The 1084667-nt window shown below is 38.7% G+C and overlaps 18 protein-coding genes and 7 long non-coding RNA genes across 71 annotated transcripts; 13 read left to right on the top strand and 12 right to left on the bottom strand.

The window, feature by feature from the left end:
* Positions 1 to 30390: 30390 nt before the first annotated feature.
* TARS3 (threonyl-tRNA synthetase 3) lies at positions 30391 to 43158 on the top strand. Its single transcript, XM_027467118.3, has 19 exons — positions 30391 to 30687; positions 30980 to 31069; positions 31898 to 32082; positions 32415 to 32538; positions 33681 to 33802; positions 34642 to 34759; positions 35406 to 35470; positions 35817 to 35895; positions 36776 to 36922; positions 37095 to 37193; positions 37560 to 37726; positions 38245 to 38407; positions 39083 to 39220; positions 39450 to 39527; positions 39629 to 39729; positions 40229 to 40333; positions 41116 to 41188; positions 41905 to 42019; positions 42143 to 43158. The coding sequence occupies exons 1-19, from the start codon at positions 30442 to 30444 to the stop codon at positions 42289 to 42291; spliced, it is 2364 nt and encodes a 787-aa protein (XP_027322919.2). The 5' UTR covers positions 30391 to 30441; the 3' UTR covers positions 42292 to 43158.
* Positions 43159 to 44301: 1143 nt separating this feature from the next.
* Positions 44302 to 48889, top strand: TM2D3 (TM2 domain containing 3). Of its 2 annotated transcripts, none has more exons than XM_027467135.3 (6): positions 44302 to 44460; positions 44900 to 44998; positions 45792 to 45949; positions 46533 to 46707; positions 47278 to 47353; positions 48532 to 48889. In XM_027467135.3, exons 1-6 carry the CDS (start codon positions 44376 to 44378, stop codon positions 48695 to 48697), a joined length of 759 nt encoding a protein of 252 aa, XP_027322936.1. In that variant the 5' UTR covers positions 44302 to 44375; the 3' UTR covers positions 48698 to 48889. The 2 variants fall into 2 exon arrangements, with proteins under 2 accessions (XP_027322936.1, XP_027322937.1); XM_027467136.3 differs by having other exon boundaries at positions 44315 to 44460; positions 44903 to 44998.
* On the top strand, positions 48870 to 57533 carry MAPDA (N6-Methyl-AMP deaminase). Of its 4 annotated transcripts, none has more exons than XM_027467133.2 (10): positions 48870 to 49000; positions 50640 to 50770; positions 51204 to 51264; positions 52032 to 52119; positions 52681 to 52762; positions 53620 to 53746; positions 54445 to 54525; positions 55460 to 55598; positions 55972 to 56072; positions 56598 to 57533. In XM_027467133.2, the coding sequence occupies exons 2-10, from the start codon at positions 50682 to 50684 to the stop codon at positions 56787 to 56789; spliced, it is 960 nt and encodes a 319-aa protein (XP_027322934.1). In that variant the 5' UTR covers positions 48870 to 49000; positions 50640 to 50681; the 3' UTR covers positions 56790 to 57533. The 4 variants fall into 4 exon arrangements, with proteins under 4 accessions (XP_027322934.1, XP_027322933.1, XP_071899738.1 ...); XM_027467132.3 differs by lacking the exon at positions 48870 to 49000 and adding an exon at positions 49035 to 49687; XM_072043637.1 differs by lacking the exon at positions 48870 to 49000 and adding an exon at positions 49720 to 49977.
* Positions 57534 to 58635: 1102 nt separating this feature from the next.
* On the bottom strand, positions 58636 to 66308 carry LARP6 (La ribonucleoprotein 6, translational regulator). Of its 5 annotated transcripts, XM_072043636.1 has the most exons (5): positions 65168 to 66308; positions 62901 to 62998; positions 61085 to 61277; positions 60597 to 60683; positions 58636 to 60500 (listed from the first exon to the last, which is right to left on the bottom strand). In XM_072043636.1, the coding sequence occupies exons 1-5, from the start codon at positions 65579 to 65581 to the stop codon at positions 59610 to 59612; spliced, it is 1683 nt and encodes a 560-aa protein (XP_071899737.1). In that variant the 5' UTR covers positions 65582 to 66308; the 3' UTR covers positions 58636 to 59609. The 5 variants fall into 5 exon arrangements, with proteins under 5 accessions (XP_071899737.1, XP_038040802.1, XP_027322928.1 ...); XM_038184874.2 differs by having other exon boundaries at positions 58636 to 60683; positions 65168 to 66270; XM_027467127.3 differs by lacking the exon at positions 62901 to 62998 and adding an exon at positions 63815 to 63844 and having other exon boundaries at positions 58636 to 60683; positions 65168 to 65405.
* Positions 66309 to 66383: 75 nt separating this feature from the next.
* LRRC49 (leucine rich repeat containing 49) lies at positions 66384 to 112876 on the top strand. Of its 4 annotated transcripts, none has more exons than XM_027467122.3 (17): positions 66384 to 66469; positions 67313 to 67375; positions 67963 to 68045; positions 68735 to 68926; positions 70459 to 70558; positions 71269 to 71472; positions 72747 to 72813; positions 80018 to 80161; positions 82157 to 82218; positions 88155 to 88302; positions 95504 to 95587; positions 98721 to 98872; positions 102304 to 102541; positions 103735 to 103920; positions 106081 to 106190; positions 107224 to 107377; positions 111713 to 112876. In XM_027467122.3, exons 3-17 carry the CDS (start codon positions 68018 to 68020, stop codon positions 111917 to 111919), a joined length of 2076 nt encoding a protein of 691 aa, XP_027322923.1. In that variant the 5' UTR covers positions 66384 to 66469; positions 67313 to 67375; positions 67963 to 68017; the 3' UTR covers positions 111920 to 112876. The 4 variants fall into 4 exon arrangements, with proteins under 4 accessions (XP_027322923.1, XP_027322920.1, XP_027322921.1 ...); XM_027467119.3 differs by lacking the exon at positions 66384 to 66469 and adding an exon at positions 66645 to 66795 and having other exon boundaries at positions 67963 to 68050; XM_027467120.3 differs by lacking the exon at positions 66384 to 66469 and adding an exon at positions 66645 to 66795 and having other exon boundaries at positions 67963 to 68050; positions 111685 to 112876.
* Positions 112877 to 143449: 30573 nt separating this feature from the next.
* THSD4 (thrombospondin type 1 domain containing 4) lies at positions 143450 to 440613 on the top strand. Of its 3 annotated transcripts, XM_005025428.6 has the most exons (19): positions 143450 to 143551; positions 153546 to 153650; positions 176378 to 176482; positions 180573 to 180642; positions 195644 to 196089; positions 209381 to 209810; positions 227922 to 228024; positions 278196 to 278332; positions 378683 to 378887; positions 409507 to 409682; positions 412889 to 412985; positions 413928 to 414170; positions 416366 to 416495; positions 417397 to 417601; positions 420033 to 420206; positions 429103 to 429276; positions 431831 to 432010; positions 434022 to 434166; positions 435541 to 440613. In XM_005025428.6, the coding sequence occupies exons 3-19, from the start codon at positions 176454 to 176456 to the stop codon at positions 435681 to 435683; spliced, it is 3087 nt and encodes a 1028-aa protein (XP_005025485.2). In that variant the 5' UTR covers positions 143450 to 143551; positions 153546 to 153650; positions 176378 to 176453; the 3' UTR covers positions 435684 to 440613. The 3 variants fall into 3 exon arrangements, with proteins under 3 accessions (XP_005025485.2, XP_027322916.2, XP_012960400.1); XM_027467115.3 differs by lacking the exons at positions 143450 to 143551; positions 153546 to 153650 and adding an exon at positions 156041 to 156340; XM_013104946.5 differs by lacking the exons at positions 143450 to 143551; positions 153546 to 153650; positions 176378 to 176482; ... (3 more) ...; positions 227922 to 228024; positions 278196 to 278332 and adding an exon at positions 328524 to 328792.
* LOC140003420 (uncharacterized) lies at positions 380463 to 385917 on the bottom strand. Its single transcript, XR_011811994.1, has 3 exons — positions 385529 to 385917; positions 384268 to 384352; positions 380463 to 381575 (listed from the first exon to the last, which is right to left on the bottom strand). It is a non-coding gene; the product is annotated as an uncharacterized lncRNA (long non-coding RNA).
* Positions 435971 to 442993, bottom strand: LOC113845005 (uncharacterized). Its single transcript, XR_003500155.3, has 2 exons — positions 442785 to 442993; positions 435971 to 442389 (listed from the first exon to the last, which is right to left on the bottom strand). It is a non-coding gene; the product is annotated as an uncharacterized lncRNA (long non-coding RNA).
* On the top strand, positions 442483 to 513992 carry LOC119718005 (uncharacterized). 4 transcript variants are annotated; one of them, XR_011812156.1, is made up of 4 exons: positions 442483 to 442842; positions 443824 to 443903; positions 490738 to 490845; positions 507377 to 513992. It is a non-coding gene; the product is annotated as an uncharacterized lncRNA (long non-coding RNA). The 4 variants fall into 4 exon arrangements; XR_011812158.1 differs by having other exon boundaries at positions 507261 to 507392; XR_011812157.1 differs by lacking the exon at positions 507377 to 513992 and adding an exon at positions 501150 to 501296.
* CHRNA7 (cholinergic receptor nicotinic alpha 7 subunit) lies at positions 513885 to 556878 on the bottom strand. Of its 2 annotated transcripts, XM_027467126.3 has the most exons (10): positions 556512 to 556878; positions 555356 to 555495; positions 535305 to 535349; positions 531135 to 531244; positions 524931 to 525010; positions 523577 to 523744; positions 523009 to 523203; positions 521514 to 521600; positions 520483 to 520592; positions 513885 to 518393 (listed from the first exon to the last, which is right to left on the bottom strand). In XM_027467126.3, exons 1-10 carry the CDS (start codon positions 556564 to 556566, stop codon positions 517875 to 517877), a joined length of 1509 nt encoding a protein of 502 aa, XP_027322927.1. In that variant the 5' UTR covers positions 556567 to 556878; the 3' UTR covers positions 513885 to 517874. The 2 variants fall into 2 exon arrangements, with proteins under 2 accessions (XP_027322927.1, XP_038040803.1); XM_038184875.2 differs by lacking the exon at positions 535305 to 535349 and having other exon boundaries at positions 513893 to 518393; positions 556512 to 556874.
* Positions 531137 to 690439, top strand: MYO1E (myosin IE). Of its 5 annotated transcripts, none has more exons than XM_072043626.1 (32): positions 531137 to 531222; positions 567510 to 567596; positions 599070 to 599152; positions 600652 to 600775; positions 602329 to 602428; positions 638385 to 638528; positions 641237 to 641326; positions 642265 to 642359; positions 649861 to 649948; positions 651257 to 651346; positions 652369 to 652500; positions 653612 to 653746; positions 654781 to 654913; positions 657033 to 657229; positions 658248 to 658328; positions 658690 to 658776; positions 659974 to 660060; positions 660708 to 660875; positions 661602 to 661687; positions 662282 to 662363; positions 663513 to 663619; positions 667334 to 667432; positions 670437 to 670581; positions 673833 to 673947; positions 674438 to 674607; positions 675045 to 675190; positions 679732 to 679878; positions 681466 to 681623; positions 682648 to 682740; positions 684431 to 684623; positions 688713 to 688882; positions 689353 to 690439. In XM_072043626.1, exons 5-32 carry the CDS (start codon positions 602387 to 602389, stop codon positions 689427 to 689429), a joined length of 3357 nt encoding a protein of 1118 aa, XP_071899727.1. In that variant the 5' UTR covers positions 531137 to 531222; positions 567510 to 567596; positions 599070 to 599152; positions 600652 to 600775; positions 602329 to 602386; the 3' UTR covers positions 689430 to 690439. The 5 variants fall into 5 exon arrangements, with proteins under 5 accessions (XP_071899727.1, XP_071899725.1, XP_038040801.1 ...); XM_072043624.1 differs by having other exon boundaries at positions 599070 to 599215; XM_038184873.2 differs by lacking the exons at positions 531137 to 531222; positions 567510 to 567596; positions 599070 to 599152 and adding an exon at positions 600451 to 600468.
* LOC101792197 (uncharacterized) lies at positions 573162 to 579148 on the bottom strand. The gene is made up of 7 exons (XM_013104935.5): positions 579016 to 579148; positions 576976 to 577326; positions 575609 to 576025; positions 574606 to 574701; positions 574474 to 574501; positions 574330 to 574364; positions 573162 to 573493 (listed from the first exon to the last, which is right to left on the bottom strand). Exons 1-7 carry the CDS (start codon positions 579089 to 579091, stop codon positions 573330 to 573332), a joined length of 1167 nt encoding a protein of 388 aa, XP_012960389.4. The 5' UTR covers positions 579092 to 579148; the 3' UTR covers positions 573162 to 573329.
* Positions 582992 to 600023, bottom strand: FAM81A (family with sequence similarity 81 member A). 3 transcript variants are annotated; one of them, XR_005268560.2, is made up of 12 exons: positions 599766 to 600023; positions 598344 to 598739; positions 596921 to 596986; positions 595755 to 595811; positions 595401 to 595674; positions 594537 to 594655; positions 587769 to 587898; positions 586502 to 586608; positions 586089 to 586224; positions 585543 to 585738; positions 584868 to 585123; positions 582992 to 583688 (listed from the first exon to the last, which is right to left on the bottom strand). XR_005268560.2 is itself a non-coding variant. In XM_027467129.3 (11 exons), exons 3-11 carry the CDS (start codon positions 596965 to 596967, stop codon positions 584984 to 584986), a joined length of 1206 nt encoding a protein of 401 aa, XP_027322930.2. In that variant the 5' UTR covers positions 596968 to 596986; positions 598344 to 598739; positions 599766 to 600023; the 3' UTR covers positions 582992 to 584983. The 3 variants fall into 3 exon arrangements, 2 of the variants coding, with proteins under 2 accessions (XP_027322930.2, XP_038040806.1); XM_027467129.3 differs by having other exon boundaries at positions 582992 to 585123; XM_038184878.2 differs by lacking the exon at positions 595755 to 595811 and having other exon boundaries at positions 582992 to 585123; positions 599766 to 600019.
* Positions 690440 to 691673: 1234 nt separating the features above from the next.
* On the bottom strand, positions 691674 to 698260 carry CCNB2 (cyclin B2). Its single transcript, XM_027467130.3, has 9 exons — positions 698057 to 698260; positions 696961 to 697089; positions 696767 to 696880; positions 696246 to 696416; positions 696014 to 696172; positions 694301 to 694537; positions 692966 to 693106; positions 692291 to 692401; positions 691674 to 691994 (listed from the first exon to the last, which is right to left on the bottom strand). The coding sequence occupies exons 1-9, from the start codon at positions 698078 to 698080 to the stop codon at positions 691893 to 691895; spliced, it is 1188 nt and encodes a 395-aa protein (XP_027322931.1). The 5' UTR covers positions 698081 to 698260; the 3' UTR covers positions 691674 to 691892.
* A 1043-nt stretch (positions 698261 to 699303) lies between these two features.
* Positions 699304 to 751227, bottom strand: RNF111 (ring finger protein 111). Of its 8 annotated transcripts, XM_027467106.3 has the most exons (15): positions 751097 to 751190; positions 745674 to 745777; positions 733411 to 734306; positions 723910 to 724036; positions 720950 to 721113; positions 718562 to 718759; positions 717325 to 717644; positions 716221 to 716476; positions 715127 to 715478; positions 712509 to 712634; positions 711631 to 711757; positions 705620 to 705712; positions 704594 to 704689; positions 702869 to 702996; positions 699304 to 702225 (listed from the first exon to the last, which is right to left on the bottom strand). In XM_027467106.3, exons 3-15 carry the CDS (start codon positions 734285 to 734287, stop codon positions 702108 to 702110), a joined length of 2982 nt encoding a protein of 993 aa, XP_027322907.3. In that variant the 5' UTR covers positions 734288 to 734306; positions 745674 to 745777; positions 751097 to 751190; the 3' UTR covers positions 699304 to 702107. The 8 variants fall into 8 exon arrangements, with proteins under 8 accessions (XP_027322907.3, XP_027322906.3, XP_038040872.2 ...); XM_027467105.3 differs by lacking the exon at positions 745674 to 745777 and having other exon boundaries at positions 751097 to 751226; XM_038184944.2 differs by lacking the exon at positions 745674 to 745777 and having other exon boundaries at positions 702869 to 702972; positions 751097 to 751226.
* On the top strand, positions 751132 to 776815 carry SLTM (SAFB like transcription modulator). Of its 7 annotated transcripts, none has more exons than XM_027467112.3 (21): positions 751132 to 751456; positions 751843 to 751930; positions 760564 to 760628; positions 760949 to 761134; positions 761559 to 761606; positions 762527 to 762554; positions 763913 to 764381; positions 764945 to 764994; positions 767041 to 767159; positions 768645 to 768794; positions 768882 to 768991; positions 769079 to 769158; positions 769550 to 769641; positions 769866 to 770029; positions 771095 to 771269; positions 771858 to 771982; positions 772965 to 773135; positions 774017 to 774331; positions 774781 to 774934; positions 775663 to 775820; positions 776155 to 776815. In XM_027467112.3, exons 1-21 carry the CDS (start codon positions 751247 to 751249, stop codon positions 776261 to 776263), a joined length of 3066 nt encoding a protein of 1021 aa, XP_027322913.1. In that variant the 5' UTR covers positions 751132 to 751246; the 3' UTR covers positions 776264 to 776815. The 7 variants fall into 7 exon arrangements, with proteins under 7 accessions (XP_027322913.1, XP_027322912.1, XP_027322909.1 ...); XM_027467111.3 differs by having other exon boundaries at positions 751135 to 751456; positions 763967 to 764381; positions 769079 to 769239; XM_027467108.3 differs by having other exon boundaries at positions 751135 to 751456; positions 769079 to 769239.
* A 5687-nt stretch (positions 776816 to 782502) lies between these two features.
* MINDY2 (MINDY lysine 48 deubiquitinase 2) lies at positions 782503 to 811167 on the bottom strand. 2 transcript variants are annotated; one of them, XM_027467125.3, is made up of 10 exons: positions 810388 to 810528; positions 808557 to 808713; positions 802748 to 802805; positions 800965 to 801029; positions 798517 to 798675; positions 796965 to 797067; positions 795645 to 795787; positions 790632 to 790805; positions 789151 to 789324; positions 782503 to 787677 (listed from the first exon to the last, which is right to left on the bottom strand). In XM_027467125.3, exons 2-10 carry the CDS (start codon positions 808575 to 808577, stop codon positions 787558 to 787560), a joined length of 1017 nt encoding a protein of 338 aa, XP_027322926.1. In that variant the 5' UTR covers positions 808578 to 808713; positions 810388 to 810528; the 3' UTR covers positions 782503 to 787557. The 2 variants fall into 2 exon arrangements, with proteins under 2 accessions (XP_027322926.1, XP_027322925.3); XM_027467124.3 differs by lacking the exon at positions 808557 to 808713 and having other exon boundaries at positions 810388 to 811167.
* Positions 811168 to 811234: 67 nt separating this feature from the next.
* On the top strand, positions 811235 to 860566 carry ADAM10 (ADAM metallopeptidase domain 10). Of its 2 annotated transcripts, none has more exons than XM_072043326.1 (16): positions 811235 to 811592; positions 822432 to 822582; positions 835414 to 835532; positions 836968 to 837126; positions 844026 to 844129; positions 845525 to 845674; positions 846872 to 846964; positions 847598 to 847781; positions 849933 to 850096; positions 851669 to 851852; positions 852775 to 852925; positions 855206 to 855389; positions 856403 to 856511; positions 856803 to 857023; positions 857730 to 857856; positions 858309 to 860566. In XM_072043326.1, the coding sequence occupies exons 2-16, from the start codon at positions 822491 to 822493 to the stop codon at positions 858401 to 858403; spliced, it is 2136 nt and encodes a 711-aa protein (XP_071899427.1). In that variant the 5' UTR covers positions 811235 to 811592; positions 822432 to 822490; the 3' UTR covers positions 858404 to 860566. The 2 variants fall into 2 exon arrangements, with proteins under 2 accessions (XP_071899427.1, XP_027322924.1); XM_027467123.3 differs by lacking the exon at positions 811235 to 811592 and adding an exon at positions 811599 to 812383.
* Positions 860567 to 863414: 2848 nt separating this feature from the next.
* Positions 863415 to 935338, bottom strand: LIPC (lipase C, hepatic type). 2 transcript variants are annotated; one of them, XM_013104950.5, is made up of 10 exons: positions 934894 to 935338; positions 914064 to 914189; positions 879667 to 879854; positions 877932 to 878111; positions 875326 to 875443; positions 873060 to 873293; positions 871352 to 871594; positions 867138 to 867258; positions 866234 to 866452; positions 863415 to 864545 (listed from the first exon to the last, which is right to left on the bottom strand). In XM_013104950.5, exons 1-10 carry the CDS (start codon positions 934928 to 934930, stop codon positions 864443 to 864445), a joined length of 1569 nt encoding a protein of 522 aa, XP_012960404.1. In that variant the 5' UTR covers positions 934931 to 935338; the 3' UTR covers positions 863415 to 864442. The 2 variants fall into 2 exon arrangements, with proteins under 2 accessions (XP_012960404.1, XP_005025497.1); XM_005025440.6 differs by lacking the exon at positions 934894 to 935338 and adding an exon at positions 914395 to 914499.
* Positions 867254 to 934952, top strand: LOC140003397 (uncharacterized). Its single transcript, XR_011811925.1, has 5 exons — positions 867254 to 870607; positions 872548 to 872676; positions 926932 to 927116; positions 933588 to 933648; positions 934460 to 934952. It is a non-coding gene; the product is annotated as an uncharacterized lncRNA (long non-coding RNA).
* A 20192-nt stretch (positions 935339 to 955530) lies between the features above and the next one.
* Positions 955531 to 958221, top strand: LOC106014682 (uncharacterized). 2 transcript variants are annotated; one of them, XR_011812146.1, is made up of 3 exons: positions 955531 to 955780; positions 955916 to 956297; positions 957275 to 958221. It is a non-coding gene; the product is annotated as an uncharacterized lncRNA (long non-coding RNA). The 2 variants fall into 2 exon arrangements; XR_001186196.5 differs by having other exon boundaries at positions 955547 to 955780; positions 956108 to 956297.
* A 7175-nt stretch (positions 958222 to 965396) lies between these two features.
* AQP9 (aquaporin 9) lies at positions 965397 to 994269 on the bottom strand. 2 transcript variants are annotated; one of them, XM_038184880.2, is made up of 7 exons: positions 993936 to 994269; positions 993785 to 993843; positions 981118 to 981244; positions 977370 to 977507; positions 975646 to 975764; positions 973759 to 973976; positions 965397 to 969113 (listed from the first exon to the last, which is right to left on the bottom strand). In XM_038184880.2, exons 3-7 carry the CDS (start codon positions 981182 to 981184, stop codon positions 968954 to 968956), a joined length of 702 nt encoding a protein of 233 aa, XP_038040808.1. In that variant the 5' UTR covers positions 981185 to 981244; positions 993785 to 993843; positions 993936 to 994269; the 3' UTR covers positions 965397 to 968953. The 2 variants fall into 2 exon arrangements, with proteins under 2 accessions (XP_038040808.1, XP_038040807.1); XM_038184879.2 differs by lacking the exon at positions 993785 to 993843.
* LOC140003446 (uncharacterized) lies at positions 975722 to 987180 on the top strand. Its single transcript, XR_011812147.1, has 4 exons — positions 975722 to 976744; positions 979646 to 979799; positions 981493 to 981611; positions 983736 to 987180. It is a non-coding gene; the product is annotated as an uncharacterized lncRNA (long non-coding RNA).
* Positions 994270 to 1004585: 10316 nt separating the features above from the next.
* Positions 1004586 to 1060283, top strand: ALDH1A2 (aldehyde dehydrogenase 1 family member A2). The gene is made up of 13 exons (XM_005011936.6): positions 1004586 to 1004743; positions 1027754 to 1027858; positions 1028092 to 1028232; positions 1029711 to 1029840; positions 1035554 to 1035615; positions 1038255 to 1038383; positions 1038514 to 1038627; positions 1047831 to 1047933; positions 1050843 to 1051027; positions 1051701 to 1051865; positions 1052283 to 1052440; positions 1053227 to 1053301; positions 1058009 to 1060283. Exons 1-13 carry the CDS (start codon positions 1004627 to 1004629, stop codon positions 1058079 to 1058081), a joined length of 1557 nt encoding a protein of 518 aa, XP_005011993.2. The 5' UTR covers positions 1004586 to 1004626; the 3' UTR covers positions 1058082 to 1060283.
* On the bottom strand, positions 1005728 to 1071655 carry LOC106014680 (uncharacterized). Of its 6 annotated transcripts, XR_011812142.1 has the most exons (5): positions 1071570 to 1071655; positions 1057561 to 1057689; positions 1019343 to 1019409; positions 1010039 to 1010292; positions 1005728 to 1006636 (listed from the first exon to the last, which is right to left on the bottom strand). It is a non-coding gene; the product is annotated as an uncharacterized lncRNA (long non-coding RNA). The 6 variants fall into 6 exon arrangements; XR_011812140.1 differs by lacking the exon at positions 1019343 to 1019409; XR_011812143.1 differs by lacking the exons at positions 1005728 to 1006636; positions 1010039 to 1010292 and adding an exon at positions 1016205 to 1016378.
* Positions 1071656 to 1084667: the final 13012 nt, after the last annotated feature.

Here is a 1084667-nt window from a genome sequence, read left to right as displayed (position 1 = left end):
CGTCATCCTTTCCAAACTCTCACCAGCGTCACTCAGTCTTGACTAAACTCACAAGAGGTGGAGAAATTAAGGTCTGACTCAAAAGACTCTCTAGAGACATTACAGAAATGCACTTTTGAAAATTTAGGGTACTCTTGATATGTATATATCAATATATATATTATATTTATTTTATATATATATATTATATTTATTTATTTATTTATTCAGATAATTTGTTGTTGTTGTTGTTGTTGTTTTGCAATAATGTGAGGAGGAAGAAACCATATCTTTAACTGGTATAGCTGTGCTGGCAAACAAGCAAAAATATTCATTTTTACTGATTTAGCTTATTTTTCCAGCAAACCTGCATAAACTACACTGTCTGGCAAAAATAAATTGATAGATAAATATCTTACAAGAATAAACAGCATTGTCATTGGTAATACAATGGCCACATCAGCAACTTTTGAGGGTAGATTAGGTCTTAATAGTAAATTTTAACCTCTCGGGTACATTCATTTTTTAGTCTGTCAAAACTATTTTAGAGCTAAAGCAGACATCAAATAAACTTGTTGCTGCTTTATGCCATATTAACTAGAATATTTTATTTGCATTTTAGAATAGTCTTAACCTTTACTCTGCATAAAACAAAGATTTTTCATAACATTACATTGTTCATTCCATGTTTCTTAATACTGTGCTACTGTGTAGACTGAAGAATTAACATTATGTTTGTTCTTAGAATATACCCATTCCTCTTGCTGATTTCTACTGTAATGACTAATTAAAAAAGTCTTGAGACATGCTAGTCATATTCTATGCTCCTGTTGCATTTCATATGATTGGAGAACCTCTTATTACACAGTTTAATTGGTAAAGTGTCACTGTGAAATTCCAGAGACTGATACAACACTGACATTAAAACATGACAGTAGATTACTGATCTCCTGTTTACTAATAGAATTCTTTTGCATCGTTACTTTTTTAATAATAGTGTATTCTGTTATTTTTTACAGTTAGTCAATTAAAATCATAATATTAATGAAGATTTCTTTTAATTAGCAGCATTAATGCAGATACTTCAGTAAAGACAGCTTCTGAAACAGACTTTCTTGCCATTTCAATGTCATGTGTAAGCTTCACATGTCCCATTTTTTGTTCCAGGAAAACAAATAAAAGGATCATACTTGTCAAAGGCAAAAGAGTTCCTTAGAATCTACAGGTATGTCAGATAAGGTACTCCAGCAGTTATTTTTTTCCTCCTCAAAAATAAAAAAGCAGTGTTTGTGTGTTTCTGTGTTTCCAATTTATGCATTTACAATATGTGATTCTGTGACTTTTTTTTTTTTTTTCCTATGATCTACTAGAGCTCTTCTATACCCTTTTTTGATGTATTTATTATATATAATGCAAAGCCTTTTTCTGGTCTGTTACTGTTTCTTCCATACGTAACTGCATGTTACATGAAGATCTATAAAGATACATGCAGTATCACTGTAAAAACAAAACAAAAAAAAATCTTGAATTTTCCTCTCACTTTTTACTGCTCAATTGATCAACTACAACAGAGGAAGCTTTCACATTTCTCTGAAGTGTCTTTATGACAGGCTAGCTTGACTGATGACAGAAAAATATGTGTCCACATGGATATGGTAATAAACTGACACAGTCATTTTGAATTAACTTAAATCTTCTGAAAGAGTTTATCCTGGTCATTCATTTGACCTGCCAAAATAAAAATAGGTAAATAATTTTGCTTGGAAGAAAGAATGTTCAATGTTCACTGTGTTTTCTCAGAAGAATATCCTCACAGAAAAAAAAAAAAAAAAAAAAAAAAAAGACTGTGGCTTATCAATAGTAAAGAACTATCTAGAATAAGCTATTGACATTTTTACAAGAAACTTGCAAACAAGCAGATATCCCCATTTCACTGTAGCCAGGACTATTTAGTAATGGATTCCTGTATGAATGGTGGTAATGCTGTTCTGTGGGCTCTGAGGTGTAGCTTCTTTACTCTATTACTATCAAATTTCAGGTTACTGCAAAAATAAGAATACTATTAAAGCCAAGAATTCTGGCTAGAAGAAAGTGGACCTGTACTGCTACACCCTACATTACTTTTACATTTACCCATTTCTTGCAAACTTGTAATCCTAAGATTTTACTTTTAAAAAAAGAAAAACACCTTAAGTCAAGATTATCCAAATATCACATTATGCCTGACAAGCATGACCCTGTCACAGGATAAAATAAGCTTAATGTAGAAAAAGATAAGCATATGCATGAATTCCATTAGTGCTCTCTGATACAGATTATTCATGTAGAAAACTACTGGAGGGAAGAAATCACCAAGCACACAATTTCAATGTGAGATGCAACAGAAAAAGAAGCGTAAGTAACATCACTTCCCATAAAAGATTCTAAGAAATATATTACCATCTGCAGCACATCACAACTTCTAATATATTACCATCTGCAGCACATCACAACTTCTAATCTGCAGCACATCACAAAGATCTAATTAATTAGTCTTGCTAACTGCATATTGTTAGAACTGAGAGAGTATGTAACTGAGGTGAGGTGTGACCAGACCTTGCTATCATTCTGGGATGTAGTTGCTAATAGCTTTCATTTTTAGATGATATGCCTGATGGGGAAGCCTCAGAGCACACAATGCTTAAAAGAGAAGAGAAAATTGTGAAAAGCAGGCAATAATGATGGTTCCCTGGTGTGGAATTCTGAAAAACAAAAATGTAAAATATTGGGAGATTGAGGAAAAGTTGTATTTCTGAACTATTGTGGTAGATATTATAGACCCTCTGTGAAAAACTTGGGAATGAGGACCGATTTATAAGACTCTGCCCAATTGTCTATAAATAATACCTCTCTACATTTCCCTTACGTCTTTAAATTTGAATAGTGAGTTCTGTGCGTGCTAGCTGTACACATCAGGATAAATAAATCAAAATGAGAGAGAGGAGTACTAAAATTTAAGGAGCTTCTTGTGCCAAAATATATGCATGCCACATTCTGTAAAGTAATAACAATTTAGACCTTTATATAGTTTCATTAATATCTTTGATTAAATCCTAATGGAAGTGTTTCCACATCCATGAGACTGTAAAGCCTGCAGGCCAGCTGAGTGTTAAAGGAATACATTGAAATCATTCACAATGCTAGTTGAAGGCTGTTTTATATGTCTAGTTGTATATTTGTGCACTACTACACACATGAAACCCATTTTTCACTTTGTGGAAAGAAGCCATTCTATTTACAATCTGTATGACTTTTACACTATACTATTTTAATCAGATTACCACTACAATGAGAATTAATGTAATAGGATTTACTATAATTAGAGGCAAGTATACAGTAATCTACAATGAAAAGAACACAAAACGGTTAGTGAAGATCAATAGAGGATATTGTTTATGCTGATAATATAATGTTTTTTAAATCACATTAAGCCTGATTTTAAGCAGATTTTTTTTTTTGACAAACGTTACTCAAACGATTTCAACCCAGAAGGGTTAGTAAGTCAAGTATTACTCTTGTCTGAGACAGAGAGAAGTGGAAATAAATAAAAACAGATAAAACCTAAAGGACTCAAGCTACTCATTTCATTGTCCAGCCTGAATAAAAGACAAAATAAAATAAAATAAAATAAAATAAAATAAAATAAAATAAAATAAAATAAAATAAAATAAAAAGAAAAAGAGAGCATGATTGATAAAATAGTGATAAACAAGGCTTTTAAAACATAGATTAATGATTCAGGCTTTAAATTACGGTTTTAAACCTCTAAGAATTCAATATTTATCAATGTTAATATATATCAAATGTTCCTGTAATTCCCATGTAAGGAAACCTACATGAAGTTTTGGTAAAGATTGCAGATCTTCCCAAGTGATTATATTGTTATGTTCCTGTCTGTTGTAAAATCCTGATAGATCCATAAACCTTAAGATACCCATAGCACGCCTAGCAAGTGGCAATTAAGAATTGAAAAAGTGGTGAAAGATAAACCAACTAACTAAATCTTGATGCTGTGGAAAACATTTTTGAGGATCTGGGACAACACCTGATGAGAGAACCATCTTGACCACAGGCTGAAGGACTGGTTCCTAAGACTCATGACAGTTTTCTTATACCAGCACAGTGATGCATATAGCAGACAGATAGACAGACCCCAAGAAGGTGGAGATGAATGCCAGTGTGTGATCAAATCTTGGCCCGTGCCTTGGGTTTATAGGTGGGGAGTCGGCTGTTGGGAAACAGACTGGCTGCAACTTAGAGCATACTGCTGAGACAGTTGTGCTTTGGGAGTTCCCATCAGCTGCAGAGTAGCTAAGAACAAGGCAGTGTAACGCTTTCATCAGTAATTGTCTCATACCACAGCCTAGTCTCCCTATGGGAGGCATTGGGTTAGATTCAAAATAAAGTAGTGGGTTACCGTTTGTATATTTAAAATTATTGAAAATCAAATAGGACTCTTTTGTAGAGCAAAAGTTATTCATACTGTTACGAATTTGCAAGATTTGATATTTTAGTTACTGCATTTTTAATTTTAAGAACACATCAGAGGTAGCATTAGTAACATTCCAGGGAAATAAAGCCCTCCCATTACGTGTGTGTGCATAATAATAAATATCAGCTTCAAGAAACCCTTCAGACAAAGTTTAAAAAATGCTTCAATTTTTGAGAGTGTAGCTTCAGACAATATATAATATTTGTGGGTGGGTATCCCACATTCTTGTTCAGCTCTGAAAATATTGGTACAAATAAATATAATATTTTTTTTCAATAAAACAATGTGGTAAAGATTTTAAATACGTCATTTAAATAATTAACAACTGGATTGCATTCTTTCAGGGTTGTAGGGTTAAGTACATAAAATATTTTTTCTCTATAGTTTCCTTCAAGACCATCTAATACAAAATAAGGAATTGAGCTGTTCATTACAGACACAGGTATCTTTGGATATCATATATATTTTTTCTACTTCTACTTTGGCTACATAGGGGATTTTGAATCCTCTTATCTTTTTTTACTAACTGGTGTCAAAACTTTTCCAGCCTCCAATAAGTTCTTTATAAATGATGAAAATTCATGTGCAGATCAACAGTCTTGCTACAAACTCGATTTTTGTAACAAATAAGCAATTTTCTGTCCTCTTCCTCAGAGAAGACACAATCAATTCTATCTTCTCTTCTATGCTGCAGTTATTGCTACTTTTGGCATAGCTGATCTGGCTCGAAACTTGCTGTGAGTAGACCAATTCTTTTTTAATTGCCCCAGTATAAAAATAAAATTGCCTTTATGGCACTCGTGATGTTACACTATGAAATTGCATAATGCCTTACAGCCTGGAAAAAATGCATTAATAGCACAGAGGAGAGAGGGGAGAATCAAGCAACTTACTATTACTGCCTTACCACAGAGCACAAAGGTGTTTGTTTGTTTGTTGCTGTTCTTTCGTTGGTTTCTGTTATTTTTGTTTGTTGTTGTTGTTGTTTGTTTTTAAGAAAAAAATAAGGTAAAGTAAATAATGCACTACTAAGATTTTGTCTGGAACGGTGAATAGACTTAAACCATCTTTTGCTGTTATTGCAGTTTATTTGGCTGTTTTTCTGATCAGTTCAGCTTCTCTCTCTCTCTCTCTCTCTCTCTCTTTTTTTTTAGACATTATAACAGCTGAAATATTTACAATACACAAGATACACGATGCACAATATTCTATTCCTCTACCTTAATATCGGTCATTACATTACTACTCTTTAATATCCAAATATTTCTACTTTCTAACATACTCCAAAAATGAATCAGCAAAATATATTAAATGAAGTTATTCTTTAACATTCTGTCCTTGAACTCTGAACAAGAATTCTGTTGTTGTTCTTTGCTTGCCTCTTATTACTTAACAATTTTACTCGGAGCATCCAAAGAATAAGCAAGACTCTCTCTGGGTCAGTTGTACTCAGCTGGCACAAAATAACAAGGCCCTACTGAAGTCATCATTTTATACCATGTAATGGTCTGGCAGAAATATTTAGTCAATACATTTTGGTGAGTGTTGGAAGCAATGTTTATAGTGAGTGTTTTCCTGGAGCTGACCTGGATAGTATCTGTCCCAAGGTCTATCAAGCTGTGATCTGCACTGCTACAGTGCCAGCATACGCTCTGCAATAGTTACAGTGCAAATACTCTTCTCAATATAACCTACAACCTCTTTTTCTCATGATACAATAGAAGATTTGAGAGCTCACTTGCTGTCTTGCCAACCAAGCAATTCACCCACCATCTGCATGCTAAGAGCATGCAAACAGTTACAAAACTATGGATGGTTCTTACTCAGCACTGTGTTTTTGGGGAGCTGTTCATTGGCTCTTCAATCTTTGGAGCAACAAGACAGGATGCAACAAATAATGAAAATAAAGTTCTGGTTGTTTTTATTATTATTATTATTATGCTATTTTTAGATAAATAAACCTTCTTTTAATCCTGTAAAAATTCCTCTATAATATTAAAAGGATAAATTTTGGAGATTAACTAACAGATCCATAATAGAGGTCTGTTCTGGCATCCTGTCTGTCTCTGCAAATCTGTTCCTTTTATTGCAGTAATGCAAACTTCCTTAGAACCATCTGCACCACTGCTGAGTTTTGAAAAGAAAAACACAAAAAGAAGACTCAATGGATAATGAACAAGGGCACTCACAAACCCACTGCATTTATCTGTATACCCACTGTCCAAGCTGCTCTAGAGCATACACACTGTTGTCACTCTCAAGTGCTACAGAAGCTCAGCACATTTTGCTGAAGAAAGTCAGTTGGCTCACATGAGTCCAGAGGGATATTCTTCCTCCAGAACTTTGCCTGGAACTTAGTGACAAAAAAATAGAATGAATAAAGTATTGACCAAACACCAGAAAAAAATAAATAGCAGTGAACGTTCAAATGGAAATAATTAAATCAAGCTTCATGTCTGCTTATGTAGCCAAAAGTGATGATGTTTCCAGTACTGTAAGTGACCTCGCTGTGGCTGAAAACACCCTTTTGCAGCATTGACAGGTTCAAAGTGTATCAGAGTACAATGACACTTAAAGAAGGTGTATGGATCCCTGAAGAAGACAGAGAATATAGTGATTTTAGGAACAAAACCAAAATACCAACACTTGCAAGTAGACACTGCAAAACGCATTCGGTCTGGCGATCTGTGCACATCACTGTGAGAGCATCAGTAAATCACAAGCTTTCCAACAGTTTGCCAGGAGGATTCCTGTGAACCTGAAGCTGAAGATTAGGGTAGGTTACATTGCATTTGATTCACTATGTGGGGAAAATAGTTATGTATAAACATCCCAATACTATTCTGGTTGTAAAGAATTTTATTATTTTGATGAATTTAAAATGGGGATAATACCAATGTAATTCCTTAGTTACTCTTCCTCCTACTTGGAGAAATCTGACAACTCAGGACAAATCTGATGCTGCAGCAGCTTAGCTTCTTTATGGTGATTTATATTACAAATATGACCAAATTCAAGGTCATAGCTAAGAACCCAAGTGAATATGATTAAATTAAATATAATGCATAGAATCTCATTCCCTTTTCTGTCATCTCCAAATTGATATCAGCCTCATTGAAGGAGTATCATGGTGAATAACACCAAATTCAAGACTGATGAATTTCTTGGAGAGTTGGCTCTAAGTTATATCTGAATCTTCATGAAATTTTAAGATTTAATTTCCATTTTCTTTGCCATAGGTCTTTTACAGTAGAAAAAATTCTCAGTTGAAAGGCATTTCTTTCCTCTCATGCACATTGTCATACTACTGTACAAGTAACATTTATCTGTTAATACACCTAACATGCACCAAAGACAGACATTTCTGCTCTGGTATATAACACTGCTTTAAAATGTTTCCACTTCTTTTCCTTCTGATCTACAGTACATACACTTACCACCTTTTGTCTCAGTCTGTGTTGCTCTGAATCTCATTAGCAAGCTTTATTCTAGCAAACAGCTATTTGCCCTTTGAACTCAAATGGCCTTCACTAGGTGACACAAGAAGGCAGAATTTCCTGTTATCTTATAGTAAGAGACCATGAACTCACATATTTGTTCTTTGCATATTTTTTGGCTAACATGAACTTGAAGATATGGAAATTGCCTATATAAAATCTCTGTAGATGTCCTCATAACTTCTTCTACAGTCCCAACACTGAAATATCCTGAGACATTTTCAGAGTTTGTTGCTGCTTTTGATGTGCTTTCACTGCAATGCTTCCTCCTTCAATATCATAAGCTAAATCTTTCTTTGCAGTCCATTGGATGCAATCTCAGAACAGCTAAATTTTTCTTTCATCACCTATGCAGAGTCTCCCATTTGATTAGTAGCAACCCTGAAGTTGTTCATAAATTGTGTCATGCATTTGACTGCTCGGCTAACCGCTAGAAAAGGCAAACTCCCCGCTCCCCACATAGTATTCTTTCATCCTATAACTTCATCGTATTTACCAGAGACTGCCAATTACTGTAGTATATATAATTATTTTTTATGCACCCTTGTCAACCCAGATAAAAGAGGAATTCCATCACCTGGCTTGCACATATTTATTTTCCACAATCTTATGAATAAAGAAATGGAAACTGCTCATGTAATTAAGATCTGCTTATACAAACAAAGTTTACAAGTGGTTTATAAAGATATTTTTCCTCTTTTCATATTTGTTTGTAGAAGGATTACACATCTGCTCACTTGTGTTTCAGTAATATTACTGGGAAAGTTATAAGGAAATTCACGTAGAGAAACATTATTGAAGGGATGAACAATCCCAGGAAATCAGACAACTTGGAAATGGAATTTAGATTATCTTCTTTTGCCTGCTGGCTGCCTATTATCTTTATTTTTGTCTGTAATAATAATGATAGCTTGTTTCCTGGTATAGAGTAGGGGAAGTAAATGGGCAAAAGTCATGCTCAGAGTATGTTTCAAATGCTACAGAGTGAGATATATGTCTATGCCATCTACTTTGCCTTTGTCAGGTAACCATTATGTGTCTGCATGCTGTGTGTAACAACAGATAACTAAAAGAGCTGCCTATACTTCTACTTATCTGTATAGAGTGGGTTATTTGCAGACAGTAGTTATCATTACTTTGGGGAAGGCTGGAGAAAGGCAAGAGAAAGAGATACCCATTATTGTTTAAGTATTCTTTAGGATTTCTTATGTCTTCCACGGGTTGATTAAAATAATTTGTTTCTGATTGTGCCTTATCCTTTATCCCTTAAAGAAGGAGCATGCAGCAATAATTTGCAGTGAGATTTTTTTTGTAAGCGTCCCCCTTGCATGCGTTTTACGCAGAAGGGGAACACATGGTCCTGAAAGAGCATTAATACTCAGGTACAGCTGGTCTTTGAAGATTTTAAGTGATCCAGATAGGAAGAACGAGCAAATGCCTCCCAAGGGAGACTGGCTGTTCTGACACCGCTCTATCATAAGTGTTAACACTTATGGGAAGATGTCTATGGAGACCAACGTACAGAACGGGGACTGTATTGGCAAAAGTAAAATAGGCATATAAGAAAATAAGACAAAAATAAAACCGTTAACCTGGACAGCAATAGAGAACTTAATCACAGTCTACCAGGCTAGCAGCAAAGAAAAACAACCAAACTGATTAATTCATCTATTGTTATTAGTTAATGCAACAACCTAACATTTCTCCATGACAGCAATGTCTCTGTGCCAGGTTTTTATTATCCTGCGGCACTGGCACTATTAAAATTCCTATTACTCAGAGAGTTTACATTGATTTAAAAAGGAGTTCTGTTTGCTGGATATAAAAAGAGCTATCACAAAGAATTTAGTGTCAGACCTTAGCTAAGGATCAACCCTATTTTCTATTTAAAGAATTCATTGAGTTTAAAGACAAATCACTTTTAAAGAAGTAAAGTTCTAAGGCACCAGATTTGCCTGAGGAACTGATCCCAAATAACTGCTTTATTTTTATTCTTGTCATACAGAAATATCACATGGCTCCAACCATACCTAGTCGAGCTTCATTACTGCATACTCTAGCATCCCATACAGAATTGCCAGAAGTAGAGACTAAGCAGGGTCATTAATTGCTCTTGCACAGGGTAAAATTCCCCCAGGTATATGTTCCCAAGAGAGACTAGGTTGCAAGAGACATAGGGAATAAACTTGATGCAGAGAACATGAAATTTGTGACAGAAATATTACAAGAGAAGGATTAGGAAACCTGGAAAATGTTATGCTCTTGAATCAGGTATTCTGTGCCTACGCTCTTTCAAGAAGTGACTTAAAGGACCAGGAAAAAGTCAAGAAAAAGAAAAAATATGGAAGTGAATTGCATAATCCAATCAGGGCCCTAAGAAGAGAAGTCTTTTGAAGTCCCACTGAGATCAGTAGCAAATCCAAAACTTACTGTTAACACAAACAAGAAAGCTAAACCACAGAACCTGAAGTCAGGGGCCTAATCTGGGCCAAGTTTTATTCAGCAGGACTACTCCAGGTAAAAATTGTGTTTCAGAAATAATCCACAATCACATCCATAGTTACAGCATCAATGAAATTGAAGCTGCTAATACAAAATGAACATACAAAACCAAATAAAACCATTATTTTTTTCTGAATTCTGCACAAAGACTGTATGTGGTTAAAGTGAAAATCTTGCCCTGGAGCTGCCACATGGATAACATGTCCCTAACTAGAAGGATTAGAACTACTAGGACATAAGAAATCCTAAGCTAATTTGGAAGCAGAACAGCTGAAGAAAGGCTGTACAACAGAAGTTGGAATTAGAGCAAGAGGTTAAATTGCTTCAGATTCTTTCTGTCTGTGCTGATCTTGATGCCAAATGTGAAAGTCTGGGCAAGATAACCATCTTTCCAAACCAACAAATCTTTTGTAGGCCAGAAAGTTTAGGAAGAAAGATCACAGATACTGTATCTCTGCATATAATTAGGAAATGATCCTTATAAGCTTCTCATGTAAGATTACTTCAAGGAAAAAAAAAAAAAAAAAAAAAAAAGGAATATGGAGTGAGGTACCAAATTATTTATTTATTTTTAGACAAAAGGCTATGAACAAGTCTAAAGTTTAAATTATGGTAGTTATTGTAAAGTAATTAAAAGTTGCTTCACAGATTTTTATCAAAATATGCCCAAGGAGTAAATACAGAAATTTGCTTGACTATGTAATTTTTCAAACCAAAAGCAATAAGCTATGGTAAATCTCAAGTAGGTCCAAGCTCCAGTCTTGTTCTATAATATCTGCATGAAGATTTTATAATGTTATAGGTTATTAAGCATGTTGGTGTATAAAAATATGCAGAAAGCTGGCTGCTCATAGATCATACAGCACAAAGCAATACTAGCTACATAACAAATTAGTAACAGCTGGATGGTTTGAAACTAGAAGGCCTAACATGACAGTACAGGGCAAATTCCACTCAGTTTATAAAACAAGACTACTTTACCTAGGGCAATAATGCAATGCCTCTAGATTGGATTCTGCAGAACCTGGGGCTGCCTTGTGAAACTGTATGATAACTTAGTCATGACAAAGATGCCACAGGATCAGGGAGCCCAGCAGAGAAATTCTGCTGCCTAGAAAGATTCCAGCTTGAGAAATCTTGATTGCTTCAAGAGTTGCAATGAATAAAGGAATTAAGCTTGAGGTTAGAAAACTAAAATGGAAGTCTATGTTTCTATGCTTCAGTATGTTTTTCTGAATATTTCAATTTTTGTAAGCAATAAACTTGCATTCTATCATCTTTTACCCTCAGAAGGATTTCATTATATGAGGTGCTTTAGATTTTCTGGTTTTAGATTCTCTTTGGCAGAGGTTGTTTTTTCCACAGGAAAGATTCTTTAGCTTTAATGTCATATTTCAAAATAAATTTTCTTGCTCTCCTTTGCTCTTTCCCTTTGACAGCCATCATTGCTGAGTAATGCCCAAGGTCATGCTTTTGAAAAGCAGATTCTTCATTTGCAACATTGCTGCAGAACCTATTGCACAGTATATATCCAGAGGACTAGGCACTTGTCCCTTTATAAAATATAGGTTGAATTCTGCAAGGGATGTGTCTGGCACAAGGGTTAGATGCAAATCAGTAAAGAAATATAAAAGGGAAAATCACCAGCTCTAGAAATGGTTTATGAATATATGCACATACATTCATATAAATATGCAATTTAGGAGTATCCTGCAAGAAATGCATTAAATACAAGGAAATTTGTTCGACCAGAAAACATATTGTGAGTCCAGATCATTACTTGCTTGGGCAAAACTCCAGACGGAGCCAAAATCTTTGTCACGGAGTAGGCAGCTTCAACTGAAGTCAAAATACTTGATAGAAGCTATAAAAAATAAGTTTAGTCTGGATAAAAAGTCCTGAAATAATGCCTAGAAAGCAATTATTTCCCTAAGACGATTCATTACCAAAAGAAAACCTGTTTTAAAAAAAAAAACTTTTCACATCTCCTGACAGAACATCAGCTATTTTAGTAAAATACAGTCATCTTCTCCTGCAACAAATTTCCACACTTAAGAAATCTTAGTAGAAAAAGCACTAACATTCAAATCATATTTAATGGAGAAATCAGACAAATGTCTACCAAGATTCTTCACATAAATCTGGCCTTCTTTCGTTGCTAAATCCTGCTTCCACAAAAGCAATAAATTATATTAATTTCCAGGAAAGCAGAAGTAGGCCTTTAATCACGTAATGATTATTGAGATAATCCTTGTTAATAGAATAAATTTATTTTTTATAATAAATTTGTTACCACTAAAAGTGACAGTTTAACAAATCCTGGCTATGATGGTGACTGTTCTTCAGTTGCATGGCAGGTCTGTTCAAGGACCCCAGGATTTCAGTTATTTTTAATTTGCTTTCTCCTCCTAGTTTTGTTCCAGCTTTTTAATTCAACTGGTTAATGGTTGTATGGTTGTCCAACAGAAAAAAAAAAAAAAAAGACTAGTTTGAGAATGACATGTTACCTCTGCAGTGTATGAACGTATTTTGATTTCCACAGCACTGAGTCAGCATTCTGATGGGTTAGCATTTATATTCCCGACAGCTGTTTATTCCTCTCAGTGTAATTTCAGAGATAAATGTCCAGGAGGGATTTGTTGCCCCAGATCTATCAGAAAACATATTTAAGATATTCTGTGGTATTTAAATCATAAAAAAACACTATTATTCAGTAACATTAGGACTAAAAGTGTTTAATTTTGAGCATTAAATAACGAATCTAATTCTTCTTTTTTTTTTTTTTTTTTAAATGTAATGTAGTATTAAAGTCAAAGTATTTTTCATTTTATTTTCTACGCAAAATCACATTGACGGTTTCCAGGAACACGGTAAATTTAAGAAATATTTAGATACTTCCAGTACATCTATTTTATAAATCCTTTTATTTGGAGTTGAGAAAGCAGCCTTGAGAATAAAGGAAGAGATAGTAACTAGTGCACAGAAAGGACCAAACCTTTCCTGGAACAGCTTATCAGTTGTATCTTACTAAAGCCACGAGACTAGTTGGCACAGCTGGAACATAAATCTTGCTAGAAGTCAGAACCAGTGTACAAAGATTCACCACATTCTAAAATTTGACAGGTGATCCAGAAGGGATAGTTTGTCAAATATGATGTAGGCTATGCTCATTCATACGCTGTAATTTTTTATCTACTTTTTTTTTGGTTTTGTTTTTAATCTTCTGTTAAAGCCATGCAGATGGTGCAGAGCAGCCTAGCTGGTGCACTGGAGAGGTGTGGCCACAGCTGCCTCCTCCTTGGATTCTAGTTAGGGTCGTGCCATAAATGCCTGTAGTAAATCTTTCTAGGAGTCTCATTTGTTAGACTTGGGTTTGCAATTGGCAGGGTGACTAAAGCTACTGTTAGTGCGATTAGAGATGTGTATATTATCCACACAAAATAAATAAATAAATAAATAAACAAATAAATAAATAAATAAAATAAACAGTTCTGAATCTCATTATAATGCTGATTTTCATCATGGATGGTGGCAATGAGTTCTACAAATGTCTTCTGATTTTGATAAAAGAATTTAAAATATGGTTAATTGCTCAGTTCTCCGTTCTTTCAAACTCCATTTTTTTTTTTTTTTGTCTCAGAAGGAAAGTGAAAAGGGATTCTTGGTATGACTATTCTAAACGTTCCATTTATATTCTCTGTTACTTACCTTGTGTGTTTTCCTACTCTCCAGTCTAACTCAAGCAGACAAAACAAGTAACAGCATCACTCTACTAAAGTGTAAGACATTTGAAATGCAAGTGGTACATCTGATGTTAACCTCTTTAATAAAGCACCAAACCTTAAATGTTATTGTCCTAGGACTGTTCTCCCAAAGCCTTACTCATGTCAATAAATGATGCAATTACTGAGGGTTACTGATGCAAATAAGGCTGTGAAGGATGAAGCTTTAGCCTGCAAGCCTCAGTCTCTTGTATGGGAGACTGCCTAAGAATACCAGGTGCTCTAGTTTTGGCGTAAAGAAGGCAGAGCCAGGCCCTTTGCAGTGGTGCTGGGTGACAGTGACAGGACAAGAGGCAACAGGCATAAAGTGAAACAGTGGAGGGGCCATCTGAACATCAGGAAACACTTTTTTACTGTGAGGGTGACCACACAGCCCAAGCACAGGTTGCCCAGAGAGGCCATGGAGTCTCCTCCTTGGCTGTATTTGAAAGCCACCTGGGCAGGGTCCTGGGCAGGGTGCACTGGGTGCCCTGCTTAGGCAGGGGTTGGGCTGGAGGGCCTCCTGAGCTCCTTTCCAGCCTCAACCAGTCTGTGATGCTGTGGGAGATTCCTCTCTAATCCTATCAATAAGATCACAAACATGATATGAGGTTCATGCGAATACAGTGATCAGACATTTGGGTGGCTGGCTGGCTGGGTGAATGGAGGAAGGGAGGGACAGACAGATGAATGGACGTGCAAGCAACTGTAAAGCCCAATTCCCTAGTCTGTATTTGGGCCACTATAACAATGAAATGCGCACCTGGAAAGCCTACTTAATGCAAACAAAAATGAACAAACAAAGAAACAAAACTAAAAACAAAACCAAAAAAAGAAAAACCCCAGCTGTCTGTATAGTGAAGAGATGGCTTCATATGCATACAGGAGACCCATCACAGTTTCCACAATATGGCATTTAGCCGGATTAATGCTGTGCTCTAAGTTCTTCTGATGGAAAGAACAACCTTTTAGGAATTCCTAGCCAAGAGCAGCTGAAAGTCAGAGTAATCTGAGGCTGCACTGATTAACTGTAGAAGCCTGAAATTAAGGAAATTCAGACATCGGAAAAAAAATGTCTTGAGGCTAAAAGCTACCTTTGTCCTTTTTCTGGTTTTGTTACAAGCAGAACTCAGAGAGTATAGATAACTAGGTTTTAGGTATTTTGAGACACAGGATATTGTCCCAGAAAGCATGCATAAAGCATTACTATGGTAATGGTTACCATAGTTGGTATCTTTTATGGAAAATTTGTAAAAACTGTATAAGTGTATTTAGCTTACATAAGCAATTGCCACTATAGTTAGAACTGTCTTTTAGTTATCTATAATACATTAGAACTTGTCTTATTTTACATTTTATGTAGCAGTTAGCAGTTTGCAGAAGTGACAACTTATATAGGTTGTATAAGTTATACAAATGTTATATAAGTTATATGTTATATAAGATGTATACATCATATGAGATATATACATCTGTATGTATATGTATACATATATATACATACAGATTATTAGTCTGAGCTGAGAGGGCTATTAAGGAAAGTTTTGTCTTTATTATGACATGCTGTATGTGTAATACAATTAAATACAGTATGTGATAACTGCTAATGTGCCAACAGTTGTGAGGAATTCAAATAGCAGACAGTAAACTATTTTTTAAGGTATTTTAAAATGGAAATCTTCAAAACGACTTGGGAAGACACTTGTTTTGACATCTTTATTTGCTTTTTTCTTCTCATCCTTCATTTCACTTTCACACTTCTTTCTACTGCTGACTGTAGCCATAGCTCAACTGTTTCAGGTTCCAAGCATAGATTAGCATCTTCCTGTCAAATAAGCCAATGCTACCGGGTGAGTTGACCTTGACCTGACTGCTGTGATTCCAAAAGCCACAAGCTAACTGACAACAGTTGTTAGGTATGTCAAAGCTAATTTTTATTGTAGATGCATGTTATAAGATACCAGGTGGTAAGGAGGAACAACAGTGCAGTCCTCTAGTTCATAAGAATCTAATGCTCATTTACCTCAATAAACATTTGGGATCAGTCATTGTGGGAATAAAATCTTTTCCATATGCTTATTACCTGCTGCATTAGCTACCAATTTAAAAACAAAACAAAACAAAACAAAACAAAACAAACGTTTGCACTTAAGATGCATGCAATATTTGGGATGGCACCCTCGCAGTAGTTATACTAGCAATGACTTGGTCATGCCAAGTAGAAGATATTTGGAAATCAGTGAAGGTTTTGTTTCAGTAATTGCTGGCAAGAAATGTCTGTTCCTACTTTTCTTGATCCTTGATTACATTGGCTCAGTGCATCTTCTCTTGAAGAACAGCCTCTATGAGGAAGCTCATAATCCACAGGGATTTTCTCATAGAGGTTCTTTCCACATAAATTTCATCAGGACAGCAGGATTTGTTTTCTATTCCTAAACCACTTCCTGATCATTCAGATGTGAAGAAAATCATGACCATTTATGAAGGAGTTCTATATTTCCATACAAAGCATATCCTTAGAAGCTCTTTTGAGGAATAACTAATTCTCCCAGTAACCCCGTGAAACAGAAAAACATGAGATGGAGAAAATAAGACCACCAGCCTCCATTTCTCCCTTTCTCCTTTTCTAGTTGCTATTTTACAGAAACACGTGAGGAAGGTGGTTTGCACCTATCCACTCTGCTTCATTCCCCGGATATAACATAGGAGTTTGGGAGAGGAAAGGAAGGAGAGTAGTATCATTTAAGCCTGAAAGTCTACTTTGAGAATAAAGGGAGCAAATTTGCCCATACAGAATTAGTCAGTACAGAATACAGGGTACAATCAGTCCTGCTTTTAAAAGCAGTGCATAGCATTGAGTGCTCTAAGTGCCGACTGGAATTCTGCTTTACATTTCTACACAACTGTTGCTACATCGATAGTGGAAAGATGATTACAGGTGATAAATTCCAATCATGTTTGAAGACTCTCTTTTTTGGATTTCAGTGATGAAATTTCTGTTTATACTTCAAGGCATCTCATTAGAAATGGTTATATTTTAGATTCCCAGCACATTTGTTTAAATATTAAGAAGTTAATGAATCACAGCAAGATGTCAATTCTGCCTGATACAGCACAAACTTGTATTTACTAGGATTTAAAAGTACGTTTTTGTAAAGTGCTAGCTGGTACATTCTGGTACATGTTCATCTACACTGGCCTTCATTTCTGTCTTTAGATGCAGCTTCTGGTTACTCTGAATTTCCTGTTCAGTGGCGGATCATTTCATTCACCTTACAAATTACTTACTAATAAAATATGAATGAACAATGGAGCATCTAAGGTCCCTCCAGTTTGGAGGATCTCCTTGTCAACACCCTACGGCCATTGCCAGCCTGGCTTTGCTTTTCGCCACAAGAAGAAGAGGAAGCTTGACAAAGAGGATCCAGCAGTGAAGCCATATTCTCTTTTTTTTTTTCACCCTGCCATGCCAATGGGCAAAGCACAACTGGGCAGGACCTAACAGCTCCTTGGACACACAGAAGCTGAGGGTGCTGCCCTCTTCAGTGTACCCTACTCGAACACATTTTCTTATACTTGCATCTTCAGTCATTAATTCTCACCCTCTCCTTTTTGCATTTTTTATCTCCTTCCATAAGCTGTTTCTTTTCTGAAAGAAAAAAGTTCCAGCCTGCTCAATTATTTTTCATAAGGAAGCCATTCACTCCCATGTCTGATCATGTCTGATCATTATTGTTGCACCTCTCTGAACTTTTTCCAGATCTAAGATAACCTTTTTGAGATGGAAGAACCAGAACAGCACACAGTATTCCAGATGAGAGCAAACTTCAGTGTTATACATTGGCATAATCATATTTTCTGTTTTGTTCTTTTTTCCTTTCCTAACAGTTCCAAATATTGGCATTTTTGAACTGCTGCCATGCACTGAGTTGGTGTTTTTATGGAGCTATCTGTCAAAATACCAAACTTTCCTTTCTGAGTGGTAACATTCAGCTCAGAGCTCATCACTTTATTCATAAAGCCAAGAACACTTTTGCCCACGTACATCATTTCACATTTATCTACGCTAAATTTCCTCTGCCATTTTGTTACCCAGTCACTTAGTCTTACAAGGCCCATCTACAGTGCCGGGCACTCAGCCCTCATACTACACTGATTAAATTTGTATCCTCAGCAAACTTTCCACCTCACTGCTAACACCTTTTTACAAATAATTTTTGAGTTTGTTAAGCGGAATCAATCCCTTGCAGAGTTCCACTTAGGACTTTTCTCTATAATGCCACTATGCTCACATGGATGAAGATCTGGGAGGGGACGTGGATATGGTGCTGGGGACCAAGGTATTCAGCACTGGTCTATATACAGGGTGCTACAGAGATGTGTGCCCACATATCCCAGACTTGATGTGTAGGAACCAGTCCTATGGCCTTTGCCTCTCATGTGATTTGAGGCCCAGTTTACAAAGACCCCTTCCTGTGATCAGTTACATGAGGTTCCACCAGTTCAGAAGAAGAAACTTAAGGAGTCTAACTTCTAGGAAGAGCCTAAATGTCTTTGCCGAAGGAATCATCAGGCCATAGCAGAAGTATTTTAGAGTAAAGGAATTTTAACAGCACACAGCCCCGTGACAAGATGAGACACAATACAGCAGTTTAGTACGTGAACTATGTAAATCAGGGGTAGAAAGTCTGTGGAGATAGGATTTAGTGTGATATATGCATGCAAAAAGGGAACCATATATAATCTGTTTGAAGTGAGTGAGTATACCAGCAGCAGTTAGTAAAACAGATAAAACCTGAACGTTTAAATGGTGATTGGTTTTGATTTGGTTTGGACTTCAGGGGCTTGAATTAACACTACCCTGCACTTACTGTTGTCATTCAAATACGGCAAAGAAGCTATGTTTCCTAGTCAGTGACAAATCATCTCCAAATTCATGGTGTGAAAATTATCACATCTCCAAATGGATTCTTTATTTGGCACTGAGTTGTGTTTGGTAGCCCCTTCTCCCTGTCTGAGGAACACAAACTCCAAAAGAGAATTCTGTTGACCACATGCAGTGACCTAGAGGCAGTATTTGTCTCAAAGCCTTTGAAAATCATCGTTACATTTGCATTGGTTGGTCAGGAACATAAAAAAGAAACTCATTAAGTGATATTAGGAGATGGAAATCATTAAAATCTCTTATATGTATCCTGTATGTATTTTTTTTTTAATGTGACATTCTTAGGAAGATGAGACAAACAAACCACATTATCATGTTATAATAATGATAATGTTATAATAATGTTATACTGTTACAGTCCTACATCATCATTCACAGCAATGATTTCCAGGAGGTAGCAAAGGTACTTTTAACAACTGTTATGTAGTGCTACCTAGTGGCCAAATTGAACAGGATTTTATCAGAGACCGGTACCTTATTTTTTCAGTATTAACTGTCAAATGCTGCTTAGTTACTTGATTTTACTATTATTCTGGTGCAGAAAACAGCTTTCTACTCTTAATAGATAAATAACTTAACCTGATAACCTCGCAACACTAAATATTACAACGCTACTTGTTTCCCTGGCTTGTGCACCAAGCTTACCAAGTTTCTATTCAGGCAGAGTTTTGGAATCCTATGATTTTGATTGGCAAGGACAGAAGATACTAGGAAAAATGTCTGACAGTTTTAAATCCAAAATTTCTGGTACTGCAACACCTTCTCAATCGTTCCCTCTTACACTGAATTTATTTTTTGTAACTAAAATTACTAATTATTTTTAGAAAACAAAAAGTTGTTCTTATTTATTACACCCATAAACTTAAGATACATCCACTATGCATTTTGAGTCTAACATACGTGATACAAACTGATCTTTATATGATGACATTTTAAAAATGCAAATAGAAACTTACATTTATAGGCCAGATTGCCATTTTACAGAAAAAAAAACATGTAATTCTTTCGTGACAGCTAAAGTAAAGTGCCTTGACAGGTATTTGGGTCTTCTGCTTCACCAGCACTGAGATTAAGGCATAAATTTAATTTTTTTGGATTGTGCTCCTGGTGCTCTTACCAAGTTTCTTAAGGAACATATAACACATGCCAAAATGCCATAGATATTGTGATTCCCAAATTAATAATGATGTTCAGCAATATAAGAAGCCAACATATAGCTATCCAAATGAATTGTAAAATTGTCCTATCCAAATAAATTGTTAAACTCTGGGGCTGTGGCTTTGCTCTGCACTTCTTCTTGAAAAGATTATGTTTAAACAACTTGTGTCTATTGGTTTTTATTAGTTAAAAAAGCAGTGGCTGTCTCCATTCTAATAGGACTTAATTAGCAGTAAATCTAAGTGTTTTTTGTTTGTTTGTTTCCACAATGCAAAATGCTGGGTTTCAAATGGTGAAAACTGATTCAAAATCTTTAAAATACAACTCCAATAGATTTCAGAAAGGCATGTTCTACAGCAGAACTGGGCCAGTCCAAAATTTTAAACATAAAAAAGAAATCCATAAAGCTGACTTCAAGAAAAAACTAATTACATGCACTTACTGTAAAGCATGTATGAACACAAATATAACACATTTACATTAAAATGGACAAGCTGCATGAAAAATCTCTTGTTGTTTGCAGTGTGAAGTAAGTGGCTTGTGTAACAGCAATTGGAAAAATGGCAGCTGATTTTCACAGTATGGATACTACTTATTCTGATAATTTCTTTGACAGGCATTGTGACAGAATCTTTTCTTAATACATGAGAAAGTAACACATAAATGTATTACTAATGCAGCTCAGAGTTCTCTGCTTCAGAACTTGAACCTCAATAAGTAAAAGAATAAAAACTTGTTGAACAGGAGGAGAAAACAGAAAGCCTGAAAAAATAATTTACTATTTTCTTCTATGTGATCTGGACGATTTTCACAGGGCCAGCATCAAATATCCAGTGATGGATATTTGTTCAGGGATAAAGCAGAGCAGCAAAAAGAGTTTTGAAAGCAGTACTGATTATTTTGAAGTAATTTTCAGGCAATTACTGACCCAACCTACAAGTCCATCCTTTTGCTTAGTAGAGATTGTCCTTTTTAGAAAGGATATTCTGGGAAAGAAGGTACAGACAAGATCCAAAACTGGGCCAAGAGCATCCCATTAACACTGATTTGCAGAGCACACACACTATGGTATTTCTGTTGGGCATCTCTCTGACAGTGTTTATGGATAGGCTGCTTGTCCTGTGATGTCCTAGACCAAATCACTATATGCCAAACCCAAACTCACCTAGTTTCACTTCTGTTAAAGATCACAATTTTACTGTATTCATAAGAAATGTGGAGTTGTCTCATGGGGCAAACTGTGAAGTAAAGCAGGGTACCCTTAGTAGGGCCTTAAAAAAAAAAAAAAAAAAAAAAAAAAGGTGTGAATCCACACACTTTTTGCACCTTTAGTGTTGTTTTTTTTTTCCTTTTTGCCCAGCGTATGTTACTAAGCTGTGTAGTGGCTATAGTTCCATAACTCTTAACTGACAGGATCATCTTAATGTTTAGGAATGATATGATTTTATTGTTCCCAGCCATGTAAAATAATTATATATCCCATCTGTTCTGCAGTGATAAAGCCCTCAGAACTTGTGTAATAAACCCTTAGCCTTACCAGTGCTATGTAACTGTGTAACATGCATTATTAGCCATGTCACTGAAGTACCATAGCTCACCGTGAGCCCTTCACTAACATCATCTAGAACTTTACCTTTTGCTTCAGAGACAGGAAATTCCTGTCCTCAGAGCATCTATACCTGACATTTGTCAGTCATTGGAAAAAAATATCCCACAAATTACTGAGCATACTTACAAACATTGGGAAAAGGACAATGAAGCTATTCTCCATTTTCTCTGTTCTCGTCTTTTTTTTTCTAACTATTGCTACGTTTTCCAGTTGTCTGTAATACACCATAGCTGATGCACTGTTGTTTTTATGGATGGGACCTTCTGCCTCCAGCTGGTTGCCCTGTTGACAGGGAGCCTGCTGCTGTGTTCTGTACTGTGTGACTGTAGGCAAGTTATATGCGGGTGGAACATTTATTTTGCTTCCAGCTATATTGTTTGCTTCAAAAGTGTGGTTGTAATTTTTCACTATTTGCTGCAAGCACTTGAGACTCTCGTCCACACAAATACTATGTTGATTGTATCAGGTTTTCTGACACAAGTTTGGTCCTTATGAAAAAAATAGCATAAGCCAGTTACCTATTATATATTTCCCTTGGATGGAGGACACGAGTGTCAGCATACAGTAGAAAGTATGGAAAGACTTGGATTTTTTTTTTAAACGGTGTCAATGTATATTTTTTTCCCTGCACATTGATGTAAAAATAAACTGTGCACTATTACATGCCAGTTTGTGTTCTCATTGAGGTCTGGGTTTCCAAGTGAAGAGACAGGACCCGAGGGCACGGCATGGAGCTGGGACAGGGGAGGGTCAGGCTGGGGGTTAGGGAAAGGTTCTGCAGCCAGAGGTGGTCGGGCACTGGGACAGGCTCCCCAGGGCAGTGGTCACAGCACCAATCCTGTAGCAGTTCAGGGAGCATTTGGACAACACTCTCAGACATAAGGTTTGGTTTTTGGGTTGTCCTTTGTGGAGCCAGGTGTTGGACCTGATGATCCCTGTGGGTCCCTTCCAACTCGGGATATTGTATGATTCTGTGACTCTATAATTCCATGAGAGTATAGCCCCAGCATCTCTTCTTCGAGGGCATACACAGGCTGGATACATCATATGCTTTCTTATCAGGTGGAATGTATGTAATAACTTCCTAGTGAGATTACCTGTCTGTCTGCAAATACTGATAGTGTCATGTGTTATGGTATCTGGATGGGGTTTTTTTAGTGCTATTAAGTATTTCCAGCATAGGTTGGCTTCAGGAAAGCTTTGGTATTTGTCTACTTCCTCCCTAATGTGATTCTTTAGCTCCAGGAACTTCTTAATTGGTTTGTTTCTGTAAGTGAATTGTCTTGTGATGTTACAGAACCAGTGATATAGCACTAACCCATTTAAAGCCAAACGGTACATATTCAGATTACAACTGACTGCAAGACTCCTGGCAATTTTGTGAATACTTACACGGAAAAAGGAATTTTGGCTGGGCTTTCAACGGGGGCTATAGATTGGCCCACACTGTACAATTTGGGCCCATAATGTATAGAATCAAGTGTTTTTATATTCTACTGCCATTCCATGTTTCTCTGCTACTCAAGGTGAATTTCTCTCTTACCAACACATTTTTTTCCATCACTTCACAGTCATTAAATTTTACCACGCTTCTACAAGGTAGTGTAATCCAGTCCCCAGCTGAAACTGAACAAAACTAAGCAAAGGTACTAAGGCTTCTAAATTTACCATTTATATGCTACTGACGCATCGAAACAGCAGTACAGCTTTTAACTACTTTTCAAGCATTTTCCTCAGTATGCATGATTCTGACTTGGCTGGGCATATGCAAATTATCTCAAGTATTTCTTCATGGTGAACTATTGAGAGCTTTAGTCCACTCTCAGCTAGATTCCTCATTGAATTAAGCAAAGCATGACTCCAAACACATGACTGCAATTGCCTGAACTGAATGCTATCTGCATAAAATACATCATTTTGGTACTTTCCAAAGTTTTATGTGTTGTCTTTTTACGTTAGAGTCTCTGAAGTAAGGAGTTAATGCCTGCAATCCAGCATTTATCAAGTTACACGATGTTCTTAAATAGGTCTCTCTCAGTTACTGTTCCTCTTAAATCAAAGTAACAGGAGCTCTGCTATTAACTTAGGTTGTCTCTCACGTTTCAAGCAAGTTCCTTTTCAAGTCAAATATACTTCTGTGCATCTACATGGTCCTCAAACACTGAAAACTAGCAGTGTCATCAATACAGGACATCACTGCTGAATACTCAGAGTAAAGACATTAGGTGACCCCCAGTATTCATCACATCAAAAGAAAATGACTTACAAAATAGCATCATAGTTTACAGATGCTAAGTAAAAGTGAATGCAGATGGAAACTTCTTGAAAGCATTGGTGGTGTACTGCACATACATGGAAATGAAGCGACAGGAAATACTGTGATCATTAAAAACATCATGACACTGATAATTTTAACCTGTGGTTGTTGAACGATCGACTCAGTTGTTCCTCAGCAGAAGGGCTTCCTTCTTGGTCACTCATCTCACAGGTTTCATGCAGTTCCTGCAGTTCCATCTCTGATACAGCCCTCAGTTTTGTTTGCTCTGATAACGCTGGGAAACGGCTATGCCTACGGTCTGGATAACAATAAAGACAGTTCTCTAATAGCTGCTACATAGTTCAAACAAACACCTACTGCTTGATGTGGTGTTGCATTTAGGTAAGTGCTCTGATGTTGCATTTAGGTAAGTGGCGGTTTTTGGCAAACATAATTTCTTTTGACCTTTTCTAGATAGCGTTTTTTCCATATTCATATTTCCAATAGCCTTGGGAAGTACAGGTCAGAGTTAATAGATAGGGATTTTGCAAATAAAATTGAAATTGTTACTCCACATAAACTCCTGCCTGACCAACAAAGAACTGATTTCCTACTGTACCAAGTGGACAAGTAACAACCAAATATTTGTCCCTGTGGTGTCACAATGAGCTGTGCTTTACATTGTAATGAGAATTTTATAAGAGAAGAGTAGAATAGTTAAGTCACCAGTGTCCCAAAGAATAAATACTGCTGTAACACCCTTTAAATTACTGTGGGTGTAATTCTTTGAAATAATGAGGCGAAGGAGATGAAAGTGGTGCTAAATCAACTGTGTTGCAGTACATCATTCACTGGTCACATTTCACTAGCACGGTTTACAGTTTTTGCAGGGAACTACATTAGTCCAGAAACCTCTTGGAGTGACCTCTTGGAACTATGCCACGTTTCCACCACCTGCCAAATGGTTCTTTCTGTAGGGCATGAAGACAATGGAAACATCAAAATACCCATATCTGCCAACAGGGGCAGGTTCAGAAAACAGAAACTGCTTCCTGCTGTAGATGCATTTGATCAATAATGCGGATTGATCCTATTGTGTGTGCTCAGCCAGCCTGAAATAGTCTCTAACACACACGGTGGACAGGATGGCACACAGCTGGGTATTAGTTGAAGCCAGTTACCTAGCTCAGGCACGGTAACTTGTGACCATACATCTGAACCACAGAGTATTCCTTCCATTTTGATTCCTTTGTCTTATCAATCAGCTTTTATAGATTAGAGAAGATAATTATTTTAATGGAAATAATAAACAATGCTCTTTTTCATCATACCTTCCTCTGTAGCTTATAACAGGGTTTATCAAAAATCAATCTGTAAAAATCCACAGTGCATGAAAATCCGCAATGCATTTAATTGAATCTGCAATATATGCATGTGTGAATTTAAACAGATTATGTGCATGAAATAATGTGAATATATAGCTTTTTTTTTTTTCCCCGCTATCTTGTAGATTATTAGAAATAACAGATTCTAAAATTAGCTTTGCACATTTATTTATGCTAATGGAGGAGGGGAAGGAGGAAAGAGAGTAATAGTGGGTGAGCTAAGGCAGCCTGAGGCATTTTTCTGCCTACACAAGGCACAGACAGACAGAATGGATTGGGGACACTGTTCCAACAGTATCCTTTACTCTTTTAGAAATGTGCAGCATTGGCTTTCTCCTTTTTTTCTCTGTATCTGATATGATGGTGTCAGGGAGACAGAGTCCTTGACTTGCACCCAGCTGCAGAGGCCACCCTCTGGAACAGCGTTCATCCCCAAACCTTGTACCCACTGCAAGATTTAAGTCTGTTCTGCGACAGGCTCCTGCATAAAATGTTCAGGTGGTATAAAGAAAAATCTCCCTGCACTGTCCTTACAGTTACTTTAGAGAAAGCCAAACTTGAAAATATGTGTTCTCGAAGACTTGGCTTTATAGCATATTTACAATCCCTTGCATTTAGATCTGAATGCTTTTTCAAAAAAAAGATCGTGTGAAAACACCCTAAGCAGCCTTTTCAAAACTGGAAGTTAGCAGTGAAGTGCAATCTAAACGTATTAATATGCATGCGAACATTTGAGAATCTCCCTTGATGCTTTCATTTGCGTGTGACTGCATAAAACTGTGCCTTAAATTGATCTTGAAGAGATACACTAAGTGGACACCTGTTCATAAGTAAATTATGGTAAAATGTCTGTTGCCTTCTAGAGCAGTTGGATCTCTATCTGTCAATTTAAAAGGTAATCAAATTTTCAAGACACAACCCAGACTATTTTAAAGGTTAAAATGGTTTTAGATTTATTTTTTTCTAACTTATTTTGTAAAAATCCTTATGTTACTCAGCCTTATTTTTTTATTTATAAATAGCATGATGTTTAAACATGTTACTGAATGGATTGTTAAAGACAATATTTTAAATAAATTCTAAAAAGAAATTCTATGCACAGTCTTTGAACACAACCCTGTTATCATTACTGAGAAAATTCTAAATGACTTGAACGGTTCAAATTTGGAATATAATAGACATAAAAAAAAATAAGAAATAGGTCACTAGGATATAAATGTAGACACTGCACTTTTTTTTTCTTGCATTATCATTGTTAACAGCTGGCAAAACATTTTTTCTCAAATATGCATGAATAATTCCTGATGTCCAAATAACATTTTGATTAACTTCAATTGTATTGTTGATATTTAATAATGCAATCTTTTTCATGCAAGTGTTTATGTAGACAGGCATAAAAAATAATACAACTCACAAGAAAAATGTGAAAGAGATCACTCACTACCAAAATTGTCTGTTTTTAAATATTATAGAAATTGAAAGGAAACTAAAACAACGTTATATTTCTCGGCTAAGCCTTGTCAGTTCCTATTTAGGAATCCTTTTCCCTATTTATTCATTAATAGCAGCATTGTTAATAAAAAGCATTTTGCTATCAGTTTAAATGTTCAACAACAATGTTCAATAACAATAACATCTATTTGTTTAATAAATTTTCCTTTGCATTATTTTCACTTTTATACAAACCATACAGAGAACAAATACGCTCCCTTGTTTAGTGCAAGAGAGAAAGTAAACACTAATTATAGCAGATAACTATTAGTGTCAAAGGATTCCAAGACATTACCAATATACACTTAAGCATTTCAGAGCAGACAGTGACCTTACCTTCATAACCAAGGAGAAAGCATGTCAGCAAGTTAGGACAGACCTCCTCCAAAACGGAACAAAAAGCAGAGAAAGCACTTGGGCCTTTTAAAGAGAGTTTATCTAAAAAATATTCAGTTCTCTTCTTGTAGCTCTCCTGAGACCAAATGTCTTTGTATTCCTCCAAGGAAAAGACTCTCTTGTAAACCAAATATGACAGCACTTTGTTCACATCCAGCTCCTCCAGTATTTTCTCTCTCTGATTGCTTGGGATTTCAGAAAGCCACTTATTCCTATTTTCATTTTCTCTTTTGGTGTATTTTGTACAGTTATAAAACCAAGATTTGGCTGTTCTTCCAAACATTTTGGTATTTAAATACTAATACAAAATGCTACCCCTGCATTTTTATGCAGTCTTCAGTATGCAAAATAAATATAATGTGGATGGATAGAATGCAAATACATACTGCCGTCTGTAATTATTGTAATTCTAATGGAATAAAGAAGGCCTACATACAAATTATAAAGAAATCTAGCTCAGTGCCTGCAGCCTCCTAAGAGGATTACATTACACTAATTAGCCCTTTACAACTGTTAACAGCTTCTGAACCGTAATGATGAGACTGAGAATTGCTTAGTTACTGTTACTTTTTAATTCTGTAACTGATCTTCAAAGATATCCCTTTGCAAAACGTAATTCATTCAAGAAGAGAGCTGATCAAACTGAAATAATCTATACAAGCTGCTACATGACAGTGTCTTCTGTACACTCAATTTTGTATTCCTCAGAGACCATACCCAAATCAAAGTATGTGCCCTCCACTTCTTGCTCTTTCATAAAATATTAACTTTATAATGCAAGAATTATACATTTATAAAACATGATTCTGTAAATATAGTGCAAGCCTATATCTGAAAGATAAGAAAGACTACAGAATAGGACTTTTTTTTTTTTTTTTTTTTTTTTTAAGGAAGATCAATATATGCCACTGTTAAGAATAGCAACATTTTTGTATGTTTATATCTCTTAACTGTGTTGAAGCAAAATAAAGCATGGTAATAGCATCTATTTCATGAACCAGGTTTAACAGTGGTGATTACTGCAGTCCTTGTGGAGGTGTTCTGCCACTGATAATCATTCACTGAGGATCACGTTACATAAGCTTCCTTACGCAAATGCTGCTTAATACATGGACTTTTTGGTCTTGTTTTCATAGTTTCTGTCAACATAAATTTTGTCTAGAAAAGCTACGAATACCTCCTGCCTCCTCCCATTTCTCATTCTAGTTTTTCTATTTTCATTACTTCCAGCGGATAGTGCAACCATATCCTCACTTGTACAGCTTTACCTGCAGTATTCCTTAAGGGTACTTTACCTATTGTGCAGCAAACAAGAACGTTTGGCAAATCTTTTAGGAAAATAAGATTTATAATGTTTTCTGTCCTCACAGTCGTAAGAAGCAACCATTGCATCTTCCTGCCAGGCTGCTTCTGCTTCTGAAGTTTCAAGTGTTTATCAGTCAGCATTAAAGTTGACCATTGACCACTTCATCGTTTAGGAATTTTATTGCGCGTATCACCAGCCAAACAACCAATTAGCCACGCTTCACACAATTGTTTGGAAACATTGTTTGTCACCCTGTGGTTGGTTGTAGATATAACAAGCCTTATACGTGATATTGTCTGGAGTAAGGAGTGGAACTGCGTTTTGTTTTAATGGCACCCTTCTAAAATATTATGGCTTATTGACTGCAGCGATGGGATTGTCATTGACCCTGTAATCATCTGGAATCTACTCTGGTAGAGCTACCTATGGTAGCTCTGGTATCACACACCACACTGTAGCTGACCCACTTGGGGAGAAGTTAAGTGGTGAAAGGTATCTGAGTTCTTAACTAGTAGCCACGTAGTACAGCTAGCTGTGTGTGGGCAGTATGCAGTAGGCAGAGAAAGTAGCCAGCCTGTCTGGAACATCTTCTAGGCAACCTCATAAAGTAAGTGCTCTTTTATGAGCTTAATTCCTAAAATTTCCTTTGATTTTTGAACCTCCATAAGGTTAGTACAAATACTAACCCCCATTGTCTTCATGTTCTCAATCAAACTTCATGCTATTCTTTTCTCCATCTTGTTCTCAGTAGTTCTTCTAATATTAATACTGTCATATCTCAGGAGGTAAAAAGATCCTGAAGAATCCTGTAGCTCCAGGTATGTTAGCACCTTATGAATCAGCCTCCTCAGCCACTACAGCCTAAGGCGGCAAGATTTTCTGTTAGTTCAGTAAGTGAAACGTGAATCTCCCTCCTTACGTGCTGTGTAGTTACTCCAGTTTTGTAAACTGGAGAGTAAAATGCTAACATTCTGATTTGGTAATTACCAGAATTCCAAGAAAAAAATCATACTTTGCAAAATCTGGTTACCATATAATGACCAAAGTGTGAAAGTATGTGTTGAGAAACTGAAAACAGAGAAATGGGAGTGAAGTACAGTTAAGGGAGGAAATGAGAGAAATTGAAGGTGACAAAGGAGTAATTGGGACAAAAAGATACGTGGAAATCCACTGTGAAATAGAAGATTTGTGGTGAACAACTGTTGTTTTTCCCAGGGTCAGTGAACTGAGGGATTTAACTGCGATGACACGTAAAGGAAGCCGCGAGCCTGACTGAACGTGCAGGACATGCACAGTCTGTCCAAGCCCGCGGTCCCAGCCACACAGGACTCAAGGCTCTTCAGCTGATTCACCTTGGTGCCAAGGTCCCAGGTTTTGCAGCTTAGGTAAGGATGCTGCTTGTTTCAGACCGCCTAATTTATTCTGACACTGTACACGCCAAAAACAACGCTAATAGAACGCTCACCAGAATTGGCCTTAAACAGGAAGCATCCCCCCGCAATAACCTCTGGCACCGGTTATTTTATTTGACCACCTCAGGGCAGCTCCGGGGGCCGGGCCGGGCCCGCCCGTGTGGGGCGTTGCGGGGCGGGGAGGCAGCAGCAGCCGGGTCCCGCCGCGCAAGATGGCGGCGGCCGAGGCGGCGGCGCGGCGGCTGTGGCGGCAGGAGCAGGAGCTGCGCTGGCTGGCGGCGGAGGTCGGCCGCTTGAAGGAGACGGGGGCGCCGCGCTCGGCCGCCGGCTGCAGCCCCGAGGTGGAGCGGCTGAGGGCCGAGAACGAGAAGCTGCGGTACCGACTCCTCCACCTGCGCCGCAGCCTGGCGGCCGAGCTGGCCAGGGCAGCGCCGGCGGAGCCCCCGGCTGGCGGCGAGGTAGCGCTCGGGGCGCGCCGGGCCGGGAGCACCGGGGGGTGAAGAGTGAGGGGTGAGGGAGGAATGGTGAGAACGGGGTGTTGGAGGGCGGCCCCTCAGCGCCCAGCCCCTCAGGGGGTCGCAGCCTTCGTGGTGTGCTCCAAGTGGCATCCCCGAGTGCTCGGGCACGGCCCCTCACGGGCTGGAAGGGGCTTTGGGGCCTGCTGCTGGGCGCACCGGGGTTGTTGTGCTTCAGGGATTGCTGCGGAAAGGCTCAAAAGCACAGTGATTTACTCAATGTTACTGTTTTTAGAAAGTCTCCAGTGGAAGTCCGCCTGTTGCTCTGAGTCAAAATAAAGAGGAAGAGAAGAAGAAAAATGAAGTCAGTGGATGCAGGAGTGATGTAAGTGGTTTATTTTTATTATTATTATTATTAAATATCTCATAATTAAAGGAGGAGTATTTGGCTAGGTTCAGGAAAGAGATTGAAATCTGAAATACTTTGCTGTATTTTGAAATCCCAGGTTTTGGGAAGAAGGCTTTCTACAGCTTGTGTATTGAAAAGAAATGTATTGCCTACAAAGCTCATCGTGCATCCCTAGACCTCTACTTTTAATGTAACAACAGTATGTAGGCTTCTGGGAAAAAAGGGTCAGGATCCCGTGCTTCCTAAAGAGAGCGGCGTTTCTCAAATAGTTAAACAGTGTGCACAGTGACTGACTGAAAGAGGGTGTTGGCAGCAGTAGCTGTAGTTTGATAGATCTTAATTCACTTTATGCTAGATTAATTGTGAAATGTTTATTACATTAATGGAAACTTCCCCTGAACTATCCTGAGTTACTTGGAGTTGATGCTCTGCAAGGACTGGCAGAAGTGAGGTCTCATTGGAATGACCCAAACTCCCCGTGTTGTCAACCAGAAAAAACTTGTGTAGGAATATGGGCTTCCCTTTGAGGTCAAGCTTACAAAGAAAGCCATTTAGGCCCAGATGGATGAAGGTGCATTGGAATATTGGAAAGTCGCTATAAAACAGCAAGCTGGATGTGACTATCCTCTGTATAGTTACTTACAAACACTTTGCTGCATGTTTGTGTAAATTCTAGTACATTGAATTCTGGTCTCAGCTGGAACCTCTAAGAATTTATTGGGGCTGTGGACCACTTTGTTCAATTTCTCTAGCAAGTAATTTTTGACTACTGTATATGATTTCATTTATTTGTTATAACTACAGCATGAGCCAAGCTTCATAGAAGACAGACTGAAGCTTTATGAAGCACTGAAGAAAGAACATGATGCTCTGCTAGCTTACAGAGCAGCCAACCAGAGCAAACCCATCAAAATTATTTTGACAGATGGAAAGACGGTGGAAGGGGAATCATGGAAAACCACACCATACCAATTAGCTGTAGGAATCAGGTAACTTCCGGGTTGAATGAGTTGTGCTTTTGGTGTGAGAAACACGGCAATTAGTGAGACTGCTAGAAATTAAGAGATGTGTAAAGGTTTGTGAGTTACTGGCTAACTGCAGAAACTTCAGAGTAGATCTCCAGCACTGAAAATAGTTGAACGAAATCTCAAGTCCTCAAATGTTTATGCTTTAAGAGTAGCAAAATGTTAAAAACAAAAAATTAAAAAAAATCAAGACTTTTAGGTGCTTCAAGATTTGGGCGGGGTCTTGTAAGGTTTAGAAACATAACCGTTTTTGTAAATTTGAACCTAAAAATGTTGTCCTCATTTGTGTTCCTTAGTCAAGGGTTGGCTTCAAATGCAGTCATAGCCAAAGTGAATGGTGAACTGTGGGACCTGGATCGTCCACTGGAGGGAGACTGTACTCTGGAGCTGCTGATGTTTGATAATGAAGAAGCACAAGCTGTACGTAAACATTGTAAACACTTACTCTTTTAATCAAGTGAAAAACAGTGGTTTTTTAATCTTGAATTAAAATGTTTTTTTAATCTTGAATTAAAAATATCCAAAAAACTATTGAAGTCATGTTTGCCATGATTTGATAAAGATGATTAAATATAAATTACTTGTAATCTGTAGGTGAAACAAATCTTACTGTTTGTTTCTTTTCTCTTGTACATAAATAGGTTATTTCTCAACTGAGATTCAGATTTTGTACATAATATCTAGATCTGTCTGCTAACTTGAAATAGTTAGAGATGCGTGTTCTCTGTTTTGAGTGTTTTTGAAGATCAGACACTGAAGGCAACATTGAGGTTGTCTGAGAGTTTTCTAAAAATTGTCCAATATCCCATTTGAGTCATAAATGAAATGTATACCTCCATGATTTGGCAGTGTTTATTAGAAACTTAAGTAGGCGTATCTTGGTCAATTAAATTACAAATATGCTTAGTGACATGCCCAGGATTTTTTGTGGGTTTCAGATGCTACCCTGTACTTATCTTACTGCACTATAATTAGACTTCATTCTATCAAAAAATTATTCATATGATTAAGTTTACTCAAGGCATTTTATGAGTCTAAGGCTATTAAGTGCTCTGAATTCGTAGGGAGTTAGAGCATAAGACAGTTACTGATCTATGGAGTTTTTGACTCCCATCTTTTGACATTACACATAATGTGGTTTACAGTCATGTCAATAAATACATTATATGTAAACAGCAGCAACTTAATTGGCTATATTGCTTTGGATGTGGTTAATACTGCATAGACTTAACTGACCAGAAAATAACTTGTAAATGAACAAAATACATTTAGTACAGTGACTGAGTTGTATAGAGGTATAATCATGTTTCAGTCTGAAATAAGATGGGGTTTTAATGCAACAGCTGCCAGTGTATGGTTGAAGTAGAAATTATTACACTAATAAATGTCTAATAAACATTTAGCATAGTTAAAAATGAGAACAGAAAATTAGTGTAATTCTCACAGAATTTAAATAGCATTGATTCCAGTGTTTTTCCTGTCTGCAGCCATGCTTCTGTTTTGGTTTTTGTTTTTAACAATATAGTGCCAATGACCCCGTGATCATCTGATTTTATTTGCAGGTTTATTGGCATTCAAGCGCTCATATTCTTGGAGAGGCCATGGAAGGTTATTACGGGGGCTGCTTGTGCTATGGACCACCAATCGAGAATGGATTTTACTATGACATGTACATTGAAGATAGGTAAAAAATCACTAAGAACTTTAATACTCAGTATTGAAGCTCTGTACTAAAGTTGTTGTTGTTTTTTTTACTCCATAATGTTTCTGCATATTAAAAGTAAAATCACGTGTTTCTAGTATGATTTAAAACAGACAGGTTAGCCCTTTTCGTGGTACAGGGGTGTGTGGTGTATAAAGGGAGAGACAGTGTACAGATCTGTATGTTTGCGTATATATTTAAATTCAAGAGCGGTGTTCGGACACCTACTCCTTAAGACTTGCAGTTGTTGAGTGCTCTGTGAAAAAAATGTAGAGTTTGTGAGTAAAACTTCCTCAAGCTCATGAGAGACAGCTTCCTTGAAGAACCATGTGATTTTGGTTTAAATGTGACATAGGCACTTGTAGAAATGGCACGTATGCACGTATCTCATATTGGTGTTTACTGCTTGTCTAATCCTTGTGTGCAGCTTTACAATTCTGTTTTTTCCTGGTTTATCTCCCTGTAGTCAGGGAGAATGTTAAATCTGCATCAGCTGATAAACTAGCTCTTCCAGTAGGGCTTAGCCTTTTTTTTCTTCCCTTAAATCATATATACTTGAACCTAAATGGTCTTCCAGACATTTAAACAAGTCAAAGACTATTTTGGGTTGATTTCAGTGAGATAGTTCAGGGTGATACTGTTTGTGTTTTGGAGGCCAGTGTCTAAAAGTACAGTTAATTATAATAAGCTAAGACAATATTATGGCAAATGACAACATACCCCGTGTTTTTCAAATGAGACCACTGTAAAGTGGTCACTTGTATGATGTGAATATCAAAATAATTAACTTGTATTTGTTTTGCCTTCCTCTGTTTGTTTAGAGGTGTATCCAGTACTGAATTCCCAGCACTAGAGAACCGCTGTAAAAACATCATAAAAGAGAAACAGGCTTTTGAAAGGCTGGAAGTCAAAAAGGAGATCCTATTAGACATGTTTAAGGTAAATCTTCAGAATAGCTGTGATTCTGGTACAACGATATTTTAAAATGTAACTTTTATAAATACTGCATTTGACTAACTCATCAGAATACTACCTCTCTGGTGAAACAAATTAAAACTGTAACATTCTTTTGCCCTTCTCCTATTCTTCTCAAGTGTTCAGGAGGTTTTAAAGCAATAATAAAACAATTTATTGTTGCAAAAAAAAAAAAAAAAAAAAAAGACACCTTAAGCTCAATGAGATTATGGAGTGATTTATACTCAAAAGGAGTACGTTCATTCTGGTTATTTTGCAGAGATGAATCAAAAGAAAGCTTTGGTACATAGTCCTCAATTTCTGTAGGGTGAATATTACCAGTCTCACTGTACTGTGTTTTAATTGACTCTCAAAAGTGCTTTGAGGTGTTCAGGTGCTAATTCCTATGTTTAACATGCTGTCAGGGCAATTAAGGTATTTGGTCTCTTTGCCCTTTTTTAATAACTCTTCTGAAAGGATGTTGAATGTTTGCATATATGTATGTGATTATGTGGCTTTTTAGTTGTGATCGTCTTTTACTGATGTGTTTGCTTTATTAATACATCATTTTAGAATAGAGTTCTAGTAGCTGTTATAATGTTGTTCTGACTTCTTATGTTTCCCCACACAGTATAACAAGTTTAAGTGTCGTATACTTAATGAGAAGGTGAACACACCAACTACCACAGTATACAGGTAAACAAAATAAATTAAAAAGGTATTAGAAAAAATGTATAAAGTTAAATATATTGTATTTAAATTGAGAGGAGAATAAATTGTTTTCTCTTTTTCAATTTCTATACTTGCATAATTAGAACTTTACAAATAATATTCTTATTTACAGAAATTTAAATCATTTCCTTCTCTGCTAGAACAGATCAGGTCTCCACTGGTGGGCAAATAGCAAATCTGCCTCTCACTGCTTGCCTTAGCAATAAAAAGATTAAAATAAGTTACCACTGAAATTGAATCACTGGATGTCATTAGTGACTGCATTTTCAAACGTGCTGTTTTGAAATAAACACATTTTTTTGATATATAGATGTGGTCCACTGATCGATCTCTGCAGGGGTCCACATGTGAGACACACTGGAAAAATTAAGGCCCTTAAAATATTTAAGGTAAGTTTCAATTAGTCGTGTTTAAAATCTTAGCTACAGTAAGTTGGTCAGTTGATTTATTTATATATTTTTCCTGATGTGATTATGCCGATGTCCTTTTGTATTGTTTGCTTTGCTTATTCTGAAAATGTGGCAAAGCTAATGTGGCAGTGCTGCTTTATGGCTGTTAGTATCTTCAGCACCATTGTATTTTAATGATAAATCAATATAAAATAAAATCAATATAAAATTAAAGGAATAGTATTTTGACCTTGTAAGATGAAGTCTTTCAGGTACAGGAGGCAAAGTGGGCACTGGCAGGCTGTTAAGTGCTGCTGTTTAAAAATGGCAGTGCTGGCAGGAAGTATGTAGTTTCAATTACTTGCAAATGCTAATTTCGGTAGTGTTGTTAGACGGACCTCCTGGGAACATTCATCATATTTGCTGCTGCTGGCTTTCTAACTCAAATCTACGGAACTCGTGAGTTATAGGGGTTTGGTGTTGGACTGTCAGACAGCTAGGATGTAACTGTGAGAGAGTTATTTTCATTTTGTTGTTCGTATTCCCCTTTTGGATTATGTTTTGAACGTAAGTGCTGGCTTTTGTGTCATTTTTTTAGAAGATAAAATATGAGATAATAAAACATGACATGATGCTAGTTAAAATATGATATCTAAGTAGAATGAGTATGACCTGACCAGTGACGCTTGTTCATGCTTTCTGCATTAGGTATGCTGACTAAAAGGCATTGGAAGTATCTCTAATACAAATATCTGCTGGTTGACTGCGTATAATTCTCTTCCCAAGTTAAGAAGCGTAGGATTTGAATGCATTAGTGTTTATTCCTCCTTTTGCTGAGATAATATATTGCATATCTTAAATGATGGGTTTTGTCCATCAGAATTCCTCTACGTATTGGGAAGGAAAAGCTGACATGGAAACTCTGCAGAGAATTTATGGAATATCCTTCCCTGATAATAAAATGATGAAGGAATGGGAAAAATTCCAAGAAGAAGCTAAAAACCGGGATCATAGGAAAATTGGAAAGGTACACTATTTATTTCTGTTGCTGAGAGTTTGTAAACTACTAGAAATCATCTTGCTGCTGTAATCTTTCATTTTTGTGAATAAAGTCTCAGTGTGTGAAATAGTCATTTTCTGCAGTTAACTACTGGAGATATATCTAAAGTGTTACAGAACTCTGTTTTGTTTTCACATAGGACCAAGAACTCTTCTTCTTTCATGACTTGAGTCCTGGAAGCTGCTTTTTCCTCCCCAGGGGTGCCTTTCTTTATAACACACTCACAGATTTCATACGAGTAAGTATATACAGATTTAATTTCAAACAAGTTAAATGCTGATTGTTCATCTTAAGTGATAAGCTGTTCATAATACCGAGCTGTCCTCGGAAAGAGACACATCTATGTATGTAAACATACGCCAGATTTTCCCTAAGATTTTACAGCTCAAACATTTTTCTGAAACAGGACATAGGAAAGCATTCTTACCTAACGTGCTTTTTGCAGAGGTGTAAAACCTACATGTGCAGTAGTCATTTACTTTTCCAGTAAACAGCCATCTAAAGAAAACAGTTAAAAAAAAAAAAAAATACACCTGATTTCTTTAATCTACTTTTTGCTTGTAGAAAGCTGTATCATCTTTTAAATGTTGTATTTGTTTTATAGGAGGAATATCGTAGGCGTAATTTTACTGAAGTTGTATCTCCAAATATCTTCAACAGTAAACTCTGGGAAGCTTCTGGGCACTGGCAGCACTATAGTGAAAATATGTTCTCTTTTGAGATAGAGAAGGAAACTTTTGCCCTTAAACCGATGAACTGCCCAGGACATTGGTTAGTACTTTGATTTGAAAACCTTCTTACTTCGCTGGGTTTATCCCTTGTGGGGCTGAGGGGAAATCAAATGGAGCATCAATACATGTTGTTACCTGTGTATGCAGTAGATTACTAAGCAACTAGGAAGTCCAGAGAGCTCCCTGACAGTGTCACCAAATAAAATTCTTGTAGGAAGGTCTATACGAAATGAGCTAGGTGTGTGTGTGATAATACTAGTCTGTACCAGTAGCAAATACAAATTATGTTGGTTAGAGAGAGACACGGGATATGGTGTGTCAAAAGCAGGTATAGATGAACAAATTGTGATTTTATTCTCACTTCTTTTTCTAGGTGGTCTTTAGCAAGACTTTCAAAGTACCTTTCTTTCTCCATTTGCCTGTCTTTTTTGATGAGGATAACCTGAATGAATAAATGCTAAAAAGTGTAAATACTATGTATATTGATCATTAGTTTCTGTATTTTCTTAAGTCTTCTTTAAGAAAGGTAAAAGCAAGGCTCTGTTGTGTTCCTTCTAGCTTGATGTTTGCCCATCGCCCACGGTCATGGAGGGAAATGCCTCTTAGACTTGCAGATTTTGGAGTTCTTCATCGAAATGAACTCTCTGGGACTTTAAGTGGCTTGACTCGTGTAAGGCGCTTCCAACAAGATGATGCTCACATCTTTTGCACAATAGAGCAGGTAAAAACAAAACAAACAAACAAGTTATCCCACCTCTCCAACAGAGATAGACATAAAAGAGTAAAAATCCCCAAAGTATCTCCCAAATTCACCAAAGACTCCCTAAGTATTTTCACTCCAGTTGAATCATTTCTGTTTTATAACATAATGCTGCATTTGATATTTTTGTTAGGTTTAGGTGTTTCCTTCTTAATCTTATATATATAATGCATATATATGTATATTTTTTTTTCCCGTGAGAAATATATATTGGGCAAATAAAAACACAAAATGTAAAATCTTCTCCTTCCCTCATCTTCCCCCCTGCTTCCAAAACCAAAACAGCTGCTGATCATGTTTTACTTGTCATAGTATGGCAATTGTTCAATAAATTGTTGAATAAGTATTTAATTCTCAGTGAAATCCCAGATCATACAATTTGTCTCTGGAAGCCTGAGCCTAACAAAAATAATACTTCCCTGTGCCTGCTTTCAAACCGAATTACCTCAGTTTTCTCTTACTTTGGTTTGGTTTGTAGGATGTAATTTTCATATGTGATCATTTTTATTCAATAGCTTCTTACTCTGATTATACAGAATTCAGCAAATCCAATTATATATTAATGTACATAAATGTAAATAAAAGGTTTTTTTCTGCATTTTAATTTTAAACTACTTTATTTTGCTTACATTTAAGATTGAAGAGGAAATTAAGGGCTGTCTAGATTTCCTGAAGTCAGTTTATGCTGTCTTTGGCTTTACCTTTCAACTGCATCTTTCAACAAGACCAGAAAAATACCTAGGAGATTTAGAGATTTGGGATCATGCTGAAAAGGTAATTAATACTTTAAAAAACAAAAACAAAACATCATTTAATATGAACGTTTGCAAAAGTGGATAGAAGTAGATATTTAAGTTTTCATGTTGGACAATGAATTGGTATAAATCAGATGCTGAATATTGTACTTAATAGAAATGCATGTTGGAAAACTATAAAACACGTAGGCAGTGTGGTGTTATTTGTTTTGTTTGGTTGTTAATAAATCTTTCGTTTTTATGATTAGCAACTTCAAAACAGCTTGAATAACTTTGCAGCACCGTGGTCGTTGAATCCAGGAGACGGAGCATTTTATGGTCCTAAGGTTAGTGAATCAGTATTTTAATACGACTCTGGGGGATGGACAAGAATACAGACAACACGTAGACAAACTGCATCAGGTAACTGTGGTAATTTGTTTCACAGATTGATATTAAAATTAAAGATGCTATTGGCAGATACCATCAATGCGCTACTATCCAGCTTGACTTCCAACTACCCATTCGATTTAATCTTACTTATGTTGGGTGAGTGGTTAAGCTACTTATCTTCAAACTAATTGTCTGCATCTAAGTACCCTGTGTGGTTTATTAGGGGAAACATCTGTGAAAGGACTAAATCATGAACTTGAACGTTTTTCCACAGTATAGTGGTGTAACGATAGCTCACTTTAATTGTAAATGCCATTGGTTTTAGGAAAATTTGGTGATCTGTCTTGTCTACCAGTTATCAAGACAACTGATCATATGGCTCAGTACTCACTTTCAGCCTAGTAACGTGTCTCCTTTTAAAACTTAGGAACCCATTCCAGTAGCTACAGGCATGATTATTTAAGTCACTGTGATTATTGAGTATTCCTTTAGAAGCCTAGGTTACTTGAAGTATGTTATTAATGAAAATGGCAAGTTTTGCCTAGTATAAATCACTAGCTTTCTTTTTCCATGAGTAGTAGAATCAAAAGAATTAGGATTGTGTGTGCATGATCTAAGAGAAATATGTTTTTGAATTTTGGTTATTCTTTTTCAGTAAAGATGGCGACGATAAGAAAAGACCAGTGATCATTCACAGAGCTATTCTGGGATCTGTGGAGAGGATGATAGCTATTCTAGCAGAAAACTATGGAGGGAAATGGTATGTGGCACAAATGCAGTTCTAAGAAATGTTTAACAGCATTGCTAGAAAATTTAGATCCTCCCTAATGTCCCATAAATTATAATAATGCAGAACGATTTCCCTCAGGTTTTCTCAAAATTAGGGAAGATAACAAGAAAAGAAGTCTAATTTTATAGTCAGAATTGTGTATTGTTCTATTAATAGCTCATGGTTAGAAATTCAGTTTTATGAGATAACAATTGCAATTGCACATGTTTGTTTTTTTCATTTTACTTGTTCCTTTGTCCTCAGAAGCCATACTGTTGTACTGGGAAAATGCTAAGTATATGTAAGGTAGTTACTTATACAGGCATAAATTAGCCTAGGTATGCCGAGGAATTTTTTCATTAGTAAGTTGTTCTACTTCATCTTGAATTAGCTCTAAAGCTCTCTCTTCATTAATGGATCGAATGATTAAGGAAGAGTGAATTCTCACTTTCAAACACAGAGACTGTCCACCTAGCGCTATAAAGTTATATAAAAAATAAAAGTGAAAATTATGTGAAAATTTGGAATTTTGTTTAAAATTGTGAAATCAAAAAGTGAACAGAAGGTCAAAGTTCTGCCTATGTCATTTCACTGGAATCAATTTATTTTCTATTTGATATGAATTGGCAATTATGAAGGTAACTTTATACAACATCCTTAACTTGAATAAATATTTTGATGAAAAAAAAATATATATATATTGGGCAACATTTCTGTGGATATGAATGAAAATGTAAAATAGACATTTGATATTTTTTTGTCATGCTTGCCAGGCCGTTCTGGCTGTCTCCACGGCAGGTCATGGTTGTGCCTGTGGGACCTACTTCTGAGGAGTATGCACAGCAGGTGAGAGTAGAGCCTTTTGTAGCAAGCAATTTTAATAGCTCCTTAAATAGCTGTCCTAGAACAAAGAGTGAATGCTTTAATAATATGGAAGTCATTTGGGGGTGAATTTTTCTGAACCCTCTAAAACTTGCTTCAACCTGAGAAAGGGAAATATAACTAAATATTTGGGGTTCTGTTACTGTTACATAATTCATAACTAGTTATGGGAAAAAATACTCTGTGCTACATTCTTTACGTTCTAACAAATAGTTCTATAACAAAATACCTGCTTAATGTAGAGGTAGATATATTCCTAGTGTCTATACTCTTGACTACATTATATTTGAGCAGAGTTACTTTCTACTTGCCCCTCCTCCCCCATTTTCTTTTAGTGCAAGCATAAATGGTTTTCTTCCTTCACCTTTCTCCTTTTCTTCTTTCTGTGACTGAGTATACATTTTTGGCGTTCAGCAGTGTAACTACCTGAGGAGATTAGCAAATGTTTGATATGGGTATTACATTGTATTTCCTCTAACAAGGAATGGTTAAGCCTTGAGGTCTTGTCACGCCCTTAAGGGTGTGTGCAGTTTTCTTCAAAAAACGTAATTGACTTCATTAAAACAGCTGTTCATAACAGCCAAATTATGCATTTCTGTGATTTATTGGAAGGATTAGAGTATGTACAAGATCATGTTGTAGAATATACCCTAATGTTAAAGTAATTTTATTTTTTTTAGGTGTGCAGTGAGTTTTTTGAAGCAGGATTTATGTCAGATGTGGATCTAGATCAGAGCTGCACGTTAAACAAGAAAATTAGAAATGCACAGCTGGCTCAATACAACTTTATCTTAGGTAACTTCAGTATCTTACGTTTCTGAATATCATTTAAGTTTTAATGTTGAGTATAGAGTTTGCCTAGACTTTACTTTGTAAAGTAAGTTGTCAGTTTAATATTGTTTTTGATGTGTTTTGCAGTGGTTGGAGAAAAGGAGAAAGCAAATAATGCCGTCAATGTGAGAACAAGAGACAACAAGGTTCATGGAGAAATTTCAGTATCTTCTGCTATTGAAAAACTCAAGAAATTCAAGAATTCACATATTCCAAATGCAGAAGAAGAATTCTAACGTTGCTGTTAGGAAAAAATATATATATTAGCTGCCCATGTGAAATAGTGTTGCTTTCCTCCTTTGCAGCAGTAATGCTCATCTGAAAGAATTTGCAGCTAATGGGTGCACAAAACAAGGAAATGTAGCAATGTTGGTGCTTGAAAAATAGCATGAGAGTATAAATGCAACTGGTAATTCTTAACAATGATGTGGGATTCCAATTTGAGCTAGTTGCAGAGGTTTTTCTTATAGAAGTCTTACACTTCTGTTAAAATATGTTGATTTGACTGTGTAAATGAATCAGAGGTACACTAATTCAAGCAACAGGAGGCAGGGAAATGTACTGGCTGCTGCTACTGCTGCTGAACTACCTCAGTCACATAGCAGTTGCCTAACTGATGTGGCCTGAAATCCAAAGCTTCACCCTTGGGTTTCACTTTTTTTCTAACTCCAAATTATGTCAAATATGTATTTTTGGAGTAGGAGGAAAATAGCTTCTCTGCTGAAAATCTCTGCATCTCTGTTGAAAATCTCAGTGAAAGAAGGCACTGAATGAGCTGGTGGGCTGTTTTGCTATAAATGTGATTGCCAAGAATGAAGTTGAATTAACCACTCTATCTGTGTGTGCAAAGTGCTTTATTTTTGCCTGTGTTTGCTGTTGGTTTGGCTCCTTAAAAACAAGAAAGAAAGAAAAAAAAAAACACCACTAAATTCACCTTCAGAAAACCTTTGTATGTAATTTATTGCTGTGCTTGCTTGGGATACTGAGTACTAAAAAGGTATGGGTGACATAATGTTCATTGTTTCCATTTTAAGTATGATGGAATATAAATTGATTATATTTATCTGACTTAATTGTTTATGCTTATAAATGACTTAAAGTTAGTGGTGCAACCAATGGAGTCTTTTTTCTAGAACTGAGTTTTAACCATTATTTTTTTCACTTTTATATGCCCTTTCTTAGCAACAAGGCTGAGATCTTGCTCAGTGTTACTCAGTGATGGGAAGTATACAACTGCAGTTAATGATTCCCATATCACTGAAATGAAACAGAAGGTAGTTTGATACACAGATGTCCTACAGATACAAATCTACTGTTTCCCTTTTGCCTGCCACTTGTGCAGACTTATGTTCAATGGGCCTATTTTTGGTATGGTGTTAGTCTTGTGAGTCAATTTTTGCCAACTGATTATCACCAACTTTAAGAAAAAAAAAATCGAAGGAAGAAGTGCTGGGAAAGCTTTCTGTTCAACTCCATAATGTGGGGTACCATTTTTAACAATATATTTTTGGGTGTAAAATCTCAGGTTTTGTTTACCATACATAAAGTAAGATGTGTTTAGACTCTAGAATTAAAACTTTTTTTTTTTTTTAAGTGAATTTCTGGGATTTTTAAATATAATCCTTCTTAGCACAAGTTTATTTATGTGGTAGGCATCTCAGCTTCCAGAGGCACTGCAGCAGTGGCAGAGGTCACTGAAGGTTGTAACTTAAAGGGAGTGATAAATCCGTGTTCTGCAGGGTGACGGGGAGAGAAAAGCACAGGTAGGCAAAGGGAGGGGAAAGAGAGGCAGTCTCATCATCAGGATCTTGATGAATAAAATTTGGGACGAGTATAGTACTGAAAGAAGGAATAGTAAAAAGGAAGCTGCTCTTTTATTTTTTTTTTTAATGCCCTTCCCCTGCCCTCTGAGAAGGGGAGATGGTGGATCTGGTAACAGACTGCGTGAAATCTTTGTTATTTATTTATTTATTTTTGGTCCTGCGGGCCCACTTTTGGTCAGCAGCTTCTTCCTGTGCTGTTTTTTTGACCCCTTTCCCAGGCTCCGAGGGCGGGCCGCTACTTGGAGGCCACGGTCAACTGCGGCTGCCTGCGGGGCTGCCCCCTCCCTGTGCCATTTGCTCCAGTCTCGTACCACGGTCGGGCACGACCTCCCAGCGCCCCGCTGCCCCTCCGAGCTCATCCCCCTCACAGAGGCGGTGCCGGGGGGGGGGCTCTCGGGCGGCCTCGCTGCCCCCTCAGCCGTTCCCGCCTCGGCCTCGCCCCGTCCCCGCCCCGCGGCGGGCAGGGCCGGGCCGTGAGGGGAGGCGGTGCAGACAAGATGGCGGCGCTGGCGGTGCGCGCCCTGCGGCGGCTCGGCGGCCTGGCGCTCCTGGTGGCGCAGCTCTACGGCCTCGCCGGCCGCGGTGAGCCTGGCCCCGGCACCGCCTTGTCCCCGGGGCGAGCCGGGGAGGGTGCGGTGGCCTCCCGGGGGGAACCGGGGGGAAAGCGGGGGGCAGCGGGGCAGGGCGGCGGTACCTGCCGTGAAGGGTGAGGGGGAGAAGGCTTCGTTCCCCGGCACTGCGCCAGGCTCGGTGCGCCCCAGGGCGGTGTGAGGCAGGCGCTGTGCGGTGTGTGGGGCCGGGGGATGGGGCTGGGCTGAAATAACGCGGCTCGGCCAAGGGGGAGAATCGGCTCCAGTGCTCGTCTGAACGTGAATGTCCTGCGAGCTGTAAAATATGAAACAGTATTCTTACGTGTTTTCATTGTCCTTACATTTTGCATTGTGTTATGGAACCTGTGTGCTGAAATCAAGCTGTTTCTGACGGATGTCATTCTAAAAATATCATTTTTTTTTTTTTTTAGCAGGATCTTTGATGACCACGAAGCATTCACAGCCCCAATCAACATTTGCAAAGAGTCTTACTTCAACAAGTACAAATATTCCCAATTTTAAGACGACAGGTACAATGTTATGATATTGCTTTTTTTTTTTTTTTTCCTTCTGTGAGCCTTCTTCCTCTGAGTCTGGAGTCCAGTACTAAAGTCCTTGGATTCTGCCTGAGAAACCTGTGCACGCTTTCACATGAATCAAAGACATTGTAGTGTTAACACATCAAGAATTACTTTTAAATGTCATTAACAACTGATTCGGATGATATAATTAGATTGTTCATATAAAATATTACAGGTAGAAAATGGTCAGTTACACTGTTACTGTGGTTCGTGTGTTCTACATTCACTTTGGATGGTAGAAGTTCTTGAAAGACTTGCACATTCTGCAAGAAGTTGTTACTGTCCTATGTAACTACATCCAATGTAACTACAATTTTTGTAAACCATTGAAGAGAACATCTAGGTAATACTGTTTGAGCCAGAAAACAGTTTAAGAGGTGGTTGTATGAACACATACAAAGAGCAAACAGTTAATTTAGTCCTGAACCAAAGGGACCTGTATCTATGCCAAAACTGATTATTTCTGCTGAGGATTACAGGCCAAAAGGCACTCTGTGTTAACCCATGTTAAGCACCATTCTGGTATTGTATCGTACGGTGTTGCTGTGCTGTCCTGCGCAGAGCTTCTCAAGATCCTTGCAGGTTGCTCTGCTGTGTTCCATGGATAACTTGGATTCTGGTCACTGTATCATAAGGAAAACCTTGTGCGCAGTGTCAGTGTGTGTATGTGTGTGTATGTAGAGAGACTATATATATATATTTATTTTTTTTTTTAATTTTATTAACGTATTTTACCTTTCAGAAAGTACAGAAATTCCATCTTATGTGAGTAATTGTCCTAGTAACGGACTTTGCAGTAGATTGCCACCAGACTGTATGACGTGTAACACAAACTATTCTTGTGTGTATGGGAAGCCAGCCACTTTTGATTGCAAAGTCAAGCCACATGTTCATTGTGTTGTAAGTAACCTATTACTTTTAAACACAATTTTCAGTAATTTAATTCAAGTGTGGCAAGTTGTCAAACATGTAAATAACTTTAAAAAATATATTATTTTTTAAAGGGGTTGCTGAATTCTTACATAGGCAGGTTCATAGTTTTGAAATACATTTAATCTGATCCAACTACAGGCTGCTGATGGAGAGGCAGATCTCTCCTTCTCTGGGTTGTGTTTCTTGCATTGGATGTTTTTGCCATGCAGCCACATGATTGAGTAAAATGAGCTTACTGACCAATGAAAACTGAACTATTTTGAGAATGGGGAGGCTAAATCAAAGGTACAAACTGATTTGAGGATGAGACAGCAAGTGAGAACAAGCTATTTGTCAGCAGCTTTGGTTAAATTAGAGGAAGTAATAATACTAAAACTGTGCTGAATACCTCTTTGTCAGCTTTCTCATGTTGATTTTCTGTGGAACACTGAGGTATTAAAGAGCGAGTAACCGCCATTTTGCCCAAAATGTCTGTCTATGAAATGCCATTTGATATTGAATGCTGACCTTTTTGTATTATTAATGAAGTGATAATATTGTCCTTCTGTAGGATCAGAATAACCACGAGCAGGAGAACTTTACAATTAACATGACGTGCCAGTTTTGCTGGCAGCTTGCAACAACAGATTATGTATGTACCAATTCTACAAACTGCATGACGGTTTCTTGTCCACGACAGCGATACAATGCCACTTGTACGGTGCTGGATCACATTCATTGCTTAGGTAAGGCAGGCTAAAGAAGATTTTGTAAAGTTTGTTTGCTAAAATGTTTTAACATTTTTATAGCAGGTCAACACAGTGGTTGTTTATAGCAGTTACAGTAGCTTGCTGTATTTTTTCTATAGTTACATTTTAATTCTTCCTTTTAAAAGTGACACCTAATTGTAAATGTTTTTTTTATGACTGATTGTATACTTTCACGTGAGAGAAAATAGGTCTATTTTATTTTTGTCTACTTCTATGAATCAAACTAATTTGGACAACATTAATAGAAGCCATTTCAAATGTCTCAGCAGGACAATTAAAAATGTCATGCTGATTTCCCCCAGGTAGTTAAGTGTTTCCTGTTTATTTGTTCAATTATCTTGCATGTTCTCTGGTGTGAGAGAAAGATTGATGGAACAGAGGACTGTGGAGTATAGGCATTTTTAACAGTGCTTATTTCAATTAGTGTCAACCCTTTTAGGCTCCTGTTAGAGAAATACAGTAAGCTTTTGCTTCACATGTCGTGTTCTTGCTCATTGTGTGATCTCTGTATGTTGCATTAATGTTTGAACGTTTTCTAATGTTTAGGTAATCGAGTCTTTCCAAAGATGCTCTATTGCAATTGGACTGGAGGTTATAAGTGGTCTACTGCCTTGGCACTAAGGTACAAAAGAACTTCTAGAGAACTTAAAAGTTTAAATGTGTATTGTTGTAAACATACTGTGTATAAAATCTTCAGTCTGCTTTTCTGCTCAGTGGGTGTTTTTAATGGTGTACTGAGTACCCCATACATAATATAGTCTGGTTTAGGGTTTGGAGGCATATAATGCCAGTAGATTTCATTTACAATAGATGCTGTCTTAAGTAAGTAGAGCTTGAAAGAAAACTTTTTTTTTACCCTGTTTCTGGATCTAATGTACTTTCTCCAGTGCATGTGCAAATGCTTCTTAGGGTTCACAAATGATTCTTTTTTTCTGAGTAGTGTGTTCTTTTATTCTGTATGATGTCAAATGAGGTATAAATGCTCAGAAAATTATGTACACTTCGGATGTTTCCACCCCTTTGTAATATTACATTTGTTAATGTAATTACACTTAAGACTTCTTTACAAAGTGTTACAGCTAGAAATGCTTTAAAAGGGAAGATTGTTGCGTTGCATTTTGAAATTATTAGGGAAGAGACCAGTGCAGCAGTTTTGAAATAAGCTGTTTAGGTGATTTTTGATGTATTAAGCCATTAGAGCACTACAATAATGATTTGAAAGTAAATGAAGTTCTTTGGTCATGCTACCTTTTTCATTAAGTTTTAGTACTTCAGAAATGATAAATTAGGTAGTAAGAGCGTGTATTTCCCAAGACAAAGATATAATAACACTCTGATTAAGAATGTGATCTAACACACTTTCCTTTATAGCAAGAGCTGTTAACTCTACCACCAGGTGGAGAAATCAAAAGCTGCATGAATACTGCATGGGGCTGAGTGCACCATTTGGTTCCGTGTTTCTGTAGCTTGTTTGTTTGTTTTTTAAGTTTCTGCCAGGTTAGAAAAGTAGAGAGACAGATTTTTGTTTGAGAATTTTGGTTGTTATTGCTTGTCATGAATGACAAACTTAAGTCTCTGGATAATAGTAATTGGCTAAGAATGTTTTTTTATCCAAAAGCTTACTCAGTGACTCATCTCTTTTTGTACAAAAAAATAAGTTTCTTGCACAATATAAAACAAAACTATAATCAGTTTGCAGGCTGATCAGAAAGGTGCAACAGAAAAAAGTACAGAGAAGAAAGTGTATCACAAAAATTGAGTTCAGCTAAAAATCATTAAACCCTGTTTTCATTCCTATAGCATCACCCTTGGTGGATTTGGAGCCGATCGTTTCTATTTGGGCCAGTGGCGGGAAGGTCTGGGAAAACTCTTCAGCTTTGGTGGACTCGGAATATGGACACTCATTGATGTGCTACTCATTGGTGTGGGCTATGTGGGACCTGCAGATGGTTCTCTTTACATTTAAATGTAGATGCAGCATGTTTCAGAGAGGAGTAATTGCTGGGAAAAGGCTCCAAGGAGAAGAACGTAGAAATTCGTGCCGTTGAGTTAGAACAAAGAACAGCTGTTCTTTTTATGTGCATATATTTTAACGTACAGTATCTGTACTTAGTTTGCCTTTACTAAGGTAAAATAAAAGAGTGGATCACTAAGCTGACATTCATTTCCCTTCTTTTATGGACATGTTATTTTTCTATGAAAAAAGTTGATCAGCTAGCTGGATTCTGCACTATTGAGCTTGGATGGTCTGTCAAGCATCAAACCAAATGTAAGCTACCTTGAATATTGAGTTGTTTACTTCATGTTGTATCCCTGAGTTTGACTTCCTTAAACATGTCAGTAATATATGTATTTTTTTGTATTTGTGGAAGGATAATTTATTTGCCTAAGGTTCTCTAGCAGTCTGTACAGCACCATGTTTTGTGATCTTCATCTCTGTTTTGGGGCATAGCAAGACATTGGCTTAGTGACTTGACTGAAAACTGTGGGGCTATAGGATTAGATTGCACTAAGATCTAAATATGAACTAATTAAGATACCTTTTAGGATTATGCCAAGATGTCTGTATTTAGGTTGGGCTCGACCGAAAGGTACTGTTATCCTTGTGCTAGCAAACCTGCAAGTTAATTACAAAAACAATTAAGGGGTGTGTGGGGGGGTGGATATAACCATGTACTGCAGTTCAGGCCCCTAGCGCCGCGCTGGGGGCCCGGTACCAGGGGCAGGGCCGGGGCTGTGGGGTGCTCCCGGCCCTCCGCCGCCTCTTGTCGCTTGTGTGGGGAATAAAGTGCGGCCGCCGCGGCTCCTCGCCTCCGCCTCGTTCTTGGGGACTCGCCTCCTGCCGGGGGCGGGCGGCCGCCCTGACACCGCCCCCGGGCACCGCGCTGCCATGGCGGCCGCCGGGGAGCGGGAGCGGGAGCGGGAGCTGCGCTTCTACCGCGAGCTGCCCAAAGTGGTGAGCGCCGGGCCCCGGGGGGCGGCGGGTGGGGTCCCTCACCGGGCAGCCCTTCCCTGCTGCCCCGGGCCCCCAGAGCCTTTCCTTCCCTCACGCCCTCCGAGTTTCGCCGGTTCCTTCAGGGGCGATAAGGCCTCAGCGCCGGGGGCGCCCCGCTACCGGCCCCGCTATCGGCCGCAGCCGCGCCTCCCCGTCAGGGCGCTGCTGGGGCTGCGCCGGGGCTGAACCGCGCGGTGCCTGCCTTCAGCCAGCTGAAATGTAACATCTTAAAAAAGCCGAAATTGAATCTTGTAAGAGTTAGGTTTTCGACATGCTTGCCGTTCCAAACCTTGGGGAAACGTTTCACCAAGTTCTTACCCCCTGAGAAGGGCAGGATGCCGGGTGGGTGCGTGTAACGGGGCAGGCGGGTTTGGAACAAGTTGGGAGGGCACTGGGGAACTGCTGTACATCAGGTGCCCAGAGATCATAAGGAGGAGCAGAGATCAAGTGAGGGATGCAGCTGAGGGTCTGGGGTTTGGATCTGTCAGTCAGGCTGACAAGAGAAAGGCAGAAATCAGTCTCGGGCAGTGGAGGGCAATTAGTCCAGGTGCCATTAATGGGTTGAGACTGCATCTTGCTGGATTTCTGCTGTGAGTTAAGGCTTCAAAGTATTGAGAAAAAAAAATAGTTGAGCAGATTAGCTGCAATTAGCTGGAGAGCTCTTTCCTAAGCTAGCTGTGCACCTGGTGAGATCAGTGCTAACAGCCCTCCGAGTGACAACATGAGAGTCCTAGTTGTTCTTGTGCACGTGAAAGTGAGAGGAAGCAGCTGTTAGCCAAACGTGGAGATAATTGTTATTTTCCAACTTGGAGTGAAACAGTAGTGTAAGATACAAGAACGCTAACACAAACAAGGTGTAGAAGCCGTACTTTTCACTTAAAAGAAACAAACCCATAGTGTATTTCCCCCCCAGGAACTTCATGCTCATTTGAACGGCTGTATCAGTTCTGCCACAATGAAGAAACTTATGGCCCAGAAACCATACCTTCAGATCCAGAACGGAATGACTATGATCGACAAAGGGAAGAAAAGAACCTTAGATGAGTGAGTAGATATGTGTGTGTGAGAGATGAACATTTACCAAGTGTCTTTTAATTCAATTGAAAACAGAACTATATGGCCTTGTATACTGACTGCAGAAAATATGTATTGGAGTCGTATTATGGTAAGATCTGTTTGATTTTTTTCTAGTTGTATCTATCTAAGAGGTGACTTTAGATCACTTTTTACAAACACGTTTGCGAACAAAATGTAAATCTTATGTCAGTATTTTCTCTTGCTAAAGTACTGTTACTTTCTACAATCAAAAATTGCATTTAAGATCGTCTTGATTGTCCTTTGAAGGAAAATTCAACATGTAATTTAAGCTACAAGTTGGTTAATTGAACACTGAGTATGTTTTCAAGATATAGGTGTCTTTTTTTCTATCAATACTCATTTTTCTGTTCAATGTTTATTTTTTAACTTTTTATTTTAGATGTTTTCAGATGTTTCAGATCATCTATCAGATAACCACTAGGGCTGAAGATATTTTACTGGTAAGCTAATTAAGACTTAGCTTCAAACAAACAAGCAATATGCAAAGTCAAAATTGTTTGGTTTAACAACATTGGGTTCCAAGTAACAGTATCAACATTGTTCCCTTCAATTGGAAGTCAAATTTACTAGTGTAAGACACATTAATTTTGAAATACAGGATTGTATATAACCTTTCAGTTTGGTATTTTTTAAAAGTAGTGAGCTTCCAGTATGGTGGTCATTATTAGCACTCAGATGGTTAGACGGCTAGTGTCGTAAAAATGGGATGTCTGCTCATCATTAACAAAGCTTCGATTTACCATACTTTCCTTCATCTTCTTTGGCTTGTTACATACCAAGACTATGTAACCAGGATGTTTACCATGGATTACAATATTGACAGGAAGAGTGGTTGTGGGATCACAACAGAGAAGAAAGTGGTGTAGTGTCGTCTTTTTTCCTCCTGTAAAAGGACTTCTAGGCAGCCTGTTAAATTTTGAGAACGATGCAGTAGCTGTGAGAGGGGTTATGAGTGTGCCAGCTAAGGAGTGTTCTTGTTCGGACATGGAAATTCTCATTTGTTATAACTCTCTCTAGTGTCTGAGGGAACTGAAGGTATCTATCATGGGTAGTATTTTCAGGGACAGAGAATGCTGGAAACACATGGGGCCTGATCTTTTGTAAGTGTTTCACACCAAAAGATAAGTAGGTCCTTCTGTTGTAAAAGAGAATATAAACAATTATAAGGGTTACTTTCATGTTGTTGAATATACTGTTTCTTACTCAGATAACTAAAGATGTTATTAAAGAATTTGCTGATGATGGTGTCAAGTATCTGGAATTAAGGAGCACTCCTAGAGAAGAAAAGTCCACAGGTACAGTCTGTTCTAGTTTTTAATTTTTAAGTCTGAAGTACTGTAAGACTTACTTAAGATTCTGCTAATAACAAGGCAAGTCAAATTCAGTTGGTTCAAGAAAAAATATTTTAAATATGAAAGCGAAGATTTAGTGAAGTAAAAACATGTTACTTCACTATTAGATTTTCAGGGACGAAGACTTGTTGGTTATAATTCCATTATCCAAGAATTTGGGTTATTCACTTCACTGTGACATCTGAGTGTGCTAATATGTTTAATAGCTAATATATTTTATTCTATTTCTCCATCTTTTATTTTCTTTTGTATACAATTTAACAGAAATGCACAAGAGGAGTCCTATTGCTACATTAATAAGTTATTTTCCTAGATCCTTAGGAGGGGGCTTAATCCAAATATATGTTCCAAGTTAAACTATATTTAGAAATTGAATTAGGACTATGTAAATTAGAAAACTATGGAGTAAAATAAAAGATGCAAAATGAAACTAGAGAGTTGGATCTGCAGCATAATAAAATTAATTCAAAAATGTTGATTCCAAATGTGTACATGTGTTTGTAGGTATGACCAAAAGGATGTATGTTGAAACTGTACTTGAGGGTATAAAGCAGTGTAAAGAAGAAGGCTTGGATATAGATGTAAGGTAAATAAAGTACACGGAGTGCCTCTGTTTCAAGGTTTTGTTTAGTCTGATACTCAGTCATGGTTTGCAGAGAGGTTTACAAATCAGTATAGAAAAGAAAATAGTGTCTAAACTAGATTAAGTTTAGTGATTTCTGTTAATAATTTTTATTAGCATACAATTTGACTAATAAAAGCTTTTTTACAGAAAGTCACCTGTAAAATGGAATGGAAACAGATAATTCATATGGAAACCAGTGTTTTTTTTTAAAACTTTCTTTTTACTTCTAGAGAATAAAAGTAAATGCAACTTTTCAGTTCTAACACTGTCCATTCTCTGCAATGTTTTCAGGAGCCGTGTTTTAGAAGGAAATTGCATTAAATAGTCTTTTTCAGGGCCTACATTCATTGCAAGATTTTTGTTGGATTAGCTGCACAAGCAACCTGCAGTAAAGGAGAGGTAGTTAAAATGAACAGAAAGGTTTTAGAAGATATCAGTGGTTGCTTATGGGCAAGGAATCTGCATGGCTCTCTTACTTTTTCAGTAGCAAGCAAATAGATGTATTTGTGTAAGCTGAAGATTTTTCATTTTTCCTGTGTGCCTTTCTGAGAGGTTGTTCACCTGATGCTGCAGGGTGTAAAAGAGCAATGTGTTGTTCCCTGCCCTCCCTCTCACCATGGCTGCTGCATTTCACAGGGTCACATCTTGATCTGATCGATATCCCTCTGCACTTTGGTGCCTTCATGAATAGTTTCTGTACAAATATTCTCTGTAGTCAACCACGAAGGAAGTGAAGTGCCATTTTTATTGGTATGAGATTTGTTGGTCTCTTTACAATCTAACTTGTGTTTTACTGGACATGTACGCTTATCTCCTAGATTATTAATAGCAATAAACAGAAGAGGTGGCCCAGCAGTTGCTAAGCAGACTGTTAAGCTTGCTGAAGAATTCCTTCTTTCCACTGATGGAGTTGTAGTAGGACTTGATCTCAGTGGTGATCCAACTGTAAGTTTTTGTTTTGTTTTGATCTGTCCTTAAAGATAAATATTTAATATTGTGTAACAGCAAGCAGTTCCAAAAATACTTTGTTCATTTAAGTATTTGTCCTATGTTTGTTACTAGTTTGATTGACTCGCTCATAGTTCTGATACCAGGTTAATCCCTGTTGCTGTATGGGAGAAAGAATCCCTAAACAAAGGATTTGTAGACTTTAACACTGAAAAAAGAGCCTGTGAAAAGCAGCATTTATCTGGCAAGTGTCTGTTAGTAAATTGTAGCTGCAGATTGACTGTGTTGAAGTAAATGAAATACTATTTCAAGTTGACATTAGTATAAACTTTGTTTAGATGCAACATATACTCTTTGCAAAAAAAAAAAAATATATTTGAGGATAGCTGTCAAATTGAAATGAAATACCTATAGGTGGCAGTTATGGAACCAGTGTCAAAATCAAGACAGTTGACTTAGCACTCACTGGTGGGCATCATCTGAATTACAGATGTTTGGCCAATTTGACTAAATTGTGCCCATATAGCAGAACGTTATCTGATGTGCTGCAGTCAAAAATGGAATAACAACAAAAGAAAAATAATTCCATGTAGCTGTATTTGAATTATTTTTTCACGTTGCTAGCTTTTAAATCATATAACTAGAGGAGTTCTGTAGAACAAGATGTAGAATGATGATGTGTTTTTGTCTTCAAGGCAGGACGTGGTCAAGATTTTTTGGAACCCCTCTCAGAAGCAAAAAAAGCAGGTCTAAAGTTGGCATTACATCTTTCAGAGGTAAAAGTTTTTTATCTATTTTAATTCTCTGTAATTCCTATTTAAAAAAAAAAAAAAGTGATGAAGCTAACATGAACTTCTGTGGGTTTTGAATTCTCATGAAAAACTGGTGCCCCCTAGTTTGGGGCATTTTTGACAAAAGAAAACAAAAGAAAACGAATCTTCAACAATCATTTGTGAATGAGAACTGTTTCTTACTGTGTTATACCTAGTGGAGTGGAGGCAGGTGTGAATTTGAAAATTAGAAATACTCCAGGAGATTCCATGTTCTTTTCCTAGTATTTTATTAGAAGGCATGTATAGTAAAAGTCATGCAGTTTTATGAGTAAAATTTTACTTTCCTGTTTGCTCTGTTTATATCAGTAGAAGGAGTTGAACTTCTCCATATAGTGTGGTGAATTGGTGGCTAAAATTTACTCTGAGACTGATAAACACTGAAACCATTTTAATTTCTTCAGAAAATTAGACATGATATATGTTGTCACACATCTCTTTATATCTATATATGCAGTTTGAGGCCTCCAAATGTAGGTACTTCAGAGTTTCAAATAGTGATTTTCTGCTACATACCCTTTTAAAATTATAGAACCATAGAATATGCCGAGTTGGAAGGGACCCACAAGGATCATCGAGCCCAACTCCGGGCACCACACAGGTCAACCCAGAAATTCAGACCATGTGACTAAGTGCACAGTCCAAACGCTTCTTAAACTCCAATAGGCTTGGTGATGGCTTCTTTGTTTTATAATTCAACCTTGGAAGTCACTTTCATGCACTTGTTCTTTCTTTAGAGGGTAGCAATGCATATTTTTACTCTGATTAACATTTTCCTTTAAATCAGATATGCTTTGAAAATAGAACTTCGACTCGGTTGTAGTTATTTAATATGCTATTTTATGCTGCATTGACAGAATGTAAAATATATCCTCACCAGATTCCAAATCAAGAAGAGGAAACTAAAGTTCTCCTGGGCCTGCCTCCTGACAGAATTGGACATGGAACATTTCTCAACTCTGCAACAACCGGTGCAGAAGAATTAGTGCCACTTGTTAGACAGAATCGTATACCTATTGGTAAGAAAAAAACATTAAGAAATTACTTGGTAATCTCTGGACTTCAAAATGTCGTGCTTACTGCTGATCTAAGTAACTCCGATTTGTCTGTGATCAGCTTTGACGTAGGAAACAATTAACGTGGCAGTGCATGTGAGAGAACTACCTGTGCAAGTATACTGGTGACACTTGCATTTTTGATGTATTTGTGGTGGCAAATGATGTCTCAAATAAAAAGGAAACAACAACTATAACAACAATAGTTGATTTTAATTTTCATTTAGGGATAGAAGCAAGTCTATTATTGTGTCAAAAACCTATAATTTCTTCTGACATATATCCTTATGTTTTTTTTGTTTGTTTGTTTGTTTTGTTTTGTTTTGTTTTCCCTTAGAACTTTGCATGACATCAAACATCAAAACTCAGACAGTACCTTCCTGTGAGAAACACCATTTTGGATACTGGTACAACATGGGCCACCCTGCAGTGCTCTGTGTAAGTTCTTTTTTTTTTATTTTATTTTAACCTTGTATTTATACCAAGAGCAAAACTGGTGTGAAAGTGGAGAAGTATATCTCCTTTTCTGGTTCAGAGCTTACTAAAAATTTGAGTTGTGGCAGCAAATAATCTGCTTACAGCAAGTTGTAATGTTCTGTTTGAGAAATGCTTCTAGTACAAATGGAAGTTCTTAATATTGATCCATATAGAGAAAATTTAATAATAACATCAGCAATATACTGAGTGACCATCTTAACTGTTTATATACTGATAGACTTCACTTAAACATATTGGTCCAACACTTGCTTTTAAGCTTGTGCTTACATAGGTATTAATTGTGTTGAATGATTTTGAGTGAAAATAGGGCAAATAACATATGAAATAATAACCAATGATTGAAAGAACTGGAGGGCAATGTCAAAATAGCAAGGTGAAAAGGGTTTGTAATGTGTGGGCAAAACCCTTCTTGATGTAGAAAAACTAATTTGACCTTTTTGTTTGTTTCTTTCAATTCAACTCTAGACCGATGATAAAGGCGTATTTGCAACAGATCTATCGCAAGAATACGAGCTGGTTGCAAAAACATTTAATCTGACTCGATCGCAGATGTGGGATCTTTCCTATGAATCAATCAACTATATCTTTGCTTCAAGTGAAGTCAAATCAAAACTAAGGGAACAGTGGTGGAAATTGAAGCCAACTCTGTTTAGTTAATCAAACTGTTGTTCTAATTTAGCTTAGTTAATAACCTTTTTTTTTTTTTTTTAAAGAAAAAAAAAAGAGAAATCCTTGGCTTTGGCTTTTTTCATACTTCAGGCTTAGAAATCCGTTCCATAAATCATGCCTTTGCAAAAAGAACACAGACATGCATCCTTTGTTAGTGAGTACAAAAGTAAGTGTCCTTTCATAGTTGGGAAGAGCCCTCAATTAGTGATGAAAGTCCCAAATGTGTCATCAGGTGTTTTTTTATCCATTTGACATGACATTCAAAGCAGAATAACAACAAAAGTTAATTGGAATATGTCGTCGTACCAGAAACATTTAAGACTCAGAATAAGGTAAAGGCATGGTTGTTAGGGTTTAAAAGCTATCTGTTGGTAACGTTATGCCAGGCAGTTTGGATATGTGGTGTGTGGATTTGTTTTTTGTATTGTTTTTAAGCAGAAGTTTTAAGCAATTGATTGCGTGTGAAAACAAACAACCTCAGGGAGAATTAAACATTTGTCTAAAGGGAATTTAACATTGCATTTGCTTTTATTGCAGTATATGTATAACTGAAACCTGCTGTGGCTTGTCTACTATATGAGGTTTTGCCCACCGGTGCAGTCAGTATTGATAGTAGTTAGACAAAGCCTCAGCAAATTGTGACGTCCTTGGGGCAAATGGTCTAATTCTTGAAATACTTTTTAGAATTTCTATTTGTTTCTTGTAAAGGGTAATAAAAATACTTTGAACCTGCATGTTTTCAAAACTAATTCAAATGTGTCTGCGTGACAGAAGCTTGTGTAACCTGCTGCAGGACTTTGTGAGCTCCCAGGCAGTCTTGCTCTTCCCTGTGGCACCGTTTTTGTTCTGACAGCAGAGGGTGCTCATTAGTTCAGGTAGTGGAAGGTTTTGCTGTGTGTCTGTATGCATCTGTATATCTATTTTATACCGAGATATCGAAGTAGATATTAACAACAGCACGCAATGGTACATAATGCTATATATTCCTGGTTAGTGTAGGAAGTATCCCAAGAAAAGGTACAGTGTTCTGGATATACAGTGAAACAAGGCTGTTGTATGTAATACGGAGTTAGGGAATCACTCTTCTGAAGGCTACATGTACTTACCTGTTGCTGAGATACTTGCAGATGTGGTGCTGATTTAACAAAAAAGACCAAGGCCAAAAAAAAAACCTCTTGCATATAACAGTATTTATAATGTCTCTGCCAGTAATGGAAGTCAGGAGACAACTCAGAGGATTCTGTTCTGTAAAGTGAAAGGAAATGAACAGAAATGTGTTTGGGTGGCTACAGAATTACATGCAGAACTGATGGATTTCTGTACATAGGTTTCTGTGCATTACTACAGTTACTGACACTGCAGAGCATGCTTAGAGCAGAAATCCAAGTTGGAAAGGATATTGAGGTTTGGGATAACAAATTGCCATTGGATTAGACCTTTGTCATGCACAGTGCACAAGTTATACATCAGAAACTAAAACCTTATTTCCTTAATATCACTGGGCTATTTTTTAGAAGTGTAACTTTCTGAGCTAAAAATGCAGAGGTATCTCTTTGGCTTCAGATAGAATAATAGTAATTTTAATTTAAGCATTTCTTGCTGAGCCTATTTGTTAAATCCAGAGTTAAGTGAGATAACCAGTGTTAGTGAGATACTGCTGTTTTAGTGTTACAGTATTGCATAACAATGACTGACATAGACTGAAGTATCACCACTTAAGTAATAGGGCAGAAAACACTACTTGGTGAATGCAGTGTAAATTCTGAGTAACTACTTCTAGAATTTCATATGGTATAGATCAGCTTATTTTTGAAGTAAAAGAAATAGATTTAGACTGAGTTAATATTTAGTTTATTTCCATCTGATTACATGAGATAACACAGAACAGTCTTCAATGCTCATAGTCTTTACTCACAAAACAGGAAAATAAACATTTTGGTCCTATTAAACAACTCTCTGGAGATATATGCAAGCAGAGAGCAACTGCTCACTGTAGCAGGTTTCTCTGTTTCTTTTCAGACAAACCCAGAAAGTCTTCAAAACGTATGTTCCTTATGAATTGACTGGTAACATATGGCAGCTTATCATAATACAACAGCTAAACAGTAAGCATTTACATCCTGCTCCTCAGGTTTGCAAATAATGTAATTATATTAATGATTTTAGATGCCTGTTTCAGTATTTAGCCATTTCACACTAATAGAAATAATGTGGATAAGGGTACTGTATTAGGTAAGTGCATAAGATGATTAAGGGATTGGAGCATCTCATACTGGAATGGGAGAGAGCTGGGGCTGTTTAGATTGGAGAAGGCTCAGGGTGGATCTCATCAGTGTATTTAAGTATCTGATGGGAAGGAATAAAGAAGATATAGCCAGGCTCTTTTCAGTGCAGCCTAGTAAAAGGAAAAAGGGTAAAAACTGAAACGTGGGAAATTCTACCTGAACATAAGGAAATTTTTTTTTTTATTGTGTGAGTGTTTGAACACTGGAACAGGTTGCCCAGAGAGGCTGGGGCGTCTCTATCCTTACAGGTACTCAAAACCCAGCTGGACATGGTGCTAACTGACCTGCTGTAGCTGACCATGCCTCAGCACAAGAGGTGCACTGGACAGTCTCCAGAGATGCCTTCCAACATCAACTATTCCTTGAAGTGAAAATACAAATGTACAAATGATAAAGTCTCCGTATAAATATAAAATATTTAAAAATTAAATACTGACTTAACTCAGTCACTCAAGTGACAGTCTTTCACCAGGCTTGAACAAAAGCTGTTGGCTGACTTGTGGAATTATTTTGAAATAACGATTTATTCATTCTTCATAGCTTTCCTTCTTTCACATCCGCTATGGAATCCTTTAGTGCCATCAGGACCTTTAGGCAGCCGCAGCACTCCTACAGGTAGACCGTCTGCATTTTGTATTTTCCGAGCTAGCATGGGGCTAGTGCCTGGACTCTTCTCTTGTGTTACAGTTTGAGCTTTTCTTCTCTGTACCCAGGGGCTACCAGAGGGAGTGATACTGCTATCTGAAGAATAATCTGTACATTTCCTTGGAATTTCAGGGCTAGTACTTGGATTAAGTTTGCTGTCTTCGGCCAGCGGTGACTTTTTGGTTACTTTTCGTAGTGAAGATGGACTATTCCAAGGACTTGATCTGGGTGACACATTAGGACTCAAATGGTTGTTTGGGTGAATGACAGGACTCAACTTATTTGTAGTACTTGTTGCAGTACTTTTACGTCCTGACAGTGGTGATGCAGGATTACTCTCTGGGTCAGAAGAGCTATTTGCTGAAGATTCATCACCAACAAACTGAAGCTCTTCAACTCTCTTGTTAAGAGATTTAACCTTCTTAAAATTCTTGCTGGTGTCCTCATCGTGGTTCTTGTCTTTAGGAACCTTTTTCTTTGGAGGTTTCATGCCTATTAGGACAACTTTCATGCCAGTCTCTTTCTTTTCAGCACACATGAAGTCATGAGCACGTACAGCAGCATCTACTTCTTCAAATTCTATAATTGCACATACCTGTGTTCCCACTTGGGTGTACTGATTGCTGAACCTCCTGATATCAGGTGGCAGATCCCTACCAGGCTTGAGAATCCGAACTGATGAAATTACGCCAAAAGTTACAAAGGCTTTGAGGAGATGCTCCATTACCTTCTCTTGCATACATCCATTTTCTTGTTGTTTGTTAAGACCCTGCAGTTCAGAAAGCATGTGGATATCATACACAAGCAACATTCTGGTAGGAAGGTTTTCACCGGGAAACACTGGAACTGGAGTATTTCTTCTAACCTTTCTGTTATCATCATTGAGCTCAAGAGTTTCTGAGTACTTCAGTGCATAGGCTGTGGTTCTCCAGTCACGAGTAAGGTGTTTCACCTTGAAGATGAACATAGATAGGTTAAGCAGTACAACTGATGGAACCCACATAAACATTTTAAAGAAATCCAAGGCGGGTGCAGGCTCCAGTCCACAAATTTTGTGAGGTTGGTTGATAGCTACCTTTTACTACTCTGTTTTTAGTATCACCATACTTTAGCAAAGGTCAGATTTGCCTTCCCTTCTCAGAGACAAGAAAGTAACTGCCAGCATTACTTAGTTACTCATGCATAGCTTAAAGTAACCATCACATCAAAACTGCTTCAGCCCCTCAGAAAGCAGGTAAGGACTATGGAACTGCCTCTATAAAGTAAGTTATTTTCATACCTTTCTATTTTTTTTTCCCTTTAAGATTTGTCAGGCTTACACAAAGGACTTAAAGTTTAAATGAGTTAACTTACCTTCTTAAAAGAAGTGAGGAGTTTAACACTGACATAGCCCATCTTGTTTCTCCTCACATGCTTGAGAAGGAAGGCATCTTTCTCAAGGTTCTCATCTGAGAAGTAATATTCAATCTGTGCTATTAACTTCTGGATCAGGTCATTGTCTGGTGGCTTCCAATTCTGGTCAAAGTCGTCATCATTTTCCCCACCACTGGAAAACAGCCAAATAATTGGATTACCAGAGCTTCATCTCATATTAGTGGAGTTTAAAAACCAAACAAAAAAAAAAAACACTCTGAAAATGAAAAACCGTAGCCATAATGTTGATTCCAGCTTCTTTCATATGTAGGCACTAAATAGGTATAGCCCTATCCAGCCGAGGCAGGAGGCCAGCTCCTGATGATACTTTCCAGTCAGCATAAGGAATCCTGAGCTCCTTCCAAAAGCTGAGCTCAGTGTAGAACAATGAGATGTGTACTAATGCCTTGAAAACGCTGCCAACTCCCATCCTACCCCAACACAGACATGCAGGTGCACAAGAGCTTAGCTCTACACAAAGGTCCCCCAGTGACAGTGGTTCATTTGTCAATATGAACACGTTAACATTTCTGTGCTTCATGAGTAAGTATCACATAACAGAGAATTAATATTCCAAATTGATGCAATGGTATTTTCTCAAACATCTGCAGTGCATGAATGCATTTGGTACCAGGAGCCAGTACGCAGAGAGTAGGGCAGAGCGACAGGACCATTGCACTTCTTACAGACAACTTCCATGTTGACAAGGTCACTTCACTGGCAGTTTATGCATGGACTGAAGCTCTTTGCAGGTCCCAGAGTAAGGACTTTTGGTGCAGTAGCAGCTCACATACCATACCTCTGAAGAGCTGTACGTGCACACACACGTGCAGGTTGCTAAGATGTCATTTACCTGTCCTGTCTCCCCCTCCCATCCTGTTACCTAGGTATGTGCAAAGTGGAGCACTGCGGAGATGCCTAGCCTGAAAAAGATCTTGCAACCAGGGAACTGAGCCAAACTTTTTGCCACGTCCAGTTACAGCAGTGTGTTTGTTGCTGGAATACAAATGACCATTTAAACTCTGTCATCCAGCACTGAGGCAAGCAGTTCACCCACAGCCACAGATGTTGCTATAAGAACTGATGCACAAATCTATCTTAAAGCAGGGCCATTTTTGTTTGTTTGTTTTGTTCTTTGTTTTTTAGCTGTTGGCAGCCAAGTTTTGCTTTGGGACCATCACAAAAGTTTCTGTTCAGAAAAATGTACTATTCTCCCTAGATCGGATAAATGATGTAATTGGTGTTTGTATGGTCTCCTGTGTACCTCAGCAACAAAAAAGTGCTTTTTATAAGCACTTTTTGCAGAGCTTCTGAAATCATTAAACAAGAGGGAGCAGGCATTGTAGTAGGGTCCTCCAAGAGTAACCCTGTGCGTGGGTGAAGGCTACTGAATTGCCTTGCCTTCTAGAAATATCCTTGTTAAAATCTCTTTGGGCACTTAATGGGGTATGGTTCCAAGGAATGACAAGAGTGAGACAGCAAAACCAAAAAAAACGACAAATTTCAGTTCTTTGAAAATGCTGGAAGCGGAGGATAACAGATACATTTATTAAGATAGTAAAAAATGTTTAATGGCGTGCTGTGGGTGCTGATTTTAGACAGAAGAAAAACAAGGTTAAGTATTTATTTTTCATTGCAGATATTCTCTACCTCACTACCTCTCATTGTCCATTCACTACTGGTTCAGAGCTAGAATGTGCACAAGAAATTTAGAATGTCAGCATTTTAACATATCCATGCTCTGCTAAAAGCTTACCTTAAATTCAGGATGGAACTTACAAATTTTAGAGGTTTTATTAGCAGATATTGGCAGGTATTTGGAAGGTTCAGGTGGAAAGAAAATGGAGCATCATGCTTCGGGAAAAAAATGAACTGCATCAGTTCCATTCTTACAGTGTTAACACTGAATCAGGATGAAACATCTCATTTCACCTCTCTAAAATGTTAAATATTGGTCAGTCAGAACTATACACCATTTCTGTATTTAGCAAGTAGTTCAGCTTTCACAAAATTTCACAGCAGCCCTCATTAAGTGCTGTACTGGGAGTTTCACCTCCTGCAATTGCAGAAATGTGTAATTCGCTCCATATTAACTCACAGTAATAAGCAAGTGGTAGTACCTCCAAGGCATCAATTCCAAAATTAATACAAAGACAGTTTAAGAATCAGTATCAGGCAATACTGAGAAAAAGGTGCCTAATAGTCACAGCTTTCATTTACTTATTTATTTAGGGCTTTGTGGAGGATAAACTTGTCAAAACTTAGGATAGAACTGAAAACAACCGTGTAATGCTGAGACTCAGCTGGCTGTTAGTCATACAAGAAAATCAAGATATCTGCATGGACTCAGAACTTTAATATATATTTTATATAAAAACTCACAAACAATATATTAAATCAGATGGAGTGTAACATTTGGTCAAGCTTTTGCTGTATCTTGAAAAGAACACGGTATTGTATTAACAAGTACTATGTGGTAATATACCAAGCAGCATTATGCTGAAGTTCCAACAGTGCAATCACTCAAGGCAGTGCAACTCTTTTAACAGAATCCAGTGCATACAATATCAGGTGCCTACTCATGGGACAGGTGTCAGCATCAATCATTAAATCTCAATGTCTATTGAAAAACATTTTATTTTTGACAGACTTAACCAAAAAAACACCCACCTTTGAAAGTCAGATTCTTCCGGAGTCTGGCTGTATGCAAAAGAAATTTAGGTTGGGCAAGAATAATTTGACTTAATGCACAGGAGAGCAACTTGTTTCTTATAAACACTCAGAAGATTTTTCTGAAGTGCCTGGCAGCTAAGGGGGGGGAGGACTGAATGTTAAAAATACTGGGAGACTTCACCAAGAACTGTAGTGTCTTGACTGTGAGGAATTTGCCTTCATTTTTCAAGTTATAAACCTAGAATCTGAGAAAAAATAAATAAAAAAAAATCTAACATCTCTTAGCTTAGCCTGACTGCAATGGCTCACTCTCAAGGGCTTTGGAGCAGCCCTGACAATTTTTGTAAATGCATGGGTAAATCACGTCCCAGCAGATACCACGTTCCCAAACTTAATCCTTAGCTAAGGTTACATGCAAATGGCAGAAGCGTGTGTGAACTTCACTCACCTACTCTTGTGGTAGAGCCTTTGCAGTTCTGTCCATTGCATTATCTCTGGCCTTTCCTGGATCAGGAAGAGGCCATTTACAAAAAGGGCACCTCCACAAGAGCTGGGTATAGATCAGTATTGTCTGCAAACATTTTTGAAGATAGTGCCTACTGTAGAGGATTAAATAAGTGGCATGTAAGAGTTACCTCTTATGTGTTACAAAGCTTGAAGAAATACCCATACCTTTCTTAGTGTATGTCAGGGCTAAGTGCTCTCACACCTACAGAACAAGCTTATGCTAAAATTTAATAGTGATGTTTTAATGTTAATACTGTTATTACAGTGGCCTTACAGTTATATCCAGTTTTAATGCTATACGAACTCTTTAGAACAGCCTGCCCACAGTGCTGTGTGCTAGTTTTAGCAAGAATCACACCACTTCGTAAGTGCAAAGCAGGCGTGCACACCAAAACCACTTTCTGCTCCCCTGCTAGGTACGTAGGACGTAGCCGACAACCTGGGCAACTGAGTAAAATCCCCCATCCCCAGCTACACCTCTGTGAATTAAAATAACGCATGGCAGTTCATGCTGAGTAAACACGAGGATGTGAAGTTAGGGAACTGATTAGGAACAGCTGCTTTTAGCACAGAGCACTGCATTTCCCGTTACAGTACCTGAATCTGTGCGTGCCTGCCCTACACCTGCAGCTCTAGCACAGAGCAGGAGGGGACCTTCCAGCAGCCCTACAAACAGCGTCATTTACCTCCCTGCGACGTCCTGGCACAGAAGCCCTGAACGCCTGGGCGTCCATACCGGCTCCCCGCGCCCGCCGCCGTTGCATCAGCCGCGGCAAGCGGCGGGGAGAGGCCCCCCCGACCCCCTCAGCTCCCCCCGGCCCTTCCCGGCCCCGCCGGGCTCACCTGGCCCCGCAGCGCCCCGCGTCCTCCTCGCTGCAGCTCCCGCCGCCCGCTGCCGCCTCGGGGCCGCCGCCCGGCCGCGGCTGGGCCATGGCCGCTGAGCGCCGCGGAGCCGCCGCTGCCACGGCTGCTGCCGCCCCCCCGCCCCGCTCCGCTCCGCTCCCCGCCCCCGGCTGCCGGCCGGCCCCTGCCCGCCCCGGAGCGGGGAGCGGGGCCCGGGGCACTCGGTTGTGTGAGGGAGCGCGGGGCGAAGCAGGGACTGCGCCCCCGGGGCGCTGTTCTGATGCACAGCTCCCTTTTCTGAAACACGGCCTTGACTTTGAGGTTGAGGCTGTTCCGCTGGATGTCAGCGTTTCCGCTGCTGGAGTAACGTGGACTAAACTCTAAATCGTTCCAGATGTCCGTGTAAACACTCATTCCCCCGCCAGGGAAGATGTTTCTTCCTGCTAAATGGAGGTAGGGTCTGTACGACACCTCCCCGTTTGCTGTTTGGCTGTGGCGTGCATCTCAGTTGTGCCCCGCCGTATGGCTCCAACATTTTCTTCTGAAAAATTGGGACTGGCAAAAGGTCAGCTTGCACGCAGGGGCCAGCTCCCATCGTGACAAACAGGCCCCGTGAGTCAGAGCTGCTGGCATCGAGCATAACGAAACGACCGCCCTGCCGCTGTGGCTTTGGCTTATTTTTAACATGCCTTAAGGGATGAAATATTTTGTTTATGAAATATGCTTACTCGCCTCACGAGCCAAACCTCTGTTCTCTGCATTTTGTTCTGAGGCTTGGGTAGGGCATCGTCGTGCTATGGATTGCAGCGGGAGCCGAAAAGCAACACAAACACGTTCTAGGAGAGAGCGGGTGCAGGGGTCGTGGCTCTGGGTTTGCATTTGCTCCTGAGCGGAGCGAGGCGTGAGCAGGGAACCAGGCCGTGCCCCGGCTAACCAGAAGGGCCCCGTTCATCTGACAGTTCCTCCTGCCGGGGTTGGGGACATCCTGATCTGTTCAAATCAGCCCTGTCTTCCTGCCTGCCCACGCTCGGTGCACAGAGCGGCCTCGCTGATGCTTCGCTTGTTTTCTGAGCAGCCCAATCCCCGTCCCCTGGTGCAAACAAACGTGGTAGAGATACCGAGGTAACTGGGGTGGGTGAAGACTGACGCCATTCCAGACGCTGTGTTGACGTGACCATCACTGAAACTACCTGACCAATTACTTATTTATTTTTAGCACAGCAGCGACCTGTAACGCTCAGTTACCCGCAGAGGTGAATCAGTGCTGGGGACGGGGAGAGCCCACAGCCAGGAGCACCGGCGGTGAGCGAGCCCCCACGTCCCGGTACCCAGCCAGGGTCACAGCCCTGTGAGCTCTCACCGATGTCTCACGGCACACGCCGTGTTGGCAGCGGGCTCCTAACCCAGCATCCCCGCATTTTGTTGTTCTCAAAAAGGGCCGCGCCTCAGGGAGCCGCCCGCCTCCCCTCCCCTCCCCATCACTCCCCTCCCCTCCCCTCAGCGCCCGCGGCGGGCCGGAAGCGGCGGTTGCCGCGGTGACTGCGGAGCCATCTCCGCGAGGGGCGGCGGCCGCCATGGTGCCCAGCAAGGGCCGGGCCGCCAGGGGCTCGCGGGCCGCGCCCGGCACGGTGGGTGCCGCCGCGGAGGGCGCGGGCGGGGAGGGGGGCGGCGGCCGCGTCCCCTCAGGGCGGCGGTGTCGGGGCTGAGGGCGCGGAGCCTCCGGGGGCAGGGAGCCCGTCCCCGCGGGGTGCCCGGCTCGGGGCTGGGGGCGGCGGCGGGGGAGCCGCTGGGTCCGGTGCCTGAGGCGGGCGGATGGTCCTTGGCGGGTGAGGGGCGCGCTGTGGCGCGCAGCCCCCTCAGGCAGGGTCACGGACAATGCCGGGGCGGTCTCGTGTGTGTATGCACGCGTTTGTGTTGTTTCCTTCTCAACAAAGCATCCCCGTTAAAAAACCCAGTGTGACTTAGTGTTATTTAACGCTGTGACAGAATAATGTTCCTCATAATAATTTGGAAAGGTAGTTCCTCTTATTGCCCGGTTGTAGCGCTGAAGGTACCGTTTTTGAGGGAAAAACATATTCGTTAATCTTCTGGTATTGCTGCATGTTTTTGACAAATGTTCCCTCTTTATCTTTTTCCAATTTGCAGGTTAATAACTGTGGTCTTCAGCTGGTTATCCAGACCGCCTCAATCCCTGATAAAAACAAACCAGTAATTACTATTTTCTTTTACTTCAATAGCTACGTTAAATAACGTGCTTTTATGGTATAGCCACATTTGTACGCTTTCAGCTAGGAATTGCCTTTTCGGTACAAATATGTTGACTTGTAATGTATTACCCATTGTATCTGATACCCTTTTAAAGATGCGTTTCATTCTAGTGAAGATGTGTAAAGACACTATGATGTACCATAGCCTGCCACAAATTTAATATACATTCTTATGATTCCATCTCTACTTTTTTCCTTCCCCTAATTGCAATAGTCCTATTGGGTAGTGTGTTGTGGTTTTTTTTTTTTTAATTATTATTTTATTTTTTCTTTTTTCTCCCTCCTTAATCAGTTGTAGAAGAATGAGTTGGTAACATTCATGTTTTCATTTTGGTTTCCAAAAGCAAATTCTAAGTGATCATATCTTATTAGAATGAATGCTCTTCATAAATACAGAGCAGATTTATTTTTTGAAGCATTCCCAGGGTGACCTGAGAACTGTATTTGCTTGTAAGGTTGTGTTTGTCTGTGTAAAGACTCTTCTTGCATTTGAAGACTTCAACCTTTGTTTTACGCGTTTTGTTACAGTTTGAATTCAGGATAAATAAAGAGCAGTCATCTTTCCACAATAGACTTCTGCAGCATGATCTGGAAAAAAACTATTCAGGAAGGCAAGGTGATATTCAATAGGGTTTGTTTGTTGTTTTTTGTTTGTTTTGTGTCTTTAATCTCATTTTTTTTATTAACGAGACAGTAAAGACAGACTGTGTGATGTGATTCTCTTTCATATGTGACAATTTTTCCTGACTATGTCATAACCTGAAGCTCCCATCGCTCTGTTGCCTAGCACAGATCTTTTTTCTCTGTTTTTTGCCCTCTTTCTGTCTATGGAAGAACATCCTTTCTACTACTTACAAAGCCACCGTCTTACGCCCTCTGTAGCCACACAATTCTGTACCATAACCTGCAATTGGATGTTTAACACTGACATATAAAGAGAGACAAAATTAGTTTCTAGGATTGCAACCTAATCTGAAGAGAGAGCTTTCCTATTGTGTGCTTCTTGCTTTGAAAAGCAAGTTACGTGGTGCTAACACTGGTAAAAGGCAAACCTTGGAAGAGCTTTGATATGTAACACTTCTTGCTATACTGCTGCTGCTTGCCTGTCATATGCCAACAGGGATGGGTTAGGACAGGAGGTCAGTTTAATTATAATGGCACTGAGGTATCTGAGGCACTTTATTCCAGTAAATAAGGACAGAAGTTCAGGAGTGGGTTGATTATTAGGGCTCTTATTAGGGCAATATGTTTTATTATGGAGTAAACTTAAGCTCTGCAATTTTGTTTTGTTCCCCCTCAGGAGACCCCAGAGTATTAAGTCCTTTGGTGCGTAATAAGCAGCTCTATCTTCCAGTGACATCCACTCTGACTGAACTTTCTGGTTTGGAGTTGAAGCAAAACACAGGTTCTCTATCAGGATTTGTGGAGTCATCTATACATACAAAATCCAGATCGCGACAAAACAGTCAGGGTATTAGTTCACAGGCTTCAGGTAACAATGTATCATTCTCACTAGTTTTTTTTTTTGTTTGTTTGTTTTGTTTATTTACTTATTTTTATTATTACTATTTAAATGGTATCTAACTGAAAAGTTATGACCTGTAAGATGTTTGTTTTTTTTGGCTGTCAGATTGTATAATTAAACAGGAAATGTTGTCTACTATTTCCTTGGAGGACTGAGAGAGGTCAATAGACAATTGTTAGGAAACTGCTAGAAATATCTTTCAAGGTATAATATAAAAAGCCTACATTTAAATGACTATATATCCTTCTGGAACAAAAGGACAGTGGTAAGAATCTTTTCTGTATATCTTTAAGAGGATGACTATAAGAAAAAAGTCACTGTTAAGTCCTCTTTTTCCTTACGTTTATTGGCTTTAAAACTTGAGACAGAACTCAAGGGCAACAATGTTAATTTTTTATTTTCATTCTTAATGATTTTATTTTCCCTAGCAATTATTTTCACTTCGAAGGATACATAGAGAATACTGATTGTTACATGCTGTTTTGCTAGTGTAGCTAGTAATAAAAAGGTAGACAGGACCACTGAGAGGGTTCTAAATCAAATTAAACATCAACAAATTGTTTTATTTAGCTATTATTTTTTTCTATTGGCATGTTTCAAACATCATGGAACTTGCTTTCTGTAGTAGTAAAGAAATTTAACTTTGCTTAGTGAAGAATATACGTTTTTCCCATGAAAATATTTGATTTGTTTAAAAAAAAAAAAAAAAAAGGCAAACATGTCGAAGATGAGCCCATGTTTTTGTGATGGTGTACAAGCACAATGATCTATTTTTGACCAGTATTTTTCAATTGATTGTTTTGTAATAAGCCAAAATTTGTGACTACACTGCTGATTTATTTTTGAGGTATCTTTAGTTTTTTTCCCTTTCCCCTTATATTAACAAAATGAATAAAGTTGGTTAGTTTTGTAAATATATTTTAAAGGGTTAACTGTTTCTTCCTTGATAATGTAGTCAAGTATAATAGCAATTATTACTAGGTACTATATGCACTTGCCTTTGAAAGAATTTGCATTTTTTTCTGGCTCCATGGGACTCTTTTAATGTTTTGATGCTTTAGTTTTTAGTTTAATCAACATCTACTTGATCTGTGTCTTTAAAATTCATCTTAATATAGATATTATCTTCTTTAAGGTCAGATTTTGAAATTGTGGCACTAGTATGCAATCTTATTTTAAGATAGCATTGGGTAATTCTAATCAAACCAAAAACATCTACAAGCTGTCTGCTTACAACAAATTATTTTCAGAAAAAGTCTGTCCCAAACAAGCCAAATGGACTTAAGTTTGCAAGAGGAGGTAGAGGGATGTACCTGTAAGCTAAAAATGACAGGAAAGGCAACTGATACCCAGAGTTCTGAATGCAGGCAGAATGCACTGTGATTTATTGCATAATTATCTTTGTAATAAGAAATACCGTTCTGCTTTTATTTTCTGTAGTTAATGAAATCATTTGGCAGAGTAGTAGCTCATATGTTCTCTTAATGATTTTCTGACAGAAAACACAAATTTTGGGAGCAGTTCATCAATAACATTTCCTATATTGCAACGTACTGCTGAAGAAAAAATACTGAACTCTGATAGACTGACCCTTGAAAGGTGAGAAGGTTTCAGAGCACGTGCACTGTAGCTTGCTGCTCTTGTGTAGTGGTCTCAAATGATGAATATTCTGGTGATGTCTGGTTGGTTTTTGTTTTGTTTGTTTTGTTTTTGAGGGAGAGACTGTGTCCCATTGGGCAATTCTGTATGAGTCTCCTTGTAGTAAATGTTCAGAGTGCTGAATACATCAATACAGCAGTTACCTGAAGCAGTTAAGGTTTTCATTTTAAACTGAGGAGGTAGTTTAGAAGTTTCATTTTTTACTTTTCACATTAACACTTACTGTTCCATGTATTTATAGGTCAAATGTCAAGTTGTATAAGCAAAAGAAAAAGTAGATAGATATGATATGCTTTAAATTCTGATCTAAATGGGTTGCTTACGTGGCATCTGACTAAAGCATTGGTATGCCGTATCTGTTCAAATGTTAGTGTGGTCCATCATGAAATCTTGATGTAATTGCTATATAACAAGCAAATCTCTAGGAAGACAGGCTTCAAGAAATTTTTGAAAGCTCTTCTGCTATATTTTCATACTATTTTTTTCTACAGTAGCCAGTTACTTCCTTATTCCACACTTGTTTAACTAGCAAAACTGAACACCTTAATACTACCTTAAGTTAACACACTTTCCTCAGTTCAGCTGGTGTGGGGGAATAGAAGGTGGGTTATAGGTTTGTTACTTTTATAGTGTTTTGTTCTTTGTTCCAGGCAAAAGCTGACAGTGTGCCCAATTATCGATGGGGAAGATCATCTTCGCCTCCTGAATTTTCAACATAACTTCATAACCCGGATCCAAAACATCTCAAATCTACACCATCTTGTTTTCTTAGATTTATACGATAACCAGATAGAGGAAATAAGTGGTCTTTCAACTCTAAGATCCTTAAGAGTCCTTTTGTTGGGGAAGAACAGGTAAAAAAAAATAACTAAACTCATCTTAAACAGCCTGCTTCTTTAAGGCACAGTGTCTGTGATCTATCACCAGAGCCGTTGTAGGGTTTTCAGATTGGGATGTTGGCTGTGAGACCAATGAGACTTGTTTTAACTGGCTTCTTTGGGTTGCTGTCATAGTGACGTAGATTTTTTTCTGAGAAGTGGAGTTCAGCTGTTTGTTCTGGAGTGTTTTAATTGATGCTGAAACCCCAGCTTGGGTTTTCTACTTCACTGGCAACTACCTGTGATGTTGGAGGAATGACTGTGCACAGTTATTGCACTAGTTGAAGCACATTGGCAAGTCTAAACTTGCAGTCTGAGAGTGAGGGGAGTAAAAATTTAAAACAGACATCAGTTTTGAGATTTTTTTTTTTCCCTTCATACCAATAAAACACTAATTGCAGAATTTGGTTAACATGTAGTAGTGCAGTATTTTACTTGAGGTCATGCCTTTCATATGAGAAATCTCCTCTGTAGATAATAATTCTGTTTATAGCAAACTGTTGGGGTTTGGGCTGATAATTCCAAGTTGCATTAAGGACTAATTTTTCAAATTGTATCTGTATAGTTGGCTTACATAGTGGTATTGTTTGGAGATAGATGTGAGGAGATGTGTAAATGATTTCAAGTCAGGCATAGCTGCTACCAAAGACTTTATTTTCAGCTTGATCTGTATATGATCTTTAAATCTTGAAACGCATGTATGATATATGTGATATTTAATGTAATCAGCCAGTAGATGGTGCTGCTGACATAACCTAGGTTTGTCATCTGAGAAAGCAGGACAGGACAGAATGGTGTTAAGATGATCAAGATGGAGAAGAAATTATGCCAAATTTTGAAATCTGTATTGTCTAGAAAGGAGCAATGGCTTTCAGTTCTCAGTTCTTCTAACAAATTCTTAAATGCTTTGTCACTATAGCGTGCTTTAAACAGGTTTGGGAATATAGTTTTGTCAATAATAGTGTTTCTTTAGATATTTGCATAGGTTGTATGTTGACTTTGTTTTCTAGTGGTACAAATCTTCCATCCCCTTTCATTTTTCTAGAGGAGTGAAGGGCATATTGCTACTACTGCATTATTGATAGTCAGAGAGGAATGTTATAGTTTAAGGCATACTCCTTCATTTATTAATTTTGAGTGGGTGAAAGGTCTGTTCTTCCATTCCTATCAGCTGTCTAGGTTTTTGTTAGGTGGACAATGAAAGATACATTTAATGTAAGAAGTAATTTGTCATCATTTAAATGTTTCAGAATAAAGAAGATCTCAAATCTGGAGAACCTAAAAAATCTTGATGTTTTAGACCTTCATGGAAATCAGGTACAGTGCAATAAGTTGATTATTTAAGTTAATTGTGTAGACATAATGCATTTCCAGTGCCCTTTGTTAAACTATTGCTTTTTGAAAGGCAACCAAGAGCAAATTTTTCCAGCTCTTGAGGTCACAGAAATCAGTAAATTACTAAAAGGTGGTATGATGTTACTTTGATTTTTTTATATCAACTCTTGTACTTTCTGCATTTTACTCCAGAAAAATTACATCTTCTTAAATGCTGAATAAGCTAAGTATAGCAGCGCTTGCTCACACCTACAGAGTACTCATCTAGCATAGATAGTTACGTTGCAGTTAAAATAGAACAGAAGTCATAGAAGAATTTAAGTTCCCATTGATTGTTGTGTTGTCTCTAAATGAAGACTTGGAACTTCTCTTCCATTAATTAGCTACCTTTCTGTTCCTTTCCAGTTTAGTTATGCAAGTTTTGATATTAACACTCTATTAACAACATTATTTTTCCACTACTTGAACAATTTGTATTGTAAAACACTAGTCTGCCATACATATTAACTCATTTTGAAGGCGTGATGAAGAAAGAAATGAGTTTGAGACATAACGCTCAACTATACTAGTTCCTTGTTTTTAAGTCTGGTTTTATTTTTTTTGTTTATTTAATAACAAATGGAGGGTCTCTGTTGTTTAACTTTTTTAAGATTTGTAGGACCTTTTATTATGGCAACCTTTTGTCTTATATTGTATTTCTACATATAAAATTTCTCAAACCTGCTTCAGCTGCAGAACTGTATTTGGGAACATCAAAAGACATATTCCAGAACATAGCATTTAAACAACAGATCAGTGGAATTAAAAATGAAGTGTTGACATGTAGTTAATATGGTGGATTCTGATCGGTGCTCTGCTGATATAACATCCGCTTGCCAATGTACACAACTTTTTTTCTTTAATTCAGGAGAGAGTAAAGAGAATCAACTGTGTGGAAACAGAATATCACACTTGTCTGTCAAAACGAAATATAATAGAAAATACGATTTATGTTATATTAACAAGCTGTTCATAAATCTGTTTCCTTAAATTGCTTGTGGCATTATGCTGTACCCAGTTCCCACAGTTTTACAATTTGGAGCCAGTTATGGGCAGCAGTTTTCCCTTATTGGAATGATCTTCATTCCAAGTAGGTCTAATGATGCCTCTGCAGTGTGTATCACTTGTCTTCTATTCTCATAACCATGGAAAAGTATAAATCACTTCTGCCATAAAAAAGTGTCTGGTATAGTATGAATATGTATATGTGCTGTGTGAATGTGGGATTTCCTCTGGGCTGCAGTTTCTGTTACTCTAGCACTTCCTATAGCTGTGAAACACACTATGAATTACTTAGAGCATGACTGAGAAGACAGCAACATTATTTCTTACGCTTGCACATATTTTTATGGTACACTTGCCTTCATTTTACATTCAAACTGCTTCTCACAAATGTGAGAAATTATTTCATGTTGTATGCATGGGAAACATTCTCAATCGAGCACAAAACTTTAAGGTTGTTTTCTAGAAAAGTTATCTTTGTGATACATCTGTAGCTTATTGCCGGGAATATTTTCAGGATTTTATGTGATGTCATTGGGCCACAATGCAAAATGCATACTGCAGAAGGCAGTGCTCAGCTTTGCATAGTTGTTTTTGCATTTATTTTTGATCTCTTCAGAAATACAAAAACACAATTTTAAATAAATGCAAAACTAGTTGTGTTATAAGAACTGTCATTGCAGTTAATATGTGAAGGGAATTTTGATGCTGAACTCTCCAGGAAGAATTTTTTTTTTTTTAAGAAAAGTATCAATAAATTAAAATTTGAATGTGTTTTTATTCCTAAATGTTGTATATGCAATGAGAAAATTGTTGTGTAGATTGTAATTGGCCTGAAATGAGATGAAATACAAATGGGATATGTTATACGCTATGAAATGAGTCAGCCTCATCTCTATTCCTAGGAAAGGGGTGGAAAAAGTAGTTCTGGAAACCGTTTACAAAATGTGCTAAGGGAAAGCAAGTGACCAGAAGTAGTCAGCGTGGATTCACCTAGGGGAGATGATGCCTGATCAGCACGATGACATCTGACAGTGTCTCCCATCACATGTTGACACACAAAATTATGATATTTTGGGCTAGATGGATGGATGGTGAGATGCAGTCAACTCCAGAGGTTGATACTGGGCCAGGATTTTTAACACCTTCCTTGATGACATGGGTGAAGTGGCACAGAGTGCAAATTTGAAGATGATACAAACCTGGAAGGAGAGCTTTATACAGGAGATGATTGTGCCACCATTCAGTGGGATCTCGACAAGCCGGAGAAATGGGCTGAGAGAAGTCCTATGAAATTCAAGAAAGGGAAATGTGAAGTCCTGCACTTGGGGAGTCCTAAAGCCCTGCACCAGTACAGGCTGGTGGCTCACAAGCTGACAGGCAGCTCTGTAGTAGGGAACCCGGGGGTCCAGCAGCACCATGGGCCTTATTCGGAAGAGTATTGGCAGCAGGCTGAGGGAGGTGATCCTGAGCCTTCCTCATCCTGAGCCTTACCTTCTGCACGGAGCTGGTGAGGCACCTCTGAGCTGCTGGGCTCCCCGGTGCAAGAAAGGCGTGCACTTGATGGAGTGGTTCTAGCAAAGAGTTGCAAATGTGTTGAGGGGGCTGGAGCATCTGAGGAGAGGCTGAGAGAGCCGAGATGGCCGTGCCTGGAGAAGAGGAGGCCCAGGGAGTTCTGTGGCCATGTGTATGAACACCTGCTGCGAGGGGGGGAGCAAGGTGGAGCCACACCTATCTCGGTGGTGTCCAGCAAAAGGACGAGTCATTGGTCACAAACTGAAGGACAGGAAATTTGCTCAAACTTTAAGAAAAATATTTCCATCAGGGCCAAACAGAGGAGAAGGTTGCCCAGACAGTTTGTGGCATCTCCATCTGTGAAGGCAGCCTAAACCTGACTGGAGGTGGTCCTGCACATCCTGCTGTGGTGGTTCTTGTGTTGGGCAGGCTGGCACCACGGGTCGCTTCTGACCTCAGCTGACTTCTCTGATTCTGCGGCTAGTGTTACTTCAGGCTGAATTCGCTATCTTTGTTTTCTGTTTTCCCTTTGTAGTGATAGGGGAAATGGAAGAAGGAAAAAAAAAAAGAAAGAAGAGGAACTCTTTTGAGGATGCTAGTAAAGTTACAAATAATTACGTATTGTAAAAATATTCCCTGTAAAGCCACAAAAAGCCTCTCTGTTGTATGAATGAAAACTGCCATGGAACTATGATGCAGTGCATTGAATCAACATCCCATTACTGTCCTCATTGAAAGGCACTCAGTGTTCGGGGTTAGGATAGAAGTGTTTTTGTGGTTTTGATGTTCATAAATCCCACACGTTGGATGGAACTAGGCAGCAAATCTGTTGGCCTTCAGAGCATTTCCTGTGCAGTATTCTCTGATTGCTTCTATTCTTCTGTTATGCTACTGCTGGACAGTAAAGGTTCTTCACAAATCACTTTTTTAGAACAAGTATTTGTGATTCATTTTTTGAGAAGTAATGTGGTTGAGTTTTCTTCAAGTTTGTTGATTTGTCTTTTATTTTTACACCGTTGTCATCTGAGAGTCATGTTTATATAGGTACTCAAATGGTAGTACGTTTTGCAGCGTTTTTGTCTATATATTAATATATATATATATAGTAGCTCTACCTTGACTGGGTTTTTGCCTTTTGAGGTTGCCGTGTGTAAGTTAACAGAAGATGGGGACACAACAGTTTTTGCTGAACTGAAGACAGTTCTGTTAAGGGGATATCTGCTGAACAGTCTTCATCACATTAGAGTATTAGCTGAATGCTGCTTACATACAGAGTATTTGAGATAAATTAACAAAGTCAGTGATGGTAATAGCAGCAGCTTTTTTATAGACAATGGGAGAGAGACAGGCTCTTCAGGAGGTGTTAGAGTCTATCTAGACAAGATTTCTTATTGATATTTATGGAGTAGTAACAGTTAAGAGGGAAGCCAGGTATTTGTTTTATTCTTAGTCCACTTCTCTCCCTCTTATTGGATATTAAGTCAATCCCATAGATGGAATGCAGATTGTTGAACTTCTAAGACTGCAGTGTCTTCAGGAGATTAGAGGTGAGGAGAAGCAGAAAGAGGAACGTCTTGGAAAATACTTTGATTTATTTGTGTGCAGGATATTTTGGCTAATAGGTTTGGTCTGAACTTCGAGGCTGTGCTGCTGCCAAGTGAGAAATTCAATGAGAACTGGATGTGCTTTAAAACTCTGAGATGAAGCATTCCACAAGGCTTAATGCTTTACCTTGTGTGACTTATTTCTCAAATCTAGTCTTTAAAGGCATTGCTTCTATAAGACAATCCTTTCATGTAATAAATATCTGAAATAAAGTTCTAAAATAAAAAAATAAAATAAAATCAGGGTAGTGTGTAATGAAACATTGCATTTATTGTCTCTACACCACACAAAAAGGACTAAATGTGAATATCATATTATTGTTCTCTGCCAATTTTCTTACATGATTTAATAAGGCTATTAATTTTTATACTGCCTGGTAAAAACTTCTAAGATGCAGTATCTTAGAGTCTTCTTAAATTTCTGTACAGATACTCCATTTCTTTGATCATCAACACTAATATGAACTCTATGGTATCATGGTGTTCGTGTATACATGTGTGATTCAGAGACTGCCCACAGTTGTAGGCATGGTATGCTGAAGACGCTACTACTACTGCAATGTGATTTCTAAATAAACATTTAATTTCTAAATACTGTGTTTCCAAGCACTATAAATAGTCTTTGGAAAGAACACTGGTGGCTAGTGATCATTTCTGTCAAGGTGAATAGTATGAATGGTATGCGTTCCATAGAAATGCTTTTAAAACCTTTATTTTAGGTAGATTTAACATGGACTTTATGCTGTCTTCCATTAAGTTACTTTGATTAAAATTTTCTAAGTTCTAATGAAGTCAGAACTTGACTAAATGTATCTAGAATATTTGTTCTTTAATACTTAAATAAATTTGTTTTTCTTTTTTAATTATTTTAATTGCCCAAAGTTCAAGGATATAAGTTAAGGAAAAAGGGGAAGGGGAAAAAAGGCAACTTGATTTTTTTTTTTTTTCCCCAGAAATAGGCTTGCTCTGAATAATCATCAAAAATGCACGTTAAAAGATGAAACTTGTGCAGTTACTGATGAGTAATTATGTGCTGCATAGCAGTCTCTTCTGAAATGAATGCATTTCATAGCTAAGTATTCAAGCATACAAGCAAATGAGAACAAACAGAATAGTGTTCAATGTTTACAAGTCTTTGAAGTTTACATAATTGAAAAAGCAACTAAAATAGTTAATAATAGCCCTCAGTTATAATTAATAGAAAACTATTTAAAATATATGAAAATTCCTTTTTGGTAAAAACAGATTTTTAATAATAATCACCTCTAAAAAGAGGTGATGATGCTTGCTACCCAATACATACAGTGTAATGACACTGGGTGTGTTTTCATGCACGCATGTGTGATTAAAAATACAGAAAATCCTATAGAGTTAGTTTTAAAACTGAACGAAGTTATTAACATTATCTCTAAGTTGCTGATGAAATCATTCTTTGTAATAGCAAAATGCCAAGATTAATATTCTGCATAGTGACATGCTGCAATTGTAGCTAAACAGACATCTGCAGAGGTCTGTGCTCTTCATGCTAACCATCTGCTCTTGGCTTTGCTTTTACAAGTCTTTCATACTAAATATATTGTTCCAGACAATAGTGTCTTTTGTTCCTTTAGGTTTAATATTTTTGTGTTCTGCTCATTTTTATTTTTTGCATGTAATATACACAAATAATGCCTAATAGTTAAATTAGCAGTTCAATCAAAAAGTGATTTACTGGTATTTCATTGTTTTTCCTATCTACTTTTACATACTTATTATGGGAAAGATTGCAGTAATACATTATATAGCAGCATATTCAAGTCATACTCGTGTGTGTGTATATACATATATGCACACATATATGTATGAAAATTGTCAGCAGTATTGTGTTTTGAAACTGTTAGATAACAGTTGTGTTAGCTATTCTCCCATTCCAGGAGCTGCTATGCATTTTCAGGAAGCTGGCATGGCAGAGCTGTGGTGGTCCATGTCCTCAGGAGGCCCGTTATCACTGGGAAGGGGTATGCCACCAGGCTCCCTCCTGCTTGCCTGCATCTAATAGCTGTGGGCAGCTTTGCAGAATAGCGTGCCTGAGTACTGGGTGTTGCTGAGGGCAGCTTCTGGTGGTCCTGCAGGTAGAGCAGCTGATCGTTGTAATCAAAAGGGAATTCACCACTGTTGGTAGCTTTATGTACTCTACCCTTAGATACACTGCCACACCTTGTGGAAGGCCAGAGTCTTTTCCGCAGGAAACCTGCTGCCTTCTTCCTGCCTTATAATGTGGGTTACAATAGGAAGATGATGTGAGTATCCTCCTGTGCAGTGGCAATGGTTTATCATCTCCATGATGCATTACTGTATGCAAGTCCTGCATAAATGAATGGATAGGTTCAGGACAACAGATCCCAGATAACTTAGTCATCTCTATCCAGATACTTATCTCTGAGTCAATTACTCTGAGAAATACAAGCAGCAGGAAAAAGTCAGCTTGTATAAACAGAACAATAATTAATGTCTTTGTAAAACACGCCTGCATCTCCAGAAGCCAAAATTAAAAGTAAAGGGTAGTAGCCACTGTTATTTGATGTGTTTTTTCTCTTATTTGATGGCACCTGTATCTTCAAAATAAGTTGTTAAGAATAAAAACAAATGTAGGGCCAGCTGCCTATTCTTTGTAGTTCAGTCACTTTGTTTGAAGCCATGAGTTGGCAAAAACTGTTGGGGACTGTCAGACAAACATGCCGTGTATCTAAATGAAGGATGCCGCTGCTTTCTTGTCTAATTTTTTTTAATATGCTTTGCTGAGTCCAGCAGTGCTATATGGTTAGAAAGATACTACTGTTGTGAATACTAGTAGTCAAGCGCCAGCAGACTGTAGCTTGTTTTCAACAATTTGTGACATTATTATCAAGGTTTAGAAAAATACATAAGCACGTTATTAAGTTGCTTGGTTTTGTCTGTATATGTTTAAAAATGTATGCACTACATATATCCATTTTATATTTATATAAAATGCAGTATGCATGTTTATAATTATACTTCTTTCACAGATATCTAAAATAGAAAACATCAACCATTTGAGTGAACTGAGAGTATTAAACCTTGCCAGAAACCTACTCTCCATTGTAGAAAACCTTAACGGACTGGATTCTCTCACAGAGCTCAACCTTCGTCATAATCAAGTCTCTGCCATAGTAAGGAACAAAACCTCTCATCTTCTTTCCTCCCTTTCATCCCTTCCAGGAGTGCATTATTACTAGAACTTGTTGAAAACATCAGCATTTCAGATTTGTCAAGTCTTGCATTTTCCCATACTCTTTTTGTTATTTTTCCTCAGTACTCAATTTTACAACATGAAGGTAAAAATACTTTGTTTTTGTGTTACTTTGTGTAAATTTGGCTTGTATTGGTAGAAATCTTGGTAGCTCATGATAGTTTCCTGGGGCAAAAGCTTCTGATGCTTTGTGGTTCTAACATAAACATTTAGAGACTCTTCCATACAAGTTTGCCCCCAGAAGCATATCCTCTGTTCATAATTTCTGTAGCTCAGCTAAGCAGTCAGACCATCTTAAACTTCATCTCTTTATGTATATGTCTGTGTCAAAAGTAGAGAAAATACTGAAGTAAAATTTCCCAAGTGAAGCTCCAAGTTAGTGTTATAAAATCCTTTATGCTTTAAAGGATAAAGTTTTTCATTCAGCATTTTATGATGTGTAGTTCAGGTATGGCAATTAGATTATTTCAACAAGCACTTTTTAAGTAGATTTTCTACATTTAACTAGATGCATTTTTTCAGGCCCTCAGTTATGTAAGTACTTGGTCTTCTGTTGCTGCTGAGCTAACACTTGCTCAAATTTTTGCTACTTGCCATACATATGTTAAATTTATTTATTTATTTTTTACGCTTCCAGAACAAGAAATTTCTGCTAATTTCTAACTCACCCACTGTACTTCCTTCCCACACCATTTGTATTACTGAGATACTCTTCCTTGCTTGTAGCTGCTGCCTTCTCACCCTCTCTCATGTGTAGTTCATGTTTTCTCCTTACCTCCTCTCTCACAAATGCAGAGTTAGCTCTCCCTGACAATGAAATTAGTGGGTTATAGGCTTGGACTCTGTTCTTATATCTCAGTGTTTTATTCTTTCCTGGTTGGAGACAGTGTTTCAGAAGATGTTCTGTTCAGGGATGTACTTTCTTTTGTGTATAATGTAAAATTGTTTGTTACCCAGGATAAATTGTAATAGAATGGTGTTTTGGTTGTGTGTTGTGGTTTGTGGGTGGTTGTTTCTGTTTTGCTTTTGTTTTTTCTTTTTAATTGGATGGAATGCTATGTAGACATTTCACAAGTTAAAGGGAGGGCTGTGGGTTTTATTTGTGGCTAAAATCAAGGTAGTGAGTGAGCCCCATGCCACTCCCGTGTGCCTTAAGTAATGGTTTTATGTCCACTAGTTGCAAGCTGGAGCATACTCCTTAGCAGGATAAGGAGATGCACATTTAAAACCGAAGGGTTTGGTGCGCAGTTGGAATTTGCATGGATCACTACAAACTGTGCTGTCTGGCTATTACAGATTTTAATATCACAATTTATTTTTGAAATAACTTTGAAGTTTCATCTTGCTAATATCTTGAAGTATTTTAAGGTTTTCTACTAAGTTTTGTTGTGGCATACATTAAATTCAGTAACTCTTTCTGAAAACTTGTTCCTTCTTATAAAATTCAATTGCAAATGTGACAGAGTCCTTCAGATCATTCTCTGCCAGAGCAGCTGCTGTTGTTAGGTGGTGCTGATTGCACTGCAGTTTTGCACTTCAGAAACCTCACTACAACATGGCCACTTCTTTTTTTTTTTTTTTTTTTAAGTGTATTTATCCTGCAGTTAGATGCTGAGACAGCACCTTGGCTTCTTTCCCAAAAGCCTGTTCAGAAACCAGCAGCAGCCTCATCCTCTTTCCTTTAACATCATTTGCTTTGCAAGTGATGCAGCTTGTTCTGCAGGGTATATATCTGCACTGAAACACTCCCTTGCAGTCTGCATTAGGGAGAAATGGATCTGCACGTTCAACAGAAATCAATGTTGCAGCAAGGTTATAGTAGATAGAAATGAAAGTATTTCATCAGGCGAAGTAGAAAGGTTCAAAAGATGTTATCCTTCAGCTGCTGAATTTATGCCTCTGTCTTTCCTTCTAGAAAGATGTGGATACTTTGCCCCATCTCCAGCGTCTGTTCCTCAGCTTCAACAATATATCTAGGTAAGGGGAAGAGCAGTTCATTTCTTATCAGTAAATTGAAGTATCCTCTTATAGCTGTATTTCATTAAAATTTAAACGCTATGAATGCAGATGCTGTTTTTAAACATATCAGATGGCATAATCAAGCCATTATGTATTTTCTACTTTAAGCATAAATTCTTTTAACCCTTTGCATTTAAATGTTGCACTATGGGGATTCTACCACAAAACTTGCATTTTTAATTAAAAAATGATTGTATTCTTTCTGATGATGCTGAAAACTAAAAATAGCTTTTTTAATATGTTGTTTTACTGCTTAACTAAATTTCTGATAAGGCAGAAGGCATGGTGTTGCACAAGGCATATTATATTTATCATAAAATCACTGTATTTATGGAGTTACACAAACGGCTGGGTCAGATTCTGCTTCTGAGGATAAGATTATATCATGCTTGTATTTTACTTGTACATATATTAATCAAGTGTGAAAGGTATATTCCTGTCTGTTTACTTTTCAAACCAGAAGGCAAAAACAGAACAGCTCAACTTTCAATGCAGGGTTTCTGTTATTTCTAGTAACTAAGTGCATTTTGGTATAAATAAGAAAGTTAGTCTACAATGTTTATTTTTATATTTGTTTGTTTTTGAAGTCAGCGTTTCTACTGGTGCCAATATTAAAATAATAAAATCAAAACAAATGTGCCTACATTATCTTCAGTTTATCATGTGTTTACCTTTATTCCTTAATCATCCTCATCTTTCTTTGTTGCTTAGAATCAATTTAATTTGAGATCAGGAAAGATGCCTGGCATTCTCATTACTGAAAATAATGTTCTTGTGGTACCTATTTTCTCTGTAAAATGTTAGACTTAATATGAGCTTTAATTGTAATAGCTATTTGAATATTTTAAACTGACCTGCATGATGTATTTTGCAGACAGTTCCAACCTACTTGTCTATGTTTCTTAAAGTACCAATGCAGTGGATCTCCCTGAATGCTCATGGGTATTAAGCATTCAAAAAAAACTGGAGATGAACTGCAGAAATGGTTAATATACTCTTCCCTTAATCTATCTGCTACTCTTTTTATTTCATGTTTGAAATTGCCATAATAAAGAAAAGGGGTTGGTATTTTGCTTCACTTATATAATTTCTGGACTAGGAACATGCCTTCTGTTTCTTTTTTTTCTCTTAAATAAATATGTCTTAGCCTGGCAAGAACAACAAGGGGACTGCAGTAGTTGGCTCCTTTGCCATCTGGGAGCATCACTGCAGTCAGTGGAATTTCTGTATATTTTCATATACTTAGTTTAATTTGTGTAGCTTTCTCACACGGATATTTTTGCAGTATTCAAGGAAGGAAAAATGTTTTACTCTTTTTTTCATTTTTAAATTAGATTTCTTAAAACTCATGTCATCAGTATCTTGCTAGTATCCTATCATTTATTCACTGGTGCTTCAATTGAACTGTTGATAGATCTAGTCCTAGCTTTCAGGTAAGGTAGAAATACTTAACTCAAACACTTGTGCAAATATCTAATTTGGTTTTAATTTGTAGTTAGAATAGGTATAAAAATCTTAATGTCCAATGAAGACATGGTTATAAAATCTACATACATGTGTAAGTAGCTAGGTGAATTGATCAGCTTAACTTGTTATTTACCAGTCATTATTAACAAATAATAATAATAATAAAAAATTTGGCTTATGTTTTTGTAGAAATGACGTTCCATCAAATTCAGCAGTAGCAAAAACCCAAAAAATCTCATTGCTCCCTCAATTTCAGTTATGCAGTAGATATGTCTCCTAACAGGTAAATGTTTAAACATGGAAGTACATTCTTGACCCATCTGTGCCTGACACTTGGCTTGATGCACTGTTTGAACTGACTGAAGATGTTACATGCAACCATAATACTAGTGAATGGCTGTGCTACATCTGACCCTTACTACACCACTTTAAAAATGGTTTAGGGTATTTTTTTTTTTTACTCACTCACCTGCATTTACCATAGACCATATGGTAATTTTATTTTTTTTATATTTATATATAATACATATATTTATTTTTTTATATTTTATCTTTCTTTTAGGCAATCAATTAATTACACAGATTCTGATTTATATATTGGTATGTAGAGAAAATGTTTGCAAATTGAAACATGTAGCAGAGTACATTGTCAAAACCCGTATATGTTTATATTACTGGTTCATTAAAATATTAAAAGTAGCATTTTTTAGATAATGCTCTTATATAAAGGTTTACTGCTTCCTGTTTTTGTTGGGAAGAATTCTTGAGTCTTACATCAGTACATACTGACATGAAATAAAATTGCAATAAAAGATTCAGAAATGCCTTCTTAAAAATTTCAGTATTAAAGTCCTGTGTCTGTCATGGGTTTTGTCACTTTTTCCCCTATCCTGCTTCAGAGGAGGCCTCAGAATGCTGCTGAGCTTTTAGTTAAGAATGGATGTGTTAGTAGGGTAATCATAGAATCACCTACGCTGGAAGAGACCTCCAAGATCACCTAGTCCAACCTCTGACCTAACACTAACCAGTCCTCCACTAAGCCATATCACTAAGCTCTACAGCTCAGTGTCTTTTAAAGACCTCCAGGGATGGTGACTCCACCACTTCCCTGGGCACCCTACTCCAATGCCTCACAACCCTTTTGGTAAAGAAGTTCTTCCTAAACCTCCCCTGGTGCAACTTAAGCCCATTCCCCCTCATCCTGTCACCAGGCACGTGGGAGAACAGACCAACCCCCACCTCGCTACAGCCTCCTTTAAGGTACCTGTAGAGTGTGATAAGGTCACCCCTGAGCCTCCTCTTCTCCAGGCTGAACAATCCCAGCTCCTTCAGCCGCTCTTTGTAAGGCTTGTTCTCCAGACAAAATGCTGCAGAAGTTGAATCAGATCTGAAACAAAAGCTGTCCCATTTCTGTCTTCACCACAGAAGAATTTAGTTGTTACAATTCAAGGCTTTCATACTTTGTGTGATGGTAATACATATCTCTAGAACTAGTTATGAAGAAGAGAGAAAACCCTTTGAATTTCTCTTGTGGTACTGGGAAGAGAATACAGAAGCTGTTTACTTCAGGGAAAGTGTGCCACTGAGATTCAGAAAGAGTTGTTACTGCTCACATTTCTTAATGTGAAGCTAGAAAAGGCTATTTTTTGAAATCTTAGAAACAAAACATGTTTTCACTGTCACACAGCACTCCATGTTCTGTTGTTTTTTTAATTTAGTAAAGAAGGTTGTCTAGCCATATGGAACTAGTTAGGTACCAGCTCAAAGGACATGTAATTGTTTTTCTTCAATCGGTTACTGAATTGGAAACCTGGGAGAAGGAATGTTCTTAGCCTAATCAAAACAAGAAAAAAATATTTTCCTCAGTGGAATGAAAATTTCTAAATAGGTTGTTATACATGTGAATGAAAGCAATACAGGAAGGAAAGGTTAACGGTGGTGATGTCTGTTTTCATCAGTAGCTTAGTGATTAGAAACATGGGACAGCCCAGTTTCTCTTTGACTGAATGTTTTTGAACGTGCAGTTTCCTCTGAGAGTTCTCCCAGACTGCAGTGAGCGTGTTGCCTTCCTTCTCCAGAGCTGTTCCACTTTGCAGAACGTGGTTTGAAGAAGTCATTGATGTAAATGTACAGGGCATCTGTCTTCCTCAGTGAGCAAGCTCTACCATGAGGCCAGTGTTTCTGTCCTATTCATGCGTACTAAATGTGTGGACATGAACACACACCGGGGGAGGTTGAGCACACAGCAGCATACAACAGAAGACCCTGCTGCTTAGTCCAAGCCACGTTCTAACATGGGGCTGGGAGAATGGGCACGTGTCCTCTCTGACAGAGGGGAGAACTGGCTGTAGTACTCTCACATCTTGTGTGCATGCTCAAGCTGATCCATTTGGTGAAACTGAAAACACCAAAAAAACACTTTACTAAGGTAGCCCAAATTCTCATTTATCTTCTGTTGCTGAAACTGCCATTTTACCAGAGGTAAATCCTTCCAGGAAGGAAGAAGGAAAGGGAAAGAGAGGTGGTTGCTGCAGTTGGGTAGATGAATTCCAATGGGAATTCAGTCATTCTTTCTTCTCCTAAAATGCCAGAGTTTGCTTTACTAACTATTGTAATGTGTCAGTTGGGAAAATCATCATCTAGCTTTGGTGTATTGAATAGGTATTTTAAATAGTATGTCAGCACGATCCTCCAAAAAAGTGTTTAAACAAGCTGTTTTATGGAAAGGAAATAAGATCACACAAAAATAAAAAATGAAAGATGATAATCAGACTTTTCTTTTAAACCCCAGGTACAAAACAGCCAATTGTTCAGATTTGCTAAGTGCCTTCACTGCCTTCACCAGAAGCTGCACGTAGTTCATTTTCCATTAGTCCTCATGTTGTTTCAACACACCAAACAGAATATAGTAGTACTTTTGGCTTCATTGCCATTTTTCTCTTTCATCCATTGAATACATCATGTAGAAGTTACTTGTATGCTGTACCATGTTTGGGGTTTTGTTTGTTTTTGAAACATTTATTGGGTTGTTTTATTTACTCCTGTGAGCTTATGTTAGTGTCCAGATCCTTAAAACATCCAGGCCTTTATTTCAGCAGTTTGAGACCGATTGGCATCTGGTAGTTGGCTGGCTTTTTTGGTTTTGTTTTCTAAACTATTTTCCCACTTTGTTTCCACATTAAAAATATATATGTTTTATCTAACCCCTAGAAACTTTTAGGGACATGTCATTTAAATTCTGGTATTTTTGTAAATCTCAAGCCCTTTGTGGCTGAATATTAGTCCTCAGCAAATTATTGTATGGGTGTTTGTTGGAAAGTTGAGTGATACCAATGACAGTTGACATTTTATTCATCAGCAGTCCCTAATATGATAATTTTTACTGCATATATTTCTGAGTCTGAATTTAGGGTATTATTAAGGTTTGGTGCACTTCCAAGTATTAGTGGAGGAATTTTCCTGCTACCAAGAGTGGTGAGAACTATAATCAGTTGATGCAATCAGTAAGATAGCTTTTTAAAAAATACTAGGACACTAATTCTGTATTTTCCAGTTCAGAAACAGTTTATTAATTCAAAACTTAAAACATTTGTTCATCTAGTAAAATGATCTTAGTGCGTATTTTGTGATCATCATTGATTTGTCATTCTCAGATTTTTTTAAATGTCATACTCAGAAGTGCTGAGCCCAATTGCTTCGTACTTTCCGTTTACAGTTATTTGTGCACTGTAATAATTTTGCTAAAAGGTGTTGGGGATTAATACTTGTATGACTGTTTAGTTTCTTTTGCAAGTTCAATAATTATCTGTTGTTTAACAGCACTGTTTATCTGGGTCAGATGCCTTCTTCACACCTTTCATCTTCAGTAAAAGGAACAGGATACAGGCTGTATGTCTCTAAATACATTTTGCACAGGCCAGTTATTTTTGTCAGGAAACCAAATCAAATGTCTTAAAAAGACAACTCACTTATATTTGTATACTGAACTCAGAAGAATAGATCTATTTTAAAGATGATATGATGGTTTTATAGTTTTTCTTCCAGTATTTGATGATGCCACAAACACCCAGAATCATCTTTTTTAAATTTTTTTTCATCTTACATTTTCTGTGGTCTTCATGCTGGTTTTGGTGACTAATATGTGTATTATTTTTGGAATATGAGTTGATAGACATCCTATTTTATTATTTTTAGCTGAACCTATATTCTTATAGCTAACAAGTGCTTATTCTGAATCTCTTCTTATCTCTATTTGGAGAGATTAAACAGCAGCACCTGTTGCTACTTTTAATTTGATTTATGTGCAATATGATGTGTGTTTTTTTTGAGTACAGGTAGACATTAGTATTCTATCCTGAAATAAAATATTCCATCTCTTTGTTATTCATACTGTATGGCATTAAAACTTTAAACTTTTTTGGTTACAGTTTTGAGGATATTCTGTGCCTTGCTGATTCCTCATCTTTGTCAGATATCACCCTTGATGGCAATCCAATAGCTCAGGAGTCATGGTACAAACACACTGTTCTCCATCATATGATGCAGCTCCGACAGCTAGATATGAAGAGAATCACAGTAAGAAATTTCTATTTTCATCCGACTTACTAGTTCCTTAAATTTAGGAGTATAATGTAGGGTTTTATGTGTCTATGTAGGAAAAAAGTTACTTATTTAGTATGGAATTGAATCGTACATAGACATGCTAATATTTAAAACTTTAACCTTTTTCCTTTCGTGCACTGTTATATAAGGGTACACTCCTTTATTTCGTTTAAAAAATATTTATTTTTAAATAATCAAACTCTTTTACTTAGTAAAAACCATGTGATACAGTTGCTGAGTGACATGAGAAACTGCAAAGCTTTTTGTTAGCACTCTCTCAACAGGTTCTTAACTGGTTTGCTGTATAGCTGAGGAGGAACAGGGTGTTCCTTCCAAAGCATGAGTCTGTTTACACTAAAACTGACATTATTTCTATTATTTTTGGTCTGCTACCCTAAGGAAACTTGGTGATCACACTGTTTCTGTGTTTGTCTGCATTTCTGCATTCTTTGCCTAACCTACTCTCTCCTTTAATTTCTGAATCTGGTAATTTCAAGTAACACTGATAAGGAAGAGAGGCCGTGCAGGCAACTTACTACAGACTTCTTGAAAATATGCAGCAAGGTAGAGGATGAAGGGAAATTGTCAGGAAGGCCATGCCATTAAGTCATCCATGTTGTTTCTTAATCTGGGAATAGTGATGCTAATTTTTCTGTGTCTACTTAAGTGATGTGTACCACAGTCATCTTACAAGATAAATCTGAACAACAGGAAGATAATGCCACTAAGGCATATGGTTTAGTGATGGGACTCTGGAGGGTCAGATTGATGGTTGGACTTCGTGATCTTTTCCAACCCAAATGACTCTGATTCTATAACAAATGTACCATACTTACCAAGTAACAGTATTAGTGTTGTTTTTCTTGACCAAGTGCTGATAAATATTCCTTGTTTTAAATGCTTATTTGCTTTGTATGAAGGCTGTGCTGCATTATAAATTGCACCTATTGTTTTGGCATCTATCGTGTTGTCCTGCAGCCAATCCACCAAGTATAGAAGAGAGTCAGTTATGATGTAAAATATCACATGTATGAGGAAAACATGAATTTTAGTAATAAAGTACTTTGGGCTATTAGAATTTTACTATCAGTATCTAAAATACTATTTGTTCCCAGGTATCCCGTGGGTAGTTTTTCTCTTTTGTGAGTTTATACTGCCTAATTGCTTTGCTTTTCAAAAGAGTGTTTTTGCAGTATTATTCCAGCAACTTGAGTCACGTAAAGAAAATGTCTTTACTTCTTCTCTTCCTTATTGAGAAGAGACAGATCCTGGTAGAACTCTGTGATGGAAAAACTGTAGAAAGAGCTCTAATCCCTTTTTAGACACTATGGGATCTGTAGGGGAAAAATTTATTTGAAATGCACAGCCTTGGGAAAAGCTTAATCTGAGTTCACACCTTATTAAACATAAGAGGATCAACCCACAAGACAAAAAGCCATAGAAAACCAGGCTTCACCAGTTGTGCTGCTCATAAAACTACTTGTAAAAAGAATGTGTTTTGCATTCTTTTTATTTGCCTTCTGGTTTTTGAGCCTTGAAAACCTGTTTTTAAACCTTTCCTTCTTGTAGAGGGGTCTGTATGATTTTTTCCAATAAAAACTGTGTTACCCAGATAATCATATGACTTAAGAAACGGGCGTTTTTTAAGAAAACTAACAAGTATCATGAGGTTTGTGATAAAATTAGAGAGTTGGCAATGCCAAATCCAGCTATTCTGTCTAGTAATGTCAGCCATAGGGACAAATGTAACTTGATGGGGAAGTAGAAGTACAGTATTGGGTATATGCTTTTACTTGCTTAATATACCTAAGCGAATACATAGAGAGGATCTCTTATCCATTAGCCTGAAGTGCATCCAGACCGTTTCTAACTTGAGCATTCATAGCTTTGTCTTGCAAAGAACTGGGAGCTGGACTAGGATGTGTGTTCTGTCTGACTAGGTTTCTTCACTAATGGTTTCAGAAGCTCTTCCAGTTGAGAAAAGAGGTTTACGCAATTGTTATTCTGCTTTTAACTTTAACTTTTCTTTTACTTGCTGGCTTCACTGGGCTAAGAAAACTATTTTAATGAAGAAAATATCCTTTACGGTTTATTCTAAAGTTTGTGAAAGACTTTGAAGCTTTGTTTGTACTGGTTTTCAGGAAGATGCACATTCTTTGGTGCCAGGCATTTTTTAGAGATTCTCTGGAGAAAGGGGTACATCAGAGGAAAAAGTCTGATGTTAACTGCCATAGGAACTGTTAAGATGCACATATCTGCTGCAAATATCAAAGACTCTGTACTTGCAACACAATATTTTTGGATTGTAATTGTTACAGTATTTATTAAATTGGAGCAGATTTGCTTTTATTCAAGGGATTGTATCATATTATGACATCTTATTAATCTTCCCATGAGGAAATTGGTGTTTTCGCTTGCTATCTTGTTACTAAACACAAATTTTAAGCTATTAAACCACTGAGGCATGAACCCAAAGAATCATTGTTAGTGATATCAGTGGGGCTTAGTCACCTGTAACAAGTTTGGGCTTTGCATATATATGAAAAAACTTACTGTAAAACTGTAAACACGTATCTGTTGTCTACAATAGAAGATGATTTCCAGCTGAAGAAGCGTATTCACTTTATATTAGATATCTAAAACATCAACTTAATGGGAATCTTTAGCTTTTGTCGACTTCGATAAACCAGTATTCACCTAAAAATTGAATTTCTTTCCTTTTAAAACAAGATGCTTCTGTAACTTCTTGTTTCTTGTTCGTTTTTGTGGATTGTAATCCTATCCTTTAAGTAAGGTCTTGAGGAAAATATGAGAACCTAATACTAAAAATAATAATAAAACAACATATATCTTATTGTCATATATCACTTAAAGAATAGTCAGAAATTTTGTTGGTTTTTTTCTGTAGGAAGTTTCTGGTAGAAATATAACTTACATTTGTACTCTTTGTTCTTCTTTTTAAAATAAACTATGTGGTATATGTAACAACAACAAAAAAAGTCTGCCTACTGTGAGTATAAGCAGATTTTTTTTTAAGTGTAGTAGTTTGTTTTTTTTCTGCCCTGAAAGCTTAAATGTGTTTTCCAGACCATTCTTCATATTTTCTCTCTCTTTTTTTTAATTAGCTACAGTAGTTTATATCATGTATACTACAACTACTTCTAATCTATAGTAAAATTATTAGAGTAATTTCAAAGTAGCTGTAGAGTGGCAATATAATCCTGCATTCATTGTGTGCTAATGTACTTTTCTCTCCTGTGACTTAAATGGCATCATTTGGTGGGATGAGCTTGTTTGGATAATAGCAAAACAGTAGTGAGGAAGAACGTATACTCTGTTCAGGATCTGTCTCAGGTCTTGCTGGATGTTACCTCTTAGAAGCCTGGTTGCACAGTAAGTTTGGCCAAAATCTGTGTTACACTTGTGGTAGAGCTCATGTGGCAGCAGGGGGAGCTCTCACTATGCCAAAGCTACAGACTTACAGCTCTGATGGAAAATGCTGTAAGGGTAATAATAGCTTTAATGTGCCTTTTTATTTGCTCGTTCTGTCACTGCTGTAGCTTTGCTCTGAAAATGTAAACCTGCAGTCTCAGAGTCTCGTTAATGTTTATGCATTGCAGAAAGTGAGACTTCTGCTTAGGGACTAGCTGGGTGTGTGGATGAAGAAGGAAGAAGCCATCTTCCTAGCCATTTAGTAAGTTCTTTAATGGCAAGTGGAGAACTAATAAATAGAGGAGATGGCAGTGTGAAAGAGAACGTCCATGTCTGTTTGTAATGGTCTGGCACTCTGGCCTTCAGGAAAAGCATCCTCCCTTGTCCACCATGGAGCTTAGAGGTTTGTTTTCTTCCATGGCCATAGTATCAGCAGACTCCTTGGTGTGATGACCCTTTCCTGGCAGGCTACTACAGTAGGAACCTTGACTTCTTCCACAAATGCCCAGTATGCTTATTTGCACCCCTCCAGCTGGGATTTATGTTTATCAAAGGTGTGCTGGAAATCCTGTATCAGTAGTGGGTCCTAACAATCTGGAATTAGTATTTAATTTAGCAAAGAGTGCAAAATGATTTTGGACCATTTTGAGTGGATGACAGACCTGTCAGCAGCTCTTTAACAATTTAACGATATCCCTTATTATTAGCCTAACCATTTATTTTGAACACTGAAAAAGAGAAGACATGGAAGATAGGATTTAAAATCTCTTTAGTTCATCTGGGATTGTTGAAAGTTCACAAAGTTGTGGGCAATAGCGGCAGAATAATGAGGAGAGACAAAAATGGAGATGGAAAGAATCTCAAATGCTGGAGCTAAAAGAGAAGAGAGGATGATAGAATTGCATTGTGGCAAGATTATTAAAGGCTTTGTTTTATAGCTTTCTGGGGTTTGTTTGGTTTTCTGTGTCCTGTTTGCTTGTCTCTTCAACCTTAGTTGCACATATTGTGCACGGGAAATCAAGAAATGTATACAGACTTGGTTCTGCTAAAAAGTGGATTTGACCCTTGACCTTCACGTTTCCTCTGTCATTCAGCCTTTATGAATCCTCAGTAGAACTGGGTTGTTCTTGCTGTTGTTGTTTCAGACAAAGCTCATTTCTTTTGTAAAAGTATGTGACAGAAGTAGTATTTTTCAAAGGCCTGTAATTAGGATCAACTCTTGATCAAGGCAAAAAGTCTGACTCCTGTTGGAACAGCGTTTGTGTTAGTGCATTTCTTTCTTTGCATTGAGGCAGTGTGTAAGGAACAGTACGGGACCCACTTGAATGTTGTCAGTAGATGTCCATGTAAGGCAGATAGTGTCATAACGTATTGATTTGGGGCTGGGTTAGGCAGAGACTTTGAGATGGAAGGTAGGGTGAGAAGGAATATTTGTGGAGGCTGTGAGAAAACTGTAGCAGGGAAGTTTGCGGATGTTTTTCTGAGAACCCGAAGGAAAAAAGTTGTCCTGGAAGGAGAGTTAAGGCTCATTTCTTACAGATCAGTATCACTTTATTTGGTAACTCTCACATTCTTTAGTGTGAAAGAACAATATTTCTGTTAGTTTGGAGCTGAGGATATGAAGCCTGGCCACCTGCTTTCTGCCAAACAGAACGGCTAACTTCTGTGCTCTCTCCCTAGGTGAGAAAACTAGCTTACATTTCTGTTCTTTCTATATACCACTTTTATATAATCAACCTTTCAGGGAAAAAACAACAACAACAAAACCAGCATAATTTGAGACCTCTAAACGTACTTTAAGATATTTTAATGTGTTCAGTGTGTTCAAAAACTGTTAGAGAAGATGAAGACACTGAGTTTGGTGAGAGGGAAAAATAACCAAACTTGTCTTTAGGAAGCCATGTTAGAAGCAAAAATGCAACATCAAATTAAGATGCTTAAATAGAAAGCTATAAATCAACTTTAACCCACTTTTCCACTGATTAGTATCACTAATAAATAAGACCTTTAAGATTTAAGCCTGTTAAGACTTAAGATTTTTTTTCATTTTTTTGAAGTAAATGCTAGCTTACTTTAATGCATAAATGAGATAAATAGCTGTCATGAGTATCATGTTTATCATTCTTAACATTCTGCCTCATATCTTGAGGAACAGTATTTTTATTGTGTGCTATTAATTATACATTCATGCTCGTGGCATATGCCTACATGGTTTTTATTAATGATTTTCTCAGCCTCACCCTAAACCTTCCTTTTCAGGTATTGGGCTTTGTTATGCGATATTCTGTTGTACTGGGGTCTATAAAGCCTTGTATATCTGCACAGGTGTATTTTTTTAATTTATTGTTGATCGTTATTTAAGTAGGAACACAGAGGAGTGAATTCCCAAGGTCCCTTCTTCCTTGAATTATTTGATAATTCTATGTCACCAGACCCTTGGCTGCCAACAGTTGTGCAGTTTTTTAGTTACCTTTATGATTGATGTTGAAATTCGTGGTGCATCATTGGTCTTCAGGAGGTTTTATGTAGATAAGTGTACACCTGCTATGTTTCCCTGACTAGTTACACTTTGGAAATTATTTTCTTAAAATGTAGTAGTAATGCTAAGTGTCAGGTTCCCTTTTTATTCTTCTAGTAGGCTTTTATCCTTGTGCTTAGGGGTTCTTACAGTTCTGTAAGCATAGTATGTTTTATTTGTATCAAAACTTTCACATATCAATATGTCTTAATGGTTTATGATGTTTTCTGTTCACTTTTGTTTGTTCAAGCTCTTAACACATAACTTTCTGGAAAGTGGAAGTGAAAAGTCTAGGATAGGAGCTTTCTATTTTGAGGGAAACCAAAACACTTTGTGTATGTTCTTGGAAGGTACTTTAATACAAACACCCAGATGGCATATGAAGTAAATCAAAATAAGTTCAAGTATGCTTCCTAAATATTTGTGTTGGAAGAACTCTATGCTTTTTACTTCATAGTGAACATTTCTTTTGTTACTTGGAAAAAACATGTTCTAAAAATACTGTGCTGTGAGAATGTTTCAACTGCTGTAAACAGGGAGCATTCAACCTAATATGGCTATATTGCAGAAGTAAATTGCTATACCAGGAGAACTAAACATCTTCACTTACTTGACTGTCATTATTTAGGAATAAATGGCTTTCTTCTTGAACATGAATAGGTAATAATTTTGATGAGAAATAAAGTTTGTATACTGTAGCTAAGTAACTTTGTATCTTTTATCATTGCATTCTGCTTCCAAAGGATAACTTTTCCTCAGTCTTTAACAGAACTTGAGAACAATTTTAGATCATGATTTAGGTATAAATGGAAATCAGCTCACTATCTCTGTTTATTTTCTTATGTAAAAAACCCCCTACTAATTAGAGGAAATACTCAAAAAATACAAAGAATATAATGGATTGTCATGTTTTAAAATGTTTTAGTTGTTTTACAGATCATGTGCTTTACGTTTTTCAAAGACCTGTAAAATATTTTTTAAATAGCTTTGTGTTCAGCATTTCTATTTGAGTAATTTCTTTTATATTTCTTGATTTGTAAATAAGATTTTTATTATTTTAATATTAAAACGTTTAATATTAAAATAGTACAATAATATAAACATTACATTTGTATTCAAATCACCAACACAAAGAAATACATTAATAATTAGTATTAATTAATAATGCTTTTCAGAACCTGGTAAATTCATACTTTTATAAATTTATCAATTTTTTTCTTCCAGGAAGAAGAAAGACGCATGGCATCTGTTGCAGCAAGGAAAGAAGAAGAAAGGAAACGTGAAAGTCATAAACAAAGCTTGATTAAGGTATTTTCTATGGCTGTTCTAAGCCTAACTAAAATTAGATAAATCTACTGTAAACTAGTTTACATTAATATTCTATAACTTAATATTTTTGCAGTATTTCTTAGTTCTCCCAATGTATCTGTATCTCTTAAAACTTTTTTCACAGCTTAAACAGTTCACTCTACATCTGAAATTCTTCAGTGAACTATTCAAGTTACCCTTTACCATAAACAAAACAAAAAACAAACAAAAAAACCGCAATTGCACGTGCATGTGCTAAAATATGTAAAAGGATGGCAAACTTAATTTTCTCAAATCTATAGGTAAAGTAAAACCAAGAGACTTTGCAGTGATTTCAGATTCCTTGAACTTGGTCTTCTCCATCAGGTGAGTGCTGACATAAAGGGTTTTCTGAAGTAGCGTTTCCTTCATTCTTTCCTGTTGAAGTTATTCCTCTCTGTGGAAAGAGCTAAGCAGTTATCAGAGCAACAGTTAGACTCCAGCTGTCTTCTTTTTTCAGAGGAACACTTCTGTACCGTACTGACAGGCCTGGTTAATGCCTTTACGTATGAGATGGAATAGCTCCAACAGGGGAGACAGAGAGGCACACTCCAGGATACTCTTACAGGCCAGTGACTAAATGACTGACCAACACTGCTAGTAGGAGACCAGCGTTCAAGGATATAAGAATATCAACATTCTCTTTATTCTGTGAATGTGTTTTTCCAAATCATTTTTTTCATTTAATAGGAGTGCTTTTTTAAACTTCTTTGTCGTCCAGTAATGATTATACAAAAATCTCTTCTAATTTGGGAAACTGAAAAAAAATAAATCATGTATCCATATTACTAAATAGTCTAGGTAAAAGCATATTTCATCAAGTGAGTTAGACTAAAAGCAGTTGCAAGAGGCTGTATGAAGAAGTGTAGCAAATGTACCTTTTAATTTTCAGAATTATGTACAAACAGAATGTTAATGACAGATCAAAGGCTGTTTGTTAAAAAGAGCCAAATGTATGAATGGAAAAAAGAATTCCATGTGTACTGCACAAGAATGTATGTTTGCATTCAAGAATATTTTGATTCTTTTTCTTTACAAAAGAAAAATCAAAAACTAAAAATGCAACAAAACAGTCTTAGAAATATATATATTATTTTTTTTTTTTAAAAAAGAAAAAGCAGTGCTTTTAATGTAAGATACTGATAAATTTAAAGTCCACTTGAGTTTGAAGTTTTGGTGCCAGGTCTCAGTAACACAACGAAATGGGAAACGAGTAAATAATATTTATACATGATGTTGCTTTATGCTTTTGAAAAGCTAACTGGACTGAAAGAAAGTTTGTATGTGTTTGTAGTTCATGTTCTTAACCACTGATGTAATGTTTCCTTGTAGTAAAGGGATTGTTTGCCTTGGTGGCATAGATTACTCAGTGTATTTTGCCAATGGAAACTTCCTTTACAGGGAAAAAACAAAATCACTTAGAGTGCCTTTACTCTGTTTTCAACTTTAAAATGAAGGTTTTGTTGCTTAATTGAGGTTTCTTCTCATCTTCAAATAGTTAAGTGGCATAAATGTCAAATGGCAGTATATTTTGCATGATTCAGTGAGGACATTTATCTTTTTTCGTAGTAAATATGTTCATGTGTTCATGTGTGTTTTTTTTTGTTTTCTTTTTTCTTCCCTGTTTCACACATTTGAAGTGAATGGAACAGATCTGATAATAGATATAATATCCAGTGGCAAAATTTCCAGGTATAGGATTTTAATCATAGTTGTTTCTGAAGAAAATATCTAGAGAATCTTATTCTGGAATGTCAGCGGTTGTCACTTTCCTCCAAACTTTTATAACTATCTGCAGTGCAGATGACATCATAAGCATTCATTTCTAACAAGTAATTAGCTGTACAGTGGTTGACTTCATTAGGAGACCCTCACCCTCTTATACAGAATTTACCTAATGTGACTAAAAGAAAATCCTGACATTTCAACTTCCTCTTCTTGTGGTAGGGAACCTTTCCGTTACTGACATGTATTTTTGTGGGACACATGGTGTTACATAACCAGATAACATAATGACTCTTTAGGCAAACTGATTATGAAACAGCAGAATTTTTAACTCTTTAAAATAAAATACTTTTAGAAGAAGAAAAATGTTAAAGCAGTTTCCATGTATTTTGTGTCATTGTTACAAGCTATTATGGACATGATTTTTTATCATAATTGGAAGTCTAGTGGATTTGCCTCTGCATTATCAATCACTGAAACAGATCTTGATATTTATTCTTTAATGGGTACAGTAGTTTACAGCATGAAAGATTTACATGTAAAAAAAATTAAGTATTTTATTGTCAAACATTTCTGTTTAGTTGCTCTTAATTTGCAAATCTGAATATTAATTTTAAGGAAATACCTAGGCTGCGTGGTCACAGATTATAAAATGCTCACTTTTATTTTGTTGATTTTTCCCTTTTTTAAAGGAAGATGTTCATTTGTAAAGCTTTATACTTCCCACCTCTAACGTAGGCCAGCATTGTGAGGAATGTTCTTAGTGAACTCAAGCACAGCGATGGCTACAATTTGCCTAATGTGAAAGGAATTACGTAAAAGCATGATGTTAACAGTCCCATGTTGCTTTTATAGATTAAATTTAGGAGCTTAGAGAGTATAGGTCAAACTTAATATGTCAGAAGGTGTTAATTTCAAACCATAAAATCAGACTTACTCTTGTCTGCTGCCTTTCTCCATAGGCATATCAAATAAATATCCTTTTTTTCTATTTTGAAAAAGGAGACTGTAATACAGCTGCGTGTTTTGCATCAATTTGCCCTGTTCTGTGGGAGGTGTAGTACAAGCAGCTCCAGATAGTCAGAAACAGACTTGTGTGGTTAACCAAATCAACTAGTTAAAACTTACTCTTATACAACTTACATCTTTATTGTTACTTGTTTCTGTTACTGCAAATTTTGTGAAAATGTTATTCCCTTGCAGTTACGCAGAATAGTGCTAGAGTGACACATTGGTTTTAATGTGAACCAGTAATTCTTTCTTCAATTTAAAATATTAACCACATTTTGATTAAGCAACATATTTCTGTCGGATTAAAACAAGTGAGTTGATACTACGGTGTCATAATTTACTATGACTTTTGTTTCAGGAAAAGAAACGGTTAACAATTTGCAATATTGCTCGCCAGTGGGAGATACAGCAGAATCGAACAGCACTTGAGGCTTCTTTAAACCAAGATAAAGATAATGAACCCTGTCAGATCAATGGCAGTACTGCATATGTGTTTCCTGAAGAAAGCAGGTATTTTATTCAGAAATAATTCTTTCAGTTCATGTCTTACATTCATGTTATCAGCTCTGAGATCTTGCTGTTTCATGGTCAAAAAGTAAAACGTCTTTTGCAGCATGAATTTTGTAAAGTAATTACAAAACTAATATATGCAAAATCATACTGGAAAGATTTTTAGTTTATTAATAGTCAACAGGTTTCACCATAGTAAGTAATATAGACTTAGTCAGCTAGCTACACGTTACTAAAGAAGTTAGCACTAAATTTTTGTGATTTTGCTAAATAAGGGAGGTTTTCATGTTTACAAGAAATCTTTAGTATGAATTCTTAAGCCTGCTTAAGGCCATCCATTCCCTTGACAGCTTAGACTTTTACCTTTATTGCCAACAATTGTAATTTCAGTGTATACGAAGAGGTTTTGTAAACTGAGTCTTGAATTTATGTTCTCGGTTTGAACAGCAAGATCTCCTGGACTGCTTCCTTCAAATACCCTTGCTATTTTAGCGAAAACAGTGCTTTAATGTAGGCTTAGTTTTATTTTTCCCTTGATGTTGCCTGAGATAGTATCTGTATTGTTAGCTTAAAAAAAAAGTTACATTTTATTTTTACTTCTTAAAGTAAACTTAGAAGTTTCAAAGTAACATTGGTGTTTCTTTAAGTTTCTATTTAAGGAATCAAATCCTTACCATGGAGGGATTTTAGTCTAACTAGACCTCTGGAAAACTGTAGGCACATATAATTCACACTTCAAATCAATAGGTATATCTGTTTGAGATAGAGATACATCTAATGATATCAATAGGTATGTATATTTAAATGAAATTTCAAATTGACACTGGTTACCCCAATTTATGATTGCTGTTTGATTTCTATTAAAAGTATAATAATTTGGTCTTTGACAAAGGTTAAATTAATCCGTCTGAATCTTCAGTCTAGATGATAATTTTTTTTTTCTTCAGTTACTTAAAACCCTTAAGTGCACTGACTATCTAATGTGTTTATCAATAGGGTCAGTGTTCTAATTGTATTATTTTTGTGATACACTCATTGGTTTACTGCTTTGCATCTGAAAGGTAGCTAGCTATCTGGCACTCCACATAATTGAAAAACTAAATGCAGAACTTAGTGGATGAAGTTTATCTTGCATTGGCTAAAACTGAACTAACACATTTTCAACTCAGGCAAAAGTCTGAAAAATAGTCTGCAGAAACTTAATATCAAGTACAGATTCCTGCCGTGTCTGATCAAAATGGGAAACATCAAGTGCAGGCAGGAAGTTTCTCTTTCACAGACAGAATCAATCTGAGGTTCAATCTACTATTGACTAGATCTGGCTTTTATCTATGCTCAAGTGCAGCATCTTTCTGAAACTTTTTTTCTTGACATTTTTAAACTGCTATAGTCCTTCCTGTTCTTCTTGTTTTTGAAGCTTTCCCCCCAGCCATATGCAGAGTCTCTGCTTTTTTGCCTTCTTCACAGTTTAATTACACAGCTAGTAATCATTTCCTCTGATCAAGACAATGTAACCACACTAGCTGGAGCATTAATCTGTTAATGAACAGATTTTCATTGCTTGAGAAATCATGCTTTAAAGTAAAATATTAAGGCTCTTTCCATGGAGTTATAGGACAGATCTTGCTGCAAAGCTGTCTTTGCTTATGCTGGATACAGTGACTGAAGTTGGTATATTCCAAGTAGTTTCCTGACTGAATGTTATGACTTCTGTCAAATCTAAAATCACAGAATCACAGAACTGAAGGAGTTGGAAGGGACCTTGAAAGATCATCGTGTCTAGTCCCCCTGCCAAAGCAGGTTCCTTAGTAATAAAACATAATGCATAACATCAGTTTCTAGGTTCCTGTGGAAGCTTTTGTAGTTTGATTTGTAGAATGCATTTTGGAAGTCAAAGTAGTTACTTTTGAAAATTAAAAAAAATAAAATAAAATCAACCCCCCCAAATTTTTAACAACATAAACAATGTGTTTTATATGCACATATACTTATAACACTCTTACGCAATTTGCAGTACATTCTGTGTTCTGAATTGGAGAAGTAGGTTTGGAATTTTTTCTTTTTCATGAAAGGGTAGAGAAATAAAAGTGTGATACTAACGTTTATCAATGATTGAGATTAGTTTAAAGAGATAAATGAAGACATAGCAATGAGTGTTAAAGTAAAGAAGGCTTAGACAATATTGTTGTCTTTTTGCCATGTAGCCCATGATGCTGTTTTACTCCTGTTAGGTTAAAATTGACACGGATCTACTAATGTGCTATATAGTAGTAAAGAATTTTGGAACACTTAGAACACGAGCAACTAAGCAATACAATGACAGGTGAAAGTCAGCGTGGATAAGTAATTATATCATCATGTGTGAATTAATGGGCTCCCGAATAACCATTTCCAGTCAAGGGTGAATTTCTGGAAGGTATTGTCAAGAAAACATTTGCTGAGTGATCACTAATAGTCAAAAAAGCAAAATACGTAAATATGTGCATTAATAAAATAGAAGCAAAATATTAAATATTAAAAATAAATCCAAAATAAATAACAAAAATCAAAGAAAAATACATAAAATATATTAAAAAGGTTGTAAAGAACAAAACAGTAACCATCACTACACAGCTTTCTAAACCAGTAGTTTGTGCTCATCTTGAATTCTTTGTGCGAATTCTTTCAGCTGGTCTGCTCAGCTGAATGTATTCCATGGAAGTCAGATGCAATGAGATGAGAGCTGAGAATACCTGGATCTATTGTTTAAATTAAAAAGCAATCTTCTAAATCGGGACGCTAACATTATTTTAAAATAAATGTATAATAATCCTTATTAATTAAAGATTAAACAAGGATAACAAGATAATTTTCATCTCTAAGCAGACTAATGAATCCTGATAGTGTGACATAAAGGTTTTAACTAAGAAGTGATGCTGTTGTTAAGAATGCAAGTAATTGTTCAGCGCTGTAAATAGCTTTATCCTTGGTTGGTTTTAATAACTGCCTGATCTTAACAGGCTGGATCCTGCTGTGCTTCATCATGTTGTAACTTTTACAGTTTATATAGAGAACAGAATCTGAAGGTGACTTTGCTTAGATAAGTAACATAGGTTGAAGTTGATTTTAGATAGCTAAAACAAGTTAACATTCTGAGGTAAAATCTTTAAGCATGTTATTAAAAACGAACGACATTTTTTGGGCTCTCCAACCCTAATACATCAAGTCTTTCTACTGAAGCAGTAGAGCTGCTGTAATATTACTTGATGAAAAGAGGGTTTTCTATCCCTTAACATTTTTGAACCAGACTGGGTAGTGAAAATGAATGAATGCTGGCAACCATATTTGACAGGTCAGATTTTAGTAAATGAAAGGACCATCGTTCAATAGAAATGGTTTTACTGCTGTGAAATAATCTAACTTACATTACCGCATTTTTATTTCCTCCACAGGTCTCTTGATACAATATTGAGCAGTGCTGTACAAGGCTTGTCTGTTCTTGATTCTCATTTGGTGGAAGTGGAAGGAGACACTCTTTACTTGTATGGTTCTGGAGCACTGGAGTGCCTGGATCGAAACTGGAGTGTTCAAACAGCTGGATCTGTTGTCACAGTCTCTTTTATGTTCATGGAATTTGATGAAATAGTTCAAGTGTTAACAAAACTGAAGTTAAAATTTCCTAATTCTGTGGTAAGAATGGCTCAATGTCATCTGTGTGAACAGCTGTGGACTATTTATTTTGCAACAGAACCTTAGTTTGGCAGTCACCCTCAACTGTTTTTATGTAAATAGATACTTCCGTGAATTACATTGGTTTTATCCTATAATGTTTTGTTTAATTTGACACTTTTTAAATACAAGATAGATTCTTGAACAGAATGGTTGTTTTCTTTTCAGACTAGTAATTATTTCCCATAGTTGACCTATCTGATTCTTTAAGAAAAACTGATGTAGAAACATGGTATTGTTTTTCTACAATATTAGAGATCAATAGTATCAGGAGACTTTTGTTTGTATTGTGAGTTCAAAGAACAAATAGCTGATAGGGTAGAAGAGAGAGGTAAAATTCAAAGGCTGGTTAAATCAGTACAACTCTTGGAATGTTTCACTTCCTGATGAAGCAAAACAACATAATGAGAACCTTTTAGTTCATTTTTTTTCTTGGACATGTAAATCTGTAGCTTTGAAGCAAATAATAAAGTAATGATGGCATACATAAATTAACTTGTCAGTCAGATGATATGCCTGCTTAGCTCCCTACTTCTTTTTAAGTATAATACTACATAATGGTTTCATTGAGATAAATGAGTTTGTGGGGAACTTATAGTTTCATTCAGAAACTTGTTAGGGATAGCAGAGTCTCAGCTAGATTTCTTTATCTTCACCATCAATTTTTCCTCTTACCCCCAGTGTGCTGCTGTGTACATGAATTTACCATGCTCATAGGGACACTGCTATATGGCACTGTTCAAAGAAACAGCAGACTTTAATGCCAGCTTGTCACAGTCAGAAACATAATATTTAAAATACTGTACTGATTTTTGCATGAACGTTGCATTTGTTTGCAGAATTGAAATAAATCTTTCTCAAGCAGTACCGCTCTTATTGTAACATGAAAATGATAGCGCTGTTACTAAAGGGTTTATAAATTGCTTGGGGGGTTGTAACGTTGACATTTTAAAATATATGTAATACACGATTTAGTTGATACATTGATGGTTTTTCTCCCCAAAGACTATAAATGAAGTGAGCTCAATCGTGTAGTCAGACCTAAAGACTTAAAGTTTGAAAGTGATTTGTGTTGAACAGAGTAGGAATCATTATGTTCACTCATTAGTGATTTCCTTACTAAATTTACTGTGCTTTGGACTTTTTTTTTAAAGCACCTGAAGTTTAAGGAGACAAATCTTGTGACACTACAGCAATTCAATGCATTAGCCCAGGTGCATCGCATTGAACAGTTAACAGTTGATCCTCAGGGAAATCCAGTCGTCAATTTTACTTTGTGGAAATACTATGTTCTGTTTAGACTGAACCATCTTAATCTGCAGAAGATAAATGGAATTGAGGTAAGGCATTTTTGCTTCTTTCTTACTACTGGTCTTACAAGATAAGTTAGCAAATGTGAGTGAGTCACTAGTAGAATGAGCAGAATGATGACAGGGTCATTTCAATATTATGGAAAAAAGTGCACTCTACCACATTACTTATTGTACAGTTAAGTAACTGCACTGTGTTACAATCAGAAAAGCAGAGAAAATGCTTTGTTTTTCATTAAAATGTGGTATTGTTTCAGATGCTTTCAATAGCAAACAGTAGTTCAAACTTCCACCTGAGTGACAGATACACCTAAGGGGAAAACTTTTTATTATGATTTTGGAATATGCTTTCAAAAAATTAAAGAACTGTTAGGTTTTACTTTTGATTTTAAGAAGCACTATTCTATTATGCTATATTCAAAAGGATTACAGTGTTAACATTTAATACAAGTGCAGAAATGTGCTTTTGACAGTCTATCTAGTAACTTACGGTGTATTACTTCTCTTTTTCCAGTGTTATGTAATATAGCAAAAATCAACTTTTCTTTAAGTATACTGAAGAAAAGTGTCTGCCGAAGAGATTTTTTTTCCTTTTTGCTTTATACAACACCATTAGTTTTTAAGAAGAGTTCTCTGAGACGTGCTGTTTGAAGTTTTCCTAGTGGTAGTACTCTTGGAGTAATCAAAAAAAAAAGCTGTCAAGGTTTGAAGTTACTAATCTTCACAAAATTCTCTACACCAAGTGCTACGGCATGCAGTGTTAACAGATGCATTACAGTGATTGAGTTGATGCCTGTTTTCCTACCATATTGAACTTGGAAAGAGGCACATGTAATGGGCTGACAGTGATGTGGTATTACTGTTACAATCTTTTTGTGAGTAATGGAGCAAAGCATGTACTGCAGTAAGATAGAGAACATAAATTTCTATGAACTCAAGAGTGAATTTAGTATTAGTGTTTCTGTTGACCTTGACTTTGTGCTTCTCCTAACTTAAATAAATAAAAATCACGTATTTTTCTGGCAGACATGTTTCTGTCTGTAATGCCCTTTGATTCCCTCACTGCCTTCTGCACTCTGTTTTAGACCTTGCTACTGTTAGTAGACTGTTTAGCAAGGTCTTTTACTCTTCGACAACTGAATAAGATTTATTTCATTTTAAGTGACAATGAGCAAAACTAATCACTGTGAAAACAAAATTGAATTAATGTCTGATTTCCTGAACTATGTTTTCTGTACTGAATTTCTCCTTGCCTTTTGGTGTTGCAGTATATGTCAGGCCAAGGATTTGTTTTATCATCTATAAATTTTAAACAGGAATATGATAACATTACATTAATTTGAATCAATTTCATTTTATTCACATTTTTTTTTGTTCAAATATTTGCATAAATATTTGAAAATTCTTAGTAAGTATTGTGATTATTGAAGCTTATTTGAAAATGGGTTGCTTGCCAAAAATATCTTAAGATGTGCAGAAATTAAATTTGATCCAGAAGTGAAGAAATCATTGAATGAATTTTGTTGGACTATGTTGTCCATGTCAGATTTAAGTGATCATAAAGATTCCTTGAGTAGTCAATGGAAATCCAGGGATCTAGAAATTTTGCCAACAAACTTTTGGCAGTTCAATTAGTTTATAATTTGGCCCTCAGGACAGAAGAAACACAGGCCATGGTCTTTAGAATTTACTAGGTAAGGCAAACAAAAAGCAGTAACAAAAATCAACCAAACAACAAAACCTTCAACATGCTTTATCCAAACAGAAATGTGTAAAATTCATCATGAAAAGCTTTCAGCCATTGAAAGTATGTTAAAGGGACGTCTTTGGCGTAATTCTGACACAACAATATGGATCACACTTAGAGAAGTACAGTGGAGTAAGGTAAACTTTGTAGGCTTGAGAAACACTGCCATTTATCTCTTTTATTTGCTATTATTTTTATATATATAAATATATACATACTTTTTAAAAATAATCTTTTCTGTGATGCTGCCAAAATCAAAGACCATAAATTTCAGTATATTTAAAGTATTAGTAGAAGCAAATCTAGTTTTGAAGATATGCCTGGCATGTATCTTCATGCGGTGCCTTGTATAACATTGCAGTTAATTCTGAATGCATGTATGAAATACGAATGTGCCAATTCTCTAACTTCTCTTTTTCTCTCAATTTTATTTTTCCTCACAGGTTACTCAGAATGATACTGTAATGGCGGAAAGACTCTTCGGCATTCTGGCATATGTAGCATCTTCTGAGCTGCCGCATTATCGTATGCTTTCATTATTTGGAGAATCTAGGTAAAATTAGTTCTTAAGATATAGGAAGGAATAGAGGATTTGTTATTTTTTTTGAATAATACAGTCACTGACTGAAATGGCAAAAGGTATTTCTGAGAGAATGAAGCTTTCTTGTTTAGCTTGTTTTATTTCTCTTTTAAAATTTCTGAACATTGAGTTCCTTTTTTTTTCCCAGAAAATCTAGTTCTGTTCTGTTGCTTCAGCTTGAAGAGCTCTGTTAAACTATAGATTTCTTAAAACTGAAATGCGATTTCTCTCTGAATAAAACCTTGTCACTTCAGTAATATGCTGTTATAGCAGATACAACTTCATTTTTTTCTAAGTACTATCCAGTTGGACTTTCAGAGAAACTGTACGTAAGCAAAATGAACTGAACTGGAATTTGTCTGGAATGTATTGTTTTAATTCTTTTCCACACTGTCATGATAAATTCTTTGTAGGTAAAAAGACACAAATTCCACAAATAACTTAGGAAAGATAGGTGTCCTGAGTACTGCACTTCCTGATCCATGAAGACAGATGTTTCAAGAGGTTGTATGAAGTCTCCAAAGAAAGATGATAGGAACATGCACACAAATTCACTGCATGTTTAATTCTCCAGTTGTGCTGATATTGGTGAGGATTTATGTGGTTTCGCAACGAAGACGCTTTTTTTTGCGGTTATTTCAAAGTGGATGACTATAACAGTTAACAGATTTATGGGTTGATGCTGGAAGAAAAAAGTTGCTTAAAAACTTTTTAGTTTTCTATAGATACTTACTAAAAATTAAGCTGCAAGGATTCCTATTTAGGATGTGAAATATGATACATGTCAAAATGTCAGTTGTATGGAAGCGAATTAACTGAGGACTTTTTAGAGTCATCTGTATATTTTGAGTAACTTGAGGACGCAATAAACTTGAAAGCTCATAAATGATAGGATCAAAGGGAGAAGAAGGGGAAAAAAAAATCTCATAATCACTAGAAACATCTGCACATAAAACAATAATAAATCCAATGATTAAAACTGTAAATCTCTATTTTCTTTCTACAGGATGAAGCAATTCCATGATCTGCTGGAAGGAAAGGGAAAGAAATCTGGAGTTGGAATTGAGGAAAGTAGTGATAACAGAAGAGCTGGAGGAGAAAGCACAGCTCGAGCAATGTTGAATTATACAGCAAAGAATGTTCATATGGAAAAGCTTGAGGTAAGTATGTCATTATAAAATAATTTCTTCCTCTATTATGTATGTATTTGACTACTACTCATGGAATTTGTATATCAAATTTCAGTTGTGCTATTTAGAATGATGGTTTTAAAATAACACTGCTTACCATATTTACATGTATGATCAAACATTTCATCTAACTAATCTCTTCTAGAGAACTATAAAATGGTCAGTTTTTGTTTTTAAAGAAGTGGTTCCTGAGCATTACCACAATCTGATAAAAATACATTCTCACCTGAAAGCATTACATTGGTAATGAAATGTGCATACCTTAGTGAAATATCAGAAGTGGACACATATTTGTTTTTCAAAGAATTGCACGTTAGGAATTTTTTTATGGAAGTTGGAAAGTATGTCCCAAAATGAATTGGTGAAAAATACCTTCAGACAAGACTTGAAAGAGCACAGCGTCTAGCAATAAAGAAGTTCCCTAGCTTTTAAATGAGTTACAGGGAGGGAAATGTATAGAAAATGTATTCACTTTAATTAATGTACAAGCTGGTTTGTTTCAGACAAATGCATCAGTCACTCTTGTTTCAATTTAATGTTCCTAATCTACATCCTCTGCTTGGTCAGAGGGAAACTGTTTCCAGGGAGATCATGCTTCTTTCAGCCACTATCTCCTCTCTGAGCAATCATGAGTTATAGTTGTGTGCATCCTGCTTCTCGTATTTGTCCCATCATTTGCTCTTTTATTATATTTAAATATATAAAACCTCTGGTGCCAGATATTTAATCAAGTTTAGTAAACACTGAATTCAGTTATTGCATTGTAGTTTTATTATCTCAGATACATAACTTTGAAAAGAGTGTCAGTGTGTGTGTAAATTAGCAGTAAACTAATTTGATAAATACTGCCAGATAAGTAAACTTAGCAAACTTAAGTTAGCAGTAAACTGACATAGTAAATGTGGTTGAATCATTTTCTTGCTAAATATGACAGGTTACGTTCATTGATAAATATTTTGTTTGTTTGTTTTGTTTTGTTTCAGGTAAAACAGCTGGAAAGCATTTTTTTTTTGCTTTATCACTCATTTAAAACAAACAAACAAACAAAAAAACACGCTATTCTGATGGCCCAAAGCATGACCTAACATTTTACTAGTCCCATAAATTAAAGTAGCTCGATATTTAGCAGCAATATAACTGTTTAAGCTTATTTTAGGGCATTTTATAGAAACACTACAGAAACTTGGATTAATGCATATTGAATAAAACGCAGAGCCAGTAGTTTCATGAAGTGTGTTTCATTTATTTTTATTATGAAATTATTTTTAAAGCTTTGGGTTACTTCAGTACCTAATATTTAGTACATTTTAGGAATAATGCACTTGCCAGAGCCCATCAGGGAAACTATGAAAGGGATGCTACATACTGGCTTACTTTTCTGTGTGACAATATGCTTGGTTCTGGTTAGGTCAGGTGGATAAATACATACTTTCCAACTATTGTGATGTAATCAAGAAAAGTTGGGAAGGGAAAGGAAGTCTGGTGCTTAGAAACTTCTGTAAACTTTTCACTGCTGTCCCAGAAGGCAAAAATGCATAAAATTGTAATGCTGCTAAAAGGTACTTATACAACTACTTAAAAGTTGATTTTTGGATAAATTAATTAATCAACAGTAGTATAAATATTATTAATACAATAAGATTGTCACATAAGCTTAAGGAGACCCTGGGTTGTGCAGTATAAAACAATCAGAGAACACTGTTGCTCTTCCCACTGTGGTTTTTTTTTCACAGAATCACAGAATCTCTAGGTTGGAAGAGACCTCAAGATCATCGAGTCCAACCTCTGACCTAACACTAACAGTCCCCACTAAACCATATCCCTAAGTTCTACATCTAAACGTCTTTTGAAGACTTCCAGGGATGGTGACTCAACCACCTCCCTGGGCAGCCTGTTCCAATGTCTAACAACCCTTTCAGTAAAGAAATTCTTCCTAACATCTAACCTAAAACTCCCCTGGCGCAACTTTAGCCCATTCCCCCTCGTCCTGTCACCAGGCACATGGGAGAACAGGCCAACCCCCATCTCGCTAGAGCCTCCTTTAATATACTTATACAGAGTGATAAGGTCACCCCTGAGCCTCCTTTTCTCTAGGCTGAACAAGCCCAGCTCCTTCAGCCGCTCCTCATAGGACTTGCTCTCCAGGCCCCTCACCAGCTTCGTCGCCCTTCTCTGGACCCGCTCAAGCACCTCGATGTCCTTCTTGTAGCGAGGGGCCCAGAACTGAACACAGTACTCGAGGTGCGGCCTCACCAGAGCCGAGTACAGGGGGACGATCACCTCCCTAGCCCTGCTGGTCACAGTGTTTCTGATACAAGCCAGGATGCCGTTGGCCTTCTTGGCCACCTGAGCACACTGCTGGCTCATATTCAGCCGACTGTCCACCATCACTCCCAGGTCCTTCTCTGCCTGGCAGCTCTCCAGCCATTCCTCTCCCAGCCTATAGCTCTTCTTGGGGTTATTGCGCCCCAGGTGCAGGACCCGGCACTTGGCCTTGTTAAACTTCATACAGTTGACCTCAGCCCATCGGTGCAGCCTATCCAGATCCTCCTGCAGAGCCTTCCTACCCTCGAGCAGATCGACACACGCACCTAGCTTGGTGTCATCTGCAAACTTACTGAGGGTGCACTCAATGCCCTCATCCAAATCATTGATGAAGATGTTAAAGAGGACCGGCCCCAGCACCGAGCCCTGGGGGACGCCACTAGTGACTGGCCTCCAACTGGACTTGGCTCCATTTACCACAACTCTCTGGGCCCGGCTATCCAGCCAGTTTCTAACCCAACGAAGCGTGCGCCAGTCCAAGCCAAGAGCAGCCAGTTTCTTGAGGAGAATGCTGTGGGAAACGGTGTCAAAAGCCTTGCTGAAGTCAAGGTAGACCACATCCACAGCCTTTCCCTCGTCCACCCAGCGCGTCACTTTGTCGTAGAAGGAGATCAGGTTCGTCAAGCAGGACCTGCCTTCCATAAACCCATGCTGACTGGGCCTGATCGCCTGCTTGCCCTTCAAGTGCCGCATGATGACTCCCAAGAGGATCTGCTCCATGAGCTTCCCTGGTACTGAGGTCAAACTGACCGGCCTGTAGTTCCCCGGGTCTGCCCTCCGGCCCTTCTTGTAGATGGGCGTCACGTTTGCTAGCCGCCAGTCAGCTGGGACCTCCCCCGATAGCCAGGACTGCTGATAAATGATGGATAGGGGCTTGGCCAGCTCCTCTGCCAGTTCTCTCAGTACTCTTGGGTGGATCCCATCCGGCCCCATCGACTTGTGCACATCCAAGTGCCGTAGCAGGTCACCAACCAGTTCTTCGTGGATGGTGAGGGCCACATCCTGCTCCCCGTCCCCTTCCACCAGTTCTGGGTACTGGGTATCCAGAGAGCAACCGGTTTTACCACTAAAGACTGAGGCAAAGAAGGCATTGAGCACCTCCGCCTTTTCCTCATCTCTTGTAACTAAGTTTCCCCCCGCATCCAGTAAAGGATGGAGATTCTCCCTACTCCTCCTTTTTGTGTTGATGTATTTATAAAAGCGTTTTTTGTTATCTTTAACGGCAGTAGCCAGCTTGAGCTCCAGATGAGCTTTGGCCTTCCTAATTTTGTCCCTGCACAGCCTCGCTACATCCTTGTAGTCCTCCCTAGTGGCCTGCCCAATTTTCCAAAGATTATAAACCCTCTTTTTCCTCCTAAGCTCAAGCCACAATTCTCTGTTGAGCCAGGCTGGTCGTCTTCCCCGCTGGCTCATCTTTGGGCACATGGGGATAGACCGCTCCTGTGCCATTAGGATTTGCCTCTTGAATAGCACCCAGCCTTCCTGAACCCCTCTGCCCTTCAGAACCGCCTCCCATGGGACTCCACCAACCAGTGTCCTGAGCAGCCTAAAGTCAGCCCTCCGAAAGTCCAATACAGTGGTTTTACTGGTTCCCTTCCTGGCCCCGCCAAGAATAGAGAACTCCACCATTTCGTGGTCACTCTGCCCAAGACTGTTCCCGACAATCACATCCTCCACCAGTCCTTCTCTGTTTGTGAAGAGAAGGTCTAGCAGGGCACCACCCCTGGTAGGTTCACTAACCAGCTGCGTCAGGAAGCTATCTTCCACTTTCTCCAGAAACCTCCTAGACTGCTTCCTCTGGGCTGTGTTGTGCTTCCAGGATATGTCTGGGAAGTTGAAGTCCCCCACAACTTTTTTGTTTTGTTTATTTTTTTTTTTTTAATTCATTAAGCTTCTGTGGATGTTTTTTGAGTTTGATCTTGTTTAACCTTTTCTTCCTTTCTCTTATACAGCTTGTAATAAATGGTTTCTCCCATGCAGGAAATCAAGGAAAGAAAAACATTTTGCCAAACATACGTGGAGAACTTAGTGAAAGAAGCTGCAGACATCCACATGAAAAACGAGTCCTTGCAGAAGCTCTGGCCTCAAATGTTCATTGAACTTGTCAGAGATGCAGTGATAGAAATACGCAATAAAAATTCCTACATGAAACTCTGCTTACAGAGGATTGCTGATCAGAAACAATAGAGTCAAGGCCTGTTGTTGTGCAGGCTTTTGGTTTCAGTATTTATTGTATGATGTTTCACTAATTTAAAATGATAGAATATAAAATTACTGTCTGTACGGAATAATTTATTTTTTTTAGCCCCCAAAAGTGTTATCTTTAAATCTTAATTAACTCTGTCATCTTAGCTTTCTTGATAGTGTTCAGTTAAAAGTTGACCTGCATAAAACTTTAACAGTGATTTCCTGGCTACAATGAAGAGACTGAATAGAAATAACTTGGTGATTATGCCATGTGTCACTAAGTTTGTGTTTTTTTTTTTGTTTTTTTTTTTTCCTGCTACCCTTGCTTCTGTAGTGCTATACCATTGATGATAAGGAATAAATTTACAATCTGTTTGCCTTTTTTTATTGAACACTTCCTGATTGTCAACTTTTTGACTATTTCCTGCTGTTTAAAAAAAAAAAAACACAAAACAAAACACGAATAGTAGCAGATTTTTTATGATCAAAAAGTAATAAATTGTTGTTTTTATACCCTGAGCTTGATGAATATTTTATATGATTTAATTTGTCAGATGATGGAACACAATTTCAGATCGATTCCATGACAGTTCTCAGTATATCAACATTTAACGAACCTATTTCTCAATTGAACAAATTGCCCAAACTTGATTTAAGTTTTTTTTTCATTATTTTTATTGCCGTTAGTTTGCGTGAATTGTTATACAAAAAAAATGATTTTAGGGTATACCTATTTAAGCTTTATTTTTATTCTTTTATAATTTATTAATAGTACTTGTTTATTGAATATTAAGTGCTTAATGGGGTAGGTGGGTTTGAATTAAGGTCAAATGAGCTAAAATGTATGCATTCAATTTGGTAAGGAAACTGATGAATGTTATTTGTAATCACTGGCACCTGTTTTGTTTCTGTGGCTGTGTGAGAATTAGACTGTTATCAATAAAAACAAATTCTTCACTTTTGCCCTTCACAGATACTTTAAAGAAGTACTATATGCAAAGAAAAGTCTTCTCCTTAATGCTGCTTGAAGAGATGAGACTCAGCCTGCCCTCAAAATCAACAGTAAATGGATAGAAACATTCTGTAGTCCAGTGAAGTATACTAGAAACACCTTACTAGCTTCTGCCCAGAAATTGAATTTAGAAACTATTGGCAAGTCCAGCCAATTCCCGTAGCTAGTGTTTAAATGTGGGTAGAAAGTCGTTCCATTTAAATGGAAGCTTTGAGTTTCATTGTTTCTTAAGTAAAAGAATCCAAAACCTTCGTTATTCTTTTACTCGATTCAAATTGTTCTAAATTGACTGAAGCTCATTTATAGAAAATAAGTGTTCATAAACCAAAGCAAACATGTTGTAAGGATTTATATGGCTCAAAATGAATGTTATTTTTCCACTCCATGTGGATAAGACTGCCTGGCAAAGCAGAGGAGTAAATTCAGTTCTATAGGCTTCTATGTCCTGAAAGGAGCCTAGAGTCAATAGCAGGAGTCAGGTCACAGCTATCTTGGAATATGTTCAATTTGCATTTGGGTCAAGCTGCTGTATCTAATTTGTCAGAAGGAATCCATTTGCAGAGCATGTTACAGGTTAACAATGGCATGCATACTGTTAAACGTAACTTTCAAATACTCTTGGTTTGGCTTATGGTAAATGTAATCTTCAAAAGCATACTTGCAGATAACTGTTTTTCAGTATTTACAGAATTGAATGGAGGTTAAATCACTTAAATTTAATGAAATGTTGAAAGTCCTAAAGAAACTGGTCCAGCAGCCGATAGAATTTAATAGAAACAATCACCCCTCCAGGCTTTTTGAGCAGTTTAATGGAATTTCTAATAAGATGAATGTATTTGATAGGATTGCTTTATTTTTTTCCATTGGAAAATAGCTCTGTCAAGTTTTATGCTGCATTTTATTAAGGGAGCACATTAAGTTTCCACAAAAAAATGATGCATATGTGAGAGAGTTTGCAGTATAGTAATACAGTCAGTATACAGATGATCTTGCAATAGTTTTTTGGATCCATCAGTTCCTTTACATCATTTCTGTGCAAGGGGGTGGGTAGAGCAATTCCAGCTTCTACATGGGGACAAAAACCTCAGCAGCTGTGTGAAAGTGCAAAACTCTCCTGATGTAGCCAGAGCAGATGGGCCCCTTTTGAATCACATTCAGCAGCAATAAAATGCTGGAAAAATGTTTTAAGAAGGGTGGATAGGTCTAGAAGAACAGGAAGTTGTCCATGGGAAAATCCGGAGTAAAGCCAGACTTGATACTAAGCCTTTAGAAGTATAATCCTGATTGGAGGCTTTAAGGTAGGATCATGAAAACAACTGAGTGAAATAAGTAAGAGGGTATCGACTGTGAATTGTATGAACATCTCCTTAGAGCACTCGGTGTTCACAGTAGAGTGTGAATGCTGCCAGTTGGGACTTTTTTCTCTACTAGCAGCTTTTTTTTTTTGTGACAGGATTGTTTAAATCAATGGAGGGAGGGTAGGTTGGCAGCTATTATAAATGAAGAAAATAATATTGGGCTGCATACTTTCTGTTGCGTAGAACCAGTAGGGACAAAAATCTTCACAATTTTTCTAAATTTCTTAAGGAAAGAAGTGAATGAGGGGCTGAAGTGGTATTAGACCTAAGAGTACATAGAATTCTAAACAGCAGGTGATTTTAAAACTTGTAGCATGCTATATGTAGTTTGTGTATCAAACTTATTCATACAGATTTGTGTGATAACTGTAGTTGCTTATTAGAGAATTTCAGAATACCTACAAAGATGGTGTGATCAGCAGATTTCTACAGAATCTGAAACTTAAATACCGCATATATAAACTTGCCATGGTAACAGGTACAAACTGAGGAGTTAAAATAGCCGTTGACTTAAAAGCTGGTGACCTTTTAATAAAAATTTCCAGCATGAGAACAGCTGTTTTCTTGCTTCCAAAGCCTCTAAATGCTGCATAAATCCAAATGTGGATGTCTTCAATGTTTCATGGATATCCCATTGAAAATGGATCCTTGTGATCCCCTCACGTGACCTGACTGCATGCAAGCCAGGAGGAATAATTGTAAAAACTATTCATGTTAATTAGAAATCATCTTACGGGTTGAAAAGATACAATTCTGACTTATAAATCTTTTTGAAAACTTTTCCATTATGTTTTGGATTATTTATAAACTTTCTTTGTTTTCTAAGACAAATTTCGTCTGCTTTCAACCAAGGGCAGATAATGATGTATCTTTCTTTTTCTCCGTTTTGGTTTAGCTGTGTCATGCGTGAAGGCCCCATTATGTCATCCTGAGTCATTTTTTATTCTGCAGCTGAAATTTGGCCTTTAGTAAGTAGAGTGATGAAGAGCTATATTTCATACACTTTTTTTTTGGTATAGGGCCTGAAAAAGTAACGTAGCTGCAGATAAGCCGCCACAGTGGAACAAAGGCAGATGTCATTCACTTGGTGCAAAACAAAAGCTGATCCTATCAGTTTTGTGGAAGAAAAGGTGCTGAGAAGAGATTTTCTCAGATCCCAGTAAAGTAGAACTGCTTTACTGGCTAGGGCCAAGTGTTAAACATGAATCCTAAAATAACTGAAAACTTTTTTTTCTGGTCTGGGTAGATCTGTGATTGAAAAAATGTCAAGCATCTTGTTCCACTGCTACAAAGAGCCATACTTTTATCATGTAAACTCTAATAATATCAGTGATAATAAGGTTAACCTGTTTAAACACTGATCATCTGCAAATTAAGTTAGGCAGTTGTGCAAGCATTAGTGAGTCCGCAATTTTATGCTTACAGTCTGCAAATTTAGGACGATTTTTTTCTTATCAGAGCTGTCAGCTGTAAAAATGACTAACATTGATGCTTTCTGTTGCTGTTATTTATCATAGTAACAACACAATTAACTGCTTTTGTTTATCTAGTTTATTTAAAGAAGCTGAAGCAAATGCTTGCTATTTTATATTAAACAACATGCACAAAGATGTAATGTAGATTGAAAGGTTGGCAGTCATATTCAAAATCACAGTGACTTCAACTTGTTGAGGTTCTACAGGCTACATGAATATTTCTGTTCCCAAATCACACAAACTTGAAGTTCAATTTCAGTGAAATTTCCTCTTTAGTTCAAAGTGGTGCCATCAGTCTTCTGGAGATTTGTAAGACTTGGTGCTTTGTTCCACACAAGGAGTGGGAAAAGAGGAGAATAGCTATCACTTTGCTCTATGGTGTGATAAAATTGTTTTTATTCAGAAGTGAATATAAGCTGGTTTTGTACACTAGAACATGGAGAGTGTAGGTTACACACACCTGAGGCATTCTTACAAAAGGCTAGTTAGTATTTGCTTACATATAACTAAAGACATCACTTCAGGGCTGAATTTTCTTGTTCCTGAGCTAAAATGAAATCTATAGGGCTGTTTATACAATCTGAGGATTCAGTGTTGTTGGCCAGCTTTGCTAGGCTTCTACTATTGGGGGGAAAAAAAGATAAGCTTATCTGGAGAAACTCTTCTCTCTTACTGTGCTGAAAACAGCCTTTGTCTACAAGCTGTGTACTGAACTTCATGTGCCATACTTGTGTATGTATTGTACTTTTTGTACATGTATACTTGTGTATGTATTGTACTTTTTTTTCAGTTATAGATGGATGGCTATATTGCAAGTGGAAGCATACTTGATTGACAAAAGTACACGGAGCATAGGAAAGCAGAAAATTGCAGGTTAGAATGTTTATACCAAATCCAGTGTTAGAAATATCCATATCCCTATTAAATGTGTTTGTACAAAGCAGCCCCTATATTCCAGACTTTTAGGAAGACTTTACACATAAATTTTTTTTTCCAACTTTTTGGAAGATATAAACCAATGGCTTCATGATTGCTCGTTGTTTTAACAGTATAAAATATTGTGACAAAGCTAGCAAGATGATGTTTCTTGGTGCTATAAACTGTTGGTTAACAGGATTGCAATGCTTAATCCCACCTCTAGTTGCCGTCTCCCTCATGAAGCAGATGCCTCCATACTAAGGGAAAATCTTGTATGTGATCTTTATTCTCACTATATCATGCATGTGTGTCAGTCTGTCTAATACATGATTATAATGTATGATTGGAAGTTTTATTATCTAGTATAATGCTACATCCATAAATGTGTCACTTCTGGTTTAAAACAAGCTGTTCCTTTCACTTTGGGATGCCCACATTAGACAATCAAAAGTTGAAATGCTGCTGTTAGCAGTACTTCATTTTATACCTAACAGGTCTAGAATTTTACATGAACCAGAACACAGACAAGTTTATTCTTTCTGGAATACTAGACATGGATAACACAAACAGCACTAACCTTTTCAAAGGAGTGAGAATGATAACTTAGGAATCAAGGTAACAAAAACTTGATGCATTTATATGTAGTATTGAACATTTAATGCTTAAGTGTGGGAGAAGATAGCCTGGAATCACATATGGTTTCCATCTGTTTATAGGATACCATTAGACAAGAGATTGTAAAGTTAATTCAAACTACAGTGGTGGAGAAATGGGGACTGTGAATTTGACATTTGCATTACTAGCACACATCGTCTAGACACCTTACGCAGTTTTGCGAGGAGCGGTGGTATTGAAATAATTTACACTTAGTGAAGGAAATCATAGCTGTATGTAGGGAAGCCATTACTTTCCAGTAATAAAAAATTGATTAGCTAGTACGGTACACTTAGAAATTAAATTGGGAGACAGTGCATGCAGTTTGTGTTGTATATGGGTGTGTAGCACGTTTGCAGGCTGTTTGCATTAGGTTCCAGTGACCTATTTTTTCAAATGAAGTAAAGAAATAACACTGAAAAGTTATGAAAGAAACAGAGAGCATAGAGAATAGCTTTCTTCCACTTCCTAAATCAGTGCTGAAAATGCAATATTAGTTTTCCTCCAACTGTCATATCCTGAATAAAGTGTTAAAGGTGTCAGTGTCATTTGACTGTGAAGCATTTGTGCAAGTGTAGTGAAACGTTACTTAAATTCTGAAGATGTTAACTGTAATAAAATGTAAACATTAAGTTTTATAATCTAAGAGAGTGTGGGCTGACTTCTCAGTTTAGAGAAGAGAACATCTGAGGAAATATTGAAGGGAAAGGAAGGTTGTGATAAATGCAGTCAGATTAAAGACCAAATACATGTAGTGTAGAGAATACTTGTTAAAATGATTTTTGTATGCTGGAGACTGCATGAACACATAGCAGTTGGAATATATAAAGACATAGCAACAGACATAACCATTCCCTTGAAGATGTGAACGTGAAAGCCTCTATGTGATGCTGTGTCAGTCTCTTGGTTTAAAACAACCAAATGACCAAACCTAATATTTTTTTGACAGTGCAATTGTTGTGGTGTAACCCTAGCAGGCAGCTCAGCCCCACATAGCTGCTCACTCACTCTCCCCATGTGCCATGGGGGAGAGAATCAGACAAGTAAAAGTGAGAAAATTTGTGGGTTGAGGTGGAGACAGTTTACTAGGTAAAGCAAAAGCTGTGTGTGCAAGCAAAACAAAATCAGAATTCATTCACTACATGCCAACAGCAGGCAGGTGTTTAACCATTTCCAGGAAAGCAGGGTCCACCAGGTGTAATAGTTACACGTGTTTGGGAAGACAGACACCATCCCTCCGAATGTCCCCCCTTCTTTCCCATCTCTGTTGTATTGCAGAGCAGGATGCTGTGTGCTGTGGGCCATCCCTTTGGGTTTGTCCTGGGTCTGTCCCCTCCTGGCTGTTGGGGCACCCCCAAGGGCCCTCGCTGGCAGGGCAGCACCAGGAGCAGGAAAGGCCTTGGCTCGCTGCTCAGCAACAACTGAAACGTTGGTGTGTTGTCACCACTGTTTTCATCAAAAATCCAAAACACCATTATATGAGCCTCCACAGAGAACATTAACTCTATTCCAGTCAAAACCAAGACAGCGCTGAACAACTAAAAGGCTATATTTCATTTTTTTCAACATGTCTTCAGAGGTTTAATTTCTTTTTTTTTTTTTTTTTTTTTTTTTTGTCATGAGTAATTATCTAACTGATGACTACATGAGCAGAAATGTATACTGTGCATTCCACGGTTATAAAAATGCTAATTACAGTTGAGTCCTTCATTATCCTGAGGATATGTGTCTAGATTAAGAAGTAATCAGCAAAGCAAAATGCTTATTTTTATTCCCTCTTGCTTTTTAAAACAAGATACTCAGTATTTACTATTGTGCATAAATCTGGAAATTTATAGCCATTTGCCTACGTGAATTGTCAAAATACAATTATTGATGTTGAACTCCATCTATTGCATATTGCCATTATACAGCTAAGCACTTAAGAACATGCTTAGTTCTTAATCGTGTATGTGAATATTAACGTTTTTCATTAGGATTATCCTAGACTAGGACTCATGATAGCTAGAAACACCTTTCATTTTTGGCCTGAAACAAGAGGCATAAGGTTAAATACTATATTAATTAAGCTTAAGTTTATTACTTTGAATTGGATCCTTTTTTAATCTTATTTTGAAACCTATACTCGTGGGTTTAATTGTAATGAGTGTATTGTCCGAGACAAATTGTGATGTAACCAGAGTTACACTTGAATTGTTCCAAGCATTTGAAGTCAAAGGCATTCTTACTGATAAATTGTTTTCATTTATTACTGTAAATTATGATATGCTCTTAACGTGAGCAATTGAATCTCCTGCTTAAAATGAATGTCTCTGCAATATGCTAATCAATCCTTGATGATGAAATGCAAAGTGGAGTACTTTTTTGAGTACTAGAATATTCCTAAGCATTAGTAAACACCTGAAGTCACAAGCAGGCGAAATAAGGGTGGAAATAAAAATGGAAATTGATTGGTTAACGAAGATGTGTGTTTTTTTTCCTAATTGAAAAGTGAGTGATGTAGGTCTCCACCTTTCTGTCCTCCACTGCAGCTGTGAACTACACTTCGTATTAAAGATGCTGTGAATAGAATCCAAACTCTATTCATTATATTTGTAGATTGAATTTATAGAGAACTAGCAGTTTCCATGATCCATGGAGTTGTTTTTGAATTTTTAATTATTTTGTATTATTTCAATGTTTTCATACACTGAATGTTTTCATATGACATTTTCATACGTCTTTTTCAGATGCAAGATTTAAATGCAAGCTGGGAGGCTCCTGGAGATCCTAAAAGGTATTTGAATTGACTTATATTCTTATTTAGGGTCCATAATCAAAACAGCAGTATCTAAACTGGTTAACTTGTGTGAGAGGAAATCATGATTCTGTTGAAGTTGTTGCAACATTCCCACTGATTTAAGAGACTGGATTTTCTCTCATGGCCTTGTATGCAAGGTGTGAGTTATTCTAACCTAATATTTTATATCTATGATGATAACATCCATGCCTCAGTTAGTCAGACAGATTCTGCAGTAGATAAAAGAAAACAGACAATTCTACAGTGTGAAACATTTGATTTGTTTTAGGTGTCCTTCTCTGTAAAGCACTTTGTTATTTTTTTGCCTCTTCTACAAAGATAATTCAGGTGTTTATCCAGATGTCAATGCCTGAAGAAGTGTTGTGTCACTACCAGCTGTTGTATGCATCCCTTTCGTACAAATAAAACCAATGTTTTCTTACATGGTGGTAATAGCTCACCTCATAATTAACAAGCATCTGCTGACTTTGATTTTGGTTAAAATTTCAGTATTCCGGATTTTTAACTTGAGGTGTATATCTCGAATCATGCTAGACTTCAGTGAAATGTAGACCAGTAGGTACTTTTGTCACTTGGAAATGGCCCCAAGGTCTGGCACACAGGTTCTGTCCTTTGTGATTTCGGAATACCTATATTGCCAAAGAAAGCACAATGGCATGGTCGCTTTCCTGGTGGATCAAGAAAGAGAATGTGAATTAGGGTACGTATAGGTAGTAGCTAACTGTTTCTTCACTTGGGTCACTACAAGAATATACAGATGTGAATAAAAAAGTGTGTTCCAAAGTATATTAAAAGTGCTGGGTGACAAGGTAGGAACGCCTGTGTTGTATTTGCTGTTTTGCCATAAATTTCTTTCTGAAGTTGCCCCATTTCTCTGGTGGTGAGCTGATAGGTTGCAAGGCAGCTGCTCTCTCATACATAATTGTTGCTGGGCAACTACAAGGGAAGTAAGTCATTTGCAGATAATACCAGTACCGGTATTTTCCAAATTATTGAAAAGATTTTTTTTGTATATTCTCCGGAGTGCTATTCGCACTATTTTAAGTTTGAAATGAAAGAAAAATTAAGTGGTCTGCATCTGTAGACAGAGGGGTTACATTGGTTAAAAATGACTTCAGAGATGCTTAGGAGACTTCATCTTTGTTGTTCCAAATTTTTAACTTGCATGAGTCTTGATGTCATTGCTGGGTGGAGAAGAAATGAAAAAAGGAACCACAACAAAAGGTTTTCTGAGAAAGTTGTATTGATGATTTGCTTTTTCTTTGTGGGTACTGAATTTTTCCTTTGCTTGATGATGCCAGCTGTAGGCTTACTCTCATGGATTAGAGGCCTGAGTAGCTGTACCAGAGAAATAATTGAATTGATGTAGGTGTGCTCAGGGCAGTTTCTGGATTTGATCAACATATGTTGTCTATCTATAATTAATCATTTATTTTCCCATCTTCCACTAATGCCTCACTTTGACAAGCTTTGCTGTGCTGCAGGAACAAAGTGATATTCCAATAATGCTAGCTCAGTATGGGATCCATGAATGTGTTTGAGGTCTTCCAGCATAACAGATGAATTTCAGTTGTGAAGCTTCTCATATTAAGGAATATTCAGATATATGTGCTGACTCACTACTGACTTGCTCTCATTTTTTATTCCTGAGATACCTGGAATCAGAATTCATACCTGGAATCACAAAAGGTGTTCATCAAACTTATCCAAAATGATATTTAAATAAGGTCATAGGATAAAAAGCAGTGCTTTGGAGAGGGTCATCCCTGATGGCCTAAATCTTAGCAACAGCAAAGCACAATAAAAATGCTTGTATTAGATATCTAGTAATGAGCTAACAAAGGTGTTAAGGCAGCCAGGTGTTGTGCATCTCATCTGCAGTGTATGTTAAGTGTTGGGCAGCTATGGAGAGCAAGGCAGCCTTATGTATTTCTAGAGGTGTGAGAATTGTTATGGGAAGCCAGATTATTTATTTCACTTGCTATACTCCCCTTTGGGGGCTTTCACATTCCCTATGCTTTATTTTCAAGCTCCAGTGTATTCTGTTATTTAAGGGAAATATTGTCAGCACTACTTGTAACTTCAGTGCTTTGTCCAACAGAAGGCAGGCACAGGCAACTTTTTTCCTTTTCCCTATCATACAGAGGGACTCTAGTGGCCAAGAAGAATAAAGCCTTGGGGCAGAGACACCTAACAATGTGAAGTGAAATAGTTCTAGCACATGTAGGTTCAATTGGATTGTTTTTTTCTTTTTTCTTTTCCTCCTGGCACTGTCCCCTTGCAAAGGGAGGTGTACTTGGCAGCCACAAATGAAAACTTAATTAACTAGCACTTTCACCTGTAACAGTCACAGGTCAAGGATTGCCTGGATTTTGTACATTCATTTTTAAACTAGTCTGTTTTATGTTCTAGGGAGGATTCATGCCTCTTTCCTTATTGCTCACTGTGTCTATAGAATGAGAGGAATTTACAATAAATAAAATGCACTGTAAGTAGGTATTTGTGTGCTTATGTGCTGAATATTTAACATTTATTTGAAATGTTTGCTGATGTAGAGGAGTCCTTGGCTGTGTGTTCTTTCATACACATTTGGGATTTTCATTTTTAGCCCACTTTTTTTTTTTTTCCAAAATGCAATCAGTTCAGTGATTCCTAATCAGAAGCATTTGGAAATCTAGAACAGGATTGCCAAGTGCTTGGCTTTTGGTCGTGCAGTATTTTATTTTTTATGGCAGTTTACAATGTAGCTAAAAATCTTGGAAAACTTTATGTTCTTGGAATGTTGCCTTTACCAGCTCAATTAAAAATTATTTCAAAATTTCATCCAAGAATTTTCACCTATTTAGGACAAAGCTCTAAAGGAATTATTTCCTTTACCATTCAAAAGACAGTTTTGTTATATGCTCAAGGCTAGGTCTTCTGTAAGGTGTACTTTTTTCATAAGGACTTACAGATGATTCTGGAGATTAACTCAGTGAGTATAACTGTTTATCTTTTTTTATTATTATTTTATTTTATTTTTTTAGTTTTAGGCTAAACTATCATAATCTCAGATGCTTTTTGGCTTTCCTTCATTCTAGCATTGTGTGAAATCTCTCTTCACATTAGAGCTTGAAGGTATGACATCTGTCTGGCAGGAATCTGCCAGGAATATTGGGATCATAATTTGGCTACATCAAACTGTGTCTTACGAGGGTGATCTACTACAAGCCAAGAATACCATTTAATTGTACACAGCAGAACTGAGCAGATACATCTCTTGTGCGTAGTTTGTTTACCGTGGGCCAATAAGATTTTTTGTTTTGGTTTGGCTTGGTTTTGTTTGTTTGTTTTTTTTGAAGGAGGGAAGCTTTGAACTAAGTGTGTTGAAGTTAACTGCATGTAACCTTAAGCTGTGAATTGGGTGGCAGAAATTTCACAAATAGTTTTCAGAAAATTCAAGCTGCTTTTTGGAAATTTTTAGTGGTTTTACTTGGCTTAACTGAAGTCTTATTTTAGAACAGTTGAACTGTTGATTCCTGTACTATAATGTTGTCACAAATCAAAGGCTGGATGTGGGGCTGTAGCTGTATGCTGTTTATATGTGTTCACTCTCTTTTACTTGACCAGGACAAAGCAAACAGAAGTGAAATACACCTTAAATTACTGGGATTCATGGAGAATTTGCATCTACTTCCAGATCAAAGTACCTGCATTAGTAGCAAATATTATCATTGTTCCCAAGAGGTACTTGGAAAGGCCTTGGATGCTTGCAGTGCATCTGGAAGGTTACGCTCACCTTTGATCACATGCAGATGAAGGAACTAGAGATTTTTTTTTTTTTTTCCTGGAATGGAGATCAGGAGCTAACCAGCTCAAAATCTGTAATTTAGGTCTACCTGGTTTCACCTCTTTGATATTGTTTTGGGAAGGGGAAGAAGATTGGAAGAGTGGCAAAAGTGGAGGAGTGCAAGCTATGAAACTGGGAAGGACCATGACAATAATCTGAAGTTGAGAAATAAGCTTTTTAGAAGGGCTCCTTGGATGTGGGAAATTAGGCAAATCAGCTGCTTCTGGTACATTGGACTGTGAACCTGGGGAATGCCTGTGGCACTGCAGTTGAGTGAAATAGGGGGCTAGACACAAGAAAGAGTGAGTTGTGAGCAAGGACTGCAAGTTTGATTTCAGACCTGTACAGCTTGGCAGGTCTCAGTAATTTTTAGTGGGAAATATGTGCACCCCAACCTCAATGAATGTTCATCTTTTTCTCATAACATTCTTTAACTGTTCTCTTTGGTTGCTCTCCCAATTCATTCCAGAAGGCGGCTTTTTGCAGACTGTATTAAAACAGGATGCCTCTGCCGTGTGTCGGGTTAGTGATTTAGGTCTCTTGTGAGTATTTTCTACTACTTTATTCACTCTAGGAACTATTAGTAATCACTTTATGAAATTGTAAAGAGTTACTGAATCATACAAATTCCTGTCTCAGTGCAGAAAAGGTAGGCCTGAGCTTCAAACCTAAGAGAACCCTTTACAGATACTTTCTGAGCAGTGTTGATAATCTTTTTTGTATGATGTCTCTGTCTTCCTACTCTGCCGGAAACATTCCCAAGAGCAAGTCTTATGAAAGGCAGTAGTAGTGCAAATGTTCGTACATTTCTGTGGTGCTACTCATCTTTTTTTATTTTTTCTAGAGGGAGCAGTTATTTGCTCAATGCCATCAAAAGGTTAATATGTTTCTTGAATAACTTTTTCACAGAACTATTCTGTGTTAGAGCAGATAAGCTCGAGAGAAATTCAAGCTACGTGAATTGTTCTGTTGGGACAGCAGCTTATTCCCATCTGCTGCCTTGTTGGAAAGGTGGCAGATCATTTCTAAAAAGCTACAGGATGTCATCTAAGATAATATACCCCCCAGTTCTAGTTCAAAAATCACTCATCTTTCAATGGACAGCTCATCTTTTAATGTCGCCTGGTACATCATTTTCTAACCTGCCAATAGACCAGGGCCCATTGTCTTCCTTTTAAGTGGGATTTAAGAGGACATGTTTGTAGAACCTGTGCAAGTCACAGGTCAGAACTGGAGACAGTGTCTCAGATTTGAGAAGACTCCTAAGCTGTCATTCAGGTAGGAGTGGCTTGAAAAATCTAATACCAACATGCACAGAATCTTCAAACTGGCCTAAAATATCTCTTAAATGGACCGTTTACTTTACAGACAATGGTACTGTTACTCCATTATGCCTCTCCCAGATTTTTAAGAAAACCAAAAATTAAATGTATTTTCTCTGGCAGGACTTGAGCTTTAGACTGTAGATCAAACAGGTTGAAACATTTTTCTGGCTTTTTTTTTTTTTTTCTTCAACTAAGCTTTTTTTTTTTTTTTTTTTTTGATTGATTCTTTTATACTCTCATCAACATCTACTCATATTTCAGTGTGGTCTGGCCAACAGTCTTGATACAGAGACAAAAATCTCTAGCATTGGTTAACCAAGCTAGTAAGAGGTTCATATTTTCACCCTGAAGCATGAGGTTGTCCTTGCAATGTGTTATAGGTGTTCTGTCTCAAGTTTTTTGGCAGTTTCCAACACTAAGTATTTAGATGCTAATTCATTGGCTTTGAGCTCTGTTAGCTCTTCTTTTCTGGAGCTGCAACTAAATCAGTGTCCAACAAGTAGCAACATTAATCCCAATTCCTCTGATGTACCTGCATGCAAGAGGGAATGGCATTAGGAATAGTTACTTAAATCACGTTGCAGCTGTCTTTGATTCTGCAAAGCTCTGTCTTTAAAACTGTTTTGCTGGGGAATGCAGCTGGTTTTTGCATTGCTAAAAGTTGGCTGACTTACCAGAAGCATCCAGTCTTTCTTGGATGCTTCATGAAACATCATGATAAAAATACAGCATGGCTAGTGCTTCTGCTTTTATTATTAGTGGAGGTGCAAGTAATAAAAATAATTCTTGCTCTCAGAAAAACTTGTGCATAGACAATGCTGCAGAAAATTCCTTACTGTCAGTGTCTCGTTTTCTTTATCTATGATCTGCAATTGAAAAGAGCCAGGATGTTTCCATATAGATAAATCTCTGAGACTTCCATGATGTTCCCCTGCGTCTCAGCTTTGATACTCTTTCTTTAAAGAAACTCAGGCCTTAGCTGTTTTAGTAGCAGAGAAAACCTCAAAAATGTGAAGTTGAATGTAGACGATGCAGACACAAGTCTGCACAGAGCTTGTAATAAAAACAATGGGAGGTGTGAACTGCTGCCTTTATCTCTATTGAGTGTTAGTTCAAATATTCAGCAGTGGTGTCTAATTGTGTACATTAAGTACTTCATTTCTTATGTTAGAAAAAAAGACGAGGCCAGAGAGGCTTCTGGTTGTCCAAGTTTTTGGTTTGTTTGTTTTAAACAACAGCAACAACAAAAACACGAAAAACACCAAGCTTTAGAAGTCCATCAATAAGCTGTGGAAGAATGGAAACAAAAAGCATGGCTGCTAGATTTTTGGCAGCTCTCAGAAGTGTAGTTTATCCTGTAGGTGGAAATCCTACCATCGTTCATCTCTGTTCCTACTGACTAACATTAATCAGGAAAGCACTAAAACACTGAGCACTTCCTTTTTTTTTTTTTTTTTTTTTTTTTTTTTTTTTTTCCGCCTTTGTGTCTATCATCTTCCTCAATCCTTTTTCTGTTAATAAACTCTGTTTTGAATCCAAGCAAACAGGACTGCACTAACCAGACAGTGGATATAGGAGGTGAGAATGTGAAAACAAGCTTTTTCAGGAAGGAAAAATTTCACCCATGTCACTTAACCACTTTGTTTGGGTCCTGTGCTGCATGGGATTCTCTAACTTCAGTGAGTTAATGACTCAGTGGATGTTTCAGTGGAAGTGTTCAATTTTTTTTTGGGGGGGGGGTATACATATATATACATATATATATTAATATTGGAAGAGTTCTGTTGGTAGTGTTAATTTAAAAACAAACAGCCATGTAGCAGTTTAGGGCCATACTGTGTTATAGGCACATGCATTCTCCAAAAAGCTGCTCACCCAAAGCAGGGTTTGAAGGTCAGCAATGTATTTTAACCTTAAAGTAGATTAAAATACATTAAAATACATAAAGTTAGGTACCTCTGTAAACCTTAGTTTCTGCAACATGCTACAGAGTTAGCATTCTATTACTAGGAGCACAACAGCATTAGTCAATTAGAAGCGTTAAAAAGCAGAAAAAATAATATTGCTTACCTGTCATCCATCTCATTCTGGATAATAGCATTTTGCTAGTGTTGGGAATCCTAACTGTTCTAAAGATGCTCATGGATTAAACCCCAAAAATACTTAATTTCACATTTCCTGAAAATTGTTTGTTTTATATTTTGCAGAATTACATATAACTTTATATGAATCCTTATAATATTATTTATTATTTTAAAAATTTATATGTTATGCACTACTTACCATGCCAAAGCTGTTCCTACCCATAGAAAAGTCTGCAGGCGATTTCCGTAGCTGTACAGACTAGTTAGCTCCTTCAGTTTGTGTGGTGCTTTTATGTGTTTTATTTTTGTAGAAGCAAATATGTTAAAGTGCATAAACCTACTTCCCTGAATCTCATTCTCTGTTTTTATTAAGTGTTTCATTTTGTGCATATAGTTTTGTCTCACTCCATGGCCTTTCTCAGTCTGTAATATTTATCAGAAGCCGTGTGAACTAAAAAATCTGAACAAAGGACTTTTTACCCTTCATTATCTACTGCAACAACTGCTGTGCTTTGATCAGATTTGTTGAGAGTGGACTACCTATGCTCTTGTTTCATGTATTGGATAAAGGCAGTCATTCTGAAGTCACCTTTGGATCAGTCTCACATTGAAACTGTCCCTGTAAGAACAAGAACTGCTCTGTAGGAGGAAACCATAAAATGGTTCACACACCCCAAAAATTTAAGTGAAAGATCACATTTCAAAATGGTGAAAATTCAGGCTGGACTCTGTTTGGCTTTGTTGTTGTTTTTAAATACAATTTTTATTCGTCTCTCCAGGCATGAAGCCTCTACATTTAAAAGAGATAGCTAGAGAGGGAAAACCTTTAAGCTAGAAAGAGTAGATTTTAACATAGAAATTGAGAAGGTGATAAAAAGGTCCTTCTGTCTTCCTTCCATCAGAAATTGATAGATTAATACTCATCTTGTAGGTGTTTGCACATTCATAATTTTCTTTAACATATATCTCAAATAATTATAAGTAGTAGTAGTCGCCAACAAAAAGGAACTGCAGTTGTATGTTTCCTGGTGTCATGCATTCTAGGGCAACCTTGGTCTGTCTTGCGAAGAAGTAGGTCACAGTGCTAAACAATTCATCTCATACCAGAAATCTTTGCTGGACGTTTAATTGTTCAATAGGCATCACCAATCTTTTATTAGGTAGAAGCATCGGAACTTGATCTTATGATTTTATGAATCAGCCGGAGCTGGTTGTGTCTGGTATTTTATATACATCAATTATAAACATTTCAGTTTACTTTTTTCATTGACAAGTAGAAATATAATGAGTGTATTTTTTTAACACAGATCTGAGGGGGCTTTCATGTTTTACTGTTGTTTATCTACAATTAGGAATAATAACCCTTTTACTGTTTCATTAAATGCTGTTTTACAATTTCTGTAAGGAAAAATCCTACAAACATGATTATTTCTATAACATTTAATTTCTGTAGTCTATATATATATTTTTTTTTCCTAAAGTGATAAATTCTATTACTGACAAAAAATACATTTCACCCTAGAGATGTTCTCTGTCCTTGATATCTGTGAGGATATTGTGAAATTGTCTGATGGGAAGTCTACTCCGTTAAGTTCTGTTTATTCTTCAAATGTTAATAGAATTGCTTTTTAAATACTTTGTTGAAATTAATGTAGAATTCTATTTTAAATAATAAATCTTCCCCCATTTTTGTCACTATTGTTTTTCACAGAAGTAAGTGCTAAATGAAGTGTTGCTGTAAATATTAATATCGTGCATCTGTTTATACTTGGGTCACATTCCAGCAAAGGATGCTTGCAAATGTTGGTCAAGCACATGCTTAAATACTGCCGTAAGTCCTTATCACTGAGCCTGATGTTGTATATGTTTTTGTGATAGGACCTTGCTAGTGCTGGTAGTAAGAATTTAGTCTTTTCCATCAGTGAGACTATGCTTGCGTTATTCACTCCTTCTAGGTGGAGAGGGTGTATAAATTTCTTCTAATTACTTTCAAATTTGAAGCCATGGAAGTGGAAATATTCTCTTCTTTGGTGGTGTTGGAGTGCGCTCCAGTTCCTAAATCTACTCACAGTGAAACATTTGTGTTTAGAACCAGGGGCCAGTCAATTGCAGAGTGTAATAAGCTAAGACAGGGTTATTAAACAGACTTATGAAAGGCTTTTTAGGACACTGGAATAAACTCAGAAAATCAGAGCATGAGCTGAAAGAGTGAGGAAAACTAGTTTTGCTGTGGGACATGAGACCACCCAACGGAGGGATGATGGTGTGTACTCTGCTGAAGCCATTGCAGTTTTCTTTCAGACAAGTATGAGGACCTCAATGTGTAGACTTGCATCATTCTACTGTTTATTCTCTTTGGATAATAAGCCCTTCTATTTGCCATCCCTTTTTGCTTCAGCATACTTTGTGAATCTCTCTTTAAAATCCATCACCGAATTTGTAGCGATGTCTTCCATGAAACCACACATTAGGGCACACAAAAAAATGAAGTCTGTGCATCTGGTCACTGTGTTTCACTTGTTTAAGGCTGGTAGCTGGGTGAAAAATACAGCACCTTGCAAATTTTTGTCTTCAGGATGATTTGCTTAGCAGTATCTCCCTCAATTCTTTGTTCACTTTTAACTTCCTGGTATTTTCATTCCAGAACTCCTACCTGAAAAGTTCCAAGCAAATTTTCAAAGAGAAAATGTTCAAGAAATGTATGTATAGTTTTACAGGAAGCTTCAAAATTAATTAGATTCTTGTACTGTCCATTTGGACAACTGGTAACTGAGTAATATTTCCAGTTCTTGAAGTAGCAGGTACATCAGCAGTACAGTAACTTAAAAACCTGTAACTACATGTGTACGTGAACGCATGTGATCTTCTTAAGGGCCCTGCCCCAAGAGTAGAACAATGAGTTCATCTTTGCAAATAATGCAAGATTACATATTTGATGTGAACTAAAAATAGATTAAGTCAGTTCTGAAATACTGAGGACAATTCCATAGATTTTAAACTCATTGACATAAACTAACCTGTTTGCAGCACTGTGGATGTGCTGTCCTGCTTTGTCAGCTGAAATGTGACAAGGAGTATGATCTGCCCTTCCCACTTCATTGTTTTCATCCATTGTTTCCTTTTCCTCTGTAGTTGTAAGTTTCAGGTAAACCCTGCTGCATTTTTCCTGTTGCTAGACATGAAATTTGCTATACTAGACAAATGTATCTTCATTTTATTTTTTATTTTATTCCTTCATTTGAAAATTGCTCACTTGTTTGCTGTCACTTACAAAGAGCAAAAGTTCACAGGGTTTGGAGAAGGCTGTTCCATTTGTTTTCTTCATGTCTTAGGAAACCTTCAGAATGTTCTCTGTTTTTTTGTCATTGTGGTTGCAGTTTTGTTTTGTTTGTTTGTTTTAAAATAAGCAAAGCAAAGAAAGAAGAAAGTGTGCGTGTGGGGGGGAGAAGTTGTGTGTAGAGGAATCCAGATTTGGTAAGAAATGGAATTTGATTTTATTCTAAGAAGTTAAAAATATTTTCCCCTTGACTCTTAAAATATTCTTTTAGCTTTTCACATGTATTAATGTGCTTTTAAAGAGAACAGACATCGTGGTGTGTTTAATAGGACAAAATTAATGTCTTTTCCATGTCTTTTTATAAATTCTGCTGTCTTATAAAACTTGAGATTTTTTAGTGGGTTGGGGGGAGTGAGGAACTAAGTAAAAAGCTTTTTATTTTTAATTTTTTTTACATGCTTGGAACGTTTTGTTCAACAGCATGCACGTCTGTGTGATTTCACTGCCTGCTGCCTAGGCCATGGCAGGTTCTCTGAAAATCTTGATTCCATTCAGGAGGAAGCTGTCCAAGAGCACTGGGAGCAGGGCTAACGGCAGTCTATGAACATATGGGAGCAAAACATCAGTAAGCTTTTGGAACTCTTCTTTGGAAGGGCTTGAGTGCTCCAAATGCTAGACCTGGGGATGAAATATGACTCAGGCCACTAATCTCAGTAAGAACCAAGGAAATGGAAAATAAATTATGTGGGAGACTTATGTGCAATTAAAAATTTAGTGGTAGCTTTTTTCTTTTTTCAACAAAACATCGTACTGCTCAGAGCCAAGCAATATTTCAGGTAACTGCCAAAGATTTACAGAGCGTTTTTCTTGGCACCGGGTAGTAGATTATTATTGTTATTCTCATGTATAGTGACAGTTGTTCCTAACACCAAGAGTCCTATTGCAACTACTATTCTTGTTGGTTGAGATAGGACAAAGACTGGAGCAGCATCAGAGATGAAATGAAGAGAGGCCAAAAAAGTCAATGTTTGAATCTGGCATTCTCCTGCAAGAAATGCACACGAAGGTAATGATGTAAATGATTTTCTAGTATTTAGAGTATCTTATTGAAGTGAGACGTGAGAGCTGAATCCAGTCTCTCCTAATGGTAGAATTTGTACTTTAAATGTTGGTAATACTCATTATAATCTCCTAGTTTTAGAGGAATAGTAGTAAAGTGAGCATGTGGAGACTGTGAGTCAAGAGTAAACTGCCATGACTGCTGCAAATGTTAGCATGAGACCTTCCAGAAGCTATGCTCATGAGATACTTGTGCCTTGCCTGTGAGGCAACTTCAGCTGTCCATCCATATCCTACAGTTCCAGTTGTCTGAAGTATCACAATATTTAGACTTTCAAGTCCAGACTCGGAGAATTACTTTTAAACACACTTGTTGTTCAAGATAATTATATGGCTGTTGTTCCATACTCAAACCTTACATGCACTCGCCAATAATTATCAAATCTTCATCTTTGTCAAAGTGGGCAGTTCTTCATGTAGAATTCTACTTGATCTTTTATAGAGATATCAGTATTTAGTAATGCTGGTACAATTCACAAAGATGTGATAATACTTAGTGAAACAAGATAATCATTTAAGAATAATGTCTAAAAAAAATATTTCCTTATACTCAGAGTTTGGATCTGCTAGATAAAGTTGTTTTTTTTTTTTTTTTCTTTTTTCCCATTCTGAGGAAGTACTAATTCAAGTGTGACAGCAAAACTGGAATGAACTTGCTTGAATTAGGCTCATTCTCAAGACTCAATTGAATGAATTTAATTTTAGTATCAGATGCTATTTTTCTTCTGCTGACTCAGTGACAGGGCCCTGAGCAACCTCATCCAGTGTCAGAGTGAGCCATGCCCAGAACAGGTGTTGAACTAGATGATCTCCTGAGGTCTCTAAATAACTCTATTGCCAGGAGGAGCAGAATTAGATTCCCACTTGTATTTTCCTGTCGTAAAGTCCCTCTTATTAGCCTTTCTAGTCAATTACTTTCAAGACTTAAGCTGATGTAAAAAAAGAGGTTAAGCAATTCAAAATTTATTATTATTTTTTTTTAATCTTGCAGTAAAAGTTCTTCCTGTTTGCATTCCCCTGGAATAATTTACCTATCACTAGTGGATTTTTAAAATGTATGAGCAATCACTATCTCAATTTCATTAATTTCACCATGTTTTTTTGTTACTGTTGTCACTGTACTTGAAAATAGTCAAACAGCTGTGACAAATTTGGGTAATGAAGCTAATCTGGCATTCCTTCATTCTCCATGTGTGTTTTAACTTCAATTTGTGCTTTTTTTTTTTTTTATTATTTGTTATGGTACACTTGCTTCATATAATGCCATGTGCTGAAGAGAGAAAGCTTTATAAGAGAAAATCCAGATCAAGCTTGAAGCTTGAACTGGCATCAGGTTTTCTGGTTGTTACATGCTCCCAGTGATAATTTAGGATTGTTTGTAGGTTTCATGCTCTTGCAAGGCAACATTTTCTTTAAAACTCCCAGTCAGTGTTTTCCTTGAGCAAAATAGCAAGGAACAGGACAAGTTTGATTTACTTTCTAGTAAAAACACTTTTTGAAAATTTTGGGGCACAGCAATATATTCATTTCAGGTGCAAGCTTATCTTCACTTGAGATGTCCTGATTGTGCTAAATCTGTCGGCACTGTGGTACTGTGTACCTGAGAAGTTCTCAGTTGGGAGCTTTTTTTCAGTGTCATTTAAACTTGTTTAGAATCTACTAGAAGAGAGACAGAAATAGTAATTAATCATAGGATGCTTGTCTACAGTGCTCTCCTTGTAGAATCACAACAGCAGTCTCAGAAATGTATGGGATTCAGCAAGTTTCCCTAGTGGAGAGCGTGTTCTTGCACGGCAGGGACTTGGTGCATTAACAGGAAATCTAAGGCTCCAAGAAACTGTGGAGTGAACACTCCTGCAAATCCTCCACTATAAAACTACAAGAGTGAGGCAGGGGAAACACCTTGGTCAAGCTGTGAAAGCCAAAAATCAACTTTCATTTTTCTCACGTTGAAACATGGGGGAATAATTGCACGTTGTGGCTAATTGGATATATGATCTGATCTTCGGTTTGATTCTCTTCCCTCTGCCAAATCAAAACAAAACTTGTGTCCATTTCGGGGGCACAAACATAATTCTGGTGTTAAAACACACTGCTTTAGAAACTTACAAAAAAGCCATGGGTCAGCAGGAGGTGCAAAAGCTGTCCCTGGACCACTGCTTTGCCAGCTGGGGCTGAGCTGTTGTGGCTGGGCCATGGGGGGGATGGGGAGGAAGCAGGCATGATCCTGGGGGCTCTGCAGAGCCCCTTGGAGAGAGTTGTTTGCCTGGTAGCTTCTCTTCCACCCTCCATTCCAAAGGGAAATAATAAATTGTCCTGGAACAACTGAAAAATAAAATTACAGAATGCTTTGTGCTGTGGTTTTGGTGAAAACTATGTGAAAAGGATGGTGAGTGGTTATGGTGCTCACCTAAAGCTTGAGTCACCCAGGTTCACCTTCCAGAGAGTTTGGTGCACTGCTCAGTCTTTCTGTCCCATGTTTTCCTAGACATAAGAAGAGTAAGAATATCCTGCCTGTGGCTATTCCTACTTAGCTTACCCTAGGCCATCAGCTGTTAGAGACTGCGTTTTGCACTTTTCATTTGGTACTGGTCTGGCATTACTGGTCTTGGTGGTCTTTCTCAGGGCTCCTAGGAGCAGGTGTTACACTGCCACTACTTCTAATTTTTTTAAAGTTCTCCAAAAACTTGAACTAGTGTAGAATATCTGGTTGTGTAGCTTTTTTACTGATTGCTTACAGGTCAGAAATATCTGAAGAAAATGTCTGATTGCATTCCAGTTAGTGAACAGATGTCTCTCTCTTGGAAAGTCTGTCTCTGCCAACTGGACTCTTTCCCTAGCAGTTTCATCAGCTAAGCAAGATATAAGCATCCTCGTCCTGGTTACATACATAAGGAAAAATTGTGTTTGACCTCTTAACACTGGAGTGAAACTTTGGGAAGGGACAGAAACACGTATTTTTTCTAAAGGTTAATACAAGAGAGGTGTCCCTTAGTCTGATGAATGTCGTTGTGCATTCTGAACCTATAATCCTGTAGGATATTAAGTCACCATAAAATGTCATGTATCCTTGATCCAGCAGCTGACAGAGATACTTGGACTAGATTTGTAGTAAAGGTTTTTGTTTTTGTTTTTCCTTTACGAATGTGTTGTGACTTGGTGTACTAAAAAGAATTATTCTGTAATAGGCTGTAATACATTTTGGATAAACTCAGCAAACGAATTAGTGGATGCTCTGGGGCAAAATGAAATTGTTGGAATCAAAACTGTATAACGGTTGTTCAAAGGTCTTGAGTGTTTCTGTACTTGACAGTGGATGCTTATCTTTGCTTAGTCTACAGTGTGTTTACTGATGTGCTCTCTTCAAATTTTGGAAGAGAGATTATTTTTTCCAGTGTAACACATTACAATTCGTAGAGTAAATCTTTATGTGAAGATCCAAGGTTCCTTTGGATTTTTGCTGAAGGTGTTGGAAAGGCATTTAGGTGGGATTCATTTCTTTTATGTGTCTCTCTTACCACCGAACTATTTTTAAGCAGGGTTTTTCCACAGTTATTTCTGTGTTTTGTGGTGTGGTTTTTTTTTTTTTTTTTTTTTTTTTCTCCTCTTCTTGGCATGAGGACCAGAGGCTTTTCTCTTGGCTTTTGGAGGAAGCAATTTCTTGTGTGCATATCTCAGTAATCCTGATGTGATCGGACTCTGTCTCGTTGTTTCTTGATTAGAAACATGGGAACATATAAATATTAGGAGGTTAGACATACTAGATCCCCCAACTCAATCTCTGCAACTGTAGAAAAATGTATAAAAGACATAGTCTAGAAAGAGATAGATCTAGGACATCTACTCCACATGGCCATTGCACGTGACACCACAAAATCCATATCTCATCCTCTGAATTTATATTCACAGCTGAAATTCGAAAGCCGTAACTGTAAAGCAGAGTCCAAGGACACGGCCAACATTTTAATTGTGGTGTCCAGCCTGTCTTACAACTCCCTGCTGCTGGAGTAGGATCTGAGTGGATGGGTGCTTTTAGGCTTTCTCATAATTTCTGTCTACATACCTCAGCTGTCACCCTGGGGACCACCTGAAACGGAGGAACAGAAGTCTGTGAAACTTTGAAACAGTAATGGTTTATTATTTAAATGAGGGCAGCTTCTCAGTTGTTTTTTTTTTGCCAATTTCTCCAGGTAGCTGACAGAGGTTTTCCCGAAACATTAAACACTGAGGAGATCCTCTTGGAACATTCACTGGATTGCTTGGGTGCAGAGTCCTTACGCATATATCGGCCTCTGAAAATTTGTAAAGGATGTACATACAGATCTCTGTTCAGTCACAGACATGCAGGTGAGTGATAAGTCAGAAGACAAGCCAAATATATCTGAAATAGTGATAAGGAAACTGTAGGGCTTTCATGTGTTTCTGATTCGTATTCAGGAAAGCTGAAAAATAACTGTAAATGAAAAAGTCATGACAGAAATACTGAAAGGAATATACTGGTGCTAACTTTAGGATTTAGCTCCCTGAAACCAGGCATGTGCATTTGCATGAGAATTAATATATATAACCAGCATTAGAAATGGCTGCTTCTGCCAGATGGTTGTCAGCTATCGGGCCCTGGCTTGCTGATATATAGCATGTGGGGTGCACGTAATAACCTGCTGAGTTTAGCTGGGAGGAGAGTCTGGTTATTTCATTGTTGTTGTTTAATATTTGTTGTGATCACATCCAGAACAATAGTCAGAGCTCGTGCCAAGCAATGTACGACACAAAATGATCTTTGATTGTGAATGCAGATTGGTTTATGTTTAAGTACAAATTCTCAGGAGGTTTGTTTGCTCATGGGGCTTCAAATTCTAATTTCAAAGGCTTTTCCATACCATGGTAGCATGAACATGACCAGAACATACCACATTAATGAAAGAAAGGGAACACTGTGAGTTTAAAATATGTTTCATGAGCTTGCATGGGCCATATCATCACCATCAGCAGAAATATATAAGTTTAGACTATTCAGAAATCTGGCCTTGTGTTCATTGACTTCTTTTCAAACCTTTGAGAGGCACAATGACTTCCAGTGAAAATAATTATTCCAGAAAGTTCCATGGCACAATGACTTTGCCTGATATTTATGAATTACACAAGCTTAATATCTGGCAAGAAAAAAAAATCTATACTAGGAAAATTATCTCTTGCTGATATTAAGTGTCAGCAATACTGCAGCTGAATCACGGGTGCATGTGGGTTAGCTGCCAGCATACTCAAGGACAAAGTCTGTTCAGAACCATTTGGGAGCTGACATTAATCTGGCATATTCTGCAGCTAGCTTGTACTTACATGCACTTCTACACTCTGAACCAGCAACAAATAGTTTCTCTAGTGTGAACTAGGATACAGAGACCTATCAGAAAACACCACAAAGAAGAAAATCACCTGAAATCCAAGGAGTAAAGCAGGACAATTGTTAATGCATCTGTAGAGCAATTTCATAGCCCTGTTGCCTAACAGGAAACCAGTGGAGCAGCTGCTGAGGGAGTGATTGCCGTTATACCTTCTTTGGAAGCAAAATTTATTTTTCTGAAGTGTTAAAATAATCATATTGAGACTTCCTTTAAATGCTCAATTTGTCAGGAATGGAAATATGTTTTGACAATCTGAGTGTAAACCTGAGCAGAACATTACTTTTTGTAAATGCTGCATTGTAGATAGATAAAATGAAGATCTAGGGTACGGGATGCAGGCAAATGACAGTGAACCGAATAACTGATGTGTGAAGGAATATATCAAGATTAGGTTTAATGGCTGTTGTGAACTTGATTTCTATGGACATTGTGAAGAAATTGATGGAAGAAAATTGAATGGGCAGAAGGTTGACATTTGGCTTATAGGCTTTAAAAATGCTTTGTGAAATTCACAGTACTAGAGGAAACTGCAAAAGACCTCAGTAAAGAAAGTGAAGTCACAGGCTTGGGCAACATGATGACAGATGGGCTGCTGGTCAAATGCTCAGTAGCATGCAGTCGAAGGAATAATTTTAGCCAGTCGGTCATAAATTCACTGTAAAGCCCAGGAAAAAGACTAAATATTGTGAATGACTCAATGAAATTACCTACTCAGTATGAAGCAGTGAAACAGTAAAACAATGAACCAATAAAACTTGTCACCGTCAGATGTTAGTGAGGCCAAAAGAACTGCCGAATTTTTGAGCCCTTCCCTGAAGCACTATTACTTCAACTAGGTTGCTATTGAGAAAATTGCACTAATTTCCAGGCACAGGGATTTGATTCCCTGGTGCTAAGCATATTGATCAACGTGAGTGTTTGGTTGTAACTTATTAAGACAATGTTGATTTTTATTTTTTGTAAGGGTTCTGTGAGGAAAATGTTTTTTGTTCACTCTTTCTAGAGAGAAGTGGAGGCTAAAGACTGTATTTATTAGATGCTTGTGGGATATAGTATCTGACTTCAGCTTGTCTCAGAGTTGAACAGTTTTCCTCCCTGCTTGGTGTATGCATTTACAGATACAGCGAGAGCATATTATTGACAGAAAGCTGTCATCTGATGGGTTGAATTACAGACAGTCAGGGCAAGGGTTCTTTGCTGCTTAGGTTCTTGAAAGGCTTGAGACCATTAACATTCCTAGAATTGCATGTATTAAAAATCAGCATAGCAAGATTAGAGGTGGAAAAAAGCATGGGTACATATTTGTCATCATTTGCTCATGTATGTTAAGTTCCAGTTGCAAAGTGTGCCAAAGCAATAAAGTGCCAGTGCTCTCCACAGGCAGTTGGTTTCTGTACTCTGATGGGCAGCACAAAGTTCCCTGGTGTCTGTGATTGCACTGTCATGCTTCTTACGTTGGCCAAAATTAAAAGGAGAGGAGGCAAATGAAATAAGATATGTTTATAGCTTCTCTTGCTCTTCGCTGCTTCAGGAACTCTGCAATGCTCTCACACAATGTGTTTCTCTAACCTGGGGGAAAGGAACACGGGTAAGCCAAAATAAGAACATACTAGAAGTTATTTATTTCTCAGTGTCACAGAATAAAAAGGGTCAGTGTGTCACTTTTTCTAAAATTCTGGTGTGATCGTGATCAGGTATGTCATTCCTACTTGGTAATTACTCAATACTAAGATATGCAAAAGCCATGTTAAATATGTAAGGAAATAAACCAGTATTTTGGAGTTCCTATAAGGTCTAAATATGTTTCTTTCATCACTCAGTAGTTAAGGTGTTTTCTCAAAAAGCTAAATTCTCTGAGAGGGAACAAAAATTGTGTGCTTCAATAATGCTTTCAGATCCCTAGAAGACTATTGCAAAATATAAAAGAATGTCATATTTTCCCATTTTGATGGGAAGGAAAAGAGTTAAAGGACTCTAATTGCAATGAGAGAAATTCTGTTTAGAATTGGCTGATACTTAGATAGGGATAAAGTATGGCTGGGAGACTGCAAAAAAAACTCTATCACTTCTGATTTTAAGAATAGTCCTAACAGGGATCTGTCAAGTATCTTGCTGTGAGGCAGAAGATGAGAAGCCCCTAGAGTCCATGCCCTTAGTATTTTCTGTGATTCTGGGATTATAAAATTCATGGTTTCTCTGGATTTGTTCACTCAGCCTATTTTTGAAACAGAATTATTGGATAATTTAATAACGTAGGGACAAGTGAAGATACTAGAGAGAGAAGTAATCATAAATATAAGGAGATTAAAAGAGTTATAGCCATTTTAATTAAATATAAGAAATATAGTGTGATTGTAAGGACAGTGTAGAAATAGTTTAGTCTGTGTTTAGGTGCCAGAATGTCTGCACGTAAGCTTTGGAGTCCTTACTTCTTTTTGCCGTCCACAGCTGATGCTTACTAACTCCAGCTGTGACAAACTTCTCTCCTTAGATTAATGACATCTAGACAAATTCCTGGAAGGAGGTGAATTTGGACGTGAATTGAGCATCTGTTGAAGATGAGGAAAAGAGTCAGTCAGCCTAAAATGTGGGGTAGTTTTACAGGCAAAATTAAAAGGTTACTCCTGTTCTTTGAGACTTAAAAATAATATGCTGTAGAGAAGCAATTTGTGTGGGCAGAGGAACGGCCTAGCTCCATCAGTCTTTTCTGTCAGTGACTTTTATTACGTGCCTGAGTCGGGCATAACGCTGCTCTATTTACAGTGGTACTGAGAGGACAGCTTGGTGACTTAAGGTCCTGTAGTGTTATTGCTCTTTGGGGATGTTGCAAAATCCATATATATATTCTCTCAGATCACATTTCAGGGTGTAGTTTGTTATATAACAATCTTCAAAGGGTATTATTTTTGTATTAGAGGACTTGAGAAAGAATTTCTGGCTTGAACATAAAGTTCATGCTATTTTTGATCAGCTTTATCTTCACACATCATAACTTTGATAACAAGTACACGGTACATGAAAAATTGGTGACTTGCATACTTGCCCAATGCTTTTGAAAGTCTCATTAGAGCTGTGGGACTTGACAACAAGCTCCATATCTCCTGTTAGGTCATAGCTGTGACTAGAGGATAGGTGATGCTGCTTCTGCCTTGATTGTTCAACTTCTCTGTCACCCTTCATTAGGAGTTGAATGAGCACATTACTGACTGGTAATGCAGTGTACTGGCACCAAAACCAGTGTTGGATTTGGAAACAGACCTGGTGAAATGTAGTTACTGACAACAGCAGGTTTTAAAAGTATTTATTTATTTATGTTAAATAAAACAATGAAAAAGAAAATACACGCAAAAAAGAAAACAACAACACTGTAAAACTGCAAGAATTATAGACTCAAAAGTTTTAATGTTTCTGGGTCATGAGAGAGCGAGCGCCCACAGTCATGAGGAGAACAGGGAGGGTAAAGGAATGACTATTTAAGTAAATATGGAGAAGGGAGTGTGAGTGAGCTAGAGTTGGCACTCATATTCATTTTGTGGGCCAGCACTGGCAACGTACCATAGTGGGTGAAAATGTTGCAGCAATTTATCATGTAAACAACAAAACAGCCCAGATTTATCTAATCAGCTTTTCATGATAAAATAAGTCCAGGCTCCCTTTTTCCAAAACTAAAAGGGTTGCAGCAACGGCAAGATTAGGAGTAGTGTGTATGTGTGTGCATGTGTGTATAGATACGTATGAATACATTTTATTTTTCTTAAAGCATTTTCCCTCATGAGAGAGTAGACATGGAAAAAAGCATAAGGAAACGTGGGAGTAAGAAATGGGGGCTGCTTCAGCAAGAGTTAACCATTAACATTGGTGCCCTGGAAAGCTTTCAACATCTAGGAACTTATTTTTTTCCCTATGTCAAACTGGGTGGTGGTTGCTCAAGATGAGCTGGCAGAAGCTTTCTAGGCAGCATCAGACCTTGGACGAAAATGTGTCCATGGGAAATGAAATAGGGGAAGAGGCTGCTACAGATTTGTTCTGTCACATATGTTTGATTGACTTACTTTTTAATTTATCCTTCGGCACTTAGGGGACTGCAGTTCCCATCTACTTCTTGGTGCTCTGGCATTTCTGGAGACAGAGGTGTGTGGTTGTCATCGATACATAACTGGATCATGACTCACCTTGTTACATTACAGCTGGGCTTTGTAAGTGCTCCTCTTTCCCATGACATGCTGCTATGTGCTTTGAGCCAAGCAAAATGGTGTAGGCAGGTGTGAATGTCTTCAATAGAACAGACACCTTTGTAGCCTTCTATGTTATAGAAGGGAGCAGAAGAATCTTTTTTTACGTTACTTAGTCTAGGGGAGACTTCTTTCTTCTCACTCCATCTGCTGTCGCTTTCAGCTCTTCTATCTTCCTCAGTAGAAAAAAGCCCTCTGAGAAATATTCCTAGCCTTGTTACCCTGTCATGAAGAGAAGCGTGAGAGTGCTTAGTGTCAAAGTGGGATTCTCACAACCCTGTGCATTGCCTTAAGGATTTAAAATGTTGGGGTTTGTGTGTTTATAAAAGTTACTAATTGTGTTGTGAATGTAACAGATGTTAGCTACTCTTCAGAATCCCATGGAAAAGTTCTCTTGCTCTCTTTTGAGCTAAGAGGCCCTTCCTAGTGGTTCTGATGGCCAAGCTACCAGTAAAAACAAAACAGAAGAGTATCTAGAGTGCTTTTGGATTCTGTGTAGGGAAATGTTTCTAAGGGAGAGTCAAAAACCTGATGAAGTAACTCTGATGATGTTCTATGCTGACTCTATTTTGTGTTGATTTTCTGTCATGATCCACGAGTTCCCTCAGTCTCACAGAAGCCTTGAAAGTGCAGAATTATGATAACCTTGGATGGTGTGTACCTCATATTTCCTAGAGTTCATTCATAAATGAACCATCCTTGGACAGCCAAACTGAGCAGCATTTGGGATCAGTTCAAGATCACTCCAGGAAGAGATGGTTCTTCCACCTTGTGAAAAAAATCCACTGATATGAGATCGTTTTGATTATTTTTTTTTTCCTTTTTCCTGTGGTGAAGGATGTTCCTAGATGCACTACAGATTTTGGTGTTTATTTTAGGCTTCCTTATCTCCTGCAGTTATTATTCCCTGGAATGTTCTTAACAGCTAGTGTTAAGGCTTATGTTCTTTTTTTATATAGGTTCTTTGTATCAGATCTCCCCATCAAAGAATATTAATAGTTTTCAAAGTCTATAACCATCTTCATACAATAGCCATTCTCTTTGTAAAAACAGACACAGACAGATATCTCTTCCTCTTTCCATTACAAAGGTATTTGCTTCTAACTGTAGCATGTTCCAAATCTTGTCTGATAAGACAGAACAGTAATAATATCAAGATTTTGTATTTTATAAACTATTCTGGGCTACAAAAAGAAGTTGTGTGCTGTTGAAGGGTCTCTTACAGCAGATTGAGGTCCACGTTTTATTTCTTGTCTAAGCAACTATGAAATGTATAAGGAAGATGTCTGTACATGATCATAATCTTAATCTGCCCTGAGCAAGGATGGGCAGATGGTCTTTGCTGGGTTTTCCTGTAACTTCACAGTGAAGCAAGTGAGGAGGCAGTACGTGAGCTTTTGAGTTATTGCTGTACTTGAGCAGTGACCTTTTTCCCAGGTGATGTTGCTACAGTTGGACCCAGCAAGGTACAATATCATCCAAGTGTTGCTCTGATTTGTTGTTCTTTGTTTCTGGTTGCCCATAGCTGTGTGATTCAAAGACCCATCTTTCTGGACAGGAGCTTGGTGCAGTAGGAGAGCAGGCAGTCTTCAAGAAGCTGTCCCGTACTCCACAGATGGGCTGGGTGTCCTGTGGAACCTGATGAAGACCAACTGTGTTTGCTTGGACAGTTTTCTGAATGTTTAGGCAATACTCACTTCTGAACAAGGTATATACAGAACACTCCCAAGATAAATGCTTCTGAAGTACTAGTCTATTGTACTTCCTGGCCAAAAAAAAAAAAAAAAAAAGAAAAAAAAGATGCTCGCAACAGATCAATCACTGCTGAGATTTAATTAATCTTGAATCAATTTTGAACAATGCAAAGCATACTATTGCGCAAAATTCAGCAAGGCGCAGAAGCTTCTGACAGAGAAAACAAGTAGGCAGGCCAGGGCAGGAGGTCCTTGTCATCATACAATACCACTTAAAAATGAAATATTTAACAAAGGTTAGTTACAGTTTTATTAAAGGTTTTTTTTTTTTTTTTTTTTTTCTCTCTCTAGCTAGCAGCCTAACATGCCTTTCATTACCTAGATGAGAAGCTCTTGATTTCATGTCTTGATCTCTCAACAGCAGAAGTTGTACGGAACTTCATTTACCACCAGGTAAAAAAGACCTTATCTCTGCATATTTGAAAAACGTATATCCACTGAAATGCCTAATTTTGCAAGATACTGGGGATTTTTCTCTGGGAGGTGTCAGACCTTTTTAGCAATTGAAGTTCAATGTTCTCAATTTTTAACAGCAGTGACTTTAGCACTTCTTACAATTGAGCTTTCCAAGGTAACTTGGTATTGGCGCCCAAACTGATATCAGTCAGAATGAATCTGATTAAAATAATCTAAAAGTCATTGCACCTACCATGAAACTGTCTGCATCTGACTCCACTGATTTGCCCCACCTTTGGTTTTCTGCATCTTTTTTACATTAGTGACCACTGAAGTAATTTTTCAGCTTTTAGGCACAAAAAGTCATCAGTGCTTTTGGAATAGGTCTAAAAGACAATGTACTACATCCTGAAAGTCTGTTCTTTTTCCTCAACAATGTCTTAAAAATAGTTTTGTCACAAATTGTATTTAATCCTTCTGCTTTAATCTTATAATTTCAGAACATTGCAATTCCATTGCTTTTTCATTGCATTCCTTATCACACTATAATACATGCTGCATCAGTCTACTGTGACCATAAAGAAGAATTACTTCTGAATTGTGTCAGCATTTTTCTTTTTTTTTTCTTCTCCAAAACATTTCTATCTGGTGTCAGCCAAGTTGAAAAGGCCTCATTATTTTTTCAGGTTATTGAAAGTTTTTTGGTAAGTTTTCTTCCACCTGCTAAAGAAGTTCTTTTGGAGCTGGGTTTAACCTTGTACTAACAGTAATCTTGGAATTCCAAAACCTCTGTATAATTATTTGTATTTCATGACTTTGATGGATTGGACTTTACAGTTTGAATCTTCACTCTCTTCTGAGTTAAGTTTGGGTTATTTTAGCAATTAGAAAAAGGCATTTTTTGCATTTACACATTTTCTTACTGATCTCCACCTTTTCTCCTATTAAACGGTTTTTAAGAAATACTTGAAGATTGGTGGGAGCGGAGGATTGCTGTCATCCTCTCTTCCTTTCCCAACCTTTCTTCCCCCTGACTCCTTGCTGTAGGACAAAAGTGAGAAAACAAGAGAAATACAGAATGAACAAATAGGGAACTTATGTTTCACTTTAAAAATAAATAAATAAATAAATAAATTGGAAACCCCGCAATCTTAAAACTATCAAGTTTCCCTAAGGGGAAAGAAAACAGCTTCTCTATCCAGCTTTGGTCAGAAATTGTGAGGGAATAAAGTTTGCCTACAGAATGGGCCCAGAGCTGGATCTCTGGCCAACTAATTATTTCATAATCTGTCAGGAAATTCTCTAGGTCTTAAAGTATGCATGGGATTGTCCCATCCAAAATACAGTGCATTGGCTGAGCAGCTTCATTTTCTTCATTGCACATACCAGGCAGCTGTGAGTTTGGGCAGGTAGGGGGAAAAAAAAAAAAAAAAAAGTATTGTAGTTTACTGAGTTGCTTCTGCAGAGCATTTCTATGGATGCATCAAAAATATGCAGAGCCAGGGTCTCCAGCAACTATTCCACTCCAGCTGATGTCCCATTGTGACCTGGATTCCACAAATGCACAATACCCTAGGAACGTAGGAAGCAGAGGATAGTGCTACTTAAGATTGAAGATCTCTCCCTCCCTCTGACAGATTTCTGGACATTGTAATACGTTTTCTAATCCTTTCATCTAATCCACACCTTGAAGTAGAGGTTATGACTTGGCTCTAGGTACTTGTGTTGACAAGCTGTGCTTGGGCTCTGACTCACTGTGCAGACAGCATGCATAATATATATATATATATAGGTTTTTCTCTAGCTTTCTCACAGTTGAACTTGTATCCATAATTTTAGTAGAAAATGTTAAACTTTCAAAAAGTTTTCTTAATAGATGAATATTGAGCCTTGGAAGAATACTTCATAAGGTAGGCAAGACCTATAGATGCTTCTGTGGTACAGTATGGAATTTAGAGTGTTGATCCAGTTATGTCTCTGGCTCTGAGCTTCACAATGTTCCAAAAGATGCAGTGATTGCTAAAGAAATAGTGGAAGTAAATTATATAATAATGGAAAGTAATACCCAAATCACTTGGAGCTAATTTAATACCCATTTAAACAGTCTGTTTTGCTGCAATCTTCTTGGTAGTTATGTAAGATAATAAACGGTATTTTTGGTACTGAGATGGTAGACTGAAGAACTGTAACTTCTGTTACTGTAGAAACACATCATTAGTAGAGGCAGATTCTTGTACTGGTTATGGCATCTTTTTAGAATGTGGTAGTTTCATACAGGATCAAGGGAATTGCAACATCTTTTTGCAGCATGACATCAAAAATAATCTTTAAAATTTTAAATTAAAAAAAAATCTATCTTCTGTTCTAAATGACAAGAAAAATGTATTTTATTCAGGTAGGAGTATCTAAAATGTGTTATACGAATAGCTAACTTCATGCTACTATAAAATTTTCTCATTCTTTTACATGCTGCCTTCCTTTTTGAATTGCACAACTGACTTGCACATGGATACTCGCCCAGTGAAGATGTTTTACTCTGTTCTGTTTACCACAGTGAAGTGATGGGCACTGAATGTAGATGTGGAATTCTTGCCGTCCATGTGGACGCAACTCAAATTTGAGAAGTGAGATGAGAACAGGTAGAATTCATTGCAGCTCTTTGCATCTGTCTGTTGAACAGATGGAGGACTAGGCAGACTCCTTTTTTTTCTCAGCCAGAAGATTTCCCTTCTTTATTGGTATGATTCTCTGAACTCAGCAGTGAAGTTGGCCTGAAATATTTAGTTCATCTCACAGGTCTCAAAGTCCTAAGGCAAGGATGTTGCTTCTGGGGTTTCACTCAGAGTTTGTGGGTATATAGGTGTATATGGGTATACAGTTTATTCTGTATTCTGTGTGTTGCAAGTTGTATCTGAGAAGAGTGAAATGCCTCATTCCATCAGAAAGAGAAACGTGCAAGTTACCAAAATGAATAACTTCACAACAGATGGAGTTAAATCAACTGGGAAACAAACTGTGCTCTTCTTTAGAGCCCTGAGGAATATTAGCTGTTAGGTAATCACGGGCCAATCTTTCTGTTTAAAACAAATATATATATAATGATAATTGAATATAAGTTGCTTCTTGCTAAGAGTGTAGGGCTCTGGTCCAGCTGGCTGAAATCCACATTGTATTTCTTAATTGATTTCATTGCATTTGGATCATCTCGTGTGTTGGAAGATTCTACACAAATGTAGAGGGTAAATATGATCTAGGTGATTATTCATTCTCACATCAAGGTAGCTATAACATACGACTGACAAAGGCTACTTAATTCCTATAGAATCTCAGAGTGGAAGTTTCTAAAACATTAATTGTCTACGTGGTATGGACTGAAGTTTTTTTGGCTTTTATGTTAACAAAATATCATGTAAAGTGTCTCACTTCTTTCTTTCATTTGTGAGAAGTATGCCCAAGCCACATATTTGTGCATGCACACAGTATACAACACATGCAAGTAAAAGAACCAGCTACCAAAACTGGAATGCAGAGAGTGATTGCTCTGGTCAAAATGCAGACTTTCCACAGATGTTTGATTGTATACATGGGACAGACTTCACTGAAGATGAATAAACAGCACATAAAGCACACAGTTTCTCTCCCCTCATTTCTCTTGTTTATCTGATTTTGTAGGAGGTTTTTAATTAATCCCACAAAACTGCAATAAACTACAGGAACTGTAAACTTAACATGCAGGAACACTATAAATAGAAAAATTGCTACATAGCTCTAAAGTTATTTTTCTTCTTTTGTGTCTATAAACATCTGTTCGAAGCTACATGTAAACTTATTTTCTTCTCTGTGCAGCTGAAATGCATAAGGAAATATTTTTTCCTGAGAAAAAATAGCAGTGCCTACTTCAAGGAATTTGGTAATTGGAGATATTTGGTAGTGAAGAGGCTAACATTTACTCTCTAAACGTCTCTAAAGTGCTCCTCCAAGATGAGCAGAATGCCTTCCAAAACAGCTCTTAATGTTTAATTACTTCTATTCACTTCTTTAAAACTTATGAGAGACTATCTAATGGGATCCTGTGTATGTCCACATATGTATATACACATACTTGTGTAATTGTCCTTCTGCTAAGCAGATGTTGATACTGTGTAAATGAGGTTTTTATGGGAAGGTAGATCGGTGAAGCAGAGTTTGGGTGTTTTATTGTGTGCTATGTAATACACACTAGCCCTAACAATGTGCCTCCACTGAGATGATATATAAAAAAAAAAAAAAAAAGCCCCAATGTCTTCATTCAATTGTGCTTGCATATGCTCATCCCCCGTTTAAAGTGCTTGGAATCTACAGACCATCTACTCGAAGGGAACTGGGTTCTGTTTACGTTATGCACAAAGGAAGACAACAGATGAATTCTGGCTGGTTAATTTATCCTCATGTTACTCTTCAAATGAAGCAAAATCTTATCTGTCTCCTCCCCATACCCTTTGTTTCTCTCTTTATTTCACTGTCGCAGATGATTCAAGTTTTAGAAACTACAGCTTTTATGAGGTCAGATAATTTTTTATTTTTTAGAGAAGAGGGGAGAGGATGCAGTTAACTGTCTGTTGCACAGGCGCTTGTTGGGAGGGCTCTCACTGGTGCTTAGCCCTTGGCTGTGTGGAGCCCGGCTCTGACTGGAGCCCAGCTTTGGGGCAAGTTTCACACTGACAGCTTCTCCTTGTGCCACGCATGGGGAGGGGGCAGGCTGGAGATAGACGGGGCTCTGCACAAGATGAAAGAAACACGGTGTGGCTGGAGGCACTGCGCCTCTCAGCATTGCTAGAGCAGCTCAACTATGCTGTGCTATCTCAGGGAAAAGATTCTTCCTGCTATGAAATATCTGCTATTTGTGTGAGATTTTTGGAGGAAGATAAGAAGAAAACTCTACTGGCAACCTATTTTGCACCTCTGAAGCTGAATAAAGAGAAGAAGCAGGCTTTTAACAATTCATTATAGCTTAATATTTCTTAATAGCCTGAACTGAAATAAAAGCAAGTCTGTGTTTTGTACAAGAATTGTTTGTCACTTGTGGTTAACCAGACTTGATTAAACTGTTGCATGTTAGGCAGTTAGAGATTGTGGATCCTATAGCTGCTAAATTATGTAGTGCTGATATAAATTCCTAAATTTACAGTATGAATCTCTAGCATAGAAAATATTCAACTGTGTTAGCACTTGTAGTTACTGCACTGGTAGTCCTTTTAAAAACAAACGGGTAGGAATCTCTGGTTTAAGAGTCTTTACTGGGGCAGGATTATTAGATGAGGGAATAGCGTTTGTGAGTTATGTGGAATGTCTTGGTATTTTGGCCCAAAACAACTCTCTCTTTCTGCAGTGGACAGGGTAAAATCTTGTTCACATTATGCTCAGAGCATTTTGGCTGTAAATACAACTTTTCAGAGTAGAAGTATGTTACAAAGCAGCTGGATAGTCTTGGCCACGACCATTTATGTAGAAGGATGATTTGTACATACCCTCCATGAACTGCTGTAGACACGTGCCTCATCCTTAAAAATTCTTCTCTTTAGAATGTGAAATTGAACACACGTCCATTTTCCACTGTCTTCCCTCTTTCTCTTTTTAATAACCTGCTAATTCAGACAGTACACAGTGTTCAATTGCTCTTTTATTCTCCTCGGTGCAGAATGGAAAGTGTGACGGGATGAGGGTTAACACCCTCCAGTGAGAGTAAAAGATGATGCAGACCTGTTAATGCTCAGGAGGTACAGGGGAGGGGGCAACAGCAGTGTTTTTGTTTCATGCTGTTCCTGATGTACTGAAAATGTTTTGGGGATAGACCACTGTTTTGACATAAGATTTGCCTGCAGATCAGTACACAGGTTGCTTATGGTCCAACTGTTTTCGTGAATCAGGGGAAAAACATCTAGGCATGTTCACTGCATGGGGAAGAAAGCCCATAGCTCAGCACTTACATCATCCATAAGCCTTTTATTTATTTTTTGTAAACAACTCTCTTCTGCTTCAAATTAATATCCTGACTGAATTGCTGATACAAATGTTAAACTATTTCGCATCAAGTTGCCAGCTGACAGCACGACAAAAAATGATGACAGGAGTGCTCTTTCCAGTGACTTGTATTCAAGTGTCTCATCACACAACCTGAATCCATGGATATTGATCTCCAGGTTAGACAGGTTATTGTAGTTATTGCCTGCCCTCTTCTCATGGTTTAGCCCTGCTTTGTTGAGAATAAAGGAGTAGAAATTTGTGCCTGATTCAGCAAAACATCTAGGCGTGTTCAACACTAAGGCAATTCTGAAGTGCTTTTCTAGGGGAAAAAGTGCCTGACTTTCCCTCTAAAGCAAGAAAATAGTTCTTTGGTGTACTTGTCTTCACCTGTAACTTCCTATCACTTTTGCACTGGATCAGGGCTTTCCTGTGCATCCACTGGGTGAAGCATGTGTTAGTGTTGGTTGGGCCTCTTGTTGTGGCTGTGAACGCATGTACTAGCACACTAAGACAATTATGTTCATGTCACAGGGAGGAAAGCAATACCGTTCTGGAGTATGCTACACCTAATAACTGCATAGCAATCGTTTCGCTGAAGGAAGTTACATTGCTTTAATTTTCATGCTGCTGCAAATGAGAAAAGAGTTGGGCCTAGAATGTGGGTAGTTGTTGCTTAGATGATTTACTGAGTAAAAAGATTGATGGGTAAAAGCGTATTGCTTCTATGGAGGGGGGAGAAAACAACAACTGATAAGCGTAAAAGTCAGAAGAGCCTTGAAAACAGTATTTTGGCCCTTAATCAATAGCCCTCTGAGATGCGTTGGCAAGAATAGCAGTGAGGTGGCAAAGAATCCAGAGTAAATCAAACAAAGCATGAAACCCCAACTAACAATAGGCCTGCCTTTTTTCATTTCATGACCAAGCACTTGCATCACTGTTCAAAGGGCTTATTCTTGTGTCATGTATGTTGCCTTAAGCAAATTAGCTCTGGGAACCCACTTGGAAGGAAAAAGGAGAGGAAAAAAATAAAATAAAACAAAGCCCAACACCAAAATTGTGTCAGAAGCTTTATCCAAAGTCAATATTTATGAAGTCATATCGACCCAGGAGGAGTCCATGCTGTTTCAGTACCACAAGCAGTGCCATTGCCTCCGCAGCATTTTGTAGAATTTTCACACCTCTGAATCAGCAAATAACTTCACAGAGGCAGCCAATGTGCCAGAGACTTGTCCGGACCATGTGTCTCGCATTCTCTACCCAGAAGGGTCAAAACTCATGCTGGAGAGCCACTTCCTCGCTGTCATTCAGATACTCTCACACGAGCCAGGAGGCTCAGTTGTAGAGCTGCAGCACAGAGAAGAGCACAAACTTGTGGTGGGTGACGAGGAGCAGAGCAAGGAGGACTGGTGCATGGATTCTGCTGCAACCGTCTCCATGGTGCTTACCAGAGGTGGGTATCTTGCCTGCAGAGCTTCTCTGGAAGCTTCAAGCCACTTGCTGCCCACTGTGGCCAGCACGACTACACGTGTGCACTGCAAGCAGGGCTGTCTGTACCTTCCCACCAGCAGAGGCCTGATTTAAGAGCATCTTGAGGGAGCTGGGAGTTTACAACCACTTTTCTGCTCAGTATTTCCTTTGTTGCTGCTTTTTGCTTAGCACGCAGGATGCTTTGAATCTTATCCTCGGGTCTTTGTAACTCTCCCTTTGCATACAGAGGAAACAAAGATGTCTTCGGAAAAGATTGGTGGTGAGCGGACATCTGCAGCTTCTAGCTTGTGAAGGATGCCAAAATCTGTGATTACTTCTAAGGCCCAAGGCCTGTGCTCTAACTTCTTCTCCATGGCTTTATTAAGTGCCTGTGGGCAGAGCTGCCTAGCCCAGGGGCTTCTTGCTTCCCTGATGCTCTGTTTCTTTGTTGCTCGGGCCCCCTCTGCGCCCACTTACTGTGGGATCTCTAGTCAGTTAGGAGCAGGTTTCTAATGCTGCCCCAACACTGCGGCCTAACCCTGCAGTAACTTAACAGTTATCAATAGCCCTAGAGCTGTGCGCAGCTGTTCTCAGAGGAAGCGAAGCTGTAAAAAAGGCAATGCAGCTTTCCCAGCTCCTGAAGCGGGTAGGCTCACTTGGAGAGTGCTCCTCTGACAGCAGACAGACTGCACCCGGTGTTGTGCCAAGTCTCTCTCCATGCGTAAATGTTAGAATGTGTTATAGTTACAGATACAGTAAAAGAAAGATTAAATTGTACAGCTGAGAAACAACAAAGGGAAATAAATGTAGAACAGTATGTGCTGTGTGCTGTAGGTCTACAGTCTTACAATTAGATGAAGATAAGGAATACAAACAGAAAAGGCCACTTGGTTGAATGATTCTCATGTTTTCTAAACACGTGTTATTGCTTCACCTAAATCCGTATATCCTTCTGCTTGTGTTTCCTGCTCTGAGGAAGGTGTTCTAAAAGGAAGGCTTAAGCAGGAAACGTGTGTAGACAGGTTATTTGACACAAACTCTGTATGACTAGCTCGAAGGGACAAAAGATGGTGTTTGGCAAAAGGCAATAGAAAAAGCTAGTGAGTAAGTCCTCCTAAGAAAACTGTGCTGAGTTATTTATACGTAGCACAGTAGTAAGAGCAAGTGATATGGTCTGTGTAGCTGGTGCTTATCCAGAACATGGAGAAGTCCTCTGGTGTGACCAAAAGGTGTTGAGGAGGAAGCAGGAAGTCCTTTTTTTGTATGGCTAGAAAGTGAACTTGCTCTGCTGTGCTCTCATGGAGTTTTCCTTGAGTGAGTCAGTGCGACTGCAGCCCAGCAGAGCTGCAGCTCACAGGGAAGTGCCGTTCCTGGAACTCATCCCCTCAGGTGAAGTAAAATAAATGTAACTCAGCTCTCTTCTCCTGTTTCTGTAGCGTGACAGACTAGCTGGAAAGCTTTACATTTTCTGTGCATCTCTGTTCTCAGAGAAGGATCTGACAGGCAGGAGGTCCTCCTGTTATTGGGGAAAGGCACAGGTAGGGGACATAAAATGGAGGCTTTTCTAAACACAGTTTCTGGGTGTGAATTACAAAACTACTGCTTTTTGTCGTAGCTAATATGCAACTGAGTTACTATTCCTTTGGTGTCATGTACTCTTCAGTGCTCCTACTTAAAGAGAAACTGATCTAGGGGTGGAGAGAGAATTTTGTAAACTTACACTGTTTTTCTCCAGGTCACCAGGTAGCTGATGTCTCCATGTATTTTATAATAAGAATATTGTTATTATTTATTTTATTTTATTATTATTTTGTACGTTTGTTTTCTTTATTTATTTTGTTTTTATATTATTATTATTATTATTGTTATTGTTGTTGTTGTTGTAATTATTATTATTATTATTATTATTATTATTATTATTATTATTATTATTATTATTATTTTGTACGTGTTTGTTTTCTTTCTTTCCTGTTGCTGGTTGCTTCCCTCCCTCCCCCCTTCTGTCTCAGAATCTAAAGCTTGTGTAATAGGTACTTTCCATGCCTTAACTGCACCACTGACCTGTGCTGGACCTACTGCAAATGTGACGACGTCTTCCATATACCAGGTAGCAGATCTCTAACTCGGCGGTGTTTGACACCTGCTCTCACAAAAATGAAATGAAGCAGAAAGAGCTCACTGCAACAATCAGTGGCTCACAGAAAGAAGTATTGAAACAAATATGTGGCTGAAACAAGGCAAGGAAGGGAAATGTTACTTCCTGCTCTGCCACAATCTGATCTTTCTCAAGTTCTCTCCTTCCTCATCTAAACGGGGAATTTTATGCACAGTCATTCCCATTATTAGTGCAAGATTTTTCTTCATGACTAGCAAGAGGCAGTTGAGTTCTACAGGATGGAGACCCTTGCTCTGCCCTATTATCTGCCTGCCAGTTTTGTCAGTTTATGCTGTAATCTATCTGAATTTGCAAAGTAGCACTACGTAATTAAACCAACTGAAATATTTTCCCATTCTTTTACAGTGGCAGCTGGCCAGAGAACTGTCTCCTGAGCAGGGAAGTTTTGCAGCGTTGGAAGTAAAAAATACTCCGATATTCCTTGCATCGCAAGCCTTTGCAGCTTGCTGGGTAAGTGGAGCTGGTGGCTATCTTTGCCTATGCACTGGGAGACAAGATGTGGTTTGATCACCACATACTGAACAAATGATCAAATAAGTTCATTCCTGTCCTCACCCAGATCTTTCTTTGCTTGGTGATTTGGATTTCTCCTACATTTTCATCAAAAGCATTATTTTCTACATCTTGTGATAACAGATTAAAGCTTTAAAGAAGGATTTCCTCTGTGGATTACTGCAGGAAAAAAAATAAATTAAACTCCTTGTGGATGCTCTTTTCTTCCAAGGATTCATGTTTTGATCTCTTTTAGGAATAATGATGCTATTTCACAATGCCCTTCAGGTCCATCTGGAAGAAAATAGGAGACATAGCCTGAATGTGTGTGTTCACATTAATTTTTTTGTACACAGCCGCATTTGTTATGTAAACTATGAAAGACTTCAGATAACATTGCAGTCTAATGAGACTCCTAGCTCTGCAATTGTTAAGAACAAATTTAGCATCAGCTGCTCTGATGCACAGATAAGGTGTGGGAAGAACTGTTCCTCTCCCCCACAGCAGCATGACAACAGCTTCCTCTTACACTGCTGAGAAAACACGATGTGCGCTCTTCTGAGCAGTTCATCAGGCAAAAAGGGAGGAGGAGGTGGAGGGGTGAAAGATAGGACACTGCATTAGCTCTTGGGAGGGAACAATCATTCCGAAAGCCAAACAGAAAACAACAGAGATATTAGGGAAATGAGAATAAAGGCATCCTACAAGAGGAAGGGAAAACAGTGATGAGTCTATGTTCCTTGGTTTGTCAGAAGGTCTCCTTGTGCCCTGTGCTTTAATATAATAAAATGATGAATGTCAGACTCCAACTCCACTGAATACTATTAGCATCCAGCAGAGCAGGCCTCTGGGACTGCCAGTGTGCAGGCTGTTGCTGTTCAGCTTCCCTTCATAGAGAAGTGAGTCCTCCTCCCTGAGGGCTGATACTGCTAGGTAGCTAATTTTCAGACTGGTACAGTTCAAATAATCTTTCCCCAGTATCAAGAGTTAGCAACTGCCTCAAGTAGAGCAATCCCAGTGTGTGGAATGAATTTACTTGTTAATTTATTGATACCTAAGTTCTTAGGTCTTCGCTCCTGAAAAGAAACCCTTGCCTCTAGTCGATCTGGCCGCAGTTGTGTCTCTCCCTGTAACAAACAGTAGTTGTGTAATTGGTGGAGCAGATGAAGTGGAACATCTAATCTGTAGCAGAGATTAGAACTAAAGTACTGTAAGCTGCCAGAGCCATTCTTGCTCACATGCTACCTGGCTCAGTAGTTAGTCAATAATTTATGTACTGCATTATATCATGGCCAGAGCAGTGCAGCATTTGCTTCCTGCAGTCTAGTACTGCCAGGCAGGCTCCAGCCTAGTTTTGAAGCGCAGGTACAGGTTACCTGTTACCAAGCCGCAGCGTTGCTCAGGAGGGACTGGAAGAATCTCACTCCAGGCCTGTGGTTTCCAGACCCATTTACCTACTAGAGGTGAGACCTCTATCTCTCGGAGGTAGCATAACCAGCCTTTTCGTAGCATTATAATACAGCCTTTCTTTGCCTGTGAGCAAGCCCTGCAAACCTTTAACATACAGCTGTCTACAGCTGTCTTTCTACAGCCAAGATCTGCTGTGGTGCCCACGGGGCATCTGAAACTGCTTGGGGGTGCTGTGCTGCAGCAAGTGCCTGGTGAACATACATGGGAAAGTGCATTTTCCACAGCTGATCTTTTGCTGAGTGCCTGTTGCTATACATGGGCTTGGAAATTGATTTTTAAAAATCTATTTATTTATGTATTTGCAATGAATAGCACAGTCAGCACTTTGTCTTTAGTGGTTTGCCTAGGTTCAAGTGGTAAGTGAGCCCAAAATGTTGCCAAGGAAAAACAACCTATTTCAATGTGTTTTAAAGCAAATGGGTTCACCTGGCTGGGTCAATTCCAGCACAGGAATAATAGATTTTGTCGTAAAAAAGCATAAAACTGAATGTTGCAGTGAACCATGGCCGATGCCTGTCTGGGTCTAAGGTCAGAGCTGGTGCTGGATGCTTTGCTGTGGTGTTCAATAAACGTACCCTGAGGGGTTTCAGGTTTGGTATGCTTAACACGAAGCAGCACCAGAGCGACACAACCACCTTTCCCTTCAGGTGCTGACTGAAACGTGACCAGGACCGCTCCTCATCCCCGCTCCAGGCGGTATCCAGCGGTTCTGCCCTCAGCCCCGGGGCCAGCCCCGCCATGCCGGGCCCGCCCCCCCGCACGTCGGCGCCGCGGCCGCGCTGCCTCAGGCCCCTGGCGGCTCCCGGGGCGCGGCCAGGCCCCTCCGCTCCGCTCCGCTCCGCTCCGCTCCGCACCGCGCCTCGGCTGGGCTGGGCTGGGCTCGGGGCGCGCCCCGCGGGCGGCTCAGCCGCCAGGTGGCGGCCGGGAGCGGGCGTTGGCGCCGCAGGCAGCCGGGAGCCAGGGCAGAGAGGCGCGGCGCGGCGGCCGGGGGCTGTCCCTCAGCCCCGGGAACGCCGGAGCGCGGCCGCGGGACCCGAGGCAGGTTCCCGGCGGAGCGGGCGCCGCTTCCCATGCGCCGGAGGCCGCGGCGGTGCCAGCCTCCCGCAGCGCCCTGCGCCTCCTCCGCCCCGCGGCGGCACCACGGGACCTGCGCCGCCGGGGGACGCCGGAGCCCAGAGGTGAGGAGAGGCGAGGCCCGGGGGGGCGAGCCCCGGCCAGGTGGGGCGGCCGCGCTCGGGGTCGCTGCTCCCCGAGGCAGCGCCGGAGGAGAGAGGAGAGAAAGCCCCTTCCCCGCCGCGGGGGGTTTCTGCCGTGGGCCAGCCCTGCCCGCGTGTCCGAGCGCAGCGTGGGGCGCCTTGCCGGGCTCTGCCCCCAATTCACGCCGCGAGGAAGGGGCTGGGGGGGGGCACGGAGCTCGGGGAGGTGATCGAGGAATAAATTCCCTTATGGCTTTGGGTCTTCATCTGTCAGTGTCCGCGCCCCTGTGCGTAGCAGCCCGCGGTGGGCTTCCCGTCAGTTCCTCTCCTTTCTGCCCCCTCGGCACTGTGGCGGGGAGCTGGCAGCAGCGCGCCGCAGGTTAACGTGTGGGGAAAACTGATGGACTTATCCCAAACCTGCTGCCTCGTGCTGTGCACTCCTCGTAACACAAACTGTGCTCCTGCTCTGCTGCTGTCTTTGTGCCCTCTTCAGGACTACGTTCTTATTCCTCCACCTTAGTCTCAAAATAAAGCATTCTTAGCTGTTTAGTCACTTCTTGTGCGGGAGTTTTTCCGTATCTCCTACCAGCAACAGCACCTTTTTCTGTCTGTTTTCATTCTTCCATTTGTTTTTCCTTTCGGTCAAGGGATCAGCAGCACTAAGTGATCCTGGAGACGCCAGCGCAGCGCGGGTTACGCAGCAGCACGCTGACTTCTGCTAGCAGACGTGACAAATCTGAGTAGGCGCATCAATTATGTGAAGAGCCAACACAAGCAGTAGAAATATTTGCAACTCACTGTGTGGCCATCAGTTGATAAATCAGTGTGATTTATTTATTTTTAATCAGAAACTACTATGTAAGTAATTCGTGGTTAGTAGCTTAATACAAGGGTCTAATGCCATGGATGAAATAGTCTCCTAAGGGGTGCTTAATGCTCTGTCAATATGCTGTGCTTGTTTCTTCTGTCATCCTTTCCTGTTCTGTGGTAAGAGGACCAAGACCTGAAAATGGCCCAAAATTTATCTGAGTTCAGTGCTGTTTGTGGAGCTGCCAACGCACTCTAACAACCCGGTCTATCCAGCTGCAGCTTGCCAAATTGGACTTCTTTCTGGCAAATGACTGGAAGTAATCTACTGGTTGATGCAATTTCCACCCATTCAATATTATCAGGGATTTAAAATGAAGCTTGGTATTGCTCAAGCTCATTAGACGGTTGTGATTCTTGGTTTCTCTTCCGTCACTTCTCTCCCAAGGATTCTGGTGGGACAGCAGATCTAGGTAGGCTAGGAAGAGAGAGTGCCTTTTGAGGAGAAAAGTGCTAGAAAATGAGAATATTTAGTAATGCTAGAAGTAGGAGATCAACTGTTTTGAGTTATATATAGAGAGGCCTTTGAAGTGAGTGTAGGAAAGAAGCTTAGGTTATTTGTCCTAACCCTGTCCCAAACAGAGCTTGTCAGGTTTTGTTTTGGAGCAGGGCTAATCCCTGGTCACTCTAACCTGGAACAGTTCCATTGGGACCCAGGGTGTTACTTCTGTTTCATGACTCTGACTCTTGGAAGCACTTGGACTAAGAGGTGTTGCGTGGTGCAGGATTTTTTTTCCTTTCACACTCCATACAACAGGTTCTTTCAGAGCTCCAGCAGATTAATTGCAGAAATTAATTAGGTTGCTGGTATGTAATGATGAGTTTTATGACTGCAGTTCAAAACCTTTGCTCTTGCTGTAGAATAACATGAATAACTGTGCTAGGCAAACCTGCGTTAAACTAGTCCTGAAAACTAAACAAAAATGAACTAAATCATCTGGAAGACTTAGGTTGGCCTGAGAGTTGTGATTCTGTGCAAGGACAGCAGAAAAACAGGTTTTCAGCGTGGCAGTCTGTGATGTTATATCAGATGTGTGATATATTGACAGAGCATTGACAGAGACAGTTGTTGAAAACAGACATGAGGAAACTTCAGCCAGACAGTTGGTGTTAGTTTTTCTTTTTTTTTTTTTTTTTTTGAATTGGTTTATGATCTAAAGTTAAGTGCAGTCCATGTAGAGACTCCTATGGACTCGGAGTTATTCCCTTAGAGAACATTCAGGCTTGATGGTTAAGCACTTAAAAATTCAGAAAACTTGAAAGTCAACCATGCATAAAAATATTAACTTTGTCCCCTGTAGTGCTGTATTATGGTAACAGGCTTCAATTGTAGCAGGCTTTAGTTTTTTTCCAAGTAGGAAAAAAGTAAGAGGAGAAGACTTACTGAATCAGACCAGCTTTGGTGTAGTCAGTGTCCTGGACCTGACGATGTCACTTCTGTCTCTGTAGACAGGCAAAGAATTTTGTAACGCTTAGTTGTGAAACGCTTCCCACGATCACAGTGCTGTGCTCTCCTCTCCCTTACCTAGCTGGAGAACATACTCAGTGAAGAATCTTGTTCTCTTAACCAGGCGCATACACAATTCACTCATCGCTTCATTTCACCTTAGAAATCAGCATAATGTGGTGATAACGCAGTTTGGAGGATGAGACAGGTTAATAAGAAAGTTAATTTGGTTATGAATTTCTGTGGTTTAAATGCGTGACCAGAGGACATGATCGTGCATTGCTAAGCTGTATGAGGTTACGTAGGAGTTGGTTATTGTGTGCTTTGCATTTAAGTAACTCCTGTTGCGTTCAGAATAGTACATTGCACTAGAAAATTCAGTTTAGGTGCATTACATTTTTAGGGAGAATGCATGTCTTTAATTTAAAAGATTAGTTAGGGAGGTGGTAAGCAGATGTAAATAACAAAGACAAAAAATTGCTTAGCAGAGCGATTTGATGGGCGCTGAATTTGGCCTCATGTCTTAGCCTGTATAAAGGGACTGTAGCTGAAACTGCATGCTTCAGAGTTGCCTGATTGTGTTGTTGTGTTCTTTGTGTTAGTTGGCAATAGCAGATATAAATCCTGTAATTTAAAACAACTCGGTTGTCTCCTAGTGGAATGTGCTGTCCCACCCAGTTTTCTCTTGGGGACTTGTGAGTGTCATGTCACACATCTCATTTGTGTAGCTTCTCCCTGCAGGGTTAGGGCATTCCCAGAGCTGGGTCAGTGTTCGGAGCTTTGGTTGCTGTTAAGCAATCAGCGCTTGTCAACACCATCTCCTGACATCCGCGATGTTCTTCCAAATGGCAGTACCAAAGGGCAGATGCGGGGCTGCTTGGCAGGGACTGTGCTTGCACTAGAAATATTCCAGGTCTAATAGGAGCTGGATCTGATCCTTGTGCAGGAGAAGTAGCTTTTCCTGTTGATCGGGTGATGTGTTTGCGAATCGCCAGAAGGTGGGTTTCTGTGACCTGCTGGGCTGCTGATCAAGTCTTACCGGCATCTTTCTCCTTTTCCTCTCTCTCTGAACAAGGTAAGCTGATCACAGGGTATCGGCCAACTGTTAGATTTCCTGAAGGTAAAATTCTCATGCAGATTGCTTTAAGCTTTTTAAAAACAAAGCAAAACAACCACAGAAAAAAACACACAAACAACAGGAAAAAAAAAAAAGGAAAAAAAGCACTGGAATAAAAACATCTATTGGATAGGAACAAAAACAAATGATGTAGCATGTGCCTCCTAGGTTTATTGCTGTGTTTCTTCAAATTGCAGCTCAAGGACTTGCTCATGGGCTATTTCACATCAGTCCTGTACTGCTACTTCTTGGCATCCCACTTCAGTATTTATTTTGGTCCTGGTTTTGGAATTTCCCTTCACAGGAAGATTCCATACTCCTTATATGGAAAAATTGGTTTAAAAAGGGACTTTTTTCCATTGGTTCTGTGGATTCTTTTCTCAGTAAGTATAAGATCCGCTATCTGTTTTCTTTAAAGCTCTGATCCAAGGGCCAATAAAGTCAAGGAAAAGGTTATCAGTATTTTCAATGGCTTTTGGGTCAAGGCATTCCCATGTGGTGTGCTCTTGCCATTGGAAAGAATGTTTTAAAATTGCAGTGGCACTTTAAAGGATCATTTCAGTACATCTTTAAGGCCCATCTGTTGATACACTTGCATTCACATGTAAGGAGCTAAGTCCCCATCTCCAGGTCCTACAAGCAAGCAGCCCTCTGTTTCTCCAGTGGGTGTAGTGCTGTGTCTGAACTGTGATAAACTCTTATTTTCTGATTACCTCTGTAGCTGGTAAGAAATGAATTGGCAGAATGCACGAATGCAACTGTCTTCTTGGGATTCAGCTCCTGTTCCCAACTTGCACGAATCGATCAGTGTGAAGCGTGGATATTTTCAAGTGTCGGTATGACTGCAGTCTTGGAGGTTAGCCCTGCCTAATGTGTGGAGCTCTTCTTCCCTCAAATGTTTTTCCGTATCATCACTTCAGCAGAGCGGTCTGTGAAACAGAAATCAAAATGATAGTTTGTTTCATCAGGAACAGCAAATGTCCTACAACATAATAATTGTGAATTTTGAGGAACACTGAAACAAATTGACAAGGTACAACTTATTTATAAAAGGAGCAGAGAGAAAGGCTTTATCAGCACAGATCCATCCAATGGCTTCGTCTGATTTGGAGGAAGAAATGGCTTCAGAGCTCTGGAAATTCATTTTGCTGGTGAGGTGGTAACGGGTAGCTGGGTCCCGGAGGCTGGCAGCCTGTTAGTGGGCAGTACTGCCTCACGTAGTGTTTGGGAAAGTAGAGATTGGTTTGCCCCAGAATCATGAGGTTGGTTTACAAATCCTGATGCTCTAAAATGAATATATCTGACTTCATGTTTTCTGAGCTCTCCAGACTTTACATTTGCAGTCTTTTCTTTGCCAGCACAAGAGCTAGTAACTTGTTCTTTTAATGGGAGTAGTGCTTGTCATACAGTCAGTTCCCCGAACTGGGGCCTTCAGGGGACTCTCTGGATACAAAATAATCATATTTAAACAGGACTTGGTAGAAGTTCAGTCCTTTACAGAGGAGCAGCAAAAGGCTTATTCACTAATTCTGTGATCCTGTTTCCCTTGTAAGACTTTCTTGTAAGACTGCTGTGTCTTGCATTTTATATGTCTGTGGTTAAGTGTAGAGAGCAATACAGTTCTTCAGAAAGCTATGTTTTTTACTGCATTTTGTTCATTTCACTTTGATTACTTAATTAGTGCTTTTTTACTAAACCCAGACTTCTTAAAATACTGCAGTAAATAAGGAAAGAATATTCCCTTTGTGTTAAATTCAAAGGCATGGCTGTTGTGGTGACGGGACTTTCAACTTCTGAACTTTCCTATTGCGTCTCCGAGGGGTTGTATTGACCTCTGCTGCACAGAGATGAAGTTGAACAGAGAAACCTGGCTGTGAGCAGCATCTTGCCAAATTTGTCCGTGTCAGTATAGCTGGAAGGGCTGCTGCTGGGTGTGCTGACACCTTGGACCTTGCTTGCTAGGACCTTGCTGTCTTTTTTGACTGCGTGGCCTGGTATGAGATACGGGAGCAGACTGGCTGGACGTAAGGGTGCTGTGAGCCTGGAGGATGCTGCCTGGAGCCCTGCGCAGAAGTGAAGTGGTTTCCTGCCAGTTACTTCCTCTGTGGGTCATGATGTCCATGCTGAACCGTGATATCTCTGTTCTTGTTTTGGGAAGAGGCCAGATAAAGAAGCCCTTTTTAAAAGCTCTTCTTCATGAAAGCCACATCCTCATGAAAAAACATGTGTTGTGCCAGGCCCTGCTGGATCAGCACTTGGATCTGTGTGAGCATGGAAGAATACTGCTCCCCCAGGAGCAAGACGTCACTTAGATTCTCAAGTACGGTATGACTGCAATCTGAAATCCTGAATCAGGCAGATTCCCCTGCGACTGCATTTGGATTAGCTGGCGAGAAGTGCGTGGAAGGAAAACTCTCTCTCTAGATGGCAAATTCAGCAAAACTGTTGACCGCAGTCTGTGAGTAAATGTTGACTTGGAAAGTTTACAGATGTTCTGAGTTTTTCTTCCCATGGTAAAGGTGATTGCTCTAGTCCTGGTTTGGTAAGGTCATGCTTCTAGTAGTTGGTTGTATGTTATGCTTGGGTTTTGTTTGGTAAATGTAGTTTCTACGAAAGTAAAAAGAAGAAATGATTTTGCTTATCAGATTGGCAAAGGGAAGCAAGAGCCTGTCCAATCCCACCCTGCTTAATTACAACAAAATGACATCCCAGGACACAAGCTGACCAAAAGGATGATAAATTACATGGAGTGGCTGCAGTAACTTAATCTGGCAGCAGTGAAGGCTCTGTCCCATGTTCCTATAGTTCCGTGAAGCTACATCCACTAGGGAAGTGAATGCGGAACAGCGGGCACGTCACCTTGCAGATCTTCAGGACTGGTGTGTGGAATTTAAACGCTTAACTAGAACAGCAGAAGAATGAGGATTTGAAAGAATAGTGTGTTAACCATTAACTGCTGGTATTGTTCAGCTTTGACAGCCCAGAAAATACTGTTCACGTGTTGAAACGCAGGGGTTAAGGCTGGATGTCTGTTTTGATTTTTGGTGTGAAAAACAGACATTAAAAATGTAATTTCCTATATTCTTGTACTTCAGATATCATTTGTACAAATTAACACAATATTACACAGCAGAAGACTTGAAGACTTTCTTTTTTCTTTTTCTTCTTCTTTTTTTTTTTTTTTCCCTCCTACTTACAGTTCAGGCTTTTACTCGCATTGGCATTAAGAAGTTTGAAGTACTTTGGTCACTTCTCGGAAGAATGTTTAAAATTTTTCATACTCAAGCTCAGATTTATTACTTAGGCACTGCCAATGCTGCTGTAATTGTCATTGTAAAGTTTCTTGTATTTGTTGCTGGCCAAAGTCATTACACTGGAGTGAATGTGTAACATGTAAGCGTGTTTGAAACTTCATTATAATAAATAATTATAATTATTAATAATAAATTGTAACAACAACAATAACAACAAAACAACAAAACTGTGCAGTTTTTGAATGATGAAAGGTCTGAAATATCTTTGCTGCTTTAATACTGTTAGAATTGGCCAGAAAATGAGCTGACTTCTTTTGAACCATGCTGCTTGTGATTAAATTGTGATTTGTCTCTGTTGCTTTGAAATGGAAGAGGGGGAGAAACAGTTTCCAAATGTCTCTTGCTGGCAATTGCAGGTTGAGAAAGGTGGGGTTGGTTGGTGTGTTTCTGCTTTTTGATTTGCCTTTTTTCTGAAGTTAGGTTACAAGGCCTTTTCAGAATTCCCATTTACTCAGACCATGCAGATTTTACGCTTAACCAGGAACCCCTGTGTCAAGTACCGCCTGGAGAGAGATTGCACTTGGGTTGCATTCCTTTCAGCAAGTTTTCTCTCTATCTCCAGCAGCGGCGACTCCATTAGAAGATCTCAGGTCACTGTATAAAACCTGACTTTTTCTGACTTCAAGCAATATGCTAAGCAGCAGTGAATGCTAACTGCTGACTTAAAAAATAATATAAAACTCAGGCACTTTTTTTTTTTTTTGAAATCCTCGCTGATCTTTCATGCTCTGCCTGTTAAACTCTCTGCATAGGCAATATTTAAAGCAGCATCTGAAGTCCACGCTCTTGAAGGAGTTACTCTGTTTTCTTTCCCAGCAGTTTGCAATTGGCTGTGCTTGTTTTCAAGAAAAGCCAAGAAATCTGTCTCTCACATTTTGCATCCCTGTTTTTGAGTTTTGTAGGCACTTGGATATTTTTCCTGAAGCTTCAAGTGATGTCAGATGAAGGTCAGTGCACTCTACTAACCTGCCCTGCAGCACAAATAAGTTCAGGCCCTACTGCCAAGAGATGACCTTTGATTTCTTTTTACCTGACACAATGAAGGCTCTGTTCAGAATTCTTCATTCCTGTTTTACTTAGGCAAAGTCCCAGCCACTTGAATAGGTTTGCCTGGGCTAAGAGGGTTACAAAAGTTCCTGAAGCATGGTATGGTGATGGCAGAGGCTTCTGTGTTGTAGATGAGTTTCAGAAACTGTGTTTATTGTGGTCAGAAAAGAGAGGTAAAAGAGTGGATTTTGTTGTGACTTGCATCACTACTGAGTCTGAAACTACAAATAGTAAGTGTTGGTTTTAAGCTACACCTGATCAATGGAGATAGTGAGCAAAGGTGCTTATGCATTAAAACACTTGGTGTATGTAGGCATAAAGAAATACTTCACCGGCTTTACAGACTGCCAGAGGGCTGTGTATGCTGTCAGTGGTAACTCCTGTGCTTGCACAAGTGGTACTTGTGCTTTCCCCCTCTTGGTATCCTCCCAGTCGAGGTGTGCTCTTGAGTTGAGCATTGTAGGGTCCCTTAAAACTAAGTGTAGCAATTTTGCTCAAACTGCTGTGTTTCAGAGTGGGGTTGCTTCACCTAAATGAAGTTGTGTATGGCTGCCAAGTGGGGAGGCAGGTTATGGTAACACTTCTGCTGTGCTCTGCCTGAACCATGCAGCTGGTTTGTTAAAAGAGAGATTTCCATCAGCCTCTCTTTGCAAGTCCATGCTTCTTATTGATTTTTCTCTTCAACCTGTATTTCTTTTGCAGATGTTAGAGTGGGTACTCATGCTTCAGATCCAGTGAATGATTTTGGAAACAGCAAAGTCAGTTTATTTCTTTCATAGTCAGATTATGCAGTTCAGTCTTAGACCTACAGTCAAACAAACCCCTCTTGAAAAATAGTAGCAGGTTTATTGATAGGCTGGGAAAAAGTCAAGACTGCAACCTGACGTGGAAAGGATGGCTGCAAGTCAGAGGAATACCATTTTCCTGACTCACTATTTTTATGAGTTATTGCTGTTAGCAAGGGTGACAGTGGTTGTTGCTGATTTTGTGAGGTTAGTGTCTTTTATCTGTCAACCCCAAACTCATTCTTCACAGACCACTGCGTGGCATCTGCTGAACTATTTCTTTAGTAATAGTCCGCTTTTTAATCTGCACCTAGTAAGATATTTCAGCTTTGCTGCGCAGTGATTGATAACCTGAGATTATTTGAACGTATGATTGTGTTGGGGTTGTCTGTCACGGCCTGATACCTCCTGTAGGAGTGTAACAGGTCATGCAGGTTACGTTAAATGGACTGAAATACTAACTGTCGTGTGGACCACCAGAGCATGAGGCATAGCAGCAAGACAAGATTTGTAGGATGTCTAAAATCCCTTTCAGATGGACAGGGCAAGAATAAACAGGTCCCTCTCCCCACCCTCAAAGGATCTTGCAATTCACTTCTCAAATGCAGGAGGCAGGAGGATACCACGTGGAGGTATGATTGGTACAAGCATTAGGAATTTTGTAGAAGCCTGCACCAAACGTGCTTGAGGAGAATTATATTCAGGGAATTCAATCTCAAGGGATATAATTGAGAACATAATTTTTTCTTTGTTTCTGAACATATGGATTTTACATAGCTTCTGCTGTTATTAGTTGTGTCGTGTCTTCATTTCCGTTTCTTAAAGATACAATGATATTGCTGTTTGTCATCCCTAATTCTTGTTAAAGTTTGGCTACTGGGTGTTTTCCTTTTCATCTTCACTAACATCTTCACATAAAGAAGAGCTGCACCTCTGCAAATGTGCCTCTTTAAATGGTAAAAGCATAACACGATTGCAATTTGATGCTACTTTCTTGGTTGCCTACCTTGTTTTTGCAACAGTGGACTTCTTCTAAGACATTATCCTCTGAATGTGTTTCAAATAAAGTTATTGATGTCTGTTGGTTTTATGCTGTGGCCCTCATCTTGATTTTATTGTGGGCGAAAGCTAAATAAAAGTCTGTGGGACAGTTCTTCAGTGGTTTCTGAGTTACACCTGTATTGTTTATTTACATGCAGAATTTAATATTTCACAGAATCACAGAATTTCTAGGTTGGAAGAGACCTCAAGATCATCGAGTCCAACCTCTGACCTAACACTAACAGTCCCCACTAAACCATATCCCTAAGCTCTACACCTAAACGTCTTTAAAGACCTCCAGGGATGGTGACTCCACCACTTCCCTGGGCAGCCTGTTCCAATGTCTAACAACCCTTTCGGTAATTTGCAGAAGATTTACAAGACTTCTTACTGCCGTTATTGTAGTTGACTTTCAGAGATCCATTGATAGTTTACAATTTCATGTTGGCCTTAAATTCTCAGATATTGTTTCGAAATGTTGAAAGAAATACCTTGTTTCACAGTGGTCTCTTAAGACCTCTCTTTAGACCTGTTATTCGTCATTATGTAGGAACATAGAGAAAAGCAATAAATCTTTGAATTCCACTGTTGCATTTCCATACCTGTATGTGGGGAGCTTCAGATCTGAGTGGGTTTTAATGTGAGGTTAGAATCTTGTCATTCTTGTAGCGTTGTATAATAGCAAATTAACTTGAGATGAACTAATTATAAAATGTTATTTAAGATGTTTCAAGAGCACAGTCTCTGAAGTGTCCTATGCAAGATGGTGAGCTGTGTTTCTCTCCATGATCTAGCAGTTGTTATCTGTATTGACTCTTAGAAATAAAGCTTGGCACACAAGCCTTGCTACTAGGTATATGGAATCTCCTTCAGAACAGACCTGAGCAGCTGACCTGTGTTTTATTCAGCAAAGGAATGCGCAGAATTTCTCTGAATTCTGTAGCATCACAGCACTATTTGCTCTGGACATGTGTCACTTGTTTTTCAGTGGTCCCTAAAACATATCCCCGTGTAGGTGCCTGCAAAGCTTGCATCTGGCCAGTAGCTAGTTGAAATCTAGTCGCTAATTGCTCTCATATTCTGCACCTATTCAGTATCTAGATTCTCCCAAATCTTATAAGACACTCTCTGAATCTTTGAGCTCCTGAGAAGATGGTACTCCTGTGGCTGTGCACCCCCCAGGCAGTGCCGTGGCTAAAAGGCATTGCCTGCTTCTTCCATGGCAGCTGGGCTGCGGCAGTACTGCTGCCTGAGCAGTGCCGGTCACTTCAAGGGGCGCTCCATTCAGGTGGGAATTGCATGAAGGAAAAAAGGAATCTCATTTTTTGGCCAACATAAAGCAGTCAGGTTTGTTGACTGTAGGAGAGGACCAAAAGGAAAATGACATTCTTCGTGTTCAGTGTTTATTACAAAAGCCCTCGTCACTTTTTTGGACATGGGTTAGTACAAAATGTACGTCAGTAGATAGCCAGTGTTGTTTTTCCCTTCAGTTATGGCAGTATTGAAATGTATGTTAAAACACTTGTCCTTGAAAACTTGTGTAGAAAAGGATTTGATGAGTTATTTTGGGATGTGCGCCCACATTAATCTCCATCAGAGGGAGTACAGGAAGCCAGGGCTCTGCAGTGCAGCGCTGCATCGAGTCACAGCGGTGTACTTGTCAGAATACCAGCACCTCTGCCTTTGCCCTTGCAGCTGGAATGCGTTGGAGCGAGATACTCGTTTGGCTGTAGCCTTGATATCCATATTTTCTTTGTCTGCAAGTAGACTGGCTGAATTATGTTACTTTTACCCATACTGAAAAAAAAAAAACAAAACCAAACGTGTATATTTTTTTAATTTGTTCTTCTGTAGTAAAGAAGTTGTGTGGTAAAGTCCTGCTCAACTCTGGAGGGAAGTCCAGCCTTTCTTCAGAATGCCTAACCCACACCACAGCGTTACATGCGAGGCAGGGAAATCTCTGAAATCTCCCGGGATGACTTCTATCCCATTTTATAGCTCCGTATGCAGAGAGTAATGCTGCAGAAGCTCTTGGAGTTGTAACCGAGATGTGGAAGCGAGCCCCAAGGATCTCAGTGGTAATTTCAGCGGATGCCTGTGTTATGCTTACAGATGCGTGTTCCAGTCAGTTTCTGTTCTGCTGCATGAGGTTTTATGGCAGAAAATTAAGCATCTCTGGCAATAAGGGTCTTGAATAGCTACGCAGAAGAGAAATATTTAGTCAGCCTTCACAAGGCTCTGCTCATTGTGGTCACTCGGGTGATCTAGAGCGATCCCTTCCAGGGACTAGCAAGGACTCCACTCGGGGTTGCCTAGTGAGCTTGAAAAGGGGTTTGGTGTGATGACTGGCGAGTCCCTCTACAGATCCAGCTTTATCACTCGTCTGCTTTGGAGCAAAGTATAAGTATTCCTAAAAGCATTGTTATTTGGAGTCATTACTTCTGCACGGTGATGTTTCCTCCACTGGTACTCCAAAGAAAAGATTTTTTTTTGAATAAGCAAGCAAAGGTTTCAGGTCTCTGTCGCGTACTCTTCCCCCTGTTGTGTGCGATGCCTGGTGCCCCAAACACCTGTGGAGTCCCCAAAGCAGCAGAAGAGGAGGAGGAGGAACACTGTGAAAGTTAGAGTTTTGACATTGCATGTGTTCAGCTACTGTCTTGACAGGCACACAAAATATTTTTTATATTTTTTTGTGAGGACAGTGGTAGATTTGAGCATTCAGCTGCTATTGAATTTCTTCCTTTGAAAATCACGGCTCTGAAGTTCAGGGTTTTGGCTGTTGGAAGTGCTTGTGTGTGTTAGAGCACTGCTGGCTCTTCCCGTCCTCCTGTTAGTACGGAGCAGCCCTAATCAGAGAATGGGTGCTTTCACTTCAGGCTTCTCATTTGCATTGGAGTCATGCAGAAAGTTAATTGGGGTAGGTTAATGATGCACGCTTCTTTATTCTAGTCAATGAAAGGTCTCATAGGGTGTCGTCACAAGGAGGGACGCTTGATCTTTACCGCTGTATGCTGCTGAACGGTGCCTGATGCTCAGACCACCAAAAAATTATTCCCTGAAGTACAGTCTTCTAAATTTGTTCCGTTTTTTTCAATGTAGGGGATGTTGATGTTTGGGCGTGTGTTTGCGATGTGTATTGAACAGTTTGAAAGCTTAATTCTCATGGTCAATTGCTTGAAAATATGATGACTTGTGTTCTGCCAGACAGAAGTTCTTCTTAAACAGTTGGCTAGAAAACAGTGTTTCTTCGTTATAAAAGGCAGCTATCTTCTACCTGCACAATAATCATAGCATATACATGGTTTTGCTTTATGAGAGAGATGTCTCCCAGCTGTGTGCCTTAGAAATAGCTGCTTATACAGCTGAAATACATTGTACCTGTGCCTTCCATTAGCTATACAGAAAGATTTGCTTCCTATGAGTTTTTCAAGCAGTAGGTATTACAACTCTGAGCGAGGCTGATGAGTCTTGGGTTTTCATCCAAAAGGTGTAAGCGCCTCTGAGAGCCGTCATTACCTCTTCATGTAAACTGCAATTGAACGCTGTTGCAAGCCTGTGTTTTTGAAGAAACTCAAACTAAACTAGGTGGAGAGTTGGAAGACTTCCTTTGATTTCAGACACCTTGTGTTCTGAAAACAACTTTCTTATTCTCCTTTCATGACTTCACGAAAATCTAATTTTCTTTGAGTTAGTTATCAGTGAAGAAATTTGTGGAGACTAATATTGGTAATTGCTCCGAAATGCACTCCTGTACTTTGAAATATCAAATTGTTCTGACTTTTACTAAATAAATAAACTTGGGGACTGAAATTGAGCTTATGGTACTTCTCTCAATTAAATATGACTGGCTAGAGCATTTTGACTCCCAGTCACAGCAGGAATTATACTGGAGTCCCCGAAGCAAGGACAGGGTCCGGATGCAGCGCATGAACTGTGCATCTAAGGCACCACTTCAGCTACCTGTACTTGGTAGAAAAGTATTTAGAATTGCATCTTGTTGAAAATCAGTTGGTGCTCTCGCTGCTCATTTTGCAGGCAGGACTACAGTTATTGCCTCATACTAAAGTTCCACAAGCCCATTTCTCTTGCTTGTCATGCCACAGGATTCACCTGTATTTCGAGTTGATGCTTACAGAGGTACCAGGTAACCACCTGGCTTTTTAGGCTGTTAACCATTGCTTCTTCTATTTCTTTCGTTCGTTACCAGGAGTCAGATGAATGTTGATCAGGCTTATGGAGAAGTTAGGGAAGATTGTTTTTATGAAAATGGTCTTTAACATATAATCTGGATCCCTCTCCCTTCCTCTGACATGTGCATTCCCTTCTACGTCTTTGCTTTGGAATATTCAGGTTGTAGAAAAGAAGTTACGTAAAAGGAGAGCAAAATTAATTGTCATTGTAAGAGATCATTCTTCTAAAAAAACTGTAGTTACTAAGCACAGTTAAAAAAATAAAAAATACATGCCAGGGATTTGGCCAAAATTACACAGCCTGTCAACGTGAAATGAACTTTGAGATAGGTTTGCAAGAGTTTCCACACAGAGTTACATCCCAAGAATCTCCCTGCCAATTTAGAGAGATTTATGATCTCATTTCTGTGATTCATTTTACCTTTTACATATTTGTTTTTTTGCCTAGAAACCACGCATGAGGACCTAAAATACAATGTTTGTGAAGATTAGCTAGTGTTTTCAAAAGGTGAAAGAGGCAGTTAAAATGGCAATCTTGGTTCAGCCTCAGTCTTGAACAACAGGCATTTTTCTGGATTATTTCAAGGAATTGAAGAAGAATTCAAATTTTCTGACATCTGATTTTGTTTTTCTTTGGCCTCAGGTTCGATATTTTATTTTTACTTTTATATTATTTACTTAATAATATGTGTTCAACAAATACTACATTAATTCTACATAACCAATGGTAACAAATATTAAGAAAAGAAATCTAAAGAAATATTGAAGAAACCGGTCCTACTTGCCATACATATTATGACTATCTCACAATGTATAAAGTGAGTGCCTGTTATTATTGTTTCTCCCTTTACTTTCAAGATTAATGTCACAACCCATTAGATCTTTAATTAAATCATATATAATTTAAAAAGACTGAAGCAAAAATGGTTGAATTGTTGTCCTCCAGCATAACACTATTTTACAAGCAACAATATGCATGCTGTGCATGGGTATTTTGGGCTAGGTACAGTAAAGACATTGGGAATATGGTCACTGTTGGATTTCCCCAACTTTGAGGTTGTCTACTAGTGTTTAAAGAACTGAATGTTTCTGGTTGCCACATAATCAGGTTACGTGGTTTTCTGCTGAATTCTACTGACATGGCTGAAATTGTTTTTTGAAGAGCTGAGATTCACAGGAATTAAAAATAAAAAAATAAAAAATGGCGGCTCTAGAAATGGGACTGAAATTTCAGACTACTCCAGGACTGCCCTCAACCTCACGGTTAGTGTTTTATTTGGGGTTGTTGTCTCAGGGACTCTCATGCATCTCCCCCATTGCCGCAGCACGACTGGAGCAGCTGGCACCTTCACCCCGGCTCCTGGCAGGCTGTGCCCCTGTGCCAGCGCAGGGCCTGTCCCACGCTCCAAGGCCAGTGGCAGTTGCACCTGTGAATTTACGAGGCTTGGTCGTGCCTCTGCTTGTGCAGCATGTTTACTGGACTGTGTTTTTTTTGTGTGTGTGTGTGAGAGATTTTAGGTAAAGGAATGAAAATGTCTGGATCTTGATCAAGAATAGATTGGAGACAGGCACAGAGCTTTCTTGGACAGCAGTAGTTCTGGACACACCCAGGAGGAGAACTTTAAAGTTTTTAAACTAAAACAGAGAGGTACCTTCAGGGTTAGGCGGAGTAACTTGCAGTTTCTGATTTAACAAAAATGTACGCTCCATTTGAGCATCAGAACCTTCCCTCAGGTCTAACGCTGACTCTGTCTGTCATGCAGCTTTCAGAGACAACTGTATCTTTTAATGTAATTAATGAATATTTCAAGAGATTAGAACTCTGCTGGTAGGTGTCATCAGTTACGGTACAAGCTGTTGGGTATACACACAAATTATGGAGCTAGGTAAATTTGGTACACTGTGAGGTGCTTTATCCAGGTCTTGTGAATGTAGAGACTTTGGGATGCAAGCCAAAGGGTCTTCATTTAACATCATTTATTAGATGTGAGTAACGAAACTGACAAATACACCACGCTTTACCGTTGTGCAAGGGAACAGATTCAAAGGCAATCCTAAAAGGTACATATACTTTTTTGATTTAAGTAATTCTAAATAATATTTGTTAACACTATTTCCTAAATAATATAAAAACAGAGCTTTGCACATCAGCAGATACAACTTTGGAATGATGCTGCAGTTCCATAGCTACTTCAAGTTCCTGCTGTCAGTAGCTGGCAAGATATATAATCTAACCAGGAAGATAAACATTGAAGGAAATTTAACTTGGCTTGCCATATATTTAAGTCAACAAGATAAAATAGGCTACACAGACAGAGCAGCTCTGAACTGCGCTGAGTTTGTGTGTGTTTGCACATGAAGTACCGCACGTCACTGCTGGGTTAGAATGGTTGGTCTCTGGGCGTTCAGTACGTGTGTGTCCAGGTGCTATTACTAGAAATTTTCTGTTGTAGTCAGTGCCCAGATGAATGTGGGTGCATACACCTGGCAGGGCTCGAGAAGCGTAGGTTGATGTTAACATCACGCTGCAATTCATGCAAGTGGAGTGCCATCCACCTACAATTCTCGAAGGCTACAGTCACTGGAAAAATTGCATGCGAGTAGTCCTGCAGTATTTAAGAGGTTAAGGTAACTGATTCGTTAGCTTCTTGCAAGCCACCTCATTGGAAGAAGTGTTTTTTGGTTAATTAGGCAAGGAGGAAATCTTACTGTTGACTTCCCAGTAGACTTTCCTCTTTACTTAACTTTCTTACAGTGTCACAGGTGTCTGACCTGATAATTCTGTATATTGCATCATGTAATGCTTTGAGACATCTAGTTGTGTCTGTCTCAGCAAACTTCTGAGCTTGCCTATGAGCCTAATAGATTCCTTTTTTGTTTGTTTGTTTTAAGTTACTCCCGTTCTCCATCTCTCCCTCTTTTTTGACATCTCCATTACAAATCAGTGTTTTCATTTTGTAATTTCACTTAGGCTCCTGTCTGAGACCTGCTGGCAAAGGGCGGCAGTGTCTGGCTGTAGGTGAGGCTGAGGTGATTAAAGACACTCTGCGGGTAGTGTTGAGAGTGTTAATCTCAGTAAATATCAAAAGGAAAGATTGTTATGATTAGTTCACCACTTGACAGTATAACTGATGAGCCTGGTAGCGGTTGGAATTGCTCACCTGCAGTGCAAAAGGGGAGGGAGGAAACGTGAATCAGGATCTATTTAGCCAATCTCATTTTCCCTGACCTGATGCAAGTTTTATTACATGCAGTGAGACACATCTCCCTTTGGATTGTCAGGCCATGGGTGCTCTGGAGAGGAGGTGTTAATTCTGTCCTATCCTGTCTGGTGCTGTGCTTTTTTCCCTTTTTGAGTTTCAGAGATGTAGTTTTGTCCCACTGTGGGGTGAAATGGGGAAGATGGTTGAAATGTCAAATATTTTAATGCAGTGGGGAAAGTCTTGCTAACTCTGCTCCACTACAGGAATGTGGTTTGTTCCAGTTGAGGTGATGTGGTCTATTCTGCTATAAATATGGGTACTACAAAGTCTTTTTGCCAGGTAGGTCTATAGTACTTCTAAGCCTCTTGTGGGAAGGTAGCTTGACTTATTGGATCAGCTAACACATTTTACACCTCACCAGGCTTTTGAAAGTTGTCATGCCAAAATTCAATCCTAGTGTTAACTGTCTAGCCATTTCAGGTATTCATTTTGCCCTGGATCTTTGGGAGGGAACATAATTGCCATGTTTGCAAATTTTCATATCAAAACCACCCATGTCAAAATGACATTGCTTTCAGTATGCTCTAAACACTTATGCGCTTTAGTCATTTTGAAAGCAAGCTCTTAAGTTGCTTAGGTGCTTACCATTTGCAGCACACAGTGTAAAAATTGCTATTTCAAAAGAAATGCACATATGAGTTGCAGTCAGAAGTGCTTTGAAAAATGCATTGAAATGCTGCTGGAATTTGAGTTTGTAATGCAAACTGCCAAGGACAGTAAAGATACAGATGAACTGAAAAAAATGGTAAAACTATGCCAAGACTTTAGGCATTCTTTTTGAGAATAATCTCCAGAGACACTGAAGGTTTGTTTTTGTGTGTTTTTTTTTTTTTTTTTTTTTTTTTTTGTTGTTGTTGTTGTTGTTGTTGTTGTTTGTGTTTTCCAGCCTCTTAGCAAAGCTAGTTTGCTAACAATAGGTTTTCTGCTTTTCAGATCAGTGTAATTTGCAGCGTGGGTTAGGAGGGTGCACAGTTCTTCTGCTTGTATCATCTAACAATGTGCTGTTGGGATTGTGTCCCTCCATGCAAGGATGGGGGATAAAAAGACTCTCGAAGAATGAAAAAACAGTACAAGAGAGTACATCTGAGGGGAAAACAAAACAAAACAAAACAAAGAAACAAAAAACCACCACACAGAATGCTGAGAACTTGAAGCCTTGGTGACAATGCATCTTACCAGCATGTTCTCCATTTTCAGTCAGGCAGGTTGCAGGGAGTGAGACTTTTGTTGCCTTCATAATTCAGAACGTCTGTTAGAAATGGTTTCTGAGGGGATATGTCTTCATTCTTTGTGTTAGTGCTGTATGTGTGGACTTAATATTTACATGTGTAGCGTTAGTACAGACAAAATCTGTTTTCTGAAGTGCTCCACATCTCCTTAAAAACAAACAAAAAACCAACAACAAAGAAAGCATGACATGAAGCAGTGAAACTGGTGAATAAATGTGAGAAAGCCTCGTAGATCTACTGACAAGCATGGAACTGCAGAAAGAAAAGATGGAGTTTATCCGGGTCCTAGAGCTTTCCTCTGCACGGCTAAGCTGTCGGTGGGAGACTTCTGTCGTGGTGCTTCTCCAGGTGCCCAATTGTTAATGCCTTCTGTTTAAAAGCAAACAAGTGAACTGAGGCCATAACAGGAATTGTCTTTTCAAGTTGTTAGGAATATTTTGTGAGTTCTTAAACCCACAATTATTATTATTATTATTATTATTATTATTATTATTATTATTATTATTATTATTATTATTATTATTTATTCAGCTTGCCCAGTTGCCTCTGAACAATCCCCATTTTCTAGCACAGGATGAGTAGTTTATCTAACTGTGCGTTTTTTTAAGTTCTCGATGTCTTTTCCCTCTGTAGGCAGGTATTAATTACCTGGCTGCCTGACAGAAATTGAGAGCTTTTTATCTGTGAACAGCAATGTTCTCTTGTTTCTGTGCACTCCATAGCATTTCAACATGTAACCGCTTGTAAATGGCAAGATACAGACAGTGGTTTACAAAGTTCTTAAATTTATGGATATGCTTTAGTCCTAACAGTGTTTTATTTCCTCTTTCCACTCCCTCCATCAAATCCATCTCCCCCCAGTTTATATTGGATCTCCATACTACAGAGATCTTTCCTGCTTTCCTGTCTAATTCAAGTGCAACATTTTAGGCGTCAAATGTACAATTGAAGCTTTACCAAAATAAGAACTCCCAGGTGTCTGAACAATTGAGAAAGTTCCTAAACAAATGAGAGTGCATCGAGGTAGTAACTCTTTCAAGGGCTGGTAGGGCTACTCTGCCTTTGCAATGATCCTGAAGCAACGATAATACTGAGAACGAAATAAGGATCTGTTGAACTCGGGTTCTGAACGCTGTTTAACCCCAGCTACCATGCGTGACTACGGGCCAGGCATGTGGCTGGGATCACTGTCCGGTGAGAGGGAACAACTCTTCTCTTCCCTGTTTCTTCTGCCGATTTCTTGAAGACCCAGAAGAGAATGATCCTTGCTTTGTTCACAAAACGCAGTGTGTTAATACACTGCTATACAACAGAAATTCTTCACTTCTGTGTTTTCTATTCATAGAAGTCTTTAAAGCTATTCACAATTAAATAAATAAAATCCCTATTATAGTGGCAATAAAGGCTCAACATCATACAGTTGACTTACCAGGGATGTGAGATAGGAAGGCAAGTACATTAAACATCAGTTCTGCACCCATGGGAATCAGATCAAGATTTGGCATTCCACGTTTTTTCAGCCAAGCACTTTGGCACTGTTTAATTCTTGTCACCTCAAATGGGGTGTGTCCAGTCTATTTGTTGGTTTTACAGTTTGAATTGTCGTAAAGTCCCTGAACTCAGGTAGAAATGACTTAACGCCGGTCTGTATCCAGTTTTTTAGACATCCCGAAAAATACTGAATAAGCAGTGTTAAATGTTTTTCTTTTCTTTCTTTAGGGTCTGTTTGATCTGCATTGTGCTTTACTACAGTGAAGCGTATTTTTCCCTGCAAGACACTTTGCATTAAAGGATCATGGTAGACAGTTTAATAGTTTCTTTGAGGTAAGTAATGCAACAAAACATTTTAAATCTGATTTAATATGTTTGTAACAGATTGCAGGAAATATTAACTCAGTGGACTCTTGCTTTTGTGTTATATGTATTTGGATAATAGGAGGATAAATAAAAGTCATGTCCAAAGACAAAATAATAATGTCCATGTGTCCTAGGCAAAGTATTTCTTGGTGTTAGTAAAAAGAGAAAGTTCTCATTATTTGTTTCTGCTTAGAGCATCATTTGTGTGTCATTGGTCATTGTGACAGAATATTTAATAGGAAAGCTATTTTTTTTTTTTTTTAATGAGGCAGTGTGATTGCTTGTTTTAGTACTTGTGCTGCAATTCAGTCTAAGATTTGTATTATGCATTCCAGAAACAGCTTGACAGTGGGATAATACGGGAAATACCTTTTGAACAGCTTTTCTGACAGGGAAGCACTAACCTTTTATTAAGCTGGTCTGTCCAGTTCTGTAGCTGGGCAAGCAGATTGAGAGAAAACACGCTGCTGTGATGCTACAGGAACCTCTGCTAGGAATGAGAGCTGCAGACTAGTGAACCACACACATGTACACATACTCCTCTGTTTGTATGGAGGTACTGTCAGCTACACCTCTGATCTGAAGTTCCTCATGGGGAATTTCAGACATCAGTCTTTGAATTCTGGCACCCTCTAGTTTCCCCATCAGAATGGGTGTCCTATTATTGATGCTATTTGCGTTATCTTTCCTGCTAAGGCTTATCCCTACATATCTCCCCAAAGCTGTCCCAGACTTGGGCTGTCCTGCAGACTTTCACTTGGGGAGGAAGACAGGAATATGGGACAAGAGCTGAAATGCAGCTAATCACATGGCTAAAATGCTTTCACTCCTGACTGGACAATCCACCTGGCCATGATAGCCTTTCTTAAAAGTACAACTAATAAGGGGCAGTAACCATAAAAGAAATCTGCTTCATTCATTGAGAGCTACTGTTCACTGCGGTGGGAGAGGAATTGTTGGAGGTGTTCCAAATGAGGAATTAGATAGCAAACCTTTTTTTTCTACTCCTAAAGTAGGGAGCTACTATAGCTTTCATTTTTCCCCTCAGTTAAACAGGTTTTGGGTATTGTCAGTAAAAGAAAGTGGGCATGTTTGCACTTTGAGCTACTGTTGTGCAACTTGGATAGATTCCTGATTTTGCCTTAAACTAGCTGCTTGGCTACCAATAATATCATAACCATGAAAGCATGGGCTTTACCAGCAAGGTCTTTACTCAGAAACCTGAATTAAACAGTCATCAATCAGCGATTTGTAGATCATAGGAATCATAGGATCATTAAGGTTGGAAGAGACCTTCAAGATCATCGGGTCCAACCATCACCCTACTATAAATGTCACCCACTAAACCATGTCCCTACGTATCACATCCAGCCTTTCCTTAAACATCCCCCCAGGGATGTGCCTCAACCACCTCCCTAGGCAACCCTTTCCAATGCCTGACCACTCTTTGGAAGTCTCAGAAACTCCAGAAAATCCTTTACAGACTTTAAGTAAAATTCTGCTTGGAGACAAATCCTCCAAATGGTTATTAGTTTAACAACATACTGTAAACCTTGTTCATGTGTCCTTGAAAAGTTTTGCTTTATTTTGAGGAGCACTTGTTCTTTTTGGCTTTAGTGCTAAGCAAGAATACCTGAAGCAAGCTGAAATTGGAGACGCCTGTTTTTGTAGTTCGGAAGGCCTAATATTAGTCTGGCATGGCTGACAAAAAAAAAGAAATAAAGGCTACTGAGAGCAATAACGTTTATAAAATTAAATTGACACACACTGATTTGAAGCTAGAGGCTTACCTCAGGCTGGCTTAAGTATTCCTGCCAGTTTTGCCATGTGTTTGAAACAACAGGTTTATGCCAGTGTTCCTGGGAGACCCAAGTGCAGAAGTAAACTTAAAAACCAACTTCATTGTTCTTGAGTACATATGTACAGCTGTCACTTGTAATGCAACCTTGTTACAGAATGTGTCAAGCTTTTCCTGACCTTACACTAAAAGTTTGAATTTTAGAACTGAAATCTTTAACTGATTTGCTTTGAAGATTGCAGTTCTCAATCAGTTCAGAACTACCGACCTTATGCATTATTCTAGTAGAATTTATTCGTGGAAGTCTCTTGTCCTTCTGACTAATCAGAAAAACCCACTGTTTTTCTTGTGGATGAAGGCATTCTTTTTCTTATGCAAATTTTGACCTTTCTTTCAGGTGCTTTGGGGGAATATAGGGAGTAGAAGCCATAAAGGAGTGTAGATAATGGATAGGAAGTTTCTGAAAAGGATGTTAAATATAACTTGCAGAGGATGTAGGCTGGGCCTGTCAAAAGCTGAGCTCTGCCTACTTTAAAATTTGTCATGTTTTCATTGAGAGTAGTTAGGAGATCACTGCAAATGGAGGTCTGAGTTCTGTTTCTGTTTCTGCCTTTGATTTTGGGTGTGATTGTCAAATCAGTTTCTTCAGTCATGTATTTGCCTTCATTCCACCACTGTCTGATTTGAGCTTTGCTCTGAACTGCATGTCTGGGCTCTTACTGTAGCTCCTTTGCAGCATCTTACACTGGCACCAATTTCATCTGCCTCCTTTGTATTTAGCTTTATCACAAATGATAGCCGTGTAAAATAAAATACTTCTCTCTAATGGACCTTTAAAGTGTTTTTGCATTTTTTTTTCTACATTTGTGGCAGTAACGAATGTTTGTTTGTTGCTTTTTATTATTATTATTATTTTTAATTTTATTTAAAAGTTTTTGTTTTTATTTGCTTTGAGAGGGGCATAGACTATGGTGATGAAGTGATGAAAGGCCATGTGCAGTAAATGCTTACCTAACAGTTCCTCTTGTTAGCAAGAAATTGAGAAAATAGAAAACTCAATAAAAACATTCTCCCTAGTAGAAGAATATATCTATTTGCAGTAATCAAATGCTTTGTAAAAAAACAAAAAACAAAAAACAAAAACCCCCACCTGTTTTAGTTTAGTTGATCTTTTCTCTGAAAATACCTGAAACAATGTGAAATATTTAAAGGATTACTGCATAGTAAGCAGAGGAAGGGGCTGGGAGTAGGAAGCACAGCTGGATTTTGTCTGGTCCATTAGTTTGCAGATGGATTTTGTGTCCAAATCCATCAGTTTTATTTCTGCATTGAAATTCAGCAAATCATTAGCAGCTTTCACCTTCATGGGGGGTCCAAAAGATTCCCTTTGTAAACTGAGAAGTCAAACTCCCAGTAGAAATAAAGATATCTTAATTTTCCCTTTTTCTTACCTTTTTGGGTTTTCTGATGAAGGGCTTTCTAGGAGGATGCAAACCAGTCCCCTATTCAAGTTGTAGCAAACAAAAGAGTGAGCTAACTGAACCAAACTTGTAACGGGCTCTTAGGAGTCATTACGGTGGTGAGGCTTGACAGAACAAAGTTTGTTTGGGCTTGCTTCCCATTATGACTCCTTTCAGATTGAAGATGTGGGGACTGGGGTGATGCTTGGCTGCTTATCCTGAGTCTCTGGTGAGCTGTGTCCGCTACTTTCCATCTTCCGTGCCCATTAGGTTATTCAATTTCCATAAGTGTTAGGCAGCTGGGGAAGAACCTACATTCTGCAGAATCATGGAGGTTCTTTGCATGTTTCCTGTGTGCTGGAGGTGGAGTGTACATCTGCAAAATGAGGAACCAGAGGTAGAAACAGACTCAGTCCACATATGGTCGAACTCTTACCTAACACTTCAGAAAAATTGTGGAGCATATGTCAATTTAATCACCAAATGCTGAGGTGTAAAAGTATGCACTTTGAAAAATATTTTAATTTAAACATAATGTTATATGAAATGCTGTTAGTGGATTCTACTTGGTGCACTTTTGCTTTATAGATAAACGTGTGTACCTGTTTCTGCCTGCTGTGTAGTGAGGAGAATGTCATAAGAACATTTCACACAGCTTAGTGAGTCTGCTTTGCTTAGTAATGCTGTTTAAATGTGTAAATAAGCCCTTGCAGCGTCAAACCCTTTAATGGGTTATAGGTGTGTGTGGTTTGGATTAGTGGCAATGATGTATTCTGTTTCTCTATTTGTTTTTTTTCAGACTTCTCAGTTCACTAGCAGTGCTGGGATTTCAGTTTGTCATCCCACAGCCTTCAATTGAACACAGAAAGGTAAGCATTACAAATATTCGGAAATTGTGTACTTAAAGGTAAACATTGAAAACAGAGGAAGATGTGTGAAGTGATGCAATCTAGATAAAGATCTGGGAATAATGTAGCTTTTGTTGTGTGTGTATGTTTTCATATTAATATATATGTTTTTAAAAGAGTCCCATCATAGTTAATCAGGTGAGTGTTATAAACAGATATAATGAAAGTGTATGGTGTGTTGTAGGTCACAAATACAGCTGTGACAGCTTGCTTAAAGTTTAGAGCATTTTCATCATGTAAGACAAATGGGAGAAATAATTCACGTCAGTGAGAACAGCACTCAAGTATGGAGTGATTAGCAGAAGCATCCAGTTGCTCATAGGTAGCACTTCTTCTTACAGAGATCTGTAAGCATCTGAAGCAGATACTGGACCCAAACCACACTTAGGTGTTAAAACTGAAATTGCTAGAGACTGGAGCTGGAAACTGTAAACCTTTTTTCTTGTGCTCTTGTGAAAAGTTCACATGCGCATCTAAGAAGGCATGCAGCCAGCACACAGTACAGAGGACCCTTCTATCCCTCTCAGTATTAGTGAGGCCTCAGCTGGAAAACTTCATTTAGATTTTTGCACTGCTTTTCAGGAAAGTAGTGGATGATTTGGAAACAGAGGGCAGCAGTGAATTATTCTCGGGAGGTTTTACAATTTTACCTCTGAGGGGAGTTTGAACGAATTTGGGTTGTTTAGTCTAAAGAGAAGACTGAGGGGGAGGAGCAGACATAATCTCCAGATACTCTGAAGCGCCAAAGAGAGGTGTATTCTTTACCTCTGCAGTAGAATAGATGAGAAGTAAAGGATTGAAATTGGCAGGGGAAATTTGGGTTTGATTATTAGAAAAAAATTCCCGTAGTAAGGATATAATGAATAATAGGTCACATTTACTTGATAACTTCTAGCATTTCCATGATGGAGGCTTGGTGAATATGTTGGACAGATATTTGCCAGGAATGAGGGTATTGCTGATTCTGTCAGAGACATGAGGGAGAAACCTTTTGAGTGCACTTCTGTTTCTATGTAGTCTGTGATCTTGTATCTGTATCATCTCTAAGTTGGTACTCAAACCCAGTAAATTAATAATTAAAAGATGTCAAGTAATGTACATCGCACAGGTTTGGTGAATAATGCAAATATACTAAACTTGTAAGATCATTAGGTAAAAACAAAAATTACTATGCAAAAGATTTTTATGGTTTCTTCTGGAATACAAAGATTGTAGTGTTGGTCAGTAGTTTCTAGGATGTTGGTTTTTTTCCTTATCTAACTTACTTTGAACTTACGTTCATAGAATATAATTTCTAAATATCAACCAACCTCTTCAATGAGGCCAGAGTATTTATCAGTAGTAGCAAAAGGAGGAGGAAACTTTGCATGAAACCAAATAATCACCATTTGTGTTTAAAAATCAACCAAGCTGTCTCAAACTGTTTAAACTGAAATCTTTTCTTAATATTTGAGTGATTAACTTCTCTTGTCCATCAGTACTGGACATATGAACAGCCCTCCTGCTGCTCATCATGCAGTTAAGCTCTCTGTTCTCTCTCCCCACACTTATTTTATTGAATAAATACTATTTAACCTTTTCTGTTAAGTGCCATGCTGTGATGAACCAAAGGTTAAACTATGAAACATAACAGTCCTCTTCCTGGACAAACACTGGAGTCTGTATTCCCAGCTTTTCAGAAGTCATCCATGGGTGGATTGTTAACTGATCCTATGTTGCTGTATTAAAACAGTAAGCTGTAGTTATAGCTGTACTTTGCTTATTTTAGTGAAACTGGTAGTGTATGCAGTCATAAAGATTGTCCAAAAAAAATTCTGGTGTAAATATTGCTTTGTATTAACTTCCTGCTTCTGTTATTAAGTAGTAGCATTGAAGCAGTGTAGTTTCTTTGAATTTACGTGCATCTTTTTGTTGCCCAGTTGTATATTACTACTGACTTTAATGGAGGAACAGTATATTATCCATCTGATTTTCAATGCATGGAAGAAATGTCAGGGTTTGCTTTCACAAGCTTTTCATTGGGGCACTGCAATATTTGTCAAGTACTTGAATGAGATGAGCAAGATTCCTCCGCTTTGCTGTGGTGAGCTGTTAGATCAGTTGAGTTACCCGTGGAGATGTACCGGAGTAGCACTGCAATGTAATGGCCAAAACTCATCATTACTCAAATAGCACTTCTGTTCATGAGAGGGAATTTCTACACTTAACAGCTACTTCAGATGTTACTTCCCTATCTATAGTATAAAGTTTTTTTTTGCAAGATTAAGTTTTTCTGTTTTTGCTGGAGTTTTAGGGGTTGGTGTTGGTATTTTGTTTATTTTCAGTAGCCATGGATGTTTTGCTTCTAGGATTAATCTCTGAGTCACCTCTGTTTTCTCTGTTCTCCTTAAATCCACCATGTAATAGCACTGTGTTGATTGTGTTGGCAGAACACGAGTTAGGAGCTTATCAGAACTTCTTTTAATCAAACCAGTCTGTCACTGTGGACTGACCATGGGGATCTATGAGCTTCCCATTCGCTTCAGGACAAGATGATTAGAAATAACGCATTGCCTCTGCTTGCCTTGCCCCATGCCCCTATCCCTCTATCTAGAGTTTTAAAGTTGCTGAACACCCACATTTCTGTGGTTGGCTAGATCTTTTTCTGGGCAGTCATACACCTCCCTGACGTTCGTCCCATGACTGTTATATATGACAAGTAAAATCAAACACTAAGACTTACAGGAATTCTGGCGTTTTCTTGGATGAATTGGTCAATGTACTTTGAGGGATAAAAGTGAGGAGACGAGCTTTTCTCTTGCTCTCCTTTGTCTGTAAAGAAATCAAGGAATGAATGGGTTCTTTATTTTTTTCTGTCTTTGTCTTCCATTTTTGTTTTCTGTGGCAGGCTTGCTCGCTTGTTCCATTACACTACACTGCTGCCCAGGGCTTACGGTGTTAGGAATGGTCCCTTCTGCTGGGCTGTAGAAAGAAGATGGAGGTCCAAGTGTGAATGTAGAGGGGGAGTGTGTAGAGTACGATAACTTCCCGTGCTATTTCAGATGATAGGAATTTGGTTACTACTTGTGACAATTATATCAATGTTAAGATTCGTATAGGAAATTTTGTGTATAAATGCGCTCCTACAGCTGCATTTATGTTGTGATAGTGACGGTGAGTGGCGGTTTCTTAATGTCTACTGTTGGTTAACCCTCCCACACCCTGTAAAAGTCATTGTTCTGCTAGCTGAAAAGGATAGGGCTGCCTAATGAAGCTGAACACACCGTAACAATGTAAAATGTGAAGCATGAAGCTAATCTACTCTATCCTTGAAACTGGGGGAAATTGAAGTTAGACAAAGCAGTTAGTATCTACACTTGGCTTTTGGCCAAGGCATCAGAGCTAATGCCTAGCAGTTCTGAGGAGTGCCGTGGGATCTCCACCGCAGCTGGGCACCACCTTGCTTCTGCCTCGGCTGCGTGTTGGGAGCTTGGTAACAGAAAGCCCTGAGTAATCCTGCCTTGGAATCCAGGTAGGGCAAAGCTCCCCCCCAAGGTCAGCAGGGAGTGAAATCTGTAGCTTGTCAGGACTTGCTAAGCTGCAAACCAGCTCTTGCTAACAGCCCTGCTGTGGGGTTCCTGTGGCTCTGTCCTGCTGGGCTGCACGCACTCCAGAGGGTTTTGCTGGGGCAGCTTACTGCCCGTGCGTGTGTGTACGTGTTGCTTACAGCTATTTGCTGGTGCCGCTCATTTTTCTGCAATGTATTCGTTGTTTATAAGATACCTGTTGTGCATTGCTGCTACATCTCCCTATACATCAGTTCCATAAAACTGAGCGTAGCTCATACTCCTCGTGCAGCGTGCTACAGGTCAGCATATCCACACGCCTTCAGCGCAGGTGCTTGACTTTAACCAGATAGATATACGTGCTGTTACACTCACTGAAACCAGGGGGAAATGGAGCCTTTCTGGCTGTCAGTGTTTATATTGTAATTAGCAGGGATTTTTAGGAAACTGGTGAGTGATATAGACTGTGCAAAGGTGTTTCCTTTAAACTTACCCTTTTAATGCAACAGAGTGTCCAGAACACCACCTGTAAGAAGGTTGCTGCTCTCCCAGGGCTGTAACCAATTCCCTGTCCACGCTGTGGGTTAACGTGCTTTAGGTAATAAAATTACCTAAATTTGTAATTTAGGTAATTTTTAATCTCCAGCTTCCTGCTGGAGAGGGAGTCAAAAAATTATTTTGTGCAAATACACTGAAAATCAAGGCCCAATGGTTTCATTATTTTTAACCTGCTTTATAATGGAACTCTGAATTTATTTATTTATTTATTTATTTATTAAAAGTACTGGGTTCCTTAAGCATGGGGCATCAGGGGCTTAAAGCTTGTTCTGTATTTCTTTGGGAAAAATGACAGTCTTTTTTTTCTCTGGTTGTTTTCCAGAGAAGGTGAACTTGCAAGGTAATAGGCAAGCTTTTTAAAAATCTTTTTAAAATCAAATGAATGTCTACACCACGTGTGGACCCCAAAGAATTTCACTGAGTGTGGAAATACAACAGAATGGCAACAGCTTTGGCACGGCTGAAGATGATCGACCTGCAGAAGGCCTGGGGTAGTAACAGAAGCTGAGTGACTTAGATCACAGGTGGTAATCGGTGATGAGGAAATAGTTTATTAAAATAAAGAAGCCTAATTTCTGCTATAATGAGGTCCTGATGCTTATCATCTCTCTGTTACTCTAAATCAGAAGCAATCCCACTCCAGATAAGGAGTGATTATATACAAGTGCTGGAGGCGAGGTTAGGAGTGAGCCATCTGTTTACTTGAAAGTACTTACTGGTCTCTCAGCAAAATGGAAAGAAACCACTGCCTTCGCACAGTAAGCTCACAGAATGCAACGGAGGTGGTCTTGGTGTGAAAAAAATTATCCAAACGTAGAGGAAGCTTCAAGCTCTGGCACAAAAACTGTTCTGAATTTGTTCAGAGCTGTTTACTTTCTAGGCTATTTAAATAATGTTCAAGTCTCTTCAGATGTGGTCAAAGTTGGTTGAAGGGGCAGTTAAGCTTTCCAGGCATTGTAGCTCTCTTCGGTGATTTGTGAATACAAAGGTCTTCTATTTCCAGGCTTTTTAGCCCTTTAATCTTCACAGGCACAGATGTTCAGACAGAGTTTTTATACAAAGAGCGGAAACCCAAATCGTTTAAGCTGGTAGTATTTACACTTACCATGTACTGTAAAATTCAAACGTTTTACTACATCTCTGATTAAAGGCTTCCAAAACGCACTGAAGGATTAAAATGGCAGAGCATACTAACCAGGCGGACATATACACATTGTGTGATGATGTTTTGCTTGGCCTCTGCTCCATTTTTCTGCTAGCCTTGAGAGATCTGAGAAGTTGTTATCTACAAGTTTCAGGGGGTTTTTGGTAGATTACTTTTTATCAAACCACCAGTGTGCCACATGTTTCTTGTAAGAGGCATTTAAAATATAGCCGTTCCAAATGTAGGGCTGTAAAATGGACTGTAAAGACTTTCTGCTGGGAAATTGTCATGGCTATATAGGTATGGTCTTTATTGGAAATCAGCTGAACTAATATTGGAAGAATATTCCTTTAAGATGCTTAGACTGGTGAAAGAATTAAATCAGTTCCATAGATGTGTTTACAATGCTGGCAGGGAAATACTATAATGTTACACTTGAACAGGCTCTAAAACTAAACTATAATTTCCTCAGCCCATTCAAAATTTGGCATGCTGTGCTCTGAACCTTAGTTCAGTTCTAGTTTCTGTGAGTCAGCCTGCTTTTCTTTGTACACTCATGAAATTTTAACAGGACAGAGACTAGCTTTTCTTTTGTGGGCACAGACCATTGGTCAGCTATACAATAACATGGTAAACATTCATGAGGAATACCGAATCTCATCCTGAATATGACATACAGATTTTTTTTAATAACCACAATGTATTATACCAGTGTTTTGAATCCTTAGGCTGGACCTGGTTGCTTTAAAAGCTGTGTGGACATCTTTTATGATGGATTGTGCCCTAGCAGAATATTCAGTCAAAAGAATTATGAAATAAAGGAGGGGCAGCCCTCGGGTAGTGGAAGAAATAGGACAAAGTCAAGTTTTCCAAGTGCTTTGACAATCCTCTAATAATGATGTCAATGGTTTGGCCTCCTAGCATGGGTCATCAGGTGTGGTATAATGAGAAGGGGGTCCATGGAAGGGACAATTTAAAAATGCTTAAAGCCTGATGAGGGGCTTTGAGAAATATTAATTGGATTAGAGCTCTTTGCTCTGGGAAGCACAGGACAAATATGATAATAGTTTAGAATTAAAACAAAACAAAATACCCCAAACGTATGCAAGCTTCTGTTAATTCCACTTTGCATCCAGCACACAGACATGAGTTAACTGAGTGAGTAACATTGGTGGTGGTGTTCTGAGCAGGTGATAAAATGCCCCTCTGGACACAATTTCTTTGTCTTTGGTTAAAAAATAGTTCCATAAAGCTTTGCAAAACAGACATTCATGTCTGTTTATATGCCTTTCGCATGTATAACTAGGAGTATGATGTAGTTAATTTGTTCATGAATCCATTGGGATTCAGAGTATTTAACCAGAAAAAAGAATTCCTGGATAACATGTTAGAAAGGAAATATAATATTTTATGTAAAGTAAAATTGGAGAAAACCAGCAATGTTGGTTTAGATAGTTCCAGATCTAAAGATTGTCTTTTATCACTTAATAGTTTTGAATTTAGGAGTATGTAAGATGCTGAGTATCTGCAAAATGCCTAGGAACATTGGCTGTGGCTATAGCAACTTGCTTAATTAGGTAGCTGATTAAAAGGTATATACTTTCACCAAGCATTGTGATCGTTAGTACTGTGAAAGTCCATCGTTAACTCCAATTTGGAGTACCATGTGCAGCATCGCAAACTGGAAAAAGTACTGAGAATGAGGATAATCTGAATTCTTGCTTGTTTCATGTACAAAGGGAGACAGAGCAGAATAGGGCTGATGATTTTCAGGGAGAGATCACCAAGTGGAATTGTGTTACTGGTTTCAGGTCAAACATTGTGGCATGGTGAAATGATAAATAACAAGTGCGGAATGAGCACTTGTTATTTATCATAATGAAAAAATGTGGAGGTACACCGTGGAATTATCAAGCTTCATGCTTAACCAGTGGAAGAAGCAGCACTTCTTCAAAGAACAATGGATAACCGAATTGTAAAATGTGGGGTATTTTGGAAGCCAAAACTATAAATAGACTAAGAAAGGTATTAGTTTTATTCATGGATGTTATGTCCATTAGTGGCTATTAAACACAACAATTTGAATTTGGTGTTTAGCTGAGGGATGCCCTTAAATTACTGATTAGCTGGAAGTAGAGGGGTCTGTGTATGTCTCTCTAAATGTGTCCTGGGCCTTGCACTGTTCCCTGAACTTTTTCTTTTTCACCAAATCAGAACATAATACTGGTTTAAATGGGCCTCCAATTTATCTGCTGTTTTCTACTTTTCTGAACACTTAATTTGTGTGTATGCTGGTTGAATAAGACGAACTATCCTATAGTATTTAAAATCTGTGTTTGTCAAATAAGCGCAGCACTGTCAGTCGTCATCTTCATGCACAAGTAGTTGCGTATGAAATGTCTGTGGCTTTCAGCTCAAGTGATACTTCCTCTTTAGGGATGTTTTTGCATTGTGGAGTTTCAACAATTGCTGCTGAAATCCCAAGATGTGGATCTTATTTCTGACTTTTCTCATGGAGGCAGTACTAGAAATTTGCATTGTATTTTAATGCCATGTGTACTGCTGTTTTTTTCTGAAATGTTCGATTCCGGATCAGAGTGATTGCTGCCTTGTAAGAATTCAAGGAAACTTTTTCTATGTAAGATGTAGTCTGTGACAGGGTGTCATACTGAATTCAGTAACACTGAGGTTCTGATATACTAAAGGTAAGGGAAGGCTCCTTGCTTGTCATGGGACTAAAGCTACAAGAATGACAACAATGGCATTTGGCAGTGATTTAATGGAGAATTAGTCTGCCTAAAAGCTACCAGGGATGTTAACATTCTATAGGACAACTTGACATTTCTAAAATCCTTAAAATTTGCAAGTAAGAAAGGAACCAATAGACCTACTCAATTCTTTCCTTCTGTGCATGTGAATTATATCACTTTGTTCGATCTTTGCGCTGTCTTCTTGTGTAAATTCAAATGCATTAGGAAGAAAGATCTGTAAGTGATTTGTGAAATCTTCATCCTGTGATTGAGAGGGTGAAGGTGAAATTTATAAGGTTTTGTCATTTTAGTTGTTTCTGTTTTACTGTAGGTACAAAGTGATGACTAATTAATGGGTTTAACAAGCCCAGACAGGCGAGTTTCTAAGCTTCAGAACGTGATATTTTCTCTTGCTGTCCTCTCACTTTCTTACTTCACATCGTGTCCTTTTCTTACTTCTGCTCTGGTGAAGTGGTGAACATTACTGAATGGGCAAGGTGTTTTATATGATAAAAATATATTCATATTTTACATGGGCTTGATACAACTCTCCAGGAGAGGAGGTTTTGTAGAAGAATACTTTCATGCTAATGTGTTTAACTGTGTGTCTGTAAATAGTTACTTACAGGTTACACACAATCGCTGGTGCAGGCTAGGGAAATAAGCAAGCTGAAATGCTGATGCTGTAAAATACAATGCTCTAAAAATAGGTGAAGTTAGTGGATCTTACAAAGATCTGACAGCTGCTCTCTGATGCCATGAACTTCTTAGCTCCAGATAAATTTACAGTCTCTGCTCAGTACATGCTGAGTACATAAACCAACTGCTGTTGTAGAAGTAACTGACAAATTCCACAGTGAGACCTGCAAAGCTTATAAGCTGCAGTAGCTGTGACACCAGTTTTCTTCTCTTCTGAATTCTTGGACAATGAGGACGCAAGCTGTCCAACATACTCTTGAAGTTATAAAGTAAATAAAGCATTCAGTTAAGGAGTCAGTTTCCAGATTAAATGAAACCTTGCAATACTTACTAATATGCTCAGTTGTGGTGTATATATCATAAAATCAGAGTTGTGTATATAAAAAAATCTTATGCATTGCATTCAAAAAAGGAACAGTCAGAACAAGTCACCTAGGGCTGGGTCTCATTATTTGCTACAAAGGCACCTAAACTATCTCAAGAATCCAAATACCAGCTCTCCTGGGCACTGGAAGGATCTAAAAGATCTCAAAAGATGATTGTAATTGAGGAACAATATTACTGCTATGTAGTTCTTTTCTTTCCTCTCTCCTGCTCTACTGTGTTTTGAGAACTTAGCCTGGATGAATCTGTTGGAAGGATCTCAGCATGCTGGTAATTAAACTTCAGACTGGCTTCAGATTAGGCCTTCATCCCACCAGATGCTAAATTTAGAACCAAGTCTGAAAAAACTTCCAGGATTATACATGTATTTTACTCTGGGACTGATTTGTCAGCAAGAAATCTTGATAATGCAGCAGTGATAAGTTTTTTTTCTGTGAAGTTTTTGTAATCTTGAAGTACTGTGCAACAGAAGAGAAAATTACCTGTTTCAAAAAGAGGAGTGTTAAAGATAAGACTGGATTATTCAAATTATATATCTGCAGTTGTTGCTGATATAGCAGACATTCCAGAGAGAGGAAGACAAAAAGTGTATTCTGGCCCCCCGGGTGTACAGGGTAAGCAAACAGGCAGACAATTAGGAGAAAGGAAACAATTGCCAATTCCTTCTTTTTCTTAAATCACTAGAGACTTTCTGTTGGAAGCACAGCAAAAGGACTAAGTAGGTCTTTAAAATCAATTTGAATGAGAATAGAAGAGAGGCCTGAGCAGCCCAAGCAAATGAGGGATGTTGTGGGTTATGCAGAAAAAAACAGCTTAAAAATGAGGTGGGACTCTTCTTAGAAATGGCAAAAGCAGGAGTTGGTTCTGAAGGGCCCTGGCACCTACTGGCAGGACTCTCCGTCATACTGAACTGTCATTGCTGCAAGTCTGTGCACATTAGTAAAGTCTGATTTTTTCGGTGCATAAAAAAAAAATAAAGGTGAATGTAGTTAAGGAAACAAGAGACAAAGCATCCTAACGTATTCTGCTTTCGGGTTTTTCAGTTTGTTACTCATGGTATTCTGAGTTTTTGTAACTGTGTTATCTACACACTCATGCCTGCTGTCTTCAAAGTAAGTGGCAATGTCTATGTGAAACTATTTGAAGTCAAACTTAATTGCACTGTAGCACCTCCACATTTCATTATAATATTGATTGCTAGTTCTGGATGTAGTTCTGTGTATAGGATCAGATTCCATGGATTTTAATATTCCCTGTGCATTTGTTTAGTTTTGCACAGAACTAGTACTGAAGGTTGTTTAAGCAGAACACAACAAATGCATAATTAGCATTTAAGTCCATGGGACTTGCAGACATTTTTTCTGAGAGAAGATTTTGGTGATGTGTTTTTAATTACCATTCCTGACTTTGTTAGTTAACTCAAAGAAACAAATATGAAGCATGTTGCATGGACCTGGGGAAAATTAGGGAAAGAAGAGGAAATGGAATGTGTTTTCTTACCTGTCACATGCATAAAAATCTCCATCACTGCCTTGTTGGCTTCTGCTGTCTTAATAGGTTTGTTAACTGGCTCTGTTTGGAGTTCCCAAACTGTAAGTTAAATCACAAATACTATCTTACAGGTCTTGTACAACAAGCTGATTTATAAACACACAAGAAATTGCTACTTCTACTTACAAGCCTTGTGCTGCCAAATAATTGAAGAATGCACAGAAAAGAAAGGGCTATAATTATGGGGTGAAACAAAGGGGGAGAATAGATTGAATGTATAGAATAAACCCCTTGGTGGTTGATTAACTTGCAGTAGATAGACATCTTTTTGATGGTACTTACATGGTTGCAATGGCTATTACTCTGTCTCCTGAAGGAGCAATCAATCATGAACTATGGGAAAGTAGACGAAATGGCTTAGTTGATCTCTCTTTTGTGGGCTGTGTTGTTCTGTTAAAGAAATTGCTTTCATGATTTAGCTCAGCAAGGAAAATTCAGTATGTTTTTTGGTTGTCCCCTGTGCGGGCTCAAACTCTTCCCTTGAGAACCTGTGCCGTTTGGGTAATTTTTAAAGCGAGGGGAGACCTAGAGCCAGGAATCCTGCAGTCTGTGGTGTTTCCGAAGTATTTTGGAATACTTCTGCTGTCTCCCTTAGCTACCTGTAATTTCCTGGCTGTATCCTAGGGCACTGTGAGAATTCATTGCTGGCTGCAAGGTAACTTGGAAATAGGACCTAAGGGCGGGCAGAGACCTGTGAGTCCTGTAGGCCAGGTGCTCTGCTCTGCCCCTGGGAAGGTCCGTGCTAGCTTGGTTGCTGTTGACAGAGGTTGGGGACTGGCCTGCAAGGCAGTGGTACCAGCAGCTCCTCAGGTATTCAGTCCCCATGCTTTGTGTGCCTGTTCCAAGTACTTCTTCCTACTAACTTGGATCACCTCTGCTAAAATTTAAATCCACTGTTCCTTGTCATAAAGTCCATAGACATGGAGAACAACTTGCTGCAAAGAGAAGATGAATAGTTTTGTTTGCTTAATTTAAACTGTTGGTAAGTCTAATTATTGCCCCCTAAGTTTTCTGTTGCATAAGCTAAACAGATTCAATTTATTCGGTTGTCTTAGTAGGTTTTACTAAGTAGATGTTACCACTAACCACTTGTATTGTTCTCTAAAGAGTCATCGTTGGCCCCCCGTCTTTCTCAAAGTGAAAAAATAGAGGCCTTAATTAAAAAAAGTACATAACCCAATTTGCTACTGAAAATCCCTTTTTTAGAATTTTTACTACAACCTAGCAGTAAGACTGTAAGACCTTAAAAGTAAATATTTGCATATCAATGTAAGACACTACGTTGTTATTTTTAGTTGGTTTGATTATTAGATTCTGATTTAAATAGCTAGATTAAACTTTCCAGTGCTATGTCTAGAACTGTTTTACTGTGAAGATTAAGTGGCGTGAAATGACATTTTATTGCCTTCAGTCATTTGAAGTATCATTTCATATGGAACAATTCTTGTTGCAATGAGGTATGGCAGCCAGAAAGTTCTCTCTGCAACAGGTCAATACTTGTGGCTATTATATTAATTTCTATTGCTGATTAATGAAATAATTCTTATTTTAGTGCTAATTTGACTTGCTTTCAGACTAATGGATTTTAGTCGGTGCCTATATAAATGCCTTTGGCTTCAAAAGAAAGAAAAAAGTGCACTGAACCGTCATAGAAATGATTATGATGTAGTCCAGACAAATGAAATGTGCCTTGTCTGAAACCAATGAAGTGTTGGTTTTACAATAAGTAAATTTGACTGCAAACTGGGCTCAGACCAGAAGAGTGTCTCTATATAACTATATAAGAGTTATCATTTTGTATCTGTGGTAGAGCTACATTAATGTGTAACGTATGTGTGAACTGTGAATATTGACTGAAAAAATAGCTAACTGAAGAACAGCTTATTCAGTTGGTCATATTGTAAGCCAGTGATGTTCTGTTATTGGATATGACTGCAAATATAACAGCCAGAAACCAAGACCTTGTTGCATGTTATTCATAATTTTGACATTATGTGGTTATTAGATTGTACAGGCTATTGGATTTAAAAGGTTGATGCCAAATGGGGTACCCGCAGAAGAAAAAGAGACATTAAATACAGAGACATCTGCTCCCGTTTTCAAATAACACTAGTGAAATGGGGAGCACGTCACACTATTGCAGATGCTTTTTATTATTCAGAAGTAATAATTAAATGCAGTTTTTTCTGTGGTTGGTGATGAAAGAGCGAGAGCAACCTCAGAGGGGGGAAATGTTTCAGATTATGTAGACCACAACTGACTATTCCACAGCAGCACCACAAACCCTACGCTGGCTTGGCTTTTCATATTGTAATGGTATATTCAACCCATGTTTGCAAACCGCATTCCACCAAAGCCTGCCATGTGAATAGCGAGCTGATCAGTAACGTGTGCTGACGGGCATGGGTGGTTTGCAGTTCAGTTAGTGACTGCGCGTGTTATCTGTGACTAGAGGCAAACTATGTAGATGTTAATCTTCTAGTGCTATACAATAATGTTTCAGCCAAAATTATTAAAGGAAGCTATGTTTTAGAAGGTCATCCTTTGAAGTGGGGAGAAGTGCCGTGCAGAGGGACATGGCTGTTTCTCCAAAGCTCATTTTGAGGTAGCCAGACACTTGAATGGGGCTGTATAGGTATGGCAAGCGATTGGTTGTGGTTAGTGCCTTTTTTATCTCCTAATTGAAAAGATAGACATGTGTGCTTGTTGGTCAAAGGTTATCTGGAGTATAAGTAAACGCTTAAAGGATGCTAATTTAGAAGAATTCTGTGCATATTAACAATTGTGAGAATTGGGCATTTGAAGCCTGCTTTCATTATGATAAACCGGTGATTTAACAAGCTGGAGAAGGGAGACAACAACTGTGCATTTAATTCAAAATGGCTCTATTTTCTGTGCGACAAAGTTAAACACTCTGCCCACTGCGAAACGCAAAGAAATCCTGACTACATCTAGCTCCAGAAATGTGTAGAACTTGGGGCACAAGTTCACAGGGAGATGGGTGGTTGTCACTTGTAGGCTGTGCTGATACATTGCCAACATCAAGGTCAGGTTGTTTAAATACTTGACCGCAGCTGGAAGGGTTAACTCTCCTTACAGCAACAGCCTGTGCCGTTCCTAATGACAGCACGGTGGAGGTCAGCAGGGAGCTCAGGAGCCCATCCAGCCCAGCCCCTGCCCGAGCAGGCACCCAGAGCACCTTGACCAGGACCCTGCCCAGGCGACTTCTGGAGATCTCCCAAGAGGAGACCCCGCAGCCTTTGTGGATGACCTCTGGCAGTGCTCGGTCACTGCACAGTGAAGAAGTGCTCCCTGATGTTCTGGTGGAGCCTTCGTGTTCCAGTCTGTGCCCATTGCCTCTTGTCCTGCCACTGGGTACCTCTGAGAAGAGCCTGGCTCCATCCTCGTTTGAGATGTAGCACTTAGTGATATGGTTTAGTGGAGGACTTGGTAGTGTTAGGTCAGAGGTTGGACTAGGTGGTCTTGGAGGTCTCTTCCAACCTACGTGATTGTGTGATTCTCATTTGTAATCCTCCATAGCTGTATCCGGAGGAAAACACCCTCTTTTGGGGACTCTTCTTTGTTTCCCTGTCCATGTGCTGCTGAATGGTGTGCACAGGCTAAATAGCGCTGAATGCCTGAGACCAACAATTTGTCTCGTATTTCTGCTTATTGAGTTTGATAGTGATTTCTGTGAATGTGGGTTTGGGCATGTCATCCTAAGCAGTTCTTTTCCTTGAGGTGTTCTGGGAAGAGCATGAATTAATAATGAGGGTGGAAGGGAAGCGGTGGTATAAGAGTTAACTATTGCAATATTTTTGCCTGGTTGGCAATCAGCCTGTCTTCTTACGTTACTGCTTTCCTAAAAAGTTCCACATTAGAAGGGAGTTCCTGAAATATTTTTGCAGCCTGAGTTTGCCAGTAGCAATTTCCATTGTTCAGCCATCAGAGTGGAAGAGAGCAGTCAGTATTTGTTGACCTAAGCTGTCACCAAAGATGACCTTACCTCCTGATTTTCGCTAATATCGATGCAGTTTTCAGTGCAAAGCTTTGCATTGCACAATGTTTTCCATTGCTGAGGACTAAAGAGAACCTACGCTATCCAGAGAGTCCTAAACCATATCCATTCATCTGAATGGATGGTGGCTGTAGGAGACCTGCTGTACTAGCAGAAGAGGCAGCCACCGTCAGGAAATGAATAAGGCAAGTCACTTCCCATGTAGTTTAGTTCCATTATGTGATGCAGAGTGAAGGGCTTAGAAAAGATATCAGTACTACCTTCATGTTACACTGTCAGTTCTTGTTCCTAAGTCAATCTGTTGTGTCTACAGGTTCCCCAGAGGATAGAAGAGCAAAGCGATGCCTCTGAAGATAGCAGTGCAGGAATCCCAGGCATGTGGGGAAGTTGGGGCCCCTGGTCTGCCTGCTCTAGGAGCTGCAGTGGAGGTGTGATGGAGCAAACACGGCCCTGCCTCCCAGCATACTACCGCGAAAGGGGCTACCGACGGCCAGGGCGGCAGTACCCGGCCTCGGAGAGAACTCTTGCTCATCAGAATCCCCGCCACCGCGAGGACTCACTGAGTGCTTATCCTGGCCACGTCATTTCTGCCATCCGTACGTCTGTGCCGCTTCACAGGAATGAAGAGCAGCAGCTTTGGGCTGGCCTTCGGGCCTCTGTTTCTTCAGGAGGCCACAATACCAGCCACCTGAGCAGGGCAGCTCTGCGAGGCAGCCGGCATTCTCAGTCCCAGAGGCATAACGCCAAGGCAGAAAAGAGGTACGGTGTCTGTGCACACGTTTTATTCTTGCTATGAATGATATATGTAAAGAATGGCACATCACAGTAGAGTCAATATTTTTTAATACCTATGGAAAAGTCATTAAAGATTAAGGCTGACTTTCATAATGTTTGCCATCTTCTGTGAAAAGCAGGAATCAAACCTATGTTAATTACTGATATGATAATACCCCTGGACACATATAATAATTTCACAGTTGTGCTAAGAAGCTTACTTTATTTCTCTTTAAAATTTGGTTTACTGAGATATTTTTCCTTTTCTGTTACTTATTTGATGCTCCCATCACCTTTGTAAAAATAAAAATCTTAAGTAGTAGCTTTATCATTAGATTCTTAACTTCAAGACCCATTCTATTTTTAATTGATTGAAAAAAAATTTTTGTGAAACATTTTGGGAAGAATGGCCACCTGTCTGTTCACTTTTTCTAATCAAAACTGTGTTTTTGTTTTGCTTTTTTTTTCTCAGAAAGTTTCTATTTTGGGCTTTCTGTTTCCCTTTGTTTTCTACCACCTCTTTTAGCAAAATTTCCTGTTTGAAACAAAAATAAAGGGGGGGGGGTGGAGTGGGTTTTAATACGTATAATATTTTAAACAGTCTACCTGTTGCTATCAACTTTTTAGTATTTGCTGTTCAGTCTTTAAGGCTGGATGGAACTGTGCTGTTACAATTGATTTCAACAACCTCTCCTTTCTGGAAAAACGCTTTGTTCTCTTCTTAGATACCAGTCTGCCATTTGTTGCAGCTAAAACTATCAGGTTTTTATATACGTGTATGAAAAGAAAACAGATGTGTTTCCAGTTTGGAAACTGAGGAGAACAGGCATGGAAGATCCCCTGGGAGGGAGTGTTCCTGAAACTTCTGTATTCTGTCTTTCCTCAGATTATGTGTTCCAGCAGGTGGAAGTTCTCTGCTTCTTTCCCTCTCAGCCCTCTTCTGGGAGATGTGTGGAGTGATTTTTATTTGTGTGTGTGTGGTGGTACTTTTTTTTTTAAAAAAAAAAAAGCATACAAAACCTCTTTCTTATCTGCTTCTTTAGGATTCTTAGGTGAAGCAGTCAACCATAATTCCCTCTCCTTTTTCAAGATCTCTTACTGGCCCTAGCCAAAAAAAGCAATGTTACCTTGAGGCAATATTCTAGCCTGACGCAATTAAGACAGCATGACTCTTCATTTTCTGGTGATAAAGACATCCTCGGTCCCTGCAAGAAACTTTCTCTGTCTAAAATAATATTTGAAATTGGAAATTAAACTGTTTTCCTTCTGTTTGTCTCAATGAAACTTAAATTTCAAAGAGTGGGACCAGATGTTCAGATGCTGATCATCCTAGGTGTTGGCCGTTCCCTTTAATCACTGCTCTTTCTTTCAAAGCCATGCAAACGGATAGCCTCGAAGTTCCGAGAATAACTTTAATGTTGCACTGATGATCTTACAAGAACTCCGAGAATGCCAGAGGTAGACTTCTATGAGCAGTGTTAACAAGACCAAATTGAGAGAAAAGTCGTATTTTCTTTCTTCTGTTTTCCTACTTAATCGTTTAGCATAATGCATTTCTGTTCGGAGCTGCACAGCGTAACAGATACAGGTTGTAGTACATAGCTGAGTTATTACTAATGTTGGAAGCTTGGCCTTGAACCATCGGCACAAAGTCATTCAAAGCCTGTTTGCTCCAGCCCCTTGGCACTTTCTGTCTCCAAGGAAATCCCAGCTGGCCTGGCCTCTGCAGCAGACCTACCAGGCTGCGGGCACAGCTGGGCTTCCCTCCCCTTGGGCTCTGCCTTGCTGCTCTGGTGGCCTCTGCAGGTCGGGAGAGACTGGAACAGTTTGAAACAACTGCTGCACTTAAGGCCGGAAAGGGAGAGGACAATGAGCAGAAAATAAATCTGACTGCTTGCAGAGGTGAAGCTATTTCCTAGTAAATGCCTTGCAATATGAAATACTGAAATGACTGTAATGTCTGTTATGGCTCCACTTTCCTGCATGATGGAGGTCTTTGCTTTTGAAGACCGCAGTGCTTTCCTATGCACAATGCAAGCTTCTGTACCACTGCAGATATCCACCCCCGCTGCCCTTACACTGCCCCTTGGCAAAAGACTGTGGATTTAAGGTCGGTGTTTTAATCTTATTTGCGTAATAAGTTATTTCCATCTTGTATTAGGAGGGTCCCTGGTGGTTTTAAAGCCTGCAGTATTGCATAACTTTCAGATTCTTTGGTGGTGACTGTGAAAACAGAATGAGAAGAGAAATGTTACTTGAAAATGAAATTGTAGGAATGACAAACCTAGCAGTTTCCCTTAATTTACAAAGTCCAGAGGACAAACCTTCTTTACAAAGAAGATTGCTAGTCCTGTTGGTGATAAGGAAAATGAATTTCAAAATGTAAGTTACTTTAGATAGGATTTTCTTGCTGTGGAACAGTGTTAAATGTTCACCGAATGGTTGATAATGGAAAATGACATCAGGCTATTAGGAAAAAAAATCTGTTTTCACAGTGTATACAGTCAGGGAAAACTTTCAGGGATATTTCTATTTGCTGTATTGGACTGTATGAAAGCTGTAATTTTAGGAGACTTTCATAAAACAATAAAAGAGGGATGAACGTTTGTGACTGAGATAAGCTCACACTTGACAGCGTGGTAAAATGAAATGGGATGGCTTCCAAGGCAAACACATTTTAACAGCAGTCCTTCAGAGCAGCCAAATATATTTGTATCATTTAGCAACAAGTGGAAAAGTTCTCTGCCTACTTCCAGGCAGCTGACAAAGAACTGTTCAGTTCCTCTAGCAAAGCTCAACATATAATTTATCTATCATAAACTGTAAAGTACCTTGTCTGTGAAGAAGGATATTCACATTTTCAGTTTTTGAATGCTAGTTCATGTGTGTTTAAGTTAGGCTTTAGAAACCACAGCTCCACATGAAGCTTGGATTTGAGGTACCTACAGCCTACCGAGAAGCCTAATGTAAAGTCGTGTGAAGTACATTTAGCCATGTAAAGTTTAAGTGTTTTCCTCTTTATCAATGTGCTGTAAATGGAGTTCTTGCATAACTGAAATGTGCTAGGAAATGATAGTCACTGGAATGAGGATGGAAACACAGAAAGAAGCTGCTGGTTCTCTGGGTTGTCCGCTGGAAAAGGAGAGGAGCTCTTCTCAGCTTTGAAGAGTGGAGTTCCCGTTAGCACAGCCTTGTTTTCTACTACTTCCGGACAAAATGTGTGGAGCATACCGTACAAGGAGAAAAAACAAGAATGAGGAGATGATGTAAAAATATGAAAGTATTTAGGCATCTTTAAAGAGAGGCACATATGGAAAAGTAATAAGGGCATGCCAAAGGATGACAAATGGTTTAAGAGCGAAAATGCATCTTGAAAGGCAATATCATTCGTGGACTAGGTTACAGTACTTATTAAATGTTGCATTTCTAAGTCTCTTTTTTGGTGAGAGAATTGTTGGTTTCTCTTCTCTACATGCACTTGCTGACTGTGCTTGGCTCCACGTTGTTTCAGTGTGGGGCTCACCCATCGCGCATCCATCACACACACAGACCCTCAAAGGGCAGTTTGAATTGTCAGCTACTTTCCAGCATTAAAAATACTTGGATTAGACCATTAAGAGGCAGCTGGACTTGCTTATTTTCCAATTTTCAGCTATCTCAAGCAACTGTTAGGATGCTTTGCAACTGCCACCTTTACTTTCTCTGCAAGTGGATTTTCATGGTGGAGAGGCAAAACCTCTGTGTCCATCTGTAAGTGCTGAGGGTGCTTTGTGCTGGGTTAAACACCAACATATGTGGTTCTTACTGGCAGAAAGAAAAAATAACATTCATATTAGGTTTATCAACAGGATAATGAAATAAATAGGTTTAGATAAATAGCGCATGCTTAAAGAAATATGTTGTTAAGGAAAGGGTTTCCCTAAAGCTCTTTTTGTATTTGGAAATGGATAGAGAGGAAAGCTGTGCACTGAGGATATAATCCAAAAATCATCAAGTCCGCACACGGCCGTAGCTCTGTGGTCTTTGTTCTGCTGCCAGCCGCTGACGTGAAAGTCTGCTGTGCTACCCGGTGCCCTGCGTGTGCTTCGAGGGCTGTGGGCAATGGGAAGGAAGAGTGTCAAAGCAGTTTCCTTATGAAGGAAGCTCCTTTCATGGATGGTTTGACCAGGCAAATGTGGGCCATTTGGTCGGCAGGGCCAAAGTTAACCTCTGAAGGCACAATTCGGTTGTTATTTCCTTACCCAATGTAAGCATCGTTAGCTGCGTGTTCTGGTCTAATTGTTATTCCCTGTTCTAGTCAGCTCCAATTGGTAGAGGTGGACAGAAGTTGACCCTCAGGTTCAAGAAAGTAGTATTTTCTCCAGTTCTCAGGCTTTATATTTATTGGCGTGGGCGTTAGGTCGCTTTCATATTTGGACTAGAAACCCCAGCTCAAGTACTAAGCCATCTCTCCTTTTGTTATTTTCCTAACAGAAAGAAAACGTGATGCACTTCATCCCAAACCCACCACAGTTATAAAAGCTTATTGGGGGTCGATGTGCGTGCAGGAGGAAGGCAGAGAAGGATTTGATCCTGTTCTGAGGAAATATTTTCCAGAAAAATCTAAGAGCAACAGTAGTAATCAAAGAATTCTTTTTGGTGGCACTTGGGGGGATTTAAAGCCATATGAGAAAGATGTTTATTTTCCTTCTGAATAAAATTCCAAACAACTTCTAATAGCAATAAAGAGCTCCCTGTGAGGAATTTCCTGGCAAAACGAACAGCGAACTGAAGCTGTTGTGACCTCAGGTTGACTTTGTGCTGTCCCACCTCTCATCGGGTTATTAATCCCCGCAATAGGCTCTGGGTCTCGCTTATTATTACCTAATTACTATCAGGTTTTTTTATGCTACTGTGAGCATACTTTGAGTGGTATTACCAAAACTGAAAACCTAGCATGATATTATTATTGCAAGCCAGCCCTGACACTTTCTCGCTCCTACTGCTGAACATTTTGGGCTTTCCTGAAGTAGGGTGCTGGAGGACAGGCGGGGAAGCGAGAACGCTGTTCGTGTACCATCAGGCACGCCACGGTGCAGTTTTCCAGTGAATTACTGAGAGGTCAGAAAGGGGTAGAAATGCAACAAAGCTCCCATCACGTTTTTGATACATCTCAACAGGGTTATGCGCTTCCTTGCACCGAATGGTGACGTTATTCAATCAAACCTTGAAGACAAAGCTCAGGGGCAGAACCTGTAGACTCACAATGAAAATTTCATGTGATCAGAGGCGTTATTCTGGTCATAGAAAAAGAAGACCGTAGAATCTGGGTTCAAGTTACGAAGTCCTAACTCAGCGTTGACATGATACAAATGAGGTTACGTAGCACTTGCTGGGAGATAAGCAAAAGCCAAGGTGGGAAGTTTGTGTACTAATAAATTACTTCTGTGCTAGACAGGGCTATTAGTCATGATCTCTGAGGATGGAAAAAATCATTTGCGATAGTCCAGGTGTATCTGTCTTGTATTAATTCAAGCTGTTGAGACCTGCTCCCAAGAGACAATTTACCTAGTGACATTTTTCATATTCTATCAGGAAAACTATTTTGGCCTATAATACTTTACAGAAATGACAGAAGAATCATCCCTGTCAAATATACTCACAGCAGTTTTAATACTCACATGCATACTCAGACACAACACGTGTTTTTATAATCATAATGGATTGAAGGGTATCTCTTTAAAAACAGATAGCATAACATCAATTTCTGAAATCCTTCTTTTCCTTTTTTGACTCCTACACAAAATTAAACCAACTTGGTTTTGTGATTTTGGGGGGAGTGGGAGGATAGTGAATATCCAGAAATCATGCTGAGGTTACAAGAGATGTAAACCAAATGACTTAGTTACATTGGTTTAGGTACCTTGATAATGAAAATCAGAGTAAAAGCAATGCCTACACCAATTTAATTGCAATGAAATGTGTTGATGAGGTGTGAATAACATGGTATAATGCGGCAAACAAATTTGGTGATGATGGCTCCACTTTCTAATGTGTGACATTATTCTCAGCAGGGGTGGTTTAACTCTCTTGTGACCAGACATGTGGCAAAGATAACTGCTCACCACTTTAAGGCTATTTTCTAGGTCAGTGAGCAGATAGGCATGCGTTTTCGTAACGTTAAACAGAGTCAAAGGTCTCCCTTCTTTCATTCATGTTGAAATGATTTTCTCCAGATTGATTTAGAGCTGGTGAAAAGTGAGTATCTGGAATGCAAAACTGCACGGGGCTGTGGTACAGTACTGAGAGGTGATACACAGTGGGCTTTCATGTGGATCAACCTGATTGTTGAGAGCTTCCCCTTCTGAGCAGAGGGAAATACGTTCCCCAGCACCAGTATATCATTTTCATTGTTAATGATGCCTGTGAAGGAATCTGCAAAAATACTATGAGGTACAAACCAGGATAAGACAGTTTATTTTGTGAGTTAAGAAAAGGCAGCCAAAAATGAGGGGTGGACAGTCTTTTTAAAGTAACCCTTATTAGCTGTGCGTCTAAGAACATTTAAAATGTGCTGGAAAATTGAAAGCAGTAGGAGGGCTAGAAAGCAAATGATTGAGTAGGACAGTTGTAGGTCAGTTACAGTTTTCACATATGAAGGAAAAAAGCAGTATCTGAAAATTTTAAGGATGCTTTTTTAGGAATAATAAAAATAATAAAGTGCATTTGAAAATACATATACCCACACTTAGCCTGTAACAGAAACTTGTGTAACTAGGATCTCTTTTTTAATTTATTTTTTTTTTCCACTCCATTTAAAGTTAAAGTTTCATGTCCGCAAAGACTTCTTGGTCTCCACTTACTTTTTGTTTAATTACATTTCATGTGTTGGAACAAAATTTTAATAAATTGACTGCTGATAGGAATAGCAAATAAGTCACTTTTCTTCAGAAACAAGATCAGTGCAACTTGAACTTATTAAATACTTGAACTGAATGCAAATGGGTAGTGTCCTTTACAAGTTGTCAGTTATAGTAATGTGTGCTCCTAGATAATATTTTGGAACATAGCAAAATATCTAGGTTAAATCTTGCTATGGTTATCCGCAGATTGAAGTTAGAATGTATGTAACTGATTTAGGTGAAGAGGATTTGACCCACAGATTTAAATATGCCTACAGTCCTTTTAAAATCACTCAGGGTAGTAGGAACTGAAATGTAAGGCTTTGACAAGGCTCTAAAGGGTTGAACTCATTTAGGACTGAATTTCTAGTGGGAATCAGAGATGCATACTTTTGGAATATTTCATTTACAAACAGAAAATGGAAAAGAATTACACAATCAAAAGCACAAATCCCCAGGTGAGAAGAAGAAAGGAGCCCAAAGTATGCCTGGTTCCTGGGCACCCAGAGCAGCATCAGGCTGTGTGCGCGGTTGGCTGAGCCAAAAATCTTGACCAAAATCTCAACAAAATTAAAAGAAGGTGCCCGGTGTTTGTTTGGCATCAATCTGAATGCTCTGTGATGAGCTGCTGTAGCTTTCCATAACGGTGGTGGTTGTGACTGGGCATGCAGGCAAGGAAATTGTCTGTCATGGTTTACAGAATATTGCCTTTCAGTAGGAAGGAGTAAATCTGGATAAATGAAACAGCACAAAGCCTGCGGTTGGTGAGCAGTTTTTCCTCCTCAGGCCTGGTGAAACTGGTGGCTCGGGGAATTGCCTTAGGGAGCAAAAGTCCTAAGAAAATTATTACTACATTGTTCCCTGAAAAACTGAGCAAAAGGTTGGTAACTGGAAAGGGAGGGAATTAGCAGTTGCTTTGGGTTCGTTTTAGGCATCATTTCAACCGTAGGACAAGTCTTTTGTGGTGTCATCAACAAGATGTTTGCTAATGTTCAACCTTGCAGCTCTTCATTTACAAGAGAAGTGTTCTGATAGAGAGATAAGTTGAAGGATTTAATGCAAAGCTCATGTAAAACGCATTCCTTACTTTGTCTGACATCAGAGGAGAAAGAAATCAAGTTATGCTTCAGATGGAAGTGAGCCAGGGAACCTCTGTTTAGAGAGCTATGGGAGAAGTATAAGGAGAAATGAAGTGATGGAAAAAGGGAAAGAATGAAAAGATATGTATGAGAGTGGCTTTGTGAAGAGCACTTCAGAGAGCAGGTAAAAGCCTAGGAAATCTGTAATTTTACTTGTGTATTTTAAAGATGTTATGTATCCTTGGTTCAAAGAGGGTTTCTGTCAATATAAATAACCCTCCCACCAGCTCAGGAAGTACTTCATTCTTAGTGAACCTCAAGAACACTTGAGGTTCAAAGCATTGTTCTTAGATGGTAAGCTCTGAGGCAATGATAATGCATTTATTTGCCTGTTGAAGGACACGTATGTGTGGGGCTACAGTTAGGAAAAGCTACTGCAACAAAGTCCCTTTTTGTTGCTCAAAATGTGCTGTAAAAGTTCTTGGTATTCTCAGCTGACTTGTCCCTAACATGAGAGAAATTGCAAATGATGAGACTGATAAGAATACTAGCCAATAATACATATTTTAACATATAATTGCTACAGTCCTTACACTAACAGCTCAAAGACTGATTTCTTGTACTTGTCTGGGCAAATGTGTTTTTGAAATCAAGAATATATTTAGGTTGGCTTAAGTTTAAAGGTGCTCATCACTTTGTTTTTCAAAGTGCTAAACAGATTTGTCTGAACTATCAGGGAGGTGTGTGTGTATGTGGGAATTACGCCTAACAAGATTGCCAGATCGGCACTAAACAGCTGTTATGCCTCTCCTTGAGATAAACACAATAGATCAGAGATGTCTACTGGCTATGGTCTGACATGAAACACTTTGTGCTGTTACTTGCTTTTCAACGTATATTTTCTCTAAAGCAATAATTTGCCTTTAGATGATAACTCTGTTCTTGGTGGCATTTTCCCCCTCTGGTTTTCCATAGCAAAAGCTTTGTCAGAGTTGTTTAAAGCTCACATCTTGCTCGTTCTGGGTTTTCAGTGTTTGCCTGGGAGATGTTGGCTGTAGTTGTTAAACTTCGCTTCTGTGGCAATACATCCTCAACATCCTACTCATGCTCATCTTAACCATTGTTATGTTAAGAAAGATGAGCCCATTGGTTTTTAGCATACCTAGATATGCATCGTCTCCTGCTTTAAAATGTCACTCTAGCTTAAGTCTGGGTAGGACACAAGGTTTAGGGGGTGCTGTTACTTGCCGATTCTTTTTTCTTCCTTTACTTGTTGCAGGAAATGAGAATGCAGCCCAGCTCTGACCTGAGTTGTGATGATGGTTGGTTGGTTGCTTGGTTTGCTTGTTTGTTTTAAAGAATTTTAAAAATGGGGAAAAAAAAAAGGGAGGAAAAAAAAAAAAAAGAACAATAAAGAGGAGCTTTCCAAACCATGTTTTGAGGAGGAGGAGTGAATAATGAGGGTCATGAGAAAGAATTAGTAAGTATAAGTCCTGCTGTCAACTGAAAACTCCCAAAGAGCCATCAGGGCTTCACCTACCTCCGTCTCCTACCAGCAGATCAGAGCTGGTTTGAATTAGCACAAATCAAACAGTGACACCAAGGTTAGTTCAATTCTGATTATGAAGTTTCTGCCCTAAGAAATACAAAAGCCAATTACCACCAAGCTATTTTTACAATCTTCTTAATTGCATTGCAACAAACTACATTCCTAATTTTTAAGGATGTTGCCAAGTGTGAAGGAAAGGTGCTTTAAGGCAAAACAGACAGAGCTAAGAATAGTTTCCATCTAGGCAATACTGGTTTAAATGAGTGCATAAACACTAATAAAAATGTTAATAATTAGACATTGAGTATTCCACTTTGTTTCCAGCAGTTTGTATGTTGAAAGAAATGTGAAATTCCCAGCTACAAGCAGTTAACCTTCCGTTTCATAGGAAGGGTGTTCCAGTGAAAATTCCAGACCATAATTACTGCACCACCTGAGCAGAATGAAACTTGTATTCAGTAGCACACTGCGGCTGTAGTTGGGTTATGCTGGCCCTGGCTGTTCTGAGGAGTGGACTCACCCTGGGTGAGCCTTGATGCAAGCAGTCATGGCATCAGAAGGGTGCTGGCATCTTAGGATACCAGAAATGGTGCCTCATTTCTTCATCTTCTTTCAACGCCATTTTCTGGTTACGGTGTAGAAGGAGTAGTCAAGATGAAATAGTAACTAACAGTACTTGTTGTAGTAACTGTTGTTACTGCTTTAACTTCTTAGAAGCTGTTGTTGAATGGTTGTTGCAGCAATCAACCATTTTACAAGAAAATGTCTTCCTTCAAAATCATTTTTTCCTAGTTTCTGCAAATAAGTTGGTGAGTTGATCCCAGCAGCTTTTGGACACTTCGTGCCCTCAACAATGAGTCTGTCTTTCCTATAATATTTATGCTATATTTAAGACTGGGATTTGTGTACTTCATTGTCTTATTCCAGGCTGGGGAGTCCTGGTTTGCGTGCAGTTTCTTACATATCCTTCAGTTCTTATGCATGACCCTGAAGTGGAGATGAGCGGTCAAACATCGGTCTCATTTCTGACCTCTTGCTCGACCTCTGCAAGACTGCCAGGCAGCACTTCCTCGCGGCAGGTCAGACATGTCCAGCTGTTCCTCTGTGGAAGATTCTAGTGTTTGTTGCTGCCATAAATTTGGCATTTAGAAGGCTGAGACAGAAGCATATTCCTACCCTTCTACTGGTCTGCAAATGGCTTGTTGCTGTTACTCTCAGCTTTCTCCCCCCACTAATGCCAAATGCAAGCAACCTGACTAGATCATAAATTTCAGGAGCTGATTGTAACAGACCTGGCAGCCTCTGTGTGCCTGCAAGGGCACTGGCATGAAGCAGGCCATCGTGCACTTTGGGACAGCAGCCCACGTAGTCTGTGCTCCCTGCAATGAAACGTTGCCTTCCTCCGTGCCAGGAGCTGCTGCTGAATTTTGGGTCTTGGACCCTTCAGGTTTGGTGTGGTCGGCTTGACGAGAAAACTGGTTTTGGTCAGACTCCTTAGAGACTGGGGCCAGTGAGAATAAGGTCTTGAATCTATTTTCCAAGATGAACCACTTTGCTCCAAAATCTCAGGTGCATCGCAAGAACTCTAATACCGAAGTTTTTCCAAAGTGACGAAATATGACCAGAAATCTCAAGAAAGGAGGACTTTTTTTTTTTTTTTAACTTGATTTTACTCTTGTTTGGAAATTAAGGGTTATGTTAAAAATGAGAAATGGCAGCAACGTAGGAGAAGCCAATTGATATGGCCATTTACAAATAAGCAAAGAAGCAAACAACATACACACAAAACTGTGCTCATTTAAATCCCCTTGTTTTTAGTCTCATATTCTGAACTAATTGCCATTCATAATTTCTTTATATTTCCTCTCCTGTCTCCTTACAGGAAGCTAATGGAAGCTAATTTTCCCCTCCCTTAATACCAGAAACCTTCGTACTGCTTTTCTCTACTGTAACCACCGAAAACCCACCTCAGCAATGACCATCACGGTCACAGAGCAGATTAACTGGTATAAACAGCCCGAGAGTGCTGGCCGCTTATCTGCCAGGGTAAATCAACACTCTTGTTCACACATCCTTGAGCCAGGAAGATTGATTAAAAGCCCCACGTGGCCCCAAAGCTAGAATGTTAAGTAAAGGACTTCCACGGTTTCCATGTAACAAGAGTCTGGGGAGAATGTAAGACTGAGGAGGAAAACAAACACAAGAAAAAAACAAACCCAACGAAAAGTCTTTGATCTGGTGACTGTCTGATACCTGTAGCGTTGCAGTTTCTAGAAAACAAGAATGTCAATTTATCGCCTCTGTTTTTCACTGCAGTTCAAGTCTATTATTTTATATGTATTAAAGTATATAAATATATTTTATGGACAGAAGGCAAATGACCTTTTCTAAAGTGTGTCTCCCTTCCTGAGCTGCAAAGGTTAACCAGAACAGCTGTATTCACAGATTGCTCTCAACTGGGAGAAATATTTTTGTGAACTTTTTTCTTCAGACTGCTGCAGTAGAACAAGACCTGGTGGGACGCTGAGCTGCACAGGATGGCAAGGAGAACGAGTGCAAGTGGGCCTGTTGCTTGCAGATAAAATTCCAGGCTTAATCCTCTTCAACACTATGACCCAAATGTCGTATTACTCGTTTCATTTGTAATTTGGAGGGGAGTTTCTAGACTGGGTCCACTGAGTTTCTGTGGGTGTGTGGGAGACGGAGCTTTCCAGCGAGCACCTCCCGGCTGGCTCAGGGCTCTGTGCCCAGAGGTGGGGCACGTCCGTGGCTGGACAGCATCACTGTGTGATGCTGTTTTCAAGTCCTGTGTCTGAGTTTGTCCATCGCGATCCATTAGGAATCAATGAAACTCCTTGGGTCCTGGGTGCTGGTGAGCAAACTCTCAAGCTGTTGTCGTAGTTGTGCATTGTACAACATGTGCTCAGGTAGGGGATCAACCTCAGCGTTGAGGACAGCAGATGAGGACATCTCCTTTGAGACACTCTCTCCTCAAATACAGCTCTCGTGCCTTTGGTTTTTCCTTACTATACTTCTCATATGTGGTTTTATTCATGCTTAACATGGCCCAAAACATGGGGTTTTCAGTAAGTGAAAAGAAGATTCGTGTTCAAGAGAGCAGGCCTCAAACTTCTGTTTCTGTCAAACATTTATATGTTTTAGTAATGTACCATGAAAGGTGGGCTTTTATCTTGAAAACATAAATTGGCAGGTCATGAATTATTAATTGTGTTGCTAATCCATACCTTGTGTATCTTTAAAGAAAACAAAAACTAAAATTTAAATCTGCTGGCCAGAGGGAGGAAAAAATAAGTTCTGTACCATAATAAGACTCCTGTGTTTGTCATCCTTTCCAGATATGTTTTAGTAATATTTTGATCTTCCCCATCCTTTTTCTCTCTGTTTATATTTGAGTAGCAAATGAGGCAGAACCACAGGAGGCCTTTTAAATGGATAGAAAGTGTTTAATGATCTTTGCCTACTGCATTCAAATGTTCCTCTGTCGTTACCCAAATCCACAGTAGGGATTCCCTTCTGTTATGTATCTCAGGCTCCTCAGAAACATGGTTGTGAGTTTCAGGAATATGGCTTTGATTCTCAGAATTTCCATCTTAAAGGAGAGTCCTACGGATTAAAAGAACACCAATGTTACCACCCCACTGTTGCTTTGCACTGAGTAACTTAGACAAATAGCAAGTTATGTGAGTACCCAATAGCTCATTCACTTATTCGTTCAGTAACTGTTTTCTCTCTCTCCCTGTTTTTAGAAGCAGAAACAGAAATCCTATTGGTCCAGGAAAGTATGGATATGGAAAAGTGCCTTACATTTTGCCTTTACAAACTGACACTGGTCAGCAGCCGCAGAAACTTCGGAGGCAGCGACAGTCATCGAGGAACCACGCATTTCATCAGAGTCCAAGTCTCATGAACTCTTACAGCCAGTCAGCTAGCCCTTCACTTCAACATGGGAATCTTTATCAAGAAGAAGGGGGGCCTCAAGCTGGACACCAAGTCCTGGGACCCTCAGTTTATCAGACATCTTCATTTCCAGTCTCTCAGAACTTGTTTCATAGCAGTGACTCAAGCCATCATGGGTCTGCATCCCATCAGGCAGTCCAGGGTCAGCCCCAGCCTCAAAGGGCTGCAGCTATTGTGTGCGTTGGCACCTACAAGCAATATAAACTCTGCAACACAAATGTAAGTCTGGATTTCTTATATTTAATTTTGGGCAGCTGTTGGTTTTCCCTAATGTGCTAAATGTTCATATAGTCAAGAAGTTAAGTTGAGCACTGGTTTTTAATTTTTTGAGTATTTTTCATGTACTTACTCTAAAAGTGTCTTGGTGAATACTAAAAGTAGATGTGTAATGTAGTAGTTATCTAAAAACATCCCTTGAAAGATTTAAAGCAGTCACTAAAATGTACCAGTGTGTGCAATTCTGATTCGATAGACAGAGAAACCAAGACACAGAAATGTTGAACTTTTTTTTTTCCATGCAAGAAATGAAAAACTGGCATTGGAATATACCATATTATGAAGGCTTCCTACTTCTCAGTCCCCTAAGATAAGGCTATCATTCTGGAAGGGCTGCTAAGGATCTAAATAGCATTAGGGCCAGTACCCAGTAGCTTTGATCACATAAGTATCTTTCTATGGTGCTGTGTGCATTCTGGAGCAGATGCTACTTTTATTAGCATCTGAACTCAGTGCTTTGATTTTGGCCTCCTAGCTTATTGGAGAGAAAATCTGTTCTGCGTTAATTTTAAAATAAAACTGAGTGTGTTATTGCTTCATTCAAAAATGTTTGGCTGGGTGTAGCTCTCTGCTCTGGGGCAGTCTCCCATTGTATGCGGGAAGCCAGTGAGGTTTTAGTATTTCTCCACACAAGCAATTTCTACCATGCTAAAGTATTCTGTTCCTGGCTGTGTCACTTAAGTATTTCCTGAAGTATCTCATCTTAATACTTGTGTCTTACTGGGGCCACAAATGTAATGTCATGTTGCAAATGTTGAGAAGCTCCTCTGTGGTTATTAGAAGCAGGGTGCTCAAGCGTGCTCTCAGTGTGCTGACACATCAGGCCACGTATGTCTGAGTGAACGTGTGATTCTTCTGCCTGTTTGAAATCCTGTCGCATTTAGTGGAAGGCTGCACAGTGCAATGCAGTAACAGAACATACCATCAGGATAACAAAAAAGTAACTTAAGCAGGTCAGATGAATGTCTTTTGCCTGGTAGTCTAGTGGTTATTGCATTTGCTTTATTTAGGAATAAAGTCCATTGATTGAGCCCAGAGAAGTTGATTGAAAAGACCCAATGTCAAGAAAGTTGGTTTAGTGTTTTTCTGAAAGGGAAAACATGGAAGAGTTGCTTTGAGCCTCTGAATATAGTCCCTGTTACACATCGCTGTTTGGATTTTTTTTTTCTTATTTTTATTTTAAGGGAAAGGGAAATAAACTTGCTTAGTGGGTGTTAATTTGGTAAGTCAGCAGTGCTGAATTTGCTCACTTGCATTTAAAAGTGATACACAAATATTTCAGTGGCCAACACATGAACTCTGCTTTTCTCTAGTAAACCTTTCATTATGATGGTACCCAACACTTGTATTGCTTTGAATTACTCTCTAGGGATTTTTACCACCATGTGATAAGCCTTTGTTTGGGATCCATGTTCCTTTTCAATATATCGCATCTCCTTGTGTTAATCCATATCTATTTCGTCCCTTACTGCACCAAGGCAAAAAGTGGGGCAATATTCTGCATGATTTATGAAATATAACAAAAAGGTTTCCAGGAAAGATCTCTTTGGAGAGCAAAAGCTGATAGGTGAGGAAGTTAGAAATGAGCTGGAAGAAAGAAGTCATTCCAGATAATCCAAGGTGGTGGAGAAGGAAGGTTCGTAGAGAAAACTGGTTGAGAATGACAAGCAGGATGGAGAGATGAGGGCTGGGAGCTTGTGAATTAAACAGTGTCAAGAAGTGCTGTTCAGTATGAGGAGTGGTCTGGCCATTCCAGATTTGTATTGGTAGTAGGCGAACATAAGTGAAAATATTTCCACATTAATTCTGGAAAACAAATAGGTGAGCATACTGTTGCTTCATCTTTGCCACGGTTGCGTGTATAAATGCAGTTATAAAGAAGTTGTTAATACTACCCGAGAGTTTTATTAAAGAGAAATTGTAGATGATGTAGCTCCTCCTAGGCATGGAACTCTACACAGTTGTTATTTAATGGTATTTCTGTTCCCCTCAGAGAAGCCATGACTGCTTTGGAGGCTATTTTTCTCTCTAGAATGTGGTAATTAATATAACTACAAAAAATAAGTTGCTAAGAACAGTTTTAGTTATAAATGTCAGGATGAAAGCAAGACAAGGCTGATAGTGTTTCATCTTGTTTGCTTGTTCTTCCTGATTAAATGCTTCAGCACGTGGGTTTTAATTTAATTTATCAGCAGTGACATGTACCAGAGGCCTTGACAGCATGCAGAGAACAGTCTCTCTCTCTTTTTTTTTTTTTTAATACTTTTTTAAATCTTTCCGGAGCATAGCAAAACAGAAAATATCGTTTATGGAGAAGAAAATAATCTCTTAAGTTATCCTGGTGTTTAGGCACTCCTACAGTTTCTCCTAAGGGCAGTTAATTAATAACAAATTAAGTCAATGTGCCTTGGTCCATTAGGTCATTTCCTCATTATTGTACATCTATTGTTTTTTTTTCATTAATAGCTGAACTCATTTTACATGACTGACAGCTCGGTTCATAAAAGTGAACCTTAGGCATTCTGGTTAGAGTGAACCCAGGACGTGCTGATATCGGCTGCAGTGGGTTGGCAGTTCCATCAGAGCCATGCCCTCATTGTACCAGTGGCTTCCTCTCCTCGGCGCCTCGTGTCCACGCTTTGTTCGTGCCCGCCTCCAGGCACACAGCTGCCCGGCACCTCTGCATGCAGGAAACAAGCAATGCGCTTCTCTCCCTTACGCAGGGCAGTAGTCGGATCTTACTGCAACCATAAGCTGTTTGTAATGCAGAAAGATTCTCCCAGCGTAGTCTTAAGTTCCTCCGAAGTGAAGGATTGATGTAAGTCTTTGTTACTTCCCCCTGTATTAGAGGAAGGAGAATTACATGGGCGCGTGAGTAGAGTAGAGTTGAATGCCAACTTGTTTGCGTTTTGTCACCAGAACAGAGGAAACAACTGAAATGGAACATTTATTTACTGAACCCTTTTTGTTGCTGATTCTCACAAGCACTGCCAAGTCGCTAGCTCTTTGTGAGTGGCTGAATGTGTGAGCGTGCTTGTAAATTAACTTCAGGCTGAGGGTTGCTTGAGGAGTGTTCACAAGGCAACTCTGGATGTTCAAGCCTGCTTGTGCACTGTGAATTTGGTAAGGCAGAGTAGAGCAACCCTTTAAAAAGTCAATTTTATCTAATTCAATGTAATTTTTGTAGGACACACAGTGGGTTGTGACTTATTGGTAAGGACGTTTAACACTCAGTATGCTGTGTGCCCTGCTTGCCCCACAGCTCGCTCCCTTTCTCGTTCTGCAGTCCTCGCTTCCCAGGTTGCACCCATGCGGTTCGGTCTGCAGGCACGTGGTAAGCGTGACCAAATCCATGCTCTGGGTATGGAACTTGTAAAGTCAGATGGTGACTGTTCTGTGATTCAGTTACACTACAGCAAACAGCATGGAAAAAATAGTCAGAGGAATTCATATACAAGGTTCACCATGGCGAGCAACACAAAATGCACATACAGCCTAAATTCTCTTTAGCTATTGACAGAGGTATGTTCTTGATACAGTTTATGTTTTTGCTTTTGTTTGAATTTGCAAAAAAACAAGCCAAAACATATGGAAGACTAAGCTGAGGTTAGGTAAGAGGCTCAGGGCCAATCCCTAGCTCTACCATGGTGGGGTAAATTGTTCCGTGCACTTCAGTGCCTACAGAATATTAATGATGATGATGCTAATTTTGACTGGTATGAGTCAGTCCAACTTTCCAGTGGAAGGCTTTTTTTGATGCAGAATTCTAATTTATCCTAATTAAATAGGAATGAAATGTTCCGCAGGATTGTGTTGAATCCATTTAAAACTGATGTGCTCTGTCACCTAACCACATAGGTAGGCATTGGCAGGTTCCCTTGCCCTATGGGATCTTGGGCTGAGTCACCAGCTTGTTGGCATTCTGCCCAAGAGTTTTTGATGTTTTCCACTACTTCCATACATTTCCATTGAAGTATTTCCCATATTTAAATTTTCAACAGAGGTATAAGTGGAAATGTTTAATTTTGTGTTTAACAAAAGATGTAATTCTCTGAAGGTCTTTTCACAAAAGCTGTAAGGAAGCATGCATTCTGGAATGTCGTTGGGATGCTCAGATAATGAGAAAATGACAAATAGATGGCTATGTATTTTTAAGGTAACTTCATTTTTTTCAACTGAAAAGCCCCTTTTATTCCCAAAGAGCTACTGTGTGGTTTGTTTATTCTCTTTTTGAGATTTGTGTAGAGTAGGTGTTTGACATAAGTGGAAAAGCTGGGTTATGATGACTTATCTCTTCCTGAGGAAACAACCCTGACTTTATGTCAGGAATTTTCCCTTCGAACAATGTGGGATTGTGTGGATGTTTGGTACTCTGACATTCTGTGGCTGTATAGGAAACTTATTAAAAGCTTATGTGGGTTTACATTACTTTGGGTTGTACTGACATTTCTTTCAATGTTGATATTTGCAGCAGAACTTCATAAATATTAATACAGAATGCATTACCACTGCTAGACGTACCTTACCAGGCAGTGGCACAGAGACACTGCTTGTAAAACATCCTACTTCGTTTGGTCAATTGTCCCTCGTGTTCAAGAGTTGCATAGAGACATCTTTGATTGGGGCTCTTGGGCCACAGTTGTGCATTTCCCCTGCATCTCTTTGTACTTTATGAAACTCCCTTCAACAACTGAAGGCTGCAGTAGGAAAAAAAAAAAAAGTATTATGATGTGCTTATTAGAATTTGAATAAATTATGTGAAAGTGGATGACTGAAATCATGAAGAAAAATAGGTTGTTGTAATTTCAGAAGCTTTCTGTAACAGTTTTATTCCATGAGCGTGCTGTGTACACAAAGTCAACTCTTTTACATCAAGTGATTATTACTAGGTTAATTATTTATTAATCTAGTTAAATGTATGTATCATGGCAAAAATCATAAAATTTATATACTTTTTTTTTGTCCAGAGGCTTATGATTTTTAATTAAAATTCAGTTACTTGCAACATGATCTTCTAAGTTATTTTAAACTAATCTAGCATCTAGGAGTCCAAGGGTCGTGCTCTAATACCCTGTTGTGCAAAGAACTGTGAAAACATGGACTTAAAAAGCTAGGTGCCACATAAAAATGTGCTAATGTATAGATGGAGACAGGCATAGCCTGTATTCTCCACTCCAGGGAGAAATGATCAGTAGGATCTGTAATGTTCTCATGATAACCTCATCGTACAGAAATCATGAGATTTTATCTTTCTCCAAAGACAATTTAGTAATATATAAATGAATTATTTGTGACATCTATGTACTATTTGAGGTTGGGTGGTGCAAGATATGCCTAAGGATTGCTGAAGATTCAGACCCTCATTTATGTCTAGTAATAGCATGATATAAAAACGTTAATTCGTATAACTGTCTCAAAATTAAAAACAAAATGTGTATCATTTGTTTCTGAACTATTCAGCAGTCTAGGAGTGAGAGGTTTGATTTGACAATTGGAATTGTCTGAGATGTCACTTATTTTTTTGATTCTGACAAAGAGTGAATGGAATGCATATATCACAGAGGAGAGGAAGAGGGAAAAAGATCTATGGTATCCAGTCACTTCATTAGTTGTGTGAATAACAGCATTAACATTGAAAAATATTGTAGAGTGATTTGGAAACTTTTTTCAAATATCTGCTGAACTGAATCACTTTCTCCCCCCACAGCGAAACTTTACTGTGGAGTGACTGAGTGGTGCATTGCCTTGCCATCGCTCAAACCTCTGTGCCAAGTTTTGAAGAGGAAAATAATCAGTGAAAATTGGGAGTTTGGAATTTCAACCATCTAAAGTCAGCTGGTTGCATTCCTGACGTATCTGTAGATTGGTTTAACAGAGTCCTGTAAATTGGAGTAGTTGTTTTTTTATCAATATAATCAAGTGTTGTGGGAGATATTTTATGGCATTCCAGCCTGACTTTGCTTGTTGGTGTCAAGTGATATTGACAAAAGTGTTTGTCTGAAATTCTGGTGCATAATTATTCAATACATCTATAATTCAAGGAAGAATTTTGCTTTTTGTTCATATGTTAGTTTAATTGTATACAGGTTTTAAAAGCAGGGGAAACTGCAGATGTCTAGAATTTTTGTTGAAGGGAAATCCCTTGAATTAATTTTAAAAATATGTTTTTTAAATGTTGCCTTTATGAACAGTTGTTAACTATTCCCTTTAATCACAGGCATAGAAAGCACCTCCTATAGATGACACTATCTTCGTTAGTACATGAAAGGAGTAATTTTTTTCTGGTATTTTTACTGGATTATTTCAGTACTGATGATAGTAATATGCTATGCGTTTTCAAGAATATGAATTACATAATGGCAGGAATTTGCAGAGAAAATGCCCGTCAATACACTCCCAGTCTTTGCTTGTACTGACCGAGGTGAGTGGAGGAAGAAGGAAATACAGGGGAAGCTGCCAAAATTAAGCTAAGGTTGCTGAAGGAGAAGGTGGTCTATTGGCAATGTTGTTTCTAGTGCCTTTTTTTTTTTTTTTTTTTAAACCAGGACTCTGAATCTGCAAACAAAAACTCACATAGAAAGTTAGGAAACAAACATAAGATTACAAGTGGCAAGAAGGCAGACTTGTCTTGCCTGACAAGAAAGTGGCTGTGTTGGAGGATGGTAGTACCAACCCTCTCCCTCGAAAGGGCTGAAAATAGGAACTTGGCACTACATGCTCTGTGGTGCTCAAAAGAGTTAAATATGTGTTTGTTTGTTTGTTTTTTTCTTCTCCATATGAAGAGCTGACTGCATACAGAACAGTGCAAAACCCAGAAATAATTAATCAGTGGTGATACTTAAATACATAAAAATCAGGCAGTGATGCTCTGTCTCTGCTTTGCTTGTACCTTGTCAAAGTACTTTGTCAAGTGTGCAATGTGTTTGCCAAGAAGTAACACCTTTCCAGGCACCGTATTGCACATGCAGAGATATGCAAGTTTAATTAATGAAACAGTTTCTTTCTAGTGATAGGTGGGTAAGGCTGTTGATCTTCCATCTCTTGACTTATAGTTGTGGAAAAGCCAATCTCATGTTTCTTTTATCTGTCCCTGCAGTGTTAGTGAGGCAATGGGTGATCTGTGGTGGGTAGAAGCCAGGGAAATAGCCCGTGCCCCTCCCTGCCAGCTATCTTCTGTTTTTAGCTGCAATAACGTCCTAGCCAAGCAATGTACTGTTTTCTTTTTCTGTATTTTTGGTTGCATTATCATTTGCTAAAGATAGCAAGCATACTAATTGTCTTGGAAAATACCTAGTTATGCACAAACTGAGAAAGGATTGGACTAAGCAAATTGCACCGTAGGTGAACTTTTTCCCTAAAGTGGCAGCGCCCGCTTCCAGAAGCTGCAGCCCACCTTTATCGTGCACATCCATTGTATACCTACTAGGTTCTATAGTTAAGGAGACAGTGATTACAGAAGCAACTTCAAACTAAACATCCCTGTTTCATCTCCGGAGTAAGTCCATCCTGCAAAATGAATGACTCAGAGGTCATACAGAAAAACAGTGTAATCATACAGATGAGAATGGGCCTCCTAGGCACAAATAAAAAATATATATATATATATATATATATATATATATATATATATATATATAGTAATTTTTGCAAGGGCAATTTTGTGTCTTCTAAGTTGAGGTTATGTGTTCTTTTAATGTCCTGTAGTGTACTGTATGGAACTTCATAGTATCAAAACAAAAAAGAAGAAGCCTTTAAAACCAGAATTCTGTCCCGTGGTAGGTCAGTATTCACAGGACTGATCAGGTCGTTGCAGTTGAGCCAGTGGTAGGAGTTTACGCTTGACTAGTAGTATAGGGCAATGAAAATGCTTTGTCATGGTGTTCACTTTCTTTTTTCCAGCACAGGTGTTTCAGCCATTCTTCCAAGTACAGCCCATCTGTGCTCCTTACCTTCTAGCAGAAGCAGTTTTCACTTTCTTAGTACCTTGTCTGATATTTTCTATCTCATCTCCCCATTTCTTCTGCCTACAGTCCCACTCCTTTCTGCTTAGGTTCCCTGCCTTCTCTCCCGTTTCTTCAAGTTTCCCTTCTCTGGCCAATTTGTTCATCCACTGTCATTTCTTGAATCCCAATCCAAAGTTTTAGTCATGTTTTTGCAAGGTATTCCATACATTCTAGGAACAGGTTTTTGTATTTCTTTGCATTCTTTTGCATCGTCTACTTCTTTGCATCGTCCATGGTGCCTGCAACAGGATCAAGGTCACTCCTGAAAACGGAAGAGAGACATGTCCTGTGTTCGTTCCTAGTGCCTGCCCCCAGAACAGACCTCAGGAGCACGTACCAGTAATTGCTGGAAAACTGATCGGGCTCTGTGAGTCTCAGTTGGATTATGCCTCTTGTAAACAGACTGTTCCAGTACATTAGCTGTGAAACTTCAACAAGTTTTTACTGCGCATGTGCAAAGTCTGATTATCAGTATTTTCTTTCAAAAGCTTGTGGCTTGGCTATATTTGGATAAATTTCCATATAAAAGGCAGAAGATGCGTTCTTGACAAAAAGCACTTTCCTGGCTGACTCCGTTTCACTCATTAAAAGGAGACAGGCACTTACATTTTGGGGAAAAAAATAAAAATCAGACTGTTTGAAGCATGGGAAAAAAATAAAACACTTATCCCCTCTTGTTTTCCTTTAGACTCATTCTTGGATGAAATACTTCAGTCAAAAAAAATGAGATTAAGACAGATACCAGGAGTGGAAAATTTTAGCCTGAACGGTTAAAGTTGGATGAACTCATAAGTAAACAGACAGTGCTACCAGCTGTAGCAGTACCAAAGCATTATAAGATATGGTAAATGTATCAGCTAGTTTAAAGTGGCACTTTTTTTTTTTTGAGACATATGAATTGGGGGAAAATATAAACTACATTGCAGAAGCAGTTAAACAGGTTAAGAGTGTTTTGTATCAGAAACTGGATGTGATTTTTGATGGAAACAAGAAAACTAACATACGAATAATACTGCGCTTTCTGTTACAAGTGATTAAGAGGTTGCAGGAGCCAAGGGTAAGCTATGTGTATGGTGCTCTACAACTGTTCACTTTGCGTGGAAGACAAACGTTCCAAAAAAAGAAAGGTGGGTCATCTTTAAAAATAAATAAATAAATAAAAAGTGTACTTAGTGGATTCACCAGAATCACCCTAGATGTCATAACTGTACATTTTTGCTTCACACAACTCCTCTAAACATTTCTGTTCCCTGATTGTCATGTAAAATAGAAGTTCTTTGCTGAGAACACCAATTATTTACCATATTTATTTATTTATTTATTTTAATTAAGATGTGGAGTGTTGTGGTAATACAAATCAAAAACCTTACTAATCTTTTAGTCTTTCTGCTGGACCTATTCAGGTAATCCTGAATAGGAGTACTCCCCATACAGGGAGTGCGTATTTAAATGGAATGCCTACAATTGAATTTCCATTTAAATTGATCAGGATTTCATGAAGAAAACTCATTGAGGATTATTTCCACATTATTTCCACTGATGATGCTGGTGTGAAATAAAAGAATAAAGTAATGAAACCTATGTGACACACAGGCTACAACCCAGAAATAATGGAAAATGAGAAAGAAAGAAAGAAAGAAAAATGGGGTTTAAATGAAGTGAAATGTTGCTTGAAACTGCAGTAGGTGTTTTTATTAATTTGGCATAATTTTCTAGAAACTGCAAGAACTAAATATCTCACCTCCACCTTCTTTGTTGGTTTCACCAGAGCTGTGCTACATGAGCGCTTGGCTCAGGGTCTTTCAAAGCTGGTAGGCACGGCGCCTTTCAGAAAAGGTTTTAGAGTGACTCATTTTTCTAGTATAAAGAAATACTTTACAAAAAATAAACTATTAGAAAAGTTTGACTTGTTTTTAGCCGTGGTTATTATTTGATTAAAGCAACTATCCTTAATACATAAACCTCACATTTTCTCAGGACTATAAAAACATGCTGTTCCTAAGATGTATTTCAACAACGAAGACAGATGAGACACTGGATCAGAAGCAAGGCTGAAAGCTTCCATGCTAAGCCAATCCTCAGACTTTGAGCCAGGTTTTGTCAAATGGAAATTATTTTTTTAATTGATTTCCCATTAAACAAGGCAGTAGTGTGCAGTTTAAGCACCTTGAGCATTATGTAGTGTTTCTATAAATAGATATTTGAATGGAAGGAATCTTGTATTTGGTGGATTTGTTTAATGCATCATAGTTATATAGAAAAAGCGATACCACTGTTGAACAGCTGTTGTACAGAGTAGTTAAGATTTTTCTTGCAAATGCCAAGTTTTTAATGCTTGATTAGGATCATGTAAAGAATATCCTCTGTGCGCTCCAGTCTCAATACTGAAGTACTTTGCTCAGGGAACTGGGCAATAAAAGAAATTTGGGACAGTAAAATAATAACTGTATTTTGAAAAAATGGCTTTGGAATGGGTCGATAGTCATCTGGTCTGGTGCTGGATCAAAAAAGACTAGCAACAGTCAACTGGCTAGATTGCTGGCAGGTGTGAACTGACGTAGCACTGGCTTCCACAGCATACTTGTGTATTGCTTTACACCAGATGATGTTCTCTTCCAGTGGGATCTGTTTTCAGTATTTATTTTTCATTTTCTATTTGTTAAGCTAATGTTTTAAAATCCAATTATTGGTTTTTGTATTATTATTACTTGGAATAACATTTTAAAATTTAGCAGTAACCAGAAATGGATGATTTTCTTAACACCTTTTTGGTACTACTGGGGAACTGTACTGTTGGTTTGCCTCCTATAGCCCTTTGGTGAGACCCTCCTAAGCTAACGGTGCCAGACGTTTCTGGTCAGATACATTAGATCAGTGGGTGCTTTGTATGGGGTGGGTGAGTCACTCAAATTTAATTTAAAGCTGAAGCTGGACTTGAATCTTCTACAAGTAGTTGAAAATCTGAAGTAAAATAAGTTATTTCAGTCTTATCAGATCTGTCAGAATTCAAAAAAGCCACAAATTCGTAAAGTTGGGCAGAGTTGCTTATTTTTCTACTGGGTTGATCTTTCTACCCTGTTATTAGGCATACTGAAGTGCTGTTGAAGGGAAGAAAGGTAAAGCACTAATAGCTACCACATTATGCATTAATGGTTTATTTGGCTGATACATTTCAAAGTTAATCTAAGTTTTGCTCAGGTGACACTTCAAAGGCTCTCCTAGATAAATTCAGAGGACTTTGTGGTGCAAAGGTGAAATCAGCAATGGGAAAAATGTTTTATGTTCCAGCTGTGCTCCTAAAAACTCTGGTGGTGTTTTGCTTGTACTAAGGCCATTAGCCTGATTGTATTCAGACATCCATCATGATCTGTTAATTTTATTATAGCTCAGAAGAATGCTAACGATGTAACAGGACTGGCAGAAGGTGAAAAGAAAAGGAGGAAAGATAATCTAGCTACGAAGTGATGGTGGAGGGATTACTTGGGAAAGACAAACGCACGTATTAGGAGGGCAGGATGAGATGCACTCGGCCGTTTGTAGAAGTATTAGCAAAGGAAATGGTTAAACCTTTCTGACACCCAAACATTTTATATGTTTGGAACTAGAAGAGGTGACTTGGTAGTCAAATATGTAGTCAGTATGGAGCAGTATTTTTTTTAAAAAAAAAACGACATTTGTCCAAAATGGAGGCTTCCCCGATTTGGCTTTGGTATCAAATAAAGTATCATAATGTGTATCAGAGGCAGAATTGTGAAAACTTGGGTAAAAAAGACACCTGGTGGGTTAATAACATGAGGTGGTACCATAGAAGATCTGTAGAAATGTTGGCAGTGTTTGAATTTGATGGGTAAGCCCTCTGCAGCTGATGCAAGAACTGCTAGATTTTGGGGAGGGTTTTGCTCCAGCGCTGCATGGGCCAATGGAAAATCACCAGCACCTCAAGTGCGGGGGACCCATCAGTTTTATGGGATAACCTGCCAGGCAGAGCCATAGCTTAACTGGGACTCTCGCCGGTTTATTTTTCAGGAGAATAAATTAAAATATTGTGGTCAACTTTGTCTACATGAGTTGCTTAACAAAGCTTTACGGAACTGCATATGTGAAATTGAAGGAAACCTCCAGGATCATTTGGGCAGGCCTCAGGGAGTCAGCTCCCCAAATGTATGCGTATATGTTCATTGTGGTGGTGATGATTAGTTTTTATTTTATATTTTATATTACACGACTACAATGATGTCGTGTTGTGTACATGCCCAAGGTTTTTTCTATTTGTGGGAAGCAGCCCCTTGAAATCAGGGAGGGAAAAGGGAAAGGCTGGTTCCGTGTCCTACATGCACCCTTGGACTCTGCCTCACCTCCGAGTCCCTCTCTGGTTAGCAGAGGAAGATGAAGTCAGTAGTTGATGATGCCTCCCCTCACCAAGCATGATGTCCATTGCAACAGACACATAGGTGCAAATTCATTGCTTGAGTCAGTGCTGAGACTTCGGTATGACAGGTGCTGATTCCTCCTAAACTTGTCCAGATACCACTGTGTTCACAGATGTTCATTTTCATTGTGTGTCAAGCCAGACATTTATAGTGTACTGTCTGCGGTCATGGACTGTAACTCGAGCTGGCTAGTACTATTTTTATGGAAAGTGCTATTTTGTTTATTCTTCACATACATTTAGAATTTTGCATTTAAAATTTTACTTGCATATTTTTTTAAAAACATCAATTTGATTTTAGTAATAATAATAATAAAAAAATCCATCAAATATTTTGTGCCAGTGATATCTAGGCACATTTGCTATAGCTTATTTCTTCTTTCATTGCAGACAATTGTATTTATGTTCTGTTTTAATTTTTAAAAGTTAAAACTACTGAGAAATAAAAAGAGCCTCCAGTTGTTTAAATTACTCTGTTGCTGACTTTGAATCAGCTGAAGAAAAGAAGGTTGCCTTGATTCTAGGTAGCACTGATACCGGGTGTGTGCATGTTCCTTGGCAATGCAAAGGGAAGTAACTTAGATGAATTAAAATTTTCAAGGCCAGATTCTGCTCTCAGACACAGCCATGTAACTTCCATATGTTCAGAAGGAACAAGGCTGGGGCAGTGTTTCACTGCAATGGTGGATTGTTATGTGAAGAGCATGTACTGAAAATAAAAGCAGAACCTTCAGCACACTGCTTCAGAAGCAAGTATTTGAGTTGTTTTCCTTTGGAGGTGTGTTTATTCTTTGGAATGTAAAAGGATTAATAAGATTAGATAGAACCATTGCAGAAATTAAAAAAAAAAAAAAAGTATAACTAGACTTTATTTAGTGCAATGTGCACACAATATTAATTATGAATTATGCTTGAGCCTGGAGAATCCAGAAGGAGTTTGGGGCCTTGGAAAAACAGCTGGCCAGTTACTGTAGGTCACAGGAACGAAATGGTGCCAAAATCTAAGTCAACGTTTTAATTGCCTTTAAAGGTGGTTTCAGTATCAAAATAAGCCGTTTATGCTTTTCCAGAAATGCATTATCTCAGCCCAGCAATGAAGCGGTTTGCTCATGGCAGGCGTGCAGCCAGTGTGAGCGCGCATCAGCTGGCGGGCTGATAATTTCCTGGTGGATTGCCAACGCTTTGTTAATTTACTGAAGTGTCAAAGATTTGTTAAAAACATGTGTTTTTCAAGTGTTTTCCAAAAGTGTGTAGGGTGGTTTCCTTGCTTTACGGACTTAGCTTCACTAGCAGCTAGTTTTAAGAAAACTGTGGTGGTGGCGGGCAAAGAGAAGTACTGCGTGATGCCATCCCTCTGAATATTTCATACCTGTGTATCTCAGGTGAAATTGAGGCATAGGTAAGGGTAACTCTTTCAGAAATGCAATGTCATCTTCAGACACAGTGCATTTCAAAGAATTTGTCTTAACATCTCCAAATACAAAGGGATGCTTCTAGAATATTCCATTCTAAGCACTCCCTGCTCCATCAGCACAGTGCTGTGCTGCTGCTGTTGTAATGGCATGTTCTGAAAGTACGAGAAGAAAAGTTGGCTGAGACATCGTATTCCTTGAAAGAGCTGCATCGAAATGTGGCAGTGGAAGGAAGCTCTGAAAGCCTCTCACATCGTGTGGAAGTGCCTGGTGCTCTGACCTGCGTGGCTGGAGGAGGACCCGCACCGCTCAGTTACAGCTTTGGTGTTATTCTTACACACATACTCTGAGTAGGGGAGACGTCATCTAAAACCATACAAAATTATGGGTCCGTGATCCTGTTTCTAATTTTGCAGTGCACAACCGAAAGAATAATTAAAAAAAAAAAGTCTCCCAGCATAGAATCTAGTTTTGTAGGTAATTTATATCTGCCTGAATTTGAGTTTTATATTAGGTGCATTGATTTTTTTGCTGCTCTGGCTTCCACGTACCTGCTTTAAAAAATCTTTTTTTTGTTGTTTGACAAACATCCAAAGGTGTCATCCTGTTTCTGCATCAACATCTCTAAGAAAAACTTGAGCTCACTCCCTCAGTTATCACAAAAGAGAATGATGTTCATGAGGAGAAAAAAAAATAAAAAGAAGAAATTCCAAATCCGTTGCTAACAACTACAACAAAAAAAAAGAATCAAGGTCAACATTTTGTTTTCAAAAGGTTTGTTTGCAAATCCCTGTGAGGCAACACAATTCCAGTGCCCTCCCGTCCCAGAGGGGAAGAAGCTGAGGGAGAATCACACGCGAAGGCTAAATACTTTTGCCGAGTTCACACCGAAAGCCTCTGGAAGATTTAGGAAAGAGATCCAGGTCATTTAAATGCTAGTTCTGTGGCTTAACCACGGAAACGTTCCTCATCTGTAAACACGCCTGCTTTTTGACGTAAAATTGATATTCGTTTGGCAAAGGGCCAGGAAGAGCACAGGGCCTCTGACAGCGTGTGAAGAAAGCCCAGATGCAGCCCGCTGCCTGCCGTGGGCCGGTGCTCCTGGAAGGCCGGCGTTGGCCTCCACAGGCCTCCTCCACGGGCCTCCAGCGCCTCCCGGCCCTGCCTGAGCACTGGGAAGCGAACCGAGGGCTGCAAAGTGCTGTGAGGTACATACAGCCTTCAGACACTGCAAATATTCTCTGGGATCTCCTCTGGGATCGCCTTCTCGCAGTCCCAAATGCTCGTTGCCGTCCTCGGGGAGTTCTGCAGTCGAGCTCTATGGATTTATGACAGAAGTAGTAACTAAAGGAATAAAAATTGGTTGTTCTCCCAGTGAATAAACCAAAACCAGTGCTAAAGTTTTGCTTTTGATTGTTCAGGGTTAGGGTTTTCCCTTTTAGCAACAGCACCATTTTCTGCCTCAGATGTCTGAAAAGCCAACAAGGCCAAGATCAAGTGCCCGACACTCTGAGCTCTTCTGAGGAGTGCTGAAGGATTTCATTTGGAAGGGGGCTGAGCCGTGGGTTGCATAAAAATGTCATTTTGTTCAGCTGGGCATTCAGAATTTTGCAGGGGCTAAAAAACGAGGAATAGTTACCCAGTGTGCTTGTGCAGGGTGACTGCCTTCAGCCTAGGGGATTCCTGAGCTGTGCCTAGTTTGACTTGTTGCACCTTGCACGTAATTCTTTCGTATTTTTAAGTATTCAAAAACAAAAGTGGGTATAATCTGTATAAAGAATAAAGTAAGGAGTTTTTGCTGACCAGCTCTCACTCGCCAGTTTTCATGCAAAAATATAATTACACGATGCTGAAAGAAATGGAGGGAGGACATCGGACTTTTAAAGTAGCAGGGACGTAACTGAGTTAGTCTGTTCTTCCTCTGACTTCGTCTTGATCCAGACAGCGTGTTTAGTGTACTTGGCAGTCCTCTGCCCTCTTTTAAAGCAATGGGGCCTCTGTCCTGTGGGCAACTTTCAGTAAGTTTAAAAACAGAAACTGTAACTATAGAAAAATGATCTTAGAAGAGGGGGGGAGCACTTTTTTTTTTTTTCTTGGCAACAGCAATGAATATTTTGATCTTTTTATTCTTACATTGTCTGCAGTTGGTAGGAACAGGGTGCACAGGAAATGGTCTATGAGCCAGAAATAGTGGTACACAAGAGCATGAGCTCAAGGCTCAGAGAAGGAGAAACAAGAAACAACAAAACTTTGCAACAGACTGTCAGAACACATGTGCCAAAAAAGAAAAAAGAAAAGGAAAATGTGTTCCAAAAAGAAACCCTTCAGGCTGGGTTCTTTGCTGGTGCAGACTGACTTTGTTCGGCTGTAATTTAACGTAAGGACCTTAATTTATGCCAGCTCAGGCTCTGCCCCTCGCTTTTGGGATACATGGTGTGATTAGTTTCCACGAAAAAATTTGAGGTTCTGAGCCTCGATGTTTATTGTGGCAGAATTGTCTCTTACATCTCTTGCTGCTCTGCTGTGTTGCAGATTGAAGGATGTGTGATTTCAGGGGTAGGAGTACAGCTTTGATCTCTGTATTAGGCACTAGAAAGAGTTTTGGTCTCACTGTCCAATATACTCTGGTGGTTTGTTGTGAAGCTTTTTTTTGTTTGCTTAGTTCTTCTTTGTTTCCGGACTTTGTTTGTTTGCTTGTTTTCTGATGGCTGGCTTGTTGAGGAGAACAGCATATACGTGGACTTGGAGACTTCAGATGGGGATGAACTAAGCACAGATGGCTGTTTGGCCAGGAGCAGTGTTTATTCCAGAGGAGTTGTTACTGTGATTCTAATAGAAGATAAAGCCGTCTGCGAGCCTCCCCCCAGCCATGTCTTTGGTTCAGTTCATACCCCTCTTTTAAAACTCTTGGCTTCGGTCTCACTGATTCAGCTAGAAGCATCTTTATACATAGATGGGGGATACAAAGCCAGAACTCCTCTGGGGAGAGCTTCATCTGGGACCTCTGGTGTGCCGGCCCTCACTGCAATGACAGCCCGTCCTTCCCCCTCCACACCCCTCCACAGAACTGACTTGCAGTTGCCATAAGATCTCTTCTTACTGGTTCTCTTCTTACTGTTCCCTTCAAATATAGCTGCTTAACACGTTGCTTTGATATAATTTTGTGTCTGCTGTTTCCGTGAAAACTATCTCCTATAGAAAAACGGATTTTGCTGTTCTAGTCTAATTCTTCATGTGATTACTGCTGTGGAACAGTGTTTTTAGCGGCATTTTGATCCTCTGAAGGCCACTTGAAAAAATGCTTGTGTGACCAAAGCTCATCTGTTTTTTCCAAGCACAGGAATTGTTCTAATTAAAACCCCCTTTTCTAGAAGTCTTGCTCCCCTTTGCGTGTGCCCACACACAGAGCAGTCTTTCGCTGTAACTGCTATACTGCAAGGACAAAGGCATAACAAAGTAATTAAGTATTTAACTTGTACTTGCTTTTGGAATCTGCTTCAGATCTGAACAAGGTTTTTCTGCCAAGGCTTGCATTGCAGGTGACCTAATAAAAGATGTTACTTCTATCTGTAAAACTTGCCCTGCCTCAATGTGTGCACGTGTGCGTGCTTATATAAAATGTTCTTCTCATTACTTCAAGCACTCTGAAGCTAGCATTTGAAGACACAAGTTAAAATACAAAGTAGTGTTATGGCTGTCGCAGTAGCATGTGGGAATAAAAAAGAAAAAGTGGTAATATATTGAAGCATAGAATGAGAATGAGAAGCTGGTGTTGCCAGCTTGTAATAAGTTATGGAAGCATATATGTTAAGTGTTTCAACTATGTTGAATCTGAGCCCAGAAAATTAATAATAAGAAATGTGAAGCTATTGTGGAAAGGAAATGATTCAGATCTACTTTATTGAATTTATCTTGAAATATCCTTTTCTATTATTTTTTTTTTTTCTGTGAGAAATGACAGCTCACTAAAGAATTTGCTTATTTTGTAGAATTGTTACTCCATTAACTCCACAAAGCTAATACGCTCTTTTTCTACAGGCACTTTTGATACCATCACTTAAAAACACACTATTGGTTATCTAATTTAAAGAAGACAACTGATGGATTAGAATTAGGCAAAGCCTTCATTGACCTTCTAAAGTTAATTAATAAGAAAGCAGTATTTGTATTAATATTGATTATAATATAAATGTGTTCTTTTTTTAAATAGATGTGTCCTGAAAGCAGCAGAAATATTAGAGAGGTGCAGTGTGCATCATACAACAACAAGCCATTTATGGGTCGATTTTATGAATGGGAACCTTTTGCAGAAGGTAAGGGAAGACACCTTGTTTTTACTTTTATTATACTGGCTGTGTTTCAGAAAAGCAAAAGTACTTTTCACCTAGTGGAAGCCATGGGACTTTGGGTCTTGCTGATTCTGCTTTGTTTATCCGCAGAGTTTATTCATTGGTCAACAAGTAAATAAATATGTTTTTTTGTTTGTTTGTTTGTTTGTTTGTTTTGTATTTTACAAGATTGAAAGCATGCAAGTCCTACTTTGACTGGTATACTTTTGCACCTATACAGTATTGCAAGAGTATTTCGGCTACATCACTGTTAAATGTCTTCCATGTGTTTGTTTGATTACAAAGGCTTAGTATAGGTCTATTTTGGTAAATGGAGTCAATTTTTTTAATCCCAGTTTAGCATGTGACTTGAGGTCCTAATGCGTTCATTTCAGGACTCTGTCGTTGTATATAAATTTTCTAAGTGTTTGACAATTGGGATGGTGACTGGGGGAGGGATACCTGTGCTATGGACTTGCCCAGCTGCATGTTGAATTGATTGGCCTGGAACACAAAGCAGCAGCTCTAGTAGGGGCCTGCCACATCCTCAGAGTCCTAATGTTTGAAGAATAAAACTCAGTAATTTGTGGGCTATAACCTTTTCCTGGAAACATGTTTTGTGAAATAATTACTTGTTTCATTTTTCTTTCTGTAAGCAAGAGCTGGGCCTGCCTCAGCTGAGATTTGCAATTATTTGTGAGGTAAATAACTTAATCTTAAAATATATTTCATGGCTGGATTCAGCAGAATCTAGTTTGTCTTACTTTTTAAAATAATGTTTTTAAAAGGCTGTTTTCCACAAAAAGGACCACAGAGGAATTACACAGAAATATGTATCCATACTGTGCAGTACTTTCATTCTTGCCGCGTGGATCTGTCGCTTGGCATGAATCACTGTTATGGTTACCTTTATGAGACACCCTTACTAACAGGCTGTGTGTGCTCTGCACTCTGCGTTCTCTCCTATGATCTCTCTTCCAAATGGGGGCACAGAATCTCACCTTGAAATTTAAAAATAGAGGATATAGGTCCAACTGCTTGTACTTTCTGTATTTGAGAAGAACAAAGCAGAAGGAGCATTTATCTCTATTTTTTGAATTCTGTCTTGAATATCGCTTTTATTGCCTACTGTGCAAGTAGCTACAGATAATACAAGTCAACACAAGTAATAAGTTATGTCACGGCTTTTAATGTCTTACTGTCAGTGTTTACAGGGGTTTCTCTTTACAGGAGACTTCATTACAAATAAATGTGTGCTGTGATTTATATTAATGTTGACACCCTGCCCCGTATTTCCTAAAACTGATACGTTGGCATGAGTTTCTCAGTTATGTGTCTTCAGCATCAGTGATTTACTCTAGGGCTACCAGGATTCCGTGTATGTTTGGCTTGCTTTCGGTCTTGAACTCATCATGACAAGTTGCTTTCCCAGGTCCAAAACGGAGGCAAAGTAGGATGAGGTATGGAAAAGGAATGGGAGAATCTCATTCATGACGGGGAGATTCCTTTTGCAGAGCTGGGGGTTGTATTCATATTTCTCCTCCCTTTATCCTAACAGAAGGAGAAGAGGGTGATAGTTACTGGTGAGTTTTGGTCATTAATACACTGAGGTCATGTGTACCCCAGTGTATATAGAGCCTGCTAGTAGTTTTCAAAGTGTCAGCGGTGAAAAGCACATCAGGGTAGAGCTGCAGTGGGGGGATGAGTCAGCTGGAAGGCAGCGTGAGCTGTTTAATATCTGACTCCCAGTTGATCACACGTTTATTTCTAACGTAGTCATGCCTCAGTCCTGGTTGTACCTGGTGTGGGTATATGGAAGAGTTGCAGAGCTATGCATCTTTATCTCAAGGTGTGCCCATTCAGTGTATGCTCTGTTAGTTAAAGTCATGTTAGGCATTGTGAAGTTGTCCCCAAAAGGAAGTTACAGAGCTGTCAAACTTTGGCACTTTGTACCGTGCCTGTAAGCAGAAAAAAGAGCTCTGTACTGCAGCAAGCAGAGGGCTGAAGACATTGCAGAAAAAATGACTTCTCTTGCAACTTGGCCTTGAAGACTTAAGATATCTTAGCTTCAAAGCATCGCTCTTCCAACTGCCATTGGCAAGGCACAGCTCGTGCTGAGCCAGCTCAGCCCACCTCTGTCTCCTCGCTTCCTGCACAGCAGCTTTGACTCACGCTGCCCTGTGCCAGGAAAGATGGATGACTCAGGGGATTTAAAACACGCCACAATCATCTCTTTTTCCCTCCCCTGCACAGCACAGCTTGCTCCTAATATTTGTGTTGGATCAATAAGGGCGGCTAAACTGCAATTTACAGCTCTTTCTTGATGGTGAGTTAAGTATAATAATTATTATTTTTGAAAAATAGCATATTTTTATTTCTCCCTTGATCAGATTGGCGCAGCTGCATTTCTAACCCCCCTGTTTTATCTGCTACTTCTCCAACACAAACTTCTGTCTTATTAAAAAAGCCATATTAAAGAGACTATAAACTCCATGAATTTAGAGTGTCTAATGAAAAAAGCAAACTAGTTTGTGCTGGAGAAGGACTAGCACAGAATGACTTCAAGGCCAGGATTTGAGAGGAAGATCCAGATGTGGCAAAGGGAAAACATCACACTGATACGATCGTAAAACCTGTAAGGAAATTTAAATCTACAGATGCAATAAATGCTTGAGTGATTCAGATAATTCACCTCTTCAAATTTGAACTCATTATTTCAGCTATATTTTTAATTGTGTAAAAAAAAAAAATCTTAACCTAAAGAAAAGCTTTCAATATCTTGATCACTATATGAGAAGAGTACGTGTATATTTCAAGGAGAAAAACTATTGTTTCCTTGACAAGTGCAATTCAATGAAAATCTGACCACAGGAGTCTCTCTTAGTGAAGAACAGCTGCATTTTTGAGAGGAGGGAGATAACTGAAGATTTATTGACAGAAATCCTGTATAAGCTTAAAGAAGAAATAAAGTCCTCTCCAGAAAAATCTGTCTGATGCTTCATCTCTGTGAGGTATCTAGGATATCTTACACATCCAAAATAAGTTGTGGATTACAGTATTTCAAATCAATGGCCACAGAACATCCTGAACAACTGCAGGCCTTCTTGCTGTGAGTTCTGTTTGGCCTTCCTGGTACTCTTCCCCTAAAAGAAGTTTTGTGTCAGTGCTCTGTCCTGAGGGCTGACTTGCTTTCAGAGGAGAACTCACCGTAGTTGCAGAAGATCTGTGCATGCTGTAAAATCCCTTCTGAGTTCACTTTTCTTTTAAAATACCTTCTAGTAACCTGACATCGAGCTACAGGTGCTTCTCAGCTACAGCTGTGAGAAATAAAAGCTCTAAAGAAAATTAAGCCTATCTCTTCTACAGCTGTCTAGCAAATACTGCAACTTCAGTATTTTGTGTCAGAGAAGAAGCACTTAGGATTTAGCCTGAATTCATCTGTGCTATTAGGATGGAGACTGAAGATTAATGCTGCTACATTTATTTATTTGTGTGTTGTGTTGCTGGATTTGTACCAACAAATTTGACTTGGTTTGCATGACAAAGTAGCTTCTTACAGGAAATCAAAATGGAGGCCCCAATATAAAATGTCAAATTGCTAGGAAACTTCTCCAGTCTGCTGGCAGTTGATGACACTGTAGACTCTGAATGAGCTTTGATTAATATTATGTAAGTATAAAATTGAAGAAAAGCCTGATTGTTCATTTAAAAATCATTTTTAGTTATGGAGAATTGCAAATAGCATTAAGAACTTCTGGAATGGGAGTACGCAGAGGTCAGAGAGGAGTGACTTTACAGGGAGTGTAGTTGCAAGGACGGTACAGACACTACCTGCAGACCCTCAACCAGCTGTAGGCACAGAGCAGTCTTGCTGATGTGTCAGAGTTTGGGAGGGTTTGGCTCATTTCCTCAGGCTTTGTGCAGACAAGGATATGTAGACTTGTGAGGAAACTCTTCATTCAGTACTGGTATCGTAAGGGGGTGTCGAGAGGCAGGAGACCTTTTCTCCATTAACACCAGCGACAGGACCCGCGGGAACGGGGTCAAGCTGAGGCAGGGGAAGTTTAGGCTTGACATCAGGAGGAAGTTCTTCACAGAGAGGGTGGTTGCACACTGGAACAGGCTCCCCAGGGAAGTGGTCACTGCACCGAGCCTGTCTGAATTTAAGAAGAGATTGGACTGTGCGCTTAGTCACATGGTCTGAACTTTTGGGTAGACCTGTGCGGTGTCAAGAGTTGGACTTGATGATCCTTAAGGGTCCCTTCCAACTCAGGATATTCTATGATTCTATGATTCTATGATCATTAAAAAGACATTTTGTTGAGCATCTTCCATTCAGCTGATCAACAGAAATCATCCTCCAGACCTAGTGAACCTCAGGAAAATCCTTTATGGGAGTGTTTGAGACTCTGCTGGATGAACGCCAAAATCCTGTCAAGTTACACTTTTGTTGTGCTGTCAGATTTCCAGATGTTGCTTCTAAGTTTTCTGTTATTATGTGTGACTATTTGCATATAGCTACTAAATATGCACAGGTAATTTTGCAGAAAGTTTTGGGGCCAGATATAAATGTGGCCTATTGGGTGTTGTTGCAAATCAATGAACATTCTGGGCCAACCCTGAATGTATTATACCTTTTTTCAGTGGTTTATTGTGTTGCCTTTTTTCCCCCTGTTTATATGTATATAAACAACTTATTATGTATGTGTAGAGTTTATATGCACATTATTAGTGCAAGCATTCATTGATTTCATTGTTGGATGTCTTAATATAAAACCATTTTAGTAACATTATAACATTTGACATATACAGAGAAACATAGGGTTAAGTCTCATCACTTTAGGCTAATTGGTAGTGGAACTTTAGAGTAATTAGAGAATTTATCTTTGAGTAAGATTATTAAGGTAGGTCCTGATGTAGGTATGTTACCTGGATGCCTGTGATTTCTTGACTAGAGGAGTGCTGTCCTTCAGGAACAAAGGTAACGCAGTCCCAGTTTATGAATTTTTGGTCTGTCCCGATTTGTTACGGCCAGTTCATTGTAAATGAGGATATGCTATGCCAAACTAGTGTCCTTGTAGGTTTTGGTGCAATACTTCTGAGAACCTAATTTTTCACTGAAAAAGTCCTATTGTATTATTTGTAATTCCTCTGGTAAAATGCTTCTGGTTAGTGGATATACAGATGTTTGTGTATATACAGAATATCTCAAGAAATATTCCAGCTGTGCTGCAATTCATCCAGCTGCAGGGTATTATATTCAATGAGGCAGCTGCTTCATTTCTTCATTTGAAAATGAAAGTCTTCATTTCTCATGGCAATACACTACACTTCTCTGCTTTTTGCCTCCACCTGTTAGAAATGTTCTTGATTGCTTTTATGACATTTTGTGGTTACTTGTCCTTGAAGCTTGTATTTTAATTGCATGCATTGTATTTTCTGTGAGTTTTTTTCTTTTTTTTTTTTTTTTTTTTTGCTATTCCTGTTCTATATGAACTGCTGTTGCCAGACATTCATTGAAGAGGCAGTTGTTTTGAGGGTTTTGAAATGCAATGAATATGTTTTTATTTATTGATTAGCTACAACTCAAGTAGTGCACACAGCTCTAATGATAATCAGCACATAGGTAATAACAGAACTGGCATTCTTACATTTCATCGCACACACAAAAAAATGAATTACCCCCTGATTTTTCCCCCCGTTTGTACGTAGAAAGGAACTGTCTAGGATTTGGCCTCAGTTCCTTTCTGCAAACCAAAAGTCTGCCTATGCTTATCATTTAAATTGTGTTAAATAACTGTGTTGATATATTTGCCTTCTACGTGCTGTTCATATGTATATTTATGATCTGTCATAAAAATTTGAGATGTAGGAAATAGATTTGGGAAAAACTTTTGAAAAATGTATTCTGTTCTGTATTTTATGAGAACTCACGGCTTTAGGTCTTCAACAACCGTGTGAGTTGATATATGAAACATCCTGCAATTTGCTTTGCTTGGCCTTTTCTATGATCTGTTGGGCTACTTTATAGTGGATTGGTCTTAATCTCTAGCTGATCAGGAACAGTTGCTTAGCAAAGGAATAACATTAAACTGAACAGTAAACCAATAGCAGATTAGTACATCCTAAAGCATATATCTGAAATTATTGACAAGATCTTAAGTACTGTCTATAAGGTATATAATTTCTCTGGAATTTTGTTGGAATTTGAGCTCCGATTTCCTTTAAACTCATTGAAAATCCTATAAAGGATGTAAAAACTCAATTAAGTATCAATTTTTCATGTATTACCAAAAATTCTATTTCATTTTAACTTAAATCTCTTGGAAATGTTGCTGGTTTATGACACTGGAACTTATTCAAATACAATCAAACATGAAGTTAATTTACATTATGACCCTTTCTTCCCTTTATTTAATCCCGACTTGTGAGTGGATCACAAGAGAAAGCAGATGGAAGCTAGCAAAACTTTAAAAGTATGGTTCTGCTAAAGTATCTGAGGCATTTCTTTGACTTCATCAATAAATTTACTTCCTGAACATCTGTTGTGTTGAGCTTGACCTGGAAATTGTAAATATCCTGTGTATTACTGAAATATGTAACTACTTCTATAGAAAGCTTTAATAGAAAATGTTTAGATACTTGCATATATGGAAGCGTAATGCTTCAACGTGGCAGCTTGCCTTTTATAATTATTCTTGATGTATTTATTGATGTACATGTTTTGATTTGTATCTGTAGAAAGTTTAGTAATATCAGAGCCTGGCTTTTATGTGGGATTCGATGTCTTGTTCAATTCAAATCATAATGCACATGTACAGTTGAATGTACTGCGTTAAGTGGGGATGATAATGTAGTACATGAATTAATGAAGTACATTAAGTAATGAAGTACATGAAGTTCACCGTTTTCCCTTAGTAGGCCACATGCTCCACATGTTGTAATACTTCTAGTTACTTGTGTGTACCTCGATTGCCCTGCTGTTCTACTTGCTATTTGTAGGGAAAACGGGTTAAGAGGAATGAGAGCAAGCAGATGTTGGTGTTTATAGACGGATACCTGGATGAGCCTCCAGAATTGGAAAGGGTTGTTAGTGCAGACTGGGAAATGACATCCAGGGAATGTTAGCATTCAGGAGTAAACTCATACAGCCCAAGGGTGACATAAACATAAACCACGTAAACCGAATGTATTTTTAAGAAGACAGCAAAGGGAAAGATTGGAGACAAACTGAAAAGCCGTAGCTGTTGTCCTCTTGCAGGTTTGGATAAATTTAGCCTAGCTTTGTGTAGACAAGACATTGCCTTCTGAACCCAGGTAACCAATAGTTGCTGCTTTGTTCTAGAGCACCTCACCTGCCTGGATGCATTAGTCATGAGTTGGGGAATCATCTCTGGAAGAATTACGCCCTCGTTTCAAAGCACGCATCTTAGGTTCCTTCGGTGGGAGCAGAATGTTAGGGGCAGATGTTGTGGCTTTCAGGCTCAAATTTAGAAACAAAATTGTATCCAGATCGTGTGGTAACAAAGATGGTTAGGCTGGAACAGAATGTGGAAAGATGATTTGATTTTTGCAAAGCACCCATGGAAGTGATTGGCATAGACCCTGTTAAGCCTGCTTTGATAACATGAGTCTCAACTCCATCCTGTTGCTACCAATGGCAAGACTGCCAGGGGTTCAGGTCAGTATTCATATCTGCTGTGTCATCAGGTTACTGTGGGGCTGTGACAGCATCTCAGAGAAATGCTGTGCAAATGTGTATATGCTTGTGATTTGAACTGAAAAAAAATATAGAAAAGAAGAGCCCACAGTGCTTTCCCTCCTGAAATGTTCTCGTACTTTACAACACAACTCCAGGTACAGAACAAATAAAGTTGAGATTCCAAGCTACGAGAGAGATGCTACTAGTGTTATTTTTGTTTGTTTGTTTTTAGTTTTACTTCTATTGAAATTTAATAAAATTAACATTACTTGAACTGAACTCCAGTATGACAGCAACATTTTAAAGCAAAATTTAACCTCTGAGTACCATATTTCATTTGTCTTCATTTCTTTAAAAGTGTAGAAGAGATTAACTTTGAATCCTAGCATTAGGCAAGCTCTTGACAAAACCTGGTGTTGGAAACCATGGGGCTGCCCATCTAACAAAATTATTTCTGTAATAATTTGTCAAGTCATGCAAGAAAAATACTTTTTTTTTCTTTTTTAAAAGAAAAGTTATCGTAAACCTCTTATAAAAGCAGAATCAGTGGAATACTTTGCAAAAAAAACAACCAACCAACCAAACTAACAAAAAAAACAAACAAACACAAACAACCTAGTGGTATAAAAATAAAGTAAAATAAAATAAAATTATTATCTTCATCACAGCTTTCTTAATGTCTGACTTGGCTCTGTTAGGCAAAATCTGTAATAAGCAGGGCGAGATGAACAAATAGTATTTGACCTCACATTGTCTGTAACATCTTCGGACAAGATCTGTATTGCTTATAGAGCATCATAGTGCTCAGTGGGTGCACAGAGTGGTCTGAAGCTTGCTTCAAGTTGGTAAATGTGGAGTTGATCCTTATGATTTGGGGAGCAGCCTGGATCTTATAAAGGTGAGCCTGGGGATACCCTAGAAGCATGAGTCCTGCTAGGAGTCAGGGTGTTGTGATGGAAGTGCTCATCCAGTAGTACAGACTGGCACAGAGCAGGGTTGTGTAAATGAATGTTCCCCTGGAGTTCCCTCAGCCTCAGGCACTGTCAGGGATTGGTTTCCATTTTCTCTCTGTCCTCTGATGTGGTTCTTCTGCCAAGAATAGCTTTCTCACAGCCCAAACCTCTGCCATTATGAATTAAAAATAATTCTGCTAGAATTGATAGAAAAGAGGAATCAAGGGTTAAGTGGCACTATTGTACGGTGGTAGAACTACAATCTTTTTGAATCTCCATTTCATTTTGTTTCATCAGGTCTTTTTGTATGTTGAGTCTGTCAAGATAAGGGAAAGAACAGGGCCAAATGAAATATCTCAACTGTCTCATCAAAAGCAAGCTTTCATCCCACTATTTAGTGCTGCTGGCATCAGCCTCATTACTGTATACAATTATAGAGTAAGTGCTTTGGGATGCTTTAGACTATTTTGAGATGATATTGTAATATTTAATAAAATTGAAAACGTTGGGCTCACAGTATTTTGCAGGTGTGCAATTCCTGCAGAAACCCCAGTGATCCTGTCATCTCTTCCAGATCTGTGAAATAGTCTGGAGAATAGAATAGGAGCTGCAAGGTCAAAACACTGTAATCATTTTAACATGTGTTATACGTTAACTTTGGGGAATACTGAATAAACAGGGCAACAATTAAGCGAAGGATTATCAACATGTGTTCCATCTTTGTTGTTAAATGTATGAAATGTTTATTCAACATATATCTGGTATCATTTTCAGGTTTTGGCAGTACATATTCTTGCTTTTAAACACTTTCTTCTTTGTGGCGTGGCTTGTTTAACTTAGAAAGCAAAATTGAAAAATGCCTGGTGAATATTCTTTCCATTTTTAACAAGAAATGAACAACTGAGACACAGGGAGAAAACACATAAAGTGAGCTTGAGAAGTGAAGTGGAAAAGAGGCTCCCTGCTTAAAGCTACTTACCAAGCTATGATAGATTTTTTAAAATTAGTACCTGTGCCTCAGTTTACGCATGGAAATAGTTTTTTGTTGATTAAGTTGTATATTTCAAAGGGTTTTAAATAGTTTCATAATGTTTTCCGTGTGTTTGATTTCATAAAAGTTCTCACATCTTTAGATAAAAGTTATTTATCTCCTGCAGTCAGCAGTGATTGTCCTAAACCCACTGCTGGGTGCGTAGCAGGCTGTGGAGCTCCCAGGCAGTGCTGCTGAAGCTGAAGGAATGCAGGGTAAGTATGGCTTTTTATAGGTCCTAGTGGGCCACGAATTGTTGAGGTTAGTGTTGTTTTTTTCTATTCACTTCAGTGGCTTATGGATGAGGTTGAAGTTGCAGAGTCATTTAGAAAAAATTTTTGCCGTGTAACTAAAAACGTGAACAGACCTGATATATGATGCAGCAAAACTCTGTTGCAGGTTGGTAATGCCCAGGTTTCTGTGCATTCTGGGTGTGTACCTAATTCCTCAGAGGGTCAGGACCTCACTAGAGAAATTTTCCATTTCTTTGAAAAAAAGATGGCTCTGTTTAAAGCATTCCCTTGTGGGTCATACTCGGTTCAAAGTTCTGGTGTTCCTGGAGCCTTTGCTGAGTCCAGCCCTGCTTCTGCTGGGCAAGTGTACGGACAGGGACTCGGAAAGCAGCAGTCTGTGAACGTGTGTGAACATCAGGTTCAGGCTTTTCTTTCATTCTGTGAAGAATTCAAAGTAAACAAAAAAGGTTTTTTTGAACCGTCTCAGAGAACAAATTACTTCCATATTCGGCACTCCCCCAAATCTGCCTTTTGTTTCATTGCATGTGTTCCTGAGCAATTAAAAATTGACTATTGCAAAAAACATTCACGCTACTGTTGACCCTTTGAAGCACTGACAGTGCTCCTCAGGAGAGGCTGAGGCGGGGCGGCACAGCCTGTGAGGAGGGGCTGGGGCCCCCTGAGCTGCCCAGCCCTCAGAAGAGGAGGCTCAGGGCGACCTGGCTGCTCCCCGCAGCGCCCTGAGCAGGGGAAGCGCAGAGGCAGGCGTCTGGCTCTGCTCCTGGGAACCGGGGACAGCACTGAGCTGCACCAGGGGAGGCTCAGCCTGGGCATGAGAACGCATTTCAGTGCCACAAGATGGTCAGACACTGAGCAGGCTTCCTAGGGAGGTGGTGGGTCAGCGCCCAAGGGGCATTTGGACAGTGCCCACATGGACATGCTTTAACTTTTGGTTAGCCCTGAGGTGCTCAGGCAGTTGGACTCGATCTTTGCAGGCCCCTTCCAGCTGAACTATTCTGTTCTGGTCTTACAAAACAGAACAGAATATGCAACCTCAGTGCAAAAAGCCTCCATATGCTGAAGTAACTCTTGGAGGAACTAACTACAAAAGCAAGCCTATTAAATAGAGACTAGTTCCCAGCTACTTCAGGAGACTGACTTCTGAATATTTTTCATTATGCTGAAAGAATTACACATAAAGATACTTTTCCTTTATGGTCTGTTAATTTTGAGCCTGTTCCAGTATCAACTGATGCAAAGGGAAAGATACCATTAAGTTCAGAAGGAGTCAGATGGGAATCTAAACATTTATCTTCTGCGTTTCCATTTGTGTACTCGACGTACTGTTCGTGCGCGCTCTCAGCAGTAGAACCTGCGCTTCTGCTGGCTGGAACATTTAGGTGCGAAATCGTATTTTCCTAAAGTATTTGGTGTGACATCATGCAAGTTGTGGAAATTAGCAGCTAAGCAGACTGTAGGGCGTGAGGCACACTGAGGAGTTACTGCTGCTTAACTGCAGCGTGTCCCCAGAAACGCTGGCTGGTAACTTCTGTACTCAGTCTGTGGCAAGCTCAAAGTGGAAGATACTTGTTTGAGCCTCTATTATTCTGGTGAGACCTCTTTCTGTGGGATTTGAGTGAGAAGATGTTATGTTTTGTAGTATATTGTGAAAGCCAGCAAGGGTTGTCCCTGTGGCTCAAGCTGAGCACAGAGACTTGGGGAGCTGAGCCTTGGTCTGTAGTCACTGTGCAGGTTTTGGAGAGTCAGGGAAGGCCAGGAGGCTTCAAAGAGACATTACTAATGAGGCTTCATAACGATCAAGTACACTGTGTTTTTTAAGATGGCATTCCTTCAAAAGCCAGTTTCCAACTTCATCCCACAGTATTTCAAAGGAGCATAGAGTTTACAACTCTGGTCTAACTGTTCGCTAGAAAAATGAAGTTACTTATTAATACGAATTTGGGTGTCTGTGCTGCGTATTATTATTTAAACATTGACATTCCAGTGTTTCTGGAGTGCTGTGTTACTGTTTTGAATGGAAATGTTTGGTAGTGCAGAGTGTTACAAAGGGAATTAAAATGATCATGCCAATTTAGCCAGCATAAGTAGTTGGACTGGCATTTATATACACTTGATACTCCCATTTGTTATGATGAATTACTATTTTCAAAGCAAGGAAAATCTTACCCACTGTGAAAGAAAAGCTTATAGTATGGATGAACATCAGAAGAGAGAGATTCCCAGTGGTAGTATTTAAAATGAAAAGCAGAACTGGCTTCTATTGTGCTCCGTTTCCATTAGACATCTTGGAAGTTTTATAAGCACGGTGCATAATAAATATCGAAGCCACAGTTTGAGGTCAGTTAAAAAGGAGAGACAGTTCTTGCTAATATTTTTATGGATTAGTCCTTCATCTTACACCCAGATAGATACAAAGCACTGGCATCTGTCCACAAGAATGTACTTGTGAATTTGTTAATTTGCTTTCCATATTGCACTGTATAACTGTGAACTTAAATCCAAATACCACAAGTTTAAAATTAAGTTTGAAAGAACCAGAGAAACTGTGCATTAAATTCACTCGTATATCTGCAAAGAGAGAAGATCTCTTTCTGAATAATTTTGGTCTAAGTCCTAAAAAGCACTGAGGTGCAGCCTGCTGTGGTCTGTTCTGCTGACCCAGTACTGGGATCCCTCCAGAGAGTGATCACAAAGAGCTGACAGTTTGGATCCATTACACCAGGGAGGTGGATAGCAAGTGTAAAAACAGACCTCAAAAAGTCAAGCCTGATTTTTATTTTTTTTTCAAATACAATAATATGAGTCTGGTGACATCATCAGATCTGAAAACTAATATAGATTTTTACTGTATTTTCTTTTTCATTGCTCCAATATAACTGGTACCCAGTGTATGTAAAATGCATTACGGCAAATCCGCAAGCAATTTCCTTCATTGTAACAAATACTGTATCTCATTAGAGCAAAACAAGCCCCCAGTTATGTTGCAGAACATCTGCTTAATAATTTCAAGTTCCTCCAACAATGCTGCCAGAACGTCTAAAAAGTCAACATCTAGTCCATTACTTTGATCAACAGAAGTAATAAAAATATAAATAATGTACCAAATGCGGATCTGGTGAAAGGCAGAGCAGTGCTAGTGGATCTAAGCTGAGAGAGAGCTATTGCTAATGGTGGTGTGGCTTATGGCACTGGGCTTCTGAGAGGTGGGCTGGGAGTGGGAACCAGATTTCTGGCTGACATAGATTTCCTATCTAACAACGAGAAAGTTATTTAATCTTTCTGTCCAGACCCTGACACTAAAATTCAGCTTAAAATGTCCTTTTATCTTTCATGGGCTTTCTGTTATGCATATGAGGTGCTTTAACTTTACTCAGAAGAGCTGAAACACCTATAAACAAACAACAGAGCAATGCTTTAGCAAAATTTGATATGAATTGTAAAAATGCTTAGTATTTATCTGCTTTGTGACTTTATCAGTTTCTGCTCTGTATGTCGTGTGAAAAGGGTCACTTTGAGTTGTTTGCCTACTTTTTTTCATTCCAAATGTGAACAAAAACTGAAAATGGGAAAACTGTCCAGAAATGTATTGACCAGAATGTTGTTTTTAAGTGTCAAGTTATTTAGGGCCAGTAACGATGAAAGTTAAGAGAAAAAAAAATAAAATGTACTATTTGTAACACTTCTTTAAAAAAAAAAAAAATCAATCGCATAAAGTGTTTCATCATTGAAATGAAACTGCCTCAGAGTCATGTAAAAGTACCAAAAAAGGCTCTGACTTATGTAAGTGGGATGTATATTAACAAAGCATGGGCTAGGTCATTCTGCTTAACGCAGAGCACAAGATTCCCTGGCAGATAGTTCTATTGTTAGTGCTGTGGGATGGGGAGACACTGAAATACCTCCTTTTAAAGTGCTGATTTTTCTTTTTGATTTTAACTGTGCCAGTAAGTCTGAGAAATGTCAAGTCTTCATTATGAAATGTTGTCATGGAAACTCTAACTACTTCTGGGCACAATACTGTGTGTTAATATACAAAAGTTAACTGTAGATAAAAATCTGTGTGGAGACAAGAATGCAGAACTTTCCAAAGAAATCTACATACACAGTGCATGTTAATTGCAAAGGAGTGTTTTACTGTAGCTATGCGACATCCTAAAAAAGAACAGAAACAAAACCTCCTGTTTTCTTATCACAATAACCATTATCAGCTAAAGGAATCTGAGTTAGTGTGAGGATCTCAGGAATACTTTTGTTTTGGGAAGCCTGAGGGCTCTGATAGGAGTATTTGGTAAAGGCAGGTGCCAGCATGCTGTGGAGGTGCAACCAGTCCCCTTGGGAGGGATGTGGGGCAGTGAATGTCCCTTGGAGTTGGCACTGTGGTCTGAGCTGGGTAAAACCCACTCTCTGGACTGTAGCAGTACTTGCCTTTGTATGTCAAGGGCAGAAGGAGAAAAACATTTTTGTTTCTTACTGTCATTTTCTCTTTCTGTGGCACAGCTGATGATTTAAACCACAATGAATTCAAGGTAATTTTCCAAATACCAATTTTTAATCCAACATTTTTTCTTAACCTCAGATTCAAAGATTTATGGCTATCATACCCCTTAAAGGTCTAGTGTTATCACTTGATCCTGCTGTCTGCACACTGCAGCTTGTACAATTGTAGCCCTTAGGAAATGCATTTTTCTGTGTGAATTGATGATGTGTCTTTCAGAATGAAGGTCATTTGATTTTTGACACGTTAGTTAATGCCACTGGTTACATTCCTCCAGTGGTAAATCAAGTATTTCTTCAACAACAAGTTCCAATAAATGATCTTTGGATCCCCCGGAAACTTATTGTTGGACTAATTTCTGCTAAATCTTTTCTGCTTCTAATCAGCATCTAGTATTGTGGTCTCTCCTGTACCCTCATTCAGTGTGACTCGATAAGAAGCAAATAGGTGCAGCAGGAGGCATTTCCTGATGCCCTATCTCTAGGGCTTAAGAGAAGCTTGTGAGTCTAGAGGTGCTCGCAAACAGCAGCAGCAAGGCAAAGTTTCTAGTTGGTTGGTGTATCGATGGTCTGAGGCATTCCAAAAGCCATAAGCTGAGTAGAAATACTGTGCACAGTGAATCCAAGGGGCTAGGCTTGGTGGCAAGGGTTGAGGGATTTCTGGCTTTTGGGGGGATTTTTTTACAGGGTTCTGTGGGTGGGTTGTGTTTTGTGCAGAAGCAACTCAGACCAAGGTTAAAAGATCTTTCAGTGATAGTGACAGACAATATATGAACAATGCTTACTAGATTTCTGAACTCCAGCCATTTCTGAAAGGTTCTTGCACATTGCCAAGTCACTTGAAAATAAGTCTGATGAAATGGGCACCCCAAGAAGAGAAAACAAGCCACTGGTTTCTTACCAGCTGTAGGGTATAGTTCAGTTGAGGTAACATTTTACCTGCCACCATCTTCCAAAGCACTTGTTAAATAACGTGGAGGGTAATTCCCTGTGATGTTTGGCAGTTTCTCTTTTTTCCTCAAAGCAAATGATACTGGCACTGTAGGGTCAGCTCCACCAGTTCCCTTGCAGTATTTTGTGGTTTGTTCCCCCAGCTTTTTCTCCTTCAAATGCTGCATTTGTAGCATGTGTAATCTTAGACATTGGAAAATGCGCTCTGCTTAGTTAGATGGCAAGAAGGTCTTCCATCAATGTCCCTCTGTTTAGCTGATGAAGTGCTCTTTCTCAAAACTTGTTTTAGCAAGAAAAACTTTTAACTGAATTGCTTTGTAAGTGGTCATAAAGTCCTGTTTAGGTTTCTTGCTCATGTAAGCATGTTGCTGTGTTTTCTGGGGTATTTCATTCTTTATGTTTTGCTTGATAATGCCAATGTTATGGTTATTGGTGTATAATGCATTATTAAGTCTGGGTCATCTGCACTGATATGACATAAGAAAGAAAAATCAAATGGTTTGTGATGGCAGAAATTCAGCTGGTTCTACACTGTTGTAATTTGATGGTACAATAGTAGTTTCTACCAGCTGAAGATCTGCCTTATGGTCTTTGCTATCACCGTAAGAAAGTACCCAAGAACTACCCTGAGTACAGGTTTGAAAAACATGACCATATCTGTGAGTCTAAGGGTCCAGGGTAACCTGAGAAAATTCCTTTTGTTTTATATACCACATCAGAAACTGTTGTGGGAAAGGAAGAATACCACCCATTTTCTTATTCTCCACTTTTTATATGGCGTGGTTGCTTCTGCTGTCTATAAACAGAGTGGCAAATGCAGTTGTGGTGGGATGTGGCTCAGCAAAGGGGCTGGCTTTACTTAACCAGCTATGGCAGTGTTGGCTGTGGCAGTTCAGAGCAGGCCAGAAGAGGAACGTGATTTTTTGCATCCTTTTTCCTCCTTAGGTCAAGCAGAGCAGGCTTAAAGAAATTTCTTCACCGAAAGGGTTGTGAATCATTGGAACAGGCTGTCCAGGGAAGTGGTTGAGTCACTAGCCCTGGAAATGAAAAACGTGTAGGTGTAGAGCTTAGTGATGTGGTTTAACGGTGGGCTTGGCAGTGCTAGGTTAAAGGTTGGACTGGGCGACCTTAAACGTCTTTTCCAACCTGAATGATGATGTGATTCTTGGAAATGATCTGCTGAGTGGGCTATTGCAACAGGGCAGTTGGTGCTTGCCACAGAAGTAGTTGCCACGAAGTTCAAAGAACATGTAAGAGAATGTAATTGCTAGTGGTCATCTGCTAAGCAAACCTGAATTTCAACAGCAGGCCTAGAGAATCACCATTAATTTTATTGCCATGAACATGTAGAAGGTTGTTAGGGAAAAGAGTCAGAAATATGTGCTGGATAGTCTAATTTACCCATCCCCTGTTTCATTATATTTTTAGAACTTTTTTCGTTATTTTCTGGCTTAAATGCTCTTAAATCTTAGGAGAATTTTTCCATTATTTAATAGATCTCCCTGTCTTTTTTTTTTTTTTTTTTTTTTTTTTTTTTTTTTTATGAGGTAGATTCTGGGCTTGGGTTTGGGGATTTTATAGTGAGCTTACTTCTTCTAAAACCCATATAAACTTTACTGAAAATTCTTAATCCTTTTTTATGTACTTGCAGTATTTTCAGGTGTTTTTGCTGTACTTGTGTGACTTGTTACTGACACTGTATATGTTTAACTTAAAAATAATTGGAGAGAAAGATTGGTAATTTCTTTCATCATTTATGAAAGGAGGATCTGGGTCTAAGACTTCTAAAAATGCAGAACTCTTCTTCTGCATCAAGAACTGCTTAAAATACTTGGCCAACATTTACTCAGCTGTTACATGGTGAAAGCCTGTGTTTACTTTCATGTTCATCTTGTTAAAACACAGTTGCTGAAAAGAAAGAGTAGGAACTTTTTACATCAAAATCCCTCTGTTCCTTGAGCATGTGGGCTGGAGGAAATCAAAGATGAGAGGGATGAAATAATTGCTGAGTGCACATATTTGGCACATCGGCAGGAAAAGGATGCTCTACAAAAGAGCTGAGGGCTGGGCTTGAGCTGTCCATTTCTGCTTTCTCAGAGCATGCTTCAGCCTGCAACCTTTGGTTGGTTTGACAATTATAAATTAAACTCAGTGTTTCTGGAACACATCCTGGAAGGTGGATCTTTTTACTTTTGATAAAAAGTATTCTATTTTCAGTATCTTCCCTGATCAGTGAGAAACTGCTTGAAAGAGAGGAAAACCTGCAAACCTGCAAGATGGTCCTGGAAGTTATAGTTCATTTTATGCAGATTTACTTTCCTGTTAGATTTAGCTCTGTATGGAAATCCAAGCACTGGTGCCAGTCTAGAATACGTGGTAGCTGTATACAGGATATTTGTAGCTAATATGGAGAAATTTCACTTGTGGTTTAAAAATAGCTGCATGTTCTGGATTTATGGTTAGAAGAGTGAAATGCTGTGAAGCCTTTTTTTTTTTTTTTTTTTTTTCTAGGGAAGGTGTTGCATAGATTATCCACACTTGGTGACATATTATTACCTATTCTAATAATGAGTTAAATTAAAAAACAATACAGAATAAACAGTCACTAATGAGTTCACTATTCCAAGTGACCACTTTCATTCATGCTACAGTTCAATCTCAAAAGAGGGTGAATCTAAGAAATTTAGAACACAAAGGAATAATCACCAGGTAATCAAAGAACAAACTTCCTGGTAAATAAACAAATACGTTGTGAATTCCAAGCTTGTTTGCTGTGAATTTGATGAAGTTTGGCTTTCTCTAGTGACTGTTTATAATGTTTCAGTGTTTTTTTTCTAGCACCATGGGTAGAACTGTTAGTACACAGCAGGATGGTTTACTAATTCCTTGCTATGTTGAACTTCTTCCCTCTTCTCTCTCTCTCTCTCTCTCTCTCTCACTTTTGTACTGTTAGTCCCTTAGTCTCCTCTGTTTCAAATACAAAGATACATCCTAGAGCCAGTGCACAATGTGTTGCTCATTCACAGAGCAAGTTGGGCAGGAGCAGCCGGCTTCCCATGTTTGTACAGCCTGATTCCAGTGCATTTTGCTAGTATCTGATTTAAAAATTCTCTACTAGAAGATAACAGCTCTTACCAAATTTTGTAAGGAGAACAGCATCAAAAAGATGACACCTGTAGGAAGTATTAGCAGTTTGTCTTGGGTTTTAGAATATTGTTCATGTGCTAAATATTATAAAGCATGGAGAATTCATCACTAAGCATGCCTAGCATCAGCCCTGCATGGCTGAGACAGAGGAAATGTGATCCTGTGTACTGTACGTGAAAATATGCCTGCTCTTACTGTATAGCCTGGAGTAAAATTTAAATTTCAAGTAAACATTTAGCGTTATCCTTCAGGAAATTTTGGGGCTCTGAATGACCTTTTAATATAGGATTGCTTTTGGCCCTTTTTCTAATACATAAAATTGTCTGAAGTCAGCTCTGGCTCATCCAACAATAACTTTAAACCAGTGTTTGTACCACTTCTGCCAGTCACCAGAAATTATTGAAGTTCTCAGGGATGACACGTTTGAGCTCTCTGAATGAAGTAATGGGAATGGTGAGTTAGAATTGAAGAAGATTGGAAAGTCCTCTAAGATCATCTAGTCCAATCTTTAACCTAGCACTGACAAGTCCACCACTAAACCATGCTGCTAAGTATTTTTACTGTGCCTTAGAGTTTAAAATCAGCTGGATAATGTACAGATCAGTTGTAGCAGCTTCAATTAATCAAAATCATAACAAAAACTATGACGGAAGACTTAAGTATTTTTAATTTCAAAATCAGGCTTGCAATCTGACTTTGCAAGTCCTATGAAAATTGCCCAGTGTGTGCAGGCTCTTGCACGCAAAAGCATTTGCACAAATAAGCCTTTGCATGAAGTGTACTTCTAATCTATCTGTTTATACAAGTTTGATTTTCATAGCATGAATGTTTACAAAGAGACAGTTACCAGTAGTCAGCACTAAAATAATGTTTTTTAGTTCACTGACCTGTGCACAAACGAGTTTTAAAACTGTGGCTAAGCCTACTAGCAGTTAGCATCTTACTTATGCCCTGGTAAATCCACCCCCAGCATTTCAGTGAAGAACTGTGTGTGCAGGCTTGTGTGTTGTTTGTAGGAAGGAAATCCTGTATGTATGTATATCTCATATACTCTAGATTTTAGTTAGTTTGATATATGAAACTGTGCTGCAATATGTAGGAAGATATTTATTAGTGTTTTAATTACTTAAATATTTCAATAAATTATTGCTGTGCTTCAGTAACTTCAATATTTCAATAAATATTTATTGCATAAATGTTAATTGAAATATATAATATTCAGTAAATAGTGGAATATTTATTGCATAACTATATAAGATGACTTTTTATTGACCAAAGCACCAGTTTGTATTGTATTTTGATCATAATTATGGCTGGATTTCTAATTTGGAACGCAAAGGCAAAAATAGCAAACATTACCATGCTTGTAAGAGTCTGATCTTGTTAATGTGGGCATCAGGTGCGATGGTAAAGGCGGTGACCTGAGCATTTTCCTGCGTTGGCAACTGGCACATACACCTACCACCCACAGACAGCTGAAATTATGAATGTATTTGTCTTCACTGCTGTTTCCAACCGTATTAGCAAGACTGATATACCAGTACATATAGTTTGCAGGTCGATTCATTCTTTTTTAAAAAATTATTATTTTGAACTGTGGTGGGAATTTCCTGTTTTCTTATATCTATTCTTAAAAGTCCAAGAACATAGGAAAACAGATCTGGTAAAGAGCTGTGCTTCTCGTTTTAACACAGAATACTTTGTTCTGCATGAAGTAATGCTGTAATGATGTTGGCTTTGTCTACGTGAAATGGTAGCATTAATTTTGTAGAGAAAAATGGTTATGCTGAGGACCCAGTATTCATGCTATGTGCATTTTGGGAGTAGTTCCTGGGTCTGATCCCATGAACTGAATGCAAGTTGCCAGAAGGACAGCGTCTTCCAGATTTATTGGCAAGGAGTCCAGCTTGCATGCATCGAGAGTGCTTGGCAATGGGGACTGCAAATGGCTAGTAGGGGTTCGGAGGGAGTTTGCATCAAAAGGAAATTCCTTATCCAAACTGAAATGATAACGTAGATGCATCTGTGATATTTATTAGTATTTAAACTGTACATGGCGGTGTAGAGAAATGTCCATTTCATTTCATTAGCTCAGTCAGAAGAGCAGCGTGCTGGAGAAAGCTCCTGGCTGGCCATTGCTGACAGCTGCAGCCCAAGTGAACAAGCACTTGGCCAGGGCTGGGCTCTTCATTGGGCTGAAGGCGATCCTCTGGCACAGAAGGGTTTAACTCCGGGTGGCCGATAGTCACGGGGGAATGGGCTGTGACGCCTTGACAGGTGAATTCTCTTGGGAAATGAGGAGGAAACAATGGGCTCTTGTAGGGAATGCTGTTAAAAAGCAGACTTGTGCGTGGGCTGTTTCTGCTTTTGTACTGTCCCTCAACTCAACAGGCATAGGGAGTAAAGTGGAATTAGATAAATCAGTAAAATGTACTTGAGTATCACAGGAAGTCTGTCCCCCATCTTTCATCTCTGTGACTTTGGGTGCTAGAGAAGCACAAAGCTGTGCTAGAGAGCTCAAACTTCTTCATCTATAACTTCTGTGGTGAAAAAGGGCAATACTGGGATACTGATGTATTTCGGATATTTAAAGTTACCCTAAAAACAAACAAACAAAAACAAACAATGTATTTAATATTAACAATATTAAAAAAAAATGATTGATTCATCTGATTTTGACATTTTCTTCAATTTTATGATATATTTTCAAGTACATTTAATTGAAATGTAGGGAAAATTATGGGTTATGTGAAAGCCTGACCCCTTGTGCTTGTAGTGCTTGCTTACAGTCTGTACTGCAGGGAAGTCCGAAAGAATGCCAACCTTGTGGGAAGGAGAGGAGGACTTGATTATGACATGAATGGAAGATGAGTTCACCAATAGACTTGTAGGGTGGAATCTGATCGTCATTTTGCAGGTAAAGGTCAGCTGCAACTCCTAAATTTACCTACTGTAAGAAAAGCTGTAGGATCCAAATCAGAACCTATTTCCAACAAGTCCTCAGAAACTAGTCCTGAGAAGATGCCGTATTTTATTACTGACAGATACACTGATTATATATTTATATTTGAATTATGTTATCTTCTGAGTTCATAACGAGGAACCCGCTCAGAGAATTAGGTAATTCTTTGTTCAAGAGGTGTAAAGGCGTACATCAAGATTCTGAGCCTGTGATTTCAGAGTTTAGTTTGGCCAAAGCTTACACAATGTATTTTCTTTTCTCCAGAACTGTAATTATTTGGAAGAAGGTTGGAAGATATCCTTATAAATGGAAAAATAGGTAAATAAACAAAGTTGAAGACAGCCCACAAGTGTTGGTTCTAGATAGGGAGAAGATTCCTGCTCAACAGGAAGAGAAGGCTGACTTGATGCCTCCACGTACCTCATATAGTTTTAGGGATGAACAGAAAAAGTAGCAGCACCATTAAAAGCATTTTTATGTGATGAACTGAATCTATAAATTGAAAAAAAAATTAGTAAGAATCTGTGGAAATAATCCTGAAATACATTGGGGTAGAATGTTTTGGGACAGGGTAGAGATGTCTATAAAAGCTCCTCTGGGACACGGATTGTGTGTGGGAGTGTGCAGATGCAGGAAGGGAAGTAGAGCATCACATGCTGTGGAGTGTTCTGCTCATTATCCAAAGTGCATTAGAAATGTTAGAACTGTTTGGCTTGCATGAGCTCATGAGTTGGAGGACTGCCTTTCTGCGAATAAGGGTGGGGAAGGTATGCAGAGTATTTAGAGTATGTGTCGATGCACGTCCTGTGTACTGTGCTCAGTGTACTACAGCACGGAGAAGTATAAATTTTATTTTCAGAACAATTTTTTTTTTTTTCCCTTTTCAGGCTCAATATTTTTTTTTCATCAAGCTTCTTGCACTCCACTCTCTGTCATGTGGATAATTATTTTCAATATACATAGTCAATCTACATAACTGAAAAACATGAAAGCTGCACTGAAATTGCAAAGCCTCAAAAGTCACATTTTTGGAGGGATTTTTACTCATTTATTGAATTTGAGGCCATTAGTAGAGTTACTTTTAATTGTAGTTGTAATATTTGTATTTTGTCTTGTAATATTTTATCTGTAGCTTTAATAAAAATAGCAAATACTGTGAGATTTAAGATAAAATCCAAAGGGCTGGGAAAGCATCACTGTCTGCTTTTGGTTCAGAAAGTCATATTGGTGATAAAAATCCATAGAAATTAGAATATATGTGATAACTAGTAGAAATGTTTCTGACTTAGTGCCTGGATGAACTGTGGATGCAAATCCAGCCATCAGTCTGAAGTGGTTTAACAATGTATTTTGTTGCTTAATTTTGAGCATTTAAACTAAAAATGGGAGATTTGACTATGTCTGTATTACTGTTTAGCATTCTGTGGTTCATTGCACAGAAAGGTCACAAGTTACTTAGATTCTGCGGTATGAACATGTAATTAATTGTTACGGGTACTTTAGGCATGAGTACAATATATTGGAGTTTTTGGCGGAGATCTCAAAGATTGGAACAGAACAGTGCAGTTGGAAGGGACCTTCAAAGATCGTCTAGTTCAACTGGTGGTGGCTTTTTTGATATATGGGGTAAACATGTCCTAGTCTTAAGGGGAAATATGAAAGAAAACATCAGCTAATTGAAACTGGAGTCTTTGGGTGGAAAGAAAGGCAGCTGTAAATCACAGAAGAGTTGAGGTTGGAAAGGAGCTCTGGACATCTTGTCCAAGCCTCTGCTCGAGCCGGGTCAGCTACAGTGGGCTGCCCACAACAGTATCCACTCATGTCTGAAGTAACAGATCCATGAAATTACAGATCCCCTGTGTGTCTTGGAATAAAAACACAGCTGATTTTTAGCACTGCAAGTAGGTGATCTCTTAATGCTTGAAAAGTAGCTCCTGCACGCAAGCAACAATTACTTGTTAAAAACATTTTTATAAGAAATTTTATTAGCGGTGCATACCTGAGTAGCAAACATGTATCACCCTTAAATATCTTAATAACTTCATCGGGCAAGTACATATTTTAAAATCATTACCCAGCCATCTAGAGGTCTAGCTGGGTTCCCCACTGCAGAGCCTTAAAACTGAGTACGTTTCAGAGAGAGAACTTGCATGTGTCAGCTGGTGTGATTGTGCAGTTCCCAGAGGGAGCACAGGTGAAAACTGGTGTTCCTGTTCTCAGGGGCATCAGGAAATTTTTCCCAGACTTTTGCTTTTGATTTGTGTGTCTTCAGTGCCCACAATATTTTTGAATGGAATGCACCTGGAAGGTCAAAAACGAAGCCAGAAGTTGCGGTTGAATTGCTCATTAGGATCTTGCAGATGTGACAGCTGCAAGTTTTAGGTGTGGTCCCACATAACAGACAATTTCATTACTGTAAAATATGATCTGTATTTCTTCCGAACCCTGTAACTCAGCTGGTTTCATGCAGCGTTGAATCCTGTGGCAAGGCTTTCATTCATCTTTATGATGAGCTACTCGTGAAACTTTCTTATATCATAAAGGGTAATACAGGGGCAGTCACTTGTCAGACAGCACAGGATTTAGGAGTAATAAGAAATGAATAGGGCTAGAATGTAACCTGACGGGGGTGAATCTTTAACCAGGGGAGGGGTGAGGTGGCAAGATGCTTGCTTCTCCTAGCACAGAGTTCATCAGTTCTCACCTGGGCCAGGAAGAAGCCGACTGTCCATGGTAAAAACCATCCCAAGAAAATTATTTTAATTAAAATATGACCTAAAAATCCTCAGGAAAATAAATATATATTTTTTTATTTTTTAAAGAAGGAAATAAAAACTTTCAGTTATTTTTTTCAGACAGCTGGAACAGGTGATAACCTCTCTTTTTAGGCCCTCTACATCTAATAGTATTTGCCCAATATTATACATTTTTTTGTGGTGATTAAAAAAAAAAAAAAAAGATAATCTGTTTCCCGTATAAACTCACTGAAAACCCAACTGCTTCTGTCTAAGTTGACTATAAAACTCATGATGAGTGCAATGGCATCAGAATCAGGCCTTAAAGGTAAAATTTCAGATGCGTAATAACTAAACCCTTTAGTATTCAGACTGGAGTTGTGCCTGTTACCATGCTGTCGGAACAGAGGCTCATGAAGACAGCACACCGAAGATGATGAAGCTTAATTCCCTTGGGAATGTAATCGGTCTTCAGATAACCTTGGAAATGGGAGCTCCATAGGGTAGACAACTTTGCACCTGCCATTTGAAAGTGGTTTTCTGAAGCACCATGAACTGACTCCAGCGTTTATACAAATAATTCCTTTGTCTCCTGTTATCAAGACCGGGAAGGTCTTGTCCATTCTTTTGAATGTCAAAGAAAATATGTGGTCTGGCTATCCTGAAGGAAGGAGATAGTGATATTTTTTGTTTCCCACGAGTAACAAAAAGGCAGTAAGATATGTGTCATGTTCTCCTATTGTATCTTTTTAACCTTTCACTTCGTATCAGTATGGTTACAATTATTAGGACTTGCCATGCTATCTAGGAGGTTACTCAAAGTTACTGAGCATGTGGATTCTCTGCTGAATATGAGCTTGTTTTAGATCCAGAGACCGGAGATTTTAATAGCTTCCCTTTAATACTTGTAATAAATCACTAGTTGAAGTGACTAGTTTACCTCATAGAACGATGTGAATTGCTCATTGATGCTTCTTCCAAGAGTTGCCTCACTAGTTCTGAATTTGGAAGTATTTCCAGTGGGCTGGAAGGCTTTCTCAATTGCTAGATTACCCATGAACATTTCTGCCACGAAGGCCAGATCAGTATTCATCTAGTTCTGAGGCTGTAGTATTTTTCTGCTGAGTAGTCGTCTGGCTGTGAGGTTGCTCCCTGTCACCTTCATCCTGGCACGGCAGAGCAGAGCTGAGGGACGAGGGGAGCGGAGCCAGCCCTGAGCAGGCCCTTTGGTGGCTTCTCATTCTGGATTTAGGGGCTGCGGTGTCTAACGTAGGATGGCTGTCTCAGTTTGGGCAGCATGGACAGTGGCAGAAATGTGTTCTGCTGTCAGAACCTTCCTGGTCACAGCGCTCCCTCCTAGGGTGTGTGAGAGAGGCAGCACTGCCCGTGCACAAAGCAGCCCCTATTTAGCAGCTGCACGCAGCGCAGGGGGTGGAGGAGCTTTTTGACTTGTGGGTGTGAAAGCCGGGGTATGCGCCCAGCGTGCTGTCACCGGGCTGTCAGTGACAGTCTCGTTGTTGGGCTGCTGTGCGTTTCCGTATGCATCCACAGATCTTCAAAGGAACCGATTCAAATGGCAGGAGAGGAGCTTCTGTGAGTTGAATGACCCGAATACAAGCGATGATGGGATCACAGTCCAAGAATGTGCGCTGCGAGCAGCAAACGTTGTGCAGAATGCCTTGTCAGTAAGTGCGGGTGAAGGCTTTTAATACAGATATCCTTTTAGGGGCTGTATAAAATAAATCATTTCTGAGAACAGGTACGAGCTCCTGTTCTTTCTGCTTTAGAAGTTAGCTGCTAGTCCCAGCTGAACCCGCCGCAATGAAACTACTCCACAAATACAGAAAACAAATTAGTTCATTGAGAAAAAAAAACCAAACAAAAAAACAGCCTTTTTAAAAGGAAATGACTGGTTGAGAAAAGCAGTTTCTTCTCAGGCTTCCAAAGACTGTTGCAGCGCTTAAAGAAAAGAAACTAAATACTCAAAGATGTTTCTTTAATTGTGCAGTTACTCTTATTATGGAGAAATACAATGGAAGAAAAAAATCATTGTTTTCTAGCTGCAGAGAAGCAATGAAACGATGTAAAACAGAAGAATGAGAGAGAAATTGAGCAAGCTTTCAGAGAGGAAGATTTAACTTTGCCACATGGTTTAGTCTGAAGAGCTGCAGGAACGTGAGGGAGTTGGGGCTGTAATCCTAATGGGGCTGCTTGCTCCCTGCGTGACCTTGGACAATCAACTCGATCTCTGCGTGCTTCACTAAATGGAAATAGGCAAAAAGCAAGCTCAAGCACTATGCTGTAACTTAACCGCAATTTCTGCAATAATCTACCAAAAAGAAAAGAGAAGAAAGCTGAGCCTTCCAGCATCCCAACCGTAAAAACAAGAGCCACTGAATGAAAATGTTTCTCGTTAACCTCCTCTGTACTTCACTTTAGTCAGGTAAATATCCCAAATAAATGAGAGACTGTTAATGTTCTAGAAGTAAGCACGTATAAGTATGTTTACAGAATCGAAGTCTAAAAATGAAGCAGCATATAAATCAGAATGCTGTTTACTTTAGGATTTTTTGTTGACTGCTCCCAGTAACCAGATGTGAGGTCTACAGGCTTGCATGGAAAAACACAACTCCCAAATTGGGACTAACCCATACCATCAAATGTCTCCATAAATATCCACAGACTTGATTACTGGCTGACTGGAAATATTTTTCAACATGCAGGCTTCCTGAACTTCAGTCACTGCAATAATTGGAGTCGCGACTTGCATAAAAGCTGATATCTGAACAGTGATGTGCCCTGTTCTGATTTGCAAAAAAAGTCTTGGTAGTCATTTCAGAGAGGGAACCAGCAAAAACGAAATGAAGAGAATAAGCTTTGCTGCCACCTTGTTTGCTTGTTTCAATGGCTTTTCCTGTGGCTGTTCTTGGTTAGCAGTCTGTGGTTGTGCACTGGCTAAGCGTGCCAGCTTATCAGCGTGCCATCAGGAGAAGTCAGGATGTGGAGTCCAAAATGGAAATCTGGGAAGGTAGGCCCTGCCAAGTATCAAATCCATCAACGATCAAAATCAGAGCCAGTAGCATTACTGCTAATGTTTTACACTTAAATTTACCTTTCCAAGGCTGAGGGGAGAGATAAGCATCACAACCACAATCCTGAAGTAATGTCATCTTATTGCTTTGTTTTGCATTTACTGAGATTTAGTAGCAGATGGCTGAAGTTTGCTATATTTAAAGATTTCTTCCTCAGGTAATTGCCTTATTCTGGACTGTTTTACTCCACATTAGACAGCCAGGAAACATCCTTGTCTTTGGCTTGGTGTAGAGTTTCTACCTGTTCTTCTCCCATGGAGTCTGATCGTGTAGTTCCTTGGCTGAGGCAGTGCCACCAGACAAAGATGACGCCGTCTCCTGGTGCTTCTTCCCACCTCCCCCTGCAGTTCACAGCCTCCTGCATTGTGTAAATACAGCTGTTTGCCAGTCTGTCTCATAAACTGAGCAAGGATCTGAGTGACCATTCCAAGGAAGAGATTTATTGTCACAAACACATCTGATGACACAGCCAAGGGCACTGCAAAGGGCATTGCTCGGACAGCAACAAATGACGAGAGGTGGGGGAGAAGGTGTTGATAAGATGGGAACCTCCAAAGCTGACTTCATGACAATCGTGTAACAGCATCCTTGGGAGTAGCATAATGTGCAAAAACTAATGCTTAACTAACGTGAGACTGTTTCAAGATAATCTCATGTTTCATGAATTGGCACTCCCCCATTGTTACAAAGTGAGACCAAGACAAATGTGTGGAGGGAGTAAAGGCCAACTCCCCCAAATACATCTGTACTCCTCACCCAACCTAGTTTAAACATTCAGCCTCTAAACTGAGCAGATGGTAGATCCCTGAAAAATTGTTCTCTCTGCTTTTTCTGCCCATGCAGTGCCCAATGCATCATTTTAAATCCACTACATTTGGGGATTTTGCAGGTGTCTTGCCTGTGAAATCCACTGTATATGCTTATGATATGGGAGGCTCTGCTATTGTTAGTGTATTACAGCAGCATTATGAAAGCTGTTACATATCATGAAAAGTTCATTCATCCTACAGTGCAAAATAAACTGCTTGGTGTGACTGCTGTTGGGCCTACCATTACAATGGTACTTCTGCAAGGGCAAATATCTAATAGACATATGTTGAAAAGCTTCATGGCTTAAATCCTGATTTCGTGGTAGTCAGTGGGAATTTTGCTCTTCTACCCTTTTGCATGTGGTGGTGGAGGATTATTATTTATGATTCCCGTATTTGTACATCTTGTGGAGAGGCAGCGTGCGAGGCTGTGATCCTGTACAGAGCACAGGCTGGGTGAGCTAGTCCTTCACTGGGGTGCTGCGAAGGGTTAGCATTGCAGGGCATCTGCCAGCCAACAGCAAAATGTGGCAGACCATTAACATACACCTCTGAAAATGGGCTTATGGAACTGGTGAAGGTTTTAACTAAGTGGCAGTACAAGAAATCTGTCTTTTTTTTTTTTTTTTTTTTGTAAGCATGGCATTAGTAGGCATTACCTAGTTTAGTGGAAGCATATAATCCTCGTGCGTTTTTAATCAGGGAAAACAATTGCATTTGCCTTTTTAGTTCTTTGTGAAAACTTGGCTTTAAAGAGAGATATTAAGTTAACAGTTTTCTGTGCAGCTTGTTTAAATGGTAATCTAGGAATGCAACAAGTAAAAAAACGTATAGTAAAAGCACCTACAATTTTGCATTGTTATCAGTTGTTTTTTAACCTCTAGTGTATATTTAGCTCATAGGGTTGATTATATGAACTGTTATCTAACTTAGTCTTGTCTCTTTGCTTTGAAATTGTGAAACCAGCTTAATGCTCAAGCACTTCAAAACTTAAGTGTAAATAGTCTGGTTTTATGCTTGCATAACAAGATGAAAAAAATCTGATATCATCAACTTCTTGTCCATTTCCTGAAATTTCAAGGGCATGGAAATCTGAATCATTTCCAGAAATACTTTATTTTTGATAGTACTAAATAGTCTGCATAAATTCCCTTTGTTGTTAAGAATTGTTTTCTTGATACTTGTGACAACGTATTATTTTAATGTATGGCTTATTCATATTGCTATGAAAATTTACTGTCCTAGTTTATCTGTACAGAAATAACCGTGAGAAATAAGAGGTCAGTAACAATAAACAAGCCAATACCAGCTTCTTAATGGGAATGACCGGCTGTGTTCATACTTCTCGTTTGTTCCCAGGCAGACCTAAGGCTCCACATCTGTCTGTGTCTTTTCCTCATTTCCTAGTTCAAGCACCCTGCAACAGCGTCATGTGCGACCTGAAGCAGTGACCTGGCCGCCTCCGTTTCTAATGACAGCAAATCCTTTAAAAATTTCCATTAGAACAAAAATATTCAGTCACTGAAATAGGTTACAGCAGTGACAACCCAGCATCTCCAGGTTGGTGGGGTAGCACTGGCGATAGGTACGCTACTGTCTGTTTCCATGGGTTGTTTTCTGTAATTCCTGGGTGAAACCAGACTTCCTCAACCCCAGCAAGGTGCTGCTTGTACACGCTTCCAAGCTTTGATGCAACATCCTTTAGCTGGTGAGGCCCCAGGGACAGGCAGGTTTCAGCATACGAGGATGGAGAGGCATCAAGGGACAGTCTAGGATCCCCTACAGATCCTGTGTCAAATCTAGCAATCCATATTCATGTCAAGTCACTTCGGTTACTTGAATTTCAGATTTTCTCCCTTTAACTTCAATGGGAGTGTTTTCCCCAAACAAGGACTGCATAGTTTGATTTCCTTTACTGCTATTTTCTCAATTTAATCAGTATGATATTCACCCTCCGGTTTTGGAGGGATGTGGGGGAAGGAATGCTCTCATCCTTTCATTGTTGTTGAATACAATCACATGAAGAACCTAAATGTAAACAGATGTCCACTTTTAAAAAGTCAGCATATTGCTGAAATTTAATATTTTTGTTAGCGTCACTGACAAATTTTATTGCAGAACGTTCAATCTCTGGTTTGTGTTCAAACAATATCGAGAGATTGTAGCTGCCCTGAAATTTGGAGGGTTTTCAATAAGATTGTTCTGCAGCATGCATTTATTTGTTTATTCACTTAGTGTCCTGACAGATCCTTTGGCTGCTGCTGCTCGCCAGGGGGAGTGGGACAGGCTGACCGACCCTCGCATTGTCACCTCTTTTCCTGTCCTGCAGAGGATGGGGTGGCTGTGCAGAACTGTGGTTGTCCTTGCATCGGGTGTGTAGGAAGGAAGAGGGTTTCAAACCGAGTCGTCTTTATGGAGGGTGGTGGCTAGATGAAGTGTCTTGGCAATGGACAGCCTATTGGCAGCACAGGGGAGATACGCACAGGGGCTGGGTTCCCGTTCCAGGGAAGGAGCACAGGGAAGGTGTGAAGAAAATGAAACATGAAGAAGTACCGAGTTCCTTGAAGAGCTGTACAGGATCACGAGCTACTTATTCAGCAAAGCAATATTTAAATACTGAAGGTGTGCTGAGTATATAAAAAAGGCGTGTTTGTTTTCATGTATGTGTGCATGTGCTGAGCAGATTATCCATGACAATGGAATTTGAGCAGCTCCTGTTAAAATCAGTGGTAGTTATCTAGAAAAAATGTTTCATTTTTCCAGCACTTTTAGAGTGTTCTCATTTTAAAGAAAAGTTTAAAACATTTTCCAAATGATGATAGCAAAGTTGGAAAGTTTAACTTAAAAATGTCAAAGGTCCTATAGTCTGGGAACAGCAGCTTTAGCTGCATAAATCTGCATCTGGCAAGATGGAAAGTTCTTACGGTTAGCAGGGCTGACACGTTCAGCCCTTCTGCGACTCGAGTTCTGTTCTCGTTTGGGTGGGAGTTGTGAACAGAGCGAAGATGCAGCATAGGCAGGAAGAAGGTGAACTAACTAAATGAAAAGCTTTTTTTTTTTTTTTACTAGAATAAAACACTATCTTGGTGGAAACACATTAGTCACTGTGAAACGAAAGAAGATATTTGAAAAATGTTAGTTCTGTTCTATGAAAATCAGCTTAGAAGTCATCACTGGATCAAGTCTCCTTGGAGCATTGCAGGAACACTGGATAAAATCCAGTTTAAAATGAGGTCAGATTATCCTTGGAATAGTATCCAAACCGTGGGGTTAGTTTTTCCTGCCTAAGCCAGCTGCAGATAGAACTGATGCTCTGTCTGCTCCATGAAGATGAAGATTTGCGTGCAGCGCTCCTTCTCGGGAGCTGTTGCTTCTAAAAGCTACTCCTGTTTTGAAGACCCAGATGCCAATTTTGTCATACTTTCTTCATATGAGAGCTATTTCACTTTAAACATAAATCTTTTGATCAAAGTGATATCTTGTCAAATCTGGTATTACCCAGTGTTAGGGAGCAACAGACTCTACCTGTCTGGGTAGTTGTTTAGCTTTCAGCACAGAGTTATGTGAACATCTCAGTAATTGTTTGATTTTGTTCCCATAGTACTTCTGTGAGAAGGGAAGTACTGATCCTGATTTTGGGGCTTGAATTTATAGAACATGCTTGATTAGTAATTTGCACAGTGCCATAAAACAAGGTTTAGCTATGGCAGGACCTAATAGGAAGTATCCTACCTAAAATACTATTTATTCTGTTCTTATCCATCATTCTTGATGCCATTAAAGGAGAAATTAAATATTATGATTAATTTAACTCTTACAGCTATGAATGAGTTTCAATGGAAACACTGACGAGAGACTTCCATCTTACCAATGTTGTAAGCCTTTTGGAAGTGATTGTGAAACCATTTCAATTGCTTTCAGTGTAAATACAAAAGAAAAAAAAAAGTTGTTAATTGTTCATCTGTGCTGCTAGCTAGTCGATTTGAAACTGAGGCTATTGAATCACATATAAGACCAACATGCATTCTTCTTCCCATTTCTAGTATTGCTTTATCGTGCCAAACCACACGTCAGTACCATCACCACTCTGCCCACAGTCACCACCAAGATGGAAGTGATTGCCTTTCTGTGGAAATAAAATATTAGATCAACAATTATTTTCTGACTCCAATTGTCTTCTAACACGCTTAGCTCAGTTGAAATGCATTTCGTTCTCATTCCCATCCTTTTGTCTTTTGAAGGCCTTGCAGCCAACATAAAGAGCTTCAGTGGGAACATTGTGTGACTTTATTTGCCGCCTGTTGCAGAGTGGGATCCTGTCTTTGTACCTAAAGAGATGTCTGTAAATGGAACGGGCACCTGGTGTCTGGGAAGGAATCTGGCCAAACACACACAGACCGGAGATTCCAGAGAGATGGAAAATATCTAGAAGTTTAAAGAAGTTTATCTAAAGCACAGTTTAGATGCCTGCATGTATTGTAAAACATGTCTACATCTTTGCTTGTGATCTTCTACCATCTGTGTTCTCATCTCCTCTTTTGAAGCTGCCATTTGTTTCAGTCACTGTCAATTAGCTTGTAACTATAAAGACTATTTTTGAAAATGGAGAGACAGCCTAGGTATGAATCTTCTCTGCTGTACAAGCAGGATAAAGGAACCAAAATCTAGCTAAAACTTACGTTAGAGAACAAGTCTGGTGTAAGAAATAACTGCAGGAGCAGCAGGGCTGTCTCTTACTGCTCTGTCCCACACAGCAAGGTGGGCCTCTCTCTGTCATTTACACAGCAGTGTAACTTCAAGCTTGGAAGGTGATCTAGTCAGGGTAGGAGCTGTCTTTCAAATGTAGAAACTGGAACACTTTCCCTGATGCATCTGTGCAGCCCAGGGCAGTGCACGTTTCTGGATCAGGTCCGCACACACAGTGTAAGTATTTTAACTTGCTAAATATCATGCAGTATGTCTGTGGCAGATACCAGTCTACAGTAACTCCCAGCTGTAACTGATATGTCTTCCCATTCAATATGTTCCAGAGTCAAGAAAATGCCTCCATATGTTTTGAATTCTCTTGCGTCTTCGCTGGAGTTCTCAAGAGTATGCTATTAATTTAATGTATGAATCTGCTCTACATCCGTGTTGTGTATAAGCTGGTCAATATACATACAGGCAATAAGCTTTGGAGTAGCTGAAGTGTTAGCATATGTAAGGTTTATCTAGTGTGAATAGTTTGTAGGCTCAATGTTCTCTGGCATATTGTAACAGAAGCCCCCACAAATTTTAAAATATTTATTTCATCAGTAATCTCCTTCTTCTCAGAATTTGAATAGTTCATTTGCTTGGCAACATCTCTCGTCCAGTAATTATTAATTCCAGAAGAACAGCAGCTATTGCAACTCGAGAGCTCCTTTATTTTTCTCTGGCTTTCCTCTGTTTTCCTTTCAAGAAAGTCATTGCGCCCTTGCAATGGCAGGGCAGTGCCAGCTCATGTCTCCTAGTCATGACAGTCTCCTGTTTCACTGTAGAGTATTTTAGAATTTAGGACAGCGCCAAATAAAAGAGAGTATTGAGTGAGGGGGGATATTTAATTATTTCTATTAGTCTGGCTATTGAATAACAGCATACAACCTTCTCGTGTTTCTTTAAGAGAAGCAGTGGATTTTTTTTCCCCCAAATCCTTAATTAATCTGCATGGATTGGACATCACATTGAGAAGGCTGCTTAAAGAACTTACACAAGCTTATTTTCACCAGAAGAGCAGGCAGTAATTCAGGAAGGGGGAGGGTGGGCTGCTGAAAGCATATATGTATATATATTTTTAAAGTGTTTGAGCCAGTACAGAATGGTTTCAATGGATAATGGTTAGCATCAGCTTTTGTACAGCTGCTTTTTGGCTAAAAGGGAGGTAATTTATATTTGAAGTCTGTGAGTGTGATTCATTATTTTTCACCATAGTATGTTGCTGGTTTCCCCTTCTTTCCCCCTTGAATTCTTTACAGTTAGTAAAGCCACCTCTGCTATTTCAACACGAAATGTCTTCCTCCATAAGGTCTGTACCAGGTGAACCCAACATCACAAAATGTGCTCACCCTCTCTTTTTGGACAGCATTTGTGAGTAGTTTATGTATTTGACGACTCTCTTACTGCCAGACTTGAAGAGACTGCTGTTGCATTGTCTCCAATTTGAGGCAGGGGCGGGGAGAACAGCTTTAGGGAATTTTAAGGGAGCTTTGTTAATGTGTGTCCCTCTTTCTATGCTATCTTAACAAGTGTTAATTGATGCAGACATGTAAAAATGGCTTGCACATTTAAACGTCCATTCCTTTCCCCCTCCTTCCAGTTGCTTTGGGAAGAATGAATGTAACTAGACTGGACATGGTTTCTTAACTTTGCTTTCTTGGGGGTTTGGAAACTATTTTGAAATGTCCCACATCTCCACTAAAATTCTGTATTGTTTTGTAGCCTGGCAGCATGACCACAAAGCAATAGGCTTGTCAGCCTTACACATTCATTGCAAGGTGATTATAAACAGTGGCTTAAACACCTTAAAACGACATGTCACAAAAGTGAAAAATTGTTTCAGATCTGTGAAAAGGTTCTGATGTGCATAGGTAATGGCTGGCTGCTGGGCTATGGAGGTGACACGTGGCATATGAAGCTTTAGAAAATGTGGTATCCCCTCGTGGTGATATATGCTTTGTTATGATTCAAGAGAAGGATTTTCTAGCTATGAAGAGTGTACTTAGCTGCCAGATGATCATCCTGATATTTCTGTTATTAGATTCAGTTTGACCTTCAGTGTCCTATTAAGCCGTTTAGACCAAATGCTGGTTGCTCAATGAATGAATCGAAGGCTGATAGACTAAGAAGGCTTGAAGTAGTAGCAGCATATTTAATTATTTAAGAGTAATTTTCTCATAAACTAAGAAAATTCTGATCAGCAACCCTTAAATCAACAGCCTCCAACCCAAATACATATATTTGATGTTATCAAGACGTTTGAAGCAGCCATTACTTAACTGGTTGTGTTTGGCATTAAGGTGGTAACATTTTGGGAAAGATTTTTGAGTGTTAGCACTTCGATTGCTCCTACTCTGTTGGACTCACAGCTGTACACTGATCAGGCTGAAGATACCTTCTCTATACAGTTTTGGTGACAGAAAGCTATGTATTTTAGTTATGCTTTCCTGAGCCCAGAGCTAGGGGTAGGATTTGCAAGACTGTGAAATTTCAAAATTTACTGCCTTCCAGAGACAAAAACTGACCTCTCAGAAGTATTTTTACAATTAAAGGCTAATATTCCTCGCTGCAATGCTCCATGATGGAATCCGGCCAGGTGCAAGGAAATCTTCCTCCTCTCATTTTGAACTCTGAACATATGTGTGGCTCTGACTGGATGTGAATATTTACATTTCTTTGGGGAGAGAATACAGTGTGAGGCTTATTCATGCAGAAACTGCCATGAACTCTTTGTGTGAGTGGTAAATTTCCTTAATGGTAAACAATAGCATCTTGAAGCTTACTGTATGGTAGCAAAAATATTTTGAATGAAGGCTGCTGCTGCATCTGTTATAACTTGTCACTATGGAACAAGGGAGAAGTCGATCCATAAACACGGGCAGGCTTGTGCACTCTGTGGTAGCCTGCTTCAGGAAAGCAGAGCCTTTAGAAGAGCACAGGGACTTGATCCAGTTCATCCCAGTCCCAGATCTCACCAGTGGTGGAAATTCTGTAAGTCTCCAGAAGTAACTGGAGAGCTTCATTATTCCTCCCAGTGCAATTTTTTCTGTATAACAGAAGTCTTCCTTGCCACCACTTTGGCCCATTATCTCCTGTTCACTCCACAGGGCACACAGGAACATTTTATTCCCTTCCGTACTTACCTTTGTGTCCTAGAGACTGTCAGCCCCTGTGTTTCTGTAAAGCAGCACCATGTCCCGAGTCCTGCCCCTTTGGTCGTATTTTGTAGAGCTCAGCTCATGGTCACGCTCTCCACGTGGGCCCACGTCCCGAAGTGGATGCAGCGCTCGGGCCAAAATTTGGAGCTGTTGAGGTGATTTGCAGACTGCCTTCTGGTTTAGACCTACTCCTGCAATACTTGCTTATTATGTTATTTATATTTATATTTTTATTTTTATTTACATTCACCCCTTTGGTGTCTCCTGGTAAATGAGATCCACAGCTCCAAATCCCTTGTTTCAGGTCCTGCTTCCCCATGAGTTACCCAGCCTGTGTTTGTGCAGGTGGTTGTTCTGTCGTAACTGTGTAGGATATTGCCCCCTCCCTATTACATTTCATCCTGCCTTTTCTCACCCTTCCCCAGACTGTCAGCATCTTTTCTGCACTCTAATGCTTCCCTCCAATATTCTCGCTGCCTTTCCCAGCTTGGTGTTACCTGCGAATATCATCTCTGTCCCATCATCTGCTTTGATCATGAAAACATACAGTGGAACCAGACTTGCACCATACTTAACCAGACACAATACTTGCAGATAGCACAATCCAGCCGGTTACCAAGACCTACCCAAGTATCGTTTTTGAACCAATTTTGCACTTCTCTTGTATCAATTTCTTCTAGATGGGATTTTTCTAGCTTGAAGGAAGAGTGTCAAAGACTTCAATAAAGCCCAGTGAAATCACAGCTTCTGCTTCCCCTGCACACAGAGCCTGTTTGCAGAAGGAAATTAAATGGGTTTGACAAGATTTTTATCTTGACAAATCCATATTGGTTGCTACCGCTGCCCTGGCTATGGGTGTTTGTGAATAGAGGGTTTGAGTTCTTGCGGAGTTTTTCCAGGAAATGAAACTGAGTTACTCATTCGGCATTTCTCAGCTTCTCCTTCTGCACCTCTTAGCTTGGAAACTTTGCCCCTTTCTCCTTTTCTGTCATCTGCCACCCGCTCCATAATTCTTGGGGGTGACAACTGCTCTGGGATTGCTTCTGCCCTTTCCGGGGCGCCCCAGCTCTGTGGTGGGTTCTGCCAGGCCCTTGCTGTGTAACGTCTCGTTGTGTGACCCCCTGAAGGTCTGCTGGCCAAACCTGCATCCTCAGATCCACCGCCGTGTCTCAAAGACAGCAAATTCCCAGGGAGAACAGGAGGGATAAGGGAAGGAAGGTGCTCCATGCTTGGTTTTGAATACGTGGTTCTGTTCATTGCATACAGAGATAACCTAGCTACATTTGGAGGCAGAAGGGGCCAGGGAACTGGAAAGCACCGTGGTGTGCGGCACGAGGCTCTGCTGGCCACCCCTCTGCCTGGTCCTGTGCCCCCTGTGCTGGGCTCGGGTGCCTGGGGCTTCAGGGGGATTCCACCGATGAGTGAAAGAGACCGATCCTATTCTAGTGGGGCAAACCTCTCCAGTGTGAAAAAAAAACCAACTCTTTTTTCATTCCGGGAGCAGGCTGTGGCCCCCCACTGCCTTCCAGGGAGACTTCCCCAGACCCCAGCTCACCAAGGTGGCACCTTTCAGTTTTCTGTGGGGACCGATCGTAACATCTAGCGATCAGAACGTGAAGACTTGGGAAACCTGAAGAAAAGAGAAGGAAAAGTTAGAAGCAAGGCTGCTAAGAAATCTTGAGTCTCAGCAATGATCATTAAATCCTTTTATATAACAATAGTCTTAAAAAGAAATGTAATGTGAAACCAAATCTCCAAACACTGAATGTTTGGGATTTTATCTGTTACCAGAGGGAAAGCAGCTTTAAAATTAACTCATTGAGCTCCAGCCCACTGGCATCTTGTTGAAAACATTGTTTTAAGGAACATTCATTTTTAACTAGTGTTTATGAGAATTTGGAAATCTATATCTTCGACTATGTAAATAAAAGCTCAATGTTTTAACTAATTCTTAAGAATTTATTTGCCTATTAAAGGACTGTGGCAGGCATCCAGAAAAACATACTTAGGACATTTTAGACCCAGTAATAGCTATATTAATATTTAAATAAGCAGAAGTTTCTTCTAGTATTTTAGAAAAGCTCAGCACCCTGCAACAGTTGAGTTGCTTTTTTTTTTTTTCTTTTTTTTTTTTTTTAATTTAACTTCAGTCAAGCCTTCGGTGTATGAGGCTCAGTCACAACCTGTTGACACGTGCTTCCTCAGGGACAGCGGCAGTCCCCGTGGGGCTGACTTCCACCTGCTGCTTGCTTCCGCCTGTGTTCTGTCTTCAGTGGCTGCAGGGTGGTGATTTCTTGGTGCTGTTCCAGAGCAGAGACTGCTCACTTACAAGCCCTTGCCAAAGGCTTCAGTCGCCTCTGTGGCTTTGCCCATTGATACGTGCATGGTATAAAGAGTACAAAAATAGGTGTATCTATAAAAATAGATGAATATGTAAAATGGAAAAAGCAAAAACAAATAAAACACCACAAAACAAAATAAACACATTTAGCACAGGCTCAAGCTTCTCTCCTTAGCTGTGAAGGTGGGAATCCCAGCCCCTTCCGTGGCGAGACCGTGGTGCGAGTGCTGAGCAGCAGTCTGTGCTGCATGCGGCGCATTTCACCACGTACCGAGCGCCTTTCTCTAGGGCACGGAACAGGAAAACAGCTCACCTGTATGTAAGTAAAAATAAGCTCAGCATATACGTACTTATACACATACTTAGGTTTTCACCACGTTACACACTGGTGATCGGTGTAATCCAGACTCAGACTTCTAAGTCATTTCACTTTGTGAGCACAAATATATTCCCGTAAGAGATGGCTGAAAGCTTTTGTCTGGAATGTTGCTGGGGGCTCCACAAGCCTAAACTTGAATCTCCTTGCTACCCACCTACCTTTTGCACTTATTATTCTGAGGTGTGACGTGAAGACCGTACTTAGTAGAATTGATTTTAATAAAAATGGCCAAGAACTCTGGAAAGTCTGAAGACAGGCTTTGGAGGTGTATGTACTAGCACTGCCATACTACTGACTTCTGAGAACAATTTAACGTGATTCTACTTTGCAGATATTTGGGGGTTGCTCATGTGTTGGTAGAGAATTTTATTTCAAAATGAAGATCTGGATGGAAGCTGAGATTTCAGAGGCCAGTAAGATTCTAATGTAATCAAATAGAAATATTCGGTTCTTTCAAATTGTAAAGACCGACAGAAAGCAGTATCAAGCACCTTTTAGAAAATCCCAGACTCTCGGCAGCTGGGACTGATACTCAGCCTCCCTCAGGAAGTGGTCAGCCCTTCTTGGGATAGAGCTCCTTATGGGATTTCCCAGATGAGAAACCGCACTGCCTGTTGCAGGTTTTCTTCTCTGATTAGTGCCAGAATTTAAAACAAATGCAAAACCAAAAACCTGTGTGGATAACAGAGATTGTTTAGATTAGTTCATTAGTTAGTGTGTTTGGTTGGTTTTAATTTCTATCTCTGACCTTAGTTTGGGCGTTGCTTGTATGCTCTCTAAATATTTTCACTCTGTTTTTAATGAATTCTGTATCATGTCTCCGCAAGACAAGATATCTTCCATGAAATCCTCATAGCCTATCTTCTGCAGTTTCTGCGGTATGTCAGGCCATACAATTATTAAATGGTTGTTTTAGTCAGCTTTATATGGATGGCATGTTATGCCAGCAAAAGAGAAAAACTTTTTGGAAATTTTTTCACTGCCTTTTAGAGGCACCCATGCCATGGGCCACCATCTTATTTATGAGGGTGTTACTGATACAATATTAGCTATTTCTGGATATAAAGGGAAACAAAAGTTTTGAGTATAAGCATCTGCTGTCTGTATTTCTTCTACTTACCCGACTTTTCCGTAAGTTTGATTTTACACACTGGAAGCTGTTATTCAGAGCTTCACCAGGAGTGAATTCCCTGTGAAACTGTCATCCTCTGGCTGCTCTGAAGGCCAGAGAGCGCCAGTCCGCGTGGCTGCTGAGCACTGCATGCAAAGTGTCAGCGGTGGCTTGTAAATACAGACAAATGCCTGCTTTTCTCTGCCAGAGGAGCACTTTAATCTCTGTTTGCATGGAGCAGTGGAGACATCCAGTGGCCAAATTCTTCAATGGCTGACAAATTGCATTTTGGCTGCCTAATACGAAAGCCTGATGTGAGAACAGTCATTTTGGGGATTTTTTTTTTTTTTTAATTATTATTATTTTTGATTTAGAAAACAGTTCCAAATGAAACATAGTAAAAGCTGATGTCTGTAGAAGAAAGGACAGTGCCTGGTCATGTCGTTTGAAGGGCTACTGGCCCTGAGCCACCGGTGGCCATGTAACTTGTGGCAGTTGTACTGAAGCCAGCAGCACTTGCTGCTCAGGTACTCACACAAACCACCCCATTGAGTGCTTTGCTGAACTGGGGCCGGTAGCACCTTGACAAATACAGTTCAGATTTAAAATCTTTAGAGCAAGCAAAAATCTCATGGTTTTGGTAGACAAATGTGGGTATACTGATCTAAACTTGAAATGCAAAACTGTTTTGAACACTGATTGGAGACCATGGTTGGTATCAAATAAATGACAAAGACAAGGTCTCATGAATTGTGTTGTAGCTGCCTGAAGCCCTTAAGTGGAATTTGACAGTGATGTGAGGACATAGAAATAGCCTCATCTGGGAAAGACTGGCCACCTTGCAGTATGCAGTGATTTGAGGCAGACATGGTTGGTTTTAGGTGCTTTACTTCTTTCTGGCTCAGTAATGATGTTTGTACAATTTCCCTAATGTTTATAAAAGTTGTAACTGGAGCAGAAGAGCACGTGTTCCGATAACAGTCCCCTGCCCTTCATGGTGCAAATGCCTGATAGGTATGTTATAGAGCAGTTCCACTGCTGTTACTGTGCAAAACCCCTCCTTGCATGAGTTATCACTAGTTCTACATACTGTAGAAAAGAGAAAAAGCAACAGCTGTGTGGGTTGGTAAGCTGCTCGGATCTGCTCGGATTGCTTCCTCTTTTAAAAGTAAATCAAGACGGCAGACATGACAAAGCTCATGGTGGGTATTTCTGCAGCTTTTATTAAACATCGCAGCTTCCCATGTAACTCAATTCCTCTCCTTGTACATGGGGACCCAGGTACAACATTTGTACTACACTAAGACAAATGTTTAGGCAGAACCAAAAAAACCTTTCATAAAGGCACATTGAATTTATACCTTTTGCTGATTTCCAGATGTCCAGCTGGTCAAGAGAGACTTGTGTGTGTGTGCATTTATGAATGCCTTATTTCCAGTTGGATCCTTTTAATTTCATTGGGGAATAATGATCAACTTTCTGGCTATTTTTAATGGATGGCAGCAAATCCATATGGTATCACTAATGGTTCTTTAATGACAAAGGGGTTTGGGAGGAATGGAGAAACCAGAAAAACTGGAATAAATGATAATATTTGCAAGCTGCTTATTGCCATAAACACTAAATATGAGTAAAGGATTGTGGAAAATCAGAGCCTTTCAGAAATATTTCTCCTCACTGAACAAAAATCTTTGCTGAAGCTACTCTGTAGTATGTTTTTTCCTCCTTTTCAGTTCCCAATTAAATCTGGTGCTTGCATCTGCTGATCTAACATAACCTAATCCAGAGAAAGAAGGGAGAGGCATCTGAATGTAGCAAATGATACAAATAGTCCCAAGGGAACTTCTTCTAGTCTAGCTCCTAAAAGGTACAACCATCCAGTTGCTGAAAGAACTGAGAAGGAACTAGCTAGCAATGCCTGACCTGTAAAATCTCATACAGATGGAAGGAGAGGGAAGAGGCATGGAAAAGCTAGCAAGATGCTTGAGTTCCTTCAGTTACGTAGGCTTCTGGAATTATATTGCAAAAGAGAGTTAAAACAAGGATGGTATGCATAATGTAGAACATTTATTGATCAGAAAGCTTGGCCAAATATAGTATTTTTAGAATGTGTATTTAAACCAAAATATCTGTTGTACATCTTACTATTTTAGGATCCAGTATGTAACACTATCTACTTCAAATAATACTGTAAATAAAACTTTCTTTCATGTACCTTGGTGATTTAGTTACAAAGGCATTTAAGGTTTTTCTCCTCTGAAGACAGGCTGAGGGAGATGGGGTTGTTTAGCCTGGAGAAGAGAAGACTCCAGGGAGACTTCATAGTACCCTTTAGTACCTAAAAGGGGCTGCAGAAAAGCTGGGGAGGGACTCTTCATCAAACAGCAGTCTTAGGATGGGGGGAGTGGTTTTAAACTGAAAGAAGGGAGATTTAGATCAGACATTAGGAAGAAATTCTTCCTTCAGAGGGCAGTGAGGCACTGGCACAGGCTGCCCAGAGAAGCTGTGGCTGCCCCATCCCTGGCAGTGCCCAAGGCCAGGCTGGATGGGGCTTTGTGCAGCCTGGGCTGGTGGGAGGTGTCCCTGCCTGTGGCAGGGGGGTTGGAATTAAATGATCTTTAAGGCCATTTCCAACCCAAACTATTCCATGATTCTGTATTTTGGCTAGCTACTAAAATAAAAGACCTTTCACAGGTCACGTTTGCAACTAACATGTAATAGGTGGTGAAGAACATGTTCTCATGGTAAAATTGACTTTATTAAATAATCAAAATAATGAAGTCATTGGTCCCATAATCTTTAGGATAGGTCGTTTGGGCTCCAGCCCAACTTCATGGGAGTTAATGGATAGACTCCTGCTACATTTAGTGAGTTACGCTATGGCCCGTTTTCAGTTCTCATTTTAGCAATGAGCTTAGCAGCCAGAACCTGTCCCCAGCCCGGTATTTCACATAGCTGTAAATTCTCAACAGAGCACAGCTGGCCCAGCCAGCCCTGCATTGCAGAGCCCAGCGAGCTGCGTGCACTGGAATGGAGCTGCTTTGCCTAACGAGGTATTGCAGGGTCTCAGCTCATCAGCCCACATGTGCCTGAGCACAGAGGTCCTGAAACAGCTGCAAAGGTGCTGCAGCTCAGAGGCTGTCATCCTACCTGAGCTCTCTGTGCTTCTCTGTGCCGTAAAGGAGTTTCCTGCTTGCCTCATGGAGCCCAGTAACATGCTTCACATAGCTCAGTGGCGCACAGGTTACTGTGCTTTGAATTAAGGATGATGCCTTCTATACAGTGGAAGTCTCAAAGTTCCTCATGGCTATTTAATGTAGGACTTACCAGACTTGGGAGTAGAACAAACTCTGGTATCCAGGTAAAGATGAAGAGTTTTTGTAAATGATACCTTCCTTGTTTGGATTCAGATTCATTAAAATGTACTTGCAGTCTCTTTAGAAAAGTGTGAATATGTGTTTTTGTCTTAATATTTAAAATCTGATACAACATATTTTAAATGTATATTGAGTTATTGAAACCAGATGAAATAATAAACAACTTTATTATATGAGGAAAGGAGAAGTGGAAGTAAAAAAAAGTCTACTGGAATGAAAAATGGAAAATTATTTTTGGGAAAAAAAATGGGAAAAAAAATTAAAAATGAGCCAGAGTAGTAAAAGTTTATAACAGAACTAACAGTTAACAAAACTGAAAGGGACAAAGTAAAAAATAAACACAACTCTTTCAGGTTATTGTCAAAAGATGTTTGCAAACCTAATAAGGAGAAAGTATCAAAAGAGACTCAAGTAAAGGAGATCACTCTACAGCAGTCTTTCTGTTGTGAAAAGCAAATATTGTTATGCGATAAGTAGTTCTTAGAATACATATGTGTATTGTTAGTTAGAAATTTGGCAACAGGTAACTGTGCGGTAAAACAAAACAAAACAAAACATTATTCTTTCAGGCCACTTCCAAAAGCTTGTAACTGTCAGTCAATGGAAAGCTGCCTTGGTTCACATTCAGGTTCATGTCATTGACCTGACAGAACTTCAGTCGTTAAATTGCAAAACTGGCGGTAATGTTCCATTACTGCTAACTAAGCCTACACACTTTCCTCCTTTTTTGTAGGGGAAGAGGCATAAACAAAGTTGCCTGCATTTAGTACAACAGCAACACTTTTCACCCATTCTGAGCTCTGCAGGTAGTCACTAATAGATGCTTTTTAGTATGGAACTGTCATGGTTACATCTGCCTGGCATGGTGTGCCACTCGAAGTCTGCAATGTAGCTGTCAGCTAGCTTTACTAACTTTACTAACAAGTACAGTGGATGCAGAAGCCAGAGACTTGCCAGGCTCCTTCCCTTACTCCTTCCCTCTCTGCCCTGCAGGCTGCTGTGGGATAACCAAGGGTGTCTGTCGCTCAGTCTGAAGCTCAGCCTGCAGATCTGGAGCTGAACTCCCTTCCCTCAGTGTTGATAGACTTTACTTAAAATCAATGTTATGTGGACAGACATGAGCAAATCTCTTAAGAGTCTTTTCCATTGTCAGCTGTGCCCCATTACACTTCCTGTAAAGCAGATTCATAACTTGTATTGTAAGCACTGATTGCAGCCCGTGGCGAGCCTCTCTGAAAATAATGGAGCTGTGCAGAGACAACTTGTTCCTGGAACAATCACTTCTGACACCTCCTGGATGAGTGCATCTTGGCTCAGCAATGGAAAAGCACTGAAGTTGACTTTACAAGGCAGTGTGCACACAAAATGAAGCCTAATTTAAATTTGCTTAATCCCATAATGTAATATTAGTGTGAACGTGACATTTGCTTGCCAAGAGTGTGCATGCCACTTCTCTGTGGGCACCCTCAAGGCATGTTTCTTAACTTGCAGAGCTTATTAGTAACTATTTTTAGATCTTCAGGCAAACTTACAAAAACTGACAAATGGTAAAAGCATTCGGTAACTAGTACTGCCACATAGATAACAACAGGGAGTCTGGGTCTCACATTAAATTAGGATTTGGACTGAGGAACCATCAGTGAGAGTTTGTACGTTCCAGTCCCTACCTCGCAGCATGTGGAACGTGACAGTTTTTGTTCTATCATTTATTTACTTTGCTTGCACCTACAGCTAGCGTTGTCTGTGGCGGTAGATTCAATGTGCGTGCAGTGGGACACGGTGCACGTTCCAAGCAGTTTGCACTTTCAGGAGCTGGAATAGAAAGGAGAAACTTACTACGTTTCATAAGGGTAATCAGTGTGCAGTTGTGCACAATGATAGATTACTTGATTAGTTTACTGATCGGTTGCATTTTGATTTGATTTGCAGATTATTTTTTTTTCCTTGGCTATTTTTAATTTCCCTTTGAACATCTGAATACATTATTTAGCAAATGTATTAGAGTTGGAATGCTCTTGCTTGTAACATTTTTTCCTAAGAATATCATTAGATTGAAATTCCTTGCATTGGCAAGCTGCCTGTTCAGCTCTCTCCTTATCTCTTCAAGCTCGCTGCTGAGCTGCTCTACCAGCAGCCTGGCCGCCTTGGTGTCCATTTTCCTCCCTGTCACCAATTATCAAGCATGTCCTTCGGCAACAAGCTGGTGACCAGGGCAGAAAACATTGGAGGAGGAAGCTGCAGGAAGGGTGTAGTTGGTGTGAAGTCCAAAAGCACCCTCTGCACATGCTGGTGGTGTGGAGCTGCTCCTTTCGGGGAGAGGAATTCCTCCTGGCTCCTCTGTGCCCGGACAGGAGAGCAGAAGGACGGAGGAAGGCCTTAGCAGGGGGAGGCTGATGGGGAAGCTGCCCAAGTTGCTTTCAATTCTCCAGAGGGTGTAACGGCAACAGATACAAGCAGTAACTCCAAACACCTCAGCTTCTCTCTAAGGGCTGTGTCAACCTTGACAATTGCTGAGGGAAGAGGATTTTAATTTGGGGGCTGTGGGGCCTCTGTGCTGCAAGCCATGCTCTTTCAGGGCATGCCTCAGCATGGCATAAGCACCAGGGGCAGGCCTGGGCTCGGGCCCTGGCCCATCTCCACAGCGGCCCCACCTGCCCTGTGCGGTGGCACCCGTGTGGGGGTAAAAAGGGCTGGGGTCGCTGTGTGAGCGTGGGCCTGGCAGCCCGGGGAGGGAGCAGGCTTGGCTTGGTTTTGCTTCCACATGCGCTGGTATTGACGCCCCAAAGGCAGCCGTGGGGCCTCAGCCGGGAACGGCTCCCCAGGCCCTGCTGGTGGTGTGGTGACGGTGACCTGAGGTCCTGCCTGCTCCCCTGGGAAGCTGCTTGGGTGGGGTGCACAGCTGAAGTTTTCTTCTCAGACCTGTACACCAAAGATTGCGTTTCGACAGAATGTCGAAATGAAATGTGTTGATGTTTAATTGTGACCTTGTTTTGATCAATCAAAATACCCTCAGAGTAAAAGCAACCGCAGGTTCCTGTTGGGCTGCCCAAACTCATCTGTTCTTGCATTCATTATAATTTCCATGTATTTCTGTGTGAGAGTCTGGTGGATAGGGTTTTAGAAATCCATGTTTCTCTAAGTTACACATACTTGTTAGTACATACAGTCTTAAAAAGTTCTGTGTGTATTTTAGTGCATCAGTGAATATGACAAATTAATTGCAAAGCAGGTAATTTATGCAATTAAAGACCTTACTGCTGCTATGGCAGATTTCCAATATGAGGTGTGTGGAAGGTTAATACTTTCTAAGCTGGTGCCTATGTGCAGGGTTTCTATGTCCTGGTAGAAAAAGTGAAAGAATTTATGGTGGAGAGTTTTTACTGCAATATCATCTTGGTAATGCAAAAGAAGTACAGTTTGTAATTAGTCTTGGGGTCTCAGTACCGTTACCACAGAATCGCGAGGTGGAAGAACCATGCTGCAGTCCTGTTTTTGCTTGCTTGCCTTGCCTCTCTCTGTTCCTTGTGCAGAAAGGTGGAAGGCAACTCTTGACACGAGACATGAGAAGGGCTCCCAGGTCTGCCAGCTGAGACATGCTCAGGATAGCCCTGAAGTACTCAAGGCTAGTTTGGCAAGAACATTGTTAGAAATGTAGTGAGTTTTTCAGTTTAGATTATGTTCTCGGTCTGTAAAAAGAAACCCAGATATTATGTGTTACCAGGATTGTTTACTGAAGTACTACTATTCTCTTTCATTTAAGTCAATAATGAATATTTCTGGCAGACCTTTTGCAGTAGCGTTACATTTCACCAAAGTTCACAATTTAATAAAGTAGTTTAAATGGATAAAGTGAGACTTTCCACAAAGACTTGGTTGTGTTCAGGTAGGCCTGAGAATGAAAAGCAATGACCAGAAGTTAGGAGGACATGTGAAACACTACCTGTACAGCAAGCTATCTCACTAACTGTGTCACACTTTCAAAAAGAGCCCATTTTGAGTGGAAGTGCATCTTGCTGCCAGCTGGCTTGGCAGGTCTTCAGCTCATAGCCTTAGTCTATTCCCTGAGGTCAGATAGCTGCTTTTGTAAAGTCTGGGATCATATTACATAGTACTAAAATACATTGCTTGTGTGGAATCAATCGCTTCACAGCTCATTGTTTAATTGACATTCAATGTCCAGTTGCCAAGCCAATAGTGCAGTTTGACATGGAATTAAAAACACAAGAGCTGTGGCAAAATACTGGGTAGGAGAGGGTGTCAAGATACATGGAAGGTTATTGGCAATGGAGTATTTTTTTTACTAGTTTGGTGTCTTGTTTTACAAAGCGAATTCTAAAATATGTTAGCTCTGTTGCAATTCATGCATCACAAATACACCGTTCTTATACAAAATGCCTCTCATTCAGTAGGAGCCATACACTTGAGCTCTTGTAGACATTCACAGATTTTGTAGATCTTTGAAATCTGGGAACATCATGTCGAAGTATTAGTAACTGATACATGGCTGACTGAGGCAGTGCCTTGGCTTTTCTCATCCAGAGAATCTGAGTTCTGAAGGCCAAGGTATTAGAGGATGAGTCTCTAACCCTTTGTTAAAGATTGATTTTTATTTTATTTATTTGTTTTACCTATTCAAAGCCGGTGGCTCTTCTAATATATTTTGTTTGAGCTGAAACAGTTCCTAATTAAAAGACTGAAAGACAAAAGTTAAGAGATAAGCATCTCACTTTACAGAGCAAGTAAAATCAGCCTGAGCATCACTGGTAATATGCTAAATTAGCAATGTAGTACTCTGACATACCAAATTATCAAAAAAAAAAAAAGAAAAGAAAAGAAAAGAAAAATAAAAAAGAAAGTCAGGGAAAAATTACATGGTTCAACAGTTAACTTACTCAGCTTTCTAAGTAGCATAACACTTCTGTCAGAGTCTAGCAGGCAAACTGATAATTTAAATAATAAATATTTTAAAGGATCAAAACCAAATGAGAGACATTAGGAGGAGGAAGAGGATAGTAATGTGACTCTTCAGGATACTTGAACTACAGGGAAATAGCATTGAAAATGTGGATATATAAGAAACCCTAAATGGTAGTTTGACTTGGTTTCAGGGAATGGAAAGATAAGAAAATGTATGCTGCATGGAAACTGATTGATAGCTAATGCTACAGGTTGTAAAAATAGGACACTTTCAGAGACAGAAAAGTACAAGTTGATTTCAATTGTAATGGATCACTGAAGTTGGATTACATTCATTTGAGAATTCTGAAAGTGATTGTGTGAGGAGCATCTGAGCTGATAAGAATAATACCCAGCTTATCATAATAACTGCCTGTTATACTTGGGAACTGGACTGCAGGAAATATCTCACTTTTAAATTTTATTTTATTTAAGAATTAAATGAAGTCCTTGGAATGATAAGATAGTGAACCTGTGTTAACGAAGTAACCAGTGGAAAAATGACCTACTTGAGCATAGTGTGCATACCATTCACAAAAAGGAAAGCAGGCAAACAAGTCATTGACCTGACTTCAAAATAATAGAGGTTTTGGATGTTAACAAAAGATTGTGAGACACAGTTGATGACGTACATGAGCAGCAATTAAAGTTTAGTATGTTTCTCATCACACAGCTGAAATTTCAAAATCGGTCTGCTGAACTAGTCCTATGGTCCACATAGGGGATAACTAAAGTTGAGCTGAAAGTTTGTGCCTTTTACAGAAGATAGGTGTTAAATATGTATGTGAAATTACTGCATGTATTTATTTTGGTTGATTGTTATGCTTTAGATGAAGATACAGAAATATACTGTGAGTCAAGCAGAACATCTTGGGAATATTACCTGTTGGCTAACTAAGGTATATAGCATTTCTCTTTGACAGATGAAATTGCAGTGAATTTCGGTTACACTGTTAGCGTATGAGTTGAAGCTTTGTGAAGTCAGTGGAATTTTTGTTCTTTGATTATGTCAGCAAAGATATTGTTGTTGTCAAAATAATTTTTTTGTACCTCACAGCCACCATGACTAGTTGGAAAGAACCTGAAGGTATTGTTGTTTCAGTTGGCAAATACGGGTAATTAACTATATGCAACTTTAACATGACAGATAAATTTAAATAGAATGACTATGCATATATTAACAAACTTGATAGCATAAGGTACATGGTGTGTTGGACTGATCTCTTTAAATAATAGATTTTCATGGACAGTGATGACAGTTTCTCATCTTCTGTGTTCTGCTCACCCAGAGTTCAATGGTCTTGATTTCCTTCTGGCTCTTGCATATCAACAGATCACTTAGATGTGCTGGTTCTTGAGGTTTTATTTGGGATGAGCTTTTGAACAATGATGTGTTTCATCTATTTTAAATCTTATAGTATTTTTCATCTTTTAATTTTGTCTTGAACTAAGGAATAGTCACAAAAATGCAAATTTTAAAAATGAACAGAAAAGGATTCAGATTTTTTTTTTTTTAATTTCCATCTAGGTTATTTTAAACATTTCTTAATACTAAATATTAGTATATTTGTTTGAGGTAATCTAACCAGTTAGTAAGTAACATGAGCCTAATTTGAGGCATATCTGTCTGATTACAGTGTAATTTTGCTAACATCTAGGTTTTACAAAATACCATAATGTGTCATAATCACTATATTGCGAGAAGAACAAAGTTGGAAAGATTTTTCTAAAACTAAAGATACTCTTGGTCATCTAAGAAAATATCTGTCATTGAAAGCTGAGCTACAGGTTGAATTTTCATGAAGTATATTTAAATGCTTATCATGGAGTTGCTTTCTTGTTCAGCATTCATTTGATCCAGTGATTCACGTTGCATTCTTACAAACTGCAGCATGTATATGCTTTTCTTTTTTTTAAAAAAAATGATGCTATGGACTTTCTGACAGTTGTTTTTTTTTTCTTTTTCTCCAGTGAAGGGAAGTCAGAAGTGTGAGCTGAATTGCCGTGCCATAGGCTACCGATTCTACGTGAGACAAGCTGAAAAAGTGATAGATGGGACACCCTGTGACCAAAACGGGACTTCAATCTGTGTGGCAGGGCAGTGCAAGGTAAGGCTACTGTCTTTAGCGAATTGGCCTGTTGACTGTCTGTGCCATTCTTAATGTCTATAATAGGTTGATACTTCACCTGTGGAATGATGTCTTCAACTTCTTTCTTAGGCTTTAGCAGATTTCAGAAATGCTAACTTCTATTATTACAGGTTTCATTTCCATACTATTTTTTCTGTCTACTGAGAGCAAGCTATGGAATCCTGAAAGTCTTGATTCAGAAGGTGTTCTGGCCACAATTAAGATGACTTTTGGTGAGCTTTTCCGTATGTTTAGCTTTAGCTCCTTTAGAAGAGATTCTGTGAAGGAATCAAAATGAAAACATTGGAAACATAAATAAGAGAGAAATATATCTTCCTTTTATTAAACTTCAGTGTGGAGGTTTTTTTTTGAGTCTGTAAAATAAACAGGTAACTGAATAACCGAATTATTTTGATGGCATTTTAGCTGGAGTTAGTTTTCTGTTTGGCCAGTGTTTGCCATTTTTGAGATTCAAGTCTTACTGGCTGTCCATTTACTCAGTAGTGATGTTCTCTTAGAATATAATGAAGTGAATGACAAACTTTCAAGAGTTCAGAAGGAGCTACTGTATTGACTTTTTGCAGCCTGCTGTCTGTCTTCCCTTTGTAATGAATAAATACACTGTTCTTTTTCTGCAGGATGGTAGCAATCTTCAAGACAATGTTACGGTCTTTGAAAAAATGTTTATTTGTAATTTTTGGTGAAGTAAGATTAGTGAAAATATGTATTACATAAATTGCTAGTAAGTGGCATTTGATGCTTGGATGATGTTTTCCATGTACATTGGCAAAAGAAGCAGAAGTGGGTCAGATGTGACTCACAAACTCAAATTGTGAAAGGTCAAGTTCAGTTTAAATAGTTGGTTTGCCAGAAGAAGTGTCTTATGACTGCAGCCTTTTCTTAGGCACGTCTAAATTCCTCTTGAACACATTTGGACAATGCTGTGTATGTTTCTGTTCTCAGCAGTGCATGCAAAGCCATAGCTTTGACTTTCCTTTGCAGATGATGGATCTTTCTGAAGTTGATCATTCTTTAAAGTCTCCCCTGATTTTAAACCAGATCTGAAAGGGCCAGGATTTTTTCTTAATTACTGCTCTGATCCATGACTTGGAAAACTGAAAAACAGGTTTAGTGTACCAGCTGTTTTCCAAGTACTGTGCAAATGAAAAAGTGTATACTAATACATTTGTGTTGGAGGTCTGTCTTAGCAAGGAAAGGCTGTGTGTTTGTCAACCTACTGGGAAATAGTGTTCTGAGTTTTGAAAATCAGGCATTGCATGTATAGAATGCTCCTTCGTAAAGCTGCATATAAACAAACCATACGCTATAAATGCTTACTGTGAACATGTATCTTGGATTCCTATAACCATCAAACAATTCAGGTTGGAAGGGGCCTGTGGAGGTCATGTAGTTCATCACTCTACTCAGAACAGGGCCATCTGTATGAGATAGCTGTCATGGCCTTTTCCAGGCTGAGTTTTGAACCTGGTCCAGTGTTAGAGCATTATTGTGGTGGAATCTTTTTCCTTGTATTTGACTGAAATTCCCCATATTGCAACTTGTGCCCTTAGTCTGTCAGCCTAGCACTGCTTACCTCTGAAAATAATCTTGCTCTGTGTGATCTGTTACACTCTCATTAAGTACAAACAGCAGTGAAATCTTCCCTTAGCCTTGTCTTAAGGCTAGGGATCCCTAGGCTTTGGTCCTGTTTCCCCCCCTATGTTGTTGAAAATAGACCTAGAAATCAAAATCTCTGTGCCTATGTAAACTGTTCCTCAGTAATGCTTTGTTAATTAGTGTAACCTAGAGAGTTGAAATAGAATCTGTTCTGTATTGGTGCTCAGTGCCTTAGAACTAACAAATTATTGTGAGAAAGCCAAGTCAAAGCAGGTAAAGGCTCTCCATGTTTTATCCACTTTATTGTGGCTCTTGCTGTGGCTAAGTGCAATGAAAGAGTAAGCTAGGAAGAGCTGAGAGAGTTGACCAAGTCCTCATATACAGTAGTATTAACTGCACTTGTGCAGAAGTAAGCGGAACTTTGCAAGCTTCGGAAGACACATTTAGCTAAAATAAAGGTTTGTATTTTTCCTCTGAAGAGGAACTTCAGTCACTAACGGGTCAAAACATAAACGTTGTAGGACTAAAAAAAAAAAAAAAAAAAAAAGTACCTCATGCAAACATTTACAGGTTTACAGAATTGTTTAATTCTCAAGTATGTATGCTTAAGTGCCTTATTAAGCAAAATATGAGAGCTTCTATTCATAGATGCTTAATAGCCTCAGTTAAATCCATGGTATAAAAACAAAAGCCACCCTTCAATCCGTAATGAAAGTTCACAGCAGTTGTGCATTCACAAGCCTCACATTATGTCGAGCATGTTGAGCTTTAAGAGATTGTCCTAAATTGAACATGACATTCTGTATGTGCCTGTGTAGTGAGTTATAGTTTGGTTGGATTAAATGCTGTATTTTAAACCTATTCATAAAATTTCTAATCCAACCCCAATCTTAACATTTTTTTTTCTTTTCACTTTGTGAGCTTATGGAAAGATTCTGATTCTATTTGGGATATTTTCTTTCTTCCTTCCTTTGCATAAACATCTCTTCATTGCATCTGCTTTTGCAAGTCTCTGAAAGTACAGAAGACAATGATTCTGTATGATCACTTAATATTTAGTGAGACCAATCTACAAAACAATGAGCTTAAATACTTAATACTTAAAATTGCTAAATGTGTTATCAAGAATAGCCTAATAGCCTAATCTGTTCTATGGTTCTGTGCTTCCCCCCACTCCCACCCCTCCCCTTTTTATCAGTGGAAAAATACTGGCAGGGTGTTATTGTTCCTCCATTTCTTCTCTCTGGTATTTCTTCTAGCTTGTTATTTTTTGTATTTGTCCTATTTCTTTTATTCTCCTCCCATAGACATATATGGGTTTTGTTCATTTGCTGGTACTTATTTCAGCCCTAATCACTTCATTGGCAGTTACAGTTTAGGTGAGTGACCCTTAAGACATCAGCGTGAAGCAGCTCCATTTATCACTTGGGTCTGTAAGTGTTTGTATGACAGGAGAACAAGAATGCAAGAATGTATGTGGCTCTTTCCTTCATATCAGGAAGGAAAATCACACGTTCAATCTTTCTTGTGTTCCTTCAAAATGTCCTGTCACCAGCTCCAAAGTGAGGGGAATGGACTCCTAATTGTCCAGCAGAAATGACTTCCTTTCTGTAGGCTAGTAAAGTAATCACTGTCTATATTTTTTATTCATGATTGCTTTCTCCACAGACACAAACATTATGTTGTGAAAAACATGTTTTTCATGTTTTGAAAACAAAGTTTTCGGCTTCCTTAATATGGTAGCAAGTAAGACAAGCTTACCTCATCTTTAACATGTAATGAGGAAGTAGATAGGAACAATCCTCTGGTACTGTATTGCTTTCACAAATACTGGACATCTGTTTGAAAGCACAGATGTTGTCTGGTTACTTTCAGAATACAATTTGAGTTCTGTCCTTCTGCAAAAACTTTGGTTGCAGGAGGCTGTTTCTGAGTGAAGTTGAAAGGTATCAAGAATTTATGCCAAATATGATGCTTTAAAGTAACTCAAATATTTTCTTAAGGTTCATATCTACATTGCACTGAAGGTACCAACCTTGTGGTGGTAGTGGAATGCAAGTGGTCAAGGTCAGATTGGAACGAGGCTGTTTTGCTTCAAGGAATTGACTAATTAATTTCTTTACAGGGACTATGAAAGGAAAAAAAAAGTGTTTATTTTTTCAATAGACTATAAAAAGATTGAATGTACAGATCTGGCACACAGATTTCTCACATTGTCCGCATTAACAGGACTTCTGTGGGAGAACGGTGAAGCTGTGGATCAGCAACTGCTACTGTGTTGTGATCCACGATCATTACTAATTCAGGACAAGTTCTTTAATTGTAATTAATTGTGATATTTAGGAGTAATACCCTTGAAAAAAAAACTAGGATGTAGTCCATTCACCTCTTTATACAAGGGCACAACTAAATCAAAGTTACAGCACAGGTCAGAAGCAGGACTCAGTAAAGATAAAGAGTTCTCTCTTTTTTTTTTTTTTTTTTTTTTTTTTTGTCTCTGTTGACTGTTAATACTTGTCTTCCAGCAGTATTTATATTCTTGAAATTCTTCCTGAATACTAGCAGTTGGACTTGCTACATCCATTGCTAGGCTTTTGATTTTTTACACAACTTACAGAAAGGGGAGTTCTCAAAATTGTTTCTCTCATCTAATTGAGGAAAGCAGGTGAAGTTTAAAGAAGATGGAAGCCATTACTATTTCTTTCAGGTTACTTTTATTAATATTTTATTATGTGCCATCCTATAAGTAAAAGAAAATGTTAATGAATTTCTAAGAAAGCAGTTTGAAAAGTTTTATGATCAGTTTCTATTTCATCTTGCAGTATGTGTACAGAGGGTGCTCACTGATCACAGTTTCCCTAGAAACATTTGCCCTAGCCAAGAGATTTACCACGATTATAAATTTACAAATCCAAGTTTTCAAGAATTTACAGATACTGCTGTATCTTCTTATATATAAGGTTGCTATAAACATGATAGTCATACATAGGGAAAGATCATCAGCCACAATTTTGTGTATGATGCATTATGGATGTCACAGATTACATTTAATGTGTAACAGTGAAGTAAACTAGAGCTCATGAAGTAACTTGAGAATTCTTGTGTGTTCTACATGTAAAGAACTTGAATTCCCAACTTCATCCGTTCAACAGTGCAGTAGTTATGTTGAGAATTTGTGTGTAAACCATACTCTTAATTTTGTTTCAAACTTTTGAGTTAGTTTTTAAGAGTATTGAGATACAGGTCACATTAAAGGACAGTATACTATTACAGCTTCATGCTGCTTAGAAACACTAATTATTAACTCACTCTTTTTTATTATTTTATTATATTTTCTGGTTCAGGAATAGGAAGTCGGTACAAAGTCTTTAGTGAAACTGTACAACAGCATGTTTGTGTTTGAGGAAGGTTGGTAGAATAATGTCATATAAGATGTGTTTCATTCTTCCTCTTAAACGTACTACATATTTCAGGATACATTGATGTGTATTAAAATTAATTATTGTGTTTTTCTTGTGCCATATATCAAATCTTGCATTCCATGTGATTTATTAATGAATAAGTCTGACAAAGAAAATGAGTATTCTTGAATATGTTTCCTGTCTCCATGGAATCTGAGACTTTTTTTGGTCCACATGCTCAGGAAGCACCAAACTATTTAAAATAAATAATTTTATTTATCGTAGATATTATACACTATTGAGAGAACATGAATGTAGATGAAGGATGTAGTGAGAACTAATTTAGGTTTTGTACTGTCATGCATAAGAGAATTTTTTTCTGAGAAGCTGTCAGTATTTACAGCTAACTGAAAATGTTTCTCAAGTAATGAAGCTTATTCAAATGTTCGTAATAGATAGCTTTTCCTTAATGCCACATTATTTTATTTTTAAAATCAGGTAATTTGTGGTCTCTGTCACCCTCTGTTGGACATCTTGCTTCATTACCAGAAACAATATCCTGTAAAAAAACATCTGTTGGTCCCCAGAAATGTTGTTTCTGGGTAGTATTTTCAGTTTACCTTCTTCTTTGAAACAAAAGGCAGAAAATATTGCTTTAATAAAAATTACTGCTGGAAAACAGAATAAAGAATATGATAAAGACAGCTGTGCCTTCATCAGAAATAAAACTTAAACACATATGAATTAAGGTGTTTCTCACTTGTTAATGATTTAAAATGTTACGTAAGGCAACCACAAGCAACAGAAGTTCTCAGTATATAAAATGCAGTCATACCTGTTGTAATGAAAATTTGTTACACAGATATTTATTGACAGCATTCAATACATTTCTTTTCTTTTTTGAATTGCTAACCAATATTAGATAGAATGGCCTTATAAAACTGAAAGAGTGCTTAATCTTAGCAGTCAAGTTACACTTTAGCATAACAGAAGAGATTTTACAAACAGTAGCCTGTACAAAAGTCCATCTTAAAGCCTGGTTGCTGTAAAACTGGAAGTATAACAATGGTCCTGATCAGTTTTATGATTTCTGTAAAAAAAAAAAATACTAAAAAACTCTTTATTGCACATTTGAGCAGTGTTCATTCTGATGAATTTTGGAGCCTTTTTTCATTGATGATCCTACCAAGTTTCACTTTTTTTACAGGATTTATACTTAGTGCCACAACCAATAGGTGTTTATACATATGCCATACATGTACACATACATATGCCATATTTCAGTATATTGGGTATGTGTTATTTGTTTTAGTGGATTGTTTTAATACATTTAATACATTTGCTACTTCTGTCTTCGCTCTAAATTTTTTCAGTGTTATTAAGTTTGAGAATGTCTTTGAATGTGGTTTCTTCAACTTGCTATTCAGCCAGAAGTGTGGGCTTGCTTGCTTTGAGATGATGTTTCTGCTTGTTTTAAATCTTCTGGAGCAAGTGAGATGATCCTGTTTAGTAACTTAATTTTTGAAGAAAAATGCAAGTGGAATTCTGAGGTGGTTTTAATAAATAAAGTGAAGTGTCAATACAAATGCTGTTAATAATTTTGGCCTTGACCATATTTTACTAAATGTACTTATATGGAGATATGTTGTGTGTGTATGTTGCACACAGCTAGGAGACTTCTGATGCAAGAAGTTCTCAATTCCTTGAAAGTAGGAAGCACTGACTTACTGTAATTTTGGAGAAAGAGTGAGGGTTATTTGTTACCTGTAAAGCAATTAATTGGCTTCGCAGAGATGTTAGTTACCACGCAGTGGCGCACTTTACAAAAGTATTACTACTTTGCATAGAACTTGATTTGGGTGGGAATTGTAGGTATCTTCTGAAGGCATTTTTGTATTCAATTTTTCCTTGCATTTTAGTTTTTTTAATCTCTCAGCTATCTCCTGAAAAATACCTGAGTATTTTAAAAATGCCCACAGTAAGTAACTTCAGAAGCAAAATGACTGGTGATAGAAATTTTACTTGCCTTTTAAAAAATAATTTTCATAAGATGTTGAAATTCTTACAAACTTTATAGGAAGGTGTCTTAAATTGGCTATAGGAAGCATAACAAAGTGTGTAAGATCTCCATATAAAAGCTTTGTTAGTCAGGGAGTTCCCATTTGGAAGAACTCTGCTGATACTCACCAGTGTCCAGGTGGCAGAATTGTCGGCTGCATCCTTGCTTTGGTAGGGAACTCCTAATGACTGTGGGATCGGAGTAACAGATTAGGATGATGAGAACTATGTTTCTTCTCTAAGTTAGGGTTGTTCTCATAACTTGAAGGTGTTGGAATATAGAGTAGTCCTATAAGGCTACAACTGGGTATTGTAAGGGAAAAGAATCTGTTTTCGGTAGGAATCTCGATTTGTGGAATGATGATTGTTTGCTCTGAGAAAAGGAGTCTAGAATGGAATTTATTTTATTTTTTGTTGGGCTTTCTTAAAGTTGGAGCCAGACTTACCCCCTTTCTCTATTCTCCTCTGTTTAGTTTGTAATAATCCATAAAACCTAAGGAAAAACCTAATATCTGGATTGATACAGTAGAATAGTATATAGAGCACATGTATATCTGTATCTGTGCTTCTGCCAAATTACAGAAAAGGTTTTTGGTTGATTGTTTATCTTCCTTGGTTGCTCAGAAGAGTGAGCCATATTCATCAGCACAGCGTAACATTGCAAATCTCTGTCTTGGGATACAAAAACTTTGAAAACAGCCTGAAGAACTGTACTAAATGAAATATTACCTTGTGCATCAATAGCACATCTGGCTCTCAGCACTTTAAAATTAGCCTAACCAGCACAAGGGCAGTTGAAGATTCGTGTCAAGTATTGTTTGCATTTGAGGAGGATCACTTTAATGGAGTGTTTCTAGTTATCTGACTTTCTTCTAAAAGTGGGCCTTGAAATAGAGAATTACTTATGTTGTTCTCCCCCAGGGAGCCACCATGTTAAGAAGTTGCATGCTACAGAGTGCCATCAAGACTTTGCCCAGGATAGGGCTGCACATTCAACATGCTCCATGGAAGCATAGTACTAGGTTATGGAGCCTGATAGCATTCAAATGGTGAAATACATTTCAGAATCAAATGAAATTTTTAAAAATTAAATCTGTTTGTTAATACTTGGTTTTTTTTGTTTTCTTTCTTATTTTTTTTTTGATTCAGTTAATAGTAGCCAAAGGACATACTGCTCTGAACTCAAGACCTTTTTAAAGGAATAGGTAGGATGCATTCCGTGAGGCAAAACCAGCAGTATTGCCACATCTTTATTTAGTTTTGTTGTTATTTCTGTACACAGCCACTGATGAAGGCTTTTTCTTTCAGGAAAAAATAGTCGATCCATAAAAGATACCATAAAAGTGGAGTAAAATATAGTTACAGTAACAGATATAGAAAGTGCTCTCCTTCTTTCTTCCTTTTTTTTTTTTTAATATATATCATTGTGATTTCTTGGGTGTTGGAAATAGAACTCTTCATTGCTTCTCTTCATAATGACTTATTAATGCCAAGCATTGCACTGAGAAGCACCTGCCTGGCATTAATAAGGTGTTAATGGAAGAAACAGGTTCCTGGGAGCTATGTAATAACTCCTTTGCCACTTTTTTCCTTCGTTTGCATAGTTTTCTGTTAAATGTTTTACAGAGAGAGTGAGCAAGCCTGTGAAGTTTCTTGACCTCACTGTACAAAAAGTCTTTCTGCCTTCCTCCATTTGTAAAACAACACCATAAATTTTTTTGGCCTATGATCTTTGGCCATGACCTGATTTCAGTTGCTTTTGATAGCTAATATACAGCAGGTGTGACCACTGCATATAAAAAGTTTGTAAAGGATAACTTTAGTACTTTTGAACTGAGGTAAAACTGATGCAAAATCAACTTTTGAACTGAGGTAAAACTGATGCAAAATCAGATGATGGGAAATAGTGAATAGCAAAGCATTCAAGTCAGATAAGATGCACTTCTTATTCTTCTCCCCTTGTCTAACAACCTCTTGTCCTAAGAAAGACCTCATAATTCAAAGGACTGCGCTCCAGACTCTTTGGTGAAGCTGCTTTCTGGATGTGCAGTAATGCGGTCTATAGTCTCCTTACAAATCAGTCAGTAATAAAGATGTGGTCTGGATCAGACATTGCTTATCATGACATTCAGTGTACTTATTCAGATCATATGATGCAGCATTTGTGCTAGTGCTATTGTGTTTTGATCTTTTTTCATTTTTATGCCAGTTACAGTGAGACAAGCTATACTTGATCAGTTTAAGTTAGAACAGTGTGGATACAGCATAAACCCTTCTGAAGTAACTTTAAGCAGGTATGACATTTCTGACTAAATTTCACTTAATGAGAATGAATTTATGCAAAATTTGCATATTGTATTTATGGACATAACATATTTTTGCTTCAGTACTTGGAACCCTAAAGCAAGATTTCACTGATTTGTTGAACTTCCGCCTAACAAGATTTGTGAAAAGGTACGGTATAGTTCAGTAACATTAAAAATTGGCTTACAGTTCTAAATACTGGATAAAAATGTTATCACTGTATGTTAAAACATTCTAAAATGTTTTTAAATGACTTTTAAGTATTCTGCATAGCATATGGTTTGGAAAATGGCTGTTTTACTTCAGTTTGGAAGAAAAATATATGCAGAAGTACCCCATAGAATGGCTTATCCAAATTGCGATTATTTTTCTGCTCCACTTTGTGCCTCTGTTTCTTTTCCTGTCAAATGTGGTCAGTACCACTTAAACAATCTATCTGAAGCAGCTTGAGACATAAAGAGGTAAAGGAGTTGTGTGTAGCTTTTAGTTTATTTCTGCACTTCTTTAACATGATTTTGCAGGTTGAGATGCCTTTCAAAAAAGACCAAGTGTAATTCTTAGTCTGCAGAGCACACTTCGGTCTAACAGTGTCAAAAAATACATACCAGCTTTGAACTTAATTGTATCACTGTAAGAGTCCTGAAAGCAAAGGCTGTTATCTCCGAGTAAGTGACACAGGCAATCTTACTACATTTAAGACACTCTTCTCTCTTAGTTTCAAAACAATACATTAAAAAAAAATCCATAGCAAAACTCAAAAAAGCCCCTAAAGTTTAAAGAATGCTGGATATGCTAATGGACTAAAAATACAAATATTGTATACTATAGGGCTTTTTTTTTTTTTTTTTTTTCCTGATTAAACAGATCAGTATATATCAGGCTACAAATGAAGATGGGTTTGTTTGTTAATCTGACAGTATTTCCCAGGTTGAAATAATCAAATGGTCCCTCTTGTGTGCTACTGACTGTATGTGTCTAGCACTGAATCGAGAACTCTCTTCATCAGTCCCTGATGTCAAGGCAACCGGCAATTCCAGCATCTGAAGAATAAACAAACCTCGGTAATTCCCTGCCAGCCATTTCTTTTCTCTTCCGATCTTTTAGACCTTTTATTCAGCTGTCTAGAATAGAGGATTTTTGTTTGGTTTTGTTTTTTAATAACAGTCCCTTCAGTTTTGACTTGTTCTGAGGTTTCTCTTCTTGAAGTTTTTGATATGTTAGTAATTCTAAGTACATCTTTTTGAGACCCAGAGCTGGCAGTATTTGCTACATGATTGTTTTGAGTTCACAGCACAAACAACAGGGCATGCCATTTAGTAATCCTCACAGTAGAGTCATGTTTTGCACCAAAGATGCTTTTAAAGAAACAAGATAAAACCATGTACAACTTTTTGAGTGAGTTCTTAAGAGATAATATATTACTACCAAAGGATGCTATCTGAGAGCATTTAGTAAGAAACAATCAGTGACACACCAGGCAGTTGTTCGTAAACAAGTCTGAGCTATTGACCATTGGTTTTGTTTATGAATTACTATTCTTCTGCCATGATACAGAAATTAATTCTAAGGTAAAATTTTAAGGTGTAGGTAAAAATACAAAATAAATGTGATCTCAAGACCACTCCTCTTTCCCGTTTTCTTTCCCGAGTTTTTGTGGATATATTCTAACAAAACAAGCTGTGATAACCTATAGAAAGATACCTTGTGCTGCATTCACAAAAGAGGCAAAATGATGGACTGTGTATTCTGTACAATGGCTGAGATGGAAGTGATTGTTTCTTATGCAGGAACTGCAAATTTATGGTTAATGCCTTTTAAGTAAACAAGAGAAACAAATCTGTTTCATATTACCTTAAATCAGAATGACCAAAACATGGCAGTTCCCTTCCCTTCCTTTTCCCACACCTTCCCCCCCCCCCAAAAAAAAAAAAAAGAAAAAAACACCCCCAAAACAAAACAACAACAACAAAAAAAACAACAGAAAACCCCAACAACCATTTGAAATTCATTTGAAAGAGACAGGAAAGGGATTGTAAAAGAGAATCATGTAGTTAGTGCAAGACCCCTCTTCTGAGGTTAAATAGCCAAAGGAAACAAAGTCATTTAGCTTTTATTGCAAAGAAACAGGGCTGCAGGAGAAATGCTGCTCTGTAACTTGGATGCAAGGGCTCTGTTTAACACCTGGACAAGTAAGCAATGGAGAGAGTCATTAAAAAGAGGACTGACTGCATTAAATACTCGTTCTACTACATGGATCAAAACTTTGCAATTATTCCTATGTTATGATACCATCGAAAAACTGATCTTACTTCTAGAATTTGCTGATTCACTGGATTGTTTTTTATGTTAAAGATCAGAGCTTTAAAACCGTTTGACCTTCTATCTGTAAGTGTAGTGACTGGGTTGGGATTCCCAAGAAGGGCTTAGAGGCTCCTCTCTGCTGGATGTGTAGAGATAGCACCTTGGCAAGAAGCTCAGCAGATGAGACCCCACGTGTAGGAGGGCAGGCATTTCGGTGTGTCTGTTTGTGGAAGGGGAGGCTTGTCCTGGGTGTCACTGGTCAGGTTGCCTGGAGAGGCTGCTGAAATGGAGAATGTTCTGCAGGAACGCCACGGCAGGGCTCGCTGTGCCAGCAGGCACGCTGCTGCTGCCGCGCATTGGCACAAGGTTCATCTGGCTTGGAGGCAGAGATGGCAGGTAGGTCTGTTTGCAGCTTGGCAGATAGAAATGTCCACATGGTTAATGGGGCCATGAAGGAGAGGGGAGGCCGTTGTGCAAACAATGTTTAGATGCTATTGCTGTTTGCAAGAAGAGGTAGCATGGGTAGATTTGAATTTTGAATTCAATTTCTTCTATGAACATATCGGGGAGAGGGGGGAAGTGAGGGTTTATGAGGTGAGTGCCAAAAAAAAATCATGGAAACAATAAGTGGAATTAGTATTTCATCGTTGTCTTGAGTTTTTTCTTTTTCCTTTCTCTGTCAGTTTGAATCAACACTGTCTCTTGTGGTGTCTGTGGTGCAGAGATCAGCTCTTTTTGTTTGTTTGCGGGTGGATAGCTGTGCTGCTTTGTGGCAGTGTCTCTGTGATCATGCATTGTTAGCAATTATGAAGTTGACTGGAGGTGTTTCAGAACTCATCATCAAGACAGACTTACTGAAGATACCATATGAAAGTGTGTTTGTTGCTAAAGCTCTGCTCATCTTTTACAGTGTTAGTGTACCAGATAATGGCAAGTTAATACTAGCAGTATCTTAATTGCTGTTACTAGTGATTCAGTTATTAATAAGACAGGATTTTTACTGCAATTGAATCATCAGAAATTTTAGAATTTAGGGACTGTTGAAGGGACAGCAAAACTACTAAGGAATTATAGTAAGCTATCAGGAACCAGTACAAGAGAGGTCTTAATGAAAATAGGAAATCATTTAGAAAGTGATGACAGTGCACCAAAATGCTGTCTCAGCTAAGCTTTTTTATACTGAGGAGCCAAATTGTAAGTAAAGGCTTAATTTTGTTTCGAGAATTCTTGGGAACAAATTAAAAATAATAAGAACTGTAACAGTATATTCTAAAATATCTATTATTTAATCAGGAAACTGGGACGGCAATCTTGGAAATCTTTCTGGTCTGCAGGAAATTAAGTATTTAGGCTTTGTTTTCATTTAACTATATTATAATATTACTTCAGAGCCTGGAAAAGGTCCAGTATGTTTTTAGGCACTTTTAATAAAACACAAATTACAACTTTGGTACACTGGTTTGGACCAATTTGTCAACATAAATAAATAAATCCTTGGGAGGAAGATATATAGACAGTAGTTTGCTATGTGCACATATTTTTCTTTGATGCAGGTACACGCATACAGATAGACACACACAGACCAGACACTCAAGGAGCTGTCCTATCTTAAACTATGCTTGAAGTGTTGTCTTATTGTGTTAAATGTTGAATGAAAGCCATTAAAAAATACTACCCTTTTAGGAAAACAGGCATTAAATTTGCAGTAGTGTACGTGTAAAAGAAGAGACACTTGAAAGCAGAAAACTTGAAGCCTAATCAGCATCTAGCAGAGTGTTGAAATTGCCAGGATATGTAGAGTGGCTGGTCATTTGCCTCAGAGAGCTAGCGTGGCTTCAGATCTCTGTTCTAGCCAAATAAATAGGGCTGGTCTGCTGTAGATGCTCTGTCTGGTCTTGGATATTTCATTTAACCTCTTTAGTTATAGCTAGTTTGTGTGAGGATACCTCAATATGTGCTGAACATGCAAACCAGAACTGAAAGCTCTTTTTTCACTCTGTAGCCCTTTATTTTTATTTTTATTTTTATTTTTATTTTTATTTTTATTTTTATTTTTATTTTTATTTTTATTTTTATTTTTATTTTTATTTTTATTTTTATTTTTATTATTTCCTCCCCCCCCCCCCCCCAGTGCACCATCCTGCATCCTCTACATGATGCATCTTTGTCCAAACTATGCTTATAATGCCTCAGCTCTTTCTCTCTAAAATGGGAACAGTGTTTTATAGGATAAATACAATCTGGGAGGCATTATGGTAGTGAAATGTACATAGGGACTAGATTAATGTAAGTGCAGCACTTCACCGTAACAGAACGTGTCTCGTGTACTTTCTGCTTTGACCACTCTACAGGAAGTTGTGTTTTGCCCTCGAGCAAAGGTGTGGGAGCATATTCTCAGGGAGAACTAAACTGTGAGTCATAATTCTTTGTTGAGACCAGAGCTTCAATTTTGATGCAGAAGCTTGAGTTTACAAGATGTTTACAAGACAATTTAGTTTCACAGGAGTCTATGCAGAGCTCCTGTCAGTTTAAATTTCACATTCTTGAAGTTTTCCTATAAAGTTTTTGAACTTCTTTCAATTGCTCAGAATAGGAAAGAATTCTGTATGTCATCTGGTACCACCTTACTCTGTGAGGTATCTGAACTTTAACAAGATTAGAACAGAGATTGTAAAACAGTGCACATATAGATCCAAATGAGCTCAATCAAACTGGTTTGAAATCAGATTTTTAACAGAACCTGAAATTAGCCAGACTTTCTTGTGGCTATGCAGTGAAACTGGAATCTCAGCATTGACAGTTCTCATAATTTTTTCACAAGTGCCATGGTATTTGATTGTTCTTAAAGTCCTGCAGCCTGGAGTCAAATGAATGTACCATAACATAGGTTTTCATTTAAAGTCATGTAATTTTCCAGCTTCCATGGTTGCTGAGAGAAATAGAATAAAATTGAAAGAAGTGACTAGATTATACACAAAAATTTCAAGCATCGTAAAGTTAACGAGGAGAGTTCAAACACTTGTTAAAGGGTTTGTTGATGCACGAGTCTGTGCCCTATTTTGGGGCCCCAAACATTTTGTATTACTGTAACAACAGGTTTTTCACAGTGAATAGTTTATGGCAGCACTGTTGGCAAAACTTGAATAAAGCAGAACAAATGTGATGTTGTTACATGTAATTGACGTTTTTCATCCCTTTTTTGGCTACAACTTCTGTGCAATCAGAGGAATACACTATGTTGTTACTGATGATGAGAAAATGCAATTTCCTGGGATTCTGACAATGTGGTTATCTTTGAACAAGAGCATTCGTTATATGCTGCTCAGCAGAGAAGTTGTCAAAATGCTTGTGACTAACTTCCTGTTCCCTCTTTATAGCGGTGACACCTGATCTGTTCAAAGCCCCTTTTAAAAATCTGCTGGAGCACATGCATTAAATTTGATAGATTTTCTTTTTAAATTATGGTGCATTTAAATATATCAATAATGTCAGCCACATGACATTGTTAGCTTTGTAGTTTGAGGCAGCTTAACCTGGCACCTAAGTGCACTTCATGAAATGAAAGCTTGGCCCGGGTTAAAATTGTTGTACCTACAGTCAAGCGATCCTAATAGTTCACTGGCAGTATTTTAGTGTAGTTTGGCTTGTGTGTAGTTTCAACAAACCCTGTGTAGTGGAAATTAGAAACATAAGTATGTATGTATTGTACCAGAGAAAGACGACTTTAAAAGAAAAATCTGAATTTTTATATAAGAAAACAGAATGTTTTTACAGACATCATCTTTCTCTTTCCATTCTAGAGCTGTGCCTATAATTTCAATAGCTGTTTTTGCTGGGATGCTGACCTTACAGAAATTAGAAATGGCAGAGACTTCGTTCGGTCATTTGATTTACCAGTGTTTACTGATATTGGGCTGTTGTTGATGCCAAATGTGTGTGGTCTGATTTTTTCTTCTCAAGTTCAAGAACACACAAAGAACTATGGCAGAAGTGGAAGTGTGCATTTAAGCTTGGTTCTTCATGTAAATGTAAGAAATATTGGCAGAGTACTAGTGATCACCTTTAAAATGATTATGAATAAAATCATATTCCTGAATGTGTATGAGGTATTTTATTTCCCTTCCTGTCTACATTTATTCCCTTTTGAAGCCTCCAGAGCTGTTTTCCGTAGATGTGTGGGCCTTGACACAAAAGCCTAATGAATTTCTACAGATAATTCAAGAATACATTGGTGATATTTTATAAAAACAAAGGTGGAAAAATTGCGTGGTATGCGTTTTTTAGAGACTAAGTTCCTGCTATAGTGCTCAATGCATGTCTTTACAAAGCAGGGTCTTTTCAGAAGAGTCAGCTCAGAAAGAATACTCATTGTGACAAATTGAAAATATTGGAAAAGCTTTTTTTTTTTTTTTTGCATTTTTTGAAGTCCAATAAAAGTTGGGTCTGTAGCTAAAGCTGAAGAAGAACTTGGCTAATCTTTTCCTCTTTTAATAACAGTTTATACATTTCTGCAGTTAGTAAATATTTTTGCTTCGTGACTTCATAATGAGTTCATAAACAGTTCATTTAGAGAAGTGTGTCTGAAAGTATCATCACTAGTAAAACTGGAGAAGGGCTGAATGTGACATTGAGAGATTTGAGGGATGATGCATTCCCTAATAAAATATGAACACAGGCAAAATGGACACTGAATTTTGGTGTGGACAACAGCTTAATTTTCAAATATTCATCTTTGTTTGCTGTGAGGTAACAAACCCCTTTTAAATAGGTTCAGGTAGCCGTGTGCACTCTCAGGTATTATAAGGAAACATGATTTTTTTTCCCATGTGTTTTTTCCTGTAATGAGTGGAAAAACTATGTTTGCACCAAAACTATGCAAGTGTCTAAATTCCCAGCATGTAAACCCATGCCTAGGTACAGAGAGCTGCCTGGAAGCAGCCTAAAGTATCTGTGTTCTTTAAAAATGGAAAATAGTTGTTATATTTTTATAGTGTCTCCGTCTCCTACTAAGACAAGCCTTTATTTTAAAGGAATTACTCCAATTTCTGCTTGTGTTTCAAGAAATGGGGCATGTCTGAAAAGTGTTTGACCTGTGGAAATCCTACCTGTACAAGGCTGTTGTTTTTACAGCCTGTAGAATTTTATTAAAGCAAATAGATTTTATCGTTGTGAGATTTGTTTGTTTAGAGTTTGCTGTATGTGGGCAGATGCAGTTTATCTTCTGTGCCTGGGATTTGTTAAGCCCCTTGGCCAACACGCAGTCACGGTGACGGGCATGACTTCTGAACTCTGCAATGTTTGCAGTGGACTCTTACACTGCTTGAAGGTCATTCACCTCTCTTATGGACACTAATGAATTTGTGCAGCTAATAAGGCTAGATTGGAGTTTGAAATTGCTTCTGTAGTTCAATCCCCCACCCCATGTACTTATCTAGCTTAACTTTTCATTCTGTAGGGGAGCAAGGCATTTAAAAGAAAAGATTATTGTTTTGTAAGCAATATTTGTACATTGTGATTTTCTTCCACCTTCCATACGGTGCTGTGATCATTGCTGGCTTCAGCAACAATATCAAATTGGATGAAACTGCTTCTACTGTCACTCTTTCTGTTTTCTCTCTCTATATTTCCTGTTCATCCTTTATTGTGGTCTTCAGATGATTTCTGCCCCTCAAGGGCATATTTACGAATGCATGCATCACCTTGTCTTAAAGGCTTCTGTTACTACAGGCAAGCCAAACTAGTTCTAAGTACCAACCTAAGTGAACAGTGAATGTGCATGTTTAGTGTGCAGTGAACTTCGGAAGTTGAATTCTGTGTTGCAATTATTTGAGATTTGTGATCAGCAACATCAGAAGTTCACTAGGTAATGTCAGTTTTGTGTTTAGAAATCCCCCAAGATGTATGGCAAAGCAAATTTAAACATCCCTGGAATACTGATGAACTGTATTTGTTTGAGCTGAAGAAATTTTGCTAAATTCTCATGAAACAAGAGAGTTAGCTGGAAGCATAGTTTGATAGGCATAACAGAAAAGAAGGACCTGCGTGTTACTGAATGACTAGGAATTTGCACTGAAACCAGAGCTTCACCCACATTAACACTGAACTGCCCAGAATCTGTCAGTCGAGCACAAATCATATGAGACCATTGCTTTCTGTTGCTAACTAGTTTCATTTACCTTTTCATTGGGTGAATGTTTTGCATGTGATCGTTTTTATTGGTTCAAATTTAGAAAGTATTTCTTTAAATGTATTCTCTAAAAACCCTTCTTTTTTATTCCTTCCCAAACTAATGCAACAATACATATCCCTACGCTGTGAATAAATCATGATTTTGAACTAGAGGCATGAAGTTCTCTGTACTTCAAAATGCAAAAGCCTTTGATTTCCTTTGTCTGGGGTACTTGTATGGTGATTGCTTGCTTTTAAGTCATGTATTCTTACTTCAAGTTGTTGCTTCATTGATAAATGAAGTAGTAAATCTATATATCAAAAAAAGGGTAAAGTTGAGAATTTTTGGAATAAAACTCCTATATAAACGTAATTGCTCATTGCATATTATTTTCCACAAGTATTGCCTCAGCTGTGCAATATTTCTTTCCTCAGTAACACAACATGGAAAGCAATCTGACTGACTAATTGCAGATATATAGTTGTCTTAGATTCTAGAAGTACTTTTGTAGAAAGTATACCTCGTGCATGCTTCACTGGCATTGTCAATGGTCCTGGTACACACATAGTTCACAAGACCAGATACTGGCCAGAACCAATTGAGACAGCCCCAAAATTGATCATCAACAGCACAGGTAACCAACTGGATCTTCAGGGACTATAAACTGCCTGACTTCTGTTGCACAGTGCTTTCTAAAATGTGGACTTCTGGTTGTTGTTGCTTAACCTTTCAGTTGTACACAGTTCTTAAAGATGTGTACGTTTCTGTATTGTTCAGGAGCCAGTACAAGCACTGTGATGTACTTTCTGTGAATCTAAAGTATTATGAGCTTAAAACCTTGTGTTTTTATACTTGCATTAGTTTTAAATTCTGTGCTGGGATATCAAGCAGCTGGTGAAAACAGTACTTATGAAAAGCTTCAGCCTATTTTTGCACTGTGAGTCATTGTTAAAAAATGGTTTCATCTTATTTGTTTTCTCCTGCAGTGAAGCTTTGCTGAGTAAAGTATAATTGAAACTCAAGACTACATCCTTCAGAAAATATTTTCTGTAGAGCTGATGTTAAGCTTTCTGGTAACTTTCCTAACAAGGTGGATCCATGCTTCAGGACATGGTTTAGTGGTGGATGTAGTAGTGTTACGTGATGGTTGGTCTTGAAGAACTTATGATCTTCTCCAGCCTAAATGATTCTGTGATTCTATGTATAGTATTTTCAAGTAATCCTAATCATATAAATGAAAATATTGCTACTGCTGTTTTTGTCACTACTCCCCTCTGCATACCAGTGATGCAATGGAGAGGAAGTCAGAAATCCTGTTTCACCACTCGTATTGTGTTCCAGCTCTCAGGTTTTCTTGTGTTTAGCTTTGCAATAGCCATTCAGCAGCAAGAATGAAACTGGACTGGTAATAGCCGTTTCAGGAATTTCATGGATCATTTGTTATTGGAGGAATTGTGTTTTTGCTTTTAGAAAAGCATGGAATGTAACAGCCTTTTTTTCTGTGCTGTTCTTAGAACTCTGTTTTCTAGATTGGACCAGATGTGAAATGGTCTCATGTTGGATGAGTCTCCCAGGCATCCCTTTTATGTTCTCAAATACATTTCTTTGATGTTCCTGTAATAAAGCCGATTCCAAGGAGAGAGGCTGTGTTTAGAAATGACAAATATTGTTTATAATATTTTGTAGCTCATCTTGTTTTGGCAAAAAATATTGCCGCTTCTGAGCATCTGTAGTGTTTAAACTGCAAACAAATACCAGTTAAATCAAATTTTTGTTATAACAACTGTTTCAAGGCATTCTGTTGGAAAATGTTAAAAAAGCAGTATTTTCTGTAAGCGTCTTGTGTGGGTGTTTTGTTTTTTCTTTAACCAACTTTAAAAGGTAGTTGAAATTTTTTCCAATTTTGACATTTTAGTGATTTAGGGATTTGGAGCTATGCCCTATGGCTTTGATGTCCCAGGCATGGTGTTAATGGTGTTACCCACCAGTACTGTGGCAGCTGTTCTGCTTCCGGTAGAAGTTACAGTTGTTGCTTGAAGTAGGTCCTATCTTCCAGCTAAATATCCACAGAAAGCTGTGGAGCCCTTCTCTGTCTTGTTCTTTGCCTCAGCTCTGAAGTACTCCTACAGAAAACACTGCTGAATCTCACTACATCTTGAAGCTTCCACATCTTGGATGAATGCACTTAGTCTGAACATTGAGGAGATCACTGCCTGTGTCCCAGTATGGGTGGTTTTGTTTGTTTGTTTTGTTTTAAGCTAGCCCTTTATTTCTTTTTTATTTTAAAGCACCTGAAGTAAAAGTAACATTTGTTCTCAAATGGAATGTGCTTTAGTTTGACCCTCTCTCCCCCCCTTTTTTTTTTCCTTTTTCCAAGGGAAAAGTGCAATATACTTATTTTTAAATTGATCTAAACTGTTTTTCTTTTTTCATTTCAGTGGAACAGGCAGAGAACTTGTAATCCATAACAAATCAGGTAGGAGTGGTAGCATAATTTTTGTTGTCCAGCAGAGCAGAGGCTGATCCATGTGTCTCTAAGCCCTCACTCATATCAGGTAACATCTTAGTACTTTGTGACTCCACGTTGTTTTGCAGTGCTTCACAGCATCTAGCATTACAAACTTAGTTCAGTTTTTTTGACAAAATCTGTAAAAATGGTTCACATAAGGATTTCTAAAGATTTCATTTGAATAAAACTCAGATACTGATTTCCTGTAGAAATCTAACCTGCAGGAGTGACATTTTTGATTAGTGCATCTAGTTGAAATTGTATTCCAAATTTAGGCTTAACATATATTATTCTAAAATTCCTTTTAAAAGTTCCTTTAAAGTTCCACCCATAACAAAGAGGGCGGAGTGTCAGAGCCCAGCGATGTTAGGCAAGTATGGCCCTGAGTAACTGGCTGAGTAGTGTGAAGCAGCATCAAAGAGCCTGGAGAAGTTTTGCACGCTCGCATGTGAGCTTTTCTGCTACTTATGATTTTCAACACCTTTACAGAGTAAGTGTACATTAAAAATGCTTACTTTAGGGTTGAATGTATCTTGTTGGAGTTCAATAACTGGACTGCCATTTAACCCTGGTCATTAGGATTTTCTGTAAAGATGGTTAAACAAATTGCTTCTGATGTTGTGCATGTTCCCTGGAAAGCTGCTGTGCCTTCTTACAGCTTTACTGAACATTTGTTCTCCATTCTGCATATTTTCTTTTTTAAGGTCTTGGGTCCAGGCCAAAGAGCACAGTTATGCTTACACGGGCCTTGATTCTTAAGCACATGCCTAACTAAGGAAGAAAGAAGTCCCACTAAAGCCAACGGGATTACTTGTGTATTTGGAGTTAGGTGCAGGTCTAAGCACTTTCATGAAGTGAAGCTTTACTGAATCAGGATTATAATGCAAAAAAAGCTTCCCTAAGCACAGCTATGTTAATAATAATGCTTAAAACGGATAGAATCAGAAATTGATATCTAGCAGGAAAAGAAGTTACACTACAAGAAAAAAGTAGTAATTAATGACACAAAATCCTTAAGGAATACTTAGTATTACTGTTGTACTGAAATTATGCATTTTGTTAGTGTCTGTCAGTGGGACTTCATTGCAGGCAGCTAATCCGGGGGTTATGGTGTCAGCAGCCTTAGAACAGCATCGTTCTAAGAGCTGGCACTTAGTCACGTGGGACTTTTGGGTACTTTTTTTGATACCATATTTTTACTGGACTGCAGCAAACTATCAGTTTTCTTGTGTGACCTCTCTTTATGAATGTTAATCTTTACTCTGGCTTTTCAGTAATTCCAAAGTGAAAACTCTACTTTCAGACAAACAAAGCAATGCCATGACTGTTTCCCATCAGAAGGAAAGTTCATGCAAGCTAAGAAGCTAACCACAGTTGAAGAAATTTTGCTTAAACCAACATTTTAATTAAGGGCGGGCCCCATGGAAGGAGGGTTTACTGTAACATTCGAAACCCACTTGTGTATGTAAGAAATGCCTGGCTGGATCAGGTTACTGGTCTGCTCAGCCCCGTATTGTTTCCAACAGTGGCAGCAAGCAATACTTTTTAGGGAGCACTTTTTCTGTTCCCCTCGCACTTCCTGGCATCCACAGTTGTAGCATTAATGAGTTTGTAAAGGACATGTTCCCACATAGTCCTTTAATATCCATTTATGTATCTGTTGTCTATGAATCTCTTGAATCATTTATTGAATTAGCTGACAGCACCACTTGTGACAGTGGCTTATGGAAGTCATACTGCATAAAGTAATTATTTTGTATGTTTTAAACTGACCTACTAGTTTCATTGAGTGCCCTCTGTTTCTTGCATTGTAGGAAACGTTCAGTTTATTCATCTAAATACAAAACAAACTGAAAATGGTTGTCATACACTTTCCCATACCAAATTATTTGTTCTTAGAGCAACCCTTAAACTGATGTGAGTGGTAACATGTCCATGCACATAACTAAAATGAGATGATTGCACCTAGTAACCACTTTTATTTAGTTTATTTACTGATGGTTTGAAGCTGCATCAATTTTTACCTAACTTGCCACTCTGCACATAGGAGGGCAAAGAGAATGTGTGGGGTGGGAGTTGAGTTGAGAGGAAAAGAAATATGGGGCCACAGCATGACTATTCCATCATCGTGTCAGTTAAACTCCTATTCTCACTTGCCTTCTCATGTAACAGATGAAATCTGCTTTCACTGACCAGTTACAAAGGTAAAGAGTCAATTGTCATGAATATTACCTGTAGTAATCTTCATAATACCTATGTACAGTTGAGAATATGATTTTTTTTCCATTGCTCTGTCATAATCAAAGTCAGTATTATTAAGATTGTAGATAATGTGAAGATTAAAATCTTGGCTTTATACCTGTGTTTAATTCTGTGAAATCGGGTGAACTTTTCTTAATCTTTGCAGGTCTTTACTAATCTTAGGGGAGCAGTGCTCTCTAGGTTGAGAACATCTGCTTTGCACAGTGCCAGGTATTACTATGTAATTGAATGCTTTTCAGATCCCAGACTAGGGAAGTTACTTTCCAGCTGTGGCATGGAGTTGGTTTCAGACTTCAAATAGCAGTTACAAAATACTTAACAGTTGAAACTTGACCCTGAATGGATTTAGTGCTCTGATACTGTTTAATTGCTCTATGCCAGTGTTCTGACTGAATTATTCCTTAGGGGATAAATTGGTCAGTACTAAGGTTTATGAGAACAAAGATGTGTATTAGAGATTGCAGGGATTTTTTTTGTTTGTTTGTTTGATGTGTGTTTATGTGTTTTGGTTTTGGTTTGGTTTGGTTTTGTCCTGGGGACTTGAAAAGTTTGGGGAAATTAATACATTGAAGATTTGGGATTTTAAAGTGAAACATGAATTTTATGTACAGCAAAGCATAAATGATGTATCTTACAAATTATTGGATTGTGTTTCTTTATACTTGAAGAATTTTAAAGGTGTGGGATAACACTATTGACTGATATTAATCCTTCTGCATGTTCCAACAGTGTTGTGCCAGAGATGAGTTTAAAATGGTGGGGTTTGCGATTATTGTTTAAATAGCAACAAATCTTAATTTAGCGTATCATCTAGGTGATGATATCATCATAGTGTATCATCTAGTTGATGCATGCAGCTCATGCATCACTTGGTATTCTCCTAGGTATTCTGTGCCCTGGATCTGTGCTGCAAAACTAGCAGAGCAGAAAAATATTACTAGAAAAATCTGCATTTACATCTGCGGATTTTCTTCACTTGTGTGAGGACAGACTCCGTATACCACTCCTGTTCTTTGGAGCCTTTTTGACTATTTCGGATTATGTTTCTGGTAATACCTTTAACATAATGTAATTTCACCTTTATAAGGTCAATGTCATCCTGGTTTAATCCACAGCAGTCAAGTTTTATGCTCACTGTTGGTGGTATCTGACATGTTTTTTTATTTAATGTCAGTAAGGGTCAAGTTTCACAGTGGGCTTTACTGCAGTGACAGATGAGTACAGCTAGCCTTAGAAAGCTTTATCTCTACTTCAATTGATTTTGATTCAGTCAGGTTCCCGACATCTTGAAGATGTCACAGTGTTTGCAGTAGGCACATTACTGCCAGATGATAATCCCAAATTGTGAGAAGAATAGAAGAATACTCAACTTTTTTCCTGTCCTGGGAGCTTCTACAATGAAAATTCAACATTTGGCTTTTTTATTTTTTTTTTATTTTTATTTTTATTTTTTTTATTTTATTTTTTTTAATAGTGGTAGACCTGTTGTTGGAGCTGTTTTCAGCTTTTGGCTTGCTGTGGTGTAGAAGTGGTCATCTGTTCCTCCTGGGTTTCTTTCCTTCAGTGGTATTTGAAATAGTTCAGGAACTTTTATGCTGTGTCCTGCTATTTATCTGTCCATCTTTTTTTATTTTATTTTTTTACCTTCTGATGCTTTATGCTTCTTCATGCCTTCTCTGTAAAAGAGAGTATTTTATCTTTTATTCTAATGACAGGAGGAGAAAGAATTTGATAGTTTTGGACCAGTAATTGAGCAATTTTATGTCAGTGTTGCTCTTTGATCTCTTTAAGTATATCTTGTCTTCATCTGCTGACTTCTGAGTTTTCCAGTAATTCAAATTGAATAATTGCAATGACAGTAGCCTTTTCTTTTGAACCAGCATGTTTAGGCTTACTGTTTGTTCATAATAATTCTGATGAAAAGTCAGAAAACCTGTAATGAATCTATTGGTTCTAGTTAGTTTTAGTTGAAAACCATCATCAGATACGTGTATTGCACATCAGTTGTGTCTAGTGTGGTGGAGCCCATATTATGATGTGCCTGACTTCAACAACATCTTTTAAAACATTTTGAGGTTGAAGAAGGGAGGACCAGTGTAACAATACTGCATGGTTGGTAAGCTTGGTAGTAGACCTCTGTGTTTTAAAAACCTCTGTAATTCAGTGGATGATATAAAAGTCAGAAGTCAGTGATATGTGTACATGTGCTAAAATATTTTTCTTACATTAAGCATACTATTGAAAATATTACTGAACAGCTTTTGACAAAAAATATTTCTATACTGTAATTTTGGAATCAGTGAATATTTATATGGTAATTTATATTTGGGGAAGTTCTTCCATATTTTCAAAGAATAGACAGTATATTTGAAAATCCAAAGTGTGTTGGCGTCTTGGTAATGTCATTGTAGTGTTGTGGAGTGATACAAAGAAGACCTAGCATACTGAACTTATTTTAAAGCTCCCTTCCAATTTCATTATGTCTCTGTACGCAGTTATTGTTAAGAAGCCAGAAGAAAGCTAAATGGAAAGGTTATACACTGGAAAACCCTATGTAGGCTGCTGCTGGAAATTTACATAGCAGTTATAGATCCAAAACCAACAGCTGCAGAATTCCTCCCGGAGTGATGGAGTTTGGGTTCATTTTTAAAGAATATGGGCTGCTTACGAGGGGGAATGGAGTCATGGAAACTGCTGTTGGCTTCGTTGACTCTTGCAGACAGACCAGGGAGAGTTCTTGAGATAAGTGAGGCACGTTGTTCACCCTGATCCAGTGACAGATGTGGTCCTCCAAGCAGAACTTTAAATAAGTCACTGAATTGGCTTCACGATGCACTATTTACTACTCTAGTTGATTTTGGAAGAGAACTGGATGTGTTGTGGATATTGATTTTATAATTAAATGCCATTTAAAATAAAAGGTAAAATATAAGTAAGTACACCTATAAAGAAACTTGCTGGTTAGTAAGAGTATGAACAATTTTATTATGAAACCTTATAAATGTATAATCATTGTTTTCCACAGTTTTAGTGTCTACAGCAAATCACAATCATGTTTATGTTTATCACACTTCAAGTAACAATGCAAAAGATTTTCACACAGAACTCTTTTAAGCAAGATAGGCCACAAATAAGTGTTAATAGTTGTGGTGTAGTGACAACACACCAAGGCTTGTGCTTTGCATTTTTTTTCTACCACCATTCAGTTCTGCCACTTTGCTTTGTTTGCCATGTAGCTTGCTTCAGTATATATTACAGGTTGTGTGTATGAAAGAAAACTACACATATTATATGATATATGATATAAAACTCTCTTTTTTGCACAACCATACATTTTTTTTCTTGATACAGCTTAGCTCTGAGAATGCACCTAGTAGGCAGTTAATGTTTTGTTTCTTTAGCCGTAGAGGTTTTCTGTGTGTTTTATTTCAGTTACCTCCCCCTGCCAAATGTGGTAGATCAAAGAACTAAATGATGCACTAGAAGCACACAGAGCTTGCTGTAAAATGCTGAAATGCTACTGTCCCCCTAGTCATTCTTCTGTGGTACCGAGTTCCCTCTGATCCAGATTTGATGCTATTCCTGAAAATGAATTGACAGCACAAGGTGCCAAAGGTGTCATCACTCAGGTAGTTCATTCAATCAGCCAGTGCCTGTTTTAGCATTTACTATGTAATGTAGTGGTCTCCAGTAGAAAATATTTCTATCATTAGAGCTTTGCTTTGAAGAAATAAGTGAGCAAAATCTAAATTTTGTGGCCAAGCTGGAATTAATGATCTCTTTGAATAGATCTGTTCTATCAGATCTATTCCCTTGTGTTTAGCTGGAGAAAAGGGGCAGGATTTTACTGTAGAGGTGGTGCTGGCTGCTTCATTAATAGATTGGAACATGTTTGTTCTCAACACAATTTTTTGAAGATCTAATTCTCCGAGTCCCCTTGTCTGTTATTGCTGAGGGGAAGGGGAACTTGGTTAGGAAAGAAACTCACAGCAGAGAATACATTTGGTTCCTGTTGCTATGAGAACATTCTCATCAGTTTGTAGACATTCAGATACTTTATGTGAAATTTTACTTCTTGGTGATCTATATAGTATTTTGGATCTAGAGCTAAGATAGAAAAAAATCAATCTATCCAGTCATATAAAATGTTTTCTGATGATGTTTTATTCAAAGTAGATGTTCATTTGTGTGTGTGTGTATATGTATGCATGCAAAGAGAACCCTTGTTTCTGGTCCTTTTTTGTTGGTGGTGGTTGTTTTCTTTCATGAACATTACAAGGAAAGTGGTAATATGAGGAATGATGGATATTTAAATTGCGTATGCAAGAATGATGAAAACCAGTAAGGTACAAAATGTTGAAGTTCCTGCTGAACTGCCCTACGCTTCTTCTGTGTATTGGGACCGTTTTCTCTTTCCACAACATTCTTTGGCTTATTTACTTGCAAGCCACGTTCGAGATGCTCCACACAATCCCAGCCAGCACTGTGGATGTAACTCCTTAGCAACGAGAGCCAAGTTTAAGCAGTGTGATTGCTGATAGTTGCTTCAATTCCCTGTCCTGATACAGTTGGTTGATTGTTGGGTATCTGTGGTTCATTTCCTGTTCTTGGGGAAGTTTTTAAAGAAAAACAAAGAGTAACCGAGACATAGATATTTTGTTATTTTTCAGAATATTTATATATACACACACATATATATGTATATGTATATCTCAGTGCATACAGGTTTCTGCAGGCTTGCTTGGTTGATTCATATGGGGACATGTATTAATTTATTTTTTTTAATTTGTAGCTGAAGGAAGAACTTTGCCCTTAGATTCCTGCATATCTCTCAAGTAGTGTGACTGTATCCTTGAGGGCAGTGATTAGCCTTAAACACTGTGCGAAGATCTGCCTTGAAATATTATGATTGCTTGAAGGGTTTAACCAAGTCAATAGCCTTCGAACCAGCCCCAAAGCCTTGTTTCCTCAATTGCGTGTGTTTTGCTAATTGCTCATTTTTGACAGCTGTCAGTGCGGAATTGTGACTAACAGTTCTGGCTGTTCATGTAGTAATTATGCTCCACATTATGACTTTTATAGTGTATAAGAAGGGATAAACAATAGCAGCTATTCACAACAGCTTTTTTTTCTAATACTTTTGTGAAGAGAGAGGAAAAATTGACAAGTTTCTCCAATCCAAAGTACCGAGTGTGACTGCAGTCAGTTACTAGCTCTATTCAACTGTACACATGAGGTCAAGTTATGCAATTACATTTCTGGGGTCATTAGATGTTTCCAGCAAACAATATGGGAAATGCCAGTTTGTTTTCTTAGACCACATTTTGTTTTCTAAAATGGAACAGGGACTGCATTCTAAGATTAAGGCGTAAAGTGTGAGCACAAGCTACCAAAAGTTATTATTTTTATAAGCTGTGTGTGGCTTTCAAAATCATCTTTCAGCAAAAGTTTTTAACTTCAAGTGCTGAAGCTTTTTGAAAACAGTTAACTGATCATTTTTTTTCCTGAGTTAGTTATTTTAATATTCTACACAATTTAAGCAGGCTTTGAAGGGTTGTTCTGTATTTGAAAAGGTATTAACTGTGTTTAATTACTTGCAGAAAGCTTTCTTTTTTTTTTTCAAGATACCGTTTCATAAATTATACATACGAAGTCCCACTGCAGAAATGTAGACAGAGGAACATTTTGGCAGACTCTGCAGCTTTCCAAAGTGCCATTTAATCTCAGCAAGTTACATCTGAAACATTTTTAAACATTATATATACACTAGCTAGAAATAAGTTTGCAGGTCTAAAATAGATGGAAGAGTGAATGTATCACCAGTAAGTCCTTCCAAGAGTCCATCCAAGTCCATCCAAGAGAATACAACTATGTTAGGAATAAGTACACTCAGAAAGCATGCAGCGCTTTGGCAATAGGTCTCAAGTAAGTGCTTCTCATTTTATTAGGTTCAAAGTTTACTCCACAGAAATTACATGTAGGTTTCACTTTAACTACAGCAAGGCTTCCTAACGGTTGCACATAACCCAATAGTGGTTCTAGAAACAAACAAAACCAACAAAAAGCCACTACAATTGGGTCCTCTGCAAGAAATCTGAAGACCTGTTGAATGTTAAGGGAGAAAGGTTAAAGAATAGCAAGAGATCAAACCATATACAAGTAGCATGGCACATGGCAGCATGACATTTTTGCTTGCATGTAGGCGTCTTCTAATGCATAGTGATGGTGATTTTCAAAATCCAGTATGTAAGAAATAATTGGAGCTTCCTTTTACAAAATCAAAATAACAACAAAAAAACAAACCAAAAACTAGAAAAATCATGTTTGTTTACTAGTATTTTCATTATCTGAACATACGTGCGTGTATATCTGCATGTAGGCACATGTACATGTGTTTATAAGTATGATAGAACACTTGTTAGTAAAAAAATATTTTTCACCTTTCAAATCATGAAGAATTTCAACAGAAGCATGCAAAGCTATCACAGCAACAGCACCAGAGAATACTAGAAATTATGAAATTATATTAATTTCACAATGAAGGAAAATATGGAGGTATATCTGGAAAAAAGGCAGCTTCAACAGCACTCTGGAAAAAGCATTTGGACATGAACCTCTTCTATATTGTATTTTCAGGAGAGCTGAAATCTGTTAGTGGCAATTGAGTTTGCATACATTCTACTTGAAAATATCATCATGCTGATTTTATTTAACTTAAAAGTGTGCTGGTTTGTAAATGTTGATCGGTCAATGCAGTAAAAAATGCATGAGGTTTCAAAGTTCATTTTTAAAAACATTTTTGTCAGGAAACACTTGGTAAGAGTTAACCAGTTACTGTAAAGGATTAAAAAAAAAATCATAGGGACAAATAATTCGATGTGGATTTCTATGCTTTTTAAATGGTGAAAAGTGGAGAAAAAGAAAACATATTTCAGAAGCATTGTAGTAGAAGACTTTTTGTCTGTGATTTGCATTTATTTTGGAACATGTCAATTTCAAAGCATCAGTGATATATTATATCCTACTTGAATGCACCATGTTTGTCAGCTCCATAGTTTGATTTCTACAATCTTGAAGATGAAATATCTTTTTTGATTAACAATGGGTCACATGTTCTAAGTTAAACAGAACGATAGCACTAACACTTACATAAAGCTACAGAAAAATAAAGTGAATCACTGTATATTTTGAAATAGCTAGATAAGTTATAGAAGTAATATTATGAATATATTGAAGATATGTCCTAACACTGAAATACAGAGTAAAATATAATAGAGAAAGACATAGGTTTGATATTTGTGAAATATTTTAATATATTTTAGCAACACTAATATGACTTCCTGGCATGACTCAATACTGAGAGTTTTATTCTTTTCATAAGTACTTCTGTAAGTTTAAGCCAGAGCTTTCCTTTTCTTTCAATGTAGCTTTTGTGTGTGAATTTGTTTTATATTTTGCTTTTCTTCTGGGGTATTTTTACACTGGTATTGGATATCAGCCAACCCAAATGTAATGTAAATGTCTGGAAAATTCCAGATTTCTTTAAAAATTGTTAAAGAAGCTGAATTGGAAATATCCCGTGTTTTTATTTTTATTTTTATTTTTAAGTAATTTTGGAGATGGTTCTAGTGCCACTAAAGTCAAGGAAATGGCTCTGTTTTTACCCCTAGCACCTGAACTGGACTTCAATTCAGGATGTGTTTGTGTTTACACCTGACAAAGTTTAAATTGCCTGTGTATCATAGTCTCTCACAAAGGAGGGCTGACAGGAATGATTAAGTCCGAGCTTCTATTCAAAACAGTGCTAAAGGTATGGGTGGCCTGCTTTCCTGGGAAGCCCTTTCAATTTAGATTCAACCTCTAGGTGATGACTTCTGAATAATTAAATGAGATGATGTGGACGCAATAAGTAAGGGCATGATACCTTGCAGTATTGCTAGGTGACTGAGAGTATCCGAAGGGCAAAAGATAGCGCATACACTGCTGTAGCTTCACATTTCAGAAAAAAGTTCTTTACACGCTAACAGAGAACACAAATGTGTATTTTTGGGGGGGCTGACAGTTTGTTGGTTTTATATGAAATTGTGCTACACTGATTAGCCGTAGGGGAAGAACATGTGTCTGTATTTGCTCCTTCTGCCTGGGCATGCCAGTCCTGAAGGGTAATTGCTGACATCTCCTTCCTCTTGCTTAAGAGTCAGTGGTACTGAATGTGCATTACAGGAACGAGCAGTGCTCACTGGACAGCTTTTGGAATTTGTTTCTGAGAAACAAGTTATAACCTTCTGAGAACCTGGGGAGTTATCAGGGTGGATATGCTTTTGTGATATTTGTAGGATTAGGATTTTCAGGATCATGTTGGAAGAATAGAAAGAAATGCACATTAGAAAAGTCAGAAAAGTTTTTTTTTTTTTCCTTTTTCCTTGAGCCTTTTAAAAGGTGATAAAGTGTCATTCTGAGGTCAAAACATGCATATGACACCCAGTCAAAAGTTTTCAGCCAAAAGCCTCGATGCCCTGGAATAGTAAATTTCCAGCTTGCTCAGAAGTGGTCTTTTGCCACAGTCTGTGGCAGAGAGCTGCAAGGTTTTTTCAGCTCATGCTTCTAGCCATCCAAAAGTTTTGTAGCCACACGATGCTGATCCTGAGCTTGCCTGGAACTTTCTTTCAGGAAGGTATGTAATCATGTTAATCACTGTTAACACCTTTACACCTTTAGCACTTTGCCTATCAAGTACAGAGTCTGCTCAGTGAAGGAGGAGTGAGTTGTATCTGCCTGCAAAAACTCATACAAACATTTCTTTAGAAATAACACAATTTGTGGGCCAAAAAAAATGCAAAGCATATAATGTGTAGCTGTAAGCCAGCTGTCTACCCACATAGTGGGGAACTGTAAGCAAATAGCTTTGGGTGATGCTGTACAGTGTTTGTGTGGAGCAGGCACACTAATTCATGCAAATCCTTTGTGGAAGCTTTTACCAGTAAAACAGAGCTTTTGCATCATGGACTTACTGTTTCAGCAGTTGTTCTTGGAGCTATCTTCTGGACACCGTTATGGTCCTGAAAAAAAATTGGCATGCCAGCCTTCCACTGAGGAGCAAATAATTTCTACGATAAGGTTTACAAGCCTTAGTTAGTCGTTTACAGTTTACTGAGTTCAGATTGTCTTTTCTGGAATCATATAAAAAATCCCTGTGACTTAAGTCTCTGGTTAATTCCTTGGCAGTGTTGCCAGTGAACCTTGTGTGGGGAAACCTGACTCCTGGCACAGAAGGATTATGTATCGCAGAGTGGGTACAGCTGCAAAGAGCTCAGGTTGAACAATTCCAGCACTTGGCTCTCAGTGACCTACATCACTGTTTACAGGGCTAGTTTTAAAACCTCTAGGGGCTAAAATTACCCAAGAGAAGGAGGAAATTGGCTCATGTTCTCACTTTTAAGAACATTGTTAAGGAAAGCTATGAACCCTGCTCATAGGGTGGCTGTGTTGGAAAACAAAAAGCCTGATGTTTTTCAAACATTTGACCCCTATAGCATTTGCTTCTTGCCTTTAGCAAGCTAGGGAGAAGGTCCTGAAGTTACTATCACCTTGTTAAAAAAATGTGTTCTGAGGACATGCTCTTGAGTGCTTTGTTCATTTAAAATTGTTTTACTTGATTGCTTGCTAGAAAAATAGTGTAAAAATACATTTTTAATTTAAAATGCCAACCAAGCTTGTTCTTGAATGAAAACAGGTGGTATCACTGTTAGAAACAGACGTCTAATGCTGAATACAGGGAACAGTCATTTCAGAAAGAATGCTTTTAGGGATATTTTTATGTTCTTGGTGCTTAATGGGGGAGATTTCTCAAAGCACTGAGGGAAGGAAAATACCCAAGATGCGTTTACTTGCAGTAGGATCTGTGGTTCTGTTGAACTAGATACACTTTTTTAAAATTTCCCCAAGGGCAGAGTGGCTTCTCGGCCAAATGGATTTCATCAACTTTCAAGTTTGCTAGGTATTGAAGATTTATTATTAGAAATTCAGTGTGAAATTCAAGATGAAATTTTGCCTTTGGAAATACTCCGCGGTGTTTCACGAGCAGATCTTTCAGTGAATTGAAGAGAGTCAAATCTCATGGTGTGAGCTCCAGTTTTCTAGTCTTTCTTAACTTTGTTGTCACTGGCAAGCTTTTTAGTAGGAGAATCTCTGGAGGGTTATGCAGGAGGTTTTGTCAGTAGCTATGGGATTCAAAAGTGCATGTCCTGATTCTGATCATCACCAATATGCATCCGCTTGCCAAAGAGGAAAGCATTTGTATGAGAGAGGACGTATATTTATGAATGCATTTTTCTGTAGGTGGTGTAACTGCAATCTCTGTCTCATTGCATGGGGAAAGTGTTGTTGCCACCCAGATGTTTCTATTAGGAAAGGGTTAAAATTTCAGGGAAACAATGGAAAAAACATACCATTTTTAATCTGTACAGATCAAAGCCACTCACAATTATGTTAATGAAATGTCACTGTTACGGTGCTTCTGTAATTTACAGTGAGAGACCTTATTATTTATATTTTTATTTAAAACTAAATAGTAAGTAGAGAGAACCTTGCTTTGGTTGTTTCTAGTTAGCCAAGAGCCTTTCTCACAGTATCAGTATTCAAGGGGATATTATGTTCCTATTTCACAGGATCCTTTCAATGTATGTCACAAGCCTTCAGGCAGGCACTCTATATTAATGTTCCCTTTACACACAGATTATTCTTTGGTTTCATAGCATGCAGAGGTTTTATGGGCAGAGCCATATTTGTTCTGTCTTCAAGTTTCTTTGCTGGAATAAAGCCGGAAGGGAAGTTTTATTTCTGTGGTGACAAATAGTTGGATAACTGGTCTGGATTAAAAAGAATTGAGAAGATTGAAGAGGACTGGACAGCCTAGCTTTCCTTTAAAAGCTTGTTGCCATCTGAGAAGAGTAACTTCTCACTTTAAGCCTTGATAAACACTACCCTAAAACCATTTAGTCCATGCACTTCTCTCACTTCATCATCAAACTTGTCTTCATGTTTCTTGGATGAGTTTAATCATGAATATTATTCTGACTTCGCCTCCTACCATTTGACACACAGCTTCCCACTATCAGCCTCTTCCTTTCCCACATCAGCTCTGTTTTTTATTATTACTAAGAGAATGTTAGCCCCTGCTTCAGTAGTTGGTTCTCTTGAAGCCTCTCCTTATTCCCGATTCATCATCGTTATGATTATGAGAGTCCTAAATGAGTGTTTTTCATTTATGCAGAGGACCACACAGGTAGAAGAAAGCCTTGCAGGGAATAAAAACATAGTAAAATCATCCCTTCTTTTGCCATTTTTTTAACCATTTTTTGTGCATAGTTATATTCAGTTGCAATGTTTGTATCTACAAACTAACTAATGCAACTACACCACCATCTTTTCTCCAGAATCCCAAGTCCCCTCTATTTATTTTTCTGTCTCAAGGCATACTGTGTCAGAGAATGGGAAGTGGACACCTGCATGATCCGATTTGTATGTACTGATGTTGTTTAAAAAAAAAAAAATCATTTGTATATAGATAGGTAGACCATTCATTTAAAAGCAAGACTGTGAAGAGTCTGTAAAATAACTTAATCTACGTTGCTTTGGAAAGGATAAAGCGTTTGCTTTTTGGCTGTGGCAGAGAAGAGTGATTAGATCACACCTAATTAGAATGCAAAAATTTTACTAGCTCATGACCAGCTCAGACCAACAATAACTTTCCCACTGTTTAAGAGTTCCATAAAAAATATTGGAAAATATTTAGCATTTTTGCATGCCTACAGTTCTTATATGGGCTGTAATGATGTAAGACATGGGCCTGAATTTGTTTATGGCACCCTTTACTGTTTTAGGTTGCCCTCACACTCTCTCTTTCATGCTAATTCTGATTTTCTCGTGTAGGAGATTTAGTTAAACCACATCTAACTATTAAAACTGAATAGCCAGAAGTGGAAATCTGATTGATGTAAGTGTTTATCTTCATGGCTGAGCTCTTTGCTACTTAACAAATCAACTGAATTTAGTCTCACATGAAGCGAAGAAAGTTAAGCATCTTAAATGTACAGTGCTGTGCTTCATCCATCAAATCAACAAATATGTCAGCATTGTGTTGACATTGGGTAATCCTGTTAATTTCAGTTGAAAGATTGCCTAGTTTGTGTTCTTTACTTGATCGGAGAACGATGTTTGTGCCAGGCTTTATTTTGTGCTGAATACAAAAATCTAGAACAGAAGACAGGAAATGAAGAATATGAATATAAAACTGTAGAGGCAAACAAAAAGTTAGTAATGAATTCCCTTTGGCCACTTAATTGCCCATTAAAGTCAATGGCAAAAATGTTAATGCTATTTTTGTGTAAGCAGCTTTAAAGCAGACATGCAGTGACATTTCTGTTTGAAAAGTGCCCTGTCTTTTTTTTCAGCTGGGACAAAGACCATTCTATTTAACTTCCATTTTGTTTTGTTTACATAATGAAAGCAGTCTAAAATAACTTCCACTTTCCCTGCATGTGTAGGTCGGCTTAGCTCTTCTTGACAACTAATTCTTGCAGAATCTTATCTTGAACTATCAAATCTGAATTTTAAAACAATCTATTTGGCCTTACTGATTTTTGTAGTATATGCTCTCATCAGCTCTAAGATCAGATCAGCTTTGTAGCCAGTGCTTTATTCGGCACATATAAACTGTCTTCTTTGAGTGTTTGGAACCTGTGTTGATTTCTGTGTAAGTTTAAAGACATATCTGCATAAGAAGAGAACTGTGAATCAGGAAAAGTGTTTCAGAAGAGTTAGTAAAAATATTGCAGACAGGTTGTACTTAAAGCCTCCTAAATACCTATAAGCGGTATTTAATTTTTTTCATACTTTTTGAAAGTCTTTGCAGAGTTGTCACTCTTGTGATTGCCTGCAAATAACTCTTGGTGTACAAAACTTTGCAGTAATAACTTGGCCGGTGCTTTCACTAGCTGAAAGAATACTGCACAGGGGCGTCACAAGGACGTTCATTTGCATGGCTCTCTAGGAAGACAGACGCATAAGCACTAAGACCGAAAAAGGTCTTTCTGTAATTTCCTTGGCAGCAACTGCCCAGAGGCTACAGAAGAAGGAACCTGTCGTTGTGTATGTGATCTAGGAAACATTTTAACAGTTCTGTTTCTCATTTCTGTTCAGTTAGGGATTGGCCGGAAGGAATGTTGGACGTACTATCATAAACATTTTGGAAATGATGGTTGGAACCACATCTGCAGCCTGGTAGTTTCTCATCTGTGTTATATTCCTCTACATTTCTGAGATTTTCTTCTAAACTCTCAAATTCATCCAAAATTGTGAAATTTTGTCCTCATTTAATGCCAACCATAAAATTTAAACTTGATCTTAAACTGTATTTATACCCATCTAGAAACACAGACAACTCATTTCCATTCATACAGGTCTAAGAACTGAAACTATATTTTCGGAGTCTGACTATTGCTGTAGTGACAAGACTGCTGTTAAGCCTTCTCAGACTGCAAAATGGTGAGGAAACAGTGAAATTTAAATGCTGTATAACAACAAAACGTGAAGCTATGTATTACCAGCACTTAACATAAATGCCTACCTCCTACAGATGTATGTATTTAATTGGTTCTCAGCACAATTGCAGTTCTTTCTTACTTATCGTAAAACTAAATTAAGATAGCCCATGTTTAGGGAAGCCAGTCCTAGATCCTCAAGTCTGAGGTTGACATGGCTTAGTTGTATAGAGGTGTTTGCCTCTGGCTGGAAAAATACTGAATGTAGTCACTGAGATTTAGCTTATATGATAGCATCCATTTATAACAAGTATTGAAACCCAACGTAAGATTGGTGTAGTCTAGTGATTGTTATGTCTGGCTACATTTTTATTGCACAAAGTAGTTAAAGGTGCTTTACACCTGCTTGCACACATTAATTCTTTCCAGCATGCCTGACAGAGGATATATGATGGATGTTCTGTATTTCATACATTTGTGCTGTGCATTTTTAATCCAGTGATGTCAGTGAGACACTGACACACTTTATGTAGTCAAATTGCTGTTTATTGTTCCATTGTTTCATTAAAACCAAAGAAAAACAACAACAAACACAACAAAAACAGAACTCTCCACTCAGTTTGTCATAAAATATCTTGCTTCTAGTGGCAAACCACTGCTTCTTATTCCAATATCTGTTTCCAAGGATAAGCATTTTAGATTTGTTTGAAGTCTTTTTAAATGGCTGGAAATGCACTGAATATTCAGTGTTTGCTAATTTCTCTTGTATACAATACTGATTAGAAAAACTATATTACATAGTTTAAAGATCTTTACTTTCAGATCAGATGGTGGCCAGACACAGCAGCTGAAACCCACATTTAAAAAGGAAAACATTTTAATACAGTGAGAGTTGATAGACGTGCATCAAAGTGAAATGTTATTTTTGTAGTGATCAGCAGGCTTCAGACCTCCCATGCTAATCATAAACTTTCCAGGCCAATGAAGCTAATTTGTTCTCTTATTGCCGCTGGCCTCCAGCTCTTTTTTCCAAAGGAGGATATTATGCTTGCTGCAAGCAAGAAAATTAGCAAAGGTCTTCTCTTTCTCTTTTTCTTTAGGCCTGCTATGCCTGTGATATTTGGGTTTGTTTATATGGTGTCTATGGGTGTGTCTTCACTGCAGTCATGAAAAAAAGTTGCACAAGCTACCCAATCATTCTTTTCAGTCTTTCTCTATTAACTTACACTGCACTGGTTATGGCAACCATATGTTCAGGCCTCATCTTTTCTTCTAAAGTAGCTCCTTTTTTCTTCCTGGAAATGTCAACCTGGGAGACTTTAAGGCTTTTGTGTATTTGTCCAGGATATCCAGATGTGTAACAGTATGCCCAGTGCTACAACCAAGTGAATTGTACAAAGTTACAAGAGCCTTTTTTTCAAATGTGTGGAAGAGGCACTTTGAGATGTGAAGCAGGTCTTCCAAAGGAAAGCTTAGGACAATAGAGGTTGCCAGAACGCATCAGGTCTGGTTATATCCTCTGTGAATTGACAAGTAGCTAGCTGTTCAGTAGTCTGGAGTTAAACAAGATACGGAGTCTGAGATGCTGTGCATTTACAGTTCTTTCAAACCAAAGAGATGGTCAGATTTGGAACTAATGTCAACAAAATGAAGGCCCAGTGCTGAATCGCTGTGAGACTGATGGGCACAGTATGGCCTCTGCTGACAGAACATCGAGTCTTGTGATCCTTGGGTTTGGTAGCTCTACCTGTTGCAGTCTACATCTTAAGTGGAGGCTTTTGAAAGGCTAAATACGTTATTTAAAATAATGATTTCAGCTTTTTACTTCAGTTTTCCCATGACTTATGGTACAATTAGCACACTTCAATCAATCAAAGAACAGAATTTGTGCAGAGTGTGTATCTGTGTGTATCTAGTAAGTAGTATAGACTTTACCAAAGCAATTGAGTAAATGTTTTAGATTAGAAGGAGGTCCTTGACATTATCTGTTAGAAGAAAGTAGAATTAATCACAGATAGAAGTTGAAGATTTTTTTTTCTCTCAAAATAGTTTGAATACTTGTTTTATCTCTGAGTTAATTAAAATTCTAGAAATAAAAAAGAAAGAATGTTCCCTGGTCAGCTTCTGATGTACAAAGAGGGAATGCAAGATCATTTTTAATATATTTTTTTTTTCTTTTCCAAATGGAGATAGAATTCGATGCATTTTAGAGACTACATAGCCTACTATCTGAAGAGATAGGGAACTAATCTAAAAATCTTAAGATGCCATTTACACAAAAGCAATACAAGAAATAGGAAAAATTAATACCAGTCTATTTCAGAAGAGCAGTGTTTCCATTATGTTATTATTGCAGTGGTTTTAATCTCCTTAAATAGGTGGGATCACTTGCTCAATTTATTCTTGGGAATTTCTGTATTACAAAGTGTCCCCACAGACACTTTTTTCTTATGAAAAGATATGTAGATTATTCATTGTGTGATTTGATATGAGTATTAAGAGCAATATTAAACTGGGAGTATGCTAAAGCCTGACCAAATTCATGGCAGAACTGCAGAATTAGGTGCAGGATGTATCTCATACTGCATAAGAAAACTCTAGTAGAACATGTTCATAGTACTTGATTTTGTGTAAAACTGAATGGTTGGATTTAATTAATGCAGTTCATCCACTTTTCTTAACAGCAAAATAATTCAGAAGCTACTTCCAGCTCAGAAATTTGTTGTAAATGTCACCATATAAAGCACAAATTATGACAAAGAGGGATCCAGTAGGTGATACATTCAAAAGTTTGACACTTACAAGAATGCCCACTATAGTTTTATTGAAACCCAAATAAAAAGAAAGCTATCTTAAAATGATATTTCCAAACACCTCTGTGTTGTTGAGTGTTGGTTTTTCTTTTTTTTTTTTTTTTTTTTTTTTTTAACATGAAATGACCAGGTGACATCAACAGACTCTCTCCATTTTAAAATTTGTTGGAATGTGTCTTCCTCGCAAGTTATATTGGATTTCAATTCAAAACCTATACATTGATTTCTTTTCTAATGTAACTACAAATTCTAATAGTAACAGGGCTATTCTCTGGAATTGGCAAAGAATCAGGTCACATGAAACCTGCTGAATCTACTGTGTCAATGCTACAAGATTTTAAAATGAGAGGAAAAATAAACAATGTATGGCACTTAAACTGAATGTATTACATTTAAAATTAGTATTTACTGGTAAGACCATGCCCCAGGAGTCAAGCTGTTTGCAAATACTTGTTGGAGAAATAGTCATTTTTATTTCCATGAAAGATACTGGCAAAGTAGCTGGTTTGTTATTTGATGATAACAGTCAAGCTGGGAGGTCATGATAAAATAGGGATGTACAGTGGGGATAACAGGGGAGTCTAGTTGAAAACGGCATCACAGAAAGAAAGATGGCTGAGAACATGAAGGTGAAGGGTTGAAAGAGCTGCAAAAAATGTTCCTGGAAAATGCTGCCTTTAGATTAACACGTTTGATATAAAAGGAGTGCTCGAAAAGTTAAAGAATGAGATTTTAAAAGTCTTTGTAAGATAAAGATTTCATAATAAATACTTTAATACTTTTTCATAGACCTTTGCTTGATTTAATCTCTGACTAGTTTGGCTTTGGATAAGTAGTCATCATTGATCCACAGCAGACTGAATTTGTGTAATGCTATTTACTTTGTCACCTGAGCATCCGTACTGAAGTATTCTTCTGATTTACTTGTAAATAATATATTTGAAATTTTTAAAAATATGTATTTTGTATGACCTAGGCTTCTGTTCAAGCATACGGTGTAGAATTGTGCACTATGAGTTTTTGATCTACGCAACATTTTATAAGAGAGAAGGATACCGTTCTCATTTTCAGTAACAAGAAGAGAAAAACCCTTCTGTGGTACAATTTGAAAAATGAAATCTCCAGTAAATACCATCATGTATATGTTGGTAATGCTGAATAAATAATCATTAATCTCAGTTTAAAGTAATTTGGACAAATTTCTGTCACTAACAATTTGGACCATATCCATTGGACCTGAAAACTGTAGAAGTCTATGTGTTGCAATGAACTTCATGAATTCTCTTGGGAAATTTAGCTGCTCTAAGTTATAATAGCTCACTTAGGATAACCTGGAGATCTGTATTGTGGGAGACAGTGTCACTTCTGATCCCTTGAGAAATCGCACTCTAGCTAATATTCTCAGCGAATTAAGAGAGTTTAAAACAAACAAAAAAAAAGAGGATGGGGGAGAAAAAGCAAGTCAAAGGGGAGAGAAGTTAAGAATGCTTTCTTATCTGTTTTGGATGCCAAAACAAAGTATGTTGCTAGTGGAGCTGCAGGGTTATAATGCTATTACACTAGTAAAATAACTGGTGCGTACCATTACTCATTTTCTTGAACGTGAGCTAGCAAGTAGAGCTATATAAAAAATAAAAAAGTATATTCAGTGAGAAAAAGTTCATTGTGACTAAGTCTTCCATGAAACTTTGGGTGGAAACTATTTGAGACATGTTCCATATAAATAAGAAGGTACTGTACTGAAAAGACGTGGAACTGGGCAAGAAATCTTCTGAGTGGTCTTGATGCATCAAAGCGTAGGGAATTTTGTATGTTTTTGTTCACTTGCATTTTGTTGGAATTGTGATTGTTTGCTTACTGTGTGATGGTGATGGTGCTGGCTGCACAGATGTGCTTTTACAACCTGGTTTCTCAAACAGTCAAGTTTTATGTCTCTCTGCGGGCATTTAAGATTAGAATTGGTGTTATTGCTAGCTTTAACCCATGTAGACAGTCTGAGTACGGGGATAAAGTAATCAGCACCACTTGTGTCTTTCACAACATACACAGAGAATGTTTCTTCACTTCCTTTGTTCTGTGTTGCCTTTTAAGTAGTTCTTTTTTTTTTTTTTTCCTTCCTGAATGTGTTCGTATTATATTTATTTACATCTTGTTATCAGCAAACAGCATTTCTAAATTTTGTGTCATTATGTAAAGATTTTTTGCTGTATACTGGAGTTTTAGCTGTTTAACTAATAGCTGTAGTTACCGGTTTATTGGTAAGTACACAGGCTTATCAGTTAATTACACAAATATTTATCTGCTCTGTGAGTTGCTAATCCTATAGTAAATGAAATACTTAAGAGACACAAGAACGCATAGTTATTTTCAGATACTAATTACCTAGTTTGAGCTGCGGTGTTCTTAGAACTCATAAACCGGATAAAGCTCAAGATTTAACAATCTATATTTCTACTACTTGTATTTTCGATTTCCCTTACTACACAAGAATTAGCCATTTTCGCTTTCTGAACAGCATGAGTGCTTGCAAGACACCTAGAAAAACAGAGTCAAGTATCTCTTTTTATCCATGTGCTTCTGAAGCTTTCAAACATGTGGGACCACTGTCCAGAGTCTGGACTGCTGGAAGACTCCACAAACTCTGGTAGTTCATTTGGTTCTAATAGGCAACATGTGTTTAATGTGGTTACTTTAAAAATAAGCACATTTATGAGATAAACTGTCCAAAAATCTATTATGTAAGCAATCAGAGTTTCCCAGATTTTTGTTTTCATTAAGACAGTAAAGATACATGGTTTCTCTTCAATTAAATGGAGATAATTCTATTTTATACGGTATACATCTGCAGAGAAAGAAAAGGACTGTTCCTGCACTGCAGCTATGCTTCCAGTTGGTACCTGATTTCCACTGGCAGTGTAACTGATCTGTTGGTGCTGTGCTTTCTTGAACTGGCATGGACCACAAGTGATGACAAATGAGCCTTTAGCTCACTAACAGGGTAGATTTGTGACCTATGCTGGTGTAAATTCTTTTAATTTGCAATGCAATGTAATTAGGATCAGGATGTATGATAAAGTAAACTTAGATTAGACAATTTTGTTGAAAGAGGTGGTGACTTGGGAAGAATGAATTGAACGGAACGCAAGGAAATTCGGGGAAGCAATAACAGCATTTTTGGCTCAGAACATTTTTAACTAGATGGGAAAAGTTGTGATGTGATTGCTGCCCAAAGCAGAAGTCATATCACTATGAGGTCAGTTCTCTCTGCTCCCTTCTGGTTGTACAACAAAATGACCTTGGAAGTCTTCCTTTTTTTCCTGTATTTGGTTTCAGGTTGAGTGCTTAATCCATTAGGTTTTGATCAGTATTGCAATTAAATCTGAAGTCTTTAGCCTAGGGTATTTGTTTTCTTTGGTGACAGGGCAGCTATTTTCATTTCGCCTGCCAGAAAAGAGGAGAAACCTTGGATTCCTCTAAACTGCAAAAAATTCAGACTGATAGTGAATGCAGGTCTTCTGAGATTTTTTATCCCTTCTTTTGGATCTGGAGGAAGGTCTGCTTCGGGACCCCTGGGGCATCAAAGAGCAGAGCTGCCTGTGCTAAAGAATTCACCTTAGCTCTGGTGCTCCAGCTGTATGACTCCTGCTTGGACATTTACTTCCTTTTTTTTTTTTTTTCAGTCTTAGGAGAAGTGCTGCTCTAGTCCTGTCGTCCTGTCCTGCAAATAGTGTATGTAACATACGTGCTGCAGGCTCCTTTCTCAAGGTTACCACTATTTCTAGAGTGTTCCCTCCCTGCCTGGTACAATCTCTTAACCTTCTTCATTTTGCTTGGCAGATTTTTTACTTTTCCTAGTCCTGTATACGCATGGTATATGTATAGCATAGATGTATACGCACCTAAGCTTGGCCCTGGGCTTGCAGTCCAAAGCTGCCTTGGAGGCAAGGCATGCCTGTGCCTGGCTGGGGAACCTCTTACTTTGCATCCTGATCTGTGGACGGACTTGTTGGCTTGATCTTGGACCTGCCGTGTCACCACAGACTTGAGTGGTAATCTGGACTCTTGTTTGCCCCCGGCTGCTGTTCCTGGATCTGTCCTGCTCCCTCTCGTGGTGTCGGTGGGATGGGGCCCAGGCGGACGAGGCCCTGCCTTGCTGGCCCTGTTGTCATGCTTGACACCTGGCTCCCCGTCCTTTGGGGAGCAGCCAGCTGTTGGTGCTTCCTGACAGAGTTTTGGTAGGTTGACTGATAACTGTTTTACTGATTTAGTTAATAGTAAGCATGAGAAATCTTGGCCAGCTTTTGCAGAGCTTTCTTTTCATCCTTACTTGGCAGGAGATGGTGCTAATTTCTTGCAAATGTATGTTTCACTGTAGTTCTTTACAAGTTTTCTACCTGCACACTGGACTAGTAAGTAATTCACTCCTGGGGAGGTTTCACAGTGACTTTCACATAGCTTTCCAGAGCTATTTTCTCAAATACAAGAGAGTATCATTACAGCTTTGAGATTTCTGCCACTGTGGAAAATAACAGAACAGGTGATACATGAAAACATGTTCTATAAGTCTTTCTTCCTCTGAAATGATTCCAAGAACATTTTTAAGCAAAATTGAAAAATTATGGTTATATTCATAATTCTAATTTGTTAGTTTTTTCTTTGAAACAGATTCCTCTCATCATATCCCAATCAACTGTCTGATACAGCTGTCATTTGCCAGCAGGACAATTTGGAAAATGTGTGCCATCTCTAAAATCTAATTATAATGTATTTTAGTTTTGGATGTGACAAACGCTTCACCTTTATAATTAAGATTTCATGCTAGCTAGGTCATGGTCTATTACATCATGTAATTCTTTGGTGCTTCTTCCTCAGGACCTATGGTTGTATATTTTTATAATTAAAAACTAGGTATGCGTACATATTATAGGGGCCTCACCTTTTTCCCGATTGTATGGAAAACTTTTGTCACAAAATGAATGTTATTCATTATAATTAGAAATTCAAAGCATGGTGTCCACCTGTTCTGTAGTCAGAAAGTAGCATTGGACCGAGGAAGAAATGCCTCTTAAATGTCTTCTTATTCTACTTGCACTATGCAACTACTGTCTGGAGAGAAAGAGAGGTGCTTTGAGAACCTGGAACGTAACCCAGAATTCTATCATCAAAATACAGAAGATTGGAATACGGCCATGAAAAATATGCTTTCTAGCCTAACCTTGGGCAGGTGAGAACCCAAGGCCTTTTCCTTCCTCTAACATAATAATGCCAGAAAACAGAAAGGGGTAATAGATTTAGTACTGCGGGAAAGATTCAAGATGATAAATCAAGTTGAGGTTAATACTCAGCTCTCTGGAGGTGGGCCTTTTCAGTAGTCTGGCTTCACAACTGAAAGTCTGAGCTTTACAATTTAAGAGTGGGGAGCAGGGGAAGGAAATGCTCAGATTTCTTTTTCAGTGTTTGAGCTTAGTTTAAAAGCACTATACACTGCCAATACCGTGGTAGTCAGAAGAGAATATGAGGATGATAGTGAAGAGTAACATTCTGTTACTTCTGAAGTAACTGGCAAACCTCCAGTGATGGAACTTAGCCTGGGATGTCCTCATTATATACAAATGCATATTTGAAACTTAACTATTTGAAACTTAACATCCCAAAGGATGCAAGAAACACCTTTTTAATGGTGTAGTGTCTGAACTGGTCTGGTCAGATCCACTTCCTTGTAACAGAGAAAGATGGGAAATGGGAAAAGCCAGAACTTGGAGTGACTTTAGATGAGAAACAAGTGGACAAAATCAGGATCGTTAAATTTAGAAAGGGAAATAAACAGAAACATGATAATGGTAACTTGAAAAGTGTGGTTAACTAGTGAAAGCATTAGCAAGCACAAAAAGTGACCATATGGAATAATTTACCTAGAACTTCTAAAGATATCTCTTTTCCACAGCATCCTGTTGTCTTTTACATAACTGCACAGTGAAAAAGTGAATAAATACAGAAAGTGAATAAATACAGAAAGATATAAGAATCTGCCTAGCCCCCTTATGTCAGATAACAGTGGAAAGCATGATGCCCTATGCCACTGTGTGTTCTGGTAGCCAATCTGCATTTCACAGTTCAGGACAAATTATTTTCTTCCATCAAGAAATGTAAACAGAAAATAAATTACATAAAGCTAGCAGCTTTCTGAATAGAAAATTTGAGTGGAAGGGTACATCTAAAGACACTGGAAATTACTTAGAAAAGTGTTAGCTCCTGAAGTACTCAAATCTACTTCCAACTTTATAACCAAGGGAAGAGATGCTGAGTTGCACTGAAGTACATGAGAAAGTCTGAGACTGGTTTCCTCACAGGTGCTCAGTGTCTGGGGTTCGTTCTCATAGGGCTCCAAATATTTAACCTTCAGGCTGTAATACATAGCTCACACTTCGACTTCCTTCCTAAGTTTGTTTATGTATGTGTGTATGTATTTATTTATTTAATGGCATGTATAAAAATCCAAATGTACTCCTTCTATGTACTTCTTTATGTATTGTTATTTCATCTGTTCTTGGTCAAGGACCAAGATGAAATTCAGATTGTGAGTATGAGCACACATGAAATTCAGATTGCGTGAGTATGAGCATGCTTCTTTCCAAAGGGCAGCAATAGCAAGGAGGTAGCAGAGGGGAGACTAGGGGAGGATCTGTTGCTCTCTTTCTTTCCTGTCTGGCCAGTGCAACCCAGAAACCAGGTAAGTGGATGTATGAGCCTCCATGGGGGTAAAATACTCCCTTTGCTGTTTAGCAGCAGTATTTCCTGAACCAGTGAGGCAGGGCAGGGTAGGGGGTGGCATTTTTCTACATTTGTCCTCCGTTTGCAATTTGCCCTCCATTTATCTTCAAGGAAAATACATTCTTTTTACAGCCTAAATTTCCTGCCTGTTCTTGGAGCAGCAAGAGACTCCTCTTTAATTTCAAGTGTTGAACTAAAAAGAAACTTTTTTTTTATCAAGAAATCCTGGGCCTCATACAAGAAGTGTTGAGTGAATTTTTATGTTCAGTGTCTCTCAGTAGTTCAGGCTGAAGGGCAGTAGTCATTTCTTCTGTCCTTAAAATATGTGAGTAATAAATTCAGAAGCTAATGCTTCCTGGAAACAGTGAGATGAGAGGATTTTTGGAAATGCCTATATGACGGTTTGAAATGGCACCATCTTTATGCGTAAATCTACCAAGCATGTAAGACTCTGTGAAACTTTTGTTCCTTTTTTAAGTAGCCTCAGGTAGGTTCAGCCTTTTTTCTCTGCTGTTAAATTCTTAAATTGAACATTTACAATTACAAGAGAGCTTGCAGTTTCTGCTTAATTTCCTTTCCCTGTTAGTAATTCCAGGAATCTGATGTCTGGCCAAAGCAAATTAACTTGTGGGTTCTGCTGTGACATCAGTTCTTTTCAACCTTTATCTTCTTTTTAGGTAGTTCATTGGTTTACCTGCTGCATACAAATGAATATTGCAGTCAGCCCTCTGTTGCCTCCCCAGTTCAGCAGCATTGGTGCTTCCCTGTAGTGACATGCGGATTAATGTTTTTCATTCTTGCATGTTAATACTTTGAAATACACAGAAATTTCAGTGTCTTGTTATAGAATATTTTAGCTTGAAAGATATATATATGGGTATACTTCATGTGGTCTTGATTTAAATGTTTGTGAGTTAATTTCTACAAACAATAAAGCTGTAAGAAGTAGAAAGGAAATCCAAATACATGAAAATAACAAAAATGTTGTTTTTCATATTTTCTTTTATTATTACTTTGATACTAGGAATTTGGTCAGCTTTGTAAGCATATACAACCTTAGGAGAAGGAAGTGACAGTGAAGGGTTTTGCCTGAGCATACTGTTCATAAATTCAAGTGGAGATATGGGAAGGCTGAGAGACCTGGAATGGAAATTGCTTGCTTTTGAGAAGTTTAACAAACTTGTGCTTGTTTGGGATTTAGGTGTCTCAGGAGGCAGCCAGTAAGCAGCATTCACAAACTGATTGATATTTACAAGCTCAGGTAATCTTTTTCACAGAGGAAAGTCCCTATTTTTAATGAAACCATATATCCAAAGATCAGTCGTGTATTTTGCTTTTCTGTGTTTTCATTTCTAGGAGTAAGTGGTAGGAACCTTTCTCAAAATATTCTGATGCTTTTCTCCATAAAAATAGGAAAATGATTTGGGAATTTTGATTTAAAAAAACTGCCTAAAATAATTATAGTATAATTTTGATATGCTTGTATGTTTTTAAGTAAAAGGAGGATGCTTTTGTGTTGAAAATAATTAGATGTTTTAGTGCTTCCACTTTATAATAATAAAGTATTTTGGTTTTATAGAACTTTGTACCTGAAGTAGCTCTTCAATCATAAACAGACTTGTATAGAATTGATAGTTTTGTAATATCTAGTATAGTGATTACTGAGGTTTTCATAGAAATTTTGATCTTGGTTGCAACAGAACAAGTTCATTGCGGTGTTAAGTTTCCCATTACTTTGTGCTGCAAAGAAAGGTTGTGGTTGTGAATATGCACCATTCTGTCCAGTTCGGTTGATTAAATCATGGCAGTGTAGTAGCAGGTATGGACAGATCTCTTTTATTTAATACGGAGAGCAGAATACCAGCTTCTGGATTCCAGGGAATTCTGCCTGCATGGTTTTGTAGGGGGAAAGATTAAATCAGTATGGAAAGAATCAGTTATGTGAATTGTTAAAAGGGAATGCAGTACATTTTTCTGTGCCTCAGAAACTCATTCCAATAATGGTTATTTAGACTTCATCGATGTTTACAATGTGCTGCTTTCTAGAATGATCAGCAAAGAGAAGACTAAAATCACAGTTACTGCTAGGTTTTGAAATTTGGTTTTCTACCTACCATTAAAAAAAAAGAGAAAGGGAAGAATGGTGGTTTTGTGCCAAAACCATGTGCTTACTTAGTTCACTTTGTGAAGAACTGAGGAAAAAGGCAAAACTTTGTTTTATAGAAACAAGTCAATCGGCATGAAAAAGCTTTCATTACTGGAATTTTTATAACAAGCTACAACATCTGAAATGGTAGTGGGTTTTTTGTTCTTTTTTGTTGTTGCTTTTTAAAAGCTTTTTCAAGGAACGAACCTACTTTAAAGTACTGCAGTTGGAGTTCTCCTGATGAAAGTGTTTTTGAACTCTGGTTAGTTGGCAGTTGGTTTATTTCCATTTTTCCTTTTGTGGTATATATATGTATTTCAAAAAAATACAGAGGGACAGGTTGGTTTCCTGACAGGGGCTTGATGGAAAATTTCCTTAAGTTTATTTGCCTTTACGTTTTCAGTCCAGAGAGTTTGCCACAGGCAACTGGTGTACACGGGATCTGTAATGGCAGCTCTACATCTAGCTGTCAGCAAAGCAGCACAGACTGCAAACCTTCATCTCCCTTTGAAAGTGGGAAAAATGCTTCCTTCGTTTAGGTTTTGAAGGGAAGCATTGTATTCATGAGATCAGCATAGCAGTAGAGGTTCTCGACGGTTTATGTACCATTAAGGTTGTGGTGCCAGGCTTTCAAACCCTGCAGGTCTGGTTGTCGGCTGCGGTTGTTACAGCTCCTCTGTCTGTGGCTGCGGTACCTTCCTGTGGTCATCCCCAGCATTCAGAGGAGCCATTCGTGAGCTCTGTGCTGCATCTTTTTCACTCCGCCTTTCTAAGTCTCTTAAGTTGGTACTATTCCCTTGAGAGGAGTCAGCTGAAGGGGATTGTTTATGTACATCTTTTCTTCTGCCGTCTGTGATTTTCTTTATAGATGATAGTAGTAGCCTGCAGAAGGAAGGGACAGAGAGGGAGAAGGCAGTGACAGTGACTTCTTGTTAATGCAAAGCTTACCAAATTACAAAAGAAATCTAATTCTTAGTAATGTTGTGCTTCTCAATTTCACCAAAATCTTTCCTTGCCACCCACCTTCTAAAGTCTTGAGACATTTAAAGTATCTGTATGCTGAGTTCATGTGGTTTGCTCTCTGACATACGAGACCAGGTTATTCACAGGTCATATTTTTGAGACTTCCCCTGCAACCATAAGGATGAGAAATACTACATTTACGTGAAAGGTGAGAATCTAATGCGACTTCTTGACTCGAGGAGCTGGAACTTTCAGAAAACCAAAACTTTTCACATTCCCATGATAAAATACATAAATTGGCAACAGTAAAGTTGGAAGAAATTAAAAGGTAGGATAGGAAAGGGAATAGAGGACTTGGGGGGTCCCACATATGTTGTAAACAGTTCTCTCCGGTTGTTCGATGTGTGTACTTAGACTGTTGGGGTTCAGAAGTTCTTTATTTTTGTATTGCTTAGTTTAACAGAACAAAACGTCTATTGCGTAGAGATTACAATCAAACGTACTTGGCTTAGGGAAGCCCTCCAACTTTTATAGCTCTGTTTGCAATTTTACTCATTTCCGAGACAAACATTCGCTGGTCTGCTTGGGAGATTCAATAATTCAGCTTTGTATCATACTTTCAATGCTGCTTTATTCTTTACTTAAAAGTAGCTCTTACTCATCTTCTAGTACCAAATACCGTTTTCAAGGGCGCTCAGTTCTGATGGCTTAGTCAAAGCACTTTCTTTTGTTCAACTATGGTACGAAGAAGAAAGATTGCATCAATATCCTGCTCCAAAATTATCCTAAAGGATGGGGGCCCATTTCAGGAAGCAGTCGTCAGTCTTGAGAGTGAGTGGACGCTTCGGGTCCCTGCGGGCCAGCAGTGGGAGCTGGAGGATTCGACTGCGTGCCCGGCAGGACTGGGCCGTTCAGGGTGCAGGATTGCGTTGCTCTAGGGCTGACCATAAAGCCAGAGGCTACTTCCTGACGAGGTTTTAATTTATGGTTTATTTATTACAGACTTCTTTGGCAAAAGGAGGTGCTGTACCTTTAAGTAGCACATGCTGTCTAACCATCAACAGGCATCTTTTGCAAGCTGCTTTAGCCTGTTTCTCCAATCATGCCTGCCTAAGTCAATAACGCACTGCCAAACCTCCTCGTGCATTAAAGGTTACCTTTTAGCTTGTTCCATGAATCAGAGCAGATGCATAACTTGGCAGTGACCATTTCTGTCCCTCCCCTTCGTTGCTTTATACTGCCTGCAGCCCCCCAGCTCCTTGCGGGCTGAGCCCCCTCCCCCAGCAGGGAGAAGTCATTACATGAAGAGATCAACTTACCAGTTGTCTTCAGAGCAGTGGCTGAGCGCAGAGCTCCTGGTCGTACAGTGAGTGCGAGAGAAAGGGGGAGAGGGAGAAGGAGTCGTACCTAGAAGAACTGAAGGCTGTGTTACTGAGACACAAGTGCATCTGCTAGCTGTTAGTACTTGGCAGAGGGTTTTCTCCTCCAGGGTAGCTCTAACTTTGGGTAATAATGTTTGTCAGCTACCTGATACTAACGTTGCTCTACTTTCAAACAGCAGTGTTAGCAAGACCTGGGGGAGAGGTAAGCAAAGTATGTCAAAAATTACCGTCTCGACAGAGTTTTCTTCCTATCTATTCAAATAGGTTGTGAATTATTTTTATGTTGGTAGAGACTTCAGAGTTGCATTGTTTGCTTGATGTGTAAAAGGACTGTTTGTTTGTTTGTGGTGTCTTTTGTTTGTTTGGTTGTTTTTTAAGCCTGTAGGTACTAAGGGGGTACTAATTTGAAAGCTAGATTCTTTTAATTTGATATATAACATGTTTTCTGTGAGATGACTGTAATGTGTGATTTTTTCTTTACTAACAGAGAAATAGGATACTCTTTGCAGCAGTAGATGGAAGTGTTAAATTCACATTTTCTACAAAAAAAAAAATGCATGATTGAAAAAGTTTTTACCTTGGGGATGTGAGTATGTAAAAAGTGCACGTTGCATTATTTTAGTAACACTCTTTTGTGCAAATACTCAGTATGTGTACTGTATTGTTGTTTTAGCAGGGCATGAAGAACACTTTTTTTTTCCTTTATGTTTGCCATATCCTTAAAGACAGACTTTATGCATTATTTGTATGAGAAATCTTAAGTAATTGAATAGAACAGCTCTTGCTACACCTTTAAAAGTTGCTACTTGATTTAAAAGAACAGTTTTCCAGATTTTTGTTCTGATCAGAGCAGGCTTTTTTTCAACAGGTTCTTATTTCATACCAAAGCAGAAAAATTCATCTAGTCATTTGTCATTTAGGAAATAATTCATCAAGCATACTACCATCAGATATGAAATATTCCATCTAATGAAGTTAGTGGCAGAAAACACTTCTAGTACCTTTGATATTCATTCTCCCTCACACTTCAAACTGAAATATTATGTATATTTATGCATTTTGAAGGAATAACTGGATAATTCTGTTCCATAATATATCTTCCTTAAGTATATCAACAGCATTACAAAGGAGCAAACTGCAAAGTAAATCTGAAAACAGTGATTTTGCTTTAGAGCTTTGTCTTTTGTTAGTTCTGTCTTTTGTTAGGCTACCTGTTTATGGTAGCTTAATAAAGACCAGAACAATTACTTTCCCTGGTAGAAGAAAGTGGAAGTGAACTGGAAAAAACATCTTGTCTGGCACCGTGTGGTTGACATTCTCTGTAGCTCATATGCCTGGACATAAGCTGTATTTTGCTTTCAGGGTGTTCTAAAATGCAGAGTTGTAATGGTTGTGATTCAAGAAAAACGTCTCTTAAAGAAATCTTGTGCTGACTGTGATCTACTTAAAGGAGAGCAGGGAAATGTTTTCAACAGAGGCTCAGGGTCTTTAAAGTTGTTGATGATCAGAATGACTGGAAGCTGATCATTGCCCTCTAGTTGTCACTGAAGTTTTTAACTTCCTGGTTGATACTGAGCACAGAAGATGACAGAAGGGCTCACCTTGTGCAGGCTGAGGGACCTTAAATTTTGTGGTGGCTCATATGGAAAATATTTGTCACTACTGCATGCACATGTGGTCTTCAGAGATCCATATAAAGAAAGAATCTAGAGCAGCAGCAGTGTTGCCTGCCAATTATCCTCGTTAGCAAGTAAAGTAAAAGCAATGCTGTGTTCTTACCTGGAAATGAATTTCTGCAGTAAAAGTGCAATGTGGAATGTTTTAGTGCTGTGATCCATATGCCAAGTAGTTTAAACTGTACTGTTCTTGTTAGAATTTCAGCTCATACAGCAGACAGAATAGAGAAATGGCATACTACTTTATCTTAGATTGTAAGATTTACTAAAGGCAGTGAGAAATTTTCTTTTATTATGTTCATATGGCTAATTTTGAAAATTGCGCAATAAAAACTATGCTGTCTGCTTTTAATACAGTAATTCTTTGTCCTATATTGTAAGAGACCACCTGATAATCTTGTGCTTTTCCCTGCGTCAGCTGCAGAATCTTGGCTACATAAATATTATTTCTGTAGGAAATTACTCAATTAGGATTTTTCCCGTGCTGGAGAGGCAATGATCTGAGGAGAGGAAAAGTAAGCGAGAAGCCATTTTTAAAAGGAATATGTATTGTAGTTTTGTGATCCTTTGAAGTGTTCTATTTACTTCTTTGAATGTTTTAATGGATTCATAGTTTTATGTTTTTAAAGTTCTCATAAAAGTGTCAGCTTGCGATAGATTATACAGTCATCGAGAAGCTGCTTTTCTTGCCAGCCTGTTCTCTCCTTGCTATAATGCTGCAGAACATTAACCATTCTGGAAACAGAAAACTACAAAAATGAAGATGTTAAGTTTTTACCCTAATGATTCTCAAAACTGGATCTAATGTGTGTATAATTCTGTTTGATTTTCTTTTGGTTTTGAGTTAAGGAATGGCTTAGCGTGAAGTCAGTGGAACTGCATTGCATCACTTTTCCATTTAGGAGGGAAATACGGTTATATAGCTTTACAACTTAGCCCGTGTTTGCACTGGCTGAGAGCAAAAAAAAATTTATATGCTTTTTAGGAAATAAGCATGACTTGCTTCAGCCATAGTGGGAAGCTCCAGCTGCTATCCCCTTCTGTGGTCAACCTTGCTAAATGGTCAGAGTCCAGTCTCTTTCATCTCCCAGAAGATGCTCCTGAACATCCCAGAAGATGTTGTCTTCATCAACAGACTGTACATCTATCTCTTGGGTCTGAGAAAGAGCTAAGGCTTAGTTGGCATCGAACGCGCAACCTGGGTGATAAAGCATTTCAAAATAAAGATAAAGCAGGGCAAATGTGATACTATGCAGAATGTGTAAGGCCTCACTTTTAATTGCAAAACAATACTTAATGAAGGTTTCCTCCTCCCCACTTCTTATCTGGTAGTTTTGAGTCATCTGTTGCATGAAGGTCATCGGTTTAGCTAGATTCATTAGATCTTACAAATCTTGGAGCAAATGGAGAGTCCTGCTGAGGAATAGCCAATCTGTGTATTCCTAGCATATTCTGTTTCTTAGCTCACACGTGAACGAGCAGTTACGTCACACTTGGTTTAAATCATCATTCTTCACTCATTTCCTCAGAGGTAGCCTTTTAAATCTTCTTTTCTAAGTATACTTGAATACTTATACTTGAAAATACCTGTATTTTGAGAAGAGAATTTAACTTTAGGTTTCAGTTATTACAGCTCAGTTCTCTTCCCACTGTAGTAGGGTTATTGCTTTTATAAGCTTGTGCATATTAGCCTTGAATTAGTACTATTATTTCAATAGGTGTTGGTGAAGCTATGCAAATCTACCGAAGTCACCTGCCTGGCCTCTTCAAGATCCTCTTACCCAAAAACATGGCCAAATTGTACATTACTGAGTTTTGCTTGTATTCTTTGCAAGCAGCATTAAAAAAAATAACTCAGTTTATCTGATCAAGCTTGTGGATTATAAAAGTAATGAAAAGGAAGCAGCCTCACATGTGAAGTAAGTGTTGATCTGTTTTTTAATCTGGCAAATAATCATAATCTGATCATAAAAATACGTGATGCATCAAGAGCTTTCAGTGAGTTTAAGTGAATAGTGAATGCAGCATTTTACTTATCACAGATATGAAATCCTTCCCTTTGGAATTTGTGCATAGAGTGAAAACATCAAGTTCTACCTGGTAAAATGCATAAGGGAGTCTGAGTAAGTTGAGTCTGAATCTTTGTATTCTTCAAAATCTGCTGGTTCTGATTAGTGTCCTATGGGTTGATACCTGAAGTACTGTTGTTTTACGCAATGTCCCAAGTTGCAAGACTGGGAATAAATACACAGAAATGCGAATGACTGTGTTCTCATGAGCTCACGCCCATTTCGGCTTTGATGTGACTGTCCTCTCTGCAGTATGCAGTTTGTTCAAAATCAGAGAAGCAGCGTGAATTTGTCAACATTTTAAAGGAGCCTTCAGTTCTGAACAGGTTTAGGTATCACACTGCAGAAATTCAACCCATTGCAAGAAATGTCAGGACACTTAAGTAGTCCACAGGATTTTTAACTGAAAAGTTGGTTAAAGAGATGAATGACAAACTTTAGAAGATTCAATTCAGGCATTAATCTGCACTGTATGCACAAGCTACAATCCAGACTGCAACCAGTCTGTGCCCTTTCTGGCCAAAAGAAGATGTACTAATGACTTGCATGAAAATTATTAGTATTTTTTAAATTATATTTAAAGGTGAATTGTTTTTTATTCTTTCCTAATAACAGGTAGATTGTTTTGGTTTCAGAAGAGACTAAAGAGAATTCTTATTAAGCCTGAACCAGTTCTCCCATTCCTACTTATTATATTTCCTACTTTGTTAAAGATGGGTGATCCTCATTGTAAACTTGAAGTTATGATTTTTCTTTTAAAACTCTGTGTGCGTGCATGTGTATATATGTGCATCTATACAATTCTGTGCTGTACTGGGCTCTGGAGAAAAACAAAAAACACACACACACACATACACACACACACACACACAAAAAAAAACAAAACACAAAACAAAACACCTTCATAGAGCATTGAAGAAAACACCTTCTGGGTACCTATGTGTAGCTGCATCTAGAACTCTTCCCTGAGTGACTGACCTGTTCCCGAGGTGGCCAGGGAGAAAAACACATCCTCGTTTTGTTGCTTACTTTCCATGTAGCGGAGTACAGATAGAACTTTTCCTTGCTGATGTCAGAAATACACTGTTAAGCAAGAAGAGGGAGAAAAAAAAAGGCAACTTGAGGTCACGGCCCTTTTGACACTGCTTCCTGAATATTTTGTTCTTGCCGATGAAGAACTTGCTTTCTTCTCACTTGTTGGAGTAAAGTTTCTTACCTTGGTGGCACCTTCTGCTGCATACGGTACAACCTCGTGCATGTGTGGCAGAGGGTGTGTGCTCCTGAAGGGGCATCGGGAGACCACTAATCAGGAAGTCAAACAAGAGCAAGCTGATGAATTTTTAGTGTATTTGTGGTTTTAAAGGTCAAAGCAGTTGTCAATAAGAACAGTTTTCAGATAGGCTTGACAAATCAACCTTTCCAGAACCTCAGTGGTGGTGTATCTCAGCAGTGTCCAAAAGAAGCTCTCCGTGGCCTGGAAACAAACGAGTTAAGCTAGGTCTGCTCTGTCGCCAGCCTGCAGTTGCTGATCCAACATCATCAGTTAGAGGCAGGAACACATTAGAGGACCCAATAAAACAGGCTTTTCCGTCTCTGACTTTCATTGGGCCAGCACATAAGAAAGCAAACATAATTTCTCCCACTCACATGCTGACAAAAACCATTTCTCATCTCAGTACCTGAGTATTCCCACCTGCAAGCCAGGATTAATAGGGCTTCCATTGATTCTCCTGAGAAATTGATATGTCACTTTGACAACATTTTCCCATAAAAATCACCCATAACCCCTCTGTTACGAAGCATGGGAATGTTAGAAAGCTTTTGTGGGTTGGTAACTAAGAGGGGATCGAACTCCTTGGATAGTTGTTTGTTACTTGGATTTACTTTAAAATTACACTATGCTGAGTTAGAAAAAACAGATGGTAATTTACATATGGCAGCAATTGCTGACATCACCAGTTTAACATCTGAAAGCGAGATGTTTTGTAGGTGAAAAATAATCCTGTCAAGTAAATATCCACAGACATAGCCAAATTATAGGAATATGCTCCGAGTATTGCTGTAGCTGTAAGTGCTACAGAACAAGTTTAATTGACCTCTGGCATACTTAAAAGTTAATTACATTGTGGCAACAGTGTCACTAAGTAGAGCAAGTGGTTGCACACTGGAACAGGCTCCCCAGGGAAGTGGTCACTGCACCGAGCCTGTCTGAATTTAAGAAGAGATTGGACTGTGCACTTAGTCACATGGTCTGAACTTTTGGGTAGACATGTGCGGTGTCAAGAGTTGGACTTGATGATCCTTAAGGGTCCCTTCCAACTCAGGATATTCTATGATTCTATGATTATGGAGAAAAAATGCTCCTTCAGTTGTCTTCCCAAGATTCCTGTAGGACTTTTAGTTCTTCCTATATTGCACATCTTCACCTACTCCTGTGGGAAAGACGGGCTGAAATAGGAACAGCTGTAGGTACTGGTAGAGGTCTGTAAGGATACCTCCTTAGCAACTCGCAGCTCGTAGGCCTAGATCCACAGCCTTTTAAAAGTCTTTGAGCTCTGGTCTCGGATATACAGACTTTCCTGATTGATCTAAAAGACAGAGGGCTAGAGTAATTCCCACTTTAGTTCTTGCATCATGCTCAGTCCTACCACAGTTGAGCTAAATTAAGTAAGTCATTAGCAAATAAATGGTTACGTGTGATGGATGAGCTAATTTGTTTCTTACACAAGGTTTGTAGACTACTTTCTGGAAAGCTGTTCTAGAAACTTGCTGGAATTCTTATTAGACAGACATATTTTCAAGCATTTATCTTGAATATTATGCCTGGAAAAAATGTTTTGCCTAGGAACTAAGAGTCTACAAAACACTTCTTTTATCATAGCTTATTATCAGTATCAGTTCTGTTCATTTACTTACTTTAGATTTTTCTCATCACCTTTTACTTTTTAAAGTAATAATTCACTTAAAATTGAATGGTAATGAAAGTATTTTTATCACTGAAATATTTATTTATTTTTTCAGGCATAGCCAGTGTATTTTGAATTTCTTAGAATTTTAAAATTTGTTCCAAATATGCTGGCTGTATAAATGGAGCAATGAATTTAAGGGGCAGGTAATTTATGTTAGGATATACTGAAAGGTATTCAAAAAAAGTGTGGGGGGGGGGGGGAAATACAATCTAGCAAGGTAAAATAAGTCTTTGTAATTGCTTTTAGGCCATAACAGTTATTGTATAAATAGCTCTTTCTTCTAAAGAAGATTTCTTTGGTTTTCCCATCTCTTCTTGGTAACGTTGTAAGGCTCTGATTTCTTTTTTAAATGCTCTGATGTATAATAGGTGCACAGGAATGTGTTCCAAGACTCATAAAATTTTTAATTAAAAGAGTAGAAGATCTTGTAAACTCCTGGCAGTTGCTTTTAAGTAATATCACTTCTTAAAACACTTTTTTTTGTTGTTGTTTTTCAGCCTCTGAGTTTATCTTTCAGTTTGTGTACAGCACTGTTACATTTTGCATGTGGATGATGTACACATTTTAAAGAGACGAGTTTATTAATAGATTTACCCAGCCTCTTACCATCATGACTCTTCTGGAAATGAGACCTGGCACACAAAAGAGGCTGTGCTAAGTAACTAAACAAACACCCTGCTGTTAATGTCAAGACTGTAATTTTGCTACAAGCCTTCCTGCAGGTATACTGCTGCAGATAGATTGCCAGCAGTGCTCACAGAGCAGTGCTCAGAGCCTGAGTCAAGGGTTGGAGGGAATTATGCAGTGATCAGGAACCTAAAGCAAATTTTCACTGCTTGATTGAAAGACATGGGACAGAAAGGGCCTGGCATCTGTGACATATATCCCTATGCCTACATGATCTATGGCTTGCTTGATTGTTCCTTGCATATCACTTTCTATCCATCACTGCCAAAAGGGCAAGAGCAGGGATCAAACATCATCCACTAGTGTGTTTAAGGACCCAAAGGCACCAACACAGCAATTATATCACTGACAGCAGCTACATTGCTTCTGTTTAAAGACCCCTTCTAAATGAGATACATGAAAGTGGAGCATGAGAGATTATTAAATTAAAGGTTTGCCTGTGTATGTGATTGCCTGAAGCTGTCAGTCTGTTTCTTCATGGGTTACAAGTATTATTTTCCCAGAGTGTGGGTTGTGAGGAAGGTTTTATCAGGAGACAGAACTTTTTGACAAATTTCCACTCCCACTTGTTTGGCAGACACAGAGGAGTGAGGTGAATTTGGAGTCAATAAATTAATTCTTCCACCCATAACTGCTTTTTGACTACAGCATAATGGTTGCTTCCATTTTTCATGTCATTTCTTCCCAAGATACTGGTGCGTAGGGGTGTGGGGGAAGGAAAGCTTTAACATTTTGAACTTAAAGGTAAATCCTTTTGTTGTTAAGATATGTCAGTTAGAAACCACTTCTTCAACTGAAGGTGTAAAAGGTTTTTATAACTGTTTTCTGAAAAGATATTGACTAATTTGTAATTCATTGCAAATAAAGGATAATATAGCAGGAAAAAAGAAAGCAAGATTTGGTTCTTTGCTCTTTGAAATTTGAAATTATAGAAGCAATGGCAAAAACATGTGGAAATGCTGCATTTTAATCCCAAGCAGTTAATAGATTTAACAGAAGAATTTACCCCCTCTAAGGATCTAATTTTTCTTTGTAATTTAAGTTGTATATTTTTCTTTTACTCCTTGTGTGATGCCATGATGCCTGCACCCTGCCTCCTTTCCACCCCTCCAAAAAAAAAAAAAAAAAGAAAAAAAAGAGGAAATACAGTCAAAGTTAAAGCTGTGAGGCATGAGGTGTTTTACAGGTTAGCAGTTACTATACCTTGCATTGCTTGTACTGTTTTAATGTAATAATTTCAGTATAATTTCAAAATGAGTAGCAATTAACTGCTGATGAGACAACAAAAACCTTTCATAAGCATTCAGTGTATCGAGGGTATTTTAACATCTGTACATGAATAGAGCATTTGAAACACGTGCTGGACTCTTGCTTGTAAGTACTTGAAAGCTGAGATTTATTTAGTGCTCGAATGAGCAGGTGATAGTGAAGTATTCTAGCCAGGGGCACCAACTGTTTTGATGTTAGCTATGAGCCAATATCCTCTAGAAAGCACTAGGACACAGAATAACTATATAAATGACATTTCTTACTTCCTTATTAAATGGATTTTTTTTTTTCTGAAATACTAGAAATACATGTTTTAAGGCAGTCTGTTGAACTGAAAACAGTCTTAAATATTTGCTTGTATGTTTTGATACTGAGCATCTCAGGCAAGCATATTCTTGGTGTTGTGGAGAAGTAATAAGGAGCATTGTAGCCCCATGCAGTTAAGGATAGTGCATACATACCCTGCTCGTCACAGAGGAGGTGACGGTAACGTGTGGCTGCACCTCATCCTTCTGAAATTTTCAGGTATTCAGGGAATTCTTCAGTATTTCAATATTTTAACTGTTCGGCATTGTCCTTTAGGCTGCCTGATAGAGACCACACTAAGCAATGGTAACATGTTGTATTCATCGAGATGCTGGGTTATTGGTGATACAATGGCACTTGGAAGAATGATGCATTACCAGAGGAACCAGTAATTAAGAATGATCCACACAGTCAGGCTGGTCTGAGTGGAAATAAGAAGATACCTAATGCATGCAGCTGTCAGAGCATGACTATTGGGGATTATCTCTGGTAAGACCAAGATGGCAGAGACTGGTTGTATCCAGTTGTTTCTTCCTGAATGACTACGACTTCTAGTTATCAGATGAGAGCCAGAAATACCGAGTGACAAGGAATAACACGATTCTTTATTCGTGATGATAGAAATCCATTCCTAGCCACATAAAAATGTCTAATAAATAAGCAGAGCAATGTGTAGTGTTCAAATCATAAGAATTTATTAAAAAAAAAAAAATGGAAGATTAGTGGTCTTACTTTTAGCTGTACTAACTTCACATGGCTGTGTCAATACAGCGAGGCTTTAAAGGAACATTTATCTGAGTGAGAATCAGGCCAGAAATCTTATCAAATACTGTTCTGCTTTCTTCTTTGTTCTCACTCCTAACAAACTGTAAAAAGACCATACTATTTATTTAGTCTAAAGGTGATAATAAATGTCATTTGTTAAGCTGTGTTTTTTTGTTGTTGTTTTATATGCTTGTTTTTGGCTTTAGTAGCTGATACATGAAGTTGATACGCTAATTTTAATTTTATCAGTATAACTGCAGCACGTTCTGCTTGTGAAAAAAGAGCTATCTAATCCTATTACAGTTCTCCCAAAGGCAGTTTTAGGAAAGAAGAATCTGGAAATATATTTACAAGACAAGATACTGAAAAAGTAGGAGTTACTTGGAAAAATGTAATACTTTTTTCCATGTTGTCAGAAGTCAGCATTGTGATGCAGAGAAGTCCATTAGTTCATGGAAAGAATGGCAGTTGGTGTAGCTCCAGCCGTCCATGCAACCGTTCATTTTAGGAATTGATTGAGAGCAGATGAGATCAAAAGTTAACATCTGCAGCTGTTTTCTGCTGCTAAATAAGCACTAGAGAGCTGGTGAAGCCGTATTTTAGTGAAGGAGAAGCACTTCAGGACTCGCAGAGTGAATTTCATTGCTTATAGCGCTATTGCACTGCTTTTGCTCAAGTTTCAGAACTGGCTTTTTCTCTGTTTAAGAGAAAGCTGGGAGTATCTAGCAAGCAAGTTAAAATTAGTATAACATTCACATTTCCCTTTAAAGGATAAGTTACTTCGTGGATAACAGACTAATGCTGCTATAAAATGCTATTATTTCTGTTTCGCCTCTGAAGAAAATTTCTACTTTGTCACAAACAACACAGCAAAAATTCCAAAAGTAAAAAGTGGACATTGACTGTTGCTTAAAACATTGTTTGCATTAAGAGGATTCGGCTAGGAATCTGTAGGAGAGAAAGGAAAGGACATGAAAACCAATTAGCCTTGTGGAACCTATTAGGGAGACATTGGTGGGCAGCAAAAGGGGAGGATCAACACTGTGAATGTTGAGGTGAAGGCTTGGCTCAGCTGAAGATGGTGAAAGCCAAATTTTCACTGATTTAAAGCTGTCATCATGAGGTTCTATTCTAAGTGACTCAGATTTTAGGAAAGATCCTGCCTGCCTTGATCAGATGCAAGTCTTCTTATACTCATTGTAAAAGTATATGTACAGCAGCTGAGTTGTAAATCCATTGGTTGAGAGGATCTGGAAATAAATGAGGTATCCTGCAACATTAAGAAGGAAAAAACATCTGGTGCGATGCATATTACTGCTAGCATCCAAAAAAAGAGCTAACTAAGCTTTGTGCAGCCATTTTAAGGTTTAGAATGGTGATGCTAAAATTCAGGAGCAATGAAGTCCCTTTTTTATTCAAAGCACTACCCATAATAGCGTTTTAACCTAACAAGTTTTGAAATGTTTGTCTAATTGTAAAATGCAGTCAAAAGGTGGAGACTGGTGACTGGCTGTGTGTAATCCAAGGAGAGTCCAGGCTTGTGCCTTGCACCAGTTAATGGTGCGTGGCTCTGCCTGGCCAGCAGCCTTCCACCAACTGGCTGGAGAATCAGGCTCCGTGTTTCAGTCATGAAAGCAGTCTCCCAGAGAGTTCGGTTGTAAGCTGCATGAATATTTGATTAGTAATACTGCACGTGGGAAAAGTGCTATTTCAGCCTTATTGTGCCTCCTTTTCCAGATGTTAAATGTTGTTATATAATTGAATTGCTGTATGTGCCATCACTGGTGGTTAGTGTAAATTTTCACGTCCTCTGTCCGTACTGATGAAGTCTTTGTGTCTGGCTTCAAAGGGCTTGTAAAAGCTGGGGCTCTCAGGCCAAGGCAAAGAGCAAAAGCAGTATTTGCCAGGTCTGCACTTACAAAAATTAAAAATACGTGATTATATCCTAGCACTTTGTGGCATTACAGCAATTACCACAGTATTGGTCCTGTTTTCCTTTTTTGGAAATACCTTTTTCCTTTCTTTATTTTATTTTATTTATTTTTTTAAATCTCTGTCCAAAGTGCAAAGCATCTGCATCTTTAAAGGAAAAGACTGTGTCAGTGTTCTGAAGGCCTTTCTGTTAGGTAGCCAGAACAGTTAAACTACCGAAGATGAACATTTTTAATTTTCAGTATCAGCAGTGATTAAAAATGAAATAATATAGCCCTGAAGTTTTGGTACCCTTTTACCAGAGACGTGCCCTATTCAGCAAAGTACTTGAACATGTTCCGGGCTTCAGGCATGTGGGAAGTTCCCTTGACAACGCATGCTTGAGCTTCTTGCCCAGGTAGGACCATAGCAAGTGTTGCTTTTTGCTGGAGATGATAGCAATTTCTACACAAAGTAATGCAGCCTTGTTTCAAGCTGTGTTAAGACCATGCTGTTACTGGCAACTATGGAAAAGTTAGGAATTAAGTTCTTAGGAGTGGGTAGGGCTTACAAGCATGATAGTGATGGATTTTCTACGTGTGTATTTCTTACACAGTGTCTTAAGATCCAGATGTCGTGGTAAATGACATCTTCAGACATGTGAGGCTTTGGAAAACTTGTTTAGATAAAAAGTTCCTCTTGGTGCAGATATCAGGAAGATATCGGCTATCAGGATTTTATTTTATTTTTTGCAATTAAATAGTGCTGAGATTAATAATGAAGACTTTGTTAAGATGGACTTTATAGTAAGGTTTTAAAATAGTCATTGCATCTGTTCTCCTTTTTTGTTGTTGTTGTTGGTTAGTTGCTTTGCTATTTTTTTTGTTTAAGTGAAAATAAAAGACAATTCTTTGTTTCCTCACCAAATAATACAAATAATAATAGAGTTTTGTCTCAAAGCTACTTGAAATTTTATATTTGGGAGAAAAACAATTCAATCAGAATTCAGTATTTCAGTATGAGTAATATTAACTGACCAAGTTCTAACTGAAGACAAGGTTAATTAGTTCTGTTTTGACATTTATTTATACATTGACTGTCAGTCCATGGTAGAAGCAAAACTGTTTGTCCATACAGGAATCAGTGTTCTTTGGCTCCCCATCCAGTGTTAATTTCTGATAGTATAGATAATTTAAATCTAGCCCCCAAAAAGAAATAAACAGGAGAGCATGTTTTTCGTGGATTTGTCTGGGAGCTTTACTCAACTTCATAATCTTAGTATTACAAAATAACTGTTGCTGTTGTGAAATTGCTCCTTTTATTCTTGTATTCCACCCACCACCTTCCCAGGGAGAGGGGAAGTTTGCAATGACTTGCTTTATGTCTATGAAAATATTAAACCTCTGTCTTAGAGACCAGGGGATATATCAGTAGCACGGTCAATATATTATTCACTCACTGAATTTTCAAACTTACAGATATGAAGATGTAGGGTTTTTTTGTTTTGTTTTGTTTTATTAGATCAGAAATGTTTGAATGGTAATTATCTGATGACTACAGACCTCTGAGAGCCCATTGCTTGGACACTTCAGAGGGTTGCAGTGATGATGTAAAAGGATTAAAGTCTTCTATGGCTGTGGTGAATTATTTTTTTAAGACTCAGATCTTCTGAGGACAAGTATCAAAATTCAGAGCTCTATTCAGCCAGCAAGAATTTTATTTAGGCATTTATTTAATTTATACAGTTTACTTCCCTAAAAGTTTTGGATTCAGTTTTCCATTGTTAATGGTTTTATAGGCAAGGAGGCTAATTGCAGAGATATTCTCTTTGGTGCAATAAATACCAGTGGTTTTTTTCTTCCTGTGAAATTTGCTTAAAGCTTGAGTCAAAATTTTGCATTTTAATTTACTAATAGCGTGGTTTTCATTAGAAATCTATAGGATATGTAAATGAAAATTAAATGAAGCCTTTGTATTTTTTATACTTGGATGGGTGTTTTCTTCCTAGAATGTATTTGTCACACAGATGGATTACTACAGTGCTAAACTGAGAGATCCCTCTTGGCAGGAGGCATCATCCTCTGCAAAGTAAGGAGAGCCACAACCCTTACAGCTTTCTTGTATTGTTTTCATGTGGCTCTTGTGGTCAGGTGGCATACCTGATCATATATTTCAAAACAAATTCTTCAAATAAACATAACTAATATGTTGGTCCTAGTAACATCACTCAAATGAAGTTCGGTGGGTGTTTTTTAGAGGTTCAGATAGTATTGAGAAGATTAAATGTAACTAGTTTTTGTACATGGCTAGAACAGAATGTGTTCTGGTTAATAATGGAAGCACTTTTATAAGTATGTATTGATAATATCTATTACATTTGTCAAATTTGGTAAAACTTAAGATATTTGTGTTCAGATTATTGATCTATTTCTACTTTTAAGTAGAATACTTAAAGTACTTGGAATGCACACAAGCAATTAAGCCCTAAAACTGTGAAGTAATGCCATGATATTTACATAGGCCTAGAAATTTTTCTCAACTAATTTATGTAAGGAATTTCATACTCATTTGATCCAAACAGATCATTTTTTGCTGGAGGTCTTTTGTTTGAATGGTTGCCGATGGAGATGTTTACTTACAGATATGCTTTCCTTATGTATTTTTCCATTTTGTGTAACTTTGTGTGTAAATAATGGTCTTCTGAGTTTGAAGACGTTTAAACCATGAAGAATTATTGTAATTGTGATACAGTCATTCTAGAAAATGAGTAACAGCTCCTTTTCTATTGAAAACCTATCTCACCAATGTATTTAGCTGTACATATAAATGCTAGCATTTAGTGTTTCTGTGGTCTCTTTGCTTTTAATCAGAACATACCGTTCAGACAAAAAAGCTGTTTTCCACCCAATCTTCCATGAGTTGTTATTGATGAAGCATCCTCAATGTGCTGTTGGTATTTATTGTGTCCCAGACACCAGTGAATAGGAGCCTGCACTTCTGGTTTCAGTTGTATTTTATACCATCTTCTGGGTAGTAAAAGTAATGTAATATTGCATCTCAGGTATACACGATTTTTGATGAACTGCAGACTTGAGGTGCATTTACATTATGTGTAGGTTGTATAAAAACCAAACTACAGAGAGCAGTTTGTGATAGTCACATTTAGAATTGTTGAATCTTATCAGACATATGAGCTGATTGCTTTAGAAGTTCAGTAGTTCTTTTTTTTTTTTTTTTCTTGGATTGCTTTGGGTTTGGTTTGGTTTTGGCTTTTTAAAATTCGTTGGTTTTTGTTGTTGCTCTTTTTTCTTGGTTTGTTTTTCTTTTCTACCTCCATTCGGTGGAATGGTTGCTACTCTAGGGATTCGTTCATTTTTTTTCAGATAAAATATAAACTGTGGAAACCTTATAATTCATGGTCAATGGTCAAAATAAACTTCATGTCCTTGAAGCTCTAAAAAATGTAACTAAATTTTCTTCCTTTTACTTTTAAGTGTTTTTACTGTTTTGTCTAGACAAAAAGTAGAAGCATTAATGCTCATGTTGGAATGTAGGATTAAAATTATCCTTGTGGATAAGCATGTCCAACTTTCTGTTGCAGGTCAACTTGTCTTATGGTGTTTCTTGTAAATCTGACAAGTTCCATCATAGTTCCTTTTTCTTGCTTTCTGTCCTTGGAGGTTATAGTCAGAGAAGTTGACAAGTTCACAGAAAATATCCAGCGTCATGAAAACCTGTCTAAGAACATTTGAGTTTTCCATTTAAAAATTGGAATAATTTTGGAAACAGTTTTAAAATAGAAAGTAGGCAAAAGGGCAAGTTTCTGATATATTTATCTTTTTATTTGGAATGTCATCAGAATTGTTTTGCAAGCTGTAGTTTCCTCCCGATGATGCCTTAGGTTCTAGTTACCTGTTTCAGTTTTGATAGTGCAGTCTGCCCCTGATGTAAGGGATCTTTCCCATTACACTCCTCTAATGTCTAATTAGGTAGACACTTCAACTGAAGCTCTTCTGATGTTGTGAGAATCAGAACAGTTCACTTCTGTGTGGATTCACTAAGAGAAGTAAGACTGAAGCTCACCTGTCGCCGCCTTCTGACAAGCAGCACCAGGAGGATCACTATATTTTACATTATCTCCTGTTATCAGAAACTGTGGTGCTTGTCTCAAATATAAAGGTAATCCAGTAAAGTTTATAGTGTGTTAAAACTGGTCAGAGCTATTAGGAACTATTGACTAGTTCCTAATATACTGTAGGCTTCTTGTATGGAGTTTTTGGTCTTGAGAGGTAGGGAATGCTTCATAGTGTCTGACTAGAGTCCCCTAAGTAATGCTCAGCACATCAGGACTTAAATTCTGATAAAAATGGGAACAAATGATGGTGCAAAATCATAAATCATTATTTCTGTCTACAATGGTACATTCAGAATTGAAGGTCTCATAGTATTCCAGTATGGAAAAATGAATCAGCCTTCAAGCCCAAGAAACGTCTTTAAGATTCATGTGAAACAAGCTGAACTCCGGACCTTTCCTGCTGTCACATTTCTCTGCAGATGTGTAACTTCTTTCTGACTGGGACATCGCACATTCCAGCCATGGTGGAGATTTTTGTTGTTTGAGGTACAGCAGCTATTGCTAAGACCATTCAATAACTGCTGAATGAACGAAGCTTTTTGTAAGTGTCTCTTCATTGTATCTGGGCGACTCTGACGTGTCCCACAAGTTTAATGCCTGGCCTTGCTACCAAGGTTATGTGACCTCGATTCCAGTAGCTTTCTTACACTGAAATGGCCTTAAAATATCATAAGAAAAAATTAATTTTCAGAGGTAAGAAACAGCATGTGTACTTTTCAGAGGACTGTTATTTGTGAGCAGTAGAGATGTAGGAGGCAATGTAAGGTTTCCATATTCTCTCAGAGCAGATGACGGGTTCAGAAGCAGTGAAATACACTGCAATACAAGAATTTTTGGTTTTGCCTATCCGTATGTATTCTTCATTGGTAAACTCCATTTCATGAGCTTAACTATGGTGCAAAGACAGCTTGCTTTACCTGATTAACTACACTTTTTTTTTTTTTTTTCATCTGCTAAATAGAAAAAACACTGACTTGTTACCTAGTGGAATACCTACAAAGACAGTTGTATGTAATGACATCCTGAAAATGGTTTCAGTTTTCAAGTCATACGCCACTTACCTCTGCAACATTCTCTTCATCTTGCCAAAATTACCTTCATTTGGGGATCTTGACATAAAATGGAGTCCCAAGCCAAAGGGCAGCATCAAAGTGTCCACAAATGGTCTTAAAAATTGCTGGTGTCACTAATCCCTTGTTAGATATAATGAGGCCCTAAAATTTCTTTTTGAATTGCCTTCATTAATCTGAGTCCTGTGTAACACGGAGAGGCAGACTTTAAATGTCTTTGTTAACATAGCAGGAGAGGTTATTAGAGGTTAATCCCTGAAGCATGACATTTTTTATGCAGCTATAAATTTATTTGTGTATGTTAAAAATACAAATGGTTTAAAGTTCAGCCTTTGCAATCTGTCTGGAGCTTAACTCAATGCACAATCATGGCAGCTTTCCAGAATGTGATTGTGCCAGGCTGCAGAGCTGGTTTCCCTGTAGTGGTGGAGCTGAAACCATCTGACTCCACATACTTGGAGCCAGCTTGCTGTTGAATTGGCAGCAGCTGCAGTCAGGTTTCAGTTGTAAGAAAATGCTTTATTACTTCCAAGTTTCCCTTTCAGTGAAGAACACTTAGAAGACCATAAAGCTGCATCTTTCTAAGATCAGTCATGGCAACCTGGTAGAATAGCATCTTTTTGACCTGAAGAGTGAGTGGTTTCCAGTTATGCAAGAGGATGAAGTAGTAATGCTTCTTTGTTCTCTGACTTGTTCCCAGATGCTGTAAGCTTTGTCCCTTCCAAAACGTGGCAGGGTGGAACACACACAGGTGGAAACAGAACTGATGGGGATCCCTGCTTGCAGCAGAGCCCAGCACTGCTGCCACTCAGAAAGGAAAAAAGTGCCGCAAAAATTTAAATCCACTGACTTTGTAAATTGGCACAGGTTTCCTGCCATCCTGATCTCCCAGGCAAAATCCATCCTTACTGTTCTTGTGTAGGGTACATGAGCGTGGCAGTCCATTTGTGGGACCATCTGACTTCACAGGTTCTGGCCACTTTTGCCAGATTTCCTAGGCAAGTACAGCGGTGGCATCATAACAGCTTACCAGACGTGCTTCCCCGCCAAATGGAAAGTCAATGTCTGTATGCTTCCTTCAGACAAACCTGAGGGAAAGAATCATTTTTGTTCCTTTTACTAAAATATTAAGGGTACAAATTGGTTCATGGAAAACCAGTGTTTGTGTGAGAGTGATGAGAATCTATGCCTGCATTAGAGGCCTGAGCTTTTCTGGAAGTGTGATTTTGCATCCTGTTGTAAGACCTAGCATCTTTTTTTTTGCTCCTTAAGTATAATTAGTTCCGATTCTGATACAGGAATTCCGTTTGGATGGCAAAGCTGGATTTTTTTCCTTCCTGTGAGTCATAAAGGACTTGCAGATGGAATATTGTGGGAAATGAAGGAGATCAGGTGGCAGTCTGTGCCCTAGGTCTTGGAGGGGGAGAGCACTGACTGAGTGACCGTGAGACAGGATTTTAGTTCTTGCAGCTCGTCCATTAATGTAACTTCTGATATTTGGAGCACACGCTTTTGTTGCCCCTCCCCTGCAGCAAATCTTTCTCACCTTCTGCAGGCTTCTGTTTTGCTTCTGTTTGGCAGAAATCACAGCTAGTGGAAAGCTGAAAGCACTCTTACACACCCAGATAGACAGGGTTCCTCCCTTTTCAAGGGGAGGAATAAAAGAATAAAGAAATATAGGAAAAATATTCATCAAACTTTTAGAGGTCTGTAGATATAACTATTTCAGATTTGGGCTCAAAGTAGGGTCTTTCCACCAGTTAGCAAGCCAGTTAATTTCTGTGAAGATCATATGTATGAAGAGCATTGCAGCTCACATAAATCTTTGGAAAAATTCTTACTGTAGTTGATAAACAGGTGAGGAGGCTTTGTCTGTCGTAGTTTCTTACAAGCTGGGTGCAAAACAGAGGACAGGCAGAAAATCAGTATGCAAGAAATGTGTATCCATTTCCTATTTGTTACTTCTGCTGCCTGGGTAAAGACTGAGTACTTTAATCTCCATTCAAGGAGGAAGGGAGAAGTATACCTCTCTGTGATAGAATTAATTTCATGTGGCAGATTGGGCTCTTTGACATGCATACTGGCAGAACAGAGAAGTTTGGACTTAAAAATTTCAAAAAGCAAAATTTCAGGTATAAACTCTTTGGATAATGGTATGTTATGTGTTCTTATCATCACCTTGTGCTCAAAGCTAGCAAAAAAAAAAGTTAAATTATTTAATTTATTAAAAGTTGACTTTCATCAGGCTTGGAGTCCAAGTTTATAAGAAACTGAGAGAAGAGGGGAAGGAAAGCACATAGAAGCAATTTAAAATTCTGTGAAATATTGAAGGTTGGCTGAAATTGGTTTAATCAAACTTCTGTGACATTGTAAAATTTTCTCATTCTGCTTCAGTTTATTTTGAACCAATTTTCCCTCTTAAACCAATACTGAAGCCCCCACATCTGTTTTCTCACTCTAAAGATGGTATGTAGGGTTTCCTAAGCCTGAGAGCATAGACTGAATGCACGGAGGTGCACATACTTATCGGTGAGAGAGAATACACTTATGCAGGCAAGTGCAAGCATGCTAAGACACCTTGAAGACCCAGCGCTGGCATGTCAAAACAGTGATACTCTACCTATTAAGTAACAGTGTTTTGATTTCTGTGAAGTGCTTCTCTGAACCTAAGTCTTTCTATACGTCAGGTATTCTACCCAGTTTTCTAGTGGGGCTGTGAGACACCCTGAAGAAACCAGTATCTCACAGGTTATGACAAGACACAGGTAAGATGAGGTACACAGCTTTAAGCAGAGCTTCCCATTCATGAGATGCCCAGCTGTAAGCAAGCGGAGCTGCACGTTTAGGTAGTCACTGCCTGCCTTTTTCTAAAGGAGTTTTTGCTTTAGGTCCCAGATATGTTTTTCATGATTGTGAAGAAAATCATACTGAAACTGTAACTGCAATAATCATTGTCATCCTGGTCACTTATTTCTATCACAGCTGTACAAGCCTTCTCTATTCCCTTTGTCATTTGTGTTCTACAATGTAAAGTAAGTAATATGAAATCACTCAGATGCTCACTTGTAAGTTCTAAAGCAATTTGTGATTTTCATGTTTGGAAATGAGCTGCTTGCATGCAGCAGTGATTTTCACTCATTCTCCATAGCTTACAGAGTCATGTATGTTCTGAGCCAAACCCAGCAGTTCTTACCCAGGCAAAACTCCCACTGATTTCACTGACTTCAGTGGGAGTTTTGCCTAAGTAAAGACTGAAGGATTTGGATCACCAAACTTAGAATATAGTTTTCAACAGCCTTGGGCTGAATTGCACGGAGGACAGTGGGTGTTTGAAGGAAAAAGGAAATACACTTCTTTCTACAATAATTTTAGCCTTGTTAGTGCTGAAGTTAAAAGCATTCTTTCTGAGAAAGCCTGGCTTCTAAACTCTGCCAGTGTCTGGGCTGGGGACGTTAAGAATTACTTCTGGAATTCTTTGTAGTTTACTGCCAAGTTTAAGGAGATACTCCTTAATGAATTAGAGTGAGTATTGGTATGGTCAGTGCTTTTGTCGTGGTAACAGAATAGATGTTCTGTGAAATATAACAGTGTACTTGCTTTCTCTTGCTTTAAGTTTGAAACAAAGACTTGCCTGTGCAAGTGTCCCACAAACATAAAAACCTTGAACCAAGTCCAGGAAACTTCTACTTATTTACCCAATACAATAAATATACAAGAAGTCCATCATATAATAATTTACTGCTTATAACTTGTTTTAAAAGCTTGTCCAATAAAATGCAGTTAGAATAGTTTTCCTCATCACAGTGTATACAAGCCAGGTACCTCGGTAAGCATATAGTTTTTTACGAAGCACTGCAAAGTAAGTTTTAAATATTACCAAATCAGGATGTTAGTCTTTTATACCTACTTTTCCCTGGTGCCTGTGTAGAAGCAAAATCTAAGGTGGTGGAAAAGCCATCCTGGAGTACTTACATAGCAGTAACGTAGCAGTATCATTTTCCAAGCTATTCATATGGTAGAATCAGCAAGTTCAATACCGAATGGGATGTGAGGCCTGGGTTTGTCATGTGAAATCAGTTTTTGTGTTTTCATGCTCACAGAGATTGGGTGCATCGTAAATGTGGCCTGCTGAAATGTTCCTGTAGGCCAAGATGGTGGCTGATAGGAATTGCACAGGAGTGTTTGCTTTTGCAGGAACGGTTTATCTCCTCTCCTTTTTGGTGGTTAGATTAGGTACCACAGTAGCTGTAATATGTGGTATTTCTGCATAGCTTTGGAGAGCAGAATGGAATGTGGAAACAGAATGAGGAAAAGTTGATGAGACCTCATGCTGAACCCTGGCATCCTGAAACCCTGCCTCTGGATCTAAATCCTGTGGTGTATCCTGTGGCCAAAGCTAGGAGGAAGGGAAGTCTGCCAGGGAGGTCTGGAGCCACACAGGACTGTAGGGAGGGGATAGAAGGGCTGGACCTAAACCAGGATAGTTTATTCAGGCCTACAGATTTCATAGTCCCATTTAAACAGTGTACTTCAACCAAAACTCTTTGTTACTGTTACACAGACTTTGAAGATCTTGTGTCAGAACTTCAAAGTGCTGCTAATTTTGCTCTAGGGTAGAGAATGTAATATGTAGGCTCTTAATTCTAGCATCAGGTTTCTAAAATTCTCTACGACTTTTTTTATACTGAATTTGAGTATGCTTTATATCTAGAATAATAGAGATTGTTCCGTTTGAAATTAATCTTCACATATGTGTAAAGAAGCCTGTGTCATGCTTTCTTTGAATGGTAACTTGTACATGAAGATTTTTGAATAAACAGGTGGGAAGAAACATCATTTATTGATTTTTTTTTTACAGCTTCATACTAAATGGTGGTTGTAATCTGGGATAAGCTCCTCAGAAAGAAAATATTTAAAAAGTGATACTGTAGGTACATAAAGAGCTAAATTCTGTGGTCTTTACAGAGGTTCTCAATGCTACATTCTGCAAGTCTGTGTTCCTTGCATAAACTCCATGAATTTCCTGGTCAGTGATCTGCTCAGTATAGTGGAGAAGCAGAGAACTACTTTTCCTCCCGTCCCATTAACTATGTGCTTGAATGTCTATTTGGTCTTATGCTGCAGAGGACAGGGCAGTGGAAACTGTTTGGCCCTGCTTCATGTTAATTTGCACTGTAGGCACTTTGTTCAGCATCAGTACTGGAATATGGAACCTTCTTGTCTGACATTCTGTCTTTGTAATCTGACAGGTACAATTGTTCCCACTACAACACCACTCACCCTCACTTCTTAAGCATGAGGGACAATGGCAAATCCTGCCAATAATGTTAAGGCTGTCAGGAAGAATTCTACAATGAAGGATAAATATGTCATGCTGTAACTGTCATTACCACAAGCACTGCTGTGCTTTATCAACGTGAAATGAGAAAAATTGGAGAAGTTATAAAAGAATTAGTTTCTTTTAATTATCTTTGAGTTGTCTTCATATATAATACACCAGTTTATAAATAACCTATGCAATTAAAAGCTGAATTGCAGAACAGTATAATCTAGCATAAAATTTAGACCAATATACAAGCTGTACAGTCAAAAACATTCTGTTAATTACTCCTGTTTTTCATTGACATAGACTCTTAAGCAATAGCTAAAATATAAGTGCATATAGGCAGCAGATACTTGGAAAGGTGATGAAGCTGGTCAGCTTCAAATCTCTCAAATCTGCAGTATTTAACTCAATTTAACTGCAGGATTTCTGTTGCAAATTAAAAAACAATACTTGAGAACAGAGAACATAATAATTTAATTTGTTTGCTACTAGTATCCTACAAAATTCACTGTAGTTCAAAATTTTGAAGTCTTCATGGCATAACATACATACTTCTTCGCAGTTTGGCCTGCTGTAAAAGAAAACACATAATCTCATTGACAAATACTGGTATTCCTATAACTGAACTGATTCTAGAAAACTGCACGAGCTATAGATTAATTTTGCATTTGGGTGTTAGGAATAATGTGGGGTAGAATTGAGCCACCCTCTGTTTACACGGAATACATTTTCTGAAATGAGCTTTCTAAGCAGAGGGAGTTCCCACTATATTCCCAGCAAATTGTATTAACTCCCATGTAAGTAAAACCAGTTTGTTCCTGGTTTTGCCTTTTCTGCTAATTTATAGTAACAAAATACAAGATGCAGTTCACTGTTTCTTCTTTTTAACAGAAAGGTTCTTATTTGGGATTGTGCAAGTCTCATGTGCCTTAATCTAAAGCAAGACGTTAGCAGAAAGGCATCATTATTGTCACTTCCAAGGTTTCTTTAGTGCAAAGAAAGTTTGTCCTGTACTTTTGGATGGTTTTACACATCAAAAATCTCTCTTTCACACTTGTTAATCTTGTATCTTTACAGCTGACCAGTTACAGTATTTTGGCAGGCATTAGAGCAGATTTATAATTTGAGGAAAATCACAATCAAATAGTATTTATAAGGAAAGAATTGAATGTTATTTCAAATTCAGAGAGAAGCTGTAGGCAAGTGAATCTTGCCTACAGGATTCTACAGAATCTGATCAGGCTACAGAAATTAGACTCTGTCTTCAGCTGGGTGTTCCATAAAAGCTTAGATTAATAGTTGTGCTAAAAATGAATTTTAATTCCATTTTTGATGGATAGCATCAAAGTGGTTCCAGAGTTTCTGAGCTTTGGCCTTCTGGAAGACAGAGCAAGCAGAACGGTCAGGGAGAGGAAAACAGTTGTCTAGGGTGTCTGGCTGGGTGTCAGAGAATTTCCACTGTTCGTATTATGACAGGCATTTGTATTTTCACTGCACAGTTGGAATTGCTGTACCAAGCTATATATGAAGCAGCGTGCCAGCTGGTTGCATAGGATCAGTTCAATAAATCACAGACCAAAGACATTAGGAAATTTAGTTAGGTTGTGTATACATCTCATTAGCTGTTGCTGGATAACATTATGGAAAAGTGATACTTTTTTTTTTTTTTTTTTTTTTCCCCCAGAGTTTTTTTTCAGTAACCAAAATAGTGGAATTACTATTGAATTCAGTACATAGAGAAGTTCATTTAAAAGGTTAACAACATGTTTCCTGCTTTTTTTTTTTTTTTTTTTTTTTTTTTTTTTTTTTTCTCAAAATGAATAAGCAGGTACTTGAGTGATGAAGTAGATTGGAGAAAAGCATGCAGTACTGAAAAAGGAATAGGATTTAAATTCTTTACAGCAGCTAGCAAAGTAATGCTTTTGCCTTCAGGCCATAGTAGATACAGTAGAGCTAAGTGAAGGAAATCAAGTGTTTTCTATTTGAAAAGCACTCACTGGCAGAGTAATATATTTTTGATAGGGCAGAATTAAATTGGAAAAAAAAAAAATGGCAGTTTAGGGCCAGAGCAAAACTTGAATTTATTTCCAGCAAAAGCCTAAATCAGTATCTGCCTTGAATAGAAATGTGGTATAACTTTGGCTACTTACAGCGTACTTTATCTGGCATTCAGAGTAGTGAGTCTGAGCCTGAAGAGTAACATCCAACAGGAATTGTTTTTGTGATTTGCTGGGGGTCAAGAATGGGCAGATTGTGTTGTTAATCCTAATTTTCATGTCTTGGGACAAACAACATGTGATAATTACATCAGTGAGTTAATCAGTAGTTTGGAGTGAGAGCGTTTGTAATGTCCAAAATACAACTGAAACTGGAATTGTGTGTAATAGGTGCCATAAAACGAGTGAGTGAGAATATTACATAATCCCTGGGGCCAAGCTAACTTAATAACAGATGGATTGTAAATTTTAAGAATGGAAATACTGGGGAAAAGGGATATGTGCCTTGCTCTTAGCAGGATAAATAAAATAGTTGTCAGGGTGTAAGTCAAGCTAGGAAGGTATCTCCAGTGATGAATACGAGTTTCTCGAATAAACAGCTCAGTTCTTGTTGCTGCAGCACATCAGGGCTAGATAATCCCTCTGATTTTGGGGTGCCATCAAAGCAGATAAGGGCACTATTTGTTAAAATTTATTTTGGTGTTACCACTTCCAGCTTAGGGCAGGCAGAACGCTGGATTCAGTCCCTTGCCCTCGGGATGGCTTTGCAGGTTGGTAATACAATTTGTGACTTAATTAAACCACAGTGAGGACAGAGATGTTGGATATTTGTAGGCAGAGAAAAGGGGAAATCATGTTGAAATAAGTCCCATTTCCTACCATGGTCTGTTTATGACTTTCTGGTGTTTAAAGAGCTGGAGTATCTATCTGTTCAGCTGGGGGCTGAGCTGGGGCCTCAGTAGGCACCTGTAAGCCGCCTTCCCTGTGAAGTCTAGGCCCTGTGCTGCTCCAGAGCGTGGCTCTGAGGCCTTCAGAGCACTCCAGGAGCATCTGTGAAAACCTGCCATAAGTAAGTGAGCTTGGAGCAGCCAAGAATGTGAAGGAAGTAAGGAACTGAGAATACTGCCAGCCTGCACTCTGCCTGATTTAAAACTTAGACTCTGAGGCCTCGACTTGGTGCTCTATTCCCCTTCAACGTATGTTGGGAGAGAAGAGCATTTAGTGAATCCCTAACCGTGTAAGTTAGCCAGACCTGTCAGTACAATCTGTGCCATTTTCTTGCTAAGAGGAAATGTCCTCAGCAGAGGTGCTGCCACCCCAGCAGCTCGCTGCAGGTGCGGTGTTGGGCTCCGTCTCCAAGCGCTGTTCCAGAGCACCTCTAGCTCCTGAAGTGTGACCTTGGGAATTAGTACAGAACTTGGGGAGAGGATAAAGGCAGTTTGAGAGCATATGATAGATACTTTGATATTGTCCCTTCCCTCTGTTTGGAACAGTCCCGTGACCTTTCTTCAGTTTTTAAAGACAGAAACTGGCAAAACCCTGCACCTACTACAGAGCCCACCGTGAAATCACCCTGACTGTTACAGAGGTCAGTGTGTTTTTAAGTCACTAAGCAAAAAGTATTTTTCAAAGGTGTCAACTTTTTGCTGAACAGCCCAAGTGTTAAGGCTCAGGAACCTTTGCTACAGTTTTTGCTGTAGCGGGTTCTGGCTGTGAACTACACACCCTCTCTTTTGTCTTGGTCCTGGGGAATATTCCTCCTGTAAGCTTGGCTACAGCTTCTATTCCCCTACTTATCTCTACTGACTGTCTCTTCCTTGGTCACATACAGTAAAATATAATGTTTCTCAGCTGCTTTGTCAAATTGCTTCAGTGAGAGCAGGCTAAGAGCTGTTCTTGCTATTTTCATGCACTTTCATTCATGACAGTAGCAATTGCAGGCCAAGTCTTGAACCTACTTGAAACTCTGCAGCATGCACAGCATGGCTGGGATATTTTTTTAATGTAGTGCTGCCAAACTATTAACATGTCTGTGTTGACCAGATGCCATGGTGATACTTACAGGCTATAAAACTTGACTAGGCATGGACACTGTTTCACTAGAAGAGAAAAGAGCACATCCATGATACTGTGTCAGCTTCCTTGCCAGTTTTGAGCCCCTGATTTTAAACAAGAAAACAGTAGAATTTCTGAGTAAAAAAAGTTCAGAGTTCTTTATAAAACTATATACAAAACATTGAATTTTGTTTAATTCTAGTTTTGGGAAAAGCAAAGTTTCTTCTTCCTTTCGAAAAGAAAAAGTCAGCTTGTTTCAAGTACCTGGCAAGGAAATTTTCAGTCTAAGTTGTTAAGGTTTGGCAGAGCTGTAACTACCTAAAAGCAACAGAGATGTATTATTGTAAAGCATTAGAAAATATTAGCCATTACTATAGTTACCAGCTCTGCTTTTATGTTTTTTAGCTAAACCATAGCATGCAAAAAATTGCTGGGGATGAAATTGCATCAGTGCAAGTATCCTCAAAAGTGAGTGCACCAGGATGGAGAGGAAGTTAAGACATGCACTGAGTGCCAGTGAGCGTAGCAGGGTGAGCAAAGGTCAAAGCAGCAGCCATGTGCATAGGAGAGCCGCTGTGCATCGAGTTCCTTGGGTGTTGCTGCTGTTTGGGCCATGCACCTTACAGTTCTTGGTAGCACTGCTCCAGGTGTAACAGGAATAATTAAGCCCCTAGAGAGGAGGAATTGGGAGGAACAAAAAAAAGCAACACTCATCATAGAATTTCAGATTTCCTTAGAATAAAAGGAATTAATTAAAGCAGTTCTGTGATATAATGGAGAACACTGTTGTCTGTGCTACTTTTTTTGCGAGCAACATGGTGGATAAAAAGAAATACAAACAGCTGAAGTGGGGAACTCATGAGTAAGTGTTTATTGCACAGATATATTCTGGCAATGTTAGCTGCTGTTTCAAGATCAGACATCTGTCCTTAAAATATTTTGCTGCTTGAAGGTTTTTTCTTTACCTTGAAATAAAGCCAAGTGTTTCCTTCATAAAGGAGAACACTTGAATAAACATAACCCTAGTATAAAGCCAGTTGGGACTAGTCTACTGGCAGTGGCCAGAGTCTCCTTCATATTGGCAGTTATTAGAAAGAGAGCGAATCTAGCTTCCTCCAGCTCAAAGGTAGCTCATACAGTCTGTCCTTTACTTCCGTGTTTTATTAAACAGTATGGAAGAGCTGGAGGTTTACAGAAATATTATGCTAGACCACTTTGATTTATGGTCAGTGTTATTTTTCAGAAAATACTAAATATTTCTATTAACTTTGAAATTGCAAAACATGCAAGTGTTTGTTAAACACAGTATAGCCGTGGGGGACAGTTATTTGCACATAGCCAGCAGGTAAAGCTTGCAGAGCTGCTGCTTGGCGTTACAGAACAAAGACGGTTGAGAGGCGGTAGTGGCCTGGAAAGCTGGGGTACGGCTGTTCTGGGGAGCAGTGGTGGCATGCACTTGTTTGTGTCTGGCACAATATCTGCTTCAGGGGTTTTAGGTTTGTAAAATCTACTAAATACTTGCACGAGGTAACAAAATTGTTATCTGTTAAAACAGCAAAATAGAATTTGCTGCTTGAACAGATCATTGTAGTTTAATATTTATTTTGTTCTTTGGTAAAACAGAGAAGAATGACATAGGTCCATAATGACTGTGCTTTGTTTTGCCTCTAGGCATTTTACTTTTAATCCGAATTCTGCTGCTTTGAGAGACTTCTGGCATTTATGGCATTCATTTATCTCCACTTATAATGGAGTGGACTGTAATGAATCTTGAAGAATTGACACTGTGTTATAACACAGACTACCTAAATAGAATGAAAACAAGCTATGAGCTTACGCAGTAAACTTCAGGCCCATGTCTCCTCCAAACCTCAACAATGTTGTGTGGTTTTTTTTGTTTGTGTGTTTTTGTTTTTATCTTGTCATTCTGTTTAGTAATACTTAACCTGTATATTTCACCTGGGTAAGCTTTCACTGATTTGTGAAGATTAAGATTTGATCATTATTAGTAATCTATAGGTACTGCCCTAGACTGTTTCAGTTGTGCTAGCTTTCGATTCACTCCAAAGGAAAATCTGAAAAAAATGCTGACGCCTCTTTGCTTCGTATATTCTTTTCAACCCTTAAAAAGAATAAATGTATGAGAAATTACAGTTATACAATGAGACTAAAGCAACTTCAGGAGGTCTTGTCTTGCTTCTCAATTTTAATGTAGTTTTCAGTGTGTTTTTTTTTTTTCATGAAAAGAACAAGGAATCAACTATAAAAACAGAGCTCTTTTAGACTAACGTTCTGTTGTACAATTTTTACTTTTTTTTTTTTTAATTGGGTCAGAATTTTCAAAGGTGTTAAACAATAATTGAAGAGGTATATGGAGCATCTGTTGGAGTCATTAAACTCACGGAGTTAATGATACATGAAGTGCACATGAGCTGGTCCCTCCCTGCTGCCTCAATCCTGGAAACTGATGCACTTGGTGAGAACTGTGCACAAATCTAATTACGTGATCAGGACAAAAACTTGGATGATAATTTTTGCATATGTCATTCATTTGGTCTGGCCCCATGTTTTTCATGCAGTCCACGTACAAACCACGAGTCTTGACTGTTCAAGTAATTGGTGTGTGGTTGCTGATACGTGGGTTCTGGCATGTTCAGATGGGTATCCGTCAGCCCTGGGGGTATAACCAGTTCCATGTGTGAAACTGGGCACATGCATCTGTGGACTGACGTGTCGCAATGCGATGAGAATTTTCAGTGTGGTCCTGGGAGTCACAGCTGGAGAAGTCTTTAATATTAAAAGAAGGTGCATGGGATCACATGCGTTGCCTCACGTATAGTATTTGTAAATTAAACAAACATAACAAAAGAACGAGCACATATAGTGCAGTTTTTCCAAAACCAAACCCATCTTGATGATTAGTCTAGGAAATGGAATGGGAAACAAATCTTGATGGAGTCATTTGCTTTGGACAAAGGCATTTATAAACACAGTGTGTTTTCTAAAATAATCGATAATGGAAAAGAAGTAAATTGACAAAAAAAAAAAAGATGGATGCCTTTTTACTTATTGTGTTGATTAGAATACACAGCTGTGTTTCTTTATATATGCGCACATGTGCATTCTTCTTATTCTCTGCTGTTTCTACGTGTGCATTTGAGAGGGAGTGTGTGGCACTTCTTATCTAATTGACATACATGTAACATGAAGACGGTGGCAACCTAGCAGAACATCACTGTTAATGCTGTATTGCCATTAGAGTAGAGAATTAGGGGTTTTATTTACATACATGCCCTTTGCCAATAAAAGAAACCCATACAGCAACTAGTTCCTCTATAGTTTGGTATATAGTTTGGGAACTCATTTATTTTGAGATCTGTGGTTTGCACATAGGAGAAACGCCATTTCATTGTATGGGCTTCTTCAAACAGTGACTGTGTATGTATGGATTGAAATGGATTATATATGCAAGAGAGTAATGCTAAGGCAGTGTGGATAACGCTTATGTCTTCATTTTCTTTTATCTACAATTGTTTATATAGTACAGTGCCTATTTTTTTAAGGCAATGGGTGAAGTAAGAATACTATGAGTAGTTAGGTGGTTTTGTTTGAAAATGTCTTGCAGATTCACCTTGAGGTATTATTTACTTACAGATCTGATTAGCTTTACTTTGCAGTTGATTAAAATGCCTTTATGTTATTTTCTTTGGATTCACTGTGTTCATTGTATGTTTCTAACCCGATTCAGGAAAAAAAAATAAATCATTTACAGAGTTCTTCAGATTTGCACTAAGTCCTTATGTCAATAAAAACATTGCTATGACGCAGCTTGGAGGTTCCTATGGAGAATGTCCACAGACTGAGAAATGCATGGCACAGGCGGTTACAGATGCATAGGAGGCACAGGCTGTCACAGCTTAAGTCCACTATGGCTTAGTCGACTCAGAATCATTCATATTGGACATTCAGGAAACAAAAACATGACACCATACTGCTGTGAGTTCTTCTTTCTTCCCTAGTACTTCTTGAAAGATGATGTGAAGTATGGACCACATGTGTAGGTCAGTTTGAAGTCAGTTGGTGAAGATTTTTGTAAACGCAAAGTATTGTTGACTGTATTTAGCAGAACTTTATGTATTCCTTTAATATACTGCTTACAAGCAATTTATGAGACAGTGAAATTTAGGTATGCATTAACTGCTTTGCTGAGTGTGGACTGGGTTAATTTTTTCCTGAAGCTGACTTTTAACTGTGTACTGAATGGAGACTTGTATTACTCTTATCACAGTAGTGCTCAAACAACTACCAAACAAGTACTTTCTTATGTGGTATCCATGGACAATGAGAAACAGAGAAGCCTAATTCCTGACGTCAGGTCTTTGTTGTGTATGTATCTATTTCCTAATAACCTAAGAGACATAGTATTACATTCCTTTTAACTGTTTTTCTGTTTCATAGTAAGATATCTTTGTGTTTGAAATTCAGATGAAGTTTGATATAACTTAGCTTAGATTTGAAGTTAGCTTAGTTTTGAAGTTTGACATAACTTAGCTTAGATTTGAGTATTTGAACAGCTGTTGAGTCTACCTTAAGGAGATTCTGCGTAGTTTTCAGATGCACCTAGCTTCTGGCTGTGGATGTGGTCTACCTTGACTTCAGCAAGGCTTTTGACACCGTCTCCCACAGCATTCTCCTCAAGAAACTGGCTGCTCTTGGCTTGGACTGGCGCACGCTTCGTTGGGTTAGAAACTGGCTGGATAGCCGGGCCCAAAGAGTCGTGGTAAATGGAGCCAAGTCCAGTTGGAGGCCAGTCACTAGTGGCGTCCCCCGGGGCTCAGTGCTGGGGCTGGTCCTCTTTAACATCTTCATCAATGATCTGGACGAGGGCATTGAGTGCACCCTCAGTAAGTTTGCAGATGACACCAAGTTAGGTGCGTGTGTCGATCTGCTCGAGGGTAGGAAGGCTCTGCAGGAGGATCTGGATAGGCTGCACCGATGGGCTGAGGTCAACTGCATGAGGTTCAACAAGGCCAAGTGCCGGGTCCTGCACCTGGGGCACAACAACCCCAAGCAGAGCTACAGGCTGGGAGATGAGTGGTTGGAGAGCTGCCTGGCAGAGAAGGACCTGGGAGTGATGGTGGACAGTCGGCTGAATATGAGCCAGCAGTGTGCTCAGGTGGCCAAGAAGGCCAACGGCATCCTGGCTTGTATCAGAAGCAGTGTGGCCAGCAGGGCTAGGGAGGTGATCGTCCCCCTGTACTCGGCTCTGGTGAGGCTGCACTTTGAGTGCTGTGTTCAGTTTTGGGCCCCTCGCTACAAGAAGGACATTGAGGTGCTTGAGCGGGTCCAAAGAAGGGCGACGAAGCTGGTGAGGGGCCTGGAGAACAAGTCCTACGAGGAGTGGCTGAGGGAGCTGGGCTTGTTCAGCCTGGAGAAGAGGAGGCTCAGGGGCGACCTTATTGCTCTCTACAGGTACCTTAAAGGAGGCTGTAGCGAGGTGGGGGTTGGTCTGTTCTCCCATGTGCCTGGTGACAGGACGAGGGGGAATGGGCTTAAGTTGCGCCAGGGGAGGTTTAGGTTAGATGTTAGGAAGAACTTCTTTACTGAAAGTGTTGTGAGGCACTGGAACGGGCTGCCCAGGGAGGTGGTGGAGTCACCATCCCTGGAAGTCTTCAAAAGACGTTTAGATGTAGAGCTTAGGGATATGGTTTAGTGGGGACTGTTAGTGTTAGGTTAGAGTTTGGACTCGATGATCTTGAGGTCTCTTCCAACCTAGAAAATTCTGTGATTCATTCTCAGCTTTCACTAACAAAATTGGAAAACCAAACCAAATGTGACGTTGAATTTGTGATCTCACATTGTCCATTATCATTTCAAATCCTGTTTCTCATTCAGGTGTGGTCTGTCACTGTGCCACAGCCTATGCATTCTTTATCATTTACAATCCGAATATAGAAATTGAATGGGATTTTGTAGCTCCAAAAATGGTTATTGTTTATCTTTCCTATAGCATGACAATCGTTGCAAGAACTGTGTAGGCCTAAATGTAACTCTGAATTGGGCATTCTTGGAAGAGAGCTGCATCGGCTACCTCAGAAATGAGACAAGCATCCAAATGCTGTGGCTGTGTCTTTTACTGAGCACTCCAAACAGAGCATTCCTAGCGCATGATGCTTTAGGGAAAGATTGCACCTTGTAAAACTGCCTGCAGTTTTCCTATGTTTTGATCAGTCACGATATCCAAGAAAGAAGAAAAGGGATGTTGAGAAATAGCACCATGGGGAAGTAATGGTTGAAATTAAATACTTGTCAGTGATTTGAAGAAAAGGAGTGGCAGAGAGAGCTACCTTCTGAAAACATCTTAAAGCAAGTACGAAGAAGGACTTAAGGAGGGACTTTACACAGTAGAGACAGCAAATGCAATTTTGCACTTTGTGCTACAGTTTCTAAGACACACTGCTACTCTTCCTGGTGCTGTGCTGAGGTCAATGATCAGGTATTTTACTTTTAGTTCTTATTTTCAAACAATTTCACGAGGATTGAGGATGATACTTTTCCCCTTCTTAATTAATGGAAAACTCCCATCAACTTGAAGTAGCTTTTTTATTGTTTTAAACATCTTTTTAAAAGTTATGTTTGCATATATCGAAACCTCTGATCTTTATTTATTTGTTTTGGGAGCTCATTTCCTTTGCTTTCACTCCCCATTTTGCCTCTTCCTTCTCATCCCACCCCCCTTTGACAGTTAACTATCAAGTCACATTGACTGAATCTTGTTTTTGAAAACCTTTGAAAATACGACTACTGTTACAAAAGAAGACCCTTTTCCTTTTCATCCTATTTTATTCCAGTATTTCATCCTTTTTGTTTTAGTTTTAAGAGAGTGAGTTTAACAGTAAGATCAACTGTAGGGTTGACCAGTAATATATAGCATCACCACAGTGAAATGCTAGTTGGCAGTGTTCCTTGTCTAAGGGGTGTGTTTGCAAAATGTGGGGGAGAAGTGAAAATAAAAAGTCCCCACCTGTGTTAATTGAAAGGAAATAAATGTCTGGAGTACCATTTCTGCATGGAGAGTTCCCACCAGAAGTATCGGAAACCCCAGCAAAGTGTTTAAGAGACACTTGTTAGTGCCTGTACAGACACTTGAAACACAAGCAGAGCCTGTGTGCATCAGTAGCTCTGAAAAGTCCTTTGGCAGAGCTATTGTGGGCTTCTGCTGAGGAGAGAATTTTAAGCTCATGAGGATTTGGCTGGCATTGTGTGTCCGTGGTGCATGCAAACATCCTTGGCAGCCACCTGCTTTCAGGGTCATAGTGAGGAGGAAGGCAGGAATAAAAGGTTCAGGGAAGGATACTCCTCTACTTGTATTCTTAAAGGGCAGAAACGTGTCTGACCTTTGGAAGGGGGGATGCTACAACACACATCTTCATGCTGTTGTCCTAGTGAATACTTAAAAGGGATCAAGACCTCCTGAAAAGGAGGTAATGAATGTACTCAGAAGTGATAGGTTTTCAAAAGCTTTGCTGAGTTCAAGATTGCCAACTTAAGGTAATCATCTCTGATGATGAACAGGAATCTTATCCAAACAATGCCTTCCCTTCTGAAATCAAAAGATGCACTAATCAAAAGATTTTTTTTTATTTTTTTTTACTCAGAAAACATTCAGGAATTGAAAACCTGGACCAAGCTGTATGAAATGAAGCAGAATTTCATTGCCTTGGACCACACTAAGATCAGTTGCTAGCTTCAAGCACTTGGTCTAGCCTTGTGCACGTATTTATTTATAGATGGACAGTGTTCACCTAGGAAGGTAGTTACAGGTTTTGCTGTAATCAATGGACAGGGGAAAACCAAAGGTTCTTATGTCTAACTTCTGCCATATTTCTGAAGCAGAGACATAAAAACTGAATAAACTTGCAGGTTGATTTCAGTAGACCTTCACATTTTATGAGTGGGAATACAAAAATTCTCAAAAACATGTTCTGACTGAACATAACATCCCTGTGAATGCTGATAGTGTGTGATATAAATTGTGTGCCTGTTGTTCTGTTCATGGAAAAGGACTGCAGTTTTTCCTTATCCATCAACACAAAGAATGTAGGAAAAAAAATCATGCTCCTGCTTTGGCGTTCATTCAGTGAATGATGCGCAGTAGGTAGCTATAAAAATGAAAATGTAGTTCAGTGGCTGGAAATCATTTTGACTTGATAAATGTATTGTTTTCGGCATGCAATCATTGGGATACATACCTTTTTTTTTTATTTATTTTTTCCTTTTTTTTTTTTTTTCTTTCTGGGTGGTCTACAAACACAGCCAGTCAGTTTTCTTCTCAAAAGGGAGTGTTCACTGAGAAACACTGAATTTTCCTCTGTTCTGCAGCTTCTGCAGACAGAAGCATCTCTTACTAGTCTTCTGCTCCCTTTCCTCTTATCTCTACCTGTGGATACGACAAACAGTTAAACATTGGGACTCACTGCCATTGGAATTATTGCTGCTAAAAAACAGCAAGGAAACAGCATTTTCAGTTGAGCACTACTAAGTGATACCAAAGATGCTGTGCCTGACTTTGGAAGTCTTTGGGCCTCAAATAGAAAATGCAGCCTAGCAAAGTAAATCGTCAAAATAGACGATGTTTTTCCTGGGTTTAGGATTTTTCTTACATTGTTTATCCTTTTGAAGAATGGACTTTTTTTCTGACTCGGCATGGCTTTTTTATGTTTCTCTATTCTTGTACTATATAGCTTAAGAGTTCCAGTCATTGAGTGCTGTCCTTCAAAGGGCCTGGTCACTTCTGAAACTCTTCATACTGTCAGGCTTTTTTGCTAACCTGAATTTATTAGCAAGGAAATACTAAGAATCAGGAACCACTAGTGCAAATTAAGGATGAAGTCATTATTGACATGATGGTGAAATTGAACATACTCTTCTGAGGCAGAAATTAGGCCCCATTTTTTTCCTTATTTCTGTGCCAATGTAAACAAAGAAATACATACGGTTTTCCATTACTCAGGGACCTCATGACTGATGTTTCGTATGTTTTCTCTCCAATGAACAGAAATAAAAATACTTAAGAGTTTGTAGTGTTGAAGTATGTCAAAATATTAAATATAGGTTTTCCTTTATGCCTGACTGTAAGTCTGGATCCTGCAAACATCAAGAAACTGGTAGAGTGTAAGAAAATGTTGAAAATTTTGAAGGGAATTAAAAATTTTATGTTGAAAGTTTCAAGGCTGACTGTTAGTATAAACAGTTCCAGTACTTACCACGTGGTCAGTGAAACCATTCACAGTATCTTCTAGACTTAATAATACTGTATATTTATACAGCTCAGGAGGCAAGGACCAGTTAATTTCTTGCATAACATAATAAATTGCATTCTGGAATGACGAGCTCATGAGAATGAGTTAATAAGCTGTATTTTACTGCTCTGCATCTACTTGGGCTGCCAGGTTTCATTTTGTTTTGAGCACTGGTGTGGCCAAGAGTGAGGAAGGGGACCAGGCAAAGCTCAGTTAAGACCCGGATTTTGTCTGCTTAACTGCAAGTTACCTTCTTTTACAACATGAAGAAAGTCTTTTTGTTCTAATTTGATCCTTACTGTAAGTGCTTTGTTCAAGCTGACAGGAGGTTGCTTTCTTCAACATGTTGAAATTTTACTTGTGTAATCAGGTATTGCTTATGTTTCCCACCCTTGAGTTGCCCCACTAAGGGAAGAAGGTTGAATGCCAGGACACCAGTCTCCTCTGCCTCTCTGGCATAGGGTTGTTCAGGAACTTAAAAACAAAGGTGGAAAATCTGTATGTAGTCTGTATTGTCAGGACACTCCAAGTGTTGCCTGTCTATCTCCAAACAGGGGTTTTGTTGTTACTGAGTAGTTATTTTACACTTCTAGCAATACAGAAGTTTCCTCGAGGTGAATTTCAGTATTTCTTACCTTTTTGTGGCTCCTTTGAGGTGATTAAAACAGCTTAGGTAAGGTATAGACTTTAAAAATATTTAGGTTTTAGTAAGAATATTTCCTTTTTAATACAGACATGCTTCTAAATCTAACCCATACATAAATCCCATGAATTCACATAGAGAGATAATCAAGAAAAGAAATTAGCATTTTCAATGTCATTTTCTCAGTGTTCTTCGGAAAAACCATTCCTAAGTTTACATTTTCAGTGGGAAATTGTTTCACTGTTAGCTGGACAGGCTCAACAGCCTGTAAAAGGGATTTTGGTCTCCATGTCTGAATTGGAGAAAGTCAAATTGGAGAAAGCCTAAGAACTGGAGAGAGCAAAGATGCAAACAGTAAATTATGACATACTGAGCTCCTTGGTTTCTGGCCTCAGAAATATCACTCAAAACATAAAGACTCTGAAGTACTTAAAGCATGAAAAATGTGTGTAATGACCTAAGCTGATTAGTACTGTATAAGCAGTCTATTAAGCAAAGGAAAAGTAGGGCTGTTGCATAAAATTATAATATTCTGTATTAACATTATTTTAATACAAATCATATTTTCTGGTAGAGAAGAACTAATCATTTTAGTGAAGTGTTCTACCAGAAATGTGCCCAGTGCATCCTCAGACGTGAGCTCTGCACGCAGGGAAGGCGTACTGCTGCTCTGTCATCCTACGTCTGTTCCCGCAAAACCATGTGCTAAAAAGGAAACTTCTCTGCAGATAATTTCTCACAAGTAGGTGAAGACTGTAAACAGAGGAAACATCCCACCACTGTGCAAAACAAAAAAAAATTGTATTTGAAATACATATTTAGTGTACTGTATGGGTAGGAGTTACTGAGGTTATGTTCTCTTAAACCTGGAAACCATAACACAGTGAGGGAATGAATGTGAGCCAAGGAATCTATTGCAGACCTGTAGCATGTTAGGTCACAAAGAGCATACACAAATGGTCTTCCCAGGAACCATTCGGTCCCTGTGTTTCATGTCATAGTAAATTTTACTTATTTTTGTCATGTGGTAAGGAATAACTATCTACATGAAGGGATGATTTTGAACCTTACTTCATGAAAGATTCTAAAATGACTGGATCTCAGCACAGTACTTTGGCCCAGCTCTTCCAGGTAACGCTGTATTGAGAAACAACTAATATTTAAATCTAGTGCTTACTGGCTGCAAAGAGAATGATCATATCTTTCAGGACAAACCTGAGAAGTCTGACAAATGCGCAGGGCCTCACGCATTCCCAAAGAGAAGTGATCTGTAGCTGCGTGGAGGCTTCCACCAGCACATTTTCTCAGGTATTGCTTGCATTCACTGCAAATGGGTGTTGCTGTGTCTGCTCCTTGTGAGGCGCTGGAAGCAGCTGTTATATGCCATCACATCCTCTGCTCTTGTGGTCTCCTCCCTTTTGGATTCACGCATCTTTTTCCCCTTCAGCACTGATGTACAGCCAAAATAACAGATGGCTGAAAATTAAATGGGCTTTGTGCTTGTGTGACAGACCTATGGTCCACTGCTTCCTTTCCTAGCCTCGAGTCAACTGCAGTATGTAAAGCTCCAGAGGGTTTAGATTCCAATTGACTTGCAGGGGGTTTGTCATAGCCCCCACCCCCGCTTCATACTTGCAGGACTGCTCTTTTCTGTAGGACAGGCAGAATGCAGTACTTCAGGACTACAAGTTCAAACAGAGCTTTGCAAGGATAAAATCTTTTTTTTTTTTTTTTTTTAAGTGGAAAAGTTTTGAATCTGTAAGGTTGAAAGATGTCTTTTCAAGTATCTCAGCTCTTTGTAGTATGCAGTTTCTGTTAGCAAAACCACGTATTCTCTCTGGTGTTTAAAGGCATATTAATTGGGATGATATTATATAACTATTCAGCACCAAGGATGGAGGAAAGAGAACTGTATTGAAAGGACAATTCCACTCCTGGCTGTGACATTGGAGATGTCTGCTGTATTGTGTCACAGCTGCCCTGCTGATTTTTCCAGAAGGAACAGGGCTGTATTCCTCAATCATTCAAACTGGAAAATCCACCAGTCCCTTTTTCTACCTGCTTTTCCTACACAGCGTTAATAAAAGAGCATCATGATGCAGGACCTTCTTTCACATAATTACGTACTTGCTATGGCAAGCAGGATTTTCATTCCATGTGGATAGAGGTGAATGTTTGCCTGTAAATGCTCAGGAGACCAACCTAAACCTAAAGCAGAAGTGAGACTGCTTGTGTTCTACAGCTCTCTTCCTGATATTGTCATCAATATTGTTGTTTGTGCTCTTTATTATGTTCACAAACCAGGATGCAATAATGGTAGGTATTGTAAAAGTTCAGGAGAAAACTCTATGGGCTCTAAAAGATTGGATTTTAAAGAGTGGATATGTTATATTGGGGAAATAGCCGTGCTTTTAAATATATTATGTAGTGTTTTAGACTTGTTTTCTGAAGTATCAAGCTTTTGAAGAGAATTGCAGAGACCTTTCATTTAATTCTGGAATGGGCATAGTATTCTTTGCCAACAGTAATCAGAGAATCATAGAATGGCTTGGTTTGGAAGTGACCTTAAATACCACCTAGTTCCAACCCCCTACCACAGGCAGGGACACCTCCCACCAGCCCAGGCTGCCCAAAGCCCTATCCAGCCTGGCCCTGAGCACTGCCAGGGATGGGGCAGCCACAGCTTCTCTGGGCAACCTGTGCCAGTGCCTCACTGCCCTCTGAGTGAAGAATTTCCTCCTAATTTCTAATCTAAATCTTCCCTCTTCTAGTTTTAAACCATTCCCCCTTGTCCTATCACTACCTGCCCATGTAAAAAGTCACTCTTCATCTTTTTATAAGCTCCTTTTAAATACTGGAAGGCTGCAATGCTGTCTCCCTGGAGCCTTCTTCAGGGTGAGCATCCCCAGCTCTCTCAGCCTTTCTTCATAGGAGAGGGGCTCCAGCCCTCTGCTAATACTGAGAAGTGGTCAGGGCAATGCTGATTTAAGTATTTGCTTGAGCCACTTAAATAAGAAGTGTTATAAAAAGGTACAGAGTTAACAGCAATGACATCAACTGAATCATATTACTTAACCGTTTCTTGACATTTCCAACAAGGGCAAATGAGGCTAGATTTTAAGAACTGCTTCATGAGTTTTTAGGCTGCACTGTCACTGAATTCATGTTTGTACATTTAAGCCATGTTGTGCGTTTCTGAAGGCCTTAGCCATATGATCCACATCATAAACCTACATTTCATCTTTCTGTAGAGATTTTGGGAAACAAGATGGCCTTCATTAAGAATTGTGAAGTGTGGAGGTTTGTATCTGACCTTAGATATTGAAATGGTTTTCCACTTTTCCAGTTGAGTTGTGTGAATAGAAGGATAAAGTTGGCTTATTTCTGCTGAATCTGTGGTAAGAAGTAATTTGGTGTATTTGCAGCAGATCAGTATATTCAGACAGACACAAGTGCTTCATTATATGTGATTTGCATATTTATTTCAGATTAGATTTTGTCTGGTCTCATGGGTATAGCAACTTTGCTATCCTTGTGGTTTTACATTTGAACTAAATGTACTAATGCATTTAGTGCATTCTAGAGGTGATAAATTCTGTTTGCAACCTATTTTACCTGATGAGTATTAGAGCTTCTTTTGGATATGGAGCTTCTAATTTGTTTATTCTCTGTGCTAAACTAGTGCATGTTAAATGCAGACACTGAGTGTCACTTAGACTGCACTTCTGCTGTGAACCAAGTCAGTAATATAAACATAATCTAAAGATTCCAAAATAGGGATGTGCACAGATTTTATATGAATACAGTTTTTAATGTGAAGATTAGACATGCAGAAATAACTCAGTCTGAGTTAAAGGTATTTTCAGCATTCCTTGGAACATTTGGTTTGAGAAAATCTTTAATATATTCAGAGACTGAGGCTTGTACATTGCTCCACTTGATTGCATTCACCATCTTCATGTTTGTTTTGCAGTTTCTAATAGTTATGAGCAGCTCTCAGTGTGGAGTATGGTTTGTTTGTGGTTTTTTTGTTTGTTTTTTTTTTCTTTTGAATACACCTCCAGTATTAGGTACTCATCTGAGTTGTGGTTGTGATCCATTTAAGTACAGTGGAAAAAAAGTCCCACCGTTGGTCTTATATTAGTCCTCAGATGTTTCCAAGATGCTGTTGTGAACTGCTGATACACAGAACACTTCCATCCTACGAGGGTTGGAAATAATACTGCAAAAGCACTTGTTCTTGAGGTGTTTTCTGTCTACAGCTGGAACCAAGAAGTGCAGACTTTTTGTCCACATGAAAAAAAAAAATCCAAACTTTCAGGTAGGGTTTTGTTTGTTTGTTTGTTTGTTTTTCAGTGTCAGTATTCCTGTACTTAACAAATATGAGCCATATGATCCCCTCGCAGATGTAAAGACACAAAACTGAAGCCCCAGTGCCCTAGGTGCACTTCTGAGTGCTCCAACAACAGAGTTGTATGTGAACAGGCTGACCCTAGGGTCCAGGCATGGTGAAACTGGACTCTCCCTGTGTTAGTCGTGTGCTTGTGCTTGCCTTCAGTGCCTAGAGGCTGCTGAATGGTTAAGACAGATTTCTTCTAACTCAGCCAGAAACGAGTGATTCTGACTGAATTGCATACTATCAAATGAAGAAAAAGGCCTCACCTTCTGTATATATTTTCCTGTTTCCAGTGAAATGTATATATGATGATTAGGCATCTTAATCTCCTTCACTCTGAAATGCTACACACATAGTCGCTTAAAAACAGTTGAGTAACAAACATCGTCAATAAACTACTTCTAGAGTAGAGGTCACAAAGTTGAATAGCTATCTTTACCTTGATGAAGCCAGCAAGCATCTACTTCAGTTGCAGCTCCTTTGTTGCTGTAGTGCTGCTTGCAATTAGCTTGGCTTCAAACACCATAAGATGTTTCTGTGTATGGGGGAGCTACAAGTCCCATTTATGCTATCTTTTCTTAGAACAAAAGCCATGTGAGAGAAATGTGTTTTGCTAACTGTCAGAGGTATCAGTGTGAGATGCATGCTTTATATTTTTAAATCATTTTTTATTAGCTGTTATTAGGTGTTATCTTTAAGAACATCTTTTCACATGATTACTTTTCCTGGATTGCTTTACTTTTTCCACTGTAACAAGAATAAAACCTTTCTTCTCTTTAGTAATTCTCTAGCCAGCAAGAAACCATTGAATGTCTTAGTGAAAGGGTCTTTATATGTCTTTATGTAAGTAGCTTTTTTCATTAAACTGCTGCATATCTAGATGCTTTAAATGTCATTTGGATTCTTAAGATTGTCAAAAATGAATAGTTCATTTCTTCTTGCTGTTCGAAATTTGTCTGACAAAACAAAGCCCAACATAAAGCATGGATAGGTAATGAAAACATTTATTGTGCAGGTAGAAAATCTGTGATTAATTCAGTGAGCGGCATGTGGATGTGACCACAATCTATTTGTAGAGGGCTGTAAATAGCATCAAAGATTTGTGAGTATTAGGTCTGTAGACAGCAGGAAATATTTGAAAGCCAAAGTAGGATCAAATGTTTGGGTAAAAATAATGGTAATAGCTAACCACAAATCAAGTGAGAGCCATTAGAACATTGTTTGTTAGGCTGTGGTTGAATGTAAATTCTCAACATTGCTCCTTTTATTTGTAAAGCAAGTGAAGGTTAGGCAGTAACTTTGAAGAGATGTGAGACAGTAAAATAAGCATGTTGTACTCTTTGTTGTGTTCTACCCATGGAGTCTTCTGGAGGCATCTCTCGCTTTACAATTAAAGGCATGGTTCCTTGGTGTTGAACGCCTTGTTTGTTTCCATTGAAGGGTATGCACTGCTGAATCTCGTGCAGTAAAATCCCTAAAAAGCTGGCTGTGTAGTGTAATTTGCTTGCTGTACAGTGTTAGGAACATACACTTTGGCTCCCTCAAGGGTCAGCAAAATGGAAAGTAGTTCCTGGAAATCTGTTATCACTCTTCTGATTTGCAAACAGCTCAGGTGAATGAGCTGTACACTTAGTAGGAGTCCCACCAGGAGTGGGATGTACTGACACGTACTAGCTATTACTCTCTAGTAGTCATAAAATCTTCACTAACGTCTAATTTAATACCTGTCACAAACAGCAATAAAAGAAATAATCTTTATCTAACCATAGGGCTTCAGTCAGTAAGTTCATATGTGAAGGTCAAAGGTTTTAACAGTGGCCAAAGAAAAAATGGATTGTTCTCCTCAGCTTCACATATTAAGGAGGAGAAGGTCATCCAGACCATCTTTAGGCAGCTGTGCTTACACCTGGGGGAAAAGCAGAAAAGCGAGGGTCCTCCCCGACTGGAGAGGAGAGAGGCATACCAAAGGGTACACCTCCTAGGTAAATTGGGATTGATAACGCTGCTGCTTCTGGCTATGAAGGCAGTGATCAGCTCCAGCGGCAAAAGTATAAAAGAGTAAAGTATTCATGAAGCACCTCCGGGTGAAAAAGGCCAGCAGTGGTAGCGCCAGGCTTCGTTTCTGTGTGGCCTAGCCTTTCGGAGTTGTCCTGGTGGACTGGGGCTTGCTTAATATAAGATGAAATTTGAAGACCAAGGAATAGAACCATAAACCAACTGAGAAAATGAACAATGTTACGATCCTTCAGAGTTTAGGACCTTTGTAAGATGAGATACTGGCAGTGAGCAGTCCCCATGGGGGACTCCTGAGTTACTGTCTGAGGTGCAAGGGCCCCAACAGGCCGTTAATCACGGCGCGTTTGTGCTGCAATGAATCTCACAACTCGAAGCTGACAATTCTCCACACTTAGAAAGAACCATGAGGTAAATTGAGATTTCAGCAAGCTATTCTTGGTGAATCGGGAACAGTAAATTATACTTACTGGTATCTTTTGTAGAGGGCACTTTGCTGGAGACAAGAGTAGATGCCCATTTTCACACATATTCCTAGGCGCTGCTCTACTGATTTCAAAGGAAGCCTTTCCACCGATTTCAGTGGGATTTTGGTCAAGAGCAACTGATGTAATACAAATGCATTTTTGCACGAAGTGTATACTGTTGGACAAGCTTTGCAATATCTGACCAAAAATCAGGACTGGACTATTGGTGCAAATATTCTGTGCTTAAAAAAAATGGGGAGTAGAGAGGGCTGGAAGAGATTCAGAGGAGATCATTTTTATTAAACCTTTCAAAGTTCCCTGCCTACATATTGGCTCAACAACTCACTCCATTCACTCAGCTGCATGTGTGTAGACCGTGGTCACTAAGTGAGACATTTTATATGAAAGCAATACGTCATCTTTTAACTGACCGTAACTGGCTGCTGGTAAGAAAACGGAATCCCAAAGCTTGGAGCTGAGCAACTTTATTCTATGGCTGACTTAATTCCTGCATGGTTTTTGGATAGGAAGGTGAAAGAGGGGTTTATTTAAGGACTGAAGAGTAAAAGTGAGGAATTCCTGTAAGGGGGTGGGGCAGAGTATTTTCTGAATCTGTAATTGGGAGACTGCTGTGTTTTCTGGCATCTTTTCCTGAAGTAAGGCATCCGTGGAATGCCATAGGAATCAGATCTGAGATGTCTGATAATTTGACAGGCTCTTTACATTGCAACCCCAAGTGTCCCAGTGTGAAAGTGGCTTGATGGCAGTCATTTAGGCAGTATTATGGAGTAATATTTGTAATTTTTAATTATCAACAGTTTGTGCTATGTTACATATAAATATTTTTTTTTGTTGTTGTTGTTTTTTTCTTTCTTTTTAACAGCTCTTACTTCTATTGTGCTCCTGCCCAGAGGCTCTTAACTTCAGAAATTTGTGGGTCTTACTACTCACAAATTAGTGCCTCAGAAAATGCATGGGGCTGTCTTGTGTTGGTTAGGTCACAGAGGTGGGATTTCAGAATCAGACACGGCATGCACATAACGTTTTGGTGTTGAGCTTATATGTAAAGCAGAGCTCTCTGTTTAAACAAACTAACCTTGGTTCTCAGCATTTGCTTATAGGTACAAGAGAACAGAAGCGTTGGTATGTCCAAAAGCTAATAAATAAAATTCAATCATGGCAATGCAATAAAAGCTTTGTGGTATATGGTCCTAGGATCATGGAAGAGAGGTCATTGAAAAGTACAGAGTTGTTGAATCCAGTGATTTTAATTTCCTCTATTGTGGGCTTTCCAAATAATGCCTCCTAAAAACATTACAGCACCTCTAAGTAATACCAAAATTATGTTAACTAGGAATTAAAGTGAAGATTTAACAAGACAATGAAAGCCTTGTCTGTCTTGAATGAACTGTACAAAGAGCATGGTATGTATAGGAAAAGTAAATTGATTTATGCTAAGTTGCAATAATCTGCTGAAACATTTATGGTTATGAATTAAAACAAACAAACAAACAAAAAAAAAAACCAGTGGAACAGTGGAAGGGAGCGGAAAGTTGCTAGTTTTAAAAGTACTACTTAAGTTGCACCATAGGAACTCAGAATAAAATTATATTGTCTGCAAATTATGTTGTCTGCTTCACCTAGACTTGAACAAGTATTAGGAGAATTACTTTTGCAAAGAAGAAACTGCAGGTCCATGCCAATGTCTGGGCTCTCTTCTATGTGTTTTTATTTTTCGTTGCCCTCCTCCATGTTGCCCCAACCATCTCTCTGACCATTTGCAGCCAGTTTGAATGGTGGAATTTGAGTATTTTCTGTAATCACAAATGACCACAAACATGTTCAAAAACATTACCAAACTGTGGTAACTTCATCAGCCCTCTATTCTGTATCCATTTGAAATGAAGCATATGATAGCGCAAAGAGGAAGGAGAAGAAAAAGAAAAAAAGCTGTTGAATCCTCAGTTTTCTCAGGAATGTAAGTAATACATTGATGAGCAGCAACAGCAAGAGAGGGCTGATAATGGTAGGAGAAGAGAATGACTACGATTGAATCGGTATTTTTCCCTCCTGGGATATGGTTAGAAACAAGATCATGCTTTTAGTGTAAAAAGTGGCAAAATGAGTAATACCAGAAGTGAGCACTGAGAAGAGAAGCTTATAGAATTAGGTGGTTTCTCTGCCTAAGGCCTCTGTCAGCTGCAAAGATTCATACGGATTTCAGTGAACTTTAGTTAAAATCTCTATTGCATATTCCTAACTTTAAACACTGGAAGAAATGCTTCTCAGAAAGTATTTGTAGAAGTTTTTTGTTCAAGTTGTAGCAGAGAGTTTTACATTGATCCTCACATGTTCATAGAAGCAGGCAATACTAGCTATTAGAAGAGCCCTAAAAATGTAGTTAGGCTGCTATTGAAGTGTCATTCCTACAGGTAATTGTTCTGCAGTGGACATCTAATTAATAATTCAGCTGATGCACAAACCAGAAAGGAATTAGTCTCACATCCCTACGGTTGTGTTGGCTTTACAGTGCCAGGGAAAATGAGACAGCAGCAGAGTTTTTAGCTTGGTTCCACTTGTAAAACAATTATCTTGAGAAGTGAGGCATCAGTAGAAGCTTAAGTATGGATGCAGGAAACCAAGTAAAAATAGTGGTGGAATAAAGGCATGGACTGGGACTTGTGTGTGGAAGGAGTTTGAGGCTCTCCTGCAGACTTCCTGTGACTGCAAGTCATTCTAACAGTCTTACCCTTTCAGATCAAAAAAGCTGCTTCTACACCTTTTCTCTTGACCTCATCCCTGGGTGACGAATTTGTAGCTCATAAATTGCTCAATCACATTCATTCCATACGTTGGTTGGGACATTGTTGCGAGTGACAATGGACTGTGGTATTTTGGGGAGTGGCTTCACAGTCTGCAGGACTATGTATGTGTGGTAGGTTTTTCTGTCTCTAATGTCCTCGGGCTTCTTGTGCTTGTGGCAGCTGTATTCTGCTGTGGGACACGATGTTGTGACATCTCTTGGCTCTGGGTGGGTCCAGCCCTGCCGTGTGTTTACAAGACTTTGCGGAGCAGCTGGTCTCCAGTGTCTGGGCACAACGAGACCGCTACCGACTCATGCATTTCTCTGCTTTCTGCACAAAACCAAATTTTATTCTGAGGAATCAAGAGGTTATAATTACATGTATCTTCTTTTCTGCTTTTTATAAACTTAAAGATAATTAGATTCAAGGTATTTTAAGTATCTGCTGGTTATCTTTAGATTTTCTCTAGAGCATCTGGAGCTTTCCAACTCTTATCAACTCAGATTCAAGCCTGTACTCCAGAAACAAATACCATGCAGTTTGTTTGTATGCTGTTTAGCTGCCAACCATTCCAACTGCCTGTGCACATGCAATCGCTAATTCCTGCTATCTCCAGGCTATATGCAGGCCATAACCAGTATGAAAATTCCAGGACATCAAATCTCTTCCTTGGCTTGCTGATGAAGTGCTTTCTGTCACAAAACAGAAGCTGATTTGTCTTTTAGATAAGTTGTTTTTTAAATGAAACTATTACAGAAATATACATCAGCTTTATTTTTGTAAAAATACAGTTATATTCCTGATCAGTGAGGAAGTCTGCAAATCAGCATCTCAGGTATTGGGAAGCTATTTTATGTCTTTTCCAAATGGTTACCTCACCCAAGTGTTCTGGGCACCACAATCAATTTCTGTGGTGCAAATTCAACTCTTCCTGTTTCATTACTGATTGAATTACTGAGATAATGTCTCTCCATTTCTGTTTGAAAGGCTTGGGAAGCGAAAACAGTGTACTATATATAGAGAAGATAAATAGCATGATGAGAAAAGCTCAGGCTGTCTTAGAAATTTGGCTAGAATGTACAAAGCTGCTTGTCTAAGTGGGGATGAAGGAGGGTCAAATGGAAGGAGGGTCCAAAGGAAGGTTATGATACTCTTAACATGAACAGTGTAGAGCAGGGGTTAGTTAAAAAGTTCAGTCTCCAGCATTTGGTAGAAAAGACCAAAAATAATGGAAGAATAATCGTGTTTACATGCTTTTATCATCTTTCAACTTTATCCTGAATGGCTTTAATATTCCCTTTAATATATATATATATGTTAAGAGTCTTAGTTTCTGACTTTTTCTCTTCAATTGTTGCTATATTTTTAGTTTATTATGACATCTTTTCTGACTCCTAGCTTAGCTTAATTGTAGATTTTGGGAATAATTTCTTTGTGTTTGAACAAGCATTTTTGGATAGAGCTGAATAAACATATTTGGGGATTTTTTTAGAGTTTAGGGAAAAGCCAAATGAAACTAATTTTAAAGGCATTCGTAATGCTTTTCCCCTCATTTTACAATTATTCTTCTCTTTCTTCGTTCCCAGAGAGGCCATAGTTAATTTCATTTCTTTTGCATGGATTCTACATTTTTGGTTGATATGGTTGCATTCTGTTTACCAGCCTTGTTTTGCCAGGATGACTACTACCATTACAAACCTCTGAACAGCTTCAAGCAGGAGTTTTACAGTTGGGAGAATGGGAGATTGCCATAGAGTGTGTGGGACAGATACTTGATATAGGATACCCTTGCCAGATCTGGAAATATTAAAGAGGTACACAGTCATTTTTATATGCCTGCCTAAGCTGTATTGAGCGAATCTCAAGGTTTTCCAGAATGTATTAATTTTAACTATCTTCCTTCTGGTATCTTTGCAATACTCATCTTTAAAGCACATAATTTCCACAGAAGTCTCAGTAGGCACCCCAGTAAAGATTTTTAGCTTTTCTTTGTAAAGCTATGATTTATTTCTAAATACCTGCTCTGTTGGTAGGTAAAATGTCTGAGTGCACACTGCGTAATGTGTATGGTTTATTTATATCCTTCTTATGATTCTGTGGCTGCTTCCTCATTGCCAGTTACTGGTTTCAAATTATTAGGTTATTGTTTCCAGTAATTCATTCTTTGTATCTTTCTTAGTCATCCTCTGTGAAAGAGTGTTTAAAAATCACAGGCCCTTTTTGCGATGCAGGCCCTTCTTGTGCCCTATGGCAAGAATTCCAGGTAGTACAGCTGAAGAATGACAGCTGTTTTGTACGTCAGCTAATACTTAACTAAGAACGATGTATGAGGTTGAAACAGGTTTGATATTTGTTCCCTACAAAGGAATCACATTTGTACTGATTGGTTGCATTCCTTCTGTCAAAAGTAGTTCTGTTCACAGTGCCCCATGGTAGTTCTGAATTATGTTCTCAATGAATAAAACACATTTTTCTCTATTCTCTTTTATTTGCTAAAGGGAAGAAAATTATATTAACCTTTATGGGACTCAGTAGTGATGCAGAATACCATTAAACATTTTTGCTAGCATTTCATATTGAATAGCACCTCATATTTGAAGGGATTTCCTCCATAAAACAACTTGCTGGCAGTGGAAATTTCCTGAAAGCCACTGTATAACGTAGGTTGATGGTAAGTACCGGTAAGTTTCCATCCAAAAAATGTGTAGTGGAGAAATTGTACGTATTCTCAACAAAATACCTTTGCCGGAGAACAAGTATAGAAATTGACCTGTCATTAAGTGCAACAGTCTTTAATGTATATTACTCGCTTTTTTTTTTTTATTACTTTAGGAAGTCTGAAATTATATTGTATGATTCTAATGATCTAATTCCTGTGTTCAAGTAAACACGTTACTTTGTTAGTAAGGGAAGTGTATTTTAAGGCAAAACACAAAATTGACATTCATGATGCTAAGATTTCTGCCATGCAAGGCAAGTACAAGATGTTAAACCAAATATTTCTCTTTAAATCAAAAATCACTGAAATCATGGAACAATCTGCTCACAGTAGATTTGATAGGATACACCAGGTACTGAGTTATCAGGTTATCCCGCCATGAAATGCAGTGCTTGGGAATTGTCTTCGTACTCTTGCTCCATGACAAGCATCATTGTCAAGCCCTTTATGATCCTGGCAGTGATGAGTTAGATGGTTTTATCTGTGATTCTTGGATTGTCATAAAAAACTTTTTGGGTGTTAAATATTTATGTTGGAACTAAACAGACTCTGGCTTTCAGTTTAGAACATTTTTTGCAGCAAGGGCCAAGTGTTAGTATTGGGAATGGAAAGAAATACAGTGATGTCAAGGCACAAGAAACTCCCTATATTACGACTTGGTGGTATCAAAAAACTTTCTTTCTTCCCCTTCTTACTTGGCTATTTGCTTACAGGAAAAGCATAAACCAATAATGAACCTTTTTATTTTATCAAATATTTGCAAGTATTGTTGAGAATTTGAAATAATAGAGCAACACTCTGTCTGTTATTGAACAGTTTCCGTCAAGGTATCACATTTCATGAAGTATGTGATAGGCTTCTGTTCTTCTGTTCTGGCTCATAGAATATTTCTTTCTTATTTGAATGGAAATGAGAAGTTCTTGTGCATGTGTGCAACTGGCTGTTACGGAGTTGGCTGAAGACTGGATTGTGCCACTCTTCTCCTCAGTGCGTGGGACGATAGCTTCTATGCTGTCTGGGCATGGTATAAAGACTTCTGGAAATCTTTTCTGTCGAAAATAGTCTCAGTACTCATTTTTGGAGGAAATTAAGATGACACTGCATATAAAGAAGGTCTACTTGTGTAAAAAGCACATTTGGGGTCATAACAGAATTACTGATCTACTTGATCTCTTTCCTGACTAGTAGCTCCAGAAGCTGCATTGTTAAGAGATTATTGGTATGACAGTTGTAATCAGGAAAGATAAATGCATTAGTGATATTTAGCATGTTCTTGCATTTTTGGTAACAAACTGTAAAAAACAGTAGGCTAACTTGAAATCCCTGAGTCTGTGAAACCTCTATTTCTTATTGCTTTTCTTCATGCAGAAGAACAAGGGAAGAATTGCTGAAGTAATAATTCAGAAAATCTTCAGGATTTAATCTTCTATAAAAGTCATGCTGTCCTCTGTTGTTATGCCTGAAGTCTGCAGTTGTAAGATCTTGGAAAAATAAATCTTATTTTATTTTGCAGAGCATTGGCTGTGATGACTATCTGGGTTCAGACAAGGTGATTGACAAGTGTGGAATATGTGGAGGGGACAACACCGCTTGCAAGGTTGTGTCTGGAGTTTTCAAACACACGCTAACAAATCTTGGCTATCACAAGATAGTGGAAATTCCTGAAGGAGCTACTAAAATCAACATTACCGAGATGTCAAAGAGCAACAACTATTTGGGTAAGTTGTATCTCAGTGAACAAAACATTCTTTGTGAGCTAGTGCAACTGGGTGGAGGGCTCTAAGTAGTGTGAAACAGATGTCACAAAATGAAAAGGAAGCTCATTAAATGGGCATTTTGATCAGAACTAACTCACAGTTTATAATTCTGTCTTGAACTTGCATGTCAGACGCTGTGGATCTGTTACCATCATTCCCTGTCCATATGAACTGTTTTTGTCATTTCCTATTAGTTGACTTATTGTTGTGATTATGCTCCTCACATTGTAAACCTAGTCTGAACGTAGAAGGGTCCAGCAAAGGGGCATGCACATTGATGTGAAGTATATCAAAGTTCTTAGAGGAGAAAAGAGCATTTTCTGATTGCCTAAGAATGGCAGTTCTTTTAACATGAAAAGTACACCGAAATTGTATTGAGATAATGTGACCTTGGGGTGGTATTCTCAGAACACAAGATTACTTATATAGTTGTTTATACTGAAGCAGGTTCTTAATGCAAAACCATAGAGGATCCTGGAATATTATATTGACATCATGGAGTCTTGCGATGTATTTCTCAAGCTGTATAGCATGCTGCAAATTAGAGATTATGTGGAAACTCCTGCAGATGTACTTCTGTCTTGTGTGCACTTGTGAACTGTTCTGTTTCCCTGTTATACCCTCACATGTTCCCAGTTTACAGAGCCCTTAGTTTGTTTACATTCGTGCTTCTGTTTGGGAGCCAATGTTGCTGACTGGTCTGGGAGAAAAGAGTCAGTTCAGATTTTTAATTCCCCCCCTCCCCACCACTTTAATTGCTGTTCATCTGTTAGTCCGTCCTTAGAGCTCTTTTAAGAATTACCATGGCAAAAAATAAAAATGTAGCTACACCAGACCTTTATTGCAAGCTCCATGTCCTTTTTACTAGAACTATCCAGATGTACTGGAAGTTTAAAATCCCAGAATTCTTTTTGACAGCTGCTTTATCTCACTTCTGGTTGTTAAGTATCTTGGCTACGACTCAAGTTGCTCAAGTATAAGAAAGTGAAGTGCTCATTATTGAATCCTCTCCCTCTCCTTCTCCTGTTTCTGTTGGTTTTACAGAAACATCTGCCTGTAGATGGGAGTTTATTACGGGAAGCAGAGTGTACTATAATGCAAACTCCATAAATTTACCAAAAATCTGACCCTTCAAAAGTGAAGAAATAATATAAGCCACACACAGTCCACAAATGACAAAAGTTCGAGACCACTTGTAGGGTGAACTGATTATCAGTCCTGATTTGTCATGGTTTCATTCAAATATCTTTTGGATGCAGTATACACCTGTACACATCAGCATTCATTTTTTCATGTGAACACTAACTTGTTGGATGATGAAAGCAAACAATTGTTCTGTCTAAAGAGCTTCTACAGACACTGTATTTGGTAGCAAATGGGTGAGAATGCAGCTTATTTGGCAGGCCAGTGAAAGTTGCTACATTACTGATCTATAAAATCATGAAACTGAATATAATTTTTTTGACAGATTTACATGTCAGTATCTGAAAAACAGCAGGCAGAAAAGTTCCCTTAGTGATATTAAAAATGTTCTGAGCCACATGAACATTTTTGGAATTGGCAGGACAGAAAAATAGTAACGTTTGCTTAAAAATAAAGACTGTTGGCATGTATGGGAAAGTTCCAAGGTTTTTCTTTCCCATGCTACTCCTTATCCCCTGAGCTCTTTGTTTATGCCATCGTCTTTTTTTTTCCCTTTTTTATCCATTACATATGTTTCATTTTAAAGCTGCTGGTATGGACTTAGTCTGCTAAATTTACCAGCTCCCTCCTGTTATGGATTCTTGGTGCTGCAGTTCCTTCCAGAAGGACTCCAGCCTCTCTGCTTACTCTATAACATTATAAACTCAGTTTGTCAAGGTGGGTGTAGTTGCTCCAGGACAGGAATGAACACAGATCAGAAAACTGAAACTAGAAAAAGGTCTACCAAGCATTGTAGCATTGCAGCAGTGAAATGGTAATTGCAAATTGTGTTTTTGGCCTATTAGTGGGCACACATTTCGCACTGATATGAAAGCATTCAAAATGTAGGTGTTGACAGTTTTATGGATCACAAAACCTTGGCACAGCTGGGAAAATTGACAACTCAGATCTGGTATTTACTGGTTTATCAGTATTTATTGTAATAAGCAGAGGTCATGAATCTTCAAAATGGCAAATAGTCTTTAATTCTTCCTTATGCTGCAGCAACAACAAAAGTATCAGCCAAGCAGTCATTCCTTTAAGCATGCACTTGAGTGCTTTGCAAAACTGAAATTTCAGGTCCCTGTTCTGTCATAGTCCAACTGTAGCCATGAGAACTGCTTGTAAGCAGTATGCTTCTTGTGAAGAATATTAGTTCAGTTGTTTTTGTTTCTTTTTCCTTTCACTTTTTACATTTCATGGTTTATTCTATGCAAAATCATGAATCAGCTCAAGGTCACTCAATTTTTTTTTTTTGAAAGATGTCAGCAGATGTTCCTGGGAATCTGAGTTATCCTGCTTGTCTCTGTTCCGGAGACCATCTGAGTTCCACGTGGTTTCATTAAACAGTTTTTACACAGTTAAACACCTCTTCACTGCTTTGTTGAAAGTACTAAGCAATCAAGCAGCCAGGAAAGTGTGTTTTTCACTAGGAAGTATTTCAGATTTCTGTAAAATCAGGAGGTGCTAGAAAAAGCAGACAAAGAAAGTTTATGGTTTTGTTGTTGTTTTTAGAGTTTCAAACTCAACTAAGAGTCCTGAACACCTGAAAGTTTCTCCATACTGCATTTGTGAACTTTCCTCTTATAATCCGTTGGTCATTGTTGCAAAACCTGCAACCCTTGTAAAAAGTCTAGTTTTAGTGATGATGCTGAAAATGATGGAGATGGGCTGTCTCAGTGGATGTTCAAGCATATTTCATGTAACTTTACAACAGATGGTTTACAGAATCTACCAAATCGTAGATTTCTTGTGCATCTAGTGACCTATGCTATTTTAGATGAAGTATTTTTTCCCTGGAGACAGCTTGTATTTTTTGTTTGTCCAGTTTTGGTATTAACCAGCCTAAAAAATAGCTATTAACAACTATTCATAGTGCATTAATCAGTCTGTATATTTACTCTAGTAGTTTGAAGCAGAAGCTACATACATGTATTACAATGTAGGTTTACACTCCATAACATCTAAACAAGGCTATAGACTGTACAGTTCTGAGCTACTTTTGAGGAGCAAGTCATTCCATACATAGTTTTCAGCAATATTTTCTTCTTGGCTGATCTGTTAGACCTTTGGGCAACAACTGCTGACCTTAGACAGACTTTTCCATTGGCAAAGCACTTCGATCACATGCTAGTCTTGTATAGGAAAGAGACAAAGACATACTTTTTATCCCACTGGTAATCAACAGCTGGCCAGTTCTCATACACTGAAATGGGAAGTTTGCCATCAAGTTAAGTAGGGCCATGATACCTTAAGTGGGACCAGTAAGTTTCAGCACTTATGCTGCAAAACATGTTTTTTTAATAAATATTCTAGCATCTTTGGGATTGCTATTTGGGTAATGGCAAAAATGTAAATCCAAATAATATGAACCTGTTGTCATTATTTAGAAAGTGCTTTTTTGTATGGTGGGTGTTGTGAATCTAATTTAAAGATGCTGATTGTTACTCATAGCTGTAGCCTTAACAGCAAGAGCACACAATGGGAAGGAGGTAGAAACAGTAAAAAATGAAAATTAGCCTAATCAAAGAATGAAAGATATGGTGGTTGAAAATGAAGTGTTTGGAAATACGGTGACCATGTGTAGTGAACTTACTATGATCAGAAAGAATCTGGTAGTTTCTGACTCTGCGGACTTGTGACTCTGAAATGCAGTTCTCGAAAAGTACCAACTGTTTGCCATCATTAGCAGTAAACGATTATGAGACCTTATGGAAGGGAAAGTTTATATATTAGAGCTTTGGCAGGTCTCTTAACATTTTGTGCCCTACATGAATGCTATGTACTGCAGAGATATTTTATGGGGAAATTTATATAACTGCTAATTGTAAAGCTTTTTTTGGTTCCTTCATGGTATGTAATTGTGTATTTCGATTTTGTTTTTATGGCATTAAGTTATTTCATTTATTAAATAAGATTAGATCTTTGAATCTAATCTGTTTTCCATGCTTTCTGTAAAAATGATTCTTGGCTTTCTAGCACCTCCTCTTAGCATATGCCAGGATACAGTATTCGTGACTGAAATAAGAGGTATACGTTATTGTTTGTTGGTTTTTGATTAAGTAGAAGACCAAGAGATTTTAATGATGTTCTTGTGAATATTAGTCTGAACCTGAATATGGATTTAAGGAATTAGTCATATGAAAACAACAGTGGCTGATACTAAAGGGACTGTGAAAATCTTATCTGAAAAATATTTTGATTCAGAATCCCCTGCAGCACAGACAACATTCAAACAGCATGGCTCATGATGAAATACCATTAGCATCTCTTGAGCTTAAAATAACATTTTGAAATCAATTTAGGGATTCAAATTTCCAGCAAATAAAGGAGTTGGATTAGAACATGGGGAGAGAATTTAGAACATAAGCATTGTTAGAGGCTCCACTGTATCGCATGTGGTCATATGAAAAGTTTTATAATTTATATGTAATCACTCATGACAAAGCCATTGATTTGCTTGATGTGGTGCTATTTAGATCAATTGCTACACTTAATTATTGATTTTATTTAATTGGTCTTACTGAATATTATTATTTTGGTCTTATTAGTCTTACGTTATTCTACTTTGCAAGACAATAATGAGGTTGCTGTGCAAAAACATTGCAACAGATACATTACAGTAATATAGAGAAGAGAGGTCATGCATATGAATTTTCAGGGTTAGGAATTAATGTGCAAGAATATGCAAGAGAAAAGGTTTTGTTTGGTTGTTTTTTTCCTCGGTTACCATATATACAAGAGATCGGTATGCAGAAAACTTCTATATTACAGTGCTTTGGTGCATGTTAGGTTCAGTGGCTGTCCCAAATCAGTAGTGACAGCTGCCAGTGAACTATTAATAATCCATCCATTTCTGTGCAGAAACAAATTTTGCAATTTCTTCCTTTGAGTTTACAAAGTAGAGCAACCCAAACCTATACTATTACGTGCGTTTATTGTGATGGATTTGTGAGTTCCCCACAGGGACTTGTACGTTATATTGTGGTGTACGTTCCTCATCGAGTGCATCTCTATATATGTCAGTGGATGCGTTGGAGTTGGAGTGTCTCTCTCTCACATTCACAGCTTACTGTATGCATTACTTATAAACTATGTAACTACAATATTTAGGTTAGAAGAACTGTTTGTTTTTTGTTTTTGTTTTTGTTTTTTTTACCTTTTGTCCTTGTTTCTCTCGCCTGTTCTCTGCTGGAGTTAAACAGCAAAGACATGTTGTACAAATGAAGGAAATTTTCTCCAAACTGTGAAGAAAAGATGTAAAGAATCACTTCTTAAGTATGCTGCAAGTAAGCACAGAAAGATGAAACCTTAAGGAAATTTTGGAGTAAATTATTATTAGCTGAACAGGCAGTTGAAACCTCTCTGTAAAGTTAACCATGACATTTTGAATTAATATTCCTTAAATACGCTTTTTATTAGTAGGAATTCTAGCAAATCTGCTTTGTAGTTATTTCTGAATATTGAACTGAATAGTCCAGAACTGCTACAGAGAAAGAGGAAAACCTCTTTTTTTTAGAAAATATTTTCAGAAACAAGCATTCCTTTAAATCATGGTAATAGTAATATCAACTGATAACTTCTGCTTATTTGCTTCTGTTTTATGCTCCTCTCCACTCTGAAGCTTATGTCTTTTTCTGCAGTGCTTCAAACTTTGCTTTTGGTCAGAAATTTTCTGATTCTGCATAATGGACACACATAATAGAAGCTTAACCAATTTTGGAGCATCTCAACAGGTTCAATTCTGTATGAGTTTTAGAAGAATTTTTGAATTACAGTCCTTAACATAGTCTCAAAACAATTTTCTGTGGAGAGAGATTCTTTCACTAGAATATTTGTCTTATTGTAGCCAGTGTGTTGTATTTGGCTAGGGTGACTACTAAAACCCTCAAAGTCGTTAAGACTTTGGATGAAATTCAACCCTGGTGTTAATGAATTCAACTCCACTGAATTCAAGTTGCTCAAGAATCTTACCTAGTCTAATGACCTGTAGTTGAACCAGAATATATCTGGGATGTTATTCTTTGCTGACCATATATTTTTTTCAATACTTGTGTTGCTTAAATAATTCCATGTTAAAGTTTCTGGCAAGGTTATCTTACTATAGTAAGTTCCGAGGTGACCTTTGCCCATCTGGCTTCATTAAACAGCGTGCTGACACCTAACACTCTGTGTAGTGATCTGTTGGGTTCCAGGCACATTTTGAAAACACAGAAGAAATGCATTCTCAATGTATGAAAAGGAATGAACTAGCTTTTAAGTGGCAGAGCTTAAAAAAGAGCAGACCATGTTACTTCTCTGGGTGAAGGGAAATACTCTTGTCCCTGGCTTCAAGAAAGTTGCTAAAGTTTTAATGGCTGAGTTAACCTCTGTAGCACAGCTTTCTAGCACTGTCTTACAAAGCAGTCTTCCGCACGTACCTTGCCATTGGTGTTTTCTCATACAGACTTCTGAAGGAGTTTCTCCTTGCTTGCTGATTGCAGATCTGCTGGGAGAGAGCCCTTAAACTGGGGTGCTGAGAGAGAAGCCTGGGCGCCTGACCTGGGTGACTGGTGGCTTTCCATTTCTCCTGATTCTCAAGGAGAGTTCTCTGTGTTGCTTCTTTTTTCAGGTACATAGCTTCCTGGCCTTTTTGTTCTCTTTTTACTCTGCATCTTGAAGAATAGGAATATCTTTTCCTAGCACCCAGTGGCTAGGCTTTCTAGCTCATACGGGCTCACTGATGACAGCAGTCATGACCAGTTTTGGAACCCATAGTGTTTTTGTTTCCTGTGTTTCCTGGTTCTGTCAGCATTTGACAAAAGCGGTGTTATTTTTTTTTCTCCCGTTTGCTTGTAAGCAATGTTCCTATAAAAACAGCTATCACTACAGCAGCACACCAGCTGAAGCCTGCTGTTGCTTTGATGATCTGCCCTGCAAATACATCATCTGAACGATGGCCAGCAGCAATGAGTCCCACTGAGGTGCTTGGTTCATAAGTTCTGTATTAAAGGAATGTGTTGTGTTTTTCTTCCTTCCCTTGAAATATGGAAAGGTTGTTTTGAACAGAAGGGAAAGGGATAAAGGGAAGTATGCAAAATAGTGAAACTCAGAAAGGCTGGCTGTTCAGTTTGGCTTGTAAAGCACCCAGCAGTCTGGTTGCTTATATAACTTTCCAAACCCCCTTGGCCTGGAAGCCTCTGGAGAACTAACTCTGTTGCAAGACTTTTGGTATTTCCTGCTTCTTGTCAGACCCCCAAATCTTTAATTTCAGCTTTTCTTGCAATGTTTGGATTATACTTATGTTTCCAGTTATGGACAAAACCAAGGAACTTGGATGCAACATTTCAAAGAAAATGCATGAAAAAAGTGAGAGATGGGCAAAGAAACTTGAACAACAGAGAAAGTTTTAATTTATCTAAACCCAGTTAATCTGAACTTTATAGATCTCAAATCTTTCTATTTGTCTTTGTTTTCTAGTTGATGACCATCAGGTTGCTCTGTTTGGTTTTGTGTGCTGGAGCATCTGCAGGACTTTGAAATGTCCTTTGAAATGTTTCAGAATTCTTCATCCTTTTCTGCTTGTTTTTTTTTTTTCCACCACTTGGACGTAATACAGGCTCATGCTATCTTTCTTACAGTAGCATGAAATAGAGAAAGCTTTTCTCTTCATCTTCCATGTCGTGACTGTACTTATTCACGTTCATTTCTGGAGGTACTGTTTTGTATACTGTAATTTGTTTACTTCCTTAGGGATTACAGTAGTCCATGTGCAGAACACATTTAACATTTAAAAACTTAACAACAGTATTACTTAATAAGAGTTACACCTCAGTATAGACACTACAAGTAATACATGATAGAACATCTGTACATACTTCCTTGTGTCAGTGTCCTCACCACTGCTGGGATCTCTTTGGCTTCCTGTCAGGCCTGTTAAGGGGATCCATGTCCTTGCCTCTTGCATATGTTTTTTTTTCTGGAACATGGATTCTCCTCTCACTAATTCCGCTGACTTCCTGCTCTCACTCCATTCTTCTTTTGGCTGTAAGATGGCCAACAAGGGGCCATTTTTGGATTGGTGTGCGTCCTTTGGAAATCATTAGTTTTGTGAGTTGATCAAAGTCCCTCAATAATTATCTGTTGCTTAGTTATTTTCTTACCTGGAGTAAATACTACTTTGCCTAAGATTCTTCTTTTTTAAAGTTGTAATCACAGTGTAGTGATCTTACCTCTCTAGTTGTGTGTTAGATACAATACTATCCCTCCTTAAAAAAAAAAAAAAATTAAAAATGACTTTTGTACTCAGACCCAGCTGTACACAATGACTGAACAAGACCAGTCCAAATTCATAAGCTATCCATAGACAAATTCCCAAATCAGATCAAAACATATTTCTTCTTTTTCTTGCCAAGAGGAGGTGTTGTTACTTATTTAAATAGTTGTTCAAATGCTACAGAACAAAACTTAAGAAAAAATGTCTGAGAACCTGGTTTCAATTGTCTTTGACATTTCTAAACAGCATTCTTTGATTCCCTAATCTTATTTTATTCTGAGCAAAATTCTCTTTTGGATAGCAAAACCCCTCTTTCTTTGTTCCTTAAGTGTACCTTGATCTAGTCAGATAGAATATGTTCTGACATCACTGATTCTATAGAAGAAATATTTTTATCTTTTTTTATTGCTGTTGTTGCTTCTCTGATTTTAGGCTGAACTTCTGAGTTTCAGCATTTTTGTTTCTTACCCTTTCTTAAATCTCTTTCAGTAAAATAATCGGCCAGTAGAAATTCTACATGATTAGTGGCTTCATGGTTGTATCCAATAAAGAGACTTCATATGCAGAGAATATTTTTACATTGCAGCATTAAATTCCAAAAGAAATCCAAGGCTTTCCTAATACACGGTATATATGGGGATTTAAAACTTGATTTATAGACTGTGTGATTGAGTTAGTCAAGGGAGATTAAACTTTATCCTTTATTTCTTAACTTGTTCAGTGTCTTTGTTTTCTACCGAGTATTACTTCAAGTGCTTTGTGTCGGAAAAATGTTGGCACTTAAAGGCCTTACAGCTCCAATCGTCCTTTTGTGTCTGTACCTGTGGTAGAGGTAGTTACCCACAGTCAAGGCTCCTTTTATTTTATAGATGTTTTATAATTAAACTGCTGTAATTCCAAAAATGTCGATAGTGTGCCTTCGTTCTGGATCTGATGAATGTCTGCTGCAAGATTAGATGTTTTTAGGTGAGCTCCTTAGCAAAGGTGGCCAGCTGGCAGCACTAACCTGAGCGTGGCTTAGGGGCCTTGAGATAGAAAAGTTTGAATATCATCTGGTCATAAAACAGCAATCAACACTGAAAGAAAGACGGAAATTTCCATTTAAAATAATCACACAAAAAAAAGCTCATGAAAGCAACACATTGCAACAGTCAATGCTTTAACCCCGGCTCAATACCGATGTTCCTGCCCAGGGTCCCGGAGACACTGAGGTGAAGAGTCAGGCCTGGGGCTGTCCCCGCACACCGGTCACAACAGCGAGATGGGGCCAGAGGCAGGGCAAGACACGAGGGTGCAACGTACCTCTGAGGCCCAGTCAGGAGAAAGGTCCAGGGGTGCTATGGCATCAGATCAGGACCATCTAGAGGGGACACCTATATTGAAATGGAGCCCTAGGCCCTGTAGGGTGGCAGGGGGTGGGGGTGAAGGCCCCAGGAGAGGCTGGTTGGCATGGTTAAGGCATATTGGTGCATGTAGGGCCCCGCCAGAAGCTGTCAGTGATGGAGAAGCACACTTGTGCTGAGCTTGTGGAGTCCTCAGATGACAAAAGTGAATTTAATCTGGAGCAGGGGGTTGCAGCAGCCAGAGCACAGATTCAAGAAATAATCATGTCATGGTAGAAGAGTATTTTTTTTTCATGAAACTTATTATTAGACCCAAATGGCTTGGGTTTTGCTTTTTAAAGAAAGGACTGAAACAGCAGCAGGACTTTCTTTGGGGCAATATCATCAGATTTTAGTGCTAAGTCAAATACTCGATATGGACAAAGAGGTTGCACTGTCAGCAGGGATGGGCTCTGTGGAAACAGCAATTAAAAAAGGCAGTGGCAAAAAGTAAGCAAAGTAATAATCTTTTCAAATGAACATGCCTTCAGGACCGAACTCTGCATATTAAACTCTCAGATAAGCAGTACATAATATCTTTTTTGTTATCTCCACATAAACATCGTGTTGTTTATCTTTGGCATAATGAGCACTGTTTTTCTCAATATTTGGATTACAGTCATACTTGAATCTCTGGTTTATTAAGTTAGATATCTGTCTTCTTTTCTAAGGGTAATTCAGGCAGCTTCCCCCCCTCCACGCACACACACGCACATGCACGCACACTTTCTGCTAATAAACATAGCAGGTAAACAGCTGCTTCCCTGAGCAGAAGTAGTCTACCCAAAACATGAGAACATTTATGAGAAGTAATAGCAGAGCTCTGGAAATCTTGGGGAAGGGATACATTTTTATTGGCAAAAAGAGGCTCTGTCATTTTTCTTCTAAATTGCTTGTAAGGACCTAAGGCAACAATGTCTTAGGGCATAATGTGTCTGCAGATGTTCAGTCAGTCTGCAGAATAAAGATTCCTTCAATAAGTGGAATTATAAGTTTACTGTTGAATTTCTGTCATAACACTTCATCATTCTCTTTTAGGTTTGTATTCCAGAAGGCTGGGGGGATTGATTTTTCCTTAAGTGTCTGGCAGAGCCAGGAGAGGTTTTTATATATCCAGAATGATAACTTGCTCTGATTTTTTTGTTGTTTCTACCAAATACTATTTCATTCTTTCCCCAAACCTAATTAATACAGGGGAATGACAAGCTGGGAGGATTGATTTGAGCTTCAATTTGCATTGTAAGCAGATAAGACTTGGTTGTCGTATTGAAAAAAGAAAGAAAAAAGTATGATGCAGTCTTAAATATTTGTTAAGAATTTGTAAGTTTTTCACCACTGCAATTTTCTGTCATATTTTTAACATAAGTAGAATTCACAAGACTTTTCAAGTGTCGTAGAAAAAAAGCATGTTATCCTAAGAACATACCAGTTTCTTCCAATTATATATATTTATTTATTTATATATACATACATACGATGAACATGGTAGGTAGTTTTATTTAAAAAGATAAAACATTCTATTAATGTGGTTGAATTAATCTTGAGTTGCATTGTACTGATGGTGGCCCTTCTGAGTGCTTTTTTGTAACAAACTGCATGTGGTAGTTCACGTGTCATGGGAGGTGTGTTCCCATAACCCAGCGAGAAGTATGCCCGCTGACTGTACAGCAAAGAAAAGCAGCATTTTCACAAGCTGTTAGGTGGGTGCAGCTTGTGTCTTTGCTCTTTGCTGTTGTGGTTTAACCTGGTGGGCAGCTCAGCACCACACAGCCCCCCACACACGGTGGGATGGGGGAGAGAATCGGGGTGGGGGAGAATGGTAAAAACTTGTGGTTTGAGATAAAGACAGTTCAATAGGATGGAAAAGGAAGGGAACCAAATAAAAGACTATACAGGGCCAGTGCTGTACAGTACAGTTGCCCACCACCTGCTGCCTGATGCCCAGCCTGTCCCTGAGCAGTGCCAGCTCCCCCCGTTGTGTTGCAGAGCAGGACATTGCGTGCCGTGGGCCATCCCTTTGGGTCTGTCCTGGGTCTGTCCCCTCCCGGCTGCTGGGGCACCTCCCGGCCCCTCGCTGGCAGGGCAGCACCAGGAGCAGGAAAGGCCTTGGCTCTGTGCAAGGCTGCTCAGAAACAACTGAAATGCCAGCGTGCTATCAGCATTGTTCTCATCCTCAATACAAAACACGGCACCACACCAGTCCCTGGGAAGAAAATTAACTCCATCCCAGCCAAAAGTAGGATATTTGCCTTTATTTATCTTTACTTAACAGACTCTGAAACAAGCACACTAACAAGAAGAGCACAATGCTATTGTAAAATAAAACCAGACAGTTATTTCAGCAATTCAGACACTTCAGAAGAGCATGACTTTCTGTATGCACCTTGGAAAATGAACACTTTTTTAATATTTGTTGAGAATCAGGTGAGGCTGACACCTTACGATGTTTGATACTGTATCCTGCCAGTCATGTTCCTTAGTTAGATTTTGTTGGCTGGAGCTGAGAGTTGAACTGAGAAACAAGGCAAATAAGGAATCTTAATGTCCATTGTTCTCTGTTGTTTTTCAGTTCAGAATACATACTATGTCTTTAGCATCCCTCCTTCCTTGCATATATTTTTGAAGTATCTGAAAAAAGATGGAACAGTTCAGTAACCTACCTTTGAGATTCTCTAAAGCCTCAGAAGGACAAAACACAGGGAGTGTGGAATGGGATGTAAGCATTTGAGTTTTGTTTCAATTCCATCTCTCCTTCAGATGAAGTAATGGCAACTTAACCCATCTCTGGAGGTGAATGGATGGTTTTTTGCAGTCTGTTGTCTTTATCACTTCTTTTAAGCAGAAAGCAGTGGTAACGTGATCAGGATTCCTATGAAATCCACACAATCCAGCATATCAGAACTCAGCTACGCCACAGAATTACAGATAGGTATATTTCCATTAGCCTTAATCTGCAGGTGCTGGTGAGTGCTCTGAAGAATTTTAGAGACCTCCTTAGTATTAGGAGTTACTAAATCATCTCTTAGATCGTAAAATAATCTGGAACAGAGAGTGCTGCAAGTAAAGATAAATGAATACTGTTACGGAGGAGACAGCATGTAACTGTGTAAGGAGGCCTCATCATTTATTTACTATTACCTTAGTATATTTACTTCATGTATTGGAGGATGTAGATTTTCCTGGTGAACATGGTGTAATTAGTCATAGATGTAACTGCTGTTGTCTTATTTTGACTTGGTTGAATTGTGCAATTTTCATTTAGTATCTCTGAGTTTTCATCATGTCTTGGAGGTAGAATAGATTAACAAGATTGAACAGTAAGCACTGAACGTGGCATCTGCTCGTACAAGAGTCATTATCCGATGCTCATTCCTTCTGGCATACCCGGGTCTTAAAGTTGGTGCAGGCTATATACATAAAGTAAAATTCTCTTTGGATTTAGATTTTAACAAGGGTTAAAAACTACATGTTACTTTTTTTTTTTGTTTATTTGCATGTGTGTGTGGTGTTTTTTTTGTTTTCTTTTTTTTTTTCCTTTCCTCCTCAAGTACAAAGCAGCCTGTCCCAGGGCCCTCGCCCCATAAAAATTACTGAAAAACAGCTTTTAATATCCAGATGGCAGTTCTCAGGTCTTTCTCTTCTTTCCTGGGAAGACAGCTCAGTAACACCACTTGTAAGAATTAATCTTCTACTCTACCTCATTGTGCACAATAATGGGGGTTTGTTGTCCTGCATACATCCTAACTCTGGCAACTTAAGGTGTTTTTAATTGTCTAATGTACTTAAGTGTCTGAAGTAGGGGTACTGTTCTTGCATGCTGTGTGTGAGAGAAATTATACCAACCTTTTACAAAGTGCTGGCTTTCACAAGATGTTGCTTTTATTACCAAGATGACAGTGAAGGTGCTACCAAAGGCTGCATGCTTGCATTCCCAGCAGAAATGACTAGGAGGATTCGGTTGGTTTACATGTTTATTTTGAACCTCTTGACTGTCATCATAACAGCTTTCTCAGAGTCCAAATCAGTATGAGAAAAATCCTAGAACTGATCTCCTTCTGAGGAAATGCAGTAAGAGGCCAGACCTTTCCTCTTGGGCAAGGCTTAGTATGCATGCTGCCTCTGCGTGGAAGCAGAGCTGCCCCAGTTTCTCATTCTTTGGAAGGCTCCCAGGCTTTAATAGATTATTAAGATGTTCCAAAAGTTTTAAAAGGCAGTGTCTTGAAATTCTAATAATCAATGTCAGTGTAGTTGTTCAGTGCTTACAATCCATTCAGCATGGTAAGGAGTTTCAAAGAGGAGGTGAGAGCAGTGATTAAAATTTGCTGTGCAAGGCTGCCCTCCTTTACCTTCTCTCTGTGGTGCTTTCTACTGAAATCCACCGGTGTATGGGTTTGTATTTCATGCCTCCTTCCAGAATTTGGCTGCTGAAACAAAAGCTCCTTGGTTCCTTGAGAAAAGCATCTCAGAAAGTACTTCTTATCTTCAAAGTGTTTTTCTGACATTAATTAATTGGATCCTCACGATCCTGTGAGCAGGATAAGGAGCAGCCTGAAAATGCCCATTAAGCACTCCTACTGCAATGAACTGTGTTAAACACCTTTGGAGCCTAGCTGGATAAAAGTGTTTTCTCTACTGCCCAAAAAACTTTAGAAGTGTTTGAAAAGAAGTGCACAAAAATTAAAAATGCTTTTGAACTTTCAGCAGACTTTTATGCGTATGTGCTTGTGGATGTAAAAAAGCTGCTGTTCAAACAAGCAGGGGCAGATCCTCAGCAGCTTGTAAATTACAATGGTGCCATTGATTTCATTGCAACTGTGCTGCCTTAGACGAGCTGAAAGGCCTGGCTCTTTGCTTAGGAAGTAAAGCAATATGTAGTAACACCTGATCTGAATAAAGAGCTTTAAAACCTAATAATAATAGTAATAATACCTATAATGAAGATATACTTGCAAACACATGGAATAGATTTTGTGTGAGACAGAGTCAAGAGAAAGACACGTTAAATGAATGGAAAAGAAAGTCAAAACAAAACAAGTCATCAGTGTTTGTGGGCATACTGTAGTATGAAAATGGAAAATATTTTATCTTCCCACTGAATTACCAAACATTCCTTCTTCTCTCGAGTGACCAGTATTCTAAACCGTATCTGACAATAAGTCATTGTAAAGGGAGCCAATTCGTGTTTTGGCATTTAGGGTGGGACTTGTTTCTGTCTTCACTGAAGTTAATCAACAAATTCTGTTAACTGCTGAAGTTACTGTGTGCATCTTTGATAGGATAATAAATGAAAAAATGCACCTTTGAAACTCACTGAACTTCGAATATGTGCATGTCAATATCACCCAGAAAGATCTTTAATATCTAGTTTGCATAATACATTGTCAACTCATGCTCAGATATTTTCTCTAGAAGTTAAAGCCCTTAAATAATGGAAGAATGGAAGGACGTTTGGAAGGAAATCAGTTTAGAAGGAAAATAATTGTCAACAAAGTAGTCTGTGAACTTGGAAATACTGAAACGCAGTTTGGTTAAATGCAGACAGGTAAATATGTCATACTGAAGACTCTGAATACTATTTCAGTCTGCCAATCTACATGAGAAATCTTACCTTGATTGTATTGGATTTGTGGTAGCTTTCTATTTAGTGCAGACAGAAACAAACCAAGAAGAAGGGAGAACAACTCTTGGATAAATTATTGCTCTGCTATGTTCTGTATGTTATGTAAAGCTGTGCTTGCAGTAACGTACTGTTACCTCTGTGGTTTCTGGTTGGTAGTGACCAGAGCGATGGTAGGAATCTTTGAAGGTAACTCAGAACTCGGTAATTTTGTCTTTGAACAGGTTTTATCATGCATATATTACCGGCTCCCATGCCTGTATGTATGTACAAACACACACACACAAAGAGAAACTGCAGCATTTGGGCAATACATACAGAAGATCTTCATCCTCTAGAAGTCTAATCCAGTTGTGCGTTGCCCTGTTTCTTCTGCCTTCATATTCCCACCCTGCATTATTGATTGTGAGTCTGGGCACTGACGATCCTTTGCTGCTTACAGCATCAGTTGCTGGATAAAGTGCAAGCTTCCTGCCGTTCTCAAATGGAATGATGATAGAAGTCTGTGTCCCAGAGTGATGAACACTGAGCTCAGGTTTGCTGAGGCTCCGAGCGTCCATCATTTCTCCATGACTGAAAAAGGCATTTCAAAGCCTCAGTCTTTCTCTTCACATGATGTAGTTAGAATTGGGAAGAAACGGTGTGCTTGGATGATGTCTTTGAAATAAGTATTGAACTTTGCCTTTCACAGAAACTCCACTAGCTGATTATCTGGGCAGCAGCAGTGAGCATCAGGGAACTTCACTGTTCAGAGAACAGTATTTGCTGCTTTTTGGCAATGTGTGTTATGCCAGTGAAAGCCATTATGTGTGCTGCTCAGCCAGTACGCTATTTATATTGCAGTGGTTTGCAGTATTATTCCATGTCTTTAACTTTTTTTTTTTTTTTTTTCAGCAGAAGAGCCTGTCACTGCAGATGTATGCAATGATTTTGTTGGCTTGAATGGAAAAAATACTGTTATTGGATCAGCTGGTTTTGGTTTCTTTGGATGGGGTGGGCAGGGTTTGTGCTTTAGTTTAAATTTTTGGCAGCTAGTCATAGAATTTAAAAATGAGAAAAAGAAGAAACAAAAGGAGCAGAGAAAGCAAAGTAGATGCAAATTGAAAGGAAGAATAATGGGAAACACCAAAACCCAATCAAACAGAATCTCACTCTACCAATGTGTTCTTTAAATTGCTAGGAAGAATTTTGATCTGGATTTACATATTTATCAAAAGTCATGAAATAGATATCTCTGGATCGCTCCTTCCTTGGATTAGTAATAATCATCTCCGATAAAGACTTCTTGGGTTCATATAATTTATTTGAACTTACGCATTTTTAAAAATATGCATGACTCAGTAGCTTTAATGAATGAACATATCTCAACTTCATTCCTTAATGTTCTATAACTAACCCAGCCCTGCAAACCTGGACCAGTCCTATGAATGTAACGTCTAACTTATGGTAGTCATTATGGTCTAGCCCACAAAGGTCTGGGTTAAAAAGATTCATTTCTCTGTATTCACCGATAAAACCTATCTATATTCACCCCGATAAAACCTTTGTTCTTATCTTGAGATAGAGATTGAGATAGGTCATTTAGAACTTAAAAACTTTGTCTTCTGGTAAGAAAGTTACGCTGTCATTTTGTAGTGTGAGGTATTTTTTAGAGGTGTTTAACCTCTCCTTACAGTAGTTAGTTGCTTTGTCTGTTTGTTTGTAACTGAAAGCCAGTTTGTGACTTTTGGGGGGAAGATGTTTAACAAGCTCTTGACCCATAGGCATAATTCCTAAGAAGATACATTTATAGCAAATGTGGGTAAGATGTTCCCAGCTGAGTATCAAGCTAGATGTACATTTAAAAATGTATAAAGTGAAAAAGTCATTAAAAAAAATCCCTAAAAATCTAAGCAATCTGAACAATGCTGTCTGAAACGTAGAAAAGATAGGTCATATAATATTAAGTTTAAATAAGATGAAGGCTCTAAATCATGATAAACACAGCACAAGACACTGAAAAAAAAACCACAGACTTTTCAGTTGTACAGTATTAGAGTAGGCTTGGAAGGATGTAGGGGAGGGTCAGGCTGGGTGTTAGGAGAAGGTTCTTCACCGAGAGGGTGGTCGGGCACTGACCCAGGCTCCCCAGGGCAGTGGTCACGGCACTGAGCCTGTAGGAGCTCAAGAAGCATTTGGGTAATACTTTCAGACAGGTGGTAGTCCCATCTGGAGCCAGGAGTTGGACTTGAAGATCCTTGTAGGTCCCTTCCATCTCAGAGTACTCTATGATTCAGTGATACTTTTTTATATTTCTGAAAAAGTGTTATTGGAGAAGATTATGTTTATCAAACTTTAATCCAAATTAATCCGAGACATATAGAAAAATAATATTTTTCTTTTCTAAGGTGCAGTTAAAAAGGAGAAATAAGAGTTTGGTTTCTGAAATGTTGAATACTTCGTGTTCAACATGGTAAATGCATTGTGGTCATGTTTCCTGGCTCAGGAGCACATGCTTAGCCCGTTGTTGCTACTGAGATTCCCCTAGCTGCTCTGGAAAATCTGGGTCTGCGTTAGTCCGTGTGTGTAGCAATCTCTGCTCTGTGCATTGACCAGGAGACCTACAGGACTAGAAGTGGAGGGTCTAGAAGATTGCACTTGAGGCATACTAACAGCATAACTGTCTGCAGAACACCTTGCAAGAGATCTACCTGCACAGTGTAGGTGGAAGAAAATAAACAGCTCCTTGGTAAAGGAAGGAAAAAGCAGCTTTCCCGTTATTTAGCCATGTATTCTGTATCATGTTTCCCACATAAGCTTTAAAAAACTTCAGCGTAGTTTCTAATGGCAAAATAATTATATAGTTTGTACTGATGGTATTTAAATCATTTTCTTCTGTTATCTAATCAGAATCTGGACTCCATTGCTTTATGTATGCTGCAGACAAAATACTGCAATTAATTATCTCTTCTTATTTAGTGATGGACTCAGAACTTGCAAGTTCCTATTTTCCATGTTATGAGGTTAAAGTTTGACCAGAGAAAAAAATTGCTTCCTTAGCTCTGTAGTTTAGGAATAAGTAACAACGATAGAATGAGAAGCAATGCACTGAAATGATTTGTATTTGGCATAGACCTCTGCTTTCCATGAAATAATTTAGTCATATTCTTTCTTGTTCTTGGACCTATAACACTGATCAATACAATGAGATGATTTCCACTGTTGCCATGTCCATGGGTTGCTGGGCTTCCCTCCCTGTGTCAGTTGTGTGTATCACCTGGTTTGATAGCTTCGTGAAATACATGTCAAATCAGTTTAGTCCCAGAGCATATTCTTTTTTAATGTTCAAATGTGTTGACTGCCTATGAGATGACATAAACAGTAACATATGTAGAACTGCCCTGAGCCTCGTGGCCAGAAAATAGTGTATGAGAAAGTGGATACCAATGCTGAATTGACTTGCTGTATTTCCAGCTTTCCTCCGTCCACCCAGCTTATTGTGCCAGGAATTCATCTTCTGGCAAAGCGTTCTCAGGTAAATGGAGACACCCTTCCACTGATGTATGTATTATTTTTCTTTGCTAAGAGCCAAATACTCGGGAGGGTCTGTAATAAATCAGTGTTGTTTTAAGCTGAAGACCAAGATTTACTACGTTGTTGTCAGCTTGTATTGGAAGGGAGAACAAGTGAAGAATTTAACATTTCTACAGGGCTGAACCAGTTCCACGGGCAGCAGAACAAGGTCTGTCTGGTTTGGGCTGTATCCAGTATCTGTACTGTAATGGCCACTGAATGAATCAAAGCCTGCCTTCTCCCACCCTCTGCTCTCTCACTTCGGTGTGGTAACTTGGGTCTCTGTGCCCTGCGTGCTGGGCCTGCTTCTCATCTCCGTGTCCGCTGAGCGGCCGGCTGGCTGGCCTGGCGCTACAGAGAGCTTTTGGACCCCGCCGTTACCTGCTTTGCAGTAGGACAAAACTACTTTGGATCTCCACTCTATCCAGTTGTCTGCATTTGTTCAAATATTACTGCGTTTGAGACTCAGCACCTTTGTCAGGCTTGCTGGCAGTCAGAAAGTAGGTGGTGTAGAAGCTCCCCGGGGAGAAGGACTGAGAGATGTTGAGCCAGAGGAAGATGCTTCTAAACTAGGGCACCCAAGAATGCTTTGCAGCTCGCATAACTGTGTGTTTTGAGTTACAGTATTCAACTTTACCACACAATGCATCCAAAATTCTTGAAAAATTCCACTTGAAATTCAAAACAGCTTAGAAATATTCATCAGTTCCAGCTTTCATTGCTAGGAATTAAAACTATTTAGCAAACAAAAGGAGCGGTTATAATTCTGTTTCAACTTTTGATTATCATGAGATACAGCGCGGTTTTTCTCCAGAGATATCACAATCTGCTGTTTTCACTTAGCTGTCTCATAACTATTCGAGTTCTTGGCAATTGCCAGGAGTGCAAGGACTTACAAAACATTTCTCATTATGCCAGCTGGAGAAAAGAATGGGATATTTGCACATGTGCCTTTTACTAATCTGGCCATTCTGACTGAAGTGGTGTCTAGATTAGAAGATAATGCAATTGCATTTATCCACCCATAGGATTTGGGCCAAATGTGTGCTGAGTTTCTCTGCTGGACTAACTAATGTGCAGCTGAGCTGTGCCAGAAGGCTCAGCTATCACTTTCAGAGACAATAACAGCCAGTTCCATCAACTTCTGAAATATAAGAACCAGATTCTAACTGAAATTATGCAAGTTAGCCAAATACCATAATCTGTAGGTTCTGTGGAAGTTGCATGGTTACAGTATCACATGCTGCACTGGAAACGTATCCCTCCTGGAGACTACAAGTTTCCAGTCCTGAACATTGTTTGTTATTTCTTATTGCTGTTATTTCTTAATTCTCGGTTTACAGCTATTACCAGTAAGGAGTACTTCCTGCCGTTACTGAGGTATGGTAGAAAATATGCTGCTAAAAATTCAAACCGTGCTTTTTCATTGGGAAAAGATACTGTAATCCTTGTGAAGCCTTATAGCAGCTGAAGTTCTGTGGTGGCCACTTACAAACTTCAGTGTTAGCTATGCCCTGCCTTCTTTAAAGAAAGAAATTAGAGATGTGTAAATAACAATATGAAAAAGCACAACTACAAGTTACATGTGTGTGACACTGCTGATCAGTTCTTAAGCTATTCTGAATGACAACAGTTACTTCAAGGTAGTGTGTTTCTAAAACAGAATTTCAGATTTGCAACTGCATCTGCATTTCGTATATTTTCTTCATAGATACAAAACGTGCATAATTCCTACTCCATTCCTCTATTCTTCAGTGCTGTTCTTTATCTTCTCCCCGTTTCATTCGGTCTACGGTTGTGCGAGCCCGTCCGTCCTTCCTCTGCAGTATTTTCAGAACAGACCTGAAAAATGGTAAAATTATATGCCATCGAAAGCTGCATAATATTTACACTGACTTTTGTAGAATTGGGAATTTGGTCATTTCCTCCCGTCCTTTCTACTCCAGAGAAATAACTGTGTAAGTCAAGAGAGGACTATCTTTTTATGGATTATTTTAATAGAATTTAGCAAAAATGTATTTGAGATTGATAATTAGGGATTATTGCTAGGTAAAACTAAAAGGAAATATAAACATTCTTTATCATGTACTGTCATTGTGTAGGTTAATTGTGTAAGCCTTGTAGTTTAATTCATTGACAGAATGATAGGAAATCTGCCTCTGACTGTGTTCAGTTTTGGGCCTCTCTCTACATGAAAGATACAGAGTTGCGGGAATGTGTTCAGAGAAGAGCAGTGAAGCTGTGAGGGACTGTAAAGTGGCACTTCTGAGGAGCAGGGGCAGAAGAACTGGGGCTGCTTGGTCTGGAGAACAGGAGGCTGAGGGGAGTGCCCTTTCTTCATGGAAACGGCGGTGGTGAGGCACTGAACAGGCTGCCCAGGGAAGTGGTGGAGTCCCCATCCTTGGAGGTACTTAAGAGATGTGTGGGTGCGGTGCTTGGGCCATGGTTTAGTGACTTGGTAGCGTTAGGCTGACAGTTGTACTTGATGATCTTAAGGATCCTTTCTAACCTAAATGATTCTATGATTCTATTTTTAACTGTGTGACTCTTACCTTCACCAGATACTGTGTTGGCCTTTTGATAACCTGTCTCCTACATTCCCTCAAGCATGAAGTGCTGAAACAGACTACTCATAAATTATAATGACAGTGTTTAGGAGTGATGCCATTTGTCTTATGATTTATACTCATTATATTCCATTCACTGCGATGCAAACTGGAAATCAAAACACCCTTGATGGAGAATCATATTGTCATGTCTTTAATTGTGCTAGTGGTTTTGGGGATCCTGACACACAGTAGTATTTGCATATGTAGTTAACAACATAGCTTTAAAAATATCTGCCTGCTCTCCTGACTTCAGTAAAGCATATCATGCTAAAGAGGACTAAATGGGTGGAGTTTTGTGCTAAAGACCTAGTAAGCATTACACTAGTATGAAGATAAATCTCATTCCTCTCATTTCATCTTATTCTTTCATTTGCTTCCCACGTAAAATACTGGTATGTTGTATAAGAAAGGCTTTTAGAAACTCATTGTATCCTCAGGGTAAGTTATTTAGAGTCATATCTCAACATTGGATAATCTCGCATCCATGGAACTCACTTCCTGTGGAAAGCATGGCTATTATGTAAACATTATTAATTCTATACTTACAACTAGCAATATAGTGACTATATATGACTAGTAGTATTAAAAGTTATCAGTTGTTCAAAAATTAAGGACACCCATTTGAAAAATGTGAAAAGTCTTTTTCTTAATTCAATGTTAAAAAGGAGAAGCAATAGTAGAATAAAAATTGAAAATTAAACCCAAGATGAAATGAGGAGTGCCTTCACCTTGCCATGGAAGAATTGCACAAATGGTGAAATTCTGCTTTAATTTCCCTTCCTACTTGCATCATCTAATCTGTTTCATGAACACCCTGTTTCAGAAGTTGCATCTCATATATAGACATATTTTTACCATCTTTCTTAGTAGCTGGGTGAGTATAAGATTTTTTTTAAAAAAATCCTCTGATCAGTCAACACTACTATTTTTATCTGTTTTCAGAAAGTCCTTGGATTTTCAGTACTGCATAGTTTTCCCCAGGAGGATTAAGTATGATATGTGTGAAAGCAATCGTGACATAGCAGCACAGTAAATTCTACATTCAGTATAGAGTACAAGTCACTGGCCTTGTATATATAATCACCATGTCGCTGTATGCATGTTCTGTATTAACTTGCATATATCAGAGTATCAGAGGTTAAAGTGTGAGAATAGTGTAGTCAGCATGTTTGCTTCATTTTGCTTCTTATTTCATCAAAAAGACTTAGAAAATAGAAAGAGTAGACTTGCTAATGTGTTTTTGTTTCATTTGACTGTTACCAATACGTGTCAGGAAAGGCCGTAAAAAAACATAGGGAGACATTCCAGCCTCTTTGGATAGAAGCAAAAGATGAATACCCTTCTGTAACATGCAGATTAGCTCTGAAATTTATTTGAAGACTTTATTGAAAGCTCTTGAGGCTGAATTCTGCTGTAGTGACTGGGCCTGAAATAGATCGTATGGCTATATGATAAATCAGTTCTGTTTCTCAAAGCCCATATAATTTATTGCATCAATAGTTAATTTTCTGCTTTGTTGCCCCAGCATTTTCGTTGCTGATGCATCAGCATGGCTTTTGGAATCAGAAATGTGAAGGAATAGACATAACTGGATGAAGAGGGAGCTGCATCAGCAGGGGAAAATTAAGCAGTTTAATGAATACTCCAAAGGGAAAATGACTCACTGCTGCCATGGCAAAAAATGAGCATTTGTGTTTATACTAATTAACTGGGAAACTTTACCTTTATGCAACTAAGTAGCGTTTTCTTTTGGCAGTTTGAAAAATGAGGATTTTTTTATGGGAGATGTTGCCTGAGATGAGCTGTGAGAACAGACACCTGAGGAACTCAAAGCAAGATGAAACTGCTCTCTCTGAGGACAAACTCAGAACTGTCACGAAAGAAAGACTTGATGTTGACAGCAGTATTTTTATATGACACTTCGTTGTTGCTGCTGCTTTAGTCGTTTTTTGATAAACTGATATATAGAGAGAAAAAAAAAGAGAAAATTATACAAGTGAACCAAATTGTCTTGCCATTGTAAAGGAAACTTGGGAAATACCTGCCCAAAAATAGCAAGTTTAACAAAAGGCTGAGACAGGATGTATCAAAACTACTTATGTATCTGTGTCAAATTTGGGAAGTACTTGTGACCACTGCTCTTTCAGGAAAACAACAGACATTCATGAAACAATATTTTCGAAGTCCTATTTTGATGCAATTAAATTTCAAATTCGGTCAACATTTCTCAGAATCAGACTAGATAAGTTAAGGCTCTGAAAGCAAGAGTGAACCATTTCATTCTCTGTCTTTGTTTGCTGAGCTAGTAGACCTAGTACAGCTGTAGATAGTATAGAAAGAGCCACCAGTTGTCTGGTTTTAGACCAGTTCTAACACTGAGCAAGGGAGCTCAGAAGGTTGTCAGAAAATCTAACATGAAAAACTGGGAGAATGTGCTTCTACTTCAGGCAACAAATGCTTGGAAAAGTTGACAATAATAATTTGTGTCCCATTAATGCGCCGTTGAAGTTGCTGAAACATCTCAGTGCGTAATGCAGAATCAAAATGTAGATTGATCGCAGCATACAACTGACAAAGCACAAAATGCCCTCGTAGTTTAGCTTTATTAATTCATTAGTGTTGGATTCACTTGTAACATAGTCATAAAGACAAAAGAAAAAAGGTTTTCAAACTGTAGGATATTCCCAGAGAAGCATAAGTATTTTAAACTAGTCAGATGATTTTGCACTAAAAACACGGTTAAATGAAATAAAGAAGACAGGAGGAGAAGGCCTTCAAGAACTATCTTCACAAATGTGTTCTGAAAGCATTTTATGTATTTATGTCCTTGAAAGTAATTGAATTCTGAACATCTCAGCACTAGGTGATGGCACGAAATCCAGGAAAGGAAATTGCCCAGAAACTGAAGTAGAACTGGCAGTGGTATTTTTAGTAATCCTTCCGGATGAATTGCAGAAAAGTGGCCAAGCAAGATGAATAGCAAAAAGTAAAGGAACTTGGAAGGAATTGGAAGTAATGTAGTTGGTGTATACTGTGACTTATGGATTATTTCTAGGTTGTGGTAAATATGGTAAGTTTATTTAATGATGTAAAATGTATATTCTGTACTGCAGGTCTGATAGCCATGAAAGCACACTACGTTTTATAATAGTGAGCAGTTTAAATTAAACGAACAAAAAAAATAGTTGTATCTGAAGTTGTCTTCAAGTACTATTGTAGAGCGGGTTTTACAGTCTGTGCACGTTAAGAAGCAGTGAGTTATTTTAGTGAGTTATATTGCAAGTCTTGCAGCATGGCACCTGGTCAGCAGGCTGTAAACTTGTGCTAGTCAGAGTTAGTGGGCAGCTCGATGCAGTCCAGCTGTTGGACTTTTCCCAGTCTCTCTTACAATTGCATTTCACACTAACAATTTATGTACTGTTTTTCAATTTTTACCGTGAAACTAACTTTTTTATTTCACATGCAATTTCACTGAAGAGCATCTTTACAGTTTTTACAAGATGCACCATTCTGCCCTGTTTTTTTTTTTTGTTGTTGTTTTCTTTTTTCTCCTGTGTGTGTGTTTTTTGTTTGTTTGGTTGGTTGGTTTTTTAAATCCAGTATGTAAATATTTTAGATTTGTCTCTGAAAGATCCATATAACCAGTTTTCCTACATGAAAAATAAATAGTAGAAGCTGTGTGTTTCTTTTGCTCCTTTCATCATAGTGCTTATTCAGAAGTGGTCATGTTATTTGCTGCAGCTGTTTCTGGGCAATTTCTCTGAAGATGCTGGGAAGGCCTTGCTTGCTTCTAAAGAAAACGAGTGTAGCCAAAACATTCTAAAACATTAATTCAACTTAAATGGCAAGAGAAAACTTAAATGCTTATTGAAGTAAAACATGAAAAATGTGCTCTGAATGTGGCAAGTCAAGTGAAAATCATTGTGGTGGGTTGTAAAAAATAAGACAGTTGCTACACTTTCCCTGAGACACGTTGGTTTAATTGGCAGCTGCAAAACAAATGAGGCTGGAGAGTGCCATACATCCGACCCACTCACCTCTTCTAGCTGCCTCTATTACAGAAGTTTATCACCTTACTTTTTACCATGTTTTATCGCTCCTTGACTTGAATCTTGAGTGTGTCTGCAGCTTGTCAAGGTCCCCTGGAGTGAATTACCAGTGGGACATTTGCAATTTACTTCAGCAGCACAAGTCTTCACTTTGTTTCCCACTGACCTCACGTGCCAGCATGCAGTCAGCTCCCAGAAGAGAACTGCTCTTCCACGGGGGCATCGTGCGTGCTCACGTCAGAGCTTGCACGTCCCTCGTCATGCTGGAGTGCTGCTCCCTTTGCTGGTGGGTAGCCACGTTTTTGCTTTATTGTTTTTCTGCTTCTCTCCGTTTGAGTCGGGACACTTTATTATTGTTTTAATATACAGGAAATAACTTTGGTCCTGTCTGTCTGAAGTCTCTATGTGGTTTGGAAAGCAATTAAGTAGGATTTAGGACACTGTTCTCCCAGACATAAAGACCTTAGGACAGAAAATAAATATGCTATGTTATTCTGAATATTAGTACTGCTGCCAAGTTTAGAGGTTTCTTTTGAGATGGGAAGTTACTTTTAAATTATCTTCTTTTTTTTTCTTTTTTTTTTTTTTTAATTGGTATTTTGCCTGTACACTGTGATTTTGGGTGAAAATCTACTGCAGTTAACTAGGTACTAGACCCACACATAGCATTTTTCTCTCCAGCTTTTCCAGTATGAAGTAGTTAGAGAAAGAGGAGTCATTCAGCAGTAAGTTTATGAAATATATCAAATTGTTACGTGAATCAGGATATTTCCATTTTTCTGAAGCACAAATGGGACTTTTGCTGTGTTATTCCTTTGGGAATAGGTAATAGATAGTAACTGATTTATCCCAGAACAAATGGGTATGTCAATGGTAAGGAACACTGCCTTTTTTTCTGTATAAGCTTTGTAACTTAAAAAGTTAAAACTTTTATAGAAAGTTTTGTTGCTGTCTGGATGATATTTTTCACAACAATAATGGGCTCTTTTTACTTCATTTTTACATACGCTCATTTCACATCTTCATATACTTTTCTAGTTCAAACCTTTTTTGTTTGTTTTTGTTTTGTTTTTAAGTGTATCCAAGAGCATGAAGTAGGTACCAGCATTCAGAAGCCAGAGTTTCAAGAAGGCTCAGCATGTCATGAGCTAGAATTGAGAAAGTTGGCAAGACTGAAAAATGTCAGGAAAATGAACTACAGTAATAGAACTATCTTTGAAGTACTAGAAAATTTGAATTATTATTTTTTTTTTCTGATCTCAATGGTGTAGTTTAAATCAGGATTACAAAAGCTACAGTTAGAAACCATCAAACATCAACTTCTAACCAGAAATACTGACCTTCAGAGTGGATGTGAGGTCATTGTTTACAGAGCCGCACTCCTTAGCACCTGAGCACATCACCTACCTTTGATTTATTTTTTCTCTTGCTAAGTTTTTTCCAGTTGCAGGGGAAGCTGCATAGAATCAATAATCAGGAAGACAGGAGCTGCAGACCATCTTTGCAAGGAGAGCAGGAAGCTGAAATGTAGGAAATCAGTATTCTTCGGATACTTGAAATGCAAGGCTTAACTTACAGCCTACTGAGATTTTGCCATAGAACAGTAGCCCAAAGCAGAAGTGTTGCTTAGAGTTTGTAGCTTGAAACACTCCACCTCTCTAGTGCAGAGCAGCACTGAAGGTCGTTGCAAACAACACAGTTTCAGTTAAGAAGCTGAGTCCAAGACAAAAAGCAGATGAAATCAGCTACAGGCTGTATAAGGAATGAAAAATTCCTCATGAGGAATCAAGGGTAAAGCTTTTCATACTCTTTCATGCTTCAGCTAAAAATATTAACACCATAAAAATTCTTCAGGGGGCAGAGTTGAGGTGGTAGCTGCAGGGTGATCACAACATAAAAGAGGTACATTTTCTCTTTATATGGGGAGGCCTCCTTCAGACCTGTCATATGATGGATTTGAAATGAAAGTTTTGTGGGCTTACAGTTTCCCAGACAGCCATCTTTCTACAGCTTCATTATTAACAACAATTTAATCTTAGCCAGCATTCTTTCTTATTTCTGATCTCTTGATAACTCATTTGTTTTATTTCTTTAGCAGCAGTTAGAAATAATATGCAGATCATAAAATACAGCTTTTAATGCAAGTGTTCCATATTAAAATTTATATATATATATATAACTAGTATCCAGTACATTTTGCATAACAGATTTATTTGCAAGTGTTTAAATTAAAATGTAGCAAGCATAAATAGTGTGTGAAGTGTGGATGGATCTCATATTTAACCTCTACTCAATAATAGGTGAACCATAATTTTTCTTCCAAGCACTATATGAATGATGATTATGCCATTTTCATGGCTGATGGGAAAAAAAAAAATGTAATTCATGTAATATCCACAGGACAGAGGTAATTCATTAATGTTAAGAAAATGAGACCTGGGAAGCAAGTGTTAGCTGTTGGGAAAATAAACATGTAGTATTAGAAAAAATAAATAAAATCAAAATATGTGAATACATTTTTACAGAATCTGATCCTTAGTCATTAATGCCATTTAAATTTTTGAACTGAATAAATTATGACCAGTGTTTTTATTGTGAGTCACAAGTACCAAATTCTTGGTTATGCCACTTGTTTTAGTGCCATTTTGGGAATGATACAGATCTACTTTGCTTTCCTTCAAAACAGTCCAAAAAGAGTCCAAAAAAGCAGAAAGTTCTCCACCATGACACATGCCTTCTGAGCTTGTGTGGGTGCAACTCTGTGCAACTGCTAAAATCCACTGATTTATTTTGCAGAGGACGAAATAAAAGTCTGAAACTTCAGCAATTAGGACTCTTTATAGGGACTAGTGATCCAGGGACAGTCCCATTCATTTCCTGAAAGTAAAGATGGCAATTTTGACTGACCGCATGAAGGGCTTCTTACAGATTCAGAAGTGGCTGTAGCCAACTGCTTTAATCTTTAACCTTTCTACATCGTACATTTTACCCAGAACCATGAAACCAGATACATTCTTTACAGCATAGAGAGAAGGCACCGCAGTAATATAAAGTCTTAAATTAATTTATCTACTTCAAAATCTATTCTGTTCAGTTACTACCATGTTTCTCTTTTAAGAAAAAGAATATTTCATCTTACGCTTTTTCTTGTACAAACTGGGATACTCCTAACAATTAAATTTATTTATATTTAAAGTTTGCAGATTGCACACATGTTCTCATATAATTTGTTACCCCACTTTGAAAACTAGGTTGCTGGGTTGTTAGCATCTCTAGAGGCATGGCTATGTCAGTTTAGTGCAGGGAGGATTGATAGCGCCCATGTAATTGCAATTAGTAGTTAGATTATATCTCATTTTCTGCATATAAGACAAACTAAAGCAATCTGACTTAAATAACAAGCATGACTTAAGATTGCAACTGACTGATGCTTGAAGACTGATAAAGTCTTCCATTTCCAACCATTGCTTTTTCATAATCAAATAGCAGGAAGGACTTACAAGAGGCACAGATATGCGATTGTACCTAAGCACTATTTACAAATTTTTTCAAAAACACTATACAGTCTGCTTCTGTAGACAATTTCATCAAGGTGATGCAAATTTAGTCAGCACCAAATATTCCCAGGGGGGAAAAAGACTTTGAGCTGTGCAACTGAACAAGAGAGGACACTGTCCTCTCTGGTATGTTCTGTTCTGATTCCTTCTGTGCCAAATTTTCTTTAGGCCTGCATATCAGCAGGTACCTCTAGTAGGGTTACAGGCATGGTTCTGTGGATTAAGCTACAGTTTGCTGAGTTCCATGTATTTGGTGGAGACCAACAGATATTTGGTGAAATTTCATGAGATACTGTTCAGAATATGCAATTGGTAAATAGAAAATAATTTGCTCAAGTTAGAGCCCTTAACTTAATATATACAGGATATTATAAGGTTCAAACCTTAAATATCAGGGTGTTCCTTTGCAGTTATTTACTTGTACAGATCTTTTAAAAATCTACCAGGCCTTTCTTGAATTTTACTGAAGTGTTTACCTCAACACCTTGATGCATTGTGTGAGGAGTATTTCCTTTGAATTTACAAACCTTTTTTAAAATTACTTTCCCTTATTTGGGGTGCAGGCTGTGTATTAATAATTGATTTTTAATCAGTATGCTTATATTTGTTTGCATCTTTGTAACTATGGAATTTTCCTCTTCATACAAAAGGTTTTCTTTCAACAGAGGAGTGCTAGAGAATAATGAAATTGGGGGGTGGACTAGATGATATTCAAAGGTCCCTTCCAAGACAAACCGTTCTATGATTCTGTGATTGAATCCAGATTTTATGCTTCCCACCTAGTATCTGATTTACAAGCCACTTTTCCTTACGCAAGAGATCCTCGTGGCATTTTCAGATGGCTTGTCATTCCACACCGTGCTGCAGCTAAGGGCTTTGCAGGTGCTCTGGCAAAGAAAGTGTTTTGAAAAGGAAATGGAGAGAGTAGCCAAACAGCTTCATGAAGACTAATTGGAATATTTGGCAAACCAGGACATTCATGTGTCCATAAACTGACTGTCTGGTACTTCTGCATTGTCTATTGTCATGGTTTTCTGTATCTGCGTTTTACTGTATCTAATTCGTAAAATAGTCAGTTCAGTGGGAAGGCAGGCGAGGAAAACCACTTCCTTGGCATTTGCATGTGCTTGGTGTATGCTGCTGGCTTGGTCACATGGCATCCTTGGAGGAACTGCTGAAAAAGATTACCAGGCTATCTCTAAATTGTCTTTCTTTTCTTGCAGCATAAAACTATGAGTATTCAGGAAAAGCTTTCTAAACTTGATTTTTTTTCATAACTATGAATTTAACTCTGTTTTTAGCAGCCACATGACACCAGTACATGAAGGTGATTTCCTCTGATCAAAGTCCTTGTGTTTCTGTCCCTATCCTCTACAGCATTGCGGAGTCGATCAGGACGGTCCATCATCAATGGAAACTGGGCGATTGATCGACCTGGAAGATATGAAGGTGGTGGAACAATGTTCACTTATAAACGCCCAAATGAAATCTCCAGTACTGCAGGGGAGTCATTTTTAGCTGATGGTCCAACAAATGAAGTCCTTGATGTCTATGTAAGTTTCCTGTAGCTAGGTTAATCTTCTTAATGGAAAATTTGTTTTTGCTGTTAACATGCAACACTGTAATTGCATTCATTGCCCATACTTTGTTACTGTATTGTTCCTTTAATCTTGAAACAGTATTTTGGATATTTTGCTATTGTGTCCAGTTAAACCTAGTTTGCTCCAGACCCTAGGAAATCTAAGTATCAGTGATGCCTTTCTCTCTGACTTTACTGATTTAGTAAAACCAATTTTAATTGTTCAGTAAAATGAAAGTAAAGCATACAGATGTGGGTATTTTGGGGGGACTATTTTTTTTCTGGTTACTTTGGCACTCAAGCAAATTTGGAATAGTTCAATTTTGCAGTGAACAGAATCAAATACCTAAATCAGATGAGGCCTCTCACAGAGTGATACCATCTCAGTTTTCTTTAAAAGAAATGTAGGTCTGTAGGTCCAGAAAACTAAAGAACGTGTAATTTGAAGTGGGACAGCTTTAATAGGAAGCGGTAACATGAAGATTATAAATATAATAGCTGTTAGATAAGGTAAGTGAGAAGTCGAATTGTAGCCAGGATTGGGGAATTGTAGTGCAAAATCTATTTACTTCAGTTGGGACAGGTTTTTATTGCATCATATTGAAATAAAAATGTAATTGGACCTGATTATAACTTATTCTAAGACAAATGATGTGTTTTGAGGTTATACTTTTCATACAGAAATGTGCAATAGTTGAAAAAAATAGATGGAATGGTGATACTGGTTGTTTCATCCAGCTATGGCTTTTTTGCCATTAAGTGCAGTAAGTGATGGAAAAGTGCACGTGCTGGGTTGTTTCATAGAAAAATACTAACTACTCTGATTCCTCAGCTGGAAAAAGTTAGATGTTGGCAAAGTCATTCTCCATCTGCTATGTGATGTCTTATTAAAACAAATAATAATTATGCAAGCATTACTTCTTTTTGGATACTTTCTGATTAGTGGCAATGTAAGACTGGCTAAAACCTGGAAGTGACCGGGTACCTAGACTCTGCAGTGCAGACTCTGCGTTTATAAAATATATATGTGCCACTGTGTGTTTACATGATGCTGTCAACTGGGGTTTTCTTTAAGTTTTTATTGCCATCTGATAGATGCCTAGTACACAATGACCCAGAGAGAAAAGAATCAAGAAATGGATTAAACAGATATTTTCAAAGAAACATCATAAAAAGACTTAAGCTTAATTATATCATAACCTAATGTTTTAGTTTATGGTTAGTCTCTTTTTTTCTCCCCCTTTTGCTAGCATGATGGACACAGCTTTATTAGCTTTGCTCTGGGGCTGCTACCGTGGATTGTCACATCTAATTTGACTGGACTCTTATCTGAGATGTTTCTTGTAGATATGAAGAATATTAGAATTCATTATTAGCTGACAGAATAGTGTCTTTGTATTTTTTAGTACAATTGGGAAGATAAATATGGAGAGTGCTAGCTGAAAGAAAATCGAGCATCAGCATGACACAAATTCTTTTATGTGTTTGAAATTTGCAGCCACATATGGATACGGATGTCTTTTTTTCAGTCTTTGTCCTGTGGTTCCTGAATCATGCAATTCTATTTTCATCTGTAGTCTCAATCTTTACTCTTTGTGTAGAAAAATGAAGAGATTTGCAGATGGGAGCTCCAAATGGCTTTCTGTTCCTTCTTCCTAAGAACATAGTGTACTTTTTTTCCACTTTCAAAATGTGGAGGAAAAGAGATATCTAGGTACATAGCACAACCCTTTTCTTTTTGGCCTATGGTTTATCAGGACCAGAGAACTACTGCAAGCTCTAGTGTTTCATGGGTTTGTTTCTTTTTTTTGTTTGTTTGTTTTGTTCTGTTTTGTTGTTTGTTTGTTTTAATAATAATAATAATAATAATAATTATTATTATTATTATTATTATTATTATTATTATTATTATTATTATTATTATTATTATTATTACATTTCGTTTTGCTGTTCTTTGTTTTTTTTTGTTTTAAACTTATTTCAAGTTAGATTACTTCAAGGCATCTGCCTGACCAATCCCCACAAAGAATTTAAGAGTAGAAGCAGTTCTGAAGTAATCAGAGAGCAGTAGAAGCAGTTCTGAAGTAATCAGAGATAAATTAGTGAAGTTAGCAGCTGATGGCGTCCTTAAATTTCTAATGTGAGTGTTCCCAGACTCTCAGCAGCACAAAAAACTGCTGAGAACAGAGTATGCTGCTAACAGTTTTAAAAGCATTCATAAGATTATATCTTGCTTAGGGTTTATGATACCTGTCTGCTTAGGTGAAAATACAGGAACCAACTTGGAGGCATGCTCATGTCAACTCCTATGGGGTTGTGCAGCATGCAGTCTTCTGAAACCACTCGGCTTTGTTTTCATACTTAAACCAGAAAAGTTTGACGTTCCCACCTATGTTCATAAAGAACACTTCAAAGAATTGCTGTGGCTATATGTAAAGACGTGGAGTCTGTCTGCAAGTACATTACATTTTTATTTGGCTGAAACCTACCATGGAAGGATGCAGGAGGGTTGCACAGGCACTCTTCAGTTGCTGTAACAAGCCTTTGTAACCAGTTCACTTCATCTTTGTTGAGCAATGCTTATGGTGAGAATAGCATAATAGTGACTTGCAGGTTGGTTGTTGAGCCTCCGCCAAGTGGTGCAGAGGTACCTGCACAGTGATGAAAGGAGCAGTTGGATTTGCAGGTGTTCTGTTCATGTACAACTGATAAATCTTAAAAAAGGCAGCTTGATTTGCAGATCAGGGTCTGCGGTATTTATTTTTCTGTGCCATGTTTCTTCCTTGCTCATGTTTCCTAAGGCATCTGTCAAGCTCTTCCAGTCAGAGAATATTTTGGTGTCCTCAGGACCATCTCCTCCTGCTGTCCAGGCTGGTGAGAGGCCAGGCCCTGCCCTGCTTGCTCAGAGCCTGTCAGCTTTACAGTTGTTAAGGAATATTTAGAGAAACAGTGTCTCTGCCATCATAAGCTAGTTCAGTTTGCAAACATAGTAACGTGTATTGTCTTACTTTTTCAGGAAACAAATTGTTTGTTTTTTCATTTTTAAACACTATCATCAACCTTTATTTCTATCATGACCAATGATAAATAATGTTATGCTGTTGATCAGTTCAAGTACATATTTAGTATTAGTAATATAGCAAGTGGAAGAAGTGACTGTATGGCTGTTTTTCTTTTTAGATGATACATCAGCAGCCTAACCCAGGTATACATTATGAGTATATCATTCCAGGAGACAATGTCATTAGTCCTCAGTTGCTTGCTCACAGGAGGCCAGGTAAAATACCACTATTTTCTAATACTAAATACATTCTGTTACCCAGTAAGTTAATGGAGAAATTCATACTGTTAAGTTCAGTGTAAATGCTGCCATTGACATGGGAGAGGCCCGGAATTCTTCCTACTCATTGGAAGAGATGTCTGCATAGATCTCTGAACTGATGTGAATTTATATTGTCCTGTGTAGTGGGGAATCTGGTAACGTATTTATATTTTCAGTAATAGTTTTGTTGTTAAAATTTTAACCATGGCTTTACTTGAGCTGGAGTGTTGCAATCATGTCTCAGAAATGAAATCGTGCATGACTTTTCAGAGCTTAAGCTAATTTCAAACAACCCTTCTCAGTTTCTCTTTCCTCTCCTACTTGGAGAGGACCAAATACAAAACTGGTACCTCCCCAGGCTATAATCTGGACAGATCATGCTCCTGATTCTGTGCTATGGCAATGTGTTGTACGTACCAATATGCAATTCTGAAGGACAGTAGAAATTGTACAAGTGATTTTGGTCCTACTTTTACTGTTCATGACTTGCTTTGACAACTTTCTAAGTGCTTGTGCAGTCTGTTTGTAACAAGGAGCAACTGTACTGTGATATGGGGAGGCAGAAAATACAGAGCATGGTACACAAAATGCTCTAGGAAATTTTGACAGTGCACATTAATTCTACAGTGTGACTGGAGAATCTTCAGTTCTTAACGTATTAAGATCTTAAATTCTTATTGTATTAATGTTCTCTGTAATGCTGGCTGAGACTTGGTTGTCTTAATTTAAAACAACACAGTCTTCACAGAGCACTGTTAGGAAGTCTTTGCATAGCAGATTAAAGCTGCTTTCCAGTTTAATGATGCTGCAGTGTTCTGAGTATTAGTGAATGAGAACAGACTGATAATAGCACATGAGGCTAATTATGCTACCTTTTTTTTTTTTTCCCCATCATAGGAGAGCCCTTGAATGGTCAGTTAGAAATGCCAGAAAGTACAAATCATGATGAGGAGGATTTGCATAGGGAGATGGACACTCTTACTGGACAGGCAGCTGGAACTTTTCCAGTTATTCAGCCAGGAAGATTTCCTTCTCATCAGCCAGAAAACCAGGTGCCTGCTGTGCAGCCACCAAGACAAAACCGAGAGCACAACTGGAAACAGATTGGAAAAACTGAGTGTACCACTACATGTGGGAAAGGTAAGTGCTTCATACAGCATGCACAGAAAATAGATGACCCACAGGGGGGTTCCAGTGTGGGAGAGAAGAAACATGGAGGGAAGAAGCAGTGTTGAATATTCAGCAGCACTGCTGTACAAACCATTGCTAGACCTGTTTATTTCTGTTAACTTCTGAGCAAAAAGCATACCTATGCTATGAAGTGTGCATCTATTTAAAACACCAGAAATAACAAAATTTAAAATATAAAAAATAAAAGAGAACATACAGCATTTGCTTCTGAAGGGAAGTATTTCAGGATTTTATGGCAAGCTGCTGTCTCTCACACCCTTGTCACACAGCTGCTTTCCTCAACATTCTTTGGCATTCTTTATCCTTCCATCCTCTCCAGCTTTGTCTGATACAACCTCCATGTTTTCTGTGCGTTTGTCAACAGCTTTCTGATCTGTATGGGAAGATTTCACAGAGATTCCATCAGATATATCTTCACCTCCTTGAGTGTTGCTGGAACAGCAATAATGTGCCTTTAGAAAACTAGGATTTTCATTGGGTAGAAGTGAGAAGGAAGAGGAGAATGAAAGGTGCTGGTAATCAGTGAGCCTTTGGGAGGTGATAGATTCCCTGTCTTGGGCTTCCCAGGTTAATCTTTGCCATAAGATGTTCACAGTGACCACAGATTCAGTAATGCATGACATAATCAGTTTTTGGGAAAAGTAGACTTTTGTATCTTAAAAATTAAATTTGTTTTTACTGTACATGGCCAGCCATCAACACTTCTGAAAAATCACAGAGCTTTGAAATAAAAGACCTACCATTGAGTGAACTCAGCTAGGACAACTCTCACCAGTTCATCTATATTGAGAACATTCACTTCCTAATTAGTTTCTTTCTGTAGTAATAGAATGCTTTGTGAATTTGGTTCAAGGCCAGATGAGTGTCCATGTTACAGATACAGGTAGAGCTAAAAAAAATAAATAACAACACATCAATATTGACACTCAAAATTGCTTCTCGATTGCATAAATGTTTATAAATATACTAGAGACTTTTTTCTGGTAGCAGAAAGTATGTGTCTCTGAAGGAAAAGTCAGACCAGGTTATATGGGCTGATAAAAAATTGATTGAAAATCATCAGAAAGAAATCTTGTACTGTTTAAGGCTTTGTTTTCATTTCGTGTGAGCAGTCTCTGGTTTGTTTGGTTTTTTTTTAATTCCTTTTTCCATGTTTTCTTTTTTTCTACTAGTTTATTATTTCTTAATACAAAAATGTAGATGATACCCAGTCTTTCTTCTTTTTTTTTTTCTCTCAAAACAAACCTTTCAGAGTCAAGTATCGTTAGGAATTTTTAAGTTGGGAATAGAAACAGGGAAATAAAATGGATTTTTATGTTAAATAAGGAAAAAGAGATGATAAATTAACAGTTTTGATGAAAAGCTGAGAGATTTCAAAGCACTTTTTATTAAAACTTGGAGAAAAAAGAGAAGGCTATTACTATTTTTAAAAAGTGAAAATGCTTCACATGAGAACTTCTACCAACTCTTGTCCCAGATTTCCATTTAAGATGACTGAGAAAATAGGTGTGCTAGAATGGTATGGAAACTTCTACTGAATCCTGTCAGGGAAGTGAGGTATCTTTAGCACATCATCCCTCTCTCTCTTGTCCAGAGAGAGAAGGGGCTGGTACACTGCAGTAAGTATGGAGAGTTGTCATATTTAACAAGTCTGCAGTCAACAGTAATATTTCATCTGTAAGATTTATCTTACAAATCATCTCAAAACTAAGGTGAAGTGAGTAGTATTTGGATGTGTTCATTTCCAAGATAACTTTAAAGGGTGGAGGTTCAGTCTCTTTCCAGAAGCAGAAAAGGATGACTGCTAAATCTTTACTCTTCTAAAGCATATGTTCTGGCCTGGCTGTTTGGCTGCATTTTTCCACAAACATGATGTTTGTAATCTCTGCACTATGATGAATTCATGCAGACCAAGCAGCATGTTTTCTCAGCCTTTAATACAATGCCATGCTGTACTCTCTATTTACTAAGTACGTTTCTTAATATTACAATGTAAACAGTATAGTTTTCACTTATGTTTGGAAATTTTGGATAAAATTTTAGATTTCCTGTTGTTATCCTATGCCTTTCAATGCTATTGATATGAACAGCTTATATTGCAGTGTCTTTTGCAAGGCATCACCTAATTTTCTTTTTAATTTCAGGGTCCCAGTACCCAATTTTCCACTGTGTAAACAGAATCACTCATGAGGAGGTTCCTGAGAGTTACTGTGACAGCAGCACCAAACCTATTCCAGAAGAGGAGGCCTGCAACCTCTTCCCATGTCCAGCTTTGTAAGATATTAGTGTTTAAGTCAACTGAAATAAGCCAATGTCACTGAAGTTTTGCACATACTTTTTCATATTTCATATCCTACATATGAAACTAGTTTGAACTTGTGTTGAAAACTTGTGTTTCTGTCATGAAGTGAGCAGCAAGTGAGTCTAGTAATTTCTCAAAGTTCGTGTGATTGTTCAGGCGCACACACTATACCTGTGGTCTCTCTATGGGAACTCTTTTTCAAGTGATAGTCTGCAAAAGCTTGTCTAAAGAAGGGCTCTGTAGGTTATATCACCTCACACTGGATCACCGTGCTGCAGTACCCAGCTGTTCATTGCATGGTGTCATACTTAAAGATGAGATTTGCCTGATAGCACTCTCAACAGCCCCTTCATAAACATGACTTCTCTTTCCTGGAATTAAGTAGTTCTTCAGCTCAGAAGTTGGATCCCAAACTGGTATACCTTGTTTCTAGTTCTGCTGGTATCACAGGCTCATATGCGACTGTTCTGGAGTATTTTACTTGGAGATACTTTCTATCACCAAGTGTTTTTCTCACCTTTTTTCTTTCTAACAATTCATATTAATTCATTTTTTAAATTATTTTGATTTTACAGAGGACACTATCAAGAATGTAAACAGAGATGTGTAAATATTTATTTAAAAGATTATTTATTAAAATACAAATGCATAAATGCATACTTATTAGCATCAGGTAGATCATTTATAAGTATATAATATTCTCTTCATAAAGGATTCAGTTCTGCGTGCAGAAGCTTAAGTATTATTTTAAGATTCTTTACCAGCATCAAAATCCTGTCCTTAGAGTTCTGTTGAGGCAGTATTAGATGAATCTTCACTGAAAGAGATGCCCTCTTTTTTTTTTAACTTCTTTTTTTCCCCCCTTTTCTGTAGCTGGGATATAGGGGAGTGGTCTGAGTGCAGCAAAACATGTGGCCTTGGTATGCAGCATCGACAGATATTATGCAGACAAATATATGCCAATCGCACCTTGACAGTTCAGCAATACCGCTGTCATCACCTGGAGAAACCAGAGACAACCAGCACTTGCCAGCTGAAGATCTGCAGTGAATGGCAGATTAGGACAGAATGGACTTCAGTAAGTATGATTGATTAATTTGGGGCATAAACCTCTTAAGAGAACAAGAATTTTCTTATAGGTATCACTAATCAAACATGAAATTTGGTGGAAGTGGAATCTGGAAAGCCTTGGAAGTAAGTGAATCTTAGTTCAGAAATACCCTGCATGGTTATGACTGTTAGTTTTCAGAAAGTGAAAAAGAGCGATTGCATAGAACAAAACACATAGATAGGTATGTACAGAAGCACACAAGCTTTCTGAACAATGATTTATAAGTACTATATGAAATAGAGTTGGGAGAGAGCTAATAGGTTTGCCTATTGTAGCAAACTTCTTGTTGTTTTTCTTAGCATGTAGTGTTTAGTTACAGGACTGATTTAACCTTATATATGTGTTAAGTTTAGAGACAGCCAGTATTTGCTGTAGCTATAGTTGGTTTGAGACTATGCCAAGGCTTTCAGATAAAAGTGAATGGTATGGTTTTGTGTTGTTTACAAAAGTTCTGGCCAACCTGACAACCATCCTAGGTACTTTCACAGCCATTGTGTAGAGAGAAGAAATATTCTGGTGTGTTAAGTGTAGTGATAAACAAGTCTCTTTTCAGTTAGCAGCAAAGCAAAGCAAAAAAAAATTCACAGAAGTGCTGAATTATGTGGGTGGATAGTCCTTGAAAAATTGCAGCTTAACACTGAACCTAAACCTTCTTTTTCCTTTCTATTGAAGAGCTTCATTGCTCCTAATTCCCCAGTGTAGCTAGCTGCATTGCCAGTAGAAGCACAGCTTTCTGTCCACACAGTTGTCATGGTAGGATAAGGAGTCATGCCACAGACTTTATGTGGCTTTGATCTGCATGGGTTAATTCCTTAAATTTCTGCATTTTTGAGTTTAATGAGGGCATTATTAACCCCTTAGTCATGAAGTATTGGTGATGTGTTGAGATAAAAAACATATAAATACCTAGCCAGTCAAATGTAAGGAAATGTATTCACCATATTTTAAAATTTATCTGCGGCTAAAGAACAGTAAATTTGCCCTTAATAAAATAATCAAAACTTTACCTTTGTGTTGCACCTAAGAAAAGATTAGATGGTTTATGTGTTATTACATTTTGAGAAGTATTTTATTTAGTGTGCAGACAGCCTTTAGAGCTTTACTGCTTATAGTGAATCAACATAAACAAATATTTTAGAAATTGTAGCTGGTTGAATATAGGAGTAATCCCAGTAAAATTCTGTGATTAATTTCCTCTTGGAAGTATAATTAAAGTTTTTGGTGTATGGAAGACTCACTTATAAGGAAAGAAGCAATTGCATTTGGAAACTGTGTTTTCAGCAGAACATTTATTTTTGTTTGTTCTTGTTGAAGTACAATAAGGTTTTTGCTCTAGAGGCAGGTCTGTGATCTTAGAAGTAAACCCATCTTAAGACTTTAGTGCTGACCATTTTTCCTGACATGCAAATGTAAAAAAAACTTTGATCAAAATGAAGAAATAGTATTGTAATAATTTTAAGTTTGAAGGCTTTTTTAAGTTTGAGGGTAACCCTGGTCAAATCACCGCTTTTTGACAAAGAGCAGGGTAGTTGTTTTTATTAGTGTTTTGCTGTGTAATGACTTGCTTCATGCATCTGGTCTGGGTTTTAAAGGCAAATGTTCTAGAGTGAACAGTTGAAGAGGTAACTGCATGCTGAAGGTAAGATCTTTAAGGTATTTTGCTGTAGGGAATATATTTTATGTAATAACTTGGACATGTAAATATGGTAGACACGGTTAAGCATTTGAAAGTAAGGGAAAAACAATGAGGTTGCCTTTGCAATCTCAACTAACTATCCTTGTGCATAGGTACTCAGGTCTTTAATCTCCAGATTCCCAGAGACTTTTCCACATTAATTCTAGAGTGTTTACAGGACTCATCAAAACATATCATGCATACACAGAACATAAAATAATGTTCCCTTTTTTTTCTTGATGATCTGGATGCTTCATGCCAGGCAGAGACATTGATACCTGTCAGTGTTCTCTGAGATTGATGAAAAGAGAGCAGGGGAATAAGGCCTGAACTTTGAAGAGGGATTCAAAAGTTGTTTTTCTTTGCATTGCCCTTGCTTCATATCTGTATATAGATCAAGATCAGAATTATGCATAGTATGTAAGCCTGCTATTCACATACCAGCAGTTCAATTTGATTAGGTACAGCATGGCTCATTGAAGATAGGATTTGCTTTTTTGTTTTCCAAATGTATCTACGTAGTATACTGTAGAATGTTACAGACTGAAAATATGGTTTTGAAACTACTAACATGATTTTATTCCCTATTCCTAACAATCTAAAATAGTTCTGTAGCTTCTGTGGATGTGTTATTAGGAATAAATGAGCTGTATATTTTCAGCTCCATGAAGAAACGTGAGAATTACAGCCCAGAGTCCTGATACAACCTACCATTTGTTACAGTGTTCAGTACCTTGTGGAGTGGGGCAGAGGACCCGAGATGTGAAATGTGTCAGCAACCTTGGAGACATTGTTGATGATGAGGAATGTAACATGAAGCTGCGGCCGAATGATATCGAGAACTGTGACATGGGACCCTGTGCTAAGAGCTGGTTCCTTACAGAATGGAGTGACAGGGTAAGGCTTCCCATTATCTCCGTGTGCTGCCAAATCTTCTAAAACAACTTAGGTGCATCAGAATTAAAAAATACGTATACAGGTATAAAAGGAGTGATCTTATTTTCCATGTTTACATTTGATCTGTAAAATAGGCAAGAGCAAACAGAAAATAATGATCCCACGGGCATTGGGCAAGACTCTGGGTGCATGGCCAAACATCTGGATTTAGAACTGGATCTGTGTCTGAACTTCCCAAAACACTGAGTGTGCTGAGATTTATTATTCTGCCTTGCTTAACCCTGAGTCTCAAGCTTCAGATTTTAAAAGTTTCCCTACTGTTTTTTTAAGTGGTGGAGGTTTGAGGCCTGGTGTTTGGCTTTAAGTTGAAACCATAAAACAATTTTCCTATACCTGTGAAAAGAGAGGAACAACTTCACAAGCACAGTCAAGGTAGATTCAGATTTTCTGTATTTCACAAACATAAAAGTATTTTTTGATTCCAATGAGTCTGATTACCAGCATGAAAGCAATAAAAAGAGTTGTGATTTACCTTGTTTCATGATTGGACTCAGAGAGTATGTTCAATGGTGATATTCATATGCATGGGCTAAGACAAGCCTGGTATTTTGGTCCTTCTTGTGGATTCTTGTGTATCAGGTTTAATCTATAAACAAGTTGAGCTTCCAGTCTCTGTAAAATACTGGTAATATTTCCTTTTTCTTTAACTGGTTGTTTTGGCAGGCAAATAATCTCATTTATCATAGAAACCGTAAGATTCCTTAACTTCACAGATTCATTATTTAAATGCTTTAAATGCATCTCTGAAAACTGGGATTGTCTGGCTCAAAGGTTACATGCTAGTTTGGGCGCTGAAAAGATTTACATTATGTTTCATATGCAGAGAAGGGGGAGGAACTTAACAAATCAGACAAGTACCTGGTATGTCATATAGTTTTAAAAAGGCTGATCAAACTTTGCTACAGTTAGAGGCTGGTAAAACCGTCATCCCCCAGGCAACTCAAGTAGATTTTATGAAGAAAAAAAAAACTTTATATGCTAGTAAGTCTTTGTGGTTATCATTTAAACTTTCTTTTCCCAGTTTTTGTTCACTCAGGACAGAAAGGTACCAGTTGAATTACAGATATTATTGCAAATGGCAAAGATTTTCCTGTAGTGTATATGGCAGTGCCTTTTATTTTTTTTACCTTTTAGAGCCATTCTTTTTATAGTGCTATTAAAGTGCTATTTACAAGGGAGAAAGAAAAATGCATTCTATCCTCAAAGACGATCTTTCTTGAGGAAAGAGGAAAAAAAAAGACCCCCATTTTCAGCTACTCTCAGCTAGTGGGGTTCTACCAGTTAAAGCAGATATATTCCAGTGAAGACCATAGCATCAGTTTTTCTTCATCATCCTACACTGGTATTTTGTAAACTGCAGAATTAAAAGTACTTTTTGTAGCTGGATGTTAGAACTGTAAAATGCTATTATGCTTACTTATATGTATTGAATGAGACATAGATGTGAAGCAGGTAATGTGGAAAAAGTTGGAGTTTTCTTCTTAGTGCAAATGTTTTAGGGTCAGAGAGAAAATAATGGATTTTTTTTTTCTTCTCAGCTTTTATAAGTGAACTAATTAATTAATACCAAATGCTTGCTACTATAACTGGCATTATTCACCATTACTTCTGCCAGCAATCAGTTTGGAGTTTGATTCACAAAGAGAGTGAAAGGAACAGGTCATTTCGAGAGGGGGTGGGGAGGTGGGGGGGGAATAGACTCCAAATGGAGTGTGCAGAATCTTCAAAGGTTCCTACGTACCTAACAAGGATGTTCAGAGGCATTTAATGGCAGTGGTTCAAATGAAAGCGGAACATGGGAATAATCAATAGTATTGCATAGCAGGGCTTTGGCCATTAGCTTTCTGACTCTACCTCTCACTATCTGTTTTCTGGGATCAGACCTTTCTCTTTGTATAGAAGTATGTTTCTGTTGAAGGATACTGAAGGGGAGCATTCTGTCATGGAATGGAAATGGGTAACCCCAGGCATATGGGTTTTCTGTGTGCAATTTCCCCAAACAATTCTTATAAAAAAAAAAAGTGACATTTCAGCAATAAACATAGACCTATGATGGTTCAGATAAGCAGCCAGAAGTTCAGATGCTTAAAGAAAACTTGTTCAAACCTCTTGAGTCTGCAAAACTGTGGTGGAAATCTCACAAGAACAGGCCTTCTTTGTGAGATTTATTACATGCCTACTTCACGTCCCAGCTGGAAATACCACAAAACAGTCTTTTCTATTGTATTTTGACATTTCAGCCGTGGCTAGGAAGAAGAGGTGGAAGAACATGTCATAACTTTTGAGAACGTTGAAACTTTAAAATGGTTGAGTTCAAACTCGATTACAGTCATAAGAGAAGTCATACAGTCATAAGGCCTGATCTGTACTTTTCCGAACCCATTCTGCAAACGCTTGATGTCTATTGATGCATGTGCAGCAAGTAGAGATTCCAGAGACCTGTCAAAGATCGGTTAAGCACATACTTTATCTTTCAGCAAGGTATATATCAAACTTCCACATGCGGATTTATATGACACATAGAGCATTCAATATAGGTTTGGCCAATTAGCGAAGCATCAGGAAAAACAGTACAGTAACATAAAAAGGACAATTGTCTTTACTACTGACATGTTAAATTTCACAGTTTAATAATTGATGCATATTTCTGCAGAATGTGACAAAGGTATTCTTTAAAACAGAGTAGAAGAGATGAATAGCCACATCTGTGTTTTAAGAAAAGGGCATGCTCTGATTTAGGATTAGTGAATGGATTTTTTTTTCTTATTTTATGGAAACCTTTCAAAGTTTTAATTGATGCAAACTCATTTTAGTACTCATCTTCATTAATAGTTTTTGGGGTTCTAAATTGGAAGATTCTGTAATTAACACATCCTAAATGTACCTACAATATAGTATATGTGCACCCAAAAACTGAAGTCTACATACAGAGCTGTGTGTAGAAGTTCTGTCTGCTTCCCTGGGAGAACTGTGTGTATCTTTCCTCCATAAAGCACACTGGGCTGCCTTCTCACTAAATGAGTGTCGGAGTCCAGTGTATGTATGTTATACACACTGTTTTACCTGCAAAGCCTATGAGCTGCACAGCTAACCATGTGCACACTGTAATGTTTGCAATGGACCATGTAAAGGAAGGTAAGAAAGCAATTTATCCTTAAGAAACAAACTGTTATTCTTCTGAAAATTATAAGTTCTGCTTTGAAGTAGTTGTAGACACCATTTTTTACTCCTTTCAGTGGGAAAGAAAGTAGAGGTTAAAAGTCTCTAGCTTACGTTTTACGTTTTATGTGCCCGTCTATACATTTATTTCTCTATCTTCATTACAAATGAAGAGAACTAATTTCAGTTTCATGGCTTTGTCTTCTAAACGATCCTTAGCACCCTTAGCCTTTAAACAATCTGGGCAAACCTTCATGAAGTACTAAAATGCATTTGTGGAAAGATGGCTTCCTGTCTCATAACTGACTTAGGAAGTCACGTTAAAACTGCAGAGCCACCAAACTGCATCCTTTAATCAGCAGAGTAAACCTGGTGAACCTTACTGAACTCGGCAGCAAAATTGGATTGATGGGGGCAGATGAGATCCTTGCAAACATTTCACAACTAATTTTTGGATAGTTCTAATTGCTGGAAAAGTTACTTCTCCTATGGGTCAGAAGCAGGAAACTGTATCCTCCTGATTTACAGCAACAGGAAATTCACCAATGTTTTCTGCCAACTATCTGGAGCATTCCCTTCTTGCATTTTTGTTTATTCCTCATTGCCATCTACTCTGTTCATTTGTTTCTCATTTGATTTAGAGCATATTTGGAATAGAAGCCAAAATACAAACAATTCTTACACATTAATGAGATTCTGAGGCCAAAATAGAATGTAAGGAAGGAAGAAAAAAATGTTCCTCCTCAGGGAACAAAATCTAAACTGATCAAATGCATGCTCTGGGTTTTAGTCATTTTTAAAAGGAGAAACAGCAATGCTTCTATAGTAGCTTTCATTAGAGAATTACAGCATGCTTCCTAAAAATCAATGCTTTATTTCTCTCATTCCTAAAACATTTCCTATCGGGTACCAGTCAGCTTGTTGACCAGTCAAAGGTGTAGAACCACAAAAGTGTATTGTACCTCACGCTTCTCTTTCACTGGTCTTTATTTAAATCTGGATAGCTCAAGTAAAATCTCCTGGATCCTGAACAGATAAAAGCAGAGAGGCCACCATGGAGTTTGTGCAATTTTTAGCTATTTTTGATTACCCAGTTTAAAATTTAAAACAACTTAAAATATCCCTTTACATGGTTTTCATGTAGAAATCATATGGAAGTAGAAGTTTTGTGTTCTGTATGCATAAATTTGTAACTAACTTCATGATTCGCAATGGAACATATAGCCAGGAGAGTTTTGAAGAAGACGTGGATAGGATGGCCAAAACCTACAGATAATTTATTTTTTATTCTCCCCAGCTGATCTCTCTTTGCCAAAATTCATCTGCTTTAGACTTTCTAAACAACATGTAACTGCCAAAAGCAAACTGGTTTGTTTAAAGGCAGATAGGAGAGTTCTGGCGAGTGCACGCTTCTGTCATATCTTTGGTTTTAAAGAAAAGGCAGGCAACTTAATACTGGAAGTTATGCACAGAGATTAGAATTACAGTAAGGCAGGCTAGTATTTCATCACAGAGCAGTGACATTAAGAACAAAGATACACAGTGTTCACAAAAGCTACTTAAAAATACATATTTCACTATATTCGTGTGACCTACTGTTTCAGGTCTCCCAGAAATCAAATTCTGGAAAATAATTTTTTGTTTTTTCTTACTAAATCAGATCATGTATGGAGACACTGCCATTTGCAAGGCTGAATGCTTTAAAAAATGTTGATGTATTATTTCTATTATGCCCACCGTTGTATTTCTATTCACCTATCAGAAGCCTCACATAAGCCTTCTCCTTGTTTTGGGAAATGTAATGTATGGAGGGCACAGCCTTTTAGTAGTACAGTGACCAAGATTTTCTCTTAGCTGTCCAACTAGCCTCATTCAGGCAAGTCTGGGCCATCATACAGAGCCCCAAACTGCCAGCCTTCTCTTTGCTTTTCACCTGTAGCCCACTTCTTTGAATGTGACTGAATACATGTGAAAACATTTAATGTCTTCTCTTTTTTATCTCCTAAGGGAAGTTAGCTTTGTCCATACACTCAGGTGAACTAGCTTTGCTAGTGCTCCAAAGTGGGAGTAAAAACCAGCTCCAGAAGCTTTCTCATCAGGATCAAATTTTTAAGCCTCTCTCTGCAGTAACATATGTAACCTCCTCCTGGACTTTGAACTTGGATAGCTAAGGAGAACTTGTTAACTTCCTTCACAGATGTGCTCTATAGGGTTTTAGATAAATAGATAAATAAAGTGTGATAAAATAAATAAAGCATGATAAACATATCCTGTACAAATGAGGAAACATTTTACAAGAACTAATTTGACTGGTTTTTAAAAATTTGATTAAACTAGCAATGATGCTGAGACCTGGGTGTAAAAACCTCTGGACCCCATTGGTAGGATTCTTGATGCTACTTTCCCATGAGCTGTACTTGTAGTCCCAGCTGAGGGCAAAGATGTGTGCTGGTACATCAGTCAGAAGGAGCTGGCATAGTTAAAGGGTTTTACTTGCTTTGCCACTCCATGTGGATGGGACAAAAATTCAGGCTTCCACATGCAGCTTCTCAGTTTTGCAGGAACTAGCCTTATTTTCCTGGGCTGCTGTTACAGTTGTTTTCTGACAACTGTCAGAGCACGAGATTCTTTTTTTTTTTTTTTTTAATGGGAATGGAAAGCTTCTAAAACTCAACTGGTGTGGAACGGACATCAAGAAGAGAAAAAAAGACAAACTCTTTAAAATTAGGGAGGGTGTTCCACAGACTAACATTTTTGAGGGAATTTGTGCCAATTAAAACAAGAAAATGAAACGAAATATCTTTAATAATAGGACCAGAAAAGAGAAGTTGCAGATCATGGAAGTTCCTTTCAGGTTCTGTAAGGAAACATGTCATACAGTTAGGTTATGGCAGTCGCTGTGTGTTAATGCAACAAATCAATGGCACAAAATTGGCAGTAGTGGGTGTGTCAATTGCAGAAACTGAAGGGAGAGGATTTATTATCCAAACACTCCCTACTCCCTGCCTTAGCTTTGGAAATCATGGCTTTCACACAGCAGATTTTTACTTGAAGGAAGAAGAAGAAAAAAAGAAAAAACAAATACCTCACTCAGAAACATTCACATTTAGGTTTGCTGTGTAAATCCTTTGAGGGTAGTTAATCTGTAGTAAAATCTTGCAGCAGAGGGTGGGACTGCCCTATACCTTCCCATTTGGAATTTCCTTTGTTATTTGATATGTAAGCCTCGTTCATGCATATTCATTTAAAACATAAGACTGGAGATTTTCTGGATTAATTTATAGACTAAACTTGTTCTCAGCTCTGTTTGTTTGCAAAGCAGAGAAGCAAATTAGATTGTCAAATGAAAATTACTTAGAAATAAGAAAAGTATTTGCAGAGTATATGCATATTTCTCTATGCATAATGTAATTGAACAAACTTCCCTGGGATAAAATATGAACAGACAGAAAACTTATTTTAGTACAGTGGGTTTGAAAGGCAGCCATTTATGGGGCTCAGTGAAACAGTTTACCTAGGAGTGGAACATTTTGAAATCGGTTTAGTTTAGTTTTAGTTTACATAAAGGGGAATATGTTCAGTACTTAGCACAATGTACATCATTTTGGTATTTCCAAGATGCTGTCAGTTTACTTTGAAAAGACCTCCTCAGACATCAAATGTGGTTTGCTGAGGAGCTGAGTCTATTTCACACATTGATATGAAAGTGGAAAATTTTCTTGTGCACCACCACCAAAAAACATGTGGTTCATTGTGCTACTTAAAGGAATCATTTAAGAGACACTCAATTATTTGATCTTGTAGATGGGGGAAGTGCAGTTTTTTACTACTCCATTGGAGTACATAAGCAACTCTTTAAATTTTGAATTCCTAGTTATTTCCAGAATTGTATCTTGTTAAAAAAATGTACAAGTTTTACAGGTAAAACATGCAAAAAGTTTGATCACCTTTTTGGCTTTCTAGGGATTCCATTTCAGCAAATAATTTGTTCTTCTATTGAATATCTTGTGAAAGAAACTGACTTGGTAGAGGGAAAACTATTTTCCAATACTGTATCTGTGGAATAAATATGACATGACTACATATTTCACACAACCAGTATTCCTTGGTGTGTGATTAAAGCCTGGTTTGCAGCCAATTGTACATTCAGTGCCCGGTGTCTCTGGGAGATGGTGAGCAACTGTAGTGGTTTGGCCTCTTATTGATAGTGGCATCTGCTCTTCTGTAGCTGAACTATTGGATGGGAAACCTTTCTAGTACAATTGCCAGTGGAAGCCAACCTAAGCTAGTGGGCAGTTCTGTGTCTCATTTCCAGTTCTCTTCAATTTTTTCTTGCTTTTATTCCAAATATAAAAATGTCCCAGAGCTACATTGATTCACAAGGGATGTTCTGTTCATTGTGGAAGTAATGCCTAACTATGCCTAGCTTTTCCTAACTAATTACTTGGTTTGTTAAAAATAAGATTGGAAACGTCAATCAAATGTGTCTTTTCTCCCATACACTGCATATTTACTTGTGGTTTTCTTTACATGTGTAGTATAATATAATTGCTTGTAATTGCTAAATTCAATTATGTAATACGTATCTTTCAGCAAGCTGCACGTTTTTTCTTTATTTTCATGGTCTAGAGATGAAATGACAAATGTGTTTTCAAAGAAAAGAAAATGAAGATTAAGAAAGAAAGAAGCAACAACAACAACAACAAACAGTCTAGCACATGAATTGCTTATCTCCCAGGCATGTTTGCTTTTTAAATGTCAACAGTTTGATGCTGCCCAGAACAGTGGAATGTGAGACTTTCCCACTGAAGGAGGTGAATGACCAAACTATAAGGGCACAAAGAGTCATGATAAATGGAATTTATCCTGCATGATTTATGGGTCATATGCATACCATCTCCAAATATGTGACATACACTCAGCATATCACTAAATAATACAAGCTTTCATAATTTAGCAGTGAAAAGTTGAGAAAGATGAATATTAGTTACTGGCCACCTTTGCTGCTAAAAAACATAGTAAAGAACTTACAGTTGAAACAGGGAGGGCAACAATTAGTGACCGTTACAATTAATTGTAGAAGTTTTACCCAAGTCTTTGTAAACTACCTGTTTTCTATTTTATTGTGCTCTCATACTCTGTCAGCAACCTATATGGAAAAGTTCCAGGATGCACTATGCAGTCATTTTGCTACCAATATCAGCAGCTCTCAATGCCAGTAGCCCTCAGATCTTCCTCACCTCATCCTTTTAACCAGCATAAGAATTCACCTGGCTAACAGCTTGAACAGTCAGAAGGGAAACTCACAGAACAATTTGTAGGCTGAAACATAACTGCTCCCTGAAAAGCTTTTTGTTGAAATTACCTCTCAGATGCATTAACTGGTATGGCAAAAGATGAATAAAATTAAAATTGAAAGAATTAACAGATAGGGAGAAGGAAGGAAAACTAAACAAGCTATTAAAAACCTATAAGAAATTTCTTTCTTTCCTAATCATTCAGGTTCACTCATTTGTGATTATGAAGGACAGGTACTATTTGTACTGTATTTAGAGGTATGAAACCATAAGATTATTTGCTACAATTGAATTACAAGTGAAAATAATTGATGTTACATGCATTCATCTATTTTCCATGGATGGACTAGTGAACACCTGTTATGTCTTCTGCTCCCCAGTGTTCTGCAGAATGTGGTGATGGGGTCCGTACACGTTCAGTGGTTTGCATGACCAACCATGTCAGCAGTTTGCCTCTGGAAGGCTGCGGCAATAACAGACCCTCTGAAACAACTCCTTGTAACAATGGACCCTGCGCTGGTAAAGTGGAGTGGTTTGCTGGGAGCTGGACACAGGTAAGCTCTACATCTAACATGTGTTTGTTTTCTATATTGGCATTTTAATCCTTTCCACATGAGGAAGATCTGTGCCATAAGGTATTTCTGCATCTCTGTGGAGTGTTTGGATAAGTGTTTTGTTTGTTTGTTTGTTTGTTTTTTCCTCTGTATTTTACTGAGCTAATGTTCAATGTTTCAAGATGGTTCTTTCCTCTATACCTTAATTTTTGTTTCTCATCTACTGACCCAGTATATTAATAAAATGAGAGACATCAGAAAGCTGCCTAGCATTTCAAAGGAACGCAAAAGTAAGAGATTTACACCTATTAAGTTAGATCGTTTGTGATGCATACCTGTGGGATGTGTATAGGCAATAGCCAAAAGATGCACAATAAGACAAAAGCAGTGGCTAAAATCAAAAGTTGGCTTCTGTTTTGCTGAGCTGGTTTATCATGACAGGTGAAAAGAATTAGTGGCCAGTATTCTGGTGCTCTTTCTTTGCAGTAAATTATTTCCTTCATCCACATCTCAATGTTCTTTCTCATTCTTACTAAACATTTCTGCTGTCAGGAGCAAAGGAATTTCAGAAGCTGTCAGCTGGTGCCCAGTCGTTTACGTCCCTCTAATTTAAGTAGGCTCTAATGTAGCCCAGAGAGCCTTTTGGACTGCTGATACCAGCATTTCTTCAGGTTGTTAGGGAAAAGTCTCTTGGCTGTGCTGTTAACTCACTGCATTTCAGATTCCAGCTGGTAAGGAGTTGGAAATTAAACTGGTACAGCTGAGATGGAGATTACATGCAAATGCTTCCAAGTGTAAGTGATAATTATTTGTATTGTATGAGAGTAATAATAATTTCAGATTTAAAACATACTTTGCTGCAGTTTTAATAACTGGTAAAGTCTGGGCCTTGTTAGTTACACTGCTCCATGCAGGTGAATAGGAACTTTGTACCCTATTACCATAGAGAGAAATGTGCAATAAGGTTGTCCTAACTCTCCCCATGCTGTACTCAATAAGAAAGTTTCTTTCCTTTACAATTTCCTGTTCTTTTAAGCCTAATTCACCTTCTTTCTTTGTATGAAATTGCATTCAGTTTGATGCATACCAGTTATACAAAGTGTTCACTGTATAGTATGTGAAAAAAAGTGCCTGACAACTTCTGTTCTACCAGACAAATCCTGACTTTAAATACCATAATGAAAGCAGACAGCCAGTAGACCAGAGCAGGGAGCATTGGTGGATGACATTTAGCATTGTGCTCCATTAGAGCTGAGGCTAAATGTTAAGATAGTGTCTGTTGGAAGAAGCGCTAAAAGAGAGCAGTGACAGAGATGTTCAGTGTTAAAGAAAATGGAGTTACATTACTTACTGTAGAATTTATTTAGGTGCAGTCATCTCTAGGTTTTTCATTCGTCTCAAAAGTTTTTATGGGTATGTGGTAAAGGGATCATAAATTCCACACAAAGTATTAAAAATAGTAATAATAACACTTGATTGTTTTAGGTTAGAATAAGCCTTTGAAAATCATGGCCCCTTATGCAACATAGAAATCAACGTATCACCGGAATACTCTTCTGAAAAAAACGTTTTAAAAGTGCCACCAACAATCTTATGTGTGCATTTAACCTTTAAACGGGCAATAAGAGTCTGTGAGAGTAAAATTTGCTTTTTGGAATTGGAACCAACACAGCATCACATCGATATTTGCAAACACAAAAAGAACACCCTGGCAGATCAAGGCATTTTCTAAAAACCACACCATGTGGGGATTTGTAAAACTGCAGAACTGTGCTCTAGCCTTATAACCTCAAAGGTTCAGTGCATGCAATCCTGCTTCGGTCAGAAGCAGTAACACTGTATATGGAGAAAGTAAGTTACGCTTCTCCTTTTATTAGAAAAAAAGCACAATTATAGTCATATCTCTTATTTTTAACAATAATTAGGAAAGCATTTTTAGTCTTCCGTACCATTTGGAATAAAAATGAATAGAAGTACAGTTTTAACCACTGTAAGCATTTTTAAGATTTGTAATTAAATGTATAATACCCAAAACATATAGTCATTATTCACTTGATGAATTAAGTCATTACTATATCCTGTAGCATTTTCTTGTACTAGTTTCTAACTGGCACTTCTGGGTACTATGGTAGCACTACATAAATATAATAGCAACCCAAGCATTATCTAGGCTTCTATTCTGGGTCTGAGGGATAAAAACCCTATGGCAGGTACCAAAGAAATGTTTTACCCTTTGCCCTTCTCCTTAAGTCATACATATGCCAGAGACAGAAGGAAAGATATCGTTAACGTTACTGAGGAAAGAGCTTATTAAAAGAAGGAAATAAATTTTGTTTGAAGGTGTCTTAATATGTATCCAAAAATAGCAAATAAACAATGCTTTATAAATTTAGGTGATGAATATTAATTTAAAGTGCAAGTATATGCATTTGTATGCGTGAATGTTCTTTTATTTCAGGAACAAATAACATGGACAAATAAGTTAGTTCAGAACCAAGTTGAAGAACCTAAGTAGAATAACAAATTCCACCGTTTTTTTTCTGCTCTGATACAGTGCTCTACTGAATGTGGCAGTGGAACTCAACAGAGGGAAGTAATTTGTGTTAGGAAAACTGAAGGCCATTTCGATGTTTTGAACCCCTATGAATGTTCATATTTGGAAAGACCTCCCAGCCAGCAATCCTGCTACCTCAAGCCGTGTGGATCTAAGTGGTTTCATACAGAATGGAGCACAGTAAGTCTACCATGCTTTTCTAAATCTGGTTTTGTTTGATGCATCCTTTTCGATGTATATTGAAAGGGAACACCATTTGGATAAAACTGTTGATCATGAAATAAGGCTTAATCTTTCACAGGAATGATACTGAAAAGAAAGCGTACTCTTCAGCAGCCAGTGGAGTTTATGCTTCATCTTGAGTTTCCTTAGTCAGGAACCTTTGGGAAATTCTTCATTCAAGTGACACAAAAAATGGAAATTTTATTTTTTTCCATGCTTGGTTATTTGACTATCCCAATGGCAGCACTAGAAAGTAGAAAAGAAAGTAGAATGTTTTTAACAAAAACAAATCAGATGAAGAAAAAATGGATTTTTCTTCCCTATTTTGCAGGTGTGTATAGATAGTTATTTGAAAAACAAAGATCCAAATTATGCTCATGATAAAACCATGTAGATTGAAGTATCTCCTTTGATGTTGCTGGAAATTCTTTGAATTCTTTACTGTTAGTTTAGTTCAAATGACTTTCATTAGGAAACGCATTTTCAAATGTGAACCTGCGAGTGTGTAACCACAAAAGATCCAGGCGTGCATCCACAGGATACAGCAGATAGATTCTTTCTGAAAGTGAAAATATATATGCTCTCTTTTTCATGCATGGAAGAAAGAAGCTGCTAAAAATCAGAATCTGATAGAATAGAACAGAATCTGATAGGATCTCATAACTTCAGCAGACTTCTTATATGATCCAGAATAAATGGCACAGTCCCTTCAGTCATGGAGATTTAATGATTGGCTAATGCAAAATGCTGGGTTTTGTATGTAGTATGTTGTATGTAACTTCTAAATTCTGTCTTGGTTCCATTTAAAGTGCTTAAGATCTCTACAGATCTGAATGGAAGGTTTTATTGTTAGATATCGGATAATTACAATATTCTATGCAGGCATGTAATGAGTAATCATATTAAAAAAAAAAAAACAAAAAACACTAAGTGTTCTATTACTGTTTTTGTAGGTCTGTGTCTTCTAAACTGCGGAAGTGTTGTACTCCAAAATCAAAGAACAATTTAAGACTGTATTATAGGGAATATTTTAGTTTGCTACAATATCTGTTTTTATGTTAGTGATAAGTTGTTTTTATAATGTTAGGGGAAAAACATATGCCAAAGAAAAAGTCTGAAAACATTCTGATTACTTTGGGGCTATTAAAGTTTCAATAATTATAAATGATCCATGGTTAATGAAGCTTGTGAGCATTTAGGTCAAACTGGACACTGAGCCAAAACTGAAAGACCTCACTCAGGCAAAATTTTTAAAGTCAATGGGGGATTTGCTTCAATGTTAATCTGTGTAATAATTGACTTTGAAAACACCAGGACAAGCAAATACAAAAGTCTTTGGCTTCAGAACAGATTTTGAAGTAACACAGAAATATTTTCTTCAGAAATTAAAGGAAACCTATAATGCTTATTAAAATCGCTGTGCTGAAAGAATTGGAAAATAATTGAGCACTAGACAAAAGGCAATTAAAATGATTCCTGATTATATATAAATGGAGGTAAAAATGGCAGTGGAAAACGGTGCACTCAAGTAGTCTAGTCAAAGTTCACTATAGGAAGTTCTTAAATAAGAAATATGTGAACCCTGTGGAAAGAGTAGATTGGGGAGATATATATAAATAAGCAGAGAAAAACAAGACTAATTAGACTAACAAGACTAACCAACAAGACAAATTAGAAAAGCAAGAAGCTGACAAGTTCAGAAAGGGAAAGATTCTTGCATGCTTTCAGTGGTAGTCCAGCATGTTTCTTTGTCCAGTTGCTCCCCCTATAGACAAGAACGTTTTTGAACCTTTAAAGATAATTTCACCTGTATGTTAAGGAGTAGTTACAAAACAAAAAACTACAGCAGTGGTGAAGTTGATAAAAGGCTGCAGTGATTATGTCTTTATCTGGGTTTCAGGTCCCTGTTTTTATCTCTATATTTGCACATTGCATGCAATCTTCATGAACTTCGGCTTTTGTATTTCAGTGTTCCAAATCCTGTGAAGGAGGATTTAGAGTTCGAGAGGTACGATGTCTGTCAGATGACATGACAACCAGTACTCAGTGTGATCCACAGCTTAAACCTGAAGAAAAAGAACCATGTAACACACAAGACTGTATCCCTGAAATAGGTATGGTAGAGAAACTTTGTGTTTTAACTATGGAACTCCATCTAGTGGATAAAATCCCTAATAATCATGCACAGGTTTTAGAGTTTATTTTCTTTCTAAAGTCCAGAGGTTTGTTTTTATACAAACTATGGCTCTTTTCTGTGATGTGAAAGTAGCTTTTCACTTCTGATTTAAAATCTTTTCCTTGAAGCACTGAAGAAAGTGGCTTACTTTTGAAGATGCTGAGAATGTGAGAAATCCGCTTCTGTGAAAACGATAAATAGAGCTGTTTTTAAGCAGCCTCCTTGCATTCTGAAATGTTTCTCTCAGCAGAGTGTTTGAAAAACAACAACAAAAAGATCATGCATCATATACTGTGTTTGGTAACAGCTCCTATAAGAAAGAATAACATTATGGATATTTAATATAAGAACATAAATCATTCTTCTCCTCCAGATTTAATTTTAACAGTAATGAGAATGCTAGGGAAAGGAAGATGATGCGAGTATTTAGAAACAGTTTGAAATCATATTCTGCAATAATTACAATTACTACAATAATGAGAATTATTTTTAACATAATTTAAGATAATTATCTTAAAAGCTGGTATACCTGTGGCATTAAAAATATTTATATTGTGCTACTGTTGTTGTTCCTTCTCTATTTAAAACAGGCTTGTACAGAACTGCTCATTTTTACATCTGATCCTAGCACTTTGATATTTTGTCTTTGTCTTAACACCTGTGTGGTGGACAGTGGTCACCTGATCATATGAAAATATTATCTGTCACTTAAAAAGTGTTTCTAACCCTGTTGGTTGTAAAGGAAAACTTCAAAATGTGAACAGGCCATATTGTAGCAGCTTAGAAAACAATGGGGAGTGTTAAGAACACCGTTTTTTGGTTTTGGTTGGTTTGGTTTTAATCTGGGTAATTTCAACCAATCACAACATTTGTAACGAAGCTGATGTTTTACTCAGCGGTGGATTATTTCAATTTAGCAGTTGAAAATTAACATGTGCAGGTTCTGGTGCCATCTGTACACTACTGCAACAGTTTAGTATCTGGGAATCTAAAAATGAAGTGGATAGAGGTACCTGGGTGGAAAATACTAGAAATTTCCCCATCATCTTTATTTAAGCCAAATTTTTCAGAAGAAAAAAAAATAAAAATGAACAGTATATATGAGGATAGGTACATTTAATCTGTGTTTTTGTGTGTCTTGATTGAATGTGGAAAATCTTCAATCAATTTGCATAGGTAGCCTATTTTAACCTGACAATGAATGTTTGAATAGAGGTTAAAGGGATTTTACACAGTAAAGGAGAGGGGATTGGTTGCCTGTTATTCCACTCTTATTTTCTTCAGTTTCTTTTCTCTTCCTTTTTCTCCACAGATGAGAACTGCAAAGATAAATACTACAATTGCAATGTGGTGGTTCAGGCCCGGCTTTGTGTCTACACCTATTACAAAACAGCCTGTTGTGCATCCTGTACGCGTGTGGCAAACAGACAATCAGGGTTTCTGGGACGCAGATAACAAATACTCTTCTCAAGGCAGCAATGTCAATCTTCAGATGGAGCTTGAACAGTGTTACTGTTTTGCCTACAGCAGGTTTTAGCTTCTTAAAGAGATGGTTTTTATATTGCTGTGTACATCAAGGCACCAGACCATTTCAGTTACAATTACTGTGCAGTTATGTCTTTTTAAAAAATGTTTGTTGTAAAACCATGATCTTTTTACAGCATTAATTTTTAATGATAACATTCTTTGCACCTGCTCATCGGATAATTATTTAAAAAATATACCAGCCTTACTGTTGTGAAATTATTGTTAAAAAAAAAAAAAAATCAGTCATAGGCAATTACTGGAGATATTTTACCAATGTGGATGCAACTGCTGCGTTATTTTCTGAGTTCTTAACTCTTACATGATATTTTGGACTGCCTTAAAGTAATAGACCAAATCAATGAAACATGCACGTGACAAGAACTATTTTACAGAGAAACTAGGCCCTTGAAGACTCATTCATGTTCAGTTTCTTAGCACTCTAATGTATATTTTTAATTACTTCAATCCATTCATAATAAATTATAGTAATGGTTAAACTTTTTCAATTATACTTTTAGCTAACTTCCCGTCCTCAGATGGCAAATATATGCACACTTGACTGCCAAAATGTGCCTTCATATTTAATTCATAAACTCTTGAAATTATACTATTCTACTGTATGTTTTTTAAAATACATTACCTACCAGAGTGCCACTAGTGCCTAACCAATTAAGCCTTTAATAACTGCAGCTGTCAGTGAGATTTACCAGGAAGTTGAGGAGACTTTGCTCATACTTAAAAAGAAATACACAGAGTGATTGTTTCCACTGGCAAGGTCTCTTTCCTGTAGGGCAGTTTTTCAGTGAATTGATATCTTGCGTGATGTCTTGTCTCTGCCCTATTTTTTAACAGCTACCATACAAAAGTATTGTGTCCAGACCTTGTCTGGAGACATCACTAGTTTCTGAAGCAACCACCAACAGATGTAGGCTTCTCTGCTTTATAGTAGTCTGTTATTCCTGGTGTCAGTAGTCTTTGTGAGTGGAGTAGCCAAGTATTTATAAGGAGATCTTACCAGTTGATGTTCTTCAGGTTTTGATCACTTACTACAACATACTTGTCATTTTTGCTTCATTCCATGTTTCATCCATCAGATCTTTTAATACCACTCCCTTTATGCTACTCAAGAATAGCTTTTCTTAGACCTAAAGTTAGGTGGTGATTTTTCATTTCTGCAATTACTAGACTCAGCCTTAGGATGTGCTGAAGGTAAATAGATCACGTTGTACAAGGCAAAAGAAAGCTTTTGCATTATCTGCACATTCTCTAGCTTTTACCTGTGAGGTCTTTCAAATGTGTAAATAAGGCTGAGGGAAGAAAGCAACACCTCTGCTCATTCAACTGTTTATTACAGCATATTGCTTTTATATTCATGATATCCAACTGTGCATCTATTTCTAAGGTGCCTGCTGCCTGAATTGAAAAACAGCTTTAATAATGTATGTTAAGCCACTCCCACTGATGCAGTAGTAGAGTGATTAATGTGTCCTGCTAATGATTAGAGGCATGTTTGAACCTCATTCTGGATTTGTACTAGAGCTCATCCCAGATGATCCATCTGTAAATGTTCATCTGTTTTTATTTTGTTCTTACTGCTTGGGTGGAGACAACATGGAAGAGAGACTGGGCCACTGGGAGGCAAAGGTTTCTGGGCATGCTACTTAGTAGTCACACCAGTTCATGTACTGGAAGCTACAGGCACAGAAAGGTAGAACACCTCCAGTCTAAAAGCTGCGTTGGACTGAGACAAACCTTAGATTTTTTGATTCAGTCACTTACGAAGAATGTATTTCAGCCACAATGAACTGTAATGTTTGGCTAAATGAAATTAACAAGTGTTTCCCCTAAACTTCGAAGTATTTGTGATTTTAAACCATTAATGTTATTGGCTGTTTCTGTATACTGTTTTTTTGGGCTTTTTCACTGTAATTAATTGATGTAAGTCCTTTAGAAACAGACATGCTAATTAGAAAACCTTCGATTTAAGTTCACAAAGCTTTTGCAGTCCTATTTCCTTGGATTATGAAAATTTATTCATGAAGGTAATTTAAAAATTTGTGGTCATATTTTATATTCATTAAGATTCTTGACCAAAGACTGATACAGAGAAAGTACAGCATAAACAACTCTGGAATCTGGTATTTGTAAATACTGATTTTCATCTCAAAGTCTCATTGCAGCAAATCTTCACATAGAGTGCATAATTTTTGCTGTTATCTCTTTTGTGCCAAGGAAGCGTGTCCTGTGAGCTACAGTGAAATACTTGTACTGAAAACCACGAGGAGAATGAAATACAGAGAAGTAATCAGGTTTGCAAACAATTCATAGACAATCTGCTTGCACACACTCTTGGCTGTGAGACAGCAAGTTAGCAAGGAGACAGGTGATCCTGGTCTTCCATAAAATCTGTTGTTATGCTCTGGAATATATGGCGATTGGGTTATTTTACAAGGATTATCATCATGTAGGCTCCATTAAGCTGCCACTTAAGTAAGCAATTCATGGGAGCTAAATAAGAAAGAATCTATGCATACATGTAGTGCTATAACCCTGTATAACTCCTAAGCTGTACAGCCTTGTGAATTTAATGCAGTGAATTATGTTTATAGAAACTATATATTTCTTTTTAGTAAAAAGACAGGTTTTAGATGTATCAGTTAGAAAAAGATTGCATCACCTAACTGAACATCTGGTGATATGGAAACTACTAAAGTCTTGCTGAACTTAATCATTTATCATCTTTTCTCATGTTTCAGCATAATCAAAATACTTGTTCCTGAAATATGAACTAATGAACCCTTCTTTCAGCACTTTGATGTAGAAGAACTAATATTACCTACACAAAGTAAGTGCTATGCTAGTATTTCACTGTCACACAAAGTGCACTTTTGAAATTGTGACTATAGCATTTGTTTTAATAGAGCAATATACCAATTTAGGATGATGTCTACAGAGGCCCTGATTTTAATTTCATGATTTTACTGTAAATCAGAGGTGGCATTTGCCTATGTCTCAGTCCTAGAACATGCCAGTGGTCACCACTGAGGGAGGAAGGTGAAAGCAGCTAATGGCCAGTAGAACCTCCGTATGTAAATTGAGAGTAAAATGTGCTCTCGGTGGCTTTTCTTTCCAGTTCATCTCCATCCTGCAGTCACTCTCTTACGCTGACAAAGTGTTCTTCTCCTCCTATCTCACCTCCATCCCTTTGTGCTTTGGATGCCAATTTTAAATTTTGCCTGCATTACTGAAAATCCTCAGTGGTTTGGTTAAGAATCTGTTAGAAATAAGCCCAGCTATGAAGGGAGCTATATTCCTGCCAGTTCAGTGATTTTTGTGTGTTCTTCTTGGCTAATTTTAAATGCATGATATTAAAATAACTACTGAAAGAGTTCCTGTTCAATGAACCTATGATTACACAACTATTGAAGTATGTATTGGCCCTTTAGTCTCAAATCTCACATATATTTAAAAACAAAACAAACAAAGCAAAAAACTTTACACTCAAAAAGTAAAAATTTGTCTACCTGGTTTTCTTGAGATCTACACTTAGTGTCTGACTAATCTCTTTCTTAGAGCCATTTGGTGTATTAGGCAGATTATTTATGTGCATGTCTGTATTTGGAACACAAAACATGAGATTTTGAACACTGAAAGTAAACTTCCTTTGTTCTTAGCATCAGTTACAGAATATGTTTGTGGGAGCTATATTAGCTATTGTTTAGAAATTGTATTAAAATTGTACCTCCTAATATCTCAAAGGAAAAATCATCCAGTAATTGTTTTTAGTATAATTTAAAGGAAACCTCTCAGCATTATAAAATCTTAATAGGGTGGGTAAAATTCAGACCTAGTGAAGGAAGAAAATTTCATTTAAGAGAACTCACACCAGACCTGAACTTGGCTCTTTACTTATCAGCTTTTAGCAACAAAAAGTTACAAATGCAAGTTCCTAAGCTTCTTTAATGCCATTTACTTTAATGGATTACAAAACAAACTACCACTATATTTGGAGAGGAGGGGAGCTTAATTTTGAGAAATCAGTGACCTCACAGTGACAGTCCGTCATTGCTGCTTGCCCGGAACTATTTCGCCTATGTTGTGTTTGGGTCTCTGAGACCTAGTCTTGCAATGGCCTTGGCAGGGTGGGTGCATACAAGCTTGTGAACCCCACATTGAAGTTGCTTGGGCTCCACTTGGAGGATCAGGAGGGACTGGAGCCTTAACTCTAAGGATATTTAAACCTGACAAAAAGTGACAGAAAAAAAAAAGAAAAAAAAAAAACTTTTATATATAAAAAAATGTCTACATGACCCTAATAATTGATTTTGGCAGAAGGATATACTTTATTATAACTTATTTTGTTGTTATTTGTAAATACAAGATGTTTATGGGAAATATGTATTCTGAGCTGTGTGTATGGAACAAGCCACTGCACCAAAATAATTCAAATATTTAGAATAGGCAGATTTTTATTAAAAGGGACCTAATATGTATTTATTTACATATACCATTCACATTTTGTCCAGCTCTTTCATTATACTAACCCAGCTTTTATGGAATTTTATAGCACAAGTATTACATATATATTTTTGTATATATGTCATACTGTAAATCCGTAATATAATTTTCTAAACTTTCTGATTAGCCAGTTCCTTGAGTGAATTAAAGGAGGAGTAGAAGCAAATTGCTTTCTGACTCGTTCAGGAATATGTATCCATAGCAATGCACCTGAACCAGAACTGTACAGCATCCTTTTCATATTGTATGCATTTTCTCTTTGATGAAAAAATGTTAACTATTTTTGTTTATGACTAATTTATTTTTTATTATTTGGAAAAATAAAGTAATTCAAGATGAATTTATGTGACATGGTTTATTTATTATTTGGTTGATTTGTTTGATTTCTTCCACGGTCATTGTTTCTGGAGAATTAAGCACAAGTATCAACAAAGGTATAACGCACTAAAGGAATCCTCACTCATGTACTGAGAATTACAATCATGCTGCAGAAAGGTTCATAACCAGAACTTCATTAGAGCTTTGCAAAAGGGATTGCAGCATCCTGATAGACTGTCCCTAATGGCAATCATGTATATTAGAAATGGGAAAGAAGGCCATTTCCTTCTTTGGTGTTTTGCCTTGGTGTTTTGGGAGCTCCTATGCAATGTCTTGCAGGCTTCCTCCCAGTGTATTCTCAACCGTATTGTGTGTTTGTAGCATAAGGCTCTGTCACTTCCATGTCTAGACTCATAGTGGTTTACCAGTAAAAAATTGTCAATGTGACTGCAAAATTATCCAAGCGTGGATGCAGCTTAGGTGTTTTCATACCATACATAAGATGATGTTATACACTGTAAAACTAGTGTCCTGGGTGCTGAGGGAATGTGCGGTTGAATGCGTAGGTAGAATTTCTGTTGGTAGCTGCTCAAAGATCATAGTTTTTTCCTCCCTATTTGGCATAACCAGACTGGTAGTGTAGACAGCTCATCACAGATTTTATTATAATTCCACTATAAATTAGTGAAATTCTAAGGGAGGAAAAACAAAATACCTCAACCTTTTTGGAGATCATCAGTTGTTTCATCTTTCTTCTTTGCTGTTGTGAGAAAATCTGTATATTTGAAGAAAAGTAGAAATTACGAGTTATTTGAGTTTGGATTTTTTTCCTGAATTCCAAATTACTAATGAATAGAAAAGGTCAAATTTGGAAGGCACATGGGATGTAGTCCTTAGTAATAAATTAAGAACTGTATGCTCTCAGCATGCCAGAGAAAGATGTAATTTGTTTTAGAAAGCTCCATGTCCAAGCTCATTCATCAATAGATGTTATTAATGAGTTACAATGTTAGAATAAGTATATGCTACAGCAATACATGCTATGTCTTGGAACTGGATGCTTCTGGCTAAATAAAATAATTTTCACCTTTTAATACTTCAGAGCGTTTCATAGTTTTAAGTGCAGCAATCACACATCACAGAGCAGTACAATCTGAGGGCACACCAGGACTTTTCCCTCTGCTCGGCCTTCACTTAAACAATACAGTTTATCACTTAAAAGTACGGCGAAGTTGGTAATGCAGTTTAGTCAGTGCTGTTAGCATTTTTGCTGGAGGATTAAATTCGCTTTAATTGAGTTTGTAATTTACATCTTAACAAGGTATTTCCAAAGCAGTGTCTGTAACTGTGGATAGAGGAGAGCCGTGTGTGCTTCCTGAGGCACAGGGAGCACAGGGACCGGACCGCTCCCAAGGCTTGCACAGGATTGACACAGCAAAGTCCAGAGCTAAAAGCAAAGCCGATTTATCTACTTTATTTGTTATTAAATGCAGAGGTAATGTTTTTGTTCGAAGGCAACAACTGCTGTTTTCTGCGTGGACCAAAGGCCAGGAGTAAGCCTTGTGCTGTACCCCTGCAGTTCTGTCCGGGAGGCGCTGGGCAGCTGTTCCACGCTCCCTACCCACGGCTGCAGCCACCCGCGTCTCCTTACGGCGCTTTCAATGCCTGCGGTGCGAGCGCTGAGAAACCACCGCGCTGTGAGGGGGCAAGCGTGGAGAATTTCTGTGGAGAATTACACGTTCCCTGTGGAGAATGACTGCGAGCCAAGTTCGTGCAGCCTACGGACAACACCTCCACGCTACAAAACATGAAAAAAAAATATAATAATCAATTGCAAATCAACAACTGTCCTTTCTGCCACGGGGCGAAGCCCACGCTAACTCTGTTTGGCTTTAACGCTGCCCACCGAGGCAGCCCCGCGCCCCCGGGCGGGTCGGGCAGCACCGCCAGAAGCCGCGGCCCTCTCGGCGCCGCCGCCTGAGGCGAGGGGCGGGCACGCGCTGCCGCGACCGTTGGGCGACCGTTAAGCGGCCCCGCTCCGCGCTGTGGAGAGGCCGGCAGGAGCCCCGCTCCCGGGCGGGCCTACGGGGAGGCCGCCGGTGTCGGCGGGGCGGAGCGGGGCGGCGTTCTGCCTTCCCTCCCTGCCTCCCGGCAGAGCGAGCCTGGTAGCGGCCGGCGTTCGGTCACGGTTACCGGGAGACGCGGCGCTCCTCTCCCCCTCTGGGCGCCGCAGGGGCTGAGGCTGGTTTCTGTAAGTGCGTGCTGGGCGCCTGGCTCGTTAAGAACAGAGCTTGGGTTATTGACCCACAAGTTTCCTTGATAATTAATTACTCGAGTTTCTACCACACGTTCTTTATGTTTAAAGTAAAAATTAAAAGTAAAAATAGTAAGAGGAGCAAATGCAGTACTTGTTTCCTCATCCGCGTCCAGAAGCGGTACATCAGCCTCCGTGAGGTGACCCTGAAGTGTGGTAAGGCCGTCAGGGCTTTCAGGTCTGTGTAGGGAGGAAAGGTTCATGTTTTCGCGTGGCACCTGTTTCTGGCCCCAGACAGGCGGGATTCTCATGTCCCACGCCTTGTGTGAAGGGCAGACCTGCTGCGTGGCTGCCTGTCCTGAGATGAATATTAAAGAAGTTAGATAAACTGTGGGATTAACCCCTTTAGTGATGGGTTGACGAATGCAAAGTGCAGATCTTTAGTGCCTGACACCACACCCTGTCTCATCTGTACCAGTAGCTAGCCACAAACTTGTACAAGGAAACGGGACCAGAGGGAAAACATCAAGGGATTATTCATAACATAAAATCAAATAATTGCTCTTAAAAGAAGCAGAAAAAAAAGACTTAATTTTGGTTCTCCGCAGATGCAAGTTCCAATAAGGAACAAATACAGAAAGTCAGTGCTGTTTCCTGACCTATTTTCTAATATAAATAGACTTATGTGAGCATTGATTGAGAATGTAATGTAACACCTATCTATAAAGAAGTTTAAAGTTTTTCACTGAACAGTTGAGGTTGGAAGACAGATAATCTACTTCAGCCCCCTGCACCAAACAGGCTACAACAGATTGCCCAGGGCTGTGTTCAGTCAGGTTTTGAATATCTCCAAGGATTGAAATAGGCATCCCTGGGCAACCTGTTCCAGTGTTCCACCACCCTCACAGGTGTTTTTTGTTTTGTTTTGTTTTGTTTTTAAAGTTTTCTTAATTTCAAATGGGATTTCTTTTGTTTCAGTTTGTACCTACTGCCTCTTGACCTGTCATGGGGCCCCCCTGCAAAGAGCCTGGCTCAGTTGTCTCCAGTCATTCACATTGGTAAGATCTCCCCTAAAGCCTTCTCTTCTCCACATAGAGCAGTCCCAGGTGCCTTGGCCTCTCCTTGTGTGTGAGCTGCTCCAGTCCTTTAATTATCTTTGTGACCCTTCACTGGACTCATTCCACTAAGTCTACATGTGTCCTGTGCTCAGATTGATCCTTGTACTTGATCCTGATGATGTAGTGAGCCAGCTGGAACAGCACACACAAGATACCCTTCACTGTAATGACATAATCAAATCCAGCTGGTGGGAAGCAGTACTTTTTAAAACAAAAAAAACTTGTTGTGTACTTACCACACGACTAAGTGATGAAAAAAGGATCCAAAATTAAGGCAGTAAATCTATAAAAAATGTTCTGTACTTAACAACCTGGGAAAGAAGATGCTGAAATCATTCAGCTTTTTTAGTATCTCTTTGTTTCTTTTTTAATTTATCCCACTGATTTAATATTTCTCATTGTAATTGGCCATATGCTAGTAGTCGAGGCTTTGGTTACAGATAAATGGATATACACTAATAAAAAGAAGAATTGTGACTTCCCAGAGGCCTTGTTAAAAACACATGGATACCATGTTTATGCTGTCTAATCTTTTGTTTAAATATATTACCATTCACCATGCTGCTGTATTAAAAAATACATTGTATTGCAATGGTAAGTTTAAAGAGATGGTTTTGAGCAGATTGCTGCAGCTCTTTGTTTTAATCTTGTTTCCAAGGTGTGTTCTCCTTCACTGTATCAGCAGTCCCTCTTTCCCTAGGCAGCAGGTTAGATGCAAATGAACAAGTCTAGTGTGTTCCAAGAAGATGTCTGCTTTTGAATCCTGCTACTAGATTTGCTGCTGCTAGAAGACAAAGGAAATTACATCCTTCTTGGGCTGCTGGTTTTGAAAATTCTTCTGTACTTACTAATTTTGCGTTTGTGTGTAACACCGCAAGAGGCTTGTATGAGGTGGCTGGTTGCTACTGACTTTTACAGGAGATACTTTGCAAACCTAAGTGCTGAACTTGCTCTGATAGAACTTTTATTTTGCACATACTTCTCTAAATAAGGTTGAGAACGTTTTTATGTTTAACTAACTCAGATTATTTATACACTAGATGGCTGAGAAAAATAAGTAAAATTGTTATGGACCTTGAATTCTATTCTGCCAGAAGAAAAACAGGCCCATTAAATCCAATGGTTCTAAAAAGCAAGGATTCTTGCCTTGCACAGTGATGTGCAGGCATGGCCAAATTAAGTTAAGTCTAGATGGTGTTAGTGGTCATTAGTAAGGACAAATTACTGTTCAGTAGAATTTTTAATTTTATTTTTTTTTTCCGTATGTAATTTGTTTAAAAAAGGGAAGAAGCAAAACTGTAGCATAACCCCCTTCTTATTATTACTCTCCTGTTACACTAGAAATCTATGGATTTCTAAAAGCTTAAGTGATATGGAACAACTGTAAATGAAAAGAGAGGTGTAGTGCGTGTAGATCAACTGGAACTGTCGTCAGTGCTTCCAGTCAGTGCTTCACTGCTGAACGGGTGCCAGACGATGCATTTTGCTTTGGAGACTTTTTGATTGACATGGGACAAATGTTTGGCCCTTGCTAAAGTGGTATGGATTTGAAGCTTGACAGGTGAGAGTCTGGATTGTTGGTTGCTGTTGTAGTTCTTGAGAAATATCACAGTGTGGTACATTGTGCATCATCATGTAACCATTTAATCACGTAATCATTGTGATTCATCACGTAATCATTTAATTCATCATACATCTGAAGTGTCAGGCTGGAAGGTATAATAGGTGGATGCATGCCATTTATTTCAAATAATTCAAATTATTTATTTCTGTAGGTTGTTCTGGAGAATTTATAGTCCAAGCAGAGCTTTTTCGGAAGAAGATTTTTTTATAATGATGTTTGATTAAGTTTTAAGAAGCAGATGCAATTGGTGACAAGTATCTGAATGAGCTCACAAAAATATTGCTAAGGTACTGAGCTAATTATTTATTCTAACATGCTACCTGCCGCTGATGAGTTGCTACCAAATGTTAATGCCTACATTTTCTTATTGGTATGAGTTGCAGCTGTGGTACTGTCTACAGAGCCAAAAAGTGCATTGTTAGGATTTTTCTTTGTAAATGGAGAGTAATAATAACAAGTGTTTTCATTTAGCAAAGAGGAGAGCTGAAGTAATACCTCTAGGGTTTTAAACTCCTGAAATACACATTATCCATAGCATATCTTGTCCTTAAAGACTTGCAGGTTTTGTGTGCAAAGGGTTTAGCATCTTTAAGTCATTCATAACAATATCCAACCTCCTAAGTGCAATGGAAAGTAGAAAGCAATGATAGTTGCAAGTAAGCAATTGAATGATTGATAGCTGTAATTAAGCTTGATTAATTAAGCATTTAATGCTCATTGCTGGATGGGATGAAGGATTTGCTTCCATTGCAGCCTAAACCAATTGAACACAGCTGAAATGGGTAGTCTTTGTTATTTCTTGTGAAGAAAATTGCCAGTGCTTAAGTACCATTTAGGCATACAAATTCCACTGGAGTATAACTGCGTAGAACTAAGACAGAAAGTTGCCAGCAAACAGATCGTGTTCAAGTCCCTTGCTTCAAGAGAACAAAGTATACCTGAGCTTGGCTAAAAGCAAAAGAAAATCTACAGCATTTGACAATGTCTTGCTTCAGTTTCTGAGTCTCACAGTAATGACTATGGGAGCGATATACATGGGAGGAGAGAGCAAGGACAAAGAAAACTGTACTGTGGGAGGAGGACAAGAAATGTGTTGTTTTGTATCTGGGGGGGAGGAAGAATGAGCAGACTTAGCTGTCTTCTTTTGTTCTCCTTTAGCTTTTATGCATATGTTAACCTTTCCGACTTTTCCTTCCTTCTTTAAAAAAGTATGAATATGGTGTCAGAAATAGTACTGCTTTATGAGATATTAAAAAAAAAAAGGGGGAGAGGAATCCTTCAGATCAGCATTTTATTTCTAAAACCCGCTTTGGTCTAGATTCTGCTAAAAATTCTATGAATACATCAGTTGGAGATTGAGGTTGTAAATGCTTTCCTAGTGTTCTGTATTCTTATAACGGGCTTGGCTCTGATCCTAGTGCGCTGTACGATACTAGAAAGTTATTAGTATATAGTATGTTAAATGAACTGAAACGAATGCTTTGAAAATGTGTGCGTTTCTCTGAGAGTTTCATCATGATATTTACCAAAGTGGTATAAAAGAGGACATGAAATATCATAGAGAACTGCAATGCAATTGCCTACTGTTCTATGCGCAGTGTTGTTTTCCTTGCCAAAGTGTGCAGGGTAATCTCCATCTAAACACACGGCTTTGTCAGACAGAGTAGAGCTCACTGTTCCAAACAGAAGTTGCCTTAGCAGAAACAGTAGGCAATAAAAATCAATTTATACAAGAATTGAGTGTTCAGTTCTGTTTGCAAGAAATATTCTGAGAATTTTTCAAGACTGAAAGAAAAGCCATTAAATTATTTGAGCAATGAGTGCTTTAATTAGTTTTAAAAAAAAAAAAAGGTTACTATTTATACTTTCTTTTCTTTAAATTAAGGAAACCTACTAATCTATTTCTGTTTCATATGCTGAATAATATTTGTCAAATCCACTTCAGACATACTGCAGAAAGTGCTTTGTTTTTTCCCCCTGTATGTGCCATTAACATAAGGTTTCGGTGGCTGGCAAAATAGAAATATTCTCTTGGGGCTCAGCTGTTCAGGGGATTCAAATCCGGTAGCTGCTATAAGGGATAAATTCAGGCTGGTGTAACAATGGAGATTTGTGCTTTTCTAGCACCTCTCAGCACAAATGTTATTTCCACTTGGATGCACAGTTCTCTAGATATTTGAGTGTTGCTTTGGAGCCCTAGGCCCTCGAGATTTGTCATGACTCCAGAATTTCAGCTTGCTTTTTCAAGTGCAAGTTCTTGACACTCCTGACTGAGAGCATTCTTTTCCATGTTAGCATTTGTGAGGTAGTGAAGAATAAGAAAGAATGAAATTGTGCAGTCACGGTGTTTCCTTAAGGCACGTGCAGGTGGAAATAAGTATTTAATTTCAAATACTGCTAAAAGAGCAGTGTGTTACAAGTTAATCCGAGTCAACTGCATGAGGGGAAGAAGACATACAGTGAATTGCAGTTAGTTCCGTTGTGAGTTGTGTAGCAGCCCAACAAATCTGGCAGTTGGCATCTGAAAATGTCACTGCATGTAGTAGAGTATAAGGTGTTTGATGAATCATAAACCGTTGCTAAAATCATGCAACAAGTCTATTAAAATCAGATATATTTTTGTTGCACATCTTGTTTATAATTGCTTCTATTTCCTAATTGAATGGAGCACTAATAACTTGTGGCATGAGCTAGTGACTTTAGGCTTGTTGCTTTTGTTCTTTATTTTTTCAGAGGTCTGCATTTTTTTCTTTTCCTTTTAGTGTTCGACATTCACGCAAGTTCCTCTCCAGCTTGAACAACATTAAACATCTGATGCTTGTATAGGTGGTGAGGGGGGGGTGACTGTGCTCAGGCAAGCTGCTTCACGTTTTATTAAATGATGTGATTCACTGCTGGAATAACCAGCTTAATTTTCTTAAACACGTGAAAAAAATGTAATTTTAGAATGTTTAAGTCGCAGTGGCAAAATGTGGAAGAATATTTACCTTAAGTTAAATCAAGTGCTTAGGTTCAGTAATGATCAGGTTCTTCCCGTAGAAGCATTATTGTGTATGCTTCTGTCACTTAATTTAAGCGTGAAAGCTAAGCTACAACTTGTTCATTAATGTTGCCTCATAATAGGGAATGCATAAGGGCCCAGATGTTCACAGTTAAGTAAAAGCAAATATTTAGAAACTTGTGGATTTTCATGAATATGAATTCTAAGGAAGACCTTAGCTATTAACACAGCATCTCAATGTGTTTGTACCTTAAATTCTCCCTAGAGCATGCTGCAAATGCTAAAAATCCACTTAGGGTTAAGTAAATTTGTGAAAAAGAATTGATTGAGGGAACCAGCACAGCAGCGGGTTCCTGAAGGCCCTGACTTGCGAACGGTTGGAACTGGAGCCCGGCTGGGAGGGAAGTAGTACCTGGGGGCACACTTTGTCTTTTGATGCCACTTTCAGCAGCTTCTCACCATGTGTTGCCTTCAGCTCTTCTCTGTTGAGGGGGCAGAAAGGGTGGGAAGGGGCAGAGTTTGTAAAAATGATACTGGGCTGCAAGTCTTTTCGTGTGGTTTGCTACATTCCTGATGCAAGAGTACCAGGCGGAGGCTGAAAGGACCAGCATGTCCGTGCTTTATTTGCCAGGCGGGTCCAGAACAGCATGTCTTGCTATTCTGCTTAATAAAAAAAGCTATATTAAAAATAAAAATAATAAATGCACCTCTGCAACAAGTTTGTTTCCATTCTTTTCAACATTTTTATAATTTTATAATAAGAGCAAAATTAAAAGAAAAAATAAAGCTTTGGTAGCTGTCTGGTCTGTTTGAGAGGATATGAAATACAGTTGCTCATCCCCAACCAGATTCTGCTCAGACTTGCCAGCAGCACAAGGGAATTGATGAGAGGAGTCAGGAAAAGGCATCAATTAACTTTGTAATGTGAGCACTAGGAAATCTAATTATCTGATTATTGCTGTAGCTCTGCAAAAGCCGGGCAACAAGTCACTGAATGGCTATGCGATTAGTGGGGTCTGGCCGTGTCAGTTTCCCGGGGAAGAAAAGGGGAAATATGCTATGTTCAAGCTGACTGCTGTCACCATTTAACAGCTTTTTCTTCTGCTTTCTTTTCTTACAGGGTGGAGTTGGGAATTAGTATAAAACTGAGTGACTTCATGTGTGTGTGAGAATACTCACTGCAGCCAGTCGCACAGGAGTACTGTTGCAGTGAACCTCTAACAAAATCCAAACTGCTGGATTTTCCCTTTTTATCCTTTCTTAAATACATTTCCATGTTTCGTATCCATAGGAAGCTGCTTAGGAATGGTATCACTTTCCTACTTATGTGGCTGTGTGCAGGAAAAATGAATAGAAGGGCGTAGAAGGATGTGGTGGAAGCGAAGACGCCCTTGGAGGTTGGGAGTGGGTTGTGCAATCAGCCTCACCGTGTGAGGGTTTTAAGATGTTGCCTTGAGCATAGAGCCTGTCAGAAAACAGATGCTGGGGGCGAGAGCTGCTCTTCACAGGGTTTTCCTCTAGCACTCAGCAGCACTAACAGAATCCTTCCTACCTTTATTGCAGGGCTATTGAAGAGGCTTTGTTTACTTGCAGGCTGCTGGCAGCGTGGCCCAGAACATGGTGCAGAATGAGTCAGTGTGAAATGTGTGCTGTAACTGATCCAGGAACCGGGGAAGTTACCACAAAAGAGAGTTTGGGGGTGTTTGTGGTACGTGCCTTTGGCAGAAAGCTGGTAAATGGTTAAAAGCTGATTGAGGTTAGGATGTGGAGCTGAGGGGCACAGGGTCCTGCAGTGATGACAAGGGAGTGGAGACTGGGGTGTCAAGGAGAGGTGTGTCTGGAGCCTGGTGGAAAAGTATTTTCCATGTGTGTTTAACTACTTGTCGTCTTTCTTTCTCAGTACCAGAATCAGCTACTAAATGATTATATTAATTGGAATTAAGTTAAACTCCCCAAGTTAGGTTTGTTTTATTTGCAATGGTAATTGGTGAGTGATTTCCCAGTCTCTGTTTTGATTCACAAATTCTCTTGCTTTTGTTTTTCCTGTTTTCTCCCCTGTCCCAGTAGGGGAAGAGCAAACAAGTGCCTGTGTGCATGCTTGGCTGCTAGCTGGGGCCTAGCAACCATATTTTTGTGTATTCTCTTTAAAATGAATAAATTAATTGTGTATGCACATCTTTAAAAAAAGCAGGATGATAATGGGAGCAATCAAACCCAGTCTGATGCATCTCTTCTTTTCTCATGACAGACTTAGTCATTTATGTTAATGGGCACGTTGCTTTAAAGTGGGAGTTCCAAATAGCTTTTTTAGGGCTCCTCCTTGCAAGCAGCAGTATCGATGATAGATTTCAGCCTTCTCAATCCTTGTTACCTTGCATTTCCTCAGGAATTTGGAGCAACAGAGTGGTGGTAAAAGATGGACTGAGTAGCAGACTTGGGTTGCAGCTGGCTAAACAGCCTCGTAAAATAAGTAAATCCCTCCTTTTTGTCGGGGGTAACATGTTAACAATTCAGGTTACTGTGATATTTAATTATCTGTAACTTGCTGAGCAGGTGCGTGCCCCTACTTTCTGAGGAGAAAATATGAAGTGGTCTTTAAAAGAAAGAAGTCAGAATGTTCTTTTTAGAGGATTGGACTTGTGAGTAGACAGAACTGCTCTCAAATGACTGTGCTGGAAATTAAAACTGAAGCAAGAACGGAGCTACAGTAAAAAGCAGTTAGTGCAGATGAACGTTTGAGATGAAGATTGGCTCACAGATTTGCCTCTGGCAAGTTTGTAAGGAGAAGGATTTCCGTTATTTTAAGAAACACGGTGATGCCTACATAAATAATTTATGAACCCGAAAGGTGTACCGGCACATGGGCAAGTTTTTTTCTTGGTGGTGTTTTTTTGTTTTGTTTTGTTATAAAAACACACACAGGAAAACAAAAGCTTGGTGGAAATCTTGTGTATTTTTATCAGATGAGTTCAAGTTATGTGTAAGCTCCTCTCTAGAATTAACAGAATTAACTGATTTTTTTTTATTTAACCCTGTTAGCAACATTTTGGCTCATGTCTATACATCTTGCCTACTTTCCTGTGAATGAATGTGAGTTTTATTTCTTGGTATCTTATTTGGATGATAGTCTAGAAAATAGGTCTTCTGTCAAAGACAAGTAGCAGTATCTCTCCAAAAGCTGAATTTGTTTTGAATGAGCCTGAAATTTATCAACATCACTGATGGTTTCACTCCTATTTACAGTTAATATGAAGCAAATGTTTTTTCAAATAAAAAATAACTGAAATCCAAGTTCAGTTGTTATGAGGAGTTGTGTTAAAGGGGGAAAAAGCCACCGTTCTTTGCAGAATTAAGTGCTTAATTTTCTGCTCATGTATATCATTACAGCTTTTGAAGGAAATTTTGCAGTGTTAACGTGTCAATATACTACAATTGAAGTATTTATAGAAGAGAAATTTCTGCTCTTTGTGGGATGATTATAAGCATTTGGATTACATATCAGTTCCCTGAGGAAACTTGTTTTCAAACATTTGCTGTCTGCTTTTGGTTTAATCTTTTCATCTTTTATGGATCAGTAGATCAAGATGCAGCACTGGGTATAGCAGAAGGGCTTGCAGACATGGTGAAGGCAAGCATTCATTGCTGCTGTTGTTGGAGCATAAGTACCACAGCAAGCAGTCTTCACATATCATGTTGGAAAGCACTGGAAAGGCTCTGCAGAGTAGGGAATCTGTAGAGAATCAGAGTAGGCAATCTTTTTTCAGATCTGGAATTGTGATTAATAATGTGCTTTTGGGCCTAGTCTGTCATTTCTGCTTTTTTTTTTTTTTTTTTTTTTGATGTAGAAGTTTAGAATGCATTGATAAGAATAATTAAAAAAAAAAAAAAAAAAAAAAGAGTTCAAAACATTCTGAAACTTCCTAGCAATAGTGATTTGGGAATTAGTTATATATACAAACATAGGCTAGCTTTGCTTCCTCTTGTAGTAGTATTGAAAGTGTTGACCAGTTGGGGTAGATCCCATAGCCCACAAGAATCAGCAGGCTTTCTCAGTGGGTTATTTATGTTCCAGTGCCATTTAAACACACTCGCCCATCTTTGGGGACTGAGAGATTTAATTCTTTTCCTTTTCTAGGAGACAGTAGCAGCTGTTGTTCCTATCTTTCACTGGAAGAAAATTGGTTTTTAGGGGCAGTAATGCTGAATTGAATCGTTTGGGGCAGGATAGATGCATGTCCCAGTCAAGTTCTTGATCTCCGCAAGTAGCCCGTGAGCATCTCCTGTTAGCACCACCAGCACTAGGTTGCTGCTGTGCTCTGTGGAAGTGATTTCCACTCTGGCTTAGCCCTGCTGCTGCTAAGACTACATACATGTGGAAGCTGTGGGCTTTTGTGTTTTACCCGTGTGCTGTGCTTCTCCATGGTGCCTGAGCCGAGGAAGCCTGACAGTGCGATCAGGTGAGCAGCTGGCCCTGTCCCCGGGTCTGCACAGCTGGGCAGGTGCTGGCACAACTTGTAAGGACAGAAACACACTGTTACCTCCTGTGGCAGAAAAACATGCTGTTGTGAATAATCCTGCTGTTATCTTGGTTTGGCTAGAAGACAGCTACATTAGAAATCTGAAAAGAAATTTAAATTTGATACAGACCAGTGTGGCAGTGAGTTTCCAAAGTGCATCAGCGCTCCCGCTTCAGAGCATCCTGGGGGAGGGTCTGTGTGCTGTCTGGCCCAACCCAAGCAGGCCCCTCCTCATCTTCCATTAAATTTGTAAATTGTGAACAAAGGGAATTGTGAACTAGGGAAATCCTACAAAGTGAAAACATGAGTGAAATTAAATATTAGATGTCATATAGATTTTAGGGGAAGTGCCAGACCGTATTTTCAGGACATAAAGAATCTGGGATTCTGTATGTTTTCATGGCTAATCTTTCCCCTTTCTCTGTTCAGTCAAGATGTCTGTGATGTGCAAAGATTAATTTTATTTTTCTTGGTATGTAGTTGTATTTTTAATGTGTGCTGGATGACAAGAATTGTGTTTGTAGAGTTCTAGCTTATTTGCTATCCTTGATTTCATTCTAGTTTATCACCAAATCCTGTTTGAAGAAAATCAGTTATGACTTAAAATAAATAAAATCTTGAGAGGTTGAGAAATTCATTTATAGTGACAAGCTCGGGTACCAGAAAGTCCCTGTGACATACAAAACAATTTTTTATCAAAATAAGTGCTCTTACATTTTCTTTTTTCAGAAATTAATTGAAATGAACAAATGTTCTATGTGAAAGTAAAATTTCCAAAAGTGGCTATCCCGAAGGGGAAAAAGTAATCTAAATGCTAAAATCTTTATAAGCTGATCTGCTAAGGTGTTACTTAGTCTATATCCATTTAGTCATTTAGGTTTAAATACTTTGAATTACTTAGAATTCTCTGTTTTGGAAAATCCAGGCCCTAGCCATCGTAACATTTGTAACACACTGTAGGTGGGTATTTTGTGCAGGTTTTTGTGATAAGGCAGACTATTGTGAGTTTTGGGAGGATGACACAGCAATAAGGTGGGCTACTCAGTTTTTGCTGTTTTTGTCTTTTTATTTTTTAAAATGGTATTTAGAAGGGTTATCTGAGAACTGTGTAAAGTGATTTCCTTTTAAATGATGGAGTGTAGGCAGGGCTCAGAATTTAAATAGTATCTCTAAAGGTATAGATGAGGATAGTGGCCAGCTTTGCAAGCAAAATGAAGTCAGAATAAACTAGAATATATCTATGGAAGAAAAATAATTTATCTATGGAAGAAAATTCTTGATTTGGCAGTTGCAGAATCACTGATGAAAACACTTTGTGTTGTTGGGTGTGTAAACAGGAAACATAATTAACAAAAATGATGTGGCTAATGCAGATAGTTTTTCCTCTTGACTCCTAACATTTGCATACTGAAGTAAGTAGCAATCCTGGATTTGGAAAATATAAGACTAGAATCAGCACTGAATCTCCAGGGGTGAAAAAAGCACTGAATCTCCAGGGGTGAAAGAGTAAATTGGATGATTCTGCAGCAGTTTCTGAAGTAGGTGTTGATTGGAAAATGTTACATTGAATATTCTATCCTAAACTAAACAAATATTTACATAAATCTTAGATCACAAGTTGTCTTCAAGCCATGTTTGCACAGATAGAGCACAAAGCTTTTCAAAGCTTACGAGGAGTTCCTCGCATTGTTTTGAGGTACTGTAGGTGGTTTCCTTTGGCAGAAGTCTACCCGAGTGGCTGAAGACAGATCCCATCCTTTCATTTGGAGAGATCAGTGGCACAAATGATGTAGTAGTAGGTTTCAAAGCAGCCTGATACTAAATTAGTCTTCTGTGCCAAGATGCCTGCTTCTGAATTCTGGTAACATCCTCCTTATTAAATAAACCTTGATATCATTCTGCAGATGTTCTTGCTATTATGTAGTTAAGCTATTTAGCTTCTCTGGGATCTTGCATCCATGTTACCAGATTGTACTTACAGAACTTTGCCAAGACAATTCATTCTGTACATATGGAGTCTGTAAGTGTTGAACAATAACATCTGACTTCAGGTGAAGGGGCTGAAGAAGGCTTTGGGCCATGGAGTTTTTCAAATAGCTTATGAATTGACAAGTATTGTGTCATGCTTTAACAGTTGGCTGGATATGCATATAGGTTCCACAGTTACACTGCAGTCGCCTGCCATAGTACTTATTTTCATGTATAGCTACATATTTGAATTATCTTGTATCAGTTCAGCTTTGTTACTGGTTTAAGAACGTAAAACCAGTTGAGAGATCTAACTTCATTAACTGCTTACCTAATCTGTGTTTCTCAGAAGCTGTGAGGCAGCCCTCTCTGTTGTCAGACACAAGAAGCAACTTCTGTAAGAGTTCACATCTCTGGTTTATCATACTGCAAACTTGAGCTGCTTTGCAACCTGAGGTTTTAGGTCAGAGGGCACGTCCAAATCCAACCTAATAGAAGGTACTTGGAATGTTTTGGTTTGTGTTTTTTTGTTTGTTTGTTTTTAACTTGGAAGTTAGATTTAATACATAATTTTTGTTTTTCTCAGAAGATTTACTGTGGAATTCTGTTTAGAAGGACAGATTGTAAGCCAAGGGTTAGCTGTATGGAACATCTATCGATGTGAATCTTTTAAATCTACTGAGTAGTTACATGCACTTAAAATTGTATACAACAGTAGAATCTACCTGAGTTCAGGATAAATTTGCATTCTGTAAAGAACATTCTCTATATAGAGATGATATGAATAAAATTTGTTAACGGTAAATATGTACTCTAGGAGTTGATTGCCATGATAAATCTCTTTCAGTCTTGAATATCTTACTTTTTGCAGTTAGTGTGATGTGATAAGAATCTAACTGACTAACTGAGAATCTGACTAACTAAATGAGGCTTAACAGACATTTTTATTTCCTTTGTTTTTTCTCTGTGATTTCAAGTTTCTCATTTACTTTTTCCTCAGTTTCTCTACATGTAGACTGGGGTATTTTCTATTAATGTGTAACACGGAGCCTTGAAATCAGTGGCCAAGTATTGTGATCTGGGATTGCCATGAATGGTTTATTCTCATTGCATTTTTGACTCACAGTAGTGCAAAAGCCAACATCATGAAAACGTACAACTCTTACAAAAATGGGGGCACCTGCTCAGACTGAATTCTGTGGGCAGGTTAAGGCATCCATTCACTCTGTTCATGTGGATGAAAAGCTTTCATTGTGTTTGGAGCTGCCTAAAACATCTCAAGGATATTGAGGCCTATTTTACTATATTTCCATCCCCTGTAGGAGTTGCCAATTCTCAATACTGCAGTCTCCAAGCATTGAAAAAACCTTGTTGCTTTCTCTCCAACTAGCCTGTCTTCAGAATTAATGGCAGCACAGCTGTTTCTTTCTAAATGATGGGGGTGGAGGTGGGGGGCAAGTGATCCAATTCTCCCCCCCCCCCCCACACACAGGCTACATTAATTCAGAGTTTACTGCACATGGTTAGGGAAACAACTAAAACTCACTTTTTTTTTTTTGTTTCAGTCATATAGCTAGGAGTTGTCATTTTTCCACAGAAATGACTTTTATACTACAATGCTCAGGGTGCATGGTTCATGGCTGTGGTGGGATCTTTCTTGTCTACTTGTTTGTTTTAACCAAAGCTCAATCTTAACAGGAAGATTTAGGATGCAGCCTGATGAACATAGCTGCCACAGAATCAAATTAAACTCAGCGCAGGTGTTGAGCAGTAGGGAGAACATTGATGGTCGTGTTGGGGTTTACTTTTTTTTTTTTTTTTTTTGAGAAAAAAGTACCTCTATACAAATCAAAACCTTAACCAGTACAACAAGCCTTAATTAGTCTTTGAGACAAAGGAGAATAAAGAGTCATGAAATAACATATACTGAGAAGTGTAGACATTTTTATGGGTTGGAGAAAGTTTTAAACAGTTGCAGGAGTAGTTTCAAATTTTCCAGTCTTTTGTATCTTTAAAGTTCTGTTGGTGGAAAAACTTGAGACATAGTTATGGTGAAAGACACATTTAACTTGTCAAAACTTACTAGCAGAGATGAAACCAGCTCTGTTCACCATAACTTTCTCCATCTGTGCCTTTGCATTTCCATGTAGTTACTTTTGCAGGGTGGTAACACCTGAGAATTATTTGAAAGTTCTTTTCCTTATTGCTTTTTGTGCAGTTCCAGCTGTGATCTATGAAAAGCCAAATAGAAGTCTCGGTATATCAAACACTAGACCTGCAGTAAGAGCTCAGATTATGAAGATTTCACTAGCATTGTACTGCTGGATGCTGTGTTGTACATTTCTGGTGCTGGGGATGTAATCCATACAGAGAGATTTACAGCTGCTTTTTTCCATGCTCATGAAACCTTCTTTTACAGCTGGGGACTAAAACAACTTCCATATTTGCTGTTGGTGGTGCATGGAAGTCATCCTGTGGTAAAGGACTATGAAATAAGGAAACAAAAGTGCGAGTTTACCATCAAAAAGTTTCTAAAGGTTAAGTACAGGAAGTTCTACTCTATATTGTCAGAGGTCACCAAGAAAGACATCAGCTCGATACAGCACCATTTTTTTTTTCATACAAAAGCTGTTTTTTGCACACTTGACTATATCCTTAGGTATTTATAATATGAGGAGACACTGTTTCCCAAATGGAGATTGATATTGATGATCAGATTTGGTTGGATCTGTGCTGATTTTTTTGTAGAAACTAAGGGCTGATCTTTTAAGCCATGTTTCTTAAACTGACTGACTGTGTAATGATTTCAGATTGCCGGGTCCTGCTTTTTAAACCTGTTGTTGGTCATGTTGCTTAGCAAAACCAAACAAAACAGTTAAAAGTGATTCTAGGGCTTAGAGAGCTGAGATTGCCAATCGGTGTTTCATTGTTTTTTCTGGTTTGCCCTCAGCCTGTGTTTTGCCACATGTTTTTCTTACACTGTAGAATTGGTTGTAGAGCAGATCTTTTCTGTTTTATTTTCTTATGCCTTGCACATCAGGTTCCTTATTTATGTCTGAAGTTCCTCCTAAGGCACACAGAATGCTAATAGTAAGTGTAAAACCAAATAATCTATAAAGTCTTAAAGCATTTTAAAAGCACTTCACAAATTTCATATGTCAGGTCAGCACCAAAGATTTCTTTAGCGAAGGTTCTGCAGGCTAAAGGTGAATGTCTGCTAATGTAACAAGCTTAACAGGTGTTAACATTTCTTTTATAGTTAGGACATGAGTTGGAATTGTTCTCAAACAGCAAGATACAGAATGGTACCATTACAATGAAGATGTGTGCAGAGGCTAAGGGGGATTTTTTCCTTAATTTAGTTTAGCTTTCTGCTGTGACTTAAAAATTGCCGTCTTGAAGACAGTTATCTAAATCAGTGATGTGCAAGATAACTTAAGCAGGGTGGCTTCCCTTATTTATTTTTTTACAGGGAGAAGCCTGCTGTAAGTTAAAAAGGCCGTCAAGGGTTTTTCTATGTTTGGTTTAAATCATTTCAAATGTTCTTCCCTCCTCTGTAGAATGCCTCAGTGAACAAGTAATGATGTATGCCACTTAATGGCTCTGCAGAACGTGACTAAAATAGAAAGATCTCTCACATTCAGAAAGTAGAAATGACACAAGATGGATATTTTATGTGTTTCAGGAATTTAGAAATAATGGATGCCCTTCTTGCTAGTGAGTATAGATTGCACTGGAAATGTGTGTGTCTTGTTTACAGTGTGAGCTTCCTTCAGTGAATGTTATTCTTCTGTCTCTGATGCATCTTTTCAAGCTGTTTTGTACCTTATTCAGTATCATCAGTGCCACATAGGAGAGAAGTCTTTTTTTATTCTCAAGGCAGATCTGTGTGTATCTGTGTTTATCAACTCAGCGTCGGGGAATCATCAACTATCCCTTGACAGTGTTTGCAATTTGAGAATATATATTTGAGTGTGTGTGTATATATAAATATGTATTTTGCAACCACTGTCATATATATAAGTAAAATTTATAAAAATTATTTTTTTAAAAAATATGCCAGCTTGAAAATCTTTTGCCCATGCTAACTGAACTATGAGCATAGAAAAGAATATCAGAACATAAAAAATTCATATCAGCTACAATGTAGAATTATTCTCTTATTAAGAACCTGAATAGCAGTGGTATGACATGAAATTGATTAGTTTCTGTTGAAGGCAGTTGTTAATTATGACCATTATTATAAATACATGGGGAGGAACATGATCCAGTGAAACTGAAAACCAGATGATCAGTGAAATTATACAATAATGAATTCATGTTACTTTTATGAAGCCACATTGTGCACTTCACAGTTCTTTAGAGCAGTGATTAATTAGATCATTTTGACTTCCATCAAAGCATTTACAAGTATCTGTGAGTCATTGGTTCTCATTTTTCATATCTAGACATCAGTAGTATTTTATCTCTGACTTTCCTAATCTTATATAGTGCTGGAGGGTTTGAGGGTTGGATGGTTTTTTTTTGTTTGTTTGTTTGTTTGTTTGTTTGTTTTTTGTTTGTTTAGCTACTACCAAAGCCTGTGGTTTTCTTTAAGTTGCTTGTTGGACTTCCTTGTGATAACCCCGCAATTTGGTGGGAATTCAACACTGCATGTCAGCTTCAGTGGTGGCAGAGAGTGAACAGCCTTGGAGAAACCTCTTAACCTGGCTACATTTGATTTCCTTTATAACATAAACCAGAAGTAAGGTCCTGTGGAAGAAACTTAGTAGCGCTTGTGGTCATCTTCACTTTTCACTTAGTGACAACTCCATGATGGCAAAAATCTGGCAGGTTGCAGCAAGTGCCAGCTGTGCCCCGAGGGAGGGGGAGCTGAGTGCCAGCAGCTGGCTGGCAGAGAGGGGGCTGTGCCAGGCAGGGCCCCATCCTGCAGGGCCCAAGCAAGGCAGGTGGCGCAGGCCTGGGGAGGGGGCTAGGTTCAGCCAAGAGTCAGAGCACCAGGGAAGCTGGCGATGGGGCAGGGCTCCAAGGTTAAGCCAGTTGTCACATCAGGATCAGGCCCAGTGATCACCGGACAGATCCATGTGGTGACGTAGTGAGGGCTGCCCAGGAAACCAGCCCCCAGGTCTGGATCCAGCTCAGTGGGATCCGTGGCCAGGCACAGACAAGAGAGTGGCTGCACTGCGACAGACTCAGGGCTGAGCTGCAGTTTAAGCCCCCAGGCCTGTCTGCGGAGGGCACGGAGGGAGGCCCCAGGTGAGGCTGCCCAGGGCTGTTAAGACATGTTTGTACATTCAGAGCCATATTCATCACTCCTCATAACCACATCTAGCTTCGGAATAAGATGCTTGTCTAAAAAGAAAATGGGAAAGTAATATACAGAGGAACAGAGAACTACTGACAATATTCTATTAAAGAGTTGTGTAACTGTAATCCATGCAAGGTAATAAATAATGCTGGACTAGGAAAAGAGTTGTCGTAGATAAGAAGCAGCTGCCAGAGGTGGAATGTGCTGGATGGCAGCAATCAGTAACTGTGGCAGGGGTGGCCACAACTAACGGGTTTCCCAAAACAAAACTGGGGAGCTCAGTAAATAACAGACACTGTTGGAGGAGATTCTTGCTACTCCGGACATAAATATGATCAGTGCAGTATCTAAGTTTCTCTTTCATCATGACGTGATAAAAGAATTGTGGCTGCAGGGCCTGCATGCTTTTTTTTTTAATGGATTTTCTCTACCTGAATGTAAAGGAACACTTACACCAACATACATGCTAAGTATATTTGATACTAATGAGAACAGGATTTTGTGCAGCAGGTATCTGCTGAGGCCTTGTGACAATTCACAAATGAAGAGGACAACTGCTACCATGTGCAATGGGTAAAACGTTTGATACAGCGATTACAGTGCAAAGCTATTTTTGAAGGTACGTGATATTTTCCACATGAAGTAGAAGAGAACAGGGACGCTTATTGTAGACTGCTGAAGAAAAAGAGCTGCATTCAGACCTGACTTTGCTGTTCTCGTGTCAGTTGTCGTGGGCTTCGCTTTGGGAAGAGTCTTGTAGAAGGGATTGCAAAAAGGTGCTGCAGAACTGTGACCTTACTGTAGTAGTTTAAAGGGCGTCAGAGAAACTGTCCTTCAAAGGAAAGGAATGAGTAATTAGCTCCCAAGCAGCTGACCGCTTAGGCACTACAGAATGTCAGAAAATTGGAAGTTGTTATTCATTGAGCATTAACACAAGCAATCATAGGGCTGCAGGCTTTCCAGGACTGAGGAAGCAGGCTGATAACCAAGTTCCTGAAGTATCTGAGAACTTCAGGGGAGGATTGTTCTGCTATCTCCTGATCCCTTGCTGTTGCAATGATAATGCTGCAGTTAACCATTTGTGCCCAATTTACTTCTCTGTTTTTGATTTAGACAGAATGGAGAAAATGTAATGTAAAAAACAAAAAAACTTGAATACTATGTCTCTTTTAGTAGTGGAATTATTACTATTATTTAATTATGTTTTTTTTTTTTCTTTTCATATGTTTGCTACAAATTGTCTTTATGCAAATCACAGTGAAATCACAGTGAAAACTTTTTTTTTTGCGTGGTGTAGAGAGGTGTCTGATCTTTCAGTGCGGAGGTAATCAAGTAGGGAAAAGGATACTAGGCACTCTTCACTGATTGAACGCTGCCCAGACAGAGCTTTTGTCAGCATGAGGTCCAGATCATTTACAGAAATGAGGTAGGCCCATTTTCATGTGAAATTTTAGAATTGCTTCCATTTTAGGATAAATTATTAATATTTTAAGACTGATTTGTAGGATGTTCTTTTCAAATGAAAAACAAGGTGATTAAAATACACATGACAGCAGTGTTTGCAAACAATGTGAATTTGTGGTGCAAATGGCATCTCCTCTAGCTGCAGCTCCTGCCCTATTGGGTACCTTTTTTTTTCAGTGATAAAGCCTCTGTAAATAGAGGGGAGCTTGGTAGACTTTGCTTTTCTTTTGCAGGGAAGAATGACTGTAACATTAATTTGCATATGCTGCTCCCTATCCCAATTAAAGGTATTTTGTAATTAATTCATTCCACAGAGTGATTTAACACAGTAATATAGGATTACTCTATTACTAAAGGATGTGAGGGCAGAATTTTACGGTTGTTCAATAAATTCCACTGATCCATGTGATGCTTCATAATGTGCTAGGTTTTTAAAGGTTTCAGTCTTTCATAGGGCACTTGTGGCAAGGCCAAGGGTGTTCTGGGTGACCTGAGAGTTGGGGGGAAGAGGCCGGTGTGATTTACAGTACTGTTATGTTCAAGAAATGCTGATCAGACTGTCTTTATATACTCACAGCTAGAACATGTGGGTTCAGTATGCAAATCTGAGTTACAATGATCTTACTAGCTTTCCTCTGTAAGGGTGAACTACTAAACTCTTATATTCAAATAATTTCCTTCTTGCAGTCTAAAATTTCCTTCTTGCAGTTTCAAACGATGAAGTGGCATATTTATCTTGTAGGTGCTGATGTATCAGGTGGATGCTATATGAGTTGGAATACTTAACTGCTTAGTTAACAAGTTACTTAACTGAGTTCATTGCCGTGCATTACCCATTGATTTTCCTGCATGAGCTCCTTCTACAGTTAGCTCAGATTACTTAAGTTAACTCGTTTGTTATGTTGGTTCTTTCTTCAATAAAAGCATGTTGATTTTTTCTCTAGCAAGGTGAAATTAAGTTGCATCAAAAGAGAACAGGCCATTATTTTGCTTACCTACCCTAATGCATTTGAATGTCTACTCCCATGTAGGAGAAAAACAGCTTGCAGTTGTATGCTTCAATCAATAAGCTCCTGTTAATTTAGTAAGAAACATGGTGTGAAAGCAATATTGAGCCTACCAAAAGAGTACAAGACTTCAGTAAATGAGTACTAAAATTTATAATGCTTTTACCATTTTGAGGAAGTGTAGTGGTATGAGTGTGGCTGTATGTTTTTAATCCACCATGTGCTGTTATTTCTCTGTGCTAATAGTCACCAATAGCAGATTTTACTCTTTCAGGAAAAAATTTGTTTTGCATTTATTATACAGCAATACTAGAGAAAAAAGTTCTTCTCTCATTTAAATATGTACATTATTGTATCGGGTTTGAGTTCTCATTTACTTTTTGGAAGTAGAGTTCATTTTAGTGCTTTTTCAAGTACAATAAAGGAGTATAAATGCCCTGTAAGTTTATGATATTGCAGAAGTGCTTTCATTATTGCAGATAGATTTATTATAGAATTTCTCAGTGGGTGCATTATTACATATGAATTTATGTTTTTAATAAAAGGAATTAGCTCTACTGCATTTATATGCGAAGATGATATTATCATGCAATTGTGTGCAGAAAATGGGTGTTAGAAGCACTTCTAAGAGAATTCCAACAGAGTTTTGAATCTAAAAGCAAAATATTGGACTTAAACTAGTATTACTTTTATGTATGTGGTAGGATATACATGTGAAGAGTAGTTCTATGTACGATGCATATATTCAACTGTCTATCTAATGTAACTTTGAATTATAAAAAAAAAAAAAAAAAAAGGTCATTGCAGTCATCAGTAAATATTTAGTAAATGTGAATTCCCTCCAGAAAGCTAGGTTACAGTATCCCTGTATTTTATTTTAGATTTCATAAGAGTCTTGTAGTGCTGAGAAGTTTAGAGTACTTCTAAGGGCTGATATGATCCCCATATCTCTTGGCTTGCTGTTCAAGCGTATCTAAAATAATATTCACAGTACAGAGAGGGGCTTCGCAATAGCCTGCCTGTGGCAGTCAAGTGAGATACTGGAACCAAGCTTTAATGTGGCAAGTTGCAAGTTTGGCCTGTAGTCTGCCAAACAAGGGGTGAATCCACTCATTACCAAATTGCTGTCTTCTGGGAGGTAGTTTCATTGGAATGTAAACCTGTTTGCTTATTTTTAGTGGGCTTTATTAATTATGAAATTGCAGATTGAGAAAGCAAGTGCTATTGTGTCTAACCATGGCTGTGCCTTTTTCTCCCTCTCTGTTTTTATTATTTTAACTTGCCCCTTTCTATTTCTTTCCAGCCCTACAAGGAACTTAATAGAGGTATTAGATGAGTTTAGTAATACAAAATGACTTGGATTACATAATTAACAGATCACTTAATTTAGGTTTTTCTTTTGGTGGCTTAATGCCTCCATTTTTGTTTTGTTTTTCATTTTTTAAAAAGCCTTTAGATAATGTTCTTAGGCATGTTTAACACTTAGTTTCTAACCATAATAATTTCTTTAGACCAGCATGGCTTGCTACCATTAGTATGGATATTCATGATTCAACTGTTTTTTAGGTAATACTGCAAAAAACATCAATGCAGTGTTTTGAACACTTAATTAGTTATTCTTGTCCCATTTCTAGACTTTATCCACAAAAGATATTTTGATGTCTCACTTTATAAAATACCTGCTCTGATAGTAAGTGTATCAATAAATAGAGCAATAGAGAAGCTAAAGATTTGCTGCTAGTCTAATGCAAGAGTATCAACTCATATGCTTTATAAGTGAATACACTACTTCTTGTAAAACTTCTCAATATTTCTCCTTGAATTGCAGTAGAATAAATAAATGGGATCTGTTTCTCTGTCCTTTCAGCCCATCAAGAGACAACCATGTTTCCTGTGCCTCAATTCTTCCTTGCCAGAGTCAGTGGCATTTGAGTATAAATGTGTGCAGTAGTACTACCAAGAGAATGTTTTATGAAATGAATATTCTAGGAGATGTTTTGAAAGTTACAGCTCTTAAAATTGTCTGTTTTGAGCATGTGCCAGACATAAAAGATACAATTTGCTGAGGCATCAGTTACTGTGATCCTGGTTGGATTTGTGAGAGCTGAGCAACTGGGTAATTGCATTCAGACAACAGGAGTTGTTTACCATCTATGTCTGTGAGATCAAGGACCAAGTGGAAGTAAGAGGGAAGAAAATGAAAGCTCCAACTAGCTGGAACATTTTAAAGATGCAGACAAACGTCTCAACCCATATCTGCTTCACTCCTAGTCTTCCTAGGTTGAAAGATGGTATTCCTGTATCGTCTTTAGTATTGCAGAGCAAAAACAACCTTTCACGTGAGAAAAGATCTGATTATTTTTAATGGAGCAAGTATTTAGCAAATCTGTTTCCAAACTAATAGGTGTCTTGCCTAATGAATAGCTTTGGTACTGTACTATCTTAGTGCCTGCACAGATAGGGGAGGCTATTTTTTCTTTTCTTTTTATCTGTTTTTTTTTTTCATTCTACATCATCATCAGTACTGTTTTCTACCTCTTTCAAAAGAAATATCACTTGTGTGCTATTTGAGAAATTTGCCTTTGGAGAACTAGTGAAATTGGAAATTCTGACAAGCAGAATAGTAGTCATAGTTTAAGTTAATTTCCTGCGTTGAAACAGTGCCTTTGGTATGGAATATGGTATTGCCATAACTAAAGGAAGAGGTACAGTAATTTCCCTAAAATCCTCTCACATGCAACCTTTCTCTTTATTACAGCATTTAGATTTCAGAAATATTAAATTTTAAAGCTATTGGCTTGATTACATAACAGGGCAATCAAAAGTGTCAACTATAATAATGTTTGTTTACTTGTGGGCTTAATATTCCTTCTGTCAGTTGGATTTGTTGGTTGATTGTCTTGTAGGATTTATTTTACAGCAGACAAAGGAAAACTTAATAAAAATATAACAAAAACCAGATGATTCAACAAACTTTCAATGCTCTGAAAAGGATGGCAGGACAAGCTTGAAGGAAGAAATAGAAGTTCTTCAGGCTTCTTCGTGATAATGTAATGATTATAAAGCTTAAAAAAATAACTATACAAATAACTTACTGTTAAATGTCACTTCAGAAACTGTTGCCTCTAGGTGGTGCTATTACGCAGATCCTGGTATCCTAGGAAAGCATTTTCCTGAGCATCTTAGCTCAGATGGTGCACGAGGCACACAATGAAGTCAGTGTAAGCAGTGTGTATTCAGATAAGGACAATTAAATGAAGAAAGCTTTCTTTAACTTCACTAACCGTTAGAGATGTCCCTTTAACACTCTGAAAGGAGTGGTAAAAAGGGACATCTCTAGTGGTAAAGGTAAAAGTGGTAAAGGAGTGGTTCTGAGGTATATTTTTTGTAAATGTGCAAGCACTGCCTTGCCAGGAAGGAGAGGGCCATATTGATGTTAGCCCCATCTGTATATATACAACATGATGACTTCTAACCTTTATTGTACCCTCAGTGAGTAGCTAAAGGTTGACATTTATTTAGAGCACAGATAAAATAGATAGTTTTCTGGGCTAATAAGCTGAGTTTTGCAAAAGTAATGTGTAATATTTTTACAATGCTATCACTTTACTCTTGGGGATGTATGAATATAACATTAATTGGAAAGCAGTGGAACCAAGCCTTATGCTCTCATTGAAGTCTGATATTTGATGAGGAAAGGTCCTTGTATATTGACATCTTCAAGGGAATTGATATTTTCCTAGGTAATACACTTTCTGCTTATTTTGCATCAGTAATGTAGGAATAATTATGATCAAATTCTTTTTCTCAAGCATTTTGCCAAACACACTTTCTGTAATGGTACAATTCTGATGCAACAAATCTGCTTCTCGTTTTTCATTGCTTGAGAAAACCAAAAGCAAAACAGCTGATAGCAATTCAAGTGCAGTGATAAAAATAGAGACATTCTAAGTACCCCTACAATAATGATACCTTTGAACTTTCTTCATCCATTCTTAAAAATATGAGTTTTTCTTCATGTAGAAACAGATGATGTCTCTCCTGGGACCTTTGTAAATGATCTTTTCCACATGAGCCAACAGTTGCCATTTAACGTTGCTAAGTACTTGAACAGCTTGAGCAGCTTCTGCAGAGAAGGATGCCAATTAAATACCTCTATATGTAATGCTGGGTTCTGTGGCCAGTTCTGTGTAATCCCTCTGTGACCTTTTTTTTTTGACTTGACAATAGTGCAAGGACTATTCCTTGGGGACTTTAAAGATTTTTATATTTTTTGACCTCTTCATTTTGATCGAACATTGAGGAACCAATACAGCTAAGTGTGAGTGAAATGCAAGTCTTTTCCTATTACATGGTCACTGAGATAGTTCTTATGTTCCTACTCTGTTACAGCTGCATAAGCATTGCAGACTGAGCGTGTGAGGCACGCTGCACTAAGCTGTAGGCAAGTTTCTGTAGCACAGCGCTGTGCCTGTGGAGAATACTTCTGTGAATGTCTCCTCTTCCCTTAACGACACAGCATGTGACTTCACCGCTGATTAGTCCTGTTTGGCCAAGTACAGCCTAGGGAATTGTTGCTGAAAAAGTGATTTTTCTCTTTATTTGTGAATGAAATTCTGAGGGCAATTACGTTTTACTACTTATTATGATATTGGGAGTAAGGAGAGAGATAATGAAAAATGTGCTGTGCCGAGGAAGAGGATAATGATCGGCTGTGTTGAATGCCAGGCGGCTCAGAATTTGGTGAATGATAGGAAACCTGCAACAAGAGTGAGTTTAGACCTACTGCTGTCATTAGTTTCATTAATAGAATTAAACTGAAAACAGAATTGTATTTGTGTACCTGACTGCTTACAACCAGTCATTATCATTTGGTATACTGACACAAGTGGGGTGGGGTGAACTCGTATTAGTTAATGTAAATCCAAATTAATGTAATAACCTTCCCGTTCTGGATGAGTCAACAGAGTTAACAAATGGTGTAATCTCATTTATTCCTCCATGGTTCATGGAAGTAGTTCATAAATAGCAAAAGCAAATGGCCTGTCAGGGCTGCCTCTGATGTGAGGAGGAAGGAATAAATACATTTTACTCTCATCTACAAATCTTTCTCTTTCAAGTTTGTATTACAAGGTTGTTTGAGAAAAGTGTAGCCATTATAGGTCACTTACCTTTTGAAGAGAAGGACTTGAGAGAGAGTTGACCTTGCTTTAACCCACAAATAGCAGAATAAATATAAGGGAGAGACATTTGAAAGCCAAGGAGCTCTTTGGCTCTTAGTTTCTATCAGGAATAAGTAAGAAGCTGGAACTTGGTTCAGCTACATGGGCAGCTACTACTCAGCCACCAAACTCTCGATGATTGTATCTCTCCTTTAAGATCTAGACTTCATCAGAGTGAATTACATTTTGAGATGACCTTTCTGTCTTAAAATTCACTTTCCAGAAGCTATCTGCAAGTATTGACATAAGAAACCAGTTGTTTTGTAATGTCTTTGGTAAAGAACTATGTCCATGTTTCATATGAATGCATTTTATTTCAAGGAAGAGCTGGTAGGCGATTTGGGTATTGAATGTGAACTGTTTGTACTTATTAGTTGCCCAAAACATGCAGATTTTATGGCATCTAATATTGCATAGCATATTTAAAAAAAGCATTACATCTTAGGAGACAAGACAGGTTTATATATTTTAAAAGCATAGATGTATGCTGTACAGTTGTCCATAAACAAAATGAGAGAGCTGTCTGTTTAAACTGCTGTTTCTGTACAATTTTCTGTAAAACTGAAAGAAAATTTAATAAGTTGCTGAGATGTTTTCATAGAATTTTTGATTAAAAAGCAATTTTCTCTTAGGGAGACTCAAGTTTTATAGAAAAGTATTGACACTGTGTTTGTAAAAATTGAAATTGCACTATGGGAGAAGATAATTTTGATGCAATACCTTATGATTTAAACACTTCACACAACTTCTAAAATAACTGGTGACAGTGGCAATGAAGTAAAGCATTTGGGATGCCAATACTCAAATCTAAATCTAAATAAAATGCAATTTATATGTAAGAACTAAAGGATATTGCTTAACAGCTTCTTTTAAAGCTCTAAAGATGTGAAATATTTTAATATAACTTAAGTTTAAACAAGCTCCTAAGGCTTATATATAATCAATATTATGTGAAGGTAATTGCATACATTTCAGCAGTCTTTAGGTACTAAACAGAAAAACGATATGAATGATGACCCCTTTCTATGGAGTGGGGTTTTTTTTGTTTGTTTGTTTTTAAATGTAATTGCCTTCTCGATATCAAATGTTATAGGGAATATTATTTATGTTAGAAAGTCCAAATGAAGTCCAATTATAGATATATTTGGAATTTTTGGAAGCAGAATTTGGAATCAGCATTGTAAAATTCCCAGGTCAGAACCCAACACAGGTGAAATTAGATAATGGAACTCATCTATATATAGAAAATAGATATTTCATAGTGTTCCTGTGAGTTGGTTTAGATAGTCTGGATGGAAACGCAAGTGGAAATGACTGCAGTAACATCTTAGGAAAAAAACTAATTGTGCTGTCATTTATTTTTTTTAAACTCTTCTACTGTAAGTGCAAGAAGAATGTGGTTCAAACGTAGGGGTACAGTTATAAATAAAGATGCTTTTGGAAGGACAAAAGAAGGAGATTTTTTCTGTTTGAGATTAGACTATTTAAAAAACTGTTGTTTTGCTTGACCTTTGAGTAGTCTGATCAGCAGACTTAATCTGATTGATGTCAAGAATTGGGAAAGGTGGCAAATGAAAAATATTTGTATGCCTGCTTCCCCTGTCAGTAAGGGAAATACAAATATGTGGCATTAGTTGCTACAGAATAAGTTAAAAAAAAAAAAAAAAAATCCTTGGTTTTGTCCAAGATTTTTTTTTCTGTAAAAAAGCTTATGAATAAATGATACTCTGAAGAGGTAGTATCAAATTAATATACAATCATTTTTAATATTCTTAAATTGTTTTAGAAATTGTATCAGCCGTCCAAACCCCATCTTATTAGCAGTGGATTTATGGGTGATTGTTGCAGCTTGCTCAGGATTCAAAGATTTAGAAGAATGTCCTCCAAAGTTAGCTTCTCAGAATGTCCTCCAAAGTTAGCTCCTCAGAAGCTGTTTCCAACTTGTGAATTTGGGAGCACAAATGTGGTTAGTTTGCGTTAGCCATCTCTTAATATCATGGGAGGATGTGAGCAGCAATTAGGCTTAAGTAACTGCTTTTTGCACTGATTTAACATAAAATGGTTGTCTCAAGTTAGTACCTGCCTTCTTTTGTTAGCAGAAGTATAATATAATGTTGCTTTTTTCTTCTTTTGAGATCTATGTAGTTAGAGGTAGAGGTCTGTAATTAATCTTAGCACCTGCTGAAACTGACATTTTTGGTGGAAATAATTTAGTAGGGAATTTGCTTTCCCTGTCTTGACGGTGGCTGTTGATGGAAACGGCAATTAACAGTTGGATGGGGATCATCAAACGTCCCTTTGTCTTTATGTCCTGTGTGTTATTTGGAAAGGCCTAGAGGCATCATTTAGTAAATACATGCATAAATCAATAAAAATAATGGAGATCTCTAGCCTTCTAGTCAAATACTGCAAGTACAAGGGTGGGGGGAGAGAAGGAAAGAATCCCATAAAAGAGCCTTTTAAATGTCAAGTTTAAAGGATACCAACAGGTCTTCAGTCAGCTGAGGATCGAATTTTTTCCCAGAGTGCAGTCAAGGAAAATAATTTTGTTTTAGATATTTGCTGAAAGAAGGAATGTTTCTTGCCTTTTGAAATGCTGGATTTTGCTTTTTCTCTAAGGACTCAACAAATCTGTTCATCAAAGGCTTTGTTGATCATGTTTCTGTTACTGATGCTGTGCTGGAATAAAAAAGAATCTAAGTATCAAAAATGTGTTGTACAGCAAGTAATAATATTTGCCCTGTGCATTTATAATGATATTAGCATTGTGGTCATAGTGATGTTCCCTTCTCCTGTTTAAGAATTCTATGGCTATTTTTATTTAATTGAAGAATTATGGGGAAAGAAGGCTATTAGCTTGTCGTCCTGTCAACAGCCAAACATCCCCAATGCCAAGTAAATATTTACAGGTTGATGTTCTTGGTCAGTAATCACATTGGTATCTTAATTCTCTTAAGCTTTCATACATCAGTATCGCTAGCTGCCAATCACTTTGTTACTGCGCCTCCTCTGATTCCTTCTGATGTGAATGCAGTATCTCGGGGCAGTCACGTATGTCCTGTGTGCAGAACATTAATGCATGCAAGATTCGTCATTCTTTCCTCTCTGGAGGTAGCCAGAAGTCGCACCGTTTATTTTGGATGTCATGCTACATTGTCACTTGCCCCGATACCTCAGCTTTTCTCAGCTTTACCTTTTTCTACATTTTTCTTGGCATGAGAATAATTATACTGTGAATTACTTCCTCCCATGGAACTCACTCCTGTTAGTCCGCAACTATTTTTTTAGGCCCATGGTTCCAATATACATTATTTTCTTTACATGTTTTTTTTTGTTGTTGTTTTTTCAGTTATACTTGCAGCATTTCTAAGTTCTGATGCACACTGAAGATGGAATAAGTGATATTATGAAGTTATTTTTAGTATCTTTAGAATAATTTCAATTTGCAGAGACCCTTGGAGGCTGTCTATCCCAGCCCCATGTTCCAGGCAGAATCAACTTCCAACTTAAATCATGTTGCTCAGAGCCTGGTCCAGTTGTCTCTACATGTTGCCAAGGACTGACACTCCAAAGCTTCTGTGGGCAACCTTGTCCCTGTGATTAACCATTCTGTTTGTAACTTTCTTAAAAAATATCCTGCTGGCATTTCCCTTGCTGCAGCTTAAGACCATTGCCTTTCGAAGACCAACGTCTTTGCTGGAACCTCTGTTGCGTAGCTGAAGCCAGCCAGCAGCCTACGTGGCGTTCCCTGCCAGTGCCATCCAGCCCAGCCCTGCTGCCTCACCTTCCCCTTCCGTATGATGTATTCCAGTACTCTGTGTCGTAGCAGGCCCCTGCTGGACTCTCTCCTCCCCTGTCAGTATTTTTCTTTACTGAGCAGCCCAAACCTGAGCAATTTATTTTGTGCAGTTTTCTAGTGAACTTCAGAACAGCAGTTTTCTAGGAGGGCTTGGAATTTAATGATTGATATGGCAATTTAAGTAGGATTTTCAACAGACACCTGTTGCTTCTTCTTTTGATTAAGTATTATAAATTCACATGATTCTGGGCTCTTCAAAGATGTGTGTGTTGAGAGGGAATGGACGTTAAAAACCAGTAGCTCAAAACAGGGGCTATTTGAATGGTAGCAAGTATGTGTACATTTGTGTACTGTTTTGATAACCAGATCCAACCTGTACGTTTGGCATAGCTTCTGACTTCACTGGCAGGTAGGGCTGTGCCGTAGCTTATAGGCCTTTGAGAGTTAAGGGCAGTTACTGCCTCTAACACCTTGCTTTGCACCAGAGCCCAGCTTCCTGCCAGTCGTGCTTGTAGAGTCTCTTACATCTGGGTTCCTCTTTGTGAGCATGCTAAGAGGTAGCAGCTGTATCCATGTCAAGCAGTTCTCATTTTCTCCCTTGGCCACTGTGACTGCTTCAACTGACACGGTGTTACAAAGACCATGTCTCTGGGTGGTTGGTGTTTTCATCCAAACTTCAGCACGTGTGCTGTGTTTTATATGTGTCTTATAGTCTGTGGCCTTGTTTGACGATATTCCTCACAGTTACCACTGTTTTCACCATGCTCTTATTTGGCTATATATATTTTGCATCAAAGAGGGGTATGCTAGTAGCTTGCCATGGAGGAATTGTGCTCAATTACACATTTCTGTATAAAGCTTTTTCAACATAAATCTAGTCTCACCATCAAGAAAAAATGTATTTTCCATCTTTTCTTTTTCCTGAAGAACCCGTGCTGGATTTGTTTCTTGCATTAGGAAGCATCCGTGCCTGTTGTCGACTAATGATTCTGAGCTTTTGCTGTAGGAGTTCATCTAATACCGTTTCTGAAAGGCAATTTCCAATGAACCTCTGTTTCTTTTTGAGATTTTTTTTGTTATTTTCATACTCACCTGTCGATTTAAAAAAATCTTTTTTTTTTTCTGTCAGTTGACAGCTTTAGCCTATAGATTTCTGTGCAGTCTGACATTTGCCAAAGCCTTTCCTGCTATTTCTCTGCATTTCTCCCAAATACAATGAAGTCATTGAAAAAAGCTTTTGTAGCAATTGAACATGCGCTGTGAGCTTCCATGTGAGAGGAGAGATTGGTTTGACCTTCTCCCTCCTTTAATGTCTTATGGCTGCAATTGGAAGAGGCATTTGCTCACTACCAAGCAAACAAAAGATAACTCATGCAGGCACCAATACGGGGCAGCCACAGCATGTCTAAATAAATGTTGGTACTGTACATTCTTACATTCCCATTTCTTTCTCTGCTGGTGCTATGATAGACTCTGTAATGCAGTAAGAACCTCACTGTTTTCACACATTCTGGAAATGACTGTCTAGTTGTTCCAGACTACCTTATCAGTCATAGCTCCTCAGCCTTGCCTCACAGTATGGTTAGAAGATTTCTTTCCTTGTGATGTTTTTTGAAAGCTTGATTTATTTTGTCTGTAATACTCTGTGTGGTATTGTGATTGGAGAGAGGGATATTGCTGACTTCTTTATCTCATTCCTCAAAGATTCATTGTGGGAGTTAACTGCACTTGTGTCATTCTCTTGTAGCAGGAGTCTGCAGACAACTAATATTTACCAAGTCTAGAATGTTCCTGTTTCATTCACCATTTCACTGAAATTATAATATCAAAGGGAATTGTCAGAGAAGGGAACTGTGAATTTTAATCATGGTCAAATCGTTGAATACAGCTGTGACAGATGAATGCAAAATTTAGTGAAGTACCTATTGTAAGACTGTAAATTAAATGTCTCAAGTAATTGACATATTACTTGGCAATGTGGGTCAACCATTTGACCGTAAATTATTTTTAAGAACTGTTCCCTGAGATACACCTGACAAATCCAAAACGTAAATTCTTTCTTCTTGCTGTCCATAAAATATTTGGGGCAAGTTAAAAACATCTGTTCATGTCATTAATTACCCTTAGGAGAATAGCCAGGATATCCACATCTAATGCTTTACTAATATGTATGCTCAAATATGATATGCAAACTAAATTTGAGATGCTTTCATCTGTATACATGTAAAGAAGAATTACTTCAATGTAGCAAGGTCATTTTCCTTTTAAATAAAACTGCAGAAACATCAGATTTAATTTTTCTCCTAAAATCCATGTACTTTCTTAAACTATTAAATACCAAATAATCTTGTTCCTTAAAATTAGACTTTGTTTCCTCTGTAAACAAGGTGATGGTAGACATAATGCTCATTTTTAAAATGGGAATTGTACATAGCTTAACTAATTTTATGTTAGTGGAGGTATGAAATGTATTGCTAAATTAAACATATGTATATTGTGGTCTCTCTGTGTAAAATGCTTACCCATCTTTCCTTTTGTTCTAAACAATTGGAAAGCATCATACGAAAAGGGATATGTTCTGGTAATGCTACTACAATTTTGCAAGCACAGAGGACTTTCAAAAGTTGAAGATCTGTATCATTGCAGCTTCACAATTGTTACAGAAAAATTGTTTGTGTGTTAATATTTCCCAAGACAGTAACCATACTGAAATTGGAGACAAATGTTAGGAGCTAACAGCATCTAGTTATGAAAATGGGAGGATGTATTCCTTTATCTGCACTTTCATATTTTCTCAAATTACAGAACATTGAAAAGGCCTTGTGAGAGTTTAACTCCAAAAGTAAGTTGAACAGAATTGCTTCTAATTTCATTGAAAGGATAAAATGAATGAGGTGGTATATGACAAAGTGCTTTCTCATTTTTGATAGCTTTGGAGGTTTGTGGGTTTTTTTTAAACCACATTTCTAGCTAAAAGATGGCAAGAATAGATCAGAAAGATAATTAGAAGGTTAAGTAAGCTAATCACTGGGAAATCCTTAGGATTAATAAACCCTTTAAAACACAATTGTTTTCTTCCTTCCTGTCTGAGTTAGTCCCAAAAGTGATTATTCTAACACTTTGAAATATATGTCAGTAATTGACACCAGTCCTGAATGGAATAGAAACTATGAAGATGGGTAAATGCATGAGATCTCATACGTTAACACAGTGTGAGTATAGGTTTGACCAGAGATTTCTCAGTGCCTGATATAATTTGACTTTTTCACTGTTTGCTTATGCAGTGACTTTGTCCCTGAAAGTTTTGTCATGATCATAAAATAAGCCAATAGTCTGAACACGTTACTGTGTAATTTTCTCTGAACCTTTTCCTTTCCCCAAATGGGGTGCATTTTCCAAGTATCATAAGTCTGCTCTGGCTGTTTGGCCAAATAGCTTTATCTTCTCTGTGACATATGGATTTACTGAATTTAGAGAATTTTGTTTCGCCTTGAAGGAGATGAATTACTAGATTAGAAGACACACATTTTGAAGCAACTCTCCTACTTTTGTTTCTGTACAAATTGGATAGTTCTTGGTAGCAATTTCAAAAGAAATCGTGTTCTGTGACCTGGGAGGACAGTTTAAAAAAGAGAGAAGAAAAAGATGCTTTTTCCAGAAGCTTAAGGGCAGTATCTACTCAAACCTCGTGACACAGGGAGATGTCCCATACTCCTGTAACTTGGGCACCATGTGTGCTGGTAGCAGTTTTCTAGAATGTGTTTAAAATGTATATTGCTCAGAACAAGCAAAAAAACAGCATGATGCAGTGCTGGCCACAAGAGTAACTCATATTGGAGAAATGTCAAAAAAAAAAACACTAAAATGCTGGGGAACATCCACCATAGCATATGAAACTCCAGAATGTAAAAGTTATATTTACAGCTATAAGATTTGCATGGAGTGTCACTGTGTGGTTGTGAGCTGGTGTGGTTAATCTGCTCTGTCCTACCCCCAGCGCTAAGTGACTTGACGAAGGGTGGGACTCATTCTCACAACATCTGTAGCAAACTGCATGACTCATGGAAGCATTTGCAATTAGATGAGAATATTTGATAAAAGCTGGTTATAAAACCTGCTACAGAAGCACCATAAAGATGCCAAACTGAATATAAGGCATATGTTAAATATGAATGATAAGGAAGCATGAAATTATCCTCTGGTTCATACTGTTATATGCAGAGAAAAATATGGGTGGCTGCTTCTGTTGTTTAACGTAAGCATGGCAGCAAATCTTGTGTAATTTGAAAGTATATAATAGAAGTTGGGGGTCTGTGCAAATGAGCAGAGAATAGGGTACTTTGTATGCTTCTAAACACAGTAGCAAGATTAGAATACTTCAGGAGAACAAGGTTGTTAGATGTAGGAAACGTACACTAGAATAAACAATCAATCCTAATATCATAAATCTTAATATTCTGAAAGTGTAGTGTATGTCCTCATTTCCACCAAGGGAGAAAAAACTGATGGGAGTGATTAAATTGGCGTTGTATGATAGGTCATACGATGAATCATGTGGAGTACTGCCTGGTTTGTTTGAATTGTGTTTGGTTTTGGTTTTGTTTTTTCCATTGTCAAAGTCCCATTTGTTTTTTGTGAAGATAACTGCATTTTAGTGGTTACTGCTAAAGAAATAAACAAAAAGAAACAAAGCAAAACAAAAAAAAAAAAAGTGATGTACACAGAAGATTTGTCATAGCGAACGTATCAAAAATATCAGAAACAAATTCAGTGGGCTTTTTTTTGTTGGGCTGTTCAGTTACTGAGGATTGTGGACAGGTCAGGAGCTTAGGCTGACAAAAGCACACGTTTTTTGGAGCAAAAAGCACACATGGGAATTAGGGCTAAAGATGCACCTTGCTTCTGTTCTTTTCTATAAAGAGTAGAATGAAATTACCTAAAAGTAAGGTGGGAGGTGTGGGGCAGTCCCTGTGGCCAAGGGGCAGCCGTTCTCTCTGGCAAGCCAAATGACCCAGGGGAGCCAGCCCCAGAAAAAGGGGCCCTCAGCCCCTCCAACCTCCTCCTTGTCCACATGAGGGCATCTTCCAGGCCGCTCCCAACACAGCTGCCTTTGGCCATGCATGGGCTGCTCCATCCTAGAGGCTTGCTGAGGTCACAGCAGCCACCACTGCCCCACCGGTGCTGTGGGCCCTATAGAACAGGCCCCCTGCAGCTGGCCCGCCACTCGCTGAGCATCTCAGCCCTCTGACTGCCAGCTGGGGCGGCAGGAAGGAGACCGGGAGAGCCAGGCGAGTGGCAGGCCTCTTGGTGTGCGAGGACAGCCATGCGGTCTGGTGAGGCACCAAGAAGGAACGCACCTGAGCAGAAGAAGAGGTGTTGTGGGTGGAGGGATAGCGCCGGTGGCACAAGAGACATCAGTGCCTGAGGCACCTCTGGTGCCCAGCCCACAGACACACACACAGGCGGTACCATTGGCACCTCAACGTTGCGGGGAACAGGCTGGCCCCTCAAACACCCAGCGACAGGGGGCCTGGGCCTTACCATAGGAGCAATGGTGACATGGGGTGAAGGTGGGAGCATGAGACAGACAGCCGCGGGGAGCAGGGGCATGCCCATAGTCCGGAGCACAGGGTGGGACCCGGTAGTGGCCGTAAACTTGACAGTAGCATCGGACCCATGCATGAAAATGAACCCAACAGTGGCATGGGACCAAAGCATGGAACTGGACGACCTCCTGGTTTGGCACCCTGGCCTGAGAACATCCCAGACAGAAGGCATCCTGTTTGGGTAGTCCCGGGCAAGAACTGGCTTAGCTGCCCAACACCATGGAGCCCATGGAGCTGGATCCACCAGATGTGGAGGAATGGATGGAAGTGGATCCACCTCTGCCAGAACAGGCCTGGGACTACCGCGGCATGTCTTTATGCTCTGCCATCCAAGAGCACCAACAGCATTGCAGGAGTGCCCGGCGAGCCCCCTACTCGTTGCTCAGGCTCCATCGCAAGCATTAGCTTGGAGCCACCAAACACCATGGACATCCCACAGGCTTACCTGCAAGATGTCCCAGCACTAAACAGCTCTTACCGATTCTCAAGGCTTGTGTGAATGCTTTTTTTTTTTTTTTTTTTGGGGGAGTGGGGGGGGAGTGGGCTGAAGTTGAGAAGGAGGAGGTTTAGGTTGGGTATTAAGAAGAACTTTACAGAAAGGGTTGTTAGGTGTTGGAATGAGCTGCCCAGGAAAGTGGTTGAGTAGAGGACTGGTTAGTGTTAGGTCAGAAGTTGGACTTGGTGATCTTGGAGGTCTCTTCCAACCTAGGTGATTCTGTGATTCTGAACAATTTTATTTCTTAGGTATATCCAATAACTACTAAATACAATAAATTGGCTGCTTTCCTCCTTACACACAGGTTTAATAATAAAAATAATTAAAAAAAAAAAAAAGCAGTTCAGAGAAAACTTTTGAGAACCGGTTTATCATGCTGCTTTGTGTGTAACATAGCAGAAGAAAATTAGTACCAGCTATGTAGCTGGCTAGGCGAGGCAGAAAACGTGGTTCCTACTGTCTTTACCCGTTTGTTTTTTCTTCCTGGGTAGTCGTTTGGATTTGCAGCTAAAGTAGTTCTGGAAACGTTGTCTTCTTCCTGTCATTGTACATAAAAGATTGTTTTCTTGTCATTTTTAGACAGGCCCAGCTCCCTCAGCCTTTCTTCATATGAGAGATGCTCCAGTCCCTTCCTCATTTTAGTAATCCTTTGCTGGACTTGCTCTGGGAGCTCCATGTCTCTTGTAGGAGGGAGCCCAGATCTGGGCACAGCACTCCAGGTGAGGCCTCACCTGGGCTGAGGAAAGGGGAAGGATAGAAGACAATCCCATCGTAGAAGACAATCAGGTTGATTAAGGCTGATTTCCCTTTAGCAGATCCATGCTGACTATGCCTGATCACCTTCCTGTCTTCCACAAGCTTAGAAATGGCCTCCAGGATGAGCTGTTCCGTCACCTTTCCAGGGACTGCAGTGAGGCTGACTGGCCTGTGATTTCCTGAATCCTCTTTCATGCCCTTTTTGAAGACTGGGGTGACATTGGCTTAAGCACCTCTCCTGATTGCCATAACTTTTCAAAGATGATCAAGGGTGGCCTAGCAGTGATGTGTGCCATCTCCCTCACCGCTCATGGGTACTTCCCATCAGGGCCTATGCACTTGTGGATGTCAAGTTTGCCTAAATGCACTGACCTAATCCTTGGCAGCCAAGGGAAGGTCTTCCTTTCTCCAGACTTTCTTCCTGCTTTCCTGGGTCAGGAATTCCTGCGGCCAGGCCTTGACAGTACAGACTGAAGCAAGGAAGGCATTCAGCATCTCTGCCTTCTCTGTGCACCGTTCCCAGGGTCCTCTCTCCATTCAGTAGTAGGCCCACGTTTTCCCTGGTTTGCCTTCTGTTATTGATGTGCACAGCAATGCGTACCCCTTAAACCTAAGGGTACCTGTCACAAGAAGACCAACACCATCTGATGGCCCATCTCGGGGCTGCTTGGAGAGAGCAGCCTAATCATAATGCCTTTGTGCAGAACTACACAGGGGTGGGGCAGAAGGGAGTTAGGTGGGAGCAACTGTGCCGAATCCCGGTTAAATAGGGCCGCTTCTGCCTCTGAAGATTGGGAGTTAGTGGCAGAATAAATTCCCTTTTACATGGAGGAGACGGGGCAGTGATTAAGAAGTGCCTGAACAAGGAAGGTGCACGCGGCTAGGCTCTTGCAGCGCAGCATTACCTCTGCAATTTGTGCTTCTCTGTGGGCATCTGTGGTAGGACCACAGTAGGAGTGGTTCTACTTTTGCTTGTTGCTACTTAATCACCCCGTCAGTTTAAGTTCATATTTAACGCTGCGCTTCTCTTGCTTTGTGCAATGTGTATTGTATTGTGCAGTGAAGACGTAGCTGGGAATCTGTTCTCATCTTGTATCTTCACATTCATAGTCCTGGTCTGCAGTGCTGCCCAACACTTGCTGAAAGTGCTGTAGCTTATACAAACAGGCCATCAGTGGCGTTTGCATCTTCTGAAATTAAGGCCTCATGTTCCTGTTGTAGCAAGAGAAACTATCGTGTTTGGTTTTGGGGAAGGCATTCCTCATAAAATTAAAATGCAAATGAGTAATAATAACAGATGGGGTTCTACACTATCATGAAAGGAAGGCAATTTTCCCAGAGAATGAAAACTGCTGAAGGGCTATAACAGTACAATTATCTTGCATTAGGTATCCTTCTTCCATAAGATAATGGTATGCTTTCTCTTGATGTCTTCTGGTAAGATCAATCAGTCTTTTAATTTAACACTGAAGTTGCAAGCAAACTAAAATTTAATCACATCAGTTATTAGTGATATAATTCGCTATCTGTGTTGCAACCTGGGCCCGTTGTCTGTTAGCCTCAATGAGAAACAACCGGTTGTGAGTGCTTAGCCTAGCTGTTAGTCTTTCTTTTGGAATCAAAGTAGTTAAGCTGCTGTTGTATTTTGGAAAGCATCTGCCAAAAACACATCGTAGGACTTCTAAGGAAAAAAGACATATATATTCAAACTTGGGTTGTTAGCCTTCAGCAGCCACAAAGTCTTACAGAAGGTTGAATTTCCTTTATTTTTGCAATTCCTTGAGCCTTCTTTCTAATTTTTTTTTTTTTTTTTTTTTTTGGGGGGGGGGGAGGAGAGAATAGGTAGGAAGATGCTTAAGCTGTTAGAAATAAAAGCTCGGGATTCAGCAAATTACTCAAAAATGTTACTGCTCACAGAGCAGAGTTGACTTACAGTTCTCAAGGGGGAAAATGTGTATGGCAAGTTAATGATGAAGTATTTTGATATCTGAGAATGCACAAGTGAGTAGCTCTTAAGGTAGCAAGCTTGACTTGTCATCCATCCTTCCGTACTTACTATTCAGAAGTCAAGTTAACCCTACAGCAAGACTCACAAGTCGCTTTTGATGTCTGTGTATGTTAAACCTGTGTATGTTTGACCTTTTGACTATGCTGTTCATGCATATCTCATCAGTTATGTCTTTCTGTCATTTCTTTCTGTCTTCTAAATTATATCTTCTACTTCCCAGCTGACAATGTTGAGAAAATTGAAGCAGTTACGTACTATTATATGGGGATTTTCTTTACATCAGAAGAGTTGACTGTATTGGCAGCTGACATTTTTACTGCTGCTAATTTGCTAAAGCTCATGACAATAGGAATTTTTAAAACTTTATGGACTTGAAGTTGGAAGATGGAAAAATTTATGAAGTTTTTTTGTTGTTGTTTGTTTTACATGAGAGGGTAACATAAAAATAAAATTAGACCTTGAGTATTTTCATAGTTATGGCTTAAAACTCTGGGGCTTTTATACAGGAAAATATAATAAAACTTCCCCCCAAAAAATCATCACTTATTTTCCACTCAGATGACATTAAAGGCAACTGTTTATTCCCTAGTGTTCTTTAATCCCTCATTTTAATTCATGAGTCAAATTTAACTGGAAATTTTAGAATTAAATGAGAGGTCTACGGATAGTTATTGGCAGATGGCATGTATAGAAGTTATGTAAAGAAATTACTGGCAGTCTGCAGAAAAGACAGGTTGCAGTGTGGCTGTGGCAAGAATAAATTAAACTTTTTTTTTTTTTAATTTTAGCTCATTGCATTTCAGAGTGAGAGCTGGTATAAGGCTTTTCTATAAACATTTTCTATAGTTCTGTAAAACGTGCCTTAAGAAGCAGAGGTACAATCTGATTAGACAGTCATTCCCAATTTAGCAGTGCAGTTTTGCTAAAACAGTATGTTCTGGTGTTACTGATTTTGTTTGCCATTTTCACAGTTGAAGTAGAGCTGAGCATCTGATGAGTTACATTACAAGCTCCTGCAGCAGGTAATGACAAACCTCATAGCCTGAGGCAGATTTTCATCACCACCCCCCTCATAGTTCTGTAACCTTGCAGTATTGATGTAGTGCTCCAGAAGACTGTTTGTCCTTATTAGAGATATCTCCTGCAGAAAGCCTCATAAAAAGAAATTTAGTCAGCTCTTCCTTAGGGCTTAACTTGTTTATCAACCAAAATCTCAAGAGTCTGTGACCTGATGAACACAGTGAGCACTGTGCTGCGTGATAGTTGAGAGAAGGATGGACAAAAACTTCACTGAGCATTTACTGAGCTACATTTCTGAGGCTTTCCTCTTTTAGTGTATTTACATCTGCCTCTTTCAAGTGTATATGTATATAAAGATAGATGAAGAGAAGTAAGTGCAAGAATTCTTAAGACAATTAAGACTTCACTAAGATATTACTTAGAGCCTACTTTTGGATTCAGTGCTTCATCACTGTTAAGCCTGTAATGCTCAGATGCAATCTAAAGTGTATTTTAAGACATCTGGAATTCAAATGTCCAAAAAATGGATATTTCAGGTATCCTATGTTAAAACAGGTTAATTTTTTCTGCTTATACTAGATACCCTAATGAAGAAAATATATAGTAAGGCTTACGTTAAACTTCTTTAGACTGAGAACCAAGTCTCCACTGTAGCCTTCTTGCATACCCTGGCTTTCCATTTATAAATGTGGATGAATAGAATACAGTGTGAGAGTAAGTATGGTGAAGTCACCTTTAGTGACTTTTTAATAGGTGCAGACATCTCAGTTTAGGATCTGCTGAGCAGCATCTACTTACTTCTTATTTTTTCTCATTATTTATTTTTGGGCTCTTTTTATTAGTTAATTCTAATACTGCTTGGTATGTTATCTTTCATATTTGTCAGCTTGAGAAACTTCAAACGATAGATGAAGAGTTACGTGAACTGTGTGTATATTTCACAAATAATCTCACTGAACAGAATTTCTGCTGGTTGAGTTAATCTGTTGTGCAGCCTGAGTAGCTGGTAGAACAAAATAGTAACAGTGATGCCCCTAAACAGACGCTCTTGAGGATTTAAGACAGATCATTTTTCATTATGTAGAAGAAATTCATGTCACAGGGTACCATTTCCCAACATGTTTGTTTTTCTGATATGCAATGGACAACAGCTCTGTCACACAGTGACATCTGTTTTGCTACTACTTTCTTGTTGGTGCTGACATACCTAATATCTGGTTATATAACATAATCAGCCTGATAAAACAGAAGGAGAAAGATAGTGTATTCTGCCTTGATATGCTTTGCTGTCTGCCAGCTGCTATGTTCATTCCTGCAATTGGGAATAATTGAACTTTGATAGGATGGTGTGTGATCTTGCATGGCACAGTACATCCACTGTGGTAAAAATGGCACAGTTACTGTGGTGGGGAGACTGGTGTTCAGCTGAAGGCCTTACAAGGGTTCCAGCACTGTCTTGTCATAGAGATCAGTTTTGTTTTTCATGTGAATACAAATTCCATGTAGTGTTGAGTAATTACTATCCTTATATTGTTTAAATTCATCATTCAAAAAGCAATTTTTAACTTTCACCCTTTAAAGCAAAAATTTAGCCAAATAAATGGGAACAGCTCTTTCTAATGAATATTCCTGCCTCACTGAAGACAGGATATGAAAGATGGATTAAATGTTGCCTGTCTTCCTCTATCATTACAACAGGTATTTGTACCAGTGTTTGTCAAGCCAGTGCTCATGCATAAGTGAGGAATGAACGCAGTCCCTATACTTCATCCTGATCTGCAGACTTGCCACTGGGAATAAAGAGAAGTGAGGCTACCAGGTTTCCACTGTACTGGATTGTGGAGCTGTGCTAAGGGGGCAGTTCCAGCTGCTCACAGATAGAGGGTGGGAGGTTATCGAAAGACAACGGCAATACAGGCACGCATTGCTCATTAAAAGGAGCAGATGTCTACAGAGTCTGGAAGGTGTGAACAGGCTTCAGGGAACTGCTGTGTAACATAATGAGCAGTGAATTAAGGATAAACTTTGGAGGTTCTGGTGGAGTTAAGAATGAGGAAGAAATTCCTGTGAAGTTGGTGCATGTCTTTTGGTTTGAAGAGTGAGCAATTATTCATGTGTCAAATATGTTTCCTCAGTTTTCCACAAGGAGAATTGAGGTTCTTTAGGAAATATTAGGAACAGTCAAAGTGTATTGGAAATACTGCATCCATTGTAGGAGCCATGTCATATGAAAAGTTGTTGAAAAGAATAAATAAATTAAAATAACTGATGGAGATGGACTAAATAAAATTTAAAAATTTTCCATAGTGTAGAAAAGCATAATGTAGAAAAATGTTTTCACCAAACGAAGAAATTGCTGTCTCAAAACAGCTTAAAAAACAGTCCCATCTTACAGGAGTGTACAAATTAATTTACATCAAATTTAACACTTGTATATTCATAAAGGACAATCTTTAAAAAGCTTAGCACAATTTTATGCATCCTTGAGCTGTTGTTTAAATGTTAGGTTATTTGGAATATATAGATCATATCAGTAATAAACTCACCAATCTCAGCCTCATTTTAACAATGGAGAGGTGAAGTAGTGCCAGGAGACTGAGAAGAGGTAACTAATGTGCTAATTCAGTACCCAAATATGCACTCATTACCACATTTCTGCTAAACTACGTGCATTTGCTGCTGTTCTTATGTCTAGCAAAATAATGAGGTAAATACTAAAAACAGAAGGTTAAGAAGTGAGGTTTGATGCAGAGATAGCAGTAGTTATTTAACAAATGCAGGGAATCCTTTACTTTCAAATGTTTTAAAAGTTACATATATATCACTACTTCTGCTTAAATTTGTATAAGCACAAAGGCACTTCTATTCTGCTGTGATAAGGCATTGTTCCATGTTCGGATTTTGAAGATTTGAGCTTAGTTCAGGGTGGTTATTAAGCAGCATGAGATGTTGCCTTCTGATGCATTCCAGTATGAAAGGATTGAGTTCCACTCGAAACTGGCTTTAGTGTTGTATCACATACACAGTTCCTTGTGATTTCTTTCCCAATGTCTTTGACGCAACTAGATGTTTCCTTTTAGCTTTAATCTTAATGGTCCAAAAGCTTTTTATTCAACCAGAGGATTTTTTTTTCCAACAGATGGTAATGAATGTAATGCAAGCAAATATAACTAAGTGGGTTGAGAGAGAGATGCTTTATATTAAGAAAGACAAAGGATACTCAAAGGATAATAATGTTCAATAGCAAATACTTATATTTTATCTGTTGGTGAAATACAATCAGGATTAAAGCAGAATGAACAAAAACTGAGATTACCAACAGCATGTAGTAGTTATTGAAGGGAAACCATAAGATAGTAAAGTATTTCATGTGTATCAGTTCAGTATAAAGTACAGATCAGATGGATTCAGTGAGGAAAGGAAATGGGTCTGCACAATGAGAAAAGCTATGAGAAGGGGAAGAAAGTGCAAAATGTGAGCTAATTCATGTACCCTTTCTGAACTCTCAGAACTCTCTTAATAAATCTCCCCAACTTCCAAGCACATCAATTGGCGTGCTATGCAGTTACACTAGGAGACCTAATAAATGTGGTGATTTGTCATAATATACTTGCATGGGTAGTGCAAAAAATGAGTTATATTTTCTATTAGCATTTTACTCTTGTAAGTCTTGTAATCCACATACACTTTATGTACAATTTGTATTGCAGTTCATTTGTTCCAGAAAGTGATACATCTGTACTGGAAAATGACAGTTTTGCATTTTTCAGAGAACGGCTGTGGATGACAAGTTGTCTTTTCATCTCTGTGTCACATTAAGTCACTGCTTCACCAAAAATATTTTATTGCTGTACAAACTTATGTTGGCTTTGCTGTTTGGATCCTTTCGTCTTCTCTTCCTTCTCCTTTCTTTCAGTGACAAAAGCTTAACCTCAAAATACTCATATGAATATACTTTGCACTTAAAATGTTTAAAAAATCAGTATTATAAAAATGCTTTTCTGCTTTACTTTTTTCCATGTTTGACGTGGAAATATTAACTTCATGTGTTAAAAATGGTTTGGATATCTTTTGTATCAAATTTACATGTATAAAGCTTCAAATTAAGAAGCTTTCAGTTTAAATACCTTGATTATTTACCATTGTTTTATGTATATAGGAATATTTTAATGGTAACATTATGAGAACAAAACGTTTTCATATTAAGCTATCTGAAAGAGTTCCCAGTGGCTTTGATTTTTAATGAAAATGTCTGTGCCTTCTTGGCAGGCTGAAAGGAGCCATTGAATTTGTTGAATTTGTACAAGTAAAGCAGTTACTGTTTGCTTTATGATATTTTATATCCTAAAATTACACTGTGCTGTTTGTTCCTTAGCCATTGTCTCTTAATTGTTCTGTTAGAGAGGCATGTATCTCTCCTTTCTACTCATGTTCACACCAACAACATATAGCACCTCCAAGCAAGGCCAGCTTTTTCAGAAACACAGGGACAGACTAGTGTGTAAGCTGTAATTTGCTGTTTGGGGCGAATAGTATCCTGAAATAACAGCTATAAAAATTTCATGCAACAAATGGGGAAAGACTTTTAAGATATTTCTGCTGTCTATTTACTTATACTTCTGAGCAGGCAGGGAGCTTCAGATGTTTTCCCTAACATGTGAAATTCATGCTCTAAACTCTCTTTTTCTTCTTCATCCTGTTGGGAGTAACCAGCGTTAATAATGCAAAGATGGGGCCACCAGATCAGTAGACAAGATGCAAGGCCTGTGGAAATCTAAGTCTGTAACATTTACTGCAGCAGCAGATGAAGAAATCTGGACATTTTTATCTTGAAATACATTTGGCATGCATTTTACCTTTCTAGTGGTATGTGTCCTTCGTTACATGATTTCAAGTGCAGTCCAATGGAAGCTTGCCCTTCAGCCGTTACAGACTAGAGGAGTCTTTTGCAAATGGGCATCAACTAATTGACTAATCTGTGCTCTTGTCTTGCTAGGACAAAGGCTATTTTTGTTTGTTCGGGCTTATTTTATTTTATATTTTGGCTACTGGTTTCACTTGGTGTGAAGCTTTTCACACATTCAGGCCTAATTCACTGACTAGTTTCAAGTTTTCTCATTGGGCACAGAATTGGTATGACTGGAAAAGCTGAAGAGGAACTGTTCTCCACTTCTGATTTATGGCTTCATGGCCAAAGCAGAAAGCAAAGGACATAGAGTCTTAGGTTCAGGATCACTTGACCATAGAAAGAATGTTAACTGGGGTCTTCTGTCTCTTTGAAGAGTGGCTTGGCAAACAGATTCCAGTGCAGGTTGGTTATGATCTCACATGTTGCAGCAGTTTCACATGGTATATTTAAGTGTTCACTGACGCAGCGATAGGAACCCCAGAGGTATCCCAGGAACTCGTATCATGAAACATCTCCAGTGACCTGGACGGTGATGCAGGATATAACTTCAGCAAATGTGTGACTGATCCTAATCTGGGTGGGAAGCAGCTCACATGGTGAATGGCACTCCCCCATGCACAGGGACCTGGTGACTTGGACAACTAGACCAAGCATAGATCCATAGATTTACTTGCTGTTCTCTGCTCTTAGGCTTGCAGTTTGAATTTCCTTAGGCTAATGAAGTTGCATTCTGAAGTGAAGCTTGGTATTCGTGTTAGTCTCATAACCAGAATAGTTATTTTCAGTACCTTGTGTTGATCAGTTTGGTTTCTTGGGGCAGACAGTACCTTTACCTCAAAAAGGGCTCTTGTGTGTCACAGCATACATGGAAAGCAGTGAAAGAAGGCAGCCTGAGCTGCACCAGCACGTGAAGGCCTGGCCAGCAGCTGTATCTTTTCTGTTCCCTTTTCTCCCTTATGCATGTCTTTTTGCCTGATTCAGTTTGTTTGAGAGGACTACAGTTACGTAAACAAATGAAAACTACTGTGAAGGGTCTTACAAGGAGTATTGATTTTTTTCCCATCAAATACATAACTTTCTATGTAAAATCACTTTTTAGAAGTTTTGCTCAGATAGTTCACTCTTACAATCGTGAAAGAACTTCTGTTGTTTCATTGAGTGGCACATAACTTTCATGGGGTCTTAAGGACAGAAAGGCAATGTGGTTTTTGTTACAAAACTCCCGGAGCAATATTGTCAGCTTCCTCATAAAAAAGCAGCATAAAGTAAGAAGTGCTGCTCTGAATCAAGGTAATTTCCTAATACGAGCTCTCTAGAACAGAATTGGTTATGTTTGGAATAATAATTCTCACATTAGAAGTAGCAAATTAATTATGATGTACTTGTGTGGTAGGAACTCTTGTGTTTGTCTCCTTAATTGCTAAATAGTTAAATTTGTAGAAGGAGGAAAAGAAACTGGGAAATGACCTTACAGAGAGAATTGAACACAAAAACAAAGCCTGTAGCAGTGTTCTGTAGAAATGCATTTTAAAAATAGTAATTTTATGTTTAGTGGGGCAATACTACTTTCACTTTTCTCTGAATACAATTAATTTATGGCCAGCACTTCCCGCTCTAGATAAACTGTCCCTGTTTCAGCTACATGTGACCTCAACCAGGTGGCACAGGAGCCCTGGCTGTGGGATAGACCCATGCTTTCAGACCAGCTGCTGGATTGCATGCAGGTGTGTGTGGGGTCTGCCAGCTGAGGAGGGTGATGAGAAGAGCTTTGCTAAGATACCTCAGGAAGTTTTCCATAAAACATTCTGGGCTTAATGTGAGCTAAGACAGTGTTAGTGATACTTACACGTATTAATTAGGGGAGTAAATGTGTTGTGCTATTAAGAGCTATTTTTATCTCAATACTTTATCTCAATAAGGAATATTACTGCTTTAGGATCTGATGATAACAGTTCTGAATACCAGCAGGGAAGGATTTTCAGCAAAGACAAAATATTTGTATCAACAGAAATTGGCTCAGTGCTGTTCTGGTGAGTGTTAATGTGCTTCAAGGTCGCTCACACTGTTAGCATCCTGATGTATTAGCAATAAACTGTGTGGGTACAGTACTTAACAGTACAGTTTCCTTTGCGGTCTCATTAACATAGATATGGGGCTTACTTAAAACTACGTGATGCTTGTATGTAGTCTGCAAGTGCCATTCACCTTGATTTATGGATATAAACTCATGACATTGCTAATATTGCTGACAGGGTGAAATAAGGCATTAACATATTACAATATATATATGCACATGTGGTAAATGGATTGGAATCGTGTCTTTGCCTTTCCTTTATTTAGGTTTCGTCTCAAAAAAAATGTGATCTATCTATTGTTGAAATCAATAGATCTCCCTTCGGCAGGAATTATGTCAATAATGCTGATGCTTTCATAAGTGTTTCACTTTTATTCAACTTCTTTGTGTCTGGGCTGCAGTGGAAGGAATTGACTTGGATTTCAATAGCAGTGGTTTTCTAGTTCGTTCATGTTGGAGAGTCTTGCCAAGCTGTGCAAGGAGCTTCTTGCTTGTTTGCCCATCTGGTTTGTTGTGAATGTTTAGTGGTTTGCACTCAAACCATCTCTATGGCCCTGGCACTATACGATTACATTTATTCATTTGAAATAGAATACAGAGTTCTGAGAATTTGGGATGTCTTTTCTGTGATAAAATTTATTAAACTATGTCCCTAGAATAAGTGATTATAGTTTTAATTGGGTTCAGGGAGAGTTGAACCTATTTTAAAATTTGCTTCAACCCTTTCTAAAAATAAATAAAAACAAAAGAAAATGAAATTTTCTGAATTATTACTGTATACTAAATGATGCAGCAAGTGGTTAAATATCTTTAAAACTACAGTCAGCATAGTTAATATTATTTGTAGAGAGAACCCACTGTATTTCCAGTGTTGTGAGTTTCAATGTTGATGTAGTAATACTTGCAGAGGAACATTCCTTTTCTAATTTCAGTTGTGTGATTAAAAATCCATCTGCTCAGTTGTGTGCTGTTGTCCAATTGAATGCTGTGTAATGTGCTATAAAAATCTGAAATAAAATTTTGAGAGAAAAATAAGAAGTGCTATAACATTAGTCATCAGCCTTGAGCATGTAATTCAAAAAAACTTGAATCACTGGTGTAAAAGTAACATTATTGTTCATAGCGATTATTTCATTAAGTCTAACTCACAAGGAGAAACCTTGAGATGCCTTCCTGAGTCCTCTTTTGTCATTTTCTTTACTTAGGTGGAGTCTTATAAGCACCATAGGGCTGTGATCTTTGTATTGTATTTATGCTCTCGATACTATAGTCTTTCAGAAATTATAATTTATTAAAGATACTATATTCTACACATACATTTTGATAGTCAGCTGTTGTTAACTTATTTTAAAGTTCGTGATGTCAATGTTTAAAGTGTATGTCAAGAGTGTAAATTCCATATTCCCCGTAGCTGTGAGAGCTAAGAACCAGCTCATTCCATTGTGTCAGATACTTGTATCTGAAATGAGTCACTCAGTCTGGTGGTATTTAAATGGATCCCTGATCTTGAAATACTGTTTCTGGGAACACTTCTTGTCCATAAATAGCCAAGGTCATGTGGTAACTATAGTATTTATTATCGTATAGGCCTGTAAACTATATGCCAATATACTACTCATTTTTACTCAAGTAGAGAATTTTCTAATAGTGAAAATACACCCAGCTTATACTACTAAGTTTTTCTTTGGAAAAGTTAACATAACTAACTGTAGAAAGGATCTCTAGAAACTGAATACTCCATAAGCCACTGGTTAATTCAGAAGAAAATAATTATTCTGACGCTATGCAGATTAAAAATAAATGTAGCTTTTGTATGGGATTATTAACAACAAAAAAGTTGGTTTTAAAAATGTGCACATTTAAAAGATTCTTTAACTAAAATAGGTTTAACTCCACATCTCTATGCTAAATGCAGAGAAGACTTTCCGTAGTTAAAATTTGGCAAATACAAATCTAACCTTGAATTGTGTTTGTTTTTTTTTAATCTTCTTTCAGGTCACTTGAGCTCATGAGAACACAACCTCTTCTCAGGACGCATCATGACATGGTGACAAAGGCCAATTCTTAGGGAACACAAGGATCTACATTCCAGCCAAGAAAGAGGTAGGTGTAAGGCTTGTCTTATGTTTTGAGTAATTTATGAAGGTATATCTAATATCCTGTGGTGACAGATGCATGGTCATGCTTATTCATGACCTCATTTGCTCTCTCAAATTCAGTGTAATTCTAGGTGTTATGACATAAATTTCTAAAAATCTCTTAATCAGGCTTTATTTTATAATAACTTGAATTTATATTTTTTGGCAACTTGAAATGCTTTACAGTTTTAGTAAAAACAGCAGCAACAAGAACAAACAGAACTGCCTACAGATGCACCAATGAATTACATCCATTGAATTTGAGTTTCATTTCCCACCATTTCATATACTAGTATCCAGAGAGCCTTTAAATTAAATAGCAGATGGCAGCTACAGGCCCTGGGAGAATCACTGCAATTTTGCATAAATACAGTCCTAAAGCATCTGGAAAGTTTTCAGACTTTATGAGACTTAGTTCTAAAAGAAAATCTAATTATTTATATTTCACTCTTTAATGATGACAAGTTGGTATAAATTGTAAAAGGAACATTGTTTTTCCTTGACAAGACGTATTGTAGTTACACTACGGAGGGTAATACTTTGTTGTGTCATGTCTATTCTCACACCATAGAGTTACAGTTTCTCAGTGGAATTTTCCACATATCCACAGTGCTGATGAACAGTTATACATTTCTTGTGTAAACTACGGCCATAATATTTAATGGATTATTAGAGAAGAAGTGATTTTTTTTAAATACCAGGTTTCTTTTTTGAATTGGCTATTCATTGGGGATTGTAATTGGGGACTAAGCAGTCTTGATAGTGAACGCTCCTCCTGAGATGGGAAAGGATCCACAACGTCTGGGAGTCTGTCCTACTGAAGTGACACTGAGTCCTAGTGAATATGGCTGATTTGATTGTGGGTTGCTGGAAGCAGGTTTTCTGTAGGGCAAATCACCAGTGTTGATCTGCCAGCCATTCTCTTCTGTGCAGGCAACTGTGCAGCTAGAGAACCTTTATATTCCTGTTCTTCCTGCTGCTGTGGTTGGGAGGGAAGACAGCTTTGGACAGTCCTGTGCAAATCTGCTTGTCATGGCTTTGTATCAGATAAAGCATTTTTGTATTTTAAACCAGTGTACCCATCAAACAAAAAACTTAGAAAGTGTTTTGTTTTCCCAGTGCAAAAGAACCCTATTTATAGCAACAGTTGAAAACATTTAATATACTTTCCAATTACTTAGTCATCTCTCAGTTATCTGAGGTAATAGAGGTGTAGAATGGGAGAGAAATTCAGTGTAGTACAAATTATATATAAATTAAGGTTATAAGAATATATTAGTAAGGTCAGATTTGAAACACTTGTAAGGAGTTTCTGTGGAGAGTACGTGTGGGCAGCACAAACAGGAGAAAGCAGAACAGAGCCTGATGCAAATGGCTTCCCTAGTGTGCTGAGCAGAGAGAGGTAGTGCAAAGGAAAGGCTGGCTTCATCCACTGTGCTAATAATCATCCATGTACACATGAGAATGGGCTGTAGTTCCAACTATAGCATCAGGCGGGCAGAGGTAGTCACAAATTGTATGTACTACTGAAACGCTAAACCTAGCATAGAAGAGGATTAACGCAAACTAAAAAGTGAATAGAGCTTCCTAATCATAAAGCTATTGCTGCAGCTGCCACAGAAGCAAAATCTCTATTTCAGTTGTGTGTCATTATGTCTGCTCCACTGCAGTTCTGACTATAACGTGTGCCAAAGGCATGCTTCTGTCTTTTAAGTGGATTATAGGAAAGGTTAGAGAGCTCAGAACTGCACACAGTTGTTTTTTCTGTCGCTTAGGAACAAACACTACATATTCCCCATGTCAGTCTCATATGTAGTTTCTTCTTCAAGTACTCAAAAAAGTACATTTAAAGCTCACTGTAATATATTGAAGAAGTCCAGAGATGCAAGAAAGAGCCATCTATTTTCATCATCAGGGGAGTTTGTTGCTGTCAGGAAGGCTAAATGTGCTAAAGGCCACATATTGTCTTCATACACAATGTCTTCACACTGGAATCCAGGGATAATGTAAATGAGATGAGACAGTGGTTTCGCTTAAGAAAAAAAAAAAAGGTCCAGTACTGAATGTGCAATTAAAAAAAATGTTTAAATAAACAAGTGGCTTAACCGTGCTGGGAATCACTGACATATATTGATAATTATCCCCTTCAGGTATATACCCTTTGTAATAACTAGTCTTGTGTGTTTGCTGACAGATTTCATTGTCTCTTCCTATTCAGTTTAATGCACTACATCATCTTGAAAACACTCAAATGTAAACATCTGTGCTTCCTCAGTTGGAAAGGTATCTGGTCAAATTACAGACTATATGCTTCTTCCTTGCACTACACTTTTCTGAAGAGTCGTTTTCTGAAGAGTTTTATATGCACGGGTATATACCATTTTCTGAATAATAAATAAGAAAGGGAAATAACTATTCCCAGTAAGTCAAAGTGTATTTTTAATGTACTTATTTACTATTTACTCTAAGGATAATACTCCTCACAGCTACGTCTTACCAACAGTGCATTTTGTATCATTGTGTTGGTGATTTACAGAGCATGGCAGTGATCTTTGTCTGTATCAAATCATTACCAATTAGTGATGAACCTGTGTTAGGTATCTGTGCATCATGTCTACCTACCAGAAATGTTATTTGTGATTAAGGTCCAGTATTAAAATTTGTATGATGCATATCTGTCTGTGACTGGGAGAGCAATGTGTACGACCCCAGGCAACAAGCAGGTTTTGGCATGCTCATCTGTAAGTAATTGGGTAGCCCGGCTGCCCTGTGTATCCAAGCAGAGAGCACAACTCTGCTCTTACTGAGATCAAGGAGCAAGAAATAATAAGCTGAATGGCTTACATTTTAAGTCTCTGCAGTAAAAACAAATGGCAACCATTCTGAGCAGAAGTAACTAAGTATTTAAAGGGAATTAAAATCATTATTGTGTGATTGTGTCTGTCTCTCTCTTCAAACCAATTTGTGGATGTATTGCTTCAGAGGATAGAACTGTACAACCTACCCAGCCTCCCTCTTTCTCCCTCTTTCTCCCTCTTTCTCCCTCTTTCTCCCTCGTTAAACACTAAGTGAAATACTGACTTCATTGCCACTGGTGCAGGTCTAGGTTAATTCAGACTAGGTGTCTTCAGGTTTTTTTTGGTTTTACTAATGTGAATCTGGCTGAAAGGAAGAGTTAGTTAGAAATGCAATTGTGATACTTCTACCCTGCAAGGCTGCATAGCTATTCATTTTTAATATTTCTCAGATAACAAGTGAATTAGAATAGTAAATGTTCCTGATGAATAGTAATTATTCCTTAATTATTCATTTAATGTATAATTTACATTTGTATATTGTTAATTAAAATGCAGTATGCTACAATTAGGGTATATTCAGCTGGTAATGGCAGCTAATGCACAGAAGGAAATGCAAATTTAAGGCTCAGTCTGTGTCTAAATGTTATCAGGAATCTTTGAGGGTATCCTTTCCATCCAGCTACCCTGGATGTACTTTGCACCCTGTATGCACTCAGTAACTTGTTAGGAGTTGACTTTTTCTTCTATATATTAAAATAATCATGTTATTTCTTTACATGTCAAGGGATTTATAGTTGTGATACATGAAGGAGATCAATATCAGGCCCTTCATTTGCAGTCAGCAGCATTTTGCTTTCTAACAATGCCTGAGAGCCTGAAGAAAGGGTATTTTTATTTTTTTATTCAGTTTTTTGAAGCAATCTATTTTTGTACAGTTCAAGCATTTCTATTAAATCCTGTGTGTGTGTTAGTCTGCAAGCCTGGAGAAAAAGCCAGGTGGGTAGGCAAATAGTTTAGAAGCTTTCCTGGTCAGGAATTCAAATACATCCAGACTGTGTGGCAGCTTTATTAGAAAGCAAGAAAACTGTTTTGTGACGTGGGTTTATTGTCATTCATCCAATGAATTTGAGTGTCTTTTTGAAGAGCATTACTATGTCATTAAACTCAAAGAAGCAGCCGTTTATTTTATTTCTCACAGAAGAAAGAAAGGAAAAGAAAAAGAAGGAAGCTGGTGGAAAGAACAAGATTGTGTTTTCTGTATATAATGTGTGGACTTTTCATCATCTCAGAATCCATAACTCTAATTCTTGAGAGTATTGTTTTTTTCTTTATTCTATTTGGGAGAGAGATTTTCTTTTGTGAAAGATAACCCTCATCCAATGCCACTGGGGTCTCTCTCTCATTAGGATTAATATGAAGACTTAATCTGAGCACAAGCAAAAGAACCTCCTTTGCATTACAGTTACTTGCATTTATTCTGTGGCTGATGGAACACTGATTATTTCTATAAAGGGTGTATTTTGGTATCTAGCAGAAAATCAAGGTCATTTGCAATATAGCGAGCGTTAGAGTTAGTAAGTGTATTTTATCAAGTTATCAAGTATCTTAAAAGGTTATTTACTTCTCACAGTAGGTTGATTTTAGAATGAGTGTGCTGAATCACCTCTCTATGGGGCTTTCAGGCAATTAGAGATCAGCTCAGCTCTGACTGAAATCGATAGGAAGTACAGATTGTAGGCATGGTGAGAGCTGGGGGATTTGTGTTGTAAATATGAAAATTGTTTGTTCTGTAGTTATAATAGTGGTGTAACTGGATATCAGGACTGTGCTTGTATGCATACTCAGTACATGTAAGTCATTAATTCATTATCTAGGGGATGCAGGATCTTCTTGGCTCAGCTTCTGCATAGAGAAGATAATGGAGTAGTTTGCATCTGGGTGATGGACGGAACTCCCAGGCACCTTCAGGGTGAAGTATTTGGTAGCTTCAGGACCTTTCCAAGAGGAAATTTTGGACAGTTCTTAATATTTTTCTAGGCAGCTCCTGCTGCACCTAATCCAATTTGTGTGCTTATACTACCACCCTCAATGTCATGTCCCAAGGATTCCCAGAAAGTACCTGCTGCAGGAGTGGTCAAACCGAATATAAGCAAGACATTTGTAAGTGACCTGTAGAAACTGTTTCTGCAGATGCAGAAATTGTCAGGTAGTACAGGCTTTTCTACATAGTGAACATATTTAAGCATAAGGTATAGCAATGTTGATGTTTTGTATATAGTTAGGATAATAGCAATGCATTGGGTATGCCCCGGAGTGATCATGCAAGATACTGGGCAAGCTGGATTGTCAGATTTGAGCAGAACAGCGGTTTCGGTAGTCTCTTACAATCCAGGGGAAGGTGCCACTGCAAGGACCCTGACAACAAAAACTCCCATTGCCTTCCAGACAGAAATTGGTCCATCCTGGTGCAGAGGTTCGATACCCTATATGAGCGTTAACCAGTACCTAGATCCCAATGAACTAAGTTTTTGTTCATAATGAACACTGTTCATGGGTGTCTGTGCAGCAATAAGCACCACTGAAAATTAGTGTCTATGGTTAAATAAAATGGTAAGAATGTTCTCCTTTCTTTCCTTCACTTTATTCACAACTTGTTCCTAAAGCCTCTTCTGCAGTGCTTGTCACCACTTCTGTCTCTCCCAGATACTTGCCACCCATCAGATCTGTCAACTCAGCTGCCTAAATGTCTGACCTGCTTCAGTTAAAACAGGTGGCTGAAAAAGACCAGAGGGAGCTTTAGCAATGCATCAGCTTTTTCATGGTAGTGATACAATACTGTTTGCTGGATTAATAATTATTGTGAGCATACTCTTACTCATATGCATTTTTATTGCCTATCTCTTTTTGGTAGTAATTGAAGAAAATTTATATTTTGTCTCAGTAAACAAGCAAGTCTCTTCGTTTGCCAGTCTGACTTTGCTAGTCATTTTCCTTTGTGACTGTTCATTCCAAAAATGATTTAGCTTGAAGTAGTTACCGAAATAGCTTGAAAAAAAAATAAACTAAAACTTGATTTCATTTATAGCTTCTGTCATTTTTATGATGCAATCTTAATAAATATCTCATTGCTCGTTGCTTTCTTGGACAATAAATAAGGCTGTGAGAGATGATGATGGTAATGATGGGAATCATAGCCATTTCTGCAGTGAAAGACTTCTGCTTCTACTTTTTTCATTGGCTTGGGCATGGCAGCACTTAATGCATCATAATGTGACAGTTTCTTTTAAAGTGTTATCACCAGTGTAGCATTAAAGTGTATTTTTTAGCACTACAAGATCTTATACAAGACACACTGACCCTCATTTCCCCCCCCCCCTTTTTTTTTTTTTAACTAAAATGATATTTCCCACTGAGCTGTAAAACCTGCTTCCAGCTTTCACCTAAAAACTTTTGCTTATGTTATTCATGGCTTAAATAGTAGTAATTATTCAAGTGTAAAACAAGAATGCATCCTCTGTGATAGTTTAATATGTTTTGCTGCTGTGCAGTACCACCTGTTGATTTATAATGGATAATTATAACCTATTTATATAACCACATTTAACTACATATATCCGTGTTTATATATCCCTTACAACCCTGTTCTGCATTGATTGAAATGGAACATAAATTGCAGGTATGTACTTTATGATGATGCACTGAGATTAATAACAGAGAATACAAATACATTTTGGTGACGGGGAGCCTTTTACAGCAAACACCTATATATATATGTTTGGAAGCGTATTTCACTCAGTGAAACTCCCTAGAAGGAGTAAATGATACCAGCTTTTGATTTAGAAGGAGTATAGGATCTCAGGAGCTACGTATGTGAATATACTCCTGGAACCTCCGACCAGGAGATGGGAAAGCTTCACCTTTATTTTCCATAGTTTCTTTTCAACTAGGGCTAAAAAAGTTAGTTTTGAAAATCTGTAGTAGTGGTGAATGAGGAGAGTTTTCAGTCTCTGTGTATAACTTCTGCCAAGTAAACTAGTGCTTTGGCCATCCACTGCAATGTGGGGAGAGCACTGGGGCAAGGTCCAGGACAACTTCTAGCTAATTCCAAGTGGTGGCTGTAGCTAGTGCGGGAAACTCCAGTTTGTTGGATCTCTGTCTCGTTATCCTCTATCTAAAGTGGCATATTTATTAGCTGCCAGGAGTGTTTGAATGCTAATTTGTGTTCTGTATGTTCTGAATATTTATTATTTTGTGCATATAAAAGGTCATTGCTATTTTCAGTGGAAGTATAGGAGCTGTGTATCTCTATATACATATGTGAGTTGGCATATACACTGTAGCTCACTTAGTTATGGTCAATATATTCAGTTGATTATTGAAGTATTTATATGTATTTTCAAGGAGTATCTCATTAGCAAAATTGTGAGTTAAAGATTTCATCCTCTTTGCTCCCCTGCTGTCTGTCCCCTCTGCCCCTCTTCTGAAAAAAAAAACAACATCTGCATTTGTGGCCAGAAAGCTGAATAGAGAAATACATGCTTCTGTGTGCTTCTCCAAAGGAAAAGGCATCTGCTTTTTACTAATTTATAGGAGATAAGAGTGTGCAGTTTTTCCACCACATATTATGAGAGCTTTTTCTAAAGACAATTGTTTTCTTCAACTCAAACCTGATCTGAAAATGTGAGTATGAAATTACGTGTGTTACACAGATTAACAGTATTTGCACACTTACTAGAGCAAGACCTTTATGGAGGTCAGAGACTAAACTTGTTATTTCAAGTAACTGTATCTTAATCCTTCCCCCTGTCCTGCACCTCCATACCCAAGAGGCCTGGTTCTTTCCCAGGGAAAGGTGCTGTGGAGGATGGCTTGAGTGCTCCAGCTCTTCTTTCCACAGTCACTAGGGGGTGACAGACAAGAGTGAAATCCCCATTTTCCAGGCCTCAGGCCGGACCTGTGTAGCTGCACTGTGTGTATAGGGTTTGCTTGCGATGCATGAGTGACTTTCACAGTAGAGAAACATTGTGGAAATGCTTCTTCAATTTTTTATATTATACTGGATGATATGCAAGGCACAACATGGCTACAGAAAGGACAAATTCAAAGTCCTTATTGAGGACTTTTTAATAAGGAAAATCTTTTCCTGCTTGAGAACAATCGAGGGGAACAATCATGGGAGTGGGTTGCCCAGAGAGGTTGTGCTGTCTGCATCCTTAGAAATTTCCAACACCAGGCTGGGTAGGATCCTGGGCAACCTGGTCTGACTTTGTTTGACCCTGCTTTAAGCAGGAGATGGGGTGACACTCCTCCAGAAATCCCTTCCCACCTGAATTACCCTATGATCCTGCAAAGAAACCTTAGCTTGCTCCAGTCATCCCAATGGAAGCCTAGAGTCTGAAAGTTCCTTCCCATAACCATTTTTGAAGTTTTATGTCACTTTTACAAATGTAACAACTCCGTTGCATCCCAGATTGTGCTTTGTGCTGACTATGAGATGTCATTTCATTCAAGTGGAGGCACTTCAGTGATGGTTCCATAATGTAAGATAGGAAATGAAGAAAAACATCGTTTCTGATTAAGGCTACAGAGAGAATTTAGGTAGACAGAATGTAATTACACAGATTGGAATTTGTCCAGTGCTCCGGGTCTAACAGCTTTATAATGAAATAAAAATCTTTTGTTTACAAATATTTTATTATTGTGAGAGCATCCTGCACTCAGTTCCAATCAATTTCAGTATTACCCAAAAGAAACAAATGGCAGCTTGGTGCTGTGAGTAGGAATTACATTGTAGAGAACATTCTTACATTGATTTGTTCTGGAATTTTTAACTTCTGATGTATGAGATCTAATTTATCGAGTTTCGTTTTTAGTTATTTATTTATTTTGGGGTGTTGTTGTTTTTCTATATTCATCCCTACGGTAGGTGAAGCCTTACTCTGCTGATTGAAAGCAGTTGGTTCATTGCAAGGCAGACAGGTCTGATTTACTGTTATTTTTTTCTCATAAGGTTTTCTATTGTTTGGGTGCTGTTTGTTGTCTGGCTTCATCTACAGTCTGTCTACATGAGCAGGGTAAAAGGGGTGCAGAGAGACACATCTGTAAAAGAATTACCCTCGGTGACTACACTATTAAATACCGCATTCTGTTCTTATTTACACTGCACTGACATAAAGCAAAATAATTTGATCGAAATGGGAAGTATCAAATGCTTGTGTTTTAATATTATCTGGTCCACTTTCTACAACACCTGTTCCCTATATAATGTGCATTCCTTAGCAAATATGTGGTGAATTTACAGACAGCATAATTTATTTCAACTTACAGGTGCAACTTTAACTAGTTAGAGGGAGTTTCTCTGTGAGCTGGTCATCGTGAATAAGGCTTGAATGTAGCTGCAGAGCCATTCAAATATCCTTTTAAATAACTTATGTTTTTCCACCCCTACACTGGTCTCTGAATTGTTGTCTGCTCCCATATTGGAAAAATAAATAAATAATGAAGCATAGAGAAAATGTGATTTATGCAGTAATATGTTTTATAATTATAAAATACTCCCTTCTATAGAGTGACACCTAGCAACTGTATGGGCACGTGGTCTAGGAGCCCCCGGGTGCTCTCTGCCTTCTGAGATTCTCCCTGAACTTTTCAGGCCATCAAATCTTCTATGCACATGAGCTGGCTCTGCTGAGTGAAGGGTTGAATCAGGTCTCCTCAGATGTCCCTTCCAGCCTAATTTTTTTCCTAGCTTATGTGAAAACAACCATGACAAAGAGAAACTGTGTGAATTTAAACATCTCTGGCATCGCTTGCTTTTGACTTTACATTCTTAAGTGAGTAGACCTGGGGTGTATCTTCAGCAAGTACCATGGGAGCTATAGACAGGGGTGGTCTCCATGGTCCCATGGAACTGTCTTTGTAATTCTCTGCAGGGTTGGCAAGAGCATTAGAAATCTTTACCTTAGTCCAAAAAGTTTGTTAAAGTTTGATTATTTTATTTATTTATTTATTTATTTTTACATTTGAAGACTATTTTTATGAAAATGTTGTTGGCAGTAAGTTAGCAACAGTGTGTCTGCTTTACAGCTGTTGTTTGTAATGGGTGTCATCAGGGTGTAAATATTCTGCTGTGAAATATTTCTTAACGGGCTACTTTTGTGTCCTGGTTTAAAACTGAGCCTACCTTTCCACATGGCAGCACTGTAGTGGTGCTCTCTAGAAATAAATCTGTAATGAAATCTGTTCTGTGATAAGTGGAAAAACAAAGTTCGAGGAGTAAAACCCAATGGTAAATTTTTCACTTTCATTTTTTAACAATTCTCAGGCAAAGAGAGAACACGTAGCTTTCTTTTTATTCATATAGCTTGCCAGTATATTATATGAACAAACTCCCAAGTAGTTCTCTCACCCATTGGCATTCTCTTCAGAGAGGCTGGTAGTTAGCTAACTAGGATTTCCTTCTGTTTCTTAGAGGGAAATATCTGCTCAAGCGATGTGGACACTTAATGCTGTGGACAGAAATGCTGCATTTCTCTAGTTATGATATATTTGACTACTCAAGAGTTTGGTAAGCAAGCCTTCTGCAGCTGTTGTGTGAGGAAGAATTAACCTCAGGCAAGTCGGTCATCATTTCTTGGCTCAAGCAGAAATCATGTATGGTGTGTCACATTTAGTCTCGAAAGTGTTCTTGAAAACTTTTGTCTTGATAGAAAACTTGAAACCCCCCAGCTTGAGGTTAATAATACTAATGAATATTTTATTATGTGTTTTAATAGTATCAAGTACTGTTTTCATGCACAGTAATAACAACAAGGAAGCTTTGTCAGTAAAACATGGAAGGGATCTAGCTAATGCAAGGGAATGTTTTCCACTGACGTTTGTAAGTTTACTACTTGAACAATGAACCCCCTTCTTTCTTAGTGTGATGGCTTTTTTTTATTATCCCTGCTTTTGCTTGATTGTTTCAGACACAAGGATTTTGTAATTTAAAACATACCATTATTTTTAGTATTTTTCTCTGTCTTTTGACCGTATCTAGTAATATTCTTTCATGTGTAGTATCCAAAAAAGTAAGTTCATTTATGTGCAGCTAGGGTCTTCATAAACTGCTATAGGCAGGAGAAAACAAAGGTGACCCAGTAGCGCACACAGTGATGCCAGCTCTCCAGTGGCAGCTGCTGGCTCATTTCCCGTGCTCCTTTTCTGTGTTTTGATTAGCGAGCCAGTAAATGCAGCAACAGGAAAGCAGTAGGCAAAAAGATAGGCTTCTTATCCATTTCTGCCTGAGGACATATCTTCATGTGATGCCATCTGGCAATAAAAGAAAAAGTCCCATAGATGGGTATAAACCTTCTTGTGGTTCTTCTGTAAATAATTAATCTCCACGAGCTTCAGTCTTGGGATAACTTTCAAGTGAAGGCAGCATTACATTATAGTTAATTAATATCCCTCATGAAAAGCTCTATCTGCAGATGGTGATTTAGTTGATTATAGTTGCTTATTATTGTATGATTTTTCTATTAGTTGAGAAAAGTGTGTAACTGTATTATTTAGTACTATACATTAATGTGTGTGAAGAGAGGCAGAGCTAGACAGACCTGTTGTTGGACAACAGGACAGACCTGTCTTAAAAGAAAATGCAAATCTGTGGGCACACAACTGTGATCTTCCTTCAGTATCTGTTCATGGGACCTCTTTATGTTGTATTTATTACAGTAATTCTGTCAAACACATTGCTGTTTTCATACTTCTTATTTTTCAAATATCTAAAGGCTTTCTATCCAAGCAAATTCGAATTTCTTTTTTGTGGGAGACATTTTGCCATCATTGTAATGTTGGGCATGTTTCATTCTTGAGATCTAATGTAGGAGGAAATCAATTGCTTATGTAGCTGCTACCGAATTGTCACAAAATTGTATCAGGGAATATTAGCCAGAATGAAAGGCGGCACTATTTAGGCTGTAGCATGGTGCAAACCCTGCAGATGAGTTGAGGGAGAACTTACTAAACACATCACTTCTCAATGCCTCAAGTCAGAGAAGCTAAATGCTATTATACAGGAGAAAGCAACATATTTTATCACATAGCCAGACTTAAAATGAGATATAAGAGTAATTACGTATCAACTTTGTAGACAGCTTAAATGTAAATTTGATTTCAGTTTAAATAGAAAAATAAGGTAACATAGCTGCACATTGTCTTACTTTTTTTTCCCCCTCATTTTCCTTGTCAAGGATGCTTTTGTGCTAACATCCTGTTTTCTCTTAGTCTAGAGAGTACAGAGATTCTCTTCAGACCAGAGAAAAGCCTATTACAAATTACCAGTTACTTGCTAAGGGTGAAAATAAGTATTCAGCATTTGCAAAGCTTGACACTGAACAAAAATGTAGTTTTATGTAGTTTTAGTTTTATAGGGAAAGCACTCATTTCGTTCAGTAGTATATATGAAGCCTGATGTAGATTTCTGTAGATCCGCAGAGCCTAGTGTTACAATAGGGTGCCCCTCCCTTGCACGTTTTTTCCTATTCTATCTTTTGCTTATGTTTCCTTCTTCCAGCCCCTTAATGTAGCAATCTCAATGTAGAAGTCTAAATGTAAACGTAGAAACTAATGTAGAAATCTCAATGCAGTACTCCGTAAGACTTCTTCTAAGGAGCATTACCAGGATCAGCAGCCCTGCTTGGAAGACTGACAAAAAGATAGGTAACAATGAAAGGGAAAACAGCACCAAGGCCCTGACATGTGTATAATAGGAAGATGGAAAAGGAAGCATACAGCCAGTAAGACTATGCTTAGTCATTTGTAGGATCTTGACAGTAAATATGGAATTGAGTTACTTTTTTTTTTTTTTCTGCCTACCAAACCAAAATCTGGTCAAACTGTATGCTCTCTCGTTTAAGTTCACCACTGCAACTGCTGCATGAGCAGACATGTTAGGAGCCAACTACTGCCTTCTTGCAAATGGCTCCCAATGGTTTGAACCTCTACACAGGGTAAATTGCATGTCCTTAGAATGAAATTGTTGAGTAAGAAGTTGCCCTTTCTTATACGGAGGAGGATCCAAACTCCATTACACTCAGTGGGAGTCTTCACCATTAACAGTTTTAAGCAAATTTAATCTTAACCCCATAGTGAATTTTATAACCCTACTGAAGCTTAAGTTCTGCCTCATGCCCTCTACTCCTTTTACCAGTCTTATTTCCAATCTTTGAAAAATCTTGCATCTTCAAAGTGAGTCTGTCAGTTGAGAGTCACTCATACATTTTGCTTAAACCGCTTGAAAAAAAAATTAATTAGAATAATATAAGAACTGAATCCCTCCAAAGATTTTTACATGGCTTGCTTTTTTTCATCTGTTATTAAAGATCATACAATTTTCCAGGGAAATACCCTTTTGGAAGACAGAATGAGGTTAGCAGTAAAGGCTTCAGAAGTACAGTGATTTTTAACACTTGCTAAAAAATAAATTCCCAAGAAGGTGCGTGGGGAGGGAGATCTCGAGATAATACTATTTGTTATAATCCTTTCAGTATCCATCATGAGTTTGAAAGAAGGCAATTATTTTGTCTAGAAAGTTGCTGTGATACTGAGAATTTGATAAAATGTTGCCTTTTATGTAAAAATGCACATGCATTTAGCTATAGTCAATATATAAGCTATCAAATGAATTAAATGCATTCTCAGAACTTGTATTTACAGGGCTCTGTGTAGTATTGAATCTTCAGTGAAATGATCTTTTTACTGCATAGCCTTTTTCTGATTTACTTCCTAGGAACAGGCAGAATTGTTAACAGAGTAGTAAAATAGCAATTAGTGCCCAAATAGAATTCACATGTACATACCAAAAGTTTTTCTAAGCTAGAGGTAATGCTGTATGTTTTAAGTATCTTTGTGATACTATTTCACATACATATTCACAGACATTTTCGGGTTAATAACACTGTACTTGCGTGTGCCACAGTGTTCCACCCTTGTTATTTTTCCTTTGTATGCAGTGTGTGGTATTCCACACACTGTATGCAGTATGTATTCCACACAGAAATGGCAGGATTGCATCAGGATTTAGTTCCCAGTCTGTATTTTTACCTTAAGGTGTTTCACAGTACCCCCAAGCTCATAGCCTTTCCTGCTGAAATCAGCTGGTTTCTCCAACTTTAACGGAGTATATTTCTGTTTAGGCATATGTCACATAGTAAATTACAATTTTGATCATAAACTATTATCATAAAGATATAGCTATTTATAATGCAGTAGCATTTGGAAGCCAGGCATTGATCTGTCTCTGCCAAGTACATTGTACTGTACATCTTCTGTGGAAGCAGGGTTCCTCCTGTAAACAGTGTGCCAGGAGTCATAAGAGCATTACGTGAAGTCAGACTCAATTTCTTTCTTTTGTGTAATGGCAGACACTCTCTGTTTTTATAAGTACACATAGTATATTTCAGTAGGATATTCTCATCAGTGATTCAAAGTGTTTTCGCAGATAGAAAGTAGGAGGTTGGATAGCCCAGCAGCTGCCCTTTTAAATATAGATGCCAGTAACTCGCACAGGAAATATGAGGAGCTAATAAATACTGCCAGGAACAATTTGTGGGTTTCTTACCAGACTGTGTTTAACTGCCAGTCATGTTAGGCCATATAATCCTATCACTCACTGTGAAGCTGCAGGAGGAGGAGGAAGAGATACTCCAGGTCAGAGGATGAATCACTCATTTATGAAGAGCCTGTCTGTGCTCACTGCAGGAGGACTGTAAGGCAGACAGAACATATTCTTTACCCACCAACACAGGTGTAACAGTAATTCTTTACAAGCTGATTAGCATGTGTTCCTTTTGCTCCCCAGGTGTTTCCTCAAGGGGGGACATCTCTTGATACTGACTTGTTGCCCCTGTACAGTCAGAGGTATGTCAGCTTGCCTTTTACATTAGGCAAGCTTTTCCGTAAAACACAAAAATAAATGAGTTCTAGGTACAGTCATACAAGCAATAATTGAAACAAACGTTGCCAAAAAAAAAAAAAAAAAAAAAAAAAAGAGAGATTCTAATAGTTTCAGAGTTTTTTTCCCAACAATATTGTGCTCTTTGTCATGGGGCAATGCTGTCATCCTTATCATCTGCCCAATTCTAACACTTAGCAGCTTGTGCTCATTTGGGTGGTTTGCTGAACATTTGTACAGATACCATTTTTCAGGAGGTTGTATATGGGTTTCCAAGAATGCTTCCTAATTTCTAGATATCTACTGTACTCCTTCATTACCTTTGTCTCCCTCTCTCTCCTACTAACATGAACTCTCGGAAACCTATTGAGATCTAGAAGTTCCATCATGTGTTTGACCCATAGTTGGACCTCAATTTTGTAAGGCTTGTGGTCTTCACAATATTCTGAACTTGTAATAGAAACCATGTATAACTCACATGGATATAGTACTTAAAAGATTCCAGACATCATACAGGGCAGTGGCTCTGCTGTCTCTCTAATATCAGGCAATCCTCACCATAGTCAGTTCATGCTTTTCATTTCTGAAGATTTCTAAGTTGCTTTTCATGTCCCCTGAGAAGTCATTTGTCTTTTCCAAAGAGCACCCCTTCATTTACTTCTTACCCCATTCTTCAGAGCAAAGTACACCCATTCTCATCTGACCATTGTTTGAAAATCTTAAAACTTTTATGCTTTAAAAAATAACAACAAAATGAACAAAAATGAGAAAGATTTGATTCGGTTAGTATATAGTAATATATGGTTTAACCCGGATGGCAGCTAAACACCACACAGCCGTTTGCTCACCCTCTCCCCTCCCTCTCTGGGACGGGGAAGAGAAATGGAAAGTGAAGCCCGTGAGTTGAGATAAAGACAGTTTAATAAGACAGGAAAATAATAATAACAATAATAATAACAACAATAATAATAATAGTACAATGACGATAATAGTACTACTAATAGTAATGTGTACAAAGAAGTGATGCACAATGCAATTGCTCACCACCCGCTGACCAATGCCCAGCCTAACCCCGAGCAGTCCTGCCCCCTCCCCTCAGCTAGCCACCCCTATATATTGTTTAGCATGACCCCATATGGTATGGAATACCCCCTTGGCTAGTTTGAGTCACCTGTCCTGGGTCTGTCCCCTCCCAGCTCTTACTGCACCCCCAGCCTGCCCATTGGCAGGACAGAGCAAGAAGCTGAGATGTCCTTGGCTTAGTATAAGCACTGCTCTGCAACAATTAAAGCATCAGGGTGTTATAAGCACTCTTCTCATCCTAAGCCAAAACATAGCATTCTACCAGCTACTAGGAAGAAAATTAACTCTGTTCTAACTGAGACCAGGACAATGTTAAATGACTAAATATGCCTCAGTTCTGGCTCTTGCCTTAATCTCTGCAGCCAGTGGGCCGGTGAATTACAGGTAAACAAAATCTGTTCACATCTTATCTAGAGAAAAAACATTTTTTCTGGCATTGTTGTATGTGCATATTTCTATTTATTTGAAAAGGGAGTAATAAGAAAGGTTCTGTCTGTACGCAAAGCTTTCCAATACACTTGATAATAATAGAGTATTCTTCATTTGTGTTTCCATTCTTGTTAGCTAGACAGGCAAAGAGGATCAAGTCTTGGAGGAAAGGTTGAACTTCTTTCCTGTAGAGTTTTTCCCTCAGTGAAGTTCCGCCTGCAAAGAGTTGTTGTACTCCCTCTTCCCTGCAGATACTTGCCTGGTATCAAATGGCGATATGACTCAGTGTGCCTGCCTGCAAGCAAGCATTTCCACGCTCACACATCTTCAGCAGCTTTCTGACTCAGCAGGAGTTCATGCTCTGCTCTGTCACAAAATAGCAGACTGAGTATTCTGCAGTGCAGGAACTGAAAATTGACTGCCTTACACTTCCCTTTGAACTACTGATGATGAAAGTCACAAGTATGTCTGCCTTTCTATCAGTGGTCTGCTACCACGTACACTGGGTTCTGTGGAATGCCAAATGCCTGTTTTATCGACTGAATGGGAAAATCAGTGCTGCTACTGGCTGACGAAAAGTATTATGGACTACCTGTAACCTCATGATGCTCCCTATCACAGATAAGTTTTCCAAACCAATTATGCAGTTTTTGGCTTTATAGAAAGACTCCTGTAGCTTTACACTCTAACTCTGTTCAAGAGAAGATGTTCTGCACCCTCACTGGACATGAGATCCCTTTGTGAAAATTGTCAGTAACGGAAGCTCTTTGACCAAACACTGCCTACAAATGAGAAAACAGACATTAAAAATGCCATCTCTGATATCTCAAAGGACTGGATAATAAGTTAATATTGAGCCCCAGTGGTAGGTTTCTGTATCAAAGGCGACAAATATTGCAATTCATAAAGTCTCTGTTGTTATGCAAAAAGTTCTGGCATGGTTTAGCTCTGATAAAACATCTTTTGTTGTTATTACTCTGTCTTCTCTGCAAAGACATAATACCACTATTCTTGGGGTCTTTGTAGGATGGAGCAGAAGAGCTTGAACCATCAGAAGCTGTGGAGCAGGGACGTTTTGTTTATAATATTGCTCTCTAAGTCTTCTGCCAATTACACAGATGTAGGGTTACTGTTAAAATATGGTAAAGTCAATGCCTGGAGATGTGAGTCTCAGAATTTGTGCTGTGCAGGTTTTATATTGCTGCAAGTAGATAGGACATTTTCCAGTGCATTAGGGAAAATGCATGAGAAAATGAATGGGCTTTTATTACTGTATTTAGTGGGCATGAATCCCGTCTTTCAGAACCGAGGTTGGATGCTTCAGATCTCTGCAGTGCAATTCATTATGGGCTGGCTTCCACTGGGTGCACGGAACAATCCATTAAATGATTGAAAACGAACAGTGAGCTTTTTTAAAAGACAGGCTATAGTGCGCTAGGGCTAAAAGCTGTGCTGGCCTTCGGAGTTTTTACTTACACACCATTCAATCCACACAGATTGCTACAAAATTTCAGCAAGAAGGTCATTTCCCTGTCCCATTTATCAGCTGGCACACACAAAGCCCTGGCATATTACTACAACTGAAAAACTACTGGAAAGCTATGAATTCGAGTATATTTTTAGCAATATCAGCTGTACTGGTTTTGAGCTAATATACAGCATATTTTAGACACAGTTTCTCTGTATACAGTTTTCAGAACATTATATAAACGTTTATTTACATCTTTTGATATCTTTTGTTTAACTTGGCCTTCCTAAGGAGGCAGATTTTATATAAACACACAGAAATGGGGAGAGTAGTGGAGATGTTCTCAGAGTTAGATAAAAGGGACAACGTTTGAAGCTATAACAAGATCTATGCGTACGTATGTCTTTAGATCAAGTGCAGTTCAGATGAGTTGTCACAGAGGAGGCTCTACACATGTATGTTAAGGACCCAAATTGAAGTGTGGCTGGTCTGTCCCCTAGTCCATGTGGACCTGCCCTGTCTCAGCTCCATCAGGCCCAAAGAGCAACTGCTGTTCAAAGAAGCTGCCTGCGGGCTGTGTGGCCTCTGTTGTACATGTCTGGTACTGGTGCTGTATGCTGCACCTCGCTGGTGCTGTGTAATGTGCCTCCCCCCATTCTCTGTCAGTCCTTCATATCCCCCTTTTACCTTTAATAGCTTGTTTTAAAAGGTGACACTTTGGCAGCTAGTCCTATAGGAGTTTCTAGTCTCTTCACTGGAAGTTACTTTCAATTATAGACAACATGGACAGTGTGCAAAGTGTCCATGAATCAAAGTTACAGCAGGTCTTTGCTAATTCCAGATAGGGTAATGAGTATTAACCTTGACTGCAAAAAAAAAAAAGATGCAGCAGTTCGTCTTCAATAGATTTTAAAATTGATTTAATGAAGAAAAAACTACGAACACTGTGCATATTGTTAGCCTGGTTTCAGTTTACTACAGTTTAAGCCCATTTCTGATAGTCAAGAAAAAACAAGACAAGGATGTTCATACTGTCCTCTGCAGTAGCCAATTAAACCCTAATCCAAACTACAACTTCTCAGCAAACAGTGCAACTTCTTCATGCTGCCATGTCTCACTGACTTTCTGTGAGCTGGCAGCATTATTTTTAAAAGTTGTTCTGAAGGATTCCTGGATCTATGTCAAAGGCTTGCTTAAGGGAAGAAAAATAAAAAGACAGAAAAGGAAATTTGTTTTTAAAAGTCAAACTGCAAGTAACAGCTCAATGGGTAAAAAAGAAAAAACTCATTTGTTGATTGGGCTCAGGTGGTCCTGGTTAATGGGTCATACTCATGGTTTGGAAACAAATGGATTACTGCAGGGCGTCTATCCTGAACCTGTTTAGTGTCTTTATCAGTGGTCTAGAGGAAGTGATAGAGGGCTCTTCCATCAAGTTTTCAGTGACACCAAAGTGAGGGCATCACCAACGGCAGGGCTGCCACAGTGAGAGACCTACACAGCCTGCAGGAAGAGGCCCACAAGGACTTGCTGCAATTCAGTAAGGAAAAATGGGAAGTCCTACACCGGGGAAGAAAGAGCTCCCCTGTGATGATACAGGCCTGGGGATGTGGGGCGGTTCTGTGAAAAAGGCCACAGGGCTCTCAGTAGCTGCAGGCTGCACACAAGCAAGCCCAGAGCTCTGGCAGCAGACGAATTCAGTGGTGTGCTCAGTTGTATCAGAGAGAGCATAGCCTCGAGCTGGAGGGATGTGCTCTCAGCTTAGCACTCATTAGACAGCATCTGGAATGTTGTGTCTAGTTTGAGGCCCCTCCAGCACAAGAGAGACCTCGATAAACTGGAGCAAGTTCAGCAGAGGGTCACAGAGGTGATCCAGGCCTGGAGGCCAGGCCCTGTGAAGAGAGGCTGGGGGAGCAGGGGCATCCTGTTAGGTCTCTCCAAAGCCTCCTCATCCCCAAATTGAACAAACACTGCTCCCCCAGCCTTTTCTCACAGAGCCTGGACTGCAGCCCTGGACCATCTGTGAGGAAGTCAGCAGAAGACAGAGCCAGGCTCTTCACAGTGGTGTGTGACAGGAGAATGAGAGATAATGGCTGTTTGGGGGGGATGAAAGATACAGGCTAGATAGAAGAAACTGTTTCTTCACAAGGGCAAGCAAATGTGGGAGCAGATTGCCAGAGGCTGTGCAGTCTCCATCCCTGGAAGTTTTCAAGACAAACATCTGATGTCATTTGAGCTCAGCACTGCTTGGCTGGATCCCATTGGAGCTCTCCAGGTTTCACGTGGAGTTCACTAGCAGCAGTGCAGTGGGGGAGCATGGTCCCTACAGGAAAGGTGCTGATGTGCATCTCTTAGCAGCAAAGCCTTCCCCATCCTTTCAGAAACCTTTTGGTGTGGACAACATATGGGACCCGTGGGAGTAGTAGGACAGTCCACAACAGCAGTTCCCAGAGAACTGGGCGGAGGGAGTGCAGAAAAACACAGGAACTCCTAACGTCTCCTGCACTGCAATCTCCCTTATCTCTTTAATTGCTGAGAGAATGTACTCTCCCAGAATAGAAGGCAGCAAGATGGAAAAACAAATTCTGAGTGGTCTTAGCCGAATTATGATTGTGTTGGGCTACATACTGCAGCCCATCACTTCTAAGTCTGTCATTACTTAGCCACAAGCAAGAAATATCTTGCAAGCTGAGCTAAGTGCTAGCCAGTGAAGACAGTATATTCTCATTATACCCACGCATGGAGCATAGCTGGGAGAACCAGGAAAATGCTTATTCACCTTACATGCCCCACAGAGGGCCTGGCTCGCCTGCTCCATGCTGCAGCTGTGCCACTGCCATCTACGAAGGCTTCCTCCACTGCGACAGGCATATGCGCACTGCAGTGTTGGCATGAATACTCGATTGCAGTGCTTTCCTTCTAGTGCACAGGTTGGCGTGATAATGTCAAATTTTGTAACTAGTCTCTCTTGAGTCAAGGGTTAAACTTGCATACTCTCTCTGAACATTGGTCCTGTAACATTTTTTTTCTGATCAAAGTAGTCTGCTAATTAGATTTCTTTTGGCCAGAAATTGGAGATAAGAAAGACAGGGTTGTGTCAGCAAAAGCAACGTCAAACAGGAATGCCTGTATGGTAACAAAGCTATTATGGAAGTGATTTGCAGCTGTATGAAATCCACGTATACAGTGAAATAAGATAATATTGTTTGAAGGATGTTGTGGATATATCTTGCTCTGGGAGCAGATCCCAGATTTTTGGTTTCTAAGCCTTAAGCCCATTTAATATAAATATTTAGTAGTTAGCTCATTCTTAAGACATTTGCATGCCTACCATGAACCAGAGTAATACATAAATGATAACTGTGAGATTTGTTGGACTGAATGTATTCCCAATCCAAGACTTGTGGACTCAGTAGAGAGATTTTTTGGTCTTTTACTGGCATTGGATTATATCCTGAATTGGTTAGGTACAATGAAAATCTCTGTGGATGTTATTCTGATATATGCATACCCCAAAGTAGTATTACATCATGTTGTGACTGTTAATTATTTTAATTATTATTTTAAGGTAAAAATATGCAGATCAAATTACTTTGGATTTTAAACTGCTGTTGCAGTATGGCTCACTTACAGGGACGAGTCACTGTAGCTCTGAGTACTCAGTGATTTTCTAGTGGTATCTTCACAGCAAGGATACAGCTAAGACACTGATATTAAATTCTGGCCTTGAACACTCTCGCTTGTACTCTGTTAATAAATCCCAATTCTGAATACTGTCATGGGAGTGAACGGGGAGGAAGAAGAATGGAAGGACTTTTCTGAGTCAGGAAGAGAGAGCTTATGTGAGAGATTGTTGCACTCCATGTCATTATCTGCAAATTGCTTAATGGCAGAAATACATGTTACGCAAACATTAAGCTTTCCCCCTAATCAGCAGAAGCCTTTTTAAAAAAGGTGGCAGCAAAAGGCTTTCATATGTGCTTGTAGTCCTGGTAAAATCACGTTTGATTCCCAGGTTAGATTTGCTGTAATTGCGTGTGCATATGCTGTTTGCAGCCTTTTGAGATATATTGACATTAAAATATCATGATGTTAGGCTAAGAAATCACTTTTTGCTGAAGAGAAAAAGTATTTTGATCGTTGTTACAGGATTAAAACAAGACGGCTGGCACTCCCTCTGCAGCCACAAGACCCAGTGCTCTGGCGGCTGTCGCCACCCACAGAGCAATGAGGTGGAGCCGCCGGCATATCGGCTCCGAAGCCATAGCACCTTGCAGTCTGTATGGTGGCCAGATGCCTGAGAGCGGTAGCAGTTAGCAGTCTGAAATCAATCCCCATTCCCAAATGCTTCAGATGGAGTGTGTGTGACGATAGGTGTATACAGAGGGCCAGGAAGCTGCCTACAGCGTGTGCGGAGCTAAACTTGTGTGACCAAGCTCAAGGACAGGGTTAAGTCTGAGGTCAGTGCTTGTCAGCACCCTGGAAGAGAGGCATGCGCTTTGGCTTGGTCGAATGAGCAGCCATTGGCATCAGCCTCACCTGCACACCTGACTTTGTGACCAGCAGCAGCTCTGATCCAAACCCAGAGTGGGTTCAGTAGTGGCTCCGTGCCTGTCTGACTGGGCGTGTTGGCCTCCACCACACTAGTCTTCCTCAGGGGTTCTGTACAAGCCTGGGAGACCAAGGAGGGAATTAAGTCTTGGGTTACTTGTGTTTCAGCAACCCTTGATTCCCCAAAGCATATATCGTATTTCAGTCCTACTCAGTTAACTTTGACAGTTCATGACTGAAGAAATATATAACTTTGGTGTAGGACTGCTTTGCTAGGAGGACATGATGTATTTTTAATTACCAAAGACCTTTGTCATCACAGAATGGTATTTACAAGGAGATTTTTCTCTCTGCCATGGTTGTTCGTATTTCTTACTGCTTGATTTCATTTGCATCTTAGCAAAATGAGAAAGAATCAAAATTTTCTTGATCTAAATCTTTTATTTGTACTGGACTGAAAAGGTATTGAATTGCTTATATGACAGTCGGTACCTGGCAGATATAACATCACTTTCTAATGCCCTCTATGCAATATTACTTAATGTAAAAGGTAGCATAACAAAAGGAAGAAATACAGGATGTTGCTTTACCTTCTTTTCTTGGTAAAGAAAGTGAAAAGCAGAAATGTCACAGGTGAACTGAGATTATATCCTGCAGCTAGAGAGATTGGAAAGAGACTTTAAAGAAACCTTTAAAAAAAAAGTATATAGTATTATCAATTCTTATATAAAATAATTTATGATTTTTAAATACTGTTTAAATAATTTATCTGTATTTAAAACTAACCTTTTAAAATTTTGTTTGGAACATTTTTGGCATTAATGCTTAAATAAAAATGTTTACATATTAAATTTTTTTAAATATTCAATACAAGTCAATATAAAAACAGAAAGTAGTATACATTGTTCACAGATAGTATTATACAAGACAGCTGAGCTCTAGAGCAAACTTTTCAATTTGTCAGACAAGTCATAGCTTAGTTGTGGTGAACCACTTGCTTACCCTATTTTCTGGACTCGTAAGATCATAACAGATACTTGCTATCAATATGCAGTCTATCATATTGTATAGTCATACTGTATACCATATTTAATTCCCATCTCCATGTCCAGAATTGTAAATATTTTCCCAGCATTTAGATCAAAATATCGTTTAGTGCTTACACAAATATTTGACACATACAATTTGACAAGAAACGTACCAATTTTGCTCAGCTCAATTACACAAAAACCTAACTCAAAGATGCAGAATAATGTAACTGAGACTGTCACTGTTGTGTTTAAGACTTATAACCATGTTATTACCAAATGTTTACAGGTTGTGTTGACAGCAGAAAAATGAGAATTCACTTTTCCCCTTCATTAATCCTGCTGATATTAAAGGCAGTATTGTAGGCATGATGCTGGAGCCTTACAATTAATTTGACTAACACGTGGTATTTGCTGACAGTGTAATCCCAGCGTTACAAACTTCAGAAGGACTTCACTAAAGGCCAGCTACCAGTCTCCAGCTTTTAAGCACAGACATGTATGTTGTTGCTAATGAAGCTTACTGTCAATTTGTAAATTGCTTTCTCCCTCCTTCTGTAAAGAATTCTTATATATAGCAAGGTGATTTCTACAGATAGTGTAAATGGATTCTGGTGAAAAGGGGGGTATTCTCATGCTTCTTGTATTACATGTGTCAAATTACTATTGTACATGATTGCAGTAGTTGCATCCCGTTGTACAAGATAGTCCCCAAAAATCTTTTTTTTTTTTTTTTTTTTTTTAACATACTTATCCAAAAGGACTCCAAAACGTTACAGACTCAATGGGTTACTCTGTGTAGCTATTTAGGGATACTTACTGAAGGAAAAGTATTGATGCTAACCAACATTTGAATCAAGAAGCCTATTCTAGAAATTTGGTTGGAAAGCTGCCAGGTGGAGAAGGACCTGGGAGTATTGGTGGATAGTCAGCTGAATATGAGCCAGCAGTGTGCTCAGGTGGCCAAGAAGGCCAACGGCATCCTGGCTTGCACAAGAAGCAGCGTGGCCAGCAGGGCTAGGGAAGTGATTGTCCCCCTGTACTCAGCTCTGGTGAGGCTGCACCTTGAGTACTGTGTTCAGTTTTGGGCCCCTCGCTACAAGAAGGACATCGAGGTGCTTGAGTGGGTCCAAAGAAGGGCGACGAAGCTGGTGAGGGGCCTGGAGAACAAGTCCTAAGAGGAGCAGCTGAGGGAGCTGGGCTTGTTCAGCCTGGAGAAAAGGAGGCTCAGGGGTGACCTTATTGCTCTCTACAGGTACCTTAAAGGAGGCTGTAGCGAGGTGGAGGTTGGTCTGTTCTCCCACGTGCCTGGTGACAGGACGAGGGGGAACGGGCTAAAGTTGCGCCAGGGGAAGTTTAGGTTGGATCTTAGGAAGAACTTCTTTACTGAGAGGGTTGTGAGGCATTGGAATGGGCTGCCCAGGGAACTGGTGGAGTCACCATCCCTGGAGGTCTTTAAAAGACGCTTAGATGTTGAACTTAGTGATATGGTTTAGTGGAGGACTTGTTAGTGTTAGGTCAGAGGTTGGACTCAATGATCTTGAGGTCTCTTCCAACCTAGACAATTCTGTGATTCTGTGAAATGCTACTCAGAAGAGCAGCATGTCCCACACTATGTTAGTCATAAAATGAACAAAACTCACATTTCAGATTTTGGACTCGGTTTCTTATTCAAATGCAATCTACAGGCTACAAAGTACTTGTGGGAATTATTGCAAGGCTAATTCTTAATAATTGTTCCTGAAAAAAAAAATAAATTCTTCACAGGTAACTCTCAGAGACAAGGTTTCAAGACAAGATTTCAAGAAGGACTTCAGTTCTGTTCTCAGGTCTTTATAGTGTAAGATTCTGAATGAAACTTCAGGAAGAAAGAACTCACAAACTGTGAGAAATAACCTGCTTCCTTTCACTTCTCCTGCCCCGTCACCTGCTTAGCTCAGGTGATGGACTGTACCTGTGGTGACTCTAGGTTTGGTTTACATTAAATTTGATTCTTCTGCATTCAGGGGAGCAGCCTCTGGAAAATAAATTGATATCTAGGGGAGAGCAAGCATTTAAGTGGCTATTTTAATCCATCTTGGGAGATAAACTGAGGCTTCAAGTTTATCTCACAGTAAAAACATGGTATTACAACAGCCCTCTATTTGTTTGTCTGTTACCTCAGCTAAAACGTTGGGTTTCTGCAGGATCAAGCAAGCAGTCAATGCTAAATTAATCCTCCACCACATCTTTCACCACTTACAGCACTGGTCAGGAATATTTCTATTGGTCATGAGACTAATTCTTAGCTATTTTGCAAGCACAGAATTTCAGGTCTTGGTATTCTCATGTCAGCACTATTCATTAATACACTGAAGTCACGTGAAAAATCATAACTTGATGGGAGAATTTCAGAATCAGAAATAACATAAATAAAGTGATGAACTATTATTTTTGCCATTGAAAATGCCTGTCTAGACTTAAAAGAATTTGTATTTAAGTCTTAATCTTTCCAGGGACATATATGCAGTTATATATATATATATATGTATATATATATATATACAGCTTATAGTTTGTATTGAACCCCCAGAAGTTTTATTATTCATTAGTGCTTCTTGGATAATAAACTGAGCAGAAAGGGTGCAGTTTCCTTGTTAGGACATGTTATGGTGACTCAACAGAAAGGTCTATAAAAGGCTAAGCAAATAACAGATCAAACAATTAATTTTGAAATTAAAACCTTGATTCCAGGATTTAATAGCTTTTTTTTGCATTAGACTTGTCATTTATACTTGAGCCTGTAAGAGACAGTTACTTTTTCCACATTGGAATTGAGTTAACAGTAAAGAGACAAGTGTGTGGATTTTTCTTTGATGGACAGGTGAAAGTCAAATCACCATAATCCTTCATTTTCTTTATATCATCATTAAGGCTAAAGACTGACTGAAGTTATCAGTTGAAAGAATGTCTTTCTTAGCAGAAGGAAGTTGTAATAAAAACCACAACAATTACTGTGAAGCCTGTTTTAAGAATTCTGGCCAAACTTTTGTGTCAAGTCCAGAAATGTAGTAGAAGGACAAGATATGTGCTGTTTCATCTTAACTTTCAAGTTTCTGGTGTTCCAGGCAAATTCAGAATCCTCACTTGTGCTCTATGTAGAATGCATTGAGGGAGTTGTGGGTCTTACTGGTTGTGAGCAAGAGCTCCATACCTCAACTCAGTAAGAACCAGTAATTGAAAGCAAGTTATATGTTTTCCCTTTTTTCTCTGCTGTTTGAGCTTCCATTCATCTGGATTTGATCCTTTCCTGAACTTAAGTTCTTCCTGTCAGTTATTCAAGTAGCTAAGATGGACTAACTTCTATCTTAATTTAAAAATAAAAAAAAAAGTCTGGAAGAAATTACATTTCTGCCATTGCCTACCCATAACTCTATAATAGCCGGTTCAAAATGCCTGAAAGATGCTGGTGCAATACCCTGTCATTCTGAAGGGACTTGCACCCACTTGAGAGTGCTCAAGTGTGCTCAGAGGAGCTGGCATGGAGCCCTTCTGAAATGGTGCCACTCTTCAGACAGGAACTCTGGACCAGAGAGGGATGCCAGAGGGGGCAAAAGAAAAAGGACAATGAGAAGCAGCATACTTATTAAAAACAAGCAGTCAAACAAAAAATACACTCTTGTGTGCTACATATCATACTTCAGAGAATTAAATCATAGTTAATAGTTAAGCAAAATCTTTAGAGACAGCCTCTACGAAGTTTGGTGCTGACATCAAAATACCAATTGTACAAATGATTGTGAAGACTGAAAAAGCCATCAAGCAGAGCCGATCCACTACAGAGGCTGCAAACTTCCATTCATTGCAAACGGCTTCCTCTTCATCCTGGTCTCTGAATCTGTTTGCAATGTACCTGACCTCTTCCAAGATCTTAGCCAAATCCGGGTCGCCTTCAGAAGGGTGGCCGCTGTGGAGAAGGTTTTCTTCTTCTGTTGGTGAACAGGTCATCCTCCCGCAGATCACCCCTGAATCAGTGGTAGGTGTGCAGTGCACGGCATCCAGCCCCCTAAACCCAATGTACAGCATATTTCCATTACTGGACTGTTGTCCACTCACAGTGTTCATCTCCACACTCGACAGGCTACATCGACGCTGTTTGTGTTGACAGGCAGGGCGCACTTTGTCTTCCCCTGGTCTCTTCATCCTCAGAAACCAAGCACACCAGTTCAGAAGGATGATTCTTGTCTAGAAGTAAATTACTGAGAATAAGCATCTCTTTACACAGCCACTGCTTTACGCAGCTATTTGTATTTTTACAGCCTGGGTTAGTGTCAGGTCCGTGGTCTCTGCTTAGCCTGCACGGAAGTTTCAGAAAATGGTGCAATAGTTTTCCAACTGATTAATTTGCTTGTCACTGAGGCTGCTTGCTTACTCCAGCAGTGCTGTCGATTGCCTCAGGCTGACTGTCACTTATGGGAGTGCCCCCCACTGGGAGCCTCCATAGTGTTTAATTTTCCTTACACTTGAGCAGAAATATGGCAGCCTTTTCTATCCTTACTAGAAACCAGGAAGAGAAAGAAAATGCTTACCAAAAACATTATTTTTGAATAGTCTTAGTAGCTCTACTTTAGATTGTAGTCAATAAATTAAATCTCTTTCACTCATATTTGTGCTTTGATATTAAATCCGTATGGGATTACTGCTTGGATGGGGCTGCTAAAACAGATGCTGTGCTGGACTGGAATAGACCACTAAGCTTTACAGTGTTTTGGCTCTGTTATCGCATTACTTTCATGACAGTTGATTCCGGATTTTAGAAAACAAATCTGGATGCAACATGGAGGAAAAAGTGGATAAATTACTTTTACTTAAAATAAAAATAAAAATCTGCAAGTTTAATCTCTGTGTATCATTTTATTGTTTTCCTTATTACCTTATTCCAGCCATACAGAAAGTACAGGCAAGTCGAAGACTGTTCCAGTTCAGATGCAAGCTTCTATAATTTATTTCAATCAGATTTTAAGAGCTCATTCCAGTGTTTCTTTTCCAGAGCACTAATGAAATATTGTCTCAAATAATATAAAAATCTTGCACTGTAATTAATATTAGATTTGCTCCATTTACTGAACGCAGATTACCACTTAGAGTAGATGTTATATCCAAGCAGACATCCCAATCAAAGATAGATCTTGCCTTGCTACTTGTTCTCTGCTGTCATGCTTTGCCTAGAAGAATAATACTTTATTAACTGACAGCCTGATACAAAACTCACCAGTATCCCAGGAAACTCCAATGGACTTCAGCTTGTCAACACCAAAGCCTACTCCTCAACCTCCATTACTCAGTTTTCTGAGGATTTTTAACACAGTGCTGAAGATTTGTCCCATTTAGCATCATCAACTGTCACTCTAGAGGTATATACCTTTTATTCTCTTCATTCAAATGTATTTTAAAACCACTGCTCCCAGATGGGCCAGGGAATATCTCATTAACTCTCATCTGCAGGGCACTGCTGTATGCACTTCTTTTTTGGCTAGTAAGGATAATAATAACTCATTGTTTTAGAAAGATAAAAGAGAAAGGTCTTTCCATCCTCACTAATGCCTCAGGCTGTCACAAGTTGCTGGACAGGAACACTGGACAGTTACCTGATGGTACTCATCAATATTTAGTAACTCCAATATCAAGACTGATATTCTCTGTAAAAAGAGACTTACAGAAGTATGTTATAAAGTCCTCTGCTCTTAGAAAAATACATCATTTTTTCTTTGCACTTAACAGATGCTCTTGACCAGAGATGTGAAGATCAGAATTTTCCAAGTTACTTTCATTTTAACAGCCATCTTTAGTGGGTGCTCTTTAGGCTATTTCTGTTTCTGTATGCACAACACCTAAATATGTAGCAGCTGCATGATTTCACCTTGAGGCTAGTGTATTTCATGCATTTATAATCTCCATCAGTACCCTGCTCTTTTCTTCTACTTGCTTCACTTCTGATGGCTACAGCTTATTTGAAAATCACCTCACTTACATATATTTAGGTTTCAGCAAAACACTGAGGTACTTCTAGCTGTTGTGAAGGAGACTTTGAATAGAGAGCCAAGATGAAGAAAATTCATATACTCTCACTCTCTCAGAAAAAAAGGTATCTGGATGTGCCATTTTTGGTGAAACTACCTTTCAGAACAAACTGTTTGGCAAGGATTTATACAGATGTAGATAACGAAATTTATTTTTTTAATCAGTAAGAAGTAAACATGAGTCACAAGCTACTCTGTCACATCTCTGATCTGGGCAGTTATGCAACGGATAGTGTATTAAAATCAAACCTTACCCATTTAGGCATTTTTCCCCCATCTGGATCATGATGATGGTATTGTAGAACAATAACAGTGACAACAACAGAGAGGCCAACAATAATCATAGTGCTGGCAAAATACTGAGCTGCAAAATAAACAATTATAGTGATATATTTTGACTGATGCTGTTTTATATCTGTTATAAGGAGCATTTATGTACATGTAAATGTAATATGAAGTTACTTTTCCCAGTGTAGTGCTACATGTGCTGCTTTAGGTAGTTGTGAAAGATTTCCCAAAAGCAGCCAGTGCAGCCGTTGCTTTCAGAGCCATTATTTGAATAATAAAAGTCTTAGTGGAACTGAGCACCTACCTTTTCTAAGCAACCTTGAAAAAAATTGCCCTCTCATTTTCTTTCACCAGTATCTTGGGGATTGGCTGGTATTTTTGAAAAGCTTTTCCTTCCATTTGAGCAATTACAATAGGAAGATTTCATCACGTTTAGCTCTGTAGCCCTAATTGTGTCTGAACTGCCAGTCTTTCTGTGGGAAACTGACTCCTCTATGCTTTCCCAAAACGACACGTAGCTTCTCTCTGTATTTTGTTCAGACCAGCCAGCACAGAGGTTGTACAGGCAATCACACCTGTGGGAGACTCTCATCAACTGGCAACACTTGCTGACTTGCACTGAGGAAACAAAGGCAACTCGGTAGCCCTCGTGGAGGGCTTGTAATCCCCTGATGCAGCCCTGTGGTGTCTCAGCCCATCTCCTCTCCCCCTCCCTGAGGTTCCCTGTCAAGCTCTCCTGGGGGAGCTGCCTTTGCTGCCGGCGTCGCTCCTTCCCTCCCTATATCTGCTGCCTGCTGCCTGCGCTGTTCCCTACGCAGAGGGGTCGGGCACCTTCCGTTCCTCAGGAAATCACTGCTGTATGCTCACACAGTCGAGTCAGAACATTGTTTTCTAATTTAATTGTACATGTAATTTGCTTTACTGCTGGCTGTCATGCAAGGTCACTGCTTCTCATTTAGCAAAAAATAAAAGTGAATAAAAACTGTAGTTAGCTTACCGATTAAGGGCACAGAATCAGATGTTGCTGGCATAATTTCAGCCACAAGTAACATGAAGACAGTGAGAGACAATAAAACTGTTATACCTGAAAGATAAGCATAAAGTATGAAACTAGATCAGTAGTTGTAATAGCAAGGCAATAAGTGGCAGAGAATGAATCTGAAAGAGGCAAATGTACTGCTGTGGTTCCCCCCCACGCTGGCAGAGAGGTAGGTTTGGGCAGACTCTGGTCCTTTCTGGGGCTACCTCAGGTTCAGGGTGACAGTGCTATCAAACTAGTGCCAATGCTGGTCCATGAGACTGCTGTGAATAGGAGAGAGATTACAGAGATTACAGGGGTTGAGTAGGTCTGGGTTTTCTGAACTTGCACAGGTGTATGTATTTTTAGATCCGTGTTAACTATTCAGCTCGTATCACACTTGCTAATTAGCTGAGGTAAAACAAAGTACTTCTTGCTGCTTGTTTGCTTTAGAAACATGGTGTGATTTTTAGTGTTTGAGCATATGAGACTTGATTAATTGGTATGGAAGCTACAGGCAGTGTAATGCATAAGATTCCTGAAAAACAAGTTAGCTGTTTTGGACAGCAATTGCTGTATTTCTTGATAAAAGTGGTTGAGTTCTGCATGTGGCTATGTTCAAGCAATCATGACTGCTGATGTTTGGAGTTTGACTTCTGTTACTCAGTGATCAGTTCCAACCTCTATGAAACAAGGTCCAGCTCTGTTCTCAGAGCCCCTCTGTTCTAGGGGGTCACTGTTAGGTAGAAAAGGATTTACGAACAAAGAACTCATCTTAAAAAATGGGGAGGGAGTTCTTGGAGAACTTCTTTCTGGAGAAATGTTCATTATGTTCCTACATTTACCAGTTGCATTCAATTAGTAGAAGCCTGTGTATTTGCAGATTTGTATGGAGCAAAAAGTTTCATTATATATTTAACTACCATCTTAAGGATCAAGTACTTAAACTCATCAGACTTGTTTCACAAGTCAATAATTTAGTTTAAAATTGCTATAAAAACAGTAATAGTAGCAGTTAAATGGAATCAGTCCTTCTGAGAAGGCAAAAAGCAATCCTAGGCTCTTAATATGAGTCATAATTAAAAAGAAACATTAACAAGAATTCCATATGTCAGTGCTCAAATGCAGATTTGTGAGCTTAAGCTTTACCTGGTGAATGTGGATTTTTTTTTTCAGCAATTAAACATCACAAAATGAAACCCTGCTTCCAAAGGAGGCTGGTTAGGAATTGTCATGCTTCCACTTAGCTGGCCAGAATTTCTCCCTTTCACAGCTTCATTGTCCCCTAAAGCTTACAGCAAAGGTTAACGGTGATACTGTGCTTCAGCATCACACTGTAAAAACAGTTTATGAGCCCAGGCACATAAACTATTCCTCCTTGTCTCCAAAGACTGTTTAAAAAGAAATTTTAGAATACAACTTTTTTTTATGGTTTGGTAATATTTACAATAACAGTATCCTGTTGAAGATTTACCTAGCGAGATCTTTTCTCCAGAGTCTGCTGGAAGTAGAAAAACTAATAAGGCAAGCGCTGATATCAGTACACAGGGAATAAGAAGATTGAGTCCATAATAGAGAGTCCTGCGTCTCATGGTTACTGTGAATGTCACATCTGGGTAAGGTTCCTTACAACATTCATAAAAACTCTCAGTTCTCTTCCCAGGGACTCCTGTGTAAGAGGGAAAAGGAAGAAAACCCAAAATTAATGTCAATGAAATCTATATTATGTAGTGATTATTTTATAAAACGATAGGTGTAGCTTTCTTAGTTTTACTATAGGTAAAACTGCTTCTTCAAGCTTAATTCTCAATTAAGTCACTTTTGTTAGGTAATAATGGAAAATCAGATAAAAGATATTTACTGAATTCAAGCTGACTTTTTTATGTTGATTTTCATCTTATGTCTGCTCTCAGAGTTTCAAGCACCACTAGCTAGGTCATTTATTAATTTAGTTTCTCTCTTATTTTCCCAATCATTATTTCAGCAGTGAAGTGCTGTCAAGGCTGCAGGTTCAGAGTGTAAATAAGAAATCAAGAGCTTACCTACTAAATCCCACTCTCCATTTGAAATATAGCCAGATATATCCGCTTCTTGCATTTGCAAGTCTAAGGACCAGCCTCCATATGTCCAGGACCCAAACTTCAGGTTACACTTCTGAACGTCAAACGGAAACCAGCGCACATCTATGTAGCATGAGCTCTTAAATATGCCTAGGTTGGATTTTAAACAAGAACACCAAATTGGAATGCTTGTTCCACATAATTCCACGCCCATTTTGTATCTGGACCTTGTTCCACATTGCACCCTTTGGCATTTAGTTGTAAGCACAGTTAATCTCAGTTGTGTCTTGAGATGTAAAAAGCAAAAGTCAGTTACAGAAATGGGAAAGAACTGCATCAATTTTAGGTATTGATGTTATAAACTGTGTTTTACCCATTTCCATTTAGGCACACAGTAGATAAAGGTTTAGAGAAGAGCACAGATTTCTAGATACTGTATATCAGAAAGAAATAAAGCAGAATATGCAGTCTGTTTTTCCTATATCTGTGACTGAATAAAATAAGAGATCTTGAAAGATTATTTGCTATCTTATTAGATTTACGTGATCTTGTTTTATTCAGGTAGGCTAGCTTATTTTTCATTTGTTGAGTCAGGCTCTGTCATTTAGCAGCTTTGAGAATGGAACTGAAAACCCCGCACTAAATGGAACACCTTACATGCGAACAGGCAAACCCCTGAAGTCCTCTGGGGATCTTAGGTAGAAAAACTAATTTGGAAAGCACTTGGCTGTATCACTGTACTTTCTAAAATTAAGGTTCTTGGAAGTGTTAATTCTGGGAACTGTGGTAATTCAATTATGGAACAGAAACTACTCCACTGATCCACACCTGAGATTCAATGATATACTTCTGATATCAAATAAATACCAAACACAGACTTTGTTCCTTTCAGGATTCAAAAAATTTTTGATGAAGCATCCAATGAATTGTTTCAATGGAAGAGATGTCCCAAGATGTTCCTAAACATCTCATTGTAAAATAACATACTAATAGAAGAAACAGCTAAAGTAATGAAATACATTTATATTTAGAGACATTATCTTTGATAAACAATAACCTTTTATACTAAGGGCTTCTATTTTTTATCTTCTTTTATTCTTCCATGCTACTGTAATAGTGCGTTATGACAGAAAAATTTAAATAAGTGCAATAAAAAATCTGTGGTGGTTTTCATACAAAAGTGTTAACCATGTAATTCATGATGCATCTAGGCTTATATCTAGCAGATGACGGCTAGCTACGTAAATAAAATACCAAGGAATTTATGTCAAATTTGAAACCACACCATATATAGGTAATCTGAGTTATAAGTATTTATGACATGAAAACAGCCTACCTGGTGGCAGATATTGGCAATGTCCTGAAGAATTGACTAAAACATTAGTGTGAAATGTAGCATCAAATCTTTCATCAGCACTAGAATAGGGAAAAAAGAAAATGGGTTATATGCTCTGTGGCTCAAAATACCTGAGAAGAATCTGTTCTTCATAAAAGGATTATTTATCCCCAAAATAAAACCCGTCAGCTTTTCTGCTGGCACCAGCTTCTTGTGGCCTCAGGGTAAGCGGCCCTGATGGTATTGGATTTGTTCCTGATTACACTGTAAGTGGAGGCGAACCATGTCATTCTCTCTGCTCACCCACCTTGCAAGATTCACCACATTGCCTCGGCTGTTTATTGATTTCCATTTGGATAGTAAGCACTTTTTAAGAACTTCTCAAGCAATTGTACAGGGAAATCTGTTCTCTTGCTATCCACATAAACAGCAGCTTTCATTTGTGCAAGGGATAAGCAAAATGAGACATACACTCCTCTACTCTGTTGGACTGTTTGTAGTTTGCGAACAGTCTCCTCGCGGGGATGGGCTGGAACATGAGTTAAACACCGTGCCGGCAGCTCCGGGCACAGGAAAGGCCACAGGAGCCATAGGGTCTGCTGTCTTGCTGCAGCTGGTGCTTGCGTTGATCAAAAAAAACACGTTATCTCTAGGGTGATTTGAAAATCACAAGTCTCAGGTGTGTCTCTACCTATTAGTTGTTTAGTATCTCATCACTTTCTAATCACCTTGTAAAACATTGTCAGGAAAATACAGTAAGGATCTGAGATGGGGAGAAAGTGAAACATTCATAATTTTGGCATAAAAGAAATTATAAGGGGTATGTTTTTCCAGCAGCATAGCTCCTGTTGAAATATATATATTTTTTTTTTAAAAAAAAAAAGGAAATTTGGCATACTGTGATAGAAAATCGTGTATCTCAGAAGCTAAAATAAAGCAGTTTTTATTTTAGTCTTCATTACTTTGCATTTTATTTTCCCCATATGTATTTCAAAGACGTTACGTTTTAAAAGTATCTGACTGATCTGTGAAATGTGCAGACAAGAAAAAATTAAATCAAAAAAATTACTCTCCCACCTGGAGTGGCACTATTTCCACCGGTGAGCTGAAGGCTCACAGTGCTGAAAGTCATTCACTAGTGTTTTTCCAACTATTTAATTTGAACTCTGAAGATAAGCTGAGGAGTCTAAATATTGTGTTGTAGTGTGAGTGGATTCTAGGACTTGGAGGGAAAAAGGGAATTCAACTCTAAGGCAGTTGAAGTAATGCAGGCTGCTGTCCTTCAGCTTCACAGCTCACGGGTGGATTCTCTGCTGGTTAACAGACTGAGCTCTTGTCGCAGCTTCTCTTCTAGCTGGAGCACTAACTGTTCTGCCTCATCTTGGCTGCCTTTTTTCCTGGCGTTTGTGAGGAACTCGTACTGCTGAGATGTCTCCTAACCGAACTGCCAAATTTTGCAGAAGTGGATTCGAAGGGTATTGGGAGAAGTATACATGTATGCACAAGTATGCTGTATGCAGCAAGACGCACACACAAACACATACATTCACAGGTGGGCACGCACACCCTCCAGTTGCATAGGTCTCATTTCCTTAGAAAAGCAGACTTAAAGTTCTGCAGACAGTTTCGATATTGGACATAGACAAGTAATTGCAGTGACTTGAGTGTAGCCTCATTAGGGCTGCATTAGGAAACTCAAGCCATGTAGTCAAATTTAGGATGTGAAAATATCCATGCTGAACAAATTGCTTGTAAAGTGGAAATCAATAACTTGAAATGAAATTCTTAGCTTCCTTGGCTAGTTTCTGTGTTCTCTCCCTCAAGCAGAGGTTAGTGAAGAACCAGAAGGCCACTTGTAAGACCCTGCTGTTCTTTCTGGTCATCCACAAAACTCAAATTTTCAAAAGGCATCACGTGTCAATCACTTGATTGACACAAGTCACCAAGGAATCTGTTTCATTGTCGTGTGGTTTTAATTTTAATATGGCATATTCTTAAAAGGATATCAAGAGATACTTAGGCTCAAATTTGAAGATACTTTTTTCTGGAAGAGAAGTATATGTGGTTTTCTACACTGTGCTTCTAATTGTTTTTTGAAATGCAGTGCTTCAATTGGGATTACACGAAGCAGGAAAGCCTTTGTTTGATGAGATTTTGTACTCAAATATAATGATAGAAAATCATCTCTGCTATGTTTCTTCTTGAAGATATAGCCACTTGAAAGCAAATACTGACTGCAACGCATTGAGATGACAAAGCTGTACTTAGCAGACATAATCCCACTGGAACCTATCTGGAGAATCTCAGGTTTATGAAACTGGAAAAATGGAACTGAGACCTAACTACCAGAATGTGTATTATTCCATGAACTAATGAACACTATGTGGCCATTTGGAAAGCAATACCAGCAAAAATAAGCACTTCTAATGAATCTAGTAAAACTAACAAAGTAGAACAGAGGCAGACACGACACTAATGCAGTCAGTCCTGGAATTTGTACATAGGCCAACATTTTTCTCTCTCAGAAAAACTACAGATGGACTGGGCCTGGTCTCTTTACAACAGACTGGTAGTAAAATTTAATACAGCTGCCACTTTTCCAGGTACTATGTTATCCTTCTTGTTCTGTAATGTGCTTCTGGTACAGTTAGCATGGATGTACAGGTATTATGAAGAACAGTCGAAAACTGCTAAAATCATCCTTTAATTTTGGATACACAACCTTAAATGTTGAAGCATAAATCTCCAGATGCACTGAAAGTCTCTCAGATATGTGGTACATGTGAGGAAGAATATTGTCATGATTCATTCTTTTGGAAATCTCTAAAAGGCTGTTGTAGAGTACCAATTTTGTGGTGTACCTACAGTGTTATTCGGCAGGAGTATGGAAATGGTTTGCATGGGAATGATTTATTGGTCTTTCCCAAGAATTCTGTCATTTATGAAATCAAGGTAGATAGGAAAAGATGGTCAAGAGAACGAATTTGTAATGAAAAATACGTTAAGCAAGATCAGTGTTGCAAAAATACCTGTTCAGGTTGCATGTGTACATTTCTACGTACAGAGCATTCTTAGGCTGGTGTCTGCACAACTGAAGCACTAATTGCAGTGCTTAAACCAGAAACAAGAAGTAATCCTGGCAGGCAGTTACACTAAGTGTGGGGAGGTCTAGCAAAGACCCCCTCAATTCACTTAGTGTTAATTGTAGCTCTGCGAAAAGCACGGAAGCGTGCTATAAGCAGTGTGGAGGTCCTGGAGAGAAGTACTCAGCTGGCTGACAAATGCTGTCACTGTGTGCTGTCACCACAGCATTACAATTCAGCAACACCTGTGAGAATGGCATTAATCATAAAGGTGATCAGCAGGTGGCAAAAGGGCAGCACAGCTGCAGCTGACGTTGGTACAGCTACTGAATGGGTGTTGCTGCCACAAAGGGCAGTGGAGAGGGGCGTCAGGTGGATGCAGACTGCAAGGCTGGCTTCTGAGTAGACATATGGGGGAGACACTGAGGAAAAAAGCCATCAGGAAAACAAAAGGTTTGTGTCACCTGCACAGGCAGATAAAACACCAAGTACCCTGTCTGCCACAAAAGAACCAGAGCAAGATGTACAAAGCAGATGTAAGGTCTTTCTGCTAGCTGGGGAACTGCACACGGGCCCGCAATAACTGCAGAAGAACAGACATCTTCCAGTGCTTTAACAGGGCACTTCTGATGGGAAAGGAGACCCTCAGGTAGCTCGTGTTATGAAGCCACAAATTCTGAAGAGCGATGGCTGACAAAAGAGCTGGGTCACAGCCCCACAGGCTGCTCAGGCCAGGCCCTGTGCTAGTCAGGGAAGGCCACAGAGCAGGCTCCTGAACATCTGCAGAGCCGTGACCGTGTCAGCTTACACCACAGCACGTTTGAGACCATTCCAAAGGCTGGAAGAGGGTCCCTGTTCATTTTATGTGGGACTGTCTTGATGTATGTGTTTGTATCCATGCCAGAGACAGCAGAAGACCCTCACTCCCAAAGAAATGCTCTCTATAAAGGGTAGCTTGAGCAATCAGAGAGGGGAACTGCACATATGTGCTCAATGTACTCCTACAAGAGCCTCTGTGAGAGGCAAAAACAGTCTTTGCTGAGCACAACAGACAGATGGAAATTGCCGTGTCGTCAAGCCATTTTTTTTTAAATGCAATGTGTGCACAGCCAGGTCTTCTGTTTAACTTGGGACTGTTGGAGATAAAGAACTTAGTACTTCCTTGGGGTTTCTTCTTATAATTGCTTAACATGGAATAAGTGAAGAAAAACTAGAACAACAAACCAACAACCAGCCAAAAAAATTTGTATGCTTTTGGTGAGGAAAGGAGCGATGGTAACTACCACTGTCTCATGCTCATTTTTTCCAACACCAAAGCTGGGCTATGGCTGTTCCTGCTACCCAAATGGAAGGCCATTTGTTCTTCAAAATTCAGATTGTTCTAGATGGTACAGGCACAGATCTTGTTCCTTAGCAGCACAGAATGAATAGTTAGATTGCAAGTAAACAATTAATTCCCTAATTGCAGTGGGGGCATAAGGAAAAATTTTCTCTACAGATTCTTTAATGATTTACTTTATAAGAAACACTGGACACAAGATGTTTGCTAGTTTTTCATTGTACTCAGTAGATGGTAAGCCTGAGGGAAGTTTCTACTTAAAGGTAATTAAAGATACCAAGTTTCTGAAGATGTAGGGTTTTCAGTAATTGAAGCTGTTATTCTTACTCTTTTTCTTTTGGTAAATATAGCTCCAGAACTCTGCCAAGAACTTTTTTTTGTCTAATTACTGTTCAACAGTGAAATGGACAAAGAAATACTGAGGAAAAGGCATAAAGCAGATGACAGCTTATCAATATGGACATTCTCTTTCATATTTCATTTTGTCATACAGTACTATGAAGTAATTCATCAGTGGGTAGTGTGATTCTGTGTAATGCCATTGAATAGAAAACCTGGCTGAAAACATGATTTTGTTTACATAAAGGTATGTGTGTGCACTGATCTCAAGATGTTCATATACTTTCTGCTCCCTCCCCACCGCAAAGAAAAACATTGGTATGATAGAATTGTATTTTTATTCCCCAACCCCAGCTGCACAGATACTACATGCATGCATCTAAGGGAAGAATTTGGTTACTTGAATTCAATAGAGAGATGGAAAAAAAACTTATTTTTTGTACATACAATCCAGCAGCTGCATTGCTTTCATAACAGAAGCCTACAGGGCAGGGGATGTCACGATCGTGTGATATATTGGAAAAATAGTGTCAACGGTACTTAACCAAAACACTCTGCATCATGCAATTGTATGCCTGGGTTTTGTACTCCCATTAGATCTAGTAATGTTTCTACTTAATAAACAATGTTATTTTTATTTTTGATGTGCCGTTGTTTTAAATAGATCTGGGATTTGTAGTGAATTTGCTCACAGATAACACTTCAAATCGTTAAACAGACTTGCATCCAATTTCAGCTGAGATTTACTACTGCACCTTGCTAAAGCAGTATGATTCCACAGCAAAAGTTTATTGTGAATACTACAAAAAAATGGGCCACTAGTTTCTTACACATAGTCTCTCAGAAGGATTCAGAGCTCCGGTGAACACACCTTTCCTGAGCAGGGTAGTACGCAATTACCATTTGTTCTGTTTTCTTGTTTAACCCCCCGGTTTTCTCTGTATCTTAAATACTCAAAGTTGCTTGTATTTATTCTCTTTTACATACACTACCAAAAAAACACACTATATCACAGATTCTTCTGTTCTTCCTAAGAAGTAGTAATATGCTACCTTTTTAAACTAAATGCATGCCACAATGGGAACCAGCATATAATGGTTCAGCCAAAGGATCTCTCGTGTCAGCCAAGTTTCTGCAGCTGATTGAATTCACCAGTAAATATTTACACCAAGCAAATAATTTCAGAGAAAATCATCACAACCTGTACCATTAAACACAGCCAGGAAAGTTTAGTTTTCTAATCATCACATAAAATCCAGCTAGAATTGATTATAGAGAAGCTGTTAGTATTTACTAAGTATTTGCAAATATGACCTCCCACTGTGTAAACTAGTTATTTTCCAGTATTCCAAATTAGCAAAACCTAGGCATTTTAATGAAATGGTTATGTCATTTGTCTTATGTTCTCAACTTCCCCACAGGAAAAAAAAAAAGCGTGTCCACCTGTTATAGAGAAGAATATCTGGCTTCCAAATCAGTCCATCAGGAAAACGGACGTTCTTCACTCCAGGGTATTCAGACACATTCCACTGTAAGTAATGATCTGTCCAGTACTAAAATATACAAACCAAACATGTTAGCTCTTCTCATCCATGGCTTTAATTTTGTTCTCCAGACTGCATAGCTTGAAACAATACATGTGTTCTTGTTAGAGATATTATTTAGCTTCAGACAGTAAAATGCTTGAAAAGGGTGAATTAGGCTACCAAGAGCTCACTGGAAAGCATAAAAAATCTCATTTTCAATTCACACTGCAATGCATATAACAGCGTATAAAAGAAGATCTGATATGCTTGTATTTTATTGTTCGTGCTGGCTCAGGTACCAGTTTGGGATAGAACAGATTTTGTTTTACAATTCATACGTAACTTCAATGACATTTTTTTTTCCATCAGAGACAACTTTGTTTTCTGTGGTTGCAAATTCTTAGGTTGTAATAACTTGATTACTGGCATGTGGTAGATCAGCCAACAGTCTCTGCTGATAGGAAAAACAACTGAAATGGCAGAACAGTTTATACTGGCAGCAGAAGGCCTTGTCAGCTCCTGTGGCCTGAAGTTAGCCAGCCTTTGAAGCAGGTGCTCAGCAGCACCATCCTGCTCCAGAAGCTTTCTTCTTGGCTGGCGCTTCCTACACTGGAAGCTGCCACCCTGGTGACTCTCCGGGCTCCTTACAACAATTCCGTGACTGCCAATATAGGCAGGGGTTCTGTTGTGGTCAAACCAACAGGGTTTAGAACTGTGCTTCCTGGCATGTGCTTCCATATTTTTCTCATTAACTTTTTACTAGGAATTTTTAGTTCTTTGTCACCTGGACAAATGATCTGAGTTTTGTATTGTTTTTTTTTTTTCCTTTTGCTCCACAGATACTAGTTGTGTTTTTTTTTTTGTCGTTGTTGTTGTTTAGTTTTGTTTTTACAGGAATCTTAAATCAGAATATGTCTGTTAATAGTTTTTTTCTTTTCACTTCCTACTCCATTCACAGTTCTTTAATGACAAACTACATCTCTTGTTCACATTTATCTATACACAACTTATATAACCTGATCAACTGCTTGTCATCTTTTTATTTCAATATTTTTAGCTCCATTTTTATGGTAAATTATATTATATGATCTTCCCTGATTGACAAAAAATCACTGTACTTTCTACTACTTATCTTTTGTAGAATTTAGACATACCAAGATCCTCATGATATTTTATTTATTTATTTCTTTATTTACTGAGTGTAGAAATGTAAGGCAATTGGAGTGTGGTTTTGAGGTGTTGTGTTTAAACCTGTGGGTTCTTGTTTGAATTTTGTGACTCTTTGTCAAAAGCTGACAGAGTAAGTCACTTTTTTGACTAGCGGGCACATGGCTGGGACTGTAGGGCCATGGGACAGCTGCTGCTGAGCTCACTGGCCTCCCAGACTCTCTGGCTGATTGGCATCTGAATAGCATTAAAATTATACCAACGTATCCAAGAATTTCTTATTCTAACTTCTGCAAGTTATTGTAGCCAACATGATATAGCACAGGGTGTCACTGAATGCTGTGAAGACAGTCAAAAGTCTAACAGAAAACTTAATTTTTGAAGACTGGATTAGAAATAACACTAAGCAGATTGTGGTTGCTCTCCTTAGCCACATTTACAGAGCGTTTACTCATTGAGCTGGACACGAGCTGTTTCATTTTGTTTTAATTTTGGAGCTACAGCCTCCACTGCAGCTGAAGTATGTTTGATGCAGATTAGAAAAGCAAACATCTAAGGGTACTTGGCTTAGTATTTGTATTAGTATTGGCTTAGTGTTTGACTAGGCAAGGCTCCTGCTGTAACTTCGATCGAGTTTAAGATTCTGATACTGAGCAGTATTGCCATGGAGATACAGTTCCTGACCAAAGAGTCTGGATAAATGCTAGTTTTATTCACCCTTCTCCCAGGTTATTTTTTGTACTTAAGTATTTCATTGATGACTAGATAAAATATATTTAAGATACATCTTTGGTTATATGTATGATTTATCAAGGAAGGGAGTGGAGGCAGACATACAAGGAAAAACTTCTCATTGCAGACCATTGTGTCATAAAATGTCATATGTTTGCCTCAATCATGCTTTGAATCTGTCTAGTATACACTGAATAAACAGTGAATACAGAAACACTTTTTTTTTTTTTAATGTAAACACAGGCTATGAAAAGTGGCTGCATTTTTTGTAGTATTCAAGTTATCCGCTCATTGTGGTCCTAACATGTTCCACATACAGTATGTACTAAGGTGAATAAATCAAAAGAAATACAGCGAATATATAAAAGAACCAAAAATTTACTTGGGGAAAAATATCTCCAAAAGGACAAGGACATTAGGATAAAGAGAGGAAAAATAAGCGATAGCTTCTTGGGTGTGAATTGTCATACATTTTCCTGGTAAGAAATTATAGCAACATTTTGTCAAAGCCAAAACCATATTATATTTGACAGTTTTAACCCTGCTGTAAAACAAGCCTATAAAACAGCATGAGCTAAATGCTTCTTCCATGTCAACTCTTTGTGAATAAATGGAACAGCCATGCTGTTCTCTCCAAAGGTCATCCAAACAATCTCTCATTTGTTTCCTAAAGCCTGCCACAGTGCAGGAGAGGCCTACTATAGAAATGCTCTAATCAAAGAAAAAAGAATCTATTTAGATCAAATGAGCTGATTAAAGAAACGGAAAGGTGTAAAGTTTCTGTTGGAGCAGCACGATCGTCTTGAGAAGTAAAACTCTCCTGTAAAGCTTTACTTAGCCCAAACAGTTCAGTTTCTGCAATACAGATGGGAATTAAATGCCAATTGTCATCCCAGCTACTGTAGTATGGAGAAAACTGCCCACATCACCCCATCTTTGTAAAGCATGGGTTTATGGAAGATATTTTTTGTGGCAGCACTAGGAGCCCAGTAGTCAGCATGGTAAGAGGCATCTTGTTAATTCTAAATTTTAGTGGTAAACTAATTAAAAATTCAAGTCAGAATAAATCTGTGTAGGCTCCTTTGCCTTGGGGGCAGCTCTCTCACGAGTTAAACTTGAAGAAATTTAAAATACTCTCGCAACATTCTTGACTGTTCTACTGTCTCTTCCATTTATTAAAAAGTGAGTGACACTTACTCCTACCCAGTGATGTCAGACGTGAGTTAATGGGGGGCAAAGTTCTCTGCCGTGCTGTCTAGTGGTGGCAACAGAGGTACGTTAAGTCTGAAAAAAAGGTCTGAAAATTCTGTGACAACTGTAGCAGCTAAACATTGCATCAAAAGGTAAAATAAAGCTACTGCTTGAAAAACAAACACCATATGTATGCCAAACAAACAGGGAAACCAGGATAAAAATACAGTGTTCGCAGCTGAGCATTAGGAAGCTGAACCTGTGTTCCAATATATATTTGTCATGTAACTGAGAAACAGAATTTGGAGAAATAACCTTAAAAAATCTCATCTTGACAGTTAATCTTTGATGATGATTGATGTTTAACAAAAGCAGTATTTTGAACAACATGAAAACAGCGTGTCCATCTTAATTAAAATTCTCTTGCAGTTTCCTAAGGAGACAGACTTGAAAGCAAAGCAAATAGGACAGCAGAGCCATGTGGTTAGGACAGTGGCAGTAGGTTTCAGGAAATAATGAATCTCTGTGGAATAGAGTTTTTCCTGTATCAGAACTGTGGACCAGAGTTCTGATCAAAACAGCTCTTACAGATGAAATATATTTCATACATGTATAGGTTTCTTTCACAACCAAATGATTTACCTCTACGTAGTGGATTTGTTGAAATGGGTGATAAGGACCTTGTACCTACAGTTACTGGAACTCTGGACATTGGTATCTTAGGGTGGTTGAGAGTTTCTGGAGTGACTAAATCAAGGCCAGTAAGTTTGTGACATATCTAGCTGTGGTGACTCAAATTCATACAAGTTTTCAGAAACACCTGAAACAACATCAGGTCCTAAATCTCAGCCTTGCAGTTTGCCATTCACTTTAGCTTTGTATACTGTGTGGTGAGATGGAGAACAAAAGCTTGAAAGCTTCCTAAAATTGGCACCATCACAAGATGAAATGTGAAGACCAAAGGAGGAAAAAAATTGCTCTGTTTCTCAGAACTCACCATTTGTAGCCAGATGTTTGTTGTTAATACCTGATTCTTTTCATCCTGAAAGGAAGAAGGAAAGGAGGGGAGAAAAAAAAAATGACAGCTTAGTATCACGTGGCTAACGCTAGTAAATGCAGTCAGCTATTATGGACTAGTTGTGCTAAGGTACCTTTTAAAACAAAAGGAATCATTGCCCCTGCCTAACTGCATGGGAAGTTTTCACAGGTAGTTTGTAATGTATCTCATATTACTGCTGTCAGGCACGCTGTTACTGGAGGGTATCTTTCTGCCAGATATTTTCCAGGGGCTCCTTCTTTAATAATATCTCAAAAGGCACAAGAGATTATCAGAGAGGTTGCCTGTTTCACCTTTGCTTAGGAGCAGCCCTCTCACTAATTAACCTTACCCAGCAGACATACGCAGCTAATAGAAACTGAACACAGGATGTGTGGCTAACCTCAGATGACAGGTACTGAGGCTGGATCAAGCAGCTTCTCACCAGGCAAGCAGCCCACTGGTTTCAGTGGAACTACACACTGAAGCGTTCCATCCCAGTTTTACCTGAGAAGGGTTGTCAGGGCAGCACATTACTGTTGTGCCTGGAAGTTACAATTTGAAGGCCTTACTGCTCACCCCCTGTGACTATCTGATGTAAGCTCAGGTGACAGAATTGGCATCTTAATGCTGCAGTTAACTAAGGGGATGAATTCTTCATTTCTCAGACATGGGGAAATGCTGGTGATCTTACTTCTCGGGAGGTACCAGCAATTACTCATCCCTCAAACTGTATCAGCATCCACCTGGGTTGTGCGAAGGGAATGGAATATACCATATACTGGCCATGTTCTGCCCTCTGAGCTGAATGCACAATCCCTGTCCCAGCAACAGCCAGAGCTTCATTTGCAGTCTAAGGAAGTGAGATAGCAAGTTTCAGTCACCTGTACAGCAGGTACTGTCAGAGTTGCTTGTCTATCTAGACTTCTGAATTTAGGTATCTCTCTCTTGAACTTAAATTTTGTTCCTAAATGCCCCAATATGGCCAAAAAAGATTTAATCACATTTCATACCAAAACAGCTGTTTTTTTGATAATACTCTTTACTAAAGGTAAATACTCTTTTGCTGTTGCTTGGTGGACTTACAATTGAACAAAAGTTCCAAGTGGTATTTAAGTGAAGTGATACTAGATTAGCACTACAGTAAGGAGTTACACAGCATGCAAAATCAAACACAGTGCAAGGGGTAACAGTATTCTGAAAGCAAGTGGAGCCTTTTGAGGAACAGCATTGGTAGGCACATGCCAGCATTACTAGGTTGTGTGTAATCACAACTAAATGTACAACATAAAGACAAGTAAAATATTTAGGTAAAGATCAGTATTGTGAATCAATAAAGTCTGCCCTCAAATGCACATTCCTAAGTTCCTTTAAAATAAAAAAGTAAATAAAAAATAAAAGGAATCATAGACCACAGGAAGTGATTCAGCACTTTTCCTATTTTCTGCTTCATCACCTCTGTGAACCTTACTTTTTCACTGAATCTTATCTCAAGGGAACAACTCATTTAAATGGCATCCTGGGGAAACAGGCTTTTTTAACTCTTTGGTACCAGAAATACATTATTAAGCATACTGAAGACATTGCTGAAGATGTCAGCCAGGCAAAGTAGTAATTAATTTGTAATAGTAGCTGTTATTCTCTAGGCATGCAAACATTAACTTGATGCCTTTCTGAGTAAGCTCCATATGGTATAAGAGCACAACAAAACTAATTTACCTGGGATCTTTAATTAATGAGTGAAAGAAACAATGCTTAAGAGATCATTCATACCATGAACAGAAGTCTATAAACCAGTGTTGCAGTTGAGGGTTATGTAAAGCCTGTATATGTTTCTATTCAGCATTTTAGGTCAGACGTAAACACTGCCAATGATAACAGCATGTAAAGTTCAGTAGCATTTTCTCAAGGCTCTGTGTGTCATCCCAGATGAACATGCCAAGTTCCTATGGACACGATGTCCAATCTATTGCACCTAAGCAAAGCTGAGGGCACCACTGCTGTGTGGCTTCACCACAGGACACAGTAGGTTTGTTGCTGTGCACAGGTCTGCCTGGCTACACAAAAGTGCGGGGCAATTCAGAATCCATTATGTTGTGGGAAACTTGTTTCAGGATGATTAGCTAAACGGCATGTACTCCTGCACTGTTAAATCCTGAGTTAAACTCACATTTTACTCCCAGCGTGATCTTTTTCTACACACAAATGGCTCCAGCTTTAGATAAGTGATGTTTTAAAAGTTCCCTTTTGAGTAGCAGGAAAAGACTGCACTAAAGCTGGAGTGCTGCTGGTGCTCAAGCTAATGATATGCCATGGGGATTTATTTTGAAGCCCTGAGTCTACAGCGTAGTCAGACGAACTATTTCTGGAATAACATAAAGGAGCTCTACTATCAACCAGCACACATCACAGAACCCGGCTAGGAAGCTCACACTCACCAGTGAAAGCAGCCCAGCTGAAGGGAGCAGCAGCCCTTCAATCCAGCTGTGCTCCTGGCAGTGATTCAGCTGCCTGCCACGCTGCCTTGCAGCTGGGCACATGGCAGAGCCATCCCAGGTTGCCTGCAGGAGACTCTGCAGACATTTTCTGGGGCACTAATCCAGCTGCTGAAAGCCAAGAGTTATTCTGAGTAATAATCTTTCACTCAAAACCAACCAGAAATTGAGTATCTAGAGAGTACTACTTCAAAAATAACTTTTACGGTGAAGACAAACCCTAAATGAAGATGGACCATGCTGCTTTCCTGGTGGTTTTTTTTTTTCTGGCATTTTAAATGTTTAGAGCCTTAAAGAGAATGTTTGATCAAAATAGCTACCACTTGGATCACTATATTTCAAGATCCATCAGTGTTTGAATCGTAAATCCTATCACGGCTCCTCAGCTACAAGAACTCGCTGCATGCTGTGAGTTGGTTTATAGCATTTTTCCTAGGAGCAAATGGCTTCCAAAATTGTAGTCATGATTGGATTGACTCACCCATCACTAGAGGAAAGCTTCTGATTTAAAGGCTTTGTCCCTTTCTCCAGGCCCAAGTGAAGCTGGCAGAGGTGGGGCAGAAGACATTCTGCAGAGTTTCTCCTGTCTAGGGGACTTTTGATACTGTTCTAGAAGCTTTACAGCAAACTGCATTATTACCATTTTTCATCAGGGTTGATGAAAATTTTCCCCATAAAATGATGGGTGGGCTTGGAATGTTCCACAGAATGTCACCATTTCTTGTTGCATCTCAGTACCTTATGAACACTTTGTAAAAAATGTAGAATGCCAAGGCAAGGCAGCTCCTGTTACAAACCTTTTCTGCTATAAAGGGGCAAAGAAAAGACCTTGAGACATTCTCAAATGCAGGGAAAATAAGTCAGAGAATGAGGCCAGTAACTGTATAATGTAGTCTGGACTGGCATGGTATTTTTTCCCATGCCAGCTATGTTAGGTTATGTGCTGTGCAGGTGGTGGTACTGGAGAAGTGGCCCAGCTCACAAGGAGTTAGTTAGGTTTCATTTGTGCATGGGAAGTTGGTAGGAGGCTACCTCGGTCTGCTTAATTTGTAATTGTAGTCATGATCTGTGATGGCAGGTGGCAGCTGCTACTGGGTTGGTTATCACATTTTTTTATGGCAGCATGATTAACAAAGGGGAAGTAGTTGGCATCTGGAAGACTTGAATGGTCCTTCACTCATTTTTGAAGCTAGAGGTACCAAAAATTTCTGTAAGCTCTTGCAGGGAATTGCACTGTCTCCATTCTTCCATTTCCCCTCTGATTTTGTCTGCCTTTTCATTTTAAAACAGTCTGTCAGACTGATCACCTTTGGAAGCAGAGTATCAGATTCTCACATTACCCTACCCTTACTCTATGGTCAAAAAAATATGCAACAGAAGATATGTGGAAATCTGACAATGCTTTGTGCAGGACATTAGCCTGGGCAATATAAACATTGTAAAGGACATTATCTGCTTGCTTTCAAAGGGATGTCAGCTTATTTAGCATCCACAATAGAAAAGCTACCCAGCAAAAAACAAAGGGAAAAGCGAAGTCAGCCTGTAGCCTGGCATGCAGACGGTGACATGCAAGTAGCAAGAAATGAATGCTTCCCAGAAGACTTGCATAAAATGATGTCCTAACTAAAATCTGTTAGCAGTAACTCTTGCACTTCAATTCTTCACTTATTTCTACATGGTTAAATGTCACCTAAATCACAGAAAAAGTAAGACCTAAGGAAAGAGGGCTATGTTGCTAATGTCACCAGGGAGTTTAGTCACAGCACTGCAGCTGTGGCTGGGGTTCCCGGGTGAAGATGGTTGATGTAGTCAGGGAGCAGCCACTCCTACCGTGTCACCTCTTCGAAAACATACTGCTACCAGGGGGCTGCCATCATATTCCCTTCCCTCTTGAAGGGAAGAAATTAAATATTTATGTAATGACAACAACAAAAAAGAAAAAATACTTTTTAGTGTGGTAATAACATGGCTGATGAAAAATGCAGAATCTACTTTCTGCTCCATAGACTTTATTTTTTTTTCCTGAAGCAGAATAGCATGAACAGGAGAATCTGAAAGCCTGACAAGAAGTGTCATAGGACTGCGGAGCATTGGGCTGGTGGAAAACTGAGGGGCAACAGAACCATCAACACAAACCATGTCAGTTTTATAATTAAAACCTTTTAACAAAATCCAGTCCAAGTTTGCAGACTGCTTCCAGATGACTGGAATGACTTTTCTTTCAGAGAATGAAAGCTTCACAGAAGCCTTTTTTGCTTGTCACTGCTCATACGCTAGAGTCTATTCAGCTCCTTCTGTTCTAATCTCCAGACACGCTCACTCATCATTTATGTTTCTCAGAGCCAAGATAGATAGCACATTTCTGGGCACAGGAGGAGGCAATGCTGCTGTCCATCAATTAAAACGCTGCTCTGTAGGCACCTTGGGGCTGAGGAAAGACCCAGTGTTTATATGCACTGTCAGAGTCTCTATAGAAAGTCTTTTCCCCTTTCCTGCTCCCTCGTCTTTCCAGGCAATGCTTGTCCCTCTCTTGTCCATTTTCTGCAAGACTCCTAAGAAAATTCCCCTTCAGAAGAGTGTAGTATTTTCTCCCCCAAAAGTAAGCTAAAGATTTTCAACTAGCGAAATGACTGACTACAGTCACATTTCCTAAATGCTTATGTTTAATAAAAGCATTTCCTAAAACCCGTTAATCTCCTTTCTTTCTCTAAAAACAGCTATGTTAACTCTTCAGACTGCATCAGTCTTCTAAATGTTTTGATAAATAATTACATACAGCTGTAAAGAAAAAAATCACTTGCTTTGTTGAAAAACAAGTTAGTAAGTTCCTGAATTTCATTTTGAGAAATATTTAACTAAATCAGAATTTTCATAAATGATATATAGTTCCAAAAACCTTTATTTATTGATTCAACATGTGAAAGGGCCTCAGTTTTCAGAAGGACTTCTAAATTGTACCACTGTTCGCATCTGAGAACCAGAAGCCTCTTACATGGCTATGAAAATTTTAGCATCAGCAGTCTTTGCCTTCACAGATGAAGGGTAGTTCATGTAATGCTTCTATAGAAACACAGTTAATATGATTTGGCTTAGAGCCTTAACTCTGAATGAGTTGGCATAGTAGTGGCATACTGCATAACTCTTAAGGTTAGTTAAACACAAGTGTGCAAACTGCAGAGTAAGCAACAGAACTCCTCCTGATAGCAGCAGAGTCAAGTTCTCACCCTGTGATTTCAGAGAAAGTCTGCGTGCATTTGAAGAACCAGCATTATAAGGCTTTAGAGACACAGCTTGCTTCCAGCTTTCTTCGGCACCTCCTTGAACTGCACTTCGGTTACTACGAACCTTAATAAAAGTTCCTAGAAACATGTTAAGACATCCCTCAGTATTAGCAAAAATGACCAGCATCTCATCACAAGACCAGCATTCGTAATTGTAGGCTGAAATTAAGAATGGGCTGGCAGCCAGTGAGAGCCTGGTAAGGCACTTCCAATATAGATTTTCACTTCTGTTTGCTTGAATGTTAGCCTCTTAAAACCAGAAGGTTAATTAGTTCATTAGCTCTTACCTCACTGCCTCAGCACTCGTTCATTAAACATTCTCAGCATCTTCTGTCAAAGTACTAGCACCTAATGAAGTTTTATCCCACCTCATTTAAAATCCTGCCATGTTTAATTAGTGAGGGAATTTTTTCACAACACAGCTTGGGGTTTTCTTCCTCTTCCTTTTTAGGGTCACGCACTGAGCTCTGTACAAAGTGAAAAGGCCTGCATTCTTAGTGTTAATTCTGAGAGAAGGGACTGGAGGGTGAGTTAAGCACTCATAATATGGCCAGTTGGCAAAAGATACATCTACTGCTAGCTTTTGGCTCCTTTTGACAGTTCTCTGATGCTGTCAGATCAAGCTGCTATCAAGTGGAGCTAAGATTCATGGAAGCTATCAGGCCCTAACGATGGAGCAGACATAATCCCTTGTACAAGCAATGTGCTGAAGATCGTATCTGAGAGCCCAGCATTGAAGCAGTGCCATAGACTTGGAAGAGGATAAAAGAGATATAGAATGAGTTCCCCAGCAAAGCCAGATCCTAGACAGGTTCCATAGCAAGCCGCTCATGTAGCAGGAAATTGGAAAGGAAGAAAAGATAAAGTCAGAGGAAAGCCTGGGAACAGGGAATTCCTTATCCTGAAATGGTCCTTCGGAGTGGTGGACACCTGATTATCACTGTGCTTCACCTTCCTGTTTGAGAAAACAGGAGCAATAATGCTTCCTCAGCTCTGTGCTATATATGTAAGGATAAAAACATTGAAGCCAGCAAGGTGCTCACGTATCTTGTGGTTGGAGCTGCAGGCATGCTTTTAGGCAGCCACAGTGACAGGATGAAGTGCAGCACTTCTGCAGAGACATTGAAATGAAAATTGCTGCTGCTTGCCAAGGACCGCCTGTAGTCCTTAGGTGGGGGCAGTAGCAAGTCCTGATCTTGAAGACTGCAACAGAGGCTGCCCCCTAGTGGGGCATGTTTGTTACCCCTGAAGCCTAAGGAATCACCTACATTTTCCCCTGCCAAAAGGCAAGATCGCTTAAAATGCAAACTGGGATGGAATTAAGGATTATTTGTTTGGTTTTTTTTGCATAGGAATAAAAAGCCATGTGGAGAGTTGATAATGTGAAATAGGTTTTTAGGGAACATAAAGGTAAAGAAAAAAGCTGCCCTTAATTACAAGAAAATTCTGAGGGTTTGATGTTTTGGTGTTTTGATTTGTTTTTGAAATTGTCCCATATGTGCTCTGTTTTGCAAGTCTGAAAAACTCCAGTGGTTCCTTTATACCATTTGGTCTAACATGCTTTTTTCAAGAAGCAGCCTGTGCTCTCTCCCCAGTTACTTTGTCCTGCTTAAAAGAAAGGCAGAGTTTGTTCAAAACAGTGCACGGGTCTTCTGGATTGATGCAAATCTTATACAGCAGCCAAACTGCTGGAGAGAGAGTACAGAAGAGCCATCTTAACTCTGGACAGAGTATCTGAGCCTACTTAAAACACAGGAATGTGTTTCCATTCATTTTATACTCTGACAGAACATCTGACAGTTGTGACTGCCATTGACTGTAACAAGGCTTTGTCCTGGCAGTGGACTTGAGACTTATTTCCACCTAGTTTCACAGAAAAGAAGTGGAGATTACAAACGTGTGTAACAGGCTCATGATGTACCATTTCTGTTACCATGGGGATGTAATTGTAATAGCAGTCATTTTTCTTTTTCAGTACATCATTATTAACAAGAGATTGTATTTAGATTTGAACACATTCACCCTTGCAAAGACAAGCAGGGATCAGGCTTATTAAACGAGCAGAGTACAGCATAGCTAGGAACATACTTCAGAACATCTTGTGGGAAAAAATATTCTTTTGAAGAGCAAGAGAGGGAGGGTGTATTTATTTCAACTTATGAATTCCCATGATTCACTGTAGGTTTCACTCAGTTCAATTATTAAATATAGCATAGACCTAAAAGTGTCATTGCATTTACTGCAAACATGCTAAGTAATAACTGTATTGTCACCTTCCCTCCCAGTCAGTCTCGATTCAGTTGTGTTCCATGGCGCTCCCATTGAGAAGACTGAACCCTGTGTTAGTGCTCAGCACTGGCTCTAGGTGGTGGCTCCCATTGCCAGTTTGACACGGATAGACACGGATAGGCACGCCAGCTCCGAACGCATGCTGGGATCTGGCAGGTACAGACCGTTCCCCAGACTAAGAGGGAATGAAAGAGCTCCCCTAGCCTTCCTCCCCAAACAGAGTTAAAACGGGAATTCAAGCCTTTGAAGCTGCTGTATTTGCCTAGAGATAAGCTGCAAAACACAGAAGTTGAAAGGTCAGGTTGTTACACCCTGATGTCACAGTAATGCTAAGATAGACTTATATCTAGGGATTCACCTATATTTTATTCTTGCTTATCAATTTTAAATCATATATGGCTTGTTATTAAGTCTTCCTCATCAAAATGTTCAAGATCACAGGGAAATGCTGCTATAGCATTTTTATGTAGTAAATTATTGTGGAAGGAATGCAAGTGATGTCTTCACGGAGAGAAAACAGGGCTCGTGGAAGAACTAGGAGCTGAACACAGAGCTGCCTCTTCCTCTCCCTCACTGTGATCAGAGCACACAGCTCCAGCACCAGCCCCTTGCCACCATTCTTCTATGCTCTTTTGTGCAATAGAAATTTCCACAGCTGACCAGAGCATGTCAGCCGTGTTTTAGCATCAGTGCACATGCTAAAACTGCAGTACCTCTGAGGCACACACCAGAGCCTCAGAGGCATCTGAGCAGGCCACAACCACGAGGAATAGTCCACTGCAAATGGACAGAGCTAAAGCCAGCTTCAGAGGACCGCTTAGCAAACTGCCGTCACTCATCTCAGACAGTCTCTCTGGCTGTGCTGTTTTTCCTCCAACTTTTGAAATGTAGGCAAATTAAGCAAGAACTCCCCAAATTTCTGTAATAATAAGCATAAACCAATATTCTAGATGTCTGTAGATGTCTGTACATGTCTCAAGGTCTCTGTTCAATCCAGGACACGGCACAGGCACATCACCATAGCAATTAGAAAATACCCTGGAGAAGGGTGAAATACAAAATGCATTGCTTATCCTGCTGAATGGCCCTGCAGCTCTTGGCACAGTGGTCCACAAAGTATTACAAAGACACCTTAATCGCCCAGGATGAGAGGATGAATCAGCATTGCATAAATCTAGGTATTCCTCACCCTACATCTTATCAGGGACAGGTTTTAGAATGAGAATAGAATCCCAGAAACATTTGGGTTGGAAGAGACCTGCAAGATTATCAAGTCCAATCATCAACCTGACCTACTGAGTCCCATCATGAAACCATGGCCCTTAGTGCCATGTCTCGCTGTTAGTGCCATTATTTTTCTGTTGTTCAGTGCTCATTACTTTTATCATCTTCATTCTTGCCTTTTGTACTCTTGGTGGTGGGGTGTGAAAGGTCTGCTTCTTCCTTCTCAGATAGTCAACTGACACAACTGCATAGCTATGGGGGGTAATTATGGGGCTACCAACAACGGAAATTTCTTAATACTCACAGCTGAACACAGAGAACAATACAAGTCCCACGGGGTTGTGCTGCATAAACATGGGCGTGGGTCCACCAACTTTGCACGTGGTTATTGAGCATCATGTACGTAACATAGGGATATGCTTACAGGCCATGCAAATACAGCTTCGCATCACTGCTAGAGGATTTTGGAGGGACAAACTGGATAGATTTCATATTCTTATGTTGCTGCCAATAAAATCTTTTATGCCATGCTGTTAGCACTTCCCAGTATAGCTGGTGTTGAAGCCAGAGTTAACAACCTTTCCTCTTTACAAATCAAATTCTGGTTTCAGTGAACAGCCACGCACATGCGATCATAAATGATGGTTAAATCTGAATTTAACTGTACGTTAGGCTTCTTCTAGTTATTCTTGGAAAACGATCTATTTTAATGTTAAATAACTTAAAAATTCAAAATAAATTAGTCGACACTGAAAATAAACATTAAAGTGTTTGAAATTCTAAATGAATTTTGAATTTCATTTTTCTATATAAGTGCTTGTGCATATATGCTGTGTGCTGCCTGCTGCCAACCCATTGTGATACTTCCCCCCACACCTTTTTTTTTTACTTTGTTGTAACTCAGAGATATATTTAGCTTGGGAACAGTTGGATTGCTCAGTAGTCTATTCAGTCAAGCATGGTGAGGAGTTTACAGAAACTGAAGAATTCAAATCTGTATCATCTAAATTTGAAGTAATTAACATTTAAATGTTTCTATGTTAATATACTCTTCATAGATAGAAAATTGCTTGCAATCCTCTGGCAATGCTTTGTTCAACTGTTGTCAGCACTATTAGTTTGCAAATTACTGAAAACTTTTTATAGTGTATGCTTTTCTGAGAGAAAAGCAATCAGTGTATCTGCACAGGTCGGAGAATACAGACATAAATGAAACAGAATACCACATACTCTACTGTTCAAGAGTCATACCCATCAGGACTAACATTTAAAACTGTTAAACCAGCGCTGGGGCTTTACTCCAGTCCCCAAGCTCCTCTGGTAGCACAGGTGCTCCCAAGGACAGCACTGGAGGTTAGGTGCATTGCTTTGGCAGCAGTTACTGGCTTCGCTTGTCATCAGCCCTGAAATTGCTGCAGCACTTCTGCCAAATTGTGGACCCTCACAGGTCATGTTACAGGAGCGGGGCAGAGGCCGTGCTGGTTAGGCAGGGGTTGCTTTTCCCCGTAGAATTCACCCAGCCCACAGAATCTTTGCACAGCACTTCCAGGAGCCTTCCTGGGCAAGAAATGGTTCCAGCAGGGCAGCCACCTGCACTGGACTCTTCCCTCAGTGCGTGTTCACAGTGCAGTCAGAGGCAAATCAAATCCAAGACGAATTAAGTCAGCTGCCATCTTTACATGCACAGTAAAACAGGCTTTGCCGAGGAGCACCAGATTTATAGAGCATGTAATCAGTCCATGTGCGCATAAGAACCACAGCATGATGTATTGTCTAGTACTTGAATATGACAGAAATATTGTAATTTTAACTGTAAATAGTCTTTATAAAAAGAGGAACTCTTAAAATTACAAGGTGTGTATTCATTTCAGTCCCTAAACTTTGCTGAATTTAAATCCTTGTATAAGGACAAGCGCTAGTTAGAAAGGCAGGACTCTCAGAAACTATGTCTTGTGCTGTAGTTTGGTTTTGTTATCTGGTTACTGAGGACTAGTAATTTCTAGATGATGTGAATTTGAAAACTCCATGTTCTAGTAAGCTTTGTGCTCTTCTTCCTGTGCTTTACAGCAATCCAGCACATCAGAATCTACTTTCTAGGACTTTAATCATACTTTTCATAGTAAGGATAAAAACCTTCATCACAAGTCACATACCATTAGGTATCTGCTCACATCTTGTGTTAATGGAGTATCCATACCAGTGTGTTTAGAAAACAAGGTACTAAGCTTTCATGGTTAGGGCTGATTCTATCTCAAGGGATGAGAGGGATGTTAAAAGAAACTGCTTTGTTTTTCTTGTGTTTTAGGAATAAATTCTTCACTCAGAGGTGGTGAGGCACTGGCACGGGTTGCCCAGGGAAGCTGTGGGTGCCCCATCCCTGGAGGTGTTCAAGGCCAGGCAGGATGGGGCTTTGGGCAGCCTGGTCCAGTGGGAGGTGTCCCTGCCCATGGCAGGGGTCTGGAACCAGATGATCCTTACAGTTCTTTCCAATCCAAACCATTCTATGATTCTGTGATATTAAAAACAAGCAAGCAAACACAAAACCTGATCTGGATTACAATTCCCAGGTGGTTTAAACAGGAGACCTCTCCTGTGAAACCAGAACAAAAGTCCTGAAGTTCTCATACAATGAACATCTACTCTTTCCTGAACTAGCGTTGTCTGAGAAGACTAGATACTGATAAAAGATACAAAGATAGAAGAAAGATACTGATGAAAAAAATAGTCCAAAAGGCCAGAAAATATTCAATAGAAGAATTTAAAAGTACAGGAAAAATTGACAAAATTGACAATACCACAAAAATAAGTCTGCAATTTCTCCTAGTAAACCTGAATCTCAACGGTAGGGTTGGAGATATGTTGGCTGCTTGTTTAAATACATCGATTATCAGAATATTTTAGGCTGTTATTGGAGAAGATCTGTTCTTCATATTTTGAGGGGAAGTAGAAAACTTTTACGTTATAATTCAGTAATTTCCACAGGTATTAAACTAATTAAAAATATTGAAAATCATATCCCAGCTGTTCTGCTCTTCTAAATTCTAAGGAATAAATCATGGTAGAATGGCAAATGGCAGTAAGATGAAAATGAAAATATTTTCTCCTTTCAGCATGGAGGGAAGCAGCCAAGTTAAAGAAAAATAAAGCTTGGAGAGACTTTTTCTAACGTACCAAAATGAATGCAAAAAATTAAAAGAATAATGCAGATTTGATGAGCTTCTGCCACAACCATTGTTTACAAAGCGGCTGCTGAGGTTTGATAAACAGCTTAAAAACTTCTTTAGCACCATTTTTCAATGAGCCTGTTGATCTGGTTGTTTTATTTGTCTTACCAGATTTAAATTTCTCTTTATTTTTTTTTTTGAGGGGGTGTTTGTTTTATAGTCTGTTTCTTTATAAAATCTGTTCTGCTTCTCTGAATGACAGCATAATTTTCTTTTTAAAATTTCAAATATTTCACATTACTATCTTGCCCAGTGGGTCCAGAGTATTTGATTGCAAATACTGAGCTTGCAGATTCTTATGCAGTGGCTTTTCTAAGCAGTGTATGTAAGTCATTGAAGTCAGCTGTATACTTATGCTCTGTAAAATGAGACAAGGATGAAAGCCCTTGAATATATAATTCTAAATCATACAAGTAACCAAGGGCAATATAGAATGAGCAAACTTTGACTAAGTTCAGATAAACATAAGAAAGTTTCCATGCTTTCATTTTTTCTTTGGTCTGCACAAGTGAATTGAACAGCCTAAAGGAACAGGATTTCTCTTGAGATTCTGCTATTGCTCACTAGGTTAAAAAAAAATGTTCAGCACTTTTCTTTCTCCCAACTAGAAATTTAAAAAAGAACCAGGAGAAACAGGAAAATAAGTGAAAGCTTATGTACTAAAAAATTTAATTAGCTAGGAAATGTCTGGAGAAGCTGTGGAAGATTCCAATCTAAATGATATTGTGCAACATAAGTAACAATTTGAACATTCATAGAGATTAATAACTAAATTCAATTTCCTTAAATAAATGACTTAATGCTGATTTTTCTGCTAGTAAAAAGAAAAAAATAGTAATTATCAGAATAGGGCAAAATGGACACATCTACTCCACCCAAATGCTTGTCACTTTGTCTTGCTATAGAACTCACAAGCTAAGATTGTATTTAGCCAGCATTTTCCTGGTTGAGAAACATGGCTCATGAGGACAGAGATGGAACTAACTTGTGTTTTCTAAACATAACATATTTTAAATAAAGAAGTGAAAAAGCCAAGGGTAGAGGTTTGTGTGCAATTTAAGTTAATCTAACTCCAAACTAAAGACAAGTCATCTAAAGAAATGACTGCGCACAACATTGATACAGCTCACCACTCAGTCACAGAGGCACTAGTGCAAGCCAGAGGGGTAGGGACATGAGGCCAGAGACTACTGAGAGCATCTCTTTCAGCAGCAGAGCACTTCAGTCAGCTTAGGACACTCACAAAATGGTGTCCTGAGTTCCACAGAGAGAGCTGGTAAAAACTGGAGATTCAAACCAGAGAGCGCCAGAACACTGTAAGGTAGTCAACAATTGCAAAGTACTGTTGCTGAAAGTCCTTAGAAAAACCTAAGGCATATTAATGAGAATGAATATCAGAAAGCCATTGCTCTGATCCCAAGGCAATTGTTTGTCTGGTCTTAACTTTAGCATTTTTTTTTGACTAACACTGTCTTGTGAGTTTCATTAACAGATACAGTGACATGAATGACTTTGCTGGTAAAGATATCTAGTCTGCCAACACCTAACTTGTCTGTAAATGTTTACAAACAGAGATGAACTTTTCTGCTGTGTTTACATATCATCTAGCACAGGGAAAGCCTGGACCATGACTACAATTTATACTTAATAGAATGATAAAAATAATACAAATATCTGCCCTCATCTGAAGGCAGTATTGACCTGTTTTGGCCCTGGTTGAGAAAGCACCTAGGGATCAAATTAAACTCATTGAAGCCAAGCAAAGCCTCCATGGTTTATTTCCACTGCATCCAAATATTTATTAAAATACAGTACTCAAAATTTAACATAATTTAGGCTTTCCAAAAAACATGCATCAAATTAGGTCAAACCAGTTCCTTTGCTCTACTTTTACAAGACAATGGTAAATTTTACTTTTGCCCTCAATATTCTCCAAGCCCCTCCCAAATTTACGTCTTCTGTTAATTTAATGAAAAATCTTCTTATTCCACCTATGCTATTCTATTAATGAAAATAATTGAGGTCAAGATAGGTTCCTGGGGAATCTCACCGTGTAACTAAATCTCACTGTTTTGACAGTGAATCATTGACAACTGCTCCATGATTTTATAACCCATTCTGCAATGTGGGTTTGCCAAAATACGCATCTCTACGTATTCTTCTCTGAGAATGTTATTCAGAAAGGCTTTATTAAAGTCAAAATACATACTTTGCAGCAAATAGTCAAGAAATCTGATACACTTCACTAGAAGTGTCTTTATGCTATGTACCCAATCTTGTCGAAGAAGGAAGGGTGCCTTGTTTTTCTAGAAAGCTTTTAGTGTTGTTTCCAAGGTGGAACATGGGAAATTCTGATCCGATGTTAGGAAAAAATTCTTACCCTGATGGCAGTTACAGACTGGAAACAAGTTACCTGGGGGAGCTTGTGGAAGCCGTGTCCTTGGAAGTGTTCAGTACTTGACTGGACACAGTCCTGAGTAAGGGGATATATTTCGTATATGTATATTTGGAGCAGGGGGTTGGACTAGATGACCTCTGGAGGTCCCTTTTGAACTGAAATACATGTTGGATTTTTCTGCTTGTCTAGATAGCAGTAAACTTGGAATTTGAACTATCACTGTATATCTCAATGTATTCCAGATCTTCACTTCTGTGTCTCTAAGCAGTAATTTGCAGTGTAAATGTATGATAATTTTGCGTTAATTTCTACGGTTTCATATTCCGACTTTTGGGGATGGAATTCTCTCAGATGTGTTTTCCTTAACTGCACTAACAGCAAATAGGAATATGTCTTGTAAAAATGTCACGCTAGGCACAAAATTAATACCTTCACTATCACTATATTTGTTTTTCTGTGCCGTTCCCTGTTCTGCATGAGATTTAGCAGAGCAGGAAGAGTACTGCTTCTGCATCTGTTCCTAGTGCTCACTCTAGACAAATAGGCTGGATATTCTTCTCTGATGTTGTCATTGGGAGGAAATACAGGAGGAAATACAAATGTTAAGTGCTTGCCTCCACACAGTGCTTAAGGAAGTGATGGCTGTAATTGTATCCAGCCAATTATACAATATAATTGTATAATTATATACAATAATAACATTATATACAATAATAACATTTCAAGAATCTGTTTCACAAAAATCTATCTGTTGAAAGTTTTCCCTAAGCATAGGCTAGGTTCACACTCCACACCAGCACGGAAATATTAGATAGGAAGATGCCAAAGACTCTTTGTGGAGATAATGGGGTTTCCATCAGGTGAGACACAGAGAAAATAAGTAGCTTCTCTACATCTTGTCCTGATTTTTTTTTTAAACACTGTGCTAAAGCTGTGACTATGAGCAACTCTGACCATCCACTAATCCCTTATCCTTTACTGCCACTAAGGCATGCAGATACCCTTAGGGTTCATCTGTTAGGATTTTCCTTCTGTGCTTATTCTTGAATTTTGTTTAGCTTCCTTAAGTCAGATGTCTCTAAATGTTTTATAACTCAGATCCTGACAGGTTTATTATGTCTATTAGTTCAATATACATTGCTTTCCTGCAAGGAGTTTTGAAACAAGACTTCATTAAATCACACAGGAAAATTATTTTTCATTTATTTTATTGAATTGATTGGCATTTCTCATTTCAAGAAAATTGAAGCAAATAATTATAAAAAGCAAAAGAAATCTCTTATTCATCTTCTGATATTATAAATCTCAAATGTCCTTGAAGAGCACTTCTGGCTAGTTGGCTGTTTCTACTTTGTTTTCACTGATTTATGATTTAATTGTAAGATTGTTTGCAAGGCTTAAGAGCAGCAATTCTTCTATAAGGAATTTAGGAATAAAGTGAACTAAAATATACCTAGGATCTTTCTATTGAAGGGCATCTTAACTAGACACAGAAGCTTCTTCAAAGTCCACCCCTTTCAAACATGCTTCTTTCCTCATGCACCTGAAGTTCACCATTCTTCCAAACTCCCTTGCTATCTCTCAGGTCTACCATGTGTTCCCACCTCTTCTAAGCATTTCCCAATTTCCTAGCTCTCCTCTTCATTAATGTGTTCCAAAATTGCATTTTTCTGCCCCCGTTTTCCCTCCCCACTTGAAACACTTTGCGTAATTCATGCTGTCAGTTTGCATTCTCACTGGACAGTTCATTAGCTGTTTTCTCCTGCTGGACTAAACTAAGGTGGGGCAATTTGGACTTACAGGTCCCTTATTAGGTAGTCCTGAAATTAGCGTGCATATTATTATAAAATATTAATAAAAAGAAAATGAAAAACATATCTGCAAGCATAAGATGGAAATATTTGCTAGTTCTTAGAAGGAAAAGGATTAACTAATAATGTAAAGTAGGGAATGTCCACTTTGTTGGGAAAGGGTTTTGTATACTATCTCCCTTCTGGTATCAGCAAAGTCAGAGTGGAATGGAAGAGAGTTCAGGTAAGGAAATCAGCAGCTGGAGTTCTGCTGGGGACTTGACAGATCTGCTCTGGATGGGTCTAGCGCTCAGTATACCTTGTATTAGCTGAGAAGCCATTAAAGTGGATATATAAACTGCAGGAATAGCATGATGGTGACATGTTTTGTTTCTAGCTTGTTAAACCAGTAATTGTTATTGCAAGTAGCTGTCATTCCCACCAGCATTTGCTTCTTGTTGACAATGAAGAAAACTCATTTGTTTTGTAGTGTGAAGCTTAATTTACTTCATGGTTGGTTGCTTTCTTTGCCTGTCAATCCCAGATCTCTGAGAAGTAAATGCAGTCAGTTTTATAGCAAGCAGAATGAGCTGTAACTAAACTGTCGATATAAAAACTGTGGCTTCTTACTGATAATGAAGGAGATCTTTTGGAAGGCACATAGGATCAAGAACTCCCTTTTGAATCATATTAGCCATGACTGCCAGTTACTGACTATACCCAGATTGGTTACCAATCTGTGAATATTTGCATCTTAATCCTTCAGTTCTACTTTTTATTATTATTTATTAAATTTGACAACTCCAGAAGTTTTTAACGGACTGCTGGCCGTTAGCCATCTGTCTGCCCAGCAGCCATCTCTCCGTACAGTAGGCAAGGTCACGCTTATAGCTGTGTCAGGCATGTGGGGAAGAGAAAGCCCCACTCTTAACTGACGCAGAATGCAAGGGAAACCTGTATAGTAAAGATTGAATTGAATTTTGAAAGTCTCATGAAGTCTCATGGATGTTCAGCTTATTCCATTCAGGACACTTTCAGTGATGGTGTAAGGAAGTCTGTGTTAAGAAATATGTTCATGGTTGGGACAGGGTTTTAATTGAAGCCTGGTCCAAGATTCATTTGAGGCACCGTGTGTTGTGGGGATATCTGCCGAAGCATGATGAAAATACATTCTGTTAAAGTGCTCAGTTTGAACAGGCCTTCAGAGTGGCTAAGCTTTCCGGGACATACTGGCCTGGTACTGCCAAAGATAAAAATCTACCTAGAAGTGGGCAGGTAGGAAGGCATGGCCGCAGCTGGAGACTCCACCAGCAGGAGCTGCTGCAGAAGCAGGGCTGTTGTTGCACTGGAAAGTGCAGCTAGACTGACACTGCAGCCCGCAGAGCAGGTGGGGCCAAGAGGACCTAGTGGTTATTTCTGCCCTGTCCTCCACATTGCTGCTGTACATGCCAAGAGACCCAGGAAGGTTTGAGCCAGCAGGAATAGCTGCAGCAGTAGCCCAAACAGGGGCCGTCAGGCCTTTGGACCTTTGAAGCACAGTCCGTGCTGCCCTTCTTTCTCCTCACTTCAGCTTCCCTCTCTTACTCCATTCCATCCAGGCCCGGTCCTCATGACTCCCCCCTGCCCTTCAAATCCCTCTTCGTTTGCTTTTACCTTGATACACCCTAAAGGAATCCAATTAGAAGATGAAATGTGAAATGAATATATCCCTGGTTAACACAGTATCAGCTCCTGTTTTTGTGTTGTCCCTCACTTTATGCTGTTTCTGTTGTCTCTGATACTCCAAAGGTATTCTTGCTTACTTGACTCCTGACACCAAGACTCACTCTGAGGAGACACCTCCTGCTTGCACCTGCAGAGCGCGCAGTGTGAGGAAATCCCCTTCTTTTAAAATTTCTTAAGCTTGCCCATAGTAAGTATCATTAATAACAAAAGCATGCCCACCTACAGGGAAAGGGATGTTCATGTCATCTGTGGTATGAGCCCCTGGTACGGGCTGTTGTCTCCCATCAGAGTTTGTTCTGATGTCTGGCTGTGCTCTGCTGGCTCCCAGGTATCCGTGCACAGCCCCAGTCTGCATGAGGCAGCCTGCCAGCACCTTTACAAACTGTTGCACTCTGCATAACATCCATTCTTCCCTTGCCCTCACTCCGGTAGGCACACCCCATACAGCTTCTGCTTGGCTGTCTGGTATTGCATCGTGTGAGCTCATCTGCCACAGACGGGATGCGTGACGTGTTTTGCCTGCCGGCTTTAGTGGCACTGACACTGAAACAAGTCACTGATTACAACTGTCTGTTCTCACTTCAGCAAATAGGAAATATCACAGTGGAAATACATAATCCTAGTTTTCACCCTAGGTCGAAGAAACCTAAAACTTGCAAAAATGTGCATAGAAACTATGAGCATTTAAAGTTGCAGAGTTCTGTGTGCACTGACCTTTAGATACTAACTGAACAGTGTCTGGATTTTGGCAATTGTCAGCTTCCAAGGGAACAGAAAGCAAGCCACTTGTCATGAATAATCCCATCTTTTTCTTTTCTGAATTTTGTTGGTTTCCATCAGAACACTTTAAGGTTCTGATGGAAAGATGATGGCGTTTGAAGGTTAACTACTAGCTTTAAGTAATTAACTTCTTTATCATCACCCACAGTTAGTTGAGTTCAGTAAAAATAAATACTGTAAATCTGCTTATGTGTAGTTTGATCTTTGTGCAGCTGTGAAAGAATAAAGCTTAAATTACTCATATTTGAACCCAGAAGATCCTACAGAGCATTTTAGAAGCCTAGAAAACACTGCACAAGAATATCCATCGCTATACCACCCAACTGTGGTTGCAAACAGAGCAGCTAAAAAGTAAGCAGAGAATTTAAGAATCTTGTCTAAATAAGATAAGAAATAACCTGGATTTTGGCCAGAACACCCCTTTTCTCCCTCCTCTCCCAAATAAGAAGCTCAAATGACCACCAGTAAGCAAGACCTTTGTTGTTGCATATTCCCCCACAGACTACACTTCTTGTTGGACAAGTACAATTAAGGATTCAAAGGCAAAATATAAAGTTTGAGCATCCTCTTAAATACTTCTTACTGCTAAGAACATTGGGGAATATTGACAAGAGCTCTAGGAAAGAAACAAACTTTACTGTTATATTTGCTTTTTATAAAAAGGCGGTCAAAATTTGGCATTCTCTCTCCAATTATTTGTGCTTTCCAAGGTCTTGCAGTCTTTCTTTGCTATCGCGTATCTCTGTTCTGGGAAGGGAAAATCCATCCTTTTAAAAAAATAGTTTCCTATGAGGTTACAGACTCACCACATCCATGATCTGCATGAGGCTGAGAGTGAAATAGACAGTGAGAGGCTGGGAATCATTCGCGACCGGTCGTTCCAGAGGGTTGTAATTTTTCAGCAGCTCCTTATAAAGCTTCCTTTGGAACTCTCCTTGCAGGGACTCTTTGAGCACGGGAATAAATAGAGAAATGATTGGGATTCTACATCGGGAAGTAAAACTACGGCGTTATGTTCTTCTCGTTATATCAGATATCATGTAGCTGTTACCCTACACGCTGCATAAGAAATGCCACTGGGATTCATAGAGTTCATCAGCTACTGTAGCAAAATCGTACCACAAATGTATTATCATCCTTTCCTTTCATTCCATCCCATAAGGGGGATTCCCTCTTTGGCTGGCCAGGAGTGGCAAACTCTACTGGGTAGTGACACTTTGTCAACACGTGCACGCCGTGGTCCAGAGGCGAGAGGTGGTGCGGAGGAAATTCCCCACCTCTGTGGTGACACCTGCCCGGGCATGGCTGTAACCAGGGGCACAGAGCACGGGTACGGCAGAGGGCATCAACGAGACAACGGGAGAAAAATGGCTACAGGTTAGGACCAAGCCTTGCTCTCAGAGCTACAGATCTGAACTCTTTGGGGCAGGTGCTCAGCACTTTGTGCTCTGTCCACAAAGTGTGGGTACCGGGTCCCTGGCAGGGACGGCAGGCGCTACATCAATGCACCTGATAACGTTCAGGGACTTGTATCCTTTTTACACATGGAATCCGGGGAGGATCTTTATTCTGCCATTTTCTATGGAGGGAGAGGGAGCAGCTCCGCACGGATGGAGCGCAGCAGCCCAGGCACAGCGGCACTTTGAGACGGAGAGGAAATCTGGGTCAGGGCAGAACAGGTCCCCCGCACGTGAGCCGCCTCCGTGCCCGCTCCGGGCAGACTTTGCTCTCCCCTCTCCTTTCCTGGTCGCCAACTCCCCCCTCTACAGCAGCAGCACTCTGCCGGCCAGCAGCTGCGGCTGAAGTGCCTCCAGGGGCTTCTCCCCGCTCCCCGCCGCCCCGGGCGCCCCCCAAGCCCCGGCCGGCACCTCGCCGCGCTGCCCAGGGCTGCGGAGGGCAGCGGCACCCCCCGGGCACCGGCACCCCCCTGTATCCCCGCCCGCCCGTGCGGGGCTCACTCACCGCGCACCAGCCCCGCCGCCGCCAGCAGCCACAGCACCAGCTCCCGGAGGCCCATTGCGGCGAGGGAGGGAAGGCGACAGCGAGAGCAGCAGCAGCAGCAGCAGCACGGTTCTCCCGCCGCCGACCCCCGGGAGCCGCCGAGGACCTCTGGCGGCTCGGCCCCTTCCTGCGCCTGGCTGGGGCTGGGGCTGGGGCAGAGCCCGCTTCCCTCAGCCTGCCGCGGCCCCGGCCCGGGGGCGGCTGCTGCAAGCCGGGGGGATGCGGCGCCGAGAGGCTCCGCCGGTAAAGAGGCGAGAGAGGAGAGCCCCCTCCCTGCCGGGCAGCCGAGCCCCGCCCGCTGGCACCTCCCGAGACGGCAGCGCCGAGCCTCCCGCCCTCCTCCCGGAGCCTGCCCCTCGCCACCGGCGGCGGCTGTTCCGCCACGGGCACGGAGCAGCCCGGGGGGGCACCCGGGGAGCCGGGCGGGACGGCCCTGCCCTGCCCTGCCCTGCCGGGGGGAGCCGAGCTGGGACCAGCGCAGGGCCCTTGCGGGGACTTGGCTTCGGGCAGGTTTTGGGGAGGCTGGAGGTGGCAACGTGGTGTCGGTGCTCGCGTGGTGGGTCAGGCCCCAGCAGAGGTGCGAGGCCAATGGCGCTGGTGTGGGATGTTGCGTTCAGATGCAGGAAAAGCAGCTGTGGTTGAAGTGCATGGGGCCGAGTGCTTGGCAAACACATGCCTGGGTGAAAGGATGCCAGAGCGCCTGCCTGGTGTAGGTATAACGCACCGCAGTTAGAAAGCAGGCCTAGAAGATTCAGTTGATTGTCAGGTTCCCATTTGCAACTTTAAGCATGTTTCTGATGCCACGTAAGGGTTACGTCTTTCCGTCCAAATCCCTGCCCTTCAGTTGCTGCATTAAATGAATATCCAGGCAACTGCATTTAAGGGAGGATGGTATTGTAGAATCTCCCCATTTGCAGGAGGTAACTCAGTGTAAATGCTTGTTCTTCACATCACCCAGCAAACAGCAGTTCGTAACTCCATGTTCATTTTCAGCTTTAAAAATCCAGGTAGTGTGTTTTGTGTAAAGCACTGACCTACCTTATGTAGCTACTGTTTAAATGGTTTTAGACACTGAGTGCAGGACCAGATGAAACAGGGCAATGTGAGTAGCCCAGAACACCCCTGCATCAGGTGTTTAGCCAGTTAAATACAGCAGGACTGAACCATTCAATTCCTCTTTCAGATGAACCAATGTGCTGGACAGCTCTGCCAGGGGGTAGTGGAAACCGGCAAGGAGCAATGGTAACTCTCCAAAAGCCAGGTTGTAGCTAATGTAGGAGCATACACTGATTACATTCTCAGGTGTTTTGAAATAGTCCGTCTAGGTTGAGTTTCATTATTTCCCTTTTTTGTTTTGGGGTGGTTTTGTTCCATGAGATCTTGACACTTCAGGAACACCTAGCAGACAGGAGTAAGTTACTAGGATCTCTGTGTTATTCACAGAGGAACCGAGTGTTATTAACCATTTGTAATTAAACCCTCATATGGCAGTGCTCTGAGTACCCAGATTTTGCCTCTTCACGTTTTGGAAGGAAACTCCTTTTCTCTTCCTCCTGCTGTCCACTGCTGCTTTGGCACAGGTCCCTCAGGCATTTCTAGATGGACAGTCAACAGCAGCAACTGATCAAACAGCAAATTTGGAGAGCAAATTTACAGTTCAAGGCTGACCTCTGCTGTTGGCTCATTTTGCTCTGCACATTGCTTTGTTGCCAACTGCCTCACCCCAGCTGGTGAAGGCAGCACTGTGGAAGCTTGCCCAGCCCAAGGTCCTCAGCAGCCTGTCAGGGGACTCAGCCGTTCCCTTTAGGCCACGCCAGCCTGTATCTCCTGACTTGTTTGCACCAGACCCCTCCATCTCCTTCTTGCATCCCCATTCCTTCTAGACCACACAGCCCCAAGCCTTCGCCCCCTTTTCCATCTCTCCGTGTAGCAGGAGCACAAGGCAGGGTTGCTGGGCAGGGATGGAGGAGGAGGTGGTGTTGCTGTCTTGGCAGCAGCCTGCCCAGGAGAGAGGTGCTGTGGTTAGACAGCAACCCTGCAGGAGCTTGCATACCTTACAGCAGTTGGGAAAGCAGAGTAGGAGTACTCTGAGATGTATTGCTGAGGCTACCTCTTAACTCCTCCAAGCGATGGCTGGAAAGAGGCAGTTCACAATGCCTGAATGGTCTCTGGTTTCAGGAAAGCTGAGAAGCTTCAGAATGAACTGTGTGTCTTTGGTCTTTGTCATATACAACTGGCTCTGGAAACCTGCCTCCCTGGAGGCAATGAAGAGGATGGAAGGTACCTCTCAGCACAGCAGCTCTGGGCTGGGTGCCCGTCAGCAGGAGGTGGAGTTGGTGGCAGGGAGGGAGAACACCGGGTGTCCCTCTGCCATGGCTTGCAGCCTCTGTAGCTGGAAGTACTTGTGTGCAAACCTAGAGGGCACTGGGACCTCTCTTGTTCTCCTGGCACCTGATCTCTGCATCTCCCTCAGTGCACTAGCATTTGTATTCAGAATGATGTCTTCAGAATTATTACTCGTTTAATAATAAATCTATTAGACTTTAGTAGGTTTGCTTGTAAAAAAAAAAAAACAAAAACAAAAACAAAACAAAAGTTTACTCTGTTTTTGAGAACAGATCAATAAAAATATAATTGCTAATTAGAAGAGATGAAAAAGGTAAACTCTTCAGGGGGTGGTGCTGAAGCCCCAAATTCCAGTAATAGAAAGACTGAATGAATAATTCATAACTATTTCTTTGATAAATCTTGACTTATTTTTCTGTTTGTGGATGTCTTATTTGTTTTTCATGTTAGCAAATTAAATTTTATAGGCACTTTGGAAATTGCACGCTGTAGATATTCTATAATAGCAATCTGCAGCCAAACTCCTTGATTAAACTGTGTTCCTTAAGTGCTAGCGGGCAGCTCAGTCAGATGCATTCCTGTTAAAGGATTTTCCTTTCTAGTCAAAGGTGCTGATGTGAATGCACATGAACAGCAGGAAAGGCTGGAGTTTACTTTTGGTAGATATCCTGGCTGGCAGAAGTTAATTTCACAAATACTTATATGTACTAGCAAAGAAAGATAAGCACATACTGTACTAAGTCCTCTGAAAGCCTTCACTTATGGCACATGTTTTTGTAAAAGTACTTTGTACACAACTGGGAAGAAAACTGTACAGCCTGTGGCCAGCAGAGGCTCTTTCCTGTGACTCCAATGCCCACCAGAGATAAGACTCATTCTCCTGTGGGCTTTAATTCTTCTTTCTGTAGTACATTATCCAGGCAGGTGATTTGTAGCCATCACCATTCCCCAGGTAATGCATTTTTAAACAAAATGATGAGAGCAAATCCATTTCACAATTAGAGGCTGTAAAAGCTGTTGTGGGTCTCCCAGCCCACCTCCCACTTTGGGGCCAGACTATGGACAACCCCTTAACATCAGTTCATTTGTCATGTACGTTGGACATAATTCAGCAAGGCAGTTGTGCATGTCTTATTTGTGAATAGCCAACATAATCACAGAGACAACAGTATGCACAGATCACATATCTTCACAGGAAGGTCAGGCATAAGAAAATAATTTCAGTAATAGTGTTTATTTAATGTCAGCATGCTTCCTGTTCCTCCTTTATCTGGTAAGCAAAGAAGTAAATACATCCTTGTGCAAAAGGCACAAGTCTTCATTCAAGTGCTACTTCAAGAATTTGAGTGAGGCACAGAGCTATCAGAAACAGACCTGGAATTGTGAAATAAAGCATCTATGGAAAAGGCCCTCTTCGTTACTGTAACATGTTTCCCAGTTTCATTTACAAGGCCGGCTAGTACGTTGGTCAGTTAAAAGAACCAGGGATTGAAGGACATTAAGAACAACTTGTGCAGTCATTTTGAGATGCTGAAATTGTCCAAAGATTATAATATCCCCAAGCATGAGGAATATCTTTATTTTTTCTCTGTACAGACTTGTGGGGGATCAAAAGCACTCACCTGCCTAATGTGACAGAAGACGATAAGATAGTCCTGAGACTGGGCTGGAAGAAGTGACTGTCTTACATGCAGCTTTAACGTGCCTGCAGCACTTTCTGACTTTGATCTAATTATTGTGCAACTGCAGTGCCCCAGGACTTCCATGTCCAAAAAAAGTCTGCCTTTCCTTCTTTTAGAGAAGAAGGCAGAGTAGGCTAGGATTTTAAATGGTAACTTACAGTATATGTTAGGTGAGACATGCCTACATTTATTTGAATGTTAAGCAACTTAAAGTAATTGCCTCTTTAATTGTTACCTTTATTTTCTGATTTTGATGTAGTGTTAGTAATGGTGTCTGGTGCTATTATTTATTCTCTATGGTTTATTTCACATCACTAGTAGTCTCAGTGAGGGAGAATGTATCAGTGTAGAGCTTGAATTTTTTCTATAAAATGCCCTGAAATAATATATTGCTTCTTCTTTGCCAAGACGTAGCAGATAGCTTTGCTGGTGATTTTTCTACTGAAGGACAAATTAATGATTTGAAGTCTGGTTATTTTTGTAATTAAACTTGATGTTCTATATACAACAATACATTCCCCAAATGGTCAGTGGTTAGAAAGGATAAAGAAGGGCACAAACTATATTGTTGTGTAAAAATAACAAAGCTGCTGCACTTCCACTCTGCAAGAAGCAAAAACAGAGAGCCTGTCTAAACAGTGTTCTACTGTGAAGAATAAGGATTTGTAAAATTTGTCTAATGAATTTGTGTAACTAGTGATTTGTATAATAGGGCACATGGTCATTTCTATAATGCCAACACCTTTCAAATTTCATTCTCATCCCTTATTGTTGTTAGCATACACACACATTATGTCTGAGTATAGTTATTAAGCAGCAGCAGTAACAACACTATGAAAATGCCAGAAGAAATCCTAGGCTCTTCTGGTAACTGGAGCTCAAGCTACGTAAGTACGGATACTCCTGGATCTGATGGCTCAGTCTCAGTCACTAGGTGTCACATCAGACAACTGCAGAGGTTTTTCAGCATATCCACCCTACTGGTGCTTTTTGTGTGTTGAAAACTGGCAGATTTTTATTTATGCCATGCTTAGCACATTTCCACTTTGTTTTCTGTATAAGGAATTATGTGTTCCACTCATTTCAGCCGCTGTCATTTTCACTTCTTTTGAGTCATTTTGTAATCCCAGGGCTTGGCATTCATTTCTCACAGGCGCAAAGTTCACAGCATTACAGAGTTACTTTGCCATCTTTTTGCATGAGTGTGAACAGCAGAAAGTTGGCAAAACTGCTTTTCTTCACCCTGCTTAATTTTAAATAACTACATAATTTAAGGTTCACAGAAGCTAATTAAAGTTGACAAGAAATCTGCATGTTAGGCCTGCGGCTTTAACAGTTCCTCATCTAAAAGCATCTAAAAATCAACCTTATTTATCTTGTCCTAGAGCAACACACTACAAATTTTTCTTTGCTGAAAAAATTACCATCTGGTAAAATTTAAATGACATGAATTCCAGAAAAAAAGGGTGGTTTTATCTGTAAAGACCATACTAATTAGGCCTTTGACCGTAAAGCTAAGCTCTAATCCTTTCAAAGATGGAAATGTTTGAAACATGCCTCTTTTTTTTTTTTTTCAAGCAGAAATGCTAAGTAATGTTGTATCAAAACTGAGTGCAAATTCATGTAAACTTTGGAGATAGAGATGAGGCAGGGAATACGAACAGACCAGTCTTAAAAAGTCAAATTTTTACAGATAAGATTTCTAAAATAAAAAGTAGTCAGGATGTTCTCCTCTGCAAAGAATGCTGGTTTTGTTTGTTTATTTGTTTGTTTGTTTTTAGAATTCTACTGCTTAAGTATAGATTCATTTTTAGTATGGCTGTGAGGAGAAACAATTTTTTACTTTTACAGGTCTCTATTTTGTCATGGAATGCAAGGATTGCAAATTTGCAAGTGCAATTCGTATTTTGTAGAAAAGCCAGCATTCCCCAGTGCTTCTCTCAGCTTCTCCCACAAAGTCTCGATATCACTCCTAAAATAAATCAGTCCAGTCCGTGTAGGTTTGATTTTAATTAATCACTGCTGAAGGTGAAGTTGGTACTTCTCAAGCATTCAGAACAACAGACATCATGTATCACCTTCTGTTTTAAATGAGATCTTGTCCTTTCTCTCTAACTGCATCGCCTGTGTTATCATCACAAGTCTACAAAGGGGCAAGTGCCACAGTGATTTGCCAGGGACAGCACTGGGGTTCATCCTGCTCAGCTCTTTAGAATGGCTGCCAGCCATGGCCCGGTGAAAAATGCTCTTTGTCTCCAGATAGTGGCAGTTTCTTCAAGGAAAGTCTTGCAAAGGGCAGCAGTCAGAGAATGGAAACAAAAATGAGTAATTTTGTTGTCAGCATAGAGCATGGTTGGAGTCCATGGATCCTTCAGAGGCAGGGAGATTTTCAAACTGGGTTCCTCCCTGGGCTAAAAGGAACACTCAAGCTGCTAGCAGGTCGTGTTGCTGATGAGGAGTTACAGAGCTCTGGCTGGGGAAATGGCCAGCGAAACAGCACAGCTGCTGGGTTTGCTTAAGCAATCAGTGGAGTCTCAGCAATTACAACCTTATAAATAGTAAGTGTTCTGGGTACATTTCAGTGCATTTAGTGGTGTCTGTTGGATCATCTCAGCTACACATAAAAATACTTGAATACCTCAGTTGTCAGTCATAAAGTTTAGTTTTATTTGAAAGTGCCTGCTGAAGGAGGCTGGCTCTAAAGACTGGTTTTGCTGTTGTCTGAACAACTGTTCATCTGAAGATCATTGTTGAAAACCTATGTGACGCAGACAGAAGGCTGCGCTTGCATTAGGATAGATTTCTGTAGCACATTTAAATTAGGACTTGTGACTCCGAAGTGAATATCCCTTCAGTATCAAGAGCCTGCACTTAGCAGTAACTTTTCTTCAGCGTAAATAAGGTACAACCTTAAGCAAAGCAAATGCTTTGCTGAGCAGTTATGTCTTTGTCAATGTCTGCTGTTGCCTGTTCACTGCCAGACTGAATTCTTTTCCCTGTCTTGGACAGCTGCTTCATGCTGCCTGCCTATTTCTTCAATCCCTTCTCTGTATATTTTTATTATTTTTAATGTACTTAATTAACGTTATAATACATCTTGACAAAATGCCCTGTGCATCCAAGTGCAGACTGTACCACAGGGAAAAAGTGAGTAAAGCATTGTTTAGCTGAGCTAGAGGTCAGAGACGCTGAGGGTGTGCGATAAAGTGGATGCTGTTGTGTACCCAAGAGAGGAGCTGAAACTCCTGTAGATACGTGTTTTGATGGAAAATTCACTGCAAATAATTCAAACCACTGGATGTGATCCATTTTATCCGGCTGCCTCAGATACAGAAATGAGGACCTAGGCACAGCACGTCCAAAGTGCTGAAGAAGACGGGATGTGGGTTTTGCTGTATTCAGGAGTGCCAGCGAGGTTTTTCTGTGTGGGCAGCACAGCAGGACCATGCTCCAACTTTCCAAACATGGCCAACAGAAACAATCCACTGGCTCCTAGGACTTTTGGAAACAGCCAAGTGTGTAGGAGTAGCGGGTCCCTCTTCCAGCTTCATTTCTGATGTTATTGTTTGTGACAAAGTGTGTGGGACTTTCTCCTACTCATTCTTGGTTTCAGAGAAGACCAGCCAGTCTACTCATCACATCACACTGACTGCGAAGCCAGGGACTGTACGTGGGTGTAGTGTCGGTAGCATAAATCATGAAGCAGAAGAGTGCACAAAAGCAGTTCTGACTGTTGCAAGTGGAAAAAAAAGCCTAAAGCACTGGGTTTCTTCTCCCAATGCTCAGCTCCAGTGGGTTCTAGTTCTTTTCTTGCAGAGGAGGAAGGGCGTCTGACCTTGAGGTCACAACCTTGAGGTTATGACTCACTGACAGCTAGCGCTATTGTTTATTGACAATAAACAAATATTGTTTATTGATGATACTCCTGAGGGATTATTGGGGTGGGTTGTGATGCACATAGTCCCTGGAAAATAACTATACAACACCATATACACTTTGAATAAGCCAGATGCAGATAGCAAGAATACCTGATCTTTCTGAGCTGGCAAGAGAAGCGTGTGTGATCCAGGGTGTTATCCTCTCATAACCTCGACTGTTCTGTCTCAAAAGATTTTAGAGGTATGTAAGATTTGATCAGTATGTTTTGCAAAGCATGTGTGTTTATTTTAAGCACATATTTAAGACCCACTTACCTGCACATTGTTCGAGAATGTGCTGAGGTGCTTGACTAAAATGAGACCTTGCTGAACAGCAAGTGCCACAGAGCTGAGTTCATCACCAGAGTGGGAATGGCGTATTCACATGAATGGTGTCTTATAATCAGATGTTTAACTAATACATAGAAAATAAAACCCTTGGCCTTATGTGACTCATCTCAGCACTCAAGCACCTATCAGAAGAAATGACTGAATAATGGTCCCAGCACAGATATCTGAAGTAACTACCTTATGAGCAAACTGTTTGGTAGCAATGAAATCAGACACATGCACAAAGGAAAGACCTTCTCAGTAATAAATCTGCCTTTGAGTTTAAGGTGATAAATAAAAATAAAATAAATAAAAATAAAATAAATAAAAATAAAACTCTGTTCTTCAGTAAAACTAAGAGTTTTGTTGTTGTTTTTACATATGAGTGGATGAAAATTTCTTTCAGTGTGCTTGAATTACATGTAAAACAGCACAGTTAGTTCCTACAGCTGTTATGAACAAATTTGCTCTAAAACTTCTTTTAATATGGCAGACAGGATGAAAAATTTTTAAAAGAGGAGAATAAGGCCATGAAGTAGAGAGAGGAAGAAACCGCTTGTTTGTTTTTTTTTTTCAGACATTTTAGTTAAGTTGCAGATTTTTTTTCAAGTTTGGGTAGGCTTTCAGGTATTTCCTATAGCATTGGGTTTGCAGGAGGAATTTTGAACCACTGGCTGTTTTACCGACTAATTATAAAACAAAAGATGATGATCAAAATAGAATGAAAAATGGACCTAAAATTTGTCTAGCAATTAGAACAATGTACTAGAAATGTCTTACATTCCTACCCTGGAAGTGTCTTCTTCTGTATGTCTTACTAGCATAGATACAAGAAGCCAAATCCTTAGTTTTTTTAATGGTACTGGTATTGAACTTGACTCGTTTGATACAAGAAAAGAGCAGAAAAAAAAAACCACATGGTTTTCCAGGCCAGGCAAATAAAGCAAGAAACATAAGGGAGCTTACTGAAAGCTTTCTACTGTCATATTTCAAGTTGATTTTTCAACCAGAGATGTTTGAATACCTGGACTTCCTTTAATGAAGCCAAGCTTTCAGGGAGTTGTCTGTTCATACTGTGTACATAGAATATCTAAGTAAAACAGCGTTCCTGCTTTTGCTAATTCACATAAGTAATCTTAATTTTTAATTGAAGCTCTTGCTCCTAATAAATCCTCTGGGATGCCTAAACAAAAATGCTGCACATCTCCTTAATGGCTGTAATTCAAGGCTGTCTTTTTGTCACGGTCAAGACTGTTATTCTGGATTCCTGCTTAATTATGAAGTTAATGCGGTGCGGCAGCTCAGAGGGAATAATGACATTGCTAATGTCAGGCTGCAAGGATAGCTTGTAAGTAGCTGAGATGGCTTGAATATTTTAATTCAATCTATCAGTTTGCTGATGCATTGTCTGTAGTAGTGATATTTATAACCCAAAGATTTCAGTGTATTCACATGATGATGATCGGTATATCAAGTATGTTAATAATAGTACAATTTTTAAAAGTGCTCCAGTAATTTAAAGCCCATGTCTTAAAGAGATTTTTATCACCTGGTATCTTAAGTCTTAGGGGAATCCAATAAGGTTATATGCCTAAGAGTAGGTTTTATAAGCATTTTATTCTTAGGAGTGTGGTTTTTAATAAATCACCCGAGCATTTTGTAAGATTTTAGAGTATATCCTGTATTAATTTTTATTTTTTAAAGTTAAAATATTGTGTAATGAACTCATCTAAACTGAAAGTTTTGAGTGTCAAAACCCAGAAATCCCCAGATAAGCGTGTTGCAGAAACCATCTCCCCAAATGTCTCTTGCAAAATGGGAATCAGCTGAATTTGTCTTATGTAAGCCAAACAGAGGTGTTAACTTACTGCTGATTGCTTTGGGGTATTTTGTGACACAGGACTGATTACTGCCTTGTCAGCATGATCTCGATTTGGATAGTTCACTGAGCAGATGTTTGGCAGTAAGGCGTTTTTCCTTACTGTTGACCCGGCCTGAAGTTGAGTCACTCCAGTAAATCATTCATTTCTCTGATGTGTTCTGAGCTGCTCTGTGTTTTCTGCTGCTTCTTTGCGCATAACAGCTTCTTTAATTCATGTATTGTGTTGTCAAATTCAGCACCAAATCCCAATATTATTACATAAATTTTCTAGTTTGAGGAAGAAGTGGCAACTTTAAGAACATGTTAGGATTCCTTTGAGGAGGAGGAAGGCTGATTGTTCTATGAATTTGGAGTTGCCAGGTGATAAAGAGCAGGACACTGATGGAGTCCCACCTGAGGAAGATTGACTGTATTTTAGGGTTAAGAACAGGAACAGGAAAGATAGAGATTCTCTGTTAAGTATGTTGGCTCTATTAGAGTGGTAGCTTTTTTGTTTGTTTGTTTTGAATTTATTTATTTCAGTGAACTGGTATCTGCCTAGTTAAGGTAGCTTACCTTTAGGGAAGAATTAACGGAATTTTGGACAGGGTTTTAATATGGCATTTCTTTTGTTAAGAAAATTAATGCTTGTAGAACTTCTGGCTTTTTAATTTTTTTCTTTTTAATGAAGTTTGTGAGTTTGTAGAGCTTCTTGTTGGTGCTAGCATGTATTCAGGCTAATTATTTGAGAAATATACTTCTTAAATTCTAAATCTAGTAAGGTGTTTTCAAGTATTTTCCATGCATCCGTTTTCTTCAATAGGTACTGCATAGTCTTTGAGGAAAAACAGGAGTGGAACTGTTAGACTGATGAAGCTGAGACACAAAACAAGGTAGATGAAGATGACGGGTAAGTCTTCAATTTTTCTTTTCGATCATTTTGTGAATTTGCACTGTGATTCTAGAGTCTTCTTCTGGGGAAAATTCTATTGAATTCTAAGAAAATAAGATCAAAATCTAGTATGGTAAAAAAAAATATTCTGCAGTGTTCTGCTTCTGATTCTTTTCTTTCTGAGGTCTGCAAGGCTTAATTGCATCTCTTCAATGTTAACTTAATGGAAATTCTAGGGCTTTAATGACGAGGCACTAACAACAGGAGCCCAGGTTTAGTTGAGGCTGCAGCACTAACCAGGCAAGGTTCCCAATCTTGACTTGGGTGTCTGTTAAATCAATATGGAGAACCTGGAGTGGGTTCTGTGAAAAGCAGCGTGTTGGGTAGAGAGCTACCTAAGGCAAAGTGGCTGGGAAACACTGGGAATACATGCAGGGTTTAAATGTTGTCCTTCTCCCTACCTCTGTGCTGAAGGCATGTGTGCTCTATCTGTCTCGCATAACTTTAGAAAAATAATTCAAAGCTCCCTCAGGAAAATCAGAATGGCTGTTTAAAATGGCACTTGTGTTATCAGTGGAACTGAGGCTTAATTACAAGGCATGTTTATATGTATGATGTGAACAACCACTGATTTAAGTAAATGGTGCCATTTTATCTAAGGTAGTAATATCTTATGTTCTTCTAAACTGAAGATCTTCCTCAATGGGATAATTTTCCCAGTATTTCTGAGGGGTGCCTGTAAGGTCTAGTCAACTGGAACAGGAACATTTCGCTTCCTGAATATCTGTTTATGACAGACCAAAATCTGTTCTTTCTATAGGTTAAAAATGAAATACTCTGACAAAAAAACAACTTTTTTCCCAGAAGACTTCCTTGACAAATACTTCTCATTTTTTTAAAACACTGTTATTTATAAAAACACTTGAAGTGAATCACTAAAATCTGAGCTTTGAAATTCTCTGCAAACAGCAGCAATGAAACCTGCCTAAAGTGTAAACAAGCAGAAATTTAAATACTAACTATGAGTTGATATTGCACAACCCTTCCTCTATACTCATTTATAGAACACTTGAGCAGCACCCTTTGTATAAATAGCAGTTATTTGCTGCTGTGGCATAATTTAAAACTTGATGTTTGAGGAAGATAAGCAGGAACTGTGATGTCTGTTGCTGGCTTGCTGCATGATATTGAGAGAGGACTGAAACTAATAGTGCGCTATTTCCTATAACTCGAATTTGTATAATACTGCAAGCAATGAAATGGTATCAGTGTGCTTAGACTTAACTAACGTGCAGCAAGAATGTCTATTTGCAAAGGATTCTTTGGCTTTTGGGGGTGAAAACAAGTTATGTAGTATGTGAATTAAAGATGATAGTTAACCAGGCTTAATTAATATATTTAACTCATTGTCTTGAGCAAAGAGAAGTCTGCACAGGAAAAAAGACTTTTACTCTACTTACCTGGAAGTAGGAGCACAAATTGGCTGCAGTTTGCAAGAGCTAGGATATTGCGTTAGTTTTGATTGTTTACACATTCTCTTTTGCACTAACTTCATTAATGCTTCTCTGTACTTTTTTTTTTAACCTCACACAAATACATTGATTTAGTGTATAGTAAACTTTTACAAGAAGTCTTAGCATGCATACAAGCTGTTCTGGTGTTGCCTGGTTTTGGCCAGTACTGTAATTGCATCAGACATCTTTGTGACTGTGGTTTCACTGAGTCAAGCATTTTAAGTGTGTTTAAACTCTTAGGAAAACCAAGTTCATCATTTGTGAAGCAGCAAGCTTGTTTAGATGCCAGATTTAAGACATGTTTTAGGTGCCGTATGTATGTGTAGAAGTTCGAGTATTAACCACTACCTACTGCTGTAAGCAGAGTATAAATAACAGTAGAGCTTGTTTGTCACTTGCAGTCAGTGCCCATATGCCTCTGGGCTGAGAAGACCCTGAGAGCCAGATGCAGTTCTGCTGGGCCTTAATGTGCTTCTCTGAATGCTTATATAGCGAGAGGTGCTCAAGTGAACATAGCCGTGAACTTTTATTTCTCCTTCATAACTTTCTGAATGGTGATTAAAATATCTCTATGAAAATCATGCTGTTCAGTTTGTCATACCCTGATATTCTATCATTCTTGCCAGACATGAAGTTACTACCTTGCAACAACATAGATGACTCCACTCTTAGCCCTTTTGTTTAGATCTTACCTTGCATCCTCATTTGTTGCTCTGCAAGCATGCTGAAGACTCTTTCCTGCCTGTCACTGGCCCTGAAAAAGCTTCACAGTCATCATTAGATGTGTGTTTTGGCCTCTGCTTGGCTTTTTGTATAGGATAACTGTCTTCCTATTTATGGAGTTTCTCCTATTTCATTATGCTTTGTTGTGAATGCTGCAGGTGGAGGAGGGCTTCCTCCTCTGGTCTGGTGTTTGCTTTGTGGAGTTCCTGTCTGAGCACAGACACTGAGCAGTCCCAGCCTGCCCTCAGCAGACCGCAGAGGGGCTCATACTTAACCAAATCTCTCTATTTCTTGTCTTTGTCTTATATCTTATGGAGAGCAGTTGTCATTTTGCCTTATCAAAATAACTTGAATGATCTCCCTCAGTGCTCCCTGCCTGCTCAAATCACTTCCAGAGCTGCCAGTTTGTGCAGACATGCAGCATCGCTGCCTGCCTTGACTCGACACGAGCAGTGGTGACATCAGGTGGCAGCAGAGCCTCAGGGACAGAGTAATGCCAAATTCCTTCCTCACTTCTTTCTCATTATGTTTTGAATTCAATGCGGTGTTGGAATCACTACAACCAGAGTGAGCAACTTAATGAACATAAATAATTGATTTGCTGCTAGATAATTTACTGAAACAAAGGGCACAAATCTATAAACTGTGGGCCCAAATGAATCCGGGATCTAATGCTCCAGCACTGTGCTCTGTCTCAGTGTCAGTACTATCTGGATCTTCCTAGTCTCCCCTTGCTCTGGGGAAGGGAGGTACATCAATACAAATTAATGGTGATAATATTATCTGTGGTTCTTTTGTCTTGTTAGTCATGGTAACTGGAAACCTAAAATGTTACACAGTGGTGTGTCTTTTTGCCAGGAGACCATACCAGAAACCAGTGATTGCTTTTATTGTACAACATAAAACATTCCAAATGCAAAGAGGTAAGCAAGCAGCTTACTGTATGCTGCAAGCTGCCACATTCGTTTTAGTGAGATTAATCTCAGAAAGGAAAGCATGTGTGGAATTGGGTCATAGTGCTTCATGTATTCAAGTGTATAAAATACAGTGATTGATTCCCTCATAAGATCTTTGTGAACTGAATAACATTTATTAATTATTGTTGTAAACAAGTTAGCATTTACCTCTTCAAAATGTGGCAATAGCATAAAATATTTAACTTCTATCATTTTCAGTTACCTGCATTTTAAATGTTCTACTTTGCTACACCTTCCTAGAAAGTTATGGTTTATAGAAGATACAAGTCTAATGAGAACTAGTCTTACAAGGAGCAGCTGAGGGAGCTGGGGTTGCTCAGCCTGGAGAAGAGGAGGCTCAGGGGTGACCTTATCACTCTCTATGGGTACCTTAAAGGAGGCTGTAGTGAGGTGGGGGTTGGTCTGTTCTCCCACGTGCCTGGTGACAGGACGAGGGGGAATTGGCTAAAGTTGCACCAGGGGAGGTTTAGGTTGGATATTAGGAAGAACTTCTTTACCGAAAGGGTTGTGAGGCACTGGAACAGGCTGCCCAGGGAAGCGGTGGAGTCACCATCCCTGGAGGTCTTCAAAAAACGTTTAGATGTAGAACTCAGTGATATGGTTTAGTGGAGGACTGGTTAGTGTTAGGTCAGAGGTTGGACTAGGTGATCTTGGAGGTCTCTTCCAACCTAGATGATTCTGTGATTAATGAAACATCTGCCTTTATTAAAACTTTAGGAAGCAATGTCTTTGGAATGTGTTTTGTTTGTCAAAATGCGTAATATTGTTTAAATTGCTTGCAGTCCCACCTCAGTGGTATTAGAACATTTATGGATCACAGGTTTAACAGGCATCTTTCTTTCATTGACAAGAATAATGGTGACACCCTGTGGCCAATTCTATAGCAGACTTGCATTGAATTTCTCAGTGTTCTTTCACTTACCTCTGAACTTCTTGTGCCATAAGGAAGGTCACAGGAGGAACCCCTTCCCTGAAATGTGAAAAAAAATATGCCCTCGTGTCTCTCACTAGACCTTTTCATTATTGGAATATATGTCTTTTGAGCACTTTAATTCAGACACAAGGAGAGCATTCTCTGCCCGTGATGGCTAATAACCTGAGAAGGTAGAGCAGGAAAATGTAGAAACTGAATCAAGATTGTGTTTCATGTTAAATTGATGTAATATGAGTACGCTGCTCTGTGTGTTCTTTCACACTTTTTCCCTAATGCGATTACAGTTTTGACATACTGATGTAATTCAGTGGACACAAAATAAACATCCGCAATATAAAACCACTACATAAATGATCGGGTTTCAAAGTCAAGATAATCTTTATAACTTCTCATTTGTATCATTAACTTCCCTAATGAGTCTAAGTAATGTTATTATTCCGTAACTGCTAACATAATTCTGTTTCCAGTTAAGTCCTGGAGACTAAACAGGTCTTTAAACCTTAGAGGTGAGAATTTGGTGTATGGGCAGTTAAGTTTTACATACACTTCAGGTTTCTAGCAGGCTAACACAAAGTATTTAGCTTTCACTCGTGCAGTGAAGAACAATTGGAACCTCCTGTCATATGTAATGGTGATAACAAAGAAATCTGTGTAGTAAATTTACATAGGTTAAGATCGTAAGGAAAAAAGAAATCTGTGTGTAAAGTCTATTCAGTAGTTTGTGAAATTCATTCAGTGTCAATTCAGGTCCATCTAATATTATCTTATTATCAAGTAGATAAGATGCTTTTTAGAAAAACTTTGGTCAAACTTGAAACAAACAAAAAACATATAAACTACAGATCAGAAATGTGTTTTGTATTTACTAAAATATTCAGACTTCCCAGAAAATATTTTCATGTTACCCAACTATTAAAATGTGTGCAAATCTGCACTGTTTTACAGAAGTATTTGCAGCTCAGCAACTTCAGAATTTGCCAAAAAATATTGCTTCCAGACAAATGAAGAAGCAAGTTGCTGACTCTTTTCATAGATTCCTCGTTCAGTGAAAGCTGCTCTTGTTGGCTTCTTCTGGGTGGCCAGCCAGGGACCCTTCTCCACAGACTTCCATTTTGTTTCAGTTGGTGTCCCAGAAGTGCTTAGGAGGGACAGTTCCTGCCCTAGCAGGATGACAACGTTGCATATAGAGCAAGATCACTGCATGTTTCCTTGCACTTCCCATATTGCATGTTTTGTGTACAGCATCAGTCTCAGTGACCACCTAGCTCATGCACATTACTAGTGTAAAGTTTGCAGAGGATGAGTTGTACTCATCCATGTTAGGCAGGCATTTCAGCCTGAAACAGAACCTATAACCCACAGTTTTATTGGTAGAAAAAGAGGCAGAAAGAAAGAAACACCTTTTCCATATTGCTATAGTTTAAATAAATAAAAACACACACATTTTATTTGGTGATTCACGTATCGGAAATGTATTGTATACATTCTAGTGATAAAGCTAGTACACATCTAGCCAGGATGTTATTCAGTCTGCCATGTGTTTTGCAAAAAAAAAAAAAAAAAAAAACTTCCAAATTCCAATCTTGATGTAGCTGAAACTTATTTATTTACCAGCATATGCATATACTGTATGTATGTCTTCCAGTCCTGTCCCAGAAGCCTTGTTGTTATCTGTGGCAGAGACTTTTGCGTAAGTCCCCGCTACATGGCAATAAATGTGCTCACTTCTTTGCATGTCACTGACACAACTTGTTGCATATGGAGAACCTGTGAAAAACAAAAGGATATAAGAATTTCACAGGGTTAAAACTCCTTATTTTGATATTTAAAGAAAAAGTACTTCTCCCCTTTAGTAAATTAATAAATACGAATCCATTCCGAATCCATTCCGCCCTGCAATCAAATGATAATTCATACTCTGTTCTAAGTCTGAATTAAGATAAGCAATCTATCAGCTATGGTATACTGACTGGCACTTTGGTACATCTTCCCACCTTATGAAACAATGGGCTTGCATTCTTCTTTCATTTGGAGAACAGAAGCCTAAGATGGGGAGATGTTAACTTGACCAAGGTCGTAAATCATGAATAAAGAGACATGATGAGAAAATCCTGCAAGTTCCCATACAACCCAAACCATTCTATGAATTAGAGCTTTTTATAGTATTTGGTGTCTATTGGCCTCCTCAAATATCTACAGCTTACTTAACCTAGTTCACGTAGTATATTTCAATTGCCAAGAAGAATCGATAGCATGATACTGAAAAATACACACAGACAATAGTGTGCCTGTGTACGTGGGTAAGTTTGGAGCAGTGTATGGCTACTAAAGAATAGTTCTCTGTGCAGTAACCCCCATGTGTGTGCTTGTTTCTTACATCAAGATCATCTTTATAATCACTTTAGAAGTTATGTAAACATGATCCCTTGGAGATGGGGACAGAGTGTGTTGTAAGGAAGCTAATGCTGAAGAGCCTGCATCCTCTAAATTTTGTTGTAACTACCAGCAAGCAACTTCCACCTGAGCCCTTGTGTACACATAAACCTTGATAAATCTACTTTGAAGGTAACCACTTAGAAGGTTGTTCAAAACTTCTTGCTTACATTCATCTTCTGGCATTCCAACAACATCATAATATCTAAAATGAAAAGGATGGAAAGGTCTGTTTATAGTCATGTCTTTCAAACATAAGTAACTTTAAAGTTAATTTTCAGTAGTCCAGGATATAAGCGTTTTCAAGGAAATACCTGTTAAATTCTGTGGGTGATTTTTTTCCTGAAACAGATAAAAGAAATTATGAAACTTCAGAAAAAAAAAATATTCATACAAATGATACTTAGTAGCTTTAATTCAACAAAATAATAGAATGTGTTCCTTACCTTTTGATTTAGCTGTCTTGAGATAGGTTAGCCATGATACGACACAGAGAAAAATAATCCCAGCTATAGCTCCAGAGGCGATATACCACTGTATATCTAAATAAAAGAAAATTGATATATGATTTAGAACATGATGTGATAGTGACTTCTGGGTCAAGATAGATTTTTTTTTTTTTAATATAATATATAGTGCTTTTACAGGTGATCACTTGATCTTTAGTTACTGTGAAAATAATTTACATATAAATCTTATTTTGGATGACTCCAGGGTATTGTATCCTGGGAAATATCTTGATTTCTCTGGGCAAATTTCCTTCATTTAAAAAACAAACAAAACTATTGATATTTAGTGGCTCTGCAGTATTCTCAAAGCACAGCATGAGCAGGAAGGTAGGCGAGGTCTTCTTATTTTCTGCCTCCCCTTAAGAAGACAGGATGCAGCCTACAGTGTTACCTGTCTTGATCCCATAACTTCTCAGGCTCAGCGCTCTACTGCAGTAAGGTGGCTGAATGATGCTAATACACGTCTAGGCAGTGGTTGGCAACAAGTAATACGATAGTGAAAGACTGTTTTCACACTTGGCACTATTCAAACATGGATCATAAAAGAAATTATGGTGAGCCAATCATCCACTTACATTGTCATTCATTTTCCTATTTTTCTTCATGTTCGTACAGCTGTTACAAATCTGGAGTTGATTTTTATGTGATGCAATTTAATAATTCATCCACAAAGTATTCTGTGTGAAATAGCAGACAAATAGTCTGTGACATGCTGCTACTTAATGATGCAGAGTTGCTCTATTTTATTTTAAGTTATTTAAAGAACAACCAATTTGCTTGTTAAAAAGAAAAATTTTCATTTTTTTGATCATATTTTTGGGAGGTAGGATTTTGAATGGCTGAATCTAGTGCTGGAATACAGTATCTTTATGCAATTTCTTGGACTAGGACAGCTGTTGCCTCTCCAAGTTAGTCTGTTATGAATACAGTTTCAACTTACATGTAGTTTTGTCTTTCCGAACTTCCACAGACAGGTTATTAGCAACTCTCCACACGTGTTTGCCATCTATCCAGATAGCAACAACGCATAAATATTCTCCACTGTCAGCACTAGTAACATTCAGAATAGTCACGTTACTTTTCTTGTCAGTTGAACTAAAGTCACTAGTGTTCAATAATCGTCCATGCATGTCTTCATCAATACAGCAATGCTCATTGTAAGTCAAACGTGGGGTTCCAGGCTCATGTGCTAGAGAAAAAATGCATTCACTTGTTTTCGCAGCTCTGATCCAATACAGAGTAAAACATTGTCCTGAGCAGTTAGCTTCAAATTCACATGACAAAGTGATGTTGTCTTCAAATACCAGGCTGCTGTATGGTGTTTCAGGAACACTGTCTAAGGACTTGCTTTTTGAAACTGAGGAAATGAACAGGAAAAACAAACAAAAAATGTTGTGAGTTTAACCTGGCAATATTTTGAAGTGTGAAAGCTGCATGAAGAACTGTGCAATCTCAGACACAGATTAAACAGCGTTTTACACAGTGAATTGTAATTCAGTTAGAATACTTGAGCTCTGTTACATTTGAATAATAAATAATTATTTTATTCATTAATAATACCAAACTAACTACCTAGCATTGAGATAACTGAGTTCTTGGTAATAATTCTAACGCTTGGCTTCTACATACATTTTTAGGCAGTATTGCCTCAAAAAGGATGATGCTTTGATAATTTAAGAAAGCATACAAAAAGAAAAGTAGTCTGTTTTTAACACAGTAGCATATGCTGTCGGTGGTGTGTCCCTGGTCACACTGTTCTTACCGTTGGGGGTGTTACATAGCAAATCTGTGGTTTCCTGGGTTAACTTGGAGAGTTATCAGCTGAACTCCCTAATGTCACCAGTGTGACAGTCTGGCACAACACCCTATCCTCAGAAAGGTTTCACAGGTCTAATCCAAATGTTTTCTCAAAGTTTTACTATTTCAGGTTTTTAAAGTGTGAAGTGCCAACTAGACTTTCTTATTTCTAGTTTTCTTTGATGTGTATTTAATGTTTTCAGCAGCTTCTCTTACAGTTCTCAGCCATTGACTTCCTCAGTTTTTCCTAGGTTCCCGTTCTCCTAGTGTTCTGTTTGAGCCACAAGTTGGGGTTATGTATCCTGTTACTGAGCATCGTCTCCAAAGAATTCTGGTTTTGTATCTAAGATGCAGTAAGAAAAGGGGCCTAGATAGCACCACAGAGCAACATTATTGGAATTGTCTCCTTTTTAATGCAGGTTTACCAATACTCTTAGTGGGCATCTGAGCTGAAGACAGGCTTATTAAGAGGAGTATGGAAATACACACTGTTTAAAAAGCATCACTCACCTTGTGTGGGGTAAATTTTCTGTGTAAGAAAGAAATTGTAGTGCCTGCAGTGAGAGACATTGCGAAACAGCGGGCAAGTTGCTGGTGTTCTGTCACTAGGAACTGCTCCACATGCAAACAGCCCTCCCCCAGGGGGTATGTGGGTCACTTGTAAGGTGTCATTGCAGCCTGAAGGTCCCCCTCTTTCTCCACATGAGGAACGAGGCTCCTTGGAAGAGCAGTTAATGAACTTAAATTGCTGCAGATCGTCATCTGCTATATACCAAGCTATTTCTGCTTTTCCTTTAGCAGCTTGCTGATGGCACTGAAGTGCAGGATGTCCATGTTCTTGTCGATGAAAGAAAGTTTCGCCTGTGAAGCATATTTAAATGGTTGGTGAAGCAAAGTGATCTGGAAAGACATTCTGATCATTAAAATTCTTGGTGAGATCATAGAATCTTAGAATTAGTCAATTTGGAAAAGACCTCACAGATCTTCTAGTTCAACCTTTAACCTAGTACAAGTCCACCACTAAACCGTGCTACTGAGTTCTACATCTAGGCATTTCTTGAAGACCTCCAGGGATGGTGACTCAACCACTACCCTCAGCAGCCTATTCCAATGCTGTGCAACACTTTCATTAAAGAAATTTCTCATAAGATCCACCCAAAGCTTCCTCTGGTGCAATTTCAGGCCATTTCCCCTTGTCTTATCACTTGGATACAATGTTATGGTTTTGTTTCTTTTTTTTTGACAACAGAATGTATTGCAAATGCAGTGATGGATCCTTTCTTGCAAGGAAGGGTATGCTGCTGTGTTCCCCTTGGGTGTGTTCAGCTTCTTCCCAGCACCAGCATCAAGTGATGAGCCCTCACTCTTCCTGCACTCCTGGCAGTACTCTCTAGGATAAAGCCTTCTGAACAGCATTGACAGCCTTGGGTTGGAGCAATGTAACAGAAAAAAGCAATACTAACACTGATCAAGGGATGCAGTACAGGCGTAAAGGCTTTTCTGAACAGAGCATTTTTGTGAACGCTTCTGGACACATTAGTGCTACTAGATGAAAATAGGGTACAGACAGACATTTCTGTACTTTAAAAAGGCCACATAGTTTAACTAGAGAAGTAACAGCTGCGATCAGCCACTATGTTTTGCATGACGGATTTAGCCTGCTGTTTGTACCTTGCAGGGCACAAGTGCAATCCTCTGCTTCTGCAAACGTTTAATGCAGGCAGCTGGAACTACATATATGTAAAACTAGAATCCACCTTTGATATTTTTATGGAGCAGGTATCAAACATAGCCAACAGTGTATGTCAATATATATTTAATATTTTTCTTAATACACTGGGGGATTCTAGTGCATTGAAGTCAAGTCCCCCCAGTTAGCTGCAAAATTTTAAATAGGGCCGGATATGCATAACCAACACTGGCAGGGTGTGTTGAGGCAAAGTAATTGACCTTTACAGTCTCATACTTTTGTAATACCCTAGAAAAAGCAAAACTGAAAACGAATCAATTAAAAAAGATAGTGTTTGCAAGTTGTCTGTCACTTTGGCTGGGAAAACTCTCAATAAATATTATGTCTACTTATCAACACTTGGAGTAACTGGAGGAAATGATAGACAGCTGCAAGAAGAAATATTATCATCGACATCCTGCCTCAGCTGCTTACAGTTTCCTATGTACTAAAGGGTACTTGCTAAAGCCCTGACCCTGGGGTTAGTGCTCTGACATTTCCAAGTCACTCTGTAGCTTGTTCAAAGCCTTCCCTCATTCCTCTTCCCCCATTCACCTGTCCATCAGCACATCAGTTCTTTCTCACAGAGCTGCTATGAGGCAGGGAAGTACTCTTGAGACAGCTGTTAAACGCAGCCCTTCAGGAGTGGAAGCATGGCCATAGCCACTTGCTTGATCGAGTGCATTCAGATACTTCTGCATTCAGATACTTCTACCAAATGTACTTAAAGCAACAAAGAAGGGGAAAAAAAAAAAAAGCTTACAAATATCTGAAGTGAGAAATAAGAAAATTTGAATGATTTATGTGAAGAGAAAGCATACCTGTTATTTCTCCTAGAAAAGACGTGATCGTCAGGAAGGTTATTACTTTCTGCGAAAAAGAGGAGAGAGTCTTCATCCTTTTCAGTTCTCTTGCTTCTTAACTCTAAATAGTGCTCAGGAAGATGGATGGGGAGGAAAGAAGTAGAAAGAAGAGGAAGTGCTGACAGCATGCAAAGCCACAGCCTTTCCTCCCTCAAAATGCCCTTCCCTCACCATATCTTCCGCAGAGCCTCATCTCAGGAAGAAATTGTGTGACGAGAAACGAAAGGCCAACACAGGGCTGAGATCCATACTACTGTCTGCATAGACATAAATTACTTTAAAACCTGAGACCCCCTGTATCAGTGAAGTACTTCCATAGTTTCCAGTAGCATGTGTGCTGTCCTGGAGTGCTTTCCTAGCCTCTTTGAGGCTGCTGCACGTCACGGTAAGCACCAGGATGTCACAGCAGTCTTGTCACTGGACCTAAAGGTTGTTCGTCCATGCCTGTCCTCACAGGAGCATCAGCAGGAGAGGTGTGCTCCCAAGAAGTCTGAGGAAATCTTTGGTAGAAAAAGGACAGCCAGAGGGGACCCAGTAAATCCCCACCCTGCCCGTGGTGGCCAGGATCTCCAGGATCTCCTCCAGGTCAGTGGCCGGGGCCAGGTGCCAGCAAGCAGCAGCTCTGGTAAGCGAGGGCAGCCCATGCCCGGCCAAAGGCCATGCTCTGGAGCACTCTTAGGAGAACCGCGGCTCAAATGTGCGGCCAGAACTGTGCCTGAGCCACCAGAGCAGCATCACAGAAACAACGTGCCTTCTACACAGAGGCAGGTTTGAAAGTGCAGTTTTATTTCAACAGGTGTTTGAAGCACACGAGGTGTTACACAGCGCCATTAATGTTAAGACCTTCCAGCCATTTTCCTGCCACTGCTGCCCCCTCCAACTTCCCAAGCAGTGATGTTAATGGGGTTAGGCCACAGGCAGCTGTTGGGATCAGCATCAGTAAATAAGAAATTTCTGTGGTCATTTGCTGCTGTTCTTCAGAAGCGTTTATTCTTTAAGGAAGAGAAATATAAAATACATAAAACTGTGTCTGCAATAGGCTTTGCCAGATTTCTTGTCTTTTTTTTTTTTTCCCCCCCCTCCCCCCCCAGAAATAACCTCCCTGTAGGTTCATGCCTTCTCTAGATAGTTCTTATATCAGTACTGGCATAGTACAGTAACTCAGTGTGGGATGTGAGTAATGAAAATCATATAGAAAATGTGTATCTGTGAAGAATAAGAAGTGTTAAAAAGACAAGTTGGGAAACTCTGGCTTGAGGAGGCACTTAGTCCTTGTATCTTGGTTATTAGTTGATAAATAGCAGTATACACGTGTATTGCCTGAATGAAACAGAAAAAATAGGATTTTATAAAAGGCTATGATGAGAACTAAAGAGCAGCTTAAGAAATTTTTCTTAAGAGGAAGTAAAGCTGTATGTTTTACAAAAAGTTTCTGATTAGGACCTTAGTTCCTGTTAGATTTTTATTAACCATGGTGTGCAGAGTGAGCAGCAGAAGTGAATAAGTTACAAGAAGAAATAGGAAGCTGCTGTTACAAGAAGAAATAGGAGCAGCAGTCAAGACACTGCTGGTATCACATATTCGCATGTGGTGACTTTTTTCCTGTGTGCAAATCTTGTTGTGGCCAGTGTTGGTTAAAGCCAGATCACACTTTTTATCAGGGAGATAACAAAAGAACCACAGGGTATGCAAATAAGGGATATGTACAAAAAGATTTCATAAAACCTGCTCTTTTTGTCCTTTCAGATTTAAAAGGCTTAATCGTAAACTGGATTATGGAAATGAACGTGTCTTTTTTTTTTTTTCTTTTTTCCCCAGCTGTAGGCCTTCTGTTTGTATTTCCTTGGAAAGCTAGTTTTTAGAAAGAGAAACCTGTTAAATAGCTCTGAGTAAGCCATGTGTATGCTAGGTAACATCCTTAGCTTGAGCTTCCCGTGTGAACCTGGTTTCCATGCCCCAACAAGAGTCCTTCCATTCACTTCATGCAACATCATCTCTTTTTATTGTATTAGAAAGGGTTCTGCTTTGAGTTTGCTTTGTCATCTGGTTTGATTTGATTTTAGTTTAATACCCAGAGTTGGAGCCTAGATATTCAGGTTTGTTAGTAAGTTTAAGGAAGCATTGCTCCGTAAAAAGCAAATCAAAAATACTGGCATTGCTTGTCAATTTTCTTCTATCCCACCTGAGTGATTTTATCTATGAGTTTAGAGCTTTGGGGTTTGTTGATTCACTATGTAATCTCCTTGTACTCGCTTTCAGCTGCACAGTTATCAACGTATAATTCTTTAAAGTCATGGGGAGAGGAGAGACAGTCTTCTGATTTCAGAAACTTTCTTGGAAATGCTTCAATCACGAGGATGTTTCAGCATTTAAAGTAGTGCATTGCAGCAGATCCTATCTGCTCTCTGTATCTCATATTACGAAAGGCCATTACAGTGATGAAATTTGGTTTTAAATTTATAGAACTGGGACACTATAAATACACAGCTTGGAGTTGGAGATACCCTGGAAATTCCTGGTTCTGTAAGTGTTTGCATAAGGAGAACTCAGCCAGTCCAGAGGAATGTAGTCATTATTCTTGCCTCCTGTACTTTGAGTATTCCAGAAGAAAGTTCCCTGTTGAGTGCGATATGAATTGCTACCTGAGCTCATCTACTAAGTGTGCCACACCTTTTGAGAAAGGAGAGTTTTCCTTCAGGGGCCAGTGCTGGACCTGCTGATTCAAGTTCTTATGCTGGTTTAGAAGTCATTAGCAGTAGGGGATAGTGGATCTTCTTGCGCTTCTTTTTTTTTTTTTTCTTTTTTTCCCTGTTTGTTTTGTGGTTGTATGTTTGTTTTTGGTTGGTTGTGGGTTTGTTTGGTTTTTTTTTGGTTGGTTGTTTTTTTTTTTGGTGATGTGTTTTGTTTTTTATTCTTCGTTCAGAAGCTCTGTATGCCCTAAGAAAAAAGTTGCATAATTTTGTTTCTGTATTGTTTAAGCTTTATAGTAAGCACAAGCTCTGAAGACATTAAAGTCTCGCCTCCCATTTTATGGAAGTTGGGATCATAGTCAAGCAAGTGGAACAAACCAATGTCCAGCAAAGGCTGTTTCAGTTTAAAGGAGCAAGAGTTAAGGAGTAGTTTTTCCTTCAGGGTAATAGAGATTCAATATAACCTTGAAAATTAACCAGACTAACACTGCCTCTTCTCACTACACTTCTTTTCTCCCTTTGTGGAGAGAAAACACAGCCCAGTTTGGTGCTGTACAGGTAGTGACTCCTGGAGGTACTAACGTTAAGTACTTATGCTGAGTGGAGAAAATATTATTTCCTCCATCAGAAGCCCTCTGCATTCCTGAAGGAATGAAATTAGCACTCCTAACACACAGGAATTTCAGTGGAGACCAACATGGAAAAGAAAAATAAAGGGGCAGCTCCACTTTCAAGCACAGGTATGTCCTTCTGTTTAGTTTTGCAGGATCTGTGCAGGTCAGTGTTTACAACTGGCTTCTGCTTTTTAAAATCGAGCTTTCCTAGAACACAGTATCCATAATACTGTCCTCCTGACTTCATAGTTATTTCCCTGGGGGCAGGCTGTTTCTGCCTGATGAGAGGCTTTTGCTATGCAATTTTAAGAAGATAGAAAGATGTGGGGACTCTAATTCTATGTTGAAGAACTCAGCTGTTATTTACCAGAGACAAACACTCCCTGACAGAAGGTGCAGTCAAGATTTTGTAGGCCTAGTCTGTGCAGAAAACTTCCTCCAATAGCACTTCATTGTAGTTGGAACACATTGCTTGATAGGAACTCACATTTCAGTGTTGTTGTGTGTGTTTTGTTTTGTTCTGGTTTGTTTTTTTTACCTTAGCTGAAATTTAGGGAAAACAGCAGAAGTAAAATTAGCAAGGATGTTCTATTTTTTTTTTTTTATATATATCTGATGAATCACACAAGATTTTACAAGAGAAACATTTTATTAGTCATACATAAACTGTTTCTCTGTTTCCCTGTAAACTCTTCCATATTGTACAAGACTCTCTCAGGTACAGATTTGCAATTACAGAAGAAAAAGTGAGGTTTTGTTCATCTCTTGTTTCTTCCTTGTGTGTTCAAGGTGTATGTCTGTTTTTTACAAAACACCAGTGATAGCTTTTCCATTGTACTTTTCTAAATATTTAAGAACAGATGAGAATACAGAAATGAAGAAGGAATGAAGTATTAAGACAATTCCTAAAGCGTATCTGCAAGCATTTCATTGTGTCCATTTAGAGAACAGGGCTTACCTTTTAGCTGCCGTTGTAAATATACTCCACAGCATGTGGATGATACCAGACAGGACTAACAGAGGCAGTGTTGTTATCAGAGAGCACTAGAAGCCAGAGTTGCAAAAAAGCTCAGATATCTTTGATGCATTAAGATACTTTCAACTATATAGGAAGTAAATATCAACTTAGGCACTAATCCTGTAAAGACATGTATGTTTTCCTGATTTTACACAGTACACTGTCCTACTTAATGCACATGTAGTTTTGGAGCGTTTTTTTAATATGGTGACTGTGTGGGCCAAACCTTGGTTCATGGAAGTGATGAGACGTTTGCCACTGGTTGTCCAAACACGAATATGGTTTTGAAATATTGGCTAAAAGAAAGGCCTGTTAAAGACAATGGAAAGACATTGTATCAACTTGTACAAGTTGGCAGTAACACTTGTACGAATTAATGGTATTTTTGCACATGAAGTACTATTTACTGTATAAATTAATAGGATACTGGATGAAGCCTGTTATACTTCAAGACTGCTTAATCCTGTGTGATTTGAAAACATAAGCAAAAATAAGCTCTGAATGAAGATAAAGAATCAAAATATATTTTTTCCCATCTAGATTATTATTCTGCATGGGTGCTCATTTTCAGCATGTAAACTATTATGGGAATGGAAATAAGCACCATTATTATTTGGAAATACCATGAATTACCAGTTTGAACCTACAAAATTATTAAAATCTACTTAAATTTGAAGAGTTAGTTGTTTTACTTCAATAGAAATTGTTAAGCAGATCATAAACTGCATTTCATTTTACACAAAATTCTCCAGACTTTATCTCCAGATCATCACTTTTTCTTTTGTTTTCAAACCTTTCAAAATCCATAGTAATATAATGAAACAAGTCACAGGAACACATGCCCAGCTTATAAAATACTGTATATAAGTTTTTTTACTTTGTCTCAAGTCTACTTGGTTATTCATTTAAAAAGGTCACAATACGTAAGACCACAAGTTGTTTCTTATATTGTCATTAATCATCTTAGTCTACAACTACATTATATAATACTATTTAGTTTCCACACACACACACGCGTATGCACACACACAGGATATTTGCACAGCTAAACAAAAGTTTTCTGACAGTGTCTAAGTTTTGAAAATTGGTCAGTTTGGTGCCAATTCTGTCTCCTCCGGCAGTCAATAGTAGAGAAGGTCACTGCAAAAATGTCCGGTGACTTCAAACATAGTAATTTGTATCAAGGTGGAGAACCTCGCCAAACTGATAATAAACAAGTGATACCAACTTCATATTTAAAAAAGAATATATCGGGATGCTTATACTTATAAGCATATAACTGCCTGATCAAGCCTACAAAACTGGGGAGCATTGAAATGCCTTTAGCAAGTTAGGTGCCAGCTTCACCAATATATTACTCTAGCTTTACGTTGGTAATCTCCTGAGAGCAACTAGAGTAGTGCAGTGGTAAATCAGCACCTCAGCCCATAAAAGCTTCCTGTCAGTTGATCTGTTAAAAGCTTGCATTTACCACTTAAACATACAAACCTGTGCAACAGCAGCATGTCCTTCGGTACATGCATTACATTTGGATTACAGACTGGAACAAGATTATAGTCTGCCTATTAGCCAGGTAAATATTCATCTCAGACAAAATCTTGCAGTCACGGTCCAGCCTCTCCCCATGCTGGAATCTCCTGCTTCATTTGGTGGATCTGCTTCTGTAGTTCATCTCTGTCAAGCTTCATTTTCGCTTCTAGAACTTGCCGTAGAGACCCAATGCTCTCATAGATAGCTGCAAACCCTAATTGCACATGAGAATTGAATTAGTCTATAATATAAAGCAAAAGAGTATGATGTAGTTAATATCAGAATATGCCTCCTACCATAACACTCAATTTTACACTGGAACGATAGTAAAAATTCTGAAGAAAAATAGGACTTCAATTATGCTGGTGTGCTGATAGCAATAATGCCCCTGATTGCAGCCAAACCATGCTTACATATGTTCAAGGGAAGCACTTCTAAGCTATTAAGATGTCACCTCTTGTTTCTGTGAGCTTCACACGTAGTGAAAGCCCTTTTAAATGCAACAGATGCAACCACTGCGTTTGGCCCCAGTGTCTTTAAAATACTTTAGTACAAAGACATTTTGAACAGTGTTAAAGGTCAGTCATTGTTACCGCAATTCAGAAGAAAGATCTCGATCAATCATAGTCCTACCAGCATTAACTTCAGCTTTCATTTCTTTTATGTCTTCATTAATCTCATTTTGAAGTTTGCCAATGCGAATATTTATCTTTTCTTCATTCTGTTGTGCCTCGTGTGCTTCCATGGTAATCTTCTGTATTTCTTCTATTTTGTCAATTTTCTCTGACATTTGGTTGAATTTCATCTCTATAGCTCTTTCACTTATTTCCTGGAGCCAGGAAAAATAATTTTAATGGTTTCTTTTGTGTATGAAACTAGAGTGGTGTTTCCCAGATATGCAATAGGTATTGATTAATCATCTTTTCTTATGTGGGATTTAAAGGTGTAAGGAATTAAAATTTACTTTAGAAAACACTTTAAATTCACTTGATAGTAGGCTAAAATACTGATGTTTTTAAAGTGGTCAGATCTATTTCAAGACTCTCAGGCCATGGGAATGCTATGCTTGATATCAATGAAAAGAGTTCTGCAACTATTGGTGAGGTCTGAAAGTCCCAGTTAATAATAATGCTTTTAAATAGTTCCTGAGAAGTGTTAGGAGACTGTAATGAAACTTACTGTGGTTTCCTTAAAAGTCAATGAGAGTTGGTCCAGCTTTTGCACAAGCTCTTTTTCAATCCTTTCATGTTCCTGTTCCAACCAGCTGCGTGCAGACAAAATCTGGCTGCTGAGTTCCTCAATAGCGTTTTTTAATCTAAAAGCATAATACAAATTAGGAGATAAAAAGAGCAGAAATTTCAGTCATTCAGCACCATTCTTTTATGATGATCACAAAAATTTAATGATAATTACTGCATTCTTGACACCGTATCAAGGCAAATCTTCAAACTTTAAGGCTAGTAAATGGGACAAGGCAGGCAACATTGTTTTGGAAAATAATGAAAACAAAATAGAAGTATTTATATGAAATACCACAACTCTGGGGCACTAAAAATGGGATCGTCTCTTCGGGCCGATGGCAGCTCACTCACTTGGTGTCCAGCAGGTGGAGCTGCTGCGTGCTCTCCTTATACGCAACCTTCAGCTTTGCTTCTTGCTGCATTATTGACTGCTCCACTCTGCTCAGGAGATGAGAAATCTGAAACAATTCAGAATTTACTATTTTTCAACAACATTTCACCACAGTCTCATTTGGGACATTTCTGTATCAGTAGAAGTGATAAAGAAGGGCTGTAGTGCTGATGTTTCCAAAATTATTGAGTTTGTGCATTTTACTTTATCATGAAAAGTATATTGTCTCACAAGACAAAAGTAGAAACACTGTGAAAGCTGTAATTCTACAGCCATCAATAAAGTGAACAGCCTTGCCTTGAAAGCATCGTCCTGCTCTGAGGCAGCTGGATTTACGCAATCCATGCATCACCAGGGGCCACATGTGCAGACCCCTCCACTGCAACTAGGTGAGAGTCTTCAGCACATCTCATGTAATTGCCTACTGCAGTGCTGGATTTAAGTGCAGATCGGTTATTGCTAATGTAAAGTATTTCTCACAAAAGCAGTTGTGGCAGTACAAAACATACTGTTCTGTTTACACGATTCATGACAATATATTCCTGGCATGCTGAGTATTCTGAGAAAAGTGAATTTTAACCATTTACCTCCCACAAAGTGAAGGTGCAAAATATTGTTGTTACCTAAGAAAATGAGAAGGCTTTGAGACAGAGTTATGAAGAACCTTTTTTTGCAGTGTCTCAGGACTCTGCTTGTATTTAGTGCTCAATTCCACTCTCGTACCCAATGGGAGAGAAACCCAACAGATAAGTTAAGGGGTTCTGAGAACCACAAAACAGATTTGTTTTGCTGACCTTCAAAAATAGTGTTCAAATGTATACAAGATAATTTTGGGAAGGCCAAAACATACAGGGTAACCTCAAGCTTGCATTATTACGGTGGTTTTGTAGAACATCCACGTCTCATTAACATTCTGACCTCAAGAAACTGTTCACATCAGCAGTCACTGATTGTTGTTCATTCCTGGAGACTTTGTGGGTACCTTTAAACACTAGGACCTTCTGCACAGCATACAAAAGGCAACAATTTAAGGACTTTTTTCTGGTTAGACCAATGCAGTAATGTAGCTATGTAGCAATATTCAGTCTAATAAGGACTGTGAGTAGATGTAAGTCTCCATCTTTAAATCTCTGAACTCCCAGGAAAATCATTAACAGTAATGGTGTGTGTTTGAATTAGACTATAATTCTTACCCATACGTGGATCACTTGGGTCTAAATACTGTACCTGTATTTCTGCCTCTTTGATTTTAGATTCTAAGATCAGCTTAGAGGTATGTTGGTCTTTACTTAGGCTCTGAAGTCTTTCATATGTAATTTTATGTTCTGCAGACAGTCTGGCTAACCCGGCATCACACCTGTTTGAATAAACAAATACCAAAGCAACAGCTGAATAGAACATAAGGTCCAGGCTTTTTAAAATTATCCATTTTAGACTGGGTATTTCTGTGATAGTGATGGCTGTCTAGCAAAATATTGTCTTATGAGGCTGTTAGAATGCTGATATATCTCACAATATCTATCAAACTGCTCCTGAATAGGAATACAAGTCAAATAGTCTACCAAACATTTGATGCACTCCTGTTTTCTTGGCTCTGGCACTAATTGTAGACTGTGTTGTTATCAGAGTTGGGGTAATCACATTACAATTTCAAAGATACGCAGGATTTCAATGGGTCATACTTCTGTCATATTCCAGCAGACAGCTGTCATGGCCTGTAAGATTTGGCCTATATAGTTAGAGGCCTAACTAATTGAAGACGACTTTTCCATTATTGTAGCTGTGCTCCTCTGAGTCTTACATTCCTATTTTTATTTTCTTCTGCAAAATAATAGTACACAATCTATGTAGTAAACAATGTGGGGAAAAGTTATGGTTTAGTTAATACAGTCTGTATTTAGGTAAAGCCCTCATTTAAAGCCATGCCAATTTTGTCTTGCTAAAGACTCCAAAATGCAGTACTGGCACATAATAATTACTTTCCTTTCTTCACGCTGGAACATTTCTCAGTGCTGTAACATTTTAAGGGCAAATGTGCTATAGAATACATGCATTTCCTACAACATTTCAAAAATACTTTAATCAGGTGGATTTCATCTACAATAATACAATAAGGACATTAACTGAGCTGCACAAATATAAGTACTGTAATTTCAGAAGTAAGACCCCTGCAAAGTATGAGTCATGTGTGTGTATATATATATATTTTAGATGTATAATAACCAAAGTTACTAAATTTGATCTCTGAAACTGATGAAGAACAGACAGCAGTTACAATTTAAAGGGGAAAAAGGCAGTAAAATGGGACAAACTATGGCAGGTTAAGTCATTATGCAAAGCCATGACACATTTTAACTTCTTTTAACTCAGGTTTCAGTTGGAAAGCTTTCACTTCAAAATGTGCTTTCATCACCTTGGTTACAGTAACAACTGTTACTATAAATACGACAGTACAATTTCAATATGAAAATAATAAGTAATGTAAAATATCACAAATTAGAAAACTTGTAGAAAATAATTTATAGTTGAGCAGTTCAGCATAGCAAGATTGATTAGTAATATCTGTAGAAAGAGCAGAATAGGTTTACACAGCAGTGAATTATAGGTCTTAGAATCAGTAGTTCCTTTAGAAAGGCAAGAGAAGCTAAATCTATTCACCAAAAGCCTGTGAACTCAAAAAATAAAAATTAAAAAACAAAAAAAGTCTTGTTTCTCTGAGGCATTACAGAAAATATGAAAAGCAACAGCTTTGAAACTACTGTACCAAAAGTAAAAGAGTAGGCTTCTGTAATTGCTTTTAAGGCAAATTAGCATTATGGATTTAATCATAAGGCATCTCTTCTTTGTGGAACTGGGTTACGTGATCAAAAGGGTCATGTAGTTGTATGGTAACTGAAAATTTAAAAATTCTGACTGTTAATTTAGTGTCAAGCTGGTATGTATGAATTGTGCTTTTAATATTTCTACAGGTATACTGTAATTGGCACCCTTTTAAAATGAAAGTTGGAATACATTTTAAATATCAATGTAATTATGGAATGTACTTCATTTTTATCCTGGGTTATTTTTTAAAACAATATTCTCAGTGTTCAAGTGGTCAAAGCAGTCTCTTTGCTATATATGTTGTATGTAATCCAAAATGCCTGATTAGTTTTTACCTGCAAAAGAACACTAGTATGCTACATAAAAAGAATGAGATCCTGATATCAGTTATGTGAGTATATATTTTGAGTTTAAGACTTACAGCAAATAATTTTAGTCGATGCTTCCACTAGCCTTCAAATAGTACAGAAAAAAAGTAAACAGTATGAAGATGAACATACAGAAAACCATGGTCTTTCCAATACTTTTGATTTACATTTCCTCCTGCATGATGGATGGGGAGAAAATTGGTAATCTGAAAAATAAGTGGTTCATTATAGTTTGGATTTTTTTTTTGTTTACAGATAAGAGGAACATTACAATACCTGCTCGATTTTCCATATGTCAGAAAGCTCTGACTTCTTTATAGATTCACGTTAAAATTAGAATAAGTCCTTCGTAAAAGTACTATTTAAATCCAATGTTCAGAAATATTTAATATAATTAATAGTAAGATCAGACTATAGATGAAGCTAGTGGACTATGGATAGAAAGACAAAAGTTGAAATCAGCTTTTGAGGTCTGGTCATCTTAAAAGCTCAAGGAAAGAAATGAGAAATAGTTTAAGATTTATAGAAAGAATACTAATTTAAAAATGTAAGAGCTGAGGATAAGGATATAAAAAAATCAATTTGAAAAAAATAGCTGTGCTTCCAGCTTACGCAACACTTAAGATTTTATAGAAAACCATTTTGTACAAAGAAATGCACAACAATGTCTTCATGCTTCAAATGAAGAGAGTAGGCCACACCAACTATTCACAACAGTTTTTCATGTTGCAGTTGCACACATGCACTGTTGAAGTTTGGGCCAAAAATGTACTAGGACGGGTTTGTTGTACTGTTATTTAACTTTGGAGGACATTTTCTAAAAGTTATGATTACCAAACTGCGTACTTAAACAAAATTAGTGTAGGAAGACTAAATGGAGAGAAGACTTTGTAGTTCCAAGTACTCTGAGTTTCAGAATCCAGTATAAATAAATTAAAAAAAAAAAAAAAAAAAAAAAGTAATGTTTAATAAAAACAGTGAAATTATCAAGCAGCTGTCTTCCAAATGTTAGTAAGCAAAAGCAATAGTTCCTTTTCTGGCACACTGAAGAATATTTTCATTGTCTTTCGTCTCTAAGAAATCAAACTGTAATGGCTGTTCTATGAAGTATCATCAATGACTAGAAAAAGCTGAGAACTATGCTAAAACGGCACGCACAGATTGGTAATGTTCTGGTTTGTTTGTTTGTTTTTTAATAATAGGAGATGTTTTGATTAAACTATCAATGCTTCAGTGAAAAACAGGTAGCTGAAAGAAAGGTTGTGAAAAAAAAAGTTGATGCATCCAGGGGATTCACTGGGCTGGAACAGCAGAGCTAGTACATGGCCTGCACCTGGGAGGCCAGATCAGTCTTCCCTGTGTGTCTTGTACATCACCAGTAGAGAGAGTGCAGCAGATTTATTTTACTTACAGGGATCATAAATGCAGCGCATCCCAGATGCATCAGACTCATTTTCTACTCAGTGTAGGAAAATCTGCCTACATGTTTTAAGTCCAGGGCATCTGAAATGAGTCAGATCTATAATGTATATAAAAATCAACTATATATGCCTAGTAGGCCCAATGTGAACACGTATCATTGCTATTTCTCTGGAGTTTTCAGGAGAGGGCGACCTCTAGACACAGCAACTGCTCTTGTTCTTATAAGGCTGCTGTATTTCAACGTCCCAGACAAGTGGTCATAGTCCACAGAACATTCTGTAAATAAATGATAAGGCAGCACTCATGAATTTTATGGTTGTATGAATTTATCACTAGAAATAAACATAGTAAAGCTGTGTTATATAAAACTACGAACATCAGGGACGGGAGGCTGGGCTAATGGATCTATAAGTATCTATCTAGTTTTCTGTTCAGTGTGTCACTGCTTTTAAAAGAGGTAAATTCTGTCTTAATGATAATGGAATATGGACAGCATCATTCATGCTGAACCCCGTAATGATGCTTTACAAATTCATGAATAATTCTTAATGAAAAATGGCCCAGAGACATGAGCTGCTCTGTGGGTTCCGTCCTCTCCTGCTAGGGCTGTGAGCTGATGCTGTGATGCAGGTGCGCTCAGCCCTGAGGTCTCTCCGAGTCACACGCCTCCAGAGCTGTGGGGTGTTGGAGCTGTGCCTCTCAAGTGCACGTGCGTGTAGGGATCCCTGTTCTCACCGCTAAAAGCAGCAACCCTCAAGAATTAATGAGACAGTTGTTCAATAATATATTGACATGTTACAGAACAGTTGGTGTTGGGAAATAAATAGTACTCTCTCCAATACTGAAGTTGAATAGGATATTTAGTATGCGTGTAATTACTGGCGTTGAAATTTGGCCAGGATCCTCAGATTGACAGGAAAATCCTTACAGGATCCAAAGGATCAGACACAGGTGATTTACCATCACTCAGTGTATACAAACTGAGTCACAGCAGTAGTCCATGTGTATTCTTCTAGCCTAGAGCAAATGTGATGTACTTTGAGTTAAATTAGCCGAGTGTCACTACAGCCTGAGCCACACACAGCACCCTGGCAGTGGCTGAGAGCAGGGGTTAGCTGATGGACCCAAGTTGGTAACCCACAGTAGCTTCAAGGTGTTTCTAAGCTTTCACTCTCTGAACTGATGTGAGAGCTAGTAAGACCAGATGCTGAAGTAAAATTATAGTAGGTGAGTTTGGCTTATTTTATGTAATGTATTGGCTAGAGTAATCAGGAAATATGCAAGGGAAAGTTTCTGGTAAGTATCTGTATAGCACAACAAACTGCAATTTTGATCATAATCTCCAGGAATACCATAACCGTTATTCACGGGAGTTTGAAGTAGAATGTGTTTGTAGGTGAAGGAAAATAACCTTCTCTCATGGACCACTGCTTTACCTTGATTTCTGGTGAAAGGGAAGCTTATTTTCATCTGCACAGAGAAAATGTAGGTTATAATACTGAGTAGAAGGTAACAGTTAAAAGACAAACTAATTCTCTTGTGGTAATGAATACAAATTTCCAACGTTCATTGTTCATGCTGACATAAGGGCAGATTGGTATAATCTCTTAAAATAATCAGATAGGTTGCAACCCAGGCAGAATAAAAGGGAGTTGCCCTAAGTAAATAAAGGAAGAAATCCTGGCAAAGACTGAGCTAGTCCACCACCGCTCCCCATACCAAGGACTCAGTCAGGCGGCACCCCATGGAGAAGATCATGTTGGCACATGTTTATTCATGTGAGTTCTCTCCTGAAACCAAAGGCACTTTACTTTGCTGCACAAGCAGTCAGTATCTGTGTTGCTCCAGATAAGGACCAGTCTTACGATGTAGTTGGATCTCAAAGTGGACATTTTATATAAAAAGCAGGAAGATCCAAGCATGTACATGTGTCGCATCCATCCTCGTGGCCCATGAAGATGACCAGAGGGCTGGAGCTGGGGTCGTTCAGCCTGGAGAAGAGAAGGCTCCAGGGAGACCTTGTAGCATCCTTCCATCACCTAAAGGGGGCTGCAGAAAAGCTGGGGAGGGACTCTTTGTTAGGGGGTGTAATGATAGGACAAGGGCTGATGACTTTAAACTAAAAGATGGGAGATTCAGATTAGATATTAGGAAGAAATTCTTCTTTCAGAAGGTCGTGAGGCACTGGCCCAGGCTGCACACAGAAGCTGTGGCTACCCCAACTGTGACGGTGCTCAGGGCCAGGCTGGATGGGGCTTTGGGCAGCCTGGGCTGGTGGGAGGTGTCCCTGCCCATAGCAGGGGGGTGCAACCGGATGATCTTTAAGGTCCCTTCCAACCCAAGCCATTCTACGATGATTCTATAAAATTTCGCAGAGAACAGTATATATTGCAGTCAAGTTTTCATTTGACAAAATGAGCTTGTCTAGTTTGTTCCTGTTTACTAAAGAATAACTTTTAGGAAAGCATAAGTTTTTTTAAAAGTTACATAATCAGTATTTTAAACCTCTCTAAAGTATTCTTTACAAAGCAGGCTACGAAGTAACTGTGGAAACTTGAAACAATCAAAGAATTCATGAGAAAAACTTACTTCAAGGAAAATCCCTCCCTGGATATCTTTGTAGGCTGTTATCACTACATCAGTTGAAGTACAAGAAAAAATAAAAGTTACCTGTACTATACAGATAATAGGTCAAATTCAGAACAAGTGTAATTCCAGTGAAGCCAGGATATTTTAGGACAGATTTGGTCCTTTTTTCTGTAGTTGTACAAAACCGTCTTTTAAGTTTCACTTCACAGACACTGAAACAAATGTTGTTGTACTTTGGCTTGTAAATGTGTCAGTGGTGGCACAACCTTATGTATGTGTTGTTGCACAGCTGTAACTTGGAGTTTGAAGTAGCCTGTAAAAACTCAATTGTTTTATAGCTTTCTGTTTCTTACGTGCCAGGTAGCCTACATAGATTTTAATATGGTTAACCAATAATTTAATTCACATATTTCTACCTCTAACACATATGCAAAAATGTGCATCTATTATGTTCTTTACAAGTGCAGATTATACCTTTATTACTCCTTTATAGTAATTGTGCTAATTAGTCTTAAAGTCTAACCATGATTCTTTTTAAAACTGAACTAAATCCAGATTCCTATGGAATTTGAAGTCATTTGTTAAAAACAAATTTGGGGAATTAAGGGTCATGTTGTTAAGTTTAACACGTAATACTGGAATGCAAAGGATTATTATTCATTTTCTGGAAAACACCGAGCAAAATTACCCTGGGAATTTTGCCAAAGTTCAGCCCATTAACACTGACATTCGTATTTCAAGATTAAAGCAACATTAGCTAGTCCCCAAAACATACTTTCATATTGGCATTTACCTTGCCACTCTTCCCCGAAGATCTCCTAAACCAGAAAGCTGCCGCATTTCCAGACTCTTTAGGGTAGAATTTGTTCCATAGCTGAGATTGTCTCTGACACGTATCTGTTCCTGCAGCATCTACGAAGTATTCATATGCAAATACAAATTCAGTATGTTACATTTAATGTACATTTTAAATGTCACTCGTTATTTTTCAGTATTTCAGTAAAAAGAGATACATTTTATCATGACTTTAATCAAAGCTTCATCTCATATATACTAAAACAAGTACCTCTAGGTCATTTATTTTTCTTACTGTCCTTACCATAATCTGTATAAAGTAGAACTTGACAATGGAATAAAGTTTTAAACATTAACATTTATCCATCAGTTTTTCCCACCACGCCCATGTTGCTCATTGAGCAGAGGTCATGTATCTGCGTACAATTAGGTCAGAAAAATGAGCAGTTGGGTTTGGCTACTTAGTGTCGTCAGCGAGTCAGAAATAAAAGAAAGTTTATTACAGACCTAAGGCATTTCCTAGTGTTTATTCGGCACAGCCTTTGGATTGAAGTTGAGCTGGGTATTAGTGTCACGTTAATTCATTTTTTTTCAAGGTTTTCCAGTGTTGCTTTTGAAAGCAAGCTTATTAGTACCACAAAGGTTTCTGTGTTTATATGCTAATATCCTGTACTATTTTCATAGCTGCTGAAGGAACTGCCTAATTTGCAAACAGTGTTTCAAGTTATAAAAACAATTTATAAGCTTACAGGATCTTCAGACCTTGTCTGAACTTTCTCATCCTGTGATAAGCTTTGTTATTAAATGAGAAGGACTAAGTAGCTGAAATGGTATTAGTCCTTTTAAAAAAACCCTAACGTACCTCAATGTCCCGATTAAGCTGCCTCACTATTGCAGTTATGTTTCGGATATGTTCTTCTAAGAGTTGCCTAGCCAACCGATCACCCCCCCCTTTATTCTGCATTCTGTGCAGAGTGGAAACAATGTCCTCCTTAATACGAAAAGCGTGTTCCACGAGCGCTGCCGTGGTTTTCTCATGGCTTAGGATTCTGTCTTCCAGCTGATCCACAAGGCTTGCAGATGCCAGCGGGACCGCTGTCAACGCCTGGCTGTGCAGCGGTATGTTTCGAACCCGTCTAGTGAAGAAGAATATTCAGATATTATTAAGGTCTCACACAAAACTGGCGGTAGTGGGGAGAAGCACCAAAAGACTTACAGAGAGGGCCCACTGCGGCAAGTAAACAGATGCTGCTTGCTACTGCATCTATCTGTCCTGTAGAAAGGCAAGTTAGGCTCTTTTTCCTACTCTTTAAAGGAAGCTTACAAAGGCATAGGATCTTAAGAAGAGGACAATAGCATTATAAAAAGTAACAATTCAGAATTATAATTGGAATAAGAACACAAACCAAGATCCTCTTACTGAGTTTCAGAAGTAGTGCTATTTGTCTCTACAGCTTTCATCTTTCTTTAGGCTTAATCAAAGCAGAAACTGTAGAAGGTAGATATTGCAAACTAAGTAAGAACAGGCCAAGATTAAAAAGTAGTAGCTTGTGTACTTCCCTTCTTGCAGTCTATACAGCTATCCTCTAATACTGTACAGAAGCTTGTCCTCCCACAAATGGGATAGGCGCATATGCAGGTTTAGAACGTGAGGAGAGATCAAAATTATGACAAGCTTCTCAGTCTCAGAAGCCAAATTAAAACAAAACAAAACAACATATTTAGGTCTAGGTTTTTCAAGAGCTCTGCATTATGTAGCTTCCATGAAAAGCAATGGCAGCTCATGGATGCTCAAAGTAAAAGAAAATAAATAACAAATTGACTGCATAGACTGCGGATGCACATAATCATTTCCCAATGCTATGTTCTGTAAAGAGTAAATAAATTTTTCAGAACCATAAGTTCCACTCCCCTTCAAAAGAGGAGTTGTTATTTTTTTTTTTTTTTTGAACTCTGTTAGTTACTGTGTATTGTCCATGTTGTTTCCTGTTAATGAACCAACCTGACAACTTACTTTCACCCTTATAACACTGATAGAGATGTACGAGAACTCTTAAAGGTGAGGTCTGTCCTTGAGCTTTCACACTTATTCCATGTTTAGAAGGCTTTGGCCTAAGTATAGCATTCTTGGGCTTCTACTAAGTTACAGTTTAAGCTATTTAATTTTGTTCAGAAAGGGTTAAGTAAAAGCTGACTAAGGAATTGTGATATGGGCCGTGATTTGCATGAGTCTAGGGTATTTCATTTTGCTTTGCATATAAAATGCCAAAGTTCTATGTTACAGCATTACTATAAATAGACAATTAAGAGAGAATTAAGAGAGACATAATACTCCACAATATGAAGATTTTTTATTTTATTTTTTTTACATTCCAGCTGTACCTTTCAGAATGGGCAAGAGTTGGGAAGATCGGGCTTCGCTGGGCCATTTTCTGGTCAATAATTTGTCTGTTGAAAAAGTACACATTGAATTATTTAATAGTCTATATCTGGCATGAAATGATTCAATGCTTCTGCTTTAAGTGAACCTTCAAGAGGAGTTTAAGATTACGCTGACAGGTCTGATCTTGGAGTTTAAATATTGCTTATGGAATAGATGCATTTGAAAATTGATATAAAGGAACAAAAGAATGCGAACTATAACCTGATAGGAAGGGTTTTTTTGTAGTGAAAACAGTATTCTAGAGAAGGGCAGGGTTGACAACTTCACAACTGAGATCTGCTCCGACCCATAGAACAGGTTTGGCAGGACAGAGGCAAACAAACTTCTTGACCCAAATACGTCTGCTGGTCTCAGACGGCATCAATCAGCAAATACAAAAGTGAGATACGTGGGATTATAGTAAAGCTTAAGAATGCATTGGCTAGAGAATGAAATGAAAAGATTCCATGACAGCAATTACTGGGGATAATGTATTTTTCAGGTAATCTAAATAGAAAGTTAGAGAGCAGTATGGTTTAGCAAAACTGTGTATTTTACCCATTTGTTCTCAAATCTAAAAGAGTACACTTCATGTAGTAAATTCTTATGTAGGAAGACTATACGTTTTGTTCTTAATTTTTACATATAGTGAGCCAGACTGTGACAGACATTGCAGCAGAGTAGCTCTGGTAATAGCTTCAAAATGACATTTTCAGTATCTTACTGTAAGTGAGATCAGGGCCTGGCACACTAGCTTTCCTCTGGTGACAGAAATTAAAACAATAAAAAAAAGCAATAGCCTCAATCAAATCCAAGTGTTCCACCCCATATGAAACAAACACACATTTTAACCTGCGACAATGGCACAAGTGAGCATGGCTATCCCATGGAAGGCCTGAGCCTGAATTCCTGGGGAACCTAAAATGCTCACTGAAAACAAGAGGCTTACGTATGAAGAGAATTTTGCAATTGCTGATGAAACCTGGTGCAATATGCTGTACAAACAGAAAGGAAAACAGGGTTATTGGAACAAAATCATAGAATTTTGACTGTAAAGAAGTGATAGGACTGTCCTCTGAGATTTCAAAATGCCAAGCATGTTTGTGCTTTAGAAACTTATGAAAGCACTGCCTAAAAACAGAGCAAACATTGACACAGTATGTGTGTTCTATTTATAGCACAGTGCTTCAGAAACTACAAATTAGAGAAAAAAAAATAGTTTCAAGAGAGGCTGGGTTGCTGAGCAGCAGTGACACTAGTCTGCAATTCCAAAGGTCTGATGTTAATTCCTTGCACAACCTCTGATCCTGATGACTGTGGATGTTATTTCCATGCCTAATGACTCGAATTCTCTATATGGAAAACAGAGATAATGGTACCTACCTCTTCGATTAAGCTCTTACATGCCTGTAAGTAACAAGCCCTGAATAAGAGCTGGCTATCATTATGATGACTGAGGCACTGGGAATTCTGCACAGCCACTGAATGTCCAGTCGTGCAGTCTGCTCCTCGCACGCGTGGTTGCCCACGTTTTTTCAAACGGTGCCGCTGTCCGTGGGGAGCCCCTGCTGGCTGTCCCGGGGGGCTGTACAGCTGCCTGGTAGTGCCCGAGGTCTTGGTAGGCCGCAGCTCATTTACTCCCGGTGCTCTGCGCCATACCACAGTTTAATGATCTTGATGAAGCGAAGCATTTGAATGTGCAATTTAACTATGAACACAGGGATATCCCACTGATTTAAGTAGAGCTATGCATCACAGAGGCAAAGAACTGGATTCTACCTAAAAAAAATAAATAAATAAAGCATTAAAGTCTGTACATCTAGCAATATCTCAGTGATACACTCCTTATAAAAACAGACAAACAAAAAGTCCTTAACTCAAGCGTTTTCTTCTTACAGCCTTCTTACATTTCATATCAACTGAAAAACAATTTTTGGAGTAGAATAAGCATAAGGTTGCTTGAAGATTTTAGCTTTTCTCCCAGACTACAGCTAAATGCAAGTGTCTGGACAAATTGTGCACATGAAACAAGAGGCACATGGATGGACTTCTCATTCTTCTAATTTAAGCACGTCACTCATCACTGAAATCTCTCCTTATCAATTACAGATGACTTGACCCGATGTGGCATTCAGCAGGGCTGTGGTGAGGTGCTGGTCGGCGGCTGCACAAAGCTCTACTGCGCTTGTGAGGTGCGTGCAGCAAGCAGGGACACCTGGGTGCCAGGACTGATGCCGGATTCCCTCTCGCTCAGCGTATGTAACGAGCGCCCTTTTATCCTAACCAGTGTCAAACGCAAGGAACAACGAGGTGTTCTCATGGCGAGCACTGGAGGCGTGCAGGTTCGCGTAGCTCCGGATTTAGCGGTGCCGTGCTGAGGTGGCACCGACACCAGTCGGATCGCTGCCTTCGCGTGTTTAGGCGCTGTTCTGAGCGGTGCTGCCTGCAGCTTGATATTGCTATGGCAATTCCAGCCGTGCTGTGCCAGCGCAGTGAACTGGAGCAAATCCTGAATTTACCGAACGGGGCTGCGCTCGGCGCGGTGGCAGGACGCGGACTGTCCCGGCGCTAAGCGGCCCGACGGCACCCGAAATAGCCCTGCCCTCGGCCGGGGGGTGTCCCGTGCGGACCGGGGCCGCTTGGTCACCGTCTCCCGAAGTCGCCGGCACCCCTCGCAGGGCGTCCCTGCCCGTCCCTGCCCCTCCCTGCCCTCCGGCCGGGCGCCTCCCGCACCTCGGGGGGAGCCGCGGCGGCTCCGGGGGGCTCCGCGGGGAGGGGTGGCGGGGGGCGGGGGCCGGGACTCACCGCTGCGGCGAGACGGGGCCGCCCGCCTCTCCTCCCCGGCATCCCCGCGGCCGGCGGAGCCCCGCTGCTCGCTGCGCTGTGTCCGCCTGTCCTGCCGTCTGTCTGTCCTGCCGGCCGGCCGGCCGTACCTCCCCGCCCGCCGTTGGCGCGGGCCTTGGCGCAGGCCGCGCTGCGGGAGCTGGCGGCGTTGCCAGGACGCCGGCACCATGGGAACGGCGCGGCGGGGGCAGCTGCCGCAGCCGGGGCAGCGCCGGGCGGGGCCGGGGCGGGGCGGGGTGACACGAACGGGTGGTGACACACACACGGGTGGTGACACACACACGGGTGTCCCGGGGGCTGCACGGTCTCTCCGGGCAGTTGCTGGGGGAGGCATTTTCCTGACACCCAGTCTGAACCTCCCTTGGCTCACTTCATGTCCTCGCCTCCCCCCCTCCCGTGCGTTGCTGTGAACAGCTTGGCTTAGCCGTCTCGACGGCCTCCTCATCGGGGGGCTTCTGGTGGGTCCCCCAAAGCCTGCTGCCACCTGGTAGAGGAACCCCTCTCACCAGCCCCCCGGTCCTTGTGATCCTCTGCTGAGCGTGCTCGGGTTTGTTCCTGTGCACAGCTGTGTTCCTTCACCTGCTGGTGCCCCAACTGAGTTCACGCACAGGTGTGGTTTTCACACACCTGGTTTTGGATCCTTGTAAAAGAACTGCTTGGAGAGGTAGTGTTTTCTAGTATAGATATGGCTGCAGGACTTGGGCTTAAAGCAAATTGTTATTTGAAGCAAATTGATTAAGGTTACTTTATTTTAAAAACAGATCAACGTTTATATTTTCTATCATAGCCTTGCAATTAACGTTAAACTGATGCACAGACTCACTCTCAGCCTGTGTTCTCCCTCCAGGCCTTCACGCTGGTAACAGTGTTCGCCCCAGCGGGCTCTGGGAGGTGTGACGGTCATGCTGAAATGCTCGTCTGTTCTTACACTTATCCCTAGGTGTTCATACAGGCCGAAACAGGACGATAAGGTGAGTGATCTTTGGTTTGACCCACGTAGATATTCTTTTCAACTTGTGTTACCAGAAACCATGGCTTTTGTACTTATATTGCTTCCTTGATATTTCTAACTAAAGCAGTACTAAACTGTTGTATTTGATATAACTGTATCTTCAGTATAATCGGTAATAAACAGATTTATTTTCTTTAAGGTAAATTCAGATCACTTTCACTATCAAGGCACAGCAGTATCATTTATATGGACTGCTCTACTGTCTCATTCCTGTGGAGCCCCATTCTGAGTAATCATAGAATTACAGAATGTAGTAATTTAAGTTTAAAGGGACCTCAGGAGGTAATCTGGTCCAACTACCCCCTCAAAGCAGGGCTAATATTGATGCTAGATCAGGTTGCTCATCCAAACATAAAGTTTTGATCTTAAAAACTTCTGTAGGTTTTTAGTAAATCTTCCTCTGAGGAAACAAATACAATCCTTGTACTTTTGTTGATGTGATCCCACATAGCTCAACTGAAGCCACAGGAATACAGGAGACAAAACTTCTTGGTTACCAAGTCCTTGTGGAGTTCTTCCAGATCTATAGCAGCCTTGAGAATAACAACATTATTCATACGTTTCAGTTTGCACTTGGAGAAGAACTCAACACTGTGTATTTGGAGCATCTCTAGTCTGAGGCTTCTCTTAATCAGATCCAGATTAAAAAGCCACATGAGGGAAAAAAAAAAAAAAAAAAAAAGAGCCTCAGAAAAACAGGGGGTGAAGAAGGCTGTTGACTTTGTTACGGTACATTTACTCCAGTGATATTTTAGATGAACATGTTAATAAGAATTTTTCCTGAACAGGTATGCTTCTCTAATTAAAGGCCAGCAAAAGGGAGGGAAGGAGGAGACTCTTGTTAGATATTGAGACGGAGTAAAAAAGAGTTAAACTGATTGTACTCTCCATCCAATGTGGAGATCCTGTCCTAATCATTGATTTCACCACATTTAAAGTCATAAAATTCTGGTTTTGTTTTAGATATATAATTTAACTTCTCCCTGCATTTCATATGAAGAAATTGCTGAATCCTTACTTTATTTTCTGTAAGTAGGATTCTACATTCACTGCTTGTAACTGCGGGCAGAATGTAACCATCTGCATTTTAGCATTTAGAAAATGTTAAGATTACTGAAGTGTATGTTTATTCTTTGGAAAGCAGATACAGCAAAGATATCTGCATTGAATTTTTAAAATGACCTTAATTTAATACCATTTGCTTTTCTGTGATACAAATCCTTCATCTTTCTAAGAAGTACCAGATTGTGTGGTTTTCTAACTGAAAGTATGATATTTTGTTAAGGGTATTAAGCCTTATTTTAGTGGCCTTCAGGCATTAGTTAAGTGATTAATGAAATGATTGTGATCAACAGAACACAAATATGTGGCTTGGAAAACTTATTCTAAATGTATTTCCTGAGTAAGAGAAAAGCAGTAATGCTATTTTTTTTTTCCTTTGCCGCCTGTTTTAGCCAATTAAAAATCAGTCAGGGCAGTGCCTATTTCATTAAAATTTCTAATCTTTTCCAGATTCACTGACTGCTCATAAGAGCTACTTCTTTCTGAAGCCGCAGTACATTTTTTTAGAATGAAGAGCACAGGACGATTGTATTCTGTGATGTTTCCAGAGGTAAGTGATAGGGTATTTTGGAAGACAATTTAGTCTTTATGCATTTTAGCACCAGCCTGATTCCTGTTCTGTGCTGGCTCAGTCGACCAGGCTGTGGGTAGGTAGAAACATGTGTGGGTTACCAGCTGCACGATGGAGGAGGCAACAGCTTCTCTCTTTGTGGCACTGACTGGTGCAGTGCAGGCTCCAAACTGCATGATGGCAGAGGCTGTGCTGGATCCATCAGCACTGTGCCTGTAGCCCTGAGACAAGTCCCTTATGCTAAGCCAATCAACCTACTCAGGCACTGAAGTGAAACTTGAGCTTAAATGTCTCCCTGAAGCTTAGCAATAGTGATCAATATCAGGAAGATCAAGCACTGCAACTCCTTGCATCCAAAAAATATCCTCAAGATAGTTTTTTATGCTACCACGTCCTTGCATGAAATAGTATTGCTAACCAAACACAACACTGTCAAACAATATATGCATGAATGAGCTTGCTGGAAAAAAATGATGGAAGTTCTTGATACAGGGAATTCTTGCATCTTTTCAAATTAGGTCTTTTACAGGTAACCTGTCAATATGAATTTCATGATATAAATGTCACCACTTCTAAATTTTGTGCTTCATTTTAAATGTACACAGATTTCTTTTTTTCACTCTGCTGGAGCTCCTTAAGATGAAAATGTGAGTTCTGCCTTCCTCAGAGATGACTGTTACTCATGATTAGCTGGAGGAGCTCAGGCATGCACAACATTTAGGCACACCACCACTCACATTGGAAGGGAAATGCCTTCCCCTGCTTCTGAGCATGGATGTTGAATAAGTATCATTCACTTAATATAGTCAGCTTGGGAATTCAATGTTTACCATTAAAATAAGCAGAAGTAAACCACTATGTTTAAAAGCATGAAAAGACTTTATTGTAAATTAGACTGCTTGGTACACACTGTGCAAAGGTTAGTACAGAGGCAGAGCACAGATGCTTTCGGCTCTGAATTTTTTGTTAAAAGTCATCTTGTTTGTCCATCTACAGTAGATGGACCCTAGCAGCACATGTAAAATGCAGGGAAGTTGGGACTAGTTTCTCTATTAGCTATGTGGTGCAAATGCACTTTTTAAATCTTCTTCCACAAACTGAGTTCTTTGCTTGTTTTGTTTTTTTTCGAGGAGACATTTCTTCTCAGAAAGAGTGGAACGGGTTGCCCAGGGAGGTGGTGGAGTCACTGTCCCTGGGGGTGTTCAAGGAAAGGTTGGACCTGGCGCTTAGGGACACGGTTTAGTGGGTGACATTGGTGGTAGGGTGATGGTTGGACCAGATGATCTCAAAGGTCTTTTCCAACCTTAATTATCCTGTGTTTCCTGTGTTTATTATAGCTTGTTATAAAGTTGTTTGTATGTAGACACATACATGCAAACGTGTGTCTTAGGAAAGCAAACCTAGACATTAAGAAACACCCAAATCCAAAGCGAATAGAAAAGCCTGTAAAACCTAGGGAGACTCTGTCGTGTCTGTCCTCTGTATGCTGTGTGGATTCTTACAAGTTCTTTCGCTGATTTTTATGTTAGACTTGCAAATTTCTGTAACGTTTCCATTTTCAAATGAGATGTTAGGCAAATTGTTTCTGTCCTCGTACAACGCAACCGCTGCTGCCTTCTGTTGGGAAGCGAAGCGTGGAGCTCTGTTCCTGCTCGCTTCCCAGGTGTGTTTTTGTTTTAATGGCAGATCACCTTTACCACACGGCTCCTCTCTCAACGCAAACATCCCCTTCCCCTCACACCGGTACCGGTTGTGTCTGAGCAATCCGACAAGGACGTGCCCGGAGAGGGGCCGGGCGAACGGCGGAGCCGAGGCCTGAAGCGGGAGGAGGGAGAGAGGGAGGCTGCGGGTCGCGCTGCCGGGTGACGGCCCCGGGTCACCGCTCGTCCCCTCCCGGGGCTCGGTCCCGGAGCCGCCGCTGCCCCTTGGGCGGGCCGGGGGGCGCCGCAGCCCGGGAGCGGGCGCTGGGGCGGGGGCGGGGTTCCCTGCGGGCAGGGCGGGCGGCGATTGGCTGCGCCGCGGAGACTTCGCCATTTATGGGCACGGCCCCGCGCGGGGCAGCCGCTGCTCCACGCCGCCGCCAGCCCCAGCGCCCGCCCGGCCCGGCCCGGCCCGGCCCAGCCCAGCCCAGCCCGTCCCGGCGGCGTGCCGAGAGCTGCGCGCGCGGGAGGGGAGGGCGGGCTCGCTGCCGCCACCGCCCGCCCCCTGCCTCCTGCGGCCGGGCCGGCGCTCAGCGGAGCCGCGGGCAGCGCAGCAGCGCGGAGCAGCCGCGATGGTAGGCGCGGGGCCGGGGGGCGGCGGGGAGGCGACGGGCTGGGGCTGGGGTCGGGGTCGGGGTCGGGGTCGGGGTCGGGGCCGCCCCCGCGAGGGGCCGGGGGGAGCGCGGCGGCCGCACCTGAGGCGAGGCTGGCGGCGGCTTCGTCCCGCGGCACCGGGAGCGTGCCCGGGGGTGACGCGGCCGTGCGGGGCGGGAGGGCTCCCCCCGAGCCCTGCCCCGGGACACCTGCCCCGAGCACAGCGCCCGCGGGGCTGCCTCGCCGGGAGGCAGAGCTGAGGGGCGGCGGTGCCCGGGGGTCCCCAGGTGCCTCACATCGGCCTCCAGGAACTCAGGGAGCGACCTTTGCTCCTCGGCGCGTTACCTCGCGGATACCTGTGGTGCCTGCGGACTTCCTGGTAGGAGCTGGGTGTCGTGCTCCGGGTTATCGTGTCGCTGATAACCCGTCCAGGCAGGTAGGAGCCGCGGCACAGGTCATGCAGAGACATCTGCCTGCTGGCACTGCGCTGGGATCAGCCTGTCTGCAGCACAGCTGCAGCGGGGGCCAAGAATTCCCTTCCGAGGAAGGGCTTTAATCACGGCGTAGCTCTCATAAATGCATGCAAATAATTGGTAACACACTCAACAAATGTTACTTTATCAAGCTAAGAGAGTTAGTTTAGATATCTTCTAATTAGAAGATATTCTCTTCTAGGAACTACACAGGCAGTTTTTGCCTGGCTCGTGAACAGTACTTTTATGGTTCTCCCTAAGCAATCATTACAATCAGGACAGAAAAGATTGATGTTTTTAAAAGCACTGCTTTCTCTAAGACCTATACCCAGACGATTGTTTGATAATCCATTAGCAGGTGGTGTTTTATAATGTAGCTGGCAGAGGGACTGTCTGACAGGATTTCTAATGGCTGCTTACGAACATGACTCACGCTGCTGTCCTGTAACTTTGCACTCTTCTGTGCTGTATAAAAAAGTAATAATAATGTTGTTTCCCTTATTTTTGCCTTGACAGTTTTGATTTGTGTGTGGGGGGGGGTGGGAGAAGTCACCACTGACACCAGTGGCAGGTTCACATGCTGATTTTCAGGTAGTTTGATGTAGCAGAGTGCACAAAGGTGGTGACCCCAGGGCAAACGTTCCTTCTCTTTCAGCCTCTGCCACTGTGCATTGCCCTCCTTGGGGCTGCTGGCAAGACCGCAGCTCTGTGCAACTTAGCGATGTGCATGCACTTTTGTGCTGGTTTATTTTTAAGCCAGGTCAATATCTATATCCGGTTAACAGCGTGGTTTCGGGAGGAGTTCTGCAGTCATGGAATGGGTGAGCATTTTTGTGGCCGTACACTGCAGTATGACGTGGGAATGGGAAAGAATGGCGCAAAACTGTGTTAAAGCTGACAGCGTTAAGGAACATTGATGATGGTTGGGATTTTTATCTTGAAACATGTTCCTTTTGTTTATTTTTTACTTTTTTATAATTTTTTAAATTCAGAATCATAGAATGGCTTGGGTTGGAAGGGACCTTAAATCACCCGGTTGTACCCCCCTGCTATGGGCAGGGACACCTCTCACCTGCCCAAAGCCCCATCCAGCGTGGCCCTGAGCACCCCCACAGTTGGGGCAGCCACAGCTTCTGCGTGCAGCCTGGGCCAGTGCCTCACCACCCTCTGAGTGAAGAAGCCAGAGCTTCTAATGGTTTAGCTGCAACTTCAAAAATCTGTATTGTGCTAAGCATAAAGTTGTTCCAGTTCGGTCATGGACTAGATCCTTAATATTTGGGAAACCTCCCAGCAAAACTCAGCTGAAACTTTCTTGCATTGGCACATAAGATCAGGTGAATTTTCTGCAGCTTTTGCTTTTATGCTATGAATTTGAAATTATTTTCACTTGACCGTCACAGTGCAATTAGATAATTCATGCTGTTGCATTGGAGGGCCTACCAGAGGATATGTTACTTCGAGTTGCATGGAGAATCTGAATTGAGCTACAGAAATATTTTTTTTAAAGTCCTGTCATAATGTGTTTTAAGGTCTGATCTTAAACCTTGAACTTAAAGTAGTTCCGTGGCTTTCAATGATGGATTATTCCCATGAGCACTGCCACCTGGCTCTGGCTTTCTCAAGGGTAAGATGTTGGACACTAATGAGATAACATAATACTGTTGGTAAGGCATAAACTGCTACCATGGTTATGTAAAACATCCCAACAGCAGCTCATCAGTGATCAGCTTGGCTTGCTTTTGTACGATGTGTTATACATTAATTTTACTGAAGTTTGGTACCAATTTGTTACCTGTTACCACTTTGTCACTGAGGAGAATGAAAAGGGAGGGCTTTTCTCCAAGAGAAAGCAGCTTCAACAGCATCTGGAGTATCTTTGAGCAGAAGATATCAAAATCAAGCCAGGGTTTTCTATTTCACTCATGTCAAGCAAAAAACATGTGTTCACATGTTGCCTTTAATCAGCTTTTCAATACAAGCATTTTGCTGTTGTGCTGCAGTCAGAATGTGTGTTCTCTGGGCATGTTTGGTGGCTTCCTGTTTCCACCTCTTCAACAAAGGTGGAAGGAGAACTGGTTGATTTTTCTCTGTACAGAAGTTCAACATAACTTGATATGAGTAGAGGTCGGATGTTTATAGCTCAATCCAGCAAGATGCTGGGGAGGTCTTGGTTACATGTAGTGCTCGTGAAAGTCTGCAGAAATGAAAATGGCTCAATTACACTGTGTGGACTTGCTAGGCTTTAGGATTTGGTCCTAAAAGAGTTTGTGTGATGTTAACTGGGACCTTATACTGTCTTAAGCCACCTTCCTGTAAGAAATTCACAGGCAAGACACCGATGCTTAGAAGGGTGCTTTTCCGTCTGGTGCTGCAGACAGTAGCATAAGCTCAAACCTTGCTCTCTGCCAAAAGTGGAATAGTAGAGACAGTAACAGCATGTGCTTTGCATTATGACTAGAGGTGCATTCATGGAAAAATCTTCCAGCTATATGGTGTTCCTGTCTGGGAGATACATAAAATATAGTAACACAGTAGCGTGTTCAATAGCAAAACTGGTGATTCATACTTGGTGTGTTACATTGAGTGCATGCTTTTCTCTGCCTCTTTCTAGTCTAGACCTTTGGAGCGGTTTATGGATATACTGTGGATGTTAGAGCACTTCTCAGACAACATTAATGTAGGTGGAACATTGCCCAAATGCGGCTTTTGCAGCTGATTGAAAACTGAACATGTAACTCGATATGTACGTACATCCTAAACATTTTCCTCATAAGTCTTTTACTTTCCAGAATTACTTTTTTTTTTTTTTCCTGTCCGCGCATAACTACCTTATAGTAAAGGAAATGGGGTGAGAACGCCATTAGTACTGTGTAACTAAGCTCTTTACAGCCACTTTGTTTAACTTGAAGTATGAGGTAACTTGTCCTTGTCCTATTGCCTAGTCTTTAAACCTTGCTGCATAAGAGTGAGGGGAAAGTTGAAACAATCTTTTCAGAGCTGTTGTGACAGTTGGCCGGTGAAAGGTTGTCAGGCTGAACTCATCAGCTCCCAAAAGGTTCTTAGTAAAATCTTAGCAGTAACTTGAAACATTACTTGAAACATTAAGTAGTTGCACATCTCTTCTGAGAATTTTCTCAGCTACTCTTGTGATGATTTTAAATATTTAATTTTCTTTCAGCAATACCAATTTGATTTCTTCCCAGCTTCTAGGAGTTAAAAGATGGTGTAAAAATGACATTGATTTAAAAGATCATGCATTGCCTTATCCAAGCCACAGCTCAGAACGAAGTTTTTTGAGTTTTTCTATTCCCAGTGTCAGCATAAGGAATCAGAAATGCCTGTGTGTTTAGGTTTGGCATTTAATACAGTATGCATGTATTACTAGTGTATATATAATGAACATGTAAATAAACATCTTTGGAGCTACAAAAGAATCCTTTATAGCAGTAAAACCTAATTAGTTTCAGTTGTTGCATCTGATGAGGAAGGGAATAGAAAGGTAAAAGGTAATCTTGCTTGCAAAATTGCTGGTTCTTGTAGTTGCTTTGCCAAGGACCTTGGGTAACCCTAGGCATGATGCTACTGTGGTTAATTTCAAGGGTTCTGACATAAATTGCTGTAGTTGTGCTGTGAGATGAGCCTGTGACCTGGCTTACTGTGTCAGCTTATTAGTTGTCAGATTTTTTGCTTACCCCTTGGTTCTGGTTGCTGCCACAACACATGGCTTATAAATGACAAATCTGCTTTTATTTTTTTGAACCTGGACTGTAGATCTAGATGGTGTGCTGCTACTGGGAAGTGTTAAGAGCTCTGCTAAAGGGGATTTTGTTCCTAATTAAAACGGTTGTTCTGGGAGTTAACAGCTCAGAACTAGAGGGAGAAAATCAAAGCAGCAGTTCTGAGAACTGTGAAGAGTGAGTATGTTTGTTTTACAAAACTAAGTATTTGAAAAATAGGCCAGTCCCTCTGCAAACAGAAATCATGGGCACAGGCTTTGACAAGAAAGCGATGGCTTGTGCTATTGTTAGCTTTCTGAATGAAGCTGCTTTGTACTATATAATCAAAGTCTTATCTTGAATATATGCAACAGGGCCTTACATCAGCATGGAAGGCTAAAAACCCTGTGGGGAAAATCATGTAAAGTTTCTCTTAGACTTTTATCTGATGGACGTCAGTCACTTCCCCACTACCCTGATGTCAGAACAGCTTCTTGGCAGACTGATGCTAGTCACAAGCAAATAACCAGCATTGTTATTACCCCTGTGGAAGTGTCTTTTATTGCTTGGGAGTGGAGAAGTATTATAGATATGTGGGCTGCTTGGTCATTTCTGCAACCAAAAGGCTCTGTTGGCTGTTGTAGGTTGTTTGGCTTCAATTGTTTTCACTACATGGGCATAAAGGTATTTGTAAATATCTGAGAAACATGAGAGTAAACGAGAATTTTCTCCTTATCTTAAGATCTAAACCAAGTCTCTTTCACAGATGAGTTGTTCAGGCCTTGACCTCACCTAATCGTTGGGACCCTTGTGCAAGCTCCCCAGGCTCCTGGGGGCTGGGCTGTGAGGAGCTCTGTGCCTTCAGTCGTTCCTCCCCATGCTCCTCAGCCCATCCTGCTCCCTTCTGCGTGTGCTCTGGGCTGCGGATGGCTGACCTGCCCAGGAAGTGCGGCTGTTGCTCACCTCCTGACTCACCCTCAGCTTCCAGCTCTCCTGTCCTCCACCTACTGACTTCCTCCCCTTCTCCTGCCCCCGACCTCTTCGAAAACGCAAATACCCTTGGGGAGACCAGGTGTGCAGTCATGTCCTGGCAGGGCGGGGAATCCCTCCGCTCTGCTTCTCTAAGCTATTGCTACAGGTGGGAAGAGGTTTCTTACCTAGGGTAACGCATTTCTACATGCTGAACCTCACCCGTGTTATTACCCGTGTAACAAAATACACCTCATCCAGGTGTGTACCTAGCCAGGGAGTGACTGCTCCATGTACCACAGCAGCTACATCTAAGCTCAGGATTAATGGAAATAGCCTAGCAAGGGGGGTGGTCGAGTATCCATTTCCAAAGACAGAGGCATTTAATTGCCATTAAAACCATCAGTGGGTTGAGTTCGTCAACTGTCCACTTGTTTAAAAGCTTTTACTTGAAACTGCAGTTGTTCTTTTGAGCAGAGCCAGGGGAGGGCTGACACGGTTGGTGCTGACAGTGGGTGTTGGGGGCTTCCCAGCCTCGGCAGCAGTGCTGCTTGCTGGAAGGAGCACTTACGAGGGACTGTGCTAGTCTTAGGAATTGCCTGCTGACATAATTAAGCAAATTCAACACCTAAATGAACGTTAAAGCTAAGTACAGCAGTTAGCAGGTCTTCAGCGTGCTTCCTGCTTCTGGAAGTGTAGAAAGGACTGTGAAAGGGTGGGTACTCGGCTTTCTTGTCAGCTGGGTGATTCTTCAGCTGCCAGAAATGTCTCGGGTGAAAGCTGCTTCTGTCTGCCGGGGAGCGACGCGAAAGGTGACAGCACACCCCCCGGGGTGGGATGATAGCTATATATTTATTTAGCTGACTTCAGCAAAAAAAAAAAAAGAACATAAATACTTTAAACAAAAACATGTGATTCTAAAAGCTACTTTGATGCTTTGTTCAGCAGTCTGAAGTCTAAATAAAGTTTTTTGGCACTCTTCAGACAGGGCTAGCAGCTTTGTAGTGACTGGCTGCACTTGTTCCTGAGCAGGAAGTGTGGGGATTTTTTTTCTTTGCCAGCTCAGAACCACTCACTGAATCACCTTCGTCAGCTGAGCCAGCTGAGCATGAGTCCGCAACCAGTTCTTTGTCAGCCTTGTCTAATTTAAGTGTTGAAGAAACGTTCAAGTCTGAACAGTGCAGCCTGATATCACTTATAAACTATGGCATCTATGCTCTGGCAAATGTTCTTAACGCTCAGGATTTTAAATCTTTCATGCTCATGTCTTATGAAATAACATGCTGCCAGATGTTTGATCCGGCACCTAGGACGGTCTCCTGTTTTCAATCTGACATTCCACTGCATTTGTGAGGCTTTACATTCTAGGCAGTTTACCATTTCTTGCTGTTATTTTTGTACTGATTTATATCTTCTCCTGTGCTTTGAGTTGTATATTACTAATAACATAAATACGGAAGATGGAAATTGGGGCTCTTTGTCAGTAATGCATTTGAATTGCCAAGCAGTAGTCAAGAATTTCTCTTCTTTTTTTTTTTTTTTTTCCTGTCTTGAAGGATACAAGTCTGTACAATGCTGAAGTGCTTCCAAATCTGCTTTTGCAGTTAACCCTTAACTATTTGTTACTCCTAATTCTAGAGAAACACACTAATAGAAAGTTTATTTTTATTTCTTATAACAAATAATGCTACCAAGTCCATCAGGTTGCAATCCCTGTGCACTGATAGCTCTTCTGGTATGAAAGTACTCTGTGTGAGGTGGGTTGGTAGAAAGAGTCCAAGGATAAAAGGTTGTCCTATGTCTTGTAAATATTTATGTGTATTTACATAATTCTGTTAATTGGTTTTTGAGCTGTTGTAATTCTCCAACATGCACTGAATGCCTTTGGATTGCTTGGTTTTTGGAATACTGATTGCAGATGTTTTGGTGATATGCTGATATACTTAATTTGCTAAGAGAAAGCAGTGTTCTTAAGCTGCATTGAAGGAGTACTCTTTTATTAAACCTAATCTTAATGGCCATTTCATGGTACTCAAAGACAAGTGCATGGTCAGAGTACTTGTGTTTTCTCTCAGTATGAGAAGAATTTTATTTGTCTGTTTGCCTGTTGTGAAAGAATCTGTTTTCCTATACTGCACCCCGATTGTATTCCAGATATAGCTAAAGAAAGGGCAAATATGCAAATAAGTGCTTGAGGAGTCACCTTTCCAGTACAGGTATATTTAAATGGGCAGTTTCAAATTTTATGAGATTTGTTCTAGAAAGGATATAAAGCTACAAAGCAACGCATTCTTGCTTTCTGAGCAGAGGTACTAGTGGTCTACACAGTCTGAATTATGAAATAGTTCTACACTATCTAATAATTGCAAAAATTCATGTTTAATCACCTCTATCTTTTTTGGCACTTGTAAATTGCCTTCTAAATATGGATCAGGAGATCTGATGTTTTTTCCAGGAGCTAGTGATAGAACTAGATTGTCTAGGGAACAAACTAATTAATCACAGGACTCTATCATTATTAGATTATTGTATCATTTTTTGTTCTGTAATCTTTGATTCTTGATACTACAGTTTTTATGGAAGTAAGTTATAGACTAGATGCATTATTCTTGTCAAGAAACTTCTGTTTTTTTCTACCGTAATTAAAATTTTGGATAGTGTGGAAACTGACGTTTGGAAACTGAGTGTGGAAACTGATTTTGTTACATATAGCTCCTATACTACAGACCGTATAACATTCTGCTGCAACTGTTATGTAAACTTTTGTTTCTGAATTGCTTTAATTCATGAAAACAGATATTTGATTTTACCAGTTAGAAAGCAAAAGTAGTTCCACTAAGTACAGAACTACTTCAGCTAGATTTCCACCCCTGCACCCTCTCAAAAACTAGGCCTTATGCACAGTCGTGTTTCTAGGACCTGATGCTGTTTTGTTGGTAATTCCCAAAGCCTTTTTCAGTGCTTCCCCTCAACTTTAAATATACACTGGGAATTACTATATTGGTCAATAATTACTAGATTCAGCAAACCAAAGATTCCTACAAAACCATTCTGGTCTTTGCAGTGAAAAAGTCAAAATAACTTGTTAGGGTAGGGCAGTTTGGCTCCTGGCTGTTCTGTGTGATACCTGCACGACTCAAACAGGCTGCAGGAAGGTGACTTCTCATAGCTGACCGGCCTGTGTGGGGAGAGGGAAGCATGAGCCTGCTGCAATGTAGTAGTTCCTTAAACCTGCTGAGATGGTTGTGGCAGAAGTACCAGAAATATATAAATTGGGTCAAAGTCTATCCTGAATGGCCTCCATGTTGTTAGCCCTTCCCTCGCTCTGCAATGGCCATTGGCTCTGCGAGACATCTCGTCCCCCTTCCTGAGGTGCCCGAGAGCTCTGAATCACAGAAGCTTAGAGCCTGCCTGCTCTAGCTGCAGCGGTAAGGGGTGGCATTAGTGCACAGTGTTTGCGTGAGGAGAAACCAGTGTTTTTTTTCCAGCTAAGCAGCAGAACACAGTGGGCCCCTTGGGGTTCATATTTGATGGTCAGCGTTAAGTTCTGCTTGCAGTGGTTGAAGGCAAAGTCCCTGTGGAAATGGCCTCAGGACACCGTAAGGATCCATGTCCCGTTCTGTTTGTGATCCTATTCATGGGAATGGAGTATCAGCAAATAGTCTTGACTCTTCAAGTTGTATTTGCAATAACTTCCATAGACTGTGCTCTTTATTGTGGGTTGTGTGGGTGTGTTGTTTTTTAGGCCTGAGTTAGGCTTGACATGTCTATGAAGAAGAGAAATGATCTGAAGTGTTGCTTGTGTCAAATGGAGGTTCTGGTGTGACATTGTGTATTTCTACACAGGTCTCATTCAGGATTTAGCCTTTAACAATCGGAAACTTGACTTCCATGTAAAGCAGAGTTGTATGTGGGGGGAGGCAAGGTGACTTCATTGTAACAGAGGCCACTGCTTTTGCTTTTGGGCCACTCGTCTTCATCTTGGCATTGGGTTGCAACCACAGAGGTCAAGAAGTGATTGCTTTCAGATGAGAGGAGAGGGATGGGTCTTCCTCAGAGCAAGTCCTACCTACCTACCCAAGTGAAAGAAAGACCTGACAGTGCTTGAGTATCCAATATGTGAAACTCAGGGTGTATGTTGAGTCCCTTGAAGTCAGATATCTGCTTCTAGGAATTAAAATGTTAGTCTGGTGTCTTAAACTGCTTGTAGATATGTCTGTAACTGTCACTCCTGTCTTACAGCACTGTGTAAGCACTTACATCTGTATGAAAAGAACTAGATCTAATGTACTGGAGAAAATGTGCCCAGTTTGGTATTTGCTTTAAATAGCAATTAAATCAGCATATATGATGCTTGTTAGATAATGAAACTAAAATGTGATACAATTGCAATAGTTGTGGCTTTAAAAAAAAAAAAAAAAGTACATACAATAACAAAGGTTTGTCAGCTCTAGTTTGAGGCTGTTGTCAAACAGACAGGAACGTGCACCCAGAGCTCAGCACAGTCCTCACTGGCATTGGTCTCAGGAAAACATTATTTGAACAAAGTACTTGAACCTATTGCAAGTGCTTAAACTTAAGCGGCGCACAACATTTCATGTAGATAGTACTACTGTTAACTAAACAGTTATGATACTGAAAGAATATTTAGGTTACCAGTTTGTAACGTCAGTTACCCAGCTGACTTTTCCAGAAGTCTTAGAGATATTCACATGAGTACTACTCTTTAAAGCTTTTATAGTGGTAAATAGGCATTAAAAGCCCTGGAACCAGAAATCCTGAAATACCAGCACACCCAGTCCACAGAGACCCGATCTCAATTTGCAGAAAAAGTTCATGACCAACAGTGGTTTCTTCCTGCAGTTTACTTTGTGTTTTTATTCTTGGCTCATTCTAGGAACACTTGAGAGGAAATGAGCAGTGGGTGCTTATTCCCGTATTTGGTATCACTAGACAAAATGAATATCCTTCTTCCATTGAGAAACAGTGTTTCTGAAAAATCCAGCCCTCCAGTGACATCCATGGGTTGATCTTAACAGGGTCAGGTCAGGCTTATTTTCATTGTAGCTGCATACGGGGCAGGGAGTTAGGGTGATGCTAAGCAGTTAGGTATCACTAGTAGAGTGATGTGGATTAAGATAAATGTTTGCATCTTTTGCAACAGTAGAAGCTTGTGTTTACATAGTTACAAGCCCTTGTTCTACAAGAGAGTTTGTCTTAGTATTAGGCATTAATAGAGATCTATTTAAAATTATGTTAAACAGAATTGGAATTAGTGGATGTTATAAAATACAGTGAAATGAACGTTCAGCTTTTAACTGCTGATGGTGGAAGAAGAAAGAATAAATAGAAGATAAATGTCAGCTACATCTCCTAACTTATTACTTTTTTTTTTCTTGATGTATACTTGGATGGGTTCATGTTATCTGCTGTATTCCAAATATAGATCTGGGGTTGGGGGGAACTCCAGTCCTAAACCTGGTTTCTTAATCAGGCACTAACTAAAAATAAAATAGAATGAAGCAAATACACTGTATTCCAGAAGAACATTTTAATCACTAGACACATACTCCCTGCTTCCTGCTGCTATCATGGGCTGCTTTACCTGCTCCCATGCAACTCATTCGTAAAAATACCAACTAATTCTGTGACAGCATACTTCGATTTTTAGTTTAGGAGTCCTGAGCTTGACCTGCTCTTGTTAAGTGTTGCAATCGGTACTTAGACTAACTAAAATTCAGCTGCATGCGTCAGACTAACCAAAATTAAACTGTTATGGATACATTCTTCAGAGAACTAAAAATGACCAGTTCTGGATAAGGAAGGAATGTCTGAAACCCACCCAGAAAAGCAGCACACAGTACAGAGCTCTCAAAATGAGCCCTGTCTCAGTGACATAGGATAAGTCTATAAACTTATCCTAACTGTTTGTCGGTCCTCAAAGTTTCTTTTGCGGAAAGGAATTTTAGTGCTGTTTATTCTGAAAACAATCTTAACTATGTGAAAGAACGCAAATGCTGAAGCAAGTATATTTGGGCAGTGTTGACAGTACAGCTTGTACCGCTGGGTGTATAGGCAGATACCTCATAAACCTGCTTCAGTCACTAAGGATGTTCTGATGAATCTGGAGGTGGTAGCCTGTATGTGATAGAGAAGCATGTTACCACAATTAATGAATTAATCATAGATAGCTATTTAGTCTGACACACCTTGAGAGTGTTCACCTACTGCACCTGGTTTTCTTTTGTTCAGATAATTTCTTAATGATACAGGCGGAGGCATTTTTGTACGTGAGGTCATTAGGTAGCTTGACTCTTTCAATCTTTTCTGTCCTTAGACCAGAATGCATTTAAAATTGAACGAGGAGTTAGCAGGCGTACCCTGCTACTGTACGGGATGATTTCTGTGTGCTGAGTCTGTGGAGCTCGAACACTGAAGTAGTGTGTAGTCTTTACTCACTGCTCTGGCTGAGTAACCCTTGTGCCTGGAGGTTAAATAACAGCAACAACTGCAGGCTGATACTACTGTTTTTTTCAGTTAGATCACACAAATTGTTATTGAAGAAAGAAGCTTATGATATTTTTCTGCATGGATTTAATTACCACTAGTCCTATTCATCAAAACATGTGTGAATGCTTTACTGCTTAGGTAGCTAATAGGCACTTAGTAAGCAACTGAAACTGTTGGCAGCTCTGATGCAGAATTCTTGCCTCTTTTGTTTTGAGGGTTTGTGAGCTTTCAGTAGCTGGAGTTCTCTGCCCACTAACTTAGTTCTGTTATCCTCTTCATAGCCACCTCCTTGACAGTACCTTGGCAGGCTTTTTCTTCTCCTAGGATGTTTTTTTTACAAGCAAATACAAGGGTTGCCAGTCTCTGCCCGTATAGGGAAACAGGCTAAAACTGAATGGCTCCCCAAAGAAACATGAGGTTCCTCAAGCCCTGCAGAACACCTATCAATAGCTGCTCTTCCTGGTGTCTATAAATCATTTTTTTTTCTGTGGCTAGAGTCCAGCCTGGGACTGTAAGGGGCAAATCAAGTTGAACTGCTTATATCAGCTTCATTGCAACCTGCCTGTTGCAGTTTGTGCTGGATCCCTGATACTCAGGAGCAGTTAAATAGCTGGTAATTTAGTGTGGTGGAAAAGACTTCAATTAAAAATACTAATGGTAACTTTCAGCTCTTCCAGAATTCACTTACGAATTTGGAGAGCTTGTCTTCCTCACCTCTTCAAAATGTAGCCACAGAGTCAGGAACTGGGGTATTAACTCCCTCTTCTCAGGTAGCTATAAGGTCATGAGTTCTGCATTTGAAGTGGCCAGTCATTTGGGAGGGAGGATATCCAGTTTGATTTCAAAATAATTTTCCATGAGGACCACAGTTAGATCTTAAAGTTAGAACTCAACTTATTTCTCCCACACACACCCCTCTCCAGGTCTTTGAAAATGTTTTGTCATTGTGTTCTGTACAGATGCAGGGTAGCAGGCTAACTATAAACCACTAATCCCGGTGCTGTGCTCTCAAAGTGCAGGTGTACACACAGGAAAAGAAAAAACAAAGGGGAAGCTAATATCATCTGATTACCAAAACAAAAAAGCATCAATTCAGTAGCTAAAATTATGTTCAAGCTGGTAACAGGATATGGTGAACAATGAAGAATGTGTTGGTTTTTTTTTTTTTTTTTTTTTTTTAAAGTTCTGTCGCTAAATGTGTCCTTTTAGGGCTTGTTTTGCATTTAGTTTAGGCCAATAGAAATTTGTTGGGGGGTGCAGGGCTGGAAATCTAGCTCACTTAAGTGAACCCATTTAACTTTCTTGGCATGATATCTTGATTAGAAGCTTAGTTGTTAATTTTTAATTGAGATTTTTGACAATTTGGGATTATACTCAAGACCTGAAACTGAGTAAAAGGCTTCTTTAGGTCAGTTGAGACACGTCTTAACAGGATATCAGAGCTGGTAGGTGGGGGGGAGTACTTTCCATTTTCTATTGCAGCTGTAATAAAATATACAATTTTTCTTAATTCCTGTTCCTGCCTTCCAGTCTAGTGTGATGATGTACAAGAACTTTACTGTGAAGTACTAGAGCTGCGCTCACTGCTTCTCTGGATGTTGTTTTGTTCTGGTGCTGTGCTAATAATTACTAGGGAATATAGCTAGGGGACATATTCCTAATGGCTGCCACAGCCTCTGTGTTGTGGAGCTTTTAGGATCTTAAATAATCTGCAGCGCGTGAGAGGACTGGGGTCCTGTGCTGGCTCTGTTCTGCTGCAAATCCCACAGGACATGTCCCACTTTATTATAGGCTTTGTGTGATTTTTTGGATTTGTCTTAAATGTTATCTGTAATCGTATATAATGCGATGTGTAAGTTACACCTTTACTAGTAGTTCCAAACAGGTTTAACCTTACTCAGTCAATAGTTCTTAAATGGTGTGTGCAAACACATAGTGCATACTAAAGGAACACTTACAATAAAACACATGGTATAAAGGCAGTTTTATTTTGTACTTTGCAATAAAGTGGTGGAGAGGAAAATGGATGTGAAAATGGATGTACAATTATATCCATTCACAAAGCTGGTTATATGAATAGGTCCTATTATTACTTCTGTCTTCATTCTGAAATGTCTTTACAATAGATTAAAATTAAAATGCTTACTTTGCCCTGTGCTAGCACTAAGTTGACAAAATACCACCGATAAGATCTCTAATATAGGAATCTATGGAGTAGTTGATGTTAGATATTGCCTATACGCCACAGACCACGCTTTTGTATTAACAGATGATATGGGAAAGCCTTCCATAATGCTAGCACAAAAAGGCTATTCCTGTACAACTTAAAATGCACGATGTCTTTTTGAAGCTGCTGGAAATGCAGTATCTAAAAGCAATACAACTACTTTAGGGCTGGACTCCAGAGCAAATAAACCTGTTCTTGCAAAATGTTCCACTGCACCTTGAATCGCTGCAAATAATTTAAACCTCTCTAACAATCTGAAAGATCTTTTCCACATCGATGGCCCTTCTGTACCTCCAGTGGGCCATTTCTGACTCATCCATGACTAAATTACTGGTGTAGCTCTCTGCAGAATCCGGGCTTCACCTGATGCTCTCCCATGCAAATGTTAGGTAAACCAAGCCTTGCTGAACATTACAAGATTTGACAGGAGCAAACTCCAAAGCCAGATAGCTGCAGGCTGCCTCCTGTACTTTTGTACTGTGAATTGGTGGAAATAAAATGATTCTGGCAGTCAGACGTTGCGGAAGGAGTATGCAGAAGCACATCTGTGTATCTAATGGTTTACTTCTTTAATCTACAGATTTTAAGTAGTGCTTTCATTAATTGGATGAGGCATGCTTAGCTGCACAGCATACTTCATACTTAATATGAACAAACATGACATTTTGTTGGAGAAGGAAAAATGCAGAGGAGGGCTGTGTTGGTTAAAGATCATGTGCCTGATGTACAGCGTGTGTTTCCTCTATTGCTTAATAGAGGACACAGAGAACTGTGCATGTAAAGGAACCTTGCAGAAAGCAAGCTTTTCCTCAAGTGTTATACTTCAAAGACCAAATCATGTAACAGCATCAGCATGTGGGTGAGCATGTGAATCCCAAACCGATGTCACCAAATGATCACACTCACAGCTTCAAATCCCAGCTTATTTGCTGGAACAGTTGATGTATTCCGTAACTCGTACCTTTACCTTTTCTATTACGTGCTTTAAGTCCTGCAACAGGATAGCATGCTACCCTCAAGTGACCTCAGTGGAGGCATATGGCCCGCTCCATCTGACCATATGCCTGTGTCCAGTAGTGTTAGCAGTAGTGGGAGATGGCAGAGTGGCTGTGAGCTGTGTGCTCTTGCCCAAATTCACTCCTAGTGTACAGGTACAGTAATATGAGGAGATACACGTATGGTGGTTAAAACCCAGCATTTCTTCATTAGATTAAAGTGAAATCAATAGACATCGGAAATGATAATGAGATTTAATAGTGCCATGCATGAAACACTTAACAGGGAGTTGTGAAGTGAGTTGTTCATCTGCATAGGTCAGAACTTAACTAAATGAGGCATTCCAGTGCTCACAGGTCTTAGATACACATTACTGCATTTAAATGCAATATGACCTACAGAAGATTCATTTTATCATTTACAATACAACAGTCTAGAAATTATACTGAAGAACACTTTGTGCTAGCTTGTCTCTTTTTGTACTGAAAAATTTGAACAACAACAAAAGCATAGGTTTTCCTTAATTGTGAATGTATTAACAATATAGTGAGTCTGAAAAAAAATCAGATTTGTTCAGTTGCTGTAGTTACAGCCTTCATAGCCTTGCTTATTTTTAGAAAAAAAAAAAAAAGTGTATACACATGAAAGGTTTTCCATGGAGGATATTTGAATATCCAATTCCATGATCAACAAAATGACTTTCACTTTAGAGTGATAGACTAAATGGGATCTGTAACTTCAGTTTTTAGCTAGTTCTCTGAAATGTGCACACATGGCTGAAACCTTATGATTTGTGGAAGAGGTCTTCCCTTTATTTTCCTTTGGAGGGCACTGCCTATAAGAATGGATAGCGTACTTCAATATTGTCTTTACTTCCAGTCCTTCAAGGACAAACATTCATAGTTCACCTGAATATTTTTCTTGTAAGAAAGGTGAGGATAGTTTTCTTTAAGTTAATTAAAAAAAAAAAAAAAGACTAAGTAGCAAAATAGGTTGACAAGTTATTACAAATACCTGGATGTTTCATGGTTCTTTGTTCTTTTTTAATTTTGTGTACGTAATTAGAATAATTGTTTCTTCAATTGCCTCAATGAGCTTCAGTACTTTAGCTGTTGCATAATTTATGTTAAAGTTTGTTTACGTGCTGTTAATGACACCAGAAAGAACCTCAAGCAACTGTTTAAAAAAAAAAAAAAATTACCACCTTCCTTTATTCACCTCTGGTTAATAACATTTTAATTCAAAATGTCTTGGCAAAATGTGCTTATGTGAAGACGAGGCACTGTGCCTAGCCCTAGCACTGTGTTATGAGGGCCCTCCAAATCTTCCCCCCCTTTCAAAATTGTTTTTATTCTATGGACAAATGTTCTGACACATTTTGTTTTCAGTCTTCTTCTTCTTCTTCTTTTTTTTTTTTTTTTTAAGGGTTCTTTTCTTTATTTTCAGGGTTGTGTGGATGCTATCACCAAGTACAAGCAGCCTCACTCCAAAATGAGCTATGCTGGAGTGTTCTGTTAGGTTTGTTTATAGAGACTGAAGAGGGGTGTCTGTCTCTGTCCTTAGGAAACTGTCTGAGCACTGTGCTGAAGTGATGGTTAGCATAGTATCAAGGAATAGCTTGCTTTTTTTTTGTAAAATAGTTACCAAATCCAGTGTCTGACGGTGGTCATGAGGAAATGTTTGTGATTAGACAGAGGAAGAAAACACACTTGAAGTTACAGGTAACCCTTTGTTAGCAATCTCATAACCAGATTTTTTTCGAAGGAAGAAAACCAGATTTTTATGGATGTAGACTTGTAAACATAGAAGCATGTACTCTATCAGTGCCTTGGCATCTTCTCATGTGTTTTCAGACACCATAGGTCAGTGCTCCAAAAGTTCATGGCATTGAATTAAATTCTGGATTTTCGTAAGAATCTTACATAATAATATGATTGTGGAATTTAGGGGAAACACCGAATATGCAGTAGTAAACAGGCAGGAGTTGTGGTCTGTAGTCAACTGCAGCGTCTCTGTTACTCTATCTTAGCTTCCTGAAGTAGCAGAAACACCAGTCTGTTGCTTAACCAGGGCTTGGAGCTGCCTGCTCACCTGAACCCTCCTCAAGAACCAGATGTGCTATGGACACGTCTGCTTTGCAAACCAAAGGTCAGCTCAGGCACTCACAGAGAAAAAGGGTCAAAACCAGGCAACTGTGTGGTGGCAGAGTTAGAGGTTGTTCTCTGACAGTCTGAAGATGGAGTAAAGCTCTGTGCATTCCAGTGACTGAAGCCCTGACAATGGATCTGCAGGTTTGGTATTATTCACAGACTAACAGAGCATGTTGAACCCTTAAAGTCAGCATCAGGGGGGTCTGTAGAAAAGTGTCTATATTTCTTAAGAAGTTTCTTTTAGGTATTGCTTCTGGGATGCTCTCCAACATCTAGTATTCGTTCTCCTTTGTTTCTCGGTTCAATTTGTGTCCCAGTGTTTCTATCTCAGGTGTGAGGAGTACAAAGAAACTAGTGTGGAAAGGAGAAATACAGTGGAAAGGTTTGTCAAAGTTCCTGATAGACCTGTGCAGGGTAAGTGGAAATCACTTATGTTTAATGGATACCTAGTAACCAAATAGCTCTCCCTGTCCATCTGCATGCCTTACTTGCATGAGGATGGAGCTCATGCACGGCTGAGGTATATGTGGCAGAATGCACTCTTACTACTACAGCTACTGGTGTTGTATTTGGGTCAAATTCTTAGCACACCACTTTAAAAGGTATTTGTTTTCAGCAAGGTAGAGTCAAAGGCAGCATTTATGTCACAGCTGAAAGACCTAAGCTAGTCCTCTGGTCCTTGTGGGGTCAGGAGGAATATATTGTTTAGCAAACTGGCACACAAACTTAGATCAAAATCTACCTTAGTACTTGTTTTTTAAGCAAGAACTTTATTTTAAAAGGCCACAAATCTTGACTTAAATACTTAATGTAGAAAAAACATAAAGCTTTCTTTAAAAGGCTTCAACAGAGTGTAATGAATTGAGACATCTAAAAAGCTAAAAGCAAATAAAAAGGATATTGGTAACCTGAGCATTTATCTCATGTCTAGGTTGTGTGAAGGTTGGGGGGGGGGAGGGAAGAGTACTCACCTAACAGCTGTCTCTTGTGAATGAATGCTGAACTTAGATGGAAAGTCAATATTACAACTAGACTTTTGCTGCTGAGTACTGTGTGAAATTCAGCTGGTCTTAGTTTACATTTCCAATGACTTTTTCCTTCTTTTTGGTTTGTTTAGTTTATGTGGGTTTTAATTTGGACTTCAGTTTGAATAAGCCTAAAAGTTAAAAGCGCTGTACACCCCAGGCGTTTGAGTTTAATATGAATTCATGTTTAAGTCCAGCAAGCTGAGGTCTTCAGACAGTTAATATCTGAAATTTAAGTGTTTTCTTGATTATTCTCAAATTCGGAAACCTCAGTGAAAGTAACTTGTGATTTAGCTTGAATTTTACCTGTTCTGAGTTTTCATTGTGAAGTTTAGCATATGCTTAAGTTAAAGGTAAGATGACAAATTGTTGGCATTAAGATACTGTTAAGAAACGTAAACAAGTAGTTGATAAATTGTGTTTTAAAATCATACGAAAGAGTTCTTTGAAGACAGTAAGATTAATTTTGTTAGGGATACAGATGGTAGTGATGAAGAAGGGAACAACGTAGAATGTGAAATCATGCTGAATACAGATTTGCATCAATACAGTTGGGGGGGGCAATTTATTTGGATTGGGTTTCAGTTTTTGGATGCTTTACATCCTTTCACTGTTCTTGAGTGTTCAAATAGAACAAACTTTCAGTTAAATGATGTATCCTCAACAAAGAAAATGTTAATAATTTTCTCACAGGAAGCCAGAGTCAGACATGGATATGGAAACAATAAAGGGGACAGGAATATGCAGTATCACTCTGCTCCACTTCAGAGACGTTTTTAAATAAAATTCGAGCAACTTACCTGTATTGGTATGCAACATTTCTTTCTTCAAAGCTGATAAGTAGCTTTCTGTTCAGTTTCCCATTAACAGAATTACTTTGAAACTGATAGATATTTATGATGCTGATAGTGAATTACAAGTCATAACAGATGTTTAATTTTGGTGTTTTACACGTTTCTGCAAAATTGGTGATAAAGCTACTGACTTTGTGAAACAACAAGCTTTTAGAAGTCATTTAAAAACCCACTGGAATATATTCAGAGCTTGTCTGGCTGGCATGTCTGCTTAAAACATAATTATGCCAGTACAACATCTGCAAGACTAAATCTAATATGTATCCTGATAGTACCAGTTTCCTCTAGCAGATATATGAAGAAAGCTGGTTTACAAATGAAATCAGTTGTCAACACATCTGGTAAAAGCCTATAGCTGTGGAGGTAGCTGGATGTCTGAACTAGCTTTCTGTTAGTTTTCTTGCTTCAGTAATTTAAATGCTAAATATCTCCATGAAACATTCCAGCATTTAAAAAGACCCACACTCCCTCCTCCCCAAATAAACGACCGACCAACCAAAAAAGAAAGAAAAAACAGAGAAAAAGCTTGGGGAGCAGAACAGCTGTTTGTGTGAGAAGATCTCTTTGGTAGACTAATAGGAACTGTCATTTGACCTACCAAGTAAACTCTGCACACAGTTCATAAAACGAAGACACTGCGATTTCCGGGATCATACATACGTGTTGTTGCAACCTACATAATAACTATGAAGACCCAATCACCCAGCTGTAAAAGGTTGTATTAAAGGAAGTATCTGGCCCCAAAATTTTTAATTCAGCTCCTAACCCTGCTGTTCCACTGGAGTAGAATGAATTCTTTGTATTCTGAATGCATTTCTCTGCTTCCATCGTTTTGGGACATCAGCTTTCCTGGCAGAATGATACGAGGTACGTAGCCAATGGAGATCATGTATATTCATTTTTAGCTTTATTTTTCTCAGTGCCTTATGAATTATTATGCAAATGTGAAAGTCTGTAGAGTGGATATAAAAGCTTAATGAACACTACAGTAAATAATTCAAAGCAGGGGATCTGACAGAAAGAAGATATGACAGCCTTATGAAGTCTTAAGCAGGCTGCATTATTTGGAAAAGTGTTCAAAGAATAGCATGCTTTTCATGTTGACTAGGAAAACACTAATAAAAGCCAGTGAAATAAAAACAAGGTATTAAAACAAGCTAAGTGTTTTATAAAACCAAAATATTACTTGCTGTTTTTTATGTACTTTCTTCCTGAAGCTGCTCTTACCACAGAGTTGACTGAATAAACAAAAATATTTTAGAAAATTAGTGTAACGGCAAATACTAACTTTCCGTATGAATAATGGGTATGTGGAAGATGATCTGGTTATGAGAGCATCTCTAATTTATAGACATTCAGTGGGACCTGCTTGCTTTGGCATAGTGTAGTTATTGGTCCAAGTGAAAACCAGTCCCTGACAAAGGGTGTGCAGGAAATTGTCGCAACGGGTAAGTATTTTCATTATTTGTTCACTAAGTTCCCACTTTTGTATGTTTACCTTGAGTAGCTTAGACTTTTCCTGCTGTGTCACTGTGTACTTTGCAGGAGAAAGATCCTTTTGCCTCCTGAATGATTAGGTAAGGTCCTTATGTGCATGTCTGAAAACCTGGAGTGATCTGCAAAGTTTCCTGTATTGGATCTTAATAACCTTGGCATATCTTCAGGCTGGCAGGGGAATGTGCTTTCTGCTGGCATTCCTGTCAAGTCCAGAAAGCACATGCTCCGGAGCTGCAGCATAGTTGTGTAGCAGTCTTTGAGCCTTAGGCCAGAAGCAAATAGTAAGCTCTTTGCAGATCAGGCCAGGTATGGAGGTACAGCTGAGAAAGTGAAGTGCCTGAGAAAGAGTCTCCGACATGGTGCGTGAACTTTGTCAGGTCTCACGTATGCTGCTTTTCCCAAGATTTTGCTTCTTGCTGTTTCTTTGGTTAAAAGCTGATGTGAGCATGTAGGACTTGGTCCTTTGAAAAGATACATGTAACTAATTTCTGAAGTGGGATGCTGAAAGGAATCCTTGCTTGTATTTATGTAATAATTAAACAATTTGTATTTGGAAGAACTGAAATAAAATTTAGTGTTGGATTCTTCTGAAGGGTTGCAATAAAGGCTTAACCAGTGTTATCAAATAGTCTACTACACTCTGAAGTCAAATCTGATTTCTGCACATGGATAGCAAAACTTGAAAGCTATTTTATTGTGAAAGCTATATTAAATTCATAAAAAAGGAATTTGTGGGCTAAGCCACGGGCATCTTACAAGCCTGGTGTCAGCTCCCCAGTAGGTGGGGTGAACGCTGCTCCCTGTTGCACTCAGCCAGTAGTGTGGGGGTAAACAGGCAGCTGCTGTAGTCCTGGAACATTTACTGTGTGTTTACTCAGTGCCCTGTGAAATTAAAGCAAATATAGAAAACAATGTTTACCTCAGAGCCTCACCAGCTGTGGAACCTCTTCTGCCTACCCCAAGCAAGCACCTCCGGCCACTGCCCCCAGAGACAGGAGCTGACTGCTCCCATGGGACATGTCAGTGTTGGGGGGGAACCACTCCTGCCCCTGCCTCAGCAAGGAGTCAGAGATTTCCCTGCTTCTCCTGCCTCCTGGTGTCCCAGCTGTCAGTGCTGCTGGGGGCACTGCTTGCTCCTGGGCTGCCCCCCCGCCACGGTACAGTGACCTGAGCTCTACAGCTGAGCACAGTCTAAGGACAGATAATGCAACTCTTCAATCCAACACGACAGCAGGTATTCTTGCAGCCATCTAATGGGGTAAATCTCAGATAAATTTAACTGCAGCCAGACCTTTGGCAAGCCTGTTCCTTTTCACAGGGCACCAGCATGGCAGCGGTTATCTTGCGCAGCCCAGCGATGCCACCAGGATCTGCTGTGTACACAGGAGGGCAGGCCCTGGTTATACCAGGCAGGAAGGTCAGAGCAAGTATCTCAAAATAAGTTGGTCTGAAGCTACTCAACATTCTTGTGCCCATGTTAATAAATCAGCAGTAGAATTAATTTGGCATGTTTTATTTTGGGCGTCTTGGCAGTGCATTACACTAATAAAGTGTTGAGGTATCAGCACAAGGATGCTTTTTGGTATGGCCTGTTCAAACACCAGCATTAGCTACAGTTATCATCTGTTGCATTGCAACTTCTGCTGCTTTATCATGACTATTACAAAAAATGGTGTTTCTATTTAGCTTGAACTACCATGGATAGGAGACTACGTAAGTCTCAAAAAAAAAAAAAGTTTATGTTCCCTTTGATTTGTAAATAAAAATTCATATATATACGTGTTTTTATTATACCTAAAAGGAAAAGAAGAAACCAAAAGAGCCTCAGGGATGATTTTTCAACATGATTTTAAATCCAAATGTGATTCTAGAATGCATAAAAAGGTTAAAAAATAGCACAGAGGTTATTACATTTCAGTTATCGTTGGTCCTTCTCTAGGGCTTACACTGAGCAGTTCTAAAGACAGCATGTCAGACTAAGCACTGCAGGGTTAGAAAGGCTGTCGTGAATAGTTATTTGGGGCTTTGGGAATTGTTATTCATGCAGACCCCCTCCCCTGCCGGTCACCGATTTCAGCAAGCTTTCAGCAAGCTGAATTACAGGAGCTGAAAAGCTGGCAGAGTTCGTGCAACAGGGCCCAGGCAGCGCGGCTCCCGCAGGCTGGGCTCCTGGGATCCCCGGGCCCTCCCTCCCTGGCTGGTTGCCTTCAAGCTGGGGGACATTTACAGTATTTGCAGGAACCGCTTTGCTGCTAAATAATCAGGTTTTAAAGATCATTTTTTTTCACCGGATTGCACAGAATAGTTGGGGTTGGAAGGAAGCTGTGGGGGTCACCCAGTCCAACCCCCTTGCTCCAGCAGGGCCTCCTAGAGAAGCTTGCCTAGGAACCTTTGTTCATCTTCTAAAAGTAGTGGTCTACGGGCTGAATACAAATTTCTGAATTTTGGTTATTCTAATTTTGTTAAGCCTTCTCAGTGTCTGAGTATTTTTAATGAAAAAAAAAATGCAGATACCTTTTGTATGTACTCATGCAGAATGGTGAAAAAACACCCGAAAACCTTATCAGTCTGGGAGCATAGTTTTATGCCCCACTTTTAATATATCTAATTAATTAAAATGTCTAGGGAAACGATCTTAATGAAAAATGAAAGCAAAAGTCATATTGATAGACACATAATTCTTAATACAAATAATATTTTCATGCAGTGCCAATACACTAGTTAAGAGATTTACTATCATTTTATTATGTAAAAGTTTCGTTTGGCAATGTTATTTCATTAAAAATATTTGCTGAAAAGTAAATATTTTATGAATAGACAATAACATTATGGTTAAAGTTTTACACTAAATGTAAGGAAAGATTCAAAAATATAAATGCTTGGCATTTCCTCATTTTGTCATGCTTCATGATTACTGACGGAATTGCTTTTGAACAAGTTTTTCAGGGATAAGTCACGCTTTAATTGCATAATTAAGAATACAAACTGTGACTATTTTCTTTCAGGGTATAATATTTTCCTGTTTATAACTAAAATGTTGGACAAATTGTGTAAATACTTCTTGAGAATGAAATGTAGTGAAGTCTCAAAGGCTTCAGGTGTGTTACCCCAGATATCAGCTGGTTGTGTTACTGAATGCGTGGCTGTGTGCCAGGTGATGAGAGCTGAGAAGAAGCTACATTCATCCTCTCACGATGACCTCTGTAGTCTTTGTAGAAAACAGAGCAGTGGTAGAGAGAGGCAGCATGTGGAGAGTCTGGGCTGATCAGCCACTGAGCAGCTGCCACCAGGTAGCCCAGCGAGCTGCAGGGTTGATGGGGCCACAGCTGATAGCAGGTCTGCTGATGTGAACAGCCCTCCTTGTAATCTCACTGTGAAAGGGTAGTTGGAGGCTCAAGGCCACCGGCTGCAGAGAAATCATTTCCCTAATAAAGCCCTCTATCTCAAAGCCATCATCCAGGGGCACCGTTTGGGGACAGGCTTTGTCTTTAAGGTCTCAGGTTAATGTCTCAGCAGTACTAGTCTGGTGAGAAAAACAAATACTTTGATTTTATCATGAAACAAAAGGGTCAATGGGAGGGGGAAACCAAAAGAAACTTCCGATTGCTGTTTGTAGATATACAGATAGGGCAGTGACTGAGCAGGAAGGAATCCACTGGTATGAGCTGTGGCCTGTGAATGTGGTTTGGTGCTAAGGGCCTGAGATCCCAAAAGCTGGAAGATGGGGGAAGGGAAACGAGCAGTAATGTCAGCTAGAACAGGACAGGCTTGTGATGGCATTACTGCAATGTGCCGCTGGTTTTACTTTCTCCAAAAACTTCAGCTGGCACCAGTATATGGTAATGTACCACCATCAAAATGCTGTCTTCTGGCAGTGCATGTGCAAGACACTGGTCCATGTGTAGAGCTTCTGAGTCATGCTGTTCCGAGAGTCTTCTCTCTGGAAACCAGATGGTAAGCTCCCACTTGACTTCAGTTCTGTATTTAGTTTCAGGATGATCAAGGAAAATATTTTCAGTGTGATGCTAAAGGAGAGGCTGTGGCGTTTTGTCTAAATTTATTGATTGAGGTTTTCAAACTAAGTGTTTCAATTAAAGACCATAATACATTTTTGTTAATTTGACACACATAGGAACACTTGGAATAAATTCATTATAGACAAATTATTTTCTGTTGCTTGAAATAAATGAAGGAAAAAAAAAAAAGTGTTTTGTTCCAGAAAGGGTGAAGCATTTGGGAGCATTCCAGCTATAGAAAATCCTGTGATTTTTGGCCTCTGAGATCCCAGTTGCTATGTAGTATTTTGGGAGAGGTGATACTGAAATACTCCCAGAACATGCCATTTCCAGGGAGATGTCAGGAGAATGAATGAGCTCTTGTCCTTTTTTGTAACGAGTGAAAGTAAGAAAAAGTTCACATGTACATAGATACCCTTATATTGTACAGTTGAAACAATGAATTTTCATACTCTGTGGAACTATGATAGCAAGTTTTGGTTATGTGATACATGGAGTAATAATTTGTGTCAAGAAGATGGTTGATATTAATAAAGAACGGGGAGATGTGGGAGGATGGCCATGGGGGTTGACAAGCCCCATGGTTGATGATAACATCAGACTCTTAACGACGAGGCCATCAGGAAAGTAAAGAGTTTAGAGGGAACAAAGAAGATATGGGAGCACTTCAACCAGGATTACCATCTCCAACTATGCTCCCCCAGTTGTGGACATTAATAGTCAATTGATACCTTTGCTGATTGTACATATGTATAGGCGTACTTGTGCTTAATATGTAAAAGCAATGTTCTGTATGTTTAGAAAGTTCGATGTCCGTGTGTGCGTGTTGGTAGAGCGTAGACTCCGCGCGCGCCCAGCGCTGTTTACTTCCCTTTTATAAATATTACTAAATTCAGATTGAGTTGTATCTTCAGTTATAACAGTTAAAGTATACAGTATTTTGTAGTATTGCATTTGAGATGGTTGGTTGCGCAAAACCTCTTTAAACTTGTTTTAAATGGAAAAGAGGGACAGAAAACATTATCTGTAAAGGTGAATCCAGCCAAGGTGAAACCTGTTTGCTGTAATTGTTCTCTTACATTTTCTTAACTTGTGTAATAAGTATATACAATGCGAACTGCATGTACAATTTAGAGACTGTGAGTCAATGTGAATGGGTGCTGCTCAGTGATCGGATGATTGGAATGGCAGATTTGTACAACCTGACTAAATTTTGCTATTGCAAGGCCTGTCTGTAATCCATCACTGTTGCAGGGGATTTAGCTACTTTTGGCATGGTGTACAGGCGAAATACAGAACATCTCTGGGCGTTGCTCTGTAGGTCAAGTAAAGTAGTGAATATTCATGACTAAATCAACCATATTAAATACGTAACAACATTGCATTTTCCCGAGATTATTTCTTGGAACTTTAGGCTACAGCCATCCAAAAAGCTGTGGGATAGACAAACATGAATTTACAGTTCATTAGAAACTTTTTGGTGACTGCCTACTCTCTCTGTGTAAGTTGTATCAAAAACTAATGTATGCTACCATATCTGCTCTTAAGTTCATTCATATCCTTATTTGTTCTGCAGAGTATCTATACCTGTTTTTAAAAATCTTTTTTTTTTTTTTAAATATATATTGATGCAATACCTGTTTCCCACAGTCAAACACTGAAGTAATTTTTATTTTGGTGATGTTCTGTTTTTATGAGAGTGCTGATGTCTTTCCCGACTCCGACAAATGAGCATAATGCATATACCCTGTAGACATCTCATATTCCCGTAGCTTGTATTGTGTTTCAGGTGTGCGTTTGCTGTTGGGTAAGCAGGCTCTAGTTTGTCTCTTGCTGTCCTCTTGAGCACAGCTGCCGTGGCTGTGCCGGTGCTGGCTGCCAGGAGGGCAGAGCCATGCCCTGGAACCAGTGCCCAGAGCAGCAGGCAGCAGTGGGGTGGTGGGGACGTGTCCCGGGGCCGCCCCTGCTGCCTCTGAAGTCCTGCAAAGGGCTTCATTTCCTCAGGAGCAAATGAGGAGCAAGTGCTTGAGCAACTGGGACATCCCAGCAGCGTGTCACCAGCTCTGGAATCTGTCCTAGCCATTCTAGGCTGAATCCTGTCCTACAACAAACTGAGAATTGACTATTTTCCCCTCAGAAATCTTTTTATTGATACTTCATTTCTATAGATGTGTCTTTCTGGGATATTAAGCTGGTCGTAGTTCCCATTCTTTAATACTTATTTGGAAATTTTAATTCTTTGTATAAAATGTCTGTCCTACAACTAGATGCTTAATATTTTTGCTTTGCTATTTTCTCAAATATTTAAGTACTGCCTTTTTTCTCCCCTGTTTCCATCATATTTAATTTAAATAATTTGCCTTTTATCTTTGTCCATCTAGCTGCTGCTTCTGTCTTCCTTTAATTTAGTCTCTGGAATGTGGTCACATCCCAGCAGCCAATGTCTCTGTTTCCTCAAACATTACATACACAAGAGTTATTTTGACGCACTTGTCTACCATGGCTTCTCAATTTTGATTATACCAATCAAGAACCAAAATTCAAGTTAAGCTTTTATGAAATACTTTCTACTGAGAACAGCAGACTGTTTCACTTCATAGAAATACATGAAAGATTCCTGTCGTTAGATTGTGAAAGTTTACTATTTTGGTGGATGGTACTGCAAAAAGCTGGCAGTGTGTTTTGGTTGGTTTTGTTGTTGTTTTGTCTGTTTGTTTGTAAAATGGAAGAACTAGTATGAATTATGCATGTGAGAGAGCAGTGGTACGCCTCCACTGGCAAAAGCATTGATGTCAGGTGTAGAGTAAATCGTGTGCATCTTTTTCAGTATTCTGAGTTAGGATGGTAACTGTGTGTCATTCAGTGTATTGATGATACTAATCTCATGTGGAGTGGAGAGACAAATGCTTCCAAAACTACAAGGATTTTATGCAATAGCACTCTGTCTGCAATAGGTAAAGAAAATACCTGAAAAGGGAACGAAAAGATCATGCTTGTGATCATTTGACACTCCCTCATGGAGGCTGAGTCCCTTCTGTACCGTGATGAAGGATGAATGTTAGCTACTGAAAAAAGCAGTCAGGAGTGCAGGTTGGCAATTTTTCCCTTAGTGGGAACCAAGAAATGATTTTTTTAACATATGTAAGTTGTTGTACTTTAGGCGGTGCTGATGGAGAGGAGGAGAGAGAAACCAGGCACTTTCTCGGGGCAGAATATACAGTCTTCTGATCCCTTGTTTTTAGTGCTTTATTTTTAGATATATTATTTTTAAACAGCTTGAAATACAAAAATATTTGCTCTTTTTTTTTTTTTTTTCCAGTTAAAAGAAAACCCTGTTGTGACACAGCATGACTCAATCTTTTTATAGCTACATCAAATACGTGTTGCTTAGGATAATGTAAAAATGTATAAACAACAATAAAGGCAAAAATAAGAAAACACCAGTTGCTATTGTGACACAAGGTGGAGGGCAGCAACACAAGTTCTGTAAATAGATGTCTCATCAATATTATTATTCATTCTGAACAAAAACATACTGTGCTTTAACCATATCATGCCAAAGTTAGTACAGGTCTAGCACATGGAAAGGTTTTTTTATCTCCAGGACTGCCGTAGCAGTAGGTGATGAAATCCCCTGGACACAGATGGTTAGTGCTGCTTACTTGTTTGCTAAGTAAGGTGTTTGTATCACTTTGTGTGATTGTAGCAATTGTCTTAAACTGTTAAGGAGTGGGTGTTAAGAGAAATTTGGAAATTGACAGTAGAATTCATTTTAGGCTGTTTAGATTCTTGATTGTTTTGCTGCTGAAGATGGTAAAATTGCGGAGGTTTGCAGGACAGTGCTTCTTGTTTGCCAGCCAGTTGTGACCTGGATATGAGCTCCTGAAGCGGTACAGCTCCGAAACAGTAGGCTTTTGGCTCACGGGGTCATCTTGTGACTGATAAATGTTATTCTTGTCAGATTGCAAAGCAGATCTGATTTTGAGCCTGAAACAGCAACCGGATGAATAATAACAGCTGACAGCAGTGCAGCACACGCCTTTAATTCCTACTTTGCCAGCCCAGCCTTCGTTGCCTGTGCAACTTGAAGCACGGGGTTTGAAGCCCTCAGAGAAGCTCACAGGAGCCTTGGCAGCCAGGTTGTTCTGCGCCTGCTTGCGTTTCCACTGCTGGGGCTTTTCACCAGGCAGAGGTGCTGAGGGCTTGTAGCAGGCCACTGAGGTGGTTTTGGTTTTTTGTATTTTTTTTTTTTAATCCCCCAAGCTTGTTTTTTTCCAGCTGCTTACAGTTTGTTAGTGCTGACACAAAGACTTGTATTGACTAATTTATTGTACCGTTTGAGCACATCTTTCACCAAGAAAACCTGAGGCCGAGTCGTGGTTTGCTGACCTTTAAATGTGCTGCTCAGCCCAGGGGTGCACAGCCAGCCCTGAGCCTCTGTTAGCCTGGATCTGCCCGTGCCAGTGCGGCTCTGCTCAAGTCACTGGGTCCAAACTGGTGCTGAGGTGGGCACTTCCAGCTGCCCTTGTTCTCCCAGGTCAGCTGTGGGAGACCTGACCTGGCCTTCTTTGGGAGCAGGTGGAGGCCGTGTGCGGTGTGTGAAGGGCTGCACAGGACAATCAGCAGCTGGCTAAATTAGTTTGGGACCTCCCTGCAGAGGAGGGTCAAGTTAAGGTGGGCACCAGCTAAGTAGCTCAGATTTAAATAGTCTCCAGATTAGAATATTGCATTTTTATGCGGATGATAGAAAGCTGTAACTAAAATAAAGGTTAAATTCTCAAGAAATATCCAATAAGAACAAATCGTTTGTGTTTGAAATGTGCCAGCTGAGGGAGGTCAGAAGTCATGTATTGCAATCCCTAACCCTTCCCTGCTTAGAGTAGTTCACTTTGCTTGTATTTTTACAACAGAATACCAAAACCTGCTTAGTTATTTCACAGTAATAACATACTTTTTGGTACTGAAGACACTGATTAAATTGAACTTCTAAATTTAGGCTACTGAAATAACTACATTAGTACAGCCCCTATTTAAAAATGATTCTGCTGTTTTGCTTTGATCTGCAGAGGCTGTAAAAAAGAAAGACCATATTCTGAAGTGTAATTTGGCTGGGTCTTCTCTCCATAGTTAAAATAATATAGAGGTGCTGGCTCCTGGAAGTGCAGCAGAATCAGAGATGAGAAATTTTACTTTGGACTACGTTTGATTGGTGTTTGTCTTCCTGCCAGACAGAGTTAATTTTTCTGTCCGCCTCTGAAAATCACTTACAACTTTATGAATCAGTGCTCTGTGAGCGTTACTACCTATGTTCTTTCTTAGTTTTCGTACCTGTGTGCTGTGTTTCACTGTTCCAAAATCATTACTACCCATATTCTTTATTATTATTACAACATGCGTGCTCAGCTCTCTTAGTTTATTTGTAACTCCTCCAAAGAATGCAAGACAAGGCTAACTATATAATGTGATGACATGCGAAGTTTTCCTGCCTGATAATCCACTCCTTAGAATTTTCCATTCTGTGAGCAGATCCTTTTCCATCCACTGCCTGTGCCTCTTCATTTGTAAGGGAACAATAGCGCTCCTTAGGGTTAATTTCTGAGGGATCCCCGTCCTTGCCTATGAAGTTCTTTTTCTGGTTACTTACTGTTTTGCGAAGTTTGGACAGCTTTCTACAAACTTGGTTTACTGTACCACATGAAGCCATCATTTGAAAGTCTACAGTGTGTGTGTGTGTGTATTACAGTATTATTTGTATGAATCTGAAAATAATTGTAGTTATGCTTCTTCAGAGATGACATTTTCTTTCAGTTATAACTGAGTTGTTTATTACAAACATATCAAGTATAATTTTGAGATGGAAAGGCTTCCACATATGATAGTGTTTTGGGAGAGACGTTTAAAGTACATTTCTATAATTTGCCTCTTGAACAAGTTTTGAAAATGCAATTAAAAACATCATAATTTTTAAATATATGTGCTTGGCCTCTAGGAAGTGTGCAGTGTTGGAGAGGCGTGAAGAGTTCCTTTACAATTGCTGTGATATGGACTTTGTTCGGTTGATTTATGACAGGAAGATTTTTTTTTGTATTTCAGAACAATAGAAGAGTAGTAACTGTTAGTCAGACGTGGTTATAGTACCAGTTGGAAGGGGCTGAGGTTGGTAAATTCAGGTCAGACTTTAACACCATTCTATGATCCGTGCTTGGAAGAGCAAGAACCTGGGGGTAGGTGGTGTCCTCTATGAACAGCACTCCCTGTCTTAGGCACTACATGTGGCCACCCCACTGGTGCTAGGTTCCTCAGAAAAAAAAAGAGGCTGAAAACAAAGCTTAAACATGCAAATGAAATTAGTTACTGCTAAAGCTTGGACTTATTTCTAGATCCACAGGAAAAATCTGACAAAGGTCTGCCAATGGTTTGCTGTTTCTCCAGATAGTTTCTTATAAGGCTGTGCCTTAAGGGAGAAATAGTCCCAAACTACCAATAGAAACTTAAAATGTGATACAATATTATTGTGAACTACTTAGTGCTAACACTGTCAGCTGTCTTCAGTGCAATTAGTTTCCTGGATATTTAGGCTGCTGCTTTTTTATTACATCTCTGCTGCCTTTTCCATTTGTGTGTGATACTGTAGGAGTCAGATTTGATTACAGCTGCACATTAAATCAGTGTAAGCACTGGGGAGAGCAGCTCTCGAGGTAAACTGAGCCTTCCTGGCATTGCCTTTTGCTGGTTCGCATTGCTTTTAGAAAGAAGCTTCTGGCCTGGTAGTGTGACTCACAGTCAACCAGCAGTGACCGACTTCTATAAAGCTTGCTGTTGTGTGAACTGTGTGCACATTTTCCATACATCCAATGAGCTTTGTGAGCTTTGTCTTTTTCTCACTGAATTTCCAATGGGAGCTTGGTTTTCTCCTGCCATCTCATTTCTGTTTTCTGTAGCTTATTTGATTTTCTGATGCTAAACCACATTCTGCATAGCTTCATGTCATTCTGTGTGTTTATTTTTATACTACACCTTCTTTGTCCATGCTGCCAGTCCCTTTTTCCAAGTGCAATATCACAAATAGCTGATGAGTACACTGAAGGAAATTATGCATTTCTGCTGGACTTCTGTTTTCTCAAATAACCTGACCTTCAACATATTTTCTGTCATGTGTTTTATAACAATTTCCAAAAATCAGTTGGTTCCTTCATTTTCTCAGTGCTTCCAGATCAGTGCTTCCAGATCAGTGCTTCCATTTTGCAAATATAAAACCGACAAGTCTTATACAAACTAAAAGAGCTTGAAGATCATTTTGTTTATGCTTTTGAAAGGTTGTTATGTTCAGGAGAATTGCTGAGATTGTGTGCTTTCAGACATATTTTCCTTTGCTATCCTGTATTTAAAAGCATTCTTTTCATTAAAGCCTACGAATATTCTTTAGTACTGTTAGCAGTGATAGAGCTGAATCAGTGGTAGCAATGGCTGGGGACTTAATAAAATACACACGTAAAGCCTGGAAGTCCCGTGCTGTCTGCAGTAGGCAAATGGGTCCGGTTTTAGTGCACACTAATTTATTTTGAGATAAAAATCCAGTTGGGCCTTGTTTTTTTATGTCAGTTAGTCGAGCTGATATGAGGCCGACCTGCAGGTTTGACTCCACTTGCTAATGTACATTATGCATTAAATTGTGTCTTTGTTAGTTTTTACTGTTTTTTGTTGTTGTTGTTGTTGTTTGTTTGTTTGTTTCTTTTCACAATTGATGCACTGAATTTTGTGGGAAAACATACTCTGAGACTAGTTTAATGAATACTTGCAGCCAACCCAGCTTAAATAAAAACCTTGAATTCCCTTGTTTCCATTTGTTGCTCCCACTCCTATGCCTGGTATTAGTACAAGTGCCTGACTATCAACACGAGGAAGCCGTTCTGCACCTTTGTACAATCACCCGGGTCTTTTGCTGGTATAGAAGTGTGCACACACAAAAGTTGTCCATCTATCAGTTGCTGATGTACCATTTCAAAATACCTGAGTGCGGCCAAAGTATATGGAGTACCCACATCTTCTTTCTTACCCTGTATTATTATGCATTATTTTATTCTGTGAAACACTTTATAAAAAGTTGCACGTATTCTGATGAATATGACGTCGTCCCATAAAATACATGAAAGCAGCGCAGCTAAATCTTATTGCTTGGAATTATAATGTTAGAAAATGGGAAGAGTACACCAAATTGCTCTTTTGTTAGCCACGTCTTCCTTGACAGTATACCTGGTAATTTATCAGTGTAAAATATATTAATTTTTGTATTTCTAGTATCAGTATTGTACAAACAAAAATTTAAGTATAAAAATGCAAGAGGGCTGAACTCTGTGAGAATTCCCTGCCAGGCTGCAAGGAGTAGTTTTGGGATTAAAGAACAGATTTATAGCTGCATTGCGTCTAGACAGGATTTAATTCTGCTTATGGGTGCATCCACAGAACCCAACTACTGTTCAAATCAGCTGGAAAAAAAACAGATTTTGATTTCAACTGCTGCAAATTGAAATGTCACGAGTTTTCAGTAGCATCCTGAAATAGTCTCTAAGTGTGGGGAGAGAATATCTATTTAGATGTCAGTTAAGCATGGTGACTAACAGATCGAAAGGGACTGTTAAGACATGCAGCTTGTCAGGCTGCTCAGCTTGGTCTGCAGAACAAACATCACTGAATACTTTCTGTATCAGGCTGAGCTTCTATTTGAGTAACATCGCATGTCCGTGTTTGATGTAAAACACTGTTAAAGGAGGGAGAATCCACTGCATCCCTGTTTAATGTAGTTCAGGTGGTTAACTATCCTCATGACCAGTAGTTGCACTGTAGGAGACTAATTTTAGCATCCTTAGCTTTCAATGACTGCATCTCAGTTGGAATAATTGTTGGTTGTTTTTTTTTTTTTCTAGTTTTAGAAATGTCTGACATCTGAAATCTTTTCGGTGTGCAGACAGTCACAAAACCCCATGAAATTACCTTCTAATTTTTGAGGGCAGTGATGCTTTAATTAATAGTTCAGAGATGAGTAAGGTGACATCATTTGTGTATGCTTTTCTGTAATGCCTGGATTAAGGGATGGAATTCAATGTGAGGGATCTATTTTGGAAGTTGGAATTTGAATGGATTGTTTTCAGTTACCTAATGCTCATGAGAAGTATAGTAACTTTTTAATGCTTCTTGTATTTTCCTGCAGGGCAGCAAAGGGCACTACAGATACCACTGGCAGAGCCACAATGTCAAGCACAGCGGAGTGGATGATATGGTTCTTCTTTCCAAAATCTCAGAGGATTCCATAGTGGAGAACCTTAAGAAGCGATATATGGATGACTATATTTTTGTATCCTTTATACTACTACTTTTATTCGGGTCCTGTGGACTTACTGAGGCAATGCAAGACTAGTAACATATATGTATTCTGTTTAAGTAGATCAGTCAAAGATCCTGAGCATTTTATATGATAGTGCACCTGTGAGTACAGAAAATGAAATTTTGAAATTTGAAATTAAGATCTGAAAAACATTTTTATGATATTCTTTTTGACATATGGTAGTGTTCTTGCCATTGTTGAAGATAGGCCTGTAGCTCCATGTATTTATATATCCATGTGACCTCTGAAGCTAGGTACAATTATGCTACTTCAATGATTAAGAATTAATAGGTTTAAGCATTATATATGTTTTGAGATTATGTTGTTGTTTTTACCTATCAAAATCTAACATTCTTTTGTGACATAGTCCTGTTTACAACTTGTTCTAGAATTCTTAGTACTGTGGATCGTGGACTGATGGAAACAGATAACCATATGAACATCTGCAAATCTAAAATGTTTGCACTTTGATTCTTTTTTTTTTTAAACTGTGATTAATGAAAACATGAAAGATTTAAGTACCTGAACATATAACCCAGCAAGAAAAACAGATTTTAGCACCAAAAATTTGCCTTTTTTTTTTTTGAAATTTCATATGAAAAGACTTCTAGAGACAAAACACTAGACACTGTTTCATTTTTAGCTTTCACAATATAACATGAGCTGTAGTGAGAAATTTTGTAAACTCTAGTCTGTATGACACTGGTCCTTCTTCTGCTTTAGCCAAGTTTTCATACTTCCTAGTAGTATCTTGTGAACAGTTTCCTTGAAGTATTTAACTTTTTATTTCCCTTTCTGCTAAAAAAAAAAATGAATAAATATATAACGCCTCCTGGCTAACTATATATTCAGATAGTAAGAGCTAAGTGGCAGCTTGCTTTAGCAAGGACTGATAGAGGATAAGTAATGTGGCAGCTATGCTGACATTTCCATCCCAAACTGTGTAAGTTTTTAATAGGTGTGCATTCATGGTTTTGGATCCTCTGTTCAATAAATTACCTCACCAGTAATGATTTTGCATTACAGAAATGTGACAAATTTGTCAAACAGATAGTATTGGGGCAACCTATAGTTCTCGTCCTATTAGTAAAATGAACACTTCTGTCCCTGTGGAACCCTGCATCTTCCATGCATTACATTCACATTTTTCAGTGCTCAGTGCTGAAGAAACCATTTGATGCTTTTTTTCTTACAAAAAAAAGTGAAATTAGCATAGTCTTACTGAAACAGGATTAACTGTGTTTTCCAAGGGAAATGGTGGTCATGCTGAGGTATGAGTCTTCTTTTAAAAGCATTATAATTCTTCTGTGTGGGGAAGAAGAATCCTTTTGCAGTCCTGTGTAGGATTTTTGTTCTAGAGATCATCTCCTGAATCTTTCAATTGTTCTTATGTCTCCTCATGAATGAATATTTCTCAGTGCCACTCTGCACAGTGATAACTATTCTTCCCAGAAAATGCTTGCATTGTTTACCAACAGAAAACTATCGCTTCAGATGTTTATACTGATGCAATAATTGCTTGTTTTGACCCGGATGTTGTTAATCTTCTTTGAATTAAATTTAAAAATATATAAAGAAAACATTGCAAATTAACAATACAGAGGTGATGTTCACTGATTTATAGTTCTTCCCCAACTAATGTGATACTGTCTTGTGCTCTGGCACCAAGACAATAGGTTATTTTGTAGGGTAACACAGCAGGATAAATTTCTAATTTTCCTACATCTGTATGGAAAGCTTAAATAGTAAGTTTGTCCATGAACAATTCCAGATTGTTCAGTGAAACCAGCAGTACAGTATTCTGGACTTGTTATTATTACACTGTCAACTCCTAACTCATGAACCAGTCTTGCCTGTAAAGCAGTATCAGATGCTTCATTTATGTATATAACAACTCAAATATGAAAGGTTGCTGAAGTATTTTCTAAATGTAGGTACGTGTACAGCTCAGTGCAGAACTGTGAAACACTAATATTCAAAAGGCTGCAAAAAATCTTTCTGGGCATAATAATAGCTTGTCACTGACTGTCATCTTACAGGGCAGCCTGCAGAATAAGACTTCTAGGAACTGTCTTCTTATACAGCCTGCAGGATAAGACTTGTATGGACTGTTAACAGTTACGTTCATAAAGTAACACCATGTAACTGAATTACCTAATTCCCTTAGCTCCCCAACTTGTCCATGCAGCTGAGTAATTGTCCAGTTCAGCTCAGTCCAGGCTGTTTCCATCTGTCTGCATGCTCAGCACAATCTCTGTGAGATCAGAATGTGTCAGTACAGCTCATTCTGCAAAGGTCAAAACAATCTTTTCAATACTAGCAACACGATCTCCTCAGTTGCAAAGGAGCAAAGCAGTCCAAATATACCATTTCCTTTCTGTATTTTTACTCAAAGAGTATTGGATTTGGGCCTGTAATACATGTTCCTGTACTTAGCTTGTCATAAAACACATATTTTGATAATATGAAAGTATCCTCCTGAATGATATTTTTATATTCTTGTAAGCCTTCTAATTTTATTTTTATTAATAATTGTTTTAAGCTGTTTTTCTTTTTTTTTTTTTGTATTATTTGAATCTGTGTATTACTGTGTAATATATGGAAAGGTTATTTGGCAGTCACTAGAGGTAAGATAATACTTTTTAAACTGTAGTTACCTTAACTGCTTTTAAATACAGACATACATTGGCTCTGTGTTAATCTCTGTGAATCCTTTCAAACAAATGCCATATTTTGGGGAAAAGGAAATTGAGATGTACCAAGGAGCCGTAAGTAAAGCAGTCTCTAATGAACTAGAGTATTGGCAGGCATGTAAATACTATTCTACATGGTAAAACTCTTGAAAGCATTTGTTTCGGGGTTTTGGTAGTTCGCTGTATTAGAGAAATAGGCTGGGAGAAATCGGCTGTTATCCATCACCATATACTGACTCTTCAAATTGAATTCCCCAGAATATAGAATTAGTATCTCAAGAAAATACTTGCATTGATTAACTCTAGTCCATACCAGGCTTTGCCCCTTGACAGGCCTTTCCTCTTGCAAAGGCAGTTTTTAAGCTATTGCGTGCTTAAAGTGTGGCGCATAATACAATCTGGCCCGAGTAGACTTGGAGAATATGGGAAGAGATCCCTGACTGGAAAAGAACAATAAGAAAATCGAGATGCCAAAATTGGATACCTGTTGTGAAAATACTGCTTGAAGAGTGAGCAGCACAAGGGCATGAGGGAGTTAAAATGCAGTTTCCTGCTCTGCTCACATGCCCACAGCCAGAAGCCTAGGGAAACCGTTCGGTTTGAGTGGGTGCAGTGGATGAAAATGAGGCTGTTACAGCACCAGGCTCTGTGTAGTGGCTTAGGTAGTTTATTGTTAGCATGTGACCACTGGTGGGTTAGGCTTAAATTATATGAGTTTCTCTTGGACAAGTAATGTATTTCAAGCACGGCCTATTTTTAGATCAGACTGTTTACAATACTTCAGGAGAAAATTATAGATGAGAGAAAGATCAGTAACAGAAGCAGAGGCTTTGGTTTGTTTTTATTAAACAAGCAAAAAAAATCCCCAGAATCTTCAGTGTAAAGTGGGATAGAGAATTGTTTTCTTTTTTTTTCAGGAAAATAGTTCTTCCAATTTAAATAAAAATTTATATTGCTTTTGCTGTATTGCCTAATGCTGTGTTGAAAAAACTACGCTCTGTTTCCCTTTCTAGGCACAATATGAAAACCCACCACATATTTATGCTCTTGCAGACAGCATGTACAGAAACATGATTATTGACAGAGAAAATCAGTGCGTCATTATTAGGTAAGAAAAAGATCTGCAAAAAAAAGTTGTTATTTTTTGTTTTAACTTCAAGAAATGGAAAAGTTTATTTTTTATTATACTAATAAAAACCTTCTGTGTCCATGACCACTGAATATTTTGGGGTTTTCTAGGATAGCTAAGTATTTTCTGACCCTCCCTTTTGTTTTCCAGTAGAATCCTGGTAGCTTAACAAAAAATCGCTTTCTCTCTGCTTCATGCCCAATATCAAATCTGCAATAGCTTGAATGACTACATGAGGTACAGATTAACAGCTATAGCATCCACGGGCAGTGCAAAATCCAAGGCTCACATCGACTACATTAACATACTCTGGGTTTAATTCTATTTCTTTTTTTTTTTTTCCCATAAAAATAAATGCACTTTTGTTCATTTTATAATCTTCCTTGTATTCAGTCAGAGACAAAAGGAGAAGAGATACAAGCAAATTAATTTTGTCCTCACTATTATTCCATTTTAATTATTAGGCTGAGGCACTTTGAATTTATTATTGAGTTTGTTTAATAATAGGCATTACTTAAGTCACAGGGACAGTGAATTTTGGGTACAGAGGTATGCTTTGGTCTCATCTGTGAGTTTATACGTGGTTTATAATAAAAGAAAATGTGCAGAGAGCAAGAACTGCAGGATATTTTATCTCGTACACTATCCCTCTTAAATATTTTCCTTCTTGAATGGAAAAGTTAAGAGGTTCACTGTAGTTCACCTGGAGCTGCAGTTTGCCTATGGCATTGTTGTCCAAATACGTTTATATATTTTGCAAATAATTAAATTATATATATTGGGAGTGTGTGTTGAGTAATTTCTTACTGATTGGGTGCATAGTCAAAAAAAAGTTTGGAAATCACTGGCCTGTGAGAATGTATCAGTCAAGAAGCAGGGAAAAGAAAGAGAAGGAAAAAAAATCTCTTAAGTTAAACAGCCATTATTTTATTAATAACAGTCATTCTTAAGCTTCCTATAATTTCTCTTCAGAACACTCAGAGAGACATCACCATGAATTTAACTGCTGCTGAATTTAACAGAAGAGATTTCAAGACTTGAGTGTTTTTCTTTGTCCAGGGGCCCTCTCTGGTCCTGGGGTGGCTGTGTGCCTTGCAGTGTCACAGCCCCAAGGGGCAGGATGTCAGTGATCAGATCTGATGCCATGTAACTTACTGCTGGCTGGAACCTGCCGGGAAACGGTGAAGGGTCACTGATGTTAAGCCTCAATGCCCTTTCACCAGCCACTTGCTAATTTCAGTTTCACAGCAGTAATAAAAAAGACACGGGCTTAGTGAGTGGATCTTGCATGTGGAGGTGCTCCATGTGCGAGTTTTCCTGTACCTTACTGAGTGATTCATTGTGAAAACAAGTATAATATTTACATATCTCACATATGAGCTATATAAAATGTACATATCTCACCAATGAGCTGCCTAGAGAGCTTGTGAGGAATAATTGTTTGTAAGTTATATTCATCGTGTTATTTGGATCTATGCCTGGGGGTCATCTAGGCAGAGCATTTCTGGGTGACAGGTTGGTTACACTGGAAAAACCAACAGGTGTCCCTCTTAGTATTAGTAAAAAGTGCATGTAGATATGCAGAAACTGAGGGTTTTACATTTAGGAAGGTCAGCCAGGCATTAAGAGTTTGTGACACTGAGCTGTACTACAAGGGCCTCCCTATTTCTAGGCTGCTGTTACATGGCGCCATGTAACTTAAAAAGCCCAAAGCTCATACTCTTGCTTTTCATATTTCTAAACTGATCCCTGAGCTGTCATCTTTTGGGGAAAATTGATGCCTGTTGCCAGGATGAAGTTAGTAGTACCATTTGGTCAAATTCAGACCTGTTAGGAATGAGTAAAATTGAGATTTATTTTGATTTTTGTACAAAATAACATCCCAGACCCTCAATATTTCATATTAAGCTAAATTTGTAGTGCAAATTCTTAAACTGCAGTGGACTGTTAGTAGAAAGCACAGTTTTTGATGTGTTGCTAATGCCTCAAAGTGTAACGTAAGTCACATTGCCAGAGAGTGGAGTCGCAGGCCTTTTTCAATTTACAGGTTAAATTCTTGAGAACATTCTTGTGCTTAAATGATGGATGGTGCATTCTTCAGAGTGTGTGCATTGTGTCTGGGCAGAGTGAATTTTTTCTCAATATATGCACAGACTATTCAAAATATGCTGGAGTTAATTAAAATCTACTGCAAAACTGAAACAAGAAAAATCATGTTTTCCAGGGATATTTCAAAGAGTTCCTCTTACTCAACGTTTTTTATTTGTCCTATGATTTTTCTTATTACAGACACTGGAAAGACTGTAGACTAGACTTACAGGTAGTTTTCATGGTAGCATTTGTTTTTTGGGACACGATTAATTTCTGTGAAATTGGTAACTGGGCCTTTCATAAAATTGATTTTGTTTAGTGTGGTATTTTAATTCTTTTGACCACGGTTCATTTAAATTGTTTAGCTATATCCCATATTCTGCGATTAGAAAGACATCAAAATTTCTAATGACTAGCTTGGCTTAAAAGGGAAGTTTTGTGAAATCTGGCATTCTGTTGCTTCCATTTTACCTTATTTCATGGACCAGAAAGCACTGAAATTGCTGGCAGACTAGAAGTTCCCAACATCCTGCAGCTCCTGAGTTAAGCAGATGCTTTAGCTAGCTACGTGTCTACTACCACAGCATCAGTTTCACCTAATTGCTGCCAAGGATTTTACCATTACTGTCCCCAAACTGCTGATTGTCAGAAAACTGAGATACGGTTCCAGTTGTTTGTCTTCAGCTCCACAGAAGCCTGTGGAATGTAAGCAGCTTCATATGAACCTTTGCATTTCAGTGAACCATAACTTTTTCCATAAAAATTGATCCTGTGGGAAATGAATGATGATGGCAATGCAATGAGGTGCTGATTTGCTTCTCTTCTTTGCAACCAGTCTAAAGTTGGATTGGCTTCACTGAAAATCCCTGATGGAACAAAAGAAACAGAGAAAGCTAGTACAGAAACAAGTCCACTGTTTTTCTTTTTTTCCCTCTCCTGAAGATATCAGTCGACATTTTCAAAGAAAGGTTTGCAAAGAGGGAAGGGACAAAATCATGCGTAGAGTGGGCTGGTTCTCAATCATGTCTGGCCTATGGTGCACATGGAGACAAAACAATGATGGGGACGGGGTTGCTGCACAGCTCTGTCTTTCCACAGCATGTGGTTTGGGCACCTGTGGCATCTACCTCCAGACCTGGGAGGGGTCATGCATTCAAACTGTGGGCACCAGAGGTAGGTTTCCAGGCAGGTGCAGGAAGGTCCCAGCAGCATCTTCATGTGGTCGGGACCCTATCTGTACGTGGGGACCACTCAACCTTTTCACAGGACATTTTGTTCCAGGATTTTAACTAATGCGTTTGGACACTGGTGGGAGAAGTTCCTCCTCTTCAAAAAGCAACTGAATTAACTAGGAAGGCAGATCCAAAAGAACACAGAGTTCTCTGAAAGGCTGCGTTGATACTAACCAAAAATATTTTTTTTACATGATAATACTAAAGAAAAAAAGAAAATCCTCACTGACCAACCATTCCAGGGCCGGGAAAGACTATTTCATTAGTGGAATAATTGCAGTATATATGTGTATGCTTTAAGAAAATTATATGTACACGTCTAATTATAGCTGAGGAGCCATGGGTTATTTTGAATGGCTGTTAACAGTGTAAACAATGGAGTTATTCCTGGGCTGGATTCTGGCTGGGCTGAATGCAGGTGCAGAGTGTGTGCTATGGTGGGAGGAGGGAGCAGCACCTGCAAGCTTCTTCCCTAGTTTAGTATGCACCAGGCAGAATTACAAAGGAAGATTGCTCATACAAGTAATGGAGTTATACTGGAGTTGGGTTTCTTACTGAGTTTATGTTGCACTGACACGTGATGCTTAATTGAAGCCTCTACTGAACCAAACGGATAAATCTGTGTCTGCTACAGCAGACTGTTCATATTTCTTCCTCACTAGAAATGGCAGCCCTTCCAAATGAGCAACGAGTTGTCTAATCAAGATTTTAATTAAGAAGGATTGTCTGTTGTGGCTTTTAATTCCTTCTGGACTATCACTGTCCTTTAGTTAAGAGAGTGGAGGTTATGATAAGTATTTTTCTATTGTGTAGCTATAAATATTTCCTCAGATTATTCTGAAGGTTTTACCTATCTGTAAAATTTAGGACTTTATTTTCCTTTTCATTCTGTGATTTCTGCCAGGAGATATAGCAAATAACTATCTGTCTGTCTTAAGCCTACCAAGTTAAAAATTTAATACAAAATTTCTAGTCAGCTTTTGTGCCTCAAACTTCCAGAAGACTCAAATGTCTGATAGTTCTAAAACGTCTACACAGAATCTAACTGGAAATAAGGCTTAACTTTCATGAGGAAGTGGTAGAAATGCAAGTCTAATGTAGTAAGAAAAGTTAGGTAACAGCTCTCTGTTTCAGAGGGGAAAATAAATCACTGCTGTTATGCTGCTGAGGTCTCTGAACATCACTGGAAAAAGTAAATTTTGTATTTCAGCAAACTAGAAAGCTTATTCAAATATGACAGAATATTTTACATATGTGGTGTTCTTTGCTGGTAGAGCCAAGTGTTCTTTATAAAAATTTATTATTAGAATTTCCACCTTGTCTTGATTATGTAGATAACTAGTATTGTTTTATAGCCAGGGCGACAATATGAAATGTCACTCAGCAAATTAATTTTAGAGAGAAGAATGAAGCTCTGTATTGGATCTTGCTTCTATACTCTAATCACTGGATTATATTTCCTCTGGGAAGGAAGGAAGGAGCTAAAAACTTCCCCTGTGTTATTCTGATTTCAGCTAAGTGTTAATTGACTTTGCTGAACGTAATGTAACTTTTCTGAAATTGCAAATAGTGCTAGAAAAACAATACAATGCCTTTCAGTGTGTTCTTTTTTGTTTAGTGATACATGTAGAGGCTATATAATGATTTATTTTTAGGAAGAAAGGTTTCTAAGAAAATTGTACCATAATACACATCTTAGTTTAAGCCATTCTCGTTACTTTTTCAACCTTTAAAAACCACTGTACTTCCAACATACTTAAAACTAGCAAGCTAAAAAATGATTGTTAACTCGTCTTAAATAGTAGCTACAGAGCACTAAAATGTATGTGACAAAGCTTCTGCATGAGAATCATTTGCCAGGAATGCCACAATTCCCCTATGGCAGCAGAGTACCAGTGCTTTACTGGGGGTAAGACACCATCTCATCAGATAAAATTACTTCAGTTCATAAAGAATGTATCATGCTGTTCAACTGTATTTAATTGGAGCTATTTACTGGTCTCTGATCAATAAACTTATAAAACTGAGGAAAAGTGTAAGCATACATAAATCTACAGCAAACTCTGAAAGGCAGTCTTTTGGCCAAATTCATTTAATATAAAGGATAACTTATTCTGGAACAGAGACGTAACAATAAAATGGAATTATATTCCTCCATATTGATGTCCAGGACAGACACTATGGAATGGGTAATGTAAACCATACTTAATTTGAACAACGAAAAGGATAATGTATACATCAAATAAAAACTTAAGTAAATGTATTACATTTCTACTGCTTGTTAAATAACATCTGATCTTATTTATTCAGTGTTTGACCCCAGATCCTTGTCTGTATTCAGTTGAAAAATGTATATATAAATTCAAGAATATGTTTTGGGGTAGATTGGCTCCTCTGTCCTGTTCTGCAATAAGATAAGCAAATTTCTGTGAGCAAATTTTGGTTTGAAGAAATACTTTTTTCTAAAACATCTTTAAATACTGCTGATACAGACTTCCAAATATGGTTTGCTATCTAACAAACTCAGTCTGTTTCTGTGAATGTCATAGATACCAATAATACAGGCTTTCTTCTCCTTGATATTTAGGAAAAGATGACTTAATAACAGAAGTCATGATCCATACTTGATCAAGAAGTATTTTTTCACCTTTTTAAGTATCCTGTTTGATCTGTAAAACTGCAGTCAGGAGAAGACAAACACATGAATTTATTTCTGACTAAAAACAAAACAAAACAAAACCTCCTTTCAGTATTTCTGTACCTTTTGGAAGCTTTGGGAAGCCTTTTTAGAATTAAGCCTCTGTAAATGTCTCCATTAGTCACGCTGATAAGGAGCTAAGAGTTGACATTCTCAGCAAGTCCTCTTCCTGTGCAGGACATGCTGATGTTTCTCTCGCAAACATAGCTAAAATTTGTGCAGGAAAAGATGTGCAGTTGATCCACATCCAGGAACAAGTAGGCGCAGGATAGAAGAGTCAACATTCATAGAAATTACTCAGGAGCCTAAAGATGGTACAGGTTTTCACACAAGAAAAAAAAAACAACAACAAACATTTCAGATATCTTTATGACATTGAACAGACGTCCTTATGCTGTTTTTTGTATTCCTATACAAGTCACAGAATCACAGAATCACAGAATCACAGAATTTCTAGGTTGGAAGAGACCTCAAGATCATCGAGTCCAACCTCTGACCTAACACTAACAGTCCCCACTAAACCATATCCCTAAGCTCTACATCTAAATGTCTTTTAAAGACTTCCAGGGATGGTGACTCCACCACCTCCCTGGGCAGCCCGTTCCAGTGCCTAACAACCCTTTCAGTAAAGAAGTTCTTCCTAACATCTAACCTAAAGGTCAGGGTAAATTCATTAAGGGCAAAGCTAATTTGCAGCAAGATTTATGTAAGGCTGGAGAAATTCTGTTGAAATGAGATTAGCTTTAAGGTATGAAATAAACTGTTGAGGTTGGATTGCATGAAGTATCAATCTCCTTTCCATCTTAAGAAACTCTTAATAATCAGAATAAAACAAATCTGATGTAAACTGTATTCACCATTGAAGTGAAATATTCAAACGGAAGGAAGGAATTATTAAAGCTAGTATGGAATATTAAGATTTCTTGTACCCTGTGTCAAGAGGCATAGGAACCGGAAGGTGGTTCTTCCGTCATTCCGGATGTGATTAATAATGTCTCATTATTTCATTCAGGAATGCCTAAAACAAAAGAAGTGGGCATCTGGCATGCCACTTAGGGCTTGGACTTTCAAATGAGTTTTTGTGTTGAGATCTGAAATCCCATTAAATTTAAATGGGATTAAGCACTTGTGCTCTTTTGAGCATCTTGATTTAAGTATATTTATTTTGCAATTCACGTTATATTCTGACTTTGAAATCTCAGAGATTCTGGAATCCATGCAGGATGCTTTAATCAGAATTATTTATTCATAAAAATATACAAGCAACCATGCTACAACACTGTATCACAGTCTGTGTTACCAACTTACCTGATATAAAACACTTATTATTTATTATTATTCATTATTATGGTATTGTTATTCAATATTAAGATACTTGTATAAGATAAACCATAAGTTACTCCGTTCTTAGAGTTATTTAAAAACTAACAGGTACATTTTTGTGTTCCTTTTTTCATAGCGGGGAAAGTGGTGCTGGAAAGACTGTGGCTGCTAAATATATTATGAGCTATGTCTCCAAAATTTCAGGAGGTGGCCCTAAAGTACAGGTGAGTTGATTTAGGGCAATACTGAAGCATAAGCATAGTCTGAAAATTGAATTCAGAGGTAGAATGGCAAAGGTCTGTCTTGGCAGATGCTGGCAGCCAGTAGGCACTTAACTGCAGAAGCTTGTGAGCAGCTGTGTGTATATACAAGTCCTCAACAGCAGGGAGTCAGCTGAAGAGAATACTGAATACTTGCTTGCAGGTCTCTAGGCCACCTGTGTGAGGAGAAAATCTACAAAACCAGAATGATCTCTGTTAAGTTGTTTTTTTTTTTTAGCTCTCACACTAAAATATGCCTACAAGTGTGTGTGTGTGTGTGTGTGTGTATATATATATATATATGTTTAGTTAAGGTGGTGTAAAACTTTATCATTCTTAACCTTGTTAAGCAATCTTCTATTAGTAGGTGTGATTTATTTTTTTCTCCTGGACTGGTATTGCATTGAAAACTGAACTGGCTTTTCATGTTTGTATTATTTCCGTTCCGTCTCTGATTTGTAGGCATGCATTAGAGAGCCAACAGCAGGAACATCATCTTGTTTTATCAGGTTATCTAATCAAAAGTATAGTATCTGAAAGCTATCTGAAATAACAAATAGTTCCTTTTCTTAATAACTGTATTACCAAGTCTGCTCTATCTACAGAAGAAGCCCATGAAGTAAAGCCAGTTGCCTTGAGCAATTTCACTTGAAATAAAATTCAATTTTACTTATACAGTTCAGCATGCATTAAGTTTCTTCTGAAACTAATAGCTAGACCATAATTCCAACTCCTAGGATCAGATACAGAAACAATAGTAACAGACTCTATGGCTGTCTAAGAGCTGGTAGCAGCATCACTGGCCCTCAGACAGGTTGCGTAAGTACTTGGAGAAGCCTACATTTCATGTTCTGACTTCATACGTTGTGGTTGCAGACCCTCAAAGTGATCTAAGTGCTTATGTGGAGGAAGGAAATTGCTTAAAAACAAGAAGATGAAAGAAAAAACACAAGAAAACCGTATCAATTTATTGGCTCTGTTGTTTTGCCCAGCAGTGAACAGAAGGACTAGTTGTTTGCAGCCTCAGGCATTTTGTTCAGTTTTCTAAGATTTTCTTCAGAAAATAAGAAGCTTCAAAAACATGAAAGCTCTGAAAAAAGATTGCATCCAAGAGGATATTTTCCAGATATGGCCTTTATTACTTTTTTATACATAATTTAGATGTCATGGTTTCCTTGAAAAACTCTTAAGAACTTAAAACAAGCAAACAAAAGGCTGTTAAAAAAAAATCTATTTCTGAATCTCTGTTTCTTTTGTTTCCTCAAATTTTAGCATGTGAAAGATATAATTCTACAGTCCAACCCTTTACTAGAGGCCTTTGGGAATGCAAAAACTGTACGGAACAATAACTCCAGCAGATTTGTAAGTCCATCTCCCTTAGAGATTTCCTTCATGCTTCCAACTTCTATAGTGTTATTATTCAGGAGTTTAAGATAAAATTGTTTATATTGTGTATGATAGAAGATATATCAGGATAAAATATAAAATAAAATATAAATAAAATAAAATTATTTATATTATTAATTACTCAGGAGTGTAATATAAAATAAATACAAATGAAAGAAAACTATATCAATTATAGACTGTGTTTTAAAACAAAGTATATGTTGAGAGGCCTCTTTAATTCTGTATAAACTGTACATTTATTACTCTTGCAATATGTACAGGTCAAAATTTATAAAATTCTCAGTCTGTAAGCAAATGACAGCAACAAACCATTAAGGTTAGTAAAATATATGCAATAATATATATATATATTTATAGTACATAAAAGCATCCTTAGAGTTATTTGATGAGAATTAAATACCTTTATTAGTATGTACAGAAAGCAGGAATTATTTTCATTGTGTCATTATAAAATACTCAAGGTACTGTTGTGAAATAACTGCTAACATACCGTAGGTTCTGTTTTTAGAAGTTACATATAGGCTTTACAAATTTGCTGTTTGTTCCTAAGCCAACATGAGTGTTAGTACGATTAATGTTTCCCTGAAAGGACAAAATAATTGCTTTACCTTGCTTCCAAGCAGAACACTGCGTTTGCCATTGGTCATGAATCTGTTAAATTTACTTTCAGTAGAGGTGGGCATTACGGTTTCCTTTATGCTAAGCAAGAGTCTCAGCAATGAAAAAGAAGCCCCTCACTTCCTCTCTACCTTTGCGTTACTGCATGATGTATTATCCCTAGTCTAGCACTGTATAAATGAAGAAAGAAGGAAAGATATGTGATAGTTCAAGATTCTTAGCTCTGGTAAATCTTGAGGTAGCTGAGTCACAATATCGATAATAATTAAATACGCTACTAACCTTCCTTGAGATATAGTACAAGTAGTGCATTATTTACTATTTACTAATCATTCAACAACTTTAATTATTTATTGCAGGGGAAATACTTTGAAATCCAGTTTAGCCCAGGTGGAGAGCCAGATGGAGGAAAAATCTCCAATTTCCTACTGGAAAAATCTAGAGTTGTAATGAGGAATCCTGGAGAGAGGAGTTTTCACATTTTTTACCAGGTACCTACAGCTCTTTTATGAGTTATTTAAAATAACTTGTACCTGTTATTCCTTTTGATTGAAAAGTCATTCTCAACCCAATGAGATTATTGAACATGTTTTGAAAAAGATAATCTGGATATCATTGAGAAACTTCATAGCATCTTAAGGCACCATCTGACAGACCTATCTAGCTGCCTTTCAACTCTAAAAGGAAAGTACTTCAACATTTCAGAGGCCCAACCTGGAAATTTGGTGTGATCTCCCATATGGAAAAATGCAATAGAATATAGTAGAAAATGAGAACTTTCAAACAAATTTCTTTTTAAACTGGTTTATATAATTTTACCTTCTGCTCTGGAATTCTATAGCACTGCTGTGAAAAAGAGATTTAATTCTATTTTGTGGGACACTTAGGATTATATCGGTATGGTGAATTCTCCAAAAATCCTCTCAATTTATGTTACAAAAGGCTTTTCTATCCTTCGCTGGTCCTTTATTTAAGAGTTTCTTATCTGCTTAAGTGCTGCTGACCAAGCTCTACAAAACTAAAGACAGTACATTGTAAGTGACTGTCAACAGCATCACATAAAGTTGAAGTGTTGTGAGGATGGAAAGCTGAGTCGGAGCTGGAATTGCTCCAGGAACTGTGTATTCTCCTTGTCTGAGGCATATGAACAGTTTGCAGTGTCCTGCAAATTTTCCTCTGTGTCTAGGAGAAGCTTTTTGATGCAGGCAGTTCGAAGACTGTATGAGGTTTTGACTGCTCCGAGCTGAGATCAGTTTGTTCATTCCTTCCTATTGCAGCTGTATGTCTGCACAACTGTGCCTCCCTTTCAGTAAGTATGGAAAATATGTTGCTCCTGAGGATTTAGGTAAAACATTGAAGACTGGAAAAACAGCTTTGCCTAATCTTTGAGATAAAGATAATAGAAGACATTTACTAAACCATTTATGAGAGGGGGAACGAATATATGGTCATTCACTTAGCAAAAAATAGGAAGGTTACAAACTTTGCACAGTATTACCCTTCTTTCCTAATAATTTCAGACTCAGTCCTGTTTCTGACGAGCTTCATCTGTGCTGAAGGTTGTTATGTAATGCCTAATAATATTGGGATTTTATTTTGTAGCTGATCGAAGGGGCATCTTCAGAACAAAAAAGCAGTCTTGGCATTACCACCATGGATTACTATTACTACCTGAGTCTATCTGGGTCCTACAAAGTAGATGACATCAATGACAAATCTGATTTCCAAGAAACACTGGTGGGTTTTTTATGCTGATTTGTGTAGTGGTGCATGTATGCTCGCTTCACTGTGAAGGTGTTTTGTGAAAGAAGGTGTTTTGTTTTCCATTTGTCTTTTCTCATAAGGGTGAAAATTTTGTAATTTGTGCGCAGATAAATTGTACATTTAGAATCTGCGGTATAAAATGTGAAACGCAAACACACTGAGGAATTTCCATTAGAAGAAAATACAAAAGAGCACACTTTTAGCTGAATTCTTGTTGGTGCCTTCTCTTCTGTTCCTATTTAAAACATCACAACTGAAAGGCTGGATAAAGGGACCTAGAAAGCATAGATTAGAAATCTTTACCCAATATTGTTGTCAGTTCATTGTGTAACATTTATGGAGGTCACATCAACTTCCTGATTTCCTGTTATTGGAAAATCACTACTTAAAATAAGCATATTAACATGTCTTCTTATTTCTATTTGTAGCACACTTATAAATGCATTCCAAAAAAAAAAAAAAAAATTGTTACTTCTACATTCTAGCTAATTGGGTATTTTGGAAAAAGAGTAAGTTGAAAAGACATTTTGTAAGTTGTCATGGACTCTAGACTGACTCAAAAACACAACGTTGTGCTGAATCACTTTCTAATAAGTAGCTGAAATAGCCTAAACCAGACAGACTGTGCTACTGTAATGTTGAGAGTCATCCAGTACCTCTTCATAATTGTTAGTCTCAGTAGAAAAACTATGCATAGAAGGAACAAAATCATTGTCTCTTAGGTTCGTTGTTCCCCATTTTGCAGTAAACAATTTATTTTCAGTGTGACACTCAAGGGCAGGTGCTTGTTCTTCTAAATGGTGTAGATGTTTCTGTATATAATTATTAAAAATCAAAAATGCTCAGGTAGGATATCTGGTGCCTTTGGATAATTCAGGCTGTAATGTAATTTGGATGTGTTAAGTATTTAAACTCTTCATAAACTGAAATTTTTAATATAAAAAATTTAAAAGGACTTTTATGATGAAAGTAATTGAACAGACTTGTTGACGTTTTTTTTCTTCCAGCATGCAATGAGTGTGATTGGGATCTTTGCAGAAGAGCAGGCATTGGTACTACAAATAGTGGCTGGAATACTTCATTTGGGAAACATCAGCTTCAAAGAAGTTGGCAACTATGCAGGAGTGGAAAGTGAAGAGTGTAAGTACCTCTGGAAACTGTTACAGAATTAGCAGTGGGCTGAAACCCAGATGGCATGAGCTGAACTGCCATCTTGAGCTTCTTATCCAAACACAGTGCATCATTTCTTTTAGTGTGAGGCTGTTAATTTAGGTTTTTCCAAAAACAATAATGGTACTGAGGCCCCTGTTCTGTCTAGTGCAATGCCATTGACTTTAACAGAAATGTAATTTTGAATTTAGGAAATCTTTTTCCAGCGTTTAAGCATGAAATAATTGAAATTGTGAGAACGTCTTTCAAGCAAACTTAAATGTATTCTCCATTCAGTGCATCAACAGTCATTCATAAAATTAAAAACAAAAAAAGTTTCTTAATGGTTTGTCTGACATCATCCTCATGTGGAAGCAGCTACCAACTTGTAGAGTATCTCTAGTCTCAGGTGCACAGTTAGTGCTTGGGCGTACATACACACATCCAACAGAGTAGCCTTGAAAATGCGTTGAAGATCAGAATTTACATACTATAAATGTTATCTTCGTTGTCTCAAATTTCTCATTCCACGCTTTGTTATCAGATATATCTACCCTGGAAATATTTCCTTATTTGTAATGTACTGACCTGGCATCCTTGAGCTCTTGCTGCTATTTTATATCAGATGGTGGTGAGGCACTGGAACAAGTTCCCCAGAGAACTGTGGATGCCCCATCTCTGCATGTGCTCAAGGCCAGACTGGATGGGGCTTTGAGCAACCTGATCTAGGGGGACGCGTCCCTTCCTGTGGCAGAGGGTTGGAACCAGATGATCTTTAAGGTCCCTTCCAACCCAAACCAGTCTATGATTCTGCGTTAAGAGTGTAGAGTTATATTGTGTTTGGTTCTGCTTCCCTTACACTAAATCATCAGCACAGTGAAGGAGGAGTTTTTGAGGTGGCTCTTATCATTATACTTCCCTCATAAATTCTTACAGTAATATTGGCTAAATATTTATTCTGGAATCTTTACAGTGTATGTGAGCATATTTGGTCTATACTTCCCTACAGTCTCTTGCCTTTTAAAATACACGATGTTTAACCTTTTCATGTTCTCAGTGAGTTATCAGAGATGCTGCTATAGACTCAACTTTGGATAGTTCCTTGGTTACTAGTACCCTTGGGTAAATTTAAACAGTTTCCTGATTGTAATCAGAAAGCTGTCAGTTATTAACGGTTCTAAAAATACTTTTGGATTAATGTAGTAAAGGGTTTAAAGAAGCCAGATCATGCTGTCATATTACAGATGTGTAAAGCTCAAATGGTTGCTGTCCTAGTGATTATTTTACATCTTCCTCACACCAGTAGAGCAGATCTGAAAGTAATGGAACATGAATGAAACATTGTTAGAGGATTATGTGGTTTAGTGGAAGCACAACAGTAACTCCAAGAGACCTACCCTTGGGAGCTATTTCCATATGCTCTTAAGCAATTTCTTTTTTCCCATTCCTTAAGGTGTGTGACACCTGCAGCTAACATCTGCTCTATGTGCTAAAATGCAAATACTGGACTTGTGGTTGCTTATTGCACAGATGTGTATTTTTCTGCTCTGCTTTTATACAATGGGAACCAGAATTTTCCCTGTAGTTTCAGAATAAGGGTTAAAAAACAAATAAATGGAAGGGAATTTAAGATTTTTTGCAATATTCTTAGAGGAAGAAAGGGAAAGGATTTTAGGAAGCAATAGTACTCTTTTCTTATTATACTTTATACGTTTCATGTATTTACACATTTTTTTTCAATTGCTTCAGTTTTATTTAATATGTGAGCTTTGTGTTTTCCTCCCATCTCCTCCAGCCACTCCATCAACCACATAGTTCAAAACTATGGTTTAAGACCGTTTAAAGGACTGAAGGTACAGAAATAGATGACTATTTTACTTTGAGGTGGTTTACCTTAATTAAAATCCACGTACGCAAGGACCTGAACATTTCCTTGAGGAGCTTAGAGGAATTTTTAAGAAATAAATACCTATTTATTTTTTTAAAGCTGCATGCCCCATGAGGCTTATTACTGCTGTTTGTTACTAGTGATACAACTAATTTTTTTTCTTTTATTCTGCACTGGTTTAGTGTATAAGTCATAATCTAGCAACCTTGATTTTTCTTACAGTTTTGGCTTTCCCTGCTTTCCTCCTGGGAATTAACCAGGACCGCCTAAAGGAAAAACTGACCAGCAGACAGATGGACAGCAAGTGGGGAGGCAAATCTGAGTCCATTAATGTAACACTAAACGTAGAACAAGCTTGCTACACCAGGGATGCACTGGCCAAGGCCCTTCATGCCCGTGTTTTTGATTACTTGGTAGATGTAAGTTGTATTTGCTTGATTCTATTGAAGTATTGATACAGTGGGAATGTTCCTTGCAGAGCTTTTTTTTTTTTTTTTCACCTGGTATATGTTCCTTTGCCTAAGCCTTAGCAGCAGCACTGAGCAGTGCAGTGGGAACACAACCACATACAGGGCACTGATTATATGACAAATGCTACACTTCCTTTGAAGCAAATGAGCTGTGCTTTCAGCGCTGTATTTGTTCAGTCTCTTGCCACAACTGACCTGTGTGATGTTCTGACATCTCCTTTCTGTCACCATCCATACTTCTCTGAAATCAGTCTTATTTTTCTCCTACAGAATTGAGCATTTTCAAATGAGCAGAATAAATAGGTTATGTTACTTGTCCCCTGTTCTCTTACCCCACTCTCCTGCAGAGAATCTCCTTCAGCATCCTGATACTGTGGCATTTGAGCAAATGCTCAAACTGCACTTTCCATGCTGCAGTGCTTTCTATTCAGGATGACGCTGTAGGCTGAATTGGCAGGGGATAAACCTTACCTTTGGCCACAGATGTTAGCTAGATTAGATGAAGTCTGCTCATCTGCTCTGTGCTGGCACTGCTAGTATCTCAGAAGCCTTCCTGTTCATGACAGTTCTGAAATTCCTGCTATATGAAATAGGGGAATACAGAAATTAGTGAAAAAAATCATGTTACTATCTGCAAAACACATCAAATATCAGACTTAAAGCTGGTCTGTTTTTTTTGTTCACTCTTTTTTTCTTCAACTGCACTGAGCCAGTTACACCAAAGGAGAGATTTTTACAAACAGAAAATCCAAAGGCTCACTGACTTGGAAAACAGGGTAGTATACTGTTAATTTCCTAGATATTAATAACACTTTATTAAAAAGTAAAGTACCCTATTAAATACATATGTATTCCATTCCAATATGTTATTTCTGAAGAAACACTGTATTTATATAAAGATTTATGAATATACCATTTAAATATTGTAAGCTTCACCTTGTTTTATGTTTTTTGTTTGTTTTATTAGTCCATTAATAAGGCTATGGAGAAGGACCATGAAGAGTATAATATTGGTGTCCTCGATATTTACGGCTTTGAAATATTCCAGGTGAGACGATGCAACATTCAGCATTTGAGCTGATCTGACCTGACAGTTTTTTGTTATTAGAAGGGAAAAAATCTAACAGGGAAAAAAAAAAAAGTTTGGCGGCAGAATAGAAGCCAAAAAAAGACAGCTTCTTGGACATTAAGTTCTTGCTGCTAATGTCTCGCTTAGTAAACACAAAATATTGAAGAAAATTCAAAGAAACTAGGTCATTGATCCTAAAACAAAGATCTGAGATTATACACGCCTATAAAATCAGAAACCTATCCATCATTGACAATATTTCTGTGAAGCTTCTCCTACTATTGCCAACGTAAGAACTAAGAATTACTGCATGAGAATAACTTTGTTTCTTTTTCTATAGAAAAATGGCTTTGAGCAGTTCTGTATCAACTTCGTTAATGAAAAACTGCAGCAGATTTTTATTGAACTGACACTGAAAGCAGAACAGGTAACCAGACATTATTTTTGACTTCACAGAATGAGCTATCATTTTCTCAGTTGGTAGAAAAAGTGAGGTTTCATCATCTGTTAACAATAAAATTTGCCTTGTTAAGCAAGAAACAAAAAAAAACAAACCAAACCAAAATAAAATCTTTGCTGTTGGCTAACCCTAAAACTGTAAACCAAGCGAGTCCGTCATACTGTGTACTAATGCAGTCATATGACTGCCTAGACTTGCTGCGTACTCTGACTCACTGACAGGAATGGAAAACTGCAGTTCTATTCCATCTCTGTGCTTTCATTGGACATGACAGAGTAAAATGGGAATACTTTTCTTAGTTTCCTCCACACCCATTCCCCTCTCAGTTTCTTTTTTTTTTTTTTTTAATGTATACAAAATAGATCCCCGTGGCAAATGCGCAAATATTCTGTGTATTTGCATTTCTCTGCTCACAGTCTCACTGAAAAACCCCTCTTTATGTGAAGGGAGCTTCTGCATGGGAGGGCAGACATAATGCAGCTGAGACAGTAATTGTGTACAGTATGAGCTCAGGCCTGGCACCGACTTTAGGACAGTGTTTTCGAGAATGTGCATACACAATTGCCTTTGTATAAAAGTAACTGATCAATGCAGTTGAGCACACAAATAACCTTCTAAGTGTCTAGCTAAATTCATATGTATGCAACTGAGTGAATCAATTTAATCAAATTTCAGCATGATTTTTATTCCAGTCTCTGTCCTTATGGTCATAGTAATTGTATACAGAAATAAAAAGTAAAGCTGTCTCCATTTTATGTCCATTTCTCAATGTGTTATTTTGAGGGCCTGATTTTTGATATGCCTGTCATAAACTTATTTTGTAAAATACTTTAGAACATGGATGCTTAATTGCATTGTCAAGATAACATAAAGCTTATTTTGTTGCTATTTGCAAAGGACTTTGACAATAAATGCACTGGCAAAATATTCCTGCTGGTCTTAGTGACTACAAAAGAATGTGTGGACAGCACAGGGAAGGATCCTAATTCTGCTCTTAGGTGTAGAGAGCTGGTTTTAACCATCATATGGGTCATTCCTCTTCTTTACCCAGAAACAGAGTTGACAGGTTTTTCTAAGCATAGAGTGTGTATGTAGTATATTGTAGATCTGCTGATAGAGATGTGGTGCATGGGAATATTTGCATTTTTTCCTCTTACTTAATAGGAAGAATATGTGCAAGAAGGAATCAGATGGACTCCGATAGATTATTTTAACAACAAAATAGTGTGTGACCTGATAGAGAACAAAGTGGTAAGTAATTGGCATAAACAGATGGAAAAAAAAAAAAAAAAGAACTGTCTCTAAAATATTTGGGCAACTGCTTTGCTGTCAAGAACATTCATGAGAAAAATGCAAATACTGTTGTTCAGTAACTGAGTCATACTAAGCCTATATATAAATCTTACATAAGGTATCTTATAAGATCTTACAAGAGCTCTAAGATATGTTATTTAAGATATTGGCCAAAAAGAGAACCATAAGATAGTATGTTTGATAGACATGATTGAAAAATTCACTGGTTGGAAATTACTTTATCCACCTAAATTTGTCATCAATTTCATGACATATGCTCCTGTATACATTAGGTAATTTTTGGTAATATACATAGGTATTTTTTGGTGGAACAAGAAAGAAGATTACTTTGCAAAGTTTTCTAAAAAGTTCTTAACAGGCATAATTTCCGACTCTGTCACTACCATTACATGAACTTGTATCTCTTGTTAAACTGTTTACATGCTACTGTACAAATTAACCTTTACTATGAACTGTATAGATTGATGGAGATTTCTTCCTGCTGTGACTTTGCTCTCTTGTTTTTGTACTAAAGAATTTTCTTTTGGGGGTAGGCATTAAGCTTTTTTTTTCCCTCACTTTGTTGTTTTCCTCAAATGCATTAGAATCCCCCTGGAATTATGAGCATTTTAGATGATGTATGTGCCACAATGCATGCAGTGGGAGAAGGAGCTGACCAAACACTGCTACAAAAACTCCAGATGCAGATTGGGACTCATGAACATTTCAACAGCTGGAACCAAGGATTTATCATTCATCATTATGCTGGAAAGGTAGTATGGAAAATCATCACTGAATTCCGCATAATGCATTTATAAGGAAAAAGAACAGTCATGAAGGGAAGGGGGAAGTACTACCTCTAGAGGGCTATTCTGATTTTAAATAGGCAGATTATCTCAGGAGACAGTGCCATCCTTTCTCAACTCATGGAACTTAAAACACACATGCCCTGACATAGGTCCCTTACTTAGGATAGATGTCTGGGCCTTGCTGCTGTCAACTGTTTTAAAAAAATCTAGTATTAAATGTAATAAATACGTCAGTCTTCATTGTCAGTTATAATAGCAGTAGGTTTAAAGCATTCAGGCATAAAAATGATCCTTAATGTACTAGTCAAATTAGAAATATATACAGATCCTATGTACAGTTACTTGGGCATATTTCTCAGACTATTCATGATTTCCTGCTGTTACATTGAATAACAGTAAACCCTTATTGTGCTAAATATTTTTATTCTATAAAGTATTGAAATCACACGCATTTTATTCTATTCACCAGTTTCATTTTTCTTCTTTGAGTTTAAGTATATGGATTAAATTCCTTTGTTGTGAAAGAGTTAACTAATATATGCAGGAATTTTTTAATCCCTATACTGCCTTTAAGTAATACTAGACTAACCACAAAGTTCAGATCAGCTACTGATGAGGACAGGATATAAATTTTCTGTAATTATTGGGTTCTCAACTTACCACAAACAATCAATTTCCACCTTGGCCCAGGTATCTTATGATATGGATGGATTCTGCGAGAGAAATCGGGATGTTCTTTTCATGGACTTGATTGAACTCATGCAGAGCAGTGATTTGTACGTAAGCAAAACTTGCTTAAAGCTAGGAATAATGTGCTAGTTCAGATGGATGCAGAGGGCCTGACTACTCTGCTATTTTGCAACTTGTCAACTGATTTGCATAAAAATGGAAATGAACCATCACAGAAAAACAGCATCGCTTGCATTGTACTCAGTCTTCATTTTCTGCAAATCTCATTAATTATGTAAGGTACCAAAGTGTCAGAATTAGGTAGTATATTGATAAATGTTTTTTTGGCCTCAAAGCAGGCCATCACTGATATGGCATTATCTCAGAACAGGAACTATTTTAACATAAACGTTTTTTAATTTATTTTAACTAACTGAGGCTTTTTAGGAAGTGCTTTTTGCTTTGAGTCTTGAAATCTGTTATCATGTGTCTTTACAAGGCTCACTAAAATACTGAGGGATCTCTATGAGGAATGAAGCTCTTGGAAAATAGTAATCTTAAAAGAGATTTGATACAACTCTGGGTTAACAGAAATAGCTCTTTATATTTTACTCAAATATCAACTTTAACAGCATATTCCTTGACATTCCAGTATTTAATTGTCTTTCTATTCCAACGCTATTTTGTTTATTCTTTTCTAGGCCTTTTATAAAGGCTTTGTTTCCTGAAAATCTTCAAGCGGACAAGAAGGGTCGCCCTACCACTGCAGGCAGTAAAATCAAAGTATGACTAATTTTTTGTTATATTAGTGTGTGTTTGTGCAAGTTTAAAAAAAAAAAAGTCGTCTTTGCTTGTTTTTATTATCCAGATATTTTTGAAGATAGACAGTGGAGTGTTCTGACTGCAAAGCAATGCGTTGTTTCAGCTGTTAGAATCATGTTTTGCCCAGCATCACTGTTCATTAAACCTTTTGTTCATCTGCATTCTACAGCAGTGAATTTTCCAAATGAGCAATTGATGGTAGTGATAATACTACTTGCATGTGCATAGTGAATGAGCCCCTTTACTCAGCCACTTGATATCCGACAAATAACTACAGATAACTAGTCTCTTTATAGTGCAGAAATGCAGCAGAGCCTGACCCTACACCCACTGAAGTTAACAGAAGTCTATCTATTGACCATAGTGTGGGCTGAATAAAGCAACAAGTGTTAGAAGGAGTCTTTTTTTTTTGAGACTGGTTGTAAAATACATGCTTAGATATACTTACTTGAAGACTTTGGAAATTAATATTTTTTCAGTGTCTGTCCTTATATTTTACCCTGATGGTTAAGCTCACCTAACACATTCCCCATGATATGCATTCCCCACTCCCTGTTTTTATATAGTAGTTTAAATATGTTACATGGTTGGAGATAATAGTGCCTTCTGTTTACTGAAAATGTTTTCCTGAGGTGAGAGACTTGTGGAAGGTGTTGAGTTTTTAAGTGGATGTGTTTATACGTCTTTTACATACATATTTATAGACACCAACGTGGGTAAGTTTTAAATAATAAGAATAAAACTGAGTGAGCAAAAGTGATTTGCAAAAACACAGGAACAAAGAGCAGAAAAATTTCCAGTAATATAAAGATAATAGCATCCTTTCCTTAATTTTGGATGTTTGTAGTATTAAGAGGTGGTTTTTGTTTTGGTTTGGTTTTACTTTCTCCCTCTCACCTTACACATACATGCACATACATGACTTTTTCTGTACATTGTTTCCGGGCTAGAAGTGCAGGTCTGCTACTGCTATATATTATCCCAAGACAGTTCTGGAGAAAAGAACCAAACCCAAATGGATCATCAGTAGATGTTTGATGTTTTTACAACTCTCTCAGAGGATTTACTCTCTTTAGGTCAGATCTTATTATTTTTTCCTTGATTTTACAGAAACAAGCAAATGATCTTGTTGGCACCCTGATGAAGTGTACACCCCATTACATTCGCTGCATCAAACCAAATGAAACAAAGAAACCTCGAGACTGGGAGGAGAGCAGGTATGTGCATAAGCAGCCAAAAAAAAAAAAGCCACCAAAAAATCATGATCTTTAATCCTATAACCTACAGACCAATAAATTGGGCACATGATCTAAATAAGCAGTTAGTAGATGCAGTTCTTAGTTTTTTTTTTTCATAGTAGTTAGAGATGATCAAAATCTGCAGAATATGTAGCAGTAAAACTATAAGTATATTAAAGACTTTGTTTTCCATATGGAATTTGCACACCAAATGCGTTATACATCAATTCTAGCTTTTGCTCTGTGCTTTGAAAACAGCTTCTATTAGATAGCTGAAAGCCAACAAGACATTTGTATTTGCTGTCATGTATCAAACAAGCAAAACAGAAAAAAAGTGTTTATAGCAAAGAAATATAGGTTTCATGTTTTTTTTATTTTCCAACATTTAAGTTTCATTAGCCAGCTCTTTAAAGAGAAATAACTAGAATATCATTCATACAGACATTGAATATATGCCTAAATCATTAATTAGGTTTATTGCATCTGTTTTAAGTCACCTTTAACCATGTGGTGCTTTTTAACATCTTCATAGTATCTTAAAAAAAAAAAAAAAAAAGATACATTTTTTTCTTCCACTGAGGTCAGGTACAGTATTTAACATTTTTAATTATATACCAAGTACTTCTGGTATTGGTAGAAGTGCTGATAATAGCAATTAGTTATTTTTGTCACAGTGAAACGATTTGTGAAGTCTGATAAAGAATATTCTTGACCACATCAACAGCATGCCAGAATTCACTTCCTGCTTATTTGGCACACAGACTAGCACAATTACATGCAGATGTAGAGCACTTACAGAAGCCACAATCACGACTGCCCCTTGAAAGTGTCATTTAGGTCTTGGCAGTAAATGATAGACCCTCTTTCTCTAGCTTTTCCCACCTTTTAAAAATCCTACTATGCAGCACTTAATTTCTCACCCACACTGGGACCAAAGGAGGAAAGTTATTCTAGTGAAAGTATGTCTAAAAGTTGTAGCAAAGCAAAAAATACAAATTGGGGGCACTTTAAAAATCAATCATTTACATATTGGAAAACAGGCCTATTATTGTGGGAAGTGTTGCTAGGAAACCAATGAAACGAAACAAAACAAAACAAAAAACTAATCCTGACAAAAGGCCAGCTTTCAGGAAGCCCATTTTGGAATAAAAGTGGGTAAGATTTCTCCCCCCTCCCAACAGGGATGGCATTTAGCAAATGCAGCAACTGGTGACACTAAGATAAATGAAATACAGATGACTGTATAATATCAAACTCAACTACAAATAGAATTACTTCTTAGGATGGTAATCCTTCATCCCTGTTTACAAATACTAAGATTCTTTCCCTTTTCAAACCATTTCTCATATATTCTGACATCATATTGTATACATATGCTGTAACATTTAGTGAAATTTGCAGGAAAAATAAATGTAATTATATGCATATATCAACTCAAAACTTCAGCTTGTTTAATTTTGTCATTTCATGATTTTACCATGAGAAAGTTCTGCTGAAGGAAACAAAAATGCAACTGAGTATGTGTTATTTTTCTGAATGTTGCAGTAGTGTTTTTGGTTTTCTTTTGTGATCATTCAGTCTTGTATCATACACATGCTGCCGTACTTAAAAATACGATGGGAATAGTATATTTAATCTGCTTATTAGTAGCATATTACTAGACAGTGGAAGTGTTATCAAGTAAGGAGAAACTTCACAAAAGCCCATCTTCATGCTCATACAACCCATGTCACTTCAGCCTTCTACAGCTGTTGAATAATTTCAGATTGTTTTGTACTTTAAGATGGACCTTGTATAATACCTAAACCTTGTATAATACCTTAGTTATTCAAAAAATTGGGGTGTTCCTTGAAATGTGTTTTTGTTCAGATCCTGGCACAGCCACTTGGACATGTATTCAAAATTGCTGCATTAGCTGAATTCCCAGACCCTGACCTGCTTGAGGTTGATGCCTGGAGGGAGTTTTTCAGTGTGCCTTTTCTCAGAAAGAAAAAGAAAAACAGAAAAATGTCTCAAATTCTGTGTTGCTGGACACTAATACTGGCAGGACAGTAAGAAAAAGGGAGTAATACTGTTGCTGCAGTGCATTATTCCAGATGTGAACAGGAAGGAAAAGCTATAAACAGGAAAACGTATTTTTGTCTATCAATTTTCTACTGTTACTGTACCAGAATTTTTGGAGTAGGTATTAAAAATACTTTATTCCTTGAACACAGCAAGTTAAGATGTGCAGTTTTTTTTATTATAAGACAAAAGAGCAGCGTCTCTCTGTAATAAAATACCTCTAAAAAGAAATAACCACAGGGCTTCTGTTATTTGTAGCATGGGATTTCAATTTTTTCCCCTTATACTGAGTCATGTGAAAAGAATGTCTCTACCAAAAAAAAAAAAGTGATCAAATTTATATTGAAATTTAGCATTTCAAAATACCTAAAGAAATAATACCAAATTAACCTAGAGAGTTTTCAAGATTTGAAATATCTTGATTCATAAAATTGGTGAAATGGTACTTTAAAAAAGGATTAAAATTAAATGGACTTACAGACTCACTTTTTTTTTTTTAATAATGTGAAGAATTTTTATATACTGTTTATTAAATTTAGAGGACTAAAATCTTAACTTACTTCTGACTGAAAGCTAAAGCTTGCATAATTTGCCCTATAAAAAAAAACAACAGAGCCCCTGGAACACCACATTTCAGAATTAAAAGCTGACATTGCTTCTTTCAACCACATGACTTAGATGAGAAAAGTAAAGAAATGCAAAGGAAAACAGCACAAATCGACAATTGTTAGCAAAGTTAACTGAAATTCTTCAAATCAAATCTCCAAGCATTAAAAAGCAGACTAGTAGGATATGTAAGAAAGAACTTAAAATATGTTCCACAGCTCCAGAGACAGGAAAAGGTGCCAAAAGATTTATGGGGAAATACTTGTTCCTTGTTTAGAACCTGAAAGAGTTTTGCATGAGGGAAATGTAATGGTGTTGGGATAACGATGTTTCAGCTCGTGTGTACAGCAGAATCACCCCACAGCCATTAATTAACACTTTCATCTGGAAAAGTACCAGCTCAGTTTTTGTTTAGAATTAAAGTATGCCATGAGCAAACTTACCAGGCACGCTTCTGCCTATCCTCAGATCCTCCCTTTGCAATATGGTAAAGTCAAGAACAGTGCTAGCTTTTCACGAATATATTGCCCAAGGTTTCCTATTTCTGATTGTGTGTGTGTGCTGGAAGTTCGGAATCTGGGCCTTTCTCCTCTCCTCAGATGCAGCTCTTCTCCAGAACAGCCAAAAATGAGCTGTGTGCAACTGTCAATGTTTGAGCTATATAAACATAGGTGAAAACTACAATAAAAGAATGCAATTTCCCACTGCCTGGAATATCAGCTATGTAATTGTGTAGGTAGTTATTTGGCTTTTTATGGGTAATATTAGTGAAGAAATTTATACATGAATTAGGAGGTAGGTAGTTAGGCTACAATAGGGAATGCTACAGTAAATTTCCTGCATATATTTCAGTAATGTAGTCTACCTGCCCTGAGTATTTATTCTGCCATGCAGCGTGCTTGGTAATATGCAAGAATAAATAGATTCATATATGAATTTTATTATTTCATATATGCATGAATTTTACAAGTAGTCTTCTTTACTTCTAAAAATAACAGATTTTAAATCTTGTTTTGTCCACAGGGTAAAACATCAAGTGGAATATTTAGGTCTTAAAGAAAATATTCGAGTACGAAGAGCTGGCTATGCCTACAGGCGGGTTTTCAAGAAGTTTTTGCAGAGGTAGGAAAATACTAATTTTGAAATATTACAGTACAATTGTTTACACGATGAGGAAAAAAAGAAGTTGCAATTTTTAAGCGCTTCTCATGTCCCACTTTTCCTTTCTCCTATTTACCTTTATCTAGGCTATGCAGAGATTTAAATGTATCTTAAAGACTGTCTATTGTTGTCTTTGAAAGTCTTTTCACTTTCCTGTAAACTTGCTGAAGACTTCAGTTTTTTTTGTAGTGTTTTTAAAGGGTTGCTGAAAGTTAGAACTGAAGTCAAGAGAACTTAGAGTTAGGAGCTGTGTGTTCTGGAATCTGAGGGTAGCTCTCCAACTGCTCTTTGCCAGTGACAGGATAGGCAAAGAAATATGTGCCTGCCATTCAGCCATTTCAGTGCAAATTCATACCGTAACATGTGGACTCCATTTTCATTATGAAATAATTTTTAATCCTATTTTTTTCTTTATCTTCAAGCCCAGACATAATAAACATGAATGTGCTTCAGAGTATAAAACCTTATGTGAAGGCTACTGCTGAGACAGAGTAACAGATAATAATGAGTATGAAATCTAGCCTAACAGTTGTCAAACACTGATTATGAGGGCTGTGTCTAGAAATCTGCCTGAGGTCTGCACAGAGGAAAGCCACATGGTGTTTCTGGAAGGTGAATAGATTTCTATACTTCATTTCATGTGCAGAGATCCACAAGCAGCTGAAACCATTCTCTGTGGAATTCATCCATTTGTTTCAAATCAGTTTTGTAAAATTTAACAATTTAAGAGTAAACCTTGTCCTGCAACCTTTCCATTCACAGTTCCTAATATGCAGAACAACCTGTTCTGACACGATGAGTCAGTGTGAGTAAAAGTGGGCTGAGGCATGGGATGGTCAGGAAATGCATGCTTGTACATTTGTTTTCATTGGGAGCTACTTGGCATCTTGATGTAAGAAGAGATTTTGGGGCTGAATAGACTTTTATGTACAAAATTTACATTTGCATGCAAAAAGCTGATGTCACTGAAAAGGCCTGTGTGTTTCAAAGCATAACCAATCTGAAAGCTGAACTCCATACTCTGAGATAGGACCTAACTCCATACTGTGAATCTGTAATAGATAATATTTTTGATCTTTTTTTTTTTGGAATTGTTTCACAGCATTTTAAGAACACAGTCGTGCTGAAGTCCCTCATAAGCCCAAATTACACTTAAAGTCATAGAACCTATATATACAGATACCAACATGACCAGTTTAATGAGAAGTATGCAGAAGTACATTGGAGGAAAGTGCTATTCATTCCTAAACAGCAGTGGACAATGATAGAATTGATGCACATAACATACTAAATTCCAGAATTGTGATATGCTCAGTTGGTACATGGTACAGAATAATATAGTTTTGTTTGTTGTTGTTTTTTTTTTCCTGCCCATTAGACTTGTAACAACTGTAAACTATGTGAAGCTAGTCTAAGTTTATGAAAAAGCATTTCTAATCTTTTCTTATTCTGTACCTGAGAACTTTACTTACATTAAAAGATCTTCAGTCATATTTTTCCCTATGCCCTCCTTTATATAGCTTAGATGTAGGAAAGAATTTGTAACATGCTGAAATGTAGTGTCAAATTAAGTTATGTGAGGGGCTGCACAACTTTGATTGCCTGTATTAACTTCAGCACCTTTATATTCAGACTTCATTATCCAACTAGATTGTTGGAGTTACACGATGAACCTGCAAAAGAGGCTGTTAAATAAGCTGGAAGTTAGTTTAACTTACAACTCCTCCTTACACATCTATCTATCCCATAATACTGATAAGTTATACTGCCTCTATACATACTATGTGTAATGGGCATCTGTAACAGTAACAATTTTGTAACATAACAAAAGTAGCTCTTATGACATAACATCATGCTAGTGTCTGAGTATTTGATAACTAACTTCAACAGGACAGCAGTATAGACCCTTTGAATCTCACTGAATTTTGTTTGCCTTTTCTTTCCATGTACATGCTATTATTTAGAAGTATTGTGTTTTTTGTGATATGCTCCTTTTTAACTGTTTGTTATTTTTACGTGGTATTAAGTTGCATGACACTGTTTCTGCTTCTGGCTAGATAACAATTTAGATATGACACGATAGAGAAATGAACATTTCCTGAATAAAGTTTCTAACGACTTGTGTGATTTTGAGAAATTTTATTAGAAGCTGCCTAAATCTTCCTAAGAAACGTGAACTTGGGAATTACAACAAACTAAATTCCATACTCTATCAGTTTTTTCATTAATTTAATAGTTTTACTAATATAAGCATGGGAGTATTATGAGACAGAAAACTACTCACTGCTACCTATCAAAGACATGGTATTACAGCACTTCCCTGCCTTCTGTCCTAGCTGTTTGTATGGTCAGTTGACCTCTGTGTTCGCTCCAGATAGCACCAACATCACAGTATCTTCCCTCCTGTAGCAGGTGCCAAGCCAAAGGCTTTCTGGGATAAGGCCAAGACTGGCTCCTTGCTAAATGCAGACCAGCTGTTATTAACAGGTGCGTTAGGAGCATGAGCTGTCCGCTTGCTCAGAAACACAAAAGACCTTTGTAAGAATAAGGAAGACAAAGGCTTGAGTGGGAAATTGATCCCATACTTGGGAAAAAGTCTAGCATATTAAGGATATGGAGGTACTTAAACTTGTACCGTAAATTCTTGCTAGTAAATAATATTGCTCTGGCTTTATGGAGAGCAGAGCAGAACTTCCTGTAATTAACTACTGCAGTTACCAAATAGTTAACTTAGGGTCTGGAAATGGGAGACTTGTGGACAGTTGCCATTCTCGATGCAGCTGTTTTGTCTCGCTAAGCAAAAAACACCTTAATATTCTGTATCTTCCCATGCCCTGAGCTTCTGTAATTCCTACCAAGGTAGTCAGTATGCCCCCTGGGTAATAATACTAAGAATCAGTGGTATTCTGCTGCTGCTCTTTGCTGTTTTAACTTCTTTTCCTTCTTCTTTTCCTTGGTGGTTAAGATACGCCATTCTGACCAAAGCAACCTGGCCTTCCTGGAAAGGAGAGGAGAAGCAAGGAGTTCTCCATCTGCTTCAGTCTGTCAACATGGATCCCGACCAATACCAACTAGGGAAATCCAAAGTCTTCATCAAAGCTCCAGAGTCTGTAAGTGTGGTAGGACATGAGTCTATAAATATGAAGCTTTAGCCCACTCAGAAGTTTCACATGATAGGGTGGGAGAAATCAGAATATAAGTCAGGCAAGGCCAGCCTGTCACAGCTGCCTCAAGTCTGTGAGTGCAGTAGAGATTCTAGTTGCTTCAGTGATGGGTACAGTATAAGGACACTGCAGAAGTTTGACACGCAAGGAGCATTAAATACATGAAGAAGAGATGAGACACACAAGGATGCTTTGCATGCTTTGTCAGGTTACATATGATGTTCCATCAGTGAATCTGTCATTTGAAGGAACATGATGGTTTGAGAAGATATCTGTAGCCATTAGTCCAAGAAAACAGGTGCTTTTCTCAGTATAAGAACTACTGATGGAAATAAGAGAATAGCAACAAATATAGTAATGATATGTTATATATTATGGAGTAAATCAATGTCCCAGGATGACTGTAGCTTGAAATCCCATCCTGAAAGAACATTAGGTAGTCATATTAAGACTTTTTTTCCCCATGGCTTTTAAATTGCACAGTGTTGGAAAAAGTTCTTGTATCACTCATACATCATTCAGGAAACTTGTCAAGGAAGAAAAATACACAATCCACCATCCTGTGTTCCTTATTTATTAGGAACAGGTGACTTCTCGGTGCTTTGCCTTAAGTTACACATCAAAGTAAAAGCAGAATATTTCTGTTGCTGTAATTTTCAGAAAATTTTTGGTTTTGTTCTGTATGGTAGGCAGTAGATTCTGCTATGTCCATTCACATGGTAAAAGCTCAGAGGGAAAAATACTTGTCCAAGTCTTAATCAAAATTGTTTCTACCATGAATAGGGTAAGTCTCATCTGTTTATATAATAAAGCATCACAGTGCTCAAGGTGTATAGGGTATCTGAATACTTGGATGCATGTTGACAGAGCAGGAACTTCTAGCACAGGATTATTTTCACTTAAATATTGCAGTCAATGAGCCTTAACCAGCCAATTATAAAGAAGCATGAGCTTTGTTTGCCTTCCACTGTAGCACAGGTCATGATTTATTTATTAAGATTTTGGTGAGTTGGCGTGATAGTCTTGGTCATCAGTGAATGTCATTGATATCTTTTCTTGTGACAACAGTTGGGACTTTCAATCCTTTGCTGATGACCTCAAGTTTAAGATAGGGCAGTGGCAAATACCCATTCTGGTCAAGTAGCAGTTTAGAGTAATACAGATTACTTAGTTGCTTGCAATTACAAGGGACCAGAATTAGTAATTTAAGCAGCATCTTCTAGTTTGTCTTATGCTGTAGAAAATGGTTTTTTCCTCTTTTCACTGTGAAATTATTTTGCATCCATTGTAATAAGTTTTAAACCCAATGCAATCTCAGTTTGGGAGATGAAGAAACCAAAATAATTTGCATAAAGGCCACTTTCTTGATGTTATGCTATTTTCAGGAAAAAATAGTTTCAAGTTTTAATCTATTTTTCTGTTTTATATAATAAACTGTAAGGAAATAAGCTTCTCTGAATACTGAAAGACCCTAAGCTTTGGTATGCTTGCCCCTTACAAGAGGGCAGATTTCCAGCAGCCATATCTTCAAAGAAAGGAGTGAAAATGTTTGCTGGTACCTATCTTCTGTTTAATAGCTAAATGGTTCAAGTAGTCACTTAAGATCGATGCATCCAGTGTGGCCTACTCTGAAGTAGCTAAAACCTTAACCTTCTGTACCCCAACATCACATGCTACTATTCTGTTTCCCGGGAAAAAAAATGCTTCCAGTTTTACAGCATCTTCCCATTTGTTTCAGTGACATTTAATGACATATCTGTGAGGTTTATTAAAGACAATATGAGGGTGACTGAAAATAGTAAAACTTCTAGGGTTGCATTGCGATTTTAATTTAAATTAGTGCTTTTGATTACTATATAGTTTTCTTTTAAAAATGTATTTTTTGAAAAGCCATGAGGTTAATTTTAAAAATACTAAAATAGTTGGGGCCTTTTCCATTTAAAATACATATTTTAAGAAAAAGTTATGCAATATTTTTAGTTTATAATGTGTTTCAGTAAAATATTAGTTAACTTGATGTTTTCAGTGAACTTCCTTAATTGGGACTCTGACCTTCAGCTGCAGGTGATAGACTATTTTACACTGATATTTTGCAGTTAGCATTATTAGAGAAATAAATGACATGTTCACAAGAGATCAATGATTACTGTAAACTGAATTAGACATGGGCTTGATCATGCCCCTGCTGAAGCTTAGGAAGTTTTTGCATCAGGAGCATGCGTGTTTCATGCCTGTGCGCTGAAACCCTATCTAGCACTTGTGTGTTTGTGAAGAGATTTTTTTTTTTTAAATAAGTTTCTGTAGGTGGAGATTTGCCAACTGCAAAATAAGGTTTTATGGGTAGCAGAAATGAGGCTTCATTACTTACGTTTCCATCAAACACCTGAATAAATAACTCTGTACACAAACAAGTGAGGTCTTGCAGCAATGGTTTGCATTAGATCAAGTTTCCTTTCAGATCAATATGAACGCTTTTCCTAGATTTGCATCATTTAGCAGCAAATTTAACAAAGGATCCCATAGCCCAAGCTCACTTCTTGATACATCTTTTTGTTTGTTTTGTATTTTTGTTTGTTTTGTTTTTTAGAAACTTTCTCGCTTTTGAGAGCTAGGAGAGAAGCCCTTACGTGTATTTAAGTCACAGTATAGGAAAGTAATTAGCAAGAGCCAAGCTAGTGTACTGCTATAATATTATAATCATTAGCCAAATGTTGAGGTTCTGATGAGACAAGACAAACTGATGAGGAAGAGTGGAGCCAGTGGACACAGCAGGGTAAAGTTTAGATGAGGAAGAAAGATACATATGAATATGGTGCATTATTGTGTTACACATTGCACAGATGCCCATTGACATTCTAACATTGACAGGAGAAATGTGAATTTTAAAGAATATGGCAGGTTGGAGAGGCAGGCTGGATGGATGCCCAGTGGAGAACTTCAAGTTGCACCAGTAGTATTTCAGGAGAATTCATATTACTTTTTCTTCCTAATTGGGTTTCAGGGTTAATAGGTAAGCTGGTAAAACACAGAACCACTAAAGCTTCTCAGGTCTTCCTACCTTACCATTCTGATCCTTGGTCATAGTAGAAGCAGCAGCTTGGATCTGGAGTGAAATACATTGGAAAGTTGAAAGTAAAGTGTTTTTTCCAAATCTTCTCTTGTAAAATGTTTGACCTACCTATTGTCCTTTTGTGCAGCTCTTCTTATTAGAAGAGATGAGAGAGAGGAAGTACGATGGGTATGCCAGGGCCATCCAGAAGGCATGGAGGAAGTATGCAGCCAGGAAAAAATATGTACAGATGAGAGAAGAAGGTAGGTCCTAACTTCTGGTGACTTATTTCACATTTCCTTCGTCTCTTGCACCATATTTTTTGTTATTGGAATTATCTCCCTCTCTTTAAAGAAAATGATTGCTTTGCAGACTAGGAATGACTGGAAATTGTTGGACCCCTGAGGTACCACTGAGGTTAACTGTTCTGTATGTGTGGTTTTGTTGGACTACCCAGTGCTTTGGTCTGAAAACAAAGCCAGACTGAGTAGGAGAGAATTTCCGTAGTTTCAGAAGCACTCCTGATTTGTCAGAGCTGCCAAGCTTGCCATCAGTGTATTTCAATAGGAATGGATTTAATAACCATGTGGATCCTTATATAAGGATTAGTAGCAGTGCCTCACTATTCTTTTCCTATTAGAAGCAATTTGGTTATCACTTCTCCAAAAGTTCTGCTTTAAACCACTAATGCTCCTTCACACTGAATTTAGAAAATTTAGTAAATAGTATTAATGTCTATTTTTTGTATTTAAGCATCAGATCTATTGCTGAACAAGAAAGAGAGGAGACGGAACAGCATTAACAGGAATTTTGTGGGAGATTACATAGGCATGGAGGACCATCCAGAGCTACGCCAGTTTGTGGGCAAGCGAGAGAAGATTGATTTTGCAGACACCGTAACTAAATATGACAGGCGGTTTAAGGTAGGTTTAAGAACAAGATCCACTGATGATCAGTCCTGCTAGGGAGTCATACTGATGTCTCTACAATCCTTTAACAAACTCTGTGTCAAAAAAATCTAGGATAGTATCTTGAAAATAGTCTTTGACCCCTCTTAACTCTCAACATTGAGATTTTCAAGCCATTTGTTCCAGGGCAAAAGGGAATTGCTTTATGGGAATTGCTGGGCAGAAAGCTAAATTAAGAAAGGGAAGAAAAGCTACTTTAGTCCAGTGCAATCTGAGGCTGTGATTTATCACATCAGATTCCCCTGCACGCATTCAAATCAAAGACTGAAAGCCTTGCCCCACATCATTATGTATTGTATGCCCCCAATACATTATGTATTTTTGGAACAGCATCATGACATTAATGCATTGATCTCTGTATAACTCTATATTTTCAAACAATTCTGTTTCAGAGCGTGAAGCGAGACCTTATCCTCACTCCTAAGTGCATATACCTCATTGGGCGTGAAAAGATAAAGCAGGGTCCAGAAAAGGGTCAAGTTAAGGAAGTCTTAAAGCGAAAGATGGAAGTGGAGAGAATTCTTTCTGTTTCTCTAAGGTCAGTATCTTGAACACATCTTTCCACTGACAGAAATTTGTGTAAAACAATGAAACAAGTTGATTGATGAAGGGTGAATTCCATAAGCTCTATTAATTGAATGTTGTAAACAAAGCTGGAATTACTTTCACTCACAGCCCTAGTATGTTATAGCAGTTGTTTGTTAATAAACATTTTCTGACTAATTGTTAAAATGGTTCACTTGGTTTAAGTCTCACCCAAAATGTGTTCTGTGAAGCATATATGCACTGTAACGTGCTCAAGAAGGTTTAGTGAGTTTTGGCTTAAGCTTGTATCTGAGAGGTAGTTCTTGGATATATATTGAAATACACCTTGTGTGTATCCAGTGCTTCCTAAAGAGTGGTTCTCTGTGGTGAGCTCTTAAAACCTTCATTCCTAGTTGGATTTCACATCACTTCTGATGACTGAATATCAAACCAGTCCCAACTTGCAGGAAATATCTGTGGTGGTGCCCACAAAGAGCTGAGAAACCTGGTTAGGTGAGTAAATAAAAACAGGAAGAAACTTCCCATGAGACCCATAGATTTTTGCCTGTATCACTTCATCCCCTTGAAGATGAACAAAAGAAGTCTCTGAATACCTTTGCATTTGTTATTGCAGTTTATCAGAGCTGGCAGCTAAGTATTAAATTTAATATAAAAGAATACAGATCCAGCCTAATGGACCAGCAATAATTCTATAAATATTAAAATTTTGTAGTGTAAGAGAATACTCTGTAGTTGAGTACTATATATTGACATATATATTGACAGCTACGGCAAAGTGTTTTTTTTAATAATATGCTTATAGAACATTGTTCCTATTAAGATATTCAGAAATCTTCCCACAGACATAATCCAGTACTAAAACAGAGATTTTCACATTTCTGCATTTGTAGATTAAATAAAATCTTTCCAAGATTAGGGAAATGTCTGCTTTTACAATACCGTTTTCAAATCTTGTGGTTTACTTTAGCACAAATCTTTCTAACAAAAGCTGCAACAGCGATAGATCCAGGTTAAAAGAGTGGAACCTGCCTAGTTAGTGTTCCAAGTTTCAACTGTGTGCTGTACAAATATTAAACAGATTTCAGCCAGACACTTGAACTGGGCCTGTAGCATTCCACAGGCAGAGTTGCATTGAGTCAGCTAAAAGCACAGCTGCCTGCCAAGGTAGTGAAAGCTGTTACACTCTTCTCAAAAGTAAATAACAGTTCCACAGAAGGTTTTGAAGGAAAACAAAATGTGCATAGTTTGGAGGAAATGTGTATATTACATTGTGTCTAATACTGTTTTAAACTTAGCTTACTGAATTTATTTTGTTGGAAAAGCCATTCTTTGTATATTCTAAAAGTAGCGTCAGAATTACAAACTGTCAAGCCATCCAGGTATTCCCCCCAGAACAAAGCTGCCCAGAAAACACAGGATCAGGAGAGCTTTTCCTGTTTTCATGTTACTATGGGCTGAGTTCATAATGGATCTTACTTAAGGAATATTTTAACTCTGTATTGATACAGTTTATTAGTAATACAATGCCCTGGCTGCAGAGGCTACACGAATTACTGCTTCACTAGAATCTGAGATGATCTTTTATTAGTGATCAGAGTTGCAGCTTGTAGCATTTAACAGTCTTCAATTAATAAATCCAGAATGAAACTTTTATACAGTACAAGTATTGCCTCTTTGTATTTTTGAAAGAAACATAAGTTTTTCAGAGGTCATGCTCAAAACAAAAATTGTGTTAGCTCTCTAGCTTGCATTGTCTCATGTGTTTTCAAAACTCTAGTTTGTAGTTTATTTTTAAATAAAATTCTAATTCTCAACTAAAAAGGAAGGGAAACTCCCTGTACTTTAAATTTTGACACCTGTAGGGTAATTGACTTCTGACCAGTTTTGAAGTCTCAGTCCTCTGCCTTGGAAGAAAATAATTGAAATGACACTTTTTAGGAGCTATCCAGACTGGCTTTTAGCTCTGTTCTGTATTACAGACAAGAAGGACAGAATATTCAAGCAGTACTGGCACATACTCACATCAAGTAACACTATGTAACAATTACTAAAGGAATTATCCTTTAAAATACAATTACCCAATTTGTAATTTGTTCTGTGAATTGAGTATGACAACTACTCATAGAAGTCAGCTAGTGTTTTTAATAGCAGTAAATAACTGAGTTTTACAATTTATCTGATAAGCAGTGACACAGGATATCCTAACACTGTTGCAAAGGCAGGCTCTTTGCCAAGCAAGCTAAAATAGGACCACTGGCTGGGTAGTATTTCCTATAGTGCTGGGGTTTTTCTTACATGTCCCTTTCAGAACCCTGCTGATACTCTGTTTGCTTGATGGTAGGAAGGGAGGTCATGATTTTGCTTTATTTTCTTTTATTTCTTACTGCTATTTTAAATACTAAGTAGGTAATTAGGTAAGTTTGTGGCTTCATACACACTTCCATAAGCTATAAGAAAGATTTCAGAGTTTGAAAAGAGATTATGGAATATGTAAGTGGTGGGTAAACTTTTAGAAAAATGGGTAGTGGTATGACTTATTCTTCATCTCAGGTTAGAAACATTTTCATATCTAACAGTCAAGAGTATCTGTAGCAATAGTACAAAATTTTTTAATGCTGCATGAAGTAAATTGGTACTCACTGTCTCTAGAGGGAGTCATAGTCTTCAGTAACTAGATGAAAAATGATGATGAGAAAGCTACCTCTGCTTACCACCTTCGTATTTAAAGAGTCAGCAATCAGGGAAACCAGCTGTGAGAGGAAAAGGAAAGAGCATGCTTAAAGTGGAAAGCTGTTAATTGCTAGGTAATTAGGATCAGAAAAGAGTGATGAGGGAAAATAGATTTAATTTTCTCTCTGATGGAAGAGAAGGGACTTCTTTTCTGAGCTGAAAGTTATTTCAAGTTCCTTATTTGCAAGACTTAATTTACTCTTTGACTTACTGTGAAACTTTGAAGTAATGCATAATACGTAGATGGGATATCAGTGCCTTCTCTGTGTGATTTATTGCTATGCAAACCATTTAAAGACGTTTTTCCTTAGTGCTCGTTATGTAACTTTGGCTTGCCTTTCACTTGGCTGCCAAAGCCACCTGCCTGGTTTTCCACAATCTTAATCACTGATGATATTGACACTGCCAAGTTTTATGCCATTAGCAAGTAAGTTTTTAGTATATTGGTTTTAGAAGAAACTGTGAAAACTACTAATAAATGCTAATTCTAAATCCAAACCTTTCATATCCAGGATTTGAAAGGTTTATTTCTCCAGAAATACAAACAGATAGTGCCTTTTTCACTTATGAGACAACATCTAATGTATTGAAATAAATTGCTATGCTACAATTATATTTTCTAATATTACTAAAAGCAGATGATGATTAGATGGGAGCAAATAAATAACAAAGTCACAACTAATATGGTTAATTTTAAATTTGTGTGAGATTTTAGCATGTTGTGATGGGGAGGTCAGCTGCTTGCTTGCAGTAACTGACCTTGCTGTAGATAGCTTTTCAGTGTAACAATTGTAGGGTGTTTTGTTTTAAATGCAGCAGCTGTGGATGGAGTTGCTAGACATTGTATTGACAATATCTTTATCAGTTGTGACTATGATAGCTTGCTGACCATATTTATGACTTGCTTTCAGCTTTCTTGTCTTAAAAACATAAAATCCTGTAATCATCCTTGTTGGAGCAAGGAGAGGGTGTCATGGCTAGACAAAGTGAAATCTTATTTCACAGAGACATCATGTTATATTAGGTTTAAAAAACCAACCAACCAAAGATGCTTATTTCCTTGTTTTTGTTTTATTTGTAAAGCGTTATGTATATTGCTTTTTAGAGAGGTTGCAGAAACAGATAGCCACCAATATAGTTATAGCGAGGAAGTATGCCAACATGTTGTTAAAAGGAAAAACAATACATTTATAAACAAGTTAGCATGCTGAAACAACACTAATCTAGCTAGAACTCAGAGGAACTGTGGGGACTCGGCAGAAATCAACCAAGTAAATTGCTGATGTGGATATAATTTTCTATGGAGTATTTTTGCAGCATCTGTAAGCAGGAATTGATCCATTGATGGCAATAGATCCCAACATGTGTGTTCTTTGTACTGTATAATCATTAAGCTAAAAACGATGGAGAGTTAAGAGCTTTCATTCAGAATTTGCTTGCTTGGACTTTCAGTCTTACTTTATGACTGGTAACTTTCAAGTTTCCAATTCATCTCTAATCACAGATTTTGCCATTGTTAAGGAGATGGACTTTAATTTTAACTTCAATAGCACATGTTTTTATGAAACATTGATTACTGTAAAATGAGCAAACAGCTTGCCTGTGTTTCAAACAGGATTGTTTCAGCTATTTCATTATCTACTGCTCAAAATAAGTGTTCTCATAAAGCAAGACTCTATGGTACACACTCTTTGGACTTTGTGATTTTAAAAATTAACCATGTGTACAAATTTCATTATAATGCTGGCTCTATTTGCTATTGAAATTTTAATCTGAATGGTATATACTCTGATTTCTTTTCAGCACGATGCAGGATGACATGTTCATTCTACATGAACAGGAATATGATAGCTTGCTGGAATCAGTCTTCAAAACTGAGTTTTTAAGCCTTTTATCAAAACGATACGAAGAGAAAACACAAAGAAAACTACCTCTGAAATTTAGCAATACGTGAGTTATGTTTTTTCAGTGCGCTTTTAAAGAATAAATAATCATTGCTCTTGCTGACAAGGCAGATGAGTGAAAGCTGCTTGCTGAGCTCCTGCCTAGTGCTTTGCTTTAGAATAATAAGAGACAATACACTATAAAAATGCAAGGAAACCAGACGTTTTTTAGCTCATTGGAGTAATAGATTGGGGTTGTATCTGGGCCATCTGCCACTTTCCACTGTCTATGGGCGTAGGTGAGTTGCTTGCATTCTACTGAACATTCAGCAGGATCAAGGGTCCGTGACTTTGGCCTGTCACAGCTCAACTTTGTGCTGTCAGTGCTGTGGCTGCACAGCAGGGGCCAGGCCAGTCACTGCACAATTAGTGTGCACCCATAGAGCAAGCTTTCCCATCTCTCTGCTGCTGCTGTTTCCTCTCATGAGAAGGGAACATCCTCTTCAAACTCCTTAACCTTGACCCAGCAGTGGAAACATTGTGATATTTGGAACACAATTCCAGAGACATAATATAATAATCTGAAATAAGGTCTCTTCTGCCAGGTGAAATGATAATTCCTGGAGGAGCTTGTAAATTATTTTGGGAACATTCCTTATAAACAAGCCTGAAAAGCTACTGAATGTTTGATGTGTGTTTTAGCTGTAAGGGTGTGCTGGAAACTATCCCAATGACTGTTTTTGTTAATGCTCCTACCCTTGAAGTAGATTAGCAGCAGCAGGCCTTGAATTTTTTGTATGTTCATTTCTTTAAAAGAAGTGCAAGAATTATAAAAGTTAACAGGAGACTCTTATTTTAGTTTGAAAGGGTATAGGAGGACAACTGAAGTTTGGAACACTCCTGTAGCATATGCTCCTATACTCAAAGCCAGGAATAAATATTTTTAATAATCCAGTACCAGGAATAAAAATTTTTGTTCATGCCAGTGGTAGTGTGTTATATTTCTTGGGTCTTGCCCCAAACCGTGATTTTCTTAGCTTATATCTGATTGCATTAGAGAGCAGAAGCAGACAGTATGGAAATACTTGGAAAGAGTGTGTGTGTACATATATATATAGTCATTTATATAGTTCATATAAATATGAAAATAATTAGAAAGATTGAAAAGTGTGTGCAAAAATGTTCACTCCCCAAATATGCACAAGGCCCACTCATTAAGCACATATTGGGCACCTAATGGCATAAACAGAAGAACATTTAGGAATGGAGCACTCGCTAGCTTGCACTAGTGGAGTCTTCTAGTGAAATCTGTCTTATGGTAGACACATCTGTTGCTTAGACCCTTGTATGTTTTTCCTCAAAGCTCATTTACGTTCTTATGCTCTCCAGAGTGTCTTAAACTTCCTTCCTGTATTATGAAAGCCAAAAGATCAGTTAAGTAGAACATGTAAAAAAAAATAATTAGGTGCTTTATATCATTATTCACGCATTGAATAGAGATTCTCACTCTAAGCTTTTTATTTTTATATCTCTAAGTTATCTGCTGCCAAGTGATATTGTCCTGGTTTGACATTTAAATTCTTTGTTGTTTTTTTTTGTTTGTTTGTTTGTTTGTTTGTTTTGTTTTCTTCTTGTTTTCATGTGCTTATATTAGGCTTGAAGTAAAGCTGAAAAAGGAGAGCTGGGGGCCCTGGAGCAGTAGTGGTTCTCGACAAGTGCAATTTATGCAAGGCCAAGGAGATATAGCCATTCTCAAACCAAGCAATAAAGTGCTGCAGATCAGCATTGGACCAGGGCTACCAAAGAATTCCCGTATGTATGATTTTCCTTTAGAAATGAATGACTCCCGCTTTCCCTCCTTGCCTCTCTCGCATCAGCATTTTCATTGTTTCTCTGTTAGACTGAAAAGAAGATCCAAGTTATGGGTCCTACTGATGCAGCAAATTTCCCTACTGTTTTATAGTCTTTCTGAAATTTAATAAATTTTTCTAAGTTTTTATTTCCCTATATACCAAATGCTTCTGAAGTGTCTGAGGTTCTTCTCCTTGTGGCAAAATAAATGAGGGTGTTAACTTATGTGACATAGTACAAGCAGCAAGCACAATTAGCCAAGCATTTTGAAGCTGAGTGTTGCAGTCTACTCAGAGCTCCTGCAGTTCTTACAGTCATGCAGATGCAGAAAGGACATCTTTCTTGTACGTCACCCTTGTATGTCACCGAAGACTGAGCTCTAAATAGTACTGTCTGTAAAAAACAGTCTCTAAAGGTGTTTACCTTTTTGCCATATTAAATGCTTTCTGTGAAGCTTCTACCTCGTAGAGGATTCTATGGAGAGAATAGGGAAAGTTTTTTTTGGCACAGCTATCTTACAGGATAAAAGAAGGAAGAAAATAAATCTCTTTTCAAAGTAAAACACCTATCTTTTAACCAGACCTGGAGGCATACTGCTAAATTGTTTTCCTGTTGTTTTCCTATCAAACAGGACAGTGCAATAAAGTGGGGGAAGGGGGGGAGGGGGGGAGATTTCTTGGCATCTAAAACTTGATTTCTAAAACTAGTCCCTAAAGCTAATAGTCTTTAAGGCTCAATTCACTGCAGTAAATTGTCTTGAGACATCTGTACCTTGAATCCTACGGCTGAACTGGATCACAAAAGGGAGAATATGCCAAAGGCATCCTTGTTGCACCTAAAGCTTTAGCAGAACATGGGCAATACCGCACATTAGATTGATTACTCCTAAGATCAGCCTCTCTGAACACAGAGGGGTCTGGTGGCCATAACCTTACCTAATTAATATAATCAAAAAAGGGTAACAAAATGTTGCTGATTCTTTCAGGTCCTACTAGACGTAATGTTACGCAAACTAGAGGGTATTCTAACAGGTCTCAAACTCAGACTTACCCTATGAGAGCTGCGCCTCCTCCTCCCGGTAAGTTTTCTTAGCCTCCAGTTTAAAACAAAACTAAAAATTTAGGCTTTCACTTTTTTCTTTTCATCTGTGTTTTTGTTTGTTGTGTTTTTTGTTTTGTTTTTGTTTTCCCATAAAAAAAAAAACAAATATTAAGAGGATATTAAAATTTTACTATCTTAAATTAAACATACATTGCAGGCATTTTTGAAGTGTGTCATTGGGAGATTAGTGGGAATCATCATCAAACTGGTATTCCACCAGAGACAGCTTGGTTGTTAGGGTTGCTGGCATGTTCAGTCACTGAGGAGAAAATACTGAATCTTAAAACTAACCCCATAGCCTCTCTATCGTCCTTTTTAGGGAAAAATATACACATTAATCAGGATATAGCCAACACTTTGTAATGAAACTGCTTTCAGGGCCATAAAAAACAGAATGCAATTTATGTCTCATTGTCCTACCCTGTTAGATAACTTTCATGTGTACTGAATGCTGAGCACTATGAGCTCTGCCAGCAAGTTGTATGGCTTTTTTTTTTCTGTATGGGATTGATGTAATTAGGGTGTTTCACATCTGCCCTTGAGCGATATGATTAATTTAGCCTGTGAACTCAGAGGAAAGAACAATATCCCATTGACCTACAACTTCCCAAGCAGTTCTTTTTTCTACATTCCCAGAGTGTTTTTTTCAATTATTTATTTAAACAAAAGGTTCTCTTGCAGTCAGCTGCTGTTTTTTTGAGAAGCACAATGATAAGACTGTAAGTTGAGTGTGCAATCAGTCTTGGTTACCAAATGCCAACTCCCGATCCTATTGAAAAAAACAACTCATAGCCATATGACTCAGACAAAGGCCTGCATGATCAACAAGAACTGCATATATTCTAGCAAAGTGGCAAATTATTGTAGTTAAAGAAGTTAACCAGTTTGTGGACACAGACAGTAAATTCTTGTACAGAATGAATTAAATAAAGCAAGGGAGGGCTGCTTTCATTTGTATTTTCAAAAATTCAGCACTTTCACAGCTACAGGAAAAAAAGAGACCAAAAAAAATAAATTAAAGGAGTCTTATGACTGTAGACCTAGCTCAAACTTGCCTTATAATAAGGCAAATTTGGATGTCGATTTTCTTTGCATTCAAGTCAAAAGCATATACAAAACATAATTGCAATTCAGCCTTTTGTCATAATACAGCCCCAGCGCTCATGACAGCTGCTGAACAGACACATCACAGAGTCCTAACTAAAAGAATCTGATTCTGTGTTGAGCAAGACACTGGGCTGACTTTACCGTGGTACTGAAGTAGATAATCACAGAGCAGTAAAACTATGCTGCAGCGTTCAGGCAGGATAAATGTAACTACTGAACTTAAGTAGTTTCTGTGTTGACCCATAGGCATTGAAACAGCACGTTTAAAAGGTGAGCAGACCTCTTTCATTCATTCACTCATCCATTCAGTCACATCAGTTTTTAAGGTACATGTACACTTACAGGAAGCTAGACCAGTGTACACGCACACATGTATGTCTGTACGTGTGCACGTACACGTTCATGTGTCTGTATGCACAGGCATACTTATGTGTGCATGTATTTGTGCATTTGCACATATGCACATCTGTGTATCCATGTGTTTGTGTCTACTTTTCCTGTGTGCCTGAATACATATCCATAGTTTGGACTGGATGTGTTCATTCTTTATTTACTTCCAGGACATCAGCAAAATGGAGTAATAAATCCTTCACATCCCCAAGTCCCAGCAAATCAACAGGCCAATCAGAGAAATCTGTATACAAATATGACACGACCAACTTTACCACGGCAACTGTCAGGAGGATCGGGCAGGATTTCACAGCAACCAGAAAGCCTGGATTTTCTAAAAGTACCTGACCAAGGAGCAGCCGGGTAAGTTTCAACGTTAATTTCTGTAAATAGTTCTGTAAATACACAAACTGCTCATGGCTGATTAAGTTATCGTGGATGACCAGCTTAGGCCATTAAGTAGCTCTCAGAGAACTCGCCTTCCATAGGATTTTAAAACACATGCTCCTTAACAGGTTGTAGGCCTTTAGGAATGAAGGTAAACCAGTTCCAATTAAAAATCTTAAGCTTGCATGGGTGCCTTCTGCTTAAGGATATTAAAATACTCACAGTAGGCCTTCTTTCCCTTCTAGTTTAGGGATAATAAAAAGTAGATGTGCTGTTTCTTGGGAACTATCAACCACGTGCTAATCACAAAAATTGCAAGCGTATTCTGAGCATTTGTAGCCACTACTAATTTTGACAATTTCAAAACCCTCAGCAGATGCTAACACCTTTAAGCATGTTTCCATCTTCAATGCCTTAAAATAGTGAAGGTCATTAAATTGACGTACAACAAGCAAAGGTGTTTTGCTTATGTTAGATTCTTATTTTGTCTTGAGAGTAGTTCACATAACAGCAACAAAAACTAAGCCATATGCAGGGTAAAGCCACTATGATTTCTACCAGACAATTGCGAGTAAAATTTATTATTGTGAAACGTAGCACCTACCAAGTACCTAATGAGGTAATGTTAGCCATGCTATCGCATAGGATTGAAAACATCAGTTGCATCGTACTATATAGTTCCTTATGCTCTGGGTATACACCAACATACCCATCTCTTTCAGTCATCAGTTTATAAGGATCATTAGAATATATCAAAGTTTCTACTTTTTGTAATTGCCATTTAAAATACTTCACCAAGAATAAAAAAGTACCTCAGACATCTTCACTGTCTGCCCTAGCTTGCACTAATACCAGTGTATGCTTGAGACAGGTAGGAAAAAAAACACAACAGCAATTAAACCCACCAACAGCTACAGCAGTAATTGCAACTAGAACAAGTATGGATCTGCCATCCACCTCTCTGATTTTATGAACGTCAGTTTTCTATAAGAAGCCACCAATGAGAGACTGCTCAATTCTGAAGAAAACAAGGAAGGAAGAGGATGTTGGAGAGAGTGAGGATTGATTTTTATTGTTCTTATTCTAAAAACAAAACAAACAAACAAAACAAAACAAACAAACAAAAAAAAAAACACGAAAAAAAAAACAGCTAAGTCACATTTAGGCTTTAACATTCCAATACACAGGTTGCTGGCTATGTAGTAAGCCCCACAACTTCACCAAATAGTTTGTTCCACATTTTGAAATACAGTAAAATGCAGCTTGGGGAAGAAGTATTTTGGTCAAAAATGTTAGGAGGTGCTGCACCCTGAGGAGAATACAGCCAAATAATACTTTCAGGTGGGCATTGCATTACAGCTTTGGAAAGTGTTGGGGTATTGTTGGAGTGAATATACAGTGGTAAAACCTACAGGAAGAAAGATTTATTCGGATACTTTGTATTCAATGTGTTAATGCTAATAATACCCAACTCTGAGCACAATTTGTAATTGCCATAATAGTAATAACACAGCCTTGTTCTCCCTACCAGTACTAATCATTACTGAGCCATATTTCAGTAGGCGTTTCCAGAGCCATTTTATAATCTAGTTTCCAAGCAGAAAAAGCATGGTGCAACACTGTCAAATGGTCCGTTATAAGAATACAGTAGTGTCCTGAGGGAAAACAGCAAGTATATTAAAAATAAGTCAAAAAGCTGTACTTTTGGGAACAACCCCAGCAGAGGCCCGTGCTGGTACTGGTCCTCCGGCCGGCTGTGCCCCGCTGTGCTTGAGGCGTGCGCACGCACCCTGCTGGCGGCCGGGGGAGGCTGGAGCCAGGCGCAGTCAGCAGGAGCAGGCCTGACTGGAGGTGAGAGCGTTTTTGCTGGGACTTGCTGTGACCACACAGCGCGCTGCACAGCAGAGTTGTGCTCTGCCTGGCTTTTTGTTCCTGCTGCAAGGGGCAGTATATTCAATTTTTTTAGAGAGCCTGGACAAATACAAGTGTGTCCTACCACTCCAGCAGAAAGGCTAAGGTACATGTCCGGTGTAGCTCATCTTCCAGCAGAAGACATATTAAAGAAATAGTTTACCTGGCAGCTCTCTTCCTAGTCATCCATTTTCCTAATCCTGGATATAGTCCTGGGGACTGGCAGCAACCTCAAAGCCTTGCCATTGCATGGGAACTACACTGATCAGTGCACACGGGGCGCTGCACTGAAACGTGTGCAGTGAAGTATGACGAGGCACCAACACAGTTCAGGCTTTAATTTCCCTGATACCAATACCTCAAGATCCAGTACAGACGGCAATGCAAGTTCTGTTCCTTTTCATCACCTCACTTCTTACTGCCTGCACTCCTGGCCAGCACAATTAGGGACACAACTGGTCCAAACTATCTCACCAAGCTAGTGTATCATTTCTCACCTATACCCACTCCCCCAGTCAGTCCAAAAACAGCCTAAAAACAAGAAAAAAAAGAGACAGACTCACAAAGGAATTAAGGCAGCAGATATGCCAGAGTTCAGAAAGGGCACCTGAGGGGTTCCTCCTGGTCTTCCTTTCAGCTGAACCTGTTCAGTGGCACAGCCAGACATTTCGATGGGACTATCTATAAGTTTCTCTGATACATTCAGCTACTATGGAAAACAAATATCCCAAAAAGCAAAAGAACAAAGGAAATACACAAGTGACATTTGCAAGGCTTTTCCTCCTAAGTGTTGAGGTCCTTAATTTACTAAAATGAAGCGGTATTGCCATAATTCAGCAGTGGCTTCCAGATTTTTTTTTCAGTTTTTCCTCTAGTGTAGCTGTACACAAGACATTATGAGGCATTATGAATTTACTATTTTAAGCTGTTATTGATGTCATTTTAAGGGTAGTATTTTTACCAAGTTAAGTTTTATCTTTAACAAGGTTTCTGTATTAACACATCTTTAATTTCTAGTGATTACTAACAATCTAATACAAGTCCGAATTAAAAAAAAAAAAGGCAAACAAAAACCCACCGTGCTCTCACCATCAAGACATTTCATTTAAGATGTTCTTGTTCTGCTGTAGGCCCAGAAAAGCTGTTACTTTTGTGAGACTTATGCTTAACATATTTCCACATCTATCTAGTTGGTCTAGGCTACACACTGTATTATATCCCAAGCAAAATCAGCAGCCTAACAACAGGAGAACAATCCTCCCTCCACTTGAAAAATTTAGTCCCAAAATGCTAAGCCACACTTTAAGACAACCCCAGCTCATTCTGTGATGCAGCTCACTGACAAAAATGAAGTGTAGGACTTATTATAAGTAACTACAAACATCTTCTGCAAGAGCTATGTTGCATTGTCCTGGTATCACATATCATTATCACAGTTCAGCTCCCCCATCCCCACTCCTCCACCACAGCTTTTAAAATAGGAAGTGCAATGAACAACTAAAATGACATATTGCATCTAATACCTGTTCTTTCTTCCAGCCTTTATTAGCTGATGAGCTGACAAAACACATTTCTTCCCTTTCCTTTTCCTAATCTTTGGAGTGGTCATAGCTGTGACAGACTTTGTGCAGCATCTCCCCTGCTGCAGAGTTGACTATAACAGAACAAGTCCATAGACGGTCCTGGAATCTGAGACAACTTAGGACAGTCTCTCTTACAGCTTAGTCACAAGAATGGTAAAGTAGCAAACCCGTGAGCTAGAACTTTGTTTTTATTACTGGAAATTAAATTCCTGCTGAAATGGGAGCACAGAAGGAGCTAGACTAAGCCACGTAGTTGCCAAGATATGCACGAACTGCATGTGCCCATTTATTTACGTTCTGGTCTAAGCACTATCTTCACCTATGTATTTAAACTACTGTTTGGAAGTACTCGTTCATCCATTTTCAGTAGGAAGTAAACAGCAACTCTTAACCCTTTCATGGGGAAGAGCCTTATATGCCTATATTTAATTGGTGTGAAATTTAAGAGCTATTTTCCCCTTTTCTATGATATTCTTTACAATCTGTTCATCGGGATGGGTTGATAAAGCTTAGGTTCAAGTCATAATAAACTTTGAAACACATTAACATTTCCCTTCCATCCTCTCTTAAGTGTTCGCAGGCAGACCACAAACCGGCCCCCACCAGCTGGAGGAAGGCCTAAACCACAGCCAAAACCTAAGCCTCAGGTACCACAGTGCAGGGCACTGTATGCATACGATGCTCAGGACACAGATGAACTTAGCTTTAATGCCAACGACGTGATCGATATAATCAAAGAAGGTACGTAGAAACATAGAAAAAAGCTTTTGTTACTCATAGTTAAGAACGATTTTTGGAGGTACCCTCAAGTTATCTTCCCTGATACAGCTTGCAAATTTCTGTGATAGTTCAGAGAGCAGAGACATCCACAACAGTCACACCTATGCACTTTAAAATATCAGCGTTGACAGTTGAAAGCTATTCACTTTATTTGCTACTGTAGATCTGTCAATTTAGAGTGTAACTATCCAGGTTCTGACTGAAAGTTAGCCTAATCCACCCACAAGAACCAAGTAAATCCAGCTCCAACTCTTTGATTTCATCCAAAGCAACCTAACCTGAAGTTGCTGTGATTAGCAAATTCAGTTCTCCAAATCATTTATCATTATCCTTCGTGAGAAGGCTGTCAGAACAGCTTTGTGGGCTTGCCTCAGAAACTATACAATAAGGTATACAAAACCTCTATCCTTACTTTACTTTCTTTGTCACAGATCCTTCTGGTTGGTGGACAGGAAGACTACGAGGGAAACAAGGTCTATTTCCTAACAATTATGTCACCAAGATATAAAAGACTGTTAGGCAAGAAAATGCTATGAAGCTAACGATGTTTTAAGATGTTTTCCCTTACCTTCAGGACACTGTTCTCCTGAGATCTGCTATTCTCAGCATTTTTCACCAGTAAAGTTGTATACAAGGAACAAGAAACTTATCCACAGCAGAGACTTTGATATTTGTCTCAGAAACATACAGCAATGGACATACTGACTAATTATTTATTATATTTAAAACCTGGTTAACACCTAGTAAGTGAAAATACTCAAACCTGTCATTGTTCTGAAACAGAAAGGTGCTTTGCAGTCTGGGACCAGGGACTTTAAGGTGTATTTAATAAGTGCCTTTAGTTGAATATCAGTAATCTTTTTAATTATCTGATGAAGATTATGTTAAATGCACATTTCCTCTAATGCAGATCATTCTGGGGAACATGTTAAATATGCTGCTACGTGTTTAAAAGTTAGGGTCATTTGGGATATTACCATCTAAAAATCTACTGCGATGGTATATTTAAATAATTCTGTACAGAGATGTAATAGAATTGGTTTGCATTTACTGATGTATTTAGGGACTCCCAACAGGCACTACAAGAAGTTTAAACAAAACTATGTAGTACTGTATGCTAAACAATGTTGCCTTCAAGATTTATATTGGAATATGGCTGGCCCATGTTGGAATTCTGTTTAATGCTCTACCTGTTATAAGAAATGTCTTTATGCACAGCTGTACATTTATAGAAACAAATCCTATACTGTATATAAAAATTGAATATGGTAGAAACATGTATGAATGTATAACATAGTATTCCACTGTTCTTACCATAAAGTAGTTCTACTAGAATTTTTATGCCAGGTACTTACAGATATGCACTACTCCTTTTAAATGGTAAAAGCAAGTGTTACTGCTTAAGTCTAATTGCCTCCCACACCATTGAGAGTGACTGTTGCTTGCCATACAGTTATCAGCATTCATTGCTTTGCCTTGTGAACCTCCATAAAATAAAACAAGCAGCAGTTAGCTCAACAGGTCTCTGTGCAGTTTGTTTTCAGATATATATATATATATACCAACGTTTCTTAACCACGTGTTCAAAAAAAAAAAATCCTCTACTGTGCTCTAACTCAGCTTGTTTTCACTCTACCCAGATGAAGAGCTATGCACTACACTTTTTCCTCTGAGCTTTTTCTGTTTTAGTGTTGAACCCTGTCCCTCCTAAGCTTCATTTAGGAACACAAACTCCATCTCCATTAAGAGATTTGACTCCTTCAAAAATACCTATTTGCATTAAGTGCTAGACTTCACTTATTCTATGGGAGAGAAATCTCTTGCCATAAAGATAAAAGTCTGCAGCTTCAACCTCCAACAGGCATGGATGGCATTGAGGCCTCGGCACAGTTCTGTAGTACTGGGGACTTGCCTTCTACATCAGAGCCCACACACTCATGGAGTTCAGCCTAATTTACAGACTAGCAGTTTGCAGGTCAACATTAAACACATAGTACTAAGTTAATAAGCATAAATGAAGTGAGGCAGAAGAGCTGTAGTACTTACGTGCTTATATTCCTCTGAGCATACAAGTAAATACCTGTGCTTATTAGAAGAAAAGAATAACAAAGGAAATCAGATATTGTAAGTGTATTGTATTCTCTCAGGTATTGAGGTTTACTGAAAAAAATAAAAAGGAGAAAAAGAACAGGCATTGAGAAGCTAGTTTTTTTTGTTTGTTTGTTTTTGTTTAAGAAGTAGAGTAGGTTTTAAGAGGCAAACTGATACAAAGGTCTGATCCCTGTAGTTCTACATCTACAGCCAGTGCACACAGTAGTCTGGCATCACAGAGGAGTTTCCTGCCTCAGCTCTGTTTAGGCGTACAAAGACAGACAACACATTGCCTTATCTTCACTCCGTTGCCTGAACACAAAGCCTTACAAGGCTGCATCTGTTAAAGCTGGGAAAAGTAGGAGGCTATAAGTCAACAAACTACAACAAAACAAGTTCTTGAAGACTTCTTTGGGACATGGCACTGAAATAAACACCGTATTCACTATCCCATAATGTATACCAAGGAAAAGTCCTGCTCTTTAAAAGTGTGAACAAATTACTAAATGCAAAGCCAAAAGATACTGATCAACTGCAGAAAATACACGTATCTAACTGCACATTGTATCAGTCACCTACTTTGTCCAATGTCCTAATTCAGCATCAAATTGCAGGTATTTCTAGATATTGCCCTTAAAAGATTCACAGTTGCAGAGAGGCGTTATTGTTCGTTTTTTTTATGGTTTTGTTTTTTTTTAAAAGAGAAGAGCTTTATTTCTGAGCATACAGTTGTATTACAAAGCAAGTTTAAAATTTCACCTTCAGAGGGCCTGAAACGTCTGTGGTAAGGCTGGAATGCTATTTACAAAGACCAGTAGCTTTATCTCAATAGACAACTAAGGACAAAGTGCATATCATCAGATACATCTGTCTAGGGTTATCATAAGAGTGATGATGCTAGGTCCTTGATTGTCTTGCTGTTCAGTTGAGGGATTGAGCTGATCCTCAGGAGTTTGCTACTCGCATACTTGTTCTTTATAGCCTGCAGAGGCAGAGGAATAATGTTACAGAAGATCTACACACACAACCCTTACTTTGTTCAATTATTCTGTTTTGAAAATAAAAGTAAGGTTAGAAGTGAACCAGCATACAGAATAGCAAGAGCACAGTTTTCCTTTAAATGTTTGGTAATTGTTAGTACTGATTGAATATTTTTTCACAGGCTTGTCTAAATAGCTTACGCTTTAAGGTAACATACACAGAACATTTATCTAAGGAGTCACAATATGCAGCAAAGGTATTACTAAAATATTAGAAAGTTTAAGTATTTATACTTACAGTGTATTTTGTTAAGTTCCCATTTACTTTAACCACGTTCTTGGCCATATGCTTCATAATCATCACAAGACTGTCTTCTGCATACCCAGTGTAGTACTGCTGCTTTGTACCCTACGGTGTAACAGTAAGAAATTTAAGATTTACAAAGTGGGGATTCTGCTTACGGCACAATCACTTCAGGTAGCCAGCACCCCAGGCTTCAACTACTAACTTTGAGTGCTAGCAGTTGTAGTACTGTCAGTTTAGAAGACAAATTCAGAATCATATCTAGTGTGCAGTGAAATCTGGACACAAATACCAAGAATCATGTTTTCGTAATGCATGAAAGACAAAAGAAACAACCCTTGCAAGAGTAACCAGTAGCTGATTTACAATTTACTATTCACAGTCCATAGCTTCATTATCCTACCTGAGCTACTTAGAGTGTAGTTTTCTGTAACTCAACACTTTCATAGGAAACCATTGTATAGTGGTGTTCATACAGAAAAAGTCAGTTTTGGTTTTAATGGTATGTTCCATATTCTACCTTCAGCTTTGCATCAGCCTGTCCTAATGTCATTTGATCCCCCACATTATTACTGATGTAAACACAATTTCCTTCAGTAGTGGTTTTAACAGTTTAATTCCATTGACTGGAGGAAAAAAACTCACAATGTGTTTGATTAAAATACTTACCCATTTGTTCTGTCCCAGAATCTTTTGAGACAAGCATAGTGCAGCTGCTGCAATCTCTGAAGGATGATGGTGTACCATGTCATAGTCTACCAATGTCAATTCCATCAGGTATTTTGCTAGTGTATGTTGCTCAGCATCAGCCTATCAGATTGAGAGTTCGTTAAGACACAAAGTTTCACTTCGCCTCATCAAGATACTTCAGGGTTGTTTATTCTTTCAATTAATTAATAAGTTGACTAATCTTGTTTTGCCAAGATCTTTATTAAGGCCTAAGGACCATATTAATTAGCAGTTACTTCAGAATTCCAAACCAGTGCAGTCTAGCAGCCATTTGGCATTTAGACATAGACAAGTGAGAGATTTTAACAGAAAAAAGGCAGCATCAGGCAATGCTGTACCCAGCTAAGGGCTACAAGCGCTCCCTCTGTAAATATACTACTAGGTGGGGAAAAATATACATTAAGTAGATCTTCATTAAGGCATCAGCTAACTTCAAGAACTACTTAGTGGTCTGTTAAAGTAAATGAAGCCCACTTCAAGTGCAGGCAGATTACTTAAGTGTAAGAGCCTCCTAATAGTGAAGGCTCAGCTCAAACAGAAAACTTTCCTTTTGATTCTTAAGATAATACAGCATTTGCATCCAAGAATCACAAAGAACTGATATTGCTTGCCTTTTATGAGGAACACCCTGATTACCAGACAAGAGGCTACTCTGAAAGCTGGGGCTCTGCTCTAGGTGTGTTCAGTTTACTGTAAACTCACTGCAATTAAGACTGAACACAGGCCCCAGTAAATACAAACATGAAACCACTGCTGGCTGCCACAGTGTGAGGTCTTATTCCTCTGCCTGCAGTTTCATAACTGAGCATTCCTTGACACACCAAAGCAAGCAAGATAACAACAACCAAAGTGTTACCATCTTTACACCATCTTGACTGTCAGGGGTGTTCATATCAGCATGTATCAATACCTGAAGGGAGGGTGCAATGAGGATGGGGACAGGGTCAGCAGTGCCAAATGCCAGAGGAGAGGCAATGGGCACAAACTGGAACACAACAGGTTCCGTCTGAACAGCAAGAAGCACTTCTTTACAGTGCACGTGACGGAACTGGAACACATTGCCCAGAGGTTATGGACTCTCCCTTCCTGAGGATCTTCAGAAGCTGCCTGGATGTAGTCCTGGGTAAGCAGCTCTAAATGTCCCTGCTTGAGCATGGGGGTTGGACCAAGTGACTTCCAAAGCTCCCTTCCAATCTTAATCATTCTATGATATATACACAGGAAGGTTCTAGGCAATAAGGCAAGGTTCTAGGTTCAGTAAGGACAAGTACCCACCTCTCCAGCTTTTGATGCTCTTCTTAAGAAATGAAGTGGAAGAGGCCGCCCCAAATCGAAGTTCAACTCTTTAAGTATTGTCATCTCCATTTCTCTAACTTCAGCACCAGTGTAAGCATTGTCAGTAATGTAAACAAAGTCTGCTACATCAGGAGAGAACATCTCTTCATATTTTGAAGCTAGAAGCAGCGCTGTTACACCTACCAACTGAAGTCTCTTACGAGATACTGAATGAGTCTGCAATATAAGAATTTGAAAAGTAAGACCCAAAATATCGAACTCTAGACACACAGATTCAAATTCATCGGCTTAAATGCCAGTATGTGTTTATTCTTAAAGACATAAAAGAAATTTTCTACTTTTGAGTCAGAAGTAATGACAAGCTCAGAGAATCACAACTTGGGAGTTAAGACATTGTGTTACAGAACTCTAATATGAAGAGCAGCAGACTTCTTAGGATTAATCAAACTCCTTTAAAAGGATAGTTACTGTCTTGTACTTTTTCTGCAACGTTGCTAATTCAGCTGGAGACAATGGGATGGTTCATACTGTGGGTATGAACATCGTTATCACTATCATTTGCAATTCCAGTTTTGATTAATGGTCATGTAAGTACTGGTTCTGGGGTAAGATTTTAAGATCCCACCAATTGTTAGTATCATTACCATACCAATGTCCATCCCACGTCTCAGGATTTGCACAGTGTATCAATTTGCAGATTTGTTTAGCAGAGACCAGGCATAGCATGATTTAGTAAGAGATCAAATGCTTCCTGTAGTTGTTTTTCCTCGCCTTTCAGCTGAGACTAATAGCATTTTAAGTTCCCTAATTTCTGTCCCTAGTTTCACTTCTATTCCTGCTTTGGATGGTGCGCACTTAGATTTTTGCAGCAGTTTACCCATGGCAATCCTGCTGACTACTCCAATTTTAGTGTCGCATTAAAGTGAACAGAGTCAACGTTTGCTTGTTTCACAGCCCTGCCAAGGGCTTTCACTGAGAGAGTTCCACAAAGTTGAATGTATTTAATAAGGTGACAGATATAACAGATTTAGAAATGCCATTGAATAAATACACTTACTGCAATAGCACTAACATGTAATAGTGCTAGCAAATATCTATCCCTCACCAAAAGGTGAAGGCACAGAGCTTACCAAGGTGTCGCTGTCCTGGCAGAGGAGAAGGAGCCCAGTCCATCAACTGCCTCCTCTAGCTTTCCAATTTCTTTTTTCTTCCCTAAGCTTTCCTTTCTTTGTCACTAACTTTTTTTCCCCCTAACACAAACTTTTTCTTTAACTATTCCATCTCAGGTGTGATGTTTAGCACGATTTGGGTGAAGAGTTTAGTACTACAGTAATAATACGTTTAGCATGTACCTCATTATGCTCATTATCATATCCAGGGGTGTTAACTTTAATGTTCATTTTACACATAATGGAGTAAAAATTTTCACTCCAGCACCATAACCCTCAAGATTCTGTTATGTCACACGAACAGGGCCATCACACCAACAGAGGACTCACTCCATCAGCAAGCTCTCTTACCAAGCTTGCAGGCCTCCATCCACAATATTTGCACAGAGGATAGAAGAACAAGCTGTTCATCTCCCCGTTGCCTGAGGCTGGTGCTTATCGGTGACACTAACAAGTCTGACTAATCTCCAGTCAGTGAACAAATCGTGTAATCCAAACATGTTGACAAACATTGTAGACTTACTTGTAAGAAACGGTCCATAATCGCAACACACATGTACAGTGTTTCCTGCAGAAGCTGGAATCTTGAGTGGACCTGGACAAGCCAGTCAACTAAAATTGCACGCATACGCCCATTGATCGTCTTCCCATCAAGGTAATGTGGGCGTACCGACTGCTGCAGCTGTTGGAGAAAGAGCTGCATGAGCAACAAGATAAACACCACGCTGCAGCAGCACAGATTCAGTATGTCATACCTCAAGCTGTCTCAGATACAGATAGATGTCCTTTACATAGTCACTACAGAGCTGGGGATTCCCACAGTCCTCAGCATCGATGTCTTCTACATTGTTGAGCAATACATCAGAGAAAGCTTGGCACAAATCCTCTTCTTGCATAGATACATCCATAGGGACAGGAGACAGAACCTATGGAACAGGTCAGTGCTTACATAACTACAAAGCGGCAATGTTCCTTTATCCTCACGTTTTTCAAGTTACTAATGTAACAATTTCTTAAGATAAAAGTTGAAGAAGATGCACTTTTTAGTAATTGCCCACTGAAAGAGAAATCTGTAGGCATCACCCTGTAGTACTTCAACAACTAATTCTGTTGCTTTAATATTAGCCTTTAAGCACATGTATTGAACCAAAACCTCGGTACAAAGGGTTTGCTTTTCCATTATGGAAACAGGATACATCTACAAATAAAATTTGATGTTAGCACTCTCATTTACAGAGCTGAGATTAAGAAGCCCATTAGCATCATAACTTCCTACCTTTGGAACAGTAGTTTCTTTGAACACTTTTTTCACAGCAGCAGGAGGTTTAGGCTGTACGATTGTATTCGTCATCTTACTGGGCTTTGCGGGTGGTTTGAAGCAGTCTGTTTTCTACGGTGAAATCAATAGTTATTAGTACAGAGCTAGCTGTGCATCTTTTCCCTATCAGTAGATTTCAAATGTTACTTTACCTTAGCTGCACGCGTTCCTCTTGTTGTAACTTTGTTTCCTATTTCTTCCAAAGCAGCCCTTTTAGCAGTCACTTGGGTTTTGGCTTTACCATTAAGTTCAGTCACAGCATTCTCCACCCCCATGGTGATCTAAAAAAGTAAAAATTCAGTTTAAAAGTCAGAGACTAACTTCAGATACCCGACGACGTTCATAGCACTTACCACCCACTGTACTGGTATACCTGTATGTATGCCATCTACTACCAAATGTCGTAGTTTTTATTTCCTACGCATTCACATGGGCTCCAGGAAGAAGTCTCAAGCACACAGACTGAAGAGAGTACCATGAAAAGCACACCCCATCTCATTCTTCCTTACAGCCTTTTAATTCCATTTCACAAGTTAGAGCTCTTACCCGCCCCCTAGCTATCTACCGTGTTTCCCCACCCAGTAACCAGAGCAGCATTTCCATGAAGATGAGCAAGGCGCTTTTTGTCCACAGAATTCTAAAGGTTGGAAAAGACCTCCAGGATCATCTGGTCCAACCATTCCCCAAATTTCACGCCATGTAACAGAAATCCTTATATAGATGGAGATAAACGCCGCTGTTTGCCGTGGGGAAAGGAAAAAGAACAAAAAAGAAACACAACACCAAACAAACGCTACTTTTCAAGAGCTAAAGTTTTTAACCCTTGCAGAATTATCCCAGAAGAAAAAAAAATAATCAAAGTTGCGGTTTTTTCGTTTCCTTCCCTCACCTCGCGGTTGAGCAGCCAGGATCCCTCCCCCCCCACCCCGACCCCCCACCCCCACCCCCACCCCCACCCCCACCCCCCGCCAGCAGCGGGAGGCCGGGCCCAGCTGCGAGCGGAGGAGCGCCAGGGCAGAACCCAGCGCCTCAGGGGCTCCCCCCGGCCCTCCATTCCCCTCAGGGCCCCCCCCAGCCCCCCGCGGGCACGCGGCGCCCCAGGCCCTGCCCGGCCTCAGGGCGAGGCCCTGCCCGGCCGCCCGCCCACCGCCCGCGGGCCCCGCGCTCGGGCAGGTGCCGGGAGCTCTCCGAGCGCCTCGCCCGGCGGCTGAGCGGGGCCCGGCCGCCCCCCGTCCCCCCGGCACTCACGGCTGCGCGGCGCGTTACGGCCATGGCTCGGCGATGGGGGAGGCTGCTGCTGCTGCTGCTGCTGCTGCCGCCGCCGCGCCGCTGCCACAGACAGAGACCCCCAACTGCTGCCTCGCGCCGCCGCCGCTCCCCTTTAAACTCTCTCCCGCGCTCCTATTGGGCAGCTTCGTACGATGCACGCGCTCCATTGGCCCGCCCCTCGGGGCCCCGCCCGAAGAGGAAACGGTTTCAATCGCGTCCGGCAATTCCGGGGGGCGGGGCCCAGGCGCCAAGCGCTGCCCCCGCGGTCCCGTGTGCGGACGGCGCAGGCGCAGTGGCGGGCGGGAGCCCTGAGGGGAGGCAGGGCCCGCCTCAGCCTCGGCCCCCCCCCCCCCCCCCCCCGTCAGAGCTCAAACAAAAAAAGCAAAAGCAACGAGTTGGGAGTCGTGGAAATAGGACAACAAGGGAGGGCGCTGCAAGGACATCGCTCTGGGGAGGGCTTCCCTACCCCCAACCCCCTCTCGCTAAAGAAAGAGCCAAAAAATCATGCAGGGGTTTTTATTACAGTTAACTAAAGCAAGCACTGGGGCGTGGCTCGTGCATTTCTTACTGCAAGTAAACTAAAAACAAAAAACCCTCCCCTCAAAACAAAAACAAAACACCCTTAAGAGTGCTCAAGTGCTGTTGTATCCAAATCCCTACTTCACCTTCCCCCTTTCAACGACGTAATATTCCATTGAGGGTTTTGTTTATTTGTTGTTTTTTTTAATAAATGTAAATCTTACCTTGCTTGTGGTATTTTAAAACATAACAGTACTGAAGATTCAGTAAAAGCCTCCAAGACTGTAAATTTGGAGCCTGTGCACACTGAAGATGTAACTAGCACAAATGCAATGTTTTGTACCATGCTCCTGAGATCCAAGAATTTTGATACTAGAGTAGTTGCATAAAACAAGACAGAAAAGTCTACTTACAATTGCCTAACAGTCTCCCCAAACTGACTCGCTTTCTGTTTACTCGCATGCACACATTAGCATTTTGATAGCCTTTTTAAGATCAGTCTTCTTGAATTCCTAAACTTCAGATAAATGACACTGTTTACTATCACACTGAACTGCCGCTAAGTGTTGGTTGATCCTTCACTGAGACTATTTTTCCTTGTCAGTACCTTTGAGAATACACATACACAAAGGAATTTTTACAGATCAAGACTTACAAAAGCAAAGTAAGGACGGCAGAAGGAAAAAAACTTGCATAAGAAACAGGTCTTGAATGATACCAGTCTAACATTTTATTTATTGCATACAAAAGGATTTCTTTTGACAATGGAACTTTATATGAAAAGTAATTTAATGCATACTGTTGAGAATCTTATCTTCAAAGTCAAAGATGCTGCAGAAAACTTAAGGCAATGCATCTAAGCATGTAAAGCACAGTAAGTGGTGGAAATTTTCAAAATCAAAAAGCCTATTCATTTTCTTTCCTTTAAATTATGGTTAAGTCACAACTTTCTGGAATAGAAATAGGCTGCAGCTTTAGTAGCCCCTGCAATAGCATATCAGATCAGAACACTGATTCCTGGCAAATACCTAAGTGTTCAACATCACATTACAATGTTATGCATACATTTAAGAGCAAGACAATATCAGTAGCAGTTATAAAACAAGTCAACGCATGGGCCACTAAAATACCTCTAGTACCAGGCACCCAGACTAGGTGCGTAAGAGAATCCCTAAAAATAATCCCACAAACCTGTGCTTCTTTGTCTTCTAAGAAATCCAAGAGATTATATCACATACCCAGGGTCTCATTTATTTCACAGGCCCTGGTTGTTGTGTTTTGTTTTTTTTTTTGCCCCAAGTCTCTCAAGTACCTTCTTGGAAACTTTTTAAAAGTGATTATTGTCAAACTTCAAGCATCAGTGGTCAACTAACTTTCCTCCTTTTCAACAGTCACTGAAGAATAGGAAGTGTTTAAAGTTCAGTCCTTCCCAGTAACTTTTTTTTTTTAAAAAAAAAAAACAAAAACAATGCAGCTTCAATTTCACACTCACTTTCAGTTTCCCATAGCCATAATATTCAAGAAGGTTTAGCATAAAACCATGCCAGGTTTTGAAGCAATCAAATCATGTTACCTCTCTCCCATATTCCCCATTGTACAAACACAAAGTGGTTTTAAGTTCAGTCTTAGCAATGCAATTAAGCTTGAGAACGTTCATTTAACACACATGCTGGAAAAAAAAATTCTCCCCACTTAATGCCTCAGTGCCAGAGGTGTTAAGTCTGTTGCCAGCAATAGACACTGCGTTGGGAAATGCTACTCCTAACAGATTAGAGGACAAAAAAAAGGGGGAAGCAGCTTTAACCAGACAAAAAACAGGCATTAAATTAGATAAGGTAATATTTATAAATGGATCACTTTTTTAGTGTAAACATAACATTGTTTTCTAGGTTTACTGTAAACTGTTTTACACTTAATCTGATTATGAAAGACAAAGACAAGAGAAACTGAAGGTATTTATTATTCAATCCACTTACAAAGCAGGTAGCTTAATGCAAGCTTATTGACATGTTCATATATGATCCCCTAGGAACATCTTTTCCAATGTGACAGTAATACTGTCTCAACGTTTTCGCAATTTTCAGCAACTGTTTGAGCACATTTAAATAAACTATAATCTATTATATGTGAGACAATGTTTATGAGCAACTTGAGACCTGATGTGGATTAAAACTTCCTCCAAAGGCGAAATGTTAGTACATTATAACTTAATTCTATACACTATATTATGCAGCAAATCTTAACTATAGAAAATATTTCAATCAGTGATGGACTGTTGGTAATTTATAGAGGGAATCTATGATCAAAGGCAAAACTAGGTAACCACAATTTGTGTCTCAGTTTCTACAGAAATTTACAGGCTTTCAATTTACTAATGAAAAATAAAACAAGAGACAGCTGAATTTTGCTAATTTTATTAACTTTAAAACTAATAAAAATCCCAAGACAAGCCTGGAACCTTTAGAAGTTCTACGAATGCACGTGTATGTGTCAAAAAACACACAAAAAAACCCTGCAGCTCTAAATCCTGATTGAATGGTTTTTATATTAGAAAACAAACAACCTTGATGTGCACAGATACTTCAACTTAAGTTAGCAGAAGACCAAACAAAGATTCTAAGCTATTTTTCCATTTCCCTAATAATTCTTTCAATTTGCAAGTATCTACAATCCAGCTAACTGAAATCAACATTTAGTGTTCACTAGAGAGCTGTTTCACAGCAGCAAATATTAAGTTAGGGATTCAAATTTCTAGACATAGGAAGAAAATGATAAATACAATCTGAACAGCAGTCTAAATGTTTAATATTGACATTCAAATATATCTGCATTGTGCTGAAATCTTCAAACAAACACAAATCTGATCAGACAAACTCTGGTGATGAGTATGCTATATGTATCAGTCAAACTGAATATAGTTCGTATTCTGTTCCCACTATTAAGGATGTTATTTGACTCAGAACTGATATTGTAAATATACAGCAGCCATTTTTTCCTAATTAAGGAATGTCTCAATACATAATATTATCCTCTTCTAGATGATCTTTATACATTAAACTAAAATATATGATTGATTAAATTAAGGAATCCGAGGTTAGTAATGAGTGAAATCATACTTTCAAAGCTTGATACTATGTAAAACAAACCAAAAAAAAAAAAAGAGACCACACAGTTCTACTTACTAAAGCAGCTAATCTTGCCTGCAAGTTTGGGGTCACAAAGCCCATAATATGTGCAAACAAATGCAATACAAGGAACCATGCAAAAATACAGTAATGAATCAAAAGAAAGATGTAAAACCTAAAAAAAAAAGTTTTATAAATATACTGAAACTCAACTGTCTTCTACATAAACTGTAGGTCTAGCATTAGTTGTACCATATAGCAGAGCCAGCACTCTAGGTTCAATGCTTCCAAATCTGCGCAGGTAAGTCATGCCATCTTTGGTTGACTGCAGTACCAGGAAGGATGAGAGGGAGCGAGAAGGAGGACCATAGTTCTGGAAAATGGTGTCAACTTTCACTAGGCAGTTGAGCCTCAATGTCCACTCTGCAAATGGGGCACTTCTTGTTAGTAATCAGCCACTGATCTACACATACTTGGTGGAAAAGGTGCATACATGGAAGTCGCCTGTCATCAAAACAGAAAAAGTGCATTAGCATTAACATAACATTTTCACATCAACATTGCCATTTTTCAATGGCTATGCGGACCTCACTGTATTTTTGGTATGTGTATGTTTTTCCACAAGTTTCACTAGCCTTTCCAGTTGACCTGCATTTTGTCTAGTTCCAACAACAGGCAATGAAGTTAAGTATCAGGTTGCTCCTAATGTGTTACAACAATTTAAACCTGTTACACAGCTTAAATAGCATTATTACTCCAGATAAGTTGAAATTAATCTGGAATTCACCTGGTTAATTCCTTACACAAGATACTGTGCAGAGAGCACAGTATGATTTGAATGAAGTACTATCATCCATACCCTAACTTTTTTTTTTAATGTTATCATCTTCATCTTTTGTTAAAAGACAGACAGTCAACTTAAGGAAGACCGTAAGAAGAGAACCTACATCCTACCCAAAGACAACACAGAACGAACAATAAGGGCTTCCCATTAAAGCTTGTTTTATACAATGGTTATAAGGACAGATAATGATTAGTCATAAAAGTTAAACATGGTAGTGTTGCAAAGAGTAGCATAACATATCCAAGTATGGTCTCAAATCCAGAATATTAGCACAGTATTATGATATTCAGTGGTACTATTTACCTGACATCTTCACCTTCCTCTAATATAGATAAGCAGATGGTACACTTTTCCTCTGTGTCTTCTTCCGTTCCTTCCTCCCCATCTTGCTTGCAGTGCAGTTTCCTCTGTGAGAACCAATCAGTTGTTACCTTATTAGTAGAGACGACATTATTGACAAACTGAGTAAAATCTGTTTTTAATACAAGTTCAACACACATTTCTTTTAAAACATTCCATATTCTTAAGTATTACTTATTCAAATGTGCTTGAACCAAATGAAGAATTATCACTTGTAGCAAAAAAAAATCACAAGATAGTTCAACTTTAATTAATTCTTGTGACTGGACTGTTAATATATGTATTTAGTATTGTTGCAACCAGTCCCTTCACTTGTGGCTTATATGCAAGTATCTTAATTTCTTTCACAACGAGGCAAGAAATATACACACAGTATCTATCTTAAAGTCACTCTTTATCAAGTGATAAAGAACACTACATAAATGTGGATGGGATTCTATACTATGGTATAATAAACCAATTGAGAGAGAACAGAAGTTGTGGAAATTCTGTACCAGACTCAAAACTTGACTGTCTTCCTAATGTGAGCATGGTGAAGGTTAACATTTTAAGTAAGTATCAAGCTGGTAAATGTTGTGAACAAATTATTACAACTCAACTCCAAATGAAGTCTTACTGTACCTGATGACTCATCCCTGAAGCCTGTTGACTATTTAGTTATTACCAATAGCTAGTTCATTGCTCACATGGCTATTCATAATTGCTGGACAAGTTATTAAATAATGTGGCTGAAGATGGCATCTGAACGCCACTGCTGGGATGCAGGAAGAAACAAGATTTTAACCTACCATTTCATTTCTTACCCAAACAGAGGCATTTAGGAGAGAAGGCATATTTCTACTATTAAGTATTCAACTACTCTGAATACTGAAGAAGCCACCTTGAAAATTTCAGCTGTCCCATTCTTCTCCCCATCTACATTTACAACACTTAGTTCCCTGTCCCCCTCATTGCTTAAGGTATTCTATAAAATACAGTTTTCAATGCAAAATGCACAGTTCAAAACCACAGTAAAGTTATCAGCTAACAACCGAAAGAACATTATTCTGACTGATCTGGAAAAGAAACACAGAATGAAATGGAAATCTAGGTGGAGAAGCAGATTAATACCTCGTAGTGGGTTTATGGTGTCAATGAGAAATGTGGGACTAATCAGACCTACCAAGCATCCCAAGCAGAACTGTCCATATGAATTTGGCTATGAATCTCGTCAAAACTACAATGTTAAACATTTTGGCCCATTAAGCTTGAAAGGTATTTGTTTTCCCTTTTCCCTTGGTCTGTGAAAGAACATTTTCCTGTTTCTAGTTTTTGGCCTGTGAAGACCAGGGATACTCTTCACCACCCTTATCTTAAGGTGATATCTGTATGTGCAAGCATTCACTACAAAATAAATAAGGCTAAGCTTTGACCTGTTTGTGTGTCAGAAACGTACGAATACCAAAACATTGCTTATCACATTACAACAGATCTCTATTTAGAAACCACATTTTTTGTATTGCCCTCATGAAGGAAGTGGTATTGTATGCTTTGCTTACAATCCTTGAAATTGCAAGACAGGGTAAACATGCACTCTTTGAAATCAACACTTCTGCAGATTTAAGCTAAATACAAACATTACCACACTTTAGGGAAAATATAACAGCCCACAGTTTAAAAAATCCTCACCTTTTTGTACTTATGGGGATATGTGCATCTTTCTATAGTTCCCTGTGTTGCTCCACGATTTACATTGCCCAATCGTTCCTCCAAGTGAATCAGCTCCTAAAAGAAATATCAAGAAATAAACAGCTAAGAACTGATAGTTCAACTACCTTGAAAAAAATATATTTTTTATTCTAACCCATTTGCAGATTGACAAACAAATTTTAATTCCCTAGTTATTCAAATGCAAGAAAAGCAAAAAAGGATATATTGTATAGAAGTTACGGGTTTATGAAAAAAGCAAACTAAAACCCCTAAACACAACACTACCTGGTATTTTAAGTTACAGGGAAACAGTCATATAATAGTGAGAGAATCAAAAACTGCTTGCCAGCTAGGAATGTTTATCAGTGTATTTACACATACTTGTGTTTCTACTGAGGAAAAAGCAATTAAAATGTACCAGGAAAGTATTTGCTTTCTAACAGTCATTAAGGCTTGGAGGCAGGGGGAGACATTTCTTAAGATGAAATACAATGACTGATTTCTTTTTCTCCAGCAATAAGTTTACTAGAAACATAAGATGTCACTGAAGATGTTTTCAGTGGACTAGGTCATTAACTCTCTGCATCTGATACTTTTTATTATTACATTTAAAAAACAAACAAACAAAAACAGCTTCAACTCCCGCACTACATAATAAACAAGACAGCACTGTCAAAACTGCCAAGTTTCACCCTCACTAGGAGGGATTCTGGCACAGATATTCAGAGACACGTGAATACTACATCCTACTTAGGGGAAGAAGACCAAGATGTACTGTCAGTTAATAACCACCTAAACCTGTGTTATCCACGGCACCTTTTCTTGACTGACTCAAGATGCTTTCAGCATCTATTCCCAGTCCATGCCAGTGAGGACATTCTATGAATTAACAATATTTTCTTTATTTCTTTCACATCTACATATAAAACTAGCTCTACCATACACCCTCCCCGTATTCCCTCATGACATATTTTGGCATTGATCTAGTTTTATTCTATTACAAACCTCAAAATTGCCCCTGAAAGGGCCTCTGAATGATGTTCCATCCAATCCCGATGAAATGTAACGGATGTGAGGATAGCCCGCCATGTCTGGTACCTATTCAAACAGCAGATGTTAAGTTAAACCTATTCAGAACAGTGCCAGAATTTTACTGTTCACTTTGTAAAATTTAAGATCCTTTTGCTTTTATTGAATCACTTATTTATACTCCTCAGCTTGAATACACTATTATAACCGACAGCTTATCACCACTCTGAGCTCTCTGAACATAACTGGGAGCAAAACAGAAGTGAGACTAGATCCTCTATTATCAACTCTCCAGATATGCATTACCTATTTCATGGCATCACTTGCCAGCTCTCAAAGTCTCAACCTGCTTTGTATAAACACACCCTAGATTATCTACGTCTATTTGTAAACAAACACACTAAGACTATGCATGAAGTTACCAGAAAAACTCGTAGATTCTCAAATATAAGTTTTTAGTACCACGGAAGAAACAAAGCTAACATTCAGCCCAGAAAAAGAACCGATTTCCTTACCTTACTCAAGAAAACTGAACATCTTTAGACACCCTTCACATTTAGAGGCAGATAAAAGTAACACTTGAATAAATCTGATCATCTAATGTCATAGACATCTCTACATACGCTATATGTTCAAGCATCCACTGACTTCCTTGCATATTAAGAGATACAAGCAGTGAACAAATTACCAGTGTTCAGAGATTTACTACCCTGCAGGCACTTCAAACACCAGTGCTTTCATACAGGAGAGCAGAAAGGTAGTTAAAATACAAAGGGTCACCTTCATAGCAGAGCTTCTTAGTTGCATTTCAGCTACCACAAGACAAGGAAATAATGGTACTGCCTTTTGGTCAGAAACTTAACAGTAGCAATTTGTTTTTTTATTAAAAAGGTGAGAAAAACAAAGTGATCAGTGGATTCAATTTACTTTCAACACGGAGAGTGTACTGATGTAAGGACTGTAAGAAGCAATTCATTTGGAAATATCGTAATGTATTTTAGAAGTGCTATCTTCCTTTCTGTGCTGTCAGCTAGTAATGCCCCTGCTGCTGTATGTCACAGCTCAAAATTAATTTCGTGAGTCTGTCAACAAGTTAGACATCTCAGATATTATCCTTTAAGTTGAATACTTGTACAATTTCCATGATTTTCAGCAAATTCTTAACATATAAAGGGTGTAAAACTGAGTTAATGCATTGTAAGGAGCCACAGGTCTAGACAAAGTTACTCACATAACATTAACAGACCAATACAGTACCTTTCTATGTTTTTCAAATCCAGTCTGGTAGCTAAAAGCTGACATGAATAGCAAAAATTTCTAAACAACTTCATCTCCCTAGCAGATGCAGAAATTACACTTGACATTGCCTCAAAGGTCAGAGGTTACCAACTGGAGTGACACGTAGCCAGTCAGGTCTCCCAGCTAGAGTGAGTTCTGCTACTAGAAGCTATTTGAGAAACCTCCTAACACCACCACAAAAGCAAGAGTTTCTCAGAGCACATATTGCAACAAACAACTGAATTTACACAACAAACGCTGGGTGGGACATGATATATTTTCACAGTACTAAACGTGCCTTCACATTAGCCTGGTGGGAAGCATAGCACCTCTGTACAACTATCTGAACACGGCACATACAGGCTCTTTTACAGAATATTCTTGAAGAACAGGTTACCTTTCTGGCCAAGTAAAAACACTATCTTGAAACAGCTATCTTCGTAAGAACAAAATAGCTTTTATGCCTGCAGAATAAGCAATGTGCTAACACAGCAAAATTTTAACCGATTACATTTGTGCCTACAAGCAACAATGGGCAAGAGAAAGAACAATAATGCCCAAGAGAGAATAGCCTAACTACTACCCATTTAACTGTCACCAACTGCAAGGAGAAGATTTCTGCTCTCTTGAAACAGCTTCAAGAAAGTTAAGCACAGATGAAAGTGCACTTTCAGTAAGTTTTGAAACTGCAGAAGAAAGGAAAGACAGCTAATGCCAGCCTATGTTAAGTAACTTACTTTTTTTGATATAGTCAAATAATAATATACAATTTAAAGCAATATACTCTGAATCTCCAAAGTTCAGCCCATGCTTGCCAAGAACTGTGTGTTTCCTGTAAAACAAAGGAGCACTTGTTTCTGGTTTTGCACTTCCTTACGATGTTTCCTACTACTAACAAAAATGTACAGTGACTCAGAAGTTCAAGCTGAAGTCTGAACCAATTACAACACAATCATTCTGAAACAGTTTGAAATAGCCTACAAGAAAGATATAGCTTTCCTTGCTATCCTGTTTTCAACACCTTCCATATTTCCAGGATTTTTCTGCCTTTCCACTGCCACCAGTGATTTTTCTATTGCATTGTACTATTTATCTTCCACATCCCAACCTTCCATTCAACGGTTCTCATTAAGGATCTTAACAATACACTTATCCAGTTAACTGCTTTAATCCATGTCAATACTTGAAAAAATAAAGCTGATCAATTTTCTTAAATAAGTCAAATTCAAACAAGGAAAAGTTGCAATTTTCAGAGAGACACTGTGGAAAAGAACAATTAACATATGTTGCATAGCTAAAGACCTAGGTCTATCTGTGCCAAAGGGGAACATAAAATAAACGCTCTTCAGTGGTCCATAATCTATTAAAAAGCAAGCAAACATGAATTCGTGTTTATATGGGAGAAAAAAAAGGATCAGTTGTATTACAAAGTTCAATTTTTCCTATTTTAAAAACAGTTAAATCTGTTGCAGTTAATGAAATCTATTTCAAACTTAACATCCACCTATAACTACACTCCAGCGGCACATATACAGCCAATATCTCCTGTCTCTCTCATGTGGTGCTGCATTATTTATGTGACACATGGATCTTTAGTTGACTCCTCTGAAAAACATTCAAGTTCGCTGCGCAGAATGAATCCATCACAAAAATCACTTTGACAGGAGCTTTTTTCCCCTCACCATATGCAAGGCACTGAAATAATAACGATGGGAACACACACTACTCTCAGGCAGAGTCACAATGATCAAAGTAATTGCATTAACTCAAGGAGGGAAGTAGACTAATCCTTGTCTAGGTAGGCATGAAAGAAGTGTTCTTTAAACTGCTTTTAATCTAGGATCCCTCCTGAAGCAACACTTCAACAAGTGAAAATTGCCTCTACCAAGCTAATAAGAGGGTGAGGGAAACAAAATCTTTTCTATTTGGACTGGCAGAGCTGCTGAATGCTACTCCTATCCCCTAATGCATCCTTATCTTGTCTTGCTGAGGACTGAAATTGCAAGTCTGTTTGAGTAGACCAGATGAAAATTACATTACCTGCATCCGATTAAGATCTGAAATTGATACAGAGTACTGATGTCATTTTAGCCCTAACAATCCATTATGCCCTTTACATCAGACATTAGCTTCCAAGAGTTTTTTGTAACTCCAAAAAAAAGACAAAAAATGCACACTGCCTACCAGGCAATTCACCGTTTTTGGAAAGTATATTAAACACAACTGATTTTCAGTTGAGCTACTGCATAAGTTACTTCAAAAGACTTGTTAAAAACAAACAAAAACCAGAACATCTTGATGCAGGTGTTTATGACACCTGCATCAAGAACACAGCTAATGAACTTGCAAACTGCTGCTCAGTACACCCTGTTTTCCGAAAAAGAAAGCACTCCTCATAACATTAACTAACCTTAGCAGAGGGACTTTAACTATAGTTCAGCCTCTCCTTCCCTGCCCCAGTTCCTAAAGTTACAATGAAAAGACCTTGATGACAGAAGCAGTCACATCTGTTGTTCTTCAATAAAAAATGGCACTTTTGATTAAGATTCAATTTTATTTTTATTTTTTTTTAACATAAACTTCACAGATTTGCTCCATGTTCAGTAGTCATTTTTGCTGACAAATCTCCTATATTCTCACGTATATGTAAATAAAGAAAATTTTGGCTTTCACTACCACCATAGAAGGGACAGAACCATCAAAGCGCTTTGAGCCCCTTCTGTATACGACTGCTAGCAGTGCTTTAACCTGCCTTTATTTTCTTCTAGTGCATGTAATCTGCATGCGTTTCACATGACTCAGAGCACCACTGCTTCAAAGCCTAACACTCAACCTGATTTCAGCAGGGTTCAAAACAGATCCCAAACTTTCAAGGAATTACTGCTTCCAGATGTCTGTACACTGCAAAATGCCTTGTCAGGACAATGCGTACAAAAACTTGACACACACAACTTGAATTCAATTTCATCCAGAGATTCATGAATGACTTGTAAGGACCAGTAGCCCTACACAAACACATGCACAAGTTTTTGTAGAGTTAAAGAACCCTACTTCATCTGACATATCTGTTACTAACAGCAGCTATTTGGCGAGACTCCCCAAAGTATCTTATCAGACATTCATCAAATACTTCTAAATATTCTCTAAGTTTTTTTTTCCATTCTACTACTAACAAGAGAGTAAAAGGGGGGTCCCAACTACTTCTCATGTATCATTTTTGATGTATGCACACACCTGCAAAAGTTAAAATACAGGTAAGCTTCTGAACACATTAACACAAGGATGAGCTCACCTCTCAAGTTTCTAGAAGCTCCACAGCAACAGTGGAAATAAGTCTCATAATTGACTTAACTAGCCCTGATAGTGAGATAAAATAGACATGTTTAACTTGCTGCCTCCTAACACAACTGCAGGTCACTGACCTATTTAAAGGGCCCTTTTTCATGGAGAACATAAAAGCAACTGATGTTACCTGTTACCAAACACTGCATGAAATAAATGTGAAAGAAACATTTTTTGTCCACTTCTAAAAACAGAAACCTAACTGAAAAAGACTGCAGAAAAATTATCTGTACAGATGATGCATAGGGATAAGGCTATATAATTTTACTGTCTATGCTATAATACTGAATGGTCTATGGTAACTATGAAAGCTGTGCAACAAAGAATTACCAACCCTACAGAGATAAGAGATACCTGAGGATTATTACATTAGATAAGTAGCAAGGATCAAGCAGTTTAAGAACAAAGAGACCACTATTACAGTATTAGTTATAAATTTATAATCCAATCTCTAGATGTCAGTTCTGGCCTCTAATACAGAAATCTTGTATGGACAAGACTTGCAGGTTGATTTTTTTAATTACAGTTTTAGCATCTGTCTCTAGATGAGGCCACCATTTGATTACATTGTCTAGCTTTTAGAGGGCTAAATGAAACAGATTAGCCATACAGAATACCCACACAGAAATGGTACACTTACGCAGTTCAACTACATTTGTCTTGATTTGTCTTGAAAGAAAGTTAAGAATATTTTTACATAACCATACAAAAATTCTTTCAAAAACTAGTATTCTGTGTAAGTCACAAGATACACAGATTCTCGTTTTTCTACTGTAGATTTAAAAAGTTGTGTTTAGTAAGGGACTAACCCTCACACTTAATTCTGCTTGTAATACTTCATGCTACAAAATCATATTATTTTATTATGTGGTATAAGGTTGATGAACACCAAATATTACTGAAAAACCAACCAAATCTCTATACAGAATTCCAGCTGTACATATGAAACTTAAAATTAAATGAAGCACCAGCGCCAATCCTTATGCACTGGGTGGAAAGCTGGTACCTTTAACAAACTAAAGCTCATTAAAGAGCACAAGTTTTAGAAATCAGATGCAGAGGGTCAATGCATTGCAATGCACATGACAATTTAATTAAAATATGATTCATTTTACAAGAGCTGAAGTTAGAAATGTTAGCGTCCTAAACTATTTTTTCTCATTAGATAAGAGCCTGTCTGTTCTTGTAGCTTTCTATCTGGGAACAACACAAAAGCACTGGATTATTTTCTTCTTTAGTTAAACCAATACCTTTCACACCAAGGTATACGTGCCTAATCAAATACATTAATCCCCAAATAATTTTCTTAACAAAGAAAATAATTACAATGACCAATTACTGTGATTTTTCACAAGCCATCTCCTTACCATTAGGGGAAGAGCCCCTATTTGCAAGTGATGAAGTCGAGGAGGTGCGTGGTAGTGGGCCAAGTGAGGATGCAAGGGCCCTGGAGGGTAAGTAGCTGCAGTCACACCAGCTTCAATTCCCAGTTCCCTGTCACATGAATGAAAGCAGCATTACAGTAGCGGTACATCTTGCCTCCTAGATACATTTCCACTGCTTCGGACAGCATAAACCACAGCAACACTATCTTAACACTTTTTTAAATGTATGTAAACTTCGCTGAAAATCTTCTTAATCCTACCATAACTAAAAGCAGCTTTTAAGTAAGCCATGAAGATCCAGTACATTAAATCAGTAGAGACAACTACATATTTATCATGTTGACTAGTTCACGCACTATGGGAACAGAAGCCATAACCCAGGAACCTCTTCTCTGATGGCTCAGAAGTAATTTTTTCCAGATATTAAATACATAACAGAACTTAAACCTAATCTTCACAAGTGGTCTGATGCAATTTCAAGTAAGCTAATACATAATACGAGATAATGATAAGGTAGATAAAGTCTGGATTTGATTTACAAGCTTATTTTATAAACAAAAAATACAAGAATTGGCTTCAGCAATGTTTTACTTGCCTATTTTAAAAAGTCAGTTCTTGAAATAACAACCTACTGTCAGTGATCCTCAACTCCTTTCAAAAAGCAATGGACAAAAAACTAGAAATATGCTTAATATATGGAGTGCTAAAAGCAACATTTCAAAGCCAAATCAAGATATACCAATTTTAAATTACAGGTGCACACAGGAATTATTATTATTATTTTAAAAACAACCTGCATTATAAGCTATGGTCCTTTGCACTGAGTCTCAAAGAACTAAAACAGTTATCTGATTACTTACCAGGCAGACCTCTCTGGAGCTTGTCGAGGATGGGAAGACATTGTCTGAGGCACGTGAATGTGATGCCCATGACCGTAATTTGGGTGCATTCTGTGAGGATGCGGAGGAGGCCTCTCATGAGCACGCCTAAAAACAAAACAGCAGCAGTTAATTCCACACATTTATTAGGGTAGAGAAAGTAAAATTCATCAATGTTACAGCCTGAATTACTGGAACAATTTAAAATGAAAAAAAAAATCCCCACACTGTTTTAATTTCAACTTATGTCTAAAGCTAGAATTTCATACTCAAACACAAAACTGACCAAATAGTTATCTTTATAGCAATATACTGAGATACGCTGCAAACACTGTCAGCTACCGTGATCTGGTCTTCACCTGACAGATACAATCAAGGGACTGACAGTGTTTAATCCTAATCTCAAACTGCAGAACAGGAGAGCAATGGAAGTGCACATAATGGTCATGTCACAATTAAGGATGTAGTCTGTAGCACTGCCGTGAATGATTCTTAGTTTATTTCTAGTGAAATTATACCACCAGAAATTATTAGGGGAAAATAAACACACTAATCAGAGGTAATTTGCCTTGAAACACGTTTGCATCATAGCTCAAGTAATAAGAGAACAGTTTCTTCCATTCCAGCTGGTACAGAACAACTACAGTTTTGGACAAAATCTTTGCAAAAAACCTGCTGGCTGATTTTTGCTACTTTACCATCTTCCACTTACCACAAAAAAAATTGATTAGTGTTTTTATTTCCATTGCATTCAAAGCAGAATTATTTTATTATTATTATTCAGCCTAGAGACTTGGATTTTACTAAGAGTAGGAAACTCCCTTCACATTCAGTCCCACCTTAAAATTCCAGACAGAGCAGATTACATTTTGTAATCTACGTACATCTAAAAAAAATAAGAGGTTACTTAAAGCATACTATTCTAACCAATGCAAATTGATGCTTCTTCAGAGAAATCTGTTGAGCTTGTATAAATTATGTTACATGTGTTAGTTTCCTGCAGTGGTACATACCAACACGGATACAATTATCACAGCAGAACCTATTCCTAGTCTCACCTCTGTTCAGTTCATTAACTATGGGAAAAATCTGGAACAACATATTTTTAAAAAGATTTTAAACATAAATACTATATGGTATACGAACGCAATGCACCATCAAATGCTGCCTTCTGCACATTTTGTTGCCAATCCCAAGATCCAAAGTTATAGTTGTACCCAGTGTTTGAGACATGACAGTAAGGATACTAACCACTCTCTACTTACAATTTTGAAAGAGTTCTGTGTCACTAGAAGGTATACAAGCTGGAAGACTATCCCATATGCTATTTCTAGAAATGAAGGATGAAACAACATCCTGAGAACTCTTGAGAGGTTGAAACAAGGAACTGAAGGAATCAGAATTCTGCTATCATGAAGCTTCTAGAACAAGTAAGATGGCTATCACTTTTGGTTTTCCTTGAAATTCAGTCTCCCACTTGACCTGGCTTGAGCATTCCAAAATTGATTTTTGTATACTACTCCATAATCACAGGTATACACAACCAGTACCCTTGCATGCTGAAGTCAGGGTGTTGAGGTCATACCATTTGCATAACAGATAAAGAACAGGTCCAGGTTCAAAATTGTCATGACTGAGAAAGAAGAGAAACATATGACTTCCCTACAGAAAATCACAGATCTATCATGTATCACTGTCAGCAGAGTTAGTACCTATAGGGTTCTTTTGTGGTTTTGTTAAAGTATCTGAAAACTGCTTAAGAAGTTGTGGTTAAAGCAAATTTTTGTTTCAGCATTAACATCTAAACCTGTTTTATATTAGGTACTGGTAGAATTCATATAAAAATCTTAGGAGAAACAACTAGAGAGTTCTTGCTTGAAATGCTCTTGAATATCTAAAAGCATTATCTCCAAAACAAAATAGCTTCAGTTATGCCTTGATTGAATTCCAAGCCAGTACTGACCTGATTTCTGTTGATACTAGTGTCTAGTTTAGCAACAGCAGTATCCCTTAAACAGTATCAAGAAAGCTACACCTCAACAACCATCACCTTCTGATAGGCATTATTCAGTGTTTCTTCTTTTCTGAAGACCAAGGTGTAGTAAAGCTAGGCATTTATCTAAGACTAAATCTTCATTAAACCTGGTAAGCCATCTCTTACGAGAAGTCCATCTTATCTTAAAGCATTAGTTACACAAGAAGGATCTTAATAATATCAGCAATGCAAAAGACATTTTTAAGAAACATATGGAAGGAGTTTATGATGTACTTTTTAGGCTGTCCAGCTTGAAAAGGAATTCCTGCCTATTATCTGAAGGATAATTAATGGGCAAGAGAAACAAAGCTTCACTTCTGTTCCATAACCCATTCACTGTACTTCTTGCCTCACCTGGACGCAACAATGAATGTAGTGACAAGAACAGGTTCAGTCTAAATGCTCACTCAACTGCGATGGTACGTAAAGACACCTCCTACCATGGTTTAATGCTAACAGTTCCTAACCATGCAATTACTATTTGAGATCCACATGCAACATTTTACAAACCTGAGGGAAACGAATTATATGTTTAGATAATGTTCTGAGTACATTTGTGACATACGTTGGGTGTTGCATCATTCTTCTTCTCTGGACCTCCATCCTCTGGATCACTTCATGAGGATGTAGCCTCTGTGCTGGAGGTGCCGTTGCAGGGATGTGATGGGAGATAGGCTGATGTGCTGCCGGAAGATGCTGTGGAATCGGAGCAGCTGCATTGGCTAAAGGATGAGTTGGTGGCGGAGGTGGAACAGGATGAGAAGATGCGTGGGAGGAGATTGAAGGATGGAAGGGATGCACTGGATGAGGAATAACATAATCTACTTGAGGTGGAGGTTGTGGCTGCGGAGGAGGATTTCCATGAGAGTGGGGACATGCAGAAGCTTGATGGTGAAGAGGTCTGGTCAAAGAAGCATCTGCAATGAAAACAGAGACTTTTGATCTTGTCCATAGTAGTTTCTGGATGAAATTTATAAAAAACACTAGTATCTTCACACAGGTGCTTCGATGTTGTTATACCAATTTAAAACAGTGGCAACATGGGAATTTGTGTATATTCAGCTTCTCAGGTGATTACAGTTATACATCCTACAAGCCCACACTTCCTGCAGCCACTACTCTTCTTTCTTAGGTTGGTAAAAAGTAGACATCTGTGATGCATGTTGAAAAGGATATACACAATAAGAAGTTTTACTTCATTTGTTATTTTTAAATACTCTTTTTCCCCTCAAGTCCGCTATTTTGTAGACATAACACATCAAACAAGTTAGTTGATTCGGAGCCTGCTAAAGCAGAACTCATTGGAGATATATGGGAGGGGAAGATATAAGGAAAAAAATGAAAAGATGTTACTAAAGAACAAAGGATAAAAATATTTTCGTAGTAAATACTTTTTTTTGAAGTTTGAATATTAAGAGCTGCCACTCAAAAATGACTTATTCCAAAAGAAAATATTTTAACTTCCCCTTGGTTACGTGTAATTCCTCTACATAAACTTAACCATTTAAATACATTTCTTAGCGTGCATTTTTCTAGGCCATTTTTACAATCAAAGTAAGCAGACAGTCAAAGTTTTCATATGTTGTCAGGGAAGCTGTTTTCTTGTTTGTTTTGTCATCCATCCCAACACACAGATATCCAGAACTTATCAGTACTTACAGGGAGAATGCATATAATGCCGGCAGGAAGAAAGCGATGCCTGAGGAGGAGGTTGGGGCTGGGGCTGTGCAACCATACTTGATCCATACCCATCTATCGTTATTGATTGGCTTGGGCCAGCACCAGCCTGATGCCCATAAATCGCAGTTCGAGATGAAGAACCAGGACAGCAGGGGTCAAAAGCAGACGTTCCATGAAAAGCACCACTTCCATGACTTCTTATGCCATTGCTGCTTAAGTCTACTGGCAACGCCTGCTGCATAAACAAACCACCTCTTTTTCAAGCAATTCTTCAAACATTGAAAACAAAGTCACCCTCAAACATAATATGCTAAAAAAGAATAAATACTATCTGGGATCCAGGTTTTTAAGTTTTAAGACTTGGTTCTGGAACATTCCTAAGATATGATTAAGGTTTCTTATTCCCAAATTCTTGAATCTTACAAAAGAGACTGAATTAATTATACCAGTAACATATAAACACACAACAAGGCTATGATGGATAAATCAAGTATGTGGGAGCTGCACACCTTGAATTATTTGCAGGCAAACAACAAACTTTAGTGTTTTCAGTTGTGTCTACTGTATTACACTTAAAACATATACCAGATTGTGCTAACTTAATTTACAACATGTAGAACTATCAGTAATGTTCTTAGATTTTTAACAGTATTGTTTTAGATCTGATTTTTAGTTACTTTGGAAGTCTTAAAAGCAATGACTTTAGAAAAGCAACTTTTCTTTTTATAAACTGAACATTAGACTGATTTTCTTCCCTTAAAGCAGCTCACTTATGCACAAAACTATGATCTGCAAAGTGTATTCCAAGGTATTTATGTTTGTTTTGACTAAATAGCAAAATAAAATAAGCCTTATAGTCATCAAAATAATGTCAGCTGTCAATGGTTATTTGTCAGGTTATGACTTCTCTTATAATATGTGGACACAAAAATGCAAACTAACTCAAATTTTCTGTTTAGTTCCTTTTTATCATGTCTGCTACAGAACATGAAAATAATCTACAATTCAGCATCCTATTCTATTCTTCCATACCTATAACACAACTTGAAATCACAAAGGAATAGTTACAAAAATTAAACGTGCCTGCTCATGGTAACTGGTGCCAGAACTGCTGCTTGCTCCACAAGGGGCAGGCACTGGAGGAGGCCTTTCAACAGGGCAGCTGGAGTCACTGAATGAAGGAGACAGCGGAACAGCTGGGTGAGGGTTGTGGTGATGGTGGTGGTGGTGTTGAAAGTGGTGGCCATGCTGCTGAAAGCAGCTTGTATGCGGATGCCCCAGTGCATGATGATTCTGTGAAGATCCTCCACACGGAGAATGCTGAGGGCAGCAAGATGGTAACCGTGGCATGGCCGGAGGGCCAGTTTCCAGTGTCGTATTAGATGCAGTTCTTCTTGTATCATCTTTAAATTAAAAGAAGTTAACATTAAAGTATAAGAAATTAGTAAAGACAAACACCATAAAGCAGAGTCTGAAATTTAAAAAACAGTACTTCATGATTAAATAATTAACTGATCAGAAAACAGATCTAGACTACAACAAAACAAACTGGATAAAAAAATGAGGATTTAGCCATGCCTGCCAAATGAAGCAAAAATGAACAGTTTCGGTGAATGTACAAATGAAAACCACTAGAGGAAATGAACTGAAACTTGCTTTATTATTCCAGTAGTTTAATACACATTATCAACAGGGAAGGAGAAAAGACTGTCCCTGTGGCTAATATGTACAGACCTATTTTGATCCAGTATCCTCAAATTCCTTTGTCAGTGTGGTCAGCTCAGGTTTTTTTTTTGTACATCTCCTGACTTGCAGAAAGTGAAAGAGCATCCATATCTCAGACATGTTGCAAGTGCTACCCATACTTACAGCTCTCTTATAGGTCTGTATCTATATAGATCTGTATAGACATGCTTCCAGTGAAGCAATCTACAGGTTGACATCTTTCACTTCCTTATACCACACACATAAAAAACCCTACAACACTGCCATGGAGGACTCCACTCCCAGTGAACTATATTCTGCCTCCTCAGAAATTAAGTGCATGGTTACTGATCAGATATAATTGAACCTTCCCAATAAGCGAGCACAGAATGCTCCTGCACCACCTGCATCATCTTTGGGACAAAAGTGATTGCTGTTTTCAGATTCCTTTCCTCTCAACTTTACACAGTCAATCTAACCAATCTCAACTTATTATTGCTATCTTCAGTCCTAAAAGATCATAAGCTACTTAAGCTAGAGAAAGCTGATTAACCTCCTCTATCTCCTTTGTACTGGCAGGCAATATAACAGTTTAGAAAGCTCTCGTATTCTGTACCTCCAGCTGAAGAACCAGCAGTGCTGCTATTCGGAAGACTAGAAGTCGTCTCTGGTGCTGCAGAGGGCTGGCTGGTAGAGACGTTTGGAGCTGCATCAGAGGCCTGCTCTGAGGTAGACGTACTAGAACTGTTACTGGAACCAGAACTCACAACCTGGGGCTCCACCCGGGCTGATGTGGTTGGCACAACTGTCGGCTCTAGCAGGGGAAGAAAAGAGTTTCCATGTTCTGAAAACACTTGCTAACGTATTTGCGGAAGTTTTCTATAAATTCAAAGGCAAAGTATTCTAAGATTAAGTATTACCCTTACCATCTTTTAATGCCTACAAAGCACAAGAAAATTTTTTAGATAACTAAGAACATCACAATAACATCTAAACTAGATGAGCTACTTTACTTCACAAGCTTCAGCTATTCTAGATGTACATTTTTAAAGACCACTGTGAGATAAACTTGGTTTCTAGTCTCAGTAGACGTTGAGACTAGAATCAGATTAATTAATCAGTATTTGAGACTTCAAGTTCATTTTGCAGATTATTAAGAATATATATACATATATATTTCATTGGACCCACAGAAAATTTACCACACTTCATAGATTTTATTCTCTACTACACAACTGTGAACAGGTAAAGTTTTAAAAGGATAAATAAATGGTGGCATAGTTCAAATTCAGTTTTAAAAAGTCTGCCTTTGACTACGTTTAAAATTTCTAACTACTGACAAGGCAATGACATGCCTAGGAATAAAAGATACCATAAAAGGTAAGATCAGAAACAGATCAGCTTTTTTTAGTAAAAAAAAATGTCTGCATGGGTATAATAAAAAAGCATTAAGATACTTCAAATACTTCTTACACAAAGTCTCGAAGTAAAATATGACTCGTTTTCAAGATTTCTCTCCTAATCTAATACGTATATCAGCAACTCAACACAGAAGGGAATAAGTGCATCTCCCTTTCTGCAGTCTTCCAGCTGATCACATTAAAAAACATTACTTGATATCTATGCTTAAATCCCTTTAAATTTAAATGTGGCGTTCTGATTTTAATTAAAGCAAATATTTTTGGGAAGTACATTTAAATTCAGGCAAAAAGCCATCCGTGAAACAGGACACACAGAGCCTAAGACTGGTGTGAATACATAGTACATGAGACTGGATGCTAATGCATTCTAAAAGCAATCCTGCAGTCATGCAACTTATTCTATTAGCCTCAAGCAACCCACAAGCCTATTACCATTTTGATTTGTTACCAATAATGCAAGCAGTTCTGTTCCCTCTTCGCCTCCCTCCACCCCCCAAAAAAAACATAACAAATAAAAGCCAGTAGGCTTGGTCAATCTCAAAATGCTAGCTAAGAAAAAAATATTTTTAAACACACTTCTCAGGTGTTAATTCACAAAGGTAAGTGGGAAGATAACCCTTTTACACTCACATAAGTAGCCAAGTTTTAATACTGGTATCTTTGAAGACATCCATAAAGTTAGGAATAAGTACATTGTTGCCTTGTAACAGTTTCAATTCAGAGTGTGTCTATTTTCACAATAGTTTGTATGTGACACATGTAAGTGTAAGTTACATCAATAAATGCTATTTCCTTTCCAATGATAGAGCTGTTGGGATATTTCATAGTAAAACTATAAAGCAAAAAAAGCTGTAAATCAACCTATCTTCTTCCTTTAGAACCATCAACGAAACAAAAAATTCCAAACCATCCAAATCACCCCCAAAATCACGGCATCTTAAAGAATAATATGCTAACTTTCATACAGAGATGGAACTATAATAGTGCAAAACTTCTGTTAAACATTAACAGCAGGGTGTACCCAAAAAAATCTTCAGAGTGACTACCAGCAACACCAACAAAAACACATATGAGTTTAAGACTTTCCTCTGGCAACATCTAACAATAATAATTGGAAATCTTTCTTATGATTTTCAGCAGGAATACATTTAAGTGCCAGTACGTTTTAACATGAAGAGGCAATGAAAGGTCACAGTTTCAGAAACAGAGCATGCTTTACTAATATATATATATTTTTAATTCATTTGTACTCCAAAGAAGAGTCATAACTCCAAAGCACTACCATGAGATTTTCCTTTCCTAACGTTGTACTGAAATAAACACACAGGTTTAGAGCAGTGGTTCCAACTTGGTCTGTAATTCCTGCCTGGTGACTCACCTTTCAGACTCACACTCAAGTCAGCTTTTTAAAGAAAGTTAGACATGGAGGATCCACTGAAATATCTGAACTTTTAATTTTAAAAATAAAGTTGCAAGAAGACTTTCTGACATACTACCAGACTTTTTCACAAAACAGTATGTAATTAATACAATTAATGCGGCTCACCTTAAAGGAAGGAACTTCTCAGAGCAGTATGACTTACCATCCTCATCCACCGTGAGGTCCACGACTTCTGCTGCGTTCTGTCTGAGGGGCTGTATGACTGTGGAAATCCTGCTGCGGTTCCGCTGCTCTTGAGGCCGTGCAGCATGAGAACTAGAGCTTTGTCCCCAGTGTGATCTTGAGTGTCCGAGTGTTGAACGAGACCTTAAAAAAGGTATTAGCTTAACTACTGACCTAAATCTTGCCTTTTTGTTTTTCCTTCAACCTCACTGTTTGGGAGGCTGCTGTTTTATTTTTCAATACAGAGTTTTGTTATGCTGAAATACACATCTAGTGAATACGGAGCAGCAAGGCATTTAAGTGTTACTGCAGCCTGTAACAGACAACATAACAGCACCTATCTAACAGGTAGAAATTAGACATCTTTAATATTTGTTTCTGTGAAATAAACACCAGTAATTTATTTTAAAAAAATCACTGAAACTGTATCAGTCAAGCAGCGATCACATCAATTGTATGTTTTTATTTTCTTGTAGAACATGAGTCTCTGAGTCCTACGCCATTCCTACGCAGTCTGAAACAGATCTATCAATGATGAAAGAAGCATTAAGATTGTAAAAATTAGTAAATATTAAGTTTTGAGTGTTAATTTGCGATGACATGTTTTCAGAGGATGATTTCAATTCTTTAACGTTGAAGTTCAGAGATTGCTTTGGACATTCTCTTAAACATTTCCCTCACTCCCATTTAGAAATAAACACAGCTTTGTATTATGCGTTATGAAGCTTAAGTGAAATGTAGCTGAGGAAAGGAAATCATAAGCCTGTACCATACCTAAGGAAACAGGTTTGTTTCTGTAATATAACAGCATCCATTCTACTTAATGCTACAGAGCATCGGAAATAGTATTTTAATTTTTGCCACTTTTTTTTTTTTTTTTACTTCTACCAAAAATACATTTTTACCATTTAAAGCAGGTAGAAGTCTATACACAAGTTACATGACAATAAAGGAAACCATTTATCTTGCTCTGAACAGTATTCTGAGATTGGTAGATAGTTTTCATGATGTTCAGTTTGCTTACAGCATTTACATTTTTATCCTGAACTACCATTAAGTCTTTCAATAGCTGCCTTTGTTCCTTAAATTGTTCTTTGACAAAACTAACATTCCTGAACCACAGGAAAATCTGCACAGTAATTAACATTCAAAGTACTGAAGACTAGTGTGGAAGGGACACTTCCTGACGTTTTGGTATCAAGATTGGAATTGGAATTTAAGACTCTTCCTTGCCATAGCAATCTTCCTGGAATTGTTTTTGTACTGTATTTTTTAATCGCAAAGAATCATGACATTTTCCAATACAAAACAAAATTATTTATTATCTTCTCATGAAATTTTTGGAGTAAAATCTCTTCTGAACAGTTGAGGGAAAGTACATAAAGGGCTCAACAGCAAAAAAAGAAGTCTATTTGCCCACCCCGTTATGAATTTCATAACAAAATTAATTTAAGAAGTCTGCATGTTAGAAAGTCTAACAAATTGAATGGATCAAAATTTAAATACACCAGAAAAAACCTTTGGTTCAGTCTCTTCCTCAATGAAGAGGAGAACACCACTGACATCAATATAAATGAGGGGTGTTGCTGCTGTTATCTTGGCAGTACCACTGCAGAAAGTAAGGTAGAAAAGTAATAATTTTTTTGTATGTAATTTTTTTATGGCTACTACAGCAAACATTTCCTATTGATGGTGAGAAGAGGAAAGCTAAATTTTAAAAAGCATTTTATGCATCTTTAATCAGGTTTCAACTGACGTTCTGTAAGCGCTATCATCATATAGCCTCCTTTTTAACCCCCCCTAAAGCTTCACGTGAAGTTTTAAGTGGCTAAAACAAACTTGATCCAGCTCTAGCTGAACTCTTCACAAGAATATTTCTCATAAGTTTTACAATTGTTCTTCTCAACAACACATTCATATGGATAAATTAACTATTTCTGGAAACATATTTCTAACCATCTCAAGAGAAAGCATCTGTTGATTCTGCAGCTTTTGCTTTCTTACGAAAAAGAATATTCTACATCTTTAAATATGAAGAATTATAAAGAAACACGTTGTTGAATAAATCATTTTTTAAAATTTTGATTTCTTTCATCTCTCCCTGTTTTCTCTGCTACAAAATATGCAACCCAGATTTATAAGTATGACATCTTGTGTGTGTCAGTTTTAAAAAAATATCAAGGAGCTTGTTTGAAGCACTCATGAAATCCCCCCTCATTATGCACACACCTGACTAAACCATGAAATGAGTTTTGCTAGGATATGCCATTTATTCCAATGAAGTGATGTCTGTAGGAAAATCCATCTGTTTTTTAACTTTAAAATTACATTAATGAAAGCACAATCTGCTGAGAAACACACAGGATGTTTGTATATTTTACTGTCTATTTTTCCTTTGTCATTTTATAAAAAATTGATGGCCATTCTTCATATTCCACAGTTTTGTCCTCATGTTCACAAACAAGTGTATTTAATTGGTAGGCATCTCCAACAGTCCCATGCACATGACAATTTCAAGTCTTCCACTTCAAGGAACTCCTCTCTACTAGATTTTAGAGAACCTGACAAATATGGAACAAAATTTCCATAGGGGCACAGAAGAACAGGAAAGCATTATTAGGCAGCGGCTTCACAGAAAGATGCTTTCAGAGCAAGGTTGTTCTCTCTAGGATCACGCTACACAGCTTTGCTTCCCTGAATTTCTCCCTCTCAGACACACTATCCGCAACCACCTCACCGAATCCATCAGTTGTATTTTCAAGCTTTAGCAAAGCTGTAGGGTTTGACTTTTTCTCTTTTGGAATCATAAATGCATACTAGGCCTGGTAGTATAGAATTTCTGTAACATTACCTTATGGGTTTTTAATGATACAGACCCTTGTGACAAACACTGAGTCAAGCAAAATTTTACTAATACAAAGAGACACCAGTCTTACTCACCTGTAGCTCTCACCAACTGTGACAATCTCCACTTCACTATCTGTTGAGGTAACGTTTATTTCTTCATTAGCAGTGACCTGGGGAGTGGAGGATGCTTCAATCACCACAACATCTTCATCAATACTTCCTAATGAGGAAAGAGGAAGAAGAAAGTTTGCATACTTAATTTTAAAAGCTGTCATTTATGAGACTTTTTTCCCCCTTGACTTAAAATGTAGGTGCATTTCATAGCTTATGTCAAAACTTTAGGTGCAACTGTCAAATACGTGACCTAATTATGAGAGGTAGCAATTCTGCTTTAAGTATTTATGAGTAAAAGGAAGATGACAAAGAGGAGGGGGGAAGCTACAGATGTGCAAATTTACATTCTACTATGTATTGGCAGTGATTCTGGCTAATTTTATCAGCTGTAACACCAATGAAATTCAGTCATTTAATATAAAACCAAAAGCTTTGAAACTAGCAAAGCAGGAGTGGTTTATTATTATTTAATAGCTTTATTTTTTTCGTACGCTCATACGTATTCAAATCTAACCTTAAGGCTAGACAACAGCAACAGGAAAAGCGATGTACCAACTAAGAAATGTTATTCATTTCCAAAACAAATTGAAGACCACAAATGCATTGATGCTTATAACATCTTTAAGTCTACACTTTCATTGGCATTCACAATCATATAATAGACTGGCAAAGTTAAAAATGGAACTATCAGCAGTAAAAACAAACAACCAAATACCTCACAAAATCAACTCAGAGACAAGATTTGACAGGAAATAGTTCCTGCTTTAGGAAGAGTGGTTAAAGTTCCAGTCTAATACCCATACATATGGGAACCCTTCTCTGTAGCTACAATACTGGCAATGACAAGTTTGAATACCTAGAATACTTAAATTGAGCTATAAATTTATTCACTTTTCCAATGCCACTGAACACAAAGGAATTTATTAAATAAATGAGCTCTCTACCTTAGAAACAACAAAGCCTACCATTTTGAGATCTGAGAATTTCTTTAAGAAAAGTGCTTAAAGAATTTGGCCTCACTCTAGTCAGTAATTCCGTCCTGTATGGACTGTTCTGCCCCACGACAAGGTGCATGCTCCTTTCTTCATTCATTCACAGCAGGCAACAGCTCCCTGGTCTAGCAGAAGGGCGCCCTGCTGTAGCAAAGCTCCACAAGAGCTCTGCAACTTCTTAGCCGTGCCATTATAAGTGAAGCAGCAAAGACTAACGAATTTCAGAGGTTGGGGGGTGGGCCACCCTCCCTCTTATTCCCCCCAAGCACCAACTTTTTTATGCTTTGACAAACCAAGAGCTTTCCTTTGTTTCTGGTCACACTACTCCCAGAGAGACTGGTGCCTGACGATGGGAACAGCCATACTTCCAAATCCTGTTATTCACCAAAATGTCACGAGCACAAGTAGCGTGTGACAAAATTAAGTCACAGAACTCACTTGAAAATGTTGGCAGAAACCAAGTGCATTATTACAGCGTCTCAAAAACAAAAAGTCAGACACTGAAACCAAAAAATACAGGGAGGGCATTTACTCAAAGTGAAAAACCTGCAGCTGAAGTCTTCACCATGTTGAGCAGAAAGTAAATGTCGTGCTTCTGACATCTTACAGGTCACAGGCGAATGCGCAACAGCTTCCTTACACAAAACAATCTTAGGAACTTCTCAGGTAAAACCAACTAGCTACGCAGCTGGTGAAAGGTCAGTTAGAAAACACATGACTGTTTTTTACCCCAAAAACAGTGTTTGGCTTCCAAACACGCACTGCTTTAAGTATAGTAAATTTGAAAGCACTCCTGGGAGTTCAAACAGCCTCAGCCTCAGTAGTTATTTAAGTTTAGGACAGGTCAAAAAGCAAGAAGATTTAGGCCAAAGAGAGATCTCAGTATTTCTGAACACAAACAGCACCTCCCTGAGGCCGAAACCATATGCTGTGTAACTCCAGCATGCATCTCTCTGCTTGAGCTCTGAGGCAAGCTTCTCATGAAAACCAAAGGCAACGCTCAATTGAATATCCATGCAATTCAGATGCTCACCTTTCCACCTTTTAAAGTTGTTTTTTTTTTTTTAAAAAGCAAATCTTTAGCTAAGACGTGATTTTACAGACTACACATGAGTCAGACTGTAGAAAGCATCAGGCCTGTTACTAGCTGAACAGGTTTTATAACCTCCAAAATAATAAAGGAAGTCTTCAGGAAAATAGCCAAAGGTACTATAAATAGGATCCAGCGTGGCTATATTCCAACCTTCCGCCTTCCTACCTGCTTGTGCTTTCCAGTGGGGATCTTGAAGTCAAAAGCACAAACCGATTGGGTTTTCATGCCAGAGCACTTTCAGAACTACACAATGAATCAGTAATACACTGCAAAATGAAGACTAGCAACAAAAAGTCTCTAAGCTACAATAAACGCCTTACAAGCATTTGTAAGATTATATTCCTAGGGAGAAGAGATAGGAATGTTAAGTTATGGTCATACACAACAAACTTAGTATCCCCTTTTATTTAAAAGGGGATTCTGCATAAAGTTTATTAGAAGCACACCAAAAGGAAAAAGTGCATGTATGTGAACCTTGTGTATTTTAGGAACACTGTAGTTGTTTGGAGAATGGCGCATAAAAGTTTACCAATCTACCAATATAAAAGTATGTAATGAAACTGGTTTATCTGAACAATAACTTCAAAAAGATCAGCTGAACAGCAACATTTCAGAAGCAAACACCACTGAGGTAGTGTTCGTAATCCTTATGAAGTTCCTCTTCTGTAGTCAGACAATTATTTTCAATAAAACCCAGTTTTAATGTGCTTTGTAATTTATAGAACACACCAAGAGCCAAGGGGAAAAACAAAACCCGAAAATATCCAAACCCAAGAATGCACAAAGTGTGAAAATACTTGCATTTTGTCCTCAGTATTATTTCTGACCCCACAGTCCACCACACAGGATGTTTTTATATAGTTTGCCATCACAAGGTACACAATTATTTGTTTTAATAGATGTACCAGTCACTAACCAGTCACCTTCTCCTGGAATGAACTCTAACAAACTTGATCTTAAATTATAAATATTAATACATCACTCGTCAATGTATCATCTCAATGATCTATCCTGCAAGAGAACAGCTGAATTTGTATGAGTGTTACTATAACAATCCTGTACTACTGGAAATTATTCATTCTTCAAGAAGAAGAGTCATTGGACTGATGGCAGCAAAATAGTTACCCAGACTTATGGTTTTTTTCTTTGTTGTCTCCCCTGCCCCCCTGCTCTCAGCATAACACCTATGGTTATATAGCAAGCAGAAAACCACCCTCCTGTAGGTATACACCACTCTGCTGTCTCCTGAGTAACAAACAATTGGAGAATAGTTCGCTTGCTATGTTTTGTGACGAAATTAGCCTTTGGGCTACCGCTGAAGGATTCATTCAACATTTTTAAACGAGCTTGTTAAAACCAAAACTTCTACTGAAAGTTACAATTTTTTGTTGTTGTTGTTTTATTATTATTATTTGCTGTACCTACATCCACAAGTTATATTTTACAGCACATACAAGACACCAAATTTCAGTTTGTGAGTTCCTCATAACCTCACAAACTCAGACATATTAGCAGTAGTTAGCAATTAGGTTTTGTTAGTAGTTAGCAATTGAAGCTTTTTAAACCCTCCTTTATATTAAAAACCTAGTGCTCAGCCAGCCTAGGGGAAAGGATGAACTAGACCGGCATGAACCCAAATTCAAGCAGGCTCAAATGATAACCACCCCTTAACAAGCAAAACAACCCCCACCACAGGCCCTATGCCACCAAGACAGCAAATCTGTCAGATTAATTTACTGAGCCGAGTACAACTCCTGAATAACACTCTGCCATCCAGTATTCAGATCTTTACATGAGCGTAACTTCTCCCCAGAAAACTGCAACGTCAGAAGTATATCTGCTAGGTGCTGCTGACAAACCATGAGCAGTTCTGGGAAGCAAGTTTTAATCTTAAATGCTTCAATAATCCAGAGGCTGTAAACAAGCTGGGCTTTACACACAGTAATATCACTTCACTTTGACAGACCATAGCATGGCTTAGAGATTTAGCAGTCACCAGTTTGCACCCATTTCCTACAAAGGACACAAATATTACTGCTCTAACATCCAAGGTTATGCTTGGCCAACTACTGTCCTTCCTGGAGGGTACGTTGCTAGATTTTAACCAGATGAAATACTACATGTAAAATAGTCAACAACTTTTACAACATACGATTTCAAATGAGACAGCCTGACCAAGCCATAAGTGAAAACAGAAGATACTTAAAGTAAGAAGTCAATTTCCAGTGACAAAGATGACTTATTTTGAGTTCCAAGCTTTTACTAGATCAGACCAAGGGCCTATTCCGACCCATATTCTCTATCAGCTGCAACACACACACACAAAAAAAAAAAAAAACATGCCCTGAAAGTAGAAAATCCAGGCTACAACCTTTACTTGAAATTTGTCCTACCACTGAGCAGTCACTACACTGTTTCAAACACCAGGAAGCATATCCTTGCCTGTTTGCTGTTGATGGGCAGCTGTCAGTAAGCATCTAATGCCCTTCTGAACTCACTGGCACTGCCTGCCTCTGCAGCACCTTGTGATGGCGAGTTCAAGTTCACTACCTGGTCAGTAATTCAGCTTGAAATTGATAATATCCTAATAGTGTTAATGAGTTCTACGTGTGACTTGTGTGGAACATACTTTGACAGCCGTGCAAGATAGGAGAAATCTGCAAAAACATGCAATTGCCTAGGACTCTGCACCCTAGCAGAAAAGGGAGTCAGGCACCAGAATTTAGGGGATCTCATCCAACTGTGAGGTATGCTCATGTGGGTTAATAAGCCCAGACTCTACTCATGTTGTAACCAAGCACACAGGCCTCAGCCCTATCAGCAATGCCACAGCAAACCAGCTCTGTAATGTATTTCCAGCACAAAAAGCTGCAGCAGTCAGTGAAGTGCTGAAGTGAATCCCCAAGCTAACTGATTACCGCAGTTATTTAAAGCTTCAATTCACATCAGATAGGTACGGTGAGAATAGCTAACAGGGGCTGCTCACACGGCCAGGTGCTGCCTTCCCCACTACTCAGAGCTCTTCCCTAGCCCCCGTCCAGTAACACAGTAGAAAGGACACAGATTGGTTTCCTTGTTCGCTACTGAGATAAAAGCTCTTAATTATGACCTGCATCAGTTACTGTGGGAAGAAAAGAGCACAGTGTAATTTTAGCAGAAATTAAGTAACTGAAAAATCATTAACAAAAGACAGCTCATTTCCATTTCATATGTGCTCATCTTGAGCTGTTAACAGAAACCCGTTAATGCAAACAAGTAGCACTTCATGTTCGGATTAGCATTTTCACCAGCCTCTGGCTTCTAAAATATCAGATGTCTACATTCAACATTCTTGGAAGACACACAACAAATACGGGAGTGGATTCGGGCTCATCATTCTTTTTTAACAGAAGCTTGTTCCAATCAGCCCTGAACAAAAGCTGGAGCAGCTTCTCATCAGCATCACATTCTAAGCAAAGTGACAAGACCTGTCTAGCACCAGCAATCAGAAAAAATACAAAGTCTGGCTTGCAAGGAATTCTAAGGCCTATTAGGCCAACAATTTATAATACAAAATTATACTTTTTTTTTTTTTTTAAACAACACTTCCCATTATTCATGGTTTAGATTTACTGCCAACTGAGAGTATGTGAAGGTAAAACCTGCTCCATTCTAGATTTTTCTGAAGTGCTGGCTGTCTCCAAATGGCAACCCCAGCCATTTTAGGTCCAAGCTGAAAATGCTGTCTGTACCAGAGTATCAGAGAAGTTTCATTACAGTGTTACAGAGATCCAAAGCCAGTAACAAGCTGCAAAGCCACAGGATTTTCTCTATAGGTGTTTACACAGGTCCTCCCTCTAAGGGTTAGAGAAAAGTTTCTGGGCTACCTAACAAAACACAATCAAATACACATTTTACAGTAAAAATGTTGCCGTTTGCAGTCATTTTAACTGTGAGCCCCCTATTTCAATTAATATTAACTGAGCAACATATAGATTAGAACAGATAGCCCTAGTAGCACTGCAATTTCAAGTGTAACCACATCATTAAACTGCACTGAGTTGCTTTTACCTTGCCCACATCCCCAAACTCTCCTCCCTCCCCTGAACAAGCCTCATCTGGTCATCTCCAAATTAATGAGGACAGCTGCCCTTTATGACCAACAGGTGGTAAAACAACCTAATCCAGTCCCAGGTGTCCTGACTTGGTACTTGCTCAATCCCCTTCTATTCCCAAAGCACCTAAATTCCACCAGAACAATAGCTGAAGCCCTGTAACAGAAAAGAAAAAGGTGGACAAACTCTGTAAAGCATTGGTTTCTTCTTTGTGTGTGTTTTTCTGTTGTGATTTTTTTTTTTTCAGGGTGAAGGGGTGGTAAAGATTTTATAAAAGGCATCATTAAAAGAATAACAAAGAAAACGCAGACCTCCATTCACATCATTTTCCAAAAATAACCAAGTTAATTTCATTACCTACAGGAACTCATATATTACTTTGTTGACTCAGAAGATGTGTTATTTTAATTTCTTGCAATACTCAAATATTTTTTACTAACAGTGTATGTTAATCAAAATTGCCAAGTCTTTAAATGCATTGTGTCTTTAGAAAAAAAATCAATGTTTGAAACGAAGAAGTATTTTTGACATATCCTTCACACAAACTGCTAGCAAGTAGGCCACAACAATAGTCACATCACTGTGCTGACTGCTTAGTAGGCATTTAGTTACTACCGTATCTTTTAAAATAGTATTTTTCCTTTTCTGATTCTTCTTCTCCTTTCCTAAGACCCCCCTCTAGTACTTTTAAATATATGCTGCAGGCCTCACAATGGTAGTGGAAGATCTTTGCCTTTCAATATATTGTGTCCTTGCAGCAGATGCATACACAGCCCTCGAGTGCCAATCTAGAGGGGGGTGAGGGGAATCTTCCCAGACAGTAACAGGCTAGGGTAGCATTGCCAGCAATACAATCCTCTCCATATAGATATATAACATCATGCTTGCTCACTACAGAGAGGAATTAAATACTATTTTCTTAGTCAGCCCCATTTTTGTCCCAATTAGCTCACTAACTAGAAATACCTTATATAACCAAAAAGCTACCTGAAGTGTTAATCAGGCTCTTCTCTTACTAAAAATAGGGCACTAGCACAAAGGAAGTCTGCTCAACTTCCCATTCTATCGTCCATGTAAATAAAATGCTCAAAGCCTTTCCATCAATGTGTCCACTGGAAAAGAAATACAGTATTTTTATCTCCTAGCCCAGAATTACTTCTCAGCTCACTGAAAGTGTTAATTCTGAAGTACAGCCACCAAAATACATATTCTTTAAGTGTAACTTATTTCAGTCACAACTTACACCAGTAGTTTCATCTCAACTGGTGCAGAGTTAATCAATGCGAGAATTAATACTACCTCAAATTAATTGTGCTTTTCAACGCACGTTTCAAGTAGCAAGTATAAAAATAAAGCTACCAGACAATATATTTACTTTTTCACATGACTACATGAAACAAATTGCAAATTCCAGTCTCCCGACCATCAGAATAACATCACACAATTATTATTAGAATTTACCTGACCAGCTTGAATATTCAGTGATTATTACATCCATTTTTTAAGAGCTCTCTAACAGACTCTTTTTAAATACCTAAGGAAAGCCCTGCTGTAGAAATCCTTGTGTTCTACCCTTCAACAGAAAGAGAAGTTCAGACATGGCGTTAAATGAATTTTAATTTTAAAAGTGCAATAGGTTTTAGCAGTTCAAGTAGATTAAAACATAACTGAAAGTTCTCTCCATAAATGCATTTATCGTGGTTAGAAATAGATGGTTGCCTGAGAAGCCATAACCTACGTTTCCTCATCCATTTACTAGTTTCACTGTTGCCTGGCACACTGTGTGTGCTTGCATGTGGAAAGAGCATTGTTAATGGTCCTACATCATTCTACAGTTACAAGAAAGTTCATCCTCTCTGAAAATGAGAAGAAATGATTAACCAGGAAATAGGAAGTGTTGACATAGTAATTTCCCAAACTTGTTTTTAGTATGAATGTATGCATGTCCTCTTACGTTAATTATTTACAACTTGTACCTTCTCTATGCTTGGACATGCATTTCAGACACGTAACTTTTCAAAGCTTAAGAAAATTGCATTTCTGTCCCCACGAATGTGCATGGAGATAATTAAGCCTGCGCAATAGTCCTCCCATTTTAGAGTTATTTATGCAGTCCTAACACTGCATGAGTAAGATTTTTGCATTACAAATTTTACTTCTTGTATTAAAACAGTATATTAAAGAATAGCATTTAAATTATTTCCTACAACAATAAGTAATAATCTATTTAGTACTGTGGTTCTGTTCAAGCATACGTTGTGCCCTAACATGAACATACAGATTTTTTTTTTTTTTACCTTGTACTTGCAATTTCAGTCAGTTTTTCTTTGAATAAAGATCAACACAGTCCAAGATACTGTTTCATTTTGTAAAACACATTTGTCATTGAACAATAGATAAATGAAACATGGCAGCACAGACTAACACTGTGTAATGTCCTGTGTATCTACCTCTCCATGCTCAACAAAAAGCTGAAATGATTCACAGAAGGCACAGCTGCAACATCATGAATATAACTGGCCCCAGTCTTGCAACTGCCTTTCTCTTGGCAACTTTATGAAGAACGGAATTCTAAGACAAGTGGTAGAGGAGGAGAAAAATAACATTTAAGCTTATCCTTAAATACCTATCAAGACATACTAGAGAAGCATCTCTGTAAACAACTGCAAGATCATTCACTGACTAAGTATTTGGTATATATACAATACTCTGCTTTCCACAACTTCAGGCCTTAGAATTTTCTTTCATTATTGCAGTAATAAAGCTACCTTCCACTAATCCTATTTTACATCATTATCACAGTGACCTTGTCTTTTTAAACTTGTCAAGCATTGTTAATTATACTAGCAGACATGTTATAGATACCTCTTCCTACGTTCTGAGACCAGACAATTGTCATTTCCACAATCGGTTAACAAAACAGTATTACAAAGTTTAGCAATTACAGTGTAAAAGCTAACATCTTTAATGCTATTTAAAATAACTTTAAAATGGAACAATTCCACAGCATGTGACTAATTAGACTCAATAATGTTCCAGCACCTCATTTAGACCATTAACTTCACCTTTTACATTGGAGGATTCTAGATTTGTAATTTTACTGGAAGTTATCAATGTGCTTTTCCCAAGAATTTATGGTCTAATGTTCAAATTATTATTATAGTTAAGTCTACTTGCAGTGTAACTCCTTTAAAAAACACAAAACCAAACACTCCAAAGCACCTATAAATTGAAAAAAAAAAAAGCATACTGCACATAGCAAAAGCTCCATAAAAAAAGTACCTCAGGAATTCAGTTTTACCTGAAGGAACAGCTGTATTGTTCTGGTGGTTTTCACCAGTTGACACAAATAAGTCTTCCTCCCCTTCAGTAGATGAGCTGGAAGAAGATTCACTACTGAGATCGTTCTCACTTGAACTGCTAGAGCTGGGTAGTAAAGCATACTTTCTCCGAGCTAACACTTCCCGTTTTTTTCTCTGCATTAAAATTCGTTCTTTTTGGTTCTGTGTCCGCTGTGAAGAACTGGTTTTCACAAATCTCTTTCTGTAAGGAAGTCTTCTCAAAGAACTGCTGTGAAAACAGGGCCTTTTCATTAATAACCCAGGTACAGAGTCTGCCTCAGTCCGAGGCCACTTTTGTGACCTTGCACTATGAGTTCTACTTGTAGTATTCAACACTGCCTGAGGGTGTCTTACAGGAGCATCTTTTTCTTCTTCAGACGTTACTGTGTCAGAGTCTCCAAAATGTAGGCTGGATGAAGGTGAAGAGATACAGTCACTAAAAGAAGAGTCATTGTCTTCACTCTGTGTTTCTAGATGCTGTCTTAATCCTAAGATTCCTTGGTTTTCTTTATCAGGACAATTTTGAGTATATGAAGGACCAGCCTGCTGGCTCTTGCGTTTTTTTCGCACCACAATACTTTTGTCTGGGTCTGTACGGTTGCCATTCATTTCCTTCTGCTTTTGAGAATCACCACATAAGTGAGAGAACTCATTCCCTACTTTACTAGCAATCATCTCAACTTCTGCAGGGAAGCTTTTGGCTGCCCCAATAGGCTCAGGGTTCAAGAGGATCCCCTTCAGACTCTCCTGTCTCTTTGGTGCATCAGAAGGAACTTCACTCTTCATATCCGCTTTTAGAGTATAAACTATATTACATTCAGGAGTCCATTTAGACATGGAAAGTTTTAAGAAAGGCCTAGAAATAAAAACAGATATGCATTAGAAAAAAAGAAAGCAATGGATTTTTTCAAGACCAAAATAAGAAACAAGTAATTTGTCATTTATTGATAAGACTCCCCATCCCCCAGGAAAAGTGAAACATGAATAAATGAAACAAGTGTTTCATAGCAATATTATAAATACTGCTTGACATGTAATTTTTAGTTAAGACGCAATTATACTACTTGCATTGAATAGACGTTCCTGTAGGCAGCAAAAATACTACCGCTTTCACGGAGGAAATATCAACGTATGTCTGCGAAACACATGAATGTCTGTTTTACCAATGGTTAAGCATGAGTTTTACAGGCTACTGTTCACAGAAATTGCATGACCTTGAGCTAAAGAGCTCCGATATTTAACCATCAACTAAACTGTATTCTTATACAGACATTGAATGCCTTGCATACAATGCATGATACAACACGGCAACAACTGAGCTATAAAAATTAGTTACTTAGAATTCACGATTACTTTCTGACAAGGGAATGAATAAAACAGGAGACATTTTGAACCTTACTATTTTGGTGTAAAGTAATAGAAAGCCATCAGTTTGTTTAAAGAGAATAAATAACCACACATTAATAGTATAGTGTACATACAAAGCTGTTTTCAGCCCATGTTCTACTCTGCTATAGAAATTGAGCATCTATCACATGTACCCTTAATAGTCAGCACCAGACGGGCTCCCCTCCGGGTCAAATACCAGGCTGATAACATACAAAGTTAGCCTCAAACACCATTTCTAATAAAAACCTGTGTACCAGGTGACTACAGAGAGGAAAACAAAACAATAACCTCAGTAATACTTGACCTTCTACCTGCTTCACCTGGCACCTCTGCTTTCTGCTTAAATTCCCAAAAGGAAGTGACAAAATAATTTGGTTCCCGCTGTGATAACCACCAAAGCACTCTTTACTGCAAGTAATACAACTTTTTTTTTTTTCACCTCATATAAATAAGGCTACTGTAGACATCTGCCACTTGTACTACTTAAGCAGCTAAGTGCTCCCTCTTTACTGCCACCCCCTCAGCTCGCTTGAAGAACACCTCCTGTGCTCTTCTGCCAGAAGTGTTAATACACTGAAACAGACTACAGAGCTGACCAAACTGAGAAAGATTTCCCAGTCAGATCAGACACCCGCCTGATTCATTGCACACACACATAACCAGTGGTACCTGGCTTAACCAGGAGGCTGCGTCAAAAAAAAACAAAAAAAATCTGCATAATTGTAGCTCATGTGGAAATGAGGCTCCTCAAGCAGCACATCTGGTACGTCCGCGAGGCCACAAGAAAGACTAAGTCAGCAACGGTAAGATCTCTGGTAGGCAGCACTGCCTACTCCAGTCAGCATCTTCTGCCTGAACCACCAAATTCAGTTTCCAGAAGGCTGACATGTTCTTACTTGTTGCCAACATTTAAAGCTCCCGGTCACTGTCATAGAGTTCATCAATACAAGACTGAAACTACAACACAGAGTCAAATTAACATTTCTGAGATTGTTCCACAAATTGGTACTTCCAGGAGCAGCTGTGAGCCAGCTGCTGTTCATGTTCTTATGAAACACTTGTCTGAATTGGCAACAGGTCTAAATGTACGTGTTATCCCTATCAGTCTGTGCTCTCCTCACAGCCATAAGCAACTCATCTAATTCTTCAAGTGATGCAATCTGAAAAAAAAAGTGCACAAGGTATAAATGTTGCAGTACTAAGCCCTAAAGAAACCAAGATGTTCACTGGATCTTCCTGGAAATCAAGAGTCTTGTGGACACCAGAACCCCAACTGAAAAGATAATTCGAGTTTTCTCACCAGGAATCCTACAAACATCTCTGACAGTTACTGTTAAACGCAAGACCCACACCCTGCGTCAGCTACAAAAGCACTGCTGTTTTCTACCGGAATTACTGATGGAAAATATAACTATATGCTGTAGGTTGAAAGCTCACTGCACGCAAGTCGGACTAAGCATTTAAGGGCTGTTAAACCTCTAACTCTTCCTGTCAGTACATGTAGCAGGACTGCCTCTTACTTTCACTTCACTGAAACACAACCGGCAGCAGGAGGTATTTCTCATGTCCAAGTGTTAGCGGGGCTGCTGCACCCTGGACAACACGTGTTGGTAATTTACTGCAGTACAGTCTAGTGGCATGTGCTGTAAGGCTACCTCCTTGTCTAGGACTAAATAACAAAGATGCAAAATTGGAAACAAGCTGGGGACAAATATTAAGAGAGTGTAAGTTTTCATAGTAAACAAAAATGAGAAAAGGCCTCTACAAAAGCACTGGAATTGTTCTCAGCTCCTGAAGGAAAATACCAGTTCCCACTTGCTTACCCCCCCCCCCCCGCAATACCATCTCTCTCTGGAACCAAGAATTAAATATTGTAAAATGGAAGTCTAATAAGAACATGAAATTGGAATTCAAAGCTGTTATAAGCACACAGAGATGAAGGAATACAGTCTCTCTCATCCTTACAAGGTCACCTTTAAGCAGCTCCTTTGGCCTGTTATTTCAGCACTATTTCACAGAAACACAACACAAAACTTTTCCACAATCCAACTACAAGCCAGCCCCTCCCACAATAACCCTATATTTCACCACAACTCTTTCAGAAAATCCACAAAACACTTAGATTTGGTAAACAAAGGAAAACTAATTTATTCAGAGGTTGCTCCCTTTGAACATGATCACGACTTACGTTACACTACACTCCTGGCCTATTCACAAGCTTGCTGTTCTTATACTATGATAAGCTAAAGGAATAATTCAATTTAATTCTGAATTTCTCTTAATAAAGAAACACGAACAAAAACAACAAATTTTCTCATTATGCAACCACAAAGCATACACCTTTATGTAAGCTGCTTACTGCAGCACAGAGGCCACTGCACTAAAACAGAGGTATTGAAGCTACAGCAAAAATACAAAGTGAGAAACTTTGCACTGAGAAACTGCAATCTACTCCAAGATGACAAAAACACCTCAACCACCACACAGCGAAAACCAGCACACGTGAAACAGTTACTAGCTTAGCTTTACTCCAGTAAGCAGCCTAGATATTACAGTCAGGTAACTCAAAGCCAAATACCTTGTGTGTTTGCACTACTAAAAACGTGGGAAAGTCAGCAGTAACTCACTTAAGTAAATAATCAAGAACCTTTCATTTTTGCTAGTCAATACACATCCTGATGGACTGCTTGCTCATCTGAGAGCTGCTGGCTGCCATTTAAAAATTACACAAACAGCTTAAACATTTTTGAAGTGAATGGTGGCTATCAACAATTACTAATAACCTATTCATTCAGTATTTAGAAGTGCTATTAGAAATCTTTGAACAAAAAATCAGCAGAAAAGACAGAAGCAAGATGAACAGCTTACTATTCAACTGGAGTCCAATTTCCTAAGATTTTTAGTGTTCAGGTGAAAGAAATACATGCTACGTACAAGTCCAGTGTTTTACACAGAATTTAAGACAAACTTTAAGAGGGACTACAAAAATACTATGCAATGAATTAAAAGTCATTAGAATATTATCTGCTGTTAAACTATTAGAAGGTCCTACAAAATCACCCTAAAATAGTCCTCGGAAGCTTTTTCAGAAAGCAACAAGATGCAGTAAGTGCTCCTCTTCCTTTTTAATGTAGGGAATCAAGACTCAGAGGAAAGAAAAAGGAGGTAACATCTTTTATGCCATTTTAAATGAAGACTTGAACAGCTGGTAACAGAGCTATCTGAAAACCATACATCTAAGTTCCTCCCAAAAGTGTATGACTCGATTCAGAATCGAGAAGTGCCCCATCCACAACTTATCCACTCACTGCACGAATTGAAGAATATTGGTATCAGTCCCCGCAAGCCATGCAGCACTGCAAGAACACTCATGCGAATTGGGGGAAGTCCTTCGAAACTGCTCAATCAGTCAAAACAGAAGTTTTGAGATCTTTACATCAGACAGAAGTTTCCGATCACATAAAAGCAAAGCACATGAGTTATCTGAGAGCAAGGTGGCATTAAGAATTAGTTTCACTACTGACAGTCAAGCAGCACGATGGTACTGAAGTCAGCACTATAAGAAAGTGCAACAGTTCAAGACACATGAACTCAAATTTTCATGTAAACTTGATGAATATAAGTAATCTATCATTATTTTGAAGATGTATTTTCAGGTAGATTGTAAAATATACTCAGCTCCCTTTGTCACCAAGAAACAACCTTTTTAGGTGTCAAAAAGCACCTTGATCAACTCCCTCCAAGTTGTCTGCAGTAAGCACACCGTGCTCTGACACATGGCCAGCCAGCCACTGCACACCTTCCGCTCACCTTCAGAGCAGGCTTCTTACATAACCCCAAATCACCAGTCTCTGTCTTGTTGGTGTAATACACACCTACACCCAGAGAGCCATATAAAAGGTATTTCCTGGCTGAACTATTTTGGTAGAGTTCTAGGAAGCCTGCCTTCCTAGGCTTGATGGAAAGCAGCAAGGAAAAAAGCTTCATCACATGTCAGCTATTTCCCCACCTTACATCACAGAATGCTTTGGGGTGGAAGGGACCTTAAATATCGCCTGGTTCCAATCCCACTGGACACCCCCAACCAGCCCAGGCTGCCCAAAGCCCCATCCAAGCTGGCCTCGAGCACTGCCAGGGATGGGGTATCCACAGCTTCTCTGGGCAGCCTGTGCCAGTGCCTCACCACTCTAATATTAAATAATTTCTTCCCTATATCTAATCTAAACCTGCCCTATTTTAGTTTGAAGCTGTTACTCCTTGTCCTATCCCTACATCCGCTGACAAAGAGCCCCTCCCCAGCTTTCCTCTACCCCCTTTAGGTACCAGATCTTCTTCAGTTTCCCTCTCCTCTCTCATTACAGTGATTTCCCCTTGCCTCCACGCACTCCCCACCACACAGACCCTAAATGCACTTACAGGTCAGTCAGGTAACCAGGGTTAAACCTAGAGGACAATAAAGGGAAAAATTCTTCCAAATCTGATGGCTCTGGGGAGTACCAAGAGCTTGCAGAACATACTGCTATCATCACTCTGAAAGAATGCAGCAATTTCATTTCCATAACAACTCCGTGGTATCTTGGACCACTTACGAACCCACCTCAGCTGCCCATGCATACAGTGACACCAGGCAAGCGAAGCTATTTAAGATTCTTTCAGAAAGAAAGTTTCTATCACTTTCCATATGTAAATCCTTTACTAAGTCCTACCTTGTATTTTCTTTGCATATGCTATCTGAACTCACCATTACGATTTTAAAAATTACTCCCTTCCCTAGTACTATCAAATGGCTTCTATAAAAGTTGCTTTTAACATTATTTTCACTCCTGTAAGCTGACATGGGTACGGCTGTTTTCATGAGAAAACTTCTGTTAGCCTCTGGCACACACCCACAGACCTTGTTTTGGATACTGTTCCTAGCACTGTATTTTTTCGAACTGGCAGACAGGGCTATCAAGAGCTTGAAGCATGGACCAGTGAATGAAAGTAGAGTACAAACTGCATCTTGGAACACCAACAGTCATCCTTGTCCTGTTAGTAAAAGATGCATTTTTCTTCTTTCAGCAAGGCTTTTCCACCAGATGGACCAAGACACCAGAGAAGGGGTAAACTTAGAAACTTACACTTTTAAAATTTGTACAAGTCCTTGGGTAAACGCAAGATAACCTAAGTACTACTACTCCCCTTCCTCAAGGGCAGAGAGCCAAACAAGACTGATTAATGCATGACCCCGGCCCAACTGAGGTTGCCAGGGGATTGGGAGCCATTTGAGAAGCTATTACAATGCCACAAAGAACGAATCTCAGTGCTACCATGCCCTGCTTCAACAAAACTGAAGGGCTCACTGAAGCAGCTCAGGACAAAACACCTGTAAGCCTTGAAGGTGCAGTCACGCCCTATGCATTTCAACCCTATCAAGCAGGGGAAATTGTACAATGTTGAGCAGCAAGAACACAAACATCCAAAATTCAGTCCCACTGTCAGCAAAACAAGTGCAATCACTTCAGAACCACCCAGCTTTGCTTTTGACTGTTGTTCTTTTTCACTGTGTAATGAGAAACTGCGCTCTTTTAGAGTTTAACACCAAATTTTTAGTATACTGTATTTTGGTCTTTTAATCTTTGCTGGAAAATAAAACAATTGATAGTTTAAAATCTACACACCTTTACAAAACGGCAACAAACAGAAATTCAGATTGGCTTTTGGTATGTTTGCTTTGCTGTTAGGTGGCATCACTCCCAATTTCCCAACCACTCTCCATTTCCCTTTTTGTGCCCTAACGCAGCTGGAGCCATAACGGATGCTGTGATTTTTGAGCGACAGAACTGCTTGAGAATTCCCCGGGCAGAAAACTTACCGTTTGCCCTACACAAAGGCACAGCACGTCAGAACAACCTATAGTATTAGTTATCAGCTGCATGACAGCATTTGGAAACAGGTTCTTGCTGGCAGCCTCCTACAGACACTCCGTTACAGCCAGCCCTGCGGGAAGGCTTTGCCAGTGCTTTGGAGAGGGGCACTAGTTTTACCTGAGCCACAGCATGGCAGGGCAGGCAGGCTTACTGACCCCACGCAGCCACTTCTAGGAACCATGGCTGACGTGGGAAGGCTACTGTCCAAGTGAAACAATGCTACTGTAAGTACAGTACTACTCTTATTAACCTTGCAAAGGCATTTCAAAGGTAAGTCAAACCACACACAGTACACGTAACCAACAGAAACCAGCCTCTGGACCAGCAGACTCCTTAATTTTATGTCTGAAAAAAAACTTCCTTCCAGGTCTGTTTCCTCATGCACTAGTCAATTCACAGCAGTAAAGCAATCATCTGACAACCAGAACATCAGGCCACCTTTAAAGTAGGTGCAGAAAGCCTCTGTTACGCCATGTTCGCGTTCACCTCTGAGACTTACTACCATTGGATTTCTGTTTATTCTTTTTATTCAAGAGGCCACTGAAAGCACTGCACTGGCTCTTACATCTTTGAGGAGAACCCAGCACAGGACAGCTACGGCAGAAGAGCTCTTCCCGAGGACTGGATGGATCTGTGGCCTGATTCCAGCTGGAATGGAGGGAGCCCACAGGAGCATGCGCAGCTGGATGCACCTCAGCTAGATGAGCTGGCAGGATAGGAACAGCTCTGCACAGAGCCCTCTGAACAACAAGCAAGTTCCCCTGCGATACGCTATGAATCAGCCCAGGATGGTTAAGGCACCCAGGGAAATCCAAGCACCAAAGCATTAACGTGCACTTACCCGCTTGGGCAAGGAATCCATTTGCCTTCGCACAACAGATGCGAGCAGGTGGATTTGACAAACACGGTGCTCATGAGCACATTCTTCAGTCTAGACATTTCTCTGCTCTATCATAGGCTTAAACTCTGTTAACTACACTAACACCATGTAAATCACTGTTTTAAGACAGAAGCATTATGATTTGGCAATCAGGAATGCTTTGGCTTCGGTGAACTCCAAGACAAACATAACTGCAGTGAATTTGGGAGTAAGGAGTTGTAGCTTTATAAAAAAATGACAAAAATACACTTGCTCTTTTACTAGACTTAAGATCTTAACTGGGGATTCTGCTTCAGCCAACTTTAAGAGAATTGCTTCCAGAGATGCTTAGGGAAACTCTGAATTACACAGCCATCAAAAATAATTTAACAATTTATTTATTAGTCCCTCCGGCAGTTTTGACCTTTCGGGTACACTTAACTGTTCCTAATGCAGTATCTTTTTGCAAACATTTCTTGATAAAGCCCTAAGGAGCTAAGTATGACATGATCTTTGCTATGACTGCTAACAAAAATCCTGCAGGTGAGAACTAAGAAATTAAGCATTAATGCAGGGTTACGCTGTTCTTTAGGAAGCCGGTGAGAAGTAGGAGAATCTGCAGACACTAAACAAAGTAGACGTGCCAGGTTAAGATGGAAGGAGAACGCACCTTCTCCAGTCCTTTCACCTACTAGAGCAAAGCAGCTGTGGGTAAAAATCAAACATTTCACTTGACAGCAGCCAGGTATTATCAGGATGGCACTTGATTGATTGCCACCACCTTCCCTCCCCTACCAAAACAGAGAAGGAAGTCTCTTGCTGGTAGTCTCGGACAAGCCTTTTCCAAAGAAGTTTCATTTAGTAGATACTAAGGCAAACATCATTTCAAGTCACAGCCGTTACTTTTCCAAATTGCATCAACCATAAAATTCTGGGCTAGTGAAGGAAACATATTCCATTCTCTCTTCCCCTTTTTTGTATTAGGGGTCTCTGTTTGGCCTGACATTAAACCACCACACACACACAAAAAAAAAAAAAAAAAAAAAACACTAAACCTAGGCCTTGTTTTTTGAACAAAGTTTCCTAGCGTAAAAACTAAGGATGCATTTCACATTTCTTTTAAGAGCACTGCAGACTTCAGCAGCAGCTGATCACTACCACTTACACTGCAAAATCTTTAGGGACTATGACTGGGAATAACTATTCTATTCTTACGTTGTGCATATTTCCTATCCTATTTCCTATCATATTTCTAAATCTCTTTAAATGACATGCAAAGAATTGAAGCACTACAGACCTGGTGATAAAATTGACCTTAAAGAGGTTATGCGTTAGTAAAGCTGTTGGGAAACCTTTATATAACATCTGCCTGTGGCAAATCCATCTCTCCCCATGCTAACCCCATTGTTTACCTCTGAATTAAGTTGTCCTGATGCCCCGCACCCCTGTACTTTTTCCCCATTTATTAAACTGCCTGACACCTTGACCTCTGGACTTCATCAGCTGGGGATGGGGCACTAGTACCTTTATCTTCTCAAATTCAAGTCTTCACTACTGGAGGAAATGGAAACAACTGAGATGAAAGGTTCTTGACTTTAAGAAAAAAAAAATAAAATACCGTAACTGATGTCAGCTAACTGTTATTGCAGCACAGCCACCTCTGCTGAAAGACTAGGCTATTGTAACTGCTTACAAAGGTGTACAAAACTAGTAATTTGAAGATAAATTGTTGATAACGTCATGGATCTACCAAGATATACTACTCTTGGTATACTTTACGAAAGTCCCTGCTTCAAGAAAGACACTTCTGAAAGGTCAGAATGCTCTCATGCAGATTTTGAAAGGCCATGTGAAATATGCATAAATGCTTAGGGCTGCTGTTCACCCCCAGGCTCCCAACGCTAGACATAACTGCAGCGCTAGCTGTAGAGGCTTCAACTGTGAATAAAGAAGTTTCAATACGCATAACTTCAAGAGTTTTAAAACAGGAAGCTTGGTGTCTTATACCCTTTTAGTTAAATCAAATGAAACACAAGATGTGCAGACTTTCCTGTTCTATGAATTCAAAAAGAGGTCATTTTCTACTGTGGATAAGAGCACAACAGGTGACCAGACATTCACAAGCACGGAGATCACATCAATCACATCTTTCCCTATCAAGCCCTGCACACGAGCAAGAGCACAACCTGAACCACAGATAATCCCAGATAATAGCTCTTTTTTTTGGGGGGAGGAGGGAGGGTTGGCCAGTAAAGTTCCTCTATCCCAAAAAAGGAGGAATAAGAACATTTACATTGGCGTAAAGCTACTTAGGCAGCAAGAGCTACGGGTATGCCAACTATTAGAAGCTTTAATTTTTAAGAGTGACAAAACATTCCAATTCTTTTCATATGATTTCCCTCAAAAAATATTTCACCCAGCAAACAGAATTAATCTTTTTCTGGAAATTCTCACTAGCTACAACAAAGGCCAGGTAAGCCTTGTTTCCCCACCTGATAACCCGGCTCTCCTTTATCAGTTTGTAACACTGCTATTCCACCGCGATGTTACCTAGAGGTGCCCCTGCCCAGCAGCCAATTCTTTTGTTTTCATTAAATATTAATTTCTGAAGCAATCCCACCAAGAATCAGATATGGTTTTACAATTCCAGCAAGCCCCTAACTTCCATGTGGTATCTTCTTTCAGAGGAGTGGGAGGCACGAAGGCTACCACCGATCAGCCGAGGCAGCCAGGCCTCGCTGGGGGTCTCACAAAGCCATGTGAGGCCGTGCAGGAGCGCACCCAAACCCAACAAAACCCCACCGATGTACGCCCGGCTGAAACCCCACCTGAAGGAGAGCGGCCTCACACCTCCCCGCTCCCCTGTACCGCGAGGGGCCGGCCTGCCCCCCGCAGGGTCACAGCCCCCTTGTTTACCAGGCTGGGTGCCTCAGACAGGAGCCGGGGGCCGTTGGGGCGGTTACGGGCGCAACCAGGACTGGTTTCCAGGAGGGGAAATTCTGTGACCGATTCCCAAGGAGACCGCCGAGCGCGGCGGCTCCCCGCGGCCGGGGGGCGGCGGGCGAGGCCCGGAGCGGGGCCCCCCCAGCCCGCAGCGGGGCCCCCACCCCCCCGCCGGGCCCCGCTCCGAGGGGGCGGCCCCGAGGGGACGAACGGCCCCGAGCGGCCCGGCCCGGCCCGGCCCCGCCGCGGGCAGCCCCCGCCACCGGCCGGGGAGCGGGGCGGAGGGGCAGGGAGGTGAGGAACGGAGATGAGGAGGGGAGAGGGGAGCGAGGGGAGCAGGGGCAGCCCGCAGCCCCCCCCCCGGCCCCTCCACCCGCCGCCGCCGCCGCCCCGCCCGGTACCTGAGAGCGAGGCCGAGGCGGGGAAGGAGCGGCCCCGGAGGGTCCCCGCGGCCCCGGCCCGGTGCCCGGCGCCCCCCGCGGAGCCGCCGGGGCTGGAGGCGGCCGCGGTTTTGTTGTTGCGCAGCCCCCGGCGCTGCCCAGGCGCGGCTGGGCTCGGCTCGGCGCGGCGCGGCTCGGCGCGACACCCGGCGCTGCTTTACAGCCCGCAAAGCGCAGCCGCCAAGGGGCGGTGCCGCGCTGCAGCCCGCCCCGGCCCGGGTGAGGGGAGGGGGGGGGACGGGGGACACTAACCTCGAAGGGCAAGGTGAAAAAAGGAACCAAACCCAATAAAATCACGCAGTGAAATACAGGGGCTGCGCCCTTCCGTGTCATCAGTTGCTTGGGGCACAGGCACAAAGCCCAGCAGGGCAGGACGAGGCGCGGCAGCCGCTGTCCGCAGAGCATCTGAGGGAAGCGCTGCTCACAGAGAAGTTTTAATGCTATTGTAAAGGGTACTGCAGGTATGGGCTCACAAATACCTCACACGGCCTGCTTATTTAACAATGTGTATTGAGAGAAGATGGAGTCTAAGCTTCAGAGGATGCTCAAGGGAACAGCACATGTGAGAGGAAGCAAAGAAACCCGGCTGCTTCCCCTTAACGAGACCGGAGCTCTCCATGAGCTGGTCAGAGCCGCACACCGGCAAAGAAACACACCAGCGGGTTGCGTGTTCACATATTTACCTTTTTACTTAATAATCGTTTTGAGCACTCGTGGCAAAAATGACAGGAACCTCCTGGCAGAGGAAAGGGCAGTCACCCTGCGCTCACTGGCTGAAAGGCATTCCCTGAGGAATAAAGAGAATAATAAGGAAAAGATTCTCCTTCTCAGAGGTCTTAGCTACAGGAACCCAAAAGGTTAAATCTAGACTTTCTAAATGCCTAATTCTAAGTGCAGAATAGCTTGCAGGCCACAGTGTCATCGATTTGTACTGAATTCTTCAACTGCTTCTCACTGGGGCCAAACGAAACCCTCCCAGGGACACCTCAGGGCCCGGCAGCACTAAAGACGGAGAAGAAACCGCCTCATCTAAGGTGAAAACAATGCCAACCAGCAGGAGACTGCACTTCACATTTGGGGGGCGAATAAATTAAAAAAGAATCAACCACTATCCTGAGACACTGTCAGCAGCTCGGCTTTGTAGTTGGACGTGGCTGTGCAGCCCAGGAGCGCTGTCTCTGAGTGTCCACAGAGGGAAGCCAGGCACAGCTTCTTCCAGACGCAAACACCGGCGTTTGGAACCCAGTCCCACCGGGCACACGGCCAGGATGCAAGGTGTGTGCTGTCAGAAAGAGGTGTCCTTGCTCGGGGCTGCCTGAACTGCAAGCCTGGTCGTGACCAAGGCGGTGTGAATACCACTCACTGCATCTCCTAGCACAGGTACACAAAGATCACCGTCTGGAGCTCAAAATGACTTGCTGCCAGGGTATTAACCCAGATGAAGCAGCCCCCTTCCTTGACACTTACATCGTATGTGGCTGTGTAGACTTAAAATGCACCATCCTTAACTGTTGAGGTGTTTCTGAGTGTTTGGTCAATTCTTAACTGCTAGTAACATTAACAAATAGAGAGCTCCTTGTGATAACATTATGTGGCTGAGACAGAAAAGCAGCACAAAATCTGTGCAATTGATATTCAGATGATACAAATTGCCACAGCTCCCACCAGTTTGGATGAAGATCTTACCAAATAATGAAAACTGGATAGATAGGGACAATGGTAAAATCAACCCTTAAAAATCCATATAGTGAAAAATTCCTGCTAGGAAACAAGACTGACACACTTGCATGTTCAAAAAATAAAACTCCGAAGCTCTGTGCTATATATTTCATAGGGATAACTATAGGAATTAATGAGATTTATCTGAGAGCCTTGGAAGGCTCTGCAAAGTAACACACACCACCCAGGTAACTGTATTTTTTAAGTTATGTGGAAAAGCAAAATAGCCTCCATTACAGTAAAACAGAAATGACCTGCTAACCACTCATTTCATTTCATATTATACGATGTGACAAGGCTTTGAAAGGTCAGACAACGTTGTTGCAACACGTTACTTCACAGAGCACGCAAATCCCTAATAAGGTCTCAAGCAGTTAGATCACAGATAGTCTAAGCAAGATATTTTAAGTATTTACGTTGCCACTTAATTAAAAGGTATGTATAAATAATTTCTTAAATACTGCCAACAAGGTCACTGTTTCTTTTTAAATAGGAAAAAAAAAGTTTCTTTTTTTTTTTTTACCAAAACACATATATGCCACCAACCCATTAACAGAAACATGATATGAGAAACACCTTTAAATTCTTACAGAGCTTGTAACAGAATGGGGCCAAATATACAGATTTTAATTATGAACCACCAACTGTTTTAGGGCAATCAGGTTTAAACCAAATAAAAACTCCTTGAATTCAAGGATCTGATTTTACACTGGGAAATTCCATAGCCACTTCCTAGCAAGTACGTACACTTTCAGCAGTCACACAAAGGAGAATATTTGTCCTTGATTTACAAGTGCATTGTGTTCTCCGCCTTGCTGTTCTGCAGAGGAATGGTAATGCGGGCGACTTACAGATCAAAAACTCATTTGTACAGCCTCCTGACTGCTCATCATACGGTATATCAATAATACATCAAAAAGAAAACTCTACATCCAAAGTGGAAAAAGCTGTTTTTCTAGCAATGATGTATATTAAATTAGCAGTGATTCTTCATTTCAAAATGCATCTATTGTCAGATATTCCCTGAAAACATCTCAAATGTTACTATTCTTCCTTGTGCCCCCCACCTCCCCCAGAGGAGAGAAATGGTGCAGCAAGCACACCAGCTGATAATTTCCAATTGAAAGCTTGGTCGGAGGTTTGAATACAATCAGCTTGACATCAGAATTACTAAAAGCAGCATTTGAAGTTGTAGTAACTAAGCAATATAACATAATAACTGGGAGTCAATGCCTTTCAAAGTCAAATGGACTCTTCCTGTTGATTTCAGTTAATCACTCATAAAAAAAATATCTAAGAAGGAACTGAGTCATTGCATCATTTACTGTTGTAATAACTAGCTCTGATGCAGTCAGCACCCATAGTATCCAAAATACAATACTGTATTAGAAACTTAGATTTCTGAAGCAAAAAAAAAACAAAAGCCTAAAGCTGAAGTGAAACCTTGTGCTCCAAAATGAGGTTTTAAATGAACAGCACGTCAAGCTGCATCTCCCCCTCCACATGTTCCTAAACCAACATCTCTTCTCTCTAGGAGGGCACACGGACAAACACGTGCCTGTGTGAAGAGGAGAAAGGGGACACAGTTCTACTGGAGGTGAATGCTCCAGCCATAAGGCTTTCTTAAAGAGCAAATCAAACAATCAAAAAGAGCAGGAACTTCCTCTCCGTGTTTTGAAGTCACTGAATAACACTGTTTTAGAGTCAAGTCATTAGAATTGCACCAACTACGTGAAGCCGTAAAAGAAGATAAAATAGCTAATGTTTGATCCTCTGTTAGGCTTCCGTGTGAGGTAGGAAATAGACCGGCCAGCACTGTCAAGACTGAGATTACCTATACAGAATTACAGAGGCCATGAAAAAATAAAATAAAATCTAAGGCCGTTCACAGCTTCCATGCGTCTCACATAAGGTAGACAAAAATTAGTTTATAGGAGCACAGTTTGGGGTTTCTGTCTTTGCTGTTATTTAAACATCAATATCTTGGCCAACCATTTCTCCTCTTTGAAAGGCTCTTACTGTTTCCTAATCAAACTTTACCGCAAATTTCAGAACCTAACTGTATAGAAGTCTTCTCTTTGAAGACCAGTAGATGTTTTGAGAGACCGCACAAGGTCAAAGAGTACTTTTCTTAAAAACAAACAAACAAAATACCCCAGGAAGTTAGAAACCAGCCAACATACTTAAAATTCCTGAACAAATTCAAAATATACCTGGTAATAACAGGTATACCTGGAAAATAACAAACAAAACGATAAATACCAACCACCATGACTTGCTCACAGCAACCTATCAGAACAACTTTATTTTTCAGCTATGTTACCAGAGACATGAATAAAATGAAGATCTTAGTTTTCCTGCGGCTTTTGACATTCTGTTCCATTCACACTTACTGTCAGTGAGGACAGAAGGGCAGTAAACACGATGAAGAAATTTCATCTGGATAGAAAGCACAAAAGTGGTGCCAAACTGCTTGTTACCAGAGGATCACTGTTAGCATTTTAATATCAAAACAGAAGTTTTAATAATATAAATTCCCTCATACACTTCAATATTTTAATATATTTGGGTAATGGCTTAGAGATTATATTTATAAACCTGCAGCTAATGCAACGTTGACAGGTACCACAGAGCAGAAATCCGCATCAGTCTGAAATCACCTGAAAGAACGCAGAAATTCTATAAACACAAGTGCAAAGTGCTGCACTTGGCAGGAAACAATCGCCTGCAGAGAAACGGGTACTCTAGTAATCTTGCAGAAAAGAATCCAATAAGTAGAGTGGATCACAAACCCTATATATCAACAACTTTGTGAGGATGAAAAAGGCATACAGCACACTGAGATGAGTAATCAGAAGTGCCGTCACCACGACAACTTGAGGAAGTTGTAAAAAGACTGGACAAGAGCTAGGGAGGTGCAACAGAGAAAAGTCATGTGTTCCAGAGCTCTGTTTTAAAAAGGAAATAATCTGAGCTTTTATTCAGAAACTGAAAGACTGAACAAAAATATGCTAACAGTTCATTTGTGTAAAAGGATGCTGCAGAGACAAAGGGAATGCTGTCCTTTGGATTCACTTTGAATAAGAATGCTAAACTGCAGCAAAACGATTTAGTTCAGACATTTGAAAAAGGATAGTTAAGGGCTACACCAGACAGCCAGAGGAATGAGTGGCATCTGTATTTAAGGCTTCAAGAACAGGTTAGACAAACATTGGTCAAGTCTGTTCTCATAATAGGGTATCATGCCTCAAGGCAGGATGACTGAGGTTACATCTTGAGGTCACTTTTAGCTCTTTAAATCTACAGCTTTGACATCTACAGGACATCAACAAATTTTGAAGTTTAGGTAAGTCAAGCAACCCCTATAAAACACTTGTGTCTTTCCTGAGACAGAGATTAGAACCTAACCGGTGAGTTTTATCTGTATTTGTACAGGAGCTTACCACTGAGGAGCTCACAGTCCTGACTGAGATTTTGATACATTCCTGAATTCAAAACAGTATGTAAATAAATAACTGTAGGACTTTCCTATATATTGTTTAAATGTTATACAAACACCCACAAAATCTGTTCCTATAGCCTAAAGTAAAGTTAAGGAGTTACTTGGTTAACCTCACAGACAATCCTGATGTATTTCATGTCAAGGCAAATACTATCACAGAGGACAGCATAAGCAAGAACACATGCAGATTTCTTACTTGAGATTGTTGTTTTTATAAATCTTTACCACATCGAGCAGCACCACTGCACATTTAAAACACTCATGCAATCATCAGGCCAAGTTGTTTCCATTTAGACTTAACTACGTGCTTGACTTTTACGTATCTGGACATCAGTCTTTTTAAATGGTAACTACATAAGTGTCTCTTACATACCTCACCTGCATTTTGAGAACAAAAAAGAGGATGGCGTTACAGGCCTTTGCTGGATTTGGGACTTACTTTGCACCAAAAAAATAGGTTTAGTTAAGTTTTATTAAATAAAATGAACACTTTTTTGATTTTATCAGGAGGCTGTTTTGAGTGAAGAGACAGAACAAGCAGACCGTTGTGGCAAACCGGTGCCAGATGCATTCGAGCTCACAGATTCTTCCTTAGTTGCAGATTTAATCGCATTCATAAGATCGAATATTGACGCGATTACCGGGAGCGTTTCTGGTGGGACAGCGGGAGGGCCGTACCCCGCTGTGTGGCACCAACACCCCCCCCTCCCGCAGGGGGCCGCCACCTGCCCCCGGCCCGGCCGCCCCGCGCCCCCCGCCGCCCCGGGGCACCTCCCGGCCGCGCCGAGAGCCCAGCCCCGAGCCCCGAGCCCCGGCCCGGCCTTCCTGGGCGGGCCCGAAGCGGCGCCCCCCTCCCCTCCCCTCCCCTCCCCGCCCGCCGCCCACCTCTGGCGGGGAGGTCCCGGGGCCAGGTGAGCCGCACCGCGCCTGCGCCGCGCCGCCAGGTCGGCCGCGGCCTCCATCCGGGTACTCGCGGCCGGCCGGGCGGGGGGGGGGCTCATTGTGCGTGCCGCCGCCGCGCTCCCTCGCCCTAAGATGGCCGCCGCCGCCTCCTCTCCCGCCGCCGCCGCGGGGGCTCCCGCGGCTCCCAGCGCCCCGGCGGCCGCGGCGCCGCCGCCCCCGCCGCCTCCCACCGAGAGCAAGAAGCTGGCGGAGCTGCGCGTCATCGACCTCAAGTCGGAGCTGAAGCGGCGCAACCTGGACGTCACCGGCGTGAAGACGGTGCTCATCTCCCGCCTCAAGCAGGTGAGAGGCCCCGCGGAGGGGCCCGGCCCGTGCTGCCCGCGGCGGGGCCGCTGTGGCGGGGCGCCCTGCTGGCGGCTCGGAGCCTCTCCTGCTGCTGTGCCGCGGCCCCGTGTGTGGCGTGGAGGCCTCCTCGCCTCATGAAGCGTGCTGCTTGTCGCCGGGCTGCCCCTCCGGAGGGTCAGTGCCTCGGCTGGAGCTGTGGCCGTCAGCCCCGGCCCCTCCTCGGCCTCCCCCAGCTTTCAGTGCGAGGTTTAACCTAGGGTGGTTCGTAAAATACCCGATAGTTTCAGAGAATACGTGGTTTGGCTCAGTGATGCTTACTGAAGTCAAATTGTCTAGCTTCCAATCGAACTCAGTTAAAAACTGTCCTTTTTTGTCTCATTCAGGCTATTGAAGAGGAAGGAGGTGATCCAGATAATATTGAAATAACTGTTTCAGCTGACACACCCACCAAGAAACCAACTAAAGGCAAAGGTTAAAATCTGTTGATATAGATTATGTATTTGAAAGAGCTTTTTGTTGCATATATTGCCTTTAAGGAGTGTATGGTCGTAGCCTGTAGCGTGGCTGCAGTTCTGCCCTCACTGCTCGTTACTTCTGTCACGTAACACACCTCATTCTCCTCACCCGCTGCGGGCACTGCTTCTCCTTCCCCCATCTCCGCTCCCCCCATCGCCACCTGTTTCACCTGCTCACTTCCTTCTCCTGCACGCTGCTGTGTCTGTCTCTGTGTCACACATCTACTTATCCTTGCGGGTGTGGGATGTGTGGAGAAATGTGTTGAGGCTTAAAGGGCCTTGCAGAGCAGAGGGATACCGGGTATATATGGAAAATGGGTTGGGTAGGTGATGTGTTATGAGGTAGTGGCTGTACAGCCTTCTGACAGGATCTGATCCTGGAGACTTCTGCTGTGTGTGCTCAGACTGTACAGATGGTCTGTGAGATTTATTTTTTTTGGAATATGCTGTGTGCAGGGGGGTCCTGAGCATGGAGCAGATCCTGAACGTAGGCAAAATGGGTATAGGAACTGCCATGCAGCTCTGATGCTGGACATGGACATCAGTGTAGAGACTGAGTATCTGCGCAGTGGCAGAGGGAAAACTAAGAGGTTGTTTAGCCATGGGAAGGGACCCCGAGTAGTGATGTTTGTGGTAGGGGTCATGGCCTGAAGAGTATTGTGTTGTGCAGATTTATTAACATACTTTTTGCTGAAGTAAGACAAGATTTATAAGTAAGAGTTTCCTGATTATGATCTGAAGGCTTTCTGGGAAATGAAACATCCAGTTAAGAGACTTCAGTTCTTAAGTTGTGAAAAATAACTATTTAGATTTTAAGCTGGTGTATTTGGCAATGGTTGTGTTGGCTGTGTTTCATTATGCATAACTATTTAAAGATTTTTTGGGGTGGAAGGAGAGGGGGGACAATGATGATACCATTTTCTGTTTTTCTGGGGACATCCATAACCTGCAAAATAATACTGGGGAAGGAAACTCCTGTTTTATGCATAGCATTCTTCATTGAACATATATGCTAGGTATGTTCACACGTGCTATAGATACCTGTTGTGGAAATGATCAACCTTATAACAGTGTCATTTGTCTTAGGCTGAGTGTTGTGATGGAAATGATTATTAACGTTTTTGCCTGGTGCTGTGAATGGGGAATTATTAATAAAATGTATCTGTATAGGAAGTTTGAGTAGTAACTCTTCTGTGCTTTTGGCACACTAGAAAAGTGTGAGGAAAATACGCCAGCAATGCAGTTTCATTTTCTGTGGCATTGCTTTATTCCTTATTTTGGGAAAGGTAACTGATGCTTAAGAAAACTACGTGGAAGCTAAACAAGGGAATGCTTCCACAATTTTTAATGTAGAGACCTAAATGGCTGTTTGTTCTGCTGTAATAAATGTTTCCCTTACCTCCTGCTTTTCATCCTCCTATTTTCCAAACTAGATTGATGACATGCACGATGTGTTTGAACTGGCCTCTTCTGTACTCGTGCTATTTTGCTTCTGCAAAGATTGCTTCCCTACTAGTGATGCTGCTGCCTGGGCCGAGGCTTCATTCAGTAGCTGCGTGCTGCCACCTCTTTTATGGAACTAAATTGTAAGGCTCATGTACGAGATGTACAGCCTTGCTACAACTCAGAGCTAAATATGACCTCCATGAAGTTCGTACCGGCTCACTCTGAACTGGAGAATTTCTCAGTACTTTTTAGATTACAAAAGTCTTATGAGCAAACTTTGTGCCAAAACTTTGAGAGGTTTATGCAGCATTAATCTTCCAAGTAAGGAACAAGAACTCATTAATTTGTCTAGGGAAAATCTTTCTGGATCTTACTGGATCACTACTAACTGTTCTTTCTGTTAAGTACCTTTGAGCTGGAAGGAAAGGTGTTCCACAGAAGTTCTTTTCTTTCTTTTCAGCTGTCCCTTGTGGTCTTAACTGCTGATTTTGATGTTATCTTTCCCTCTTCCTATCCTTGTTGTTGAAATATCTTACTGGTTACCAAGAGTTTCCCTCCTTACTGGTTTACCTCTAAACTTGGAAATCTAGCACTTAGAAAAATCTGTTCCCAGCCATGTCACTAGGGAACTTTCGAAGGCATGTAGAAGATGCATGCCTATCAACTGGATTTTCTCTTGAAATTAACTATCTTGATCCTTCCTGTACTTGTACATGGTCTTTGCTATGCGTAGTGTTGTGCCCTTTACTGATTTTGCTCACAGATTGTTCCTAGCCTTTTGCTAATGCTTTACCCCCCTCTCCCAAGAGCTTCAGACTAACTCTAGTGAGTTTTTATTTTAATTATTTTACTGCTGCCTATCAGTAAAATAAATGACACTACGAGTTCTACAGTAGTTTTTCATGCTATCACTGCTGTACAAAGGAAGGTAGGAATACAAGATATTTGTTGGAGTTACAAAGAAAACACAGCCTCAGAAAAGGCCAAGGAGTGGCAGATTTCTGCAGGGGGTAGAATCAATCGTGTCAGGTGGCCATCAGTTTTAGTTCTGAATGTAGCCAGTTCTACTGCATCTTTTAAGATCTGTGGAAACAGGGAGGTGGCTAATTCCATAGCAGTGTCAGAACAACTTAATCCAGAATATTGATGCAGGCTGAGTTGGGAGGAAGGGGAGGGTACTCTGTTTGTTCTCCCTCTCACTCAGCTGAGTGTGTAGTGTAGACTTCTACTAGACTATGACAAGCTTTTGACGGTGGTACTGAACCAGCCTTTTAGGAGACAGGGAAGAAACAGCTATAAAAACTACCATGAACAGAAGAATAAGGTCTTAATTAAACTGACTTGAATATAGACTTTCTTCTACAAACAGTACCTCACCAGTTCTGCAGCATGTGATACTGTATGGAGGGGGGGGGAGGGGGGAATGAGTTTTATTTAAAACAGAGCATTTACAGACCTGCCAACGTGTAGATAAAACACAGGGAGCCGTGTGGATCCACTCATGAGGGAAGTGTGCTGTTAGAAGCTTTTACATCAAGGCTCCTACTTGCAGAAGGAATCTGTAATGCAAGCAAAATCCTTGATCAATTCTAGATTTAAAGTTAGTCAAAATGTAACAATTCTTACCTGAAGCTAATTTAACTATCTGGAGTAAAGAAGAGCTACAGAACAACTAATTAAAAGAGCTATATAGGTGAGATTGGCTGGCTTTGACAATTCAAGTTTGAAAGCCTGAAATTGAATAAATACCGGGTGTTCCATCAAGCCAACTTTAATTGCCTCAGTTGGGCCTCCACTCCCTGGAACTTAGCAGCTGTAAGAAAAATTCATTTTTGTAAAAAACATGGCAGTTTTTTTAAAGTGTTCTTTTCAAGCTTGAATGTTCTGTTGCTTATTCTAGAATTTAGAGCAGGTTACTGCTAGTATTAAATCTTCTTAATGTTTGTGATATGAACATTCCTTTGAAGTATCTGTAATCAAAAATATGGTAGCATTGCATTGATAACATCGTAATGCAGCAATTGAAAACTACTTTTCTGCCAAGTTTTGCGTTGTGTAGGTGAAGAACAGATTTTGGACTAAGCAATTTTAACTTCAGAGTATTAATGTGGGCAAAGATGTTTTCTGATGCTTTTCAGGTTTCTAAGGCCACTTAGTCACCTATTATTCTGCAGCTTTAGTCTCCTCCTGGTTTACATCTATTTCCAATTTGTTTCATCTGAGAGTCAGTATTGTCACTGACACCTGACAGTGTCTAGCTTAGACTATTGCCTGCAAAATTTTGATTTCTTTGTTAAACCTGTTAAGTGACTAAAACAACCAAGTAAAGCTGTTGGCCTTTAAAAGGCAACTGGAGTGAGGAAAATGATCTGTTGTGATGTCATCTGTCCCTCAGAAATATTAAAATTGTTTTATCAAACTGTCCAGTATTCCTTCCCATGTTAAAGGTGTTAATGTCTGTCACTGTACTTTCGTGGTTTGACTTCTGAAACACTGCAGTGTGTGGTGAAGTGTGTCCAGCAGTAGATCAGAATTCTCTGGCCCAGTGAACCAGCATTGGAAAGGACAGGGACTGCAAACTGCATTTTAAGTGTGTGTTACATACGTGATTTAATCTGCTGGGTGCTAGTACCAATGGCTTAATTCTAATCTTGAATAACGTGATTTTTTTCCTAAATAAATATTTTTAGAATACTTTATCCAAATTAGTTGTCCTCCTGAGCTTTGCTGACCTGTTTTTATTATTGTTTTTTTTTATGTATTTATTGAGGCAAGCAAGTAGCTTGTTTGACCTTGCTGGTCGGTTCTGTTGATCTGTTTCACAGTTGCTGAATAAAGTAGTACAGACGGAAAAGTGACCTCTCCAAATGCTCTTGTGGGGGGCTTGCCCTTGCACACAGCACTGCTGCAGTGTCAGCTAATTAAGCCTGTTAGTGTTGCAAGTCATGTCTGTCTTAACAAACCTACTTTGTGAGTCAATTTATTTTTTTTCTAGGCATCCGAGCGGTGGTGCATTCAATCACTCTAAGTATTTCTGCAAACTTTGAAGTATTTCTGTCAATATTAAACCAACGGTTGAGACCCTCCTTTCTCCTAAATATTTTACTCAAGATACAGTACATCATAAAGAAATAATAAATGCAGTTCTGTTCTCCTCTTTTGAGGAAAGACGTACTTAAATTATTTGCAAAGAGAACTTCCCTTTGCAGGTAGAATTCTTGCCTATTATTCAGTAGGTGATATATAGAAAATAATCTTTCTTTGGGGAATGAAATTCTTAAGCTAAAATACCTGATCTCAGTTTTGATCTGATGATTAGAAATTGAAGATATTGTAATTAACACCTGAAAAAAAACAGCACACAGCCTTACTCTTAGAAACGCTTTGCATAGGTGGCTTCAGTGTTAGAAAGCTGTTTCCATCACTTGAGTTGGGATACATCAGCCTTACTGAAGTGAGATATAAATAGTATACAAGTCTTACTTACAGCTTTTTATCTGCTCTCAGAAAACTTGTTAGGAAAAACTAATATTGCTAAATACTTCCTAAGTAACTTCATTAAGGTGCAAGTGAGTGATATCTCTAATGAGCTGCACTAGGAAGCATTATGAATGTTTAATCATATGATAAAAAATTATGGCAAATGTTATGAGCAACTTGGTGATTATCTAGAGAATATCTGGTTTTGCAAAGTGCATCCTTTCTTAAAAAATAAATGAGTAACAGCGGTGTTGTGCAGAAGCTATAAAAAAATTAACTGTTCTTGGTACCCTATGATACCATTTAAGAATACAGTAATGCAACAGGGTGACTTCTGGTAATGTTATAGCAAGTGGTCCTATTCCAGTTGCAGCAGCTGTGGGCCTCTAACGTTATAAAGAGTTAGAGGCAACCCATTGTAAGAACACAACCCATTGTAAGGGTTGTCTTTCCCCATCTTCCTCTTTACTTCCTGTCCCATGTTTTTAATGATTCTTTAGCATCAGGTATGAGAGAACCTTGTTGCGGGTTCACCAGGAATACCGGAGGAGATGCAGTCACTAATCCTTCCAAAACTTGGTGATGAGTGTCGCTCTACTTCTGCATGAGATGCAGGTTTCTAGTTTGAATTGTCTGGAATAAGCTGTTAGATAATTCTGGATACTGCTGGGGAGTCTCAACTCCCTGGGTAGAGGACAGTGAATGGATATGATGAACTTAAGCTACTGCAAGACTTGTCAATGAGAAAGTAAAGTGTTGGTTTAATATTACGCAGGTTTAAAAATGTTTCAGATCTTCTACTTACCTCTAAGGAGTTTACCCATTCTCTGTGTAAATGCTCTTGCAATTTCATGGTGCGTAGCAATTGCTGTAGCCAGAGAAGTGACTGAGCGCAGCTTATGAGAGTACCAACACATCAAGGTAAATTAGTGTTTGTGGTGTTAGCTCAGGCACCCAGCTTTGTGGGGAGTACTGTTTGCAACACTGACACTTCCAATAGCCGCTGCATGGATAACCTGTACACGTGAGAAATCTTGTTGTGTTAGCAGCTTGTGTGACTTGAGACCCACTGCACCTGTTGCCTGCAGAAGACCCAGCTATTCTGACCGTAGTTGTTTACATACCTTGTAATCCAAGTTACCTTCCTCGAAGTGAGTCTGTTCTCGAGTATGTTCACAAATACTATCAGTTTCTGGAAAATGTTTGTTGTAATCTCACAGTAGTTATGTGAAAATGAGAGTCCATTGTGAATGAGTATCGGTGTAGAGAAGTCTTGAACTTCCATTGAGGCAGGGGTGGTTTGGTGTTTTGTTTTGTTGTTTTTTTTTTTTGTTTTGTTTTGTTTTTTGGTTTAGCAAGTTACTGTCACTAACAAACCTATACTAGCATCTGAAAACTATTTGTATCAGACCTTTGAAGTACTGTGGTGCTAACCAGGTCAAAGTAACCTGAAACACAGAACTAGCAGGGAAAGTAAGCTTCCTACCACTTTCTGGCTAGAGGCTGCAAAGCAAAGGTCATTATTCAGGTTTCCGTATGTCTTTTAATGCCTCTGATACTCAGGGCAAACCGGGCTTTTATTGCAAAGGCAGACCAATTAAAATACATATGCCTGTCTCGTTTACTCTAGCAGAAGGTAAAAGGTACAGAGGGCTTCTTTATGCAGAGGTGTAACTTCCCTTTGATGGGGACATGTCACTGAAATGCAGGTCTCTAGCTGTCATTGCAGAGGGATAGACTTACTTGAGGCAGCTGTGTCAATTGTTTTTTCTATTCCCTCTGAAGTTCATCTGCCAAATTTCCCCCGACAAAACAAGTGAATTGAAGTAGTTTTCAAAATAGCACATGCTAGCTAGCTGCTAAATGTCCAGTATCTGCTGTGTGTATTTTCCTATCTGTGTATGCCTTTCTGGATATGAGATGTGGGAAGAACTTGGACTTTGAAGTTTAATAAACCGAGGAACTGAAATGAGAGGGTTGAAACAGAAAATCCATGCTGTTTCACTGCTTTCTTACATTAAGATACCTGTGGTTATGGATTCTGTGGCAGAATGCTGAAATATTAATACAAAGTTTGGGTTAGTCTGTCTTTCAAACATCGGGTGTGAAGCATATCAAAAACTGTCCTTTCTGGTATAAGTCCACAACTCTTTTTGAGGGAAGCCAAGCTTCCCAAAGTATACATCTGCTGCTGGTTTTTTACTCCAAAATCTCACAAACCTATTGCATTCCACATATAAAATGGGAATGTGTTGTTGATTCTCCCATGCATTTAGATCTGAACTTTTTCATGTTTTGCAGTCAAAGACTTCTGCAGTGTATCTTTTCCTGGAGACTAGTGCATTTCTGACCTTGTAATGCAAAATGGTGTATACAGGAGTGCTGTCAGTGTTGCCTTTCAGTGGAAAAAAGGAAAAACAATTGGAGTCTAAGTAGAAAGAAAACATCTTTTTTCATCCTGTAGTATTGCAGTTTCTAACTTTGAAATGTAATTTGAGCTGTGTGCGAAAGACTAAGAAAAATTAATTGTTGACAAAAAAAAAAGACTATTCCAAGTCACAGAAATGTGCATACTACATCAGACTTCGGCTTGGGTTTTCCTTTTCTATTCCTTCAGAGTATAAAACTGATAATTTAGCATTTGTTTGAAGATGAAGTGATGAGCAGAGAGATGAGGTCAAAAACTAACGCGTTAAGTGCTGATCCTGATTGCCATCTCATTTATGTCTTGAATTGATACTGAGTTTCAACAGAAGATAGTAAAGCTCCTTCCCAGCTGAACTGCTTTTTCACCTTGAGCTACTGAAAATTGTCACGTAGGCTGATCTTTGATAAAATGAAACAGAATGCTCTAAAAAGAGCTTGTTTGGACATATTATATCTAGTCCTCTGGCCTCCTTTTTGCAGAGGGTTAAGGAAATACAATGGGTTCCAAAGGGAACTCTGTATAGTTGTCATCTCCACTTAGCCATATTAATTAGGAAAAAAGCATGTGTGTACTGGAAGAACAGAATTCTTTGATGGAACATGCCCTCTGTACACTAAAGAATATGTAGAAAAGCCAGTGCTTGACCTGACTCAGTTCTGCTGCTAGTTCCCTCTAGTGATGAAAAGCACTGAAAATGGAGGCTTGTAGAAGCTGTGGACTTCACATGCTTGTAGATACTCAAAAACATAGCTAGATAAAACCCTGAGCAATCTGATCATAATTTGGAAGTTTGCATTCTTTGGAGCCAGAGGTTCAGCAGACCTTCTGAGGTCCCTTCTAACCTAAATTGTTTTGTGCTGCTAATTATCCTATAAAGAGTGGCCTTTCCAAAATGTTAGTTATAAAGTATAGTTTAGTTCCAGTAATTCTAGAAATACACACTAACGTTCTCTCAATTTCATCATCTCTGAAAGTAGAAGAGTTGATATCAAAATCACTAACTAGGATGTGACTGCTTGTTTATGAAACAGCATTGATTGTTCATATTAGCTCGTGTGACTTTTTTCTCCCCGCCTCAAAAACACTAGACTTTGGGAGGGTTATATAATAGTGACCAGTTCAGATATTCTAGAGGATGTAGAGAATAATAAACTGTAGCCCAGCACATAATCAGTATTGGAAGAAAGCCTGCTCTGCTTAGCAGCCTTCATCGTTAGCATATCCTGTCATTTCAGGTAAAAAGCAGGAAGCTGATGAATCAACTGGTGATGCTTCAGTTGAAGAGGATTCCTTTGTCAAGGTAATAAAAATATGTATTTAAAAAAAAAAAAAATATTCCAGTTGCTATTTAAGTTCAGTGTTTTGCTTTATTTCAAAAACAAACAAACTAAAAACTCTGTTTTCTCTGGGCTAATTTACATGGAAATCTGAATCATTGTTTTTTTACTGTGTTAAGAGCTGTCATGCTGCATTGTGTGAAGGTGTGGGATTTTTTTGAAGTATACTTAATTCTTATTATGGCTGCGATACAGTATTTTGCAAAAACAGCAATTTTGGCAGTGATTTTTTTTCAGAATATAGCTGATAATCATGCCAAACATTTGTTGTTCACATCAAAAGGAAAGTGAATTGGAGACTCAAGATGCAAGTGATCAAGATGGAAATGATGAATTAAAGGACTTTAAAGAATCTGTTGAAGATGAGAACTTGAATTCTAAAGAACTCCCATCAGCAGAAAAGAAAAGATACCACAACTTGGAGCCAGCAGAGACAACAGAAGATGTAGAAAAGGATTCTGAAAGTCAGGTACTCTTGTATTTTAATGTGCTTCTTTATCAGCAAAATGCATATTTTCTTATCTGTGCTAATGGGAAGTTAAGAACTAGTTTTTCTGCTTTGTCTTGCTTGCTTATCTCCAAAAGATGAGCTACTTTTTTTTTTCTGTTTTTCTTGGCCTGTATCCGAATAGTCCTGACATAAATGTGGTATTAGTTGATAAAACTGTACCACAGTCCACGACTGGGTTCCCAAGAGGTTCTTTTCCCTTTTTACTAGTAATGACGTACATAATCTGAACACTGAACTCTAAGATGCAAGTTAGGAAAAGCACTCATTGATGTTCACTTTGAGTGTAAAATGTTTTCTGAATTAATTGAATTTCTTGACTCTGAATGGATTTAAAGTATGTTACAAATAGCTTGCTTAGCAAGTCCTTTTTATGTTTTCATAGGAAAATGAAGGTCAAGACATAGAAGATTACACTTTCGCAAGTGTCCATGTAAGTTCCAAATCATTTGTATAAACTGATTTTCATATCAGTTAATTTGGAAAAGATCATTTTACACTTGCTTTCTGTTCCAGTTTGCATCTTAGAGGGTCAGATGCTGTTTACCTTTATTGTATTACATTATAGAACACTTTTTTTTAATTAAATAAGAAAAAAGTGTATGAATGCAAACTCCTGTCTATAATTTGGGAATGTTTGGTGCATAGACTTAGCAAGGTATTTTTTTTAAACTCTTAACATTTGTCATGGCCCTTTGAAGTATTTTTAACAAAGTATACAACAGAGTATATACAGCCTTCTAGATATACATGTACTTCTACTACTTCTGTTTTAACTTTCTAACTTTGCCTTTGGAGAATATTTTTGTTAAACTAACATCCGTAACATCTTTAAGATCAGAAATTCATTCTGAGTTGCATAGAACTGACATCTGAAAAGGGATAGATTAGAGGTGTTAATGATAAATAAATACATGTTAAAATTGCTCTTTCATTTAGAAACAGTTAATGAAGGAAGTCTATCTAGTTTCAGACTTTTCTGAAACCAGGTAGTTTCTTTTTTCAAAGCTGATGATGGATTGCTTGCATTTTGTTGTAAGTAGTACTCAGTGTAACATCTGTTCGGGAGGTTTTAGCAGGATAAGGGACAGTTTGGAAACATCTTGTTAAGGGAAGGTGGTGTCCAGAGGGAGAAAACAGCTACATATTGCAAGTAGTATAGATAAATACCAGTGAAGTTTATACTAAACTTTCAGTGATTTGAAAAGGTTGGTTTAATTATCTTTTCTTTGGAAATGTTTTTATGATTCGTTAATTTACCTTTGTATGATAGAAGTTCTATGGAAAATATGAACTGTTCTACTTTAAGTTCTAAAATAGAGGACATTTAGTCTTGACTTCCTTTTCTTGCAGGATGGTGAAGATGAAGAAAATGAGAAAGGTATGTTTGAAGTTTAATAGAGTTTAAGAGGTCTTTAGCCTGATAGACCAAGCAATTTTCTCTTGTAACTTTCAGTCTCTTTGCTAATTGTAGTCTTCTCTCAAGTACTAAGTATCAGTTGTCTCCTTATTAAGTTCAGCACCTGGAATTATTGCAGTCATTGGGTTTATTTCGCTCTTAAGAGTTACTTTACTTTTAAGAGCCGATTACAGTACTTATCAGTTACTGTGGTGGATGTATAAAATAGTTGTAATACTATGAATCTTAACTGAATCAAAAAAACATAGTATTCAAGGACTCTGATTTTAATATACGGTAAGTCTTGATGCAAATGCTTCCAACTTGCACTGCAGTAACTGATGTTTACTTGAGTGGAAATGATACGCTCTTACGCTGAACTTGAGCACCCAACATATGTATGGACCGTCATATGCTTGAGTTAACTGTCACTTGGAAATACCGGTTGTATATAGAATGGTAAAACAAGTATTTGGAAATCTGTGGAGTGGCTACTTTTTTTTAAGCTGTGCTCATTAGTGAAACTATAGAAGGAATATGACGCACTTGGGCAAACAGACTTTCTGGACAGAAGTCTTAAGGATTCTACATATTGTGGACTAGAAAGGACATGGAACACCATCACTTTACGCAAGATGGAATAAACACTGAAGTTACAGAATAAAACTACAGACTCCTTGTTTACGAGGGACCTACAACTGAAGTATCTCTTCAGTGCAAACCCAAGAATTGTTGGAGATGCCAGTGTGGGACTGAGATGGAAAATCCGTCCAGTGGATGAAGACTGAGAACCATTCGTCTACGAACTCTGGATTAAAGGACGATCCTCCGTTTTCTGCAGCAACCTCGTACGGCTAACTTGACTGCCAAACCACTCTTGGAAAGGAAAAGCCTAAGAAAACCAGTATGGAAGACTGACTGAAATTCTCCAAGACTGTAACTCTTTTGGATTTGGGAAGTCTGGAAGTCGTACAACCAGGAAGATTCAAAGATGGATTAATCCAAACTGTGAGCATCCAAAGCAACTATTTTCTTACGACATGCTAAATCCTAAACTGGAAAATGGATACTTCTTATGAAGAACGGGTATCTCCAGGATGGAACCATATTCTGACTCCTAATGTTTTGGTATTTGTCTCTAGAAAATGTGTTTTGCCATGAAGAATAAGTGATCCTGGGTAAAGGATTTATATTTGTGTTAATACACCTTGTGTTTTTTCCTAACCTTCCATCAGTGCTAATAACTGGCTTTGTATTTTCTAGGTCCTATTCTAGCTTATGAATATGAAATTGTTTAAACTTCTTGTTTTGCCATATTTATTCCTGTTAAATCCTCTTAGATAAAGCAGGTTCTGGTGATGGTACACAAGAAGTATCTAAACCTCTTCCTTCAGAAGAAAGCCTAGCTGAGGCTGATCACACGGCTCACGAAGAGATGGAAGCTAACACCTCTGTGAAAGAAGCTGAGGATGATAACATATCGGTTACAATCCAGGCTGAAGATGCCATCACTCTGGATTTTGATGGTGATGACCTCCTAGAAACAGGTAAAAATGTGAAAATTACAGATTCTGAAGCAAGTAAGCCAAAGGACGGGCAGGATACCATTTCACAGAGCCTGGAGAAGGAAAGCAAGGACTATGAGACGACTGAGAACCATAAAGATGGTAAGAAGGAAGACTGCGTGAAGGGTGATCCTGTCAAGAAGGAAGCCAGAGAAAGTTCAAAGAAAGCAGAATCTGGAGACAAAGAAAAGGATACTTTGAAGAAAGGTCCCTCGTCTACTGGGGCCTCTGGTCAAGCAAAGAGGTTTGTTTTTCTATGTCAGTTCTTTACGATACTGAGTACCAGCATTCAATAAGATCACTCTACATTAAGGGGGTAGCAGCAAGAATCTTATAATTAGTATCCTATGCTCCTGCCTATAGATTTTTTTGACCGCCATAAGTTACTTTTTAAAATTCAAGATCTTCGTATAGACACTATGTCCTACTGTGATTGCATTGTCGAATTGTCAGCATTTATTTATTTTTTTCAAATTGACGAGTTTTTTAAATGTCCTTGTGATGATGGTAATGAACAGCTATCAGTTCTAAGAACACAAAATGAAGTCAAGTCCCCGTCCTGAAATCTGGAGAAGATTGCCATATATCCACTGAATAGAGTTGTCAGAAAATCTAGATCTTCAGGCATCCTGGGGAAAATCAGTGCAAGAATCCATAAGGGAATCCTTTGTTCAAATATACAGCCTAGCCCTTTTTATTTTTATTTTTTGAAATGTTAACTTGTCTATTAGTATTAGTAGAATTTGTAAGTATTGCATTTTATACTGTGTTTTCAATTTTCTTCTGATTTTTAATTTGCTTCTCTAGCTCCACTAAGGAATCTAAAGAAAGCAAGACAACATCAAAGGATGATAAAGGTAACTATTGCAAGCTAGGGTAGTATTGCCTTGGAGTAAATGCCTTCCTCTTTGAGAACTTTCTTGCCATGCACTAAAATGGCTTATTTAATTGAACTCATTTATCTGTAGTAAATTATGCTGGAGGTGCAGTAGTCATTAGCTCTGTGTGTGTTTGTGTGTATTTCCCCTTACATTGGACTCCTTATAAAATATTTATTCTAAGGACTCTATGGAAAATATATTCTTCTATTTCAAAACATTACTGTAAGCAAATTCTACTTAACATCTCCCAGGTGTTTGTTTTGTGAGAATTTGGTATAATTTTCAAATATGCCTACTCAACACAAATGGTTGTATATATATACACAGAAAAAATGCAAAAAACACTTAAACATAACACCAACAAAATTGCTTACATAGACTAATTCTAGCTCACTTCTAAATAAAATGAACTGTCAACTACAATATAACAGCTAGCATGCTAGCTAACAAAACAGCACTTGTGGCTATTTAGTATGTTGAAGTTGGAAGCTATTTGTATGCATTGGAGTTTCCTTCTGTTACCATAAAACTTGGTATTACGATCTAAAAATATAGAGTGGAGCTCCAGTGTGTGTTAATGTCAACAGGTATACTGATGCCTCAGAGCTGAACAAATGTGTTCTTTGTGTCTCCTTATTCTGCCTATTAGCTCTCTGCCAAAAATCTTCGTCACAATCTCTAGCATTTCACAATGGATGAATAGAACTCTACCTGATAAATGAATTTTTGAGGGGAAATTTTGTGTGACAGACATAACTGTCTTCTGTAGATGCCTGTCTGTTCATTGATAGTTATATACTTGAAGTTAAATAAAGATACAGCAAATCTGTTTCCATGTTATCGGTGGCAAATACATTAACTATAGTAGTAATTATCATAAGGCTCTCTTAAAATACATATGCAAAGCCAGTATAGTGGCTATTTAAGGATATTCTAAGCATATTGCAGTTTATCAAGATAATTAGGATTATCAAAATAACTATTGGGATAATCCTAGATGAAGATAATAATGGGTTTGTTGCCTTTTGCTTTAATTAACTGATGCATTGAAGGAGAACCACCTGCTAACAAGATGGCAGTTTTTAAAAAGTAACTTAATTATTTTCAAAAATAACATACTACCAGATTTTTCCAACTGCTTAACTGGAGCTCCAGTTCTGGTCTTTCCTGTATAACAAGCTATAATTTAACTTAATCAGAAGCAGTTCAAATATTTAACAGCAAACAACAAGGAACTGAGCAAAATAATACAATAGATATTGAGAACACCTATACATGACTTTCTTGAGTTCTTAGTTCCGTGTTGCTACAGATATGGCTAATATGTGTAAGTGGTGTTGTTTTTGGTGTCGTTTGGTGTTTTGTACTTTTGGCTTGTATGGTTGTTTTTTAAATATTAATGTAAAGATTTAATGTTTTTCCTGCTTCTCAGTGTTTTCCTAGTATATGTGAAATCACATTTGGTGGGCTACATCCAGCAGTACTTCTAAAAAGCTGCTCTGGATGGAGGGCAGATGCTTCCTGAAGTTGTGGAAATTGGGCGCATTCTGGTGCTAGAAAAAATAAGCTATAATGAGGATTAACTGTCTCCTCTGTTTACCTTTCAGTTGTCTCTTTAACGTTACTAGTGTAAAGACATACTGATGAAGAATTAATGTTGGGCGCTAAAAAAATCTTTTCCTTTTTAGATAGAAGTTACTTAATAAGAATCAAAAAGTTGAAGCTAAATTTACATATCTAAATGTGGTGTAAAGCATGTTTTAAGCAGAGAATTGTATGATTTTCTAGCTTTGTCTTCTGGGTATGAGTTAGCCAAGCTGTCGGTCTCAATACATGGGTGAATGAATTAAATCTTATGGCATATATTTTTTTTACATAGAAGTCTTTTCAAGAAAGGTAACCGGATAAACAGTTACTTAAAGGTAACAGGCTAAGTTTCTCTTTTCAGCAACAGTTTAGTTCAATATTGATAATACCTTTTGTGTCCTTAATTTTTTGGCTGTTTTGCAAAACTTGTTTCAGGAAGTGCAAGCAGTGTTAGTGGTAGCAGTGGAAGTTCAACTAGAAACCTGTGGGTTAGCGGACTCTCTTCCAACACAAAAGCTGCTGACTTGAAAAATCTCTTTGGCAAATATGGAAAGGTATTCCATGTGGTGTGATATTGTGTGTTGTGTGTGTCTCCTCCCCCACCCCCTCCTCTATTCAGATACAGAAACTAAATATTTATTCATTTAAACACAAGTGAGTTGAAATGTCTAACCAGTGTAATCAAAAAAACAAAAAAAAGACAATACCTTCAGCACCTAAAATAAGAGTTTGTGCTTACAGGAAGAACCATAAGTTAACTTTGAAAATTGTCTTCATTTTGAGGTAAGACAGAAAACAAATGTCACTAATATGACTGGTCAGGACTTAGTGTAAGATAATGTGCCAGTAGCTAAATTGCAAAATAAGCAGTCTTTATAGCATCTGCTGCACTGGGAAACCTTTTTTTTTTTTAAAAAAAAAAAAAAAAAAAGCATTCTGAGGGCTTCTGAATGATAGAAAAAAAAAGTTAAAAATATAGTAGCTTTTAATGTCTGTTCTTTCAAAGAGTCTTAATATTTTTATGAGCTTTCTTACATGTTGCTTAAACCAACTTACTTTTCCTGGATTTTGGTTTGGTTTAACGTGGGAATTGCATAGAACACTAAAAAAAAAATCCATATAAGCTCAGCATTCTTCTGAGAACAGTTGTTTTCTCCTTGCTCAAAGGAGTTAATGTCAACTGTGTGAATTCATAGCATCTGTGTGAACTTGTGCAGTTATGTTGTTTTATCTTTGGGACTAGTTCGGAACTTCACACTGTGGCTAATAAGTATGTGTACTGATTATTGGAAATCTGATTTATCCTAATAAATTAAGGAGGTGGTTTTATTTAGCACCTTCAAAGGTATTGAAACCTGAGAGTATATTTTGTTCAAACTTCTAATTCTTCGTCTGCTTTTGCTGTAGAGATGCTTGGCAGCACCTGTATTTACTTACATTTCTTATTTAAATAAATTGGTAAATATTTAATGTCTAAACGACTATACCATTGCAGGCTTCTAGAAAGATTAAATTGTTGCATTAGAGCAAGACTAGATCAAAAAGATTAGCTCCAGAAGGTAAAGAAATTCTAACAGGGAGCAGCAACACAAAGCTTAATGCTTTGTCAAGATGCAGGTGTCAAAGAGCTGGTTGCTGAAACTGCTTAATTGACACATCTGCTAGTTGCCTCTGAAGAATTTTCTGCTTTATTAAATTACCGCATAATAATGCTTATACCTTCCTGTGATTAATTGGCAGCTGCTGACTTTTTTGAGTCACACATCAGTGGTGTTTTTGTGAATAACTTTTGATGGTAATTATCAAAAGAAGAGTTTGGGTAATGTGCGTGAGGCTCTTATTGGTCAAAACATGATGTTAGCATTAATTTGCCATGATTTGAAAATTTTCAAAAAGCTGAACTATGCTTTTAAAAATTTGTAGAATCACTCCTAGCAGAGTGTCGGTTTTTATTTTATATAAAAGCTAGGGTAAAAAATATTATTGGTCTATCATCTCTTCCTTATGTCTAAAAACCTAAATTTCACCTCTTTACGCAGGTACTTGGTGCAAAGGTGGTCACAAATGCACGAAGCCCAGGGGCAAAATGTTATGGCATAGTAACCATGTCTTCAAGTACAGAAGTAGCTAGATGTATTGCACACCTTCATCGAACAGAGCTGCATGGACAACAAATTTCTGTTGAGAAAGTATGTTTACTAAGATGCAAACTTCCTAGAATAGACCATCTTATGCAAGAATCCGTACTAACTTTTTTGCTTTTGGACAAAATATAGGTGAAAGGTGATCCCTCCAAAAAGGAGCTGAAGAAGGAAAGTGATGAGAAATCTAGTTCAGGTAGAAGCACGGGAGATAAGAAAACGACATCAAGTGATAAAGCCAGCAAGTAAGAACTTCTTATGTGTCTTTTGAAGTTGTAAAAATCCTTTAAGTTGAATCTTCCTCATTGTGCTTCTGTATCTCTCCTAACAAGAACTCCATCAACCAAAAAAGAAGAAAAGAAATCTGAGAAATCTGAAAAAAAAGAAAGTAAAGAAGCCAAGAAAACAGAAGGTAAAGATGAGAAGAATGATAATGGAGCAAGTGGCCCTAATCAAGAATCCACTAAAAAAACTGAAGAAAAGAAAAGAATAAGTATGCAATATAGCCATGTTTCTTCCTATTGAATCTGTGTGTCTGACTTATTCTGTGGGCATGTTCCTGCTCTTAATGTGGAAGCAAAGCAATTAAACGCCTGCTTTTTTAGACTCTAGTAACATCTACTATATCTGATGTGAAAGCTTCCATATTTTATATTACTACTTAAGTACAGACGTGCTGGTATGCTTCTACCAGTAACAGTTTGGTTTAGAGATTTATAAATTTTGCCCAAGAAAATCTGTAGTAGGCAAATGGAGATGTTTGTTTTAAACCCCTCCTCCTTTTTTTCTTCCCCCTTCACTAGGTGGTAAAAGCCCAGGTCAAGTTGTAGTTCTAGACCAAACAAAAGGAGACCAAGGCCACACTAGGACAGTTAGACGGGGAAGATTTGAAAAAGTAAGTATCTATAGATTTGATAGAATCCTTATTTGAATTGATGCTACTATACTGTTGATGTCTTTACTGTGATGGGTCAATAAACTATCGCAAACTGCTAAGCAGAGATAGAAGCTCTCTATGCTTTGGGATAGATAAGTAGTTAATGATATTTGAACATAGCATCCAGAAATCTCCCTAAGGAATGAGACTTCTGAAATAACCATTGTAATCTCTATCTATAGCCACAGATATTGAGGAACAAAGAGCGTATTATTCAAGATAAAGTGAAATTCAGGGAATACAGGGGTAGAAAGGATATCTTGCCTTTTGAAAAGATGAAGGAACAGAGATTGCGAGAACACATGGTTCGATTGGAAAGAATACGACGAGCTGTTGAACTCCGAAGGTAGTAATTCAACTTTTTGCTAAAGGCTTTTTTACACATTAATTGATCAGATACTATTTTTAGAAATTTAATTAGAATGTGTTCTGTCAAGCCTTTTACTCAGATGTTAAAGTCTGGGACTCTACCTAACAATATCTTCATACAAATTAACTGACTCCAAAATTTGCTTAATCTTTTAATAGTCACATGTGTGTACACGCATAGCTTAGTGTTTGTTAGAGGGGGTGTTACTGCATGCTAGTTTGCTTTTTGAAAATATGAGAAGTTGAATAGGAGATGTGGCCAAAAATAATGATTTTTAGAGAACTATTGTACGCCTAAATGACAAATCAAGCACAATACCATCTTGTTTCTACGTAAAAGGACTAAACAGTTGGTCTCTTCTATTTGTCTCACTTTATTTGGCCAAAATCTTGCAAAGGATAAAGTGACTTGTTGTTGACTGGATTTCCCTAAACAAAGGAATTCCCAGCAGGCATAAATTTTATAGGAGAAAATGCCTTTCCTGCTTCTTGTAAGCTGTTTTACAGGAAGTGGGAAGAAGAAAGCGAAATCAAGTTGTTCACATGTATACCTAACCTGTGTAAGTCAGAATTATGAATGAATATTGACAATGTTATTTTGTCTTTATTTTTGTACAGAAAGCAGTAAGTAAACTTTTGTTAGCTTGAAGCAGGCAAGAGCTAAAACAAAGTATTTTAAAGATCCAGATCATATTCTTTACTACGCTGTTGTTATCTGGTGGATAATAAACATAGTATAATAATAATAACAACAGATAATAAACACAGCAGTATGAATCCAGCACAAAAAATAAAATCAGAATGATGATTCTTGACATAAACTTTTCTAGTATCAGTTGTCTGCTTAAATGGCTCTGCAGAATATGCTAAGGACAGTTTGGCTACTTGGGGCTAGAAGGAGTGTAGACTTCTTAATACCAGGGCTTCTCTTAATAGTCTCCTCTCAAATAGTTTGTCTATGTCTGCCCGAGGTGATGTTAGTTTTGGATGAGAATTATTTCCAGATGAGTTTCTGCTACCTCCTTTGCTTTTTCTTTTTCAGGAGAAGAGAAATTGCGGAGAGGGAGCGTCGTGAGAGAGAACGTATACGAATAATGCATGAACGAGAAGAATGCTTGCAGAGGGAAAGAGAACGATTAGAAATTGAAAGGCAAAAACTAGAGAGGGAAAGGATGGAACGTGAGCGTTTGGAAAGAGAGCGTGTTCGTATTGAACAGGTACTGCATTCCAGTCAAAAAATACAAATATGCCTGTCATAATGGACTAACCCAGTTTGCACTTGCTATGAATTTCTCTCTTCACCCTTCCACCCAGGCCTTAAAAGAACCAATGTAAAAACAAATAATTCACAATGTAAAACAACAAAAGTAGTCTTTTATCTTGTTTAGCTTGTAAATTGATGGCAAGTTCTTGCTACTGATTATAGTAGCTGTATATGTCTGTCACAAACACTGATACTGAAATTCACGAGATCATTGCTAGTCTTAGTAACTTTACTGTTTTTTTTCTAGAGAACAGTGGCAGAGCGAACTTAATGAAATGCATTTCTGGGCAGTGAGCACATTAGCAACATAAGGAAGCACCTGGAGATATTTATACTTAATAGCCAATAGCTTTTCCAGATATAAAGAGGAAGAACACTTCCTCTTAAAGAAGTTTTAATGTGGAATGCTCTCCAAGGATGATATATATATCAGACAGTCTCTAGCAGAAAACTATCAAGTATTAGGTCTGTATGCTTGCTATCAGTTTTACAGGTTTCTCTAGTAAGAGGTTGTTTGTGTTTTTTCACCCTTTTATGGTAGGAACGTCGGAAAGAAGCAGAGCGTATTGCTCGTGAAAGGGAAGAACTTCGTCGACAACAGCAACAACTTCGTTATGAACAGGAAAAGAGGAATTCTTTGAAACGTCCACGTGATGTAGATCACAGGTAATCTAATTCTCAAACCATTGTTTTAGAGCCCTTAGTAAAAACAAACAGCTACAGCCTTCATGGCAGACCTGAAAAGGTGTTTGTGCCTGAAATGAATCTTCCTAGAAGAACTGAATTTCTAGTATGATTTTTACATTAGGCTATGCCAAGTATGAAACAGAGGGTTTTGAAATACAAGAAGCAGCCTGTGAATAAATTCTTGTACCAAAAGAGCATAATGTAATTGTGTGCACTTGCTGAGAAAAGCTGTTCATTTCTCTTTAAATGGTTGAAATGTCTAGCTTCCACTTCATAAAGAATTCACATCTCTGGTAAATTAATGGTTCAGAGAGTCAATGTGATGGCTTTTAATTTTTACTGAAGCTGATGACATCTGTCAGTTGATGTTTGAGTCACATGGCTGAGGCCTTAGCCATAAAATTTACATAACAGAGGTACAGTGGAATGTAAGTGTAAGTTCTCATGGTAGAGACAATAGCAGAACACTAATATTTTCTCATTAGGGGAGTAAAGACAGCTTCATTTGTATACATTTCAGTATCTTGCATTCTTGTCATAAAGACTGTACCTGAGTGTTTCTAATTAACAAGGTTGTGACACTTCCCATACTGTTCTTTCTTGAGAATACCATTCTGAACTTTTTGCTTCTCTAGAAGGCTGCTTTGAAGGCAAAATCTTGCATGGATTCAGTTTGCATGGATGGGGCATAAAATGTTTTGTTTCCTCAAGACAGTATACTGTGGCATAGATTTTTATTACTGTTTATTGATACCAGCTCTTTTAATTTGCAGACCAGAGTGGGGGGAGGTGGTTCCTAAATGATTTTGTTCACTGTTTAAAGTGACTGACTGTTAGAGGCTTTTCATGGGTTAAATACTTGTCTTTAGAGCAGACAAGTAACTGGTAACTTGAATGGTTTTCTGTTAGGCCATGATTTGGATATATGTAACTGATAAGGATTCATTTGCTTCTCTTAAAGGAGAGATGATCCTTACTGGAATGAAAATAAGAAGATGGCTCTTGATACAGATGCACGTTTTAGTCATGGTTCAGACTACAGTCGCCAGCAGAACAGGTTTAATGATTTTGATCACAGAGAACGGGGACGATATCCAGAAGGTTCTTCTGTTCCATCATCTTCTTTTGATAGGTAAGTTTAAGTAATAGGGCAGGTATTTACCTGCCAACATCTCTTTGGAGTTCACCTCTAACTACTTCAAAATTTGAAGTCATGCTAAAAGCTTTATGCAATAAATACATAGAATTGCAATAGAATTGCAGTAGTGTCCTGAAAATATCTTGGGACTTGCCCTGTATAGCATAAAATATCTGCTTTTCTCTGGCGACATCAAATTAGCTGACTGATGGGCTTTTTTTCATGACACTTCAAAAGAAATTCCACAATTACTCCTCCTTCAGCATCTAGTTTTAAGTGGGTTCCAATAGATTAGATCTGTTGTGCTTGGTAAATTCATCATAATAAATAAGGCTAAAAACAACTGACCTAATGAGAAGACGACTTGCATGAGTCACACTGGTTAGAGTCTGTGCAACTCTGCAGTAGATGCTGACTTCAGAAACAACTTAATGTTTCCATTAAATGTTTCCATTAAATATTTCCAATAACCAGTTAATATAAGGCCACATAACTGTGACTTCTGTACTTCAACTGTTATGCTGCAGTGAACGTGAAACATATTTGCTAGCTGACTTAAGAAACAGAAATCTAGCATTCCCTATGCTTCACACTAGGAAGGTAAACGGGAGGTCCTGCATTTGTTGAAATATTACTCTTGCCGAAACTATGAGCAGATAAATCCATTTAAAAATGGTTAGGCTCAAGCTCAAAATGACAACTGTAAAAATAAATATAATTTGGTGTGGGAAGGGCCTTGAGATATATACCACAGATTCACATTCAAAAATACTGTCAATACTTATGAATATTTTCTAACCTTTGTACTTAGATGTATGGAGAAATGCAAGTAATGGGAAACAATCAAATTACTTTTTCCTACTTTAACAACTTAGGCGAGAACGTTTTGTAAATCAAGGTGAAGCAAAAAAGACTCGCCCAACAGCCCGAAGAGAAGAGCCAGGGTTTGAGAGATATCCTAAGAACTTCAGTGACTCTAGAAGAAATGAACCACCACAACCAAGAAGTGAACTTCGAGATACAGACAGACGGGAAGTGCGAGGAGACAGAGATGAAAGAAGAACGGTGATAATTCATGACAGACCTGAAATACCACACGGTCGACATCCAAGAGAGACTGGTTCAAATCCACCTAGGCAAACAAATTGGAAGAGTGAGGGAAGCATAAGCACAGATAAACGGGATGGCAGGTAAGCTTGCTGGCTAACCAAGAAATTAGTGATAGTACTGATTCTTGTAGAATCTATCCATAGTAATAATTCCTCAGGAACTGGTGTGTAAAGAGAACAGATCCCACCCTAAAGAGTGGCAAAGTCACCTTCCAGAAAGATTAGGAAAAACCTGTGTGTCAGCTGTCAAGTATGCTAAACCTCGTGTATAAACTTGCTGACTCCCAGGAATTTATACCTAATTATGCATGACAACATATAGTAAGGAGGCTATCTATGTAAGACTGCTGATGTGAACTAATAGAAGCAAGCTTTAATTATTTAAAGAGCTATATCGATTTAAAAGAATGTTTCTAAGAAGCTAACTGCATATTGCTAGGAAACTAAAAACCACAAGTCTATATGTAATTCTATATGTAATATGATTTGGTACCAATTCTACTATACTGAAACCAGAATTTTGATGAAAGCAACTTTTACAGAGGTGAGAGGCCAGACCGATCAGGAAGAGAAGTGTCTGGACATGTGAGAGGTGCACCTCCTGGTAGCCGTAGCAGTGCTTCTGGGTATGGAGGCAGGGAAGGAGAACGAGGCGTGATGGGAGAAAGAGGAGGTGGAGGACAAGTAAGTCACGTTTTTCTGTTTGTGGTTGGAGAATACAAAATAATACTGGAAAAATAAGCAGACCATATTCTATGATTCTACATAGCATCACATAAATCATAACAAGTGTTCTGACTAATTTCAAGTTATTTTATTTTAAAGGGTGCGTGTGTTTTGCTTTCTTTAATAAGCCAATAAATCTGCAGAAAACACAGTACTTATGTCAAGCATCTTCGTACTTCTAGTGCAGTTGGTCACTAAGCTATAGCATGCTACTCACTGAAAAAACATTCTGCATCACTTGTTTTTAAAGCCTGCAGACTAAATGCTCCATGCTCCTGAAGCATTTAATTCTTTTCCTCTTTCTGTGTGTTTATATATATAAAATATAATATATATATATGGAACGTGCTTGTCAGTGATTGAGAGATAAGCGCAGAACTAGCAGTAATGTATGAGCTTGTAGAACTTCACTCCCTGGATACCCATACACTCATTACTGCAAAATAGTTCCATTTTATCTAGAGTTATTTTAACAAGACTTTTCTAAGATTGCGTAGCTGCTTACAGACTAAAGTCTTTAAAAACTACTTGATTTTTGAATAGGGTTAATGAAGACCTTTTATAGAAAAGCTCACTTTGTGTTTGATAATGAAAAAGGCCTTATTTATTCATTATATAATAATAATTATATATTCATATATAATTATATATTATATACATTATATAATTATTCATTTTCTTGCTAGCACTATAATGAGGACAGACATGTTGTTGAACGCCATAGTCGTGAAACTGGACCAAGGAAAGAATGGCATGGACCTAGTTCTCAAGGAAGTGGGTATCATGACACAAGGAGAATGGGAGATGGCCGTGGAGGAGGTGGCATGATGTCTCCACACACAAGGTACAGAAAAAATTCCTTCCTCTCACTCCCCTCCAGTCCCTCAAAGCTCTTGTTATGTTTAGGAAGTATAATAGTCTCAGTACAATCAGCATTACTTTCAGTGGATAGCTTGCTGCTGTACATTATACCATATAATCAGTCTTTCCATGCCAGCCTCTGGTTCCACAGTTCCTGTATTGCTAGTGGTAGTGCTGTTAAAGCCTTTCCTTGGGTGGCTTCAAGTCTCAAAAGAGACTTGAGTTTAACAGTTAGGTAATATGATAAATGTTTTACCTGTATGCCCAGAGTATAGATACTTTTGATAACTCTTTTTTTTAAAACCTTTTGTTTCCAGTAACTCTTCACCAATTAATAGAGTTGTACAGATCACAGGGAATTCCATGCAGAGGGGAAGTGGCTCAGGATTTAAGCCGTTTAAAGGTGGACCTCCACGAAGATTCTAAGATCTACAGCTGCTTGGTTTCAAGATAACTTATTGAAATCTCTTGTAAACTTTCTTTGATTAAAAACAGGAAATCTTGTCTGGAAGTCCTGGTTAAATTTTTTTAATTTAACATGATTACTTTCCTCTCAATTTTGGAGGCATTTTAATAGTTACGTTGTAATTTTGGATAGTTTTTGTGTATCTTTGATAAGCATTTTCCTTGAGGCACTAGAGCTGTATAAAAACAAATTGGAACCAAAATATTTGTTAATCCTGTACAAAAACAATAGTTTGCAGCTGTGTGCTAGTAGTTTTGATTTACCAACATTAGCTCTGTGGTGTCATGCTTTAAAGTTAGCTACTTATCACACCATCATACACAATTATAACCTCCATTTTGAAGGTTATCCAGGCTATTCTCTCTGCTTTCTAATTTGTAGAGAAATAAGATCGTTCTTTCATTACCGGGTATTATGTAACCTATTTTTGCAGAAGGTACTGTTACATTGAGTGCATTTATGTGTATTCTTGCAAATGTATTCTTTTGAAATAAACCTTCATATTCTGTATAGCTTCTAGTAAGTCTCTGAAACAGTCTTTTGGGAAGGAAGAGAATATTAAACTGACATGTTAGTATAGCAAATCAAAAAAAGTATTGACAGACCCTTCTGAATAGCATGAGCGTTTAAAGTTCCCAAACCATTCTGTTGTAACAAAGACACTGTCAAGCTGCAGCTGTACTATATCATAACAATTTGGTTTCTAATTGGCAAAAATCTTTTGCAAAGGATGTTTTACTTATCCTTAAAGCATGCCTATTTTTAAGTAGAGATCGACCCCAACATACTTATATAGGAATGTATATATAATAAAGGAGTAACTAATCATACAGTAGGACCTCCTCTACTACCTGGTACTAGTTCTACTAGAGACCATAGCTAAAGAGCATAGCAGATGACAATTACAGGTCTACCAACTAAAATGTTTGCTTCAAAGTACAACTAAAATGTTCAGCTGCTCAAATTTCTTCTAACAATAAGTAGGCTGTAGTCTACCTCAAAAAAGTACCTGCTTATTTCAGCAACACTTTTCAACCCAAACCATAGTTTGCAAATACTCTTAAATATACTTCTCCTACAATAGATGAACTTTCATGAAGAACTTTAGTTTTCATAAGTGCATTCAGTAGCACGATTTAACAAAATTAACCGCTAAGAGAAAATAGGATGTTTGTATTTCATACAAATGTATGGTATCATCTTACCATTACCGTGACTTCAGTAGAGTGAGTCCTAGAGGTACTGACTAGTGATTACCTTATTCTGGTGGATTATAAAGGGCTTTAAGAATAGTATGATTTCCAACATCTATGTAGACAAAATACAGTGGTTTTACATGAACATCGTGTAACTGACTGTAAAAAGCTTCTACCTTCGTTGCCTCCTTAACTATTATTAAATTGAAAACAGAAGTGCCTTCAATAGCACCACAAAGATTAGTACCAAAAAAAATGCTGAACTCTCAGGGGAGGCCTAAAGAAATATTTATAGACTTTTGCTTTTTTCTGTATAGCAAAGCTGTGGTAGAACGTTACCCTTAATAGGGCCTGGATACAGTTTACTTTAATATGGATTACTATAACTGAATTATAGTGGCTGAAGAGTCCTAAATGCACCATGTTGTTTCGGTATACCAATAATTGCTCTTTTGTGTGGTGTCAAGCAGGATGATTTTTTCTTTTATTTAATGTTGAATGGTTTTGGGCTTGGTAAAGAAAGGTTTAATCTATCAGCAATATTAGGTACAAGACACCTCTGTTACCTGAGCAGCATGAGCATATGATTACAACCTAGGTGTTTAAGAAGTTAAAAGCCAATTAATCCACTACACTGAATTGTATATTTACAAAACTGGATGCTGGACAGAAATACATAGTTTGCAAATAAAACTTGAGAAGGGTTTATAAAGAAGTATTTGAATAAAGGCTGAAAGCTTTTATTGGTCCAGACTGCTTTAGAGAAGCATCAAGTTCAGTTACAGATCATGCTCAGTTACAGTCTGCTGTATGGAGAAACTTAAGTATCTGGAATGTTCCAGAGGAATGAAATAAAATGAGTTAAATTGTGTTGTGTTTTTTTTTTTTCCTGGTAAGTAACCTTTCAGGAAAGATGGGAGCAGAGAGAAACCTGGTACAACAGTATTTTCTATACATAATGCTATGTGAATATTCAGAAGTGGCAAATATTTACATTTAAACAAAAGAAATATGCCATATTAGCAAGTGTGCCAAGACACCCTTCTCTAATAAATAACTTATCTTGATGATTTAATACATCTTCTCTCATTTATCTCTTAGTGATTTGAACGTCTTGATTTTTTTTCCCCTATGATTTTTTGCAGCAGGTTCTAATAAGAGAAAGTACAAATTAACAGGTTAGAGTACATTTAAAAACAAGCAGCCTGACAGTAATCCATGCTTTAAGTGACAACATACAAAATACTTGCTGTAGGATGGTTGATAGATCACATGGGAAATATGAAAGTTAATAGCCTTAGAAGACAAAGCTATAGGCAGGCACAGAAATAAAAGCAGAGATGTATCTTACCTGAAGTAAATAGATCCAGATGTGCATTTCAACTATTAAAGGCATTAACAATATTTCTTGGCATTTTTTTGCTTTATTAAAAGAAAACATGCATATGTAGATATTTCACTTGAGTAAAAATAAATGAAAGTACTGAAACAGGAGTAATGGGGATAAATCTAATTGAAAAGAAATTACCAGAAACTTTGAGTTTATAGAGTATTTAGATCAACTGAAATCTACCCTTTTCTTCTCCAGTATGTTTTATTTCATCCAACCAGTGTTATTATGAAAGAGTTAAGATGCCTAAATGAAATGTTTATTTCACTTTGCTCAAATTTATTAACAGATAATGATTTTCAGAGGACTGTTAACCAAAATAAATTTCAGCAGGGTGAAGACCTTAAACTATAGAGGTTGACAATCACAGACTTCTTTTTAAAGATACTAGAATTTAGCAACTTTTCTTGTACCAAAAAAAAAAAAACAAAACACCAAAAAGGGGTATTAAAATTAATATATATTTCCTGTTAAAACTAGATTTGGAGATACAAGGTAAGCTTTAGGTGATTAACAGGCTTACAACTCAACTTTTGATTTATCACAGCTGAGCACTTGCACAATTCAGGTGGGTCTAAGCATAGCATCTTGAACACATTAGTATCTGCTTCAAAAAGCAAGTCTTTTTGAACTTCTCTAAAATAACTCCTAGTTTTTAATTTCCTGGTAATGCTATTGAGACAGTTAATATGGTAACAAGTATGTCAGTGCTGGAGAGTGAGGGGCAATTTCTGTATGACTCATCTGAATTTCATCAGTTTGTTTCAGATGTAGTTAACTTCAAGCTTACATATGTTAAAGGTGATTATCAAATTATCATAGCTATCTATCTGTTCACTTGCTAAGAGATTGATAAGAACTTTTCATTTAAAGTTGTAAAAAAAGATGAACCAAAACCACGTCACCTAACAGGAAAGATGTATCTCTTAATGGGGAGGGCTGGGTAGAAACACTGATAGTATTTTTTACTGCCTTATGAAGTAGCTGTAATCATTCTTATAATGTATTAATATTGTGACTTTTTTAATGTAAGATCTAGTACTGAGCAGGTAGCAACAGATTTAGAAGTTATTGTTATAGAAAATGACAAGATAGATACTTTTTGTAGTAAGTACCACTAACAAATTTCTTGAGTATTAACCTGTAAACAGTGACTATACACTGCAGAAATATCAGTATAGGAAAAAAAAAGTTACAAGAAGGGAATATTTGTCAAACATGATCTGATAGCAATCTGGGAACAACTATTAAGTGCTTTCATTTTGCAAGTACAAACTGTACAAAAGCACAGTCCTGCTTATTTAATGGATGTCTATACTGTAATTATTTGACTAGTCACAGTTTAGCATAATGTAACAGCACTGGCTATTTCAAGAGTTAGCCATAGGTGGAGAAACACTTGCTACCTATGGTCCCTTTTTTTAATGGATTCTTAAAGGTCAAACTCGAAGAGAAAGCATGTAAGAAATCCAAAAATGCAAGTATACTGATGTCAACTTATTATATGAAATATGAACATGTAATTAGGACTATTTGAGATAAAAATGCAAATTGCTGAAAAAGTAATTTAAAATGTCACAGGTAGGTTCATTGGGTCACTGTATCTATCTACAATAGTCTAATACAATCAGCTATTTATTTATTTATTTATTTATTTACAAGTGAAAGAAGAATTTTGTTTCCAAAGCAGTAATTTTCTTCCTACTGTAAATACAACTCAATTGTAAAGTCTAACAAGACTGCAATGGGCCAAAAAAAGCATAGTGTTAATTATTCACCTCACATACAACCTGTTTTAAAGCTTTCAATCTAAAGAACTTCACCAAAACCCAACTGTAAACAAAAACAGTAATTATACAGCACTTTCTGGTTCTGGTAAACCTGCAATAATAAAACCCTTAAAATTACAAGACCAGTTGTTGCCCTGGCACCAAAATACTGAAGAGAAATTAAAGTTGCCTTGGAAATAGGCATAAAATGCTGAACGTGCATGCTTTGCACAAAGCTATCAAATCTGAAGACACGGTTACATTCAAAACTGAGCTTGTTTTTGCTGAAAAAATGCCAAGGATAATCTAACAGTAGCTTTCCTTGGGGAAAAAAAAAAAAAAGATTCCTTATTTTGTCTAAGATTTTTCAAAAATGTAGTAAGTTACATGACTGGCTTGCATAAGTCTATACTGAAATGCCATGTTTTAATTTCCTCCTCATGCTTGCGTATTGTAGTATGAGGTTGGAGTGGACAGACATTTAATTTAAAAAGAATTAGGACCAGTGATAGTAGTATTGCAATATTACTCAGGAAGTAACACATAATTTAGCCACCACTAGTTACTGTAAGATAGCCCCGAACTATTAGCTGTAGGAATGCACAGTAGAAACCGTAGATAAAAAGAGAATTTAGCATTACATTATTTAGAAATAAATCTGTTCCTAACATTTATTAAATTCTTCCAGTGAAATTTCTAGAGCATACATAGGCTTGTTACTCACGTAGCAGTTTGTTCGTTCTAGGTGATTGCAGCATATATAGGTAGTTACAGCATTCTTATACAAAATCAAATACATATTTTTAAATACTATGTTCCCTATAAACATACTACAAAAGAAGAAAAACATGCATTAAATCATTAAATTTCTTATTCAGAAACTTCTATGCATTGTTTAATATTCCAAGACTGAAAAATCCAGTATCACAAAGAACATTTCAAGGTAGTTTCAAAGCCTATTAGAAAAGCAGTCATGTAATTCTCTGTAATTCTTTCACGGGGGGGAATTGCAACTATAGCATGGACTGAAACAATCATACTAGCTCTATTATAGCTGGTACAGGTAATAAATTATAAATATGGTCTTATGACAGTTATATACTTGGAATTGACATATTACATGGTGAAGCCCCTATTGTCATGTTCCCCATATTGATTCAGTACTGTTAGTACTGAGCTCTGGATTCTGCTAAGGAGAATCTGAGTGTGTGTGAGCTAAAGGCACTGTCTCATGAGACACCAGTAAATCACTTCCCCAAATTTATGAGTTTCACAGTATGTATCATAAACTGGGTGGTACCTAAACTGAAATCATGTTAACACTAAAGGACCTTCTCAAAAGATTGATTAAAGAAATAAAAAACTTAACAAAAGATCTAATGTCCCAACCTACTACCAAGATTTATATGCATTTGGCTTAGTGTTTGACTATAGCAGGCAATGATATTTCACTCACTTTTTGGCCCCAGCAAGACTGTAGCAAGACCCCTACCTGGTTCCTTAAATGTGTGACTTAACTAGTGATGAAAGCACTTGGTGCCTTATTTCATGTTTCATCAACACATTTAGAGAAACAGAGTCCTTTATTTTCATATTAGTACAGCAAATTGTTTTTTAACTATACTGTTTAAACTAAGTTTGTACTTTTGAGTACTGAAGCTCATCTGAAATATTCCTATGGATTTCCCAACTGTGACATTTCATTGAAAATTCTGTGTGTCAAGCAGGCAAACATGGTATTTTGACTTCTAAAGACAATTAACTAGCCTCAAAGCACACTGAATTGCTCATTTCAACATACCAATTTTCTCTATAAGCACAAATAATCCTACAAACCAGAAGAGTAATTTTAAAGGCAGTAAAGAACTTTAATGTTTCAGCAAGTTCTCCAGAGGTAACTTTCCAAGTAAAGAAAGAGCTCATAGTGACAAAGCTGACATAATGACCAAAATTAAACAGCAGACAACTGACATTTAATAAAAACGTTTGGAGTTTTTAAGAGGGTCCGAACAGCTAGTCTTAACCTAGAAGCATTATGAGAGTGAAGAAGGTGTGCAGAGACAGACACTGCCAACCCATTATAAAACACGTATTCTGGTCATTTCTTGGAATCAGATTAGAATGGCCTTGGTTGAAAAGGGCCTCAAAGATCATCTAGTTTCAATGCCCCCGCTCGGGGTGGGGTTGCCAACCACTACAGCAGACTGCCTAAAGCTGCATCAAGCCTGGCCTTACTTAGGTGAGGTTTGGCCATTACATGCTATGGCGACAGCTATTTATTATGCTACACCATAATAAATGCTGTATAAAGCATATTTACTATGCTACCGTGTAATAAATGAGGGCAGCGAGGCACTGGCACAGGTTGCCCAGAGAAGCTGTGGGTGCCCCACCCCTGGCAGTGCTCAGGGCCAGGCTGGATGGGGCTTTGGGCAGCCCAGGCTGGTGGAAGATGTCGCTTCCTGTGGCAGAGGGTTGGAATTGGATGATCTTTAAGGTCCCTTCCAACCCAAACCATTCTGATTGTATGAAAATTGAGGACAAATCCCTAGACAATCTCAAGAAAAGTAGGCAGCATAGAGGTCTTTTATATTCCAGCCTCTTCTCTACATTTCTCTGCCACACTTCTTCCCCTTCAGAGGAAGGGACAGTTGAGCTTAAATACAATGCTTTTCTACTGGACAACTGTAAGAACAAGCTGTTAACCAGAAGGAGTATGTGGAAACACTATGGAAATTAACTTCAAATAGATTTCTGTTTAGATGAATTTGGATGAGCGTCATTCATCTCACCAAAACTTCGCATTCAAAATAACACTGCTACCAGTCTAGTGCTGGTTATGCTTAAAAGACTGTTAAGTAACTGCACCAAATCACAAAATAAAATGCCTATGTTTAAGTTGCTGCATTGATATTTATTGTCATTCGACTATATGAACATTTTTCAATGTCAGATTTTTTTCCTGGTACCAAGGTCTTACTCTCACAGCACAGATGGAGAAATAAGAGCATTATAGTGCAACCAAACTAAGGCTTTTTATTTTTGCTGTTTCCTTATATGCTTTCTAACAAGAACACCAATTAACTTGCATTTTCTGACTTATCTGCTCTTTAAGATTGCATAAAAGTAGACTTCTTAAGGTTGTAAAATGAATACAGTTCTTAATTCATTATGTTGTATTTGAAGATCTACTTTGTGTAAACTTTAGTAATCAATTGTGATAAGCATCCTAATAGTAAAAAAAAAAAAAAAAAAAGCTGATCTAAGCATAAGCAATAAGTTAGCTTTGGGTTACAGGTTATAGATCTATTGTAGCAGGAAAGAAGAACAGTTAAAAGTATATCAGCTTCACATTTTACTTTAGTATTTCCTGCTGAATACACCAGGAGATCCAATTTCATGACATCGAATTGCCTTTTATTACATACTGGAAAAAAATGTCACGAACTTGTGTGTACAAGTTTGAAGAAACATTTGACAATAACGTGAAGTATCAAGCAAGTGCATAGACTGACTGGCAATTCAATGCAAGTGTATACAGAAGAGTATATGGTTCACTTTCAACTCGTGTGTCTGTGATCCACAAGAAGAGCTCTGTAAAGACAATCTGAACATATACTTTATTCTATTAAGTAGATGGCTTGCTACAGATTTTTTTTGCATTGTGTTTTAAGTGAATTTTCAGGAATGCTACTTTCTTCTCATGTTACAGCCTTATTTGGATCTGCTTTGTTGGGCTTCAGATTACACATAAATGGAACTTCAGTGGTAGATTTGAGCATTTACAAAGTGCCTTTTAGAAAGACATTTTAACACTATGGCAGTGCTCGTAGCTTTATTTCACGACTGTAATGCAGCAACAAAAAATTCTATGATTCTGTCTTTTGTGCTAGCTTTTATCTAGTGGAAAACAAAGTTCTACTCTACTTTTCTGACACTTTCATATATGCTATGTAGGTATTTGTAGTATGTGCATGCTAAATTGTATAAACAGATTTAAAATATAAATCTGTACCTTTTGCCAAAAAAAGATTTGAAAAAAGACTGTAAATGAAGTAAATAGAGCCAGAAGTACGCATCATCTTACTAGTGCTCCCTGATTACTTTGACATTGTTTTCCAAGCTCACTATTACAGATAAAAGCAGTTCTATTCAGTTTTTTGATATCGTATATTTTGATATTTTTGATATTTTACATATTGTTATTTTTTCAGTTTCAGATATTTTATATACCGACTGTGACAGTTACTTTTGAAATGGTTAGTCACAGTGGGGCGTTAATTAATCTTCCAGACATACTTCATATTGGATATTAAAAAGCTCACCTGCTTATAACTTTTGCCACTATCAAGCTCAACCCATGCAGAACAATGCCCTAAATTTTAGGAATTCTTTATCTTTTTTTTTTTTCCCCAAAGCTCCGAGACCTGTAAAGAAAAAAAGGATATAAACAGAAAACTGTTTGAATAGCATGCCTGTCATCTCAAATAACCTGAAAACCTTACCCTGTTATTGAAAGGAAATTGAATTACTGGGAAGTCCAGACTTTGTGATGAGCACTGACATTTAACTTTTCTTCCATTGTGACCAAATAACATTACCAGCACTACAGTATATTAGATTTCAGACACATCTCTCTGAAAGTGGAAATGCTACATGAATTGTTCTAATATGAGCAAGTATCTCAGGCAAAAAGATACTCTGAATAGCCACAATGTCTGCTCAAGTTAAAGTTTAAAAAATAATAATTTAAATTGGCAATACTGTCAGTGAAAAATAATAAGATAACAAACACTTAGCTCGACATATTTATTTTTCAAGGGCAATAAATAAATGTAAATACACAAATTTGGAAAAAATCTTAGTAACAGAATGTTTTTAAACAACATTCTGGCTTAAAGTCTTTGTTATTGACACTATTGAAATATTTTCTGATTTGATTAAGGTAGACAAGTCGTTATGTTGGTGATCCTCCATCACATTAGTTTGAAGAAGTTAGGCTGCTGCAAAGGAAAAAAGAGGTCAACCTTTGCTTTGACACAGAAAGTTAACTAAACTGCATACGTTAAATGTTAAAATGACTTTTCTGGGTGTGACTTTACTAAAGAATATAGAGAAATCTTTACATTTACAATTTGCATATTAGATAACTACCATTCATAACTTTGTTATTATTAAAAAAAAGTGTAACAAAAGAAAAACAAAAGAAAAAAAATGTCATGGAAGAAAAAGGTGATATAAACTGGCCCTTCAGTTAATAAGACATTCTTCCTTTACAAGTCTAACTTTCCTTCTAGGTTCAGTAACAGATTTTATGTAATTACTGGTTGCCATCACCACAGCAGGTCTGCCTGAAATAACTGCAAAGCAGCTTTTTACCTGTGGACTTGTTTTTAAACACCCACTCTCTTACAGACATTCTTCAAACACCGGAAACCAGGAATGTCATATTCTATCCAGCTGCCTTAGCTGTCCTAGACTATTGTATACTAATGCACTTACCCAGGCCTAGAGCATGAATCGTAACTTGTCCAGGAGAAGCAGCCTTTTTCAAAAGTATCTACAAATTGTGAAATACAAATCTTATCAAAAAGGTTCAGCAAGAAGGTAATTCTTATTGACTTAATGGAAGTGGAGGAGGATTTGCGGTTCCCTCATAATTCAGTAAATATTCCATTTCTGTATGCTATAAATACTATAAGATGCAACAGGTTTATTTGGTTCCCATAAATTAGAAAATTGTTTCCAAAAATTCTAAATTAGTGATTTAAAACACAAAATATTACACCTGACCACCTTTCTAGACAATCTCAGAGAGCAGCCTAGCTTTTCTCTCACCCTTCGGAAGTGTGCTTTTTAAAGATATATCATCTAGAAACAAAAAAGTGTTTTTAATTACAGTCCACTTGCTTAAATACGCAAGTGGACATGTTAATGTTAAAGGTACTTCTGGGAAAAAAAGGCAGATAGTTATTTTAACTCTGCATTCTTAGAGTAAGGATTATTATAGACCTTAGTTTCCTCTCATCATTCGCCTATCATATAGAGAGGTCAATAAATAAGTAATTATCTGGTCCAGTTTACCTACAAGAGGAAAAAATTACTAAAAGAAAAAGAAGTTACCTATAAAATCACTTGTTTAACCCTGATAACATCTGAGTTGCCATACCCAGTTTATAACTGCAAGAAAAGCAAACAATATTCATCTTGCTCATTAATAAATGCCCCATTTCCTATGACAATTTTTGTATAATCAAGTCATATATTCTTGGGGCAAGAAAGCTGGCCGGGGGTGCAACAACAGCACTAACAGTATAAATCTGGGTTCAAAAAAATAATAATAAATGTACTAAATCCAGAAGCGAGGATATCTGGACACATTGAGGAGGCAATGCCCATCTGTTATTTGGGCTCTTGTGTTACGGAGACTATACCCAACCTAAGATATAGTTTCTCATCATTAAAGTAACACAGGATTCTGTTGTGCTAGTGTACAGACTTCAGGAAAAAAAAGTCTTACACAAAACCAATTACCTCCTTTGTTTAGAGTAGAAGATAAAATAGCTTACTAACTGATGTAATAAGTAATGGATGTCACTATGACACAAAACTCGCCATGATCTGTGTGTTCAGCTACAAGGTGCAGTATAACTTATGACTAACTCAAAGCACAGCCGCATCCAACTGTGATTTGGAATTCCATCTCAAGCAGCACACGCGCTATGACTTTGAAGAAAGTCTGCATGATTGTAACAAAGTCACCCATCCTCTCCTGAAACGTGAACAAAATCCGTGGGGTAATCAGGCACAGGCGGCATGTAACGGGTTTGTCTTCCTTTTTACTCCTTGCTTTTGCTTCTGAGGACATGCACTTGGCTCCAGAATAAATCCATTTTCTGTTACAAGAGAACACAGCTATTCTTCTCTTTTTCTCTCTCTTTCTCTCGAGGCTCTTTACGTTTGCGTTCATTGCTCCCAGATTGTCTTCCACTTGCTACAGAAGGAGCACCTTGCACCTGCTATGTAGAAAAAAAGAGCATTTTGAATAAAACAAGCAGAAGCTATTGTATATGTAAAAAATGGAAGTGTTATTTAGTTTAAAGTATACAGAAGTTCATCCTTAATGCAACAGCAGAATTCAGGTAGAAGGTCTTTCAGTGAAAATTTTCCAAAAACTCCATGCAAACTTATTTCTGAAAAAACAAAATTAACTGAAAATATATTTAAAGTCCTATGAGTCTCTTCTATTGCGTTCACGTATTTTATTATTGAAGCAACTGATCTGAATTTGTCTTCAAACATTTTCTGGCACTTATATATTTACTTGACTCTTTTTTTTCCAATTTCTTTTTATAAGAATATAATCCACATTTCAGAAGTTGTGAGCGAAAGTATGTTTTTTAACAGGTGAAATGTGGTAAAGCAGACGTTTTTTCTGACTAGGAAGTAGTTAAGAATTTGGTGAGTTGTAGACAGAAGGCAACAGAAGGTTTGCACATTCACCATCTATTCTGGCTACTATTCATTCATAGCTGCAAAAGAGGATACTGTTAAGTCTTGTTAAGCAGGTTCCTCAGTTCTTTCCAACTTTTTGCAACCAGCAGAAATTAAATCCCCTTTCACTCTGTTTACATCTTTGTCTTAGAAGTAGTTACTGATGATTGTATAAAAGCAATAAGCAGCAGAAATCACAGAATTTGGAACCATCAAAATTTCTTGTTTCACATTTAACAGCTGTGTCCATTAAGGGCTCTGAACTGACACAGGCAATCCAAAGACTTGGCCTTCAAACAGATTGCTTTTATTTACAAATATGTGGAGTGTGTGTGTGTTTTGAAAATCTCCAGCAGGAAAGAACCCCCTGAATCCAGGACAACTTAAATATTGCCTCTGGCATGCAAAAAATCAGTTATATGGCCACTTCTTATATACATGTGCATGAATCACATTTTCCACACATTCTGAACACAACTGCTTTTTAAGGGGGAGCAGAGAAGGCATACCAGCAGCAGCTGTTAATTTCAGGATGAACAGGACAAAATAGATTCACAAAGTATCATGACTGAAACACGTAGAAAGGTAAAACCACGAATTTCCTCAACACAAAACAAAGACAATTTTGACTACTGTTGAAAAGCTCCTATTTGAATGCTATTTTGCAGTTAATGTAAAATATTTTTAATGCAATCTTTGCAACCTTTAGTAGTAACTCATCGCATCATTCCAACTTAAACAGTATGAATGAAACTTTGATTTAGGTTAGACATGCTTTGAATATTTAAGTACCAGCAACTGTCATATCTGCATGCACAGTGCGAAAGTTGTAGTGCTATTTGTTAAGATTCCTATATTCATCTTGTTACTTGCTGTTTACAATGTAAACAGCATCAGCCTTAACTGTCTGAAACATTTACAAAGGTAGATGTGTGTGTGTTAAGTATTAAGTTAATACTCACTAAAACTGGTGATCACCTTCTGTAATGTTTTCTTACCTGGACCTGAGCAGCTGCTTGTTCTTGTTCTTGATAGTACTGAGAAGCTCGCCTGTCCTCCTCTTCCTGAAGCTTCTTTGCTAGCTCTAGATCGCTAATTCCTTCTGGTATCTGTTCCCAGTTAATTTCTTGATTTTGCTGCTCTTGTTGTAGAGACAAAGCCATCAGATAATCCTAAAGAGTAAACTTGCTTATTAATGCTCTTTCATGCAGAAAAGAGCCAAGTACATAACATAGTACATTTTTCAGCAAGGGCAGCTACACAGTATCATCCCTTTTCCCCTAGCCTCCATCTTCAAATCCATCCACCTCACAGAAACAAGCAGAAATTCTGTTTCAGAACCTGTTCATAATCTGAGCCACAGAAAGGCCGAGAACTCTACTTCGGCTTTTTTCCCTTCACTGTACCTATGTCACAGCACACAAAACACAAAAGCTAGTTAAAAGAATGGCTTTCAGTTTTAAATTCCCTTACTTGGACAGCAGCAAAAGAAAGATAGTGCCCAGCTCATACTCGTTTAAGGTAGATGTAACAATTTTGATGCTGTCTCATTGTTATTTGCTATTTCTAAGTAAAAATGGGATTTATGCTCATTAGAGCATCTGTTCCAGCTGTACTGAGCTGCACTGACACCAAATCAATGAGGAACACTGACTCCTAAACCAAGGAGAAGATAATCAAGATAGTTTGGGATATATCCAAACAGACAGACAGCAGCAGCAACTCAAGATTTTACCAGTTGTTATCCTACCACATTATCTACTAAAAGAGATGTACAGTGCCTAAGATGTTCGTTGTTTTTTGTTTTTTTTTTTTAAGCATCTGCTTACTCATATAAATATATATATAAATATATAAAAGTATTAAAAAAATGACAGTGATTATAAAGATAAATCTTACATTCTAAACAAGCAGAATTTCCAAGTGGTCTTACTACACGCTTATGCATTAACACAAATAGTTCTTGTCTCCAATAGGACTTCCAGAAACTATTACTTATAGTTAGGAATAACATTACCACCATCACATGCATTCTACTACAGCCCTAGTCTTACATTCAGCGAAGTTGGCATCTGAACACAAAATTCCATTTTGACAATCAACGTGCTGAAATGAATTTATAAATTTATAAAATGAGGAGAAGTTTCATGGTACTGTTCTTGTTTCCATATACAAAGTAGATATGACATTTCACCTGAGTAAATTCTTTGGAGACAGGGATTCTCAAAGATTAAAATCAGACCTTTCAAACTATTCAGGATTGGTCTTAGTCTTCTCCTCCCTTAAAGTTGTGATAGTATTTCAAAGGAGCACTTTTGAAAATCTCAATGTAGGTATCTGAAGATTTTTTTTTCTAGTCATTTTTGTATGAGTACACATATACACACATCTGTATATACATATGACTAAAAATAAACAGTATTTACTACATATAGTCACCAGTGAACACAAAAATACAAGAGAGGCAGAAATCCAGTACTTGATCTATTTGATCCTGCTGCCCTCTGTAGACAGTTTCAGGGTCTGATGGAGGCCGTAGGTGGAATTCAGAATCACAGAAATTTCCATCACCATCCACATTGTGTAAGCTTTCCCAAACAACTTTCTCTTCTGTAAGAAAACCCTGGTCTGTCACCAGCAGGTAAAGTTGACCCTATGGAATAAAGAAAACCTGTAAAATTATGAAAATGCTTTATCACAGTCTGATACAAATTTATGATAAATGACCCCCTAGCAACTGTTGCCTTCCAGTAAGACATTCATTTAGATTTTTTGGTTAGTTTTAAATTTAAACAAATCTACATATAGCATTGGAAGACCAGATATTAGTATGTAACTAGCCTCAGAACAAGTAGTTTAAAAGCGTTATTTTTAATCACTTCATCTCCTCATGAAATTAACACAGGAAAAGGAGGCCTTGTAACAAGTAGTATCACCTGCAGCCTACATCTATTAGTATTTTAGAAGTTTTTTTGTGCAAACCAGAAGAACTAACTGAGTTGTTCTGTAGAATGATTTTGCTTTAACTATGGCAAACTCAGACATCTTTTTCCTTGGGAAAAAAAAATGCAGGTTTTGCTATGAAATACATTTTCTAGTTGAACTAAAGCCCATATGGAGTATCAAAACAGAAATCCCACATTTATTTATAAACCTAGAGCACATCATTGCAATATGCATACTCAAAAATCAAATCCCTTGTCACTTTTCAGGAAAAAAACTGCTAGGTTGTATAACAGGCACATCAGCGGGAAAAACTTTCCAACTGAACTAAGACATTCTTAAACTGATTCCCTCTTCAGAGTCCTGTTTTTCCTTGATCTAGGTACTTATCATTTGACATATTTAGTAGCTGTATAATGAAAAGCAAAGGCAAAAAGAAAACAACAGCCTTTAACTGCTGAAAATGATTACTGTATAATCACAAGAGCCAAGACTATTAATATCCAATTAAAGAGACAGGAAATAGACTAAATGAGTACTTGGGCAAATGGATAAATTGGATACTTATTCCCTTTTGTTGTTATAACTGAACTACCATTAACACCTTCCATACTTTGCTATTTTTGCTTTTATCTTGCATGAAATCATGGATATTTTTTTAAATGCCACAATTTTTTTTATCAAAATAGTGCTTGAACTTTTCCAAATGAGAAATGACAACTTCATATTGTATCATGCAGTTATCATTCAACTCTTCAAAGAGCAATAGTGAAGTATTAATTATTCAAGACTACATTAAATAACTAAAGTGGATAAATGGACTGATGCTGTATTCTAAAATAGGATCTGTGAATCTTCAGTTACATTGTAATATCAACTCAGTAGCTTTACAAATAGGAAACTGAAGTCTTCAGAGGAAGATTTCTTCAAAACTTTTTATATTAATTTCTGAAAGAATGCACTGCTACCATTCTATTATTGCTACTTTATTACTCAACTTCCATCATTTAAGTGAATGATGCATCTAAAATTGAAAAACTATTAGATGCACCCTTTCTATTTGACACTCCTTGAATGAGGAATTAAAAAAAAAAAAAAGTAAAAATCACATTACCTGCCTGAAGATTAACATTTTAGAGGTGTCTATATGTTGCATTGAACAGGAATATTTCAAAATAACAAATATTTTTAATAAAGCAGCAGACCAAATTGAAAAGTTTTCTTCCTTTCACTCATTCTCTTGTTTGTAAGTCAAACATTCTTTTTAAAGTAACAAAAATTTTAAAAAGCATTCCCATACAAACAACTTCTCACCTACTGTCTATGTCAAAGCCCAAAGTATTATCTTCATCCCCGTAACTAGCATAGAATTACCTTTTACAGATCAGCTACCAGTGTTAATAATTTTTTAGAGTTAATAAATTGTTTTGCAGTATGAAACAACACTGATACTTTCCTAATCTATGGCAGGTATTCAAAATAGTTATTATGAACATACAAACGTTATATTTCTGATGTTTCAAGAAGCACTTAATATTAAAAAAAAATAGAAAGAATTTCAAACCTACATTGTTACTGTTAAGTTAGTAATAATGCAAAAAAAAAGTTTGCAAGGAGTCACTCCCCTTCCTTATATGGAACAAATTCTTTTACTATACATACAAAAACTATGGAATTCAGAGTACTGGACTGTTTCTCCATGTTTTCACATAACTCATTTCAGTAACATAGCCCTTTAAAGTAAGGAATCCAATAGCAAGGTAGACATCCTTCAGTCTGACAGCGCAATGCTCCTCTAAACTCAGTATATAATTGGGTAAAGTATTGTCAGTGTTGGTGAATCTGTTTTTAAATTGATAACATGTAAAATAATGACAAATATTGCAAATTCTTCGAACTGAACATTTAAGAACTAGGAAGTTCTGGTTATTTGCAGAAAGGATGTTACCAGAGTCTACAACTCCCCAGTTAAAACATCTGCAATACAACATCCCTGTATTAAAATATCTGCAAGATAATACCTTATTGAGCAGTTACAGACAAATGTATATTATATCATAATAAATTTAAAGACAGAAAACATTAATTACCTCTAAAACAATCTAACCAGATAGAATGTGGAAAAAAATAATGCGCAACTTAAAAAAAAATTTGCTCAACCCAGCACCACAAATAATAAGAATTGCTCAATCACAATCATGTAATTGTTATGTGGCACCAGTACAGAGCAGAAGAAAGCCTATTTGTTCCTACCCTAAAGTTTTATGTCTTCATCTTTTTTGACATATGTTGCATCTTCAGTTCTCATAATTGATGGGCATTTCTCCATAACACAGCTACTGCTGACTACTGCTAGAACTCTGAAATAAAAGCAAACCCATTAAAAATCTACAGAGCTAACATTAAACCTAATAAAATAGTAAAGCAGTTGAGAAATCTCAACTCTGACAACAATGTATTTAGCACTCATGAGTATCCTGGAGTACAAAGATTTCAGATAGCTAATCTTGGCTAAAAGCCCAAGTCAAATCTGTTTCTGACTTCCTTGATCATTAAGAATATAGTTAGTCATACAGCTACTGCAAATAACTAGGAAATAGATGGAAAGATTACTGCTAACTTTTTAAAATAATGAAGAATTTGTCTTAATCAAGACAGTTTCTTAATATCTTTTATCCTGTAACATACAACACACCAGATGTCATTGGCAAGTTGAACAACCATTTGAAAATGACAACCCCAAAAACTAGAAGTCTGTAGATAACATGGAAACTAAACACTAACTGCAAGTGAGGTCATAATGATTATGGAATATTTCTGAGCCATATTCCAAAACTTCTCATGTCAGAGGTCTGAAACTTCTCAAAACGGAGAAGATTGGCTTACAAAATAGCAACTTCGAAGAAGTAAAATATACCATGATATTCATTGAATATATTTAATACCAAGAATATTTTATATTTTAAAGTTACAGTACAAAAGTGAAGCATTTAAAAATCTGATTCCAGGATTTACAAGTATTTTATCTGGGGTATACTCTAAATTAAAAAAAAAGTTTCCTGTATGGCCTCACATGATGAACTACTACCAGTTATTCCAAAAGGTAGATTTAAGAAAATAAAGATAAGCAAAACCATAACTCTAAAAATTCTAACATAGATGAGCTTCATCATGGAGCATAACTATAGTTTTGCCCCAAAACAAATATACATATACTTTTTTTAATTGGTTAGGGGGAAGGAAGGGAAGATAAAGATACTTTTACCACTTCTATTCCTTCAAGAATATCATTGACTTAAAACAAATTATAGGCGTGGCCCTAAGAAGTTATTAGAAGACAGCTTTGTTACTTCCTTGAAGAGTTAATCCACTCTTTAATACCATGAGTCAGATCTTTAGGTCAAGTTTATGAGCAGTTATGCAGTTATAAATACCAAAGGTAAGTATATGACAGTCAAGTTTAACAGATGGGGGGAAAAAGAATTAGTACTGCCAAATGAAAGTTTCCTTCACATGAGGTCACCAAATAATAGATAGATTAAAAAAAGTAATATCTGCATTTTTGTATGCTGCACACACTTTTTTCCTATTTGTTAACATTATTAGATGTCCATGGAATTAGTCTTTTTTTTTTAAAAAAAAAAAAAAAAGCTAACCAACATATAATTTCAACAGTTGTATACAAGTTTAAGAACTCACTATACTTACATTTGAGAGAAATATCTAACTACATGTAAGATTTTTATATCATAATCCTAGGAAAAATCTACTTCAAAATGCCTGATTTTATCACTGAAAAGAAGGGAATTATTAAATCTTAGGAGGCAATTTTATTGCAACCTGTTCTGCCTAACACTCAGATATGTAGAAATACACAATCACCTTAGAGGCAAAGTTGTGTTAAGAACAAAGATGCTCCATAAGTGACTATAAACTTGCCTGAGCCAGATTTTACAGTCCATGGAAAAAGGAGCGTCAGAAACATTCAAGTTGTCGCCTGCTTTTAACATTCTGCAGTTCTCTTTTCACAGTTCTCACCATTTTGTCTCCTTATCTTCAGACTTAATTGCCTCTCTAACAAAGGGAACCGATATTATGGCTCATCTCAACTTCCCCAGATACTTGGTATTCTGAACACCAGGACACATGTATAGAGCTACTCAATTCCTGCTCCAAATAAAAGAAAATTCCATATCTTCAGGAACAAGAAATTAAATGAATCCATTAACCTTACCCTTGCCACTTACATACTCAAGTAAATTTAAATCACATAAGAAAATTACATCATTACACATAACCACAAAACGAGTTAACACAAGAAACAAACAGAACACAAAGGGAAAAGTTAGAGTAAGATTTCAAGTGATAATGGATCCTCATATCTAAGACTGCAATCAATACATTGCAAGTAGCATTCGTGATAGACCTTACATTCATCCTTACTTAACAAGAACAAATTTATTTATTTTTCAAGACAGAAAAATTAAGATTTGCTTTGAAATGCAAACAAAACCCACCAAATTAAAAACAATGAAAACACTGAATATACCTTGTATTTGGTCATAGTGCTAAAATGGTTATTCCTGAAGAACACGCAGAGCTCTCCTTCCTGGACAGCTGAAGTCAATTCACACAGCCCATGGTATGTCAACTGTGTAGCTGTGTTATTTAGAAATTGCTCAGCTACAAATCCTACAAAAGCAATACATACTGTTATGGGCCTGTTACATACTTCAAAACATACAAATACCTGGTAATCTTCCCTGCCCCACTTTATGTCAAGTAAGCAAAAATATTTGCTGTGATGACACTAACAGAAAAAAGAAAGTGAAAACCCTACAAATTCATCTTAATCTGTTTTGTCTTGCTAAGGTTGAGTTAAAAACAAGTTTAACCTAAGCTTAACCTAGAGACCCAGAGTTATAACTACTGGTAGTGGAATGTGGACACTGCTCATTATATACAGTTGGTCTAATGCCAAGATATACAGGAAAAAAAAAAAGGGGGGGGGCTGTGTTTTGTCCTCACCATAGTACTGTAAGACGGCTAACTCTCTGCCCTGGATAAGCAGGTGGTTCTGAACGTTGAGACTGCACTCACTCCTCAGTAACTAACCTCCATAAAAGTGGGTCAAACAAAAAATGATGCAAGAGATATCGTTAGGATAATATGCCAAGCAAATAAAACCCTAAAAATTCTTCCAAAACCCAAGACTAAACCAAGACAAAAACTACTCCTTTAACTATAGAGTAACAATAAAAGGGGATATCCCCTTCTTTGATTTCTAAAGACCTGCAATCACCTATTTTCACCAAATTTACACCTATGTGCAAATTTGAATGCAACAATTAAATTATTCTCGCCCCCCTCCCCCCCAATTTCCTCCCTACGAAAGTGCCCCCTTACTACAACAAATATAAGGGACCACATTCAGAGAGAAGAAAACAAATAGATTAAAAAAAACTGAGCATTGTAAATAACCCTCTCCTATTTAAAAGTGCTGTATCCACTTCTGGTATCACTGAGTTTTTGCTTCTCATTGTGTAGTATATAATTATATAATAATTATAGGAGATGATACGTTGCCAAGTTGAAACCTGAATGTTGCCCATATTACGTTTTTATAAAAGGAAGTTATATCCATCTTTTAAAAAGGCACATTTCATATATTGAGAACAAGGTTGATCCTTGTTTTAGAAATTGCATCAGAGAAGTTAAGATGAGCACAGTTCTGTTTGTCTACCCAGGGGAAGTAGATACCACGCAGCTACGCACCTATATTGCTACATACCATGACCCACACTCAAAGTAAGAAGTTATGATTCAGTAGGGCAGATAATTAGATAAAGAACAGAAAAAAGTTACTCACCTTCACTAACCAGTTCACTGTTGTCAGACTGTTTACAAGAAATTATCTTCTCCACTAGCTGATTGTAACTGCAGTTACCAACTGCTTTTACTATATCAGCAACCTGGAGCAGGAGAGAACAGGAGAACTTATCTTTGTGAAGAACGGAACAAAACTGTAAGCTTAGACTAATTATTCTTAAGATATATATATTTTTTTAAAGTTTCAACAAATAGAGAACGTTATCCTCCTAAGAATATTAGGCCAAAAAGATTTACATCAGACTGTTAAATATCTTGCAGTCTCACATCCCATTTCGGATCCCTGAAGATAAAACTTAGTATCAAAAGCTGTTGCTAACCTGGAGAGAAGAGAGTATGGGATGCAGTTTGTTAGAGATATTCTCCCTTCCAGTTACTTCTCCATTATGGTGTTCACAGCTCAAGTTACAGAACCCCTTAGGATTCAGGTAAATGCTAACATCTTGAATATGTTATACACATCAACATTGTTTTCTTTGTAAGCATTATACTTCATTAGAAAAATGGGTACTTCTAAAAATCAGTTTTTATAGGATTTCACCTCATGAACAGCCACGCAAAAATGTAAATAACCATAATTACAGTGAGCTTATTATCTTTGCAAAAAGAATAGCTATCACTTAGGAATCCCAGTGGATCTTAACATAAAGCATCATTAAAAGACACTGTTGATACACTGCATTTTAGAACTACAGTTACAAATTGTGATCTGCTACGGTATAAGCCACGTAGGTCACATCAAAATCATGCATCCTGGGACAGAGTCCATTTGCCTATAACGATCTCTTCTTGATTGGCACCATTATGCTAAATTATAATAAAGCTATTTTCCAATAAAGAAAGGGGAATAAGAGAATAGTAGCTTTCATGAACAAGGTGTGAGGGAAAAAAAAAAAAAAAATCTCAGAGGTGGATTCTTCCAGACAAACTCCTCAGTTTCACCTTAAGTAAACAGTATCATTTTCACTGTTTATTTAAATAATACCTGAATACCATTATTTTTTTTTTTTTTTTTTAAAAGTTTTACTTTTCTGAAAGATGCAGTTCTCCTTAATTGGTTCTAAAGTCCTCAGTTCTCAAAAGCTGGTACTGGTAGATGTAAATCAGACGTAAAGTGGAGAGGAAAGTAACCTTGCATTCCTTCCAAGTGTTCTCTCTTGAGCTTTCAAAAACACTAACTGGTACATTGTATCTGGCAACTTCTTATGTCTCTCAGAACAAAAACTCTCATTTACACTGTTGTGATTTCAGTTTAGTGGGTTTGGAATGTTACCTTCAAAAAATACCTAACCTCTGTAAAGTTACTGTAGAAAAAAAATAAGTACAGTCTAGATTCACTCCTCTAAGGAAAATACTTTTTTTTTTTTTTTTAACTAGATTTAAGAATATCCATTACCATATTCATTATTATTGACTGCAGTATTCATTACTATTGACTGCAGTTAAAATTCTCTCCTACCCCCAATAAAATTTGGGTAATTTATTTTCTCTTGGAGTTATATGGAAAAAGGAAAAAAAAAAAAAAAAGTTACCTGGGGATCCACTAACCATCCATGGTACAAAGGGATATCAAGAAGATCAAACACTATGCATTCAGGTGTGTATTCAAATACTCGTACACCTGTAAATTTCACGTTGACATCCAGGCCTGTCTGTAATTTATGTAGAATTGCCATTGCATCACTCATATTCTGACAACAGAAAGAAAAGGAAACAGATGACCAACTAGAGCTTTGTACACTTGGTAGTTACCCCTTGTAACCTTTCATCACATAGTTCTCAGCAACTCAATAGTTCTTAAAAAAAAAAAAATTAGAAAAGGAGAAATTAGCTAGAAAACTGCTTTAACACATTCACGTTATTCATGCCACTGCCAAGTGCACACTTAAATGCAAGTTTATCCAATTGCATTTGTGTATAAAATGCTTATTTGGAAGGAAGCAGTGTTGCTGTTTGTATCATCACGGTACATAGCATCTCTCTGGTCACAGACTAAAACACTGCAATTTTGGTGTCTAAATGATGAAGTTCACACTCGCTAAGCCACACATGCCACAAGGACAACAAAAGGCATAGCTTAGAAGCCTGCAGTATTTTCTACCAAGCGAGAAGAATCCACAAAGAATATCTTCAGAAAGTACTTCAGTGTTTGCAAGAGATTCAGGGAAACAGTTTTTATGTTTGCTTGGTTTTGCAACATTTGTTGCTTAAGAGGGATTCAGGATTGCAACAATGGTTAAAAAAGCACAACAAAAATAGAGAAATACAGATCAGAAATGAAACGGAGACAAGATTCACAGACTAAGCCCACTGGTCGTGAAAGACAGTTGCCTCTGTCTTCTTTTAATAAGACAGTTAATGGCAAAACAACAACTAATGGGCTCAATAAGGGAAGATAAAGATGTACACAAATGACTATATTGGATGAGTAATGAGAAAACTATTAAAGAGCTAGATAGGCTAACAAGGTGTAAGTGGGGTATGTAGAGATGACATTTCATCACTCCAGAAGCAATTTGCTGAATTTGAAATAACTGGCTTCATGTAACAGTAACATAATCAATATATTGATAGGAACACTTGTTTCGGCAGCATATTAAAAGACAAATTAACAGATTGATAATTAATAGGGCAGGATGCCAACACAACACATGCCTGTACATTAGAACATAAGGCAGATCTTAGTATTTTTAAGAAGTCACTCCATGCATCTTGTAACTTGGTATTCTAAAGAATATACAAATTTCTTCAGTGTTGTAAGAAAAAAATATATTGTTTTAGGCAGAGTGTTAACTGTGTGACATGATAAACACAAAACTATGAGTAACACCAAGACTAGTTGCAATGCTTCTGAAATGTAATAATTTTATAAGACTCAGTTACCTAATTCCTTTTTCCCTCTCATGTAGTATCACAAGTGCATCTACAGGTATGTTTGAATGGAATGTAGAACACTCCTAGAACGGGAGGTTTCTTTAAAATTGTACAGTTACATATCTACCAAAAAGATTTGTGACATTTACTTAGTAAATACATATATTTAGCACAAGAAAGCCGCAGGAGTTGTAGTTTTACCAGGTATATAATTTTCTTCAACCTCCTGTAACTTGATGACTGCTATAATCTTTAACAACGTAGCATTTTGTGGGGAAAAAAATAAATATAGCTAACTCAGTTATCGCAAGGAGAATTCATGTAACTTGACATAAGCCATATTTTGGAAGGTTCTTAAAAGAATCCATTCAATCTTCATTCTAATTTAAATCATCCCAAGATATTTCGGTTTTCAACACCGAACATTAGCAAGAAAAGACAACCTAACAATAAAGAGAACTAGCCTGAAATACTTAAATTCAAATCACTTTTGTCCCCCACAAGTAATCAAAACGAAACAACTGTGATCACAGAGCTTGAAACATTTGCTCCAAGATACATATATACATCAATATTTTTGGAAAAGAATAACATTTTCTTTTAATGTAGAAAGACTTCTGTGATAAAACTGTGGTCAGTGTAAATAATATTGCCTTGTATTATATGTAATAAACCTCTTTTTGTCCATCAACACTTAAAACCAGATCTCATTTCATCTGTTATCATCAGTGAAAGACTAGCAGAGACCACAGAATGGAGCATGCTGAAGAATGCAAAATAGAAGACTTCAAAGAGCAGCCACCCTGTTACACACTTCCATGTATATTTCCATGTTATTATTCCTCAATATGAAAAATATTCTTTTGTTACACTCATTGCAAGAAGAAAAGCAATAGTTTCTTGTGTTAACGGGTAAGAAATTTTTGTTTGCTAATAAGAAATACTTACAAATAATACTTTACATCAAGCCTAGAGAAAAAGGAAGACTACTAATAACAGTTGATATGCTTCTGGTTCTTAAGAAATCAGTAAACCTTAAGTGAGGAAAAAAATAGTACCTTTTAGTACCTTACATAAGCATTTGTATTTTAGGAGCAGCTTCTTACCTGCTCATAATTTAGACGCTGAATTTCAGATATCTCTTTTGGTTTTGCATCAAGAATATAATCTCCTAAAAAAAGCAAAAATATAGTTTATTCAACATTTCTTTGAACACTTCTGACTGAAGCTACCTGATCATAAATATAACAATTTAAGCTTTCTGTTAAATGAGATGCCATTGTTTTATAGCCTGAATTATAAGTACAAAGTAAAAAAAAAAATAAAAAAATATTCAGGTCATAAATTCAGAAGTGAAATTCAAATGTCATTACTAAAACAGCATTCCATAATCAGAGTATCATGCCAGCCTCTTAATTATTTACCTTCCCTCTTTGCCTTGATTCATAAAAAGTCAAAACTGTTCACAATAAAACATGTAATTGCATAACACAATTTAAGAATTGCAACTGTTCATCCTGACTGACACTACGTACATTTCTGAATATGTTTTCATACACTAATAATTCTGAAAGGCCTGTATTCCATCTGTGTCTGCATCATAAAGGTTATTAATCAGTTAATCAAGGTGTAGGGGTTCAAGATTTGCAAAAACTTTGGTGACCAAAAATTGTGGTCTCCATAACCTGCCTCACCCAAAATTTTCAATTTTATTTCTATGCTTTTCATTTTTATTCCCTTGTTTCATTTCTAAAAACTATGTTTCTACACAAGGAAGTTCTATAGATTTAATAAAAGCATCATCATAGGTTTCTTATTTTATCACCTCTTCAAATTGTTCAATATGGTTGAGGAGCTTTTCTTTTTTTTTTTTTTCCCCCTCAAAGTTCTTTTTAAGCTGTAGGAGAACAATTTGGCAACTGCTAATCCTGTTGACTAAATAGGAATCTAAATGATCTAAGAAAATGATTTTGAGATTCAATTTAATAAAATAATTCCAGAAAGTGATATGTCTTGAAGACAGAAGACACTTCAAGGCATATGTTTAGCTAACTGTGATTAGGTAGTGAGTTCAGATAGCATTGTTCTATCATTAAAATTAGAAAAGAGTGTTTAGGCACAGGAAATTAGAGTTCTTAAAAGATGTTGGTGTGTTGTTGCTTTTTTTTTTCCCAAGTTAAGTAATTAACTATTTTTCAGCTATTGGAATATTCATCAGTAGGCTTTTGAAAAGCTTTCTTTACAAACAAAAAGAAAGAATATAGTAAGTTTTTCTTCTGCTTCAGAATACCAAAGCTAGTTAGTATATTAAGCTTAAATGTTTTACATTTGTTAGGCTACAAACGCAAGGATCTGTGGTGCATATAGCTTAAGAACTAGGGCAAATGCACTTGTAACATCTGGATCACTCTGAGCTGTTGAAGTTAGACTTGTCAGATAGAAACAGCTGCAGTTTTGCCGAAGACTGAATCTGGTAATGGAACAGTGCCCACAAATGAGACCCCAGTCACCATGACAACTAAATTCATTTTTCATGTTATTTTAATTGGGTCAAGGATTATAGTTACTGCTGACAATTAAAAGTACAATCGACTTGTTCCATTCTGTGGACTGTAACGAAACATTAAAAGACATGAATAAGTTTAAATCTACCGACACACTGGCATACTAAACTGCATCAACTGCATCATTAGGCTAACAACTTAGGAAAACAGTACAGAAGACTGTTGAGAAAAAACGTGTTACTGAATACCATGAGTAATATTCTTGAAATATGCATTCAAGTAAAGCTAGATTAAAAAAAAAAAGTTAGTAAATAACAGTCCTATCCTACTACTCACTAAGAAGTATAATGTAAGCAAAAACTATCTATTGTGAGTAATTACTAACCCAAATATTCCATCAGCTGTTCAGCCGTTATGATTTCCATCATCGGTGGCAGCTTAACCTGTGAAAGTAAAAGTATATTCTCTTTAAAATTTCAAAACAATGCAGATTAGGAAGTATTAATAAGGTATTTCTAGCCTGAAGTCTTCTGATCACATTTGGCTCACCAATTTGTGAGACCATTAGCCTAGCAGGGCTTCTACTAAAGAAAAGCTATGAGAAGGATAAGGTTGCACTTCAGTTTTTAGAGAAACCACATGCACACAGTACTCTCTTTCACTTGCAGCTCTGTCCTAGTGCTCCCTTCTCCCATCAAAACCTTTCACCAGCATCCCCCTCAACTTCACAGGAGTTTACACTGTTCGCCATAGCTCAGCTGCAAGCATGGAGGAAGAACAGCCTGAGAAATGTAGCCACACTTAGTTTAAAAACAAAACAACAACAACAAAACTACTTCTTTATATCTCTTAACTGGTCTTAACTCAAAAGTTCCAGTGAACAGATATGAGGCTGTAGAAAACCTGGGGGAGCTGCTGCCAAGACAGGGAAGACAAGGCTCGCACAGGTTTGAGGAAATGACCTCCCAGCCTCTCATCCCATGCTCACATTTCAAGGGTTCAGTTTAACTCCTTACAGAAAGGCCAAATACACACAACTCAGTGTGAAGCTTCCATTCTCCCTGATCCATTCCTGTCACCATTACGTACTACAACTGACCACCCTGGCAGCTGTCAAGACCAAAACTTCTTAGATTCATCTCCTCCATCCAGCATCCTGGGTAAATGCTTTGGTTGCTCACTCCCATTTACATATTTCCCTGCACCAAAAGCCCAAGCACAGATTCACACAAAACCATGCTTCTGGCAGTGTCAAGGAGTAACACAGGAGTCTTCTGTTTTTTTATTTTTTAAACTTTCTCATCAGTTTTTCATCTCACCCTCTCTTCCACATCTTACTAGAGAAAGTCAAGAAAGTCTGGTATTTGAGTATTAGGAGATGTATACACACACACACACACATATATATATAAAATCTAATTCCTTAACACTGATCACCATTCTCCACCAGAAAGAGGCTGACAGTACGATCAGGGATCTGGGGAAGGATAAGAATAAAAGTATGAACATTGAAGGCATTGGAGTTAAAGATTAGGGGGCTATAAATTGTTAGTAAAGCAGGAAATCAGTAAAGTATAAGTTTGCAAGAAAGTTTAATTAGTTCTGCTACTTCCAAAAAAACTTAAAAGTATATGAATTAAACAAGAAAAAAAAATCAGTCATGCATTCATAAGCACAAACATTTTTGAAAGCATCTTTTAAACGAGCAGCGACTGATTGCAACTTTCAAAATGCCTTAAAAAGTATGGGGAACAGGTTAAGTTTCACTAACACTATGCATGCTAAAGGTTTCCAGAATCTTTGATCCTGTTCGCAATATTCCTATTCAGTGTGCACATAAACACAAAGTATTTTGCCACATAGGTAACAGGACTAAAGGCTGAAAAAGCTGATTCCTACACATCCAGTTCTGAGCTGGTATCAGTTAAACCCAAGCAACTATTAGCTGTGCCTGAGCTGGGGCTGGGTCACTACTGCTGCTAAGGCACATCTAACAGCACGAAACAGAATGAATGAGACTACCTAAACCCCAAAGAGTCCTGGGATTACAAACAGTACAGTTGTATCAACATCACATCAAGAAAAATTATCACACCACTTCAACTATTAGCAGGACTAATGTTATGATTTCTTCAGGACTGAAGATAGCTTGCTTGATTTTTAAGCATATGCATCAGCTCAGCCAGCACTACTTGGGGATTTCTGCTCTGTGTCAATTTTGAGGATCTAGAAGCATGCCTACGTTACAAACAGCAGCTATAAAGCATAATTACTTGGTTTGCCCATATTTAAACTCTGCATATTCATGGCATAAATATATTACTGTTTCAGACTTTATGGATTAAGGGATGTGTTTGTGTTATTGGTTAATAAATCTCAATTTTCCCTCAAACCGCGGTGGTTAGGAATTTAATTTTTAACTGAAGAACTGAATCAAAGTAATTTTGCTCGTATCTGCAGAATCTCCCAGTCAGATGTTTTAACAAGCTAAATACCAAAATTAACAGCTTAATTAAATGCTAAACAAAGATAATGGATTAATTTACAGCATAATTTTAGGCAGTGCATGTTTCATGAGACCTCGATCACACCTTTACAGTGGGCTAATTGGGCTCCAACAGTCATGAGTACTTCTCAACAGAACTGCCTCGATACACAGAAAACACGACATTGCCTGACTGTTTAGGGCTTCATTGCAAACACTTGAACTACAGGAAAGATAACACACCAAAGAGGAAAAAGGAAAGAAAAATACCTTAAAACTAAAGTAGGGAGACAAAAATCATGCAGGACCACAGCCATGCTCCACGTGAATCAACAGAAGAAAACAATGTAAGCAGTAGTAGTGAAAGCTGTTGTCCACAACACTTTGGAGGGACAGAAAATTTACAAATACATGCCCGTGCTTTGTTGCTGGATTTTACATTACTTTCATGTTTTAGGAAAAATGCATTTCCTCAGCTTCCACCCAGTTCCAGTACCCTTTTACTGCTGTTTCTTTGTCTTCCTCCCTAATCTCTCCCCCAACCTTGCCTAGTTTTCATTCGAGCTTCCTTCCAACCCTCTGGAGTTGGGGAAAAAAAAAAAAAACAAAAAATCTTTCTTAACCAACTATGTGAGGTACAGTTGAGACATTTTTGCAGTTAAAAAACAGTTGGTAAACAAATTTTCATACTGAACAGTTTGTTTGGCAAAACCTATGCTGTTTCTATGCAATAGACTACAAACTGGGAAATGAAATAATACTGCCTTGAGATAATTCCAACTGTATTCTCCAACACTTCAGAAGGGCCTAAAAAAAAAAAAAAAGTAATATAACTCTGCACTGAAGCTAACACTTCTGTAAATACTATGCATAAAGAAAGGGACCATAAACATTTCTAATTGGCTATTATTCATAGTCTCAAAATATACTTATTTACAGTATGCAACTCTATCAATTCAGTGTTCTGGAAGAGGTTAGGGTAGCTTCAGCCTGCACCAGCAAGAGGTGATGAGTATCTCCTACAAACATATAGCTCTTGCCTTGCAGGAAAAGCTTCAGAAACTCATAGCCTGATAGTATGTGTTATCGCCTGGTAATCTCACATCTCCCCTCTCAAACAGGGTTCCTTCAGTCCCTTAGAGCAGGCTTCCTGTCCTGGAAAATGCACAAGTACAGGCCCATTGATCTGCAAGCTCAACTCATCTCACAGATGCAGAGGAAAGCTGCCAAGGCGCCTGCTGAGCATTCATCAAAAACTCACTGGCAACTCATCTTAGAAGCTGAGCAAGTTCATCTGAGCAATCTGTGCAAATTCTGGCCATAAGAAGGTTTAGCTCAGTAAAAAGGAAAAGCAGAACACATGTAACGAGCCAATGCCAGACCTCAAACTAGGCACTGCCACTGCAGACTCCAACAAACCAAATGGATATCAGCAGGAGCATACTGTGCGCAGCTCCTCTGAGAAACAGGCCATTTTTACAAGAACTTAACACTAAAAATTTCTAACTAGCAGGTTTTTTTTACTCTCTCTCTCTTCGCTGCACCTCAGTTTGGATACACCTAAGCATCAGTGGTTATATAACATTCATTTACAGAACTGCTACAGCCATCTAACTGGGAGTTCATGGGTTTCTGAAAGGTACCAACAGTTTTGTGTAACCAGGCATGCAGGTACTGTCGCTCTTAAAACCTTCCATTTGTTAAGAGGGCTGTGATCTATAACACTTTTAAAGATGATATCAGTATATACTACTAGAATTATTCTCCTATACAAAAACTTGAACAAGATACTCCTTATGTATTCACTTCCCAAGACTTCATTAATATTAGTTATTTATATTTCTATTTAAATATGTTTTCCCTTAGGCTTATTTTATGTTCCAATATGATTCGTGTTGTGTTGCCTATTTCAGATATGTAGTTTCTGTGCTTTCTGTTAAAGTTCACAGACTTCCTTGGCACATTTACTGAGCTTTCAGCATCCAACAATCACCATACAGTAAATCTTAACGAGGGCTATTCCACAACCCCACCCAAAATTGCAGTCTAATACAATGCCAGAAGCGATCAGAGATTTGTGGACTACGTCTAACAAATACCACAAAAGGTACTTCGAAAAGCAAGCTTCACATTGCTAGCTCAAGTACACAGCAAGCCACAGTCCTGAAGGAAAACTGAGCAGTCTGCAGTTTTAAGCAAGCTGAAAGACTGTATCCAAAGCTGCTCTGTGTCAGAAAACTCATGCTTTGACATACACATTATATGCTTATTTCAATGCTCTACTTTTGTTTTCATTTCATGATTTTCTTGAAAAGTCATTTTTTCATTTTGTTTTCATTCACGATTCTATGATTTCCATCACAGAAGCCTCAATGGTTTCCACGTTGTTGTGCACAACAGTTACTTTTTCAACTTGGTCTCATACTGCTTTTGTTTTCCTTTGATTTAGAGCATTTCTGTAACTTCTTTTTAACAACTCATCAGCTCTAGCTCCTAAAGGCTATACAGGCAGTCAGCAGAAACAAGAGAAAAACAATGATAATTGTAACATTTGAAAGCGCAACTCGTACAATCTGCCACCTCAGAGTTGTACATCCAGATCCTTGCTACTATTTCGGAATTTCCAAAAACCCACGTATTGCCAAGCCACTGTCTCACAGCCAAGTACATATAGGCGCAACACTCAATTATTTTCAATTATGCTTGCATCATTAAATAAAGATCTTAAATCTAATCTCAAAAATACCTCCCCTGAGACATAGTAAAAACTGAATAGTGACTAAGAACAGAGAAGAATCTTGCTCAAGTAATGAACAAGATTTTCAAGAACCACTAGGAAGAAATACTTTGAGTACATGACGTGTTTAAGGTACAATACCTATTAGGTCTTCCTGTATCGAAGCTATTGCAATCCTTTAAGCAAATTAATATCCTACCTATTGCCCTCACTGAGTTAAGAGATGCTATCTCAAAATAATAATAATAATATGTTTTATCAGAGAGCAGTTGGGACACAGACAGGAGAACACATACCTGCTAACATTTAAAATGATAATCTAGCATAGGGGTAAGAAGCTTGAACTTTGAGGCACTGAAACATCTGGAAAAAGTGGAGTTCTCCTTAATACATATTTGAGGTTAAGGTACAAATAGTGCCATGATTATGGTTTACATTATTAAGAAGTAAAGGTAAATTTTAGTTCTAAACAAATTGATTGTGTGCAACTCATCACAAACAAAAATCCAAATTCAACTTTCACTTCTGCGTGTAGTACTGGATCTCAAAACTATCACTCCCATTCTGGGATAAGCAATGTCCATATAATTGGACATCCAAAGGGAAATAATTATGAAAACAAAAACTAACATTTTGACTGTAACACTTCTCAACTCTGAGAACTTCCATGCATTATCTGAGACCACATTTACCTACAGCTTGACCACAACACTCAACCTTGTCATGACAGAGTTCTAAGAAGGAAGGTTAGTGGTGGATACAGGGAAGAGGCACTAAAGTGTAACTGTTTACATCGTTATACTCTATTCAAGTTATTTCCCCTCCTCCCCATTCTCATCTCATTTTTTTACTGCATTTTTTCCCCTGCCACATTAATTCCTTTTCATCTAACACACACGCTATGGTATTCTCGCTCTGCTTTTGCCTGTTTTCAACTGTTTGTCTGCTCCCTTGTTCCCAAATTATAATTACCTGACCCAATCTAGTGTTCATCTTGGTTCAGAAGGGAGAAGAATGTGGATGTCCATCCTCAGCCTTGGTATGTAGCTGGCTACTGTCAATGATGTGCAGGTGAGCTGCCAATAAGCTTGCCACTCCAAACAATGCCAACATGGTTCTTGACTATAAACTGGGGAAAAGAAAGGCTAATTTGGAGAGGCGCTAATTAGGAGAATCAATTACAGGCAGGGGAAATACACAACCAACTAACAAGAAAACACTGAAGCATATAAATAGTCACATATTGGCAGTTTCACCTAAACTGCTGAATTGCTGTCTGTCTGCAAATCATGTAAATTCTGCTGAGGTTTTATACAAACTGATAGAATTATAGAAAACCCTTTCGGTAATGCTAGCAACAAGAAGTGTAAGGACACTCCAAAGATGCATTTTGATTTCCACCGACTCATAAAATTTGATACCACATTAATTATTGCTAACATAATATTTGATCAAAGCAGACTGTCAGATAGAATTCTGCATGGAGGACAGCAGAAGAAAGTTATTATATAATTGTGGAATGGAAGGAAGAATGCTAAGGAAGAAAACCTCTCAAAAATTAAGAGCAAACAACAAGGACAGCGCAGTCCCATTTATATTCTTTCATTAAATGGACAGTTAAAAAGGTAAATCCTCAAACCAGCCACTTCTTTCAAAACCCCACCACAACTAATGATAGAGAACAAGCTCTCCAAGGCCCTGTACTCATCTCTACACGTTAAAGAGGGAGCATAAGAAGAAAGCATTAAATACTGAAGTCTATAAAGACCTTCACACCTTCTTGAGGTAGTCACACAACTGCCCTGTACTGCTTTCACCAATGTCTAAATATCAATTACAGAGCCTGAGTCCACAGCATTCCTCCTGACGCATGAGCTATTCTGCTCAGGAAAGCGTACAGGGACATCAACTTAGAAAACAAAACAAAATACACACCCTATCACTAATCTTCTGAAAAATCACTTCTGAACAAATTTCTTCTTATTGCTTTAATGTTGGTCTTCTTCTTTATCACCTGTTATACCTGTGATCAGCCTCCTACTCCTCCAATACCAAATTTATTCCCCTTCATACTACAACATCAGAACCACTCTCATAAAGCTTTCCTATCCTAAAACTTCATTCTATCATCTCGTCAATCTTTTGGGGTTGAATTATAAGTATTTTTTGAAAAGGACCCCTTCTTGTTTTGCAATACACACAGCTCACCAGCTCTTCTCCAACTGACATTCCTTTTACCTGTAAACGCTAACAATTATATTACGCCTTATGTTCTAGTCGCCTGTTTTAAATATTTAGAAGTTATTCTCAGAGTACAGGAAGTCGCATCCACGCTGGTTATGCAGAACACAAGAACTTCCAGGTCTCAGCAGTACTTGGTCACGACCTGATTTCCAATCCCTGCCACGTAACTGCGAGCACATCCCTATCGCAAACCTGTACTTGTTAAATCCTGCATACACCTCGCTTCAGAATTAATCTTCTAAGAACATTACCTAAGTTTTCAGTGCTATGTCTGGAAATATTTCCTAAAAACCCCGACACACCTGCCAACAACACGGCGTTTAGAAAAGCACCGCCTAGGCTTTGACTTCTCCACTGAGGCAACAACCCCGTGAGCCCCGTGTGCCAGCACCCCCCGAGCAGCGGCCCGGCAGCACAGAGCCCGCCCGCAGCTCCTGCCCTTCATTTCCCAGCTCTGTGCGTGCTGGGAGCAGCAGGGGCTGAGCGCAGGCTGCCGGCGGTGCCCGGTCGGTGCCCCCAGCCCCCAGCCCGCCCCGCCCAGCGCCCGCAGCCCCGCTACCTTCCAGGCCAGCAGCAGCACGTTCATGATGGCCAGCAAGGGGCAGGGGCCGTTCTCGTTCTGGGTGATGACGGGCGTGTTCTCCTCCTTCCAGCGGACCCACTTGATGTGGTACACCGACTGGCCCGGGAAGCGCTCCTTGGAGGCGGGCAGCAGCTGCGCGCCCGCCGCGGGCCGCTCCCCGCCGGGCTCCGGGGCCGGGCCCCCCGGGGCGGCCTCCGCCGCCGCCGCCGCCTCCTCGGCGTCGCTGTTGAGCTCGGAGCTGCTGGGGCAGCCGGAGTGCAGGTTGGAGAAGGACTCCAGCGACTCCAGGCTGCGCGACTCCTCCCCCGGCGGGCTGGGCGCCCCGCTGCTCCCGGGGCCGGCCCCCGCGGGACCGCTCTCCGAGCCCGAGCCCGAGCCCGAGCCGGCCGCCTCCGCCTCCGCCGCCCCGGGGCTCCCGGGCTCCGCCGGCCCCGCGTCCTCCGCGGCCCGCGGGGGAGACGGCGGCCGGGGGGCCGCGGGGGCCGGCCGCGGGGAAGGGCTGCGCCGCCCGCCGCCCGCCTCAGCGGGCCCGGCCCCGCCGCCGCCGCCACCGCCCGCCGCCGCCTCCTCCAGGAGGAGCTGCCCGGCGGCGCCCCCGCCGCCCCTCTGCGGCGAGCCCGGGGGCGGCGGGGGCTGCGCCAGGCCCTCCATGCCCGGCTCCTCCGCGCTCTACCGGCGCCGCAGCGGCCGCTCCCCGGCCAGCAGCGCCCGCGACGCCATGACAGCGGCGGCGGCTCCGCCCCGACGGGACGTGGGGGCGGGCGGCGGCCGCCGGGGGCAGGGGGGAGCCCCGAGGGCGGGGCGGCAGCGGGCGCTGAGGGGCAGCGAGGGGGCGGCGTGGGGCCGGTGGGAGCGCCCCTCCCCGCCGCTGCGCTCGGGGTTCCCCTGCTGGGTTCCCCGCAAATTGTTGCATCGACTTCAGCCGCCGCATCCGAGGCGCCTTCGCTGCCGCGGTGCTCCCTGCGTACGCGCCTGCACAACTTTTCGGGGGAGTTTGGAGACGAAGGGAGGCTCTCCTGGGAAAACAGCGTTTCGCCCAGAATTTGTTGTTTTCCTGAGTTCCTAAAGTGACACGGCGCGGGAGCCGGGCTGCTGTGAGCAGGGTGCCGGCCCCAGGTCCTGGCAGAGCAGAGGAACCCCCGGGCTGGCCCCACACGGCTGCAGGACGCGCGTTTAATGAAGTAAATAAACAAAGCGCCAGGGGAAGGGCTTCGGGAGTCGGCCGATGCCGTTAGCGGGGACTCATTGTTACACGGAGCGGGCAACGAACGCGGGGCACGACCGCGAAGCGCAGCTCGTCAGAAAGCCCCCCCCACAGAGGGGGGCGTCCGGAGAGCGGGGGTCGCGGGGCAAAGCGCGAACCGCGAGGGGCTCGGCGAGCCGGGCACGGAGCAGGGGGGGCCGAGGGGGAGCGGGGGCGGCTCCGGCCCGCCCGGGGGTCGCGGACGCCGCGCCTCAGGCGGGGCCCGCCCGGCGCTGCCCGCGGCCGCCTCTGCCCTCCCCCGCCGGGGGGCGCCGCTGAGCCAGGCTCCGGCCGCCCCGCCCCGCCCCGCCCCGCCCCTCCCGCACGCAGGGGGCGAGCCCCGCGGCCCCGCCCCTCCTCCGGCGGCGGCGTCGGGCGGGGGCGGGCGGAGGGAGCGGGGCGGGGGCAACCGGGCAGGGCCGGGCCGGGCCGAGCGGAGCGGAGCTGAACCCGACCCGACCCGACCCGACGCAGCCGGGCTGAACGGAGCCGCGCCGAGCCGAGCCGAGCCGCCGCTGCCAGGCGATCCGCGGGCGGCAGCGCGGCGGGGGACAAAGCGGAGCGAGGCGCGGCGCTCGCCCCTCCCTCCCCATCCCGGCGCCGACCGGGGCGGATGCGCTGTGGGTAGGCGGCGGCGGCGGAGGAGGCGGCGGCGGGGCCTGGGCCCGGCGAAGATGGACCTGGCGGGGACGCTGCTCCTGCTCTGCTCCTGCGCGGCGGGCGCCGGAGGTGAGCAGCGGGCGGGGCCCGGCCCGGGGCCGCGGCTCTCCCCGGTGCCCGTTCCCCTTCCTTGTTTCCCTTCCTTCCCTTCCCCGCCCCGGGGCGCCGCGCCTGGGTGCCAGGCCTCGGCCGCGCCGCTCCCGTGGCGGGGCCGCGCCCGGGCCCTTTCCCCGCAGCCCCGGCCCGGGACTTTCCCCGCTTCCCCCCCGCCCCGGCCCCGGCGGCCGCGCTTCCTCGGGACTTTCCTCGGCGTCCCGGCAGCCGCCTCCCCGTGCCCACCCCCCCCCACCCCCCACTTTCCTCGCCCCAGAGCTTCCCGGAGCCTCCCCGCCGCTGCCCTTCCCCGTGCCCGGCACCAGGAAGCGCGGCGGGGGGGCCCGGAGCGGCTCGGGGGGGGCCGCCCGCTGCTAGGCCGGGGGGGGGGGGGGGCAGCCGGGGGGCTCCCGGCCCGGCGAGCGCTGCCGGTGGGGTCGTGGCTGGGTGAGGGGCTCGCTGCTGCTTTGGCTCTGGCACTTATCGCGGCTGAGTGTGCCAAGGCGTGGGGCTTATCAAAGGGATCCGGCCCCAAAGCCGGGCCTGCTGCGCGTTGTCAGGAGGTAACAGGCAGCAGAGAGCTGGGGCAGGGCGTGCTCGTGGCCGGGCTGAGCTAAGTGTGATAAAAAGCAGCGCTGCACATGGCCGGAGCTCGCCCCGCCGTGTGAGCACGGGGCACGCACACAGGGCTTCGCTCGTGACTTTTCCCTCGTGAACTCCAGGCAGTTATTAGGGTACCGTAGGGTAACGCTGTGGGCACGCTTCTCAAGGCCTTCTTGTTTGCTAAACTGAACTGTGCTGGCACGGAGTTCGCTCAAAGGGGAATTCATTGCCCAGTTGTGAGAGTTGTTGTCATGGTTCAATTTCAAGCAGGCAAGTACGCTTTCCAGCTCAAATCATGGTAACGTGCATATACTCCGGATATGTAGGAACGGGTTCATGAAATGTATCTTGGAAATTCATGTTTGATTTTTTCTTTGAGAGAAAAATGGACACCTTCAACGATACCGGCAGTAGGAAGTGCTCCTCACACTAACAGAAGTACGTGCCTGCCAGTGCTTAGCAATATAGATCAGTCTCTAAACAAAGCTTAACAGTGCTTGATAGGAACCTGGGAACTCTGGCTGGTTCGCGTCTCAGAAATAACCTGTAAAGCTCTTTCCTCTTTTTGAAAGTCTAAACATAATTATGAAAAAAAAATAACTTTTGAATTAAAATTGCTTTTTAGTAATAGAATTATCAGTTAGCTTTTACTTACATTTCTAGAATTTCTTACCAACTGCAAATGTTTTTGCTGAACTATAAAGTTCTTTATTTAAACGCTTATATTCTAGGAGTACAGTAATGTCTGTGGAAAAGGCAACTTCATCGTTCTTAAGTGTTACTGCAAGAACAACACAACCTGGAAACAACTGAAAAACACAGTCTACCTGTGCTACGTTTGTGTACGGTGCCTCTTGTGCTCACTAGTTTTACAAAGATCTAGAAGCCAAATAATATTCTTTAAAGTTGTATAATTTTAAGCTATATACATATGAAATAGTAATCATTTTGAAAATTACATGAATTTGTATTTTATTGAATGTACTTCTGTATGGTGACACTAAGCTTGGAACGTTTGTCTGGGATACCAGAGTAATTCTTTCAGAAGTACTTAAGGCTTTATGCCTGTATACCCTGTCTACACGCTGTTGTGGTATTCTTGGGGTAGTGTTAAATAATGGTAGATTAACAGAACTGATTACAACTTCAGTTCACAGTTAATAACGGATGACAAAGTCAAGATTTTTGTCTATTTTAATATTAAGATCCTACACAACTTTTATGGTTTACTTGTTTGATGGCTCATTTGAGGAGAAAACAGTTTAATGCCTAAATGAAATCTGTTTCAATTGATTGTAAATTCGTTTACATTTGCATAATTAAAAAAATAAATAAACTGGAAAAGGAACATAACCAAAAGCAATCACTAGTGTTGCTGTACAGATGAAGTGTACTGCAATGTCTGTATTCTGATGCTTTATAACCCTCTGCATGGCTTATGGTTAGAACAGAAGAGTTATCAGTAATTAACTCTGATAGGACCTGATCATGCTTGGTCAGGTTCTGATACTAGATAACTTCAAGGGCTGTTCTAGAAATTTATTTCTTTACTACCAGTGAATAAATACAACCTTCCTAAAAACATGTATTCCAGCTGGTCATTTTGAATGTAGTTTCAATTACATGAGAAGAAAAGTCATGCCAATTTTCTTTTTTTATTATTATTATTAAGAAACTGGGGAAAGGTAGAATTTACCTTAAGTAGATACACACATCTGAAGTTTCTAGCGTATAGTGCCTTGAATTTTCAGACTTCCTAACAAAAAAAAAAAAAAAAAAGTGAAGTGAATCTCAGTATTTTCATCAATACCCTCAGAGTTGCTTAGTGTAGGGATCTGTTCATTGACTGATGTTATGAGCAATTTTGACATTTATAAAGCAGTCCTTAGGGGCAATATTCTCCTCAACTGTTAGGAGCATGCTTCATTGAATGTTATGGAAATGCATGCAAATATATTAAACACTACATAATTATTATCATGTCTTTTGAGGAATGGAAATAACTGATAAAATCTGAGGGTGATTTTAAGAAGTGTGGGAATAGTATTAGAAAATACTGAAAAGAAGCAATGAGACCCCCAAGAAGTTTGGAATTAACAAGTGGTCATGCTTTGCCTACGCTGATCAGATGCTGAACGTCATTGCAAATCTATGACAAATTGTTTCCTGGTAGAGCACACCCTTCGATGTTGTTGGACTTCTGAGTTGTGTCGTAGTGGCTTGTGCTGCAGGATATCAAACGACCTATTTCCCGCTGTGCATGGGAGAAATTCTGTTTTTTTCTGGACACATGGGGGAGTTGTAGGAAGGTATTTATATGAGCTATCAGTATCTGAGAGATTAAATCTGCATCCTTGCTATAGATTGAGAAGAATACTACCCTTCATTAAAATAGCACTCAGCCTCTAGCACGTATCTGGGATTTAAAATTAAAACATTTAGGACTTTATACTGCTGGATGAGGCAGTGTCTGGCAAAGGTGATTATTTCAGAAGTGTACATGGAAATTAAATAAAATCAGGTTTTTAAATAGTAACTTTGAAATACCATCACCCAGGAACCTAAGCCAGTAGTTTATCATTGCTTTTAGAAGGCTCGAATGGTTCAGTTCTGTGCTACGGCAGAGCCACTCTCATGAGCTGCATCGTCTTGCCCTGGCCCTGCATTCCCATCTCTCCTTCTCCACCTCTTGACGAGCCAATTCAACCTGCAAATTTAAATGAAAGAAATGACTGCTTTCCTGCCAGACATATCACCTCAGTTGGTTTGTTGTGCAGACCCAGGCCCAGCAAGGAGGAAGAGTTGAGACTTGTGTGGGGATGGGGAGAAAGAAAGGGAGAAAAAAAAAGCAGACATCAGTTAGTCTGGTGGTGCTGTACTAACTGTGCCTTAGATGCAAGTTTCCAGTGAAGGGGAATGATCCTGATTTGGCTTTTGTTTGCATGTGTGTTTTTTTTTCATCAAAAACTAACGACGAAAATAAAACATATTTTTCATCCCAATCGGCTATAGTGCCAGCACAAGGGAAGAGCAAAAATAGGATGAAAAGGGGTGGCAGGATCTGCCCTTCTTCTGGCAGTCACAAAACGACAGCCTGGATTCATTCTTCAGTGAAATTCTTGTTGGGAGATAGATTTTAGGATTACTGGCTTTTGATGTGCTTCAGCACAGAAGTACTACATTTGAATGTTACCTATACTTTTCAACAAGTGTCCTGTGTAAAGGGAACTTTTTTTTTAAGAGAATTAACCAAAAATTCAGAACAGCTTGAAAAAATACAACGTTTTGATAATTTTATCTAAATTAAAATACTATTAATCATTCTCTTAAAGGTTTTTATCAAATGCTGGCACTTCAAATCTGCCAATCAGTGATGATGCTTGCAGTAAAGAGTTGTCCAGTAGGTTAGCTTGAGCACTGAACAATTTCTGATAGTCCAGCATGCTGTATTTTGTGTGTTTCTTTTCCACTAACAAACTTGAGTTGTATTTGAACTATTTGCCATTCTTGTGCAAGTCTTAATCTAAGCGTCTTAATATAAGCTTCACCTTTTAGAACGGTGTGTGCTGGATTTATCCACTTAAAGGACAGTTAAATGTTATCTTTTACCACGATACAGATGTACATAATAGATGCCTGTGTTGCTAAATTTTAGTGCTGCTTATTACTAATCTTTGTGCATGTGGACCGAGCTTTTATGTGAATTTCCTCCATGGTGTTTGCAGATACTGAGGTTAGTCTGACCAGCGTATAGATCTTCAGGTTCTCCTTAAACACAGGCGTGATGTTTGTCTGCCAGTTGTCAGGAACCTCCCTCTCCCAAAAACCTCTCCAATGTGATAGAAAGCCTCAAAATGGTGTCAGCCAGCTCCCTCAGTGCTCTGGGATGCAGCCCTTCCAGTCCCATGGACTTCTGTACATCCTCATGGTTTACACATTCCCTAACGCATTTCCTCTGCTTGTCTCTCACAGACTGCAAAGGTTTTGTCTAAGAAAAAGAGTTTTGACAATCTTTGAAAAAAATAAACACCGTGAATGAGCAGCAAAGCCATTTAGCCCAGACCACCAAACAGCAGTTATATATAGCTGCTCAAGGTGTGCCAAGAGGCTTACAGCTCAAATCCAGTGTTGGGTATGTTTCACCCTTTGTATGATGTGCGGAGCTTAGGTAGGAGCTGAGAGGGTGTGCCTCTGACACCCTGTGTCCAGTGCGGTAGTGGCTGTTCAGGAAGTACAATGAAATTATCAAAGGCTGCTGAAGAGCTCTAGACCCTCACACACAAGGTTTTTTACAGGGACTATCACCTTGGGCCATCTGCCTAAATGTTCTGCATAGTCTCTTTAGAGTGAGTCCTTCCTTGTATTTACTTCTAATTCCCTGAAAATAAAGCTTTGTTCTTGGAGGTTTTTCCACTTGGGAAAAGCAACATCTAGTTTAGCAAGTCCATACATCAGTCTCCTGTCAGCCTCAAAAGCCATCCCACAGCTACCCTCTGGTATCTGTATACTGTGTTCCTGTCCTCTGCCCTGGCATTTCCCTGAAGTAAAATGGTGGCTGGTTTCACTAGGTTGCCTGGAAAGGCGTCGTGCCATCTTTGATGTTTGTCTGATGGCAACACGATACACGAAATTTGTAGAACAGCTCCCTTAAACTCCACCTGGGTGCAGGTGGTTCAGTATTCCTTACTGCAGGTTTTCTGGTTGTACGCTTATTTTAATAGATGTCTTGAAGTCTCAATTCAAAAAACGATAGTTTTTCGATGGCAACAAAATAATCACAGTAGTTCATCCCAGTTTTAGGTCTGTGTGCTTGCAATTGTAGGAGATTCTTGGGGTGCGAGGCTTTTGGATGCTGTGATAGGTGTCTTCCTTTCTGACACAGACTGCTCCAGTTAGGGGAGCTGCAGCTAGCAGCTGTACCTGCCCAATGGGCCACAAGGAAAGGCACTAAAGTGTCTGCGGGTGCGTTTGTGATGCCTCTGGTGATGATGCTTATATGCAGCTTAAACACCGAGTCTGGCAAGAGAAGAATCTGAGACATCTTGTACCAGATACTGCATGGGAAGTACAGTCATCTTTCCAGCTCAACAAACTTTTGCCGTCAGCATCCTATAAATTCGTACCTTATGGAAGCTGAGTTACTCATTGAGCTACCTTTGTGATGAGGAGAATCACTTTTGATTTGTAGCTGGTTTTATTTAAAGGAGATCACAAATTGATTTGAGACTTTGGGCGCTACTACAGTGTTACCATCATGCGTGTTTCTGGAAATGAAAGCTAACACTTATTTGGAAACTTTGCTTTCAGCCCTGTCTGAAGGCCATCTTCAGAAAGGCTCTGCAATGGCACGTGCCCTGTGTGGCGGGCAGCTGCTTTGTTTTTTTAAGAGGGGAGAGTGCTTGTGGCAAGTACGTGCCATGAGGGCCTTTAAAAGGAGGTGTGGGGTTTGGGGTTTATGTTTGCATGTTTGTTTTTAGTTTGGGGGAAAGTGTGTGTGATTGCAGAATGTGTAACTTTGCTTTAGCAGAAGGGCTCTCTTTGTTTTATGTTAACTTTTGCTTAGCAGAAATAACGTTGTAAGGCTTTTTAGTATCAACAGTCTTTTAATCTCTTGTCACATTTGCAAACTATGCTACTCAGCTGAGGGCAGCCTCAGCTTTCCGGGTGACCACGAGGCCTGCAGCAGGTGCAAAGCGTTTTGGGGCCTTTCAGGAAGCTGTCCTGCTTTAAAACCTTTTTCTAGGTGCCTGATGCTGTTTAAAAAGTACCTTGCAATGCTGAAGGAAAAAAAAAAAACTATAGCAATTTAAAGAATGTGTTAGTAGTAGTTGCCTACCACAGAAAAGTTGAAGATAATTTAACTTGTTAAATAGTCCTGTGTTGAGAGAGCACAGAAACGTGCACCTTTGCAGCATACAAACTCCTTGGTTTTGACGTTTTCAAAGAGTATTCATATCATATTCCAGACTTACATTCATTTTAAAATTAAAACTTCAGTTAATTATGCCAGCAATTGTGTAACTTATGCCAGCTAATTCTGAAGTTTTTCTCTTAATGTTGATGCTTTTGGCTCACATAGCTGGAATCGGAAGGCATGTACTGGCAGTCAGGTGAATGCATGTTGTTCAGCAGGCTGATCTAATAACTAGGCCCAGGCTAATTGTGGTTGGGGTACAGAAGTCTCGTGCGCAAGGAGGTGTTTCTGGTTTGTGTTGTGGGAGTAAGCCTAAAGTGATAGGAGAAACATCAGACAGGGACAGCATTCCTCACCCCCAGTATTCCTCATGCTGGTTGGTGAAACTTTGGCTTTGTAGAGTTTCTTATTGGGATTAGAACTGATGTAGACATGCTTAAATAACAAATTCTGTGAATGGCAAAGGCACTTAAGAAGCCTCTGGTAAACAAGATGAGGATGGACTTTTGAGACTAAGAGTAAGATATGTAGGCCTTCAGTACCGGGAGGAAATTTGAGTGGAGTTTATCTGCAGTGTATCATTACTTGAATTTTAAAGAGAGATGGCCGTATCATGTTGTGCACGTTCCTATTAAATGCAAGTGACGCATTTGGAAGTATTCATTTATTTGGTCATCTTCTGTATCACTCTGAGGTGCGTGGAAATCAGACATTCTAATCCCTTGAAAAGGAATAGAGATGCTGAGAAATTCATTATAGTAATTTAAAGAAGACCTCGTGGTAATAAATACAGGAAAAGGTAAATTTATATTCTGCTTACAAAATTCTGCTGTTAGTACAATAACTTTTCCTTGTGCAAATGTAACTATTTGTACCGTATTACTGAGGCAAAGTTTTGGGATATGCTTCTTTCCCTGAGCATGCCTGGGCCTTGTCAGTATACGTATCTGAAGGGAAATACTGTGTGGAATCTCTGAGAATTCTCTCTTTGCGGTTTATCTGACATTAACTGATTATGAGATGTACTGTGTTATACAGAATTAATGGTTCTGGAGCAAATCGGGGGTTTGACTCTTCATGTGATCTCTCAGATGCTGTACTTCATTTCTGCAGGGGAAAAAAAAAAAAAAAAAGATCAAATGTAAGGTTCCTGAATCAGGCATAAACTAAAGAACTGCTGTTTTTCCTGAAGTAGGAGGTTAAGGAAGGAAGGCTTTGAAGCTAGGTGGGGAGCCAGGAACAATGGGACAAATGCATACATGCAACTAAGAACAACATTCAGTGACTAAAGTAAATACCACAGAAAATGGGAGGGGAAGAAAAAAAAAAAAAAAAAGGAAAAAAAAAATACAACCCTAAAGCAGAAACTGGTGCATAATGTTATTCTATTGATTTTTGGTTGCCCAAACTTCAGAACATAGTAGTAGATACTGCTATACCAATGTAGATGCTATGATATTTAAACAAATGCTATACTTTCCATTCAGGAAAAGTTTAAAGATTACTGATTAATCCTGGAAGTGAAAAAATAGCAACTTACAAGTTCTATGTTCTAATTTTATGTTGTAGTTAAGACTGCATTTTTATACTGTAGCTTTCAATAGACAATTCAGGTTTATGTCAGCTCAGTCTCTTCATAAATGAAGTTGTTGACGACTGAAATGGTGTCCTTTTTGTGAAAGGTTCTATGTTCTATGACTAGTAAAAACAATGACCGTGCATTTACTGTACTCACTTTATGTTTGTAGCACCACATTACATCTCAGTGCATTGAAAGGACAGAACTGCCTTGTTTCGATAAAAACAAATAGTTGAGCAAAACACCTTCTAAAGTTTTAGAATATGCTTTAGTAAAAGGAAGAACTTGTATAGAAATTTTTACTGAACAGTTCTAAAATGTTCCTTCTAGAAATAAATTTGGCAATGTATTGTTACAGATTGTGTAAAAAAATACTTTTGCCTGATAACTGCAGGCTTACCTTTGAGTGCTGTGATCCACCAAGTAGTTTCTGTAATGAATTGTTGATTTGTTCTTCAGAAACAGTTGCTTCTGTTGAGTTACAAGAGAAAAGTTAGTGTTACGTGAGTTGTATAAAGTATATAGAAGGATACTGAAGCCTTTCTTTCAAACCAGGCGAATGCTTACATGCTAACTACTGATAAAAGTTATATATCAAAACATACAACTAGGCTTTGAATGTTTGAAACAATATATGTTGCTTGATACGCTTAACTCTTTCCAGGCTTCAGTGTTTAGTACATCAAGAAAGAGGATACAATGTGGGTCACATATAATCTGGCTTTGAAACCAGAACCACTGAAGCAATCTTGCTGTTGACTGTAGTAGATTCTAGATATAGGTATCTAAGTAGCTTCTTATGATTTGATATTTTAAATACTGAAAGTGTTTAAAAATATTTTCAGAAAGCATGTAAAAACAACTAAAAGAAATCCTGTATGCATACCTCTGTTGTAAAGCCACAGTGATCTACTTTTTTTTTTTTCTTCCACATTATATCTATTGTTTGAATTTTAACTATCTTTTTGGTCTCTGACCACATTTAATGAATCACCTCTCAGCTCCTTCCTCAAGTCTGTGTTTACTTTTGGCAAGCAGATGCAGTATTTTCCATGTGTGGTGTTTTAGAGCAGGCCTTTAATATGGAAGTGCAGTCAAGTGTTGTTCTTGTGAAGAGAAGCACAGCCGGATGTGCAGCAGCAGGGGATGGAGGCTTTGGTTGTTGTTGGGATATGAAAGTACACTTCGCATTGAATACACGCTGTGCTGTCAATTTACTGTGCATACAGTTCTGTGATTGCATGGGCTATGTTAACTAATAAGATCTTAAAATCATTTAGGTTGGAATAGACCTCTAAGATCATCAAGTCCAACCATGAACCTATCTTAAAAAGAAGTATCCAAAATAGACTGAACTCAGTGTGCGTCTTTGGTGATGGCATCTTTAACACAACTCTTCTAGTTGATAGAATGTTCCATGTAATACACAACACATTGCTAGATGGCATGATTTGCTCTTAGTTTTCCTGGTTATCTGGCATCTAGAATATAAACCTGAGCAGGTGTTTCAGTGCAGTGAGAGTAGAGTGAAAACAGAAGTATAATTCTTTTAGGGAACCAGAAGAAAGGGGCTAAGCTGTTAACACTACTCATGTCTGGATCAGGAGTGAGTTTCTGAGACATGTCTCAAGCATTCCGAATGTAGTTTGCATTGTTGGAGTAGTTTTGATTGAAATTAATGTGGAAGATGCCCTTCAAGGTCCATCTATTGCACTCCAGCTGCAAGTATGCATTCAGTCTGTGGGACCACAGTAGAATGAATGTGAGGTATAAAAGGGGGTAAAAAAGAAAACCAAAATGTATGTTGTGTGTGGGAGTCAGGTTCTCATTGTCACCATTTTGCTCCACAGATGTGTCAAGCTTTGTAATGTGGTTGTTACCTTAATAATTTCTCAGACATGCTAAACTTTCCTTATTTCTCTTTTCAGGCCAGTATGGAAATCCTCTAAATAAATACATTAGACATTATGAAGGATTGTCTTATGATATGGATTTGTTACACCAAAAACACCAGCGTGCCAAAAGAGCAGTATCGCACGAAGATCAGTTCTTGCGCCTAGATTTTCATGCTCATGGAAGGTTAGTGGTATTTTAAACATGTACTTGTTTTAAATATTTTAGTCTTTTTTTTTTTGTGATATATAAATGGTGAAATCAAGTCACTAGGTTTTTAACTAGAATATACTAAAATGTAATGTTTGCAGTTTCTATGGAGTGTTTGCTCTGGTTTCCAGTATAAATGTGAAATTGTTACTTGTAATCACTCATTCAAACTTCTGGTGGTAACTGTTAATGTACTTCAAAGGTTAAACAGAGACATATTGGGAACAGAGTGGCACGTGATTCTGAGCTGCTAGTGCAGCCTTGGCATGTTGGTTTGCAAAAAAGATGCCAAACCTCGCCTAAACAAATTTAATTAAAGAAAAGTACACTTTCAAATTGCATTTGAAACTACAAAATTGGCCCCCAAAGTGTTGTTTGATGTGTAGTAAAATGGCATTTGTTTTCTGTGCAGCTGTGGAATTTAGCAGTTATTTGACATGGGAAAAACATGATTGCTGCTACAAGATTTGCTTAGCCTTATATTTAACTTCTGACTGAAACTTCTCAGGCAGAGAAGTTAGGTATCCAGTGTGAGCAGTTGAAGTATAATAGGAAGATGTTACCTAGGCAATTCTGAAATAGAGAGATCTTCCTTTTTTTTTCTTTTTTATAATTAAGAAGGAAGTGAAAGTACGTTAAAATATTTGTCTGTATCTTTGTTTCTGTGCAACTCTGTCCCATGCAGCACCACTGTCTTAACATTTTTTTTTAGGAATATGTAATGCCCTTGGTTGTTTAGTGATTTAAAACAAAATTTAAGTAATTAGCACTTGCTAAATAATTGCTGTCCATATCTAGAAACATAGGAAGCTTGACAGAGAAAAGGTAAAACCAGGTCTTCCAAGTCCATGTTTGGGGTGTTTGTTCCTTCTGTGCCAGCAAGTAATTTCTTCAGGGAATGAAGTGTTGCTACGGGAGGTGTATGTTGTAATGACTGAATTTTAGTGCATGTTCCCAAAAGGTTAGCGTTAGCATTGTATTTGCAACTGCTGTAGAACAGTAACCAAAAACCTAAATTCCTGTCCTTAAGACCACATTTTAGGGTGTGATTTTAGTCCAAGAAATTTTATTATTTAAAGGAGAGTCACACTGCTGCTGTCTCTGCTTTAGCTTCACAGGCTATCATTAGTCTTTGCTATTAAATTGTTCTTATAAACAAAACTGCAGAGTAGAATATTGCAAAGGCTCCTCATAATGTAAACCTCTCTACTTTGTAGTTAAATCTCCAGGGAAGTTACAAGACAGTGAAGTTCCATTGTAATGCTGCCACTCTGAAACAGCTGGCTGACGGTTAATTTAGGCTTACCAAAGTGGGGAACAGGCCTGACAGCATTCCCAGCATCTTCTGTGTGCTAGTGCAAGTAGTCTTAGAACTATGCAAGGAATAGTATCTGGGAACTGATCGAGCTGAAAATTATTTGGCAAAAAAAGATTGGTATGACTTAAAAGGGTAATGCAGGGAGGATCAGACTTGTTCTTGCTGGGAGCAGTCCACATTTCTGTCTGCTTGAGCAGGTTCATCTTGTCATTGGTAAAGACTCCATAATACTCTTTGTAAAACAGAGCTCCTGGCGTAGCCTGTGCATTCTCTCTGTGATAATAAGGTGGGCTGAAAATCCTCAAAAGAAGTTAACAGTACCGGCAATAACGAGGTCTAAAAATTCTTTTCTTTCACTTTCAGGATCTTAGTTGCACCTGGCCATAGATGAGCAGGTCTAAAAAGATTTCGAGAACAGCTACTGTTACTCATGAAAGAAGCTGTTGATACTTACTTTTATATGTGGAACTGTTTCTAAGTCCCTGTGCTCTGAGGGATAAATTTTCCATTAACGGAGGAAGCTGAATGGAAATATAATGTAAGGGAAACCAGTCTATATATCAGGATTTTGGTAGTTTCCCGTGATACATGCAACACTTCCTGCCAAAGAGAGAATAGTTGCCAAGATATAAACTTAGTCCACAAAGTCCTGCTAATGAATTTGAATGTGTTCTTAAAAATTGTTTTCATTTTTCTTTTAAAAGTGAATTAGGAAATATTAAATGAATTGTGTTTTAATATGTACAGTATGTTTAGTAACTTTTGAAGAAAGTATAATGGCAATTTGGATAAAAGTGTGAAGAGGATTGCCTTTTTGTAATTGGAATTGGCGTATTGTGACAAACTATTTAAGTGATGTGTATCATCATGACAACATTAAAACCTTTCTATCAGATATTCTAATTAGTTTGTAATAAGGTAGAAAAACATTTGTGCAAAATACTTAAACCATTTTGATTTAGCCCGTAGACTCTCAAAGTGTATTTTTACTTTAATACAGCCAGTGAAACTTCAAAGCATTCAGTTAGCATGAGGCTTGAGCTTCCGAAAACTCAACCCTATTTTTTTTTAATTTTATACTAAATAGTTCATTAAAACTTTGGGCAGGTACAGTGATCTATTGGCATACAGCCAGAGTACTTCTGAGACCTCAGCGTGAAGTATTTGTATGAAAAATCTTTGTTCTCTGAAACTTTGTTAGAGTACAGTCTACAAAAATTATTAATTATCTAATTTACTAATGCTGTCCAACCTGCATCTAGTTAACTTAATAAAGATAGTAAACAGCTATTAGCTATGTCAGTACCCTGATGATAATCTCTGTTTTGAGTTGGCTTCTAAAAAACTGTTTATCTTACGTGGACAGGAAACAGTGAAGAAGCTGCCCTAGTATCTACAGCAGTTCACTGCTGGAAATAGCAAATGGAGCTAGCTGCGCCACAATGGCTTTTATGCTGTATTTCAGGTACAGGTTTGAACTTTAAGCCTAATTTTCCCATTTGGGCTAGAAGGGCCTGTTGGTCACACTGCTGGTCAGGATAGGGAAGTGATTTGGCTCTGTGTTTATCAGCCTGCCTAACTACTCATTCAATTCACTGTGTAAGCAAACTTGTTGTTGTCATAAAAATGGGTGCAGAAATAAGCAGATGTGATAAGAGGGATGATGCAACACTACTTTTCTCAGTGGAAGTGCTGATGTATGCCAGAATAGTATTCAGCAAACTTAAGGGTTTGTTGTCCAGAAAATGGTTGGCAGCTAGAAGTATCCTCTGATTGTGGAAGTTGCATCTGTTTTTTTTTCAGTAGGTTGTTCAGGTTTAAGAGCTCTACTTCACAGGACTGTTTTGAAAAAGATAAAAGAGAAATAATACCAAGTGACTACATAACCATGGGCTTAGGAACTGTTTAATAACGTGAAATAGATACTGTAGTGATAGAACTAAACCCACAGCTATCATTCTTCACAGCCTGCTACGTAGTTCTGCAAATGGGTGTGTATCACACCATTGTTTGAGAAACCCTGCCTTATTTAATCTTCATCTGAAAGTTAAATGTTACACAATAAGTCTGTTAAGAACACATTTTTCAAACTTCTTGTTGTTGGGTGATCTAAAATACGACTTGCTATGTCAGGTTGAATGCCTGTATTAAAACATACCGACCACTATCCAATGCTAAAACACTAGCTTAATAGGTAATTTAAGATCACTGAAAGTAAGCTACAAATTCTTTTGAATCATAACCCACGTAGTTTAGATGAGTTGATGTTGTTGCTTCACCAGTGGTGCAGAATATGCTTATTTCTAAAAGGCTTGAAATCAGAAGGAATTTGAAGTTAAAAACAATAGTTAGGAATCATACTATATCAAATGTGACATTTTATAGTGAATGTTTTAGTGTGAGTTAATTTAAGGTATCCTTTGAGCACAGGCAGGATTCACACAAAATTAATGAATGCGTGGGGTTTCTATTAACCAGTTAAGTTCCTGTTATGTTTTAGCTTTTAAAAGAAAGCACCCAAATGGGATGGTTCATAGAAGAACAATGCAGGTGGCGCCAGGATGAGATACAGTGAAGTAGTTTAATGTGATATAACTTTATTTTGCGTGTCAAGGTAATGTCAGCAATTTTGAGAATGCAGTTCTTCGCTGAAATTGACGTAGTATTTTATACTTGGCTCGGCTTACTAAACCATAAAATGTGTGCTCATGTGCATACTGAGCACAACCCTTCTCATGCAGAGCAGTTTGAAAGTTTTCTTTATCAGTATAGATGTTTGCAATATACCAATTGCAGAATATCTTAAACTGAGCTCCCATCAACTGCAGAATGTCAAACATATGCTGGATGCTTCTGTATTAGGGATTCCATTTTCAGGACAGAACTTCAAAAACTTGCCTGTCCTCTGGTGATCTCTGAACTTAGAAACTGGGAATTGCTGAGAGCCTGATACATTCAGAGCAATAAAGGAACTACAGCTATGTAGTGTTTAACTGTACTCTCAGTCGTTTTACATAATGCTTTCCTAATAACTTATGCTTTCTAATTTTTTCCTAATTTGTCCTCTTAATAACCAGTCCACACCCATGTTCACTCTTTCACCTGGATTAGTTGATGACTCTTGCTTGGTAAAGTTGCCTCTGCTACTTCAGTGAGTGAACAAGTAGAATTTTTCAAGAGGCATTTGAACCCATAGCACCTTACTACTAAATTAAAGGTACACCAAGAGCTTCCTTCAGATCTTTTGCAATTTAACGACCATTTTTCTTAGGTTTTTACTTAAAATTGCAACTAAAAAAAATATCTGTAAGTTAAGTTCCAACATTGTTGCTGTTGGAACATATAGCCTCTTTGTAAGCAGTACAAATGAAAAGACCTTTCATACAGTTATGCTTCTGAACACTTTAAATTATTCACTTCTTTGATATTGGTAGATTGTTTCTATAAAACCTGAGATAGCTGAACAATACGGGCTTTAGGAATAAAAGTGCTTCTCTGTGTTTTAATTTGGGCTTACAAGTCATGCAGCTAAACCCATCCCAACATCTTCAAATCTTAAAAACTAGCTCAAAATAGGAAAAAAATGACATAAAGACTATAAGGTTTTATGTCAGTTGGTGCAACTGCATTAACCTGATCCTCAGCCTTCACCTTATGCAGCTTATCTGGACTCAAAAGTACTTCTGCTCTGTCGTCTGCTGACTATCATCTCAGATTTCAGAACACTGCATAAATGCTTGGGGAGGCTTGCGGTATGCTATGAGCTATGCAGCATTTCTGGGGCAGTTGTGAATGGCAGGAGTGGAGCACAATTTCAGTCTTCCTTCCAAGTGTTAATTTTTATATTCTTGGCTCTGTAATTCATAACCCATTTTATTGCCCTCATTATTCAGAGCTGTTAATTGTTTGTGTTTAGGACAATTGTTGACTGAGCAGATTATAAGAGGCAAGAAGGCTACCCACACGGAAGTCACATCTGATTTCTTGAATCTCAAAAGTGACATTCTGAGATGCTGTCAGAAATGGCCTGCAGTAACTGAGCTAGATTCTCTTGGATCAAAGAAGACTGTTTTGTCATCTGCTGGCTTTTATTTCACATTAGCTGTTCTTTTTATAGCTTTTAATTTATTTTGAAGTACTCCTGTAATTTTGCATACGATATAATTCATGAAAGTAGTCTTCTGCTTTCTTCGAGTCTGGTAATGAAAAGCATATTCTTAGTTACTGGGCTAATCTAGAAATGTATGTTGTGTCTTTGTTTTCCAGTTCCATGTGTACTTAAAATCCCAACTAAACAGACTAATTTCTTAAGTAAGCTGTTTTAGTGGTCATCCAATAGGGCTGGCTGGCTTCTGTGATTGATTTATTTGTTTGTTTGCTTGTTTCCAAGATTCTCCTCCTACAATTCATTTTAGGCTGTCCTGAATTAAAAAGCAAAAACAAATAACCCCAAACTGCAGCATTTTCAGCATTATTCAATGCTCTGTAGCCATTCTTTCATTATCCTGTATCTATTATCACTTATTTTAAGTTAAATATCTTTTAAAATGTCTTCCTAGTCAAGAGACCAATGAATCAGGTCTCCCTTTTTACATCCATTTTGTTGAAAAATACCTGTAGGCTAAAGATTTGTCTTACAGAGGTTTGATAAGCAGGAACCTAAGTTCTTACTCATTCATGGCTTAATCTGTTTTCACTGATACTAATGAAAAAAGAAAAGGGTTGATCTGTGGGTTAAATGTCTTGCATTTTATGGGTTTAAGTACAGTACCTTGGAGTTTGTTTAGCACCTGGGGAAAAAAAGCATTTAGCATTTCAGTCAAGTTCTCCTGGAGAACCCAAGTCTCACTCTAATGTCTCTTGGCATCAAGGTGAGCCTGCCCGGCTGCAGTGCAGAGCTTCCTGGAGTGTGAAGGCGTTAGAACTCTTTGGCCAGCAAGCTTTGGTGTACGTAGCCAAATGAAAAGTGATAGGCTTAAATGAAAGTGTTTAGGGAATGTGTTTTCTATCTACTCATGCCATGCTACCAGCTAGCAGATTTATCCTGATGTCTTTCTTTGTTTCACTAAGAAAACTTCTTTATAAACTGGTTTCTTAGTTTGAATTCATACAGTAGCTAACATTTTTTTTTCACCTGTTTTTTTGGGTTTTGTTTTGCTTTTTTTTTTTTCCCCTCACCTGTTTTTGAAATCTGTTAGAACCTGGCACGTATTCAAACCTTATGTAAATACAGATGGGAAAGTTGTTTTGGATGAACAGGAAACCAAGTGGCATAGAGCTTGTACTTTAACTCTCCTAACTAAAAGTTTGTACTGAAAGGAAAAAAAAAATAATCAGCCCTGGATAAAGATTATCTGCTCTTAAAATCTGAGCACTGTACTCTTGAGGACAGAGAAATGCTTGACCTAATTTCTAGGAGTGTACACTGGACAACACGTAGCTACTTGTTAGCCTACTTGGATGGTTTCTGCTATCGGAGCCAGCTTATGTGTTTACAGCTCGGTATATGAAAAATAATCAGTGGCACGTTGTTTAAGGTGAAGGCTGCCTCCTCAGTTATGTGCTTGTAGAACAACGAGCTTGGCAGGTCTGACTTCTGAAGGTCAGGAAAGAAGTCTCTGAGCAATTAGAAAAGCCACTGTAGGGGTGTCAACAGCAAACAAACATGAGCTGCAAGCATTCTAGTTGGGATTGCTCAGTGCACTGATGCTGTCGAGATGGGTTTTTATGTGAATACCTACTAGAGGCTGATATTGTCTGCCTGCATCTAAGTAGTCAATAGAAAGAATGCTAAACCTGGAGACCCCGTCACCTGCTGTTTCAAAGATGCATTTTCTTTAGTGAAAGGTCCATCTACCATTTAGGTAGATGGACCTTGGGAATCGTCAGTTACATGCTGATGGATAGTGTTTGTAAAAACAGCGTAAAGTAATAATGTCCCTAAGTGCAGATTTCACCTGTAAGTAGTTTAAACCCACTATTCAGTTGTTAAGCTGTCTTCTATTTCTTACAGTTCAGGGTGGGAATGAGTTGAACAGCCTGTAGGTGTTGAACTTAGATTTTGTGATGCCTCATGTGGAGGGCAGGTAGAAAGAAGGGCTTGAATTATTTTCAGCAATAGACTCTTTCAGTTTCTCAGAGATGAGAGTCTTTGAATTCTTAAATGGGAAAAAGTAAGGGTAAAAGACTTGTACCTCAAGCAGAGTAGTATCTTCTGGATCCTGCCTTGTGAGGAGACTCACAGAAACACATCTGCAAAGATTTGTTGTGCATCTGATTCTTACCAAGAAGTAGAATATGAACCTAAATGGTCTTTCCTTGTCATGGTGCATATTGCTGCAAGCCCATAACTTTCTGTTTCCTTTTCTCAGGCACTTTTTCCAACTATGGAGTAACTCCTCCGTCTTCCTCTTTTTGTATATATTTTTTTTAATTTAACAATCTCCTCTGGTCCCTGAATGATTTTGCACCCTTAGCCTGCCGCTGGTTGCTAATGGGAATCTGGTGGAGGAAAAATAGGAAAGAAAAAGCACTGAGTACCGTTTCTGCATGCTACTGATAGTATCTTTCTCTGCAGACTTTGGTATCCTAATGTTTTGAATGCTTCATCATGGCCCTAGACTCATACTGAAAAGAAATGGAATAATAGATTAAACATTAATTCTTGTGTTTGCACCTTTAATGTTCTACTTGTCTTGTGCTGTCAGCATATGCACACAGCTTTTTGTTTAAAACTGCTTGCTCTGTGATTAGAGCACGAGATTCAAATAACCAGAGCCCATGGGAAACCAGTGGGTTTTTAACTAAACATGTCACTATCACCTATTTTTCTTCAATTATCACCAGGTTGCTGCATTATGTATTTGCAAGTCCCTGAGGTAAACTATGGTAAAATCAAAATCTACCTCTTGATAGTCTTTAGGGTACTGCTGTTAATGAGCAAGGCATGGGAAAATGTATTTTTAAACAAAGCCGACTATATCACAATGTGTACAGTTTTACTAAAAATTCTGGCTTCGGTCAAATGAGCAGCCACACAGTAACTAAATGCAGTTGCCAGGTATGTGTAAGACAGGAGCAGCACTCAGTAAGCAAGGTCAAATCTTGGTCTTAATTGATTTATGCCTATTCTAGACACTCCTGCTGCTGAGAAATGTCTTACGCAAGTTAGTAAGTGTGAAAATAAAATGAGCATTATTTTTCTGGAAATAATTACCTTCTGCCTGGTGTGTAATTAGCCTAGGAAATAGCTTAGTCTATACTGCTACAGGTGCTAGAGCAGAGAACTATACATGCTGCAGATATGGTAATTACAAAACAAAAACAACTTTGAAGCTTCTAGCTTATTGCATTGTGGCTGGCTTTAGAAACCATATCCATGAGTGACACAGAAAAATCAGTTGCTCTTCTCTGGAGTCTTCTGTCCTCAGAACAATTCATGATGTTACTGGATCTTACCCAGGAAAGAAAACCAAGATGCGTTCTCTTCCATATAATTTCGAGAGGGATAGAGTCTAGTGTATAGTCCCTTTAAGAAAGGGGAAGAAATACGTACTTAGAAGAAATCTATAGTAAATGTTAGATCAACTTCTATATCAGGTGAGACACCAAAATGGATTTTCTGTAGGGTCTTTGGAAATTTCTTACTGACAAATCAGATGCATTACTGAAGTTGGTGGCTGCATTCTTAATTCTGTCTTTGTAAAGTGGGATGACCTGGATTTTTTGGGGTCCCTGCCAGCCATGCATTTGTTTGGTGCAGCCATTACAATTTGGAGTTTCCCCAGCTATAAGCTGTCATCTTTCAGTGCAATTAATTTCAGTGACACTCGTAAGAAGCGCATTAACATGTCTCTGCATAGCCATAAAAATTGAATTTACTTTTCCTATTATAGCTTTCATGTAATACACAGAGTTTTATGATTATTGTTGTTTAAAGTTTGGTAATCTGTTAAAGTTGTTAACTCTTGGAAGTAGAGACTAATTGGTAGTTTATTTTTCTTTCCCTGACTGCTTATCTTCTCCCTCCATTTTTGATGGGGAAGAGCTAAGGGAAGAGTAGTCGTTTCATTTTCAGAATGAGAAGGGTCAGCAGTCCAGACAGATAATCCTGTTACCATCAAGCATGTTTGAATGACCAAGAAAAGACCTATTTAAAAATAGCTCTGAAGTGTTCAGGTTATCTAATAGTTTGGCTAAATTAAGAAATCAAATGGTTGAGAATTGTCCACATGAAACACATCTGCATTATTTTGTACTTGAAAAAGTTCTCTAATCCTGCAAAGAAAGCTAATTATATTAATAATCAGATAACTGACAGCATAGCAGACTTAGTATTTGAGTTACAATTTAGTGTTGTGTACCAATGCCAAAAGGAAGAAAGAAGAAATGAAAAGGAAAATGAATAAACAAATAAAGGCTTCCTAGTTTTAAACCAGTGAAACTGTATTTAATACATCTAACTTCTAACAGCCCATGTTGAAGTGACAGCGTAATAGTGATGGGAAGGGGATGCCACCCAGGAGGAAGAACAATTTCCAGCTTCTATAAACTGTGCTCAGCTTCCCCTGGCCCCTCCAAAGGGGAAGGTAGTGCAGGCCATCTACTGAAAACTGACCCTAACGCATGGTTACAGGATAGTCAGCAGTGGTAGTTCAGGAGTGCAACACAAAACATTATACTAATTTGTAAGATGTTAACCTAGGTGACTGAGGAGAGGATAGCTTGGATGACTTCCAATCGAGGCCTAAGGCTTGTTCATCTATCTACTTTGTTATTTCAGGCTCAAATTGATAAATGATTCACTTTGTTCTATGGTAAAGTCCAAATTTTTCCTGCTCCACTTACATATACAGGAGTTAACGTGTAAGAAGTATTACGTTGTGTTATAAAGTGTATTTCAAACCTACAGAGAAGTTCTTGATGCAATTGGCTATTAGAAATAAGTTTCTCCAGTGTCTTTTTAACTGAGATTTTTCTAGTTGTATTCATGTAAGTTTAATTGCAAAATAATTGTTTAGTACTTCTGAGCAAATACAATTTTTTGTCTGTTTTTTTTTTTTTTTTTTTCTGGAAGTTTACTTTCTTCACCAGGAAAACAAACAAACATACAAAAAAAAAAAACCAACACCACAAAACAACAACATAATTTTAGCCATATTAGATGTTCTTGGTGTGAGATTAGGAGAAATTTTGGCTCACCACAGACAAAAATATAGAATTACTACAGTAAGAAGTCTTTATCATATGTTAGACGTGGGAGGAGAGCTGCTCTAAAGTACTGAGGGTCTCTGCTCATTTAACTTCAGTTCAGATGTACTTGGAGAGAGTCTGATCCATCGTCAGTAACTGCGGGGAACTTGGCCACAGGGGAAATTCAAACTGAAGTTCAAATCTTTCTAACACACAGAGCACAGTATTACAAAGCAAGTAGAACTTCTTCAAGTACTTGAGTGAAAATCCTTAAGTTCTTATCATTCCTGGTCTTACTTTTTTCTGCCTGTTCACTTCCAACTTCCTTGCAGAAAAGCCACACAGAATAGTGTCATGTCATCCACCCATAATGTCTTGTATAATTTTGGATAGGGTGCTTTCCTGCGATGCTCATTCATGTTATTTCATCATCATCATTATCCTGTTATGAAAAGACAGCTTTTTAGAGCTAGTAAAGATGCTAACAGAAAGGGGAAGAACTCTTACTGCGTCTGCTCATGGTAGTGTCAGTGCTTTTGTAAAGCACACACGGGTGGTGACCATCCCCGTGTGGGTACTGTCTGCATGCGGGTAGATTGTGACTGTTTACAGACATGCATTTTTCAGTGACTGATATTCAAGTGCATCTGTAGTGAGTTGTTTCTTCATTTTAAGAGGAGAATCTACCCAGCTATATTACGCCCATATTGAAATAATAATGCGAGCTCTGGCAGGTTTGGCTGTAAGCCTGAGTGTCACAGGGAACTGCTGAAGTTTAACCTTTCACAGCCATTAGCCATATCTCAGAATTTCATAACCTATGACCTCATAGGAGATAACTCTCATGCATCACCAGAGGATAGTGGTTGCTTTGAAGGTTCATTTTCACTGTGGCGACAATAATAAATAAAGATGGTTTGACTGTAGCATAATGTGTGCATTATAGAATAGCCAACATGAGTCACTATAGAGCCCTTTCAAGCATAGGCATGCCGTTTTGCTTTGATCTTGAATTCTACATTTTAGCATACAGTTGTTTCAAAATATTTATACCTATAGTTTCATTATAATAGCTAATATGCGAGCAAAAATGCAAGATATTCTGTGTTTAATTTGGATAAAGCCTAATTACTTCCTAGTGTATCTAATTGACTTTACACTGTGGTCCTTAATTCTTTTGGTTATTCTTCTGTTAGTACAAATGGACAGAAGCTTTCCCTGTGGAAAGTCGGCTCTGTCATTAGTATACAGTGTGTATTCAGAGACTGGTCGTGCCCTTTTGGATGAAGACTCTGACACAGAGCTAGGCATCTTACCAAGGCTACTCTTGATGTAACAAATTGGTGACATAACTATAACATTCCTTCAAATTCAAGATTGTGCAGATCTAAGAAAATCAAGGATAGAAGTTCACTGATCTCTATTTAAACAGTGTGTTGATACAGAATTTAAGAAAATAACAAGTGAAATGCTGAAATAATGGATGTCACAGGTATGAATTCATCTAGGTGTTCCTGCTTCAGCAGGGGGATTAGACTAGATGATCTTTCAAGGTCCCTTCCAATCCCTAACGTTCTGTGATTCTGTGAATTCAACCTGAGTGTATAACACTCAGGTTATGATATGTATAACACTCAGGTTATGATATGTGACTCTGCTGAATCAAACTTCCATTTTCTTACAAAGATAAGAATGTCATATGTTTCATACAAAGACTGCCAGTAAGAGTTCTGTCAAAGAACTTAGTGTTGTAATTTGGACAAGATAATTAAAAGAGTGGAGTTGTTTACATAGTTACACGCATAACTCTACCAGTTTTAGTATTTGCTTCAATACAAATGTTTCAGTTTCAGATGAAACAGTAATTAGCTCACCTACGTGTCATTTATATTACACTTAAATTTTGGCAAAGAAAGTAAAATAAGCTGATAGTGGTTCTTATTTATTCTGCTTCTCATCTATCTCACAGAAATAATTGATTTTTCCTATAGTTAAATCTGCATCTTCTAGAGGAGTGGGAAAGTCAGCACTTTAGATGTATGCACTTAGGTCTAACCCTGTGTTCTAGCTTAAATCTTGTAGATTTAGCTTCTTGTATCAAAAGCATCTAAATAGTCTTGTTTAAGGAAATCTTTCTAGGCTATGGTCAAATTATTGGACAGTATAAACATTTTCCATAGGTAAATTTTACAGTTTTGCAAATTGTTTGCATGGCAGTGCTGGTCAGAAGTACTTCACTGAGTGCTTTTGTAACTGAAGCTCAAAGCCAGTTTACCATCTGTTTTTATTCACTTCAGGCACTTCAACCTTCGAATGAAGAGAGATACATCTCTTTTTACTGAGGATTTTAAAGTAGAAACATCAAATCAAGTAATTGATTATGATACCTCCCATATTTACACTGGACACATTTATGGTAAGTACTATGCTTTAAAATGGATTAAAGTGCAGTCATTTTAAAACAGAAATTTTTAAAAGTACATGCAGGAAGTGAATATCAATATGATTAGGTTACCTACATTGTTAAACTTTAATAATGCATCTTAATGAAATTCCCCCTACTTTTATTCTCAAATGAGTGATAGTTAAATGATTTTTTTACTTGGTATTTCTTATACATCCATGGAACTTGAGGCTCAACTCTGTTTATGAACTTATTCTTTATAGAAGTCTGATGCATTACAAAATGAAAAAGCTGTCTGCATTTAAACAACAACAAAAAAAGTAAAATCAGATACTGTTCTTAGTTTAAAGAAATTGAACGACTATAGAGCTGCCCCCATTAAGGGTAAAATACCTCATTTCTGTTATTTCAGTAAATATAAAAGAAAATTGATTAAAAGGGAAGGAGAATGAAGGAATTAAAAGTAGATGAAGAGGAGGATTAAGACTTGCTCTGTCCCGCTATACAGTCTGTCTCAGATCTGAAAGAAATCTGACTGGCTCCTGAAGATCTCTATTAGTAATGTCCTGCAGTCTTAAAGTGACTGTTTTGAACTAGGGAAAAAAAGTGTACACAGTGCTTAATATGCATCTAGGTAGACCAGCGTGCTTGTTGACTTGAGTATGCCAGATGGCTTTTGAGGTATGGGAGTTGGAAGTACAGTTTTGATAATTTGATAGTGTGATTCTGAACCCTCCTCAATGGAGAAGTGTATAAACGTTTTTCAGTAATCTTCTGTGCTTTTTACGGAGATGGCTTCTGGGGATGTTGCATGCTGTAGTAGACAGTTGTACATTTGTAAATGTTTCAAACACATAATCATTTCATTCCACATTTAAACCTAGCTACAGTTTTAAGAGGGTTATGCCTGAAGAGAAACATTGGTGTCTTGCATATGGGGAAATCTTCCTCAGAAAGCTTTCAGAATTCAATATACACTCAACGATTTTTTTTTATAATTGTATGAATAGGTGCATAATGACAGCACTAGATTATAAGACTTAATGCTCCATATGTGAAAATTCTGGAATATGGAGTTGAATTCTTCATTGTATGCTTTTTAAGTCTGTCACGTATGTATCTGATTTGTGCTGAAGGCTTGGGAAGCTATTGAACTCAAGAACTATGATTTTGGGCAAACATGTCTTACTGTGGAATATTCCTAGCCTTCAGAGTTCAGACACAAATTTGCTGCAAGAATGTTTTACTGTTATTATATTGAATCTTACTACTGTATAATTAATAGGTTTTTACCAGTTGGAAACTGCTGCACTATTAAGATAATTATGCAAGTATCATGCCTTAGCATAGTCTGATTAACATCTTGTGTAGAGTGTATTCTTGAAGTTTGCACAGGACTGAAGGCTTTTAGGAAGGTATTAAAAAAGGTACATTTTTTCCTTAACAGGTGAGCAAGGGAGTCTTAGCCATGGATCTGTTATTGATGGAAGATTTGAAGGGTTCATCCAAACTCATAGTGGGACCTTTTATATCGAGCCAGCAGAGAGATACATTAAGGACAAAACTTTACCGTTCCACTCTGTCATCTATCATGAAGATGATATCAGTGAGTATTTCCATTTTGTGCTACAGATGAATTATTTTTGTTATTAATTGTCAAAAAACGTAAGCTGTTTATAAGCATCAAGTGAGACTTTGGTTTGCATGTGACAATGTGAATTGTGCTGTTCTAACGTGATTAAAACTTATGGTGTGAAAAAGATTTAGTTTTCCTTATTCTGTCATTTTAAGCAATCCTTAGCATATAAGCAGTGTATTTTCTGCTCAGTGGACACACGTTTCTTTAGAAAAATGTCTTTTTAACACTCCTTGGTCTGATTGATCTTTCCTGTGATCTGTAAAATAAAGTGTACTTAAAGTTCAAGACCCTATGCACTTACCAACAACTAGTAACAGTGGTGTTTGTGGAAAATGAAAGCTTCACCTGCATGTATAGGTCACAATGGTCTTCAGATAGCTTTCTAAAAGATGTGGTGGCACCCAGTATGTCCTGTTTTAAACAGCTCTGGTGGGAGTTCTGTCTTAAGTCTATACCTTAAAGGACCAAAAGATTTGATTTTATGAAAATCAGTATTGCTGTCTTGTAGGAGTAAATTCATCACTTGAGAGCTGGATAAAGCTAACAATGAACTTGGTTCATAGTAATGTCCTATTGAACTGAATAGGAGTAGGATATATATTCAGTTATTTATTTAGGTGATAGTATGTTGGCTTACACTGTTTTTGCTCTTGAATCCAGTGCATCAGTCATCAGTTAGAAACAAAATCAGATTATCAGAGAGGATTGTCTCAGTCTTTTCCAAAGAGCCACATCTAAGTAACAGTAAAATATGGCTTCCAAATCACCAAATGAGTGAGCATTGGAGTTTGCTCAGCATGGTTGAAAATAGCCCATCCTGAAGCTAATTCCAAGCAGCAGTATTAGAAAATGCACCACTCCTGGTGTTTACAAGGCAGAGTCTGATGTGCGTGCCTGATGGTTGTACAGTTTAATGCTTTTTTCGTTGGTATCCTAGACACTTCTATGATTTCTGTGGTCTGAAATATCTTTAAGTATATAACTGCTTCTGTTGCTTTCTTAATAGTGCTTTTGAAATTATTTTTTTTTGCACCTCCTTAGAGCTATTTTTGAAATGAACTGCATTAAAAAAAGTAGGCTTTACAGTAACTTCAAAAATAAAAGCAAACCCTAATCTGTTACTGTATTAATTCTTGTGAAATAGAGGCAAACTTGTAGTATCTTACACAAGACAAAGGCAACAAAAATGCTCACATAGCTAATTTAGGAGAGACCGGGGGAGGAAAAATCTTTGCTTTAATTTGGTATATTTTCTGGTCACCCACATATCTGCCTTTTGAAACAATATGCTTTTTAGTGCCTTTCAGAAATCACAATGCAACATATGATTAGCATCTCAATGAGCTCTTTTTCAGTATTTAAACAAAAGTGTTTTTTGTAAATGGGGATTATATTGTCAACTTTGTAAGGCTGCTTTTGTCTGTGTTACAGTAGATGTGGTGACCAGTGGAAGGCAGCCTTCTATTCATGACTTGAAACACAAGTTGAATGATTTTAGTTTCTAAGTCACTCCTGATCAAACAATTTTATAATTTAGTGCAAGAGAGATGTAAACTACTATTTTCATTAAAATGTTTTGGAAGCTATTTTCTTTTAAGGGTTAGGATTTCATTGGAGCTGTATTTACTGTATTTAAATCCCGTATGCTGCAAATGTATCCCTGAGTTCATACAGTCAAATACAAAATCAGTTGCCTGTTTCCTCAGATCAACAGTAGACAGGAAAATCCTGTTCAGAACTTCAAGGAAATGAAAGTGGTCATTTAATCTTCCATGGTCTGGGAAGAACTCTACAACTGAAAAGTAAAGGATTTTGTAGTTTTGCAAAGTAGTATCTGCTGATTGAACTGTGTGAGGATTGCAGACTGTGATTTGAGAACTTGATTTCTTTTTTTTTGTTTGTTTGTTTGTTTTGTTTGTTTTGTTTTGTTTTGTTTTTTGTAGGGTCATTGCTAATACTGTAATGAAGGTCTACTTGGCACTTGTCATGGGAGCACAGTGTGACAGACGGCCTATAATAATAACAAAAACAAAACAAAAAATACAGCTTTAATTCTATCTACTTAAATTTGTATTTTATTCTGACACTGTTGCTTTTGCTAGTATTGGCCAGATCTCCATGGCTGTTGAAGGACTGAATCTTCATTATTTTTAGTGGAACCTTGTCATGTCCTTTCCCCTGCTGCCTAAAGCAGTATCCATTGAGTAGTTAACCTAAATACTTAAGAGATTACACTATTTGCTGACAAAGATTCTTCATCACATTTTTTTCGTTTTGTCAGATGCAAAGGATACCTGCCAAAGGTATTTAAAGGATAAAAATTCTTTTATTTCATCTGAGTGTCTATAGTTGTATATATCATTAATAACTTCTTCCTCTCTGCTATCTACCTAGAATAAGATAATGAAATGAAAATGATTTTGTTGTTTTTTAATCTGTTTCTACTTTTCTTTTTCTTTCTTTTTTTTTTTTTTAACATCGTGCCAGATTGTACTAAAATGGAAACACAGACTTTAAACAATAGAGAAATCAAGTATTTATTTTACCTGAGGATTTTTCCTAGTTAGAGAATTGATCCTGTAATTAAATTCTTCTTTGATAGGCTGTGGTGGAAAATAGGGAAAATAGGCTTCTAGTGTTTTTCAATTTAACATTGACTGTAAGCAGCAATTTTGATGGTAAAAGCACGTGTGTTCTTGTGATCGGTTCATGGGGTTGTGGTAGGGGTAAGCCAAGAAGCTCGTGATCCCAAAGAGCCAGCAGGCAGCTGTACCTCTCAAAGCACTTAAAAGCATCACGAGAACATGGATCAGACCGCTGTGATGGGGGGCAAAGTTGTCCAAGTCATCTGACACCAAGTAACTCCTGTCTAGCTTCAGCACTGGAACTGCTGCAGGGGATGGTGGAAATAAATCTTGGAAGATGAACAGGGAACAGTGCCTTCACAGTTCAGGGGTAATTCATTATTTAACAAAAGAAAGCTTTGTGTGTAACTTTCTCTGTAAACAAGGCGTGCTCCCAAGCTGTACTACCCACTATTACCTGCCTCCTGTTTTTAGTGGAGTGTATTCAAATCTGTTCTTGGGATTTGTTTTTCCCAGCATATGCTAAATGGTGGCAATTGTTGTTGCAGCCTGTTTAACGTACAATTTTAATGGTCATACACTTAAAGTGTTTCTTACCAAATTACTACTTTTTGAGGTGATAAATATTTGCTTGAATTGCAGTTAGTCAATATTAGAAATGTATTAAGGGATTTCCTAACCTCTTTGGGAAACAAGATGCAGAGGGAAGATTGCTTGTTTTGTGTAATACATTGGCAGCATTTTTTTTCTAGTACTGTACCATCAATTGTCATCATGCCAAAGAATGAATAAGTGTGCGGATAACATAAAATGGTGTTTTGTGCTGGTGCAAAATATGCTGTGCAGTCATGTTTCCAGTTACTTTCTGCAGATTCCTGCAGTTGCCACTTGCAATTGCTTTGAAGCTATGGTGGCTTTGCGCAGCTGAAGTGTGCTGAAGGTGAGACAGTATTGCCCATTAGCTTCTAACTCCTGCCTTGTGTAACATGCCTTTGTCACAGGGATAAATAGTGATGTGAAAGCAGGCAATGAGAATCACAGATTAAAGAAAGTAGAATTGTTCTACAATGGAAAGGGAGAAGGGAAGAGTTGTATCTATAGTTCTTTGCTCTTAATAATTTTAGTATAGTGATGGTAGCCAGGGTACCACAAAGTGCAGAAGGTAGTGACTGGGCAGTGCTGTTTGTTCAGTCTTGGTTGTAGCAAAGCCAGTATTACACCAGCTTGTTTATCAAATTGGTGAAGGGATGAAGTGGCTTGTAATATGAGCATTTTGGTCTCTTCATTCCTCTGGCACTGTGCTAGGGCTAGCCATATTGGGAGGAATGTGATGAGACAACCATTCAAAAATGGTATTTGTGTGATAAAAATTGAAATATGGGAAATAAATATACAGAAAATCATTAAATAAAGTTACCTGGTTTTAATAACTACAACTCACGGACACTTGTGTGACATAGTGAAAAGGACAATACTAGTTCTTTCATAAGTGTAGGATCATTTTTTTCAAAATACTAATTAATGCACACTTTCTAGAGTTACCTCTGAGGATTATTATTTTTTTTATTTTATTTTAATTTAAACCAGAATCCTTAGTAGAATCCAAACAAATTATCTTCTGTGCAAAATCAAGATTTTGCTAACAATCTCATTGGCAAACAGTAGTCAAAAAGAAAAAAGAAAGTTGACTGAAGAAAGTGATGTTTTTTCATGTTAGAGTAGCTTCTATAAAGTTCAGACTTAAAATACACTTTGAAGTACAATACTGTACTTGGATATTGTTATAATAGATAAAATTAATTTGCTAGTGAGATAATGAGTAACTGTTTGCATGCAATTGTAAGCTTTCAATTACTCTTTAGCTGAGATTTTATTTGCAGCGAAGCTTGATTATTAAGAGGTTCTTCCCTACTATGCAAAGTTTACAATCACAGTAAAATATTTTGTAGCTAGTAAAGGATCAAATTTGAAAAAAATGATGTTAACTATGTTTAAATTAGCCAAACTAGTTATAAAAACAAAACAAAACAAACACATGGCTTATTTAAACATTTGTAAATATACATAGTTGGGAAGAAGGAAGGTTGGAGTGCTACTTTAATTGTTGATTTATTTGTCCTTTTAAGCTTATCATTGTTTCAGTTGGATGTTGTTGTACTGTTAGTTGGTATTTTGAACCATAAACTCATATGGAATGCTTCTTTTCGGAGCTCCAAGGCTGCATGCCAAGGATACAATATTTTAATTCCTATTGCTATTTAATTTTCCCCAGCTTTTAATTATTGAAATTTGAAATTCAGAGCTTGATGATGTAGGGAGAACATCTGAAACAAGTTGGGCTTGTATATTGAAAGAGCTTAGCAATATCATATAGTATGAATGCAGGAAACAGACTGAGAAGCAAAGATAATTAAAGGCAACTTTCAGATGAAGCTGAACCAGAATACATAACGGTGCGTGTACTGTGCTGTAATGGCTAGTGGGGTTTGACTCCACAGAACCAGCCTAGCAAAATCTTCATAGCAAACTTCATAACAAAATCCCCAGAAATACCTATAATGTGGAGATCAACTTCTCAAGATCCAGCTCTTAGGCTTTTGAGTTATACTGCTCCAAGCCTGTCCTATCTTCCCGAAAGGAGGTTGTGGTGAGGTGGGGGTCGGCCTTTTCTCACAGATAACTAGTGATAGGACCAGAGGGAACGGCCTCAAGTTGCATGAGGGGAGGTTCAGGATGGAAATCACGAGGAATTTCTTCTCAGAGAGTTTAGGCATTGGAATAGGTTGCCCAGGAAAGTGGTGGAGTCACCGTCCCTGGAGGTGTTCAAGGAAAGGTTGGACCTGGTGCTTAGGAATGGTTTAGTGGGGGATACTGGTGGTAGGGGGATGGTTGGACCAGATGCCCTTGGAGGTCTTTTCCAGCCTTAACAATTCTCTGATTCTATTTACTCTCTGATTTTAGATCTTTACACTTACAACAACAACAAAAACAAGGCATCTTGGTGAAGTTTATGCGTTTCTGATAAAACCTGCACCCTGTTGTGCTGATGGTAAAGAGTTTGCCCTACAGAAACTGCCTCTGTATTAGCATATGTGGATCACCATCCCATAATCTTTCCTCTATTTGTTACTGGGGCACCAATTTATGACAGGTTCCAGTTTGTAGAGAAACTGAAGGGGCAAAACCTCTTCCCTTTGGCAGTTCTCACCTCTGGAAGGAGTTTCTGCAAGCACAGCGTGCTTACAGATCTTCAGTAGGTACTAACATTCAAAGTAGATAAACCCAACTGTGTGTTTCTGAAGCACATTAACGTGTGCGATGAGGTCTGCATTGGCAAGTACTGAAAGAATTGCCCTGGGTAAGTAGCCAGTTGTAAAATCTTCTCAGTGAGCTGGTTTAAATTTCCAGCATATTTAACTTTGATGTGTACCCAGATAATACTACTGTTTTGCTATTAAAATTTAAACAGCAAGCTATAGTAAAGCAGTGATGAAAATGTTTCTTTTCAGCCTCATTTTAGTTTGCCTGTTTTAACTTTTTGTAATCTCTAATTCTGTCATTTTTAACACATTTACATGCACACAGTCTTCTCTGTTACTGTTGTTTACTTTCCAAAATGGAAACCTGTGCCATTTACTTTACAAAATGGATATCATGCATTCACCTTGTCAACAAAATGGTTAACAAACTGATAAGAGTTTGAGAGTAGTAGAGTTGAGTGTGAAACCAAGGATCATTGGAATTTCAGTTCTAATGCATTGGCAGTTAACATGCCACTAACAACACAAAAAATTGTGGAAGATGAATTAATTAAAATAATAGAATTCTATAAGAATGTTTGCAAGATTTTGTAGTTTTAGTTTAACAAACATCCAAGCTATCTCTTATCCAAGTTGTCTTTGATGTAATTGATCTCAAATTGTCACTGGGAGTTCAGGTTTTTTTAATGTTGCTATTAGTTCAAGATAAACTGTAAAGATGCCTAGATAACAACTCTCCTTCTTACATTATATGTTGCTCACTTCCTAATTTCTTTTGCTAGTTGTAAGAAAACTTTAAGAAGCAGTCATTGCAATTTTGGCATGTTAAACTAAGAATGTATCTTAGTAGAAATGGTGAGTGGAAAGACAGCTGCTTGAATCTGAGAATGCTGCCTTCAAAAACTACATGAGCAGTATTGGACACAAACTGAGAAAGTTGCAGAGATAAAGCTATTTTTAATACAGAATTGACGTTTACACATTTGAATTTGAAACCTCAGCCTGGCTTTCCTCTTTTTAGAATATCCTCATAAATATGGACCACAAGGAGGTTGTGCAGATCATTCGGTATTTGAAAGAATGCAGAAGTACCAGATGACTGGTATAGAAGAACCAACAACAGAGGTATAAAACCAAGATATAATGCATTTTGTTGATTAGAAATTAGTGTAATAACTGCCTGTTTCTTGTCTGTTTTCTTTTTCACTTTTGGTCAATCATCTCTCTACTTTGTGAGAGACAATAACCTAAATTATTGCTAGTTATTTCTTAAAATATTTTTTCTATTTTTTTTTCATTGCTTCTACAGCATAGATACGCTAGCTCATAGTCTTGATGAATCCTACATGGTCTCAAATTTTTAGACAGAACTTCAGATGAATTTTTAAGTAAGCTTGAGATAAGGAATATATTTTATTGCAGTGGAGAAGGAAGAATTTCAAGTTCCCTTGGTATTTAAGTAGTATATTGGTCCTTGAAAAGCAGTAACTGTCAGATTTTCACAATCTGTTAGCGTGACACTCGTGTAATATCTGAGTGCTTTCTGGTAAATGAAGCCAATATGAGTGCGAGGGTCTTACTAGCAATGTTGAAAGATGGAAGGGCATACTACAAATTGCCTCTGAGAGGAGGTAAGTGGTCTATGGTAGGGACTTGATTATCTGTTCAGATTCCTGCCTTTTTTTTTTTTTTGTCTTCAGGGTTGCACCACTTGTCATGACATCAGATATTTTTCAGCACTTTCCAAATTGAGTTCATCTTAGTTTTAAGTCTGTTATGAACTTTTGGCATCATTTTGTGGTGTTAAGTATATGCCAACAAAAAGACACACTACAGCTAATAAAATAGCATCAGCAGCTTACCATATTTATGTTGTAACTTCAGAGATTATCCACAGTATTACTCAGCTCATTGTTGGTACTGATAACAAACTTTCCCCAAAAATTTTATGAAGAGTGTGTGCGCTATCAACCAATGAATGTCATAGTGCAAAACTATTAGCAGATACTGCTGTAAATAATGAGCATTATTTTAACTTAATGTTTGGTGTACCTTTTGTTCTATGCTGAAGTGCTTAAGTATCCCTGTTTGCTGAGGTAGCTGACTGAGGTAATCACAGGATGAAGTAACCTGTGTTAGAGAGGATGCATTTAAATTCCACAGCACTGTTTTTTAACCTACAAGCTGTTCATTTTTGAAAAGGATTATGAGGAAGAAAAATTCCAAAGATTGCATGGATGAAAAAAATCTATTTCACATTGATTGCCTTTTGTAATAAAAACATAAAATGCACCAAAGATTTGGCTGAGGTATCATTAAAAATAGATGGCATACTTGAAGACTGGCTATAATAGACTTAGTTTAATACAAGTTTCATGAAACTTTATAGGTCTAAAAAAATAATGAGAATCTGTTTATATTATTTGAGTGTGTTTAGAAAAATCTATTGCTATTTTTAGATAATCTAGTTCAGTATGTAGACATGTAAAACTAATATATTTGTTTCTTGTGTATATACAGAAGCCTTTTGAAGAACCTAACAGCAATGGTCCACAGCTTTTAAGAAAAAAGCGTGCCACTCAGGCTGAAAAAAACACTTGTCAGCTGTATATTCAGACTGATCATCTCTTCTATAAGCACTATGGAACAAGGGAAGCAGTAATTGCACAGGTATTTCCAAGCCCTCTATTTAAATAATCTGCTTTTACTTCATTTCTGATAGATTTAATTCAATTGGGTATATTATTGTTTATTTAGCTTAGAATGCATTGCTCCATTTGTTACAGTGAACATTATTGAAGCAGCTTTTCCTATTTCACTAAAAGGATGCGATAAACCATTAAAAAGGTCCTGGGCATTTATGCTTCCTTTAGCTAATAATCATGGCTGTAGTTTGTTGAACACTTCTGAGTAAGACTTGTTTGGTTTTTCTCCTCTCAGTTCTTACTCAGACACATGCTTCCTGAAGACTTTTGTTCTGTTTAACAACCTACCCAGCCTTTCTGTTAACACCCCTTTAGTCTTCCATTTGAAATTCTGACACAAATTACTGTGAGTTCATAACACAGAGTTTTCCATACCTCTAGAGTCTGCTATAGTGGAAGGTCAGAAAAGCAGCGGTAACTTAAGGCAGATGCTTTTCACAGAATCACAGAATTGAAGGGGTTGGAAGGGACCTCAAAAGATCATTGAGTCCAACCCCCCTGCCAAAGCAGGTTCCTTAGAGCAGGAACCTGCTCTTTTCATTTGTCAGCATACCGTTACCTGGAAAACATTTGTTGCTGACCATTTGTGACTGAAAATATAAGTAGCACATTTAGCATGCTAATAAATCTGATTTACACTGTTTGTTCATTGCACTATATGTATGCAGTTCAGTTGAGAAACATTTTCCAAAGCTCTGAAGTCACCTTCCAAAATCAGGAGTTCAGTGAGTTAGCATTTTTATGCTCTTGGAAAAGGTAAATGATTTTTTTTCACACTTATTTTCTAACAGAAATGAAATAATAATGCTCTAAAAAGTATTTTTTAATACAAAGCTTCAAATTAAATTTTAACTGCAGTACTATATTGAATGAGTATTGCAAATAGGTATCTGAATTTCTAGTTAATATAAATATGTAAAAGAAAGTTAACTTGACTGCAAAAGATTTTACTTTTACCTGGCATGTTAGCAATGTAAATACTAGGGTTATGAATTGATTTATTTCCAGTACTTGCCATTAGCATTTGCTTAAGAAGGCCTGTTAGAGTTATATGGCACAATATTTTTTATGTAAAACTATAGACTGTGCAGTTGTTATTTAAGATTAGTTGGGCATAGTGCATAGATCTTTGAACTGTGGGTACTTTTTTGGTTTTTGACAGATATCCAGCCATGTTAAAGCAATTGACACAATTTACCAGTCAACAGATTTCTCAGGAATCCGTAACATCAGCTTTATGGTGAAACGAATAAGAGTAAGTTGTGCTGGCAATGCTTGTAGCTTCACCTTTTTGCTTGGAAGTGCTATTTGTTCAAAAGACCTATTATGTTTCCAGGGCTGCTTAGCATTACTATTTACTGATAGTAAGTATGTAACATGAGTGTCTCTTTTGCAAATGGTTCCTTACCCCCTTTATTTGATTTGTTTTTAGTCTGTATTGTCAAAGGCATGCTATGTTGTTATTAAGTTGTAGTCAACTCTTAGAAGAATCAACTTAGGTTTCACTAGCACTGGCTCCAGTCCTCCAGTATAATACTGTATTGCTCTTCAAGGACTTTAAAATAGGTAACTGTTATTTAGGTAAAACTTCCTTCTAAAAGTGATGATTTAAGAGGATAAATATAAACCTATGAATGCTGACGATAAGGAAAAAAAAAAAAAAGGAGTGATTAAAGTAGTGAGGATATATTACACAAGTGCAATTCTTTATTTTTAGAACATGTTTTTTGAAATATTGGGGTTGTAATATGTCATGGCCTGTAAATCTTTAGCAGCATCTTTAACTATTAACATAATAAGGTATTGACAATAGCAAGCACCTTAGCTGGCATTTACAAGTCCAGTGAAAATGAATCACTTGTAACAGTTTGTTTTAATTTACTTTTAGATTAACACAACTGTAGATGAGAAGGACCCTTCAAATCCCTTCCGATTTCCTAACATTGGTGTGGAAAAGTTTCTGGAACTGAACTCAGAACAGAATCATGATGATTATTGCTTGGCCTATGTGTTTACAGACCGTGATTTTGATGATGGAGTCCTTGGTCTGGCTTGGGTTGGAGCCCCTTCAGGTAACTGTATCCAAACCTTCAGGACTACGACATTAAGAAAGTATTGTAGGTACATACAAAGAAGAAAAGTAGAAACTGTCCTTTAAGTTGACAGCAAGTAGACAAAGTCTCACAGCTGAAGCCAGTCTCTAGCTGACTTCTCACAATTTTGTCTGGATGTTCTTTGATTTTTGTTGTAATAGGAACAGAGTATCGTATCTCACTTCAATTAGTCATGCTGTCTTTCTGATGAGCAGTATCTCAACAATAAGAAAAGGCATATTTCTTTTTGTGGACAAAGGTGATATTGGATGGCTTTTTATTTATGACAGGTATGAGTAAATTAACAGAAGAGAAAGAAGTATTTCTGCTATATACAAACAGAGCTCAAAACTATGTAGCTTGCATTTTGTGGTAGAATAACACTGCAGAATCCTTAGTTTTTCTAGGTCGTGTTGGAAGCTATTTGCTTTATTTTTATACAGAAGTAAAACCGGTGAGATTTTGTTCTGGGAGATACCAGAACAACTGTGTAACTGTTCTTGATCTGCTTCTCATTAGTTTCAATCTAGTCATGTATTTTGAGTTATGTTGTAAAAATAAATAAAAAAAATGAATAAAAACTAGACCAAGTAATGGTTTCCATGTGTGCAGGATCTTGAAATGTTTGTCATGGATGTATTAGTTTTATAAAACGGTATATTTAATAGTTAGTTGTTAATCTTTAAATTCAAGTAAATAATTATGATTCAGTGTGAATTCAAAGTTGTGGAAACTTCACAGAAATCAAAATCAAATTCGGAACGATCAGTCTAAATTCATACTACAGCTTAATCCTTGATTACATGGCAGTCACTTGATGGAAGAAATAAGAGAACTCTGAGACTGCATGAGCCCTGATACTTCTATGAGAACATTATGAAGAGCTTTAACAGAGTTAAAAGTCTAAACAGAGTTTGTGGAAAAAAAAAATTAAGCCCTTCATGAAATTTAGATATAAATTATAACCTCCCTTTATCTACTGCTGTATTTTCCCCTGAAGCACATCAGCTAAAGAGCACTGGAGATATGTGGGGAAACAGTCTGCCTTTCATTTTAGGAGAGTAAAATACTCAAGTGTTAGTAGAATATTTGGAGTGGAGTAGGTATATTAAGATGACTTGTGTGAACTAATTTTAGTGACTGTGGAAAAATCATAGGAAGCATACATGTAATGCACAGATGACCCATGTAAATAAGAAACTGAGCCTGTGATGTCTAGCCTAGTACACAGAATGAATTGGAGTGAATTTTTCCATAAACCCTCTTTCCAAAAAAGGAATTTGATTGGCAAAAGTGAAATTGCTTTAATTTATTTGCATCCTTAATGCACATACTGACAAAGGTTAAATGGGATATTTCATTAAAATAAAATTTAACTCCAGAAAATAAGGAAAGGCCTTTATAGAATGTTGTTGTTATTTTTTTGATACCAGTTCTGTCAGTAGTAGAATAGCTGAATTTTAGGATGTTCTTAGTGGCTCAGTACAAACCTCAGTTACAAAAAATTTTGGTGAAATTAAAGTCATAATTTCACAACTTTTTCAAACAGTAAGTGTGATGTACTTGATTATTGACCTTCTAAATAAGGATCTGGATAACCCACACATCAAAACCATTTTCAGCTTTAAATTGTATGGTGGAAGAATGAGTCACTTCTGCTGACAAGGCTAAATAGCTAATCTTAGGCATTTTTTATAACTGTTCTTGCTGTGATAGATCATTTTCTGTGATTGTACTGTTCGTGGGTTTGTTGTTTGTTTTTTGTTTTTTACTCAGTGAAATCCAATTGGTATGTAGACTGAGAACACCTGTATTGGGTGTTGCACGCTGCTAATCCTGTACTGTGGGTATCAGAAAATCAAGGCCTCTGCATGCAGTGAAAGCCCAAAATAGGTCTGTTTTAATAGCTATTCTAAAATAGCTAATTTCTTGTGTGAATGTATTCATTCAGTGCTGAGAGCAATAGCGTGGATAAACTTAATCTACTTCCAAAGTTGGGTTAGTATTAATTACCCAAAAGGAGCCCTGGTCTGTAAGGATCCAATGCAGTAGTGAGTTGTTTCTTGTTTTAACTGACAGATGAAAAGTACGCAGTGTTTAAGTGACTGTTATGCTTTGGTTTAAATGCAGGGAGCTCTGGGGGAATATGTGAAAAGAGCAAACTGTATTCTGATGGTAAGAAGAAATCTTTGAACACTGGAATAATCACTGTTCAGAACTATGGCTCTCATGTTCCTCCCAAGGTTTCTCACATCACTTTTGCTCATGAGGTTGGACATAACTTTGGCTCACCTGTGAGTATTACTATTGAGCTGTTACTTTCAATAATTTTGAAATGCATGGTTGGTATGATTTGTGAATGGAGTTTTTGCTATTTATACATGTAAGTAAGGAAAACATGATCGTAAAAAAAAAAAAGGTTGCTGAAGTAAGGCCTTCTGTGAGTATTTTACAACATTGTTGCACCAGTTGGTTTTTGTGAATTGTTTACTTCTACTAGTTCAATGTCTTATAAATAAACTGTATTATTATTCCCTGAAACTTTCACGTTTTTTTTTATTGAAGACTAGGGTTGCACACATCTTTTAAATGTATTTTGGTTTATGCTAGAGTGGAGGAAGAATCAATGCAAAATTGATTAAAATGACACTTTATTCAATGAGAAAAGATGGAACTGCCCTTTTTTGTTCAATTACTTTTACTTACAGAATTACAAAAAATAAATGAAGGGGATTAAGATACCCACGGTGGCATTTTAGAGCAAAATTCTCCCCTCATTTAGGGATATGATTTGTTTGTGACAAACCAAAACCAAAAGGCTTTTGTGATTTTGCTGGACTCGAGAACAAAGTGGAGGGCTTTTTTGTTGGAGGGGGAAGGGGGCTGGTTTTTTGTTTTTAACTTAAGTATATAGGCTTTCTACTCTTAGAAGTAAAATGGTATCAAGATACAACAGAAATAATGAGTTGTTCAGAAACTGGTGCTTGCGTATGTATCCTTACTTCATGTACCTTGAGAACATCCCTAATACAGCCGCTTTGAGTGGGAACAATAGGAACAAGCTTTCCGAGTATAATTGAAAATACAAGCACGTGAAACTGAAAAAGTTAGTCCTACTGAGTGAAGCATCTTTTGGATTAGTTTGTAAGATGCAATTTACAGTGAAATTAAAAGAACCATTTCATTGCAGGAAATATAGGAAAGTACACATTTGGTTCTACTAAACTGTAAGTTACACAGGTCTCATAAGTATCTTTTTAGTTTTAACATTTACCTACTACTTTTAGAGACATAGGTTACATTTCTGGAAAGTTGGATACATCAGAACTTCATCAGGGGTCCTCTGCGCAATTTATTTTTCAGTCTAATGGCTAGTATGCTAGCTTGCAGTACGTCACACTGAATATTAAGCTTGTCACTGGAGGACAGAAACCAATTTCTTCCCTAATCTAAAGTTCTCTTTGCCCCTTCCTGAAAGCAAGCAAAAAGGACTGCTGTTTCAGTTGACTCCTCCAGTTTTTCTTCCTCATAGTAGTGCACTCTTTTCTGACTATAAAGCCATTCTTATATCAAGCTTTTTTTCAGGTCTGTTTTCATTCTGGGACATGCATATGGGGTATATATTCCCAAGAATTCAAATAAGCTAAAACTTGAAAAAATATATGCTTGTTGCTATTGTCAGTAAAACCTTTTTCTGTTTCCTTTTTATGATCTGAAAAGATTTAAGGTATAAGATGGTGTTCTATGATTAAGACAGTGAGAATTAAAGTTTCATAAAGTTAGCAAATCAAGTACCTTGTTCACATGTAGAACAAGCAAGAAATTGGAGAAGCTGTTGCTATATAAATATTTTTTTAATTTTGCAGCATGATTCTGGAATGGAGTGCACTCCAGGAGAATCCAAGAACTTGGGACAGAAAGAAAATGGAAATTTTATCATGTATGCAAGAGCTACATCTGGGGACAAACTTAACAACAACAAGTTCTCTATCTGTAGTATTCGAAATATCAGCCAAGTTCTTGAGAAAAAGAGAAATAATTGCTTTGTTGGTATGTATTTAGCCATCCTGAAAGCAGAACAGCAAAGTTGTTAATAATACGCTTAATTAGAAATCTTTTTTTTTTTTTTTTTAATTACTGAAGGATTCTGTAAATAAAGAATTGAGTTTGAGATCTGTAGTTTTGTGTCAAGTTCTGAGCTCCAATGTACAGGAAACACATGGATGTACTGGAGCAAGTCCAGCAAAGGACCACAGATACGATTAAGGGGTAGTAGCATATGACGTGAGAAGACACTGAGAGAGCTGAGATTTCAGGCTGGAGAAGAGAAGGCTGGGAATGGGGTGGCTTGTGTCTAGCTGTATAAATTCTTGGTGGGAGGGAGTAAAGAAAACTGATCCAGACTCTGCTCAGTAGTATCCAATGAAAGGACAAGAGGAAAGAGGCACAAATTAAAACACAGGAAGTCCTATTTATATGTGATGGCTTGGGTTTTTGCGTATGTTTGCTTTCTTTTCTTTTTACTGGGAGGGTGGTTGAACACTGGAGCAGGTTGCCCAGAAGGCTGTGGAACCTGTTCATCCGTGGAGATGCTCAAAACACATCTGGACTAAGCCCTGGGCAACCTGCTGTAGTTGACCCTTCTCTGAGTGAAAATTGGACTATACAACCTCCAGAAGTGCCTTTCAGCCTCATCCTATTATCACTCTGGGCTTCCTATCTACGCAAGAAACTCCCATTGTTATCAGCAGAAACCTTTTACTCAGAAGCTTAAATTGTATGAACTGTAGGAATGACTAAACTGGGTGGTGAACAAGCAGTGCAAGTTGACTTACTTGAGTCGTAGTCTGCACAAAGTTCAGCTTGAGCAGATATTTTCAGTAGTACCTAGTTGGGTGCTGTTGCAAGTCAGTATTTTCTTATTTTCATATTCTTTGTACTGCTTCATACAAAATGTACTGGCATTTTTCAGAGTCTGGTCAGCCAATCTGTGGTAATGGACTGGTGGAACAAGGAGAACAGTGTGATTGTGGATACAGCGACCAGTGTAAAGATGAATGCTGTTATGATGCAAACCAATCAGAAGATAAGAAATGCAAGTTAAAACCAGGCAAATCCTGCAGGTATTGTACATTTCTGTTGTAGTACTTTTATTTAAAATACCTCATCAAGCGAGTGAGAAGTTGATCAGCACAAGTATGGTATACAATTCTTGGTGCTAATTGTAACTTGCTTTCCCTTGGTAGTCAAATGACTGTTTGCTAGTGTTTTTATAAACTTACATGACACTGAATGGTATCTATGCTAATATATCCTAATACTAAGCACAGACACGTGTGTTGAAACTTGGTCATCTTTGTCTGAAATGTGTTGCACAAAAGTCTTTGCAAAAGCTGCATGGTTCAGAAAAAAATGACTAGGATGTTATTTTTAAGACAGGTTCAAGAAAACATTAATTGCTCAAATAATAAATGGAAGGATAATCTGAAGTTGGATCCTTCCTAGTACCATTTCTACAATGTTGCCTAACTGGAAGATGATTTAAGGCTACACATGACCAAATGTTTTTCTCTTTTTATGCTTGTTCTATAGATGAAACTATGTTTTTAAGTCACCTAGTATCTTTGCAATGTTCTACACACTGATTTCTAAGAGCAACTTCTAAAGATTATAAGACGTTGATGCTATGGTGAAGGTGAAGTACAAGTCAACTACTATCTTTTGGTTACATAACTTAACACAGATGTTAAGTTTTTACCTCATCTAAAAACTTAAGTGGATTTTTTCACCCATGAGCTTTTCTTCCCCTCCAGAGACAGACATAAAATATAACATCTGTTTAGCCAAAGATGAAGAGAAAGTTACAATTGAAATCTAAAACAGCTCAAGTTTTTAATACAACATGCAGAGTTGTGTTCTAATTAATCTTTCCTGCCTTAAAATATTACCTTTGTCGTCCCATGAGTGGAAGCAGAAGTTGCATCTGCTATGAAAACGTATTTGATGCTGTAGATGTGGTAGGACAATTTGTGGTCACAATAATTTTGTATGCCTTTTTTTCACCTTGCCAATTCTTGTCATTTCTCCTGGGGAAGGAGGAAAGCCTTACATTGATTTATCATTGGTTTGAAAGATTTTCTTTTATATTGCGCATAGGGTGAGTGAGGAGCTGCCTGCTTCTGAGTATACCAAGTGTTGCTGCCACCTTTTCTGTCTTCTAAAAATCTTGTGTTCAGCTGACTATAGTCTAGCTTTAAGCCCTGCTGAAAGTCTTAAATATTAGTTGCTGGTTTTTTTTGGTTTTTTTTTTTTTTTTTTAGAATTTCCTTTTTCCAGTTTTATTTGAGATAGAAAACTTTGTGGTTCAAAGATGTTTCCAAAGACTTCTGAAATAAAATCCAGATGTAAGAATGGGTCACGTAAATTGCATGTCAAAATATTATATACTTTAGGAAAATGATAGTAGCTGTCTAGTAGTGTTGTGTATCTTGAAGTCTTTTCTGTGTGGAATTAGTGATTTTTATGGCATACCATAGTTTTAAAATAGAGATCATGACCTCCATAAAGTCTGCACGATCTTCCAATGTCCACTGAAGGCCAGGAAGTGCATTGTTAGTGGTGTTGAGTTATAGAATAATATGAAATGAGAACCCAGGAGGCTTTGCTTTAGTCAAGTAGTTATATATGTGTTATAACCCTCACTCTTGTGCTACTTGTAATAACACGTACTTGAATATAACTTCAGAAAGAAATGGTTTTCCTGTGGTTGCATCAGGTAGAGTAGGATGATATGCTGGTAGGCCTTGCTACAAGACCCTCACATTCCTTCATGTCAGTGCCAAAAAGTTTTGGGGAAGCCTAAGCTATGTGGCTTCTTCAAAAAGTCTTTCCTTCACAAAATCTTTGTAAGCTACCTCTGATTTCTGATATAAGCTCTTCTGACCTGTCTCCTTACCTTTTCTCATTTATTTAAACAGTGTAAGTGGTATTTCTGCAGAAAGTAGGAAAAAAAAAATTGTGATTGTTACATCAGTGACAACTAAATCTTGGCTTATTGATTGTAATGAAACCGATACTGTCAAACTCATCAGTTATTCCTGAACTAATTTTGTTCACTTGCTAATTTAACATTTTGTATACACAAGATTTGAGATGCTGTCATTTTCTGTATATCTTAAATTAAGATGCATTTGTACTGTTTTTCTTATATGTTGCAAACAGTTTGATTACTGCCATGAACTGAGAAGTTGGTATTCTGCGCAGAAACCTCAAGGGCAGGAAAATATTTTTCAATTTACCTTTTACTTGGCACAAATCATAAATTACTCTGAGAAGGTTTCAAGATGAATATTTCTTCATAAAAGTTCACTTTTTCTTTATATTCATATTTTGTTTGTTTCTAGCCCTAGTCAAGGTCCCTGCTGTACTGCACACTGCACTTTCAAACTAAAGACTGATAAGTGTCGAAATGATTCTGACTGTGCGAGAGAAGGAATGTGTAATGGTGTAAGTGCTCTCTGTCCAGCCTCTGAGCCCAAACCAAATTTCACGGATTGCAACAGACGTACACAAGTTTGCCTAAATGGGGTATGTTTTTGTTTGTTTACAATTATATGTAACTGCAGTTGTTTATTGCAAGGCGCTAAACATTGTGCCTTGCAGTGATACCGTTTCAATATTTAATGGAGAACAATGTAAGAAAAATCTTCTTTTAATAGGAACGTTTTATTTATAGATTTCCGTCAAGATAACTGTGAAAGTACAACAAATATTAAGCAGCAGCTACTGTCAAGCAGCTCTTCCCTCCCTGCCATGTGCATGTAACACACGTGCAGGGATATGGAATTACTGTGAACTGCCATTAGTTTCCTGGGTTATACAGTCCATGGCAGTTACTATTAAAAATAGATGGGAAATATTTTGTAAGTTGATCTACGCTTACTTGAAAGGAGAAACAAGCAAAAGTCATCCTTTTAAAGAACTGTAACTACTGTTGCTCTAACTCTTCATTTTTCAAAATTCACTTTTAAATGAAATAATTAGCTAAAAATCTATTATAAACTTAAGAGTCATTGTGAAGATAGAGGAATTGGTTGTATAGAGTTACTTGATTTTGAAACAAGTTTGTAAATAAACTGATTTTTTAATTTGAGTTTATTTGAAGAGTCATACCACAGTAATTGAATACACAATATTTCTTGCCATAAATTTTTTATTCTTATTTTCTGAGGGAAAGTATTTTTGAAGACATGCTCTTGATTTGTTTTATGAATCACGGTTTTGAGTAATCATGTTTGAATGTGAACTGCAGTGCATTCCAGTGCCATGAAGCTTTTGCAGAGCACCCTAAAAGAAGATAGTGTTAAAGAAAAAAAAAAGTTAAACCACCTTTAAAAATTCTCAAGTAAGCCTAAGCATTGAAATTGGATAGTTACAATCATTTTTGTTATAAAAACTTCAGAAGAAATTCAAGCTGTTTTTTTTTTTTTAGCATCTCTGCAATTATGCTTTCAGCTATTAAAAATTAATATCTTTCCTAATGTCAGTTTGCTTAAAAGTGAAATTGATTTCTTGTGTTCTCTTGCTTTTGTCTCAAACAGCAATGTGCTGGCTCTATCTGTGAGAAGTATGGCTTGGAGGAATGTACGTGTGCTAGTTCAGATGGCAAGGACGATAGAGAACTGTGTCATGTCTGCTGCATGAGAAAAAGTAAGATTTGTCTGGATTGTATAAGTATGAATATAGCAATAGGTATCTGAGGAATTTTCTGACAGGATTTTTTTTGTAGTTATCATTAGGCTGAGATCATACTATTGTTTTGGTTCATACTTATTTTCAGGTAGACATTGCTTTGTATTTTGTAGGAAATAATCTATTTTGTTTTACAGAATAACTTGAAATTTTTCAGAAGTAAATATTTTGAACAATTGAACACTAGGGTATTCATGCACATACGTTTTTAAATGTTTTGAACTAATCTGATTTGTATTCACTTTGCAGTGGACCCGAGTACTTGTGCAAGTACAGGTTCTAACCGGTGGGAGAAACATTTTGGTCGTAAAACCATTACTTTGCAACCTGGATCTCCTTGTAATGATTTCAAAGGCTACTGCGATGTGTTTATGAGATGTCGGCTAGTAGATGCTGATGGCCCTCTAGCTAGATTAAAGAAAGCGATATTTAATCCAGAGCTATATGAAAATATTGCAGAATGGATTGTGGTAAGTATTTTTGTCTTACCAGTCTAATATAAAATGTTCTTGCTAATCAGTGTTCACAGCTGATAAGTATTACTATATATGTGCAGTACTTCAGTATTCTTCAGAGTATAAACAGTCCTTGTTTTCACTGGTATTTTCTATAAGCACCTTGAGTGCAGCAAATTGTTTAACAGATGGAGGGAATGAAAACAAGTGTCTTGAGTAGATATTTTATCTTAATACATCTATTCAAACCACAATGTTTTTGTGTTGATGTTCATATTTTTTAACTCATTGTATTTTCACATTTTAACGCTTCATATTTGAATATTCTGCATTGTTTTAAGGAACCGAGTGTATTGACCTCTAGCATTTCTGATAGTTCATTTTTCTAGTAATGGATTGGGTGGAGGAGCTATAAAGAAACATATAGCTGCCAGGTCGATGTTATATAAACTATTGTTTTAGGCTTATATCGCTCTGCCGTAGTGCAAGTATGTTCTGAGAGATACTCTTCTGATGATAGAATGAATCTTAAGGTGGTTTTTTGGTGTGTAAGGGCTTTGACAACTTCTTTTCTTTAAAATGTAAGGCTCTTTTAGGTGATGTTTCGGTGCTTTTTGATGACTTTTTAAAGGCAAAGGAGAGCCGTATTTAATGATTCATGTCTCATGTGCATGCATGCCTTTCCTTCATACAAAAAAAAACATTTTTTAAATGTTTTTAGGCTCATTGGTGGGCAGTATTGCTTATGGGAATTGCCCTGATCATGTTAATGGCTGGTTTCATTAAGATATGCAGTGTTCATACTCCAAGCAGTAATCCAAAGTTGCCTCCTCATAAACCACTTCCAGGTAAGCAGAGAAATGTTTTATCAACTCAACTGTTTTATTCTGAAGGGGAAATGTCTGGTGTCCCAACCTACACTTCATTGCCCGGCACTATGAAACTCGAAATGGAATTGTACTCCTGGCATGAATTCATAAAAATGTAACTCTTGCCTTATTTTCCTATAATACATTTCAAAGGAAAGCATTGAAAAGGTTTTCCCACTCTGAGTTCCTTGCATTTCTTATATCATGCTACCTTTTGTAAGAATTTTACTGTTAAAGGAACTACTATTGAGATAACAGAATGCATTCTGTAAATATTCCATGCGTTTGATCATATATTTAAAACCTTGCAGGTCTAAATCTGAAGCTTTTCAGAAAAGTGGCTATATCTAACCTCTGTGGCCAGGGCAACTTTTTTGGAGATCGTTTCTTCCTTTGTATTTGTTTTAATAACGTGCCTTTCTTTGAAACAGGCACTTTAAAAAGGAGGAGACCACCACAAACCACTCAGCCACCACAGCGGCAAAGGCCCCGAGAGAGTTATCAGATGGGACATATGAGACACTGACTGCAGCTTTTTGCCTTGGTTCTTCCTAGTGCCTACAATGGGAAAACTCACTCCAAAGAAAAACCTTAAATAAGTCATTGTCCCCAGTCAAACTCTGAGAAATTGAAGAAAAGGCATGATATGCCCTCAAAGCAAGTGGAAATGGTTAATTTTTGATGAGTAAATCTTCCGGCTCAAAAAGAAGAAAAGTGTTTTTCTTGCATACTTTTAATTTAGTGGCACAAAGTCCTAGAGCATCATGGTTCTTTCCCCCTTCTGTGCTCTTCATTGCTGCATTTTCTTCACTTGCAGGCAAATATGGCTGTAGTAAAACTTCTATTCAAGAATTGAAAAAAAATATATATTTTTCAACTGCCAGACAAGGCTAGGAAGCTAGACCACCTCAACATTGGAGACATTACTTGCCAATGTATATACATTGTTATATGCAGACATGTATTTCTTACGTACACCCGTACTTGTGTGCAATTGTAAACAAGAGAATTGCAATATGGATGTTTCTTTGTATTATAAAACTTTTCCGCTATTAATGAAGAAATTACTGTTTAATTGACATACTCAGGATAACAGAGGATGATGTGTGTAATGGTCAAGGATCCTGTGATGCTTTACACAGCAATTTTGAATCAAACTTTTTATCATGATCGAAGTTGTTTCAAGCACTCATTTCATCTTTTATCAAACAGCTGCTAAGTGATAGCATACAAGATTGAATGATCTTTAAGAGATATATAGCAGGTGTGCAAACTTTGCTAATGCCAGAATGTTTCCAAATTGTTTTATATAAATGATTTCTTGTAGCTCAGCATAAATGTTTTTAATTTGTCTGATTATTCAGTTAAATAATGAATAGTTAGATGTAATATTTCCATGCTTTAGTAGAAAATTCTGCCTGTTATTCAACTTGTTTTAAAATTTGCAACCAGTTCATTTGGGATCTTCAGCTATTCTTGCAGTATGATAATTAAGTTCATGATTCCAAGGGATGTGGAAAGAAAGAAAAGCTGTAGTCTATTTTCTTTTTTAATTTATCAGATATTTGGATAACTTTTCAGCATGATACTGTTGACTGATAACCACTAAAGTAGTGATTTGCCCAGCTATTGTGGCAGAGTTTAAATTGTAGTTAGGACTACCAACTTTCTCAGAAATATTTTATAACGGTAGTGAAGTTCAACAGCACAATGTCCCATTCCAAAGTTCTTGTTACGAATGTAAAATAATTGGCTTTTTTTAAAAAGTGAAAACAAAAGATGTCTTAAGGTGCTTACTGCTATGCAGGAGATGAAAGGGGGCATTACAAACAAAATGTTTAAGCTCGTGATATATTTATTGCTTGTTTTCCAAAAGCACCCAGCTAATTAGAGGCGCAAATGGCTATAATTTTCCTGGCTTTGCTTAGGAGAAAATTTACTAAGGGTTGGACAGGCTTCCTTTGTTTGTTTTTTGTTTTTGTTTTGTTTCTTAAGAGTATAAGGTTTACACAATCATTCTCATAATGTGACGCAAGCCAGCAAGGCCAAAAATATTACTGAATATAATGGGATCTCTTCCTTGTAAACTTGTACAGTATGTGGTGACTTTTTCAAAATACAGCTTTTTGTACATGGTTTAGAGACAAATTTTGTACATGATACCCCAGTCCAATAGACTATATAAATAATTCTAAATGATCTTAACTAGTTAGAAATGTATGTAGTTGCTTTTAAATCATTTTAAATACATTTGTTTTAAGACTGTGCAAAGATTGGAAGTGGGTTTGCATTTCTAAAATGGTGACTTTTCTTCAGCAAGAGTTCTTAGTAACTTCTTGAGCGTGGTAGACTTTAACATGTAAATTTTTTGCCTGTAATGTTATCCTGTGGTAGGGTTTTGGCAGAGAAGTGCTGCCCTGTTTTATTTTGAGTCTAAGTTAAATGTTTTCTGAAAAGAGAAATGTGCACTGAACTCTCCACTGCAAGTCAAGATGTGGTAAATCAAAAAAAAAGTTCAAGGCAATGGAATACTACTGTCAATTTCATGTCCACTGTGTTTTATACAGTATCTTTTTTGTTCACTTTGGAAATTTTTACTAAAATTGCAAAAAAAAAAAAAGTATTGTGCAAAGATATGTAAGGTTTTTTGAAACTTGAAATGCATTAATAAATAGACTTGATGAAATCATCTTCTGAAGATCCATTTACTTTTTGAACCCTGAAAGCAAAAAGGAATATACAGATTCTATTTTTTTGTCTTTCACTGTAAAGGGGCAGTTGCAATGAGAAGTCATTGCGCTACTTGTGTAATTCCAAAGTGCATCTCTGTTTACAAATTGTAAAGTTAAATGCAAAAGTAAATATTATTGTGTAAACTTTTTAAGGAAAAGCCCTTAGAATGTCTTTAAATTACTTCTATTATCACAGAAATAAAGCTTTATTCTCATCTTTAAAATGGGAACACATGACTCTTGGGGTATTCAAGCCTGTCACCATAGCTAGTGAACGATACTTTGTGAAATAACTTTATTTTTGAAGTTGAATACCCCAACTGACATACCTACAGTGTTTTGAACACACAATTCAGACTATTTGAAGGATGAAATCTGCAAGGTGTTTTAAAACTGCCAAGCTGGGTCTGTGTTTTTTCTTTTGTATTGTATCATTGATTTAAGTGATAAGATGAGCTGACAGAATTTGGATTTTAAAAGCAGTCTTTCATTCTTAGAGCTGTTTGTTAAGAATAGCCTGCTTAGACATCTGTTTCCCGAACTGGGCAGCATATGCTTTGATTTAATCAAAGCATATTCAGAGTTCCTTCCTTACAGTACTTGTTTTCCCCATGACTTTTTAATAGAAGTGTTTCCCCTTTTAGCTAAATAGCAATGTTAGGGCAAAAGGTATTAAAAGAATCACTTCGAGCAAATCCCTTCTGTATATCAGTATCATAGATACCCAATAGATTTGATTGTGGTTGTATTTAAAGTTCTACCTTGGGTTTCAAGCCAGAGGGATACAAATAATGCCTGTGCATGTAGAATACAAAATATGTGTATTTCTTTAAATGTGTTTGAGGAAACCAATGAGAACATAAGTAGTTGTTTAATATTTGACCTAATAGTTCCTAGTTATAACTATTCACTTAATCATATTTCTTAATGTTTTATTCATGAAACATCTCTGTTTGTTGAAGCACGTATAGTCAGAATTGTATGAATGTGAGAAGCACATCACAAACTCCTCTTGAACAATGAAACTTTATTTGAACTGTGAAGACTACAAGTCAATGAAATAGTTTGCCTTTTAATTAAATGTTCCAGTATTGCTTTCAGGGGGAAAAAAACAAAACAAACAAAAAAAAACAACACACAGATTTACTTCAGAATATTGGATGCTGGTTATTACACAGAGGTGACTAAAAGCACAGCATTCTTTGTCATTCTAAGCTGTGCTTGTGCTGACAGAGATAGGCCTCTGATGGCTTTCAGGGTCTCAGTTCAGTTTCTGGAGTGATACAGGGTAATTCCAGTGAGCACAAAGTGAGACACCACTGTAACCACTTGGAATCAGAAGTATGACCTTGATATTATGTTCTGGATATGTAAGACTATAAGTATGCTGCAACATAGGCTTAATGTCAATTTTATATTAGAAATTAGTGTAATGGTTATCAAAAACTTTGGGACAGGATTTATTTGGACATACAATTTCTAAAAAAAAAAAAAAGACCTAAAGACTTCAGAATAAATTTATTTGTATCAGCAAGAGTTTAAATATTGAATATTCTCCTAATTTTTGTTTTACTTTAGAGGAGTTTTTAAAGTGTGTTATCTGAGGATTATACTGGCATGTTGCAATTGAACTAGAAAAATGTTTTTCCCCAGAAAATTGAATTCTGCAAAAGATCTAAGGAGAGGCATAATTTGAGGTATCTGGACACACTTCACACCATACCCCCAACACACCCCCATCTTATTTTTCATTGTGCTTTACTGCTCTGCTCTTGGAAAATCAAATTGCCTTCAGCTGCGCATGGAAGTGACCACACTGAAATTTGCTTTTTTTATTGTCTTCAGGACAGAGTCCATCTTAACTTCATTCACCTCAAAGTGCTGTCACTGGGTCTCTAGAAATTAACTCTGTCCAAGGCTGGTTTTGGTTTGTTTCTTGTTGGCGGTGTTTGTTTTTTTTAATTATTTTTTATTTTGTTCTTCATAGTAGCTATAACCATCTAAAAACAAGTCTAATGCTTATATGGCTGGTTCAGGAATACTTGTACTGAAATTTCCCTCTTCAGTAATGTGACTTTCTCGTTTATTTTACTATGATTTTGAATAAAGTGACTGTAATATGTTCTGTGTTTACGTTAAGGAACAAAACAAATCTCTAACAAAGCTATTATTAGATAATTGGAGTATAACAAAGCACAGAATTCCTTGCTTAAAAAATCTATTTTTGACATAGCTGAAATATGCTGGTGTTAATGAAGCACTTTTTTGAGCAAAATCTGTGAAAGCACAAAGCTTGCTTTGAAGATCTAAAGATTTTCTTTACATGGAATTTGTACCTAAATCTAGAAGGATTTCTCATAGTCAAGATGCTATTCAGGTGTCCATTTTCTAATATCAAATCAGCCTCTGAATTTTACACGTCTGGAAGCACAGCCATTATCGTGTGTAAAGTATGCTTCAGTTTACATTGTATTTGATCAGTCCTTCTCTTTCTGTTTTCAGTATTCCTGTTTATTTAAATAGAAGCTAGCCATTGAAAATGGCATTTAAAAGTTGGAAGTTTAGTATTCTAGATGACTGGCAAAGTTGCCTGCATTCACCATCTGATGATGGTTCATGCTTGCAGGATTGCCAGTTCAGATCAACTCTCCCATTTGTCATCCTTTTCAAATCAATCATTTTAATCCTGGTAAGGTGTATTTTCCTACGTATCTTGGTATGGAAAATATGCTTTGCTCCAGGTCTTATGGCTATTTTACATTTTTTTCCTACTTAGAGAATATTTAAAATAAATTACATTCAGAATAGTCATAAACATAATTTTAATTAATCTTGTGCTTACCATTATAAAGTGACAAATGAAATACTTTGATGTACATATTTATTAATGCTATTGTATGAAGTATAAACCATGAGTAATCTGAGATGATAGTGTTTCTTCATGTAGTTATATTCTGACATAGGAAACAATGGAATTTTGTATATTTGATTTTTTTAAATGTACATACACTGAAGATATTTGATAAAGTTTTGACCATTATAATTTATTAATACAGTTCCAAATCATGCTAAAATCTGCTATACAGTGATTTAAAATCTAAAAATCTCAGGCATTACATGAACAATATGATTTTAATTCAAAAGTTAAAAACTTAGTTGTGCTACAATTGTGTGCAGTACACTAAGCATCATTAAATTACTAGTAATTTTAATTAGTACTCTAAAATGGTTAAACAGCAAAGCATTTTCCAATAGGACATCTTTTCTAGGTGTTATAGTTATTTTGCTTGTCATCAAGTTATAATGGATAGCTCAAGCTTTCTATGCATTGAGATGTTTTCTAGTTTATGAAGGCTATAAAGTTAGAAGTTCAAAATCTTTGATAACGTTATCTACTCGGGAGTATGTTTACTATTACTTAACTTCACCTTTTCCAGAAATAATTTAGGAAAGATTTAATTGATAGTAGTCACTATTAATGTTTCAAAGCATTTAATTGGAAATTAAAACTCCTTTTTTCAAAGATGTTTCTTTCAAATAGTAACCTTTGTATTTCTAACGAGCAGACATTCTTACAAAGTTTTAAAGAATTTAAAGTTGACAGTTGCTGTTAATGAAATTGCTCATCGATCACTGAGAGTAGTCTAGCAGATGAACAAAGTGCATTTCAGTTACTCTATCACAACGTCTACGTTTTTGCGTTTTCTTCATCATCCCTGAAACTATCAGGGTATTTAAATTTATGCTTCACATGGCTGTGTGTTTTTAAAATATCTTACTAGATGTGTGGTATTTTGAGTATGTTTTGGTAAGTAGTTTCTTTTTGTTCTTGCTCACTTTTCTTGTCTCCGAAAGCGATCTTCACATCTCACAAATGTTTTCTCTTGGGCTGGATAAAGGTGAACGTTTTCAATACTTTGAGAACAAAATGTCATTCTAGAAAGAAAATGCAGAATGTAAGTATAATATTATTTTCTAGGGATACTATATGTATAGAAGTGTGCTCTCTAAATACTTTGACTTTTACTGTATTTATCCTTTGTTTGCTTTCACATGACATCCCAGATTGCACAGAAAGAAACATTGTTTAAGCAATGCCCATTAAAATCTTGACAAAAACTCCTGCCTCTGCTTACAGCAAAAAAGCTTCTAAATAGCATTAGGTTCCTGAAGATACCGCCTGAACTCCCCATATCAATTAACCTTTTTCCAGAATTTCTTAAGTGGTACATCAGTAGTAATTGGCTTGTTCTATGTTATTGACACAGTACTATTGGAGTGGAGTTTCTTGGTTAAAAAAGTGAGTATGTCTGACATGACCCTTTCACAGCTTTCATACTTTTATCAAGGTAAAAAATCTGTTTTCATACAGCTCTCTAATTTGTACTGTGTAGTATGTTTAATTTCATTTGGCAGCTATGTTGGTACTGATTTGGGATCATCACTTTAAAAACAGCAAGAGATGTTAGAGAAACAATTACTTTTTATGGCAGAGATGTGTGAAGTACTGAGTTAGGAGGAAGAAAATACCTACAAAATACATTTACAGAGAGGAAAAAGACTAAGAAAATATGATCCCTCTACTGCCCTTCCTCCCACCCCAACACACATGGATTACCTTATAAAAATCTCTTTAAACTGTCTAATTTGTCTTTTTTGTCAGCATCAAGGAGATGTAGCCCTGCCAATAAGTACTGTTCCACAGAAAGTCTGCAGTAGTTTTAACTGGTGCTGGTAAGAAAGGTACTGCACCAGGGAAAGGCCACCATCTGAGGCTGAGCCACACTTACAAGGTAAGATGTAGTTTTCTCATTCACCTTAATTAAAACGCTGTTAAAAATTCTCAAATGATTAAAGCAGTAGGAATCATTATTAATTTTATTATTCTGTCTTCTGACTGAAATGTCTCTGAAAAAGCAGTTTCATAAGTGTTAATGGCACTGCAGTATGTAGAGAGTACTACCACACTCAAATTTGTGGATACAGTTCCAAAGCAACTGGGGCAGGGCAGGAAACTACCAGTTTACTTTGCCTTCAGAATATTTAAAAAAGTATATATTGAAAGGCAAATAACTGAGATTTGTCATACTTTGCAAGTAGGAATTTGAATTTGCATGGCCTTAGTGTTGAAATCATTATTTATCTTCTGTTGTATCTTGTTTCTTTGAAATTTCATGTCCTTCTGGAGTGAGATAGCAATTTATGGATAGGATATGATGATCAAATATTATTAACAATTGTGTAGAAAAATTGCAGTGCAGAACTTGAGTTCTTCCTTGTATCTGTTTGCTAACTCCTCTATCCTCTGTTCCTAAGAACAAATAAAATTGTCGCCCAAGTTTTCATGCCTTAAATTCAGTTTAAATTCATAATGTTTTCCGCTATTAATTTTTTTTACCTTGGATCAAAGAAATTCTTATAAGTCACTTAAAATAATGCAGTGTAATCTGAGACAATAAAATTAAAAAAAAAAAAAAAAAAGAAAATGTCAGAGGTGGTGTGTGGAAAAACTCCTAATAGATTTGAGTGTGGGGGCTCAGATGAATGTATTTGAACTAGGATAGCTAGATTGCCAAATGTCTGCTTTATTACAGAATGAAAAACGATGTTTTCATTACACTTACTTCTGCTGTGTTTCCCCTGCTTTCACTCGTATTGTCTTCACTATAAGTCCTGGTCGGCGGGTGCCTTTTCTCCATGGTATTATGGTTTGAACTGTGTCCCAGATATTTTCCCAAACTGCAGTTCCTTCCCATTTGAATTTGATCATTATTAGTTCACCAATATCAGTGTCCAGTGTGATGAGAAAAGAGTAGGTTTTATTCCCATTAATTCCTTCAAGACTGCAGTAAACAAAAAAGAATAATGCTATCTCAATTATTATTGATATTATGGATTTAAAAAAAAAAATCTATTCTCTTTGAAATCAAAGAAAGAACTCCCTTCTCCAGGAGTAACATTACTGTCTCTAGCATACTCTTCCTCTAGTGGTGAAATTTGGCAACTTGTTAAAAGAATAAAAAGACAAAGTAAGAGAAGCTTGGACAAGGGGTGAAGCACCAGTGGCAAGACAAAATGTATTCCACAATAGTACTTTTTTATACCTTCTGTCTGCTAGAGCAAAGGCTGGCCCACACTGTTGCCTGTTCATTTGTCAATGCAGATAATATCTCCATCATGAGAAATATCCAAAATTCTTTACCTTAATTACAGTTGCCTATTTATGTTTTAATTGATTACTACCCTGTGTTAGCCAAGGGGTCAACAGAACATAAGTGTATTATAGCATTATAAGAAACTTCCAATATCACAGGGTTTGTTTCATAGAGATCTTATACCATATTCATGCATTTTTTGTAAATCAAAAATTGTGTTTTTTAAGGGGTATGGATGAAGAGAGGGTGATTTCCAGTTCATCTCCAACTAACAGTACTAAACCAGATCATTCACAGCTTCATTATCCAAGTAATACAGTAAATTGGCACCTTGTATTTCACTTCTACAGTGACATGTAATATCAATACTCACACTGTGATGGGCAGATTTTTAGCATCCTCCTTTGTTCCTGTCAGAGAGATGCTAAAAGTTGGTTCTATCTGCTTGCCTTGGATTTCATTGATGAAGTGGATCTTGAACTGATAATGATAGACTGTAGAAAGGAAGAATTTAGACAGTGACGAGTTAAATGGTCAAAAAAGCAATAGATTTCTCAGACAAAATAATTACGCCTTTCAATGCAGAAACTTGACTGATACTTCCATTTTATTTTTAATCAATTTTGTTAAAATTAAAGCTTTGTTTTTTTATTGTTGCTGTGTTGCATTATCCCCTAGGGTCTTGGGGCCCCATTGCTCTATTTAAAAGGGAGGGAGGTGGGGAGGAGGAAACCTAGGCAGAGTTCTCTTTTAGAAGAAAACATTCTTCCTTGGGAAATATTTCACCTTTTCTGAACTTTAATTGTTAGAAAGTCTGGCAAGCTCTCTATCCAGCTAGCAAAGAATACTTACAACTGGACTTGATTAGGGATTGTACAGCACAGGTTGAAGACTTTATGCGATTTTGTCGGGCTTTTTCTCTGACTAGCTAGAAAATCTCCCTGCAAAACAGAGGGCTAGTGAACTTTCCTTGACTGCAGAATGATACATTGTGCTTAACACGCATCTGTTAACAATATGACTTTGTTCAAGCACGTTATTCTAAGAAAGTTGTCATTAGTGCTTTGAGGTTTGGTGGTTTCTAGAAGAATAGTGTTTAGGAAAGTCTTTGAACGGGAAAAAAAAACAAAAAACAAAAAACAAACAAACAAAAAAAAACGACATGCTTCTGAGAATAAAGAATGCCTAAGGAATCATCAGTGTACTGAGTATGAGTGGTTTGACATTTAGTAAATTATGAGGAAGAAAAACAAGAAAGAAAAAAAAAAACACCATACAATTAGAGACCATGTGCACACAAATATTGTCAGCTAGATTTGAAGGTCCAACACTTCTGTCTGGTGATTTACCAAAATAAAAGATTTGGCAGTAACTGTTTAAATTTACTATGGAAAAGTTGTTGGGTGAGGATGGCACTTCAGTGTGTTCATCTTGAAGATATCCAAGCACGATGGCTCTTAATTTAGTTTTGACACCAACATCAAATCTACTATTTTCTAAATAAAAGTATTAACAACCAATGCTTTTATTTTACACACCACTTATCAGGATATACTATTTGTATAAAAGTAAAGCCAGGCATTCAATTGTATTGGTGATAGTCAGCTTTAAAGCATTTCTGCAGAGTGAAATGTTGCTTTGCTCTCTGCCAACTGCCTTCTTGACGAAAGTGGTAGATTTACTTGTTAATGAAGGAAACCCTAAGTAACTTTTATTTAACAAAGACCAGAGAGCACTTGGTTAGAATTAAGAGGTGATGTGTTTATCCTTGCACTGTAGTCCAACTACACATGCAAAACTGTTAAACATTGTAGCACAGTAGTTTTTGAGAAGAAAGGTGCTCTGTCCTCATTTCTTCTCACCCACTCCATGTTTCACTGATGATGCTACTGCTCTGAGTGGCACAGCTGTCCTACTAAGGGAATAATCTTTTCATGTATAGTTTACAGATAGATTTTTGTAGAGCTCTGAATTCTCATAATGGAAGGTATTCTCTAGAAAAATTATGTTTTTGTATTGTTTCATAGTTACTGCATGTTAGTGAACAATGTATTTTCTTTTGAGAAGGTGCCACTGTGCAGAAAGCAAAATGGATGATTCTTTGCTGGCAACCACAAAAGCAAACCCGATGAGGACAAAGTGGGCAGACACTTGTTTATGGATCACTTATTACTATCTTGCCTTGCTCTGAGTTTTATATTCATGTGAAAGTTGATTGCTGTAACATATGTTCTTAATGTCTTATAAAAGCTTAGCCTTTTGCTGTGGTTATTATGATGCTTGCTCTAAGGAAAAAGGTGAGTGTATTTGTATAAAAGCTCTGGTTGACTCAGGGTCCCAATCATGGCCTTATTATGAATGTTAACTTCTTTGTAACAACTGCTTTTTTGTTTGTTTAAGCTGGATTAACGAATGCTTCAGAATATAATCCATTAACTTGAAAAATCGAATGTCAGATTTCATGAAGAAATATAAAGCATTGTGAGATTTAATGCTGAGTTTCTCAAATTTCTTCTGTTTGAGTCTTTCTCATGATCTTCAAACATTTTTTTTTAAGAGTATTACAAAGATCACTTTATACACATCCTCCCGCAGTTGCTGCCTTGTTTTGGAACTTTTATGAAAGGAAACTATTGTCTGGGGGTATTGGTATCTGGGTACATGCCAACAACTTTTTTTCTTAAAGGAAAACCATTTCCAAGCATAAAAATGAAACATGTTTGAAATGGAAAACAATGCCAACAAGAAATAGTTGCAGCTTGTGGTAAAATACCTATTTCCATACCCAGAGAAAAAAAAACATTGCAGAGATGGTATTTCTGTGTCCAGGTGTGTGGTGGTGGATTCAGGGTCATCAGAGCAATGCACTTTCCCAGTTCTGATGGTGACTTAACTGTGCTGCAGCAAAATAACACTGAAAACTAGACACAGCCTTTAAAAATATGTAAATCTACCACAAGCAGCTTCCTGTGGCATTTATAAAAAAAAAAAAAAAAAGTGTAAGGAGATCCAGAAGATTCAGCTGCTCTGAGTGTCAGTCAGGGCTGAGCAGATGTCTCTGTGGTCATCACCATGTAGTTCACAGCTGTATGTGGAAGACTTCCAAAATTATTTTAATAGTACATTAATTTTAATAATTTTAATCTGTGGTATGGCAGTTGAGTAAAAACTGCCAGTTGAGTTAAGTAAAAACTTCTTTACTGAAAGGGTTGTTAGGCACTGGAACAGGCTGCCCAGGGAGGTGGTGGAGTCACCATCCCTGGAAGTCTTCAAAAGACGTTTAGATGTAGAGCTTAGGGATATGGTTTAGTGGGGACTGTTAGTGTTAGGTTAGAGGTTGGACTCGATGATCTTGAGGTCTCTTCCAACCTAGAAATTCTGTGATTCTGTGTGATTGAGCACCAGGCACTGTGGGAAAACGAGCTGTGTAATAGAAGCAGGATCATTTTACACTTCTCCTCAGGATCCCTCCAGGCCCCCTTTCTGGCTGTGCCCCGCTGAAGGGGCAGCCCTCGGTGGTGTGAGGTGCTGAGGGGAACCCCCTGTTTGGTGGTTCTGGGCTGGGGGAGCCTGAGGAAGACGGGCTGTGGTGGTGAGTGGGCTGTGGGATGGCACCAGCCTGAGGGGCCAAGGCAGCGTCTCCTCCATGCCTGGTGGCCTGCGGCTGTGAGCGGTGCCCCGGGCCAGGGGCCAGGCGGCCATTTTGTGCTGCCCGCCTCAGCCTAATGACTGCCTTCGGAGGAGGTGGTGAGGGGAAGCATGACGCGCTGAAAGGCCCTGCACCAAAAATAACTTGGAAGAAAGGCATCCTGCTGTTGGTCACACATGGTCCTGCTTTAAAACGTATGTAAAACCTCCTGGTGGCATGTGGAGGTCTGCTCAACAGCAGGAGTGGCCTTGTGGGCTCCCTGACAACTGAGGGTTAACTGGCCTGCAGCCAGGCCCAGGCCATTTTGTGAGGAGATGGGCAGATGGGCGTCATTTCCCTGTCAGACTGCATCCCTCTATCTGATTGTGCAGGCAGTATGGATTCTCTCTTTGAGCCTACGTAGTTACGGTGCTCTTGACAAAATAATTTAATAGAGATAAAGCCTGGAGTACCAGTCACTTTTAGTGCCACAGTTCTGCCCTGTTAAAGTCCATCTATTCTGCTCTCTGTCCATTGTCTGAAAAGTAATAATTCGTGTGTAGCCTTGTAGACCATCTACAGACAAAATTTGGGAAAAGTTGGAAGAGAAGGTTTTACAGGCTTCTCAGAGCAATTGTGCTTCTTTGACTTGGCTGTATAGCTCCATATGCTGTAACCAATTCACACAAGCCAGTTATAGGAAAATCCTGTAGATCAGGGCCCTAAGCAGCTCTGAGGCCCCAGAGCCACAGCAAGCTTTTTCCTGTAAAATATTAAGAGTCAAGATCTTGATGAAAGGGTATCAGGAAATCCTACTGGGATTCTTAATTGTCTCAGCAAATTGATTATTACCATAGATTTTATAAGCTTTAATAAATGAGTAAACAGAATCACAAAGCCTAGGCTCATTATCCCATTTTGTTATCAGTCTGGAGACTGCAACAGGCATTCCCACGAACCTTTGAAAGGCATACGTGCTCTTGTTTTCAAAAAGAGCCGTCTGCTTTTTGGGAGCCGTTCCTCCCTGATGTTGTAGCCCAATGTGTTGCACCGGTTCTTCCTACAGCTGAGGCACATTCCTTTGTCAAAAGTGTTGATGTCGTTGCACCAGTATGCTGTGCTTTGCTTGTCGTTGTGAAGCAGAGAGTCGATGAACAAATGAACTGACCTCTCATGGGCACATTTCACGGTTTGAGTGATGCCTGAAAAAAACATGACCAGTAATTTTGCATGCCCTTTTTAGCATTCCAGCTACAGAGCAGCTAACTGTTCGTATATCTTACTGTTCTTCTCACATCCTTCGTGCTTACTAAAACCTCATGAATTTGTCTCAGAAATCATACATGTAACAACCATACTTCTGGGATCATCCAAAGATAGCTTGACTGAACCAACAGGTTAATAAAATTGAATAATTTGCTGCTTAAATTTTAGTCTGCCTGTACAAGACTCTAAATATGAGCCTTGATTTCATTGTCATGGCTGTTCAGTTAATAATGAAATACAGTATGAGACTACATGCAGTCTTTCACCATACAGTATTAAAGGCAGCAATCTCATTCTGAATGATTGAATACTAACTTTTGGATGCTTACATGGTAAAGTCATTTTGGCCCCATCAGATTGACAGACTAATGTTGAATTTTGCTAGCTGCTACTACTGGGGAAAAAGCAAAAAATGTATTAAATACATTATATGTATTAAGTACATAGATATGCTTTTAAGACAAATATATGTTTTCCTCTTTTCCTAAAAGGAAATTTTACTTTTAAAAGATTTCAAATTAGAATTTAATGTTCATTTTTAATTGAAAAAAAATAAAAATCAAATGAAAAATGAAAAAAAAATCAAATTATGAAAGTTATTCTGTGCAATTAGGATATGTCACTGTGGATTTTTTATACACGTCTTCACTGATAAGCTTTCTAGATTTTCACATGTACTGTGAATTATTTTCTAAGATGGTCTACTTTTATATAGTGTGATATTTCAGAAATTTTTGCAGTGTGTTATGCTGCTTGTACTCTTCTTTTTTTGTTGTTGTTGATGTTTGTTTGTTTGTTGTTCAGTGAAAAGTTCTGTTTGTCACAGTGCATCAGTACCTTTACCTTTTTTCAGTATGTTGCATCAGTTTCTCTGTACATTTATGTTCAGGTACATTGGAACTCATCTTCTATAAATATAAACCCTATAAACCTGGAACGCTGGTAGTTGAGTCCCAGAAAAAGCATCACCCGCTGTGCAGTTGAAGGACAGTGACGTGGGAAAAGGTGAATAAAGAAGGTGAGTAGTACAGCCCTGTGTCTTGATTTGAAATAATTAATTGCACACTAGATGAATCTGGCGTAATTAGAATAACTTTTCTCATTTCCTCTACCACCACAACAAATACCTTTTGAAAATTATTCAAAAGTGCTTGACACCATGGTGCTCACTGCCTGATTTTCAGAAGTGCTAGGCAGCCACGTTTCTTACCAGTCAGTAAGAACAATTTGAACTCAATACATGTAAAAATCACCAAATTCTAGAAAAGAAACTTCCTTGCATATAAGGCAAGACAATTCTCCCATTAGATACTGTTTTAAGACCACAGGTCTATGCAGTTTCCCCCTATGCTGTTAGTCCAGCTACAGCGCTGCTTCCCTCACGGCCCAATTGGTTCTTACCAGTGATTCCATATTGTGCAATGTGGTTGTAGACATGCATAATGTGACAGCCAGGCTGAAAGGTGCCTCCGTTGGGATAAAAGTCAAAATGGGCCACAGGCTGTTTGATGCCAACGCTGAGACCCATGTGCTGTTTAGTGAATGTATGAATTGCATCTACGAAGTTTGCATCATCTGGAGATAAACGGTCTGTTGGTGACATTCCTTCAAACAAGGGGCCAGCAGGGTCAAGGCCTACAATAAATGCAAATAATCCAATTGTGATGTAGTACAGATGGATTTTTCCTATACTGTTTTGAGAAAAGACTCTGATAAATATTTAAAAACATACAGTGCTGGTAGTTTACAAGGTCTTTGACTGACAAAAACAATGGTAGGAACACTTGTACTGTGTGGTGTACATGGTTACACCAAAAGGTAAAATAAACACGGGTGCTGTAATAAACAGTAACTGCTGCATGCACAAGGACACAGGCTCAGAGATAGATGTGTTTGTTATAGACAAACCATGCTTGCTACTGCTTTGTCTTTTGAGGGATGTTTACTTAATTTTGTTCTTTGATACTCTAGAGGTCATGCATTTCAGAGGCTCTTTTGAAGACAGCAGTCCCACAACAAGGGTGACTTTTAGCCCACATTTGAGACTTGTAATTTTATAAAACTTCACTTTTTGATTCAAGAGCTCTGTCTGGTAGATGCTGTTTATAATAGTTTCTCAGTGTTAAAAGATTTCAAATTATTACAGTGTTCAGGAAAATAATATTCCAGTTAGAGATGTTGATTTTAGTCTACTGGATGCTTCTGTATAGGGCCCTTTTTGGGAACTGATTTATGGAAAAAGATTTCCTGTGTAGTTTAAAGCTGCTTTTTAGTTTTGAGAAGAAGCGACTAAATTTGAGATTCTTCAGCTGGTATTATGGAGTAATGTATTTGCATTGATGTAACAGGACAAGACTAATAGCAGAGGATACAAGTAGAGATGCCACCCCGAAGTCATGCCTTTTCCTTTTAATAGCTTTAATCAGTATGATTTTTTTTCAGCTTGTTACAAGTTGGAATAATTTTTGATGAAAAATGCATAAATTTGTAATAATAAATTAATGGTTTTGTTTAGCCATTATTAAGGCTTTATGTACTAATATGGTCTGAACAATCAGTGCTGCTGAGCTCAAGTTCTTCAGTGCGTACACAGGTGTAATATCATGACATATCACATAAAATAAGCTTCTTGGCATGCAGGCACCATCACAAGAACTGACTGAGCAAGGGACTATGGAATGGTGAATCAGGTCACAACTGGGACTTGAAGCTATCCAAGGGAGGTAGGCCTGGGGAAGGCAGCTTGAGCTGGAGGCGGGACTACTGAGAGTAGCCAAGGTTGGGTGGAAGCTTGAAGTGGATGTTACCTTATTTCTAAATCTTTCATTGTAATGGCAAACCCCAAGAGGGACTTGCGTTTGGACTTTAGATAATGTGTGGATTATGTTTTGGTCATGCAGGGGCACAGTATCAGATACTATAAGTTCTTAAGGCCAATTAACACGAAAGAGATTTTGTTTCAGGAAGATGCTCAGGATATTGTTCTCCAGATAGTTTGGGGTTATTGGTCTGACCCAAACCTTGGATCTAACTTTTTGTTTTGTTTTTGTTGATGGTGGGTTTTCTGTTGTTGTTTTGGTTTATCCCCCCATTGCTTTTTTCTTTTATTTTCTTGTGTACAAATTAAAATGCTGCATTTCTAATCTCTTCCAGTATTAGATCATGAACGAATGCATCTATCTTTAAGGGAACAGTAAAGTTATTTACATTCTTCTGTTTATTAAAATCAATCCTCGTTAAATGCTTTCTTGCAACACACACAAGGTGGTAGGTATTTACAGTGCATGCAGTTAGTTGTAAATGGCTTTCCATGCATGGTTTCCTTGGGTTTTAAAATATTATGCAAGTGGATTAAGTTGCCTATCCATGTGAGTATTTTAACTTTGGAGAGGATGCTGTTAGAAAAGGTGTCTACATACATTAATTTAGCTAGGGCCATGAGCCTAAAAAGACTTCATAAATTAAATGCAAGCTTTTAGCCAGCAGCTATAGGTAAATTTCCAGCAAAAATAACACTGTCAGTGTGATTAATAAAAATAGGATTGAAGAGTTCTTAGTTCTAATATAAACTATAATATGCCAAATATCTGTGTAATGTATGCAAAGAAATCAGTTGACTATTAAGCTTATTAAAGTAAGTAGTTTTTTGTTTTGTTTTGTTTTTTACCTGTAATTCTTCCGATCTTGGTTGTACCACTGATATAACTGCCGGCAAACCCTGAAACATGAGCTCCTAGGCTGTACCCAATTAGATGAACATTGCTTCTGGAAAATTGAATGGATTCCTGGAAGATAATAGCAGCTTGATTTAGATGGAGAAAATGTAAAAAGTAAACTAATAAACTAGTTACTACAAGGCAGGTATACCATGAATTATAACCCAAGAAATTTGTACATATGTTGATGCTGGAGGTGAAATGAGGTGTTTGGATCATGCACTAAATTTCTTTGCTGGCTGCGTGTTATTCTTTGCCTCCTTCTTATGCATCAGGAAAATGCATCTGGGCATTGCTGCTTATGTGGTATGCTCAGGAAAGTCATTAACAGAAATAGTAGGATTTTTGTTGCTGTTGGTTGCAAATGATGCAAATGTGTATTGCCTTTTGTATGCAGCATTTGACTTTCCTATGACTATAATGTGGATATAATCTATATGGCCTTTAATTTCAGCGTAAAACACTTTAATAGAAGTGTATCGCTTCTTTTGCCTGAGATGTTAATATATGCCAGATTAGAAGCCAAAGTATTACAACATTGTTCTGACATGCTAAGTAATACGATGATGATATTTCTTGGACTGATTTTTACAAAACTGGGTATCTGTTGTGAAACAAACCTAAGAAGCATTGGCCTCAGGCCCTTCTTTCTACCTAATCAATACTATCTAGTTCTTAAGCTGTCCACCTGAGCAGTGAAGCTCAAAATTGTTCTGGCTTGTAAAGAAAAATGTGTAATATTTTTCTTGCAGGAAAGGCAAACCTCTGTTTTAATTTCAGTGTGGATGCTGCCTGTCCCAGTGGAGAGCTTTTTCAGTCTCAATACTTATCTGTTGTGAAGATGAGGTGAAAGCTGACAACCTTCTTAGAGATCAGAATATCCATAATGACTTTCTTGGCAGCTGTTATTGAGATGGCTGTTATTGAGACTGTTATTGATCATGCCCTGTTTACACTTACACTAGGAGTGCTAAGATTTACTTTATTTTTATACTTAATTAAAATGTTGCACAGTGCTGCAGCTTTCGTTACATCCGCTGAGGATATTTCAAATCAGATTGAAGCACAGTGGAAAGATAGTTGCAGGAGGGTTTTTTAACTTTTATACACTTGAAGGGGTGCTTCTCAATGGAATGAAGCTTTACTACTTGAACACTGTCAGCTGAGTGGTGTAAAAAGTTATGGCATATTTAAATCCTGGAAGATATCATGGTACAAGAGAAGATACCTCCAATGCTATAGCAAACAGTCACTTATTCAAGCCTCGATTTTATTTTATTTTTTTTTTTTGCTGACACTGGAGAAATCACAGACTGTCTTTATTGTTGACAATGTTGTGTGTCCTGGGAACTGAACAAAGTCCACCTTTTGATTCATTCAATAATTAAACAGCTTCAAAATATGATTTTAGGTCTCTAGCAACTTAGACTACATTTGAGCAAGAGCTAAGCTCTCTTGTCACAAGGAAGAATGGTGACTCTGTCTTTTCTGCCTTTTCCTTTGTGCCTGCTGTCCCTAACTGGCTATATTGTCTGGTAACTCCTATCCCTGTCTTTTCCATTGAAAGCAGCTTAGTCCTTCAGTGGAATTTGCTGCAAACCTTTCATCTTTGCAGCATATTTCCCATCTACCCTAGACCTCACCACATTTAAATTAATGTATTAAAAATTTCATTGTAAGGTACAGAAATATAATCTCATTCCAAAACAGGTAGCTTGAATGGATAGGTGAAATACAAGTTGCGTAGGGTACATGCTTCGTATGTGCAAGTCTCTTTCTAGTGTTTTGCTCTCTGTGCTTTCAAAAATCGTGCTGGAGACCAGTGATCCCTTGCAGACTCTTTTATAACATTTCTAGTCTGGCAGCTGCAGGTATAGCTAAAACTGCTGTAAGACATGGCCTCTGCTTCCTACCTAGTGGGAGTTTTGATGAGTAGTCACTAGATCTGCATGGCTCTGTGCTCATTACTGCCTCTGTGCCATCTGCTTTGCTATGTATGTCTGTCCTCCTAAAATGTCTACCTTTACACTCGATCACCAAGCTATTATTTTTGAATAATCTATGGGAAACTAAGGCAAAAATCTAATATGATGTCATGCTCGAATTCTGCATTAGGCATAGGTCACATAACCTTGTGCTGAACTAGCTCCTTGCAAATGCCAGCGTGCCTGTTTGCAAAGTGTGGAACTTGCTCTGACTTTCTTCTACTAACCAGGTTCTGAACTTGAAATATTGAGTAGCTTTATAATGCAAAGAATGCCAGCTCTCTGCACACATGCTAATTGAAAAACTAAAGTAGCATGAAATGATCTCAACTCTAAAGACACATCAAAGTATTCTAATAAAAAAGACTACTTGCTTTTTTTTCTCTTGAATGATAAAATTTTTTTAGTCATATGAAAATTGATGGAAGAAAAATGTACAGCGTATTGCAGAAACGTAAGTGATTGCAATGAACAGCATTAGCCCTCAGAGTATTTCAGAAAGGCGGTAGAAGCATAAGAGCAGGTAAATAGGTCTTTTCTAAAGAAACACATTTTGACTTGGGCGCCCTTACCTCCAGCCATTCCAGGAAGTCTGCTATCTCCTGCCCTATGTGGCGGGTGTTCTGTACAGCAATGGGATAGTGCTGGTGTGCAAACGTAAGCCAATCTGCAATGATCACGTTAATTTGTTTATCCTGAGACTTCAGAGCTGCTGCCATTTTCCAAATCCAGTCTTCTAATATCCCATCCACCTGTTTTTGTTTTTGTTTAAAAAAAAAAAAAAGTCTTAAGAAAAAGCAGTATCTAACAAATATTTTGTGTGAAAAGCTCAAGGAAACATAAAATAAACAAGGTGAGTTAGTTCTGATAAATAGATTTTAGGGGCTTCAACATGCTTCATTGCTGAGAATCCTTGATTTTGGGTGGAGAAAAATCAAGATTTTATATGAACTGTATAATATTTTAGGTAGATTGATGTGAGCTCTTATCAATGAAATTATGTCCTTAAATATTCTTACATTTCCTGAGATAATTGGTATTAGTGATTAAAAAGAAAGACAGAAATGCCCAGCTACTTTCTGATTTCAGTAAGGAGCAGCTGTCCCTGTAAATTTAAGCTGAAGGGGAGAATGAGGAAAGCTGGAGTGTTGCAGACCAGTGAGTGTTTGCCTTCTATATTTGTTCTGTTATGAAATCCTCTTTTTTCAAGGACTGGATCAAACTTTCCTTATTGCTTCCAATTTGAAGGACCAGAATTACTATTTAATAAATCTCAGATTTAAGCTGAGCTGGTTGTGCATATTTCCTCAATCAATGGAACATACTAATCTCTTCTGGTCTTGTAACAGATTTTGGATGTGTTGGCTTTGGGTTTCCAAACATACTTCTTTCTCTAAGAGCCTAATACTTCTGTAGATTAAGTTAATGTGAACGTCGAGTGTCAATAGCAGCAGCCTCAGCTCCATAGTTCTTTTAGAAGGGTATAGGCTTTAAACAAATTCTTGTTTGGGAGGCTTGGCTAAATGAATCTGGGCAATATTCCATCTCTGCTGTTACACGCGTTGAGAGTTATGCACATCAAGTGTGTTGTTCGAGGTTTCTTTGACTGTGTATTTGCAGTGACCCAGTTGTATTTTGCCATCTTAAGTGATGACATTGGTTCTATGAGAATCAAAGATCTGTTCAAATGACATGACTTCCTATCCTTTCTTTTATTTCTTCTCCAGCTGAAATCAGATCAAAATTCACTGTAGCATGGCAATTCTGTTCATTTGAAGAAGGTTTTTGGTGGATTTTTTTTAACCATTTAACTTGAAGTAGTTCAGTGGTAATTCATTGACATTCAGGGCTTCAATTTCAGCAGAAAAAGCTTATAGAGATGTTCTCTTTAAAGCTGTACCTATGAGAAAGATGTGGGGAGATTGTGTGCGCTTTTTTCAGTAAGCGCACACAAAGCTTATCTGGCAGTAAACTTATCAGAGAAATTAAACTAGATTTCAGTCCTCCAGAGGCACAGCACATTAATTCAGCTGCTTGTTCGAACTCTGGCTTTAAACCAGGGATGAATCTAATTCCTGACATGGGACTCTCATATGAAAAATTGCTTGTTGAGTGTTCCTTCAGAATCTCAGTGGAGAATACCCACTTTGTAGTATTTCTAGCCATGATTGCTACTAGGGAAATCCACCATATTTCAGATCCCAGTCTTTCTTCCAAAGTTGCTTTTGGCACTAGCATAATGAAGAGGAAAGTATATCAAATCAGGTGTAGTTTGAATTTAAAAAAAAAAAGAAAGTGAGTTCATACCGACCAGCCATGGACTATCATCACCAGAGGAAGAGAGGCATTGAAACTGCATTTGTCAAGAGTCTCCAACTGATTGAACAAAATCTGACATCCTTCTTCAGTTTTATCTGTATAGAGTTGAAATTTGGTTTCTAAGCTTTGCTGATCTTTCTTAGTTCTGGTGTTCTCACTCTGGGATTCCAGTGCCTCTGAAATGAAATTCATAATAACAGTCAGAATAGGATGGAATCTAAAACCTGGAGTAGTTACTAATGAGACAGTTTATAACATAAAGTAAACTAGTAAGATTGAAACTCTAGCTACATGTAATAGCTACCTACTCCAGATGGCTCTAAACTGTACATTAGGTTAAAAAGTGTTTTCTTTTGATGCTTGAGGTGGTCCAGGTGTGCATCCGAGGCCATCTATTTGGACAATAACAAACTATTCGAGAACATAATAAACTATTCTTCTAAAAGCATGTAAGCCTTTATTCTGCAAGTACATTTGGTGATGGGATACTCCCATGTTTATGTTTTTGCAGTAGTGGCATCTTATACAACACAAAGAACACTAACGTGAAAGCATTCTGGTTTTAGATTGGGCTATTTTTGCCACATGTCAATCTTGTTAGAAATTTGATTCGAGTTTTTATTTTGGTCCAGTAAAAAACATGATCCAAGCAGCATATTTAATTTGGTTCAGTGAATGATTATCCTGGCAATAAAGCTCCCAAACTGAACTGAACTGGATGTGCACTGTTTTCCTTCTTACACTAATTATTATACATTCAAAGTAACGCCAGACGATGTTATGTTTCATAGCTAGGAAATATTAGAGAATCCCTTTAGCCAAGTTAGAAATCTCTTCAGCCATCTACAAGAGCTGGAATTGAAAAATCTTCAAAGTTAGTGAAGGTTTGGGCATGAAAATTCTTAGCTTCAGCATTTAATGTTTTTCTTTAATGGCACTTCTGTAATAGCTATTTAGGACTAAGAGTGATAATTTCTCAGTTAAAAGTCTACTTAGGAGCATTTCTATTGGATTTTTTGCTGGGAGAGGACTGCTTCTGATGAGAGTAATATCAGGAGAAGGTGAAGATCTAGCTAAAGAACAGAAAATTGGAAAGAGGTTTAATGATGTTGGTGTTCTTAACCTCTAATGACTTCAGGGCTCGGTGAGTAGTCTACACAAAAATAAGCACTGTGCTCTATTTTTTAGTACAAAAAGAAAAACACAAAAAATACATAATTTGTCTGTTCCTTTGTACACATCCTTTCTTTGGTTTATGCCTTATTTTCACCTTTTCTCAGTGCTTGTTACAATGCTAAGACATTTTGTCACTCTCTATTGTTTGTACATACTACAGAAAGCAATCATAAAAAGCTGCTTTCTTTATACATCCACTGTGAAAATGTTTTTGTTGCTTTAATGGATTAGCTTTTGGCTTGCCAAAAGCAAAGTAAGTCTGAGAGAGGGAATTAAAAATACAGTTTAAACTTCATGGCTGTCAAAAGTGAAAATTTCCAATAGGATCTATTGTGTTAATACACAAAGAACTGCTTCAACCTATTAATCCATGTAATGACTTGGAGAAAGAAATATTGTCTAAAGAGGTTGGCTCCTATAACACTTCAGCTAAAAATGTAATGCCAGTGACTCAGTGACATGATCAAAGGGAGCTGCAAAGTTTCATAGGTCAGTTTGCAAAAACTGTAAAATAAAACTGCTGAAAATTTGCCTGAACTAGTTGCAGCTGAGAGTGCCAAGATCATCTCCAACTCCAAGAAGTTTCCTTTTGGAAAAGTAGCTCTTACCTAGATTGAGTGACTTGCTGGCTGACTTCCCTGGTTCTCTGAAGATCTTAGTCCAACACGAATCCTTCAGGAAAGTCAGCCCAGCATGGGCACAGAGATCCATGAGCTATGATAAATTAGCTTTGTGCAGAGCAGCATGGTAATCACAAGCAAGAAAGGTTGTTATGACTTCTTGATGCTCCAGAGGAGATTCAGCCTTTTACCCTTCCTTTGTGTCTATGAGATCTGGTAAGACTGTAACTGAAGACTGTCTTTGTAAATACCACTTAATTTGAAGGTAGCAAGGTTTCTTGTATAACATGTTGAGGTTAGTTTTGGGAGAGGAACCAAAATGCTATTAGATTTGAGCTGGGATAATTACATTGTTTGTTTGTTTGCTGAAGGGAAACCAAAGGACTGATTCCCAGTTGAACAAAAACATTTTTATCATCTGGGATTATAAAGAAAAAAAAAAAAAAAAGAGAGAGAGAGAAGAGAAGAAAAAAAAAAAGACCTGTGTTCCTGGTAGTGGTAGCTCTAGTAGCCATCTGAATGCTATGCACATTGGCATGTGCAAGGTATAAATTCATTTATTGTTTCCCGCTACCTTATTCCCATTATTAGAGTTTATTGCCTTAGGTGATTGCAGTCCTGCTTCTAATAACTCCAAACTAAGATGAAAGGACCATGTGAAGAATAATAAGAAAGCTACTAAATGTGAAGAAACAATTTCTGACTTGGATTGAATCACCTCAGCAGATGAGAAGTTACATGTTTTTCTTAACTACAGAATTTTTGGTTCTACTTTTGCCTGCTTTACTGGAAAGTATGCAAAGGTCTGTACACTGGCAATGATTTGAAACCATGAAATATTGTATGCTTTTTGGGAGAAAGAGATCCAGAATCTAAGTATTAGTTTCTGCATCATGTTTGAATGGGCATAAAAATGCCACACTAAAATACCTGTTTCATGTCACAAAATCTGCCTGAAGATGTCTTGGGAATGAGAATGACAAAATACTGTGGAACTATTTAATGTTAGGAGCAAAATTTTAATGGTTGCTAAATCATAGGTTTTAAATTAATCTCACAGTACAGCATTAAAACCTTTGATTTAAATTATCATTCCCAATTAAGGAAAGTGATTTTTTTCTGAGAAAAATGAGGTTCAGCATCCTTCCTGTCATGGAATTCTGCAGGAAGTGTTTCTTAATAAGGGCTCACTGAAGAGGACTGAAGAGAACTTCTCAATGGCACTCACCTAATCCATAGGTAATTGCAAAATTAATTAAGTAAACCTGAACGGAAGCTGAACTTTGGGCTGTTGGTATGTTAAGGATACTTGAAAATCATACGCGCAAGCATACGTCCACACCCCACTACCTAGACATGATATATTTTTCTGAATTGCCTTCTGACTCTTGCTGCAGTCACTCCTTATGTTTGTCAGGGGATTTGTCTGAGCCTTAGGAAATCTGCAGTCATCTTATAGGTGGCTTGCCACTTTTCCATACATTAAAATGTTTCCAAAAGAGTGCTTACATGTATGTATTATGATATTCCAATGTGACCACTTTCCAACACATTTGAGAAACAAGTGACACAACTACTGCAATTCCCAGAATTAGGCATTTCTGTGGAGAAATTGAGTGAAGGCATTGGCATGTTGGTGATTTTTCTTTGGGCCACGGCAAGTGGACTGTACCACTGCCTCAATTCCAATAGCCAGATATTTATTTATTTTTAATACTTAGAAGAGAAGCTAATGACAAGGAAGCGTTCAGGTCCCTCAATTTAATAAATATTTCCCTTATAGGTATTCTTGCCAGAACCATAGTTGTCACATAGCAGTTGGCTATCAGAAAACCTTTTCACTAACCCCCCTTACTTTCTTTAGAAGCACCTGTCCTAATCCCCAGACTCTGTGGTTTCTAAGCAAATCCATTTGGTAAAGCTGACACAAAACACCACAAGAAAATGACAGGCTCTTAGAACAAGCATGAAAGTAGTACAAAATTTAAGCAACATTACGTAAACTGTAAAGAAATGGTAGGTTTCATCAGGTGTGTATTTACCTAAGCATTTTGCATCTCTTTGAACAAGGTTTCCTGTACAATAGCTGATGCAAATAGAAAGGTACAACACACAATAATCATAGATATTCTGCATCAGGACTGGACTTCTGCCTTTCAAAAATGTGTTGAACCAAAAACATGATAGGATAGGACTGGAAACATTTAAGAGAGCATTTGTTTGCTTTTATATTACTGACTTACAGCCATATATTGACGCAGGACGGGCAGAACTGTCAGCAGAGTCCCATATCCCTATAATTTTCTAGTTACTGCCTTTTTAACTTAATTTCTGGCATGCAGGGTATTGGAGAAAGCAGAAAATGTAGTGTTTGGTTCAGTAGTAATGGAACTGTGATTTAAAAAGTGCTATTAACATGTTAATAAGGAGTTAAGACCTACAATAATAGGTCTCAGTCTGTCTTTCTCTCTTCTTTAAAGTCAGAACACTTTCCAAAGGAAAAGTAATTTGGAAAAAATACCCAGCACTGAATTTATGGCATATACAAGAACTGTAAAATATGTTCAGAATATTCAGTGCAGATCATTGTTTAGTACGATTTGTTGCTTGGTGGCCTTAGACATAAAGGAGTGCAAGTAACTCAGAAATTGCTTATCAAAAATAATTGCTAAGACCCGTGTCATTCCTTTTAAATTCTATACTTATGTACCTGCTGCTGCTGTTTATTTAAAATTGCCACTCTTGAAAGCATTTGAGCAGATGGTAGAGATAGATACAAACAGTCTTCTGTAGAGTGCCTTAAATGGCAGTATTTGGGGATCTGGAGGGAAAAAATGAGAACGTAAAAGCAGAAGTTTTGCTAAGAATTTTGACAAGATGATGAAACACATGAAATAGTTATCATAGTTTGATTTCCTCTTGCTGCTGTTTGCCTCAACTATTCAGTTGTGTCTCTTATATCAGTCAGTTGTGAATCACGTAATAGATTTACTGATGGTTTCAATAAAGGAAGGAGTAAAGTGAAGTATAACTTGTCTTTCAAGAGACAAAAATTAGCAGATTTTTTCTGCTTTCTTCTAAATTGATTGTTTATTATTTACATGTATTGGAGCATGCATTTTTATTCCCATTCTCGCTGAATTGTTTCTCTCGTTGGTTTTGAACACTCGGTTGCTCCAAAACACTCAAAAGAATCAATTCTTTTTGGTTTTTCTCTTACTTTCCTAATTTTTTTCTTTCCTGTAAGACCCCTCTTTACTATGTGAAACTTCAAAACTTATTTTCCACATCTCTTATTTAGAATTGAGTATCAGAGTGATGATTGGAGAACAAGGCAAATAAGGGGATAAGACCCACCCCCAAACTCTCCTTTTGCCTTTGAAAACTTACTGAAAAAATGCTGATTGTAAAATGCTTGATATTATTTTTCTTCTCCCATTAAGTAAGGTCAATTACTTTTCCCTCTCCTCTTTTTTATTGTGAAGTAATGTACAAATATTAGTTTGTTCACCAGTAAAAATGTGATCTTGAGTACAATAATCAATAAGCTTGCGAGGCAGTGGTTGCAAAGAGCAGGGAAACCAGCGCACAGTGTCGCCAGTGTCTCTGGGTTTATAAGTCAGCTCCTGGGTTCTGGGCTGATGCCCTGTGCAGAACAATGCACACAATCTCCCTTGCTCTCCTCTCCTGAAAAGGAAGCAGAAGGATGCACCAACCACACAACTATTAAGCAGCATGCATTATTTATGGGGTAACAAATATGCTGCCCTCCTTGTTTCCTCATCTAAAGTAAAATGCTTCTAAATATGAACGTTTAAGTGCTGCTTGCACAATGCATGATTGCTAAATTGAAATTAGTACCCCAAGGGTTTCATCTGACCTAATCTGAATTTTATGAACCAAAATACTGGGAAATCATTAGAATCACTGGTCTTTCCAGGAATGGTTTGGATAAACCCATAATATAGATCTAAAATTGTTTGTATACATAAATGCTAACAACAACAAAAATAAACCTCCATCTGTTACCTAACCAAAACTTGCATAGTTGCAAGTAATATTTAAAAGTAGGTAAATCTCAAAAAAGAAAAAAAACACTTGCAATGTGTTCCAGTCTTAAGCTTTGTTTACTTTGACCTTTTGTTATCTGCAGACTTTTTTTCCAGTACTGTTTTTTCTTCCTTCATGGAAGTGCTTGTTTGCAAATATATGCATGACTAAAGTTTTGGCCAGGGTTTCGGCCAAAATATTCAGATGCCTGATTTAGGGTTTGCATTTCCTTTTCCTTGATATTAAAAGCAAAAAGAATAAATGGTCACAAAGTACCTGTATAAAATATATTTCTTCATACAGTGGTATCAGATAGAGGGGGGAGCAAATGAATAAAGACAAATGTAAAGCTAAGCAGGTTAGGACAGGAAATGAGACAACTAAGAGAGTGATATGGTATGGAGGTCTATACAGTCATAACCTGTATGGAAAAAATAGAGGGGGGATCAGTTATTTAAGTCTCTTCCAGTACAAGTTGGAAGGGTTATTTTGATAGCAATAAAGGAAGAAACAGTTCACCACAAGTCCTCTAGTTAATGTGTGCAGTTACCTGCCGGGTGTGAAGCAGGTATTAGGCGGTTATGGAAGGCCAGTTGGGAAGTGGATGTGTCTATGTCAGAGAAATGTAGTGAGGATTACTAAATGGATCAACACCACCATTTACTCAGAAGATCCTCAAACTGCAAAAGGTTGATGACTGAGAGTATGTGCTGGAAGTGCAATGGGTACATGAAAAATTCCCCTGCTCAGCAGGCATCAGCTTTTGGCCACAGCAGCAGGTGCCTGAACTAGGTGGACCTTTGGTTTCATCCACTCCAGCCACTGTGTAATGCTTGACACAGAGCTTTCTGCCATCACCTTTGCTTTTGGCAGCTCTCTGAAACAGGAACAATCTGTGGAAAATAACAGGCTTTAAAATATTTCAGTTGAAAACTTTAATTCCATCTAGACATCTGCATTACCTGCGTCCATATTTGCTGCTGCTGTTCAAAATTATTAATTGCCTGGAAATACTTGTACATTTTTTGTAATTAAATAATCTTGAAATCAGAGTTGATCAACAGCATATTTTGGCTAATTTACTTCAAAATGCTTTGAGCTTTTATTTGTGGTTTTGTTGCTGTTGATGTTTTGGCTTTTATATCCAGTTTGGTCTGGAAAACGTTCTTAGGATATGAAAATGTTTTTCTGTTCAGCTCCAGTGAAAAGCCAAATCGGCTCTAAACCTGGAAGAGGTAGACAGGAGCTAAATAGGAAATGTAGGTCGAAGGCTTCAAACTGTGCATGTATCTTGCTTATAACTTCATGATTCAGAACATTGTTTTCTTCAATTTTATTTCTGAGGGACCAAGAAAAAACCTTTATTGCTCATATTCATTTTCCTTGCAAACATTTCATGTATACTGACACTGTCGTGGCAGAAGTAAATTGACTGAAGAGTGGTGGGGGGAATGGACAGCTTAGCAAGAGATAATACGTTCTCCGAGTTGTATTTTTAGGAGAGCTGTGCTGGAAGTGGGAGTTCATTTTCTGCTTATGGCCTCACTTTTTTTTTTTTTTTTTTTTTTGATCCTGCAGTGAAGTCACTTGTCTGGTGCCAACTTGCTAGGTCAGAAATTCAGCATAATTTCTGGATCACAGCATTTGGTAGGATGAGGAGAAATGAGATTCATGCAGCATGAGCGCACGAAACCCAGAAAAAATAACGGGGAACTTGAAAGAATGAGAAGATAGAATCTTTAGACTATTAGGAAAGGAAGGCATCGCTGAGTGAAACTCGATGAGCCATGGGACAGCCTCGGAGCAGCGTGCTGTGTAATAGCTCTGCTCCCTGCGAGGTGGAAGGCGGCTCTCTGCAGAGCCGGGCTGGTGGGCAGGGGCAGGCACAGGCGCAGTATTCATATGCACAGCCAGCCTTGTCTGCACAGCCAGGGAAGTTAGTGAATTGTTAGGTTTACTTATGAATTTTTGGTACTAGCTACTCTGACAAAGTACCCTTGTGAATATTTATGCTTGGCACCATTCTGGTACTCCGAATAAGACAAACGTCTGTCTCGGAGTTTGCAGAAAGGCAGTGGGAAATAAAGAGGTCAGCGGTGCATGGAAGATGATTGAGTGTTGCAATGGAAAGGAAAAATGGACAGAATTTGGATGAGTTTTTTCCTTAGGGCTGAAGTAAGAATTACAAAGAGATAATACATCAACACCAGACAGCCCATTGGTTCAGTGGGGGAATCTGCCCAGTTTGAGTATAATTAAATCCCAGTATAAGTGGTCTTTGTTCGTGGCAGCAGATAGGACAAAGCATCCAAAAGTCTCAATCTAAGAATGGCGACTTGGCATCCGATCCCACAAAATGTTTGCACTTCCAAGAAATCTATTCAAAAGAAATGATGGGAAAATATTAAAGGATATGTTCTTAGGAGTTAAATTTTGCTTTAATAGGCTTTTCCCTTTCTTCTTTCCTCTTCTTTTGCCTCTCAGATGTGATCCTGTTTTGTGTTTTCATTGTGCCTTTGATATTTTTACACAGAGTTGTTTTGTTTTTACCGTTTTTGTATGAAAGCCTTAGTTAAGCCAAAATAGCTGAGCGGAAATCCTGCTTTTGCAGCACGTTGGAACTGTTTGCTTTGAGAATTACTAGGTGTGTTCAGCAAGAGTTTGATGTTTTCACTAGTACAGTATTTAAAGGCTTAGATAATTGTAAGTGTATCCTGAGTTTCTCTGAACTCATGTTTTATAATGGCTGCATGTAGTTCCTCTGAAACCTCTGCAGTAACCTCTCGGTGTGTGAACCACACTGTTTACAAAAGTATCTGCATGCAGTAAGGTCTAGAAATGAAACAAACATTGATGTTTGATGTTATCAAACATGGACTGGAAATTTAGGGAAAAAAAGGAGCCTTTAAGAAGATTTACTGTGGACCTATTTTGGAGTAGATTTTGCATTGTGAACCTGTATTAGGGTTCTTATTGTTGCTGTCATACAATTTTTGTTACAACTTTGTGTACAGATGAACTCGGTCCTGATTAGAAGAACAACTGCTATCACTTGAGCTGTAGTTCACAAATTGGGTACTTTTGTCTAGCGCTCTCGTACTGCTTTCTCTTTTACTGAGAGAAAGAGCGATTTTATAAAGAGTCATCTCACGGTGGTGTCCTACACAGATTTGTTAGCATGAGTGGGGTAAGCAGCTATCAAAATTGGCAAGGCTATAGCTGAGCTCTGCAGGCTATTGCAGGTGTCCTGTGAAAACTTCTATGCACAATATTGTTTTGTAGAATACTAATACAGTGTGCCCTGTACAATGCAAAAACTCATTAAAAGATTAAAAGCATATGAAATTCTTAGTAGGAGTTATATCCCTTAGACCTGTAAAGCCAGACAGGTCAATTCAATGTCAATTTCTCTCTGACCAGATCTTTAATTTTGGTTTGATCTGTTAGATCGCTTAAGTAGTCTGAAGTGCTTTGGCGATAGTGTGTCAGACTGTTTGCCTTCATCTGGATTATTATTTACGTATGTGTGGCTTATTAGTTGTAGAATGATACGAACCAAACTGATGAATGAAGTTGCTTTCCATATTTTGAATGCATAGAAATTGGCTAACAACAGGACTATATTCCAACGTGACTTATGGTACCATTATTATGTAATTATTTTCTAGAACACCTGACAGCACTCACATTTTTTTTCAGGTAATGTTTTAATTATAGATTGCTAAATCTATTGCAAAACAGTTGGGAAAATGAATAAATGTATGAACCACAAGTCTTATTTGAAAGCTTGGAATGGAAAAGTTCCCGATCTAAAAAATGTCCCAGTACTTTGCCCTAAGTAGGAGCTGTCAGCAGAACAATCTGAACTGAAAGCCAGGGAGAGACAGAAAGAGTGTGCTGCAGGGGCAGAACAACTCAGGGATGCTTATGTGGCTGTGATGCTCTTGGTCTGTGAGCGGAGTTTTGGTCTCCCAGTCAGCCAGAGCTTTGTTTTGGTTAACAAGTTTTTGATAATAAACAACATACTTTCAACAAAGTTACTAGCTTTCCCCATGTCATATTTTCCTAGCTGGGGTGGGGGTTTCTTTCATAACTCCTTCCTGTGTTGGAAGTGCAAACTGTCTGAATTTATCAGCTGCTCTTGCTCATTCTCTCCAGACTTCTCAAATGTATGAATATGAGAAGAAAAATGGTTCCCTTGAGTTTCTTTGATCTTTGCTTGTGATATTTCACCAGGGAGAAATTTATCATAAATTAACTGAACCATGAATGAATGAGCTGCTGAAATTTTTCACGTTATTAGATTTGCTGGTGGATGGTTAATGAAACAGCCTCATGCTCTGCCACCAGGAACTGTTTGACAGAATCCAACGGGGCGGCACCGTGCAAGGTTTGGTTCACAAAGCAAAATGGATCTGTGTTAGTGGAGAGAGTCCAATGAGCATGAAAAATATTAAATTTTACTGTAAATGTTTAAATTTATGGGCTTGGTAAGTTGGATATATGAAATTTTTCCAAAAGAATTGTCCATTTTACTTCATGTGATCTCATCTTCAAGAAGTAGAAATGTAAGGATGTTTGTTGGGATATTTGCTATGATTAGAACAGAAAAATCCTCCATAAACTTACTTAAAGGTGAGGATGGGATCATTAACCAGTGGACATATTAAATCTGACAGCCTGGAAAGCACAAACAAAGAATTAAGAGTTCAGTTGCCAGATGGTGAAAAAGGAAGTTGTTCAGAGCTGATCACGCAGCAGCAAGGCTAACAAAGGGCCTGCAGATTTCCTTTTGAAACCAGTGGGAGCTGGGAGCACTTAGTGTCTTGCGTAGGTTGGGACGTGTTTGTGGACTTTCCCCTCAGGAGTTCTGTGCTCTCGCAGTGCCCAGTGCCCTACAAGCTGTAGTCCTCTTAACGCTTTGCTGGCTGATCGGTGACACAGCTCCTGACCATTACACTGTTGTTAGGTTTTAGATGTCCTAGTTTCTTTCATGCCCAAGAAGTATGTGTGACATGCACAGCATGTGCACATAGGATATTGCTGAATTACAACTGCTTTGGTGGAGAGTGGATGACAATTAGCAGCTGGCTAATTAGCGGACCTCAGTGTGGGGATGCTTTCCTGTAGGATACATGTGAGGAGTTCGCTCATAGCACACCTGACCCTACAACAAATGCTGAATCTGATCATGATGAACTCAGCTCCTTAATAAGTAGTCTGATTTACCAAGTTTATAAGTATCCCAGCTATAGCTTAGAAGGAAAAGGACAGGCAGACAGGTGATAGTGGCCTTGAAATCTCAGTAAATCAGCATCTGAGTAGAATTAGGGCACGGAGCCTTGAGAAAGTGCGTTTTATGAGATGCCATCGCTAAAAGCACTGTATGCTGACCGTCTGAAGCAGTAAATTTTGCACTCAGGTAATTAGCAATACCTCTTGGGAAGGAAGCAGTGGGGTATGCTTGTGGATAAGAGATTAGCTGATCAGTGAAGTTCCTCATTTAATTTTTCTATTTGTCATGGACGTGCACAGTAGCCTCTCCCAAGTCAACATTAACCTCTCTGTAGCCTCTGCATTGTGTTCTGCCATGTCTGTGTTACCAAGTAGTCGCCTTTGTGAACAGCTCAGATAACATGAAAATAAAATTCATAATAATGCCTGTAATTTAGAATGTATAAGAGAAATAATCAGATATAGGTGATAGCTGGTGATTCTGTTTAATAGATGCAGTGGCAAGGAATAAATCTGATAGCAAATGAAATAGACTTGTAGAAAATTTTTGACTTTGAAAAAAAATACTTTGTTACTGAGACTTTACTGCAAGGGAACAACAGCTTGGGTCTAGTGTCCAAATTCTGTAGTATGCAGCCTTTCTGAGTGTTTTCTTACATAGAAATAGTCATGCACCAAAGGGTAGCACATTAGCTAAGTGGAAAAAGTCAGGAACAGTATCACTGCTGAAATCCCTTATAGCCTTGCACAACCGTCTCACAGTGGTTTGGGAAGAAGGGAATGCGGAAAGAAAAGATATGATTGTAATTTAATACATTGCAACCATTGTAAAATGAAATTGATGTGTTTATGCTGTGTTGTTCTTTCTTAAGTGTAAAGTATTAGATTCTTATCTACATTCTACTTGCATTTTAAGCTGTTCATTTAACAAGCCTTTCTGGCCTCCTATAAAAATAATCCATGTAAAATACAAATTAGTACAGCAGAGTAATTTCCCTGCATGTAATAACTGAAAATTATTTGTATTCTATTCATACTCAAAGGCCTATTCAGGATATGAGCCCCATTGAGGCAATTGCTACCATGCATCTGAGAAGACTGGGGGAACAGATCTGTGTTCCTCTGAGAACTATATTGATTCAGTAGATTTTCTTTTAGGAGCTTAGAGACAAGTCCTTATGGCTCACTTTTGAGGTCTATAAATATTGTGTAAAACAACTTTATGTGGCCTTAAGATAATCTCATGTATTCAGCTGAAAGATTGGAGCTAATTTAAAAAAAATAATAATAATAAAATGCAAGACATTGTACCAAAATAAAATAAAATAACAAAGAAGTGAGAAGGCATATATCACTGGGAGTGGAGATGTTCAGAATTAGAAATCACTACTTGTAGAAATACTAGCTGGTGGTTTCATTAACATTTTTCAGCTGGTGAGGATCCCTGCCGAGATTTGCTGGGCAGGGGCAGTGTTCTGCCTAGGTGCCAGGAGGTGCAGTCATACTTCGTAGGGAAATAGCTCCTTATGACTTAGACATGCACAGTATTGGTGACGGGGAGCCCGCTGCTGCCAAGGGGTCCTGGGAATTGCACATCCATGGAGGAGCACTCAGAGGTCCCACCGCCCTGTTCCTGAGCAGTGCAGCTATGCCTCGTGCACTCATCTCATTCAGTTCACTCAGCCAACATGTGAAAATTCACTTTTCTTTCCTCTGGATTAGCTTGCCGTTGACTTAGCAAGCTGAAATAATTTGTGCTGAAATCAGATGAGTACTAAGTCATCATAAGGGGTTAGAAAGAAATGGGATCACACAACTGATTAGGTAAGTACTCCCTGAAACTCCACATATGAAACTCAAAACAGAGGTATGGCAGAAAATTGAAAGAGAGGTTTCCTGAAGACTAGCACAAAGCATTTAAGTCTCCCAGCAGCAATGATTACAGAAAAATTTACATTTCAATTTACTCAAGATTATTCTGTGAAAAATATCAATGTAGCTAGCTCAAATCTTCCCTTATTTTTCTATTAGTATAAGAAAAAATATATTTGAAAGTGTCTGGAAAGCTGCTTTCATAATCTCTGTGTTCAGTTAACTAGCACGAAGTATGTAGGCTCAGAACTTAAAATTCTCCAAATAGTTACAGACCAATCTTATTTGGGCAACAATGTGAAACTTTAGAGAAGTGGCTGGGAGGATCTAGTGAGACATCTGGAAACACAGTCCCCTCTTGCCTGAGAGGGGACACAGAGGAGCCAAAATGTCTTATGAATGCAATGTGGGGGAAAGGAATGGATTATTGATCCAGAAATTGCTCTCTCTTACATTCACAAGCCCAGAAGAGTGATCAGTGTCAGCTCAACAGCCAGATAGCCATCTTTGCTGCTTGGTGAACAGCTGCCCTTGGTAGACGTTGCAAGCAGACAGAAAGGGCTAGAACAATGTTAGAATGACACTTTCCAACCTTTCTGTGAAAAGTATAGATGTGACAAAGGCATCAGAAGATGAGCAATCAGAATTGTCTTGCAATCGGCCATGAGAACGGCTGTATGAGTAAAATCCTAATGGCTGCTGCTCGGGTGCTCATGCCCAAGTATCTGCGTTAGGACATGCAGTAAGAAGAGAGGCTGAGCTCTGGGCTTGATTCTGCTCTGGGCGGAGGCAGGTGTACTCTGCAGGGTACAGCAACAGCTGGATGTAGTTGCAGATCAGAATCTCATTTAGTTCTCTGGGAATGTGAGGAAGCAACAGGATCTGGAGAGAAGGAACCCTGAATGTGCAAATATGGAGATATCTCTCCTTGCAGAGGGGAATTTCTGCCTAGGATTTCAATTTTGCATTGTCCTAACTACTCTAGTTTGTCAAAAGCTTCTTTCCAATCTTCCACACAGGTGGTACATATAGCACTAACTCATGTTCCTGATTTGGTTTGGCACATTTTATCTAGAATCTGTCATATTTTGTAGGGCAAAGAAAGTGGGACTGCTATCCACGTGTAAAGCATTAAAGACTCAAAATGGGAGAAAGCTTGTATAAAACTGTAGTTAAAAGTTCTTCCTTTAAAGTCCTTCCTTCCAGAATGACTCTTTGCTTTTACTGTATTTATTTTCCCTTTGCAGTTAAAAACACTTTTTTTTTTTTCCCCTGTAACTCCTGTAACTGTATAAACAAAGCTATTTGGATGCAGAGTTTCCTTTGTACATAAGAACCTGAATGTGCTTCAGAGTATATAACTCTGCTCTGGAAAACCAGTACTTTAACACCCATTAGAAAGGAGCATATTATGACAGTGGACACGCACCCTCGGCTGCATCCATCTGTGCCAGCAAAGAGGTTGCCACCTCCAGCTTTTTATCACCTCCCACCAGACAGAGATTACCACCACCCTTACTGTTCTGTTGCCAGTGCTTTAGTGTTGGACCATTGCCTAGTTGTTGCAAACAAAATAAGCTGGACTACCTCAGATCACCTCTTCTAACTGTTTAAACTAACCTAATTTATTTTGTTTGAAACAAACAAGGGCATGCTTACATGAAGGGATCTACCGCATGAGTTACATGAAATGGTAGCTTTTAGGAAATGATGAATAGCTGGGGGAATGCTGCAGGCAGGTACCCTTGATGTGAAAAAAGAAGTTTGTTCACAGCCTGAGACACGTGCATGCAATGATTCAGTAACTTCCTGAAGACCACTATTGAATTTCTTATTTCCTTAGGATTTTGAAACGTAGATCAGATAAATTAGCTTGTATATAATGCTCACTTGGTCCTACTGTGGACATTATAGTCTTCTCACTGTAGTCTAGATATGTAAAATAAGTGCAAATAGACAGGACCTATGCATTTTATCATATTCTCAGCAAGCAACAATATAAACTTATAAAATTTTTGTGGCCAGAAGTAATTTTGAATTGTTCCCAGTTGTTAAACTACAGAAAACTCTATAATGATCCCAATGTGCTCTTTCGTCTCTGTAAACCATCATGTGATTCATCTCTAGTGACCAACTTGGTAGCATAGTCAAAAGGTTACACAGATAAACAGAATTATTTGCTTCTGACTGTCATGCCTGGAACACAAAGTAAGTGAATTTACCCGCTTTGTTATTCACCATTATACCCGAGTTCAACCTGGAATCCTCAGAGCTGAAGTCTTACATTAAAAAAAAAAAAAAAGAAAAGCAAGCTATACTATACCATAGTTTATGTAGATAAGCCACAGAAGGTGATGATACATGTATAATGCACACTGAACAAAACATCTTGTTTTCTCTGTTCAATTCAGTGCATAATTTCCTTTTCCCTTTGGTCCATCTCTTCAGAACTATGATCACACCCACTAAACTTTCATATCAGCTTACTCGTTATTTGAAAAAGCAAACACCATTGTGTTTAATATTTACTTTATAAAATGCTGTAGCCTCCTATTGTATTGTGTTGTTTTGTATGGACTCAGCAAATCCACATCCTCAGATATGCAATTGAAATCTTCCCTCTCTTACACCAAAGCAACCATACATTAGACCAGTACCCTATGTTTTAGCCAAAAAGAGGCTGTGCATGCTGCTGCATGTAGGAAACATCCTGTCACTGAAGCAAGTTCTAGAGACTCCAGTCTCCCTGCATGTCCCCATCTACTAAAAATGAATAAAATTTTTAAAGTCACCTCTCCTGTCTTGGTCATTATAGTTGTGCATGATAAGAGAAGTGATCTCTGGTTGGGGACTGCTTTTCAGGCTGGAATGATGTCAGCGTTTCAATGTCAGCTGCACCTTGACATTGAAAGAGCCAAAAGATGCTGATATCAGTTCCCAGATGAAGCAGAGAGGCTGTGCTGCCAGCATGGCCTCTGTCCACTGCAGAACCAGCTTCAGCCAAGTTTGTTCTCATTCCTGTCTGCCTTTTGGCTGAAAATGGCATTTCTGATCTGGTAAAAAATAGAAAATAAGCTGAACATCCTCAGCATACTAATGGCACCCAAATTTCCTTACAGCTGGTGGCAGCCTAGTGAATGCTGCTGAAAGAATCCCACAGTACTATGGCAGGGGGACACCTACTGAGACCTATTCACCATCCACTTCTTCTCAGGTTCTCCTTGGAGACCACTGTGGGAAAACGCAGAAAAATAAGTAGGAAAAACCTTTCTGTTCTAGTAGTGTGCCAGTTGCCTTGGGTTATCAAAAGTTCATAAATCAAACAAAAACAGTATGGACATTTGGACATTTTGTCTGCCATGTAATTATTAGCTAAGGAAATCATCAAACTCTGTATTCTGCCCTTTACTGACAGGGAATGATGGCAGCAGAAATATTCCCTTATGGTCCTTCACTGTTCTAGTGGTCTTTATATTGCTATTGGAAGAGGGATATGTATCAAGTGCATTCACACTGGTATCTCGTACAGTTTGAGAGTTAATGGTGTATTAGCAGAGAAGCAAAGGTCTAAGCGTTCACATTCCCTAGCTCAGCATGTTGGGTGCTTCTCTGTGCTGCTGGATTTTTTTTCCTTCTGTGGTGCCCATGATGTATCTCAGTTGTGTTAACCATTTTCTTTCTATTCTCTAATAACAGAAGAAATAAATGCAGGATGGTTTTCAGTCCGGGAGCTGTGTGTCCTGTTTTGTTTTCTTAAAAAGCTAGCACCAGATTTTATTTCAGGAGTTTCAATATTGCTAGAGAAAATGTTGATCAAGATTGGTAGAATCCTTTTTTTTTTTTAAAAAAAAAAAGTGAAAAATATTTTTAGCAATAATTGTTATACTGTGTGACTAGGCAGTAGAATAATTTATTTTTCTCCATGCAGAGTCTAAGGAAAGAAAGGATATGTTTAGAACTGATTCATCACTGAAATAGTTCTTACTAAACTAAAACTATTGGGCAATAGATTTGGAGGAAGCTAGGGGGAATGCTGGTTAGTCAGTCACTTTGTATTAAATGAACAGGTGGGTTTAGCCATAGATCACAGCAGAAATGAAATCTACCTTTGGAAGGCTGCTGCTGCGTTCCCTTTCACTAGGCACCAGTCTCCCTGTCCAGTCCAGTTTTAAATGCACATCCTCCTTAGTGATGGCTTTTGCAAGGAAGAATTCTCTAGTGGCATGTCATGCTTCTGGTTTTCAGAAATTTAAACAATTGAACTTTGTCATAATAGAGTATTCTGATAGCTTCAGCTATAATAAACTTTAGCAGAAGTTGAGTGTTGTGTGTACTCATAAGTGTATTGATTTTGACGAAATAAGTATGTGAAGAAAATAAGGAAGGTAAGCATGAATTAAACATTAGGGGCATATAATTATCTAGCTGGACACCTAGGTTGTAACTCTCACTGTTGATGATAACGTTTGGGAACGAGAGCTGTTACTTCCCAGCAAGAAGTTCAGATTAATAAAAGCCAATGAACTGATTTGACTTGACAAATTTAAGAAATGTAAATTTTACAAGAAAATAGGAGGTAAGCAAAGTCATTGCACAGTAAGTTCTGTTATTTTTCTTCTATTTTTAGAAGAATTGTGAATTTCCTAGGAATATTATATGAGCATTTCTCATTAGGATTTGGGAAGTTATATTTATTTTCCTGTGTATTAAAATGCTGACTGTATTTCTGCTCCAAAACGTTGGGAAGATACTAAACCAGCTATTTTTTCATTATTTACTCTTAAGTCTTAAAGTGACTTTAGGAACCTAAAGGAAGGAAAAAAAGTTCATTTCTATCAGCAGGTGACAGATGTGGCTTATGATGGTTCAATCATATGTAAAAGCAACTTGTACTGAGCTAACTGAAGAAGACAGAGACAAAGAAAACTGGAAAGTAAGAAAAAAAACAACAGCAAAACCACCTTCTTTCCTCACTGTCCTCCCTCCCATCCACCCCATCTTAGTTTGGTGCTGTGATTATTGCATATTTTGAGAGTGTTCCTAGCTCAAGCTGGGCAATACAGGCAATACGAGAATTTATAACCAAATGCAATGTGGAGAACATGCTGGTTGCTATCCTTGGCAGAAATGGACAGCCACCCTGTGCTATACTGCATGCATATTCCTATTGATCCGTTCTTCTCAGTGGGTCTGCTTTTGCCAACCATTGTTGTGACTGTTGTGATTGCATTTAGTGATTAAATTAGCATTTCAGATCTGGTGGTTTGGTGGATTTTTTTATTTATTTGTTTTGTTGTTATTTTTGAAAAAGTGTGTACCTGATAATAGATATTCTGCATACACGTGTGCTAGGCACTGGTGGGTATTGCTTGCTTCTCAGGCTCCTGTAGCCACCAGCTGGAGATATATCAAACCTTTTCAGGGGGTGGATCACTTGTGGGAAAAGAAAGTGAATCAATTCGTCCTCTTTCATTGCATTTTGCAGCAGCGTCATGGATTTTGTTCAGATTTATGGGAGACTGCCTAAACTGAACAACTGGCATTGCAAGCAGGAAAAGTCACTCTCTACTCGGTTCTTTTTGAATTAGGTCCATCTATTACCCCTCCGCAGTGAGTTTAATGACTCCCAAGATTCTCTCTATGGATTCATATAGTGAGCGTGATGTTTTTAAAAGAGAAAACACCTTCTCTTCTACCTAGACCTAACAAACCTATTAGCAAAACCCTCTATTAACTGAAGGAAGAGTTTCCTTTATTTTGCAGAAGTTCTTTCCTAAGCTTTCAGGTAATTAAATGCAATTATGCTGTTATGTAATTACAGTATTCTGAATTATAACTTTATACAGCAGTTATTCTAGCTTTTCAACAAATGTTTCCTCTGTAGTGCTGTGCAGTCCTGAGTTGATGCTCTGTGTCTGTAGCCACCCTTTGGGAAAAGTTTGCTGAAAAGTAGTTAGAATCATTCCTTAAAATGAACGCTCATTATGTATTGTGCACACTCCCTTCACGATCTTTTTTTGTAAAACCACCCTAGGAGATGTTCACCCACCTTTGCCAGCTGAACTTTGCTAGTCTGCCTCACTGAACTGATCTGGAAATTTCACATCATGTTTTTGTGTGCATGTCCCAGTACATCAGGCTGTGAATTTTGAAACGCACTGGAAGCCTCCCAGAAATCAGGCAAGAGGTATCACAAGGGCTGCATTTCTCATGGTGCTTCAGCATGTTTGCAGTTCTAGCTAGAATCAAGTGGAAATGAAGTAACAAAATTGTCCAAAGTTCTCAACATTCCCGTTTCATTTTGGTAGCTCTTTATCTGTTAGATTCTTTTGTCATCTGCAGGACGGTCACTGGTGGAACTGATTCATAAGTTTGTTTCATGCATGTCAAAGATTTTCTATGTCCCTAATATAGTTCTCCCAGCTCAGCATTTCCTGATGCGTTTCAGATACTGAAAAATTATTTATCTGAAATGTATACCTGAAATATTCATGGAAGAGGAACAATACTATTTAAACATTTTCCTCCAAATTCTAGATAGAATTACAATAGCCATTTTATTGCATGAGAAATGGAGAATAAAAGCATGCAGTTAGAAAACAAAATTCTGGTTCACATTCACCTATCTCTTTTGTCCCTGGCACAAAGGTGAAAGAAGTTAGTCTTTTTGTAGGCTAGAAGTTTTCAGCTGGCGCCTGTCAAACTGTGAGTTTCTGCCATTCTGAAGTCCTGATGGAAACAGCGTAGGCCACGGTTCAATCCCAGACCTGTAAAGGGCTACTGCTATCTACTGTGACTGAGAACAGTTCCCAGGCCAGTCTGTGCTGGGGCTGGAATGAATGCAAAGTGGGAAAAGGATAAAAAATCTTCAGAGATTCTTCATTCTCTTTCTCCAATGCCTTATAAATAAAACAAAAAATCTGAGTAATAACCTTGCTATAGTTAGTTCTGTTTGGCCCGTATATTCCTCTGGACAGGAACCATACCAAGTAGTGTGTCTGCAGCACAAAATCATCCCAGAGGGGTAGAGGGCTGCCTAGGGCTGGGTGCGGGACAGAAAGATACAGCGAGCAGCAGCCACACTTCAAAACATCTTCTAATTCAGTTCCTTGATTCCTCCAATCAAATAACCGTTACGCTCTGTTGAATGTAGCTTGGCAGTAGAACAGATAAGTTTACGGCAGCATTTCAGCCTAGGGTAGAAAGTTGTTCTCTGGCACTGAAGTATCAGATCTCCCAGGCAACAGATTACAACTGAGCGAGCTTTTGTAATCTTGTCCTTGGCTCTGCCAGGTGTGAACGTTTCAGCAAGCAAAACGTTTGGCCAGCATGCAGGGAATGTGCTTGGACAATCCAGCACGGTTCCACATGTGGTAAGCGTGGTGCCGGTGCAAAGACGCGGTATTGGTGTGGGAAACCAGGGCAGCCGCCATCCCTTACAGCAGCAGTCCTGGGCCTTGGGGCCCTCCCACGCCTACCAGGCTTTTGGCTTTGTAGGGTTGTGCTTTTTTCTGCTCTGTGCCACTCCGAAAGATAACATTGTCCAGAGGCATAAATTAAAAGCCAGTGTAGTCTTGGAATATGTGTAATTTTCCTTAGAAATTTAAATCCTGTTAGTTCTGTGTTGGTTTTCACCGACCATCGGCCATTTAACAAAGTGCTGCAGTGGCTGTGCACGTGGTACGGGCAGTGGGAGCAAGACCTGCCTGAGAAAAGCTGTATGCAGAGAGGACACGGTAGCTGCTCTGTTTGCCAACTTGAAAGCAAAGTTATCTTTCAGCAGGACTGCAGACTGAATGTTTCCTAAAAATGAGGGCAGGGTATCTTGTAGGGAAAGAAATATGGAGCCTTCAAGTCTGGAGACACAGGAAAGCTTCAAGTTACTTATGGCATCTCAGATAAACTATTGCTCAGCAAAATAAGGGCTTCATTAGGAGAACCCTCTGTTGTATTTTTCTGTTTGTGATTTACTCGAGCTGTAAATCCTACCACCTGTCTGACATGTGTCACGGGGTCTGTTAGCCGAGGCCAGTCACCTCTGGATTTTCTCTGCATTGGAGAAAATAGGGCATGGGCCACAGAAACGAGAGAACTGCAGTCTGAAGCAATGGTGGAGCTGGAATGAGAGAATGAACATCTCTTTGAATACCAAATTCTATGCAGAATGCCGAAAATTTGCCTACTGGGTTGAGCTTTCCACTAAAAACTATCTTCCAACAGACTAATTAACGCAGACTTCTAGGTATCTTTCTCCTTATTGCTATGGCAACAAATCAGTTTCTTTATAACAGCTTCTGATGTTCCAGACAGCCAAAGATTATGACAGGATGAAATACTTCTCTGTATTTAATTATCATGTTTTTAATTTGAATTTATCAAGAGACTGGTTGAGTAGAATCTGCAAAATTGTCAGGCAAAGGAGTCTCCTAAAAATAAAATGTAGCTAGCAAGATGTTCAGCATGCATAACGTGATGGAGTTCCAATTTATAAATAGGTTTAGGAAGAATTGAACTCATTAAAAAATAAATCAAAGATGAATTTTTAGGGATATGGCCCTGTTTCAAAGATATTTTAAATGAGCCTAAATCCTGGCTGTCAAGGCTTGGTCTCGCTCTTCCTACGGTTCCAGGTATCCTCCAGAGCCCCGCAATGAAAGGGAATTATGTTAGGAAGCGTGTCGGGTGGAAAGCAGGCAGAGGGCTGCCTGCCAGCAGGAATCGAGTGGTTTCATCCACCCTGCGTTAATGTGCAGCTTTTGTCTTCCCGTTTGTCATCAGCAGTGGCAAGCCTAGCTTGCCTAGACAGACAAGTGCATGTTCTTTGGTAGGGGGGAGCTCAGGACGGGGGGTTTGCAACGTGAGCTGCAGTTGGGCTGTGCCTGGCAGAGGGAGGTTGTGGGAGTGAGGAGGAGCTGGCAAAGGGAGGTACGAGATGGCTTTGGGGTGAAACAACTCAGGTTTGAGACAGTTGTGTTTCTAAGGGACTGGGAAACTTTCCCAAACAAAAATGCACTTTCCAGGAGGTGGAAAGGATTCTGGGTAAATATTTTTCTAGGCCCATCATGAAGAGGGGGGGGGAAAGAGAGAAAATTTGCACATTTATGTTGTTACTAGAACAAAATGTTTTTCTGGCAATGATATTTCCTCAGCAAAATTTCATAAGGTCTCACAGTACTGAAAGTAAAACTATAATAATACATTGTATCTAATTTCTTGTCCCTTGTTTTAAGCATGTCAGCCACCAGAGTATAAAATTCGTTTACATGTTGTAAATATAATCTTGAAAAAGAACATTATCATATTGATTTGATATAGCATAGTTTAAAAAATGTGGAGCCCTGACTGTTAACCACTCACTTTAATTATGAGAGCTTATAAAGTTGCTTGTGAATTATAACAACCTTCAAACACAATGATTACATGCGGGTTTTTTTGTACCATTTCAATTTCTTCTCCAAGACCCATTGTTACATTCCTCACAATTCACAAGGTAAGCCTTATTCACTAATGATCTAGAAAATAAGGGGCTGTTTGTTAAACCCAGCTTCAATGTAAAGTTTTGAATGCCATGTGAGTACCTGTTTTTTACGTCTCTGGCTAATTTAAAAAATCTTGCAAATTTTTAATAAGCAAAAAGTGATCTCCTGATGCTTCCGAGAAGTGTTAATGAAGTGGCTTACTGTGACCTGCTGAACACGTAGGATGTGTGAGCAGAGTGGAAGTTGTGTTGGGAGCAAGCTTAGAATGTGGCTGGCTTACTTTATTGAAAGTGATTTAGAGATAAGGTAAAGAACCATTAATAAGTGAAATTGTGATTGAAGCACTTATCAATTCTCATATTCAATTTAGTTGAGCTTTTTTTGCTTGTAAGTATGCATTATAAATTTGATTATTTTCATTATAAAATTGTCCTGTGAACAAAGTAGGACACATGCTTTCTAGTCCTGAGATACCAGAACCATGATCTCTCAGTACAGAATAGTGGCATTAACAAACAAAACAAAACAAAAGAAAGAGAGAGATTTAGAGATTTCTGAAAGAATATCTGTATTTGTATTCAGTTCTCAAATTTTGCTCAATTGGAAACCATCTTTATGTCTCCTACAACAAAAACCATCCTCATTCTTTGAACGCGTCTAGCTTCGATTTATCTGGTAAATGACTCGCTAAACGCAGACCCCCAGCATCCCAGGGTCCTAGTACACCACCAGTGCTTGGGAGCCTTCACTTCACTTTGTAATGACTTCAATGAGCCGGTTGTGTTAGGATCACTACTATCAGTTCTCTCTATATATATATTTTTCTCCTTTCTGAGAGTTGATTCTGAGTCAGCAATGCTTGTTCCTGTAGACGAGTTTGTCTTACTGCATCAATGACGGAGAAGGTTCCTGATGCATTTGATGCTAATTTCCATCATGGTGTTTAAAAGCCATGATTTTAGTTAGATGTCTGGTGAATTAGTTCCACGATTCCCATTACACTAATTAGTTTAGCAACACTCAATGCACTTGCTGGCAATTATTTCACCCTTCAGCTGGTGACATAATATTGAAGGAAGAAACTCCTTTGAGCATGTTCCCAAAAATATACCTTCTAGCTTTGCCCTGGTGTCAGAAAATCAAGTATCTAGCTAATGAAAACAGTACAAAAACGCGATGTCTCACATTAGTGAAAATGGCAGTGAGATCAGTGAACATTAGGGAGATTTCTTTGGCAGCTACTCACATGCTTCAGTTTCTGGCAGTTTCTATTCAAAAAGTAGTACCCTAAAACAACACTGGCCTTGATTCATCTTCCTAATGGTAATGTTACTGCCTGACAGTAGCTAAAGCTTGATTTAGTTTAGTTTAGTTTAGTTTTGTTTGGTGTCTCTTTTGAAGCAGAGATAGTAATACTGGCCACTCTAAAACACTGGCTGTTAATATTACAGGTGCTTTGGAGTTGTGTTATTGTTCTTTAAAATGTTGGGAGAAAGTCAAAAGGGGCTGGCTGACCACTGCAGCCCCAAAGCCTGCTGTGCTGCATCGTGCAGGAGTCCTCGGGTCCTTGTTCCCAGCTGTCTGATTTGACATTGGCTGTAGGAAAATGAACATGAAGCACAACGGCAAGTGAAGCTTGTGGTGGAGATGTGGCCTTGGCTCTTTTGCAAATACGGCAGCATTCGGTCTGGTTTTCGCTCTCTGCTTTTTACTTGTGCAAGTAACAGTAATTAGAGATAGGTCTTGTCTGTATCTTTTCAGATTTCCTTCTTGCTCTAGAGGATAGTGATGTATTTTTTTTGGAGATTAATCCTTTCTGTGCCAGGTTCCTACATATTAGGTAGGACTATATTAGGTGAAAAAAATCATAGTCTGTCTTTGCATTATATGTTGCTTTTCCTGTTAGAATTTTGCTTTTTCTTTGTAGAAAATTTATCTCTAGACTGTAGATCGTACTGTAGACCCAAAATGGCTGATTTTAACCCATTTTCTCTCTCCCCTCTTTCAAATAAATCCTTTTAGTGTTCTGTCTTTAAAGTAGCAGTGCTTCTTACTAATGAGTGCAATTGCCAGGCTTCCCTGTTACAGTACTTTGTTAGAAATGTGCCTAACATACAGAAGTGATGGCTTACTGAGCTTTCATCAGTTCTCAGCCGATTTCACAATTAGGATCAGCACTTTCTTTGGAGCCCTGTGATTCAGTTCAGATCTCTGCAGTTCTCAGGGGGAGTGGGGACTGGTCACAAGAGGAAAGAACTCAGTTTTCATATAGACTTGTCTTCAATTTGCTACATAAATCACTAACTTGAAAGAACAGTATTGTAACTGAGATGGAGATATGAATTATTTGTCTGTAACCTGCTTCTAGTGTACACTTTGTAAGTATAAAATATAGCACAACTATAATTAGTAAGGCCAGATGTCTTCCTTTTCCCCATTAAGATTCTGTTTAGACATTTGTAGTGTTCTTTTATTTTGGAATAGTTTCATCATATCTCTGCTTCTGTAGATCACTTGGTACACAGATCAGATATCATTTTACCAAAAGCTTATTCACATGTAATAGACCCGTGTTTCTAAAGAGGAGCTATTTCTCTGATTCTTTCAAAGACCTTCGCAAATTCTGCACCATATTGAGTGCCCTTTGGCTGCAGGTAAAGAATTCAACAGCTTGTGGGAGTGCTAATTAGAGCTAATAATAACTTCAATGACCTGCCTTGGCTTTAAAATGCCTAGCAGAATTTACTCTGTCCTTGAAGGGTAGAGATTTTGTTTCTGTGCACATGGCTAGCTGGGGACGCTCATGTCTTCATGTTTCTGTGTTTAGTGATCACACACAATTAACTAAGCGGGTGCTCATGTGTGGATGAAAGAGAAATGGGTCTTGTTGAGGAACCAAAGAGGAAGAAAAGGCAAAGAGATTTCTCAAAAATACTACACCGGAACACCATTATTAGAGGGATTTGTACTGTTAGCTAAATAGCCTTCTTAAAACTAGAAATAATAATAAGAAAACAATTAGAATAGGATTTGAATTATTAATAGTTAAATCTCTTCTCTCTAGTTTTGGAATATTTTTCATGGTTAGTTTGCTGAATTATGTACAAAGAGTTTGAGTGAAATCAAAGCTTTAAATTGAGCAAGTACCCAAAAAGCTCTGAGCTATGAGATTTTTATTTTATCTAACTAATGGGTTGTGGATGGTGCAGAAAACAAATGTATTTTCAAGGAGATTGCCCTAGACCTTTCCAATGTAAATATTATTAACACCAGCCAGAAAAAGAAATTTACTTTCTTTTATGAGCTATTATTGGAATGACAAATTAGGCTTGTTTTCTGATTTTTCTCTCTTTTCCTTAAGGAAAACTTAAAATAAAAGAAGGGCTTCATGATGAGGGTCTTTAGTTCCTGATTAGACAGTTGGTTTCAGTGCTGCCAGAGCAACCCTAAGCAGATCCCCATCCTGCTGCCACCCACTCACTCCTGACCTCCTGTGTGTCCCATCATTGTCCCCACAGAGCTGTTTGCTTAGTTGCACTGTGAACAAAATCAGGGAACTAATCCGGCTAAAACGTAGGATAACCATAGAAAAATAGGATAGTTTTTCACCTGGATCAGTTTCCAGGCCGTTTTGCTGCAAGCAGCTGTACTGGCACAATGGAGAGGCTTATGAATTAACTGCAACCAGTGACCTGAGGCAAGAGTTGATAAGTTGTTAATGTTGCTAAATGCATAATGAACTACAGCCTGTCCCTTTGACTTTGAAAGGTGCTGAAGATTCATCTGCCATCTCTGAACACAAGTTACATAAAAAACACAAAATCAAGTATCTGAGGCTTTGGGTTTCTTTAGAGGTGGACAGTTTTGGAACAACAGCCCTTCTTCACTATTTATATATATTGATTAGTTTAATATATTTTTTAGGTTCTTAATGTGGCATAACTGATATCCTTAGCCACATTTTGATTTTACTGTTGAAGGGCATTCCAAGACCCAAGACTCATTTGCTCAGGTCTTTCTGGAGTTGGTCCAGAATGACTAAAGAGGGTATCAGAAGCAGTGACCTGCTGGGGCTGCAGAGCACTAAATGCTAATCTGATGCATACATCGTGAGAAGACCTCCCAAGTAGCCTGTCCCTGAGCAGTGTTACCCCCAGATGTCTGAGAATTCTTGTTCCTTTCTTCACATCAGGATTATTATATTCAGAGTATCCAAAGCTGGAAAAGTTTTCTAATTTCAGCCAGTTTAAGAAGAAACATTGATCCTTCACATATCAAAAGTAACGAGTAGCTTCAATAGTTCTGATAGGGCCATAAATATCAGCTATTTGATGGTATTCAGAAAAGTAACATTTCCTTTAAGTGAATAACTAGATATATCTTAAGGCTACGCATATTCCTCAGCAGAATTCATTCACTTGCACTTCTTAATGTTACGTTAAAGTGAATGTGTTTTCTTCTCTGGTTTTTGTGTTTGTTTGTTTGTTTGTTTTCTTTTGTTAACTGATACATACAGTCTTCATAAATTGGACTAGAAAGATAGAAAAGGACACAGAATCACAAGAGAAAAAGCAAACAAATCCAAAGTGCAAATCCTATGGATTTGCTAAAATTGCAGAACTAGGTTTGGAAGAATGGCGGTGCAAAGATTTCTCTTGGATGGTACAATCTGGCGTACTCTGTTTTGTTTTGTTTTCCTCTCTGTGTAGCTGAAGCTGCAGTAATTGTATTAATTTCTGCTACCGAAAATTGCAGATGTCAAGGTCTCTATCCTCAGCAAATTGAGTGAAAGAATTGCCGGTATAATATCATTCCAAATATTTGGTTTATGTTGAATAAAAAATGCCAAAACAACAAATCCCCTCTTAAAACAAGATCAGAATTTCTCCTGTGTTCCTCTTCTTCCCCTTGCCACATTGCCAGCCCCTGAATGCCCTGGCGCAGTCATCTAAAGTTAAAAGTGTAAGTGGCATAAATGTGAAAACTAACAATTCTACGTCACCACAACACAGAAAATAATCAACTAGAAATAGAGCTAACCAAAATACTACCCTCTTACGTCATAACAAGTGCTCATTAACACGTGGTTTGGTTTTGTGTTTTTTGTTTTGTTTTGTTTTGTTTTAATTTTTTATTTTTTTCCCCGAAAGTCTGTAAAATGTAATTAGTATTTTTATAAGGTCACATGAAATTCCAAATGAAGATTTGCAAAAACGGTGTTAATGGATGTTCATCAACACCCCTTACTGACTCATTGTGGCTGAAAGGGATAATAGTGGCACTTGAAATACTGAATAAAATCTTTCAGTTGGATACTACAGATTATTTTCAGACTGAGCTACATAAAGTAAAGCTACAGGTGGTAGAATATACACAAGATTTTAAAATGAAAAATTTAATTTCAGTAGTGTTTCTCTATGTTTGTTTGTAAAGTTGTGTAAAAATGTGGGGAAGTATGGCACAGTAGCAGAATGTTATTGGAGTTTGTCAATTCCAGAGGCAAAGCAAAAATAAACATATGAGTATATTCTTCTTTTTGTCCTTGGACCTGCTCTGTCATCATTTTGCCCACTGGTCAGTACTTTCTCTTGTAAGTAGTCTCCATCAGTTTCACTTACTGGGTGAAGTAATATGCAAAATTAGAAAAATGATGTTTGGATCAAATAGAAGAAGTTTTGAGGGTTTCTCTGATAAAAAATGATGTTTCAGACAGGGCATGCTGGCTTTATTCCAGAGGGCTACGTGTAATAAAATACTTTCTTTACTCATACTCCATATATCTGGATTTCAGTTTTGTGCCTTCCATTCAGTTATTTTTCTGGTAACTATTTGTTGCACTTGGAGCAACATCATGAAGTCTGGAGGCCATATAGGAGCCTAAATATAAACATTACTGTTGATAAAAGAGAGGTTCAAGTGGAATTTATTGGACAGAGCATGAGTGTGTACAAGCATGCAGTCCTGTGCAGTTAATGCTTCCTGACAATATCAGCAATTGTAAAAAAAAATAAAAAATGAAATGAAATGAAATGAAAAAATAAAATAAAATAAAATAAAATAAAATAAAATAAAATAAAATTAAATTAAATTAAATTAAATTAAATTAAATTAAAATTAAATAAAAGGAGCTAACGAGAATGATGTGGTAGTATTATAACTGTTTTTATTTTTATTTCTAGAAGAATGGCTACTGAGCATGAACATGGTAATTTTTTTACTTGGAACAGAATTTTTTAGAACAAATTTTAATTCATGTTTGGCCTGTTGCCAAAGCAGCAAACTTTATCACCCAGTATTGGCATGTGCAGATAGATGGCCCCTTCTGTCTCTTTTGCCAGTTATTGCTTATGTTGCCAGGAAATCTTAATCATGCTGCTTGGAAGTGGCTGCTGGCCTATCCACCTGCTGCCGAGCTATTCCACCCTGTGAGTCCGACTTAGCTCCAGTGAAGTCTCTTAGCTCTAGGTAACATATAGGAAAAACAGTCACTGTGCTAAGGCCACCCTAGGTTACCATATGGTCTTAAGAACAACACCAGCAGTCATGTACTGTTGCTGATGCAACCCTATTACTAGCCCTGAAGCTCCACGTGGATTAGGCATAACCAAGTTTTCAAAATGAAATGTGCAGTAGAGACCTGGAATGTACAACAAAATAAGGAAATAAAAATGTTTTCTTTAATAATGAATGTTTTATTGGCTTGTTTTCTGATAAAACTACATGTAAGTGCATATATAGAATTGTAACCTTCTCTAACTTGACAGAGAAAGGAAAAAACTGACTCAGACAATTAAATTGCACTGCCACATTATCAAGAAATGATTTTTACGGACAAGTTTCTCAAGTGTCTTAGGAGTTCAGCCACTATTCATACAGGAGTATTCAGAAGAATGTAATGCCAAAGTCAAGTGAATTACAGACCTGTGGTGAATGTAAGCTCCTCATTAAGATGTTCAGTCACTCGCATTAGTAGAAATATTGAAACTTGTTTTATGCATGGATAGTTCCTTTGTTGATCTAGTTTCTATGATTGTATCTTTTCATGGGCAAAAGCAAAGGGTCTTTAATTAGTTAGACTACAGTTATAGTTTGGACTCTGTGGTGGAAATGTATTGCTGAAATTATATTTGTAAATTTGTATAGCTATAAAAATATATTTGTAGATAAGAGCCTGAAAGGCAGAATAACTGTTTTAGGTTATAGAAACTTCAGTAGAATTCCGAGACTCCTGAGAACACTGCAAATGCTGTGTACACAGCTAGCATTTCTGAAATACAGCCACTCAGAAAATGGCAGCAAAGGAATTTGTAGCACTTTTTCTAATAATAGCATAAGACAGATCATTACTGTAACTGGTTAGTACCCTAACATTGGGACTTCCAACTTCCAGAAGGAAAGCAGCCTGAATTCTTGGACCAATATTTCTGTATGCGATAAAATGTAGTTCCTGAATCCATGCTTAAATAATCTAGATAGAAGTGACCGGTCAAGGTCATTGGTGATGCACAAACTCTGTTGAAGGAAATTAGAAATATTAGTGGTCTTTAGTCTTGTTTCTATAGGCGGTAATCATGGAGTATTCAAGCATGTGAAGAGAGAATCAATCTCTTCAGCGCTTTTTGGATGTTTGAGCCAATTTAAATCCAATTTTATGTAGAGAAAGAGGTCTCAAATATTCAGTTCCTACTTGTTTTCTCAAAATCAACAGCTGGATAGAGGAGAGACCCTTGTAGCAACACATTTGCTATTGCATTGACTTGGGATTCAGATATCCATGGAGTGCTAGCACCTTGATTACCCATGAAGCTTTCCTGTGACCTTGTACTCTGGCTGTTATTTGGAGACAACCAACTGCTCATCAGACAGGGAGACCCAGAGAGGACCGGCTTATGCTCGAGTTCAACTCACGCAGACATTGTGAGTGCAATTAGCTCAAAACATTTTGACCCTGGAATCTGATCTTGTTTAGCACCAGTACCAAACACAGGAGAACACCAGCTGCCCATGTGGTGCGGGAAGCAGTTCTGGGCCAGTTACTAGCTAGGTCATGGACACAAGCACACCCCTGAAACAGTCACAGCATGGATCCAGAGCAAGCCAAAAAAAAGTAGGTAGCAGACATGAGAAGCAGGTGACAGTAGGGCAGGGTTTGGGAGGGAGACCATGGGGGAGGGTCGCAGACTGAGGAGGGTCCTAGGAAGGGCTGTGATGCTATGTGATGGAGACTGTGTGTTGGGGCCTGCGGGTACCACGGGAGTGTCATGGGGTGATTGAGGAATATGGATGTGCTGTAGAAATGTAGAGAAGGAACTGAGAACATTGGGATAGGAATGTCATGGAAACACGAGATGAGGATATGAGTTTAGGGTACATAGGATCGACATGACTGGAATTAAGATAATGATTTGATCTGTTGGTCATGAAAGTGCTCATCTTGAATTCAGCCGTCCATCAAACCGTGGTCTGTAGGTACTGCACACTTAATTTGTCTGCGTGAGGAGGGAGGAAGACCAAGCCTGTTCCAGTTGAGTGAAATTATTTCATTGAATATGCTTCAAGGAAATAATTATTTCTCTATGTTTTCAGTAGAAAACTGAAAGACCTGTAAGACAGTGAAAGTGATAATCACCTTCAATGTTAAAGGTTACCATCTCATCGTCTTAGCAGACTTTAGATCTCTCTCTCTGCAGCTTAACTAGCTTTTTAATCTTCTCTAAGTCTCTTATATTGCCAGTATTTTTTAAGCTTCATATAAAAATTATCATCTTGGGAGTTTTTCAGATGTGATATAGAATACTCCAAGTACACACCACTTTATTGAGGACTTTTTTGTAGGCTTTGGAGAATTTGATATCCCTAGCACACCTTTTATGTCTCTAACTATAATATGATTGGAAAATAAAGAAAAAGTAACAGCTATTCCAGTTTCAGCATAATCCATTTCCATGGTCTATGTTATAAACCTAAAGATGTTACCTTCACTTCTGGATGTCAAAGTCCAGCCGAACTGCCAGCTGTGACTCTCTCAAGTAAAAAGGAGCAGCTTAACAATAGGCATTTCTGTGTCAGCTACTGAATTCTTCTAGTCCATAAGAAGAACTGGAATATGTTTATACCTAGTGACTTAATTTTTAGGAGAAGAATCAAAGTAAATGAAAGCTTATGTTAAAATATATTTTGCGTATTTCTAGAAAGAATCATTGTGGCTCAAATTCAGGGATATTATTTTTAGGTGGTTATTTGTAGTTTTTTATGGGATTCTACGTTTAGACAATGAACGTATGCAAAAAATATGAAACTTTTTTTTTTTCCTGCTATGTAAATATACAAGAAAACCATGGCATTTCTAAAGCATTCTGTGGGTTTTTAATAATAACCTTTGTGTATGTTTTAAATATGATGTTATGTATGCCTGGTAACCCAGTCCATCTTTTTCTACATAATTATAAAATAAACCCCTGTAATATATGTTTATATGTCTAAACATAACTCACTTAGTCTGAAGAGAAAGATTTGCATATGACTACCTACAGTTTTAGCTGCTGCAGTCTAATTCATATAAATTATCTTTTGTAATATAATTTCTTTTACTGTGTAGGTGGATAGACTGATATGGAGAAAATTGAAGCAGAGTTGTTTATTTTCCAGGTACAAATAAATGAGAAGAACTTGACACGCTGTTTGTGCTTTCAGAGGATGGTTCCCTTGTAGGCAATTGCTCGTGCTAAAATTACATAGCAGGCTCAGCTTTGAGAAGGCCTTGTAGCTCCTTATAGTTACACCGTTCTTTGCTGCAGTTCTTGCTAAAGCAGGAATGAGCAAGCTCCGAGGTAGAAGGTGTATTTAGGTACAGCATGTACTATGTTCACAGAAAGCTGTCTTCAAAGTGTTAAAAGGCCTCCCACGCAGGGCTAAAAACTTCTCAGCCCTTCCTCAGTGAGGATTAATGCTTTATTGCCATTTGTATCAGCCACTATGGCAAACAGCCTCACTGAGGAGTGGACTGAGGAAGAAGGCTCCTCCAGGTCTTGCCACCACCGCAGCGCTGGTTTGGTCGGAGAGCTAGCTGAGCTGTGCTCACGGATCGGTTGGTAACAGAAACGAGGCAAAGCTTTGAGAACAGAGTGTCACGTTATCTTTGGCACAAAGCTGCTGTGGCTAAGGTTGGATTGGAGAAGGACAACAAGGGAGTACCAGTTGCAGAAATATACATTAGTGTAGAGTTGGAGTTAGAGTTGTGCTGCTTCACAACTTCGAGGAGCCCGAGTTCAGTGTAATGGAATATCAGGGCTTTAACCTTGGAGCTACTCTCTGTAGCAAAGCTACTCAAGCTTTGGATAGTCTCTAGAAGAAAAAACAGCGGACATTTCTTTCCCCCTCTCCTTTAAGTTTTCCAAATGCACCTGAACTGCTTCTTAAACCACAGTCTCTTGTCCCAACGTGCTATGAGCTAGGTGTATCTGCTAGCGCTACGTTGGTATGTGCCCTGTCTTTTGCAGCCCACAAGCAGGGCTTTAAGCTGCAGAAGCGATGAGCAAACAAGTGAAGTCCATTGACATGGGAGTACTAGGTCATGAGGGAAAAGGGGATGGAGAGAGTGAAGTGACTGACCTTGCTGTAAGAGGTGCCACAGATAGTGATGGCAGGAGAACGTGAGCTGGCATAAGATGAGACTGCGGCTGGAAAAGAACAGGGGGGCAGCCTCTGCCCTGTGTTTGTGTCTAAGGTGAACTAAACTTGGAGTCTGAAAGGGCCTTGGCACAGCTGGGACAGTTGAGGCCGTGAAAAGCCTCAAAGTAAAGTTCTGATTTTGGGTTCTCCTAAAACTGTAGAACCTGTTGAAATTTTATAAATAGCTTGCTGAGATTTAGCAACTTAAAAGGATGCGCAGGCCTTGCTGCCTGCTAAGCCAAGCTGTTACAACATTAATTGAAATTTATAGTTCTCGTTGCGTTTTACCTCAAGATTTTATATTGTTCAAAATGAAACACAAGGTGAAGTTTAATGTGCAGAATCAAAGAAAGGTGGCCTGCGCCTATTACGCATAAAGCATTTTTATAGCAAATTCCTTGTAAAACCAGCAATATGAATTAACATAAGTGCAAAACACAGCTACTGAAAGAAGCCATACTTCTGTGAATGTGCTTATCTTGCTTTACTTCCAGCTAAGGCAAAATTTACATTTATCCCCTCCAGACTTAGACTATTAGAAATGCAGTCAGATAAGGAGGAAAACTAATGTTCACTATGTACGGCTCAGCCACGAGGGCAAAAATGAAATTGACTTTGTCAGTCACATTGGAGGTTTAAGAAATGCAGTTTTGTGATGCACCGTCATACTCCAACAGTCACACGAATACAGACTTAATGTGTAGTGTCACAAATGCAGGGGAAATGGTTGTGTCCCCATGTAAATGATAAAGATCCTCCACAGTACTTCTCTCACAGAGCACACTGCAGAGTTATCTCTTTCACTCAACGATATTCATCACACTTGGGGTGAAAGGCAACCCGCGCTAGGCAATTCAGAAAATGAAAGCTTCAACACTGTCAGATAGCTAGAAATTTTTGTTCTTAGTAGGAGACTGAAAAGAATACTTCCACCCCAAGAAGATTGGGACTGCTACCAGTTCAGTGTGTATGTTCAAACTAATACATTTTTAATTTAGCCTTCAGTGGATGTTTTGTTAAAGGTCAGACTACCTTAAGCCCATAGTCTCCAAATGTATAGATTTCCACTGAGAAATGTTTTCATTGCAGATAACTACATTTTCCAATAACCACAGTTATAAATATCATATTTTAAGGGAACATAACACTCAAACAAGCAAACAAACGAAAAAACCACAAGCCCCAATATACTGATTGCCAGACATTCAATACTACTTAGTTTTTTATAACATAAACATTTCAAAAAAGTGTATCATTGTTATTTTTTTGATAGGATATTTACCTTTTTTCTTTCCTCCATATGTATCTGCTGGGGTGATGATACAAGAAAGCAACAAAAAAGAGAGAAGTTGCAAACTTTTCATTTCTTCTTTCTCTGAATGGGATTTGGGGAATTCACTGCTAAATTCTGCCAAGAGATGGGAAGAAAGGACAGAATTATCAATGCTTTGCAAGAATCCCTTTGCCCATTAATCATTAACCTTGAAATCTCCTGTTCACTGCTCCAATCTATCCTTTTATGGAAAAGAAAACAGAATTTGCCTATTTCCAGCCTCTTCCTCTTTGTTTTATGCCATTTGCAGTGGAAATAATGTGGAACTGGATCTTCTTACCTTGCTCAACAGTGTTCAGCTTTGAACAGAGCAGACTTGAGGGTGTTTGTGCTCAGAAATCCTGCTAAAGACCACGGGGAGCTAACTCAAACGTGGTTGGTCAGCAGCTCAGTCTGAACACATTGCAAAATAGCCATGAGAGCTGAAGGTTAATCTAAATATTTCATTAACGTAGACAAATCCCGGTATGGGAAATAAATCTAAAATTCTCTGTTTTAGAAGCGCTTCCCTATTGATGGTAAAGTTAGTACCAGATTTTGGATAATTGCAAAATGTTTCAAATTAAGTGAACAAATTTTAGTCACATAAAAAAGTGATTAGTGGAGCACAGTTAGACAACATCTCTCTCCACTGCCAGTTGAACAATCATGTGCAAGTGTGTGTAATAACTATAGGAGTTTCAGAGAAACAGTGCCTATGGATACAGAATGTATTATGCTGGAAATCAAAGCAGAATTTAAATAAAGCAGTGTCTTTAAATGCCACAGTGACCAGGTGTGAAATGCAAAGTGGGATGGGGAAAAAATTCTCTCAGGTAGTCAGCAAGTGTTACCGTGAAGTGGGACCCCACGTGAGCAGGACGAAACGCTCTCCTGAGGGCCCAGTCAGTGTCAGACTGGAGCATCCCAGTATCCCCAGGTAGGTCGGGGTTCCTGGGACATACCCACACTCATTTTAAACCAACGACCTGCCGATAATGATGTATCTGTGGCAGCACAGGCCTTAGCAGCGATTGGAAATCAACCTGCATTTCCACTGCTTGTTGAGTTACCAGCCCACAGGGGTTAACATTGCCAGTGTCCACTGCTACCTGCATACCTTTGCTAGTATATAATTAGCCAGAGAGGTCTATACCATACCTCGCTGCCATGCTTTGCAGCATTGCAAAATTCTCCTTAGAAAGAGACCTCTGACACAGTAAATTTTCTCATAGGTTCTGAAATTATTCCCTCTGCCAAAAATGTTGTTTTCTAAATACAGTGATACAAAGTTAAGAAAAACTTTTTTTCAGACCTTTCTAACCTCCTGAAAGTTAAAGTGCCTCAGAAAAATAAAGGGTGAGGAATAGAAATCTCTGTTGTTAGGCTGCCTGATCCAGAGCACTTTGTTTACATGTGTTTGAAAGAGTTTTGCTAGGGCTCTGTTTTAATCTTTTATAAGTACTCCTCTTACAAACAGGAATAGGTCATTCCGTTTGTTCTTTCTTGATGTCACTGGAGGTCTAAATATATTCTTTCCTAAATAAGGCATTTGCTTTTAAGCTAGGTTCTTGCCATATGGACGGTGGAAGTGCAGCTGTTTCTTTGGCACTACATTCCTGAAGCTGTCATGGAAATGGAGTTTTGCAGGCTGTGTGTGTGCTTGTGTTGGGGTTCAGGGCTGCCCGAGGTTTTTCTCTACGTAAGCCTACATCTTCTTTCCTGCAGACCTTCTTGAATGTACCAACATCAGCAGAACTAGGGAGAGTCTCTAGAAGAGGTATTTCAGGAGAGCTAACAAGCAATTGTTGCAAGAGAACAAGCAATCAGGGGTTCTTAGGGAAGACGAAAGGCCTGGGAAAATGCCTCCAACCTGGAGCTGGAACAAGGAATTGCCATTGGTCTTGGAAAGAGACCCCTTTTGATTTGGATTTGAGAGGGAAGGGGAAGAGATGTTCTGGATGCCATCGGGGAATCTGTGACAAGAATTTAGGCTGTGATGTTGGACAGGAAATGTGTATTTCAGTAAAGTTAGCATTGGTGGAAATCACTGGTATGATTTAGTACAGCCTTGCAGTGAACCACAGGAATCAGGAAAGTAGGGGAGTACCAAGGGGAGAAAGCTTAGGAGCTTGTTTTTTCTGCAGACAAGAATTGTTCAGGAACAGGCTGATAGATGTGTCAGGTACTGACCAATCTGCTGGATCTTTGTGAGGAGCTTGCCTGGGAAGAGACTGTTGGGATCAGTTCTTGGATTTACTTCTTGTTCCAGCACCCATCTAAGAAACCAAAATGACACTACAAGCATCTTGTGGAGAATTGGGCTTCATCAGCTGGTGCTTGGACTTCTTGATCTTGAAGATTTTTTTCCAACCTAGATGATCTAAGATTGCTTAAAGTGGTAAGAGGAAAACTGGGACAAGGAGGAGTCACAAAAGGAGGGGGCACCAGGAACCTGCCTTCCCCCTGCTATCTGCAGCGCTTCATTTGGCAATCCTACGTCAGCCGTTGCTAGTATTAATTTATCGCTTCAGGTTCGACAGAATATCAGCTATAACAATAAGAGAGCCAGGCAGTGCTGCAGGAATATTGTACAGTATTTGAATGAGAGATTCCACGATGTATATTCAAGATGAGTTTATGTAGCACAAAATTGCATGCTATGGCACATTAATCCACAGAGAGCAGATGTGATTATGTTCTGGAGGAAGGAGCTGCTCACAATGGCCTCTATAGTGCTGTTACACTGGGTGCTTTCCTAGTGCTTGTTTCTTTTCCCTAGGTCGATTCTCTATTTGATTTGCATGAGTAGTTCCAATTATTATCTACTCATAAAGAAAGGAATACATCTCCTGCAATGTAATGACCATTAGAGGTAGAAGACTCCTGATAAATAATTTTTCAGTGAATCCAAATATTAAAATCGTAACCTTCACCAACTTCGACATGTTTATATGGTCACTTGAGGAAGGTACCTACTTTGCCTGAGCTGCTGTCTCTCCTCTTGGTTAATGGTTATGTTTGTGTAGTATATATAATATTCTACACATACACATGTATAACCTAGGCTGGCTTTAGGAATTAGTTCCCTATATAAAAAGTACATGTATATATAGAAACTATAAAGAAAGATGGAAGAGTGATGTAGAAAAAGACACTGTGAACATGCAAGGTAGGCTGTGTCCTAATCTGTCCTAAGAGTGAGGGGAAGATTTATTCCTTTGAGTGGGCACATTTGTTGCCAGCGCTCTGGGTAAGGCAGTGGCATATTTTTGTATTTGCAAAAATCTTGTTTCTTAAAAACAGTCTGAAATTAAATTCCTAAATTTAAGGTTTAAATATGTTAATCATAAAATGTAAAGGATCCATTTAAGAACAAATGTTATTCTTCTACCAAATTAGTAGATTTGATCTCTTTTTTTTTTCTGTAACACCCAGCGCTTGCACATTACTTCATTTCCCATGGTGAAGTCACTCATACCTACTGTGGTGTTCTGGATTTTTTTTTTTTTTTTTTAATACTAACTTCAAAAACGGATCATCCAAAGTGTTCTTCTTTTCGACATGTTTCTTCTGTGGAACTGATAAAACATATTTTGTGTTGCGTGGACGCAAATGCTTGTCTCCTTTACATGAAACAGAACCTTTTCTTAAACACACAGCTTCCAAAAATAAACTTCAAGCTTACGTTACTGTGTTTGTATCTGGTTTGCATATATATTGTAAAAGGGCTTGATAACCTTCTCTCTTCTGCTAGAGATGCTGCTTGTACAACATATACCCAGGAGGTATGCTCTTAATCAGAATCCCCATCTGCTTCTTGGCTCCTGTTCCAATTATAGTCAGACATCTTGCACTTATTCACATCTATAATAAAATTGATGGTTTCACTATTGAGAAGCAGCACGTGACTAATGGTGCATTGTACCAGGCAAGCTTTCTTCTTAAATATATCTTCTTAATCCAATTAAATAAAGGAACACAGCAGAAGTTTGACAGACATACAATCTTTTTATCCTTTTTTTTTTTTTCTTTTTTTTTTTTCTGAGACCAAACTGTTCATTAGGATGGCTTTCAATCACCTGAGGACCAATAACATTGTAGTACAAGATGTTCTTTCAGGTTTAGAAGAGATTTTATGGGCCAGAACTTCAGCTGGCATAAATTGGCTTCTGTGAAGCTATAATGGTTTTCACAAGTTCAGGATCCACCCTCTGTTCCTATAATTACCCACGGACATCTGAAAAAAGATTCATGTGCATGGTTATACTAATCTATCTGAGGTTATAGAGCAGGAAGATTTTTATGTGGTTGAATTTTTAATGCAATTTTTAAATCCAGAATTTATTCTGCCAGTTTCATCATTCCTAAGATTTTTTAATATCAAATAACTCTGAAGAGACATTTTTAGATGGAATTCTGTGTGGATTCATGGCCTGTGTCAAAAGTACAACAGTTTCTGCACATCTGAAACTTCCTTTCCAGCAATACCTATTGAGCAATCAAGACTTTTCAGTACTAAATTCACAATTAAATAATTGATAAGCTAATCTTGATTTCTGATATGAAAGAAAAGTACTTGTTTTCATAAAGAAAGCCCTGTGAAATAAGGATTTCTTTCATGAGATGGATTCCATACTCTGTAGCCCCTGATAAAGTAGTTTTATTCCAGGACTCATCACCCAGAATATTGTCTGACTTTCCCTGATAGCACGGTTGGGACTAACAATTATGTTCGTGCATTTTTCAATTTTCTTGCAAGTTTAATACATTCTATGTAAGTGTGTCTTTTCATAATTTTTGAAATATGCTCCACTGAATGCCTTGTATTAGAAATAGCTGTAAACAGTGAACCAAACTGCATCTGCCAAGCAAAAAGAGAATTGTGGGGTAAATGGGTCATGTGCTCCTACTTTCAACTATAGGAAAAAAAGTGTATTTCCTTCCTTGTTGGTGTAGTACTTTTTGTAACAATGCATGGCTTGTTTAGTTGCCTTAGAGGAATGCTATTTCTTGGCTTATGTGGCTGCCTTTCTCCCTCATGGCTACACCGTCCACTTGGGGCATGTCTGAATGCTTCACAAGTCAGCAGAACACAGATTAGATGAACAAAGGGGACAACAACTCCCAATAAATGTGGGCTGTCCACACTTCTGTGTTATGCGTGGAATATTCTGTGCCCACTCCTGCCTTAAAACAGGTAAGGAGCTGAACGACTCCCTGACTTTCTTTGTAAGTAGTTCTTCTCTTCACAAATACTGGGCTAAATTTCTGCATGGTTATACATTACCGGAAAGGGTTGTCCAGCCAGGCTGCAAAATGTTTCTCCAGATGCATTCAATCTAATTAGGGAATTCACTGCTGTCAGTTCCCTATCTCAGAGATGATCGTGTGGCCTCTAAAATTCTGTATTGAATATGTTATTGTTAAAGCAAAATTTTCATAGAGCTGTGACCTCTAACGTGTAGGAAAGCTTCCATGATTCAGCACTGCAGGGTCATGCTGTAAAGAACAGATGTGGTTTTGGTAACCCTGGCGTGCCTGCTGCTGCTGCTGTTTCTTCTGTTTATGGCAAAGTGCAGTAAGCCTGTACACAGAAGTGTGTAGACCGGACATTTCTCTTCATTGGGCTGTGTATGAAATGGCTAAACATGTGCAACAAATCTCATTGGAAGACTGAGACCAAATCCAACCTCCTCTATTTCAATTCCTTTTTTTTTTTTTTTTTTTTCTTTTTTTTTTTCTTTCTTTTTTTCCCCAGGGATTGAGCTTTATGGTTTTAAGGAAAAACAACACAAGTGCAATGCCTTTTGAAGCTGCCTTGCTTGTTCACCTCCCTCACATCAAAGAGCATCACATCTGAATGAGATGAATACATGGGAAAAATAACAATGTGCTCCCCCTTCCCTTTCCACTATAGTGCAAAGAAGGAGGGAGACTTTTTGATAACAGATATAAAACAGACTTGTTTCACAAATTGATTGATGGCTCTTATGAATAAAGAGGACAGCAAGAACGAGACAACTAGGGGTTATTGTAGGCAACATATTTGAAGAGGATACACTTGAAAGCACTTAAAATAAAAGGCAGAGAGCCATGCCAAAGTAAAAGAACTTGAAAGACATTAAACATTCAAGTGCTGATTGATGATGACTATTAGGAGTTAACACACTTACAAGAGCAAAACCTGGATTTCTCTATGGAGTTGCTGTCACTGAAATTGAGTCTTTATGAAAAGGGAAGAACAAACAAACAACAAAGGTGAACGAAGAAGAATTGGAATTACATACACAGAGTAGGTATGAACAAATAAAGCTGAATGCTGAAAGAAAAATCCCTTTGGAAAAAAGGAAAAACAGTGAGAAGAAAAAAAAAATGATACCTGAATGGATACAAGTCTTAGTAGCATAGGCAGACTAATCAGTAATAAAAAAACATTTCCAGGCAACCATTTCTCCTGTACCCACTGACTGCATCATTTTCAACACGTCTCTGTAACAAGTGGTTCTGGCCACCAGGGCAAGGGGGCAGCTCCAAGGACAATACTGAAGGTCAAAATCAGAAAAAAAAAGAAAAAAAATAAAATAAAAAAAAAAGGATTTGGGGGGGGCTTTCCTTGAGATATCCTTCATCACCCTCCCTCACTCTGAAGAGCTTTCACTCTCTCCTCATAGTGTTTCCTTGCTCTAACTCAGTGCAGCTAGCATCGCTTTGGCTCTTTATTAGCAAGTGTAAAGAACTGGGAGGATGAGGAAGTATGGGCAGTCAGCAGACCGAGATGGTTAATTCCAAATGCTTCGATTGCTCCGGGGCCTGAAACGGCTCTTGCTAGTCTTCTACCAGAAGTCAGATACTGGATTGGATAGACCCTTAGACCTGATGTATTGTGGCAGTTCCTACATTTCTACAAGATTAGAGAAGATTACAGAATAGAAAATTGGCTTACTTAAGGGATGAAGAAGCCTTAAATACTTCAAGCATCAGTTAGGATAAACATACATTTAAAAGCTTCTCCAAATTTTCTGAAAACCTGGTCTGAAAAACTGCCTGAAAATATTTTCAGGAGCTTTTCCTTTCCAAAATGTCTGGAGCTAGACAGAAGAATGAAGCAGTAAAGCAATATTGGAAGTATTTAACCTTTTTGAGCCTTAACATTTCAGCTCAGTTCCATGTTCTGTTTGGCATATATTTTTGAATCAGTTTGACCAGGCTTAATTGATTTGGGACAAGCAATGTGATATTTTTAATGGGATTTATGTCAGCAGATTGTATTGTCAGCTGCTTGCTTGCACTTTTTTTTTTTTTTTTTAATTTTTTCCCCTTTGTAGTTCTGTAGGTGTAACAAGGGAATTTGAAATAACATCTTGGTTTTTCAGTCTGCTTTCTGCTGTGACAATGGGAGATGTGGTCCACAGGGCTCGATTTTATAAAGGTTATGCTTGATTGCAAGTTCTTCTGGAAAAGGCACAAGCTTATGCTTATTTCTTACAGTAAGATGAACATACCTAAAAATTTCTGTTGTCTTATTTCTAAAGGTACAGATATAAGACTGGCATCCCAAGCGACCAGAAGTCTTCAGCAAATGAACACCATTAAAGAATATGACTGTCAGGTTGTAGCTTGTAATAAGCAGAGCAATATCTGCAGATTATGTTTTAGATGCCTAAGGGAAAGTATAGGAAAAGCTTTTGCCAGGCGTAAGCTATGGATCACTCATTATTCTCTCACACTGACAAATCTCAGACTCTTTCATGAGCAACAAATTTATTTTAAATGTAAAAAATATATAAACCCCAGCCACCTAAAGTACAAGTTAACATCTTAAAAAGAGAAGACCAAATGTATGTCTAGCTAGTAATGGTTAACTCTCGTTTGTGTGGCTGGCTGAGTAATACATATACTCAATATACAAGAGTGAGCACAATGTCAAAAATGAAGACCCAGTCAAGCTGGAGGAGGGTGGACTGGTGGTATCTGCCCACATACGTCTTGTCAGAATAATTCCAGTTCAGTTCACAACAAAACAGCTAAAAAGGCAGAGAAGTCCAAAGACAAAACCCTTCAGACAATGAAAAATGCTCCTAGCTAGTTTCTAGCTAGTCCATGCAGCCGCTTTGCTTCCTGCATTCTCCTTCCCTCCCTGTTGGATGGGGAATGCTGCTGCTCCCTTCAGTCCCACAGCAGCTTGCTTTTCTTATTGGAACCAGACCTTACCTAAGAAGGGAAAGGCCAATGTACACAAAACACGTACCTCATTCTCCTTCTTGTCAAGGCAAAAGAACGTAAGTAGTGGTCATGTGGAGAGCTATGGTGGATATTTTAGTGAATTCATATGAAAAACAAGTTCCCCAGAAGCAGCTGTCCCTTTTTGAAAATTTCTGCCTGTATGTTGTAATAAATAAAATTCAGTGCTCAATGATCTCTTGTTCACTTCAGTGACAAATGCAGGCTGGAAATCAGCTTGCTGAAGAAACTGATTACAGAGATTGGGAAGTTCAGTGTTACTGAATGGTAAAAGCATTGATAACTTTGTTCACTGAAGTGCAAATGAAAAGAGCCTACCAGCAAGAATTGAAATTCTTGTCTCTCTGTTATTTCTGAAGCTGCAAATCTTTGTCTCCTGGATTAGCCACAGGATAATTGATTAAATGTATTGACATTCCAAAGTCCATACTTGCTGAAGTGATTCACGGCAGCAAATCAGTGTTATACCTGAAGGGACCGTGGCTATGAATTCAAACAAGTTTTTGGTAGCATCCTGTGCTGATATTCCACAGCTGAGATAAGAAATACGAAGAGCTATTAAACACTGAATCTAGCACAGATGTTTCCTGTTAAAACATGTTAGTAAAATTCTGGTATTCAGTAGGCCTTTAGTATCCACCCTCTATCTGTGGTATTAATTTCTAGGATTTCAGAATAGAACAAAAAAAGCAGACATATAATATGAAAGAAGACCCACTGGGGTGTTTTCTCTCCCTCCACTTTCCATTTTTCTATGTTCCTTAATCTGTGTATGGAATCCTTTTATGGGGGCAACATGGATAAGACAAAGCTGGTTCTCCATCTGGGAGTCACTCATTGCAGCCCAGTGCACCACAAACAAGCTTTTGAGCATATGCTACCTACATAAGTGGTGATGGAGAAAGGCTGATTGTGCCCTTCGCATAACCATAGTATTGTTTGCCAAATGACCAGTCTGTGCTTGTGGCTTTTAAGTAGCTTTTGTTCAACAAACTGCTTGGAAAGTGCTTTTGCTTGAGGAAGAAGCTGAGCAAAAGGCTGAAGGCAAACTGCTGAGTGATAGGGTGAGTGCTGTAGGAACACCACAGGTCAATAACCAAGGCAGTTGCCACAGACCCACTCAAATGAAGTGGTGGCAAAGCTCATCTTTCTGGAACTTGGTGGGGAGATAAAAGAGAAAGCACCAAGCATAACAGTAGTTTTGTCCAGAACATGCATTGCAAACACAGACACAATTTATTGTGTAAACCAACTTTTCAAGACTCTTTCAGGCATTTTTATTCAGTGTTGAATGTCAGCTTTCCTTTCTTGCCCACATAGATATAGGCAATGGATATATGACTTTAAAGGCTTAGGGATCTAGGGATTACTTATATTTTAACTTCTGTTTTCTTCTACTCTTCAGTGTTAAGTTTGCACCAGAAAAGTGAATTCCATTTGCAGAAGTCCGTAATGCCTTCTGAGACAGAACTATATCTGATACAATATGAAAAGATAGGGGTACAGTGTCCTGTAAAAGTGACTTGAGGTCTCAAAAACTTTCTTCAAAGTAAAAGAGCTGCCTGTGAAGGTTTGCCCACATAGTTTTAGTTTTTGAAAGTAATTTTAATGCCTTGATTAAGAATTACAAGTACCAAGGAAAGAAGTAGATTCCTGACGCTAAAATTGCACATTTTTTACCAGGAGGGGAATACCAGGGTCCTGTCATCCACTGGCCCTGAGCCCATCCACGTTGGTTCAAGTGAGGACTCTGCAGCAGTCAGACAAGGCTGTTATAATGGTTCCTCTCATCTTGAGCCCATCAGCCAGTGTTCAGAGACATTAAGAAACTGAATCCCTCATGTAAGCTGTGGTTCACTGATCCTCCTCCCATTCTTCCAGGTGTTAAAACTGTAAAGACAATTTATTTGCTATTCTTGAGGGCAGAGAAATAAAGCTCTAGGACATGATTTAATTGCAAAACAGTCATCACCAATTAACTGTGATTTTGGGTTTTGCTTTTCTAATAGTTTGGCATTTTAGATGTTTACTTTGCAAACACTAAGAATGGGTCCCTGAGTATGACCATGGCAGTATCACTAGGGCTGATGCTAGAGAAATGATAGGGTTTGAGACAATTCGTTTTCAGTCTTTTTTTGGTCTTTAGGCACTTGATTCATCCAAATACTTGAATTATGTAGCTATTTCTATAAAGTTCAATTAAATTACTTAAAAGTAGGCACATGTTTAAAATCTGCTGGTTTAGGATTTCTCAGTAAAGTTCCATTTATGAGATTCAGGCACCCTAGTGTAATTCAGAATCTTTCACCAGGGCTGATGGGTTTGTATTCACAATGCTGACAGCAGAGATTGCCCCAGATTGTGATGTAGCACTGGGAGGATTTCCTTCATTCCTTTTTGCCTAGTCACTTTGCATGCTGTTGTCATTAAGCTGTTGTGGCTAGCCATGGTTGTGTTTTCCTGGTATGGGGTGATTCCTGGTACAGTCACTGGTGCAAGGTGCTGTAAGTCTCTGCTATTGTACCTTTCTAGTAAATAGCCAGGGAAAGAGGAGTCTGATCTGATCTCCAGAAAGACCATTAAAAGTTTCAGCCCAGCTACAGCAGATCATCAAGGACTGTTTCTATGCGTTTTTAAAAATATATTTATTAATGATAAAATCTAATAGCATGACAGTGAGCATTGTAGTTTCCAGCTATTTTGTCTTTCCTTTTGTTCTGTCTCCCATACTCTGCCCCTGAGAACTATTTCTCCCTTTCTGTCTGCATCTTTATCTGTTGGCAGTTCTCTCCCTTATTCTTTACCTCCTCCTTGGCACAGGTGAGACACATTTCAAGCTCTCCTGAGAAGGAGGTTTCCAAACCATCTGTATATGTCTCCCACTCACTGTAGCATTGTTTAAAGGTTAAAAGGAATTATAAAAATATTGTGTGATGTCCTCTGCAGCACCAGGCAGAGCTGGTAAAAAGTGTGCCCAAGGCAGATGTGTTTAATGCCACCATTAATATTGTTTACAGACTGAAAAGGAAAAAGCAAGGAAAAATAGCTTTTTGGCTTCTCAAGCTGTTTTTGTTTGTTTGTTTGTTTGTTTGTTTGTTTCTAAACTGTTCTGTTGCCTGTTAAGAGATATCTTTCAACAGTTCTGCAACATTCAGCTTAAAAACATGAACAATAACATCATATCTAATATGTCAAATACATCAGGAAACAGGTGTTTGGAGCTGGGTTCTCTCTGTCTCCCGGTTCCCTGTTAGCTCATAGGTAATGCACGCAACTTTCTGTTGGCTCGGATGCCCCACTGAAGAGGGGGGTTCAGTAGTATTTATTTTTCCATAATGTGGCGAAGTTGAATGAATCCTCTGTAAAAGACAATGTATTTTCTGGAGAAAAGGTGCTATGAAAATCAAAGTAATAGTTCTGTATCTAAATGGATGCTTCAATCTAGCAGATGGAAGTAAGGCTTAAGAAAAACGTGGAACATTTTTTCCCTTGCATATTTCTGCTATTTTTGTAACTCAGAACTCACTTTGAAATGAATGCCTGTTAAACGAACATAAATGTTAACAGAATACATTTTCCCACACAGTTATATGTTCCCACATCAAAAACTTTAGTTACTGGGTTTAGGCCGCACACGTTACCAGGGCAGGCTCTCTGCAGAGGCACACAGCCACGCCGCGCTCTGCTTGCTCAGCTTTGCTCCTCTGCAGCGGGGCCTTGCTCCCTCCCACCACCTCCCTGTACCTGTTGGGACCCTGCACATTTCTTCCTGAGGAAGCTAATAGCTCTAGAAATGTGTTGACTGTCTTTTACAGTCCGGTGGGCTGATCAACTTTCTGTGGGCTTTGAGTAAAGACTGGTTGTTGGCAGTGAGGGGTGAGGTGTGCCAAGGCTCTGTTCACAGCAAAATGATGACACCCCCAAGGAGGGTCTGCGTCCCCATGGCCCGCTGCAGGTAACTTGAGGCTTTTTGTTTGCTCTTACAACCAATGACAAACCCAAACTGCTTCACACACAGGCTCCGGGCATCTGCTCTGATTCCTGATTCCTTTTGTAGGGCTTCTTACTGAGGAGCATGATAGTTGTCTTTCCCAAAGCCATAAGATGTAGCATGTTTGTTGAATAAGTTGGGAGAAAAAGCACAGGTGTTGATTCTGGTAAAATATCAAGCTGCCCAATGGGCTTATGGTGATGGGGGAATAGGTAAGCAGTCTGAAATGCATTTACTTTGGAGAAAAAGAAGAGGGCCATGAGCAAACACCTCATCCACGGAATGCAGACCTTTCTAACCCCATACTTAGTGTGGCGATATGGACCTGCACTGCTATGTCTCCATATTCCTTCACTGTACTCCGTGGCACGAAGCTCAGAGCAGCTACTGCTGGCTTGCAGTGCCCTCCCACCATCTTTAGGACCAACACAGAACTACATAGCCAGCCTCTTCCTCCCAAGATTTGTCTAGCTTAGCTCAAGCAGGGCTCAGTGCCCTGTTGTGTGTTCCTTTCTTTTCTCCATTCTAATTATAACTTCAAAATTATTATTAGTTTTTTTTTTTTTTTTTTTTTTTTTTTTTTTTTTTTTTTGTAATTTCCAGATTCCATTTGGCATCTTGTACCAAAATTTCCTGCAGAGAAAGAACTCAGGCTATTGGACAGAAACCTTTCTTGGCACCTTCCCTCACAGATGGTCCAATCTGCTCTGCAGCGCATGCCTGACAGCTAGTTAATCTGGCAGTGCAGGAACACGCATTTGAAAATGCAAGTTCTAGATCAGCTTCAGGTAAGCACCTCATCTGTGTTCTGTAACCCAAAATTGTAGGCATGCAATGGCACACAAACCACGTTTGAAGGGAATGTTCTTTTTACCATCACATATGAAGATGTTTAGGGCAATTTACAAAATGTTACAAAAAGTGACCAAGAAAAGTAAGCTCATTTACTTGCTATTCAAGGACATTCACCTTCTCTAGAAAATAAGACAGGGCAGTCTAAATTAAAGATTGAAAGCCATTGCACTAAATAAAACATTTTCAAAACTTTGGCAATGTATTGAATAAATGCTTTGCATTGTAAATTTGTTTGGTCAGACTCTCTACTGAATTTAGTTAAACCATTCTACTTCAATATACTGTTCCTAAAATATCTTTGAATTACATATATTTGTCTCATGTAATGAACTCTGGGAAACTGCATCATGAAAAGTGCAGTAAGACTGCATAATATGTCATGGTTTTGTGTTACTGGTGCATTACACAAGTGCAAACTTTATTACGTTTATAGTAATTTCATTTTGACACAAAAGGCCTAATAAAGATGCATCATTGCTCAGTACCAAAAATCTGATATCTGAAACATATTTAAAACTCCATTTGTAACTAAATTTTTTTTTTCTTTATACAACTGCAGGACCAGTTTTTACTCTCTCCCCCCCTCTCTCTTTTTAGAGAAAGAAGTTTCTGTGTTTCTAACTACAAGATAGCATACTGATTCTTAAAAAATTCTTTCCTCCACTCTGTTTATTCCATATTAGTGAAATTACTAGGTGAAATCCTACAAAATTTATTACACATTAAATGCATCAGTTTTTGTAAATGCAAAAAGATAAAAACCGAATTTCACTTGTTCTGAAATCACAGTCTCCAAATAGCAGCAGCAAATTCCTCAGAATGGTACCGCACTTTTTGCCTGCCCATGCAGTATTTATGAAGAGATAAGTTAACACAAGGAATTAAATGAGTCATTTACTCGAAGTTTAAGGCTGAGCATTGATCAGAATATTTGATATAATATTTTCCCACTCCTTTTTCCTACAGAAATAAGAAATTCAAATCAAGAAATTGGGATGCCATTATGTCTTTATAGATCATATATCAATGTAAAATTTTAAATGGATGCAGAATTTCTCCATAATTCTTTTTATAGAAAAAATAAAAGTCTGCATAAAAGCTATTAGAAGTGTCCCTAGGGATTCCTGCTAGATTATGATAGTTTTTGTTATGGATTAATCTTAGAATATTTCACAGCGTGTTCAATCCTGAACATTTTTAAAAATTCACAATTTTATGAATAGTTCTTTAATATTATGCCCACATGCCGCATGCCCACAGTTCTGGCTTACAAAGGTTCTGAGTATTCCCAAGTTTAATGCAGTTCTAGTCCCTTTCCTCTAAAAATAACCTATTTTAAAATTAGCAGACACAATAATTTGGGCAATAGGGTAATTTCCAGAAGAATCATTCTTCGCAGGAGGATAAAAGGTTATGTTTAAACATACACCATTGCATATAGTTTTGTTTTCCATTTAGAATTAGGCAAAGTTGGTCCACCTTTAGGAACTGGGGTCATTTCCAGATTCTTTTTTGATTTAGATATAGTTTCTTTACAAATTTTTCACTTTTTTTGAGACTCTGTTTCATGCATTGTAATATTTATTCCTTTTGAGAGGAACAAAATACATAATGAAATTAAGTTCTTACTTGGAATTACAGGATATACGTATATTCATCTTAGATCTCAGCACAAAGCATGTCTAGGCTGTATCACTGGTGGATGACTACTGCTTAGATAGCTCCTTAGAGAGCTATCAGTGCTGTTATGGAGTGTTTTGCATACAGACAGTCTTCATTTGGAATTTTGACAACCTAAGGTTTGGACATAGAGTATTTGGTTTACATTGGCTTACATTTTGAGCCATGTATCCCTCTATTTTGCTGACACATTGTTGGGGAGCTATTACTGGAGCTGTCTGGATTACGTGGGGATGGTTTTATTTTATAAAACAATACAGAACAAAATAGAAGGCAAAAGGAATTGCTTTTGGGAGAAGATGATCCCATTGCTTGGAAGAAAAAAATTACCTGATGTTAAATTAAACACTTACCGAAATGAATACAACAGAATATGACAACAAAGAATTTAGATAATAACTTGAAAAAAGGGATTTAAACAATAACTTGAAAATAAGGATTTAGACAATGTTTCCTCATTCATTCAGTGCATGTGATAAGCTAAATCAAAGTTGCACAAGCAATTTTACATGAAGCACTTGGCTTTCTAGTGACGGCTACTAGTGATGAATTGCATGGCCCAGTTACTATGGTCATGATAACAGCTGACATTGTACAATGTGGACAGTTTCCTAATGTATCAAGTAAGGAAAGTTGAAATGTAAAATGCCCACGTATACTACCATTTCTGGAAGAAAGTGTTTCCCTAAAAGGCTGCTCAGTTTTGCTAGTGCCTGTGAATAGCACTGGTGGTAAGAAAGATGTTTCTGGACTTCACCCAGGCAAAGCGGGTGCACTGAGACTAGTGGGTGCAGGAAAGGAAGAACACTGAAAACCCGACTTTTCATGAGTTGAGCTTCATTCACAAGGAATGAACCAAATGAGGCAGCTAGAGATGTGAGCTGTAATGGCATACAGCAGGATGGAACAATTCCTCAGTGCTGGTGGCACCTCCAGGGCACGCCCTGAGGATGCAGCTCATAGCATAGGTATTGCGTGGAGATCCAGTCACCTCCTTTTCAAGCAACACCAAAATGCCATTATGATCCTTTCCTGGAACAGAAAGAACCATGAGGAAAATAATTTTCAGTCCCAGAAGAAAGTGAATAAAATTCCTTAAAAATTTGGGCTGCCAAGGGAGGAACTACTGCAATATATATAGTCCATAAATATATTTAAAATATCTGAGCTGCAGTGGCCAGTATGATGCCTTCTGGGAAGTAGGTATATTTTTCCATTTCTTTCAAGATTTGTTGTACTGTTTTGAGTGACAGAAACTCAGATCTATGGAAAATGGAAAAATTCAGAAGTGAGTGTATTCTTTTCCCTGGGCAGGCATTTTGGTTCACCTGAAGAAATACTGATCCTCCTCCCTTGCTGGTGCAAGTCAGATGGCCTTTTTAAAATTCCACAAATAATATTTTCATTACACAATTATTAGGGATTTTATATGGTGAGCTTTCTGGGTTACTATGGTATAAATGATATTACGTTTAGGCAACACACGCATCATATCCTTCAGATTCAACTGCTAACTAAATGAAAAAAGAACACCCTTTGACTACAGTTCTTGGACTTCAGTCAGTCAACCTTTGAAGAAACAGAATGTATTTTCTGTATAAATCAGACCAGACTTAAACAAATGGATCGATTTACATGCTGAATTTGAAGTTAAGATTAGGTATACAAAGGATATTACAAGAAACTGTGGTAAAATTAAAAAAAAAATCAGTACAAAGCTAAAGTTTATTGCCAGTACTGTTCTTGCCGATCAAAGCTATGCTAATGTGATCTAGGGTTACTTTAATATTTTGCAGCCTCTCATTCCCTCAGCGCGTGTTTTAAGCATGCATATCACTCACTCGCTTTTATAATAAAATAACTTGCAAAAGCCTTCTGCTTTGTATTGGCCTCCTGAGGTAGAAAGTCACAGAGATTTTAAGTCTCGCATTGCTTGCACCAGCTTCATTATGTTTGATGAAAGAAATATCGTGGTCATATCTCATAACATGCAGTACTTCCTCAATAACCAGATTGCTTTAAGGAAGGACATTTTTCACCTGGATAATGAAATCATATCGTAGTTATTTTCCTGGTCTTCTGTGTACGATACGTATAGGATGTTGGCTACATATTAATAACTACTGCACAGAATGATGGAAAGCTTTGAAAAGGGATTTTGTCTTTAGAGATGGATGTGTGGAGTCTCTATGGTCTTCCTGAAAGATGTACTGTGCAGCTTTTTATTCTCTGAGAGGAAGAGATGTATGTATAGTCTAAATATAATTATGGGTCAGAGTGTAAATAGTAGGCTCTGTGAAATCCATGACTAAGACCAGACCTATCAATTATGTCAGTGGGAGATCACTGCCAAGATCAAATGTAGATTATAGGCCTGGCTACATCTGCAGTCATGAAGCTTTGCTGGTGCGCCAGTCTTGGTGTGCTACCTTTAGCAAAGGGCGTGTTACAAATGTGGACGCAGCACATTCCTGCTTACTGCGGGTGAGATGCTCTTCCCCCGCCCTCCCCGCCTTCCCAGAAAAAACAACCTCCACACAACTGTGTCTGCACTAGGGCTTTTGCTTGTGTAAGTAACTATATGTCAGTTTGGTTCATGCTCATATCAGGAGTATTTATTTACCAGCTCTGACTCAGAAGCTTCTTACACGCGTTAGATAACAGCTGCCCGATGAAGGTGTGCTGGCACAAAATGATCTGAAGCCTGGCCTTCAGCTCATGGCCTAACAGGGCTAAGCTGAGCTCTTGCCCTATACCCCGGTGAAGGGGTTGAGCAGTGACAGGGGAGGCCCAGGATTTCCCGTTGTCTATGTGACTGAGAGGCACAAAAGGGGGAATATCTGGCATGCTACCATCACCATGCTGTGCGTAGTCGGGCCGGGATTCTGCATTATTCTGTGTTACATAAGCAGGTAGAGTCCTGTGCATGGCTATCAGAAACTGCAGTAAGGACCTTTAAATAAGAGATCCAGCCTGTTGGATTTCCTGCTCTTTTTCCTTTTCCAAGGTTCACTGCCCATCAGCCTTCAGGCATATCTTTGCAGCTGTATGCCTACAGCTGAAAAGCAGCCATGTACCCGAAGCTCCAGACTACATCTTTATTGCATCTTTTAGTCTTTGAGTAAGGTCTTGGCCATTCTGGACTAACTTGGGGGGTTCATATTATCTTTAAATTGGTAGAAAGTATATGTTAACTTTTACCAAGATCTATCTAAACAGCTATGAAGAAAACACTTGGTCTTTCTGTGAAAATTCCTTCCTAATCTCTATGAGTATACGTGACTTACTTTCTCTCAAGAGCATAAACTCCATGCTGACTACATTGCAATCCAGAGGGTGGTGGGTGAACACCTTCATCCAATAGTCCTGAAAGCAGGACAGTAAATCCTCATAGTTGCCAATTCCTTTCCTTCTATTGGATCTTGATGGACATTTTCATAAGACTCTTGATTCCACATGAGGCAGAAATCGAAATAATTAATTGCCTGGGATAACCCCAAATCATCTTAGAGCATCCAGAACCCCAGTCAGTCATCAAATTAAAATTGCAAAGGATGCTTTTCTTTCTAATCTTTGTCTTGGTAAGCAAGTAGAAGTAAAAGCTCCAAGCAGATGCCTAATTTGCCCTGAAACAATTCAATAGAAAACTGTTGGTCTTCTTGGGCATAAGACAAGATTACTATTTTAAAACAAATTAAGGCTTTTCAGTGTACACAGGACAGTATAATGACTGTTGGATTTTTGTTTGTTTGTTTGTTTTTGCCATACATTTTTGCATGGGTTTTATAACTGAGGGATTGCAAGGCATTTAATACAGAAGGAAAAGAGATGTTGAGTGCAGAATCTTTGTTAAACAAAGAAGTAGAAAGAACTTATCGAAAAAGGCTCGGAGGCAAACCAGTTACAGACCCATTGGCAGCAAAATGACCTGCTCATTCATCTTTCAAATTAAATACAAAACTTAGGTCCATGTAATTTGTGGCCATTTGAAACACTTGCATATTTTTTACTAAAGTCTGAATGCTGTTAATTTCGGTCTCCTGGCCAAACTCCAAACAGAGTGATTATTCTGCTTACTCCTTTCCTAAATTACAGCAACAGCTTCATAGGGAACAAATGCGTTCATAATTTGCTGACCTAAACTGCTCTTATATTGCTATGCACTATTAACAGTTGCTGTATTTCAAGCTATGGGTGGCTGCACTGGCGTGGTGGATTAAATGACCTCTGGGCAAAGCATGTATATCTTTCATTTGTTTAAAGTGCTTTGGGACAAAAGGTGCTGTATATATAAATGCTATCATAAAAATCATTTTAGACCCAAAATGTGTGGGAGCTGAAATGTGTTCTCTGAACAGGAGAAGCTCTTGGCATTCAGCAATACGGCTGGATAAAGGAAAGAGACTATGACTATTTGGGAACAGAGAATGTATGCCCATGGGCTGGGAAGCTGGTGGCCAATGATTGCCATGGAAAGGTGCTTTCACTGAGAAGCATTGCAAAATTGCAGAGCAAAATGGGAAACAAAAGGAGAATGGAGATTTACATGAAACAGGAGGCTCGGTGCTTTGGGGATACCTGCTCCTGTAAAATGAGGCTAGCTGGCAGGCTGCATTTTGTTTTCAGAAGTAGAGGAAAAAAAAGTTGAGAAACCTGGTAAACTTTTTCAGAGATTCAATGCATTGTTTCTTAAGGTTCTATATTTTCTTCTGATTGTGTTGCAGCTTCTTTAAAAAAGATCCATACTCTGCCTGGAAGGTGAGAGAAAGACTGAGACAGCGTAAGGTATGAACAAGAGGCTTTTACCCACTTATTCTTCATACAAGTAGAGATTGTACTGGAGAGGTTTTTTTCTTGAGTAACTTGAGTTAAACAAGTAGAAGGCAGGGCTGGGTTCCCATTCTCCCATTCTGCTAAGTGTAAGCAGCTCCTTTCTCCTTCACTGAGTTGCAGGCTTATGGTCAGGAAAAATCAGAAATTTATTCCAGCACCAAAGCTGCCACTGAAATATATTTTTAAATGGATAAAAGTCAGTTTAGTACTTAGCAAAACTAAGAAGATAGGACCTTCTTCAGAGAGCTGGTGATGTCTTGACACAGTGCTGTAACCCAGTGGCACTGCCAGTACAGGGTCCTGGAACTGCAGTGAACAAAAAGTCACACATCCTGTGCATTTTAGCAGTCAGAGAGACTGCAGACCATTGTGGATGGTCTCCTAACCCTTACCAGAACAAAAAGTGTGTTTAGAGAAATAAAAGTCATCTTTGAATAGGCTGCTATGAGTAAAACGGGTTCACTTTTCAGCAGAATTTATTTGCTATGAATAATTTGACTAGCTTTGTTTAATTGGCAGACACAGCATTAACCAACCATATCACATATCCCACAGGCTCTGAATCATGTTAGAAGCCTGTTGCACTGTTAAATGATCACTAGTTTTCCTGTTTCAACAATTATTTTAGTTAATCTTGCCAAGTATCCTTCCATTGATGGCAGAACATAATGTTAAATATTTTAAATTACAAAATATCTTTAGGATGGTGCCTGAACAGCATTTACCTCTCTCTCATCTTGGACTTTATTACTTTATCTTTCAGGAAAAAAACTTCAAAAGAAAATATAGAAAACTCTTAGTAAACACAGTGAGTACATTACTAACAATTTCAACAGAATTACAGATTCTCATTTTGATTTTCAATAGAATGTAGACATCTTAATCACATAGGAAAATCAGCAAACCCTGCAATATTTGGGTCTGAGAGTGAGTCAGTTGTTGATTGTTGACTTGAAGGACTGAACCTGGAAATTAAAACTAACAGTAGATTCCTAAGCCTCTCACGTGAACCAATTTGTGTTTTCACAAATATTCTCAGTCATATGTGACAAGGAATCTTATAATAAGGAATCTAATTTTAAGCTTTCATTTCTAATATCTCTGTTAAAAAAGCAGCTTGGTAAACCAACAAGTCTGAACAGCATCCAGACCACCAGGTATTTCTCATTACATTAAAAAAAAAAAAAAAGTGCTTACCTTGTGCCTTACTTGATGATATGTTCCACTTTAACATAAGCTTTTTTTGTAAGACGAAAGTTGAAAAAAGACTTTAATGAAGATTCACTCCTCGGGAACAGTGAATAGATATCACAAGCTAACATTTCTCCGTCGTATGTCCTCTTCAACAGAGACACAACTCCATAACATATTTGAGTGCTTGGTTTTGCAAAACTGGCATGTTCTTAAAAACGTTGCTAAATAAGATCATTGTGTACTACATTCATGTGCCAAAATACACATCCCCTATATATGTAAGACACATACGCATTTAGGCATCCAGGACAGGGTCTCAGAATTGGCTTTTTAACTTTAAAAATACAGGCCTCTATTATGGGCTAAATGCTATTCTCTCTATAAGACAACCATAACATTTGTGTACCCAAAATCAGCAGAACTGGTTCTCTCAAATTATAGCAAACTATCAGAAACAGAAGACAGAAAAGATTTAGGCCCAAATCCGGGCCATTTATAAGTCAAAGGCTGATTTGTCATTCCCTTAAAATAGACTGGTGACAGTCTATTTTAACTGATTACAGTACAATTACTTTGTACTGTAACCAATTACTTTGAAGCTGACTTTAGAGCAGAGTACAGGAACTGTGTATGAGATAGATCACATTTCCTGTTATGACCACAGATGCATTAGCTGGTATGCAGATCAAATATGCACAGTAGTCTTCTATATACTGGAACTCATACGGTAAAACAGGTCCATGTAATCAGGCAGGAATTTGGAAGGATGCAAAAATAAAAATGAAGTCCTAACATGGGATTTAATTGATTGGATATAGGGGCAGGTACAAAACCACTGCTCAAGGAAAGGCTTAGACAGTATGCAGAAACAGTTGGAGTGGTCTTTGTTGCCTTAGCATCAATTGTGACTGAGAATATTGTAAGGCTGTTTTGCAGGATCTCATGAAGGAATACCCTGAAAAGCATAATTCTGTGGAAGCCCATCAGCCTGGATTTAAAGACAGAAATGTTCTACCACATTAATTTTCTTGCTTTCTTAGAGGATACAGTGTCACAGCTGTGGCCAGCAAGGACGATACGGGGGATGTAATGCAGAGCGTGTTGAAATAAAAGAATACGATTCTCTGCTTTAGTAAGAATTGCACAGCAGGAGAAAAAGCATGTAATGGATAAAAATCCATCTTTGAACAGGATGCTGAGTGTGATGATTAGAAAATGGGACATTTCCTTAAGGATCTGAGAGAGCTCTTCCATTTATCACTGCATCTAATTGTAGGTGATGGAAATATCAATTTTAAAATAATCAATTGCTTATGAAACCAACATCGAATATAAAGAAATTGCGGAATATTGTGAATATATCCTAGGAGATTTATCTTTTAAAGATGATAGTGGAGCAAGGTGATCAGTGAATTCCAATACACACAAACTTAAATTAGGACTCCTGAGTTTGTATAAATACATACCGCATGTATTAAGAACATGTTCAGAGTAAAACAAAACTAGAGGATTTTAAAAATTCGGTCTGCTTTAATCTTAAAAAAAAAGCACCTGAACAGCTGTCCCAGTGATTTAGAGGAATTAACCCTATTGAGGGTTTGAGGGGGAAAAGGGCTTAGCTGAGAGGTACTGAAAAATATGTTTCCTAGTCTAGGGAAATAATGCAAAAATGATGCTTGGCTAACACACGGTCATTGCTCTTGTTTGCTTTCTGAGGGGATTTTGCGTTTTTTGTTTATATGATGGAAATCATGAGTGTTTAACCACAGTCCTGGAGACTTTGCTCCAGCACAAAATGTTCACCCCTCCAAACTGCGGGCGTGGCATATCACTTTCCACATCTCATACAGTTTTTCTCCTGTTGGGAGCCCAATCACTGTGTATTTGCAAAGCAAAGTGCACCGAAGTCTCAGTCTCTAAAGTGCTTCAGAGCTACAGCTCTAGCAGAGAGAATATTCACGCAGGTGGGAAGGAAATAAAAAGTAAGGAGGGAGAAAAGACAGAGGAAAAGAGAGGAGGCTGAATGAAAATATTTATCTGGATTTAGTGGGATAAATACAGGCCACTTCCCTAAGTAGACACTGTTCTACCTCTCCAGATTTCCTGACAAGACAGGAAACTCAGGTTTATTGTTAAATTCCTATCTGTGGACTTTACTTCCCCCCTGTACTGCCCCCGTGTGGCCTTAGTTCCAGATCAGAGGTGTAAAAAATGGTTTGGGAGCAGAGTGAAGTCAGTGGCGTCAGATTTTGGACATTTGGATTCAGGTGCTTAATTTGGGGTATTTTAACCAATGCTGCTGCTCTTCTGGGCTAAAATCTCTTGCTGAAGATTAGAATCTGTTGCAGTTTGATCCGAACAGTAAGTCTGATCCTCAGCCCGGGTGCCCTGCCAGCAGGCCATGCTGGCAGCTAAACACCAGTGGCCTGCCCTATGCCTTAGCCTGGGGATTTGTACCCTGGTTACTCTTTGTGTGGCTTGTGTGAAATGAGCTGGTGGCTCCTGTCCAGCACAGGAGCCGGGCGTTTGTGTCACTGAGATCAGTAACTCCAAGCAAATGGCACGGCTGGCACAATTAGATTGCTGTCAAACAGCGAGCAGAGAGCTGAGGGCTTTGGGGCACTGGGGCTGTGCCGCTTCCAGGCATGCCTCCTACACCGTGGTGAAGTGAACCCCCCCCTAATTACAGACAATGCTGAATATATTTCACTGACCTAGAGAAGATTTTTTGTCTCCAACACTCACTTCCTTGCACAGCTCTAAACTTTCAAGAAGCACAAAACAAAATAAAAATAAAAAATCCCACACTCCTGGCTGGCAGGAGCCAGCTGTTTATTTTACCATTGTCGGTCACCATGGGGTGACTGTGCCCACGCCCTGGGCTGTGTCTGAACAAGGTCTGACTACAGCCACTTGGAGCCGACTGGTTGTGGCTGTGTGTGGTGCTGCAGACCATTTTCCTCTCTCGAACAGGCAGGGTTACCTGACTCAAAGTCACCTCTCCTTCCTGCCTCGTGTGCTTCACTGTACTGCACCAGACCGCTGCCAAGGTACGGACCTGGCTTTCCAAGAATAATTGCTTGGGGTATAGGCAAATGTCACTCTACTAAAGTCGATGGCAATGCATTGGCTTACACTGAATTGTGCCCCGTAAATATTTCTACATCAGTGATTTGCTGGGCAGTGTTTTATTTTAACTGCTTCCTTAACTAATACCAAAATGCAGCATGGAGAGGGCAAACAGCCAGAGCTCTGGGTTCTCTTCCTGGCTCAGCCGTGGTGACACTCTGTCTGTTTTGCTGTCTGTGACATGGGAATAATAATACTAAAATTGCTTCATAAAGTGCTTATATAGCTACAATGCACTATATAAGAATTAACTGTTATTACTGTAGACTTTGGGAGCCAGATTTTGAACTTTCCATGCGCTGATGGGTCATCAAATTACCATAAGCCTATCTGGAGAAATAATTTTAGAAGTGGATTGTAGAAGAGCACAGACTGCCAGAGAAACCTTACATTGCATGTCAAATTGAAGGCTGTTCTCCCACCATCAAAACATAACAGGAGGGAACAGACCCAGACCGCAGCAGGTCACAGCAGCCATTTCGTCTGCTAGGAGAAGTGAACTGGGGAAAGTTCATCTGCATATGGTCTGAAGAAAAACCTCAGGAGAAACAATGGATAAAAGAAACAAGTGTTGTGAAACTGAAATAGGATGACGCCAGTCAAGCCACATGACCTTGGATGCTTCCTTGTGTCCTTTCCTGCTTGTTTGTGAATGCCTTTTTCCTCCAGCTCAGGCACTCTTCTGTTTCAGCTAACACAAATGACAGCCTTCTACTTTCGGTCTGAGGGAACAACAAAGAAAGCAGAAAGAACAAATGTAACTTTCTGTGAGCAACCAGTCTGATCTTTACCAGGCTGTAGCAGCTCGGAACAAAATGGCTAATGCCTCTGTGACCAGGCTGAGTGCTTCCAGCTTTCCAGGAAGGAAAATGCACAGCGAGCTTGTGGCCACACACCCCATGCTCTGACTTCCAGGTTCTTCTTGAGAAAAGGCAAAAGGTGCTGGTAGAATTTCCCCAGACATCAGTAACAGAATGTGAAAAAATAGATATCCCTTTTATCTAAGAGTCATGATTTTTCAACAGTGCATCCGTTCTAGAATAAAATACTACCCAGCATGCCCTGATTACAGTATGCAGGCCTAATTAATCACTGAGGAAACATCTTCACAGTCATAAAAATCAATCTGCAATTATTTGACACTGATCTGATAACGACTGGTTCGTGGAAAGAAGCTTGGATTTTGGCACCTCCCTCCCAGAAGATTTCCAACCTGGAAAGAATACGATTTGCAAATAACAATGATCTGTACCTTCCAAATGTGTCAGAAAAGAAGACATCTGACATGCCTGGCTATTAAAGCAGAGATTTTACAGCTCTTCTTCTCTTTGTTCCCTCTAATTTTTGCAAATTTCTCATTTCCCATATTAGAAGCAGTGCTTTCCATTGTTGGCCCCCGTCCCCTTTTCCACTAGTGCTCTCAGATGTTCAATATAGCCTCCTGTGCTAAATTTTATGCAGATTGCCTTAGGTGCTTCTAACGTCCTTGATCACAGTGATTATGAGCAAATAAGAAAGCGGATTAGCAAAGGTTAACAATTAACTGGACACAGAAACATCTGGAGAGAGCTGGTTAAAGAATATCTGCTCTGCTCAGTGAAAGAAGGTATATGGACAGATTCATGAGCTTTTGCAGAGATAAAAGTATGCAATGAATAAGTTATCATTGCAGAAGGTACAATTCATTCATCACTTGTGGCAATAATCTGGTGGCAGGATGATGAAAAATCTGCCATACATTTTCGTGTTACCTAGAATTTGTAGATTGTGCATGCCTAGGACAGGCCATCCCCCGTGTTTGAAGGAACAGTAAATTGCTGCGTCCCATTTGGGCTCTGCAGGAGAAATCTCTTCTGATTCTCTGTCCCAATCCTTCAGCAAATTACAAGCTAAGGGACAAAGTCACCCTAAGCTGCTGACTGCTACAGTCCCTTTTGCTGTCCTCCAAAGCAGACTCCATTGTGGGCTGGGGCTTAGTGAACATGTAGCCCCACTAACTCATTTTGCAGCAGCTACATGATGATTTTACAGGACAGAAAATATCCCCAGACAATTTTACCTTTTGGTCTTTGGACCAGATGCTGCTTCATTTCCCTGGTGTGAGTCAGAAATGGCTCAGTTACAACAGGATAAATTAGATAAGGCCATTGGCCTCAGTGGGACAACTGAGTTTGGCCCATTGGATTAGGCCCCTCACCTTATTAAAAGTCAGTATTCTGGCTGCAAGGAATAATATTAACAAAATAAAATAAAATTGAAATTCACATCAGTTGGGATGTGCTCTGGATGGGGTCGTAACAGGATAGAATATGAGATTTAATCCTGTTTTGTTCTACAGTAGTGAACATATGTGTGGCAGTACTGGAGAAAAAAGCAGCCTCTCATTATTCTCGGTGCGTTTTGCAGCACACCAGGGCATCTGGGCAAGGAGACTCTCAGAACCACGGCAGGGCTGGAAAAAATTGCCTGAAATGAGGTGTAAAGATGAATAAAGAATGATTTCCTTGTTTTAGTTTGAAGAAGATTTTTTTTTTTTTCAAAAAGCAGGAAGATAAATTAGAAAGATTTGCATTTAATGTGAATGGTCTGTGTATCTCCAATTAACAGAAAAAAACTATGTAAAAATGTATGATGAATGATGCATCTGCTCAGTCCTTTTCTCATTATATATACATCTGAAGTGGAACCAATGCCATTTGCGAATAATTTAATTAAAATAATGGCAAGTATTATTTTTGTAGCATACAAAACAGTAAACATTAATTTAATAAGGCTGAGAATCATGAAATGCAATCTTAATTACTAGAAACTGGAATAATCAGCTGAACTGCGGCACGCAAGACAATTAACTTTTTAGAACAGAGTTTACAGCTGCTAGGGTGGAACTAACATACTAGGAGAGTTAGCAGTCATTGCTTTGAAGTGCATAATGTTTCAGAATAAACCATAAAAGCAACATAAGATCTCTTCATTCTGCATGTCTTTTAACTATTCTGTAGCCCTTGGAATTTCTCACGATATTTTATGTTTCTGTTGTCTGCCAGCCCCAGGGCATAACACTAATCTCTGCACCAGCTCTCCTTCATAGGCATGGCTAAGCTGTCACCCCGTGAGAGTACAGACTAGAGAGGATACCCCTGGTCAGCGCAGACACTCGTCTTGTGTTACCCCTCTCCTACCTACACCTACTGTATCGGTCTGCCTTATAATGAGTTAAGTTTCTTGCATCTTGCACCGGGAGGCTGATACAGATTTTCACTGTATCATTTAAAAACCTCCTGATTTCCAGCTCCATTTGTTGGGAACATTTTATAGCTTATTCTCTGCTCAGTTTTTTCCTGCTCACCCTGATATATTTATAGAAAGCTAGCATACTAGCTGGACAAGCAAGGAAGCTGTTAGAGGCTCCTCTTGTAAATGGACTCATGCTTCCCCTGATTATTATTTCTGGTTTGATAGCAGCTTTCCTTAATACTGGTACCAAAACTGCAAAGCTTTCCATTTGGCTGTAGAGGAGAACCATTTTCAAACTGGGTCACACTCAGCAGTGGTGAACTTTTAGTCCAAGTTTAAAGTCAAAAGCATCAGAAAGCTGAGAGTTATCACCTTCAGGATAAAATACATGGAGCTTTTAAGCCATAAACACTGTGCCTGACAGCCTCTTTGTTACTTGCAGTAGGCCAAATTATACCATCTGCTCTGCAAGTGACACTGCTTTTTTCCTCAGTGTGTTCATTTCTCTGCTTTTCATTCTCCACTGCATCATTTCTGACTCATCGTATGAACTGAGCAAGAGAAAAATGGGAACCGGTAGCTCAGGCTTCATGTTTTTCATTCAAAGTCACCACACGATCGCAATCTGTCGGTGCTGCCTGCCCATGCCAAGGGCCCGGTGTTTTCCAGTCCTGCCATTTTCTAAGTTGCGACAGAATTACAAAACAAAGCAAAAGTGATTTTGTAGGGCTAGAATACTGGTCCCAAACTGCAAACGTGGTAGCCAAATTTAGACGACATTTACACTTTCCTGAATAAAGGGAATGATTTCACTTTTTTTTTTTTTTTTCCTTCAATTTGCCACTGTGTTTTGAGAGCTCAGATTTGGGAACATGGAATAATATTCACTATTAAATTAGATAAAATATTCATCAGCATTACCGGTTCATTTAAAAAGGAAAACGATTTAAAAAGGGGATGAAATTAAAAGGTTGTGTGCTATAACGAATAAAGCCCACAGACTTGAAAAATAATCTTAATAAAGTGACACCTAGTGGTTACAGAGAGACATGGCTAAAACCCTGGGAGAAGTTTGCCTGAGATCAAGACTGTGTACAGCCTTGAGGAGAACCTGGATTCACAGAGGAAAAATAGCCACAATTTATAACCAGGAGAAGCTGGTTTTGTTGTTGGGTTGGGTTGCATTGGTTGTTTTGTGCCTTCTGATTGTTTTGGCTGAGCTTTCCGAAAAATCATTGATAAGCCCTTTACATGAGCCTTAGCCTAGACCTCTTCCTCTACAGATGTACTGCAGCATTAAAACATCGGTGCTTCTCGTTCTCTCCACCATCACTTCAAAGTCACCAGTCAATTTCAACTTTCCAAGACCTTTGTTGTGACTTGCTCTGTGAGCACTGAAATAGCCAGCATAAATGTGGGTCAAACCGTATTGATTTGTATTTCTAGTTACACTACAACTGAATGTACAGAAGAGGTATGGTTGCACTTTTTTGTGTTCATTTTTAGTTTTTTGCACACTTTCTCTGCCTTGTCTGTGCATTCTTCCTATTGAACCAGATGGGTAAACATCTACTAGAAAAAAGCCTTTGGCCATAACATCTGTATTTTGCATCTAAGCCAGTCTGGGACCGAGGCGTTGCAGTTACGTTGCTGTGTTTGCCCCTGTGCACTAGTACTGATCTGTAGGAATACTTCATAGAAAGGATCCTGGGTCTGTAGTTCTTGGGATATTTGAAGTTATTATTTGTCAGTTCAAGCCAATACAGCTACAATAATAAAAGCAAATATTATGTCATTTTGAAAGAAATATATCTGAACATGGCTTTTTAAAAGCTCTGCTGTTTTTAAACACTTCTCTCTTAGAGCATAATGCATCCTTGGAGCACAGGGCAAATCCTGTTTTAATATGCTAAGTGGGTCCTGTTGCAGTCAGTGAAATATTAAAACTGACTTCAATGAGCAAGGATTTTTGACCCCAGATTTTAATTCCAGATTTAACGCTGCCCAACTGTGTGATCTGACTCCTCTTGGCTTCTGTTTATCTGCAAACTAGAGACAACACAGGGAAGAAACTGTTTCAGCATGGCTTTCTGGCAGCGTTTTATTAGGTCTGTTCTTACCAAATGTTTTGCTATTTTCAGATGGAGAATTCTACTAAAGAGTTCAATATTGTAATGCTTTTTGAAAAGTGTTTTCTAATGACAGGTAATTGAATTGACTGTGCACAGGAAATGGAGAAGCTTGTATGCTGCTCTGATTAAAGGGGAAGAAAATGAAGACAGGTATTATAACAGCCTCATTTCTTATTTCTCTCTCAGAAGTGATGGATTTGGAAAACTTTAGAGGGAAGAATTTTGATTTCATCACTGTCCCATGTGCACAAAGGGTATTGGTCGGCCAACACATCTCACCTTTAAAAGTTGACACACCTGTGTTGTGTAGCCTTTTTTTTGAAATCAGAATAGCCAGATATCTTGCTCCATAACTTGACTGAAATGACAAGCATGCAGGAGTGAAAGCATTTAATGCATTTAATGCACTGTGTACCAGCACAATAGAGCTATGCTATGCTGCAGACAGCCACTATTGCCAAAGTCCAGTTTGCACAAGTTCCATGGTTATCCACATTAGGAACAGCACCCAGCAGATCTGATCAGTCAGGACCACGGCAACTGTACACATCAACTGACACAGCTATTCTGAAAGACACATGGGATGTTAGTGCAGCTTCTCTCACCAAATGTGCAGAACAGTTTGATGCTGCCAGGAAGGGGAAGACTTCCCATTTGTGTGTTCTGCTGAAAACTTTTTCTCCTAGGTTTATTAAAAATCTATAATTTGGTTTGGTTTAACATAAATTTTGCTACTCATGACATTTGTTGTGTGTATCAAAGTTTCCTTCCCTTTTTCATTTTGTATTTTTGTAATTTTTTTTATTTTTGTAACAAGTAATAGTTTTTGTTTGTTTGTTTGTTTGTTTTTTTCTAATGCATGTCCAACTGGAGGGCATATAACAGCAAGTAAAATTTGGGTGGTATGATGTGCTGAAATAGTACAAATTTCAACAATATATGAAAAGTTTGGTGCTCCTTAGTTGGATGTACAGTGTCTTTAATCAGTTTGATGTCTTTCTGTGTGCATTCATCAGCTTTGTGTGTCTTCAGAAATGGCATCTTATTATTAGTAAGTTGCATTTGCCAGGAATACTGAAATTTGTGTTGCTAAGAGCAGTTTTATGCAGGGCTCTTAAAAATAGTCAACTAAAAATATGGCTGTAGCTTACTAAATTTGCCGAACACACATAACAGAACTGTTTTTATCTTGAAAAAATTTGGAGGTAGTTTCTATAAGAAAACCCATATATTTTTTTTTCCTAGACAGCACAATATTGTTAAACAAGCTTGCACACTAAGGATTAGATCTTTATTTCTGCTGTCTTCATGCATCTCTTACTTTAAAAACTTTAAAGACTTTACTTACTTTAAATAGTAAGTTTCAATGAGAATTGGTAAGATTTGGTAATAAGTAAGCTCTAATAGTAGAAAATGGAATTGTGTCTGTATATAGACAGACAACTGATTTCCTGATAGGAAAAAAAAAAAAAAAAAGCTGATGACACTTCAGAACTGGCTGACTGGCTGATGGGGCTGTGTTTATACAGGATTAATCTATGTTGAATTATATAATTAAATTCAGACTTTGACTCAGGTTGAAGTGTTTTGTGCAGCTGTGAATCCATGGGGTTTTAGAGAGAACATTGTAGGAATCAGGAAATTTAGCAGGGCAGGAAGCATCCACTTCACAGCAATGAGAATCCAAGCTGCTTTGAATTTGTCTTCAAGTGTGAGTCTGAGGCACACATTGGTTTTCATCTTCCCCAGCCCCTCCTATTTCATTCAGTTCTGATCATAAACAGAAACAAAGGCTTCATGTTGGGCCTGTGCAGATGCATCCAGTTCTTCAAGTCTGGGTCAGGATTATGCTGCGTGGTTCTGGCCCACTGCTTGATATGTTGGGGTGCTAGCAGAGTCATTCCCTTTTAATCAGTGTTATGAAAATAGGGCAGGGGAATCAGTTTGTACAGCTTACATACAGAATATGCTGTAGTGGTGGCCAGGGAATTACTTAATGCTGGAAAACACAAAAGAGTAAGATTTAAAAGACTTGTGGTAAACCAAGAACTTTCTATAAACCAGAAGACCAATGACTCAGTCTTCACTATCCTTCATAAATGGGAATGACCAATTTGTTGCATTCAGTCTTTAGACAAATATTCAGTTCTCAGATATAACAGTACTGAGTATTATATTGAAATTTGTAGACATCAGCCGGCACTCTCCTTATGTTCAGGGTTTTACAAGCTGTTTCCATTACCAGAAGAAATCAGTGCTGAAGCCAGATATTGGTTAAATCCTTTTCATTGACCAAAAAATGTAGGCAAAACACAGTTCCCCTCAATACAGCAGGGAGATCCCTTGTTTCTGCTTCTAAACCTGCTTTTCCAGACACCACTCTGTTTATAAAGCTTTCCCTGAGGAATACGATTCTCTTGGTCTCTCTTTATTTTTTTATCTTTCTGTGTGTGTTTTTTTTTTTTTTTTTTGCAGTTGCACTTCATTCATTATGACATGAGTGTTTTTCAGCCGTTCCGAACTTCTAAATCTATCCCTTTAAAAGACCAGTTCATTTCTGCTGTCTTCTGTGAAAAATTTCTTCAGTAGTGTATACTTTGCATGGAATACTAGTTACTGCTGCTTATCATGGATCAGTAGGAAGCATAACATCCACTCTTTGTATAATTAGTGCAAGAGTTTGAAAGTTGCTGTAAACAGAAGAATATGGTCATGCTTTTCTTTCTTCAGGATGAGTAAGACTGGGCAAAACACTTATCCATCCACATGCAAAACGGTAAGATAGAACATGCTTCACAGAGTGATGGGTGTTATCAATGAATTTTATAGCAGGAGAAGCTGTCTGGAATGAAAGGTTCAGGACGCTAGTTGGGCCAGCTGTGAACTCTTCAGGCAGAAATTGCCCCAAGAATTATTCAGGTTTTCACATCAGTCATAGGTCTGCTGAAAGAGATTAAATTTTAGGTACACGAATAAGTTATACACAGGTGAATTTACATTAACTGGTACTGAAAGTCAATGTTCAAGTTATTTTCATGGATTTTGGTGGCATCAGCTCGCCTAAATGGAAGCTGAACCAGTGGAAGAGAACTGGGAGCTTGCAGCGATCTTCCCAACATCTCATTCTGGACTGTGATGGTAATGTACAGCACGAATGGTTGGCTACATTGCAGACAGGAGCTTTGACTATAGCACACACAAGCTTTCTGCATGGCAAACTCAGGAATCGTGAGGCTTTTACACAGGTTAGCCACCTGAGTTGCTGGGCTTCCCAAAAGGCTTGCAGGGCCTGTGCCACTCGTACTATCAGCATCTGAGACAACTGATTTAACAGCTAGATGGCAAGTGCTGCAGCCACTCCCTGTGTTGGCACTGTGTAGGTACCCAGCTGGAACAGCTGCTGCTTGCCTACCCTTCCCAAACACCGAGTGCTGCATCTCAGAGTGCCTATTAGTAACTGCTGGGAGAGAGGAACAGGAGATCCAGCAAATTAACCATGATTTTAAGTGTGCTATGTCTGTCATAATTCTTTCCCCTGCCCTAAAATTAGAACAGTTTTACGTGGGAAAAGCCACCTCTGGGGGAACAAACATAAAACACCTCATTAATGATCACAGGGGTTTAATTACTATTATGGATAAGTTAATTTTAGTTCTAAATGAAAAAAGTAAGTCCCTCTTGTTCGACTTTTCAGGGCTTTATAGCCAGCAGAGTTTGAAGTGACTAGTGATTTCTTTGGTTGTACTTTTGTTCTCCAAAGTGCAGATCGGAGCCTGCTCTGTGAAGTGGGGCAGGCCAAAGCCATGCTGCCAACAACGTTCCTGTCTCAAGCCCTTTTTATAAAGAACTCTCTGAACACTTTATCTCATCTTTCAGCATGCATGGTAAACCCTTTCTCTGAAATACAAAGCTTGTATTTCCCATTCTGGTGAGCAGTGTCTCCTCTCCTTAAGATTACCTGGGAAGGTCAGCGCTGCCAGTTTTGCAGCTCTAACTCTGCCTTGCGAAATCTGACAAAATAAGTACTACGGTGCTCTTAACCACTCTGGCACTAGGGCTTTGTTTTATTTTTTAAAGCAGTACCTGATGCTCAAGGTAATCTAGGTTCTATGTAAGATACATTTTGCTAATTAAAAATAGACTGTGAGATTTCCCTAGCTTGCTGTTAAGAAATCTATTTATCAGGGTAAAATGGTTGCAAAACTGTATTAAAATTTAGGGACAGCAGAATGCACTTCAGTAAACAGAATTTCAAGTAATTCTTTAAAAGAAAAAAGGCAATTCAGAGGGTACAGTCATTCCTTGAACCTCTCCTGGAAAGTTCTTTGCATCACCATTCAGCTGATTGATGCTGTGTGGGAGGAAGGGTTTTATTTAGAAAGGTGCAGCTGAAGGCTCAGCTCCCTTGCTGTTAGGTGTGTGCAATTTTATTTAAGTGAATGGAGTGCTGTGCAGGGAGCAAGCTTTTAGGCAACTGTAGCTTATGACATTTCCCAGTGCCTACAGAAACCCCTCCATCTTCCGGCCTCTGTGTGAATTACAGAACAAACAGGGAGAGCAAACAAAAGGTACCTTTGACTCTCCAAATACAGCCAGCACTTGTTTGCAATAGGAGATGGCCTGCTCCAAGTCACATAGGCAAAAATAAGTAGCACCCAGTCCTTCAGAAGAGATCTGCCACTGGCTGGGCTGCTCTGATTATCCACAAGAGGCCATACTGAATCAGATTTTCTTACTTCATTTGTTTAATTGAAGTGGAAAACTTTTTTTTTTTTTTTTGTAATGGGATTGAGTGTTTACATTCATCTTGATTTCAATGATCTTTAAATCAGGAGCTCATTGTGTAATCAAACATGGAGGGAGGATGAGAAGATACATGTTGAATACAATGATTTGGGCTATAACACAAAGAATGAATTATATTTAAAAAGAGAATCTGTTTGGCAGTTATGTTAGGTTATTTTATGATGTTTGCTTCTGACTTGGGAACAAAGGAGAGCTTGGCAAGGAAATTTTTAATTCCAAACCTTGGCAAGCATGGGCATACACCAAAAATATTGTTTTGTTTGCTTCTCTTTTTTCTGAATTCTGCAGACATCAGAAAATACCCATATGTGTTTGTGGACATTTATTCTGTTGTAAGAATATAGATGATTGTGTGGAGATGAAATCAGAGAATTAAAAAACTAAGTATCACAGATCCTCCACACCTACATGGCGCATACTTAAAGCTTTCTCAGTAAATAATCAGAAGAGAAAAATACCAAATTCAGTAGAAATCTTGCCTTGATTTTCCATTCACTTGCATTAGTTTTATACTAGTGCAACCTTAATGCCTTCATTGGGCTTACCCCTGGTTTACCACATTGCAAATGAAAACAAGATCAGATCTATATGCTTTTGTGGACTTTCACTATTTTTGATAGGTCAGTGATTTAGTTGGAGAACCATAATCTCAGAAAAATAGGAAATGATCACTGTGAAAACATCTCAACTTCCTGCAGACATTTTTCATAACTTATTTGGCACCTTGACCGATTTCAGTATATCTGGGTTTCTGTCCACTAGTACAACTGATCTATAAAGAGCTGGAACTGAGGTTTTATTAGAAACTTGAAATTGTATTTACTAAAGGTAATTTTCTTAATTGTCTTTGCAAATGCAGCAAGAGCCTGGTAATAGTAAAAGTTTGCAATGCCATCATTTTCTAGAGGGCTGTTTTCTAGGATGTACTGAATTGGAGGGATTTTGTCTCTCATTGTTTTTTCTTTCTTTGAGCACCTGAAGCAAAAATTAGTGAGAATGCCTCGTGATCCATGTTTACATAAACATCTTTAAACACCTGTCTATTGCTCCCTGAGGGAAAAACTGGCTCCAAGAGTATAGCATTAAAATGATCAAAACAGGTATTTTTAAAGTAGCAGTACTTTCTGTGCATTATATGTACATGTTAATGTTTTCATATGTCTTACCCTGCAGAGAAACTCCACATTCATTTTATATTGGAGGTTGAAAGAAGCTTACAGTTCCATCAGAATCAGTGCAAAACTTGAGAAAAAAAAAATCTTCATTAGAATGTTCATAGTTTCACATCTTAACATTGTTTGGGGGAGCTCAGATGTAGCTTAGGTTGTTCAAGGGATCTGAGCTCACAACAAGCTAAAAACATCCTTTTAAGATGGATTTAGTGCATGTCTCAACTGACCTGGCTGAGGGGAGCAGTAAGGTCATGGAGTCCGTGTTTCCACTTTACCATTTGAGTTGCAAGAGCAACTGCAGTATATTTCATTTCAGGGGATGGTGAATAATTCTGTTCTCTGTGAGAGAACTTTGTCTCTACTTTACTTTTGTAGTGATTTTGTAGTGGAGAATGTCCCACCTTTAGCATCTGACACAGAGCAATGAAAATGCTGTGTGTGAGTATTTCAACAGCTTGTATAGCAGCTGGCAAACAATGTGTAGGAAGGTTTGTTCTCTTGTCTGCGTGTGTGCTAAATATTTACTGGTTCCCACCTTTTAGATGTGAAATACTCAATAATGAAAGTTAGTAGTAGAAGTTCTTAGGGATAACACGCTAGTATGTAATACATGTACATGCCTCATACTTCATTATGCAATGAGGATACATCCAAAATACTGGGACAGGACTTAAAATTTAATCTTCTCTCCCACACTAAACATTAACTTGGACTGTGTGTGAATCCAAGCACATTCATTGAAATCAATCACCAAACATATTTAGAAAGCTGTTGGCTGGCCAGCTGTCTATAATTAGCAAAGGAACTGAATAATGTTTCAGTAATAATGAAAACCCTATCAAATATTTGTACAAACAAACTGTAAACCTCAGCAAGTAAAAAATCCTGTAGATGGAAATTCTAACAATTATTTTCTACCACGTGGACTAAACTGGAATGATGAAAACAAGTTGTAGCGCATGGGTTGAATAGGACCAGTAAGATATGTAGGCAATGTAGTAAAGAGAAGAAAGAACAATCAGAGAAGCCATATCTTTACATTACACTTATGACGAAATTATTCTGTATGAGAATAATCTCTCACATGTTTCCGAAGGGAAGAAGAAAGGTGCTGAAAGAACTGGCGGAGGAGCTGGCCAAGCCGCTTTCCATCATTTATCAGCAGTTCTGGCTATCGGGGGAGGTCCCAGTCAACTGGCGGCTAGCAAATGTGATGCCCATCTACAAGAAAGGCTGGAAGGTAGACCTGAGAAACTATAGGCCTGTCAGTTTGACCTCAGTGCCAGGGAAGCTCATGGAGCAGATTATCTTGAGTGTCATCACACAGCACTTGCAGGGCAAGCAGGAGATCAGGCCCAGTCAGCATGGGTTTATGAAAGGCAGGTCCTGCTTGACGAACCTGATCTCTTTCTATGATAAAGTGACGCGCTGGGTGGATGAGGGAAAGGCTGTGGATGTGGTCTACCTTGACTTCAGCAAGGCTTTTGACACCGTCTCCCACAGCATTCTCCTTGAGAAACTGGCTGCTCATGGCTTGGACTGGCGCACGCTTCGTTGGGTTAGAAACTGGCTGGATAGCCGGGCCCAAAGAGTCGTGGTGAATGGAGTCAAATCCAGCTGGAGGCCAGTCGCTAGTGGCATCCCCCAGGGCTCAGTGCCGGGGCTGGTCCTCTTTAATATCTTCATCGATGATCTGGATGAGGGGATCAAGTGCACCCTCAGTAAGTTCGCAGGTGACACCAAGCTAGGTGCGTGTGTCGATCTGCTCGAGGGTAGGAAGGCTCTGCAGGAGGATCTGGATAGGCTGCACCGATGGGCTGAGGTCAACTGCATGAAGTTCAACAAGGCCAAGTGCCGGGTCCTGCACCTGGGGCGCAATAACCCCAAGCAGAGCTACAGGCTGGGAGATGAGTGGTTGGAGAGCTGCCTGGCGGAGAAGGACCTGGGAGTGATGGTGGACAGTCAGCTGAATATGAGCCAGCAGTGTGCTCAGGTGGCCAAGAAGGCCAACGGCATCCTGGCTTGTATCAGAAGCAGTGTGACCAGCAGGGCTAGGGAGGTGATCGTCCCCCTGTACTCAGCTCTGGTGAGGCCGCACCTCGAGTACTGTGTTCAGTTTTGGACCCTCGCTACAAGAAGGACATGGAGGTGCTTGAGCGGGTCCAGAGAAGGGCGACGAAGCTGGTGAGGGGCCTGGAGAACAAGTCCTACGAGGAGCGGCTGAGGGAGCTGGGCTTGTTCAGCCTGGAGAAGAGGAGGCTCAGGGGTGACCTTATTGCTCTCTACAGGTACCTTAAAGGAGGCTGTAGTGAGGTGGGGGTTGGCCTGTTCTCCCACGTGCCTGGTGAGGGGGAATGGGGTAAAGTTGCAGCAGGGGAGGTTTAGGTTGGATATTAGGAAGAACTTCTTTACCGAAAGGGTTGTTAGGCATTGGAACAGGCTGCCCAGGGAAGTGGTGGAGTCGCCATCCCTGGAGGTCTTCAAAAAATGTTTAGATGTAGAGCTCAGTGATATGGCTTAGTGGAGGACTGGTTAGTGTTATGTCAGAGGTTGGACTCGGTGATCTTGGAGGTCTCTTCCAACCTAAATGATTCTGTGATTCTGTTTTACCTAAATGCAACCGTTAAGCAAATCCTTTAATGGATTATAAATGGAAAATTATGAAACAAACATTTCACAATTTCTCATGTTACAAATCTATAAGGATTCACCATTTGTTTAGGGATACAGATTTCCTAATTAGTTGTTGTTTGTTTGCTGGTGTTACAAAACAGTGAATGCAGATATTATTCAATGAGAGTGCTTCCTAATCCTAGAAATGTCCATGACAGAATTACACCAGGTGGGTGTACCTCTTTCAAACCCAGTTCCCTGGTGTTCCTAAATTCTTATTTGGGTTTCCTGCATTGACTTTGGACATGACTTTCTACCTTGGCTTTGTCTGGTGTTTGCTGTGGTGTTGGCACACCCAGCCGCTCTCACAGCCCTTCTCTGCTTGCCCTAACCAGGTGCCATGGGTCACGGTCTGTGGTTGCTCACAGCTTCCCTCAGCAAACAGCCCTGCTCCCTGACAGTGACTTCAGGAAAGGATGGAAAGATCCCTATAAAGGAACAGGGGAACTTATAGAAAACTAAAAAATAATAATAATAATAATCCTGAAAAGTGAGGGGAAAAGTACTAGAAAGCATAAGGAACATCCCCAGACAGCCTCTGTGAATTCCTAGGATGCCTTGTGAGAGTTCCACAAACAGGTAGGAAGAACATAAAAAGTATCAGAAATATTTCTAGAGTGTAGATGGGGAAGCCCTAGAAAGCTGTAGGGAAGTTACTATAAGGTGGGAAACTAATTGCTAGAAAGCAGAAGATGAATTCCTAGAAAGCATTGGGAAAATTCCTGGGAAGCATGGATTTTTTTTTCTGGAATTGCTAGAATGTAGTACGTGTTCCTAGAAAGTTTCAGGAATATTGCTAAACCACAGCAGAGGAACTCCTAGAAAGCACTGGGAAAAAGAGAAATGGGAGTTCTTGAAAATTTCCAGAGGAAGGAATTCCCAGCAAGCTGCAGAAAAAGTCCTCGGAAGCGTCAGAAAATACCTGCATTGGTTAAAGATCCTTTAAAGAAAAAAAAAGTCCATAAAATATAATATTTATACCTTTAAGTGCAATATTTTACTTTGTTTGAAAATTTGCTGCTTCATTCCAGCATAAGACATCTTCCTTTTAATTGTTGTATTGCAAATGTTCTCTCTTTCATCATGAGGAGCTGAGATTTCACAGCCAGCAGCTTGTGATTTCAGATGAAGGAGAAGCAATTGGAACTAATGAACCTCAAGTAAAAAAAAAAAAAAAAAAAAAAAAAAAAGCACAAAACTGCCGTCATGCAGATGTTCTTAATAAATGGAGAACAGGGAAGCAGGAAAAAAAGAACATAGGCTTTAAGCAGGCTCAGTGAGATTGTTTTGCATGACAAGTAACTGGTTCTTAATTACATGAATTCATTAAAAATGCACTGCCACTTCTTCAGTGTATCCAGATACCTCCTGATATTCCATGCAAAACACAGGCCTAGTCTGATTTGAAATAATTTAAGAGGTGCCAAAATGGTAATCACATACAGAGACGTGAAGGGAAAGATGAATCTTCAAAGCAACCCCTGCCTAAACCTGCCTATTTGTGCCCATCAGTATGAAAATTCAGCACCTCTTCTGCCCTCTGAAGTCCTGTTGAATGAAATACGCTTCCCCCTGTCCTTGTGTGGCAGTGTGATCCCACAGCTTGGGGCCCAGCAGCTTTTCTGCCAGGCCCTGCTCTTGCTGGTGACCCTCCGAGTATAAATGTTACCAACTCAGCTTACTTCTGTGGGTGCTTTCCTATTTCCCACCAAGCACTGTGAGGTTTGTGAGGGAAAAGCATGATGTGAATACTCGGTGGCTACCTACAGAGAAAGAAACCTCATTCAGAAATAATTCTGTTCGCATCAGTAGACTGTGCCTGAGCAGGCCCTGCAGGATATGCTAATGCGAACATTTAATATATACATGTTCCTTGGGGAACCTAATAACCAGGTTTTCATACCAATGACTGATGAAGGTACCATAGGGCTTGACCTGGCTAAGGGCGCTTAAAATATTGGCCGTGTTGAATAGTTACAAGCCGCCATATGAATCTCTTGGGGCGTATTCCTTCTAGATAGGAAGTTCCTCATTGTAAATGGTTTCCCTGCTTTAAGGCAACAGACTTTTAATTCAGCCTTTATTGCAAATGCATCTGGTTAATGTTAAATTAAAACACCCCGGGAAATCTGTACTTTTCACTGTATTTGTTATTTATGTAAATCTTTGGACAGCATCCATTGCTCCAAAATCAAGTTAATTAGAAACATAGAAACTCTGCTGGGACTGTGTTCACGCCTGTTTCTCTGTGTCTGAGGTCAAGGTATTTCAAACCTGATACTGAACTTTTATTCTTTGTAATTCTTCTAAGACATTCTCCAGATTTCCAGCCTGTGAAATCTTCAGGTGGTAGGTAAGGGCTCAATCTTTTATGCTAAGCCTGAGGACAAATCCTATTCAGCAAATAATTGTAAGTAAACATTTTAAGTCAGGTTGATGTAAAGTTGAAACTATACCTTGTTCACTTGAGGCTTTGGCCAGATTTTTGAGTAGATTCAGAGGCCAGAATCCACATCGAATGCTGCAGATACTGTGCTGATTTACTTGCCTCTGGCCTGTGGAATGTGATTCTTTGAAGGAACGACAATCCACCATGCAGACCTGCTGCCTCTCTGCGATGTTTCAGTGATGTCTGACACAAGGCTTTGTAGACTGCTCCCGGGTTTTGTAATAGGACAGCTCCCTTTTGCACAGTGTGTATGGTTTTTCCCACTGCAGATATGCAAAGCTTTGACAAAGCATTTCTCTGCTTGGCACTTACATTCAGCATAACGCAGCCCAGCATCTTTGCCCAGAAAGTGGCACAGCAGCATCAGGAAGTAACCATGGCTAGGGATACAGAGCATTTAGAAACTACCACTTGCCTGTGTTTTCTCCGCCTCTGATGAAACGCTTTGGGTGAAATAGCTTATTCTACATTGACATACTTTTGCCAGCTACTTGCATCAATTTGAAGTTTAACAGTTTGCATATTATTTGCCTACATGGTCAGGCAACAAAAGCTCTAATGGATGTGCACGTTAACCAAAGTGATAACCAACTTCCTATGCGATGAGACGGGTAGGTAGCATCATGTTTTGATCAAGTGATATTTGGACAGAACAAGCCGCTGCAAGTGGATTTGGGGGACTGAGCTGCCCCACATGTAACGTCCCGTTCCAATAGCAGAATTGCTTGAGACTCACAGGATTCCCTGAGACAACCAAGACTGAGGTCCTAAGTTAGTGTTTGTATCATAACATTCCTCTTAAATAGGCCATGTGATGGCAGCAAGGAAGGAGGGTTGTTTGATTGCAGGCACTGCCATGGCTGTCTGCAGATGTTAGTTTTCAGGGAAGGAAACTTCCATGGAAATGAGCTAAGCTTGCTGAGAGGGCATTTGCTCTCTGATCCTGGTTGTGATACGGGTGCACAGCTGAGAAGTGTGACATGCCAGAGGACAGTAATTAGGGTTAAGCCTTCAGTTGCTTTATCAAGAATTAGAAATAGTAGCAACAAGCAACAGCATGTTTTTACTTCTTGAACACAAAAGTTACCTCAGGGTAGCCCAGCCCCCAAAGTGGGGCAAAGCAGTGGTGTCAGCATGGTGTTCCACCTTGGCCAATTAACTTCAGCATCAGGTGAAGTTAATGAGCCCCCACTGAAGCCTCATTAATGCGTCTGTATGCCTTCTAGGGCTCCCCCACTGCTATCTTGTATTAGATGCATGAAAGTGTGATCTTTGGAGAACTGCAGCTTCCTAAGGTAACAAATCCTGATCAACTGTTCTAGGACGCAGGAGCCTGTGTCAATTACTCAAAGTCTCTAGCAGAGCTACTTTAGAGGTTTTTTTTTTTTTGTGTGTGTTTGATTTTTCTTTCCTTTCTCCAAATCATACAGTTGTTTCAAATCCTTTTGGTCAACACCTCATCTTCCTTTCTTTGCCTTTTGGTACACCTGGCTGATCAGCTCTAAAAGAGCTGAGAGGAGGTCTCCTGTATTCATCAAACAGTTGCCAAATCTGATGAGGGTATCTGCAATGCTTTGTGTTTCCCTGTATTTGTATGCTCTAAGAGCTTTTCCAAAATACAGGGCAGCTTTTGAGTTCCATTTCATCATAAGTAATCACAATTTGAGTGATCACCGTCTCTCTCCGCTATTCCTGTGGACTTTCACTTTCTGAGGCGTGCATCCTTGTTGTGACTTGCCTACCACAGTATGGGCAGCCCCAAGACTGAAGAGACATCTGTGATTTCTTCTTGGATGTGCTGTCAGATAAAAGGTATGCCTTTTGAAAAATAATCAGCACCTGGACTACTTCATTGTTATTTAAAGACCTGATCCCAGTTTTTGATGAATTTTTCATTTTAAAGGCAGTAGGCTTTTGGTGGCCTAGATTTTAGAGGAATTTGAGAGTAGACTACAGGCTATTTTTTTATTTTTAATGAAATTCAAACTGTGAAAGGAAATACGAATTTTTATCACTTATATCTCAAAACTGAATTGCCAAGATTTTATAATATATGTGCATCTTTTGGTTTTGTGCTCGTGAGGAGCTGAACATTATAATGAAATTACAATCTTGAGAGTATTGGGTATTTTTCCAGATGGGAGAAGATGAATATGGTATTTGAAAGTGTCTTGGAGGAGATCAAGTATGGTTTACATATATATGAGGGAATAAGAAACCTGTGTCAAGATTATTTGCAACATGTTTCACTGAGAATAAATACACCAAGTCACCAAATCTTTATGGATTAATGTTTATTTTAAAAGTATAAATTATTTTCAGAAAGAGTGCTATCTGCTAAGGGTTAGCTGGTAAAGAATGTCTACCTTTGTTTATAATTTTCTAAATATGGATTGTTAATAGAAGTGCAGGCAACTCCTTCAAATAGTGGACAACTCCAAATAGTTTGACCGAAGCACATTATTCCAATGGCCTATTTACTGCTGATAGTGTTGGTTATTATTGTGAAATAAAAACGTTAAATATTGACTATGTATGACATAAGTATTGATGACAACATGTATGGCCAAATCAAAATAATCTAGTGTGAAATGATTGATTACTCACCCGTGAAACATGTGAATCCCTCAGAAAATGCAGTTATCCTGGTAAGTATTGAGACAGAGAAAGGAGATACGTACATTTAGCTGTGCCCCCGGAGAAAACCTGAGCCCAAACTCACTGAATCAGAGGGCTCACTTTCAGGGGGAATCAAGGCCTAAATTAATGCACTGCTTTACTTCCTCTAGCAAGACTGGACCTCATCAATTAATCATGACAGCAGTTCAAAACCGCAACCACCTGACAGGTTCCAAATGAATGGGGAGATTTTTAGGAATTAAAATTCCAATTTATGTTTTGGATTTGGAAATATGCTCAGTCCATTTGGTATGACTCAAGATTTAGAGCATTTTGAAGTATGTTTTCATTTTCTTCTGGGAACTTCAAACAGTGGATAAGTTTATTTTTATACATTTACAGAGTTTAGGGAATTTTGGAGCATGTTTTCATACTCTTATGTGTACTTCATCCCATGAATATGTTTGCTTTCACTCACTGTTATTAAAGCTGAGATGGATTTGTGTGAGCATGATTTGATTTGAGTTTTAAGCCTTTCTCTGAACATTATGCAAAGCAAAAAGAACTTCTGGAACACAAATATGCAGATTGTATTTTAATATTATTTTCAGCTATCCTGGGAACTCATTAATTTCTTGTTATATCTTTGGTCTAAACATAATTTTATATTAAGTAATTAAGCAATGAACTTGCTATCCTGTTTCTCATAATGACGTGCTTATGTATACATAATTCTATATTGGTAAATGCTACTGTGCAAACATTGCTCTGATTAAAATTCATTAGTTGATAAAAGAAATTACAATGACAAGAAATTTGTGGTCCCATAAGATCAAATGTTGTTTTGTAGCATCGCTAGGCAATGTACTAACACTATGCATTTTATGGATCTTTCACTATTTGTCTATCCAATTAGCCTATTTTTGCTTTTATTTGATCTCTCCAAGTTGTTGTCTTTTGCTTGGTCAAAGATATTCAGTTCTTTGTCTCCTGAATTTGCTTTTTGAAACTTCTTGTCCTCGATGATGTACTGTTCACAATTTCTTCTTCAATATTGAGAAGATACAGAGATGATAAATGGAAAAAAATATTAAATTAAGGAAAAGGTTAAACTGTGTGGTTCCCCACCCCATCCCCCCTGTCCCCCCCCCCCCCCCCAAAAAAAAAAAAAAGTGCTGAAAAGAGGAAAAGTCAAAGTTGTTACACTTAAAGTATTCTATTTTTGAAAATTGAATAGGAAAATACTGTTTTCATCCTGGAACTTTCTAATAAATCAGAAAATGTTATTTTAGAGGAAGACCCAGTTTTAACACACATAATCTAGTCGATGCCAAAATTTTAGCATAAATATCATTTTAGCAGTCATGCGTCCATATACTTCTGTCATGCCAACAGCTTGTTTTATACCTGCAAAGCTTCCTTACTATTTTATATCTATTTCTGAGTATGGACACACATATAAACATAACCCAGGGTTCATAATAAAAAAAAAATAATTTTTGAATAAATATCTTGAGGAAAAGAGTTGCGTCTAGGCTTCCAGAACTTGAATCCTAAAATCAGAATGTCTTTGCAATTTGTCTGCAATTATTACACATTGCCTAACCCTCACTGGCGTAGCTACGGCCTGCACCTTTCTCCACCCTGTTGTGGAGAGCTTGTTTTTGCAGTATTCAGTCATTTTAAGAGGTTACTCTGTTTTGTTTTGTTTTGTTTGAGCAAATCCCTCTCTTTAATGTTTTAGCTTCCAACACTGCAACAGGGGAAAAAAATAGGTATCCCTTAGGAAAGTCTCAGACGTTGACTAAGGAGTAAGCTGCTACATCAGATCATTGCTGACATGAGATATTCCAACCTGTTATTTCAATAATAAGCAGTTCCTTTGTAGCTCCAGCAGCTGGCAGCTTGTGCTGTAATGGAAGCACCCCGCTCCCCCTGCAGCCTTTCACATAAAAAGGTAGCTGTTATTTCCTATCTTAAAAAATCCTCCAGAACTGGTGACACATTTTTTTTTAAATAAGTACAACAAATAACCTAAAAATAGAACTGTAGATGGAATGTGAGCTACTTAGGATGGATTAATGTGTTTATTAAAAATCTAGGGATTTGGGATAGTCTTGTGAGATACACATGACCTTTCTATGATACTCCCCAGAGATACTAGTCATACTGTCCGAGAGTAGTATAAAGTCATTCTGCCTCATGCAAAAAAATATAATTTAGGGCACTTGGAGCCTGGTAATGGAATATGGACATAGAAGTCCTGCTCAAAACGTTGTTTCACATATTCCATAGCTGTCAAATACTGCAGTTATTGATATAATTATTGCAAGGGACTTCTCCCTTTGGAAACAAATAAGTTTTGTGCTTTCATTGCTAAATATAAATAATTCATTTCTGCTTTTGATAAATTTGTGCTGAATTTCTCTCTGCGCAAAAAAGGACCAGAATCTGCCTCTGAAACTCTGTGCATGGCATATGGTGATCTCAGTTACTAGAAATGTATCTCGTCATAAAAAGCAGACACCAATCTCAGCATTCATCGGATTATTGCATTATTAGCAGTCTCAGCAGAGAGGTCAAGGATTGCAGAAATGGTGTAGGGGAAGCTATCTTCCCCTACAATAAAAGCCACTGAGTTCATGGTTGAGGCCTGTTGCAGAGCAGCATGGAGAAGGTGCACTTCATATTATCGTCTCCAGTACTACAGGGACTCACCGTTGTGCTTGGCATCATACAAACACCTAACAAAAAAAGTCTGTGCCTAGACCTTAAGGTCTAATAATCGTCTTCCATCTGGGCAGAGAGGATCTAAGTGCTCTAAATCTGGCATCTCCTATCTGCCTCACATTTGTTTGCTTTGTTTCAGACTTACACTGCTGCTGACTACAGAAGCCACCTCTGTAAAAACAGTGGAATCAACTGATCTTGCTCTTACAAATTAATTCTTAACAAGCTGTTAACATTTGAAAAATGTTCAAATTAAGACAATCAAATAAGCAAACAGCTTAATAAAGTCAGATATGGTCCGTGTATTTCAAGACTCAGGCAGCTAAATAATATTTTTTAAAAAAATATTGTGATCTTGACATACTCACACACTTACTGTGTATATTTTACATCAAGATAATATATGTCTGCAGCACTTAGATCACTGTGTCACAGTCTTCAAAAATTATATAGTAAATAATGGTAAGAAAGAGCTTCCTATACAAATAAAACTCGTTTTAAATATAACCTTTTTTTTTTTTTTTTTTTTTTTTTTTTAAATCCACCGGTGAGTATAGGACTGGTTATTAAAGTTTAGAAGAGCTGTGGCTTTTGATACACAACTGGCAAAGTATTCCAGGTGCTGTTGCAGTGCTGATGTTCTGAAAAAGAATGGGCTCTTCAAAGTGTGGCCTTCTGCCAGGAGCTGCTCTTTGCTGGGTAAATGCTTATGGCAGCAGCCTCAGCAACTTCCATTCACCTCGGCCCTGCATTTGGAACTTGCCTTGGTCAAAGGTGCTCAGCAGAGGAATCATGTTCCTGAAGTACCTCCTTATGCATCGCTGCTGTCATCAGCAATGTTATATTTGCTATAACAGATTTTTTTTTCTGCCTCAGCTTTTATGTGACCCTTATTGCAGAACAACTGGACACTGCAAGCCTCTTAGGTGGGCCGGCCATCCTCTTCCTTTCCCAGCAGTGAAGCTGAGGTACCATTATGGCCTTTATGTTAGGCTTGTTTGCTTCTGTTAAAGCTGTCCTACCGAATATAGGGCTGTTCTGGCAGGGAAAATCTTCCCCAAACCACTGAAGCAGTAGGAAGGCTTGTGAGATCAAGCCTTCGGGGTCTTTCTTAACAGAGCAGCTGCAGTTTTCCAGAAGCCCAGTGCATAATGGGTTGCTCGTCTGTGGTTAGACACCATGTGCATGGAATCACCAAAGCTGCTTTATTATCAGACACAAAAAAAAAAAAAAAAAGAGAAAAAAAAAAGACTGTATTTGTCTTTATTACAAACAATAAATAGAAATTTAAAAATAAAAAATAAATCAGAAGATCTGGAACTTCAACACATCTAGAAGCACCAAGAAAAGTGATGACAGAAACAAAAATCTATAACGAGAGGCTGAGATGTTACAAAGCCATTAAGGAAAAAATAAGTTTTTAAAACAAAGAAAACTGTAAAGCAAAAAATACTTAAGTATTTTTGAGCATGGTTATTTTGGTGATGATAATGTTTAAACGCTTTCAAAAAGGCTTAGATCATAGGACTTCTCTTACAACTTTTCTATAAACTGTCCTCCTTGGGGATGGAGTAAAGTTTCTATATCTGAAGATACATTTTTTCACAATGGCTGTGCCCCAAAATTTACTTTTTATAATTTATATGGGATATATGTTTGTCTCTAGCTTTCCATTTCCTAGTGAAAATACCTGAAATAAGATGTACAAATAAGAACTGTGCTGGCTTTAAACACTTTCAATGCAGCACCTGGAACACAAGCTGGTTCTTACTGATTTATGCATCCTGTCCTGTGGCAGAGACTGCACTCAGAGTGTAGCTAACTCCAGTTTCTCAGAGTCCATCCTCTATACCAAATAACAATCCACCAACACCTGTGTAGGTCTCTTGTTCTAGGGACTACCCTGGGGGACGTCCAGACCTACGTACTTTTGATGTTCCTTAGGGAGATGATACTGCCCTGCCAGGTTGCTGTACGCAACATGGCTGATCAAAGGGAGGGAAAAAGAGTGTCACTGAAAAGAGTGTCACTGCTGGATGAGTTGCTGAAAGCCCAATGTACGTTTGGAAATTGCATGGAACTGTCTGCATTTTGAAATATGCCTGAAATCCCTCCTCCCCATTTTTTTTTTCATTCTTCTTCATGGAAACAGAACATTGTGGGTAAGGGCTGATGCTCAAGGGGTACAAAAGACTGGTGGCACACAGTTGAGACAGGAGCCATTGAGAGAGAACAAGAGGCCTGCTGCCAGTTGTATTAATAAAAAACAGATTAAAGACTTGGAGGAAGAAGAAAAGGATACAGCTCTACTTGCAGGCAGGATAACTATTTTAGGTAGATTTTTGTCCTTTGTTTTAAAGCTGTACTGTTTAGTTTCTTATGTGCTATAATTTCAAGGAACCACCTGCAATAGCAAATGAGGTTTATACTGGCTTCCAGCGTCCCCTACCTTTTAGCATTGTCTTGTGACAGAGCAGATTGAAATGTCTGTGTTCACATCCTTATTTTGTTCAGCCATAATATTTTCATTTCTGTTTTCTTGGATTGGAAGCTTTAGAAGTGCTAGTGGTGTTTGCATATGCATTTATAAATGGCCCGTGTCTTTGAAGTATTCTTCTGTGAGCAGCCTGGAGGTGTGAAGACTTTGCTTCTGAGTCAAGGTTTGTGTCTGTCATTCTTGAAGACTTGCAAGAGCAGCCCTTGCACTTGCTTTATCCCCTGGGATTACGTGGCAGTCTGGCACCTGGATTCACATCTCCTCGTTTACTTGTGTTTGATAGCTGTTCTTCAGTGCCTGTATCTTCAAAAACCTGTGTTGTTTCTATCGCCTGAAAAACATAAAACCACTGGGGATTTACACATACATGAGATGAAATGCTGCACTGTAGCCAAACGGGCTTTCTTCCTTAGATGTCAGAATGGTTATGTAAAAGAAGTTTTCTGCAGTGTATAGGCATCAGTTGCCAATATTTTGAACATCTGAAACAGCAGCACTCAAAATGCTATCATCTGCCTGATGGAAATGAAGATAGAGCAATCTTGGGTTTGGTACTGTGCAGTTCTAATGCAGAGAGCCTTACTGCCTCTTTTGAGGGGTTGGAGCAGAGTTCACAGAGCTGGAAATTAATTCAGGGAAGTTACTATTTCCCTCTCTCCCACTGAGATTTGTTTTTTGTTTGTTTGTGTTTTTGTTGTTCTTGTTGTTGTTGATGTTTTTTCACTAACCTGAAAATGTTCAAATACATTTTGCTTCTTTACTATGGAAAACAACATGGTTACAGTTCAGTCCTTTTCTCAAATATCATATTTCTGAAGTCCATTTAATAGGTATTGATGAAACACCCGACCCTAATTTAGTAGTGTTTGCTGCCAACCACATGCTGCTTCTTTGGCTTTATGTTTGTTATTCGATGCCTCGGTCATGCTATGGAAAGTGTTGCATCTGTTCTGTTTTGGTTGATACTGGTCAGTTCCTTCCATTTCAATGCTGACTTCCCAAATCTTAATATATTCCTTGCTTTGTTGCTTGTTCATTCAGAACTCTGTTAACATGTGGAAGGCAGGCAAGGTTTCATGAGAAGAGTCAAGCACTGAAAGAGAGTACTGTTATTTCCAAGGATACGGAAAATATTCTTCACCTGTTAGGCTATTATGTGTCAAATGCTGAGAAAATAATACTATTAATGAGTCCAAACTGGTCCTTCTGATAATACTGAGAATGTCTGAATTTCTGTTCAATTTCTATTCAAGATAGACTCAAGTTTTCTGATAGGTGAACAAAGAGACAATCTTCTGATCTTCATACTGTGGTTGCCTCTTTCCTTTGGTGTTCCCCAGTAAAATCTTCAGTATTTCCCAAAGTAACCAGGCTTTACAAGCCTTTTGGATGATCTTTCCCCAAAAGGGCTTGCTTTGTTTCACCAGCTTTTGAACTTCTATTTCTCCTTTATTATCCCTTTATTGGTTGGTGTAGTGCCTAACTGAATCCTCCCTCTTGATTTCTGGATGGTTGGAGCAATGTTTGTAAAGCTCGATTTCCAACAATTTAAAGCAGGGTGCTCAGCCCCTAGGCAGGTCAGAGGGACAGCACTAATCTGTCCTCCCATCATGGGAAAGGAGCTAGCTGGGTCATCTGGCTGGAAGGTTTAAGGGGATGGCTTAAGGTGCTGTAATATTCATATTCCCTCTCTTAGTAACATCCTTTGAAGGAAGCTGGGGTTCAGAAAAGAGAGAAAAAATGAAATACATGTCTAGCTTTATACCACATGGATTTCTTTACTATTTGATTTAAATATATAAAGAAACACCAATGGCTATTTATCTACTACCTCTCCTCTGATGCTATGCTCTAAGAGTGTGCAAATAAGCAGAAATACACTCACAGTGCAGTAAGTGTAAATTTTTATAACAAGATGCAGGTGCAAACTAGAAGATAAAAAAAAAATAAAATCCAAACTTTTAACTGCTTTGCAGAGAATATTTATTTCCTGGATGATCTTGTACAATTTTTAAAGCCTTCCTCTTTCAAAGTGCTCTTAAAAATAGCGCGTTTGAAACAAATGATCTATTATGCAATAACAATTGTGCTAAACAGAAAAAGAGCAGCTGTTACTGGAAGTTGCACTTAATTGTTGTATTTTCCAGCATAAGGTTGCTTGGTGGGAACAGTGTGGGGGAAAAATGCAAGCAATTGCCAAAAACCAAGCACGTGAGGTGAAACTTGAATTTGCTCTCATGAGAACTTTCTAAGATTCGTAAGTGGCTGAGAGAAGCATGCTGGATTTAAATCTCTGGAGATTACTGTATAGAGAGAGAGCAGAGCAGGCAGTGTTGGCCAGAAAAAGAGAGGAGAATGTAGAAAATCAGAAGGACTGTTAGGAAGGTAAGAGCCATCAGGATGGACGGAGGATAAAATGCCTGTTGCCACTTCATTTTTTTTTCTTTTGTGGCTTCCTGAATAAATTTGAAGCTCCTTAATTGTTCTCTCTCCTTTCATCCCCACAGAACGGTTTTATTTTTATTATTATGTTATTTTTAAATGAAAGGAGCAAAGCACACCTCTGTAACAAATATTAATCTTTGCGGAGTAGAAATCAGATAAATTAACGTGGGACATTTTGTAAGCACTGTAGGCGAAATTTTGGTGTGATATATGCGTGCCTTAAAAGCAGTCTCCGAAGTAGGACTTAAGCAAAATAGCCCCCTAGGCTCTGGCTGTTGTCAGACCGCTGGGAAAGCCGTGGCAGAGGGCACCCCCAGGCAGGAGTAGGAGAAGGTCCAGAGGCAAGGGCTTGCATGGGTGCCTCCTGGCCCAGCGGTGGCCGTTACTCACTCGTGAGCATTTCTGTGCTTTGGCACTGCTCTGACCCACAAAATCTGCCGCAGGGGGTCCGTGCTCTGGGAACGCAGCTTGTTAGTCAATGTGTTCTTGCAGCATGAGGCTGTAAAACATTGTGGGTTGTAACAGGCAGCTATTTATTTCTTAATATGTCCTTAGATGCCAGAGGGGAGATTATTTATTTATTTATTTATTTGGTTACAAAAATAAAAATAGTACTGGAATGTATTTATTAGGGAATGACTGTATTTATTTTGAACAACAACACATTCATCCAAATCCACAGTCAAAACTACAAGAAAGTACAGTTTCCACAATGCTCCAAGCTTGATTCTCCAAACACCTATATTGCCCCCATTGTGAATAATTCCACTGGCTTCTGTGAAAAAGCATGCAGTAGCCAACCTTTCACCCAGTGCTATTTGCAGGATCACTCTCCACATTACTTCAGGACTAAGTTTAGCTCCAGAGAACAAACACGTTGCCCAAAAAAGAACAAATGCAAACTGAAAATTGAGCAATGCTCTGAAAATGATTTTTTTCAACATTAGTATGATCAAGTTTGATTACTATTAATTCATTAACCACCATATATTACAGCTGGAAAATCTGTTTCTTGTTGCCAACTGTGTTACATTGATTCAGTATGAGTGCGACCACTGAATATCAGTTGATATTAGAAAATTGCACAGTTTATGCAAATTAACAATCATTTTTTTCTTTGCACAAAACCGATCTTGATGTCTGCAAAAGCTTAGAGTATGAGATGATAATTGTTCCCATTTTATAATGGAGATACTGGTCATGGCTCCATAGTTAAGACTCAGCTGAGTTTCGTCCCTGAAGCAGGAATTCATCCGTGTTGCTAAAAATGAAAATCACCACCTCTGAGGTAGATCTGTAACACCTTCTTCCTGAATAAAATTCTGGCCTTTGTGAAGGCAAGATGAACTGCAGTATTGGTACCATGCATTTTCAAAGAATTTTTGAACATATGTGATGATAAATTAAAGTTTTAAAATGAGTTCTTTAAGCAAACACAATTGACAACAACTTGATCGGAGCATATATTTGATACTGCTGTGCTGTCATACCAATGTGTCACCACTTACGACTGGCATGTTGATCATTTTAGACAAGTAGATGTAATTTATACAGTAATTTGCAGCATAGGAATGCCTAAGTAGGAGAAACAAGATTTAATGTTGATTTACAGGCAGAACCTGTTCTAATCAGAAGGACTTTGAGAAAACGTAGACCTTATATACCTCGGCCAACAGCCACACAGCAAGTGTGGGCTGGTCACTCGGTATGTCGTATAACCAAACCGTCCCTTTCTCGTTCCTGACCTGTACTGTGCTTTTCCCTGTGTTTTCCACGGTGCATTAAAGGAAGCAATACGGTGAGGCATGTGAAGCCTACTTACTGCAAAATTCTCACACAGTAAACGATAAAACCTGCCTCTACCATTTTGGATAAAAAACAACGTCGGCAGTTTCTTCTGGTTAATTGGCTCTTTGTCTCTTTGTATTTTCATGCACAGATATTTCATGTTAGGTGTTGGCATTAGTGGAAGAGCAAGGGCCTTTCAGATCCAGGGCAGCCTCTGGCCGTTCCTACCTTCATAAACTCTGCTCAGACACAGGTGGCTGGCAGTCACCTAGGGCAGCTACCGTCAGACACCACCAACACGAGTGCCCTCTGCAATGGGGAGTAAAAGGAGTTTCAGTCTGCAACAGAACTGGTCGGAATCGCTTTTACTCACCAATGGTTTTATGTAGTGCAGTGTATAGAGGAGAGATGAACCTGCTTGTCTGTGCTGTCAATATAAAGCCTACAGTTATGAATAACTGCAACATTGAATTGATTCTCTGGTGTGATCTCCTCAGATAAATAGAGAACTGATTCTGTGGACCTTTCTCTTTTGTTATCGTGGTTCTCCGAATAATCCTACCTTTTCATATTCAGCTGCATTATATAGCTATATAAATTTTTAACCCATGTCAGAGAAAGGGTAAATCAAATCAGCGTTTTGCACAAGGTTGGTACAGTGTCTGGGAAACCTAAATTCATTACAGTTCTGCAAGTTTTCTTCAAAAACACCATTAAAATGGGAATTATACTCCCTGAAGAATACAGCATCATCTGGCTTAGAGCTGCAGCAAGCAAAGCTTTGCCTGAGCTGCTAATTCTATCCCTCTGCTGCCATGAATTCAGTGTGGCACACCAGGGAGCGTGATAAAGACACAGAGTGGCACAGGCGTGACCTGCCCAAACGCTACAGCTGATTCTGACAATGATATTCTTCCAAATCACTTCTGTGGATACCTCACTGAAGTGCACAGGCTGTTACTGGCAACACAAAGGGTTCCTTCCTTCAGGAGTGAGATCAGAAAACTGTGTGGAATTCTAGGGAGCAGAGCTGTAGGAATCCAAAGGGAATAGGACCCTAAAATGAGTGCATTGAAGAGTTACCTTGAAGTTTTGCCTTGAAAATAGCTCAGGAGCATAATTGACTAGGATGTCTATTTATTCATGATCACCACCACCAACCACGCACATGTATATATGTATGTATGTATATTAGAAATGAACTTTGAATTTATTGGATGCATTCAATTCACAATGCTTAAGCAGAAATAATTTCATATTTCAAAGTTGAAGCTTGACCACAGTCCTGAAATAGCATCAGCTAAGTATTTAGGAAGCAGCATATGCCCAACTACTTCCGTCTAGCCAGAGAGAACCCATGCTTCAGAAATATAATGTGGAGCTGACGCTTGACGAGGAATTCAGATCTAGGAGTAGGTTTGAGACCAGTTTCTAATTTTAATTACTGCTACCTAAATAAAAATTATTCCCAGTAAGCAGATGAAATCCCCCCACATAGATCATCAGCAGCAGAGGGCCTCTTAAAAGCTTGTACAGACACAGTCCATGTGCTAACTTATGCACAGCACAAGCCTCTGTTGCTGGCCCATCTCCACAGGAATGGAACTTAGAAAGCACAGCAGGAGAGACTCAGACTAATATTCTAGGTTAGGTTTTTAATATTGGATAACAAAAAGGTCAAGTAAATTGTTTTAAAATAACTGGATGTTATTGCCATGAAGAGCCTGTGCAGAAGTACAGCTTTATCTTTTTGGTGTTGAACTTGTAACACTTTTTTTTTTTTATCTTTCATGTTCATATTTTGAATTACTAAACCTCATCACTGATGAGCTAACTCCTTACTGTTCAACCAGTAGCTGCATAAAGATTTAGTAAAACTACTTCGACTGATGTTTAGGCAATTCAGGTATGGCTTTTTTTTTTATTTTATTTTCAGACAAGGCATTCTTAAATAATGGCTACAAGAAGTGAGATGTGCTCTTAATTCATTAATTCAGCACTGAACCAATTAACTACCTTTGCATGCAGTTTCATAACAATCTCATCTATTTTCAGTTAATTAGGCAGCATGATTAAGATCATCTGTGTTGAATTAACAGGTCAGTGTATCATCTCACTACAATTTCATCTAGGAGATAACTGGATCTGAAATCTGTATGAAAGAAACAACAATTTATTCCTCCCTTCATAATTTAATTCTCTAATTTGAATGTGATCGGCCCTATGTTTCATGAAAAGAAGTCAGTTTGTACCTTGTTTTCTAGACAAATTTTCTGTTTTGAAATGTGAATATCTAATTGAGGCATATGGGTTTTATAAAATGGTCCAAACAATCATTTGCATAGAAAAATGATACAACATAACAAGAAAGAAAATTCTTCATTTCTTACTACATGTTTGTCAATTCATATTTATCGTATACATCATTTTCTTCTCCTGGATGAGTGTCTGAGTGATGAATTTCAATAAAAATGATATAGGTAATAGCTCCAAGTACTCCTCCCAGCATAGGTGCAACTATAGGGACCCACCACCAATTATTTCCAGCCCTGTAAGAAATAAACAAGAATTATCATTATCCATTACTCTAGTTAGTGCCCTACATTTTATTTGGCAATGAAGAAATATGTCATAGACCTTTCTGTTTTGTCTCAAATGTCTTTAAACGTGTGACGTCCCTGTCAGTCCTGCCCATATTGTGAATGAAACACTAAGTAATAACAACCAGGGGCACAGGTCTAAGTACTGTACGTGCACCTTAGAAAATAAGGCCTCTTTACTGCATGGCTGTTTGGGGGACAGGTGCTAATTTCTCCCTTGTGGAAAACAGACTTCATTGACTTGCAATGAAATGAACTGGGATATATTTATTGCACAGCAATCCTGAATGATGCTATTGCCAGATGCTCATGAATGGGTTTTCAGAAGTGATTAATGCAATGCATGTTGCAGTAATGGGTTATCTCATCTGCATGGAGATCTGCACGTTCAGGCCTGCAATAGTATGTGTGGTGTTCCTCTTGGCAACCTATAATAGATTACACTTGATTCCAATGTGTTTGCCTTGAGGAATGTAATAAAATGCACAGACTGTAAAGTACTTGAAAAAATACTTGAATGGTCAAGATTCAAATTTCATGATGTAGTGTCTTCTCTCTGTGTTTAAAATGTGGGGTCATTCGGTAAGAGGTAAACAAGCATTCACAAGTTTTATACACCTACAAATTGACTTTTCATAAAACTGCTGTGCTCAGTTAAAAAGTCCAGCAGAATAATATTGGTTCCAATGAAATGTTTAAATTCACTTTGCACAATTGATAAGATTTATTTTAGAATGTGTAGAACCATTCTATGATTTAGAAACACTTTTTAAGAAAGAAGTCCACCATTAAAAGGTATAAAATCAATACATAACAGCCTCTTTCAACAAGCACAAGTCTCCTGCATAATTGCTCTCCCTTTCCTGGAGGCTGTCATTCAGACAGTAACTTGCTGAGTAGTGCTTTTGGAGCACAGGCTTTCTTAACTGTACTGCTGCATGGAGGTGTTTTGACTCAAAAGCATGCTGTATTAATTCAACGTCAGCCTGCAGTGAAAACCCAGCCACCTCAATTTCATGCACATTGAAAATGGAGAAGTGACTTTTTTTTTCCTCCCAGAAATACCAAGGCACAAATTCATCTGTGAGAGGAACTCTACGGGAAGCTGCCAGGGAAATCTTGAAGCTGTACGGATAATTATTCAGCACTCCGTTGTGTAGATTTGTGCAGGAGTAAATGTGCTTGTTGCAATCCAAGAACAGAGCAGTGCTTATCTCACGGTGCTACTGATGGTATTATTATTCCTTGCGTAAAAATGCCTTGTGTGCGTTTATGTGTGCGTATTTAGCCTTTAGAATTACTTAAATTTTGCCCTGCGGGTATAATGTAACTCGTGATGTTGTTCTACTGAGTTTACAGATCTGTTTGGTGCTTAGTCATGACTGTTTGCCGAGCCCCTGAGTTTCTGGAACAAGCATGGACAAAGGTCTTGCCGAATTAACCAGCGCAACACGCTGCACATCAGCTACCTGCGTATAATCCCTGTGTATGCGTGTACGTGTGGGCGTGTAATGAAGGTGTTTCTCAGCAGGTTTCTCTCTGTGCTTGTGCCACGGCCCGACTTGTGCCGTGCTGGCTCCTGCCTGACCTGCGGACCCCGGCCTAGGCTTGCAGCAGCTGCTCCCAGCTGCGCTTCAGCCATCCTCTGCTAAGGCGGCGGCCGCAAAGCCTTTGCAGAGCGCGATGCCAAAACTGCAGCGAGATGGGGGCACGGCTGAGCTACGAGTTTCCGCGACCCTCAGCCCTCCTTCACTGCAAACAGGCGCAGGAGCTCCCCGCGGCCGGCACGGGGAGCAGCGAGCGGCGCTCCCTGGCGCAGCGGCGCCGGCCGCGAGGTGTCAGCGTTCCCGCGCCCCGCCGCCTCACGGGGCCCGGCCGCGCTGCCGCCTCCCTCAGCGGCCGCGGCTTCGCACCCACCGCCACGGCGGCTCCCTCGCGACAGTCGAGGCTGCGCTAACCACAAGTGGGGGTTTTCTGAGCGTATTCAAGTGTTAGGTTAAGGAAGGCCGCTGTCTTCGTGGTCACGGGGCAAGTCACTAGAAACGTCCCCAAAGCCGGCCGTTGCCTCCCATGACAGGGACTCCTCAGGTGCTCCTGAGGCGGCCCGCTGTGCTGAGCTCTGCAGGCACCATGCAGATACCCGCACCCAGCCAGGTGCAGCTGGCCAGAACAGCTTCCTGGGAGCCTCTAACCAAAACTAGGCTGGTCCCACTGCCTAGGGAAACCACGCCACAGCCTGTGTCACAACCCGGGAGCAGGTCTTGGGGAAACTGCGCCTTCAGGTGCGTGCCAGTAACAGCAACGCTTACAGACCCCACCTCAGCTGCCTCTCAAAGCCCTGGACAACACCATAGTCCAGTGGGAGAACTCCCTCCGGTGTACTCACAGCTCTCTGCCAGATAAAAGGTAGAATTTACTGGTCTGGTAAGCATGAAGAAGGGTAAAGTGGGCTTTCCTTGTGAGCACTGATTATCTCAATGTATGGAGCACAGCGTCAGAGAGTCTCAGCCTTCTCTAACCTAGTCCAAAGGGCTGCTTTCATGGTGGTCCCTGGCTGCTCTGTACACACCACTGAGCACTCACTGACCTGGACAGAGTGTGACTCAGTCACCCCGTGAAATGCTTCCAGGCAGAGTTTAATGTCTCTTCAGTACTTCCTATTGCTCAGTTTGTGCAACACTTCCCTCATGCCTGAGAAGAGGCTTCATGCTTAGGTCTCAGTTCCTGCCTTTTACCAAAGAGCTTAAACACCTGTCTCAAGGCTGTGAATCCTGGTTAGGCCAAGACATCCAAGGTTTATTTACCAACTTTGGCTGTATCACTTAAGTCCCCTGTACATATGTGATGCCGGCAGAGCACAGGGAGGCTCAGGATCCCAGCTACGATTGTACAGACTTCTCATGTGGCCTGTAGCTGATCCAAGGCTTCCAGGCACCTAACAAAGCTCGAGTTCTTCCTAAGTCCCATACGGGTTTGCTCTGTAAATGGATGAGAAAATATTCATGTTGTACCACCCCCTTGAACTTAGTTATAGCTGTAGGATTCTATCTGAAGGTAGAGAGGAAAACTTCTTCCTCAATTTATACTTCCCTGAGACTGCAGGAAGTTTGTTCTGGCCGTGACCAGAGATACCATATCTCGCTTATGTTCCCATCTTTAGATTTTTTAGTATGGTTTTTACAGTGGGAATACATTTCTGCCTTGCATATAAATCCTAAAACTAATTTAGGAAAGAGCCCATGTTGGTACAGATGTAGACTTTCCTTGTAATTTCTTAAGTATCGTAAATTGTAATGTCATATGATGTTACTTTTGGAGAGGAGTGCAGTTCACAGGTATTTTGTGACTAGATCACAGTACAATCAGGCTTTCAAACTTTTCAGCAATGTAATATCAAACTTCATAATACGTTACAGATTCTAACACGTAATGCTATAGTTAATATTATAGTAAACAACTAATAAGAGGTATTGGATGCTAGGTCTGGGATATCACTCTGCAGGCTGCCATTCTAAGAAGCGCAGTCCAATGGCACAGTGGTCAGAGCTGCTGAGGAGGAAAAGTTCAGAGGTAACTGGGCTAGAGAGCAGACTTCAGCCTTGGGCTCACAAAAGCTGTGTTATATCCCAGCCTTGGAGCTGGCCCGTGGCATGACTTTGTGCCTGTTTCCTCTGTTCGCTGTGTTTTGCTCTTTTGTATGAGAAAAGCCTTGCTACTGTACTCCTCTACCAAGGCACTTGATTTGTGTAGATGGAAGTCATACTACATAAATACAGATTATTTGTACTTAGTGATGTAGCTAAAATGAAATCTCTATTAGCTAGGGTTCTGTAGCAATCTACAGTACTTCTGGGGCTTCCTACTTGTAAATAACCGGAAAAACAAAGCATACAAAAATAAACCAGAAGATTCAACTACTGATGACAGATTACTCTCACTTAGACTTCCTGGAGTGGCTTTTACACTGGATATGTGTAAACTGTGGATTTGATGTTCAACTAATTAGCTATGTGTTTGGCCAGCCAAGAGCGTGTGTGTGGCTGTGCACACATGCACAGGGATTTGAGAGTGTGCTCTGAAACATGGGGAAATGAAGGGAGCTTTCTTTCATTTACTCCTTCATTCCCAGCCAGGAAGTCAGGCTTTTAGGTTGTTGTATATTTCTGCAATAAGTCAGTAGTAATAACAGATTAAATCAGTCTGATACATCTATGTTTTTATAGCATACAGTATATGTTCCCACCTAACTCTCTCATGATTTTTTTTCCCCAAAAGCTGCAGTAGAAGAGAAGAAAGCACTTATTTTATATTTTCAGTGACCTCTAAGAATTTCTAATATTTTGGGAAGGGTCTGCTTGAAGCAATGATTGATATTAGAGATAATGTGTGTTTGATTTGCCCTAGAAGCAGGAAATCCTTTTTAAAGCCCAGTACCTAGAGCATGTCTGACAAAGTGCATGAGTAGTTTCTGGTATGCAAGGAATTACCTATATGTATATAAAGGATGACTTGGTACCATGTTGGATCAGGATCCTACTTTCCTAGGAAGCAATTTGAGCCAAAAGCATTTCACTTCATATCCAGGCTTACTTACGTGAATACTTCCATTCCCCATCCTGCAATGGCTGTGAAGAGCCTTGGGCCGAGGTCCCTGGCTGGGTTCATGGCACAGCCACTGTTCATTCCCAGGGAGCAAGTAAGAACTATTATAAGAAGTCCAACTGCAATTGGCTCCAGGCCCTTTGGCACTCTGTTATTTCTGGGGTCAAAAATAGCAAATATAGCCAGAAGAAGAACAGCTGTTGACATCACCTGGCCAATGCAAAGAAAAGAATATTGAATAAATATGTGCAGGTTGCTTCTAATAATGAAAAGAAGAGCTACAACATCTCTATGGATTGTGGTGGCTTAAAGCTGGTATTTAGATCTATCCCACTATACAAAGTATCACAGTTTGAACCCCAGCGTCTCTCTAGTTCATAGTAAGGAGGAATTTAGATATATGTGATGAAAGAAAAGAACAAGAAATGTGCTGAGTACACAGCAAAAACTCTGCAACAACCTGGTGTGGAAAAAATAGAGGATTTAAAAGGTATTTCCTGTGTGAGGTCTAATGCTTTGTTTCCACATCTTTTTTTCTGTTCCGTTCAACAGTTTTTGTTTTGTTTTGTTTTTTTTGTAGTTCTGCTCTGCCACTACACTGATAAAAAAGTGCTTTATGTGACAGTAGCTTATTCTAATAAATTACCAGACTAAATATGCACCTCTTTATCCAGACACTTCACAGCACAGGGGAAAAAAGTGAAGTCCACAACCTCCAAACTGAACAGCTAAAAACTTACCCAAATCACCTGAATTAAGGTTGCATGTGTAACTGTAACATGATCTCATGATCTCTCTATTGCATATACTAATTGAGCTGGTGAAAGAAATTTTCTTGGAATGACTTTCTGATGGAAGTGCTGCTCTGCTTAAATCAAATGTTTTGTAAATGCTGATTTTGCTAATAATTAACTTTATGGAGAAACAGAAAGAAGTTTCAGCAATGTCAAAACATACAATTTTTACATTGATTTTAAAGTGACAAGTTTGGGCTTTCTTTTGATTTTTTTTTTTTGTTTGATTTGTTTTCTTTTTTACTTCATGTGGTTTTGATTTTAAAATATCCATTGGCAAAAGGATCTTATTGGAAAGAAAAATCTGCTGCCTGCTCCAAAACAAAATTCAGAAATTGTCACAAAAAGTCACAACAAAGGTGTTAAGGTTTGTTTTTGATTGTTTTTGTTCAGATTTCACAATTGTCTTGCCCTTTACACGTGGAATTTCTGTGCTCTAGCAATCCCTAGTTTTTCATAGCTCAGTTGCACAGTATTTGTTTCATGTATGCCTGAACAGGTAAATTGGTGAGAAGTAGTGAGGAGATATGAAACTGCATTTTTCACTATTGGGTAAGTGGGACTAGAAGATACAGATGGAAGTGAAGTAGAGAATTTTGGAGATTCTCTCAGTAATTTGAAAGAATAACAAATATCACAAACCTATTTGCAAAGAGAAGGTTGGAGAGGAGGTTTATGGTAGCAGAAAACTCTGGTGTTACACTGGCTGTTTAAGCATTTCTTAAAGAATCACAAAATGAGCTGGCTTTTGATGCAAATAGACATAGTGCTGCTGAAGTTTATGGAGAAACACTGATTTATGCCAGGAAGAACCTCTTACACAAATCGCATTAAACACATGTAGAGTGCAACAATTAATATGATGTATGTGGAAAGAACAACTTGAAATTAACGTGCTTGTAAAATATGGCTAAACTGTAACCCCCGCAAACAGCATTGCATTCCCATTGCTGTTGTACATAGTGATGTATGACCAAAATGGTGAGAGTCATCAGACCCGTTAAAGAGCTATGTATTTTTTATTGCCTAGTTTTATAGTTTTCAGTATGTTTAATTTGTAGAGTCAAGACAGCAAGTGCACTTACCTGATCTGCAAATCCATTTATGAGGGATAGGTATGGAGCTGGATATGTTGCAAAGATATGTGCTGTGGCATTAGGTCCTGTGACTTCAAGTGTTCCGTTGCTGTACTCCATAAAGGCGTCTGTAGAAAACAGCAATTACCTGGTTGCACTTCTCCATAAACATTAGGTTTGCTTGGACTAGGATACATATGATAGACGTGTGCACTTCACATGCTCATCTGAAAATGCTTATTTTATCTGGGAGCATAGTTAATGGATTTGAGGTGATGCGCTCATTCCCTCCTGTCTCATCTCTCCCCCTGTGCATTGAAGGACTTGTTTTATGTATCACAGCCTTCAAAATGGGGCTTTTTTTTTTTCTTTTTTTTTTTTTTTTCCCTGCAAGGGAGAGTTTTCTGATTCTGAGCACATTTGCATTATTCTGTAAGAGGTGCAATATTTGGCACGATGCCCTGAGAAATGCATAGCATCCTGACTGTACTTTGTAAACTTTTGGAATTCCCAGCCAGGAGGAATTACTGCTATTCTCTTTGACAGTTGTGCAATGACTTGTTCTGGGTATGAGCTCTCCTGAGAGACCTCCTCTTCTAAACAAGTTTGAATTTCTCACTCTGCATGAGCTTAACAGCCAACTGCTATGCTGGTCATCCACAAGGGGAAGGGAAGTAGCCCAAAACTTCACTTCATAGTTTATTTAAGTTAGTGTATTTGTAAATCCATATGCATCTATGTTAGTATATCTTAAGTCTATTTTAAGTAGTGTAATATGACTTCTGCATCAGAATAATTTGATTGCAAGCCCTGAAGTTCCCAAACTCTAACACTAACCTTAAACAAACAAAACCAAAACCAAACAGTCAAATAAAAAATACCACCAAGCCCAAAATAGTAACCACAGTCCCTAACTTTTTTTTTTTTTTTTTCTGCTCCTGATTTCTATTGGCACCTAACTGATTTACGGTAGGCATTTCCTTTCTTATTTTGTTATTTTCTTGCATCCAGACCCAGCACAGCTGGGGCAGAAGCAGAATTTTGGAGAAGGTGATTAAAGGAACTGATCTGACTGCATGGATTCATCAACTCAGGGACACCTGTGTATGTAAGTCAAAGATTTACCGAGTTGTTTTTCCCTTTGTGGCACACTATAAAATAGAAACATGCCTTAAGGATAGGGGTAATCTCTCCCTCCTTCCCCCAGTATGTGACCCCTTCATCACTACCTGGAGTTCATTGCCTTGGAGAGTTCTCTGTCTAGGGTGGTCTGCAGTTTAGTCAGGAGGGACTTGATCTCATATCCTGTAACCTCAATGAATGGCATTGGTGATACTAGCCTACAGGCACTTGGATCACGTCTTTAATGTTTCTAATTTGCCTGGAAGATGAATAGCCCTATATCCTGGCTATTAAGTAATTTAAAATCCTTACTGAGAAATACATGATCTCAGAGTATCTGATTTCCCATGAATAATTTTTCTAAATTTCAGAACATTTCCTGCAGTATTAGTGTTTCAGAAAAGTTGTAGGATATCTGGAATGTTTGAGCCTTTTTTTTCCCTTCAAATTCTTTATACTTTTTCCCTTTTTTCTTTATGGTTTCAGCCTCAGTCCTGCCATTAGCTCTGTGTTAACAGTCCTCTGCCTGCTTGGCATTTATTGAAAAACTGGGGCCTTAGAGACAGCCTGACCTCTAGTTTGTCCCATGACCATGTCTAAGGTGTACTCACCGTAATAAATCCCAAAGACAGCTGCTGCTCCAACAAATGCTCCCAGGAGTTGTGCTAATATGTAAATTGGTAATTTGGTCCATTTTAATCTTCCAGTCACGCACATGGCTAATGAAACGGCTGGGTTTATGTGACCACCTGAAAAATAAATCACAAATTAAGTCATATCAATGACTCAGATACATGAGAATAGGTTGAGGATTTGTAAAAATGTGGGCACTTTTGAGCATGAGACTATGTACATGGCTTCCCAGAGGTTATTTCGTGACTAAATGCTGTTTGCAATTAAACTGAAATAAGTTGGATGAACCTGGGGAGGAGGAGGAGGAGGAGGAGGGAGCCAGTATCCACCAAGATGCACTAAGAACTTCCCTGCTGATGTTCGCAGACTGTGCTATGTATCAGAATGCTGTCCTGCAGTATATAATCTATGAATCTGCAGATAACTTTTCTAGAAAAATCCTGAATCTGTCCTATTGGTTGTGATGGGAGGGTCCATCACTCTGCAGGTATTCTTTCTCCTCGATGACTTTGGCTTTTTATTCATTTTTAAGGGAGGACTGGAGCAGCAAAACATCAATTCAGTTTAACAGTCATGTATTCAAAGTAAGGACTATTTCTGACTTGATCATATTCTGAATCTTGAGCTAGACCCTGACTACACTCAAGGGAAATGGATTTCAGTCATGTTCATGTCCCTCTCTTCAGCAAGGGGTTACCTCTGAGCTCTGTTTTCATGAACATAAAATAACGTTAGGGTTGCCCAGCTTCATGCTGACTGCTGGTGAACCATGCCCAATGGGGGAGGGGAAAGCAGTGCATAATTCTTTATCACACATTTTCATCAAGCTCTTACACCCTGCAGGAGGGTCCACAATGAGGGAACTGATAAGGCACCTGTACCAAATCATAGAATTCCTGTGCAATTTCCCTCCTTCACTTTTAGGAGTAGCTTTACCTGAACTCACACATGGGAGACTTCAGCAACTCTGGAAGTCTTTGTGATGGTTTTAATTTCTGAAATGCATTTATTATCATACTACATGCTAGTCACTTTCCTCAATACCTTTTATCAACATAGGGAAAAAAAAAAAGCATTGAATGCCTTTGGAAAACTTCAGTTTTCACAAATACGTAGTTGATACTTAAGAAATCCAGATTTCTTGCCAAATAAATAAACAGATGTATTCCATGGTAAAAATACAGTAAAACGCAAGTCTTGCATGGATGTAGCAGGTCCATTGCTTACCTTCCAGGCAAAGTCACATTTTAGCCCATAGTGCTATCAGAAAAAATGGCCTTTGTCTTTAATAAAATAAATAAAAGAGAGCGACCTTTGTCTGTCAAAGGATAGTGTTGGAGACAGGGCCTCTATGTACAGTTTCTGTGTTTGCTTGCACTTCAGGTCACTGAGTCATTATCTTTTGAAATCCAGGCACCTTTGATACATGAAGAACTGACAAACACAGATAACAAGCTGGATAAAACCTTCTTTGTATCATTTCCAAAACTCTGACCTGGTAGCATCAGTCTTGAATTAATTTTGAATTCCTCACTGTGTTTCAAATTCTTCAGTGCAGAGCAGATAGATGGATGGCACCTTGTTTAACAGCCCTTCATGTGAATTTTGATAAATTGTTGTCTTGTCTTTTGTTCTTTACTCTGGCTGGAATGAATCATTTTACTTTCTTTCAACACCTGATACTGTTCCCCACCTGTATATAATACAGGGTGATTATGATGGTCAGGACAAGTCATATTAATATTAGCAGTCTGATTAACATTAAATCTGCAAAGGAAAAGTCTTGTTGAAGGTTCTCATGCTGACATAGGGGACGTAAAAGATTCTTGGTTCCTGTGCCACTGGCAGTCTCATGATTTAAAAAATAAATAAAGTCTGCTTTGGAAACTTCCCCATTTTTTCTAGTTACAGTGATCACAATGAGTTTGTCTGAAATGCTAAGTTTGAAAAAATGGTGGGAAATTATATAGAGATTGAGGAAAATGAGATGGAAGAAAAGCATGGAAGGGAATTTACCTAGATAAAAAAGCTCAAGTTCACCAAGTGAAGACAATATATTTTGTGTTACTGTGAATTTAGAATTCCACAAAGAGTTGATGCAAAATATTTTAGCAATATGTAAACATGAGACTTCATGGCCAAAGAGCCATGGAATTTGCTAACAAGGATATATGGGAACTGATATTCTAAAATGTCTACCAGTAATCAGATGTTGTCCCAGCCTATTGAAGTGTTTGTTTCTATTCTTTAATAGAGAAAATGCACTGCATGCAGAATCCTTTGTCGTGGGAAAAAACCTCAGGAAGCACAATACTGCAACCTCTGCAACCACTGTGACCTGCTAGAATTGAACTCTAATTTTCTGTATAATAGAGATGAATGCCCCTAGAGATGCCAATATAGGAAAGGTTAGTGTGCTTACAGGTTATTTTCATGATACTGTATTAGAAGGTTTTATCTGCCTATGTGTAAACCAAGAGCTGCAGCTTAAAGTTGTTCAGATAATAGGAACATACTGCTGAATTAACTTTGCATTTTATCAATGCACCATTCTACTCGCTTTCAGTGACAGTAGCAAGACTGCATGTTTTGCAGTACCTCAAGCACTTTCTAATAGGAACTTAGAAACCTCCTCATGCCTGCTGTTTTGTAAAATAAAATGTAATCTCTTTAGAAGAGAGATTGCCACAGTAGTTTCTGCTGTGGCAGCTATTTATTGATCCAGTTATACGTACCTACAGATACCTGCCCAGATGAACTTTACCCCCCTCCTGAATGGTCAGAAATTCATCCATGACAACTGGAGTACAAGGGAACCATTTGCTGTAAGAGTAATATAAACTCTCCACATACAACATGGAGTATTATGTATTATAATATATAGACCACATATTATTACAACTCATGAGTTTCTGTTTTACAGGGAGGATTAAAATCTTAAAGCAGTTATACCAATGTTCCTGGTATGAAGTGTGTCAAATTGAACAGTAGAGGTAGTACAGAATAGTAGAGAAGCAAGGCACAGCAAATGTAGCACACAAAGACACCTGTGGCTCAGCCATTCTTACGATTCCTACCCAATATATAGAGAAAATATTAAAGCAGAAACAAAGGGACAATGGCAGTACACTGATAGTGTATCACAGAATGTATCTCAAGTACTGAGTCTTTTTGCTGTTTCTGCTTTCTCTGATCTGTTTTTTCTGAGAACAAACAAAGCGTGTTTCTTTTAAAATTTGGGGCAAGGAGGGGACTTGCTTGTTATAAAACATGGCGAGTTGAATTGTACTCCCTAAAGCAAACTCTGCTGCTTATACCCTTTCATGGGTTGTCCTGCCTCCTACCTGGCTGGCAACCATTTTTGTTGGTGAATGCAGGATTCTCTAATCTTTTCCTGGTTATTATTGACAGAATTCTCAAAGCAACACCAAGTAGATTTCTGGTTTGCTCAGATCACTGCTTATAAAGGCCAGAGGTGTGCCAAGGCTGTGAACTACCACATTGTAGTTTGGATTAGAATTTGTTGGAAGTGTTTATCAAACAGAAAAATAGAAGGAAACAAGAACACAAAATAATTACTAGCAAAACTCTGATGCAGATTCTGCTGTAATGGTGTTTGTTACTGATAGATATATCACTGTTTATTCCATGAATTGGAAATAATATAATAAGGTAGCCTTAAAATTGTGGCAATAAATGCTATATCAGAAAACAGAAGTCACTTACCAGAAATCCCCCCAGACACATACACTGCTATGGTGACTGCCATTGCAAATCCAACAGAGACTGTCATGGGCCCGCCATGTGCTCCTCGGCTAAGGACAGCCTGCGCCACACACCCACATCCAAGTGCCTATATTTTAAAAGAAAAATGTGAAATCTTAAGCGTGCCTGTCAAATGTTATTGGTTAGTTTGCAGCTCTTGCTGATGTCCAGGTATAGCTGAAAATGTTGTTTAAGTATTGAAAAAATGCTAGAATTTGCCATTAGTGGCATGGGTACCATTGTTGCCTTTACCACAAGGAACATTTACTCTTATTTTCCCCTGTTTTGTGACCAGAAAGAATGTCTGGTAGTAAGAACCCCTCTGTCTCTCTACAGAAAACACTTTGCAACTATAATGGTGTTATACAACTCTGAATTTGGAGCCTGGAAAGTATCTCACTGTCTCCACAACAAATCCCTGAATCTGAAAGTGAAGACGGAATTATTTCTTTGTGGTAAGTTTCCAATTCCAGATTGTAGTTATAAGCAATGACACAAAAACAAACAAACAAACAGAAACACTATAAAAGACTTTTACTATAAAAGTCATGAAAAATAGTCCAAAAATGCTTTATGTTTAATACTGAAACTCTGGAATGAGACAGCTGTCTGAAGATTAGAGCGTGTGTTACTCTTACGCTGCCTTGATGTCATATATTGCTCTGTCAAAACATGAACTGCTAGACCTTACTGTCAGTGATTTTAAAATGAAGACAATAAATGAGGGAGAAAGCCAGAACAGGTAGTATGACTCTAAGCCATGCAATAAGATTCAAGACTAAGGGCAAGAGAGATGAAAATCTAAGAGCTGTTATGGACCAAGGCAAAGAAAAGACAAGTTAGGGCAAATCATAGTGAAATCAGACAAATAACATTTGTAGCATCATGGTTCAGACAGACTTTAAAGTAAGTGGTTACTTACACTCCTGAGGTATAATTTTTCCCCTTGCTGTGCTCAGCTAGCTTTCTGCGAATGCTGAGTGCAGGGTATGTTGTAGGGAAATGGAGTCTTTTGCTCCTCTGCAGGTATAAGCAATCTGAATCATAACATTTCTGGGATGTGACGAGATTTATCTTGAGCAATGTTAATTAATTAGATGTTAAATTATATATTTATTTTCCTTCTTTTATGGTACATGGGAATCTGTTTGTTTTTTTTTTTCCTTCTCATAGAAGTATTGCATCTTACCCAAGGCAGTTGCTTTGGATATCTCCTTGCTTCACTTTAGCATTCTGCCATTACTGCATGTCACCCATGACTGTGTTGTAAATGACCTTCCTAACTATGCATATTTGAATACCTGAAATATAATTGTTGGAGAAAGGCTTGCTTTTAGTTGCAAGGCAGTTCCATTCAGAAATGTGTAATGAGAAACAATGTAATGGGAAAATCTCTCCTGCCTTAGAAACAGACTATACCAAAAAAGATTTGGTGATTGAAGTTTAACAAGCAAGTCCTGCCAGAATAGATGCAATTTAAACAGGCAAACTCAAACTTTTGTTTCCATTATTTCCCCAAGGTTTTAACTAATTCCAAAATGCGATAGAGAAAACTTTCAGTAAAATTACTCTCAACCAGCTTTGCAATGCAGACAGAGTTTGTTATAAAAGTGCCCCAAGAATGTGTCGTTATACCCAGGTGCAGTTCGTGCCTTGAGGTTATAATCATGCGAGCAAACAGAGCACTGTATGGTGCCAAAGTATTACAGCTGTCAGGATATGTGAGGGTAGGGTGGTGTTAGATAGCAGTAGTTTATTGGACTGTATAATTGAAAGTTACAAGACATTCAAAGCTGCAGTCAACTGCTGTGCAATGAATGGATGACATACGACTACGTTATGCATTCTCTCATTTCTGTTCGTATCTCATACCTTGCTATTCCAATGTTAAGCACAAATGCACATACAGATATAAAAGCAAAACAAAAAACATTTCAGCTGTTCACAGTTGAAATTACATGGTTTTTTAAAACTTCATATGAGAATTCTACACATCATATATTTATATGTTTAATGAATATGGAAAGAATGGGTGTGCTGAAATTTATAAAGTTTAAGATTATGGCACAAGGCTAGAGGAGGTGGAAGTAGCATGCTCCAGCATTCGTTTTTCCAGACTTCTCAAAGGGAGTATTCCAGGAATTGCACCAAGGAAGATTTAGTGAAAGGTATGGCTCAGATATGGAGGAGTATGGGATGGTCTGCAGCCCTGTGTGAGCTGGGGTACAGTTTGCCTTTAGGGAAGTAGTTAGGTCTACAAGTATGTACTTATGCTTTGAAATGGCATGGACAAAATTTAGCAAATTCAAAAGAAAAGGCCATTGTTTTGAAAATAGCAACCTGTTCTGTAAGGGTCATTAAAAAAAAAAAAGAGAACAGGAATGGGAGAGATGGCTGTAGAAAAGGATAAGGGACAGTAACCACATCTATGTACATCAACTACAAATTCACATGAAGAGGGAAGGAAATAACAGAGGATGGCTGTGGCCTCCCTTCCCTGATTACCACAACCAAGAAGAATCATAGAGAAACAGCTGTGTAGTCTTCTTGCATAACAGCTACTGTTATACTCATTACAGGGAAATATGCAACTGCAGATGCTCTATTTTTGTGCTAACTGGTCTCAGAAAACTGAATCTGCAAACAAGAAGGCATGCAAGCCAGCCTGAGCACAGCTGCACTGTTGTGCTCAGTGGATGTTAGGGAGTGACCGCCTGCTCATGTATGACCAATGAGGCAGGCACAGTCCGTGTGTACCCATTTGGAGTTGAGGAAACTGGGGACTAAACCTGCAAATCTGAACCACGTCACAGAAATACTTTATCTGCTGTCATTTTAAGGAGGAGAGAAAGATATATTTTTCTCATACTTACTACTACTAGGCTGACATAACTGGAAACTATCACCTAATCATGTAATTACATGAGCAGCAATTTAATACCCTGTGAATCTCTGCTTGGCTGAGTTAAGACCAACTTGATCATCAAGTTGTAACTAAATATTCTAAGTTTCTAGGCCAAGCTCAGCCACCAGTGCACCCACACAAACCCAAGCACACAAATTTGATGGGACTGTAATTTAGAGTAGAATATAGCCAGGTATCTTTATCTTATCTTGTGTTATGTTACCAGGTTTTCATCTTACCAGTTGTCTATCTCCTGATCTTAAATTTACTGAAGTAGTTTCAGTTCTGACTTTTTTGTTCACAAAGTAATTAGATTGCTGTCATAAATAATATGTCTGGGTGTGGAATAGCTGTCTGCAAACTCTGCCAAAAAAAGTTGCTTCATGGACATTAGATCCTTCCCATTGTCTTGGGTAAGAAGGCTAATGTTAAGAAAGGAAGACAACTGGCCTCTTGTGAGCATGTCTTGTTGTTCTCTGGCAGCTTGCAGAACTTTATCCCACTCAGACTGAAGATCACAGTTCCTCTGTCTGCACTGTTTTCATTTTTTATTTCACAAATGTGTGAAATAGCAGTTTTCAATGTAAATAGGACCTCCTGCAAGATTGGAATCCAGAATTTTAGGAAATCTGATTTTCTACATGGCCTGTAAAGCCTTAGACATCTTAAAGCATAAAGTTTATATTAAAAAGACCCCTTCTTATTAAACGTATCTACTGGTAACATGCATTCATAGCCATACACTCTAACAGTAAAGAAGCAGCCAAGTCTCCTGCTTTGTATCAGTGTGGAGGCAATGATGTGTGTTTTTTTCTATCTTGTACATCACCAGTTGCCAAGCTCTGGTGAGTTAAACTCCTTCAGTGGGGTACCATAGATGTTCATGAAGGCAGAGTACAGCCTCAGTGGCTCCACAACTGATGACATTCTGCTAGAATACAAGAAATCAGTGTGATACAGTGAATCCAGAGTCAGCTGTTACAATAATAATAATAACAACAACAATAATAACTTACTTCAAAGCTGTACTCTTTCAATAGAGAAATATTAGAAAAATACTTTCAGAATGTCCATTTTAGTTAGTTTTCATGACATAGTTAAACAGCTACAGGTAATTATGAAGAATCTCCAACGACCTCTCCACCACTTCACAAATTTCTTTGTTCAGGAGAGGCGGTAACCCTGCCCTTTCCCATGCCACACTCCCCGTGTTCCCCAGACAGGCATTTCCTGCTAGTCAGAGCCTCAGCTGCTCCCCTTTTCCAGACTGGATGGGCCTGCAGCATTGCTCTGGGTCCTGCCGCAGGTGCTGGGTTCCTGTGCCGTGCTGTGAAGAGGACAGGCTCGGGTGCTGTGCAGCATGTTAGGCTAAAGCTGTGTGCTTGCTGCAAGCACTCTTCTGCTATCCCAAAGTTACCTGTCCTGAGCCTGCAGAAGCACAGCAGTACTGCCAGGACACTCGAGGACATGAGAGCAAGCCCTGGCGTTTCATTTCTAAGGGAGATTGCCACAGGTTCTCCACACAGCCAGGCTCAGCACCAGGCGTCTTGGCCCTTAAAACAGGAACACGGGAGAGGGCTGGGAGAAGTGGTTGCATTTGCCCTTCACATCAGGTAGGGATCTCCCTGGCCGAAACTGCCCATGAGAACATTAGAGGGTTGATTGTGATTTTCTGTAGTCTTATGCAGGTTTTTTCTCTGGCCCCATTAATATTTCCATGCATGATCACCCAAATGGGTGTTGCTTATAAGAGTAGTAAATAAACTTTTCAGATGAAAGTCCAATTACTAAATTCATGGTGTCCTTCTACAGGGTTCTAATTCAGAGTGTATTTTAGAACTCACTTTCATTTGTAATCTCTTTATTTACAACCAATTCTGATTAAGAATTTATCTGTTTGCATTTCATAACAAGGTGTTTTATCATGGATTAGAAAATCTTTACATACAGAGACATGGTTTTGCTATGTTTGTGTATTATGTATAGCCTTGATTCAGCCTGGGCTCTTAAGCATTCTTTCAATAGAGATAATAATAACAGATAACAATAGAGATAACAGATAATAGAGATAACAAAAACAGAGATGCATTAGGTCTACTGAAATTCAGGGCATGAGCTCTGCAAGAATTCAAGTCAGAGGAAATTCCCACTCGTCCAGGAAAAAGCAATCTTCATCTCATTTCTTGTCTAATATTTGCCATCTTTTGTTAAATCAGATAGTACTTAAAAAGTTTAAGGTGAGATAAAAATAGAGCTTAACAGGCAAGTAATTTTAAAATAGTTTAAAAGCACATGGCTTTTATTTTATCATTAATTACATATTTTGGTGGGGGCAGGGGGATTTTTGTACATTACAATTTAATCAAACTTGGAGTAATAAAAAAATCACTACATCCGTTCTCCTGACGATCCCCTGGGACACGACCAATATCCTCTTAGGTTCAAATGGATTTCCCTTTATTTTTTTTCAGACTTACTGTTTAATAAAATAAAGGTTTGAAAAAAAAATCATTTAGATAATTAAATATTATAGACATAAGCCTTCAAATGATTACCATTTTGAAACTTTTTTTTTTAATGACGGAAAGCATTACTACTCGGAGACATGAATGTAAATTTAATAAGGCTTTGGATGAAATGTGTACATAAAGCTTTTAAAACAAAGATTTGACTCAAATTGCTCTGTGGGAAAAAAATAGTGAAAATATTGAGGTACAGACCATGCTCCGTTATATAAATTGATGCCTTTAAATTTTTATTACAGCTTTTGCACATGCAATAGGAGACAAATAAAAGCTTGAAATCACTTGAAATGCAAAGGTCTGCATTCTCTCATATTTTATTATGATTAATATTGTATTCTTCATCCTGAAATGCTAAAATGCTTTTCTTTCCTGAATTACACAGGGTAACTGGCTTGAGTCAATTTCTTGAGAGAAGATTGTTTTTATTTTCTTACTAAGTTTTAGAAATTTAGGAGAGAAAGGAAATGAAACATTTCATATTTAGATGCAAACTCTCAAGAGTGAAACATGGCCCCTGACGAAGGGGCTAGGAACCAAAGATGAGGCAAGGGAAGAAAACCTTACCTAGTAGCCTCATAAGAAAAGGAGTATATTCTGGTGCTGCTGCCCTCCCAGGTTACTCTTACTCTTGAGCTGAGGTGTGCTGTTCTGCTTTGCTTCCTACACCAACTGAAAAGATTACAATCTCTCTAAACTAGGATTAAATGTGTTTAGTCTTCAGAATGGTGCTTGGAGAATGGAGGAGCATGCTTTGTCATTTCTGAGAAAGGAGGTTTTCTATCATCTCTTAACAATATAAGTGTACATATCGTTGACTCTCATTTGGTGCAGAAGCAGGGCAGCTGGGGCTTTGCTGTGCCTTCATGTTCGAGGGGCATGGTTACGAGTAAAGACTCGGTGTTTTATTTCTAAGTTCTTTTCTGTTGGGGAAAAAAAAAAATGTTTCTTTGAGCTGAATGCTTCCTCTTTTTTAGTAAAGAAGCCTTTTAGGGATGGGTTAGAAGGAACTGAATCAAATTCTCCTTTAAACCAGACCATGGACTGGAGACCTCACTAGAATGCATTTTTAGCCAGAGTAGTTCATTCATCTGAAGAGTTGAGATGACAGAGACATAAACTCACTGTATGGCATGAACTGAATCTGTTATCTCTTCCAACAGTTTATGAGAGTTTTAAAAAATGAATAGTTTTATTACTATTTTTTAATTTGGCCAAAGTTTTTTTTGGGGAAAAAAAAAAAAGCTTGAAAAGCTTGTAAGCTTGTAAATTTCTGCCTGTAAAACCTAAACTGACATTTTACACTCTCATTCCTTCAAAGATTCCAACTGTGAATCTTCTGTGAGGCTAAGGGAGAGTGCCTACACTTCAGTTCTATAGATGCAGACTTTCTGGGGGAGAAAAAGAAAAAACATCTACAGAAAAACTTCTCACAAAACCAGGTTCAATTTACTGGAACCTCTTGGTTGAACAAAGAGAGCCATTATGTGTTAGGGCTGGTATTGCAAAGTTCAAGATAACTCTCTTCTAAAACTTTCATGCAATACAGAACATCTGAGTCACCTGAAAGTTTAAAATGTCATATACTGGAAAAAAACAAATAACCACAATTTTTGCAGTTCAGTTTGCACTGAAAACAAAGGTTTTCCAGTGACTTCTCAGAATTATTTGCTGTAATGAACACTTCAGGGTAAAAGAATGGTTGGGTAACCTTCCTTTCAGTTCCTTCACATTGCTAACTATTTATCTGAATTAAGGAATGACTTTAGGGAGATCTAAGTGTTTTCTAGAAAGAAAAAAAAAGAAGTTATTTGATAATGTAAAATCACAGAAATAATAGCACTGTACAACAAGACCTCCTTACACTGAGCCCACCTGAGGATCTTTGTCACCACTTTGACTTCTGTTTACAATGCTAATCTCATACAGTTGCAAGAAGGTGGAAGAGTTTGCACATCTTCAACAGAATCAGTAACAAAATGTAAGGTCTTAGAATATATACAACCAGTAACTGAAACAGAAATGACTCTGAGTTTGGGATGACGTGGAAAGGAAGCCTCTTATTCCCATAGAATGAGCGATTTTGGTCTGGAAGTTCAGGATTAAGTTCTGTGACGTCAGATTCATGAGTGACTTCAATTATTTAGTGGTTGTACTATCATATTACTACTAGAGACCCTAATTTATGGATCTCTGTGGAATATGAACCACTTTTCAGAGTACAACTGTGGCTGAGACTCATGGTATTTGCAGCATTGTATAATATTTAAAAATCTGTTGAGCGATGTATCACAATTGTAAATGTTTTAATAATCTTTTTTGTCTACCTTTGACAAACTTAAGTTCATTGTCTAACAGACAATTATATAAGGTTCTGTATTGCAGGAAAGTCAGTGCTAATCTCAAACAAATTTGTTAGAGATAACTCGTACTTACTATTGCTGTAAGCCATTTCATTCTATACAAAGTCTCCATTTCACAAAAATTTAGAACAAGAATTTATTTTCTTTGTGTAAAAATTCTAAGTAATTTTGTATTAAACACTAAACGCTTATCTAAAGAGTAAATGATGAAAAGCTAGATTTGCTTTAATGTAATAATATGTAATAAGGATTCTAATGCATGCTTGGAATAATGGATATATATTATTGTACAGTGTTGTAAGTAACATGCACTGGAATCTATGGCTACAAAAAGAAAGATATTGAACAGTTGTTTAAATTTTCATCTTCTAGGCTGAACAAATCCATGAAATGTCACACTTAAAAATTTTTCAGGCAAGACTGAACTCCCCAAGAAAGCAGAAATGATAACTTACATAATGAGGTGGTCAGAATATGAAAACCAGACAAAAAGATTTTGATGAGCAAAAGGTAAATAGCCATTCTTCTAATTAGTTGGATTGTTTGCAGTGGGCAATGTCATGCACTCAATTCATGCACGTGCTGATGCACTGCAGCCTATGCACACACAAACGTTTGCTTCAGTGGGAGTTTTGCAAGAGGCTCCCCGCTTCCAGCTGGGGTCTGGGCTTCGGAGTAGAAAAGGAATCCTTCTCCCTGCTAGCTGGCTTTTGTGTCCCTGTTTACTTTGGGTGGGGCTGTGCACAGTGAGAACTGTTGGAACATTCATTTAGTTTTCCACTTGGTACAACAGTAACAACTGAGGATGATTTAATTTGCTTGGTGTTGGTCATACTCACTTACTTGACTGTGTCCTTAGAGAAGCAATAGATAGGGAAAGTTTGCAAATATGCTGCCTACTGGTCTTTGTATGCTAAATAGAAGCCTGTACACTGCTCTGGACTCAGGAGATACTGGCTCTTGTGCAGCTCCTTTCTGGGAAACTGTTTAGTAAGATGCTCTTCAGAGTGAAAATGAAATACAAACTATGTGAGGTGAGCAGTAGCTGGTAAAGGAAGCCACATGGCCCATTTGGCTTCTCTTTTTGGAACTATTCCAATTCAGATATACTTAATGGCATAAGCCAGAATAAATCCCATTTTGTTTGAGAGCAATGCAGCCAAGTCCCAAAGGGGAAATATGGAGAGAAACATGATTAAAAGCAGAGAGGCACTTGGCTAGTTGAGTTCCAGGCAGACGCACTGAAAAGTCACATAAGCCATCTATCTGATTCAGCATGGCTTCTTTACTCTTTTGTGCTGATACCCAGCTGGTCCCTCCCACAGTAACCCACAGGAGCCCTGAGAGGAAACATACTGAACCAAGAGACATGCTGGAAAACAAAAAGCTCCCCAGAGTGCTCTTTCTCAAGGGAGGCCTCAGGACAGCCCCAACTACAGAAGGCTGAGGCTGAGACTGGGAAATGTGTGTATGCACTGGCCTCTGAGCCCACCGCACAACAAAGGGGCTGGCATTCTCCCGCCTGCAGGACCTGTTGCACAGGTGTGGGATGGAGGGACCAGTCTCAGAAGTTGGTTCTAAACACATTACGCAAAAACTACAATACTCAGTATCCACTTCATAGAAAGTGTTGTCCTTTTCAAATGTTTGTTCAAAACTTTATAGGCAGATTGTATATTTGTGAGGATATTCATTTTAAATTACAAATAGCACAATGAAACTTTGCAGGTCGGGGGTTTGCCGTGGGACATACCAAGGCAAATGCAAGGCATAGACAGGAGCTCACAAATAATGTGCAAACAGAAATACCAGGCCTAATGCACATTCCTCATTGCCTATGCTCCAAGTGTAACCTAGTTATATTAAAAATGCATCGCTATGTTTGTTGTTTTGTTTTGTTTTTAATAGAAAACACGTATGTGTTTAAGCACACCATTTTCTCAGCTTGATGGAACCTCATAAAGTGAATGTGATATAGTTCAAGACAGTAACCAAAAGCTCACTATAACCAAAACCACATGCAATTTGCATTTGGTTACGGACTGAAAAATGTATGTTTTCTACTGCTCCAATTCTTGTCCCAGAATGTAACTGGAGAAGCTGTGCTGTGCCTTAGGGAATAATTCATGGCCTGATACTGAAAGAAATATTGTTCCCCTGGAAGAATAGGTCTAAGAGTAAAGTAGCCTAATCGCCAACAGGATTACCCAGCCAGGCGATAACAGCAGCTGCTCTGTATACCATTGGATCTGCCTATACAGCAGAGGACTTCCAGATTTGTACAGTTTAGTGTTGTTCACTGAACCCTCAGAAAGCCTCAAATCAGATCCTTTGGTAAGCAGAGAGAGGGACTGGCAGCGGCTAGCCCATAGCACCAAGGCATGCTGTGCAATATAAGCAGATCTGTGAAGCAGCCAGTTTAGAGGACCCAACTATGGATGTCTCAGGGTGGGGATTGTTCAGCCGTATCTCTAGTCTGATCCAGAGGCTGAGCAGCTATTAACGGTCAGCTCATTTGCTGTGCTTCTGGAGCTCTCCTTCCACTTCAGTTTCATCTGAAAAGAATTCAGTCTGCAGGCTCTGAGACAATGCTGCAGGGCAAACCACAGCATATTAAGCAGGGATGACCAGGAGATGTTATCCAAACTCTACACCCAGGGACTTTTTCAAGGCTTGTTGTCTCAACTCTGTTCAGCTCTGCAGGTGGAGCCCTTCTCACCTCCAGGGGAAGGCTTGTTATTTGCCTGAAGTTCTAGGTGTCCTGAAATTAATCTTACAGATTTTACACTTTACAGTTTGGAAAATAATATTGCGAGACTTGAGAGTTACTCAGGACAATAACTTAAGCTCTTAATAGTACGTGGTCTGTGACGTTCTCCAGAAGAAATAGAAATAGGTGATTTGGGGGATGGAGTTTTACCCAGCTGGCTTCTAGAGGTACTGGGCTGATCACAGGTTTAGGTACCATCAGTTAACACTGACTTCCAGAGAGAGCCTGTGGATAATGGAAGGGCTCATCCCTGCCCCGCTCCCTGGCACAGGTCCTCCGTACAAGCTGTAAAACCCGTCACAGTGGCAAAAACATGGCTTTCAGGAAAGATTCAAATGAGCGTGAACTCACTTTTAGTTTGTAACAGGATTAAAACATATTTGTAGTATAGTGGAAAAAAGCTATCACTTCTTTTGCATACATAGTCTGTTTTTCAAGGATTTCTGCCTCCTGACTTATCAGGGTGCCCCTTTGATTAGCTCCAATTTAAGTTAATAAGTTTAATATTTGTCTGCTCTTTAAGAGAAACAATTTACTAGCTGACAGAGCCTAAAAGCAGTAGCAATAAATAACAGCAGAAAAGTCCATTTCTTCCCAATAAACTTTGTACTGCTGCTAACTTGCACAATCTAAAAATAAATCAAGGTATCTGAGCACTTTGAAAGCTTCAGTTTAATCCATGTGAGTATCTTCTGTGCTTTAAGCCAAGGCTAAAACTAGAAAGGGTAAAATAGAATTAAGAAATTCAGTCACATTATCAACAACAATTTTAAAGCTTCATCTTCTACTATATTCATATGGGGAATATGATAGAAAATGGACTCCGTGTTTCCATTTCCTTCTAGTCGTGTGCAGCAGGACATTAAATAATAGCATTTGCAATCTAATCTGCACTTTAATACGTTTTCTTCACTTGCTTAATTGTATTAATGGACAGAGGAGGATGATCTTGTGGCGAGGACAGAGGACTGGAAGTCAGGTGATCTGGGTTATATTCAGAGTTCTGCAACAGGCTTCCTGTGCAGTCTGCTCTAATCAGGTTTGCTAATATATAAAATGAAGATAATGACATTTCCCCTCCTTACCAGGGTGTTGTGACACTTAATTCATTAATGTTTGTAAAGTGCTTTGTGGTCCTTTCTTCTAAATGTGCTCCTTACTGTAATGTCTTATGGATCGTATTAAATTTGAGAATAATGTTGCTTTAGTGCCTGTGCACTTCAGTTGGCTGAAGTGTAGTAAAGACCATTATTTTCATGTATTTTATGAGCTACTGGAATTTTTTAGATGGCTTACTTGAAATTTAGCTAATATAGTTACAGTTATAAAATATACTATGTCATTCCTCTGCCCGATTTTTATTTTTTTCTGCCCTTTCACTATGATGAAATATTTAGCAATAAGCAAGACTTTCTTGTTCAGACTAAGAAGAGGAAGAAAGAGTTTGGCATAAATATTCTAGCTGCTTGACTTCCAGCTCTGCTACTGAGCCTGCTCTCTACCCTTGTAAATCACCAGACAGCTCTGTTTCCCAGTGCAAAATGCACAGAAACCTTGAGCAAGAAATGAAGTTAAAAAGCTTTGCGGATATGAAAACGTGGAGCTTTGTTATTTACCTAATATTGTAACAGCACTACAGAACCAAGCAAATGTATAATTTATGTAATACAGTTAAAAACAAAACCAAAAATAGTTAGCTTACAAAATCTCTGAAGATTCAGCAGTGTAACTGCATAAATTCACTATGAGTCACATGGCTAAATCTCTATGTAGCACAGGAAAATAACTCAGCTAAAATACTTTTAAATGTGCAATACAATAGGTTTGTTAAAGCAAATGAAAGTTGTGCATACAACTGAAAGTAGAATAAAATGCTGAGTTTTTAAAAAACAAATGCAAGAGTATTGTTAGTATTCACTGTGTATATCTGGATGTTTTAAAACATAGTTGTTCAATGAAATTCTGCTCCTATAAAAATCAAACATTTATCTGTTGTAAGATATAAAGCTATGAGTTTTTAATAGCCAGTGATAATTACATCATGTGAAGAAAGGAATTACAAACTTACCAGAAATAGAAGCAATTCATTCAAGGGTGTGCAGTGTTTGTCAGGCAGTAACCACGCTGCTGGTATAGTACAAGAAAAAGCATACATGTCCCCTTACAAGCACTGTCCAACATTAAATTAGTAGGAAGGAAGGAAAGCAGCTGACACTTACTATCAATATAAAAGTTCCCAGGAATTCTGAAAGAGCTTCTTTAACCAAGCTGTTCTTCAAGGCAAATTTCTCCTTTAAACTCCTTTTGCTTTTCCGGCTCATTTTGGCTTCCTCTATTGCTCTGGTGCCCTAGTTACAAATACACACAAAATTTGCTCTGTAATCGTCCCTGCTTCAGCTGAACTTTGACACTTTTACTTATACATTGAAATATGAGATTTCATCCTGTACAGCCAGTGAAATCATCTGACTGCAGGCATTGACAGAACCAACACAACATGCCCTAACAATTCATCATGAGTTTTCCATCGTGTGCCTTGCCTGAGTATGCTTCTATTTATACTGGTTAGATAATACCAGTAAGTTTACAATCAGAACTTTTTGTTTTTTTCTTACAAAATGGATTAATCATTACCTTTCTGGCTACATTACTTTTTTTTTTTTTTTTTTTTTTTTTTTTCCTTCCTGGTAAAAATGAATAAAATGTTCCTGTCACCCTAATCGAGATGAAAGGCAAAAAGAGAAACCACAAAGTAAGGAAACAAAATATGGTTGAAAAATTCACTCCGACCTAGACTGAGATTTAAGCCATGCTACTATTGGCTGTCTGAAACCTTTTCAAGAGAAAGTTGTAAAAGAGAGTGAATACTTGTGAGGATGCTATGGTCTACCCTGTAAATAAAAGCTCCTACCTGGTTAGTCCTGAGGGATTTTAGTGGCTAATGAGGAGTCTTACCTTGGTTGTATGTTGAATTTGTGTATTCACACACGATGCTCTTTTTGGACTCAATGCCTTGCTCTCGAGTGACCTGCCCTGTTTACAAAAGAGCAACGAGGCAGAATAAATTAGGAACATTTAATGAAATCTGCTTTGGTCCAGTGGCTCTCTATAATGCAGTATAGGCAAATGAAGCACTGAGAATGACTGTATGTTCCCAATTATATTCAGCTTAAAAGCGCATAGGTGCTATAATATGAAGCATTATATTATTATTGGCCATTATCTCAAGACCTGAAGTTGGTGAATATCTCAAAGAATTGGATTGCTAGAGAAAAATATTACACTTTTAATCTCTTATGCATTGTGAATGCATTTATCAGTTATGATACTAACCTCACTGACATGTCATCTGGTTGATTTACAAATATTTTCTGTCATTTGACTTAACACCAAAGGCTTAGCCCAGTTGTGGTAGGTTATTTTAGCATGCGTTGTAGATGTCCGGTGCCTCAGTTTGTATCTGTCCCCTTCCTTTTTTTTACCTTCCTGGCAAATGTGTTTAGGTCTGTCAGTACTGCCCTATTCAGCTGTGAATAGGACAAAAACTTAGGGAACTGGGCAAATGGGTCGCTTCTACAATCCCATCAGTGTTCGTCTTTTCCTCAGTCTAGGATTTGTTGAATGTTCACTACAGCTGTAGCCTCTTTACCACCACCAGTTTCATCCCTCTTACCACCCAGTTTACCCTCGCTATCCAATTTTAATCCTTAAGCCTTTTTCCATGTTCTTTTCTCTATCTCTGCCTCAGCATTCAAACACCACTTTGCCGTTAGCTGCTTCAGAAAATGCTGGCCTCTGGAGAGCCAAATAGGTGATGAGTTGCAAGAAGACTACATCTGTCCCGGTACTGCATGAACTGGGGGTGCACCTGTGCAGCAGCAGGCACACACAGATGCAGAGGTTTATTCCGTAGTGCAGGCCTGCACTTGCACAGAGATGGCTGAAGCTGCTTCTGGGAAGCCACAGAAAACAGCTTATGTACAGCACTTTGAAAACCTTTACCCCATACGGCCGCAAAACAAAGATATTTTTCAAGACCTTAATTATCACAGGATGTTAAAAGCATATGTTTATTATGTCTGTGAGAGAATTTGTCTTGCAGAATTATGGGTAGAGTAGAGCTGAGGGAGGATCCTGAGGAGGCCATTCATTACAGGAGGAATGAGATAAACTGCTTCCTCTCTTCCAGGAAAATGAGAAATAAATAAATACATTTATGAAAGCCATTTTTAGTTGTTTGTCCATAGCAGATCTTTCTCTTGTGCAGATGCAGGTCTCCCTCACAAAGTAGTATGCAACTACCTCTTAGTTTATTCTCATAACAGGTGTGAAGGCATTAACTATTTTTCAACTAACGACATCAAAGTAACATGTCAGTGACAGAGACAGAATCCCCTACTCATTTGCCCAGACGATGTTTCCTTTCCCATATTTTCTTTTTTTACAGGGTGGAGAACCAGGTTCCTGACACAAGTATGTACTGTTTACACTTGCCTTCGTCAGATTTTCTTCAATAATTTGACAAATCTTTCCAGCTTTTGGCAAAATTTAGTCACTACTACACTTTTAAATATATATCTTTTTCAAATGCAAAAAAGGGGCAACACATAAAATTTGAATTCAGTATATCCTTTCATTATATTCAAAATTAGATTCTAAAGACATTTCCCAAATCTAATAGATATTTACATGGCAGTATGTGAAAGCTGAATGAAATGTAAAGATGAAAGAAATGCAGGAAACCTTTGACCTTAATTGCTAATCCATGTTCCCTGATACTGCCTTTTTGTCACACACAATGCTTGGACAACCTGGCTGAACAATGGAAAGAAAATAGCACAATGATTCCTGTTCTCTCTGCCAAGCCCCCTCACCTGGGCCCTGCTCCCAGTGTCACAATGGTAAGGATAATAGCTTTGCCACTGGTAAGCAGTAACAGCCGTGTAGTCTGAGGGAAGAAGTTGCAGACAACGTTCAAAAATGGAGGTCATATGCAAACAAGGATCATAGAAAACAGTGCAAACTGTTGTCTTAAATGTGGAATCACAACAGGTTATCAAAAAGATTTTAAGGAGCACCTGGACTAGAATGTACCAACTTTTTCAAATTTCTTCCACAGAGGAGTCCTGGAAGAAAGTAGGTAAAGCTATAGAGGATGAAAGTGTAGAAGAAGCATTTAAGCTGGTCAACTCAGCAGAAAAGCTAAAAGATTTGTTTTTGACTTGCTAAAGAACCAAACTTCAGGTGGGCTGAGCTTGAGGAACTGTCCTAAAATGAATTCTTGGTAGGACAGAATATAGGAGAAATTGATATGTTAAATAGTGACTAATTGCTGGAGCTGTGCAGAATTCCCTCAGGGAATTCCAATGTTCTGCTACTGAAGTGCTAGTACCAGGGAGTTGATTTTTGGTGAATCCGATCTTAAAACCAGCAAACTGGAACACAGGAAATTTAGCACCAATCCACTGATCTCTTAAGAGAGGGCTCCAAGGATGATCATGGGAACTACGGAACTGTCAGTCTGACTTCCATACCAGGAAAGTTAGATGAACTGTAGTAAAGAAAAAAATCAATAGACACAGATAAAGCTAATAGCCTGTAGAAGCATCAAATGGTTTCTGTTAAGGGAGGTTATGCCTCACAGATCTATTGGCATTCTTTAAAGATGTCAAGAAGCATGTTGATATTATTGTTCATGCTTGAATGTGTGACCTTAGATCAGAAGACTGAGACCCTTAGGATCCTTACCCCCAAGGCAGTCTGAACTGAACTATTTCTTCTCCTCACCTGGATTTAAGTTGATAGGAATTCAAACAGTGTATATAACCTAAAATTTTTTATGAGTAATCTTCACTCCTACAGAAATAGCAAAGTAGAGAATAATACACATAGCTCCCACAGTTTAAATCCCATGAGTAACAGGATATACTGTACTGAATTTTTAAAACTACATTATTCGGAGTATCACATAAATTGTTGTTACTGATGTAATAAAACCTAAACCAACACAGCTGGGGACACCAAGGCTATAAATATAACACTTTTTTTGTACCGAAATAATAAGTGCCAAATTATTTTTGTCTAAATCTGCTGATTTTAGTTGAATTGGATAAAATCTGAATGAGTATGTCCACTATAATACGTTCCTTTACAAATGCCTTTGCCTAATTTATATTTATATTTATTTTTTCTACAGAAACTGCTGTGTGGTACTTACAGGACATTTTCTGTTTTATTTATTGATCCTGCTGCTGGGGAACTCAAAAAATGTAAGTGAGCATGATCTGAACGTACTGCAATTCAGCATTCTAATGTTTTTGAGTACAGAAAAAAAACAACACACATTTCTTTAGTTCCTATGCTTTCTGATCATCTTCTGTCTCTGGTCTAGTCCCTGGTGAGTAAGTGCTCACAGAAGCAAGCATCTGCAATGTGAAGCTCAGGTTTAGCTGGGCCCACCTTGGAGGGAGCAGTAGGGCACACAAGGTGACCCATTGAGAATTTCTTTGTACTTTCTTCTCTGTTTCTGTATTCTCAGTGTCCAGATAAAACATTTTGTCCAGATCATGAATATGAGATCAAATAGACACCACATGTGTGTTTCAAACTTTCTGCCAGTAATGTGTGAGGCCTCCTTCAAAGCTTATTGAAGTCCACTGTAACTGATGTTGATTTCAGTGAGAATTAAATTGGACTTTCTCTAAAGCAGGGCCCAAAACTTTTCTTTGTTCTTGATTGGCTGGGCACACTATCACACCTCAGTGCATAACTGATATGTTGCACAAGTATACGTTACATATATTTGTACATAATTGATGATAGTAAATTTCAACAGTTTTGTGAAAAAATCAAAAAAAACTGTACAGACGTGTCTGTGTATAACAGGCCCTGAGTTTCCTCGTTGGTTGAATCTCTGCAATAGCTGTGTGATGCACTGCTGCACTGTGGAGTCCTGCTGGCACAGTGGGAACAGATAACATGCCCCACTGCATGGCTCTGGGATAGGACTGTCAGTGCTGCCAAACAGGAAAGCGTTAGGGACATGCTGCACAGGTGGTTACGTGCACTGGTGTTACCTGCTGCACTAGGCTGTGCTTCCCTCTGCACGTGCTGGATATGGTTCTAGCGTAAGCTTCTCTGGCAGGTGACAGTATGGGCAGGTCTGACTTTCTGAATGCATCTGGGAAAAAGTTATTTCAATACAGGAAAAATATTGCCTTTGGAGAATAGACCAATTTAGGACAGGCACTTCATTATAGCCTATATAGGCTCTTCGTTATAGCCCTATGTTCCCTGCTCTTTTTTCCTGCGCTTTCCCTTTTTTGGAACAGTTAATGTACATGGAAAGTAACTGCAAGGAAAGGTGATTGACAGCATGTACTTTTTAGAATAACTTTCTACATCATGTTTCTTTATAAAAAGCCCTCAAAATTAATATTGAATTTTTAAATTCAGCTTTGCTTTTAAAAATAACAGATATCTTGGTAACTGTACCCATGCTGTATGAAGAAAAGCTCAAAGTACATCCTATGGGCTTGCATTGATCTAAGCCCTATGATTTCTTAACATGGGATACATCGCCAAAACCTTTGCCCTTTCTACAGGGCACACATTCCCTATAGCAGCAGACACCCTGTGACTTACCATGGCTACCAGTAGAGCTGTAGGGTTGTGAAAAGCAGATCTGAACCTACCTAAATAATAAAAAAGATATATAAAAGACAATGGTAATTACAGATTTGACTCCATTGGCATTAAGACAAAATAATATTTGGCAAACAAATAAATGTAGCTAAGTATGACAGCAGATTCATGGTTCTGAACAACAGGAAAATGACTGTTTCCTTCCTCTGACTTGCCCTCCCACTCCAAGTGCACCCCCCAGCTTCATTGCCATCTAGCCACATTTCCACACTCCATTACAGAAGTGTTTTCTGTAAGAGATGCTGGTCTTGGTGCTTTCTTGCCGCAGTCCCACAAGGAGAGTATTTGTTTTGCCTCCATGTTATAAACATTCATCCCTTGTCCTTTAGTAAGCGAGGTGCTGTTCTGCTTGTTTTTCATTATATTAATTCCCTTTCAGTCAGAATGATTCACTTTTGAATGTTTAAATCCTCTTTGCAGAAATGTAAGCTTTGCTTCTGGGATTGTCTTTACATATGAAATGCTAACAGTATAGATGATAAAACTGTCTCGGGCCCCTGTATAGGAATGTTGGATTGTCAGGCCCAATTCCTTTGGAATTCCCCAGCCAAATTTTTTTAAATAAAAATAATAATAACATAATAATAGAAAAAATTGTTCTGAGGTTCAGAGCATGCCTGTTATAGTGTGTACTTAGAAGCACATCCTAGCAGCAATCTTCTGGTACTTCTGTGCTGTATCCATATTCATTAAGTTAATTAAGCTATTAATTGAATATGTAAGTTCAGGTAATTAAATATAAGACTTATTTCTTTAGTGTAAAGGGTAATAATAAAAAATTTAAACTTGCAAACTAGATCACACATTTAGTGATGATAAATGTGACCTGGAAAGTGCAATAGTCCAATATGAATTAGCTAATTGCATCCATTCATTAGGTAATGTACATTAGCAGAAGGTCAATCCATTTGAGGCTTGATGTGTTTTACAAATAATAAATTCAAACAGGTAAATTGAAGAGAAATTCACAATAGGAGTGTGTGTTACGTATTTAGACTCAGGACAGCGTCCCTATAGCTCAGAAGCATGTTGCATGTTATCTTCCCGGTTATTGGCGAGTGTTCTTTACACTGTCCTGAGGCACAGCCCCTCACCACCTGCCCTCTCTGTGGGAAAAGACGGGTGCTGCTTTGCAGAGCGGGTGGTGAGCTGCTGCACGGTGACCAGCCAAGCACTGTGGGTTGGATGGGCTCAGGAGGACTTCAGACTTGAGGAGCCGCATCTTGGGTTTATTCCATGACAGGCAAAACAGGCCTTCTGCACAACTGTCTGATGTGGGACGTGCTGCATTTCAAGTGTGGACTTAAACCATAATATTAATTTTTGAAATGGACTCATTTCTAAAAATGAGCCAAACAGACAGTCTTTCCAAGCACATTCTGTTTCATCATCGTCGCTGTAAATGAATTATGTGTGGCTTGCTTAAATCCAAGTTTAAATTTAGGACTGAATTTACCATAGCAGCAATTTACAGTTCTACTGGTATAAAATGGCCAATATCACAGGACAGAAAATTGATCTGTTGGATTTATTTTTAGTAAAAACTACATTAAATCAAGTTTTCTTCACTGGCCATTCCTAGATTTTAAGTAATAAAAAATGGTTGTTCTTGATATCAGCTTTTACTTTTTTTTTTTTTTTAATGTTAAGTGTAATGTAGAAATAAAGAAAATGAAAGTAGATTTTAGAACATAAAATATATCCAGACCCATTATTAACCAATTATTAACAAGACTTATAATATTAAGGCAATGAATTAATTGGGATATTTGCAACATTTCTGTCATAATATCTTTATAGGTTCATTCCAGCATTATGGGTGCTGCTTTACAGGTAATGTTGCCTATATGTATTACTTTTTATCTTCTGTGTATAAAATACCTCTATCTGGAGCAAGGACTGATACCACTCTGTGCACAATTCAAGGGCCATAATTCTTAAAAGATTTCAAACAGTGAACCTCTTTCAAATGATCAGGCTTAGAGACATTTAGAGAATTGATTCAATTAACTTAGAGGAAAAAAAGTGCTATAATATGTGATTTATATTTGCAGATAAATTAAAATACAAGTATCTCCTGAAGAGCATTTGCTGCCATCATAGTCAGTAATGAAAATAGCAGGCAATTAAAATGGGACACCTGAGGCTGAAGCTTTTACTGTATATATCAGAACATGAAGTTCAGATTTCAAAAGTGCAAATCTGAGCTGAAAAATAAGTTTGTGGAAGTTTTTTTTTGGCCCCTATTTTTCCCCCAGAATTGATTTCTAAAGCACATAGGAAATGGGAGGGACATTTACTGATGCATAAGGCAAAAGGTGAAGAGGAGTAGGCTCTCTCAATCAGTACTGAATTTGCATGAGGAGCCACAGATAACGCTGCTAAACACCAGAAAGACAGCTAAGAGAGAACTATGTATAAAATAAAACTTAGGGGTCAGATCAAAATCACTGGGGGGCAGGTTTTGAAGTTGATCTAGAAATGAGTCACTAGAAGTGTCTGACAGAAGATGTGATTCAGTTCCTTTGTGTGTGTCAGTGCTTAGAAAGAGTCTGGAGCTCACTAAGGAGCATAAGAAATATTAATGGAGCAAGGAACTGAAGTAGTGAGAGAGAACACCTCTGTAATTTGGGGTCACTGTATCCACTGTCCATTTCAGTGGTGTTTTTTCTTCCACAAATTAGATCATTTTACCCCTGTATTCATTGTTATTACTAAGTTATTGTCCTAATGTCCAAGGCAACAGTGGTAGCAATCCCTCCTACAAAGAAATTGCATTAAATATTAATAATTAACTATTAACTTGCATGATCTGAAGCCATATCTCAATTTGCTATCATATAGAAGCCAGGGTAGTGCTGAAGGGCTGAACCAGCTCACCAGGCTGGATTCCCAGTGTGTCCCACACCGTGTCACAGACCTCGCTCCAAGTGCTGTTTGGCAAAGCTGCTGTTGCACTTGATGAGAACCCAGTTGCAGTCTTGGCTCTAAGGCCTACGTCGTTTGTCTTTCCAGGTGGAGGAAGAGAAACCCCAGTTGGACACCCGCTGTTGGGAAGAGCGAAGGCAGGTGTCTGCCACGTTCTGCTGGCTGTAGACCAGGAGCTGCAGCACGGTAAGTGCAGTGCCATTCGCCACTCGGGGAACGCTGGCGGGGTTTAGGTGGCAGTTAGTCTGCAGGTGAGTCAGCTGTGAGATCTTTTGCAGTCTGAATTGCTTTCAGACGTAAGAGAAGCATGGTTTGTACAACAAAGAGTCGCTGGGGGCTCAGGATAGCAAGAAACAGATAGAGTCACAGGGGCTTGGTGACAATTAGGAGCTTACGCTGCTAATTACGTGGGTTTGAACTGCATCTCCAGATGCACTAGAATCCAGTCTCACCAAAATCTCCTGCAAACTTCATTGACTCGATTTAAGAATGAAACTGTGACACAGTTCTCTGGTTCCTCAAACCTGTTTAATGCAGTCCGTTTTTGAAGGAGCACATCCCCACTCTGATTTATTTTAAAACAGCTTTTAGAATGTGTCATCCTTGTGATGAAGTGTTAGGTCTTGTTGCCAGGGTGCCATTAAAAACTGAATTTCTGACGTTTAAAAGTCTCACTTATCCCAAGTGTCACAATTTGACAGCTCTGCGTGTCACATTACAGCACAGCGTTTTGGATCCATTTCCTCTGTTGGGGGGGGGGGGAAGAACTATGAAAAATGACAAAAAGCAAAATCTTCAGTTTCCTTCTTCATTATTGATCTGGAGATTTACAGAGGTGCACGTTAACGCTGAAATGCCTTAAATGGCACTCTGGATCCTGTGCTACATGCCTGTGCAGGAGCAATCCTTGTCCCGTGCTCCTGTGCAAACACTAAGGGTGCGCTGCCTGCCTTTCTAATCCTCTGTGTGCCACTAAACAAGGAGCAAGGAATATCCAGGGACTCAACATAATGGATATTGTAACAAAATCAAAACGTGGCCAGATCCTCTTGTTTATTCTGGACTAAGTCAGTAAAAAGGTCATGTGGCGTATTTCTTGCTGCTTTGTTTGTGCCAGCCTGGGACAGCTGCACGCTTTGGTGTCCTTTCTCTGTTTATCTACCTGCAACGTTATAACTGCAAACACACTGTCTGCAAACACGGGGTCTGATCGCTTTCAAAACCTTGGGAGTGTTTGCAGCAGGAAAGTGAACTTGGTGGTTTTGCCCGAAGTGCCAAAAACCGTGGGCGCTTCGTGTATGTTCTGCCTGGAAGTTCTGACCACAGGGAGCGCTGGGCTCTGGCCACACGGTGCCGACACCCATCACCCCGTCGGGGCACGGGCTGCGGCCGCCTGCTGCTCCCCCCAGCGAGCTGGGACGGGGGCCGCGGGGGTGGCCGGGGCACCGCGGGCGGGGAGCGAGCCCCGGGGCCCCCCCGGGCGGCAGCGGCGCGCGGGCGGCGGGGGCCCCCTGCCGTAGCGGCGGGCGGCGGGGGGCGCGCGGCCGGCAGGGGGCAGCAGCAGGACGGGGACCGCGAGCGGCAGCGGCCGGGCCCGGCGGGGCGGCGGGCGGCAGGTAGGGCGGGCAGCGCCGGGGAGCGGCGGGGAGCGGACAGCAGCCGGGCTCGGCACTCCCCTCCCCTCCCCTCCCCTCCCGGCCGGCGCGGAGGGGCCGCGGCCCGCGGGGACAGCGGCGGGAGGCCGGGGGCGGCCGCCAGCCACGACCGGGGGGGGGCGGCTCGGAGCCCGAGGGGACGCGGCAGCGGCAGCCACGGGGAGCGGCCCCGGCGCCGTGCCCGCGGGATGCCCCGGGCCGGCTGCTCCCGGCGCGGAGCGGCGAGCGGGGAAACCGAGCCTCGGGGCTCCCCCCGCGGCGTCTCCCGGCCCCCGCTGCTCTGGAGAAGCCCCCGGCGGGCGGTGCGGGGCGGTGCGGGGCCGGCGGGACCCCGGCACCCGGCGGAGTCTGCGGGGAGCGGCGGCTGCGCCGCGCGTGTGAGCGGGGCTGTGCCGCTCTCGCCCTAGGTAGGACGGACCTGCCCCCCTGCCTCTGCCCCCATGTCCAATAAGAGCAGCCCCGCCGTGACACCTGCCTATATACAGCGGCCGGCAGCAGCATCTTCAGCGCCGGGCTCTCGAGGCGGGGGGGGGGGGGGTACAACCCAAAGCACAACACAACATCAGGGCAGAGCGGGGGGCTCGGCTGTACTATATCCCCCCCCCCCCCCCCCCCCCAAGACTATGACTTCCAGTAAAATTGAGATGCCAGGGGAGGTGAAGGCAGATCCTGCAGCTCTGATGGCATCTCTGCATCTGCTGCCTTCTCCCACTCTCAACCTTGAAATCAAATACACCAAGGTAAGTTGTGTTCATTTGTTCTGGCAGGGAGATTCATGGCTTTCCCTCCAAAGAAGGGATTTTGCTTAAAATCAATTTCAGTCTGCCCTAACCAACTTCAGCTCTGAGATCAACAAACAAACAAACAAATAATATAAAAAAAAGGCAAGGAAACAAACAAACAATATATATATATATGTATAAAGACTGCCTTGAATCTGTAATATGGGAAACAGATTTTTAGCCCTCTAATCATCTGAAAAAGCACAGGATAATAGAAAATCAAATGAGATCTGTTGGGACTGGCTTTACCACTTCTCTTTAAATGTAGCGTTTTCTACAGAGCTGTTGGGCTTTTTTTCACAGTGCAAAATCACAGGTCCTCTAATGTTTTGGTTGCTTTTGATGTAATTCAGAGGAAGTTGCTATACGTACCCATATTTCTCAATCAGAAAATAAAAATGTTTTCTTTCTTGAATTAGCCTGTGTACCCAAGGGACTCTTTTACAATTCCTTGAGGACTCTTAACACTGCCAGGTTGTTACAGCACTGGAACAGGTCTCTTTACTAACTTCCTGAATAAACCTTGAACAGTATTGCAAGAGGGGATATTTTTTCCTACTAACGTTTCAGAGTAATTTTCATGAAGAGGGGGTTAACAATCAACCCATTGGGTCAATGTAGAAAAATCTGCTGCTTTTCTATGCTATATTATGGGACTACATTGATTTTGTAGATTAAAATGGACTTTAACAAAGGTCATTTGTTTGTCAATGCAATTTGAATGTATAAATTTGTTTTTATGTTTTGAATCTTTGCATCTTCAGTACCTTTAATTAAAGAATACTTTCATTTCTATTGGAGAAGTTTGAAATGTGTGAACAGGTTACATTGTGTCAGACTTTGTTTCTAATTGCTGAGAAACTTAAAATAAAGCACATCAGCCCTGGGAAAAGGTGACAATATTTTTATCTACTGGAAATACAACTTCAGGAGCTTTAAAACTGATAGGAAATTCATTTTGACCAAGGTAGTGTATTTTTTATCTTCCATGTCATCACTTGGAAAGCTTTTCATCTTTTCTCTTTTTTTAAGTGGGTGCCAAAATTAATTTGTCTTCTAATTTGTTACAGCTATATCATGTTCTAGAAGCACGTTTCAGAGGAAAATCAACTCTTAGATTTCGTTACATTTTAATGAGAACTGCAATATGCAAATTTAAAGATGCGGGTTTTCTTGCATATAATTTATTTGAAAATGGTTTAAATAAATTAGGAATGTATGTAGTTATTTGAGGTTGTGTGGTGTTACACTTTGGGAACAATGGTATTATGCAAACAGTACTTGGCATTAATTTTATTTATTGCTGGTTTCAGTTTAAAATAAGCCTCAGTGGGTAATATCTGCTAGTAGTATCACAGTTGGTTTGCACAGAAAGTGTACTTGCATTTCTTCATTTTAAAACTAGAGAATTCGTTCAAAAATCTTTCAAAATTAGAGCAGTCATTAACAGCCATATCTTCTTTGTGAGGATGTAAGCTGGACAGTAACCTTTAATAATTCATAGTATATACTGCCATCATCTCAGAAATATGTAAGTTGTTACACATCTTATCCTACTGGAACAAGTAAAAAAAAAAGTTATTTGTTTTCAATATTAAACCAAAAACAGCAGCGACACGTTTCTTCTAGACTTAGTTTTGAGGTATCAGGTAATTCCTTCCTGCTTATGAGAGAATTGGGTTTAGGACGGGTATTGAATATTTCACTTGGTATATCCTCTGTCTCTGGTTTTCTGTCTCTTTCTTCCCTCCTTTTTCTCTGCAGGAAACACAAGTGATTTATAGATAATAGGAGTCTTCAGTTTGGAGTCTTGTCTTGGGCAGGACTTTTATCCAGGATCCCCTTTCCCACCTATTACAAAGAAAAACAATCAAAAATGAAATAATGGATTGTAACTTGATTCTTTCATTTGGGGGAGTGGTCACTTCATGTCTTAAATGCCAAACAACTGCCATAAACAATAAATAACATTAGACTAAAGAAATTTACCAAAAACAAAACCAAAAAACCTCAAACCTTTTAAAATCAGACATCTGTAAGCATTCCTAGCGGCCTCTCTCCTGCTTGTTAGCTGAGAATTTTAAATACACACCCAGGACCCAGAATTCTTGAACTCTTTATTACAGCTGTCTCTGAATGTAAAATCTTAACCATTTGGGATATAATTCCTTTAAAAAAAATAGAGGTACCTGTGGACATTTAAACAAAGTAAAGTAATTGTAAAAATATGCTTTGCTAATTAAATGCAATTTTTGGAATTCTAAAATTGGAAAATAGTTAAGACAATTTTGTTAGGACAGAACGTATTAAAGTTCCAGGAATCCCTAAACAAGATTTGTTGAGATGTGTAATGTACAGTGGAAAAAAATAAGATTACTCATTAACCTTTACAATATTGCAATATCCTTGCAAAGACTATGACAATTTATTTCAAGAACACAGATGGAATACTTCCCCTGTATTTGCAGTTTTCATGTATTCGATTATTTAGCAGAATTAATGGAACTTCTGTGATATTCCTCTGGGCTTTCTGAAATGAGCAGAAAACTGTGTTAAGTCCTTCTGATCTGTTATACCTGATGTAGGACACCAAGGCAATGTAGTTTTTCATTGGTCAGAAAAAATGTATCCAATTAGTGATGAAAATTACATGATGCCTGTTTTTATATTAATATGTGCAGCACGCTGTTGTGACTTCAATATTGGGAGTCAGTCTGTGCTTCTTTAAAAAACGAGACACTGGAAATATTTTTCCCACATTTTAATACTTTGGCATGGTCTCTGATAAATAATGCATTTTAGATGTGCATAATAATAATTGTTGAATACGATGTGCAAAGCCACATTCTGCACAGGCGTGAAGATCAGTGTTCTGACACACAGAGTTAAGTTTTTCTGTGTGGCTGACAAGTACTAAAACTGATCCATGCAAGATTCTCTCCTTCTCTTCATTGTGATGACTCTTTAATTCTTTACTTCTTAGTATTAATATCTGCAGAGGAATTGCTTCTACAGGACAGGGGATCTTCCAGTATTGCATGGAAATAGATTATTGCACAGCCTCGTGGCACACTGAGCCCCTCTTCAGACCTGTCAGGAGCTTGTTGGCAGTGCTGTGCTCCATAAAGTGTAGGTAGGAAGGCTTGCAAGGGGGATACAGCCCTCTCCCTGGCAGCAAATTATACTGCTACAAGTATCAACTTCGTGCCAAAAACTCTCCCAGAATGGGCTGCTTCAGAATTATCAGCTGGGTGAGATACACCACAGCCTGACATCCAGCAAGGACAGCTACTGGCATGTTCTGTACAGCAAGCCCTCTTCTGAACTGATGGCTCTGAGAACCTCCTGGCTTCTGAGGGAGATCAGAGGGTTCCAAGCTTAGCATTATATTGTTGCCCTGCTCCTTCATGTTCTTATGAAACTCCATTCTCCTGAGACTTGAATGTGTCCCATGTGTCAGACAGTAGACATGGAACCACTCCTATGGCTTGAGCCCTTTGCAGTGTTTTCTTCCCCTAAATTCCTCCTACCTCCAGAGGCAAAAGGTGTTTTTGCACGATGTGGCTCTCCTTCCAGTCTTACAGTATATTCAAATCTGCTTTATAAAGTACTTTCTTAGTAGTTTTAGTAAGTGATACTGACTTTAAAAGACAGCTAGTATAAAATGAGGACCTTGTGGTTCTGTTGTGTTCCTAGCTCTGTCACTACTTCATCTAACTCAGTGAACAAACACGCTCAGCTTGCTTCATGTTGGGGACACTAATCCAGCTGGGTGTTTTAAGTTTTGTTTCTTCCTTGCCAACTGATATAGGCCTGAGAAAAGACCTGAAGAATTTTAGCGTAAGGAAAAGTTTAAGAATTGCAGTCTTTGAGAGCATTTTGTAAAAAGTGCTCTAAAGTGATGAAGTTACAGCACTGTGGCAGCGAAGAGGTACAGACCTGTTTGTATGCTAATAACCTGTGAAATGATTGACAGCCATATTTTCTGACCGGTGTAAAAGGGTTTGCCTCTACTCTTACACCATCGGCTGAAACCAGTTCAGTTTCTAAACACAGAGCAGGTAAACTAGCCAGACTGTCAGCTTACCCAGTGCTGAAACTAACAGTAGACAGCAGTTTGCATTAAGTGTAGGCAAACTGATACTGAGTAAACAAGAACTAACAAATACATTTCAAATTCTTGTATAATAAGCATTATGGTTTGACCTGTTTTGTTACTAAGTTTCTGTTTTCATTCTCATTGTGCTTTATTGCCAAGAAATGAATGTTATAAAACATTGCAAATTCTTTTCACCAAAATTTCCTGCATGTGTTTCCCAGATAAAATTCTAGGCTGACATTAAGATAGGTGGTGAGAAATCTGCCTCATTAAAAAAAATGTGCAGAATCTTTTTCATTTTTTGAACTGGAGACAAGTTTTGGCAAAACTTATTTAAGTAACTGATGAATATGCACTATTTCCACCTGTCTTTCCCTGAAAAAGCTCACTATTTGAATGCTTTTCTTTTGAAGACAAATTCATTGAGTGATATTTGAAGAAATTAGCTAGCTTTCTGGTTAGCTTGGTGAGCACTGTCCAGTTACGAGAGAAGCACAGAAAATTAGAGATGATTGTATAAAAAGTAATCAAATAGAATAGCTACTTTCTTCACTTTGTGGAGCATTTCAGCACCTATGCTGACACTATATGTCTCTCTGTATTGCTACATGTTAAGTTTTATTGTATATACTGTATTTTCATTTACCATTGTTTATGGTTTAAATTTCTCTTGTTGTGTGTGTACTTCGTGGTTGGTATTACAAAACATCAATCCATACAGCGATTGCACACTACTTATGCACTTCATTCCAATTAACAGACTGAATATAGGACTCTCTCTTTCCTCCTCATGCTACTGTAGATAACTAGTATATTATTGAGTAGGTAGCTGTTGTAGCAGTGGCCTCTCACTGTGCTGAATATTAAGGAAAGATTGAATCTTCAAAGAAAATGCATACTGGTTCAATGCATCAAGCTGTACCGGACAACACTGCTGGCTAGGGGAAATTATCTTCTCTTTGTCCCGGGGATAATGTCAAATGACACACTGAAAGATAAGAGCTATGTAGTAGGTGTTTTTCTAATGTTTGCAAAAATGTTTATGATTTCAAATCTCCAATACAAAAGTTGTATATATTTATTTGCACACCAAAGTCAGGAGGTCAGTAATAATGAAAACACACGACTGAGTTGAAGAAAAGCCAAATTCATACCTCTTTTCTGAAGCGAACATAGCAGAAACTTGAGTATGGATCCCTACTTTCTGACTGTAGGCAGGTCCCAGCTTTAGCTCTGTCCATCCTTGGGAAGAGTCTCTCATTCTCTCCTGTTGGATAATCCACTTCTAAGTACTTCTTAGGATGGAACTTGGCAGCCCAGTGGGCAGGACAGCCATGCAGGAAAAGCAGAATTCAGGTCTCTGCTCCCGGGATACTCTTGATGTCAGAGCAAGGATTTGATCTAAAATCTGTAGATACGTATAGATTGGACTACTGAGTTGGGATAATGTGTCTTGAACACACAGTTTAATTCTGATAAAAATTATCCATTCCAGTCTGTCTTTCAGAAACTTTTCCCACAGAGCTTCATGAAGCCTGATACATTTCCATATTCAATTTCTGTCTTGATGTGTCTGCATTTTCTGGTTTAAAAAATCCCAACAGTCCAAAAATTCTTGATAATCTGGGCTCAGCTAGCCCATCTCTTTGTCAGTGCAAGACTATTCCCTGCAGACCTTGGTGGGCTCTGCCAGTTTGAAGTTAGTTGCTATCATAAATTGCTTGTTCCTGCAAGCACCATACACTGGAACCACTCTTACCTATTCCTTCTTTACAATGCATGTTATTAGTTGCCTTCAATAAGCTAAGTGTAGACATTGCAGCTCATTGAGAGCATATCACCATCTAAAAGTAATATGAACCCTTCCTTCCAACACACTCTGCCTTGCACTTAGTACCTCTGGCAAATTTTATCTACCCCTAAGTTGTCCAAATAGCTTTTAATTTCAGTACTAGCGGTCCTCTCTTTGGTACTCAGATTAGTCTGAGTATTTTTATCCACAAGCTATGTACCTTACTATTAATGATCTGCTAAAGCAGGTGAACCATGATATCGATTGCTAGTCACAGTAATGAAGGGGCACCTTGCTATTAACCTCTTTCCAGGGAGAATTATCCATTTATTTCCAGTCTTTTTATCTTATCTGTTAACCGCTTTTTAATCCATGGCAGAACTTTATCTTTCACCATATGGTTACTAACTTTCCTTAATAGCCTCTTGCTAAGGACTTTATCATCAAAAGCCTTTTTAAAGTCTAAATAAATTATACCTGCTGATTCATCTCTGCTCCTCATTTAACTAACTATCTTCCAAGAAATCTCACAGGTTTACAGAGATAAATGACAAAAGATGAGTTCATTGGTCCATATAATAAATTCCTAGTCAGATCCTACACGAAGTCACATTTCTTCTATTATAGTTTTGCAGCTATTTTTTTGCTAAGACTGAACTGTACTATTTTGCTATTTATTTTTTGCAAATTATTTGATTCTCTCAATTTCTAAAAACCACAACTTTTTATCTGTTTTTTTTTTTTTTTTTTTTTTTTTTTCTTTTAAAGAGTAGAACTTACTCTCTGAAACAAGTAACCAAAACATCAGCTTTAGTTCATCGGAAAGAAATGCATTTATAAAATGGATTTACACAGAGACAGCATTTTAAGGAAGCTATGTAAATGTAAACATAAATATGTAAAGATATGAAAAATGTTCAGAAAGTTATCATTTTGTCCAAGATTTCTGAGGATTCTGCTGAGGAATCCTCAGACAAGTGCTAGCATCCCTATTCAAACACAAATAGGCACATAAATAGCTATGTGAAGACTTATTACCAAACATATATATGTATATATACATAAAGAAATATGAGGTTTAAAAATTATTGCCATCTAAGGACCCAATCATTCATTACTTTTATTATTATTTAAACGAATTGATGAATTCCTGTTTGGACTGCATACATGTATTTGCAGTTGGTGTTTGTGTTTTTTTTTTTTTTTTTTTTTTTTTTTTTCCCAAAACACAAGTTCTGCGTTTCAGAGTTTGTCTAAAAACATATTTCTACCAACCAGTATTGTCTGTTACTTTTAACAGAAATCTACCTCCACAATGTGAATGTGACACATCAATTTTAAGTTATACAGTTTAACTAAGCTTTAAATATAGGAACATTTCATTATGAGAAGTATGATACAGGAAGCCACATCAAAGTGTTGGGCAATATCATTGCTCCAACTGTCAAAATTAAAAAAAGGACTCAGTTCTCGTTCACTTGAAATCAGTTCCTCTCCCAGAGAGCCTAGTGAATTAGATTTTTACCTTATGACTTGAAACACAATGCATTCCAGCTTTGCTGGACTGAAGTGGGAAAACATTTCAGAGCAGAGAACTATCTACATCAAATTCTGTGACCCACGTGAAAATTTTTAAGGTCAGTTCAATCTCAGTTGACCTCAGCTGGAGGTTAAAACACACGGACTGAGCTGACCACTCAAGTACATAGACCTTCATCTGTGAGGGATTCGTGGGTAATCAATACTTTGAATTGTACCCAGAACCTAAAGGGAAGCTGGTGGCACAGCTGTGCAGAGGCCAACAGCAGGTGTTGTGGTTACAGAAAGGATATACTTTGCTAATTTCCATGTGGATTTCCAACATGCCCCCAATTTAAAAGAAGTGAGTTACAAAAATTCATTTGGACAGTTGTAAAGACATAGGAAGTGGTGCATGGAAGAACAGGCTGCGGCCTCAGATGGAAGCAGGATGCCAGGAAGACACTATCCTCATGTTGTGCTTTGGTCATCTAGCAATGATTACACAAAACCCCTCAGTTTTGACTCTAGTTCTTAGAAGTGCTTTTCCTTATTGAAATTTAAACACACGTATTTACACAGTCAAAGGCTGCACTCTAAAGTGAAACTGATTTATTTCCAAAGCAGAACTACTTACTTGTTTTTCAGGTAAATGGAGGTGTTATTTGACAGTCATATAGAAGCTAATCCTATCCTCATGTGAATAGGTCAGCTAGCCCTAAATATGGCTTCAAGTGATTAGACACAGTCAGGTCTGATGGTCTACATTTCATCTGAAATAGGGCCTCTGCACACAGAAGGACCTCTCAGGTCTGTGCTGTAGCATTGCTCTCTCATGCTTCAGTGGGAAGAACACCACTTAATACACCATCACCATCACCCTGGGATATCTTTGGTGGCTTTCATGCAATTCCTGATGCCTTAGCCTTGTAAAGTGGAAGAATTGAGATGAATTGGCATTTGGGATTTCTTTAAGGAACTGAAATTCGACTCTGCAGCACACTTGAGACTGAAGCACCCTGATCTTGAGCATGGTCTTCGGTGTATTGTTGTTGTTAGAATTTTAGTAAAGATACATTCCCAGAACAAGTATTTTACCTGTCATCTGTGTACAAACTCGTGGTTCTGCTTGTCTTCCCTTGGCCATACAACTCATCAAATTCCAGACAGAATAATCATCTACGTACAGATGATATACGTATTATATTTGGCTACGAATAGCCAAATAAGGACACTCCAAATGAGCAGCAATTTCTGGAAATATTTTCAGTCTCCTTTCTTTTACCTTTCATAAGCAGGTTGTTCTAAAAATCCAGCTGCTCTCCCACAGACTGTATTTACTTATTCGTTAAACGTAGTCTTCTCTTGGCTGTTTAATTTGTGTTATCTTTTTTGTATATTTTTCTTCAGTATATTTAGTAACAATTTTTCATTTTCAGTTTGTGCTTTGCAGCCTTTTAAAGTTAGCACTTTCTTTCTGTCTTTCTTTTGGCCTGCATTTCCTCTGGTATCCTTCTGCTTAGCCACCCCATTTATTTTCTTGCTTCTGCTTCCCACTTTTAGTCTTGGGAATGCAAATCTTTGACTCTTTCACATTCTTAAGCCTCCATGCTGATTCTATGGATTTTAATTTCCTAGCTTCAAGCAGGGAGTTTCTAAGTTACTTCCTTTAAAAAAACCTCCCCTTCTTGAAGTTTAGTATCCCAGACAGTAGGGCTTCTTCATGTGTTTCTCTCCTGCAATGAAGCTGAAATTATTTATGTGGTAACCATTTCTCAGGGGTTCAGACACAATTTTTAGTCCTTGACAGGACAATGTCAAATGTTGTTTAGATTAGGATATAGAGAACTGTATGCCCACTAGACACTATCAATGCAGCTCTCACTGACCTAACATACAGTTACTGTTGCACTCATCTTTTATTGCCTTCCTGTTCTTTTTCCACTTCAGCGTCCCTTCAGTTGTTCTAATCCAGAAGTCAGTATTGGCTCCTGCTATTATACTTCACGACCTATGCTGCCTCTACATCCATGGATGTATGTTATGTCTCTGGCTCCCAAATATTTCTGTTCCATAGAATATCCATGGAAATCCTTGCATACAGAGCTAATCCCCCCTCTACAGAGCCCGACTTGTCCTCTCTGCCTAAGTTTATAGCTAGAAATCGTGGTATGTCTCTGATAATTCGCATCCCCTTATGTTCAAAAAAGGCTATTTCTTTTTCCTCTCTGTGATACAGTCCAGACCACCCATTTTCACACTTAGGTTTCTTATGCTGGTTTATTGGCACTTGTGCTTTTATTTCATAACTGTAAGATGACCTAGATGAAAATTGTGATCTAGTTAGTTGAAAAACCCTGTAAAGTCTTTTCAGCCTAACCACTAAAGCACTTCCCATGACATTGCACCTCATTCTCATTTACCACTCTGCCAGTGTTAAAAGTCCTTAAAATAGAAATTACATTTAAACTAGCTTTAATACTTCTTTACACTGTCAAAGTCATATGAGGAAGCATTTATGTAACTGACAGTTGGATGCATAGAATTATTTTTTTAAGAACAATTTTGTTATTTGAAACTTATTTGGAGTTTATTTTAAATGTTCTTTGCATCCAGGCATAATAAAAGCATTGTCCTCATTCCAGTGAGTATTTTCAAAACTTACCAGTATACCATAACATACACTTTTTACATTTACTCATGTGTCTTTTTGGTTGTAACAGAAGTAGTTTATTTTTGAGTAGTTAGAAGCTATCAAGAAATTACCATCTGCCTTTCCAAATCAGGAGGTTTATTTTATTTTCTCCAGTTTCTTTGGTTGTGACATATGGTTGCAGCAGTCTTGTACCAGAATGGCCTGCACAGACCTTGAGAAACATGCACAGGTTTTTTTCAGGACATCTGGCTAAGCTTTCACATTTTCTATCAGTGTTGATGTTTTGTTGGTTTTCTTCTCTTTGTCTTTACCACACTTTCTTTACTACAGCTACCTAACGGCCTCTAATGTCTTTTGTGATGTTTCTGGGATGCTGTTGTCCTAAGAGGTGATAATCAAGCTCTGTTTTTTCACTTGTCCTCTGAATCTGTGATATTAAATTAACACTAAATGTGCTAGCTGTGCTGCTGATGACCTCGTCTTGGTGTTCCAGCCCTTCGAGAGCAATTTTAAAGTCCATTTCTTACATTAGTAAAGACATTTTTAGCTAGCATCACACAACTGCAAACGTTAATATTCATCTCTTTCCATCAAAGCTTTTAGAAAGCATTAATTGATTCAGTCTCACTGTAAAACTGGTGACGAAGTTTCTTCACGGATGGGGGAGTTTAAAATTGTGGGAGTGTAACCATGACCATCTGAGACAGTAGGTCAGTGCCAGAGGCAGGATCTCTTGCTAAACCAGTCAGACTACTAGAACAGAAAAACCTCTTTTTCTCTGTGCACTATTCTGGGGAAATGGAAATACAGGTGAATTTCAGAGGCAGTGTTTACACGTATACAATTATTATGCTCTTTTCTCTGCACTCACCTATGTATGTACATGCAATATTGATAAAAGGATCTCTTCATGCTCTTTGCTCTCCTTCTGTGTCACTTGGAGCACTGGCTGTATCAGTTGTTGTCTCTTGTCATTCCCTTGAGTGTTATCTGGGAGGCAGAGTCATCCTTGCTAGAAAATCTGCATTATGATTTGAGGTGAAGCTTGCGGCATTGCTTCCTTCTGTACTTTCCTCTTAGGAGAAGGATTTCCATCAGTGCAATGTGGAAAAAACACTGGAAGACCAGGTTGTTGCATCGGATTAGTTTCTTCTCACAGGTTTTGTTGTAGTAAAGCACTTCAACACAGAGAAAGAAGGAAGGCCCTGCTATTTAGATGACAATCGTGAGCCACGTGCAGAAGCTGCCCAGCAATTGGTGAAGCATAGCTCTCCCTGCCATCAGCCAAGACAATGGCTTTTAATGTTTGGATTCTTCTAGCTGAAACACAAGTGTGCTCATGCTCTTGCTCAGACTCATTTCATTTCTCTCCTTGAGGGAGCATTAGGACCAATCCTTGATAACTTATTTCCTGGTTAGAAGCCTTTACTTGCTTTCCTAGAATGATTCCCTGTGACTGGGAACCTCTGTAGTCAGCTCTTCCAGCTGTTTGCCTAAATGGTCTTCAGGGAGACTAAAAGCAGTGAACCTGGAATAACAACATTTGACTTCAGCTAGGTCCCATGAGAATTTAGTTATTACTTAATGGATTGAATTGGTGACATATCTTATACCAGATAACTGCCAGAGGTTGCATGAAATTAACCTTTAACAAATTGCTAGTTATTGGTATACTCTTTACAGAAAGCTGGGTGACTTATGTTTGCAGTCATTAATACTGTTTTTCGTACCTGTACATGCCAATAGTATTTGCAATGTCTGGGTGAAAAATATCTCGGGTTTAAGTCCTGATGGTGGTTTTTAGCCATGTGTCATTGTGTTCACTACACTGAGCATAAATCCTGTCTTGTAAACAGCAGGGAGACTAATGAGATTTGCCCACATTCTGGTATCATTACAAGGGGCTCCAGCAGAGAAAAAGGGAATTTGGTTCGAAAGGAGAAGAGAAACACAAATTTTAAAGGAAATGGGGAAAAAAAATATCTCAGAACTATGTATATGAACATTGTTTTTAAGGAAGGCTTTTTATTGACAAGACTTATAACTTACTTTGCTCATTTAAGGAAATCTCTGTGTAGTTAGACTTTGTTTTTGCCTTAGTCCATGTTTTTAATGCTTCATGTTTGGCAAAAGGTGAGGGTCGTGTTTTTAATTTACATGCTCAGAGTTACTGGTCTGCTTCTATTTAAAGATAAGTAGATCTCATTTTTCATGCAGGCCTACATTTCTATATGGAATAGCTTTTCAACCATATATAAAAATGTGAAGCTCTATTAAATACTGGCATTATTTTGCTACACCCTGAAGTGGTTTATTTGCTTGGGACTGTAAGGACACATCCCATCTTAGTCTTAGCACCACAGTGTACTTTAGGGTGTAAATTTGTCAGGTATCCAAGCACAGCAGGATACTTTGACAGCTTAAGCCTGGTTCTCTCCAATCAGCCTTATGAATAATAAAAAGTAGAACGGCCTATTCCAGTTCTGTATGTGTAAAGTCAGTGTCTAATCAGCAGAAAGAACTGCAGAAGAAATAAGAACTGAACTCTGAAGCAAAGGAATCTAGTTAAAGGCTGCTTCTCTCCAGAGGAATATCCTCCAGTAAATAAATCAAGATTTCCCAAGCCTTTTTATTGAAAAGAATTTACAGCCTGAGAGATTTCATTGCAGTATTGAATAAGAGGAGAGGTGTAGTGTTCCTTTGCATCTTCTTGAAGAGCAAAAAGGTTTATAAATCAGACTTCTGGGAATTGTTATCTCACAGCTTCTTCTAACAAACACAACAATTTGTTTTAAAGGCTTTCACCAGAGATGTCATAAGTGGTAATCCCTGTGTTGTAAGTAGGTACTTAATGTGATTTAACTTAATGCTGATGATGCAAAGCTATTCTCCCCCAAAAGCCCATTAAGAACATCCAATTTTCTGGTAGACTAACACTCCTGCTCACTATCCTAGAGATAAGTGACTGTTTAACCAGGATAATAAGGAATAGTTTCAAACTGAGGCTGCAAGACTTGAGCAACATCTGGTCTTTGTGAAAGTTTGGACTTGAACACAAACTTCACAAGACAGATTTTTATTCTTTTAGGAGTAATTTGAAGTTGTATGTACAGACGTGCATCCAGGCATTTACAATCACCTCAACGAGTGCAGTAGTAAATACAGTTATTTATGATACCTATTGGTAAACATGGTTTAGACAGAAAAGGGACACTGCAAACCATTTATGTAAACCAAATACATTGATGAGTACGGAGTTTGATTTCATGTAGCCTGAAGCGCAGGTTATCCAAGACAATGCTTCTCATAGTGCTTGGTTATTTGTTTGTTTGACTTTTTGTGGATTCTGTATGTGCAGAATGACATGAAAGGAAATGTCATTGGCATCGTTTAACAAAGTGTTCTAACAGTAGTATTTGAAAATATTCAGGATGCAAAGTACAAGTGAAGGCAAAGTTACCAGGAGCTTATGGCTGCTCACTTGGGTCTAATATAGAGTTAGCACTTTGCAGGTCAGTGGCTCTGCTATTTGTCTCTGACCTAACAGATCTGGAGTTCTTCACATCAAAACCAAGTCTTGCTGAGCTGAGATCAAACGTGTTAAGGTAAGGATCTTGCCAGTGATTTATCGTGCCAGGGAGGGTGATCAGGCCATAAGGGGCCACTGCAAATGAAGTTGACATTCCAGCAATTTCTCATGTGTAAGGTAATTTTCTCAGATGGAGCTTTTAGGTTGAAAAGTATTTGTCCATTGTATTTTTCTGTGTTGCCTATAGTGTGAAATCCTAGGAGGAGTATATATTTACACAGCATAGCTGATTTCTAAGACCTTGTTCTTTGGTGATGAGCATTTAAAGGCAAACGGTTACCTACAAAAAATCTGCTACATTCTTTTAAATGGCAGAATGTCTCCCATGTACAAATAAAAAGATTGCCTTGTTTTATGTTGCACATAGTGAGTACATAACACCTGCAATGCACAAACAATGCAAAACACAGGAATACTACAGACTAATATTAACCTTGTTTATACAAACCCCTCATTCCCACAGTCTTAAATAAGTGCTTGTGGAAGGGTTTCCAGGATCAAGTTCTTAATAGTCACAACTTCATTAAAGTCCAGTGACAGCTCAATAATTGATTCTGTAAACAAATACTCCCTCCCCTTCTCTCCTGGTTTAATGGATTTGTAGAAATCTTTCATTATTTCATTTTTAAGTTGCAGTAAGTGCCACCAAATATCATATACTGCATAAAAGCACCACCATCCTTACCTATGTTGTTCAGTGATGGCTTTTCTTTGTTATCAGTAGAAAACCAGAGCATATACAATTTTTTAGGCATCTTATCTTCAGAAAAAAAAAAAAATAAATCTGATACAGCACAGAGCAAGACAGTATATGTTTTTCTTCAGCAATTAAGGAGAACCCCATAAGTGAAAGGATGAGTGAAGCTTGGGAGCTTAGTTTCTCAGGAATGCATAAAATATTACCTGAGCTACAGGAAACTGTAATTGCTTCTGTATTTTGCTACTAACAGTACAAAAAATTCTTCCTTAACTGAAAAAGAAAAAAAAAGAAATTACTTTGAAGTTACTTTGAAAAGTAAAAATAGTAAAAATTACTTTACTTACAGTCTTTATGTGCTGTAAATAAGGCTGTGTTTTGTGGTTTTGTTTGTTTTGTGTTTTTGTTTGTGTTTTTTTTTTTTCTTCCCACAAGTCTTAAGAAGACAGCCAAAATGAATAAAATGTTTGTGGTGGGTATAGTTCAACAAAAAATACAATCTGAAGTTTCTTCTCTTTAGACGAATTTTCTCAAACAACCGGATACAAAGTAGTCCCTTCAATGAGACTAAATTGAAATAATGAATGCTACATCAGTGTGGCACAGTGAGAAACTAAAATAGAAAAGGATATCATCACTGTTTGGTAGCCCGAGTTTTGTGCAGGACATACTTATGGGAAAAGAAAAAAAAGAAAAAAAGAAAAAAGAAAAGCCAAGTAAGCATGCTACTGCATGTTGTAAAGACTTATTTAATCTCCTCAACTAATTACTCAAACTTCCTAATTCAAAATCATACAAACAAAAACGTTTAGATAAGCCATGAGTCTTTTTCAAATGGGTGCCCCCTACAGCTTAGAAAACAAACATGACAGGGTTCCCCTGTCTGATGTGCTGCCATTTGCAAAAGAACAGACTCAACTCCCAGAAAGACAGAAGACTAATTAAGGCAGGAAGATAGGCAGATCAAACATTTGGTGTGAGGGACTTGGGACACAGAGGAGAAAAAAAATCATGTTACATTCCACTTTCACAGCAGACTGACAGGAGGTTTCGAGCCTTTTCTGATTCCATTTGCTGCACAGTGAACCTGCATTGCCCCAAATTTCTCTTCCCACTCACACCCGGTTCCTAGCATACCGTTCCCAAAACATACACCAACTGTGAGTGGCTGGGGGCACCTGTGTATTTGTCCTTAAGCACCTAAACAAGATGTCTGGATTAGCGGGCCAGCGCAACAATTGCAGACCTTGGGGAATGCCTCCCTCTCCTCCTGCCCCGCAGGGACAGCAAAAAGCCAGAATTTCCACAGCAAGTGCCACCATCAGGTGCTAGACCATACGAATCCTCCAGCTTTGTGTCTGAGTTCATTTACACATGCTGAAATGTCTTGAGCTTGATGCAGTCACCTATTTTAAATACTCAGCTTCTGATCCAAACTCTGCTGATGTCAAGGACTGTTTGTCAAGGACTGATTTCAGTAGGCTTGGCTCAGGCATTGTTACTTGGAAGTTATATCCAGAGAAGATGAACACCCCATCTTCTCATCCAGACATGTACCCGGGGCACAGGACTCAGGTTGCATAGACATAATTCTGCCACACTGCAACATACCTCTGCACTGACAGTGAAACCAGAGCAGCCTCGTTCGCTTTTGTGTTTCCTGTCCACTTCTGCTTTTTTGATCCTCCTGCTGTAGTATGTTTGTAAATGTTTAAAGTTCTCCAGGCATCTCAGTACACTCTGAATTTTAGACTTTCTTAAGTGAAATTTCTAGCTTCAGTTTATGAAGTAAACCTTCATTTATAGCAGACCAAGTGTATAGGCTATTGTACGGTCCTTCTGACTCCAGGGACCAAATGAGTTAAAAGATACAATCATGACAAATCCCCAAATACACAGTTTTAGAAAAGAACTCTCTTTTGAGGGCAGGTGAGGTAGAGAGAGGGAAGGAGCCACGATGAACTAGAATGTCAGCAAAGAAACAGAAACGGGCAAAGAAGAATAAAAATCAGTCTGTTCTGGTTTTGTTTGGCCTTTGCAGACCTCACAGGCTCTGGAGTGGGTGTCAAGTCTCCAGTGAAATAGCTTTGTCTCTGAGTATAAACACCCCTCCGCAGGCTGTTGCTGTTGCTTGATCCAGCTCCCACTGAAACCAGTTGGAGGTTTCCTGTTGATTAATGAGGAACGGATTGGACCTTTAATAGCTGAAAACCAGCTATAGCCATAGCAGCATTGCTTGCCAGAATTAAACGTAGTGCAAAGGTCATTGTTATTCATGTATAGTTCAGTGTTACTCCTCTCAAAATAATTATAATTCCTCTACATTTGAACAGTATCTCATTACAAGAACCAAAGCCTGGGTCACTATTGCAGGAGTGATATTGCTCTGTGGTAACTGAAATGCAAACCATGATAACCATTTGTGGTTGTGTGCTCAAGCCAGAGGAAGCCTTAATATAAGCAGGAAAGTGATGCAGTCTTTGGCACTGCCCGATGAAAGGCTCACGTGCTGACTGCCTTACAAAGCAGGGCTCAGCACTGAGAGCATTTGGGAAGGCTGGCTTCTGAGTCCAATTTGTGACCTGCATGGCAAAGAGCATCTCAGTCCTACTGTTGACCCGAACGATCCCCTTCTAAACAGATCACTGCTGCTATTCAATTGCTGACCAGTCCTCAGTCAGTCTGCTTCAGTTGGCTTTTGCTTTCTTAATGCCTGTTTATAAACCAGGTTTTGCTGATTCTGTAGCCAGCTGTTGGTTTCCAGTCAATCCCAAGAGTGCCCCACAAAATGCTCTGGCTAGAAAGTAAGAGATTTGTTGTATCAAGACAGCCATAAAAGTGGAGGAAAACAAAGCCTGAGAAAATAAACAATCTGCACCTCTGATTGGCAATCCCTTCTACTTCATTCCCTTGCAATTGTACTAATCATTAGGACTCCTGAATTGTTTCCAAAGGAGAGGAAATGAAATTGCTGTGATGGGAAAGGATATGAAATTTCCTGACCAGACTGAGGCACAGGTGCCCAGTATCTATGATGTTATGAAGTATTTACCAAGGGAAATGCTGCTGCTGGATTTTTTGCATGCCTCTAAAATGGTTGTATGTCCCCCGCCCCATCACACACACACACAAAAAAAAGCCATTATATGTATTTTTTAATGCCTCCAGCTATGAGAAGATGCTGAAGGCTGAACAGCTGTGATTCTTTTATAAAGTACTTTGGCATCTGATGCCCCCTCCCCCATCCTTGCAGATTTAATGTCAAAGGCTCTCTAAGGAGGAAGCCACATATGAAAAAAAGATCTTTGATGGAATGAAACTATAACCAGCTACTAAATCAATTGAGTTAGGAAATTCCCATTCATTCCTCCATTCATCCAGAACCATATCTCCTGTGGGAAGCCATTATTATTTGGATGTTAAAATCTTCTTCCTGTACCAAAAAAACATTTCTGGAGCTGCAACAGTACAAAAACATTGTTTATTAAATTCATGGGAAAATAATTCCACCTCTAAAGAGCTGAAGGCTAGGCCACTGTCTGTCCACTGGCTGCAGTTCTTACTTATACAGCTGGAGAGTCTGAAGAAAATGTCTGGTGACATCATCACTAAGCAATATCAAATTAAGAATGCAGATCATCATTTCATTTGCACATCATTTGAGAATATTTTCAAGGAAGGAAATGAAAAGTTACATTGTTGCCACCTGTGTTGATTGCTCTTCTGACTTAAAGTAACCCAAATTACTTCTTTTTTTTCCTATGTTGTTAGAGATGATACAAAAAAAGAGAGCAAGCAGGACTCCTCAATGAATTTAAGAATCAGCCCCCATTTCCAAATCCAGGGCTAGCCCCTGGGTGAACATAAGATGGAATTTGTAGTGCCAGAAAACCAAGCTAAGAGCTGTAAAGGTGGTATTATTTCTGTGCTGCATTTTAATTCTGTATTTATACACACAAACAAAATGATTGTTGTATTGTACTTCCTCAGTGGTAAATAGTGATGAAAACATAAAATCCTGCATATTTCCTCCCTGCTGTAAATTTTGCTACTATGGCATTGCAGATGTTTTGTACAAATCCCTTTCTCTTTGACTGTTTATCACTCCTATTTAGAAATGAATTACCTCCATAGTTTGAAATGAACACTAAGTTGCTAACCATTAGCAAGCCAACTGGGTCAGATGGCTACTTATACAAGATACTGTATTTGCTTATTTGCAAAGCTTTATTTACTTTGCTTTAAACTAAAGACATCTACTTGCGGCTTGATTTCAAAGCTGATGAGCATACAACAATGCTATTGAACTCAATGCCCAGTGCTTTTTAAATGCAGGTCTTACTCAAAGTACAATATATGATTTCCTTCCAACTACATTTCAGCAGAGTCTCAAGTAACTTGAATTTTTACATGGTAATTCTAAATGTTCTTTTTCCTTTGTACACAGGTTTGTATGTTACGGTATCTCGTAAGCTCTGAACAGTCATGTACCCTATGTGATGAGCCAGAATGCTTCCTTGGTTAGTCACATGCATCTCTTAAAGGAATCAGCAGTGGCTGTATATAAGCAACCATGGGCAGAATTTCAATCTAGCAATTACGTGGTGGCACCATTATCTTGCAAAGTTCTAAATACCAAAAAGTCTATGCAAGGCATGTGTGTATGAGGAAGAGGTTATTAGAGCCTGGGAGACAGTGCCTGTTCTTTTAGGAAAAGCCACATCCTCTCTACCTTTCATTTGGAGAGGAACAGAAATTACCAAGATACCTTTAGGATGGGTTACCTGTTGTGCTGTGAGGTACCTGCCTGCTAGGCTTGCCCATCCTGTGCACATACACACCCACACATCCACTTCCCCAGCTATTGCCCTGTCTTGCAGGGTGCCTCGGGCTGCACTGCTGGTGAAGAAACAGTGGTTACCTTCCTCTCTAGACTACTGGACACCAGCTACATCCAGATTCCTCATTTACAGGAGGCAGCGTCTGTTCTGCCTGTTGGGTTTGTTCTTAGCCAAATGCCTGTGCTGACGGGGACACCTCAATAAAGCAGAAGGGTTGCCTTTTCTCTTACTGGTTGGACATTACTGCAGTTATTGGCTCTTTTGAGAGGAGATGGCAAACTCCATGTTCCTGTGTTCCAAAAGTTTTCAAGTGTTTCCTTCTTCCCTTTCCATTTTGGCAAAGTTTTGCTGATAGCACCCAACAGGCCAGATTATTTAACTACTCACAATACCGCATAGCAAATACATGACATACTATACACTTTTTCTTTTCCCTACTGCAAACCACAAAAGGTAACACTAGGACTCAAACAAAAACAAATTACCTCAGTAACTCCTGGAAAACTCAAGTGGTTAATCAGTTACCTTTTATTTACATATATATGCTTAATGCTGAATTAAGTTGTAAAAACCAAAGGCTGATTTATAGCCCCAGTCAGCCTTAATTAACATTGATTCCAGGGGAATAGTAAATGTGAATAGCCTTCACAATTGAGGTTGAACAATGAACTCACTGGGTGTTGTCCAATTTGTAGCATGATTTACATGGAAGCAAGCCCTTCTTTTTTCTGGGGTTATCCTTTTTTCATCTGGTGTTTTGGATGGGTTATATATAATCCATAGATAGGAACATTTGCTGTCAAATATTCTCTCTGATTTAGAGTTAGCCTTTACCACGGTCACTATAAATAAGGGAGGAAAAAAAACAATTTGAGGCTTTGCAGGGATTCCTTGTTCTTGCAATGTGTCATCGCTTGTCCATTTCATGGCATTTTTACGAAGTGGCCATAATGAAAGTCAGATTAAATGTACAGGATATATATGTTTAATCAACAGCCATTGGAGCCAGTAGTGCTGGAAGAGTTATAAAAGCCCATGTGAATGCAAATTTATTGCAAAAGAATCTAAGTCTTGGTGGTAGGAATATCTGCTGAATGGTACTACCTGACACAGAACACCTAAAACTTTCAAAAGTGAATTATTTAAGTGTAAGGTTTTGCTTGTAAAGCCGCCAGCTGCTGGATTTCAAGACTTGAAACCATTCCAAAACATGGGACTAGGTACTTTATATGTGCACTAGAGTAAATACTCTGATTTTACTGCCAATTTAAATGTGCTCAGTTTACAGTAATGAGCTTGTATAGGCAATACCTTGTTTATAGAAAGTGGAACAGGAAGAAACTAACATTAACCATTAACAGTAGCAATTTCTCTTGCCTTCAACTCTAACTTTATGCCAAGTAGATCTTTCCCATGTCCTATCTGAAATATTTGCTATTGCTATTCTTTTTCTAAGCCTGTGGGATAAACGGAGTATTCAATAAAATATAGTTCCAGTCAACTTGCATTGCAACACTCTTGTGCAATTCCAAGGCACTATTTCTTATTTCTATGGTAAAATCTACTTCAAGAACCTAAACATGTCCTTTGTACAGGCAAACCTTATGATCAGGTGTTCATCTCAGCAGAATGTAGTTAACATTTTTAAATCTCTTTAAAAAAGAGCAGACCACTTCTGTATAGGAAGAGCAGTAAATTGCAGTTGCCTTCACTTAGGTTGTTTTACTCAACCTGTTTTATTCTTTCAAGACAAGAATCTATTTCAAGAGATCACACAAGAAACCTATGTGTTTATGTACATAATGTAACCTTAAACAAACATCTTTACATCTCTTTTGGCCATCTGCTCCTGAAGCTGCAAGCTCTTCTCCCTTCCCCTCCCTCAGTGTACTCCCCTACCATGTCTGTGTAGTAAACTCCACTGAACTCCACGGAAAGGATGTTGGTAAAAGTCCTTCTTCCACACAGGTCACATATCTGAGTTCCTTTGTTTTCACTTACATATGATCTAAAAAATGATGGTGATACGCTGGAGGATTTTTGGCTTATGGTGTTAGTCACTACAGATGACACCAATGATTCTTTTGTTGATTTATTTTGTCTGGTTGGCTCCAAAACTCATTTGTCTGGGTTAGCTCCATTGGTCTTATCAGGGACCAATACCTCAGTTTGAAAAGCTGTGCAATCAATGAGCACAAAGACACTGCCCATTGTCCAAGGGGCTTACAGTTCAAGGACATGAACAGGTTCAAGGTAAATACAGTGTTCAAAGTAGGCAATAGATGGGAAATGATTCAGTGGGTCCTGGGTTCAATTACCTTCGAAAACACAAACAAAAAAGTAGGGGGAAGATGGAAGATAAGTTTACTTCAGATGGACTCTGAAATGGATAGAAGGACATACAGCAAAATGGTTGAGGTTAGAGGTACAGATACGGAAATGCAATGGAAACATAACCATAAAAGTAAAAGTACGTCATCATTAGTTTCTGTGTGCAGTTGTTATATCTGCAAGGTTTTTTTGAGGCAGGCACAAGCTCCTCCTGCCCATGTCCTGAGTCCACTCTGAAGCAGAAGCTACCTGTATGCCAATGCAGTTAGTGGGGCACCAAGCCTGAGCCCTGATAAGAACACAACTACATGGCTTCCATTTGGCTTGGAGTAGGCTTAACAAGCTCATGTCTGGTAACAGAAAACTCTACAAATGCATCTCTGGCTTCTCATGCCAATATGAGTGTGTAGCCTCTTTACTTTCTTTAAAATGCATGGGCACCCCAGTGTCTTCATCGTGATCTTTTCTTTTACAGACTCATTGGTGTTGCAACTTTTTATCTTGGACTTTCTGACCATGTCTTCTTTAGTGACAAAATTCCCATTGATATCAGTGAGGTCAGGACTTCCCCTTCAGCATTTGAAGCTGTATTTCATGGCATGCAGCAAAACAACATCAATACCTGAAATCCAAGGCAGCTGTATGGTTCCTGAACTATGTGAACACTTTCATTCTTTCTCTTAGAAAGATTTCAAGGGCAGGAAGACTCTGAATACCAGGAAAACCTTTCACTTGGTCATTTTTCTAGAGTGCCTTATTTCATATTTGCTGATAAATAATTGCATCCTGTTCTTGAAAGTCATTCAGTAGAACACTTGTATGTCCGTACTCACCAGTAAAAATCTACCGTAAGTAAATTTGTCATTACCTCTGCCAAGACAGCTGTTGTCATCACCATTAAAATTCAAATTTGGTTTGCCTATGACAATTAAAATGATGTCAACACGGAGGGAATTTAACCATTTCCATTGCTCCAAACAGATAAGCACGTTAATTCTGTGCTGCAAACCATCACTGTAGCCATAATCAACTGACTGTGTATTGAAGAATGGTGATGTTTGAGATTATTCAGTCTTGACTGGTTTGTATCAATGACCAAATGTTTACTTACTGAGATGGGTATTGAATGATTACTCCAAACCCTTGTCTTCGCTCCAGCAGTTTCAAGGCTTTTTTCTCTAATACCAATATTTCTTTCTTTAGTTTATTGCTTACAGTGCTTGAATTAAATTTTAATGTCAAACAAGTTATTTAGAGTTCAACGTTGCTTCTACAATGACACTACCACAGAATACAGAAAGGCATCATGGGCTGAGCCTGAACTCTTGAAAACTCTAATTCTCACAGTCATAAAGAAGCTTTAGCTCTTTTGTATTAGGATCTGCAGCCTTTCCCAGAGTTTGTTTGTTTATGCAGGAGGACTGATGACTTTTCTCCTTTTCTAGATTTTTATCAATAATGAGTGGCAAAATTCTGAAAGTGGGAGAATATTCCCAGTATATAATCCAGCAACAGGAGAGCAGATCTGCGAGATCCAGGAAGCTGACAAGGTAATGCATCCCATGAAGTGGTATATGTGTATACATGTGTGTTGATATGTGTGTGTTTTTTAATATATATATGTATGTATCATAGCAACAGTTCCAGAATACCACTGCTGGACAGTTCTTTTGTTAACCCCAGTTCAAAAAGCCATCATGTGACTAAGAGATTGTACAAATGCAAATTTCATAAGCCTAGTAATCTTATTTACCTTCATTTGTTATTTGTTCCTTCTTGACAGGTTGATACGGACAAAGCAGTGAGAGCTGCTCGCCTCGCTTTTTCTCTAGGCTCAGTTTGGAGGAGAATGGATGCATCGGAAAGAGGCCATCTTTTGGATAAACTAGCAGACTTGGTCGAAAGAGACAGGGCAACTCTTGCTGTAAGTGGCACACAAAAATTAACGGTCAAATCACCTGTCAGTTTTACATTCTGAGAGCAAATTAACTCATAAATGTGTTAGCGTGAATAATATTTGAATACTACAGTTAGCTTGATGACTGACTGGCTACTCAAGACCTAACCTGATCCAAAGCTCATAAAAAACAACAACCTTTCAATTAATTACGAGCTTTAAATTGGACACAAGAGAAATGAATGGTTATGTGTCAATGTGCACGCACATATATGCCTGACATGGACACTTGTGACTTTTATAAAAAATAAATAAAAATCGGAAGACTGAGTGATTTGTGCAGATATTAATGAAAAATCAGGTGTAATGTTTCCTGATAACTGAACTGGTAACATGAATTCTGGGTATTGCGCTATTTAGCTCACATGTGAAGCCATCTAAACGGTGGCATTGTTAATGTTGTTTTCCGCATGTCAAGTGCTTTGAACTAAGCTGCTGAACATCTTAATTCCAGCTTTGTCAACACTTAAATCATCTTACCACCAGTGTATACTGTAAAATCGCCACAGGGAGAAGGAAGTGCACAGCAAATCAAGTTTACTCTGCTTGTCATTTGATTTGTATTTCCACAGCCAAGCTCTTTACTGAACTGCACCACAGGCAATGCCATTAATTGCTCGTGGGGATGTTAAGTCAGCACAGAATTAGGCTTCTATTCTTCTCTATTGAAATTCACTTGATGGTTGGTGTGTTACACATGGGCGTACTTCACCCATTCTTAATGATTTCTTTTAGGCAGCTATTGAGAGTCAGTTAAGCTACTCCACATCTTAGGACATTTTATTGCATTCTTTTTGCTAAATGATCTTACGGAACCCTGAGGATAGCTTATAAGATACTTTTAAAAATAGGAATATTAACTTAAAAATAAGGACATCAGGCTGTTAATTTATGAGCTTCCCTAGAGGAGAGTTTGTTTATTTGATGGCAATAAATAAACTGGCTGTACATTATAGATATCTCAGGCCTCAGCAGGAGTCTTGGCAGCCATATAGAGATTTTTTTATATTCACATCAATTATATGGAGGGATATGTCCATTCTTCTCTTTATGGATTCAAATCATTTATACGGGGTTACAAGGAGCCCCTTTTCAGCTGTTATCATTAACATAACAGAACCTAGTTTGACAGGCATTTTTATCTTGGCTCCTGATTAAAACAATTTAGTGTTTATATATCTGGACCAAACACAGTGGCTATTAGGTCGAAAATGCAAACATGCATATCTATGTGGATGTGGATACATGCACACAAGTACACAGGACAGACAGACACAGACACACATGGACGCACATGCTTAAAAATCATAGTCATTCTAGAGTAACTGGTTGGTCTTCATTAAAATCTTTCTGTCATGATTGAAGAGCTGTTGGACAGTGAATACGGAAGTACAATAGACTAAAAATGCTACTGTATTTATATATTGACTTTTCTTGTTCTCTAGACTATGGAATCACTGAACAGTGGCAAACCTTTCTTGCAAGCTTTCTATGTAGACCTTCAAGGAGTCATAAAAACCCTGAGGTATTATGCTGGTTGGGCAGACAAAATCCATGGAATGACCATTCCTGTAGGTAAGGGAGATTACAGCATCGGTGTGCACCTAAACCTTCTGATGGCCAAATGCCTTAATAGATTACTTCATTAAAGACAGAAGAGAAGCTTCTTTTACTGGCTAAGATGAAATCAGATTGTTTTTTTCCAGTGTGTAGTATGCTGCTGAAGCAGATATCTGAAAGTTAACAAGGGCTGGGCCTGCTATTGTTCTGTCCTACATGCACATTGCAAAAAGTGTTTTGTTTCTTTTGCATATGCCCATCTGAGAAGGAGATGGCTCAAAATCTGCAATGAAATACTGTAATACTTATAGGAATAGATGAGAACACAAAAAAATATAGTGTTAACAGCCTGATTAAGAACCAGAGTGCTTACCTATGTATCTTGTTTATATATGTCTTCCTATTGCCTATGCAAATCATTTTACTTGAGACTAACACTGGATCCAAACTAATGTATACTTTGAGAGAGTTTGCAGTGTTACTGTAAAGAATTGTACATGTGTATCAGATATATTTTGTTACATATGCTTCCTCAAATCATGTGGTGGGATGAGTTTTATACTTTATGTATGAGAGTAATCTTTATGACTGCTAAGAAACTAGTTATTCTGCTCTGATTTTTTTGGTACAACGATAACAGAAGAAATCCTCAATGTTATTTTTATTCAACAAGTCTCTTCCTCCTCCTGCTCCTCCCTCCCAGCTGTTTAACAAATACAGGCTGAATTTTCTGTTGCAAAGAAATTCATTTACAGTCTGGACTAGATATATACCAACTGCTATAATTATGCAAAATGGCACATGATAGCAAAGAATGATTTCATGCAGGTGCAGTCATTGAGATAAATGACTTATCTTTTACCTACATAAAGTGAATCTTTGGGAAAACGGTAAGGAAAACCAACATTTATGCTATGGATTTTCAGCTTCATGGTGCACACCGTTAATTGCACATGCATGTTAATTACACATTACTGAAGGAGAGCAAAAAAACCACTCACAAGTAAATGAATTTGTCATTGTACAGTACCAATTTCCTTAAAACTACATAATGTAACCTGATAGCTGCAGTACAGTATTTTGTCTCTGTACAACAAATCACAAGATTACCAGAGCAGGGCAAACAGATCATAACTATCACAGTGTTAATCATCATGGTGTTCAGCTTATTAAAATGTCAGTGTGTACTGACTGATGTTTATCATCACTAGAATATATTCACCCAAGAAATGACAAAATTAGTATTTCTGGTGTAGCCTCTCCTGTAAGGACTCGTGAAGATTTCCATAGCTATTTAGGCTGAGATTCATAAATCCTGGTTTTGCTGCTTGCGTTTTCATATTTAAACACGCAGAAGTGCAGAGTGCACCATAAATTCATATATTCAGCAAATTTCCTGTTCCCTAATCCCTTTCTCTCTGGTCCATGAATACCTCCTTCTCGCTTGTTAGCCCTGCAGGAACACAGAATTTAGGTCGGTCACCAAAAGGCACTGCCAGCTTAAGGAGAATAAATATTGTCCTCAAATGGTGAAACAGATGAAAACCCTGAATTTCTCAGTGTTGATGGGCTATGCAGGGGGAGAGGAAGCCACATTTTCAGCAGGCCTTCCTAAATGCAAACTTCAGTGCTAACACAGGTACCAGTGGCGTGCAATCATAAGTTATGATTTTTGATATTCACAGATTTTCAGGTTATCAGTTCTGAAGGCCAGTGTTAAACAATCTGCTCTTTACTTTCACTTACCATCAGCTTGTCAGAGGAAACCAAACAAGACAATAACAACAAAATAAAGCCCAGTTAGATTTTCTTTCTGTTTAATATGTTGATAAATCTGAAACCTCCTAATCTTTTATGTTCCTGTTTAAGGCTTCTTTTCCTATAAAATAAAAATAGGCAAGTGATAGACAAGTAGAAAACAGAGGAACAGTGGTTTTTACAGTCACATTCCTTTTGCTCCAAAAATTGCTAAAACCTTCAGACTGCCCTTTGCTTGCTCCCATTCATAAAGGCTTGATAATTTAAATTAAAACATAAATGAGGTTAGACTAGAAACTGTTAAACTAATCAACTGAATGCAAGTGTAAAGGTATCTTCACATACAATATATATGGTATAATATAACTTAAGGAACCAACTCTGCTCTCACACACTAGTTTGCTGTGTGCTGCTGTATGAGGCATGTGGCTATACTATGATTGTTAGGCAAATAAAATATCTATTACAGAGAAATCTGATGGAAATCTCAGCAAACACATCTGTAGAATGTATTGCTGTCCCAAAGTAAGATCCCTGGATAAATGAGGCTTTCTGTTTAGAAATTACAAATCTCTGGACCAGGTGCTAAGCAGCTGCAAATTGATCAGGCTTTATTATTATCAATGAGGGCTAAAGAATGCCAATTTACGTCAGCTGAGAATGTTTAAAACAAACAAACAAACAAACAACAACAACAACAACAAACTACAAACCTTTTAGAATAAATTTTTAGATTGGATGTGGGATCAGACTGTCAAAACCTTCTCAGGCAATGTCCTTCTGGCTGCCAGCTAGCTAGCAGAAGGCTAAGAGTAACAAGAACCAGCAATAGCACCTTAGACTGTGTCATTAGCATGAGTTGTATACACAAATAAGAAGATTTTTAGAAGTTCACTCTTCACTCATTTCATTGTGCTCCTTCATTTCATCCCTGTGCTCGCTCATTTCATTTGTGAGCACAGGGAGCTTTCCATGCTGACTGTTCAGAAAAAAATGATTCACTTCCCCAAACTTGAGTTATTTTGCCCTGTTATCAGCTTACTTTACCTTATGGACAAGGCAGCTCTTAGATAAATCTTTCACTTGTCCAGAGACATCTGAAGCTCCTGAATAACTTGAAGCTATGTTCACAAACGTAGTGTTAGAAAGCAATCTAAAAAAATCCTGTCTTAATAGTATCTGTGGATGATGAACTTTGGAAGTAGGTTTCAAAAAGAGCAACTGTCTACAGTCTAGTGGAAGAAAGCAGGACAAGCAACTCTGCATGGAATTAATTGCTCTAAGGAAAGAAAGTTCTGCCCACATTTGGTAGAATTAACCACGATTTGTCTGACTTGGCAACCAGGTTCAACTTATCTGTAACTTTATGCTATGAAGCACACAGACATGTGGCAATGATTATGGAGTGACAATCTGAAGTCAATACGGTGCTAACCTAACTGTGTTACTGTTATGTTGTCACCATCCTTCTGGCTGAGAATCCACCTCTCACAGTAATACCAATTACAAGCTGGTATTTTTAGCAGACTCTTTTATATGCCTTTTGAGCACTTAGACAATTTTGCCTGTATATGATTTTGACTTCTACTTTACTTCTGTCTGGTCTGATGAATCTTCTCATGGTATGTGAACCCTATCTGTGAAATATGAAAATCAAACTGATCATCTCTACTTGTGAAACAACTATGCTCATCTCCACAAGGAAGCTGTTAGGAATCGTGAGATTGAAATAGTACAATGACATTTTGTCAATGCAGAGCAAACTGACGGACTGTTTTCTTGCCTGATGTGAAATTCCTTTCTGTTTCCTCTGTCGTGTCCCTTGTCTTGGTTATACAGTATTGGTACCTGTCTCATAACTGTTCTCTTTCTAGCCTCCAGCTGATGTATTGTTAGCTACTTTAGCTCAGATTTCTACTGAGAAAATTCTGTGACGTAGAGGTACAGAAATGAGCATACCTGAAAAGTTATTTCTAATCAAACTCAATTTCAAGTCTGTACTTAAATGCAAGAAACTTTATAGATTAACCCATTTACTGTCACCAGAAATACATTGTAGCAGGTTCCCAAAATGTACTCTCCACTGTGAAGTTAGGTTTTCACCCAATACTGAACAAGGCTGTCTGTAACTCCAGACCGGGGTAGAGGCCACAAAGCTGCCTGGGTGCTCTCATGCCATGTGAAGGAAAGCACATGCACCTACCTGCACTGTGACAAGGGGAGCAAAAGCATAGTAACTGCTCCTCCTCCTATTCCCGTTCTCCCTCTGACCGTTTCCTGTCCTGGTAAATCCTCTTCTGTGATTGATCCCAGGTAACGTTCTCATTGTTCTCAAATGCTTTCTTAGTTGAAATGCTTTTTTTTAAAGTAAAGAGAGTCAAATTTATCAGGATGACCAAGCACTGTCAGCCTAGGCACACATTTGGGTTACACCTTTACTGTAACCCTTCCTTCAGCTGTAGCCTCAATGAAAAACATTTGACCTAAATTCAGAGGTAGTGTGAGTCTGGGCTAGTTTATACAGCTACAAGAATTGGTTTAGGTACAAAAGTGATTAAACTACTTTGCACAGAGGCAGGTCAAGCACATTAACAAAGCTGATGGTTAGTCAATGCCTTCACCAGTCCCAGCACGCACATCATTTTCCTGCTCTTTATCAATTGAGAAGAAAGCTACATCACTACAGTATATATAATTGCAGCACGTACTCCTGGACCACAGGCAAGGGCTGAGGCAGCAGCCACCAGGCAGCTTTGTGAAGGAGTATGAACTCCATCAGCCCCTGTACCAGCTGTGCAAAATGAGCCAGCAGAGACCTGCTGCTTTAAGCAGGCCAGGCCATGTGAAAGGTTTCCACAGACCACAGGTCTGACCCCAAATCACAGATCTGTTTATTTCATGACCTGACTCAGGCTGCCCTGAGCTCAACAGTGTTTTCTTCAGTTACAGACTGCAGATCTAGCATAACAGCATGCGCTTTAATTAATGATACGTCTCACCTCTGGATATTGGTTTTTGCCATTTTTGTTTATCCCGACCTTAAAAATAATTACCTGGTCAGAAAGCTAAGTATTTTCCTCAAACCTCACACCATCCACACCTGTTCGTGGGTGTCCATTCTGCTTTTCCTGCATGTTTGTTGTTAGGATCTTTATTAGTCCATAATCTTACTTCTGTCAGAAGCCTGTGAGAAAAGCTCAGAATTTCCAAGTTTCCAGTGGCTTTATCCCTTCATTTGTTTATCTACCTCTATCTGTCCAAAAGGTTGGTCAAAACTTTTCTTATTCTCTCATCATGTTTTCCAGCTGCATTCAGCTTTTCCCTGTCAACTTAAATTGACTGCCTGTTTAGCTTGGGGCCACCTCTGATCCAGGCCTTGTTCTCCAAGGCATGGCTATGTGATGACCCCGTGTTCTCCACAGTGTTGAGTTCTGCAGTGAATTGTGCTCAGTTACACATCGGTCACAGGCTTACCACCTTCATTCCACATCTACGGACTCTGGTGTACCATTCCATTACTTTCAACTCCCCTTGTCTTCCGTGGAAGATGAAGGAGATGTATGTCACTATTTTCCCATATCTGCTTGTATTATTTGCCTTTATATTACTTTATTCTAGTCAGTCCTTTCAGGAAATTGACTTTGCAACTCCTTTTTCTCTCATCCCAAAATCAGTAGAGGCCAGTAAGTGGTTTCCTTGCTGCTGCCCTTTTTTGTGCTGTACAGCTTGTCCTCCTTCCCCAGGAACAAAGCAGGCTACTTTCTGATGGGTTGCCTGCTCCCTTTGTTCTGCAGAAAGAACAATTAGGTTGCTCCTGAACCTAGGTTTCCCATGCTAGCTCATGAAAAAACATTTCCATGAGTTCTTTATTTCTTTTACTGCCATCAAAGGCTGATCCTTAGAGCTTTTTTTTTTGTTTGTTCTGCCAAGTCAAACTGCACTTGAGAGTAACCATGCTCATCTGTTTCAGATGGAGATTATTTTACGTTTACAAGACATGAACCCATCGGAGTGTGTGGACAGATCATCCCTGTGAGTATCTCTACCAGCGCCTTCTATTTATTTTCATTTAAACCAGCTCTCTTTAAAGACACATAAAACATGGTCCTCAGCTATGTGTGTTTTCCATTACGAAAAAAGCTGAGCTCATATTGTTGACATATCTTTAACAGCCTCCCTGCAAATGCTTATTTGAACATGCTAATAGGGTTTAGGCTCTGTTATTAGGAGTTAAGTTCTCAAGTCATAGAATTCTCATGATTAAAACAAGCAAAGCAAAACACAGTGTTAATATGCTGGCTGTGGTTATGGATGTTCACACAACTTATGGAAAATTGATGCTTTGCTGTGGCAGTCTTTTTATTTATTTAGTTTTTACTGTGATTTAACAGGCTCCTCAGTTCCTGGGAGAATGTGATGCATTTTAATTCTATTCTTTCCTGCTATTTCTTTTACAAGGCTGGAAGAGAAGAAGAAACTCCAGGAGACATATCATTACAATTAACATTGCGTAGCTAGTAAGAGACATTAAATGTTTATTTTATTTGTTATGAGAGAGGAACACAGTGTTTCATCAAATATAATACTGCCCCTACACTCCAATATACATCCTTAACACACTGTTGCTGAACATGACATGGGAATTACACTGAAAAGCTAACTTTTTCAGAAGAACTAGTTAACTGGCTTTGGCAGAAATTTCAATGGGAGGCTCATATATAGCTATTAAAATATTGTGTGGAAGCTTTTTTCCTTGACAAAGCATTGGGGAACTAATCAAGACATTCCTTGAAAATTTTGTTCATGTTATTTTGTTCATGTTAACCACAAACCCACTTAACAGCAACATGTAACATTTCCATTAAATGAGGAGCCAGAAAAGATTACTTCAACAATGCTAAGCCCATTTTCCTTATTTATATTTGTTGTTATTTTATGCCTTTGTTAAGGCATAAAACGCTGGGGCTACAGCCATCCTGCAGACATCTATGCATTATCCAATTCCATTCACAAGTCATCTTTATGATTTCACACCTTTGTGGCCGTTGTTCAGCTCAGTACATGGATGCAAAATAGTAACCTCAACAGCTAACCCCGAAGTTGCTAGACATTTCTTTGGATTGTCTCATTGAGCTTAACTGACAAATCTTGTGAAGAAACCTTGGCCAAGGGCTGAAGCAGGATTTATTTAGTTTAGATCTGTAAAACTCTTTGTCTGGTGTATCCAGCCATCTACCACACTTGTTCATTCCGCCCCCCCCAGTTTCTACTTTGAAACTTCTACATGGCTGTCATACACATCTACTCTAACACTACTGCTAATCTGTTACATATTTCCTCCACAGCTACCAGTCACAGAGTAAAGCCCCAGGGCCGCTGCATGCACTCAGCCATTACACTACCAAATATATTATTACAAAAATAAAATTAAACAGCAAGCCTAGCACTAAACTCCTCGTCTTCGTTCACATCCTAGCTTCCATCAAAACATACTCTCTTTGGCAGCTTTGTAGCATAAACAGGGCTACGTACTTCCCTATAAAACTCGTCAAAGCTCTCCTTGCAATACCATTACAAGTGCAGGCTGTCAGCACGCTGTTGGCCCAATAGCTCCCCTCCTAGGTTTATATACTAGAGATGGAATTAAAACATCACTTTGTCTCCGGAGTTTATAAACAACTGAGGGAGTAAAAAATTGGGTGTTCGGTGAAGAAAAGACAGTTGTGTATTTTTTCAAGCTAGCCAGGGGCTAGAGAGATGTCTATGAGAGTGGCAGCTGATATGCATCAGGCAGTAACATGTTCTGGCCAGTGGCTGACTGATAGTTTCTATTTTCTTTCCAAAGGAGATTATTATATGCTTTTATGAGAGTGCCTTTATTTTATTATGCTAGTATTTTCACCAAAATCACTGGAACTATCCACTTAACCTGTTGTTAGGATCAGACCTGGATGCAGAAAGCCAAAGACTTGTTACACTTATCTTTACCCACAACTTGTTTATACACCAAATTAATACAACCCACTACATTTTCTGCTGCAGTTACATGAAGTTGAAATTAATGGTGGTGCAGAATTTTTATTTAAGCAATTTTTGTCAACTTTGCACGGTCCTTTTCATACCTTTCATATAAACTGCAGGGTAAGAAATTTTTGAGAAAAGATACCAATGAAATGCTTTTACCTAATATTGACATTTATAGAAGAGTTTTACTGTAATTTCATCATTTAGTGATTATATAATTTGAGTATAAATCTTCTGTCTTAAGATGTACTCTAAGAATGGAAATGTACATCTAAAAATGTTTCAGCATGAACCGTTCATTCTGAATGTATCAGTAGTAAGAACCATTTGTCGTGAGAGTTAAAAGTGACAACTGCAAAACAGTAAATGAAAAAAAGCTGTGAGTAAAAAAATTAACAGATAGCAGAAGATTCTTTTATAAAGACTGCGGGTCAGGTCTTTATTTCTTTGAACTGAAGAGAACGAACTAAAAGGTCACTGTTCTCACTTTCTTAACGGCAGCAATTAAAAAAAATCCTTGCTTTGTGCTGGGCAAGATTTATGTTGAGGATAGGCCTGAGAAGTAAGTGAGGTAGCAGCTTGACATCTTGAAATCAAAACACCACTGCAATATTTTTCCATCTATCAACTTTTATTTTTTCCTACAGTGGAACTTCCCCCTGCTGATGTTTGCATGGAAGATTGCTCCAGCTCTGTGCTGTGGCAATACAGTAGTTATTAAACCTGCGGAACAAACACCACTCAGCGCTCTCTATATGGGAGCCCTCATCAAGGAGGTAAGAATAATTGACAGGAATAATGTCCATCTCTCCTTATGGAGAAGGAACTACCAGCACACGGCTGGTTTAACATGCTCTGTCAGTTTTCATAAATCATGCTTCCCTGCATTCATTCCTATTTTGACAGGCTGGCTTTCCACCAGGAGTTGTCAATATTTTGCCAGGATTTGGTCCAATTGTTGGTGCAGCTATAGCATCTCATGTTGGCATTGATAAAATTGCATTTACTGGATCTACTGAGGTAAGTGTTCCCAGATAAATACTTAGGGAGATAGAATTAAGTCCTTGCATTACATTTTTTACTGACACTGAATAAAAGAGATGCATTTATGTACCACCGGTCTGTCCCTCCCAGCTAAGCTTATATACTGTAGCACTATCACAGCATAAGTGGCTCTTTTCCTCCAGCTCCTGCTGTGCCCAGCACCTCAGTACAGCAGATATGGCTAGAAAAATATTGCTGGGATTTCCTGTGGGCTTAAGAGGATGTGAATCACACGCAAGTAAGCAGAACATCCAGTTTATATCACAGCATACATAAATTCTGCTTTAGCATTCATAATTTGTGTATCTTGGCATACATGGGGAAAAGGGGAGAGGAAGGGGGCAAACTGGGGCAAATACACTTCAGCTTTGATGCTGCATTCAAGTATACTGAGGAGGAGGAGGAGGTCTAGAAAGGAAAGATTGCAGGAAGGAAATTGTCCAAGGTGTCTGTTCCCAGAATGATGGAAAGACGCTGGCCAGAAGATGACGGAGACAACGGTCTCCTGGATGCCAGAATATCTTGCAGTGATTCAATGATGCAGACGTTACAGAGGAAGTTAGGACTGAAGAGTAAGGCTGTCATCTGCAGAAAGAGAAACGAATCCCTCAAGTCAGATTGTGCAAAGCCAGCTGTTATCAGGGTTGGGTGGGAGGGGGGAGGATGATAGAGGTACTCCAGACTGAAGTCACAGGAGAAGGGGCCTTATCTCATCCTCTGAAAGCAGACAGAAAGGAATCTCCATGGGAGTTTCAGGGCTGGTTATATTTAGAGGGTGCTAAAAACAGGCCCTTTTCAATTCAAAATCTGTCAAGCTATTGTATGGAGGGAGCTCAACCCCAGGGATCCAGTCTGTCTTTGATATGCTTGACTCCCACTCGTGGCAGTTGCAGGCTGTGTGCATCCCAGGGATGCTGCACTTCACACTGAGTCAAGTTTGTTGAGTCAATAAATAGACTGACCAGACAGCCCTACTAGATCTGTGTGTGTACAGCCATGATGTGCCCAGGGATTGCAGACACTGGATTAACTCTTTCAAATAAATCTAATATTGGTGGAATTATCCTGTAATTGTTTGAAGTTACCACATGAGCCTAAATTATCAGTAAAATGTAGTTGTATGTCTAATTTGCATACACAATTGTCTTCTAATTACTATATGCACATGAATTTTTATGTCAATTACAGATTGTAACATACACTGGTTATGTACTAAGTCAATGGCACCATCAGATTTCAGATGATTCTGAGGAATTACTGTAGTCTTTACATCTCCTGTAACTAATTTATATTAGCATCCTAGAGTACTGAAAACCTTAATATGAGCTGATTACCCCCCATAAATTAAGTTGAAACAATTGTTTTCATAAAGATATGTGGTCTCTGTTTAAGATAAATATTCTATTATACAGGATGTTGCACTGTTTGGAGGAGGAAAAATACAGATGGGTTAGGTTTCAAAGTTGTCTTTTGTAGCCAAAATAAATTTTTATTGTAGCTCCAGACAGCTTTAGTTTTAATAGGCGTTTAAACTCAAAAGCTGTGGGTTTTATACTAACTCAGTGCCTACCTTTAAAAGCCTTACTAATAGGAAGTGAAAAGCATTACAGAGATGAAAAAGACATTCTCTAAGAACCTAAAGCAAGAACAGATGGAACGTTTTAATGCAGGGTTAGTGTAAACTATTCCATATTGTTTCTGATTTCCTGTAACACTGATTTTTTGTAAGAGCAAGTCAACATTGTAACATTTTAAACACAATGCTGTGATATGAGCTGAACAATAGAGTGTGTGACTTTTCCAAAACAGTTTTCCATTTCTAATGAAATATTAATGGAAATATTTTGTCTCTCTAGTCCTAAGGCATGTCAATTGTACATTTCAGTGATGTGGACTTCTGATAGCCATCAGATATGTAAATGGCAAGATAGCAACTTCCATTCCTGCCTTTCATCCAGGTGCTAGTTAAGGCAGTTAATACTTTCAACGTGAGCAAGTTAATAGTAAAACCAATCAATACAATAGCAAACGTCTTCAAGTTTAGATACCTGAGGCATGTTTTCTTCTCAAATTTCTACCATGGAGTTCTTTGATAGAAAAATATAAATGGTTTACCTTTCAAATGTATACTTCTGCCTATTGAAAACTTTCTATTTGCCTGTAAAAATCTCACATACACACACACAGAAAAGGCTATTGCTACCTACTTCCTGCAAAGTTTGTTTGTTTGTTGTTTTTTTTTTTTTTTTTAAAGAAAGCAGCAGAAATCAGGTTGCTCTTTCTACAAATAATTTTAATGCTAACATTTTCTAAAATTTATAGACTCCATTCCACAGACAAAAAAAAAAAAAAAACAAGAGCAAGAAGGCCAAGTTCATGACCTTATCTCAATAAAGTCTGACATAGCCACACCAAAGATCCATCCAGCCTAGTACCTTATCTTGCAACATGACCAGTAACAGATTGCTTACGGAAGAACAGAGCATGTGTGATCCTTTCCCTGCTGTAGCCTCACAACCTTTGGGAGTTGACAATTTAAATACTTCCTGAGCCTAAAGATGTGAGTGGACGATTGTATTGTGTTTAATATAGTGACCGATGGCCATGTCATCCTTGCAATCTCCTCAAGATTTGCCTTCACATTATTGTAGCAAGGAATGGAAAGTTTTGCAGTTTTGGAACAGTGTGCGCTTAGTTTGTGTTTCCAACATTGATGAGAACTGTTTGCTTCTAAGGAGTTCAGTAAGTCCAAGGAGAAGCTTAACTCTGAGCAGGAAAAAGAAAAGTCACGCTTGGGGACAGTACCCTAACTCTATTTATTTTTCATTTCTCAGGTTCTCTAGTGCTTTCAAAATTAAGTACTATTTACTTTTCAAACACTCTCAAGTACTATGTAAAAAATCATCTAGAAAGACCTATTTTCTTGTGGTACCATCACTGTTAAATTCCACTTCTTTTTTTCTGACCCTTCTTTTTACGGGTTAGTTTATGCAGAAGAACAGTAGTCTTCCAGCTCTTTCTTCCCTTTGAGTACTTCTTGTGGAACACCCTCCCATGGATCACTTCCTCTCCCAGTCCCATAGGACATGGCTCTCAAAACTCTTCCCTCTAAAGCTCAGAAGGAAGGGCTCTGCAGACACCCAGTGGGCTATGAATTTCACGTTGACAACTCTTGCACTAAAAGAACAAAAATCATACTAAGAAAGCAAGCTTAAAAATGCTGTGTCTCCTTAAGTTCCAGCAGCTTTCTTGGCTTCTCTGTTTTCTTTGGTTCATACTCTTCAGCAGCTTTTTAACAGAAGTGTTTATTTTTACCGTGTTGTTTTTAGTGAACCAGAGCTGATCCATAGACTCCATAATTATGGCCATCTCCTCTAAGGCTTCACTGACACATTTTTCCTCATCTTCCACAATCACTGAATTTAAACTGCCAAAAATAATCTTTCCTGAACTAATCTGACCATGTCAACACTTGTTCCCTTTCCTACCTTCCCTTGAAAGATCATAAGCCTTTTAAGCATCCCATTACATTTTACAGTATTTCTCCTTGATCTTTCTGGTCCCTAGTTGAAGGGAACTGGTTTAGTTCTGTTTAACAATTAAATTTTCCTGTAGGACTTACTACCAACAATTTAATTAAAATTCAGTCCATTTTATTTTCTGAGTTTCAGAACAGATCCAAACTGGATGTCTGGTTCACCCATGTAATTGCGCTGCAGAGCTCAGAAGTACAGGAGAGGTTAGATAAGTCGCCTCCCCTACAGTTAAATCAGCAGCAGACCGTATTGATTTCCAAGACAACTGCTGATGAGGAGACAATTTTTACACATACTAACACAAGCAGTGAGGTTCTTCACCTTCCAGTTACCTTCTTATTGTCCGAAAGAACTTTTGCAAAGTAGTGAAAAGTAAAAGATCAACAAATAGTATAGAAAAACAGCCATAAAGAAGCTGCTTTACACTTCTTATGTCTTTATTTTCACACAGGATTGTGAATATGAAGTGACTGCAAATACAGCTATATTTTGACTGCTGTGAGCTGTCTGGCCGTGCCTGTATGTGTGCTCCATTTGAACTGGAACAGGGTACCTCTAAGTTCCTGGTGCACATGGAATAGCTAGGCACAGTCTGTTTTGGACTTAAGATTAGAGATGATTATGGAGAGTAAGAAGCTATGCATCTAAGCAAATGAGCATCTAAAGGACTGGCTGGATTAAAAATCTTGTTTGCTGCAAAAGTGTAATGAGTGCTAATAGCAAATGTGTTACCTCCAAATCAGAGTGGCTTACAACTCTCTCCAGCTGTCAGATGCTCTCGAGATGAGAATCATAGATAGTACACAAAATATTTGAAGCCTTGGCCAACTAGAAATTTATCCTAAGTGGCTGCTTTCCACTTTGTTCAAACTATGACCCATTAAAAGGCAGACAGATTAAAGATAGGATTCAGGTCTACGTCCATGCAGTTCTATGGAGTAACCCAAATAAATATCCAATAAATTGTGCTGGATGCCTGTGTAAATGAAGGGTCTATAAACAACTTCAAAAAAAATAACAGAAGAGTCTGCATTTTGCTTGGCAGAATGTTTGCTTTATGCACTTAGATTAACAAACCATGATCTCATCATTAGTCAACAAGATACTAGAGAGACCATCAAAGCAAACTACAGGAGCGTCGAGGTTGATTCATGCCAAACAAATGTTTGTAGCTAACAGCTGTATTACCACTGATTCTAATTTACTCAGCAGGATTCGCCTTTCATTTCCAAAGTGATATGAATGTCACAATGCATGATGTAGACAGAATGTCTACCTACTGCACTAGTAATGAGTTGTGTCAGTTCTCCTGGATCTTGCTGGTTTTGGACATCAGGAATTACATCCTAACATTTTCCACTTCAACAACAAGAATTCTAAAGGTGATTTGTCCTGTTCTGAGACATCTGTTAGCTTACAATGCTACAGACATGCCCTGTTCAAAGTAAGAATAGTTTAGGCAGGCAATATTATCATTTATTCATTCTATTCTGTACTAATTCTATATTATATTAATTCTTGCTTCTGCTTAATCCGTTATATCACATCTTGGACAACTACGTTTCCTGAATTAAAAGTTGTTCTTTCCTTTTTCCCTCCTTGGTAATTTTGGAAGAATTTAGGGAACTGCCCATGGATGACTATGGCCTACAACAATTATTATGTCAAAGGGATGTGCCTTTTTAAAACTGAAACAAATGGGGTTACGTACAAACCCTTTCAGTCAGTAAGAGTTTAGCTGCAGACTTCCACAGGGCCAGTATTTACCCAAGGAACAAATAAGCCATTTATATCTTAGGATTCTCTCCAGGGATTTCTGTTTGGGATTCCCTTTTCGCATGCTGAACGATTCTCTGTGCTTTCTTCAGTGCTGGTCCTTACACAGGGCATTGCACAGTCAAATTAAGCTGCTATTCTTCATGCCAACATTTTAAAATACACTTGTCTCTGCTGAATCTGGGGACACGTCCCAAACATCCTTGTCCCAAAATGTTACATTTTCACATAATCTGGATTTAAAATTAATCATAATAATACAAACATCATAGACTAAGTAGAAGCATGGGTTTTAAAGTTTTGCCAAAACACTGATGACTTTCTGCCAGAAAACAGAGGAATTTTTGTACCTGATCATACCATCTCCTAGAAGTTTATCGATCTCTTGTAATTTACAACACTTACTATTTTTCAGACACCTCCCCAATAACCCAAGAACACTATAATAGCAAAGATGGGTAGACCAGTTACTTAAAATGTCTACACAGCTGATGATGTATGTTTCTTGCATCAGTTTTTGCACTGTTCATGGAATCTTTTAATTTACAAAGCAAACCCTTCACAGTCTTGTCTTTGGTAGAGTGCAATAAAATTATCTGCCATTCATCTAAGCTGCTGTTCCCTTTGATTCAGGTGTTCCCCAATAGCTTAGCATGTATCTGTGATGAAAGGAGGCTCAGAGCAGAGGAAAAGCTGGAGATTCTGACAAAGATATAGAGGAAGTATCACAAACCTTGGAGGTTTGCTTTTGAATTGTGAGACTTCCAGTGCTTTGAAAGGCAAAAACACCTGTACCATTTTGATGCTGATTTCTGTCTGAAAACAGAAAATTAAGAGAACACAAAAGGCAATAGACTTTTTTTGAATTTCTGTACAGAAGTATTTAAGATGACCGCATCGGCATCCTCTTGAAAGAGACATTAAACTTCCAACATAGAATGTACAAACAATGTACAAATAAGCAACAAGCAAGTGTTGTTTATCACAGTATATTCTCAATTCCTAACATCCTCCAGTTCACAGTCCAGAAACTATTCTTCAAGAAGCTGTTTTGCACAGGGGTGTTCCAAAATGTTTCTTTAATCTTTTGTTGTTGTTGTTGTTCTGAGTAACAGATTGTTTTCTTTGAGATGGGCCAAATTACATCTGCCTCACCCTCCACGCAGCTTACAAGGTTATGGTACTTCACAAGCTATCCAGGGATACTCCTGATATCAATCTTGAAGCCTATTCAAAACAAGGATGGGGAGTCAGGGGTTTCTCTGCCAACATTCCTGCTGAATAAATGCACAACTCCATTATCTGTGGGGGAGTCCTCTCTTCCAGTGTTCCCTTGCAAGTCTGCACTGCCTATTGGGAGCGCACAGATATATCTGAGAGACACCCCAGGAAGCATGTACTGAAAGACCATACAGATTGGAGCACTATCACTTATCCCTTTCATGCTGTCTTTCTCCATAAAGAGAGGGTCGGTTACAAAAGGCTGTCTTTGCCATTAAATAATCACAGCTCCGGTGCCCTCCCTAAGACTTTTCTCAACCTGTGTATGTAGGGCACAAAAGGAGCACAGTGAAGAAAAATGCTGAGCAGCATGAGCCCTACCAACCTCATGTCTATGCTGATTTCTGATGGGAAGGATACAGTGAAGCTGTTAGGTTTGTACTTGCAAAATCGACAATAACCTCCCTGTATAACAGTACTCTGGGCACATTTTTTCAAATTAACACCATTGTCTCCAAGCCTCACGGACTTCAGTATTCACCATTCATAGTATTTGGACTTGCATATTTGCCAATCACTTCTTTGCATATAGTTCTTTTGAAGTCTGTATTTACAGACAGAACAGTTTTGACATCGAAGTGGTAGAATGGAAGGGGGGAGGAGGATGGAGGGCTGAACACCTTGCTCTGGTTTCTTCAGTCTGTTCTGCTCTTTGTGGATTTTTGTGGGGAATGAGGTGGGTGTTGTTCTTTGAGAGAGGGAGGTTCAAGGCAGTGAGGGTGTGAATGGCATTGGCTGGCACTGGCTATAAACACAGCACTCTCACTGGTTTAGTGTACATTTCCAGCACAGTTTGAGAGGTTGGAATTTGCAGATGACGTGCTTGATACAAGTAGTGGGAGTAGAGGGCAGGAAAGGTCCTTCTTTTTCATGTTCACTTCTGGCTGTCAGTCAAACACAGCAATAAAATCAGTTCCAATTAAGGGGCTATGTAAGGAATTTCATGATAATGTCAACACTCCATTCCATCAATACAGGGGTAAAGAAAAGAAGCTAATGTTAATTTCTTTAAAATAAAATAAATAAATAAATAAAACGCCTCTCATAGACAATTGTGGTATCACCAGATACACAGTTAATCACAATGGTACATGAAGTCATTCACAATTCCTTCATTACCCTGTGGGGGGGGATTTCTTTTTTTTTTTTTTCCTTTCTTTTCCCTGTGGGGGCCCTGGTTTCTATTTCATTTGCTTTCTGATTACTCCAGTGCTGACTTAACTTTCCCAGCAGACTGACTTCAGTTCTCTAGTAGGTTTGGATTCTCATCAATTAACCCCGTACTGCTAGGAATCCCACTCACCTGACCTTAGAAATAGGAAACTGAGAAATCTCATCAGCTGGAGACTATACTAGACTCTATAGTATGTAGACTATACTAGAGAAAGAAGTCCAACTGCAGCCTCACTCAGATCTCACTTCACATCTAACTTTCTGTGTGATCTTAAAAGATGTCCCACTTGAAAGAAAGTACTTATGAAAGTTCTCAAGTTTATCAGTAGTAAACAGACACTTAATCCTGTGCTTTACTGTGTGTGGTCTTAAATCTACCTGTGATAATTCCTTAGTATGGGCACAGTTACGTTTCAACAGTACAATCTTGATTTATTTTTCATTCATTGATCCAGGGAGGGGTGAATTTCCAGAGAGTACAGCTGCCTCTCCATATGCCATGCCCCCTCTGTACAGGGTACACAGAACACGTCAAATACGTAGCTGTCAGACTGCAACTCCATCAATCCTCATGTTCCTTGGTGAGATCTGCAACTTGAGGCTGCTCCAATTTCCTCACTGGGCTGCATTCTGCTCCAGCTGACTCCACAATCTACGAAGATATTTAGAGGTGCTTTTGACCTCCTCAACCCATATTAAGATTATCTGTGGTGCAGCTGAGGGTCAGATCTGGGATGGCGCATTTCTAACTTCTTGCCCTGCTTGGTATTTGGCTGTATGCTGCTAATCCCACAGAAAAGGCTGAATATTTCCTCAGAATCTGATGTATTCTCAATCATGATTTCAGTGTCAAACTACTTAAAACTTTAAATGTTGAAAAGCAAATTTTGAAGCAAACAAGTGCCCTCCCACAGTTCGGCTAACACTCTAGAAACTGTAAGTAATAAGAGTGAAATAAATTCTACTAACACTCATCGCTTGGGATAACTAATGCCTGGACTATATAAAGAAGCATGATAACAGTTATTACTAATGAACAGTAGTAAGCTTAGTACAGACTTAATACATACTGTGGTATCAGATCTGTTTTGTACCACATGGAAGTGATTCTAGCTATGCCAATTTCAGATTTTTAATTCAGCCCTCCTAAAGCACTCTAAAATAAATCCTACAACATGTTAGCATAGACACAAAGGGGTGAAGGGTACAAACACCTTGTGTTGTGCCTTGTCCCCTCTCTGATTCTAGAAGAAAAAAAAAGAGAACTGGAAAGCTGTCCACTGATGATGAGAATCTGTTTAGACTGAACCTGCTGGATTATTTAAGGCTCAGTTCCAGTGATGTCCAGCATTGGCTGTTAAAGTGAACTGTATGACTACATTGCCTGTAAAACGTGTCTCCATTTCCTTTCAGGTTGGGAAGCTGATCCAAGAAGCAGCTGGAAGGAGCAATTTGAAGAGAGTTACACTGGAGCTGGGTGGGAAAAGCCCAAACATTATTTTTGCAGATGCAGATTGTAAGTCAGCACTTGCACATTTTTCTTAAATGTTTGTGTGGCTTTTCTATTTTCATCTTAGGGCTTATCTTTTAGATAAAGTGAAATGGACCAATATAGCTGTAACCAACTGCACTTTTCAATATTACAGAAACAGCCTGGAGTGTGATAGTTTTATAAAAAGACAATATTTGTACCCAGAGATTCATAGAGGACAAAACAAACAAACAAACAAACAAAAACAAACAAACAAACAAACAAAAAACAGATAAAACCAAGCATGTGGATATGGTGTTAATCAAAATCATGGTCCCATATGTATTTGTTCTAAACTCTGCAGCAAGGTGGCCTAGTGCTTTAAATATGGAAAATCTGTGATAGATTCATAGCAATCATAAAAAGGGAGGGCTCTGATTTAAATTTGAGTGGCTAATCTACTCAGTGCACTACTTTTTTAAGCTGTTTTGATGGTAGCTATAAATGGAGAGTCTTCCATTTTAAAAATCTTCACAATTGAACAACTGTGTATTGAAATGTCCTCAATGCCATTGTCAGCAGGGAGCTGAAGATTTTGGCAACTGAATGATGTGCAGCTGGGATTTTTGGCACCTGAAGGTACAGGACAGCAGTTCAGAATAGGATAAAAACACAAACTGGAAGTTTCTGCTTAAATGATAAGCAATGAAATAGTTAACAATGTTGATATTTAAATCAACATTGAAGTTAACACCCCATTAAGATGAATGGGACAGTTCACACCTTGCCTTGACCTATTGTTTCAGGCTGTGTGCAGGCACGCTGTACTTACTGCATTTTCTGAGAATTTACTTTGTAACCCAAAGAAATAGGCATTTAAGATTTGGTCTTTTAGTTTCAAAAATCGAAATTGAACAGAAGAATGATCTGAACAGCATGAATTACAAGAGCTGGTTACAATCCCATATTCATTTTCAGAATTTATCAATGTTGAAACACTAGGAAAAGCCTAAGAATTCTCAGCAGTTGAAGTCATTTCTACTTAGGAAAGTTTTATCAAGCTGGGAGTCTAAATTGCAGTCATAGCCACCCCTGTAAACCAAAAAAGGCTCCTGTCAACCGAAGTCAGGTGCAGATGTTACAGCCCTGTACTTGTTACCCATCTCCATCTCCCACCAGAAATCACCACATCTCAAATGTCCTTTACCTACTAGCTCAGATTGGATCACCTGAACACTTCTAGTAGAGTAACATATGCTGGGGGCAGGCCTGTGTTGTCCCTGAATCTGCCAAATAAGGTTGAAGACCTGGTGAGAAGTTGCAGGCAACAAGGGAATAACAGGGCACAGAGAAGAGCGAAGTCTTCCCCAGGACTGTCTGTTCCACAGTGTATCATAATAAAGCTCTCTGGCCTTCCCATAATTAAAACCACTAGCACTTGACCTGAAATTCAGTCTTCAAAGCTCTGATTATTTAAGAACAGCAGACAATTTGCTCACAATTCCAAAGGAGCTGTTTGTTCTGTTTGAGGAACACTGTGTGCCAAAAGTTAGCAGAAAGCATGACAAAGCTGTTGAAGTTTAGTGTGCATGCACACACATACACACAGAGAAAAATGGTTAGAGCCCCTCCATGGTGCCTAACTTTGCTAAGAGAAAGAAACATCAGTTAATCAGTTCTAGCCACTATTGTTTTTAGTCTCCATGGAGCTGTCTGGGAAAACTTGAATGTGGTCCAGGGAATACCCCACATCATTTTTTTCTATGGCCATGCCGAACACAGAATAAGACACTGCTGTTAGATGGAGTTGTTTAGGCCATGCTGGAAGGAAAGCATCATTGCTTTGTTTATGCCATAAAAGATTATACTTTAAACAATGTTCTGAAGTGTGACAGCTGATAACAGGTATTGCAGTGCTGCAGGTCATCACTTTTTGATGATAAATTCAGTGCCACATGGCCCAAATGCTTTTCTAGTCAGCTGTTATATGCCGTGGGAGATTTTGGCTCTCATTGTCTAAATATGGCTGTTTTTCCCTTTCCTGCTTGAATATTGGATGTGTTGGTTGCACCTCCGAAGTTGGAACACGAATCAGGGATTGATTGTTCCATAATTAGTCTGTATTTTTAAAGCCTCACCTAGTCACTTATATAGGCCAAGAAGATATTTCTGTCTTGCAGAAAAATAACCTGTCATTGGGAAGGATAACTCTTGCCATTATCAAAGTTTAATTCTCTCAAGTACTTGCTTGATTGTAATCTTTACATACACAGGATTAAATCAACTGCAAGTATAAGAGGATAAACAAATTTGCCCCTCCCCTACCGACTTTAAGTCAGAAAGACTTCTATAGCATGGGGCACAACCCACTTCCTAGGGTCCTCTTAAGAGTTTTCGTTAAAACATGTAAATGACATGTTGTTGATGTGCAAGGCATTGCTGAAGCTGTTTTGCATGTCCTACTTCTATTGACTGCTACAACTGTAGCTTGATTTAATTTTTGCAGTGGGATCTTAAGCTGTATTTGTGGCTTGTGTCAGGGGATGGCATGTAGAATGTATTATCTACAGACGCTTCTTTAACTTGATGGTGCTTGAACTCCCAAGTGGTCTCTTGCGAACTGGTGCTTTTGAAACAGTTGTAATGCTCCTAATATCCCCCTAGTATAGCTCAGTCCAGGCTGGCATAAATGACAAAAAAAAATATCAAATTCAGACATGTTAAAATGTACTAAAACTTCCTATTCTCACAGGTATTAAAACAAAAAAAATGAAATTAATCACCTTCACTTGTGGCCTGGCACAACAATAATGTATTGTTCAGTGTTTTGGTGTTTTTAACCAAATTCTACTTCTGCTTTGAAGTTTTGGGAATGTGACACTATGTCATACCATAACATTGGTGCAACAGCAGATGTGTCTATGATGTTTCAAGATGTTGTCTTGGTTTTGTAGTGGACTATGCTGTGGAACAAGCTCACCAAGGAGTCTTCTTCAATCAAGGTCAATGCTGCACTGCAGGCTCACGGATTTATGTGGAAGAATCAATCTATGAAGAGTTTGTAAGAAGAAGTGTAGAACGTGCAAAGAGGAGAGTAGTGGGGAGTCCTTTTGACCCAACTACAGAACAAGGTCCACAGGTAAATGAACAGTGCTTCAGCTCTGCAGCCCAGAAGGTGCCCGGGTGCTCAGAAGCATTTAAACTCTAACACAACAGAGTCCAGAGATGTTTTCTGTTTAGTGAGAACTCTCATCCTAAATATCAGAAAGTTCACCCCACAGTTTTAACAGCAAGATTCTGCACTTCAGCGCCCAAGACACAGCTGCAAATTGCATAGTGCTACCATTGATAGGAGAAAGGCTCACAAAAGTCTTTCTGCAGGCACTTATTGTCAAGAATTGTCTACAACTGTAACTGTGCTTGTAGAGACAAGAACTGTAAGCAAAAGATGGTCAAAATTACAAATATATCTTTAAAAGATGTTCCTGATACTAATAACCAGCTGGGCTTATACCACTGTCAAGAAGTTAATTTTGGCCAAGAAAATAATACCCTGCTTTGTTTGTTCTTATAAACCATTTCCCTTAGCAACAATGTGAGTTGAGCCACATACATACAGGGACACATCCTTAAGAAGACTGAGCCCCAGGTTACAGTCAGCAGCTATCTGTAGGTCTTTGGCCTCTCAAGCTCAAACAGTGAAAATATGCATGAGTCTACTCTCTGGGACATGACATGCCTAAAAAAATTATTTTGGCTTAATTATCTAAAGTGCATGGCCTGCAAGTCAAACAGCTTCTTCTCTCTTTCAGATTGATAAAAAACAATACAACAAGATCTTGGAACTGATTCAAAGTGGCATTACCGAAGGAGCAAAACTTGAATGTGGGGGTAAAGGGCTAGGAAGAAAGGGCTTCTTCATTGAACCTACGGTGTTTTCCAATGTAACAGATGACATGCGGATTGCCAAGGAGGAGGTACATGGGCAAGATCATTTTAGAATGTCCTAAACATGATTTTGTTTCTTTTGTTTACTTCTTGAGACAAAAGCTTCAGAGTGAAAATGACCATTATACCAAAAAAAAAAAAAAAAGTAAAATCTTCTCAGAACTTAATCATAGAGCGACCTACAGCATCAGTTTGGGTAAAAAAGCTTAATTTTTGTCATTTGCTTTAGAGTCTCAGACTTGAAAGACAAAGATAAAAGAAGAAATTAATTATGTTTCACTGTGATGACAGCTTTGGGAAATTCATGCTTTTTTACAGACAGCTATTACTACTAATAAAATCTGTAAAGAGTAAAACAGGAGAGGCCATTTATAAAGCAGAACAGAACAGGAATAAATGCCTCTGTGTGAGCTATTTTTCAAATTAATGATTAATCTTTGTTGCAGATTTTTGGGCCTGTTCAAGAAATACTGAGGTTTAAAACCATGGATGAAGTTATAGAGAGAGCCAACAATTCTGACTTTGGGCTGGTAGCTGCTGTCTTTACAAATGACATAAACAAAGCCCTGACGGTCTCTTCAGCAATGCAGGCTGGGACAGTCTGGTAAGGCAGAAGTTATCACACTCCTGCACTCAGAGATAAAGAGTTTAGCTCATTATCATTACATTACCTCGGTTTTGCACCCTTTGTCTTTGTGTTTATCTAGATCATCCTAGTGGTGAATCACTAACCAAGATACAGAACAGCTGTTGGGGAATGTAGTCAGTCTGCTCACTGCAGCTGAATGCTACTGAAAGTGGAAAGTGCCTTGCTTTCTGTTAGCATGACCTTCCAGTTACTCCGCTGAACAGCATTGCTGAAAACAAAACAGTGTAAATTATCCTTTCTGTGGAGCAGAGGAAGTCTGTGAGGTTTCTGCTGGAGGCATAAGAAATCGTGTATTTTCTACAACCTGAAGGAACCAAAGGGACACCTATTTCTCTTGTATTTAGGTGTAGGAAGTGACACTTCTAAAGTTTAATAGCTTGCAATTTGATATGTCAAGCCTGGATACACTAAAGATCCAAGAGAAATCAGGTGGAAAAAGGACAAATTCAAACCTAATAGCTCTGTGTTATAAACTGGCACTGAAATTTGTCAGCAGATTAACAGTCCATTACTGAAACATCCAGGTGTTCAGTGCCCTCCTCCAGTCCTCACAAGCTAAATCCCACTCTCTTTAAAGCAAGGAGTAGAAACTTGCTTAAGTCCCTCCTTTCTTTTTAACAAGAGACCATTTTGTTATTACTAAGAGCTATACAGTATCCTTAGCTCCATGAGTTTCAGTATCTCCTGAGTTGTCCACATGTCTGACAGTGCAATTGGACTTAATGCCTTTTCCTGTTACAGGATAAACTGCTACAATGCCTTAAATGCCCAAAGTCCTTTTGGAGGATTCAAAATGTCTGGCAATGGGAGAGAGATGTAAGTATTACACCGCTGTCGTCTAAACTATTTTGAGCTCTACAACTTAACAAACATTAGTGAATGCAAATTAAGATCAGGACATATTCCCATCAGAGGATCAGGGCATAGTGTAAGATGACTCATAACCACTGCCAGCTCTAAATGCAAACAATTTATATGGAAAAACCATTTCTTTCCTTATTTATTTATTTATTTTAACACAACAAAATGAGTTACAAGAAGTCCCTTCTTATTCTGAAAGACACTGAAAATTTCTGAGTATTTTTTTCAAACTGTAACCTGTGTTTTCCAAGTTTTCCTTCTCCATATTAATCAGCAATTTTCCAGAAAGATTCTTTTTCATATCTTGCTTTATGCTTGTTGACTCATTTGTCGTACTTGTTTCAGAGTTGTTTTGCCATGTATTTTGCTTTCTTACATTTTTTTTTTCCTTTCTGTTCCTTTTGCTAAATTTATCAGTATAGGATCATCTGAATTTAATTAAAAAGGTGTCTGTCTTTTCCAGAATTATAAACAATGTTAGACGAAATCAGGCCTACAGAACAATACACAAATACGTTTCTATCCCTTAGAAAAAATCACCTTCCATTGCAAAGCTTTCTGTCTTATTCCGTTTAGAACAAAGTCACAAATATTTTGAAACGGAGCTACCTTCTAAAATGCTGTCCCATGTACCTAACTGAAAGTCTTAGCAGTTTTTAGTTCTCATTACAATCACAAAAATGTTTAGCAATTGCGTCAGCCCCAGATTGGTTGTGCATACAAAGGATTCAATTAATTTCTGTGCAGGAGGCATTTATACCAGATATGTCTCACCTAAGATTTCAAAATAGCTAATGGCTAATGGCAAACTCAGCAGTAAAACTAAACTAAGGTCAAACTCTTTAAAACTTTAAATATGTTGAAGTATACAACTTGATCTATAAAATGAGCTCTATGTAGTCTGAAATATTTTCCCTCATTAGGGAGTACTTTGAATAACACATTCATACTATTCTCCACATTCATGAGTTATGAGGTGATCTCACACTGGCATAAATATGTCAGCTCATCTAACTCTTATCATTGTGAAAATATTCTAAAACTACTAAGCTCGAAAGAGCACATGAGTAACCTGACACCCAAGAGTGACCCCACTGACTTCAGGGAGGTTAACTGTGCAAGCAAAATACTCACATATTAGTATTGTAGAGTTTTGCAAAAGAAAGTGTGTGTGGGGGGGGGGGGGGGAGGGGAAGGAGAAGCAGAATCAGGCAGCACCCCAACTCCCAAGGAAAAATCTGTGATAGCTGTACACTTGATTCACATCCACAGCTTTGACAATACTCACCATAAACAGGCAATGTTTGGAATGGCAATCATCTCTCTCACACCAAGATGCCTGAAAACCTGCTTATGAGTAATTATTTTACTCCCTTCACAACCTCTTTGATCAGATATCACCGTCTAATTCACCCCCCCCAATTTATATCTGCATATGTTTTATTAAAATGCCAAGGTTTCTTAGATCCCTGTGTTTAAGTGATATGTTTTACAGCATAAATAATATTGAGTCTGGTAATTAAAGAACAAAAAACAAGACAAGAAAGTGTTCATACATATCTGTGCCATTGCTAAGCTAATACGATGTTTTAGCCAGATTGTAATTCTGCCACTGTGATATTTGTGCTAGCAATGTATTATCTGGGACTTATTTTGTTCCTGCATTAAAATTCACAGATTTTTATCACACGTTGGGAAAATAGGAACCCAAAGTTGAGATGTGCTACGCTCATTTTACACTCCCACAAAATGTACCAGAGTATGTGCATACCAATAGAGAACCCAAACTCTTGTACAGTATGGAACTGATTTCTGTTTACCTTAAGGCTACAGTATTCTTTTATTCTTAAAGAAGTATAATATTATTTTATTCTCGAAGGAATTTTAAGGAGCAATTCATTTACATTTACAGTTTTTTAAAGCTCCTTATCAGTAACTGAGTCGTGTAAAATTGAACTGAAAATCAGGCAAGTCCCCCAGAATTCTGGTCTCTGTCCAAATATCTTCAAGGGAAGGAGGTGCTATTCTACCTCAGACTTAACATTTACTGTCATGGGAATTATTATTCTCTGTATGACTCTGAGCTACAGCAGTGCATAGTTGCATTTCCAAAAAGAAGTGCAAGTAGGCAAAGGCCTTGGAGTTGTAATTCTTTTTTTCTACCATTCTTCTCTTTGCTTGAGGAAGGGAGGAGGGTATGTAATACCATTTCTTTTTGGAGAGCAATTTGTTCCCCTTCCCTCACACCTCCACAACCAAAGGATAGCATCATGCAAACTTGACCTCTGGGCTCCTCCCTCTCACAGACACAAACCTTGTTCTCACCCTGATACCAAACTGCAATTCAAACAGACACAAAGTTGCCATAGAACAGGATGTTATTGCTCCCTGCCTCCCTGTATTAGGCTGTGGGGACAACCAAGCCCTTTGAACATGCACTGACTCATCTGCTCTGATGGTCTGGAATTACCCTTCATCCTATTCAGCACGAAAACCTTTTTAACTTTAGAAAAACACTTGGTTTAGAATTCATCACAACTGCCCGCTTCCAAACTTTCAGACAGAATACAAATGCACAAGGCCCTGAAGCCTTGAGATGAAGAATTAGACCAATAAATACAACTAATTTTGTTTGCCAGACCAAGGTAAAAAACAAAAACAAACAAACAAACAAAACCCCAACTAAATAAACAAAAAAAAAAACAACTGGCAGTTGGAACATACACAAAGGCACTGGATACTGTGAGGCAGGTTACATATTGACTTGCAAAAATGCGTTCATCAGATGTCTGGAGCCAAGCTGCATTACTACCAAATCAAGCAGAAACTTTCATGCAGAGAGACTTACTAGTTTTAGTTTTTGGGTTCCATGCAACTCCTGGTGACAGCTTCTAGTATGCCATAAAGGAATGGTTTTGTGTCTCAGCTAAGTCTGATAAATAACTGTTTTGTTCATCCTTTTGGAAACAAATCTAAGACGTTCCCCTGAAAGCTGGGGGTGAGGTGGTCCAACTCAATCAGATCCCTTCTCATGCTAAAGAATCTTCACTAATATATTTCCTTGCTTGTACTTAGGCTCTGGTGAATCTTAAAATGCTTAGTAAAACACCAGCCTTAGTGAGTTAGACATCAACTGTGTGTAAGGCTTACCAAGCTGAAGCGTGTTGGCAACTTTTCAAAACTGCATGTAGGGTGAAATAGGATGGTAAATGCTGTATTTCTGCACAAATTCATTAACTTTCCAGGGAAAGTCACAGGACTCCTCCCCCAACATTATGTTTTGTGTAAAACATACAGTATAGAAGGAAACACAAAGCAGGCTATGTGACACTGGGGACTGACTGAAGGTTTTAATTGCTTTGAACAGTGGCTCCTCACTCCATTCTGAAAACAACATTTACTAGACTGGGATTCTGAGGAATTCCCCTGAAATATTCTTTATGGTATAGCTGGGATTTTAAATTCTGCATAGCTGGATCCAGGGGGAAGGCAGTGTCAAACGCTAAACATGCTAATATGATAATGCACGTGTCAGCATTTTTTAGTTTTAATATAAGTAAGAGAACATTACTGGGTGTGTTTTATGGATGGGGATAAGAATTTAACCAAGAAGCAAATGACTCTAAGTGCTTGTGCAAAAGAATCCTCATATAAGTTCATATAGAAGAGAACCTCCATTCATGGGCTTGGACTGTGCATGTTTTGAGGTGGGGACTTTGTTTGCTTTACATACACAGCAGCCAGCAGAACATAACTTGTGACTTGACTAGAACACACATCTCCATCACCGAAAATATGCACAGCAAAGTGCAAGTATCTGTACCTAAGAGGAGACAGGCAAAACGTCCAAGAAGCCATGCCATAGCTGCTCTGCGCCTCAGCAGAGTTGTCTACGAGATGAGCCAGGCCAGAGCTGACTACAATAAAATCTACAAAGCATTCAGAAACACATTTCTTGAGCATCACTTACACAAAGGAGAACATGTATCCCACAGAGTCATGTGTCAGATGACTGGGACCTAGTAAGTGACTAGCTTCTAAAAGTATGTAGGATCTTAGATAAGAAGCTGTGCCAGGACAAAAACAGGTTTTCTAGCTACCTAGTGGAAATACGAGCAGGCTGAATTCTCTTTCACAGTAAGTGCAAATGTTGATTTCTGCTGCTGAACATTTTGTCAGGGAAAAAAGACCAGTGGGTTAGGTGTCATTGTTACCTTTATCCAAAGTTGTGAGCAGTTCGTTTTCCATAGTACTGTTTAGACCTTCTTTTTCTTGGGTGCAGATACAAGCAGTAAATTCACTGGTCAGTAGTAGAGGTCTCGGTATTTGAACATTTTCAGGATCTGGAAAGGACAGAGTGCATCAGTTCACTTCCAATAGTTCCATCAAGGGACGGTAACTATTTCTGGGTTTAATATCATTCTGTATCTCCTTATCAAATGCTGGAGCCATCCACTGATCTTATGACTAGCCTGCAACTTCATATTCAGGTTTTCTGAAAGACATCACGAAAGGAAAACCAGTACAAAATCACTGTACAACAGAAACCTATGCCTAGAAATGTTGGTTATATCTTAACTTCGTCAAAGAATCACTTTACAAGTTTTTGCTCAATACAGAATTAATTTCGGGTCTAAGATGAACCTGCATTTTGTTTTCTAGGGGTGAAAGTGGATTGAGAGAATATTCTGAAGTTAAAACTGTGACAATAAAGATCCCTCAGAAGAATTCCTAAAATGATGGAAGACCATGTTGTGCAGAAGAGCACATGATGCCACCCTCTGTATTCTTTATGGAGACCAGCACTCAGGAATAAAAAGTGTTACACAAAATGTATTTAAGAAATTAAGTTGCAGCATATATACTGGGCACATAATTGCATAAGGAATGCAAACCAACTCTGCATGCTTTCATTAAACTCTCTTGAGAGTTACATCTTTATAAAACTTACCATAACAAGATAAAGTTGCTATTGAACATCATTTAATAACAGTTCTAGTTATAAAACTGTTAAATTCAAATGCATGCATACACACATTTATCTCTTCTTTAAATAAACAAAGTAAGTCTTACTGCTTTCAAGTTGCCTTCTCAAGCAGACCTGCCTTCTTCTGACATTCTTGTTTCATACAGGGCTTTACAAGCCAAATTTACCCAAAATACTAGGATCAAACAACATAATCAAGTACCATTCGTGTTTTGAAAAAAAATGTAAGGCTGTGAACTGTAACCAGCCCAAAACTGGTATATTGGCAACTTTCCAATTAGCATGCTCACATAAAGAGGTTAAACTGGGGAAGGTACTAAATCATTATATGGACAATGAAATCCAAATACCATGAGATTTGGCTTTCATGACCCAGAGTGTTTTGGTTTTCAAAGCTTATTTTAATAATTATTTTATGGCTTGTTACAAGCAGAAATCCTCCCTCACTTACAGGGACTTAAAAGGTTTTACCTGCCAAAAGAGCATGGCCAGACAGGGTGGAAGAGTGCTAAGGAGAACAGGAACAGATCCCAAGGCTTCACAGAATATTTCAACTTTCATTGCCTGCTTAGTTTTGTTGTTGTTACTGTCACTGTTGTTGTTTTCACTTTTTCTTTTTTTAAACAAGTATATGCACACACAGACTCCATTTATTTGTCTGCTAGTAAACTGCTTGTGATTACACTGAGAATCATTAAGTATTCATTACCACAGGAAGAACCTAGCGAAAGCCCACCTGTCAAGAAGTTAGCTTGATTTTATTTTCTTATTAAATTATGCCTTGCCATCCTCGCCATGCTTGGGAGCCTTAGGTGAACTTACTGGCTAGTACCGTATTTTCATTGTTGTCTGCTTTTTGTTGAGCCCAGGACAAAAATATGAACATGATCTTTTAGAAGTAAGATGTTTAAAACCTGACACGCTATTTTCTGCTGCCTACAGAATCTCTTCCAACTTGCAATTAACAAACTAAACATTATCCCCATCTTCTTTCTAGATGTAGAGCTCCCCAGACATTTTTTTAAGGTTTCACTTTAAGTTTTAACTTAGAATTAAGACAATGTATTTTAGAAGTACAGTAAATCATCTACTGTAGCTACATTCTGTGGGGTGTAAGGACAGAGTTATGGCCTCAGGTGTAACAGTTCTGGCTGCAGAGTGTATACTACGAACTGTTGAAAACTCCAGACCTGATTTAGCAAATTGTTTCTGCACGTACTTAACTTTACTCTCTGAGCAATTCCTCGTAGATTTGAACTTGTGTGTGCCCTTAAATACACTGCAGGACCAGGACAACGGTATACAGCACTTGGTAGTGTTGTAGCCCTCAATATTTTCTACTTCTAACTCACGTCAATCTGCATATCATGTGTTTTCAAAGCAATATGTATACACGATGTTATTCAGAAATGACAGTGCATTCACAGACATGGAAATGAATCCAAATATTCCTGAGTTGTTAAATGCAGGTGCCATATACTTCTACTGTGTATGCCAGAGTTAAGAAAAACAAAATACAGCAAATAATTAGTTACCTTTTAAACTGCAATATAAAATGTGAAAAAGGAGATTTTACTTCCTTTCTCCTATTTACCTAAAAAAAAGAAAAAAAAGAAAGAGAGAGATTTCCTGTGGTAACAGCATTTACACTGTGTACTCTTTTGTATTCTTTCTGTGTGTTTTGTATGTCTGTGCTCTATTCCCTGTACATTCAGGTAAATAATATAGAGTTGCCATTTTTTCAACCTTGTCACTGCAGCTCCATTTGATGTACATGGATTTGTAAAATCCTTTTTTAAATGTACCATCTGCATGGATCCAACAAAACATTTTTCCTGTCCCTGCAGCTTTTTGTTACAGTTTTTAATCATGTATATAGTTATATGTTATTAAAAAAGTAAAAGGATATTTTCTATGAAGTTTTTTCCATTAAAAAGGTTTAGAGAAAGACTTTAGACTGTGAGACTCCTTTATTGTTGACAGAGCTATAAAAATATTAAAAAAAATATTTTCTTAGCAAAAGATCTGCTCTCACAGTAGCTTTATTTTCATTTGCAGAAGTGAATGAAGTAAAAGGCCAATTACATTTTCTGGAATATTATTGCAGCTGTATGAAAAACACTTGTGAATTGCAGATCCAGGTCATAGCCAGAGTTCATCCTCACCCTTGTGGTCATAAAGTTTAGCTATTGGGGAAGGTCTGAAATGACCAGAACCAGTGGGACACCCTTGCAAACTGCTGCATCACAGCTTGAGCTTTGGATAATGTTTAAAAAAAAATTACCATGTCTTTTCTTCCTCCAGTACATGAGTCAGAGAGATGATTAAATTAACACTCAGATCTTTTTATGTTAATTTCAAAATGCTGAAACAGGGGAAAAGAACAGACCGAATGCTAATTTGACAGCCAATAAAATTCACACGGCCAGGTACTACACAACTGCCCCTCAAGCAATCCCTTAATTCCAGGGTTACTTTCACTGCTAGGAACAGAATTCCTCTTTTGAAATGGTGCCTACTTAGATAAAGTAACTACTCAGTTAATAGCTCCGAGCTACTTCATTGTATGGCAAGCACTGGTTATACCTCAGTGTCACAGAATAATGCTGTTGGTTTAATCAACACTCTACAGGCAATCACTGAAGATAAAGTAACTTGACTAAAACAGATTGGATAGCAGAGAACAAAAATTAACACTAGAAGTGGAATTGCATTCTCAAAAAGGAGAACTATTCCAGAAAGTCTGGGTTGTCAGGAATATATTAAGCAAAATTTCTCTTCTACTTGCCTTAACTAGCGGCACGCACAACACTGTCATGGGACTGTGAGTAGACAATGAGCACTGTCCATATCCCCTCCCTTCTGTCTCTGACCTAGTTGCAAGCCTTCTCACCACCCCACGCAGTTACAGAAGCACACGCAAAGGAGTACTTTTCTAAAAGAGAACTGAAGGAAGGAAGATTGTTCTGGAACCCACTGAAAACACAGTTTTGTCATCTAAGGAAGGAAGCAAAACACTCCATAGTGAATAAGTAACCCATGGACTCCCAACCAGTGAGAATAAATGTATCAATAAATGTGTATACAGGTGTAGTAAAGTGAGAGTTCAGAAATAAATGTGCATTGCTTCTGGAAAAAGGCTGTGTACAAAGGCAAACAGAATTTCAGTTTCATGGCTTTCAGACAAAGTGATGGATACGGATACTACTTGAATAGCACTAACATATTTGTTTATTCCCATTTACAAAGAGCACTCCTCCTCCTGGAAAAACAAAACAAAACAAAACAACACTAAATTCAGGACACCAACACAGCTCTCCACATGGTTACACCACAAGCTCTGGAAAGCTGCATTTACAGCCACGTTTCATTTGTATCCATATACCTCCACTTACTGCATGCTACGTCTATCAGCACAGGACGTGGTTTTTCTTCTAACATCCTTATACCGCAAGGACTGACACTCACAGTGCTGTACAACTACAGCGCTCTGTAGCAGGAATCAGGAAAGGTATCTGTAGCTATTAGATGCCATCAGCATTGCCAAGCAATTCAGACAGGCTTCTGTGAGCAATTACACTATAGCTGCATAAAATGCATCTTTTTTCCTTTTCCTTATTAAATGTAGTTTATTAACTTGCTCTATATCTTCCTTGTCCACTGGCAGCACACAGGTACCAAGGAACTAAGTGTGGCTTTGCCAGAAAACTTGGAGAATTCTGAAGCAAAGCAGCATTTTTGAAGTTGGGCCGTTTGGAAGAATGAGTTAGGGTGATGTGAGAGTAGTGGTACTATTTCATGGGACTAAGGTGCAGCTAGAATACACTACTACTAGGTGTTGCAGTCCCACTTTCATCTTCCAAACTGCACAACGTGGAATGCTAGGATGCTGGTTTCCATAACCACTTACCTGTTTTTTTACAGAGGACCAGAACTGACACCCTGGAATTCAAGGGCAACATAAGCAACAGATTATTTCATCTGGCTACAGTGCAGGCTCAGCTGTTTTAGTGGTGAAGAGCAGGCCAAACCGTCTGTGCAGCCAGAGCTGCTCTGTCGGGGCACTGCTTAGCACCACATGCTTAGTTAGGTAAGACCGAGACCTAGAGGCTACACACACCTATGACTGAGAAGCTGCCCCAAAGAACATATTGTCAGGGAACACAGGCACAAAGATGACTTGCCTCTTGGTACAACTGGCTGAAGGCAGCAGAGCTGTTGCCTGGTGTCCCTAATCCCCTTAGTTTACTGTCAGAGGAACAGAAAAAGCACATCCACGTATTGCTCTTCCTAAGAACGGTTAACTCCTAAGCAGTTCAGCCAGCTGAGTTTAAATCTTGAACCCTCACAAAAGCCAAGCTCTCCCCTGCCTCCAGTACAGGTACAATGAAGCCTGTTTACACTGTAAAGACCCCAGCTACCTTTTTCTGGTATTGATAAATTTAAAACCACTCAAGCCACTACTGACAAGGACTGCACCCATGAGCCACTGCTTCTGCACAGTGAGCATTTCCACGGTCTTACAGGGTGAGTGCCATCAAACAGTGAGGGGCTGCCCCGCACTGCATACAGTGCGGCTAGTTACGGCTGTGCCTGCAGTGCCAGGAAGCACTCCAGAGAACATTGTTTTGCCCAATTTCAGGTGACATTTATGAACATGTGATGGAGGACCCTTGCCATCAGATGTAATGCCCAGATGTTTCAGACACACAGGAAGGCTGGAACATCTGTTGCGAGAACCTGGCTTAACATTAATTCTATTGACATTTAATCCCAGTATCTGTCATCCACTACTACAATTCCATGCTAGTTTTGAGGTGGTTTTATTTGCCTGGTGTCTCTTGGTGAGACCTGCTAAATGAACCTGGATTGTGCAACCATCACGGCAATCCACTGTAAGAAAAGCTCAAGCTGCAGAGTTTGCCAAGGAGGCTGCGCACACAGCGTGCTGAAGTAACCCAAAAGGGTGCTTGTGAAATGTTTGTGCTGCTGGCAGGCAGCACATTGCCAGGACAGATCACACATCATGCATTTGCACATCAAATGAAGCTGCACTGGTCTGAGAGCATGGGAAAGGCCTGTCTTGAACGGCATGTGTCCTACTTCCTAAACATGTATATTTTACATTTTACACTTGGTTATTGTCCAGACTGAAAGTACCGCAAGTTCCCCAAAGCTTGTCGTCTTGCCTTTGAAGTGGAACTGTTTGGATAATGTTTCCTTTGGCAATTTATCTATGTAAGAAAGCAAGTACTTAGCTACATTGGCCTCTCAACAATCCATGGCTAGCTTTTGTCAAAGAACTCAAGCACATGCATGCACACAATTTGATCATTTTTAGTGACCTGGTTTAGCCACTCTCTTTCTCCTCACGATGAGGCTGGTGTAACTTGTACAAATATCAACTTGTTTCACTTGGGGTTTTTCCCCGCTCTTTGTATGCATGGCTGAGTTCCTATTTCCTACAGCAGTGAGACATTTGTATGCAGCTCACTGTCACTGCCAAACAAAAATCAAATGTTTGCACTGCCTCCCCTGGCAAAAGGGCTCCAGCTCTCAGTCCACTGGTTTTCTCAGACTCTCCTGGGACCACAAGCCGGGACATTGAGCAGGATCTCTTCTGAAGTTTCTGCTGTTTCCTGCTTTCTATTGGTCCAAAACCTCTCCCAGGCTTTGGCACCTGACATACAATCCCAAAGCAGTCTGTGCCTGGCAAGAGAAGCCTCCTTCAAGTTTTTAATTCAGAACTTCACAAGTACTTAGGTTTCTGGGACTCTGAATGGGAAGGTACTCCTCGCCCTCACCAAGAAACTGCAGAATAGCAATGATGACTAAAGCACTCCCCTTGCATCTTGACAGTCACAACTCCCAGCTTCTTCATTCGCAGTGTAAGGACGGCTCTCCCATGGGGTTGGACAGTGGGATACCCTATCCCCAGGCTGTACGGCTGTGGGGACTAACCAGACAGCCTTTATTCAAATCAAGCATTTGAAAAAGTCCATGAAAGTCACCAAATACTCTTTGGCCTTATTATTCCAGTGTCATGTGCTTTTAAAGACAACCTGGCAGTTAAACTCAGGAGAAAAACACCTGGTCTCCAAAGAACCACACATTCCTAGAGCTACCAACCCATGGCTGCTGAGCAGTACGCTAAGATGCCGTAGGATGCCACGCTGCAGCAGGCCTGCCTCGTCACAGGGGCTTGCAAACAGCCAGTGCAGGGGAGGGGGTAAGTCTGGTGAGGCTGCTGAGAGCACTGTGTCCTTTCTGTCCTGGCATCAAACCCAGCTGGGGCAATGGACTCTGCTCTGAGAATCCATCCCAGGTTTCTCCACAGTATGTACGCACACCTGAGGCCACAGGGACCCACTGCTAGAGAGCTCCTGGGGACTGATAAATTGGCTGACTCTGTGATCCCATCACCACAGACAGAACTACTTACTCCCATAATGAAACTGCGGCAGAACCCTCTGCAGTCCCTGCTCTGCCTTTGCCGCAGTCCCGGCTCTCTACAAGTCTTACAGCATTTGCCTTCCAAGGACAAACACCGTTTGCCAAATATTTATGGGAAAAAATGCCAAGGAAATGCCACTGGTAAAATGGACTTTTAAAGGAGCTTCCTTGGGGAATGCTGTACATTTGACCCCCTCCACAACTGCCATTAGATTCCCTTTTGTGAACCCCTCTGATTACCACCATTTCAGATTGCTCTGCTGGGAAAATGACAGTAGACTCCAGCTGCCCAATGCCTTTCATAAGGACCCAGAAATATGCTCCCATCTCCTGCATCTGTAGCAGTTTTATAGCCAAGGCTCTGGGCCAAATGTTTTAAGTTAATTTCATATTCCAATAGACATAAAAACATGATAAAATCACCACGAATACTGCTTCTCAACCTGATTTCTCCCTTACAGTGATCTGCAAATGTATTATAGAAGGGCTGGTGCACAGCTCTGCTAAAATGCAGAGCTGCTGGATGATTTCTGTTTTAAAAACACAAAGAACATTCTGAGCTCTTTCTCAGGGTTTTGGAGTGGAGACTTTTTACTGTGTTCTTAGGTAGAACAGCAACAAATGGCTTGATGATTTGTTTTTACAATGTCCACTCTAGGAAGACTAATTACCAGCTAGCCTTCTAGCATACAGTTTCAAACATTTGGGGCCCCCCCATTCTTTCTCATGCAAAATTCATACTGTGGACTGCAGATTCTGCTTGGGTAGGGGCACTTTGCTGAAAGTTTCTAAAAGTTTAAGATTCTGGGCCAAGAGATTTCATGGTGCTTCTAGAACTTTGAAAGCCTAAGTAGGAAAAAAAAAAAACATGCTTTGCTCTATTGTTATTAGCCTTTTTTTGGAGGAGCAATTTAAGTCACCACACCAAGGTCTCTGCAAATGGTGTTCTCAGCATTTTCTACACAAAGCTCAAAAGACTGCAGGTAGATTTCATGCTTTAGTTGTGAAAGTTGTGCTCAGCAGCAAGAACCACGTTGCACAGAGCAGTACAGCATGTTGAACCACCAGCCTGACAAAGGAGAATAAACTGATGGGATTCTTCCAATTTGTCTTCTGTTTATATAGGACAATCAACTTTTCTTCGTCATTATTCTCCCTAGCTGACTTATTTTTTCTTTATTTTTACTCCTCTTGGAGTAATTGGTGCCTCTTCAGAGGGTCTAACTGTGTAAAGCACTGGATGTTTAACTATGCATATAGTCTCTGCTAGTATTTTCCACCTCTGCCATTAACACCGGGCAAGCTGGGCAGCAGCTTCTCATCACACTCTGCTCCTGGGTAATTTCGACTGCAGGGCCCAAGGCAGCAAACATGACTGACCGTTAGGACTCGGTCACAATGGGCAGTGCTCAGTAAGTCATTATTAGTCTCGCCTGCAAAAAACTATGTTAAAGAACTGGAAATGGCCAGTACAACATACCTCTTACAGCAAGTGATTCTGTAATCTGTTTTTATCAGGAAAGTAAGCAGCAGCAAAGGTACTATATGGCCAGAACTCATTGTTCAAACATGTTTTTATAACCTTTAAATTATTAAATAAATAACCACAAAGACATCCTAGGTTTCCATCCATAATTTAGAATTTCCCTGCTGAAGGTTACTAAAGCTCTGGAAGACATGCTTGCTTACTTTAGTTTGAGTCACAATCCATCTCCCATTACCGTCATGGGCTAATTAGTAGCTGCAGGTATTCCTGAGCAGAGAGAACAACCGATAAACCAGGATAAATTACAGAAAGGGAAAGGAAGCAGGAATGGGTGGCTTAAATAGACTTTCACCTCCTTTTTTCCCCCCAATCCTCGGCATACCTCGTGTGGCCTCATGCCTTGATTCTGGTCATGCACTTGGTTACACCTCCTGCGTGCCTCTTCTACAACCTGCTGTAAATGTCTTTTAAGACATCGTAATGTTAGAAATCTAGATGGAAAGGCTCCTCTATGCATAACAAATCAAGCTACATAAGCCTCACATAATATTCAAAACTTCCAGACCCCAGACAGAATCAAAATCAACAGATTTGGTTCAGCTGCTCATTTAGGTCAGGGCTGCTCACGAAATTCAGATCTGGAAAGAAACTTGTCCTCTCTTCACTGAAGTACAGATATGGACACTCCTTATGAAACATATTTACAGTACAAATAGGTTTTGGATGGTAACAAACCAATGTTACAAGGAGTGGGAATCAGAGTTGCAAGGTAAGCATTCATTTTCGACAGTTCTAATAAAATTAAGTTGTTTCAGCTGCAGTGGCCTGCAGGGACAACAATATTTGTTTTCTTTTGCATCATCTTTGTCAATGTTCTGTGCACATCATGGCACAAAAAAAAAGGGGGGGTGTTAATTGATCACCTGATTATTTATACGCAGTCAATCAAAACCATGGCCCTACTGTCCTCTACAAACATTGTGAACTTAGCCTGGGCCTTGAAGGTTTTGCAAGTAAAATGAAAAGACAGGAAAATAAAATAAAATAATTATTATTGCCCTTTTACAGACAAGGATCTTCCTGAGAAAAACAAATGCAGCAACTCATCCCAAGATTACAGAGGAAAATCTGCCTCAAAGGCTGGAACCAAACAAATATCTCCTGACTCCTGTTGTCCTCCTTTCCTGAGCCATGTTTCTTGCATATAAACACTGTTACCATACTATTATAAAGAAAAAAAATAATACATGCAAACACATACACTGAGGACTGATAAGACTCTTACAAGAAGAATTCTGTTTGCCTAAAGATCTGTGGGAGCAGAACTGAAAAATTTTTCTCTTCTGACATGCTTGAGCTGGAGAAAGCACTTGAAATTCTTAGGAACTAATGATCTTTTAAGACCTTAAGTAGGGGGTCTGATTTTTCTTGTTACAAATAGCCACACCAGCCATTCATTTATACATATTTATACTCAGTGCAGGATCTCTCAGCTAATAAATAATACCGTCAACTTTCACCGGGGCTTGACTGTAGACAAATGAGCCTTCTCAGTGCTTGTATCAGTTTACTGCAGTTTTGGTGTATTGTTTCCCATTTCTCCACAGCCACGTGGCAAGTTCAATACATATATACGATGGCAAGTTATTTATTTATTTATATGCATGCACAAACACATGCTTAGGCTACATTTTTTCCTTTGGATGCACAGAGTTCAATCCCTTGCCTTCCCCTTCTCTCCCCATTTCTGCATTCGCTCACCACTACAAGGAGGTGAGCTTGCAGAGGACATAGTGTTGTTTTGTCCCTGTCAAGCTCACTGGGAACTGACAATGTTCAGCACCTCTGAAAACCTAGGGTATTATGGCATCTGCAAGGCTTTAGCTCAGGGAAGCAATTGCATTTAGGTATCAATTTGTGTCTATGCTTGACAACAATTTGCCCATCTAGAAACCTTTGAAAAGTTGAGTCTGGAGAGGGCCCATTGGGTGGGATCTCTAATAGAGGTCCAGCCAGCACAAGTGGTGGCATTCAGGACAGAGCTCTAGGCTGAGATGAATTTTCTCTAGCTCTAGCCTGCTGACCCTTTTGACCAGCTCTCTAGAGACGCAATGGAAGATTGGGCCCATAGCTCAGATGCCAATACCTCTGGCACAGACATTTCAACTTAGGGTGTGATTCATCTTGACCAGGTTCCTAACTTAGGAATCTTACTAGAAAAGTACATCCTTACCAAGATCAATAGAAATTTTATTAAACGTTTCACTTTTTAATCTCAAAACTACTGATGATTTGATATCAAAGTTACATAACTATGTATGCAACTTGCTGGGTTACCCTGGATTAGAACTTCTTACTAATTTTGTTGTGGAGTTCACAGGATTCACAACATCAGGGTGGCAAGATACAACAGCACTGTAACACAGGCGCAACAGGGCTTTGACAATGTCAAAACTATTTAAAAAAAAAAAAAAAGGAAAGCATGAAGTAAAAGAAAGCTGTAATTATAGAGAAAACAGACTTATATGTAGTCACAACCAAAGTCCTTTTGAGTTATGCTGTTCTTCCCTGCTCTTTTATCACTAGTCTCAGTACTGGTTTTGCTGCCTAATACTGAACAATACTGCATATAGTCACACCAGCTGCTTGATCTTGCAATTAGTTCCTGGTATTTTCTTTTTGTAGTACAGTTGTTATCCTAGAAGGTAGCAGGCACAACAGACAATTCAGCTGCCTTCACAACTACAATAATGTATCTGAGCCAGTGCAAACAAGTGATGCAATGCAAGCTGTGCTTTTCCCGAGGGTGGGAAGCATCCCCCAGCCGGGCTTGCAACTTGTTTCTTCCCAAGGAGAACAATTTGCAAGGTCAGTCTTGAAACTTCACTTCCCATGAGGTGGCCACAGTCTGCCCAGCAGAGCTAAGGGAAAAGAAAATGAGTCTCTGGTCTTAGTTCATATACTAAGTACAAGAACTAGCACATATAGTGATACTTAACACTAATTAATTGCAGCTTCACTTGCAAGGATTGAAAGATTCTCCTAAATAATCTGAAAAGGTAAACAACTAGTACTGAACTTATGTAACTTTATCTGGAAGTTTGAATTAGATGCTGGCATATCAATGTATAAGTCAGGTACCATTTCCAAGTGCATGAGCCTCAATTATTTTATTGTTGTTTCTACAAGAGTTGCTGATGAGTCCCATGCAAATCTATCATCCAGAAATTGGCTTAACTAGAAGAAAAACACACTCCCTAAACAGATTATAACTTCCATAATTTTTGCTCTTTAAAGTATTATGGAAATAGAGAACACTAGAATATAAGTAGCATAACAAAAGATTTGACGGGATTAGTATTGTAACAATTCTTCAAAGTAGTTATTGATAAAGTTTATTTGCATGACCATCACCGTGTGACCACCTCGTATCTACATTTGCTGCTCTGATTTGCATAAATAGTGTTTTTAGATTACAACTCTCTTTTTGAACAGCCAAACTATGTCTTTGTCAGCCATCAAGAGGATTTGTACTTCTGTAGTTTTTCAAAATAGTGCGGATTTTAAGGATAGATTACGCAAACAAAAGTCAATCCATATTTAAAATATATAACTAGGCATAAGCAGAAAAGCAGATAGAAGACATTAAAAAATAGTTTGAACTTTTCCAAAAAGTTGAGTATCGCTGAACTCTCATCAAGGCTTAATGTCCAAATACATGTCTTTTCCTGTTCATTCCCATTTCATTCACATTCTGAATCTGTCTTATAGTTCAGCGCACCAAGTAACTTTTTCTTGTCATGCCTGTCTCAGTCCAGCTGACTCTGTTTAAAATCTGTTCTTGTGGCAGCACAACCCACTCTCACAGCAAAGAAAGGCGGTAAGCTACCAGACTTCTTAATGACCAGGCCAATGTTGTTTCTGATCCCTTCAGACATCACTTGCTCATGGCACAAAGGACTTTAATACCAGCCTTTTGCAATGAAATCAAAGTTCTTTCCAAACAACGCAAAGAACCTCACAAACCTCATAATCTTTTGCCCTTTATGTGTACACACAAATATGAACAAATTCCAAACCAGAATACATCACTGTATGTACAAGAAGACATGAGAATACACACAACAGATGCTAGCTGTTTTTCACCACTGGAAGCTTCTCAAACTGTACATGGTCTGAAACAGTCTGTAGGGAGACTTTCACACCACCAGCTAAGCACGGCGGCTGCAGGATTTTCTAGCGTCACGCAAAGCAGACAACCAGCACCCACAGTGCTATGACAGGCCATGCTTGGGGCAACTTGCACTGGACAGGACAGAAATTCTGCAGCTACTATAAACAATAAGTTTTCTTGTACAGTGTAACATGTCCTACTTAAATTTCCATCGCAATGCGTATTTTGCCCATTTCATTCCATAGAATCTGTAGGAATTATCACAACCAAAGGTCAAAGCCTCTAACAGGTGATATCTATTGTCCCAAAGATGTGTTCCCTTAAAAGTAAGGACATATTAAAGAAAACATGTGACATTGGTAAATAAATAAAAAACAAGAGGAGGGGGGAAGGTGGGAGAAAAGACAAGAAATGATATGAATTCAGTTTTTTTGAGCAGGGCAGAACAAATGTTTGACTGAAAAGCTTCAGGTCTAGCTGGGAGAAGGCCAAGACTAATTTAACCTTTGGTCAAATGGTTGGGAGTTAGCTAGTTTCCTTTTTCCTCTTACATCACTCCCAGAGATTTCGACAAAAATAATATGGTCCCGATTACATGACATTACAGGCTCTCAAAATGCACTTGGGAGGATAGTGTTGAAACCCCATGGAGACAAATTAATCCCAGCAAAGCAACAGCTGTAAAATTGCTATAAACAGGGAAAACAACTACGGTGTTTGCATCATGTACTTATATGATTTTAATAACTTATTAAGGGGATTAGACTATCAGACTTAACAGGTCTGACACCCCCGTATCATCATTAAAATATCAGCTGTCAGGCTGTGTGTAGTTGCTATGAAGAAGCTTAACCGCTCAGTGCATGCTTTAAAAAAAATAAAATAAAGCAGCCCCAGGTATGATTTATCCTGCTTTTTCTGCTGAGCCCCCAATCTGGCTGTAGCCCGCTCAGAAGGACGAGCTGCCCCGCTGCCCGCCCCGCTGCCCACCCCGCACAACCCTCCGGGGTTTCGGGGCTCCCGCTGGGGCTGAGCCTCCCCTGAGGCCATGCCCACCCTGCTGGCCCCCCGAAGGGCAGCGAAGCGGCCTGCCAGCTGCCCACCCCACCGCCACGGTGCCCACCTGCACATCCTGTGCCACAGAGCCCCACACCGGGTCCCCCCCACTCCCAGGCTGGCCAGGTGCTCCCCTCAGGAGCCCCGCCGCTTCTGGAACCTTCGGGGCCCTTCTGGAACCTTCTCCCCTGGCTCTGCGCCTCAGCGGGAGGCGGGCATGGGATCACCTTGTGGGGGGTAAAGCAGCAAAAACCAACCCCGCACACACAAAAAACAAAACCCACGCTCATCTGGAGGAGTATTTTTGGGTGCTGTGTGCTGCTGCCTCGAGAACAAGAGCTGCTTGGGGTTTAGTTTGCCTGCCTTGGTTTGCGTTTCATTTCTGCTTTCCAGCTTGGAAAAATAAAGATAGATGCTCGTGGTAACTGTGCAATATGGTGACAATACATTCATTTTTAAGAACTTTTTATATATAGTAAACTTAATTTTACCAGATTAAATTAAACTTGCAATGCTTTGTTTAATAGATTGTAGCTAATAACATAACCACAGTTATATATCAAATAGTCTATATACACAAATATTGCTGTTAAATTGAACATTTATAGTAACATAACTTCCAAATAAACACTTTTTCACTTAAATTCAGGTGAGACAAGATTTGACTGGGTATGCTGTTACGTCCCTGTATGTTTATACCCATTTTCTGTGTATACCTAATGAAAATGCAGGGATTTCAGGTTTTAGGAGTACCTTACAGGGACCATACCTTCCTAGACTCCCTATCACTACATTGTATTTAGAAATCCTTAGTTTTGTTTTGTTTTGTGTTTTTTTTTTTTTCCTTACCAAAATTTTTACATAATGTGCAAACATGGGAACAAGGAATTCATACAACGAAGGAAAGCGTGCACATTACATTGAAAACTCAACACTACTACCCACAGCCTCAAAAACTGCCAGCACACGTGCCCCTGGCTGTGCAGCCCATCTGAGGCCTGCCACGGTGTGCCAGAGCCTGGTGTTTTCCCCCGACGGCTCAGGCAGGGTTCCTGTAACCCTGATTTTTCAATAGGCTCGGCTTGCTGTGCTATCTGGGAGCTGCGGGCTGGCCGGCAGGGCCTTACCGCGTTTAGCAGGGTTGGAGAGAGCTGGCTGGAGCGGGCACAGAGTTTGCAGGAGGTCAGATAAGCAATTACGTGTGTTCTTGTGGAGAGCGTAGCTGTCACTTCTTGGGAGATGCAAAGTGTGTCTCAAAGACAAGGGGCTCTACTGCTATGCAAGGTATGCTTTGATGTTATTCCTCTGAATGATCTTTCAAGATCTACTGAAATGGAAAGGCATCTCTACATATGGTGGAAGAAACAATAAGACCTGTCAAGTAACAGGGCCATACTAGAGCACTTTCCTTGAAATTCAATTGTTCTGCATGTACGCAAAAGATACACAAGTCTGCTGGAAAGTAAACAGGGTTTTGCAAGGATCATGCCAAACCTAGGAAGGAAGAATGCTCTTTCTTCATGGATGCAAGAGCATCCTTATTAACTCTATATTTTCATGCATTTTCTAAAAAAAGTTTACAGTCTATTTAAAGTATGTGGCCTGTGCTGGGGGGGAGGGGAGGATAAAATAATAATTAAAAAAAAGAAAAGACCTAAATAGAATAGTATTACACTCTCCTTATTGTGCTGTGAGAAATACTATGGAATATGCATCACAGACTATGTATGCCTTACAGAGTTATGCCATCTTTTCAGTGCTGCATTATGAGAACTGTAATCTCAAGCAGGCACAAGGTAAATGAGACAAGCTCATTTACACGTGGCTCATTGTGCAGTAATTGCAGCTCTTTGGCCTGAAATTGACCTAGTAGCCCGTTACTGTGAAGGGGAAGATCTCGGCTATCCATCAGCATCTGAACAAAGAAGTACCGTTTGATCAGCTTTGCTCTCAGATGGCGAGTAAGAGAGTGACCTGTTTTGGCACAAGGTAAGGCATGCAGGTTGGCAGCAAGGAGACTGTTAAATTAACCTGCAGCATAACAGGCAATCTACATGGATATCAACCCACACTGACACTGCTCTGAAAAGTCAGTATTTTCAAAAGAGACACTAGAATATGCACACAGTCCTGCCAATTAGCATGCAAAACAAAACAAAACAAAACAAAACAAAACAAACAAACAAAAAAAAACAAACAAAAAAACTTGCATGAATAAAAATAGTTATTAATAACCAAAAGCCTTTGTCAAAATGTCAGCACATGGATGAATACTGAATACCATATAGGAAGACCAGCGTGTGGCTGAGAGCTTAAGTCACAAAAATGAAGAAAGGCTTCCATGGAAAGTAGCAGCTTCCAGCTGCCATGAATCCAGCTCCACATGGAGTTGCCGTGCCATCCATCAGCTGGCGCATCTGGAAATCAGCAGGAGCTGGAAGCACTGCCTCAATAAAAGAAAGGTGTAGCAGTGAGCTCTGATCTACTTGCATGCTTCACCTCTAACTTTGGAAGGAAATACCCAGTTGTCACTTGACACCAAAATGGAGCTCTCCACTCATAATATGCTTCTGATCCCGACAGTGTAACACATTGCTAAGCCAGATCCTCAGCCTGACAGAGTAATTTTGGTTAAGTTGCTTGTTAAAATATTGGGACCAGGCTTTTTGAGTAATTGCTTGAAGAAACTTGTAGGGCTCTTTACAGGATAGCCTGGTAAGGGGAAACAACACAAACAATGTAGATGAGCATTGAGATTGAGTTTGTGGCACTGTTCTATTTTTGCCTTACTAATGGTTACAATAAGGAAAGAAGTCTCTTCCTAGGACTAACGAGGCAGGGTCTGATGGGTGGAGGAACGAGGAGATAGGTCAGGTTGCTCTCCTGAATGTCTGCAGTAAGAGCCCCATGTTATGATGCTGTTCTAATAGAAAATTCTAAAAATTGAAATCAATGGTTTATTAAAGTCCATATGCAGCCTCACTGCATAGAAATGCACATGATGCATGCGTACATGCACGTTATTGAAAGATAGATTTTTATTTAACCTCTGAATATATAGAGCTATGCTGGCAGGCAGACTTCTCAAATGTATTCCATTTCATGGTACACTTTTATGGTGGGAAGTTATTGACATCAGAAAGGAAGAATAATGGAACTGAGGTCACAGAGTTATTTACACTGGCGGGTGGATCCCAGAGCATTCCTGCATGATTCGCTTGTTTTGATGACCCTCTTTTTGGGATTCTGTCACACATTACATCTGATATTTGGATCTTGGGAAGTTGAAAGGGACAGTGAGAGATTTGTTTAATTACTGTTACCAGTGTGTTAACACAAGGTTAAAAAGCCTGTCCCTGTTCAAGCCAATGGTACAATTCCCAGTGACTTCAGGAAGTTTCCAGACTCCCTGCCCCAAAGCACTAACAAGCCACAAAGAAGAAGGAGCCCTGTAGACACCAAGCTGAGCTGAGGACCAAGGACACCCAGAAAAATCTGATGAAATTACTGAGCTGGTGGAAGAGAAGAAATAGTAGCATGCCAATTGCTTTAAAATACAAGTGCTTTTTTGTTTGTTTGCTTTTGTTGTTCTGTTGCTGTTGTTTTACATTTTGCTGTTGAAAGGGAAATTTGGGAATGATTATCTTAGAGGCTTTTGCTTAGAGCTGGGAACTGACAATGCACTGCTACATAAGGCAATAAAAGAAACAGAACACAAAATGCCTCATTTAGATCATAAGCAGAAATCTCATAAACTCCTCAGCCCTGAGCTGAGCCTTTCCTCCGTTTTTAGGCCATTACCGTAAAGCTGCTAACCTTTACAGATACTGTATCACAATCTGGTCAGCAGGAATTAAAAACACAATCGACCGCAATTGGAAAAAACAGACTAGTGACACATTAGCAACAGGGACGTCTAAGTATGGCTGTGAATAACATGGCTCTGATCCTAGTGCAGAAGCTAAGGGCTTCATTACATTTAATTACTTCCGGCTTTAAATCAAGGCCTGTTTCAAAATGAGGGTGGCTTCTATTAAACTAAATTACTTTCCCCTCAAGCTTGTATGGAAAAGTACAGTACCAAGGGAAGACAGCTGCTATTAAAAGCAGTATGGTAAAGGTGCTGCTGCCAATCTAGAGATGGTGTGCAACTGGGAGCAGCTCATAAATGAAGTTTTATACGGTATCTGTCTTTAAGTCTGTGCGGGAGAAACTTTTCTATTTGGCTCAGTTCCTTTCTGCCTGCTTCATTCTGCTGCTCATTGTGCCGCTCTGAGCTGTTGTATAACAACTTTTCCTAACGCAGGATCACACACAGGAGCACACCGATTCCTTCTGCTTTGGGCTTCCCCCCTCGCAGGGTGGCTACAGGGAGTGACTGTGAGATACTCGGCAACACGGCTCTTCCCAGAAACGGAGTGTACTCTGAGATGCGGGCAGGTTCAGATGACTGTGTGTTTGAGCATAGATTTCAAACATAAACACATTAAGTGATAGAAGAAACCCTCTCCCACAGAGGTCACAACACTTACATCCTGGACCTACCCGGATGACAGGCCCAATTAGTACTGGTTAAAAAAGCAGTAAGGAGCAAAACACCAGCAACAGCCCTTGATAAAATAATCTGCTGTGGGATAAACCAGATTCCTAGAGGACAAGCTGAATTGAAAATGAGGGATGGGTTACTCAAATCAAACCAAATATGAACTGAACAAGAATTTTACCCAAATCTTCTGACAGTTTTTTTTTTTTAATCCCTGCTGTGTTTCTGGCTCTCACTCATACTCAGCATCTGCTCTCTATCCTTGATCACTACCCGAATATTTGTTCCATGCACTTAATTTCATTTTACAGTCTGCATGGTTCATTTGTTCATTCTTTGATTTTTCTTCACATTTTCTCAGCTTTTCATCTCTTTCTGTTTTTTTTCCTTGTCTCCTGACTTTATTGTTTCTCTCTCTCCCTTTTTTTGCCCTAGCCTCTACAGCCCTGAATTTCCCTTCCCTATTTCCCTGTTGCCTTCCTGTCACCATTTGTTTTCTATCACCCTGCTTTTTTGCTGGCTGATGTTGGAAATATTTCAGGAATTTCTAATTCACAGTGCCATGAGAACTGTTATCTTTGCATTTTCACTAGTGAAAGTGCTCTCGCACGGTGAGGACGATGACGGAGCAAGCCTGGGACACAGCAGCTTTGGATGGACTCTTCCCTGAGCCCACTTTGCCTCCAGAGTGGTACGCTCCAGTGTGGAATGTGTGAGAGGAAGCTGGGTCCGTGGGGAGCGTGCGGGCTGGGGGCAGGGAATGCGCATTGAGAAACCTCAAATTCCACACCACAGAAACAGTACAGGAGGAACTGCAGTACAAGAGAGAAGCAGGATGAGGGACCAGCTGGATGAGGGTGGGGGGGAGAACTGGAAAAAAAAATACACCCACCAACACCACACCCTAGCTTTCAAGTTTTTCTTCCATGCAGGTGCAGATGAGCAGCAGTACCAGCCCCTGCTAATATTCACTTGCTCTGAGTTGTAATAATAAGAAAGCCTCAGATCTCAATCTATCCATTATTTCATTCCCTGAGCAGGGTTAGGGGTCACCTTTAAAATAACAACTGCAAATGAAAGGCAATTACATGGAATAAAAAATGACCAGTGACGGAAAGAGCCAGTCAATGCATGGACTGCTGGTGACATGTCATTGTAGTGTGACAATATGCCAAGCCAAAGTCACCACAGAGATAAATAAATGGATGAGTGACTGTATTCCAGTATCTGGAGATGTCTCAGGAAGGGAACATCAAAGGTTAAACCACCTACTTTGTTATTGCTTCTGCTGCTCCTGCTATTGTTATTTGTATTCTGGTATCACCAAGAGGCCTCAACCAAGATTAAGGCCGTTGTGTTAGGCACAAGATAAATATGCACAGGAAGAGAAAGTTCCTGTTTTAAAAACTTACAGCCTAATGGATAAGATGAGCAAGAAGTTAAGGAAAAACAGAGATAAAGAGAAGTGAAATGGCTCAAACTGAGTCACAGAGCAGGTCAGTAAGAGAGTTCCCATCCTATAGTAGCAGCAAGCAGTTGAATAGGCAGAAACTGGGATTATGGTGTATACTATTAAGTTTATTGTTTCAAAATGTAAGATTTCCATAGGCTCTCCCATCCACAGTGATAGAACCCTTTTCTGTAGACACAGATACAATTTAGTCCGTGCTCACTGTTTGTTAGGCTGACCCTTAACGTTTCCATCACACTGTCTCACCATGATAGATACCCATGATATGTGTTACCATTTACAGATCATGAGTAGATGGCTATGATATTGGCGTTATGATCTGCTAATACAGAATATCTTTCTCTTGTCTAAATCTTTTCCTTACATTCAGTTTCTGCACTGGTTTTTATTCAGCTCACATGGTCTCAAGAGCTGCCAGAACCGCTAGGTTCTTACAGAGAAGGTGGCTCCAATTGCCAGACAGGACCCAAGAGCTCCCTAAGCTCTGAGGTGATCACTGCTTCAAATTCACGTTCTCCAAATATTACTACAATTTGCTAAAATGCTACCTTCAAGTATGTATAATATCTCGTCAACACATCACAGGTCTTCCAGCCAAACCCATGCATGAAAACCTGACTTATGTCTGGAGGCCCATTTTGTTAACTACTTTCCAGTACAGATGGAAGAAAGTTACAGTGCAGCTGAAATACAAACATTAGAGTAAGTCAGTAGCTAGTAAAGGGAAGCCATGTATCTACACAATGCAACGGCCATTGTTCCAAACAACAGCAGCACAACATAACATTCAAAAACATTATTTTAATTTTTTTGCAAACATTTTACTAAAGTGCTACAACCTGTAATGGAAGATACAACAGAGATGTCCCTAAATGCTAATTGCAGACTACAGACATACCAGGATGAGGCTCATGGAGAAGTACTACCTATCACCACCTATGCTTTTCAGAACTTCAAGAACTACAGACCATAACAATCTGCAGAATCACCCCAGTGCTAGTCCAGTAACCACAGCTACTCCCAGGATTTCAGGGTGGATGTATCGTGGCTGGAAATATTGCAAGAGATTCATAATGTAAGTAACCATAAGATTTGTTCATATTGGGTCAACAGGACACACATTTGAGATGGTTATCCATAAAAGTGACTCATGTTGAAAAGCCTTTCAGTCTGACTTATTATTCTCAAAAAAACATTTTTCCCCTAAACAGTGCAGAAGACTAAAAGAATGGCTCTAATGATTATCTCTTCCTACTAAAAAGACTTCTTTCCCCAGACCACAGAGAAGTATCCCTGAGCTGACCAGCTACCAGTGCCAGTCTCACATTCCTCCAAGCACCATGCAAGTTCCAGGCAAGTTTCAGATTAGGCATTAGGAAAATCTTTCTAATGTTAAAACATGATATTGGACTAGATCACCTGAAAAATTGTTGCATCTTTTTCACTGGACATTTTTAAGAACAGTTTAGGAACACCTGTTAGAAATGACTGAGGTAGAATGGATCACTCCTTTGGGCAAGGAGATAGGCAAGATGATTACCCAGCATCATGATATTTCACATTTTTCATTGTACTTGTTTGGTCACCTGGTATGTCTTATATGGAATTCCCTGCTCTGAATGGGGAAACAAGAGTAGACTTACAGTAATGGACATACTCAAATCCCACAGTTGCCAGAGGTTCAAATTAGAGAATGGATTTGGAAGGAAAAAAAAAAAAAAAAGAGAGAGAGAAATTTATTAACACATCTCGAACAGTAATCTAGAGTCTTAAAAACAGAAAATCAATTCAACGGCAAAGGACAGATTGCATTTGGGGGTGTCCTCAAATCACTTCCCACACTGAGAAGTCACATCATTAATCTTCTATGCGACTGACACAGTTTTGAAATAGTAAGGCCACCTTCTTGTTAGCTTGGGTATTATTACCTTTTTCCATTTTGCCTGGTATTTTGGCTGATGACTTTTTCTGTGAAGAAGAGAGAGAAAGGGCTCTCTTCTCCCCACAAGGCTTATGGGCAAAAACAACAAAAAGAGGTTGATGGGATTTTTAAACTAATGCTCTTGATTATCTCTCATGTTAGATTCAAAACATTATCCTCCTTGTTCAACATGTCAATCTGCTTGACATCTGTAACAAAAATACAGTCAGACCAATGCATATTGCATTTCAGAAAAGTCATTTTTTGAAACATCTGTTTGGAAGTGTTAAGGTCCTGCTGAAAAACCTCACACAGATGTGGGCAGCATGCCATATTCTGATCAACAATAGAATCTCCAAACATCCTCCCAGGACATCCTTAAATAAAATTCCCAAAGAAGAACAAAATCAAAGGCTTTTAAGCAAAATTTTAGTTGTGGTACCATATCTGTGCTAAGTTCCTGAATCCATCTGCATGGAAGACCAAGTCAGCTGCCCTTTCATGGCAGTGCCATGTCCTGCACAACTGCATTTAGTTCCAGAAATATGGTCCCACACTATGTTTTCTACTGCTCTGTGTCAATTAACCCCTATCATATTAGATAAATGAGAAGAAAAGGAATAAGACACCAGAAAAGTCAGAGTGATATGTTTTTCTTATTTCTTCCCCTGTTGCTGTTACTGTACCCTGCATGTGCTGAATATTTGCCAGGATTCTCCACCCAAGCTTATTGCTCTCAATTCTCCCATATTTTTAAACACTCCTCTTGGGATTCTTATCCCATTGTTTCTTTCAGATTTCATTTTCTTCTCTTTTTCACTCTCTAGCTTTCTTTACTTTCCCCCCTCTTTTCCACAGTCCCTCTTGTCCCTGCATAAAAGAAAAAAAAAAAAAAAGAAAAAAAAAGGAATGAAATGAACTGCATTTTAACAATCAGAATAACAGGGAAACAATGCTCTTGAGATCCCATCTGTTGCCAACACATCTCCCAAGACAGCAAATGATGGGCATTCCTGGCTAAATAAAGAGAATTTCCCACACCCATTAAAGATCTACACAGCAAAGACTGTTGCTTAAGTATTTACTTTTTATGGCATACAAGAAAACTACCTGGAATTGTAAATACCAATGACATATTGTTCACATCTCTACCAAACATGTGGTCAGTGGCCATATGGATAACTTCTGGGTGTGAAATGTCCTTTCTCTTTTTTACAGTGCTGCAATATCCTTGTGCCAGAAGCTTTTCTAAAAGTTTAATTGCATAATTCTACCTCCGGTGGGTGAAATTAAATTCTATTTACAAACAAAATCCACATCCCTTCCTACCCCAAAAATCTGTGCAAGCAAGTTGTGACTCAGTTTGTATACATAACCCTATTAAGAACTATCTTTTGTTTTTTATTTTTAATTCGTTCAAATTTTCTCTGATTAGGATTTCACAGTTCTTGATCTGAAACAACAACATTTATGCACAAATTCAGAAGGAACAGCAATGATTTAGAATGTGATTGCTTCAGATTTCTAAGGTGGACTTTTCAAAAGCATCACCACTGGCATAATACTTCTCTTAAAGTCATATAGTCTACTAAGGACTTAAGTGGGAATACTGTGAAGCTATAGCAGAGCAATTTTAAAGTGCCATTTCTCATTAACCTGATTATCAACTTCCCCATTTAAAAAAAAAAAAAAAAAAGATTTTATAAGAGATTCTGTGAGAGTTCTTAGGAATGTTTCTGCGGAATGTCTTGACATCCCTACTGTTTCAGCTTTAGGTCTGCACTCTGGAGAAATGCAATTTCCATATGGTTAAGCAAATGTTTCTCACCAGCATATCTCCAAAAACAAGTTATTTTGTATCTCCTTTTTCATTAGAGTCATATCCCAGATGGTGCTTCATAACAATAGGTGTTACTGTGAAAATACTGAGGCTTCAGAAATGTAAATCCACAAGAGAAAATCTGAGACAAAGATGGAAAGAAAATGGTGTAAATAAGTATGGTTTTATTTGCATTGGTGCTGAAAGACCTTTTAAAAGTGGATGGAAATCTTTGATTCGGGGAAATGAAATGAGGAAAATACGAATATAGAAGAGTGTAAGAGTAGATAATAGGCCTGTATCAGTAGAACAGGGGAAAAAAGGAAGAAAAAGATGTCCATGCAAATGGCTGGAATGATCCCAGCCAAAAGACAATTTTAAAATCAAGCAATGCTTTTTTTTGAAGCAACTTGTGAGTTCAGTGGGGAACCATCTGAGTTGTTTAAGGACGTGGGCGATGTGGTTATGCTCTCTTGCATGAGACAGAATCTAGACAGTGCTGCTCTGCACTGGTTAGAATTTAAAGAAGTGAAAGCGTGGAAAGCCACATAGAAACTGCATTAGGAAAGGTGAGAAGACAAAACCAACCACAGATAGCATTTTGGTTAACGAAAATCTGAACACTGGCATATGTGTGGTGTGGTAGAGATATGATACATGATGAGAGGAGGAATTCATTCAGAGGTCAGCGAGAAGGCCAAATATGTAGGTGGTAGGAGAAATCAAAACATCTGAGCAGAGATGGAAGACAGATTGATATGGAATCACACTGAGGAAGTTGCTCTGTTTTTGAGAGTTATTTAGCTGAATAAATTAACCAAAATATATTTATTGAAGGCGCTGAATAAGATTTACAGTTGAACTTGATTAGGATAAAAACAGTGTAACTAAAGCCATGACAACCTAAGGCACAATTCATAGGCAAGGGTAGTATCTTTTGTCCTAATTTATAAAATTCAAAATTAAACAGTCTTTTAAATAGAGAAGTCCTTCTTTGCATGCTATACAAACACAATATAGTCCATGATTTGGATTAAGAATAAAGATAAGATGTCTGAGAGACAGAAAACAGTGGAAAAGGCAGAGGTTCAGGCAGTATCTTAGCAGAGACCATTATCATTAGATACAAAAAAGGAAGGGAGACAGATGTCTGGATGACATACATAAAACCTTGGAAGAAGGAGGAGGAGGAGGACAGCTGAAATAGTTCAGAAGGGTTCTGAAAGCAGAATATACGCATTATCATTATCTTACATATAGTAAGAATTAATATAATTGAAAATTACTGAGGATGAAAACAAAATTGGTGCTAAACTACAACGTGTCTCTCCAGCCTGAGAACAGATGTCTCTGGAAGCTCTGAATTTGATCCCTCCAACCAGAAAATGTTATTTCCAAAGAAGGTTCTCTCCCTACAGTGACACAATATCACAGATAGGTTACCGCTGATTTAATCATCTGATGGTGTGATAAACCACTTTGGAAACAGAGTCTTTTATGAAGTAATATAAAACCTAGCTACTGAGTACATATTAATATACTGATTTTACTAATCCATTATTCAGCAAATCCAGAGTTATATTGCGCAAACTGCTTGTGTCTCTTCTATGTATTTTAGTAACTATAGCCAGAAGTAAAGGTCTGAATTTCCTCCTGTAAGTAGGAAACAGAGAAAACATGTCAGGAGGAAATGGTCACACCTGTTCAGCAATGCCTGACTGATAAAATGGTGCGAACACATTTGTAAATGAGCTAAAATGCCTGAAGGATTTCACATTGTGGTTACGTTTATGCTTCCTTGTCCGTTCTGGCAAAATAACAGTCTCTCAAGTTTCTAAAATACCACCATAAAGAGGCAGGAAGCATATGCAGCACGTACAGCTTCATACTCCTTCCCAGTTGGAATTTGTTAAATCACTCCTTTTTCCACTCGCCATTCCCTGTCACCTTCCACACAGTCATCTGTTCCTAGGTTTGCTCCTTTATCTGGCCATAGTTGTGGAATGGATTTAGATCTCTCTGTACATGCAAATACTCAGACTAATATGCAAATGAAGGAGGGTGGACATTTTTCTGTTTGTTAGATGGGGTGAGAAGGAATAGATTCTATAAACAATTTTGAAGGATTATAAAGAGTGTCTGCTTCTGTTCTGCATGACAGAACTCAAGTCAGCAAGTATCAATTAGCCTTATGACTTCCACCTCTCCTTTCTCTGTGAGATAAAGAAATCCACAAGCAATTTGCTACTTGAAAAAAGAGAAGTACATAAAGGCCACAATGTTCTCCCAGATGAGGGTTCATAGCATTACTCTTTAGCAACAGTGATTATTAATACTACCTCAATTATGCCTGATGATGATGATGTAATTAACATAAAGATCCATTATGTTTTACTGATGTTAAATGTATGTTGATTATAAATTGGACAGGATGTATTTACTTGAGCTTCGCTCTTTAGGAAGGTTGTGAAATCAGAGTCCAATCCTGCACTGAGAATAAAACCTGCACCTTTTATAATTGTAATAGTATCCAGATGTTCCTCTGTAACATGGATGCAGGTGGTGAAAGCAGTAAACTGGTATGGAGCAGATGTGCTCTTCGCACAGGTGGGACTTGCTCCCAGTGCTACAGTGAATTTTGTACTCACTGACGTAACAAAAGAAGAGTCCAGAAGATATAAAAGTGTTGTAAAAAGCTGATGTAAAAAAAAAAAAAAAAAAAAAGTTTCTATTTTGATAGCATGCTTTGATTGCTGGGATTTTGGAAAACCTAGCAAACAAAACAATGCAGTTCTTTTCAAAACTGAACCTATGAAAGTCAAAAGAGGCCAGGTAACTCAAAGCACGGATAAAAAGCTTAGAGCAACTGAGCATGCTCAGGCAGAGAAAGCCTGGAGGCTGTAGTTCTCCATCCTTTGTGGGATGTGTGTAATGTGCATCAGCTGCAGAGGTTGTTTCTGCCTCATGCCACCACATAAATAATCACTACTACTCCGTTTTGACTGTGTATTAATTACCTAACTGACACTTGAGAATTATGCTCTTCTTTACTGTCCTGTTGTGGTGGATTAGGAAAAGTGATTTGACTCGCACAGCAAGCTGGGCCAACCAGCCTGATTCTTATTAAATTTTCAGACTCTTTATTAAGTAAAGTCTGTTAAGCAAGTCTTCGCTGGTGTGTAGGACCTGAAATTTTACCAAAAAAAAAAAGCTGAATGCTACTTGCACTTTGCTGTCATTATGTAACACTCCCAGAACCCTTGTGACAGGTCAGGCCCTATCTGTGCTAGGAGTCAAACCAATGCAGCGTGATCTGTGCCCCAAAAGAACCCACTGAAGAACAGTCAGTTGGATATGGAGAGACAAGACGCACATGGAAACCAAGAGTAAAATAATCACCTTGACAGCCTG

Source organism: Anas platyrhynchos, chromosome 11 (genome assembly GCF_047663525.1).
Source record: "Anas platyrhynchos isolate ZD024472 breed Pekin duck chromosome 11, IASCAAS_PekinDuck_T2T, whole genome shotgun sequence".
In the NCBI taxonomy this organism is placed as follows: Eukaryota; Metazoa; Chordata; class Aves; order Anseriformes; family Anatidae; genus Anas; species Anas platyrhynchos.
The sequence above is the reverse complement of the archived record's forward strand: the minus strand, read 5'-3'. Positions and strand labels throughout refer to the sequence as shown.

Excerpts from the sequence above, each read along its gene's own strand:
- TARS3 (XM_027467118.3), top strand. The coding sequence starts at position 30,442 with ATGGCGGCGGCCGAGGCGGCGGCGCGGCGGCTGTGGCGGCAGGAGCAG. Across the intron at positions 35,471-35,816 it reads CCAACTACCACAGTATACAG|ATGTGGTCCACTGATCGATC; the intron begins GTAAACAAAATA and ends TTTGATATATAG. Across the intron at positions 37,727-38,244 it reads ATGAACTGCCCAGGACATTG|CTTGATGTTTGCCCATCGCC; the intron begins GTTAGTACTTTG and ends TGTTCCTTCTAG.
- TM2D3 (XM_027467135.3), top strand. The coding sequence starts at position 44,376 with ATGGCGGCGCTGGCGGTGCGCGCCCTGCGGCGGCTCGGCGGCCTGGCG. Across the intron at positions 45,950-46,532 it reads AGCCACATGTTCATTGTGTT|GATCAGAATAACCACGAGCA; the intron begins GTAAGTAACCTA and ends GTCCTTCTGTAG. Across the intron at positions 46,708-47,277 it reads GGATCACATTCATTGCTTAG|GTAATCGAGTCTTTCCAAAG; the intron begins GTAAGGCAGGCT and ends TCTAATGTTTAG.
- MAPDA (XM_027467132.3), top strand. The coding sequence starts at position 49,622 with ATGGCGGCCGCCGGGGAGCGGGAGCGGGAGCGGGAGCTGCGCTTCTAC. Across the intron at positions 54,526-55,459 it reads TGGCATTACATCTTTCAGAG|ATTCCAAATCAAGAAGAGGA; the intron begins GTAAAAGTTTTT and ends TATCCTCACCAG. Across the intron at positions 56,073-56,597 it reads GCCACCCTGCAGTGCTCTGT|ACCGATGATAAAGGCGTATT; the intron begins GTAAGTTCTTTT and ends ATTCAACTCTAG.
- LARP6 (XM_038184874.2), bottom strand. The coding sequence starts at position 65,581 with ATGAGTGTTTACACGGACATCTGGAACGATTTAGAGTTTAGTCCACGT. Across the intron at positions 62,999-65,167 it reads GCGGGGCGCTGCGGGGCCAG|CATGATGCTCCATTTTCTTT; the intron begins GTGAGCCCGGCG and ends TTTTTCCCGAAG. Across the intron at positions 61,278-62,900 it reads AGTTCCATCCTGAATTTAAG|TGGTGGGGAAAATGATGACG; the intron begins GTAAGCTTTTAG and ends GCTGTTTTCCAG.
- LRRC49 (XM_027467119.3), top strand. The coding sequence starts at position 66,742 with ATGGTGCCCAGCAAGGGCCGGGCCGCCAGGGGCTCGCGGGCCGCGCCC. Across the intron at positions 68,051-68,734 it reads AAACTATTCAGGAAGGCAAG|GAGACCCCAGAGTATTAAGT; the intron begins GTGATATTCAAT and ends GTTCCCCCTCAG. Across the intron at positions 70,559-71,268 it reads GATAGACTGACCCTTGAAAG|GCAAAAGCTGACAGTGTGCC; the intron begins GTGAGAAGGTTT and ends TCTTTGTTCCAG.
- THSD4 (XM_005025428.6), top strand. The coding sequence starts at position 176,454 with ATGGTAGACAGTTTAATAGTTTCTTTGAG. Across the intron at positions 278,333-378,682 it reads GTGTGGCAGGGCAGTGCAAG|AGCATTGGCTGTGATGACTA; the intron begins GTAAGGCTACTG and ends TTTATTTTGCAG. Across the intron at positions 378,888-409,506 it reads AAAGAGCAACAACTATTTGG|CATTGCGGAGTCGATCAGGA; the intron begins GTAAGTTGTATC and ends TATCCTCTACAG.
- CHRNA7 (XM_027467126.3), bottom strand. The coding sequence starts at position 556,566 with ATGGGCCTCCGGGAGCTGGTGCTGTGGCTGCTGGCGGCGGCGGGGCTG. Across the intron at positions 555,496-556,511 it reads GGCGGCGGGGCTGGTGCGCG|AGTCCCTGCAAGGAGAGTTC; the intron begins GTGAGTGAGCCC and ends CCGTGCTCAAAG. Across the intron at positions 521,601-523,008 it reads TGGAGAAAAGATCTCGCTAG|GTATAACAGTTTTATTGTCT; the intron begins GTAAATCTTCAA and ends CTTATCTTTCAG.
- LOC101792197 (XM_013104935.5), bottom strand. The coding sequence starts at position 579,091 with ATGAAGACTCTCTCCTCTTTTTCGCAGAAAGTAATAACCTTCCTGACG. Across the intron at positions 576,026-576,975 it reads GAAAATTTACCCCACACAAG|TTTCAAAAAGCAAGTCCTTA; the intron begins GTGAGTGATGCT and ends TCATTTCCTCAG. Across the intron at positions 574,502-574,605 it reads CAAGACAGCTAAATCAAAAG|GAAAAAAATCACCCACAGAA; the intron begins GTAAGGAACACA and ends TATCTGTTTCAG.
- FAM81A (XM_027467129.3), bottom strand. The coding sequence starts at position 596,967 with ATGGCCCAGCGAAGCCCGATCTTCCCAACTCTTGCCCATTCTGAAAG. Across the intron at positions 586,609-587,768 it reads TCAAAGAGGCAGAAATACAG|ATTTCTCATCTCCTGAGCAG; the intron begins GTACAGTATTTA and ends GAATTGTTTCAG. Across the intron at positions 585,739-586,088 it reads TGACTTTTAAGGAAACCACA|GAAATAAGTGAAAGAGCTAT; the intron begins GTAAGTTTCATT and ends TCCTGGCTCCAG.
- MYO1E (XM_072043627.1), top strand. The coding sequence starts at position 604,486 with ATGGGCACGGCCCCGCGCGGGGCAGCCGCTGCTCCACGCCGCCGCCAG. Across the intron at positions 638,529-641,236 it reads ATATGGATGACTATATTTTT|ACATACATTGGCTCTGTGTT; the intron begins GTATCCTTTATA and ends TTTTAAATACAG. Across the intron at positions 651,347-652,368 it reads ACAATAACTCCAGCAGATTT|GGGAAATACTTTGAAATCCA; the intron begins GTAAGTCCATCT and ends TATTTATTGCAG.
- CCNB2 (XM_027467130.3), bottom strand. The coding sequence starts at position 698,080 with ATGGCCGTAACGCGCCGCGCAGCC. Across the intron at positions 697,090-698,056 it reads CCGTAACGCGCCGCGCAGCC|ATCACCATGGGGGTGGAGAA; the intron begins GTGAGTGCCGGG and ends TTACTTTTTTAG. Across the intron at positions 691,995-692,290 it reads GGAACTTAACAAAATACACT|GCTATAAAGAACAAGTATGC; the intron begins GTAAGTATAAAT and ends CTGCCTCTGCAG.
- RNF111 (XM_027467105.3), bottom strand. The coding sequence starts at position 751,212 with ATGAGCCCCCCCCCCGCCCGGCCGGCCGCGAGTACCCGGATGGAGGCC. Across the intron at positions 724,037-733,410 it reads CAATACAGCTGTTCCTTCAG|GAAGTATTGATGAAGATGTT; the intron begins GTAAAACTGAAT and ends TTTCCTCATTAG. Across the intron at positions 712,635-715,126 it reads AGAATGATGCAACACCCAAC|GCGTGCTCATGAGAGGCCTC; the intron begins GTATGTCACAAA and ends TTTTGTTTTTAG.
- SLTM (XM_027467108.3), top strand. The coding sequence starts at position 751,247 with ATGGCCGCCGCCGCCTCCTCTCCCGCCGCCGCCGCGGGGGCTCCCGCG. Across the intron at positions 751,457-751,842 it reads TCATCTCCCGCCTCAAGCAG|GCTATTGAAGAGGAAGGAGG; the intron begins GTGAGAGGCCCC and ends TGTCTCATTCAG. Across the intron at positions 751,931-760,563 it reads GAAACCAACTAAAGGCAAAG|GTAAAAAGCAGGAAGCTGAT; the intron begins GTTAAAATCTGT and ends CTGTCATTTCAG.
- MINDY2 (XM_027467124.3), bottom strand. The coding sequence starts at position 811,062 with ATGGAGGGCCTGGCGCAGCCCCCGCCGCCCCCGGGCTCGCCGCAGAGG. Across the intron at positions 797,068-798,516 it reads GATGGTTAGTGGATCCCCAG|GTTGCTGATATAGTAAAAGC; the intron begins GTAACTTTTTTT and ends CTCCTGCTCCAG. Across the intron at positions 787,678-789,150 it reads AAGCAGCTGCTCAGGTCCAG|CAGGTGCAAGGTGCTCCTTC; the intron begins GTAAGAAAACAT and ends TTTTCTACATAG.
- ADAM10 (XM_027467123.3), top strand. The coding sequence starts at position 812,329 with ATGGACCTGGCGGGGACGCTGCTCCTGCTCTGCTCCTGCGCGGCGGGC. Across the intron at positions 851,853-852,774 it reads GAGAAATAATTGCTTTGTTG|AGTCTGGTCAGCCAATCTGT; the intron begins GTATGTATTTAG and ends GGCATTTTTCAG. Across the intron at positions 855,390-856,402 it reads CACAAGTTTGCCTAAATGGG|CAATGTGCTGGCTCTATCTG; the intron begins GTATGTTTTTGT and ends TGTCTCAAACAG.
- LIPC (XM_013104950.5), bottom strand. The coding sequence starts at position 934,930 with ATGTTAAAGTGGAACATATCATCAAGTAAGGCACAAG. Across the intron at positions 914,190-934,893 it reads ATCATCAAGTAAGGCACAAG|AATTTAGCAGTGAATTCCCC; the intron begins GTAAGCACTTTT and ends ATCTCTTGGCAG. Across the intron at positions 867,259-871,351 it reads AGCACGTATGCCTTTCAAAG|TCTATCATTATCAGTTCAAG; the intron begins GTTCGTGGGAAT and ends TCCTTTCTACAG.
- AQP9 (XM_038184879.2), bottom strand. The coding sequence starts at position 994,037 with ATGAGCCGGAAAAGCAAAAGGAGTTTAAAGGAGAAATTTGCCTTGAAG. Across the intron at positions 981,245-993,935 it reads TGGGAACTTTTATATTGATA|GCACTTGGATGTGGGTGTGT; the intron begins GTAAGTGTCAGC and ends TTTAAAATATAG. Across the intron at positions 975,765-977,369 it reads TGTCTTTGGGATTTATTACG|ACGCCTTTATGGAGTACAGC; the intron begins GTGAGTACACCT and ends TGTTTTCTACAG.
- ALDH1A2 (XM_005011936.6), top strand. The coding sequence starts at position 1,004,627 with ATGACTTCCAGTAAAATTGAGATGCCAGGGGAGGTGAAGGCAGATCCT. Across the intron at positions 1,038,628-1,047,830 it reads CATTTACTGGATCTACTGAG|GTTGGGAAGCTGATCCAAGA; the intron begins GTAAGTGTTCCC and ends ATTTCCTTTCAG. Across the intron at positions 1,047,934-1,050,842 it reads TATTTTTGCAGATGCAGATT|TGGACTATGCTGTGGAACAA; the intron begins GTAAGTCAGCAC and ends TTGGTTTTGTAG.